This window comes from Balaenoptera physalus, assembly GCF_965194825.1.
Source record: "Balaenoptera physalus genome assembly, chromosome: 13".
NCBI classification, from domain to species: Eukaryota; Metazoa; Chordata; class Mammalia; order Artiodactyla; family Balaenopteridae; genus Balaenoptera; species Balaenoptera physalus.
In genome coordinates, this window is record NC_138892.1 from 36,197,463 (window position 1) to 37,257,501 (window position 1,060,039).

Here is a 1,060,039-nt window from a genome sequence, read left to right on the forward strand (position 1 = left end):
ATCTATATTTCTATTTTTGTGCTGGTACCATACTGTTTTGATGACTGTAGCTTTGTAGTATAGTCTGAAGTCTGGGAGCCTGATTCCGCCAGCTCTGTTTTACTTTCTCAAGATTGCTTTGGCTATTCAGGCTCTTTTGTATTTCCATACAAGTTGTAAATTTTTTGTTCTAATTCTGTGAAAAATGCCCTTGGTAGGGATTCAATATAATCTGTATATTGCTTTGGGTAGTATAGTCATTTTCACAATGTTGATTCTTCCAATCCAAGAACATGGTATATGTCTCCATCTGTTTGTATCATCTTTAATTTCTTTCATCAGTGGCTTATAGTTTTCTGCATACAGGTCTTTTGTCTCCTTAAGTAGGTTTATTCCTAGGTATTTTATTCTTTTCGTTGTAATGGTAATGGGAGTGTTTCGTTAATTTCTCTTTCAGATTTTTCATCATTAGTGTATAGGAATGCAAGAGATTTCTGTGCATTAATTTTGTATCCTGCTACTCTACCAAATTCATTGATTAGCTCTAGTAGTTTTCTGGTAGCATCTTTAAGATTCTCTATGTATAGTGTCTTGTCATCTGCAAACAGTGACAGTTTTACTTCTTCTTTTCCAATTTGGATTCCTTTTATTTCTTTTTCCCCTCGGGTTGCCATGGCTAGAACTACCAAAGCTAGTGACTACCAAAAGTGGCAGGAGTGGACATCGTTGTCTTGTTCCTGATCTTAGAGGGAATGCTTTCAGTTTTTCATAGTTGAGAATTGTGTTAGCTGTGGGTGTGTCATATATGGCCTTTATTATGTTGAGGTAGGTTCCCTCTGTGCCCATTTTCTGGAGAGTTTTTTATCATAAATGGGTATTAAATTTTGTCATAATCTTTTTTCTGCATCTATTGAGATGATCATATGTTTTTTATTCTTCAGTTTGTTAATGTGGTGTGTCACGTTAACTGATTTGCCTATATTGAAGAAGCCTTGCATCCCTGGGATAAATCCCACTTGATCGTAGTGTATGATCCTTTTAATGTGTTGTTGGATTCGATTTGCTAGTATTTTGTTGAAGATTTTTGCATCTATGTTCTTCAGTGATATTGGTCTGTAATTTTCTTTTTTTAGTGGTATCTTTGTCTGGTTTTGGTATCAGGGTGATTGTGGCCTCATAGAATGAGCTTGGGAGTGTTGTTTCCTCTGCAATTTTTTGGGGAGAGCCTCAGAAGAATAGATGCTAACTCTTCTCTAAATGTTTGATAGAATTTGCTTGTGAAGTCATCTGGTCCTGGAGGTTTTGGGGGAGTTTTTTTATTATAGTGTACATTTCAGTAACTGTGATTGTCATGTTCATATGTTCTATTCCCTCCTGATCCAGTCTTGGAAGGTTATACCTTTCTAAGACTTTGTCCATTTCTTCTAGGTTGTCCATTTTATTGACGTATATTTTCTTGTAGTAGTCTCTTATGATCCTTTGTATCTCTGCAGTGTTTGTTGTAACTTGTCCTTTTTCATTTCTAATTTTGTTGATTTGAGCCCTCTCCTTTTTTTTCCTGATGAGTCTAGCTAAAGGTTTATCAATTTTTCTTATCTTTTCAAAGAACCAGCTTTTAATAGTTTCATTGATCTTTGCTGTTGTTTTCTTCAACTCTATTTCATTTATTTCTGCTCTGATTTTTATGATTTTTTTCCTTCTACTAATTTTGGGTTTTGTTTCTTTTTCTTTCTCTTGCTGCTTTAGGTGTAACATTAGGTTGTTTATTTGAGCTTTGTTTCCAGAGGTAATATTGTATTGCTATAAACTTCGCTCTTAGAACTGCTTTTGCTGCATCAAGTAGGTTTTGGATTGTTGTTTTTTCTTGTTATTTGTCTCTAGTTATTTTTTGATTTCCTGTTTGAATCTTCAGTGATCCATTGGTTGTTTAGTAATGTATTGTTTAGCCTCCATATGTTTGTGTTTTTAATGTTTTTTTTTCCTGTAATTGATTTCCAGTCTCATAGTGTTGTGGTCATAAAAGATGCTTGATATGATTTCAGTTTTCTTAAATTTACCGAGCCTTGATTTGTGGCCTAAGATGTGATCTATCCTGGAGAATGTTTCATGTGCACTAGGGAAGAAAGTTTATTCTGCTGCTTTAGGATGGAATGCCCTGTAAATATCAATTAGTTCATCTGGTCTAATGTGTCATTTAAGGTTTGTGTTTCCTTACTGACTTTCTCTCTGGATGATCCGTCCATTGGTATAAATTGGGTGTTACTGTTAGTTTCCCCTTTATGGCTCTTAACATTTGCTATATATTGAGGTGCTCCTATGTTGGGTGCATATATATTTACAATTGTTATATCTCCTTCTGGGATTGATCCCTTGATCACCATGTAGTGTCCTTCCTTGTCTCATGTAACAGTCTTTATTTTAAAGTCTATTTTTTCTTATATGAGTATTGCTACTTTCTTGTAATTTTTATTTGCCTGGAATATCTTTTTCCATCCCCTCACTTTCAGTCTGTATGTGTCCCTAGGTCTGAAGTGGGTCTCTTGTAGACATCATATATTTGGATCTCGTTTTTGTATCCATTCAGCCAGCCTACATCTTCTGGCTGGAGCATTTAATCCACTTACATTTAAGGTAATTATTGACCTGTATGTTCCTATTGCCCTTTTCTTAATGGTTTTGGATTCATTTTAGTCAGTCTTTTTTCCTTCCTTCCTTCTTTTGCTCTCTTCTCTTGTGGTTTGATAACTTCTTTAGTGTTTTGTTTGGGTTGCTTCTTCTTTTTTGTGTCTGTATCTGTTGTAGTTTTTTTGTTTGCAGTTCCCATGAGGTTTTGATATAGCAGTCTATATATGTCCAAGGTTGTTTTAAGTTGCTGGTCTCTTAATTTCAAATGTAATTCCTATTTCTGGCATTTGTACTCTCCTCTTGTCACAGTTCCTGGTTTTGATATCATATTTGTGTGTGGATGATTTCCTACTTTTACCGTATGTTTGCCTTTACCCGTGAGCTTTCCCATTTGTGATTTTCTTGTTGCTTCCCCCCCAACACCCAGCCTATAGAAGTTCCTTTAGCATTTGTTGTGATGCTGGTTTGGTGGTGCTGAATTCTCCTAGCTTTTGCTTGTCTGTAAAGTTTTGGTTTCTCCATCAAATCTGAATGAAAGCTTTGCTTGGTAGAGCATTCTTGGTTGTAGGTTCTTCCCTTAAATCACTTGAAATATATCAAGCCACTCCCTTCTGGCCTGCAGAATTTCTGCCGAAAAAACAGCTGATAACCTTATGGGGATTCCCTTGTATGTTATTTGTTGCTTTTCCCTTGTTGCTTTTAATATTTTTTTTTTGTATTTAATTTTTGTTAGTTTAATTACTTTGTGTCTCAGCATGTTCCTCCTTGGATTTATCATGTATGGGACTCTCTGCACTTCCTGGCCTTGGGTAACTGTTTCCTTTCCCATGTTAGGGAAGTTTTCAGCTATAATCTCTTCATATATTTTCTCAGGCCCTTTCCCTTCTCTTCTTCTTCTGGGACCCCTATAATGCAGATGTTGGTGCATTTAATGTTGTCCCAGAGGTCTCTGAGACTGTCCTCATTTTTTTTCATTCTTTTTTCTTTCTTCTGTTCTATGGCAGTGATTTCCACCACCCTGCCTTCCAGCTCACTTATTCATTCTTCTCCCTCAGGTATTCTGCTATTGATTTCTTCTACTGTACTTTTCAATTCAGTTATTGTGCTGTTCATCTCTATTTGTTTGTTCTTTAAATCTTCTATCTCTTTATTAAACGTTTTTTGTACCTTCTTGGTCTGTGCCTCCATTCTTTTTCTGAGATCTTGGATCATCTTTACTATAATTATTCTGAATTCTTTTTCAGGTAGATTTCCTATCTCCACTACACTTAGTTGTTCTTCTGGGGTTTTATCTTTTCCCTTCATCTGAGACATATTCCTCTGCTGTCTCATTTTGTCTTACGTTGTGTGATTGGTGTTTCAGTTCCTCAAGCTTCAGGGTTGTAGTCCTTCTTGCTTCTGCTGTCTGTCCCCTGGTGGGTGAGATTAGTCCAGGGGCTTGTGCAGGCTTCATGGTGGGAGGAACTGGTGCCTGCCCTCTTATGGGTGGGTCTGGGTTTTGTGCCTCTATTGGGCAGGGCCATGACGAGGATTGTATTTTGAGGTGGCTGTGAGCTCAGTACAACTTTAGGCAACCTGTTTGCTGATGGGTGGGGCTGTGTTCCCTACCTTGTTGGTTGTTTGGCTTGAGGCGTTACAGCACTGGAACCTGCAGGCTGTTGGTTGGGGCCAGGTCTTGGTGCTGAAATGGAGACCTCCAGGAGAGCTCATGCTGATCAGTATTCCCTGGGGCCTCTGCTAACAGTGTTCTTGCCCCCACAGTGAGCTACAGCCAACCCTCGTCTCCCCAGGAGACCCTCCAAGACCCTACACCTAGGTAGGTGTAGCCCAGTTTTTTATGGAGATACTGCTTTGTTTTGCTCCCAGTGCGTGTGAGACCTTGTGTGCACCTTCCAAGAGTGGGGTCACTGTTTCTCCCAGAAACAGTGTGGCGTGTGGAGCTCCTGCACTCAAGCCCCGCTGGCCTTCAAGGCTAGATGCTCTGGGGATTCTTCCCTCCAGTGCCAGACCCCCAGACTGTCTTGGCTATTTTTATGTGGGAACATCTCTGTGTAACCTGCATGGGTTAATATTTTTTGGTGCAAGGGCTGTTTTTAGTATGGATGTTTGCCACCTTTTTCCTCAGTGTATGCTGGCCGTTATCCCCTTGATAGGAGGTGTGACTGATGTGGTGACCTGAGCCAGCACTGGATATTGAGCAGCACCTCCCCTTTGCTCTGTTGTTGTCACTGCCCTGTCAGAGATGGTGTCTGCTCCCTAGCTGTTGGAGTAGAGGCTTGCGTTGAGAATACAAATAGTAAGGTTTTAGGGTCATAGGATATGCATAAGTTCAGAATTAGTGGATAATTAAACAGTTTTCCAGAGTGTTCATAGAAATATACACTTTCACCAGCAATATATGAATTCCAGTTTCTCCACATTCTGGCCCAAACTTGTTATTTTTCACTTTTTTCATTTTAGTCACTCTAGTGTGTGTAGTTTCCAGTACAACTTAACTTTTTTTTAGCCTTCTACCATGTCAATCCAATTTATGGGTTTTGATTTTTTGTCATTTTTTTGCTTCCTTGTTTTCTGCCATTATATCTATGTTACATTACCCATCATGGGTTAATACATTTTAAAACCTTCTTTAATGTTATTTATGAGGGTTTTGACAAGGGATGGAGTTAAATGTATGTGCACAATCTATCTTTCAGTAGATGTCCATTAAACCATTTTCAGTTAAAAAAGAGATGCAGTAAAAATGCACTTACCCTAAAAACAATGCAAGTATCATTCTTAAGTGGAATACTTTGTTTTTTCAAATGAAATACTTAACATTAAATATACATTTCCTTTCCTGCTCTAGCAAAGTCCATTATATTAGGTAGAAATAATTTAACTTCCTATATTTTAGGGATTCTAAATTATTTTAAACTTATTTTAGTCTATGTGCATTTATTCCCAATAGATCCATTACAATTGTAACAATATTTTAAATTCAGGAAATCTAGAACTTGATAATGCTCTGTTTTTTGTTGCTAATTTTAACATACCTACAATGCAATTACGTCCTTCAGGTTCACTTCTCTGATCACACAAATGCAGTATACTGAGTCAATAACTTTAACACAAATAAAACAATTTCTTGGTCTATGAAATTCCAATTAAATCAGTTCTGATTTTAGAGCCTACTTTTGAAGACCACACTGTATAACAATTTATGACTGTTTTAATTTCAAAAAGTATTATCTTTAATGTGATGATAAAATTTTCTGGTGAGTGAACAAAGCAATCAAGTAATTGGCCATGGTAAACAAATCATTTTGACATTTTAATAAAACTCAATTTTAAGCACTTCCCAGTTATATTTTTAAAGATACCCTAAATTCTATCTAGCCATGAAGTTTTCCTTATTCATGAGCACATGGAAAATAGATGCTGTGTTTTTATAATAGGCCTTCTTTAGCAGACACTTTAATAGAAAATATAATATTTATTTTTAGGGGGTTTAGGGAAAGTATTGAAGCCCAGACCCTACTTCTTATTCCTTTTCTTCCAAATTTCTCTGAGTCAATAAACAAAAAAATATAACGAATAAGATAATACTTTTATAAATCACCAAACAATTTCCCAATATCCAATATTCCAAGTGTAGACTTGAGATACAGTTCATATAAGAGACCTAAGCAGGGTTTCCTAATTTATTCTGATTTAAAATGAGAATAAATGCATCTGAAAGACAGACTAGAGTTCATTTTTCTGAGTAGCAGAATGAACAAGTATGAGCAGACTTTTTAAAGGGATAAAAGATGTATGCTTATTACAGGGGTGGCGGGGAGAGAGCACAGAATGCATGAACACTGGCTTTGACTAGAGTGATATAGCTTGCTGGTAAAACACAGCATATACTGAAATTGAGAACAAATTCATTAATTTTATTTTCTGGAGGATAACCATGAATAAAACATCAAAAGTTCTTTCAATTGTTTCCTCCAAACAAAAGAGGGTGTATTCATTTGCTAGGGCTGCCATAACAAAATACCAGAGACTAGGTGGCTTAAACAACATACATTTATTTTCTTGCAGTTCTGGAGGCTGGAAACCCAAGACTGAGATGATGGCAGGTTTAGCTTCCCCTGAGGCCTCTCTCTTTGGCTTATAGACAGCTGCCTTCTCTCTCTGTCTTTACATGGCCTGTCTCTGTTTGTGGACATCCCTGGTATCGCTTCATCTTTTTTATAAGAACACCAGTAGTATTAGATTAAGGCCCATTCATCTGACCTCATTCAACAGTTATTACCTCTTTAAAGGCCCTGTCTGCAAGTATTATCACACTCTAAGGTACCAGGGGTTTAGGACTTCAACATATGAATTTGGGGGGAGGGTAACACAATTCAGTCCATAAAAGAAGGACAAAATTTTGGATAGATGTTTTCTATTTATGAGGTAGGCATGCCCCTTTTCCCTGTCTCTTAATATATACAATACTAATTTGAATACATGCTTCCATTGCATCAATGGATACATGCAATGTATACAATTAGTTGTATTCCTTTTATCAATAAATCACTCTGAAAGGGAAAGCAAAGCACAATCTATCTATGGCTAATGAAATTTCTTCCAATAATTTTAAACTATGGAGGTGGACAAGAAATTAGAAATATGATTCCTGTGGGGCAGAAATAAGTGTGTAATTGATCTTTTAACCCAGACAGAACACTTTGTCTAATACATACTAAATACTGATATCTATTTTTTTGGTCAATGATAGTGAAATGGAGAAAAAGGTAGAAAAATCCAGGTGGTATAGTAAAAATCTTATTTATTCTATTTAAAATCTACCAAATATCCATGGGCACTTCAAAGTCATCAGTTTCCACCTATACCATGGTTACTCCTCCCAAATTCAATTTCTTAGGGAATGGAATCACGATTCCCTCCCTCATGCCTGTCAGGAACTTAGGAACCATTGTTAACTTCTTAAACTCACAATTCCACTCATAAAGCCCTTTAAATTCTACCTCCAAAAAATTGTCATGCATATGTTTCTCTCCATGCGCAATGTCACTGTTTGTATATAGTATTTTATATATAGTATTTTAACCTGCTTTACTACATTATTTACCCAGCTATTATACCAACCTCTATCTCTGATACCCTTATACCAACTTCCCAGTCTGTTTCTATTTGTCAAACAGAAATCTGATAATACCAATAATTAACTTCTCTTGTGGCATACATATCTTGTCACCCAGCTCCCTGTTTACATTTCTGACCCTTGTCATAGCTGGACATCTGTCATGCATATATAATAAAGTTATACTAAATATTTTATAGACTGGGTCCTTAGGTTTTATATATTAATCCCTCTGTCAGGAAATATACTTATTGACATTTTCCTTCCTGTCTATCTCTTCCTTGTCCTTCAGAATGAAATAGTTTCCTCCTCATAAGAAATTGTTTGCATTACTACCCCTCCTTTTAGGACTTAATTACTTGCTTACTATATTGTTGTTATTACTTGTTTCCTATAGAAACCCCATGTATATCTCTGCTGGATTAACACTGTACCACAGTTGTTTGCTAGCTTGTCTGAATCTCCATCTAGAATGTGTATTCCCTGGACTCAGGATTAATATTTACTGTTTTTATTTGTTTGCTTACATTATTGTTTGTCTTTCTTTTTTTTTCAATAAATAAAAACTGGATAAGAGCAATAAATATTTGACAAGACAATACTTGGAAAACTCACTTCCTCTAACAAAATAAATCTCAGTTCTATTGCATGATACAAGTTTAAATTCTAGGTTTCAAAATTTCTAGGCAAAGTATATAGAAAATATTACCTATATTCTAAACGTAAAATAAACAGATCTTCAGAGGTGGAAAATGTAAACAGATCTTTATAGGTGGAACTTTGAATGACGTGAGGAATACTCATAAATTAGAAGGTTGCTTGGATTGAACATAAATGCATTATACATAAGTGTATCATACTTAAATACATGGTAATGAAACTTTTTTGGATTCTTACTATTTTTGTTATCTATTTATTGGTGTATCACTTAAAATACCTTCCATTTATTAGCTGTCATAATTCTCTGGAATTGACTGGGCTTAGGTGGACTAGTCTTGTTTGTTCCATATACAAATTGTCCCCAACTTACAGTGGTTTGACTTTATGATGGTGGGAAAGCAGTAAACATTCAGTAGAAAGCATACATCAAATTTTGAATTTTGATCGTTTTCCAAACTGGCAATACGAGGTACATACTTTCTCACGATGCTGGGTAGTGGCAGCGAGCCACAGCTTCCAGTCAGCCAAGTGATCACGAAGGTGAATAACCGATACACTTGGTAATGGCAATGGTTGTATCCATACAACCATTCTGCTTTTCACTTTCAGTACAGTACTCAATACATTACATAAGATATTTAACACTTTATTATAAAATAGGCTTTGTGTAGATAATTTTGCCCAACTGTAGGCTAATGTAAGTGTTCTGAGCACGTTTAAGGTAGGCTAGGTTAAGCTCTAATGTTCAGTGGGTTAGGTGTATTAAATGCATTTTCAGTTGACAATCTTTTCAGCTTATGATGAGTTTATCAGATGTAACCTCACTGTAAATCGAGAAAGATCTTTTCTACATCTGGACTGCTTTCATCTAGTGGCTTAATCAGGGCTGAGACATTCAAGATGACTTACTCATGTAAGTTACGATTGGTGCTGGCATTGGCTGGGGGTTCAGGCATGGTTTCTACGAGAGAGCTTTGATTTACACAGTATGGCTAAAATAGGTAAATGAGAAAATCTGGTTTAAAAAATTAGATCATAGACAGCTTGTATGTCATGTTCAGGAATTTGACTTTTAATAATCATTTTAATTATCATTGGAAGGTGACGAAATATACTAAGCAGAAGATTGACTTTTAAAATGTCATTTTTTTTATGAATGTAATTTTAACAACTGGATAAAAGATACTTGGGGGTAGGAAGCATGCCATTGACATGTATTAGTTGAGAGTTTACAAAAGACAGATATAAAGCAGTAACATTTTTGGAGGAAAAAAAAGAACATTGAAAGGCATCATATCAAAATAAGAGGATTCCATTGACGGTCTCAGGGAGAAATAGGAGAGATCATGTTTGAGGATGAGTTTGAAGCTTTAAGCTTGGGGAAGTAGATAGTTCTGACATCGTTCATGGAGACAGAAAACAGAAGAAGGCATAAAATTTGGGGGGGAAGATAACAAGTCCAGTTTAGTTTTTAACCAAATCTGAGGTGGCTTTGGTACATCTGTGTACTTTGAAATATGGCTCTCAGCATGAAGAGAAAGAGGGGATAGAAATACAGATTTTGCAGTTATCAAGAATGTGCTTTGGAAAATAGCGTTACTCAGGATGAGACTGGCAGTTTTATATATTACTGTAGGACTGTAAATTTATTCAACAATGTTCTCAAATAAATTAGATAGCATGAAAAATGTTCCCATTAGAATAAGTAGGGGGGAAATATCCTAAGCTAAATATGTAATATGTATTCAACAATTGTCTTTTAGTTCATTGATTCAGAGGCTGCATCTTGTCTTTCTCCTCCTTGCTGCCTCCTTTTGAGCTAAATCACATATTCTGGGACAGTGTGGATAATGAAAATTTGCTTGTATGAGTAAATTGTATAGCGCTTCAGGCCTACTTTTCCAGTTGCCCTTTGTATTAAACAAAATGTAGATTTTTAAAGATATAATGAATGTATAACAACAGGCTTTTTCATTACAAGTATCAAAGTAACCACTGAAGGAAAAAATTAACTTTTGATTCCTTCTTTTTGTAACTAGACATTTGATGATCAATTCGAGGATTAGTATTAAGGGACCCAGAAACCATTTGCAGAAAAATTTTAAGGAGTGCTTCCTCAAAATGTCAATATAATAGCCTGAAGTGTTTATAGCAGAGGGCAGAAAACCTTTTCTAATATTCCACATAATAACTACCTCCAAGCCAGATTTTGACTATAACACCAGGACCAAAGCTCAGGATGAAAACCATAAAGCTAGGATTCATTAATAATAGGTATATAGAGAGAGTTTAAAATAAATATCAAAAGTAATAAAAATGAAATTATAAAAACTTCCAAAAAATAAATTTTATATAAGATAGAAACATTTCAATATAGCTAAAGAAATGTGACATGTACATTTTTAATGTTTTTATTAAGCCAAAACATTTTTTATGATTATATGAATATACTAATATTTTTTGCTGAAAACTCTGAAATTACAGAAAAGCATAAAAAGTGAAATTAGTCATTCATCATCCCCATATTTAAAGGAAATCTCTACAAAAACTGTAGCTATGTATATTACCATATGCAGTATAATGATTATGCATATATATTATGCACAATGTATTATATTTTTTTTACATTTATGACAAAAACTTACCAATGAACTATGAACATTTTCATATATTACCAAATAATCCATTTTTCTTCATAGAAGTCAATTTTATGGCTTTATCATAATTTATTTCTTAATCTTGAGAAAGTATAATTTAAAATTATCAGATGGCAGGCAGTGATATAGTAGTGTATGAAGCAGTTATCAAAGAAATTGTCTCGAGAACCAAAGATACTAAAAGCAAAATGAGAATAAATTGACCATAGAATGTTTGTATGTAACAGTGATTAGCTAAAGCTGGTGGGAGGAGGGAGAATAGGTGGGGAGAGTTAAAGAAGGACTTTGAAAGCCACACTTAAAGAGTTCACATTCTATCCTGAGGGCATGTTTGTGTACAAAGGCATACTTTAATAAAATCAATGTTTTTGAAAGTTTAATCAAGTGGCCATATGTTATGGGAGTGGAGTGAGGAGAGACTGAAGACAAGCAGACATGTAAAGTGGCTACTGTATTAATCCCAACAAGAGATGAAAGGGATGGCATAGGGAATGGAAAGAAAAAGACAGATTAAGAGAAATGTTTTGAGTAACAATGTCATATAACTGAGTCCCTCTGATCGGAGAGGAAAAGCAAACATTACATTGGTTTTGAACAGGAAATTTGAAGCTATGGCAAACCCCCAACTCAAAATTGTGGTGGCTCTTTGGAGTATAATAAAAGAGTCTGTTGCAGTTCTGAATAAGTAACAAGTGAATTTAACTGTACAGAAGTTACCTGCAATATTGGAGCCCTGGGCAAGAATAAGCTAAGGATAAAAGGAGTGAATAGCAAAAGTTTAAGAAGTACGTGGAGGGAATGTCCATAGTAAGTAAGGCAAGAGGAGGAAGATAACCAGGAACTTTTGATCCTTCTGCCATCCCCAGGATAAATGGAAGACATAATACATAGAGCACCGGTTAGCTGAGGGAGAAGCAGGCATGCTCACACTGTCTGTACAGAGCTTCACAATTGTGTATCACACTCTCTGAGAAATTTCCTGGACTCTTTTTCTTCCCTATGATCCAGTGTCTAATCTCTGTTGTAGCAGTTGGTTATATAGCACTTTGACATTTAGACAATATCCTTTATTACAATATATAAGATTTAGCATATATTTGCATTTCTAATTATGGCATAAGGTTACTGATGTAAATTTAAAAATATATATAGCCAAAGGTGTTGTAATGAAAGAGAACTGGACATAACTTGAAATATGTGCAGTGTAAACCAGCAACTGCCCCTTAATAAATGTGACAGTTTAACCCCTTCAAACTCTATTGCTCTTTTCAGTCCTACATCTTTTCATTATGTTTGGTGTTTTCCTTCATTTCCTGAGACTTGTTTGGCCTCTTTCCAATTTATAATTTGTAAATTCTCACTGTGATAACTTAGTGGCTTTCAGACCAGGAGACTCAATTTTTCTTCTAAATACATATCAAATAGTATCTCAGTAGGCTGCCAACCTGTTTAAGTTTAAATTCTAGGGAGACTGTGATCACTAGGCTCTTGCCACAGATTTCTGGGATCAAAAACTGATTAATCCATTGTTTTCCAAAGTCAGCTTCACATTGTAATCATCTGGGAAATCTTTTTCAAATACTGATTCCTAGCTCTCACTGCATACATCGTAATTTAGTTTATATGGAGGGTAACCTGGGAATCAGATTTTTTTTTTTAACTCTCCAGGTGATTCTAATGTGCAGAGAAGTTTGGAAACCACTGGATTACCCTTTTGTCTCTGTGTCTTATAGTGCACATGCACCCACCTTATCGCTGAGCATTGAATCATGACACCTGATTTCTACCCTTCTGGGATCTCCTTTTTCCTCTTGAGATAGGGGAACCAATGCATTTAAACATTTCCCACTGTCATAGCTTGCACGATAGAACTAGCACGGAGCTCTTCAAATATTCTGGTACCCCAGCCTTGCCCCAGTCCAAGGTATCTCTTAATGCTTTAGCTAAGGAAGTGTTTTCTGGTCTTTCTTAGGGTTGGAGGGGCAGGTTACTCAAAAAAAGCCTGCTATTTCAGCAGCCTATGAACTCCTTTGCCAATCCTGTGCTTTTGAAACTGCTGCATTTCAACCGCATTGATTGTAAATAATTGCTTAGTCCAGGCTTTGCTCGCCAATCCAATAGACTATTAATAGTAACATCAATCACAGGTGCTTACAACAACACATTAAAACTCAAATTCTCAATGAGTGCTTACCAAGTTAACGAATTCATCCTGATCAAGTCATGATATATGATCATGATGTATGATTATGTCACGTATCTCTTCTTCCATACAGTACAACACTTTTAGATTGCACTCCATAATACTCCCCAGTTTCCTGCAGATACAGATGCTTAGAGCTTAGAACATTTTTGGTGTAATAGCTCTCTCTTTCCAGGTAGAAAAGCGTATCTGTTTGAATTAAATAGGACTCTAAGTCTATATATACACCTGAAGACAATACTCTGGAAAGAGATTATCTTGAGGAGATTTGGCATTAACTTATGAGATCTCTTTCTCAGAGTTAACTATGGAATGGCTTTTAGGCATAGGAGAGCAGCTTCCTGGGGAAGAGAAGGGCTGCCTTGTCCAGGAAGAACTCAATAGAATCTAGAAGTTGTCAGACGACTCTTCCATGTATGCCCCCAAATCCCTATCCCACATCCCAAGTTCTGTTCCCCTACCCAATTAGCACTGTAAATCTGCCACTGCTGCAATCCAATCTAAACTTCTTCAGCCATATCTGCTCTTCTATTACTGGAGATAGGATGCTTCGTCAAAGGTTTCATGCAGGCTCTCTGCTTCTTATTTTAAGATTGTAGATTTTAGTTCTCTTTTTCCCTGTGTAAACTCTCTAGAGCTATGGGAAACAGCCAACTGATTGCACAAGCTTTATAACCACTACTTCTTGTACCTTCAGGAACTTGTTCTCCCAACCTTCTTTCTTTCACCTATGCTTCCACTCATGCCACAAGAGATAATAATTTAATTGGATCTGATGCCACTTCTTTTTTTTTTTTCTTAACATCTTTATTGGAGTGTAATTGCTTTACAATGGTGTGTTAGTTTCTGCTTTATAACAAAGTGAATCAGTTATACATATGTCCCCATATCTCTTCCCTCTTGCATCTCCCTCCCTCCCACCCTCCCTATCCCACTCATCTAGGTGGTCACAAAGCACAGAGCTGATCTCCCTGTGCTATGTGGTTGCTTCCCACTAGCTAGCTATTTTACGTTTGGTAGTGTATATATGTCTATGCCACTCTCTCACTTTGTCACATCTTACCCTTCCCCCTCCCCATATCCTCAAGTCCATTCTCTAGTAGGTCTGTGTCCTTACTCCCGCCTTGCCACTAGGTTTTCAATGACCTTTTTTTTTCCCCTTAGATTCCATATATATGTGTTAGCATACTGTATTTGTTTTTCTCTTTCTGACTTACTTCACTCTGTATGACAGACTCTAACTCCATCCACCTCACTACAAATACCTCCATTTCATTTCTTTTTATGGCTGAGTAATATTCCATTGTATATATGTGCCACATCTTCATTATCCATTCATCCGATGATGGACACTTAGGTTGCTTCCATTTCCTGGCTATTGTAAATAGAGCTGCAATGAACATTTTGGTACATGACTCTTTTTGAATTATGGTTTTCTCAGGGTATATGCCCAGTAGTGGGATTGCTGGGTCGTATGGTAGTTCTATTTTTAGTTTTTTAAGGAACCTCCATACTGTTCTCCATAGTGGCTGTATCAATTTACATTCCCACCAACAGTGCAAGAGTGTTCCCTTTTCTCCACACCCACTCCAGCATTTATTGTTTCTAGATTTTTTGATGATGGCCATTCTGACTGGTGTGAGATGATATCTCATTGTAGTTTTGATTTGCATTTCTCTAATGATTAATGATGTTGAGTATTCTTTCATGTGTTTGTTGACAATCTGTATATCTTCTTTGGAGAAATGTCTATTTAGGTCTTCTGCCCATTTTTGGATTGGGTTGTTTGTTTTTTTGTTATTGAGCTGCATGAGCTATTTGTAAATTTTGGAGATTAATCCTTTGTCAGTTGCTTCATTTGCAAATATTTTCTCCCATTCTGAGGGTTGTCTTTTGGTCTTGTTTATGGTTTCCTTTGCTGTGCAAAAGCTTTTAAGTTTCATTAGGTCCCATTTGATTATTTTTGTTTTTATTTCCATTTCTCTAGGAGCTGGGTCAAAAAGGATCTTGCTGTGATTTATGACATAGAGTGTTCTGCCTATGTCTTCCTCTAAGAGTTTTATAGTGTCTGGCCTTACATTTAGGTCTTTAATCCATTTTGAGTTTATTTTTGTGTATGGTGTTAGGGAGTATTCTAATTTCATACTTTTACATGTACCTGTCCAGTTTTCCCAGCACCACTTATTGAAGAGGCTGTCTTTTCTCCACTGTATATGCTTGCCTCCTTTATCAAAGATAAGGTAACTATATGTGTGTGGGTTTATCTCTGGGCTTTCTATACTGTTCCATTGCTCTATGTTTCTGTTTTTGTGCCAGTACCATACTGTCTTGATTACTGCAGCTTTGTAGTATAGTCTGAAGTCAGGGAGCCTGATTCCTCCAGCTCCATTTTTCATTCTCAAGATTGCTTTGGCTATTCAGGGTCTTTTGTGTTTCCATACAAATTGTGAAATTTTTTGTTCTAGTTCTGTGAAAAATGCCAGTGGTAGTTTGATAGGGATTGCATTGAATCTGTAGATTGCTTTGGGTAGTAGAGTCATTTTCACAATGTTGATTCTTCCAATCCAAGAACATGGTATATCTCTCCATCTATTTGTATCATCTGTAATTTCTTTCATCAGTGTCTTGTAATTTTCTACATACAGGTCTTTTGTCTCCTTAGGTAGGTTTATTCCTAGATATTTTATTCTTTTTGTTGCAGTGGTAAATGGGAGTGTTTCCTTAATTTCACTTTCAGATTTTTCATCATTAATGTATAGGAATGCCAGAGATTTCTGTGCATTAATTTTGTATCCTGCTACTTTACCAGATTCATCGATTACCTCTAGTAGTTTTCTGGTAACATCTTTAGGATTCTCTATGTGTAGTATCATGTCATCTGCAAACAGTGACAGCTTTACTTTTTCTTTTCCAATTTGGATTCCTTTTATTTCTTTTTCTTCTCTGATTGCTGTGGCTACAACTTCCAAAACTATGTTGAATAATAGTGGTGAGAGTGGGCAACCTTGTCTTGTTCCTGATCTTAGTGGAAATGGTTTCAGTTTTTCACCACTGAGGACGAGGTTGGCTGTGGGTTTGTCATATATAGCCTTTATTATGTTGAGGAAAGTTCCCTCTATGCCTACTTTCTGCAGGGCTTTTATCATAAATGGGTGTTGAATTTTGTCGAAAGCTTTCTCTGCATCTATTGAGATGATCATATGGTTTTTCTCCTTCAGTTTGTTAATATGATGTATCACGTTGATTGATTTGTGTATATTGAGGAATCCTTGCATTCCTGGAATAAAGCCCACTTGATCATGGGGTATGATCCTTTTAATGTGCTGTTGGATTCTGTTTGCTAGTATTTTGTTGAGGATTTTTGCATCTATGTTCATCAGTGGTATTGGCCTGTAGTTTTCTTTCTTTGTGACATCTTTGTCTGGTTTTGGTATCAGGGTGATGGTAGCCTCATAGAATGAGTTGGGGAGTGTTCCTCACTCTGCAGTATTTTGGAAGAGTTTGAGAAGGATAGGTGTTAGCTCTTCTCTCAATGTTTGATAGACTTCGCCTGTGAAGCCATCTGGTCCTGGGCTTTTGTTTGTTGGAAGATTTTTAATCACAGTTTCAATTTCAGTGCTTGTGATTGGTCTGTTCATATTTTCTATTTCTTCCTGGTTCAGTCTCGGCAGGTTGTGCATTTCTAAGAATCTGTCCATTTCTTCCAGGTTGTCCATTTTATTGGCATAGAGTTGCTTGTAGTAATCTCTCATGATCGTTTGTATTTCTGCAGTGTCAGTGGTTACTTCTCCTTTTTCATTTCTAATTCTGTTGTTTGGAGACTTCTCCCTTTTTTTCTTGATGAGTCTGGCTAATGGTTTATCAGTTTTGTTTATCTTCTCAAAGAACCAGCTTTTAGTTTTATTGATCTTTGCTATTGTTTCCTTCATTTCTTTTTCATTTATTTCTGCTCTGATATTTATGATTTCTTTCCTTTGGCTAACTTTGGGGGTTTTTTGTTCTTCTTTCTCTAATTGCTTTAGGTGCAAGGTTAGTTTGTTTATTTGAGATGTTTCCTGTTTCTTGAGGTAGGCTTGTATTACTATAAACTTCCCTCTTGGAACTGTTTTTGCTGCATCCCATAGGTTTTGGGTCGTCGTGTCTCCATTGTCATTTGTTTCTAGGTATTTTTTAATTTCCCCTTTGATTTCTTCAGTGATCACTTCGTTATTAAGTAGTGTATTGTGTAGCCTACATGTGTTTGTATTTTTTACAGATCTTTTTCTGTAATTGATATCTAGTCTCATACCGTTGTGGTCAGAAAAGATACTTGATACGATTTCAGTTTTCTTAAGTTTACCAAGGCTTGATTTGTGACCCAAGATATGTTCTATCCTGGAGAATGTTCCATGAGCACTTGAGAAAAATGTGTATTCTGTTGTTTTTGGGTGGAATGTCCTATAAATATCAATTAAGTCCATCTTGTTTAATGTATCATTTAAAGCTTGTGTTTCCTTATTTATTTTCATTTTGGATGATCTGTCCATTGGTGAAAGTGTGGTTAAAGTCCCCTACTATGATTGTGTTACTGTCGATTTCCCCCTTTATGGCTGTTAGTATTTGCCTTATGTATTGAGGTGCTCCTATGTTGGGTGCATAAATATTTACAATTGTTCTACCTTCTTGGATTGATCCCTTGATCATTATATAGTGTCCTTCTTTGTCTCTTGTAATACTCTTTATTTTAAAGTCTATTTTGTCTGATATGAGAATTGCTACTCCAGCTTTCTTTTGATTTCCATTTGCATGGAATAACCTTTTCCATCAACTGACTTTCAGTCTGTATGTGTCCCTAGGTCTGAAGTGGGTCTCTTGTAGACAGCATATATATGGGTCTTGTTTTTGTATCCATTCAGCCAGTCTGTGTCTTTTGGTGGGAGCATTTAATCCATTTACATTTAAGGTAATTATCGATATGTATGTTCCTATTCCCATTTTCTTAAATGTTTTGGCTTTGTTAATTTAGGTTTTTCCCTTCTCTTGTGTTTCTTGCCTAGAGAAGTTCCTTTAGCATTTGTTGTAAAGCTGGTTTGGTGGTGCTGAACTCTCTCAGCTTTTGCTTGTCTGTAAAGTTTTTAATTTCTCTGTCAAATCTGAATGAGATCCTTGCTGGGTAGAGTAATCTTGGTTGTAGGTTTTTCTCCTTCATCACTTTAAATATGTCCTGCCACTCCCTTCTGGCCTGCAGAGTTTCTGCTGAAAGATCAGCTGTTAACCTTATGGGGATTCCCTTGTGTGTTATTTGTTGTGTTTCCCTTGCTGCTTTTAATATGTTTTCTTTATATTTAATTTTTGATAGTTGATTAATATTTGTATTGGCATGTTTCTTCTTGGATTTATCCCGTATGGGACTCTCTGTGCTTCCAGGACTTGATTAACTATTTCCTTTCCCATATTAGGGAAGTTTTCAACTATAATCTCTTCAAATATTTTCTCAGTCCCTTTCTTTTTCTCTTCTTCTTCTGGGACCCCTATAATTCGAATGTTGGTGCGTTTAATGTTGTCCCAGAGGTCTCTGAGACTGTCCTCAGTTCTTTTCATTCTTTTTTCTTTATTCTGCTCTGCAGTAGTTATTTCCACCATTTTATCTTCCAGGTCACTTATTCTTTCTTCTGCCTCAGTTATTCTGCTATTGATCCCTTCTAGAGTATTTTTAATTTCATTTATTGTGTTGTTCATCGTTGCTTAGTTCCTCTTTAGTTCTTCTACGTCCTTCTTAAATGTTTCTTGCATTTTGTCTATTCTGTTTCCAAGATTTTGGATCATCTTTACTATCATTATTCTGAATTCTTTTTCAGGTAGACTCCTTATTTCCTCTTCATTTGTTAGGTCTGGTGTGTTTTTACCTTGCTCCTTCATCTGCTTTGTGTTTTTCTGTCTTCTCACTTTGCTTATCTTACTGTGTTTGGGGTGTCCTTTTCGCAGGCTGCAGATTTGTAGTTCCTATTGTTTTTGGTATCTGTCCCCAGTGGCTAAGGTTGGTTCAGTGGGTTGTGTAGGCTTCCTGGTGGAGGGGACTAGTGCCTGTGTTCTGGTGGATGAGGCTGGATCTTGTCTTTCTGGTGGGCAGGTCCACATCTGATGGTGTGTTTTGGGGTGTCTGTGGCCTTTTTATGATTTTAGGCAGCCTCTCTGCTAATGGATGGGGCTGTGTTCGTGTCTGGCTAGTTGTTTGGCATAGGGTGTCCAGCACTGTAGCTTGCTGGTCGTTGAGTGAAGCTGGGTCTTGGTGTTGAGATGGAGATCTCTGGGAGATTTTCACCATTTGGCATTACATGGAGCTGGGAGGTCTCTTGTGGACCAGTGTCCTGTGGTTGGCTCTCCCACCTCAGAGGCACAGCCCTGATGCCTGGCTGGAGCACCAAGAGCCTTTCATCCACACGGCTGCTAGTGTTGGAGGATCTCCTGCAGAGGTGGAGAGTGGCTGTGTCTCACCATGAGGATGAGGAGACTGGCAGTGGAAGTTCTGGGAAGTACTCCTTGGCGTGAACCCTCCCAGAGTCCACCATTAGCCCCACCTAACAGCCTTGTAGTCTCCAATGTTGCCTGATGCCACTTCTTGACATAGATTATGCATGGCCCTTTTCTCCACCCTACCCTCCACTAGCAGTGAATTTATGCCAGTAATTATTTACTCTTTGACCAATCCAATCCCAGAATGCCATTATAAGTGTCCCTTTCCTGGGGTCAGTTCATGTACCAATTACCCTACCAATCAGGGCCTCAATAGGAGATTGTTGGCACATTCAGGATCATTTGAGGATAGTTTGTTTTCAGAGAGACTATTTATAAAAGTCTGCATGTGGTAGAACCATGAGGGTTAGTGCTGGACTTAGTAGTATCACTCCTTTTACCATTCCTAGTCCCATTGGAAAAAGGGGTAGGGGTAGTGGTTTTGGGAACCTGGAAGTAAATAATTCTATAGAGTTAGCATGGGCCTTCAGTCAAAGGAAATAGCCAGTTGTCTGCAGAGAAGGATCCAGCGGAAAATAACCTGGCCACTTTGTTCTCCTATTAGGCTTTGTTCTTTGTTCTTTGTTCTCCTATTAGGCTTTCCTGTTGGCCAAACCCAATCTGAAACCAAAAGACATGGGAACTTGCTAATGTAGTTCTTACAAATGTGCCTCACAGACCAGAGAGCAAGGTTTAAGAGAATTGAGAGCAGATATGAAGATTAAGATACCCCATCTGCTCTCAATTTAGAATAACTGCTTGGAACTTATACATTTCATGCCTACGAAAGAGATTTTTTAAGAGGAAAGAATTGTCCATATTTTAATAGTAGAATTATTTTCAAAGACATCTTAATCAAAGTTTTACTACTTAGGATTTGCATAATAATGAGCTATGTTTTATTGAGTGTGTCCTATAGGTCAAGCATATTCCAAATTTATTTTATTTATTGTCTAATTTGATTGTCAAACAGTTCTATTGCTATGTATCCATTGTTAGGGTACTGTTGTGCCACTTTTGTGGGTCTGGAACTGGTACTTGATGAAATTAGCTTGTTTTTAGTCAGTAGATTGTAAGTGGGAATTTAGGATATGACTGCTGCTTTGTTTGACTCCAAAGCCAGAACACTACATTAGTTGGTATAATATTGGGGAAATTTTTCAGCGATTATCTCTTCCTATGTACACTTTACAGTTATTCACTGGGCATCTTCTATGAGGCAGACAATTTAACAAGGATCACAGTACATATGAAGAAGGATATAACACAGACCTGGTTCTTGGCATGAATATGGTGTTTTGGAGAGTCAGTGTGCTTGCACTGAAGAAATATATGTGTAAGAGGCATGGGTGGCAATGTTGTGGTCGTAGTGTGACCTGCAGCATTATATCAGAAAAGCTTTCAGTGACCAAGGAAACAATTCCAGCTTCCTTGAGTAAGGACAACAAGCCTCAGAAAACCAGGTAGGATTTAGATAGGTTCCTCTTCTAGTAGGATGACAAATAAAATCAAGAACTCAATATGCACTTGAAGGTATAAATAAGCCTTTAGCTTATTACTAAATTTGTAATTTTAAAAAGGAAACAGGGACTTCCCTGGTGGTGCAGTGGTTAAGAATCCACCTGCCAATGCAGGGGACCAGGGTTTAATCCCTGGTCTGGGAAGATCCCACATGCCGCGGAGCAGCTGAGCCCATGCACCACAACTACTGAACCTGCGTGCTCTAGGGCCCTGTGTCGCAACTACTGAGCCCATGTGCTGCAGTTACTGAAGCCTGCACACCTAGAGCCTGTGCTCCACAGAAAGAGAAGCCACCACAGTGAGAAGACCGCCCACCACAATGAAGAGTAGCCCCCGCTCACAGCAACTAGAAAAAGCCTGCACACAGCAACGAAGACCCAATGCAGTCAATAATAATAATAGAGATAAAAGCAGACACCAGTAAAGCAGCAACAACAACAACAAAAAACAAACAAACAAAAAAAAGGAAACAGTCCAAAATTATCTGGCATTTGAAGAAATTTCAGAGAGGGTAGGATAGGGACATCATTGAGGAAGAGTGCCCAGCCTACCCTTGGTACTCTTGTTTTCCCCTCTCTCATCTTCATGACTTTGAGTCACACCCACCTAACCCAGTTAACAAGAATGTAAAATGAATGTACCTGTAGTTTCAGATGCACTCATACCTCATTTAGTCATCTCAGATCTTTACAAATAGAGCTTGGTATTTACCCTAAAGTATCATTGCTTTTGGAAAATATCTGAAAGGGTAAATCTCAAATACTCAATGTGAAAAGTGTGTGTTTTATTTCTCATCATTCAGTAATGGGTTGGCTACTTGCAGATATTGAAGAAAAAATGCAATTATTTTGAAATATCCTTTCTCATAATCATTTAGGAAAACACATACACACACACACACATTGGTCTTGGTGACAAATTCAATGATAAGCAATAAAGACAAACTCTTTCTTTTAAAAGTTTATTCTCATAAATTAGCTCACAAAATTACCAAATATATGTTGATGTAGTATGTTCTTGCTTAATTTCCTAATATCCATTTCATCCCCAGTGATTAATCAAAGCCCATCCTGGCATGACTATTTTATTGGTGATAATTGTCACATGATCCAACCAGGTTATATGCATGATACAACCCTGACCAATGAGAACTAAGGAGAAATCTGCTAAAGGTTTCTAGGAAAGGTTTATGTACTTCTGAAAAGGAGAGGTGAAAAAAAATATGTACATGTTCTTCATATGGACACTGACAAATAAAGATGTTCAGCTTGGAAGTTCCATGGCTATCTCACTATCAACCCAATAAAATAGCCACACACAAGGAGAAGTACAGACCAACAGGAACACTGAAGAGTGGGAACAGTGTACCAGCAGACCCTGCGTGGAGCTCCATTAACTGTCATTTATTTTTGAGTTTATACATTTCCTTGTTGCTTAAGCAGGCAGAATTTTCTGCTACCAGGAAATGTACCTACGTAAAGCTGTAGACATAAATCAAGGATGTCTTGAGTGAGATTGTTTTCACAAATAGACACTACAGAAAATAATTCCAGCATTTACTAACTGTGCTCAGAGATCATATAGAGGTGCCTGTATTTCACCTCCGCAACTTTTCTGCCCACACATATTCTGTAATATCTGGTACTACTCAAGAATAATATCTTGTTTTTTGTATGACCTGTATTTACTACATAGTCTCGCCTGAGAAATCTTCAACAAAAAATGCATCATATGCAGTTCTTTGGGGAATGTGGGTCATTCTGTCTTTTGACAACTACTTTGAATTGGAGAATGCACCAATTCCCCCATGTAGCATTTGCCTGTCATTCCCTAAGACAATAGGGGCACATGGGGGAGATTAGAAGACAAGGATATAATGTTCTATGGGAGAGCTGGGCATACAGGTGAGAGATAAAAGGAAAGGAAAGTATGTGAACCGCAACAAATAAGTGATTTGTATATATGTGTAAATAGGTAAATAACATTTTACAAAATAAATAAGTCAATAAAAATTGCCAGGAAGTACAGAATCTTCACTAGAAAAAAATAACATAAAAATTCCAAGTTCAGAGTTACTGTTTATTATTTTGATGACAATAGATTAATTTCTATTGAAATATCTCCTAAGACTGACTGAAAGTTGCTTTAACGATAGAAAAAAAAACATTATAGGCACTAGTATTTTATATTTCAATATCATGTGTTGATAGGTTTCTAAAGTGATTAAAAATTGAGTGGCTATCATTTACCCTTAGTCTGTGATTGAATGGCTCCGGAAATCATTGTAATGTTACATGGATTAAGGCTATGATCCAATTTATAACATTCCACCATAAGTAATAAACAGAGATGAATTTTCATAATGGCAGGTGTACAATAAAAGGGACCATTTTACTTCTTTCATGGCTTCATTTCATTTTCATCACATTCAAATGACCAATCATGCCTTTTTTTGTTAATAAAGTCCATTTTGAAGACATTTTGCAATCTGTTAAACAGACAGAATAAACTTGCTTAGGACAATGTGGTTTTAGTTTTGTTTATAGTGAAGTTAAAGAAATATCAACTTCAAGGAGGTTCTAAAAATAATACTCATTACTTAAACAGTATAAGAATAATTACCTAGTAAAGGTGGATATATTGAACAGCTCTCTAAATGGTTATTCATAAAACACAACTAAGAACACACTCAAAATAGAATATAGACATTACTAAAGACATTATTTCAGTAGATGGGATTACATTATACTAGATACATTTGAGTTTCCTCCAACTCTTTGATCCTCTGTCACTTTATTAAACACAGAATTATATTGTCTTCCCTTGAAACCATCCAGTTTTTACTTTCTACATTTTGGAATATGGGTACTCTTAGAATAAAACTTAATTGAGATATTTTGTTTAATTAAGATTCAATTTTTGAGAATAAAATATGGGGTAAGGAGAATCTCAAATTCTGTCTCTGGCTTTTGTTGGTGAAATGACAGCCATTTTTATGAATTTATGAAAGCTACACACACACACCCGAACACAAGAGACCTTTCCTCAAGCAATATATAGTCTATTGGTGACTGGGGCAGTTATGTAGGGTAGTAAGTGTTATGGAAGACATACAAGCAGAAGAAGAACTCTAATGCAGATTCAGTGAGTCAAAGAAAGGTTCTTTGGGGAAGGGATTCTGAAGATAAAACCAGGAGGATATATTAGAATTAATCAAAAAAAGCATATTAGCAGTATAGGAAATGCTGGATGCGAGTGTTACAGATCTCCAAGGATTTGAATCCAGATGAAGAATAAAGAGCAAGGGGAGGGAAATGGAGTGTAGAGGCAGGCTAGAAATATGCTATGGAAGCCTTTGATGTCTTAATAATGATGCTTTCCCAAATATTTTCAGGAAGTATTGGAATAATTCAAAACAGTGAAATAACCTGTTCAGATTTGTGTTTATGAAAATACATGTGGATAAAATAATACAGGTAAATTGGAAAGGATTAACTATAAATAAAATTTGGGGAGCTATTCTGGGCAAGAAAATATGTTATTGTATTGAGGTTTGTGATATTGGAAATGAGAGAAAAGGATGAACTGCAGCAAACTTAAAGACATATTAAGAAGACAGAACATAGTGATTGATTCTGTGAGAGAAAGGTGGGAATTAGGAGGGTGGGTTAGGAAACATAAAATTCGTACCAAGTTCTGAGGATATCCATAGGGATAATGGATATGGTTATGACATTCCCTTAGATGATTTTTAAGTAAGTTTCAGAATACCTCTGTGACTTTTCCAAACATGCTCAGTAAATAAATGATACCTGAAATGTAAGGAAGATATTTGACTCAATTACTCAGAGATAACATAGTCAATGAAGTACAAGTTAGCATTTAAAGAGTCTCTGAAGATTAAATGCTGAAATTGTCTATTTAAACAAAGTTTGATGTGGAATCTGCATGTCTGAAACCTGGTATTTCCCTGAACATCCATCAGGTATTGCTGTATAACAAAATACACACAAGTGTGTATAATACATACTTAAACTATGTGCCCTGACAATGACACACTGTTTCTTATGTATGAAGCCAGTCTGGTTATGGTACAGACCTGGATTTCTGAAGCTTTCAGACCTCTCAAGGCCATGGTCATGGCGTTCTCTTTGCTATGGGATGCTGTCTGCCATAGGCAATGTTCTACCTTTGCAGCCTGAGCTCATAAGAAGCACCTTTTCATAACTGATCCACCACTGCTCTTTACTTTCTGTTTGATGTTGCATTAAAAATAGCATTTAGCTAAAGCTTTTCTCCTTAGATATTTTGGAGCTGTAGTAAAAGGCACAAATTTTAGGAGGAATGAGAGGGAGGGAGGGGGATTGTGTGTGTGTATATATGTATGTGTTTGTGTGATGAACTATGGTAAGATGCTTGTAAATTATATTTTCTCTTTTAAACAAAATTCAAAGACCTTCCATGTCCATTTTCTCTGCTGGGTGTCTTTTGGTGGACTGATTACAATGGTACAGATTTTCCAGCCTTCCCTGTATTCACAAATTTTGCAATGTGAAAAATTTCTCCTGTTCTTTCCATTATGAGCTGGAGTTTATTTCCCTGGTCCTTGAATCTGAGCTGTGACTTGCCTAGGCCAGCAGAATGTGTAGGAGTGACAGTGTGTCAGTTCAGAGCCTAAGACTCAAGAGTCCTTGCATGCTTTTGTTCTCCCTCTTGCTCTTCTGCCTTCGTTATGAGAATAAGCCTGTATTAGCCTCCTGGAGGATGAGAAGGCACATGGAGGGGAGCTGATTTGCACAGTCAATGGTAGACTGATTCCAAACATGTGAGTGAGTCCAGACAAAATTAGCACAGCTGCATATCCATCCCACAGCTAACTACAGATGCATGAGAAAGCCCAGATAAAACCAGAAGAACTGCCAGCCATAGGATAGACTAGTAAGCAAAAAGGCACAGATATCATTTTCAGCCACCAAGTGTTTGCATGGTTTGTACAACAACAATAGCTGACTGATGAAGTTCTTTCTGTGCCAGAAGTATAGAGGTACCATCTTAGTACCATCACTTAGGTGGATGAGATTACTGTGACTTTATAGGTTGGTTGTACCCTGAAAAGTTTTTCAGATTCCATGAATCATATCTTCTTGGTTTATTTAGTCACTCCTAATTGTATCCCAAATTTTTCTGCTGATGGGTTATGGCTAGCAATCCAAGTCAATTTATAAATGCTATAAAGATAATGTCCTTTGCCTTCACCCTTAATGAAACAATATTAAATGTATTTACACATGTTTATTTAATTTATTTATTTTATTTATTTTTTAAACATCTTTATTGGAGTATAATTGCTTTATAATGGTGTGTTAGTTTCTGCTTTATAACAAAGTGGATCAGCTATACATATACATATATCCCCATATCTCCTCCCTCTTGTATCTCCCTCCCACCCTCCCTATCCCACCCCTCTAGGTGGTCACAAAGCACCAAGCTGATCTCCCTGTGCTATGTGGCTGCTTCCCACTAGCTATCTATTTTACATTTGGTAGTGTATATATGTCCATGCCGCTCTCTCACTTCGTCCCAGCTTACCCTTCACCCTCCCCGTGTCCTCAAGTCCATTCTCTACATCTGCATCTTTATTCCTGTCCTGCCCCTAGGTTCATCAGAACCACTTTTTTTTTTAGATTCCATATATATGTGTTAGCATACGGTATTTGTTTTTCTCTTTCTGACTTACTTCACTCTGTATGACAGACTCTAGATCCATCCACCTCACTACAAATAACTCAATTTTGTTTCTTTTTATGGCTGAGTATTATTCCATTGTATATATGTCCAATATCTTCTTTATCCATTCGTCTGTCGATGGACACTTAGGTTGCTTCCATGTCCTGGCTATTGTAAATAGAGCTGCAATGAACATTGCGGTCCATGACTCTTTTTGAATTATGGTTTTCTCAGGGTATAGGCCCAGTAGTGGGATTGCTGGGTCGTATGGTAGTTCTGTTTTTAGTTTTTTTCAGGAACCTCCATACTGTTCTCCATAGTGGCTGTATCAATTTACATTCCCACCAACAGTGTAAGAGGGTTCCCTTTTCTCCACACCCTCTCCAGCATTTATTGTTTGTAGATTTTTTGATGATGGCCATTCTGATTGGTGTGAGGTGATACCTCATTGCAGTTTTGATTTGCATTTCTCTAATAATTAGTGATGTTGAACATCCTTTCACAAGTTTGTTGGCAATCTGTATATCTTCTATGGAGAAAAGTCTGTTTAGGTCTTCTGCCCATTTTTGGATTGAGTTGTTTGTTTTTTGGATACTCAGATGCATAAGATGCTTGTAAATTTTGGAGATTAATCCTTTGTCAGCTGCTTCATTTACAAATATTTTCTCCCATTCTGAGGGTTGTCTATTTGTCTTGTTTATGTTTTCCTTTGCTGTGCAAAAGCTTTTAAGTTTCATTAGGTCCCATTTGTTTATTTTTGTTTTTATTTCCATTTTTCTAGGAGGTGGGTAGAAAGGATCTTGCTGTGATTTATGTCAAAGAGTGTTCTTCCTATGTTTTCCTCTAAGAGTTTTACAGTGTCTGGCCTTAAATTTAGGTCTGTAATCCTTGTTTATGTTAATTACAATTTAATTTTTTTAATTACATGTTCTTTTGCTAAAATATACTTTGAGTAACAGGCCCATGCATCCCCTTTTATCCATTACTGATGTTTTTCAACCAAAAGAGCTCAGACATTTTTCTCCTGAAAATACATTTTGAATCTCTACCCCAGTTTTCCTTTCTGTTTCATGATATTGAGAATGCCAAAACTTTTACAGAGTGTCAAACTATTGACACCTTTTTGGAACCATCATCAATATTTCTCAACACAGCCATTCCCTTTGTGAACTAAGTCAAGATTGTTTAATTCTAATTCAGTGTGTTGTTCTCTTATTTGAAAAGTGATGATGTACGTAAATACACATGTGTGTTTATTCCAAAATATGCCTGACCACATCATATAATTATAACATTTTACCTAGGTAACCCCTAATAGTGTTTTCCCTATATTTAACAACATATCTCTATTGTTTAAAACTATTACTCTTCATCTACTCTTTTAATCAAAAAGACTAACAATTAATAGTGATTAACTGATATAAGCCATGAATGTATCTTTTCCTTACAGTATGAAAAACTTAGCTTACAATTTTTTTCTATTTGACTTCACTAACCGAGATAGTTTTTTTAACTACCAGGTAGACATACAGACCTGTAGGTGTGGGAGAGAAGGAGAGAGGGGGGTGGGGTGGATCAAGGGAGAGAGGGAGGGAAGGAGACAGAGGGAGAAAGAAGAACTCTTGAGAACTATCTAAAAGGTCATATTGAGGTGATTACAATGAGAGACATGTTCCATACTGCTGGCTCTGCAGATGAATCTTGTCTGGAGATGTGTTTTGTTTGGCATACACATTTTTTAAAACAAACTTGAATTAATTGTCACAATTAAAAATAGGGGAATTTCCCCAAAATGAAAAAAATTTATCTTCTCTTGAAAAATCAGAAAATACATCCACACTGGGCCTACATGCTTGAATTACAAATGTCTGCTGGAGCCTAATAGTAGCTGCACCCTCTGATGGGGGATGAACTCTCCAGATCCATCAACGTCAAGTGTTCTATTGTTTATAGCATTTGGCTAAGACTTAGAAATTCTTATTTTTTAACAGTAATATTTTTATTCTTTTGCAGAGACAAAATTTAGAGATTTAAGGACTTTGGAAAACCAGGAAGTAAGGGGGTGAAAACTATTGTAATATTTACCTGGCTAGTTTAACCCATTTGCTTGCCTGGTTCCTCTAGGCCTTTTGGTTTCAATCCCTGATTTAAGGTTTTATAAGGACTGAAATAGTCAATACTTTGGGGTCATAGGTGGCAGGAACCAACTCAAATTTCTTTAAACAAACAAAAAGTGGGAAGTTAATGCTCACATTATTTGTCATCCGTAATCTATTTCTTTTGTTCTTCATTTACTGATGCCGTTGTGCTCCCTGTTGGCTACATTCTCAGTCTGGTTCTAGCTGTGAGATGAGAAAGACAACTGGTCCCCCCAGGCTTACAGCATCTTTAATTTCCATAATTCTAGATGGAAGGAGAGTATAACCCAGTAATTCCAATGTGACACCTTGGAGGGCTTTCATTGGCCTGTGTCAGGCCACATGCACAACCCAACCAATCATTATTGCTATGGGGACTGTGGTATTTTCATTCACCAGGTCCAGATTCTAGGTTATCTGCTCATCTCTGAGGCAGGATCAAGAAGACTTAAAACTCATGAAATAATATGCCCATAGTAAAGAAGATTTCTGTTTATAGAAGAAGGGGAGAGAGATTTAAGTCAGGCAAAATGACTCCAAGATAATGGCAAATTAGGTTACAACACTAGGTAACTGTGTAGTTATTCAGGAATGAATATTTGAGTTACTAAATGAGTTGATAAAATAAAAATGTTACTCACATGTATTTTCCAAGAAATAAGGTATTTATAAACTTATCATATATCTTTGTACAAATGGGCCACTGAGGAACATAAGAGTTGTTATTAAGGAAGTTAAATCAATCATATTGTAAAAGAAAAAAATAATGCAGTAGGAGACAGATATTGTAGATATTATCACTAACAGTGTTACCTTAACTATGCCATTTATTCTTTTAGGACCTGAAGTTTCACATTTTAAAAAATTGTCATAGGAATAGATAGGAATGTACAAATGTACACACATACTTTAAAAAAAATAATAAAGCAAACACCCTTGTTACTACCACTCGGTTTAATAGTGAAAATATTACCCTTCACTTAGAACCCTCTGAGATAACCTCATATATATTATATATCCCTAAAAATGTCATTTAGTTTTGTATGATATTTAAATTTATAAAAATGGAATAATAGTATAGGTTTATCTCTATGACTGATTTTGCTTTACATTTATATGTTTAAGTATCATTAATGCTAATGCTTATAGCTGTTATTAGGGAACATAGACATTCCACACTGCACTATCTTTCTCACAAATTGAATTTTTATTTACTATAAAATGAAACTCTTTATCTTTGATAATGCCTTTCCTTACCTTCTGTTCTCTCAGTAAATCATACAGCAACCCCTGTTCCTTTTGGTTAGAATTTTCTTGACTCATCTCTTTCCATTCTTTTACTTTCTATATACATTGATTTTTTAAAAACTTTTTCTTTTTTTCTTGCAGTTTTATTGAGATATAATTGATATATAGCACTGTGTAAGTTTAAGGTGCATAACATAATGATGTGACTTACATACAGCATGGAGTGATTACCACAACAAGTTTAGTGAACATCCATCATCTCATATAGATACAACATTAAAGACATAGAAACAAAGTATTTTTTCTTTGTGATTAGAACTCTTAGGATTTACTTTCTTAACAACTTTCATATGTAATTTTTGGCAGTGTTAATTATATTTATTATGTTGGACATTACAGCCCTAGTGCTCATTTAACCTATAACTGGAAACTTGTACCTTTTGACTACCTTCATCCAGGCCCCCCCAATCCCCACCTCTGGTAACCACAAATCTGATCTCTTTTTATATGTTTGTTGGTTTATTTGTTTTTGAAGTATAATTGATCTACAACATTATGTTAGTTCCTGGTACACAATATAGTGATTTGACATTTCTATACATTTCAAAATGATCACTATAATAAGTCTAGTTGTCATCTGTCACCAAGCACAGATATTACATAATTATTGGCTGTATCCCCACACTGTATATTTCATACCCATGACTCATTTATTTTCTAACTGAAAGTTTGTACCTCTTAATCTCTCTCATTTACTTCTCTCCTCCCCTCCCCCCTTCCCCCGACAACCACCTATTTAATCTCTGTATCTATGACTATGTTTTCTGTTTAGTTATGTTTGTTCATTTGTTTTTTAGATTTCACATATAAGTGAAATCATACAGTATTTGCCTTTCTCTGTCTGACTTATTTCACTTAGCTTAATTCCCACTAGGTCCATGCATGTTGTCGCAAAAGGCAAGATTTCACGCTTTATGGCTGAGTAAAATTCCATTGTGTACATATACCACATCTACTTTATCCGTTCATCTATTAATGGGCACTTGAGTTGCTTCCATATCTTGGCTATTGTAAGTAATGCTACAGTGAACGTAGGGGTGCATATATATCTTCAAATTAGTGTTTTCATTTTCTTCAGATAGAAACTCAGATGTGAAATTGTTAGATTGTATGGTAATTATATTTTTAATTTTTTGAGGAATCTCTATACAGTTTTTCATAGTGGTTGCATCAATTTATATTCCCAGCAACAGTACACAAATGTTCTCTTTTCTCCACATTCTTGCCAACCCTTATTTCCTTCTTTTTGACAATAGCCATTCTGACAGGTGTGAGGTAATAACTCATTGTGGTCTTAATTCCATTTCCCTGATGAGCATCTTTTCATGTGTCTATTGGACATCTGTATGTCTTCTTTGGAAAAATATCTATTCAGGTCCTCTGCACATTCTTTAATTGGGTTGTTTGTTTTTTTGATGTCTAGTTGTATGAGTTCCTTGTATATTTTGGATAGAACCCCATGTCAGAGATATTGTTTGCAAATATATTCTCCCATTCAGTAGGCAGCCTTTTAATTTTGTTGATAGTTTTATTCACTGTGCAAAAGCTTTTTAGTTTGATGTAGTTCCATTTGTTTATTTTTGCTTTTTTTCTCCTTGCCTGAGGAGACAGATCCAAAAATATTGCTAAGCTCAATGTCAAAGACTGTACTGCCTGTGTTTTCTTCTAGAAATTTTATGGTTTCAGGTCTTATAATTAAATCTTTAATCTATTTTGAGTGTATTTTTTTATAAGATGTGAGAAAGTAGTCCAGTTTGATGATTTTGCCTGTAGCTGTCCAGTTTTCCCAGCACTACTTATTGAAGAGGTTGTCTTTTCCCCATTGTATATTCTTGCCTCCTTTGTTGTAGAGTAATTCTGATATATGTGTAGATTTATTTCTGGGGTCTTCATTCTGTTCTGTTAATCTATATGTCTGTTTTTGTGCCAGTACCACACTGTTTGGATTATTATAGCATTGTATTATAGTCTGAAGCCAGGAAGCATGATGCCTCCAACTTTGTTCTTTTTTTCTCAGGAGTGGTTGGTTACCCAGGGCCTTTTGTGTTTCCATCCAAATTTTGGAATTGTTTGTTCAAGTTCTGTGAAAAATACCATTCATATTTAGATAGGGATTGCACTGAATCCATAGATTGCCTTGGATAGTATGGTCATTTTAACAATATTGATTCTTTCAGTCCATTATCATAGTAATCTTTCCATCTGTTTGTTGTCTTCAGTTTCTATCATCAGTATCTTACAGTTTTCTGAGTGCTGGACTTTTACCTCCTTAGTTAGATTTATTCCTAGATATTGTATTCTTTTTGATGCAACTATAAATGGGATTGTTCTCCTAATTTCTCTTTCTGATAGTTTATTTTTATAGTATAGAAACACAACAGATTTCTGTATATTAAATTTGCATCCTGCAACTTTACTGAATTTATCAGTGCAACATAGTGGAAGACACAGTAGTGGAAATCACTGAAGCTGAACAGAAAAAAGTAAAAATAATTTTTAAAAATATGAGGACAATTTAATTCATATTATAGGGGTCCAAGAAGGAGTAGAGAGAGAGAAAGGGGCAAAGAACATATTTGAAGACATACTAGCTGAAAACATCCCTAATCTGGGAAAGGAAACAAACCTTCAGGTCAGGGAATCTTAAAGAGTCCCAAACAGGATCAACCCAAAGATAACCACATTAAGACACAATGTAATTAAAATATCAAAAATTAAAGATAAAGAGAAAATAGTAAAAGCAGCAAAGGAAAAGAAGTATTACACACTAGGGAACTCCCATGCTATCATCAGATGACTTTTCAGCAGAAACTCTACCGACCAGAAGAAAGTGGCACAATATATTTAAAGTGATGAAATGGAAAAACCTACAACCAACAATCCTCTACCTGGCAAGGCTTTCATTCAGATTTGAAGGAGAGATCAAAAGTTTTACAGACAAGCAAAAACTAAAAGAGTTCAACACCACAAAACAAGCTTCAGAAGAAATGTTAAAGGGACTTCTTCTCTAAATGGAAAAGAAAAAGCCACAACTACCACAGTGTGAAAATTACAAATGGAAAAATCTCACTGGTAAGCCAAGTATACAGTAACAGTAATAGCTCAGCCACTTATAAAGCTGGTAGGAAGATTAAAAGACAAAAATAGTAAAATCATCCCCTTATATCCACTATAAGCAGTTAGGGAATACACAAAACAAAAGGATGTAAATATCATGTAAAAACAGTAAAAATTGGGGGGAGGGCAGTAAAAATGCAGGATTGTTAAAATTTAAGAGATCAGCAACTTAAAATAATCATGTATATATTACTAAATAGAGCCTCATGGTAACCACAAACCAAACATCGATAATAGATACAAACACAAAAAAACAAAAAGAAACCCAAACATAACACTAAAGACAGTCATTAAAACACAATAGAAGAGAGCAAAAGAAGAAAGGATCAAAAAACTACAAAAACAACCCAAAGTCAATTAACAAAATGGCAATAAGTACATACCTATCAATAATTACTTTAAATGTAAATGGGACAATGCTTCAATCAAAAAACATAGAGTGGATACAAAAACAAGATCCATATATATCCTGCCTACAAGAGATTCATTTCAGATCTAAAAACACAGAGAGACTGAAAGGTGATAGAAAAAGGTATTCTAGGCAGATGGAAATGAATAGAAAGCCAGGTTAACAATACTTATATCAGACCAAATAGACTTTAAGACAAAGACTGTAACAAGAGATAAAGGACAATACATAATGATCCAGGGATCAATCCAAGCAGAAGATATAGCAGTTGTAAATATACATGTATCCAACATAGTAGAACCCAAATATATAAAGCAAATATGAATGGACATAAAAGGAGAAACCAACAGTAACACAATAATAGTAGGGGACTTTAACACTTCACTTACGTTGATGGACAGATCATCCAGACAGAAAATCAATAATGAAACACTGACCTTAAACAACACATTAGACCAGATAGATTTTATATATATATATATAAACATTCCACCCCAAAGCAACAGAATACATATTCTTTTCAAGTGAGCATGGCCCTTCTCCAGGATAGATCACATGCTAGGCCACAAAACAAGTCACAGTAGATTTAAGACTGAAATCATATCAAGCATCTTTTCTGACCACATGCTTTTAGACTAGAAATCCACTACAAGAAAAGATCTGCAAAAAAAAAGCAAACACATGGAGGCTAAACAATATGCTATTAAACAACCAATTGGTCACTAAAATCCAAAGAGGAAATCAAAACATACCTAGAGACAAAAGAAAATGAAAGCACAGTGATCTAAAACCTATATGACAAAGCAAAAGCAGTTCTAAGAGGGAAGTTTATAATGATACAGGCCTATCTCAGAAAACAAGAAAAACCTCAAAAACAACCCAACCTTACACCTCAATGAACTAGAAAAAGAAGAGCAAACAAAACCTAAAGTTAGTTGAAGGAAAGAAATCATAAACATCAGAACAGAAATAAATGAAATAGAGATTAAAAAACAATAGAAAAGATTAATGAAACTAAGAGCTGATTCTTTGAAAAGATAAACAAAATTGATCAACCTTTAGGCAGACTCATCAAGAAAAAAAGGGAGAGGACCCAAATCAATAAAATCATAAATGAAAAAGAAGTTACAACCGACACCACAGAAATACAAAGGATCATAAGAGATTACTATGAACAATTATATGACAATAAAATGAACAGCTAGAAGAAATGAACAAATTCCTAGAAAAATATAGTCTCCAAAGATTGAACCAGGAAAAAAAAAGGAAATAAGAACAGACCAATTACCAGTAATAAAATTGAATCAGTAATTTAAAAACTCCCAACAAACAAAAGTCCAAGATCAGAGAGTTTCACAGGTGAATTCTACCAAACATTTAGAGAAGGGTTAACACCTATTCTACTCAAACTATTCCAAAAATTTGCAGAGGAATGAATGCCTCCAAATTCATTCATGAGGTCAGCATCACCCTGATACCAAAATCAGACAAAACACACAAAAGAAAATTACAGGCCAATATCACTGATTGAATGTAGATGCAAAAATCCCCAGCAAAATATTAGTAAACAGAATTCAAAAATACCTTAAAAGGGTCACACATCCTGATCAAGTGAGATTTATCCAAGGGATGCAAGGATGGTTCAGTATCCACAAATCAATTTGTTGATTCACCACATTAACAAATTGAAGAATAAAAATCATATGATCATCTTAACAGATGAAGAAAAAGCTTTTGACAAAATTCAACATCCACTTATGATGAAAACGCCAAACAACGTGATTACAGAGGGAACAGATCTCAACATAAAAAGGCCATACATGACCGACAGCTGACATCATACTCAATATGAAAAGCTGGAAGCATTTCTTCTAAGATCAGGAAGAAGACAAGGATGCCCACTCTTCCACTTTTATTCAACTCTTATTGGAAGTTTTAGCTACGGCAAAACTTATATTGTCCTTCCAAAACAATATAAGACCCACAGAACACTTTAATTTATCTTCCTCTTGACAAGTTTTTCCTGTTCTGTATTTGAAATCTATGTATATAATCCCATTAAACATTGTATTATCTCTTTGTTTCAGTAAGTATTTGTTTAAATTTATTCACGTGTTTGTTACTTCCTGTGCTTTTCTTCCATTCATTTCAGCCCCTTCATCTGGGACCTCTTTCTGTTTACATAGTGTATCCTATAGATTTCAGTGCAACTCCACCTGTGATCAACTTTATTAGTTTTGTCTGAAAGTATCTTTATTTTGCCTTCGTACTTAAAATAAGTTTTCAGATTCTCACTGAAGGTATGAATCTCCACTCTTGTAAAGGGGAGAAATCCTTGTAGGGAGAACAAGTATCATTGAGTTATGAATATTTGGGTTTTATATACTTAGTGAATCACAATAAGGTGGTCCTAGCTATAAGTGAACAGGCTTGTTGTTAATCCTACCCAACTGGTTGTGAGATTTACCTGTATGTAAATCAGGCAACTCTAAAGTGTTAACACTTGGTGTGATTTATGTACATCTGGCTCTTATACCCCAGCCACCTAGCTCCAGTTTTGTTTTGTTTTTTAGCTCCAGTTTTATGTACATGCAAAACTGGCAGACATTCTATGGTGATGTTGATTAGATGTGATGTCTTTTCGTGGTGGCAGTCAGTACTTTTGTGTTTGTATTGATATAGTGAGACTGACATTTATCTCACATACACACACACACACACACACACACCACACACACACACACACACACTCTATACACTCTCAACTCTGCTATTGCCAAATCACTTTTCTTAAAGTCCCTTGGGATGGGTTTACTCTCGACTCACACTACACTTACATTGAGAATAGCCTTTGAGGTACTAGCTTTCTTGATGGAGGTATATAGATGTCTCCTGTTACACTCCCTATCATAGGAAAGCCTAGGGCTTTGGGTTTTGGCCATGCCACGTGGCATGCAGGAATCTTAGTTCCCTGACCAGGGATTGAACTCATGCCCCCTGCAGTGGAAGCATGGAGTCTTAACCACTAGACCACCAGGGAAGTCCCAGGCTTTGAGTTCTGTTTCAGTGTCTTATGAGATCAAAAAAGCATCAGTATAATATTATCATGGTTGGAAAATATCTTTAGGGATAAAGTGGGTTTCTGTGCTCTGCTTGCTTCTCTGTGTAATTTTATACTAAGATTTTGACACGTTAATTTCTTTTATCTCTATTCTATGAAACTTGAAAAATAATTTCTTAAAATATTTTAATCAGCCTTTTAATTGATTTCAGAGGGAGGAATAATCTGAATAGGAATCCTGATGGTTACCAAAGACAGGGTGACAATTTTTCACATTGTCAATATCTCATAGTAGGGTGGATTGGTAGGGCTCCAGCTCTGTAATTGTGTGACTCAGTGATTAGGTGGAATCCAAAGACTTGCTTCTTCCTCACTCTTTTTAGCTCCACTATAGAGAACACAGAATTTCTAAGACAGTCTCTTCTCTTGTTCTAGTAGTAACTAGCAAAAACTAGAGGTTGACATCATTGCTTGGTAGCTTAGAAATTTCCCGTAATCACTTATTATAGAAATTCCTGTACTTCAGAGACTATTTTCTCTACAAATAAAATTATATGACAAAATATGGGTGGTATTTGGCTGATGAAAATTAACCACAAAAATCTGTTACCAAGATGTGAAAAGCCTTAACAGTACTAACTAAATTCAAAATCATATTATATTTTTGCTGGTTTTATATTTTAAATTATGCATTATAGCTTAGCAATATTTAAGTGCTATTCTCTTCTTACTTAGAAGGAATTTTACACATTAGCTATAGGATTAATTTTTGCTGATTATTCATTGTAGAAATTTGCATGATTCATGTGTTCTTGTTGTATATTGGGTTGGGGGTAGTGAACATGAACCAACTTAAAATGAAGGTCATTGGGTATATTTTATGAACATGTCTCTGATATTGAATATATGAGGCAGTTTTATACACTAATATGCAATTTTATGATGTTTTGCATTAATATTCTATACTATAATAATATTGGGCTTTATTTGACAGTTTTTGCTGCAAAAGGGCTCTGTAACAAATAACCTTTGACTTTCAGTGGCTTATGTAACTGTAGATTTATTTCTCTCTCACATTTTATGCCAGTGCCTGTGGGTTAGATGCTGACTCTTGTCCAAGTTCAATGTCAGATGTAGGTCTGCTCCAATATGTCCTCTAATTCCAAGACCAACATGATGCAGATTCCCATATGAGATGTGATGTTTTCATGGGAAAGTAGATGAATACAAAAGGGGCACAGAAACTTGCCCTACCTTTCACAGCTTTTACTCACATTGTACTGACCAAAGCAAACCTTATGACAAAGTGGCACATGAATGTGTTGAGAAGGATATTCTTCCCATGAAGTGTGGCAAGGGGAGAGTGAAGATTTGCAAGTAAGAAAATCTACCTTAAGGACACTTTGGTTATTGTTTTTGTTTATTTTTTTAAAAATTTTTAATATTTCTAACAGAAATAAAACTATAGAGAAATAACATAAAAACCAATATGCCATCCAACAGGTTTTAGCAAGATTAAATATTCTTCCATGTCTGCTACGGACATTATTCTTTAATAAAGCAAGCCTTCCAGAGATGGTTGGAATCCATGTTTAACTGTTTATCATTCATACCATTATCATCTCTTCTTTCCCAGAGTTAATTACTATCTTGAAATTAATATTTCACTTTTTCATGCTTATGTACACATTAACTAGATATGAGTACTTAAGCGAGAAAGTACAAATGTGAAATTTTTCATCAATATAGAAATATTATTGTATGTATAGCATTCTACAAATTGATTTTTTATCCTAAAATATTTTCCATGTTAATATACATAATTCTAGTTTCATTCATTTTAGCTACTGTGTAGTATTCCATTGTGTGAACAAGTGACAGTTGTTTAATCCATTTACACAGTGTTGAACATTTAAAATTTTCTATTTTTAAAAACTGATTTTGCTTGATTTGCCTTATCTTTGCTGTTATAAATGTTTTGGTAAACATTTTGTGCATGTCTTCCGGTACAACTATGTGTTATTAAAATATTACACTTCAAGTGGATTTGTTAAGTCAAAGGGTATGTACATTTTTAACATAGAGTTTTCCTTTCCAATTTTTATAATTTTCCTTTTTTATCAACTTGACTGGAACATCTATTACAAAGTTGAATAAAACTGGTGCTTTATTCTGAGCTTAAATAGCTGGCTTCTAAAATTTTACCATTAAGAAGGATGATTGTTGTATGTTTGGGAATAAATTTATCAGATTATAGACATTACATTTTTTCTTAGTTTGCAAAGGCTTATTTTTAAAATCGTGAATAAGGGTTTGATTTTATCAAAGGCACTGTTTTGGACATTTTTGGATAGAGTTTTTCCCTTTGTTAATATGCTAATTTTTATTCAATTTTCTGATGTTGCTTGCCTTTAACATTGTTGACTATGGTCTACTGTTTTAAGTTACTGCTAGATTAAATTGCTTTGCCTTTTATTTAGATATTTTTATATAGTTTCATAAGTGGGATTACTCTGAATACATTTTCTCTTTGATGTGTTCATTTCTGTTGTTTGTTAGCAAAGTTTAACTTGTAAAATTAGTTGGAACACTTTCCTTCTTTTCCTATTCTCTGGAAAAACAAAATTTATATAACATATGTAATTTCTACTCCTTGATGATATAGAAAACTCCCTTATAAAGTTGACTGGGCCTGTTTTAGGGAATAGGGGCCACAGAATATATTTGAAAATGGATTTGATTTCTTTAATACTTAGTGCTTTATTTAGATTTTCTGTATCATTTTGAATCAACTTTGGTTATGTTTCTTAGAAAATTATGTATTTTATCTAAAACATAAAATTTACATGTTTCATTTATGATTGTTTAATGTCTAGTTAATCTGTAGTTATAGCCTTCTTTTCATTCTTAGTGCTATTTTTTTGCTATTCCTCTTTTTCCTAGTAATTTATAATTTGGGGGGGAGGGTGCTGTGAGTTTCTCTCTGATTTGTTTTTATTTTTTCCCCAATAAGCAGCTTTTGGTGTTAAAATTTTGTCCACTCTTTTATTTCAAGTTTAGTTTCCATTGTTTCATTTCTAGTTTATTTTGTTTCTTAATCTTTGCTATTTCTTTTAATTAAAATTTTTTTCTTTCATTCTTTTTTTCATAAATTTTGTGTAGAGCATATAAGTATTATTATATACTTTTAAGCCTATACATTCTGATCTTTAAAAGCCTTTTCCCTTAAATCCTACAAGTTTTTATATTAAGAATTTTTAGTCTTCTAAATATTTTAGAATTTTAGTCTTATTTTTCTCTTTAACCCCTTAGTAATTTAGATTTTACCCTTCCAAACTCATGGATGTTTTTAGGTATAATATACTTTACATTTTTAAATTTCTAATCAATCACATCATGATATCCAGGTATTAAGGACTTTGCAGACCCAGTCTTTGAGACAGTGGGCACCTTGGTTTAACTGTTGGTCTTTTTGCTGACAAAACCCCAGTCTTGTCACTGAAGGCTCTTTTCTTTGCTTTCTTTCATTGAGCAGGATTGGGATCAAACCCTGCTCAAATGCTTGGGCCTAGCTCTGAGATCCTGTCTGACCAGAAGCCCTTTTAGTTCTCTTACCCCACATGGTGGTTCAAATTTCTGGTGGCCACTTCATGCTTCCAGAACTTGAACCTAGCAGGGCTGTGGCAGTAGCCTTGCTCTTTACTTTCAATTTGTGGTCTTTTTTAAGTCCAGTGAGAAAACATAATCTTATTTTTAGGCACAGATATGTCCTACTGGCTTTCCATTTTTATATTTTATTCCTCACTGCTTTGTGTCTGGAACAGATTGTTTCTGATTAAATATTAATTTACTGTACAATATCAAACAGAAATTACACCCCTTCTTAACATATGCAATTTTATGAAGCACACAGTGTTTTGACATTCCATAGATAATTAGTGCCAAACACATAAATCAGTAATTTCTTTAGCAATATTTTTAAACATGTATTTTCTTTTTAAAAACATTTATTTATGTATTTTTATCAAAGTATAGTTGATTTACAATGTTGTATTAGTTTCAGGTGTCCAGCAAAGTGATTCAGTTATACATACATATATGTTTTTTCAGATTCTTTTCCCTTATAGGTTATTACAAAATATTGAGTATGTTTCCCTGTGCTATACAGTAGGCCCTTGTTGTTTATCTATTTTATATATAGTAGTGTGTATATGTTAATTCCAAACTCCTAATTTATCCTCACTTTCTCCTTTGGTTACCATAAGTTTGTTTTCTATGTTGTGGGTCTGATTCTGTTTTGTTTATAAGTTCATCTGTACCATTGTTTTTTAGATTCCACATAGTGATATCATATGGTATTTGGCTTTCTCTGTTTGACTTACTTCACTTAGTATGATAATCTCTAGGTCCAACCATGTTGCTGCAAATGGCATTATTTCATTCTTTTTTATAGCTGAGTAATATTCCATTGTATAAATATACAACATCTTCTTTATCCATTCATCTCTTGATGGACATTTAGGTTGTTTCCATGTCTTGGCTATTGAAAACAGTACTGCAGCAAACACTGTGGGCATGTATCTTTTGGAATTACAGTTTTCTCCAGATATATGCCCAGGAGTGGGATTGCAGGTTTATATGGTAGTTCTATTTTTAGTTTTTTAAGGAACCTCCACACTATTTTCCATAGTGGCTGTACCAATTTACCAACAGTCTTCTGAAAGATGTTACTAGTATTTCTTAGGACACTTCTATATGTATTATGTACAATGAATCCATTTTTAAACACTTGTCATGACTCAAATATGGTTCTCTCCTCAAAGAACTTAGGCTGTTGTTGAAAAAGAGAATTGAAAAGAATTAGGAGAGTATGTTATTAAGAAAAAAAAAAAGATAAAATTAACATCCTTAAAGAACAGAAGATGCACCTGGTCTTCCAAGGCTGGAGAAAAGGCAGTGAGGGCAGATACAGTTGTAGAGGACGGCAATTTAAATTAATTCAATTTAACAGCCATGATTGTTTCAGTGAATGTAGAAGGTAACCAGTTGTAAGAGGTGAGGCAGCATGGAGAATTTGTGGAGATTATAAAAGTTTTATCTAGAGACATAAAATTTATGTGTTAAAAATTCTTTTTTAAAGTTGAGTGCCAACTGGCTAATGATACTTGAAATCAAGTGCTTGAGAGGTGTTCACAACTAGTAAATATCAAAGAATTGGTGATTGGACTGCCTTCAGTCTCCAGGATTGTATGCAGTTCTGTAACATCATCCAGAAGCCCAGATTTAGGAGCAAGGGAAATAGAATCACATAAATTAGAAAGTGTAGCATTTTGTGAGACAAAAAGGCAAAAAAATTAGGACATAGAATGTTAGCAAGAGTGACTGTGGTGTTGCATTTTATTGACTAGGGAAGGTGAGGAAGAAGGAGAGGAGATTATTAGTCACTTCCATTTCTGTTTCCTATGCTTGATTTTGAGTAATTTGAGATCAGAGTTATATTTCTTTTTGCTATGTATCCACAGCACTTTCTCTGACATACAGTAGGATTTAATAAGTGGTTATTGAGTTGAATTTAATTTGTACAAAGATACTTTGGTTCAAAAATTGGCAAATGAAAACTTCCACAATTCATAAAAAGTGTCTCTTTGAACACTGAAAGTGAATTTAAACCCCAGTATCCAGATAATCTTTCATAACCAGGTATTTGTGAGGCAGTGGAAATTGCTTTCTGAAATAAGTCACAATGATTTCTATTTCCAGGCAGAAGTCCACTGACAGTCTAGAATTTCTCACCTGGATCTCTCCAAAACCATGCATGTTTAAACTGTTTTTGGAAGTTTTTGAATAAAGTTGTCAAAAGTAGAAAGACTAACATACAAAAGAATGACATGATACATTATGTTAATCTTTTTCATGTGTGAAATGTAATGGAGGTAGAAAGAAAGAATAGTCACTGATAATATTTAACAAAAACCAAGTGAGAAACCTTAGTGTGGGTACATTTAAAATTCCAAAATATGAAAGCAACGTAATTACCCATCATGAAGTTAACGTCTTCTTTGTTCTGCTTCTGCTTTCAAATACAGCATGTGACATTGTTCTGCAATAATAGGAGACTTAAAAGAAACATAGTACTTGAAGCAGAGCTTTCAAATTTGCCCATTGAAGAGAGCTATGTGTTTGCTATGTTTTTTTTTTTCTGGGTGTATTTTAGTGGCATTTTACAATACAGCTAAAGGTAATATTCCCCCAATATATAAAAAATAAATAGATCTATCAAAAGGCAACTCTCTGTTACAATTAATATTTTGTAAAAAAATAACTGAATTATATTGCTGTATTCTATTTTATTCTAGTAATTATAATGTTAAATTAATACAAGTTTATTCTCTATCTGATTAACTTTAAAAGCTCAAATTTATTATAAGAATTCTAAAAGTTGTATGTTTGTCAAGGAGAGGTAGATTTCTACAATCAGGGTGAAAATGTTCTGAGAAATTAGAGTATATTTTTCTCTCCAAAATATCTTATTTTTATTTCTCTAGTATCAAATTTGGGTTTTGTTTCAAAATGTTCTTTGTAAGAAATTTACAAGAAATCAGGAACATATTCATTATATACATTTTATTTAAATATAGATTATATAGAGTCATTAGGTATTAAAGATAAGAGTTCTTAAAGATCATCTAGAAAAATTCTTTCACAGCTAATGAAACTGTGCCTCAGAGTGATAAAACATTGGAAATACATTGATATATTTTTAAAATATTTGAAATTTCTGCCTATTTATCCAAATAGCAGTTGATGTAAATTAGTTTCTGAGACAAAAAATGGTTCTAAAGAACAAAACATACATAAATTGAAAAATTAATGAATACAAAATAAATAATGAACTTCTATCACTGAAGAAATAATATTGCTTTGAATCTGATCAATTTGATGTTCTGCTTTAATAATATTTCCAATGAGTTAAGTCTGTTTCAAAATGTTAATTTGAATTCTGAATAATTCTATCAAGCATTACCGGATTAGCACTTTCATTTTGTAAAACTTCTTTCTAATTTAATTGGGGAAGGTGGTACAGTTTTAAGCATTGTTTTTATCCCATAGCTGACATGTGATTTTCAGGAAGTCACTTAATTTGTCTAAGTCTCAATCTTTAATTCTGTAAAGGAATGTATCTCATTTCTTTGGGGAGATTACCAATCATGTCAATAACAGCTTCTTCCTCTGCCTTCCCTTGTTTCCCCAGTTCATTCATATTAGTGGGAGTTTTTAATTTTAATTTTATAGAGAGAAGGTTGTCAAGAGAGGGATTCATGGGGAGAAGAGGAAGACACCATGTGTATATAATAGAGTACCTACCCCCCAGCAGGTTTCTTATACTGGTTTTTGAACCAGGGAATGTAGGGATTAGGTATGTTTAGAGGCAGAGCTAATAGAGCATTCAAAATTTTTGTTATAACTGGGCACAGAAAAGCTTGGGGCCAATGGTGACAATGGACACAGAAGAGACCCTCCCCCCTCTACTTTTACATGCACACCAGCACTATTTTGGTACCGGGAAGAATAGAAAGTTGGGGACCATCAATACCAACAACCGCAGCTGAGATGTCAGAATTCTCCTGATGGGCTCTGATGCTAATGAAACTTCTTTAGCAAGCATCTCAGGCAGCAGAAACGAGTCAGCGAGACCAGAGAAGGATGAAGCACATTAGGGCAAAATCTGAGTTGTGACATTAGGCACCAAACAGATGTGTAGATCCGTGTGTGACATCTGTTGGGGATGTCCAGAAGTAATTCTGAATCCTCAAATCCAGAAGAATCTCTCTCTGTTTTGGGTCCTGATTGCATGTATGGTCAGAAGTCTGCCTTTCAGTACATCATACATGCTAATATCCTCCATTTAACAAGAACGTTAGCATCTGGAAGGCAGATTAGTTTCTTAAACTTTTATGTCCCTTAATATCTAGGAAAAGGGGAAACAAAAGTTATATAACTGATATATAAGTATGGATATATTTTAAGGTGGCAACAATGAGATAATTTATTTTCACAGAAGTGATATTGTGGCAAACACCATACTATGTACATTAGGTTATGATTATTTTATTAACCTGAGGAGAAGTTTCAAGGAATATAGGAAGGTGTTTGTGAAGAGAACAGTAACATTGGTGCCTCAATGTAAAATCTAAAAATAATTACATGCCTGCCTCAATCTGGCTGAGAATGTACACTCCTCCTGAATTTATCTTGGCAATAGTGTGAGAAAAAGACCCTAAAAGACAGATGTTTGAGGTGGAAATGGAAATACTTCTGGATTAAGAGAGAGATGTTTTAGTCACAATTTTAGCTGTGCCTTTATTATTCTCAGATCCTTGATAAATTGCTTTCCCTCATCATGTAAGATTTTCTTTGTTTGCATTTATAATTCATTCTTAATTTGAATAATGGTTAGCTATGGCATAAGTCATGGGCAATGGTTGATAGGCCAAAAAGGCTTCAGGGCACTTATTTTGACTGTGGTCTGAACTTTCAACTTGATATTAGACTAACTCAGAAAACGCTCTGTTTCTCCAATTGCAGAGTGACAAAATTATGTCAAGGAGATGTGATTAAAAATGGTAACATAACAAAAAATAGTAGACAGAGGATAAAAGTACGTTTGGAAAATCTTTGTGCTCTTATGGACAACAAAAATAGATTGACTCCTTACTTTTGATGTTTTTCTGAATTAAAAATTAGAAAAAGCAAAATGGACTGATATGGTACAATACTTCCACACTGCTCCTTGTCAGATATTTGGAATTATAATTATGTGTTAGTATACCTTTCTATATTTCCAGTTTTTGAAAATATGAATATAAAGCATACTTGCATATATGGGTTAGTTTAAATATACTTTTTGACTACTTATCCCAATACTTTTTAGAAAGTGAAGAGGAATAATGTCAGTCAAGTTTACAGTTGCTTCCTCAGTGCCTAGAATTGTGCTTGGCTTTGAGTAATAGTTTAGAAAGAATGAGTAAATGTTTAAAGGCAGAAAGATAAGCAGGCTCATATATGGTATACATTCATTATATCTAACAACAGAAGGCATCTTTCTAAAGCTTAACCAAGTTATAGTGTCCCTAACCCAATATATTTTTTTAAAAAATAATTATCATTAGTTAACATTCATGATAGATTTTGAGCTTATTTTAATGCTGAGGTAAACAATAGAACCATTCTATTTAAAGGAACCTGAGGTCATCTAGTCTCACCACATCATTTTGTAGCTGAAGCTGGAGGCCAACACCAGTATGTGACTTATCTGTAATCATCCAGCTAATTGCAGAGAATGGGGACTCTTGTCCTCTTCCTCTTTCCCACTCCAGTGTTCCTTTCCCTAACCAACACCATAGACAAGCTAGAAAGCTCTAATTTTCCCTCTAATTCTAGCTTATTTCCTGTTGTCCTATTCATTTTCCCACATAAGCCAGAATCACTCAAATGTTTTTTTAAATGGTCTTCAACTAATGGACATCTAACTAAAGGCAGTTTGGCTAAAGTAGTTCTTGTAGGCAATCTTAAGTCAAATGCACATAGCTATCATTTTTATTATTGAGCACTTACTGTAGGCAGACCCACTCTGAGGGACATAACACTACCCTTTTCTTTGACTTATTCCTCATTCTAACCCTATGAAATTAATTCTGTATCATCATCAATATTTTGACTAAAAGAAATTTAGAGTGGCTGGGGGAAAGTTAAATGGCTTGTCTGAAGTCACTGTTAGTAAATGGGAAGACTAGGATATGGTTAGTAGAGCCAGTTACTTCCAGAAGCGTTTGAGAAGTTTCCTTTGTGTAGCTAGCTTGGTCATCAAGTCACAGGCCAGATGTTTCACACCCTGAATGGATCTCAACCAGTTCCTTTAACTCTGTTCCAGCCCAGCCCTACACAGGATGCTTGGGTGGCAGCTAATGCCGTATTATTGCGACCTATTTTGCAATAATATGTAACTTTTACACAGTTTGAACACAATGAGTGTTATAGAATATCATATTTTAAGGTAAATTCATGAATTTTTATTATTTCAAACAGAATTCGCCCACCTGGTTCAATGTAAAGAAAATTGAAAACACTTTATAAACTGGTTATTGACTTCTTGGACTGCTCAGAGCTCTTACAAAACACCATTTAAATAAACTAAGTGTAAATATACTGGAAACATATGAATTAAATTTCCCTTGAAATGCACTGGGTTTAAAAATTGGGAGGAAGAGCGCTTGGCCAAGGCATTTTATGTTTTGCCAAACCCCAAATGTTTGAAAAAATAGTTTTAAAACATTTTATTGAATCAAAATGCTACTGAGTATAGACATTCCTTAAAAAAAAATCTGTGTTTACTTATTGAATCATAAGCCATATTACGTTGGTACAAATTAAGTGATTATGGGGCAATGTGTCAAACTATTCAGAACATTAATGTAAAGTGTTTGATAATTTAGCAGTGGTCAGAGATTGACAAAGCTATACAAAGTGTCCTCTGCTCGACCTAATAGCTATAGAACAGCACAGCCACAGAATTATTTTCCAGAGAAGTAGCATAGATAGTCATTTTAGAGAACAAAAACATGTTCTCAAACTTAATGACTCTAATAATTATGAAAAGAACTTTAATTGACTAAAGGGGAAAGGAAACAATTTTAAGAATGACCTGGTCACAGCAGAACATTGATCACTGTGTGTGTGTGTGCGCGTGCGCGCGCAATTTACTCAAATTAGAACCAAACACATTTTTTTGTATAAATAATCAACAGATTTCAAATTCCTTCAGTGTGTAAGTCTCAATTTTATATGAACCCTAATGGGAAAAGATTTACAAAACTAACTTCTGTAACAGTGGGTGGGCATGACCTACCCAACTCACTCTTGCTGGGTGATCCATTAGCGCGTCAGTCCTTTGAATCTGAATGGATTTATGGTCTTCTTGTGTCCACTTTTAAAATAGAATTACCCCAGAGTGTTAGATCATTGCTATCTAGGTCCTTAGCAAGAATTGTTTGAAACTATTGGTGGTTGGACTGATAGCTAGCTAGCTGGAAACAGGGCTTTGTGGGAATAGGCTTTAGCCCAAGAGTCAGATGGGAAATGTCTGAGACATCTAAAACTGCAAGTATAAATGGTCTGCAGTATGAGAAAACTTGCCTGGCTCTTTTAGTCAGAAATCCATCAAAAAGTTCTCCATGTGCTCCTCTTGGCTCTTTATGGGACACAATACTTTCCCATGACTGCATCAGGGTACACACTACAATGTTCTTTTCCCAACACTGATCTTAGCCAGCAACTTCATTCTTCTTTCACTTTTCAGATTAAATTTTGCCTACCGAGTAAATAGTTGGATGACTGACTCTCTCTTAAGTAGGTCCTCAGTTATCTTCTATTTTAGCTTCTTTTTTGTTTCCTTTATAGCATTTACTAGAATTTTGAATTATTATATTTATTGCTTAAGAATTTTAAATTTACCTCCCTCACCAAAGGAGTTCTATGGAGAGAGGTAATGTTTGTCAAGTTCACAGTTGACTCCCTAGTACCTAGCATTGTGCTTGGCATTGAACAAATACTTCTGAATGAATAAGTGTTTGATGGCAGAAAGATGAACAACAGGCTCATATGTGGTGTATTCATTGTATTTAGCAATAGCAGTCATTTGCTAAAATTGAAGCAAATTATGGTGTTACTGCAATGCAGGAAATTAGCAAATTAACTTTGAATGAACTGAGCCAATGGCTGCTGATATGATACTGTATTCTATTTCTTCACTCAAGGTATGAGCTTAATAAAGCTATCTCCTGGAAGGAGTTTCAAGAAGGCTGGGAGATTTCCTAATAAGGAAAGCTAAAATGAGAGAAGAGACTGAGTAGGGCAGTGGGGAAGTGTGGGGGAAATGCTTCCTCTAAAATTTTCTGAGTATTCGTCTACTTTTGAAAACAATATATGTCCTTTCTGAGCTGAAATCAGCTCATTTTCCAGGCAAAGATTTCATAGAAAATGGTGGCCAAAAATAAGTGAGATTTGATGGAGCCTTCTTGCCATTAGAACAAGCTCTGATTATTCTCTCAACATAAGGTCTATTTGGACATTCAACTGAAAAATAAATTCTGAGGGTTTTTTCTCTAATTGCCATAGTCAAGATCTGTCTTCTAACTCTTTCTCCTATATCTCACCCCAATTTTATACTATTGTCTGATTTCCTCTCTTCCTGTCTTGCAAATATTATTTTAGCATCTATTATGTATCCAGAAATTGGGAGTATAGTAAAAAAAAATAAGATGTGTTCCCTTTTCTCAAGGAGTATATACCCTTTCCTATGAACCTCCACAACCTACCAATATATTCATGGGTTGGAAAATTAGAGGCAGCCTGGTTTTTTTTAATAATTTCACTGGTTTTGAGATTGGTCCTTGTACTTCTTACATTGAAAGGGCTAGATGCAAAGAAAGAATCAGGGAGACTGCCAAATTCGTGCATAGTGTTCTGTGTCATTTTTCTGTTGCCATAAAAGGAAAAACATAGCCCCAGTGGGTGATGAGCAAGAGTGCAGCAAGGACATGTCAGTGACTATGTGAGGTGTTAGGAGGTGCCTCTAAGAACAAGTTGGCAAGGAAGCCAGAGTCCTCTCCATCCTTGGCAATTAGATTGCCAGCACTGCCTTGAGTTTTCTACTAGCATTTCTATCCCTCTCATGTTTCTATCCTCAGTTTTTTCCTAACTTATGATTCTTAGAATCCATTTGTCATATTTGAGTTAGAAATTCAAATTTTGGTTATTTTCTAATAAAAAATGTTACAATTTCAGATTGAACTGAAACTGGCTCTTAGATTCTCCGTAGAGCATCATACAGTACCCCTGGTATATGTTTTGAGATGCCTGAAATCACATAAGCAATTGAAAGAAGAGGCCAAAAGTGTAAGGAAGAGGCAAGAACTCTTAGTGGCTTCTCTTTATAGCAGTTGTAGTGAAAGCTAAAAACCAGTTAAGATGGAAAATGTTGATTTGTCCCATAAGAATGCCTTTATATCAGGAATTTACTAGATGTTTAATACTTTTGATTGGCATGCAATTTATAGACTATAGTAGGTCAACAGTAACATTGGAGTTAGCAAATTTCATCAAAATGACAGGGGTGGTATATATTATAAACACTTTTTTGGTATAAGTGAGATGGATGTGTTAAAAAATAAAATATTTGCCAATTGGTTCTTTGTAAAGTCTTACAATCATTCTGCATCTTGCAAATATATATATTTTTGCCACTGTTTTTCTCATTGGCCACATGAACTTGCTGAAATTTAAGCTCATTATAGCAATAAAAGGCTATTTTACTTGCTTATTAGTCTTGTTACTAGTCTAAATTCCTTTTTTTCCCCCCCTGAAATGGAAGAATTTAACCATTTCTAAAAATATAACATAAGGGACTAATAGAATGGGAATTTGCTATGGTATGCCTGACAGGTCCACATGTATGTATTAAGTTTTTATTCAAATTAATTTAAGCGTATTTTATCAATGTATGGTATTGAGAAGGAAACCACCTCTCTCCTCCACTCAGAGAAGAGCTTAGAGCAATACTTGGCCTCTTTCCCCATTACTCACATGCTCATCTCTAAGCACAGGATGAATTATCTGCTAAATTTTATAGTAGGAATTATATACATTCAATCCCTCTCCCTTTCCCCTCTCTGTTTTGGTGCCAGCCTCAAAAATAACAAATTTTTGTGCCTTTAGTATGAAGCTTGCCAGGGGAAGCTTTGAATTTTTCAGATCTATTCAAGTATGTTTAATAATAGTTTGAAGTACTAGCAGGCCCTCTATGCTGAAGATTTAAAGCAAATTCTCTAAACAGCCTTACTGTGATTAAAAGCTGATATTTTCATCTCAGTGTCTTTGACTCTTATGCTTTATTATCATAATCAATTCCCAACCCAAGAGGGGAAGAAAAAGATGTTATTTATTCAAACTTAAAAACCCCAACACAAAGAAATAGATTTCAGTTTTACTTTTCATTTACAGTACTATGGTGAATATTTCACATATTCACCTAATGCACATGTGGAAACACTAAAATGTGTGTGTGTACATACACAGGCATCCACACACTTAGGATTCCACATAAAAATTTTCTATGAGATAATATTTTTCCATTTGAAGAAACTCTCAGTTGAACAATAAGTTACAAGTTTCTGTTCTGATTGAAACTTGATTTCCATAGATTTTGGTTATATATAACTTATAGGTGACTTTATTTTCCTTCTGCCTGAAATGTTTGAGATACTTTCATAGCAAAGATCCCATGTATTTAAATTGTACTTAGGTTAAGAAGATGAAATAAAAGAACTTAGATGAAAATATACTTAAGAAGAACTTCAAAGAGAAAATTGATCCTTCAGTATAATCTTCATCTTTGTAAACTATTTTAACTAAATTTACTTAAATTATTTTACTTAACCTAATTAATATCTGTCTCTGGTTTTCAAGAGATAACATTATATTAAAACTGTGTATACTAATTCACAAATATTTTTCAAAGATAAATCTGTGTTTACATAAAGCAATTGTTTTGAAATTCTTAAACCTCAAAGACCTGTATTCTTAATTTTCCCTCACAATTTTTTTTCATTGAAATCAGTTTATTAATGCTTAGATGCTGAAGAGTTGATAGAATTTATAAATTAATTATCCAACAGAACACTTTTACATTAAAAAAAATGGCAAAAATTACATTAATAGGTTAAGTTGGAAACAAACATAAATATGGAAGCTTCTTTATAATAAATGACATTTCAGGTTTCAATTTATTTTATTTTTAGCAGCATTTGACTTATTAAATATTCTCTCTCATTTGGATTCCTCTTCACGTGCATTGGTGGAATTATATCGGTTTTCCTCCTACATCTCTGGTGTCTCCTAGGTCGTCTACTTTGTAGGCTCATTGTCTGCTACTTGGTCATTAAAGTTGGACTTCCTTAAAGGTTAGTCCTAAGTCTCCTTTCTCCTCACTTCACATTCTCTTTCTTAACCATATGCACATATTCCTCATGAACTTCTCTAGCTGAGGAAGATTGCTTTGTATTTCCAGCCCTAATCCTTCCTCTCAGCATGGATGGATATAGTCACCCCTTGTTTGGCATTACTGCCCAGTTATTTAAAGTAACCTCACACCTCATTCTCTTTCACTTTTCCCCTGAGCATCCCCACTATTCCTTCAGTTTCACATTTCAGAAAGTGAGTCCTCATTGACAACTTACTTTTCCTTATTCTCTGTATCCAATCTTTTATAAATCTTATCAAATGTGTCTTTCAAATCTCTTTCATCCATTCACCTTTTCATTGTGACCATTCTAGTCCAAATTCCCATTATTTCAGACATTAATAATGGTGATTTAATGTGATATTAATATTAATTATTAATATCTATTTTAAATATTTATAAGTTAATTTCAGTAAAATATAAAGAGAAAGCTACACAGAAGACAGACAGTTTTGGTCATGTAATATTATGTCATTAATAGGATTTTAGTCAGGAAACTGGGGAGTACTAATTGATTCATTTCTCAAGAGTAAGGATTACTATGGACCATAAGTAATCCATAAATCATTTATTGTTCTGGTGACTTCTTAGGCCAATATCCTATAATAAGTTTACCTAGATGAAGATCTTTGGTTATATTTAAAATGTAGTAGATATTTCACTAAAGACCTTAATTATTATATTTTATTTATTATTATTAGAGTTTCTTCTCTCCGTGTATCCATGGCATTTCTTGGAGGACTTTGTGACTTACCAACAATGTGTTTCAGGAGAGATCACAGAAGGATGTGTTAAGTAGTGAGAAAGAGCTTTGCATTTGAATTAGATCAGAATTTAAATCCTAACTTTGGTCACTTAATTTTGTCGAAACTTGCATGCCTTCTTTAATTTCCAGCTCAATTTCCCCATCTGTAAAAGGGGGACAATAATACTTTCTCTTGGCTTATGAGGAATATCAACTAAGATACAATTCATGAAACATATTATGGGGCTTACATCATGACCTCATATGTTCTTGGACAAAACTAAAACTATATGTTATGGGAAATATTTTAATTGTCTTTAGCTGTACTTTACATAAAGATTAGAACCTAAATTTAGCCCTAAATAATCTGAATTCCATGAATAAAAGCATCTGGTGTGTGGTTTACTTCATTAATATATGCTTATTAACTTATTGGATATGATCCTTTTAAGTTACTTTAAATTCTTCGTGGGAGCTATGTAGTGCATACGTTGTAAACTAATGAATTAGATAAAATCTTGCTCCTGTTTTTTGCATGATTCCTAGTCTGTCATACCTGTGTAATAAGTTACCTTAGAAAGTGCAACTCATGTAACGCATGCTTATCCTTACAAACCAATAGTAAAAGACCAATTATGTAATTTTTTGCTGAATCTTTATCACCTGAATTTTGAATCTGGAAATTTAAACCTGAAAAGACCAATTCAGTATAATTCGCCTGTTCAGATGGAAAATTCATGCAATTGTTCTGCTTACTTTTTTCTAAGTAGACAGTTTCGTGCCCAATTTTCTCCATTCAATGCATTTTACACAGAGCATATGGAATAGCTTTTTTACATCTTCCATCAAGCATGTGGAGGTTGGTGAGAAAATAGATCATAAGAAAACATTAAAAAAATACATGAAATACATTCAAGATGTATAAGGAAAGCCAAATGCAGATTTTTCATGGCCTGGCATATTTAGGAGTGAGGAAAGCATTGGATTCAAAGCCTTAATTTCACTTTTGCTCAAACTACTAAATATGTGTAAATAGAAAAAGAAATATTTATTTTTCCATAATTTTCATGAGACAAGAAAAAATAATCCAATTAAGATTTGAGTTAGGTTACTGATTATATCTATATTTCAAGAGTCTAATAATATTTATTTACATCAAGCAGAAAAAGCAAATCTAGTTCCTTTGGAGCAACACCTGTATAATAATCACATATCATTAGAGATTAGAAATGATAGAACTTACCAAACAAATAAGAAAACTAGAAGCAGAGAAAATGCAGGGGAAATTTTTGAAAGTATTTCATGTTCCTTTAGCATGGTTTCTGAACATGCTAAATAATGTTTAATTGTAAACTTTTGTAAAAATAAATAGTATATTGATCTCTGTAACTTCTTAAGTTCAAAGTTCTATGCTGATAACTTTATGTACTTTTTATCATTTAACTCTTATAGCATAATTATATGGTGGTAAGGTACAATTAATAAAATTTCTTTTTCTCCAGTCAAAGAGACTGAGGCTTAAAGATAATAAGAATTATGTCTAAGATCACACTTCTATAAATTGGTAGAGTTGGAATTTGATTTCAGTCTTTGGATTTGAGAGCTTAGATTTTAAATCACTAACGTATACTACTTTTTATATGAGAGCATTTTGATAACCTGAGAAAAGTTATTATATCTTATTACTTTCACATACAGCAACATATCTGTAATTACATATACTATATATTTTCTCATTATATTCTCATTATATTTTTAAAATGATCTGGAACTATCTAATCTCAAATGAGTTTTATAGATAATACAATTTAGATTTTAAGCTAGATTTGTTTCAGATCGAATAGAGAGTAAGTAGCAGAGTTGAAAATTAAGCTTAAACCCTCCGATTGGAATGTCTTGGAATGGGTTGTTATTCTAGTTGTATGAGTTGTTCAGTTTATACTGATTCATATATATGCTTTTGTATATTTCTTCCTTTTGAGCATTCCATGCATTTATAAGATTACTAGGTGACATTTTTTTCCCTTTATTTCAATAGAACTGTGCTTACTTCCTACTATTTGCCAGATATATATTGTTACGGATATAAATTTTTTTAAACCGAATCTAGCCTTCAAAACCATAAAACCCAATAAAAAATACAAGTAAACAACCAGTTGTAATGCAGTGGGTTAAGTACTTTCCTTAGCAGTATAAAAAAACTATTATGGAAGTGGGGCAGTTCTCATTCTGCCTTGCTTTGGAGTAGCCTGGAAGAAGAGATTATACTGAAGCTCTGGGATAGAGTAAAGCTAATTAATTACTAATTTGGCCTAATAAATAGTGTGTGCCTATCCTTTGAGTTAATCAACTACAAGATTACTCAGTCAATACATATGCTTTAGGCAGCTCTGTTTGAGAAATCTTACAACTGGCTCTGTTGGTCTGTCACTTGGCTGCTGCCCTCAAAGAGTTCACAATGAAGCCAAAGAAATGAGAGGCCACATTTCAAAAAATGTTTGTTCCATAAGGACAGGGGATTTTCTGCTCTGTCCATGAGTATATTCCAAGCTATTTGTAAAGTCTGGTTCCTAATAAGCAGTCAAATAATTATTGAGTAAAGGACTAAATGATTGAATGAGTGTGAAGGAAAATGTAGACTTTGACACCTGGGTTCAAACCATCATATCCTCCAACTACTAACTTTTTGACTGCAGGCCTTTGGGGAATAAATGCATCTAACTTATATGGTAGTTCTGATGATTAAAAATAATGTATGTGAATTATAGGTTTGGGGGTAATTATTCATAAATATGTATAAAAATTGTTCAGCAATATCATGAGAAAATTGTAAACCCCAATAAGTTGTAGAGAGGGTTGTGCTGAGTGAGTCGAAGAGATAGTGGGTGAACTGAACTTGAGCTTCATGGATAGAACTTCGTTATGTTTCTGGTTTCTGAATTTCCTGCTTCTCCTTCAAGCACGTTGTTTGACTTTGCTATAAAGCTTAGATAGTAATACTTACCTTACGGGGATTAAAGATCTGGAGCATGACTAATGCAGGGATTTCATAAAAGGTATCTAGCTAGTGATCATTGTGGATTGGAACAGCTAAGGGAAGTTTTATACAGGAGAAAAAGGTAAATCAAATTAAAAACAAAACAGAACAACAACAAACCTAGAAAAGTACTCAAATAGAGAATGGAGGCACATAATAAATTTAGCATATTTGTACAGAAAAGTTAAAGTGTTTATGTTGCTTAAAAATTTATGGACGTAAGAAGCAGCAGCAATTTTATACAGTACTACGGCTGTTCTGCAGCCATAGCTAGCTTTGCTTGAAAAAAAAATGTATTAATTACTTTATGATATATATATTATATATAAGTATAATATATATTATAATTTGAAAGCCATTCCATTATCTATAAGAATTCAGATGCTAGCCCAGTTTTTTAACATCATATTATGTAAGTTAAGTAGGTTGCCTTCAGTTTCCTCATCTACGAAGGAGAGAAAATAAAAGTATCTGTTTCATACAATTATTTTGAGGATTAAATAAACAGGCATGTATAATTCCCTCATAACAGAGTCTGGAAAGTTTTAGTATTCAATAAAGTTAGCTACCATTATTATTTGTCATTTCTTTCAAGATTTCCTTGTGCTAGAATGGGCCTCAGAGACCAGTTTATTCATTTTAATCATTACTCTCTTCACATTAATTTTCTAAGACTGAAGAGTCCTAATCTTCTGGTTTTTCATGGAGGCATTCCATCATCTTGGCCATTTAAATTACATCTTCCTGAGCTGCTTCTATCTGCATTACATCTTTCATTTCACTAGCAATCACAGTATAGAACATTGCAGGGGGGGCCTCGCAATAATTTCAGAGTAGGATAAGCTTATGTTTGTGTCAGTTCCTTACCTTTCCTAATGCTGCCCAACCTTTTTAGTCTTTTTGTGCACCCTAAGGAGAAAAAAAGCTAAATCATTGTTTCCTTTTCCTGGATTGGAACTAAGAGTTCAGAACCCATCATCTAAAAAAATAGTGCTTACACTTGTTTTCTCTAAATGCATTATCCTAATTAAAATAAAAATACTTTATATTCTTATCGTGCTTTATGATTCAGAAAATCCATTTGATCAGAAGCCATAAAGGTACCATCTCATTATGTATTTTTACTGTTCTACAGCATTTCTTAAGCACACACACACACACACACACACACACACACACACACACACACACACACAGATATAAAGCCAAACCAAATATTTTTTACCCCTCATTCCAAATCTTACTCTACAACTAATATGAGGTGGGATTTAGAATGATTTCTGTAGTATGTACATCCTGTATGTAAAAAAAAACACAGAATTTTGGAGGTATTTTTTGAAATGTTCAGAATAAAATGTATGTATCATCAATTACTAGTTTGGATTAAACCAAAATCTCCTGATAACCAATTACATTCTTAAAATTGTGCTCAACTGAGTCTTGGTAGAGCCACAGAGATGCCCCTGGACAGCTCAGCTCATGAGGGTGGGTACAGCAGTGAACTCCGAGCAACCAGCCCCTTTACCAGAATAACCCAATTTCAAGTGTTTTTATCTGGCTTACAATTTCACTTGAAGAAAAGATGCCATGGTTAAAACTGGATTGAAAACTACTATAGTGGGTAATAGACAAAGTGTTTTTAAAAACTCCCCATCCTCAGAAATCAGATCAACAAAAAATATAGTGAGTCTAGTTAACTGACAACCCTAAACTCTCAGGGGCTTAAAACCATGAGATATATTCAGCAGAGGGCTGTGCTCCATTTTGTCCATGTTTAGAGACCTTCCTATGGCATCTCTGTTTACTCTGACAGAGAAACGTAGATGGAAAATTAGTCACTACCTTCCAAGGGTGACATTGCTGAGTGCATCTGCTGACATTTCATCAGCCAAGAAAATCACACCGTCATGCCTAACTTCAAAACATGTAAAAGTTTGCCTCTACTCTGTGCGTGATGGAGGAAAACTGGAGGTAAGAGCAAACAGAAGTAATGACCACCACAGGAGCCAACTTTATGTAAGAGAGTAGGCTGAATAAAATGTAAAATATAAATACCTACACAATTCCTAACCTCATAGATCTTAGAGAAGTAAGTAGTTCTGTTGGTACAGGATTTATAGATAAATCATGTGCTTTCACCATAATATGGACATATAGAAGCAGAACCAACCAGAATATAAAAAGTGGACCATTATGGAAAATGAGACCTTAAAGGTCATTGATCATGTGTGCCATCATAAAATCCTTCAACCTCTCTGTTTCCCACTCTCCTTGTTATAAATTGTAATTAAAATTAGTAGGACAAATATGACTATGGTTAGAACAATGATTTCAACTTTCAGAAAGAAAATTCCATTTTTATAAATATACTCAAATATTTTATAAAATATCAAGTAAAAGATGATTTTTTTTAAACAAGTGCTTAATTAGCTTTAAAAACCACATTCTTAGATTAACAATTCATGTCTTAAGCAAGGAAATAATTGGCCTTTTTTATATACTTTCTGTAAGCCTGTGATTAATCATTTATCAATTCCACAAACCTGAACCAAGTGAACACATTTTGATATCTAATCCAAGAAGAATTGTAAGAGTCACTCATTCATCAAAATTTCTTCCAACATTATTCTAATTGCCAGTCTTGAGGCAACAGAGGATGATATAATTGAGCATGATAGATTTTTATTACAAACAAATATCTCAGATGAACTTACTACAAAGTTTTAAGAAAGGGAAGTCTGATCTCCTCAGACAGTGGAGGAAGGGTACTTCTGCTGGTACCCAACTTTTTTTAGACTTGTCCGTCTTCTCAGCTTTTCTCATCCCACTCTTTGGGCTCCACTCCTTCCAAGGCAATGCCCAAATCTTAACATAAAAATCATGGCAATAGTGAGCATTTGAGTTCTGTTTTAATTCCACAATCAGCCTAATTCAATTGTGGGTAAGACTTTGAACCATGCCCGCCTTATACTGACAAAGAAAAGAAAAAGGATATTTAAGGCAACAATGGAAACTCTCTCTTGTTCTCTGATTTCTTGAGATGAAAGTCTGAGTTTATCTTTTTAAAAGGTCTTCATAATTGTTAGAAGCAGCCAACAAACACTGAACACCTCAAACCTTTTCCCTATATTGGTATTTCATCTCAAATAACTAAAAATAATAATATGTGATAATATAGATAATCCCCATGCATCTGCAAGCCATAGATATTAGCAATGCATTTTTCTTTAGCCAAGAAAGCTCTTATGCGGTCAAACTCCAAGAGGAGAGAAATCCAATCCCAAAATCCCATGTTGAGAGTCTCCTGTGGAGCTATTGCTGGTACTAAGCCTGTATTAGTAAAGGTTTAATTAGCAAAAGAGCCCATCCTAAGTAGTTCAACAGAATGAATGAATTACAGAAAGATAGATGTGCTGGAAAACCAAAGGATGGTGAGGTAACCAACAATTACTAACAGCAGGAGACCATGATCACTTTGGAACTGGAGAAGCCAAAGTGGGAGATGGTGTGACCAGTGTCAGGTCCAGCTAGTGGAAATTGGAACTCTGAGGGAGGCTGCCTGAGGAGAGCTGGAAAAATGGAGTAGAAGCAGGAAGTGCTGGTTATTTCCTTCCTCAAGTCCTCCAAATTCCTTATTGTGTGTCTATTGGCCAAACTCAACTAGAATCCTCTTGGTAAATGATCCTTAGAAAGATAGTGTGAAGGATTCAGTGCCAGTCAATTCAAATTAGGTTGGGAGAAATTCAGGAAATTAACTGAGAGCAAATGGGGGAAGTGACAAGCATGCTCATTGTCATGACCACTTTCAAAGATTAAAGGATAGTAATATATTTGAGTTTGTAAGAGATGGTCACAACCTTTTATAATTTAATTTTTAAAATCATTTTGTTCTGGAAGAAAGATTGCTTCAAAACTTTCCTTGGTAATTAGCTACATGGTCTAATCATGGCTCCTTGAATCAGGGAGTTCTTAGTTCTGATTCTTAATCATTTGAAACCAATATCTATTATTTTTATCAGTTAAGAAAAATGATTATGAAACACAGCCATGTTCATTTTTATCCTTGACTTCTTAGTGTTGGTACAGTAGTGCTTTGCACGCTTATCTGATATATGTGTTGTATCTTAAAATAATCAATATGTATTCTGGAGGCTCCCATTTTCTCTCTAATGCTTTTCCTGTACTATTTATGATTTCCTATATTGATTCTAAATTACAGTATCTGCCTTTATGAAATAGACATCACATACACGAAATTGTTCAAATGGAGGTTTCAGTTGGTCTGGCAACCTTGAAACACAGCATAGCAGACTTACTAAAGCTCAGCATAAGCTTACCCTATGACCAACAATCTCCCTACTCAATAATGTTCATTAAAAGACACGTGAAAGAAGACTCATAGCAGTGTTATTTGTAGTAGTGCAAAACTGGAAACTATCCAAATGCCCATTAGTGATAAAATAGATAGACAAATTGATTTATAACACAATTTATTATTGTACAACAATATGAATTATCTATAACTATACAAGTCATTATGGGTGAAGCTAATTGAAAGAAACTAAACATGAAAGAGCATATGATATATGATTCCATTAATATAAAATAAAAGAGGAAAATATTGAATCTATGCAAACAGAAATCAGCATATATTTCCCTTGGTAGCACAGGGGTAGTGGCCAGAAGGGAACATAAGAGGGGCTTCTGTGGTGCTGGCAATGGTGTGGTTGTGTGTGAAAATTTTACCAATCTCTACATGTTGTTATGGGCTGAATAGTATCCCCTCTAAATTTATATATTGAAGCCCTATAACCCTTAGTACCTCAGAATGGGGATGTATTTGTAGATAAGGCCTTTAAAGAGGTGATTAAGTTAAAATGAGGGCCTTACGCTGGACCCTAATCCAATTCGATGGACGTTATTATAAGAAGCGGACATTAGGTCAGGCAGACACCAGAGCACAGTGAGAAGACCATGTGGGGGCACAGGGAAAAGGCAGCCATCTGCAAGCCAAGGACAGAGGTCTCAGAAGAAACCAAACCTGCCAACACCTTGGTCTTGGCCTTATAGCCTCTAGAACTGTGAGGAAATAAATTTAGGTTGTTTAAGCCACCCAGTCTATAGTGTTTTGTTATGACAGCCCTAGCAAACTAATACACATGTGTATTATTCTTTATGTATATTATACTGCACCTTTTAAAAAACTTATTATGACATGTATACCACTTACTATGTAATACTCAGGAAAGTCTAGGGTAATGCTCTTTAACCACATTGATAAATCTATAGCAAACCATATGGCTATTCAGACTAAGTGGGATAAATAAAAATTATAAATAGCCTCACTTCTGTTTGTGTCAGATTTAGCTGCTCCATGAATTTTGGCATCAAACTAACAAAAAGAAAAATTTTTTAATCTAAAAAAATTTTTTTAATGTTTTTAAACTAAAAGTCCTTTAGTTTTTAGAGCTCTGTGGATTTGGAACTGTGGATAAGTCATTGTGGATCTGATCTATAATCATTTTTAAATAAATGTTCAATAATGTCTATTTCCAACTGCTGTTCTCCACTGCAGTAACATCAATTGCCTTCTAAAATAGTCATGGAGATTTCACATTGTCATTTGAACTACAGGACCCTTAAAATGTTTTAAGCAGCTTGAATTAGAGCACAATAAATATAAATACAGGGTCTTTGTGAGGACATAGGATCTACTCTGAACCTCATAGTATAATACAGCCAATATATTAAAAAGGCCAATAAAGTAAGGCTGAAAGAATAAAATAACTTATAAAGTACCATGAAATATGCCCCTGGAAATTATACTCCTCTGAGTCCAACTTCAATTCCTAGTAAAACTATGGCATTAACATAAAATAGTATTGGGACTATTAAATAAGTTTAAAAATATCATGATAGTCTTTTATAGAGTTATAAAATGAGGCTGATAGAAAAAAAACACTTTTATGCTTACTCAGAAAGTCACTTGATGATGTCTCAGGGCAAATGCCCTGATCTCGTTTCAGGCCAAAGGAGGCATATGCCATCCTAAGCACCAATAATTAATAAACCTTCTGCTGGTTTTATTTTCATCTTACATGGTCAAATCCATGTGATACTGAAAACAATTTTTACTTTTATTTGCTGTACTGTATGTTTCCTGTATAAATGAAAAAGTTTCACAAATCAAATCGGCATTTAAGTAAAATACCAAATACTTGTATGTGTGGCTCACAAACTGTGTGGGTTGTTTTTCTTCTGGGAAGTGAGACTGTGTTGAAAATATCTGTGAAGACCACTCTAAAATAGAACTTGTGTTTCCTATGGGAGGAGAATACTAGAAATCTAAGTTAAAGAAAGGATCATGAGAGCAAATGACATTTTGAGAAAGAGAGATGATATTATGAAGTTTTATCTGATATCCTTCTGCCCTCTTTAATTCATGCATGAGACCACCATTTTTGTAACAGGCATATTCTAATGGCAAAATCATAGCGTATGTTTATAGCAACAAATTTGTGGCTCAAATTTCAAAAGTTGAGCTCCAGATGTAATATAAAAAATGTTGGAAGAATGCATGATTAGGCAGAATCAGACTGCATATTCCTCCCGTATCTTTCAGTTTGGAACAGGGAAAACTTGACAGGAGTTGCCCTCAGTACCATATTAGATTGCAAATGACTGAGACAGTTGTGAATGCAAAGAACATTCTCCATCTTGCACTGGTGAGAGAGTAGACTACATATCTATAATTGATCTATTCACTATTATGTCTACTATGTACTGTGCGTTGTGCTGAAAATTTACATAGAGTATCTTTAATTTATAAAGCATGGATGTTTAGAATAATTAAGCAACTTGCCCATGTTTCCCTAGCATGACATTGACAAATCTGGAATTTGAGCCTAGCTATTCTGTCTTTAAAACTCATGGTGAGAATATATAAGAGGAGAGGTGGATATTTAGAAATGAACAGCAGTTTATGGGAGTTTGGGAAAGATGGCTATGGAGTCAATTCTAACAAAGTGGGCAAGAAAGAAAATTCACGTTGAGAAAATTAAATGTCAGGCACATTTTGCTCACTAACAGAAATGTTAGATCTAGAACAGGAAGTTGAATTTGAAACAAAGAGATAATTGAGGTATTCTTGAAGGTAAGGATTGGATCATGTTTTGCTCTGCTTTTTCTGGTACTCTTTGGATATTTCATATTCTTGTGGAATGAATCAACAGGCTATGAGTATTTTATTGGAATATCAGGCATATATTTAAAAAGCTCTGTTTGGAGAAGCTAGATATTGGAAAAAGAATTTTAATGTTTCCCTTCCTTGGGATAAAATATACTCTTATTATTGTTAGAAGTCAGAACATGTTCTTTCATGGTTTGGTTCTCTGAGAAACCTCACAAATCCCCAATGATAAGCTTCACTTATTTCTATATATTCTTCTAATAACATTTATCTTAGCCTACTCTGTTAGGTGCCTTTTTCTTCTATGTTATACTTTTGCCATCTCCTTGTTTATATTCCTAGTATCTAGCAGAATACTTGCCATATAGTAAATACTAAAAATATCCAGAATATGTTCTCTACTTTTTAAGCTATTTTCCATATTTCTAGATTATAGTATGGAGGAGGGGTAAGCATAAATCTCTACAGTACTTCTGATTTGAAATGCAAATATAACTAAAAGAGGAAATGAATGGATTTGCTGAAGCCCTCACTTAGAAGGCTCTAGAAAAGAACGAGGTACAGAAGAGGAAGGGAAATTTTGATAGTGCTGCCAAGAAGGCGAACCCCATGTAGAGCCACAGAGAAGGTGGTGTTGGGAATTATAAAATCACAGCACACTGCTTACTTTACAACCATTTAGAAAGTTCAAATATCTAGCTCAAGGTTATTAAGTTAATAGATCTCATGTTAGACCACAAAACAAGTCTTAATAAATTTAAGAAGATTGAAATCATATCAATCATCTTTTCCGACCTCATCGTTTTACATTCTTGCAAATCTCTTCAATGTTCAGCTTAATAGAAAATGAGTGGAATCTCGTATCTGCTTCCTTCCATCTCTTGCAATAAGACACATCATATAGTCTCTAGAAAACTCCATTATACATTCATAGAAAATGAAAGATAAAAGAGCAAATGACATCTTAGTATTTTTGTGAAATTAGTTTTGATTTATAAAAAGTTTTTAGAGGCCCCCGAAGGAAGTCAGACCTCACTTTGAGAACTACTTCTGTAGCAGATATTTAAAATAACATTCTGGCACTTTTCTATTGCTTGTGGAGGAGGCTGTAGCCAAAATATGTTTTTCTTCCTATATCTGAGTTCTTTTACATAGCTAAATGTGTATAAGATTCTTTCTTTGTACTTGAATTTTATTAACTTCACCAAGATATGCTTTGTTATTTTTTGTTCTTTATCAGTTTATCATGACTAAGCTCTGACCTTTTAGACAACAATTGAAGGCCCTCTTTCATACAAGACACCTATTCCTTTATGTTTATGTCAGACCTTCTCTGTATGTCATAGTTACTTAAGAATTTCTGTTGATATTTTAAATTTTTTATGGTGATATATTCTGCAAGTCTGTCATCCATAATTGACTTTGCAGGCAACCCATTTCTCCTTGCTTCTAGTGTGTACTCATTTTTGGTAATGACAATGTTGTAATCTACAGTTTGATGAGCACTGCTCTCTGTTCTCACTTTTGATGTTATTCTTTTATCTTATTAGTTGTTCTCTGAGCAATATCTTATAGAATCAAGGGATAGCTTATTTTCAATAGTTTTAAGAATTTAGGGTATTATTTGCTTCTAAAATGTCGTCTTTTCCTGGAACTTTCTTTTTTTTTTTTAGTGTTCTGTCATTTACGATACCTCCTTTTTCTTTTAGTATATAGAAGTAGATATCATGTTGAATCCTTATGCTTATTATTCATATACAAATGGAAGGGGATTTTAACCACTTTATTGAGGTATTATTGACAGATAAAAAGCTGTATATATTTAATATATACAACTCAATGAGTTTGGATATAAGTATACACCCAGAAAATCACCACCACCATCAAGACCATAAACATATCCATCACCTGCCAAAAATTTCTCCTACTCCCTTTATCATCATCATCACCATTATTGTTTCTGTGTGGTAATAACACTTAACGTAAGATTTATCCTTTTAGAACATTTTAAGTGTACAATAGTATTATTATTATTATTACCTATGGGCACAATGTTTTATAGTAGCTCTCCAGAACCTATTTATCTTGCATAACTGAAACTTTGTACCCTTTGACCATCACCTCCCCATACCCGCCTCCCCACAGCCCCTGACAGCCATCATTCTATTCTGTGCTTCTAGGAACTTGACTATTCTAGATTCTACATATAAGTAAGATTATAGTGTTTTTCTGTGTCTGATTATATCACTTAGCATAATATCCTCCGGGTCCATCCATGTTGTTGCAAATGGCAGTATTCCCTTCCTTTTAAATGTTGAATAATATTTCATTTTCTTCTCCTCCTCTTCGTTATTATCATGATTAATATTATTATATTTCACTGTATTGTGTACCTCAACATAAAAAAAGGCTATATACAAGAAGCCCACAGCTAACAATTTCCTCAACAGTGAAAAACTAAAAAAAGGATACCCTGTCTGGCCATTTCTGTTCAATGATTTAGTGTTTATATTTATCTGATCAGCTGACTTGGGTTAGCAGGTGGGAGGCTGACTACAAGTTTCTTTCTGTTCTGTACTTTTTTATCTTCAGCCTGCTTCTCATGAATAATAGTTTGAAGAGGGGAAAAAATAGTGTATCTATAGCAGTTCCAATTCTCAACTTTGCAGTGAATTTAGTTGTTTCTCCTATAACTTCTCTCCCATATCCCTACTCCTTATAACTAAATTTAAAAGTTTCTTTACATCTTTCAGAACTTAATTAGTTTTATAAAAATTTTTATCCTGCTAGATATCAAAGTGAACTGTATTATTTTTTTATATTGATAAGATTGAATACACTGCATGTTTTTGTTTTTGTAAAAATTGTCTAGCAATACTGCATATGTCTTGAGGGTAAGAATTGTGGCTATGGACACTTGAAGTCTACAAATATTGCAATTATTGAAGCATAGTATTATCCTCGTAATATAATATGTTTCCTAAGTTCATTAGCAATGAGAAAAGTAGCCATCTGAAACAGGGGTTAGAAAACGACAGCTCATGGGCCAAATCCTGATCATGGCTCTTTTTAATAGATAAAGATTTATTGGTACACAGCAACACATTTGTTTACATGTCATCTATGGCTGCTTTTCTTTTACAACAGCAGAAATTAGTAATTGTGACAGACCCATGGCCAGCAAAACCTATAGTATCATTTGTCCCTTAACAGAAAATAATTGCTGACCCCTGATCTATAAGAAGAAGGTAAAATGAAAAGTTATTGAAATTACATGAAGATTCTTCTCCTGCTCTACTGAGCTCAAAAATTTTGTATATCTAAGAAAGAGGAGAGCTCAAGATTTCAGGAAAACCTTATTAAAAAAGGAAAAACTAGTAGATCGTTATAGGCAAAGATTCTAAGCATGCTAGGGGAGACACATGTATATTAGCATTCAATTTGAAAGAATTTTTGTGCAAAAATATAGTATAAATAAAAATAACTGAAATGTGCAAATATAGCCAAGGTGAAAATGGAATTGGCAAGCTCTGAAACATCAATCACAAAATAATTTTCTGTACAAGAAACAGAAATAGCTAAATAAAAGGCACATCTCACATATAGGATGATGTTTCTAAGCCTTTCCTTAAGTCTCCAATGTCTTTTTAACAAACAAAAGCAAATCCTATTTCAGATGGAAAACAGTATTTTCCTGAAATAAATAATAGGATTGTTTACAACAAAAAAGGAATTCAATGGAAATGACAAAATAAGCTTACTGTTTAAGGAAGCAGAACATTTACTTCTGCTCTCCTTAGAGACCAAGTTTATAATTTATTTTCCTGCATGTAAAAAGCAGAAAAAGATAAAGTAAAATTCACATATACTTTATTACTAGACAGCCATGAACTATATGCATAATTTATAAGAACAAAACAGCAAAATATATTTTTAAATCCCAATATATGGGTATTAGATTTAAGCTTCTAATGTTGAAAACAAAAGGCAATTTCAAGTTCATTCAAGAGGTTTTATTTATTTTTCTGAATTTTTGAAGTTTATTTTTTTATACAGCAGTTTCTTATTAGTCATCCATTTTATACACATCAGTGTAAACATGTCAATCCCAATCTCCCAATTCATCACACACCCACACCCCCACCCCCTGCCGCTTTCCCCCCTTGGTGTCCATACATTTGTACTCTACATCTGTGTCTCAATTCCTGCCCTGCAAACCACTTCATCTGTACTATTTTTCTAGGTTCCACATATATGTGTGGAACAAATATACGATATTTGTTTTTCTCTTTCTGACTTACTTCACTCTGTATGACAGTCTCTAGATCTATCCACGTCTCTACAAATGACCAAATTTCGTTCCTTTTTATGGCTGAGTAATATTCCATTGTATATATGTACCACATCTTCTTTATCAATTCATCTGTCAATGGACATTTAGGTTGCTTCCATGACCTGGCTATTGTAAATAGTGCTGCAATGAACATAGGGGTGCATGTGTCTTTTTGAATTATGGTTTTCTCTGGGTATACGCCCAGTAGTGGGATTGCTGGGTCATATGGTAATTCTATTTTTAGTTTTTTAAGGAACCTCCATAATGCTCTCCATAATGGCTGTATCAATTTACATTCCCACCAACAGTGCAAGAGAGTTCCCTATTCTCCACACCCTCTCCAGCATTTGTTGTTTGTAGATTTTCTGATGATGCCCATTCTAACTGGTGTGAGGTGATACCTCATTGTAGTTTTGATGTGCATTTCTCTAATAATTAGTGATGTTGAGCAGGTTTTCATGTGCTTCTCGGCCATCTGTATGTCTTCTTTGGAGAAATCTCTATTTAGGTCTTCTGCACACTTTGGGATTCGGTTGTTTGCATTTTTAATTTTGAGCTGCATGAGATGTTTATATATTTTGGAGATTAGTCCTTTCTCCGTTGATTCGTTTGCAAATATTTTCTCCCATTTTGAGGGTTGTCTTTTTGTCTTGTTATGGTTTCCTTTGCTTTGCAAAAGCTTTTAAGTTTCATTAGGTCCCATTTGCTTATTTTTGTTTTTATTTCCATTACTCTAGGAGGTGGATCAAAAAAGATCTTGCTGTGATTTATGGCAAAGAGTGTTCTCCCTATGTTTTCCTCTAAGAGTTTTATACTGTCTGGTCTTACATTTAGGTCTCGATCCATTTTGAGTTTATTTTTGTGTATGGTGTTAGGGAGTGTTCTAATTTCATTCATTTACATGTAGCTGTCCAGTTTTCCCAGCACCACTTATTGAAGAGACTGTCTTTTCTCCATTGTATATCCTTGCCTCTTTTGTCATAGATTAGTTGACCATAGGTGCGTGGGTTTATCTCTGGGCTTTCTATCTTGTTCCATTGATCTATATTTCTGTTTTTGTGCCAGTACCATATTGTTTCGATTACTGTAGCTTTGTAGTATAGTCTGAAGTCAAGGAGTCTGATTCTTCCAGCTCCGGTTTTTTCCCTCAAGACTGCTTTGGCTATTTGGGGTCTTTTGTGTCTCCATACAACTTTTAAGATTTTTTGTTCTAGTTCCGTAAAAAATGCCATTGGTAATTTGATAGGGATTGCATGGAATCTGTAGGTTGCTTTGGGTAGTATAGTCATTTGCACAGTATTGAGTCTTCCAATCCAAGAACATGGTATATCTCTCCATCTGTTGGTATCATCTTTAATTTCTTTCATCAGTGTCTTATAGTTTTCTGCATACAGGTCTTTTGTCTCCCTAGGTAGGTTTCTTCCTAGGTATTTTATTCTTTTTTCCTTCAATGGTAAATGGGAGTGTTTCCTTAATTTCTCTTTCAGATTTTTTATCATTAGTGTATAGGAATGCAAGAGATTTCTGTGCATTAACTTTGTGTCCTGTACTTTACCAAATTCATTGATTAGCTCTAGTAGTTTTCTGATGGCATCTTTAGGATTCTCTATGTATAGTATCATGTCATCTGCAAACAATGACAGTTTAATTCTTCTTTTCCAATTTGTATTCCTTTTATTTCTTTTTCTTCTCTGATTGCCATGACTAGGACTTCCAAAACTATGTTGAATAATAGTGGTGACAGTGGACATTGTTGTCTTGTTCCTGATCTTAGAGGAAATGCTTTCAGTTTTTCACCATTGTGAATGATGTTTGCTGTGGGTTTGTTGTATATGGCCTTTATTATGTTGAGGTAGGTTCCTTCTATGCCCACTTTCTGGAGAGTTTTTATCATAAATGGGTGTTGAATTTTGTCAAAAGCTTTTTCTGCAGCTCTTGAGATGATCATATGGTTTTTATTCTTCAATTTGTTAATATGGTGTATCACATTGATTGATTTGCGTATATTGAAGAATCCTTGAATCCCTGGGATAAATCCCACTTGATTGTGGTGTATGATCCTTTTAATATGTTGTTGGATCCTGTTTGCTAGTATTTTGTTGAGGTTTTTGCATCTATATTCATCAGTGATATTGGTCTGTAATTTTCTCTTTTTTATAGTATCTTTGGTTTTGGTGTCAGGGTGATGGAGGCCTCATACAATGAGTTTGGGAGTGTTCCTTCCTCTGCAATTTTTTGGAAGAGTTTGAGAAAGATGAGTGTTAGCTCTTCTCTAAATGTTTGATAGAATTGACCTTTGAAGCCATCTGGTCCTGAACTTTTGTTTGTTGGAAGATTTTTAACCACAGTTTCAATTTCATTACTTGTGATTGGTCTGTTCATATTTTCTGTTTCTTCCTGGTTCAATCTTGGAAGGTTATACCTTTCTAAGAATTTATCCATTTCTTCCAGGTTGTCCATTTTATGATGCTTTGTATTTCTGCGGTGTCTCTTGTAACTTCTCCTTTTTCATTTCTAATTTTATTGATTTGAGTCCTCTCCCTCTTTTTCTTGATGAGTCTGGCTAATGGTTTATCAATTTTGTTTATCTTCTCAAAGAACCAGCTTTTAGTTTTATTGATCCTTGCTATTGTTCTCTTTGTTTCTATTTCATTTATTTCTGCTCTGATCTTTATGATTACTTTCCTTCTGCTAACTTTGGGTTTTGTTTGTTCTTCTTTCTCTAGTTCCTTTAGGTGTAAGGTTAGATTGTTTATTTGAGATTTTTCTTGTTTCTTGAGGTAGGCGTGTATAGCTATAAACTTCCCTCTTAGAACTGCTTTTGCTGCATCTCATAGGTTTTGGATCATCGTGTTTTCATTGTCATTTGTCTCTAGGTATTTTTTTATTTCCTCTTTGATTTCTTCAGTGATCTCTTGGTTATTTAGTAACGTATTGTTTAGCCTCCATGTGTTTGTGTTTTTTACGTTTTTTTTCCCAGTAATTGATTTCTAATCTCATAGCGTTGTGGTCAGAAAAGATGCTTGATATGATTTCAATTTTCTTAAATTTACTGAGGCTTGATTTGTGACCCAAGATGTGATCTCTCCTGGAGAATATTCTGTGCATACTTGAGAAGAAAGTGTAATCTGCTGTTTTTGGATGGAATGCCCTATAAATATCAATTAAATCTATGTGGTCTATTGTGTCATTTACAGCTTGTTTCCTTATTAACTTTCTGTTTGGATGTTCTGTCCATTGGTGTAAGTGAGGTGTTAAAGTCCCCCACTATTATCGTGTTACTTTCAATTTCCCCTTTTATAGCTGTTAGCAGTTGCCTTATGTATTGCGGTGCTCCTATGTTGGGTGCATATATATTTATAATTGTTATATCTTCTTCTTGGATTGTTCTCTTGATCATTATGTAGTGTCCTTCCTTGTCTCTTGTAACAGTCTTTATTTTAAAGTCTATTTTATCTGATATGACTATTGCTACTCCAGCTTTCTTTTGATTTACATTTGCATGGAATATCTTTTTCCATCCCCTCACTTTCAGTCTGTATGTGTCCCTAGGTCTGAAGTGGGTCTCTTGTAGACAGCATATATATGAGTCTTGTTTTTGTATCCATTCAGCAAGCCTGTGTCTTTTGGTTGGAGCATTTAATCCATTCACATTTAAGGTAATTATCAATATGTGTGTTCCTATGACCATTTTCCTAATTGTTTTGGGTTTGTTTTTGTAGGTCCTTTTCTTCTCTTGTGTTTCCCACTTAGAGAAGTTCCTTTAGCATTTGTTGTAGAGGTGGTTTGGTGGTGCTGAATTCTCTTAGCTTTTGCTTGTCTGTAAAGCTTTTGATTTCTCCGTTGAATCTGAATGAGATCCTTGCCGGGTAGAGTAATCTTGGTTGTAGGTTCTTCCCTTTCATCACTTTAAGTATATCATGCCAGTCCCTTCTGGCTTGTAGTTTCTGCTGAGAAATCAGCTGTTAACCTTATGGGAGTTCCCTTGTATGTTATTTGTCCTTTTTCCCTTGCTGCTTTCAATAATTTTTGTTTGTCTTTAATTTTTGCCAATTTGATTACTATGTGTCTCGGCGTGTTTCTCCTTGGGTTTATCCTGTATGAGACTCTCTGCGCTTCCTGGACTTGGGTGGCTATTTCCTTTCCCATCTTAGGGAAGTTTTCGACTATAATCTCTTCAAATATTTTCTTGGGTCCTTTCTCTCTCTCTTCTCCTTCTGCGACCCCTATAATGCGAATGTTGTTGTGTTTAATGTTGTCCCAGCGGTCTCTTAAGCTGTCTTCATTTCTTTTCAGTCTTTTTTCTTTATTCTGTTCCGTGGCAGTGAATTCCACCATTTTGTCTTCCAGGTCACTTATCCGTCTTCTGCCTCAGTTATTCTGCTATTGATTCCTTCTAGTGTATTTTTCATTTCAGTTATTGTATTGTTCACCTCTGTTTGTTTGTTCTTTAATTCTTCTAGATCTTTGTTAAACATTTCTTGCATCTTCTTGATCTTTGCCTCCATTATTTTTCCGAGGTCCTGGATCATCTTCAGTATCATTATTCTGAATTCTTTTTCTGGAAGGTTGCCTACCTCCACTTCATTTAGTTGTTTTTCTGGGATTTTATCTTGTTCCTTCATCTGGTACATAGCCCTCTGCCTTTTCATCTGTCTATCTTTCTGTGAATGTGGTTTTTGTTTCACAAGCTTCAGGACTGTAGTTCTTCTTGCTTCTGCTGTCTGCCCTCTGGTGGATGAGGCTATTTAAGTGGCTTGTGGAAGTTTCCTGATGGGAAGGACTGGTGGTGGGTAGAGCTGGCTGTTGCTCTGGTGGGCAGAGCTCAGTAAAACTTTAATCTGCTTGTCTGCTGATGGGTGGGGCTGGGTCCCCTCACTGTTGGTTGTTTGGCCTGAGGTGACCCAACACTGGAGTCTACCCGGGCTCTTTGGTGGGGCTAATGGCAGACTCTGGGAGGGCTCACACCAAGGAGTACTTCCCAGAACTTCTGCTGCCAGTGTCCTTGTCCTCACGGTGAGACAGAGCCACCCCCCATCTCTGCAGGAGACCCTCCAACACTAGCAGGTAGGTCTGGTTCAGTCTCTATGGGGTCACTGCTCCTTCCTCTGGGTCCCAGTGTGCACAGTACTTTGTGTGTGCCCTCCACGAGTGGAGTCTCTTTTCCCCCCAGTCCTGTCGAAGTCCTGTAATCAAATCCCGTTAGCCTTCAAAGTCTGATTCTCTAGGAATTCTTCCTCCTGTTGCCAGACTCCCAGGTTCAGAAGCCTGACGTGGGGCTCAGAACCTTCACTCCAGTGGGTGGACTTCTGTGGTATAAGTGTTCTCCAGTTTTTGAGTCACCCACCCAGCAATTATGGGATTTGATTTTATTGTGATTGCACCCCTCCTACCATCTCATTGTGGCTTCTCCTTTGTCTTTGGATGTGGGGTATCTTTTTTGGTGAGTTCCAGTGTCTTCCTGTCGATGATTGTTCAGCAGTTAGTTGTGATTCCAGTGTTCTAGCAAGAGGGAGTGACAGCACGTCCTTCTACTCTGCCATCTTGAACCAATCACATTCAAGAGGTTTTAAAAGGCTATCTGTGATCAAAACTCTGAAAAGCTTACACTGCAAATGTATAGTTGAGCATATTTAGCATAACTGACAGTGTTATCACAAGTTGAAAAAATATTCAAATTGAATATACAAAAATAATAACAATTTGCCTATGTGTTAGGATACATTATTCTGTTGTACACTACAGAAGTCTAACTCAAACTATTTTAAGCACCAAAAAAAAAAAAAAAAAGGAATTCACTGACATATAAGTAAAATAATCCAAGATACTGTTCAAAGTAATATGAAAATACTTGAATTCAGGTGACATCATCAGAATTTAGATTTTCCTCAAACATGTCTCTTCTCTGTGTTAGATTTATTTTGCCCCCCATAGGGGACCCTGGGTACTATAGGCTTATATGCCTCCTTGCTCCACAGTATAAGAAAGAGAGCTGCTCATTCTCAGGAGTTCCAGAAAAGGTCCCTGCATTACTATAATCCTATCAAATTCCTAGAGTTTAAACAGTTAAAATTCTCAGTGCTGGCTAAAGCCTAACAAATTGCATTGTTTATGGGAATGGAAATTAGCAGAACCATTGCAAAGAGTAATTTGTCAGTATCTGAGAGGAAGGCAGGATATTATGAGGAACATGAGTAAACTTTTTGAAGTCAAATAGCATCTCTAACCTTAAGAAACTTTGGCCAAAATATCCAATTTCTGGAATATAATCTTAAGAAATAATCAGAATAAAAATATTTATTCATCAAAAAGTTAATCAAAACCTTATTTATCATTAGATGAAAGAGCTTCAAGGATGCTATTATAATACTGTTTTCCAGAGTTATACATATAAAAGGTTATACCCATCTAAAAATATCCAAAATATTTTTTAACTTCATAAAGAATAAATAAGTGATCATCTAAAATATAAATATTAATATACTTCAAATAAAATCCTTATAATTTCAAAAATTGGAAACAAAATATACAATAATATGAAAACTTTAAATTGTGGCACATGCTTTCAAAAAAATCAATACCATCATAGCACTATTATTTATTCTAATTTTTATTTTGCCATTTATCTAAATATATAGATACAGGTATCTTTTTGTTGTCTTTTTATCTAATTCTGTAGTATTATTTCTTGTATTACCTTCCTTCCTGCTTGTGAATTTCTTCTTCTCCTTTCCTATTTTTTCTGCATTTTTTTATACTATGCAGTTCATCAAATAGAAATTATTTTCTATTCAGCAGTAGATTACATTCTGAGGATTTTTTTTTCCTTTTAGATTACTGAGTGCTTTGTCCAATATCTTTCCTCATACCCATGGCACTTTTTGGTCATGGGCCCTATGTTGTTTTGTGTTACTTTTCTTCTTACTCATCATCAGTCAAGACTCAGTGTTTGCCAACAGAAAGAATGGAGAAAGTTTTCTTGATATCAGTCTACATTTGTATGGTGGTCCTTTTTCAGATCTACAGTTGAACTGCCCAGGGGTCCATCCTATCACTTAGCAATTGCCACTTCAAACCAAGAAGTTTTTCTGTTCTTTGTTTTATTGTTATTTTTTTTAATTTGAAGACTCTGCCTGTGTGCAGCAATCATTTCCATGAGAGCTGAAAATAACAGTGTAGAGGGTGCACCATCATTACCAAACAGTTGTTGAGGAATAGAAAGAAATACTTTGTGTTCCTGAGTTAGAAATTGACTCCCAACCATGTGCATTTTTTCCAGGCAATCTCTGTACATTAATCTGTTTTTGCTATGAAACAAACAACCTCATTATCTCAGTGGCTTAAAGTAACATGTAATTTGCTTGCTTCTTGGTTCATTGGTCAGCTGGGTGGCGCTGCTTCAGGCCTGTTCCATGTGTCTCCCACCATCCTTGTATCTAGGACATGTCTTTCTCATGGGGACTGATAGAAGTGTAAAAGGAACAAGTAGAAACAGTATACTTCATAATATCTTGGTTTAGAAGTGGCACACTGTCATAACTGTCCACATTTCATTGGCCAAGGCACGTTACATGGTCAAGTTCAAAATAAATGGGGCAGAAAAAGATACTTTGCCCATTCTAGTGAGAGCAACTTACTGCAAAGTCAAATAGGAGCATGCATCAATTAATTCTATTATAGAGAGGAGTGAAGAATTGGTAATCAATTGGCAACACCTACCACATTCTGTTTCATGAAGCAAACCCAAGCTTCATGTTGTGTTGTAGCATAAGCAGATTTTATTGTTAATAAATCTAATCTGCTTTATAATGTATGTCAATTTCTTTCAGATTCTCTCATTAAATTATCTGTCAATCTGGGCTTTTTGTGCTGCAAGTTTTTATCTTACTCTGTGTGTCCAATGGTATGCTACTGAGAAAATGAATGAGATCTTGTTGGAGCTTGTTAGAAAGTCATAAGGTTGAACTGATGACCTGCATTCTGTTTTGTTTTTTAAAACTGGAGTTGAACTAGACTTCTGTTTAAGAAGGATACAAAAACAATTTTCAAGTTATATGTGGAAATATATAACTTTTAATCCTATAGATAGTACAAAGCAACTTTGTAAACTGGGATAAGCCTAGATTCTCTCTTAGCTTCAGTAGTTTCATCTGTAAAGAAAGAAAATTAGAGTTATTGAAGTTAAAACTTGTGTAATGGCATATTCTTCAGTAATGTAGTAAACAAAATATTTTCCAATAAATTGTTAATCATGTGCTATCAAACAAATGAACAAACAACACTTTCTCATTTGTAAATTATATCTTTGGAAAAAAATCTCATAATTGTTCAATTACTCTAGTTATTAAAATGCATTAAAATTAAAATTCTAATATTATTTCTGATTTATCTCCTCTGGGAAGAGGCTGGAGGGAACCTTATAGGGTATGGAAATATTCTATGTCTTGACAGAGATGTGGGTTACATCAGTGTATGCGTTTGTCAAAAATAAAAATGTACATTTAAAATTTGAACATTTCACTATATGTAAATTTTATTATAAAAAAGAACTACAAACAATTTTTTAATTAGTAAGTTTGTTTTTAACAATGGCATGGGTTATCAATTCTCAAACTACTTTTTGTATATCACATAGGTTTGAACAAATAAGTAAATCCATTAAAAATAAGAGGAGTCAGGGAGAACGTTATTGAAGAATTTTCCTCAGCTTGTCCACTGAGAGGGTATAAAACAGTGACATACCAATAACAATGGGCATATTCAGAACCCAGGTCTTGGTTTCCAACAGTCATTTTCCAATAATGGGAAACAGGGCTCTTGGAAAATATACTCAATCTAAGTACAGGAAAAGTGAATCTTTCCTGGAACACTTTGTTATGCCATAAGTGAATAAAATGTCCAAATAATGATGGGAACATATGAAAAGTATATAAATGCTAGCTTTAAGGCATTTAAACTGGTCAATCTAGGATATTTTGAACATCAAAATATGTAAATAACAATAAGGAACTAAAACCCATTGAATAAAACAAGAATCCATGAAGCCATGCAGACAGGAAGGAAGGAAGGGTCGTTCCTTGAAGTAGACTGTTCACAAATAATAACAGAGGAAGTGATGGGCTAGAGGCAAAAGAATACTTGGCAATGCGGGAAACCTTGAGAAGCTCACTGAGGCTTCCAGTGTAGACTGTGAAGTCCGACTGGATGAAATGAAGGTAAAGAAGTAGGTAGTAGCCTAAAGGGTCCTATAGGCTGAGTTAAGGGTCTTGGATTTTTTTTTCCTTTAAGAGTCATAGAGACCCACTCAAGGACTTTAAGCAGGGCATTGGCATGATCAGATCTGTACTTTAGAATGATCATATTCATGTCAATGTGAAGCACAGAAGATTCGCAAAGAAGCTACTGCAGGAACATTGCTGAGAGATGATAATGGCCCAAGTTGAACTAGTGGCAGTGTGAATGGGTAGGTGGGGACAGATTTATGGCTGTTAGGCAGCTGGAATTTATAGGACTTGGCATCTGACTAGATGCAGGGTAGAGGGAAAGGTGTTCTGGTTTTCTGGTTTGGACAGCTAGATTGACAGTGAGTACTACTCAAAAGGTAGAAAACACAGAAAAAGGAGTGAGTTTCTTAATCTGTGTGTTTCTTTATCTGTGAGGTTGGCATTATTTTAATTATCTTGTAGGGTTGCCTATACTACACTAAGAACTAAATCCCTGGCACAGAGATGTTCAATAAACAGCAACAATTATTTTTATGTACAAAGTTGCATAGAAGCAGTTAGCCATTGGCAGCGGGAGACAAAGTGGTTACCAAGCATGTCAGAGAAGGCATTGCAGGGCTATTGAGCTGGGCCTTAAATGATGAGTAACAAATCACCAGGGCATAAATGGAGGGATGGGTGATGGGAAACCAAGATGAATGTTCTTCCTCTGTGATCCCATAGCACCTGGGCATCCTTTTCTCTTTTCCTGTGAGATCTTTGGGACCAGGGTCTGTGGACTTACTCACTGTTGTATCTGTACCTAACACAGTACCTGCCACAGAATAATGACATGGAATAATCATTTGTTGAATGCCTGAATGAATCAAAGAATGAACAAATGGACAAATGAAAGCAAAACTAAAAAAAAAGGCAGCTTGAAGTATTACAAGAGAAGGAATTTAGAGGTTTATCACACACATACGCTTGCCTTTGTCCTCTAGGTCAAAAAACATTGTCCTTTCAATTCTCCGAAAGCACTACACTAACTCCAACTGCAGGGCCTTTGCACCTGCCTGAAATACTCTTTCCCCTTCTACCCAGAGTTAATGCCCCTTATCCTTCACATTTCAGGTCAGTCATCCTTTCAGCAGGGAAGGATTCTTGCCAATACAAAGTCAGTCCCTCTACTATTTTACCCTCCTAGCACCAGGCATCTGTACTGTATCATTCTCACTTAAAAGTAGCTCTATATTTATGTCTATGACCGTTCATTTAGTAACTGTTTCCTTCAGTAGACAGTAAACTCCAAAGGACAGAATCATGTCTGTTTTTTATTCACCATTGGATTTCCAGTGCCTAAAGTACAGTGCCTGACACACAAAATAAAATGTTAGATACATGAATTAAAAATGGTCTCATCAGCAGTTAGTTGGTTCATTTCAGCACTCTGTATACAGTAGGGCTCAGTAAGTAAGAGTTGTTTGTTAAATGAAAGATTAGAACTGATTTTCTTTCCCAAATTTGTAAACAGTTGTTAACTAGTATGCTTGAAGTAAATAAATTCATTCCTACAAATTAAAAAAAAATAGAAATGATGGAATTAGAAAATCAATGAATGCTAAAATGATTGAGTATAATTTTGCTAAGAAAAATGGTATTTACATAGTTTCAAAATATCTCCTCACAAAGTATTTAATAATTATGAAGGGGAAAAGGAAATATAGTGACTTCATAGTAGATAAGCTTTGCTGATAACCTTTAACCATATGATCAAATTAATATCACATGCCTTTTACATGATGCCTTGAGTAGGACACAATATCCCTTCTGTGATATTCCTGACAAAAAATGTAATAGCTGAAACTGATCATAAACATCAGACAAATTCATGTTGAGGTATTTCACAAGATAGTGACATATATATGTGTGTATACACACACACATGCATACACACTGTGTATTAGAGAATTATGTAAAATGTTAAATATCCTGATCTTGATAATTATTCAATCATTATGTAAGGGAATGTTTTTATTCTTAAGGCATAAAAGTGGAAGGATTTAGTGGTAAAAGAACATGTGGATATACAGCAAGGTCCTACTGTATAGCACAGGGAACTATATTCAATATCCTGTGATAAACCATAATGGAAAAGAATGTAAAAGAATGTATGAATATGTATAACTGAGTCACTTCACTATACAGCAGAAATTAACACAACATTGTAAATCAACTATATTTCAATAAAAAAAAAACATGTTTCCAATTTAGACATGCACAAATACACACAATTTATTCTGTTCTCCACCTTAGGCAAGACTCATGGCTTAAGGAGTTTGAAGTAGGAGCAGGAACACAGTCTATACTCTCATTCCTCCTTTTTTCTGCAACTGGCAAGGAATGGTCAGAATAAGGGAGGGGATAGTGTTTGGCTAATAGTTGAGTGTGGCAGGGTTCATTGTACAGCCTCTTAACAAATCCTAAAAAGTAGTTATGTCTCCAATTGTTTGTTGGTCTCTTTAGAAAGCCTCTGTTTTCAGCTGGGGCCCCATCTGTCTATTAAGAAGGAACAAGAACTATCCCATTTATCATTCTGTGATATCAGGTTACATGTCTAACATTCAAAGTCTGGGTGAAGTAATTACATCCTTATATAGTGTGTGTAAAATACAGATTCTTTACAAGGTTGAACTCACTACATACACTGACCCTAACCTAAACATCATTCCACATTTTTATATATATATATATATATAAATATATATATATATATTTATATAAATATATATATATATTCGTATATATAAATACGAATATGTATGTATACCTATATATGTATATTTAAAAATAATATATATATATATATATATATATATATATATATATATATATAGGCTTTATTTTTAAATATACAGCCCAGGTCTGATAGTTTAGTCAATTAACTCTGCTACTAGAAATCTTTATTTATAAAGCAAAGTTTGTGCTGCTCCATAGACGTTACATTTCCCAGATACTCTCATGGTCCTTAGAGAGCCACTGGCAAAAACTATTACCAAGTAGAAAGAAAGCTAAAGAAGTCACTGAAGCGTGGTGTCAGAGAGCTCTAAATAAACAAGGAAAACAAAGATTTATAGAGTAACTGTGGAAAGAGAACATGTGGGTGTGAAGAATAAAATTGGCTCTGGAGGTTTCACTACAAATATATTGCCATCAATTTTTCTGGAGAGGAGGTAGAAGATTGCCTGATGACATTAAAATGCAGTGCAGATTGAAAGCAGCAAACATGTAGGAGACCAAAATAACCCCATAATAAAACTTTACCTCATTCATAATATTTATATCTATATAGCCGTGAACCAGCAATCTACTTGCCAACTGCATTTTCCTTTCGTAACCAGATGATGTGTGTCATATAGACATCAAATTCCACCCAGAATTAGGATATGTGACTCTACAATCAAACACTTAATATTTGGAGCAGAAAAGGTTATGTTTGTCTTCTGTACAAAGAAAATAATGTTTCTCTGAAACAGTCATGCAGTCATTCAGTATGTAACATACAACGGCCGCTATGAAGAGAAAATATACTAAACAAATAACCATGAGGCCAAGCAAAGTAATCTGCTTTGGATTCTACTACTCATAGTCCCAAGACTGTAAACAAATAACTTTTTTGTCTTAGTATACTTATTTGTAAAATAAGATAATTTTCAGGGTCATTTTTGTCTTTTCTAACAATTGTGAAATTCTGATTTCAAATACTGGTAGAAAATATCTTTTAGAGCCTCTTATTCCAGAGAGAAAAATAGTCAATTTTAAATTCTTTAGGTCATTATGAACCCATTGCAGCTTTTTTAAAATTAGCCTACTACAACAAAGAAGCTGATTTGTTCAAAATTAAGAATATGCAAGGTCCTCAACTAAGGCAGGCACCTTAAAAGATGATGCTTGTCATTCTTAAAACCTTACCTTTCCTTGTTTCTAGAGCAATAACTGGGGGCAAGTCTCAGCATGGCCTAACTAAGGAAATACCATGCCTGGGGCGGGGGGTGGGTAATTTTTTTTTTCTTTGCTCCATCTGTTGAAAAGGTCTATAAACAATTATATAATAATAAGAACATCTACAGGTCAAATATATTTTTCTAAATACAATTCTCCACTAAAAGGAACCCTAGGCTCCTTAGAAGAAAAGACTGATTTTAGGGCTGAGGAAGGGAAGGTACATGAGACTGGAACATTTTCTCATGCTAGAAAATAAGAAAATGCTCTAAGAATGATGGGACATGTCAAAAGGACACAGGGATTATCTTGAGGGACTCATACTGGTCACTCTAAGAACAACAAAAAATAATAACAATAGATTTTAACTCATTCAAGAAACAGTGGTCCATAAGTCCATACTGACTTACATGCATGCATGGATGTGTTTTTTTACTGAGGTTGACTGCCAAATAAAAAGTATAGAAAAAGTTGATTCTGTGAGAAAATCATCAGTGGATACTTAAACAAGTGGGTAAAAGTTAAATGAAGGATAGAATAATTGCATAAAATCAAAGTGTGTATCTCTCCCACATTACCTAAGAACAAAGGAGGAAAGTGGAATTTTATAGTGGAGAAACGCTTATAGGCAGATGCCACCTTAACCACATGATCAAATTTACTATACTGGAGCAAATTAATACCATGCATTTCCTGATATAATGTCATGAGAAATATTCCACCCCTCTTCTGTCATATTCATGTCCCCAATACATAATCTAAGTCTAATCATGAGGAAATATTAGAAAAATCCAAATTGAAGGACATTCTACAAAATAATTGCCCTCTACTTTTCACAAAAGTCAAATTCAAAAATGACAAAGCCTGTGGAACTCTTTCACAGTAATGGAGACTAAGGAGAAAGGATACTAAATGCAGTGTATGTTCTTGCATTAGATACTGGACTGGAAGATATAACAGCTATATATGAAAAACATTATTGAGACCACATTATGGAGATGGAATCTGCATATGGTGTCAATTTAATAGCAGAATTATATTACTGTCAATTTTTATTTTGATAGTTGTGCTATGGTTATTAAGAGAATGTCCTTGTTCTTAAGAAATAAACACTTAAAACATTTACATTAAAGTGGGTGCATTATCTCCAACTTACTCAAATAATTCAGACAAAATTTCACACACACATGGAGAGAGAAAGAATAAAAATGCAGTGAGAGCAAAATATAAACAATTGGTGAATCTGAGTAAGAGGCAAATAAGAGAGCTTTGTACTATCCTTGCAACTTTTTCTTAATTTTTAAAAGTATGTAATAATTTTAAAAATACAAAAAATATCAACAAAGTAGGAACAGAGAGATGATATAGTTTACTACAATGGAAAATAATGAAACCCTCCCCTAGTCTTTACAGTTGTCTCAGTTCTCAATCTTAGAGCCAATCAAAGGGGTGGCTGTGTTCTCTCGAGGAAGAATCCTACAATGCCCAGCAAGTTTAGGCAATACTGATCACTTTCACATTTTCCCAGAGAGACCTATGGCAATTTACCAGGATAACTGTCTCTGTGGAAAGGAGAATGATCAGATTATTCAATGGCTATTGCTTACAAGAAATAAGGTGATATACACACACACACACATATATATGTATACATACATATATGTCTGTATGTATATTTAAAAGGAAGAGAATGGGTCATGGTGTACTGGTAGGCTAGCTTTCTGGGGGAAAACAAATTCCTAATTTATAGTGTTTGCTGATTTTTAAGGCATAAATCCTCCCACCATGGCTAATTTCAAGCTACCAACAGTTAACAACTGGCTTATAAATTTTAAACAATTTTTTCTAATTTTTAACTTTTCAAATATTTTTATTATTGAGGTATAATTGACATAAACCATTATATTAGTTTCGGGTATATGACATAAGGATTTGATATTTGTATAAACTGCAAAATGATCCCCACAATAAATCTAGTTGACATTTGTCCCCATACATAGTTACAATTTTTTTCTTGTGATAAAGATACTTTTAAATTAATTTTTATTGAAGTAGAGTTGATTTACAGTGTTGTGTTAGTTTCTGCTATACAGCAAAGTGAATCAGTTATACATATACATATATCCACTCTTTTTTAGATTCTATTCCCATTATAGGTCATTATAGAGTATTGAGTAGAGTTCCCTGTGCTATACAGTAGGCTCTTATTAGTTATCTATTTTATATATAGTAGTATGTATATGTCAATCCCAATCTCCCAATTTATCCCTCCCCCCACTTCCCCTTTGGTAACCATAAGTTTGTTTTCTACATCTGTGACTCAACTGCTGTTTTGTCAATAGGTTCATATTTTTAGATTCCACATATAAGCGATATCATATGATACTTGTCTTTCTCTGTCTGACTAACTTCACTCAGTATGACAATCTTTAGGTCCATCCATGTCACTTCAAATGGCATTATTTCATTCTTCTTTATGGCTGAGTAATATTCCATTGCATATATGTACTACATCTTTATCCATTTCTCTGTCGATGGACATTTAGGTTGCTTCCATGTCCTGGCTATTGTAAATAGTGCTGCACTGAACATTGGGGTACATGTATCTTTTCGAATTATGTTTTTCTCCATATATATACGGAGGAGTGGGATTGCTGGATCATATGGAGCTCTATTTATAGTTTTTTAAGGAACCTCCATATTGTTCTCCATAGTGGCTGCACCAATATACATTCCCACCAACAATGTAGGAGGGTTTCCTTTTCTCCACACCCTCTCCAGCTTTTATTGTCTAGATTTTTTTGTTGATGGCCATTCTGACCAGTGTGAGGTTATACCTCATTATAGTTTCGATTTGCATTTCTCTAATAATTAGTGATGTTGAGCATCTTTTCATGTGCTTTTTGGCCATCTGTATGTCTTCTTTGGAGAAATGCCTATTTAGATCTTCCACCCATTTTTTGACTGGATTTTTTGTTTTTTTGATATTGAGCTGCATGAGCTGTTTGAATATTTTGGAGATTAATCCCTTGTTGGTCACTTCATTTGCAAATATTTTCTCCCATTCTGTGCATTGTCTTTTCCGTTTGTTTATGTTTTCCTTTGCTATGCAAAAGCTTTTAAGTTTAATTAGGTCCCATTTGTTTATTTTTGTTTTTATTTTCATTACTCTAGGAGGTGGATTGAAAAAGATCTTGCTGTGATGACAGAGAGTGTTCTGCCTATATTTTCCTCTAGGAGTTTTATAGTATCCAGCCTTACATTTAGGTCTTTAATCCATTTTCAGATTATTTTTGTGTATGGTGTTAGGGAGTGTTCTAATTTCATTCTTCTACATGCAGCTGTCCATTTTTCCCAGCACCACTTATTGAAGACACTGTCTTTTCTCCATTTATTTTCTTGCTTCCTCTGTCATAGATTAGGTGACTATAGGTGCATGGGTTTATCTCTGGACTTTCTATCCTGGTCCATTGATCTATATTTCTATTTTTGTGCCAGTACCATACTGTTTTGATTACTGTAGCTTTGTAGTATAGTCTGCAGTCAGGGAGCATGATTCCGCCAGCTCCGTTTTTCTTTCTCAAGATTGCTTTGGCTATTCGGGGTCTTTTCTGTTTCCATACAAATTGTAAAAATTTTTGTTCTAATTCTATGAAAAATGCTGTTGGTAATTTAATAGGGATTGCACTGAATCTGTAGACTACTTTGGGCAGTACAGTCATTTTGACAATATTGATTCTTCCAATCCAAAAACATGGTACATCTCTCCATCTGTTTGTGTCATCTTTGATTTCTTTCATCAGTATCTTATAGTTTTCTGGTACAGGTCTTTTGCCTCCTTTGGTAGATTCATTCCTAGGTATTTTATTCTTTTTGATGTAATGGTAATTGGGATTGTTTCCTTAATTTCCTTCTCATCTTTCATTATTAGTGTATAGGAATGCAGGAGATTTCTATGTATTAATTTTGTATCCTGCAACTTTACCAAGTTCATGAGCTCTAGTAGTTTTTTGGCAGCATCTTTAGGATTTTCTATGTGTAGTATCATGTCATCTGCAAACAGTGACAGTTTTACTTCTTTTCGAATTTGGATTCCTTTTATTTCTTTTTCTTCTCTGACTGTCGTGGCTAGGACTTCCAAAATTATGTTGAATAAAAGTGGATAGAGTGGACATCCTTGTCTTGTTCCTGATCTTAGAGAAATGCATTCAGTTTTTCACCATTGAGAATGGTATTTGTTGTGAGTTTGTCATATATGGTCTTTATTATATTGAGGTATGTTCCCTCTATGCCCATCTTCTGGAGAGTTTTTTTTTTATCATAAATGGATGTTGAATTTTGTCCAAAGCTTTTTTCTGCATCTGGATAAAGACTTTTAAGATCTACTCTCTTAGCAATATTTGAATATGCAATACAGTATATTATATTAACTGCAGTTGACCCTTGAAGAACACAGTTTTGAACTATTAGGTGCACTTATCCATGGTTTTTTTCAGTAGTAAATTTGACAGTACTATGCCATCTGTGGTTGGTTGAATCAAAAAATGCAGAGTTGCGGATATGAGAAACTACAGATATGAAGAGGTGACTATAAGTTATAATGTGGATTTTCAACTTCATGCGGTTTTGGTACCCGTAACCCCCGCATTGTTCAAGAATCAACTGTATAGTCAGCATGCTATGCATTACATCCCCATGATTTATTTATTTCATAACTGGAAGTTTGTACAATTTGACCCCCTTCCCCTATTTTACTTAACCCCCATGCCCCCACCTCTGTATCTGTGAGGTTGTTGGTTTTTTTAGATTCCATATGTGAGATCATAAGACATTTTTATGTCTTTGACTTATTTTACTTGGCATAACACTCTCAAGGTCTATCCATGTTGTCACAAATGGCAAGATTTCCTTCTTTGTTATGACTGAATAATATTTTATTGTATATATACATGCCACAGTTTCTTTATCCATTTGTTAACTGATAGACACTTAGGTTATTCCTGTATCTTGGCTATTGTAAATAATCCTGCAAGACTGTGAGGGTGCGTATGTCTTATTTAGTTTTTTTCATTTTCATTGGCTACGTACCCAGAAGTATAATTGCTGCTTCTATTTTTTACTTTTATTGAAGAATCTTCATACTGTTTTCCATAGTGGCTGCACCAATTTAAATTCCCACCAAAAGTGCACAAGGGTTCCCTTTTCTCCACATCGTCACCAATATCTGTTATTTCTTGTCTTTGATAGTAGCCATTCTTACAGGTGTGAGGTAATATCTCATTGTGGTTTTGATTTGCATGTCTCTGAGAATTATTGATGTTGAGCATCTTTTTATGTACCTGTTGGCCATCTGTATTTCTTCTTTGGAAAATGTCTATTCAGATCTTCTGCCTATTTTTTAATTATATTGTTGCTGTTGTTGCTATTGAGTTGTATGAATTCTTTGGATATTAACTCCTTATCATTATTTTCTCCCATTCAATAGGTTATCTTTTCATTTTGTTGTTTATTTCCTTTGGTGAACTGTCTCAATTTCCTGAACTGTGGATTAAGAGCTATTGTGATACAAAGTCCAAGTGGAAAGCCTTAAAATGCACACATTTCCCTTGCCAAATAGTAAGAAGTACAGTTGACCCTTAAACACCACAAGGGTTAATCCACATGTAATTTATAGTTGGTCCTCCATATCTGCAGTTTCTCGCATGTGCCAATTCAACCAACTACGGACTGTGTTGTTCTGTAATATTTACTACTGAAAAATATCTGTGTATAAGTGGACCTGCACAGTTCATACCTACATTCAAGGATCAACTGTGATATCATATTCCAGGTGTAATGGCAGGGACTAATTTTATCACCCTGTAAAGTGTCACTAAAGTGTGCATGAATAATTGTCCCTATCATAATGCTCTTAATTTACTAGTATAAACCCTGCAAAATCCAGAAGAATAATGGTGGTAATGGTGAATGTATTAGATATTTATTGCTGCAAGATGAATCACCACAAACCTAGTGGCTAAAAACAACACACATTTATTATCCACAATTTCTGTAAGTCAGAAGTCTGGGCACAGTTTAACTCGGCCTTTGGTTTCAGGGTCATAGGAGGCTATAATACACGTGTAGGCTAGAGGGTCAGCTGTGGAAATATCTGCTTCACAGCCCCTTAAGGTTGTTGGCAAAATTCATTTCAAGTGTTTGCATGACTGAGGTTTCAGTTTCTTGCTGGAGAATGCTATTCCACAAAGGGGCTACACACAGTTCCTTGGATGTGGGATTTCTAACATGGCCTTTACTCCATGGCAGCTTGCTTCTTCAAGCCAACAAGGGGGTATCTCTAGTACATTGGTTAGTAAGATGGAGTTCAAATATACCATAATTACAGTAGTGACATCCCAGTATCTTTGCCATGTTTCATTGTTTAGCAACAAGTAAAAGGAAGAGCTTATATAAGATCATGAATAGCAGTAAGCAGGAATCGTTGGGAGTTACCTTAGTGTTCAGTAGAGTGGACTTCTTAACTTTCTTAATCATAGCCACTGTTATACTAGCTATAGTATATTTGCTTGAACAGAGAGGGATATTTCATAATGATATAGGAATTTCCTCTCAGGAGGATATTATAATGCTAAATCTTTATGTACCTGATAACATAGCTTTAAGTTGAAGCCTACCAAAATTCTTATAAACAACAGAATGGCTAAATTATGGCAGAGCCACACAATGGAATACTACAATGCAATGAGACTGAACAAACTCCAATATGGTATATTTCAAAATGTTTCTAAAAACCTATCTAAAATAGTTATGCATGTGTATTTTTACAGAAATGAGAGAACAAAAACATTGACTTCATATGAAACAGAAATCCAGACAAAAATTATATGTAGTTTATTTTTACTGCTAAAAGTATGAACTACCAAGAATATTTATCTTTTATGACACCAGATAACTTCAAAACATAATAGCAACAGTTTCAAAACATGACAACTAAGAGTATACAAAGAATAAAGCCAATTTAGTTTTAGCTTAAAGCAGTCCCTTTAGTATTTCTTTCAAGACCAGTCCAGTGGTGATGAACTCCTTTAACTTTTGCCTATCTAGAAAACTCTTTACCTCTCCCTCAATTCTGCAGGACGACCTTGCTGGATATATTATTCCTGGCTGGCACTTTTTTTCTTTCAGCACTTTGAATATATTGTATTACTCCCTTAAGACATGCAAAGTTTCTGCTGGAAATTGTGGTGATAGTCTAATGGGGTTCCCTTATACATAACAAGTTGTTTTCCCTTGTTGCTTTAATATTATGTGTATCCTTGTAAGTCTTTGGGGTTTGCTAGATCTGGATGTCTATTTCCTTGATCTGGTTAGTGAAGTTTACAGTTTTTATTTTTAATGTAAGTTTTCTGCCCCATCTCTCTCTCTTCTCCCTCTAGGACCCCTATAGTTCAAATGTTGTTCCATTTGATGTTGGCCCCTAAATCCCTTAAGCTATTTCACTCTTATTTATTTACTTATTTATTTTTTATTTTTGCTTCCTTGATTAGGTAAGTTCTACTGCCCTCTCTTCCAGTTCAGTGATTCGTTCTTCTGCTTCAACTGGTCTGCTGTTGAGCCCCTCTATTGTATTCCTTATTTATATATTTTAATTTTTATCTTCTATTGGAGTATAGTTGATTTACAATGTTCTGTTAGTTTCCAGTGTTCAGCAACATGATTCAGTTACATATATACATATATCCCTTCTTTTTCAGATTCTTTTCCTATACAGGTTATTACAGAGTATTGAGAAGAGTTCCCTGTACTATACAGTAGGTCCTTATTAGTTATCTATTTTATATATAGTAGTGTGTATATGTCAATCCCAATCTCCCAGTTTATCCCTCCCCCTGTCCTTTCCCCTCTGGTAACCATAAGTTTGTTTTCTACATCTGTGACTCTATTTCTGTTTTCTAAATAACTTCATTTGTATCATTTTTTTAGATTTCACATATAAGTAATGTCATATGATATTTGTCTCTGTCTGACTTACTTCACTTAGTATGATAATCTCTAGATCCATCCATGTTGCTGCAAATGGCATTACTTCATTCTTTTTATGGCTGAGAAATATCCCATTGTATATTTGTACAACATCTTCTTTATTCATTCCTCTATTGATGGACATTTAGGTTGCTTCCATATCCTGGCTATAGTAAATAGTGCTGCAATGAATATTGGGGTACATGTATCTTTTCAATATGGTTTTCTCTGGATATATGGCTGCGAGTGGGATTGCTGGATCACATGGTAACTCTATTTTTAGTTTTTTAAGGAACCTCCATACTGTTCTCCATAGTGACTGCACCAACTTACATTCCCACCAACAGTGTAGGAGGGTTCCCTTTTCAGCACACCCTCTCCAGCATTTGTTCTTGGTAGATTTTTTGATAATGGCCATTCTGACTCCTGTGAGGTGATACCTCATTGTAGTTTTGATTTGAATTTCTCTAATAATTAGTGATGTTGAGCATCTTTTCTTTATGGCCATCTGTATGTTTCTTTAGAGAAATGTCTATTTAGATCTTCTGCCCATTTTTTGTTTGGGTTGTGTGTTTTTTTGATATTGAGCTGCATGAGCTGTTTGTATATTTTGGAGATTAATCCCTTGTCATAGCATCATTTGCAAATATTTTCTCCCATTCTGTGGGTTGTCTTTTCATTTTGTTTTGGTTTTCTTTGCTGTGCAAAAGCTTTTAAGTTTACTTAAGTCCCATTTGTTTATTTTTGTTTTTATTTTCATTACTCTGGAAGGTGGATCAAAAAAGATATTGCTGTGATTTATGTCAGAGAGTGTTCTGCCTATGTTTTCCTCTAAGAGTTTTATAGTGTCCAGTATTACATTTAGATCTTTAATCAGTTTTGAGGTTATTTTGTGTATGGTGTTAGAGAATGTTCTAATTTCATTCTTTTACCTGTAGCTGTCCAGTTTTCCCAGCACCACTTATTGAAGGGACTGTCTTTTCTTCATTGTATATTCTTGCCTCCTTTGTCATAGATTAATTGACCAAAGGTGTGTGGGTTTATTTCTGGACTTCCTATCCTGTTCCATTAATCTATATTTATATTTTTGTGCCAGTACCATACTGTTTTGGTTACTGTCGCTTTGTATTATAGTCTGAAGTCAGGGTGCCTAATTCCTCCAGCTCCATTTTTCTTTCTCAGGATTACATTGGCTATTTTGGGTCTTTTGTGTTTCCATAAAAATTAAAAAAAATTTTTTTGTTCTATTTCTATGAAAAATACTATTGGTAATTTGATAGGGATTGCATTGACTCTGTAGATTGCCTTGGGTGGTATAGTCATTTTGAAGATAGTGGTTCTTCCAATCCAAGAACATGGTATGGTATATCTTTCCATGTACTTGTGTCACCTTCAATTGCTTTCATCAGCATCTTATAGTTTTCAGAGTACAGGTCTCTTGTCTCCTTAGGTAGGTTTATTCCTAGGTATTTTATTCTTTTTAATGCAGTGGTAAATGGATTGGTCATGGATGGTGAATGGTAAATGGGATTGTTTCCTTAATTTCTCTTTCTGAACTTTTGTTGTTAGCGTATAGAAATGCAAGAAATTTCTGTGTATTAATTTTGTATCCTGCAACTTTACCAGATTCATTGATGAGCTCTAGTAGTTTTCTGGTAGCATCTTTAGGATTTTCTATGTATAGTTAACATGTCATCTGCAAACAGTGACAGTCTTACTTTTTCTTTTCCAATTGGGATTCCTTTTATTTCATTTTCTTCTCTGATTGCCATGGCTAGGACTTCCAAAACTACGTTTAATCAAGGTGTCTAGAGTGTGGACATCCTTTTCTTGTTCCTGATTTTAGAGGAAATGCTTTCATATTTTCACCATTGAATATGATGTTAGCTGTAGGTTTGTCATATATGGCTTTGATTATGTTCCCTCTATGCTCACTTTTTGGAGGGTTTTTATCATAAATGGGTGTTGAATTATGTCAAAAGCTTTTTCTGCATCCATTGAGATGATCATAAGGTTTTTATTCAATTTGTTGATGTGGTGTATCACACTGATTGATTTGTGGATGTTGAAAAATCCTTGCATCCCTAAAATAAATCTCACTTGATCATGGTGTATGATCCTTTTAATGTGTTGTTGATTTGGTTTACTAGTTTTGATAAGGAATTTTGTGTCTATGTTCATCAGTGATATTGGTCTGTAATTTTCATTTTTTGTGGTATCTTTTTCTGGTTTTGGTATCAGGGTGATGGTGGCCTCATAGAATGAGTTTGGGAGTGTTCTTTCCTTTGCAACTTTTTGGGATGGTTTCAGAAGAATAGGTGTTAACTCTTCTCTAAATGTTTGAAAGAATTCACCTGTGAAGATGTCTGTTCCTGGACTTCTGTTTGATGGAAATTTTTAAATCACAGTTTCAATTTCAGTACTTGTGATTGGTCTGTCCATATTTTCTGTATCTTCCTGGTTCAGTCTTGGAAGATTGTACCTTTCTAAGAATTTGTCCATTTGTTCCAGGTTGTCCATTTTATTGGCATAAAATTGCTTGTAATAGTCCCTTATGATTCTTTGTATTTCTATGGTGTCCATTGTAACTTCTCCTTTTTCATTTCTAATTGTACTGATTTGAGCCCTCTCCCTCTTTTCCTTGATGAGTCTGGCTAAAGGTTTATCAATTTTGTTTATCTTTTCAAAGAACCAGCTTTTAGTTTCATTGATCTTTTCTAATGTTTTCTTCATCTCTATTGCATTATTTCTGCTCTGATCTCTATGATGTCTTTCCTTCTACTAACTTTGGGTTTTGTTTGTTCTTCTTTCTCTAGTTGTGTTAGGTGTAAGGTTAAGTTGTTTATTTGAGATTTTTCTTGTTTCCTGAGGTAAGATCATATTTCTATAAACTTCCCTCTTAGAACTGCTTTGCTTTGTTCCCATAGGTTTTGGATGGTCATGTTTTCATTTTCATTTGTCTCTAGGTATCTTTTTGATCTCCTCTTTGAGTTCTCCAGTGATCCACTGGTTGTTTAGTAATATGTTGTTTAGCCTCCATGGGTTTGTGTTTTTTACAGTGTTTTTGTTTTTGTTTTTTGTTTTTTTGTAGTTGATTTCTAATCTCATAGTGTTTTGGTCTGGAAGGATGTTTGATGTGATTTCAATTTTCTTAAATTTATTGAGGCTTGATTTTTGGCTCAGCATGTGATCTATCCTGGAGAATGTTCCATGTACACTTGAGAAGAATGTATTAATATATTCTGTTGCTTTCAGATGGAATGCTCTATAAATATCAGTTAAGTCCATCTGCTCTAATGTGTCATTTAAGGCCTGTGTTCCCTTATTAATTTTCTGTCTGAATGATCTTTCATAACATTATGTCCATTGATGTAAGTGTGGTGTTAAAGTCTCACACTATTATTGTGTTACTGTTGATTTCTCCTTTTATGGCTGTTAGCATATGCCTTATGTTCTGAGGTGCTCCTATGTTGGGTGCATATATATTTACCATTGGTATATCTTCTTCTTGGATTGATCCCTTGATCATTATGTAGTGTCCTTCTTTGTCTCTTTATTTCAACGTCTATTTTGTCTGATATGAGTATTGCTACTCCAGCTTTCTTTTGATTTCCATTTGTATGGAATACCTTTTTCCATCCCCTCACTTTCAGTCTGTATGTGTCCCTAGATCTGAATGGGTCTCTTGTAGACAGCATATATACAGGTCTTGTTTTTGTATCCATTCAGCCAGTGTATGTCTTTTGGTTGGAGCATTTATCCATTTACATTTAATGTAATTATTGATATGTGTTCTTATTGCCATTTTGTTAATTGTTTTGGATTTGTTTTTGTAGGTTGTTTTTCTTCCCTTCCTCTTTTGTGATTTGATGACTATCTTTAGTGTGTTTGGTTTGCTTTTTCTTTTTTGTGTATCTGTTGCAGTTTTTTTTAGTTTGCATTTCCCATGAGGTTTTGATAAAGCAGTACAAGATTGTTTTAAGTTGCTGGTTTGTTAATTTCAAATGCATTTCCAATTTCCTGAATTTTTACTCTCCTCTTCTCACAGTTGCTGGTTTTGATATCATATTTGCATGTGGATGATTTCCTACCTTTCCTGTATGTTTGCCTTTACTGGTGTATTTTTACATTAATAATTTTCTTATTTCTAGTTGTGGCCTTTTCTTTTCCACCTAGAGAAGGGCCTTTAGCATTTGTTGTAAAGTTGGTTTGTTGGTGCTGAATACTCTTAGCTTTTACTTGTCTGTAAAGCTTTTGATTTATCTGTCGAATCTGAATGAGAGCCTTGCTGGGTAGAGTATTCTTGGTTGTAGGTTTTTCCCTTTCATAACTTGAAATATATCATGCCCTTCCCTTGTGGCCTGCAGAGTTTATGTTGAAAAATCAGCTGATAACGTTATAGGAATTCCCTTGTATGTTATTTGTTGCTTTTCATATTTTCCCTTTGTTTGTAATTTTTGTCAATTTGATTAATATGTGTCTTGGCATGTTCCTCTTGGGTTAATCCTGCCTGGGACTCTCTGTGCTTCCTGGACTTGAGCAAGTGTTTCCTTTCCCATGTTAGGGAAGGTTTTGGCTATTATCTCTTCAAATATTTTCTCAGGTCCTTTCTCTCTTTGTTCTCCTTCTGGGACCCCTACACACCCCCATGGTGTGTTTCATGTTGTCCAGAGGTCTCTCAGACTGTGTTCATTTCTTTTCATCTTTCTTTATTCTGTTCTGCAGCAGTTAGTTATTTCTACCAATCTGTCTTCCAGCTCACTTATTTATTCTCCTGCCTCATTTATTCTATTGATTCCTTTTAGTGTATTTTTCATTTCAGTTATTGTATTGTTCATCTCTGGTTTATTCTTTAAATCTTCTCTTTGTTAAGCATTTCTTGTATCTTCTCAGTCTGTGCCTCCATTCTTTTTCTGAGATCTTGGATCATCATCTTTACTATCATTATTCTGAATTGTTTTTCAGGCCGATTGCCTATCTCCACTTCACTTAATTGTTCTTCTGAGGTTTTTATCTTGTTCCTTCATCTGAAACATATTGCTCTGCCATCTCATTTTGTTTAACTCTGTGTTTGTGGTCTTCATTCCACAGGCTGCAGGATCATAGTTCTTCTTGCTTCTGGTGTCTGACCACTGTGGGTGGAGCTTGGTCTTTTCTATCTGGTGGGCAGGGGTGTGTATAAAGGTGGCTGTGGGCTCAGGACGACTTTAGGCAGTCTGGGTGGTGCTGTGTTCCCTACCAGTTGGTTGTTTGCAGAGGCATCCCAGTACTGGAACCTGCAGGCTGTTGGGTGGGGCCAGGCCTCAGTGCCAAAATGGCAACTTCTGGGAGAGCTCACGCTGAGGAATATTCCTTGGGGCCTCTGCCATCTGTGTCCTTGCCCCCACAGTGGGTCACAGCCAACCTGCACCTCACTAGGAGATCCCTCTAAGGCTCACAGGTAGGTCTGGCCCAGGCTCCTATGGGGCCACTGCTTTACCATGGGTCCCAGTGCATGTGAAAACTTGTGTGCATCCTCCAAGAGTGGAAACTCTGTTTCCCCCAGTCCTGTTGAGCTCCTGCACTCATGCCCTGCTGGTCTTCAAAACCAAATGCTCTGAGGGCTCCTTCTCCCATTGCCAGACCCCCCAGGCTGGGGAGCCTGCCATGGGGCTCAGAACTCTCACTCCTGTGGGAGAACCTCTTTGATATAATTATTTTCCAGTTTGTGGGTCACCCACCCACTGACCATCACGAAAGTGCCCCTCCTACCATCTCATTTTAGCTTCTTCTTTGTCTTTGGATGTAGAACATCTTTTTTGGTAGTTTCCAGTCTGTCTTTTTTGTTGATGGTTGCTCAGCAGTTAGTTAGTTGTGATTTTGGTGTTTTCATGAGTGGAAGTGAGCTCAAATCCTTCTACTCTGCCATCTTGTCTCCCTTTCTCTATTGTATTCTTTAGCTCTGTGACTTCTATTTGGTACTTTCTTAGATTTTCTCTGTTCATCCATTCCTCTGCAGAGTTTGGTTAGCATCTTAATGACCATTATTTTGAACTCTTCATCTGGTAAATTACTTATTTCTGTTTTATTAAGGGTTTTTTTTCTGTAAAGTGTTATTTTGTTCTTTAGTTTGGAACATATTCCTCTATTTGTGTGGCTCTTATACATTAGATAAAACAGCCACCTCTCCCTGTCAGGAAGGAGTGATCTCATGTAAGATATAAACCTTACCATTCAGTACTGCCCTAGCTCTTGGTTGTCTCTTAAACCTCTGTGACCCTCCAAGCAGCCTATTTTATTTACAGTGATTCCCAGTAGACGAGGGTGTGCCAAGACATGTCAGTGTCCCAAAGGGGAAGATCTCACTTGGCACCTAGATTATCTTTCTACATTTTTAAACTCCTTACTATCAACAAATATTAGTTTTATTTTTTGTAAAAAGTATTCACTCTTTTAAAAATGTTCTTCCTATACACCAAATAAAACATCCATCTATTTTTGCTAAAACTCAAAAGATATTCACATACATTTTCTGCCATCTTAATCATCTCAGACTGAGAACAGTCATATCTGTTTAATAGAGATAATTTATTGACTCAAACACAGGTCTATTATAAATGACTGCATGGCACCTGACTTCTTTGATTAACATAATTTTGTCTATGGAACAAAATCAACAACAAAAAAGGACAAATTAGTTCATATCAGAAGATACTAAAAAGATATAACATTATAAATATTTATAAGAATGAAAACATTTCAAAATCAACATCACAAAACAACAGGCTTTTTTACTTGAAATGAAAAGGTTGCATTCTAGTAGTTAATGTATAAAATAACTTATTTTCACAGTTAATGTTTCCTGCTTAAGATACCTCAGCATCTCCAATTATTCTTTAGGTAAAATCCTTATCTATTTTGTTACTATACTCATCTGAGGAATTGCTCATAGAATACCTTTAGAGTATTTAGCCATTAATAAGAAAATCAGGGTGAGCCTCTGAATTCCATTTCTGATATAAAATTGTTAAGTCAGCAGGAGTAAACTTATGTTAACTAGGATGTGCATTTATGCTTCCTCAGGGAACAGAAATAAAGACATCAAGAGTTAGCTAAGCTACGTGAAAGAGAAAAGAATGCTATTAGAGTTCCCTTTGACACACTGAGTGGTTGCTTAGAGAAAAAGATCTGATGTCTTTAGCTTCAAAAAACTAAATGAATGAGTCATGTCCTTTTCTTTCTAACAAACACCTCACACCCAAAGATATGACACTGGTAATATTTTAGTTAAATCAATTGGAAAAACTTCAATGGAAAAATCTGTAGATTCTGTACTTCAAGGAATATCACTTATTTTGGAGTAGATCAGACCTGCTAGTCAACATAACAATATTTATTATAGCTAATATTTGAGTGCCTACTACCTGTAGACATAATTATCTCTTACTACAATATTACCTATTTAATCCTTATCCTTATCAAAAAAAAAAAAAAAAACCCAAAAACAAGAAGAAGAAGAAATCCAGGGACAGGTACAGGGAAGTCAGAACTTATCCCAGGTCACATGGCTTTGAACGTAAACAGATTCACTCCAGAGCTGGAACTGAAAATGGGCATCCTATAAGCAAAGCTACAAAAATAGGATTATAAGACTTAGGTGTAGAATAAGATATTTTGATTCTTTATGCTTTTTTTCAATTATTTGAATTTTATATAGGGGAGTTGAAGATATAGGATAAAAGTTTGGTTGAGCTGACATTATGATGAACCAATTATGGATTCTGGAAAATAATAGGGACCAGGGAAAGCTTTCCAGCAGAGGAACAGTAAAATCAAAGTGGTGCCTTAAGGAGAAAGAAGACTAAAATTTAAATTAATGTCAACGATTAAACTGCTGTTAAACTATAACCTTGGAATCACATAAGATGTGAGAGTATTGAGTATGCTTTTGAGAAATAGCATTACTTCATGGTTCCACTCAGATTTATAATGAATAATGAAGCACATTTTGGCACCTGTTAGGTATCTTATGAATAATCTGCAACTGGATAAATTACTTGGATGGACTTCTTGGGTAACAGATACATAATGTAAATCCAAACTAATATTAATAATATACTGATAACATTTAAAATTTATTAATTAAAAAATTAAATATCCTATAATTCTCATCATTTTCCATTCCTATTATCACTAACCTAATTCAGGCTGCTACAACCTCATGCACCAAAACAGTGCATCAGCCTCCCTAACAGTGTCTAAGTAAGTTTCAATCTATCACCTTCTAATTTACTATTTATCTCTACAACTAAAACCCCATGATTCTCCTCAAAAATTTTTGACTCTCAATAACTTACCAGTGTAATTTCAAACTTCTTAATCTGGCATTTAAGGTTTCCAAAGTGTCCCTCAACCTGTCTGTTTAGTTTATCTCAAATTACTATGTCATTGCCAGGTTATTCGATGGTTATCTTGCTTTCTCTCCACAGAAAGAAAAGAAGGATAAAATTTGGGAACAGAAATGAGTTTGATTCTCAGTCATTTACCCTCTTGAGCCACAGTTTGCCATTTTATTAAAACAGGTTTTTCATACTTCACTCAACAAGTTATTATAAGGATTAAAATAAATTTAAATTATTAAATTAAAATGTACTAAAATACATGCATTTTTCCAACAAACATTACTGTGTTCCAGGATTTGGAATAGGCACTGTGGCTGCAATGACAGTGTTCTAGAGACTGGTATATAAAAGAACATGGACTAATGTTAGAATTTGAGAGGATATAAATATTATACCCATTTTCCCCTTCTAATCTCAGAACCAATGCAGACATAAAGAGGCCAAAATATCAATTTTGTTACTAATAAAATTGTGAGAAGGTAACTTAGTCTTAAAGTCCAAAGACCAGTCCTACCATTCTCTGCACCTATAGGAATATACATCGGATGCCTGTCCCATCTGAGAGGTATTTTGCTTCTAGAAACAGACATATTTGCCCAAGAAAGCTGCCTTCCATTAATATGTGATGGACTATCCAGTCCTAGTGGGTATTACATTCAACCTATGTATTTAGGCAGGAATATTTCACTATATTGTGTTTAAATTCCTGGCAGAATCCAGTAAAAGTATTAACAGTGGTAGATATTTCACTGGTGGCCTAAGTAGTAATCTAATTAACTTTTCTATCCTCTTCTCTCCAGGAGGGAGTTAATTCCCAAGTATTACTTGCCACTTCCCTATTTACTTCCAAACAACTATCTTTAATTCCCTAAGATGATAGTCTGTTTATTTCCTGATCTTTATCCTCTGATGTGGACATTAATAGAATAATTCTATCATTTGCTGTATCTTTGATGGCCTCCTGCATACATCTATTGAAATTTCCTGACATACACCAGAAAATGTAAAGAATAACAATCATATCAACTGTATAAGTTGCTCCCAAATGCAGTTTTGCACTGCCATATGTTTCAGGTGTATAGACTAACATTTATTTGCTAAATCTAATTCATTTCCCCAGGACTTTCTCATTTATAAAAATTTCCCATTTCAATTTCTGGCTACCATAGAAGCAGTTGGATTTGGTATTTGCTTTAAGTCCTCTATAACTAACTGCGTGATAACCAAATGACTTGTCTTCTAAAGAGGGACCCTTCTAAGAGTAAAACATGGCTGTATTAATAGTCACACAGAAACAAGAGTAAGACAAGACAGTCCCAAACTGGGTACAAGATTACCCTCCCTAAAATTGAACATAAGTCTCTAAAGTCCCATTTGGCTTCTGTACAGACAATTGAGTCAATATATGGTGCAGGAGCAAGAGATATCTGTCCTTTTTTTGTATATCCTTTTCAATTATTGATTCTTATGATATACTGTTCATGGTTCATTGGACGGCCTCCTAGAACTTCCACCTATATAAAGGAGATGACCACTACTGGACCCAGACATCTATTTCTTTACATGGTATTCATCTGAAATCTCTCTCAACTTCCCAGGATTTAATAATCATGGATGCACAAGAAATGGGTATGACATTATTCAACCTCTATCAATTTGTCTGTTGCACAAATCTATGATGATTTTTAATTCAACTAGACCCCTAAGAATTATTAGGCTAAGAGGACCTCACAAGCCTACATCTTCTACATTCAGGTTTAAATTTGCCTCTTTGAACTAGATATTGTGAATTCTCATCCTGTCTTAAAGGTATCTTTCTAAAATTAAAAGATTTAACTGTGGAAAGTAAAACCTCAGTATCAACAGTAAAGTCCCATAGATTTCACTGAGTTTAAGGTAGACACCCCAGGCCTAGCAAAGTGCAAGGACCATAGATCTGGTCTGCTTCCTCTCTCATTGGGTTTATGTTATCCCAGTTGGACTCTTACCAGTTCTTAAAAACACCGATTTCACCTGAGTGGGGTAATTTATAGTTACAGTGGATACTTGAACAACACAGGTCACTTATATGTGGATTTTTTTCAATATTTACTTCAGTACTACAGGATCTCTAGCTGTTTGAATCCACATATGCAGAACTCCAGATACAGAGAAAAAACTGTAAATTTATACACGGATTTTCCATTGTGTTGAGGGTAAGTGCCTCAAACCCCACATTATTCAAGGGTCAGCTGTATAGCAGATAATTATATTGACAACATTTATAGCTCTAAAACTTGGACAACCCCAATCATTTATTGCCTAAATAGTGCTCTGACCTCATCCAAGCATTCATGGTTATCTTCAGTTTCCCAAGGCCTCTGAATTCCATCAATTTTATTGTATTTATTCTTCTCCCTTGGAAAGAGTGTTCATCTTTTGGGTCCCTCTGATCTACATTCCTGCTCTCTACTTAGAGAGATGTGCACAAAGTTTAATGATGTGGCTCTGAGTAAACAGCCAGATCAGAAGTATGAAGAACACAGGTCACAATTTCTTGCACCAGCAGACTAGGTGATGGGTCATTTCATCATTTAAGGGTTCTTTTTTGCATCTCAGTTACAGTTTCTGTGTTTTACTTCTAATGCATTATGAGGTTAACACCTGGTCTGGTCATGAACTACCACTCATAGTTCAGAAACATCTTACCTCTTCTGGGTAGTTCGAGCTAGAGGAAATCCCCTCATTCCAAAATCTACCCCAGGATTTATTTCTACTAATTGTAGCCTTCCCTATTTGCCCTTTACTTTTACATCATGCTCCTATAACTTCTCTTAGATTTCTAATTCCATAAATGTCTTGAACATTTTTCCTCAGGGCACAAGCAACATCTGAGTTTCAATAAATGTCAATCTGGGGGGACATTAGTTTTTTCTGGGTTATTTATTCCAGGTTTCCCATGAGCTCTCCCCTTTCTTTTGTTGGATCTCTTTGAGTTATCATTGACTGCCCTAACTGAGCAACCATTAAAATTACTTCTTTCTAATGATAAGACCATTAAGGGGTTAATATCCAAAATGTATAAACAGCTCATACAACTCACTATCAAAAAAGCAAACAATCCAATTAAAAAATGGGCAGAAGACCTGAATAGATATTTTTCCAAAGAAGACATACCGATGTTCAATGGGCACATGAAAATATGCTCATCGTTGCTAATCATCAGAGAAATGAAAATCAAAACCACAGTGAGGGCAGGCAGAGTCAAGATGGTGTACTAGGAGGATGCAGAATTTGCGTCTCCTCACAACTAGGGCACCTACAAGGGATTGGTGGGGGACCACGAACAACTAAGGGGACGGGAGGAACCTACAGCAACCGGGTAGGATGTGGGGTGTGGGCGGAGTGAAGGGGGAGGGGAAGTGGAGGTGAGATGGGACTGGCGCCCCTGAGGGGAAGGGATCCCAAGCCCAAAGGAGGAAATAGGGGAACCATTGGGAGGGCAGAAGATCAAAAGGGAGTGTGGCCAAGTTTCCCCTGCCCCCTTGGACCCCCAGGAACCTGTTGAGATCCCAGGCCTGATCCTCTGCCCACTGAGACCCCTCCAGCTGCACAGGTCCTGAGGGAGTGAGAGGGAAGGGCTGCAAAAGTAAAGGCTGGACCTTGGGGACTGGCACTGCTGAGGGGTGGCTGGGGAGGGGAGGAGTTCCTACACCCAGTGGGAGCCACCCACAGTTAGGGGTCCAGCAGTGATGGGGGAGTCCCTGGGGGAGAGGGTGGGGGAGGGGCATGAAAGAAGGGAACAGGGCCAGCACTTTCCCTGTCCACTTAGGCACTGGGGAGCCTGTTCAGCTCTGGGCCTAATCCTCTACACTCAGAGACCCCCCCCCCCCTCAACGAGCTGGGCCTAAACCCCACCCACACATCCTCACTCACGGCCCTACCTTCAAACTCGGGAGCTCCACTCTCCAGAGGCCCTCCTTTTGATGTGCTGCCTCTCCCCTTCTGTGCAGGTCCTAAGCAGAGGCCCCACCCCATGCTTGAACGTTGCCCCCCAACCTGCCTAGGTCCCGCCCCACCCAAAACTGTGCCCAGGTTCCACCCACCCCCACCTAAACTCCACCCTCACAGCCAAGGCTTTTTTCTCTTCTTTTCTGTTTTCCTTTTTTAGATTGGGGGTCCTGTTTTACCTTGTTGATTCATTCATAATTATATTTTTCCTAATCTTTTATTTTTCTAATTAATTTTATTTTAGCCATTATACTTTGTTTGTGATCTCTTTTTTGGCTTGTTTCCCCCTGCCCTTTTTTTTTTCTTTGTGGTTTTATTTTACCTGTTGCAATTGTTACAAATGTAGTTTTATTTTTCCTAATAAATATTTTTTTATTTTTCTAATTTTGTTTTTTATTCTTTTCTTTGATATTGTACTACTCTTTTTTCTTCCTTTTTTGTTTTTTACTGTGCTACAAACTTTTCAGGATCTTGGTTCCCAGGCCAGAAGTAGGGCCTGAGCTACTGCAGTGGGAGCTCAGAGTCCAAACTGCTGGACTAACAGAGAACCTCAGACCCTGGGGAATATCAATCGGAGTGAGGCCTCCTGGAGGTCCTCATTTCAGCACCAAGACCCAGCTCAATCCAACTGTCTGCAAACTCCAATGCTGGACGTCTCAGGCCAAACAAACAAAATGATAGGAATACAGCACCACCCATCAAAAGAATAAAAAATGAAATGACAAAACAAATTCTTACACGCAAAGGAGCAAGGTAAAAACCTGCAAGACGAAATAAATGAAATATGCAACCTACCTGAAAAAGAATTCAGAGTAATGATAATAAAGATGATCCAAAATCTCATAAACAGAATGGAGAAAATACAAGAAACTTATAACAAGAATCTAGAAGAACTAAAGAGCAAACAGTGTTGAACAACACAATAAATGAAATAAAAATTCTCTAGCAGGAATCATTAGCAGAATAACTGAGGAAGAAGAATGGATAAGTGACCTGGAAGATAAAATAGTGGAAATAACTACTGCAGAGCAGAATAAAGAAAAAAGAATGAAAAGAATTGAGGACAGTCTCAGAGACCTCTGGGACATTAAATGCACCAACATTCGAATTATAGGGGTCCCAGAAGAAGAAGGGAAAAAAAGAAAGGGTCTCAGAAAATATTTGAAGAGATTATAGTCGAAAACTTCCCTACCATGGGAAAGGAAATAGTCAAAGTCTGGGAAGCACAGAGAGTACCAAACAGGATAAACACTAAGAAAAACACACCAAGACACATATTAATCAAACTATCAAAAATTAAATACAAAGCAAAAACATTAAAAGCAGCAAGGGGAAAGAAACTAACATACAAGGTAATCCCCAAAAGGTTAACAGCTGATTTTTCAGCAGAAACTCGGCAAGCCAGAAGGGTGTGGCAGGACATATTTAAAGTGAAGAAAGGGAAAAACCTACAACAAAGATTATTCTAGCCAGCAAGGATCTCATTCAGATTCGACAGAGAAATTAAAACCTTAACAGATAAGCAAAAGGTAAGAGAATTCAGCACCACCAAACCAGCTTTACAACAAATGCTAAACGAACTTCTCTAGGCAGGAAACACAGGAGAAGGAAAAGACCTACAACAACAAACCCAAAACAATTAAGAAAATGGTCATAGGAACATACATATCAATAATTACCTTAAACGTGAATGGATTAAACGCCCCAACCAAAAGACATAGACTGGCTGAATGGATACAAAAACAAGACCCATATATATGCTGTCTACAAGAGACACACTTCAGACCTAGGGACACATACAGACTGAAAGTGAGGGGATGGAAAAAGATATTCCATGCAAATGGAAATCAAAAGAAAGCTGGAGTAGCAATTCTCATATCAGACAAAATAGATTTTAAAATAAAGACGTTTACAAGAGACAAAGAAGAACACTACATAATGACCAAGGGATCAATCCAAGAAGAAGATATAACAATTGTAAATATTTATGCACCCAACATAGGAGCACCTCAATACATAAGGCAAATGCTAACAGCCATAAAAGGGGAAATCAACAGTAACACAATCATAGTAGGAGACTTTAACACCCCACTTTCACCAATGGACAGATCATCCAAAATGAATATAAATAAGGAAACAGAAGCTTTAAATGATACATTAAACAAGATGGACTTAATTGATATTAATAGGACATTCCATCCCAAAACAACAGAATACACTTTCTTTTCAAGTTCCCATGGAACATTCTTCAGGATAGATCATATCTTGGGTCACAAACGAGCCTTGAAAAACTGGAATCATATTAAGTATCTTTTCTGACCAAATGCTATGAGACTAGATATCAATTACAGGAAACAAACTGTAAAAAATACAAACACATGGAGGCTAAAGAATACGCTACTAAATAACCAAGAGGTCACTGAAGAAATCAAAGAGGAAATCAAAAAACACCTAGAAACAAACAAATGACAATGAAAACACAACAACCAAAACCTATGGGATGCAGCAAAAGCAGTTCTAAGAGGGACGTTTATACCAATACAATCCTACCTCAAGAAACAAGAAACAGCTCAAATAAACAACCTAACTTACACCTTAAGCAATTAGAGAAGAAGAATAAAAAAGCCCCACAATTAGCAGGAAAGAAATCATAAAGATCAGATCAGAAAGAAATGAAGGAAACAAGAGCAAAGCTCAATAAAACTAAAATCTGGTTCTCTGAGAAGATAAACAAAATTGATAAACCATTAGCCAGACTCATCAAGAGAAAAAGGGAGAAGACTCAAATCAACAGAATTAGAAATGGAAAAGGAGAAATAACAACTGACCCTGCAGAAATACAAAGGATCATGAGAGATTACTACAAGCAATTATATGCCAAAAAAACACAACCTGGAAGAAATGGACGAATTCTTAGAAAAGCACAATCTTCAGAGACTGAACCACAGAAAATATAAACAGACCAATCACAAGCACTGAAATTGAAACTGTTATTTAAAATATTCCAACAAACAAAAGCCCAGGACTAGATGGCTTCACAGGTGAATTCTATCAAACACTTAGAGAAGAGCCAACACCCATCCTTCTCAAACTCTTCCAAAATATAGCAGAGGGAGGAACACTCCCCAACTCATTCTACAAGGCCACCATCACCCTGATACCAAACCAGACAAAGATGTCACAAAGAAAGAAAACTACAGGCCAATATAACTGATGAACATAAATGCAAAAATCCTCAACAAAATACTAGCAAACAGAATCTAACAGCACATTAAAAGGATCATACACCGTGATCAAATGGGGTTTATCCCAGGAATGCAAGGATTCTTCAATATATGCAAAACAATGTGATACACCATATCAACAAATTGAAGGATAAAAACCATATGATAATCTCAATAGATGCAGAAAAAGCTTTTGACAAAATTCAACACCCATTTATGATAAATAGCTCCAGAACGTAAGCATAGGGGGAACTTACCTCAACATAATAAAGGCCATATATGACAAACCCACAGCCAACATCATTCTCAATGGTGAAAAACTGAAAGCATTTCCTCTAAGATCAAGAGCAAGACAAAGTTGCCCACTCCCACCACTATTATTCAACACAATTTTGGAAGTTTTAGTCACAGCAATCAGAGAAGAAAAAGAAATAAAAGGAATCCGAATAAAAAAAGAAGTAAAGCTGTCACTATTAGCAGATGACATGATATTATACATAGAGATCCCTAAAGATGCTACCAGAAAACCACTAGAGCTAATCAATGAATTTGGTAAAGTAGCAGGATACAAAATTAATGCACAGAAATCTCTTGCATTCCTATACACTAATGATGAAAAATCTGAAAGAGAAATTAAGGAAACACTCACATTTACCACTACAACAAAAAGAATAAAATACCTAGGAATAAACCTACCTAAGGAGACAAAAGACCTGTATGCAGAAAACTACAAGACACTGATGAAAGAAATAAAGGTGATACAAACAGATGGAGAGATATACCATGTTCTTGGATTGGAAGAATCAACCTTGTGAAAATGACTATACTAACCAAACCAACCAACAGATTCAATGCCCTTTCAAACTACCAATGGCATTTTTCACAGAACTAGAACAAAGACTTTCACAATTTGTATGGAAACACAAAAGACCCCAAATAGCCAAAGCAATCTTGAGAAAGAAAAACAGAGTCAGAGGAATCAGTCTCCTGGACTTCAGACTAAACTACAAAGCTACAGTAATCAAGACAGTATGATACTGGCGCAAAAACAGAAACATAGAGCCATGGAACAGTATAGAAAGCCCAGAGATAAACCCAAGCACATATGGTCACCTTACCTTTGTTAAAGGAGGCAAGAGTATACAATAGAGAAAAGAGAGTCTCTTCAATAAGTGGTGCTGGGAAAACTGGATAGCTACATGTAAAAGAATGAAATTAGAACATTTCCTAACACCATACACAAAAATAAACTCAAAATGGATTAAAGACCTAAATGTAAGGACAGACACTATAAAACTCTTAGAGGAAAACTTAGGAAGAACATTCTTTGACATAAATCACAGCAAGATCCTTTTTGACCCACGTCTTAGAGAAATGTAAATAAAAACAAAAACAAACAAATGGGACCTAATGAAATTTAAAAGTTTTTGCACAGCAATGGGAACCACAAGCAAGACGAAAAGACAACCCTCAGGATGGGAAAAGATATTTGCAAATGAAGCAACTGACAAAGGATTAATCTCCAAAATATACAAGCAGCTCATGTAGCTCAATATCAAAAAAACAAACAACCCAATCCAAAAATGGGCAGGAGATCTAAATAGACATTTCTCCAAAGAAGGTATACAGATTGCCAACAAACACATGAAAAGATGCTCAACATCACTAATCATTAGAGAAATGCAAATCAGAACTGCAATGAGTTATCACCTCACACTGGTCAGAATGGTCATCATCAAAGTGTACAAAGAATAAATGCTGGAGAGAATGTGGAGAAAGTGGAACCCTCTTGCACTGTTGGTGGGAATATAATTTGGTACAGCCACTATGGAGAACAGTATGGAGCTTCCTTAAAAAACTTAAAATAGAACTACCACATGACCCAGCTATCCCACTCCTGGGCATATACCCTGAGAAAACCGTAATTTAAAAAGAGTCATACCACAATGTTCATTCCAGCACTATTTACAATAGGCAGGACATGGAAGCAACCTAATTTTCCATTGACAGATGAATGGATAAAGAAGATATGGCACATATATACAGTGGAATATTACTCAGCTATAAAAAACGAAATTGAGTTATTTGTAGTGAAATGGATGGACCTAGAGTCTGTCATACAGAGTGAAGTACGTCAGAAATAGAAAAACAAATACTGTATGCTAACACACATATATGGAATCTAAAAAAAAAAAAAGGTTCTGAAGAACCTAGGGGCAGGAGAGGAATAAAGACGCAGACATAGAGAATGGACTTGAGGACACGGGGAGGGGGAAGGATAAGCTGGTACTAAATGAGAGAGTGGCATGGACATATATACACTACCAAAAGTAAAATAGATAGCTAGTGGGAAGCAGCTGCATGGCACAGGGAGATCAGCTCGGTGCTTTGCGACCACCTAGATGGGTGGGTAAGGAGGGTGAGAGGGAGCCGCAGAGAGACAGGATATAGGGATATACATATGCATATAGCCTATTCACTTTGTTATACAGCAGAAATTAACATAACACTGTAAAGCAATTATACTCCAATAAAGATGTTAAAAAATATATATATGCACCTCAGATATGGAAACAACCTGTGTTCATCAACAGATGAATGAAGTTGTGGTGTGTATATGTGTGTGTGTATATATATATATATATATATATATATATATATATATATACACACACATATACACACACACACATATACACAAATTAATATTACTCAGCCATAAAAAAGAATGAAATTTTGCCATTTGCAGCAACATGTATGGACTTTGAATCCTTTATGCTAGGTGAAATAAGTCACACAGAGGAAGAGAAATACTGTAGAATATCACTTATATGTGGAATCTAAAAACTACAGCACACTAGTGAAGATAACAAAAAAGAAACAGACTCATAGAGAGCAAACTAGTGGTTACCAGTGGGGAGAGGGAAGGGGAGAGGGGCAATATAGGGATGGGGGAGTGGGAGGTACAAACTATTGGGTGTAAGATAGTCTTAAGGATGTATTGTACAACATGGGGAATATAGCCAATACTTGTAATAACTGTAAATAGAAAGTAACCTTTTAAAAGTGTATAAAAATAAATTAAAACCTTTAAAATTTATATAAAGAATTTATTTTAAATAAGTAAATAAAACTATGTGTAAACAACCTATTCCAAAAAAACCCAAAAACAAACCACAATGAGATATAACCTCACACCAGTCAGAATGGCTATCATCAAAAAGAACACAAATGTTGGCAATGATGTGGAGAAAAGATATCCTTTGTGCACTGTTGGTGGGAATGTAAATTGGTGCAGCCACTATGGAAAACAGTATCGAGATTTCTTAAAAAACTAAAAATAGAGTTACCATATGATACAGCAGTCCTACTTGTGGGTACATATCTGAAGAAAACAAAAACAGTAATTTAAAAAGATACATGCACTTCAATGTTCATAGCAGCATACTTACAAAAGACAAAATAAGGACGCAACCTAAGTGTCTATCCATAGATGAATGGATAAAGAAGACTGTGTATATACAATGCAATTCTCCTCAGCCATACCAAAGAATTAAATTTTGCCATTTGCAACAACATGGATGGACCTGGAGAGTATTATACTTAATGAAGTAAGTCAGACAGATAAAGACAAATATTATATGTTATCACTTATATTCATTCTTTTGCCTTATTTTTAGATTCTACATATAACAGAAAAGAAACAGAATCACAGATATAGAGAACAAATCAGAAATTACCAGTTGGGGGGTGGGCAAGATAGGAGTAAGGGCTTAAGAGGTACAAACTACTGTGTATAAAATATATGAACTATGAAGATATTACACAGCACAGGGAATATGGCCAATATTTTATAATAACTTTAAATGCAGTATAATCTATAAAAATTTTGAATCACTTTGTTGTATACCTGAAACTGATACAATATTGTAAATCAACTATATCTCAATAAAAAAGCACCATAAAAATGAATCTCAAAAATAATATTTACTTCTTTCTAGCATTATTTCTAAAATTACATCTAGGTATATTTTAAAAGCATGTATCTTTTATTTTTTTTTAAACATAGGATTGATTGGCTTTAAAATCTGAAGTCTCCTATGAAGTTTATCAATTTTTTCTATATTCCTCAACTCCTCCCAAATGTATTCTTTACTATTTCCAGAACAAAAGCATTAAAAAAAATTATCCTAACAGCCATCTATTTCATTAAAAATAGTGGTCCTCAACCTAGAGAAGTGACTAGAAATGTGGGAAACACTTTTGATTGTCACACTGACTGAGGGAATATTTGACATATGCAGAGTTGGGGTAGAATGTCAAATACATTATCATAAATAGGATTATCTCTCATATTGGGACAGTTTCCTGACTAAATGCAGGTACCAAGTACACATCCATGGAAGAACACTAATCTGAAAATAATCAGGTTTTTAATCGTCTAAGTATATTCATTCCTTGTAGGACAATCTAAATTCCCAAACTGTGATATCCCAGATACAGATACATTTTACTTATTTGTTTTGCATTTTGGTTTGTAATGATTTAGCTTTCTTTCTACCATTGTTCTAATAAGAAAATATTCCCAATGATATAGGGGTCCAAGGCAGTTTTATTTGTGGTTATAGCCCTCTATATTTATGTGGGTAAAAGTCACAATCTAGTTTTCAAGTTTCACAACCACTATTTACAGAGAAGAGTAAAGTCTCAAAGAATACGTGGCTTAGTCTGTAATTTCTATATAAATCTATTGGTCTTAAAAGAAAATGATCTTTTAATGAAAAAAATATTTTGTAGTACAAGAGACATGGCTGAAAAACAAACACAACCACAGAAACCAAATGATTCTATCAATGAATTTTTAGATACTCAGAAGCAAATTCTAAATGAGTCTTACCAACTCATAATGACTGTCAAATATATCCAGAAGGGGATTCTGGAAAGATGGCAGAGTAGGTAGGACAAGATAAGGATGCCCACTCTCGCCACTTATTCAACGTAGTTTTGGAAGTCCTAGCCACAGAAATCAAAGAAGAAAAATAAAAAGAATCCAAATTGGAAAGGAAGGAATAAGACTGTCACTGCAGATGATATGATAATATACATAGAAAATCCCAAAGATGATACCAGGAAACTACTAGAGCTCATCAATGAATTTGGTAAAGTTGAAGGATATAAAACTAATACACAGAAATCTGTTGCATTTCTATACACTAACAACAAAATATCAGAAAAAGAAATTAAGAAAACAATCCCATTTACCATCAAATCAAAAAGAATAAAATATGTAGGAATAAACTTACCTCAGGAGGTGAAAGACCTATACTCTGAAAACTATAAGATGCTGATGAAAGAAACTGACAATGACACAAATGGAAAGACATACTGTGTTCTTGGACTAGAAGAATCAATATTGTCAAAATTGCAATACTACCCAAGGCAATCTACAGGTACAGCTAAATCCCTATCAAACTACCAATGGCATTTTTCACAGAACTGGAACCAAAAATTTTTAAATATGTACGAAAACACCAAAGACCCCAAATAGCCAAAACAATCTTGAGAAAGAAAAATGGACCTGGAGGAACCCTGCTCCCTGACTTCAGACTATGCTACAAAGCCACAGTAATCAAAACAATATGGCAATGGCACAAAAACAGACATGCCCAGAAACAAACACATGCACCTATGGTCAGTCTATGACAAAGGAGGAAGGAATATACAATGGAGAAAAGACAGTCTCATCAATAAGTGGTGCTGGGAAAACTGGAGAGCTACATGTAAAAGAATGAAATTAGAACATTCTTTAACACTGTATACAAAAAAAAAAAACTCAAAATGGATTAAAGACCTAAACATAAGATCAGATACTATAAAATTCCTAGAGGAAAACATAAGCAGAACACTCACATAAATCATAGCAATATTTTTTTGGCTTCATCTCCTAGAGCGAAGGAAACAAAAGCAAAAATAAACAAATGGGACTTAAGTAAACTTAAAAGCTTTTGGACAGCAAAGAAAACCATAAACAAAATGAAAAGACAACATACTGAATGGGAGAAAATATTTGTAAATAATGAGACTGACAAGGGATTAATTTCTAAAATATAAAAACAGCTCATACAGCTCAATATGAAAAAAACCAAACAACCAAATCAAAAAATGGGCAGAAGACCTAAATGGACATTTCTTCAAAGACGACATACAGATGGCCAACAGGCACATGTAAAGATGCTCAACATCGCTAATTATTACAGAAATGCAAATCAAAACTACGGGTCAGATGGCTATCATCAAAGTACAAATAATAAATGCTGGAGAGGGTGTAGAGAAAAGGGAACACTCCTACACTGTTGGTGGGAATGTAAATTGTTGCAGCCACTATGGAGAACTGTATGGAGGTTCCTTAAAAAGCTACAAATAGAGTTACTATGTGATCCACCAATTCCACTCCTGGGCATATATCTGGAAAAGACAAAAATTCTAAGCTGAAAAGATACATGCACCCCAATGTTCCCAGCGGCACTACTTACAAGAGTGAAGATATAGAAGCAACATAAATGTCCATCTACAGAGGAATGGATAAAGAAGTTGTGGTATATATATGTCACACACAATGGAACATTACTTGGCCATAAAAAAGAAAGAAATAATGCCATTGGCAGCAATATGCCTGGACCTAGAGAGTAGCATGCTAAGTGAAGTAAGTCAGACAGAGAAAGACAAATACCATATGATATCAATTATGTGTGGAATCTATAATGTGATACAAAAAAAATGTGTTTCCAAAACAATAATAAACTCACAGACATGAAAACAAACTTACGGTTACCAAAGGGGAAAGGGGGGGGGGAGGATAAATTAGGAATTTGGGATTAACACATACACACTACTATATATAAAACAGATTAACAACAAAGACGTACTGTATAGCACAGGGAACTATACTCAATATCATGAAATAACCTATAATAGAAAAGAATCTGAAAAAGAATATATATAGATATATTAATATATGTATGTATAACAATCACTTTGCTGTACACCTGAAACATAGTAAATCAACTATATCTCAATAAAAAATGTTTAAAACCAGAAAATCATCATTTAATGAAAAATATATCTCATAGTACAAGAGACGTGGCTGAAAAACACAACCACAGAAACAAAATGATTCTAACAACAGATGTTTAGATACTCAGAAGCTAATTTTAAATGTCTTACCAACTAAAAATGACTGTCCAAGTCAAAGAAATAATCCAGAAGAGGATTCTAGGAAGATGGCAGAGTAGGTAGCACCAAGAATCTGTCTTCACATCTGGACAATTCCACCAGAAGGATGTATCTAATGTAATTATTTAAACTCTGGGGGCTGTTGAAGGCTTGCACTTCCAGGGGAAGACTTGGATGGAAAATTGCAATTAATTGAGTTCAATTTCAGCTCCTAGCAAAGTAGCAGCTACCTTTCCTCCACCCCCAGCCATGTGGCAGGCAGCTGTGCACCACATTACTAGAAAAGCTGTACACAGCTTGCTGGAGCCAGGATGGGCAAAGAAAGGAACCTGGTCTCCAAATACTGGGGATCCCTGCTACTGATCACAGAGGTACAGACAAAAAGCGGGTGCCATCATTGTTGTTGCACCACCCACACTGATGCAAGCCCATCTCCCTCCAGCTGAAGGACTTTCAGGGGATTTAAAGTTACAGCACCCCTTTTTCCTCTTTCAGGAGCCAGATATTAAAAACATGGACATTCAAAAGCAACAGCATATACAGAGAAAATCAGAAAGTACTTGTGCATGCCCAAAAGAAGAATGAAAAAATACACGATGAGACCTTAAGTTAACATCTGCAGCTGATCCACAGCACAGAGACAGTCTAAAATAATCAAAATAACAAAATCAATAACAACAACAAAAAAAGTAAAACCTGGGGAGGGTAGATAATCTGATGTCCAGAGTTACCACAATGTTAGAGTCAAATGTCCAGTGTTCAAGAAAAAAAAAAATCACAAGGCACGCAAAAAAAAAAAAAAAATGAGTATGGCCCAATTAAAGGAAAACAAATCAACAAAACTATCCATGAAATAGTAGTAATGGCAGAGGTACTAGAAAAGGACTTTAAGTATCAAGTATTGTTTCTGACCATAATGCTATGAGACTAGATATCAATTGAAGGAAAAAAAAAACTGTAAAAAATACAAACACATGGAGCCTAAACAATGCACTACTAAATAACCAAGAGATCACTGAAGAAATCAAATAGGAAATTAAATAATACCTAGAAACAAATGACAATGAAAACACGATGACCCAAAACCTATGGGATGCAGCAAAAGCAGTTCTAAGAGGGAAGTTTATAGCAATACAATCCTAACTCAAGAAACAAGAAACAGCTCAAATAAACAACCTAACCTTACACCTAAAGCAATTAGAGAAAGAAGAACAAAAAAACCCCAAAGCTAGCAGAAGGAAAGAAATCATAAAGATCAGATCAGAAATAAATGAAAAAGAAATGAAGGAAACAATAGCAAAGTTCAATAAAATCTGGTTCTTTGAGAAGATAAACAAAATTGATAAACCATTAGTCAGACTCATCAAGATAAAAGGGAGAAGACTCAAATCAACAGAATTAGAAATGAAAAAGGAGAAGTAACAACTGACCCTGCAGAAATACAAAGGATCATGAGAGATTACTACAAGCAACTATATGCCAATAAAACAGACAACCTGGAAGAAATTGACAAATTCTTAGAAACACACAACCTTCCGAGATTGAACCAGGAGGAAAAAGAAAATATAAACAGACCAATCACAAGCACCGAAATTGAAACTGTGATTAAAAATCTTCCAACAAACAAAAGCCCAGGACCAGATGGCTTCACAGGCGAATTCTATCAAACATTTAGAGAAGACCTAACACTTTTCCTTCTCAAACTCTTCCAAAATGTAGCAGAGCTAGGAACACTCCCAAACTCATTCTATGAGGCCACCATCACCCTGATACCAAAACCAGACAAAGATGTCACAAAAAAGAAAACTACAGGCCGATATCACTGATGAACATAGATGCAAAAATCCTCAACAAAATACTAGCAAACAGAATCCAACAGCACATTAAAAGGATCATACACCATGATCAAGTGGGGTTTATTCCAGGAATGCAAGGATTCTTCAATATATGCAAATCAATCAACCTGATACATCATATTAACAAATTGAAGGAGAAAAACCATATGATCATCTCAATAGATGCAGAAAAAGCTTTGACAAAATTCGACACCCATTTGTGATAAAAACTCTCCAGAAAGTAGGCATAGAAGGAACTTACCTCAACACAATAAAGGCCATATATGACAAACCCACAGCCAACATCGTTCTCAATGGAGAAAAACTGAAACCATTTCCACTAAGATCAGGAACAAGACAAGGTTGCCCACTCTCACCACTATTATTCAACATAGTTTTCAAAGTTTTAGCCACAGCAATCAAAGAGAAAGAAATGGAAGGAACCCAAATTGGAAAAGAAGTAAAACTGTCACTATTTTCAGATTACATGATACTATACATAGAGAACCCTAAAGATGCTGCCAGAAAACTACTAGAGCCCATCAATGCATTTGGTAAAGTAGCAGGTACAAAATTAATGCGCAGAAATCTCTTGCATTCCTATACACTAATGATGAAAAATCTGAAAGAGAAATTAAGGAAACACTCACATTTACCACTACAACAAAAAGAATAAAATACCTAGGAATAAACCTACCTAAGGAGACAAAAGACCTGTATGCAGAAAACCATAAGACACTGATGAAAGAAATAAGGTGATACAAACAGATGGAGAGATATACCATGTTCTTGGATTGGAAGAATCAACCTTGTGAAATGACTATATAACCCAAAGCAATCTACAGATTCAATGCAATTCCTCTCAAACTACCAATGGCACTTTTCATAAAACTAGAGCAAAGAATTTCATAATTTGTATGGAAACACAAAAGAATCCGAATAGCCAAAGCAATCTTGAGAAAGAAAAATGGAGCTGGAGCAATCAGGCTCCCAAACTTCAGACTATACTGCAGGGCTACAGTAATCGAGACAGTATGGTACTGGCACAAAAGTAGAAATATAGATCAATAGAACAGAATAGAAAGCCCAGAGATAAACCCATGCACATATGGTCACCTTATCTTTGTTAAAGGAGGCAAAAATGTACAATGGAGAAAAGACACCCTCTTCATAAGTGGTGCTGGGAAAACTGGACAGCTACATGTAAAACAATGAAATTAGAACACTTCCTAACACCATACACAAAAATAAACTCCAAATGGATTAAAGACCTAAATAAGGCCGGACACTATAAAACTCTTAGAGGAAAACATAGGCAGAACACTCTATGATATAAATCACAGCAAGATCCTTTTTGACCCACCTCCTAGAGAAATGGAAATAAAAACAAAAACAAACAAATGGGACCTAATGAAACTTAAAAGCTTTTGCACAGCAAAGGGAACCATAAACAAGACAAAAAGACAACCCTCAGAATGGAAGAAAATGTTTGCAAACAAAGCAACTGACAAAGGATTAATCTCCAAAATATGCAACCAGTTCATGCAGCTCAATATCAGAAAAACAAACAATCCAATCCAAAAATGGGTAGAAGACCTAAATAGACATTTCTCCAAAGAAGACATACAGATGGCCAAAAAGCACATGAAAAGATGCCCAACATCACTAATCATTAGAGAAATGAAAATCAAAACTACAATGAGGTATCACCTCACAGTGGTCATAATGGCATCATCAAAAAATCTACAAACAATAAATGCTGGAGAGGTTGTGGGAAAAAGGGAACCCTCTTGCACTGTTGGTGGGAATGTAAATTGATACAGCCACTATGGAGAACAGTATGGAGGTTCCTTTAAAAACTAAAAATTGAACTACCATATGACCCAGCAATCCCTCTACTGGACATATACCCTGAGAAAACCATAATTCAGAAAGAGTTATGTACCAAAATGTTCATTGCAGCATTATTTACAATAGCCAGGACATGGAAGCAACCTAAGTGTCCATCAACAGATGAATGGATAAAGAAGATGTGGCACATATATACAATGGAATATTACTCAGCCATAAAAAGAAATAAAATTGAGTTATTTGTAGTGAGGTGGATGGACCCAGAGTCTGTCATACAGTGTAAAGTAAGTCAGAAAGAGAAAAACAAATACCATATGCTAACACCTATATATGGAATCTAAAAACAGTGGTTCTGATGAACCTAGGGTCAGGACAAGAATAAAGACGCAGACGTAGAGAATGGACTTGAGGACATGGGGAGGGGGAAGGGTAAGCTGAGTCAAAGTGAGAGAGTAGCACTGACATATATACACTACCAAATGTAAAATAGATAGCTAGTGGGAAGCAGCTGCATAGCACAGGGAGATCAGCTCAGTGCTTTGTGATCACCTAGAGGGGTGGGATAGGGAGGGTGGGAGGGAGGTGCAAGAGAGAGGAGATATGGGGATATATGTATACATATAGCTGATAAACTTTTTTATAAACTAACACAGCATTGTAAAGCAATTATACTTCAATAAAGATGTTAAAGACGTTAAAAATAAAGACCTTATAACAACTACCTTTAAAATACTCAAACTAAAGACATAAAGTCAAGAAAATGACATGTGGACATAGTGGAAATATCAATAAGAGATAGAAAACCTAAAACGGAATGAAAAAGAAATTCTGGAATTTAACAGTACAATAACTGAAATAAAATATACACTACAAGGATTCAAAGGAAATTTGAGCAGGCAGCAGAAAACTTGTAGAAATATGGAAATTATTGAGCCTGAGGAACAGAAAGAAAAGTAAACAGAGCCTAAGGGACCTGTAGGATACGATTAAGCAGACCACATACTCATCTGAGAGTCTCAGAAGGAGAAGAGAGAAAAAGGGGCAGAGAGAATTTTTGAAGAAATAATGGCTGAAAAGTTACCAAATGTGACAAAAGATATGAATGAAGCTCAGCAAACTCTAAGATGAACTCAAAGAAACCCACACTGAGGCACACTATAATCAAACTTTCAAAAGCCAAAGGGAGAATCTTGAAAGCATCAAAGAGAAGCAAATCATCATATACAAGGGATCTTCAATATAATTATCAGATTTCTCATAATCTCTGGGGGTCAGAAGACAGTAAGCCAATAGATTTTTATTTTAGCACTTTGAATATATAAACCCAAAATCCTATATACAGCCAAATTGTCCTTCGAGAGTGATGGAGAAATTATGACAGTCTCAGATTAACAAAAGCTGAGGAAAGCTGCTAGACCTGCCCTGAAAGAAATGCTCAAGGAAGTCTTGCAAGATGAAATGAAAGCACAGTAGTCTGAAGCCATATGGAAAAATAGCTATCTTAGTAAATATGTGGACAATTATAAAAGTTACTATTGTTGTAACCATGGTTTGTAACTTGTGCCTTTTGTTTTCTACGTGATTTAAGAGACTGATACGTTACATGGGAAAAAAAAACCAAACAAGTATTAGTTTGAAAGCTAGTATTACTGTAACTTTGGTTTATAACTCCAAACCTTGTTTTCTACATAATTTTAGAGACTGGTACATTTAAGAGAATTATTAGTTTATGTTTGGGGGCACATAATGTATAAAGATGTAATTTTGTGTCATCAATAACCAAAAGGGGTGGGGAAGGAGCTATAAAGGAGCAGAATTTTTGTATGTAATTGAAGTTAAACTGGTATAAATTCAAATTAGAGTATTATAATTTTAGGATGTTAATTGTAATCCCCATGGAAACCACAAAGAAAATAGCTATGAAATGTACACAAAAGGGTGTGAGAAATCAATTTAAATATTTTACTACAAAAAATTAACCAAACACAAATGCAGCACAGTAATGCAGAAAATGAGACACAAAAGTGCTATAAAGTATATAGAACATAAATTTCACAATGACAGAAATAAATCACTTATTATCAGAAACTACTATAAATATAAATAGACTAAACCCTCCTATCAAAAGACAGAGTTTGGTAGATATAACAACTATGAACATGTATGAAACTAATAACAGACCATCATAATATATGAAGCAAAACTGACAGATTTGAAGACAGAAATAGACACTGCTATAATAATTGTTGGAGACTTCAATATCTCACTCACAATAGACTTCAATATCTCACTCACAGTAATGGATAGAAGAACCAGACAGAAGATTAATAATAAAATAGAGGACTTAACACAATACACCAAATATAACTAGCTGACATATAGAGAAAACTCTACACTACAACAACAGAATACACATTCTTCTCAAGTGTACATGGGACACTTTCATGATAGCCCTCAATATATTTGAAACATTTAAAATATTAAAATAAATATAAATAAATATTGAGATGTAAGTCTCAATAAATTAAAAAAGATAGATATCATGCAAAGTATCTTTTCCAATCACAGTGCAATAAAGTTAGAAATCAATAACAATGAAAAGTGGAAAATTGTAGAAGTTAAATGACATACTTTTAAACAATCTATGGATCAAAGAGAGAGAAATGAAATTGAGAACAAAATATACCAAAACTTATGGGACACAGTAAAAGTTGCACTAAGGGGGGCATTTATAGCTGTAAGTGCTTACATTAAAAAATAAGAAAGATTGAAAATCAACAACCTAACTTTACAACATAAGGAATTAGAACAAGAACAAACAAAACCCAAAAGTGGCAGAAGGAAGAAAATAATAGAAAAAAGCAGAGAAAATCATTGAAATCAAAAGTTGGTTTTCAAAAAGATCAACAGAATTGACAGACCTTTAGCCAGATGGACTAAAATGATAGAGAAGATTCAAATTACTAAAATTAGAAATGAAACTGCAGTTGTTGCTATCATTTCTACAGAAATAAAAAAAGATTATAAGAAAGTATTATGAACATTTGTATGCCCACAAATTGAATAACCTAGATGGAATAGACAAATTCATAGAAAAACGAAACCTGTAAGATTAAATCATGATGAAATAGGAAATCTAAATAGATGCATATGTAGTAAGAAGATTGAATCAGTAATCAAAAATCTCCCAACAAAGCCACTGGCTTCACTGGAGAATTCTACAATGTACTTAAAGAACTAATGCCAATCCTTATCAAACATTTCTAATATTGAAGAGGAGGAAATAAATCCTAACTGATTCTGTGAAGCCAGCATTACCCCAATACCAAAGCCAGAGAAAGATACTATTGATGAAAGAAGGGAGAAAGAAAGAAGGAAAGAAGAAAAGAAAAAGAAAGAAAGAAAGAGAGAGAGAGAGAAAGAGAGAAAAAGAAAGAAAGGAAGGAAGGGAGGGAGGGAGGGAGAAAGAAAGAAAAAGAAAGGAAGGAAGGAAGGAGGGAAGAAAAAGAAAAAGAAAAGAAAGAAAGGAAGGAAGGAAGGAAGGAAGAAAGGAAGGAAGGAAGAAGGAAGAAAGAAAGAAAGAAAGAAAGAAAGAAAGAAAGAAAGAAAGAAAGAAAGAAAGAAAGAAAGAAAGAAAGACAGACAGACTACAAACCAGTGGTCAAATGATTGTTGGCAAGGGTGCCAAGACCATTCAATGAGGAAAGAACAGTCTTTCAACAGACAGTGCTGGGAAAATTTGATACCCACATGCAGAATAATGAAGATGGACCCTTACTTACCACCATATATAAAAATTAACTCAAAATGTAAGACTAAAACTATATAGCACTTAAAAAAATACATAGGAAAAAGCTTCATGATACTGATTTGGCAATGATTTCTTGGATATGACACCAAAGGTACAGGTGACAAAAGAAAAAATAACAAAATGGACTTTATGAATATTAAACATAATTTATCCACAGAATAAAAGGCAATCTCCAGAATGGGATAAAATGTTTGCAGATAATATAAGGGATTAATATCCAGAATATATAAAGAACACTTAAAACTCAACAACAAAATACAAACAACTCAATTCAAAAATGTCTATTCTGTGTCTATTTCTCAAATGTTATAGTAAATATACCAAATGTTGGAAATAAATAATATCTTTTTCCAGAACCAATTGGGAGAGAAATACAGTAAAAATCAACATATATTCTTTTTTCCTATTAAGTTGTTGGAGAACATGAACAGTGAGACTCATGTGGGTTAGCTGGCTCTTCTTGAAACGCTCATCAATTTAAAAATAGCCACAGGAAATTTTGGCTCCATAGAGCAAATGCACATAGCCAGAGTGGCTGCTCACACTAATCGGAGGTGGAAAGAGAAGTCAGAGACCAAATCCATAATGCTCATATCTTTTACACACGTTAGCTCTACCTAAGTGAAAAATATGTAATGATGCTTGTCATTCCACAACTAAGAAAGTCACTCCTTCATGAGGAGGAGTAAAAGTGGAGCAAGAGGTCCTGAGTGTTGTTCTGGTGGGGAGCCTTTGCATGTATGACAAGCCTTTATACCTTAAAAGCTGTAGAACACCAATGCTTATTGCAAAGCTGAAATAAAGTTGCAAATGATCGATTTTTCTTGAAGGAAAGCATGCTAGAGGAGGTTGCATACATTTCAGAATTCTAAAGTACTATTAGAAGTCCATCAGGTGGCCCATGCAGAAGAGTCCTTCACAGAAAGAAACTGACATGGGCAAAGCATGGAAGCATAAAATAGCAGTGTGTGCATGGGGCACTGTAAGTAATTTGGCATGACTGTTGAACTAAAAACACAGTTGGCGGAAAGATTTGGCAGAAATGAACTAAAACAAGCAGGAAGAGGACAGTTCAGTTAAGGCCTTACATGCCAGCTAAAGAGTTTGAGCATTATTGCAAAGGCCATAGGGGAAAACTGCAGTTTTTAAGCTGGCTTGAAAATCAGATTTCAATATTAGATCATTTTAATTCCTTTATGAATGAGGGATAGAAGGTTTGGGGGACTGAGAGTGTAGTAATGAAAATTAGAAGACTACTCCCAGGCCCAAAGGAGAAATGATGAGAGTCTAGACAAGTCAGTGTTGATAAGGAGTTAAATTTTAAGAGCTGTTTAGGAGGTGACATAAGACTTGATCAGAGGAAGGAGTCTTGGCTTACTTCTAGATTTCATTATTTATGATTGATTGAATGTCAATGCCTATGGGCATAATAAGGAGAAATGGAAAAATGTGGGGAAAATACAATGAGTTTGTGAATAAAGCTATTGACTTTCAAATGCTTAAGTAAATGCAAGAAAAGCTATTCAGTACGATCATTTTGGATCTTGGAAGATGGGACCCAGGTGGCAATATAGATTATTAGCATATGGGATTATTAGCATATGGGGTTTATGAAAGGTAATTTGGAGAAAACAGAATGAAAAGAGAACATAACCAAGAAAATGTTATCATTTAAGAATGTGGTTAGCAACAAATAACATAATAGGATACCCAATAAATAGTAACCTTTAAAAAGGCTTCCAAAATATGCAAACAGCTCATACAATTCAACAACAACAACAAAAACCCAAACAACCCAATTGAAAAAGGGGAAAAGACCTAAATAGACATTTCTCCAAAGAAGACATACAGATGGCCAATAGGCACATGAAAATATGCTCATCATCACTAATTATTAGAGAAATGCAAACCAAAACTACAATTAGGTACCACCTCACACTGGTCAGCATGGCCATCATTAAAAAGTATCCAAATAATAAATGCTGGCGAGGGTGTGGAGAAAAGGAAACTCTCTTACACTGTTGGTGGGAATGTAAATTGGTGCAACCACTATGGAAAACAGTATGGAGGTTCCTCAAAAAACTAAAAATAGAGTTGCTATATGATCCAGCAATCCCACTCCTGGGCATACATCCGTTCCTCTGTTGATGGACATTTAGGTTGCTTCCATGTGCTGGCTATTGTAAATAGTACTGCAGTGAACATTGGGGTGCATGTATCTTTTTGAATTATGGTTTTCTTCAGATATATGCCCAGGAGTGGGATTGCAGGATCATATGATAGCTCTATTTTTAGATTTTTAAGGAACCTCCATACTGTTCTCCATAATGGTTATACCAATTTACATTCCCACCAACAATGTAGGAAGGTTCCCTTTTCTCCATACCCTCTCCAACATTTACTATTCATAGAGTTTTTGATGATGGCCATTCTGATCCGGGCACACACCCAGACAAAACTGTAATTTGAAAAGATACATGCACCCCTATGTTCACAGCAGCACTATTTACAGTAGCCAAGGCATGGAAGCAACCTAAATGTCCATTGGCAGATGAATGTATAAAGAAGATGTGGTATATATGTACAATGGAATATTACTCAGCCATTAAAAATAATGAAATAATGCCATTTGCGGCAACATGGATGGACCTAGAGATCATCATACTAAGCGAAATAAGTCAGAAAGAGAAAGACAAATACCATATGATATCACTTATAAGTGGAATCTAAAATACGACACAAATGAACATATCTACGAAATAAAAACAGACTCACAGAAATAGAGAACAGACTTGTGGTTGCCAAAGGTGGGGGTGGGGGAGGGATGGATTGGGAGTTTGGGATTAGCAGATGCAAAATATTATATATAGGATGGATAAACAACAAGGTGCTACTGTATAGCGCAGGGAACTATATTCAATATCCTATGATAAAGCATAAGAGAAAAGAATATGAAAAAGAATATATATATATGTATAACCAAGTCATTTTGCTGTACAGCAAAAATTAACACAACATTGTAAATCAACTATACTTCAATAAAATTAAAAAATAAAATAAAAAGGCTTATTCCTCTCACATAACTAGAAATCCAGAGACAACCACTCCAGGGGTTTTGCAATGGTTTAACACCACCTTCAAGAACCTGGCTTGTTTCTGTGTTTCTACTCTGAATCTACCAGTGTGTTGGCTTTCATGTTCACACTTGCTTCTTGATGGTTGTAAGATGGCACTGCCCCTCTGTCTCATATCCACATTCTACACAGAACAAAAGAGAAAGAGGCACTTTCAATATAAGAAAAGGAAAATATGTTTTTCAAAAAGTCTAAGATACACTTCATTAACCAAAATCGTCATATGACTATACCTGAAAGAAAGGAAAGCATTGTATTTTGATCTCAGCACATTGCTACTCAAAGCCACTTCCATTATTAAGGAAAAGAGTAGGCAGTGCTAATGGTAGGCAATTCATAGTCTCCAAAAAAAGTAAAAGAAATTTGTTCCAACAATTACCAGAAGAGGCAGCCCTTGTGAAGTATATTGAAAAGGAGTAGCCCAAAAGACCATGAGAATCTTAGAATTATGACATATAATTCAAACGAATAGGAAGTGAGCAGCAGTATATATGTGTGTGGAGTTCATGTACAAGAGAACTGATGAAAACGTATGTTGAAAATGCTCTGAAAAGAGTAACTTGTTGTCTTGATTGCTCTATTTAATTTGCACATGAACTGTCCTTCACTTTGAAAAACTGCTCTTTTATCTCTATCTTCTGAAATCCTGCATATTTTCCAGGTTCTGCTCTACTTGTTTCTCTGTCTTCTATGATGATCTTTACTTCTCTAATGTCTTAGTGAACTAAATATATTTAATCATGTGGGTCCCTATAATCGCTCCTTTTGAAACACTTTGATAATTTATTTGTATCATCTGACCTTGAACATAATAGCATATTGGAGATTGTGGGGCCTCTCGGAACTAAAACACGTGTTCGTCCTGATGCTGAGCAGGTAACTGAGACCAAGGCAGACATTACGTTTATCTGAAAAGTGCCACCTCCACCAAGGAAGCTTGCTTTCAGTGCTTGACGTGGGTTATAAATATTCCCCCTTTTCTGATCCCAATTCTAGACAACTCTACACTGCCAACTCAGCTCCAGAGCTCTTCTTACAATCACAGACTGACTTCTCCCTTGACCTAATGCTGCTTTCTTCACTTGACTCCCAGGAGTTTACCTTGAGAGTACTCTCCAATAAACTTCCTAACCATTAGTCTTCATCTCAGATTCTGCATCCAGGGGAACTCATAAGTATTTCATTGACTTTAAAAATATATACTGGTCTCTGATTGATTCCTTTCTTTCTTCTTTCATCCAATACATATATGTGTGAAGCACTATTGTCTGTCAGGCAAAATTCTTTTGCAATAATGAAAGAATAAAACAAATGACATCTCTACCTTGTGATGCTTATGTTTTAGTAGAGGAATACAGATAATAAGTAAATAAAATGTAGTTGTACTGTCTGTCTAGATTGTCAGATAATGAGAAGTCCTGTGGGTGCCACTGCCATGGATTGAGATACCTATTAGGCATCCAACTATAAAAGTTGTATAGGCAGCTGGATAAAGATATCTGGAGTTCAGGGTGAGATCTTTATTGAAGATGTGTATTTGGGAGTCAGCAGCACACAGATGGTATTTAAACTCAAAAGAGTAAATATTAGTAGAGATCTGATTGAGTCTTGGGCCATCACCGTCTACAGAGAATAGGGAGATGAAGAATCAGCAAAAGAGCCTCAGAAGGAGTGACTAGTAAAATAGAAAGAGAACCGAGAGAGTATTGATCCAGAAGGCAATTTAGACTGATAGGTGAGTGGAATACAAAACAGTGTAATGGAAAAAGAGTGAGGAGGTAAAATGGATTAAAAATAATCACAAAATTCTTATTCTCTGGCAGTAAGCAGTTAGAGAAAGGAGAGAGTAAGTGGAACTGGAAAGTCGTAAGAAATACTGGGAGAAATAAATTGATGCTGCTTAAATTTGGGTTGAATTTTGGATAAGAGGGTGAGAAATAAGAGTTATGCCTTAATTGTTTTTATCTGTCCTCACGCTCTGCACACGGTTTTGGTCATCCTGGGTAGGTGATGAATACTTGTTGAATCTCTCTCTTCAAACAGCTCCACCTCTAATTTTCCCATTTTGGTTAATGATTTCTTTGTCACTAACCCTCATTAACCAAAACGGGAGAATTGGAGGTAGAGCTGCTTGAAGAGAGAGATTCAACAAGTATTCATCACGTACCCAGGAGGACCAAAACAGTGTGTTAAGCACAAGAACACATAAAGACAATTAAGACCTAACTTTTCTTCCCATGAAGGTCATATCAAGTCAAGGGTATGTATGTATTATGTAAAAAATCTTCAGTGAAAGAATAAAACAGATGGCTTAACAGAGACAAATTCAAAGACTGTGTTGAACATGAACAATTTGTATACCATTTTATCATGTCCTAAGGATACCAAGATGAATAAGTTACACAGCCAACTACTATCAATAGAATTTCAATCCACTTAAAAAAGGGATAACGTGTATTTATGATGATGGCCACCTTATGTGTAGCAACAGCTATTTGCTTTATAATGTACACATTTAGTCTCTGTTCTTGCAATGTGAAATATAGGATTTCTATCTCCATTTAATGGACAAAGAAACAGGGCTAGAATTAACTATCCAAGATGTTGAGTAATGGTATGAAGATTTGGAGCCAGAGATATCGGAGCTCAACCCACATTCTTTCACTATGCCATATCCCTTTTAGTCACAATGTGAATCTGTGTATTTTCCAGAGGAAGAGATGGTATCCAGTTGGATGTGTCAGGAAGGAGTCAGGAATTAAGAAAATATTTGTGAGTTACCACAGCCATATTTACGCTTGCCTTTGTATTATTCTATTTAAAATATTTAAACAATCCATATACTAAATTTTAAAGAAACCTTGGAGATTGCCTACTTGTGGCTACTTAAAATTTTCTATCAAGACATTGGGACATCAAAGGATTGTGAGAAGGTAAACTCAGGGCCCACCACAAGTATCAAACTTTTTTCAAGTCAATCTTTGGTCTTAAAACTGTATATAATCTTTCATTTTACTCCATAATATGACTATTTCTATAAGTACAGAATTCTGATTACAAAACATAAACATATATCCAGCATTATGCTTCACCTTGGTGTCTCATATGCCTTGCTAGCTCCCTCTTAATCCAAGAGTTAGAATTTCCATAATTGGAAGAAAACTCAGTTGGGTTACCAGTCAGAGAGCCTTGCAAAGTTCAAGGTATTAAAATTCGATTCCAGTTCAAATGCGCTTATCTGTGAGTGACAAAGAGTCCATTGTTATCATCTGAGTTTAGGCTGTATCAATAATTAAAATTATTTTAATTGGGAAGTGAACAAAGGTTCCTCAGAAAATTATCCATGCAATTTAGATAATATGAATTATAAAAACTGAGTTGAAGTGTGAACGAAACGTTTATCTGTGGTATTTTGATCTCTTTCTGTGTGGGGCAGGAAACACCACATACTTGTATTTTATCCTCTCTTAACACTCCTTTAAAAAAACTCTCATCCTAAATGGAAAAAAAAAAAAGTTCTCAGCCAAAAGGAGTTTATTTTGTTTCTGTCTGAGTTTTGAAGAAGATGTCTAGTGGTGTTTATTGTTTCTAAAATTTTTGGCAGGACAAAGAAAAACATTTTTGCTTATAAAAACCATAGGGGAAATTTAAATTAATAAAAAGAGAATGAGAGCAAGTTTAGGCCATTCCTTTGAAGCTGGCTAGGCAATTCAAAGTCACAGGGTAGGGCATCAAAGAACGACTGCCTAGAAAGGCCTCTCTCCACCAAATCAAGCTTAAATATATTTGGAATAAATTGTATATCCAATACAATAAGCTTAAAATATTTTATTTCATATTAGCTGGGGTTGGAGTTATTGTCCTTTTCATTACTTCAACGTCATTTCTCTTTGTGTCTTTTTCCTCCCTGGTTGCCCTAGTTGATCTTTTCCAAGTCCCTTGTACATAAATATATCCTTCTCCAAGTATCTTCCTTCTCACCTCTACTACCTCTGCCTTCTGATATTTTTTTGCCACTGATTTAACTCAAAAAATGATATGTACACATTATCATATACACAACGCCCCATACCTTTGTGTTGGTAAATTTGACCCAGAATTCCAACCAAAAAAAAGCAGGCAGAAAAACAACGTATTTTTTAGCTTTAAAAGATAATGTGTTCAAGAAAACTTAATCTGTAAATCTGTGTTCTGTAAACCTAATCTACTGGCATTTTATATTAAATGTGTCAAATTGCACAATGAAAATGATAACAGATAAAGAACTTCTTTTGACCTTCTCTTCAGGTCCTAAGGCCCTTCATAGAGGGATTTGACATAAAGAGGTCAGAGAAAAGTTCCTAGAGGAAGTGATATGTAAACTCAAAGTTGTAGGATGAATAGAAAATATCTAGTTAAGAGTGGAAAAAGGAGGGCTTCCCTGGTGGCACAGTGGTTGAGAACCTGCCTGCCAATGCAGGGGACACGGGTTCGAGCCCTGGTCTGGGAAGATCCCACATGCCGCGGAGCAACTAGGCCCGTGAGCCACGATTACTGAGCCTGCGCGTCTGGAGCCTGTGCTCCGCAACAAGAGAGGCCGCGATAGTGAGAGGCCCGTGCACCGTGATCAAGAGTGGCCCCCGCTTGCCGCAACTAGAGAAAGCCCTCGCACAGAAACGAAGACCCAACACAGCCATAAATAAATAAATAAATAAATATTTTTAAAAAAGAGTGGAAAAAGGAGTGTTCAAACCAAAAGGAGCAATATATGCGAATAGTGAGTATGAAGGATGGGAAGAAAGACAGTTGGGCTGAGAGGAAGTAGAGGAAGACTGGTACAAGATGAAGCTAGAGCAGGAGGTAGAGGTCGCATGACACAGGGTACTGATGGCCATAGTAAGAATTCTACCCTTTATCCTGAAAGCAGTATGTATCATTAAAGGGTAGCAAGCAGAGGGGGGAACACGATCAGAAACATATTTGGACAGATCACTCTGCAATACAGTATGGAGAATGGATTAAAGGAAAGTTTAGAGAAGTTTGGGGAAATCAGTTTGTGGGCTATTGAGAATCCCAAGATTGCAATAAGTACAGAAGGGAATGTTGTGTTGGCCATGCACATGAAAAAAAAAAAAAATCTGAGATATATTTAGGAAATGTGACTGACAGGACTTAGTGATGCTTTAGATTTGGAAGGTGAGGAAGAATGCTGTGTCCAAGATGACAGCTGTTATTTGCTTGTAAAAATAAAAGGATTGCAGTGCCATTCATGGAGATCAGGAAAGCTGAGAAAGGAATAGAACTGAGGGAGAATATTATGAGTTTATTATTTTTCATATCCTATATCTGAGGTGATTTCGAGATTGCCAAAAAGGGATATCAGAGAAGGGGCCTGGGTAAGTGCATCTGTTCTCTCTGTATAGCTAATAATAATTGAAGTCATAAAGTTGAATGAAAACATAAGAGGTGAAAACAGGAGAGATTCTACCATTAAGCGTAAGGAACTTCAATATTTAATGGCCTATAGTGATGAGCCTTACAACAAATACAGTGAGGTAGGAAGAAAATCAAAGGGTACTGTTGCAAGAAATTCAAAAGATGAGAATTTCACAATGCAAGAAAGTAGAAGATAGAGCTGAATGTTATTGAAAGCAGACTAAGAAGGGTATTAAAAATATTCTTTGGATTTAGAGACAGGAATGTGATTACTGATCTTCTCAGTAACTGTTTTGGTAGAGACGAGGTGCCTGATGCCAGATCAGTTTGAGGAGTAAGATAATAAATGAATGCAGCAATCATACACACCTCGTTTGAGAACACTGTATTAGGATTTTCTTGCTCTACATTTTGGTGAAATGACACCAAAACTCATACCCATGTTAGAAACATGAGTGTTAATCAAGATTCATATTTCTAATTTACTATTCTACTCTCAGTTTGCTTTGAAATCTGCAAAGTTTTGTCCTTAAAGACTTTCATGGCAAGCAGCATCTTAGACTAGAAGGAATGTTAGCCATGGATTTGAATCCCAAATCTATTAATGACTAGCTGTAAACCCTGAGTAAGCTACTTAACCTCTCTAAGACCTTATTACCTCATCATAAAACATAACTAATAAAATCTCTCTCATAGAACTTCTTACAAATTAGAGAGATTACTGTAAAGTGCTTATTAAAATGATAGTCATTTTAAATACTAAAATTAGACATCTTTTACCCTTGTCTCCTTTTCCTTCCCCTATCAATACTTATGTTCGGGTTTTCATCAACTTTTGCCTGGTTTACTTCACTTTTCTCCTAACTAGCCTCTCTTCAATTCTCTTCCAGACCGTTGCCAGGATGAACTTTCTAAAAGGCAAGCATTATCATATTGCTGCCTGGCTCAAAGCCCTTCAATAGTTGCCCCTAACTTCCAGAATAAAGTTCAAATTTATCAGATTATCATCCAGGGTCCATCATGTCGTGATGCTTGCCCTAAAATCCTAGCTCTGTTTCCTGCCATTTGCCCATGTGAACACTTCCAATCAACCCCACAGAACTTCTTGCCATTCTCAAACAAATAGACTGTATTCCTCACATTATCACACAGGTAGTTCCCACTGTTCAGAGAGCTCTTCTTCCTATTCCTTCTTCAAAACTAAACTGAATCTCCACTGTAAAGATTTTCTTGAATCTGATTGGTATGGATTTTCTCTATGCTCCAATAGCATCCTGTGCATTTTCCTCTCTTGTATATGGGTTAAAGCACAGACATTGGGTAGATTGCCTGGGTTCAAATATTGGCTCTGATATTAGTTGTGTGCCTGTAAGCTAATTATTTTACTCTCTCTGTGACCCACTTTTCTCATCTGTAAAATTAGGGACATATTAAAAAGGTCACCTTTTTGGATTGTAATAAGGAATAAATACATGTAAAGCATTTAACACTCAACTGTTAGATGTTAATATGGAGGTAGCATGACAGCTGTTAGCTGTTAACACAGAGGTCTTGATAGCCTACTATACGATGAGCTCCTTGGATCAAAGGCCTTCTATTGTTTGCTTTTATAATACCAATATGTCACAGTTGCTCTAATGTCTATTGCTGCTCAAGTAATACTGAATAATGAAATAAGTAGATGTAATAAAGAATGAATTTCAGTACATTTCATCTGAGATCTGAAAGCACCTATATGAAACAAGGACTAATATGGACACTGAGAAAAATCTCTTCCTTTGTATTAATAAATTAAGGAAAAGTGCCTTTCTAACATGGCTGTATGCTTACATCCCATTATTTACTGTTTGCAGAAGAAATGAACTATTGTAAATACCAGAAATAAACATTCCTTGAAGAGAGATAAATTATGCTTTATGGGAATTTGAATATGTCTTAATTGTAAATTTACTGTTATTAACAGAATAAATAATCATTCTTAAAGCATCATTATTCATATAAATTAGATATATTTTCAATAAAAAATCTAGTTTCCATTTTTAAAAGATATTCTATTATTATATATATATAGTTTGTTAATATGTATTATATATTGTATTATTATTATTAAATTTTCTTGTGTGTTCACATGAAATATTCAGGTGTTAATTAAGCATATTATGAATGGACCAAAATGTGGTATACATTGTGGTCACTAAAAATATCAGTGTACTTTCTTATATAAGAATAAATGGAATAAAAAATGGTTTGGTTTCCTAATTTATTTTATATAATCTGAACTGAGCCCAGCAGTTCAGAGCATATTCTCTAATTTCTAGTGAATCAATTTCAACAATCTGTCATTCTTCACAGTAAGGTCAATTCTCAGGAATCAGAATTATTTGTTTTACAAATTACAAGAATAATTTATGAGTGACCATCTTAGAAGATTTTGCTCTCACCAAACAACACAAACTGATAAGTGACCATGAGCTAACTTACCTGTGTGAAGCATAGTAAATACTTCTCAGTTCCTATTTTATAACTGTCTTTTGTCATATACTAGAAAATTTTGCAAAGGAAAAATGCAGTTCCAAAGTTTTTAATTTAAGAAAACAGAATCATGATCCACAAAGCCAAAATAGCAACACAAACTTTTTTTTAATGGTCACTTATCAGTATAGAATCTAAGGCCGTACATAACCTTTTGAAGATTCTTTTTCTCCAAATAACTTTTCTATTTTAAACCTACCTATGACCTGGTTGACATGGACCCTTGCTTCAAAATAATAATCCACTGAGAAGAGTTTTGACCTCTTTACCTTGCTCATGGCCAAGTCCTGGTGTTTTCCATATTCTTCCCTTGAGTTCTTGAAACTTCTAGTCAATTTGATATTTTGTCACTTGCTTCATGTACTATTGGTTGCTCTATACTCAACTTTCATATCTGACATTAAACATTACTCCCCCTTGTAATGACCAAAATTCCCAAATCTGATTTACCTTGCTCCTTGGAACTGTGCCTGCTGTGGTCACTTATCCAGCAAGAAGCCTAGCAGAACTCCATCCCTGGGAATAAAGATAAGATAATTTTTAAAGACAGGGAATAGAAAGTTTTGAGTATGCATACATTTCTAGACATAAAATATATTAAATTACTTTTCTCCAAGTTTGAAACATACTGATTTAAGAAGCATTAATACTGAAAGGCAAGTTTAGATTTTAATATTCATCTTAAGTAGCAAAATGCATGTTTTAAAAAATAACTTTGCAGGAGTTTGAAAAATTGAGAATTATTCTAATAGATATGATCTAAGACTACATAAATATGAAAAAAGGTATTCCACATATTTATCCATTAAATGCAGAACTTGAGCAAAGTAAATATTAAGATTGAAAAATTAGATCAAAAAAGTTTTAAAAAAAGCATTCAAATCAACGTTTCAGCTATGTTGAGCTGAGCAAGCTTGACCTAGCCTTTTATGGGTACTTGTTTTCAAATTATATTCCATAATTATCACCAAATGTTTTATATTCCTGAATAGGAAAAAACAAATAATCACACAAGTCACTTTAAAATATGTGTTCTTTACTAACCAGAAACAGAAGCTGTTTAAAGTAGAAGTATGGATATCAAAAATATAAATAATTCTGCTCTAAAATATAAAATTACCCATATTTTATCATAATAGGTATAATGTGAGAAAATTTATCCTGACTCCATTTTTCACAATATCAATCTCTAAAACGATTTTATTAGTAATAAAAACATTAACTACACAATTCTATCTTGTATTTTTCTCCCAAGAAAATGCTACAGTATCTTATTTTAATATTTTGAAATTTCTCAAGCATCTGTTGAATTTGGAAAATATGGTCTAAATATGCCAGGGACACATATAACTGTCTATAGTCAAAAAATGATAAGAACTCAAAGGAAACATGGTTTATGGAGTGTGATATTTCAGCCATTCTTTCAATTAATACTAATGGATTTTGTTTGAGCTATAATCATAATTATTAATATTAAGCATGATTATTGTTTCTTACTCAAAATCTCCTTATGATTTTGACAGAATCATCAAAACCCTTTGGTTGTTTTCCTGAATTAGGTAGATTTTGACATCAGTAGTATCAAGACCATAGCAACCAAAATGGATTGATTACCTGCTCATTTTTACAGGCAGAACCAGATTCCATTTCAGAAACAATGTGTTCTTTAAATTTGGGTACTGGAATATATTTAAGGGACCTTGGGTATATTTTCATTTATTGCACTTTCTGTGTCAACTTCTCTCACAGTAGATAGCGAATACAGTCAAAAGTTCACAAAATCAGATACGTAAAATACAACTTTGTTTATAACTGCAGTTACTGTTATTGAGATCCCAATTCCATGGATGTCAAAAATGTTTAACTCTACCAGTTCATGGTAATTAAATTATCTCCGTTTTAAGAATGAGTCTCGGGCTTCCCTGGTGGCGCAGTGGTTGGGAGTCTGCTTGCCAATGCAGGGGACGTGGGTTCGAGCCCTGGTCTGGGAAGATCCCACATGCCTTGGAGCAACTAGGCCGGTGAGCTACAATTACTGAGCCTGCGCGTCTGGAGCCTGTGCTCCGCAACAAGAGAGGCCGCGATGGTGAGAGACCCGTGCACTGCGATGAGGAGTGGCCCCCGCTTGCCATAACTAGAGAAGGCCCTCGCACAGAAACGAAGACCCAACACAGCCATAAATAAATAAATAAATTTTTTAAAAAATTCATTTAAAAAAAAATAAAAATGAGTCTCGGAATTCTACCACCCACACACACCACCACCATCACCAAGCACACACAAACATACAGAGGTGTGGTTCGCCTTAATTTCTCACTGAGTCATCAAAATCCTAGGGTGGAGCTATATATCATCCCAGCACTAGAATCGAGGCATCTGGTCCTCATGCCAGTTTCTGGCTTCTCTGGTCTACACGGAAATGTAGTTTACATTCATCTGGCCCTCACTACTCTATTACCTTCACTGATCCAGTTCATGTCTCCATAACACTGTTTTAATTGTCAGAACCATATAATGCACATCCTCTTTGTCCCAAACATAAGTCTTATTCTGGTACCTTGATCCTCCCAACAATTCTGAACCTTTGGTGGGGATTGGTTGCTCAGGAACATTGGTTATCGTCCCACACTGCTCTGGGAGTTCATGACTTTCTATAGTTGAACTCATACTGATGTGACTAATAATCTCCTTCAATCACTGCTACACTAATCCTGGGTGCCATTTGGATAGTGGGTTTTCCCATAAAACTTGCTGATTTCTTTATTATACTGTGGGAAGCCAAGTAATTAGTCTTTTCTGGGGGTTTACATCATCTCCTCCACTCTCTGGGGCTTGGTCCAAAACTCAGGGGATGGGCATTTCCCAGAGAACCATTGTTTCTAAGGTCTAGTCACATTCCTTTGTGATCTCTCTTGCCATAAGCTAATCAGTCTAAACCTCCCTTTCCTACCCTAAGATATCAATTCTTGGCTCAAATTCCATCAGGCACTGGCTCTTCATACTTAAATGGAAGCTTCTGGCAGTGAAAGAAAAAATACACATTTCTACCTCAAGCACAAATTTCTTGCAATTAAAATCCAGTCTTTTCAAAACATTGTCTCCACCATAGGTTTTCAGACATTGAGAGATGAAGAATTTGACTCCTGTTTTTTTTCCCTTTTGTTTTATTCTTATCATCTCTGCCCTGAAGATACAGTTTATAGAAACACTTCCTGCTGCCTCAGAGGCTGAGCCCATGAGAAAGGAATGGAAAAACTTGGTTTCAATATCAAAACTCTGCCCAGTGCACTTGCCACTGTCTAAGTAATTTAGACTAGACTCGAAAGCGTGGGTATTTAACGGCCCACTCACATGTGCTTTTTGCCTCTGTAGTTGTTCACAGGGTTCCCTCAAGTTCTTCCCTCCAGGTTTGTATATTCAAATCCAAGCTATTCTAAGCTCAAGTCAAATGCTGCCTCTTCCATGAAGCATCTCTAGTCAATAGAAAGAGTCAAGATGGTCTCTTCTTCACTAGAAATTATTATGGTGTCATATCTGTACCACTGTTATGAAGTAGAAAACTTCTCACTTATATTGGAATACTCTTGTTATGTTTTTTTCTTATATATTTCTTTAGTAATATTTTAAGTTCCCGAAATGTAGTAATTGTGTCTGAGTCCTGTATTTATCACTAGCCATGATTGTATCTGAATGAGATATTATATCAGTTTACTTCATAAATTGATCAAACCATTTAGCTTTCTCCAGGGCCTATTAAAATATACAGTATGTATTCTAATATTAAAATACATAATTATATGTTAGTTTCCTAGGGCTGCTGTAACAAAGTATCATAAACTACATGGCTTAAAAGAACAGAAATTTGTTCTCTCAATAGTTCTGGAGACAAAGAAGGCCAAAATCAAGGTGTCAACAAGGCCATGCTTCCTCTGACACCTGTAAGGGAGAAATCCTTCCTTGCCTCCTAGTTTCTGGTGGTGGCCGTTAATCCATAGTGTTTCTGGGCTTCCAACTGCATTACTTCAATCTCTGCCTCTGTTGTCACATGGCTTTCTCCTTGTCTGTTTCTGTCTTCACATGGCTATCCTCCTTTTTGTGTGTGTCTTTGTCCAAATTTCCCTCTTAAGGACACCAGTCATCTGAATTAGGGCCCACCCTAATGACCTTATCTTAATTTGATTATATCTGCAAAGACCCTATTTTAAATAAGTCCACATTCCATAGAAACCATGGATTTGGACTTCAACATATCTTTATGGGGAGATAAAATTCAACCCATAACAACAGCTGGTGATGTTTGACACATAGTAAATATTTAAAATATATTTGAAGAATAAAAAAAAGTTGGTTTAAAAATGAGGCGTTTTCATAATTTAACAGTACCTACTTTATATATGCCAGCTTATCAGCAACATATAGCAGCATGATCCTTGCATTAATCAAATGGTCCATTTGAATTTAAACAAGTCTCCCTCTATATTACTGCCTAGTAGTTCACTTTCTCCCTGAAAACGTCCTTCATTTTTATTTTAAAGCTTCTGATCTGAAACTGACTGCTATTGTGAATTTCCTGTTAAAGGTCCAAATCAAATCCATTTAATCAGTAATGGAATTGGGCCCATTAATCTATTTCATTACACATCACAGAGAAAAATCAAACTGAAAAGAAATAAAAAATGATGCTGTACAATATATTCACTTGCCTCTCTTAACCCAAGCCCTTGGTTCAGCTGTTCAATTTCATTGCAAATGATTGAAGATAATGGATATTTATCAGCCTTATATTTTGTCTAGATAGTTGTTGAAGCATCTCTATGAGATACACCACTGTACTGACATAAAAATATTAAAAACCTAGCTGTGAAAACTGAATAGCACTGCACCACATAAATGGTATTTGTGTTTACTGATAAGATATAAAAATTCAAGGGTGAGTAATTAATATTGTGGATGAAATGATATCTGAGTGGTGATCTCAATTAAAATTGCTTAAAACAAAAGAGTGAATGATTAACTATTATCACATTCCTACTGCAAAGTACTAAATTCCCACAATATTAAGTTCTTTCCAGTTGTATCACTTATATTTGGCATTATTTTAAAATACCAGTCAAAATAATTTAGGTGCTGGGAAAACTGAACAGCTACATGTGAAAGAATGAAATTAGAACACTCCCTAACACCATACACAAAAATAAACTCAAAATGGATTAAAGACCTAAATGTAAGGCCAGACAATATAAAGCTCTTGGAGGAAAACATAGGCAGAACACTCTTTGACATAAATCGCAGTAAGATCTTTTTTGACCCACTGCCTAGAGTAATGAAAATAAAAACAAAAATAAACAAATGGGACCTAATGAAACTTAAAAGCTTTTGCACAGCAAAGGAAACCATAAACAAGACCAAAAGACAACCCTCAAAATGGGAGAAAATATTTGCAAACGAAGGAACTGACAAGGGATTAATCTCAAACAGCTCATGAAGCTCAATAACAAAAAAAACCAAACAACCCAATCCAAAAATGGGCAGAAGACCTAAACAGACATTTCTCCGAAGAGGACATACAGATGGGCAAAAAGCACATGAAAAGATGCTCAACATCACTAATCATTAGAGAAATGCAAATCAAAACTACAATGAGGTATCACCTCACACCGGTCAGAATGGTCATCATCAAAAAATCTACAAACAATAAATGCTGGAGAGGGTGTGGAGAAAAGGGAATGTTCTTGCACTGTTGGTGGGAATGTAAAGTGATATGGCCACTATGGAAACAGTATGGAGGTTCCTTAAAAAACTGAAAATGGAACTACATTTCCATTTTCCAACAATTTCCTCAACAATCCTACTCCTGAGCATATTCCCAAAGAAAACCATAATTCAAAAAATTACGTGCAACAACATTCACTGCAGCTCTATTTACAATAGCCAGGACATGGAAGCAACCTAAAGGTCCATCAACAGAGGAATAAATAAAGAAGATGTGGCACACATATACAATGGAATATTATTCAGCCATTAAAAGGAATGAAATTGGGTCATTTATAGAAAGGTGGATGGACATAGAGACTGTCATACAGAGTGAAGTAAATCAGAAAGAGAAAAACAAATACCATACATTAGCGCATATATGTGGAATCTGGAAAAATGGTATAGATGAACTTATTTGCAATGCAGAAATAGAGACACAGATGTAGAGAACAAACATATGGATACCAAAGGGGGAAATAGGGAGTGGGATGGATTGGGAGATTGGGACTGACATATATACACTACTGTGTATAAAATAGATAACTAATGAGAACAGACTGTATAGCACAGGGAACTCTACTCAGTGCTCTGTGGTGACCCAAATGGGAAGGAAATCGAAGGAAGAGGGGATGTATGTATACATGCGGCTGATTCCCTTTCTGTACAGCAGAAACTAACACAACACTGTAAAGCAACTATACTCTAATTTAAAAAAATGCTTTATAGCCATGGCAGGAGATCCATATGGCATTTACAACATAGCAACGCATGAGAAAGTAGCACAGAGATAATGTTTGATATAAATAATTTCGAAAGCATTTCCACCTGCAAGTGTAATATAACTCTTAAAGAACCACAAATAAAGTGTCTTGAATATTCATATTAATTCTATACCTTAGTGAGAAAATATACTGCTAAAGAGTAAAAAAGGAAGAATTAGTCATAAATACATTTCACAACTGAACTTTTTCATACGACAATAACAAAATAAATGACTACATGTTTCTAAATATCTCATTTCATTTCACAAAGTATGTATTGTTATTCACCATTATAAAATTTGAAACTGATGACAAAAACAACCGAAATCTCTCTTTTTTTTTTTTTTAGGTTTTTTTTTTAACATCTTTATTGGAGTATAATTGCTTTACAATGTTGTGTTAGTTCCTGCTGTATAACAAAGTGAATCAGCTATACGTATACATATATCCCCATATGCCCTCCCTCCTGCATCTTCCTCCCACCCTCCCTACCCCACGCCTCTAGGTGATCACAAAGCACCGAGCTAATCTCCCTGTGCTATGCAGCTGCTTCCCACTAGCTTTCTATTTTACATTTGGTAGTGTATATATGTCAATGCTACTCTCTTACATCGTCCCAGCTTACCCTTCCCCCCACCGTGCCCTCAAGTCCATTCTCTACATCTGCATCTTTATTCCTGTCCTGCACCTAGGTTCGTCAGAAACATTTTTCTTTTTTAGATTCCAAATATATGTGTTACCATACAGTATTTGTTTTTCTCTTTCTGACTTACTTCACTCTGTATGACAGACTCTAGGTCCATCCACCCCACTACAAATAACTCAATTTCGTTTCTTTTTATGGCTGAGGAATATTTCATTTTATATATGTGCTACATCTTCTTTATCCATTCATCTGTTGATGGACACCTAGGTTGCTTCCAAGTCCTGGCTATTGTAAATGGTGCTGCAATGAACATTGTGGTATATGACTCTTTTTTAATTATGGTTTTCTCAGGGTATATGCCCAGTAGTGGGATTGCTGGGTCATATGGTAGTTCTATTTTTAGTTTTTTAAGGAACCACCATACTGTTCTCCATAGTGGCTGTATCAATTTACATTTCCTCCAACAGGGCAAGAGGGTTCCCTTTTCTCCACACCCCCTCCAGCATTTATTGTTTGTAGATTTTTTGATGATGGCCATTCTGACGGGTGTGAGGTGATATCTCATTGTAGTTTTGATTTGCATTTCTCTAATGATTAGTGATGTTGAGCATCCTTTCATGTGTTTGTTGGCAATCTGTATATCTTCTTTGGAAAAATGTCTATTTAGATGTTCTGCCCACTTTTGGATTGGGTTGTTTGTTTTTTTGATATTGAGCTTCATGAGCTGCGTGTATATTTTGGAGATTAATCCTTTGTCAGTTGCTTCACTTGCAAATACTTTCTCCCATTCTGAGGGCTGTCTTTTCTTCTTGTTTATGGTCCCTTTGCTGTGCAAAAGCTTCTAAGTTTCATTAGGTCCCATTTGTTTATTTTTGTTTTTATTTCCATTTCTCTAGGAGGTGGGTCAAAAAGGATCTTGCTGTGATGTATGTCAAAGAGTGTTCTTCCTATGTTTTCCTCTAAGAGTTTCACAGTGTCTGGCCTTACATTTAGGTCTTTAATCCATTTTGAGTTTATTTTTGTGTATGGTGTTAGGGAGTGTTCTAATTTCTTTCTTTTACATGTAGCTATCCAGTTTTCCCAGTACCATTTTTTGAAGAGGCTGTCTTTTCTCCATTGTACATTTTTGCCTCCTTTATCAATGATAACGTGACCATATGTGCGTGGGTTTCTCTCTGGGCTTTCTATCCTGTTCCATTGATCTATATTTCTCTTTCTGTGCCAGTACCATACTGTCTTGATTACTGTAGCTTTGTAGTATAGTCTGAAGTCAGGGAGCCTGATTCCTCCAGCTCCGTTTTTCCCTCTCAAGATTGCTTTGGCTATTCGGGGTCTTTTGTGTTTCCATACAAATTGTGAAATTTTTTGTTCTTGTTCTGTGAAAAATGCCATTGGTAGTTTGATAGGGATTGCATTGAATCTGTAGATTGCTTTGGGTAGTAGAGTCATTTTCGCGATGTTGATTCTTCCAATCCAAGAACATGGTATATCTCTCCATCTGTTTGTATCATCTTTAATGTCTTTCATCAGTGTCTTATAGTTTTCTGCATACAGGTTTTTGTCTCCTTAAGTAGGTTTATTCCTAGGTATTTTATTCTTTTTGTTGCAATGGTAAATGGGAGTGTTTCCTCAATTTCTCTTTCAGATTTTTCATCATTAGTGTATAGGAATGCAAGAGATTTCTGTGCATTAATTTCGTATCCTGCTACTTTACCAAATTCATTGATTAGCTCTAGTTGTTTTCTACTAGCATATTTAGGATTCTCTATGTATAGCATCATGTCATCTGCAAACAGTGACAGTTTTACTTCTTTTCTGATTTGGATTCCTTTTATTTATTTTTCTTCTCTGATTGCTGTGGCTAAAACTTCCAAAACTGTGTTGAATAATAACGGTGAGAGTGGGCATCCTTCTTTTTCCTGATTTTAGAGGAAATGTTTTCAGTTTTTCACCATTGAGGACAATGTTGGCTCTGGGTTTGTCATATATGGCCTTTATCATGTTGAGGTAAGTTCCCTCTATTACTACTTTCTGGAGAGTTTTTATCATAAATGGGTGTTGAAATTTGTCAAAAGATTTTTCTGCATCTATTGGGATTATCATATGGTGTATACCCTTCAATTGGTTAATATGGTGCATCACATTGATTGATTATATTTTAAAAAAAACCAAACTAAGCAGGCTGTTTTAAAGCTCAGATGGAAAATATAATAAATATGGATAACCAGGAAAATTCTTTAAAAGAAAGCCAATGAGGGCCATTAGCCCACTAATATAAAATATAATATAAAGCTTTCATAATTAAAACAAGACAGTACATTAATAGACTGTTGGAATAGATGAAAACATACAGAAATACACACACACTAACATGAACATGATATTTTAATATATGAAAAAGTTGGATCTCAAGTTAGTGAAGAAAAAATAGCTCATTCTATAAAATGTTTTGGGAAAACTGGGTAACCATCAATACAAAAATATATTTGGAACTGTATTTCATATCATACATTAGAAAAAAATTCAAAATGAATCAAATACTGAAATGTCAAATTTTAACAATGGCATGTAGTACAGCTGTGAAATGAATGCCCCTAATTTGGTCTTGCAAAACCAGAATGACCTAATTACAGAATCCCATTTTCTAATTCTTGAACCACTGGACATATTTGAACATTTTGCAGCTATTCATTTCCATTTGAAACACTCTAATCTTTGGCTTCAGTGACTTCATAGTTCAATGCAGACTCAGGCCAGGCAGACAGTTACTTGTTCAAGATGCCAGTACATAAAGAACACTAAAATATCACTGAATAAGTGATGAGAAGAAAAATTAATTCCCAAGATATTTCCTAGGTATATTATTGATTAAACTGCTTGAGTCTGAGGGAAATTCTTCCTTGACTCACCTTTCATAAACAATGTTTTACAGAGGTAGGTTTTTAAACTCCAAGGTTTGTTTTGCTGAGGATTAAGCAAACTGAGGCATGTCTTTTCCATCATCCTCCCATTCAAGGATTTAGCCTCTTCTCTGAATAAATAAGGAACAGCCACTTACAGAGTGACATTGGAATAGACATCCAGCTATTGTCTTGTATTGTAGACACTAAATCTTCAGATCTCCCTGGTCCTTTAAAGTCTTCTTCCCTGGGGTCTTTAATGTTTTTAAATATTACTGTTTTCCCCAGTTGGGTCCCCCCCTTCAGAGATCTCATAATTCAAAAATAAAAAAATATAAATTGGCGACTCCAAAAGCTGTAATTATATCTTTAGTCTAGAAAACTTTTAGCTCCAAACCGTTATTACCAATTTCCTGTAAATTGTTGTCCCAAGTCAGAGACAACCACATGAAGGCAGTTTAACATAGTAGTTAAGAGCTTTGGAGCCAGACTGCCTGGGTTAAATCCCAAGTCAGCCAATTACTAAATATGTGATCTTGCACAAGTTGCTCAGTTTCACTGAGGTTCAGTTTCTCCAGATAGTTAAATCATTTAATATTTATAAACCATGTATAACAGGTTATAAGACAGAGTAAGAGCTATTTAAGTGTTAAATAAATATAAATAATAAATAAGGGAAATTTACAATGGGGACCTCCAAGGAACTTATCCATGTGCTTCATTAGAAAGCCAACAGTTAGATATCTGTCACCCAGGACTTTGATGACCCATCAGCCTTAAGGAAGGTGACAGTAAAAGAAAGAGTACTGCTCATGCAAGCCCTATAAAGAGACTTGTCTCTTTATTATCTGTTCCTAGAGCAGCTAGAGACATAAAAGCATAAGATAGAAGGTGGGGAGGTGTCCTAAGAGACATACTATCACCTTCCATTTGACTCCTGGTGAGAGTAAGAAAATGAGAGAGCAGACCACACTTCCTCCCTACTCCAAGTCCTTTGGCCCCAAACCAGGGCTGAATTGTGATGGGGAGAGGATATGAGATTAGAGTTGTAAACTAGACTTTTAAATAACTTAAAGTAGAGAGAAGTTCTAGAATCTGCCCAAGACATCATTAAGAAATCTGCTACCCAGCAGAGAAGGAAGATTTGACATCACACAGTTGGGAGCAATGATTAGAGAAAATATAAATCCTTTTCAAGTGTGTACCCTATAAAGCTCAGACTCTCCAATAAACCTGTTATACTATACACAGCTATAAAGAGCTTTGACATATGAGAGGCAGGCTGTGGCACTCAAATGGCTCTGGGTGGATAAACTTCGGCAAAATTTAAAATATTTTTATCAAGTCAAAAAAAAATCAATAACATTTAACAGAAACCAGGAGTCACTTAAAATGGCTTATGCTATAACTGATTTTATTGCTGTAACAAAAAAGTCTACTATTAAAAATGACTCTTTTGCCCAATATAGTTTCATTAAACTCAGGAATTTCTAAAGATATGTCTTAACACACACACAGTCATACACAAACGTAGTCAAAATTTGGAAACTAAGTCATATTTTTAGCAAAATAAAAATTATGTTCTTAAATATTCCCCTCTTCATTCTTTGTTTCATATGAATTACGTTATATAAGGAGGATACAAATAAAAGTGATAAAAAAAAAAAGTGGACAACCACCGCCACAGTGCTGTTTGAAAAATGTCAAAACTTTTACAGATGTAGAATTATATTTTTCCTATTCCATTTATTGAATAATAAATTGATTTTCTTATCTTTCAGCATTGCTAGTAACACCACTCTGGGATTAGAATAATAAAGCTGGGGTGGGGGAGGCATTATTTCAAAAAGATAAATTAAATCAGGTTGTTAACATATAAAACACTTAGTAGTGCAACAAACATTAAATATATGTACCAAGCATTAAATATATGTAAATTTTTGGCTACTATGGTTAATGGCGGGGATGTGGGGGAGCTTACATATTTCCATCAAAGTCCATTAATTTATTAATTTTGATGGTTGAGACTTTTGCTTTTCTGAAGAATTGTGACAGAGAATTGAAAACTCTCAATTTTAGATTAATGAAAGAGTAAAGAACATAGAGCAGACACATGAGACAACATGAGGATATTAAGAAATAGAGCACAAATGATCCTCTGCAAAAAGCTAGTCTTTGGGGGAATCACACCCAAAGGAAAGGAAGACCCAACTAGTTCCTTCACCACTTAAGAGATTTTTACCAAAAGAGTTTTGTTTTCAACTTAACTTTCATAATAACACCAATAGAAGACACAGAAACAACATGAAAAATGAATGATACAGGGAGAATGCCATGTGATGGCAGAGGCAGAGATTAGAGTGATGCAACTGCAAACCAAGAAATTGCAAGGATTGCAGGCAATCTAGAAGCTAGGACAAGGCGAAGAAGGAGCCTGCCTTTCCCCCATGTTGATTTGGGGTTTCTACCCTCTAGAACTATAATAGAATAGATTTCTGTTGTATTAGCCACCAAGTTCATGGCATTTTATTAAGATGACCCTAGAAAACGAATACATATTTTGGTTATAAGAATCTGCCTGTTATATAAAGACCTCTAATCACAATGGAGATGGAAGATCTCTGCTTTGTGTTAGTTTCTTTAGGTCTTTCTCATGCCCCCAATACAGTTGATCCTTGAACAACACAGGTTTGAACTGTGCAGGTCCACTTATATGTGGATCTTTTGTCACTAAATACATACTATAGTACTACATGACCCAGGGTTGGTTGAATTAGCAAATGCCGAAGCACGGATACAGAGGGTCTACTGTAAAGTTATATGTGGATTTTTGACCACACATGAGGTGGATGGGTCAGCACCCCTAACACTCTCATTGTTCAAGGATCAACTGTAATCCTCTCTAAATCTGAATCCATAAATACAATAGAAAAATTTACTGTAAACACCAATTTTTCCAAATCAGCTTCAGCTGGTTCCTTCAGGCATTTCAGGCATTCTGTATACTTTTAGAATCTCTACAAATGTCAGCACCCTAGTTGTTCCAAATCCTCTCCCCCTTCTTCCTCCTCCTCCCTGTCCTTCTCCCTATTCTTTTATCTTTGTCTCTATCTCTACCTCTTTTATTGTTGCCACTCCTTTCTTAGTTTGTCAAATTTTAAGTATGAAATATTGCCCAGAAAACACTTCAGGACAGTTTCTCTGACAACTGCCCACTTCTCCAGCTAGTATATACAGCTAGGAGGGCCCAGGTCTCACCCCTTAACCTGTTCTATAGAAAACTGTCACCCCAGTTTCCCAAGGTCTCTCTGGAAGAAAGTCAAACAACAAAAGGAGATGGCCATCATCCAGACATTCTATAGATATGTGGTTCACAAATTGTGCCCCAGACTAGCAGAAAAAGTAATACTTGGGGGTAAGTGAGGAGTGCAAAATTTCTAACCACATTCCAGACCTGCTAAATTAGAAACTCTGGGGTTGAGGTCCTGCCATTTTTGTTTTAATAAGCCTCCAGGTGATTCTGGTGCATGTTAAAGTTTAAGAATTACTGCTGTAGATGATGTTCAGCAAAGTAACTCTCCATGTATAAAAGCTAGTTAGTAGATGAGTCAGAGGAATGATCTAGAAATAAATCAACACGGTTAATTAAGAGAGAAACAGTGAAAAAGCTAGACCTATGTACTGTAGTTCCTTTCCTGATGTTTATTCAAATGGCTCACAGAGGTAGAAAGAGAAATTGTACTTTAATTAGAATAAGTAAAAGGATCATTATCAACTAGTTATGATGAAAAGATATAAATTTCTATTTATGGTTTGATATAGTCATTTATTTACTCAGCAAATATTTCTGGAAACTTTTTCTAGACAATGAGAATACTGCAGTCAGGAAGACAGAGACCTTACTTCATAAAGTTAAATCCTAGTAGGTATAAGGAAAGAACATCTCTTCCATCCTCTTCGAGTCTCTGGCTAGGCCTAAGAATTAAACTGACATAAGATGGATTAACAGGAGAAAAGCATACAAGTTTAACCAAAGTTTTATGTACACATGGAAGCCTTTACAAGAGAATGAAGACCTGAAGAAGTGACCAGAACAGAAAGCTTTTATACCTTATAGACAAAGAAAATAAATTTGTGAAAAATTGACAAGACAAAGGAGTTTGGGCTACAACAATAAACTGTTGAGAAGTGATCAGAAAGTAAGGGTTAATTTAACAAGGCTGGTTTGTACAGATTTTTCAGCCTCTATTCCCCATCTCTGGTGATAAAAATGTCTTCCTTCCTTGTGGTACAGGAAGGGTACCTTTCATATGGGAGTTTTATCTCTGGCTTTCAGGAAGAGGAAAGGAGGGTCAGAGTACCTTTCCTGTACCTGCTGTTTCTCAAGTGCCTTTAACTTAATCACTATGCCAAAGCAGCATATTTTGGGGTGATATGCTCTGAATTCCTTCATAGCAAAGAAAGAAAAACTAAATATTGTATAATTTTAGGGAGTGGTAAGAGCGATAAAGGAAACTTTGTAAGGGATTAGTGATGACTGGAACTAAATGATGGATGAGCAGAAAAGATGAATATTTAAACAGAAAAAGGAATGAAGTTTGGGATGTAGACTTCAGTTTGGGGATAATAGATTCTGGCAGAGAAAACAGAAAAATGCAAATACCTTGGACTGGACTGAACTTATACATTTCAAAGAACAGCAAGAAGGTCAGTGTGGCTGCAGCAAATTAGCAAAAGGGGAGAAGGTAGGAGATAGAAGTAGAGGGAAGGGCCAAATCATGTAAGGCTTTGAGGACATCACCAGGATGTCAGATTTTATTCCAAATTTGTTGTGAACTCATTGGAAATTTTTCAATGGGAGAATTGACATGATTTACTCAACTGCTGTGTGAAGAAGCTCTAAGTGTAACAAAAGTAGAAAAAAGGTAAGACCATTTAGAAGTCTAGTGTAGAGGTCAAAACAAGAGTAGGTGGTAATTTGGATGAGAGTGGCAGCAGATGAGATAAAAGGAACGGTCAGATTATAGGTGTACTTCAAAGGTGAAACTAACAATTTATGGATGGATTGGGTGTGAAGTGTGATAGAACAAGGATATAAGGATTACTTATAGGTTTGGGGGCTGAAGAACTGCAAACCTGATAGTGCCTTTTATTGAGCTGGGAACCAGTATGGCAGCAGCAGGCTTGGAGGGGGATATTGAGGTCAATTTTGGCATGTTAAATTTGTCCATCCAAGTAGAGATGTCGAGTAGAGAGTTGGATACATCATGCTGGTGCTGAGGGGAAAGACAAGACTAGTGAGAAAAACTGGGAGGAATTCATGATTTAAGAGAGAATAGTTCTGAAGACAACACAATCCATAGGAGGAAAGGAGGGAAAGAGTTTGTAGGTAATTAGGGAGATACTGAACTTTTTTGGTGTGAAAGTAAATGTTCACCAAGAAACTGAGAGCAGGATTTCAGGTAAGCACCCAATAATATTTGTTGATATCTGTTCACATGTGTGACTCTGTTCACAAATGTGTGTCTGCCTAGTTTGATAAATTACTAGACCAATAGGACCTCAGATTTTCTTTCCATGATCACCTTTCAGTGAACTGCAAAAATTCACAGAGATTTTCTACCAATTAATCAGGGTTGGTAACATTTTAATTCAAAGACAAAATAGGGAAGGAAAACTGCCTCAAAGGAAAAATAGTCAAATTTTAGATGTGTGTTTTATTATGTGGAAAAGGGCTAGAAGAGAATATTTATAGCAAATATACTATTATTAATTTAAAAACACTTATAAAAACCCATAGATCTACAGCCAAGCTTTAATGATTTATTTAATGTATTACATATTGTCAAGAGAGTTTAATAAATATGTTCTACTGCCCATTAATAGAGTATGCAGAAAAAAATAAAATGATTTAATATATTTTCTTAAAATGTTTCTATATATCTTCCTGGCCAAGTTATTAAAATAACTTGTAACTCTAAATATTTCTTCCATTATAGCCTAAAGCCACAGAATCTATTTTTGTAAACTTGTTGAAATGTACATATTAAATGACTCTAATATTTGTATTTGAGAAAATTAATTAATGAATATTTGTCCTAAATGGTATTTGAGCATTGTAATTTCAAACAGCTGACTTTTGCTTCTAAGGTAGAAGAAATTTATAGTAACCATAAAGAAAACCCCAGAAAATATAAAATTATAGCTAAATAAGAAAGCAAAAAACTAATAGTAAAATAGTGAAAAGTCCAATTAACATCATGGCTTTTTCCAACAGGTATATTGGAATATGTAAATCAGTTTTTAAAATATTGAAGGGGAAAAAATTCTTTCATAAACAATACTTTTTGGTTACAAATTCACACTAGTAATTTCATAGCAAATCTATAACACGTGAACCACCATGAAGACAGGGCATGCTGTAATCAGGCTGATTTGTGAATTTACTATAACAAAATGATTAGACACTGGATTTAATCATGCCACATCTGGGATTTGGCATTCTAACTGTAGAATTTGGCACTGTAGCCCAGCTGCCAGCCCTGCCACAGTGGTAGAAACTTACCAGTCCTTTGTAATAAGCTTGTCTGGAGCTATTCCTTTGATTATTTTCAAGAGAGAGAGAGAGAAAGAATTACGTATATCTCCTACATGTGCAGAGGTGGCATGACTCATTTGTGACTGGAGGCTTTCTTACATATCTTACTACCCAATGATATCCGTATGAGTGATCACTGCCGTGAACTCAGGAAATGAATATCTGGATAGTTTTCATGATAATACTAATAAATTATTCTAATGAATTCTGATGAGCAGGAATTAATACAATACTCTCACAAATTTCAAATCATATTATGCTGGACCATAGAGTAGCTTGCTGTAGCCTTAGCCAGCTGCCTTTCCAAGTTCTAAAGTGATGTATTATAGTATAAGTATTATAATAAGGAATTTGATTTTGCTGCCAAATCATATCTGCTAAAATGTAACAACTGAATGTATCAAATACCTGTAAAAGAGTTAATTCTCCTATGGTCAGATTTTGAAATGCCCCTGTTCTCAGTCTCACCAAAATCCCAAACTAGAGAGGTTACATCATATTTTCTTTTTTGACAACTAACTTCTGGAATGATGTTGTTAACAGAAGAACAGAAATGTTTCAAAGGAGAACTGATTTGAGGGGAATGTTAAGATTCTGTTTTGAGACTTTAGAATTTTAATTAACATTATATTATACAGATAAAGATTGAGGAGATAATTTGTAATTACCTTACTGGTGTGCCTGAAATAAAGTAAATGATGCTAGCTGCTGTAATAACAAATCTGAAAATCTTAGCAGCTTCATACAGTGCATGTATTCCTTGCTCCAATGCAGATATTCCTGTTGGCAAGCACTTCAGGTGATTATTCAGGGGCAGGCACTTTATATCTTCTTGCTCAGACCATGTCCAGTATCTCCATTTATTTGCTGAATAAAGATTAGGAAAGTCAAGTATTGTGTATGAAAGATTTTTAGAAGCTGGGTTTTGAAATGACATACATGAATCACCCTTGTCCACCACTGTGTAAAACTGTAAGGAGGTTGGAAAATATAGTCTACTTGTGTGCCTAGGAGTAAAAGGTGAACACACAGAATCTCTGCCACATTTTGTTTGCTTAAGAGGTGAGGAATTGTGATGTGAACCTGAGCCGCAGAATGGAAGTGACCGTGAAAACTTGATGATAGGTGGGGATTTTGAAAAAGTGTTGTGTACATGAAAAAGCCAAAGTTTAAACAGCATCTTATAATTCTTTGATACATATGGGGAAAGAGTAGATATAATTTTTAAAGTATATTAGTATTAAACTAATCTTTGTAAATATGAATCATATTAACTAAGCATTTCTGCCAGTAAGATAAATGAGATCAACACATTGAACTGGTTGAAGGGATCCAAGTTCTTTTCTTTAGTTTTGTTCATCATTTAATGTGACTTCTGGGAAAACATTCTTTTTTTCTGGAAATTAAATTTATTTTTTTCTAGTTTGAGCCTCTGTGGAGCTATAGCTTCATGTTAGACCTGCAAAGGAGGACTCTTTATTTTAAATCCTACTTTCCGCAATATTAAATACCTCTCCTACACTTTTTTCATAGATAATGTTGTAGTTCCTTGTTGTGTTAAGTCAAAACTATGCAAAATAAGAGACTAGTGATATTGTTTGGCAAGGCAAACAAACAGAATCCATAAATGGATATATTCAGCATTTCAAGTTAAATATCACATAAAAGTAGCTTTGCGCCTACCGTGTGGTGCAATACTCTACACATTTCATGGTAAAGACTGTTAACTGAGATTTACAGTGGAAATTTATCTCAAAGTCTGTTTTTTTTAAATGACATATTTTCCAGTATATGAGTGGGTTTTTTAACTGGCACATTCTAATATGCTCAATGTTCATTTCAATTATAGACATATTACTCTGACAGATGTTTCCAAGGGAAATGTTTATTTCAATATTAGCAGAGAAACATCTGCTGTTGGAAGGAGAAAGAATGCCATTTTATTTCTCCAAATCTTACAAAGGCCGGTGGCTCATCACCAAAGCCGTCTACCATCCATCTTAAACAAACATATTTATATTATTAGCAGTGAGCAACAATTTCCTTAATATTTCCTGGAACTCCAATTGTGTTCTGCTGAGATACATAAAAATGATTTTTGCAATTCTATAATCTTTTTATTTGCCTATATTCATACAACCCAAAACTAACAGGGGTAAGATAGACTTATAACTCAGTTAAAAACCATTACAAATAGAGTAATGGAAAGAGAATACCTACAATATAAAAGGCAATCGACCTTTTTATTGATACTTATCCATCTGAAAATAACTTCAGACTTGGAAGAGGTTTTTCTCATTATAAATTAAAGGTTAGAAATACATCTGGTGTTTTCTTGAGTTCTGTGGTTGTAGAGAGAAGTTTTATCTTGACCTGATTTTTATTTTGTAAAGAGTTTTAAAAGGAAACGGAATTGCATAACCCATGGCATACACCTTCCTATCACTACTTTTTAGGAGAAAATCAAACTTGGTAAGCTTTTATTTAGTAAATACCTTACAAGTAATGATCATTTTTTAATAAGTAAAACCTAATGTTCCAATATAAAGACTCTTAAATATGACTGCTAACTCTCTAATGAACTGTGACATAATACTAAAGAGGAAAAGTTTACATTTATCATCGCTTCCAGCAGTAGAATATCTGAACATAACAGAAGTAATAGCTGTATTGATTTGAGTCCATGTGTTTTTGTCTAAGCCAAGTAAAAATTAATAACATCATTTTTGCAAAGTAAAAATTGTTTTTCCAACCCAAGTAAATATGATGATTATATCTCTTTACACAATGTATTCTTTCCCCTCAGAGTTACGACTAGTCCCCAAGAAGCCTAGAGGGTAAGACTTGTGTGTAACGTTGAGAAAAGGAATTAACAATTGGTTCAAGAAATTCAAGTAGTTCATAGCAATGGCTGCTTTGACATAGGAAAAGTGATGATTGCAGCAGGAAGTTTAACAAGAGAATTTGTTCTCAAGTTTACTCACAGAAATTCAAATCCCAATTCAAGAGCTGTCTAGCTCTGTGACTTAGACAAATGACTTAACCTCTCTATTCTTCACCTTACTTATCTGTAAAATGGAAATAATGATAATACCTAATTTGCGGTATTGTAAGTACTAATTTTGCAAAGTCCTTACAACAGTACATAACATATAGTAAGCTATTATTGTTATTAATTTTCTGTTCAAGTAAGAGAGATTGTAGGAGAGCACAAAAGAAATATATAACCTGGTGTTATTCTTCTATTTTAGATCAATGAGATTAAATTACATTACACATGAATTTACTCACCTATTTAATAAATTTTTTGATTCTTTTTTAATTGAGGTATAGTTGATGTGCAATATTATATGTTTCAGATGTACAACACAGTGATTCACAATTTTTAAAGGTTATATTCCTTTCATAGTTATTATAAAAATATTGGCCATATTCCTTGTGTTGTACTATATATCCTTGTAGCTTATTTATTTTACATAGTAGTTTGTACCTCTTAAACCCCTACCCCTTTCAAGTCCCTCCCCCCTTCCCTTTCCCTACTGGTAACCACTAGTTTGTTCTCTATATCTGTAAGTCTGTTTCTTTTCTATTATCTTCACTAGTTTGCTGTATTTTTTAGATTCCACATGTAAGTGATATCAGGCTGTATTTGTCTTTCTCTGTCTGCCATTTAATACTTTTTAGTCATAGCCTGTATCAGGCTATTTATTAGGAGCTTCGATTCTAGCAATGAACAAGACAGAAGTGGCCTGGCCCTCAGACAACTCAGAGAATTCCACCACTAGAGAGTATTATACAATTGTATGCAATTAAGAGTTACAACTGCCTTGAAGCAACCACTATGTGCTATGTCTTTATAATTAATAAACATAGCAATACTGTGTTAATTTTAATCAACAGTTATTTTACATTTATATCTCTAACTTTACAACAACCATAGGGTACCTATTACACCCATATTATAAATAAGGACCTTGAGATCGCACAGAATTTAATGGCTTCTCTGAGCTCATGCAACTAGTAAAATGACAGGGCCAGAATTCATGTCTCTGCCCTCATTCACTGTACTAGCTATTATAAAGCAGAGGTCTCTTCTTAGAAATCCCTAGACTCTGTACTCTGCACAGTTTTATTGTTTTGTTTTGTTTTTTGTGTGTGTGTTTTGTTTTGTCTTGTTTTGTTTATGCTGAGTGCTTTCTTCCCCCTCAGGGAACCATTTTCTATTTTCACCCCAAATCAAAACGCAAATTTTTTAACCAAGCTATTGGTTTTCAAACCTCCCTGCACATTGGATTAACTCTTAAAAAATACTGATATATTGTTCCTACCACCAGATTTAATTGGCCTAAGATATTGCCTGGATATTGAAATTTTTAAAGTCCCTTGAGCGATTTTAACATATTTTGAAGGTTGATAACCAAAGAACTAAGATATAAATAACTTCGTGGGTGGTGCTTAAAATAGGGATCAGAGATACAAATTAAGGGACTAAGTTTATATAATTTGGAGAACTATAGTGAAAAATAAAATAATAAAAATTACAAATTCAATTTTACAGGAAAATTATTTTGTAGTATTTCTATAAAGATTAGAAAGATAATTAACACATATTTTCTTATTATTGATAGGTTTAACAAAAGACATAAAATCTCCCCATATATTTTATATGTTCTATGATTAGATTTTCCACAAACTAGCTTCTGCCTTCACACATTTCAAACTTGTATTTCCTCTACTATACACATTTTTTGGGGGGCACTGAGAGCCATAGTATGAGTTCACATTTCAGTACCACCTCTAGCCCTGTCAGGATGCTCTGGCAGATTTGTATAATGGGCAGTAGTAGTATTCCTGAAAGCTATTCATACCTGGCACAGCTAGCCATTATTTAGCTATACACCAAAGATACCATGAACTGTTCAAGTACATCCTGCTAAACCCAAAGTACATTTATCCCCAGCTCAACTTTCCCTTAACTAGATCCCAATAAGCCTGTGCCTAATCCACAGGTACTATACTAGGGGAAATGTAATGGAGGGGAAAGTCATGTAGTGAAGAGACAATGGTCTCAAATGATTGTAGTTATTATACTACTTTTGAAAATCTTACCAAAAATTCATGACCCTTAAGGGACGTGTCCGAGTGAGGGATCCTGACAATTTAGCTTTATGATATTCATGGCAAATCCATCTCTAAATATTAGCCACTATTATTGTCAATAGCATCTCCATCATTTCAATAGAGTGTAATAATCTGGTTAGAACATGTAGATAAAAACTAATATTAGTAAATGCCATTCTAAACATTTCACAGATATTAATGCGTGTAAGCCTCACAGGAACTTTGTGTAAGTAATATTATGATCACCAGCTCTCAGATGAAGAAGGTGAGACCCACAGAGGTCAATGACCTTAACTCACAAAGCAAGTAAATGGCAGATATGATGTGAACACAGGCAGCCCGACTCTAAAGGGCATGTTAGGGATCTCTATAACGTTCAGCCTCTTAGATTATTCTTGAAGCTGAAAATGCATAGCCCTTTACCCTAGTTTGAGGAACCATCAAATATTTATTTCAAATAACTGAATAGGGAATGTGGTAGCTGATGAAAATTGTGGAAAACTGCTTGCTTGAAATGAAAGATAGGTGGGTCTATGGGGTCAGTATGGGAGTCTGCCATATACTGTTGAGGCAGCTCACATAACACTAAAGGAAAACTTTAAGGTGCGCCTGACAAGGGAAAAGGGAACAACTGACAGAAATGCCAAGCGAAAGGAAAACTGAGTCAATGTCTTACCTTGTGTCAAAGCAAAAGCCCAAAGCAAAGAACATTTATAATGTGGTTTACAAAGATACACAGGATCAATGTGCAAGACAAGTTCCATATTTGCTATTAAGATAGATACATCATAATGTAAAGGCATTACAGGTCCAATCAGAGAGCTTACAAAGTATGGAATGCAGTGTTAATTGTGGTTCACCCAATCAGAAATCAAAAAGTGGAGTGTGTTGTGGATAACTGTATCCGTTCAACGTAAAATGTGTAATAGTTATGTTAACTGTGTGGTTTGAGAAGGTAAGAGGGGAACTGGGACTAAACTGAGGTTCAATGTCACTCTGAGAGAGAAATTTAACAGACTAATTCCCATTTATCCTAATTCAATTCAAAAGTCAGGAGACAAAATCAGATGCACCAAACCCTGACACACTGCCTGTTCCTCGTCTCTGTCTCTGTCTGTTTGTCTCTCTCATAACTTATCAGAGCATTTAGCATTTATCATAATCATTTAAGTGCTTATTTATTTGCCTGTCTCCTCCAAAACATAGAGACCTCACTACTGGCAGATCTTATCTTTTACTTCTGTGTTCTGGTCTTTTCACCTTGGAAGTGTTCCATAAACCACAGAATGATGAATGAACAAATCAGTGGGGGAGGGAAGAAATGCAATGTCTCACATCCTGCTTACTATACGTCACAGGGTTTTAAATTCAGCACCGCTGAACACAACACTGAGCAATGGCCAGGAATGTGACTTCCAAAACTTTCCACAAATATTGTACACTTCCAACCACCCTTCGAACACTTGGAACACTTTTATTCTCTTATAATATTTATCATATCCATTCTCCAACAAATATATATATATTATGACTATGTGATAAACACTATTTCAGGCAATAGTGTAAAAGTGTTGGACAAAATGATTCTACTTTGTGTTCTATTTATAGAAATACTGTTCCTGTCTAATTCTTCTATATTAAAAAAATTCTTATGGCCTACTCAACGTTGTATCACCTATAATACCTAATAATTCATCTAAAACATAAGTCCCCTTTTTAATTGCTAAGTGAATTTATACTGAATAAAAGCAAAACTATGTGTTCAAATCTTGCAAGCTAAATTCATAGTGAATGGATATAGTTATGCCCTCACTAGTTCCATGGGAAACTATTTATTAACTGCAGAATAGTCTTTCCTGAGGAATCTGTGTGTGTGCACTGCTGCTACTGAATCAGAACCTATGATTTAACAAAAGATAGGATATTACAGAAGCACTCTTCTGAGATATCACCCCATCGATATACAAAAATCCTTGATCTGCAGATACTGAGGTAGCCAAGCACCAAATAATGTGGTATAATTTTTGAGCACCCCCTAGTGTAAACAGTAACTTCCTCACTAAGTCTGTGGAATCAGAATACATCATCTGTTATTACTGAGATCTGAAATTCCAATTTCTCCATCAATTTAAATAATTTATTTCTAGGCTATGAAACGATGGCCTGATAATACTTTTAAAATCCTTTTTTGTTTTATTTCAATAGTGTTTTTTAAAAAAGAATTCTGAATTTTTATTTTAAAAAAATTACTACGTTTAAAACGTGCACTTTCAAGCATTCAAACTCTCAATCAATTTATGAGCACTGTCTCAGTGTTCCTGCCGTTCAAGTCCTGCCAAATGTTCTTTTGTTTGTTCTTTGAGAAATGAATGCTGTCTTCTCTAAAGGGACCAAAAAGTTTTCCTGTGAAGTCAGTGTTCATTTCATTGTTTTGATTTTACCTCCCCACTTCCCCCAAATGCAAATATAGTTTTATAATTTTATTTATATCTAAGGTTTCGCTTGTTCCTTCTAGGAATAATACATGGAAAAAACAAGGTTAAAAAAGCTATATGTTTTACAATTAAGTAAATATTGCTAGGAATTTAGAAGACTAAGAAACATGAACTCTGAAACATTTTAATTCTTACCATCCCTCCTATTTTGAAATACATATAGTACAATATGTAATTCTATTGAGAATATTCTCTCCATGTGGTAAAACTCGACATTAATTAACTCCTTACATGTCTATAGATATAACTTTTAGTAACTTTCCTTTCCTATAGTGGAATTTAAGCAAATTGAGTCCAGTCTAAAGATGAGGTTCTACAATGCCTTATCTACTTCATATTGCTTATTAATTATTCTTTCTTGAAATACTCGCCAAATCATTGTTTTTTTAAGAAAAATGGATATATTTTAATGTGTGACTTTGGGCAAGCTGGTAGGCTTTTCAAAGTCAAGCATTAACTAATATTCTCTCATCTTCTCATTTTACATTCCTACTCATATTCCTTCATGTGCATACAAATTCCACTAAGATTAAGGTGTGTCAGTTCATATCTATTTATCTCCATTAATTTCACTATCTTTACCTAATGAAAGGATTAACTTCATAGTTTTAATATTGCTAAAATCATAATTAATTTAGGCCATGGATAACTTTATGGAAATCAGAAATATGTCTGCTTTACTCATTGCTTGAAAAAGACTTAACATTTATTCAGCAGTAGCAAAGGTGGAATTTATTTCTTCTTTATAAGTAAAGATATGAAGCTCATTTTTCATATTTCAATACCTGAATCAAAAATGCTAATGAATTCCTTAAGATGATTCTACAAGTAAGAAAACTTCTAGAATCTAACAGAATATTTAACATTGCGTGAAAAGAAAGAGAAGGTCAAAAAACGGCCCAAATTCTAGCGACATCCTAAAATGGTACCTTGGAGAAATCACTTGTACTTTAATAATTTATGAAGGTCTAAATCCATAGTAAGCAAATGTTAATAACAAACTCCCATGCTGTGCTCAAGAACAGCTCAAAAAGCATTTTATACAACATATTGCTGTAAGTCAGACTGAAATCCAGAGTTAACATGTGCTTTGTTTTCAAGCTAGAAGATACAAAAACATAAACGCAAAATTAAAATATTGTTTTACTGGCTGCCTCTGTTAGCAAATTGTTTTGCTCCAAGGGAGAAAATAAAATGTGTGGGTTTTGTGTGTGCTTTCTTTTAAACCTCTTCTTAACATTCTAAGATACTTTAGTATCATTACAACTTTAATATTACTACTAAAGTAATGTTTAAATAATACTACTAAAGTATTATTACTTTAGATTTAGATTTGGGAGTGACCAACTAAGTACATGGTCATTAAAACCTTCAAAGTAAATGCAAACCCTTAGACAAACTGAAAAAAGCATAGTGAGAAAAAAGATGAAAGGAGAAATTTGGGGAAAACTATTTTTAGGGGTCAAACAAAACAACAAACAGAAAAGGAGACAAAGCTAATGAGCCAGTAGAGAGGGCCAGCGAGTTTGAAGATACAGAGAAAAAAAGGAATCGATTGATTCAGGAGTGTTTTGGAGATGGAAAGGAAAGGGGTTTAGTCATGGGAGCCAGAGGATAAAGTATAGAAATTAACCTTGACTAGAAGGAGAAATACCTCATCTGCATAGAAAACATTTAAGCATGGATGGATTTGGATGTGGATGTTGCCTTGCAGGAATGGCAGTAGAAGAATTCAGAAAAAAAAAAGTCACACACATTGTCATGTTGGTGATAGTTAAATCATTATCTATTTTAAAATATCTATAGTAAGAAATAAAATGGGAGTTTTCTAGGAGCATGTGGATGAATATGAGTGTGGAAGACTGTAGCCATAAATAGACTTCACTTTTCAAGATATCTGTGATAGAGAAACAGATTGATGTTTTTTACTGATTAAGAAGTTCAAAGACTTTTCTTTGTTGTTTGTCATCATCATTGTTGTTCTGCTGTTGGGGCATTTCAGAGGGAACAGAGCATGAAAAGATGAAGAATGCAATAAAAATAGTAGTGGTGCAATTTTAGATACATGGGATTGTTAAATAGGTTAGCTTGCTTTTCTCATGTGTAAATCCTTGTGCTTGACCTTCCTCCATTCAACCACAAGTATCTTGGAGAGAATTAAAATTGATAACGAAAGGAAAAAGTTAATGAACAGCTTTGCCTTTCAAATTCTCTTGTGGGGCTTCCCTGGTGGCGCGGTGGTTGAGAGTCTGCCTGCTAATGCAGGGGACACGGGTTCGAGCCCTGGTCTGGGAAGATCCCACATGCCGCGGAGCAACTAGGCCCGTGAGCCACAACTACTGAGCCTGCGCATCTGGAGCCTGTGCTCCGCAACAAGAGAGGCCGCGATAGTGAGAGGCCCGCGCACCGCGATGAAGAGTGGCCCCTGCTTGCCGCAACTGGAGAAAGCCCTTGCACAGAAACGAAGACCCAACACAGCCAAAAATAAATAAATTAAAAAAAAAATTGTCTTGTGAAGCTCATTTCATTGAGGGACAAGTAACAGCAAAAAAACTTTTATTTTGCAACAGCAGAGATCGTCAAGAAGGAAAAACAGGATGAGGATGGAGCATCAAAAATCAAAGCCCTGAAGGAACATAGCATTAACTTGATTCATAAACATAGTTTTAAGAGGTAGATGATTTGTAATGAGGTGGATGGAGTTAGAGTCTGTCATACAGAGTGAAGTAAGTCAGAAAGAGAAAAACAAATACAGTATGCTAACACATATATATGGAATCTAAGGAAAAAAAAAAAAAGGTCATGAAGAACCTAGTGGCAAGATGGGAATAAAGACACAGACCTACGAGAATGGACTTGAGGATATGGGGAGGGGGAGGGGTGAGATGTGACAGGGTGAGAGAGTGTCATGGACATATATACACTACCAAATGTAAAATAGATAGCTAGTGGGAAGCAGCCACATAGCACAGGGAGATCAGCTTGGTGCTTTGTGACTGCCTGGGGGGGTGGGATAGGGAGGGTGGGAGGGACGGAGATGCGGGAGGGAGGAGATATGGGAACGTGTGTATATGTGTAGCTGATTCACTTTGTTATAAAGCAGAAACTAACACACCATTGTGAAGCAATTATACTTCAATAAAGATGTTTAAAAAAAAAAAAACAGGTAGATGAAGAGCAATATTTTATAGTTATTCTTTGATAGTGTTAGTTCTGACTGAAAGGCCAGGAAAACCCATAAGGCAGAAAAGGGAGAGTCTCCCCAACCAAAGTGGACCATTCTTGTTAGGGAATCCCCACTTCTTCCAAGAGCAAGTACTATCTATACCAGCCCTGGTAAGAGGGAGACATTGCCTTGCTGAGGAGCTATGTAAGCTGTCCTTCATACTGCAGGTAGTAAGGGGAAGATAGCCTTTATAGATACCAGCGTGATGCTGGCCAATCTTCAGCAGGATAAATTCCCACCCCAACTATTCCCATTAGACAAGCTGTTCTTCAATGTCCTACAGCACTGACATGCTCTCCAAATAGGATAAGGTCCTGGATAACCAGAGAGGCACTGGAAAGTAGAGGGAAGGACAAAGCTCCATATGCCCCTGGGCTTGGAGGGGGATAAGCAGAGCCAGTTCCAGAGTCCCCACATTCCCCAACAGGGGCAGTGTTGAAGGCTATTCCAGTTACACTTTTTAAAAAGAGGACAACTGATGTAAAAAGATCTTAGGAGGGACAGTCTAATCAAGAGCAGAGGTATATGTCAAGTCACATATAAGGAAGCAGGAACATGTTTCTTCTCAGGTGGGAAGGAATCAAGGGGAATTAAAATACAGAGGAGCAAATAAGGAAAGTGAGGGAACTATCAATATATTCACATAAATACAGGAGACTAGATAATTTATGAGAAGATGGTGCTGGGAGGATGGCTGGTCTATGTTTTGGGGTTTGAGAAATTTAGGGAATCTTGGATAACGTGACATGCTTTAAATAAGACATATTACAAAGGTCCAGGTGAAATTAGGTAGCATAAATTTGTAGTTTAAAAATTATTAATTACCAAATTATAGCAACATTCACCATGGTTCAATTTATTTTGGTTTAATTTATTTCCCTAGTAAGAGATGTCCATGTTATGTGCTAGTTGCCAAACCACATGATTCTGTTTTGATAATAACTCTGGTGCTTATTTAAAAATATGATTTGTGTTATTAGACATAAACTGAATATTTAAATGTCACAAAGTAAAAAATCTTTTGAAAACGAAGGCTACAGAATTCCAGTGAAATTACTCACACTTCTCCCATCTGTTATGCAAAAAAAGGCTTAAAAAATGTTAGTATATATAAACACTTGACTTGCAGCATTTGCCTATATACTGTGATTTACTAAATTGTTACTTTAAAAGAACAGAAATAATAAAATGAAAAGGGAACCAGCAGTAATAGACAAGTTTTATTAGCCCAGAGAGGCATCATACAGAAATGTCAAAATGACCACCTACTGAAAATGGCTGGAACCCTCACTTATTTCTAAATGTCACCAACTGTTCAAAATAAACACTATGGATGATGTATTAGCAGTCTTATATGATGTTCTTTTAATGTTATCCATACTTTATTCACTCTTTTTCCCTCCAAACTTCAAGTGACACTGCATTTTATTTTGCTTTTTCCCTAGCAGCACGCCATAAAACTCTTGCTTTCCTCTCCTAGATGAACTTCTTCTGGAACAGTCTCCTTCAATAAATCCATCCAATCCTTCAAGGCCCACTCCAGCTCAACATAAAAAGACACAACTTTTAAAGTCAGAAAAATTGAGTTCAGAATGCACCCTTTGCTAGTTATGTGGCCCTTGAGCAAGTCTCACTCTGCACTACAGTTTCCTCCTCTGTAAAATGAAAGGATTCTGAGTCTCATCCTTCAACCTTTAACAGTCTATGATTCAAATACATAACCCATTAATACTAAGAAGCTCAGAGAAGCAGCAATATACAACCAAATTAGGATCAAAAAGCATGCCAAAACTGTCATAGAAGGGAAACCTGGGCTTCTACACCAATATTTTTCTACCAAATTCCCCAGATTTTCCCTTTTGGGTTTAAACTTTCACATGAGTGAGACTATCATTGATAATGTCAGGAAAAAAAAGATTAATTTGTGTATATATATATGTGTATGTGTATATATGTGTATGTATATATTACATATATATGTGTGTGTATATATATATATATATATATATATATATATATTCTAGAAACCATCTTACAATTCACTGAAGTCAAAAGGCATTCACAAAGTACTGGTTGGCAATGTTAAGATTTGCTTACTTGATAAACCATATCCAACCATATGATTGCTAGGAAAGCAGTCATATAAAAACATCGGGTATGTTATTTGTATAAAAAAATATGCTTTGAATCATAAGAACAAACTAGTGCCAAGAACTTATGATTCCTAAATACTTAAAATTATTTTCATGTAAGTGTATGCCATTTGGGAAATTACAATAAATGTGCATTTATGTTATTTTTTTTAAATCTCTGAAATAAAACTAAGCTATTTTGTTTAGTATCAAGAAGGAATGTTTACAGAGTATTTTTCCAAAATATCTAAGTTCAATGAATTTGCCATTTAGTTTCTGCAAAAAGTACCATTTATATGCTCATATACGTATACACATGTAGGTAAAATAAGTGATAACACCATAACATATTCATCAAACTCCCATAACCTCTTAATATTTCATCAATCATTTCCATGTACTGAGAATGCATTTTAGAGCAAAAATCAAGAGTCACAGCAAAAATTTTTAAATGCACTTTTGAAGCTTATAAATGCATAAAAGCTATAGGCAAGGCCAAGGGCTAATTTATAAAGATCACCAAAATAAAATTAAGCAGGAGAAATCAGATCAATTCTAAGAATCATTTTGCACTGATAAGATTTTGGTTTAACCACTGTCTCAAAATTATCAAAACTCGTTAAATCATCTCTTACTGTATTGTCTTCACGTGTGTCAATGTTTTGCGGGGTCCTATATATAAAGACAACTTTTCACATTAATCCTCCAAGCCTTTATGGCTTCAGTAAAAAATTATTCAAAATTGAGTTATGGACTAGATTTTTAAAAATCACATTAATACGGAATATCTCAATGAAGAGCCATTTACACAAGAGTATACACTTTTACCTTTATCATTATTTTAGAGTATACAAATGCCATCTCAAAAACAAGGTTCATACGACATGTGAAGTGCACATTCATCTTTTTAAATTATTCATATGAGAAGGAAGAATGTTACATCTCAGTGCAGGCCGCTGCAGTGGCAAGTCCAGCAGCTTATGACTTAGAATCCTGTAATAGCTAATTTACAGTATTCTTCTATTTCAAAGTGCTTATGTCTTAGATGGGTTCATACCTCTCAACACAAATTCTTATCTTTCCAGCTCACTTAACTCTAATCATTAGTCCCACTCCAATAACTCTTCAACCCATTGGGAACACTAATTTATTTATCGATCACTCTTTCATTGGCAACCAGCCCCTCATTTTCTTATTTTTTTAAAATATCCAGTTTAGATTCCTGGTCCACAACTCTCATCTAGTCTTTGAACAAAACCTGAGCTCCTGAGCCAGAGCTTCAAGATGGCAGAAGAGTAAGAGGGGGAGATCACCTTCCTCCCCACAGATACATCAGAAATACCTCTACATGTGGAACAGCTCCTACAGAACACCTACTGAACGCTGGCAGAAGACCTCAGACCTCCCAGAAGGCAAGAAACCCCCCACGTATCTGGGTAGGGCAAAAGAAAAAAGAAAAAACAGAGACAAGGAACAGTGACGGGACCTGCACCAGTGGGAGGGAGCTGTGAAGGAGGAAAGGTTTCCACATACTAGGAAGCCCCTTCGCGGGCGGAGACTGCGGGTGGTGGAGGGGGGGAGCTTCGGAGCCACGGAGGAGAGTGCATCAACAGGGGTGCGGAGGGCAAAGTGGAGAGATTCCCACACAGAGGATTGGTGCCAACCAGCACTCACCAGCCCGAGAGGCTTGTCTGCTCACCCGCCGGGGCAGGCGGGGCTGGGAGCTCAGGCTCCGGCTTCAGTCAGGTCCCAGGGAGAGGACTGGGGTTGGTGGCGTGAACACAGCCTGAAGGGGCTAGTGCGCCACAGCTAGCCAGGAGGGAGTCCGGGAAAAAAGCTGGAGCTGCCGAAGAGGCAAGAGACTTTTACTTTCCCCTTTGTTTCCTGGTGCGCGAGGAGAGGGGATTAAGAGCACCGCTTAAATGAGCTCCAGAGACGGGCGCGAGCCGCGGTTATCAGCGCGGGCCCCAGAGACGGGCATGAAATGCTAAGGCTGCTGCTGCAGCCACCAAGAAGCCTGTGTGCAAGCACAAGTCACTATCCACACCTCCCCTCCCGGAAGCCTGTGCAGCATGCCACTGCCAGGCTCCCATAATCCACGGACAACTTCCCCGGGAGAACGCACAGCGCGCCTCAGGCTGGTGCAACGTCACACCGGCCTCTGCCGCCGCAGGCTCGCCCCGCATCCGTACCCCTCCCTCCCCCTGGCCTGAGTGAGCCAGAGCCCCCTAATCAGCTGCTCCTTTAACCCCATCCTGTCTGGGCGGGGAACAGAAGCCCTCAGGCTACCTACACACAGAGGCGGGTCCAAATCCAAAGCTGAACCCCAGGAGCTGTGCGAACAAAGAAGAGAAAGGGAAATCTCTCCCAGCAGCCTCAGGAGCAGCGGATTAAATCTCCACAATCAACTTGATGTACCCTGCATCTGTGGAATACCTGAATAGACAACGAATCATCCCAAATTGAGAAGGTGGACTTTGGGAGCAAAGCTATATTATTTATTCCCTTTTTTCTCTTATTGTAAGTGTGTTTGTGTATGCTTCTGTGTGTTATTTTGTCTGTACAGCTTTGCTTTCACCACTTGTCTTAGAGTTCTGACTGTCCTTTTTTTTTTTGTTTTTTACTCTTTAAAATTTTTTTCTTAATCATTATTTCTTATTTTAATAACTTTATTTTATTTTATTTTACTTTATTTTATTTTATCCTCTTTCTTTCTTTTTTTCCTCCCTTTTATTCTGAGCCATGTGGATGAAAGGCTCTTGGTGCTACAGGCAGGAGTCAGTGCTGCACCTCTGAGGTGGGAGAGCCAACTTCAGGACACTGGTCCACAAGAGACCTCCCAGCTCCACGTAATATCAAATGGCAAAAATCTCCTAGAGGTCTCCATCTCAACGCCAGGGCCCAGCTTCACTCAACGACCAGCAAGCTACAGTGCTGGACACCCTATGCCAAACAACTAGCAAGACAGGAACACAGACCCATCCATTAGCAGAGAGGCTGCCTAAAATCATAATAAGGACACAGACACCCCAAAACATACCACCAGACGTGGACGTGCCCACCAGAAAGACAAGATCCAGCCTCATCCACCACAACACAGGCACTAGTCCCCTCCACCAGGAAGCCTACACAACCCACTGAACCAGTCTTAGCCACTGGGGACAGACACCAAAAGCAACAGGAACTATGAACCTGCAGCCTGCAAAAAGGAGACACCAAACACAGTAAGATAAGCAAAATGAGAAGACAAAAAAACACACAGCAGATGAAGGAGCAAGGTAAAATCCCACCAGACCTAATAAATGAATAGGAAATGGGCAGTCTACCTGAAAAAGAATTCAGAATAATGATAGTAAAGATGATCCAAAATCTTGGAAATAGAATAGAGAAAATACAAGAAACTTTTAACAAGGACCTAGAAAAACTAAAGAGCAAACAAACAATGATGAACAACACAATAAATGAAATTAAAAATTCTCTAGAAGCGATCAGTAGCAGAATAACTGAAGCAGAAGAATGGATAAGTGACCTGGAAGATAAAATAGTGGAAATAACTACTGCAGAGCAGAAAAAAGAAAAAAGAATGAAAAGAACTGAGGAGTCTCAGAGACCTCTGGAACAACATTAAACGCACCAACATTCGAATTATAGGGGTCCCAGAAGAAGAAGAAAAAAAGAAAGGGACTGAGAAAATATTTGAAGAGATTATAGTTGAAAACTTCCCTAATACAGGAAAGGAAATAGTTAATCAAGTCCAGGAAGCACAGAGAGTCCCATACAGGATAAATCCAAGGAGAAACTCGCCAAGACACATATTAATCAAACTATCAAAAATTAAATACAAAGAAAACATATTAAAAGCAGCAAGGGAAAAACAACAAATAACACACAAGGGAGTCCCCATAAGGTTAACAGCTGATCTTTCAGCAGAAACTCTGCAAGCCAGAAGGCAGTGGCAGGACATATTTAAAGTGATGAAGGAGAAAAACCTACAACCAAGATAACTCTACCCAGCAAGGATCTCATTCAGATTTGATGGAGAAATTAAAACCTTTACAGACAAACAAAAGCTGAGAGAGTTCAGCACCACCAAACCAGCTTTGCAACAAATGCTAAAGGAACTTCGCTAGGCAGGAAACACAAGAAAAGGAAAAGACGGACAATAACAAACCCAAACAATTAAGGAAATGGGCATAGGAACATACATATCGATAATTACCTTAAATGTAAATGGATTAAATGCTCCCACCAAAAGACACAGACTGGCTGAATGGATACAAAAACAAGACCCGTAGATATGCTGTCTATAAGAGACCCACTTCAGACCTAGGGACACATACAGACTGAAAGTGAGGGGATGGAAAAAGATATTCCATGCAAATGGAAATCAAAAGAAAGCTGGAGTAGCAATTCTCATATCAGACAAAATAGACTTTAAAATAAAGACTATTACAAGAGACAACGAAGGACACTACATAATGATCAAGGGATCAATCCAAGAAGAAGATATAACAATTGTAAATATTTATGCACCCAACATAGGAGCACCTCAATACATAAGGCAAATACTAACAGCCATAAAAGGGGAAGTCGACAGTAACACAATCATAGTAGGGGACTTTAACACCCCACTTTCACCAATGGACAGATCATCCAAAATGAAAATAAATAAGGAAACACAAGCTTTAAATGATACATTAAACAAGATGGACTTAACTGATATTTATAGGACATTCCATCCAAAAACAACAGAATACACATTCTTCTCAAGTGCTCATGGAACATTCTCCAGGATAGATCATATATTGGGTCACAAATCAAGCCGTGGTAAATTTAAGAAAATTGAAATCGTATCAAGTATCTTTTCTGACCACAACACTATGAGACTAGATATCAATTATAGGAAAAGATGTGTAAAAAAATACAAACACATGGAGGCTAAACAATACACTACTTAATAACCAAGTGATCACTGAAGAAATCAAAGAGGAAATCAAAAAATACCTAGAAACAAATGACAATGAAGACATGATGACCCAAAACCTACGGGATGCAGCAAAAGCAGTTCTAAGAGGGAAGTTTACAGCAATACAATCCTACCTTAAGAAACAGGAAACATCTCAAATAAACAAGCTAACCTTGCATCTAAAGCAATTAGAGAAAGAAGAACAAAAAAACCTCAAAGTTAGCCGAAGGAAAGAAATCATAAAGATCAGATCAGAAATAAATGAAAAAGAAATGAAGGAAACGATAGCAAAGATCAGTAAAACTAAAAGCTGGTTCTTTGAGAAGATAAAGAAAATTGATAAACCATTAGCCAGACTCATCAAGAAAAAAAGGGAGAAGACTCAAATCAATAGAATTAGAAACGAAAAAGAAGTAACAACTGACACTGCAGAAATACAAAGGATCATGAGAGATTACTCTAAGCAACTGTATGACAAAAAAATGGACAATCTGGAAGAAATGGACAAATTCTTAGAAAAGCACAACCTTCCGAGACTGAACCAGGAAGAAATAGAAAATATAAACAGACCAATCACAAGCACTGAAGTTGAAACTGTGATTAAAAATCTTTAAACGAACAAAAGCCCAGGACCAGATGGCTTCACAGGCGAATTCTATCAAACATTTAGAGAAGAGCTAACACCTATCCTTCTCAAACTCTTCCAAAATATAGCAGAGGGAGGAACACTCCCAAACTCATTCTACAAGGCCAACATCACCCTGATACCAAAACCAGACAAAGATGTCACAGCGAAAAAAACTAGAGGCCAAATTCACTGATGAACATAGATGCAAAAATCCTCAGCAAAATACTAGCAAACAGAATCCAACAGCACATTAAAAGGATCATACACCATGATCAAGTGGGGTTTATTCCAGGAACGCAAGGATTCTTCAATATACGCAAATCAATCAATGTGATACACCATGTTAACAAATTGAAGGAGAAAAACCATATGATCATCTCAATCGATGCAGAGAAAGCTTTCGACAGAATTCAACACCCATTTATGATAAAAAACACTGCAGAAAGTAGGCATAGAGGGAACTTTCCTCAACATAATAAAGGCCATATATGACAAACCCACAGCCAACATGTTCCTCAATGGTGAAAAACTGAAACCATTTCCACTAAGATCAGGAACAAGACAAGGTTGCCCACTCTCACCACTATTATTTAACATAGTTTTGGAATTTTTAGCCACAGCAATCAGAGAAGAAAAAGAAATAAAAGGAATCCAATTCTTAAAAGAAGAAGTAAAGCTGTCACTGTTTGCAGATGACATGATACTATACATAGAGAATCCTAAAGATGCTACCAGAAAACTACTTGAGCTAATCAATGAATTTGGTAAAGTAGCAGGATACAAAATTAATGCACAGAAATCTCTTGCATTCCTATACACTAATGATGAAAAATCTGAAAGTGAAATTAAGAAAACACTCCCATTTACCATTGCAACAAAAAGAATAAAATATCTAGGCAAAACCTACCTAAGGAGACAAAAGACCTGTATGCAGAAAATTATAAGACACTGATGAAAGAAATTAAAGATGATACAAATAGATGGAGAGATATACCATGTTCTTGGATTGGAAAAATCAACATTGTGAAAATGACTCTACTACCCAAAGCAATCTACAGATTCAATGCAATCCCTATCAAACTACCACTGGCATTTTTCACAGAACTAGAACAAAAAATTTCACAATTTGTATGGAAACACAAAAGACCCTGAATAGCCAAAGCAATCTTGAGAGAGAAAAACGGAGCTGGAGGAATCAGGCTCCCTGACTTCAGACTATATTACAAAGCTACAGTAATCAAGACAGTATGGTACTGGCACAAAAACAGAAACATGGATCAATGGAACAGGATAGAAAGCCCAGAGATAAACCCACGCACATATGGTAACCTTATATTTGATAAAGGAGGAAAGAATTTATAGTGGAGAAAAGACAGCCTCTTCAATAAGTGGTGCTGGGAAAACTGGACAGGTACATGTAAAAGAAAGAAATTAGGACACTCCCTAACACCATACACAAAAATAAACTCAAAATGGATTAAAGACGTAAATGTAAGGCCAGACACTATCAAACTCTTAGAGGAAAACATAGGCAGAACACTCTATGACATAAATCACAGCAAGATCCTTTTTGACCCACCTCCTAGAGCAATGGAAATAAAAACAAAAATAAACAAATGGGACCTAATGAAACTTAAAAGCTTTTGCACAGCAAAGGAAACCATAAACAAGAACAAAAGACAACCCTCAGAATGCGAGAAAACATTTGTAAATGAAGCAACTGACAAAGGGTTAATCTCCAAAATTTATAAGCAGCTCATGCAGCTCAATAACAAAAAAACAAACAACCCAATCCAAAAATGGGCAGAAGACCTAAATAGACATTTCTCCAAAGAAGATGTACAGATTGCCAACAGACACATGAAAGAATGCTCAACATCATTAATCATTAGAGAAATGCAAATCAAAACTACAATGAGATATCATCTCACACCGGTCAGAATGGCCATTATCAAAAAATCTAGAAACAATAAATGCTGGAGAGGGTGTGGAGAAAAGGGAACCCTCTTGCACTTTTGGTGGGAATGTAAATTGATACAGCCACTATGGAGAACAGTATGGAGGTTCCTTAAAAAACTAAAAATAGAACTACCTTATGATCCAGCGATCCCACTACTGGGCATATACCCTTAGAAAACCATAATTCAAAAAGAGTCATGTACCAAAATGTTCATTGCAGCTCTATTTACAATAGCCAGGACAGGGAAGCAACCTAAGTGTCCATCAACAGATGAATGGATAAAGAAGAGGTGGCACATATATACAATGGAATATTACTCAGCCATAAAAAGATACAAAATTGAGTTATTTGTAGTGAGGTGGATGGACCTAGAGTCTGTCATACAGAGTGAAGTAAGTCAGAAAGAGAAAAACAAATACTGTATGCTAACACATATATATAGAATCTAGGAAAGAAAAAAAAAAGGTCATGAAGAACCTAGGGGCAAGACAGGAATAAAGACACAGACCTACGAGAGAATGGACTTGAGGATATGGGGAGGGGGATGGGTAAGATGTGACAAAGTGAGAGAGTGGCATGGACATATATACACTACCAAACGTAAAATAGATAGCTAGTGGGAAGCTTTGTGACCACCTAGAGAGGTGGGATAGGGAGGGTGGGAGACGCAAGAGGGAAGACATATGGGAACATATGTATATGTATAATTGATTCACTTTGTTATAAAGCAGAAACTAACACACCATTGTAAAGCAATTATACTCCAATAAAGATGTTAAAAAAAAAAAAAGAATATTACAAGAATTAAAAAAAAAAAAAAAAAACAACCTGAGCTCCTATACTTAAGCCCTCACCAGTACTTACTTGAAGAAAAAGAAAAAAACCAACCCTCAATCCTAATTAAATCCAACTTTCTTATCATACCATGCCTGTACCCACCCTGCTCAACATGACTGTAGAAAGCACACACAATCACATGGGCTAGTCTCACTCTGGACCTCAGCAGTGCTCTGGAATTCTAATATACATCCCCAGTGAGTTCACTCTCCTAATTACAAAGATTATCTCATACCACTTTTCATCTCCTCAAATTTTCAGCACCCACTTCTTCTCCCCACTCTCAGGTGATAACCACATTCTTAGTTCACTGAACAAACTGGAGCAACCAAAACAGACCATCTCCTCCTCCCATGCCTATGTCTCTATTGATGAATACTGAAGATCCTTTTTGTTACACTGGATGACAAATCTCTGCATCTATCTAAGGTCAACCCATTCACTTTATGCATTTCAAACTTGTCTCCATCTCAAGGACTTTGTTCCTTTAGTTATCACTTCTCTCTCAAACATAAATTTTATTTTTTCTCAGATTACTGGATGGTTTCTATTTGTACACCAATGTTCTATAATAACTTTCACTAAAGAAAAAAGAAAACTATACCTATGTGCTATTTAGTCACTGCTTAAATTCTCTGCTTGCATCTTGGCAAACTTTCTCAAAGGGTTTATTTATGTTTGCTGCCTCCTTTTGATCTCTTAGGGCTTTGATCTCAACCATTCCATTGAAATTGTTTTATTCAAGGATAATGACAATCTCCATGTTGGTAAATTCCATGGTTATATGGTCTATATGTAGTTTTAATTTTACTCAATGTTTCAGCAGCTTTTGACTAGATATTTCCTCCTTCTTGAAACATTTTCTTGTCTTCAATTACAAGACACTACATAATCTTGGTTTTTATTTTACTGTTTCTGTTCAGACTCATTCTCTGTATTTTCTTCCTCTTCCTGACTATTAAGTACTGGAATGACCTAGAACTTAATCTTTGCCTCTGCTTTCTCTATCCACCCTCACTTCTTAGGTAATGTCATCCAGTCTGAGGGCTTTGGAAACCATCTATATAATTTGATAACTCCTAAATTTATATCCTCATCTTAGAATGCCCCCACTATCTCTTGACTGTTCATCTAACTGCCAAATCTCTCTCCTCACTTGGATCTTTAATAGACATCTCACACTTAACGTTTCTAAAATAGACATTTGATTATTTCTATCCCTTCAAACCTGGCACCACAAGTTGCTGTGGCCAAAAACTTTGGAGCATTTTTTTTTTTACATCTAAAATTCAAATCCTAAATCATGAACAATTACATTGTGCTCAGTCTTTAGAATATACCTGAATGTACTTTTTTTTTTTTTTTTAACCTCCACTGCTAGCACCTTAATCTAAGATATTACCTTCCACAGTAGCTGGAGGGATCTTTTAAAAATCTGATTATGACACTTCTTATGTCAAAAACTCCCAATGGCTTCCCATCTGGTTCACCTTGGGGACCTTACATCATGGTCTAGTATATTCTCTATGACCTCTCTCTTACCTGTCCCTTTAACCTTATCTCCTAATGCCCCTCCCCTATTTTCTGAACTCAACATATTTACACTTATTTCCTCTTCCTTAACTCCTTTCTTCCTTATATTGAGAAGACTTGTTCATTCACTTTATTCAGGTCTTTTGTCAAATTTACCTCCCCAGAGAATCCTTTCATGAACATCCTTTCTAAAATAATCTTCCCGTTTTATTCTCTACCTTTAATCTGCTTTATTTTTCTTCATAACACTTATCTCCAAGAAATATTATAATAGTATACATATTTACATATTTGCTTATTTATTGACTAACTCCTCCAATGGACTATAGACTCTTAAGGACTTACTCTCTGTCTTGCTAATTCCCCTGTCCCTAACACAGTACTTGGCACACAGTGAGAGCAAAATAATCATGTATTGAATGAACAAATGATGATAAAACAAACGAATTTAGATAAATCCATTACAAAATTCACCAATTCAAACTTATTCTGTTTAAGATTCTATTACCTATTCTCATGTGTCATAAGTAGTGCATCCTTGGTGGCTTAAGTAAAATGTTCTTTAGTATTTTTATCATTAACTATGAATTTCAAATATAGGAGTTATCTAGAGTTTCTTTAGTCTCGCTACTTTAGCATGATATTCAAAGATGAATCCCATTCAAATATAATGACATTCACCCTAGGGTCTCACCTGCCCTTGTTCTAGAATAGTATTTCATTGTAGTTTTGTGTCAAAATACCTGACCTCCAATACAGACTTAGCTCATTATTAGTTGTGTGACCTTAAACAAATGATTTAACCTCTCTGTGCCTGTTTCTTCATCTGTACAATGGAGAAAATTCCCATAATATAAATAAAGGATTAAGAGATATAATGCATATAAGGTACCTACATATAGTACCTGGTCCCCAGCTTGCACTCAAAAAATGTCAGGTATTATTACACATATATTTCAGAAGGTCTTGACTGCTTTGTCCCTGACTTAAGGTAAAATATTTCTGGGGACACTGGCTTCCTTCTCACTATAAATTATTTTGTGAACATGGGTGGTAGACAAGGATTGAAAAAAAATCAGGAGTTCTAGGATTAAAACTTGCCAGTGTTACTTGGTTATGATATTAGGTTCTGAATATCTGATCCTCAGATTCTGAATTCTGCTTACCTTTCTACTTCAGAGATCTGCCAACTTCTCTCTATTCAGGAGCCCTCCCAGGACTTGCCTACTTTCCTTTATCTACCGAATACTTACTTACTTGATAGTCAAACACCACTGCCTGCCATTTGCCAGATCTTTGTACATCTTAAATCTAGCACCTTTATCTCTCTGCCACAAACTTTGTAAATCATATTTCTGGCTCTGTTTCTATGTTTCATTACAAGTTTGTGTATTTATTCTGATAGGTCAATATGACATACTTCTTAGCATAATTTTATATTATGCTCTTTGGAAAATTTAGTCAGAGATAGAAAAACAACTAAATTCAAACTAATGTCAGCATCTATGTTAATGTTTCTTCATCTATTTTATTTTTATTTTTCAGAGGATTCTTTTCTCCTTTACATAAATTTTATCCCTCTGAAACATATCTCTGAAATGAATGCTCTTTATTGAATACAGTAAATAATTTACATGATTAAAAATCAAGAGGATTTTCCTATTAAAATGGATTTCATTTGTTATTTTCAAAATATTTTATGAGAGGGCAGTTATTCTCAAGCAACTAGCTAGTTCCTCCTAAAATCTAATATGTGCTATTATGTTGTGTTACACTCCTTGATTTAAACTCTAAACTAGAAGTGAAACAAATAAAATAGTTATAGGTTATCTACTAAATTAAAAATGCAGTCTTCCAAAATATATTTCTATTGCCACTCTTAAAGTTCAACAACTCTGTCTTATTGGATAGATTTGAAACATTCAGTCAGAACAAGGTAATAAAGGGGCATTATTTTTCATGTTTAAGTGAGCATATTACTTGAAAATTTGAAAAAAAAGACTTTAGCATAACTATTTCAATGTATACACTACCCGCTGATGCTTGTCTCTAAATTTTAAAACTCTTTACATATTTATAAATTTGAAGGTCAAAAAAGTAATGGAAGCTTTAAGAGTGAAAAGCAAGAATAAAATTCACCTTATATTTTACACTAAGATTTAATACCTTCATAGTGCTAAATTACAGTGTGAAAATGCAGGCATTTGGTACTTTAACTGGATTAGCAAACAACATACAAGTAGACAGCAGAAATGAAACTGAATGCATATCAAATACAATACCAAGCAAATAAATAAGAAGAACAGTGTGTTGTAAATCTCCCCAAATGAAACTGACGTATGGAAGGTCATGCTGATTTACATGCTAAATAAATATAAATCAATAGTGTGATTTAGCATTTAAAGCTAATGAGTTATGGAGGTGCTTTTATAGTATTTAGAATAGCAGCGCAGATGTAAAGTGAAGCTTTCTAAATTACCTAAGCAAAGAAAAACATACAAGGGTTAGTAAGGAGTCAGAGGAAAGATCTAGAATAAGAGTTTGAGACATTAGAAAGACTTCATAATACATCAGAGAATCATGAAAAATTGTTCCTAAAGTAGATTGCAGAATGAACAAGATATAAGATAAAGGAATAGCACAAGATGGTCATATAGTGAAATATTTTGACAATAAGGATAGTTAAACACAAGACTAACTTTAAGTTGTGGAGTCATTTGCTTAGAGAGATTTTAGCATGGACTAGGTCTTCATAGATGACATAGCTGGAACACAGTTCTTTCAAAAATGCTAAAGTGTTCACCAGACTTCTTAGAATATGTTTGCAATTCCAAAAAATAAAACTTGGAATTCAGCGTCAGTGAACCTGATTCTGAATTCCAGCTGAACCAGTGTTTCTTCTCACTCATCATGGCCGAAGTATAAAGAAGTAAAGTTTGTTAGTGAGAAGAAAGAACACAGACATGCACACTTATGTCACAGAGAGAGACAGACACAGACATACACATCCAGGAAGCCACAGCCATTACCATTCATTAAAAAATACATATATAAACACATATAAATGTAAACATTTAAAAAAATAAGCTCCCAGCCTTTGTGATATGCATATTGATAGGAGGGACACAAAGTCTTCTATATAAATCACAAATAATGTCTCATTATTTTATTAATGTATATTTATTTATTAAATACATAAGAATACAAAATTTAAACATGATTATTAATAATGGACCAAATTCAAAAGCAGATATCCCAGTCCAGAAAATCATAGTTGTGAGATTCAGAAGAGGAAAAAGTAAAATTCAGAAGAATAATCTCAATCATACCAGAATTGAGACCAGTCCCTTGGTTCTGAGGTTAATAATTATAAGTACTTTCCAGGTGGGAGGAAACTAGAAGTTGATTTCAAAATCCCAATCTATAGACACCTAGTTATTCATCATGATACCTGAGTAGAAAATATGCTTATTTCTTATTCCTTAATGGGTTCAGTCATTGCCAACAAATCTTTTTGTCATCTTCAATAAATCCTAAATCTAAGAAGAAAAAAAATACTCTCCAGGTATTGCTATACAAATCTCCATGAGTTAGATTATCTGTTCCCAAATATTTTAACCTGAAGTAAAATATAATAATACTAACAAAAGGTAAATACTCTTTAAGAAGACCATCTTAAGCAGGCTTAACTTTGTTTGGATGATCCACAAATGACAAAATTAAGATTAGTAGTTCTCGTATTTGGTAAGTATCTGAAGAATTTAGAGAGAACTATAAAGCTTTATTTAAAATACCAAGTTTCAGTACTTAGTACTAGAAATTTTAAGATTAAAAATATGGGATGGCACTCTTTAATGTTTACTGTATGGCTCCCAATTGTTTGCAATACACAATTAAGATACACAAATACAAGTAAATATGTATTTAAAATTAAAGCCATAAAGGAGAATTACTCAAGGATTGAAACATTTATTTCCTAATATCTTCTACAAATATCACGTTGAAATATATGAAATTGTCATTTTTGTAGTGCAGAAGTAGTTGAATATTGGCGATTTCATATTGTTAAATTTAACATTTATTCAATCACATTTGTTTTTGAGGATCAGTTACAGGCACTGAAGATACAATGTGAGCAAAATTAGAGTCTGATGTGTAAATAAATTAATCTTCTTCAGTTTTCATGGCCTTTTAGTATGTCTATATCTCTCATGGATGACTGTTTTCAGTCCATCCATCCATTGGTTCATCCATGCATTCATTCTACCAATGTTTATTTGGCACTTGATACATGCCAGGTATTTGTCTAGGTATTAAGCACACATTCATTATCAAAAAAAAAAAAAAAACCCACACATAATCTCTGCCCTAATGAAACTTAAATCTTAGGAAAACAGACATCAAAACAAACAACCCTCACAACATTATGAATATAAACATTGTGATAAGTATATTAAAACATATGTATAAGTGGCTTTATGAAAAGAGTAACCAGGAAAATCTTGTCTGATTTTTGAGGTTTCACATTTTGTAATCAGTAGTCCACATTCTTTGAGACATCTCAAAACTGCAAGGGGGGAACCTGTAATAATGCTTAATAGCCAATGTAACTTGGGTTAAGTGCTTTCCAGATGTTTTCTCATTTAATCGTCACAGCAAAGCAGACACAATTCCAGTCCCCATTTTACTGATCAGGAAACAAATCTTAACGGGTTAAGTAATTTGCCTAAGAGCACAAAGCTAATGAATGATCTCAGAATTTGGACTCTAGCAGGCTTTCTCTCCATTATCTCTGTTTTCAGCCTTTGCTTATGTTGCCTCCTATAGCTCAACTCTGATTTATCCTGTCTGGCCTGGAACTCCAGGGCTAATATAACAGCCCCAGGACACAACTTTTCTAGAAAATATCCCTAGGATTTTTCAACTAAGCCCTTTTCTTTGTGTGCTGAGATGTAATTGGGAAACACAGGGCAGGAGAAGGGTGACAGTTGATGTCATGGTCAGTCAGCTGAGAAACGACTGAAACTAAGGTGTCTCAAGCAGTCATCATCTCTGTTCACATAATCCTATGAAATGTGATCTGAAATTCCCTTTTAGTTTAGGACTGATACCTGATATTCAACAGTTATGAATTGAAGCAACCTTTACTCAAATCCAAAAATGCATACTCCAAAGATGCTAAAGTTTACAAACAACTGTAACATAAAATCCTCAGAGTCTCACAATGCCTCTTTGTGTAGCATTGAAATGGAAAAAAAAAAAAAAAAAAAAGAACATCAGCTTCAAATTTTAGCAGACAGGGTTAAAACTTAAGAACTAGGTGAAATACACAATGTTAAATCCTTAAGCAAATTTAACATAATTTGGACAAGTGAAAGACATCTCAGAATACTTGACAGGAATTTTTCTATTAAATTTCATGGCAAATGACCCTTATTTACCTCTTCTCATCACTCCTGATAAAGAAGTGATACTGTGAATACTACCATTTAATGCACTTACTCTGAAATATAACATTAAAAATAACGTAATTATGATTATAGTCAGTAAACACCAACTATAGAAGACAAAATTTCCCATACCACCAAATTCCCTCTCTTTGATTATCCACCTCTCCCATAAGGCTAAGAATAGGGATTTAATCTTTACCATTTTCCCCTACGCCTCATTTGTAGGAAGCATTTCCACTATGTCCAGAAACCATAAATGCATATTTTTTATGGATGTCTTCATCTGTATGAAGCTGCCAAGTTTACTTTGAAACCTACCACACTCAACATAGTAAGATGAAACATTATTTATAGCACTGTAAAAGTTGTTACTAATGTGTGGTATATGAGTTTATATATGACACAGGTTTCTTTGGTTGCAAGCAACAGAAACCAACGTGGACATTCTAATGAAAAAAGGAATGTGTTGGAAGAAGATACAAGAGCTCACAAGATCCGGGGAAGGTAAACAACCAGATTTAAAACTGACAAGAAACAGGCAACTACAAATCCTACCAGACCTTCCAAGTCACCACCGCTGCTACTAGGATCAAATGTCAATCATTTGTTCTGTTTTGAATTACTCTGCTCAAGTTTCAAATCCACCCCACCCCCCAAAAGAGAGAATCTGGCTGAATAAGCTTAGATTATAGACCTCTATCTTTTTCCTAGAGAAAGGAGAATTCTAGTTAAGTCCTAGCAATAAAGCCCCCAAAGGCCCCTTCTGTTTCTGGAGTAGGAAAACTTGATTTATTGCATTAAAAAAAACTACATACTGATGGTGGATCTTTCTCCAAAAGGAAATCAGAATGCAGTTAAAATGACAAATCACTGTTGATTGGCAGAAGACAAGAAAACTAAATAAAACAATTTTCCCCCTAAACTGTAGAATATATGCATCCCCTTTGACCCAACAATAGCACTCCTAGACATTCACCAAAAAAGAAATGCATACATATGTTCACAAAAAGTATGTACAAGAAAATTCAGAGCAATATTCTTGGTAGTGGGCAAAAAATTGAAAATTATTCAAATGTCCATTAACAGTAAAAAGGGTAAACACTACATGCATAACAAGGTGAACCTCACAAGTATTCTGTCGAGGGGAAGAAGCCAGTACTAAACAGAACCTGGTGCGTTATCTGATGCATTCTTCTGTTATCAAATTAAAAACAGGCAAAACAAACCTGAGATGTTAGAAGTCAACATATGAGTTACTCTCAGGGAAGGTAGGAACTAGAGGGGACAGGAGGAAGTTTCTAGGGTGCTACTGATGGTCTGTTTCTTGATCCAGATGCTTCTAAATGCTGTATTCAGTTAGTAAAATTCTATCCACCTGTGTATCTTTATGATTGGAGCACTTTTCGGTGTGAGTGTGTGTATCACTGTATATCTACATAAAATTACATAAAGGAAATAATGGTGACATAAATTATAGAACAAAAATAGAAAAGATTAAAGGAATCCATATAGCCATCCTAATGCAGACATGACCAAAAAACAAAATGGAAGCAGCACAATATGTTCATTAGTTTTCATGTAATATTTATTATGAATCACATACATGGCATTATGCCTTTTCAGGAAAAAAGGCAGACTTGAAGTGATTTGCCTAAGATGGCATTACTAATAGTGGCAGGCACATGGAATAGGCTTCCTGAATGCCTGATGACAGTTTTCTTTTGTTCATATCACACCTCTCCTATTAAGCAGTTCCCAAAGTTTATACAGTTTCCATTTACAGAAAGCAGGATAAATGAGGTCCTACAATGCCAAGTGTAATGACAGAGCCGAATGGATGTCCCTGCTTACAGCACACCTAGAAGGAGAAGTCACATGCCTGTGAGCAGCAGCTGCTTATGTACACTTAACAAAGAGGAACTGCCATTCAAGTCCACACTGATCATTGATTATATCATTGCACTTAGGGGGCCTGTCAGGGTGATGCCGCCTCTTAGGTAGAGGTAAGGGTCATTTTCTAAAATCAAAGTCTTAAGTGAAAGCCACATGTAGGTAAACATTACCTCGGAAAAAAATTCTTATCACCCACGACTTAACAATATACATATTCTCTGTGTGTGCTCTTATAGAATAATTCTTGATAAAGAATTAAAGTCTAAACTAGCATAAGATAAAGTCTAAACTAGCATAAGAAGAAAATCTAGGTATAGCAGCCAGAAACTCAAATAGTTTTGACTATTATATATTGATCATATTCCTAGTAGCAAATGAATGAGGGGCAAATTGAGAACTATGAAATATCCCTGCTTGTTTCATTTTATTTTCAATATTAAACCTCTAAAATGTAATCAATTTGTTTGTTATGATTTTATAAACTAGTGTGTTCACACATTGGAGGGTGAAATCGGTTGTTAAGACAGTGTGAAATGAAATGAATTCATGACAGAGGTCTTATGATGATGTCTTCATAGTATTGAGCTTTAAAAATACCTTGAGCAGAATATGGTGTATCCTCTGCCTATAGTTCACATATTCCCTAGACTTCTCATGAGATGACTGAAATGTCTCTAGGAAATGCAAATTGTAAGCCTGAAACCACAGTTGCCATTATAAATAAAACAGATTTTTCCACAACCAAACACTCCCAATACATAAATCAGAGAGCTTCGTAATCTAGACCCACTGGGAAGATATGTAATATATAGAATATGTGCCGGATTACATTAAAAAATCTAAGTCACAGATCTAAAAATCTTCTGAATTCTGAGACCCATCTGAGCCCAAAGATTTCAGATAAGGAATGATAGACACTTATAATTTAGTAAATTATATAACTGCAGATTTAAAAGAGTATAATATTAGACTGATGAAATTATTCTTTGTGTAGATCAAAATAATCCAATATCAACACTTTTATATGGTTCAAACTAGTTGTTCCTCATTCCTCATACTTTCAATTATTGGTGTAACAAGATATTAGAATGTACCTGGTTCTCAGTTTCAACTGAGGCTCCAATAATCAGTATGGGTCAGACTCACCTTACCGCCCACCCAAAGGGATTTTAAAATAGGAATGCAAGAGAACCTATTCTGTGGTCCTTGGGACCCCTGATCCAGATCAAAGATATTTATTAAAGAGGAGAGAAGGGAAGGCTGCTTAAAAGTCATGAAATCCTACTTCTAACTCCTAGCACTAGTAAGAGGAGACAGGGCTTCAAGTCCCCTACCTAGGAAAATTGTTTTTGAAATGTGTTTGCTGAAATTGTTGGATACAGAGAGGGCTGGTACTTGGCTCAAGCTTGAGAAGTCTAAACTATAAATGGGATGTGGCTCCTCCCTATAAGAGATGTGCTCCATCTTTGCTTAAAGGATGAAGCCAGGAGAGTGAGACTTTAGAAGGATCAGCTTGCACTTCAGAGTGTGGTAGGTCACGAGATCCAAAAAAAAGTGTTACCTACAGACAAGTGAAGGCCATACCAGGAAAAGAGCAGGCAAGGAGCCATCTTGGGTCTGTCCCTATAAGGCTGTCTGGAGGGGCCAGAGACCTCTGGAGAAAGAGGCCAGAGTTGTAGCAGTGGATGCTCAGAGGCCAAAGAAGTCATCTAAGGGACCTTTCTCAATAGAGAGGTTTCCTCCACAGAAAAGGGGGACCAGAAACGAACCTGGGAGGAACCCCAAAGCATACCCCACTGTGCAAGCCATGGTGCAGGACAGAGCTTATTACCAGATCACACCAACCGAAAGTTGTTCTTGTCCTAGTCCCTGACCAAATCTTCCTTCCCCTTATTGAGGTCAAAACAGCAATTGTTAGAAGGAGAAACCTGTCTCACTGATCATCCCTGCTCCCTTTTTCCTGATAATTTCCAGTCTGAAACAGACCTTTGCAACAGGGAAGGGGGGTAGGAGAAAAGATTTAATACATGCAAATTCAGTGTTTAATTACAGGTATTGAACATTCTAACCTGGGTTGAGATTATATGCAATTTAGAAGAACTAAGGTCTATGCAGAAAACACATGAGGTATGTTTCTTAAGCATATTTGTTTATATTTATTAAACAAGATATAAAATGAATAATAATAACTCAATCATGGACTAATCACATGAATATGTAGACAAAATTTGATTTTTCCTAAATAACTTTTTCCTGTGCAAAAAGAACAAGAAGGACATACAGTACAATTTCTGTGAATGCAAGAGAAACTCCCAGAAATGCTGCATTAAGATTATTTTTTAATTACAGTATGGAGGTTCCTTAAAAAACTAAAAATAGAACCATCATATGACCCAACAATCCCACTCCTGGGCATATACACAGAGAAAACCGTAATTCAAAAAGATACATGCACCCCAATGTTCACTGCAGCACTATTTACAATAGCCAGGACATGGAAGCAACCTAAATGCCCATCGACAGATGAATGGATAAAGGAGACATGGTACATATATACAATGGAATATTACTCAGCCATTAAAAAGGAACGAGGTTGGGTCATTTGCAAAGATGTGGATGGACCTAGAGACGTCATACAGAGTGAAGTAAGTCAGAAAGAGAACAAGAAATATCGTATATTAACTCATATATGTGGAATCCAGAAAAATGGTATAGATGAACTGATCTGCAACACAGAAATAGAGACACAGACATAGAGAACAAACATATGGATACCAAGGGCGGGGGATGGATTGGAAGATTAGGATTGACATATATACAGTACTATGTATAAAATAGATAACTACTGAAAACAGACTGTATAGCACAGGGAACTGTACTCAGTGCTCTGTGGTGACCTAAATGGGAAGGAAATCCAAAGAAGAGGGGATAAATGTATAAGTGTGGCTGATTCACTTTGCTGTACAGCAGAAACTAATACAACATTGTAAAGCAACTATACTCCAATAAAAAATAAATAAATTATTGTTAAATTATAATTATTAGGAGTAGAAATACATGCAGTTAGTAATTGCATACAATTAGTAAATATCAACTTTAATTCCATAAACTATCTTCAGTATGAAATGATCATAAAATATTGGTCATGAGTCAAATGTTTTAAATGTATCTAAAGACTTAGTAAGGCTTTGCATCAGAAAATAAACACAAGGTAATTCAGACTGGAAACTTCATTTCCTGTTAAGGTTTAAACTTCTATGAGAAACATAACCACATATTTCAAGCCCACAGCTTGAAGATTTTTATCTTATATTTATCTGCACTCAGAGCTACTGTGTTTATGTATGTAATCTTCTCAACTAATGCCTCACATTCATTAATTCATTCTACACATATTCTGAATATCTACTTACATTTCAGATGTTCTAGCCAATGGGTAGATATATAATAGTGAACTAGACATGAAGGTGTAGACTGCTCTCAGGAAGCATTGCACAATTAATAACAAGTATGACACATGTCACAAAATGGTAGAAAGCATAAGAATGCTTCAAGGAGTGATGCACAGTTCTATCGGGGAGCAAAGGAGGGTAAAATGTCGCTCATTATTTTTGTGCACAATCAGAAATGTGGTCACTGCAATAGATTCACTATGCTCTTAAAATGACAATCAAAACATAATAATTGTGGTACTGATAAAAAAAATAATGTATATATGGGACTAAATGAATGATTTCAAGCTTTTTTTGGCATTATTTTCAAACAATATTTTCAAAGGTGGCTCTGCTATATTTTAATCCGAAAGTTCAAAAGAAAGACAGTTGACCCTTCAACAACACGGGTTGTATAAATACTCGAGTCTACTCAGAAGTGAATCTTTTTCAATAGTAAATACTACACTACCACATGATCCATAGTTGTTTGAATCCATGGATGTGGAACCATGGATATGGAAAAAATGTGTATAAGGAGGGCCAACTATAGGTCGTACTTGGATTTTCAACTGCAGGGAGTGTCAGAGTCCCTGACACCTACTTTGTTCAAGGGTCAACTGTATTTTATTTTTCATTCTGTGTGATGTCACAGAAATTTTACTTGGAGAAATGTACGCCTTTATCTCACAACAGTTCACTCAGACTATTATCCTCATTGTTGATTCAACTTTTTGACATGCTTCTGTATTATTTTTGTTTTATTTTTTCTTAAATTCCCTAAACATATGGCTACGATCAGCACAGTTTTTTCTGTCCATCTCAGTGACACAGTCAGAAGATAAATAAAGATACGAATGACCAAACATGCATCCACTGAAAGTATCTCAAAGGAGGCATATTTTAAAAGGTACCCCAAGGCACACGGGAAGTTAATTTTGGATTTGAAAATACTACTTCAGAAAAGCAATATTGTTTATTTGGAAGAAAAATTGAAGGAAAAGAACAATGGGTTAGGTGGAGAGCAAAACAACCTACTATAAAAATAAGCATCAAAGAGAAAAGTAAAAATATGTCATGTGGAAACACGTATTTCCCCAATGTGTTGTGAAAAGTAGCAAATACTGCTACATCATACTGAGGAAGAGACATTTTGTCCTAGTGATTTTCTACAGATGTCAGCTGTGGCAGGCCACTAATTTATGTTTAGAGAAATAAATAAGAATAGGTTTAGTTGAAGAATTTTTAGGTTTGATGCTTAAGTTTTCTTGGAAGGATCACTGGTTATTTGTTATGCATAAAGAATACTTGCAACCAACAAGGACCTATTATATAGCACAGGGAACTCTGCTCAATATTATGTAACAACCTAAATGGAAAAGAATTTGAAAAAGAATAGATACATGCATATGTATAACTGAATCACTTTGCTGTACACCGGAAACCAACACGACACTGTTAATCACCTATACTCCAATATAAAATAAAAAGTTAAAAATAAAATATGTATTCTAGGCAAAAATTAATTAATTAATTAAAGAATACTTGCAAACACACACTCGAAGTAATCTTATTTGTGATATGAAGGCAGTAATGATCTGTAAAAGGTGCATGCATCACTATGGTAATAAAAACAATCAACCTCAGTCTCTCTTCTCATCCCTTCTTACCCTCCACTCACACAGTAGTTATTCGTTTTCCTGTTTCTGCTAATGGTATCACTATTTTCCTGCCTTACAACCTTGAAAGCAGCAGTTTAGATCACAGGTTTGGAATTAGACAACCACCCGAGGCCCAGCTATGTCACTAGCTGGGCTAGTTACTTAACCTTGAGCAAATTACTTAACCTCTCTCAGCCCCATTTCTTTACACAACAGAGATCACAATATCTTGCTCACTCCGTTTTTGTAAAGATCACAATAATACATGCAAACCAATATAGGAAGCATTCATTACATGAGCTAGTATCACTATCACTATGATTATCCACCCTTCCTTAGCAACACTATGATATTTATCCTTCCTTCTCCTTTCCTATTCATCTTCATTCTGTCACCGAGCCTCTGACCCTCACTTCCTACTGTCTCTATCTCCATCTCCCAGTGTTCTTCTACCCTCCTCATAAACAAAACCAAAACAGAAAGAATATTCCTCTGTTGTACACCTGGTTTCTGCTACAAATACAACCTGTCCCTTCCTTCCCCTTGCGAAGCCTGCTCAAATGTGACACCCCATCTGCATGAAATCACAGGTTAATAGACTATCCAGCCTAAAATGTTTTCGGATGGGGAAGCCTAGAATTACTACCTATCCTATCTGGTAAGTAGAGTCTTGTTCTTTCTGAACAAGATTACTCTCTGACATAAAGCATTTAATCTCTGTCAGTACCTTTCATCAGGAGTTCACCAGACCTCCACTCATAGAAGCCCTGGTACTCATTGTAAAGAAGAAAACCTGAGCAGAGAAAAAGGGAGTTTCTCTTTTTCCATAGATATTACAGTCTCAACACGTATGCTGTAAGTGTGCCCTTTGGTTCCTTACCACAGGCTCCTTGGAGGACAAGAGGTCATGTTGAGCTTTGGGTTTTTTCCCTCCCTTTCTTTCCCTTTCCCTCCTCTCTCTGCCTCCTCCCCCTCTTCCCTCCCTCTTGTCCTCCACTCCTCCTCTTCTTTTTTCTCCCCATTCTCCCTCTTCCTCATCATTATACCTGGATGCCTAATGTTTTTTTCAGATGATCCTAACCATGTCTGAGTATATCAAAGTGCATCTGGCTTGAGCAATACTCTGTCAATCACCCAGCAGAGCATCTAGAATCTCCTGTTCTGCATGGATGACATAAAAATAGGGCAAGGTATAAATATTCAGCCAGGTTGGATAAATGGAATTTAACTCTGTGTGTTTTATTTCTGCCTTAACCGCCTTAGAAAAACTAAACCCATTCTAAGAGAAAGTAAAGGATAAGGTGTATAGCCAGCTCCTACACCACTTGTCTTCAAATAATATGAAAATATATCACCTCACTTCTAGGCAGAGAATAATGGCTACATATAAAGTCTCCTCAGCTCCACTGTCATCCAGGAGCGGTCTGGGAGGAAGAGTACTGCAGATATAGGTGACTTAATATACCAGGTCGTGCTGCTTTCTCATGCTTACCTGTGGCAAAATGTCAATGTCACTTCAGAATATGATTGTGGTCTATTGAATATAGTCTACTGGGAATTGTGTTGTTCCTGCTTTTCATAATACACTTTCCCGTGTGCCATTACTTCATCAGTTGAAGCGTAAGCCCAGGTGACCAAGGGAACTACTAGACTCTACAAACACTTCAGTACCTCTGACACACCATTATGCTACATTTTACTTCCACATCTTCCTTCATTCTACCCATCCTCTTTCTCTTCTTAATCATAAATGCTTCCCTCTGTCTGGGATCATTTCCACCAGATAAACATTCTGAAATATCTCCCATATCAACACAAAACAAAAACCCTCCTGTGATATTCATATTCTCCTTCAGATAACATCCAGTGTCTGTGCTCCTCGTTTAGCAAAAAAATATTTTAAAAGTTTTTATCATCTCTGTTCTACTTCTCTCATTCTCTCTTGAATCCAATCAGGCTTTCATCTTTGCTTTCCATTGGAACAATAGTTGACAAATTTGGCAGTTATCTCCATTGTTGCTAAATACTGTGGTTGTTCCTTGGGTCATCTTCTTATTTGTTTTAGCAGCAGCATTTGACACAGTTGATCATGGTCTCTTTCTCATAACAGTTCCTTGACTTAGCATTTTACTCTGCCAGATTCTCATCTTCTCAAATTCTAATTTTTGGAGTTCTCCTGGGTATAATTTTTGGGCTCTGCCTCTTGTCTCATGATTTTATATCATCTATATCCTGCTAATTCCTAAATTTATATCTACAGTCCAGTATCCCTCCCCCACAAATTCACTTCATGAAATAAATACTTTAAACCTGTTTTAAACTATTTTAAGTGAAGTTATTTCTCTACTCTAAGCAGTTTATTCACCTATGATTGAAAACAATATCTATATTTTAGGGTTGTCGCAAAGTTGAAATGAAATACCTTAAGTGGACATATTTTTATTTTAAAGTGCTAAAAAATATAAAGGATTAAAAATTAGAAAATATCTTTAATGTTACTTCTCAAATACGCCCAGATATTAAAATTTTTAGTGGTACAAATATAGTGCTACTTTTCAAAATGGCATTCCTCTATTCAATATATAATGAATATATCTTGTAAGAATATGCATTTTCTATGGAACTCATTAGAGTAAAATTGTATGTTAACTTTTAACATGTATCTGGCAAACATCTTTATTTTCTCTGAACTGATCCTTCAGGGAAAAAAATGTGTCCCTCAAAGAAATTAATGTTACTAATGAAACAGCACCAGATCAACCCAGTTAAGACAAATTACTCCATTCATAATATTTACTTTCTGATTAGTCTTTGCAGAAAACTTCTAGGGAAAACCATAACTAAAAGAATTCATTTATTAGAACAATCAAGAAAATTGATACTTTTTAAAACCTTAAAGTTCAAACAGGAGTTGAATGAATTTTTTATACTTTCAAACAGTTATTTTGATGACACAAAGACATGGACACAGTGGATGCTGCAAGATGTTCTTGCTCTGTAAGTCTAATTACACAAGCTTGCTCTAAAATACAAAAGGGGGTCAGCAGGGGACACAGCTGACTAATAAATGTGGATGAGATTAAAGCAAACTGTACAAACCAAATACTGTTTTTGCAGCCTAATGATTTTTGAAAACTACTTGCTGGGTAATTATGATTAATCCAAAAGAAAATCTGGCATCCAGTGCTTTTAATTCAATTTATGAGTGATTAGGGCATTGAGAAGGTAAGATAATAGCTCTCTTGATGGGGTGGCTTTTAAGCACAAAATTACCTTTTGAATGCTTGAAGAAAAACATTTCAAGATTTAAAGAACCTTGCAGTGATTATTAAAACCTCTGACAAGCATTCTCTATGCTCTAATAATCAAACAAAATAAAAGTTCTTTGCCCTACTTAGCTTTACCCTTTCAATCCAGGTCAGCCAACCCACCCACGTTGTCACATCTTCAACCTCATCTTCATTACAAGCTCTATAATCTCAAATTTATTTTCCCCCTTTGAGCACAACTTCTTGTCTTTCCCCTTTACCAATTATTTAATATTACAGAATCTGATCATCAACCTCATCATGATCCCTCATCCCTCTACTTATTTTTGCTATCCTCAACTCTTTATTTCACTTAACTCTATTTCCTCAACCTCTCTACCATAGACATACACTTCAATCAAATTCTCACCATATCTCTCTTGAGAGTCTGCTACAACATGCAGAGAGAACATTCAGAGCCTCAGTGGACAGGGCCGAGGTAACTGGCAAAAGGTCACTGTGATTATAAAACAAGGAGAGATGGACACAAATAACAGCAGCAAGGCAAAACGAAATACTGGGGTAGAAAAGAACCAGGACAACACGACCAAAAAAGATCAGAAAAAGCAGTTCAACAGGAGAGAGATCTGGGTGAATATAAGATCTCTGTGGCATATATGTGAAAGCTGGCTATATTCAAATAGCCAAGGATAGAATAGATCCAATTACCCACACTGGGCCCCTTTCTATGCCCTTTAGTTCACCTGTTGGAAAGCTTTGGCACAGGCTGGCTCTTTTGTCAGATGGGCTGTGATCTCTTGTGATCATTATTCTGAGGCTTATGTCTTATCTAACAAGTCATTGGAGTTAGTCATTTATAACTCCAGTAGTTATAAATATTTAGTTATCAGATGGTATTAATGGTATTAATGGTGGAAGATTGGATCTTATTATTTGGTATATGGTTCAGGGAACAATAGCTGTGTAGCCATCCCTCTTCCTTAAAGATACACACAGTACAATGTTGAGATTATATATGTTACAGTAACAAGACAAGATATGACTGATGTGGGCTCAAGACCTACACAGAGCCTCTAATTTTCCCTAAGTAAAAATAATATACATGGGATTTCCCTGGCAGTCCAGTGGTTAGGACTCTGTGCTTCCACTGCAGGGGGCTCGAGTTCGATCCCTGGTTGGAGAAATAAGATCCCTGAATGGGGCGTGGCGCAGCCAAAAAATAATAATGATAATAAAAATAAAGACATGTTAAAATATATAAATATACATATATAAATACACACACACACACACACACACACACACACACACACACACAACCAGTCAGGGCTAGCTTCATAGTGTGTGACCTGGGCAATCACAAAGAGCGTCATGCTCTGAAGGGACCCAGCATGCTTTAATGCTCTGTTGTTGCCTTCTTCAAATGTCTAATAATTTTGTCTTTGAACTTGTGTTTTGCTAGTGAAAACTGATGGGACAATGGAGCACGCATGTTACCAGAAAAGACATGCACACTGTACATGTGCATCTCTTTTCCTGCTCACGCCATTTGCAATACTTCATGACACAGAATTCTGGTGGACACACAATACATGCGAGTTCCATAAGACTCAAAGTTAGCACAAGATACCTGTGTTACATCTACAACTGAATAAGCAGAGCATGCCAGACCTGAGAGGTCACACTTAACTATTAGAACAAGAACTTTGTTCAAATGCAGACAGAAGGCAATGGTATTCTAAAAAACACGAAAAACCAAGAACTCCTACAGTATCTTTTCATATATGTGTTACTTCCATGTATGAGCTACACATTTACACTGAAAATGATGACATACGGAAAAAAAGGGAAAGATAGAGCAACCTGTAGTTCCTTTTCACTTCCTTACCAGAGAGCTGAAGGCAATAGATTAATAGAATGTGTGCATATCAAAACGTAACATAAGAACAAATTTTGTGCAGCATTTCCATATGTATGAAGTATGAATTGTATACTTTTGGTGTTTCTAACAAATTAAATATGTTGCTATTTCTATGTTATAAACTGGCATTGTGTAATATAAATATGAGCAGTAAAATTCAAACTAATAATTAAAAATTTAATTTTTTTTTACTTAAAATAACATTAAATAACCAATACAAAACACAATGTCAAGTCAAGACAGAGACTATGGAAGAAAAGAAAAAGCTTCATGTTCTGTTACCTTTAATTGTATTTTTGCTCCTTTTTGAACAGGGGGTCCTGCATTTTAATTTTGCACTGGACTCCACAAATTATGTAGCCAACCCTTGAACCAGTTTACAAATAGAGAGGGTGGAGCATGTTTAATTGTGTGTGAAAGAGAAGGAAAAGAATATAGCTAGGCTTATCCTTGGGGTTAACCTTGCTTGATTACATATTTGGACATAGGAAGGTAGGATGAACAAAATATGCTTATGTAGTCACAACATTTTAATATACGTGCCCAGAAAGTTTCCAATTTAGAGAGATGAAAGCTGTGGGATGAAGCAATAGTTTACTGCTGTTCCCTATCCAATTTCCCCTCCTCCCACTTTTGAGAGTAAAATGAGTATTTATTACAATTTGTGGAAATTTTAAGAGATGATTAATTATATTATTGAAAATCTAACCTTTTGTAAAGAAATCTGCTGGTTAACATTATACTCATCTATAGGAGAAATACAATGACAGGGGTAGGTGGATTATACAAAACAGCAGGTAATTCTCTGTATTTCATTCTTCTTCAACATGACGATTGGGTTTTTCAGTTTTTCCCAGGTATGGATACTTATAAATGATTGCCGTGCCACTTAATGGCGTTCTATAACAAGCGCTCTAATAACACAGAAATTTTCCAGAGTTTAGTCAGTTATGTTGTCCTTCATTCATCCCATCACCATTGCTCAACATTTAAGCTAATCTTGATTTATTTGTTTTGACATCTCTTTCCTTTACTCAGTGCAGATGGAAATAAGTGCTTTTAGAACCTGGAAAAACCTTTAATTCCTATCAACTAAGGAAAAAATACAAAACATTGCCATTTCTACCACATTTAGAAACAGGCAAAAACTACCTTTTTCTTTTCAAATTTAGTAGTTCCTAAAAGCAAGTATGCAGTATTTGTCTATCAGAATAAGGTAATTATTAGTGGAAATGATTAACATTTGCATGTACCTTGCCCTCTCAAACTTCTCTTGTTTTTTCTCACACATACCAGGCTGGTGCTCAGTAACTGTGCACCTAGGGAATCCTTCAAATACTGTACTATTTCAGTATGCACCTCCTTGCTTCTCATGATTGCACAGAAGCTTTGGTTCATAGGTGCCCTGTGGAAGAGTGTTTGCCTATGAAGTTGCAGGTTTTTTTATAATCATGTCAAGGTCTTACTCTTTTCAGGAAAAAGAAAAACAAAAAACACTGACTTTGTTTATAGTTACATGTATTATCAATACTTTGCTTTCCTAGGAGATCTTCAGCATCACTAGTCAGTTTTCTTATAGATAATGGACTCAGACTTAACTTTTGGAAGGTAATAGAGTAAACATTCTTTGAGAAACACGTTGGTCAGTTTTTCTTTGCCTTTTGTTTCCTAAAAGATATAAGATAAAGCCCTCATCTTTCTATGGTTCTATAAAACATTGTTTGTAATATATTTATCATATTTATTTTAAATATTATCATAAAAAACTCTTCGTCCTCCCTCAAAACTGTGAGCTTTTGGCAGGATCCAGTAGGGTAGGATAAACAGAAATTATTTCTTGTTCATTTTGTATTCTCAGTACTTAGCAAGTTAATTTATATACTAAGCACTGAAGAAATGTTTGTTGAATAAATGAAATGGTTGAATTTAAACCTAGATTTCCCCAGGGAGATCATATTCAGAGTTATAATCCAAATGTCACTGGTCTGCTCTATTTACTTATCTACTGCAGGAATTTCAGCTTCTTACTGTGGTGTGTGGTTATATACGGTGATGACTCACATGGGCTCATAAACAGTGTTGCTGTTGCCTTCATATAAAAATTACTTGAGGGCTTCCCTGGTGGCGCAGTAATTGAGAATCTGCCTGCCAATGCAGGGGACACGGGTTCGAGCCCTGGTTTGGGAAGATCCCACATGCCGCGGAGCAACTAGGCCCACGAGCCACAACTACTGAGCCTGCGTGTCTGGAGCTTGTGCTCCACAACAAGAGAGGCTGCGATAGTGAGAGGCCCACACACCGCAATGAAGAGTGGCCCCCACTTGCCGCAACTGGAGAAAGCCCTCGCACAGAAACGAAGACCCAACACAGCCATAAATAAATAAATAAATGTAAATAAATAAATAAATGTAAATAAATAAATTAAATATAAATAAATAAAAATAAATAAATAAAATGTAAATAAATAAATAAAAATATAAATAAATAAATAAATATTTAAATCTAGCATAGTGCCCTTCTTAAAAAAAAAAAAATTACTTGAGATGGAAGCTGCACGTTGTTGGAACATTATGGCTACCATTCACAATGACACAGTCTTCTTGCTTAGGGCATTAATTTCCCAAAGCTAAACCCTGAAGCTACCAAAGCAGCACTGGGTTCCCTTCAGTCAATACTGTTCAGGTGCTCTACTGTTTTCCATATAAAAATGGAACTCTGTTCTCTCCAAATAAATGACAGACATTGTCATCATTAATTCATGTACTCAGTTAACAAAGCTGTGTTGAATGTCTTCTATGTGCTAAACACTGCTCAAGGCACTGGAGATCAAACAATGTACAAAATAGTAAAGGTAAAATAATGCACAAGATAGCAAAGGTACCTGTTCTCATGGCATTTAAATATAAGTAAGACAAGAGATGATAATACTTGACAAATCTATGATTTTAGATAGTGATATAGCACAGCCTGTGCTCCAAATCTCAAATGCCTCATTTCTTTCAATCTGAGTCACAAGTTGCCTTCATATTTTATGGCTCTTAAATCAGGATGTCTATTACATTGATACGTAAATTTAATGCAGTGCATCCTTTTAAGTTGTTTTCTGTGAAAACTTTTTATTGATAGTGTTTGTGATGAAGAATGGCTTCTTAAGATGAAGGAAATATTGCAATCCCTTCTGAAGACACCACTTTTAAGTTCTGCCTGCTACAGCTCTCATGGAGCACTGAAAACCAATTCATTCAATCAAGCTGAGAAATAGATAGCACTCTGACCAACGACTGTCTTTCCTCTAAGGTTCTTTAGTCAAACATTCCCATAAAGATCCACCCCCATGGGTGGATCTTATCCCCAGCTCATGGGATATATTCTTGATGGGTCTGTGTGACCTCTTCACTAGATATATTCAGACATACCTCAGACTTAACCACAAGCTCTACTTCGGCTCAAGCTGTAACAACATTTTACAGCTGGAAATTATCTCATCCAATCCTCTCCTTTTACAGATAAGAAAAGTGAAGCCTCAGAGGTTAGGTAAGATGTTCAAAGTCTACTCCCATGTCAGGATTGGAGCCTATGTACTCCCAACTTGGAATCCATTTATCCATTTAGCTACCAACTACTTTAAATAGTTAAAAACTTCTTTCACCTTGCCTCCAGACATTATTCTTCCTAAGTAACATATGTGAAATCTTCAAAATAAAAATATGCAAGACCTTGAAACAAGCTTAGAAAGATATCATTGGACACCTCCCCTGTAGTGGGGTTACAGGATATATGAGAATGTGTAAGAAGCTGCCTCCTTGAGAATCACGGTGTCATGGTCAATTGAATAGCAGGTATTGTAACTTACAATCATCTTCAAACAATGCTTGCTCAAGAAGAATATATTAGCGTTATACCAACAATTTCTGTTTAATAACTTAAAACGATTGTCAGTTGCTGGTCCTACCTAGGTTGGATCCTATTAAACACAAAGGACACTATAAATTCTGGGTGATCTATCAGTGTAGGCTTCATGTTTGATGATAAAAAAGAAAAGTTATATAAAATGCACTGCAGGGGACTTCATCCCACTCTTTCTCTAAAATTCATTTCCAGCCAAGCAGTGGTAAAGCTAACAAAATTCTCCCTTTATGGAAAGGCCAAGAGTCACATCTATTTTCTCTTTCCTAATAGGCTACGTGAACAAAAGCATCAATGGGAAATTATGGTGGGAGATTTTACTTAAATAAAAGATGATTTTTTTTTTCTGAGAGCTCTGTGAGAAAAAACTATGGAAAGATTTCAGCCTTTGTGATTTATATTTTAAAGACATTGAATATGAATAATGCTATATTTTTATAAAAGGTAGAAGGATGACACATACTTAGTTCTAAAAGGGTTTTGGAAGAAACCTTCACTCTTAACCACTCTTTAATCTTGATTTTAGAATCATGGGTTTTGTCAAATATCACCCAAGTATTACATACATCATCAAGCAAATATTTGATAGGAAGTCTTGGAAAAGAAATCTATGTTTCCTGTCCATAATTTGATGAACTTGGAATTCTACTTAACATTCCTCCTGAAGACAATGATAAGAGAATACATGTGAGGGGTGCAGTAGCTAATGAAATCACTGAAAGTTCTACACTTCTTTCCTAAAGGTTAATATGCATATTAGCAAATATGTTACTTCACTAGAGCTGCTGTAACAGTACCACAAGCTGGGTGTCTTAAAACAATAGAAATTCATTGTCTCACAGCTCTGAAGGCCAGAAGTCTAAAATTAAGGTATCAGGGAGGTCATGATCCCTCTGAAGGTGTAGGGTAGGATCTGTTCCAGGCCTCTCTCCTAGCTTCTGGGAGGGAGTTCCTTGGCTTGTGGCACCATCACTCCAATCCTCACATGGTGTTATCCCTGTGTGCATGTCTGTGTCCAAATTTCCCTTTTATAAGGACACAGTCATGTTGGATTAGGGGTCCTTCCTACTCTGGGATGACCTTCTTCAATTTAATTAATTACATCTGCAATAACCCTATTTCCAAATAAGTTCATATTCTGAGGTCCTAGGGATTAGGATATCAACAAATAAATTTTTAAGGAACACAATTCAACCCATTACAGCATATTAAAATCTTTTGGAATACCACTAAAGAATAGCATTTAATTTTGGTTTTATTTAAGAATTCCTTTTATTTATTTTTTTAGAATAGAACACTTCACTATTATATTCCTGTTAGCATCTTATAAAACATTATAAGAAAGAGGCAAAAGGGAAAAATTAAGGCGCAAAATGTAGACAGCACCTGAAGTTAAGGTGGTGGTAGTGTGAATGGAAAATGGAATTTGAGACGGAAGCTGTGTAAATAATTGCTGCAGAAATAGAAAGACAGAAGTGCAATGAATATGAAGGGAAGGAGAGATATCAACACAAAGAGGATACACAGTTGGTATCTTGCCTGTATCAACTGGCTTTTGCCACATAACAGATCACCCCAGATCACAATGGCTTAAAACAGTAAACATGTATTTCTCATGTGTGTGGAATTCAGCTGCTCTCTATGCTGAATTTGGCTGATCCCTGCTTATTCCCTCATGCATCTGTGGGTTGGCTTTGTTCTATGTGTCTCTCAGCCTCCTCCTGGGATTAGTAGGTTAGCCAACATGTCCTCTTTGTTCAATGGTTGAGGTAAAGAGAGCAAGTGGAAATATCTAAGGCCTCTTGAGGCCTGGGCTTGGAAAGGCACAACTCTGCTTCTGCCTCATTCTATTAGCCAAAGCGAATCATATCACTGAGCCCAGAATCAGAATGAGAGGTCATTCATCTTCACATCTGACATCCCACCTGAAAGCTAGAGGCCAAAGGAAGCTAATTAGCCCTATCCTACCACCCACAGACTCATCAAATGCAGGATCTTTACATTTTTAATTTATCTCTTTAACCTGGAGTGCCTCCTTCCAGTAGCAATTATGGGCTTTCGTAAAGCCAGTACCTAGGAAATCTAAAGGCTACGCAAGGGAATATCTGGTGCATATGTTCATGTTTAACAGTGATATAAATAAAGTGTATGTAAATGGGTACTGAGCTGCAGTATATATAGGTATAATATATACATATATATATACATACACACAAACACTCAACACACGTATTTGTTTTGCACACTGATAGACTAAAACTTTGGCCTCTTCAATGTAACCTCCCTCTTTATTCCCTAAGTCTACCTTCTTATTTTTTAGTACAGCCAGTGTCTTTCACCTCTTCCTGTTGGACCATATATTCTGATATGCAGTACTCCAAGAAATAGTTCAATGGCCTGATATATAAAACCTGAGAATATCATTGAAGAGCTATACAACCCTTCTGAACACATGGCTGTGTTTTACTTGCATAAAATTAGCTATGACATGGAAATGGAAAATTCAATGCATAACAAATTAGGATAACTATGCATTCATCTAATATTTATTGAACACCTACTGTACATCAAGAATTGTTCTAGCTCTGGGAAGAAAACTTATATCACTAAAACCATCTATTTCATAGGACTTTTTATCATATCACATTAAATCAGCTCTGACATAAGAAAAAATTCAATACATAATACATTTGATACTTGTTGATTCATCTAATATGTATTGAATGCCTATTATGTTTCATTCACTATTCTAGGCTCTGGAGATATTTCAGTAAACTCAGCTTAACGTTTCAGTGGTAGTTATAGACAAAAACCAAATAAATATAAAAATAATTCCAGGTTACTATATGTGCTATGCAGAAAAGCTAAAGCAGAGTTAAAGGGTAGACTGTCATGGGTAGGTGCTATTATATATGGATCTATCCAAGATGATAGACCAGGGGACACCGGAACAAAGTAAAAATTACATAGGGAGAGAGAAAGCCAAGAGAATACCTGAGAAAAGACTCTACCAGTCAGAGATAACAGCAGATACAAAAGCCTTGTAGTGGTATTATGTTTGACATATTTAAGAATATAAAGAAGAAGGCCAGAGTGGCTACCAGAGAGGGAGACAGCATCCAGATCAGGCAGGGGATCCATTAGAGGCCTTGTCAAGATTTGGAATTTCCTCCTAAGTGTTAGGAAAAGTCATTGGATGGTTTTGAATAGTGGTTGTAGAAGGATAGTGAGTCATTATTCTTGTTATTAAAGAATGCTTTTACTCTGTCCATCCAAACTCTACAACCTGGAACCAATCAATCTACCTTCCAGACTTATCTTAACAACATTATTCCATAAATCCTAATTCTCTAGGAAAAGATCCTGTCATCATTTCCCATTACTTCTGTCATTGCTTATCAAAATCTTCTCATCTTTCAAGGCCTCCAAGGATAAATGCCGCCTCCTTTACAAAGGAATATTTCTGATTGGAATAAGTTCTCCATCTTCCACTTTTTATCTTTTTGATCTCTCCATGAGTTTTTATTTCTATGTTATTCCCTAGAGGTCCTGTTATTCAACACAACTGTCCAGTAATCAGTCAAATAATTGAAAAGGTCTACAAAAATGTGGAATTTTTAACACTGAGACATTCACATCATATTTTATAGTAAATTAAAATATGTAATTACACATTCATGAATATTTTAGCGTAGGGCCAAGACCTTTTCTTTGAGTGTGGATCTATTGATTAAAGTTTTGCATAATGCTGTCTCCTAAACCATGCTCATAATGCTTTGCCTACTCGTCTCAATTTTACTTAATATTGAGCAGCAACTTAAAGAAACCCGTATATAAATCTTAAGGTAAAATCTTTGAAAGTTTATCAGTTTTCTGTCTTTTAGTATTTTCCAGAATCTTGCTGCTCAAAGTATAGTTTATGAACCAACACCCTCATCATCATACCTTGGAACTCATTAGAAACACAAAATCTCCGGATCTTTACCAGAATTAATTTAATGTGAATCCATACTTTAACAAAATCTCCAAGTGATTCTTGTAAACATAAAAGTTGGCTAAATAATGGTCTAGCACTTATCCGATTCAACTGTAATTTTTAAAAAACTACCTTTATTAAATCTCTTCAAAATATTGAGCTTAGTTTTCATGACACAACTACTTTCTCTCTTGATCTCTATTTTTTCTGCACTCATATTTCATTTGTATATGAATCTGCAAAAAAGACTTAATAACATAGCAGGCCTGAGACTGTTCTCCTTAGAAAGTCCTGCTTGCAAAGCTGGCCCTTGGCTGGTGTTAGGGTGTTTGACAGGGAAACAATTCTCTACATTGGTATAAAGTTGTCTCGAAATAGTAAAAGTGGCTCTCTGTGCTTAAACTGTGCCAATGATGTAGTTTATGGTGAACACTTGCTCTCCTTCTGAGAGTCTGCAATTGTGATGTATGCTAGGTAGAGGATGCCTATGTGACTGACTTTCAAAAACCCTGGACTCCTAGGCTCATATAGGTTTCCCTCGTAGATAACACTTTACATGGGTTGTCACAACTAGTTTCAAGAGAAATTAAGTGTATCCTGTGTGATTCCACTGGGAGAGGACTCTTGGAAATTTGTGCCAGGTCTCCTAACTCTGTACCATTCACCTTTTCTGTTTGCTACTCTGCCTTGTGTCCTTCCCTGTAATAAATCTTAGCTGTGATTACAACTATATACTGAGTCCTTCTAGCAAATCACTCGAGTTGGGAACAATCTTAGGGACTCAAAACACAAAGTAATTCTAAATTAAATTACCATATTACTAAAATAAATACAGCTGATTTTGGAACACACAAAACTGATTTTTAGTGAGCATACATCCCAATTAACAAGAGCAAAAGTGCATGGATCTCAAGAATCACCAAGGGCAATTAGTACATCTCAGACATAGATCAGCATATTTTCAGAGAGATGAGGAGATAGTATTGGTTAATCCTCCAAGGATATAAAGCTCTCCTTAAGGCAAGATCTAAGCTTAACAGACCTATTTTCCCCCACAGAATATAACACCGTGCCCTACACATAATAAGCTATCAGGGAATATTTATTAAAGAATTATTTAACTGTTCAAATATTTGACTGAATTATATTTTAAGCAAGGTAAAAGAGTCACTAAGATATTTATAAATAAAGGAAATGTAAATGACATGTACAGGTAAATCCAGTTTGCCTATAAATATTTTTAACAAAAGAAAACATACTATGTCTCCAGTTTTTCACTATCAACTTACTATGTCAGTAGTTTATTCTCAACATAAAGCAAAGTACTGTGTTTTTATTTTATTGGCTGCCTGACTATTTCAGGTTTTATGGTTTTTATTCTGGATCACTAAAGCCCTCTAAGGCAGAGAAAAATCACAGGGGTGTTCCTGCTCCAAAACAAATCGACATTCCCCAAAGCCATCATTCTTCTTAACTGGTCAACAGATTCACTTCAATTTGTTGTACTGATATAAAACCTGAACTATGAAAACTAAATACCCCAGGAAGCTATGATCCTTCTATGATAGTTTGAAGGGCTTTGCCATTTAGACAAGTAAATGACTCCATTTAGAAACTATTATGAAAACCAAGAACAACTGTTAAAATGTTGATTTATCATAATGTAGGTAAATTGCTTTACTTTGCAGCTAACATGATTTCCCACAGCCTTTGGTCATCCAGAGAGGGTTAACTTTAAAAACATTAACTTAGAATGGCCTCTGATATACATGTGCTAAAAATCATTTCATTATCATTTTTTTCTGAATTAGAACACTTTGAATACCTAGACATCTGGTACCAACAAAGTCTATGTGATCATAATTTTGTCTGAATCCTCAAAATTACTGGTCAACTTCAACTTGTATTGGGCTGACATATGTAACCCTGTGGAATGGAATACTGTTATGTACAATTTTCCACCTAATCTGATGCAGAATCTTTTGTACTCATCATATATAAAGGGTCACAAAATAATATCTTGCTAAAGACATTTAGAACATTTATGGACAAGGAAAACTAATTATAAATTATAGATTTCATTTTAAGTTGACTAAAGCTGTATCTTCCTATAGGATTTTTCTCCTTGACTTTAACCATAGATTTCACAAAAATGTTAGCATACTGAAACAATTTGAGATAGTTATAAAGGCAAGAAAAGGGTCTTCTGCTATCCTAAGGAACAAATAAAGTGGTTTTTACATGAATCATTTTTCATTCATATGCTAATAAGTTTAGAACAATTAAAAAATTCCAGAATAACTGTATTTTAAATTTACCTGAGCATCATTCAACAATATATATATATATAATATATGTGTGTATATATATATATATATATATATATATATATATATATATAATATATATATACATACATATTTTATTAAGATGTTGAATCTAACATATTGATTCGGAGACCAGTCTAGTAGTTGATGCATAAAGGAACAAAATAAATATCTCTTGAATAAAAAAATAAATGAAGGCATTAACAAATAAATGAGTGAATGTGTAAATTAGTGAGACAATTTTACAGGGATAGATCCTGACCTCTCTGAAACTACAAAATTTACTAGGAGAAAAAGAAGAGGTGTCTAACATAGTACTTTTTTGCCTTTAACATATTGTTAAAATAACAACACAGACATTGGGATTAGGAGAACAAAACATCGTGCTGTATAGCAATTCTTGGTGATGCATGATTCACCCCTCAGTTCTTAATATCTAAATCAAATAAGAGGCTACCATACTATCACAAGTGTTTCTAATCATGGGTTTATTTACCAACCTATATAAATAGTATGAAAAGTATTTGTTTGTAGAACATGTACGTGTATATCAGAATTCCCAATTTCTTTTAAATGTGTTTTTCTAAATCCCCATAAGGGTCTTTGTTAATCACTATACTCACTTTTAAAATTGGAAAATTGGAGATGAGATAATTACATGACTTGCAAAAGGGTTTAAATCAAGTAAATAGAAAATCATGCAATAAAATGATTTTATGCAATAAAATCATACAGTGTGATGCAAAGGTGTTAACTATTCTTATAGTCATCAATGCTACTGTGAAATAACAGATCACAAAGTAGTTTTTTTAATTCTTGATTTTGGAATTTAAAAAAGTTTGGATTTTAATTCTTGGAAAATTCAAAAGAGAGACAAATGCATCAACCATCAATGTTAAACCACATGGAAGTTCTTTGTCAAAGAAGATAAAGCAAAATGTCAGTAGACTGTCTTTCAAAAATACAGTAAAACCCCAGGCCTGAAAATACACAGAGAATGAGATGTGTTTTGCTCTGATTTCCAAAGCCTGAGATCTTCACATAATACATCAGCTTTGATTTATTTCCATTCCTTGACTTCCTCAAATACCTGGTACCTAATTCTGATGTTTTCTTTCAAAATTAGTATTTTAATGTCCTTATACACTTTATATGGGGGCTATTTCCACTATAATCATTTTCTAGTGGAAGAGAATGATGTGATTCAGTCTGTGCCTTGGGATGATACTTTATCACTTGTCTTTCCTTCCAGTATAAACAACGTGTTAAAGTGTTCACTTGGTGCCTGAATGGAAAGTCTGGAGTATTTATATTTATGGAGTGAATACATGAAAAAAAAAAAAAGATTGCAAATCATTGTCATAAAAAGAAGAATCACTCCACAAACTATGCAGGAAAAATTGACTGAGAATTTACATATATATTTTATATATTTACATATGTATTTTAAATTTTTGTATGTTGTTATGTCAAAATAAAATTGTATGTAGTATGTAAATGATTTGGTTGTGATGTCAGTAATATTTGGATTCTTGGCAAGTCAGGAGGGCTAGGACAATTTTGCAGGCCTCAGGTATTGGAACCATCAGGGTTGTCTCCTTCATTCTTGTCTCTGCATTCCTTTGCATGTTGGCTTAATTCTCTCTTGCTGCTAAGATAAACCTTCTGCCACTCAGGGGTATGGCATTAACAAATACTGGGCTCAAATTTTCACATCTTAGTGACAGAACTGAAACAGCTCTTCCTCCATCAAAAGTTGGAAATACCCCAGTGAAGGGGTATGACTGGCTGGGCTTAGGTTCGTGGCCACCTCTCAAACCACTGCCATGGCCAGGGGGCAAGTTCCATAGAAAATATATTAGTTCTCATTTGGACCACAAGTTACAGTTAAGATGGAATTACTTTGCTCAATAGAGGAGGAGATGCTGGCAATCAAAACAATGCAATCACAACATAAATGTCCAGCATTATTTACATTAACTATTAGCAATAAAAATGTAAAACAAATTGCCTATAAACAAAATTAAAATATAGTGTTATGTATATATTTGCTCACACAAGTGAATGTGATCATTTTATTTCTCTCTTTTTTCACTGCAAAATAAGATTCATAATTATTTTCTAAAAGGATTATTCTGAAATTAAAATACAAAATATCTTTAAAGTAACAAGGGCTTACCTTGACATGAAAATCATGACTCATAATTTGTTGCTAATTGTTCAAAATTTAAATGGTCACAATCTATATTCACTTTGAAAGAATTCTGCTAATCTTGCCTAAGTATTATTTTCAAAACAATATGCTTTGGGGTTATTATTTTTGTTAATAATAATGCCACTCATCATTTTGATATTCTGGATCATATTGGCATTTGCATTTGTAGAATACCAGCATAAATGAATACACATATCGTATATAGATAACTCAAAGTGATAACTCAATAAAAGGAAAACTGAATAACAAAAAAAATTATCTTTTACTATTGATATACATTTCTTCTACCAAGGTGTATATTTAGCATGGTGCTTTTATAAGTAATCTACTTTTATAATTTCTCTCCAGAGATTATCACCTCGGAGAAGCAATTGTACTAGAAATAATTACTCTGGCAATATTGTGATTTTCTACATTAGCTGGGCGGAGTGAAGGTGAAGAACCTTGCCTTCCAGTCAATGAAACAAGAAAAACTTTCCATAGCTCAATATTACTGAAAAGAAGGACTCTGTGCATCTCAATTATATGAGTAGGAAGTTGTGATGTGTTTGAACATATACAAAACCTAAGTCTATATTTTCAGATGTTCTCTGCATTTCCTCAGTTTACCTTTCACCTAGGAGTGTTTCATGGGCTAACTCTTTCCTAAAGTTTAATTAAGAAGATAATTTTTTGTAAGTACATAATGACCAACCATGTACCAATAATTTAACTGTCGCCTCAAGCCACACCAGCCCAAGAATTGATACGGGGATTTATTACCAGTAAAAAGCTCCATTCATTGTTTGCTACCACCATATACCAAGGTGCAGTCCCCTGGTCCCCTCAGGCTTCCTCTCCATGCAGAATTAGGGAGAATTCCCAAGAGGTAGCTGAGGCCATCTCTCAAACAAATTTAGGAACTTTCTACCCATAATTTCTGTGGCTACACTGTAAATCCTTCAGGTGGCGCTGTTCTCACCACGCACTGTTAACCTGTTCTGTACACCACTATTTCCTTTGTATGCCTTAAAGTCCAGTGGTCATCAAAGCCAGCTCGACTGCTGGCTCTACTTCCAGTTACCCTTGGACGCAGCTATGACTCCCCGTGGGCAGTATCAAACCTATCAGGCACTATCTGTCCCAGGTATTGTGACAAAAAGACAAAATTAGAGAATGTCCATTAGTGTTACATTCTGAGCCAAGTTCTAGAGCAATGCTTAATAACAGGTATCACTGTTTCAGCACTCAAAATGTGCTAGGCACTCTGCTAAATCATCTCATCCAATGTTCATTATTTAAAAATTAAAATCTGAAGCTAAAATTATTGAGTAAATTGTTCAGGATCACTCAGTAAGCAGCAGTGTTGATTTCCCCACCTACGTTTGACTCCAAAACTCAGCTTCTGAACCATGCTTCTAAATATTTACAGAGATTTCATGAAACATTCTTTCAGCTTTTATTTAAAGCCCTTTCTTAACCTCTAAGTGAGTCTATGAGCCGCTGTGCTGTGAGAAATCCAAATGAAAAGCACTATGTTCTATGCAAAATCTTTCTACCCCACAACCCTGATACTGTGTTAAAGAGCTAAGCCTGTTGTATCTGATTTTCTCTTTGGAACAAGTTTCTTCCCAAGATTGAGTTACTTTGTTCAATACAGGGCTAGATGCTGGCAACCAAAACAATGCAATTACAACATAAATGTTCAGCATTATTTACATTAACTGTTAGCAATAAAATGTAAAACAAATTGCGTATAAACAAAATTAAAATATAGTGTTATGTATAAATGCTCAGATGCATAAGATGCCTAAACATCTTACATAAATAGATATAAGTTCTAAACCTGCCTGGAAATATCTTAGCCCAGCAACGGATAAAGCTGGTATCTGTGTATCTGGTATCATCTGGTCTAGTGTAAAAATTCTCTAACTTTTTCGTCCTAGGACCCCTGACCCCCTTAAAAATTACTCAAGACCTCAAAGAACCTGTGAGTTATGTCTGTGTATATTTACCATATTAGATATTTTTAAAGTGTAATATCTTAAATAGAACCACAAATTCTTTGCAGTTCCTTCAGACAATAGAGTCTATATCAGAACTATGAATATTTGCTAGCCTTTTGACTTGCTTTGGCCAGAATAATGCAGCAGAAGTGACATTCTATGACTTCCGAGACTAGGTCTTAAGACAATTTGTAGCTTCTGCTTTTGCTCTTTTAGAATTCCAAAACCACCATGCCCTGAAGAAACCACACCTAGTTTATGAGATTATAGGCATTGTGGAGGAGAACTTAGATGCCCCAGCTTACAGGTAGCACCAACTAACAGACTTATGAGTCAGGACATCCTGTACTTTGTAGCCCAGCCAATCCTCAGCTGACTGCAGCCTCATTATTGAGCTTAGAGGAAACCAAGAGAGGAAACTCTCATTCATCCCAAATAATATGGAGAAATAATAAGTCGCTGTTGTTTTAAACCATTAAGTTTGGAGTGAGTTTTTACACAGAAATAGACAACTGTTATGGAAATCTTATGCAGTCTTAGAGTAGTTTTGGGTTCCTAAAAATTTGAAACACAAAGAAAATTAGATTCTAGTTAATGAAGAAAATATAATGCTACTTTAAATATAATTCACCCAAAGTGCTTTTTTCAGCTTATTTCCATTTTTTCCCCCAAACCTTTGCTCTTCTGATTTTCTGAAAACAAGAACTAGCTTGATTTGAAAAGACAGCTTACAGACTGGGAGAAAATATTTGCAAACACGACCAACAAGGGATTAATTTCCAAAATATACAAACAGCTCATACAGCACAATATCAAAAAACAAACAACCCAATCAAAAAATGGGCAGAATATCTAAGTAGACATTTCTCCAAGGAAGACATACAGATGGCCAACAGGCACATGAAAAGATGCTCAACATCACTAATCATTAGAGAAATGCAAATCAAAACTACAATGAGGTATCCGCTCACTCCAGTCAGAATGGCTATCATCAAAAAGTCTACAGATAATAAATGCTGGAGAGGGTATGGGAAAAAAAGTGACTCTCCTACACTGTTGGTGGGAATGCAAATTGGTACAGGCACTATGGAGAAACCTATGGATATTCCTAAAAAAACTTAAAATAGAACTACCATATGATCCTGCAATCCCACTCCTGGGCATATATCTGGAGAAAACTATAGTTTGGAAAGATACATGCATACCAATGTTCATTGCAGCACTGTTTACAATAGCAAAGACATGGAAGCAACCTAAATGTCCATCAACAGATGAATGGATAAAGAAGATGTGGTATATATATATATACAATGGAATATCACTCAGCCATAAAAAAAATAAATAAATAATGCCATGTGCAGCAACATGGATGGACTTGGAGATTACCATACTAGGTGAAGAAAGCCAGACAGAAAAAGACAAATATCATATGATATCAGTTATATCCGGAAGAAAGATACAAATGAACTTATTTGTAAAACAGAAATAGACCCACAGACATAGAAAACAAATTTATGGTTACCAAAGGGAAAGACGGGGAGGCAGGGATAAATAGAAGGTTGAGATGAACATATACACACTACTAAATATAAAATAGATAACTAAAACAACCTGAAAAAGTGTGTGTGTGTGTGTGTGTGTGTGTGTGTGTGTGTGTGTATAAACTAAATCACTGTGCTATAAACCTGGAACTAACATGACATTGTAAATCAACTATACTTCAATTAAAAATAGATTAAATTAATTAACTAATCAAACAAACAAAGAACTAGCTTTATTTACACAATAGCTTGTGGGAGGGTATAAAAAAATTTCCCAAGACTCTTCAGCTATTCCTTCAAGTGATGTGTGTGTGTGTGCACACGCACATGCATACATGTGTGCTTAATATTCAAATTTTTGGCAACTTCTGCTGATTATTTGAATAGTTGAAACATTTTAATGTCCCTTTTGTATATGTAGCAAGAGTTAGTATAATGGTGCCCAGGATCCTTAATTATTATATTAATACATTTTTCGATGTGTTCTAGTTTTAAGTGAAATGTACAGATTCTTTGACACTGAGGCTTTGTAAGAACAGGTCTAAATTAAGCACAGAGTTGAGACAATTATCTGGCTAATCAATTCCCAAACCCTATTATTAAGAAAAAGCAGAGGTTTGAAGTTTAACATTTTCAGATTGGCTGTCTACATTGATTGAGTCATCCAGCTTTCCATTATCCTTTTTTGCAAACATGATTCAAGTCTTTTTGATACAGAATACCTTTAGGTACATCTATATCCATATAACAAAATGGAGTGAAGTAGTTATCTATTTAACTTGGTCTCATATCAGCAATTGTGTATTTATTTTTAAAATATGTAAGGAAATTGCTCCATTTGGGGCTTTACTTTGAAAAGATGCCACCTTAGTGTGGTATTATATAAATTCAATTTAAAAACAAACATTTGAAGGGGTAAAGGATCTTTTATGAATGATGATATAGGAACTAGATGACACTGGAGAATACTAGATACCGTATATTTGAACATGACCAACCTCTAACCTGTGAGTTATCTTCTAAGAGAGGAAAAATAATGGTTATAGCATTGATTAATTACCTGTTGTTCTAGTCTTTTAGCATGATATTGGCTTTGCCATTAATTCTTTGGAGATAAACTTATTAACTAACTCATTAACTCTTGTGACATTCATAGGAAGTAGATTTTTCTTTCCCCTGAAAGAGATTGTATATAATGTGAAAAGTGAGAGAAAAAAATGACAAATTTCCAATTAATGCAATTGACACAGAAAGTCAAGGAATAAAAATCAGGAGCCAAATATAGCTTTTCTCATGAATGATTTACAAAATCATATGTCACAACTCCCCCATAATTTTCAAAATCCTTGATCACTCTTTAATCTTCATATAAATGGAGCACACTGTAGCAACCAAGCCCATGTCTTTCTACTGACTTTCCAATGGTAAGCGCTCCATATTTATTTATTAATTTATTGAAAGAAAAGAAGAACTTTATCTTTACTTTCCAAGATTATTCACACCTAAATCTCCTACCAACAGATGAATCCCTTTTCAAAGATTGTGAGAGAACACCAAAGTGACAGCAAAATCTACTTCTTTCATTCACTTAGATCAGACTTTCCATGGCTGTTATCAGTGGTGACTATACATCTTGAGTCAACTGAGAGAAGCATAATTTATGCCTCTTGTAGCAGAATAAATATTAACCACCTCCCCTTTCATTATCAAAAGTGTTCAAGTTTGGATAATAGCATAGAAGGTCAACCAATGAATAGCTTTTTCCCTGGGACTCCATCTCTCATGAATATATGTCTCCTTTCAGAAATTCTCTTCAGTCAGAAGGAGGAGAGTAGGTCAGTAGTTCTGTGATTTTCCTCTACCTCTTCCTTCTTCCTTTTCTCTCAACCCATTACTTAATCCAGTCCATCCCTCCCTTATATATTTATCTTTCAAGGAAAGGCCAGCTGTATCCTTGGCTTTGTAGCCACTTGAATTGTAACAGAAACAGTATTATTTAGCAGGCAGGTGAGGATGAGCTCTTGAGTTGGAGCCAACCTTGCCTGAACTTTCTTAAGACTCAGTTTCCTCACCTGTAAAGGAAAATAGTAAACTGTCTCATAAGGAAGTGGTAAGAATATGTCATAAAATTGTTTTAAAACTAAAATAGGAAAATGCATATACTCTGATTTATGTTACAAATTAAAGCTAACTTAATTTAGGAGTAAAAAGTATTTTTCCAGGACTAATTTTCTGGAAGTTAACAAATTTTAAGTTCTTTTTCAGAATTATGATAAGTAAACTGTTAGTTTTACAAGTTTTTCAGATTTCTGAGAAGTACAGAGTATAAGCACTGGAAGGGACCCTAAAAATTAGAAGTGGGTGGAACGAAGGGAAGAAAAGGGAAGGGAAAGGAGGAAGGAAAGACAAAAGGAAATAAGAGGAAAAGAAACATATAAAGAACTATCATACCTAGAAAAATAATAGGAATAAATCTCAAGCTGAAATCCTAATAATTGAATGATAAAAGCTTATATAAGATAAAGCCACATTATTACTTTTTACATGAAAACTAAAAATAAACTTGAAAAAGTCACATTAGGATAAATTCTCAAAGATTTATGAAGGATGACAGATACATAACTGCCTCGAGGATCAATCAGTACTGTTCCTTCATTACATTTGAAATTTAGCATCATATTTTACACTTTGAGCATAATAAGCTCTCAAAACATGTTTGTAGTCAAATAACATAAAGCTGTCTTAGCTAAAGGGAAGGTTAACAAAAACATGAACCAACAGAAAAGTGTTGAAAAGTGGACTTCAACATTTTGATATAGCATTATTTAAAAGTTATTTATTCAAATGGTCAGTAAACATTTCCTATATTCAGGTTCAACAACAAATAGCTAATGATCTATATAAACTATATACAAGACAATTTATAAAACAAAAAGTCACTGCCGCACAAAGTGTATAGAATCAAGTTGAGAAGAAAGAACATTTATGTAGAAAGATTTTTTTAAAAATACGGTGGGATTTATGCTTCTGACCAATTTGGAGTATTGGGGGCTAGATTTATCCTCCTGTCTAAAACCACATGAAAAATAAGCAAAATATAGGAAACAGTATTTTTAAAACACTGGCCATCAAGTGACAAAGGACAATGTGATGTCTGAGAGCAACAAATGAAGTGAGCCCCAGGATTGCACCCACATACTATATTCAGAGTCATTCCAGACCATGACACAGAGACAGTAATCCAGATGGAGCCCAACAGTCTTCTTAAATTGAGGAAATGGAGCTGAGAGCCAGGGGGACCAAAGTGGCTAGAATTCACAGGGCAGACTCCTGGTGAGGGGAGAGTTGCACAGAATAAATACCCCAGAGATCTGCAGAGGCCTCCCCACTTTGAATATTCCACAGAGTATTGAGCGGCACATGTGTGTGAAATTACTCAAAGCCAGGAAAGAACCACTCAAAAAGATTAAAGGAAATACTACTCAGAGCAGACACAGGAACAGGAATAATGTGTATCCTTTTGCCAGAATGAAAACCTGTTAACTCATAGGACATTGGAGATTACACTCGGAAAGATCTTGCCTCGGTAGTGGGGAATAAATAATTAGCCATAGACTAAACACTGCTCTGGTTCTACCTAATAAATCTTAGAGGCAAGACCTAAAAGTATCAGTTTTCCAAGTAACTCAACTATATCCCAGGAACAAAGTTCAAGAATACGTCTAGGAATATAAAAAAAATACCAACATCCAACAAGGTGAAATTCACAATGTCTGTATCTAAACAATATATTGAAGAGCACTAGAAATACTATGTTGGTAAATACATATGATTTTTTTTCATTTTGTAAATTTACTTAAAAGAGAAAACTGGACTTCTGCTTCCAGGAAGATGCAGTAGAAGCTCTTTTCTTTATTCCTTTGCTAAGTACAACTAAAAACTCTGAATGTTATATAAAAAACAAATATAAAAAGACTTTGAAAGGTAGAGAAAAGTCAGACTGGGTAGGGAAATAGGGACCCAAGGAATGACATGGTGGTGAGTTCCCTGGGTTTTCTTTTTGCCTTATAACATTACAAACTTGGAGCTACAGAAGCCAGCAACCCACAGAAGGGATATTTATGTAGAAAGTTATTATTTTTGAAAAAGTAAGATGGGATTTATGTCTGTGGCCAATGTGGGGTATCAGGGACTGGATTTATCCTCCTACCTAAAAGCACATGAAAAACAGTCAAAATATAGGAAACAGTGATTTTAAGAACAGTGGACATCAAGTGGCAAAGATGTTTAAGTGTGATAACACACATACCTGCATACACACACACACACACACACACACAGCTTCAAAGAAAGTCTGTGTGTTCTAATGATAAGGCAGAGAAAAGGGGCAGCCTAGTAAGACAGAAAAGTTTTACACAATAACTGTTCTACTCCAGCCAAACATGACATAAAAAAAAACAAAAAACAAACCTGTGGTCACATATCACTGACTCCAGGAAAAGCTGATTGCAGAATCTAGACTTCTAACCTAGCCAGGATGTAATGAGTCATCTCAGCCCCTCCCCACTGCCAGGGTGGTGTCAGAGAAGCACAAGTAGGAAGCCAGGACTTTTATCCTTTCTAGGTGGTAAAAAGCCTCTACCCAAAGAGGTATCAATGAAAACCACCAGAGGAGCAGTAACAAGAAACCCCTGTCTCTCCAGCCAGGTTGATACAAGTGGGGGCCCAGAGGGGAGCTAGAACTCCCATTTCCATGAAGCAATAATTAGGAAACATTTTCTTTTATGTCAAGAGGCTGTGTGGGGAACCTTCACTGTAAGTCTCACCTTGCATAATGCAGTGATGCCCTCTTGCTTGCTAAAGTTAAGGTCAGAGAAAGCCAGCTAAAATGGAAAGTTTAAACAAGATCCAGATACTCATAACATAAAAAACATTCAATTCCAATTGAAAATCATTTGTCATACCAAAACCCAGTAAAATTTCTACTTGAAGGAAAAAAACACAAATCAATAGATGCCAAGACTACATGACAGATAATTTAGAGTTATCTAACAAAGATATAAAGCAGCCATCATACAAATGCTTCAATGAGCAAACAAAAACACGCTTAAGAGCAAATGAAAAAGATAGAAATTCTCAATAAAAAAATTAAAAGTATTATCAAAAAATAGAGAAAATAGTAGATAATAAAAAGAAATAAATAGAAATTTTACAACTGAAAAATACAAAAACAAAAACCCAGTGGAGGGGATTAACAATAGAATAGACAGGATAAAGAATCAGTGATGTTGAAGATAGAATAGAAATTTTCTAACATGAACAACAGAGAAAATAATACAGATACAGAACATCAGTGACCTGTGGAATTAGAACAAGAGATCTTACATTTGTGATATTTGGGTAATAGAGAGTAAAAGGGGGCAGGATGGGAAAAATATTCAAAGAAATAATGACAAAACTTTGCACATTTGGCAAAAAACATAAGCCTAGAGATTCATAAACCTGAACAAACCCCAAGCAGGATAAACCAAAAGAAATCCACACCAAGACACATTTTAATCAAACTTCTGAAAAATAAGGACAGAGAAAAAACTTTAAGGCAGTGAGAGAGAAATGAGAAGTAGAGGGAATACTCCCAAACTCACTTTATGAGGCCAGCATCACCCTGACACCCGAGCCAAACAAAAACACCACAAGAAAAGAAAATTACAAGGTAATATGTCTGATGAACATAGATGCAAAAATCCTCAAAAAAATACTAGCAAGCTGAATTCAACAACACATAAAACCATGATCAAGTGGGATTTACCCCTTGGGATGCAAGGTTAGTCTAACATAGGCAAACATTGATCAATGTGATGCAACACATTAACAGAATTAAAACATAAAAACTACATGGTCATCTCAATAGATGCAGGAAAAAGAATCTGATAAAGTTCAACATCCATTCATGATAAACTCTCAAAAAATAAGGATGAAGGAAACTAACTCAACACAATAAAGGCCATGTTATGAAAATCTGACAGCTAACATGATAATCAGTGGGGAAAACGGAAAGCTTTTTCCTCTAAGATCTCATATAAGGCAAGGATGCCTGCTCTTGTCACTTCTATTCAAGAGTACTGAAAGTCCAAACAAGAGCAATCAGGTAAGAAATAGAATGCATCCAAATTAGAAAGAAAGCAAAATCTCTGTTTACAAATGACATGATTCTATATGTAGAAAACCCTAAAGCCTCCAAAAAAGTCTGTTAGAATAAACAAATTCAGTAAAGTTGCAGAATAAAAAATCGATATACAAAAATCAGTTGTATTTTTTTACACCAACAATAATTATCCAAAAAAGAAATCAAGAAAACTATCCCATTTTATGTTGGTATAAAATAGAATAAAATACTTAGGAACAAATTCGACCAAAGAGGTGAAAAATATCCACTGAAAACTGTAAAACACTGATGAAAAAAATTGAAGAAGAATGCAAATAAATGGAAAGATATCCCATGTTCATGGATTAGAAAAATTAATAGTATTAAAATGTCCATACTACCCAACATGATACAGGATTCAACACAATTCCTATCAAAATTCCAATGGCATTTTCACAGAAATTTTTTTAAAAAATTCTAAAATATGTATGGAACTACAAAAGACCCTAAATAGTCAAAGCAATCCTGAGGCATCAAATTCCTGATTTCAAGTTAGATTACAAAGCAATAGTAATCAAAATAGTATGGTACTGGCATAAATACAGACATGTTAACAAATGGAACAGAATAGAGAGCCCAGAAATAAACCCAAGCATATTCAGTCAACTAATTTCTGACAGGGGTGCCAAGAATACACAATGGGGATAGGACAGTCACTTAATAAATAGTGTTGGGAAAACTGGATAACCACATACAAAAGAATAAACTTGGACCTCTATTTTAAATCATACTAAAAAATCAACTCATAATGAATTAAAGAATTAAACATAAGACTTGAAGGCATAAAAATCCTAGAAAAGAAATAGAGAAAATCTCTTAGACTTTGGTTTTGGCAATAATTTTTTAGATATGACACCAAAAAAAAAAAAAAAAAAGAAAAAGAAAAGAAAAAGAAAGGCAAAAAAGCAAAAATAAACAAATGGGATTACATCAAACTAAAAAGCTTCTGCACAGCAAAGGAAATAATCAACAGAGTGAAAAGGCAACCTACAATATGGGAGAAAATATTTGCAAGCAATTTAGTTGCTAATGGATTAATATACAAAATATATACAAAGAACTGATACAACTCAGTATCAAACAAAAAACAAAAAACAAACCCCACAACTAACCCAATTAAAAAATGAGCAAAGGATCTGCAAAACATTTCTCCAAAGAAAACATAAATGGTCAACAGGTATATGAAAAAAAATGTTTAACGTCACTAGTCATCTGGGAAATGCAAGTCAAAAACACAGTGAAGTGATATAACCTCATGCCTGTCAGAATTGCTATTATTAAAAAAAAAAAAATTCAAGTGTTGGCAAGGATGTGGAGAAAAGGGAAGCCTCATGCACTGTCACTGGGAATATAAATTGGTACAGATATTGTGAAAAAGAGTATAGAGGTTCTTCAATAAGAAAAAATAGAATGACTGTATGATCAAGCAATCTCTCTTCTGGGTATATACCCAAAGGAAATGAAATCAGTAACTTGAAGAGATATGTGCATTCCCATGTTCAGTGCAGCATTATTTACTATAGCCAAGATATGAAAACAACCTAAGTATCCACTGGTAGATGAATGGATAAAGAAATGGTATATATATATATTCAAACTTAAAAAAGAAAATCCTGCTATTTGCAACAACATGAATGAACCTGGAAGACATTATCCTAAGTGAAATAAGTCAGACACAGGGGGAAAAAAATGCATGATCACACTTACATGTGAAATCTAAAACAGTCAAATACATAGAAGCAAAGAGTAGAATGGTGGTTACAAGGAACAAGGAGGTGAGGGAAACAGGGAGATGTTGCTCAAACGGTACAAAATTGCAGTTATGTAGAAGGAATGATTCTAGATGTCTAATGCACAACGTGATGATTATAGTTAACAATACTGTGCTGAATAATGGAAATCTGCTGAGAGTTGATTTCAGGTGCTCTCATTACACACACACACACACACAAATGGTAACTATGTTAGAAGATATATTAATTAGCTTGACTGTAGTGATAATTTCACAATGTGTATGTTTATATATATATCAAATTATGCTGTAAACCTTAAATATATACAGTTTTTATCAAAAAATTAAAACAAATTATAAACATAATACTTGACTAAGTTATTGGAAAATTTTTCAAAGTATGTTTTGGCAAATTGATTTTCTGAAACTTTTATAAAAACCTATGAAATCTGATATATCTGATTAAATTTAACTAAAATTCCTAATCGCACATGTTGCAACTGTGAAATACTGGATTTTGAAGGTCATTGTGAAGAAAAATCTAACACACCTTATTCATGATTCTGATGTGGATTATATTTTAAATGGATAATATTTTGGATTTTCTGGCTTAACTAAAAATGTTATTAAAAAATAACAATAATATTAGCATATAATGTAAGTGGTTTAAAACCCTTCAAATAAAAGGCAGAAATTGTCAAATTGAATAAAAGAGAAAGCACCAACCACGAGAAATTCTCTTTTAAAATAAAGACATATAGGTAACAGGTTTAAGAATGGATAAAGATATAACATGACAGCAATAATCAAGTAGAGTCTCAACATTAATATCAGTCAAGTAGATCAGAGCTAAGAATATCATCAGGGATAAAGTCATTTCATAATAATAAAGGAGTCAATTCATCAAAAGAACATAACAGTGTTCTTTATGCACCCACTAACAGAGCTTTGAAATGCATGAAGCAAAAACTAGAACAGCAAAGAGACAAAAACAAATCTGAATTACAGCTGGAGAATTCAATAATGCTCTCTCATAAATTATGGAACAAATGGACAAAATATCTGTAAGAACATAAAATATTTGGGTTTTAAAAATGCATTTGAAACTAAGAGATCAGCAACTTAATCATATATATATGTGAATTTCCCGGATGACTAGTGACATTAAACATTTTTTTTCATATATCAGCAACTGAATCATATATATATATATATATATATATATATATATATATATATATATATATACAGTGTTCATTAACAGATGAATAGATAAAGATGTGGTATATATACACAATGGAGTATTACTCAGCCACAAAAAAGAGTGAAATTCTGCCATTTGCAATAGTGTGGATGGATCTAGAGAGTATTGTGATTAGTGAAATAAGTCAGACAGAGAAAGACAAATACTCTTTTTTGTTTTTGCTTGTTTGCCTTGTTCTGAAAACTGTGAACATCTGGCAATGCTAGGCACATTTTCCCCCAAGGAAACACCTTTGTCACTTTTCCAACTAAGGCAGTTACACTGGCCAGTTCTACAGTAGCTGCTCGATTTTGTTCATTGAGTATTAATTGCCATCTACCATCATAGTCACAGTGTTATTTTCCTTACAGTAAAGAGGAAAAAAAAATGTTTCTCGTGAGTTTCATTCACTAAGATTCCCTGCTTTGGTCCTGGGGCATTTCACTTTCAATGCCTGCTATATAGACTGTTATTAAGATCTTAACTGATTAAAACTTTGATTTTTCTTGGTCTTCTTAGGGTAATACACCCAATGGCAAGCTCTGTACCCATGGGTACCTCTGTACCCCTGGGCTCGACATCTGTGGACAAAAATGAAACACAGAACAAAAATGTTCTGAAAACAAATTCCAGAAATTTCCAAAAATCAAAACTTGAATTTGCCATGCACCTGTAAATAGTTACGTAGCATTCACATTTTTAGGTATTATAAGTAACCTAGAGATGATTTAAAGTATACGGGAGGATAAGCATAGCTTACATGCAAATGCATCTTTTTATATAAGGGACTTGAGCATCTGTGGATTTTGGTATCCAAGGAAGGTCCTGGAACTCATCCCCCCTGTATACTGAGGGACAACTGTATACTTTAACAGTAACATTGCCAAGTAGGAAACATGCAAACTGGTACCCTTGGAAGTATACTGATGTTGCTGCATAGGAGACCTGTATTCGGTTTGGGGGCTCAAAAGAAGCATCTCTTCCTTGACAAATGGAGCAAAAATAAAAGCTTTCCCTCTGCCCCTCTGTGATAGAGAATGGAGTTAGCAGAGAGAAATTGTGGTTAACAAGTAAAGAACAGGAAGTCAGTATTTTATAAGACATATTAGAGGGAAGAAAGTCTTTCATAGAAAACAAAAAATAGTCAAAGCAAGTTAGACTTTAAACACTGGCAAAAACAATAATAAATGCTTACTGTGAAATATAATTTGGCTCCTGATGGGACAACTATAAGTTTGAGAGTTATTTTTAAATATCAGTGCTTTGAAAAGTAATTGAGACTGGAAAGCAGTAAGAGGACCCTTGATCAGAGTGGCATTTGAATCCTTCCTTAAAAATAAGTCTAACATTTATATGAGCTAGGAACTATGCTAATCCTCACAGAAACTCTCTTAGGTGCAATTTCTTCATTATTCATAGGAAGAAACTGAGGCACAAAAGGGTAAGGAAATACCTGTGCCAATGTGCAAATTCAAATCCGTATGATCCCAGAGCTCTTGTTCTTGCCCACTTCACTGTACTACCTTTCTCTTCCCTTCATGTCAAGGAACAGAATACTGAAACAAGAACTCTAAGTACACTGCTTATGTCTGTTGTATGTATATATTTATACTTAAATTGATACACAACCATCAAATCATTATACTCATTCTAAGGAATAATTGATCTTCTCCAGGCAGAAGCCATTACAATGAAAAGATTCCTGGATCAGTCTGAAAACAACCTAGGACAAGTGGATGCAAAGTTGTCAAACGAGCCTGGAATCTAGGAGCATTCAGGTAACTCAATTTGTCTATGACCCTGTATTGGGACACAAACACTGTTTAATACTCTCAGATTCCCTCAATTGCCTCATTCTTCCTCTCCTACAAACCACACTGGACTCAGATGAACCATCACACCATGGGTTATAGGATCTGGTTTTCTGATTTAACTAGCAAGGCACTTTCTCTCTGGGAGTAGAAAAGAGTAAATGTTGACCACAGGAAACGAGAGATTTACTTTCCTGATGACTACTCCCAGTGACAGTTTCTCCTTGCACTCTGACGAAGTTCTGACTGCCAAGCAAATAAGCATAGTGAGTGGCCTGCTTATTGTGAGACAGGAGCCTAAAGTCAATGCATAACATCTTCCCTTTATGGACTTGGCTTTCCTTTTTCCTTGTCAGTACCCTGGGTTTGCACTTCCCAGATACCTATCAGTCCTTTAATCCTTACTTTAGACACAACTTTCCAGAGGACCCAGCCTAAGAAAATTGATACTGGAAATTGTTATATAAAATTGAACCTTGGGATAATGTTTTACAACTGGATGGCTCACTTGTTTGAAAACAATTTCTTGTAATAAGGAGGACAGTATGAGCTGCATATACACTGCTGCGTTAACTCGTAGAGTACCTACCTCTACCTTATTCTGTCCAATCCCATTGTCAGTAGTGCTGAGGCTTTCTAATCTCACCAAAACATACTGTGTTCATGGAGCTTGCTTGTGTTCAGACAATTGGATAAGATGTGGTCCACAAATCATATGTCAATCAGGAATGGCAGACAAAGACTAGGCAGACACTACATAGCCACTGGTGGTTGGTAGTCTTCATTCATTGATAGCTCAGTGCTGAAGCAGCATTTACTATCTCTCTGATCCTAGAAATAAAAGGTCCATCTTTCCATACCCCATTTAATTGACATCTATTTGGGGACAGCTTCTGGCCATGTCTCTTTTACCATGAGTACCTTTTAAATTTTCTTTGCATATCATATGACCTGATACTCCTTTCCAACTAATGAGACAAATAAAATGGTATAGAAACTTTGTTTGCTAAGACATGACCTGAGTCAGCTCTACCCACCACCAGAGCCTCCCATCAAGCCTCTTAGATAGCCTCAACCACCAGAGGGCAGACAGCAGAAGCAAGAAAAACTATAATCCTGCAGCCTGTGGAACAAAAACCACATTCACAGAAAGATAGACAAGATGAAAAGGCAGAGGGCTACATACCAGATGAAGGAACAAGATAAAACCCCAGAAAAACAACTAAATGAAGTGGAGATAGGCAACCTTCCAGAAAAAGAATTCAGAATAATGATAGTGAAGATGATCCAGGACCTCGGAATAAGAATGGAGGCAAAGATCGAGAAGATGCAAGAAATGTTTAACAAAGACCTAGAAGAATTAAAGAACAAACAAACAGAGATGAACAATACAATAACTGAAATGAAAACTACACTAGAAGGAATCAATAGCAGAATAACTGAGGCAGAAGAACGGATAAGTGCCCTGGAAGACAGAATGGTGGAATTCACTGCTGTGGAACAGACTAAAGAAAAAAGAATGAAAAGAAATGAAGACAGCCTAAGAGACCTCTGGGACAACATTAAACACAACAACATTCGCATTATAGGGGTCCCAGAAGGAGAAGAGAGAGAGAAAGGACCAGAGAAAATATTTGAAGAGATTATAATCAAAAACTTCCCTAACATGGGAAAGGAAATAGCCACCCAAGTCAGGAAGCGCAGCGAGTCCCATACAGGATAAACCCAAGGAGAAACACACAGAGACACATAGTAATCAAATTGGCAAAAATTAAAGGCAAAGAAAAATTATTGAAAGCAGCAAGGGAAAAACGACAAATAATATACAAGGGAACTCCCATAAGGTTAACAGCTGATTTCTCAGCAGAAACTCTACAAGCCAGAAGGGAGTGGCATGATATACTTAAAGTGATGAAAGGGAAGAACCTACAACCAAGATTACTCTACCCAGCAAGGATCTCATTCAGATTTGATGGAGAAATCAAAAGCTTTATAGACAAGTAAAAGCTAAGAGAATTCAGCACCACCAAACCAGCTCTACAACAAATGCTAAAGGAACTTCTCTAAGTGGGAAACATAAGAGAAGAAAAGGACCTACAAAAACAAACCCAAAACAATTAAGAAAATGGTCATAGGAACATACATATTGATAATTACCTTAAACGTGAATGGATTAAATGCTCCAACCAAAAGACACAGGCTTGCTGAATGGATACAAAGACAAGACCCATATATATGCTGTCTACAAGAGACCCACTTCAGACCTAGGGACACATACAGACTGAAAGTGAGGGGATGATGGAAAAAGATATTCCATGCAAATGGAAATCAAAAGAAAGCTGGAGTAGCTATACTCATATCAGATAAAATAGACTTTAAAATAAAGAATGTTACAAGAGACAAGAAAGGACACTACGTAATGATCAAGGGATCAATCCAAGAAGAAGCTATAACAATTATAAATATATATGCACCCAACATAGGAGCACCTCAATACATAAGGCAACTGCTAACAGCTAGAAAAGAGGAAATCGACAGTAACACAATTATAGTGGGGGATTTTAACACCTCACTTACACCAATGGACAGATCATCCAAAATGAAAATAAATAAGGAAACAGAAGCTTTAAATGACACAATAGACCAGATAGATTTAATTGATATTTATAGGACATTCCATCCAAAAACAGCAGATTCCACTTTCTTCTCAAGTGCGCACGGAACATTCTCCAGGATAGATCACATCTTGGGTCACAAATCAAGCCTCAGTAAATTTAAGAAACTCGAAATCATATCAAGCATCTTTTCTGACCACAACGCTATGAGATTAGAAATCAATTACTGGGAAAAAAACGTAAAAAACACAAACACATGGAGGCTAAACAATACATTACTAAATAACCAAGAGATCACTGAAGAAATCAAAGAGGAAATCAAAAAATACCTACACACAAATGACAATGAAAACACGACGATCCAAAACCTATGGGATGCAGCAAAAGCAGTTCTAAGAGGGAAGTTTATAGCTATACAAGCCTACCTAAAGAAACAAGAAAAATCTCAAGTAAACAATCTAACCTTACACCTAAAGGAGCTAGAGAAAGAAGAACAAAGAAAACCCAAAGTTAGCAGAAGGAAAGAAATCATAAAGATCAGAGCGGAAATAAATGAAATAGAAACAAAGAAAACAATAGCAAAGATCAATAAAACTAAAAGCTGGTTCCTTGGGAAGATAAACAAAATTGATAAGCCATTAGCCAGACTCATCAAGAAAAAGAGGGAGAGGACTCAAATCAATAAAATCAGAAATGAAAAAGGAGAAGTTACAAGAGACACCGCAGAAATACAAAGCAGCCTAAGAGACTACTACAAGCAACTCTATGCCAATAAAATGGACAACCTGGAAGAAATGAACAAATTCTTAGAAAGCTATAAGCTTCCAAGACTGAACCAGGAAGAAACAGAAAATATGAACAGACCAATCACAAGTAATGAAATTGAAACTGTGATTAAAAATCTTCCAACAAACAAAAGTCCAGGACCAGATGGCTTCACAGGTGAATTCTATCAAACATTTAGAGAAGAGCTAACACACATCCTTCTCAAACTCTTCCAAAAAATTGCAGAGGAAGGAACACTCCCAAAGTCATTCTATGAGGCCACCATCACCCTGATACCAAAACCAGACAAAGATACTACAAAAAAAAAGAAAATTACAGACCAATATCACTGATGAATATAGATGCAAAAATCCTCAACAAAATACTAGCAAACAGAATCCAACAACACATTAAAAGGATCATACACCACGATCAAGTGGGATTTATCCCAGGGATGCAAGGATTCTTCAATATACGCAAATCAATCAATGTGATACACCATATTAACAAATTGAAGAATAAAAACCATATGATCATCTCAAAAGATGCAAAAAAAGCTTTTGACAAAATTCAACACCCATTTAGGACAAAAACTCTCGAGAAAGCGGGCATAGAGGGAACTTTCCTTAACATAATAAAGGCCATATATGACAAACCCACAGCAAACATCATTCTCAATGGTGAAAAACTGGAAGCATTTCCTCTAAGATCAGGAACAAGACAAGGATGTCCACTCTCACCACTATTATTCAACATAGTTTTGGAAGTCCTAGCCATGGCAATCAGAGAAGAAAAAGAAATAAAAGGAATCCAAATTGGAAAAGAAGAAGTAAAACTGTCACTGTTTGCAGATGACATGATACTATACATACAGAATCCTAAAAATGCCACCAGAAAACTACTAGAGCTAATCAATAAATTTGGTAAAGTTGCAGGATACAAAATTAATGCACAGAAATCTCTTGCAATCCTATACACTAATGATGACAAATCTGAAAGAGAAATTATGGAAACACTCCCATTTACCATTGCAACAAAAAGAAAAAAATATCTAGGAATAAAACTACCTAGGGAGACAAAAGACCTGTATGCAGAAAACTATAAGACACTGATGAAAGAAATGAAAGATGATACCAACAGATGGAGAGATATACCATGTTCTTGGATTGGAAGAATCAATATTGTGAAAATGACTATACTACCCAAAGCAATCTACAGATTCAATGCAATCTCTATCAAATTACCAATGGCATTTTTTACGGAACTAGAACAAATCATCTTAAAATTTGTGTGGAGACACAAAAGACCCCGAATAGCCAAAGCAGTCTTGAGGGAAAAAAACGGAGCTGGAGGAATCAGACTCCCTGACTTCAGACTATACTACAAAGCTACAGTAATCAAGACAATATGGTACTGGCACAAAAACAGAAACATAGATCAGTGGAACAGGATAGAAAGCCCAGAGATAAACCCACGCACCTATGGTCAACTAATCTATGACAAAGGAGGCAAAGATATACAATGGAGAAAACACAGTCTCTTCAATAAGTGGTGCTGGGAAAACTGGACAGCTACATGGAAAAGAATGAAATTAGAACACTCCCTAACACCATACACAAAAATAAACTCAAAATGTATTTGAGACCTAAACGTAAGACCGGACACTATAAAACTCTTAGAGGAAAACATAGGAAGAACACTCTTTGACGTCAATCATAGCAAGATCTTTTTTGATCCACCTCCTAGACTAATGGAAATAAAAACAAAAATAAACAAATGGGACCTAATGAAACTTCAAAGCTTTTGCACAGCAAAGGAAACCATAAACAAGACGAAAAGACAACCCTCAAAATGGGAGAAAATATTTGCAAATGAATCAACGGACAAAGGATTAATCTCCAAAATATATAAACAGCTCATTCAGCTCAATATTAAAGAAACAAACAACCCAATCCAAAAATGGGCAGAAGACCTAAATAGACATTTCTCCAAAGAAGACATACAGATGGCCAAGAAGCACGTGAAAAGCTGCTCAACATCACTAATTATTAGAGAAATGCAAATCAAAACTACAATGAGGTATCACCTCACCCCAGTTAGAGTGGGCATCATCAGAAAATCTACAAACAACAAATGCTGGAGACGGTGTGGAGAAAATGGAACTCTCTTGCACTGTTGGTGGGAATGTAAATTGATACAGCCACTATGGAGAACAGTATGGAGGTTCCTTAAAAAACTAAAAATAGATTTACCATATGATCCAGCAATCCCACTACTGGGCGTATACCCAGAGAAAAACATAATTCAAAAAGACACATGCACCCCAATGTTCATTGCAGCACTATTTACAATAGCCAGGTCATGGAAGCAACCTAAATGCCCATCAACAGACGAATGGTTAAAGAAGTTGTGGTATATATATACAATGGAATATTACTCAGCCATAAAAAGGAACGAAATTGAGTCATTTGCTGAGACGTGGATAGATCTAGAGACTGTCATACAGAGTGAAGTAAGTCAGAAAGAGAAAAACAAATATCGTATATTAACGCATGTATGTGGAACCTAGAAAAATGGTACAGATGAGCCGGTTTGCAGGGCAGAAGTTGAGACACAGATGTAGAGAACAGACATATGGACACCAAGGGGGGAAAACTGCGGTGGGGTGGGGATGGTGGTGTGCTGAATTGGGCAATTGGGATTGACATGTATACAATGATGTGTATAAAACTGATGAGTAACAAGAACCTGCAGTATAAAAACAAACAAACAAACAAAACAACTAATACTAAACTTTCATTGGGTTATTTGTATGGAAATATGTTAATATAAATGTTTCAGACATTACATGAAATTTCTAAAAATCTTATATGTTCTGGTATAATGTTATAAGTCATAATTCTAGTTATTACTTTAAAATGTATATCTCAGAAATTAAAAAAAAAAAAGACATGACCTGTGATGAATATTGAAATTAAAGTTGCTTTTATGGCCATTCATCACTGAACCTTAGCATCTGAACAGACAATGATTATTTGTAAGTGAATTATTGTAGTTTATTTTTCAAAAAGCAATTCAATTTACAAATTTCTAAAATCTGTCTGTAATGGTCCATGTTATGGTAAATAATTCCAACTTGCAAGTAAAGAACTGAGTCTTAATTTCAGACTGATCATAATTAGCAAAATCTAATAGAACCCATTTCCCAGCCTCATCTTAATGGACGTCAACTTCTCTACATTCTCAAAATTGCCACCTGTAATAATGGTGAGTTAGTAAGATCCATGGAAGCCAAAACCAGAGCATTTAAAACACAATTTTCCCATACTTTAAATGCCTGTCAGCATCTTCTTCCATTCATTCCCAAGTTTCAAAAAGATCTGCAGGTCTTGAACACAGTATTTTCTTTCTTAGATGGCACCAGGCCTTCTTTTCATAGTTCTGAGGTAAGTCATTGAATCACTTAGTGTTCAAGTTATATTCCCCAAAGCTCCCTTAGTAGCCACTAATCCCCCAAATGTTTGAAATATCTGTAATTAGTAGGTCAATATCAATTAGTGATGGTGTATATTTTTTTTTTTTTTTTTTAGATGGTGTATATTTTTAAGGGTTGTTGCTCAATGAGTGTTTAGATACTATCAACCCTATCTTTCATGGAACTATGGAATAATCCATGCCTAAATCTACAGACATCATAAACCTATATGCCACGTGTAAGCTAGCACCTATAACATCTTTGCTGTGTTTTAGTATCTCACCAAATACATTATTTAAATGAATAATACTTCAAAAAATTCATATCTCAAAATTAAAATTAATAAAATTTAGATTAATAAATTATAAGAGGAAGTTCTTTTGGTGGTGGTAGTGGAAGTTTTTGTTTGTTTGTTTGTACTTACTAGCCATTGGGTATCTGCTAAAAATTACTTAAGTCCAACATTGGCTACTGGTTCCCAAGTAAAGAGTTCAAAGCATCTTAAATTTAGGGTGTGATGTGTTCACTCACTTTAACACAACTCTGTTTTGCCTGATTCTTTTTCCTCTATCACCATCAATGGAGATCTTACTGCTAAACTGCAAATTTTCAACGTGCTTCTCCACCTTCTTGATTTCAAACAACGCAATATCCCTAAAGTTCTCCCCAAATTTCCTAAGTTTATTCAACTTCATCCTATATATCCCCATGGAAAGAGAAGTCATTTCTTCTGTCTTGGAGTGTCTTCCATAGATTTTCTTTCCACTCTGAACATATTGAGGAGCCTTCCAAAATCAGTTTTTAGGCTTTTGTATGGGGAATACTCTAGGTACCACCCAGGATGAGAGTGAATTAGGACATGATGACTAGTCTATCTGTTCTGCCTCTCTTGCATTAGTACACAGGATGTGGAAAGAAAGGGCATCCAGTTATTGGATGCCTTCCTGCTGCTGACAGAGTTGAACTTAAAAAATAATGTTGGAATTCACTGCAGTCAGAAGTGTCTACGCTTCTGAACTCTTTCCAAGTCTAGGAATATAAGTGTGGCAGTATCTACCTACTGAATGCTGCTATTATCTGGTAAGGAAATTCCAATTAAATGATACCATTACCTAGATATGGATGGGTTCCAGAATCTCAGCACAAAGAGAGAAAGAGAGAGAAAGAAAGAAAAACAAAATAAAGCCAAAGTCTAAATCTGGAGATGTCTCTCATGTTTTTGAAAGAACTAATACTGCTCTCTGGGACCACAGAGTTTCTTCCCTGTCACCATACTGCTTCACTACTTGGGTCCATGATCATGGATCAAGGTGGTATACCTCAAGTATCTCTCCTGGGCTATCTTAAGAAATGTTAACACCACTATTGGAACTTATATTTGTTTTGATATATTCTCATTGGCAGTAGTAAGTTTAGATCTTGGCCAGTGTCATTTCCACATGGCCTTCTAGGGAATATTTTTATACCCTCTCTCAGCTTGCCTTCAACTTCTGCCTCCTTTCCCTCCTTGATCAGCTTTAACAACTAAAAGAAGTTGTAGGGTGAGGGGGAGCAATCATACTCTGCTTTTTAGATAGAGCAATTTACTTGGAAAAGCATGAGCTAGGAACTGATCCAAAAAAATATTTGAACTCATATCCAGATTCCATAGCATTTTTAGGTTGCAAAGACATATTTTCTCCTAGCATTCTGGGAAGTTATTAAGAAATTAGCTAGAACTGCCCTCCAGCTCTCTACACACCAAAATGCCCACTTGAAGGCATTTACACATTCTGCCACATTTACTGACTTTCTTGCTTTTTTGATTTGTTTTGATTTGGCCTAGCAGTCAAGTACAGAGTTTTCTAACTCTGCTACTTCTGTATCTAGCAACAACTCAGGAAAACATGCTGGGTCACAGTTCAAAAGGTCCCTGACCTGATACTGGGGTAGGATTTCCTGAAACCAATCCCAGCTTTTGGTTATGGTTTCTTCCAGTAAAAGAGGAAATAAGTATCCTGAAGCCAAGATGCATTCATCAGTTTGGCAAAGTATTTTCTGACTCCTCCAGATTACCTGCCTGAGGCTCTCTCCTTTTTTAAAGGATGTATGAGGAAAAATCTGATCACTTTTTATTGGACCCCAGACTAGCTTCCAACAAACTCTCTTTATTTCAATAGACTAGCACACAAGGTAGATAATTAATTGCATAGAAACTACTCCCTTTGGTACAGCCTTCCTAAGTACCCATGTCTAATATGATTTTTAATGATGCTTGCAACATCCCATAGATCTTATTCACAGTTGGTCATTATTCCTATCACCAGAAATGTGAATATCAAAGTTGACCTTTATCCCTATGCATTATCCCTGTATGAACCTGGTGCTAAAGAAGGAGAAATATATTTAATTCCAGCTTAGAGATAATGTTACTGTGAAGTAATTCAGGTTTTACTCAGGACTTTCTACATTGAAAGGTGAATAGATGTGTAAATCACCTAAGAAGAAGATGGAAAGATAGACCAAAAGAGACAGGGCCTACAGCTTTTATGTGGCACATGGCAAGGTTATATCTGTGTATCATGGAAGGGCCCCCCAGATTAATGGGGATGGTGCTGACTCGGCTCAAAGACTTCCCAGCCAACTCTGTAGTTAGGACAAGGCTTTCATTTCAGGCCACTATTGCAGGTGGATTTACTTTCTCCCCATGCTTTCTAAGTAGTACATAAGGTAGAATTTAGTATCAAACCATCATTCCCCTGGGAAAATGGATTATCACAAGCTCTGAGATCTCTGTAGAGACTGCCCATATGCATTACCTTCTACTCTACCACCTACATGGTGGTAATCCATTCTGACAATGGGTGCAAATCAACCTTACCCAGTTGTTACAGGAGAATTTCTAATGCCATACTGATTGTCAACTCTGATTCTAGTAGCCCACTAACTGAGACTTACCTGCTTTCGTCAGGCCCCTACTCTAATGTCAGCAAGTCTGCCTCTGAACCCAGACCCAGGGCAATAACAATGTCACATGAAGAAAACCTTCTCAGATGAGCTCTGTTAGTCTACCTGGATTATAGGTATCACCAGTGATATGCAGGTGTGATGGTTAATTTTATGTGTCAACCTGGCTAAGGTATGCCCAGATAACTGGTAACATATTATTTTGGGGTGTGTCTGTCAGGGTGTTTTCAGAAGAGATTAGCATTTGAATTGGTCAACTGAATAAAAAAGATCACCCTCACCAGTTTGGGTGGGTATCATTCAATTTGTGGAGGGCCTGAATAGGACAAAAAAGCAGAGGAAGGGTGAATTTGCTCCCTGCTCAGACTGGGACATCATCATTTCCTGCCTTTAGACTTGGCTCTCCTTGTTCTCGGTGCTTTGAGTTTTGACTAGAATTTTACCACAGACTTTCACAGGCCTCCAGCAGGCAGAGGGCAGATTGTGGAACATCTCAGCCTCCATAATCACATCATGATTTGTAGTATAAACCAATTTCTGTAAATATTCCTACCCTGGCCAGTTTAAATCTATCACTGTATCATTACTGAATGCAGAGTTGTGCACTGGTGGCTGGCATGAGCAGATAAAACTAGCTCCAGCACACCTATCTAGATGACCCATGATTCCTTTCTTCATACTCCACTTCTTCATCTTGGAACCTCTTTGTCAATTATTTTACCTGAACTATAGAAGTGAATGACTTGTACATTGTGGAATCCACCCAGCCCACCCCCAACAGAATGTCTGTGTGTGTAAGTAAACTTCCCTGTTCAAGTAGGCCATCAACATTGCCATACCTATTCTCACTATGTGCTCAACACAAGACCCAAATGTACAGGTTTAGTGCCAGACCCTGATCCTGGATATTTCACCAATACATCATTAAAGAACTCTAAAAAATAACAGGACAAAATCAAGAATGCTAGAATATATTTACAGTCTTTGTATTTTAGGTCAATTAACATCAAATTAAGTTGATTACCGACTACCAATAAATTGTTTCATACCAATAGTGTGGAAACAAATGACTCCATGTTATTAAACTATCAGAAGCACTCATATGAAAGGTTACGGGTTTCAAATTTTTTGGCTACCATTTGTCATTAAATAGTCTAGCAGGTTGTCCTATTTCTGAGCTTCGCAGTGAGTAGCCTAATTGAGGGCACAGCTGTTCTTGTGTAATTTGTCACTGTCTCTCTCCGACCATACTGAGTACTGAGTTTCTTTTCTCTGATATTATCTAAATTAAAAGTAAATCAACAAAGATAGAACACAGGAGCTGGCTAGCTAACAGGGTGAGTAGAATTTTAAATCAACTAATTAATTCAATGGAAGACATCTGGTAAAACAAAAATGTAGTAGAGGAAAATGGTTAAGATCTAGACTTCCTGAGCCAGAGATGTGTTTCAATCCCCACATCTGCCAATATCAGCTGTATGATATTGAACAAGTTACTGAACATCTGTTGGCAGAGGCTGCCAGCTGATCACCATAATGACTTTCACTTCTTCTCGGTTTCTGGCTAGACTATATCTCTCATCTGACCAATATTGGCAATGGAACAGAAAAGCAACAGATGCTACTTTGGGCCTAAGAATGTTAAGAAGCCAGTATTCATCCTCCATTCTCCTTTTTCAGTACAGACTGAAATACAGATTCAGATGACAATAAAGACTCCGAGGGATGGTGAAACAAAATGGAACAAGCCTGGTTCCTTGAATCACCACAAGGAGAACAGTCACCTGCAGACCAAGGCCATCACTTTGACTTTTCCTTGAGCGCACTGTCTTTGAACTTCAACGTATCTGTTACATCAGTTCAGCCTATCCAAATGAATACATCTGTTTGAATGAAAGTATAATACCACTACCTGCCTTAATTAACATTGTCTTGGCTGGGAGTAGCAAAACTTCACTGAAGCTACACCAAGTTAAATAGAGAAATTTTCGGTAATGAAGTGGTAGTCCAGGAAAATACCTGTCTCTCTAGCGGCAATAGAAACAATCAGAAAAGTCATTTAAAATCTAAGAAGCCACTTTTAAAATATCTCTTATCTCTGTATATGTTCATTATTCTATCTTTCCATGTAAATGCCACTCCACAGGTTGATTTTACACACCCATGTTCAAGAAAATAACATCTCTCAATTGCAATTTCAAACTCAAGGGAATAGAATCTATTTGACCCATCTTAGGCTAAATGTTTACCATTTGTCCACTTTAGAACAAAGCAATGAGATCACAAAATACTAACATCATTGCCAAAGGCCCACTCCTATGTGTGAGTCAAGAGGGGCGATTCTCAATGTAAAAAGGTTTGGGGTAAATAGACTCAAAATGGGTCAAGTACACTATCTCATGAATTATCATAAAAATTAAATGAAATGCTCCTGAAATCCTTAGCAAAGTTCCTTACACACAGTAAGGAACTTGTTATTCTTATGATTATTATTATTAGACATTGTACCAGTTTTCTGTTGCCATAACAAATTATCAAAAACATAGCAACTTCAACAACATTCATTAAACAACATCCATTTATCTCACAGTTTCCATGGGTCAGAAGTCTGGGCACAGCGTGGCCTAGCTGGTTCCTCTGGTCCAGGTCTCACAAGAACCAAATCAAGATGTTGGCAGGACTGTGTTCCTTTCTAGACGCAGATTTTTGGAGGCACTTCAAAGCTCTTTTAGTTTGTTGGCAGAATTCAGTTCCTTGTACTTATAGGAAATAGGTCCCTGTTTCCTTGAAGACTGCCAACTATGGGCTGACTTTATCTCCCAGAAGCCTCTCTCTGGTCCTTGCAGTTGGCCCCCGATAGCTCAGGACCAGCAATGGTGCTTTGAACCCTCACTCGGAATCTTTCCCTTCCCCTTCTGCAGCATCTTTCCTGCCTTCTCTTCCACCACATCTCTCTGACTCCAGCCAGAGAAAATTATCTGCTTTTAAGGCTTATGTGATTAAGTTGGACCCACCCAAATTATCCAGAATAATCTTCTCACTTTAAGGTTCATAACCTTAATTACACCTTAATTACATTTGCAAAGTTCCTTTTTTTTGTTGGAGTTGCATACATTTTTTTAATTGAAAGAAGTTAGCCTCCTAAGTATTGCTCTTACAGGTTTATCGAAGTCAAGTATTCATACCACTTATAAATTTTAAAATATATGTATAGAAAGTAATTTACACATAAAGGCAAACACAAATTGTATGCTTACATAATATTTAAAAATCATTACAGTCGTGTTTATACCATGACCTGCTTCAAAATTTCTTCAGAACTATTCAAAAGTAAATGGTAGTTGGGTCATATATGTCTATCATAAATTCTAAATTAGAGAAGTCTGGAGTAGTAATATTTAATGTCTTTCTGTGGTAGGTAGAATTGCCCCCCAAAAATGTCCATGCCCTTATCACTGGAGCCTATGAATGTTATGTTTTCATGTTAAAAGGAACTTTGCATTTACTTCTGAAGAGTTCTGAAGAAATTTTGAAGCAAGTCATGGTAGAAACATGACTGTAATGATTTTTAAATATTATGTAAGCATACAATTTGTGTTTGCCTTTATATGTAAATTAATTTCTATACATGTATTTTAAAATTTATAATTATTCTCTTTGTTAAGTAACACATCCTCTGATTTACATATTCATTTCACATATTTTTTTTTTTTACATGCTCACAATTTCAGGTGCTAGAGATACAGTCCTGGCCAGCACAGTTTAGAGTCCTGTGCCATGCAGGAGCCTACACACTAGTACCGACAGACAAGCAATAAGCAAGTTAACTTAAAAATCAAGGTAATTTCAGATGGTGATAAAACAGAGTTATGTTTTGGAGAGGGCCCAGAGAGCTAGGTAGGCAAAAGGCAGCTCTCTTTTAGATTGGCTGGTCAGGGCACATCTCCCTAAAGGAGGTAGGATTTGAACATTACAGGTAAAGGTACAGTAGAAGAATGTATCCACAGGGAAGGGAACCAGTTTGAAGTGATGTGGCAACAAGCTTGGGAAAAAGTGACCAATGGGAGAAAGGTACTAGATGAATTCAGAGAGGGGGACAGAGGCCAGATCACTTGCCTAACACTTTTAAATTCTAATTGTCAATATAGGTACTTAAAAATTACAATCTGATTTTAAAGCCATAAAACATACAAATAATCAGTTCAAACTAAACTTCACCAAACTTGTCTGCTTGGATACAGTATTTCAATCAAATATAAACTTATAGTTGAAAGAGAAAGTTATAATGATTAATTTCACCCCAATGTTCCCAAGTCCACCTAGTCCTATAAAATCATTCTTCTCCTTCAAGTGTAAATAGAACACATATTCCTTCATGGAAAAGATGTCCATGTCCCATCTGTAATGGGAGAACTAAGAATCCTTCTTTTTCCTCATGCCCTTTCCCACGAATCTTTAGAGTTCATGTTTCTTCAAGTCAGTTTGCCCTCATTTATTGCTTCTGCTAAATTTTAGTTTCACTTATATCTGTTTTCTGACTGTTTTTTACTTTCTCCCCAATTAGGAAAAGAACACATTTTCCTTAATTTTCTTCAAATGCACTCTCAAATTCCTCCCCCCCAACAGTTATATGTAATTGTAACAAACTGGTTATTTATAGGAAAGAAACAGGAGTAATATTGCAGCTACTTCAAACTTAATAATGGTCATCCCTGTTCCAAATGACATTGGCCATTCCCAGCTGGGAGGTGGGAGTGTTCATACTGTTCTCTTAGCCTTCAAAAATGTTGCACTCTGATTTCTTTATTCCTCTTCTATCACCTTAGCCCCTTTCTCAGGATTGTCAAAGGAAATCGGAATCAGTTATCCCCATAGGTGCCACGTCATAAGAGTACCTCAAAGTTTTTCCTTAAATGATACTTCTGTCTTTAACAGGAATTCTGCTGTTGGACTGTTTTTTTCTCCTTGCCTTATAAACTATGAAGACTTTTTTGAAAGACATAGATTATTTTTCCTTTAGGCACTAACTTTCTTCATTATGCCATACATCACACACACACACACACACACACACACACACACTTTCAGAGGAAACATGCTCTATAAATGCAAAAAGGATAATGATAATTATTATTCATAGTTTCTCGTGATATATGCTAGAATTCATCTGTAAAATGATCTGTTTCTGAGAGATGGACAGAATGAGAGGTATTTAAAACCTTAGAAGGAAAAAAAGATCTAGTTGAAATGTGTAAAAGTCTTATTTTATTCAGCACCCCAACTTAAAAATGGCATTGTTAAAAAGCTCTATTCAAATTTGCAGTGAATAGAGATCTAAATTTAATTAATCTGTTGGCTTGAGAACTTTTAGAACATTTTATCTTTCTTACAGAGTCCTAAAATATGGTCTGTAAGCAGCCCTTGACATTTTTGTACATTCGAACCATATGTCTCTTGTTCAGACTCCCACTTTTTAACATTACATAGTTTAATGCCTTAAATACCTTGGAAAAAACCCCAGAATTCTGACTCTTATAAATCAAATGATAAATACCACAAGTTGTTAAATGACGATTCTGTCTGTTAATCAACATCTTAATATAAATGCTGTGACTATTTTTCAGAGAAATGTGTATTTAAATAATTTATGAAATCTCATCATCGTTTTGACAAGGGACTTATAAGATTAAGGCCCAGCTCTGTCTGGGTATTAATTCCAGTTCTGTCATTTACTAGTAAGTTACTTCACTTTTTGTGCTTCCATCTCCTCTTTTGTTAAATGGGCAATATTTCACACAGTTGTGTTAGAATTCAATGAGTTAATACAAGTAAAGAAGTTCTTAGATCAATGCCTGGCATGCAATGGTATTTTAAAAGGATTAGCTATGAAACTATATGAGATATGAAACTATATGAAGATATTAAATTATTATATTAAACTTCACAGAAATGGGGAAATGAAAGTATTGTTTCTGCTGAGAAAACATTAAATCGAGTAGGTTATCCAAAACTTTGCCCTTAATCAAGTGCCAGCTGGACTAATCTTCACAAGTGAATGATCAAATTATGAAGAAAAAAGTTGTACGAAGTGTTGGGAAAAGTTTATTGTGTCTAAATTATAATACTGTCAGCTCTCAGCAGACAGAATCAAACCACCACTCATATCATATAAATTTCTTAATAGTACATAAAAAAGAATTTTTTACTTACTTTCTTCTTAGTTCACTTTTTTCCCTATGTTTATTTCATCATCAAAATATTCTCTAAAATAAAATGAAGACTTTTTTGCAGGCTCAAATCTAAATGCATTAGCAAGATATACATGTAATTCACAATTTTTAGGCCTCTAGAGATTTTTTTTCTCCTCCAGAGATTCCCAAGTCACTGATACATTTTTTTTTCTTCAGGGGTAAAACAAATTTCATTATCTTTACTTACAAGTGACTTTGCCTTTCACAAGTTATAGTCTATAATACAACTCTGTTTTAAAGGTAAGCTACAATTTAAGAAATTCTGATGGTGGATTCGAGCATTTTAATTTTTAAATGTACACTGGCCTTTTTCTTAGATTATCCATGATTGTCAGTGAAGATTTATAGATATCAAAATTTTAAAAGGAAGAAAGCCATAAAATGAGATAAGTGGCCATGTCACTAAAGCTATAAGGTTAAGAGTCATGGCGACACAAACTAATCATACATCTCCTGCCCACTGCCCACCCCCAGCAAAGCATGACACAGGAACAAAATTCAGGGAATGTTAAGAACAGGAGAAGACTTAGATCAACTCTGATACTTTTTTGCACAGGTGAGGATCTCCCTGGTTCAAACAGAAAATGTGAGTAGTTCAAGTATAAAAAGGGTTCAGACTTTTTACATCTGAAATTCACTTTACAACACAAGAGATATTTTACTATTCTCTCTTGCCCCCATAAAAGAGAAAATCTTATGTGGGCCTTATCCTGGGAAAAGAAGTGTTGCTGCAGTCTTGTTTTCATTCCCTTTCTTCCTCCCTTCTTGCCTTCCTTCTTTCCTCTTTCTTTTGTTCATATACATATAGATATAAAGATATATAGACATAGATAAAGATATAAAATTTAAACAAACACAACATTAAAAGTTACATTACTTTTAAATGTTGTGCTACCTTTGCCTCCCTTTTTGGTTTTGACACTTGTTTTATCACCATCTGAAATTACCTTGATCTTTTATGTGTTATGATGTTTATATTTTCTTCTTGTCTCTCTCTTCTTGTCACATAATCCCCCTCCAAAGAGTGTAGTGGTATGAATCATTCCATATTTTTTGCTTGTTGGAATAACCACACACAACGTGAACACAAAAAATGAACATGGGTGTGTGTAAGCATGTATGCATTTCTCTGTCATTTAAAGTTAGGTAAACTCAGCAGTGAACCTACTTAGTCATTTTGTTAATTGATCCTGAATCACCTTTCCATTATCTTCCAGGTTGATTTATTTACTGAAGTATTCTACATCTTCTTGGGCAATTTTGGGCATTTTTTAGTTTGCTGGGCTATCATCCATTTCTTCTAGGTTATAAAATAGATTTGACTGTAGTAGCCTCTTCTAACTCTTTTCATTTTCTCTGTATTTGGGAGTTATGTTTTTCTTCTCATTCCTAAGGTTTCTCATTCCTTTCATATTTGATTAATCAAATGAACAAGTAGTTTCTTTAGGCTATGCATCTTTTAAAAGAACCAGGTTTTATATAATTTAATATCTGTACTATTATTTATAGAATTTTTTCATTCATTTTAGTTTCTATCCAAATAATCACTGTTTTTAGAAATATATCATTTTTTCAAGGTAACTACCTCAGAATCCTTTAAGAAAACAGCATTAGCAAGATATCTAATGTATGACTGCCTTTTACCAAATTATAGATACATATTTGTGCAAATTATTAAGTACTGAATCTCTGAGAATTAAACATGTGTTTGTGTCTTTTACAATTATTTTTGTTTTTATTATGAAGTTATACTTTAATGGCATTTTGGATTAAAAGAAACATGAATTTAAAACTATTAAATCGGAGAGGACCTTCAGGATGGCAGAGGAGTAAGACGTGGAGATCACCTTCCTCCCTACAAATACATCAAAAATACATCTACATGTGGAACAACCCCCACAGAACACCTACTGAACACTGGCAGAAGACCTCAGACTTCCCAAAAGGCAAGAAACTCCTCACGTACCTGGGTAGGGCAAAAGAAAAAAAGAAAAAACAGAGACAAAAGAATAGGGACAGGACCTGCAACTCTGGGAGGGAGCTGTGAAGGAGGAAAAGTTTCCAGGCACTAGGAAGCCCCTTCACTGGTGGAAATGGGGGGGTGAGGGGGTGAGGGAAAGCTTCGGAGCCATGGAGGAGAGCGCAGCAACAGGGGTGCAGAGGGCAAAGCAGAGATATTCCCGCACAGAGGATCGGTGCCAACCAGCCCTCACCAGCCCGAGAGGCTTGTCTGCTCACCCGCCGGGGCTGGTGGGGGCTGGGGGTTGGGAGCTGAGGCTCGGGCTTCGGAGGTCGGATCCCAAGGAAAGGACTGGGGTTGGCTGCGTGAACACAGCCTGAAGGGGGCTAGTGCGCGACACCTAGCTGGGAGGGAGTCCAGGAAAAACTCTAGACCTGACTAAGAGTCAAGAGAACATTGTTTCGGGGTGCGCGAGAAGAGGAGATTCAGAACACCGCCTAAACGAGCTCCAGAGATGGGCTCAAGCCACAGCTATCAACACAAACAACAGAGACGGGCATGAAATGCCAAGGCTGCTGAGGCAGCCACCAAGAATCCTGTGTGCAAGCACAGGTCACTATCCTCAACTCCCCTCCCAGGAGCCTGTGAAGTCCACCACTGCCAGGGTCCCATGATCCAGGGACAACTTCCCTGGGAGAACACATGGCACGCCTCAGGCTGGTGCAACGTCACGCTGGCCTCTGCTGCCACAGGTTCACCCCACATTACGTACCCTCCCTCCCCCCAGCCTGAGTGAGCCAGAGCACCTAATCAGCTGCTCCTTTAACCCCGTCCTGTGTGAGTGAAGAACAGATGCCCTCAGGTGACCTACACGCAGAGGCAGGTCCAAATCCAAAGGTGAACCCCCGGATCTGTGCGAACAAAGAAGAGAAAGGGAAATTTCTCCCAGCAGCCTCAGGGGCAGTGGATTAAATCTCCACAATCAACTTGATGTACCCTGCATCTGTGGAATATCTGAATAGACAATGAATCATCCCAAAATAGAGGAAGTGGACTTTGGGAGCAACTGTAGACTCACGGTTTGTTATATGTGACTGACTAGTTTCTTATTTTTATGTGTATCTTAGTAAAGTTTTTAGGGCTTGTTATCACTGGTGGATTTGTTTATTGGTTTGGTTGCTCTTTTTTTATTACTTTTTTTAATTTAATAATTTTTTTACTTTTTTATTTTATTTTATTTTATTTTATTTATTTATTTTTCTTTCTTTATTTTCTCCCTTTTCTTCTTAGCAGTGTGGCTGACAGGGTCTTGATGCACCAGCTGGCTGTCAGGCCTGAGCCTCTGAGGTGGGAGAGCCGAGTTCAGGACACTGGACCACCAGAGACCTCCCGGCTCCACGTGATATCAACTGGCGAGAGATCTCCCAGAGATCTCCATCTCAACGCTAAGACCCAGCTCCACTCAACGACAAGGAAGCACCAGTGCTGGACACCCCATGCCAAAACACTAGCAAGACAGGAACACAACCCTACCCATTAGCAGAGAGGTTGCCTAAAATCATAATAAGCTCCCAGACACCTCAAAACTCAGCACCAGATGCAGTCCTACCCATCAGAAAGACAAGATCCAGCCTCATCCACCAGAACACAGGCACCAGTCCTCTCCACCAGGAAATCTACACAACCCATGGAAACAACCTTACCCACTGGGGACAGACACCAAAAACAATGGGAACTAAGAACCTGCAGCCTGTGAAAAGGACACCCCAAACACAGTTAGTTAAGCAAAATGAGAAGACACAGAAATACACAACAGATGAAAGAGCAAAGTAAAAACTCACCAGACCAAAAAATTGAAGAGAAAATAGGCAGTCTACCTGAAAAAGATGCAGGTAATGATAGTAAAGATGATCCAAAATCTTGGAAATGGAATGGAGAAAATACAAAAAATGTTTAAAAAGGACCTAGAAGAACTAAAGAGCAAACAAACAAACATGCACAACACAATAAATAAAACTAAAAATTCTCTAGAAGGAATCGATAGCAGAATAACTGAGGCAGAAGAAAGGATAAGTGACCTGGAAGATAAAATAGTGGAAATAACTACCTCAGAGAGGAATAAAGAAAAAAGAATGAAGAGAATTGAGGACAGTTTCAGAGACCTCTGGGATAATATTAAATGCACCAACATTCGAATTATAGGTGTCACAGAAGAAGAAGAGAAAAAGAAAGGGACTGAGAAAACATTTAAAGAGATTATAGTTGAAAACTTTGCTAATATGGGAAAGGAAATAGTCAATCAAGTCCAGGAAGCACAGAGAGTCCCATACAGGATAAATCTAAGGAGAAACACGCCAAGACACATATTAATCAAACTATCAAAAATTAAATACAAAGAAGAAATATTAATAGCAACAAGGGAAAAAGAACAAATAACATACAAGGGAATCCCCATAAGGTTAACAGCTGATCTTTCAGCAGAAACTCGGCAAGCCAGAAGGGAGTGGCAGGACATATTTAAAGTGATGAAAGGGAAAAATCTAGAACAAAGATTACTCTACCCAGCAAAGATCTCATTCAGATTTGACAGAGAAATTAAAACATTTACAGACAAGCAAAAGCTAAGAAAATTCAGCACCACCAAACCAGCTTTACAACAAATGCTAAAGGAACTTCTCTAGACAGGAAACACAAGAGAAGGAAAAGACCTACAATAACAAACCCAAAACAATTAAGAAAATGGGAATAAGAACATACTTATCAATAATTACCTTAAATGTAAATGGATTAAATGCTCCAAACAAAAGACATAGACTGCCTAAATGGATACGAAAACAAGACCCGTATATATGCTGCCTACAAGAGACCCACTTCAGACCTAGGGACACATACACACTGAAAGTGAGGGGATGGAAAAAGATATTCCATGCAAATGGAAATCAAAAGAAAGCGGGAGTAGCAATTCTCATATCACACAAAATAGACTTTAAAATAAAGACTATTACAAGAGACAAAGAAGGACATTACATAATGATCAAGGGATCAATCCAAGAAGAAGATATAACAATTGTAAATATTTATGCACCCAACATAGGAGCACCTCAATACATAAGGCAAATACTAACAGCCATAAAAGGGGAAATTGACAGTAACACAATCATAGTAGGGGACTTTAACAGCCACTTTCACCAATGGACAGAAATGAAAATAAATAAGGAAACACAAGCTTTAAATGACACATTAAACACGATGGAATTAATTGATATTTATATAACATTCCATCCAAACACACCAGAATACACTTTCTTCTCAAGTGCTCATGGAACATTCTCCAGGATAGACCATATCTTGGGTCACAAATCAAGCCTTGGTAAATTTAAGAAAATTGAAATCGTATCAAGTATCTTTTCCGACCACAACACTATGAGACTAGATATCAATTACAGGAAAAAAAATCTGTAAAAAATACAAAAACATGGAGGCTAAACAATACACTACTAAATAACTAAGAGATCACTGAAGAAATCAAAGAGGAAATCAAAAAATACCTAGAAACAAATGACAATGAAAACACGACAACCCAAAACCTATGGGATGCAGCAAAAGCAGTTCAACGAGGAAAGATTATAGCAATATAATCCTAACTCAAGAAACAAGAAATATCTCAAAAAACTACCTAAACTTACACCTAAAGGAACTAGAGAAACGAGAACAAAAAAAACCCCAAAGTTAGCAGGAGGAAAGAAATCATAAAAATCAGGTCAGAAATAAATGAAAAAGAAATGAAGGAAACAATAGCAAAGTTCAATAAAAGTAAAAGCTGGTTCTTTGAGAAGATAAACAAAATTGATAAACCATTAGTCAGACTCATCAAGAAAAAAAAGGAAAAGACTCAAATCAACAGAATTAGAAATGAAAAAGAAGTAACAACTGACACAGCAGAAATACAAAGGATCATGAGAGATTACATCAAGCAACAATATGCCAATAAAATGGACAACCTGGAAGAAATGGACAAATTCTTAGAAAAGCACAACCTTACGAGACTGAACCAGGAAGAAATAGAAAATATAAACAGACCAATCACAAGCACTGAAAATGACACTGTGATTAAAAATCTTCCAACAAACAAAAGCCCAGGACCAGATGGCTTCACAGGTGAATTCTATCAAACATTTAGAGAAGAGCTAACACCTATCCTTCTCAAACTCTTCCAAAATATAGCAGAGGCAGGAACACTCCCAAACTCATTCTACGAGGCCACCAGGACCCTGATACAAAAACCAGAAAAGATGTCACAAAAAAAGAAAACTACAGACCAGTATCAGTGATGAACCTAGATGCAAAAATCCTCAACAAAATACTAGCAAACAGAATCCAACACCACCTTAAAAGGATCAGATATCCTGATCAAGTGGGTTTTATCCCAAGAATGCGGGGATTGTTCAGTATATGCAAAACAATCAATGTGATACACTACATTAAAAAATTGAAGGATAAAAACCATATGATAATCTCAATAGATGCAGAAAAAGCTTTTGACAGAATTCAACACCCATTTACGATAAAAACCCTCCAGAAAGCAGGCATAGAGGGTACTTACCTCAAAACAATAAAGGCCATATATGACAAACCCACAACCAACATCATTTTCAAAGGTGAAAAACTGAAACCATTTCCACTAAGATCAGGAACAAGACATCATTGCCCACTCTCACCACTATTAATCAACATAGTTTTCAAAGTTTTAGCCATGGCAATCAGAGAAGAAAAGGAAATGAAAGGAATCCAAATCGGAAAAGAAGTAAAACTGTCACTGTTTGCAGATGACATGATACTATACATAGAGAATCGTAAAGATACTACCAGAAAACTACTAGAGCTAATCAATGAATTTGGTAAAGTAGCAGGATACAAAATTAATGCACAGAAATCTCTTGCATTTCTATACACTAATGATGACAAATCTGAAAGAGAAGTTAAGGAAACATTCCCATTTACCATTGCAACAAAAGAATAAAATACCTAGAAATAAACCCACCTATGGAGACAAAAGACCCGTATGCAGAAAACTATAAGACATGGATGAAAGACATTAAAGATGATACAAACAGACAGAGAAATATACCATGTTCTTGGATTGGAAGAATCAACATTGTGAAAATGAGTATACTAAACAAAGCAATCTACAGATTCAATTCATTCCCTATCAAGCTACCAATGTCATTTTTCACAGAACTAGAACAAAAAATTTCACAATTTGTATGCAAACACAAAAGACCCCTAATAGCCAAAGCAATCTTGAGAAAGAAAAATGGAGCTGGAGGAATCAGGCTCCTGGGCTTCAGACTGTACTACAAAGCTACAGTAATCAAGACAGTATGGTACTGGCACAAAAACAGAAATATAGATCATTAGAACAGGATAGAAAGCCCAGAGATAAACCCACACACATATGGTCACCTTATCTTTGATAAAGGAGGCAAGAATATACAGTGGAGAAAAGACAGCCTCCTCAAAAAATGGTACTGGGAAAACTGGATAGCTACATGTAAAAGAATGAAATTAGAACACTCCCTAACACCATACACAAAAATAAACTTCAAATGGATTAAAGACCTAAATGTAAGGCCAGACAGTATAAAACTCTTAGAGGAAAACATAGGCAGAACACTCTGTGACATAAATCATAGCAAGATCCTTTTTGACCCACCTCCTAGAGAAATGGAAATAAAAACAAAAAGAAACAAATGGGACTTAATGAAACTTAAAAGCTTTTATACAGCAAAGGAAAACATAAACAAGATGAAAAGACAACCCTCAGAATGGGAGAAAGTATTTGCAAATGAGGCAACTGACAAAGGATTAATCTCCAAAATTTACAAGCAGCTCATGCAGCTCAATAACAAGAAAACAAACAACTGAATCCAAAAATGGGCAGAAGTTCTAAATAGACATTTCTCCAAAGAAGATATACAGATTTCCAACAAACACATGAAAGGATGCCCAATATCACTAATCATTACAGAAATGCAAACCAAAACTACAATGAGGTATCACCTCACATCCGTCAGAATGGCCATCATCAAAAAATCTACAAACAATAAATGCTGGAGTGGGTGTGGAGAAAAGAGAACCCTCTTGCACTGTTGCTGGGAATGTAAACTGATATGGCCACTATGGAGAACAGTATGGAGGTTTCTTAAGAAACTAAAAATAGAACTACCATATGACCCAGCAATCCCACTGCTGGGCATATACCCTGAGAAAAACATAATTCAAAACGAGTCATGTACCAGAATGTTCACTGCAGCTCTATTTACAATAGCCAGGACACGGAAGCAAGCTAAGTGTCCATCAACAGATGAATGGATAAAGAAGATGTGGCACATATATACAATGGAATATTATTCAGCCATAAAAAAAACGAAATTGAGTTATTTTTAATGAGGTGCATGGACCTAGAGCCTGTCATACAGAGTGAAGTAAGTCAGAAAGAGAAAAACAAATACCACATGCTAACGCATATATATGGAATGTAAAAATTAAAAAAAAAATAAAAGGTTCTGAAGAACCTAGGGGCAGGACAGGAATAAGGATGCAGATGTAGAGAATGGACTTGAGGACACGGGAGGGGGAAGGGTAAGCTGGGATGAAGTGAGAGAGTGGCATTGACATATATACACTACCAAATGTAAAATAGATAGCTAGTGGGAAGCAGCCGCATAGCACAGGGAGATCAGCTCTGTGCTTTGTGACCACTTAGTGGGGTTGGATAGGGAGGGTGGGAAGGAGACGCAAGAGGGAGGGGATATGGGGATTTATGTATACGTATAGCTGATTCACTTTGTTATACAGCAGAAACTAACACAACATTGTAAAGCAATTATGCTCTAATAAAGATGTTAAAAAAAAAAAAACAGGAAAAAAATAATAAAATAAAACTATTAAATCCATATATTTCAGAAGCTTTTGATATCCAAAATAAAGTAATTTACTGTGCTCTACAGTCATGATTTTTTTCAAGATCAGGTAAACTTTAAATGATTCTTAATTATTGGTTTTGAACTACAGACAACTAGGAATCATTTTCTGTCTTTTCTAAATAAGGATATGGCAAAAAATGGCATATGTAAAAAGCCATCAATTTTCATTAAGATAAAATCATGTTATTTGTTTGTTGTAACTCGTAATATTAGGTTTTAAATGTATCTGTTGTATATATATAAGATGCTATTTAATTTTTATGATAATCATAAAGGTCAAGTAAATGACAAGATAGCTTTATATTATCATTATATAAGAGGCCATATAGATTAAAAGGTGAATAAATTAAATCAGGGAATACTAATGATCAATTCAGATAGTATAATAAAAAAATAGATTAGAAATTCAGTATAAAGTGAAGGAATTAAACATACTCAAGACTTATCATTTATCAACAAGCTCTGAGAATCGTCGAGAACTTTCATATGAGAGACAAAAAGAAGAAGGAAACAATCTCTCTTAAAAATAAGAACATGCACAATTTTCAAAAACAAAACCCCTGGATTTTCTAAAAAGAAACTAAGATTACAGACCCTTATTAGGTGTAAACTTGAGATACTGTTACTCTTGACTGTATTTGGACTTATCTTTACAATCAAATTACTTCCTGAACAGCTCTTCCGCTCTGAACCATATAGGCCATTCACAAAGAGGATACGATGATCCACCCAGAGTTTCGTACTTTGGTAAATACAAGACCGAGGAGATCACCTCTTGTGAAAGGTCCCCCATGTCAGCAACTTAGGAGAGCACTTACAGGAGAAATGTACTTAAGAAATGCCAGGAATCAAAGAGACCAGTTTATCTTTTAGAGAAAAAAACACTAATTCAAGACTGTTTTTTTTTTAAAACAAGAGTAAACACAAGCCAATTCTGTCCACCCTCTAACACAATTAATGTGTCTTAATGCTTAATTTCTTTTTTAAAAAAAATCTAATTTGCCTTTATTATCAATATGTAATTAGAAACACTAAAGTACCTTCTCATAAGATGGTTCCTATGTCAGCTCTGGGTTCTGTTCTTTGTTTAACCCACAAAAAGAGGAAGGAAGAGAAAGGAGGAGGGAAGAAGAGAAAGAGGACAGGACAGAGGAATAGAAAAATAAGTCCAGCAAGTTACTCTGAGCCTTTAATTGTGCCTTAATCATCTGTAGCAAATTAGAGTAAGTCATCAGGACATTGTGACTCTCCTCAGAAACAGGATTAAGGTTTCAGAAATCAGCATGGTATGAATCATCTTGGATTGAGAAAAAGCATTCTACTTAAATAGGAGGAATTATAAGGAATTTATAGCATCTTTAATCTCAAATGTTTGAACAAAGAGAAAGATCAAAGTGTAATTTTTACCCACAGCCTTTGAAACCTTAGTTTTGCTTCATCTTTGGAAGACAAATTTTGGACAAGAACAGTTGTTCCTTTAATTTTACTACAGCCCCTCTTGAAACAATAGGACTTATCATCAGAATTGTTTCCTCTCAGAATCTAAGTTCTTATTTTTTAATGTTTAATAATTTATTAAAAATGAAGACAAATCAGTTATTTTAAATACTAGTGTGAGAACATTGTCTGGAACGCTAATTCCTCATTAATATTTGTTAGACTACTATACATTAATTCATTATTGAAAATGTTTTAAGGCCACATGTGTCACGTGTTAGTCAATTCATAGTTTTTCAAAAGATTCCCCTTTGGTTTTCCTCACTTTATAGACATGAAAGCTCTTAATTGAACAGCTGGATACTTCACAAATGGCTGATTTAGCAGCACAAATCACATTGTCTCTCCCATTAAAAGAGAGCAGAACCTATATAATCCATTGTTGTCCTGATATTTTATGATTTATTATATTACAATTTATTGTATGATTTAAATACATTCAGAATTTTGTCCATGTTTTGCAATTTTAACTGTTATATATGCATAATGCTCAGTTTTGTTTGGAATTATTTTACAAATCTCCATACTAACATTTTAAGGGTCTCAATATCAAATTCTACAAGTCTCCATGATGCTGTTCCCATAGTCCCAATAAAAAACAACATATAAAATATTTGAGAGCCGGCACTTTGGTTAAATGTTTCATTGCCAATTATGAAGTTCTAACTAAACAATTTTTCTTTTTTTAAGCCAAGACTTCATCATAATTAAAGATGTTATAGAAATCCGACTCAGCAAGCTTAGAAGTAATTTTGGAAAGCAAAATTAAAAAAAACATAAATGAGCAATTTGCATGTTTTTCTCCTCTATTTCATTGCCATAGTGGTGGGAAAATAGACAGTTTATGGATTATGGTGGTCTCATCATTTCTAGTAAATCAACTGACTGACCAAAGTCTCCAGAAAGTTTCATGGTTCATGAAGTTTTAAGTTACAAACACAAATTCTCACATCATCCATCTTTCAATTTATAGCAGCTGGAGCAAAAATCTAGTTCTAAACAATTAGCTCAGAAAGTGCTGACCCCTTTTTGTTTGATTCCATCAGTATCATTCTTGAATGTGAATCCTAAGTCTCTAAGCCAATTCCTTGGCGACTTCTTAAAAGGGCTCCAAATATTTGATCTCTTGGACTCATTATTCACTGACAGATATTTTGATACCATTAGCTTACATTGATCACAAATATTTCATAGCTTTTGTGTTTCTGCTTGTGTGTTGACTTTTTTTGAGAGGGAAACATTGCAGTGAATTACAGGAGAAAGAAATGAAATATATCAGATAGTAACTGACTGGCAATTAAACAAACTGAAGCATTAGCACTCAAGGGCATGCCCTAATTTGCTGCTTATTGTTTTGTAATTTATGGCCTGAAAGGGTCAATATAAGATAGCTGCTGCTTAGATATCAAGTACGTATATAGATTATTGTGTCCTCAGCTTATGTGATATCTCAAAACTGTTTGGTCCTAAAGGCAAATCCCTACTCCCTGAAATACTCTTTTCTCTTCTGTGATATGTTAATTTTTTTAGAGAGGTTTCTAAATACTTTACCAGTTATTCCTCCTCTACCGTGTTCTACTGCTGAGTTTCCCTGTGTTTGGTATTGAGCCCTATACCTGGTAGTTGTACCTGTTCCCATAGTGTTAAATATTATCTCTATGCTGACAACTCCAAAACCGTATCTCCTATTAAGACTTATCCTTGGATTCCAGGCACCCATATCCAATTTTCTATACAGTATTTTTAACTGAATGTTTCACAGCCATCTCAAATAAGTCCCAAACAAAACTCTATCTCCCAGCCTTCAGCAAATTGTTCTCTCCCAGTCTTTTCTAGGTATATAGGGTACCATCACATGCCCAAATTGCTGAAAGTGATATCATGTAGGTGATACTAGAAAACTGGGAGTAATCCTAAATTGTTTCCTCTTCCTCACCACTCACATTCAATCTATCAGCATATCTCATGATTTCTGCCTCAAAAATGTATCTTGATTAGGTCTGCTTTTCTTCAGCTAATCTCCTACCACCTTTGTTAAAATCCCTTCCAGGGCTACTAAAATAGCCTCCTTACTGGTGTCTCTGCTTTTCCCATGGTCTTCCTCCATCCTATTGTTACACAGCAGCCAATTAAACATGAACCAGATCAGGTCAGGCCTCTTTGTAAAATCCTTTAACATTTCCCCGTTGCGCTTCAAATCAAATGTTCCAATGTTGGCCTACAAGTTTTTGAAAAGTCTGACTCTTGATTATGTCTCCAATTTTACATATCTTCTTCATTAGTATTAGCATCACTTCATCTCCTAGAATAGTCACTTGATCACTTTTCTTCCCTACCTAGGGACATAGTACTTATTTTTCATGGTACTTGAAATGCTATTGTTCTCCAGGTTCTGAACATGGTTGGCTCTGTCCCATCCTTCAAGTCTCAATTTAAACGTCACCTCATCAATGAGACCTTTCCTCACCACCCTGCCCATGCCATTATGCTCTACCAAAGTTCTCTAGTAAGATAAGCTGAAGCATGAAGATGACACGCTCTACCCAAGCTCACATCCCAGCTTTACCTCTTCATACTGTAGAATGCTGGACAACTCACTTGACCTCTTTGTACCTCTGTTTCCTCATTTTTAGAGCACAAATGACAATAGCACCTACCTCCTAGATTACTGAGAAGATTAATGAAAACTGGTTCTGGCACTGTTGTGTCAACGTTCAATTCACGTTAGTTTTCTTCACAGCACTTCACAATTTGCAATTACTCATTTTTTGGTTTGCTTGATTTTGTTTTAGTTTATAGTCCGTGTCCTCCAGAGGACTAAGAACTCTATTAAGCAGGGTATATTTATGTGTGTTCTTTTTTATATCATTGTAAACTCAGTGGCAAATGTAATATCCAGGACACAGTAGATGTGTAATAAACAATTATTGAATCAAGAAATTATTTTTGAATTGGGTTTACAAACTCACACTTAAAGATACATACATCTGGTTTTGTTTTTCCTTTGACTATGGGAAAAAAAATGTGCGGTTGCTTTAACCAGGTATTAATCATTCACTGATGATTAACATAGATATACATGTAAAGAATTATATTTTATTATGTAACTATGCTCTTGTTTTTAATCCTAAATTCACTCTTACTAAACTTAAAATGTTTTAGCCATGAGTCACCAGATCCATTTACACTTCATTTTCTCTTTATTCTCTACTTTTAATAAATTTTATCCTTAAACATGGGGCTTCTGTATTTTATGTAGCATCAGGGGCTTTCATTGTAGGGTTTCAGACCACATCTGATCTTTCAGAGATACCAGGGTTACACTTTAAAGGCCTCTAAAATTTAGGCAAAAGTTCTATGTTACTGTTGTTACTGTTGAAATTGAAACACTTTCTCTTGACCTCTGCATACTTGAGCTCTGCAGAAGGATGTTTTAGTCTTTAGATCACAGGGTTTTCTTTTCTTTCTTTTTTTTTTTTTGCTCTTTGTTTTTTACTATATTTACTTTGAAGTTTGTCTTTGACCATCTCTTATCCTGAGATAGATCTCAAGGCTTCCAGTCTTCAAAAGGACTGAACCCTTAGCCTTATGTCCATTGCATGACCTGTCTTCCTCTGGGCTTCCTGAAAACATTGGCTATACTCACCCCTTGCCATGCCGTGAAAAGTCTACATCAAGCTTCTTAGTGACTGATCAAGTCTGCTCGGACTGTAACACTGCATCGCTGCATTTTAACCTTTAGTTTTCCTTACTTGATAAAGTAATATACTAGTAAGAGTGAGATGTCATTAAAAAAAAAAAAAGTGGCCCTGGAAATAACTTGCTTCCTTCCTATAGCCCCTCCATCTCATCTGGTTACAAAGACTTAATCTCACCCTTGCATTGGCAAAGTTATCTTCAAGTTAAATAAAATTTAGATATATCTAAGTTTATTTTTTAGCACTTCCATCATGTCACTTGTTTTAGCACAATTATATAACCATATATGAAGGGAGATTACAGTAAAGGAAACACACATGATAAATAGAAAAAAATTTGCTAGCCTGTAGTCATTATTAAGGAAATATCTCTTGAAACAACAATGAGATTCCAATTTTTCACATATTTGATTAGAAAACATTAAGTTTGATGAAACCTACAATGGACACAAGTGTGCATTATTGGCTGAAGTATAAATTGAAGCACTCATTGGGGAGAAAAATTTGGAAATATCCAGGAAAAGTTAAAATGTATATATACATTTACCCAGCATTAGTACTTCTAATAATATACCTAGCAAATAGCAAAATACACAAATTTAAAAATTTACAAAGATTTGTGTACAACCTACACAAATTTACAAGACTTACCAGTTTCTTACAAGGAACTGGTAAGCATTTTTTTCCTGTTCCATCTGCCATCTTAGTTCATGTTCTTTCAGTAGTGTTGACATCCCATACCTCAAAATTGAATAATCAGAGAATCACTTTCCATAACCCCAGCAATTGGTTAAGAGAAAGGCTTATGATTGAGTCATACCCAAACAGAGTAATTTCTATCACTTTTGCTTGAGGAAACAGAAGAGAGTGTCTCTCTTTTCTGCTGGTTTCCTGGGACAAGGCTCTGAGTCTGAAACTGCTGGCAGCCATTCTGCCATCTTGAAAGGGGAGCCAGCCTAATGAGAGAATCAGCCCAGAGGGGAGGCAAGCCAAAGGATGGAGAGAAACCAGTTACAGATGATATTAATTGAAGCTGTAGACCCAAACACACTCAAAGTCAGTTGTACTTCTGATCTTTTTGAGCTCTGATGGCAAAAATTTCCTTTTTTGTTTAAGCCAATTTTAATTGGGTTTTTATAACACTTTACAACAAAAGCCCAATAAAAATATCGTATTTTAGCACACAAATGGAAAAAAATCATCTCTGTAGAGAATTTTAATTATGACATACTTAAATGAAATACAAAACAGCTATTGAAGATAATAAGATACAGCTATAGATATTTCTATAGACAGACACACATCCAGGATATAATAAAGTTCTGGAAACAAAAGTATATTATTGTGCCACTTAAAAAATGTTAAAATCTATATACATATATATTTACATAGACTTGTATAGAAAATTGCTGAAATAGTGAATAGTGGTTACTTTCACAATTTCTCATTTAATGGCATACTTTTTATTTTATATTCATCTGTACTGTTTAAATATTTTACCATGAACATGTACTTAAATTTATAATAAAGGTATATTTAAAAAAAATAAAGACATTGAAGCAACAAAACATGGAAGTACTATTTTTTTTCTAGCCTAAGTCAAGGTGAAATCAATCTACTATAGAAGAGGGAGTAAGATCTAATACCATTTACTATTTCTTTCTCTGCTCAGGAATTAATGGTGTATATATCATACAACTGTGACAAACTGAAACAGAAAATAAGGAAAGATGTCAATGTATCAAGCCAAAATATTTTTATTTTTCTTACTGTAGTCAACATAACTGATGTGGTGTAGAGAACACAGACTTTAAGATGGTCCCCTTGCTTCCATCCCTGGTGTTCTTTCCCTTGAGTATGACTTGCTTTTAACCAACAGAATGTGGCAAATGTGATATAATGTCACTCCCATGATAATGTTGCCTTATACAGGAAAGGGGATGGAATGGCACTTCCGTGATTATATAAGACTCAGTCTTACTAGTCAACTCACTCTCAAGTCTCAGGAGCTCCCTCTCTGTCTCTGTCACTGGTTTTGAAAAAACAAGCTAACATGAATCCTATACTTACAAGGAAATGAATATTGCCAACAACTAAAAGGATCTTGGAAGCTGATCCTTTCTTAGTAGACCTTCAAAACGAGAACCAGCTAAGCTATGCCCAAGCTTCTGACCCATAGAAATTGTGAGATAATAAACATGTGTTGTCTTAAGTCATCACATTTGTGGTAATTTGTTACACAGCACAGAAAGGTAATATAGATGAGACAGACTTGAATTCTAAATTCCATGCAAAATTTTGTGACTCTTCTATTTTAAGATAAAAATATTCATTACATACCTGTTCAAAAACATATCAATAAGAAAGCTAAGTATTTTTAAGTTGTATATTAATTAAAAGGGGACATAAATAGCAAAGAAAAGAGATGACACCAGGGACAAATTATATTTTCTTTTGGGAATTTATAAAACCCAACTTTGCTATACTAGTTCCTGGCATAAAATGAAATTCAACACTAACTATTTTTTAGTAATTCCAAAACCTAAAACATAAAATTCTGGTGCTTTCTACCAAAAAAGGCACTTACACCCATTAAAAAAAAATGGAATGATGGGAGAGGATAAAATAAATGTGTACACACCAAAGGGAGATGTAAGAAAGGTTTGGCTTACATAAAAATCATTTAATATAATTTAAATTCTTGCCTTATAAATAAGGCAAATTTAGTAAAATAGTCTATCCTAAGATGCACAGGTAAAGCTCTCAGTAATTTCAAAGGACAACCCTCAGAATGGGAGAAAATATTTGCAAATGAAGCAACTGACAAAGGATTAATCTCCAAGATTTACAAGCAGCTCATGCAGCTCAATAACAAAAAAACAAACAACCCAATCCAAAAATGGGCAGAAGACCTAAATAGACAGTTCTCCAAAGAAGACATACAGGTGGCCAAAAAGCACATGAAAAGATGCCCAACGTCACTAATCATTAGAGAAATGAAAATCAAAACTACAATGAGGTATCACCTCAGAGTGGTCATAATGGCCATCATCAAAAAATCTGCAAACAATAAATGCTGGAGAGATTCCCACTGTTGGTGGGAATGTAAATTGATACAGCCACTATGGAGAACAGTATGGAGGTTCCTTAAAAAACTAAAAATAGAACTACCATACGACCCAGCAATCCCACTACTGGGCATATACCCTGAGAAAACCATAACTCAAAAAGAGTCATGTACCAAAATGTTCATTGCAGCTCTATTTACAATAGCCAGGACATGGAAGCAACCTAAGTGTCCATTTACAGATGAATGGATAAAGAAGATGTGGCACATATATACAATGGAATATTACTCAGCCATAAAAAGAAACGAAACTGAGATATTTGTAGTGAGGTGGATGGACCTAGACTCTGTCATACAGAGTGAAGTAAGTCAGAAAGAGAAAAACAAATACCGTATGCTAACACATATATATGGAATATAAGAAAAAAAAAAAAAAGGCCATGAAAAGCCTAGTGGCAAGACGGGAATAAAGACACAGACCTACTAGAGAATGGACTTGAGGATATGGGGAGGGGGAAGGGTAAGCTGGGACAAAGTGAGAGAGTGGCATGGACATATATACACTACCAAACGTAAAATAGATAGCTAGTGGGAAGCAGCTGCATAGCACAGGAAGATCAGCTCGGTGCTTTGTGACCACCTAGAGGGGTGGGATAGGGAGGGTGGGAGGGAGGGAGACGCAAGAGGGAAGAGTTATGGGAACATATGTATATGTATATCTGATTCACTTTGTTGTAAAGCGGAAGCTAACACACCATTGTAAAGCAATTATACTCCAAAAAGATGTTAAAAAAAAATTATGAGATAGTATTCTGTAGTGTATAGTATTCTGTAGTGTGTATATATATATATATATATATGTATGTGTATATATATATATATATATCTCACAGTATATCTATATCTATGTTAGCTAACCTTGAACTTGTTTTGTATTTGAAACAAATTGCAATAAATGTCCTGACAGACATAAAAAAAAAAAAAAAAAGAAGTGACAGTGTCAGGATATTATACTCATTCTTACAAGTTATTATAATGTAGTGATATATAATTGACAGATAAGTTGTAGAAACTTAAATTTCAGACTAGATGATCTTCAATAACAATAAAACTTTAATCCTCTTGTAAGTCAAAAAAAAAATTTTCAAAGGGAATTGTGCTTGCATATGTACTGTCTAAATTTTCTCTCTAAAAAGCAACAACAAAATCATGTCTATATTTATAAATATACTTAGAATGTGTTGTTTTCTCTAATATTTAGTAAACTACACACATACTTATACACTGATTTTAAAATATAAAATAAGATCCTTTCCAATTTTGAATGGATTTTAATCAAGTCAACCGACACACAAAGTCCCACATAAAGACATATTTTTACATGAAATATTTTCTTCCGTAGAGTTCACATAAATATAGTCTCTCAGACTTTTTAGTAACTGTGGCAAAAAAAAAAATTATGATTGGGAATTTATTTTTCTTACACCTTGTATATGTTTTCTTTTTCTTGGATTGTCTGCCCTGGTAGTGGGGGATTTGAACAATTCTTTCCACAATGGTAACAGAGTCAGAGGTCAAAAGTTTCCAAGCATGGACTAAACCTAAATGGCAAGAAAAATATCAAGATGTATGCAAAAATATACAGAAATGTTATTGATCTCATAAAAGCAAAACATACCAGAAAACTGCCTTAAGAAAATAAACCTTTGGAAATTTCCAAATGGAAATCAAAAGAAAGCTGGAGTAGCTATACTCATATCAGATAAAATAGACTTTAAAATAAAGAATGTTACAAGAGACAAGGAAGGACACTACATAATGATCCAGGGATCAATCCAAGAAGAAGATATAACAATTATAAATATATATGCACCCAACATAGGAGCACCTCAATACATAAGGCAACTGCTAACAGCTATAAAAGAGGAAATCGACAGTAACACAATAATAGTGGGGGACTTTAACACTTCACTTACACCAATGGACAGATCATCCAAAATGAAAATAAATAAGGAAACAGAAGCTTTAAATGACACAATAGACCAGATAGATTTAATTGATATATATAGGACATTCCATCCAAAAACAGCAGATTACACATTCTTCTCAAGTGCGCACGGAACATTCTCCAGGATAGATCACATCTTGGGTCACAAATCAAGCCTCAGTAAATTTAAGAAAATTGAAATCATACCAAGCATCTTTTCTGACCACAACGCTATGAGATTAGAAATGAATTACAGGGAAAAAAACGTAAAAAAGACAAACACATGGAGGCTAAACAATACGTTACTAAATAACCAAAAGATCACTGAAGAAATCAAAGAGGAAATAAAAAAATACCTAGAGACAAATGACAATGAAAACATGACGACCCAAAACCTATGGGATGCAGCAAAAGCGGTTCTAAGAGGGAAGTTTATAGCTATACAAGCCTACCTAAAGAAACAAGAAAAATCTCAAGTAAACAATCTAACCTTACACCTAAAGAAACTAGAGAAAGAAGAACAAACAAAACCCAAAGTTAGCAGAAGGAAAGAAATCATAAAGATCAGAGCAGAAATAAATGAGATAGAAACAAAGAAAACAATAGCAAAGATCAATAAAACTAAAAGTTGGTTCTTTGAGAAGATAAACAAAATTGATAAGCCATTAGCCAGACTCATCAAGAAAAAGAGGGAGAGGACTCAAATCAATAAAATCAGAAATGAAAAAGGAGAAGTTACAACAGACACTGCAGAAATACAAAACATCCTAAGAGACTACTATAAGCAACTTTATGCCAATAAAATGGACAACCTGGAAGAAATGGACAAATTCTTAGAAAGGTATAACCTTCCAAGACTGAATCAGGAAGAAACAGAAAATATGAACAGACCAATCACAAGTAATGAAATTGAAACTGTGATTAAAAATCTTCCAACAAACAAAAGTCCAGGACCAGATGGCTTCACAGGTGAATTCTATCAAACATTTAGAGAAGAGCTAACACCCATCCTTCTCAAACTCTTCCAAAAAATTGCAGAGGAAGGAACACTCCCAAACTCATTCTATGAGGCCACCATCACCCTGATACCAAAACCAGACAAAGACACTACAAAAAAAGAAAATTACAGACCAATATCACTGATGAATATAGATGCAAAAATCCTCAACAAAATACTAGCAAACAGAATCCAACAACACATTAAAAGGATCATACACCACGATCAAGTGGGATTTATCCCAGGGATGCAAGGATTCTTCAATATACGCAAATCAATCAATGTGATACACCATATTAACAAATTGAAGAAGAAAAACCATATGATCATCTCAATAGATGCAGAAAAAGCTTTTGACAGAATTCAACACCCATTTATGATAAAAACTCTCCAGAAAGTGGGCATAGAGGGAACCTACCTCAACATAATAAAGGCCATATATGACAAACCCACAGCAAACATCATTCTCAATGGTGAAAAACTGAAAGCATTTCCTCTAAGATCAGGAACGAGACAAGGATGTCCACTCTCACCACTATTATTCAACATAGTTCTGGAAGTCCTAGCCACGGCAATCAGAGAAGAAAAAGAAATAAAAGGAATACAAATTGGAAAAGAGGAAGTAAAACTGTCACTGTTTGCGGATGACATGATACTATACACAGAGAATCCTAAAACTGCCACCAGAAAACTGCTAGAGCTAATTAATGAATATGGTAACGTTGCAGGATACAAAATTAATGCACAGAAATCTCTTGCATTCCTATACACTAATGATGAAAAATCTGAAAGAGAAATTATGGAAACACTCCCATTTACCATTGCAACAAAAAGAATAAAATACCTAGGAATAAACCTACCTAGGGAGACAAAAGACCTGTATGCAGAAAACTATAAGACACTGATGAAAGAAATTAAAGATGATACCAACAGATGGAGAGATATACCATGTTCTTGGATTGGAAGAATCAACATTGTGAAAATGAGTATACTACCCAAAGCAATCTACAGATTCAATGCAATCCCTATCAAATTACCAATGGCATTTTTTACGGAGCTAGAACAAATCATCTTAAAATTTGTATGGAGACACAAAAGACCCCGAATAGCCAAAGCAGTCTTGAGGCAAAAAAATGGAGCTGGAGGAATCAGACTCCCTGACTTCAGACTATACTACAAAGCTACAGTAATTAAGACAATATGGTACTGGAACAAAAACAGAAACATAGATCAATGGAACAAGATAGAAAGCCCAGAGATTAACCCACGCACCTATGGTCAACTAATCTATGACAAAGGAGGCAAAGATATACAATGGAGAAAAGACAGTCTCTTCAATAAGTGGTGCTGGGAAAACTGGACAGCTACATGTAAAAGAATGAAATTAGAATACTCCCTAACACCATACACAAAAATAAACTCAAAATGGATTAGAGACCTAAATATAAGACTGGACACTGTAAAACTCTTAGAGGAAAACATAGGAAGAACACTCTTTGACATAAATCACAGCAAGATCTTTTTTGATCCACCTCCTAGAGTAATGGAAATAAAAACAAAAATAAACAAGTGGGACCTAATGAAACTTCAAAGCTTTTGCACAGCAAAGGAAACCATAAACAAGACGAAAAGACAACCCTCAGAATGGGAGAAAATATTTGCAAATGAATCAACGGACAAAGGATTAATCTCCAAAATATATAAACAGCTCATTCAGCTCAATATCAAAGAAACAAACACCCCAATCCAAAAATGGGCAGAAGACCTAAATAGACATTTCTCCAAAGAAGACATACAGACGGCCACGAAGCACATGAAAAGCTGCGCAACATCACTAATTATTAGAGAAATGCAAATCAAAACTACAATGAGGTATCACCTCACTCCTGTTAGAATGGGGATCATCAGAAAATCTACAAACAACAAATGCTGGAGAGGGTGTGGAGAAAAGGGAACCCTCTTGCACTGTTGGTGGGAATGTAAATTGATACAGCCACTCTGGAGAACAATATGGAGGTTCCTTAAAAAACTAAAAATAGAATTACCATATGACCCAGCAATCCCACTACTGGGCATATACCCAGAGAAAACCGTAATTCAAAAAGACACATGCACCCGAATGTTCATTGCAGCACTATTTACAATAGCCAGGTCATGGAAGCAACCTAAATGCCCATCAACAGACGAATGGATAAAGAAGAAGTGGTACATATATACAATGGAATATTACTCAGCCATAAAAAGGAACGATATTGAGTCATTTGTTGAGACGTGGATGGATCTAGAGACTGTCATACAGAGTGAAGTAAGTCAGAAAGAGAAAAACAAATATCATATATTAATGCATGTATGTGGAACCTAGAAAAATGGTACAGATGAGCCAGTTTGCAGGGCAGAAGTTGAGACACAGATGTAGAGAATGGACATATGGACACCAAGGGGGGAAAACTGCGGTGAGGTGGGGATGGTGGTGTGCTGAATTGGGCGATTGGGATTGACATGTATACACTGATATGTATAAAATTGATGCCTAATAAGAACCTGCAGTATAAAAAAACAAACAAAACAACTAATACTAAACTTTCATTGGGTTATTTGTATGGAAATATGTTAATATAAATGTTTCAGACATTACATGAAATTCCTAAAAATCTTATATTTGTATTTGTATGGAAATATGTATGGAAATATGTTAATATAAATGTTTCAGACATTACATGAAATTTCTAAAAATCTTATATGTTCTGGTATAATGTTATACGTAATAATCCTAGTTATTACTTTAAAATGTATATCTCAGAAATAACTAATTTTCTTGTCAACTGCATTATTATGAACTTTCATCAAATCTTTTACCGTGGTCATTTTTAAGTCTTTTGTCATTTACAGACAGTTCTGGGTGTACTCTGATGATTTTGCAAATATGTTCCTATAAAAGGGTTTCATCTTCAAGAAATTCATGGAAAAGACTCTGACAAGTACAGGTTTCTGGTAACTGACTGTACTGCTGAACTGAATGAATAAGCATTTTCAGAACTCTGATGAAAAACTGATGAACTCATAAAAGTGCTAACAAAAGATCAAGATGAAAAAAAACAATTAATTACATGGGACTGAGTGAACTGATGAGGATGAGTATAATTTTTGTGACTTTCTGTCTGAATTAAAAAAAAAAAAAATCCCACAAGGACTCAGAGGCAAAGAATATACAAATCAATTTTCACTGCAAAGTAAAGGAGCTGTTACAGTGGAGGATTACTGGACTGAATGTCAATATTATAACATAGTATGAGTGTGTTTCATGTTTGGTAATTGCAATCATTGTTGCTTTTGTTGTGGTCATCCATGTACAATGCTTGGTGTCAGTCTATTTATCTCTTGTAAAAATAAAATACAGTGTGTGTGTGTGAAAAAAAAAAAAAAAAAGAAAATAAACCTTGTGTTTGTCCAAAAAAAGCCTATCAAGAAGTATGTAATAATCACATAAACTGACTTAAAAATTTTATTTAAAAAACAAAAATAGCCATATCTATAGAATGAACAGTATCAGGCCAAGAAAAAATTTAATGCCCTGTTCAGAATGATAATAATGGAGGAACAGATAGTGGCCAGTTTAATTTAGGAAACGAAAACCAATCAAGTGGAATAATTGACAACTAAATTAAAACAAAAAAAATCAAACTAATGTGTATAAAAGTTCAAACTAATGTTGTGTATAAAAGTTTCCAGAATAAAGTGGAGAATTGAAGTAATTATCTGGATAATTAAAGCTCAAAAATGTAAATCTTTCTGTCCCATTGTTTAGGTATTTCAGGAAAATTTTTACCTGGAATTTTCATGTTATGTGATTGTACTGCTGTATTTCATGAATTAGTATTTCTCCAAAGAGGCTGAGTAAAAACTCAAGAGTTGAGAGTAATTAAAGAGAACTCAACATAGACACATAAATGTCTTAAACTTCATACTTCACGCAACTTCAGAGGCCTCTGAAAGCATTATAAGGAATTGGGGCTTTATCCTAAGGCTAAGGGAAGACATCCATATATCATATTTGCGTTTGGAAAAATGCACTCTGGCTATAATATAGAGAACTTGTCAGAACAGAGGTGGAAGGGCAATAATATAGATGCCAAAGTAAGAGAATATGAATGTGCTACTTGTTTCACTCTTCTGTACTTCAACTTATTTTCTCTGCTTCCTTTTCTCTTTGTTCACATTTTCAGTTCAAGTGTCATCCTTTTTATGGAACAAATTCATAAAATTCCAACCTGTTCTGTAAAGTCAACCATTCCTGCTTTTGTTCCCCATTAAACTCAGGATATGTTTCTACCCTCTTACATAAACCATTGAGTTGTATACTTAAATTTGTCCTTCTCCTACTCAATAAGTTCTTAATGACACTTATTTTCTGTTTCCAGGATCTAACACAACGTCTGGACCTGTGCTTATCAAGAAAATTCTGATTGACATCAGAAACAATTAGTTTGTTACTATTTTCCATACCCTCACTAAAGACCACTCTTAAAAAGACATTTTTCACAAAAAAAAAAAAAAAAAAAAGACATTTTGAAAATGCCATTTTGGTAAATACTATTGAGCTACTTCAACAGCACTATAATTTAAGTTGCTTAAGGAAGATATCTATCTTGTCTGTGTTGTTCACACTGCATCCGCTGGGCCTAAAACAATGTCTGTCTGTCTGTCTGTCTGTCTCTCTCACATGTGCACACACACCCGCCATTCATCTCTGAAAGAAAAGTATTTATTTTCAATGTTCAGAGGCTAAACAGTTAAGGTCTGTATTAGAGAGGAACACACACCTGAACAACCGAGGCAACAATAACAATATCACTACAATGTTATGCAGAGGGACGTTAGACTCCATCACTACCCATCTGTATTAGTTTCCTGGGGCCGCTGTAACAAATTACCACTAATTGGGTGGTTTAAAACAATGGATTTATTCTCTCAAAGTTCTAGAAGCTGAAAGATGTCAAGCAAGGCCATGCTCTCTGAAGGTTCTAGAGGAAGATCCTTTCTTGCCTCTTCCTTGATTCTGTTCATTGTTGGCAATCTTTGGCATTTCCTAGTTTGTAGATTCATCACTCAGATCTCTGCCTCCTTTGTCATAGGGTGTACTTCCCTCTGTGTGTATTTGTCTTTGTGTCTCTTCCTTTCTTCTTATAAGGACACTAATCATATTGGATAAAGGGCTCATCCTAATCCAGTGTGAATTCATCTTAGAAAACTATATCTACAACAACTCTATTTCCAAATAAGGTGACATTCTGAAATTCTGGAAAAGATATGAATTTGGTGGTGAGGAGGGTGCTATTCAACCTAGTATACCATTTTGAATAAACCTCTTTCTAAGCTGTGCTAAGGCTCTGGTACCTATCTGTAATAGCAAAAGGAACCACTACGAGAATAGTCTGTAACAGAAATCTTGCAGAAGCTTTAAAATCACAGCATTAATTTTTCTGAATTCAAAATGAGGATAGTATCTTCTTACCCTGAAAGTCTAATATTATATGCAGGTGATAACATATGTGGAAATTCCATAATTTTTTCACATGGAGGATATTGCAAAACTCCTTGTCATAAAGCTAGTTTGTGGCCCACTCTCTTGTAAATATATACAGAATCCAGATTATTTTTCCTTAACCTTGCTCATATGTAAAGCCTTATGAAACTTCTCTCTAGTCCCCCTGCCTTGGGAGCTCTTTCTGCAGCTGTACACTGATTAAAAGGGCATTTTGTTATATAGAGGAAGTCCAGAACACATGGAGATTGGGAGTGTTTGTGGTCTTGCCCTTTTCCCAGATTAGGTTAAGTAAATCTGGGCCCAGCAGCTTCAGAGGAGGACTCTACTATTTATTCTTATCCTTGTAGGAAAGTGCCTGTTCATCCTTGTTTTCTGTCACTAAGCTAATTGCCTATCCATGACTAAACAATTTCTCCCTGGACCCACCTCAATTTCATAGTAACTCACATTCTTAGAAAATAGCCATTGATGAGGAACTTTGCCAAAATCTAAATGAAGTCTAAATAACACATATTCCCTAACCCTCACTAATTCATTATTTTAGTAATCCACTCAAAGATCTATAGTAGTCAAGCATGATTTCATTTTACTAAAACCAGGTTCATTTCCTACTAGAAGGTCATATTTATTTATGCTTTCAGCATTCTTACTTTTTATCATAGATTCTACTGGCTTATTGGCTCCAAACTTTACACTAGATAAAACATAAATAGTCCTAGAGAATTATTTACATTTAAAATGTCAATAGAGTTTATATTTATACATCACTACATATTATTCACATAAACCTTATAAAAATATATTTCAAGAAAGAAAAGTAAAATCACCCCAGTTTCCTCAGTCAAAACCAAGGCATGAGCAAACTAAATAAGTAAAACGTTCATGACAACATAGATTATTCAAAGACAGAATTGAAAGACAGAATTATCACTATTAAAGATAAATTTCCCCAAGACTAGAGATATTCAAGCATATGGTGCAGATAAACAAAGTGTCCTAGAAGATGAAGAAACTGAGGATGAAAGTGAAAGCAAAAGAGTAGCAAAGTATGTTAGATCACCTTTACGATTCTGAGATTTTGTGATTCTATTAAATTATTCCATATTATCTCTATAGACTCCTGCTTATTTCACAAGAGCATAGCTCCCCCCTTAAAAAACAATGTTATTTTATTTTGTTATATTACGTATGTCGTGTAGTAAATGCTTAACTATTTTCTAGGAAACTAGATTTTACTATATCTGTTTTCTTATCTAGTAGCTTGGAAAATACTATTACTACCCTACATTATGTTTAAGAATAATGTTCTCTATTTTAAAACCATTGCACTAACATATTCCCAAGAGTTGAAATTGTTTCATGAATCATAGCAATTCCTTCTAGGTCAAAACTGGCAAACAACGGAACAAATATCTCTTTGTGCTCTCATAATTAAATCTTTTTTGTGTGATTTGTCAAAGATATGTGCCCCAGAAAGGGCATCTGTAGTTTTTTCACTTAGCATGAATACTCTAAAATATTATTCCTCTTTCCAAACCACCTTGACAACTAACTGAACTAGTCAATTACTTTGTCCAATTAGAATTCAGAAATTCACATTTGCATTTACCAATAATTTACCATTTCTTTCCTTCCAACTCTTTCTACTACTTGAAATCTGCTTTTATTTCTTTGATTTTGATTCCATGATTGTCCTTTCACATGGCATTTTTTTTTAACAACACTCGATACAAAGTGATAATAGAGACTATCTCTAATAACTGCCTAAGAGATTTAAATTCAGTTTCTTTTCCTCTTTATAAGGCCCATACTAGATTAACATATTTTTTTTCCTATTCCAGTCACTGGTTTTCCTTCTGCATAATTATTCTTTTAATTATACAATACATGAATGTCATTCTCATAAAAAACTGAAATGTTACAGAAAAACTAAAATCCCCTTCATATCATCGTCCATACCACTCCTCAGATGTAACCATCATTTTTTACATAGATACTCTATTGTATTTCTGTGCATTTATACCCATATATGCACCCATAGAAAATACATAGTATGGTTATGTGGCTTTAAAAAACAAAACAAAACAAAGTCTTAGAGATCTATCACAATACCTCTTTCTTTTCAACTCTTACATCATAATCCATACAATGGACATATTATTGTTTATCTATTCTCTTACTGGTGAGCATTTAGTCAATTCAAAATGTGTATCAATAGTGCTATGGTGAATATCCTTATACCTGCTTTCTTAAGCACACAGCATTTAATATTCCCTCCCTTCTCTTCTTTACCTGATGTTCTATTAAATGTCTTTCAGGGTATCTCAAATATTACTGATCTCTGGAACTCTGTATAATAGTATTTTTTTTGACTCTCCTTAGAATATGGTTGACTTTTCAGTTTGACACTTAACGTAGCCCAGTTTCTTTTACAGTTATTTGTAAAATATCCAGATAATTTTGGATATTCTTCTACTTCTTGGGATATCCAGATAATTTTCTTAAATTTCATCCATTAATGAAATCTTTATAAGCATGTTCTATGTCACAAAGAACTGTTTTAAGTACTAGGAATGCAGCAAGAAACAAAACAATATAGGCTCTTCCATATGAAAAAAAAAGGACCATCTCCTATATCTTGATTCTCTTCTAGTGCTGAGCATAATGTCATAATTGATATTAACGTCCAATAAATCTTTGGTAAGGCTGACTTATGCTCATGATATGATATAAATAAATGAGCTAAGATAACTATATACATAGTGTGATAGTTAATTTTATGTGTCAACTTGCTTGGGCCATGGTGCCCAGCTTTGTGGTCAAACATTATTGTGGATGTTTCAGTATGGATGTTTTTAGAAGAGATTAACATTTAAATCACTGGATTTTGAATAAAGCAGATTGCTCTCCATAATATGGGTGCACATCACCCAATCAGTTGAAGACCTGAATAGAACAAAAAGCCTGACATCCCCCAAGCAAGAGAAGATTCTGCCAGTAAATGTCCTTTGAACTTGAACTGCAGTAGGTCTTCTTCCCTAAGTCTTCAGACTAATGAACTTTGGGCTTGAATAGATTTTGGACATGCCAGCCTACATAATAACATAAGTCAATTCCTAAAACAAACACCCATGTGTACATGCATGCACACGCGTGCACACACACACACACACACACCCTATTGTTTCTGTTTCTCTGGAGAACCCTAACTAATACACAGAGGGAAAATAGTGAAATAGTTTAGCTTTTACTCTGGGACCATGAAGAGGCTTTTTATTGATAGTAACCTCTATTATTGCTGCCCCTCCCTTTCTGAGGATGGCCAAAATCAGACTTGACTATGTACTTAGTAGGAACCCTTCCCATGGGAAAATTGTACTTCCCCACTCTTTTAACAAAATAAAGCTTGCCCATGTCACTCACTTTGGCCAACAAATGAGTATCATCTATGCCATTTGCAAGTATATGCTATTTTCCCTCTGCCACACAAGCAGCACGTCACAGAAAGAAGACTCCTCCTTCATACTGAACCCCAGAGTGAAAAGGCCTAGAAACTAGAGCTGTGACTAATTTATAAGTGCTGAACATAAATGTTAACAAGAGATAGGCCTTGCTTGTTTTAATGATTTTGCAACTTCCATTATTATAGAAAAAGTAGCCTTAATGGACTAGTACGGGTGACCCTTGAGCAATGAGGTGGTTAGGTGTGCCAACCCTTTGAAGAGTCAAAAATCCCCATATAATTTATAGTCAGCCCTCCATATATATGCTTCCTTCATATCTGCAGTTCCACATCCATGTATTCAGCCAAACATGAATTGTATAGTATTATCATATCTACTATTGAAAAAAATCTGTGTAAAAGTAGACCCTTGCAGTTCAAACTCATGCTGTTCAAGGGTCAACTGTACTGTCTCAGTGGATTATTGAACTAATGCCCTCACCCGTCACCAAAAAACTTTATAAAAAAGATTTTGTGTGTGGATGGATGGATAAAGAAATGTATTCCTCCTCCCACTCTAGGGAGACGGTCCACATATATCTCATTGAATTCTTAAATGGTTTTGTATTTAAAAAGATTAATAATCACTGCAAAATACAGGCTGGAAAAGAAAGAAGATGTTCACAATAAGTTGTGACAAGTATTCGAAGGAAGAAGCCTTCAGTAGCCTTCAGTAGACATCTGCATTATTCTGATTTACTCTGTATTTTAGAAGTTCTCATATGAGGAAAAAAAATTACTGTGCCTGCTTAAGGCATACAGCTCTAAGACAGAATTCACTCTGCTAAAGCATATGGGAGGCACTTGTGACAAAGATAAACATGGTCCCTGGACTACTGAAGCCTGTATTCTAGAGAAAGACTATATAAAGCTAGAGGTTTTTTTAGCATAGGAAATAAAGTAATTCATGGATCTAAATGTCAGCCTTCCTAAGAGTAGTAAATATTAGTTAAAACCTTGACATTTCCTGTCAACTCTGCCCATTCCCTATCTATCCCTTACTGATTATCAGGTTGTGAGCTAGATGAACAAAGACTAATGTGGAGCTGTTTAATATGAAAAAAAATAGTATAAATTTTTAATAAAAACACATTTACTAAAATTTATATATATATATGTAATTTCTGTATCTTTGTCAACCACTATGTTGAACATAAAATACATACTCAGTGTTCTTGAATAAATTTCATTTTTCATTCACCCATCAAGTCCCTAAGAATAGTACCTAGCAAACTAGGTGTTGGTTTGCATCAGTGACAGAGTTAGAATCACATGAATATAATGTATGTGGAAAGAAACATGTAAACCATGAATTACCAATGCTTATAGGCATCAATAGTAGCATAGGTAATTCTAAAGAAATAGTGGAGATTCCATTCATACCATTCACTCATCCATTTCTTGGGGGAGAGGTAAGGTAACCCTCAGGGCACTACCAAAACAATATAGAACTGCTGGCAACTACTTAAGATGTCTAAGGCTGCTATTTAAGTGGGGGCAGACGGAGCCTTGCTGGGAATTTTACAGGAAATCCTAGAGAATTACATGACTAGGGAACTTCGAAAATCTCCAACAGGACATATTCTGGAGTACTGAAAGGATGTACACATGTCTAGGAGAGACCTAGGACAGAAGAAGGCAGCAATTGCTCACCTGTGGTTGATATTGAGGCCTGCACAATCGTTGTGAAAAGCTAACCCTGTCCTGTAAAATGTGAGAAGTTTGAGGTGAACCTTCTTACACAGAACCCTTTGGGAAAGTGTGGAAAACATACAGGTAAGGCATTTAAGGAAAAGTGACTGATGATTGACAGAACATTAAATTATACTGACCTAGGTGTGACCTCTAGAAAGCAGGTTTAAAAATAAAAACAAGAATTTAAAAACAAAAAGCTAGTAGAAAACTTAGTGTCTACATACCACAGGGAATACAGAAGCAAAAGAATTAGTCCAGGAAGGTTGCTAAACAATAGGCAGCAACAAGAAAAAAAAAAAAAAAAAAACCAACAATAAGAAGTGCTAGAGAGTGGAGAAATTTCATACCAGAGTTGATACATTTCTAAAATGCCCAGTTTCAATCAAAACTTATGAGACATGCAAAAAAAAGTAAAGTATGCCACAGCAATTGGGGGAAGCAGACAAAAGAAAATGTCCCAGAGGGAAGCTCAGATATCGGAATTAGTAGACAAAGACTATTATCAGCTATTATAACCATGTTTTAGATTTTTTTTTAAAGAAATGCCTAACGCATAAAAGGAACGTAGGATCATGACATCTTGTCAAAATAGAGAATATCAATATCAAAAAATAGTCCTAAAAATTATAAAAAAGACCAAATAGAAATTCCACAGTAGCAAGTACAATAACTGAAAAGTTCACTGGAGAGGCTCAACAAAAGATTCAAACTTGTAGAAAAAGAATCTTTGAATTTGAAGAGACGTCAATTTAGACTTTTCAGTCTGAGGAACAGAATCAAAGAATAATCAGTAAAAATGTACCAAGCCTCAGCAATCTATGGGTTACCACCAAATATACAAATATACACCTGATGAGAATCCCAAGTGAAGACAAATAAAGTAGAAAAAACATTTGAAGAAATAATAGCTAAAGACCTCACAAACTTGGTGAAAAATATTAGTCTACTCATTCAATAAGTGTGAAAAAATAAAAGAGATACACACTTACACACTCCTTAGGCAAACTGGCAAAAGTCAAAGACCGAGGGAGAATCTTGAAAGCAGCAAGAAAATAATGAATTATCACATACAATGTACCCTCAGTAAGATTAATAGCTCACTCCTCATCAGAAACCATTGAACCAAGAGGAAAATGGGATAACATCTTCATAGTTTTAAAAGAAAAACTGTCAATCAAGAATTCAATATGCAGACAAATTCTTATTCAAAAATGAAGCAGAAATTAAATCACTCTCAGATAAACAAAAACAAGAGTATTCACTGCTAGCAAATGGGACCTATAAGAAATATTAAAGGGAGTCCTTCAGGCTGAAACAAGAGGGCATTTGATGGTAATTCAAATTCAGACAAACAAATAGAGTACCTGTAAGAGTAACTGCATAGGTATTATAAGAATCGTATGATATATATGATAATATATTTTTCATTGTGTCTATTCCCTTCTATCTATTTTAAAAGATAACTGCATAAATAGTTGTAAAACATTTTTTTAACATCTTTATTGGAGTATAATTGCTTTACAATGGTGTGTTAGTTTCTGCTTTATAACAAAGTGAATCAGCTATATATATACATATATCCCCATATGTCCTCCCTCTTGCGTCTCCCTCCCACCCTCCATATCCCACCCTTCTAGGTGATCACAGAGCACCAAGCTGATCTCCCAGTGCTGGCGGCTCCCCACTATCTAGTTTATGTTTGGTAGTGTATATATGTCCATGCCACTTTCTCACTTCGTCCCAGCTTACCCATCCCACTCCCGATGTCCTCAGATCCATTGTCTACGTCTGAATCTTTATTCCTGTCCTGCCCCTAGGTTCTTCAGAAACATTTTTTTTCTTTTTAATATTCCACATATATGTAGTAGCATATGGTATTTTTCTCTTTCTCACTTACTTCCCTCTGTATGACAGACCCTAGGTGGATCCACCTCAAATAACTCAATTTCATTTCTTTTTATGCCTGAGTAATATTCCATTGCATATATGTGCCACATCTTCTTTATCCATTCATCTCTCAATGGACACTTAGGTTGCTTGCATGTCCTGGCTATTGTAAAGAGAGCTGCAATGAACATTGTGGTACATGACTCTTTTCGAATGATGGTTTTCTCAGAGTATATGCCCAGGAGTGGGATTGCTGGGTCATATGGTAGTTCTATTTTTAGTTTTTTAAGGAACCTCCATACTGTTCTCCATAGTGGCTGTATCAACTTACATTCCCACCAACAATACAAGAGTGTGCCCTTTTCTCCACACCCTCTCCAGCATTTATTGTTTGTAGATTTTTTGATGATGGCTATTATGACCACTGTGAGGTGATACCTCATTGTAGTTTTGATTTTCATTGCTCTAATGATTAGTGACGTTGGGCATCTTTTCATGTGCTTTTTGGCCATCTGTATGTCTTCTTTGGAGAACTGTCTATTTAGGTCCTCTGCCCGTTTTTGGATTGGGTTGTTTGTTTTTTTGTTATTGAGCTGCATGAGATGCTTGTAAATCTTGGAGATTAATCCTTTGTCAGTTGCTTCATTTGCAAATATTTTCTCCCATTCTGAGGGTTGTCTTTTTGTCTTGTTTATGGTTTCCTTTGCTGTGAAAAAGCTTTTAAGTTTCATTAGGTCCCATTTGTTTATTTTTGTTTTTATTTCCATTTCTCTAAGAGGTGGGTCAAAAAGGATCTTGCTGTGATATATGTCAAAGAGTGCTCTGCCTGTGTTTTCCTCTAAGAGTTTTATACTGTCTGGCCTTACATTTAGGTCTTTAATCCATTTGGAGGTTTTTTCTGTGTATGGTGTTAGGGAGTGTTCTAATTTCATTCTTTTACATAAAGCTGTCCTGTTTTCTCAGCACCACTTATTGAAGAGATTGTCTTTTCCCCATTGTATATTCTTGCCTCCTTTATCAAAAATAAGGTGACCATATATGCGTGGGTTTATCTCTGGGCTTTCTATCCTGTTCCATTGAACTATATTTCTATATTACAGTACCATACTGTCTTGATTACTGTAGCTTTGTAGTATAGTCTGAAGTCAGGGAGCCTGATTCCTCCAGCTCCGTTTTTCTTTCTCAAGATTGCTTTCGCTATTTGGGGTCTTTTGTGTTTCCATACAAATTACGAAATTTTTTGTTCTAGTTCTCTGAAAAATGCCATTGGTAGTTTGATAGGGATTGCATTGAATCTGTAGATTGCTTTGGCTAGTAGAGTCATTTTCACAATGTTGATTTTTCCAAACCAAGAACATGATATATCTCTCTATCTGTTTATATTATCTTTAATTTCTTTCATCAGTGTCTTAGTTTTGTGCATACAGGTCTTTTGTCTCCTTAGGTGGGTTTATTCCTAGGTATTTTATTCTTTTTGTTATAATGGTAAATGGGAGTGTTTCCTTAATTTCTCTTTCAGATTTGTCATCATCAGTGTATAGGAATGGAAGAGACTTCTGTGCATTATATTTGTATCCTGCTACTTTACCAAATTCATTACCTCTAGTAGTTTTCTGGTAGCATATTTAATATTCTCTATGTATAGTATAATATCATCTGCAAACAGTGACAGCTTTACTTCTTCTTTTCCGATTTGGATTCTTTTTATATCTTTTTCTTCTCTGATTACTGTGGCTAAAACTTCCAAAACTGTGTTGAATAATAGTGGTGAGAGTGGACAACCTTGTCTTGTTCCTGATCTTAGAGGAAATGGCTTCAGTATTTCACCATTGAGAAAGATGTTGGTTGTGGGTTTGTCATATATGGCCTTTATTATGTTGAGCTAAGTTCCCTCTATGACTACTTTCTGGAGGGTTTTTATCATAAATGGATGTTGAATTTTGTCAAAAGCTTTCTCTGCATCTATTGAGATGATCATATAGTTATTATCCTTCAATTTGTTAATATGGTGTATCACATTGATTGATTTGTGTATTGCAGAATCCTTGCATTCCTGGGATAAACCCCACTTCATCATGGTGTATGATCTTTTTAATGTGCTGTTGGATTCTGTTTGCTAGTATTTTGTTGAGGATTTTTGCATCTATGTTCATCAGGGATATTGGCCTGTAGTTTTCTTTCTTTGTGACATCTTTGTCTCATTTTGGTATCAGGGTGAAGGTGGCCTCATAGAATGAGTTTGGGAATGTTCCGCCCTCTGCTATATTTTGGGAAGAGTTTGAGAAGGATAGGTGTTAGCTGTTCACTAAATGTTTGATAAACTTCGCCTGTGAAGCCATCTGGTCCTGGGCTTTTGTTTGTTGGAAGATTTTTAATCACAGTCTCAATTTCAGTGCTTGTGATTGGTCTGTTTATATTATCTATTTCTTCCTGGTTCGGTGTCAGAAGGTTGTGCTTTTCTAAAAATTTGTCCATTTCTTCTAGGTTGTCCATTTTATTGGCATATAGTTGCTTGCAGTAATCTCTCATGATCGTTTGTATTTCCGCAGTGTCAGTTGTTACTTCTCAATTTTCATTTCTAATTCTATTCATTTGGGTCTTCTCTCTTTTTTTCTTGATGAGTCTGGCTAATGGTTTATCAATTTTGTTTATCTTCTCAAAGAACCAGCTTTTAGTTTTACTGATCTTTGCTATTGTGTTTCCTTCATTTCTTTTTCATTTATTTCTGATCTGATCTTTATGATTTCTTTCCTTCTGCTAACTTTGGGGGTTTTTTCTTCTTCTTTCTCTAATTGCTGTAGGTGTAAGATTAGGTTGTTTATTTGAAATGTTTCTTGTTTCTTGAGGTAGGATGGTATTGCTACAAACTTCCCTATTAGAACTGCTTTTGCTGAACCCCACAGGTTTTGGTCATCGTGTTTTCATTGTCATTTGTTTCTAGGTATTTTTTGATTTCCTCTATGAATTCTTCAGTGATTTCTTGGTTATTTAATACTGTATTTTTTAGCCTCTTTGTGTTTGTATTTTTTACAGATTTTTTTCCTCTAATTGATATCTAGTCTCATAGCTTGTGGTCGGAAAAGATATTTGATATGATTTCAATTTTCTTAAATTTACCAAGGCTTGATTTGTGACCCAAGATATGGTCTATCCTGGAGAATGTTCCATGAGCACTTGAGAAGAAAGTGTATTCTGGTGTTTTTGGATGCAATGTCCTATAAATATTTAGTTCATCTTGTTTTATGTGTCATTTAAAGTCTGTGTTTCCTTATTTATTCTCATTTCTGTTTACTGGTAAAAGTGGGATGTTAAAGTCTCCTACTATGATTGTGTTACTGTCAATTTCCCCTTTTATGACTGTTCAGATTTGCCTTAGGTATTGAGGTGCTCCTATGTTGGGTGCATAATATTTAAAATTGTTATATCTTCTTCTTCGATTGATCCCTTGATCATTATGTAGTGTCCTTCTTTGTCTCTTGTAACATTCTTTATTTTAAAGTCTACTTTATCTGATATGAGTATTGCTACTCCAGTTTTCTTTTGATTTCCATTTGCATGGAGTATCTTTTTCTGTATCCTCACTTTCAGTGTGTATGTGTCCCTAGGTCTGAAGTGGGTCTCTTGTAGGCAGCATATATACGGGTCATGTTTTTGTATCCATTCAGCCAGTCTGTGTCTTTTGGTGGGAGCATTTAATCCATTTACATTTAAGTTAATTATCAATATGTATGTTCCTATTACCATTTTCTTAATTGTTTTGGGTTTGTTATTGTAGGTCTTTTCCCTCTCTTGTGTTTCCTGTCTAGAGAAGTGCCTTTAGCATTTGTTGTACAGCTGGTTTGGTGGTGCTGAATTTTCTTAGCTTTTGCTTGTCTGTAAAGTTTTTAATTTCTCTGTCAAATCTGAATGAAATCTTTGCTGGGTAGAGTAATCTTTGTTCTAGATTTTTCCCTTTCATCACTTTAAATATGTCCTGACACTCCCTTCTGGCTTGCCGAGTTTCTGCTGAAAGATCAGCTGTTAACCTTATGGGGATTCCCTTGTATGCTATTTGTTCTTTTTCCCTTGTTGCTATTAATATTTTTTCTTTGTATTTAAATTTTGATAGTTTGATTAATATGTGTCTTCACGTGTTTCTCCTTGGATTTATCCTGTATGGGACTCTCTGTGCTTCCTGGACTTGATTAACTATTTCCTTTCCCATATTAGGGAAGTTTTCAACCATAAGCTCTTCAAATATTTCCTCAGTCCCCTTCTTTTTCTCTTCTTCTTCTGTGACCCCTATAATTCGAATGTTCGTGCGTTTAATGTTGCCCCAGAGGTCTCTGAGACTGTCCTCAATTCTTTAAAATTTTTTTTCTCTATTCCGCTCTGAGGTAGTTATTTCCACTATTTTATCTTCCAGGTCACTTGTCCGTTCTTCTGCCTCAGTTATTCTGCTATTGATTCCTTCTAGAGAATTTTTAATTTTATTTATTGTGTTGTTCATCATTGTTTGTTTGCTCTTTAGTTCTTCTAGGTCCTTGTTAAACGTTTCTTGTATTTTCTCCATTCTATTTCCAAGATTTTGGATCATCTTTACTATCGTTACTCTGAATTCTTTTTCAGGTAGACTGTCTATTTCCTCTTCATTTGTTTGATATAATAGGTTTTTACCTTGCTCTTTCATCTGTTGTGTGTTTCTGTGTCTTCTCATTTTGCTTAACTTACTGTGTTTGGTGTCTCCTTTTCACAGGCTGCAGGTTCATAGTTGCTGTTGTTTTTGTTGTCTGCCCCCAGTGGCTAAGGTTGGTTCAGTGGGTTGTGCATGCTTCCTGGTGGAGGGGACTGGTACCTGTGTTCTGGTGGGTGAGGCTGGATCTTGTCTTTCTGGTGGGCAGGACCACATCCGGAGGTGTGTTTTGGGGTATCTGTGGCCTTTTTATGATTTTAGGCAGCCTCTCTGCTAATGGGTGGTGTTGTGTTCCTTTTTTGCTAGTTGTTTGGCATGGGGTGTCCCTCACTGTAGCTTGCTGGTCATTGAGTGGAGCTGGGTTTTAGCATTGAGATGGAGATCTCTGGGACAGCTTTCGCTGTTTGATATTACATGGAGCCGGGAAGTGTCTGGTGGACCAATGTCCTGGACTTGGCTCTCCCACCTCAGAGGCGCAGGCCTGACACCCAAGCCAGATCACCAAGACCCTGTCAGCCACATGGCTCAGAAGAAAAGGGAGAAAAACAGAAAGAAAGAAACAAAAAATAAAATAAAATAAAAGTTATTAAAATAAAAAATAAAAAAATTATTAAAAATTAAAAAATTTAAAAGTAATTAAAAAAAGCAAGGAAGAAAGAAGAGAGCAAGCAAACCAAAAAGCAAATCCATCAATGATAACAAGTGCTAAAAACAATTTTCATATCAGACAAAATAGACTTTAGAACAAAGACTATTACAAGAGACAAAGAAGGACACTACATAATGATCAGGGATCAATCCAAGAAGAAGATATAACAATTATAAATATATATGCACCCAACATAGGAGCACCTCAATAAATAAAGCACCTGCTAACAGCTAAAGAAGAGGAAATCGACAGTAATACAAGAATAGTGGGGAATTTTAACACCTCACTTACACCAATGGACAGATCATCCAAAATGAAAATAAATAAGGAAATAGAAGCTTTAAATGACAAAATAGACTAGATAGATTTCATTGATATTTATAGGACATTCCATCCAGAACAGCACATTACACTTTCTTCTCAAGTGTGCACAGAACATTCTCCAGGATAGATGACATCTTGGGTCACAAATCAGGCCTCAGTAAATTTAAGAAAACTGAAATCATATCAAGCATCTTTTCTGACCACAATGCTATGAGATTAGAAATGAATTACAGGGGGAAAAAACCATAAAAAACACAAACACATGGAGGCCAAACAATACGTTACTAAATAACCAAGAGATCACTGAAGAAAGCAAACAGGAAATCAAAAAATACCTAGGGACAAATGACAATGAAACATGATGATCCAAAACCTATGGGATGCAGCAAAAGCAGTTCTAAGAGGGAAGTTTATAGCTACACGAGCCTACCTAAAGAAACAAGAAAAATCTCAAATAAACAATCTAACCTTACAACTAAAGGAGCTAGGGAAGGAACAAACAAAACCCAAAGCTGGCAGAAGGAAAGAAATCATAAAGATCCGAGCAGGAATAAATGAAACAGAAACAAAGAAAACAATAGCAAAGATCAATAAAACTAAAAGCTGGTTCTTTGAGAAGATAAACAATATTGATAAACCATTAGCCAGACTCATCAAGAAAAAGAGGGAGAGGACTCAAATCAATAAAATTAGAAATGAAAAAGGAGAAGTTACAAGAGACACCACAGAAATACAAAGCATCCTAAGAGACTACTACAAGCAACTCTATTCCAATAAAATGGACAACCTGGAAGAAATGGACACATTCATAGAAAGGTATAACCTATCAAGACTGAACCAGGAACAAATAGAAAATATGAACAGACCAATCACAAGTAATGAAATTGAAACTGTGATTAAAAATCTTCCAAGAAATAAAAGTCCAGGACCAGATGGCTTCACAGGTGAATTCTATCAAACATTTAGAGAAGACCTAACATCCACCCTCCTCAAACTTTTCCAAAAAATTGCGGAGAAAGGAACAGTCCCAAACTCGTTCTATGAGGCCTCCATCACCCTGATACCAACACCAGACAAAGATACTACAAAAAAGAAAAATTACAGACCAGTATCAGTCATGAATATAGATGCAAAAATCCTCAACAAAATACTAGCAAAAAGAATTCAACAACACATTAAAAGGATCATACAGCATGATCAAGTGGGATTTATCCCAGGAATGCAAGGATTCTTCAATATATGCAAATCAATCAATGTGATACACCATATTAACAAATTGAAGAATAAAAACCGTATGATCATCTCAATAGGCGCAGAAAAAGCTTTTGACAAAATTCAACACCCATTTATGATAAAAACTCTTCAGAAATTAGGCATAGAGGGAACCTACCTCAACATAATAAAGGCCATATATGACAAACCCACAGCAAACATCATTCTCAATGGTGAAAAATTGAAAGCATTTCCTCTAAGATCAGGAATAAGACAAGGATGTCCACTCTCACCACTATTACTCAACATAGTTTTGGAAGTACTAGCCACGGCAATCAAGAAGAAAAAGAAATAAAAGGAATACAAATTGGAAAAGAAGAAGTAAAACTGTCACTGTTTGCAGATGACATGATACTATATAGACAGAATCCTAAAAAATGCCACCAGAAAACTACTAGAGCTAATCAATGAATTTGGTAAAGTTGCAAGATACAAAATCAATGCACAGAAATCTCTTGCATTCCTACACACTAATGATGAAAAATCTGAAAGAGAATTTAAGGAAACACTCCCATTTACCATTGCAACAAAAAGAATAAAATACCTAGGAAGAATCCTACCAAGGGAGACAAAAGACCTGTATGCAGAAAACTATAAGACAATGATGAAAGAAATTAAAGATGATACCAACAGATGGAGAGATATACCATGTTCTTGGATTGGAAGAATCAATATTGTGAAAATGACTCTACTACCCAAAGCAATCTACAGATTCAATGCAACCCCTATCAAATTACCAATGGCATTTTTCACAGAACTAGAACAAAAAATCTTAAAATTTGTATGGAGACACAAAAGACCCCAAATAGCCAAAGCAGTCTTGAGGGAAAAAAAACGGAGCTGGAGGAATCAGACTCTCTGACTTCAGACTATACTACAAAGCTACAGTAATCAAGACAATATGGTACTGGAACAAAAACAGAAACACAGATCAATGGAACAAGATAGGAAGCCCAGAGATAAACTCACGCACCTATGGTCAACTAATCTATGACAAAGGAGGCAAGGATATACAATGGAGAAAAGACAGTCTCTTCAATAAGTGGTGCTGGAAAAACTACACAGCTATATGTAAATGAATGAAATTAGAACACTCCCTGACACCATACACAAAAATAAACTCAAAATGGATTAGAGACCTAAATGTAAGCCTGGACACTATAAAACTCTTAGAGGAAAACATAGGAAGAACACTCTTTGACATAAATCACAGCAAGATCTTTTTTGATCCACCTCCTAGAATAATGGAAATAAAAACAAAAATAAACAAATGGGACCTAATGAAACTTAAAAGCTTTTGCACAGCAAAGGAAACCATAAACAAGACAAAAAGACAACCCTCAGAATGGGAGAAAATATTTGCATATGAAGCAACTGACAAAGGATTAATCTGCAAAATTTACAAACAGCCCATTCAGCTCAATATCAAAAAAACAAACAACCCAATCCAAAAAAGGGCAGAAGACCTAAACAGACATTTCTCCAAAGAAGATATACAGCTTGCCAACAAACCCATGAAAGGATGCTCAACATCACTAATCATTAGAGAAACAGAAATCAGAACTATAATGATGTATCACCTCACAGCAGTCAGAATGGCCATCATCAAAAAATCTATAAACAATAAATACTGGAGACAGTGTGGAGAAAAGGGAACCCTCTTGCACTGTTGGTGGGAATGTAAATTGATACAGCCACTATGGAGAACAGTAGGGAGGTTCCTTAAAAAAACTAAAAATAGAATTACCATATGATCCAGCAGTCCCACTATTGGGCATATACCCAGAGAAAACCGTAATTCAAAAAGACACATGCACCCCAATGTTCATTGCAGCACTATTTACAATAGCCCGGTCATGGTAGCAACCTAAATGCCCATCAACAGATGAATGGATAAAGAAGATGTGGTACATATATACAATGGAATATTACTCAGCCATAAAAAGGAACGAAATTGAGTCATTTGTTGAGACTTGGATGGATCTAAAGACTGTCATACAGAGTGAAGTAAGTCAGAAAGAGAAAAACAAATATCGTATATTAACGCATATACGTGGAACCTAGAAAAATGGTACAGATGAACCGGGTTGCAGGGCAGAAATTGAGACACAGATGTAGAGAACAAACGTATGGACACCAAGGGGGGAAAGCCGCGGGGGGTGGGTTTGTGATGAATTGGGAGATTGGGATTGACATGTACACACGGATGTGTATAAAACTGATGACTAATAAGAACCTGGTGTTTAAAAAAAAATTAAATAAAATTCAAAAATTCAAAAAAAATAATAAAAAGACCATATTGAATATTCTCCAGGAGAGATCATACGCTGGGTCAGAAAACAAGCCTTAATAAATTTAAAAGAATTGACCTCACACCATTTATGTTCTGCAACCACAATGCAATTAAATTACAAATCAACAACAGAAGAAAATCTGTACTAGATACCACACTAAGCATTGAATATAACAACATGATGAATGCAACTTACCCTTGATAAACCTACAACTGAGGGAGGAAACAGACATTGTACCTCTTATGTTTAATAAAACTTAAATACATTTTAATCAAAATCTTGCCTCTGCAAGATTTAGTACATTTTAAAATATTTACTCTATAATCTAGTTGGCAAAACCAATTCACATAGTAAAATCAGTCAATCTTACTTTATGTCAGAAAAAAATTATGCTAACTTTATTTTTCAATTTAAGTTTAATGAATTTTACAAAATACACCAAAATAATTAGATGTAGTCAGATAGATAAAATATAGTAGTAAAAGGCATTATGTTAAAGTAGTGTTACAGATCTAATACAGTTAAATTTTTACAATTTAGAAAACTAATATATCAATATCTTGTTTCTTATTATTTTATAATAAACCAATGCAATGAGTAGCTACTATTAAAAATTATTTATGAGGTGAGGAATTCCTTTGGGGAATGTATTTGTTTGCACATGCATAAATTCCTCAAAACTGGAGTTGAGCTTTTATGAATGATTAAATAAGAAACAAGAACAAAAATTAACTATCAATTTCATTCTACATGATGACTCTACTTTCCTAGTTTCATTATTTTATTGTAGTAAGAACACTTAACATGAGATTTACTCTCTTAAAATTGTTGTGTACAATGCATTATTTTTGACTATACATACTGTGTACACAGATCTCTAGAGTTTATCTTACTTAACTGAAACTTTATGTCCCTTGACAAGTAACTCCTCATTTCCCCCTTCACCCAGCCCCTGGCAACCACCATTTCACTCTGGTGCTATAAATTTGACTATTTTACATTCCTCATATAAATAGAATTATGAAGTATTTGTCTTTCTGTGACTTGTTTATATCACTTAGCATAATGTTCACAAATGTTGTACCATATGTCAGAATTCCTTCTTTAAGGCAAAATGATATTCCATTATATGCACATACCACATTTTCCTTATCTATTAATCTGTTCATGGACATCTAGGTTGTTTCCACCTCTTGGCTGTTGTGAATAGTGCTGCAATGAACATGGGAGTACTGATATCTTTTTGGCATTCTGATTTCAATTCTCTTGGATAAATACCCAGAGGGGGATTTCTGGTTCTATGCGACAGTTCTATTTTTAACTTTTTGAGGAAACTCCACACTATTTTCTATAGCAACTGCACCATTTTGAATTACCACCAACAATGTGCATGGGTTCCAGTTTTCCACATCCTGGTCATCACTTTTTCCTTTTCTAATAGCCAACCTGACAGGGATGAATGGATATCTCACGGTGGTATGAATTTGCATTTCCTTGATGACTACTGACATTGAGCATTTTTTATGTACCTTTTGGCCATTTGTATATATTCTCTGGAGAAATGTATGGTCAGATCCATAAGCCATTATTTAATCTGGTTTTTAAATTTTTCCCTATTGAGTCGTCAAATTTCCTTGTATGTTTTGGGTATTAACCCCTTATATATGGTTTGCAAATATTTTCTCCCACTCCCTAAGTTGTCTTTTCACTCTGCTGTTTCCTTTGCTGTGAAGAAGTATTTTAGTTTGATATGGTCCTGCTTGCTTACTTGTGTTTTTGTTGCTGTGCTTTTGGTTTCATAACCATGAAATCATTCCCAAGACCAAAATCTGTAAGCTTGTCCCCTATTTTCTTCTAGAAGTTGTACAGTTTCAGGTCTTGCATTTAAGTCTTTAATCCATTCTGAGTTGTGTATAGTGTAAGAGCCCAATTTCATTCCTCTACATATGACTTTTCAGTTTTTTTCAACCAGTTATTGAAGAGACTATCCTTTCCCCATTGTGTTTTCTTGGCACTCTTGTTGAAGATCAGTTGACCTTATATGTTTATTTTGCGGCTCTCTATTCTGTTCCTTTGGTCTATATGTCTCTTTTTATTCCAGTCTTGTACTGTTTTGATTACTATAGTTTTGTAATATAGTTTAAAGTCAGGCAGCATGATGCCTCCAGCTCTGTTCTTTTTTAAGACTGATTTGTCTATTTGTGAACTTTTATGATTCTATATAAATTAAAGAATCATTTATCTGTAAAAAAAAAAATGCCATTGGAATTTTGATATATCACTTTGGGTAGTGCACATTTTAACAATATTGTTTTCCAATTCATGAGCACAGGTTGTCTTTCCATTTGTTTGTGTTTAATTTCTTTCATCAATGTTTTATAGTTTTTGATATAAATGTCTTTCACCTCCTTGGTTAAGTTTATTCCTAAGTATTTTAGTCTTTTCTATACTAGTGAAAATAAAATTATTTTCTTAATTTCTTTTCAGGTAGTTTGTTGTTAGTGTATAGAAATGCAACTGATTTTTGTATTTTGATTTTGTGTCCTGCAACTTTACTCAATTTGTTATTAGTTCTAAGAGTTTGTTTCTTTATGGAGTTTTTAGTGGTTTGTATATATAAAAGCATGTTATCTGTAAACAGGGACAATTTTACTTCTTCCTTTCCAATTGGGATGTCTTTTCCTTTTCTTGTCTAACTGCTCCAGCTATGACTTCTAGTCCTATGTTGAATAGAAGAGGTGAGAGTAGGCATTCTTATCTTGTTGCTGATTTTAGAAAATAAGCATACAGCTTTTCACCACTGAGTATGATGTTAGCAGGGGGATTTTCATATATGGCCTATATTATGTTGAGGTAGTTTCCTTGTAATCCTAGTTTGAGAGTTTTTATTGTGAAAAGTGTTGAGTTTTGTCAAATGCTTTTTCTGCATCTACTGAAATGTGTTTTAATTCCTTATTCTGTTAGGATGGTACATCATATTAATTGATCTTAATATGTTGAACCAATTTTGCATCCCAGGGATAAATTCCACTAGGCTATGGTGTGTGATCAACTTTTACATCTATGTTCCTCGGGGATACTGACCTGTAATTTTATTTTCTTGTGGCATCTTTGTCTGACTTTGGTATTAGGGTAATGCTGGCCTCATAAAATGAGTTTGGAATAATTCCTTCCTCTTCAGTTTTTTGGAAGAGTTTGAAGAGGGTTGGCATCAATTACTCTTTAAATGTTTGATAGAATTCATCAGTGAAACAAACAGCCTAGGCTTTTCTTTGTTGGTCAGCTTTGATAACTGATTTATTCTCTATATCAGCTATGGGTCTATTCATACTTTCTACTTCTTCATCACTTAATCTTTGCAAATTGTATATTTCTAGGATTTTATCCATTTCTTCTAGGAAATCTAATTTGTTAACATATAATTGTTCATAGTAGTCACTCATGATCTTTTCTATTTCCGTAGTATTAGTTGTAATGTCTCCTCTTTCATTTCTGATTTTAAGTGTTCTTTTTTCCTTAATTTAGCTAATGGTTTGTCAATTTTGTTTCATTTTGAAAAGGTAACTTTTAGTTTTCCTGATTTTTTCCTATTATTTTTCTATTTTGTTTATTTTTGCCCTAATCTTTGTTATTGCCTTCCTTCTGATAAATTTGGATTCAGTTTGTTCTTTTTCTAGTTCCTTGGCATATAAAGTTAGGTTGTCTGAGGTTTTTTTTTTTTTTAAGTAGGCACATATTACAAACTTCTCTCTTAGTACTACTTTTGCTGTATCTTTTATGATTTTTATGTTGTATTTTCATTTTTGTTTGCCTCAGGGTATTTTCTAATTTCCTTTTTGATGTCTTCTTTGGCCCAACGGTTGTTCAAGAGTGTGTTGTTAAATTTTCACATATTTGTGAATTTTCCAGTTTCCTTTTTCTATTGATATCTAGTTTCACTCCACTGTGGCCAGAAAAGACACTTGGTATGATTTCAATCTCCTTAAAATCTTAACTTTGTTAAGATTTGTTTTGTGAGCTAATATTTAATTTATCCTGGAGAAAGTTGCATAAGTGCTTAAGAATGTGTATTCTTCTGCTGTTGGGTGAAATGGTCTGTATATATCTATTAGGTCCAATTTGTCTATATTATCATTTAAGTATGTTGTTTCCCTATTGATCTGTCTAGATATTCTAGTTTTCTGTTTTTAACCAAAGAAAAAAGCATAATGTGCTGAATATTGTGTCTACTAGCTAAAAAATTTTGGATAAAAGATATTTGTCAAAAAAAAAAAGCATAAAATATTGGGCTTCCCTTGTGGTGCAGGGAATCCACCTGCCAGTGCAGAGGACATGGGTTCGATCCCTGGTCCAGGAAGATCCCACATGCTGCGGAGCAACTAAGCCAGTGCGCCACAACTACTGAGACTGTGCTCTAGAGCCCGCGAGCCACAACTACTGAAGCCCATGTGCCTAGAGCCCATGCTCCACAACAAGAGAAGCCACTGCAATGAGAAGCCCATGCACCGCAATGAAGAGTAGCCCCCGCTTGCCACAACTAAAGAAAGCCTGCACACAGCAGTGAAGACCCAGTGCAGCCAAAAATAAATAAATAAATAAATTTATGGGGGAAAAAAAGCATAAAGTATTAAGCATTTTGTAGAAGGAAATAACGTGAAGTTTGACTGTGATTGGGACATATTACACATGATTTGATAAAGATCCGTTTTTGCTACCTTTTAAAAATATACATATTAAGTCTTGAAAAAAAAAAATACAAGTTTTATCTTCGGACTTTATCCAGCATACCTAGATCATTTTTGTAACCCCAGAAAATACTTTAGTGATTTTTTTTAAAACTAACCTATTCTGCTTCAACTTTTGTGGCTGTTTTTATTTCTAACTAATTATACAACCCAGAGACTAGGGTCTAGAATAGTTAAGAACTGCTTATGTTTAGATACTTGAAAATGCCACTTTTAGCAGTTAGTAATTTTTGCTCCCAAGGACTCTTCCACCCAGGAAGAAAAAAAAAAGTATTTTTTAAAATGGTGGAAATGGGGATGGAGGTAAGGATAAGGAGGCAAATTATTAAAAAGAGAGTTGCCCTTATATTCAAGACCATATACGACCATATATCTGAATAGAGAATATCTCAAAAGACCAAATATCCAATTTGTAAAAATCATGCTTCATTCTGAAAAAGATAAATACACAAGGAAAGGAAAAATGGGGAAGCACTCAGACTTTAGGCTACCTTAATTAACCATTAAAGGATACCTCTCATTTGTTTGTATCCCAGAGGTTTTTATATACAGGAGCAATGCTCCATAGCAAGATTGGGGAGCAATAAAAGGGATGGTCAGAGGTTTGAGGATTATCTTACATCTGTAAAGGAAGAGCGCCATTGTGAGTCCAGGAATATCTCAGGCAGAATGATATTAGGAAAGAGAACATAAAGTTGATGTAGAAATTGCCTATGGAATTCTCAGTTGGATGACCACTGATTTAAAACATAAATTTTGGGAATGGGAGAAAGCTGATAAAAGAGGGAATAGAAGAGAAGCAGGAAGGAAAGAAGCAATGGCTTAACTTGGCAATAGGTCAGAGTCCAGCAGAAAGCTGCAAAGGGAGAAATTCATGATCCAGGAGTGACCAAGAACTTTTAACATCATGGTGGTTGGTTCCCAGGGATTCTTACCTCCTGGTATTCATATCCTTGTGTAACATCATTTTTTGAGTGAATACTGGACCTAGGGAGTTGCTGCTAACAGATAATACTTCAAAAGCGATTAGATGTCAATTCCAAGATTAGATACAAAAAGACTTTGACTTCAGTCCCTGTCTCTCCCTCTCACACACGTACACCTCACTGTGGGGGGAAACAAACTGCCATGTTGTTAGTAACTCCACACAGAGGTCTTCATGGCAAACAACTGAGGTTTCCCACCAACAAACAGCCAGACCTGAGGCCTGCCAACAGCCATGTGCATGAGCTTGGAGGCTTCCCTACTGAAATATCTATAGCCCCAGCCTGTCCCTTACATTGCAAGTATGTGAGAAACTTGGAGTCAAAGGCATATAGCTAAGCTGTGCATAGATTCTTGACCCCTAAAACTGTGAGACAATAAATGTTGTTTGAAGCTGCTAGGTTTTGAGGTAATTTGGTATACAGTGATGGATAACTAATACAGACATGATTATCTAATATGCTATATTTAAGTACTTACTTCAACTATCAAGTAAGAAACAAAAGACTAGTATAGAATTCTTAAGAATCAATATCAGAAATCTTATGATTTTTAACAAAAATACACAGATGTACACATACGTATGCAAAATAAAGTGAATTCTGAGAGCTAAAGTCTCTGATAAGGCTTTCTAATTCTCATCTATAAGGCTTTCTAATTCTCAGTTAAAGTCACCTTTCTTCATCTTCAGTTCATTCCCTTCTACATGTCCACTTTCATTTCCTGCAATGCAGACACAGTGCATACGTAGGCACACACACTGGAGAAGCATGCTATATCACTAGCTAGATTTACTGTTGCTGTTGGATATAGGTTAAGTGCTTTATGAAGCACCTGAGATGATTCACATCATAATTCAAATTTAGAAAAGATTTGCCATTTTTTGTTGTTTTCTACAACCATCCTGACCCATGAAAACTAATCTAAATAATTCTTGCCACAATTCCACCTATTTTTTAACCTATGAAATGAAATTACATACCTGTCATCAAAGAATTCAGAGGAAAAAAATGACTACATTTAATAAAGCTGATAAGAACGTCCCTTTATAGTATATTTGACTTCTGATTTCTTAGTTTTGATGAAATAATGTTTCCTATCCACAGCAGGAGCTCTCTTTTCATAATGTTCCAGCAAAATGTCAGCACCTCCCATGGAGATGGTTGTCAACTTTACATCCTGAGCAGAGATACTGAAACGATTGGGTTATTTATTTTAAGGCTTCAAAATACTGTGAGGTAACATTCATTCCACATGTCATACCTTACGAATGGTTTTATTTATTCATATAAACTTCTTTATAACACTGTCCTCAGATTCCTTGCTCTAAATCTCATTGCTTTATACCTTTTCTTTTTGACCTTTGAGTAATTCATATGGAATCCATCACACACTCATTCCACACCGCATTTCATACAATAAATAAGATTGTTTTAATCCTAAAATATATTTTAAGATATATGTTTATTATGAAAGAATTTCTTCTCTTGTGGAAGTGTGTACTATGCACAAACTAAACCACATTACTCACACTTAGTCTGTTCATCCATTTGGAATATGCTTATGTAGAAGAATTTTTCCATCAAATAAGAAAGAGCCACAGATTTTATTCCGAACGAAGGAATGCATTATACATTTAAGTAAATCTGACTCTGTTTAAACAGTCTCAATGCTTTTTAAAATTAAACTTGGCTGATTGTTTGTTTTCCAGGGTGATCATTAAAGGACAAAGCAAAATGTCAGCGCAAAGTGTTATTGGCAAGCTTTGCTAGTTTGCTTCTCTCTGTAAATGAGCAGCCAATGGAACTTCTGTGCTTATGACAGTGTTCCAAGCCATCTTGCTCAATCTAACATCCATTTATCTATTAAAGTCTTATTTATCATCAATTCATCCTCTTCTCTTCATGTCCATTGCAGCTACCTTACTTCAGACTCTAATCATTTTTTTCCTTTCTCTTAAATGTAAATGTTTTATATTTTGAAATAATTTCAAACATATAGAAAAGTAGCCAGAAGTCCCATATTACCTTCAACCATAATATCCAATTGTTAACATTTTACCACATTTGCCCCATTGTGCCCCCCTCTATATACATATATACATATATGTATATACACATAGACAATATGTATATATACATGTACATAGATACACACAAATATGTCTAAGTCCTTTCCAGAACCTTTTGAGAGTAAGCTGCAGATGTAATACCACATTATCCTTAAATACTTCAAACACTCCAGTGTGTATTTCTTTAAAACTAGAACACACATCTATATGAACTACCATATAACCCTCCTAATCAGTTATTCAACATTGATAACACTGCCACCTTTTCAGACCCCATTCCAAATTTGCTTACTGTACCACTGTGGTAGACCAAAGATGACCGCAATGACTTTGCTATTTCTCCCATCAAGATGTGTTGTCTAATTCCTCTACCCTTGAATCAGTTGACATTAATGATTGCTCATCAGTACTGTGTGTGATGTCCTGAGCTGCCATATAAAGAAGTCTGATTTCCTGAGACCACTATGCTGGAGCTGCCACAGGTAAGCTGTCCCTCTGAAATCCCCAGCTGAGCCCAGTCTTCCAACCATCCCTGCCAAGTCTTTAGAAGTATGATTGAGGCTGTACTGGGCCCTCCATTTCTGCCCACCTGCCAACGTTCAATACCACATTGCACAGAAGAATTGTTCAGGTAAGCCTGGCCAAATTCCTGACCTAAAAAAAATCATGAGATATAATACAATGGCTTTTGCTTTATATCACTAAGTTACGGGGAACACTTTCCCCCAGAAATAGATAAAACACCTCACAATGTCCCTTTTCTTGCTAGTCTAAGATCCTAGAAATATGCTTATACTTAGATATTGTGTATTATAGACTCCTTCAATCTGGAACAATTCCTGAGTCCTTCTCAGTCTTTCATACTCTTACAGTTTTGAAGAGAACAGGTCTTATAGCCTGTAGGATGGTTTTTAGCCTGGGCGCATCTACAGAGTCTTCATGACCAGACTCAGACCATGCACTGGGAGGGAAACCACAGAAATGATGCTGTGCTCTTTGTGGTACATCACATCAAGAAGCACACAATGTCAACCTGTCCCAAATGGTATCAATGCAGATGACCTGGTCTTAGTGGTGTCTAACATCTTTCTCCACCTTAAATTCACAATTTTCCTGATTGTAATGGATTAGTATTAGTATTGTAATGGATTAGGTGTTCCAAGATTACATTAATACCCTGTTCCTCAAATTCTACCTACCAGCCTTAGCATCCATGGACAATTTCCAACTGAATCAATCTCATCTGATGGCTGTCAAATGGTGATTCTCTATTTCCAACACTTACTTGAACTCTGAGGAATAGCTTTCCATTGCTCTGCCATTGACCTACTTGCTTGCTTAATTAATATATATTAGCATACATTAATAGGTTTTGTTTTATTAAAATAATTAATGACTATCATTGTTTTGATACTCAAGTCCCCTTCTATTCATCTATTGAGAGTGCCTTAAAACTGTTTATTTTATCATTTTGAGACATTTTATTTTTGAGGACTTACTTTTTTTGAATAACATGTTTAAGGCACATCTTGGACCTTCTCTGCCCCAACCTGTCATTAGCCATTTCTCCTTTAAGGGAGGATGATACTTAGAAAGCAAATTCTGGCCACTTGGGACACTCATTGCTCCTGAGACATCATTGTTTCTGAGCCCTCTCAGAACGAGAAAACATTTGTATTGCAGCTATATAATTACAACTATATAATATCACATATGTAATACATGTGCATACTAGGAGTTTACCTGATGCCCCATACTATCATCTAACAACCAAGAGTTCTTCCAAGTCTTCCCCATATGCATGATTGTATTATATCTCCTCCAGGATTGAGAAACTTGACTCAGTATATTTATTCATTTGCTCAATTTACTTATTTGTCTGATGTATCCCATCTTCCAACACATAAACCATCTCCTCCCATTGCTCCCCCTGCAGCAGCCCCACATGGTCCCATGTCCTCTTCTTCCAGGCCTGCCATCTCATGCATCCATGGAGCTCCTCAACTCTGGACTGATTCTTCATCTAGCTCCACAGTCCTCCCCCCTTGCTCCATGTCTTTGGCTGCAGTACTGACTGTGCCAGGAAGGAAGTAGAAGACAGTAAAAAAGGGGAAATGGGAAGTGAGGAGATGCCCTTGTTCCCTCTTGTGACACTGAATACATTCTTAACAGTTCTCCTTTTCCTGATTCATCCCCTATCTCATCTCTTTCTTATCCTACAAACTGCAGACAGAGCATTCTTAGAAAGAGTACGATGTGTAGTGATGAAAATAGGAAGTTGAAAATAAACATTCCGATTATGTCTTCTTACTCTTTCACTTACTTATTGTTACTATGGACCTTTGACTTATCGGAGCCTCGGTTTCAAATAGGGAAATAATGCTTATTTAGAAGACGCATTGTAAAGTTTCAGATTGAATATGAAGAATGCCAAGAACATAATTGTAGCTGTAGTGGCAGTTATAATTATCGTGAAAAATTCTAACATGATTCTGAAACTCCTGTTCAAAACACCTTAATGTAAAATACAATAAAAAATTTAAAACCTTTCAATATATCTCATCACCTACAGTATAAAATCTAAACTCTTCTGTGTTATTTTAAGAGATTTTCCATGAGCTGGCCTCAGCTCACATCTCCAGCCTCAAATCCCAACTCTCCCCAATGTCACTTACACCTCAGCCAACTTAACAGCCTTGCATTTCCTTGACTTTAGTATGTTGTTCTCTTTCTATGCTTTGCACATACTATTGCCCCAACTGAAACTGTTCTGTTCCTAAATATCCAACTATGTTAAACCTTTACTTACACTTCAAGATTCGGAGTTAAGTTCATGTCCTCTGGAAACCTCCCTTAATCATCTCCAAAGCAAATAGAGTTAACTCTTCCATTCATTGGGCCGTGACTGTGATTCTTAGGTGCCTTAATTATGTATAACACTTGTCACAACATATGGCAACTAATTATCCACATACACACACATACACACACACACACACACACACACACTTGGCTCACTAGATTGTGAGCTCATTGAAGATAAAAAGTACATCTTGTTCATTTTGATATCCCCAAGATATTTTCTGGCCAATAGTTCAGTCTCACCAATAATAAATCTTCAATAAATATTTGCTTAATAAAAAATCCTTATAATGGTTATAATAATCAATAATTATTGATCACATATTAACTACTAATTACTCAGTACTGTGCTAAAGCACTATCAATTTTTCATACAAAAGAAACAACATAAAACCCTGTTATGATCATTCTAGAAGATCTCTATCCTATAAATAAGAAAAATGAGGCTCAGAAGAGTCACTAATTTGTATAAGTTTGCAGCATCTAGTAGAACTGACATCAGAGCCGAAGCTATTGATATATCTATAATGCAGAAAATATGTAATATATACATGAATACCAAGGTAAATATAAAGAAAACTCTCATTTTAAAATAGGCTTTATTATACACCTCATTTTTACTTGGACACAATAAATCATTAAAAATAATAAAAGTAAATGTTGAGGGTGTAGATAAGCTACTCTATAATACTGCTTCCTTGGCTCCATTGTAAGTGACCAAGTAGCCTACAGAGGATTTGAATGGACACTATCCCCTCCCTGGAGCACATGTCCTAGAAAACAGCCTGCAGAGTCACAAGTAAATGAAAGTTCATAATAAGAATCCTCTAATGGCCCTTGTGATAAACAGTTTCCCTGCCTCCCAAAGCCTTCCCTTGGTGTGCTCCTTAGATAGGACACTCAAGAAGCATATCAAGCCCCTACTCCTTTTGGTTTGAATTGATTAATCTGGACTTAGCCCAAAGCACTCCAGCTATGGACTTTATTAAAGGCATGTGCCCCAGGTCCTGCCATCTCTCTGCCTGCATCCTGCCTTGACCTCTCCATGCGGCCCCTTAAGGCATGCCATGTACCTTCTCCAGGAAGCAATAAACTTCTCTATCTCAATTCCCTTGTGATCTTCTGTTAAACCAAGGCTCACCATCCAAGACCCCAGGGCTCTACTTTAAACATGATAATTTAATAAGGTCACAAAGGTAGACCACATGCAAAGGGAATGTGCTAAACATTTTATATGCAAGAACTCATTTAATGAGTCATAGATGAGAGACCTGATGTTCAGAGAATTTGAATGCCACACAGCCAGTAAATGGCAGGGCTCAAGATTCTCTGTTCTATCTAATTCAAAGTTTATTTTGCTAACCACCTTGCAATCCTATAACTTTCAAAATATAAAATACAGCCATCCTTTGTATCCCAGAAGACAAAGCATAACATAGATTTGAGTGCAAAAAAATTAGACAGGAAATACATTTTAAAAAGAGGAATTATTGACAGGCTAAGGCAGGGTTTGGCAGACCTTTTCTGAAAAAGGCCAGTTAGTAAATATTTTAGGCTTTGTGAGCCATAATGTCCCTGTCACAACTCTTTAATTCTATGGTTATAGCAAAAAGCAACCAAAGGCAATACATAAATGAATTAGTGTGGCTGTGTTTCAATAAAATTTTATTTATAAAAGTAGGTAGTGGACCATAGTTTGTGGCCCCCTGGACTAAGGAACTGGATATTTTTAATCATAAAAAATATTGAAAGCTGTTGAGACTCACATTGTACTTCAATGCCTATACTCCAAAAGAGCAGTAGGAAGTAGTATAGGAATGACATGATAAAAAACAAGGTTTACTTGCAAGTAAACCACAAGGCAAATGTGAAAACCGTTGGCTTTCCTGAAAATGCCAAAAAGGAAAACTGCCATTGGGTAGTTAATGTGTAAGATATTGTATAAAGATATAAGCTTGATGGAAAGAGTTTCTCAGAGACATGTGGTCACTAGTTTATAATCATTTAGAAGTCAGAAGCAAATATTTTGTTTCTAGGTATATATATCCATGTAGAATTATTTTACTGTGAAACAATCTTTTAGATTGACATTGTGAAAACTAAGACATTTGTGAAAACTATTCTCATAAATATCATTATAAGTGAGAAAAATTTATCTCAAATGTTAGTGGATATTAAAATCACTTGAAATGTTCATTAAACATGTCGACTCCAGAGCCCCAACCCCAGAGATACTGATTCAGCAAGTCTTGGGTAGAGGACCCCAAGTTATTCTCATGAGGATGATCCAGACCACACACGAGAAATTCTTAACTAAAGCAACAATTCCATGTATGGCATGTATTATACCAAACAGCCAGGAGCTTCTGGGAAGCAGAAAGTAGATTCTGCTGGCCACTAGGGATAGTAAACAACCAGGAATAAGACTTGAAAATAACACTGGTTACCTTCTAAGATGGGATGTGGTTCTCGAGAGAGATATTTCTAAAAAGTTTTGTGTTTAGGAATTGCAGATTAAGAAGCTGCTCCCATCCAGATTGATAGTAAACCAGGGACCTGATCATTTAGCAACCATATCTATTGGCCTTCTGGGTTCCCCAATGTGTTTATTTCCTACTGCTTCTGTAAAAAATTACAACAAACTTACTGGCTTAAAATCCAAAACGCTTTATAATCTTGCAGATCTAGAGGTTCAAAGTCTGATATGGGTTTCACTGGGCTAGAACTAAGGTCTTGATGGGGCTGCATTCCTTCTGGAGGCATTAAAGACAATCAATTTCCTTGCCTATTTTAGCTGCCGGAGGTCACCTACACTTCTGTGACCCCTTCAGCAATCTTCAGATCCAGCATCACAGCATCTTCACATCTCTGACTCTGACTTTCTCTTCTGAATTCTAAATGGATCTTGTAATTACATTAGGCCTAGACAAATATTCAGGATAATCTACTTTCAAAATCAACTGCTGAGCGAGCTTTACTTCGCCTGTAATTTAATTCCCTACTGCCATGTAGCAACATATTCACAGGTTCTTGGGATTAAGACCCAGACACCATGGAGAGGAGGAAGTACCCATCATTCTTTCTACCATACCCAGAGAGAAGCTTTCTCTCCAACCACAAGAAAATAGAGAGTAGGAAAAAGAAAAGAGATTCTATGAGAACGTGAGAGTAGGCTCCTAAAAATGTTAAGGGTATTGAAGGTGCCCTGTAAAGCAGCACCTATACATTTAGAGTGTGAGTTGCAGCCTGGTACAATTCAGCAGTGGAAAAACCAGAAGGAAGGAAGCAACACACCACATGAAGCTGCAAAGGGAAATTATATGGTCACAGAGCATGAAATGAAAGACCTATTGTCTGAGAAAGAGAAATAAAAGGGTGTTATAGACTGAAGGTTTGTATCTCCCCAGTATTCATGTATTGAAGCCCTAACCCTGTGTGGCTGTATTTAGAGATGGTATCTCTAAGGAAATAATTAAGGTTAAATGAGGTCATAAAGGTGGGGCCCTGATCCAATAGGATTAGTGTCCTTTTGAGAGGAGACAGCAGAGATCTTTCTCTCCATCCCCATGCAAACACACCAAGGAAGGGCCATGTGAGGACACAGAAGGAAGCTGGCCTTCTGCAAGTCAGGAAGAGATCCTTCACCAGAAACCAAAGGTGCCAGAACTTTATGTTGGACTTCTAGCCTCTGAAACTGTGAGCAAATAAGTATCTGGTTTTGTTTTCCACAACACCCAGCCTGTGATATTTTATGACAGCTTGAGTAGACTAATACAGAGGGAAAAGGAACAAAGACAGAGGTAAAGAACTATGAGCCCAAGCAAGAATACAGATTCATGTGGCTATCTTATAGATCTCAAAGTTTGGAAAATACATTCCCACAATTAAGCTACTAAGCCAAACCTTATGCCAGGTCAATAGTCAATTTATTCTTTTTTAAATACATGTCTAGAAATATCCCTTGGGAAACATTTTCTATAATAATATTAAGATTAATACCTTCTCATTCTTGTAATAAAACTCATTTTAGGAAAAAACCAAGTATTTTGGAATATTTATTGTGTTTATCCTTACAGGTTACTAATGTATAAAATATATAAATGTGGATAAATCAATATATTTAGATGCATTCACTTTACAGTTCATTGAAATGCATTTATTCAATAAGATCGCAAATTACTTCAATTTTCAAATTAAAAACTGAAGCCTCACTGAAAAATAAAAAATTCCATTTGTCTTCACAGGTCACTCTTTTTATATTCATGAGTCAATTATTTTCTTTGCTTGAATAAATTTGTTTTCAAAACTAAATGTTTAATATGCATAACACTTTTCACAATATACGAGGTCAAAGAATCATAGAGCTTTAGAATCTGAAAATAACAAGATATTGTATTTTCCAAATCATTCTACTTATTACTAAAGAAATAAGCATTCATAAAACAGACAAAAATAGTCTTATAACACTTATAACCCTCTGGTTTTCCCCTTCCTTATAATTTTGTTTCAGGCTGGAAAGTATACAGCCACGTCAAAAGCACACCAGGATAGCTTGGGTAGGGAATTATTTAGAAAGGGTTTATGGGAAATAGGCTAACTGGAACCTTATTTGAACTTGAACAAATAGCACCTTGCAGGTATCAATGAATTTAGTAAGCTGAGCCTGAACATGTCAGAACTACATAAAATATGCTGCATAAAAGTTAAGTCCATGAACACTGGCCATTTGTTGGTATTCCTTTTACACAGTGTCTAGCGACTTTTACCAAGAAGTTACAGCCATAGTGAATGGGATATGCTGTGTTCAAGGGAATCACTGATTTAAAAAGTAACATTGACTTCTAATAGTCTACTTAGATATTCAAACACATCTGAAACAATGAAATCATAAAACCTTTACATATTTCTATTTATATGTAAGGAAATGCAGTATTATAGAATATCTTACTGCTGAGATATTCTCTGCTTATGGCTGACTTTAAGAAGAGATTCTAAAATGCTAGGTTGTGAGATAAATTTAGCAGTACTTTTCTTATCATTATCTTATTCTTTTTTGGGACTAAGAGCTTTGATTAAGAGTGACACATATTCCTTCAGAATGTTCAAGATTTGGACAGAGTAATATTCAGACCAGTAATTGAGACTGATCATACATATTACTGCCAAAATTGCAGCCTTTTCACATACAACACTAAACACGGGAGAGGGGAGGAGGGGAGGAAGGGAAAGCTAACAATTGATTTTCTTACTCCCCTTGACAAACAAAAGGAAATCCCTAAATGCAGTTGTTCACCTATTCCTGAAAGTGTTACATTCATAGTGATTGAACTTTGTGGCCTCATAGTTAGGTTTGACCACCAAGAAAAACTACACTAACCCTTTCTGAAATTTGCTTCTTTCTTTACCACCTAATTTGACAAGTCAAGTCAGTCTAACTAGTTAAACCATCTGTCAATATGGATGCCCCCCAATCTACACTATTAGAGCACTGCCCAACTTGTCTCTCATTCACTTCTCCTCTTGATTCTCATTACATTTTAATGAGGTAAAAGTAGAAAAATAATCATCCACACTTAATACAACCAGCTCATTCTTACCATTCAAAAGAAAAAGGCAATAGAGAAATTTTATAGTGAAAACACTAATGAATAATAGGAATCAACCCTAAGTTGAAAAAAAAGATGCAAAATTGAGACAGAGAAAAGCAGTTTTTATTAAGATCTTAATTTAAACTCAAGAGTAAATTTTAACTAAATATAAATTAGGGTTTTTTTTTTTTTTTTAGTGTTCTAATGATATATGAATATTTAAGAATGTAAATAATAAAAATGAGTCATAACCATTAAAATAATATAGTTAGTGTCGTGGTCCAAATGCAGGTTGGAAATGAATTTCCAGACACAAGGCAGAATGTAAAGAAGATAGAATTTATGAGAGGGAGGGGTCGTTGCCAGAAAAGCGGGCCGACTTCCTAGTAGTCTGGAAAAGTAGAGCCCGAACATGTGCTATTGATCAGTTTTTATAGGCAGAAAACAAAAGAATGGTCCTAGGTGAAATTTTCGTTTACTGACTGGTCAAGGCACATATACCTTCCTTCTATAGGGTGGGAGTGGGACAGGGCGTATGCCTTTCCTTATTTGGGACAGGTCCTGTTGCCCAGGTGGGCGTCTCCCAGGTGGGCTCAGGAATTTCTTAACCATCGCAACATGGTGGGGAGGGCTATTAAGAGTCCAGTAGGCGGTGTAAGGCTGAAACTTTTTCAGGCACGGTCGTCCTTTGTCCTTGAAGCACCATTGTCCTTGGAGTACCACAGTTAGCAGTTCCCCAACCAGAAGTGATAAGATAAAATAAGAAAGAGAAATCATAGGCGCATATCAAGTAAAACTGTTTCTTGTATTACAGGAAATTTCAAAGGAAATGTACATAACTTGTAACTCCTGTAATATTAGCCTGAGAAAGTCATGAGGAAGGTTGTGTAAGACATCATGCCTGCTTCACTTATCACCAGCTTGATATCTAGATGTCAGGGTGGTCACACCACATCAACACTAACCCAATCTCCTGAGTCAATAAAAAGAATATTAACATAAGCTATTCTCTTAGTCTTCTTCCATTTCAAACTTACTACAGCACCAACTGAGAACTTTGCATACAAAAGCCCAAAATTTTGGCTCTCATTTTCTATTTCAATAGGATGCCACCTCACTGTTGCTTTGTTTACTTAGAATATTTTTTAAAATCACTACCAAACATTATTTATAAAGACACATCAACTACAATAGCAGTCACAGAAGCTCTAACTTGTAAAGGACACAAAGTTTCACTCTACTGGATACAGAGAATATAAAGAAACATTTAAGATGCTAAGTCCTGAAGGACTGCATGAGAAGAACATGGCACAGCTGTGGAGGAAGACGTTTTTGGAGTTTGGGGAAGCTCAGGAAAAACTCCACTGGGGCTACAGGGTAGAGGATTGTGCAGTAGTTTAAAGAAAGATTAGAAGCTGGGTAAATTAAAGAATGAAATTCAAGAGTGAACCTCATGCAGCATGAAGGTGGTGTACAATGATTTAGAAATGTGTCCGGAAGAGAACAAAACCCAGCCTCTCCAGAGAAGAGAATAGAAAGAGAGAATTAGGTAAAAGGCAAAGTAGAGGGAGACAGATTTCACGTTCAGTATTTAGACGTTTGTTTTTAACCCACATTTCCAAACCTTAGTTCCAATATGAACAAGGAAATAATCTAAATTCCTTGGGTGGAGGAAACAATCTGAACAACAACTACAACAAGACCTAAGAGATAGGGAAAAGAGTGGGTTCACTCTGGAAAATTTTATCACCTTCCTAGCTCATAGGTCAATAGCTGGGGAATGTTTCTAAGCATTGGGAGCAATTGCAGGATTTTAAGCATAATGACAATTTAAATGAGGCATTCAAATTTTTAAACATTCATATATGTTATTTCATTTAATCACTCAGGAAAGAGTGATATAGGCAAAGCAGTGTTGTGGAAAATTCATCTGGGTAAAACTTATAAAATCTATTAGAGGAAGCAGGAGATACACTAGGAGTCTATCACTGAGAACAAAATAATAACAAAAAAAAACATTAAGAAGACTGTGGAGGAAGAGACCTGGTACACTTCAGAGAAATAAAGAATTTTAAAGCTACCTTTGGAACTGGAGCACAGGTCAGCCAAATTGAGAATCGTAGTGGACTTAACATCGACTTTTTGAGGACAGGATTAGTATACACCTCCTGCTTAGCTTTCCATTGGTCCTGAAGATGAAAATACAAAGAAATTCCAAACCATTAGGTTCAGAAGCAGGTACCTTGAGGTTTGAAGAAGAGGAGAAAGCAAATGCTACAAGCCAAACAAGGTATATAAACCAACGGTGTGCAAAGCTACTCTATCAGCATCACCTGAGAACTGATAGCTATTCAAGTCACTGGGCTCTCCCCCTCATCTACTAAATCACTTACTCCTGCTGTAGAGCCCCTGAGTCTGTAGTTTAACAAGCTGCCCCGGTGATTCTGATGTATGCTCAAGTTTAAGAGCCACTGGTATAGCTAGTGTTATACAAGCAAGGGAAATCATTGATTTCAGTTCAAGATCTGAGAGAGTAGCTTCTTGCGAAAAGAGACCCAGTCAAAAATTCTAATTGGATCATTCCAGAGGGTAATTAGATACTTCAGTTTGCCCATGCCCAAACAATGCAATCTTCTTAGAAATGACCCTCCTGAAAAGGCATAGGAAGAGAAATTTAATACAAAATTCAATGTCAACAGTATTTTATAACACCAAATCAATTTGATTTTTTATTTCCCTCTCTTTGGAATTACCCACTGCCAGCTCCACCTCCTAAACACACAATCTGCTATATTAAAAGAAAGAACATTTATGCCCAGGGAAAGGAAGGTATTTGATAAAGTTTTGTTCTATCATAATATGTAGCAATACTTTACTGCAGATTCATACTGAACTGAAGAATATACTCTATAATATTTCATTTAATAATATCTTTTATTAGAACCAAAAAACCCCAAAGATAGCAAAATGAAAGATATCATAAAGATCAGATCAGAAATAAATGAAAAAGAAATGAAGGAAACGATAGCAAAGATCAATAAAACTAAAAGCTGGTTCTTTGAGAAGATAAACAAAATTGATAAACCATTAGTGAGACTCATCAAGAAAAAAAGAGAGAAGACTCAAATCAATAGAATTTGAAATGAAAAATAAGTAACAAGCAACACTGCAGAAATACAAAGGATCATGAGAGATTACTCCAAGCAACTATACACCAAAAAAATGGACAACCTGGAAGAAATGAACAAATTCTTAGAAAACCACAACCTTCTTAGACTGAACCAGGAAGAAACAGAAAATATAAACAGACCAATCACAAGCACTGAAATTGAAACTGTGATTAAAAATCTTCCAACAAACTAAAGCCCAGGACCAGATGGCTTCACAGGCGAATTCGACCAAACATTTAGAGAAGAGCTAACACCTATCCTTCTCAAACTCTTCCAAAATGTAGCAGAGCAAGGAACACTCCCAAACTCATTCTACGAGGCCACCATCACCCTGATACCAAAACCAGACAAAGATGTCACAAGAAAAGAAAACTACAGGCCAATATCAGTGATGAACCTAGATGCAAAAATCCTCAACAAAATCCTAGCAAACAGAATCCCACAGCACATTAAAAGGATCATACACCATGGTCAACTGGGGTTTATCCCAGGTATGCAAGGATTCTTCAATATACACATATCAATCAATGTGATACACCATATTAACAAATTGGAGAATAAAAACCATATGATCATCTCAATAGATGCAGAAAAAGCTTTCAACAAAATTCAACACCCATTTATGATAAAAAAAAAACACTCTAGAAAGTAGGCATAGAGGGAACTTACCTCAACATAATAAAGGCCAGACATGACAAACCCACAGCCAACATCGTTCTCAATGGTGAAAAACTGTAACCATTTCCTCTAAGATCAGGAACAAGACAAGGTTGTCCACTCTCACCACTATTATTAAACATAGTTTTGGAAGTCATAGCCACAGCAATCAGAGAAGAAAAAGAAATAAAAGGAATACAAATTGGAAAAGAAGAAGTAAAACTGTCACTGTTTGCAGATGACATGATAGTATACATAGAGAATCCTAAAGATGCCACCAGAAAACTACTAGAGCTAATCAATGAATTTGGTAAAGCTGCAGGATACAAAATTAATGCACAGAAATCTCTTGCATTCCTATACACAAATGATTAAAAATCTGAAAGAGAAATTATGGAAACACTCCCATTTACCATTGCAACAAAAAGAATAAAATACCTAGGAAGAAACCTACCTAGGGAGACAAAAGACCTGCATGCAGAAAACTATAAGACACTGATGAAAGAAATTAAAGATGATACCAACAGATGGAGAGGTATACCATGTTCTTGGATTGGAAGAATCAATATTGTGAAAATGACTATACTACCCAAAGCAATCTACAGATTCAATGCAATCCCTATCAAATTACCAATGGCATTTTTTACAGAACTAGAACAAAAAATCTTAAAATTTGTATAGAGACACAAAAGACCCCAAATAGTCAAAGCAGTCTTAAGGGAAAAAGACAGAGTTGGAGGACTCAGACTCCCTGACTTCAGACTATACTACAAAGCTTCAGTAATCAAGGCAATATGGTACTGGCACAAAAACAGAAATACGGATCAATGGAACAGGATAGAAAACCCAGAGATAAATCCACACACCTAAGGTCAACTAATCTATGACAAAGGAGGCAAGGATATACAATGGAGAAAAGACAGTCTCTTCAATAAGTGGTGCTGGGAAAACTGGACAGCTACATGTAAAAGAATGAAATTAGAACACTCCCTAACACCATACACAAAAATAGACTCAAAATGGATTAAAGACCTAAATGTAAGGCCAGACACTATAAAACTCTTAGAGGAAAACATAGGCAGAACACTTTATGACATAAATCACAGCAAGATCCTTTTCGACCCACCTCCTAGAGAAATGGAAATAAAAACAAAAATAAACAAATGGGACCTAATGAAACTTAAAAGCTTTTGTACAGCAAAGGAAAACATAAACAAGACAAAGACAGCCCTCAGAATGGGAGAAGATATTTGCAAATGAAGCAACTGACAAAGGATTAATCTCCAAAATATACAAGCAGCTCATGCACTGCAATATCAAATGAACAAGCAACCCAATCCAAAAATGGGCAGAAGACCTAAATAGACATTTCTCCAAAGAAGATATACAGATTGCCAACAAACCCATGTTAGGATGCTCAACAAAACTAATCATTAGAGAAATGCAAATCAAAACTACAATGAGGTATCACCTCACATCCGTCAGAATGGCCATCATCAAAAAATCTACAAACAATAAATGGCTGGAGAGGGTGTGGAGAAAAGGGAACCCTCTTGCACCGTTGGTGTGAATGTAAATTGATACAGCCACTATGGAGAACAGTATGGAGGTTCCTTAATAAACTAAAAATAGAACTACCATACGACCCAGCAATATCACTCCTGGGCACATACCCTGAGAAAGCCATAATTCAAAAAGAGTCATGTACCACAATGTTCATTGCTGCATTATTTACAGTCGCCAGGACATGGAAGCAACCTAAGTGTCCACTGACATATGAATGGATCAAGGAGATGTGGCACATATATACAATGGAATAATAATCAGCCATAAAAAGAAATGAAACTGAGTTATTTGTAGTGAGGCGGATGGACCTAGAGTCTGTCATACAGAGTGAAGTCAGTCAGAAAGAGAAAAACAAATACCATATGCTAACACATGTATATGGAATCTTTAAAAAAAAGGTTTTGAAGAACCTAGGGGAAGGCCTGGAATAAAGACACAGATGTAGAGAATGGACTTGAGGACACGGGGAGGGGGAAGGGTAAGCTGAGACGAAGTGAGAGAGTGGCATGGACATATATACACTATCAAATGTAAAACATATAGCTAGTGGGAAGCAGCCACACAGCACAGGGAGATCAGCTTGGTGCTCTGTGACTTAGAGGGGTAGGATAGGGAGAGTGGGAGGGAGATGCAAGAGGGAGGAGATATGGGGATATATGTATATGTATAGCTGATTCACTTTGTTTTAAAGCAGAAACTAACATACCATTGTAAAGCAATTATACTCTAATAAAGAGGTTAAAAAATATATCTTTTATTATTATTATATTCAGAATTGCTCCTCTCCTAATTTTTCAGCACAGTCCTAGCCAACTGTTTCTAAACTACTTTGACTAATGCTATAAAAAATAAAAATAAAAATCCATCTCATAGTACCTATGAACCTTACTATGAGATGGATCAATATTATATACTTGAGTAAAGATATGATTTTATTTTAAAGTGTAGATTGTTCTAATTTCCCCACAGAACATCAGACTTCTCAAAAGAAAAAAAAATAAGAGAAAAACTAAAATCATTAAAGTTTTGATCTCTTACTCATTTCACTCAGTTTCAAAGTCAGGCTAGTTATAAAAGTTCTAGACATGCCACATTATGTTTTATTTCTGCACTATTACTTTACTTTTATATAGAATTTGGGAATCATATCAAAGGAAATATTTTAAGCCATTCCAGACTCTAGGTTAGTGTGATGCAGCTTTTATTTATTTATGAAATTTCCCAACCTGTAACTATCCAAGTTTTGTTAAAGTTGGTGATCTGATAAAGAAGGGCCAGTTATCAAACATACCCAAATTGTGAAGGTTTTTATGAAAATATTCATCCTTCTGCTCTGATCTAGTTGTTTGGTTTATGGGGATCCCCATAAAATTAGTCAAAGAAAACGTGTGCTTCCAAATAGTATATTTGCAAGCTCTTTTGCCAGGAGCAGAGGTGCTCAGAAACCCCTTCATGAGAATCATCCTTTCATTGGCAAGGAAATTCCTCCTGTTGTCAATTCGAAGTCATTTATGCTGTATCTTGAGATTAGATCTTTCACCTTCTACAAAAAAGATGGAAAACATCTAACTATTACTATTACAATTGTTTCCTCAAGTAGCCATCAAAACTTAAGGAGAGGAGGCTTCAAAATATTTAGATGTCACTAAAATGATATTTGTGCTTTCGTAATGTAACAGGGTTATTGAAATGGTTTTTATATATAGAACATTATCACATTTATTCAATTTTATTATAAGTTTTTTACACACATAAACAATGGAAAGGAGAAATGAGATTTCAGAACTTCATATTTCCATAGTACACAGCCATATTGAGTCGCTGAACCTTTATTATACAAGTGATGTAGACGCCAAAGGAACAGCCATATTTTCATTTAAAATCATGCCAAAGTTAAAATTGTTACACCAATAATGTTCTCTCACACTCATACTCACCAAATTTATCTTTTCCCCCATTCTAATTTTGGAGGGAAAGTTAGAAGCCTTAAAAAAGCATTGTTTCCAACATTTAAAATTTAATATCTTCTTATCCTCCTTCTCTTCAAACAAAAGAAGAGGAGAGCTCAAATAACTGAATTTTCCAAATTAGAAACACACACACACACACATGCAGACATACACATATAGAAGCCAGGACATACAGCACTTCATACAATTCAGGTAATCAAGAATGCTAGGCAAGGGGCTTCCCTGGTGGTGCAGTGGTTGGGAATCTGCCTTCAATGCAGGGGACATGGGTTCGGGCCCTGGGCCGGGAAGATCCCACATGCCACAGAGCGGCTGAGCCTGTGAGCCACAACTACTGAAGCCCACGCACCTAGAGCCCATGCTCTGCAACAAGAGAAGCCACCGCAACGAGAGGCCCTCACACCACAATGAAGAGTGGCCCCCGCTCGCTGCAACTAGAGAAAGCCCATGCGCAGCAACGAAGATTCAACACAGCCAAAAATTAATAAATAAAATAAATAAATTTAAAAAAAAAAAAAAGAATGCTAGGCAATATTCAATGGCATGGTGTTAAGTAATAGATGAGTAATAGAGAATCTCTGAATCTGGATAGCAAGACTCAGTATTACCAAAAAGTTAATTCTCCCCATTATACTTTATATATTTTATAAATCCACCTAATTATAATTAAAATCCATAGAGATTTTCTTATAAAACTTAATAAGATGGTGCTGATACACAGCTGTACTAGATAATGTGGGACTATACTCCAGATACAGGGAAAAGAAAACAACCCTATTTAAAACTGGGAAAATTAAACAGAGAGGTAATTTGCAGAAAAAGAAATATATAGAAGATCCTTAGACTTGCCAGTGATCAGAGAATTGCAAATTAAAATAGTAATGGGATATCATTTTTCCACGCAATTCATCCAAAAAATAAATAAAATACCCAATACCCAATGCTGGTAGAGGTATAGTGAAATAGGCATCAACAGGTAACGTTTCACAGTACCTATCAAAATCTAAAATAATTACATGTTTTGAAATAACAAATTCTTACTCAGAATCTATCCTTCAGAAATATTTAAACAGAAAGAAAAATATAAAAGTAGATTCAACACAACATTTTTACAGGAAAGCATCAGAACAGTAAAGTTCCATGTCTGACAATGGATGACAAAGGGATGGCAATGTGCCCATGATATATAGGTTGTTTGTATTGTTATATTTTCAAAAAGAAACATTATGTGCATATACATAAAGATATGCATGCTATTAAAAAATTTATAAATGTATAGGGAACAATCTGAAAGGATGTTAACAATAACATAAGCATAATAATAAAAATAACTAAGATCGAGTAATCACTATATTTCAGGTACTGTGTTATGTATTTTTTTTATAGATTATCTCAATTAATCCTCCTATCAACCTTGTGACTATGTGGGACTATTTAATAAATATGGAACCTGAATAAACATCCAAGTTTCCACAATATTACACTGTGGAGTGGAAATAGGGATGAGGGTGAGTACCCAAGTAAGGTAGATTTATTTATACTTTTTACTATTATATTGTTGGAATTTTAAAGAAAGCATGCATATGTTAGTTTACTAATTAAAAATAAAAAACCAAACTAGTTCTACTACAACACAGAACATGTTAAATACTACAAGCCATAATGTGGTAATAGGTTTCAAAGAAGAGAGAATTCAGAATTCTGACTGAATAATAAAAATCATTTATGAAGGAAGTAACATTTGAAATAGGCCATGAAAGATGGGTAGGGTTTCAAAAGGTAGAGAGTACTTCAACAGACCCTCAAAAGGTATGACAAAAGGGCAAAAAAGTAAGTACAAGATGAATACAGGGAACAGCAAAGAACTGCTTAAGGGGATCTGAAGAAGTATTTAACAGAATAGCAAGAGAGAGAAGAATAGAGCTATAGGGGGGCTTAAATGGTTCTGATATGTCCAAGAAATGACAAGGTAGAGTAGGAGATAAGGCTGAAGAGGCAAGAGGGTTTAAAGCATTTTGATTTACTTAAAAAATGACTAGAAAGTCAGCCCTTTGGATTAAACTAAAATACAGATTCTTCAAAGAGGTGATTCCCAACCTATAGGCCACAGATCTTTGGAACTGGGCAAGGTTTTTGCAAGAGGTTCACAAATCCACAAACTCAATAACTTAAAAAAATATATCTACAGTCTAAATATCTTGAATTTTCAAAGTGGGCCTGCTTTCAGGCTGGATGTCACAATAGAAAAGGTGATGTGGTCAGTTTCTTATTTTTTTCCATCTGAGGCTCTCATTTCTGCGTTCCCACTCCATAGGCTGTATCTAGGCCTTCAGGATTGAAACAGGGGAAGAAAAAGAGGCAAAGGGAAAAAAAACCTCCCTTGACTGGCGCAGATACAATTTGGTGTTGGTTTCCCTTAGGCTTGCCAATGCAAAAAAAAAAATTCTTTCTACCGGAGCTTACTTATGGGTTCTTCAAAGCACTTCCATTGCTGGGGACTCTCACTAGCAGTTGCCTTCACCGAGGCTCTTCATCCTGTGGGTGAATGCCCTTTGTTCAAGATTTTATAAAAAAGATTTTATTTGGGGGTCACCTCATTCCTCTTGAACAAAAGCTTACATTTTTCCTGGAAAATGGATCATCCTTGGCCTGGAATAACTCTGGGCATACAAAGTTCCCAAAGCTACTATGTCTCATTGTTCTATTATGAGAGCCGCTCCCCAGCCACAGTCTCTTATCTCTGGGCCTTCTCAGGTGCAGATATGAAACTATATTCATTCAGCCAACTGGAGACACAGGTGAAATTCTTCAATTTGTCTCTTTGAAGCCCCTCTAGGGCTTACATAAGGAGGAAAGAGCCTCTTCAAGGTGAAAGAAGGGGTCAACAGCATTCTAGCAACTCTTTCCATAGAGACCATGTGACTCAAAAAACCTAAAGTATTTACAATCTTTACAGAAAAATTTTGCCAATCCTCATCATACAGTATCAACTTTTTGTGTCTGGCTTCTGCCCCTAAGCTTGTTTTAAAGATTCATCTGTGTTGTTACATATCTTTATGATGTTTCAATTATTCACCCCTTATTATTGCTGAGTAGTATTCCACTGTATGAATATAACAATTTGTTTATCAACTCCTTTATGGATTAAAATTTGTATTTTTTTAAGTTTTGGCTACTAAAAATAATAGGTAGAATATAACATATATATTACAAATAATATAGAGTGCTATAATATAAATAGAATGGTATTTTTTAAAGGCTATATCGGTTTAATTCTACCAAAGCCCAATTTATCAGTTTTTAATGTTTAGTGCTTTATGTGACCAAAGGAATCTGCCTACTCCAAGGTTATAAAGAATCTCTACTATTTTTTTTTAGAACTATATTTATTTTGCCTTTTCATTTATTTCTATAGCCTATAGCGAATGTATTCTGTGTAAAGCACTAAGTCAAGGTTTTGTTTTTGTTTTTTTTTAATTCAGCTATTCAGTTGTCTCAGCATCACTTGTTGAAAATTATCGTTTCTTACAAAGACCTACCTTGGTAACTTTGTTGAAAATCAGTTAATATACCATGTGTGGGTCTAATTCTGGAATTGCTCTTCTATTCCATCAACTTATAGGTCAAGCAGAAATACTACTCCATTTTTTTTTTCTTTGTAAAGATTGTTTTAGCTATTCTAGGTCCTTGGCACTTTCATGTAAATTTAAAACTATCATTCAAATTTTTACCAAAAGGACAAAAAGGATCTGCTAGAATTTTTATTGTTATTCCCTTGACTCTTCAGATGAATTGAGGGAGAATGGACATCTTGATAATGCTGAGGTTTCCAATCTATGAATTTGGTATATCTCTTCCTTTGTTTGTGTTTTCTTTCACTTCTCTCAGCAATGATTAGTAGTTTTCAGTTCACAGGTCTTGAATATCTTTTGTTTAATCTTACACATTTTATATCTTTTTATTTTATTGGAAATGATTCTATATTTTTATTTCATTTTCTATTTCTTAGTTGCAGTATTTTAAAATACTATTATTTTCATATTGGCCTTCTACCCTGTGGGTTTGCTAATTTGACCTAATTCCAATAGTATTTTAGAAATGTCCTGTGATGTTCTACATATAGAGAGTTTTAATTCTTCCATTCCAATCGTTTTTTTTTAACATCTTTATTGGAGTATAATTGCTTTACAATGGTGTGTTAGTTTCTGCTTTATAACAAAGTGAATCACTTATACATATACATATGTCCCCATATCTCTTCCCTCTTGCATCTGCCTCCCTCCCACTCTCCCCATCCCACCCCTCTAGGTGGTCACAAAGCACAGAGCTGATCTCCCTGTGCTATGCGGCTGCTTCCCACTAGCTATCTATTTTACATTTGGTAGTGTATATATGTTAATGCCACTCTCTCACTTTGTCCCAGCTTACCCTTCCCCCTCCCCGTATCCTCAAGTCCATTCTCTAGTAGGTCTGCATCTTTATTCCCATCTTGCCCCTAGGTTCTTCTGACCATTTTCTTCTTCTTCTTTTTTTTAGATTCCATATATATGTGTTAGCATATGGTTTTTGTTTTTCTCTTTCTGTCTTACTTCACTCTGTATGACAGTCTCTAATTATGTCTCTTTTTTCCCATGCATTCCTGGAGTGACTAGGACAATTTATTATGTCATTATTTGTCTCCCAAGTTATCCATTGTACATTTTATGAAATATTGAAAACACAGGTCACTCTTTTCCAGATTCATGTTTCTTCCCTAGCTAACAATAGAAGAAATGATATATATTTTTGGCTTTGGGTTTGGGCAGCCCCTCACTTCCAGTATCAACTTCCCTATGATTCAAGTGTGCTGTAATTACAAACAACTTCAACATCTCAATGACTTAATATTTCTCTTGTTCATGTTATATAAGAGCTGCTGGTTGTCTGAAGCTCTATTTAGCTGTAGTTCCACTCCATGTATTCTTTATTCTGATCCAGGTTGAAGGAGTAGTCCCATTTTGGCAAATACCCATTGTAGTGCCTTGTACTATCCATCTGTTAAGCTGAGAACTGTTTTCCAGAATCTACTTCCCTCTAAAGCTCCATACTAGAGTGGGCCAGAAGAAGATTTTGCTTTATATCTGCAAAGCAGAAGTGAAACTGTGGCCATTACTCTCTGAAGAACATCAAAGTAAGATACCAGGATGGATAGATGAGGGAGTCAAAACTTTATGTACTCAATACAGATAGACTAGTTATGGATAAACTGGGTGTACTCTAATTTACTCTTGCTCTGTTTTGCTCTGCATTTAAGTATCCTTTCTGAATGTCATCTTGTTGTGCAATAGTGGTGTCAAACTCACCAGTAAACGTTTGGTTGTAGATGCACATGGCAAAAGACCTCCCCACAAACTTCCCCTTCTATGGCCAGATGTACTTAACTTCTGAGCTTCATTAATGACTTCTCTGATACTCAAAATCTATGTCTATATCTTCGATTCTTCATCTCTTTCCACTATGTAAGTTCTAATTCTTAAAATAAATTCCTCATTTTACAAAACTCATAGTAACTGTTCCCCTTTTAAATCCTGACTGATAACACCCATTCTCTAACAGACAGGACATTTAAAGTAATCGTTTGGATGTGGCATAGATCATCACTCTTCACATACCATTGGCATTGGCCAAAACATATTACATGACCAAGCTGAACATCACTGATATGCAGAAGAATCCTTGCATGTGGGTATGAGGGTGTGAATACTTGTCAAAATAATATAATCTACCATCCTTAACTGTCCCTGAAGCAATCACTAGGTTATATGTTTGGATTAACTATTGAGAACCCTCAGAAAGGTTTGAGGATGGACACAATCTTACTCAAGTTACATGACTGACTAGATGGGAAGGATATTTTCCAGAGTGAATTCAAGATATGGCTACAAGAAAACAAGGAAAATCTATAAGAAGCAGTGACTCACAGGTGTTCACCATGATTAATTGGTAACAAATAAAATAGTTGTTCATTTCATAGTAAAGTTTCAACTGTCCTTAAATAATCTTTCCACATTCCTTTTTAAAAATCCAGAATCAAAGAGCTCCTTGGAGTGATGTCAGCAACAGAGCTGAACAAAACACCCTCTTGTATCCCTTCCCCAACAATAATTTGGCATTCATCCACAGATAAAAGTACCTTTGTGGGAGCTACAGGATTCAACACAATATGCCACAGGACCCAGAAGGAGCCTTGCCCATCCATGCACTGGATAACAGGCACATAGACCTCAGTCCCAGCTGTGGACCCTGCAGTGTCTTATGAACTGGCTCCAGCCCCTCTTCGCCACAGTCCAGGAGCCTTTGGAGAACACTGTCTTAGACAATCACTCACAGACAAAGAGCTTTTGTGGAAATATAGCTTTCCAGTGTAGAAGTTTCAGAAAACCATTGGAGAAAAAAAAATAGAAGTTTGGACACATTAGAGAGAGTAAGAGGAACAGTTTGACTTTATCTGCATTATCCTCTCCCCCGACATGGCACTGCTCAGTGCCAAGAGAGATCATCTCAGCCTGTGATTTCTCCTGCAAGGAAAAGTAAAAGTGTGTGAGTGAGTACCTGGCTTCCCCAGCTGTACAGGATCTTGCCAAAGAGGCCCATTTCTCTCTCACCCCATCCATGAGTCCAGGAAGTGAGAAGAGACTGAGAAAGCAGCAGATAGGACCTTCAGAAGGTGTTAAAGGGACATGGATCCTACAAACTACATTGCAGACTCTATTAATAAGCTTGCCCATGAGCCACTGGGGATGCCTGGTGCATAGATCCCCCAACCAGGCAATGGGCACCCCCAGTACTCTACACATTTTACTCATATATACCGCCATCCTGTAGCCAGCTCCTTATGCATGCTCCCAACAGCAATGACAGCAAGGTTTGACAGACACCTAGTGAGCATTTGCAGAAATCCAGCCAGAATCTGTGGGCCAGGGAGGAAACAACAAGCTTGAGCTTTACCTCTGCCCTTGGGAAAGTAAAAGGGAGGCTGTCAGCACCCCGGCTGGTGCTTTGCAGAATTGAGAAAAGGTATACAGGCTTAAGCATTCTGTCACAAGAGTGAGAAAGAAACATCAAGCAGGCATATCCATAGGAGGTCTGAGAAAGCCTCAGAATTTCTAGCAGCTGATAGAAGGTATTTCTTTCCCAAAGAGAGTTAATAGAGACTAGAAGAGATAATCACTACTTCAAATGTGAAGACAGCAATACAAGACTTCAAGAAAAGTGAAAAATCAGGGAAAGAACACACCACCAAAAGATCACAATAATCTTCCAATAATTGACCACAAAGACATGGAGATGTGCAGTTTACCCAATAAAGAATTCAAAATATCTGCTTTAAGGAAAGTCAATGAGCTACAAGAAAACACAAAGAGACAATTCAATAAAATAATGAAAATTATACATGAAAAAAATGAAAAGTTTAATTAAGAGATAGAAATCATGAAAAAGAACCAAACACAAATTCTGGAGCTGAAGAATACAATGAATGAAGTAGGGAAAAAATGTAATAGAGAGCATCAACAGAAGAATCAAGCAGAAGAAAGAATCTGTGAATTAGAGTTCAGGATCTTTGAAGTTGTCTAATCAGATGAGAACAAAGATAAAAGAATAAAAAAGAGTGAAGAAACACTACATAGGATACCATCAAAAGTAATATTCTTCAAATTATTGTAGTCCTAGGAAGGAGAAGAGAGGGAGAAGGGGGAAGAAAACTTATTTTAAAAAAATAATGGCAGAGAACTTTCCAAATTGGGGAGAGATTTGGTATCCACAATTCATGAAGCTCATAGGTCACCAAACAAACTCAATTTAAAGAGATCTTCTCCAAGACATGTTACTATAAATCAAAGACAAAGAAAGTATCTTAAAAGCAACAAAAGTAGCTTGTACCTAACAAGGGCACTCCCATATAGCTATAAGCATATTTCTCAACAGAAACCTTACAGTCCAGGAGAGAGTGGGTTGCTAAATTTAATGTGCTGAAAGAAAGAAAAAAAAAAAACTACCAACCAGAATACCAGCAAAGTTTTTCTTTGGAAACGAAGGAGAGATAAATACTTCCCAGATAAATAAAAGCTGGTGGAGTTCATCACCACTAGACCTGCTTTATAGGAAATACTGAAAGGAATTCTTCAAGCTGAAAATAAAGGACACCAATCAGTAACATAAAATATATGAAAATATTTTTTAAAAAGAAAAAAACTCCTGTTAGAATACTGGCAGCAAAGTGAGAGGTAAGGTTAGTAATGAGGGGCCAACTCCAAGGTTTAGGGTGATGGAACAGCACTGAGCTGCCAGTCTGTGGTCCAGTTCCTTTTCCTTATTCAGCAGATGATTACTGAGCTCCTCCTCTCTGGAACCTGTGCGAGGATTGTATCAGAAGTAAAGGGGTGAATGAGAGGCTGTCTCTTACTTACATAACTGACAACATAGGGTCCTACCCTTCCAGTTCATATCCTAGTACTAGTCTACTATCCCTCAAGTACTCTCTAAGCTTTAACCATACAAATGGTTCAGCATGTAACACTGATTTCGGCATGACCTGGGCAGTGCTGGTTTTGCAATTTAGTAGTTGTATTACTTTGGACAACCTGTTTAAACTCACTGAATTTCCATTTCCTCATCTGAAAAGTAGGGTTTATAACACTCACTTCTTTAGAAGATTATCATGAGAGTTAGAGATGGTTTACATCAAGAACTTAGAACAGAGTCAGATATATACTAAGTGGTCAATACTCAGTACACTTATTAATATGTTCATTGTAATCAGGCTTTTGAGTTATTAACAATAACAAATACCATTATTTGGAATATTATTCAGCCATGAGAAAGGAAGATATCTTGCCATTTGCAACAACATGGATGGACCTTGAGCACACTATTTTAAGCAAGTACAGTATGATATAACTTATATGTGAAATCTAAAAGAGCCAAACCTGTAAAAAACAGAGAGGAAATGGTGGTTACCATGGGGGGATAAGATTGATGGTGTTTAAGGATACAACTTTGTAATGAGGAGTAACTAAGCCATAGAGCTCTAATGAGCAGCATAATGAATATAGACAATAATATTATGGTATAATTATGTAATGTGATAAATATTGCTACACTGGCAATTATATTACAATATATAAATGTATCAAAGTAACACACTGTACACCTTAAACTTACACAATGTTACATGTTAAATTTATTGAATAAGAAATTAACAAAAAACCATTGAAATATATGGCAAACCAGTAAAGGTAAACATATAGTCAAATTCAGAATACTCTAATAATGTAATATAGTGGTATATTAAACACATATACTCCAGCATAAAAGCTCAAGGACAAAAGTATTAAAAATAACTATAGCTACAATAATTTGTTAATAAATACACGATATAAAGAAGAAGAAAACTGAGACATCAAAAATATATGTGGGAGGAATAAAAGGATAAACATTTGCATGTAATCAAAGTTAAGTTGTTATCAGCATAAAAAGACTGTTATAACTATAAAATGTTTTATGTAAGCCTCATGGTAACCACAAAGCAAAAACCTACAGTAAATACACAAATGATAAAGAGAAGGAAATCAAGTTTATCACTACAGAAAATCAGCAATTCACAAAGGAAAGCAGCAAGAGAGGAAGGATGGAACAAATGAACTACAAAACAGCAAGAAAGCATTGAGATGACATTAGTAAGTCCTTACTTAACAAAATTACTCTAAATGTATATGGATTAAATTCTCCAATCAAAAGGCAAAGAGTGGCTAGATAAAGATTTTCGAAAGACCCAACTATGGGCTGCCTACAAGACACTCACTTTAACTTTAAAAATGCACATAGGCTCAAAGTTTAGGGAAGTAAAAAGACATGCTATGCAAGTGGAAACAAAGACAGTGAGGGTGCCTATACTTATAGCAGACAAAATACACTTTAAGCCAAAAACTGTAACAAGAATCAAAGAAGGTCATTACATAATAATAAAGGCATCAATTCATAAAGAGAATATAACAAATGTAAATATATATGCAGCAAACATCAGAGTACCTACAAATATTAAGCAAATACTAACAGATGTGATGGGAGAAACAGACAATACAACAGTATTAGGGGACTCTAATACCCCACTTTCAACAATGGATACATCATACAGACAAAAACCTTAATAAGGAAATGTTGGACTAGAACTACACTTTAGACCAAATAAACCTAATAGACATATATAGAACATTCCAACCTATAGCAGTAGAATACACATTCTTCTCAAGTGCACACTAAACATTCTCCAGGATAGATCATGTGATAGGTCACAAAACAAGTCTTAGTAAATTTAAGAAGACTAGAGTCATACCAAGTATCTTTTCTGACCACAATCGTATGAAACTAGAAATCTATAACAGGAGAAAACTGGAAAATTCACAAATATGTGGAAATCAAACATACACTTCTGAACAACCAGTGGGTCAAAGAAGAATAAAAAAGAAAAATTTTTAATATCTGGGAAAAAATGAAAATGAAAACATAACATACCAAAACTTGTGGGTTGTAGCAACAGCAGTTCTAAGAAGATAGTTTACAGGGGAAAATGTCTACATTAAGACCAAAAAAAGATTTTAAATAAACAATCTAACTTTACCTCGAGGAACTAGAAAATGAAGAACAAACTAAGCCCAAAGTCAGTAGAAGGAAGGAAACTGCAAATATCAGAGCAGAAATAAATGAAATCGAGAATAAAAAAAAATAGAAGATTAATTACACTAAAAGCTAATTTTTAAAAGATAAACGGATTTGACAAACCTTTAGCTAGATACCTTTACTGAGAAAAAAAGAAAGAAGACTCAAATAAATGAAATCAGAAATGAAAGAAAAGGCATTATGACATACCAAAGAAATACAAAAAATCATAAGAGACAACAGTGAACAATTAAAGCCAACAAATTGGATAACCTAGAAGAAATGGATAAATTTCTAGAAACATACAACCTACCAAGACTTAACCATGAAGAAATAGAAAATCTGAAGAGACCATTAACAAGTAAGAAGGTTGATCTGTAATCAAAAATCTCCCAACAAAGAAAAGCTCAGGACCAGATAGTTACCTTGGTGAATTCTACCAAACATTTAAAAAATACTACCAATCCTTCTCCAACTCTTCCAAAAAATAGAAGAGGAGGGAATACTTCTAAACTCATTTTATGAGCCCAGCATTACCCTGATACCAAAGACAGATAGGACACTATAAGAAAAGAACTATGGGCCAAAGTCCCTAATGAATATAGATGTAAAATTTTTCAACAAAATAGCAAAAAAAAAAAAAAAATTCGACAGCACATTAAAAGGGTTACAGACCATGATCAAGCAGGATTTATCCCTGGTATATAAGGATGTTTCAACATACATAAATCAATAAATGTGATGCACCACATTAATAGAATGAAAGATCAAAATCATATGATCATCTCAAAAGATGCAGAAAAAGTACATCCTTTGTTGATTAAGAACTCTCAGCAAATTTGGTACCTCAACATTATAAAAGCCATACATGGCAAGTCCACGGTGAAAGGTTTAAAGTTTATCCTATAAGATTAGGAACAAGACAAGAGTACCCATTCTCACCTCTACTGTTCATCATAATACTGGAAGTCCTAGCCAGAGCAACTAGGCAAGAAAAAGATATAAAATGCATCTAAATTAGAAATGAAGAAGTGAAATTATATGTCTGCATATGATATGACATTATATATAGAAAATCTTAAAGACTCCACGAAAAAAACTGTTAGAATTAATGAAAAATTCAGTAAAGTTGCAGGATACAAAATCAACATACAGAAATCAAATTCATTTCTATACAATAACAACAAAATATATAAAGAAAATAATCCCATTCACAATAGCATTAAGAACAATAAATTACTTAGAAATAAATTTAACCAAGAAGGTGAAAGCTTTGTACACTAAAAACTACAATACAAGGTGTTGATGAAAGAAACTGAAGAAGATACAAATAAATGAAAAGATATCCCATGTTAATATATCAGAAAAATTAATATTGCTAAAATACCTACAATACACAAAGTCATCTATAGATTCAATGCAATCCCTATCAAAATCCCAACAGTGTTTTTCCACAGAAATAGAAAAAACAATCCTAAACTTTATATAGAACCACGAAAGACCCCAAATAGCCAAAGCGATCCTGAGAAAGAAAAAAGCTGGAGGCATCACAATTCCTAATTTCAAACTATACTACAAATAAAAACAGTATGATACTAGCATAAAAATAAAAACATAAACCAACGAAACAGGATCAACAGCCCAGAAGTAAGTTCTCCCATATACAGTCAACTTACTTTGACAAGGGAGCCAAGAATTCTCAATGGGGAAGGCATACCTCTTCAATAAATTCTGTTGGGAAAATTGGATTAGTCTCCAAAATTTACAAACAGCGCATGCAGCTCAATAGCCAAAAAACAAACAACCCAATCAAAAAATGGGCAGAAGACCCAAATTGACATTTCTCCAAAGAAGACATACAGATGGCCAAGAGGCGCATGCAAAGATACTCAACATCACTAATTATTAGGGAAATGCAAATCAAAACTACAATAAGATATCACCTCACACCAGTCAGAATGGCCATCATCAAAAAATATATAAACAATAGGGAATTCCCTGGCAGTCCAGTGGTTCGGACTCCACACTTCCACTGCAGGGGGCATGGATTTGATCCCGGGTAGGGGAATGAAGATCCTGCAAGACACACGGTGCAGCCAAAAAAAAAAAAAAAAATCTATAAACAAATGCTGGAGAGGTTGTGGAGGAAAGAGAACCCTCCTACACTGTTGGTGGGAATGTAAATTGGTACAGCCACTATGGAGACCAGTATGGAGTTTCCTTAAAGAACTAAAAATAGAGCTACCATATAATCCAGCAATCCCACTCCTGGGCATTTATCCAGAGAAAAACATGTTTGAAAATATACATGCACCCCAATGTTCACTGCAGCACTGTTTACAACAGCCAACACACGGAAGCAACCTAAATGTCCACTGACAGATGAATGGATAAAGAAGATGTGGTACATATATGCAATGGAATATTACTCAGCCATTAAAAAGAATGAAATAATACCATTTGCAGCAATATGGGTGGACCTGGAGATTATCATACTAAGTGAAGTTAAGTCAGACAGAGAAAGACAAATATCATATGATATCACTTATATGTAGAATCTTAGAAAAAATGATACAAATGAACTTATTTACAAAACAGAAACAGACTCACAGACTTAGAGAATGAACTTATAGGGGGAAGGGTGGGGAGGGAGGGATAGACTGGGAGTTTGGGATTTGTATGTACACACTGCTGTATTTAAAATAGATAACCAACAAGGAACTACTGTAAAAATAAGGGAAAAAAATTTTGTTTAAATACAAAAAATATAAATAAAACAAATAACTAATAAGGACCTAGTGTATAGCACAGGGAACTCTACTCAATACTCTGTAATGACCTAAATGGGAAGAGAATCTGAAAAAAGAGTGGATATATGTATATGTACAACTGATTCACTTTGCTGTACAGCAGAAACTAACACAACATTGTAAATCAACTACAATCCATTAGAAAATTAAAAAAAAATTCTACTGGGAAAATTGGATAATCACATGCAGAAGAATGAATTGGACCCCTACCTTACAGCATACACAAAAATTACCTCAAAATGTATTAAAGACTTAAACAGAAAACTCAGATGCATAAAACTCCTAGGAGAAAACATAGGGAAAAATTTATTGATATAGATTTTGGCTATAATTTTTTGGATATGACACCAAAAGCACAAACAACTAAAGCAAAAATCAACAAATGGGACTACATCAAACTAAAAAGTTTCTGCACAGCAAAAGAAACAAATTACAAAATAAAAAATGCAATCTACAGAATGGGAGAAAATATTTGCATATCACATTTCTGATAAGGGGTTAATGCCCAAAATATATAAAGAAAACACACACACACACACACACACACACACACACACAATCTGATTTAAAAATGGACAGAAGAACTATATAGACATTTTCCCAAAGAAGACATACAAATGGTCAACAGGTACATGGAAAGATGCTCAACATTAATTATCATGAGAGAAGTGCAACTCAAAATCACAATGAGATACTACCTCACACTTGTTAGGTGATTATTATCAAAAAGGGATAGAAAAGTATCAGAGAGGATATGGATAAAAGGAAACCCGTGTGCACTCTTGATGGGAATGTAAATTGGTATAGTCACTATGGAAAATGGTGTGGACGTTCCTAAAAAAATTAAAAGTAGAGCTACCATACGATCCAGCAATCTACTTTTGGATATTTAGCGGAAATAACTGAAATCAGAAACCTGAAGAGATATCTGCATTTCCATGTTCACTGCAGCATTATTTGCAATAGCCAGGACATGGAAACAACCTAAGTGTCCCTCTGCAGGTGAACAGATAAAGAAGATGGGAGACAGATGATAGATAGATAGACAGACAGGTAGATAGATAGATAGGCAGACAGATGGATATAATGGAGTATTATTCAGCCACAAAAAAGAAGGAAATACTGCCATTTGCAATAACATGGATGGACTTTGAGGGCATTATGCAGTGAAATAAGACAGGCAGAGGAAAAGCAATACTATATGATATCACCAACATGATATGATATCACTATATAAGTGTTTGTAAAAAAAAAACAAACAAACTCAGAGAAACAGAGATTAGAATGGTGGGTGCCAGGGGCAGGGAGGAGGGAAAATGAGGAGATGTCAGTCAAAGGGTACAAATTTCCAGTTATAAGAAGAATGTGAATATGTTCTGGGGAATCTAATGTACAGCATGGTAACTATAGTTACCATGCTGTATTATATACTTGAAAGTTACTAAGAGAATAGATCTTTAATGTTCTTAACAAAAAAAAGAAAAAAGAAACGATAATTACATGAGGTGATGGAGGTGCTAACCAACCCTACTATGGTAACAATTTCTCAATAATAAGTGTATCAAATTATCACATTGCACACCTTAAACCTACACAATGTTATATGTCAATTATATTTCAATAAATCTGGAAAAAAATTTTATTAAAAAAATCATTAAAGGTATTCTCAAGGGTAATTACTTGAACTAAATATAAAAGTACTGAAATACTATTCTTGTTCAAAGATTGGTATACCATGTAAATATTCCATATCACCAAAAAATTAGTTTTGGGGGTTTAGTTTGGCCCCCTAGTTTGGGGCTAGTTTGCACTTAATGTTAGAGAATGTTATTCTTGGTAAACAGTGCAACGCTGTCTCTCTGTAACTTTTGTGTGTGCTTGAACAAGAATTTAAAGGCAATAGGTTCTTAGCAGGAGGTGAATGCTACATCTTCTCCATGCTAGTATTCCTTACTTCTTTTTCTACTGCAGTTAAAATCATACTTCTGAAACAGGGAGCCTGAAGGATCTTCTCACTTGGGTATAGTTAGTAACGTACATACCTTCCTAAGCATCCTTAGGAACAAACCCAACAACCTAGTTCAGGTGGCCCTACAGCCACCTCTGTAGAGATGTCCCTTTCTATGCCATTTTAATTGTTTTCTGACTTTCACAGAAAACTGGCATTTTCAATGAAGACATCAACACCCAGGCAGAGCCAACACCCTTGGCTTTATACTGCCTCATATTTCAGGCTCTAACAGATATTTTTAGCTGGATCAAGTCCATAGTGCTAAATATGCTCTATTACATTCATTCCCATGGAAACAGACACAATGTCACAAATACAGGATTATAAATTCACTGTCTGATGGTGGAGACAAAAAAAAAAAAAAAGAAAGAAAAGAAAATCTTCTTTGGCTGAAAGAATAGAGCTCTATTTAAACAAAAAAAAATCCTGTAGCAGGAACAAGGAAGACATCGGAAACAACCGAAAAATTACCTTTTCTTTCAAAATATTGAGTTTTTCCAAAAGGAAAGACAATAGCTTGAAAGCTGCAATTGACCTATTAGATACAAATTTAATGAGAAAATAATTTCAAGTGATGTCAGCTACTTAAGGCTGGAAGTTATTTTCAGGGCTAGTCATTCCATTATTTATTTATTTTTAACTGAGCAGCTGCTTGTATGGAAAACCATACTTAGTACAGCAGCCCACTTATGGACTATGACACCAGCCTCTTAACTCTGCCTCTCTCCTTTCAACCGTGTCACTCAGAACCCCTAATCACTCTCATCTCACAAAATAACATGGAAACTCCATCATCTGGCCTTCAAGCTTACCCAGAGTCTGACTCCAAGCCCACTTAATAACTTCAACTTTTAGGACTTTATTGTATGTACCTTCTGTGCAAGTCAAGTCAGATTGAGAGGGTTGGCTGTGCTCCCTTCTTGTGCATTTCTGCCATCCCATATTTAGCTCCTATTTTTCCCTCTGAAGTAAAAGTTCTGACCTATCATCCCATCATCTCCACATTTTAAAATCCACCTATTTTCATAAACCTAAGACTCACTGCTTTGAACTGCCTTTCTTTCTTAGACATTTTTTTTCCTTCATCACTAGACTGTAAGCCAATGTACTGAATTCAAAAAACACTTATATACATAATAAATGTTTAGTAAATATTACTAAAAGTAACCAGCAATTAAGATGCTGAAATTTTCATCTACATAAAAATTTAATATAAATGTATCAAATTCAGGTAGAAATTAAACTGGAAAAAAAATGGTTCTTGTAAATCTCAGTGCTGCATTGAAAGGACTGAAAAGTCCTTTTCAGTCCTGAAACACTCATATTTGATTCAGAAAAGCTTTGATAAGTCATGGTGAAGAGGGTGGATGTTTTAGCATCTTTCTTTTATGAATGAGAAAATGTATATGCAGAGAGGCTATATGGTTTACCCGGTCACAGTGGAAATCAGAGCTACACATTCAGGCCAATGGTGTCATCCACCCAGCCATACCTCTAAGAAGCCATTTCTAAGCCTCCAACAGAGTGGTTCTGAACTCTCCCATGATAGTGAGTTGTTTGGTTTTTAATTTGAGTAGTTCACATACCTCAATATCCCCACTGAAAATCAGTCCCAGGAAAAGTCAGAGAACACGGGGAGTCAGGAAGCTAGTATTGGCATGTGGTTTTATTTATTTATGAAATCATTAAAATATTTCCTCTGATATGGGCTGGGAGGTCTATAGAATTCAAATATTCTACCTCACTTCTCTAACAGACATGCAGACCTCAAACCTCAACTACTGGTAATAAGTAAATGCTAAGGAAGAAACATTTTCATATCTCTATTGCCAGAATTGGCTCCAGATCAGAGACGACTGATAGATGTCAGGGTTACTGCCCTTCATAGATCAATCACTTATTTTGCTATAATTTGGGTACCCTAAAGTAATTAAAAGAACATGTCCAATTTTTAGGATATTTGCCTAGGATCAGTTAAAGGGTCTCTAGGTACTTACAATTAGCAATTTAAAACTTAGACACTACTGAATGAAATAAAATCCATTTTCCAAGCCTACTGCCCTCAGTAATTTGATGATTACTTTTCTTCTTATTGCAATTGATCTCTGTTTAACCTATGCATGCCTGATAGAAAAAGAGATAAATATTTTTACTTTAAAAGGAATCACATAGCTGAGATTTTTAACTCAAGTATGGATAAACTGAGTTTATGAGTGGACATAACTTCAACATTATTTGTCAATCAGTCAGTCATATGTAAAAGAGCCAAAGTCTAGACAAGGTGAATCTAGGCAGTATAGTACGCAGCTTTTGACATGGTTCACAAGGATCCCTGCCTCTTGATATTCATCCCTTTGGGTAATACCCTCCCTGTGCTTGGGTGCTGGACCTAGTAATTTTCTTCTAGTAAATGGAATATGACCAAAATGCTGGAATGACACTTCCGTTATTAGGTTGTAAAAATCCTATGACTTCCCTCTTGCTGGTATTCTTTATTGCCTTCTTGATTTGCAGCTTTGATGAAACAAGCTGTCATGCTACAGAGGCCCATGTAACAAGGAGCTGAGAGTTGCATACATCCAATAGCTAACAAGGAACCGTCAAGCCAATAATGCATGAGGAACTGACTTCTGCCAACAGCCACCCAAGTGAGCTTGGAAGCAGATATTTTCCCAGTTGGGTTTTGAGATGACTATAGATAGTCCCCACTGACACCTGAATTCCAGCTTGTGAGAGACCCTGAAACAGAGAACCCAGTCAAGACATGCCCATATTACTGACTCACAGAAACTATGAAATTATAAATGTGGTTGTTTCAAAACAGTGTTTGAATTGTTTTTTAATACAGCAATAGATCACTAATACCATGTACAGTAATGTTCCCAGGAAGTTGATACCATCATTGGAACCAGGGGTAGATCAATGGCTCATAACCTAGGCAAAGCAATCAGTATATTTCATATCTAAATGCACGGTGACTGGCTTAGATTAGACATGTGACCTAAACTGGACATCCGTAGTGAATCTTAAGCCATCGTAGAGAATGCTGATGGACATACTTAAGGAATCATGCAGCCCTGGGAGTAGCTGATAACCCTCTTGGAGCCACAAAGGGAGGCAATCTTACAATGAATTTGAATCCAAAACAGACAGAGTGACAGAAAGAAATTTGGTCCCCAATGATATTACCAGACACTAGATCAAGCCTTGCTTGAAGTGAGTGAAGCTCTGGCTTTTTCAGTTAAATTAACTGTTATTTAACCTAGGATGAAATGAGTTGACTGATAATTTGCCCCATTAATATTACCCCAAATAGCATAACTCTTACATTCCTCACACATTTGACTAATTAAAACTAAGAATTTTAAAAGGCCTTAAAGAGCACCCGGAAACTTTTCCAATTAAGTGATAAAATATACCTCCCATAACAGTAACAGACATAAAAAGCATATAATACAACTAAATATTGATATATGATAATTGAACTAGAATGAATGTCAATGAAAGTAGCAGGTAAACAATTCAAGAAAACATCAACACAATTTTTTTTTTATAATAGCTTTTTTTTAACATCTTTACTGGAGTATAATTGCTTTACAATGGTGTGTTAGTTTCTGCTGTATAACAAAATGAATCAGCTATACATATACATATATCCCCATTTCTCCTCCCTCTTGCATCTCTCTCCAACCCTCCCTATCCCACCCCTCTAGGTGGACACAAAGCACCGAGCTGATCTCCCTGTGCTATGTGGCTGCTTCCCATTAGCTACCTATTTTACAATTGGTAGTGTATATATGTCCATGTCACTCAATTTAATTGTGTTTAATTGCTTTGTAATAATTAAACATCAAAGTCAACACATATAAAAGGATACTTCTGAAGCAGCCACATAAAGTGCCTCAAAGCCAACTTTCTTTGAAGATAAGCTATGAAGTCTATTACACAGAAAAATAAAAATGTTCCCTGTGTAGAAGGTTTGGAAATTGAATGGAAGCTTAAATAGCTTTTGAACTGTCTAAACTGTGGGGGGGGGGGGGATTTTCCATAACTTCAGAGAATTTTCAAACAATTCAATATTATACTTTTTTCCTCCTAATTCCCCAACTTATTAATAAAAATTTCTATTAGACTACATTATCCAAAAGAATGAAAAGAAAAATAAATCCTGAAAGTTACAAGAACAAAGAAAGGATCTTCAAGCCCTCATTAGTGAGAAAATGGATCAGTTTCCCCTCTGTGATGGGAAATAATGTCTGCATAGCCACCCACCCAAGTAGCAGAGCTCTTTCCACAGGTCTAAGTCTTTTAGGATGGCCAGCTAAAGAGATCATAAATAATCTGACCCAAATGTTCTGTTCTATTTGCACAAACCATACAATTTTTGAAAGTTCTAGAAACCCCTAATATTTCCCTGTGAAATTGCAAATGTCAAGTATTTTTATAGCAATGTAAAGAGTTCTATTAAGACAAATATCAGGCAAATTTGTTTCTCCCTAAAATCTACTCAGCCAATTCTACTGCTAGGAGGTAAAGGAATTAAATTTAATGAGAGCCTACTATGTTCTAGGTACCATTCATTTTCATATTACTTGAAAATAATTCCTGTGGTGGTATACTTTTGTTATTATCTTTCTACATTTTTCTACAACTGATGACATAAATACACCCCTTCTCCCCCCAACAACTATCCCCAAAGAAAACAAGGTTTCCTCCTTAAGATAAGTCTATAAATCAACTCATAATAAATCCGGATAGACATATACAAAGTCACCTTAAGAATGCTGAATGACTTCCAAGTCAGGAAGTCTATTAACATATCTAAACATAGTCTGCCTGAATTAGAAGAAGAGTTGGTCAGCTATGGAATCATAGATAAATCAAAAAGCAAAGTGGTACCTTCAAGGACTACTCAGATCATAGCTGAGTGGGTCTCTAACTTGCTGCTCATTGATCTAAAACTAATTTTAGATTAGCTAATTAGCTAATTTTAATTAATCTGGGTTGTGCCTAGGACACTGTTTTTGTTGTTTGTTTGTTTGTTTGTTTAAAGCTCCCCAGAACTGCTATCTTATCTCCAAGCTGTGATCTGACTTGCCGGCATATTGTAGGGATAAACCCATAGGTTACTGGGAGAGGTAAAGAATGCTTTTCCCTATGTGTTTCATATTATAGAGGTATGGCATAGGATATCAAGTCATGTTGTGTTTGGAAAATGAAAAAAGTGAACACGGTAACTGGAAAAGAAAGGATCTGAAACCTATTAAGATACAAGGTGAAATTTGAAACAACAAATTCCTAAGATGTTTCCTCTACCCTCACCCTTTCTTATGAATCTAGTGGCTACTATGGAAGGAGGAGACTGAAAAAATTATGGTAATTTGTTAAATGAAACTCTGCTTAACTTCTCTAGGGCACCATATAAAATGTGGCTAAATCATCATCATCGTGGTCAGCTTCATTACCGTCATCGTCATCAAACTTTCCTCCACCCACCTGGTTTCCGCTTTAATTTACATTAAATTAAAACTCCAAGAGTCATAGCTACAGGGAGAATGAGAATAACTCCTGGATATCTTAACTCATTAAGTAGAGTGAATCTTGGAAAATACCAAAAATAGAGATACTCATCAAATATTGTCTCTTTTTTTCTATATCAGAAGGGTCTAAGTCCAAATGTGCAAAACAGCTTCAATCATAATCCTCATGATACAAAAGTTTATACTTAAACTCTTTTTTACCAGGTATTTAGATATTTAATAAATGTAAAATATGTGAATTAACTTTTTACTCTGTACATGTTATGAAAAAACAATATCGATAGAAAGCTTAAAAAGTTGATTATATGATTTATAAATCCATCCAATATTGAGGAAAGAAAAATCCAACAGGGGCATACAGTAAAATGAAAAATAACTAGTTGCCTTACAAATTACCCAGCCTCAGAAGTTACTTCACTGTTTCCATTTATGCTGAGATTATAATCTCTCATTTTTGTAGAATTACACATTTTTCTCAGTGTGATTAAGAAATACCCTATTTGAAATCAATATGTAACTAATATTTTCTCAGGTTCGACCAAACTGTGGATTCAAAATAAGTCACATAAACAATAAGAACTCAAATTTCAGTCATATGTTGCTACTACCTGTCTAGTCCCTGATCTCTACTCCCATCCCTACATTATCATACCCCTCATCCTTAGGCGTATTTCTAATGTGTTCATTGACACTATTTTGCCTCAGTTCATCATTCATTCCAGACATATGTTTGTGCACCTTGCATGTACTAAGTAAATCCCTTCATTAATATTTACCCTTTGAGGATGTTGACTCCCATAAACTCCTTCCACTGATCTATTCTGAAATAACTCTGATTATTTATTCATGTCTCCCATTTGTCCCCAGAGGTTCCAAAGAAAGAGGTGACAAAAATGGAACTGAGTGCACTTCATCCTCACTGGGCCGAGCTGTCTTGTCCTCTACAGATATGGGGAAAATACCCTGTGTCATCTCTCATTATCTGTCCATTAAGGCCATACAGTTTGTGTGTCTGCCTCAGATCCCTTATAAAAATTAGAATCTTCAGCTTCTGCTTGCCATCTCTGTTTTAATAAGGCTCATACGCACACCTGAGAGTTGGGACAGAAAATACCCACCCTCCTTCAGTCTCTGTCTTCAGGAGCTTACCTTTTCCAGTTTTCTTTCTCTAATTCAAATCAATACATCCAAATAAAAGCCTGGAAACCATTTGTCCTGCCACTTTATCACCCATTCCCAACTGCGAATGACAGTTTTGCCTCAGAGAGGACTCTGCTGTACTTGTAAACTTATATATCACTTTAAGTGACAAGACTAATGCATATAAATAGTAAATAATATTTGATTGTATAAAAAGTTACCTTCTACCTGCCTAATACAAATAATAAATAAAATTATTCGATTAAAAAAAACAAGAATCTAATCTAAGATAATATCAGGCTTGCTACCTTGCAAACAGGCCAAAGCAATCTGCAGCAATGAGGAAATTACACGTTGAGGTAGATCAGAGTGTTACTGGCTGAGCATGCTTTGGCCAGATCTCAAGAAAGCAACACAATTAGTTAAATTGATGAATAAAGCATATTTATCATGAAAGGAGTATAAGTCAGGCATAGTTAAAAATGTAGCACGCAACATATCTTCATAGTGAAGAATGATAGAATATATTATGCATTTGTTCCTATTTAAGAAAAGCTGTTTCATGACTCTGCCACCCTCGCCACAGATCACGGGTCCAGGGTTGGGTAACAGACTAAAAAGCTAGCAATCTATGTAGATCACTCAAAAGCTGACTCAAAAGCTAGCAATCTTATATAGATTGATGGATTAATGAAATCAATGGGATTCTCTTTCTCAGAGAGTTTGAATGTATGACTTAGAGAGAGAGCCAATAGGTTTTAGAAAAGGCAAAACGACAGAAGCAAAAAAATCATATAAAAAAAAAGAAATGGAATTGTTAATAATGGCCAGAGAGTAACCAAGTCACCATTCTGATGTTGACCTGGAGGAAGGATGGAAGGTGGGGGAGGGTAGGAATGGTGACACATTACTTACTAAGGGCCAGCCACCACCCTATATGTGCTTAACATGTAGTAATTCATTTGTTCTTCAAAAACATATTAGAAGGACTTCCCTGGTGGTCCAGTGGTGAAGAATCTGCCTTCCAATGCAGGAGATGTGGGTTTGATCCCTGGTCAAGGGACTAAGATCCCACATGCCATGGGGCAACTAAGCCCACGCACCACAACTACAGAGCCCGTGTGCCCTGGAGCCCGCATGCCACAGCTAGAGAGACAAAACCCACATGCCACAACTAGAGAGAAACCCAAGCAGACCGCGCGCCGAAACCAAAAGATCCCACATGCCTCAACAAAGATCCCAGTGTGCCGCAACTAAGACCCAACGCAGCCAAAAAAAATAAGGAAAATAAATAAATAAAATAAATAAACAAAACCCAAAACGTATTAGAAAGATACTATTTTTATCTGCATTTTACAGAAATTGCAGCACCTGCCCAACATCTTAGAGCTGAGAACAGGTTGAGGGTGTGGTTCTGAGATAGAATGCCTAGCTTCGAATGCTGGCTCTGCTGCTATGACCAAATGAGTTAATATTTGTAAATGTGCTTAATATATTGCCTGGCACATAATAATCACTATATAAATAAAGAACAATTACAAATACAAAAGCAAATATGTAAAAATATGAAGCCACGCAGTCCAAGTCTATATTAGTCAGAGATTTCCAGAGAAACAGAACCAATAGGATATATAGAGATCTCTATAAAGAGGAATATATTATAGGAACTTGCTCACATGGTTATGCAGGCTGAGAGGTTCCACAATCTCCTGGAGAAACAGGAGAGCTGGTGATACAATTCGTTTTGAATCCGAAGAACCAGGGGAGTTTATGGTGTAACTCTCAGTCTAAGAGTAAAGGCGTGAGAACCAGAAGGGCTGCTGGTGAAAGTACCAGAGTTTGATGGCCCAAGAACCGAGAGCTCTGATGTGCAAGGGCAGGAGAAGATGGATGACCCAGCTCAAGGAGAGAGAGAGAATTTACCCTTTCTCCACCTTTTTTGTTCTATTTGGGCCCTCAACAAAGTGAATGATGCGATCCCACATTGGAGAGGGCAGATCTTCTTTACTCAGTCTACTGATTCAAACGCTAATCTCTTCTGGAAACACCCTCACAGACACCTCCAGAAATGATGTTTTACCAGCTATCTGGGCATCCCTTAGCCCAGTCAAGTTGACACATGAAATTCATCATCACAGATTCCATATCTATGCTCTTAGTCACTACGGCTGTGTTGCAGAGTGAGAGGAAAAATTGACAGCAGCTATCTTGAGGGTACAAAAAATAACAACCAAGGTGTTAAATTAAATCTAGCCATTTATACAGTCTTCTGGCTTTTTAATGAGAGGAAAGGAGAAAGGCAGTTTGGCAGGTTCTGTAACCTAATATATTGGAGTGTTTCCCTCAGCCATCAGCTCTGCTTTTGGCTTATTTTGCATCAACCCGTCAGTAAGAAAAAAACTTTCCAGCATTTAGTCCTAAAAATGTCTTTTTCTGGGCTTCCCTGGTGGCGCAGTGGTTGAGAGTCTGCCTGCCAATGCAGGGGACGCGGGTTCGAGCCCTGGTCTGGGAAGATCCCACATGCCGCGGAGCAACCGGGCCCATGAGCCACAACTACTGAGCCTGCGCGTCTGGAGCCTGTGCTCCGCAACAAGAGAGGCTGCGATAGTGAGAGGCCCGCGCACCGCGATGAAGAGTGGCCCCCACTTGCCGCAACTAGAGAAAGCCCTTGCACAGAAACGAAGACCCAACACAGCTAAAAATAATAAAATAAATAAATAAATAATAATAAATAAATAAATACAGGAATTCCTTTAAAAAAGAAAAAAAAAGTCTTTTTCTCCTTGATGTTTGGTGTGTAGAGGATTCTCCAGTGTACCAGAATCTACTGTTTCATTATGTGGCAAATAATCTGTATTGGTAAATAAAATTCTCTTTTTAAATGCCTCAGAAATTATCAAAAATTATATGCACATGACATTTCATTGGTCGGACAAGTGAAAATAGGTCCAGGATGTATATTCTTTTAATCAAGACATATTCTAGTGGAATCATTTTTGGGGAGAAAGACTTTAAAATTATTAACATATTTTTTGGAAAAAATAAGCATATTCATTAAGCATTAATAATCAGTAGAAATACTTAAAGATAGAACTTCTGAATCTTACAGTTTGTATTTAAAAGTTTCTCAAATTGAGATATTTATAAATTATTACTGAGGAAATACCTAACCATTTCATAATGATTTCAGTACAGAGATATTAGAAGCAGAAAAATTCTTAGGAAAAAAGATCTGTTTTATGTATTTATAAAGACCATAAGTTGAGAAAACATGTATAAAATTAATATTAAGAATAATTTCTCAAGTTAAGTCTCTGCAAACACCAACAAAATGAAAGCGTGGGTTTAAATACAGAGGTCAGCATAATAACCCCATTTTCCTCAATTATGTGAATAATTAGGTAATAGAAAAGGTTGTTCTTGAATTGCCCAGACACTTGTGTCAAACTGGCCAAGATTAACAGTATTATGTCTATAGCAATTGGAATACATTCATGACAGTACAGCCAAACTATTTTTCTCCTATTTAAAAATCCATGTAGGTAGTTGCTCATGCATTCAACTGTGATGTATCTGTAAACACAAGTCAGTAAGCCAGAATGGGCAAATTCAGTTAGATCCCAGTCTGGAGCTATGGAAAAAAGAATTATTTCTCTGTTTCCTGACCCTACTGAGATAAGAGAGGGCTCAGTTTCAGTGACAATTAATTCCCATGTGTTTCTCAAAAGCTTGGAGCAGAATTATTGTTGTATCTAATGCCAAATTTATGTATCCTTTCTTCTACACCAGCTGGTTGATCAGGTTCAAAAATAAATCCTCTTTTATTTAATATGAAATTTAAAGAGGGAAAGATTATTTCTGTAGTTTCTTTTCTTTCCATTGATGTATTTTAGAACAAAACAAATGAAATGGTGCATACAATCAAGACTTTGAAAAACATCCCCAATAAGGAAAGTTTTATAAATATCAGGAATTCTCTACAGGAATAGGAACATAATGAGATGTTATTTCTGAACCTAAATTGGAAGAAGACAAATTATAGGACAATATTGTAAAACTTCATATCATTTTCCAGCCCCTTTATTTTGTTCCCTGTCTGACTTAAATAAACCTGAAAAGTCGATGCTATACTCATCTTAAATCACTAAATTTAATGGACTGAATAAAAAGAAAATCACTCACACATATTCATCAGATTTAACAAGAAGTCCTGAATTGATCTGTAAACAAAAATTGTAAAATTATATGATGTTTCAGGCTCACAATAACATAATTTAAGTAAGACATATTTATTCCACTATCACAAAAAATAATCTGCCAAATTTTAACCCTCAAAACAACAATTTCCCAATTCCAAGGTTTTGATTGACATATATTTCTTGAAGGGGATTTCAATTATTACTTATAATAGCAGTCATAGTAGTTTAAATTATGGTAAATTTGGGTAAAATTTACCAAATTTTGGAAAATTTGGGCAAAATGGCACTCATGAGCATATTAAAATAATTAGATTTTGGTCCTCAACTACTTTATTCAGTCTATACTGGCATTAACTCTCGAAAGGGAAAAAACAGCCTGCCAGTAGAATTATTTGCCTAAAAACAAATACATCTGATAGCAACAGGGAGTTCTAAATAATTTGTTACTCAAATTTAGCTAAACTGAACCAGGAAAATGAATCACTTATTTCTGTGATGAAACATATGGTGCAGCAGTGTGCTTGAGCTGGCCCATACCAACTCACAAAAACTGATTAATTCTCAGGAATTTTGCAAGCTGGTTGTTAAGCACAGCTATTACTAAAAATTACGTCATATAAATTTACAATTCAGTAAATTTTATAGGTATTAAATGCTCAAACCTCATCACTTCCTAATTATCTTACTGTATCTTACAATTATCTTTGATTTTGATATTATTTACCTCTCTTATTTCTATATATCAGAAAAATATAGTGTGCCACTACACACCTCTTCCCAATTTCATGCTTTGTCATCATGTTGGTAGCCTGAAGTCAGCCACTGCAAGAATATTTACACCAGAGTAACTGGCAAACCCTATAAACTAAGGCTTGATTAATTGATTTATTAATGGCCCAGACTTAAGTAATAGAGAAAATGTTAATATTGCAGGGTAAACTTAAAGTATACTATGGCTGTATCTGTTCCATTGTGAATAGCACACAATATTGAGGAAATATTCTTCCAGTATTTGAAAACCATTATCTGATTCAGCAAAGAAGTTGGTAATGTCATTAGCAAATGAGTGAAATTCCAACATACTTCTTTGTAGTTTCATTTTGTCTTATTCTTAATGCAAATGAAAATATCAACCAACAGTCATGTTGGAAAGACATTCATTGGTTGCAACTATAGCTTGTCTGTGGATATACAAATTGGGCAAAAACCACAGAGCACTATGTGAGAATCAATTGGCTATATTGTACTTACAATAAAGAGTATTGTATACTTTATTATTATTTGTAAAACATATGCTATACATTCTTTATATCTGTAAAATTTATAATAAATATATAAATATGCACCATTTTGTTTTATTGTAGGGAAACCAGTTGTTAAATTTTTACCAGTACACCAAAGATTCTGTGTCCCTATCTTGGCCTAACATAGCTGGTGAGTAGCTTTTTAAAGTGTGTTCTGGACTTGTATGGAGCAGCTAAGTCACCCCCTCCAGATGAGTGTCATCTAGATCTTTCCTAACTGCTACGAAAGTCCCTGGATGTTTGCCAGTTAAGGGAAGGAATCTTCCCTATCACAGCTGTGCCCACATTTGACTGTACAGGAAAGTTTATAATAAACTGAGGTGAACAAATGGTAGATATGGTAATTGCTCTGACTGAATCACCTATCCCAACAGAAGGGATTAGGAAATTTCAAAGGTTATTAATTCAGAAAATTACAATGTAGTCACGTTCTTCCATCTTTCTTTTCTGCCATTCTAATTATTTTGGTTTTTGTCTTTCAAATGGTTGAAGCAGCTCCCAACCATCATACCCTCACACTGAAACATGCAACAGAAGAACAAAAATCTTTTCCTTACTTTGCTTTTTAAAGGCAAGAAAAACTCTTGCAGTAGGCTCCCAACAGACTTTCTCGCATTTTGTGCTGTATCACTTACACACTCCGAACTCAACCGCTGACAAGGGGATTAAGTTACCTTGACTGATTCCCTCTCTGTGTCATACTCCCCTGAAACATAAAGCATCCTGACACCTAAACAAAATTGAAGTTATAGGAGAAAGTGAGGTTTGTATGCAACAGTGTCTGCTGCAAGAATATTCTCACTTTAAGAAAACTATTTCTGAGCCTTTGGATGGAGGAAAGGAGCAGGCGAAAAAGAAACCTAAGCTTTGGTAAAAGAACCCTTATTTATTAAATTATTTAATGTACACATGGAGTATTTCCTACCTATTATACTTTTTACCAGATGTTGGGAATGCACAGATAGAAGACCAAACTTTGCCCTCAGAGAATTCAATTGTTTTTATTAAGCAGACAAGTAAATGAACAATTACAATACACTGTGATAAGAATTCTAGTAGATATTCCTCAGCTGGGTCATCTCTACATTGACTGTGAATTGAAACAAAAATGAAATCTGTGACATCAGCAAACATGAATTTAAAAAATATCCTACACGAATAAATTCTGATGGGTGGGCCCAAAGTTATGAGAACGCCAAACTAGGTTCAAATCCCAAGTTCTTCCCATAACTTCATGTGTAACATTAAGCAAATTCTTTAAATGTTTGGTAATTCAGTTTCCTCATCTTTAAAAAGTGAATGAATGTATTAAATCAAATTTAAAGGCAAGAGAAAAAATAACGTACATGTAGTGATATCTTAACGGGACCACAATGAATGATAGCTAGTTTTGTAATAATGGAAGGGTTTTTTTTGCCTCCCCATCAAGAGAAAATATGTATAAATTTTAAAGCAAAGAAACATTGAAAGTGCAGAGATACTTTCAGCTAAATTGAAATGTTCTTATTAGATTAACTTAAAATTAGGGCTCTCAGAGTAAGAAAAGTGTATATAGAAACTAAAAAGCAAGAATGTGAGAGAAAATTTGTCAGAGAACGTTCCATTTTAGCATCAATATACTTTCACCTTGCTAAGATTTCAGCTGTTCAGCTGACAAATATGTATTGTATGAGATGCTTTTCAGATTATTCACTGTTTTCTCTAGTCATCAAGACTCCAGAAAGATTATGGCCCTGGAGGAAAAGAAAAGGACATCTCCTAATAGTGTGTAACATGATTAAATGGATGAAATAGTGAATAAATGAATTTCTTCATGGTGGCATACTTCTGTCACCTTATGGCTAAAAGCCAAAATTACAGGATCAGCTTTTTAGACACGAGCCAGAAATTTCTTCTTTCCTATTTGCTTTCTTCCTTTTTCCTTTCATCTGCCACATTGTAATTGCAGGCATCATGTGCAACATTGTGCTAGGTTCCAGGAATGCAAACAATTTTCACCATGATCTTAACTGTCAGAAAATTACTATCTAGTGAAAGAAATAAATATATACCCCAATGCAACATATTAAATACTTCAATGGATGCATGTGCAGCATGGTATAGGAGCCCACTGGAAGGCAAATACAATTTTTTAAGAAGATATCAGATGACCGTGTAATAAATAAAACTCTTAGAAACGTGTTATCTGTCTCTGTGCTTAATTTAGGGAGAACTAACTTCTCCCTATCTATTTGAATACGCAATATCTGATTCAATAAAATCATTGAACCATAAATGAGAAAAACACCACAACTTTCATCTCTTCAAGGGATTCAATACCAGGCACCACTACCTAAATCATTCAAATCATATAGTTGTCTATCAAATTTAGTGATTCCCTAGGGATTAAGGATTCACAGCAACCTAACAACCCTTGGTAACCTAGGTCAGCATTTGATCTACCGTACCAGCAAAGACATCTTCCCCATGTGTGAATTCCTCCTTCACAACAAATAAAGTCCATTTTTTTTTTCAGTCCACACCTGGGAAGATGAAGAACAAATGAGCGAAAGAATGTCACCTTATAAATAGCTTTTTTTTTCGTATTCAAAGACAGTTATTCATTTACCCCTTTTGATTTATCTTTCCAGAATAAATAATGACAACTTCTTTACATTATTAGCCTAAAAACAATTTCCCCACCCCTCTAATCATGTTAAATGCTCTCTAGCCTGTTTCCTCATTTCCTGAAATGTATGATTTTAAATTGGACACAATATTTAGGTAAAGTTCTCTTTCAAAGATCTTGTAATAAATGGTTTTTAGAAGGGAAAATAGAATTATATTCTTTTGGATATTATTAAAATATATACAAGTTTTTGATGTTAAAATAATATTATTTTAAAACCAAAGATAGAAAACCATGTATAAAGGTATTCCTTTAACATAAAAAAAAAAAAAATCAAAGGCTATATGAGAGGTTATTTTGCATTTCCAAGTGTCAATCTGTGGGAAATCATTATTATGTTCCTTATCATACACTAGCTTACTGGAAAATATAATTTTCAAAGAAAACTTTCAAATGATTGGTCAAGTTATAACTGCTTTGTGAACTGATTTTGAATTTTGATACACTTCAGCTTTGACTTGGCAGACAAACTACCCTAACTTAATTTCTTGTTCAGAATTCTGACTAATCGTTAGTCTATCTCCAGTGAATTTAACTTTCTGTGATAGACTTATTGACTAAGAGCACAAAAGCTTTGAAAAGTTTCTAAAGAAGTTAGAAAGTTTGGGCACACAACATTTATTCATCCATTCACTTACGTACAACCTTTACTCACACTCACAAATTTGAGATACTTAACACACAAGGATATAGAAATAAAATTAAAGAATCAAAACCAAAAAACTAATTTCATTCTTTTACATGTAGCTGTCCAGTTTTCCCAGCACCACTTATTGAAGAGGATTTCTTTTCTCCACTGTATACTCTTGCCTCCTTTATCAAAGATAAGGTGACCATACATGCATGGGTTTATCTCTGGGCTTTCTATCCTGTTCCATTGATCTATATTTCTGTTTTTGTGCCAGTACCATACTGTCTTGATTACTGTAGCTTTGTAGTATAGTCTTAAGTCAGGGAGCCTGATTCCTCCAGCTCCATTTTTCTTTCTCAGGATTGCTTTGGCTATTCGGGGTCTTTTGTGTTTCCATACAAATTGTGTAATTTTTTGTTCTAGTTGATACAGCCACTATGGAGAACACTATGGAGGTTCCTTAAAAAACTAACAATAGAACTACCATATGACCCAGCAATCCCACTACTGGGCATATACCTTGAGAAAACCATAATTCAAAAAGAGCCATGTACCAAAATGTTCATTGCAGCTCTATTTACAATAGCCAGGACATGGAAGCAACCTAAGTGTCCATCAACAGATGAATGGATAAAGAAGATGTGGCACATATATACAATGGAATATTACTCAGCCATAAAAAGAAACGAAATTGAGTTATTTGTAGTGAGGTGGATGGACCTAGAGACTGTCATACAGAGTGAAGTAAGTCAGAAGGAGAAAAACAAATACCGTATGCTAACATATATATATGGAATCTAAAACAACAAACAAAAAAAAGGTCATGAAGAACCTAGGGGCAAGATGAGAATAAAGACGCAGACCTACTAGAGAATGGACTTGAGGATACAGGGAGGGGGAAGGGTAAGCTGGGACAAAGTGAGAGAGTGGCATGGACATATATACACTACCAAACATAAAACAGATAGCTAGTGGGAAGCAGCCGCATAGCACAGGGAGATCAGCTTGGTGCTTTGTGACCACCTAGAGGGGTGGGATAGAGAGGGTGGGAGGGAGGCAGACGCAAGCGGGAAGAGATATGAGGACATATGTATATGTATAACTGATTCACTTTGTTATAAAGCAGAAACTAACACACCATTGTAAAGCAATTATAATCCAATAAAGATGTTTAAAAATAAAACTATTAGAAGAGAAAGTCAAGTTTCAAAAAGAATTCCAATATATAAGTCATAACAGGGTATATAAAACTGAGTTTCATTTTTGTATTTAAGCTCCTTGATAATTAAAGTGAAAGGAGAATAATGTGCTCATTTACTATATATCTCAGAGAGTCTTTTTTGTTGATAGGATTAAAGTGTAAAGAAAATGTTTTACATGCTGCTTTAAACTCCACGACCTTAAGTGTTCATATGGAAATAACCTTAAATTATTCAAAAAGCAAAGAGAGCAACAGAATTTCACAAGATGCCAACTTTCATTAACATTAAAACACAGCTCAGTGAACAAGTTCTATGGATATAAGAGCCTGGCTTTCATATATGGGGCTGGTCACCTTGCATTAACAAGAACACACACAATTAATATTTGAAATGCTTGAACCTATTAATGAAAATAAGTTTACTGAGTGTTCTTTTGTTTCTGATAATCCCTTTTTTTCTTCTTAGTATTTTTACAAATGGAAAAATACTTCTTTATCCTTTCAGGCTTATAGTGAGAGACCAGTTTATCTCAGATCTTCTTCCTTTGGGGGAACACTGTGAGAAACTTCTGGACACCTGCATAACTAAAGATATTTCTTATCTGGGATAAGATAAGAGATCAAGAGATGAAGCCTCTTGTCACTTTCAGCTTAAACTAGCTTTCAGCAAAAGCCCTTCTACATTAGAGAGCAGATAATGCAAGTAGCCCTTATCACATTTTATGTTGCGTAAATGCTAATAAAAACAAACATCTCTTACTTTTCCTGTAAAAGCTTGCTATATTCTCTCTTTTGAATCCATATATTATTGGGTTGGCCAAAACTTTCCTTTTATTTTTAAGTAAAAATAAAAGACGCATTTTTCATTTTCACCAAGAGCTTTATTGAGCAACATATTCACCGTTTTGATCCACTACCTACTGCCATTTTTCAGGCAACTTCATAACTCCATCTTCCCAAAGCTTTTTATCTTTTTGAGCAAAGAACTGATCCAGGTGTCTTTTACAGTCTTCCAGAGAATTGAAATTTCTTCCATTAAGAGAATTTTGTAAAGACCAAAATAAATGGAAATATGAAGGTGTAATGTCTGATGAGCACAGCAGATGAATCAGAACTTCCCAGACAAGCTGTAACAGTGTTTGCTTTGTCATCAAATAAACATGCGGTCTTGCATTATCCTGATGGAAGATTATGCCTTTTCTGTTGACTAATTCCAGACCCTTTTCATTAAGTGTTGCTTTCAGTTGATCTAATTGGGAGCAGTACTTGTTGGAATTAACCGTTTGGTTTTCTGGAAGGAGCTCATAATAGAGGACTCCCTTCCAATCCCACCACATACACAACATCACCTTCTTTGGATGAGATCAGCCTTTGGTGTGGTTGGTGGTGGTTCATTTCACTTGCCCCACGATCTTTTCCATTCCACATTATGGTACAGTATCCACTTTTCATCGCCCGTCAAAATTTGTTTTAAAAATGGAACATTTTCATTATGTTTAAGTAGAGAATCACATGGGGAAATACGGTCAAAAAGGCTTTTTTCTCTTAACTTACGTGGAAACCAAACATCAAAGCGATGAGCATAACCAAGCTGGTGCAAATGATTCTCAACTCTTGATTTGGATATTTTGAGTATGTTGGATATCTCCCGCGTGGCATAATGCTGACTGTTCTTAATTAATGTCTCGATTTGACCTCTATCAACTTCAACTGGTCTACCCAACAGTAGAGCATTGTCCAGTGTGAAATCTCCAGCACAAAACTTCACCAGCCACTTTTAACATGTTCAATCAGTCATAGCACCTTCTGCATACACTACACAAATCTTTTTTTGCATTTCAGTTGCGTTTTTACCTTTCTTGAAATAATAAAGCATAATATGCCAAAAATGTTGTTTTATGCCATTTTCAATATTAAAATGGCTACACAAAAATTCACCAATTTTGATAAGTTTTTTTTTTTATTCATGCTGATATGACGCTGTCACAATACAATCTAACAAAATTGTTTCTAATGTCGTTAAAGACAACTAGCACTACTAGAGCCATCTTACAGAAAAAAACGAAGAAACTTATGGGCCAACCCAATACACTGTAAGGGCAGATTTCAAAAACAATGAGGTAGTGCATCTCTGATTTATCATGCACAGTTTTTAGTGCTAAAGACTAAAGTCAGGCAGAGAAAGACAAATATCATATGACATTGCTTATATGTGGAATCTAAAAAAATGGTACAAATGAACTTATTTACAAAACAGAAATAGAGTCACAGATGTACAAAATAAACTTATAGTTACCAAGGGGGAAAGGGGTGGGGAGGGATAAATTGGGAGATTGGGATTGAACACATACACTACTATATATAAAATAGATAACTAGTAAGAACCAACTGTATAACACAGAGAACTCTACTCAATACTCCATAATGACCTATATGGGATCTAAAAATGAGTGGCTATGTGTATAACTGATTCACTTTGTTGTACAGCAGATGCTAACACAACATTGCGAATCACCTATACTCCAATAAAAATTAATTTAAAAAAAAAGTATGCCCAGAAAAAAAAAAAAGACTAGTGTCCCTACCCATATTTTAATATTTAAAAGTACCTACTAGGATTACCCAGCATGGCCAACACAATACTGAAATAGAAGAACAAAGTTGGAGTTCTGGCACTGTCTGACTTCAAGACTTACCATAAAGCTACAGTAATCAAGACACTGTAGTACTGGGGGGGCGGGTGGGGGGGAAGACAGATTAATGGTATAAAATAGAGAACCCAGAAATAGACCCCATAAATATAGTCAACTGATCTTTGAGAAAGGAGCAAAGACAATATGATGAAGAAAAGATAGTCTTTTCAATAAACAGTGCTGGACAACTAGACATCCACATGCAAAAACAAAAAAGAAAAAGAAAAAAAAAGAATGTGGGCACAAACCTACATCCTTCACAAAAATTAATCTGAAATGGATGGTAGACCATTTGTAAGATGAAAAATTATAAAACTTCTAGAAGTTAAAGTAAGAGAAAATCTAGATCACCTTGGGTTCAGCAATGACTTTTAAGATACAATACCAAAGACACGATCTATGAAAGAAAGAATTAATAAGCTGGACTTAATTAAAATTAAAAATTTCTGCTTAGTGAAAGACACTGTGAAAAGAATGAAAAGGTAAGCCAAAGACTGTGAGAAAATATTTGCCAAAGACATATCTGATAAAGGACTTATTTAAAATATACAAAGAATTCTTAAAACTCAACAATAAGAAAAACAACTGGTTAAAAAGTGGGCCAAAGACCTTAAGAGACACCTCACCAAAGAAGAAAGACAGATGGTAAATAGCATATGAAAAGATGTTCTATGTCATATGTCATAAGGGAAATGAGAATTAAAACAACAATGAGATATCACTACATACCTATTAGAATAACCAAAATCCAAAACACTGACAACACCAAATGCTGAAGAGGATGTGGAACAACTGAAACTCATTCATTGCTGGTGGGGATGCAAAATGGCATAAACACTTTGAAAGACAGTTGGTGGTTTCTTTCAAAACTGAATTTACTCTTACCATATAGTCCGGCAATAGTGCTTCTTAGAATTTAACCAAAGGAGTTGAAAACTTATGTCCATACAAAAACCTGCACACAAATGTTTACAGCAGCTTTATTTGTAATTACTAAAACTTGGAAGCAACCAAGATGTTCTTCAACAGGTGAATGGCTAAACTGTGGTATATCCAGAAAATGAAATACTCCTTAATGCTAAACTAAAACAAAACAAAACAAAAAAACATACACACACAAAAGTGAGCTATCAAGCCATGAAAAGACATGGAGGGACCTATTCACTTACATATTACTAACTGAAAGAAATCAGTCTGAGAAGGCTACATGCTGTATGGTTTCAACGATGTGACATTCTGGAAAAGGCAAAACTACGGAGACAATAAAAAGATTGTGATTGCCAGGGGTTAAGAAAGAAGGAGAGGTGAAGAGGTGAAGAACAGAGGATTTGGGAGGCAGTGAAACTAACTCTGTATGATACTATAATGATGGATAGTTGCCATTACACATTTATCCAAACCCATAAAAGGTACCACTAATGGTGAATCCTAATGTAAACTATGGATTTTGAGTGATAATGATGTGTCATTGTAGGTTCATCAGTTATAAGAAATATACCACTCTGGTGAGGGATGCTGGTAATGGGAGAGGCTATGTATGTGTGGGGGTAGGTGGTATAGAGGAAATCTCTCTATCTTTCACTCAATTTTGTTATGAATCTAAAATTGCTCTAAAAATTTTTATTAAAAAATAAAAAGTACTTGGGATTTATCCCCAGGCAGACCCAGGTTTTCTGTGAGGCTAAAGTAAGCTTACTAAGAAAAATCTTAAAATTACATGATTGGAAATTTAAAGGAATAATGTATATGACTTGATTAATAAAATTTAATTCCATTATAAAAGTCAAATTTAAGTTTATTATACATATTGTATATATTCTTATGTCAATGCTCTTGCCATATAATAACATATTCAAATAACTTTAATAATATTATGCTAACATGCTTGGATATTTACTATTTATTTGCCAAAGAGTCAGCTGAATATTGTACATGTTATTTCATTTAAATCTCATAACAATCCTTAAGGTGAGTATATTGCTGTTTTCCCTAAAGGGCACTGCCCTTTGTTGTGGTGAAATAACCCACTTAAAATTGACTTCCATTTTTCTTTTTACTGTAAGACAGATATAGAAAATACTTGAGCCTTTCGTGCAAACCCTCTTAATAAAATCTTTCATTTTAAGGTTGATTCAATACCTCTTCCTAATTAAAAAAAAAAAAAAAACTCTTAATCAATGTTCTTTCAAGAAACCCCTTCTTAACAACTTCCTGCCTCACTCAAAATAAAACCTAAAGTGCTTATTACGAAGTCTAAGTCTAGACGGTCTGAAGCCTCATCAGCTTTCAGATCTTTGAAGATCATGTTCTTCTTTAAATATGCCAGATAAACTATTATCTCTGGGCCTTTACATTTGCTGTTTCCTCTTCCAGAAACAACCTTTGCCCAGGACTTACTCTTTCACATCCTCAAGGTCTTTACTTTCAGTGAGTTCATCCCTGACTACCCTATCTAAAATCAACCCATCCAAACATCTCAATCCATTGCCTGGGTACTTTTTATCCTTAATGTTTACCATTGACTAACTTAATAAATCTACTTATTTATCTTATTTATCCTCTGCCTCTTCCTCTACTATCTCCAAGTTTACATGGCCCATATTAGGTGCTTAATAAATATTTTTGAGTAAACTACTTCAACAGAAACCAATATTCTGCTTAAAAGTGAACAATTAAAATAAAAAAACAAGAAAATGATACCTATTTTATCACTATGTAATATTGTTCCAGGAGTTCTATATATGCTATAAAACGAAACAATGACATCTAACAATTAGAAAGAAGAAAATAAAATCTGTTTTTAGATGGTTATGACCATCTTTTTTGTATTATAACCTACAGCTTTCATACAACATACAAAAGTAGAATAAAAAAACATTAATATTCGTTAGGGATTTCAATAAGCTGACCAAGTATATGTAATAATTCATATCTTGCTTATATTTTAGAATAAAATAAAAAGTTGGAAGACCAGTAGACCTTATCACAATAGCATCCAAGATACATATCTTAAGATAAAATTTAAAAGAAATTATAGACTTCATATGAATAAAACTATGAAAACTCAGTGAGAAACAAAAGAAAACATTAATAAACTGATGAGAAAATACAATATTATTAAGATGTCACTATATGCAAATTAATTCCATATTAATTTTGGCCAGAGTAAATTCCAGATCAATTACACCATGAAAAATTAAAAGATTAAACCAAAAATAAGTAGAAAGATAGAAAATTATTTCTCCAATATTAAAGTTAGGGTAGCTACCCTCAACATGAAAGTAAAGAAACCAAAACCACAAAGGCAAATTTTGATGTATTTAAACTATATTTTAAAACTCCTATTTAAAAATCATGTTAAGCAAAATATATACAGACAATAAACCAGGAAGAACTATTTGTAACATATGGGAAAGCCAAAGGTTGCTTATTCTCACTATGGAAATTGTACTTGGAAAAAAATAAGAAAAATATGTTTACCTCCTATGTCAAGGAAAATAGATATTCACAGAATAAATTAAAACAACCCTGTAACATATTACAAACCTTTTTCCCTTACAAGGAACAAAGATATGTGAATGGAATACCTAGTGCTGCTGAGCTTACATTACAAAGGGCACCTGCGTACTATTTGTGGGACTATAAAGCAAGACTACTTTGGGGAGACAATCTGGCAAAGTGTTTCAAGACCTTATAAGTGTTTCTATGATTTATCCCATTGATTCACTTTGGAAAGTGTGTTTCAGGAAAATGATCATAAGAATATAAGAAGGGCTTCCCTGGTGGCGCAGTGGTTGAGAATCTGCCTGCTGATGCAGGGGACAAGGGTTCAAGCCCTGGTCTGGGAAGATCCCACATGCCGCGGAGCAGCTAGGCCCGTGAGCCACAACTACTGAGCCTGCGCGTCTGGAGCCTGTGCTCCGCAACAAGAGAGGCCGCGATAGTGAGAGGCCCATGCACCGCAATGAAGAGTGGCCCGCGCTTGTCGCAACTAGAGAAAGCCCTCACACAGAAACGAAGACCCAACACAGCCAAAAATAAATTAATTAATTAATTAAAAAAAAAAAAGAATATAAGAATATTTTTTACTATTTTTATCTAGAACTGTGAAAAGTTGGAAACAATCTAAAACTTTATATAAATAATATAATATATAAGCTTATATTTTAAGGACTTTGCAAGAGGAAAATTCTCATGATGTAAAGTTAAATGAAAAAGTGGACCTCAGCAATGTACTTACTGATGATCTTAATTTTACACAATACGAATATATATTAGCTATTAGATGTACCTAATATATAAGCACCAAATAGAAATTATTGTTTTTAAAAGCTTTTGCGTGCTATTTTTCTTGATAAGCATAAACTTACTAATTTACTTTGGTTTTGAAACAGAAGTTTATGAATATATTTTACATCGGTTGGGTTGGGGAAAGATGGGAATAAAGGTGATTGTGTCCTCTTTCCATCCTGAGAAATTATGGTGTTAAGTGGAGTGGGTAAGATGAGTGATTCAGGAGTCAAACTACGGGCTCCCATCCCAACCAGCTTCCTATCAGCTGTGTGAATTCAGACAATCACTGAGAGTCTCTGCCTCAGTTCTCTTACCTGTAAAGTGGGAATAATAATAATAGTGGCCTCATTGACTTGTGGGAGCACTGAAATAGTTAATGCCTATAAAGCTCTTAAAACCATCTTAGGACATAGCAAGCACCACGTTAAGTGTTAGCAATTATTATCATTGTTAGCACAACTCTACTGAACTGACAGAACCCTCAGGCAGTCATTTATTCCAATCCCCAATGTCTAGTCTCAATCTTGTGCTTTGAATATTATTTTAAGGAGTGAAAATGTATTAGGAACATCATGCCACAGTGATGGATGGCAGTATTAAGTCAAGTCAGATCAAGCTGGCAACTAAGTTTTATATGCTCTGTGAAACCAAATTTGTCTCAAAGGAAGAATTTTTTTTTAACAGATGTCTGAGTAACATGGAAGGTGGATGGTGGACTACTATTTACTAGATTTAATAATATGTGGCTCAATAGCCACGAACTTGCTGATAAAATCAGGATTGTTGAAAGGTACAGCTCATTTAGAAATACTCATGTACTAGAAGCAGCACAACGTACACCGCCTACGTGGTTCACTTGCCTGCTGACATTTCTCTATGAATCAGACACAAAACCTCTGGATTGGAAATGATTGAACCAATGCACATTTTTCCCTTTGTGTGTGTTCCATGTTCTCTTTTCAATGTATAATTCCAAACCGAACTATGGGTACAGAGACGTTAAAAATTCCATGTGGAATTTTCAAGCAATGAGGCAAGGTAATTTATTGAGCTATTAATTTGTATTCTGTTCTCACTGAATTTTTCCATCCCCACATTCCCGTCAGGTATCCAGATCTTTTTGCCCCTTTATCACCAAAGAGGTTTGTGGTTACAGGGCTCAAAGCATTAATTGCCTGCACATTCCCTTCTCAGCTTTTGTGTTTTGAAAATTAGATTTCAAGGATGAGAAGGTAATGATAGGGTAAAGAGGAAGAATATTTTTGACAAATGTAGGAAAAAGCAAAAAGCAAAAATAAGAGGGAAAATGCTGAGAGTCATCACAACTAAGGGTAATGGAGGTTGCTGTATCCTGAGAATAGTTGGGAACACATTTCCTATCTCTGGCAGCACCCCGTTATGTGGCAGGACTTCAGCTGGAGACTGCATTAGGGAAGTTGGACCTACCACATGGATTATAGTCTTGGAAAAGATACCCGTCCCCACATTTGAAATAAAAGCAACAGATATGATTATCCCCAAGTTTCAACAAGCAGTGTATCAGCAGCTACACACACAGAGTACCATCTTCTATTTGCCAGGTTTTTGTAGAACACCAAGAAGAGAGCATGCCCCCAATAATCAAATGACTGTAATTTTACAAGTCTGACTTGCTATAAGTTCCAAGTCTGACTTAATCATATGTGTATATGCGTGTATGACATTTCTTGCCCATCTGAATTTATAGACAATGACTCATAACTTATAAAAATGTAATATAAATATCAATATGACTGCATATGAGAAGCATACTCAAAACACATATGAAAAGTTCCAAACTTTTATCTCCATGATTCCCAAGTTGTTGCAAGACTGAATGAGAGCTTATGTTGTGTCTTTGGATCAAATGTAGAAGGGTAATAATAAAAATATGATTGCATTCTATTTTCCACTTTAAAGAAAATGATAGGTTTCTTTTCAAAGTCACAAGTTAAATTGCCACATTGATTTTTTTTTAAAGGAGCAGAGTTGAAGCTAAATGATACACTACTTGTGTATTTTATGAACTATCTAGTAAAAGGAGTCATAATACTGAAATTTAGCATCCTTTATTATCTATTGAGCAAGTCAAGCCCATTCTTTACAAAAGACTGTGTGACAGCATTGAAGAATAAGTAACAAATCATTATGATTTCCTTTGCTATTCATTGAAGGAATGATAATCATAATTAATGTGCATGTAATCTGTAATTTCATAGACGTGAGGCCATACATTAAGCATTAATTACAAGACTTTCAATTCCTTCATCTATTAAAATGCCCAGCAATTCCCTTTAAGTCCCAGCTTTCAAAGAACCACTTGGCCATTCTCTTACTTTCAAGGTGAATCTGGGGTATGATAGATCTTTCAATCAGTAAGAGAGAAAAGGAAATGCAAATTGTTTTGCCTAATCTCTGTGCTCTCCCAGCATCATATTAGAGAAATGTTGCATAACTTTCTTAGTCTGGCACAACCTATATCTCTGACAGAGGAAGAGAAATTTTTTCACTCCAAAAGTACCCACTTAATGATTGGAAAAGAGTAAGGAAAAGTCGCTTAGTCTTCATGAAGCAACTTCTCCTGTACTGAAAGCATCTCTTCAAGAGAACATGTCTTTTGAAATCCTGATTCTAGAAGTTATTTTCCATAGTCGACTATTTTGATACCTAAAGTTTACTGCTCTAGTGTAGATTGACAACAAGGAGTATTACTGAAAATTATTGGGTTTTTTGTGAGAGATTTAAGACTGGGTTCAAATATATAAGTTAACTTTACCTAAAGCACTCATATCACCTTTTACTTTTGGAATAAGCTGTATCACAGTTCACAGTGATTCAGATGCTTAAGTCACATTATTTTCTACGGTTGAGAGTACAAGAGCTAGGCTTCAGACAGCTTCTCGTGTCCAAAGGCCTGATCTGCTGTGTCAATAAAGCAGGAGCACTGTCATAGCACATTATGACGTCTGTGATTTGTCTTCCTGACAACATCACAGTCTTTTGATTTACATGGACAGGACTTAAAATAAATGAGTGGAATATTCCCCAAGGCATATAATCAATTGCATCTGTTGCAATCTTGGTATTTCCTTTGCCCTGTTTATACCATTACTGCCTCTACTGAAGCAGTATTATCATTAAGTGTTTCCATGAATATGTCCTGGCACCAGCTCACAGCACCACTGCTATACTACAAACACTCTCAGCCTCAAAGGACCAGGGCTGTATTAGCATTACTCCAATACTATACTGATTGTGATAAATCAGTTATGAGAGAAAAGAATATACATTTCTTATTGCATTTCTTTGTATTTTTGTGTTTGATGACATAACAGCAAACTGTGTGGAGACGAAGTCATCTGTGAGGTAATCTTGCTGTACTGCAAAATAATGTAAAAATAAATGACTGGGTGTTTCTGAACAATATTCTCTGAAGTCTATAAAAATTGGAAGCATTCGACTTTGTTGTAGTAAGATTAGGAAATATCAGACAGGAAAATGTGCTTTGCATTTAAAACAAACATATGGTGGAATCAGACAATATTTGTGCAGCAAGATGTATTCCTAGAAAATAACTATATCTTTGTATATATAGTTTAATCAGTTTACCTTACTGACAGGCTCTACTAATTTAAATGCCCTATATCCATTTTTGGCATCCAAGTGGATGAAAAAGATTAAGCTGAAAACAAGAGGGATTAATATCAATAGGAAAAAAATAGATGAAAGAAAAGCTATTCTTTAAAACTAAACAACAGAAATGAAGCCTATAAACTTTCTAGGTTTCCCTGAATGTTTGCTTTAATTTAAAAATAGTATCATATACCTTATTATATGTTTTAGTACTTAGGATGGCTCATAAATAAAGACATGGTTTCACAAAGATTTTTTTTTTCGTAATTAAATAAGTCATTATTCAAACCTATATAAGATTTTCCTAGTAAAAATGAAAGAAACCTGGTAACGAAATGATTCCATTCTATGCAATATAAGAATCCTTTGTATTAAATTTTATATAGAAATAAGATTTTGCTTTTCATGTTGGAAAATATATTAAAGTTTTATTGTTCTACCGATTTAAAAATATATCCAGTAGCTTATGTTAGATTTAATATGACTTTGCAAATGCTTACTAAGAAATGAAGAAAGTAGTGGTTAGGGTATTTTTCAAATAAACGAAAAAACTTCAATGTTAAATGAATGTTAAATTTTTATCCTTAGTTTGAATACCGCGGATGCAATGAAATATCTTCTTAAATTTCTGCTAGTATTTAAGATGAAAAATTCTCTAAATTAATCTAACTGAATTTCCTACTATTAGTAACATCTTGTATTAAAAACTTTCAAAACTGAACCTAACAGTTAGTAAAATATTCAAATATTTAACATTTAAAACATTATACAGTAGAAGTGTTTTTATTTTCAAAATAAATTTTAGAGGTTTTCATTTTTTGTTTTATCTTCTCATTTCCTAACCCCAAATGTAACCAAATACAGCAAAATATAAGTATAAAAATATACATCTTGGGCTTCCCTGGTGGCACAGTGGTTGAGAATCTGCCTGCCAATGCAGGGGACATGGGTTCGAGCCCTGGTCTGGGAAGATCTCACATGCCGCGGAGCAGCTGGGCCCGTGAGCCACAATTACTGAGCCTGCGCATCTGGAGCCTGTGCTCCGCAACAAGAGAGGCTGCGATAGTGAGAGGCCCGCGCACCACGAGGAAGAGTGGCTCCCTCTTGCCACAACTGGAGAAAGCCCTCGCACAGAAATGAAGACCCAACACAGCCATAAATAAATAAATAAATAAATAAATAATTAAAAAAAATATATATATATATACATCTTTATTAGTGGCAACCTAATAGAGTCATTAAAATAAAAATAAATTCAAATGTATATAAATATACATATTTGTATAATGCATTAGTGTTTATTTGTGCAAAGGGAAAATCTCTGATTTATTAATGTCACCAGTTTCACCACTATCACACGACTTTATCATTATGACATGACTAGAACCATCCTGTAAAGTTTTGTCAGTAGCCAGCTTCACATTTTTAAAAAATTTTTTATTTATTATTATTTATTTATTATTTATTTTTAGCTGTGTTGGGTCTTCGTTTCTGTGCGAGGGCTTTCTCTAGTTGTGGCAAGCGGGGGCCACTCTTCATCACGGTGTGCGGGCCTCTCACTGTCTTGGCCTCTCTTGTTGCGGAGCACGGGCTCCAGACGCGCAGGCTCAGTAGTTGTGGCTCACGGGCCTAGTTGCTCCGCGGCATGTGGGATCTTCCCAGACCAGGGCTCGAACCCGTGTCCCCTGTATTGGCAGGCAGATTCTCAACCACTGTGCTACCAGGGAAGCCCAGCCAGCTCTACATTTTATCCAAGGAACAACAGGGTCATGGAGAACAGAGACTGGGGCAAAGAAACACCGGAGGAACCAGGGCAAACAATCGCCCTCTCAATCTTGTTAACTGACTAGCAAGCTTGAGAGAGAGCTGCACGAAACCCTCCAGTGGGTTTCCATGTCCCTCAGAGTCAATGTCGAAATTCTTACAATAACCTACAATATCCTACATGATATGACCCCATGAGTTCTGTGACCTTGTACCCTCTACACACCCCTTGCTTTTCCATCTCCAGTCCCACTGCAATGCTAGAAGCTCTAAGAACTTGCCAAGTATACTCCCACTCAGGACTTTGCACTTGTTCTTCCCTCTGCCTGGAACATTCGTGCCACAGGTATATCACTGTAGCTCAAACCCTCACCTTCTTCAAGTCTTTGCTGAGTAGATTTTTTCAGTGAAAACATCCAGTGCAACTAGCAACTTACCTAACTACCCCTGAGCACTCCCTACCCTCCCCTTCTGTTTATTTCTCTTTAATAGACAGTATACCTTATAACTTACTATATAGTTTCCTTACTTTTTAATGTATTGCCTGATTTCCCCACCAGAATGTAAGCCCTTTAAGAATGGGGATTTGAGGTGGAGGACATCTGTGTTTTACTTTCTTATACCCCCAGCACATTGGGCACAGAGAAGACACTCAAAATATCTGGTAGTATGTTGAATTGGGAAGATTGTGGAATAAAAATCAAATTTAAGAATCAAAAAGTATTTCATTTTCTTGCTAATAAACACACCAGAGGATTGCTTCTTATGAAGCAAACTTCTGAAAATGCAGTATACTGATTATTCCTTTTTGGTCACTTCCAAGATGGCCAAAGCTTGAGACCAAGTTGCTTTATTTTAAATGATGAAAATACTGTACAACAAAGTCTGGGCTGTAAAATTCTCTGACTCCAGGTTTTACCCTTTATTCTGTCACTGGCAGAAACTGGATTATACCTGAGCATCCTTCCAACCGCTAAAGAACACTCTACCAAAATACTGATTTCTTAAAGCTGTTGTATGCAGCCAGGGATTTTGTGATATACAACATGTTTACAGTCCAAAAGATAACCTACTTATAGGAGTACTTCCATTCAAGGTTACTGGAATATTTACACATAAGATCACTGAAATATTATAAACTGCAAATCAAAAGCCAAGAGTGTGTTATGGCATTCCCTGCCAATTGAAAAGGAAAGGTGAAGCTCATTCTATCTTAGGAACTGATATGAGGATAGAAAAAAATAAGTTCTATAAATATAATCTTGGACCTGGAAAGAACCAAGGAGATCATTTTCCCTAATTCCTTCCTTCCATAAATGTCCAGCATATAAGAGACAGTAAGGAAATGTTTGAGGAATAAAATTAAGGAAATTGAAAACAATTATATGATTTGTCTTAATTCATATTAAGTGGCAGAAGCAGGAATAGAACCAGACCTCCTGATTTTTTACTCACAGCAATAATTTGAAGAAGTAGAAAGCTGAAATGAGAATTATAAGAATTAGTTAATTCTGAAGTATAATCTTCCTTTTTTTAAAAAAAAAAAGGGACAATTCTGACAAAGACGAAAATAGACTAGAACAATGTTTCCAAACTTATATAATTAAAAAAAAAAATCCATATTCCCTAAAGTCCCATCATGGACAAGGCAAATCAGAGTCTGAAGGGGAGCAACCTAGAAATATGTCTTTTCAACATGTACCCCCAGTGATTGAACTTAACCTAGATTGGGAGACAATATTGGGAAACCATAGACAATGGCCAGGTAATTCCATTTCTTTTGATCCCACAACCAATCAATGACAACAATTAAAAAGACTATTTTTGCTAACAGATCTGTTATGAAGAGTGAAGAACCAAAAATTGCACAATTTACTTCGGGATGAATCCTCACCCACCAGCCGTAAGACAAATGACTTATCATTAATGCTTCAATATTTTGTACTCAAGCCACAGAGGATATGTCTTTGTTTCTCCCCAACCCCCTTCTCTCTAGCTTTCTTTTTCTGAGTTTCTTAGTTCAAAGAAAGTCCTCGGAATCTATAGATAGAAGCAAAGTTTAATCTCAAAAAATCTCAGCTATCTGTAGTTAAGCTTGAGAGTATTAGGAATTCATGTTAATTTGCCAAAATTCAAATATAATGTGTACTTTCTCAAATGCTGCATACTTCTCAACAGATGTTCATACATCCATAGAGCCATGCTAACTTTAGACACAAGTTTTAGTTTTGTGGAGTTTGTCTACCTTAATTCAAAGAAAAAAAAAGATAAAGACCTATTAAAAAATGAACTAGTTCTAAATATAATTTTTAAAAATGTTGTCTTATGAACTGTTTCTCATGATGATTATTTCCCTGTTTATTTTTATTTGAAACAAAATTTTCAAAAGCACTATTGGTTTGTCAAATTATCATACTTGGTCTTTATCTCTACTTTCCTATAGACAAAAACTCCAGAAAAGAAGGAAAAAAGTGTCAGATAAAATTTTACATAAAATATTCATAGTCATCATCAATAGCATTATCACTGTTCAACACATCAAGTGAGAAGTTAGAATTAATTTTCCATGATGCAAGGATGATCACAGTAGAGAAGAACATGACATATTCAGGAAAAAAAATATGAACTAAAAAATGTAGTAATTTCTTAAAGAAAGGGAGGGATTTTTGAAAGGCTTTTCTGAAAAGCATGCCAGAATAGGCCTTTAGGCAAGTGTTCACAAACTTTAGGAAGTATAGTCCCCGATTTACGATGGTTCAACTTACAATTTTCTAACTTTATGGTGGTGCAAAATCGATATGCGTTCATTCAGTAGCAACTGTACTTGAATTTTGAATTTCAACCTTTTCCCAGGCTAGCAAAATATGGTACCATATTCCCTTGTGATGCTAGACAGAGGCAGTGACTGACAGCTCCCAGTCAGCCACGTGACCATGTGGGTAAACAACCAGTGCATTCACAACCATTTTGTACCCATATAACTATTCTGTTTTTCACTTCCAGTACAGTATTCCATAAATTACATGAGACATTCAACACCTTATTATAAAATAGGTTTTGTTTTAGATAATTTTGCCCAACTATAGGCTAATGTAAGTGTTCTGAGTACATTTAAGTAGGCAAGGCTAAGCTATGATGTTCGGCAGGGTAGGTGTATTAAATGCATTTTTGACTTACAATATTTTCAACTTAAGATGGGTTTATCAAGACACAACCCTATCGTAAGTCAAGGAAGATTTGCACAATAAAAACAACAGTCTTCTCTACATATACATATTTTAGGGTTTGGACTCCATAGATTCTGATTAAATAGATTGGTCATGTAACTCAGGAATCTGCATTCTAACAAATACCTTAGGTAGTGTTGGGACTAAAAGTTTGGATATTTCAAACTATAATTTAGCTTATTTAATTCAAACAATATCACTTTTGAAAATTACACAGCAGACTTAAGAAAACAGTGGTGTACTTGGGTACACCATGTTCCCAACTAGGTGTCTCAGTGCCACAAACACTCTTTACTGCCCGAATTCACTCCCAAAGATAAATGGAAAATATAACTATCCATGTTCTGTTCTTGGTCCTAATACTAACAAAGTAACATTTGGCCTGGGCTGACACCTCTTCTCACTAGATCAGAAAATGCAGTTTCAAACAAAGATCTTTAGAGTAATGTTTTCTCTGGATCATCCAATTCTGACTCCCAATAAAATCAGAAAGCTTATCTCTTAAAATGCTCATTTCCATATCAGATGGCTTGTTTGTTGAACACACTGGACCGAGTGCAAACCATCGTATGCCTCCTAGGTCCAATTTGCTCATTTACAAGATGCTACAAAAAAGAATGTATTATGAATAGTAACCAAATATGGAGTTACTTTAAGAAAAGTTTTATGAGAAAGTCCCTCCAAGCTCCTCCTTTGGAGGTTAAGCAATTTCTTTCAGTCTACTCTTTTATTTATACTTATGAAACCAGTTAGAGCCACTTCCTTTACTGAATAAACCCTAGCTCTTAAGATAGGTGTTTTACAAACATCAAGGGAGGTGGTAACAAACACTCCCGCCTACCATGCCTTTCCTTTTCACAACCGTGCTTCTCAGAAGAGGTCAAGCTTTGTCAGAATTCAGGGCACTCATAATGATTTTTCTTTTCCCTCAGATCATACTAGATATAAACCAAAGCTGGTAATAAGAATCAAGAATTTCATCAGGTATAGTAAATATATCTTCACCATTCCTGTCATAATGCAGAAAATGTGAAGTTTAAGTGTTTGGAAGGAGGCAACTATAGAAATTAGATTTGTCCTTTAAAATTTATGAATACATGACTCAATCTAATGTAAAAAATGAAAAGCTCCTATTAAACATTAACATAGAACTTTAAATAAACTTAAGAAAAAAAACTTCTGGGTTGAGATCTCTAGTTTTTGATTAAACATGAAAAAGAGATTATAGGTAGAAGCAGGATATTTTAATAGCCAGGGGATTATTTGTTCGTCATAGGCAGCATTTATAAAACCATGGTAAAGAGACTTAGATTCTAGTTTTAAGTTTTTGACTAACTAGGTACATGACCTGGAACCTCATTTACTTTCTTTAGACCTCACATTCCTTATCTTTAGTGATAAGTTTATTACTGTCAGCAATCTCTAGGTACTTTAACAAGTTGAAGGCACTCATTCTAGATTAATCAGAGAAGGGTTTTTACTGCTACTTTCATTGAGCAGTTTATAAAAAGAAATGCCTGCTCTGGTTAGCAAACAAGGAAAAGAAAATAACTTCCAAGAGACTACTCAGAATCACTTCAGAATCTTACTTCTTAAGCCAAGTGACTGGAAATATGTTACATTGATTTAATTTTGATAAAAACATACTCTTCAGCATCTAATGGAAAGAAAATTTAGCTGATTAAAGAGTGTTCAAAGAGCTTTAGGACTTCAAACAGTTCTTACAAATCATTTCACTGATTTTAAGTATTTGATTCCAGCATGTAGGTTAAATTGTATAAGAGTATAAACAGGTCAAATATTAAGCTGGTAAAGCCTTGAGAAAAAATAATTTAGGTTTTTGCTTGCCCCCAGTTGTCTGTAATTGAATTATCTGCAAATGTGGAAAGGTTTTCCTGTCCCTTACATATACTACAAAACTTAACAAAATGTCAGATTTTTCTGTCCTTCTTCACTTATTATTATTAAAATATTTAACTGAAAAAAGACTTAATATAGATGAAAATCAAAAAGTCTCATGAATAATTTTTGACTGCTTTAAGGAACATTCTAATTATGTAACTTTAGGTGAGGGGACACTTTAGAATCCATGTATCTGCACTCTTCAATTTATAGATGAAAGAAACAAAGCACATTGAGGTAAAGTGACTTATCCAAAATCAGATATTTAGTGATCAAGCAAGGCTAAATTAGGGTCTCCTTACACCTAAACCTCTTCTCTTTTCACTATTTTGTTATTGCCAAGGTTTTATAAATTGGTAAGGGAGAAATAGGTGCCAATGTCCGAAAAGTATGCAAAACGCTGCATATTTATTCCTCTTCTCAGAACTTCACTAAGCTCTTTAGCGAAAGAAAAATTTCACTTACTTGGTTTTGTTCAAGTCAATGGCCTCACTCTTCCTCTGCTACACATTGTCACTGTGCCTACATATATTGCTATTTAATATATTACTACATTTACTATGCAATCCTTAGATTATTTGCCTCAGCCTACAGCCAAATTTTGTCCTAAAATTTATAAACCAAAACAGCTATACTATTTTACTAAAATTAATCATAGAAATGTAGATAAAATACCTGGAAATGGATTTTTTAAAATGCCAGTCCAGGGAATGAAGAACATAAATTTAGGCCAAAGTTATCTATACAGTTATATTTATCAGGAATTCTGGATTGAATGTGTTAGAGCAACTGAGCACACTTCTGATATTTGTTCAACTGACTGCATGAAATGAACTCACCCAAGGCCTAAGCTTAATAATTGAGGTTCTAGAACTTATTTGGTAAAATGTAGATGAAAGAATTCAAAGACTTAGGAAGATAGGATTGTTGACATGGATTTACCATATAAGACCTAGTCATGCATCCCCTAGATGGCTCAGAACACTTTCCTTATCAAAGCATTGAGAGCTAATAGGGGAGGGAAGCACCAACATGCCTTGAGAAGTTCACTGTTCTCTGTAGAACAGACCTTCATGTCATCAGACTCAACATCCTACCTATTGAGAAGGGATCCATTCTGCCTTTATGGATCACAAAATGGATACTATCTGCATTGTCTTTGGTGATGGCTAATTCAACATGGGATCTGTTTCAGACAGACTCTGGGGTAACCCTAATGAGTCCCACCTCCTGGTGTTCATCTCTTTGTGTAATACCTTCCCCATGAGTATGGATGGTGTCTATGACTTGCTTCCAACAGATACAATATAGTTAAGGTAATGGATGTCTCTTTGGTGGTTATACATTATATGGCTAAGGTTATGGGCAGCCACTCCCATTATATAAATATATAAATATAAATATAAATATAAATATAAATATATATATATATATATATATATATATATATATATATATATATCATCTTGCTAGAAGACAGGCTACGGACTCACTATATGGTCTTTGATGAAGCAAATCGTCAGGTTGGAGAAGTCCACAAATCAAGAAACTACAGAATTTCTCTAGGAACCAAGGGCAGCTCCAGTTGATAGCCAGAAAAAAAATCTGGGGCCCTCAATCACAGAGCTACAAGGAAATGAATTCCAACAATTTGAATGAGTTTGGAAGTGAATTCTCTCCTGGTTGACCCTCCAGATGTGAGTACAGCTTGTTTGATTTCTTTACTGCAGGCCTGTGAGTCCCTGAGCAGAACACACAACAAAACCATGCCCAGATCCCTAACCCATGGAAACTGTAAGATAATAGATGTGTGTTGTTTTAAATGGCTAAGTATGTGGCAATCTGTCATGCAATAAAGGAAAACTAAAACAGAATTCCTAATGCTGAAATAGATGGATAGCATTTGGGGGGGGTGGGAAGGGAGGGCTGTAGGATCTGAACAAACAAACACAAAGACAAAAAGTCTAGGTTTAAGAAAATGAGGCCTTGTTAGATTTCACACAATGAAAAATCATAGCCCTTTATCCAAATCTTTTTTCCATGTTATTGCATATTTCCCTTAAATGAAAGTGATTCTAGAACCAGAAAAAAGAATTTGGTAACTCTACCACAAATAATGTGGCATTCATGGGTTGCTAAGACTAGCAAATTATGTGGGTCAGGTGATTGATGCAGTTTTGAAATTAATTTGTCTTCATAATAGGTTAACTGACTTTAAAAAAACTACCCTATAATTTTTCCCCAATAACTGAGGGTATGGTTGGGATGGGCTTGCTCAGCAATTGGAAGGTCTACCATATTGACTCTCTGATCTGTGAAAGTGAGAGCTGCAGTGATCAGAAAATCAGAAGAGCCATATGTAAGTCCCTTTGAAAATGCCCCTTCTACCAAAATATATGTATGTATATAAATATGTGTGTATATCAATACACACACATATATATAATATATATGTATATAATCTTCAATGGAAATCAAATACAGTGTCACTAGGAATGACTTCAAAGATGCAGATGATTTCTAGCATAACCTTTTTTAACTCACTTGTTTGTCCTATCAGAGGATGAATGGATCTTTGAGAATTACAATCAGTTTTCAAAAACTTAACTATTTAGTGACTCCAATTTCACTTGCTGCTATTCTAGGTATAGTCTCTTTACTCAAATCTTTCCTTGGAACCTGGTATGCAACTACAGATCAGAAAAAAAACTTTTTTTTTTCCTACCTCAATAAACGTAGAGGGACTTTCCTGGTGGCACAGTAGTTAAGAATCCGCCTGCCAGTGCAGGGGACAGGGGTTGGATCCCTGGTCCGGGAAGATCCCACATGCCGCGGAGCAATTAAGCCTGTGTGCCACAACTACTGAGCCCACATGCCAGAACTACTGAAGCCTACGTGCCTAGAGCCCATGCTCTGCAACAAGAGAAGCCACTGCAATGAGAAGCTCATGCACCACAGCGAAGAGTAGCCCCCGCTCGCCGCAACTAGAGAAAGAACGCGCATAGCAACAAAGACCCAAAGCAGCCAAAAATAAATAATAAATTTTAAAAATAAAATAAAATAAAAAAATAAAAAACAAACCTAGAATACCAAAATCAGTTTACTTTCACCTGACAAGAACCACAGGTCACTTCCACTGTCTTATTTCAGGACTATATCTACTCTCTTACACTTTGTCATAATTTACTTCTCAGAGACTAATACCATTTTCCTGATTGGCTACATTGATAATATCATGCTCATTGGAGCTAATGATCAGAAAGTACCCTAGGTATCATGGCAAAGCTGACATATCCCAGGCTTGGGAAAAACTCACAGAGAACATAGCAACTTGTGCTCATTTAAATAGAAATATTCTAGGTATGCATTTGCCTAACAGGCCTGACATGCCTTTGCCACCATCAACAACTGAGAACTTTATGAATCCCTTATTCATCTTCATGGCATTCTGACTTTGAGACTTATTAGACAGCATAAGTATGTCAATAGTATGACGCCCTGAAGACTCATGATGTTAGCATATACCTCAACACCCCAAAACAGCTGGAGTTCAAGGTCTTGTTGATGAATCAGTTACAACAACTGGGGGACAGCACCTTGTGTGGCTGTGTGCTTTCCTACATACTGCAATTGGCTCTGCATCAGTTATCAACTTATGGTGGAGTTATGGACATAACAAGAATATACAGAACTTGGAATTAAGAGGTAGAAATAACAACACTACCTCTCACTATTGCACCCAATAAGGCCAGCACACAATTTTGCTTCCTGCCCACAGGACTCTGCCTGGTTGATTTTTAGGTTTTAGAAACCTGACTACCTCCTGGAGACACAGCAATTATTCCACTGAACTGGAATTCGAGGCTGCCACCTGGTCATTTTTGGATCTACATGCCAATAAACCAACAACCAAAACGAGGAGAGGACTCTAGTATCTGGTGAATTTGATTCTGAATATCATAAATAAATATCATTATTGCCACAAATGAGGGATGAAGGGAGAGCAGTTTATATCTGACATTTCCTACATTTGCCATGACCAGTATTAAATGTTAACAGGAGACTACAGCAATCCAATACAGATCCAAAATCACTCAGCTCCCTGAGGAACAAAGACATGTGTCCCCACACCAGGAAAACAACCAAACTGTCTAAGGTATTAGCTAATGACAAAGAATGCGTGGAATGAGTCAGGGAGAAGAAAGTTACAGAACTCAACTATGGACTCATGACCAGTTATAAAAATGAGGATGGAAGTAACTCCTTACATTTTCCTTCATATGAAATGTTCTTCCACATATATATACATTGTATTAGTTATGGAAATCAATACCTCCAGTGTCAGCCCACTGAATCCAGCTCCTCCAGTACTTTCAAAAATTTCATAACACACAGCATTACTTAAGCACAGTATTTTGTAAGCACATTATTACAGTCCTTTCTGCTTAAAATATCTAGATTGCTCCAAGCTTAGGAAAAGAACAATTGTTCTTAATAGGATAAATAATGCTTACAAAAAGAAAAAAACAACTATAAGAAACATATGCTCAATGGTAAAATATTGCAAACTTTCCCTTGAGAGTGGGAACTAGTAAAGATGCCAACCACTATCAATTTTATATTTGATATAAACTAAATTCTTAACCAGTGTAATAAGACAATAAAAAGAAATAAAAGGCATAGGATCAGTAAGAAAGAAATAAAATGTCATTATTCACGGATAACATGATTCAAAAGATTCTACAGACATCTACTATATTTCAAAAGTTTATAGAATAAGTGAATTTATCAAGGTCTTTGTATACAGTGTCAGTATACAATAATCAATTGTATTTCTATATTGACAGTAAACAAATGGAAAATGGAATTTTTAATAATACCTTGAACCATAGCATCAAAAGTCACCAAGACCCTAAGACTACCTAATGAAATATGCGCAAATCTTTAAAAGAAATTAAAGATGATGAAATAGAACCACTGTTCTTTTTTCTCTCCTATACATCTATGAGTTCCTTGAGAATAGGGGCTAGGTCGTTTGTACTTGTATTCCCTCAGGATCTGGCACACTGCCTGGTATATATTAAGTGCTTGAACAGTTGAAATATACTTAAACATACAGAATTTTATATTATTTTAACCATTATTTCTCAATCCCTATAGGATATGATACTTATATTGAAATCTGCCATCTCCTATCTTTTCACAATTTTCTATTCTAAAGAATGACATCATGGGGAAAGACATGGGGCTAGTCAAGGAGAAAATAAAAGTTTTAAGAGAAAGGCAACCCATAGCACCTGGTGAAATGAGACTGGGTTAGGGGTAAGAAGGAGTATCATCTCCAAATCTTAAATTTAAATATCTCATTGCTCTGTAGGAAATAAATTGCACATTAAAAAAATCTGCTTTTTTAAAAAACATGCAAGTTTTATGTAAATTGCATCTCTGTTCCCTAATTATTTTAGACTGCTACCTTTGATTAAATACAGTAGGGAAATAATATAACTCCTTAAATTGCTTTTCATCTTAAATTTACTGTCAAAAAGATTGCCAGCTGAACTGACAACTTAAGTGTTGTTATTCCAATTAGATGTTTGGAACCCAAAATTTCATATATTCTGTTGCACTAGTACCTATTGAGATGGTTTCATGAAAAAACTGTTGGTTTCCTAGAAGTTTTAAATATTGGAGCTGCTAAGGAATTTAAGATCAGAGCTGGTGTGGTCCCTTTGGACAGGGGGACCTCCCCACATCTCCTAATAGCTCTGAGGTATGGGGTAAGCACCTTCTGACATAAATAATACTATTAACATATATCATTTGTTTACTCCTGTGTTACATGTATACTAGTGACCCTATTAAACATTGTCCTTCTTTGTATCAATGGTATCCAGAAAACAGTAAAATTTTTTTAAAAATTTTGATGACTGAATAATGAATGAATGAAGAATGAATATTACACCTTTACTGTTTCATATAAATAAATAAGGCAATAATTCCCAACATAATTAATTTTTCTCCAACATACTACATGTTATACCACCAGAACATTCCAAAAATATATAAAATTTATATCTCTTTACCTAAACTTATCTCATATTCTCCCATTTATGCCTGGTTTTAGAAAATGTCTTACAAATACCAAAAAAAATCAGTCTCATTTGGTTTAAAACTCAGTTTTCCTAAATTAATTTTTAGTCAATTTAGGATTCTCCCACTGCTGCTGCTTCTTGCCTTTTCCCTAGATGGCATCTAGATTTAGAATAAGTTTATATATAATTTCATGCACCAAGGAGGGGGGACGTACATTGTGGAAATCAATAAAGACCACCCAAATAAGAGCAAGCAAAGGCTATTTATTCAGGGCTTGCTATAGCAAGGGAGTTAGCCATCATCACTCACATTTGGCAAAGACTCAAAGGCAGACAGGGAATTGGAAAGCTTTAGAGCAGAAAAAAGGGAGGCTTCAGGTGTGCTGTGATTGGGAATTGTTGGCATAGGGAAGGTAGAGGTGGGCTAACTAGAAGCAGGGCATCCAATGTGATTGGTTAGGGGAACCCAGGGGTGTAAAAACTTGGGAAGCTGGCAGTTATTAACCCAAGTATTAAACTTTGGGGGCAGATTGCTACGGAGAAGGTGGTTTGGCTTCCTGGACTGGTTGTCTCAGGGATTGTGGGCCAGAGTTCCATTTTTATATATGGTTTGACCACTGTCCATTTGTATATGCACTATCTCTACCATTTCTGGCCTCTGCTGAGTTGCTCTTTGTTACCCTAGGCGTTGGACTAAGTCATCGGCCCCAACTAAAAAAGTTATGTTTGCTGTAGCCCATAAGCTCCAGTCATCAGGAACAAGCACATTGTGAGGTTCCTTCCAGGCATCCCACCCTCCTAGCCATTTCTAGACCCCGCCTAGGGACAGCAGTGGGATGTGGAGTGGGCTCTGGGATGCTGCTCTCAGACACGCTGGATTCTGGCCATCCCAACATCATCTCCACATGACCAGGTTACACCAAGTTTATCCAGACAACAGGTCTGTGTGCTAAAGAAGTTGGCTCCCCTAACTTCTCTGGTGTTTCCTTTGAACTTTCCATCATTCTGTTTTTCTTCAGAATTTACCATAGCAAATAGGACACTAGATCTTTTCTTAAACCAATAAACCCCAATTACTTTCCCTCCGATTATTTTACCACTTTTTAATGAAAAAAAAGGGGGCTTTTGTATCAAAAGTGTTTCTCATTCTACAGTTTATGAAGTCTATCCTAAGCCCTGGGTTCTTTAGGGTTTGGTGCTGGAAGTTTAAAGCAAAAATTCTGGAATTAAGACCCATGTAACAACCATATCTTCTCCCAGCAGATAGTGGCATCCCTATAAAATTGAACACCAGGGCTCTTGGTGCAAGTCCTTTTCTAGATCTTTCCTGTAATCTTCTTAAGGGATCAAAAATCAATAATTTAATTCATTGTTGGTTCTCTAGTGTTCCTATGTGACAGCAGGGAAAAAAAGCCATCATTTCCACATTACTGCTTGAATGGCATTGGGGAGAGAAGGGCAGGCCAGATAGGTGACTGCACATGGAAAAGAGAAGAGGTTAATAAAAAGAATTGAAAAAATATATTAAAATCTTTCCTCGTATCTCTTTTAAGCACCATTTTTAATGTGCTTTCATATACATTGATTAATTTGATTCTCAAACAGTCCTGCATAGAGATAGAGCAACCACTTGTACTAATAAAGAGAGAGGTCCAATGACTTCACCAAAGGTCACATAATTTAAAAATAGCAGAGAAAAGATTAAAATTCCAGGGGCTTCCCTGGTGGCGCAGTGGTTGAGAATCTGCCTGCTAATGCAGGGGACACAGGTTCGAGCCCTGGTTTGGGAAGATCCCACATGCCGCGGAGCGACTAGGCCCGTGAGCCACAACTACTGAGCCTGCGCGTCTGGAGCCTGTGCTCCGCAACGAGAGGCCACGATAGTGAGAGGCCCGTGCATGGCGATGAAGAGTGGCCCCCGCGTGGCGCAAGTAGAGAAAGCCCTCGCACAGAAACGAAGACCCAACACAGCCAAAAATAAATAAATAAGATAATAATAATAATAGTAAGAGTTACTATTAAAAAAAAAATAAGATTAAAATTCCAGAGAAAGCACTTCTCCTTTAACAAAGTTAGAATATATAATAGGTGTACACAGTAATGAAGGTGGCTCTTGTTACAGCCATTTCTTAATAATGGGTTTAGAAAGCTTTTCTTTCATTAAACATTCAATATTCTTTGCCTTATTTGGAGGGAGCACACTTTCCAGGATAAAGTAGTATCTGAAAGGGAAACTGATCCTAATTATCAAGAGAGAATATCAAGGATAATCAAATTGGCATTGCACTGTTTTTTAAAAACTCTGGTTGCAAATAAATATCTTACATTTACGATTTATAATATTTAATTTTACCTTTAAAAATTTCTCAGCCACTTAACTATAAACAAATGTTTCATACTCTTCAAAATAATTCTTTTCTAGAAACGAAATGGAGTTATTTGTAGTGAGGTGGATGGACCTAGATTCTGTCATACAGAGTGAAGTAAGTCAGAAAGAGAAAAACAAATACCACATGCTAACACATATATATGGGATCTAAAAAAAAAAGGTTCTGAAGAACCTAGGAGCAGGACAGGAATAAAGATGCAGACGTAGAGGATGGACTTGAGGACATGGGGAGGGGGAAGGGTAAGCTGGGACGAAGTGAGAGAGTGGCACTGACATATATACACTACCAAATGTAAAATAGATAGCTAGTGGGAAGTAGCTGCATAGCACAGGGAGATAAGCTCAGTGCTTTGTGACCATCTAGAGGGGTGTGATAGGGAGGGTGGGAGGGAGATGCAAGAGGGAGGGGATATGGGGATATATGTATACGTATAGCTGATTCACTTTGTTATACAGCAGAAACTAACACAACAATGTAAAGGAATTATACTCCAATAAAGATGTTAAAAAAAATTATTTCCTGAATTTATTCATCTTATTATCTTTCTTTTAGAAAGTGAGATACAGGAGCTTGGAATAGCAGTTTCAGAATTTAATTTCTATTTTAAGGTTCTTTCCTATGTAAGTCTTCAATGGCTCTCCTAGCAGTCATCAAATAAATGTAAATTAAATCAATAATTATATAACACCTTTTCTGCTATTAATTGAGCAGATTTTTTAAATGATAATATTTAATGCCAGGATAAGAAGGTGAGCCAGGACCTAATATAAACTGCTATTGGAAGTGTAAACTTGTATAACCTTTAAGAAAATTTGTTTGTGTTTCAGTGGAAAACTGTATCTGCTATAGCACATTCTTATGGATTATCATTTTCTAGCCCTGTCTGTCGTCTTGAAGTTATTTTGCAACTCTATGTAAGTTGTAGATAACTAATATAGATATATAAATGCTATCCTGCTAGTGATTTTAATTGCCTTACCCCCTCTCTGTGAAAAAAAAAAAAAAAACCAGTGTTGTCTTAATTTGCTGTTCAGTTAGGGATTCATTTATTTCTTCATATATATTTGTGTTATTTTGACATTTCCTTTGAAATAGTTATAACATTTGCCTGGTTCCCTCACTTCTTATAAATAAATTATTGAATACGTATTCATTTTACATCTGTGTGAAAGTTGTGATTTTACCTTTTCCTGAAAATTTATTAATAAACCTTTCTGGGAAATTATTTGGCAGTACAGCTGGCCTTCTGTATCAATGGATGCCCAACCTGGGGATATGGAGGGCTAACTATGGGCCATTTTAAGGGAATTGAGCACCAACAGAAGTTGGTATCTGCGGAGGGACTGGAACCAATCCCAGGAAGATACGGAGGGCTGACTACAGTTACCAACAGTCACAAAAATTTTCAGACTATGTGCCCAAATCACTTCACTTCTAGGAATTTGTCCTAAAGATGTAGTGAGAGATATATTTTCAATGATGTTTGTTTCAACATTATTTACAATAACAAAATGTTTATTTTGGAAATATTTATTTAAAAATTAGAAAAACTATTAAATTTTGGTTGTGCATAACAATAAAAGTTGTGAACTATTAATAAATAAATTCGGCAAACTTGAAGGATACAAAATCACATACAAAAATGAAGTGCATTTCTATACACTAACAGTGAACCAAAAAAGAAATTGAGATGATAAGAAGATACATTTCCAATACCATCAAAATGAATAAAATAGTTGGGAATAAAATTAACCAAGGAGATGAAAGACTTGTACACTGAAAACTACAGAACATTGCTGAAAGAATTTAAAGATACGAATAAGTAGAAAGATATTCATGTTCATAGGTTGGAAGACTTAAAATTCTAGATGTCAACAGTACCCAAAGTGATCTACAGATTTAACACAACCCCTATTAAAATCCCAGCAGCATGTTCAGCAGAAATTTAAAAAAAAAAATCCATCCTAAAATTTATATGGATCCTAAAGGAACCCTGAACAGCCAAAGCAATCTAGAAAAAGAAGAGCAAATTTGGAGGTCTCACACTTTCTGATCTCAAAACTTATTACAAAGCTACAGTCATCAAGACAGTGTGATACTAGCATAAAGACAGGCATAAAGACAAACATATAGACCAATAGAACACAATAGAGAGCCCAGAAATAAATATATATACATATAAAATATATACACACACACATACACATACATATTCAAATGATTTTCAACAAGGGTGCCAAGACCATTCAGTAAGGAAAGGACAGCTTTTGAAGAAACAATGTGAGAGAAATGGATATCCACATGCAAAAAAATGAAGTTAGACCCTTACCTTAAATCATATACAAAATTTAGCTCAAACAGATAAAAGACCTAAATATAAGAGCTAAAACTACAAAACTCTTAGACGAAAACATAAGCGGAAAAAATTCATAACACTGAATTTGGCAATAATTTCTTAGGACACCAAAAGCACAAGCAACAAAACAGAAAAATAGATAAATTGGACTACATCAAAATTTTAAACTTCTGTGCATCAAAGGACACAACAGAATGAAAAGATAAATCATAAAATGGGAGAAAATATTTGCAAGTTGTATATATGATAAGCATTTATATCTATATCATATAAAGAACTCCTATAACTCAACAACAACAACAACAACAAATAATCCAATTAACAAGTAGGTTAAGGGCGTGAATAGTCATTTCTCCAAAGAAGATATACAAATTGTGAAAAAACTCATGAAAAGACGCTTGACATTGCTAATCATTAGGGAAATGCAAAGCAAAACCACAATGAGAAACCACTTCATACCCATTAGGATGGCTATTAAAAAAAAAAAAGAAAAGTATAATGTTGGTGAGGATCTGGAGAGATTGGAACGCTTGTGCATTGATGGTAGAACTGTCAAATGGTACAGCCACTGTGGAAAACAGTATGGTGGTACCTTCAAAAACTTAAAAATTAAATTACCATGTAATCCAGAAATTCCAGGGTCTTGAAGAGATAGCTGTACACTCATATTTACAACAGCCAAAAGGAGGAAGCAACCCAAGTGTTCCTCAATGGACAGATGAATTTAAAAAATGTAGTGTATACATAAAATAGACTATTATTCAGTCTTAAAAAGAAGGGAATTCTAACACATGTTACAGGACATTATGCTAAATGAAATAAGCCAGTCATAAAAAGAGCTATACAATATGATTCCACATATATGAGGTCTCTAGAGTAGTCAAATTAATAGAGACAGAAAATATAATAGTAGTTGCCAGGGGCTGAGGTGAGAGGGGAATGGGAAGTTATTGTTAAATGGGTATAGAGTTTAAGTTTTGGAAGATGAAGAGAGTTCTAGAGATGGATGGTGGTGATGACTGCACAACAATGTGTACATACTTAATACCATTAAACTACACACTTAAAAATGATTAAGACGGTAAATTTTATGTAATGTGAATTTTACAATTAAAAATTTTAAAATAAGTAAACCATGAAGTATTATCTAAGGTGTGTTTACTCTGTGCATTTTCCCATTTAGAATCCTTATACTCACTCTGGGAGGTATGCTGGGTTTTCTTTGTTTTTTGTTTTTGGTTTTTTAATAGATCTTTACTGGAGTATAATTGCTTCACAATACTGTGTTAGTTTCTGTTGTACACCAGAGTGAATCAGCCATATGCATCCCTATATCCCCTCCCTCTTGCATCTCCCTCCCACCCTCCCTATCCCACCCCTCTAGGTGGACAAAAATCACGGAGCTGATCTCCCTGTGCTATGCGGCTGCTTCCCACTAGCTATCTATTCTACATTCGTAGTATATATATGTCAATGCTACTCTCACTCGCCCCAGCTTCCCCCTACCCCTCCGTGTCCTCAAGGCTATTCTCTATGTCTACGTCTTTATTCCTGCCCTTCCCCTAGGTTCATCTGTTTTAATACAAGGAGACAGTATGATGCAGTCGTTAAGAGCACATGTTGTGGAGGCCAACTACCTAAAGTGTGAGCCTGGTTTCACCATTTTCTAACTCTGTATCACTAAGCAATTACTAACTTATCTGTGCCTCAAATTCTTCATTTGTCAAAAGAGAAAAATTGATTTCATGCATGTGAAGCACTTAGAACAGGGAGGCAAATAACATTCAATAAACGTGAACCATTATTATCTCCAGGAATTAGATAACTTGTCCAAAATCGGACAGCTAGAGGATTGTGGAGCCACAGTATGAATGCAGATGTACTGGATTTTAAAAGCCAAGCTATTAAACATCAAGTGAAACAACATCTCAGGTGAATGTAGTCATTAAAATGATGTTTTAAAAAATGTGTAACAGGAGTGTGTATATGTGTGTGCATCACTCATATATATTCCTGTTACATAGTCACACATCTATTGAAAAAATAGACGAATTAAAATTTTCAGGTGAATAATTTTTCAATAAAAATACATTTATGAAATATAAAAGTTTCTATAGAAAACAGTTCAGATGGTGTGATAAAGCTACCCTACCACATTATATAGAACTGCTCACAGAAAAATTTGATCTAACACATCATAATTAGCTTTTATTTTAATGTATTTTTATTTCCATTTCACATATCATAATTTATATTGCATAGAAATAATTGAATGATAATGTATAATTATTAAAATTTGAAATGGATAAACCTCAAGTTTCTCAGTTCCTTCTTTGAGAGCTTATAGAAATTCTTCTCTATCATTTAACTGAAAAGCTCACGTAGAAAACAGCTGGATTTAATGTTGAGCAGTTTTTGTTTGTTGTTTTTGTTGTTGATATTTTTAGTTTTCAATTTTCCATGTGTTTAAAGCAGAACAAGACCCCAGATGCTTTTATCTGGCTGCTCCTCCTTTTAAGGAGCCTTCGATGGGATGTGTGAACATGTGGCTGTACATCTAAAGTCAGCTGGTCATTGTTTATGTCAGGGAAGCAAAAGCCTGAGTCGTGCAGTCATTGCCTTTATACTCCTGTGAGGCACAGATTATCTCCAGAAGGTAACTTTGGTTGTACAGTCAGAAGAAAGAAATCAAGACATAGAAAACCAGTATGGGAGGAAAGTTGATGTTTCACTGTAAGACCTTTTTTATCTTCTGAATTTTATAACACATACAGGTATTATCTATCTTTTTTAAAATGATAATAATTAAAATGTTTAAAATTTGGGAAAAAAATTATTGTCTAGATCATACCAGCAAAGAGTTTTTTATGGTACAAAATCATTACCATTTGCTTTTATCAAATGCACAAAATGTTTCTTCATGATACATGTGAAAATAGTTTGTTGACATAATAGCTAATTATAAACTATGATATAGTGATTACATACTAAAACCAGTAAAGTTGATTTTAAAACATACAATTTAATAAACATCTGCCTAGCCAATATGGAAACAGAACTGGGTTAGATATGGAGAACACAGACTTACAGTACATCCACCTTCAAGAAATGTATTCTGATTAGAGAAAAAGACATGCCTGTTAATCCAGATTTTAAAATGTACTAACAAAATGATTGATCATTATGTGTTGGGCACTATTACAAGTGCTTGAAATATTTTCATCTACTTAATCATTACAATAAACCTAAGAGGTAGGTACTTTTATTAGTCCTAAAGTCCAGATGGGGAAATGAAGGCATAGAGGGTACAAATAACTTGATAGTTAAGGTCACAGAATCAGTAAATGGTAGAGAAAATATGGATCCAAATTTGGAACTGAAGACAACACTCTTAATTATTAAGCTAAAGTTCCTCCTGATTTCTGAGATATAGTTGTTAGTTGAAGTCTCCCTGCCCCAGGAGAGTACACTAGGATTCCCTCGATATCCCCAGCTGTGCCCCGGTAGGTCTAGAAACTGTTGCAGATAATTTTAATTTCCCAGAGGCTTGGGTTCCTGTGGTTCCCTCTGATTCTGGGCTCTACTATCTCTAAATCTTGTTTTGCTTCTTTGTTATCATGTATGTAAAACTGAGCTCAAACTCAAGTTAGGAAGAAAAATCTTCTTCAATCAATTTTAATGAGTTAATCTTTAATGAAGACATAGGTAGGAATCTGAGAGATTCCTACCTATAACATAACACTGTATGTATAACATAACACTATTTCCCTTTTCTTTCAACTCCCCTCACTCATCTCTCTCTTTACCTCCTTCACCCAAAACAGCCATCAAGCCATTTTTACTAAGAAATACTGTTTTCCAAGAAGACTTCTGCTCATCAAAAATTACCTTCACTATGTTTTCCACACAATGTAAAACAAAAATATAAAACTTATTAACATGCATTAAACATGTACTATTGGCCAGGCCCGAAAGATCTTTGCCTCCAGGGCATTTAGATTTTGCTGGGAGAAGAAAGATAATAACACATAAATAAAAGAAAAATATTATAGAATGACAAGGGCTTTGCAAAAAAAAACAAAAAAAATTACAGTAGGCTTCGACTCAGACTGTAAATTGGATGGACAAGTAAAGCCTGTCTTGGAAGATGACATCTGAAGTGAGAGCTCAAGAAAAAGCAAGTAAAGCCTGTCTTGGAAGATGACATCTGAAGTGAGAGCTCAAGAAAAGGAGTCAGCCAGATCAGGCAAAGGCAAAAGCTAATACAAAGCCCTAAAGTTGTAAGAATCACTATGAGTTCTAAGAACAGAAAGAAGGCCAGTATGGCAAAATAGGGGGTAAAGGAAAAAGTGGTCCATCACAAGGTCAGAGATGGTTGCAGAGGTATGTTGAAGTACAGTTTTTAAGCTAGAGTGAGAAGTTTGGTTCCATTCTAAGTTGCATCAGTTTGGGCCAATCAGAGAAGCAGAACCACTAGGAATGATACAATACAAGGGATCTTAGTGCATTTGTGGGAGCTTGTTAAACAGTTTGTCTTGTTGTTGCTTCTCTGTCTGGCTGAGCTTGAGCTCATTAGAAGAAATATTTGACAGGAAAAGACAGGCATAAAGTAAGGGTGTATAAGGACAAATTGGATTTAATGATGATGACCAAGATTGAGCTGGACACCGCAAGGGCAAACTGAGCAGGCTGTGGCAACAATACCTCTCTCTACATTGACCTCTGGATCATAAAAACAGCTGCTGCTTCACTTCTCTCTTCCAAGTCTCAAACAAACTCTTTTGTGGCCAATGCTAGCCCAGATCCATATAGGAAAAGGAATTCTGGGGGACACAGTCCCAACTTAGTGGACACAGTGCAACACTACTACAAGAGTATAATGGGAAGTCATTGGATAGTATTAAGCAGTGGAATTACATCATCTAATTTTTAAAAATCATCATCATGACCATTGTGGTGGTAATTAAGTTGGGAAAGGAGTCAAGTCTAGCCAGTGGTATTCCAGTAAAGGTTAGCAACCTGCTGCGGGAGGAGGAAAGGCGTATTTGTATGTTTAGCAAGTTCTGTGGTATAAAACCTCCCACCATGGCCAATTTCAAGCTACCAATAGTTTAGCGACTAGTTCACCAAATTCCTAAAAATTTAACAGTTAGTTCTCATGTGCTGGTACTGAGTTTAGCTGAGAGATGAAGACTAGTTGAAAATGAGTTTCTGATATTTGAGACTGAAAGAGTCACAGTTGATACTATACTCCACAGTGGTCCCTCCCTGTGCCCTGAGCGAGCTTGGGCACCTTGACTCTGTCTTTCTTGAGCATGAGATACTTTCCTGGGAGGCTCCTTCAGCATTCCTGCAAATATGCCCCTCATGTACAATTTCAACGTGCCTTTGAAATACTGTAAACTCAAGCAGGCTCTCCCACTAGAGAACAAGATGAAATGAGGCATGGCTTGTTATGCTCAGCCATTGCACACTGACTAGAATTTGGAAGAAAAAAAGTCTGAATCTAGGTGCAACAGACACAACTGAGCTTCTCACATCTGGTTACCTACCTATACTTTGAACAAACTAAAGGCTATCCCTTGGTCCAGAGAATCATAATTAATAACCTATACTCATGTGCAGGTTTTGAATTAGCAACTTCAGTTTTGTCCCTGAGACAATATTATCTAACTAGGCTTTGCCCCATAAATCATCATCTTGAAATGCACAGAGCTCACAGCAAGGCAAGAAAATGCAGAGTTGCTCTAACCAACAGAGGGCATCCTTAAGGAAGGAAGAGAATGTTCCCCTTCTACAAAGAGGAGCAAATACAAACCATAAATTATCGCTCAGGATGCAGGAAAATGATACAATAGTGAGAGTCACTTCATGAAATGGCATTCATCATTCTTTATTTTTATTTGCTACCTAGAGAAAAATCTTGCGATTTTTACACTGTCACAGAACAAGGAGAAAAATGAGATGACTCGTAATTTATATAGCTGATTTAATGATTTAACTCTCACATTTCTAAGAGTTACAAAAATCTTTCTTTCACTCTGGGACAACAGGCAATAAGCCAATCATGTGGAGTCCTGGCTCTTCTTGCCCTCCCTCAGCATTGCTATGCTGATGGAGGCTATAATCCTTCAGTGAGTTTTGCACAGAGAGGCCTATTTGCAGGATCTCAGAGAAGACACAGCATTATTTTTATAAACTGATTTCTTGTTTGGGGTGAATCCTAGTTTTTTCAAGCAGAATGCTATACAACAAGCCTCCAGGCTGGGAAAGTCATTAAAAGGAAATTTAATTTACCACCCTCATCTAATGTTTGTACTACCTGTGTAGTATTTCTGTCTACCTTTGAACATCTTCAAACTACAAACTAAATGCAAGTCTTCTGGTTTCTCACCATTTTTTTATTACAGGTATTCATCTCTGTGTCCTTCACTTCTTAATGGAGTCTCTCTTTCTCTCTCATACACATAGATAGATAGATACATACATACAGATATGATTAATAATGGTATGGTTATATGGGTGGTATCTATAAAGCCCTAGGTATGTGGAGTTCATCAAGGCTACGCTACTTAGCTTGTATACTCAAGATGAACATGCTCGTGAGAGTCAAGCAGTCCCACAAAATTAATTGATGAAGAGGTAAAAGTAAAGTAATTAAGATGATGGTCTTGGTATCTAGTCACCTTGCAATCCAGCATTAGTAGACAGATGGCTAAGAATGACCAAAGGATTGGGAAGTTGCTGAAACTTCTAAGGTCTTTACTTTTGGATAACTCAGAAGTCAGCCTATTATAGAATTGGGCTATGGGTCTGTGAACAGAAACAGGGTATTTTAATTACTATAGCTGCAAAATAAACCTCCCCAGACTTAGTGGTATAAATAACCATTGTACTATGCTCACAGATTCTGTTTGGTTAGGCATTCAGAGCCAGGAGAGCTTCTTTCTTTTTCTGTTTCCACACACACACAATGTCTAGTGCTTTAGCTAGGAAAACTCAAAGGCTAGAGGTAACAAAATGTCTGGAAGCTGAAATCATCTGAACGCTTGTTAACTCATATAGGAACTCTGATAGGAAATAAAGGCAGCAGGCTCCAACCTTGGCTAGGGCAATTTTATTTGAGTTCTAAGAGCATCAACCCCAAGAGGACCAGGCTTTCCTGCCTTTTATAACCTACACTCAGAAGTGACATGCATGTGACTTCTATTGCGATCACAAGTGCACACACATTCAATGGGGAAAGAAAATAGATCCCCACCTTCTCAATGGGAGGAGTGTCAAGGACACATTTTAAGAAGAGCATGTGGGAGGTAAATATATTTGCAACTAATTTTGAGAAACACAATTTCCCACTGTCTGCCCATTAGGCCACCAAATTCATATATTCATGTGGAAAATGTGCTCCTAATTCCCTCTAAAATCCCCAAATCTAATCCAATTATAGCATGAGCCTCAAAGTTAAGGGTCTTATTATCTAAATCAGGTCCAAATACATATGAGGCTCTTTAAATGTGACTACTTGGATACAGCTCCTTCAGTACCATTTCTGTCAATCTGAAAAACTGCGAACTAAAGTTATCTGCCCTAAACACACCCAACATACGGTGGTGGGACATTCGTAGGATAACTGCTATAGACACTCCCGTTTAAAAGCGGTGAAAACAGAAGACACAGAGCAAACTCTGTCCTACAGCTATTTTGAAATCTAGCACATTTCTTGATTAAATTAAGTCCTACTGCCTGAGAGATGTTCTCTATGGCTCTTGGCTCTTCCCTCTAAGTTCCTGGTTCTACCTTCTGGGCTTTTGACTTTGCTTTCCAAATCTTCCTTTTCTATAAGAAACAGCCCATGTTGGCAGCTGAGTAGTTCTCTCAGCCTGCTTCCTTATAGCCCAGTGACTGGGTTTCAAGAGTGAGTGTCCCAAGAGAACCAAGAAAAAACTGTGTTGCCTTTTATAACCTAGCCTTGGAAACCACATAGCATCATTTGTGCTATAGTCACAAACTCTCCAGATTTTAGAATAGGGAACACCATAGCCCCTACATCTGTGTTAAAGATAAATTTTGAGATTAGCTTGTGGGATTGTACAAAATGTTTAAGGCATTTTTGGAAAATATGATCAGCCATACTGGGGATTCTGTTTGTTTGGTCATTTTAAACTGAAGGGTTTTGACTCAATCTTCTGAATCTTAATCCAGCTTAGCTAATACTGAGTATATATAGGTGTAGAGACAGTCTTACATGGAGGTAAAGTGGCCAATGACTTCCTATATGTAATAGGAAGCCCTATTCAAAAAAATTTACCCCTTTTCCCTTGTGTTAGTAAAGATAGGCTAGGATGAAAGAGGAAAAAAGTCTCAAAAATATAATGTCTTTAAAAAATAATCATCTATTCCATGCTTTCTTCTGAGTGTTCTGGTTGATAGTTAGCTCTGTTCCATGTAGTCATTTAGGGATCCATGTCTTTAGGAACAGTCTACCATCCTCAGTAGTTGAATTCCAAATTATTCTTGCAGGGGCACCATGCAACACAGCAAGAAGTAGAAAGGGAAGTAGAAAACAAAGTACTTACAAGGTTTATATAGGTCAGATCTAGAAGTGGTCTGAGTTTACTCAGTTTCCATTGCCAGACCTCTGTAATATGGCATACCTAATTGCAAAAAAGGATAGGAATAGTAGCATAGTTTGTTCCCATGATGAAGAGGCCATATATTTTCTTGAAAAGTAGCATTCAACTTCCCCCAAATACACTCCACCAACTCTTTAGCAACCACCATCTTCCTATTGTTAGGGTACAGCAAATCTCCAACTTTGACTATCATTTGTGTAGTTTAGTCTCTCTTCACACCCCCTGGAGATCCACAATGCACCCTTCTCTGTCCTGAGCTGTGCCCTGAGAGACTGATCTTAGGGCTTCATCCCCTAGGCTCGCTTGCCCTCTGGCTTCTGGTTGGGTTTGTCCAGTGGGAGACGGAGAGAGAAGATCTAAAGATAGGAGGAAAGAGGTCAATGTATTGATTCCCTTCCCCTATTCTCTTGCAGCTTTGCTGTTGCTCTAGCAGCAGCTTCATCCTAAGGCTGGAGCTTCTAGAGGGTGGCCAGTTTTCCATAACTCCAGTCTCTTCTGGACTCCAATAACACCATTCCCTTGTCTGGCCCCTTTAGGTCTTTGGTGTTAACAGCTTCCCACTAAGGCTAGTTTCTTAGTATTTCTCTATTTTTTTGTTGGTTGTCATAACCTTTCCCACCCCTCTCTAAATAGTTCCTTCATTAAATGGTTGTTAGTTAAACTCTTTGAGATGTCGTCTACTTCCCATCTTGCCCTTGATCGATACAATCATTCGGTGGACTTAATTTGATTCAATATATAATTATGAGGTGCCTATTTGTGCAAATATGGGGTACATAAAATAGAAATAAAAAGGGATCATCTCAGTTTTAGTCATCTATTGTGTGCAATAAATTATACCAAAATTTAGCAGCTAAAAAAAATTTAATATTTCTCAGTTCCTTTGGGTAACGTATCTGGGTACAGCTTAGGTGGGTCCTTTGGCCCAGGGTCCCTCACAGGTTACCATCCAGCTGGCAACCAGGGTGCAGTCATCTTAAGACTTGACTAAAAGAGGATCTCCTTCCAAGCTCACTTATATGTTAGTGAGAAGTCACCCTCAGTTTCTTGTCATATGGACTTTTCCATAGGGCAGCTCATACATAGCAGCTGGCAACGTTCAGAGGAAGCAAATGAGAGAATAAGAAAGGACAAATAAGACAGAGACAGAATCTTTCTGTAACCCAGTCTCTAAAGTGACTTCTCATTGTTTTTGCCATATTTTACTCATCAAAAGCAAGTTACTAGGTCCAGCCCACAGTCAAGGCAAGGGGATTATATATGGACAGGAAAATCAGGAGGCAGGCCTCATTGGGACACATCTCAGAAGCTGCCTACTATATTCCCTAACCTGCCCAACATTCTTGCTGGGTCCCTCCCTGCAGTTTGCAAGAACTACCAGTAGGGGCTTTTGAGAGTATGGCCTACAAACACTTCTACCTCTCCCTTTCCACATCAGAAGTCAACATAGCTAACTGCCCGTCATCAGAAGTCAACACAGCTAACACCCTCACTGCAAAGTCAATTAGAACTGCACTGCACCACTTTTAAATGAAAATCATTGCATAAAGAAAGGAAAAAGATAGAATCTGGGTCTATACAAAACTCTCAATCAGTAATTTCTTGACATTAATTGCTAAGTAACCAATCCTATTCCACATTCTAATGGAATCTCTAATTGTATACAGTTCCTTGCTCTGGTCTTCATCTCCTTATTCAGGGTGGGCAAAAATATCTATATACTCATTTGGGTATAGATTAACTCTCTGTTGGGAACCACTGGATAAACACAAAGTTAGAATAAAGTTACTTTTTTTCCCTTTGTTATAGCCTACTATAGTCACGTCTATTTTCTAAAGCCATGCCATCTTTTCCTTGAAAATAATATTTGTATGGTGGAAGGGATTTATTGAGTAAAATTAGATTTTCAAAGGGATCAGCAATAGAGGTAGACTTCAAAGTAACGTAATTTACACCACTGAGCTTCTTTTGACCTGTAAATTTACAACAGGCCTGCTGTCGCTTTCTTGCGCAATCATGAGAGATGTGCAGCATCAGTGTTTGAAAGAAGACAGACGACCTCACAACACACCAGGTCTCCAGGGCTCCTCAACAATAGGGTATCAGAAGAAATTGCATTTTGTTTTTGAAGTGCTAGCCAATAAATGACTCTGCCGCTCTGAGTCCTTTGAGTCCTTTTCTAATTCTCTTAAATCTCAAAACCAGCTAAAATATCAGAACTCTCTTAAGAAATAGTATAATACTGAACAGATTATAAATTAACAGCCAGCAAATTTAATTGAGCCCACTTTAACCTGGTGAGCCTAAAGAGATATTTTTAAAGTATAAAGAAGAAAGAAGAAGAAAAAAGTGTGCTCACTAGGCCAGCTTTTCCAATCGCTCTGGGCATTAATTTTGTCCTTTTTAATAAGGAGTTCCTATTAGCTACTGCATTTTCAAATGATAAAACATCACATTCAAAAGAGCTCATTTTAGCACTGATTTTTATCTCCTGAGTTCTTAATAGAAAAATTAGATTCAAAACACAGCAAACTGTACCACTCTATGAGACTGGTACCTTAACATCACTTCCTATATTGGTTTCTTCCCTTTTTTTCTCTTAAATTCAAATCTCTCCTCCATTTCAATACATGCCTTATTCTGAAAGTCAGATTTATATTCACTAACTTCCCTCTCATAGTCTTGACTCCCAATATGGTTAAATGATTAGCCTTGACTCCCTCCTTAAACCACCATCTTCAATCTTATGTTATCATTCTGCCAAAACTCAGAAATTTAACAGCACTTTGATCCAAACCAGGTGGACTTTCTGACTTTGCTCCCAATTCCAGATCTCTTCTTTGCATTTGATTACACTTTACCAAATCTTAAAATGTGCTAATTTCTCTCAAACAGACCACCCTTCCTTTGAGTCATTTCTTGATCCTCTCTTGCATTATCTCCTGAGCTTTTCTACATTTCCATGTTTCAGTCACCATTATGGTCCAAGCTCTCATTACTCTGTGTCTAGATTAAGGCAACACCCTCCTCGATGATAGCCCTGCCATTTGCCCCTCCCACCAGTTGTGTGCTGGAGTCAGTTTGTAACAGTTTATGAAAGTGGCTTGTTAAGTTTTCAGGAATTGTGCCAGCTGGTTTTTAACAAACTATTAAAAATTAACATATATAAACTTACACTGAAATAAATTATATTTAAAATAAAGGTAATAAATACATATATCTCATCACTTCCCACTTTGCTACATTTTACTATTTTCTGTGGTCTTCAGTTTATCTATAACTATTATATCTGTAAACACGGAAACAGATATATAATGAAAGACTACTGTATACCTCTCCCCAGTTTTTCATTAAGTGGTGTCTGAAATTGACCATGGTGGGAGAAACTGGTAAATCCGACAAATCAGGACATGGATTTTTAGAGTGAATGTTTTTGAACATTTGCCACCTATCACTGTCATTGCACCGTGACACATCAGCCTCCTCTGCTTCATCTTTTCCTTGGCAAGGAGCTCATGACTGGATATGGGTGCTGTATTAGTTAAGGTTCTCTAGAGAAACAGAACCAATGGGATCTATAGATAGATAGGATGGATGGATGAATGGATAGATAGATAAAATAGATAAGATAGATAGATAAGATATATCCATACATAGGATATCTATATAGAGATATAGATATACAGATGTAGCTATAAATATGGATATATAGCGATATAAATATATGTAATAGGAGATTTATTATAGGAATTGGCTTACACAATAATGAGTCTGAGAATTCCCAGGATCTGAAGTCTGCAAGCTGGAGAACCAGAAAAGCTGGTAATGTCATTCATTCCATGTCCAAATGTCTGAGAGCCAGGGAAGCTCCACCATAAGTCCCAATCCAAGTCCAAAGGCCTGAGAACCAAGAGTGCTGTTGTCCAAAGGCAGGAGAAGATGGATGTTCCAGCTCAAGCAGAGGGCAAATTCATCCTTCTTCTACTTTTTTGTTCAATTGGAGCCCTCAGTGGATTGGATGATTGCCTATCTGCAGTATGGAGGGCAACCTTCTGTACTCAGTCTACTGATTCAAATGCTAATCTCTTCTGGAAACACCCTCACAGACACACCCAGAAATAATGTTTTACCAGCTATCTGGCATCCCTTAGTGGAGTCAAGTTGACACATAAAATTAACCCTCACAGGTGCATTTGGCCAGTCACTTATTGAAGAGCTGCAGGTCCAATACCAGTAGAGAGGTATGTCTGGCCTGTAACTATAATTTCAGGTAAGACAGAGACACAGAGACAAGGGACAAGATGGAACAGAACATGGTATAAGGTTGTTAAGTATGAGAAAGATAGCTTATAAGTTGTGACTATAATTTAAATTAGAAGACTTTGTGGCTGTATCTTGAAGTATAATCAGCAATTACGAATTGGAAAATTCCCATTCAATACGTGTGCTTCAATCTCTTTGATGTTTACTGTATAATTTCTCTGTCTCACATGCAAGATGGTTAGGACTTTCATCCTTCGTCCTTTCTTACTTAGTATTTGTGAATCATCGGTTTTGGTTGAAAGCATTTTTAGCAGAACTTTTTAGGAAAATGCTTTATATTGTATTATATAATACCAGTTACTTGACAGTAATTTTATCATCCAAAATAATTTCAATAGTCTGAATTGTCATTATATTTTATATATTATGTTACACTAAATTTTCCTAAATAAAATTGCTTTCCTAAACACTATAAAGATCAAATTCATTATTATTTTATGATAACTACTTTGATAAACCACTATATCAAAAAAGGCAACAGTTAATTTAAATGTCTCATTAAAAATGTTTCATACAGGGCTTCCCTGGTGGCGCAGTGGTTGAGAATCTGCCTGCCAATGCAGGGGACACGGGTTCGAGCCCTGGTCTGGGAAGATCCCACGTGCCGCAGAGCAACTAGGCCCGTGAGCCACAACTACTGAGCCTGCACGTCTGGAGCTTGTGCTCCGCAACAAGAGAGGCCCGCGCACCGCAATGAAGAGTGGCCCCCACTCGCCGCAACTAGAGAAAGCCCACGCACAGAAACTAAGACCCAACACAGCCAAAAATAAATAAATAAATAAAATTTTAAAATGTTTCATACATATTATTATTGTTAGCTACTACGTATGCCTTTCTCCATTTTACTTTCTAAAACCTAATAAGAGTAAGTTATAATATTTCATAGCTCTGAATTCCATATGAATGTTTTCCAAATTTCAAGACGTGTCCTCTAAAATCAATTTTCCTTCTTCTAGTTGACTACATATAGAGAAAGAATTTTCTATAAATAAAGACAATGCAAAAGTGAAAAACGTTTGTAATTAAACAGTAGGAGCTAATGGAACAAGGAAAAATTTTTTTATTGTTGCATCTCTCTGACTTACTCAAATTTGTTACAATGAACACTCACAAAAAAAGGAATTGATAGGTGATTGTTAAAAACAATAACTTTATTATATAAATAATTATTTTTATAGTGTATTAGCAAAGGATTAACATTAAATTGATGGCCTGGTAGCAACCAGAAAACAAAACAAATTAGTAACATATTTCTTTCTGCGTTTCTTTCAAAATCTCAGCACCATGTCCTATTTGTTGGAAGAATAAGTCAAAATTTTGTCTCCATTTATATGCACTTAAATTTTTTTGTCTTCCACATTTTCTTTAATGAGAACTTAATGTTAGTAAGGGTCAATTTCCACTAAAGTTTGTTTGCATTTGTGGCTAAAATCCTCCCAAGTTCTCTGGGCCCAGTCATCTTGCATCTTAAAAATTAAGTACAGAAACCAGCAAGAGAGTGGAAGTAACTAAATCAACATCTACATATCTGTAATCCTAAACAAAGACACAAAGCATGTGGCCTTTTGATGATGGTTCAGTAGCAGCAAATACAAAGGACAGCATAAGCAAGTGGGGTGAAAACAGTAATGTTACTAAAGTCAGCAAACCTAGGTGTGAAACGTACATGGACAACTGGCAGCTTTATGCACTCAAAGGAGTGACTCAACCACTCTGCTCCTTGTTTTAAAAATGCCATGAAAGGATGCTATGTAAATTAATTCGTAACATATAAAAGAAACCCCATCTTAATAATAATTGTTAATTCACACAAACTCTACAAATCTCTTATCTCATCTCACAGAAGTTCTCCACAAGTGCCACCCTAACTGAAACAAGCCTTTACCTTTACTTCAAGCATTTCACTAACAAATATTTTTACAGCCTCACTAGTCTATATTAGGTTAGAAAATAGAAAATATTTGTCAGACCTTTAAGGTAGAGATCACTTCCTCCTAATGAAGGTAGTAAGAAGTAGTGGAAAGAATACTGGCCTAAATATTCTGAAGATGATAAACCTAGCTGATGTTGACAATACTTTATTAACTGACTGCATAATTTTTCCATTTCACCAAATAATTTTCTGCATCCACTAGGGTGCTGGGGATACAATAATGAGCAAGAAAAAATATTCCTGCCTTTCTCCCAGCTCAGAGTCAAATGAGAATAACAGACAACTAAACCAGTAACTACAGTTACGTGTGATATCATAGGAGAAATAGGAGCTCTAGTGGGAATGCATACAGGGATGCTCAAGAAGATCTAGAAGCTGGGGTGCCAGGAAGATTTCCTTCCATCCTCCCGCTAGCTCACTATGTTCTGCTCCACAGGCCTTTTTTTCTTATTCCTTGATCACTCAGGGCCCTTCCTTTATTGAAATGTTCTTATTCCAGTTCTTCAAGTAACTGGTTCCCAATCAGCATTCAAACCTCACTTAATGTCCACTCTTCAGAGCGAACATTCTGAGTCTATATCTTAAGCAATCACTAACACATCACCCTGTTTTATTCTCATCATTACATGTATACGTGATTAAAATGATCTTCACTTCGGATTGGTTTAACCAGATGGTATCTGTTTCTAGTACTAGGATAGGAGCTCTAGGAAGGCAGCAGTCCCTGTTTAATTTAATCACTGTTGAATGATCAGCACTGAAAACACTGTGGGTGATAAATAATTATTTGTTGAATAAATGAATTAATCTGCCTTGATTATCTCACACAATGTTTAGAGAGTCAAACAAATAACAATTAATCACAGTAGCAAAAGCCCTGACATTTTTATATACTATTTTTCAGACTAAAAAAAATTTGATATATATCATCTCATTTGAATCTCCTGTCCTATTCTGTGAAGGAAGGCTGGCACGACTGAGGAAACAAGAGCTTGTGGAGGTCAAGTGACTTCTTTAAGCTCTCAAAGATAGTATGTAAAAAAAGGCAAAGCTGAAATGAAACTATAGATCTTCAGTGGACAATCTGACTCTTTCACTGTAACACATGGAAAGGTGAACATTTTGTATACAAAGATGGTAGTTCTGCACAGCCAGAATCCTAAATGAACAATAAATTAGAAACTCACCATTCACCTCTTAATTCAGCTTAACTGGCAAACACCCCTAGATATTCATGACAAATCCATGCATTTGCTTCCCTTCCCCCACACAATATGTTATTACGTTCTGACAACAGTAGCATGTTTTTTGCCATAGAAATGTTCCTTACACTGAATGAAGAGAAAAAGTAATTATTCATTAGCTATTAGTCTGCACAATTATGTAGCTGCTCATTGTACGTCAGATGCCTAGATGAGACTTGGCAGAGAAACGTGGAATTGAATAGAGAACTGAAAGTGCAGTATTCTTCAAATAATGTGTGAATATAAGTAAACGGCTCAGCAGCAATGCGAACTAATCAAAGAACACTGCAAATTATTCTATGAAGAGAGGGTCAGGTCTTCATCTCAACAGGTCTCAATGACAGGTAGCATTTGGGATAAATTCATTAACACTCACTCCAAGTTTTCCCTTGGAATACTCAAATTCGATGCCATTTGGAAATCTAAAAATGTAATGTACTTTAACTTTCTAAAAAGTAACACAAACTTATGACTACTGAGCTTTTTTCCTAAGTATATATCTTCCTACTGTGAAGAGTAAGAACTGTGGAAGGGGACTGAGGAGGGAGGCTGGCAAGTCCACCTTTTAATCCATTTTTCACTCAGGACAGGAATAAAATCTTAGAGAATGCAGATTCTTTTAGACAAAAAAAAAAAAAAAAAAAAAAACCTATCTTATGTGCTAGACTAGCATTAGTAGGGAAAGTACTTTCTCTGAATCACTGAAAGAAAACATTCTTTCTGGAATCACTGAAAAGCCAGAGGATCAGTGTGATTCCAGCAGAAACATGTGCAAAAATAAATAAAAAAGTGCTTTAAATGTACACATTTAGATCCAAGTTTGGAAATGTGCTATTTCTTAATATTGTTCAAGACCAATATATAGCATTCTTATTATATTTTATGAATGTTTCAGTAATTAACCTTTATTGCTCATATTAAATATAAAAATTTAACACAATATTTATCTAATTCCATTGGTTATGATCAAAATGTAAAAAACAGGCAATTACTCAAAAACCATCCAGAAACTTTGTTTCTACATGAAATATTAATACTAAAGTTTATCAACAAAAATTATATCAGGCTTAAATCAAAAGTATACAGCAATGCACAAAATATTTTTCTGATGTCACTATTTTTTCAAAATTATTTAATAGTGTATCTTAGAGTTAAACAAGCCTTTATAGAAAACAAACAACATGTCTGCTATTGTTCTTAAGATACAAAGATGAAAAAGATCCTGAAGCTGTCCCCAAAGACAAAATATAAGCCCACCTGTAATCATACATAAAATTGCCCTCTCCCAAAATATGATCCTGATGAAAAAGTTTTACCTGGTGAATTTAAACAAATAAAAAAAGTTCATTTTAAAGCAAATGCAATCATAAAATTCCAAAATTTTCTTGGGAGATTTATTTTCTGGCTAAGGTTGCCCCACATAATTATCTTCAACAGTAAATATAATTTTCCTCAACATGCTGACCTTTCTAAAGCTATGTAGGTAACAACACAAAGTAAACCAGTGTTTATATGTCTATAAACACTTCATGTATTTTCTCTGATACTGTATACTGTTACCTCTGTTTCATATTCCTTCAGGATGTAAAATAAATATTCTTATTAAAATATATGGCTTTCCAATACAAGCCTACCTCAAGAAACAAGAAAAATCTCAAATAAACAACCTAACCTTACAACTAAAGGAACTAGAGAAAGAAGAACAAACAAAACTCAAAGTTAGTAGAAGGAAAGAAATCATAAAGATCAGAGCAGAAATAAATGAAATAGAAACTAAGAAAACAATAGCAAAAATCAATGAAACTAAAAGCTGGTTCTTTGAGAAGATAAACAAAATTGACAAACCATTAGCCAGACTCATCAGGAAAAAGAGGAAGGGGACTCAAATCAATAAAATTAGAAATGAAAAAGGAGAAGTTATAACAGACAACGCAGAAATACAAAGCATCCTAAGAGACTACTACAAGCAACTCTATGACAAAAAAATGGAAAACCTGGAAGAAATGGACAAATTTTTAGAAACTTATAACCTTCCAAGACTGAACCAGGAAGAAACAGAAAATATGAACAGACCAATCACAAGTAATGAAATTAAAACTGTGATTAAAAATCTTCCAACAAACAAAACTCCAGGACCAGATGGCTTCACTGGTGAATTCTATCAAACATTTAGAGAAGAGCTAACACTCATCTTTCTCAAACTCTTCCAAAAAATTGCAGAGGAAGGAACACTGCCAAACTCATTCTATGAGGCCTCCATCACCCTGATACCAAAACCAGACAAAGATACTACAAAAGAAGAAAATTACAAACCAATATCACTGATGAATATAAATGCAAAAATCCTCAACAAAATACTGGCAAACAGAATCCAACAACACATTAAAAGGATCATACACCATGATCAAGTGGGATTTATCCCAGGGATGCAAGGATTCTTCAATATATGCAAATCAATCAATGTGATACACCTTATTAACAAACTGAAGAATAAAAACCATATGATCATCTCAATAGATGCAGAAAAAGCTTTTGACAAAATTCAACAGCCATTTATGATAACAACTCTCCAGAAAGTGGGCATAGAGGGAACCTACCTCAACATAAGAAAGGCCATATACGACAAACCCACAGCAAACATCATTCTCAATGGTGAAAAATGGAAAGCCTTTCCTGTAAGATCAGGAACGAGACAAAGATGTCCACCCATGCCACTATTATTAAACATAGTTTTGGAAGTCATAGCCACAGCAATCAGAGAAGAAAAAGAAATAAAAGGAATACAAATTGGAAAAGAAGAAGTAAAACTGTCACTGTTTGCAGATGACATGATAGTATACATAGAGAATCCTAAAGATGCCACCAGAAAACTACTAGAGCTAATCAATGAATTTGGTAAAGTTGCAGGATACAAAATTAATGCACAGAAATCTCTTGCATTCCTATACACAAATGATTAAAAATCTGAAAGAGAAATTATGGAAACACTCCCATTTACCACTGCAACAAAAAGAATAAAATACCTAGGAAGAAACCTACCTAGGGAGACAAAAGACCTGTATGCAGAAAACTATAAGACAATGATGAAAGAAATTAAAGATGATACCAACAGATGGAGAGGTATACCATGTTCTTGGATTGGAAGAATCAATATTGTGAAAATGACTATACTACCCAAAGCAATCTACAGATTCAATGCAATCCCTATCAAATTATCAATGGCATTTTTTTACAGAACTAGAACAAAAAATCTTAAAATTTGTATAGAGACACAAAAGACCCCAAATAGCCAAAGCAGTCTTAAGGGAAAAAGACAGAGTTGGAGGACTCAGACTCCCTGACTTCAGACTATACTACAAAGCTACAGTAATCAAGGCAATATGGTACTGGCACAAAAACAGAAATACAGATCAATGGAACAGGATAGAAAACCCAGAGATAAATCCACACACCTAAGGTCAACTAATCTATGACAAAGGAAGCAAGGATATACAATGGAGAAAAGACAGTCTCTTCAATAAGTGGTGCTGGGAAAACTGGACAGCTACATGTAAAAGAATGAAATTAGAATACTCCTTAACACCATACACAAAAATAAACTCAAAATGGATTAGAGACCTAAATGTAAGACTGGACACTATAAAACTCTTAGAGGAAATCATAGGAAGAACACTCCTTGACATAAATCACAGCAAGATCTTTTTTGATCCACCTCCTAGAGTAATGGAAACAAAAACAAAAATAAACAAATGGGACCTAATGAAACTTAAAAGCTTTTGCACAGCAAAGGACACCATAAACAAGACGAAAAGACAACCCTCAGAATGGGAGAAAATATTTGCAAACAAATCAACAGACAAAGGATTAATCTCCAAAATTTACAAGCAGTTCATGCAACTCAATATTAGAAAAACAAACAACCCAATCCAAAAATTGGCAGAAGAGCTAAATAGACATTTCTCCAAAGAAGATATACAGATTGCCAACAAACACATTAAAGGATGCTCAACATCACTAATCTTTAGAGAAATATAAATCAAAACTACAATGAGGTATCACCTCACACCAGTCAGAATGGCCATCATCAAAAAATCTAAAAACAATAAATACTGGAGACAGTGTGGAAAAAGGAACCCTCTTGCACGGTTGGTGGGAATGTAAATTGATACAGCCACTATGGAGAACAGTATGGAGGTTCCTTAAAAAACTAAAAATAGAATTACCATATGACCCAGCAATCCCACTACTGGGCATATACCCAGAGAAAACCATAATTCAAAAGGACACATGCACCCCAATGTTCATTGCAGCACTATTTACAATAGCCAGGTCATGGTAGCAAACTAAATGCCCATCGACAGACGAATGGATAAAGAAGATGTGGTACATATATACAATGGAATATTACTCAGCCATAAAAAGGAATGAAATTGGGTCATTTGTAGAGACGTGGATGGATCTAGAGACTGTCATACAGAGTGAAGTAAGTCAGAAAGAGAAAAACAAATATCGTATACTAACGCATATATGCGGGACCTAGAAAAATAGTACAGATGAACTGGTTTGCAGGGCAGAAATAGAGACACAGATGTAGAGAACAAACGTAGGGACACCAATGGGGGAAAGTGGCGGGGTGGGGGTGGTGTGATGAATTGGGAGATTGGGATTGACATATATACACTAATATGTATAAAATGGACAACTAATAAGAACCTGCTATATTAAAAAATAAATAAAATAAAATAAAAAATAAGAGAGAACAAGAAATCCAAAATTCTATACACTGAGAAAGATACAAATGATCACTCTCTGAATGCATATAATTACCATGATTGAGACTGAATTTTGAGTTAACTTCCTCGTTTATTTGCTTATGCTTAAAGTACAGTATGTGTTATGCGATGCTCATTATCTTTACAAAATGTTCTACTGGTATTAACTTCTAAAATAAATTTGTCTTATAAATCCTTACACAAGTGACAGACATTTAACACCTAATATGCCACATCTCCTGACAAGTTTTATAGCTTATTCAGGTATATTCTTCATAGTGTTGTTTTAGTATCAATTCTCAATGAGAACTGAATATACAACGTTAAACACAATTTAGTGAAGATTTTACTTCAAGAAGATAAGCTAATTAAGTTTTGGGTTAGACATTTCAGGTTTTATTAGCTTGGTAGGGACATATAGCATATAGACTTCCTGTATTAGATATGGAAACTAGCAGATCTTGGGACACAAATAATGTACATTCATGATGTGTCTGGCCAACATTTAAAATAGAAAGAATTCACACATCAGTAGTGATTCACAAATGCTCTTGAAACAGAAGATTCTCCCCTACTGGGCTTGCACTCCTGTATGTCCACCATCTGCTGGAGCTGAATAAGGACTGCACCCTTTAGATACCACTTGAAGCTGTTCCTTTGTCTGTCACCTGACCCCCTTCGCTCATTTTAATTACCTGCTCAGGCCTTTTAGACTAAAGTCATAGAAAGAAAGAGGGTGAACTGAACAGCTATCCTGTGCTCAAGATGCATTTCAAGATTCACTTGTAGTCCAAAACACACCAGTTTTACACACTTACTTCTCCATCATTTTTGTTGGAGGCAAAGAAATATTCTTAAATTCACATAAGTTTCTTAAACTACTATAAGGCGTATTTGTCAGCATCTCTGACTATGTGGTATACACACATATGTACAAATCAAAACATGCTGCTAAAATAAAATGGTAATTGCTTGTGATCGGGCAGAGAAAAAAAAAATTATTTCACAAGACTCCAATTCAAGATCTTTCCTTGAATACAATTCAGAAAAGTCCAATCTATTCATTTTTTAAAAAGCAATGAATGAAAAAATTCTGCTGATGGGATGTCAAAAATGGAATTTTCACACTTCTCAAAACTTGATGCCTTTAGCATAAGTTTTTCTGTTGTGTTGAATTGCACAAATATGTTTCTTTCCACTCTTGCTTGCTAATTTCTTAGAAGTTATTTCTGTGAGATTCAATTCCAATTTGATTGTTACAAAGCAAAATTTTAGAGACTGTCACAAGAACTTTTAAAGTGCTTATAACAATTTGGCTGTTTTAAAATTACAACTGTATTTTGATAGAGTTGAAATCTCCCCTGGCTTCTTTAGGGGGGCAGAAATTCTAAGAGGGAACTGTGTCACATTTCCCCTTCCTTCTCAGAGTGTTCATATTTTTTTGTTTAAAGGGTTCATACAGAATACTCTGATAAAAAAAACTTTTGTGATGAGCTGAGAAAATGTCTTAAAAAAATAGATTTCAGGAAAGTTTTCAATCCTCCAGCAAGTGTCAAAACTGAAAACTTGGCAGATGTCTAATTATTATTGCAGTTTTTCAAATAGACTTTTTATGACTCACCGAGACTGTGAAATCAGTTCCATTTAAAGACCTCTCCTATATTATTATGTCAGAATATCCTGATTTATATGTTATCTTCTGAGACTCATGTGCTCAATCTGCCTTTGCTGCAAACATGGCAATATATCTTGTTCTCATAACTTGCTCCTGCTCCCCCTCTTCCATCTCTTCTTCCACCCACTCATCAGAGCCTCTGAGGCAGTAAATATCAATTGTTCCCTTTAAGAGGTAGATAGAATAACCGTATTTCCAGGAACTCCCAGAACAGCTAATATCACCACAGTCCACTTGTAATAAATGAATACTTAGCTTTCTGATGCTATAAGGCTAAGTACAATGTATGATGGAGTCTTTATTCACAGATATCGAATTAAAATATCTAATGAAATTACCCAACTCTAATACTCAGTTCAGCAATTACCTAATATCCTTAGCATTGTTCTCTGAAAGAGGATATATGGTTTTTGAAATAAAACTTATGAATGCAATTTAAATCTGTTTAAAATGCACAAACTGTTAGGGTTACCAGTGGATTGTAAAACTGACCTTGAATTTTCCTTCAAATATGTTATAATCAGGTGGGAAACTAAAGTGTTTTAAAGTGCTCTGCTCAAGGGAATTTAAAGGGAGACAGAAGAACTATGAATCCAGCTACAACATATACTGTATTATAAATATCAACAGAAGACTGTTAAATTCATCTAAAGGAGGACTGAATCTGCATAGGATCACTGCCACATTGGATCATATTGTCAAATCAGTTGTGAACAATCAGACCTCTTACCCATACAAAATAATATCGAAAGGCTCAGAAGCAGCAGCGAGAGGTTTAGGACGCTGAAAGCAGTTCCTCAGGTCCTTCTCTCTCGTATCATATATGGGTATTTTGGCCCAGAATAGATGTGGTCTCTAAATGAGGTTCTTGCATTCTTCACACAACTAGAGGTGTTTCAGTTAGGTTTCAATTATGACACATCTTCATCTAATACCCCAGAGAAGTGCATGGCTTACATGGCATTCTCGAAGGAGCCTTGTCTCTAGAACATGGGTTCGATTTCCTACAGGTAATTCTTTGCCAGAGATATCCTGCAAAAGGCATTTCTGATATGAGGTTTCTTCTTCCTAACAAATATCATTAGTCTGTTTACCCAGAGGGCCAGCTGACAAAACCATAAGACTCCTTTTTTCTTCCTCTGGGGAAAAGAAATGAATGGATAGCAGTCCAACTGTCTTAAAGCCCTTCTCTCAGGGATCCAGCCACATATTTCAGAGAACCCAAATACCCAAAATTAAATGACTTCTGAAAATTCCCATCTCAACCTGGTGAGATTTAAACTTTAGAATCACAGGATCATATAAATTATGATGGTACATCATGTAAAGTTTCAAATGATTGCAGTCCAAATCCACGTATCATATTGCAAATTATCAATAAATTCAAAATACAAATACAATAAAGCATATACATGTTCCCTATAATAATAAACATCACTGTCCAAAGATGGAGTTGCTTTTATTAGTTTTGTACTGAACAAGTAAATGCAATCACAGATTGCCTGAAACTGTATAATATCCTGAATTTATAACAAAAAACCAAAATGAGTTTCCTGCCTTCATTTAGCTTATAATTTAAAATAGCATAATTATAAATTAAAAAATGTGAAGGGAAAAAATATCTCTTATGAGGGAAGGCTTGGATGCTGTTGAAAACCCATGGCAACAATGTTTAACCCAGATTTAATAACTGAGACAAAGTTTCACGAGGAAAAGCTTCTCTAAGGAATTTTTTAAAGAAGGCCAGACAAGACAGCAACAGTCAGCTCTACCCACCACCAGAGCCTCCCATCAAGCCTCTTAGATAGCCTCAACCACCAGAGGGCAGACAGCAGAAGAAAGAAAAACTACAATCCTGCAGCCTGTGGAACAAAAACCACATTTACAGAAAGATAGACAAGATGAAAAGGCAGAGGGCTATATATCAGATGAAGGAACAAGATAAAACCCCAGAAAAACAACTAAATGAAGTGGAGATAGGCAACCTTATAGAACAAGAATTCAGAATAATGATAGTGAAGATGATCCAGGACCTCAGAATAAGAATGGAGGCAAAGATTGAGAAGATGCAAGAAATGTTTAACAAAGACCTAGAAGAATTAAAGAACAAACAAACAGAGATGAACAATACAATAACTGAAATGAAAACTACACTAGAAGGAATCAATAGCAGAATAACTGAGGCAGAAGAACACATAAGTGACCTGGAAGACAGAATGGTGGAATTCACTGCTGCAGAACAGACTAAAGAAAAAAGAATGTAAAGAAATGAAGACAGCATAAGAGACCTCTGGAACAATATTAAGCACAACAACATTCACATTATAGGGGTCCCAGAAGGAGAAGAGAGAGAGAAAGGACCCGAGAAAATATTTGAAGGGATTATAGTCAAAAACGTCCCTAACATGGGAAAGGAAATAGCCACCGAAGTCCAGGAAGCACAGAGAGTCCCATACAGGATAAACCCAAGGAGGACCACACCAAGACACATATTAATCAAATTGGCAAAAATTAAAGACAAAGAATAATTATTGAAAGCAGCAAGGAAAAAATGACAAATAACATACAAGGGAACTCCCATAAGGTTAACAGCTGATTTCTCAGCAGAAACGCTACAAGCCAGAAGGGAGTGGCATGATATACTTAAAGTGATGAAAGGGAAGAAACTACAACCAAGATTACTCTACCTGGCAAGGATGTCATTTAGATTTGATGGAGAAATCAAAAGCTTTACAGACAAGTAAAAGCTAAGAGAATTCAGCACCACCAAACCAGCTCTACAACAAATGCTAAAGGAACTTCTCTAAGTGGGAAACACAAGCGAAGAAAAGGACCTACAAAAACAAACCCAAAACAATTAAGAAAATGGTCATAGGAACATACATATCGATAATTACCTTAAACGTGAATGGATTAAATGCTCCAACCAAAAGACACAGGCTTGCTGAATGGATACAAAGACAAGACCCATATATATGATGTCTACAAGAGACCCACTTCAGACCTAGGGACACATACAGACTGAAAGTGAGGGGATGGAAAAAGATATTCCATGCAAATCGAAATCAAAAGAAAGCTAGAGTAGCTATACTCATATCAGATAAAATAGACTTTAAAATAAATAATGTTACAAGAGACAAGGAAGGACACTACATAATGATCATGGGATCAATCCAAGAAGAAGATATAACAATTATAAATATATATGCACCCAACATAGGAGCACCTCAAAACATAAGGCAACTGCTAAGAGCTATAAAAGAGGAAATCGACAGTAACACAATAATAGTGGGGGATTTTAACACCTCACTTACACCAATGGACAGATCATCCAAAATGAAAATAAATAAGGAAACAGAATCTTTAAATGACACAACAGACCAGATAGATTTAATTGATATTTATAGTACATTCCATCCAAAAACAACAGATTACACGTTCTTCTCAAGTGCGCACGGAACATTCTCCAGGATAGATCACATCTTGCGTCACAAATCAAGCCTCAGTAAATTTAAGAAAATTGAAATCATATCAAGCATCTTTTCTGAACACAACGCTATGAGATTAGAAATGAATTACAGGGGAAAAAACGTAAAAAACACAAACACATGGAGGCTAAACAATACGTTACTAAATAACCAAGAGATCACAGAAGAAATCAAAGAGGAAATCAAAAAATACCTAGGGACAAATGACAATGAAAACACGACGATCCAAAACCTACGGGATGCAGCAAAAGCAGTTCTAAGAGGGAAGTTTAAAGCTATACAAGCCTACCTAAAGAAACAAGAAAAATCTCAAGTAAACAATCTAACCTTACACCTAAAGGAACTAGAGAAAGAAGAACAAACAAAACCCAAAGTGAGCAGAAGGAAAGAAATCATCAAGATCAGAGCAGAAATAAATGAAATAGAAACAAAGAAAACAATAGCAAAGATCAATAACACTAAAAGCTGGTTCTTTGAGAAGATAAACAATATTGATAAACCATTAGCCAGACTCATCAAGAAAAAGAGGGAGAGGACTCAAATCAATAAAATTAGTAATGAAAAAGGAGAAGTTACAACAGACACCGCAGAAATACAAAGCATCCTAAGAGACTACTACAAGCAACTCTATGCCAATAAAATGGACAACCTGGAAGAAATGGACAAATTCTTAGAAAGGTATAACCTTCCAAGACTGAACCAGGAAGAAACAGAAAATATGAACAGACCAATCACAAGTAATGAAATTGAAACTGTGATTAAAAATCTTCCAACAAACAAAACTCCAGGACCAGATGGCTTCACTGGTGAATTCTATCAAACATTTAGAGAAGAGCTAACACCCATCCTTCTCAAACTCTTCCAAAGAATTGCAGAGGAAGGAACACTGCCAAACTCATTCTATGAGGCCTCCATCACCCTGATACCAAAACCAGACAAAGATACTACAAAAGAAGAAAATTACAAACCAATATCACTGATGAATATAAATGCAAAAATCCTCAACAAAATACTGGCAAACAGAATCCAACAACACATTAAAAGGATCATACACCATGATCAAGTGGGATTTATCCCAGGGATGCAAAGATTCTTCAATATATGCAAATCAAGCAATGTGATACACCTTATTAACAAACTGAAGAATAAAAACCATGTGATCATCTCAACAGATGCAGAAAAAGCTTTTGACAAAATTCAACAGCCATTTATGATAACAACTCTCCAGAAAGTGGGCATAGAGGGAACCTACCTCAACATAAGAAAGGCCATATACGACAAACCCACAGCAAACATCATTCTCAATGGTGAAAAATGGAAAGCCTTTCCTGTAAGATCAGGAACGAGACAAAGATGTCCACCCATGCCACTATTATTAAACATAGTTTTGGAAGTCATAGCCACAGCAATCAGAGAAGAAAAAGAAATAAAAGGAATACAAATTGGAAAAGAAGAAGTAAAACTGTCACTGTTTGCAGATGACATGATAGTATACATAGAGAATCCTAAAGATGCCACCAGAAAACTACTAGAGCTAATCAATGAATTTGGTAAAGTTGCAGGATACAAAATTAATGCACAGAAATCTCTTGCATTCCTATACACTAATGAGGAAAAACCTGAAAGAGAAATTATGGAAACACTCCTATTTACCATTGCAACAAAAAGAATAAAATACCTAGGAAGAAACCTACCTAGGGAGACAAAAGACCTGCATGCAGAAAACTATAAGACACTGATGAAAGAAATTAAACATGATACCAACAGATGGAGAGATATACCATGTTCTTGGATTGGAAGAATCAATATTGTGAAAATGACTATACTACCCAAAGCAATCTACAGATTCAATGCAATCTCTATCAAATTACCAATGGCATTTTTTACAGAACTAGAACAAATCATCTTAAAATGTGTATGGAGACACAAAAGACCCCGAATAGCCAAAGCAGTCTTGAGGGAAAAAAACGGAGCCAGAGGAATCTGACTCCCTGACTTCAGACTATACTACAAAGCTACAGTAATCAAGACAATATGGTACTGGCACAAAAACAGAAACATAGATCAATGGAACAACATGGAAAGCCCATAGATGAACCCACGCACCAATGGTCAACTAATCTATGACAAAGAAGGTAAAGATATGCAATGGAGAAAAGACAGTCTCTTCAATAAGTGGTGCTGGGAAAACTGGACAGCTACATGGAAAAGAATGAAATTAGAATACTCCTTAACACCATACACAAAAATAAACTCAAAATGGATTAGAGACCTAAATGTAAGACTGGACACTATAAAACTCTTAGAGGAAAACATAGGAAGAACACTCTTTGACATAAATCACAGCAAGATCTTTTTTGATCCACCTTCTAGAGTAATGGAAATAAAAACAAAAATAAACAAATGGGACCCAATGAAACTTCAAAGCTTTTGCACAGCAAAGGACACCATAAACAAGACGAAAAGATAACCCTCAGAATGGGAGAAAATATTTGCAAACGAATCAACAGACAAAGGATTAATCTGCAAAATACTTAAACAGCTCATTCAGCTCAATATTAAAGAAACAAACACCCCAATCCAAAAATGGGCAGAAGACCTAAATAGACATTTCTCCAAAGAAGACATACAGATGGCCAAGAAGCATATGAAAAGATGCTCAACATCACTAATTATTAGAGAAATGCAAATCAAAACTACAATGAGGTATCACCTCACACCAGTTAGAATGGGCATCATCAGAAAATCTACAAACAACAAATGCTGGAGAGGGTGTGGAGAAAAGGGAACCCTCTTGCACTGTTGGTGGGAATGTAAATTGATACAGCCACTATGGAGAACAGTATGGAAGTTCCTTAAAAAACTAAAAATAGAATTACCATATGACCCAGCAATCCCACTACTGGGCATATACCCAGAGAAAACCGTAATTCAAAAAGACACATGCACCCGAATGTTCATTGCAGCACTATTTACAATAGCCAGGACATGGAAGCAACCTAAATGCCCATCGACAGACGAATGGTTAAAGAAGATGTGGTACATATATACAATAGAATATTACTCAGCCATAAAAAGGAACAAAGTTGAGTCATTTGTTGAGACGTGGATGGATCTAGAGACTGTCATACAAAGTGAAGTCAGAAAGAGAAAAACAAATATCGTACATTAACGCATGTATGTGGAACCTAGAAAAATGGTACAGATGAACCGGTTTGCAGGGCAGAAGTTGAGACACAGATGTAGAGAACAAAGTATGGACACCAAGGGGGGAAAACTGCAGTGGGGTGGGGATGGTGCTGTGCTGAATTGGGCGATTGGGATTGACATGTATACAGATTGGGGATTGATGTGTATAAAATTGATGACTGATTAAAAAATAAAAATACTAAGGCCAGATAAGGTTAGAGAAATGATTGTTCAAGTTCAAGAAAACAATGAATGAAAAGCCCTGTGTTCAAAGAAACACGATGCATTTGAGAAATTGAAAGCACTTCAGTTTGGCATAAGGCAAAGCTGGAGAACTGAGCAAGGGCTTGATCAGGAAGTTCTGTTAATACATTTGAACTTCAGTGTAAGTACAATGGATTCCCACTGAAGAATGTTAATCAGAAGCATGGCATGATGCCTTTGGGAAATGTGCAATCCAGAAAACGGGATGGGACAACATTAAAGGAAAACAAATGGGGATACTGTTGGAGGAATCCAGGTGAGAGATGGTAGTAGCCGAAGTATGAGTTGTAGCTATGGGGAAAAACTGACTGGGTTGAAAGATTTGTAGGAGACTAAACGGCCAGAACACAGAGATTGAATGAACATAAGGAATGAAGAAGACAGAAGTCAAGAATAACACCAAAGCTTATGGTTGGGCAACTGAGTAAATGATTTGCTATTAATCATTGATTGAGGTATAAAACACGGGAAGAAGAGAGAATTGCAGGGAAACTATGAGCTTATTTTGTTGTATGTTAAACTTGAAAAGTCAGACAGAATAACTTCATGAAGTATCCTACAGGAAGTTGGATGAGTAGATCTGATGCTAATGAGAAGTATCTGGTTAAAATTATTTATTTGGAAATCATTAGCATGGAGCTGGGAATTAGAGTCATGAAGTTGGATGCAACTTTTCAGGGGAATTTTCCCTCAAGAGAGATGAGAATGGAACATAAAAATTGCAGTACCAAGTGGAAGAAGAACATGTAAGGAAATTGTCTAAGAGCAACGAAATAAGAAAGAAACAAACTAGTATGGTGTCATAGAAGCCTAGAAAATAGAAGGGCTTCTTCAAGAAGGGCAAACTCAATAGTAGTACGTGATGCCAAAGGCAACTGAGAAATACCCGTTGCAGCTTCTAAAACAAATGCGGTAACTTTGACAACAGATATAGTAATGGGAACACTGGGGGACAGAAATCAGATGGCATTAAAAGAGAAATGCATGAGGAGGTTAACAAGCCAAGAAGGCAAGTAGAATAAACCAAGAAAGAAATAATTTTTTTAAAAAAAAGTAAGTAGACAACTCTTTCAAGACAATTGCATGCAAAGAGAGAATTAGGGAGGTAACAGGAGGTATGCAGTAGGTCAAAGAATGTTATTTTATTTCGCTTATTTAGTTTTATAATAAGAGAGAAAGTCCTATTTACAGATTGATGCAAAGGAAAAAGGGAAGCAGAGGAAGGAAAGGAAAAAGAGAGGGAGGACTCCACAGAATATGGTTCCTAGGAAAACAAGTGGAAGGATTAGTCTTGGAAAGGAGGAGTGAAAATCAGAGATGAGTGTCTTTGTCATTTAATGATAGGGAAGAGAAAATTGCTATTTTACAGCATCATGTTCTCATTAAAATAGGATATACAGCCATTGCCAAAACTGAAGGGGGCTCAGGAGTTTGAAGAGAATGGAGAAGGTTTAAAATCATGTTTTGTGGAAATTAAGTACAAAACTGCTGACTTGAGAAACAAACAAACTTTTGGAGACATTATTTGAAGACACTGTAAAGTAACCCACTGATGGGATTAGCGGGTAGAGGGATTTCTAATTCAAGAATGAGTCAGCCATAAAAAAGAACAGAATAATGTCATTTGCAGCAACACGGATGGACCTAGATATTGTCATACTGAGTGAAGTAAGTCAGACAGAGAAAGACAAATATCTTATGATATCGCTTATATGTGGAATCTAAAAATATGGTACAAATGAACTAAACAGAAATACAGAACAGAAATAGAGTCACAGATGTAGAAAACAAAATTATGGTTACGAAAAGGGAAGGGGGGGAGGGATAAATTGGGAGATTGGGATTGACATATACATACTACTGTATATAAAATAGATAACTAATGAGGACCTTCTGTATAGCACAGGGAACTCTACTCAATACTCTGTAATGACCTATATGGGAAAAGAATCTAAAAAAGAGTGGACATATGTATACGTATAACTGATTCACTTTGCTATACAGCAAAAACTAACAGAACATTGTAAATCAACTATACTCCAATAAAAATTAAAAAATAAAAAAATAAAAAAGAATGAATCACTCCCTGTTGGGATATTCCTCCTTGAAACCACAAAAAGTTTCATCATCCTATTTTAAACCTTACCTTAGAACAGCCCATTTCAATCAATTATATAGCTCAGGAATTGTGATAGTAAAAATAAATGGCAAGCTACAGTTTGCCAGAAATACTCCTTAGAATTCTCCCACCTAGACAGGACAAGTGGCTTCCCATCATATTGAATAATTCTATCAGAAATGTAAATATTGTCTTCCTTCATAAATTCCTAATATTTCCTACGACCCTCTACACTTTCCTCTGTACTTCTTATCTCGGTTTTTCACTCCAAAAGCTTGGAAATATATAAACTCTTAAATACCAAATGGTATTTACTTTGTTAAGGTTAGATACAGATTTTTGACTCCAAAATGCCTGAGTTCAGGCCCAAGTTCTGCCATTGACTACTGGACGATGTAGGCAAGTTACCTCTTCGAAACCTCATGGTCTCGCTTGTCAAATGGGAAGCATCATCTCATAGGATATTGCAGATTTAATACATTGGAGGGTCTTAAATCAGCGCCTAATATATAGTAAGCTCTCAATAAATGTAAATTATCATTACTTTGCTGTATCTGGGGAATAGGACAGGGGTTTGTGTTACAGGCTGGCTGTTCATCACTCTGTGCTCTTCTTCAAGGAAGATATTTTGATTTGGGGCACAGTTTGGTCCGGCAAAAGTTCCACATTGTAATAAGAAACTGCCTCACCAGTTTAATAGGTTAAGACTTTTCAAAAAGGCTGATAACCAAGAAAACCAAAAGTAAAAGTTCTGGAAAGTAGAGCAAGAAAAAATTAATTTGTTAATTCCCATCCCATTTTTAAAATTAAATCCACTGCCTATCTCTTTCTGGGACCAGTGTATTTCATCCAGAGACTATTTTCATGGCTGGGTTAAATAGCAAGCAGATCTTACCGACTATAAAGGCTGGCAGACCTGGTAATGATTTACAGAAGGAGACTGTGGTGCCTACTTGTCTGAATAATTTTAAGGACTTGGCAGATAATTCTCGAGGACTTTTTAATTGTAGCCCTCAGAGAGCCAGAGGACAGGCTAATGACCTTTGAAGATTTCTTTCATTCTTGACTTGGTAACAGCAAATTTTTCGTTTACCCTAGTATGATATATTTTACATATAATGTGAATATGATTCATTCTAATTAGACATAGCATTACTGCCAAGGATGGTCGTGGATAGAGCTCCTTCCTGTATTCTATGTAAGGCAGTGGCCCTGACTGTTGTTTAAATTAGCCTTTCATGCAACCACTAACTCAAGTCTAGTGATGATTCAAGCCAGAAACAGTAATTTTATTTATATGATTTCTTGCATAGAATGGAGGGCAGGCTAGTAAAAGAAAAACAAATGTGGAATGGACAATGAATTAAATCAAAGCTGCTTTGTACTCGGGATACGTACGATAGAGTCTATCTACAGAGGTTTATAATGACTCTGCCAATATTAATTACTCACCATGCAGCTTACCATTTTCAGGGAACCTGGGCTAATGCTAGGAAATGTAGTTCTCGGGGTAATATCTTCCAGCTGAATGATACAGAGCACAACAGCTTTAGCTGTCATGTCACTAGTTGAAAAAGGCATTTTCAAGGCAATATTTCAGTGGATAGAATAAGTTCAGACAGTTCAAAAGTTCATAATAAACATACTTCATAGCTCCGTTCAAAATGGTGAAGGAAGGCTTAGTGAGGGAAATACTTCCATCTGATTCCATTGGGAGGGCCCAGTATACATGGTGGATTAAATATAATTAGCCCCTGTCTACTTTAAGCTTTCTTCCCTTGCCTTATACCTATAAATGATTTCACTGACTGAAACTGCATTTTATATCAAATGGAAAATAAACTGACTTGTTGGTTGGGTTGGCAAAAACATGTTGCCATTTATTGACAGGAAACCAAAAGCCTGTTTTCGTGAATGAAGTCATACGTAATTCTGTTTGATGGGAAGAATTCCATTTGAAAGTAGTATTAAAAAAGACTCTGGGTTTTTGATGGATGTTAATAACAGCATGAGAAAAAGGCTCTTCCCAGTCATGTTTTATTGCTTTATTCTATCTTCAGGATCTAGCCTTTCAAAATGTGATGTATTCGCCTGAGCAGTGGAAAGGCCTTTCCCCAAAGAGAAAAGCCATGACAGCCTTGTCTTTGTTCATTCAGTGAAATGCTGTTTGGACTGACTGTGTGAATGTATCTTTAGATTTGGCATTTCTATAATGGAAATAATAATAATAATAATAATGCTTTGTTTTCCTAAATCTCCTTTCTTTACAACTAACCATACTCAGGAGAGCTATAAAATATAAATTAAATGATTTTCTTTTTAAATATCTAAGTGAATGACTGTCTTCAGTTAGGTTATTTTTGAAAACTTTTAAATCCTTGGCTTTTTACATTATCTTAGAATCACTCTTTATAGTCGGAGCAGCTGTATGAAAATGTAAATGAAATTCATATTACATTTCCTACAGTTGCACTCTCACTCACCTTAACTGTATTAAGTAATCATCAGGGAGATTCTATTCTTTGAGTCAGATTTGATTAAAACTGTACAGAATCATTCTCAGGAAGGACTAAAGAACGATTTCCATGTAAAATACATCCTTGAGCTTAAAACAGACATTAAGCCTGATATTCTAGCATTATTATATGTTAGAAAGATGTGTTAGAAAATAAGATTTTCTCTAAAAGCCAGTGGTAGGAGTTAAGAAACAGGAGTTAATGAGCTAAAAGGAATTTTTAAAGTTAATTAGAAATGTGTTCTTCATAATAAGATGGGAAAAAAATTAAACATTTTGGGGAGGAGGTTTAACCACTTTTTAGTTTATTTCACAGAAAGAGGTAATCTTATAATCAGAACAACCTTTAAAAATACTCCAGTTAATCACTAAGGTCTATAGTTAATTATAAAATTGGGAGACAATGGAAATTATCATATTGTCAAAAGTTTTTTTAGAATTAGAAAAGCTTGTGCTAAAGTCAGCATAGGAAAGGTGGATACGTGCTGGAATCTTTTTTTTTCAATGTTTTAAGATCAGTTTGCTCATTTCATAAATGCTCAAATATGAAGAAAAAAAGACCCACTTAATAATTAAATAGAAAATGCCAGTGACAAGAGTTCTTGACACTGCGATTGTCCAGATTTTCATACTCTGTAAAATATAAACATTTTGAAAATTCATGTCTTTTATGTGTATGCAGATGGGTAAAAAGTTATGCAGAATGAAATGAGGAAGCAGTCCATATTATAGGATTTGTGAAAATAACCGCATCAGTTAAAATATTTGACTTTGAGTAATTTGAAACCTCCTACACTGACACTCCAGGTCAAAGTTATGATCAGGCAAGTGTTTCTACATTACCATTGTATTTGACCCTAAATGCATTTTCCTTATCTTTTTTCCTAAGCTAATACACTGGGACTTACCAAGGCATGAAGACATGATGAATATATGCAAGCAAGACTGATCACGGAAAGCCAACTGGGAAACATTTATCTCCAAGATGCTTCTTAATATGGCAAAGATTAAAAACATTTGTAATGCAGTTTAAACCCTGTCAGTCACAACCCAGAGGGGTAGACAGAGGAAGAGGGTACATGGTCAGCAATCATAGGAAGATGCTGTAACTCTTCCCTTTTTATCCTCTTCTGACCTCATCCCACCCCTGACCTTTAGCTCCTACTTTATTCAATACACACAGCCCTGGCTACTCTTGTACATAGAGACATGGGTAATGTAAATTGTTCAAGCTGAAGATCCACAAAAGAACAGACTTGTGTCCACTCTCAGTGGGAATCAATGAGGTTAGCAAGTTATAGTGTTCACAGGTAAAAAGGTGTTCTTCCTCATATGTGTTGTGCTACAAGTCCACTGACAGTAGGATATAGACATTAAATGCTGTGTAAATATTTTTTGAGACAACTAATCAAGACAAACAAAAAGCGCTTAGCAAATGTTAGTTTATGTTATCTTTAAAGCTCAATAGCAAGAGAAAGAAATAAAAATGTTTGTGTACTGCTCCCAAATAATGGCACAGTCTCTTTAGTTTACTAACTCAGGGTATTTGCTACAGCAAAAGAGGTGAATTAATGGGATTAACTAACAATTACTTTAATAATTTATATTTATTGAGTACTTAAAACTCCTTTAGGCTTTTTCATACATATTTTCCTCTTGCATATTATAGATTATTAACAAATAAGTGTGTACATTAACTAGATGCATAACACTGTGTTAAATAAAATAGAGAATATATGGAAGTATATCATACAGTCTACACCTTCAAGGAGTCTGCATCTTCTTAGAGAGACAACAAAATATACCCATGGGGAAAGTTAAATGGTAATCATATGTTAATAATGATGAGTATAAACATTATTTCTTATTTGGCCTGTACACAAACTTAAGATGTTAATACTATGCAGATACTAAGGGAGATATTAATATCGTACCTATGGGAGATTTAACATGCAGAAAGTGCTAGGACTTATATGATTTTTTCCAAAAAATTGCCCCAAACTTATTGTAGGAATTTGCAGGTAATTCCATTTTCTGAGAAGGGATATATATATTTTTTCTGTTGCTCACTATCAATGTTCAAGGATAATAATGCTGTAATATATTACCTGTATGCATATTTATATTTGAAGAAGTCATTGGATAATTCAAGGTATTTCTTTTAATATAGCAATGTTTACCTCTAGGACTTCCCATCAAAAACATTACTGATTTCTTTCCTTATCGATTTTCAAGTTAATTCATTTACAGGATTTTTTCTTATCCCCTTATCTACCAACTAAATAAATCAAATTCTTCATTTTTAAAATTGAAGCTACTTCCTGGTCTTCATCCTTAGAGAGTACTGTAGCTGATTTACTGGTTCCCAGATCCAACACACAGCCTCTGTTTTCTCCAACTATTTTTTCTCCAACTGATGTTTACAGAGAGCCTTTCCTGGAATCACATTTTTAACAATCCTGATCAAATTCTGAACACCAAATTGTCTTTCCTTGAAAAATGTCTGAGGGCTGTACATGTAAGATAAGATAGTGGAAGATGACATAGTATATGCAATTTGTCTACAGAAATCTTCACCAAGTGATCAATGACCACCTCTAACGGAAATATGGTTTCAATTCTCCCTTTGACAGATGGTCTAGTCTGCATTCCCGAGAGATATGTCTTCCCTGTCAAGCTTTTTTTTTTTTTTAGTGTATGTGCTGGTGTTTGGGGCCAATTTAACAACTATATTACCCTGTTGGTGCTATTCTGAAGTACCACATCTGCTTTCACACTGAGTTTGTGTTTTTCCTGTAAAGTGATATATATATATATATAGTCCTATACTAGAAAGTATTTTCAACTCAGATTTCAATGTGGTCATTTCAAATCTAGAAGGAAAACATTCAAAAATTCAATGTGCTTTTCTTTTTTTTTTTTTTTTTTTTTTTACCACTAAGAGCTCTGACGCATCAACAGTTACACAGATAATTTAGTGTAAGTTGGTTAATTGTTTCAAGAGAATATAATGCCCTTATCTTTAACTTTGACATAATTCAATCAAAAAGGATTTGGGGTCATCCATTATGGTGTCAAAAATCACTTCCCTCCTACTGCCTCTCAGACCACAGCACTCAACTGCTCAACCTGACAATCAGATTAGTTAAATTAAGAATCAGGTCCTGCCTTAAGCGGATTGCAGACATGTTACTGTCCTAGGACAGAGGGTACCAGTTACGAAAAATCTTCAAGTGATTGTTGCTGCCTTTCTAGCTATTTATCTTGCTTTCTATTTCAGTGACTATATATCACCTTCTTATCTGCCTGGAATTTTGATTTCTCTCTCAGTTCCCAGCTGTCTAGACTTAGAATCCTCTCCTTGTTCTGTTTCTTGGTAATTACTTTTCTCTTACCTGGGAAAAGTTCAAAACTGGAATTGGATTTTTAGAAATCAAAGTTAGGGATGTGGTTTTCACTATGCTCAATCATTATCAGATACAATGCAATTTCATTTAGGGAAGATATCTAATTTAAGGGAGCAACATGGTAGTTTGTTAATAAGTTGCTTTGCTTCAATGGGTCTTTAATGCATTTTTATTTAAACAGTGGATGACAAAGGGAATGGATGTGAAAAAATGTAAAAGCAGTTGAAATAAATACAGTCCGGTGCTGATATAAAAAGAAAGACGATTATTTTTCAGAAAAACCTTGATGTAACCAAATGCTATTTGTTCGATGATATTTAAATCTTCCATAATACATATATATATGTTTAAACTATGATTTGAGCCTAAAATTTTCAAGTTAACATCTTTTTCTGCCTAAAGCATTTAAAAAATTATAAATCTATCTATTGAGATGAGGAGCTTGATAAGCTTGAGTTTTGCCTGTCCATGTGGCTTTGGGCAAGGAAGTGATCTAAGCCTATGTATACATATGTCTATGTATACCTTGATTTAGCTTAAATATCAAAATTAAAATTAAACAAGTTTATTCAGATACTTACCTGATCTTTCAAGCCAGCTTAAAGTTCCCTAGGATCAGTTCCTTGACCTCAATGGTTCCTAGTCTCATGGTGAGAAAGATATTAGTTACTACACTGTAACAGTGGTTTCTGAAGTCTGACTGTACATAAAAACCACCCGGTGGAGATTTTTTAAAAATATATTAAATGGTCAGTATCACACCAAATGAGCAAAATCAGAATTTCTGTGGGGAAAATCTAGATATCAATACTGTTAAAGGCTCCTTAGGCTTGAGAACTGCTGCTCTGCTCAATATACAGCTCTTGCAGCAAATATGACCTGCCCTCCAGGGTGTTATCATCTCCCTGAAAAGATAATACAGTTAAAAAAATGTCAGTGACCACTGGGAGATAATTTTGATATAGCATGCACTCTGGAGTCAAATAAATATGCATTTAATTTTGGGCTCTGCTGCTCACTAGATATGTGACCAAGAGCAAGTAGGTAAACATCTCAGAGTCAATTGTTTCATCTGCAAAATGTTGACACCACAATACCTCAAAAAGTTGTTGTGAGAATTAAATTTCAGAAGGTATTAACCAGCAAATTAGAGACCGTGTAATGTCTATATTGTGATTTAACAAATAGTTGTAGTAAAAGATTCCAGCGAAGACTGTTAGGTGAATGGGGAGCTTAACATGGATCAGGAAATATGTGGAGAAATGTTATATAAATTTAACTGTAGCTGTGCCTATACAGAATTATGGATCAATAAGGTTAACTACAGTGACCAATTAAGTTAAAGCACCTGCTAAATTGTTCTTTTAACAGAATTTACCCTCCTGATTCAGGGTTTTATATATTGACTATGAAGTAACCTTTTCTATGACTTTAATTGAGATATTTAAACCTCATTCTAGTACAAGGATAGAATTTCAGCCAAATGGTACTGAAAGAGTGATATAAATCTTTCTTTTTATATCAACCCACCCTAAGGATTAGGGAGTTACCTAGAACATGGGACTTTCACTGCTAAAACCACAATTATCTCAAGCCAACTGGGGCTGGTATTCTAGATGCTTATAATCACACTATTGCCTCCTTGCCTAATCCAGTTCTCTCTGTATAAGCTACCCATTATCCAGATCAGCTCTATCCAGATCCTAGCTGTGTATCCTACCGCTGAGCCACATTTGTTCCCTTCTGATTTCCTCAACTGGATTTTCTAGACTTTCCAATGATTCTTCCCATGATTCTTCCTTTTCTAAATTAAGTTGAATTCATTAATGTTACTTACAACTACAAATCTGATTAAAATAGCCAAAGCAACAAGGAGAATTCTGAGATATTATAGTTACTATGCATTTTCAAATCTTTTCCATGACTGCAAGTATGTTTTCTGAGGCAGTGATGTCAAATGGGGTCATTGCACACAGTAGGTGCTAAAAAAGCAGCTGTTCAATGACTAAATACATTTTCTCATTCGAGAAACTTGATACCCACTAGCTAGTGCACGAACAAGTCTGTGATAAATCTTATAATCACGGCAGAGGGAAAAATCAGGAACAGAGAAGCTGGAAACAGCTGGAGAAACTCACTATGTATTTAAAAATGAGGTTTTAAAAAAAACTAAGAACGAGAATTTGAAGATTTAGGAATGACCATGGAAAAACCATGAAAACAAAATGCCCCATAAGTAAAAAAGTTGTGTGTTTCCAGGTGTTAGAAAGATTGTGGGAATAAATAATAGCTGAGAAAATCAAAGCAGCAAGTTTTTCAAGTTGTGGTTCTATGGTTAGTTAGAACACTCACTACATATGCCTCCCACCTCCCCAGAGTATTATCTCCTCATAAATGTCCACTGAAATACAGTTATCCCCCATTCATTATTTTTTTCCTTAGGAGAATCTTGCCTGACTCTCCGCACTGCTCTATCTTTTTCAGATATATCTATTCTCAGCCTATTTGTTTTTGTAATGTTATGGTCCAATGTCTAATCAAGGTTTGTGTTTGTCAGGTCACTTTTATTTTTAAGCTCAACCTTTCAAAATAAGAATGTCAGGGCATTTCCATTTTTAACTTTTTTCAAGGCTCACAAACTATTGGGAGTTTCTGGATTCTTTTGTCCTTAGAGAGTTTCTTTTTAATTTACTCATACTGTTTTAATTAAAAATGCTCATTTAAAAAAAATATTGGACAGCATATCTCTCGGTAGTTAGCCAAAGACCGTATTGTAACAGTGGGTGAAATTGTTTTTACAAAAAAGCATTTTATGGGAGTTTTCTATAGTGTTCTTAGAACTTTCCTATAAGTTGGAAATTATTTCAAAATACAAAGTCCAACTTCATAACGTTTTATGGACAAGGAAGCAAAGGCAAAATGTCTGCCATGTCAAAAAGCTAATTAACATCTGAGCAGGCACTACAATTCCAACTTACCATTCCAGTCTTCTTTCCACTCTTTTGTCCTCAAGTAAAAAGGAATATCATCCCATATGGTCAGGGGCTTTGCTGTCTACACTGCTGAATCCAAGTGCCTACAATTGTGGCAGGCTCCTATTTGGTGACGAAAAATACTCTTTGGATTACTGTACTTTAGTTTGGAGTACTTTCGACTATAAGCAATGCTTTTAATCTCCATTTCCAAATGGATATTTCTGATCATAATCAAACAATAAGGAAAAATGTTCACTGCTGCTCTCAGTCTATGCAACCTCTGAAAACTAAGAAGGAAAAAAGGAATTTTCCAGTGTTTTTCAGGATGCAGAAGTAGATCATGTAAACAGTAAAATAACCTATTGAGTTTTCTCTATCCTCACCCACACCTCTAAAGGTTGTTCCAGTCCATTCATGCACTCACTATAAATGTCACTCTTTGCCCTTTACGATCTGCTGTGGCCTCCAAGAGTGAGTCTAGACAGGTTAGTTTCCTCATTCCTTCTAGGAGAATAATATTGAACAATCACAGATACTTATAAATGCTTTATGCTAACTCATATAACTATAAAACCAAAACAAACTCATAAATTAGGCATGGAAAAGACCACATAACCATTAAAATTCAGTTGATAATATCATTTAATGTCATAGATCATGTTGTATTCCTGACACTACATCACCAGTTTTGAATTTTAAAGTAGAAAGGTATATTTATGAGTTTAATTGGTCGCCTGTCAACTTGATTCTTTAATTTTGGGCAAGAGAAACCATCTATCCAAAATACAAATGCTGCCTAATGAAAATTTTTTGGATGAGTATTTATAGCTGATGGTGGTAATTTACTGCTTCATTCACTCATTTAACAAATATTTATTGTGTGTCGGTCACTCTTTTAGTTAATGAAACTATTGCCAAGAAGAATTACAAACAGAAATGGAATATGGTAAGACAGCTGCTGAAAAGCTGAGTAGGCTACTGTCACAGGTTCTTTTTGAGTTGTGTGCTTATAGCACTCACTACTTTTATCAAATTATTGTAGAAACTTTATTGACACGATGCTTCCTAAAGTCAATTCATTTCCTTTTAAGGGAAGTCTATTTTAAGTCCCAACACAAATGAAATCCTTATTTGCCATGACACTCAGTTATATTTTAGACTTAATTATGGCATATGTATGGTATAATTTATGAATGTATCTTATCTATGCTTTAAGTTTTAGCATCTTAACACAGGGCATAACATATTATTGATAATAAACACTTATTGAGTTAAATTATGGAGTGAATAAATAAATGTTTGTGTCTCTTCTGGAGCTCTAATTTCTTAATTGAAATAGTATACTTAACCAAACTGAAAGGCTGCCATCATATGGCTATTTTTGTTAATGTTTGCAAATATAAATGAAGAGTCACATGGCTATGTGCCCACTACTCTTATGACTTTTTAAAAAGTGTTTAAGGATACAGGAAATCTTAAAGTTTTGCTAATTTATTGGAATTGGAGGGGGATTTTGCATTGGATGGGATTTCTAATTTAAAAGGATCCCTTCCATGATTTATCTAACTTGCCTTTCCCTGGATGCCAAAAAGCACGCAAAACAATCAACTCAGAGGGAGCAGCACGTTCAGAGTAAAAGGACTCATAAAATCTTAACACAATTTAAATTAAAAGGGAAACAATAACAGACGATATTTTAAAGTCTAAAATAAATCGTTGCACACAGTTTGAAGAAAAACATGATTTCAGAAGTATTATCATGTATTTCACATGAGGAAATCAATTATCCATGTATACTCATCATAAGACAAGTAAAAGATTCTTTTACATCCTGATGACTCACTTCATTAAAAGGAAAACAGCTTCCAGAAGAAGTTATGCTTTTAAAAAATAAGAATAGTCTCTAAACAACAAGGTCCTACTGTATAGCACAGAGAACTACATTCAATATTCTATGATTAACCATAATGGAAAAGAATATTAAAAATGAATATACATATGTATAACTGAATCACTTTGCTGTACAGGAGAAATTAAGAAACACTGTAAATCAACTATACTTCAATAAAAAAAAGAAAAAGTAAGAATAGTCTCACTTTAGGACTCCATCTGTTCTCAGACAGAGTAGAACCAATGAAGTAGATAACTCATCAAAGAATACTAATCAGATTTGTATACAAAAAGAGCTGCACTCCAGTTCCTGGCAGTTTGGTAACCAAACATGTTACCAGAGGTTCTACATTTCTTCAGAGTATTGGGGTGGGGACAGGGGAAGGTGATGGGGAGAGTTTTTCTTACAGTGGGAACTAAGCAACTTCCAAAATGAAAAGATAAGCTTGCACTTTATCTATCTCAATGTGTTTTTGTAAGCATCAACTCCCATAATGCCATCCTGTAAGAGCTCAATTTATGTAGACACTATATTTTGATGATCAACGCACAGGATTTCTCTTTTCCTCCCTGATATTGTTACAAGTGGTGAAGTCAGAGTAGGAGAGGAGTCACTTTTCATGGTTTGTTGTATTTGAAATGCCAATACGGATGCCAATAAAAATTTTAGAAATCAAAGGCATGTTTCTCTTTTCTCTTTGTGATATCTAAGTGTTAAACAAAGTATTGTTGCAACTTAACCTCCTGAGTCACTGAATACTGATTATATATATACTGCATTTAATTAAAAGGTTTTTTTTGGTTTTTTGTTTTACTCACAGGATGATAGAATAATAGAATCAGCCCAGCCCTCTGACTTGTCACAGGAGCTTAACTAAACCAACCAAGGCAAAGGGTTATCCATTTGCTTCCTTCTCTCTGTTGGGCTTCTTCCTCTTTAATTTGTACTTTTACAGTCTTATACTATTGTATTCTCTTTTCTTAAGCTTTATTGAGGTATAACTGACAAATAAAATATTCTATTTTATTCTCACACAAACATACCCCAAGCAATTTCTAGAAGTAGGTGAGATGTAAAAAATAAAAAATAAAGTATCACTTTTAAACTATTTTTTGTGCAATGTATTTACTTGTTTCCAAAAGCACATTTATTAAGCTTCTATTTGTGTCAGGTACATTCCTGCATTTCTGCTTCCTCTCTCAAAAAATAGGAAATTTTATAAAAATTTTAATCTGAATATAAATTTTAATCAGAAAATTACATTAATATATAATCATGATTTTCACTACCACAAAAGAGAGTTATACATTACTACAAGATAGTTTAGTAGCATACTGGTAATGTTTAAACTGGTATCATTTGATTAAAGAATCAAATGACACCAACATTTCTCTTATCAGAATATTTCAAAATACTGTTCATTCAATCCATGGCCAGATTAGGTAGATTCTGTATATTCTCCATATGTATTTTTTAAACCCAATTTCTCATTCACTTAAATTCAGGTTCTTGCCTAGATCAACACAACAGCTAACCTAAATGGCTTCTGACTGTATCTCAAACCATTTCTACTGGAGTTACTATCACTAAGAAGTGTTACTTCTATAAAGTGCAAATTTGACCATAACATAGAAGAAAGAAATGGCCATGAGCTGACAATTTTTGAAGCTGAGTAATATGGAAATGGAAGTTCATTATAATATAATTAGGATTTGTGTATATGAAACTTTTCATAAAAATAATTACAAAACCACCTTACGCGGTGATAACTGTCGGATGAGACAATTCCATCTCACAAACATTTTTTTCAGATACATATTGATATTAAAAGCTTTGCCTAGAATCAAACAGAATCATGTATTTTATACCCTAGTTTAGATTTCTAATGGCATCCTGATCATTCATATTAATAAATCAAATTTCAACTTTTCCCTAGAGAAAAATTAACCACGAAGGGAAAATAGGAATAAGGAAGAACAAGCAAAATAAGAAACCAAAACAGAGTTTCTATTTCTATCGCAGCCCATGTGAATCTTGAAATGAATTATTTAACCTTTGAGAACAGTCTCCCTGTACATCAAATTATAGTTATTATTTATTCTAAACACCACTGAAAATGCTTCCTACAGTGGTGTCATTATGTAAGTGCAAGCTGTCGTTAAATAAAAGTGGAACACAATTTTGTAAAACAAACTGAGCAAAACTTTGCAAATTGTCACATGTTCAGAAGATGACTAAAAAGTATTAGGAAGAACAAGTAAAAATTTTGATAATTTTGCTCAGATAGCACCAGTCATCTACCTACAAGAACATAAATATTGCTCTTAGTCTTGACAAACCTTCTATGATCCTTCATTAGGCTGGTTTTGATGACCTTAGAACTGATAAATGACATTGTGAGATTACTGAAGACAGTCAATAAAAACAATGGACCTGGGATTCCCTGGTGGTGCAGTGGTTAAGAATCCGCTTGCTAATGCAGGGGACACAGGTTCGAGCCCTGGTTTGGGAAGACCCCACATGCCGCGGAGCAACTAAGCCCGTACACCACAACTACTGAAGCCCGCGCGCCTGCAGCCCATGCTCTGCAGCAAAAGAAGCCACCGCAACGAGAAGCCTGCGCACTGCAATGAAGAGTAGCCCCCACTCGCCACAACTAGAGAAAGCCCACCTGCAGCAATGAAGACACAACACAGCCAAAAATAAATTAATTAATCAAAAATTTAAAAAAAACAATGGACCTTCACATTGCCTTGCCTCCAATCCCCCTTCAAGTAATAAAAGCATCTCAAATTTCCTTTAAGACGCAAACCCTCCCCAACTTTTAGTCCATGAAATTCAGGTTGAACCAATACTACCCCCTTCTTGATGTAAGTTTGACGAATAAGTGAATTCCATCCCACTGGTTCCAGCAATCAGTTCAGGGACAACATTTTTCCCAGGTCATCCTAAGACTTGTGTAGCATCTACTGGGAAAGAGAATGTTTCTTTCCACCAAGGTTAACAAGCTATAAGAGTATGAGTCTGAAGTTACCAGAAGCCACCATGGGATAGGCTTGGGAGGTGGGAGAGTTGGGAAAGGGCCACGCTAAGAATAAATCCAACTCAGAGGGAAGCAAAGAGAAGAAAGTAAGTGTTATATAACCTCTTTGAAGAGCCTGAACTCAGCTGTGCTAGACAACACTCCCCTGGACACTCCTACTACATGAGCCAAAAAGCTTGTGTTTTTGGTTTCTGTGCCTTGTTGACAGAATCCTAACCAATAAACTGCTCTATGGCTTACTATGTCTTTGTTTTCTTATCTGCAAAACTGATATAATAGTTCTACTGAAAGGAGTAAATGAATTAATACATTTAAGGCTTTAGTCCACTGCTTGCATATAGGAAGTGCTTATTAGTATTACATGTAATTATGATAGTTATTTTTAAAATATTTAAATTTTATACACCAAAATAGACAAATGATGGCTTTACCTGTGACACCATCAGCACTAGTGAGTACTAAGTATTCACATAGTAGAATCACTTCATATTTTGAACACACAGAGGTGCATTCCCACAATTTCACCAAATGTAAAACACAGTAATTGACTCCAGTAGAATTGCTATTTATTGAGATTAAATAACTGCATTTCTCAGAAATTAAAGAAATAGTTTCTAATGACTCTGGAAGTTACTTTTAATTTTATGAGTGGATCTTGTCTGCTCTTTGCCGGACTTACTACTATTGCCTTCAAGTCCACTCACTCTTCTAATATGCCCATTTCCATCAATTACTTGCCAACACTAGGACCTCACTTCCTCACTTCCTTCCTTAACCAGTGAAATTCCTAAGGTCCCTTCTGTAAAAACTCAAGTCCCTCATCCTTTTCTCCTGTTGTAACACTCACCTGGCAAAACCTCAAACCTGGCTAAATATAGGGTTGGCCAAAAAGTTTGTTCAGGTTTTTCTGTAACATATTAAGGAAAAAACCCAAACGAACTTTTTGGGCAACCCCATATAATTCTTCACCTATTTTATCTGTATGCATGAATAAGTAGCTGAACTGGCTATAGAAAAACACCTCTGAAGACTGTGCTGATTGGACTCACTTTATTTTTATGACATGAAGTATCAGGTAGGCTCTCACCACTCCGAGGCATCCTTTCCCATTTTCCTAGTTATTTAATTCCCCCATCCACAACACACACACACAAGCACTATTTTACACCATCTGTTTTTTCTTCAATCCTCCATTACTTTTACCCCCTTCTCACTCTCAACTGAAGGCTTGGCTTCACATTTCACTAGAAAATAGAAATAACTAGATGAGAACTTCCTCATTCTCCTAGCACCAAACTAAAACTTACCTGCATTTGCAGGCAAATATTTAGCCTTCTGTCCTATCACAATGGATGAACTATCCCTGCTCCTATCTAAGGACAAACTCTCTATTTATGTACTGCACTTAGATCCCTTCTTGCATACTCATGGAATTTGCTTCTAGGATTTTCCTTCCCCCTCTTACATCCTCAAATTTTCCTCATACTAACATTCCCATCAGTTTGTGAACTCCAACATACAAACATCCTCTACCATAGCAACAGGGTTGGAAGGATTGATCCTGGAGAATGCTATTGTTTCTAATTACCTGGGTTGAATTACCACCTGCACACCTTACTAGCTGTGTGACCTTAGGCAACATACTTAATATCTCTGTCCTCAAATTTCCACTAAAACAGAAATAACAATAGTGTCTCCATCCTACAGTTGTTAAGAGTATTAAATTAGATGTCTGTAGAACACATAGAAAAATGTCTGGCACATTGTAACTGATATGTGGGTTTATTAAAATAATAGTAATCATGTAAATAAATCCCTTTAGCAATACACCCGCCTCTGGGTATTGATCAATTTATCTAAAGAGCTGTGCTGTGTTTGCACTGCCCTTACTTTCATACCCAGCATTTTCTCTTGAACTCCCACCACCCAGGATTCGGTCTTCACCACCACACTAAAACCACCCTTACCAAGGTCATCAACTGCTCCATGTTTCGAAATCCAGTAGTGATATCTGTCTTCATTATACTGTAACTTTCAGCAGCATTTGAATCAGATGAGATGATCTTTCTTTTTTTTGAAATACTTTCTTCAGTTGGCCCCTGGTACATGCTCTCTTGCCTCTTTTACTAACTCAGTGGTTATGTCTTCTCAGACTTCTTAACTGGCTTTTTCTAGTTTTTCTGACCTCTACACTGTGCAGTGCTCAAAAATGTGGTACTTCTCTATCTACTCTCATTTCCTAAGTGAGCTCATCCACTCCTATGGCTTAAATACTGCAATAGGCTGATAATGTCCAAATGCATACCTCCCTTACTGTCTATTCACCAAAATCCAGACTTGTAAATCCAATTTGGCCAAAGGAACATGCTACAATTGAACTCTTGATTTTCTTTTCTAAGCTCCCCCAGGACTGCTCTTTTTGTCATTTTCTCCATTTTGACAGAGAAGCAACTCCATGTTTCCAGTTTTTCAAGGCAAAAGCTTGAAGTCGACCTTGACTCCAAAGTTTCTATCACATCCCACATTTAACCCATTAACAATTACTGTTCATTTCACCTTCAAAGTACATCCACAATTTTTTCTCAAGATCTCTTCTCCCACTAACCTAATCTAAAGTACCATGATCTCTTACCTGAATTACCACAATAGTCTCTTAATTCATCTCCCTTTTCCCATCTGTTGCAGGTTGGGTTCTCCAGCAAGCAGACACTGAGATGGAATCAGGAATGCAAAAAGTGCCTTGGGCAGAAGTTGTTGCTGTACAGTGATGCCCACCTGATGACCTGATAAAGTCTCTGCCAGCCCAAGATGGGGGTCTGAAGCAAAGGTTGCCCACTAGAGGTGTCCCACATTGAGCAGAAATGGCAAGACCCTTGTACCACCACCTTGCTTAGTAATTGGCTGGGGTCACTCCAAGAAGAGTGTGACCCCACTTAAAACTGAGGCAGAACCTGGATGAAGCTCACAACTAGAGCTTATCAGCCAACCACACACTTCAAGCTGGGCAGTGAGTCCCTTCTAAAAGGGATTTAGAGTAGCATAAATCTCCATCTTCCAGAGCATCTGTGCTCCTCACCATCTAGTGTTACTCCTCTACCATTTATTCTGCACACAGCAGCTGGTGTTATTTTTAAAATGTGAGGCAGGGACTTCCCTGGTGGCACAGTGGTTAAGAATCCGCCTGCCAATGCAGGGGACACGGGTTCGATCCCTGGTCTGGGAAGATCCCACATGCCGCAGAACAACTAAGCCCGTGCGCCACAACTACTGAGCCTGCACTCTACAGCCTGTGAGCCACAACAACTGAGCCCACGTGCCACAACCACTGAAGCCTGTGCACCTACAGCCCATGCTCCACAACAACAGAAGCCATCACAGTGAGAAGCCCGTGCACGGCAATGAAAAGTAGAAACTAGAGAAAGCCTGCATGCAGCAACAAAAACCCAACGCAGCCATAAATAAATAAAAATATATAAATAAATAAAATGTCAGGCAGACCATGTCATTCCTCTGTTCCAATACTTTCTCATGTCACTCGACATACAACTCCATGGTCTAGAAGCCCCTACCACCTCTCCCTTCACTCTCCCTGTGACCTCATCCAACCACTTCCTTTTCATTCCCTCCAATCCAGCCCCATCTCAGGGGCACTTCCACCAGCATCTTGGCACTTGATGTTTCCTCATTCTCAAGCTTTCTTCCCCAAATATCTTTATTTTCTTCTGGTCTTTGCTTAAATGTTACTTTACTTGGATCATTCTCCCTGGCTCTTTATATAAAATAGGCCGTACACCTCCCCCACCATTCTCCATCCCTACACTTTATGTTAGTTTTCTACATACTGACATGTAATAGATCACATTTATTTTTTACATAAACTTCATGAGTGCAGGGATTTTTCTTTTTATTCACTAATGTATCTTCAGTTCCTAGAGTAGGCATATAATAGACTCTAAACAAATATTCTGAATGAATGAATTTTCTCCCTGCTTCCTCCCATATCTTCCAAAAAGCTCATCTCAGTACAGCAGCTAGGAGATAACTCTAAATGTAAATCAGGTCATTAGGGCTCAAAGCATTCTAATAGCTTCTTCCTGCAGTTATAATAAAGTCCAAAGTTCTTACGATGCTCTAGGTGACCTGGCCCTTGGACACCATCTAATATAATTACCTTCTGCTTTTCCTCTTTCTCATTCCACACCAGCCACACGGGCTTTTTGCTGCTTTTTGAGCGCACCCACCATGTTTGACAGCCATTGAGTGCCTTTGCACTTCCTCTTCTCTTATCCTAGAATTCTCTTCCACAAAGACATTTACATGGTTTTCCTCAGGACTTTGCCCTAAAGCTCTACCTTGAAGAAGACTTGTCAATCCGACTACCTATAATAGCATCACCTCCTGCCATCTTCTGGTCCTTACACACTTATCACTACTTGATACATGTATTTATGTTTATATGTGCCCCTCCTACCAAAATATAAGTTCCCTGAGGGCAGAGACTTTTTCTGGTATTTAATGATAAACAAAGCAAGGACATTTATTTGTATATCTACCCTCACAACAAACACACACTTGAAAGATCAGCCCAATTGTTTTGGAAATAAAGTCTAATGGCAAGACTTAGACTACTTCTGGTAGAATTATAGCACCTGAAATGTTTGGATTTTTTCTCTTTTGGTAAATTTTCCCTCCACGTTAATAATTATTATTGCAATATTTTATTCTCACCCAAAAAATAAAACAAAGAGAAACAAGCTCAAAAATTCCATCTTTTTGAAACGTTGCTGTATCTTTTATATTAACTGAAGGAAGTTATTTCTAGATCTAATGTGATACAAATTAATATTCCTTGTGACTTTAATTACCTTCCACAATATAACACATGATTTAATGGCTAATGAATTTGAATGCATTTCAGACCTCCAAAATGTTAAAATATTAAAGGCATACATACATTCTTCACCCCCCAGGTTTCCATGTGGAGGGGCTTTGCTGGAAAAAATTTCTGGCCTGTAGCCTTACCCTTTACTCACTTTCCTGCAGGAAGAAGGAAACCTCATCTGCTTGGTGGGTTTGGAAGGAGGAGCCCAGCATCCTCCTTCATCTCTCCCTTCTCTTCCTGAGAGGCAGCTGTCTGCAGGAAGCACATCATCACTGCTTTTCCTTGCCCTGAATTTTACAGTCAGGTGCCCAGACAGGACGTCAGAGGCTTTTGATCAATGCCCATGATTTTGTAGGTAGGTTAAATTCACACATGAAGTAATAGCAGGGCTTCTTTGGTACAGGTCAAGCCACATTTCTCCAAATATGATTTCCAGACATAATTCTTATATCTGTTTCTCAGGTGCTTCTAAATACAAGCAGAGGGAGTTGTGTTATGCCTTGACCTACCAAGGCACCAACGACCGCATCAATCTTCTTTTCAATTTGATAAATAATATGGCAGTTTAATTTTTAAAAATGTGCAAGTATCTTCTTATCAAAGCACTGTGACTTTAAGATATTTAAGTAACATTTTTTTCTCATGTCCCATTTTTTTCTTCCTATAAAGGTTCAAAGACATTTTAATAAAGTAATAAGAATAAAAATGAATTTAGAAGATGAACGAAAGACAGGCTTTGGTATCATAGAGTATAGCCTCTTTAAAGACTGGCTTTCTTTTCTTTTGACTATTATGGGTTGTCAACCTGCATTCAGAAGAGAATAAAGAAAAGCACTGCTCCCTTGAAATTCCAACCTCACCTTGCCTGACCTTGAAGTCTCACATCCCTCATATCAAATCAGCGTGATAAATGACACCCAGCCCTGCTCTTACTAGAATTTCAATTAATCATAACTTTTAAATTCTATGATTCTCAGTCCTTTCTCACTCTGTCTCCAAGGAAATTTGAGACACCTCGATAATGTTTAAAAGCTGAATTTTTCATGGATATTTTCACAGTCATCTCAATAAGCCTGTCTACTATTTTCAAAATAGAAGTGTGTCTGGAATTTACTGCCTATTGAAAGAAGAATCCATTCTATAAGCATTAATTATAAAATAAGTGATATATAACAAATCTGTAAAAAAAGGGGGTTGGGAGTGGCCTGCAGGGGGAATGACCTTGACAGCAAACAAATTGTCAGTAAAAGTTTTCACGGAATTACAAAGCATCAAGTTTCAAACCAAAATCTGGAACAGAAAATTAAATATACATATAATGTCTTTTTGGGACTATTACATATACGAATGTAATTTTAAAGTGTATATTTTTATGAAAGATCTTAATACTAGATTAAATTGTGAAATGACAGTTTGATAGTAAGATCCGATAGGAAACTGCCATATAGCACAGTGGATGCATGCTATGTATCTTGAGGTTTTGTTTTTCTCTCCAGAAAAATATCCAAATTTTTTTTGAGTTTGATTCCCCCAACCCACCATCCATAAAAAGCTCTCATTTGCCAGAATCCAGCAGAGAATAAATATATCAAGATTCAATGTTATCTTAATGAAAATTCACATGTATTAGAATTCATATGTACAAATAATTTGGAAAATGATATAGACGTGAATAGACATGATACAGACATGAATAGATAAGGAGAGAACAAAAATTTGTAACTCAAAAATTCAGTAAAATAAAAACAAGTAAAATTTAGAAATTTTAGAGCAAATATCCATGTTTAATAAATATATATTGAATGAATAAATGAATTAATGTTTGAATAGATACATGGATTGAGGAATAAATAAACAAACATAATTCAATAACAAATTGCTAAAAGCTGAAGAATTTTTTTCTTACAACGTTGTGTGTATGTGGGTGTAGAGAAAGAAATATATATAATGCATATTTTATTGGTAGCTCTAATTACAGAAAAGTAAATTGGAATGTCCTAATAAAAATGGTATCCACGTTTATTACATAGGCCCATCATATATATTATATATTCATCTACTTTATGAAAACCAGCATGGTTTAGTGAGTCACTTTTTGCAGAGTTGAAAACTTTATTATGAGTGGTGTTCTAGACAGAAAATACCAATTTTAATTTTTAAATGCCTGTTCAAAATGCTATCACCAATATACATAGAAGTTTCTACCCATATAAATCAGTCTCTAGTAGAAATAGAAAAAAATTATGTGTTAGTGCTTGTTTTATAGCCATATAGCAACTGGAAGAATTTATGTTTTTCATATCACCAGGCTTGCTATCAAATTGTTTTTGTCTCATAAACATATCTCAAAAAAGCATCATAAAAGGTTATAAGATCTTATCCAAACATTTTTCTTATTTAATATTATAGATGGTGTTGATACACTGGGTTATAAAATACAAATATTCCCAAATGAGTGAGGTTATTAATAATGAAAGAAAAAAACAATCAAAAACAAATTATTAAAGCATCATTTGAACCTGGAAACAGGTTCACATCCAACAGCAATATTCATCACCATAATCTTATAAAAACTGGCTACAAATGTTTTCCCCAACTTCCACCCTTAACTGGGCACCAATTATTATTTTAAATCTCTTCAGTTTGCAGGGGATAATAATGAGCCTACAGATTAATATGAAGTGTCTGTTTATTAAATTTAACTAATGAGACTTTAGGTTTTTGTCTTACCATATTGAAATATTTTATAAGAAATATTTATTAAAAAAAAAAGAAAGAAATATTTATAAATTTATGTAAAATATGTAATGAAAAACTCATAGCATATATCAGAGATAGCTTTGAGCTTTCTTGACAAGGGCTATGCAATGTAAAAAAATTGCCTTTAAAGAGATAAACTATAAACAACCTGCCAGCTTCACTTTCTACACCTGGTAGAGCCACTGTGAGTTCTTACAGAAGCAATAAACTCCTTCGTATTGTTATTTACAAAACACCTACTTAAAATTTACAGGTATTTACACCTTTTTCATAACCACCTCAGATATTAGCTCATCCTGACCTCCCAAGGGCCCTGGAAAGTACATCAAGTGTATATTTTTACTTCAATATTAGAGGTTAGGAAATAAACCAACTTATAATAACTGTCTAGGTGGGGCCATTTAGTCATCTGTTCACATGAGGATAATAGCACTCCACTGTATGTCTAGATCCATTCCAAGTTCAAGAATTCCTATAATTTTGTACCCTCACTTAAAAAATATAATATATATTAAGGGTCTGGAGTTATTTTTAAATGTTTCTAGTCTTTTACTCTTTCTGGTCATATATGACATATCTAGACTGAATTGCTTCTTTCTAATCTGTTACATCCTAATATTTTGGGAAAAGCAGCCTTAAATACAGATATTTGCAGGCCAGTTTATGTTTTCTCTCAAAGAGTCACTGTGGTTTTGTAACTAAGAGACAAGCCCTGTCCCTCCCAACCCTGTCCCTTCTGTTCCTCCCATGCCATATTTGCATACATATGAGATGTTTTCTTATATACCTTTGGCAAGTTGCTTTTCTCATTGAAAGTCAAATGCAATAATAAATTTCCTCACTATGTTCTTGTATATTTTACTTTCCTTCAAAAATACTCCTCTAGTACCATCCAAATGCAAACAATAATTCATTATTCTTAAATTTCTCAACCTATACAGGGGCATGGGTTAGTAGCAGAGGAGAAAGAACACTAGACTAAGAATCAGGCCCCTAATTAGTTATGAGATACTTGACAAGTCCTTCAGTGTCTCAGTTTCAGAGGGGATTCAGCCAGATAAACACTAACCCTTCTAGCTCTAACATTTTATGGTTGTTCAAAATGAAAAGAAATTGCTTACAGAATATGTGTTATTTACTTACAACGTGCAAAAATAAGGATAAGAAATAGCACAGAGTGTAGGGTCTTAGTAAGAATATGACCCTCAGATTGAAAGCCTGTTTCTGCCACTCCATTTATCAATCAGAAGTTTCCATCACTTATCAAACCTAAAGTATAAAAACCAAATTTTCCATTTCTTATCAAACCTAAAGTATAAATCAAAACACATATCCTAAGTAGCTTTAAACTGATGGTCCTAAATGGAAATTTTTAACAAGGCACTATACATCTATTTGAAATAAACAACATCATCAACTATCAATAATCTATCTAACTCCCTATCTATCTCTATATTTACATCCTTAATCAATAAAAGTCATGTCTTGATTGTTGTTCTTTTACTGCATGACAACAAAAAAGGTTGGGTAGATTTTCACCCAAGTTGAGGTTTTTGAAGTCTGAAGTATAATCTCTTTAGCATATGCAGAAAAGTCTCTTGGGATGCCCATGTTAGGCACCCCAAAGATAGGCAATCCTGCAGGGTGTCAAGGGTGGGGCATGTGAACTATCAATCAATATGTACCATCCAAACATTTTAAGTCAGAGAAAACAAGATAGTTTTAAATTTGAGCATCAGGTCAAACTTATAAGGGCAGACATTTGGAATTGGCAATAACTTGCTATTAGAGTCTTTTTCAAATGGGGAACTCTTCGTATTGCTCAAAAGTTAACAGCAACAGAATTTGCTACACCCAGTTTATGATGATTCCTCTAAACAATGGAGAGAGAGCTGGTGATCAAAGTATTTATTAACTGCCCAGAGATGACATAAAGTTCATGTCTAAGCACACTAGTTCTAGCTTATTCATTCACCAAAAAAATTTGTTTCTGGGAATTAAGTGAGACAAATTAGGTTAGAAAGAAAAACAAGATGTGTGAATGCACTTACATTTTTATACAAAACTTTATCAACCATGAATTTTATCTCATACCATAAACAAACATGAAAATGAAGTAGATCAATCTAAAGTCTCTTTGGTAAACTAAGACTATAAGACACTAGAAATGAAAACAATATAAACATGTCCCTTCAGGATATTTCATCATCTTCACAAAATTGGTTGTGGGTTTAAAACCTGTTTAATGGTCTGAGCAAAATCTGAAATACACTCAGAAACTGGGTCACCTAAGTTAGAGTCATCTCAGAAATATTCTCAGTAATGACATAAAAAGTAATTTAAATTTAAAACAATTACATCAATGAATTATAACTTTTTATTAATCAGAATCAGCTAGAATAAGTTAGATAACAAGTGACCCAAATACTCAGTGAGTTATGACAACAAAGGTCAATTTTCACCCAAGCTATGTATCTGTCAAGAATTTTAAAGCTCAGCGGCATGTTGTCTCTTTCCAGAACTCACGTCTCTATCTGGAATACTGATGATCTTTGGCAGAGAAAAACAAAATATGGAAAACTACACACAGGCCATTAAAACTTCTGCCTGGAATTAACACAGTCATTTTCACCCATATTTCATTGACTAGAGAAAGTTGCAAGACCATTCCTGTATTCAGAAGGAGTGGGACAGAATATTTTCCCACAGGATGGGGACACCACAGAGTGGAAATTCTACAGGAAGAAAAATTGGAATACAGGAACATCCTATTCAATGCCCACACACTGTTGTGTTAGTGTTGAGTTTTGGATATGTAAACATAAGTTTTCCATTGGCCAGAATACACTGTACACTCTATGAAGTTGATTGATCCAAATCAAAAGGCTTTCCACAAGAAAAACATGAACAGGGGAGCTATCTATGTACTTACTATATCTGTATTTACTGAACAATATTCTAATTTAACCCAGAATTCTAAATATGTTAGCCCCATTTTACCATGTACATTCTTTCGTTACTTTTATATTTTAGATTTAAATTTTATATTTTGTTACATTTTAGAAGTTAAAATGAGGCAATAATTCTATTGTTTACAAGCAGATTGACTGGGAACTCTACTCAATACTCTGTAATGACCTATTTGGGAAAAAATCTAAAAGAAGAGTGGATATATGTATATGTATAACTGATTCACTTTGCTGTACACCTGAAACTAATGCAACACTGTATAACAACTATACTCCAATAAAAATAAAAGGACAAAAAAGCAGAGAGGGAAGACAGCAGAAGCAAGAAGAACTACAATTCTGCAGCCTGTGGAACAAAAACCACATTCACAGAAAGATAGACAAGATGAAAAGGCAGAGGGCTATGTACCAGATGAAGGAACAAAATAAAACCCCAGAAAAACAACTAAATGAAATGGAGAGAGACAATCTTCCAGAAAGAGAATTCAGAATGATGATACTGAAGATGATCCACAACCTTGGAAAAAGAATGGAGGCAGAGATCGAGAAGATGCAAGAAATGTTTAACAAAGATCTAGAAGAATTAAAGAACAAACAAACAGAGAAGAACAACACAATAACTGAAAAGAAAACTACACTAGAAGGAATCAATAGAAGAATAACTGAGGCAGAAGAACAGATAAGTGACCTGGAAGACAGAATGGTGGAATTCACTGCTGTGGAACAGAATAAAGAAAAAATAATGAAAAGAATTGAAGACAGCCTAAGAGACCTCTGGGACAACATTAAATGCAACAACATTCGCGATATAGGGTACCAGAAGGAGAAGAGAGAGAGAAAGGACCAGAGAAAATATTCAAAGAGATTATAGTTGAAAACTTCCCTAACATGGGAAAGGAAATAGCCACCCAAGTCCAGGAAGGGCAGATAGTCCATACAGGATAAACACAAGGAGAAACATGCCGAGACACATAGTAATCAAATTGGCAAAAATTAAAGACAAAGAAAAATTATTGAAAGCAACAAGGGAAAAAGGATAAATAACATCAAGGGAACTCCCAAAAGGTTAATAGTTGATTTCTCAGCAGAAACTCTACAAGCCAGAAGGGAGTGGCATGATATACTTAAAGTGATGAAACGGAAGAAACGACAACCAAGATTACTCTACCCTGCAAGGATCTCATTCAGATTCAGTGGAGAAATCAAAAGCTTTACAGACAAGCAAAAGCTAAGAGAATTCAGCACCACCAAACCAGCTCTACAACAAAAGCTAAAGGAACTTCTCTAAGTGGGAAACACAAGAGAAGAAAAGGACCTACAAAAACAAACCAAAAACAATTAAGAAAACGGTCATAGGAACATACATATCGATAATTACCTTAAACGTGAATGGATTAAATGCTCCAACCAAAAGACACAGGCTTGCTGAATGGATACAAAAACAAGACCCATATATATGCTGTCTACAAGAGACCCACTTCAGACCTGCGGACACATACAGACTGAAAGTGAGGGGATGGAAAAAGATATTCCATGCAAATGGAAATCAAAAGAAAGCTGAAGTAGCAATACTCATATCAGATAAAACAGACATTAAAATAAAGAGTGTTACAAAAGACAAGGAAGGACACTACATAATGATCAAGGGATCAATCCAAAAAGAAGATATAACAATTATAAATATATATGCACCCAACATAGGAGCACCTCAAAACATAAGGCAACTGCTAACAGCTCTAAAAGAGGAAGTCAACAGTAACACAATAATAGTGGGGGACTTTAACACCTCACTTACAAAAATGGACAGATCATCCAAACAGAAAATTAATAAGGAAACACAAGCTTTAAATGACACAATAGACCAGATAGATTTAATTGATATTTATAGGACATTCCATCCAAAAACAACAGATTATACATTCTTCTCAAGTGTGCACAGAACATTCTCCAGGATAGATCACATCTTGGGTCACAAATCAAGCCTCAGTAAATTTAAGAAAATTGAAATCATATCAAGCATCTTTTCTGACCACAACGCTATGAGATTAGAAATCAATTACACGGAAAAATACGTAAAAAACACAAACACATGGAGGTTAAACAATACATTACTAAATAACCAAGAGATGACTGAAGAACTCAAAGAGGAAAACAAAAACTACCTAGAGACAAATGACAATGAAAACATGACGATCCAAAACTTATGGGATGCAGCAAAAGCAGTTCTAAGAGGGAAGTTTATAGCTATACAAGCCTACCTAAAGAAACAAGAAAAATCTCAAGTAAATAATCTAACCTTACACCTAAAGGAACTAGAGAAAGAAGAACAAACAGAACCCAAAGTTAGAAGGACAGAAATCATCAAGATCAGAGCAGAAATAAATGAAATAGAAACACTAGCACAGATCAATAAAACTAAAAGCTGGTTCTTTGAGAAGATAAACAAAATTAATAAACCATTAGCCAGACTCATCAAGAAAAAGAGGGAAAGGACTCAAATCAATAAAATTAGAAATGAAAAAGGAGAAGTTACAACAGACACCACATCCTAAGCATCCTAAGAGACTACTACAAGCGACTCTATGCCAATAAAATGGACAATCTGGAAGAAATGGACAAATTCTTAGACAGGTATAACCTTCCAAGACTGAACCAGGAAGAAAGAGAAAATATGAACAGACCAATCACAAGTAATGAAATTGAAACTGTGATTAAAAATCTTCCAACAAACAAAAGTCCAGGACCAGATGGCTTCACAGGTGAATTCTATCAAACATTTAGAGAAGAGCTAACACCCATCCTTCTCAAACTCTTCCAAAAATTTGCAGAGGAAGGAACACTCCCAAACTCATTCTATGAGGCCACCATCAAACTGATACCAAAACCAGACAAAGATACTACAAAAGAAGAAAATTAGAGACCAATATCACTGAATATAGGTGTGAAAATCCTCAACAAAATACTAGCAAACAGAATCCAACAACACATTAAAAGGATCATACACCATGATCAAGTGGGATTTATCCCAGGGATGCAAGGATTCTTCAATATATGCAAATCAATCAATGTGATACACCATATTAACAAACTGAAGAATAAAAACCATATGATCATCTCAATAGATGCAGAAAAAGCTTTTGACAAAATTCAACACCCATTTATGATAACAACTCTCCAGAAAGTGGGCATACACGGAACCTACCTCAACATAATAAAGGCCATATATGACAAACCCACAGCAAACATCATTCTCAATGGTGAAAAACTGAAAGCATTTCCTCTAAGATCAGGAACAAGACATGGATGTACACCCTCACCACTATTATTCAACATAGTTCTGGAAGCCCTAGCCACGGCAATCAGAAAAGAAAAAGAAATAAAAGGAATACAGATTGGAAAAGAAGAAGTAAAACTGTCACTGTTGGCAGATGACATGATACTATACATAGAGAATCCTAAAGATGCCACCAGAAAACTACTAGAGCTAATCAATGAATTTGGTAAAGCTGCAGGATACAAAATTAATGCACAGAAATCTCTTGCATTCCTATACACTAATGAGGAAAAACCTGAAAGAGAAATTAAGGAATCACTTCCATTTACCACTGCAACAAAAAGAATAAAACACTTAGGAATAAACCTACGTAGGGAGACAAAAGACCTGTATGCAGAAAACTATAAGACACTGATGAAAGAAATTAAAGATGATACCAACAGATGGAGAGATATACCATGTTCTTGGATTGGAAGAATCAATATTGTGAAAATGACTATACTACCCAAAGCAATCTACAGATTCAATGCAATCCCTATCAAATTACCAATGGCATTTTTTACAGAACTAGAACAAAAAAATCTTAAAATTTGTATGGAGACACAAAAAACCCTGAATAGCCAAAGCAGTCTTGAGGGGAAAAAATGGAGCTGGAGGAATCAGGCTCCCTGACTTCAGACTATACTACAAAGCTACAGTAATCAAGACAATAGGGTACTGGCACAAAAACAGAAATACAGATCAATGGAACAGGAATAGAAAGCCCAGAGATAAACCCATGCACCTATGGTCAACTAATCTATGACAAAGGAGGCAAGGATATACAATGGAGAAAAGACAGTCTCTTCAATAAGTGGTGCTGGGAAAACTGAAGAGCTACATGTAAAAGAATGAAATTAGAAAACTCCTTAACACCATACACAAAAATAAACTCAAAATGGATTAGAGACCTAAATGTAAGAGTGGACACTATAAAACTCTTAGAGGAAAACATAGGAAGAACTCCTTGACATAAATCACAGCAAGATTCTTTTTGATCCACCTTCTAGAGTAATGGAAACAAAAACAAAAATAAACAAATGGGACCTAATGAAACTTAAAAGCTTTTGCACAGCAAAGGACACCATAAACAAGACAAAAAGACAACCCTCAGAATGGGAGAAAATATTTGCAAACAAATCAATGGACAAAGGATTAATCTCCAAAACATATAAACAGCTATGCAGCTCAATATTTAAAAAATAAACAACCCAATCCAAAAATGGGCAGAAGACCTAAATAGACATTTCTCCAAAGAAGACATACAGATGGCCAAGAGGCACATGAATACCTGCTCAACATCACTAATTGTTAGAGAAATGCAAATCAAAACTACAATGAGGTATCACCTCACACCAGTTAGAATGGGTATCACCAGAAAAATCTACAAACAACAAAGGCTGGAGAGGGTGTGGAGAAAAGGGAACCCTCTTGCACGGTTGGTGGGAATGTAAATTGATACAGCCACTATGGAGAACAGTATGGAGGTTCCTTAAAAAACTAAAAAAAACAAAAACTAAAACTAAAAATAGAATTACCATATGACCCAGCAATCCCACTACAGGGCATATACACAGAGAAAACCATAATTCAAACAGACACACACACCCCAATGTTCATTGCAGCACTATTTACAATAGCCAGGTCATGGAAGCAACCTAAATGCCCATCAACAGATGAATGGATAAAGAAGATGTGGTACATATATACAATGGAATATTACTCAGCCATAAAAAGGAACGAAATTGGGTCATTTTTAGAGACGTGGATGCATCTAGAGACTGTCATACAGAGTGAAGTAAGTCAGAAAGAGAAAAACAAATATCGTATATTAACACATATATGTGGAACCTAGAAAATGGTACAGATGAACCCGTTTGCAGAGCAGAAATTGAGACACAGAAGAAGAGAAAAAACGTATGGACACCAAGGGGGGAAAGCGGCAGAGGGGGTGGGTGTGTGATGAATTGGGCGATTGGGATTGACATGTATACGCTGATGTGTATAAAATGGATGACTAATAAGAACCTGCTGTATAAAAAAATAAATAAAATTAATTAAAAAAAAAAAAAGGAAAAGCAGATTGGCTGGAACCAGACTTCAGCAGTTCAGATACCTGCTCTGCTACGTACTAGCTATGAAACCTTGACCACCTGACTTAACTTTTCTGTATTTTAGTTTTCCCATCAAACAAGGATAGTAATATTATCTTTCTCACAGTATTGCTATGAAATTTAAATGAGATAGTACACAGAAATGCACTAGAATACATCCTGGAACCTAAGAAGCCCCATGTAAGTGAAGATGATGGTCTGAAGTTGAAATGAAATCTCCCACGTGACATTAAAACAACTTATTAGAAAATTCAAATATGATCAAAGCATTACTTGGCATCCTGTGAGAAATAATTACCTGCATGAAATTTTTTTCTTGCAAAACACCACTGAAGTCAATTTGAATAGGTCAAGAGATAATCAATGAACTAATATAAGAATCTAATATGAGTATGTCTGATGAATTTTCCAACAGGAAGAACCAAGTTTAAAATTGAGTTCAGATCATACACAGGTTGGACTGAGAGGGTGGTATCACAAGATACACCTAATATAAATTATTTTACACTTATGAAGCATAACTACAGAAATTTTGACAACAATTTGTCCTTCAAGCATTTGCTTGCCCAGTTATTTCCTCTCATTCCTACCTTCAATCTTATCTCTCCACAGATTCATACCCTTCTATCTAAGAACACGTCCCCAAAAGAAAAACCTTCATTTGATACAGCTCACTGTCCAGCAGCCATTCCATATCTTCACATCCCACTTTAAGAATTCTTATAGAATTCCTTAAAACAATTAACTCTTTAACACATGCATTTGACATATTATGGAGACTTCACTCTGGTTGTCTAATCATATTCCTATTTTCTTTCTTTTCTTTTTTTTTTTAAAAGTGTTCAATTTTTTATTATTAGTTTTTTTTAGTTTTTTTTTTAATTCAAACAGAAAGTCACAAAAATTATAATCATCCTCATCAGTTCACTCAGTCCCATGTAATTAATTTTTTTTTATCTTGATCTTTTGTTAGCACTTTTATGAGTTCATCAGTTTTTCATTAGAGTTCTGAAAATGCTTATTCATTCAGTTCAGCAGTACAGCCAGTTACCAGAAACCTGTACTTGTCAGAGTCTTTTCCATGAATTCCTTGAAGATGAAACCCTTTTATAGGAACATATTTGCAAAAGCATCAGAGTACACCCAGAACTGTCTGTAAATGACAAAAGACTTAAAAATGACCACGGTTAAAGATTTGATGAAAGTTCATAATAATGCAATTGACAAGGAAATTTAGTTATTTCTGACATATACATTTTAAAGTAATAACTAGAATTATGACTTATAACATTATACCAGAACATATAAGATTTTTAGAAATTTCATGTAATGTCTGAAACATTTACATTAACATATTTCCATACAAATAACCCAATGAAAGTTTAGAATTAGTTGTTTTGTTTGTTTGTTTTTTTATACTGCAGGTTCTTATTAGTCACCAATTCTATACACATCAGTGTATACATGTCAATCCCATTCGCCCAATTCAGCACACCACTATCCCCACCCCACTGCAGTTTTCCCCCCTTGGTGTCCATATGTCTGTTCTCTACATCTGTGTCTCAACTTCTGCCCTGCAAACCAGCTCATCTGTACCATTTTTAAGTCTTCAATTTCCTTTACTTCTTAAAAATATGTAATACTCTTGACCAAAATCTACTTTTTGAAAGTAGATTCCTCCTCTTTCATATATGACATCTCAAAGCTTAGGTTAGTTCCCTCAGTAAATCCTTCCTTCTTCTATATTCCTGAGTCTCTAGCAAAAGTATTATATTTAATAAGATAATAAAGATGATGGTAGATACATTAATAAAATATATTCCTAATGGCAATAGCTAGTTAGAAATGGAAATGATATTAAATATTCAATTTGCAAGAGTGAAAAAAATCTATAAACTCTTATTGAAGGATGAGATAACAGTTGAACAACTGGAAATATCATGTCCATGGGTGAGACGGTCTGTAATGAAAAAGCCAATTCTCCCCCAAATTAATTTAATGTAACGTCAGTTATAAACTTAAGGTGTATTTGTTTACTTCCTTGTTTTTAAAATTTGACAAATTCAATTTAACATAGAAGAATAAATTTAGCAAAAATGGTTTAGAATATTCAGAGGGAAACAAAGAAAATCAAAAGAAGGATGAAAGTAGGTAGCTTTACTTTAGATACAGCTTAAGTGTACTTGAAAGCCACTGAAATAAAAACTGTTTGGTGCTGCCATAGAAAGCAAATAAGAGGAAAAAATGAAGCAAGGCCTGCCCAATCATACCCAGGGAGACTAATTCTGTTTTATTTTTTCTGAAGAGAGTTTTGTTTCCTGATGTGAGCTTAGCCAAAATAACATTGTCAAGAGATTACACAGTTTATGGTAAAGAGCTAACCACACTTGCAGCTTGAGTAACCAAAGAAAGTACCTGTTGGTACCAATTAATATCCTATTAATGATACTAAGAAATACCAAAAATAAAAAAGATATTAAACTTTTTTCTTGTACTGCAGAAAACAGGGGAAATGAAAATTTCTCAAGCTAGGTGTCAGAGGCCCACTGTACCAAAACTTCAGAGATCCATTTCTGCTCCATGATCAATTAACTGTTGGTTATGACTGAGCCATCACTCCTGTCTGACTCTGGACAGTCATACCTACCACAAAGAGGGTTGATAATAATAAATGAGACAATTTATGTGAAAAGTCCAGAGCATAATACCTAGCATATATAAAATTGTCAATGTATTGGTTTGCTTTGGGCTTGGTGATAAATGTCCAAAATAATTTTAATTTTCTAAATTTTATGTTTCTTATAAACCACTTGGGCTACGTTCCTTTCTATTTCCTTAGTAAACCAAATCCCAACTCTGATATGTCTGAGTTTTCTTTGGCACATAAAGTTCATTAGTTTTGTAGCAAACGGATTTTGGGTGACAGTCTTTTAACCTCCAATTTTTTTTGACTGAGAATACATTCTGCTGAGCAAAAATAATAATGTCCCAAGCTTGTTTATTCAGCAGTATAACTTCAAGACACATTAATAGCCCTATGAGCCAAGTATGAACCTGTTGGATTTTGCTTATGGAATCTGCTATTACAGCTTCTAGTTATTACTCTCTCAAGAGTCTGGGTAGAGCATTGTGCTATGTGTTCATGATTCATCTTTCTCAGTGTGAACAGTTAGTGACAAGATAAAAAATATGAGCTTGAAAATGAAGCTGAATTTTCAGTAAAAAGTTTAGCCTTGTTAAGCATGCAATTGGCATAATTTCAGATAAAGAACAAAACAATTTGCTTCCTTGCATAAATAATTTAAGAATCAGCCACTATGGTAGCAGCCACAGTGAATGTAAATTGCTCTTTCTGCAGATTTAAAGTTCTCTGGTAACAATAATAGACTCTTCGACCATACAGCTCTCACTTTCAGGCAACACTTAAGAGATAAAGTTTCCAATTCAAATATCTCTTGTTTATTTCAAAGAGTGGTTTTTAAACACTTGCTGTAAATGTTAGTACTATAAGATCATTTGTTACACAAAAAGCTAGCACGGCAGAAAATTTAAAGTGTCATTGAGGGGTTAATAAAATCAAATCTACATGGTTTCAATAAAATTATGGTTTATGTGGATAGTCTTCTTTGATTTTTTTTTTCTGTTTTTTATCTTTTCTTTTGAACAAGGAAGAGTGAAATTTAGGTCTCTAGAAACTACAAGCTTATGGGATAGACCAAGAAGTCAGGGTGAACAAAATCTATGTGAAACCAGTCTATAAAATTTAGTTGTACACATCTTTAGTGTAGAAGGGAGTGTAATAATTTCCTTGACTTTACTGAGTTTTTCCTTTATTCCTTTATATTCCTGTCATTCTGATAGAAAATAAAGTTCTAAGGTGATAAAATCTTTGTGATTCATACACAGACACACACACACACCTCTTGTATCAGATGAAGGGTAGTTCTACCAGTATCTCCACCCCTGCCCTCACCTCACCCCCACCCGAAGAGCTCTTTGGCATTTTGTGCAGTGCTGAACAGTAGGACATAGAGTTTCCCTGGTCCTTACCCACTAAATGACAGTATTGCTCCCCTCTCAATACAACAACCAAAAAACAACCCTACACATTTAAAACCAACACCCTCCCCAAGAAGGGAGAGCAGCTGTCATGCACAGTAGCCAAGTTATTAACTATTGGATACTGTCTGGTGGAACGCAGTATGTTAAAAATCTCCTATATGGCGTTAGCTGTTATAATTGCCCCTTTGCTGAGTACTTTAAGGACAAGCAGAAGTGAGAATCTATGACTCTCAAACAGGAAAAGAGAAACAGATATTTATCTTCTCCCTGAGCTCACCTCTTCAATGATCCCATGGTTTCTTCTGAGTAGATGTGCTGGTAGTTAGATAGTCGGGTCATTCCTTTCCTCTTCTTCGTGTATCTCATCCTCCTAATGATTGTCCTGAAGTTACCTGCCCCTCTTTTTAACTCTTTTTAATATTATGAAATAGTTAAGTAACTCAAAAGTATAAGGAAAATGGGGGACTTCCCTGGTGGTCCAGTGGTTAAGACTTTGCCTTCTAACACAGGGGATGTGGGTTCAATCCCTGGTTGGGGAGGTATGATCCCACATGCCTCACAGCCAAAACATAAAACAGAAGCCATGTTATAACAAATTCAGTAAAGACGTTAAAAAATGGTCCACATCAAAAAAAATCTTTAAAAAAAAAAAGTATAAGGAAAATAAAATGAAGTCTCACCTACCAGCTTAAGAAATAAAATGTTGTAAGTAAAATTGAAGTGCACAGAATAAGCACTTAATAATTGGTAGCTTCCATTATTTTTGGTGCTATTGTTTCATTTATCTGTGGGAGAGTAAGCAGAGATGATTCTCGTTTGGGTACATCGATTCTGACCCCTGGGATACACCCCAGCCCAGCTTTTATATTGACCATAACATTTCCCTCCTCCAGTCTACATTTTAGGTTTTGCCAAAAAAGACAGAGGGGATGAAAAATTATTTGAAAAGAGATCAAAGGACAAAAGCTCATAATAATCAATAATAACAATAAATAACAATAATCACAAAATAATAGAAGTTGTCTTCAGAAGGACACTACATAATGATCAAGGGATCAACCGAAAAAGAAGCTATAAAAATTGTAAATATATATGCACCAACATAGAAGCACCTCAATATATAAGGCAAATGCTAACAGCCATAAACAGAGCAACTGACAGTAACACAATAATAGTGGGGGACTTTAACACCCCACTTTCATCAATGGACAAATCGTCCAGACAGAAAATCAACAAGGAAACATAGGCTTTAAATGACACAGTAGACCAGATGGACTTAATTGATATTTATAGAACATTACATCCAAAGGAAGCAGAATACACATTCTTCTCAAGTGCACATGGAACATTCTCCAGGATTGATCATATGCTGGGCCACAGAGTGAGCCTCAGTAAATTTAAGAAAATTGAAATCATATCAAGCATCTTTTCTGACCACAACACTCTGAGATTAGAAATCAACTACAAGAAAAAACTGTAAAAAACACAAACACGTGGAGGCTAAACAATATGCTACTAAACAACTAACGTATCACTGAAGAAAATCAAAGATAAAATCAAAAAATACCTAGAGACTAATGAAAATGAAAGTACAATGATCCAAAACCTATGGGATGGAGCAAGAATATTTCTAAGAGGAAAGTTTATAGCAATACAATCTTACCTCAAAAAAACAAGAAAAATCACAAATAAACAACCTAACCTTACACCAAAAGCAACTAGAGAAAGAAGAACAAACAAAACCCAAATTTAGCAAAAGGAAATAAAACATAAAGATCGGAGCAGAAATAAATGAAATAGAAACAAAGAAAACTATAGCAAAGATCAATGGAACTAAAAGCTGGTTCTTTGAAAAGATAAACAAAATTGGGCTTCCCTGGTGGCGCAGTGGTTGAGAATCTGCCTGCTAATGCAGGGGACACGGGTTCGAGCCCTGGTCTGGGAAGATCCCACATGCCGCGGAGCAACTAGGCCCGTGAGCCACAACTACTGAGCCTGCGCGTCTGGAGCCTGTGCTCCGCAACAAGAGAGGCCGCGATAGTGAGAGGCCCGCGCACCGCGATGAAGAGTGGCCCCCGCTTGCCACAACTAGAGAAAGCCTTCACACAGAAACGAAGACCCAACACAGCCAAAAATAAATTAATTAATTAATCAATTAAAAAAAAGAAAAAAAAGATAAACAAAATTAACAAACCTTTAGCCAGACTTATCAGAAAAAAAAGGGGGAGGGCTCAAATCAATAAAATTAGAAATGAAAAAAAAGAAGTTACAACGGACACCACAGAAATACAAAAGATCATACGAGACTACTACAAGCAACTCTATGCCAATAAAATGGACAACCTGGAGGAAATGGACAAATTCTTAGAAAGGTACAATCTTCAAAGACTGACCCAGGAAGAAATAGAAAATATGAACAGACCAATCACAAGTACTGAAATTGAAATTGTGATTAAAAAACTCCCAAAAAACAAAAGCAGGACCTGCTGGCTTCACAGGTGAATTCTATCAAACATTAAGAGAAGAGCTAACACCCATCCTTCTCAAACTCTTCCAAAATATAGCAGAGAAAGGAATACTACCAAACTCATTCTATGAGGCCACCATCACCCTGATACCAAAACCAGACAAAGATACTACAAAAAAAGAAAATTACAGACCAATATCACTGATGAACATAGATGCAAAAATCCTCAACAAAATACTAGCAATCCGAATCCAACAATACATTAAAAGGATCATACACCATGATCAAGTGGGCTTTATCCCAGGGATGCAAGATTTTTCAATATCCACAAATCAATCAGCGTGAGACACCACATTAACAAATTGAAAAATAAAAACCATGTGATCATCTCAATAGATGCAGAAAAAGCTTTTGACAAAATTCAACACCCATTTATGATAAAAACTCTCCAGAAAGTGGGCATAGAGGGAACCTACCTCAACATAATAAAGGCCATATACGACAAACCCACAGCAAACATCATTCTCAATGGTGAAAAACTGAAAGCATTTCCTCTAAGATCAGGAATGAGACAAGGATGTCCACTCTTGCCACTCTTATTCAACATAGTTTTGGAAGTCCTAGCCACAACAGTCAGAGAAGAAAAAGAAATAAAAGGAATCCAAATTGGAAAAGAAGAAGTAGAACTGTCACTGTTTGCAGATGACATGATACCATACAGAGAAAATCCTAAAGATGTTACCAGAAAACTAATAGAGCCCATCAATGAATTCCGTAAAATTGTATGATACAAAATTAATACACAGAAATCTGTTGCATTTCTACACACTAACAATGAAAGATCAGAAAGAGAAATTTAAAAAACAATCCCAGTTGCCATCACATCAAAAAGAATAAAATACTTAAGAATAAATCTACCTCAGGAGGCAAAAGACCTGTATTCTGAAAACTATAAAACACTGATGAAAGAAATTGAAGACAACACGAACAGATGGATGGATATACCATGTTCTTGAATTGGAAGAATCAATACTGTCAAAATGACTATACTACCCAAGGAAATCTACAGATTCAATGCAATCTCTATGAAATTACCAATGACATTTTTCACAGAACTAGCACAAAAAAATCTTAAAATTTGTATGGGGACACAAAAGACCCCAAATAGCCAAAGCAATCTTGAGAAAGAAAAACAGAGCTGGAGGAATCAGGCTCCCTGACTTCAGACTATATTACAAAGCTATGGTAACCAAGATAGTATGGTACTGGCACAAAAACAGAAATATAGATCAATGGAACAGGATAGAAAACCGAGAAATAACCCACACACCTATGGCCAATTAATCTACAACAAAGGGAACAAGACTATAAAATGGAGGAAAGACAGTCTCTTCAATAAATGGTGCTGGGAAAACGGGACAGCTACATGTAAAAGAATGAAATTAGAACATTCTTTAACATCACATCCAAAGATAAATTCAAAATGCATTAAAGACCTAAATATAAGATCGGATACTACAAAACTCTTAGAGGAAAACATAGGCAGAATACTCTTTGACATAAATCACAGCAATATCTTTTTCAATCTGTCTCCCAGAGTAATGGAAATATAAACAAAAATAAATGGGACCTAATTAAACTCAGAAGCTTTTGCACAGCAAAGGAAACTATAAAGAAAACGTAAAGACAACCCACAGAATGAGAGAAAATATTTGCAAACGATGCAACCGACAAGGGATAAGTCTCCAAAATTTACATACAGCTCATGCAGCTCAATATCAAAAAAACCAAACAACACAATCCAAAAATGGGCAGAAGACATACAGATGGCCAAGACACACATGAAAAGATGACTCAACATTGCTAAGTATTAGAGAAATGCAAATCAAAACTACAATGAGATATCACCTCACACCAGTCAGAATGGCCATCATCAAAAAACCTGCAAACAATAAATGCTGGAGAGGGTGTGGAGAAAAGGGAACCCTCTTGCACTGTTGGTCGGAATGTAAATTGATACAGCCACTATGGAGAACAGTATGGAGGTTCCTTAAACAACTAAAAATAGAACTACCATATGACCCAGCAATCCCTCTACTGGGCATATACCCTGAGAAAACCATAATTCAAAAAGAGTCATGTACCACGATGTTCAAGCGCCCTTTTTTATTTTGTTTCAAGTCAATACAGTTCTCCACTGGTTGACTTGCCATTTCAGGAATGAAAAATGGAACATCCATTTATATACTCATTAAGAAGCTTTTTCGCCCTCGACTTACATACCACAAATGACAACAATGAGATTTCCCACAGAACAAAAGAAAAACCTTTCAGACCCCAGCAGTGACTTCAAAGAATGAACACATGAGAAGAAAGCTGTGTGCAGCAGCATCCCCCCCCAGGTCTGCAGCGTGATATATGGCAGGTCACCTTCTTCCTTGCATTTTAGTATCCCTAGATGCTACTAAGGAGTTAATAATGCTTATCACTGATCCCCTTCAGGCAAGGCTAGGAGGCTAACGAGAAAAGACTATAAATCAGTGAGTTACCAAAAAAGGTGCTCTGGAGATACAGAGCCTCCGACTACAAACAAACCTGCTACTTTTAGAAATAAAATTACACAGAGCCTAGTGCATACCCCTGGCCCAGCCCTGCACTGTATAACATACAAGCCCCCTCCCAATGGTGCTGTACCATATCCATGTGCACAATTCTCATTAGCCCCTCACACAGAGAAGCTCTGCCCTACAACCAGCCCAATTAGATCGGAAAGAAGAATAGTTTGATCATCTATTCATTCTGTTTTTTTTGTAAAGTTGTAAATTCCTAACCATAAAATCAAACTACACAGTATGAAAACCAGGCCTCATGGGCTCATTCTGGCTAGTGGTCTGAAGAGAGTTCAATTAAACTGACATTCTAGCTCCTTGCCTGTGTGCCAACATCCCGCAGGAGACACACTCTGAACAGGTGAAGCCCATAGAGGGGAGGGCAGGTGACTGAAGGAACAGAGTACACTCTGCTCTTAAAGGTTACCTGGTGTATTAGTCAGGGATTTCCAGAGAAAGAGAACCAATAGAATGTGTATGTTTCTGTGTGTGTGTGGCGGGGGGGGGGGGAGGGAGGGAGAGTGTGAGAGAGAGAGAGAGACTTACTTTAAGGAACTGGCTTATGCAACCAATGAAAGCTGCAAGTCCAAAATCTACAAGGTGGGGCAGCAGGCTGGAGACCCGGATAGGAGCCAGTGCTGTAGTTCAAGTCAGACGGCTGTCTGCTGGCAGAATTCCTTCTTGCTCAGGAGGTCAGTCTTTCTTCTATTAAGACCTCAACTAACTGGATGAGACATACCCACATTATGGAGGGCAATCTGCTTTACTCAAAGTCTGTGGATTTAAATGTTAACCTCACCCACACAAAAACACCTTCCCAGAAACATCCAGAGTCATGGTTGACCAAATAGCTAGGCACTGTGGCCCAGCCAAATTAACACATAAAATTAATCATCACACCTTGTAATTATGTACTTACAGCTCCATTTCATCTGTTACATCGAGGAAGCAAGGGGTATGAGAGTGTCTTCACTGCCTTTGAATATTTAAGGCCTAGTCTAGTACTCAGTCCCCAAAAAGTGTGCAATAAATATTTATTAAACTGAAAAACGTTGTGTCTTGTCTCAGTACTTCTTTACGCTACTACACAGTATAACCTTAAGATTCTTCCTTGTGAAGTTACCTAGTGAAAGGTATCCATCTGTTATGGACTGAATTGTGTCTCCCCAAAATTCATATGTTGAAACTCTAACCCCCAATGTGACTATATTTGGAGGTAGGGCCTTTAAAGAGGTAATAGAGGTTAAGCGAGGTCACGAGGGTGGGACCCTAATCTAATATGACTGGTGTCCTCATGAGAAGATGAAGAAACACCAAAAATACAAACACACAGAAAAAAAGCCACACGAGGACAGAGTGAAAAGAGACTTGTCTGCCAGCCAAGGAGAGAGGCCGCAGGAGAAACCAATCCTGCTGGTAACGTGATCTTGGACTTTCAGCCTCCAGAACTCTAAGAAAAAAAAATTCTGTTATTTAAGTCACCCAGTCTGTGGTGTTTTCTTTTGTGGCAGTCCTGGCAGACTAATATACTCTCCAAGACGCTGTTCCCCAATTCATTAACAAACAAAACCAGTCCAGTCCTGGCTCTGGGTCAGAATAGGGGCCTGTAAAAGTTGCAATGAAGGAAGCACAGTTGGTTTCAACTGAATGGAGCTGGTATGATATGTGGACTGGGCAGAAATTGCAGTGAGGTCCCTTTGAGGAAACTAAATAAAAATCTAAAAGAGGTGGATACACGCACATTGGCTTCCTTTCCAAACTTGCAGAATACAAGGTAAACTTTCATTTTCCCAAAGTAATAAATGGCATAATCCCCTTCCTGGGATGTTTTGTTGTTTTTTTGAAAATTTAAATGTCTCAGAAAAGTTTTAGGAATATCAGTCATTCACACCTCAGTCTGAATTTGTTGTGATCTGCTTTCTCAAATAACTGAAATCTGAGGAAAAGAAGGAGAAAAAAATAATTTTGAATCAAAAGATCTTCAGTAGGGTGATACGGAGAATAATTTAACAAGATCTTAATTCAGAAACATACTAGGGGGCTTCCCTGGTGGCGCAGTGGTTGGGAATCTGCCTGCCAATGCAGGGGACACAGGTTCAATCCCTGGTCTGGGAAGATCCCACATGCCACGGAGCAACTAAGCCCGTGCGCCACAACTACTGAGCACGCATGCTGCAACTACTGAAGCCCGTGCGCCTAGAGCCCATGCTCGGCAGCAAGAGAAGCCACTGCAATGAGAAGCCTGCTCAGCACAACGAAGAGCAGCCCCCCCCTCGCCGCAACTAGAGAAAGCCCGTGCGCAACGAGGACCCAACGCAGCCAAAAATAAATTAATTAATTAAAAAAAAAAAAAAGAAAGAAAGAAACATACTAGGGATATAGGGACTTCTTCCAAAATTTACCTAGGGTTGGCCTTATTATCCCCTGCACCTTAGAGACAGGCCAGAGTTAAAGATCTTTACAAAAATTTTTTTTTCGTGACGATTAAGTTTCTGCCTTTCAAAATAGAACCAGTAAGAAGAACCTTAATGCTACTGCATCTACTTTAAGCATTCTTTTTCTCATTATTCCTCTAAAATGTATCAAGCTTTCCTACGTCAGATCCTTTGCTGTTCACAGTATTTTCTTTAAAAAAGGCTCTTGCTCCCCTGCCCTCCTTAGCCATCTAAATCTTCACCATCCTTAAAGATATGGATAAGCTACCAGAACCACTGTAAAGCCTTCCTTGATCAGTTCAATGGAAAATTCCCTTCCATCTTTCACCTTTCTGTCCTTCCTATTCACTTGACACTTGAAATGTATACACAACATTAATTGTCTTTTCATACATTAGTCTTAATTCAATGATTAGATGATAAGTTCTTTTGCATCAGGGAATATTTTGCACATTTAACTGCAGACTACATAAAGCATTGACTAAGCCTCAAAACACATAACATCTTCAAAATTTCTGCACTGATTGATGAGTGGGTGAATGATTAAATAGCAGTCTATCCTTGCTCCCAAGAGTCTGCTTGTTTTTTAAGCATAAATTTCATGCTTATAATAATGTTTGGTATGTGAATATATGCTACATGGGGGTGTCTGATATGTAAAGAAGTAAGGCACCAAAGAATTCTAACGGGTTATGGAACTTTCTTTATCTTGGCTTTTGATTTAGTACAGATTTCTCCTCCAGCAGAGATCTGTATTCAAGGCTAATATTTTCTGGGGACAATACAATCATTTATTCATTAAATATTATATTCCTGTGAGCGCCATTAACTCTGAGAGGTTCTGGAAATTAGTCTTCACGGAACTCATCGTTAAGGGAGGAGATAGCCATTATGAAAAACTATACAAAGGAGGACACCAGGAACAAGACCCCAACCTAGTGCCTCTCCCTCAATCCATCTTTCCATTCATGTAATATTGCAATCACTGAAGTCCTACAAGGGGAGTTATACTGATCTACAAGAGCAGAGAGCAAGGGAATTTGGTCAATGTGGCAGGCAGCATCTCAAATGGCCCCCAGTGATCCCTATCTTCTGGTATTCACATCCTGATGCATGAGCTGAACCTAGTGACTTGTCTCTACTAAAGAGAATACAGCAAAATTAGGTTTGAAAGACGATGAGTTCTCCCTTTTCTCACCATAAAGAAATTGATATACCACTGAAATCCTCCAAGACTGGATATGAGTCTGGTTCTAATCAGAAGTATTCACTCTGAACCACCTTCCTTTCCCCTGCACACACATACCCTTCTCCCATCAGACTCACAAAGTTTTTGTTGAACTGGCAAAATAGTTTGGTATCATATATTGTTTTACAAATACTTATTGAGTTGAATATAGAGATAAACACAAGAATGCACTTTGGTTCCCAGTTAGTCCCCTTATCAAGTCCTCATTAAATTTATGGGGTATCAATTAAATAATGAATGTTGGGAATATTTTGCTTTAATTATATTACACGTTTTCATCATGTGTTTTACAAATGTGTCATAGAGGAGGAGAGGACCAGATCCCAGAAGTCTGAAAGATAGCCCACATGTAAACTACCTTAACTGATATAATAAACAACAAATCAGATATCAACTTAATGATGGGTTGCATGGTAAAAAATATAATAACAATTTTGGGGGGAAGATATCTTTGGAAAACTTTATCAGTTTTGTTAATTCTCATAAGAACAAGAATTTAAATGGTTTTGTTATACAATATGCTAAAAGTTATTCTTAGCTCTGTTATAGAAATTTTAGGAGCATAAACACCCTATTAAATGGTCTGGCATGGAACACTTACAGTAAAACCAATCTGAAGATAATCACTCCCCAAGCCAAGGAAAAAATGGAATGGAAGGGCCATACCATCATAACAAGACACTAGATGCTAGCAACAGATGATACAGTCCGTTTGTTTGTTCTCTCAACCATACAGTCATTTATTCACTTATTCATTAACACTGAGTGCCTTTTTCAGTACTAAGTACTAAGCTTGGCACCAGGGTCTTAACAATGAATAAGCCTTGTGTTTGATGGTGATTAGAGTCTAGTGAGGAGTATAGTCAAGTAAACCACATTTGATGCAGAAGCAATTGCAGAGATATTGAAGATACTGGAGAATCTGATAATAATTATAGACTCCCTTCCAAGAAAATGCATATTCTAATTATACCAAAGTTTAGTATACAATTGCAGAGGTTTCCAGGACCCTCAAACATTCATCCACAGACCACTAAATACTACCACAGAGTCAGAACATCTGGTTTACAGAGTCTCCTAATTTGTATTTGTGGTGTCCAACTGTAGGACAGCAGCACAAAAAAATTTTCAGTGACATGTGAACATTTTCTGTAGATATACTTCTCTGTGGATAAAAATACCCTTGCCATGGGTCAGCTGCCTTTGGCACAAAGTAAGTTCTAGAGACTTACCACAGTTAGCTTAAAGTTTAGCAATGCATGCCCTGTTGTGCTTACATAATCATCTGTTTATAAAGAGCTGATCCAACAAGCATAAAGGTTATTTTTATTTACCTTGTTTCCAAACCAGGTCATCTACCAGAAGAATTAATTTATAAGGTAAGAAGAAAGGACAGTCCAATAGAATTGGCTCTGATAAAGTATCTGCTTGTGGTAAAAAAAAAATACTTTGTTGATATTTCTGGATTCATTCAAACCTAAACCCAGACCTTTTTTGCAGCTTAAATCTCCATGTTTAACATTTTGAGGTTGCCAGTGTAGAGGTTGCTAATTAAAAAAATAACTGAAGAACGCTAAAATAACTTTCTAATTGTCAATTCAAACCTTCCATGAATTTAGTTAGAAAAAAAGTTTCTTCCCCATTTTTACACAAATTAATAAAAAATATCCAATTGAAATGCATTTAGGTATAGATCAAGATACTCTTGAAAATTAGCTGAGTTTCAATCAAAAATAACAAGGAATAACTGAAGCAAGCAAATGTTTCTTTTGGAAGGAAACTGATTAACTAAATAAAGTAGATTTATTTTTATAGAATGAGAAACCGAAGCTCAGATTCATAAAAGGGGACTTGGTTAGAGGGAAAATGATATAGTCTTACAGACAAAGCTTTCCAATTCTATCAATATCACTATTTATACTAGCAAATGCTTTTGTTTTCAATTTTATTCAAATTCAATTCTGTAGGCACAGATTTAGTTAAAGGAAAAATAAAGCAAAACAGGGAATTTCCTTGAGGTCCAGTGGTTAGGACTCCACACTTCCACTACAGGGGGCATGGGTTCAATCACTGGTTGGGGAACTAAGATCTCACATGCTGCAAGGTGCAGCAATAAATAAATAAATAAATATTTAAAAAATAAAGCAAACACTCTTCATTCATTTTACATAATATGCATCCATTTATCATGCATTTACTTATCCATCCAATCAGTTAATTTAATAAGTATCTATTTAGTAACTTCCACATGGTCTGCCCAAGGCTTGGAAAGGAGATCTGGCTAGAGCAGTGAACTAGGGAATTGGTGCTAAGACATGAGGTTGGAAATGTAGGCAGAAGCCCATCCAGAAGGCCTTGTTGGGATAGAAGAGAGTTCAGATTTTCTTACAAATGCAAGATTAACCTATTCAAATGTATTTAGATAAGGATGTGATACAAACCAACCTGTTTTAAATCAATCTACTCTTAACTTTGAACCTTCTGCTCTAGTAAAATTACTTTACAATTTCTACTAAAACATACCTTGCACTTTTCCTTCTCTGTGGCACACAACTTCTTTCCATGTGGAAACCTTGACTTTTATACCAATTAAACATTTAATGATATGAAAGTTTGAGGACCTAAGATACATGACCTTTGAAAATAATTTAGGAAAAATATAGTTGGAGGCACACTCGAGTCAGAAGATTTTAAGTTCAGTCCAGACTGTTAGTTTCCATGACTAGGTGACTACAAAAATGCTGCGTCCACTTTACCTTGACTCTAAGAGCCTACTGATTTGTGGCTACCTCTTCAAACTGGCTACAAAAGCATGCTTCTTGATTATCTACATATTGTCTTCCTTACACTTCTGCTCTCAGGGTCACAGTATTTTCTTTCTCTGCCCTGCTGCTCCTTCGTATCTCTTATTACTAAAGTCAGCAAATGTATCATGCAACCAAGTTTATCAAGAAACTTCCTCATACTAAACACTATGGAGGATATTACAAAGGATACAGAAAAAGAAAAGTCTTAGGGAAGAAAAAGAGGAAGAAAAAAATAACAAAATATATTTTGGGCAAAGGAGTAAATAAGAAGATGATAAAGAAAGTGAAAATAATCTTTGCATTGCCAGCAACTTTATAAGGCAGACATGCATTTATTGAACAACAAGTATGTGTTCCAGCTATTAGCAGCTAATAGCACCAGATGATTACTAGGCATCAAGGAGTGTGCTAAGCACTGTGCATACATGATCTCATGCAACCCTTCTAGCAGCTCTGTAAGTCAAATAGATGGGTACTATCATTATCCCATATTATAAAGGAGGTTGGAAACTTCACCCAGACTCTTCTCAAACTTCTATTAGAATAAGAATCACTGGGCTTCCCTGGTGGCGCAGTGGTTGAGAATCTGCCTGCCAATGCAGGGGACACGGGTTCGAGCCCTGGTCTGGGAAGATCCCACATGCCACGGAACAACTAGGCCCGTGAGCCACAATTACTGAGCCTGCGCGCCTGGAGCCTGTGCTCCGCAACAAGAGAGGCCGTGACAGTGAGAGGCACGCGCACCGCGATGAAGAGTGGCCCCCGCTCGCCACAACTAGAGAAAGCCCTCGCACAGAAACGAAAACCCAACATAGCCAAAAATTAATTAATTAATTAATTAATTTTTTAAAAAAAAGAATCACTTGAAGAACTTGTTAAAAATACAGAAACATGAGATGAATGGATAAAGAAGATGTGGCACATATATACAATGGAATATTACTCAGCCATAAAAAGAAATGAAATGGAGGTATTTGTAATGAGGTGGATGGAGTTAGAGTCTGTCATACAGAGTGAAGTAAGTCAGAAAGAGAAAAACAAATACAGTATGCTAACACATATATACGGAATCTAAGGGGAAAAAAAAAAAGGCCATGAAGAACCTAGTGGCAAGACGGGAATAAAGACACAGACCTACTAGAGAATGGACTTGAGGATATGGGGAGGGGGTGGGGTGAGATGTGACAGGGTAAGAGAGTGTCATGGACATATATACACTACCAAATGTAAAATAGATAACTAGTGGGAAGCAGCCGCATAGCACAGGGAGATCAGCTCGGTGCTTTGTGACCATCTAGAGGGATGGGATGGGGAGGGTGGGAGGGAGGGAGATGCAAGAGGGAAGAGAAATGGGAACATATTGTATATGTATAACTGATTCACTTTGTTATAAAGCAGAAGCTAACACACCATTGTAAGGCAATTATACTTCAATAAAGATGTTAAAAAAAAAAATAAAAAATAAAAAAAAAAAATAAATAAATAAAAAATAAAAAAAAATACAGAAACATGAATGCTATCATTTTTAGCAGATTCTGAGATGAGGCCAAAGAAAGTGAATTTTTACAAACCCATAAGCCACCACCAATCATTACTGCCACCACTACCAATCACCCTAACCCAAATTCAATGATTCTACTATTGATGATCCTTTAATTACATTTGAGAAAACTTGTGCTATGGTACACTGTATCCCCCAGCACTATGTTAATTAAATTTTAGGTGCACATATTCGTCAGGAGAAAATGATAAAATATTCTGATTCAATAGATCTAAGGTGAGCCCTGAGATCCTGTATTCCTAACAAACTTAGAGGTGATGCCAATGTGGTCAGTCTAAGACTCACATTTTCAGTAGCCAAGACCTAGTACAGTACCAAAAGATTTAAGGTTAAATATAAGAAATGTAATTCTTTTCCATAAAGAATTTATAGTCTCCATCAACAAAATGAAAAGTTAACCTCCTGAATGGGAGAAAATATTTGCAAATAATATATCTGGTAAGGGGCTAATATCCAAAATACATAAAAGAACTCATAAAACTACCAATAGTGAAAAAAACAATCTGACTAAAAAATGGGCAGAGGACCTGAATAGATATTTTTCCAAAGAAGACATACAGATGGCCAATAGGTACATGAAAACATGCTCAGCATCACTAATCATCAGGGAAATGCAAATCAAAACCACAATGTGATATCACCTCGCACCTGATAGAATGGCTATTATCAAAAAGACAAGAAGGGAACTCTGACGCCCAAGGAGACAGGAGGCACCCGGAGTGAACCAGTAGGACATAGAGGGACTGAGGGGGAGGAGAAGTGGAGGCTGACAAGATCAGCGCCCATAAGGTCAGGGAGATCAGGAGAGGCAGGTTGGAGGGACTCTCCCGGAAGAGTGGGAGAGGGGCGGAGGGCGATCACCTGGCCCACTGGGGCTGGGGAACCTGCTGAGCTCCCAGGCCGATCCCCTGCCCTCAAGGCCCCCTCCAAACCACGTGGTTCCTAGGGGCATAGGAGGGAGGCTGGGGAGATCAAGAGAGGCAGGTGGGAGGGACCCTCCCTTGGGAGGGACCCTCCCAGACCCCAGACCAGAGCAGCAGTAGAGGAGAGGAGAGAGTTTGCCCTGCCCACTCGAGCCCAGGAAGGCTGCTGGGCACCCAGGTGAGGTCCCCTGCCCTCTGAGACCAGGTGTGGGTGCATGGCTGGGCCCCTTCTGTTCCTTGAGACTAAACCCCACCCCACACAGCCCCAAGGGTCTTTTCCAGCCCTGTGGGTCCTGAGCATAGGCCCCACCCACCACCCAAACCTTGCCCTTGCTTAGGCCCCCGCTCTCCACAGCCAAGGCCTTTCCCCCCACCCTTTTTCTTTTATTTTTCTTTTCCCTCCTCCTCTTTTTTACTATTGTGGTACTGATGTATCTTTCATTGTTGACTCATCTATATTTCTATTTTTACATTCTTTCTAACATACCTGTTAGTTTCCTAATCTAATTTTATTTTTTACTTTGTTATTGTTCTTTTTTTCTTTTTTTGCCGCTCCAGGTGGCTTGCAAGAACCTGGTTGGCGAGCCCGGGGTCAGGCAGAAGCTCCTGCGGTGGGAGCTCTAAGTCCAAACCACTGGACTAACAGAGAACCTCAGACCCCAGGGAATATTCATCGGAGTCAGGTCTCACAGAGGTCCTCATCTCAGCACCAAGACCCAGCTCTACGCAATAGCCTAAAAACTCCAGTGTTGGAAGCCTCAGGCCAAACAACCAGTAAAACAGAAACACAATCCCACTCATTAAAAAAAAAAAAAAAATGAGATGGCAAGAAAATATGTCATGGGGCTTCCCTGGTGGCACAGTGGTTGAGAATCTGCCTGCCAATGCAGGGGACACGGGTTCGAGCCCTGGTCTGGGAGGATCCCACATGCCGCGGAGCAACTAGGCCCATGAGCCACAATCACTGAGCCTGCGCGTCTGGAGCCTGTGCTCCGCAACAAGAGAGGCCACGATAATGAGAGGCCCGCGCACCGCGATGAAGAGTGGCTCCCACTTACCGCAGCTGGAGAGAGCCCTCGCACAGAGGCGAAGACCCAACACAGCCATAAATAAATAAATAAATAAACAAATATTTTTTTAAAAAATGTCACAGATGATGAAGCAGCAAGGTAAAAACCTACAAGACCAAATAAATGAAGAGGAGAGAGGCAATCTACCTGAAAAAGAATTCAGAGTAATGATAACAAAGATGATCCAGAATCTCGGAAATAGAATGGAAGCACGGATTGAGAAAATATAAGAAATGTTTAACAAGGATCTAGAAGAACTAAAGAACAAACAAAAATGAACAACACAATAACTGAAATGAAAAATACACTAGAAGGAATCAATAACAGAATAATGGAGGCAGAGGAACGAATAAGTGAGCTGGAAGACAAAATGGTGTAAATAACTGCTGAGGAGCAGAATAAAGAAAAAAGAATGAAAAGAATTGAAGACAATCCCAGAGACCTCTGGGACAACATTAAACATACCAACATTCGAATTATAGGGGTCCCAGAAGAAGAAGAGAAAAAGAAAGGGACTAAGAAAATATTTGAAGAGATTATAGTGGAAAACTTCCCTAACATGGGAAAGGAAACAGTCAAGTCCAGGAAGCACAGAGAGTCCCATACAGGATAAACCCTAGGAAAAACACACAAAGGCACATATTAATCAAACTAACAAAAATTGAAATCAGAGAAAAAATATTAAAAGCAGCAAGGGAAAAACAAAAAATAACATACACAGGAATCCCCATAAGGTTATCAGCTGATTTTTCAGTGGAAACTCTGCAGGCCAGAAGGGAATGGCAGGATATACTTAAAGTGATGAAAGAGAAAAATCTACAACCAAGATTCCTCTACCCAGCAAGGATCTCACTCAAATTCTATGGAGAAGTCAAAAGCTTTTCAGACAAGCAAAAGCTAAGAGAATTCAGCACCACAAAAACCAGCTTTGCAACAAATGCTAAACAAACTTCTCTAAGTGGGAAACACAAAAGAAGAAAAAGACCCACAAAAACAAACCTGAAACCATTAAGAAAATGATAATAGGAACATACATATCGATAATAACCTTGAATGTAAATGGATTAAATGCCCCAACCAAAACACACATACTGGCCGAAAGGATCCAAAAACAAGACCCATATATATGCTGTCTACAAGAGATGCACTTCAGACCTAGGGACACATACAGACTGAAAGTGACGAGATGGAAAAAGATATTCCATGCAAATGGAAATCAAAAGAAAGCTGGAGGAGCAACGCTCGTATAAGATAAAATAGACTTTCAAGTAAAGAATGTTACAAGAGATCAGGAGGGACACTACATAATGATCAAAGGATCAATCCAAGAAGAAGATATAACAATTATGAATGTTTATGCACCCACATAGGAGCACCTCAATACATAAGGCAAAATGTTAACAACCATGAAAGGAGAAATTGACAGTAACACAATAATAGTAGGCGACATTAACACCCCACTTATACCAATGGACAGATATCCAAACAAAAAATAAATAAGGAAACACAAGCTTTAAATGACACAACAGATCAGATAGATCTAACTGATATTTATAGAACATTCCACCCAAAAGTGGCAGAATACACTTTCTTCTCAAGTGCACACAGAACATTCTCCAGGATAGATCACCTCTTGGGTCACAAATGAAGCCTCAGAAAATTTAAAAAATTTGAGGTCGTATCAAGCATCTTTTCTGACCACAACTCTATGGGATTGGAAATCCATTACAGGAAAAAAACTGTAAACAACACAAAAACATGGAGGCTAAACAGTGCGCTACTAAATAACCAAGAAATCACTGAAGAAATCAAAGAAGAAATTTAAAAATACATAGAAACAAATGACAACAAAAACACGACAACCCAAAACCTATGGGATCCAGCAAAAGCAGTTCTAAGAGGAAAGTTTACAGCAATTCAATCTCACTCCAAGAAACAAGAAAAATCTCAAATAAACAATCTAACCCTACACTGAAAACAACTAGAGAAAGAAGAACAAAGAAAACCCAAAGTCAGTAGAAGGAAAGAAATCATAAAGATCAGAGCAGAAATAAATGAAATAGAAACGAAGAAACAATAGCAAAGATCAATAAAACTAGAAGCTGGTTCTTTGAGAAGATAAACAAAATTGATAAACCCTTAGCCAGACTCATCAAGAAAAAAAGGGAGAGGATGCAAATCAATAAAATTAGAAATGAAAGAGGAGAAATCACAACTGACACTGCAGAAATACAAAGGATTATAAGAGACTAGTACAAACAACTATATGCCAATAAAATGGACAACCTGGAAGAAATGGACAAATTCTTGGAAAGGTACAATTTTCCAAGACTGAACCAGGAAGAATTAGAAAATATAAACAGACCTATCACAAGTTATGAAATTGAAACCGTAATTAAAAACCTTCCAACAAACAGAAGTCCAGGACCAGATGGCTTCACTGATGAATTCTATCAAACATTTAGAGAAGACCTAACACTGATCCTTCTCAAACTCTTCCAAAAAACTGCAGAGAGAGAAACACTCCCAAATTCATTCTATGAAGCCACCATCACCCTGATACCAAAACCACAAAAAGAATCACAAAAAAAGAAAATTACAGACCAATATCACTGATGAACATAGATGCAAAAATCCTCAACAAAATACTAGCAAACAGAATCCAACAGCACATTAAAAGGATCATACACCATGATCAAGTGGGATTTATCCCAGGGATGCAAGGATTCCTCAATATATGCAAATTGATCAATGTGATACACCACTTTAACAAATTAAGGAATAAAAACCATATGATCATCTCAGGAGATGCAAAGAAAGCTTTTGACAAAATTCAACACCCATTTATGATAAAAACTCTCCAGAAAATGGGCATAGAGGGAACCTACCTCAATATAATAAAGGCCATATATGACAAACCCACAGCAAGCATCATACTCAATGGAAAAACTGAAAGTATTTCCACTAAGATCAGGAACAAGACAAGGATGTCCACTCTTGCCACTCTTATTCAACATAGTTTTGGAAGTTTTAGCCACAGCAGTCAGAGAAGAAAAAGAAATAAAAGGAATACAAACTGGAAAATAAGAAGTAAAACTGTCACTGTTTGCCAATGACATGATACTATACATAGAAAATTCTAAAGATGCCACCAGAAAACTACTAGAACTAATCAATGAATTTCATAAGGTTGCAGGATACAAAATTAATGCACAGAAATCTCTGGCGTTTCTATACACCAACAACGAAAAATCAGAAAGAGAAATTAAGGAAACACTCCCATTTACCACTACAACAAAAAGAATAAAATACCTAGGAATAAACCTGCCTAAGGAGGCGAAAGGCTTGTACTCAGAAAACTATAAAACACTGATGAAAGAAATCAAAGATGACATAAACAGAGGGAGAAATATACCATGTTCTTGGATTGGAAGAATCAATATTGTTAAAATGACTATACTACTCAAAGCAATCTACAGATTCAATGCAACCCCTATCAAACTACCAATGGCATTCTTCACAGAATTAGAACAAAAAATCTTACAATTCGTATGGAAACACAGAAGAACCCAAATAGCCAAAGCAATCTTGAGAAAGAAAAAGGAGTTGGAGGAATCAGGCTCCCCAACTTCAAATTATACCACAAAGTTACAGTAATCAGGACAGTATGGTACTGGCACAAGAAAAGAAATATAGATCAATGGTAGAGGATAGAATGCCCAGAGATAAACCCACGCCCATATGGGCACCTAATTTATGGCAAAGGAGGCAAGAACATACAATGGAGAAAGGACAGCCTCTTCAATAATTGGTGGTGGGAAAACTGGACAGCTACATGTAAAAGAATGAAATTAGAACACTACCTAACACCATACACAAAAATAAACTCCAAATGGATTAAAGACTTACATGTAAGACCAGACACTATAAAACTTTTAGAGGAAAACATAGGAAAAGCACTCTTTGACATAAACCACAGCAAGATCTTTTTTGACCCATGTCCTAGAGTAACAGAAATGAAAACAAAAATAAACAAATGGGACTTAATTAAACTTAAAAGCTTTTGCACAGCAAAGGAAACCATAAACAAGACAAAAAGACAACACTCAGAGTGGGAGAAAATATTTGCAAATGAAACAACAAAGGATTAATCTAAAAACTATACAAACAGCTCATGGAGCTCAATATCAAAAAAACAATCAAGTTAAAAAATGGGCAGAAGACTTAGACATTTCACCAAGGAAGACATACAGATGGCCAAGAGGCACATGAAAAGATGCTCAACATCACTAATTATTAGAGAAATGCAAATCAAAACTACAATGAGCTATCACCTCATGCCAGTCAGAACGGCCATTATCAAAACAGCTGGAAACAATAATTGCTGGAAAGGGTGTGGTGAAAAGGGAAGTCTCCTACACTGTTGGTGGGAATGTAAATTGATACAACCACTATGGAAAACAGTATGGAGGTTCCTTAAAAAACTAAAAATAGAACTACTATACGACCCAGCAACCCCACTACTGGGCATATACCCTGAGAAAACCATAATTCAAAAGGAGACATGCACCACAATATTCATTGAAGCACCATTTACAATAGCAGGACATGGAACCAACCTAAATGTCCACCAACAGATGAATGGATAAAGAAGATGTGGCACATATATACAATGGAATATTACTCAGCCATAAAAAGAAATGAAATTGAGTTATTTGTAGTGAGGTGGATGGACCTAGAGTCTGTCATACAGAGTGAAGTAAGTCAGAAAGAGAAAAACAAATCCCGCATGCTAATGCATATATATGGAATCCAGGGGAAAAAAAAAGATGGTACTGATGAACCTAGTTGCAGGGCAGGAATAAAGAGGTAGACATAGAGAATGGACTTGATGACATGGAGTGGGAGGGCAAAGCTGGGGTGAAGTGAGAGTAGCATCGACATATATACACTAGCGAATGTAAAATAGTTGGCTGATGGGAAGCAGCAGCATAACACAGGTAGATCGGCTCAGTGCTTTGCAATGACCTAGAGAGATGGGATAGGGAGGATGGGAGGGAGGCTCAAGAGGGAGGGGATATGGGGTCATGTGTATGCATATGGCTGATTTGCTTTGCTGTGCAACAGAAACTAACATGGTATTGTGAAGCAATTATACTTCAATAAAGATCTACTAAAAAAAAAAGACAAGAAATAACAAGTGTTGGTGAGGATGTAGAGAAGGGAGAACCTGTGCACTGTCGGTAGGAATTTAAACTGGTGCAGCCACTATGGAAAACAGTATGGATGTTTCCCAAAAGATTAAAAATAGAACTATCATATCCAGAAATTCCACTCCTGGCTATTTATCTGAAGGAAAAAAACACTAATTAGACAAGATATGCACACCAATGTTCCTTTCAAAATTATTTTCAATAGCTAAGATATGGAAGCAACCTAAGTGTATCCATCAATAGGTGACTGGATAAATACACACACACACACACACACACACACACACACACACACACACACACAGGAACATTACCCAGCTATAAAAAAAAATAAAATCTTGTAATTTGCAACAACATGCATGGACCTAGAGGGTATTATGCTAAGTGAAATTAAGTCAGACAGAGAAAGACAAATACTGTATGATCTCATTTATATGTGGAGTGAAAAAACAAAAACACTAAGCTCATAGATACAGAGAACAGATTGGTGGTCCAGACACAGGGACTAGAGGATGGACAAAATTGTTGAAAGGGGGGTTCGAACTTCCAGTTATAAAATAAATAAGTCATGGGGATGTAATATACAGTATCATGACGATAGTTAATTATGCTATATTGCATATTTGAAAGTTGTTAAGAGAATAAACCTTAAATGTTCTCATTACAAGAAAAAAATTGTATCTATGTATGGTGACAGATGTTCACTAGACTTACTGCGGTGATCGTTTTGAAATATATACAAATATTAAATCCTTCTGTTGTACACCTGAAACTAATATAATGTTATATGTCAATTTTAGCTCAATAAAATAAAGTATTTACAGTATAGAGAAGCAAATGGAGATATAGCCAGATGCTTTGGGAACATGAGGCATATGAAGGGGGAAGTGTGAGAAAGCATACTAGAAAAAGATCCTTGAGCTGAGAGTTGAAGGAAACAATCTCATTCAGTTACATGCTCTTTAGGAATTTATTTAATATAAGAAATGAGGCAAATACAAAAACAACTAAAACAAGTAATTTAAGGCAAATATTTCTATAACTAACAAAAACATATACTGTAGACCTTCAAGGAAAGAGAGAATTTCTGATTATCTCTCCTATAAATATGCCATACATCTACCAATGTTTTATACCTCTTTACCAACATGTCTTTCCCAGTGGACAGAATTCGTGGGGAGCAGAAACCACCATATTCATCGTGCCATCAATATCCATCCCTTTGGCTCATATACAACACACTTTTTATAAATCTATGTTGAATGACAACTGCAGGCTTCAAGGAGGAGGTAGGTTTGTTTGTTTTTCTCTTTCTGACTTACTTCACTCTGTTTGACAGTCTCTAGGTCCATCCACATCTCTGCAAATGACCCAATTTCGTTCCTTTTTATAGCTGAGTAATATTCTGTTGTATATATGTACCACATCTTCTTATCCATTCCTCTGTTGATGGACATTTAGGTTGTTTCCATGACCTGGCTATTGTAAATAGTGCTATAGTGAATATCGGGGTGCATGTGTCTTTTTGAATTATGGTTTTCTCTGGGTATATGCCCAGGAGTGGGATTGCTGGGTCATATGGTAGTTCTGTTTTTGGTTTTTTAAGGAACATCCATACTGTTCTCCATAGTGGCTGTATCAGTTTACATTCCCACAAACAGTGCAAGAGAGTTCCCTTTTTCCACAGCCTCTGCAGCATTTATTGTTTGTAGATTTTGTGATGAAGGCCATTCTGACTAGTGTGAGGGGATACCTTATTGTAGCTTTGATTTACATTTCTCTAATGATTAGTGATGTTGAGCATCCTTTCATGTGTTTATTGGCCATCTGTATGTCTTCTTTGGAGAAATGTCTATTTAGGTCTTCTGCCCATTTTTGATTGGGTTGTTTGTTTTCTTTGATATTGAGCTGCATGAGCTCTTTGTATATTTTGGAGATTAATCGTTAAGCCATGAAGCAGAAGACCCAGGTAGGCCATGCCCAGGTTTCTTTTCTCACAGAAATTGTGGTATAGTAAATATGTATTGTTTTCAGTCACTATATTTGGAGCTAATTTGTTACACAGCAATAGATTACTAATACAAATGGTTAATGTATGTGAAGGACATTTTATCTTTCTTTCCCCAGGAATCTGTCTCCATTTAATCTAATGTGACTATGTTTCTGTTACTTAAAAGCTAAATAGCCACAGCTGAGATATGGAAAAGGGAGGGATTATTTCTCCCTGAGTACAAAAGTAGGGAAGTTTTCACAAAGAAGAGGACACATGTATAGGGATTTATAACTGAGTAGAATTTTACCAGGCCATAAAGGAAAGACAAGCACTGAAAGCAGAAGAAAGAAAATGATCAAAACATACAAGTAGTAAGCTTTTCAACATCTTATTCCTTAAATTATTATTCAGAAGATGATATATGACCCACAGTGGCAAGAATGGTGGGAAAGCATCAAGAGAATACACTGAAAAGATCAGTTTGTAATAGGATTTGAAATAGGACAGGTTAGAAACAGGATAGGTTAAGGAATTCAAATATGTTTTTTATGGCAATGAGAAACTGAACTGAAGATTTGGTAATAAGAATGGAAAGAAGAGGATAGATCGGGAAAAGACATTCTAAGGTAGAATTAGGAGGGCTCGCTGTTGATTTGATATATTGAGTTAGTACTGGGTGGGAAGGAAATTAGAAAGCAAAATGAGATGAAGAATGATGTGGAAACCTGGGAAATACCAACAATTAAGAACAGATTCAAAATAGTATGTTGAGGATGCTGAGAATAAATTAATATGAGAAATAGGAGTAGCAGTCGCCTGAGGGGAGTCATCATTATAAATTCTATACATGTCAAAAGGATAAATTTTAAGAAAAGATCATTAGATGTTGTAACCAGAGCAGAGTTGTTGACCACTGAGGGCAATTTCAACAGAAAGGTATATTCAGATTACTGTACGTTGAGGAATGACTAAGGGACTGAGGTGGGCAACAGTGATGGTGAATTTGATATTTTTAAGAGGTAAGAAGAAGGAAAGTAAACTTGTGAACAAATGTAGGTCAAGGGTTTTTTTTTTTCTTTTTTAAAAAATTTATTTTGCATAATTTTGTGTTATATGAGAGAGTCAGTTATGGTAAGACTCTGAAGAGAAGGAATCAATACGAAGAAAATGGAAGATGTTATAGAAAGAGGGAGTCAATAATGGGGCAAAGCCACAAAAGAGATGGGAGCAGATGAAAAGAGCATTTTCTTAGACAGGACTAATAGATGTAAAAGTTGGTAAAGGTATAGTTTGGAGAAAATTTGAGCAAGCCCATTTTATTCTATCAAGACCAAAAGGTCATCTTTTGACAGTGAAGGCTCAAGGAGGGATTGAAGAGCTTAAGGAAAATGGTAATGGTTTATGTCAGAAACAGGAAAAGGAATTGTAAAAGGATAAAGTTGCCAAGCAAAAGTGTTTTTAAAAAGGGCAAAAGAAGAAGTGAATAGAAGCGTATTATTTTACTAGGGTTAGAAGGGAAAGCTTATCAGACATATGGCTGAAATTAGATAGATCCAAAAGAGCAGATACCTCTGAAATATGAGAATGTCAGAGAATCTTAAAAGCCATGTTTTCTTATTTCCCAAACACCCTCAGTTGTAAGGCACATCATTAATTAACTGACAAATTTAAAGGATTAAAAAAAAATTTAATTGTGACTGGCAACATTCTCCTGTAATCAAAGGCTCATCCAGGTGCTAGAAATATTAAAATATGTTTGAGGAAATTCATTCACCTCCTTAAGAAGACAGGTCTTTTCTTTGAATCCCTTTATATTCTCAGCAGACCTGCAACACTCAGCGTAGGATCTTCCTAAATTTATTTTGATACGTTAGCTCTTGCTGATTTATAATTTTTCATTCCAGTGAGATAAACTCCCAGATGTAACTAACAATGAGTAGAATGAAAAAGAAAAAGTTGTCATTTCTCCTAATGTAGAGTGACAAACGAATGTTTCTAAGAAAGGTTCATTTTGGACTCTAGAAATCTGAGATTTGTGACCATGTAATTACAGCACTAACAGAAAGAAAGTTGATTTTTCACAACGCATAGAGAAAGGCTTAACTAAGCACAGCCTAAATGCAATTGCAAGGAAAAACATTTTACCTGAGTAGGGAAAAACTATTTTAAAGTACGTTAGAAGCAATAAAGAATATGAAATCACATTATGTTCTAATTACAAATCCATGGCATCTATTCTTAAGACCATTCCTAAGGGTTTACTGTTGGGCAATAACTTTGATGTCCTAGATACTACAACAAAGACATACTTAAAAGTAATAAAACCATGTCCTTCAAGTTTTCTGTGATTGTGTCTGCTCTTTATTTCAGAGGCTCTTCCCCAGGATTATTCTGCATTAATTAGAAGGTGAGTTCTGCCTAGATAGTTCAGTGTTCTGAATAAACCCCCTGCCCCTCTGCCCAGCCCGTGTCTGAGCTCTCCATCAAATCATCCAACACAAAGCCTCTCATGTCTGCCTGATAACTCTGGTCTAGATCTGTGAGCTCATACCTAGATTCTGCCTTGTCCTTTTGGAATGATGCTTCATTGGACTATCTGTGTCAAATTTCGTTTTCAGATTTGTTCCCTCAAAACTACCTTTTAGATTCTACTGGCTATCATAGTCTAGGGCCTCCAAGTCAGTCCTGTGGATCTCTCCTGCCTACATGGTGGCTCAGACAACGCCTCTGGGGCTCACTTAGACTCTGAGGTCCATGAGAACAAATACAGTGGCTGATGTGTATGAGAAACTCAATTAATAATTAATTAACAAATAAATCTAGTCCACGCCCAGCAACCAGAGTATCTGCTTCTCCAGGGAAGAAATTCAGACAAGTTCCCCCTTTCCTTGTCCCCTGGTACAAAATCAATGTTGCATTCTGAATCTACAGAATTATACAGCAATTAGGTTAGCACTATTTCCTGTCCATTTAGCTTCCAATAACTCCAGAACAGATCTAAGGTTTTTGATGCAGATACTGATGAGCAAAAATGGCTGAATGTCACTTCCAAAGGACAAGGATCTCAGAATTCCTGAAAGATTGCACAGTCCTCCTGCTTGTGAGACCCAAAAGGTAAATTTATGGGATGTAAACCCTGTCTGCTTTTAGATATTCATGTTCTGAATCACCAATTTAAGCCACAATTGGAAGCTTTGAAGCTTTTCCAACAAAAGTTTCCTGGAATTTTTCAAACAATTCAGTTTAATTTAAGGCAGAATGTTAGCATCTTCAATGAACTTTAAGCAAAAGAGAAGGAGGTCATGTAATTCAAGGCTCAGAAACTGATGAGTACTGTACTTCAAAGAAAATCTCTCTCTTCTGTGAGTCTGACAAGAAGGCCATGATAGGAATCTGTACGTGAAAATGTGGTTAGTGAAACAGAGTTCAACTGTATTTTTTCCCCAAAGAATGTCCTCTCCATCTGGAGCCTAGAAACGCGAGCTCTTCATGGAGAATATCTTTCTAAAGAGCACAACAATCAGGGTAAAGGTCATCTTCATTAATCATCCTCTCATATAATAGAGTCAACTGTAAAAAATTGTATCAAGGCTAATTTCCTGAAGAGATGATGAGGAACCATGAAGCTTAAACAACTATCAGGCCTAAATGTTAACTGAAATAAGACCCTTTCTTCACGTGCCTCTGACTGTTATGGCTTCTGCAGTTGTCTCTTTTTCCCCATCTTCCCCTCTCCCCACCATGCTTTATGGAAGAACAAAATCAAGGAGAAAACCAAAAATGACCCTTAAATAAAAAGGTCATTTTAGAGAGAAAAGAGCAGTCTGAAAAATCCTCTATTTTGTCAAATGGGATTTACTTTTCAATCTACCCAAAATTCTATAAATATCAAACTTAAAGTAATCTGTGACAGATTATAACTTGCATATTCTTTTCTGATCGTCACAAAAAGGAAATATTCCAATGCAACCGACTATAGTGACATAGAACTTGGAAATGGCTCTTCAATTCATTGACAGTGTTTTCATGAACAAAAATACAATTTCTATTTAAGCTATTTCTGTCACCTTTAAATAGCATAGGGACCATTATCCTTTTCTAGCCTTTAAGTGAAATGACAAGTCACCATTTGTTTACTTAGTGTAAAATCAATAGAAATATTCACATGGAATGGAGTAATAGATTGAAAAATGAACAAAACAAAGGTGCAATTTACTGTCAGGAAGACCAAATACACACACAGACACAGACACAAACCCGAAAACAGTACCAACAACAAAAATCCTTATTTTAGCTCAATCAGTAAAAATCTGTAACAGTTAATAAAATGAGTATATATAAAAGAATAGTTTTGTTTTGCAGACTTTTTCTGTAAAAGGCCTAATAGTAAATATTTGGGGTTTTGTGGGCAATATACTCTTTCATAGTCAACTCTGCACTGTAAAATGAAAGCAGCCATAGACAGAGGCAACCAATACGGTGTGGCTATGTTCTAAAAAGATTTATTCACAAAAATTGGTGGCAGGTCACGTGTAGTCTGGGGAACCATGGTTTGCAATCCTTGATTTATATCAGTGAGCGCAAGTTGTCAGGCAAGTAGTACACACTGGCTAAAATTTGAATGAATAAATAGGTACGTTGTGGATAGGACTTTTGATCACTTACATACAAATACATGTTTCAACAGGGAGGAACTGTTTCATGTGGTGTAACTAAATAATAGAATCTGATTTTTAGTATTGGAAATGGCCTTAAAAAAGTCTTAATATCATCTTATTAATTTTATAGATGAGGACCCTGGAGCCAAGAACATTCAGATGGCAGGTACTATGCTACATAGAGTTTTTTTTAGAAGGAAGAATGTTCCAAAAAAAAATCATAAGTAAAACCTAAGAAATAAATGCCAAAATAGGACCTCTCTAGATGCAGTGATAAGGAATAAGAGAAACATTATTGTCATGGGATTTTATTGTTTGTGATAAAGACAAGCAACAATTTAATGTTTCTGTTATTTTGTTTTATTGCTCTACCACAATTTGCCATAAATGACATTACTGAGAGAAGTGACTTTTTCTAACAAAAATAAACTAAGTTTCCATCTATTATCATTGTGAACAAAATTGTCAGGTACTGCAACAGGCAAAGAGGCTCAATTATCTGAGTAAGGTAATATCTACTAATGTTTATCACCCAATTTCCCACTGTATGACTTCTTTGGTTATCAGGCACATAAATTATTTTATCTACTATATGTTGCTGTTTCTCTAAAGGGAGGGTCTGCATATGGAAAGATTATACACATATCTATATTGATAGATCAATAGAAAAAAAAGGTATTTATACTTCTATTCAATGGCCATTAAGGAAAGTAAAAAACCTTGGGTATAGATGAAATATTGGGAGAATTTTAAAGGATAAATGCACCAAAAAACCAAAACAAAACAAAAACCCAATGCTATCTTGTCATTGCATTAGTTTTTCATGGTATTTTAGGGAAGAACAGAGGAGGGTCTTAGGAATAGTTACTAGGGGTAGAATAAAGCATAGGTCAGTGCTAAAAAAAACAATCAACTGATAGTTATTTGGGAGAAGAGCCAACATTTGATACCTATCTCTATTTCACAGTTTCTTTTTTAAAACATTTCTTGTAAGGACGTTCATAGGTCACGGGAAAACAGGCAGGCCAATTAATTAAGAGAAAGTAAATACACTTAAAAAAAACAACCAAATATGCCAACCTCAAGGTTAAGAACATGTGTAAACTTAAATAAACTTGTTTACCTGAAAGAGAAGCTACCCTCAGGATAAAGCATCATGATTCCATTAAAAACACTGCTTTGCCAATCAAAGTGAACAACCTGGAGCCAAGCACTTACTCTTCCTCTTTTTCAATATTCTAGTTCCTGAAATGCAGGTTTGGACTAGATGTTCTATAGGTTCCCCAGAAGTCTCTAATTTTATATGTGTTTGCACAAATGCTTTTTTTTTTTTCCTAAATCATTATCCAACTAAACGAAACACTACCTGAACATAATCTGAACTTCGATGAGCTCATGGAATGAGGGGATATTGGCCATTTCTCATTTATCTTTCATGAGAAAATGACTTTTATCCAGAATAAATTTCAACAAGAACCTTTATATCACAAACTGAATGACAAAGCAACATAACATTTTAAAAGATTTAATGAATTTATCATGAAGTTTGAGCCACAGATTGACCTTTCACATTTTCCCTGTAGCAGGCAATGCTGTTGGATAGCATTTTCCCCACAGCAGAACGTCTTTCAAAATTGGAGTCAATCCTCTCAAACTCTGCTGCTACTTTATAAACTAAGTTTATGTCATATTCTAAATCCTTTGTTGTCATCTCAACAGTCTTCTCAGCCTCTTCACCAGGAGTAGATCCATCTCAAGAAACCACTTTCTTTGCTCCTCCGTAAGAAGCAGCTCCTCACCTGTGAAAGCTTTATCGTGAGGTTGCAGCAATTCAGTCACATCTTCAGCTCCACTTCTAATTCTATTTCTCCTGCTATTTCTATCACATCTGTAGTTCCTTCCTCCATGGAAGTCTTGAATCCCTCAGTCACTCATGAGAGTTGGAATCAACTTCTTTCAAATTCCTGTTAATGTTGATATATGACCTCTTTCCATAAATCATAAAAGTTCTTAATGGCATCTAGAACAGTGACTACTTTCCAGAAGGTTTTCAATTTACTTTGTCAGATCCATCAGAGGAGTCACTATCTATAACAGCTATAGCCTTAGAAAATGTTAGCTTTAAATAACAAGACTTGAAAGTCAAAATTATTCCTTGATCCATGGACTGCAGAATGCAGGCATGAAAACAACATGAATTTCATCATATGTTTCTATCAGAGCTCTTAAGTGACCAGGTGCATTGTCAATGAGCAGTAATATTTTGAAAGAAATGTTTTTTTCTGAACAGTAGGTCTCAACAGTGGGTTTAAAATATTCAGTAAACCATGCTGTAAACAGATGTGCTGTCATTCAGACTTTATTATTCCATTTAGAGAGCACAGACAGAGCAGATTTAGCAAAATTCTTAAAGTCTCTAGGTTTGGGTAATGGTAAATAAGCACTGGTTTCAACTTAAAGTCACCAGCTGCATTAGGCCCTAACAAGAGAGTTAACCTGTCCTTTGAAGTTTTGAAGCCAGGCATTGACTTCTCCTCTCTAGCTATGAAAGTCCTAGATGGCATCTTCTTCCAATATAAGGCATTTCATCTACATTGAAAATCTGTTGTTTAGTGCACCCACCTTCATTAATGATCTTAGGTAGATCTTTTGGATAACTTGCTGCAGCTTCCACACCAGCACTTGCTACTTCACCTTGCACTTTGATGTTATGGAAACAGTTTCTTTCCTTAAACCTCATGAGCCAACCTCTGCAGGCTTCGAACTCTTCTTCCGCAGCTTCCTCACCTCTCTTGGCCTTCATGGAATTGAAGAGAGTTAGGGCCTTGCTCTGGATTAGGCTTTGCCTTAAGAGAATATTGTGGTTAGTTTGATCTTCTATCCAGATCACTACAACTTTCTCCACAACCACAGTAATGCTGTTTTGCTTTCTTATCATTTGTGTGTTCACTGGAGTAGCACTTTTAATTTCCTTCAAGAACTTTTCCTTTGCATTCACAACTTGACTAACTGTTTGGTGCAAGAGGTCCAGCTTTTGGCCTACCTCAGCTTTCGACATGCCTTCCTCATTAAGCGTAATCATTCCTAACTTTTGATTTAAAGTGAGAGATGTACGACTCTTCCTTTCACTTGAACGCTTAGAAGCCATTGTAGGATTATCAACTGACCTAATTTCAATATTATTGCATCTCAGGGAATAGAGAGGCGTGAAGAGAGGGAGAGAGACTGGGAAGGGCTGGTCAGTGGAGCACTGGAACATACACATTTATCAATTAAGTTTGTCAATATATAGCACAGTTAGTGGTGCCCCAGAACAATTACAATAACATCAGAATCACTGATCACAGATCACCATAACAAATATCATAATAATGAAAAAGTTTGAAATATTGCAAGAATCACCAAAATGTGAAACAGAGACATGAAATGAGCAAATGCTGTTGGAAAATTAACACTTGCTGGATGCAGGGTTGCCACAAACCTTCAATTTGTAAAAACCATACAGGACCTATGAAGCACAATAAAGCAAAGTGCATTAACATAAGGTATGCCTGTATCTTTAAAACATAGATGGAAAACTATACCTCCATAAAGTAGTAAACTAAATGCTTCATCGTGCTGAGGACCCTCAGTCCCCAGGTATGATCTTCTGATCCCCCTGTTTCTGATCCTTGAGCCAAGCCACTCAGTTTCCTAATTCAAAGTCCTTGGATCTCAGTGCTAGGATCAGTAGTCCTAGAATCCACAGGTACTTATCTCTTAAGACTTCATAGACAAGAGTTCCACAGAGGATAGCGTGCAATGGCAGGGAGGTAGATGTTAGAAAGAAACAGAGATGGTGGTAATAAAAGCTAATATTAAGTGCCTCCCTGTCTGGCACTATGCTGCATTCTTTATATATAGTATTGCATGTAATCTGACAATTAGAAGGTATCATCACGCCCATTTTACAAATGGGAAAAGTGAGATTCAGAGTAAGCTCAGAACTAGCTAGGTTGAAAACAATTCCATCTGACTCTGAGACTTCTGCTCTTTCAGAATATTCCAGAAGCATAGATAGACCAGGAAAGAGAGGTAGAAGAAACAAATCCAAAGAAATGTACATATATGCTGCTCCCCCAACCAATGTCCCATGAAAGCAGGAATCGGATTGCTGTTGCTATTCACAGCACCTCGCTGGGGACATTGTAGCCACTTCCTAGACACTGCTACATAAATGACAGTTTACTGGTATATTCTTCCTTCCACCTTTACATAGTGCCTTTTATGTTTATCATGGACAAAAATCAACAAGTAAAATAAATATAAAATTATACATGTATATGCAGGGTTGTACATTTATCACAATAAGAAATGTTGAATATTACAAAAGTAGATATAAGAAAATATGAGCTTGGGGCTTCCCTGGTGGCGCACTGGTTAAGAATCCGCCTGCCAGTGCAGGGGACACGGGTTCGTGCCCTGGTCCGGGAAGATCCCACGTGCTGCGGAGCAACGAAGCCCGTGTGCCACAACTACCGAGCCTGCGCTCTAGAGCCCACAAGCCACAACTACTGAGCCTGCGTGCTGCAACTACTGAAGCCTGCGCCCCTAGAGCCCGTGCTCCTACAACAAGAGAAGCCATTGCAATGAGAAGCCTGCGCACCGCAACGAAGAGTAGCCCCCACTCGCCCACCGCAACTAGAGAAAGCCCATGTGCAGCAACGAAGACCCAACACAGCCCAAAAAAATAATAAATTAATTAAATAAATAGAAAAAAAAATTTTTTTAAAAAGAAAATATGAGCTTGAACATTTTAAAATGAATATTAATTGGCCTTGGCTTCAAAATTGTCAGAGAAGGATAATGCATAAATATACAAAGCAGCAAAAGAACAAAGAGTTATTGTCAATTATCTCAGAAGACTTTATTCTTGGCTAATTTCACCAAAATCATGTACCAGTTGGATTTATCATTTAGATGATCTTTCTGCTTTAGAGAGAAATACATTTATTAGAAAAACCTGTGCTTATGATTCGCATTCTCTTCAAAAATGATTATTCCCTCACTATGCTGTAATGGGGCAAAGATTATATTTAAAAATAGAAATTTGCACCTACTGAGGTTGAGGATGATTGTCATTTTTCCATTGGGACTCCAAATTTCATTTTTAGAACTGAATAGAACAGGTTCAAAATTCCAAGCTTTCTCATTAATGTATGCAGTAATATCCGTCTCTAAGTGTAAACAGGAACTGAACAATGGACTAGCAAATAGTTGGTCTCTCAAACCTAAACAAAATATCACAAAGTTGAATTATCTGTATGACCTCATTACCAGGAATGAATGGGCTTAGGAAAAAGGGCATATAACAAGTAGAGACAAGTAAAGGAAAGAAAAAACTCCTCCACCCAAGTATTCAGCTGGGTAGGTGGACTGCAGCAGCAGCAGATTTGTGATCCTCTGTGAAATGCCAGGGGTGCAGGCTAGTTCTTTGGCATTCCTCTTGCTTCCTTTCTTGTCTTCATCACAGGAACTTTGTTATAGATTCTGTGCAATGTATTTAAAGCAACCAAAGAAACAAAAACAAAAAAAAACATGGAGTTTGGAGGTAATCAAACTTGGTCAATCCAGGCTCTACCACATAATTTGACTTGAGGACAGTAATTTCTCCAAAATTCAATTTCTTCCTCTTGAGATTGGAAATAGTGCAAGTTTACAGTTTTTTTGGGAGGATTTGAAATAATGATTTTGAATGTCAAGCACTGGCATAGAGTAGATGCTTCTAAATTGATTAAAACTACTGCTGTTCTTGTTATTAGTAGTAATAATAGTGGTAGCAGTAATAGTAGTAATAGTAGTTAATAGTAGTAGCATTAGTAGTAAACTACTTAGCTAGTAACACTAGAATGCACTCTCTATTATGTAAAAAGAGACTTCAGTGGTGCTGAGCTAACCACGTCCTTCTCTTCCCCATTCTTGTATATGGAAATTATGGTGTCAGAGCCTCGAGTTCATTCTTCTTAGACAATTCAGGTTCCCTCAATGTACCTTAAAACTAATGGCCTAACCACATAGTCTGAGACCACTTCTAGTTACTTTGTCTCAGGTAATGTGGTGCTTAAGCCAGTTTTTGCATTTGTGACAGATGGGCTGCTCCAAGTCCAAACCTAGCTAGGGTCACACTCCCCAGTAATTCACTCCTCAGCTGATAGAATGATAGTGATTATGAACAAAATTTCAAATTCAGTTTTAATTTATAGCTTTTCTTAGACCAAGCCTCAATATTTAATTCTGCAGAAAATTGTAGGAAAAAATACAATTGGGCCTTGACAACCACTATTAAGTCTGCCCAGTCACCATAATTGTAGCTAAAGACTTAAAAACTGCTAAACAATATCTATATTGTATAACAGAACCATGTGGGAAGAAAGATTTTGATTAGAATTCAACCCTCAAATTCAGAAAGTGATAGAATGAAAGAAAATTCCCAACACACATTATTGTAAAAGGCCTTTATTTTATTTTTATTTTTTTTTACATTTGGACAGCACATCAAGCAATTTAAAGTTTGTTCCTAACAGGACTGTAAAGCTTGGGAACTCTTATTAGTCCTCTGCCTTTGCAAAACTGTGATAGCACTTTCCACTAAATTAGAAACAATCTGAACTGATGAATCCATAGTCGCCTACTTTTTTCTTTGTAATCGCTTCTTTCTGAATTAAGCCATCAATTTGGAGGATCTCAAAGAGGTATCCTCCGTACTTTCCAGTGTGTGTGATCTTACTTTGAATTTATGTGAATTGATGCTATGCAGAGTACACTCCAGTTCAGATACCAGAAAGATAACAGCCCAGCTTGGGAATCTTCTTATAGCCAGGGTTGGCTTTCTGTGAAAGAAAATGGACAGTTCCCTCTGGCAATCTCCTCTATTCCTCCTTTAGCTGCACTATTTGGTTCTATGTGCTATTTGTTTCTGGTTCTCAAACCAGGACCCCAGACCTCTCTCTGTCAAATCTCAACTGGGGCCAGTTTTGCTCCCTAGGGATTATTTGGCAATGCCTGGAGTTATTTTTGATTGTCACCACTAGAGGGCGCTACTGGCATCTACTGAGTAGAGCCCAGCGATGCCACTTAACATCCTACAATGCACAGCACAGTCCCCCACAATAAGTAATTCTGAGACCACGAATATCAACAGTTCCATTGTTGAGAAACTCCACAAAAAGGGAGCAATGGATATTTTAAGTGTCAGAAAGAAAGAAAGAAAGAAATTTTCCTCTACTCTTTTAAGTTCTTCTATCTTGTCTATGAATTAATCTGACATGAGATAGATTAACAGGAGAAAATCAAAAAAAGTTTAACAATATGTATACATGAGAGAGGCCCAGGAAAACTGAGTAACTCACCAAAGGGCCAAGACCCTCACTTTAAATACCACCTTCGGCTAAAGACAAAAGAGGATGTGAGGGGTAGTGGTTTGGGACTTTAAAAAGGAGGAAGACACTTCACAGGGTGATGGAAAAGCAAGTATTTGGTAAACAAATGTTTGCTGTGCCATGCAGAGACAATGGGACATAGCATGAACTCTGATCCCTAGGTCCCGGTAGTTTCCCCTACCACATCTTGCCCATATTCTTTGTAGATACCTCTGTGATAGCTCTATTCTGGGGACAGATCCCTTATAAAGATTCTTTTAAGCAGTTAAGGGGGAGGTATCAAGAAAAACTTCCTGAGTCCTCTGTTTCTTAGAAATAATCAGCCTAAACTAATCCTCATGTCAAAGAGACACATTTTGGAGTGGCAAATTTTGCTCCTCTATGTAATCTGTTTTCAGTAACATTTATTTATTTATTATTATTTTTTGTATCTTTATTGGAGTATAATTGCTTTACAATGTTTTGTTAGTTTCTGCTGTACATTTCAGTAACATTTAAAAGTTGAACAAAATATGTGTTATCTAAGATCACAATGCACAAGCTAACCAGAATTTAAATTTATTTTGTTTTCAGTTGAATTCTTAATAAATTGGTGTGATGTTGCTTTTCCTGCTCATGAGAAGCTCTGATTGGCAACTGTCTTTTATTATAATATATAATGAGAAATGATTATTAATAAATGTAATTGAACTAGCAATTTTTTTTCCCAACATATAAGGTCAATGGAGGAAAGAACAAGTGGAGGCCATAATGACTACTGGTAAAGTCGATAACCACTGACATAGGTCTTAGTTATCACAAAAGACTATTTCATCTTACAAGAAAGATAAATAATATTTTTTCTGAAAAAAAATTAATTTCCAAACTTTTTATTTCTATTTTGAATTTCATGATAGTTTCACATAGTAGTTTATAACCTGTAGTTTCAGTTTTGATTATCTCCCTGCTCACTTTTTACTACCTGTATGGGTCTCTTCATGGGACTTTCAAACTTGAAAGCATTTTCTCAGTTATGAGTAAGAAAATCGTTTTCCTGACCCAACCATTCTGCTCTCCTATGTCTCTCTCCCTTTCACTAAAGTTTTCAAGTGAAAACTCTCCTCTGTTCTCCTATGGTTTGATTTTATTATTTCTGATCTACAAGAACCACAATGACCTAGGTCAACAACAAATCTTTCTCTGACTATTTATAAAGTTTCCTTGCATCTTCACTTGTCTTGATACATAAGGCAGGCAAAGAAAGTGAGAATGGGAAGGACAGTTGGTGACCCATTTTTAACACACAAGTCCAGCAGAGTTATGCTATTTCCAAGTTAGAATCTGTGTGATATCCTTTCATCCCCACAGCCTATCCTACTCTTGCTGAGACTTCGCTAAGTTTCTTTACTTTGTGTGAATCATCTTTTTGTAAAATTCTGAAATACACACTTTTTTTTTCTCTTTGACATCCTATTCTCTAGACTATATAAGCTTCTGCTGCCTCTTAGAAGAGCAGAATAGCCACCTCAGCCTCCAAAGAAGATGAAATTCTAGAAGACCTGCAATTTTGGGAGGCTCAGAATTAACATAAAGATATTTTTTTTAAAGAGATGACAAAAATCACATCATGGTCACTATCAAGATTGTGGTTCCTAAAATTTAAAGACCATGGGTTATGAATTTTCATTAAACCATCTAACCAACTAGCTGACTGTAATGTGCCAGTGAGACAGGAGGGAAGGGGGCAGTGCACAACCTTTAAAAGAATGACACAGCTGTTGAGGATATGACAAAAACTGGTTAGAATCGATTAGGCCCAAGATGGCAGAAGATTCGACTTCCAGTTGGCCTTGAGCCTTATTATACACTCATTGTAATACATTAGCATATGCTAAGTGATACAACCACAGGTACCATGACAGTTCTGAGGCTGACTATGAAAGGCCAAAAAGTGGCCGGTGGCCCAATTCCTGGAAATCCCCGACCCCTTCTCCGAAATAGTTGGAGTAACCCTCCCACTCATTAGCCTATGAAATTACCCAGCCCATAAAAACAAACCACCCCATATTTCAGGGCCTCTCACCTTCTGAGATGGCCCACACTCTGTCTATGGAGTTTGTATCTCCCTAAATAAACCTACTTTCCCACTTAGCTCTTGGGGCAGAGCCCTCTTGCCTGCCCGCCTGTATCCTTCACAAGCATCCTTTTTTAATAAATCTGCTTCTTACCTATCACTTTGCCTTTTGCTGAACTCCTTCTGTACTGAGACATAAAGAACCTGAGCTTCATTAAGTCCTGTGACCAGGTGTGCAGTTTCTGCTGGGAGATTGCGGGTTCGAGTCCCCTCCTAAGCCTGAGATTGTGGGTTTGAGTCCCAACTGAGGTGTGATTGGGTTTGAATCCCAATCTGAGTTGTGCAGTTCCACCAGGACCCAGGCTAGGTGCTCATAAAACAAGCATGATCCTCTCTCACGGGGCTCATATTCTCTTAGACGAAACCTATAGTTAAGGAAATGACTGCTAATACAATGTGACATATGGTATACTAGAGATATACACAGAATGTTGAAATATACACCTGTAATAGAAGCATAAGGGAACAGCAGTCAATCCTACAGGAGTAGGAGAGGGGAAAGTCGGGGGAAAGGGAAACAAGTTGGGTCTTGAAATACTTGAAGTAGTAGTTTATCAAGCAGAGGGAAGAGGTCTTCCATTTACACTTTCTTATTTCAAAAACAAGAATACTTTAAAACTGGAAAACTTTTTTTGCAAACAAAAGAGAAAAGGACTATGCTCATTAGATCTTCTATTTAAAATGTTCTATAATACTATATTATTCCCTCAATCTCTGTGTAAGATGCAATTTACTCCTAAATAAAAACTACCAGTGTCTCTGATCTCTCTTCCTTTTTCCTTCAGCTCTTTATATTCTTCCCCATTTCCTCAATTAAATTTTCTCTGGACCCTTTCTTGACAACTACTCTTCAATTATCCAGACACATCTTTCTCCATTTCTAACCATGTAACTGCTATCTCAATAGCAAAATGTCTGATTGGGTGCAACTTGACCTCCAGAGCACTTCTGTCCAATTGTCAGAAGAAATAAATTTAGTTTGGGGAGACTTTTATTCTTTAGGCATGAATTCTACTCTCCTTTTACTCCAACTGGGCCCATAGAGAGGACCCAGTTTTCCAGCTGGATATTTTGTCTCTGCCTCAACATGTGACTTAGGAAGCTTTCAGAGAGAAGGAAGACACAAAAGTCTTAGTCAAGGCAAATTTTCACTCACAAAATAAGATTTTATGGGAATAGCCCAGTTTAAATTTTGCTTTTATTCTATAAATATATTCAAAAGTCACTTAAGCTTCCTTTGAAACTTTCTAGAGCTAATCCTTTTGTAGAGTCCCTCTGGTGCTTAAGCAAAGGGTTAGCACTAATTGTTTCCCACCTTGGGGAAAACATTTTTCGTGGAAGAATAAACTAGATCTACAAAGCAGCTACTTTCTTATCTTGGACTCCTACCATCTCTAATCCCCACAATGTTCTGACCCTGGAGCCCATACAGGTGTGGTGTTTTTAGTATCCCTCCGTAAAATATCCTCTGAAAAGCAGCTTATTTGATTTGGAAAATAATATATTTGTTAAGTGTATTTTAACAATAATAATCCCTTGCTTTAAATATCATGTGTGTTTGTACTATATACACACACAAACACAAATTTAAGTTAAATTAGAATAACATACAATAGCTTGCAAGGAAATTAAAAGAATAATATGCTAACCATGCTTTCATTTTATAGATAAAGCGACTGATATCCAGAAACTCGGTAACTACTCCAAGTTATATAAGTTAATTGATAGCAGAATCAGTTTGAACTGATACCAGGAACTCCTCACTTCTACTCCAATGCCTTGTTCACATTATATATTTTACAATTAACTTGTGGGATAGAGAGTAGGGATTATTAAATGAGAAAATGCTTATAAAGTACAGTGCCCAAAATATAATAATCAATAAATGCCAACTTTTGTGGTTGCTATTGTTGTAGCTGTTTTGATTGTTATTATCACTCAAATGTTGTAACTGCTATAAAGATAGGTGCCAGAATTATTTATGATCATATCGTTTCAGCCAGCATCTTGCCAATCAGGGATTCTTAGCTTAGGGTCAATGAGCCTTAAGATTTCATGAAGTGTTTAAGGAGGCTCATAAACGCCCAGAAATGTATGGCAAAATTTTTGTGTCTGTATATTTGGAAATTTTTTTTTCTGGGGAGAGAAGAGATAGTTTTCATCAATTCTCAAGGTTTATCCATGTTGTTGAATGTCTCAGTATTTCATTCCTTTTTATTGCTGAATAATATTCCATTACAGGAACTTTGAACTGTGTGGGCCCACTCATATGCAGGTATTTGTTGAGAGTAAAGACTATAGTACTACACAGTCCATGGTGGGTTGAATCTGCGGATGCAGAGGAACAGTGGTATGGAGGGCCAACTGTAAGCAATACACAGATTGACCTTGTGTTGTTCAGGTCAACTGTATATGGATAGATCACATTATGTTCATTCATTCATCAGTTGAACATTTGGGTTGTTTCCACGTTTTGGCTCTCATATATAATACTACGAATATTTGTGTCTTAGTATTTCTGTGAACATTTATTGGCGATTCTTTTGGAGAACTGCTTAGTCAAATGATAACTCTATGCTTAACTTTCTGAGGATTTGCCAAACTGTTTTCCAAAGGTGCTACACTATTTTACATGCTCACTAGCAATGTATAAGAGTTCCCATTTCTATACACCTTTGCCAATATTTGTTATTTCCTTTCTTTTTTTTCTTTAACTATAGCCATCTTAGTGGGTGTGAAGTGATATTTTATGGTGGTTTTGATAGACACGTCCCTGATGAATAATGATATTGAGAATCCTTTCATGTGCTTATTGGCCATTTGCATATCTTATTTGGGAAAAAAGGTCTATTTAGATTGTTTGTCCATTTTTATTAAGCTTTTTTGATTTAGTAGTAAAAGTTTTCATATATTCTGAGTAAAAGACCCTTGTCAGAAATGTGATATGAAATTATTTTCTCCCGCTCTGTGGGTTTTCTTTTCACTTTCTTAATGATGCCCTTTGAAGCACAAAAGTTTTTAATTTTTAGGAAATCCAATTTATCTATTTTTCAATTGTTTATGCTTTAGCTGTCATATTTTACACTTGATCTTAACCAAAAGGCTGAGAAGTGATTTAGCTGCATATTTTAAAAACCATTACCTAATCCAAGGTCATGAAGATTCACACCTGTTGTTTTTCCAAGAATTTTATAGTTTTTACTCTTACATTTGAGTCTGTGCCCTGTTTTAAATTTATTTGTATGTATATGTCGCAAGGTAGGAATACACCCTCTGGAATACTAATGCAATACACTATGAGACAGTTGAAGCCGATACCCAAATGATCTACATTATTATACATAAAATCTCTTCTAACCAAAGGTTTGGTATAATAACTTTCAGTTTTACATATGGGAAAATGGAAAATATGTACATTGCAATTTTTAAGTGTTTAAAATTTTTTTAAATTATCCTAAATGACATGTACATAGTAGAGCTACAGAGGGAGTGTCATATTATTAGCATTTCATTCAATCTGAGTTAATCACCTTTCAGATCACATAATCTCAAGCAGCTCACAAAGTATTCACAGCAGAGAGACTAGCTACAAAATAATGGCAAAGAAAGAAAGCAATCCCTTAAGAAACAACTAGAAACGGGTATTTTGCTGACCATATTGTGTAAAGTGCATCTAAGTATCAATGAAACAAACTTTGAGCAATTACAAATGTCAAAAGCTTAATTATTTTGTAAATAGTAACTTAATCTCAATTCAAGAAAGTAGTATCCTAGCACAAATCAAAGCAAGACACTCAAAGCATCAGCAAAAGAGGCAACTCCCAAAGAGAATTCAAGACTGAACTTCAATAGAGATAATCATAGTTATAACTGGATAGGTACCTACTCAGAGCAAATTCTCTCTAGACTGCTACAGTCTTGATTCCAGTTTTAATATTAGGCAAACCAGGTAAACAGCCTCAGTTATCTGTAAAGGGGGTGAAGGCACCCATCTGTGTATGCAAAATGATCTATTAGAATGACAGAAAAAAAATTGGAATCTCTACTTAACACTTTCAATTTAAAGAATGAGAAAAACCAATATTTACTGGTACTTAGCTATTAATATGATTTCATATTGATGTCCTCACTCAGTCTATATCAGATACGTAATTCAGATAAGTTCATGTCATGTGGGATTTCTATCCCAAAGAAAGAGTAGAAGCTCCACAATGGAGAGTTTGACATAGTGGTTCCCACTCATCCTTTTGCTTTCAACAGAGAGTATCATATTTCAGTGGACAGGTAACCAAGAAGGAGATTTGTGTATTATATTATCCAGTTGTAAGTAAACTAATCCTCATTAAATGGGTACAAAACTACAGACTATTTTTGTAAAAAATCATGGATTGTTAATATGGGGAAGAGGTAAAACTGAATAAAGAATGGCAGACTAAATCTTCTTCTAATCTCTAGTACCAGCTCCTCATCAGCCACATTGAAAGATAAATAATGATAATCTAATCAAATCAGACAAGAAGCTGCCCAAAATGTTGAAATTATCTAGAAGGCTTTTGAAATGTGAATTCATATATTATTTACAATGAACATTTTTATAGAGTGTTTGTGACTTTAACAATGAGTGAGAAAGCAATTAGTTTCCAAAATAACTTCATGTTATGAAGAGAACATTTTGGAGAAAATTTTGGAAATATCTCTCCTGATGTGCAGTTACTGTGAAAATGTGTGCATATCAATATGTTAAAAGAAAAGTTTATGTCTGTACATTTTCATTCAAAGAAATGGTTTTAGATATTTACGCTATTTGTTCGAAATCTAGATTTTGTTTGCAAGAATGAATTATTGACTCCTGGGAGAGATTAGAATTTATAAAATGAATTCAATCTAGGAATCTTTGCATAATTAGTGAAAGCAGTTTAAAAGTGAATATCACGTTGTATTAGCTGCAGCCAATGAATTATTTCTTCCTTTTCTTTACCCGTGTTTTTAAATTTTTTTCAAGCTTTATTGATATATAATTGGAATATATTATTGTGTAAGTTTAAGGTGTACAACATGATGATTTGATACATGTATATACTGCAAAATGATTACCACAATAGGGTTAGTTAACAGCTCCATCACCTCACATAATTACCATTTTGTGTATGTATGTGTATGATGAAAACATTTAAATCTATTCTCTTAGAGACTTTCAAACAGATAATACAGTATTATTAACTATAGTCACCATGCTGTAGTTTAGATTGCCGGAACTTATTCATTTTAAAACTGAAGTTTGTACACTATTTCTTCCATTTAAATGTCTAACTTCTATGACAGCCATTAAAACCAAGAATCAAACTGAATTCAAAACCTGACTCTTAAATCACTTTAAATGATATTTAAACAAAGATTTTCAAAAATAATAAAGCATATTAAAACATAGTATATTCTCTGCAATGTTATTAATAATAATGTTGGATGAAAACAAAAAAGGATGTTTGTGTTAATAATAAAAATGAATGAAATTATTTTAAAATGTTATAACTATATTATTCTTTTAAATTTCTATTATGAAAATTATATATATTGTACTTTAGTAAATAATTTATTATTAAACAATTTTAGGTATACTAAGAGTATTCTCAGAATTGCTCATTAGTGTGTGTTATCAAAAAATTTGGGAATCACTGCCACAGAGAATGTTGCACAACATAGGTTTATTACTCTCTGAATATGCTTTATGGTGCACAATCATCTAATAAAATGGAAATAGCCCAGCACTGAGTGACCTAGATTCTAATCCAATTTAAAAAGTTGTAAAATCCCAGGCAAGTCAACTCACCTCTCAGGAACATTTTTGCCCATCTGTAAAATAAAATGGTTGGACTGGCTGATCTCTAATGGCCCATCTAGCCCTAAAATTCTGGATTCAAGATGTTCTTCGTATGAGACTATGAATTTACAGCTATGTATTATTTGATCATAATTACATAATAATTTATCATAGGCTTTAATGATGACAAAGGACAAACAAAAAAGCAAAAATTAATTTTCAGAAAATGAATAAAAATTCATATTAAATACCAGCTTTCAAGAGTATAATCAATCTGATTGATCATTTTACACGCACTGTTTCCTGCCAAATGTTAGACACAGTGTTTTGCTTTTGGAGGGATGCAAAGATTAATACAATGTTATCCCTCTCAATTACATTCTACATAATACTTTGTAAATAAGTAATAGCAGCACTGATAGAAAGCTTATATCATTGCTTAATTCTCAGTTTACAATTGTGCTTTCTTTTCTTTTAAGTAGAGTTACATCCTAACATGCAAAAGGAAGGAAATAAAGCAAACTATATAGATGACCCCAAATAAAATGCATTAGAGGGAGTTCTTGTTTCTGGGTAAAATGTAAAAGAAGTTTTCATATATTATTGATCTAGGCTTTGTTTTAAAATTTTCTCATATATATATATATACACACACACACACACATATATATATATACACACACACATATATATACGTATATATATCTTCCCAAATCCTACTTTTGGTCACAAAGAACTAAATGTGTTGTTCTTTTGGCACTTTAATGTTTGCAGTCTTCCTACAGAGGGTGATCAAAGTAAGTAGGCAGGTCTACAAAAGTGTCACTCCACCATAAAAGATAATGTGCCTAACTTACTATAGTTCATTATTTGTAAACTTACTCTAAAGGAAATATTTACCCCAAAATGTGCATGCTTCTGAGATGGTTTCAGGGAAACCATCTTGTAGATATGATTGAAAGACATAGTTAATCTGATATACAATAATATTTTAAGGAAAAAAAAATGACTCCCTAATTCATTAGAATTATTTTATTCACTCATCAATTCAACAGATATTATCTAACACTCACTCTACATTGTACATTGTTGTAAACCTGGGGCATGTATTATGAACAAGACAAAACTCCTATCCTCCAAGAGTTTCCATTCTCAAGAGAGAAATAAAGTTATTTAGCAAACAAATAAATAGTATAATTCTTCATAGTGATAAGTATTCTAAGGAAAAATATAGCTAGTTTTTAAGAGGAAGAGTGGCTAAAATATAATGAGAAAGGTAGGATTCTGATGAGGTGTTCGGAAGATTTAGTTATGGAAGAGATTGGAGAAGTTTGGAATTTCAGATGTTGTAGGAATTTCAGATGATATAAAAATCTATGGTCTGACCATGTAATGAGTAGAAGCATATAGCTTACATGGATTGGAATGGAATAGCAAACTCTGAAGGCATCAGTTGGGCCAGCAACAGGAATATTGAACCAGGGGAAGGGACGACAAGAGAGATTAAGGCAAATCGCCAAAATTCTTAATATACATGGGGGGGGTAATTGATGTTAGAAAAGAGCCATGTTTAAAAGTAGGAGAGATAACTGGACTCCATTAGTCTGGAATAATGAATGGGTTTTTACAGAGAGATGGAAGAATGATAATCTCTATAATTACTCAAAAAATATTTAAAGAATGCTTAATTGATCTAAAAAAATATAGTAAATCTAAAAAAACATGGGCACGTAGGAGAACGAGCAGCATTTAGTTTAAATGACTGTATAGACAAAGTGTCTTCAATGCACAAAGGAAATTAAGTCAACTAGGAAAAAGGATGCGAGAAGCATTCTGTGAAGAGGTAAAACATGTATGGGAACAATACAAAGAGTTGTGTGAAAAATTAGAAATGGAAGCATGAATCTTGGATAGAGGAAAGCAAATAAGAATTTAAGTTCTGAAGGGGATAAGTAATCAGAGGGACTTATGTCCATAAATGACAGGAATGTAAATGAGTAAAGAGATACAAAAATATAAAGTCAATTCAAATTACTAGACCCTAGCAAACATATAATATAAAATGTAATACATATCAGACATATGTAATGATATGTATACTTTTTTCTTCATAAGATGTTTAAGAGGCTTCATTTATTCATTCACTCATTATTTCAAGAACAATTTTTTGAGCATCTACTTACTAGTCAAAAGCATAATCAGGAAAAGTCTGTTGAACATGAACACAGAAATATTTGATAACCTCAGGTTTCCAGACCACTGTGCTAAAACAATGAAGTAAGCATACACGGTAAAATAATAAAATAATTTGAGTTACTTCCCTTCTCTGATCTGGTTCCCTTTATTAATACCTGATTTAGTGGTTGAAAAGGATTAAAGGGTGTGCATTTATTCACAGAAATCTAACTATTACAACTTTCACTAAGTCCTTAAGTTTAGAATCTTACACTTGTGGTAACACAAACCGAAGTGGCATATGAACATGTATTGTTAACCAGTTCATTAACTTTACAATCATTTTCCCATTTTTTCTATCATCTTTTATGAGTTGATTTAGAAAGAACTCTTTCTAAATGTCTAAATGATATACAAGTATAAATGATTATCCCATAGTCCAGATGAGTCATCCTGTGGCTAAAACTTTTTAACATGGTACCTTTTACTTCCTGAGGAATTTATTATTTAGCAAAAGAGTCCATTACCAAGAAATGTCTAGGTAAGTATTTATAGTTAATGTGTTTTAGTAGTAGCAATCCTTTCCCCACCTCCAGTTATTAAGTTAAAACACATGACACGCTAAACTACTACAAGTGAAAATCAGTTTGGAGCACTCTTAGAGGAATAGACAGATTCTTACCACCAATCCACCTCCCTAAAAACGCTATGAAAATGGTCAGGATAAAATCTGATTTATACTGAGTAAGAAAAGACAACAAGGAAATGCAGAAAACCAATCAAACAACAGAAAAGATAAAATTGGTTATTTGGTCATTTCAGTCAAACAACACAAAGTGTCAGTAAAACTGGCTAATGGACTCCATTTTTTGGAGTGAATTAGTTTATCTTTTCAGTCACTGTGACCACAGTATCATTAACAATTTAAACCCGTGTTTATGCTAAAATTGTCTATACAATATCGGTGATTGATATTACAATGACTCCAAAATTCCAGAAATTTAATATTTCTTATGGGGAGAGAGAGAGAGAAACAGACTGTTTACCACAAGTGTTTGCCTTGTACATAATCCAGGTAAATAGCTTAAAACTAGTTTAGTGTAACAAAAGAAAAATTTTTTTTTCATTTTCTTTTCTACCACTCAGTTTTCACTGAAAAAGCTTCCTAAGACACTCTTTCAGTAAGTATCTAAGTAATATATGAACGCTTCAAGTCAACACCATCATGCAGGCTATACAGGCTTTAGGGTCATAAAGGAAATTTTACATCTTAAAAGAATGCACTGGTAATTAAATCAATATCTATGCTACACGCAGGAACAAAGACAGCAAAACGGGAGAAAGACATTTCCTGAGATCACTCCCTCCTCTCTGAGCAGTTTCCACCACTCTGTTAGCAAATATATCATTCTTTTGTTAACTGCAGATAAATTCTTGGTCTTCCTCTTTGCTTGTTTTTCCACCCTTTTATTCTACCTGGAGGGCTGCGTTTGTTTTTTCCTGACAGCATTTGAGATTTCTAAGCTACCGCAGGGGTGCCAGCGCATACTGTGCACAGTAAGTGAAGAAGAAACAATCTGGCTGTTGTTTTAATACTTTGCACATAGCAACTTGTTTCTTCTGCTTGATTTTTGCCCCTGGACATCCGACAGAGCAATAATCAATCCAGGAATAAAAGATAGGTTTCCCTTTCATCTTCCCCACGCGTAAATTTGGCAATTTCAGATGGATATTTACAATTCAAAGAAAAATTTTGTTTTTTAACCATGCATTGGCATTCTTTTACACAATAAGAAAATCTGTTACCTTCCTCAATTTTTTAAACTGAATTTGAATAAATCACTCTTTGGAATTTATTCCAACCACAACACCTAAGAACAAGGCTTTTTTTTTTTTTTTAAATGGGTCCAAATGACAAGATTCTTCATCAAATTAACTATGTTGCTAAACATTATAGCAAACTATCAAAGGACAAGAAAACCATTCTTGTTATTTTGGTGCAACAAAATTATTTATTAAAATGAGTACTTACTAAGTTTGTCTACGGAAGCAAAATTTACCACCCAAAAAATGTGTCTCTTTGGCATGAGGATTAATTTAGACTGATTATTTTTAAGAAACAGAAAACTCAGGAATTTTTCTTGTTAATTCCCTCTTAACTGCCTAAAAGAATTGAGGTAAAAGGCCTGTTCCCAGAATAGAGCTATCACCAGAGTTATCTGCCAAGAATATGGGGCTAGGTGTGGTGGCGGGCACTAGAGATCAGAGTCTACTCTGTGTCCCACTGTCTCTGCATGGCCCAGCATACATTTGTTTACCAAACATTTGCTTTATTACCTCCATGTGAATTTTCTTCCTCCCTTTTGAAGTCCCAAGCCACTACCCACAGCATCCTCCTTTGCCTTTACCTGAAGGTGGTAATTAAGGTTAGGTTTTCAGCCATTTTGGCAAGTTACTCAGTCTTCCTGGGTCTCTCCCATGTATACACGTAATTAAACTTTTAAAATTTTCTCCTGTTAATCTCTCTCATGTCAATTTAATTCTTAGATCAGCCAGAAGGACCTAACAAAGCAGAGGAAAATTTCTTCCTTGCAAACAGTTGGTGTAGTCGGCAGGATTCAGCTTTTCTCCCTGAGGCTGCTGCAGCCAGGAGGAGATCCTGAGACAAATGACAAAGGACAGCAGAAAGTAAGAATTCTTACCATGTCAGTCTCCCTGATCTCTGCCTGCAGGTCCTGTTGGAAAGGAGAATGAGTGGTAAGACTCTTTTTTCTTCTTCTAAAATTAGATTAGCAGGAGAAAATATTTGTGGAACTAGTTCCTTGGACTTAGCAACTCTGGTAAGTTTCATAGAGTAATTTATGGCTTTATTGATCGTTTCCCTCCTGGAGATGGTCACTGTTTTTCTTTGTCTCTGTTGTGTTTTTTGTCATGTTCTATATCCTGAGAGTTTGACTTTTATGACCAGTGAGAATATACTTTCTGGTCTCTGCCATCTGGAAGGTGCACGTACTGACGTGCATTTGGTGGTCAATTGAATAGACTGGGATCTAAGCTGCTGTAGCCAGTTGATCAGAAGTAGGTAACAAAGCGACTGGCATCTGTTTGTCTACCCATGCCACTCTCAGGGGAGTTTGTCATAAGGGGTCCCAGTCCATAAGGGATCTTTGTCATCTCAACCGTTGTTGCTTTGTGAGTACACTTGTGCAACTTTGTTAAACTATTCTTGGGAGCGGACTTTCTGGACCATCTGAGGGCTGCATCTTTTTGCACTGTCCTTTGGGGATGCTTCTTGTGACCATGATTAAGCCATAAAAAAGCTTATCATTTGAGTCACTATTAAGAGTCTAGGGGCTTCCCTGGTGGCGCAGTGGTTGAGAATCTGCCTGCCAATGCAGGGGACACAGGTTCGAGCCCTGGTCTGGGAGGATCCCACATGCCGCGGAGCAACTAGGCCTGTGAGCCACAACTACTGAGCCTGCGCATCTGGAGCCTGTGCTCCGCAACAAGAGAGGCCGTGATAGTGAGAGGCTCGCGCACCGCGATGAAGAGTGGCCCCCGCTGGCGGCAACTAGAGAAAGCCCTCGCACAGAAACGAAGACCCAACACAGCCAAAAATAAATAAATAAATAAATAAATTTAAAAAAATAAAAGAGTCTACTCATCAATGGCCAGTGAGTCCCTTAAATTGGAAAAACTTCTAAATTGGTAAATTTTTCAGAGAGCTCTCATTACAAACAGCTGATTTTCTTGGTACCTAGGAAAAGATCAAATTAAAAGGTGGATACAAAGAAATAGAATAGCTAGTCTTAAGAACTCTCTTGATTAAAAAAAAAAAAAAACAGTTCAGGAAATCTCATCAAATTTGCCTCTCAGCTTCTCCTCTTGGGCCTTACAGATGCTAATCAGGTTAATTAACAAAAGAACGGGAAGAGGCCAAGGGGAAACCAAGGGACTCTTCCCAACAAGTTGGAAATTTTTGAAGGGTTATTAAGAAATAAAGTAAATAAAGTAAATATTCGAAGAGGCAGAACAAAAAGGAATCAGAAAGGGAAGAATCATGGGACTCACCCCAGCAGGGTAAAAATTTTTAGATGGTTATTAAGAAACGGGATGAGGGCTTCCCTGGTGGCGCAGTGGTTGAGAGTCTGCCTGCCAATGCAGGGGACACGGGTTCGAGCCCTGGTCTAGGAAGATCCCACATGCCGCAGAGCGGCTGGGCCTGTGAGCCACAGCTACTGAGCCTGCGCACGTGGAGCCTGTGCTCCGCAATGAGTGAGGCCGCGGTGGTGAGAGGCCCGCGCACCACGATGAAGAGTGGCCCCCGCTTGCCACAACTAGAGAAAGCCCTCACACAGAAACGAGGACCCAACACAGCCATAAATAAATAAATAAAATAAATTAAAAAAAAAAAAAAAAGAAATGGGATGAATAAAACAGACATTGATGGGGTTAAAACAAAAGTTTTAATACAGCACTACTGAAGGTTGGGTGGGTCAAAGGGACACCTTGCTGGTCGCCTAACACTAACGGGTCCCAAACAAATGCACTCTATTTACCCCAGTTTGGAGAAACTTCAAAATCCAGAAGGCAGAATTTACAATGAGAAACCTAACCAGCAATGGCTTGGGGCAGCAGTTAGGCTGATTAATCTAATTAAAGAGTGACAAAAGAACCTGGGTCCCTTGGCTTGACCCCTCACTGGGGACCTAAGGTCTTTTACACAAAAGTAGGTAAAAGGGCCTGGGGGTAGAAAGGAGAAGTTTCCAGGATTCCTTGATGCAGTAACCCCATGAGCTTTGGTACCAAAATCTATTGGTGGGGCCTGGCTACAATTAGGGTTGATAAGATTATAGAGGTTGGAATATTTAAGTGGGTGTTATGCGAGGAGGTTATGTCAACATTGCCTTCCTGTTTTATGGGAATGGATGTTCTGTCTGGCCAGTAACACTTCCCCTATCTAGGGTTGTAAGACCAAGACTTGTTGATGGGGTCCTAGTGAAGCCAATGGTTAAAAGTATAAGAGTTGATGGAAGTGAGGTGAAAGTATTTGAATGGGCTTTATGTAATGTGGTTGCCTATTTTTTGCATGATTGTATTATCAGGATGGGTGTCATGTCTCACTGGGGAACATTTCCCCTCCCTGGTATTATAAAACAGTGTATGTAAATCCCCCCCCCTTCCACCTTTGTTAGTTAAACAAATGCTCAAGGGAACCAGTGGGATTGCCTGAACTCACATAGTGTAAGGTAGAAGCTTGGGGCCAATGTTCAAGGGTTAACAGAAGCAACTACCTTCCTCGGCAAATCTATACAAAATCAGAAATGTAAACACAGCTCACAATCTCCTAAGACTGAGCCCAGTTAACTCAAGCAGTAGAACCTAAAACCAAAGAAAAAAAGAGGGGGAAAGAGACCTTTTAAAAGCACAAACTAGTGAAAGGCTCCCTCACTCAAAATCTAATTCAAGATTAGATGTCAAGGACAAATACAAATGATTCAAGTCTTTTCCACCAATAGTAAAACGCCTTAGCCATCTGAACAGATAAACAACTTATTCCAACTGTTATTTATAAACTAGTGAATTTTGTACTATTGCACGTCTCCTAAGGTTTTTTTTTTTATTAAATGAAAGCTGTAAGATCTGTTTGCATCTGTCTATATGTTATTTGTCTATTGTAGATGCGCAATATTTTTTTATCCCCCAGATGGTTATCACTAAAATTAATTTATAAAAGGGCTCTATTTATTAAGCTTAAAAGTAAGCACTTATGAATTAAACATTTCTAAATCTCAGAAGTAGAATAGAAACTAAGCCAACTGTTTTTCAAGTTCACATGATCTAGAATTAAACTTCAGTAAATTAAAACAAGTTTAAGGTTTTGGTTTAATTAAAATAGAGATGTCTTTAGAGTTATCAGCATTAAGTACAATTCTTTTATTCTACCTAGGTCTACTGAAAGTCAAATAAGCTCATGTTATCTGTTACAAAACGTGTCAGGAAAAAGAAAGCTTAAGATGATAGTTGATTTTGATGTTTTATGAAATTTTAATAGGTAATCTAAACATAATTGTAAAGAACTATAACAGGGAAGAGCTAAATCGGACTCCATGTTGGATCTGTTTCTTCGACTTTAACCTTTGCTTTTTGTTGCTTTTGTTATTATGATCATACATAACGGCCTGCCTCGGGGAACCCTGCCCCTCTGCTGTTCAGCTCACCAGGAGACAATCTGACCCTGCTCACCTGTGGATGGCTGCAAGAAAGAAGAAACTAACACATCCCCTCACCCACGGAGGTTGTTCATTCCAGGAGATGTTTTGCAAGACTGACGGCCCTTTGACTTTACTTCCTCACCGCCTCTCCCTCTCTGATTCTATGCAAGAAACTGGCATCCAGACCTTGCTAAGATGGTTTTTCAGAGACACTAGTCTGCCATCTTCTCAGTCTGCAGGCTTTCCGAATAAAGTCCCATTCCTTGCCTCAACACCTCGTCTCCCAATTCACTGGCCTGTCATGTGACGAGCAGAGCAAGCTTGGACTCGGTAACAGAACAAGTAAAATTAAATAGATTTAAGCAGGATAAAATGTTTTGAGGTGAACATTTTAATAATAATTATGTGTTACAGTATGTGTGTATGTAAAAATAACTTCCAAAATCTTTTTGGTTACTAGAAACCTTAAAGTTTTGCTAAGTTAAATATTAAGTTAACTTCATTGAATATCTAGATCATTTCCAAATAAGATTAAATAATGAAACATTTGCTAATGTATATAGGTTTAACTACTGTTTGCTTCCTTTTACAGAGGAATTAAAATATTTGGGTCTATTACTAAGCATGTCTTATGCCACACTGAGAAATTTTTTATGAGAAAGCACATATTTCTAAGAAGTACTGGGTTGGCCAAAAAGTTCATTCGGTTTTAAGTAAAAATAAGACATTTTTCACTTTCACCAAGAATTTTATTGAGCAATGTTATACACTAACCGAACGAAATTTTTCACCAACCCAATTTACAAGTATGCCAATCCACAGAATGCTAATTTAAAAGACAGTTCATAGGGCTTCCCTGGTGGCGCAGTGGTTAAGAATCCGCCTGCCAGTGCAGGGGACACGGGTTCGAGCCCTGGGCCAAGAAGATTCCACATGCCGCAGAGCAACTAAGCCTGTGCACCGCAACTACTGAGCCTGTGCTCTAGAGCCCGTGAGCCACAACTACTGAAGCCCGCGTGCCACAACTACTGAAGCCCACATGCCTAGAGCCCGTGCTCCACAAGAGAAGCCACCAGAATGAGAAGCCTGCACACTGCAATGAAGAGTAGCCCACGCTCCCGCAACTAGAGAAAGCCTGCGTGCAGCAACAAAGAACCAATGCAGCCAAAATAAATAAATAAATTTATAAGAAAAAAAAGAAGACAGTTCATGATCGTTTACCTCTTATTTTTCACTAGAAATTAAAAGTTTCTAAGGGTTAAGAAATCTAATTAATATGTGATTAAATCTACTAGAAATAAGGAAAGCATATCTGTATGTAAAGAATGTACATATATATTGGGGTAAGAAAAATACGAGGAATAACCTTCTTACTTTATATTGTAAGAACATTTCTAATGTTCTAGAAATTATATGAAATTCCTAAAATTCTGCTAATGTAATGGTAAAATGTTATCAGTCATAATTCTACTTATCTTCAAATTCTATGTGTTGCAGAAATAACTAAATTTACCTGTCAATTGCATTACAATGAATCAGATCTTTACTATGCTTTTGGCATTTATAGACAATTATTTTTTTACTTTGACACTTTTGCAAAAATGTTTCATCTTCAAGAAGATTCATAGAAAGGATTTTTGACAAATACAGGTTTCTGAAAACTTTCATTTTATACCACTGAACTTGGAAAGAAAATACAGAACTCTAATGGAAAACTGATGGCTTCATAAAACTGTTAAAAACAGATCAAGAACAACAAGAACTACTTACAAGGGAGTCAAGGAACTAATGAATATGATTACAATTTTCATGACTTCTTGTCTGAAATATTACTGCTGTTTAATCTTTGTTTTCCATATATAAAGAAACCTTTCCCCTTATGCTATGACTTGCAGCAATTTGGCAAATTATACTTTTATAAACAGAACTGAAACATTTATCTTTTCCTCCCTACCTGATCCCTCCAGAATTTGGCGAATTTTAATATTCTTATTTTCATGGTGATATAGTTTTTTACATAAATTCACTAAGAATCTGTTCTGCTTGTAACAGGACACAATTGGGAATACTGGTTATATTACCAAAGATTTGACTGGAATATCATAACTGAGAATGTGCCTTGAATCACATGTGACTAGACAGATTTAAGAAGCTAAGGTTGACTTTAGGAAGTCAAAAAGTCCCTTGGCAAAACAGCCTGGTACATTGCTTAGAGGGTATAAGCAGCCTTACCAGGTGATTAAAGAAGGTCACTTCCTGGAAGGTACAGGAACCACAGGAAATCTAGGGGACCTCAAGAAGAGAGGAGTTCTCCCAAATCTATAAGTATTACAGATGAGTCTGCTGCAAGTTATTGACTTGGTTTCCTGGCCTCAGAGGCATTTAAAAGTTCAGTCTGGAGAGTCCTTATGAAAAGTTCCAGCAAAGCATTTTTAATGGAGTCTATAAGCTCAATCACTGTTCTTGCTGGAATTATGTAATCAGGCCAGGTTTATTAAAACTAGACTTATTTTACAAACAGATTAGCCTTAATTTGGTTCTCTTTGTTAAAAATAAGTGTGATTTTAGAGAGAAAAAAACAATGTGTTTCAGTAGAAACTATAATACACAACTGTGGATATTAAATTCTAGTTCCATAAATCATCTTCATTTTCCTACCTGTAAACTGGACTTGGTCCTATATCTAGTTTCCTCAAATATTTGGCTACAACTCTCCAAACTAGTGTTTCCAATATTTCACCTACATTTTACTTAGAATGATTGAGAGAAAAAGCTGTCCTTCTCCTGAAGCCCTGCAAACAGAAGCTGAACAATTTGATATAGACTTAAGAGACACCACAACAACAGTCCATGTTTAGACAATATTTGAGCCTGTTGCTATGTAAGCCACTCAGAAAATTTACCCAAACACTCGATGACATCATCAGAGACACTTAAAATATAAAACACGAAAATCTGTCAGAGTGTCGCTGCCTGCCCTCACTCCAGCTGAAGATGCTTTGAGCCTGACATCTAGAAATCTCAACTGGCAGCTCTCAGGATCCAGAGACTGGTTTTATAATTTGTTCCAATCATTAACCATTGTTTTTCTTTCACCTCCATAGAAATGCATCTTATTAAAATCCTGACTGCTTGCATATTATAGGCCTAAATTTGAGAGCCCACCTGCATCAGCACCTCTTGAAATGAATTTAACTGGACTGACCTATTGTCAGGACTAAGTGACTCAATAACATGGAACAATCTACCAATTCAGCTCCTGGACTGCGAAATTTCTTGGAGAAGTTTCAAACGTGGGAGTGTAGGGGAGCAAAATGTGCCACCCCAAAATGTGTCCTTCTGGCATTAAGATTAATTTAGGCTGATTATTTTTAAAAATTAGAAGACTCAGAAATGGTGGGATCAAGATGGCAGAGTAGGAAGACTCTGAGTTTACCTCCTCACAGATACATCAAAACTACAACTACAAATAGACCAACTCTAAAAGCAACAACTCTAAAAGCATAACAGCTCATCTACAATTAAGGATATAAAGAAAAAGCCATGCTGAGAAGCAGATATCACAAATTTGGAAATCCTCCCTAAGGAGCAAGAGGTTCAAGACCCACACTGCACACTCCAGGCCTGGGGACTGGCACCAAGAAAATGAGCACCTAACATAGGAGCACCTAAATATATAAAGCAAATATTACAAATATAAGGTAAGAAATTGACAGTTATGCAATAATAGTAGGAGACATTAATACCCCAGTTACATCGATGAATAAATTATCCTATCCAAACAGAAATCCAATAAGGAAACATTGGCCTTAAATGACACATTAGAGAAGATTAACTTAATAGATATCTATAGAACATTCCATCCAAAAACAGAAAACACATTCTTTTCAAGTGCATGTTGTATATTTTCCAGGATAGATCACATGCTAGACCACAAAACAGGTCTCAATAAATTTAAGAGATGGAAATCATATCAAGCATCTTTAGCAACCACAATGGTATGAAATTAGAAATCAATTTAAGGAAGAAAATGGGGAAAAACACAAACATGTGGAGACTAAAACAACATGCTACTATAAAACAAATGGGTCAACAAAGAAATAAAAAAGGAAATCAAAAATACTTTGAGAAAAATGAAAATAGAAACACAACTTTCCAAAATCTATGGGATGCAGCAAAAGCAGTTCTAAGAGGGAAATTTATGGCAATACAGGCCTACCTCAAGAAACAAGAAAAAAATCTCAAACTTAACTTTACACCTAAAGGAATTAGAAAAAGAAGAACAAAAAAATCCCCCAAAGTTAGTAGAAGAAAGGAAATAACAAATATCAGAGTGGAAATAAATGAAATAGAGACCAAAAACAATAGAAAAGATCAGTAAAGCTAAAAGCTGGTTTTTTGAAAAGATAACAAAGTTGATAAAACTTTAGTAAGAATCATCAAGAAAAAAAAAGAGGAAATAGAAAAAAATAGAAATGAAAGAGGAGAGATTACAACCAGTTTCACAGAAAAACAATCATACGAGAATACTACAATTGTATGCCAACTAATTGGACAACCTAGAATACATAAATTCCTAGAAACATACAACCTACCAAGACTGAATTGGAAAGAAACAGAAAATCTGAACAGACCGATTACTAGGCATTAAATTGAATAATTAAAAACTACCAACAGGGCTTCCCTGGTGGCACAGTGATTGAGAATCTGCCTGCTAGTGCAGGGGACATGGGTTCGAGCCCTGGTCTGGGAAGATCCCACATGCCGCAGAGCAACTAGGCCCGTGAGCCACAACTACTGAGCCTGCGCGTCTGGAGCCTGTGCTCCGCAACAAGAGAGGCCGCGATAGTGAGAGGCTCGTGCACCACGATGAAGAGTGGCCCCCACTTGCCACAACTAGAGAAAGTCTTCGCACAGAAACAAAGACCCAACACAGCCAAAAATAAATTAATTAATTAATTAAAGTTATCTTAAAAAAAAAAAAAAAAAAACTACCGACAAACCAAAGTACAAGACCAAATGGTTTCACAGGGGAATTCCACCAAACGTTTAAAAAAAGAGATAATACCTATCCTTCTCAAATTACTCCAAAAAATTGAAGAGGAGAGAATAATTTTAAACTTATTCTACAAGGTCAGCTTTTCCCTGATACCAAAAACAAAGACACCCCAAAAAAAAAAAATTACAGATCAATATCCCTGATGAACATAGATGCAAATATTCTCAACAAAATATTAGCAAACCAAATTCAACAATACATTAAAGGATCATACATCACGATCAAGGGGGTTTTTATCCTGGAACGTGAGAATGGTTCAATATGTGCAAACCAATCAACATGGTATCCACATTAACAAAATGAAGAATAAAAATCACATGTTCATCTCATTTGATGCAGAAAATGCATTTGACAAAATACAACATCCATTCATGAAAAAACTCTTAACAAAGTTGGTATAGAGGAAATATACCTCAACATAATAAAAGCCATTTATGACAAACCCACAACTAACTTCATACTCAATGGTGAAAAGCTGAAAGCTTTTCCTCTAAGATCAGGAACAAGACAATGATGCTCACTCTCACCACTTTTATTCAAAATAGCATTGGAAGTCCTAGCCACAGCAATCAGACAAGAGATAAAATAAATCCAAATTGGAAAGGAAGAAGTAAAATACTCACTGTTTCCAGATGACATGATTATTATACATAGAAAATCCTAAAGATGTTACCAAAAAACTACTAGACCTCATCAATGAATTCAGTAAAGTTGCAGTACACAAAATTAATATATAGAAATGTGTTGCATTTCTATACAGTAATAATAAACTATCAGAAAGAGAAATTTTAAAAATCCCATTTACAATCAAATCAAAAAGAATAAAATACCTAGGAATAAATTTAACCAAGGAGGTGAAAGACTTGTACTCTTTCATTAAGACATTTCATTAAGACATTAAGACATTGGTGAAAGAAATTGAAGACAACACAAATAAATGAAAATAATTTTTTGTGCTTGTGGATTGAAATTAATATTAAAATAGCCATACTATCCAAAGCAATCTAGAAATTCAATGCAATCCCTATCAAAATACTCATGGCATTTCTCACAGAACTAGAACAAATAATCCTAAAATTTTTATGGAACCACAAAAGACCCAAATAGCCAAATTAATCTTGAGAAAGAACAAACCAGGAGGCATTACACTCCCTGACTTCAAAGTATACTACAAAGCTATAGTAATCAAAAGAGTATGGTACTGGCATAAAAACAGACACATAGATCAATGGAACAGATTAGAGAGCTAGAGAGCCCAGAAATAAATCCATACACATGTGGTCAATTAATCTACAATAAAGAAGGTAAGAATAGGCAATGGGGAAAGACAGTCTCTTCAATAAGTAGTGCTGTGACAACTGGACAGCTACATGTAAAAGAATGAAACTAGACCATTTTGTCACACCATGTACAAAAAAGAAACTCAAAATGGGTAAAATGCTTAAATGTAAGACCTGAAACCATAAAACTCCTAGAAGAAAACATAGGCAGTATGCTCTTTGACACTGCTCTTAGCCTATTTTTTTCATATGTCTCCTCAGGCAAGGGCAACAAAACCAAAAATGAAAAAAATGGGACAACTATATCAAACTAAAAAGCTTTTGCACAGTGAAGGAAACCATCAACAAAATGAAAAGGCAACCTACTGAATGGCAGAAGATATTTGCATATGATATGCCTGATAAAGGGTTAGTTTCCAAAATATATGAAGAACTCATACAACTCAACATCAAAAAAACAAACAATCCAATTAAAAAATGGGCAGAGGAATTTTTCCAAAGAAGACATACAGATGGCCAGCAGGCACATGAAAAGATGCTCATCTGTCACTAATCATCAGGGAAATGCAAATCAAAACCTCAATGAGCTATCACCTCACACATTTCAGAATGGCTATCATCAACAAGACAAGAAATAACAAGTGTTGGCGAGGATGTGGAGAAAAGGTAACCCTCATGCACTGTTGGTGTGTTGGTGGAAAGTAAATTGGTACAGCCACTATGGAAAACAGTATAAAGATTTCTCAAAAAATTAGAAATAAAACTACCATAAGATCCAGCAATTCCACTCTTGGGTATTTATCCAGAGAAAATGAAAACACTAATTCAAAAAGATACATGCACCCCAATATTCATAGCAGCCTTATTTATAATAGCCAAGATATGAAAGCAACCCATATGTCCACAGAGAGATGAATGGATAATAATAATATATATATTAATATTTAAATATATAAAATCTCTATACACCTCTCTCTCTCTCTCTCTCTCACACACACACACACAGACACACAATATGGAACACTACTCATACATAAAAAAATGAAATTTTGCAATTTGCAATAATATGGATGGACCTAGAGTGCATTATGCTAAGTGAAATAAGTCAGAGAAAGACAAATACTATATGTTTTCACTTACATGTGGAATCTAAAAAACAAAACAAATGAACAAATAAAACAGAAACAGACTCATAGGTATAGAGAATGAACAGTTGGTTGCCGAGGGGAAGTGGGCTGGGGGATGGGTAAAAGGGATTAAGAGGTACAAGTTACTAGTTATAAAATAAATAATTCACAGGATGTAATGTACATCAAAGAGAATAGAGTCAGTAATATTATAATATCTTTTTATGTAGTGTAATCTATAAAATTATCAAATCACTATGTTGTACACCGGAAATTAACATAAGTCAACTATACTTCAATTTTTAAAAGTTAGATAAAAATAAATTTTCAATAAATAAATAAATAAATAACAATGACTCAGAAAGTTTTTCTTGTTACATCCTTAACTGCCTCAAAGAAGTTAGATAAAGGGCCTGTTCCAGATAAGAGCTATCAGAGAGATCTCTATAGAGAATATGATCCAGGTGTGGTAGGCAAATTCAACATAGCCTAGGATCAAAGTCCACGCTGTCCTATTGCCTCTGCAGGGTCCAACAAACATTTACCCAAAATTTGCTTTACCATCTCAGTGTGATCTGCCTTCCTCCCCTCTGAAGTCCCAAACCCCTACCCCCAACATCCTCTTTAGTCTTTAACTGAAGACGGTATTTAAGGTGAGGGTTCTGGCCATTTTCAGCGGTTACTCAGTTTTCCTGGGTCTCTCCCATGTATACATATTATTAATTTTTTTTTTCTCCTGTTAATCTGTCTCATGTAAATTTAATTCTTAGACCAGCCAGAAGAACTTAAAAGGGAAGAAAAAAATGTCGTCCTCATCAACACTTCCATTTATACACAGTAGAAGTCTAACAAGTGCTCAATAAAATAGCCTCTCTGATGGAAACTACTGATTTCTCCTAGTATCAACTCTTTTTTAAGTATTTTAGGCTATGAATCTTAATATTTGATGTACAAATTAATTACCTGGTCTTATTTAAAACTGATATTTTTGCCCCAATCCTAGAGATTTTATTGCAGTAAATATGTGAGTTCAGAAACCCCTGAATCTGCATTTGGTCAGATGAGTTGAACAGAGACGGCTCAGAAACTGAACTTGAGAAACGTCCTCGGCTACTCCTTATTGGCTTACGGCCTACTATGAGACACACAGGGTTATGAAATAATTGTTTCCCTCCCCTCCAAATTTATATGTTGAGGTCCTAACTCTCAGTGTGGCTGTCTTTGGAAATGGGGCCTCTAAGGAAGCAATTAAGGTTAAATGAGGTCATCAGTGTAGGGTCCTGCTCTGATAGGATTAATGTCTTTATAAGAAGAGACACCAGGAAACATACTCTCTCCACACATGCACCTAGGAAAGGCCATTTTGGGATATGGCAAAAAGGAGGTTGTCTGTAAGCTAGGAAGAAAGTCCTTACCAGAAACTGAATCAGCTGGAACCTAGATCTTGGTCTTCTAGCCTCCAGAACAGTGAGAAAATACATTTCTTTTTTTGAAGCCACTGTCACCTACAAATTGGCACTTGCCATCTACCTCTACAAGGATCAAATTATGAGCCACTGCAGCTACTGACCAACACCCCCTGAAAGGAGTTCGGGGTGGTGATCAGGAATGAGGCACTCTGTGCTCTGGGAAAAACTGGCAGAACAGGTCTTTTAGATAGATATTTTCAGAAGAAGATTCTATGAGCCCAATTCTTGCATCTCCTCATATCTAGAAAAGCACTAAAATCCTTCATGGTGATATCTGCTCCTTGTGACTAGCAATAACCTTCATGAGACTAGCAGAAAACTTCTGCAAAAAATACGTGCTTGATTGCATGTACTCCCCCTTCACCAAAATCACATATATATTGACCTTCCCACCCCCCCCCATCTTTGGAGCAGTTTCTCAGAGCTACCTAAAATACTGTCTCCTGGGCTATAGTCCTCATTTTGCCCCAAATAAAACTTAACTCACAACTCGCACACTGTGCTTTTTTTTTTTCAGTTGACACCAACCAATTTGTGGTATTTTATTGTGGCAGTCCAAACAGACTAATATACACAGTTCTCATCAGAAGTTGTTTATTCTGGATCCCTGGAAACTTCTCCAGCCTCCTCCTCCTTGTTCCTCTCCTTAGACAACTAATCCCTTCAGACCAGTCTTACTATTCTTCAATGAACTCATTAACCTACCTGGTTCCCTAAATACTTTATTTCATCTAGGGTATGTAATACATGGAGTACAGTTTTCAACACTTCAAATCTGCATAACAAAAAGACACAAAGCTATAGAAATACACAGAAAAAGTGGTAGAAACTAGTCAAGTGGCTGAATCATTCACTATCATTGTAGTCTACTTTTTCCTTCTTAAGACTTTCAAATTTCATTCATTTGGTACTGAAATATTATATTCTTAGCCTGGGATCAATGCATAAATTCCAAGAACACTCAAATATTGTTTGTAAAATGTTGGGTACATAGAAATTTCTCTGGTGAAAGAATCTCAATGGGATCTACTGACAAGACTTCCCTCAAGGTATAAAAATCTACCTACTTGAAGAATGTGTTTTTCCAGGTGTTAGATATATGAATAAATGTTTTCATTTTCAACTTAGCCTGGTAAAATAGTCCCACAACAAAAGAAAAAAGTCACCCATAAAATGTTTAGAAGCTTGGGGCTTAACATAGAGAAGGTAAAAGAAGAATAAGTGTAATAGACTATTTCAAGTTCTGTCGCCTCCTTGGATCTTTCCTGAACTCTCCAATTCAAGTGTGATCATCCGTTCCTCAAATACTCTATTTTCTTCTGTTTGTGCTGCCCAACTGATGCTTATACTCCATATTCAGCTATTGCCAGTTTAGCTTTCATTAGCAGATATTCCTTCACCTTTGCAATACTTATAAGATGCAGGTTGGAAACCTTGCTGGAATCGTGAATAAAGTCAAAACAATGTTTGAGAGAAAACCTGCACAAGGGCTACAGAACAGGATTTCTTTTTTTAATGCAAACACTACATTAAAAAGAAACAAGCCTGGAGTCACTTCTGCTAAACCTCACCTAGACTTAGTATCTAACCCAACTGCAGTTTCAGCCTCTCCCAGGAATGGAATTTTAAACCAATCAGTGTGGAATTTCCTTCTCAGCACTAATGAGGTAATCTGCTTGATAAGACTCCCTGCCCTTCCCTCTAAGGAAAGGTTACCCAGCCTGAAACAATTCTTTTTTGGTTTTGTTTTGTTTTTTGCTAATAACCTCCTTGTCCCACCCTATATCTAGAAAAGCCTTCCAATTTGCAAAACTCCTTGGAGCACCTGTTTACTAGGTGGGTTGCTGCCAGATTCATGAATCACTGGAGAAAGCCAATTAGATTTTCAAATTTACTCAGCTGAATTTTGTTTAACTAATACATGTTCTCTTTTCATTGGACTTAAAGGTACTGTTTATAAGCTGCAGTGTCTTATTCATGCAGCAAACTACACTGTCATGGAAAGAAATGAGTGAAACAAGGGAATATTATCTATCAAATTTAAAGACAAGAAAAAGTTTCAAGAATAATATTTAAAAAGCAACAGTTACCTTTTATAACCAAACTGACAATGGTATTAGAGTACATGTCATGAATTTGACAATTTGAGAATATAATAAGGTAAGTTCAAATCAATTAGGTTCATAAAATCAACGTTTCTTGATAATTGAAAGAAAAGAAAAACATTTAAAGGGAGCAATATAGAAAAACAATTTTTAATAGGGAATATCATTTGAAAAGCTGAAAGATATAATTTGAGAAAAAGAGTTTGAAAAAGTTTTAAGTTTGCCTTATGTAGTACTGATTCTACTGTTTAGCAAACATTTATGGTGGATTTCCTGAAGTCAGTTTACAAAAACAAAAAAGACAATTGGGGCTAAAGCAATTTTTTCGATTTGAAATTCTTTTAGAAATATTATAACAAAAACAGAAGAGACTTTATCAAGACACTGAATTAATTAAAGCTAATTTCGATCTAAAATCCTAAATCGAGCTCATCCAATGTTGCCTCTTAAGGTTTGCAAAAATTTTCAAAAGTAATTTTAAAGCATTTTTTGCAATAGAAATTTGTTTAACACTATATGAGAATATATAGTCCTGATTAATAACAACTTACCATAAATAAAATCAGCTATGCCACAGTAATCATTTTTTTGAAGAAAATGCAAAATAATCTTTACAGGTAATTAAACATGACATTTAAATTAGTTCATGATCTATAACTGACAACTCACAATAAAATAATCTTGGATTGGACCACTTATCTTAATTCTTGAGTTTTCAGTGTGTTTTTACTACAAGGGAGCTTTATTTAAAGTTTTTTAAAAAAGGAAATGCTAATACTCTATAAATTCAATATTAGATGTCATTTATATTACTTAGTTGTAATTGGAATGTGGGTAATTATGAATTTACAGCTGACCCTTGAACAATCTGGGGGTTAGGGATGCCGACCCTCTGAACAATCGAAAATCTCATATAACTTATTATGGTCAGCCCTTGGTATCCAGGGTTCCTCCTTATCTTCAGATTCAACCAACTCGGGTCATATTTACTATGGAAAAAAAATCAGTGTATAGGTGGACCTATGCAGTTGAAACCCGTGTTGTTCAAGTGTCAACTGTATCTTGTGTTATCAAATTAGTTCTTCTTCCCCACAGATTAAATGTCCCTGAAGGACATCTTGAAAGAAAAATAATGAGAAAGATGACACAGTACTGATTTAAATGAAAGCTAGATAACAGCAGCCCCTTGGAAACAATTCAAATAACTTGGTCTGGGAATAACTTGGATTCTCACATAAAGTATAAAATTGAGAGAGGCGGTATGACTAGGAAGCAGCTACCTGGCAGCCCTAACATTTCATACACTTTCAAAATGAAGAAATCACCCAGTTTCTTCTTCCATATGAGAAATCACAGTGTATGGCTATCAGTAGGGCCCAGAATAACCTCTCAGAAAGACTGAGGTTGACTTCCATTTTTAGCAGTATGTCAGACAAGTCCTAAGAAATCTTCTGGTACACAATACCTAAGAAGAGTGCACATGTGGTGACCTAGACGGGTGGGATGGGGGGTTGGGAAGGGAGGTGTCAGAGGGATGGGATATACGTATACATATAGCTGATTCACTTCGTTGTACAGCAGAAACTAACACAACATTGTAAAGCAACTCTACCCCAATTAAAGAAGCAAACAAACCAAAAACGCTTAAAAATATTCACTGATGAGCTGGCAGAAAAACAAGGGAAATTCTCTGAAGCCAGAATTGTCAACAAAGTACAAACCCATAAAGCCCTGAAGCGCTAGAAATGACATTCCCAAGGATGTGATTTTAATTAACCATAACCCTGACTTAGGGGAGCATTAATAAAAAAGTTTAGGTCCCCTGAAAGTTGGGAAGTCAGAATGGAGACCTCCACATAATGCTGGACACCAGAAAAGCATTCAACTTTGCTGGATGTGACAGAAACAGTATTATATGTTGATCATAATCCTTTCTCTTCCTGGGCACAGAGGAAGGCCCATTTCCCACCCTCCCTTGCAGTTTTTTGGGGACTGTGTGACAGCATTCTGGCCAGTAGGATGCGGGTGGAAATGATGTTCTCTATTTCCAGACCTGGCCCTCTAGAGGTAATGTATTCCACACAGTACAGTTTAAAAATGTGAGAGGACAGCCCACTCCACATCAGACTTGGCATGAGGAAAATAAACCTTCATTCTCTTAAGCCATTGAAATTTGGGGGTTTACTTCCAACTACATTTAGTCTAATAATTTTGATTATTAAAATAACTGAACCAGGAAAAAAAAAAAAAACTAGCTCCACAGAGAGAAATAATTGGAATACCTGCCCTCAATAGGAATACGATGCTGAAATTAATACTCACAGCTGTGTTGGGGGAAAAATAAAAAGACTCCAAACAAAAATTAGTTCAGAGTGGCCTCAAACTGTTAGAGCCCCCCAGGTACGTTGCAGATGAAATTCTCTCTCTGCAAACAAACTTTAAATCTAGGATGAAATATTCTCAAAGATACAGTTCCAGGATTATTTTACAAATAAAAATAATAAAACACAGAAGGAGACAAGCCACCATGCACAAGAGAGCAGAAAAAATAAACTGCAGAAGTAGAAATGCAAAAGCAACAATTATTAGAATTATCACAGGGATAATAAAAATGTTCCTATTAATAAAATACTATATTAATTGTTACATTAAAATTGTAATTAAACAGTAACAGAGTTTCGAGATTTACCATGCAGATTTGGAAAGAACCAAATGTGATTTCTAGAAATAAAAATGTAATAACTGAATTTAGAAACTCCAGATTAGACACTAATTAAATTCTGAAAAGAGAATAAATGAATTGAAAAGATATAAAAATAATATTTAGAATGTAGCACAGAAAAAAATATATAAAATATAACAGAAGGGTTAAGAAAATAAGATAGTCATGTGTTCTAAAATATGTTTATAAAAGTTGACCTAGTGATTGGAAATAGAATCAAACAGAAACTCTGAAGATTTAAATCTCTTTGAATCAATTTAACAGCAGAATAGACATAGTTATACAAAGAACTAGTAAGCTGGTGGGTAGGTCAGAAGAAATTATTCCTAATGAAACTTGGGGGAAAAGATGCAAAATACAGATGAGAGTAAAAGATTTAGAACATGTAGTGAAGCAATATAATAAACATTTAATTGGACTTCTAGGAAACCTAGCGAGAAAGGGCAGAAGGAATATGCAGACGTAATAAAATTTTCCAGAATTGATAAAAGACTCCTATTCTAGATTCAGGAAGCAAAATACATCCTAAGCACAATAAAATAAACAAATCTATAGTCAGAGCCATCCAAGGAAACTGAAAAACACCAAACGTAAAAAGAAGATTTTAAAAGCCTATCAGAAAAACAGAACAACTTACAAAGAGCTTACATTTACACCAACAATATATTTCTCAACAATGGAAGGCAAGAGAGAGTTGGAGTAAATCTTCAAGAGAGAAAATTCAGTGTATACCCAGTTTAACCATATTTCAAGAATTGGGGTGAATTAAAGACATTTCTATGCAAACATTTACTAAGAATATTACCATCAACAAACACTCCTTAAAGGAACTTCTAAAGAAAGTACTTCAAGAAGAAAGAAATTGACCCAAAAGAAAAGCTAAGTTGTAATAAATAAATTCAATTCAAATAAATCACTGAAAGCTTGATTTTACCAAACCATAATACTAACAATGTATAACTGATGTAGTTAAAAACTAATGACAAGCGTTCTGTTTTAAAATAGGTCAGGACAAGAAAGCACTTTCGCTGCAAAACTGCACAAAACCAGATAAGTTATAAATATCATATTTTAAAAGCATCAGAGAACTTTAGAAGCAACAAACTAAAATTCCAGAAAGAAGAAAAACTCTTTTTTGTGAGCAAGGATTTTTCTCTTTCTTTCTCCTGCAGGCGTTTTTTAACTCTGGGTGCTTGTGGAGGCTCTGGCTTGATCAGTCAGGCCCTTTGCTACAGAAAAGAGAAACTAGCAAAAATTTTAGTGATTCTGCAGGAGTAGTGGAACAAATTGGAAACCTGGGGGTTTTCAAACTCGCAACTGCTCCTCCTCACAGAACATTTGCTAAGTTTTGGTGCTATACAGCAGGCTGAGAACTCGGCCAAAAGCTTCCTGAAGGCAAAGTGAAATCTCCAGAAGTCTTGTGGAAATAACCTAACTCAATTATTCTACTAGTCTTACCTTCAAGGAATTGGCCGTATTTTGAAGCAAGGTAAGCAGGAAGACTGAAGAGCTGGGTTGAGATCTCTGAAGGACATATAGTTGAATTTTCTGCAGTCCTCCAAACTGGAGGAGGCAGAGACTTACCGACTTAGAATCAAAACCCTGTGCAGGCAGAGAGGGAGCAGAGCAAACATGGTGAGCAGGCGTAAAGCAGGCGCCGGCGTAAAGCAGGCGCCGGCGTAAAGCAGGCGCAGGCGTAAAGCAGAATCAGGCTGGGTTTACATAAAACAGAAGCCCAGCCCCAACTTTAATTAACGTGTGATTGGATTCAGGTGCTCCAACCCTCACTCTATTTACCAAGAAAGGAAGATAACATAATGTAGAACCTCAAGAGTTAGAGCACAATGTCCAACATGCAACAAGAAATTACTACAAGTGTGGAGATGAGAAACTATGACCAACTCTCATGAGCAAAGGAGAGGAGAGATGAGCCAGCCAGATACTGGAGTTAGCAAACAAGGCCTTTCAAAAACCTGTGGTTAATGTTAAAAAAACAATAGAGAAAAAGAGAGGCAAAGCAGATCAAAGGGTGGAGAATTTAAAAGAGAATTAAAATCTATAAAAGAGAATGAAATGAACATTCCATAAATGAAAAAAAGAAAATATCTGAAGCTAAGTAATTAATGAGTTGAACAGCTGACTGAACGCAGCTGAAAACAGTGACTAGAACTAGGTGCTAGTGAACTAGAAATTAGTTTTTAAAAAACCAAAGCAGAAAAAAAAAAAAAGCTACGAGAAAGCACACACATATAAAAATGTAAAAGATTGTGGGACATTGTCTTTGTTCAGGTACCCCAGAGAAAGGACTTTGATGAAAAGTTTTGCATTCAGGACATTTAATAGTGAGAGCTCTCCAGAAAAACATTGTTAGGAAGCAAAGCATGATTGAGCAGAGGGAGAAATTGAACTGAAATTCAATTGCAAGAGAGGCCTTAATCAATCCTGTAGAAGTTTTGGAACTGGGATGGCTCTTCAAAGATGTCCCAAATTGAGGCAAGGAAGCTGGGCATTTTAACCTCCATGTTGCACCTGTCACTGAATGCAGTATCCTCTGCGAAGGAGCCATAAACTTGGGCAAAGCTGCTCTCTTTGGCTGCCAGCCACGCCAAGCGGGGCCTCAGCTGTGAGTTGTCAGAAGTCAACATTCCTAGCGGCTGGGGGAATGAGCGAGGCATCTGGATTAACCACAAGCTGGTTCCCCATAGCCTCCACGATTGCCCACACTTGGAGCTACCTGCTTCATATAAGTTCACCTCCCTGGAAACAACTCCAGGATTCTTGTTTATCTCTATTCCTGTGTAAATTTGCAAGGACAAAGTTAGTGGACATATTACAGCCCTCACGATTGCAACAGTTCCTGGAGATATAATTGACCTTCATTGTCTCTCTACTCTACTGACCATTCCAGATTCACCCTTGGCTACCCCATCTACTGGTTTAGGTGCTTTATGCGTGGGGTGACAAACACTTATTCTGAGCATCTGTTCACTAAGCCTTTCTCTAGCCGTGGCTGCTGCCCTCATCCATTCACCAACAACACTGGGCAAAGAAATGACAAAGGACACACACCTAGATCATTTGGGTGGTAAATATAGTCTCTTCCACCTTCATCGTGTAACAGAAGCTCTAACTTCGCCTAAGGATTAGAGTCAATTACCCTTGCCAATATAGCGACTTCTTGTCTGCTGGTCTCTAGGAATGAGGAACACAAAGTGATTAGATGGCAACCATGGAATAGAAGTTCTTAGGAATCTGTGTCCCCTGATGGAAGCATTCCTTCCCTGGGAACCAGGCTCTCTATAAACTTAGAATTGGGGGTTCAGTTAATATAAAATCCCCAAGTAGATCATCGAGAGTGATGGTAATTGAGGCCACTCCTGTTTCCAGTTCTTGGTTCTAGTTCCTTGCATTCTAACTACTCAGGACAGAGCACCTTTTCATGGTTGCTAGTTAGGGTGTATGCGTGTCCTGGAGGATGGGGCCCTATCCTTGTAGAATACCATCTTCCAGGCAATACTCAGGTCGTACCCTTAAAATCCATTCCATTGCTATAGCAGGCCAAAAATTTCTGGGTGGTTTGGTAGGTGATCGGACCAGTGGATATCAAGTCATGTGCCCACAGCTACAACTCCTCTGCTTTAGAGGGGTTCTTAGTATGAGGCACGTTATATCACATATCTTCTTAGTGAATCAAACAACTATAAACCCTCATAGAGGGGTGCTGCCTAAGGCTCTCTGCAGGCAAGTTAAACAAACAGGAGTATGGAATACATGTCAGTTCCAGACAAATCACTGTCAAGACAAATCACTGACTTCCAAGATGTAAGGAATCTGGTGTACTCAATTTCCTACCAGTTAACTCTTTGGTCTCCTCCAGGGATGGGGCCAGACTGAGGTACAACAATGGTCTCTTGCTGGCAGGTAAAACATTCATTCACCAGTGGCACCCTTGGTGAATGGGAGCCCATGCAAACCCCATCCTGGCCACCATTGCTATTTCATCTGAGCCCACTGTGCTAGTAGCAGAATGGTGGGTGACAGAAGTTGGCTGGCATCAAGTTTTTTTGTCTATTTTGCTGTTTAATGCCTACTGTGTCAGTTTTCCATGTATGGCCTCTTAGCTCTGAATGTCCCTTTCAATATATGCATTGTAACCAATAACAGATTCCTTTAAGATTTTCTCCTTTAAAATGAGCTTGATGTTAAGCTTTCTTGGTACAGGGTGCTAGAGAAATCTTACAGGAAGAAGAGAATTCCTGGAATATTCAGTGTGGGCTGGGGGTCAGCAGTGTGGAGGGGAGGACATCCAAATAGCCTACCCCAGTCATAGGCCTAGTGCATCTTCACTCCATTGCCTCAAAGCTATTTCAATTTTCATATTCTCTACCATAATCAACGCACAGCAAACTTGTTCACTTTCTCATCCCACCCTGGTTCACTATGTTGTGGCCATCATGCCAATTGGATCTGCTGAGTAGGATATAGCTAGCACCTTGGGAGATTATCAGTACCAGAAGGAAATAAACTCTATACCATTTCTGAGGCCCAGCATCTTAGTCAACTTTCTAGAGGTTCAATGATCTACAAAGTGCTAGGAAATTCCCTTTAAGAAAAATTGTTATACCCAGCTCCACTTAGCACTGAAGAAGAGTCATAATGTTTACTAGGCATTTTTGGATTTTGAAGGCAAAAGTCACATTTGAGTGTTCTTCTCTGATCCATTAAACAAGTAACCATAAGTCTGAGAGTTACGGGGCTTAAAGCAAAAGAAGACTCTACATTAAGTCTGACCATAGTGAAATGTGTTTATCAATTGGATTTTATGACCCAGCAAGTCCAATGATATTTAAACTGTCCAGGGCAAGGAGGGCTCTGTACAGAGCCTTTAGCCAACCCAAATAGGAGAATCACATTGCAAACCCCCAAGCAATAGAAGTAAAACCATATCCTCTTCTGCAAACAACAACTCTGCTTGCTACTAGGTCCTGGAAAAGACTGAATATCCCATCAGAGAGCATCCAGAGACCTTGAAACATGTCATGGACTGTTTTTTTTTAACTGATTTAGCAAGTGTTAGTTCAGTCATGCAAAGCAGCAACTCAAAACCAAGTGGAAATGGTATAAAAGATGTCAAGCTAAAGTAAGTCTTCAAAGGCACAAGTAAGTTGAATGACCAGATGGCTCAGATGTCTGCAGCAACTAATCCTGTTGCATTGCCCCTTCTGCCTTAACCCACACTTACAGCCTTATAAGATTTCCTTAATGTTCAATTGACAAGAAAAAGCATAGGCCAGGTTTACAGACAATATTAAGAAGATACCACAAGATATTGCAGTAAAATGGTTTATGTTGATACAACAGAATACTATTCAATAGTGAAAATGAATGAACGGTAACTACATGCATCAAATAGATTCAACTAGAAAATTCAAATCGTTGAAATACTTTATGTAGAAGAGTATATTTATATAACTCCATTTATAAAAACTTCTAAGGCCAGAAAGCTAAAAATTAAAATATTTGGAGATACATGAGAGAAAAGCAAGACATGATTAATACAAAGTGTAGGATATGTACGCTTTTGTACATGTGGGGTGAGCAGTGATGGTAATTCTGTTAGAGAAACACAGAGGCCTTCAAAGGAATTGGTGATGTTATATTTCTTAAGCTTACGATGCATATATGAGTATTAATCTTATTGTCATTCTTTTTGCTAGTGGCTCTCAATCCAGGCTGCACTTTGGACTCTTCTAAAGAGGTTAAAAAACCAAGAACAAAACCCAAAAACGGATGCCCTGGCACCGACTGATTTATCCTGAGGTATTTGGGTTCAAATGCTTTCCAAGTGATTCTAATACATAACTAGGTTTGAGAAACATTGCTGTGCACTCTTAATATACTCTTTTGTATTTTTATATATTTCATATTTTTTTAGAAGACCAAAGATACTGGAAATGAAACAATTCTCTACTTAGACTTGTTGTGATGTATTGACCCATTATGCTCCATGCTCCATGGCAGCCAGGTCATGTGTTAGTTTATTGGCCTTTAGAGACAAGCCACATAAATGTTCTCATGAGGTAATGACTATTCCCAGCCTAACTCAGTCAACCCCATTTGCTCCTCTGGCTTAGCAAACTTCCTACATCAAAAACACAGGCATTTTTCTTTGTGCTATCTAGGTATTCTCTGATTTTGTATGTTTCTCTTTTCTCTCTTATTATTTCACTTTTCCCTGCCTTTATGCCTTCAGGCTGTATCACTGTGGCTTTCTTCTTCCCTTGCTGACAATCCCATTTAGTGCTTTTTCCATTACTTTTCCTTCATGGAAATGTCTAAACATTGACTTAGGTCTCTTTCTAAATGAAGATTATTTTAGAAAGAAAAGAAGAGTTAAAATGCATTAACTAATAAGGACCTTGTCTTTTGAACTGGTAAAAGAAAAAAATAATTTAATGAGGATATTAACTCTGACAGCCCTGCCTCAGGTTTTTCTCTACTTTTATAAGTTCCTAAAAATTATACAGGAGTGGAATCAATAGCCAAAATCTTAAATGTCACTTCTTCAGCATGGTACTTTAATATCACTAAGAAACAGTATATTTTAAATATCCTTGAATCCAAATCAAAGATATCAAATGTGTAAAAATGAAAGTATGATCATTTAAGATGAAACTCAAGGAACTGAGCCCAATAAAATCAATACTAGCTTTATTTTTATCATGTAAGCAAAGTATGAACATTCAAGCTAATAACACATTGGGGAAATTTAAGACATGAAACATTTCAAATTCCCACTACTGAATGTGAGATGCTTAAATGTTAACGGTATGCTGAGAATAACTGCGATTTTTCACCAGCATTTTTGAGAACTATACTGGGACATTTCATGGCTTATGCAAGCTATTCCAAATGAAATATTTTTCTAACACCTTTGAAGGGCCAATTTGTCATCCTAAATATTTAATAAAAATAGAAATAGAATAATTTCTGAAATGGCTCTAATTTTTCAGATAATTTATTTTCAGAGTGCAAGCATCTTGAAAAGAAGGAAATATACAAGGTTTATTCAAATATTTATGACATTTTCCAAAATAATTTCTCAAAATATTTAATAGAAACAAAGGTTAGAGATCTTAGTTTTCCAAACATAATAGCATAACAAGAAAAATACCAGTTGCCAAGAAACTAGAATAATTACGTAAAAGTAGTTAACCTTTGAGATAAGACTGATTCATTTAAGTATGTTTCAAAAGATTCCTAGCTTCCAGACAGGAAACTTGTATAGGTCAAAATAGTCTTTTCAGGAATGAAACTAAGATTAGGCAATTAACCTTTTAATCCACTTACCAGTTCAAATACCCTTCATTTTAAAGTTATACAGGCAGCACAAAGATAATTGTTGGAGTTTAAAAGAGTTTTTATGAAAGAGAGAGATTATGGTGGGGTGTGTGTGTGTGTGTGTGTGTGTGCAGAGGATTTGGTAATTAAAAGTAAAAAAGACAAGGCTATGTGAGGAGATGTTTACCCTATAAAGATGTTTTTTATGAAGGTTGAATTTGAGGTCATTATTTCTATGCCTCAATAATTTAAGGTGGTGATGAGTATCATATCCTGGATTAAAAAAAAAATATATATATATATATATAAACATTACACTTGGATAAACAAAAATACCTACTTAATTACCTAGTAGAATCCAGTGAGATACATACAAAGATGACCTAGGTCAGAACTAAAGCACATAGTGTATTCTTGGAAGTGGATGTGAGAAGAAGGTGAATATATCAAATAGTGTCAACAAGGAAGTGTCAGAATCTTTATGCTTCTATCCAATTGGGGATATTTGCTTTTAGCTTAAGTAGACCTCAAATAGGTACATTTCAAACTAAAACAACTTTTAAATGTCCAACTTTTTCTGATAATCTAGAGACTAAAATTAGCTTAAACAGCTAGAATATTGACTATCTCACATAACATGGCACCCAGAGGAGAAGCAGACTCCAGACTGGTTGACTCAACAGCACAATTACATTTTTCAAGGCTCAGTTTGGGATTTATCTTTTTCTCAACCTTTCTGTAGTTCCATCCTTCATGTTGTCTTCATGTTAGGGCTCATAGTAAGGTGGCTGCATAATTTCCAGGTGCTGGATCCAGATCCAGCAACATGCCTACAAAGAAGCCTCTTTTAAGAGTAAGAATTATTTTCCCTAGAATCCTCCAGAACTTCTAACATTTCATGAGACAGAATGGCCATATTCTTTTTGGAACAAGTCACTGACAAGGGGTAATTTAATACCATGTGGCTAGCCTATTCATTTGGGGTAGGGATGTTGGGGAGAAAACTCTAGTATTTACTACATATTTCAGCACATATGGTATTCATTATTTCATTTATTTAATAAATACTTCTTATCTTAGGTGTCTATTGTGTGTCACTAGAGATATAGTATTAAACAATGCAGTCATTGGTTTGATCTCATGCAGTTAACGGTCTAGCTGGAAAGGTAGATAGTTTTTAAATTTTTAGAAATAATTGAATGACTAAATTTTTAAAAATACTGTTGGATCTAACAAAATATGGATAAGATCTATATGTGAAAAACAATCAAGCTCTGCTAAAAACAAAACAAAACAAAACTCAAAGAATTAAATAAATGGAGAGATATTCCATGCTCATGTATAGCAAACTCAGTACTGTTAAGATGTCAGTTCTTCCCAACTTGATCTATAAATTCAATGTAATCCCAATCAAAATCTCAGTAAGTTATTTTGTGGATATTGACAAACTGATTTTAAAGTTTATATGGAGAGTAAAAGACCAAAGTAACCAACACAATATGAATGGAGAATAAACTCGAGCACTGACACTATCAGACTTCAAGACTTACAATAAATCTACAGTAATCAAGACAGTGTGGTATTTGTGAAAGAACAGACAAATAGATCAATGCAACAGAATAGAAATCTCAGAAATAGATCCACATATAGTTAACTGATCTCTGACAAAGAAGCAAAGGCAATATAATGGAGCAAAGATAGTATCTTCAACAAATAGTGCTAGAACAACTGGACATCCATATTGCAAAAAAGTGAATTCAGACACAGACCTTATACCCTTCTCAAAAATTAACTGAAAATGGGCCACTGACCTAATGTAAAACACAAAACTATAAGACCCCCTAGAAGATAATGTAGGAGAAAATCTAGATGACCTTGAGTATGACAATGACTTTTAGATACAACACCAAAGTTGTGATCAATGGAAGAAATAATTGATAAGCTGGACTTCATTACAATTAAAAACTTCTCTCCAAAGGACACTGTCAACGTAATGAGCAGATGAGCCATAGACTGGAAAAAAAAACTTGCAAAAGATATATCTGATAAAGGACTGTTATGCAAAATATATAAAGGATCCCTAAACTCAAGAATAAGAAAACAAACATCCTGTCTAAAAAATGGGCCAAAGACTAGCAGACACCTCACCAAAAAGATATATAGAGGCAAATAAGCATTTGAAAAGATGCTCCACATCATATGTCATCAGGGAAGTTAAAATTAAAGCAATTAGATACCATTATATATGTATTAGAATGGCCAAAATCCAAAACACTAACAACTGATGAGGATGTGGATCAACAGGAACTGGAATGTAAAATGATACAGCCACTTTAGAAGAGGGTTTGGCACTTTCTTACAAAAGCTAAACATCTTACCATACAATCCAGCAATTAGTCTCTTTGGTATTTAGCCAAAAGAGTTGAAAACTATGTCCACACAAAAACTTGCACTGATATTTATAGCAGCTTTATTCATAATTGCCAAAACTTGGAAGTAACCAAGATGTCCTTCAGTAGGTGAATGGATAAAAAGACCCCAGTACATCTGGACAATAGAATATTATTCAGCACTAAAAAGAAATGAGCTATCAAACCATGAAAAGACATGGAGAAATCTCACATGCCAATTACTAAGTGAAAGAAGCCAATCTGAAAAGGCTATATGCTGTACGATTTCAACCATATGACATCTGAAAAAGGCAAAACTATGGATACAGTAAAAAAAAACAAACAAGTGGTTCTAGGGGTTGTGAGAGAGGGAGGAATGAATAGTCAGAGCACAGAAGATTTTTAAGGTAGTGAGACTACTTTTTCTGTATGATATTAGGCTGGATACCTGTCATTATACATTTGCCAAAACACATAGAATGAATGCCACCAAGAGTAAACCCTAATGTAAACTATGAACTTTGGGTGAGTATGAACAATATAGATTGTTCATGGATTGTAACAAATGTACCACTCTGGTTCAAGATGTTGATAGTGAGGGATGTTGTGCATATGTTGGGGCAGTGGGTACATGGGAACTCGGTACTCTCTGACCAATTTTTCTGTGAACTTAAACCTGCTCTAAAAAATAAAGTCTATTTTCTGACCCCCCCTGACTTCAGTCAACTAAAGCTTGGACACCGTCAACCTTTGCCTCAATTCTATGCTGAATTTTCCTCTGCTCAGGCCCCTTCATGAATATGCATGTAGCCTTAGCTTAAAACTTCCCCAATTTCGCTGTTTGGGGAGACACTGCTTTGGGAAGTGTTCTCCTTGCTGCAAGTAATAATAAATCCTTCCTTCTCCCTATCTTTGGTTTGGTTGTGCCTACTGGTTTGACACTCATCAAGAACCGAGCCCAGTTTTCTGGTAACAGCTAGGACAATGATGTCACATAACATATGCTTACTAAAGGTTTAGAATGAATAAATGTCAAGCATTCTGCTACTTGCTACAAATAGAATGGCAACCAATATAAATACAATCCCTGCTTTCAGGGAGCTTACGATTGAGAAGATGAATAATAAAATAGGAAGTTACCCTACAATAAGTGTGGCAAGCTGTATGTTAAAGAGAATATAGTGTGCAATGCTTTTTTTTTTTTTTTTTTAGCTTATCACTTTTTTCTGGGGTCAGAGTTTGCAGTTTGCATCGTTCTATGAATTAACGGTAATGACTATTGTTACAGTTGACCCCCAAATGTTTGACGGTCCATATTATTAAATCACTTGTTGCCTTCCCTATTTGAGATTGTTCTCACCTCCACACTCCATATCAGTGTTGTATATACAATACTCCAGCCATGCAATAGACTTACAATTAACTGGTCTCTCCACTGGTGACATCTAGGCAATAACATTATTGATGGAGATATTACAGAGGCCAGTTATAGAACTAAAATAAGTCTGGGGTTAGTTTCTACATGGATGATTCACATTCATTCAGTTGCTACTATCATTTTCATATCTTCAATTTGATTATAAACTTCCTCAAATCACTGTGACTGGTAATATATTAGTGGCCTAATTAATATTTGGTGAATAAATGGACTGAAGCTCTATTGGTATCACACTGTAAATACCTCCCAAGGACAGGTGAACTGGATTGAATTCTCTTCTGTTATTAAGCACTCCATCAATGAATAGTGTACTGCCTGAGTAGCAGAATTTGGCAAGTGTTTAATCCTACACTGTTGGCACAATCCTTTGGCTGTGTTCCAGTACTGTGTTCTTCTAGCAAGCTTAAAATCAGTAATAGGAGGGTTAGTTCTGGAATCTTCTCAATCCTTAAACTGAAATTGACTGCTCTGTAATAAAAAAAAGTCACCTTTGTCTACTTATTTATATACCTCTTAGGAAACAATGCTTGAATGCGTGTATTTTGTATGCATAGTATCTATAAAATTTACAACCATCTTTGCACATGGACAACAGTTTCTTGTAGAGCCACTCAATTTTTTTCTTGTTTCCACAGAAAATCTGTGCCCCAGTCTCGGACTTTTTTCTTTTTTCTTCCTTCATGACACTGTTTAGAACACTGAGGATGTTTGCCATGATAAGAGGATTCCAGCAAGGACTTGTCATAAGCAATTGCATGCAATTTGGTTGAGTATGAGGTTGTGGGTGTGGATTTTGTTCTTGACATAACGTCTCTGCTAAATTACTGACAGTAGTTTGTGGCTGTTCTGATTGTTCAGGGATATCAAGCCCTGAAATATATTCTACTCTTCTTTTTAATGTCTGGAGACACACTAATTACTTTCTAACTGATTCTTTCCCTTTCAGACTCATTTCTTGTCTCAAGCCAACTCTGTTATTTCCTTAGTCATCTCTCTGTTTCTTACTCTCTGCCTTAAATGTACTTTCTTTCCCAAAAGAAAAGACATTTTTTCTTTTATGTTTTTTCCTTGTGATTCCACAAAGAGCAAGTACTATGAAATACTGTTTTCCAAGAATAACCTAAGGATGATTCCATGGCTCAACTGATTTGAACCAGAAGTTCCATCCTTCTTATTTTCTTATATGTGAACTTCAATGGATAGTTTCCTCCGGAAATCTCATTTATTTTTTCTGACATTTTTCTTGAACTGCTTTGGTGCTAAAAGGTCTAATAATAATATAAATAATAATTACAATTTATCTTTCATCTATAATTTTAACAGAAAGTATCTGACAAGTAAGCACATGTGCATATATTTCTTTGAAATTTTAACACAGCTTGTATTTAGTTTTAGGAGTAACTGGCCTTTTAAAAATATTTGCATAGCACTTTCCTAACTTTAGAATTCGTTTTTGTAATATCTGCTAGATCAATGTTCATCAAACTTTAACGTACCTATGAATCACCTAGGGATCTTGTTGAAATATAGATTCTGATTCAGTAGGCTTGAGGAGGACCTGAGATTCTGGATTTTTAACAAGCTTCTGGAGCATGCCAATGTTATAGTATGCACTGCTCTTTCAACGGCAGAGTGCTAGATAGTAAAAGCTACAAAAGAGCAAAGACCTTGACATCTTTGCTCATCACCACATCTGTTTTATCTACTGTAGGGCCTATTACATGCTTGGTTTTAAATAAATATTTATTAAGAGAATAATGAGCTCCCCAGATGATCCACGCAGCACTGGGAGAGAGTAATGGCAAACGCTATGTTCCAACTTTACAGAAGTTCCAAAAAGTAAAGTGATCTGTCTGTAGATTACACAGTAGCAGAATCATAGCTTAATCTGATTGTGCTGTTAACAAAAGATAGTAACTGCTCCGTTTTCCAGTGTCTGCTTACTTAATTTTTCCTTAGAAGACGCCAGAGTTTCCAGTGATTTTGGAGGACGTAACTCTGCATTTGATTTCCATGAGTTGCAGATGAAGTCGTCTAGGAGGAAGCTAATTTATCTCTGAAGTGCTTTTATATCCACTCATGTGGTCATGTATAAAAACCCTTGTAAAACTCTGCATGGATTTTCCCAGAGACCATTTGAATGGTAAAATTTGGGAATATCTTTTAGGAGGGAGGAAGATTTAAGATTCCAATTAAAAAATAGGATTCATTTAGCATGACCCTGTCACTCCTCCTAAAAAAATTCACAAAGTACAAAAATTCAAGGATATAATCACCTTGTTAAATTTGGAATTGCAAAAACAATGTTATCAGGAAAGAACATGAAGCTCTCCCATCAAGGTTGTGATTTAGGGGCTACTAGTAGTAACTTCTGGAGCAGTGGGAGAAAACCATTTTCAAATGTTGGAAGCCAATTAACTGTAATGAAATATTGTTAAATAACAATCAGTAATTCTACTTCAAAGTATAGTAATGGATGGAAAATAAACTTTCCAAAGACGCACATTCATTGTGCTGTTCTTTAAAAGACCACTTTAATTGTCAGGTCGTTTTTGATTCAAGGTGTTCTAAACCATATTTTAGCAGGAATTCTGACAGCTGGGAAAAATCCACCTGCTGAGTTACTACCTTTTAATTACCCAAATAAAGAACAAAGTAGAAAGCATGTCAAACTTAAATAGAAAAAGTGAATTTAAAGTTAAGAGAGATATTACTCATGCGTTCTAAGGTTAACTTAGCTCTCCCGTGTATGAGAGAGGAAAACGACGTTTATTATTCACAACTCTTCCTAATTCTTTTCCTCTCTAAGGAGAATAGATCTTAGGGAAACTCATTTGCCCTCCTGAGTAGAGTGACAAGTAACGATAATTTTGGAAAATGAAGGGGAGACAGGAGGCAAGAAGAGAAATAAACCATTGCTAAATTGTTCCAAAGAAATGGAAGTGTGAATTTTATGAGAGGAAGGGTGGGTCAGCCAGAAGATTGGAGTTGTGGAAATAGATGTGACAGCTGCCAAGGACAGAGAGCAGAGGTAATTAAAATGGATTTTTTTTTTTTTCCGGCCACGCCGTATGGCTTGCAGGATCTTAGTTCCCCGACCAGGGATCGAACCCAGACTCTGGCAGTGAAAGCACCGAGTCCTAACCACTGGACCGCCAGGGAATTTCCAAAATGGATTTTTAAGGAAGTTTTATAAAGTGATAGATTTTATAAGGTCCATATCCCTCCAACCTAGGGTTTCTTGGCCTGAGCATATTGACATTTGGGACGGGATGGCTCCTCATTGTGGGGACATTCCTATGCATTCTACTAACTTGAGCAGCAGGGGCTCACCCCTAGAGATAGTAGCACTCTTCCCCTAATCGTGACAACCAAAGTGTCTCTAGACATTGCTAAATGTCTCCTGGGGGGCAAAATCACCCTCCCTTGAGAACCACTGATCTAATCTCAAACCTTTTTTTTTTTTTCTTAAATTAATTAATTAATTTATTTATTTTTGGCTGTGTTGGGTCTTCGTTTCTGTGCGAGGGCTTTCTCTAGTTGTGACAAGCGGGGGCCACTCTTCATCGCGGTGCGCGGGCCTCTCACTATCGCGGCCTCTCTTGTTGCGGAGCACAGGCTCCAGACGCGCAGCCTCAGCAATTGTGGCTCACGGGCCCAGCTGCTCCACAGCATGTGGGATCTTCCCAGACCAGGGCTCGAACCCGTGTCCCCTGCATTGGCAGGCAGATTCTCAACCACTGTGCCACCAGGGAAGCCCTCAAACCTTTTGATAAAGGTCTACACTGGTTATCTGTGCTTTCAGGGTTTAGTAGGTATATGTGTGTAATGTTTTAATTTATGTTAAAGTTCTCCTTTGTTTGTTTCCTTGGATGTGCAAGTTGGTCTCAGTGCAGCCCAGGGCAAGAGCAGAAGTTTCCAAGTCCAATTACATTCAGATTAACCCTTGAGGGTTTCTGTCTAGAATATTTACCCTAAAATGAAAGTACAGCCACAACTCAATTTGAATTATCAACTTAGAATTGAGGCAACATTGCATCCCTGTAATGACTGTGAAGGGCAAGTCAGTGGATATTGAACTGACAAGAGGTGTGATGACAGACCACATCAAATGTAAATTAAGAGAGTGGAAAACACTCATCAATCATGCTTTCAGTTTTTCACAGGTTAGAGAGTTAAGGAAGTATTCAGGACTGGCCGTTTCCATTGAAAAAGCAGATGAACACAATGCTATAAAATCTTACTCTAATAAAATAATCCAAGGGAATCCATGTGAAATTCTAGACTGAAAATTGCAGTTTAACCCAACCTTTCCATACATGATGTGTCTTAATAAGTTATATTATTTCCTGGAAAAGAAAATCAAAGAAAGATCAGGTATAAGCTGATGTATGCCGGCAAATGTGCTAACAAAGTATATTAAAAAAAAAAAAAAAGCACTCACTTGTAACATACATTTGCCGATTTCTGCAGTGTAAATACTACCACCATGGCCAAGTTCAACATTGATATTGTCACTAACATGATGTCACTGAAGGCAGGGTTACAAATAATTGCACACCATTGTCTCTCCTGAGTCAACAGGTGCAGGTGCTAACACACTAGTAGATCTGAGGCAGGCATGTTTGCGCTGGTTCACAGTCTTGCTATGCTTCACCTGCTCAAAAGTGATCCCTCGGAAAGAGAAGCTGTGGGGTATATTATGAAGTAAGTTTTAAAAACACTGATCCACTAGCCTCTTTGCCCTTTAAAAATCTTCCCCTTTGGTGTCTCTTATCTTTCATTTTGTAGAATAATTTAGTGATCTTTAACACTGAAATCTCTGGGGATGTTATTATCTGGTATAGACTAACTAGAAATGCTGGGGCTCAGGCAAAAATTTATTTTAGGTATGTAACATATTTATAGTTAGTATGCTACACACCTAAAACACTGAAATGTGAAAATACACACATGCATGGGATGTTGCCTTCCGAGTCATGATTAGAACATACTTCTGGGTATTATATTGTATATCAAGCCTCACAGGTAGACAAGTAACAGAGATGACCTAGGAGTTTAGAGGATTTCAGTGCTGTAATTATATGAGAACTTAATACCCCAAAGCTCTAGGTCTATAGAAGAACATTGCATTTCATTCAAAAGAGCTTAAGAAAAGATGGAGAGATGTGCAGATTCTTATATTTATAAGCATATGTAAACTTTAGAGAGAGATTTGCCCTGAATGTTTATGCAGAATCAAAAGATTCTGGTAGCAAGATTTGAAGATTATGTAGATTGTAGTTTAAAGAACTGGAAATGACTGGAACAAGGCAGAATCAACAATGTATCAGCACATTGGCACAAGGGACTGAAAAAGCTTAGGATTCCCCAGAGCCTGTACTGCTCTTATGGATGAGTGAAACCAAATCAGAAAGAAGAGGGAGAAAAACAGAAGGTGTTTACTCTGAAAGAATAAGAAAATCATGTGAAGCACCAGTGCAGTAAGCTGTTGTAGGCCTGCCTTGGAGACCTGAGGTGGGCTTCCTGACCACTGAGGCCCCCAGGCAGGAGGGTCAATTTCCAACCCGATTCCAAAGCCTCCTCAGAGCCAGGCTGGGCCCTGGAATCTGCATTAAATGTGGTGAAGTATGATGAAAGCAAGATCATCATGATCGCTCAGGCACTGTTCGCTTAGAACTAGACCACAAGGCTGATGGGAAAAGTTTAAGAAGTAACCCAATATTGCTCAACTCTTGGGAGATGGAAATCCTCCCAGATTTCATTGTCAGAAAGTAACTCTGAAAAATACTATCTGATTCCTATTGAAGACACAGGTAGAGCTAAGAGATAAACTGGGCAGTTATTACATGCAGACCCATTGAAATTCTTATACCAATGGATTTGCCTGAATCACAGGGTCAGTTTCTGCTATAACATCTCTGGAGGTTTTAGTGATAAGGGGGGAAGAGGTTGTCAGTAAATAGTGTAGCTCAGTGTAAAGAAGATTAAGAAGTTGTTTTGTTTTTTGTTGTTATTGTTTTTGTTTGTTATTGTACTGTGTTTTGTTTTGTTGACTAAGAAGAATATGATGGAAAAAATATTTTGTTACATACCTAAAATAAGAAATACATATTATTGCAACCTAGTCCACACACACACACACAATTGTAGCAAAGGTCTTGCAAAACAAAACCTACTTATTTTCTGATCTATTATAGTTCAGAGAAAAAACAATGGTCTTACCCACCTTGGTTTCGGGATTCATTAATTGATAAATACCTATGTTTTGGAAACTATGTTACATAAAACGTCCTGTTTCAAGGTGCATTGATCCTAAAGTTAAATTTTTCTACATAATAAAAGATTAGAGAGGAGCTTCAAGATGGCAGAAGAGTAAGACGTGGAGATCACCTTCCTCCCCACAAAAACATCAGAAATACATCTACATGTGGAACAACCCCTACAGAACACCTACTGAACGCTGGCAGAAGACCTCAGACCTCCCCAAAAGGCAAGAAACTCCCCACGTACCTGGGTAGGGCAAAAGAAAAAAGAAAACCAGAGACAAAAGAATAGGGATGGGACCTGCACCAGTGGGAGGGAGCTGTGAAGGAGGAAAGGTTTCCACACACTAGGAAGCCCCTTCGCGGGCGGAGACTGTGGGTGGCGGAGGGGGGAAGCTTCGGAGCAGCGGAGGAGAGCACAGCCACAGGGGTGCGGAGGGCAAAGCGGAGAGACTCCCGCACAGAGGAGTGGTGCCGAACAGCACTCACCAGCCCGAGAGGCTTGTCTGCTCACCCGCCGAGGCGGGCGGGGGCTGGGAGCTGAGGCTCGGGCTTCGGTCGGATCGCAGGGAGAGGACTGGGGTTGGTGGCGTGAACACAGCCTGAAGGGGGCTAGTGCGCCACAGCTAGCCAGGAGGGAGTCCAGGAAAAAGTCTGGAGGTGCCGAAGAGACAAGAGACTTTTTCTTGCCTCTTTGTTTCCTGGTGCTCGAGGAGAGGGGATTAAGAGTGCCGCTTAAAGGAGCTCCAGAGACGGGCGCGAGCCACGGCGATCAGCGTGGACCCCAGAGATGGGCATGAGACGCTAAGGCTGCTGCAGCCACAAAGAAGCCTGTGTGCAAGCACAGGTCACTATCCACACCGTCCCTCCTGGGAGCCTATGCAGCCCGCCACTGCCAGGGTCCCATGATCCAGGGACAACTTCCCTGGAGAACACACAGCACACCTCAGGCTGGTGCAACGTCACGCCGGCCTCTGCCGCCGCAGGTTCGCCCTGCATCTGTGCCCCTCCCTCCCCCCCCCACCCCCGCCCCGGGTCTGAGTGAGCCAGAGCCCCCTAATCAGCTGCTTCTTTAACCCCGTCCTGTCTGATCGAAGAAAAGATGCCCTCAGGCAGAGGCGGGTCCAAATCCAAAGCTAAACCCCAGGGGCTGTGCAAACAAAGAAGAGAAAAGGAAATCTCTCCCAGGAGCCTCAGGAGCAGCAGATTAAATCTCCACAATCAACTTGATGTACTCTGCAACTGTGGAATACCTGAATAGACAACAAATCATCCCAAATTGAGGAGGTGGACTTTGGGAGCAATGATATATATATTTTTCCCCCTTTTACTCTTTTTGTGAATGTGTATGTCTATGCTTCTGTGTGTCATTTTTTCTGTATAGCTTTGCTTTTACCATTTGTCCTAGGGTTCTGTCTGTCCGTTTTTTGGGGGGTTTTTTTAGTATAATTTTTGGTGCTTGTTATCATTGGTGGATTTGTTTTTTGGTTTGGTTGCTCTCTTCTTTCTTTTTTTTTATTCCTTAAAAAAATTTTATTTAATAATTATTTTTCATTTTTTATTTTAATAACTTTATTTTATTTTATTTTATTTTATCTTCTTCTTTCCTTCTTTCTTTTTTTTGTCCCTTTTATTCTGAGCCATGTGGATGATAGGCCCTTGGTGCTCCAGCCAGGCATCAGAGCTGTGCCTCTGAGGTGGGAGAGCCAACTTCAGGACACTGGACCACAAGAGACCTCCCAGCTCCACATAATATCAAACGGTAAAAATCTCCCAGAGATCTCCATCTCAACACCAAGACCCAGCTCCACTCAATGACCAGCAAGCTACAGTGCTGGACACCCTATGCCAAACAAATAGCAAGACAGGAACACAACCCCATCCATTACCAGAGAGGCTGCCTAAAATCATAATAAGGCCACAGACACCCCAAAACACACCATCAGATGTGGACCTGCCCACCAGAAAGACAAGATCCAGCCTCATCCACCAGAACACAGGCACTAGTCAACTTGACCAGGAAGTCTACACAACCCACTGAACCAATCTTAGCCACTGGGGACAGACACCAAAAACAACAGGAACTATGAACCAGCAGCCTGCGAAAAGGAGACCCCAAACACAGTAAGTTAAGCAAAATGAGAAGACAGAGAAACACACAGCAGATGAAGGAGCAAGGCAAAAACCCACCAGACCTAACAAATGAAGAGGAAATAGGCAGTCTACCTGAAAAAGAATTCAGAATAATGATAGTAAAGATGATCCAAAATCTTGGAAAGAGAATGGAGAAAATACAAGAAACGTTTAACAAGGACCTAGAAGAATTAAAGAGCAAACAAACAGTGATGAACAACACAATAAATGAAATTAAAAATTCTCTAGAAGGGATCAAAAGCACAATAACTGAGATAGAAGAAAGGATAAGTGACCTGGAAGATAAAATAGTGGAAATAACAACTGCAGAGCAGAATAAAGAAAAAAGAATGAAAAGAATTCAGGACAGTCTCAGAGACCTCTGGGACAACATTAAACACACCAACATTCGAATTATAGGGGTCCCAGAAGAAGAAGAGAAAAAGAAAGGGACTGAGAAAATATTTGAAGAGATTATAGTTGAAAACTTCCCTAATATGGAAAAGGAAAGAGTTAATCAAGTCCTGGAAGCACAGAGAGTCCCATACAGGATAAATCCAAGGAGAAACTCGCCAGGACACATATTATTCAAACTATCAAAAATTAAATACAAAGAAAAAATATTAAAAGCAGCAAGGGAAAAACAACAAATAACACACAAGGGAATCCCCATAAGGTTAACAGCTGATCTTTCAGCAGAGACTCTGTAAGCCAGAAGGGAGTGTCAGGACATATTTAAAGTGATGAAGGAGTAAAACCTACAACCAAGATTACTCTACCCAGCAAAAATCTCATTCAGATTTGACGGAGAAATTAAAACCTTTACAGACAAGCAAAAGCTAAGAGAATTCAGCACCACCAAACCAGCTTTACAAAAAATGCTAAAGGAACTTCTCTAGGCAGGAAATACAAGACAAGTAAAAGACCTACAATAACAAACCCCCCAAAATTAAGAAAATGGTAATAGGAACATACATATTGATAATTACCTTAAATGTAAAAGGATTAAATGCTCCAACCAGAAGACATAGACTGGCTGAATAGATACAAAAACAAGACCCGTATATATGCTGTCTACAAGAGACCCACTTCAGACCTAGGGACACATACAGACTGAAAGTGAGGGGATGGAAAAAGATATTCCATGCAAATGGAAATCAAAAGAAAGCTGGAGTAGCAATTCTCATACCAGACAAAATATACTTTAAAACAAAGACTATTACAAGAGACGAAGAAGGACACTATATAATGATCAAGGGATCAATCCAAGAAGAATATATAAAAATTGTAAATATTTATGCACCCAAGATAGGAGCACCTCAATACATAAGGCAAATGCTAACAGCCATAAAATGGGAAGTCAACAGTAACACAATCATAGTAGGGGACTTTAACACTCCACTTTCACCAATGGACAGATCATCCAAAATGAAAATAAATAAGGAAACACAAGCTTTAAATGATACATTAAACAAGATGGACTTTATTGATATTTATAGGACATTCCATCCAAAAACAACAGAATACACATTCTTCTCAAGTGCTCATGGAACATTCTCCAGGATAGATCATATCTTGGGTCACAAATCAAACCTTGGTAAATTTAAGAAAATTGAAATCGTATCAAGTATCTTTTCTGACCACAATGCTATGAGACTAGATATCAGTTACAGGAAAAAATCTGTAAAAAATACAAACACATGGAGGGTAAACAATACACTACTTAATAACCAAGAGAACACTGAAGAAATCAAAGAGGAAATCAAAAAATAGCTAGAAACAAATGACAATGAAAACAAGATAACCCAAAACCTATGAGATGCAGCAAAAGCAGTTTTAAGAGGGAAGTTTATAGCAGTACAACCTACCTTAAGAAACAAGAAACATCTCACATAAACAACCTAAACTTACACCTAAAGCAATTAGAGAAAGAGGAACAAAAAAACCCCAAAGTTAGCAGAAGGAAAGAAATCATAAAGATCAGATCAGAAATAAATGAAAAAGAAATGAAGGAAACAATAACAAAGATCAATAAAACTAAAAGCCGGCTCTTTGAGAAGATAAACAAAATTGATAAACCATTAGCCAGACTCATCAAGAAAAAAGGGGAGAAGACTCAAATAAACAGAATTAGAAAGGAAAAAGGAGAAGAAACTACTGACACTGCAGAAATACAAAGGATCCTGAGAGATTACTATAAGCAACTGTATGCCAATAAAATGGACAACCTGGAAGAGGTGGACAAATTCTGAGAAATGCACAACCTGCCGAGACTGAACCAGGAAGAAATAGAAAATATGAACAGACCAATCACAAGCACTGAAATTGAAACTGTGATTAAAAATCATCCAACAGGGGCTTCCCTGGTGGCACAGTGGTTGACAATCTGCCTGCCGATGCAGGGGACATGGGTTCGAGCCCTGGTCTGGGAGGATCCCACATGCCGCAGAGCAACTAGGCCTGTGAGCCACAACTACTAAGCCTGCACGTCTGGAGCCTGTGCTCCGCAACAAGAGAGGCCACGATAGTGAGAGGCCCGCACACCGCGATGAACAGTGGCGCCTGCTTGCCGCAACTGGAGAAAGCCCTCGCACAGAAATGAAGACCCAACACAGCCAAAATAAATAAATAAACAATTAGGAAAAAAAAAAATCATCCAACAAACAAAAGTCCAGGACCAGATGGCTTCACAGGCGAATGCTATCAAACATTTAGAGAACAGCTAACCCTTATCCTTCTCAAACTCTTCCAAAATATAGCAGAGGGAGGAACACTCCCAAACTCATTCTACAAGGCCAACATCACCCTGATACCAAAACCAGACAAAGATGTCACAAAGAAAGAAAACTACAGGCCAATATCACTGATGAACACAGATGCAAAAATCCTCAACAAAATACTAGCAAACAGAATCCAACAGCACATTAACAGGATCATACACCATGATCAAGTGGGGTTTATCCCAGGAATGCAAGGATTCTTCAATATACACAAATCAATCATTGTGATATACCATATTAACAAACTGAAGGAGAAAATCCATATAATCATCTCAGTAGATGCAGAGAAAGCTTTTGACAAAACTCAACACCCATTTATGATAAAAACCCTCCAGAGAGTAGGCATAGAGGGAACTTTCCTCAACATAATAAAGGCCATATCTGACAAACCCACAGCCAACATCATCCTCAATGGTGAAAAACTGAAACCATTTCCACTAAGATCAAGAACAAGACAAGGTTGCCCACTCTCACCACTATTATTCAATATAGTTTTGGAAGTTTTAGCCACAGCAATCAGAGAAGAAAAAGAAATAAAAGGAATCCAAATCGGAAAATAAGAAGTAAAGCTGTCACTGTTTGCAGATGACATGATACTATATACATAGAGAATCCTAAAGATGATACCGGAAAACTAGAGCTAATCAATGAATTTGTTAAAGTAGCAGGATACAAAATTAATGCACAGAAATCTCTTGCATTCCTATACACTAATGATGAAACATCTGAAAGTGAAATTAAGAAAACACTCCCATTTACCACTGCAACAAAAAGAAAAAAACATCTAGGAATAAACCTACCTAAGGAGACAAAAGACCTGTATGCAGAAAATTATAAGACACTGATGAAAGAAATTAAAGATGATACAAATAGATGGAGAGATATACCATGTTCTTGGATGGGAAGAATCAACATTGTGAAAATGACTATACTACCCAAAGCAATCTATAGATTCAATGCAATCCTTATCAAACTACCAATGGCATTTTTCACAGAGCTAGAACAAAAAATTTCACAATTTGTATGGAAACACAAAAGACCCTGAATAGCCAAAGCAATCTTGAGAGAGAAAAACGGAGCTGGAGGAATCAGGCTCCCTGACTTCAGACTATACTACAAAGCTACAGTAATCAAGACAGTATGGTACTGGCACAAAAACAGAAATATAGATGAATGGAACAGGATAGAAAGCCCAGAGATAAACCCACGCACATATGGTCACCTTATCTTTGATAAAGGATTCAAGAATATACAAGGGAGAAAAAACAGTCTCTTCAATAAGTGGCGCTGGGAAAACTGGACAGCTACATGTAAAAGAATGAAATTGGAACACTCCCTAACACCATACACAAAAATAAACTCAAAATGGATTAAAGACGTAAATGTAAGGCCAGACACTATCAAACTCTTAGAGGAAAACATAGGCAGAACACTCTATGACATAAATCACAGCAAGATCCTTTTTGACCCACCTCCTAGAGAAATGGAAATAAAAACAAAAATAAACAAATGGGACTTAATGAAACTTAAAAGCTTTTGCACAACAAAGGAAACCATAAACAAGAGGAAAAGACAACTCTCAGAATGGGAGAAAATATTTGCAAATGAAGCAAATGACAAAGGGTTAATCTCCAAAATTTACAATCAGCTCATGCAACTCAATGTCAAAAAAACAAACAACCCAGTCCAAAAATGGGCTGAAGACCTAAATAGACATTTCTCCAAAGATGATATACAGATTGCCAACAAACACATGAAAGAATGCTCAACATCATTAATCATTAGAGAAATGCAAATCAAAACTACCATGAGATATCATCTCACACCGGTCAGAATGGCCACCATCAAAAAATCTACCAACAATAAATGCTGGAGAGGGTGTGGAGAAAAGGGAACCCTCTTGCACTGTTGGTGGGAATGTAAATTGATACAGCCACTATGGAGAACAGTATGGAGGTTCCTTAAAAAACTAAAAATAGAACAACCATACGACCCAGCAATCCCACTACTGGGCATATACCCTGAGAAAACCATAATTCAAAAAGAGTCATGTACCAAGATGTTCATTGCAGCTCTATTTACAATAGCCAGGACATGGAAGCAACCTACGTGTCCATCAACAGATGAATGGATAAAGAAGATGTGGCACATATATACAATGGAATATTACTCAGTCAAAAAAAGAAACGAAATTGAGTTATTTGTAGTGAGGTGGATGGACCTAGAGTCTGTCATACAGAGTGAAGTAAGTCAGAAAGAGAAAAACAAAAACTGTATGCTAACACATGTATATGGAATCTAAAAAAAAAAAAGAAAAAGAAAATGGTCATGAAGAACCTAGGGGCAAGATGGGAATAAAGATGCAGACCTAATAGAGAATGGACTTGAGGATATGGGGAGGGGGAAGCTGGGACAAAGTGAGAAAGTGGCATGGACATATATACACTACCAAACGTAAAATAGATAGCTAGTGGGAAGCAGCCGCATAGCACAGGGAGATCAGCTCAGTGCTTTGTGACCATCTAGAGGGGTGGGATAGGGAGGGTGGAAGGGAGGGAGACTCAAGAGGGAAGAGATGTGGGGACATATGTATATGTATAACTGATTCACTTTGTTATAAAGCAGAAACTAATACACCATTGTAAGGCAATTATACTCTAATAAAGTTGTTAAAAAAAAAAAGATTAGAGACACACAAAGAGAAAGATTTTGAAAGGGCAAGGAGACTGGTGGATCAACACTAGAAATAGAAAGAGGCAGGAAAAACTGTTTAGAGCGAGAGGAGGGAAGTGGATGATGTAATACCTACCAGATTAAGAGGCACTTTGAGGACTTCCCTGGTGGCGCAGTCATTAAGAATCTGCCTGTGAATGCAGGGGACACGGGTTCGAGCCCTGGTCTGGGAAGATCCCACATGCCATGGAACAACTAAGCCCGTGCACCACAACTACTGAGCCTGTGCTCTAAGAGAGCCCATGAGCCACAACTACTGAATCCCGCACGCCTAGAGCCCGTGCTCTGCAACAAGAGAAGCCACCACAGTGAGAAGCCCGCGCACCGCAACGAAGAGTAACCCCCCCTCGCCGCAACTAGAGAAAGCCCGCACGCAGCAACAGACCCAACGCAGCAAAAAATAAATAAATAAATAAATTTATTTTTTAAAAAAAGAGGGACTTTGAGAGAAGAACAGATATGATTAAAATTGATTTAAAGAAAATTTTACCATATTAGTAGAATTTTAAAGCCATCCTTCTCCTGGAGAATAATATGAAGCATTCCACATTATTAATATGGAGTAAAATTCCATATTATTCTTTACTGCTTTTAAAAGAGATATTTTGGTACCATAAAATCAATTTTTTGGTCCACCACCAGCATTTTAAAAAATAGAATAGAATAGAAAATGTCAGTGAGCACTGCATGTATTATTATTTTGTAAAAATATTGTTTTAGTTATATGTGCATATACATGTGTGGGTGTTTGTATGTGCTTGTCTGTGTACTGCACTACAATGTAAAATGAATTCTTTACTGAGGGTGGGAGTCAAAACAGTTTAAAAGCCACTGCCCTAGAATATTCTTAAACATGTATCCTAAGAAACACAAACCTTCATAGCAGCATTATTTATATCTTAAAAAAGTGGCAACTCTGAACATCCTTAGACAGGAAAATGGATAAATAAATGGTAGTATTTTTATATCATGGAATACTAGACTGCAATAAAAATGAATACACTACAGCTTTAGAAAACAGCACAGATAAATCTCAAAAACATGTCAAATGAAAAAACCACTCACAGAAGAGGATACACAGATTTACTCCACTTAACATAAAGTGCTAAAATAGTCAAAATAGAAAATATATGGCTTAGTGATATACACTGATATGAGAAAACTTTTTATTTTTAAAAAAGGAAAGGGGTGGTAAATACATCAGAATTCTGATTACATCTTGGAGCCTGAAAGGACAGACAGACATTTAGGGAAGTGTGTTGTTTCCATTTCTTAAGCTGATGTGGAGTGTATGTGTTTGTTTTTTGTTATACTTTAAACAATATATACAGGTTATGTGTACTCTTTTGTATGTATATTTTATTAAAAAAAATTTCTACAGTGAAATTACTGTTGTTAGAACAACATTCTTTTAATTAACAATAGAAGAATTATTGGTTTTGAATATTTTATATCTAAGACTTTAAAGAATACCTCAATATTTGAAGAGCTTTATTGTTAATTTTGGGTGGGGTGTAGTTCTAGTTGTATAGTCATATCATCTGCATATAACAATAATTTTGTTTCCTCCTGTTTGCTATAGTTCTTTTTGCTGTTGTTGTTTTATGTCAAATTGTTTAATCTAGAAGTTCCAGAAAAATTAAAAACAAAAGACATTTTTTAATTAAAAAATAAAATGTTTTCTTTTATTCTACACTGTAGAAGAAATGACATTTCACTACTGAGTGTAAGGTAGATTGTTGCTTTAGGAAAATGTTATTTATTATACAGGATGATGTTATGAGCTGAAATGTGTCCCTCCAAAACTTGTATGTTGAAGTCCTAATCCCAAGTAGCTCAGAATATAACTGTGTTTGGAAATAGGGCCTTTAAAGAGGTAATTACGGTAAAATGAGGTTTTATTGGGAAGGCCCTAATCCAGTACGACTGGTATCCTTAAGAGAAAAAGAGATTAGAACACAGCATGTATGCACAGAGGAAAGACCATGTGAGGACACAGTGAGAAGGCAGCCAGCTGCAAGCCGAGGAGAGAGAACTTGGAACACCAAACCTTGATCTTGAGCTTCCAGCCTCCGGAAATGGGAGAAAATAAATTTCTGTTGTTCACGTCACCTGGTCTCTGGTATTTTGTTATGGCAGCCAAGCAAGCCAACTCAGATTGTATATCCTTGTAGTCAGAAAAAACTATGCTGAAAACCTGGTTCTAACACAAACTAGCTATGTGGCCTTGGCTGCATTACTTGAGCTCTCCAATGGTTTTAAGTGATGAATAATAATAATATCTACCCAAAGGGAGTTATGAGAAAATATGCCTGAAGTATTCATAGTAAATTTAGCTATTATTAAAAGTTGTCTAATTTTTTAAATGCTATTTCAACACATCTCAAAATGCATAAAAATATCGCTATCATGAGGTGCAATGGGAAGAAAATGCAGACAAAGATATACACCACAAGATATTAGTCACAGCGTGGTTTATATTAACATAGAGTGGAAATAATCCAGGTATTTTAAAATAGCATAACAGTAAGTAAGATATAACTGTAGACAGAATATTTTGTAGCTATTAAAAAGCACTGTGATAATATTTACAACACATTAAGTACCAACAACAAAACCTTATATTATGGTGTGACCTTAACAAATTAAATATACCTAGAAAAAAGACTAAAAAGAAAGAGAGCATGTCAAGATTATTAATAGTGGTTCCATTTCCCTAAAAGCATAACCTGTGTGTGCATATTACCTATCCAAAAACTAAATAAAATTTAACTGTAAATAACAAACTGTTAGTGATTATCCTATTTTTAAAACACAAAATAGAATTCAGATCTGTTTTGATAATTCATATGGCATAGGGTATAAGCACTGTAGGACTTAATAATTTGGAGAAATATTTCATTTCATGTCAACAAAATTTTATTAGCTACCTGTTCTGTGATAGATTCTTATATACTAAGAATTCTAGAGATGTAGTGGGTCTTCAAAGGAGAACTACGAATATTCCAGGAAGTGAGAATAACACAAAAAAAGAGACAGCTCTGTATTAATAGAGTCTAAGTAGCCTACTGTATTATCTACTATGGAAAATAAACACTTTGCTATAAAATTTGAACTATCTATAGCCATATTTCATAATAATTTCATTTGTATCACTCACAAGTTTTTATTAATTTCAAATGGCTATATAAGTGAAAAATTACTTTATTATTTTTATATTTCCTTCTTTCCCTTTATTATTTATAAACATAAGATTTATCATCATGACCTGATATTCAATCTTATGTAAAAATAAATAAGATCACAATGTAATAGGAAAGACCAAAAAGTAAGTAAGTTATTGCACACGAAAATTGATGCTATTTACCAGCACATTAGTACTTAGGCTTTTATGAGTGAAAAATTAATAAGAAGGAATAATATAATTATTGTTTATTTTGTTAACAGTATAAGAGTGAACGCTGAATGGTGTGAAACATTGTTAGACAGTCGTTAAGCCCATCACTAATTAAAACTCTTCCAAAACTTGCTGTATGAATAAGTACTTAAATAGAACTTGACTTAGTTCGATTAAGAATTTCTCTGGGGCTTCCCTGGTGGCGCAGTGGTTGAGAGTCTGCCTGCCAATGCAGGGGACACGGGTTTGAGCCCTGGTCTGGGAAGATCCCACATGCCGCGGAGCAACTGGGCCCGTGAGCCACAATTACTGAGCCTGTGCGTCTGGAGCCTGTACTCCGCAACAAGAGAGGCCGCGATGGTGAGAGGCCCGCGCACCGCGATGAAGAGTGGCTCCCACTTGCTACAACTAGAGAAAGCCCTCGCACAGAAACGGAGACCCAACACAGCCATAAATAAATAAAAAAGACTTTCTCTCTATTTCACTGTCTTTAAAAAAAAAAAAAAACCAAAAAACAAAAACCACAGAGCATCACCCCACCCAAAAATGCACTGTACACACACACACACACACACGCACACATGTGTAAAATTAAAAAAAAAAAAAAAGGAATTTCTCTTTTTATGGTTCTTCATAGATGCCTTGTTTTAAAAAAACAAAGAATGTGATAATACTACAAATTGCAAATTATTATTTTAATCATGCCAATCTTTGCATAATTGGTAACTGTTAGACACATCATTTATAAGAAATGTCAAAGAATGTCTTCTGTTTCCATTTTCCTTGATATTTTCAGGTTGCAAAACAGAAAAAGTCATAATAATTGGACTGTTTTTTTTTTCAAGTAATATTTCATGAGCTATACAATAAGGACTATGCTAGATGCTAAGTGAGTAAAACTGACAAATTCCTTGCCTGTATGGAGATGTCATTCTAGTGGGCGAGTCAAACAATAAATAAGGGAATAAAATATTATCAAGTTAAACGTTGCTGTAAGTGCTGTGAAAAATAAGAGCAAGTGGTAGTGAAACAGAAAAAGAAGTGAGGATGTACAATCTATTTAGATGGTAACAGAAATCATTCTGAGATGAAGATCTCCGAATTGAAACCTGAAGAATGAGAACTTGACCCAGCATGGCTGACTTTTAGGACCAAGAGGTAAAGCACCATGATGAGGTTGGAGATGTAGGGAGGGGCAGATCGTGCCAATTCTTGGATTTCATTTGAGATACAATGGGAAGTCAGTGGAGGATCCAAGAATGGAAGTGCCATGACTAAATTTATATTTTTAATATGTTGCTTTTTGCTGCCTTTTGAGAGTAAGTTGGAATGGGACAGGAATGGAAGTAAGGAGAGCAATAAGGAGGTTCTTACAACAGTCTAGATGAGGTATTGACATAATGGTAGCTTGGACCAGAGTGGTATCCATGGGAATTGAAAGTTCTGAACATTATGTAGACATTATAGCAGGATCACTTATCATATTTGTTCCAATAACCTGCTGACATATCTGTACCGTGCATCAATGTGAACCACCTGCGGACGGGTACGTTTCTTATTCATCATTGTCCAGCAAATTTCTGATGCTCATTATTGAATAAAAATACGCATGAATGAAAGAATGCTCAACATCACCAATCATCAGAGAAATGCAAATCAAAACTACAATGAAGTATCACCTCACACTGTCAGAATTGCCATCATCAAAATATCTACAAACAATAAATGCTGGAGAGGATGTGGAGAAAAGTGAACTCTCTTGCACTGTTGGTGGGAATGTAAATTGATACAGCCACTATGGAGAACAGTATGGAGGTTCCTTAAAAAACTAAAAATGGAACTACCATATGACCCAGCAATCCTACTACTGGGCATATACCCTGAGAAAACCGTAATGCAAAAAGAAACATGTACCACAATGTTCATTGCAGCTCTATTTACAATAGCCAGGTCATGGAAGAAATCTAAGTGTCCATTGACAGATGAATGGATAAAGAAGATGTGGCACATATATACAATGGAATATTACTCAGCCATAAAAAGAAATGAAATTGAGTTATTTGTAGTGAGGTGGATGGACCTAGAGTCTGTCATACAGAGTGAAGTAAGTCAGAAAGAAAAACGAATACTGTATGTTAGCACAGATATATGGAATCTAAAAAAAAAAAAAAGTTTATGAAGAACCTAGGGATAGGACAGGAATAAAGACTCAGATGTAGAGAATGGACTTGAGGACACGGGGAGGGGGAAGGGTAAGCTGGGACGAAGTGAGAGAGTGGCATGGACATATATACACTACCAAATGTAAAATAGATAGCTAGTGGGAAGCAGCCACATAGCACAGGGAGATCAGCTCGGTGCTTTGTGACCACCTAGAGGGGTGGGAGGGAGGGAGACGCAAGAGGGAGGAGATATGGGGATATATGTATATGTATAGCTGATTCACTTTGTTATAAAGCACAAACTAACACACCATTGTGAAGCAATTATACTCCAATAAAGATGTTTAAAAAAAAAAACATATGCATGAATGAATAAATCCTATGAACTTAAACCCCAGGCTTGAACATGCACATTTTTAATTGCACCATATAAGAATTAACAATGTTTAGCCTTTTTTTTTTCATGCTGCCAAACAGCTGTGTCAACTTCTAAAACTGAGATTAAGATCTAGAAAATATTTTAAGAATCACCTAATAAAACTCCTCTTTTCACAGGTCAGGAAACTGGAGCTCAGATAAAGAGTTACTCGAGATTATATTTGTTAGTAGCAGAGTTAGAAGTGGAACCCAAGAGTTCTTATTCCACAACTGGTGATCATTCTACTGCTCTATACCCTTCTGATCAAAATCGTGTGAAAACGGTTCAACCAGTTTGCATGGCATAGATATAACTAAAAGTTTCATAGAAGATCATGAACACTGTTTAAATTATAGACTTGCTTATGAAATAAACTCGCCTCAAAAATGACAAACTGTGGAATACCAACACACCACTTTTTAATTTACTCGCTCAAAGGACTCCATAAATTAAAGAGAAAAACACCCATATACACATTAAATGACTAAATGTTCTTTGGTTTCCAAGGAATTCTCTCAACAGGCCTTAGAGTAGAGACGTTTACGATGGAAAATGAGGTCACTTTTAAAAAGAAAACATTGGTTCTTTTGAATCTATGGAAAAGCGAATGTGTGTCAATATGCTGCTGACTCAATCAGACCACAGTAACCATATGAGAATATTCTGCAGTGTTCCCAGACTTCTGAATACTTATGACATTTTCCCAAACTAAGACTATGACCAAATGACAACAACAATAAAAATTTGCATAACATAAACATTGCCACACTTAAGAAGGCACACCACAGGTTCTGTATTTCCAGTCCAGGGTTGATGAAACCTGTGTCACAGACTATATAAATTGTCCGTGAAAAATGGAACTCTTTATTTTCACATTGTCATTTATAGAGAGCTAAAATGTTAAATACCCAATTCTTCCTTCAGGGCTTAAAAACCCAACAAATTTGGGAGTCCATGAATGCTTCTGACACAGTTATAGATAGCTAAGCCTTAGAATATTGCCATTGTATAAGGTTCTTTCAAATATGCTGGACATAGTTTAAGAAAACAGCATTGGCTCCTTGAAACTGACCTATGCCTTATATTGACTGTAAATTCAGACATGTGTGGCACACCTGGAAGGGGAGTCTGTAGGAAGAAATGAGGAGACTCTTGTGAAAGAATTAATCCAAAGGGAATAGAGCGTAGATACACAAGTGTGGTCCAAGGACAATGCACCACCATGAATTCACAATTTCCAACCTCAACTTGAAACTAAAAAGTGACAGAAACCCTATGTTGTTTCCTGATCCAGAATTCATTCCAACACTCCACAACTATTGCAAACTCTGTTCACCTAAAACCTCTAAGTCCTACCCCTCCCTCTCCTTTCTCTCGGCAGATGGTTTCACTTCCCACCTCAGAGAGATAACAGAAGCGATCAGGTATCAAAACCCTCAGCTCACTGCTACACAAATCAGTAAACCTATTGATGACCACGGCCATTTTTTTATGCTTTACTGCTGTTTCTGGAGAAATGACATCCTTCTTCCTATTCATGCATCAATTAATTCAACAATAAATCATTGTAGAATGCTTTGAATTTCACCTTCTTTGGGGAAACTCACCCATTGGTTATCTTCTCCTTTTTCTATATCTTCAGTCTCTTCCTCCTTACTGAGTCTTTCCCAGCAGCATTTAAACACGTTCAAATTTGCCTCATCTTAAAGAAACAAATGTACAAAAACAAAACAATTATTCCTTTCACCCTAGCTTCCTAGTTCCCCAGTTCTTACCCATGGTTGTCCTTTCCTTCCCAAACTACTCATATAAGATGTCGCTTCCTCTTGCTTATCTCCACTTCTACTCTTCCATTTACTTCTCAACCTACCCCAAATGGCTTTCAGCCCAACCATTCTTCTGAATATGCTCACTTTTATATCACTAATGACTTCTATAGAGCAAAATCCAACAGAGCAAATCCCAAAATTCAACTTTTCATCCCTTCTCTTGCTTGAAGTATCATCAGCATTCAAAATTGTTAGCTGCTCCTTTTTTCTGGAAATAATTTGCTTCCTTGGCTTCTCTGATTCCATATTCTCTCCCATCTCTTTTCCCCCCGTATTTCTATGGCCTCTTCCTCTCAGCCTCCATTGACAGCACTACATTTTAATGTCTCTCAGGGCTCAGTCCTAGGCCATCTTTTCTTCTCATCCCGTGTGCTTAATCAATTCTACCTACTCTTACAAATTGAATGACCTCCCATAGTATATGCTGAGGATGCTCAAACTTTATCTCCATTTCGGAATTCTCTATTGACCGTCAGGTCCATTTCCCATCTATCCCTGACTTCTCTAGTTGAAGAAAGCAACCCCACTTCAATTTTCAAACACTGGATTTATTACCTCCGCTCATTCCTAGAGCTGTCAATGCAATCCTTGTTCCCTGCATCAGTAAATAGAAGCACAAGTGACCAAGTTACTCAAGCCAGAAACTTATAAGTCACTTGCCTCCTTTCCACCCTTCACACCCTCATAGCCAAACACGTATCCTAAAAATTCTACCTTCTAATAGCTCTAGAATCTGTCTACATTGCTCCCTAATCAAAGTTCCAGTTATTGTTCAACTACTCGACTATAATATAGTAATATATTGCAATATACTCTACTGGTATACCCTTGTGATTGCATTCTTAAAACTGTAGCCAGACTGAGCTTATAAAATGCAATTTCTACTGTATATCTCCCTGCTTAGAAGCTTGAATGTTTTTTATATTTTCACTATATATATTTGCTTCCATAAATAATAGATACCATTTTATTTATGTATTTAAATTTTTTATACATGAACTATATACTAGATATTCCTTTGGAACTTGCCTTTCTAACTAAACATCTTATTTTTTAAATGTTATCCTCAACAATTCATAAGCTCCAAGGCACTTTTTTTCAACTCATGAACAGGGTTCCACTGTATGACTAAACCAGGGTTTCTTTATTTACCCCTCTACTGAGGACTATTATGTTAGTCCCACTTTTTCATTGCAATAAAAAATGCTGTGATTAAGTTTCTTGAAAATGTCTCTTATGCATATATGTGAGGTCTCTAAAATAGATACCTAAAAGACAAATTGCAAGGTCATGGGGATTGCACTTTTTGAGCTTCACTAGATACTACATCATTACATAGGACTGATATACTCCAACTTCAGGATAGTGGTTATCTGGAAAGATAGGGAGGAAGAAGGGACATGATTCCGGGATTTTAGCTGAAGTGAAATATTTTATTTCTTCAAACCCTGTGAGGCAAATGCAAAATACTAGGCTCGATGATGACTACAGAGGTATCTAATGTATTATTTTTTTTTACATTATTTTGTCCTTTTAGAATATTTAATAATTTAAAATATTTTTAATCAAGCTTTCAGTGTTTCTCATTATCTTAGAATAAAAGTCAAGCCTTTTCCTGTGACTTACAAGGCCCCCCTTGATCTGGTTTTCATTGGTCTTTCCAGCCTCATTAAAGAAAACACAGTGCTCTCATTTGACCTCTTCAAATGGGGTTTGATCTCTGGGAATGCAGGGTCTTCACACATTTTCCTGATCCTAAATCACTGAATATACTGAATTCTCACGTTTTAGCTAGTTGTTTTAGTTATTCTGTTAATTATTTCACTGCCAGAATATCATTTTTGAACATGGCTGAGGCACCCTTGCTTTTCCTCCAATTTTTCCCACGGCCACTTACTTATTTAATTCCTTCTCTGCTCTCAGATCTCAGCCTAAATATTACTTCCTCAGGAATCCTTTCCTGACCCTCTGAGGTTGTTTAATTTCCCCTCAATATAACCTTTCATACCACTCTTTACTTCCCATTTTGCAACATCCCTTACATTTGTAATTATTTCTTCAATATCTATCTTTAAACAATAATTTATTGATTGATTTACTTGTTTGCACCTATCACCCCCATTAGACTCTAAGACCCCTTAGGACAGAAACTGTGTCTGTCTTGCTCAAAACTCTATTTCCAGCACCCAGCACAATGCTAAGCACATACATGTTCAAGCAATAGTCACTGGAGAATGAAAGTGTCAGAGAAACAGTGTTAGGCAGGGTGTGCTGGATCCTCCAGATCAGCTCCCAACCCTCAACAGAGCTGTGGAGATCTAGGGCAAGGGGCATGGAATTTTAAAAAATAATAATAAAATGAGAATCACATTGCCACAGATCTGTGAGATACTGACAGTATAAAGCAGCAAGACCTTGGGGCCCATATGAATACATGTGGTTCAGGTTGATGTTAAGTCAACTTTCCACATCTGGGTGTGAGAGTTGGTGCAGGATGGAACAAGAATGGGACACACAATGGTCTGAGCCACAAGACCAACCAGATGTGGGACCAAACACTAGACTTTTGAGGGACAGGAGACATCATTGGGATGATCAGAGAAGTGACCAGAATGGCAGAATGTCCTGTCTTAGTCAGGAGCTCTACATTTACAAGCCCTTGTGAGAAGGTATCAATTTATCACAGAGTGAGTAGGGGTAGAATCATAGAAACAAAGAACTCTTATTATTGCTGCTCTATCACACAAACACCTGATTATTTTGTCACTGGATCACAAAATGAAGACTAGATAAGTGAAATATTTTCATAATTCTATGTGACGTGGCAGAGCTGGAAGTCATAGGTCTATGCTCTTAGTTTTATCTAAAATACAGAAATATAAAGTGTGTTAGAGCTTTAAGTAAGGGCAGATCTAAGGCAAAGACAGTTCAAGTTTGCAAACAATCTATGGCTTTCAATAAAACATCTGTTTTTAACTTTGTATGTACCTGATCAGTTGCTGCAAGTTATCTACATCCTAATAAAATACTTATTTATGCTATGTATACATGCAGAGTTGAATAAAACATCCAGAAATATCTTTCCCTTCAAATATTATTTTTTAAAAATGAGTTATTTTGTCTACCTGATCCTAAATCACTGAATTGACTGAATTCCCACAATTTAGCTAGTTGCTTTAGTTATTCTGTTATTTCACTGCCAAAATATCATTTTTGACATAAAACTGGCATAGAAAATGAAAACTTAAGCTGTCTGAAGAAGCAACTCTTTAAATCCACCAGTTCTCTCACACCTCTTTCAGTTACCCTAGTGATGTTATAAAACATATTACTTTCCTGACCTCCTAAGACATTCTCTGGGGCCAGTACCCTAGACCCCATAATTCACTCAAAAGCTAAAGCTATTGTCAAGGCAGCAGTAATATACCCAAGAGTCTCGATAAATAATTCATTGAATGCATTCATTTCCAGAAGATGCACTCGGCTATGAACCTGGTTCTTCTTCAAGACAGTGCAAATACTGCCTCAAAATTGAAGAGCTAGTTCAACATGGAACACCTATTGGGAAGGCTGAGGTAGAAAGACAAATTTTAGTCTACAAACAGTACAGTAGATTGTACATGCCTGTTAACTTGCAATTGTATTGCTGTCTTCCAGAGCAGCATTTGCAACCACAGGGTGGGAGAGGCAGGGAGAGAACCCACAGCCTGGGGAATGAATAGAAGGTTTGTGGATCCTACAAGCACTTCCTTGTGACGGCCCAGGGAGGAAGCCAAACCCCCAGATGGCTGTGGCCTCTAGAGGTGAGGGTGATACAGAATCACTGTGTCACCTATTTCCTCCTCTTTGGCTGATGTGCATTCACTGCTTTTCTAGTTAGCCTCACTGAAAGAGCAGGTAAAAATCCTTGTCACCTGCCATTGAAGCAAGTGGAATTGTATTCAGTTTAACATTTCTCACGTGAGGCATACTGTATCTTTCTGCAAAAATAACGATCATCTGTGTGGCTTTGGCACACTGCCAGCATTTTCACTGGGCACTGCCCTCTTCTTGCCATACCTGCTCATCATTAAGTCGGGCATCTGTCCTCCCTGGTTACCACAGAGACATAAGCTGGACTAGCCCATGTGGTCTCTCGGGTCTGAAGACTTCTGCCTCAGAGTCACTACTGGAATGTGGGAAACTTTAGAAAGGCTAGGAGGCCATGTGCCTAGGATATTAAGTCCTTGGGAGTGACATCCGAGGGAAATCTTTGCCTCTTTGCCGAACCTAACACAGTGTCTGTCAAAACTACCCGATCAATCATTCTTTTCAATATTCTGTCTTTTCTATTTTGAATATAAGCCACATGAGGGCAGAAACTATATCTTTCTTGCTCACTATCTGCCTGAAACATGGTAGTGATTTAAGAAATATATGGTGAGTGAATAAATGTTTAGGGGATGGATGGATGGATGGATGGATGCATGGATGGATGGATAAATGAATGGGTGATGGGCAAACATTTTCTCATGGGTCTTTGGGTTTCACAGAGTTCAGTATTATTTGAAATGAATCATCCCAATATCCCTACAAAATGGCATTAAGAAAGAGGAAGAAAGCCTTGTTAAAGTCTCCGCTAAGTACAAGTAGTGATACAAAAAAAAGAAAGGCCCTTTAAGACCTCTGTGTTTATTAACCTCACTAGTATTCCTAAACTGAATATTATTCGCATTATGTAATCTGAACATGTTTAATTCTAGTAAATTAACATATGAGCAGTTGCTAGAGTAGGAGGGACTATTTGTGTTTTCCCTGGGATCTGCCCTGTCAATCACACCTCTAAATGCAACTACAATAATTAGCGCCTTTAATCAATTTCCAGACCTCTTTGTTCCATAGACTGTAAAGTTCAGGGAAGGCATTTCATGAGTGAGACTATTGTAAAGACTCATAAATAATATCTTCCACGGCAGTGAGCGTGTGCGTGAGGAAGGAGAGGGAGGTTCCCCTGTTCTCAAGCTTTCAAATCCTGTCGGTGGTGGAGGCAGCAACACAATCAGAACTATGTCTTTGAAAATCTAAAACATCACTTAGCTCTCTCCCAGATGCCTTAGTGCCCCTATCATATTAGCTCTGTTGGCATTTGGAAGGAAGAGAACTTCTAAGGCATTTTATTTTCCATGAACTTGGAGCCACGTGCAAATACAAATTTTTTTTTTCTTTTTTGATGAGGAGTCCCTGCTAATATTTAATAATGTGATCCTGTGCTATGAAAGCAGTTTCTCCGGTTGAAGAATAAACATAGGCAACATTCTAGGGCAGGCAAGGCCGAAAAACTTATTATTATTATTACTATTTCACCTGAATAATACTAGTCTGAGGCAACTAGTTTCATGGAAAATGTGTGTGGACCCGCACGCATAAATAAACACTGCCAGAAAATTGCAGAAACATTGAACATCCACTCAAGGACCAAAGAAGAAAACTGCTAGACTCATTAATGACACATCTTTCAGGGTTATTGGTCCTTAGGAGACCAGCTATTTTAATTTTTTGGTCTTCTTACATTTGTTAGAAGTTATGCTGAAAACTTTTGTACCTGCCCAGAGGAAGGGACAATAAACAAGAAAACAAAATCTCCGTTACCACCAGGAAAAAGAAAAACTAGTGATCTGATGAGACGTGGTAAAAGAAAAATCTGGAAAACTGGTAGTTTGATAGAATTTGGTGACCATTTTTCCTAAAATGAAATAAAAATTTAAGGAAATGTGATGTTGCACTTTGACCATCACCACTCCTAGAGTTCCAGTACACTGTAAAATCTGTTCTCCTAATTTCCATCTTCATCTTCGAGATTGCAGTAGCCTCCCAGGACTTTGTCTTATGCATAAAGTTATTATCCCCTTTTGTATCAGGTCTGTTGTAAATGTTCATTATAATCACTGCTGCTTAATTTAGCAGATGGTTGGAACTGAACAGTTCTTCTCGGAGGAATTAAGTATGGTTATGTCATTTCCCAAGTTGATTTAAAAGAAGTAATTTGAGATCAAGCAATGTTTCAGTTTCCGTGCTAGTTCAGAATCATTGTCATAGATGTTTTCTTTTCTCCACTTCTATAATTTTGAATATCTAAGATGAACTGCGTTGATGTTCCAATTTTTTATGTTTAATGTTCTTCAACAAAGAAATAAAGATGAATAAATTATTGTACCCAAATCCCACATTTTACTATATGATTGGTCAGGAGTCCCCAAAGGAATTTTCCTATTGTGTTTGCGTTCTCATCTGTTGTCAGCAAATACAAGGTGGATAGAAATTATTTCTCACAGCAAACTTCTGATCCACCTCCCATGAATACCTTGCACTGCTCTCAAGATATCGGTGGTCAGATATAATTAGCACGAAACAGAGAGGCTTCATCTAAAAAAATGTCATCTATATTTTTTGTTCAATGGATATTCAATTGGCTGAGAATTATTTTAGCAGGATCACACATTTTCAAAGACAAGAAACTGAAAAGGAGAGATTGTTCCTAGTCCCCAGTCTGTCTCTAAATAACAGGGTCCTTCTCCCCACCCTAGCATCTCTTCCAAAAAGGAAGTATTTCTAAACCAAGATTTCACCATTCATAAGGACTTATTCTTAAATGTTATTCAACTGTTTTGAACTTCCAACTTCTATGCTCTCCCAGCCACCTACTGTTCCTGTTGATTTTTACTTTGAACACTACAGGAAGCAAAAGAGGGGTAATATTTGAGGGTGGGCATAGAGGGTTGATACACTCAGGGGAGCTCATTACTATGCCATTATATTTTGTATATAGAAGCTTTCTTCTGAGGAAGTAAAGAATCTTAATTTCAAATAGGAAGTCAGCTTTGCAATTGCCCTGTGAAACTGGCAAGCTATATTAAAACAGGCAGACATCTTCTAGCGAGTGCTGGGATTGTAACAGAAGGTAGTTAGGTGACCTGGGTTTGTGTTTGTGTCTGTCACTTGCTAGCACTTTAGACTTCAGATTTCTCTGTTTTCATATCCTCTTCATAACCACAAATTATGGCCATGAAGAGGAACAGAATAGCGTATGTGTATAATAATGTGTATGAATAATATATACACATTATTTTATATATGAATATTTATATATTATATATATTCATATATAAAATAAGGTATATCATATAAATAAAATAATGTGTACATAAATAATATATATAAATATATATATAATAATGTGGATACATTCCATATATATTCAGACATTCTCTATGAATGATAAAAATACTGTTTGTATAAAGATATTTTTAACATTATTATTGTCAGTAACCTCTCCCCTCTCTGCAGAGAAGTTGAGAGAAAGGAATGGTAAGATGCCATCCACGGGCATCCTTGTGCCCTGCCTCAGATGGTTTTCACCACTGCTGCTTCCCTCCTCGGCACCTCCCAAGGAGATAAAGGAACAGATGTACACTCTTCCCTGTGCTTGGTCAGCTACATGCTTTGTATCCCAATCATGAGGATGGCAGCTACTGTGGTGGTGATAAATAGTAGTCCAGCCTGGCTGAAATAGGTTTGCAGCTGGCTTCCCAAGAGAAACTGTCTCTCAGCCTGGCAGAGGGAAAACGGCATAAGTTTTATAGTCAGACAAGCTCATTTTCTAATCATGGTTTATCGCTTATCTACCAGCAGTTGAATCCTGGGCAGTTACTCAATCCTTGTAATTCTTGTAATCTTGATTCCCTCCTACTAGATTAAAAAGAACTGAACTACCCTTTTAGGATATTGTAAGGCTTAAGTAAGAAATCAAAGTGAAGCTTCTGATGCAGTTTTGATCACTAAATAGGTCTTTAATACATGGTATATCCTGTCTTTATTCCATCTTCAATTCTTTTTCTATTCTTCTGGCAGCATCCAAGAAGCTATCAGGACCATTCATTGCAGACTCCTTCTCTCTGAACCAGTATTCCACAGCCCATCCCCCCACAAACCAGCATCTCCCCTAGAAAAAGTGTTTGGTTTTTCTTCCTATAAACTTCAGTGACATTCATTGGAAAAGTTATCCTTTTGTCATAATTTCTTGTGATCCAAAGTAGCTTTCCTATTAATTCTTTATTAGGATTATTATTGTATTTTGCAAAACAGACGATGGGAGAAAGCATCTCCCATAAGAGCTAAAGAGCTCTTATGTGCTTTTCCTTTACACTGCAGCATTTTGGTTTATAAATTTTTGTCTCAACCTTAGTTTCATTTGAAACCAAGGAAAGCTTTTCATCTGCAGCCTGTTCTTTTATAAGGATTTACAAACGTTTATAGTCAGTTTTGCTGTCAGTTTGCATTTATTTTTCTTGAGTTCCCTAGTGGTTATGCCAAGAATATAATCGGTTGTGTGATTCACAGATAAATTTTTCTAGCAAACACTGATAAAAGAGTAATGGTTATTAAAATTTCATATGATAAAGAGTTAATTCAAAGAATCTGAATTTGAAACTATATGAGACCTTCAAGATCACTTGCTTCGATACCCTATTTTTAAACAGCTACCGTGATAGAACATTTGCAAATGTCATGGCGTGTTCTACTAAATGCATCACATATTGTCTAAATTCCACATGATTTCCATTTAACAGATGAAAAAGTTGAGGATCTGAAAGGTTTAATAAATTTTCCAAGGTCAGGTGGCAGAGAAAGATCTAGACACTGCTGATTCTTAACCTTGGCTCTTTTCACTAAGCAATGATTATTTTTTTATGTGAGAGGAAACTGAAACCGAGGGCTCATCATTGATTGGAAGGGGGTGATGGAGCTGGGATGAGACATCTCGGCTCTTGAAAACCCAATTTAGTCTGCATTTTGACCTTATCACCATTCAGATATTATGAGATGGGCTTCCATAATATTTTTCTTGAGGGTTTTCATCTATATTGAGGAATTAAACACAAACATGGTTCCCTGTCTTTCTACTTTGTCTCAGTTTTCCATTTGTGTTCATGTTTTCTTTTTCATAATTCTCCACTTCTAATTCCATTGTATTATTTCTTTTCATTACATAGGGCCTTTTAAATCTTCTCCATAACTTGAGGGATAGGTAAGGAATGAATGAATGAAGTATAAATAGCCCTATAGAGAAGTGAAAAATGCATGAGCAGGGCTTCCCTGGTGGCGCAGTGGTTGAGAATCTGCCTGCCAATGCAGGGGACACGGGTTCGAGCCCTGGTCTGGGAAGATCCCACATGCTGCGGAGCAACTAGGCCCGTGAGCCACAACTACTGAGCCTGCGCGTCTGGAGCCTGTGCTCCGCAACAAGAGAGGCTGAGATAGTGAGAGGCCCGCGCACCGCGATGAAGAGTGGCCCCCGTTTGCCGCAACTAGAAAAAGCCCTCGCACAGAAATGAAGACCCAACACAGCCAAAAAAAAAAAAAAAATGAGCAAATGAAATAGTTTAGGGCTCTAAAAAATGTGATGTTTTGAATATAAATGATGCTTCTTCTCCTCTCTGCCCTATACTTCACTCTCCTCTATATGTTAAAGCATCATGGTCCACTGCATGTCCTGGAGAAGTAGAGCCAGGCTGAGGTCCACAAGAAGTAACCAGGAACACTTTGGGAATTTTTACAGCAATTGCGTGAACAACCTTGATTTGCTCAGGCCTTTTCACCCACCGCTTGGTTGGATCCAGGTTCTGATTTAGGGCTCTTTACGCTGGCTTTCAATTCTACCTCCAGTGCTTGGACTTGATGGCTGAGTAAGTCTGACTCTCCGGGCTTGGGTCGTCCCAGCTTTCCCAGGCCTTGGCTGAAGAATACTACTAGAGCCTTCTTCTTCTTTCTCCTTCAGGATCCATTCCTCTCCTGGCCTAGCCCCCAGTTCTCAAAATCCTGCTCTCTGCTCAATGGAAATGTGTTCAAGCCAAGACTGTTCGTCCCTGTTCATCAGACATATTTCCCCAAGGCAGTGATGAATTTATCCATGTCTTTCCAACATTATATGGTCTCCTCAGCATAGTAAACATTAACACAATGCAAAGCACAATTTTTAAAAATCCAGGAGGTTGGTAAAGAATGTGGTCATAAAGTAAAATGAAAGTCTTTATATGAGCAGTAACTTTGATGTGGGTGTAATAGACATAGCTAACCACTTGATCACACAGCACCAGGGATCATCTTCAATTCAAGGGGAAAAGAAGTAGAAGTGTATTGTGCCACCTATCTTACCTCCCAAATGCTCATGGTGCCCACTCCTGCTACACCACCTTTCCTCTCTCAGCCTGTATCTATGGCCTCACGGGGAGTTCCCTATAGTCAGTTGACAGAGGGAGAGAATCCTGGTTTACAGATGGTTCTGCACAATATGCAGGAACCTCCGAGAAGTGGACGCTGCAGGATCACAGTTCCTCGCTGGGACATCCCTGAAGGACAGTGGTGAAGGGAAATCCTCGCTGAGGGCAGGGCTTCAGGCAGTGTACCCGGATGTTCACTTGGCTTGGAAAGATAATTAGCCAGACATGCAGTTATATACCAATTCATGGACTATGGCCAATGGTTTGGCTAGATGGTCAGGAAGGAATATGATTGGAAAACTGATGACAAGGAAATTTGGGGAAAATTGATGACAAATATTTGGATAGACCTCTCTGAGTGGGCAAAAATGTGAAGATATTTGTGTCCCATGTGAATGCTCACCAAAAGGTGACTTAGCAAAGGAACACTTTGATAATTAAGTGGAAAAAAATGACCTATTCTGTGGGTACCAGTCACCCTCTTTCCCCAGCCACCCCGTCATCACCTAATGGGCTCATGAACAAAGTGGCCATGGTGGCAAGGATAAAAGTCAGGCATGGTGTAAGCAACATGGACTTCCACTCACCAAAGCCAATCTGGCTGTGGCCTTGCTGAGTGCCCAATCTGCCAGCCGCAAAAGACCAACACTGAGTCCCCCATATGGCACCATTCCTCAGGGTGATCAGCCAGCTACCCGTAGCAGGTTGACCATATTGGATGGCTTGCATCATAATAAGGGCAGCATTTTTTTCTTATTGGAATACACACTTACTTTGGATATGGATTTACTTTCCCTGAAATGCTTCTGCAAAACCACCATCCGTGGACTTATAGAATGCCTTATCTACTGTCATGTTTTACATTGCTTCTTATCAAGGAACTCAATTCACAGCAAGTGAAGATTGGCAATGGGCCCATGCTCATGTAATTCACTGGTCATCCTGAATCAGCTGGTTTGATAACTGGTGGAATGGTCTTTTGAAGACTGAGTTACAGTGACAGCTAGATGGCAATACCTTGCAGGACTGCAGCTAGGTTCTCCAGAAGGCTGTATATGCTCAGAATCAGCATCCAATATATGGTGCTGTCTCTCCAATAGCCAGGATTCATGAGCCCAGGAATCAAAGGGTAAAAATGGAAAATTCACTACTCATCATTACTCCTAGTGACCCACTGGCAAAATTTTTGGTTCCTGTTCTCTTGACCTTATGCCCTACCAGCCTAGAAGTCTTATCCAGAGAGAAGAATGTTTTTACCAGGAGACACAATAATTCCATTGAACTGGAAGTTAAGACTGCCACCTGGCCACTTTATACTCCTCATGCCTCTGAATCAACAGGCAAAGAAGGGAATTATGGTGTTGGCTGGGGTGATTGACCCTGACTATCAAGGGAAATTGGACTATTATTCCATAATGGAGGTAAGGAAGAGCATGTCTAAAATACAGGAGACCCTGTAGGGCGTCTCTTACTATTCCCATGCTCTGTGATTAAGATCAATGGAAAACGTCAACAACCTAATCCAGGCAGCACTACTAATGGCTCAGAAGCTTCAGGAGTGAAGGTTTGGGTCACTCCACCAGGTAAAGAATCACGACCAGCTGAGGTACTTGCTGAAGGCAAAGAAAATACAGAATCGGTAGTAGAAGAAGATAGGCATAAATATCAGCTACAACCATGTGACCAGTTACAGAAACATGGACTGTACTGTCATGAGTATTTCCTCCTTATTTTGGTATGGATATTTGTGTGTGTGTGTGTGTGTGTGTGTGTACAACTTGTGATGGCTAATTTTACATGTCAGCTTGACTGGGCTACGGGGTGTTCAGACATTTGGACAAACATTACCCTGGATGTGTCTCTGAGGGTGTTTCTGCATGAGATTAACATTTGAATTATAGACTGAGTAAAACACAGTGCCCTCCCATGGGTGAACTTCATCCAATCCACTGAGTGTCTGAATAGAACAAAAGGTTGAGTAAGGGAGAATTTGCTTTCTCTGCCTGACTGTCTTCAAGCTGGGACATAACTATTCTGCTGCCTTTGGACCCAGACTCAGACTGGAACTTATACCTTCCACACTCCTGGTTCTCGGACTTGAACTCGGACTTGGACTGGAACGGTATTGTTCCAGCTGATGGTATTATCAGCTCCCCTAAGTCTCCAGAAGATCTTGGGACTTCTCAGCTTCCACAATCTTGTGAGCCAATTCTCCTCATGAGCCAATATATCCTGTTCATTCTAGTTCTGTTTCTTGGGAGAACTCTAATATACCTGTTCAACATTTAATCACTACTTGTCACTTTATATAAAATTATTTGTGAGATCATTTATGGTCTGACTACATGTCCCCTGAGTGTATTACAATAGCAATAGCTATTGTTAGTATTATTACAATGTAGTAATTACCAAACTACCCACTACAGCAACAGTAATGACATCCAACCGTTGTTTTACACCTAAAAAAATGTCAGGCACTGTTTTTAGTACTTTATATGTATTAATTCATGCAATCCCTACAACAAACCTGTGAGTTAGATATCATTATGATTCGAATTTACAAATAAGGAAACCGAGGCACAGAGGGATTAATTAACATACTCAAATATTGGGTTGGCCAAAATGTTCGTTCGGGTTTCTCTGTACCATCTTACAGACCTGAACGAACATTTTGGCCAGCCAAATTCATGCTGCAGCCAGGACTTGAAACCCAGCAGGCTGGACCTAGATCTCTATCATGCAAACTGTAGCTTATATTATTTTGCTTTGGAATTCCATAATGGAGGGCAGTAGTCTTCACACTATATTCTCCGCACCTAATACATCAGAAAGGTAGCTTGAAAGTATAGTAGTAAGTAAGTAAGTAGTATCCTGAAACTAGACCTATTGGACATGAATCCCAGTCCTAACTCAATCACTTTTAACTGTGTGATTGGAGGCAAGTTACTTAACCTTTCTGTGCCTCAGGTTTTTCACCAGGATTTTTGTTACAATTAAATAAACCAACACTTACAAAGTGCTTAGAACAGTATCTGGCGTTTAGTAAGTACTCAGTAAATGTTAAGCTTTTCTAATGATGCTGGTTTTATTCATCAATTTATCCATTCCCATCACCCAGAAAAAGGCATATAATAGAGACTCAATAAATATCTGATAAATTAAAGAATATATTTGTTTTATTCCACATTGCATTCTTTTATCTGGCAACAGTACTGCCCACTTTCCTTCCATTCACCCCTTCATCACCTATAATGTATGAGGCACTGTGCTAGAGGCTAGGGTGACAGAGCGAATAAGACATGATGTTGCCCTTGAGGCACTTGGAGCTGAGTACATAAACTGACATAATACACAGAATATGGTGTCATGAGTGGAATAACATTCTAACCTGAACCTTATGGGAGGACAGAGGGTGGAACATCTATCTAACTGGGAGGGAGGGGGAGGGGGGCCACCACCAGCAGCAATGTAAACGACCTTCTGCTGTGAGCTACTTGTACTAAGGGAAGTAGACTGTTCTCATAACCATGTCCCCAGATATCAAGATAATGCTGCTGAGGACACTGGTTTGTTAGGATGAGCAAATTCAGGTGCGACCTTACCGGTGGAAAGATTAGATGGCTACCTACTTCCTGCCTATTGAGCGGATGCCAGGAAGGGTCTCCTGGCCCCCACAACTCTTCTTATACAACTGAGACCAAATAGGTTCTAGGCCTAAAGGAAAGAAAGAGGGCACGTCAGTCAGAAAGGCATTTGCCTGCTAGTGACTAAATGCCCAGTGAAGACTGCCTTACAGATGGGGGTGATTTTTCTCACATAACAGGAAGTCTGGCAATAAGCAGGTATTGGCCTTGATTCAGCTGCTTAACAATTTTATCAGGAACTCAGGTCTTTTCCTTTCCTCTAAGGTGCTAGCTTTGGCTTTTATATTCATCACCCCATGGTTGCAAGACGGCTGCTCTCACCTTCAGATTTCACTTTCCTATTCAAGACCTGAAGGGGCAGTTAATATGCCAGCCTTTTATGAAGAAAGCAAAGCCTTTCCAGAATTCTGCCTAGCAGACCTCTGCTTGCATTTCATTGTCACATGGGCACTGCCAGCTGGACTGGAGCCTGGAAAAGCCAGAGACGGTACTATCACAATTCGCTTAGACGAGGGGTTGGTAAACTTTTTCTGTAACAGGCCAGATAGTAAATATTTTAGGCTTTGTAGCCCATACAGTCTCTGCTGTAATCACTCAATCCTGCCGTTCTAGCCACCATAGACAATCTATAAATGACTGAGTGCTGCTGTATTCCAGTAGCACTTTATTTATGGACACGGAAATTTGACATAACTCTCACATATGATGAAATATTATTCTTTTGATTTTTTTAAACCATTCAAAAATGTACAAAACAATCTGAGCTCACAGGCTATATAAAAACAGATGGCGGGCCTGATTTGGCCCAGGAGACCATAGTTTGCTGACCTCTGGCTTGGACCAATGATAACCCATCAACCGGATCTGGGCAAAAATCTATGACAAAGTTGGTGTTCTCATAGTGGAACTATTAGAGAAATGACTACTGGATAGGGAACTAACAATGCAGCAATAAAGGGTAGCTTTAATTTTCTATATGAAATAGGATGTATATAAAGTACTTACTGTATGATGAGGACATATTTTAGTTCCTTTCACTTTCCTCCATTTTCATTTAAAATTCTTTCTTATTCATAAAGGCCTTTTCTCTGCTCCATGAAAACAGCTGTTATCCAGACTCTGATTTTTTTTTTTTTTTTTTTTTTATTCTGATTTTTAAAGAATTAATATCAGGAAAATTTTTTGGGGGGGGCGGGTATCTATCTTTCAGTCAACAAGGGATTGATTACTTCCTGTTGCTGCACTTTAACGGAAAGCTAAAGAGCCCTAAAATTTATGAACTAGAAACTCTATTTAAGTTTCATAAATGTTTCACAGTTTTCTTCCTGGCTTCCAGTGGTGAGGGAAATACAAATGGAAACCTAGCATAGAGAAAGATATCCTGCGTTCTGCTTTTGCCCAACCTCATTATACATTCTCCACTTATAAGAGAGAAGAAAAAAGAAAACATTTGTAACAAGCAAAAAATAGGCTCCCTCTTTATATATTTAATTACAAAGGCAATTTCCTTTATAGCCTACTTACAGGAATACCTCTTCACATGTTGCCAAAAGTATCACAACTTGTTTATTCAAAGGTTATGTGTGAATGAGAGCTTTTTGATATTAATCAAGTAATTTGCTAGCATCGCTGGGAAAAGGAAAAAGCTTTATCCTGAAAAATGAAACAGCCCATTAATCATGTTCACTCTATTGAAGACAATTATGGAGAGACAAAGGGCAAACAGACCCTTCAGATAAGAAATTCCTAAACTGATGAAACTTTTAATAGGGTTTGGCAGAGAGTTCTGCATAGAAAGTGATGAAGTAAACTAACTTTAATCAACTTACAAATTCGATATATCAGGTATTTATGGATTCAAAAGTTACCGCTTGATGTTAACCGAAAAAACCCCAATGAATATGCCAAATTCAAGAGCAAAATTCTTGCATATGGACTTTTTTGTTGGTGTTCATTTATTATCTCCAGTTAAAGTTAAAAGGTGAAACAGAATATGACTGTCCTTAAACATCTGTCTCATTTTTTTGGCTCCCTCAGCATCACACTCTTTGTAGGTTTGAGACTGGGTCTCCATCCATCAAAATTAAATTCTGCAGTAGGAAGCGTTTAAAACTATTTGAATAACTGTAGCTGAATAGATAAGGTTGCAAGATAAGGGATATGAAAAATAACTCTGTTCTGAGGCAATATGGTACATTAGGAGGGGTCCTTTTCTGGCATGATGAATTGCAACAATCCATTAGTCAAACACCAACAAAGAGTTAAGTTTTATAAGCCAGGCATTATCTGAATTAGTTAATAACATTAAAGCAAATTGAGAGAAAAGAGAAAAAGTTTCCATAATATTGTCAATTATTTCCTCAATTCGTTTGCAAACTTCATTGTTACTAAAATTAAAAAATTTTTTAAATGGTATGATGTTAGCCATCAGGGAAATGCAAATAAATACCACAATGAGATATCACTTCCCACCCAGTAGGATGTTATAATAAAAAAAACAAGAACATATCAAGCATTGATGAGGACATGGAGACGTTAGACTCTCATATATTGCTGATGGGAGTGTAAAGTGGGGCAGCCACTGTGGAAGACAGTTTGGCAGTTGCTCAAAAAACTAAATGTAGAATGGTCCTATGACCCTACAGTTTTACTCCTATGTATCTATCCAAAAGAATTGAAAACACGTGTTCACATGAAAGCTTGTACATAAATGTTCGTAGCAGCACTAATCATAATATCCAAAAAGTGGAAACAACTCAGTTTTTTAAAAATGGTGTGATAGAACCTAGTCCTAAAGAAATTTTCAAATATTTAAAAAATTCTAGGTAAACCATCATCTTTGAACATTTCGAGTACACTTTTAAAAAAATTTTATTTATTTACTTATTTGTTATACAGCAGGTTCTTATTAGTTATCTATTTTATACCTATTAGTGTATATATGTCAGTCCCAATCTCCCAATTCATCACACCACCACCACCCCCTTCTCCCATTTCGAGTACACTTTTATAAGATCATGTAGTGGAGAACAAAATATATTAACAGCAGATGTCAGAGTCACCTGGTAAGGGAGGAACTGACTTTGATTAGAGCAGGAGTTTTGAACGCAAATGCCTCTAAGAGGCTGAGCAGAAGCGGGGGAGTGGGGACCGTGACCCACCTGCGAGTAAAGTCCTATCTGAATGGAACAGCCCACAGAGATGTGGTCCCAGTTGCCAGATATTTTGTATTTCAAGGAAAACCAGAAACCCAAGTTTGTTTTTATTTTTGTTTTTTTTTAAACTCTAGATTCCTAAATATTTGTTCACACTTTAAAAAACATGTGTGGAGGCTAAATTCAGCCTACAGGCTGCCAGTTTTCAAACTCTGTTTTACGAAAAACACCTGGATAATCAGCTTTCCTTATAGGAGGACAGGTCTGGAGGCCTTTGCGTAAGCAGGTAACGGGAGTTTCGAGATTAGGATGAGTACAGGAGAGAGGACCCCCTGAGAGGGGAGTGAAACCCGAGGAGAGACGTAACCAGTGAGAAATCCCACTTGCCGGGAGAGGCTAGAGAAATACAGAAAACAAGGATGTTCGTTCATATTCAATTTTAAGTTATTTGATTAAAACCACTGTGCCACCAAAACCTTTAAAGCTGGCCACATACACAAATGCAAATGGTTTTAGTGGAAATCAGAAAAGAGTCTGCTCTGAATGGCAGAGCAGTAAGAAGAAAAAGCCAAGAGAGAAAGAAGAGTGGAAGCCGAGGCTCCGAGCCTCAGGATGTGAGAGGCAGGTATTCACAAGAACTAGGGAACTGCACCAAACATCCCATAGAGGATGGGGAGGCCAAACATCGGCTGAGCTCAGCTGACACCTGAATTGCAGGAGAAAGCTGCAATTGGTACACTTTAATTAGAAGCAATTCATGCCAACCCCCCACTACTGACAAGTAAAGAAAGAGAAAAAAGTGACTGGAAAAAAGCTAAATTATTTTTGTGACCCATGTATTCTCATTGTACAATTGAATGATCCTCTCCTCCTCTTTCTACCCTCTCACCATGTAGGGATGCAGGTGGAATTGGTCTCTAGTTTTCAGTGAAAGTCTTTCAGACGGAAACACTCCTCAATCACATCTGATCCTCAGAGACTAAGGGAATAATGGTGTATTGATTGCGTCCATACCCATCAATGCCTGCCCAGGATTTAGACTAAAGTCATAAAATTAGGAGAAAGACCTGCTTTTGTACTGAACGTGATCTTGAATGAGTCGTACGGCCATTCTAAGCTTCTGAATCCTCATCTGGAGTTTGGATTTGAGGGTAATTATGATTCTCTTGTCTACTTTGTTAAATTGTTTTCAAGAGCTAAGTATAAAAATGATATGAAGCCTTTTGAAAACTGCAAAACGCTCTGCATGCAAAAAAGATAATTACAACAGGAACACAAACTTGAGAGTGAAAAAATGAAATAATTAACTCTCTTCATTCAGATTTATATCTATGGGAAGGACCCCACTGCCCTGCAATTCCAAGGAGCAAGTTGAATGCCATGTATGGCATATAACATCACCCAGGGAGCTAAAGCCAGTGGAGAAAGGTGATATAATTGGGGTGCTCCAGTGGTCACCTCATTTTCAGCAGTGCTTAGAATTACTGAGTGTGTTGCTTCCTGTATTAGAGAATTCGTATTGCTTAATCATTTGGTTAATGTCTCCAAGATGAAATACGTTTAAAACCAAGATATTTAAAGGTCATTTTGGCAATTTCTCTTATCCTGAAAATGGAGAGCAACAAATCTACATCTGCCATGTCTTCTCATGATCTGAGTGGTATTTCTTTTCCAGAATGAGGACAGGAAAGTGCCCTAGATAAAGGAGTGATTCAGCTTGGTTGTTGACAGGCACAGAGGAGAGTGTGAAGAGATATGCCAAGGTGTTTACAACAGTAGCTTAAGAAGTGCCTGCCCTCATCTCCTTTGGACGCTTGCTTGTCTGGATTTAAATCGCTCACTGAAGGACAAAAGCTTTGATCTCACTGTATTTCCTCTGCTAATCAAAACATTTCAAAGTATGTCTCAATCCTCATGACTTCCTCTCCTGGAGGATCAAATGAACAGACACTTATGTTTGAACTCAAGTTTAGTTGTAGACTTTCCAGCCACATAGTGAGTGAGTTAGAGTGAGACTGTGTGTGTGTGTGTGTGTACATGGATGTGTGTGCAAGCACGTGTGTGTGTATAACAGAGAGAAGGTGGACAAGTTTGGTGAAAGGGAATCACACAGATTAGTCAATGATCATAAAAACTTGTAGCAAATGTATTTACTGTTGTTACACTGCAACAGGGAAATGGCATGTTATTCATATTTTACAATTATTCTCTGGCCTATAAAAAGCTTTCATCTAGCTAGTGCACTCCAAATAGAAGAGCCTCAAGTAAAATAAAGGATAAAACGCTAGCCAGGGGCTTCCCTGGTGGTGCAGTGGTTAAGAATCCTCCTGCCAATGCAGGGGACACGGGTTCGAGCCCTGGTCTGGGAAGATCCCACATGCCGTGGAGCAACTAAGCCCGTGCGCCACAACTACTGAGCCTGCGAGCCACAATTACGGAGCCCGAGTGCCACAACTACTGAAGCCCGCACGCCTAGAGCCCATGCTCTGCAACAAGCCACCCAATGAGAAGCCCATGCACCACAACGAAGAGTAGCCCCTGCTCGCCACAACTAGAGAAAAGCCCGCGTGCAGCAAGAAAGACCCAACACAGCCAAAAATAAAAATAAATAAAAAAAAAAAAAAAAAAAAAAAAAACCCTAGTCAATTTCATCATGAAGGATCACATCCAATTTGGTTATGTCTACTGAAATCTTGCACATTGTGCCTGTTGAAATCGCTAATGAACTTTGGATCACTGATCCATCATGGCCAGGTCAGAAGAAATAACCAAGCAGTGTCATCAGATGACAGGAATGGATCTTTAGAAATGGTTTCATCGACCCTAATGCTTCTCTGTACCACTTTTACTTAGACCAGCTGTGTTTTGTTAGGCATGGTTCATAAATTTATCCTAAAATGAAGAGTTCATGTCTTAAATCAGGGACCCACACTGAGTTTAGTGATTAGGAGTTTCAGTTAGTAATATCTTCCACGTATGCAATCCATAAAGAATCCATGAGCAAATCTTTGCTGGTGAGCTTTGTGTCTACCCTCTCCTCCAAAGAAGAGATGTTTCACAAACTCTAGATGGCTGGCATTGAGCCATGTAGGATGTAACCTGTAGCTAGGACTCGACACTTTACCTGCTATGTTTGATCCCTGTGAATGTGTAAGCTAAGCTATGTCATTTGTCTGCTATAAACTACAGCTTCTTCATTTCAAAGTGCAGAGGTCAAACCTAATATTCTCTCCTGCTAGTGAGCAGGAGAGAATATTAGAATTTTTTAAAAAATTTATTTGTTTTATTTGTTTATTTATTTTTGCCTGCGTTGGGTCTTTGTTGCTGCGTGCGGGCTTTCTCTAGTTGTGGCAAGCGGGGGCTACTCTTCATTGCAGTGGGTGGGCTTCTCATTGCGGTGGCTTCTCTTGTTGCGGAGCATGGGCTCTAGGTGCGCGGGCTTCAGTAGCTGTGGCATGAGGGCTCAGTAGTTGTGGCTCACGAGCTCTAGAGCACAGGCTCGGTAGTTGTGGCGCGTGGGCTTAGTTGCTCTGTGGCATGTGGGTTCAGGTTGCTGTTATGATTTCCATGAATATCACTTTGTGGCCACTTGAGAAATAGTAGCAAACTAACTTATCTTTAGCATCATTCACAGAGCAAAATTTTGGAATGAATACAAGTCCAAGCAAAAATTAGTTCTATAAACAGAAGTGACAAAAAATTAACTGATAAAGTTCCTTGACTCACATTATAGAGAGATATGCTTTGCCAGTATAATCACATTTTATTAATATCATCAGTAGGGAATTGGGAGAATAGACCCAATGGGATATAATAAAACAATATTGATGTACCCTTCTATATCATTTAATGCAAAATTATTCAATTGAAATCTAATAGAATACTACGTAGTAACAGCTAAATACTTGGTGGTATAGGACAGATTTCTAAAAAGATACTTTAAAATATCATAATTCCAGTGAAATTTCCCAAACAGCCATCATCACAAAGCATAGGCAAAGGAACATTTACAGAATAATAGTCTATTGCAAAGGAAACATAAAATATCCAGACATTAAGCATAACAACATTTTAAAAATAACACACAAAGAACTAAAAATGAAAACATATTGAGATTATTAATTGGCTTTATGTAATTTAATAAATTGATGTCGGCAGAATTAAAAAGCTAATTATCGCCAGAGTCAATATGGCCATTACTTGCTAAATGAGATTAGAAAAGGGCCTACATTAAAATCAAAGATAGGGACTTCCCTGGTGGCACAGTGGTTAAGAATCTGCCTGCCAATGCAGGGGACAGGGGTTCGATCCCTAGTCTGGGAAGATCCCACATGCTGTGGAAGCAACTAAGCCCGTGCGCCACAACTACTGAGCCTGCGCTCTAGAGCCCGTGCGCCACAACTACTGAAGCCCGTGTGCGTAGAGCCTGTGCTCTGCAACAAGAGAAACCACCTCAATGAGAAGCACGTGCACCACAACGAAGAGTAGCCCCCGCTCTCCACAACTAGAGAAAGCCTGCACGCTGCAACGAAGACCCAACGCAGCCAAAAATAAATAAATAAAATAAATTAATTAATTAAAAAAAAATCAAAGGTAATCACTTGTTTCTATTCCTCACACACAAACTCACCCCTCTCCTCCCTCACCAATTCTGATTCTCTGGTAACAAATGATCTTTTACACAATACTAGAGGAGTGTCCAGCTGAAAAAACAAAAGGCATTTTAATTCTTTTATGACATTTTTAGTATTTTTGGAAAGAAATTACTTTGCTTGATTTCTCTCTCAGTATGTTTTTTAAACTTTCATTATAGTCTCTAGCTGCTCAATGATGTTGCCAAGAGAAAGTTCTCAGAGGAGTTATTTTGAGTCTTCTGGGATGGAAAAGAAAGATACATGATAGAAAATTATTAGAAAAAGTGCTTCTAGGAGTCTTGAGCTATTACTGAAATATAGAACTCTATTCTCTCCATCTGACTTGAGAATGGCTGATAGCTTTGTCTTGAATGAGGGATATTCCTGTCAAATCCAAAGGAGGTAGGAGAGAGAGGTAGGTACATGTGGCTAAAGTATAATCAATAATAATCATTAATTTGTAGTAGTTATAATAAGGGTTGCTGATATCAACAGATTTTCTGTGTTCAGAAAAGATGACATAGTTTCATTTTATTGGTGAACTATAGAAAAGTGTTAATATCCCAAGCAGGGCCAAATTCCCTACTTCAAACACCGTTCTGGTAAAAATGGCCATATTTAGAAGACCCTGATTCTCTAGTTCTGATCTTGGAGGAAAGCACAACTCTATTCTGCTGAGAGACATGGGTACAGCACATTCAGGAGTCAGTTATAAGGAAAGCTTGAGTTGTTGTTGAGTAGAACATAAAATACAACAGACAAGGTAAAAACTGACAGAGAATTCGATTATCCTGTTAAAATTTTTATATAATAACAAAATTATATATTGCCTAATTCCTTGATTATAGGATAAAATTTAGCTATAAGGATTTTATTTTATGCCAAACACCCTGTGGATGTGTGAGGTTATGTTCCAGCTTTACAGTTAAGGAAACCAGGGCTCAGAGGTATGAAATAACCTGTCCATGTCCCAAAGCTAGCAAGCAGCAAGCCTGTCCCCATGCTGCCCTATGCTCACATGTCCTGTGTCATGAGAGCACTCAGGCAGTGAACCTGAGTCCGGAGGTGGTTTCCCCGCCCCCTTTGGTATTTCTCTAGCTATTCCATCTTCCACAAATCACATTCTCTGCCTCTCTTACTACAGATTGATCAGGAAGATGAAAGGAGGTTGCTATGGTCTGGATATTTACATTCCACCAAAACTCATATGTTGAATACGTAACGCCCACAGGTGATGGTATTAGGAGGTGATTAGGTCATGAGGGCAGAGCCCTCATGAATGGAACTAATGCCCTTATAAGAGAGGCTCCAGAGAACTCTCACCCCTTCCATCATGTGAGGGGGCACAGGAAATCTGCTACCCGGAAGAGGGCCCTCACCCGACTATGCTGGCACCCTAATCTTAGACTTCCAGCCTTCAGAACTGTAAGAAACAAATTTCTGTTATTTATAAACTACCCAGCTTGTGGTGTTTTGTTATAGCTGTCCAAACAGACTAAGACAGGTAAGGCATGAAAAACATCTGAACAATTTAGACTGTGAGAGCCAAACAAGACTTCAGTGAACATGTAACTAAAGCCATTTACTTTCCACCTGAGGAGTATAAGGCCCCCAAGGTAAGTGATTTAACCAAGTTCCCAAAACTAGTTAGTGGCAGTTATACAACAGGCTACAGAAATGTTAGATAGTAAGTCGTCTTAGTATATGAAATAATTGCATAATTGATTCTATTCTAAAATCAGGGTAGAGTTTTAACTTGGATTGAGGCACTACGCTCTGAAACCAGTGAAGGCAGGGGCCATGTCTTTCTTTTCTCACATTGTTTTTCTAGTCTGGCACACTGTGGAGTAGAAAAACATAAAATAGACCATAAATGAAAATTACATCTACTATTTGCTCATGATCAACATGATATTTTTGAAAATCACTTTCTAAAAAGTTGAGATTTGGGGATGCAATGACTTTTCATTTGATGTTTTCACAAATGAAAGTGATGACAGTTTTCACATAGTATAGATTTCCAGTACAAAGAAAGGAAATGCATCTAAGGCTTGGTTATTCTCTTACAAGGGAAAAACTGGGTTTCTGTGTTTAATTTAAGAATTGCAATCATTCCAATTCATTTCTATGTACCTTTGGAATATGATTTTTCACTTAATTTAAATATTATTTCCAATACCATAGAATTTGCTTCCTACTATTTAACACTCAACTCAGTTTAATGAAGGGGTATTGCTAGAAAACTTGGCTTAAGCATTGGAACTGCCACAAGCTGAAATGGCAATGCAACCAGGGTAACTCTGTTATACTTAGTTTTGTAGTAGAGAAAGGTGCGTACCAGGATTTTAACCTTCTTCCTGTGTGATTTTGGGTGGTCTTCCTGCAGAATGCAATCAGAGAAGACTTTGAATTGGCTTTCATTCCCTCTGCCACTTCACCACATATTGACCTCTTGTTGTTGTTATTCCATAGAGATTTGAGATGTATTTTGCCCCCTGGGGTACTGCAGAAATTTGAAGCTTCTTGTTCACTTGAAATTTCTGTGAAGTTTTTCTCCTAAATTTTCCAAAACATTCCCCCAACTTCTTACAACTGCTCTCTGATGTTATTGTGTTAGTTCATTGTCTACTTCCAAAGAGTGGAGTGAAGAGCTTTTGTTTAGCAAGTAAATCGTGGATCAAATGAGAAAGTTCCAAATATGTGAGACAACTTGATGAGGTCATTAAAAAACACCTAAAGGAATCTACAAAGTTAATATCTAAAATGGTGTTTGGGAAAAGTTTCTGGAGATTTCCAGCTTTCTCATCGGTCTGTTAAAATCCAAGACAGTATAAGTGTTGTTGCTGTAGACGATTTTAAAAAGGCTTATAGGGCTTCCCTGGTGGCGCAGTGGTTGAGAATCTGCCTGCCAATGCAGGGAACACGGGTTCGAGCCCTGGTCTGGGAAGATCCCACATGCCGCGGAGCAACTGGGCCCATGAGCCACAATTACTGAGCCTGCGCGTCTGGAGCCTGTGCTCCGCAACAAGAGAGGCCGCGATAGTGAGAGGCCCGCGCACCGCGATGAAGAGTGGCCCCCGCTTGCCACAACTAGAAAGTCCTCGCACAGAAACGAAGACCCAACACAGCCATAAATAAATAAATTTAAAAAAAAAAAAGGCTTATAAACGTATTTGTTATCAATGCTTTATTGTTGAAAACAAAATCGAAATTCTCTGGCACATAAAACAATTATTTCTACAAAAGGAAAGCCTACAAATCTTGATAATTTATACAAATAACAGTTTCTCAAAAAATAAAATTTTAATTTAGTAAACTTGTGCTCTATATTTTTAGCACTGTCTGCAATAATCCACCATAAATCCCTGAGCGGAGACATTTTTTGACCATGTTCTATAGACCCCCTTAACCCTCCCCCCAAGGTGGTCAGTTACTAAGCCCAGCCCTGTAGCGAAAGGTGTCAGGGACATTTAGTTGTTAATGATCCATGCATTTTATGACACAGGCCCAATTATTAATGCTACTTGGGAATTGGGTCAACATGAAGTGCCTCTGCTGTGCCATCAGCGAACCTACCAAGAACCAAGTGTGTGAAAAGAAGAACAATAACAATAAAAAGACACAAAATGTTAAGACGAGGAAGTCATCATAGGTCAATAACTATTTAAATAAATAAAAATGTTAGACACTGAATTCACCTCTATATCCTTATATTAAATTCCTTTTTTCCTTTATTAATTTTTTTTTTTTTGCAATTGCCAATGCACTAGAAGACGAAAAATATACTTCAACTCACGCTTTTGGTTTGACCACGTGTTTGTTGTTGTTAAACATTAAATATCATTCTGAAAACACAGTGATTTAATTATAATTTAACTTTTGGCCCTTCAATGAAATGTTTACCAAATAATATACATATTAGGAGGGCCTTCTTTTAATGCCATCAACAAATCTCTCTCACTATGTTGCCCTTCTCACCAAAACACTAATGCCATAGGAACACTACTTTCTTTATCCCACCTTATTCAGATATGCAGCAAAACATATAAAATACGAAGAAAACATAATATGATCTATTTGCATGTCCAGCTTCCCTTAAATGGGGACGCTGACCATATATACACGGAATGTGAAAGGACAAGAAAAAAAGCTAATTTTAAGTTGCAAAGAACTGGTTTAATGAATCAAATTTTGTTATTTCGCTATGGTAGAATAATAAATAAATAAATATGTTGGGTATTGTATAGCTACTTTCTCTAGGAAGTAGTTGAGAGTGGATTGTTGTTTTTACAAAGTTAATTTTTAGTAGCAAAGTTTGACTGCAAGTCAAAAAATGTTCAGTAAATGTTTCTCTCTACTTCCCTTATAGTCTTTTACTTGTGAAATTATCACTGAAGTGGTTACTAATAGGTAATGAAATAAAATGCCAAATTTGCTAGTGAAAAATAGTTTTCAACTGTGAAAAGCACTTGGCAGGAGACCTAGAAACACGTGGGCTAATGTTATAGTCTACTGCAGCTTAAAATAAGTCATTTTTTATGTCTTTTGGGAAGAACAAAGTATGATTAAAAATAATTCCTCAAAAACTTATCAGCACTGCTGTTTAGGTACCTATTAGAAAGTGATTAGCATTTCATACCAACTCTTTCCAAAATATAAAATCGTTGGCAACCATCATTATACACCCTCGCGCAGACTTGACTTTTAACCCAGCAACATCTGGAAGGCACAAAGCATCTTCCCTTTTGTCTAATAGCTGCTGGTTAGTTATTGGAACTAGACCATTTGTTAAGCTTCCTTTTGATTTACTGCCTTAGCATGAGCGTTAACCAGGAATAGCCATTTTAAAAGGCAATTTCAAAAGCCTAAGAATTAATACAATGAATCCTCCTAGGCAGTTTTGGGAAAATATCAGTGACGTCAAAGTAAAAAATGCCTGCCTGAAACGCATAAGGCCTCCCCAGTCCCTCCTACAACACCAGTGAGAAACATGGTTTGCTGTGTTCTGTATACCCTTTTCAGAACATGAAAAGCAAAGGATGCCCAAATGACGGTGACATCTAAATCATAAAACGTTATGTGCACTAGTCAGGAAACAAATGTAGACTCTGACAGATCCTGACACAGTATTAAAAAAAAAAAAAAAAAGTTTTCTAAGTTTTAGACATTGATAAGCAGGCTGTCCCAAAGAGGGAAGACAGCAGCGTCAGGACAACCGGCCAGCTCACCAGGATTCACACGACACTTGAATCACTGCGTGTGAACACTTGACCGTAATAGTTTACCGTGGCTGAACAGAAATTCTGACTTCCTCTCACAGTGTTTAAGGAACAGTATAATTTCTAAATTAGCTTTCAAAATTGAACAAAATTTGAAACTCAGACTGCCCTCCCCCCTTTAAGAATGCCAAAAGATCCTGTTTTAAGTGCTCTGGTTTACAGCTCTATGGGTAACAATTACATCCTGCAGGAGGTTTCCAATGTTTCTCTTTTTGGTGTTAACGGCTGTGCCCACAGCAAAGTGGATACTTCCAGAAGTGGCAGTGACCTCAGTGACCTCTGCCCCCGGGTCTTGAAGTCCAAACTAGCTCTTGTCATAGCACTGCTGGGAAGTTCTCTTCGTTAATGAAGCCGGCTTTCAAATATGGAGGAGGATGAGGTACGGCCCTCCTGTGTCAAGTCTTGGAAGTCTTCAAGCCTTGCTTTTCCATGATGTTCCAGAGCTTGCGGAGATTGGACTGCGTGATGATGTCATCCGGCTTGAGCTGCAGCGCCCGCAGGTAGTTGGCCTCGGCCTTCTGGAGTCGTCCATTGAGGTGCAGGATGGCTCCCAAGTTCATCAGAGCAGCCGGATACTGGAACCAGAGAGAGGAAGGAAAACGATTAAGAGGCCATGGCAAGCTTTCCTTCATGGAAGACAAAAATCTTCATCCATTTATGCAAATGATCCCCTTATGTCTGGAGGCATTTTATGGAAGCAATGTAGCAATTTATACAAGTAGATAAAACAGGAAGGGAAAAAAAGGTTTTCAAACAGCTGCTGTGTACTTTGTGCTTTAAAGAGGGCAGGCAGTTAGGGAAGTAGCTTTTTCTTTAATGAGAAAGTATAGGTTACCTATGGAGACCTAGTAACCTAGTCACACTGTACTTTCTTGAGAAAAAAGTTAAACGGGATACAATTTTAGATGGAAAGAATTGAACTTTTTTTCAACTCAATGCCAAGAAATAAAAAATTAAGTGGGAAAAGTTGACAAATCTATGTCTACCCATTCTTTGCTTTCTCTCCTTAGCAATATTCTAGGCCATTTCGGCAAACATATATAAATAAGTAAAATATATTGTAAAATTTTACTGATGTTTTCAGGGTGAAAACCCTGAAAAAAATTCAAATGCAATCACTAAAAATGCTTTCCAAATTTAACTCATGTAGTTTAACGAGATAAAGTTCTAATTTTTAAGTCAAACAGCTTTTAAACTTCTAATGGTCGATGTTTACAATCAATATAGCAATATAGTATGTAGCACTAGTTTAATACAAGGGTTTCCATCCCCAAATTCTCAAACATTAGTTAACAACAACAAGGCCTTCCCAAAGGAAAAAACACTTTGCTTGTTATCTACGAATAAGGGCTGTTCCGTTCTTGTCTTGTCCCTGGAACTTTCTGGCTAACAAAGGGCAGCTGATACACCTTGGCAGTTACATAAATGTATATTTCAAACATCAGATAAAACTAAAATTGTTTATGCTAAGATTATGTTTTCATTTTACAGATGGTGTCAACTATTAATTGTCTTGGCAACTATGATACAGCCTAAAATAATTCACAATTATTTTTACGGTTTAGTGTTTTCACAATGCAAGCATTTTTTTCAGCTGAATTCATATGACTCCACTCTTTACTGTAAATACAATTATTTCTGAATCAAAAACAATGTTGGGGGGAGGGTTGAATAGCTCAGAGTAAATCAGCTGGGAAAAGATGATCAGATTTGGATTTGAAGAGATCTGGATTTGAGTTCTTGCTCAACCACCGGCTGTGACCTTGGTGAGGTCCCCTAACATATCTGTGTCCCAATTCTTTCATTTATGAAATACTGAATAAACATCAACTTTTTTGCATGTTGTTAGAAAGATAAAATGAGAAAATAAATGTAGCATAGTATTGATACATGCACATAATAAACACTCTACAAATGTCAAGTTCACTTTTTCTTGTCTCATTTTGCTTGAGGTCTAGCACATGCATGTTTATGATTTTTATGTTGTTATACGTACTTTATAATTTTTATTTCAATGGCTGCATAACATGTCTCTTTGGATGTCTACCAAAGTTGTCTTAAGTCTTCAACTGCTGGGTATTATTTTCCGACTCTTCTGTATCCTTTTTTCTTTTCCAAAAATAATGTTGCAAATATAAGCTATTCCTGACCTTCGAAAACCTTTTGGTCAGGATGACTCCATACTTATCAAGAAAAATACAGATGGTCAACTTCTAATTTTAAACACCAATCCAAATAAACATAGCTCTAAATTACATGAGCAGTGACTAGCTCCACATTGGAAACCTAAAATAACACCACTTACTCTGTCTTCCTAAAAGAACTTTGTTATCATACCACCCATTGTTAATACTGAGTTTCTTGATGCTGGGACACATTTCTGAATTATGTCCACTCCCAGAGCTTAGCATGACTGTCAATAAACAGCTACTAAATTGAAGGCGAAGTGTGTTCACAGCCTGACTTACTGGAGATGCTAAGTAGATAAAATGTTCAGACTTCCTGCTATCCTGAGTGGGAAGAGAGGAAATGGGGAGGGAGAACCACGGCTGGAGACCATTCCCTACTAACCAGAAATAGAAAAGGCCCAGTGATGGGGCTGAGAGAAACCAGATGGCTCTGTGGGGTAGTGGTTATTTCTTGAACCACTTTATTATCAGAGTCTGTACCTAACTATAATTGCAACTCAAGGGGATTATTAAAAACACTCAGAGGTTACAGAATCACACTGCCTAGGTTCCAATGCCATTTCTGCTCCAGTGGCATGTGCACTTAGGAAGCACTGAGACCACAGCTTCTTCTGGAAACGGGATGAGAACAGTACTTGCTTCACAGGATTGTTGATGAGATTACATGAGGATACAAAGTTACTGTCTTTTCCCTCTTCTTTTCTGTCTCCTCATCATCTCACACACACAAAGTAGGATCTTCTTGTCAATATGCCTGAATGACCACTGAGTCCAGATGCTGAGGATTTGTGAACTGGCTCTGCCTCTACTAGGTTTGTAGCCTTTCTTAGGTTAAACCTGGAAAAGACAGCTGTGAAACCAGGTGGTGAAGTACATACCAAGCCACATAAATAGGCTTTACTACTGTTACTAAATTGCAGCCTGGGGTCCATCTGTCCTTAGATTACTTTGAAGTCACCTTTCTGCTATCAAGTGATGAAAAAAAGTTAATATTATTCAAAGAAAACACAATTAGGAAGTTATATCTTTATCAAAATGAGTTCGGAATGCTAATTATAATGGTGTTCGGAATGATTCTAGTTTTGCATTATCCATGTTAGTGTTACTCATTAAACAAAAATAATCAAAAACTGACATTATGAAGTTAATGTGGGATAACCGATCTCCTGAAAGCTCACATATACTCATTAACTGTGTCTCCTAAAGAGTCAAAATCCAAATAAACTAAAAATGTGCATATTTAAGAACATCATTCAATATTTTTAAGCAGCTATAGATTTCTACATTCAGATGAAACATTTTGGTTTAGATATGTCTATTTTAATAGAGTAAAAAAAAGTTTTAAAAAAAAATTTTAAAAGCCTATGGACATACATTATGTAATGCTTAAAGCATCACTATAGCTTCTTATTTGAATAAATAGAAACTGATGAAATTTACATACTGGTATGCTCAAATGTGACATAAGAGTATCACTGCCTTAGGTAACTGCTTTGATAGTATCAACCATTATTTTGATAAAAAATTTCATGTGTTTGTTAAACATTTATGAATAAAACTAGATATAGAAGACTTTCTTCTTACATGGTTATTTTCTCTCTTCAAAGACAAGGGCTTCTTTATCTTTTAAGCCTGTCATGTCTCCCCTCCACAGCAATGACTAGGGTAGCTTAGTGGATGCCCACTGGACTGAATGCCTTCAGGTCTTCTAGCCTTGCTACAAAAATTGCAAGGAGTAGCATTGGCATCACCTGGGAGCTTGACAGAAATGCAGAATTTCAGTTGCCACCTACTGACCCAGAATCTGAATTTCAACAAGATCTCTCAATGCTTTGTATGCTTATTAAAATTGGAGAAGCATGGTTCTAGCGGTTATTTCCAGATTCTAGATTACGTCCTTTTAGGGTTTTTGAGATGAAGTTTCCTATAAGAAGATGAAGTTCCTACAGAACAAAAGTGTATCAGATCACACGTCTATCCTTCCATAAAGTAGAATTCTTCTCTTGGCCATGTAATTATTTAAGGTAATAAATGTTCAAATGAAACTTTATTAACAGAAGCCATAAATGACTAAATATTGTTAGACAGGAGGAGAGGGAATGAAAAGTCTTCTCATAACCAAAGAGGAGCATGTAAAGGTTTCTAAACAGATTTAAAGACTACCTCACTATATAACTGAAATGCAAGAAGTCCAGGTGACTGACTGGCTGTCTGTCTGATTACATAGTAGTGTCATTGCTCTCTGCCAGCTATGACTCATGGACTGGGGAGCAGAAACCCGACCACATCTGCTGATGTCTTCCCTCACACACATCCTCTTTTATTAAAGACAGCCGATGAAATTTTCAGCATGTTAACAAAGGCAGTCAAGCAGCTTGCAACCCAGTAACATGGGGCTTGTGGCTCCTCACAGCAAATGACACCGCCTCCTACTTCACAGACTAGAAAGGAAAACCAGACCTTTCTCGTTTCCTTGAAGAGGACAGATGCTTTACATCAAAGGGTCTGACTAGCAGCCATAATGAGGCTATGAGTGATGTCTTTTCCAAGTCTCTAGGGAATTATGCCTTTATTGTTACTTTACTGTGGTCTTCGGCTTACTTCTCTAACATTGGAGGAAATAAGCGAAATTAAAATTAATATATATGTAGATGTATGTTGGGGCGGGGTACAGCAAAGGTAAGATTATGAAGGTCTTATTCTAATCTAATGCCCTTGAGGCTCCCAAGGAACCCAGCTGATCATACAGCATTGGAACACAGAATCATCTTCCTAGCCTTTGCCTATTACATAGTCTTGGAAAGATATCTATGGAGGAGGAATAGTGAGACCATAAGGGGATTTAAGATTGGGAATCCATGTTTCTACTGGGAACAGGACTAAAATATAGAACTTTGAACAGAGGACATGGGTGAGGCCTAGGAAAAGGAAAAGAAGGACTTGGTTGAAATGTTCTGGAGTTGTAAACCCACACAGTAACTGGCCTCTTCTGTATCCCATTAGTCCCTGAGACCACTTCCCTTTTCTGAAAATAAATCAACAGGCAAGAGAAGCTATGAAAAAGATGAAGACAGAGATAACAGACCAATAGTTCTAGTTTTATAAATATATCAATTTTCACTCAAAGTGTTGCTGAAATTATCCATATAGTTGAACATTTACTGTTGTAAGAACTAAATAACTTTTAAGAAAGAATGTCTAAAGTTAGCCTTACCCAGCTGTTATTCAGTTAATACACTACACATTTGGGGGATGTTTTCAAGATAACCACCTTTAAGTTCCCTTCTGAATTTGCAAACTTAAATGAGTTTGCACAGTCTGAAGTTTTTAATGGATTCTCACTCTTTTTCAAATAGTTACCCAATAACTTAATGAAGGCTGCCTACTGCCATTCAACTGGATTCAGTTGAAATTGCTTACCCAATTTAATTTACTGGAGCAGTAACTGTACCATGATGCTTAAAAATGAACGGTATAAACTTTAAAGAAACATATTCATGAAAAAGAGTATTTATGCATACATTTAAGGGATCTCTTTATATTTACTGTGCCTTGTACATGGCAAATATTTAATAAATAATTACCGAATTAAAGTTTTTAAGATTATCAGGTTTATGGAAAAAAAGTGTGACATGGACTGAGACAAAATTTGATACCCTATTCCCCTCGGTTCCAATATCACTCCTTCTCCTTGGTCCCACTGGCATGCACAGTGGGCCGATACCAAGCTAGAAACCTCAATACGTTACCCTTGATTCCTGGGGAATGAATACATTCCCCCACGTGCACACATATACATTCATCCAATTGTTTAGTCTTGGCAACTTCACCCTCAAATCTCCCTTAAATCTGTCTTTCAATTATAATTATGCTCCTTTCTCCCAACTTGGTTTAAGCCGTGATCAACTTCTGAGATTGTTTAAATAAAATTATTTTGACAGAAAAGAATAATAAATGAACGGGTACCTGAAAAGACTGATGGGTGACAGGTTAAATGAATGAACACACAAGTAAAGCCATATGCAGGGTTTTTCTTTATTGTAAATACTTCAGTCATACAAGAATTTCAGAGAATACAATAAAAACTGTGTACCTGCCTAACAAATAAAACTTTATAAAGACAATTGAAGCCCCCAAATATCTTTCAGTGAAACAACCCCCCTTCTTTCCAAGAAAGCCACTATCCTGAAGTTGGTATTTATCATTCCCATGTATGTTTCACACTTTTATTTTTTGTGTACCCATAGCAAATGTATGATCTTATACATTTATAAGTTTTAATTTTATACATATGTCATTATCCATCATGGGATGCCATCCTGACAAGCACTCACTTGGAACTTGAAATTTCTGCTCATCTTTTTGTTTTTCAGATTTATCCTTGTTGATATATGTAAGGTTTTGTTGTTTCACATAAATTCTGTTGAATGACTACCCATTTTCTGAAGGATGGGCTTACAGACTATTTATAAGAGGCTGCCACTATAATTCAAAAAGCTACACGCCCTCCTATGTTCATAACAGCACTATTCATAATAGCCAAGACATGGAAACAACCTAAATGTCCATTGACAGATGAATGGATAAAAAAGATGTGGAACATATAAACAATGGAATGCTACTCAGCCATAAAAAAGAATGAGATAATGCCATTTGCAGCAACACGGATGCAACTAGAGATTATTATACTAGGTGAAGTAAGCCAGAAAGAGAAAGACAAATACCATATGATATCACTTATATGTGGAGTCTAAAATATGACACAGATGAACCTACCTATGAAACAGAAACAGACTCACAGACATAAAGAACAGACTTGTGGTTGCTAAGGGGAAGGAGGATGGGGGAGGAATGAATTGGGAGGTTGGGGTTAGCAGATGCAAACTATTAGATATAGAATGGATAAGCAACAAGGTCCTACCGTCTAGCACAGGGAACTATATTCAATATCCTGTGATAAACCATAAAGGAAGAAGAATATAAAAAAGAATGTGTGTGTGTGTATATATATATATATGTATAACTGAATCACTTTGCTGTACAGCAGAAATTAACACAACATTGTAAATCAACTACACTTCAATTAAAAAAAAAAACTCTCATCTTAAAAAAAAGGAGGTTGCCGTCAATATTCTTTTTTTTTTTTTAATTTATTTATTTTTGGCTGTGTTGGGTCTTCGTTTCTGTACGAGGGCTTTCTCTAGTTGCGGCAAGCGGGGGCCACTCCTCATCGCGGTGCGCGGGCCTCTCACTATCACGGCCTCTCTTGTTGTGGAGCACAGGCTCCAGACGTGCAGGCTCAGTAGCTGTGGTTCACGGGCCCAGTTGCTCTGCGGCATGTGGGATCTTCCCAGACCAGGGCTCGAACCCGTGTCCCCTGCATTAGCAGGCAGATTCTCAACCACTGTGCCACCAGGGAAGCCCTGCCATCAATATTCTTGTGAATATCTCCACATGTACTTATGGGAGAGTTTCTAAGAGTGGAGTTGCTAGACATGCAGGATCTTCAACTTTGCCAGACATCACCAAATTGCTCTTCTGTGTGGTTGTAGCAAAATGCATTAGCATCAACATGTAACAGGGGTCTCTCTGTCTCCTATCCTTAATACCACTTAGTGTTGTCTGGCTTTTTAAGTTTTGCAAATTGACAGTTGGAAAACAGTATCTTATTCTGTGCTTAGTTTTTTTTCCTGATTACTAGAGAGGTTAATAATATTTTCAGAAGCTTACTAGCTTTTTACATTTCCTCTTCAGTGATCCACCTGTTGTATTTTTTTTTTAATTTATTTATTTTTGGCTGTGTTGGGTCTTTGTTGCTGCACGCGGGCTTTCTCTGGTTGCAATGAGCGGGGGCTACTCTTTGTTGCGGGGCGCTGGTTTCTCACTGCGGTGGCTTCTGTTGTTGTGGAGCACAGGCTCTAGACATGCGGGCTTCAGTAGTTGTGGCTCGCGGGCTCAGCAGTTGTGGGTCGCGGGCTCTAGAGCGCAGGCTCAGTAGTTTTGGCGCACAGTCTTAGGTGCTCCGCGGCATGTGGGATCTTCCCAGACCAGGGCTCGAACCCGTGTCCCCTGCATTGGCAGGCGGATTTTTAACCACTGCGCCACCAGGGAAGCCCGATCCACCTGTTCTTTAACATTTGGACAGAATACATTCTGTAGGGATTGTCAACTACATGGTGATATTTGAAAGGTAATTGCTCAGGGCTCCCATCACCTCAGAACCGCTGGTAAATAAGACTGTCTGGCCTGGTGTTTTCTTGGTCAGAGTCACTTTCTCAAGACTAACAACTAGATAACCACTGTTTCTAAGGTGAAAAATCTGTTATACACAAAATGGAGAATCCTTGATATAGGTGCACTTTCCATGCGGTGAGAGGAGGATAACAGAAGTCTGGGCAGCGAGAGGGACAGCAGGAGCCACCAAAATGTGTCCCAGTGACTACGGGGAGCCTGGACCACTGTATGTGGGAGAAGGATGGCTTTCTGCTGGTGCTCCTCGCATGCAGGACAGACTTTTCTTTATGGCCTGCTTCTCTGTCTCTATTCAGATTCCTTGCTTTCTGGCTTCTCAGTTCCTTTTCCCAGGGGCAACAAGCAAATTTAAGATGAACAGTATGTTTCATATTCTTCCTCTCTTTACTACTCTCCATTTCTACTGGCACTGCCTGGGATAGCATTTAGGAATGGGATGAGATGCTATCAGCCTCCTATTCTCCCCACTTTCAATTTCTTCCTTACTCCAATACCTTCCACCTGACCATCTGTCTTTCTTAAGCACAATGGGGTTTTAGAGGGTCAACCTGTGCCGACAGAAAAGAATCCACTCTTCATCCCAGTACTAAGAAACCCTTTACAACTTGGCACCCCAAATAAGCCCTCCATATACATTCTTCATGAGCCATGTGAAACTTCTCTTTCTGCCATGTGCTATTTTGAGCATCCATTTCTTATCAAACTACTATTCTGACAAAGCTCTTCTTCCACTCTCTTTTTTACAAACTTCTGTTCATTTCAAAAACGAACTGAACAATCTCTTATTCATAGCTTACTTTCTATGTTGCCATAGTACTGTCTATGTACATTAATTGCAACACTTACCACAGTGAATTATATCTACTTGTTGTGTCTGCCTTCTATGCTGGAAGGTAAGATAGTGAATTTACTTTGTTTTTATAGTGCTAGTGCCAGGCTCTGGCATGTGAAAGAAACTCTCAGTGAATGCTTTCTGAAAGAAGGAAAATTTGTATGGTTTAGCAAAAAGAGGTGACCTAGGAGAGGTAAATTCTAGTCCAATCTTAGCGTAATTTAACAAACATTTATTAAGCACTTACTATATGTCAAGGTTGCTGCCAGATATGCTATATAAGTGGTGAAAAAGAACAATATATTATTTTGGTCTGTATGTGTCTTGAGCTAACTTTAATTGCACACTTGGCATTTATCACAAACTATCAGGAGGTGTACATTCTATTATATATATATATATATATATATATATATATATATATATATATTATATATATATCATTTATGCCCCTGAAATTTGTGAGGTAGGCAAAACTGATATCCATGCCCTGTTTTAAGAACTATAGGGGATTGTACAGAAGGCTTCACCGCCCTCAAGGAGTTTATAGTCCAGGGCATGAATACAAATTCTTCTACACCAAAGAAGAATCAGACGTGTCTACAAAGGACATACGAAGACTGAGCTAAGGGGTAAAGGGAGATTCCTTCCTTATGGGTGTGAAGCTTTTAGACAAGATAAATGATCAGTTTGCTTCAAATCTTTTATTATTCCGAAATAAGAATGATACAGAAACTTTTGAAATGAATGGGTCATATCAAAATCAGTTTGTTACTTTTTAAAGCAAACTGCGGAGAGCAGAGCCAGCAGTGGAGAGAAGCCCTCATAGAGCAGGGTCTGCATTTCAATTAGTCTGGAGATTCAGATGTTAGTAGTGACAGCCATGATGTTAACCCTTCTGAGACCAAACCAAAATGGAAAAAAATTTATTAAAAAATGAAATATTAATACAGCAAATGAAAGGTCTTTCACAAAATTTTATGACAAAAAAACCCCACAACCAGTGCAATGTTCCCAATTCAGAAATGATAGTTCTTTGTAGTCATATTCTGACTACAGTCATATTTTGAATAAAGCATCTCTGCAAAAAGATTTATCAAACTGTACATCCAGCAAGGGAAAGCAACACAGGAAGTCTAGCAATGGCAAGGCAAATTCTGACAGATAACAGAAATGATTCATTCTGATTCTCAGTTTCAACACAGTATTTGTGTTTTTGAAATAGCTTTGAATAAAACAAAACGATATAGGTGACAAGCAAGACACGACGCAGTAGTTTCAATTTGTCAGTGACAAATTTTATCCTGTGTGCTCAATCCTTATCTCCTACCTCTGTCCCATCCCAGCGGGTATTACAAGAATGTTCATTTAACTTTTATGATGGGTGTGATTGCCACAATGTGGAGTGCTATTCATTTCTATAGCAATCAAAATGCCAACAGCTGTGGTTTGGGGGATAGCAAACAGTGACTGTAACAAAGTCATTTCAAAGGTGGTGGCAATTTCTAACAGATTTTAAAGTACATCTACTAAATTAAGGATATGACCGCAGAAATTATTCTTCACTGAGGATGATCCTATTTCAAAGATAGGTTTTCCTTATGTCCTTAATTTCACAGGAAGTCTCTCACATGATCCAAATGGAAAACCTTGATCCCAGGCCACCTAAGTTTCACTCACAGCTTTTTTTTTTTTTAACCTTTTTTAATTGAATGAAAAATTCTTTAAATTCTATAGTGCTTTACAGTTTTCAAAAGTTTCACACACACATGATTTCATACAGTCCCATAATAACCCTCTTCTCCCCCTATCCCTCACTCACAGCTTTTATAAAATGCAACTGGGGGGCTTCCCTGGTGGCTCAGTGGTTAAGAATCTGCCTGCCAATGCAGGGGACACGGGTTCGAGCCCTGGTCTGGGAAGATCCCACATGCCGCGGAGCAACTAAGCCCGTGCGCCACAACTACTGAGCCTGCGCTCTAGAGCCCGCGAGCCACAACTACTGAAGCCCGTGTGCCACAACTACTGAAGCCCGCGCGCCTAAAGCCTGTGCTCTGCAACAAGAGAAGCCACCACAATGAGAAGCCTGCGCCCCGCAACAAAGAGTAGCCCCTGCCCACTGCAACTAGAGAAAGCCCGCGTGCAGCAGCGAAGACCCAATGCAGCCAAAAATTAAATAAATGAATAAATAAATTTTAAAAAATGCAATTGGCACACTTTATCTTGATTTGCAACAAGCACGTAGTTCATCATTTGAAGGAAAATGACTAAATAAATTTCTACCTATGTGAGAAAATATACTATGACTTAAAGTGCATGAAGATTAGAAAGATGAACGTAAGAAGAATTTATTGAAGGTTAAAAACAATGAAGGAAAGAAGTTTAGAAAAAGATCTGCACGGTAGGCAAACATTATTTCTCTCAAACACCAAGAGCTGTCTTCTCTTACTAATCTAGAGAGCTGCTACAAAACCCCATAGCATCTTCTTCTCCTTTTCTTTGAACCAAAGTCCTTGCCTGTTTCTAGCCCAAATATGATTTAAGCGACATAATTCACTTTATACTTTGTTTCTTTTTAGCATGAAGGGGAGGGAGGAACACGTGCATGCTTCCTCAATCATAGTCATATTACACAGAAGGATTTCCAGCTGTACAGGCCATCCTAGTGTGTATGTGTGAAGCATGAGTTTGAATATATCTAATACAATGACTGCTCCCAAGGAGTTGAAACATGTCACTGGAATAATCACGTTGTTATTAAAATGTATTTTCAGAGACATGTTGGATGTTGAGATTTAGACTTATAATATTTAAGAACTCAACTGCCATGGAAGATGGAAGCAGAGAGCTAATTCTTTTTTTTTGCCGGGCGGGGGGGCCGGTGGCTGGCTTTTTTTTTTTTTTTTTTGCTGTGTAAATTGATCTGATCAAAAAAATACAATATAGCAAGAGGTATGGACATACCACATTGACAGAATCAAAGTTATACTGGAGTAAAGACTTGACAGATGCCACAACAATCAGATCCAGGAGATTATTTTTAACCTATGTACATCACTTCTCATAATTAACTTCTATGTTTGCAATAAATAGCTTTGATCTGATGGAGGTCAACTGAGAGACAGTAGTTTGCATGTTGTGGAAATGACAGATTTGTTTCTGAGTGGGACTAATTGAAAATATTAATTTTTTTATTATGGAAATAAGCATGTCAGAGACCTTAAAACAGTGGATTAAGATGAAATTTAGGTTAGGCATACACTCTCTAAAGATGGATAACACATTTTTTTTTCCCTTTCACAAAGCAGATGGGGACCCTGGTGTGAACAAGCAGGATTAATGCAAGGTCGACAGTGTCATTCACAGCAATCACATTTCAACATGACATTAGAAGGCAGCAACTGTACATCCGCCGAATGAATAGGAAGAAATACATTTTCCTGGGAGAATTCCGGCACACAGCAAGTGGAAAGTTTTGTGAATGCTCTAAGTTAGGATGACCAGATCAAATGTAACAAGCAGAAGCAAAGCAATTCCTCCCGAAACTATAAATCTTTCCAGGGACTAAAAATAAAATGTAAACACACTGTCTGCTGCATGGCATTCTATTTGCACTTTCCTAGGGCCTAGACTTTGTTGATACATGCTTGTAAAAATAATGATGCAAGCTCTTCACACATCATTTCAGAAAATATTCCATCAGGACACACCAATCAAGGTGAAGCCATGCTGTACTCCAAGCCATTATACTGGCCAAAGTGTCACACCTGCTGAAAATGTAAAAATAAACATGGCTTGTGTGTATCTACACTCATGGCAAATCAAGGGAGGCTAAATGGCAGAACTTCTGCCGCTCACGTAGTCTAAGCTCACATCTCCCCCTCAAGATCTCTGCATTCAATTGCACACTTGGCCTTTGTTTCTGAAACGTTCGTTACCTGAAATTGTCACATTCAGACTGAACCTCCTAACTTAAAGCCTGTATAGTCAGCACATTATAGGAAGGCATTAAACACTGGCTTGATGACACTTTTCTGCATAATAGCTTCCAAAATTGTAAATAAAACAGATTTTGTATCACCTTGACCTAATCTTATCTCTTCTCTGAGCAACTCTATTTTCGAAAATGCTACACCACTTATTTTCTTGACTCCCTTCCTTGGTCTAAACTATTAATATAAAACAAGTGAGCAAGCAAGCAAATAATAAGCAATCAATAAAGCAACCACATAGACCAAGAGTCCAAGCAACTGAGAATCTCAAATATATTTATTGAATACTTATTCACCCATACTCACAAATAACAACCAAAATACTTGAAAAGGAAGGTAGAACAAAATAAATTATTCCAATGATTAATTCTCATATGCCAACTTTGATTTCTTTTAGACTCATCTTCAATACTGAGTTAGGGAACTGTAATGAATATGTGATACATGTCAAATATGTCTACAAAATCACAAAGTAATACATTTTTACTTACTCAAAAAACATAATTTTGTATTGATAATGCAACAACCTTGAATAGTGATTTGATATTTGACTACAGAAAAAACTTGGCTACATTTCATCTCTACCTATGATTTGTATCTGAACAAGAAAACAAAAAGAACTTCTCTAGAAGTATAAGAGAGGCACATATCAATTATTTCATGTAAGAAATTAGAGGCAAGATCCTTTTCTGCTATTACATATTAGCTAGTCTTAAAGTATCTTATGAATACTTCACTAAGTATCTAATTAAATTATAGGCCATTTGTCTCATAAATGCTTAATGTCCATTACTTATAATAACTAAGTCCAATTTCAGTATCTTGAAATGGCTCATAGAAATTAAGCTATGCTCTAATGCCTATAATTTAACACTTTTATTTACTTTAGTCAAAGACAGAAGTTTTAGAACTTTGTGACCTTCTTTGGTTCATCCAAGAGAAGAAGAAATTAAGTGGTAATTATGAAGGCAATATTCTTAGAAAATTAAGTCCTGGATGCTAAGCGAACATGACGGCCACGTGAAAGGGCAGCCTCCAGCAGAGAAGCAGGAGGGCATGTGGTGAATCTACAGGTCTTTTTAATGCCAGAACTTGAAGAACCTGTGAACTAAAGTATTGCCTGCCATATCAGTAAATAAAGAATGTTGCAGCCATCAAACCATCACATTACAGCTGCCCGGGAGAGTGAGCCCTGAGGGAACTCAGGATGGAGACAAATGGGCTGCCCACTGCCAAGCCCATCTAGAAATCAGCTGCTGCAACCACCTCTGACGATGCACCCCGAGGCAACTCAGGATGAGAAAACACAGGATACTGGCCCCAGAGAGCTGAAGTGCATATCAAAGGAATGATTTCAGTCAGCCCTGACTCTTGCATCTTCCTATACATAGAAAAGTGCTGAATTTTTAACTTGAGATATCTGGTTTTCTTTTATTAACACTAATGTTAATAAAAGAAATGTTTAGACTACCTGGTCTTTTGTTGCAAAATCTCATATATTGATATATCCTGGATCCCCCCTTGCCTCTTTGGGAACGGTTTTTCAGCGTTATCTGAGATGCTGTGTCCCAGGCTTGAAGTCCTCAGAGCGTCCATTGAATAAAACATAACTCTCTACTTTCAGGTTGTGTAATTTTTTTCAGTCGACAAACCATAGCAGGACAGGAAGCATGGCCATCCCAAGTGTAAGTAGATCGTTACATTAAGTATCTCTTACTAAATAAATGGGGGTTTAGGGAGGTTGAAAAAAAAAATCTATCACAATGAAATAATTAAAATTTCAAGAAGAAAGTCACTGAAGGAGACTTGTAAGCTGCAAATGGTTAAAATATCTCTCCTGTAGTTCTATGACTATCATTTCTAAAATACGTTTGAGTTCTTCATTGATCTCATCCATTATAGCCAAATTTCTTTACTTTCTTTTTTAATGAAATTTGTTCATTCACTAATTCATTCATCTAATTATTGAGCACCTATGTTGGGGAGTCAGCAGTTCACAAAACAGTTCAAAAATCTCAGGCCTCATGGAGCTTAAATGCTACTTCTAAGACATACACAAAAAAATAAGTAAAATATATAGCATGTTATATTGCGATACAATAGGGTAAAAAAAATATAACAAAGAAAGGGTTTAAGGAATGTATGTAAGGAGAGAGGTCAACAAACTACAGTCTGTGGGTCACCTCCAGCCCACTGCTGGCCCATTTAAAAACTTATATGTTTTAAATGGCTGAAAACACTCAAAAGAAAGAATAATATATTATGATACATGAAAATTACATAAAATTCAAATTTCAATGCCCATAAATAAAATGTTTCTGGAACATAGCCACGTTCAATCATCTATGCATTGTCTATGGTTGCTTCCATGCTGCAAAGGCATGCAAAGAGCTGAATAGTTGAAACAGAGACATTATGACTGCAAAGCCTAAAATATTTACCATCTGGTCTGCTACAACCAAAGTTTGCCAATATTAAATAGGGAGATCAGGAAACGTCTTAAGAGAAGATGGCACTTGACTGAAGAATTGAAGGAGGTGAAGGTGTAAACTTCTCAAGGAGTGACATGATCTGACTTATGCTTTGAATGTTGTGCTGAAAGTAGACTAATGAAGGACTCAAGTTTAGTATTATAGGTCAGTAGTGACGTTGTTGCCTTTGACAAGGGTAGTTGCAGTGGAAGTTGGCTTATGCGACTAGAAGAATGAGATGATTTACTGCAGTGGGAAAGACCATGTGAGAAGAAGGTGTGGGAAGAAGATCAGGAGCTCAGTTTCGGACTAGTTGCTTGAGGGGGGTCCCTGCAAGTGGAGATACTAAGTACACATTGAATAGATTAGTCTGGAGTCCAAAGAAGTGATCTCAGCCTGAGATATAAATTTGGGAGTTGTCACTGTATTTAAAGCTACGAGAGAGGTTGGGATCTCTGACAGAATGAGTATACAGAGAAGAGTGAAGCTGTTCAACAAGAGAGAAGAACTTCAAGGTTAAGAGACTGGAAGGTTGGGAAGGAATCAGCCAAGGGAATGAGTGATAAGACGGACCAGATTTAGGAGGTAGCAGAGAGAGGGTGTGCTGGTAACCAAGTGAAGAAAGTGCTTCCAGGAGGAACGAGTAATTATCTGTGTCAAACGCGATTAATACGACAAATAACGTTAAACTGAGAACAAACAGATTTAATGATGTTCTGTGCTGTTCTAGTAACTTTGACAGGAGCGGTTTTGGTGACATCATTGGGGAAAAAGCCTGTATGGAGTAGGTCCAAATGAAAATAGAAAGTTTTGCTATAAACAGAAGGAGGGACATTGAGCGGTAGTTAGAGGCAGAAATGGGCTTGACAGGCTTTTTGTTTTTCAATTTGGGAGACATAATATCATGTTTAAATGCTGATGGAGAAAACCTGGTAGAGAGAAAAAAATTTGTTAATATAAGAGAGAGTCAGAGATACAGAAACAGAAAAACGGAGAGAGGGAGGAGAGACAGAGGAAGAGGGATGGGGCACATCCTTCAGTCAAGAACAGAGGCATTCAGTGAAGAAAAGCAGAGGTTGGTTTGAGCTACACGTATGGACAGTTTATCCATAATAACGGGAGGACAGGTAGCATTTAAAGGCACAGATGCAAATAGATGGTTAGATTTTGTGATGGGATTCTGTGGAAGTTCTCTCTGATTACTTCTATATTCTCAGTGAAAGAGGAAGCAAGGCCATCAGTTGAGTGTGATGATGCAAGAAGAGCTGTTGGAAATTTCAGGTGAGACAGTAAAGTGTGAAGAGTAATCTAGAAAAATGTCAGACAGAACAGACTAGAAAATTATAGTAGGTTTGCCACCCAGCACTGTGGTCTCACTTGAAGTAGTGATATTGAGCTTAAAGTGTGTTGTCTTCTTCTCGAGCTACGTTTAGCTTCAAGATGCAGATATGGAACAGGCAGAGATGGACTTAACCAGGTGTTGATTGCGCCCGAAAAGTATGATGGGCAAAAAGAAGCAAAGGAGCTGAGGTTGCATGCAAGGTAGTGATAATGATTGACGTTGAAATGTAATCTCAATAAAGAGGAATGTGAGGTATAATGGTCAAGAACATTGAAACACTTGTGATTTCAATGGACTGTAGGTCCTGGGTGTGGCCGAAGCATTTGGGAAATTGATGCCAGAGTTAGAGATGGTAGGCAGGTACTAGGCTGTGTGAAATGAGATTGTGGAGGTAGAGAAAAGAGCAACTAGTTAAGAGGGCTCTCTTGACAGACCAAAGTTAATACAGTATTTTAAGAGTTGGGGAGTGATTGATGGGTGATGCAGGCAAACGAGGGAAATAGAATCTTATGGGAATTAGATTCTGGGGAAGAGGGATGACTTGTGAGGACGGGGCCTTTTGGGGTGACTTCTGTGAACAGGGATAGAAAACATGACTGAGATTAGTCCTCATGGTACCAAGGAAAAAAAATGACACAACAATTTTGTTAACAAATAACTAGCAAGGAGGGGCATTAATTAGTTAGGATAACTTTTTTTTTTCCTTTTTAAAATTTTATTTTATTTCATTTAAACTTTTTATTTTATACTGGAGTATAGTTGATTAGCAATATTGTGTTAGTTTCAGGTGTACAGCTAAAGTGATTCAGTCATACATATGCATGTATCCATTCTTTTTCGAATTCTCTTCCCATTTAGGTTGTTACATAATATTGAGCAAGAGTTCCCTGTGCTATGCAGTAGGTCCTTGTTGGTTATCCATTTTAAATATAGCAGTGTGGGGCTTCCCTGTTGGCGCAGTGGTTGAGAATCTGCCCGCCAATGCAGGGGACACGGGTTCGAGCCCTGGTCTGGGAAGATCCCACATGCCACGGAGCAACTAGGCCCGTGAGCCACAGCTACTGAGCCTGCGCGTCTGGAGCCTGTGCTCCGCAACAAGAGAGGCCGCGATAGTGAGAGGCCCGCGCACCGCGATGAAGAGTGGCCCCCATTTGCCACAACTAGAGAAAGCCCTTGCACAGAAACGAAGATCCAACACAGCCATAAATATAAATAAATAAATAAATAAAAAACAGCAAACTTAAAAAAAAAAAAAGAATAACTTTCTAAAAAAAAATATATATATATATAGCAGTGTGTTCATGTCAATCCCAAACTCCCTAACTATCCCTCCCCCCAACCCTTCCCTCCTGGTAACCACAGTTCTCTAATCTCCAAGTCCAGTTTACAGTTATTTCCTTTACCCCTCCCCACTTCGGAAGAGTGGTTCTCATCTCCCTCTTAAAAGCCCAACAGCATTTCAGAAGGAGAACATTATTCTATCCTCTACCAGCAGAGAGAATCTCTATGCTCTGCTACACTGACTGAAGTAGAAGTCTTTGTGATTATAAAAGTCATTGAAATTTTAAGAGTTGGCTTCAAAATTCAAAGGTGTCATATTAATGAAGTTAGTTAACAACAACTACGGAGTCTGCATCTTGTGAAGACCACTCAAAGTAACGGGGAGTAAAAAGGAAAGTGGATCTTGCTCTCAAAATGTTTTCAAACTCAAGGGAAGGGAGGAAGTGGCAAATACAGATAAGCAACATAAACAAATAAAAGCACACAGACATCTAATTAAACACTTTGACATCCTCCTGGAATGTTATCCACTTTTGGCAGTACTTCACTTTGTTCAGCTTACTACTGAGAACCACTACACAACCCACAGTTTATCAGAAGTATGTAATGCTTTTCCTATAAAGAACACTGACTGATCTGCACTTTGACACAACCCTTTTCTTATATTTCAGTTTGATATCGTGTTGTCAGCAGAGCAATTCGACTTCTTGCCAAGATAAAGTCTAATTTCATCCCCACAAAATGAGAAGAAATTTGCTTTCCTTCCTCTATTCTCTCCTTTCATCATTAAGTAGCAAATTAGACTAGTGACCAAATATATTTTGTTCCTTTCTTCACTTATAGAAAAAGTAAGACGTGGCATACTTTCCATGCTGCTAGGATTGATGTTCACGGGATGGATGAAGGACTCATGTATCTACTCTTCTTGCTGTCTATCCAAAATCAAGCTTTTTCTCATGTGGGTACAAACTCACTTACAGGAATATCTGCACCCTAACGGCCTGAAAGTCGCAAAGGTCTACCCAGTTGCAAGGAGCTAATGTCAATATGTAAGCTAGTCACATACGCTTTGCTGTCAACTGCAAGTTTTTGAATTACCTTTGTAATATGAATTTGTTACCTGCTTTCTAGTACAATTTCCCTAGTGAAAACAGCATTAGCCCACTGTTCACCTTAAGCATGACAAATCATCTTCATCCTCAGTGCAATTTTTTGTTCAAAGGTATTGTATATATAAAGCTCCCAGATCTTTTTTTTAGTCTTAGTGTCTTAATGGGTCTGAAAGTCTGTCTTCCATTATTTATACTACAGGTACTTTACTTTTTTTTTTTTTTGCTATTTTTAAATTTTTCAAAGCACATATACTTACATGGTTTCATCCTGAAGGATTCAGTTGTTCAAAGTAACACAGCCAGTGATCAGTACTACTGGGTCCAAAACCCAATTCTCTCCACTCTATTTCCACTCTACTATTCCAACTTATTGTGATGGTGATATGGGGATTGTTTTCATTTTGGTAAACACTGGCAGTGATTCACAATGTCTGTCACAAACATTCGGATAGACTGCACGGACAATATCCTGTAACTATAATTTAAGGGCATAAGGCTAACTGGAAGATGGAGAGAATGAGACAGAGGTATTGACAGAGACAGCGAATCTATCTGCACCAGCACAAATTTTCTATGATTTTTCTGAAACACACTAAACAGTATTTGGGGTCAATGAAATTATTCTTAATTTAGCCTTTACTTCTTGCTTCATGTACTCTAAGAGTGAAAATAAATCACTATCTACTTGAAGAAAAACAAATTTATATCTTTATAATTGGCCCACTGCTCACAAACAGTAGGGTTAAAATTATAATGCTTTGATATTTAAAAACAAAACACTGCTGTCCAAGATTATTTAATCACACCAAATATGCTATTGAAGTTTTATCTTTGAATGCAAAATCGTGTCACGAGCAATCATGCTAAATGCCTGTTTTAATTTACTTGATTTATAAGTTTAACTTTCATTTATCAAGTTCTATTCAATGAAGACTGATTAAAAATATGATCAATATTGTTTTTAGCTAGCCACCAAAGTACAGGGAAAACTAGTTATAAAACACAAACTGCAAAGCAATTCAATAATAAAATAACTATTAATCAATTAGAAGCATCTAGGATGTGCTGGTAGTGCCATACTTACTTTCTGGAAGAAAGTTCCAGAGATTCTGTAATACTTACTTCAGTGTTTATTAGGTATTAGAAGTAGAAAGATCATCTTAACTGCAGCCATTCTTGCTAGTATTTGTTAGTGGAAAAAAAAATAGTGTTCTAGATAGGTAAAATATAGAATTAGCTCCATGTATATATCTAGGTTAAGATGCATTACAATGGGGTTTTTTCCCAAGCTGCCTGATCTACATAATTATATTTTGTTCAGACAGATCATTCTTGCTGAAAATAACAAACAGACCTCAGATTATAAAGGTGCTGATAAATTTATTCCCCAATGAGAAGGAAATGTTTTAAGACAAATATACCAAAACAATATATATGTATGTATGTCTCCAAAATGGCAAGTAGGAACAGTTCTGGATTAATAGTAGGAAAATCCAAATTTTAATTTGTACTTTAGCATTTTCTACCTATATGACTTTGGAAAAATTACCCAACATTGCTAAGTCAGTTTCCTAAATGAAAAACAAACAAAAAAACCCCTGCAAAAATAGCTGTTGTTTTTCTCATTAGATATTATGAGGAATAATAAAGTAGGTACAAATAATAAAGTAGGTACAAATAATAAAGTAAGTACACAAACAATTTATAAAACCCTACAGAAATGTTAGATATTATTTTACAGCATGTTACCAAAAGAAAAGCTGTAATATTTCAGTGGTAATGCGCAAACTTCCAGATGGTACTGTCTCAGTAGGAAAAAAAAACCAGATCAAGGGTGAAAATACATTAGTTATAAGGGTAAGGTAACCAACCCCAAACTGAAAGAAAGTCAACATTTTTCTTCTTTTAATTTGTGGAGGAAAATTCTGTTTTGTAAATTCTTTGGTTGAAGAAGAACAATAATAAGCCTCGGAGAATCTCTTAATCTCGCTTATTCCCAAGAGGCGTCTGAGGAGATGTAAATGTATGTGCATAGAGCATATATACAAGTATATTTCATTTCCTTCCTAATGCTGGAGGAATTTGGACTCTGGGAAAAAAGCAAACTATACTAATGGTAGCACAAGGAAATTCAAAGCAGCATATGGTTAAACTTCGGCTCTAAATCACAAGTGTACATTTAAAATCCAGTGTGAGGGGACTGTGGATGTTGTGCACAGTAAGAATCTTATTAGAGAAAAAAAATTAAATTGAACTCATCTGGTTGCCTATGGGGTTGTTTTTATTTAGTTTGGAAAATTTCATTCCTGCTATAAATCTTTACCATAAATGCTAAAGAATAACACCTATGGTGTAAGAAAAAAGAACGAAATTAAGCTTTTAATCAAGAAATTAGGAGCTCCCTGGGAAACAGCTGGGGAAGGAGGAGGCATCATATTTCATTCTTTTGCAAAGTAGGAAAGCCTGAAAAAAATATTGGATCTTTATAGGAGGATACTGGCATTAAGAGAATCTGATGATTATGGAGAAAAATCACTCTCTTCCAGCAACAGAGATAGATTTCTTAGTATAGCATATTCATTAAAAGAATTCCTTAAAAAGATATGACATACTCTAATTTACTCTAAATTCCTTAAAAGGTTATAACATACCCTAATCTATCTAACAAGTCTTCTCAGTGGGTATTTAGGTTGTTTCTACTTTCTTTGCTGTTTAGAAACAATGCTGCAGTACCCAAGGATGGCATTTGATACAGATTTTCAAGGATGAATTCCTGGGGCCAGGGAGAAGAACAGGGCAGGAGAAGAACTTCAGGGGAATGAAAGGGTAAAGTGCATGGAATTTCACAGCATGTTGCGTTCTTGGATGGTGGTGGTACTGGGAGATTGGGAGGTAGTAAAATGAAGTGCCTTGTAGTACCGGGGTTGCCGGCATTGGGTAGGGGCACACTTGCTAAGGTGAGCTCATCTTTTACATCTTTGGTTTCTGATAAAACTTTTGTTAGAAAAAGGATTTTGTTTCTGCCCAAAAAGTGTGGGAAAAGATTATTATCAGCAATGAGAAGTCAAAGAGTATTTATATTTGTAATTGGAAAGAAATGTGTTTTAGATGCAGTTCTCATGGCTAAATTAGAGGATCAGTTTGAGGAACCTGAGATTTGAGACAGAGAGAGAGAGCAGTTAGAGACCTCTTGAAAATGTCATGCCAGGAATTGTGGAACCCTAAGCTAAGGCAGTGAAAAGAGAGATGAAGAAGAGATATTACAGCGAGCCATTTTGGTTGTTATCTGATAGAATTTGGTGGTCTCCTGGGGGAAGGGGGCGGAAAAAGAAAAGAAAGGTGAAGCTAACTTGGAAATTATTAGCTTGGCCACTTGAGTGAGGGTAAATGTAATAACTGATGTGAAGAATCCATGAGGAAGAGATGTGCTGGGATGGAAGGATGGAATCAGTTGTTCTCAATATGTCCATTTTTCCCATCTCTTCCTAGGACTAAGCCATCACCGTCTACAGTGTAGACTCTTCCAAGGGCTGATTAACTGTCTCTCTGCTTCCAGCTGGTCTCTATAATTCATTCTCCATGCAGTAACGCCAGACATCTTTGTAACATATAAATAAAATTATTTTCCTCACGCTTAAATTACCCAAGAGATTTCCCTCTGTACTTAAAACCAAAGTCATTCCTGCCTACCCCTACTTATCTCTCCAACCTCGGCTCCTGCCCCTCCCTCCCTCCCTCTCTCTCTCTCTCTCTCTCTCTCTCTCTCTCATATGCTTCTTGCCCACACGGATTTTCCTTCTGCTCCAAACTTCCTCCCATCTTGTCTTCAGGCCTTTACACAAGCTGTTCGTCTCCACTTTTTTGCATGACTAGCTCCTTGGTATTTCAGTCCCAGATTATATCTCACTTTTTAGATATGCTAAACAGTGATTATCCAAACTACAGTATGTGGCCCGCCAATTACTCTTATTTTTTTTATGGCTTATGCTTTTTTTTTTTTCATAACATGCATCATTCAATAATATTTTATGTTTTTATGGCCTTTCCACGACCAGAATAAAAATCCTTTTTTGTAAATAAAAGGGACTGTATTTCCCTTGTTACTGTTCATTCTTAAGGCCTAGGGCAGTGCTGATTGTGAATAGATATTCAATACATATTTGGTAAATGAAAGAATAAGTGGTGTGCTTGAAGTGCCCCGTGGCACAGCTATGTGCATATAGCTCGGAAGTAGTTTTGAGCCCAGAGGAAAGAGAAAGCCTGGAGAAACAGTTAGAGGGATTAGGAACAGTTGTACAATGATTGATGTATATCTTGTAGGCTAAGCTACTACTTGTGTTTGCATGTATGAGAGAGAGAGAGATTGAGAGAGAGAGAGAGAGAGTGTGTGTGTGCATGTTTGAAAAGAATGACATCCCCATAATAATTACTTTTAAGTAACTTCATTATATCCTTTCCAGGACACAGAAACAAGCTAAAACTCACCTCTCCTTGATTTCTCTTTCAATGACTAGTAGCTTGAATTGGAACCTTGGCTCCACCACTAGTTAGGTGTATGACTTCAGGCAGATCACCCATCTTCATCTATTTATTTGATAGCTATTTACTAAGCGTTCGCCGTGGAAAGATACTGTGGGACTCTGCCCTCATGGAGCCTATACTCTTGTGAGGCGAATGACCAATCAAATCGTCACACAACTAAATGAAGATCAACTATGATACAAACTATAAATATGAAGCAAATTGTAGGGAGCAAATGCAGTTCAGAGGAGGTTTCCCTAGATGATGATTGCCAAGTTGAGATCAGATGAATGAGTAGAAATTCACAGATGAAGGAGGCACGGGTAGAAGTTCAAATTCCTGAGTTGGGATGAAGCACGGCATGTGTAAGAACCTGATAGAAAACCAGGCTGATGAGTGCTCAGAGAGCAAAGGAGAGAGAAATGTGAGATGTGACTAAAAAGATCACTCAAGACCGTATCATGAGGGGCTAAAGGCCACCTTAAGGGCTTAGTGAATGAAGGGCTCCCACATGCTGCCTTTCCGTGGTAGCTTCTCCCACTGATAACAACGTGCATACTTTGGTGTAGGTGTAGCAAACTTCCTGAATGCGGCAGAAAACTTACTATTCCAAACAGTGTCTCTAAAAACCATAAACTCTTCCACATATACAGAAGGCATACTTGAAAAATGTGTAAAGTATCTGTAAAGTGAATTGAATAAAAGCAACTTGGTTTGTGTTGGTTAAAAGGGATGCATCTGTGATATTTGTAAGATTTTTCTCTCAATCACATACATGCTCATGATGTCAAATTTTTATAATAGTAAGAAATCATCAGTCATGACTTCAGATCTAGAGCAGTCTTCCTCATCTGAGTGTAAATTTCCATTTCTAATATTTAAGAAGAAAGAGCTTGTTAAGCAAATTAATATTGTGGAGAGGGTTTCCTGGAGGCATATTTAACCTACCTGCAAGGCCAACTACTTTATAATACATGGCTTACCTGCAAATGAGAAGCTACAAAATGTAAATTAGTTTGTTCGTTACAATGGTCTAGTAAGGCTTAGAAATGCACTATCATTAGTTAAGTCACTGTGATAAAGTTATAAAGCTGCATTTTCTATTAAAATTCAATCATTCTCTATTTCTTTCACTCACTCACTCACTCACTCAACCTGCTCCTTGGGGAGTCTTCCCCATCTCAGGATATGGCAACTCCATCCTCATGAAAGTTGCTCAAGCCAAAAACCATGGAATCTTCTCGACTTTTCTCTCTCACACCGTACATCAAATCCATCAGCCAATACTGTAGGTTCTGCTTAAACATATGTACACGCAGACACAGACACTCATACACACACCCACAATCATCCCACCTCTTCAAGAATTTGTTCTTAGTCACCTCTGTAAACTTCACTTTTAATTGGCACTAATATGTCAAGTTTGGGAATCACAAAACCTCCTGATATCTTTCCACGGACTCTAGGTTTAAAACACTTATTCTACTTGTTCTCTCTGGGTTTTTAAAATAACTTCAACACCTGTATCTCTAGCCCGGATCTCTCCCCTAATTTTCAGGCTTGCATTCAGTTGCCTGATAGGCATCAAGGACATCCAGCAGTCAACGTCAATGCATTGTCTTGCCTATCAGAATGCTCATCTTTCAGGATCCCCTATTTAAATAACAAGTGGCAGAATCCACGTGATCACCCAAGCTACAGCCTCCTCCCTCCTCCTTACTTCCTTGTCCCTATTAAGGAATCATCAAATGTTGCCCATTTGATCGCCTAAATATTTCTCAAATATGCCTCTTCTCCCTCTCCTACTTACCACTGCCCTAGTTTAAGGGAGCTTATTAGTGTTCTCTTCGCTTCCTAGACCTCAATTTACCTCCTTTGTTCAGGCAAGAAGGGCAGGAGAGGCGGTTCCTCTGTAGAGATGGAGCAGGTACAACCTTAGTATAAACTCACCTACTGCAATCCCTCGCTACCTTCTAGACTCTCACAAAAACAAACTCAACAAGCTGACAACTTATTTAATATACAGAAAAAAGTCTGAAGCAAGAGTTATAAAAAAATATTTTGGTGCCTCTTCTTCCCTGTTTTATATGATACCTTTGGGAATTCATTGGAGTTCCTGTCTCATTCACTGAACTTGGCAGTTGTAACTCGCAGACACAAAGAAAAAGGAAAAGTCTGCAGATGTCTGTCTTTTTCCTTTTCTTTCCTTCTTTTTTTGGTGAAGTTCAGCCAGGGCAGAAAATATAAAAATATGTAAAATATTACTAACAGACTTGATCACAAGAAATTTAGCTGTGTATCTTACCTTTGCAAGGATTTTCCTCTCTAACGTTGTTACTCATTATCTTGTTTAGCTATTCCATGTGCTAAAGTAATATAGACTCTGATAGAGGAATGTGTACACACACACACACACACACACACACACACACACACACATACACACACAGAGTGACATCCTGAATAGGCAACAGAGTTCCTTGCATGCCTCCCAAGAGATAGTATGGGGATCTCTGAAGCATAACAGTACTTCAATACTGAACACATCGTATCTTAAAAATGTTCCACATTCCCACCATTAAATTTCAAACCCATGTGCAAATAGCTGTTTGCATAACCGTAGGGGGAAGAACACAGTATGCTTTTATTTAACGTTGCCACTTGTCTATTTCTCAAGACAAGGGACATCCAAGCTTTGCTTGTCTCTTTATAGTTGTAGTAAATACAACTTGATACTGCTTGATAGCGGGATGCCTGATAGAGGACCTATGATAAAGGTTCACTTTTAATCATGGGGATAGCAAGAACATGGATGCTATTTTTATTTAACTGAACTATGCAAAACAACCTATTATAAATAGAGACGTGTATTTAGAAAGGTAAGAGTACACGATGAAAACAATATAAATAATATGATGAAGACTGCTGATTGCTCCCCCAGTACAATCTAGTTTTCTCTTCTTTCTGGGTACAGGGCTACCCGCTAGAAACAATATTCCCCACTTTGTCTTGTGGCCATGCTTGGTCATGCAATTAAATTCTCACCAATGAAATGCAAGCAGAATGGATGTGCGTAACTTGTGCAAAAGGAAATCCTTACCCTGAAGTTCCTTTCTTTTGTTCTCCAACACATGAGCACAGAGCCATGCCTATAATCAGTTGCGACCATGTAGAAGAGGCTAATGCCCTCTGGGATGGCAGAACAGAATGGAAGAAGGAGTCCCTTAGACTCTCTTGGAGGCTGGGAGGAGTTGGGCCTGGCTTCTGTCTAGGTGAGAATACTGCAAAAGTATACCCTTTGGGAGAAAGCAAGATCATCTCTAAAACACAGTGGCAACCATGAAGGCAGTAGGCCAGTTAGGGATGCCCCATGAGCAGAAGCATGGCTCTCAAAGGCACACAAATGTACTTTTCCAAAGGAGGTTCATAATGTCCATTTCTTCCTTTCCATCCAAACCAACATATACATGTTGGTACTTATTCTCTCACACATATTCTTTCATCCCCCTTCCCCTATGTGTGTGTAAACTCACATGCCATAGTGGAGAAGACAGACATCTTGGTAACAAGAAAACCTAGTAGAAAAGTGGGCAAAAGATATTATAGGCAAGTCTCACAGAAGATGCTTAACAAATAATTAATGTATAAAACATTTGAAAAGCTGTGTTACCACAAGAGTAGGCAGAAAGATACAACTTGAAACAAGAAAATAGCAATTTTTAGTCTTCAGGTTGTTAATAATTATAAAAGATGGCTATTACTCCAATCTGGCCGCTGGGCTGGTAGGAATGTGAATTGCTGTAACTTTTTTGGAAAATAATCTGGCAGTATAGCAACTATCAACATTTAAAATGTTCATCTTCTTTGACTCAGCAACCATACTCTTAGGAATTTATCTTAGAGGGGTAAAAACAAAATGTTTAAGGAGCTATGTAAAAGGAGCATTGCAGCACTGCTTATAAGAGCATTTAGAGAAAGGGAGAAAAAAGAAGCAAATGAAACGTTCATCAATAGGGTAAAATTTGACAAGCTGATGGTAATACCTTAGTGAAGTTTTACTCTTCTTTAAAATGACCTTCAGTTATACTCTAGCATCTTAAAATGTTTAAAGCCACATACTAGTGTCACCTGTGCAAAGGGTAGTTTTTTGTTAGTTTGTTTGTTTTTAAAATTTATTTTATTTATTTATTTTTGGCTGCATTGGGTCTTCATTGCTGCACGCCGGCTTTCTCTAGTTGCGGCGAGTGGGGGCTACTCTTCGTTGTGGTGCGCAGGCTTCTCATTGCAGTGGCTTCTCTTGTTGCAGAGCACGGGCTCTAGGCATGCGGGCTTCAGTAGTTGTAGCATGCGGGCTCTAGAGCGCAGGCTCAGTAGTTGCGGCACACGGGCTTAGCTGCTCCGCGGCATGTGGGATCTTCCCTGACCAGGGCTCGAACCCGTGTCCCCTGTATTAGCAGGCGGATTCTTAACCACTGTGCCACCAGGGAAGCCCCCAAAGGGTAGTTTAAAAAGGGAATTTGAGGCAAAGTATGCTGGGAGAAGAGCAGTGAAGGGAGGGCAAAGATGATGTGCTGAGCTTTAGAACAAAGTGGGTTTGGACAGAGAAAGGCTTACTGTGGTGACTAGGAAACCACCCAGACACTTCTATAGAACATGTAGCCATTCTTTGGGGAAAACCTGAAAATAATATGAATGGTTAAGTTCAGCATTGAAATCTGTATATTAAAGGAAATGCGACTTTATTTGGCAGTCACATTATGTTGAGGTTTGGGGGTATCTGGGTTATACTTGATATGACTGAATGTATTAGTTGATCTACCAATGTTTCAATGGAGTAGAGCACAAGAGGAACTCTTGGAGTTCTGGGAGAACTCTTGGAGTGCTGGGTGTAAGAGGAACCTAACAAGTGTGAACTTCATTCAGGAGAGTAATAGGAACAGATCTACATTTTAGAAATATCACTCGGCAGCAACCCAGGAAATGGATCTAAGAAGGAAGCAGACAACTCATGCAATGGTAGGATCATCCTGAGGGCCTGGACAAGGGCAATGTGGGAAGAGATGGAAAGGGGGGAAGACAGATTTGAGAAATGAGAGATGCAATGCCTAGCAAAAGGGCAGACTTGTTGCTGCTGTCTATGCCTCTTGCTCAGTGCCGGGGCAGATGATGGCACCATTCACATACTCTGGGAATTCAGGGATAAAAGCTGATCTCAGAAAACTATCTTATCCAAAGAAGTTAACTTTTTGCAGACACTTGTGATATGTCAGCTGCATGACTCTTAATGCGTAACAATGGAAATAGAACCTTCAATATTAAATTAGTGCAAATGAGTTTTCTCGCTAAAGGGCACGGACATGACACTCGTAGCAGGATATGATGTTAGAATAAAGTACTTTAGTGATTATATTTCATTTGATTTCTCCAACTGTAATTCATTTATTTTCTCCTTCACTCAGCACGTGGATTTAAGTAATTTTTTTCAAGACACAGACTAAATCCAGGAAAATATATCTACATCTAACCTTTCTCTTCTAATGCTTCTGAAAATTAGATATTTTAATGCCGCACTTAAAACATCTAAACCACGGTAACAATCTTACAGTATATTATGACTATGCCTAGTCTTTCCAACTTATTAGGGATTTGATGTGAAAAGGAAGGCATAAAAAACGCTAAACATGGGGACAGGAAGATGCTTTTTTCTCTCATGTCCTCTATCACAACTCAAATTTGAGCCCATGAGCCCATGTTGACTGTAATTCTAGGGTATATGCATTGAATTCTGCAAAATATAGGAAGCAGAAAGCACATGCACAGAAGCACAAAAAAGAACATAAAAATCTGCCCTGTGGCTTTTACACTATCAAGCCAACCCCTAGCTCTGCCTTTATCAAGTCAAGATGCATCACTGAAAACCCCCAGAGTGAGCACTGCCTACAGAAAGGTCATGACTTAGGAGAGGTCAGCATTTGGAGTTGAAAGGAGCTTCTTTTGCTCACTACCATGACATACTTCAAACTGACATTCTCACGACGAGCCTGTAAAGATTTTAAGAATTTAAAATTTAAGGATTTTATGGCTTATGTGTTTGTTCTTATACTTCTGACATAGGCATCATGCTGGCTACAGAGCAGGCTATAGTTATTTGTCTGATTTAGTTTCAGAGTGCTTACTGGGCCCAAGTGATTACTTGGTTTGGCTAAAAGCACATAAAAAATACAAAAATGTGTCTGCTGTATTGTGAATTAGTTATCTTCTGAAACACCACAGCTAATAATAGCAACAGTACCATAAAGTTAATAAAAACAATAATAGTAAGTGGCATTCATTGAATGCTTGTGATGTACCCTCCAATTTTTTAAAATTAATTCTCACAGCAACTCGATGCAAAAAATAAAATGAGGAATTCGAGTTAATCTGTATAAGGCAATGCAACATATAAGTGGCTGAACCAGAATAAAAACAAAGGTTTCACTCAGTTTTATAATATAGTGAAAGCACAAATGAGCAGATGTTCCAGAAGAGCCCAAGTTAGGAAGTATACAGAAGGAAGCAATTCAAAGGCTCATTATTATCATTTTAATTTTAAAAACAGATGATAATGCTGATGACAGCTAACCTTTGCTGAACACTTATTATGTTTCAGGCACTATTTTAAATGCTTAAAATCTATTAACTCCTTGGATTCTCAAGATGATTTTATGATTTAAGTGCTACTAATACCCCATTTGACAGAAGAGGAAATTGAAAGACAGAGAGGTTAAGTAACATACTCGAGGTCACAAAGTAAATGGTTTAGCTGGAACTGGCTGATGGGAGTAAAGCCAATCGAGAAAAGAATGCTAGCTTTTAAACTAGGGGTCCACAGTCTCATGGCACATTAGAATCAACTGGGTAGCTTTAAAAACTAGGATGATGGGGTTCTGTCTTTGACCAATTAAAATCAGAGTGTCTGGTGAGATGCAGGGCTCAGGATGTTGTAAAAGCTCCTTAGGTGATTCTAATGCAGCTAGGGCTGAGAACCACTGTACAACATAAAGTCAAGACTACTATTTCTATTCTCAGAAAATAACATTTGGGCTCAAGGTCAATGGCAGGAGGTAGATTAAAAACTCAGTAATAAATAATAGAACTATTGCCTTTGCTGTGTTAGAAAATTATTAACACTGATCGTAAGCAAAAACATTACAGATAACCTAAAACAGAGTCCCAGAGTGAATACAGAATCTTGGGTTTATTTAACGGATGTCAAAGCTGACTTTCTTATCAGTTTTAATTGGATAGTAAATTCACTCTATTGTTTCCAGAAACAGTCCAGGAATACCATGTTAGGAGAGGCCTTGCAGGATCTTTTTTCAATTGGGCTCAAATAGATGGCTAATTCCTAAAGTGTTAATTTCATTCTGTGGGTTCCATTTTTCATGGCACTTATTTCTGATAGACACAGAGGGCAATATTTTCAAGGTATAAGAAATATTCCTCTCAATCCAAGTGAATACATACCACTATCTTACTACTGTTTTATGAATTGGATTTCAAACAACAAATGAAGTCCCAAAGAGAAATCTGGGATGCAAAATTTTTTGTAGCATGATGGAAACTGTCTCTGGACAGCCATTAAAAAAATAAATAAAACAAACTATGCCCTCTCTCCAGGGCAAACAGAAAGGCTATGAGAAAAAGGTAAGGTAGAAAAAGGATAATGCTTGGTAAACCTTACCTGTTGAGGGAAGTGAGGACAAATACTGGCCCCACCAAGACCTTTACTCAAAGGCATAGTTAAAAAAAAATGTAAGTGTACTCCTTGGTTTTCCACTCTTATTTGACTTTTCCTCAACTGATGGAACTCACAGAAGAATTAATAGCAAATGTAAACTGTGGAGGGGGCTCAAACTGAGTGCTCTTTTCCAGTGATGAAGTGTTGATTCAATAACCTTATTAAAAACAGAATATCACCACCAAATCCCGACATAGGACATGTGGTCAGCACTCTGGCCCTTGCTTCCTGACCCAAGAGACTCACAACCAGGCTAGACACAGTGATGGCAGGAAGAGTCTGGGGAAAAAAAAATACTCTCCCTGGAAAGCACACATACTAGTTTAGCCAATTTGTTATTTTTGTCTTTAAAATTATTTCTTAACCACAGTCAGGTTTCTTGAAATGCAGGCAATTTTTCTTTTGGAGAAAAATTGGCCTTTCGCTCATTCTTATGGTTGACACAAACCACTGATTCCCAGGGCTGCGGCTTGTCATATTAGGTTTTGGCACTGTTGCCCTCTCTGTATAGGTGCCTCACCATTTTTTTTGCTTGTCATTTCCCCTTTCACTGGTATTTTCCTCCTGTTGTGGCTCCCAATATCAAAATAGGTCATCCATAGACAACAGCACAGGGAAATAAACCACAAAATCTAGTCTTTTTTTTTTTTTCCTTCATAAAATTGACTAATGGGGAGGAAAATTTTTGGCTTATTATTCTTATTCTAAGTTTTCTCACCTACCCTTCTTATTTTTAGCATCGAAATATTTGTCATTGTGTTTTTAAAAAGGTAATCTTATATAAGGTAAATTACCTGTGGAGAGGGAGATATGCCCTTTAAGGGGCTACTTTTTGGAAAATCACTGGCCAGTTTTCAGTAAGGTCTGAATGGATTTATAAAATCAGCTTCTACCTTATGGTTTACTTTGTGTTTTGCAGAGGAAAGCGAGGCCTGTAAAGGAGGTAGGCATACCATTAGGTCAAACAAAGAAGTTTAAGGGTTATACTGCTTTTCTAGGTAATAATAAATGTACTTTATTTGGATTATAGCGCTATAGAAGCTGCTCCAAAGGTTTATAGCTATTCATTCTATGAGATCTGCTGTCACTTCTACCACAGGCTGAGTTTCAGAATCTGAATGTATGAACACTTATCAAGAGTGATTCTGGGGCTTCCCTGGTGGCGCAGTGGTTGAGAATCTGCCTGCCAATGCAGGGGACACGGGTTCGAGCCCTGGTCTGGGAAGATCCCACATGCCACGGAGCAACTGGGCCCGTGAGCCACAATTACTGAGCCTGCGCGTCTGGAGCCTGTGCTCCGCAACAAGAGAGGCCGCGATAGTGAGAGGCCCGCGCACCGCGATGAAGAGTGGTCCCTGCTTGCCGCAACTAGAGAAAGCCCTCGCACAGAAACGAAGACTCAACACAGTCATAAATAAATAAATAAATAAAAGAACGTGAATTTCTTTAAAAAAAAAAAGAGTGATTCTGCATTTCCTGCGAGTACGAAGTCATTTAAAATTCGACAGAGTTCCACAGTTCATTGTGATCACCGTCTCCTAAGACTCAGGTAGAGAGAACCAAAAGGCCCAGGGTGGGTGCAGGTTGCGGGTGGACAGAGAAGATTTCAAGGTTCCCCATTCAGTGAGAGTTTAAAAAAAAAAAAAAAAAAAACAACATTATTCTTAAACATCTTTCTTAAAAAATCACTTGGATGGCTCTTGAAGTAAACTACGGTACAGCCTCTCAGCGTGTTCCTGGCAGCCAGTCTCATTGCTTTTGGTTTTATTTCCAGCACTGTAAAAGATCAACGTGTTTTGTGCTGAGCAGCCCATGTTGTGGTTGGCTTGCATTTAGAGGCTGAATTTCATTGGGGGAGGGGACACGTTGAACACAACGTGTTTCAAACACGAGAACCATACTCAGTGCTGCAAGATGTCCACGCTAGGAAAGGACAGGAAGCCAACACAGCCTGAGAGGACAGAAGCTTCCAGTGAATCCCTTCACAACACTGACCAAGCACCTACTGTCTTCCAGGCACCGCCGCGTGTGCTGGGGAAAGCGGAAGTACAGAAAATAAAGTCCTTGCCACCACAGAGCTCCTGGTCTGGAGAGCAGACACAGATAATGCACGTAGGTAAGAAAATACATAGGCTGTAGATGGTGATAAAAACCAAGGAGAAAACGTACAGCAGGACAGGATAAAAGAGGTAGGGTATGTTACTGGTACAGAGGTGTTTCCTATGAAGCAGGATGGGAAATCTTACTGATACAAGTTGCTATTTGAGCAGATATTTAAGAAAGTGCCAGAGCTAGCCACGCTGCTATCCGGAGGAAAAGCACAGCAGCTGGAGGAAAAAGTATGGTTATAAAGCCCGGAGGAAGGAGCCTGCTTGAGTCTGTGACAGGCGACACCAATTTGTTTGTTGTTTATGTAACCTGGCAAGTGGAATGGACTTATTTAAAAATTATTCTCTCTGTGTAAAGAATATATAGACAAATTCCTGCAATGTAAATAATTTAGCACTAGCTCTGGACCAAGCAGTATTCTAAGTGCTCTGTATGTATTGTTGAATTCCCATAACAAACCCTCTGAGGTAGTTCTTATTACCTCCGTTTACAGAGTGAGCAAACGAGGCTTAGGGATCACATCCAACATCTCAGAGCCAGAGGCAGGTGAAGCCCTGTTTAGTACACCCAAGCCATGTAATTCCAGAGCCTACACTGCTAAGCTATGTTGCCTACCAGGGCTTGTGAAAATGGCATGATTCCACTGGAAATTCACTGCAGAGACTGCTCTTCCCAAACCAGTGAAGTCACTGAAGCATGCTATTTATAGCAACATCTAGTAAATAGACAAACCCTATGTGCTACCCATGTCTCTGTACATTCAGGAAAGCAACACCCAAAGTTTCTTTGTGAAATATCATGTTGGAAGTAGGTATCTTTTTTTTCACTGCTGCCATATGAGTGGAATACACTTTATCCCTAAACATTAAAAATGTTTTGATGCCATTAAGGTACACAAAATATATATTCATGATTAAGTGCTACACTTTTTGAGATATAGCATATATAAGCAAGACCAGGTGGGGTGGGAATAGATATAGGTTCTGGAAAACATGTTAAAATAAAAACTTGATATATATTTGAAGGTGCTACACTAAATAAAATCTACACTATATCAAGGATCATTTAGCACTATACACTGTAATTTTATGAAAACATTTAGTTCAAAATAGGCTTTCAAAACCTGCAGTCATGAATTGCCCTTTGACTATCAACTTTATTGATGGTGTGTATCATGTTTTGTCACCATTCCTGCCTTCACTAGGGATCTTGACTTGTTCTGAGGCTATTGCCAACACGCATCTGGCAGAACTTTGGTTATTCCCAGAGCCTAGCATGTTCTAGCACACTTTAAGTGCTATAGCACGCACATATCTGAGGAGGTAATAAATTTCCATTAAAGTAGAGTTGAAAATTCAAACCAAGTTTTAAAAAGAATCGAGTCATATAATATCTTCATGCTGTAGTTCCTTTTACATAAACATCTTCACCATATCCAGCAGCTTCAACTTAGACATGTAAGAGAAGTACTAGGATTGGATAAATTAAGGACTAAAAGATCAATTCCGAATTACTCAAAAAAAGCTTTTTGCTGTAATACTCTATTCATAACACGTCATTAAACAGATTAAAAACCTACAATCAATTTAGCATATTTCTAAGTAGTTTTTTCTTCTTTTCTAGGGATTTTTTTTAAAGGAGAATGTTAATATTACTTTATTTATATGTGGGGGAATTTTAGATTCCTGTGTATTTAAACATTATTGTACTGGAAATCACAATAACCTTAACATACGAACTTTTGTCAAATACATCTCTAGACCGTAATAAACATATAGTAGGAATAAAATAAAAGCCGATATGATACCTGCATGTCATTCTACCATAACTCTCATTTAAAGAACACAAATTCAGTTAACAGCAAAACTTCACAAAGAAACTGCCAGGTAAGTAAGAGTCTACTGTCCAAAGTATCTAGCCTTCCAAATCCTAAACCAACATTTCACTAAATCATTTTGCTTGCTTCAGCTTATTAAAGGAAAGGAAATAAATTACCTTTATGAAAAAATGAGAAGCAGATTTACTGCGGTTGTATGTCAGCCCAAGACAAAGTAATCAACACATTTCAAGCAATACAAAAACAGTAATTTGTTTCCGATGTTTCTTGAAGTCCCTGAATATTCTCTGAAGATAACACAGTGAGTTCATGAATTTTTAAGAATTGTTGTATAAGGTATGGAAGATGCAAACTTTCAAGACTCATAAACTATATAAACCACTCATGAAAAAAATTAAGAAACAATTAAATGCTAAGCCTGCATCAGCGACATCTCTGAGAGAGTAGGAATCACAACTTCCTTGTTTCTCATTATATCCCTGGTATTTATTTTAGATACTGACATATAATAGGCATTCTGCTTGCCTGGATTTGTATTCTGACTCTACCACTACCTGTGAGATCCCAGACAAACTACCCTGCCTCTGTTTCTCCATCTGTAAAAATGGGGTAGAATTTAACTTTTAATGTTTAACTAGTGTAGATGTTGTTAGGTTGACGCTTCCTAATTTTTTAAAAAAGACGTTTTTCTGGTCTCAACATTATCATGTTTATTCTTCTACAAGTTACAGAGACAAAATTTTTTTGGTAATAATTCATAATAGATACAAGCAGAAATATGGACCTATAATAGTTGTTTATCAACTTTTAACTCACTCAATATTATCACCTCCATTTAGGTGAATGTTCTCTTTTTTAGATCATTAAGTGTGTATAAAAAAGGTTCCTAACTTCCAAACATGCAGACACAGTTTATACAAATTCAAATGTAAATAATAGATTTAAAGCAATCATATGGTACTACAGTGCTTATGGTATAATCCATCATCTGTTCACCATAAAAGTTCCCTACAAGTAGGAAATGTTTAGGAGTTACTGTGTCAATCAGCATACTAGAAAAGAAAATGATAATGCTATATTACTCAATGAAAGGAAAAATAAGCATATGTGCATGTATCCAGTAAAGATTTCCAAGGCTAATCAAAGTACATAATCTTCCTTCGGCAGCAAAATAATTCCATCTTCCAGATTTATGGAATCTATTGCTCTCAAAGCTAGCCTAAGAAAACTATATCAAAAAGAAGATATTAAAGTGGAGAAAAGCAACTAAACGTAAGTGAGAAATTATAAATTCTACATAGGAATCTCTTTCTCCATAAGAAAATTCAAAAATAAGCACAGATATCCATGTGTTTGGGGTGTGTCATTTAAGTAGAGTGACCTACAGAAATGCATTTTAAAAATCCTTTGTTCTTTCAATATTTTCATATTGACACTTTTTCAAATACAGTTTTTCACAATTTCTGGTATCATTTTAATAATGCATGTAATCATGGATGAAGAAAAGTATCAGTGCATAGTAAGGATTTATTTATTTTAGTAGCTTTGATTTGCTGATAGATATGTACATTAGCATACTTGTGGTTACAAATAAAAGCTCAGCTAGTTGAAACAGATGAAAGCTATGATTATAAAAATTTAACAAATAGTATGACTCTTTGGGAAAAGATAGTTGAACCTTGTTAAGAAAAAGGGAAAACTACCATTGGTTTCTGTAAACCAATAGTGGAAAATGCACTATATATTTAAGAAAAATAATTTGTCTTGTAGGAAAACTAAATTAATACATATTGAGGATTTTTATTCATTTGTTTTAGTAGTTTTATTAGGATTTGTATATAAACAACCAGTAAAAATTACAGGTGGAATCAAGAAATAAACTGTAGTACAAATATAGAGTCCATGGGGAAGATCCCGCTATCTTTTATAGGATTAAACAGTTAAGTAGAACAGTTAAGGATACAGTAACTTAGATTGGAGAATAAGGAAAAAAAGTGTTTGAAAGCAGTAGCAGTAAATGTTCTACATCTGTCCATTCTTGAGCTTGTTGAGATCTATCATATGATACTATCAAAAACATAGTTGATTATTTCCACATGTAATTTAAGCAATTATTTTCTTTAGTATAAACTGTATATGTATATATACATACATGTAAATATATAAATATATATTTCATAAATCATTCTAACAAATCTTTTCAAAATTGCTTCTCTCTTTAAAATTCAGTATTCCTAATCTGAAGAAGTTACTTTTAAAATGAAACCAATTCAGTGAATTGACCATTTCAAACTCTTGTCACAAGACCTTTAATGGCACCATATTTGCCCTCTTTAAGTTGCCATTTACTCTTCAAAAGGGCAGTGTCTCAGTAGGTCATAGTATGTGGTAAAGCTGCCTTCCTGCGAGTTATTTCGCTACAGATCTCATTTAAGAAAGTGACAAAAACAACAACAAGAACAACAAAACGGAGATGAAAACCACACAGAAATAATGAGAGTAAGTAAAATATAAAGGTCCTATTCTTAAAAAATTGAGTTCTCTATAGTTTCATTTTTTGCCGTAATCACAATGCAGGTTCAGACAACTGATAAAACTCTGAATACCATACCACAGTGGTCATTTGTTGGCACTTGGTATCTAAGGAAGTAACAGTTGATAATAAGACAAAGACTGAGACATTCTGTAGCATACACATTTTTTTCCCTCTCTTAAAGATGTCATTCTTTTCAGCTCTCTTCTAGGGTTTGTTAGCAAAGATGTTACAGCAATATATTTAAGCAAATTCTTCTCAAGCTGATAAAGGGAAACTCCTGATTCTGACATTATCTAGTGACAAGAAGTTTAACATTATAACAACTCAGTCTGGGAAAATAACGTCATCCAGAATGACACAGACTCTCCTTGACCAAAGAAGACATTCCTCTGAGTCCTCTTTTTGACTAGGCTTCATCCTTGGGTCTTTTCTTAGGCCTGCCAAGCCAGCTGTAGCAAGAATTCTGCTAAGTTAATTTAGCGAGAATCCCCCCACCCTCGCTATCTGATCATACTGGCTTGCCTTCAGCAAGAATTCTGTAAGTTGGTTTACCAAGAATCCTCCTACCCTTGAGGTCTCTTCTTAGTAATTTTCCATCCACTGACCACCCCCTGCTGTCTCTGCTGTATGCAAGGTTGAACCTGATCTCTCTCCCTTATTTCCATAGTCACGACACTTATCACAATAGTCCTGAATAAAGTATTCATTACTATTTTTAAAAGCATTGGGGACTTCCCTGGTGGTCCAGTGGTTAAGACTCTGCGCTTCCACTGCATGGGGCACAGGTTCGATCCTTGGGTGGGGAAGTTCTGCGTGCCATGTGGTGTGGCCAAATAAATAAATAATTTTTTAAAAAAAGCATTGGAATAATTTTTTTTTCTTTAACAAAGACACAGGACTTTCAAGAAGAAATTAATCTATCAATCTTCTAATTTTTCAGGATCTGCCCAACTTTTACTTGTCTTTAGGGTAAAGTAAAATATAATTTTATCTGTAGATGTAAATGAGAGTTCAGGTAGATAACAAAGAGTTAGGAGTAGAAGAAAGGTAAGAAAATAGAAGAAAGAGGAGTGGAATGTTACAGGAAAATCAGAAGAGGGAGGGGATAAAGAATCATACACAAACACGGCTTTTTGTTAATGTTTCAGTTATATTTACAAAAAACATGGCCCCATAAGACCAATCAAGGATGAGAAACATAAATGTCTGAAATAGAAATGTGGGAGAAATTTTATATACAATGGAATACTACTCAGCCATAAAAAAGAATGAAATAATGCCATTTGAAGCAACATAGATGGACCTAGAGATTATCCTACTAAGTGAAGTAAGTCAGAAAGAGAAAGACAAATATCATGTGATATCACTCATATGTGGAATCTAAAATATGACACAAATGAACTTATCTACAAAACAGAAACAGACTCCCAGACGTAGAGAACAGACTTGTGGCTGCCAAAGGGGAGATGGGGTCGGAGGAGGGATGAATTGGGAGTTTGAGACTAGCAGATGCAAACTATTATATTTAGAATGGATAAACAACAAGGTCCTACTGTATAGCACAGGAAACTATACTCCTGTGATAAACTATAATGGAAAAGAATATAAAAAAGAAAGTCTGTATGTGTAGAACTGAATCACTTTGCTGTACAGCAGAAATTAACACATTGTAAATCAACTATACTTCAATAAAAAAAATAAAAAAAAAAAAAAAGAAATGAGAGAGGCCAGCTGTGGAAATAACCAAAGGGGATTATGAAGAATGTGGTGACTGGGGGTGAGGGAAGGTCATATCCTTCTCATGGTAGCAGCCACTGGTCCACCCTAGTTGCTATTCCCAGGTAGGAACATGGGCCAGTGTGGTTAGATTAGCTGAGTTCACAACAAAACAAAACAAAACAGGAATCTAGTTTCTCTGGAAGAAAAGGGACTAAAAGTAATTTTAGTGTGTGGTCCCACAGTTCAAACAATTATAGCTATAAATCGATGCAAAGGATACCCTCACAAAGAAATGTGAGTAAAAATAAACACGTTTGGAATCAGAGAACATAATTAAGTGGAATTCCCCAAAGTTTTTGATGTTTCTCAACCCTAAAGTATTCAGGCTGATTTTCTTTATAGCCAAGAGCCACATAAGTTCCTGCCCATGTCACACCCCTTCATCCTTTTCTGGTTGTGAATCTAAAACACACACACAACACATACATACATTTTGAAAAAATAGTGCTCAAACGTGATTGCATGTGGATTGTGATGAATAACAATACCCCAAGGATGGAAAAACTGTAAATTCAGCATAGTTGAGCCCAAATATCTGATCCCAGTCTAGGCGACAACTAGCCCACATCAACAGCTAGTAACAAGTGGATTATACTAACGATCTTTGCCTTCTAAGCACGAAGAATTATACAGATGATAAACAAAAACAGTAACCACTTCAGAAATACATGTTTTCTGGTTTATCTAACATTTTCGAAACAGAAGTATAACACAAAGCAACAACAATGTAAGCAGAGAGAAATGAATGCACCAAAAACTCGACTTTGTAACTTGTTAGAAGAAAAGCAACATCTAAATAATTTGGAAAGAAGATCTACAGTAGAAAGGAGTTTGAAGACAGATATGAGTGTCTTCTCATATCTAAAATTGGGGCTAAAATCGATCCTGGCATAACTGAGGCTCTCAGGGAAGTGGGCATCTACTTTGCTGAACTCAGACATGAAGGATTAGATATTTGATTTCTACAGCTGTGTGCATAAGTGTCCATACCATCAAAAGGATTGAGCTTATTTATGAACTGAAGTAGAATTAGGGTTTGTTGACTTAATTGGGTATGTGTGAATAACCAACAGTTTTTGTTTCAATGATATCTCTGGGCCCTTTTAATAAAACCAGATAAAATATAGAGGGAAACTAATGGCAATTTCTCTCTTGATGGAAACCTATTTATTCTGGGTTTGTCAATTTACTCTATTTTTGACTGTAAAATATATAGAGGTATTTGAAACTGAAATGACTAGTGAGAGTGGGAAATATATGTACAATATTAAAATGCATTTTACTCATAAAGTCAATCTGGTGATTCTGGGATCCATATATTATTAATGCCTGAGAGTCAAGAGACACATAGTATGTAATTTTCCCACATCACAGAAGCCTGTGGAAAGTCTTGGAAAAGGCCATATGTTTTTTCCTCCATTTACAAGCAGAAATGTGGTTTAACTGCTTCCCAGACAAATTATTATTTACCCTGCCATTTTTTTTTTTCCCAGTGAGATGGCAATCTCAGCAATTTCCCCCACCAAAATCCCCTATATGGTCAAATCTGAATCTGTCCTGTTTAACTGAATTTCATGGTCTCTTGTTCTAATTAGGGTTGAGGAATATCTTCCCCATCAGAAAATAACTATAATTCAGAATATTTTCTCTCTCTTCTATCAGAAGGTAATTCTTCCATCAGAAGTTAATTCTTACCCTTTCCCCCCGGATTCTAGTCTTAGTGGTTATTTCTACTGCATAGCCATCTCTCCCTACCCTATCCCACAACCATATTTACCATAAAAAGGGTAGTCCAAGTTGAAAGGAATATATTGTAGAATCTATGTACTAGCTCATAACACAGCTGCACTCTCTTACAGTAAGCTCATTTCTTTGAATCTCATATTTCTCATTTGCTCTTTGACATATAATCATTGCCAAAGAGCCCCAAATGCATAACATCAGCTTTGATTTTATAATAATACTCTGAAATAATTTATGTTCTAAGTGCCCAGGAAAGGTATAATGCATGTATGTAATTTTCTATTGGACAGTCCAATCCTTGGAACACATTCCCCTTGAATTCATATGCAATGAATGTGCACTGGAAAACATTTATAAAATATTATACATACTAGAAATATAAAGGGTGAATACAACAATCAGTGTAAAAGTCAGAGAACTGAATCAAAACTAGAAGCAATCGACCAGTGATTTCAGAACTTCACTGAGAATTATCACAAGATGACAAAGGGCTTAAGGCCAGAATTTCTCCTGGCACTTACTGATCATATATAGATGGTACAGACCTATGGCAAATATTATCTACTGCCTGGCCTGGCATGTTCAGCTCTATCCACAGGACTTTGGCTTCAAATTCTGCCCTTTTTGCCACAGGACCAACGGACAGCCAAATAAAGATGACAGTAGTAAATTACTACCTACGCATGCTCTATTTATAATTTTTTTTTTCTCCTTATATCTTCATAGTCTACTTTTTCTTTTTCAGTCCGTGGGGAGGAAATAATCCTTTAAGATCTTCTATGTTTCCTTTGCTTTCCCCTCTACTTGGACACATTTTAAATCTCATATTTAAACACACACACATACACATACCCTTTAACACCTATTTTTAATATTTAATAAACACATACTTAACCCATATCACTTGCATGAAACTGAACTCATGCAGGTAGCCCGTCATCTTATCCTTTGAAGTCAAAGGACTTTCTCAGGCCTTGTTTTTCTTTACTGTTTAACAGCAGCGGAAATTGCTCACCAATGTTGATTTCTACATCCTATTGTTGTCTTATGCCTTCCTTACCCTATATTCCCAATACAGTGAGTTTTCCCACTATGGCTGTGAAATGGGCTCTCTTCTCTCCTTTTGTACTTTCCCTCCCTCGGTGATCTTATCCTCTCCTTTGGTATGATGCCGTTTCTGCAAATGACTCCTACATCTCTATGCCTAACAGTGGCCTTTCCCCCAACTGCCCACTTGATAGGAATGTCCCATAGAAAATTAGAATATCTTCCCTCTCACTTAGAATCTGCTCGGTTCAAACTTAACACTTTCTTCTTGAAATAAACACATTTTTTCTGTCCTATTTCTGTTTAGGGGATTTCTTTTTTTCCAAGTTACCTAAATTTAAAATTTTGGAACACTCATTGGGCCAATTAATTTTCCTAGTCATATCCTATCAAATAATATGCTTACTTTCCCTGCATGTTCTTTTCCATTCTACTGTGTTTCTGTACTTTAGGATCTATATTATGCCTTGACCCTATATTATTCTTTTTCTTTTTAAAGAGAGAAGGCAAGTTGTTGTTGTTGTTTTTTTAAAATAAATTTTATTTATTTATTTTTGGCTGCATTGGGTCTTTGTTGCTGCGTGTGGGCTTTCTCTAGTTGCAGCGAGCGGACTTCTCACTGTGGTGGCTTCTCTTGTTATGGAGCACAGGCTCTAGGTGCGTGGGCTTCAGTAGTTGTGGCTCGTGGGCTCTAGAGCGCAGGCTTGGTAGTTGTGGCGCACGGGCTTAGTTGCTCCGCGGCATATGGGATCTTCCCGGACGAACGCTCGAACCTGTGTCCCCTGCATTGGCAGGCGGATTCTTAACCACTGCACCACCAGGAAAGTCCTGCCTATACTATTTCAATGACCTTTTATTTGGTTTTCTCAAAGCTGCATCTGTCATTTCTACTTTCCCAAATGAAACACACATTCTTCATCACATCAGATAAATGGCCATCCTAAATTACAACTTTCATTACATCATCCTGCTGAACACAATCCTGGAATACAAACTCCTCATTTTCCGTATGGTATTCAATGCCTTTCATCTGGTTTTATATTATTTTTCAGTTCTATCTTCTCCCACTCTTCCTCTCTTCCCCCAACCGTGGGCAATATTAACCACATCTGCTTACTGTTCCTTGGGTATAGTACATACTTTCTGAGCTCATGTCTTTGTTCATGCATATGCCTCTACCTGCCAGAATTCTCTCTTTTCTCCTCTTCCTGCTAAAAACTTCACCTATAAACCTCCAATCATTTCAAGATTCCAGTTTGTCAACTGTGACTCAATGTCTCCTAGGATCAGTCCAGCTGAAAGTATTTTTTTTCTCCTGTGCACTTTTCCAGCACCTAGCTTCTGTCACTCACAGAGCACTTATTATACAGCATCTTTTACTGCCTTGAAGTATGAGGATTTGGATCCCTGGTTCTCTCCCTCACTTTCCCCCCACATTAGATAGTACATTTCTCAAGGTCAGGGTTAATTTTTCACAACTTGGAAATGCTACTGCACTTGGCATAGAATTTTACACAATGTTAGAAGTTAATAATAATAAAAAAAAGTTGAATGAATTCAGACCAAAAACAATTACATGCAGAAAAATACAAAATATAAAGACATATAATTCCTCATTATTAGGAATTACCCTCTTCTAACTCTGGAATTTACTAAAAGCCAAGTAGAACTGGGTGACTTTGTACTATGCAAATTCCCCATTCTTCACATTTTACGGAAAATTTAAAAACCTATAAATTTATGCAGAATTTGGCTCACTTCCCACAGGAGGAACAAAACCGTTTCATTTTAATGTTCTCTCTAGTCCTCAAGAGTCAGCAGTTTTTGATGTGCATAAATGGGAGAGAAGACAGAGAAAAGTGTTGTCTTTTTAAAGCAACCTCCACAGAAAGATCAACTTTATTTATAAAAATGGAAAACTGAAAGTGGAAAAACTTAAAATGGCAATTTTGGTAAAGAGTTTTCCCACTACAAAAATGTTTCTCTAAATGTGCACTTAAATATATTTCTCTAAATGTGCACTTCAGTAAATGACGATGTATTCAATATCCCTGATCAAGAAACAATATGAGTCTAACATTTCAAGTTATATGTGCCTGCTAACTGACAAAGGATTAATCTCCAAAATATACAAGCATCTCATGCAGCTTAATATCAAAAAAACAAACAACCCAATCCAAAAATGGGCAGAAGATCTAAATAGACATTTCTCCAAAGAAGATATACAGATTGCCAACAAACACATGAAAGAATGCTCAACGTCACTAATCATCAGAGAAATGTAAATCAAAACTACAATGAGGTATCACCTCACACCAGTCAGAATTGCCACCATCAAAAAATCTACAAACAATAAATGCTGGAGAGGGTGTGGAGAAAAGGGAACCCTCTTGCACTGTCGGTGGGAATGTAAATTGATACAGCCACTATGGAGAACAGTATGGAGGTTCCTTAAAAAACTAAAAATAGAACTACCATATGACCCAGCAATCCCACTACTGGGCATATACCCTGAGAAAACCATAATGCAAAAAGAGACATGCACCACAATGTTCATTGCAGCACTATTTACAATAGCCAGGACATGGAAGCAACCTAGGTGCCCATCGACAGATGAATGGATAAAGAAGATGTGGCACATATATACAATGGAATATTACTCAGCCATAAAAAGAAATGAAATTGAGTTATTTGTAGTGAGGTGGATGGACCTAGAGTCTGTCATACAGAATGAAGTAAGTCAGAAAGAGAAAAACAAATATCGTATGCTAACACATATTTATGGAATCTGAAAAAAAAAAAAAGGCTCTGATGAACCTAGGGGCAGGACAGGAATAAAGACGCAGATGTAGAGAATGGACTTGAGGACATGGGGACGGGGAAGGGTAAACTGGGATGAAGTGAGAGATTAGCATTGACATATATACACTACCAAATGTAAAATAGATAGCTAGTGGGAAGCAGCTACATAGCACAGGGAGATCAGCTTGGTGCTTTGTGACCACCTAGAGGGGTGGGATAGGGAGGATGGGAGGGAGATGCAAGAGGGAGGAGATATGGGGATATATGTATACGTATAGCTGATTCACTTTGTTATACAGCAGAAACTAAAACACCCTTGTGGAGCAATTATACTCCAATAAAGATGTTAAAAAAATAAAGTTATATGTGCCTGCTAATTTAGATTTCTTTATTTTATCATTTGGTCACTGGAATTCTTTGAATATGAATAACCCTAAAAGTCAACTAATAATTTTCAAGTAAGTTGTATGGAAAAATAAGACTTTCGTAGAAGAAAAAAATATAAAGCAATTCATCATGGGACATACTGAAGAAATGGAATAGGTATTTTACTAATAGAGGAATTCATCTCACAGATAATCAGCAATCTTCTTAATACAGTAAGTGGGTAGTACACAAGGTTGCAATAAAAAATTTTACTTCGCATAGTCATGATCTGACATGAGCACTGCTGAAAAATCCACAGAGGACCCCGACATACAGCTACAGACTGTTGTAGTTGAAACTAAACAACAGAAGAAAATGCTTTATGAAAAATAAGAATAAGATTAGATTACCATGTAGACAAGAAAAATAGAAAAGATAGTGAAACTACTTAAACAGGGAATAAGAGTTGAGGTCTGTGTCCCATGTTCTCATATAAACAGGTAACTGAAATTTATTAAGTACAGAAATAACAAAGAATGTTTTTATGACAAAGGGAATAAACAGCTATGAGCAAGATAAATGTCAGATGGATGTTTTAATTTAGATCACATGCTAACTGCTAATAATTCATGACATGGGGCTATTGTTTAAGTAGGTCTCTTCATTTCAGAATAGAAACCTGTGTTATTGTTAAGGTTTATATTTTATCAGTCTTGTCTTGGTGGCATCTTACTTGCCAAATTATGGACAGAAAACCAAACACAATTCATAAAACAGATTAGGGAAAGATCACATCTGCTGATCATCAACTGTAACATCATTTACTTATTGTTAAATACAGACTTCATATCTTATCCAAGTCTATAAAATACTTAATTTATTGTTACCAGATAAGAGAAATATCATGTGAATAAATGCATTTTTCAAAAGCAACTGTGGCATGTTTATGAAGAAACTTTTTGGGGTTTCAGAAAAAGTGGCTTCGAGTTGGAGATTAAATATTGATTTTATGATTTGGCCAGTCTTTAAAATAAATAATCTTATAAATCAGGTTTAAATCTTGTGGTGCCTCATTTTCTTTTTCATTTTTGAGGTCAGGTCAGAGAGTTCAGATAGCCCTTTTCTCCCTAATCCATTACAATGTGCTGAAGACGGCCATCTGATCAACCAATTAACAAAAATAAAAGTGACACTCAAGGGACTGCTACTCGATGAATAAAGGTTGAACTTACCATCATTTAGTATATATAGTAAGAGCATTATATCATTCTATTAATCATTCTGTTATTGATTCTATCAATCAATTCTATTAATCAAAGAAGGGAAGGAAGGAAAGGAAAGGAAGGAAAGGAAAGGAAAGGTAAGGAAACGAAAGGAAAGGAGGAAAAGGAAAGAAGTCAGTCAGTCAGACAAAAAATCCTGATTCCTGTCTTCAGTGAACTTATAAGTTTAAAGTCTCAAGTCCAACCCTTTTCTTAGAAATGCTACACAAGATGCCCAACTCGGGCATTTACAAAGCTGCGCCTCCTGCATACCTCCCCCTGCACCTCCTAATTTCCTCTTCCTGCTCCATCTTTCTCCAAAGCACTTACTGCTGTCAGACATACTATATATTTTATTTATCTGCTTCTGCTCTGTCTCCTCACCACTAGACTATATGCTCCTAAGGGGCAGAGACTCGTCAATTTTGTTCACTGCCGTGTATCCAGTGCCTGGAATAGTGTCTGGCACTTAATAGATGCTCAGTAAATATTTAACGAATAAATGAGAGGACCATTATTATTTTGTTTTTCTAGACTTCTGGCTTGCATTTTCTCTCTAAGACACAACTGCATTTTTTCCATCAAGCTTTCTCTTATACACACAGCAGCCTGGGTTACAATGTGATTCCACTTATTAGCTGTGATACTGGGTGAGTTATTCATTTCTCTGAATTCATTTCTCAAGAATTCACTTGAGGTACTTAGCATGATGCTTGACACATAGCAAGTGATTAATAAATTTTAGTGCTTATCATTCTTACAACTATTAAGTTATTTTCTTCTGTTGCAAACAGCTTACCGATTCTGAAAGTACCTCATAATTAATGAAACTGGGACATTTAGATTCAAGGGCTAAGGTTACATGTGGTTGAGTCTCTTGATCAAAAAGCTACTTCCTGTGTGGGTTGCTTCAGGAAGCATTAATCCTCCCCTTGTTCCACACTGTATTTCAATTAGTTGATTATGTTCAGTCTTGTCTGCTACATTGTGTGGTCTTTTAGGGTATGAAATCTCTGTATCCTATCACAAAGCAGGTACTCTATAGACATCTGTCCAATAGATGAGTTACTGTAAAGAAATGGGACTGATTCCATTATTTGTAGTCCCATCACACGTGCACTTTCATTACTGTTTGAAAATTACATTTCTCAATAGATGGCGTAGATCTAGAGAGCAGGGTAGAGGTTTTAGTGTTGCAGAGTGATGCAGAGCAGTGTGGATGAGAATAAAAGCAATGCCCTGGAATTCAATGATGTACTGTGAATAAAGAAGTGCTGAGAAGACCGATACAAAACCAGTTCTTATTCTCTCATAAATGGTTACTCTATTTCAATAGCAATGATTTAATTTATGGAAGTGTGACTACCCAGGGAAAAATTCTAATAAAAAATACTTGATAAAGCTGAAAAGCATAGTTACTAGAAATGAGGACTGTGGAATAGGGAAGAGGCACACAGCTTGAGGTTTGACAACACGTAAGAATCAATGAGTTGTTAGGAAGTCCAAAGGTATGTAACACCACAGCAAAAATACTTTCAAAGAACTCATTTTAAAAGTCATCCAAATGCAAAATATCTAATAATGCTAAAACCTGTGTTCAAATGATAAAAATGTATGGTGCTTCACACAGGGTAGTAAATAGCAATTTGTACCTCTGGAAAAAGAAAGAAGCTTGAGACAGGCATATTTTATGGTTGAATCAGCCATTTAACACGTATTCAAAATAAGAGATCAGAGAGAAAAATACCAGTATCACAAGGCTTCTATGTCTAAAACTCTCACACGCTGTGAGTCCATCCCTTTGAATAATGCTTCTCATTAGGAAGGTACTTACATTAGGCCTCAGCTTGGCTGCCAGATCATAATACTTCTCGGCTGCTTCATTGAGGCTAGCCTGCCTGTTAAAGAAAACAAAAACAAAAACAAAAACTATATCATTTATTTTAAAATTTCAGATAGGTGAACAGAATCATTATGTAGCAAAATAATATTAACTTTTAAAAAATTACAATCATGCCAATCAAATAATAAGGTGACTAAGCAGAAAAAGATCAGTAAAAATTGAATGCACACAATGTATTTGTCATGATCTTTAAGGCATTGTAAATAATATCTCAACCTAATCCAACTCAGTAGGCATTATTTTAAATTTACACATTAGGAATTAGAAATGTTATTTTCCTTTTCCAAGCTAATGTAGATAGTATGTCACAGGGTTGGAATTCTCCTGCTTCAATATGATGTCCTAGAAAAATCTTAACTCTTAAAAATAAATTGTCAAGATTACTATTTAGTTGCTTTTGTTTTATGAAAATAGTAAACATTTTCAGGTTTTAGGAAAAAAAAAATCTATCTAGAAAGCTACTTTCTTTACAGTTCAGGAGGGGAACTTTCCATTGTGTGTAGTTTACCCGGAAAAAAAAAAAAAAAAAAAGGCCAGCCTCTCCCTCTCTTTGCTCTCTCGCCACCAGGGTGGGTACATGAAGTAGCCTCAGCTAATGGGATGTTCTTGCTTAGGACTTTCATTCCTGAGCAAATGACAGAAAGATGAGAGGATGGCTAGAATTTGCTCACAGTGACAGTGGTAGAGGCAACAGGGCTATATCCTGGTCAGAGTCTTCCTGTAAAGAACTGCTATTGGATGTCCTGTTTCTTTGCAGGAAGAGTCTGGGGCTACTTTATTTCCTGCCAGTTCAAGCTATGTCTTCCAGTCTATAGTGAATTCTGTAGTTCCCACAGCCTTCAAATAACTACAGTCAGTTTTTCTTAATTACTACCAAATACCATGAGTGGCACAGGTGACTTATACAAATAAGGTGCAGACTAAACTTTATAGATAAGTTTGTGCACTGTTTATTCTTGCAATTCACAGCAAACTCCTTGGTTCAGCCAATTGGTTAACAGAAGAAATCAAATCTCTTGAGCCCCAAAGAAGCCCAGCCAATTAGCCATCAAAACATTATGCTTTTTGATCATGCCATGCTGCTTTCTGAAAACCTTCCAAGATGGTAGATAATAAAAGCCAGAAGCTCTTGCAGGTTATACTGTACTCTGGTGACCATATTTGTGTAGAAAAGAAAAGCTATAGAAAAAGGACAAATTCAACTTCAGATGACGTGTATAGCACAACTATAGTGTGAACAATAGTAGTTAAAGCCGTGCGGTCCTGCAGTTAAAATGGAGTCTTTTCTTGAAACTGTGATGTGAAGAACCTTTTGAGACAAGAAGATTGCAAAGAGGTCAGGAATAAAGAGGAGAAACAAAAATTAACTTTCTCAATTAGAAAACCACTTCTCTCTTTAAAAGAGAAGGCAAACTAGCCATACCTATAAAATTGAATTTGCACTTTGGTCAAGCCACATAAAAACTATAAAGACATATGGCATGCAACCATATAAACTACAGGACTAAGTGAAGATAACATTTCTCTGGAGAGCAGGACATATTTTTCTAATTTTTAAAGGAAAACTAATTAGAAACACTGCTATTTTTAATGGGGTTATAGAGAAAGTAAAAGTCCTTGACTTAAGACTCTACTGGACTTACGACATGTTACAAAGTGCTGTTGCAATTTATATTCTCATAAATGTTGAAGTTCAATTTCAATATGTCAAGAAAAGTACTTCAGTCTGGTATGAAACAGTAAAAATTCTCTCGCTAGGGTATTTAATGGAGGTTCCCTAAACCAAACTATAGAATCACTTTGGTTCAGATTCATTTGGAAATTTGAACCAGAATTCATTAGATCATGCCCTGGAAAGGTTTTCTCCAGAGGAAAATAAAAGGCATGGAGTAGGAAATTAGAGTAACTTAATTCTACAAAGAAGTAAGTTACTTTGAAGCAAGATCAACCAATAGGTGTCTAACATAGAAAGTATGGTGACCATTAATATTCATCTTTATGGACATTCAGATTCATGAGGTAGATAAGGATCAGAAGAGAAACTCAGGAATTCACTAGGTAAAATACCTTTAAAATAATAATCAATGCAATTGAAAAAAGGTTTTTTCCCCCTAAAAAGGTTATTAGTTTTTCAAGTCTTCACTGTCTTCAGTCTTTTTAATTCCCAAAGGAAATATCTAGTTTAGAAGACATAGTTTCTTAAGCTAAAAGTAGAATTGATGATATTCTAATGAAATAAGAAAATACAAATAGAATTTATTATATTTGTCATATAACTGTGAAAATTAATTTTGCCTCTAGGACTTTTCTTCTAATATTAAACGGATTTTACTGACTACTAGGCACTTATGGCAACACATGGAAAACTGTAGGGAAAAGAGTATGTCAGTTCTACCCACTGAATCTTCCTGTATATCCTTGTTTTACTCTCTATAGAGAAAACTCATGAGGAGCTGTCCAATGTCTACTTTATGGTGTAAGCTGTACTGCATACTCCCCCCTCTGCAAGAAGCATCCTGGGAGTACTTAATAAATCTTAATGCAAAAATGATTGAATCATTAGTCAACATTTGAAAACTGAGGAAATTAGCAATATCCTGCCAGTTGCTTAGGGGATTCTAGTAAACACCCTAGAACCTCAACCACTGGATTGTTAGAGACTGATTACAGGACTCAGGTTCCAAAGACTATTGGGATCAAACTATTTAAAGAAGCTGATAAAATATACTTTTCCTGAATACCCATATTTCTATTCTTTGTTCACTATTTCTTTTCTGAGATAGTAAATTCTCTATGTATCACTTACAAAATTCCATGGATTGATTATGCTATTTTCCAGTTTCAACAATATTATGAATCTATTGCTATTATTGCTATTATTAACCACATTTCAAGGATGGTTAAAATGAGGCTTAGAGAAGCTGACAGTCCCCCAAGGCAACGCAGCTGGTAAGTGGTTGAGCTCAGAATCAAGGGCTCTAAAATAAAATATCTGAATCACAGGATCATGCTGCTATCTTTGTGAGAGCCGGATGTATCAGAATGACATATGGTACATTGTTCTGCGGCAGATGACCACAACAATTCTTACATCAAATACTAAGAAAGCAATAAAACATGCTTTTTGATTATTATGCTTAAAAGCGATGATTTAAAGTAAGGAATGAGATTTGAAAAGGGGAGAATATGAAAAAAAAAAAGAAAAGAAAAGGGGAGAATATGGAGAATATTTGCAATGACAGGTTTTACGTCCTTCCAATTCTAACTCCCAAACTGATAGAAGTGAACTTCACCAGACCCAGCTGAGCAGAGGATAGTTTTAAGAACAAATAGTGAAATGCACTATAGTATTTTGCCGCATGTACTTCACCCTCTCCCATAAAGCAGGGGAAGAGTAGGAATTCAGGGGAAAGGCAAGGAAATAGGGAATGAGAAAAAGCAAGAAGAGTATTTGGATACTTACTTTCTTACCCCCCAAATCTCCTATTTTGGGGGGCAGTGGTCACAATTAGACAGAGAAGGGGACCGTAAGTTTCCCACATGTCCAAGTAGAAGACTCAGAAGGTGAGTAAAGGGGAAAGTAGTTGGCTCTGCCAAGAGATCTCCCAGGCCGTATGTGGACAACCTTGTGTTCTGGCCACAATATACTTTACAAAAGCCAGGAGTGAGATGGTAAGAAAAATTACTCTTACCAGGAAACTACACTGGGTCCAGATGGGTGACTACCCTCATCTAACATGTCACCCTGAGTCAACATTATGTCCCTTATCTAGAGAATAAAGATTAAATCAACATGCCAACAAGAGACATCAATTGGAGACTGATACAGTGGCTCCTTTCTTATTAACTCCTGTCCATCACATATGTAAGGCCCTCTCCCTCTGCATATTATCTGTGGCCTCTCAGGGCCACAAAAGGTAAGGAGGTAGAAAAAGCCAGATGGTATTTGTAAACTAGACTATGAAGCCAGATGGTATTTGTAAACTAGACTACGAAGTCAAGTCTTCCTTGACTTCTGAAGAAATCACTGGGTTGCGTTGATTATATTTTTAAAGTCTTTAGATTCAGTTTTTCTGCCATCAGTGAAAAAGTAGTTCACAGCGAAAACAAATAGTAACAAAAGTCACAAACAAATGTCATCATTTGATTACTACAGAATTCCATTTTTGCACATGGGACTATGAAACTTACATCTGTTAAAAATATAGAAATATATTTCATACAGCTAATTCTTCTCTCTGGTATTATTTTATGACACAAGAGTGTCTTTTGGAACACAGGTTTAGGGCCCAATATTCTTACAAGAAAAGATATATAAAAGAAATTTGGGAATCAATTACGTTATGAAACAACTTAATATACCCCATAAAATGTTTGAGGAGATTCTGATTAAAAGAATCATTTGTAATTACCTACATTTTTATGTATTCTGTGAGAATTATAAAATTAAAGGTTGGCAAATTATAAATTACTTCCTTGAAAAAATGTAGAAAATAAAAACTCAAGTAGCATTTAGAAGACTCTCTTTAACTACAATTATTAATGGTTGTGAATTGTCAGTTTTGAATTAAAATTATTTAATATGGACGATAACCACTGTTTGACTCATACAAAAGACAATATTTTACATAAGTCTTGGTGATCATTTTCAAGGATAACTTATGAGGATTTTTTTTTAAACTAGAGAGCTGTTTGTTCCTGTATCATGAAAGTAAGGTGAAACAGTAGCGATGTTCCTGTGTTCTTGCCAACTTGCTAAACTTACACTTAGCTTTAAGTTACTCAAAGCAGAGGTAAATTTTAATTCTAGTTGATAAACTGTACAGTAGTAATAGAAGTAGAACTGAAATAAACAAGGACATAAAAATGTATGGAAAATCTTAAAATAGCAAAACGAGAGTCACATATATGTAAAAATAATGGAGTAGAAAAAAAACCTTGTAATGAAACTCCTAGAATAAATTATTTACGATCATCAAGGCTTCTTAAATGAAAACTTCTCAATCAAGACATCAAAAAATGGCTTCATGACCTGTAGGCATCTGTCTCAATACTAAATATAAAGGATAGAGAGGCATAGTGGAAATGTAGCAATAACAGAGGAAAAGACTATGCTGACAGTGTAAGTTTTACAAAATGATTCCTTGAAGTTAGATATTTCTTGATGTCCCGTAGGAATTTGAGCCCATCATTTCATGGCCTCAAATCTTTGAGGGCTGCTAAGGACAGGTTAAGCTTATATCTGGAAAGATTACATAATGAAATGTACTGGAAAAATTAAAAGGAAGGGAATGTGTATCGGTAATGTCCACTATAATATTCCTATATAGTAAATTACTACTTATGTTCAAGTTGTAATGCTCGGCTGGGGAGCAGGGGTTGAGAGGGATGACAAGAGGAAAGGCAAACTAGAACTTCCTTGCAGGAGTGGTCCAAGAACCAACATCATAAGCAACACCTGCGACTTGTTAGAAGAGTAAAACCTCAGGTACCACCCACACACTCTAAATCAGAACATGTGATGTAACAAGATCCCTGAGTGATTCACATGAACATTAATGTTGGAAAGGCACAGAGTAGGAAGGTACCTACCTTTAACCTCATCTGCCACACCTCTTTGCTTTAAAGACCTTACATCCCACTATAACCTAGTTGAAATAGGCCCCTCTTGACCAAAAGTTGGCAGTAATGTACAATTTATAAGTAGAAAACCCAATAACTTTTTGAACGGTCTTTGGTAATTTGGGAAGTGTTAAAGAAGAAAGCATATTACTCACAAGGTCTTGGATATATGTATATATATCTCCAACATCCAACGTATGTGTGCATGTGTGTGTGTGGGTGTACATTCACAATCTGCTTTGAGAAAATAATCTGATTTTTTTCCTTTATTCCTTAACGTCTATTTTATGTCATTTCCAGTGAAATTATTTGAGAATGAAAATTGAAAGATAATTTTTTTCTCATATATTCACTCTGCTCTCTAGAAATTAGGGAAGCAATGGGAGCCAGTTGGTACAGTACAGTTTTGCTTTTCTTACTACCTTAGGAAGCACTTGGGCCCTTAGGCCTAGATAAAAAAGAAACTGCACACTTATCTCAGCAGTGTGTCCTTCGTCAGACAATATACCATGATGGTATGTCTAAAAACTTAATGTTCCTTTGAGAGTACAAACTTGGAGTTCTCTCTCCTATGACTATATACCTACTTTCTAAAATTTACCACAAAGGGATAATCTAATAATACTGGAAGGATCTTACTGTTTAGGATTTACACATTTGAAAACCTTTTACTCTCTATAAATCCTTTTTCCATCAATAAATTCAGGAATCACAGCTTCTAGGTAATCACCCAGTTATAAAGGTATGAGGGAGCCAATGTGACACAGTGAAAACAGTATTAAACTTGGCAAGAATATGATAAGTTTAAATCCCAGCTTTACCAAGTATGGGAAATACCGACTCTCTTTGAGCCTCAGCATCTTCATCTGTAAAACGGGAATATTAGTGTCTATTTCATATATGTGAAATTATAATTAAGAAGGTGACATATACAATGCAAAATACGGTGCTAGGTAGACAGGAGATATTTGAATAAATGCTACTTTTTTTCCTTCATTATCCTGTAAATGGATTTAAAAAAAGAAAAGAAAAGAAAAAAACAACTTTCCACCAGAGCCCATGAATGCTGTGAATGAGTTAAATTTGTTTTCAGTGCCTCAAGACTTCCTCTCAGGTGTTAAATACCTTTGTGCACTTTCTAGCTTCCAGATCTGGGAGAACACTGAATAAATCCATTCATACAAAGTGTTTCTAACAGAATAATTGATTCAATACTTTCCTCTTATAACTCTATAGACATAACTCTACTGAGTTTTAGTATTTTAAATTCCTTTGATATTTTCCTTTGATGATAACCAATCTGCTTTTTTTTAATGCTCTCATCTGGAAATATCCAGTACTTTTTCCATTTTATTTGAAGTACTAAAAATGTCAACACGTGTAGTCAACCGTTCATTATGTGAGGCCTTCAACATCTGTGATCACCCTCCCTGGAAATATATTTAGTAATTAGCCACAGTGTGCATCCTCTCTTCCCAAACAAGGCAGAAGCCAAAAATTCCCTCATCTTCCAACTTTCTTCCAGCCAAGGTATCAGTACATGACTCAGGTTCCATCAATCAGATGCAACCTCAAGAGAATCAAAATCAAAAGTAAGTATAATGGGTAGGCAGCTGCACTCAGAAGACTCATCTTCTAATGAATGTGGTGCTTGCTCTTCTTGGTTCCTTGTGGGTGATGGTGGCAGAGCTTTGGATTCTAAAAGCTGCTGAGCCCCAAGGAAAGCTAGGTGGTGGAAATTATTTCTGCCTATGTAGAGCACTCTCAAGCCTATGGGAGAGTCTGTGGGCTATAGAATTCTCTACAATAAATCCTGTTTCTGCTTAAACTGGCAAGAGTGGATTCTTTAGTTTGCAACTAAAAATGGTGACCCATGCAAGAAGACAAGTTTAGGAGTAGATCTATTTTCATTAATTTTGGTTTTAATATGATGATTAAAGACCTCCATCCTATCTTGGAAATTTTTTCTATTTGTTGATAATTGCTCATCTGCGCTATGTTCTCCTTCAGAAATTTTCTATTTATATTAACATTTATACAACAAATAAAATTATATATGTATATATGCCATATCTAACTACATACACATACATACAGCATAATTATATATACATATTTATATATACAGAGACAAAAGTATCACATATTACACAAACAATACCTATATACTATATACGTATATATAACTATATATACATAGTTGTATACTATAATTATACAAACATATATATATAAATAAAATTACTAGTGTATATATACTATTCTCAATCTATTTGTCAATCTTTTATCCTTTCAGTCATCATTTTCATGTCTTTAGTATTTTTCATTAATTTCTGGGAAATATCTATAATTTCTATTTAAATTTCAATCTATCAATTATACATTGCCTCCACTGTAGTTATAAGCTCAGAGATCCTATTAATTGCTTAATCTTTTCTGATGTTATATGGCTCCTCTTTCCAACTATGTATTTTATTTTCACAGATATATTCTGATCAGTTAGGATAGGTTAGATTACACTGCGATAATAGACACATCCTAAATCTCAGTGAATTAAGACAAAATTTATTTTGCATTCATTCATCCTATCCAATGCAGGTGAGAAGGGAGGTTTGTCTCCCTTTGCTTATTTCTGGATCTATTTCCACAATTTCCAAGTCAGAAAAAGGGAAAAGCACTGACTCTTACAATTTGGGCTCAGAAATAACATACATCACGTTCACACACATTCAACGACCCAATAAGACCCAGGAAGGTCTTCAACTTGGAAGAAGGCAGGAAAGTGCAATCCTATTATGTTTCTTGAAGTGGGAAGGCCAAATATATTTGGTGAACAGAGTTAATACTTCCACCCCACACAGTGTTCTTGTGAATCACCTTGACAACAGGAATTAGAAATGTTCTAATTCTATAGAAAAAGATCTTTATTCATTACTGAGAATTAAAATGGGTCTGTTAGACATTTCTCCAATTTCAAGCCTCTTGAAGGTCGTAATAAGTTAAAGATTTGCCCCTTGATGGGCTCTTCCAAACTAGTCTCTTCTGGAGGAATGGTTTTTTTTTTTCCTTTTTCTTTTTGGCTTTTGTGATAAGCAGTTTTTTTCTTATTAATAGATTCTTTGTGTCAATTCGTTGGGAATTACCCAAGGAAAGGGAAGTTAAATAAGTATGCTTCAAAGTATATCTTGAACCATAACAGTTCCTAAATTACTGATTTTGTATATTAGGTCAACCATTGATCCAGCTAACCAAGACACAGCCAGGGAGACATCTGCCCTTTCCCTCCCATCAAACTGATCACTAAACCTTGCCAATTCTGTCTCCTAAATATCTTAGGAAAGAACAGAGCTCTTGAAGGAAAAAAATTAATATCAAACTCAATTTACAACAATTTGGAAGCCCCAAGGGAAATGTTAGATGTAACGCTGAATAAGCAAAATCTTGACAGCTAACCATTTTGATAAGGCTGCGTTCAAGGGAAAACCAATAACCTTTTTTATTCTTTTTAGCAAACAAAGTCCTACATGTTCTTGATTAGTAAGGAAAGAGGCTGGTGTTCAGCTTGCACAATAGGCATTCAAGAAATTGTTGAATTTGACAGAGCTAAAAAAATAAGTAAAAACATTCATACGGACTGCCACCAAGTTGAATAAGGATATGACCAGGTTGCTGTGGTCATACTCGCAATCAAGATAGGAAGGCGCTGACTAAATGCAGCTTAATGAGGAATGCAGACTGTAGAAAACTAGAGAGAATGTTCTGAAAAATAAATCCTAAAGATTTCCACGTCCCCAATGTATAACAAAAACTTTCCACTGGTTTCTAGCACTATGGTAACTAAGGAAAAGTTACAAGCTATATATTTAACAAGGACGTTTTTTGTAATGTTCTTATAACGAGTTTCCGTTGGTAGACCTTGAATTTCAGATACTGATTTAATATATAGCAAAATGCCTTGTTGATGAAAGTATCTATTATGATTAAGATAAATTAGTTTCTAGAAACTTGTGCATTCACATTCTAAATGGTTTATTGTAATTAAAAGCACTGTGTTTTATTCATGAAGAACAAAAAAGTCCTCTTCCCATCATAGCACCTAACCTTGTCATGCAAATTAAAGTATCTTTTAAAAATTTTCCTTCTATTGAAGGTTCCTGCGAACTGGCTACAGTTTATTTTTAAAATATACCAATAGTCTATTGAATCCTGATTTCTCTTTGTAGGTACCTGCTTTAGGAACGCTAAGCATTGATATGGAATGAGGGTATTCAACTGAAACCTCACAGTACACTCTTTCCTCTCAAACAGACTTCGAATTTCTTATTTAAAACTTATTAAAAGCCAAGGAGGAAACCACTAAGATACAGATACAGTAATAATCTCAAATTATAAATCCAAGGTAATTTACAAAACTTGCTTTAAATATTGGTTCCTGGGGGACACGGGTAGGTGAGGGTATGTGATTATAAAAGGAGAATACGAAGGATGCTTGTGGTGATGGAAATAGTCTGTATTCTGACTGAGTGATGGATACACAAACCTATACATGTAATAAAAGTGCACAAAACTAAAAACACACAGACACACACAGGGGTACAAATAAAACTGGGGAAACCCAATAAAACCAGTGGACTGCATCAATGTCAAAATACTGGTTTTGATACTGTATGGTAGTTCTACAAGATATCACCACTTGGGAAACTGGATAAATGGTACAGGGATCTCTCTGTATTATTTCTTAACTGCATGCAAATGTACAATGATCTCAAAAAAAATTTTTTTTAAATGTTCCTCTACTTTTCTCAAAAAGTCCATGCTTTAAAACCATCCAAATGTGGACCAATTCTCTGCTATTTTTCTTCCCATGTAAGAGTAATCTACATAATTAGAAACTTGCCCCTAGAAGCCAAGTTCAGAGCCCATAGTGTGAATGTCACCCAAGGATGCATTTACGTGGAGATTTAATAGAGTGAAATTCAGGTAACAGCATGTGCGAAGGGGTATACGTATGGCTAACAGAACAAACAATGCTTTTTAAACAACTGTATAAATCATTCGAGTTTCTTAAAAACATCCTCCTTTAATGCATTGGCTTTCATTTTATGTTCACACAAAAACCTGTTCATCTGCCTTTTGCTTTGCTATTATTGTAATTAGGCTTCAAAATAGTCTTTCTGAAAACAGAGGCACTAATGGTCTAAAAACATATATTGTTTTAACACACAGCAACAGTGCTAATTAGAGGGCCATTCTGAGAATTTGATAGGCCTTAATTATATTTGTATTTGATAATCCTCTCTACTACCAAGCATAATAAAATGTATCCACATGACCCATTCAATATAATCAATACAAAAACACAAATATTGAGATGCAGTTGACTAACTGACATAATGTTTTGTCTTGGAAACATTTAATTAGACAGTTACAAATTTCAATTTTGCAATTTTCCTTTTGTATTTTACGGCCAATAATTTTTGAAGGAAAGAGAAAAGGGGCCTGAATAATTTTCAGAGAGTCCTAAAAGTTCATATACCCTATATGCTATGCACATAAACTATAATGAATTAAATAGTCCTGACTGATTTTAACATGGTTAAGCAGCATAATTCACTTTTAGAATATGGAATAAGGTGACATATAAGGGGAATTAGTATAATTGATTTAATTATATTCTATTAATTTAATAAGAATAAAGCTACAGTGTTGGTCTTCTCAGGCACAGTAGCAAAAACTAACCTGAGCATGTGGGCAGCATTGAAGACCACATCAAACTCCGTGCTATCCAGTTCAGCCGCTTTTTTTGCCATCTCAGCTGCTTCTATGAGGCGAGCTTCTTCCAGAAGAAATTGACCTGCAAAGCATGAAGTCAAGTGAGCTGAAAATTGGAAAATAATAATCCTGTGAAACAACTAAAGCTGCTATAGAGAAAAACGTAAGAACAGTGGTAAGGGTGATACGAAGCTAAGATTTATGTGTACCGTGCATCTCCGTGCTCATTATTTACTCATATTTTATATACCTTTCCCTTAATTGCAGGGCATCGCAATGTACCTAATCTGGTACACTAACAAATTTTTTTCTTAAAAATGCTCCAAAGACTATTGAAGTAAGAATAAAATGAACAAATTTAAAGATATACTACAGATATGTAAAAATGTTTTTAAAAAGTAAAGCAATATAAAAAAGACTACTGGGGAGATTTTAGCTTTCTGATGGTCAAAGAATTTGGGGATTAAGGCCCTATATTAGTTCTGTTGAATCTACAGCTCGGGTGCAATATATTTCAGTAAGTCACCCATCAACTGGTTTAAACATTAGTTGTTTCACCTATATAAGTCACTATAATCATTATGTTGCATCACTAGTATAAAATTTAATTATTAGCTATAAACCTCTGAGATCCTAAGATGAGAGTTGCTTTGTAGGAAAAAAAGATATATGACAAATATAACTTGAATTGATTTTAATTATTGGTCCTTTAAAACAGTTTTTGTCTCTGATGCACATTCACAAACAGGGCTACCCGTATTAAGATATATTTATTTCTTATATTTAAGTAACACTAAAATTGTTGGAAGAACATAGGAAGGCTGGTTTAGCATTAACTTATAGATTGACTAATAAACACGGAAGAATATTAACAAATACAGATTTCTGAGATTACTTTCAGGTCAGCTTTGCAAGGTTAGAATTATTGCAGATAGAGTCACACAATTCTTCAAAACTGTATCTCGAGAATTGTTATATGATGCTATCCCAGAATCATACTGTAAAGGCAAAGAAAACAACATAAAAGTGGGGCCCAATTTTAAGGCTGTAAGCATACAACCAGAGAGGGCAGGCTGCTTTTGCATAGCTAAGGATTTATTAGCAGCAAAAGTAATGATGTTAAGCCTTGTCTGATACAGATAATCAAATGAAAACCAAATCAAGGGAGGACAGAGATATGCAGAAACCACCCATGCAATTGATAGGCTTATAGAATTGTTTTCTATTTATTATTTCTCTTTGCTTTCAGATTCCTGTTTGCTTAAAGTTCAGGACTTTAACAACATGAAAAATAGTTACAAAAATGATTGCAAGTCCTAAGGCATACATGGAATCTGAAAAACTTTAAAAATGGTGGGTCCCTTGCTTACTGTTTATCTACTAAATATTACAAATTGTCTTCTGACCTAAAAGGACCAGTTCTTAAAATACAGGGGAAGTTTTCTGGTTTAAGGATTTATAATAAACCACAGCCACTGCTTGTACTTAACTGTTTCTAAACTTCAATCGGTAAAGAGTAGTGCGTAAAGACAGGCCTAGGATTTTAATCCTAGTTTCAGACCGGGAGTTGGAGATCCTTCAGTTCTTTCTACAAAAAGTTTTACATCACTTTCTTAGTTTGTCACCTAACATTTGGCGCCTTTCTCAGCTCCCAAAACAAATATAATTGTTGGGTCAGAAAATTATTAAGAAAACAGAGTTGTAAATGGTTATGTTGATAAACAGAAACACACATTACTTATGAAATTCATGTAGACCCTAACCCTACAGACATGTTGATATGAGATACAATTTAAAGTATACGAGGTTTTAAAAAAGTAAAACAAAAATTAGACAATCTGTGGCATACTGAATAATTAATATCTCCTCACATATATCTTAGTACAGGATACCAGGCTAAACCCATATTTCAGTTAGCTATACTTATTACAGATTAAAAAAAATTAAAACATAATATTAGCACTTCCCTGGTGTCATGGTGGTTAAGAATCTGCCTGCCAATGCAGGGGACATGGGTTCCATCCCTGGTCCGGGAAGATCCCACACGCCGCGGAGCAACTAAGCCCGTGCGCCACAACTACTGAGCCTGTGCGCCACAACTACTACAGCCACGTGCCTAGAGCCCGTGCTCTGCAACAGGACACCGCAATGAGAAGCCCGTGCGCTGCAACAAAGAGTAGCCCCCGCTCGCCACAACTAGAGAAAAGCCTGTGCGTGGCAACGAAGACCCAACGTAGCCAAAAATAAATAAATTGATTTTAAAAAACCATAATATTAATTGCTACCTGTCCTCAAGGCCTATTTACCTAACTAAATGTATTAATAAATATACTACTTATGTGATATTTAAACAAAGGATAATGTAGGAATTTATTAATTGTTCTTTTTCCTTTTCTAGACAGCTATTAATCCTGAAATGTATTCTGTATTAATAGTAGGAAAATGCAACAATTAATGGAATAATGAAGGTTATTTTCTTAAAATTTATTACTCCAGATGGTAGAGGGAAAAGGAGATAATATTAGCTCTGGTTAAAAAGAAAGAAGGAAGGGAATGAAATCTATGCTGTCCATACAGAAACACAGACAGACACTGACAAGAAGTCTACGTGATGAAGACAATGATACTCAATGGCCTAAGAGGACAGTTGATATGCAATGTCCAGGGCAAAGCCTTCCAAGGTCTATTAAAGCCGAACACATCTCTGTGTTCATCAACAACAAAAAAAAGAGTAACATTAACTAACTGTGTAAAATCAAATATACAATTTTTCAAATATTTAAAAACATTTCCTTATGGTTTAGGTAAGCTTTGCCACAGAACACAGACTTTGTAAGTAGCTTCCAAGATCACAAAACTACACGGAACACATAATTTCTAGTATTGCAAATGGTGACGGAAAGAATTCCTAAACGATCATTTTCTAACAGGAGGATTCAATCATATTAACATTCAGAAAAACAATAACACAGCATATTAGTAAGGTATTTGCATAATTCCCTGCAGTCTGTTCTCGACAGGCCATAGATCTCCATAGTCCAGGGTTACTGTTTTCCTATGATAAAGCCTAAAACATTATGGAATGCGAATCATTTCGTATCTCTTTTTAAAGTGAATTTGAAAATCTGAACCAAAGTTGAAAGTACGTTATTATTATGCTATTTATATAGTAATCATTTGTTTGAAAGAGGGCCCAAAATTGATGGAAAATAGGGCAATAAGCATTTCAAATACATAGAACCAACATAAATAAGGAAACGAAGACATACTAGGTTTCTTCTAAATAATTATCCAAAGAGCCTAAATCGATACGTTGTTGGGGGACTAAGAAACAAACAAACAAACAAACAAACAAAAAGATTACCTTAATTGCTCCTCTTCCACCAGCTTCTTCTATTATTGCTCCCACCAGACCCTGGCTCCAGACTCTGAACTACTTCCACTTCCCTTAATGTAAGCTGCTGCTTCACATCCTTATTTGTGCTGAACCCTCAGCCTCTAAGGTTTCTCTGCCTTGTCCCACCCCAAGCTCCAGGCCTGTCTTGCCTACCTCTTGGACATCTTTCATTTTTATGCCCTAAAACAGTTCCTTCTTGGTGAATCCTTCTTTGACCACTTTCCAATAGTGGTAGAACTGCTTATGATTTAAGTTCACTGTACTATGATTTACCATCTAAACTAGAGTACTTAAAAGAGTGAAAGAGAATGGTATCGTCAACTGTGCTGGAACGAGGGGGAATAAACCAGAATTGTCCCAGTACCGCTGCCCCACTTACAGCATATGTGACAGGCTGTTGATCTCAACCCTCTTGTCTTGATCACTATTGGGAAGTGAACTGTTTTACACAATAAGGCACTGAATCAGTTTTAGGAGAAGTGATCAATACCAGCAAGTGAGCCAGAGGCGCTCTTCACTGAAGAATATAAAGGCCGACAGTTGCACCCACCAAGACAGAGCCAGATCCTGAAGTTCTGTGGGTAGGAGCTGCTACTGGGGCTCTGAGATTGAGGGTACCTCAGTCTGAGACACAATGGAGCTAGGACACTGGGAGGCGTGAAAGGTGTTAGAAAAGGAAAGCAAGAAAACTTGAGAAGGGCAGGCACTTTGGAGAGTCCATCCACATTGGTGGATTCTGTAAGACCTGAAAGGTTGCCTTTCCCTGTGGTTCCCCAGCTTTAGGGCACATCACAGTCACCTGTAGGACTTGATAAAACAGAGAGCTAGGTCCCATCCCTAGAATTTCAGATGCAGCGGGTCTGGGGCAGAGCCTGTGATTTGCAATTTTAAGAAGTTTCCAACTAAAGCGGATGCTGCCAGTGCCCACAGTTTGAGAACCAGTTGTCTTATGGAACAAGAAAATAAATGTTTTGCACCATACTCGGGACTCCATGTCTGGGATTGGCTACCAGTTAGACTGAACTTTTCTGGAAATCAACTGCATGTGACATGCCCTTCCTCATATTACAGGCATAATGACCAGGTTACACATACATGTGTAGCTAGAAATACATATGTGTATGAATAAGATATACTCATTACATATAAGTTTACTCTCTCAAACTCGAAATAAGGAGATTTAAGAGTTTTATCCCTCATTTGCAGACTAGATCTCTGAGACATCACTTTTCTTTCAGATATAGTAGACAAACACATTCTTTGTGTTTGATACTTGAGTAGACTTTCAAATAAAGAAACCACAAAAATTTAAGTAAAATACATTTTATTCTCCGGGGTGTATTGTGCTACCACACTTTATCATTATTTCTTTGGTTTGTAATTTGTCTTACCCAAATTAATTATTATCATCTTATTTCATTTCTCCAATCAAAGGGAGAAAAAAACAAGATGAGAAACTGTAAAGAAAGAAAGAAAGAAAAAAGACGTTTGAATAGGAAAAAACAGCAGAGGATATAAAAAGAGAAAGCATTCTCTAGAGGTCCAGATACAAAGAGTGTAAGTCTCCTCACAGGCTAACATGGGAAAAGGGGAAAAGCAGTCAACAGTTTTGGATTCAACTGTTTCAGCATTAAAGGGATACCATTTCTTCTCTGGACAATTCTCTAACTGAACAATTTAAATTACTTGGTAGATTTTTACCAACATATCAATATGACAAGCCTGTGAAGATCAATCTTTCATTAATTCCTGGATTTAAAAAGCTGTCTGAAAGGTAGAAATCCATAAAATTGTAAGCTGGCCTTAAGCCGTAGGCTCAAATACTGCTTAAAAGTTCTGCATAAAAACTCCCTAGCTTAGTGGAACTGTCATTTCTTACTAAAATACTATGAAAAATTCACTCTTATGATCAATGCTACTAAATTAAGGAGATAAAATGATCTGTAATAAGTGTCATAATGATCCAATACTCTTTAGTAAAAAATCATTCATATATAGCTTTAAAAATGGTCAAAGGCAAATGAAAATCTTGTTTATAAAATAACAGCTAGAACATAGCATTTGCATTAAAATAGTTCCCCTTAGAGAGGACATCAGATTAGCAAAATGTATCCAGAATTGTCTTACTTCTACTTATACCACCCTGTCTCAAACCGTCTTCTCCCCCGGGATTACAGCAATAACTTCCTAATGGGTCTCCACACTTCTGCCCTTGGTTCTACAGGGTATTCTCAGCACAGCAGTCAAAGAGATCCTGTCAGATCCCGTCATTCTACAGTTGACTCAGGGAAAGTGAAAGTCATTACACTGGACTACACTGCCTGATATGACCAGCACGGGGCTCTCCCCCCAACCTCTACATCGGTTCTCTGACCTCATCTCCTTTGTCTTCTACTACTCTCCCCCTTGGTTACTTAATTATTTTAGCCTCTTGCCGTTCATCTAACACACCAGAGTAACAAAGACCCATGCTCCACAGTCTTGCCATTCCCTCTACCTGGAATGCTCTTCCCCCAGATATCACAGTGGCTCACTCTCTTACTTCCTGGCACATGGTGGGGATTTAATAAATACACATTCAATGGCAGGACTGAATTAACTAATCATATTGCGTCATCTTCCAGAGCAAGCTAGAACCTAGTTAGCCCAGGTCACCAGGCACTTGCCTATTCATAGCCTCTCACCTCACAGTGATTTTTAGGCAGGGCTGCAGTGAATGGCCACACATGCTGGGCACTGCACAATTCTCAAGGGTGCCATTCACAATGATGTCTCTATGAATGTGTCTCTTGCACTTGAGCAACATGGTGGCCGTGGCCATGGTTTTAGAGCTTTGAATTTCCCTCGGAATACAACAAATGATCCAGACATCAATTATACCTTCAAAGATATCTTAATTCCAGAACAGTTCAAACTACCTAAGGTGGCTAAAATTTATTATATTCCATTGTACTATGGAATCACTTGAACGGTTTGGGAAAAGAAGAAACTGTAGGTTAAAGTATCCAACCCAAGATATGTACATTGTGCCTTGTATAAACAAGATATGGGGGATATGAAGATAAATGCAACATTTATCCTTGGAACAGTTCCCATCTAGCAGAGGAAAGAGGAGATTATGGAGATAGTTTAACTAGTTTAACTATAAAATGGATATAAATTTGAAAAGGGAGGTGTGCAAGGTATCAAGCTAAGTGCCTCACTTCTGGATGGAGGTGGATTGTTTGGCTTTGTTCAACTTATAATCAAATTTAAATATGCATAAAGGGCACAAGTAAGTGAATTTTTACAAAGTGACTATGGTCATATATTCAGAAGCCAGATCAGGAAAAAGAACATTACTAGTATCCAGAAGCAATTATCTATACCTGAGGGCTTTTTCCAAAGATTCAGATGACTGGAACAAGGAAAAAGCCACAGTGGAAGGATTTGGGCAGACTGCTTTTGGTGACATCTAACGATAACAAGAAGAGTGGGTAAAGTGGAGCTGAGGTGAGCCCTTCATGGGCTGTTTCTACTAGGGGAGGTGAGTAAGGCATTCCTGGTAAGACAGCGTGGGTGATAACCCAATGGTCAGGATTTAGATGAGCTGTTGAAAGGAGAGTCTGCTGAAGACAGGCTACTTGTTAATGTGTGCTCATTATGCCTGGGAGAAGTAAAATTATGGAGGAGAATCTTCTCTCTTGCTTCTCGGAAGAGAAGCTTGCTGAATGTCTGAGTGAGGCATGCTCTCACTCTTCAAACCAATCTCTCTCCCCTGCCCTTCTATGAGTTTTGTTGCTTTATGTTTTTGTGCGTTGGCCGCCTGAGTTAATAAAAGCTCTGGTTTACTGAGACAGACTCAGTGTGATAAATGTGCCACAGTTACTGGCTAAAAAACAGGTGGGCTGGGGAAACAAGGAAAAGGATGCCCAGTGGCTCAATCTGGACTGCTCACTTTGAGGCTGGAAGGCCCTGGATCTGTCCGTAAGATCCAGGGACATGGATGAGGCCAAGAATTTGCCCTGAATTGGACAGGTGGCATGAAAGGTGTCCAGTGCAAAGGAGAGTAGAAGAACAGCAGGCCAGGGCTCTGTGCTCACCTGAAAAGGAGGTCAGGAAGGTTAGCATTGCTTTATTGCATTTATTTCTCCCCTGACTCTTTCCAGAAGGGTTATGAAACTGATGGAGTTATGAAGACTGTCAGACGGGGAATGGGAATTAGCGGGGAGCAAGGAGGAGAAGCGAGGAGACTGGGGAGGAGTTGAAGAGCTCAGAGAGAGTGGAGGAGCGGGGGAAGGGGCACGGAGGGGGAAGCAACCCAATCCCATTATAAGTTTAAGTAATACACAGATTCAATAGAGATCAAGTGTGCTTCATCAAGAATGAGACGTTCATGCTAAGACTTGAAACAATCTGAGTTTCATCACCTAAAGATGAAGAGAAAGACATAACTAAATGAGGGGTACAACCTAATGAAAGACAGAGGTAAGCAGCCTCACTTTGTTCTGGGATATTGTGTAACCTGAGACAAAGCAGCTGTAAGGAAAGAGATGAGGCAGACAGAGGACTCAAACGCAGACACCGAAGTCACTACAGAAAGGAACATGCCGCTGAGACTAAGTTAAGGCAGGCGGTAATGAGAATGGAGAGAGGTGGTCAAAGAGCTTACATCCTCTTCCTAAGAAGAGCTCAGAGTCTTCTCACAGTGCTCCACACCATCTCTAAGGTCTTTGTGGAGGTATTCACCTACAGATGCATCCACGAAGGCACGGAGGAGTCAATGGCAGGGTACACGAACGTACCTTTGGGAACAACTGTTTTAATTAAGCAGAGGCAGAATGCAAACAAGAATCTCCCAAGTGCATTCGGTCACTAAATCAAATAGCTAAGACTGGAAAAACAGTCTCTGTCTCTTTCTTCCCCACCCTTTCTTTCCCTGTTCCCAATTACTTGTAACTTATAATCTTCTTTCTTCTTATAAGCAATTATTCCCTTTCTCTCTGGTCCTGTCTGCATGTTGACAGGTAAGGATTTATTCTTTTTCTTAATTCCTAGGTTTTTATTCTGTCTCCTCTTCCCCTAATTTCTGTCCCTTGTTTATATATCTTATTCAAAAATGTTTCTATACAATTCATTCATTCCAGGACATTAGTATGGTTTCCACTATAATTTTAAAAGAATAAATGGCCATTATTACAATTTACTGAGCATTTATTACATGCTAGTTATTTTATGAAATTGTAAGTGAATCCTCACAACTTGAGGCAGTAGCAATCATCTCCAGATTGAGAAACTGAGCAGCAGAGAGGCTAGCGGAAGGCGGAACATGCTCAAGGAGATACTCAGCAGTAGGGCTGGGTGTGCCTCATTCCAAAATCCATGATCTGCCGTCCAAAATCCAGTGCATTTTCTGTGCCCTAATCCAAAACTTAATTCAGTTCTCGTCATCTTGCTTTTATAGCTTTTTGAGTCCTATACAAAATCTTCAAAAGAATATATGTAAATTATTGCTATGGTCTGAATGTCTGTGCCTTCCCCCCATTCATATGCTGAAATCCTAACCCCCAAAGTGATGGTATGTGGAAGTGGGGCCTTTGAGAGGTGCTTAGCTCGTGAGGGTGGGACCCTCATGAATGGGATCAGTGCCCACATAAAAGAGACCTCGGAGAGCTCCCTTTTCCCTTCCACCACAGGAGAACACAGAGAGAAGATGGCTGTAAATGAGGAAGCAGGCCTCACCAGCACCAAATCAACCTGAGCATGATCTTGGGCCTTTCAGCCTCTAGTGAGGAATAAATTTCTGTTGTTCATAAGCCATGTAGTTTATGGTATTTTGTTATAGCAGCCCTAGTGGACTAAGACAAGAACTTAGGGGCTTCCCTGGTGGCGCAGTGGTTGAGAATCTGCCTGCCAATGCAGGGGACACGGGTTCGAGCCCTGGTCTGGGAAGATCCCACATGCCGCGGAGCAACTAGGCCCGTGAGCCACAACTACTGAGCCTGCGCGTCTGGAGCCTGTGCTCCGCAACAAGAGAGGCCACGATAGTGAGAGGCCCGCGCACCGCGATGAAGAGTGGCCCCCGTTTGCCGCAACTGGAGAAAGTCCTCGCACAGAAACAAAGACCCAACACAGCCATAAATAAATAAATAAATAAATTTATATATAAAAAAAAAGACAAGAACTTAACTGTATCTTTTTCTTAGCAAAACAAGATTTAGTCACAAATGATTTAAACAAGGTAGATTCTATTCCCATGCAAAAAATGGAAGCAGAGATAAGAAAAGGAAAGAGTAAAACCAACTGAAAGCCAGTCTATCCTCCCTTAGTCATTCTTTTATTGAACAAAATATTGACTGACCACCTTCTTTGTGTGGGGTATTGTGATCAGTGCTGGAGAAAGGCCACCTGGTTATTTTCAAGATTCTCTGGTTTTGAGCCTCAGGTTCCTCACTTTTTAAACAAGGATAACCTCACTGTGTTATCAGAAGGAACAAACAAGGCAGCATGAATAAAACTGCCCAGGGTGGGGGTTGGTGCCTTGCCTCCTGTCTTTTCTTTTCACTCCCCTCTACTTAAGCTCCTTCCCTCCATCTGCCCCTTTCAGGTTCTTTCCCTGCCTTGATGACCTCAAGCTGCCCTTCCTTCCTGAGGCTTTCAAGTACATGATTATGAGAGCTCCGTGGGTTTCTCCACCAGTAGTCCTCCAAAATCTCAGCATTCTGGATCTGTGTCACCTTTGAAGACCCACCAGGCTCATATTTCCTAAGAGTGAATCTTTGAAAGCACCAGGCAAACCATAAAAATATCATGGGCTGGAGATCAGACTAGGTTCAAATCCTTGCTCTTCAAAGTTACTCTGCGTAAGGGCCTTCGATATGTCACTTACACTCTTGATACCTTAAATCTTGCATCTGTAAAACAGGGATAATGTTATTTTAATCTAACAGGGTTAGATTACTGGAGTGACAAACCGTGCATAAAAGCACCCAGCACTGGGTCAGAAATGTAACTGTTTGACACTGAGATTCCATAATAAGAGTACTAGCATTAATGGATACATATGTGCCTGGCATGACACCAAGCACTTTCCTTTATGTAAATTCTGAAAACTCTGGAGTCAGGCCACGCCATATTACTTGAATTGATTTAATCATTCTAGTACTGTGAAGCATCTAATAATCCTTGTATATTTTATAACAATAGTATGTATTTCTTTTTTGAAATATAATAAAACTTGGTAGGTGCTATGGTCTAAATGTTGAAATCTTAACTCCCAAGGTGAGGGTATTAGTAGGTAGGGCCTTTGGATGGTGATTAGGTCATGAGGACTCTGAGATTTGTGTTCTCATAAAAGAGGCCTCAGAGAGCTCCCTCATTTCTTCCACCGTGCAAGTATACAAGGGGAAATCTGCAACCCAGAAGAGGGCCCTCACTGGACCATGCTGGCACCCTGATCTCAGAATTCCAGCTTCCAGAACTGTGAGAAATAAATTTCTGTTGTGTATAAGCCACTCAGTCTGTGGTATTTTGTTACAGCAGCCTGAATGGACTAAGACAGTGAGCCAGACCTCTGTCATTTTGGAATCTCAGAAGCATGGTATTATGAGCATCTTCCATACGGGGAAATGGGAGCGCTGAGAGGTAAAGACATTTGCTTACAGCTGTACTACTAACAAGGGGCCATTTGTATGACAATGGTGCCAGGCTGCGGGATGCCTGATTGCTATCACCACAATGAGTTGGATTTTAAATGTGTTTTATGAAAAATGCTTATAAAGCTCAAGTATACACTGCATAGGGGTTATAGATTGATATACTATGTACTTAATATATTAAGAGTTTTAGTTGTACTATGAAAACTAAAATTTTATACAAAGTGTTCATATTTTCTTTTTTTTTAAATTAATTAATTAATTTATTTATGGCTGTGTCGGGTCTTCATTTCTGTGCGAGGGCTTTCTCTAGTTGTGGTAAGCGGGGGCCACTCTTCATCGCGGTGCGCGGGCCTCTCACTATCGTGGCCTCTCTTGTTGCGGAGCACAGGCTCCAGACGCGCAGGCTCAGTAATTGTGGCTCACGGGCCCAGTTGCTCCGCGGCATGTGGGATCTTCCCAGACCAGGGCTCGAACACGTGTCCCCTGCATTGGCAGGCAGATTGTCAACCACTGCGCCACCAGGGAAGCCCCAAAGTGTTCATATTTTAAGTAGTATTTTATATTATACTTTCTATAAAAGGTTATTGGAAATGAAATTTAAAAGGCCAATAAGTAGTAGATTCAAAATAATAAATATTATATGTATACAAAATTCTTACTTATTCTCCTTCCTCAAAAGAAAATTCAGATAGAACCAAGAATGGAATATTCATCATAAATGCATGAATTCCATAAAGACTTCTCCCTCTTATTTTCAAGTCTTTTATGGCTTCAGAATAAAAAGGTAAAAAACAACAGAAGAACAAAGACCACCTCATCATTCACTGAAGCTTGGACCTTAAATGAGTTGTCCACGTTTGACAAGATAAATAGAAATAGTCTTCTACCTCTAAATGTCCCGAATGATAATAAAAGGTGAGCGATTCCCAACTTTCAGTGTATCTGATACATATTGTATCATCCACCAATAAAGCATCCATGGATGTAAAATATCTGTGTTCATCTCTTACACTGACAGAGTTGATGACAGTGCAACACAGCAGTCAGGAGTGTTCTGGTTCAAATGCTGCCTCTATACTAAGTGGCACTGAAATCTTAGGTAATCTACCTTACAGCTTGATGACCTCACCTTCCTCATTGTAAAATGGAGACAGGTAACCTCATCACCTGGCTTTTGTGGGGATTAAATGTGAATTTCTCAGGACACAAAAGCACTTAGTAAATGTTTGTACTGTTATTATATTTGATGAATTTTTCATGGAAATACAGTATTTAATAGAGAATTCAGACAAGATGCCTTGCTCTACTTTTTATTCCTTTCTCACTTAATTTTTGTCTTAAATGTTGAGTTCTGTTAAATAATTTTTGGATAATTATTTGGTTACTATAATAATTTTCCTATCTTTTCTACAGACTATCTGAGCAATAGATTAAGATGCTTGTACTTTCACATTTTGCTAAAGAATTTAGTCCTTCCAAAACTAATATGCTCATTAAAGAAAACATAAAATAGAAAACATTAAGCCTGTTCCTCCCCCCAAAAAAAAACTGACTGTAAAAGTCCAAAAAGCTAAAATATCCCTTCTTAACACTGTTTGCTTGTTTTACTTTGCTTTTTTAATGATATAGCTATTTTGTATAATTTAATCATTATTCATGTACCATAACATAGATAGTTGCCTCTGTTATTATTATTCTTTATAAATTTAACCTAGGGTTTATAATATTTCCTCAAAAGGGGATAACCATAATTTATTTAATTATTTTCCTTTTTGGGGCATTTAGATGATTTTTTAATTTTTGCCTCTAATAAATAGTAATGCTGTGGTCTGATTACTGTTTTTGTTGATAAACATAGAAAAAAAAATATTTTCTTAAGATATATTACCAAGAGAAGAATTACTGCGAATAAGTGCTAGAGCAGCTGAAAAGAATTCACTGAATTCTTTACTTGAATTTGAATTTCTTTGATTTCTAATGAAATTGTATGTTTACCTATCTTTTAAAACCTATTATATTTTTTCTTTTGAGAATTGTTTGTTCGTAACCCTTGGTCTTTGTATTCTATTTTCCTCGTAGTTTTATAGAGTTTCTCATGTCTTAAGTAGCCTGATCTTTTACCTTTTGCTTTTAAGGAAATTATTTCCTATCACTTTACTGTTTGTCCTTTAACTATATCCCTTTTTTGAAACAAATTAATCATTTAAGTTTCCCTTCATTTTTGGCTTGTAAGCTTAGCTAATCCCCTCCCTATTTCTTCCCATTTTACTCATGGGAAAGTTTTAACTCTAAAAGTCTCTGGAAAGTATCTCATATAAAATACACACAGGTAGGAAGATTAAATTAAATTACTAAACACACTGTTATAAGAGGGAATTTAAAAATAAAAAATCCTAGGCAAGAAGTGAAATAGTTTGGAACAACATTTAGAAAAATCCAATTCTAATTATACACCTGTAAACTGTGTGTACTGTCCTTGGAGCAGTAAAAGCACACAAAGCACTGATACTTTAGCAAAATGTTTTCATCCTAAGCATTGAATATAACTGAAATCTCAATATAATTTTTGCAAAGGCCAAAAATATATTTTCATTTTTAATCAAGGAAATACCACTATATAGGTCATTATTTAATTTTTAAAATTACTCTTACAATTTCTGAAGTGATTAGAAATGAAATGTTACAACCAACCTCAGTTCACTGCCATATTCTATTTTAATTACAAATAATAAACCATAGGCCTCTCACCAATTCAACCCATTACATAGTTTTCAAGCTTCTTCTTTTAGTGTTCACTGATGAAAAGTCAAACTCAATATTTTAACAATTTTCTCCAGTAATTACTTTTTAAAATGAAATTTAATATATATAAACCATGCTGGAGAAAAACAGACTACAACATTAACAGAAAGTTCTGGACTTAAAAAGTTGAAAGAGCTGGATTTTCAAGTTCTTCTCCCACTACAGACATATGTTGAAAATTTCTGATCTGGAGAGTCACTTGAAAATTCTGAACTTCTATTATCTTAGTCAAATGTATTGGGATCCATTCCTACCTCACAGGAGTTAGATAATGACCAAAGAAGATCAGGGTCTGAAAACATTGGGTTAGATCATAAATTGTTTGATAAACGTAGTAAGAAGTTTTCAGGATTCTAATCTTGTTGATAGTAATACCTCTAAAAAATAATAAAGATAATTATAGTTTAAAACAGTCCACACTTCTCTGTGGGCCCAAGATGAAAAATGATCAGCTCTCATAATTTGGATTTCCTCAATTTGGATGTACATTCTATGTATCTTCTCTTAGCATCTAACTATGGTCCTAGTTCTGTCCTTGAACTATTCCCCAGGCACATGCCGTGCCTTCTGCCTCAAGCATTTTCTCTGCTTTAATGTTCTTTATTGCATCCCCTCAGTTCTACACTTTTGTTTGGAGAACTCCTACTCATCATTTAAATAAAGCTTACATGCACCAGGCATGGCTCTCCTGCACCCCAGCCACCCGGGTCAAGGCCCCTTAGTTGATACTGTGTCTCCTTTTAAAAACTAATTGTAATTGTAATTAAATCATTATTTTTATAATTTGTGCCTCCCTCTTCAGTTTGCAGTCTACATTGGAGCCTGTCTTGTTCCCTGTGGTATCCCTATGAAACTGAGCAGAATCCTGTGGCTCCCCACCCCAATTCCCACCCAAGTACAAAGGTCCCTCCATGTCCCCTGCCTCTTGTTTGTAGAAAAGCTGAAGTTTCCCAAGCCTCCCTGAGTCACAAAAGAGCAGGCTCAAGTAGTTAATGATAAGGACAATAGCGTCACAGAGTCTTTCAGTGTCTGATGCACATTCCTGAGTTGTTTTACAGATACTATAATTACTAGCAGAGGGGAAAAAGCTAACTGCATGATGACCAGATTGTAGCCATGACACAAGCTGCTCCATCTTGAGCAGTACTGAATCTATGGGTAGCACAATTCCAAGAACTGGCCTCAAGAGAATGGGATTAACACTGTTGCTCATAATAATCTATATCTTTGTGGGCATCAAAATAATTGTAGCTTGCTGTGCCCATATATGTAAGCAGGCAACTAAAATTGTCAGCAAAGAGATGCTACAGAGCCATGTCAACTACTTCTACTAGCCATGTCTTCTACTCCGAGAATATGGTGCCCTATGTCAGCATGAAGAAGTTGTAGAAGATGGACCTTCGTCCCTAATCCCATAGAAATGGAATGATGTCTGACAAATGGGGATTTGTAAGAGCTCTTTTGCCCCTTTCCTGTTTGTCTATTTCTGTTCCCCTTAAACCTTAATTATAGAAACAAGATCACTAAGTAACATTTAACCTAACTCCTGACTTATGCTCTACTGAATGCGCACAACACCTTGCCTAACCTGTTGATTCTTTCCCTAAATTAAAAGAAGTAGGAATGAACAATTAAGTAGTTAAAGAGGGCTTCCCTGGTGGCACAGCAGGAGACTGCTGGTAGCTAATGCAGGAGACACGGGTTCGAGCCCTGGTCTGGGAAGATCCCACATGCCGCGGAGCAACTAGGCCCGTGAGCCACAACTACTGAGCCTGCGCATCTGGAGCCTGTGCTCCGCAATAAGAGAGGCCACGACAGTGAAAGGCCTGCGCACCGCGATGAAGAGTGGCCCCCACTTGCCACAACTAGAGAAAGCCCTCGCACAGAAATGAAGACCCAACACAGCCATAAATAAATAAATTAAAAAAAAAAAAAAAAAAAAAGTAGTTAAAGAATGACTACCTTTCCACCCCCAGCAGCTCCCTTAGCGATCCTGCAGGCAGTCCACATGGGCAAGATAACATCTGAAGAAAGATCATGAGGGGTCAGCCAGCCTGCGTGCAATGGAAAACGATGCAGAGCTTGACCTCCTGTCTTGATGATTCGCTGAGGTTTTTCCCTTTAAAAACTGGCAAGGCTGAGCAGAATCTTCAGAGTTAGTTTTGGGACATGAGTCCACCTTCTCCCCAGATTGCCGGCCTTCTGATTAAAGCAACTTTTCCTTTCTACCAATACTTGCCTCTTGAGTATTGGCTTTTGAGCAGTGAGCAGCTGGACCTGAGTTTGGTAACACTTACATCTAGTACAGTGCTTGCTAAATACTGAACTGGAGGAAGAAGATCAGAACTTGTCACTATTGTTGGAAATGAACATCACCCAGAGAGAGGATCAATAATGAAGAAAAAGACACTAAAGTCTTTGCTCTTAGAAACATATGGTTAAGAGGTAGATGGGAAAAGAAGAACCGTCCAATGTCTACATAAAAGAGTACTTCTTCTCATTATCATTTGTCACAACCTGTTCCCTTTTAACTTTTTATGCTTTGGTGCTTAATATCTAATGACTTTCCATCTGGCCCAGATTTATGCATAGTAGGTACCTTATAACAAATATGTATTGGTTTTAGTTGTTTCAGTCTATATCAAATTTACTACTATGCATATAAAGAAAAGATTTATAATATATTCTTTCTGAAAAAATGGTTTTTCCAGTAATTCTTTAAAAAACAAAAGAAGACAAAGAAACAAGGACGGACTTGTCTTGACGTTCATTCTTTTGGCAGAAGCTTTCTACTGGAGCCAAAAGGAAATTCATGGAGAATCCCTTGAATAACAGGCCCACATGAGACATCAGGGCAGCAAATGTTCACCTTTGACATTTATAAATTAAATTCTGTAAAGAATAGACATGATTTGTTTTTTATGGACATGGGAGTACACTGTAAGCTTGATGAGATATGAATACAACATTATACTATTATAGCACAGTTTGAAACCTATTTTTTATACATTCCTTAAAATTTTTGATGAAAGACCAGTGAGAAATTAAGTATATATTAGACACAACATGAAATATGAGTTGGAAAACATTATGGAAGCCCACATCAATCCTTTCACTTTATAGATGGGGAATCTTAATCCCAGAGACTACAGGTACCACAGAGGCCTACATTTAACCAACTTATTAAACCAGTTTTAAAAACCTGCCTCACTTTCCTTCTTGTAAGCCAACATGAAGAAAAAAAAGGCAATCTATAATGCAATCCCTTCTCCCAAGACATAAAACTAGTGGATTCAAAACACAAATAACTACGAGTACTTTTAAATACTGCCTTCTAATTGCCATTGCAGCCAATATAAATTCCTGTAACTTCCTGTCTATTCCCAACTGAATGGCATAGTCCAAGTCACCTGTATCATTAACAAGCAAATGAAAAGCACACAATCACCCAGCAGAGTGAATTTCCAATAGAACAAAACTCACCAACTCGGGCATTTTCATTGGCATTTGCAAAAGCATTAAAAAAAAAAAAAAAGACTCAAAACATTTACCATTTCATTTACATTACATAAACACTCATTTAACATTAACATTTCATTCAAACATTTATTTTTAAGCTGAAGAAGTGTTATTATTCATTCAATCCATGGGCATAAATACCCTAAGAATATTCATAACCACTAAGTTGGAGAAGAACTGATATAAAAATCATAGTATGCATCTTCTTGGACAAAGAGCAAAACAAATTCTAATGGAAGAAACTTTTAGTCAGTTTTGGAACCTCCATCCAATTCTAAAATTAAGAATATATCTGAGCTCAACATTTATTGCACATTACTGTGACATGGCAATATGCTAGATATTGATGGTGCAAAAATGGAAAATAGGTCTTCCCTATTAATTACCTTAGAATTTTCTAAGGAAGGTAAGTGTATAATTTCATTTTAAATATTTGCATTCCCACAATACTCCCCAGCCTAAGCCACCACCATTTCTTGCCTGTGAGACAGCAATAGAGTTCCCTTCGCTCTACTCTGACCTTTCTCTGATCCTGTCTTGCCACATGGTCCCTTCCTTTGCTCTTAAAATAAAATGCGAACTCCTTAGCTTGGTTACAAAGGCCCCTGGGCTCTAGCCCTGCCTCCTCTCCAAGCTCATCTCCTCCCACTTTCCCGTCAGGTTTAATATGCTCCAGTCACATTAGCCTCTTTCTTTGTTGTGAACACAAGCTTGTTCTTGCCTGCGACCTTCGAACTTTGTTTCTTTTGTCTGAAATGCTCTTATCTGGCTCTTCAAAGAGTTGGCATAAGCTTTCATATATCACCTCCTCAAAGATGCTTAACCTGACTATTTGGTTTCAAGAAGTACCCTACTGCCCACCACATCACCTTCTAAAAATGACATCATCCTATTTATTGCCTACATAGCACAGACTCACTTTCTGAAAATACAACAGTGCTTTGCATCTTATACATATTAAAATTAATAAAAATCCTTCCTTAAGAATTTTAAGCTAAGTCATGATTTATATGAATTCGACATTCTAAAACTGCACAGAAGGGCTGACTAATCAAAAATATCTATCTACCTACCCAGCCACCTATCTACCTACTTGTCTGTCTCTCTATCTACAATGTTGTGAAAGAAATAGAATACATATTATAGAAGAAAAAGCAATGATGGTTATCAAGGGACCCAAAATTTAGTTACTTACAGCTAACTTGGGCAAATCAACTTCATCTCTCCTGGTTTCAATCTACTTATTTGTACAACAGGGGTTATATTAGATAATTTTAAAAGAACTTTTCAGTTCTAAATTTTAGTCATTTGAAGCAGACTTTTTCCAAATAAAAATCATTAATATTCCTTTAAATGTACATTTTTAAATAACCTGAGCACAGTGAGATAGGAATATGAGGCCCTCAGCTTTGGGCTTCCTGTCTGTTTGTAGGTTATTTTGCCTTAATTACTACTTTTTGATGCCTCATCTTCAGTCCTTTCCATTTCCTATTCCAGAGTGGGGAAAAAATACTGAAACTATTTCATAAAAATATATTGAATTATGCACTCATTCCTCCCTTAGAAAATAAATGTACTTCTAATAATAGGTATATGCCAAAAAATTAAAATAACCCAAGAGTACTAAGAAGAATCAGTTTTACACATGCATTTACAGAACATCTATCACTGTTTTCCAAATAACATACACAATAAAGAATCTGTTTCACTTTCTGTTAAAACTAAATCCCAAAATTTCTCATTGGAGTAATACTCCTTATTACTACCACTGGAAAAAAAATTATTTTCAGGAGAATACTGTAATATAAAAAACAATAATAAATAAAAAGATAGAAGTGGGTAAAGACAGACAAGTCAGAATAATAAATAAGGGGGCTATCTCTTAAAATTAATAAATAGTGACTTTTTTCAGTGGCATTTCAGATGAAGCAATGATGAAGTTTAAAGGAACTGAATGTGAAAAATCTAAAGCATATAATAAAATTATGGGAAACAAGCTTAGAAGATGCAGTAAGTAGGATTAGTTTGAGGTACAGAAAATGCAAGCACCAAGACAGGATAAAAAATTCCTATTTCATAAAATGACCAGAGGTCCTTTAGCACTCATAGAAAATAATCAGGGAATTACTTTAGCTCAGTAGGGGCATCCAAAATAATATGCATGAGAAAATCCTAATTTAAAATACTTCATATAAGAAAACCTGAGGAAGTAAACTAAATTCTGCAGCAAACTTAAATTAGTTGACTACTATTTTTAACATGGCAATAAAACTGCATTGTGAAACAAAATCAGGAGTGGTGATGCAATAAGTTGTGTGAAATTACATGCTATGTTATGCTGGAAAGATAAAGTATCACAACCCTAGCTTTATAAACATATACATACAATATAAACAAATGGACCAGTGGTTGGTTAAGTGTATCCTCCATTTTTTTATTTCCATTTTCCACACTCATAGCCTGTCACTGATCTATTTTTACTAGTTGGGAAATGGAAGAAGAAATTTAATATTATACAAGCATATTAGCTTTATTTTCCCAAGATTTTTCATTTCCATCCATCTTTAAGTTTACTACTTGATAAAACAAACACATCAAAGCCAACAGTGGTCAAAAATGTGTTTTTATTTTCCAAGGGATCAGCAAAAGTAAATGCTTTTAGGCTCCTTGAAAGCCAGTCCAAACGCAAATATGGTAGAAATCAGCACATCTTACCCGACACCAAACCAGCTATATACTTCGCCTCACTGAACACATGACTCACTACTAATGACAGCATGGAGTGTGACAGAGTTGTCATGTAACTTCATTCCAGACTGATTAAGATAAACCAAGTGAGAGACACATCCTTTACAGCCTTTATAGTTTTTATCCTTGACCCCAATCTCAGGCATTTAGAGTACAGGCTGGGGTAACTCCATATCTTCCAGAAAGCAAGACTCTGAGGCCAAAATGTAAGCCTCTAAAATTTCAAAATGATACATTCAGTGAGCAATACATTATCATTTAGAATGAAAAGAGAGCTAATATTTTAATTATATACCATGCATCAGGCAAGGAGCAAGATGATTTTCTGACGAGACCTCATTTAAACTCCAAACTGAACTTGAAAAAAAAAGAAACAACAACTGTGAAAATACCTTGCCCCACTGAAGTCCTATGAAAATTACTAAAAGTAAACATAAGGCATAGCCCTTGTTAACGTGACTGCTTTGAACAAGAAGGCAAGACTATAGCATGAGGCTACATCTACAACAGCAAAGTCAATGTCCTCTCAAAATGTTCTTTGCCAGCACAACCTAAATCTCATATCAACATTCACTGTAAACATGGGGGACATGGAAAAAAAACTATCAACCACTCACCATAATGCATGTAACAGTTTCCTTTGGTGGGGTCCAGCTCAATAGCCTTCAAGAAGAATTTTTCAGCCTCACTCTTACGACCCTTGAAAAACAGAGAAAATGGATGATTCAGCAGCGGATCATGAGGGATTCTTCACCTCCTGGGCCCAAATGAAGTAGACTAATGTCTACTTAGTAATCCTCATCAAAAAACAGTGTTTTGTTTTTATCTAAACGAGGATGATCAAAGAGAATATGTTGAGAGAGAAGACTGAGGTCAGAATCCTGGGAAACATCAAGATTAGAAGAGACAGTGAGAGTGAGTTCATTAAAGACGTCAAAGAGAAGAGACCAGGAGAGCAAGAGAAAAAAGGGAAAAAATGGTTTCACGGAAACCAAAAGGATAAGAGAGTTTTCAGGAATGGTGGGAAACATATTTTCATTTTCTATTTTATTTTCTCCCTTTGATCTGTTTCTCTTCATTCATTTATTCATTCTTCCTTATAAGGAATGATGACTATGTTAGCTTTGAGATGATTTTGTCTTAATGTTCACTTTATTCTATTTATTTATTTATTTTTAATGTTCACTTTATATAGGAAGAAACTAAGTCACAATTTGTTGACTCTCAAGCAACTACTGCTTATCCTTGCTACTGTCATTCAGGACTACAATACTGCTAAATCAGGATTTAATCTAAAGCTAGATATTCTCCCTAGCTACAGTTTTAAGTAAACATTACCATAATCCTCAGAAAAAAAAATAAGCAAAAAGTAGGGGCAAAGGCTTATATGCAACAAACTGATTTTTCATGAAATAATATCATAATCCAGGCAGATTCTAAAACTAGACATTCTTTGCTGTGCTATAGCTTCTGCACCAAAATTGACTCTAGAGTAACAAAAAGGGGTGACTCAAGGTAGGAAAACAGCCCAAAGAAGACCTTTCCTAAAACAGTTCTGTCTCGTCCTGCAAGGTTAAAATGAAGATCTATGCTAACTGGGTAGAAGCAAGGCACAGGGTGGTATCCAGAAGCTGTGGGTCTAGAGTCAAGAGAAACAATCTTATCTGTCTGTTCCTTCTAATTTAAACGCTATCTACCACATAAACTTCAGGTGATGTTGTTCTTTCCCCTTCACATATATTTTTTAAAATCACTTTTAAGGAGACAATTCTTCCAAAGATAGAGGTGTATAGTTAAGCTAATATTCTAAATTTCATGCAACTTTGACTCATTTCTCCATATGACTTCTCCTTTTTATTCGTTCACTTAAAAAATTCACTCTGTTGCCCTCTTTCCTTTTACTAATGCTACTCCAGTCAATAACTCCTCTTTAATTCACAAGGCTTGTCAAATTTCCAATAATTAAAAATTAAAAATCTCCTGCGATATTTCTCACAGCACTTTAAGTTCAAAGGAAAGCACAGGCAAAATACTTGCTACACATATCACACTTTGATGAAGTTAGTAAGAATTAGCAAGAATCTTACCCAGTTAGGATTCACTAAATGATCATGCAGTTAAGAGCACAGATGCCAGGAGGCCGAGCAGCTCTCACACTTACGTAGCTACGTGAACCTTGGAAAATAATTTCATCTCCTAGTTATAATTTTCTCTGTTACAAAAAAGAGGGCAGGTGGACAACAGAGGATTTTTAGGGCAATGAAACTATTCTGCATGATACTGTAATGGCAGATACATGTCATTATACATTTTTCAAAACCCATAGAATATACAACACAAAGAGTGAACCCTTATGTAAACTATGGCCTTTAATTAATAATAATGTATCAGTATTAGCTTATTAATTGCAACATGTACAACATGAGCTCAAGTTGATACAACCAGAGAAGCTGTATAGGAGGGTGGGAGAGTATATGCCATTTCTGTACCTTTTGCTCAATATATTTTTTGTAAACCTAAAACTGCTCTAAAAATAAAGTCTATTATTTTTTAATGAGGATAATAAAATCTATTTCATAAGATTACTGAATTATCTGAAAGGATACACATGAAGTAGCTAGTACAGTACATAGGCATATTCTGAGTTTATAATAAATGTTAACTATTATTTACATGTAGATATATATATACATATACGTATATAGTATGCAATAGAATGCAGAGTTCTGAATGACAAAGAATACGTTTTATTATACACACAGCCTCAAAACACATGCTTAGCCTTTAAATCACCGCTGGAAAATAATGTACAAAGAACTTGCAGAAGATGATAAAAGAAAGATGCAAAATGAAAACTATCATTGGTAAAGAGTCTGTACAAATATTATATGCAAAAATATAAAAGGGTCTGTGAACTTTCTTCCACTTAAGTTTTAAGGACAGAAGAGAAGAAAGTGGCTCATTTATCAATGTCACAGTAAACAGCGTAGTAAAATTCTTATGTGTAGTCCACTGGCAAAGCAACAGTATATAGCTTTAAAAAATAAATCAGAACTCAAAGGCCAGTAGTCTCAGGTTACTCAAATGAACCAGGTTATTAAAGACAGTGAGTCCCACCACCTCCTAGATACAAAACAAATACATCAAAGGTCAGAACATTCTTTTTTGGGGGAAGTATCAAACCATCATGCAAAGACCCATTTTTCTACTTTGACCACTATTTGGTCAAGTGCCAAATTATGAGGAAAATAAAATTCTCAGGACACTATATAAAATTAATTCAAGGGGCTTCCCTGGTGGCAAAGTGGTTGAGAGCCTGCCTGCCAATGCAGGGGACACGGGTTCGAGCCCTGGTCTGGGAAGATCCCACATGCCACGGAGCAACTAGGCCCGTGAGCCACAACTACTGAGCCTGCGCGTCTGGAGCCCGTGCTCAGCAACAAGAGAGGCCGCGATAGTGAGAGGCCCGCGCACCGCGATGAAGAGTGGCCCCCACTCACCGTAACTGGAGAAAGACCTCGCACAGAAACGAAGACCCAACACAGCCAAAAACAAATAAATAAATAAAATTTTAAAATGCATTAAAAAAAATTAATTCAAGCAGATGCATAAGCCAACCAAACACACACATCACTGGGTCCTAGGAAGGGTGGTAAGGAGGTCACACTATGTTTAATCAGGCTCTTTTCACTATTATTGTTATAGAGGGGTAGCAGTTAAGAAAGTGGAGAAGAAAAACATCATGGCTCAGCAGGTTTTTCTTGGAGTCTTTTAGATTATGTCAGCATTTTCTACAAGCAAGCGTTACGGAGTAGCCTCTGGTTATATGAACTTCTCACATCAAGCATCGTTACTCATTTTGTATATTGGTTGGGATGTTTGGACACAGGTGGTGGCTGAGAAAACGAAGAAAAAGGGGCTGTGGTCAGCTGTGACAAATAAGGGAAATGTGAGTGGAGAGGTTGGGTTTCCGCTGCCAGAGCTATGACTTATTTGCGTGTTCACTTGTTTTTGTAGGTTAAAAAACTTGTATCGAACGCCTTGCGCTGTTCTAAGTACTGGGGATATAACCATATAACTGAACAACACAGACTTTTCGCTTGCAAGTGCTAGTTGCAGGAGGCACATAGCAAACAAATAACCCAATAAGCAAGGGGATCAGTCATAGAGCACTGAGGGCTAACAATGAATTTCTTCAATTCTCATTGAGAGAACCAGCCCAGAGCCAGACTAGCCTGTGTTTGAATCTTGCTGCTTCTACTTATTTAGCTGTGTGACTCTTAGTCTCTTCTTTCTCATTTGGAAAAATGAACATAATACCAATTTTGAGGGGTTGCTAAAATCATAAGTCAAAGGGAAATAACTAGCTTCGGACCTGGCATAGAGAGCGCTGACATTCTTTGATTTTTCTTCCATCTATCTCCTCAAAAAAATTTTATTCTTTCCACCTTGAATGCCACTGTCTGGTTCCTAATTACCAAAATTCAAAAATCCTTTGCAGAATTTTATGTCATGGTAGAAACTAAATTTCACGATTTTCCTATAAAATGTCTCTCATTCGCAATACCTCCCCCTCCCCCAAATAAAAGGCTCTTCTGGCTCACATCTTTTTTTTAAATATTCTTTTTTTAAAAAAATAAATTTATTTATTTTATTTTTGGGTCTTCATGGCTGCATGCAGGCTTTCTTTAGTTGCGGTGAACAGGGGCTACTCTGTTGCGGTGCGGGGGCTTCTCATCAAGGTGGCTTCTCTTGTTGCGGAGCACTGGCTCTAGGCGCACGGGCTTCAGTAGTTGTGGCACGCAGGCTCTAGAGTGCAGGCTCAGTAGCTGTGGCGCACGGGCTTAGTTGCTCTGTGGCATGTGGGATCTTCCTGGACCAGGGCTCGAACCTGTGTCCCCAGCATTGGCAGGCGGATTCTTAACCACTGCACCACCAGGGAAACCTCTGGCTCACATCTTGAATGTTACAATAGATTTCAGATTTCCTGACTCACTGAACTTCATTTTACCAGCTTAATAATACTTAAACAGAACTGTTTTCATGTTATGCCATTGCTCAAAAATATTTTAATAGCACCCTGTTTCCACTCATTTTATTTAATAACCAGTCTAATTTTCAAAATATTTCACAATCTAGTTCAAATCTTCTTGGATAAATTCCTGTACCTTATCAGGCCAATTTCCTTATGTACCTTAACTGTAGCTCCTATGTTCTTCCTTAATTATTTCTTCTGGTCTGTAATGTTATTCTTTTTTTTTTTCATTCATTCATATATATTTTATGCTTCAAGGCTTGGTTGAAAGCCCACGTTTTTATAAAGCCCTCTGTGATGGCTCCAACTCCCAGTAATTTCCCTTTTCTTTTAATTGTGCTTATATGATTATTTTTTTAGAGTCATTACTATCACACTGGAGTCACACAACTTGAACCCTACAATACTAGACCAAGGGCTTTCATTATAAACTAAGGTGGTTGGCAAGTAGAATTTCAAATTTGCAAACTGTAATTCTCGGAAAGTATTTACAGCTTGTATATAACAATTTGGTGTATTCACGCAGAAGTCAGTTAAAACAGCAAAAACCCAGTATGCGGAAGCAAAGAGCAACTGACAGTGCAAAAGATTAGAAAGTCAATATCAAACAGACCTATAGGAATACTTGGCAAATACTTTAGAAATTTTACCATCAGAACTTTGAACAATTCTAGATTAGACATTCTCTGCAGTTAGCGTATTAGTGCTGATATGAAGAATTAACTGGTTGGATCTGAGGCAGCATAAATGACTATGGGATGAAGGGAAAGAGCTAGAAAGATGAGAAAAGAGGAGAACTGAATGGAACCAGTGCAGAGACATATTCCTGGCAAGGGCTGCATGAGTAACTAGGGGTTAGGGATTTGAGATTATCAATATACTTATCCTTATATTCGTATAATATTTGTAGCACTCTACTGAATATTAAAAACAGATTCAAGATTAATATCATTTAAACTCATGAAAAAAGGCATCCTCAATCAGGACTAGGCTTGGTCAGGTCCTCTTCTGACTGGCAGCAATAAAACATACACATGTAAGATAAATATTCAGTAAAGTTTAGATAGCCTGTTCAACAGCATAAGATTAGTTTTCAGCACATTTATTTTGTTTTCTAATTAAACTGTATGCTACTGCGCCTGTTCAGAAAGAGGTGCCCACCTGAGCGGGTATACAAGGCAAACAGTTTCTCTTCTGAGGGTTGATCAACGTTTTTTCCAACTACAAAGTGAAGAAATATAAAAACAGATACTTATATATTTACACACACACACACCCCAAACCTGGAGCTCCTACTCAAGGAAGAACTCAGTAGTATTAAACATGAGAAAATTTTATACTATTAATGGCTTCAGCTTGAATTGTCTTATTTTTAAAAGTTAACCATATACCAAATTTTGTACCTATTTTTGGTAACAAATCACTCATTATATCTACCACCCTACACACAGTGTGTTTTGATGCCACAGCTCAGAACTGCTATTTTATTGAATGACCTGAAAACATCAAGACTTTGCATTGTTGCATTGCATTGTAAATATATATATAAATATATAATATAATTAGTGTACTAATCTTGTCCTCTAAACTAGATTACTCCCATAAGACTTTACTTTTTCATCTATAGCCATCCAAGTGTTCTATAAATATAATTACCAGTCAACAACTGAACAGGCTACCACTATTTTCTTGTATACAACTTAATAGCAAATAGTTACTCCTTAGTTATTTAGTTCACATGGTTACATGTTTTCAGTAAACTACAGAGCTATGAATAAAGCAGTGATGTCTACACTTTACTTCTGGAAACTGTCACATGAACCAAGGTCTATAAAACTATAAAAAGTGTTCCTCAGAACTAGCCTGATTCTCAACCAAATATTTATATCCTAATAAGGGACTACCTGTGTCTTCAGCATTGGTAGGAACACCAGTTAGAATAATATAAAGAACAAACCAGAGGATTTCCCTTAGGTGGCCCTACTCATATTTAGAGGCTGCTGTAAGTTTAGTGTAAAGAGTCTCCTTCTGCAACTGTGTATCCAGCAGTCACTCCCATACGTAGTGTCTACTTTGGGGGAAAGTCTGACAATGGTGAATGTCAGTCATTTTTCACAACCAATGAAATCACATCTTCATTTCACATTCAAGAGTGTATCTACACAGATAAGAAATAAGAAAGGGAAGCAGCCAATAAAATGGGTCCAAAAGCTTATATGTAGTTTGGTAAATGTGTTGTTTACAGCTGCATTATAGTTTAATGAGTGCAAAAGGAAAAGCAATCAAATAGCCTTGAAAAATTAATTTGTGAAGACCACCACTTACAAATAGAAGAAGTGTTGTTTCATGGTCTATCTTAACATCACAGTGTTTGTATGTGAAGTGTCTTCAGGATAAAAAAGGTTTTCCTCATCACAAGAAAAATATCATTAAAAAAAAAATCTAACAGTTGAACTAATTCTTACTAACCAAGATGATTTACATCAAACCATTTAGTTCTAAAGTCCCTCCAAGTCATTATATATAATCAGCCAGAGATAACCTTAGAGGCAAAGTGAAGGGACAGGGGCAGTGGTAACTTTCATGATGAAATACTTTATCTCCATACTACTAAAATATTTCCCATCAAATTATCAGGGGCCTAAAACTTGACCATGACATTCTTTTTTTTTAGGGATAGAATAGCATTTCTTCTGGAAAGCTTTAAAATATAACAGAATAAGGCTACCATAAACAAAAATGAATGTGGCTAAATAGCTTACTGATAATAGTTTGTGTTTCTCCTCCCTGAAATGTCCCTCAAGTTTCACTTTCTATAAATGTCAGGCCTTTTCCTGATCTCTTTTCCTAAACGTCCCAAAGCAGAAGCTGCCTGAAAGATACCTGGAGTATACTGTCATAAGCCTAAGCTCACGGAAAAGGCATGTCAAATGACATTGAGGGCAGCTAGTGGTGACAGGGAGTGCCCTCTCAGTGTCCAGGGGCTGCATCCAGAGTAGGCGTTGAGACCTCAGCAGGGAGGCATGGCTCTGGGGTACACCTAGAGCAAGGCTGGACCCCAGAACCACAACTCCCAACCTGAGCAAAGCTTCTCTGAAACCCATCCTGGGTCCTACTGCAGAGCCATCAGACTTCAAGGTGAAGAAATCTGCTCAGACCAAGCTGCCCAGGGCAGCCTCCTTCCCAGCTTTTTGAACACCGTTAAGCCTCCCAGATTTAGGTGAACTTTTGGAAGGGGAGGAGGCCACAAAACTGGCTGAAATGAAAAGGCGGACCAAGTGGGATGAAAGACTGCAGTGGACTGAATTTCCCTCAAAGAAGTTAAAATGGATCACCCGCGTGCAGCTGGGACTCTGGCTCGAATGTCAGACATGTTACACGAGCAATAGGCACAAGTAAGCAGTTTGCAAATACCAAAAAATAATGTTCGATATCCCTGTAAAAACATATTAAACTTACTCAATATTCAGTTTACCGAAAATGTAAATTAATACATTGAGATGTTATTAATCATCTATCAGTGAAGTTGCCCCAATATTATAGAACTCAGTATTCCTGAGGGTTCATAAAAACCAGCACTCAGCTAACACACAGCTAAAACATAGTAAAAGATAGTAAGATCTTCCTGGGAGCAATCTGATATGTATCAAAGCTCTTAAGTCATAGGTATAGCTTGGCCAAGCAGTTCTATCTCTAGGCATTTGTCCTAAGGAAATATCTGTAAATACCGAGAGGTAGCTATTTATTTTCACTGCAGTATTGTTTATACAAATTCAGTGTCTACCAGCATAGACCTGGTTAACCAAATGTCATTTCAGTGAAATATTATGTATCTACTAAAATGATTTTGTAGAAATTATTGAAACTACAAGAGATTTCCATGATCTGTTGCTAAATGAAACAAGCAGGTTGTAAGTTTCTGTTTATGTCCTAATTACATTTAAAAAACAAAAAGAATATTTTAAAAAGGAGGCTAGCACTACCTGTATCACTGGCTCATTTTACTGCAGGATTTCAAAGGTGAATGAGAGGGTTGGTCCTTTGGTATTTCAAGACTGACAGGGAGGGAAGTACACTTCTAGATTAGACTTAAAAAATAGTGCTGTGTTAGTGTCAAACTAAGTGTCCTGAGAACACAGAACAACTTAGTCTACTGAAAAGGGAAAGAGAATGCTTCAGAGATGTGACTTTCACTCCACAGAAATGGATTAAGCTCCTGCTATGTAACAGGCTGTATTCCAGATCCTGGTAATCAAGACGAAATTCCTGCCCTTTTGCAGTTCACATTCTGGTGGTGAAATGATAGTTCACACACGAGGAGGTGACTCTGTCTGTCTGAAGTAGTTGGTACAAAAAAAAAAAAAAATAACACAGGCTAAGGGAAGAGAGCAACACACACTGGGGTGGGATGATGTCTGATAAAGTGGTCAAGAAAGGCCTCTGGTAACACTGGAGAAGTGACCTAAGTAAAGGGAGTGAGTGAACCATGCAAAGATGTGGCAAGTTTGGAATTTTAGGGACTAACAAGAAAACCAATATGATGGCAGGGGAGTAAATGCCGCAAAGAATCACAGGAAATGAATGTGAGAGACAGGAGCGACCAGACTGTGTAGAGCAAAGTAGGCATGGTAAGGAGTTGGGAATTAATTTTTCTTTTTTGGTAGTAAAAAAAATCACAGTTTCAACATCGGATGCCACATGTTGCTTTGACTCATATCATTTCCTTGGTGTTAACCAGCAAAGCATCAAACAGCCTCTGGGAACTGCACAAAATATGGAACACCTCATCAACGTGTGTCATCCTTGCGTGGGGGCCATGCTAATCCTCTCTGTGTCATTTCAATTTTAGTGCACATGCTGCTGAGGCAAGCCCTGGAATTTCTTTTGACTAGGAAGGAACACGACAGAGGATTTTAAATAGAGGTACAACATGATCTCACATATTTTTACAAAAACACTGGAGATCTTGGCTGGAAAACTGACTGTAGGGGGCACAGAAAACAGGGAGACCACGTAGAAGGTTATTAATACTCCATGGCTAAGACTAGGGTGAAAGAAGTGGAAACAGTGAGATGTGGTTAGATTCGGAATATCTCGCAGATAGGTGAATGATGGATTGGGTATGTTCTGTTTGATTGAAATGCTAGGGCACGAGAGTATGGAGGACTAATTTAGAAAGACTGGCCAGAAAGGTCACAGACCAAGCCTTGGCAAGAACACCAGATATCTAGTACCTTCCCTGAGAAGAAAGTAAAAGAAAACTTGGAAGAATGCCAAGAGGAGAGCAAAAAAAAGGGCAAAACCAAAACCAAAAAACTCTTCTATTTCAATCATGTTTTCAATAAAAGAGAAGAAAAAGATTTTAAATAACTATTTAAAATAAGTAGCTTGCTTTCCATAGATACTTAAAATATTTGATTAATAAAAATTAAATTCTATGTTGCTTTCTACACAGCTTTGACATTAGGAGTTAAAAGTTAGATTTTAAGGTATAAATACAAATAGCTAATTTCTGAAACATTCTATAACTGAAGGTGTTTAACTTATTCAGATTTCTTGTTATATAACAAGATTTTACTTCCTTTCTACATCTGTTCACTTGTATATTTTCCCTTCAAGCTTAAAAGAGGTCATCCACACACACTGTAATAACATTTCAGTGGAAGGTAATTAATTTGATAGGCTACAACCACATCTTAAGCTCCATCTGGGCAAATTGCTTAGGCTGTTACATTGCACTGCTGTACTAAAGTCAAAGTCAAGTTAAAGCCAACATCTTACTACAACTCTTCTCCATCCATAGTATCAATTTATGAGAAGAGAATTCGATATTTTATTAAAATGTCTAAGGAAGTTGCGGTGAAGTAAGCAGAAATTTTGTTTGGATCAAATGTATAATTAAATTGCAGATAAATGTATCCTAAAATTTACTTTAAAATTATGTAAATCATTTTTAAATATCAAAATCAGCTATTTTTAGACTTCAGAATAATACACAGAATTTATCTTTGACTCACAAATTAAATAGAAAAATATCTGTTTGTAATTAAAACAATGAACTTTTAGCAGTTCATTAAATTTATCTGTTGATTTCCTTAATCCAACAAATATTTATTGGGAACTGTGTTAAGCGCTAGGATGAAAATGGTGAATAAGGACATAACCCTTGCCCTCCTGAAGAGTCCAAAACTGTAGCTGTTAGGAGTACAACACAAATAAGGGCTGTACATTTCACTGAGAACTAGTTGAAGTATTCAGGAAAGGTTTCCAAAAGAACTCCTGCTTGCTCTAACAATCTGAGAGCTGTGTATGATTAACTAGTTGTATGATCTAGTTGGAGGGTAGACAAAAGTATCTGAAGTAGAGACACAGCAAAGGTAAAATCTCTGTAGCAAAAACACTGCATGAGCCCAGGGTGAGGGAGACAGAGAGAAGGAGTAGAGGTGGGCCATGCGAAAAGGTCGGAGGGGTAGAGCCCGCCTGGCGAATAGATTACATGAAGGAATTTGTCCTTATCTGCTTTGTCAATATCGCTCTGAGGGTTGTGTGGATAACGGTTGTAATGGGAACAGAAGGGATGCAGGCAGATTAATCCAGGCTTTTAAAAGAGAGTGATGGGGCTGATAATGGAGATGAAGATTAGTGGACTGACAGAAGGGATATTTAGGTAATACAGATAGGATTACATGATGGATAGGAGAGGGATGGGGTGTGAGATAGAGGTCACAAAGGTGACCTCTAGGTTTCTGATTCTGAAACTGAGACAAAGCTGGTAAATAATAGAAAAAGAAAGACGAGATTAAGGGGGGAAGATCATGAGCTCAGTTTTGAGAACTGTAGAGACTGAGGTACCTTTGAGACATCTGAGCTGTCAAAGATGTGGTGTGTTAGGTTGACTCAAGAGGCCTGAGGTAAGGTGAAAGAGTATTTCAAGAAGATAGAAGTAGTCAATTATGTCAATTGTTGAAAATATCCAGTGGATTTAATGACACAGAGATCATTGGTAAGTTCAGTAAGGTGTATTTCTATGGCATAATAGGTCTTAAAGCCGGAAGGAGTGGGGGGGAATTTGGGGAGTGGAGCGAGAAAATGGATACCCTCAGTCAATAGTCTGGCTCTGAAGGGGAGGGAAAGTGACCCTGTCAGCAGAAGGGAATGAGACATATTGAGTGTTTTGAAAAAGAAAACAGAAAGTCAAAACATAAATCACAACTGGGCATAAAAATTAATGCGTAGGGCTTTTTTCTCCCCTTAGTTTAATTGAAAATTAGAAGAGAAAACCTCAAAATTCCATTTTTAGAGTTCTTAGGTAACTTTCCAATTATGGTCATGGCCAAATTTAAACCAGTCCAGAATTCTTTAAACTGTGTCTTTTCCTCCTGGGTGCCCTAACAGCACTTGATTCCTGCTTTTGTTGTGACACTTACCATATGTACTCTAATTACCACTTGTAATCTCTTCTAATTGTAAACCACTTTATGGGAATTGTTTAGTCAACAATTTGCTAAGGGCCAGATGCATAGTAGGTGGTCATAAATTCATGAAAACGTTAAATATCTTGGAAAAACAAACACTCAAAACGCACTTCATAAACGCATGCTCTCATTGGGAAGTCCTGTTGCCTTAATGAGGGCGTAGGTTTCAGTGGGTAAATCTGATTACATCATGAGGCCCGAGTGATACCCAGAATGTCACCCCTGGCACTGTTGTCAACACCTCCTCTATACAAGGGGAAAAAAAGAAGGCACAATTTTTATCAGCCTTCTGTGGTCCATAAGACGGCACCACAAGTTCGTAGAAAATAGTTTCCAACAGGAAACTTTAGATGGATAAAGTGGTCCACGTGATCACCATTTAGGGAATCAGTGCCATTGGAAAGCCCCTGAATCTTAGCTATTAGCAACAACTCCAACCATTTTCTTGCGCTGTTTGTGCAAATGGGTGCTTCTTGCTTGTCATGAGAATTTGCTGGATCACTCCAGCCCAAACTGCTTAGCAACAGCCTGGAAAGTGGCTATGCTGATTGGTCCCCACAGAGCTGGCCTTGGCTCACAGAGCTCAGGGCTGACACTCGTGCTGCAGAAGTTTAAACCCCATGGGGATAGTCAGGAAAGCTGCGCTGTGAGAGTGGAAAAGCAGGAGCCCCAGCAACAGCTGCTTTGCAGCTGGGTCACAAAGGAGAGCAAGCAATCCCTCGACACCATAAAAGGTAGCGGATGATGGGAAGGCAATCTCTGTGCCTCCATTTGTCACTGGCAGGGTGCCACTGGCTCTCAAATCCAAATGCTCTCACAAGAGGATAAAGCCAGATGTAAATAATTCCCTAATTTTATACTTTTTTTTGGTAGAAATCTTCAGCAGTAAAGGACATAGAGGGTGATTTAATTTATTTAGACGCAAAATTCTTTGATGATTGAAACAGGGTGCTGAATAAAGCACTGGATTCAGTCACAGAAACCTGAGTTCTAATCTGGTTCTGATACCAAGAAGGTGAACCACCAAAGAAAACCCCTAATTTGGAAAGGTTTCATTTTTCTCCTTTGTCAATCAAAGGACCTGGGTTAACTGAACTCTACTGGTTACAATTCTCTGTTTAAAAAAGGGAATTCAATTCAGGGAAGTCATCATTGGTTAAAAATTCAGATTAAAGGCAAGTTAAGCTCTTAATTCATGTCATACTCCTTTGCTTCCATTGCCTTCCCAATTCATGACAGAGAAAAGGAATTGGCCTTCCCCCAGATCCAGCCAGCCGACACTGAGACTGGGGATAGTAGCTGAGACCTAAAATCAATTGTAGTTTAATGTACCAACAAATGAAACTAAATGAAGTTGGAATAAATGATCCATTTATCTTCTTCTGAAATGACTTTCAAAGTAAAGATACCTATCAAAGGCAGAATGTCCTAGAAAGGTTCTTACGCCAATTAGACCACATACATATTGAAAGTGTATACTGTGCTTCTGGTTTTGTAAGTAATTCTTGGAAGTAATTCTGGTTTGCCTGAAACTATTCTATGTCCACTGTTCCAGTGGAAAGATAACAGCACCCCGTTCCTGGTTTGAACAAATATTCTATAGTTACCCTAATTCTTGTTTCCCTCTTACAAGTATTCACCTAAATCAGATGAGTCCAACAATGGCTTTATGACGCTGAGATGTCCCAGCAGATGAAACCAGGAGGCTCCATTAGCAGCATCGGTGAGATCTCAGCTTTCTATTCCCGCCCCACTCCTAACAAAGAAGGCATGAACAAAGACATCCTTTCACAGCACAAGACCATGTGATCTTTGTCAAGAGTAATGAAATTTCCATTCATCTCTGCTTCCCCAAAACAGATTTTTCTGGGTGTCTGTTGTCCTAGCACGTTGCAATTTTACTTTGTCTTTACAGGTTATATGATAAGAATAGAAACATTATAAAAGCAGCTTACTATGTGCCAGGCGCTGTTCCAAGAGCTTTCTCTGTATCGTCACATTAAATCCTCATATTACACCTGAGATATTATTATTATCCATTTTACAGAATAAGAAACTGAGTGACAGAGGGGTTAAGTACCTTGCCCAAGGTACAGAAGCTTGATTTGGCAGAGCTGGGGTTCAAACAGAGACAATCTGGCTTCACAGTTTGTGGTATTGCCTTATCGACTTGGTTCAGAAGTTTACTACCAGGAATCATTACGTTATTTAAAGATGAGCTTTATGGAGTAGGTCCACCCATACATTCATGCACCCACCCATCCATCCCTCATCACGTATTCAGAGGGCATCTACCATATGCCTAGCATCGTGTCAGGCACTGAATAATGAAAGGACTGCTGCTCTTTAGACTGAATAATACGATAACTCTGGAAGTGGGCATTTACCAATTGCAAGATCATACTCGAAAGGGCTCTTGTTAGACATATGCATCCTACATAAGGAGAAAACAGAGACCAACGCATCTATTGTGCCTGAGTGAGTTCGGGGAGGTCTCATAAAAGAGATGGCATACTTCAGCTGGCTCACAGATGGAGGAAAAGTTGGCCAAGCATCAAGACAACAGACTACCTGCTAAGTCCAAGTGCTGGTGACTTACAAGTTCTCTTTACGAGATCCAAATTAAGAATATTGTTTAGAAAGTCAGTCTAATGGAGAAAATGTTCCTTGTTTTAACATTAGAAGGCCCTGTAGCTTACAAAGGTTCATTTGATATCAACCAACTCAAAACACATCTATTTGAGAAAATAAGGTTATTTAACAACTCCAGTTACCAAATTTCTACTTTCTGTCAGTCTAATGATTCTTGAGCCACCTTCTGTGAATAATAATTATCTGTGACTTACAAAGAAAGAAAGATCTATTGAAAACAGCATTGTTTAGTATGCAATGCTCACTCACTTTAATTTCTAGAGTGTGAAGTGACCAGAGGTAGTACATATACAATTACAGGAAACTTTAATCTAGGCAAAAATGGGAAAAATACACACACACACAAACACACACAGCAAATGGTCAGAGGCTGGCACATTACCAGCAGAACAAGTTTGTATGTATAAATACATATGACAAGCATATCGCCGAACTGGATCTTTCCCAAGTCCTAGCAGAATAGTGTGCAAGTAAGAAGCATACACACTTGCGTTTTGGCATTATCACAGAATAAGATTCTCTCTTTCTCTTTCTTACAGTAAGAGAAAATGCATAATGTCACAAGAAGATGTGGGTCACTAACAGGAAAAAGTCGAGTACAGAGGTGACATGGAGATGGAAAATAGAAAGTCTGAACTTCTCTGCCTCTAGATAGAAAATTTAATAGTGGTTCAGCTCAGGGCTAAATTATCACTGTCAACATCTCAGACCCTCTGGACCTTGGTAGCAAAAATGTGCCATGAAGGCTGCATAGAACTCATTAGACATCAACCTCCCAAATTGTCTTCGTCACAGTCTGCTGTGTAATTGACACCTGAGTCGACAGGTTTATCTGTGAGATTCAAGAGGGGCTGAATTGACACTCCCAATCACAAGAGCATCTTTAAAAGCCATGCAGAGGTCTACAGGAGGGTGGTGGAACACTCCTTGCATGACTGCTATAAATTAAAAGCAGCCTTTGGAAGAAACATATTGACCTATTCAACTTCTAAAAATGGAATACATGTGCACGTTGGGGTATATGGTGCCATGCCATGAAAAACACAAACATGGCACTTTGAAGACTTGGGGGAAAATATAAGCTATTAAATTACTAAATCATTTAAAGCGGTATTAATTTTTAAATAAGCATAGATATGTTATAAAAAGAGAAGCAACAGCATAGAGGAAAGATTGCAGGCTTAGGAAGCAGATAGGCCTGAGTTTGATCATCTCCTCAAGAACGATCCCTAAAATAGCCGGGCTACTTGGGCAAATTGTTTAATGTCTCCAGAAATTCAGCACCTTATAGAGATAAGATGATACCTCCTGATAAGGTTTATAACTGAGACAGTACATATCAAGCTTTTACAACAGCACATGGCATATAATAAGTGCTCAACAAATGTTAACTGTCATGATGACTGTGCAATAGGAGCAGCAGTAGCTCTCATGCAATATCTTAAAAGGATTAAATGAAGTAAAATACATTTTTGAAAGCATAGCACAGCAACACATTGTTAGCACGCAAAGAAAAAGTTCTCCTCCTAACTAGACCTCTTATACCTAAATCCATTTACTCAAAGGTGGCTCATGGAAGTAGATGACTATTTTTCATGTATTTTAAGCAGCACTCTTGTAACACACCCACGTTAAGAACTTTGTGATCCCAAATACTTTGCTATCAACCAAATTATCTCTTGTTCTTGAATGTCTTAGAATATCACAGGCAAAAATTGCCTTTGAGTTCAGAGAATTTGAAGAAAAGAGAAAACAGGGAAAATACCAAAGCTCGAAACTGAAGTTACAGTAAAAAGTACTTATGACCACTTCTGATCAAACTGGAAAACCCATATAAATACTGGTGACAGTTTAAGGATATATTTCCCCTTATTCAGAAATATGTACTTTCCAAAAGGTTCATTTTCACTTTGAAATCTTGACATGATTTGGCAAGCTCATGTTGAACTAGTTAGTGTGGCTTAAGCTGTTACCAATCTTAGAACAATAAGAAAGTAGAAGAATTATAGCTGACTCTTCACTATTGCAATATTCAGATACCTCGTATTTCATGGAAGCAAAACTTGAGTTAATCAAAATATCATTTTATTCAGATCTGTCCTTCTTCACACTTCTTTTTCAAAGTAAATGCCAAATATTATCATATTAATATTTTTTATTTTGTTTCTAAAAACATAATAATGAAATAAGAAGTACTGGATAGGCAATGGAGGGAAAATAAAAGGAAGTACAGACAACACCCAGAGAAGACATTATTTTCAGCAAATAGCTTTTGTACTGAAGGATAAGCAAGAAACAGAGTAGAAAAGACAGTTTTTGGTGTTGCTGGACTTACTAGATTAATGATCAAATGAAGTTAGAAAAGCATAAGGAGACTAAGCTAAGTGCCTAAACAAGGGTCACTTAAAATAAATCATATTACCTTTAAAAAAGATTTTATACAACAGGAAATATTCAGTCTTTCTGGGATAGTGACTGTTTTAGATTTGGGCGGCTTACAAGAATAATAGTAATCCATTCATTTCACAAATATTTGGATATCTGAGATGTCATGATGAAAAGAAAAATTCCTCAGAATTCCAAATAAAGATTTCTTAAATGTCTTTTAGTACAGTAGCTATTTTACTATTTGTTTCAAATTGAGTAAGTGAGATTGTGTTAATACTTTCTAACATCACAAATGAAGTTCAGCAAAACTATAGCAAAACCATGAAAAGAAAAGCTTGCTTCTTTTATAGTCATCATCAGTGTAAATTCAACCTAATCACTTCTCAGTGAAAATATTTCATATTGCTCTCCAGCCCAATCAAATTCATGTATCAAGCTGACTCTTCAAGTAAAATTATAGATATTATGAGAGTTTATATAAAAGATATTATTATTCCTGGCTGCCATACATGATACTCAGTAGTTAAAAAAAAAAACCCAAAAACCAAAAGATTATCTGTATTTTATTGTACCTGTCAGAAGAGCACATATTCATTATCATCACTATCGCTGTTCATGAAATTCTACAAAGTCCCCTGAAATGAATGATTTATATTATGCACTCTACTGAGATTACATTCCAAGGCTATCAGAGCAAAACAGATAGCCAGAAGATCATGCTTCGCTATGTCACCAAACAGAAAAAAATAAAGGAATATATTCAATTTTGTGTTTTTTCATTTCTATCTTTCAATAGTAATCAGGATTTCTATATTCGTAGGATTACCATATCATTTTTACTGAGACAAAAAAAAAAAGAAAGAAATTTCACTCCCCAAAATGTTGTTATCTAATTATTTGACCCTTTAAATTCACTCTTCAATCCCTTTTTAATGCTGAGGACTTTGACATTTTTAACCAACAGAACAAAAAATAAGTTCTCATACTTTTTATTTACTTGAACCTACTTAAAACATCACTTTTTTTCTCCTTCCTAATTACTTGTATAACCCCCTTGCCGTTTATTCCTTCAAACTTTTATTGTTCCTTTCTCTCACCCTCTCCTTCCACCATGCAACACTGAAATAATGTGTCCAGCAAATAGTTATTGCTGTACGAGACCCTCCCTTGGCATCTGAAAAAAATGAGTAAGACCGAGCTGCTCTCAGTCTAGTAGGGAAGACAGACATGAAAATGACTAACTGTAACAGAAGGTGATGGAGCCACTTTCATGAGAGCACAGATAACAGAAGAATCAAGTCAGTGGGGAAGGGTAGTGGTGTGTCAGTGCTATGCCCTGACAGAAAACTTTTATGTGAATTGGGCCAACCTCTGCTTCAGAGTCATTTCATTTACATTCATTCAATAAATATTTGTTGAATAACTATGTGCCAAGCACCAAGCTAGTAATAGTAATGAAGAGACAGGGTCTCTACTCTCACTGCCTAAAAAAAGCAACCAATAGTAATACATTAGTATTCAGCTATCACAGATATTCACGTGCAATAAGAACCCTGGAAGAGAAGCATGAAGGCTGCCTGGAAGAATCAGTCACTGTTTTATGGAACGTATTGTTAAAGATGAAACTGGATGGATGGATAGGGCTTTGCCAAGTGGAGATAAAGGAAAAAGATATTCTAGGCCAAGGCAGCAAGCAGCATGCTTGGAAAAGACAAAGAATGAATAGATTCTTTCTTAACATACTTAGGGAGCCATTAGAAGTTTACTATTGTGGGGGGATAATGGCTGATGAGGTTTAATGAGAAAGGCTGTGGCCAAATAATAAACAATGTTCCATGTCACACAAAGACATAAAGATTTTACTGAATAAGAATCATGATATTGTTCTTACTGTTAATTGCTAACAGTTATTGAGTCCTTACAACATACATACCTGGCAGTATTCTAAATGCTTTTATAATACATTTAGACTCACTTAACTTCTGGACCCTCTCAAGAAGGAAATACTTTTGCCCTCATTATACAAACAGGCAGAATAAGATAGAGAGAAGTTAAATAGCATAACCAAGATCACTGAGCTAATAAGTGGTAGAACATGCCAGGCAATCTGGAGCCAGTATTTATATATTACGGATGCATCCCCTCTAAGGTGATGGAGTGCTAATGGAGAAGGGAGGCAAGCTATGTGATCAAATATATTTTTCTAAACATCTGTTTCTATACCTTTCAAATACTAAAGAAAATAACTACTGAGCATTTACTACATACATTATTCTTCGAGCCACAGGAAAACAAAAATATACAACACGTCCCATGAATACCTGCAATTCCCAGTATATTCAGACGTAGATTGAGATAAAGAAACAGAAATAGAGAGACAGTCACAGTCAAGATCTGCTTATCTGATGCAGAAACCAATGGAGCCATGAACAGGTAGGCATACTTTAAGTGGTACTTTTGATGACTTGCTGGAGGCGGACTGTGGACTAGCTTGAGAGTGAGAAATTCCTGAAGGCCAGTCTTGAGGGGGTGGGGGGGTCCCACTCTTTCACGGTCTTTATTTCCAAGAACCCAACCAGGTTCTCATAGTGGAGAACCAAAAAAGATCCCCTCCTGGTGAGGGCAAGGGAAGAAGAGTAATCCTTGTGAAATATATCCAGAGCCTTCTCAATAACAAAGGCCTGACTCTCCAAGGTAAAAGACTTTACTAGAGCCTTTTAAAGAGCTGTGGCAAAAAGGCACTCTCTGACTTCGTCCTCCTCTAGCCTTCTTGTCTCATCTAAGGTGGGGGGGCGGGTAGCTCTACAAGCAGAAAAACGTGTGAAGGTCATGGGACAGAGACACAGGCTGAATCAAAGACTGAGATTTAACTGAATGATTATAGAACATTCCCCCTCCACCATACCTAACACCCCTATGACAGGGCTCCAGTATGATAATACTGAAGTATACCTGAAACAGCTTCAAGACACACAGTCTCTCTGAGAAAGAGTATTAAGGAAAGCTTAACACCAAGATGGAGATAAAAACAAGGACACTAGAGAAATTTGAAGCTGCTAGCACAAATAGCTACAACAAACACTAAACAATGCTGAAATCCCAGCCAGATTAACATAAATCTTCATATTAGAGGCCTAATAATTTGAATTCCTATTACAAATTCAACATATCCAACATTCAACAAAAAAATTACAAGGCATGACCAAAGGAAAGAAAAACATAGTCCGAAAAGACAAAGCTAGCATTGGAACCATAATAAGATGTTGGAATATGAAACAGATGTTGGAATTGTCTGACAGGGAACTTAAAATACCTATGATTAATATGTTAAGGACTCTAATGGAAAAAGTAGACAACATTCAAGAACAGACGTGTAATGTAAGCAGAGAGAAATTCTAAGAAAGAATTAAAAGGAAATGCTAGAAATCATAACAGACATGAAGAATGCATTTGATGGGATCATCAGAAGACTCAGCATGACCAAGGAAAGAATCAATGAGTTTGAAGATAGGTCAATATAAACTTCCCAAACTGAAATGTAATGAGAAAAATGAATGAAACGTACAGAACATCCCAGAACTATAGGAAAATTTCAAAACATGTAACACATGAGTAACTAGAATATCAGAAGGGGAAGAAAGACAAGAGGGCAGAAGAAATATTTAAAGTAATAATGATGTTGAACGTTCCAAAATTAACAATAGACGCCAAACCATAGATTCAGAAAACTCAGAGAACACTAAGCCAGATAAATTCCAAAAATAATAAGCCTAGGCAGAATACGTAAAAACTGTAGAAAACTAAAGGCAAAGAGAAAATCTTAAAGTCAGAGGGGAAAAAAAACACCTTACCAATGGAGCAACAAGGTTAAGAATTTCATTGGACTTCTAATCAGAAACCATCAAGCAAGAAGACAATAGAGTAAAACACTGAAAATGTTGAGAGAAGAAAGAAACTACAAAACTAGAATTTTATATCCAGCAAAATTTTCCTTAGAAAGTGGAAGTAGAAATAAAGACTTTTTGGACAAATAAAAACTGAGGAAATTCACATTATCATCTCAATTGATGCAGGAAAAGCATTTGACAAAATTCAATAACCTTTCATGATAAAAAACACTCAAGAAACTAGTAATAGAAGGAAATTATGTCAACATAATAAAGGCCATATGTGAAAAACCTATAGCTAACATCATATTCAACAGTGAAAAACTGAAAACTTGTTCGATGGGTAATGAGTTTCAGTTTTACAAGATGAAAAGTTGTTTTGCAAGATCTGTTGCAAAACAATGTGCACATAGTTAACACTACTGTATTATATACTTAGAAATGGTTATGATAGAAATTTTTGTTTTCTTTTTTTACTACAATAAAAAAAATAAGGTGGAAAAAAAAAACAGAGAAGGAAGAAGCCTCTGGTAACAAATAGAAAACAGTTACAAACCTGGTTGATATTAATTCAAATATATCAATTATCACTCTAAATATGAATGGTCTAAATGTACCAATTAAAAGATAGAGATTGTCAGAGTGAATAATGATAATAACAAAGGGCCCAACTATATGTTGTCTACAAGAAATCTACTTTAAATATAAAGACTCTGATAGGTAAAGCAAAGGGACAGATATAGATAAACCAGGCTAACACTAATCAAAAGAAAGCTAGAGTATTAATTTCAGACAAAGAAGACTTCAGAGCTAGGAAAATTATTACAGTTTCTCCCACACTATTTGCTTACTTAATTTTTTCTAAGGAACACCTAGACGTGCTAATGTCTATGGAATACACTTGGGGAATATATTTTGTACCTTCTGGGAATACTGCTTTAATAGAGACTATCAAAGCAATAACGGCAGTGGTAAAATCTTCTTGGTACCCTTACTTCACCGTATTTGAAATTCCCCATCTTATAATCAAGTAAAAGCAATCCTTGTCATGTAGCATTACTATTTGAATCAGCTTTGTTATAATTAAAGGGTATCAAATTTAATAAGTGCCATGTATACACAATTATTTATATAAATAGGTTGAGAACTGCTGAAGTGGTGAGGGGGAGAGGATGGAGGACCCCTCTTCCACACAAGTGGAAACAGAGTGGAGAAGATAATTACCACTTGTGGCAAATGCACATCCTGGGTGGAAAGAGAAAAACAGACACCTTCAGGAAAACTACCTTTAGCCAAAGCAATAGATTTCAACTTAATCCTTTACCTCTACTGAGGTAATCTCTTTGAGATATGCAAAGATACCTTAAAATAAAATACTCCTGATCAGTAATTTTCTGCTTAAAGTGAGTAGATTTCTGATTCAAGCAGATGGAAATTCTGTTCTTCTTCTAACTAGTGTTGTTTCATCCCCAAAAATGAGAAACAGAACAAACTTTACAGTGGATAATATCTTTAAGTTCCATTGCTCAGGGACAAAAATTTCTCAGACTGACCATTACATCTACCAATTATACTACCCATTTTTCCATTATATGGCATTATAATACATGGCATTATTTAATGGCCAGTGCCCATCTTAAACCCAGTGCCACATGGTTAATGTCAAAGGGACCAAAGGGTCATATTAAGTGTCAATCTTCCTGCATGTTAACATCTTCCACCTAAAGTATTATTACTACAATGCACACTGAATTAGTGTCAGCTCAAGAACGTACGCCATCCTGTCACTTTTGACAAAGAGCCTCAATTACACCTCAGAAATAAGAGTCCTGCAATTTTAAGTCTTTTAAAGGAATTATGCTTTTCACTGTGAGAAGAAATAAATACATTTATTAAATAAATTTGTAGGCCGGTATGTGCTCAGGTGCTCTGGCTTCAACTCACTATCTACCAGTTAAAAGTTAACCAGGTAAAGGTCAGCAGTCACTTCCCTCAGGCATCTGACCTTGTGCTCCCCTTCAGTTTGGAATATCATAATGTTTCCTTCAAGACTTAAACTACAAGAGAAACTATACACCATATAAGGTACACCATGTAAACCGTATTTAAATTAAAAATTCAACTTTCAACTTCACTATTACTATTTTCTTGTTACTTCACATATATAGATACCTAAATCCTTTTTTGAATTACCCATGTTAAAATTCTTCTTTAATTTAATGATATACATAGAAGTTGTCTTTTCACTTCAGAACTGCATTATAAGAAAATCTAAAAACTGAATAAAGATTTTCTTTAAAAATCAATTTTTACATATTTTGAAGTTAGGCATTTATGCGCACAAGGCACCATATATCCATATTTGATCATAATTAACAAAAGGTTAAAGAGAAATTTAAGTACAGCTTTCAGAAAAACCGAGTATAATGCAAGAGGCTTTGGACACAGGTCTGAACCTCTGTGAACCACAGTTTCCTCATCTCTAGAGTAGGTACCTAGATCGTGGGATTATGTGAGAAATATTAGAATAGCATATTCACAATGTCTAGTTTACTGCATGATAAAGAGTACAAGCTAACTACAGGAAGTACTGTGATTAACCTGATCACAGAAGCGTCAGGGTCAGGGGCCACCCTGTAGGTAATATTTAATTCTTTTTAGGTAGGAAAGCAAGAGATGAGGATTGATGTCAAGGGAGATAGGAAATGAATGAGAAGTTCAGATGGTCCTAGAAGCTCAGGACTTGGGGAAAAAAAAAAGTTGAACTCAGAATTAACTATTGTTTGGAAGAAGTATAATTTTAATAAAAAACTAAGGATGAAATCTACAAGTCTGCAGATGTCATGCTTCAGGCTGCTGAGGCTCAAGCGGCCTCATATGCAATGTAGATGAATATAAGGGGGAATGCCCAAAATGTCATGGGTTTGTAACCATGTTCATGGATGGGCTGATAAACCTACTTACGAGGCTGCAAAAATGAAAACGTTCACATTTTAGAACAGACGTGGCTTCCTTTACATATATGCCTCTGTGTGTGTGTGTGTATATGTGTGTGTATGAGTATATGTATAAACATCCAGAGGCTACAGGAAAAAATAGGCAACTTTTTTTTGTGAAGTGTTGATCCAACCCCTTGGGAGGAAAGATACTTGCTTTTGAAAATGTATGCGGTCAGTACCACCTTTTTCAAAGGTAAACAGGGGCTTAGACAAGGATGCTGTTTTAACAAGGAAAGATACGCAAAATTTCTTCTATTAAACAATGATCAAACTAGGAAAATATAAAACATAAATTACAGAGTTTAACTCACATTAAAATATGTTCATGCTTGATTACATGACAGGAGAGTCAACATGATGTAGCAGAAAGGATAACAAGCTGGAAATCGTGATGCCAAGTCATTTCGTGTATCAACGGGCTCATGTAACAAATTAAAGGACTGCAAAGTGGGAGAAAAATATCTACTAAGTGGTGTGGAATCTCATGCCTCTAATAAAAATTAAAAAGAAAGTAAGATTAAGGTACCTACATAATTGTCCTTTCTGAAACAAAAACCATTTCCACCAGTCTTAAGCATGGTAGCCCACCACTGAAGCTACTATAGACAGTTGTTATAATTTCCCCTAAAGAGAATACACTGAGGTCTTCTTGAGACCAAAGAAACGCCCTGCTGGTCTTTGTATCACCACTGTTTATTACAGAACATGACACAACGTTCAGGTTCAGAAAATGTATACTGAATTCAAGTTTTTATAAAGGATTGCTTTTTCAGAGTCCTGCAAGAAAGCCAAGCTATATTTAAGGGCATACGGCTTCTCTATCTGCATCCCTCCAATAACATGGGATAGCAGAGTCCTGGGGGATTTTGAGGCCTGAGCCTGCTGGGCTATTTATTTATTTATTTATTTTTGCTGGGCTATTTAAATTGCACTAAATGTTAACTACAGACCAAATACAGAAATCAAACAAAATAACAATGAAATTTAAGTTAGTTTCAAAGCAGCAGCATCCTATTTACTCCTAAGTAAAAAGCTAACATTTCTTTTCAAACATAGCATCATGATATGTAGATATAAAGCAGGTAGAATTATTCCACATGACCTTCAATGCCTGAGAATTTGAGTATTTTGATTTTATTATTTCTGAGAATATTATTATTCTGAGAATATTATTTCTCAGAATAATGTTACTTCTGGCAAAAGAAAATATCTGTAACAATGCCTTTTAGTAACTGACATAAGAAAGCAGAATAAAACTCTGGAATACTTTGGAGATACTTGGATTCCTAGGTCACTCAGTGGCAACAAATAGCGTAATTACAAGATTGATCCTATAAAGATACCTCAATTAAAAAAAAAAGATTGATTCTGTATATCAAAATGCATAAAAAAGAACTATCAGATTCATTATGCTTCAGAGTAAAAATAATACAATGGTAACTTCCAGAATGCTAAATCATAAAGTTTAGATGAGGCAATTTCATATAAAATGTTTAGCTGAGCACTATATTAAATTAAATTTTCTTCTATATGTTATCCAATATTTCAGTAGCATGATATATATGATATATGCCTTCTCTTTTCACAGAATAAATTTGCAACTTCAATGGTATATATCCATAATAATCATTCAGTGAGAGTCACAGGAAAATTTTTTGTTCCCTGCTCCCTCCAATCTAAACATGACTGTGCAGTGATTATAATAAAACAAAGGAACCTAAATGTTAGTCAACGTGCAAAATGGGAAGAGCTTTGCTTTAAAGAGGAGCAAATGGAAAAATAATCTCAGCTCTAAATAGTAATGATTATGACAAAAGGCCGAAGGAAACACACAGCGCTGCACTCCAGATAGACTACACTGACACCATTTTAGCCTGGGGTATGGAACTTTTCCATGGAACTTCAAGTACTTTCACAACTGGAGTTTTATGTAGCCCAATTAACTTTGGCTAGACACAGAAATCTGGCTCAGTATTTCCATACAGTAGCCAAAATAAAGGTTTGCTGTATCAAGAATTACTGTCAGAGTCTTCCATATCCTTCCTTCTCTCTTACTAACCTAAATCTGGAAAATAAGCTAACAGCCAAGTTGCTTTTACTACAATTTAAGTCAATATTAATTTTACTGGCTCACAAAAACTGTAAAATATTCGGCTGAAATAAATTGAACAAAGACAAAAGGAAGGAGGACGAACAAAAAAAATCAAAGTAAGGATGTACACACAACTAGAGAACACACACAGGTTTAGAAACAACTATAAAACCATCTGAAACACCGTAATAATGGAAATGTTATTCCTTCTTTTCTCTCTTAATGCATGCCCAATTTTAAATTCATGGCATTAGCCCTAGGTAACAAAGTTCAAACAAGGAATAAATCAATTTTAAAGACAGCTTGTGTTTAGTATTTTAATTGGATATGACATTGGTATGAAAGTTCCATATATTCTAAAGAGATGTCACCCAGGTCCAACTATATGTAACCATGGAGGTTACCAGTGACCCTAAAGCAGAACTAACTATTCTCTAGGGTACCCTGGAACATTTGTATTTGAGTTGTAATGTAGGACCCAAAAGTGCCAATAGCCAAAAGTTAATGTTAAAAGTTAAAAGTTTTGCCAATAGCCAAAACCCTTAGTTAATGACCTATAACGCCTAATAATAAAAATGCGTTTACCCATTCAAACTAAACTAGCATTTAGAGGTAATGTCTAAAAATAAGTTATAAAAAACGGGGATGGGACTTCCCTGGTGGCACAGTGGTTAAGAATCCGCCTGCCAATACAGGGGACACAGGGTCAATCCCTGGCCTGGGAAGATCCCACATGCCACGGAGCGACTAAGCCCATGCGCCACAACTACCGAGCCTGCGCACCACAACTACTGAAGCCCACGTGCCTAGAGCCCATGCTCTGCAACAAGAGAAGCCACCGCAATGAGAAGCCCATGCACGGCAGTGAGAAGCCCACGCACTGCAATGAGGAGTAGCCCCCGCTCGCCACAACTAGAGAAAGCCCGCGTGCAGCAACAAAGACCCGACACAGCCAAAAAATAAAAAATAAATTTAATTAAAAAAAAAAATGGGGAGGCAGGAGCACTAACTTCCTTTTAGAATCTCTGATCAAGTATAAAAGGAGGGAAAAAGCTCCACACAAAATTATTTAATATAGAATGAAAATTAATGATGCTTAATTCAGAAATCCTTGAGGATGTATCCAATTCTACTATTTAGTGGCTTATTTATTCTTGGGGACATTCCTTAAATCTTTGAAGCTCAGTTTTCTCATTTATAAAAAGAGGACAGTACTCGTTGTAAAGCTACATGAAATAACATATATCAATCACAGGCACTCAAGAGATGTACAATCCTCTTGTGACCACCTCCCCTTCCAGGGTCTTGGAAGATTACACTCTATCCACTCTACAATCATGCCACTCTTATTCATTTATTCAGTATATATCATTGGGAATTAGAGTGATCCCTAGCATGGATTAACAAATCTCAATACATGTGTTGGCAAAATGAAGGGACTAATAAGGACATGAGAATCAGGCTAGGGAAACAGAAATATTAAAAAGTCAGGCACCCTGTATACCTTTCACTTATACAGTACTATATGTCATTATATCTAAATAAAACTGGGGGGAAAAAATGACCTATGCCCAGCCCTTATGTAACTTAACAAGGGAAATGCAAAAGGAGGGTACAGGGATAGTTATCAAGATACTGAAATGCCATATACTAAAGATATAAAAAGATAAGTTAAGACTTAGTCCCTGTCCCATGTCCAGGGTCAAAAGATAGATTTATGTCTGCCATTCAATCTAAAATGTGCTATTATAGAGATACTGAAACCAGTGCCATGGAAGTACAGAGAAAGGAAAAAATCATTGCTTGAAAGACTCAGGCAAGACTTCACAGAGGAAATAAAATTTGAACAGGTAGAGAGAGGAAAGGGACATTTTTGTCAGAGAAATAAAAAAGGATTTGATCTATGGAATTTGTCAGAGCATTCTGGGAAATTCCAAATCTTTTTGAACTTTTCTAAATACTATAAGTACTACAAATTCTTAAAGAAAATTTTGTACAAAAATGCTCGAGTGAATCATTCCACTGGCTATAATAAAAGCACCAATAATCAATTTTTTGTCTAATTTGTCTCAGAAAAATATAATTCTTTATATGAAGTCCTACTCTATAGTCTAAGTCTAATTTTGTTGCACGTCAGTTTTACATATTTTGCCTTCGGTCAGTTTTGATGGAACAGTAAAAACACAATTCCATTTCTATTCTTCTTCTCTTGAGAGTAATAGCCAATTCCATTTTATAATATTTTATATTTAAAGCATTCAGAAGTCAAATGTGTGGTATTTTCTACCTTGCCAATTCCATGTTAAGTCAATGGCATATTACCAGGCCAAGAAACCCAAAATTAGACAAAAGCAATCCACTGGGATCAGAAATTTGCCAAATCTCATAATTCAAAAAGAGACTGTTAAGGATGGTTGTGGAGTTTTTGGCACTTTGAGTTTAAGTCATTCCATAATAGGATTTGTATTTCATCTAATCAGCAAGTCAGAAACTACGGAAGTTCTCTTGATGGTGGGGGTGGGGATTAAAATTTGATTGTAATACATGTCTTTCCTTCCCTTCCTTCCATATGTTTCAGTAAATTAAAACTGCTAAATCTTGTTTTTAAAAATACCTTCTGAAAAATAAAGCAGCCTGTAAAATCATATTTTTGGTACAGGAAACAAATTATTCAGGCGTGAAAAGAAGAAGGAAAAAAAAATTTAAAAGACACGTAGTTTCTATATCCAAACTAGTGTCACAATCTAGGTATATTCAGAATTAAGTACATTTAAGCATTCAGTTTTTTTTTTTTTCTAAATGATTTTTTTTGGCAGGGAGGTAAATCAGGCATTTGAAACTTTTAGATTCTTTGAAGGTGGCCATTTCCCAATCTAATTAAAAATGTTTCCATTTGAATTCCATAAGGACATCTCAAAGACAGTAGTTGAGGCCAAAGTTATACATGCATTCTACTTTTATATGGAGCTGTGTGAATTATCAGCCTATCAGAATAGGAAATGGAACAGGTTTTCATAAGGTAAAATAATTTTTTTCTAACTGATTAAACTAGACATATTATGATCCTATAGATGGCCAAAATGGCAACTTACACCCTCCAATTCTAAGTAATGTTCTTTCCCTTTCTCTGTTCCTTCTTTTTTTGGGCCCCTATATTAATTTATTTCATAATTTCTTCTTTCATATATATTTTTCTTCATCTTTATGTTTATGTATGAAAACGTTTACTCACCTTTATTTTCTTATCCTTCAAATGAAAATTGTTTTACCATCATTTTTTTTTTAACTTCTAAAAGCTCTTTCTTGTTTTTTCATTATTTATTTTTTATGGCATCCTGCATTTCACAAAATGCTATATTACCATCTCTAAGGATTTTTTTTTTCTTTTGTTTCCTTCAGTTTCCTTTTGCTAATCATTTGTTTCAGTTCCAATCTTTTACATTTGAGGCTTCCCTAATATGACTGATGATCCTTGGTTGCCCATTAAAAAATAAACTTTTTATTTAAAAGTTAATAAAAGCTGAATGAACTCCTTAGGCATAAGTATGCTTTCTAGACTGGAGTCACTTTTGTTTGTCTGGTTTGGGAGCTACTCATTTTCAGGGACCTCCAAAGGTAGGTATATGGAAATCTTTCCCCTACAGTGATTCAGCTTCTCCAGATAAGAATGCAACCATTTCTTGGGAGGTGAGGTGTGTGTATATGTGTTGCTGAGGGGGTATGAACTTTGTGTAGCTTGTGTTCTGCGTGTGGCAGGGGAGCGGTACTGACAATCTGAGTACTCCACTGGAAGACATTCAATCAATCCTCTTTTCAGTCCCCTCTGCATTCCACCTTTGACTGCGCAAGCTGTTCCTGAGTCACGGAGCTCTCTCATCCAACCGCTCCGCCACTGTGAGCATCCGTTCCCCACTTGGAGGTGAGTGCCGGCTTGCTAGCACTGAGCACGTGGGGAGAAACCTGACTGCCACATATGTAAGTTACAACTGATTACCCTATTTCATACTCCTTAACTCACTCTCTTCTATGCCAGCTGCCGCCACGTCTTGAGTCTCTCCAGCTTTCTTCTCATTGTTACCCCGTTCCAAACTCCCTTTAGATGGTTGTTTACTCTGTTCTGACGAATCAGTTGTAATACCTCTTTCTGCTTTCTGGCTTCCAAAAAAATCAGCTTAAATTTCATCTCCCCTCCCATTCTGATTGTTCCTGTGAGGTTATTCCTTCTCAATAGTTTTATTCAGTAAAAGTTTATTCTGATTTACCCACATAATCACCACTTCTTTGTTCACCAGTCTATTTGCTCCCCGCTTAGTAACTCCTTCTAGATTTAACTGTGTTCTTTCGAAGGACACCTTCAGTAACGTCTTCAGCTAGAGGTTTTAGTGGACTGACTTTAATTTCTTGGCCTAGGAATTCCCTGATCATTCAAGTAAAGTAAATTCAAAACCCAAACCCTGGTAAAGGGAGGATGATAGTGACAAATTCTCTGCAAAGATTTCAGATTCCATGCTGAGATAGACAAACTTTCATGCTGCCCTCTTGTATCAGTATGTGAACTTTTTCTACATTATTCTTTCACTGAGGATATGAACTTTCCTGCTTTATTTAGGCATCTAATTCCTGGCCTTCTGTTGGTCCAAGGTTTTGTCTCTTATTCCAACAAGAAGGAAAACAAACAATAAGCTCCTTCCCATGGGTTGTTGCAACTGGTAAACTATCCCAAATCAGCTGTAGGAACAGCCTACTGTTTACTGTTCTGGTGTTCAGTTATTGCTTCATTTCCATCCCTGGGAAATTCTCTTTCTACACCTTGAGCTCAGCCATGCATTAAGAGCATATCTGTTGTAGTTTATTAGGCATATCTAGATGTTTTTTAGTGGGATGTTTTCTGGTTACTTAGTCTGCTTATATAATCTCTTTAGTAACATTTTAGTGATATCTTAGAATGGATACATAATACTTTTAAGTGTTTAGCTTATCATCTTCTGTGGGAAATAAAAATGTTATTATTTTCAAATAATTATAAGACAGCCTTCTACGAATTCACTTAGCAATCACTTTCCTGACCATTTGCTCTACGTTTTGCTAGTGTTCATTTATCTTTAGTAATATTGGAGAGAGATTAAGGGATATAACTAAAATAACACAGATAATAGATTCAGATTAGGACTGAGGCTAGTTGTACCATTTATCAGCTGGGTGAAAAGTTACTTAAATATTTTGAACAATCCCCGATTGTATAAAATAAAAACATTAATACTACTTTGAGGCACATAAAATTACAGTTTTTGTAAGTCACAAAGGTAGAATATCAACACTTTCTTACACTTCAAATAATACCACTTTCACAGAAATGTGGCCAAGAGAGCTTGTCACATAGTGGGTGGCCAAATGATGGCTCCATTTCTCTTACAGAATGATTTCCAATTAGTAGGAATTCTAGGTGACAGTGATGGACACACGTGCAGTATCTTATATAACGCTGGCTTTTTGGAAAGAATCAGACTTACTTCCACATTATAGCCAATCTGGGGTTAACACTGGCTTGGAGAACATAGTCTTTATACAAATATTGTTATTTTGACAAGTTCATTATATAATCACACATTTGGAGTTCTCCATTTATACATTCAATTAAGTTACATCAAGGATACATATCATATTTTATCTATGGCAAACCCCATAGCCAAAGGAATGCATTTTTCTATATTTTTCTGTACAGAGTTCTAACTTAGTATTATCATCATTAAATCCTAACAATCTGGGTTAACTGGCCAGGAACCAGTACCTCAGACCCTATCTGCCTCAGTCTGCACAGGCAGAACCAGTTTCTAAAGGGTGAGAAAGGGAGTTACTCACTGTTAGAGCAAGCAGTTTCCCATAGGTGAGATGAGCAGGGATGTGGTCTGTCTTGGATCTCAGTGATTCCATATACCAATGCTCTGCTTCAGGGAGCTTGCTTAGTCGCATGTACGCTTCACCTGGCAAGAGAATCATGAAAATCAGTATGAGGATACAGCTTTCCAAGAACATTTGCAACAGATCACATCATCATGTTTATATTCCACACATTTTCAGATTCTGTGGCAAGTACTCTCATCCGTTACCTCATTTGATTCCCCAAAAGTCACCATCATGTCTATTTCACAGATGAGAAAACCTGTGTTTGGAGAAATTAAGTGAAATGCCTAAAAGTCAAAAATGTAGTACATGATAAAGCTTTGATTTTTTTTTTTTAACTTAGAAACATCTAACTCCCAAGAATATGTGCTTTGTCATCATTTCTTTTTTTTTTTTAAGGTTGGGTCTTCCTTATGTACAATCATTTGTTCTTTTTTATTCACATTCATTCATTCCTTCAGACACTCAAGTATTTATAGGATAACTACTAATTGGAGAGTATTATGCAGCACCTAGACAACAGAAGTTCAAGGTCCTACCCTCTAAGGTTGACAACCTTGTTGAGAAAGTAAGATTAAATGAAGGAGTTAAAAATATTTGGGTTTAAGCATTGGTGCTAGATTTTAGTTTTTTCAGAAATTATTTGCGTTTTATATTTTAATAAGTAAATAAAATTTACCAGTTTCCTTTGGAAGATCCAGTGAATATATGACAGTTACTTAGCATGCCCATCACCATGTGCAAAGCTAGTCTAAGGCCTTTCAGCCATCAGCTGTTACTTTCAAATTACACAAATTTTGCCCACCAAATAGCATTTCACTAACAGCCAAGCAAGAGAAAAAAATTGGAAATAAAGCCAAAAGTGTATCAGTTGCCTGCTTATTATCACCCCCCTCTCCCTTCTATGCTCATAGTATGGTAGAATATTCCCCTGATGGTAAAAGTGTATTTTAAGATGATTTGTGTATTTAAGTTAAATATTATAGTTATAATAAACACTGCAAATGTTGAAGCTACTTAATTTCTGAGACCAGGCAACAGACTGGTGACCTGCATTATTTTTCAAGCAGACTTTTATAGCTTAACTAATCATAATTATGATGGCTTTTTCCATTTAGAGGAATAATCAGAGGCTTTTCCTAAATGTGTTACCCACACTGGTTGTACATCTTTGCTTCAAAGGAAGAGGTAGCTTGCTTTTATTTTAATCAAATTCTTTTTGCATTAGCACAGCATTGTCAATAGAAATATGTCTGATGAACTGAATTGATTTGTGTCTCCTGACCTTTTGAGTGCCCTCTGCTTGACCGGTTAGTAAAAATATTGGTGACAAATTATATGTAACATGCATAAAAATGTAGGTACCACTCACACACATCTATGTGTTTCTAGTTCTGAGAAAAGTCACTAAACTATATTATCATAAAAATGATAGCTCGAAAAAAAATGTTTTTCCTAAAGCTTAAAATGTGTTCGCATTTAAGAAGAATTTGGTTAGATTTAATCAAATGCTCAGGGTGAGATGCAAGAAATCCTGAAGCAAAGACCACAAACTAGAATAAAATATACAAAACATTCATAGTTGTTAGGGTGGTAGGATTAGGCATGGATTTAAAAAACTTTTTACATGTTTCTGCAATAATTATATTTTTTAATTATAATATCTCCTAATAAGTGAAACAATGTCATACAATTTTCTTTTTGCCATGTTGAACTAATAAATATTTCCAAACAAAACAAATAGTAATTTTCCTTAGGGAGAGTGAACCACTTCTTCATACTAAAACGATACTAGATATGATTTATATAACAGAAAAGATACACAATCCTGGATATTAAAAATTGTAAAGCAATTAATGATCAACCAAATCGAACTATTTATCTCTAAAAGGGATTCTAAAGCCAGAAGAAAACACATACTAATTTCAGAGTTAGGGGGTCGGGGCAAGATGGCGGAAGAGTAAGACGCGGAGATCACCTTCCTTCCCACAGATACATTAGAAATACATCTACACGCGGAACTGCTCCTACAGAACACCCGCTGAACGCTGGCAGAAGATTTCAGACCTCCCAAAAGGCAAGAAACTCCCCACGTACTTGGGTAGGGCAAAAGAAAAAAGAAATAACAGAGACAAAAGAATAGGGACGAGACCTGCACCAGTGGGAGGGAGCTGTGAAGGAGGAAAGGTTTCCACGCACTAGGAAGCCCCTTCGTGGGCGGAGACTGCGGGTGGCGGAGGGGCGAAGCTTCGGAGCCACGGAGGAGAGCGCAGCCACAGGGGTGCGGAGGGCAAAGCGGAGAGACTCCCGCACAGAGGCTCGGTGCCGAGCAGCACTCACCAGCCCGAGAGGCTTGTCTGCTCACCCGCCGGGGCGGGCGGGGGCTGGGAGCTTAGGCTCAGGCTTCGGTCGGCTCGGAGGGAGACGACTGGGGTCGGCTGCGTAAACACAGCCTGAAGGGGCTAGTGCGCCACAGCTAGCCGGGAGGGAGTCCGGGAAAAAGTCTACAGCTGCTGAAGAGGCAAGAGACTTTTTCTTGCCTCTGTGTTTCCTGGTGCGCGAGGAGAGGGGATTCAGAGCGCCGCTTAAAGGAGCTCCAGAGACGGGTGCGAGCTGCGGCTATCAGCGCGGACCCCAGAGACAGGCATGAGACGCTGAGGCTGCTGCTGCCGCCACCAAGAAGCCTGTGTGCAAGCACAGGTCACTGTCCACACCGCCCCTCCCGGGAGCCTGTGCAGCCCGCCACTGCCAGGCTCCCGTGATACATGGACAACTTTCCCGGGAGAACGCACGGCGCGCCCGCAGCCTGCTGCAATGTCACGCCGGCCTCTGCCACTGCAGGCTCTCCCCGCCTCCTCTGTACCCCTCCCTCCCCCCCCCCGTCTGAGTGAGCCAGAGCCCCCGAAGCAGCTGCTCCTTTAACCCCGCCCTGTGTGAACGAAGAACAGACACCCTCAGGTGACCTACACGACCTACACGCAAAGGCGGGTCCAAATCCAAAGCTGAACCCCAGGAGCTGTACAAACAAAGAAGAGAAACCGAAATTTCTCCCAGCAGCCTCAGAAGCAGCGGATTAAAGCTCCATAAACAACTTGATATACCTGCATCTGTGGAATACCTGAATAGACAACGAATCATCCCAAATTCAGGAGGTGGACTTTGGGAGCAGGATATATTAATTTTTCCCCTTTTCCTTTTTTTGTGAGTGTATATGTGTATGCTTCTGGGTGAGATTTTGTCTGTATAGCTTTGCTTTCACCATTTGTCCTAGGGTTCGGTCCGTCCGATTTTTTTTTTTTTACTTAAAAAATTTTTTTTCTTAATAAATTTTTTCTTAATAATTTTTTTCCTTACTTTTTATTTAAAAAAATTTAAAAAAATTTTTTTCTCAATAATTTTTTTCTTAATTTTTATTTTAAAAAAATTAAAAAATTTTTTCTTAATACATTTTTTCTTAATAATTTTTTCTATTTTTTATTATAAAAAATTAATAAATATATTTTTAAAAATTAAAAAAAAATTTTTTCTTAATAATTTTTTTTCTTATTTTTTATTATAATAGGTTTATTTTATTTTATTTTATTTTATCCCCTTTCTTTCTCTCTTTCTATTTTTTCTCCCTTTTATTCTGAGCCGTGTGGATGAAAGGCTCTTGGTGCTCCAGCCAGGCATCAGGGCTGTGCCTCTGAGGTGGGAGAGCCAACTTCAGGACACTGGTCCACAAGAGACCTCCCAGCTCCATGTAATACCAAACGGCGAAAATCTCTCAGAGATCTCCATGTCAACATCAAGACCCAGCTTCACTCAACGACCAGCAAGCTACAGTGCTGGACACTCTATGCCAAACAACTAGCAAGACAGGAACACAGCCCCATCCATTAGCAGAGAGGCTGCCTAAAATCATAATAAGGCCACAGACACCCCAAAACACACCACCAGACATGGACGTGCCCACCAGTAAGACAAGATCTAGCCTCATCCACCAGAACACAGGCACTAGTCCCCTCCACCAGGAAGCCTACACAACCCACTGAACCAACCTTAGCCACTGGGGACAGATACCAAAAACAACTGGAACTACGAACCTGCAGCCTGTGAAAAGGAGACCCCAAACACAGTAAGATAAGCAAAATGAGAAGACAGAAAAACACACAGCAGATGAAGGAGCAGGGTCAAAACACACCAGACCTAACAAATGAAGAGGAAATAGGTAGTCTACCTGAAAAAGAATTCAGAATAATGATAGTAAGGATGATCCAAAATCTTGGAAATAGACAAAATGCAAGAAACATTTAACAAGGACATAGAAGAACTAAAGAGGAACCAAGCAATGATGAAAAACAAAATAAATGAAATTAAAAATACTCTAGACGGGATCAATAGCAGAATAACTGAGGCAGAAGAACGGGTAAGTGACCTGGAAGATAAAATACTGGAAATAACTACTGCAGAGCAGAATAAAGAAAAAAGAAAGAAAAGAACTGAGGACAGTCTCAGAGACCTCTGGGACAACATTAAACGCACCAACATTCGAATTATAGGGGTCCCAGAAGAAGAAGAGAAAAAGAAAGGGACTGAGAAAATATTTGAAGAGATGATAGTTGAAAACTTCCCTAATATGGGAAAGGAAATAGTTAATCAAGTCCTGGAAGCACAGAGAGTCCCATACAGGATAAATCCAAGGAGAAACATGCCAAGACACATATTAATCAAACTATCCAAAATTAAATATAAAGAAAACATATTAAAAGCAGCAAGGGAAAAACAACAAATAACACACAAGGGAATCCCCATAAGGTTAACAGCTGACCTTTCAGCAGAAACTCTGCAAGCCAGAAGGGAGTGGCAGGATATACTTAAAGTGATGAAGGAGAAAAACCTACAACCAAGACTACTCTACCCAGCAAGGATCTCATTCAGATTTGATGGAGAAATTAAAACCTTTACAGACAAGCAAAAGCTTAGAGAGTTCAGCACCACCAAACCAGCTTTACAGCAAATGCTAAAGGAACTTCTCTAGGCAAGAAACACAAGAGAAGGAAAACACCTACAATAACAAACCCAAAACATTTAAGAAAATGGGAATAGGAACATACATATCGATAATTACCTTAAATGTAAATGGATTAAATGCTCCCACCAAAAGACACAGACTGGCTGAATGGATACAAAAACAAGACCCATATATATGCTGTCTACAAGAGACCCAATTCAGACCTAGGGACACATACAGACTGAAAGTGAGGGGATGGACAAAGATATTCCATGCAAATGGAAATCAAAAGAAAGCTGGAGTAGCAATTCTCATATCAGACAAAATAGACTTTAAAATAAAGACTTTTACAAGAGACAAAGAAGGACACTATATAATGATCAAGGGATCAATCCAAGAAGAAGGTATAACAATTGTAAATATTTATGCACCCAACATAGGAGCACCTCAATACATAAGGCAAATACTAACAGCCATAAAAGGGGAAATCGACAGTAACACAATCATAGTAGGGGACTTTAACACCCCACTTTCACCAATGGACAGATCACCCAAAATGAAAATAAATAAGGAAACACAAGCTTTAAATGATACATTAAACAAGATGGACTTAATTGATACTTATAGGACATTCCATCCAAAAACAACAGAATAAACATTTTTCTCAAGTGCTCATGGAACATTCTCCAGGATAGATCATATCTTGGATCACAAATCAAGCGTTGGTAAATTTAAGAAAATTGAAATCGTATCAAGTATCTTTTCTGACCACAATGCTATAAGACTACATATCAATTATAGGAAAAGATCTGTAAAAAATACAAACACATGGAGGCTACACAATACACTACTTAATAACGAAGTGATCACTGAAGAAATCAAAGGGGAAATCAAAAAATACCTAGAAACAAATGACAATGGAGACACGACGACCCAAAACCTACGGGATGCAGCAAAAGCAGTTCTAAGAGGGAAGTTTATAGCAATACAAGCCTACATGAAGAAACAGGAAACATCTCGAATAAACAACCTAACCTTGCACCTAAAGCAATCAGAGAAAGAAGAACAAAAAAACCCCAAAGCCAGCAGAAGGAAAGAAATCATAAAGATCAGATAAGAAATAAATTAAAAAGAAATGAAGGAGACAATAGCAAAGATCAATGAAACTAAAAGCTGGTTCTTTGAGAGGATAAACAAAATTGATAAACCATTAGCCAGACTCATCAAGAGAAAAAGGGAGAAGGCTCAAATCAATAGAATTAGAAATGAAAAGGGAGAAGTAACAACTGACACTGCAGAAATACAAACGATTATGAGAGATTACTACAAGCAACTCTATGCCAATAAAATGGACAACCTGGAAGAAATGGACAAATTCTTAGAAATGCACAACCTGCCGAGACTGAACCAGGAAGAAATAGAAAATATGAACAGACCAATCACAAGCACTGAAATTGAAACTATGATTAAAAATCTTCCAACAAACAAAACCCCAGGACCAGATGGCTTCACAGGCGAATTCTATCAAACATTCAGAGAAGAGCTAACACCTATGCTTCTCAAACTCTTCCAAAATATAGCAGAGGGAGGAACACTCCCAAACTCATTCTACGAGGCCACCATCACCCTGATACCAAAACCAGACAAAGATGTCACAAAGAAAGAAAACTACAGGCCAATATCACTGATGAACATAGATGCAAAAATCCTCAACAAAATACTAGCAAACAGAATCCAACAGCACATTAAAAGGATCATACACCATGATCAAGTGGGGTTTATTCCAGGAATGCAAGGATTCTTCAATATACGCAAATCAATCAACGTGATACATCATATTAACAAATTGAAGGAGAAAAACCATATGATCATCTCAATAGATGCAGAGAAAGCTTGCGACAAAATTCAACACCCATTTATGATAAAAGCCCTGCAGAAAGTAGGCATAGAGGGAACTTTCTTCAACATAATAAAGGCCATATATGACAAACCCACAGCCAACATTGTCCTCAATGGTGAAAAACTGAAACCATTTCCACTAAGATCAGGAACAAGTCAAGGTTGCCCACTCTCACCACTATTATTCAACATAGTTTTGGAAGTGTTAGCCACAGCATACAGAGAAGAAAAAGAAATAAAAGGAATCCAAATCGGAAAAGAAGAAGTAAAGCTGTCACTGTTTGCAGATGGCATGATACTATACATAGAGAATCCTAAAGATGCCACCAGAAAACTACTAGAACTAATCAATGAATCTGGTAAAGTAGCAGGATACAAAATTAATGCACAGAAATCTCTGGCATTCCTATACACTAATGATGAAACATCTGAAAGTGAAATTAAGGAAACACTCCCATTTACCACTGCAACAAAAAGAAGAAAATATCTAGGAATAAACCTACCTAAGGAGACAAAAGACCTGTATGCAGAAAATTATAAGACACTGATGAAAGAAATTAAAGATGATACAAATAGATGGAGAGATATACCATGTTCCTGGATTGGAAGAATCAACATTGTGAAAATGACTCTACTACCCAAAGCAATCTACAGATTCAATGCAATCCCTATCAAACTACCACTGGCAATTTTCACAGAACTAGAACAAAATATTTCACAATTTGTATGGAAACACAAAAGACCCCGAATAGCCAAAGCAATCTTGAGAACGAAAAATGGAGCTGGAAGAATCAGGCTTCCTGACTTCAGACTATATTACAAAGCTACAGTAATCAAGCCAGTTTGGTACTGCCACCAAAAGAGAAATATAGATCAATGGAACAGGATAGAAAGCCCAGAGATAAACCCACGCACATATGGTCACCTTATCTTTGATAAAGGAGGCAAGCATATACAGCGGAGAAAATACAGCCTCTTCAATAAGTGGTGCTGGGAAAACTGGACAGGTACATGTAAAAGTATGAAATTATAACACTCCCTAACACCATACACAAAAATAAACTCAAAATGGATTAAAGACCTAAATGTAAGGCCAGACACTATCAAACTCTTAGAGGAAAACATAGGCGGAACACTCTATGACATAAATCACAGCAAGATCCTTTTTGACCCAACTCCTAGAGAAATGGAAATAAAAAGGAAAATAAACAAATGGGACCTAATGAAACTTAAAAGCTTTTGCACAACAAAGGAAACCATAAACAAGATGAAAAGACAACCCTCAGAATGGGAGAAAATATTTGCAAATGAAGCAACTGACAAAGGATTAATCTCCATGATTTACAAGCAGCTCATACAGCTCAATAACCAAAAAACAAACAACCCAATCCAAAAATGGGCAGAAGACCTAAATAGACATTTCTCCAAAGAAGATATACAGATTGCCAACAGACACATGAAAGAATGTTCAACATCATTAATCATTAGAGAAATGCAAATCAAAACTACAATGAGATATCATCTCACACAGGTCAGAATGGCCATCATCAAAAAATCTAGAAACAATAAATGCTGGAGAGGGTGTGGAGAAAAGGGAACACTCTTGCACTGTTGGTGGGAATGTAAACTGATACAGCCACTATGGAGAACAGTATGGAGGTTCCTTAAAAAACTAAAAATAGAACTACCATACAACCCAGCAATCCCACTACTGGGCACATACCCTGAGAAAACCATAATTCAAAAAGAGTCATGAGGGCTTCCCTGGTGGCGTAGTGGTTGAGAGTCTGCCTGCCAGTGCAGGGGACACAGGTTCGAGCCCTGGTCTGGGAAGATCCCACATGCCACGGAGCAGCTGGGCCCGTGAGCCACAATTACTGAGCCTGCACATCTGGAGCCTGTGCTCCGCAACAAGAGAGGCCACGATAGTGAGAGGCCCGTGCACCAAGATGAAGAGTGGCCCCCACTTGCCGCAACTAGAGAAAGCCCTCGCACAGAAACGAAGACCCAACACAGCCATTAAAAATAAATAAATTAATTAATTAAAAAAAAAAAGTTCTAAGGTTAACCTTAACACAAAACAGCCCATAAAAGTGGTAATAAAATCAAGATGCAAAACCTAAAATGCAAGAAAATGATCATGGATGAATTTAAATGTGTTTAAAAGGCAACTCAATAAAGATTCAGGCAACAAACAATACAAGCCCAAGTATTTGCTATATCCCTGGCACTGCCAAGGTAGGAGCCTCATATTTCTCATTTCTAATTCATACAAGGGGTTAGAACACTCATTTGTGAATGTGGAGGAAGGTACAGGAATAATAAGTGACTTAAACAGTTAATAAACCTATCTTAAAAGGTGTGAATGCCTCGAAAGCCCATACTTTTTGCCAATGCATCAAGCTACCTACTATATAAAGTTTATTACTTATTGAATACCTACTAAAGTATTATATATATATATATTTTTGGAGTATAGTTGCTTTACAATGTTGTGTTAGTTTCTGCTGTACAATGAAGTGAATCATCTATATGTATGCATACATCCCCTCTCTCTTGGGCCTCCCTCCCACTCCCCCCCCCCCATTATCTTTATACTTTTTACATTATTCCTACACTCTAATTAGTATTGGTCTCATTTTACAAACAAAGTGACTATGGGTCATTGAGCTTAACCAACTTGCTCAGTGTTCAAAAACAAGCAAATGACAGATTCAGGATTCAGATTAGATTCTCTCTTTTTTTTTCTACTATTCCACTCTGTCCAAATACTATAAAAAAATAATTAGAGAAGGGATAAAATAACTGCAAAAAGTGCCATCAGTGGATTCAGTATTAGGAGAGAATGGTATACATGTAATCCTTCAAGCTTGATTAAAATATTAAAATCATAAAAATTCCATAAAGGAAATGGCCACAGGAAAAGAAAGTTCAGTAAATTCAATAAGGAAGGGAATGAAGATACTTGATTGGGAATGGGGTGGAGGGAGGAGGGTTAAGTCATCTTCTCTGGTACTATAATTCTTAACTTACAATAATAGAAAAAAAAATGTTTATACTACCCAGGAGGAAAGAAGCAATGATGACTATTTTTCTTTCTCACCCTACATACACACACACAAAAATGACATAATAGAGTTACTTTCGTAAGAATTCCAAGATTTGCAGTGTGATGATGTAGTGATCAGGTTCATCACCCAGATTTATTTCCAATTCACTCACAGACAAAAGGGATTTTGATGTCTCCAGGCTGGCTTCAGGCAGATATAAACCAGTTTCAGATGTAGAACAAATAATGTCACTCTTCCTCCCTAAAAAGCCCTGAATCTAAATAAGGCAAAGACTAACTCCTTAAAGGAAAGAATGCTGGATTACTGATGATGTAAGAGTCTAGATCTCACTAATTTTCATGTTTCAAGTTACTGGACAGCTCCAGCTACCAGATAAAGAATAGAGCATGTAGGGGTACATATTACCCCTATCTGCTAGTGTTACCTTTTGTTTCTCCTGCCCTTGCTCAAGAGAATATATTTCTATGTTAAGATTCAGTTTAGATTCCCTATTTTTTTCAGCTTTATTTAGATACAAGTGGCATACAGCACTGTAAAAGTTTAAGGTGTACAGCATTATGACTTGACATATATATTGTGAAATGATTACCACAGTAAGGTTAGTTAATACCCATCATGTCATATGGATACAAAATAATGCTTTTTTCCCTGTTATGAGAAATTTGAGGATCTACTCCCTAAGCAAATACACCATATAGCAGTGTAAACTACAGTCATCATGTTGTACATTACAGCCCTAGTACGTCTTTGTCTTATAAGTGGAAGTTTGTATCTTTTGACCAACTTATGCAATTCTTCCACCCTCCAAATTCCCTTTTTTAAAAATTTTTATTTTATATTGGAGTATAGTTGATTAACAATGTTGTGTTAGTTTCAGGTGTACAGCAAAGTGATTCAGCTATACATATACATATATCTATTCTTTTTCAAATTCTTTTCCCATTTAGATTATTACAGAAAACTGAGCAGAGTTCCCTGTGCTATATAGTAGGTCCTTGTTGGTTATCTATTTTAAATAAAGCAATGTGTACATGTCAATCCCAAACTCCCAATCTATCCCTCCTTCCCAACTTAAAAAAATTTTTTTGACCACAGGTACCAAAAGTAATCACCCCTTTCTCAATTCTTTTTTTTTTTTTTAACATCTTTATTGGAGTGTAATTGCTTTACAATGGTGTGTTCGTTTCTGCTTTATAACAAAGTGAATCAGTTATACATATACATATGTTCCCATATCTCTTCCCTCTTGCATCTCCCTCCCTCCCACCATCCCTATCCCACCCCTCTAGGTGGTCACAAAGCACCAAGCTGATCTCCTTGTGCTATGCGGCTGCTTCCCACTAGCTATCTATCTTACGTTTGGTAGTGTATATATGTCCATGCCATTCTCTCACTTTGTCACAGCTTACCCTTCCCCCTCCCCATATCCTCAAGTCCATTCTCTAGTAGGTCTGTGTCTTTATTCCCATCTTACCCCTAGGTTCTTCATGACCTTTTTTTTTTTTTCCCTTAGATTCCATATATATGTGTTAGCATACTGTATTTGTTTTTCTCTTTCTGACTTACTTCACCCTGTATGACAGACACTAGGTCCATCCACCTCACTACAAATAACTCAATTTTGTTTCTTTTTATGGCTGAGTAATATTCCATTGCAAATATGTGCCACATCTTCTTTATCCATTCATCTGATGATGGACACTTAGGTTGCTTCCATGTCCTGGCTATTGTAAATAGAGCTGCAATGAACATTTTGGTGCATGACTCTTTGAATTATGGTTTTCTCAGGGTATATGCCCAGTAGTGGGATTGCTGGGTCGTATAGTAGTTCTATTTTTAGTTTTTTAAGGAACCTCCATAGTGTTCTCCATAGTGGTTGTATCAATTTACATTCCCACCACTTTCTCAATTATTACGGTAATTGTTAAATCTCTTTAAAAAAAGTTCTTAAATAGGGACTTCCCTGGTGGTCCAGTGGTTAAGACTCCACGCTCCCAATGCAGGGGGCACAAGTTCGATCCCTGGTCAGGGAACTAAGATCCCGCATGCCACACAGCTCAGCCAAAAAAAAAAAAAAATCTTAAATACATATCTTGCATATCAATTTAGGTTAGCCAACATGGATAATGCATATGATGGTAAACCTAAAGGCTAATGAGGTATCAGTCATTCCCACCTTCATGGTACTTACAATCTTGGAAGAGAAATATATTTATCAGTATTTTCCAAAGTTTGATTTTTAGATGCATATGAAACAACACAAAAAATTTTTTAAATTTAGTACTTATAAATTTCATTTAATCTGTGTTTAAAAATGTGATTTCATAGATATGTTTTAGAAGGAAGAAAAATATCAAGTAAATAATAAAACAGATGGTAAGTGGTTATGAGCAAAATCACAGTGAACAATGGAACATGAGTGCAAAAGGTGTGAACAACACTGAATTGCATGTGCCTAGCTATAAGTTGAGAAGTTCTAAAAGTTTCAGAAGAATGTTTGTAAAATACAGCGACACCAGCACACTGGGGAGAAATGCTACCTTTGTAAAAGGGCTCACGTAGGTTATAGCGTTTTTCTGGCCTGTAAAGAATAGGAGCATTCAGAAAATAGCCCTACATGATTTCTAGCAGGCTTTCTGTTGCTGATATGGTGAATGCATCTGATTGTCAATATTGCAAGTGTTTTAGGATACTTTGCCTGAAGGTCAGGCGTTCTATGGTAATCTGTCTAATTTCTAAGCTCTCCCAGTTTAAGGACTTGGCTGGTCACTAACGTAATCATTCCATTTTTAAGAAATGCTTCTATTCCATTTAAGATAGCAGGTTTATTTTGTTTTCTTTCTTTTTTTTTGGCTGCAATGGGTCTTCGTTGCTGTGCGCGGGCTTTCTCTAGTTGCGGTGAACGGGGTCTACCCTTCGCTGTGGTGCGCGGTCTTCTCATTGCGGTGGCTTCTCTTATTGCACAGCACGGGCTCTAGGCGTGCGGGCTTCAGTAGTTGTGGCGCACAGGCTTAGCTGCTCCACGGCATATGGGATCTTCCTGGACCAGGGCTTGAAGCCGTGTCCCCTGCATTGGCAGGCGGATTCTTAACCAATGTGCCACCAGGAAGTCCTATATTGATGGTTTTTATAAGAAGTGTTTTTCTGTGCTGGTCATTTTTCTTTTAATGAGCACTTTACCCATCTTCAAGTTTACGATTTTTTTTTTATATGTTACTTTTAATTCTTTCCTTAGGAACTAATTTTGCCACATAATTTTAAAATGAAATAAACACATTTTAATTAATTGACTGATTAACTTCGTTTGTCCATCTACCTGTCGAAATTATTTATAATTATGATGCAGCACAGAATTATGAATTATATACCAAAAGAGTAATTAGATGGCTGGGTTTCTAATTCTTACTTTTCCATTAAAACTTTGTATGGTTATAGACAAACAGGTTATTTGACAAGACCTTAGTTTATCATCCACAAAATGAGGGGCTAAGACTAAATAACTCCTTAATCCCCTAAATTATATAATCATTTGTAGATTCATCACTGTCCAGTAATTTACATAGTCATTTCATAAACCAGTGACAATATCCTAGTTAGTTTAAAAAGGAACTGTCATATTCATGGATTTTCTAGATGATCCACTCAAGATTGACTAGCCCAAGTCCTGATTAATCCTTTAAAAATTTTTTTAATATTTATATTTATTATCTAATTACAAACATTATATCTACTCATTGTAGAAAATCTGAAAGATGATAATTTTATTAAATCAGATGAATCCCATCACTCATAGATAGTGATTGGTAAAATTTTGGTGTTTTTCCAGAATTATTTTATATTTTGAAAAAAATTAATTATAAGTAAAATATTTTGCTAGTTTTAAATATTTGGGTTCCTTCTAGCATTTTAAAACTATATTAAGAAATATGATAAATTTTCCAAAATTATATTTTCTCATTCAAGATCAATTTTTTGTGTATTCAAATTTCCCTCCCAATTTTTTTGCAGGTACTACACCTACTTCAGCAATTATCATCCTTCTTTGTAATTACCTTTTTTAAAAAATTTTTATCTTATTATCTTAGAATACATATATAGCAGTAGAATTCTTGAACTAATGAAAATGCATATATTTTCACAAATTTTTTTAATAAAATTTTAACCATCAATTTTTTAAAATTGTGGGTCACTGTTTAATGGTTTTAAACCATTTTTAAATTAAGACATTTATCTTTTCCTTATAATAGGCAAAAGATGGTAATAGCTTTTCATTTCAGACTATTTTAATTTTTACATATGCAAATCAAGTTGACTTTTCCTTTGTAGTTTAATCACTATCTATTTTGCACAAAATTATTCTCCATCAGAGGGACATATATTCTCTTCTACTTATATAGTTTCATTATTAAAATTAGCTACTTATTCCACATGAAATACATTTTACCATATGGTGTGAGGCAGATATCTAATTTTATTGTTTCCAAACATTTAATCAATTCTCCCAGATCAGCTTTTATAAAAACTCCCTTCCCTCAATCATATTTAATTCCACATCTATTATCTATAAAGATTTAGTAAATTTTGATCTGTTTCTGGGGTCTCCATTCTGTCCTACTAGTCAGATTTTCTGTTTTTATGCCAGGGCAACACTGCTCTAATTACTGTAGCTTCTATTGATACTAATATTTTAATATCAAGTAGAGCAAGTCTCACCCATTATTCTTCTCTAAACCTTCTTGGTTCTATTTTCCTGTTAAGTCTACCAGATAAACTTTAGAATCATTTTGTCAAATTTTTGATAAATTTTTGAGATGTTTATTGCTATTGAATTATAATCCAGGGATCAATTAAAGATGGCAATATTTACAAAATTGACTTTTCCTATTTAAGATTATACTCAATTCTTCATTTATTCCAACTCCTATCTGTCCCCCATCTTTTTAATGTATCTATAGGACTTACCTCACCAATTATAATCTTCCTGATCTTAAATTAGACTATGAGATGTGTAGAGCCAGACAGAAAACACTTCATCTCTTTATCTGTCCTCCAACCTAAATTATAAGTGGCTCCACAGAGTCTTGATAAATATCTGAGAAATAATTGATCACATTATGTATCAACTTGGATTTAGATGTTACATTTTTGCCCAGTATGTCACCGAAGAAAAATTTCCAAGTAACTTCTTTTTCTAGAATCTATAGGTCAGACAGAACCACATGATATCAGGAGCCTATTATGTCAAGAGTTTAACTTGCTGTGATTTTAATTCTCACTTTTTACTTCACGGTATTAGCATTAACATAGAAACATTAGGGAGTCTGGCCTTTATTTATTTATGTCATAAGCTTGCTGTAACTATTGGCTGTCAAATTTTGTGAATCTTTTGTATTTCCATCCTAATATTTTCCTCAGCCTCATGGTATCATAAAGATGACAGAGTCCAGTTACCTTGGATATATTAGTCCTGACTGGAAATCCTTAAGAGGTAGTGAACAGAGCAGGCAAAGACAAAGACAAAAATTAAAATGATTACAGAAATTAGGAGGGCTACTTAGTATCTGACAACAGACTTTAACAGCTATAACTTCTTCCTTTGGGGCGGAGTGATTGGAAGTAAATGAAATATAATCCAAGTCTTAAACTGAAGGTTATGAAAAGGTTCAGTACGTAATTCTTTAGCAAGTCCTTACAGCACCAAACTTAAGGGGAAACCCTTGAAGCCAGAAAGGGTAGTTTTAAAGCAAAGAGAGGAAATGCAGGGGAAAAAAATGAAAACGTGTTTCATTAAGTAAAAACACAAATCATGAAGAAAGAGGTTAAACTTCAGTGAAAGTTAAAAAGGTTCCTACTACCTAGTGTTATATACCGGAAACATCTGATGTGCCATCAAAATTTAACTTGGAAAATAGCCAGGAGCCTATGTTATTATGTCTCTTTTTGCAATTGGGGATCCTAAAGTTCTCTAGGCTAACCAATTTCCTTTATGTTTTCAAGGAAATTAATCACTAAGAGCGATCAATCAACGAATGTTGGAGACATCCCATAAAATGGTCAGATTTTCCAAAAAAAGAGAAAGTGAGACTGTGTGTGTGTGTGTCCCTGTATATGTTAGAGGTGATGATCCACTCCCCAAAACTATAATACTGTCGTCAAGAGAATTACAGTGGAATAAAATAAAACGGCTTAATACAACTGAAATATTTAGGGAATACTAAAAATATATGCAAGGAATTTCTAAATTGTGTTTAGAAAAACCCAAAGTTTACACCAGAAAAAATAAAAAAGAATGAGTAAATGTTGTACTAGCTTGGAAAGAATTAATGAAAATAATAGTATTCAGAGAAATAGGATATAAATATTTGCAGGAAGACCTCAGAAGAGAATAATAAAAGCATTTTCAGTTTTATACACATCTTAGGATTACATTTCATATGTATTCCTGGATCAAGCAATATGTCTCTATAATATGTAATGAATAATTTATTTTATACTATAAATTTTTATATTAATGTTAATTACTAAGATATATCAAAAATTTTTAGATTCATTCTATTTTTAATGAATACTTAAAAATAAGATTCTACAACAGCTCACAGAACCCCATACTCATAATTTACATGTTGGCAAAAAAAAGACTTGTCATCTGGAACAAAACTTTGCATGTTCTATTTTAATGCTTTATTCAATTTGAATATGACAATAGCTTCAGTCAGTGTAAATAAAATCACAACTAAGTAACAGTTCATAGGGGAGTTAAATAAGATTTTCATGTAGGAAACAACTTTTCCCTACCTATTAGGAAAAGTCAATATAAATACACACAGAGCAAAGTATGTACAATGAGTAATGTATTTAATTTTTAACTTCATTTGTATTACTGGCCTATTCTAAATATGTGCAACAATTTATCATTTTCTTGACATTGATTTTCAAGATTGTATCCTTCATACAAGATTTTCTTCTTCCCATGATTATGTTCATTTCGTCTCAATGTCATCAAAATTGGCATCTTTTAAGAATGTCAGAATTCAAAATTTAGTTAATTTTCCAAGTATAACATAGCATCACTTTAATTTTCTGAGAACAATCCAACCCATATTTATTACTGAGTAAAAGATTCACTCCGTGGATAGTGCCCAATAAGAGAGTAAAATATACACTTTTTTTTCTCATTTATTTCTATTGAAGCCTCAGAAAACATATTTTTCAAGCAGAACATATTGAAATTATTTGGGAATCAGAGAATAAGGATATAATTAGGTATTAATTTGAATATATTCATTTCCTTATAACTCAATTTAAAAATAAAGTTTTTAAGCCTCAGTCTTCTCCTTTACCACTAAACTGGCAAAAGTATGAATTAATGTAACAGGTGGGCTCGTGTGGTTTTAATAGCAGTGAAATATAATCAACTGTCTCATATCATATTTCCAGGAAAGCAAGCAACATCTAGACCTAAGCATGATCCTTAGGCAATCCCAGCACTGGCATGAAAATGTTCAAACTCCCCATAGGGACCATATATCTTCTGGTCCTGAGTTTAATTGAAACTTTAAACAAAATATATTACCTATTTAATGCAGCTGAACTGGAGGCTGGCCTTTGTAGTGTATAGACTAATGCCTAGCAAATTAATGTCTGTAACCATAGTACATAATGTAGAATTTATATCAAGCGTGAATGGTAAAAAGAAAAGAAAATAAACCACTACAGTTTTATAATGAGAAATGAACTTTTAGGAGCAAATTGTGTACATACATTTCATATATTTATTCTTTTTGATACACAGCCCAAAGCTCATATTTCCTTATCTTATTGGCTCCATATCTTACAAAGTGAATTTCTAAAATCTCCTGGCCCTGGTCTTATCCTTTCTCCTGGTCTTGTCCTTTCTGACGAATGAAAAATGAAAATGCGATGAAAAGATTTATCTTAAAAGTTAGAAGTTAATATTCTTGTAGAGGTACACAGATCAATGGCTAATCCAGTTATACAGTCGTATCATATTTGAAGGGTTGACTCACAGATTTTCAAGAGTGCCAATGGAAGCAATCATAGGAAAATCACCAGAACTCAAAATAGGGGAAGCAGGTGGTATAAAAAGCTTAACACTACTGGAGTGTTAATGCTTCCACACTTGAAAGATGTGAAGTTCAAATCTCACACAGTTAAAAACCATTTCTTTCACAGTCAGCATGCTAAATGCCTTCAGCAATCCACTTAAGAACCACCAGTCACAGAAGAAAACATTACGCATGTGAACCGTCCTGTCAAAAATTTACTCTGAATATTTCTATTCTAAATATATTCTGGAACAAAGTGAGGTCAACACATACACACACACGCAAATGTGCACACTAGACAAATCCAACAAAAAGAAATTATGCATCTAAAAAACCAACCATACAGAGGCTGAGAGAAAAAGAGACTTCTCTGACAGCCAACCTACTAACTGAATTCAGCATAGAGTATACACCCTTCGAGTAGAGTTAGGATAAATTTACAAGTGAGAATTTTTGTGTTTTGTTGTCAGGAGGTACATTTGACATCTTCTTTGTCAGTTCTTACCTAAATGAGAGTAAGGAATCTAAAGGTCCCTGGTAGCCATTTATGACAAAACTTTTTCATTCCACAAGTTTCTTTCTCAAAAATACAAATTCTAAAATTTGGACAAGCTCTTTACTCCAAAAATTGTTATAATAAATTCACTGTGTCTCCTATTTATTGGTTCTTTCACTGTTCTCTCTAACTAGCTCAATGAAATTGGGGAAATCTCTCATAATTGAAGAGCCGTTTTCACAAAACTGAAAATTAAGTCAAAAGATTCCTTCTTTTTTATGAGAGAATGTGAGGAAAAAGCATCTTGTCAATTTGAAACCTATGTAAGTAAAAGACTTGTTAGTTGCAGGCTGATGGAGGAAAAATATATTTTCTAATACTGAGCTAGGATTTCATAAGTAACAGGGATGTGTATAAAAAAAGATCTAGGAATTATCAGAAATAAGAGAATCAAAATGGTAATATCAAAATAAAGGCAAATGAGGTAATAAATATCAATGATCATTATCATGGAATTCCCCTGGAAGAATGTAATCTCTCCCTAAGATAAAAGCATGTTACCCATAGACATATTTTTTAAAGAACAAGGATATATAAATACATATGCAAATTGTGACACTAGTGTCACATCAAAATAAAATAAAACCTTGAGATTTTTGTTTGTTTTGTTTGTTTTGGTTTGTTTGGTCCAGTTAACATAGTAGGCCTACATAGTTATAAACAAAATATTCTCGAGGCTAGAGTAATACAATTATCCATTTTATTTGTAGGCATTTACTTATTAAGGAAAGATATTAAAGAGCACTAGACCAACTGTGAAATCCCTTAGAAAGTTCTATGAGAGCAGAAACCATATGGACTACTTCCATTTCATCCTACCACCACTATACGCCCCCCCAACTCAGGACCTGTGACTTAAAAGATTTTTTTTTTTTTTTGCACACAGAGGTTATTCTAAACATAGCGATTGCAGACTGCAACAAGGCTGTAACTCCAGACTCTTACTCCGTGAATACATTGTGGCTTTTTGTTCTCAAGATATATTACCAAGATGAAATGGCCTAAATTGCTTATATATTGTAATTAAACCAAACAATCACTTTGCACTGAGAAAGCCAAGTAATTTTATATTAAATAGTAAATAGGCTTAAAATGACCTTTGGGATTGGAAGGGCTCAAACTGATAAAACTGAAAGTTACAGCCTATCTTAGTTTCCCATAATCTCTTAGGATTATTCAAAAGCAATGCTTAAGTAGACATAGTAAGGGAAATAAACAATTATAGAGAAAGAAGAGAAAAAATGAGGGTGGTTAAAAATTATCCTACATTAAAAGAATTTTAATATCCTGCATTTCATGCATTCTGTAATGAAACCACAATTTTGTAGGTGTTTCATTCTTTTAAAATGAAAAGGTTTTTAATATGTATTTGGACAAGGAATGATATCTATATCCATATATCTATATATCTATATCTACATATAGATATATATGCTGGTTTTTAAATGGGTAAAGATAAGCTATACTGACATAGTGAAGAATGTGCCAGTTTTGGCAATACAGAAGGACTGAATAGAAAAAGCATTTAAATTTAAATCAGTAAACTACACTTCTGGTTCTAACACAAACTGTGTAATCCTAAACAGATCAACCTAACTCTTTGTAGGTCCTTTTCTTCTCTTGAGTTTCCCACTTAGAGAAGTTCCTTTAGCATTTGTTATAAAGCTGGTTTGGTGGTGCTGAATTCTCTTCGCTTTTGCTTGTCTGTAAAGCTTTTGATTTCTCCATCGAATCTGAATGAGATCCTTGCCAGGTAGAGTAATCTTGGTTGAAGTTTCTTCCCTTTCATCACTTTAAGTATATCATGCCACTCCCTTCTGGCTTGTAGAGTTTCTGCTGAGAAATCAGCTGTTAACCTTTTGGGAGTTCCCGTGTATGTTATTTGTTGTTTTTCCCTTGCTGCTTTCAATAATTTTTCTTTGTCTTTAATTTTTGCCAATTTGATTACTATGTGTCTCGGTGTGTTTCTCCTTGGGTTTATCCTGCCTGGGACTCCCTGCACTTCCTGGACTTGGGTGGCTATTTCCTTTCCCATGTTAGGGAAGTTTTCGACTATAATCTCTTCAAATATTTTCTCTGGTCCTTTCTCTCTCTCTTCTCCTTCTGGGACCCCTATAATGTGAATGTTGTTGCGTTTAATGGTGTCCCAGAGGTCTCTTAGGCTGTCTTCATTTCTTTTCATTCTTTTTTCTTTAGTCTGTTCCACAGCAGTGAATTCCATCATTCTGTCTTCCAGGTCACATATCTGTTCTTCTGCCTCAGTTATTCTGCTACTGATTCCTTCTAGTGTAGTTTTCATTTCAGTTATTGTATTGTTCATCTCTGTTTGTTTGTTCTTTAATTCTTCTAGGTCTTTGTTAAACATTTCTTGCATCTTTTCGATCTTTGCCTCCATTCTTTTTCCGAGGTCCTGGATCATCTTCACTATCATTATTCTGAATTCTTTTTCTGGAAGGTGGCCTATCTCCACTTCATTTAGTTGTTTTTCTGGGGTTTTATCTTGTTCCTTCATCTGGTACATAGCCCTCTGCCTTTTCATCTTGTCTATCTTTCTGTGAATGTGGTTTTTGTTCCACAGGCTGCAGGATTGTAGTTCTTCTTGCTTCTGCTGTCTGCCCTCTGGTGGATGAAGCTATCTAAGAGGCTTGTGCAAGTTTCCTGATGGGAGGGACTGGTGGTGGGTAGAGCTGACTGTTGCTCTGGTGAGCAGAGCTCAGTAAAACTTTAATCTGCTTGTCTGCTGATGGGTGGGGCTGGGTTCCCTCCCTGTTGGTTGTTTGGCCTGAGGTGACCCAACACTGGAGCCTACCTGGGCTCTTTGGTGGTGCTAATGGCAGACTCCAGGAGAGTTCATGCCAAGGAGTACTTCCCAGAACTTCTGCTGCCAGTGTCCTTGTTCCCGTGGTGAGCCACAGCCACCCCCCGCCTCCGCAAGAGGCCCTCCAACACTAGCAGGTAGGTCTGGTTCAGTCTCCCCTGGGGTCACTGCTCCTTCCCCTGGGTCCCGATGCGCACACTACTTTGTGTGTGCCCTCCAAGAGTGGGGTCTCTGTTTCCCCCAGTCCTGTCAAAGTCCTGCAATCAAATCCCACTAGCCTTCAAAGTCTGATTCTCTAGGAATTCCTCCTCCCGTTGCCGGAACCCCAGGTTGGGAAGCCTGACGTGGGGCTCAGAACCTTCACTCCAGTGGGTGGACTTCTGTGGTATAACTGTTCTCCGGTCTGTGTGTCACCCACCCAGCAGTTATGGGATTTGATTTTGCTGTGATTGCGCCCCTCCTACCATCTCATTGTGGCTTCTCCTTTGTCTTTGGATGTGGGGTATCTTTTTTGGTGAGTTCCAGTGTCTTCCTGTCAATGACTGTCCACCAGCTAGTTGTGATTCTGGTGTTCTCACAAGAGGGAGTGAAAGCACGTCCTTCTACTCCGCCATCTTGGTTCAGGCTCAGATCAACCTAACTATTCGAGTGTAAATTTCTAGCTTGTAAAATAAAAGATTATGTTAGGAGGATTTTAAAGATATGAATCTTCCATCTCTAACATTCTATGATTCTAAAAATCACTTACAATTTGAGAAGAAAAGAGGAGAAATTGAGATTCAATAAAGGCGTATAATAGGTGTCAGAATAAAGAATAATTTTGACTAAGTCTAGCAGAAAAGTATGTCATGACAGGAAAAGGAGAAGAAACTCTAAATATGATGATTTCAATTTAAAGGGAACACTCTATTAATGGAATTATTAATTGGGCATTAACTAAGTATGCTGTTTCACTTTTGGTTAATGCAGTTAATGATAAAAGATGGATTTTGACTGTGGTTGTTGAGAGATAAGGGGAAATGGACTTCGAGAGAAAATGCAGCAATTCTAGATGGGACAGAACTAAACAGAATCCCCGTTGGTGACTCCAAGGCCATCCAAGTACGTCAAAACTGTATCTATAGAGAAATCAGATTTACAATGGTAAATATAAAAAGAACTGCCAGAGAGAATACAATCAGTGACTTCTGGAGTTTAAAGCCCACAGAAAGAATAATGATTACAACGGAAGGTAATGTTATGAAACACTTACTAGGTTGGGCATTTGGTCCAATATGCTTTACCTTCATTATCTCAATCAGTCCTCAAACTGACACTACCATTACAAGCACCTTATGGATGGAGAAACTGAGGCTTCAGTTAAGTAATTTGCCCAACGTCACTCAGCTGTTAAGTGTCAGAGCCATAATTTGAACCTGGGCTATCTGACTTCACACTATACTGAATCTCCACTGAATCCAACCCATTATCTCAAGAGGAAACTGAGGTCCACAACTGGCTAGGAGTAATTTTAACAGTTATTGTGTGATTTGGACTCTTAACATTTCATGTATTTTCATACCTTACTAATTATAACTGCCACCTAGGTGAAACTTTAATTTTTGTTTATAAAAATGATATATAGTGTCTTTTAAAATATGATTTGTACATGCTCGTAAATTCACTTAATTTTGGATGGGACGATACTCCTCAATTATTGTTACTCAATCACCTTGATCCTATGAAATCAAAGAGAATAATGAGAATGTATTTTTAAATAGATTTTTAAGTTTACTTATAAATTGTCACAATAAAAACTAAGTCTTATGATAAAATATAGAAAAAATTAAGTTGGGAAGCAAGTAAAAATTGATAATCAAACTTGTTATTTTCTGTTAATACACAAATGCGAAAAATAGGCTCATTCGATGTTCAGGATAAGTCAACTACTGGCATGCAGAATAGAGTGATATGTTTTTCATAAAATGTTCAAGGGAAGGGAAAATGCAAAGGGCTGGAGTGTTGGGGTTTTTTGTTGTTTTTTTTGTTTTTTTAAGCAGCTGCAATGAATTGAGTTATTAAAGTAATAATAACATTCAAATATAATTGTATTTTTTCATACATATTCCTTTATGTCTCCTAACCTCCAAATAAAAGAAAATAAATAATGTTTGCATTATTTATACTATTACATGCAAGTGCTTGGGGGTAGTGGTCTTGAAGGGGTAAATGAATGAGCCGTGAGAAAAATGAATACTTGCAGGCTAAATCTAGCCAGACGTTATAATCCATCACTCATCCCTAAAGGGCACCAATAATATGCAAATGTGAGAATTAGAAAACACATTCAAGGCTGTTGATAAACTTGATAGGATAATCAGCACATGCTGACAGACTAATGAAAATGATGAACTGATAGGGCAGCTTATCTCCTGGGCCATTTTTTTTTCTTATCAAATGGAGGCTAATCAAAATGTATTAGGAGTTAAAGCCAACACTCAGAGGATTTCACCCATTTGATTAGGAGGTGAACTCATTCTCAGAGAAAATTATAGTTTCGTGAACAACTGAAACGACAAAACCTAGTCAGCTGACAGACCGTCACATAAAATTAAACAGAAGGCAGCCACTATAATTATGGCAGAAATCTGGAATGATAAATTATATTGGGATTCTCCCCTTGCAAATTGTTAGAGGGCTTTGCAGAGTCTGGGCAAAGTGGCTCCCTCCTTCTGTAATGGAAAATAAGACAAAGGACTAAGCAATCACCCCAGGGATACACTTATCTTTTGCTGCCTGTGTGTGCTCAGCATCTGTGTAACCACATGAGACACAGATCTCAAGGTACCAGCTGAATTTTCAATCAAATGTATTTACTTAAAATAATTGAATGAATTTTCTCGAATCATTAACTATAGTGAATACCACACTTCCTATTAACAATAAAGATGCCATATGCAGTCTGTTGCCATGGATCTGAGTCCTTTCCTAATTTAAAGAAAGATATCTTCTCTGATCATTGAGGAAAAATGGGAAAAAGCCCTTCCCAAGCATTAGCGTTAAAAATAAAATTATAAACTAAAACCACTGTGCCTCCTCAGACAAAATTAGAGAACACAGTTATTTCAGTATTCATTTTGAAATGAATAACCATCCAGCACTAACACAGAAAGTTAATTCAACTGATAAATCTACATACTCTAGGTACACACTTTATGGACACGTACATTTCACCTGAGTGGATAGATTGATGGTAAAATGTTAGATAGTAAAAGGCGCGGTTTTAATTCATAAGAGGATAAAGACAAAAGTACATTTAAGGAAGTGAGATTTTTACCTTTCAGTAATTATACCAAAGAGAAAAAGAAACAGTAACTAAAACTACTCCAGTGTCCTCTTTAACACGAGCATTAAATCACCCTACTGCTGTCCAGGCCAACTGTCAGGATTCCCAGATATAGGGAATGAATACATAAACCTCTCCCAAATCTTTTTTTTTTTTTCTATTTACTGACCTGTGCCTTGTTCTAGCTCGACACTATTTCTGAATTTTCTGTTATTTAAAAAAAAGTAGGGCTTCCCTGGTGGCGCAGTGGTTGAGAATCTGCCCGCCAATGCAGGGGACACGGGTTCGAGCCCTGGTCTGGGAAGATCCCACATGCCGCGGAGCAACTGGGCCCGTGAGCCACAACTACTGAGCCTGCGCGTCTGGAGCCTGTGCCCTGCAACAAGAGAGGCCGCGACAGTGAGAGGCCCGCGCACCGCGATGAAGAGTGGCCCCCACTTGCCGCAACTAGAGAAAGCCCTCGCACAGAAATGAAGACCCAACACGGCCAAAACTAAATAAATAAATTAAAATAAAATTTATAAAAAAATTTTAAAAAGTAGAAGTGAGTGTCCTTGCCAGGCATATATTTTCTAGTTTGGGAGGGCTTGGGATTTTCTATGTGTACTCAAAGCCATACGGCTACTATCAAATGTCTCAAATCACAGAATATAAAAGCATAAAATAATCCTAGAGATCATGTAGTCACATTTAGTTTATATGCATGAGGAAGGCCTAGAAATACTAAGCAAGTTAACCAAGTTTAATGAAAAAGGAAAATCTGAGTTTGCGATTTGTTGTTCGGAGAAAAAGAAATATTTGATTTGAGGACCCCTTATCTGGAAACAGCAAAGTTAACCAATCAGCAGAACATCTTGAACTTTAGGGATTCTTTTCAAGAATCACATACCAAATAGGCAATTTTCAGGTGTGTCCACCATCAAATAGCTGTGGTAACAATTTCCTATAAGGCTGCCACGGATCAATTGCAGGTAATAGGCAGATTATTTTATTAGTAATTCTAGTTCTTGATCTCTTGTACCTAGAAAAATCAATGCCCTAGCTTACATACTTTCTGATTAATAAGAAAATTAAATTATTCAATGTAGAAAAAGGAATAATTGTAGAAGGATATTTACACTCTTCACAGTATTGTTTTTACCCTAAAATAATACCCTGAAAAAAACCTCTTGAGATCCAAGCCTTTATCAGTGAAAACCATACAAGTTGGCTCAGTTGCTCACATTTTTTTTATAAGCATCAAAACCATGAATCTCTACATCATAGCATGTTTATTTTTGAGGAGGCCATTATGATTAAGAAAATAACATGATCAAAAATTATCACAAATTTGATAATTTCATTAAAATCTACATGTACTTTATTCATCATTTTCAATCTCTAGGGTCTAGTTAACACTCAATACCCACTTCAGTTTTTGAGCCCCTTTTGAACAACTCTGGGATCCAGCCAATTGCTGAAAATCACTATGTTAACACATTTATTTCTCTTAGAATAAGTATGCTTTGTAAACATTTGAATGTGACACTCAATTGTGAACAGGGTTTTTTTAGTGAGGATTAACAATATGATTTATTAGAATTCCATTTAACAGAATTACAGGTTTCAATTTCTCCACAGGTCCCTGAAATATCAATTAAAATATTACTATTTTACTTACCCATCATGTTGTACAAGCTCTGTGGGGCAAACTGCCTTGGCATTTTCTGAATTGCTTCCTTGTATACACTAAGTGCATCCTAATTTAAGAAACAGAAAAAGAGCTAAAGTACAGGACTATTCACTGAAAATAAAATAACAACATCCTTCCAAAATTAAAATCTTCCATTGCTCTTTCTAAATGGTATTTAGAGGAAAATAATTAAGCTGTCCTTTGATATCATACTGCCTCCGTTTCATGAATAAAAATATTCAACCCAGTCCGTGAAGAAGGTCATATAAAAATTAGTTTAACAAGCAGTCAAATGTTACCATTGTTCTCTCAATATAAATTTTTCAGTTCCCATAGATTACGCAATAAAATAACCAGAAGTCACCCACAGTCATCTAAAATCTCTAGGTACTTCAAGTCAGGTGATCAAGTAGGATCTAAATAAAATATCAACTAATGAATCTTCTAGCTACTCAGACCTACTGAGATCATTAAATGCAATTATTTTTAAAATTCTATTTTCACCCTCACGTTGCAGTCTTAATACATTGTGTAAGAGTGTGTGTGGGTGTCATTTGAGAGAGGGAGGAGCCATACTGAATGGGAGAGAAGAAACCCATGCAGGCAGGCTTCGTGTGGGAGACAGGGAACACAGGACTGGGCCAACCTCCCAACTTCCCATACAAGACCCTGTCTCCATCACCTTTCCCCTCTCCCCAATTCAAAAACACCATAAAATCAGTTTTCATTGGGTTATTGTTTTAAAAAGAATGAAAAGAAACAAGTAGGATTTATATCAAATCATTTACTCAATACGCAGGGTACAAAATGTATTTTTTTAACATCAAAAAATGGATATAGATAAATAATGTGTCTTGAATTTTAAAATCAAAGAGATGGTGAGCAAATAAGCTTGAGCTGCAATGCATGTTATTTCCTTTTCCTGAGGAGTCATAATTACGCTGAGAAATTCACAGTGAAGAAATCCATTACGTTTTGCTTAAGCAGGGTTTTTTTCCTAAAGAATTTCACCATAAAACTCTTTTAATAAAAACACTTATTAGCTTCTTAAATGATCAGTGTCCCTACAATGAGATCGTAGGTAGAAAACATTGAGACTAGATCAGAACAAGGGGGAGGAATGAGACAGAGGTTTTGGCCTGACCTCATAGTGTCCCTGCTCATGATAGAGTTTCCCCAGGTTGTACAGACAACTGGTGACCGAGCTCTTATGGGCATGAGGGTCCTTTAGGTTTTCGTCAGGGATCTCAGAACACTTCAGGAACGTGCGTCGAGCTTCTTCTGTCTTTCCTTGGTTCATTAGAATAATCCCGGTGTTTAAATATGCAGCTGAGGGGAGACAAGTGGAAATACAAATGTGAGAAGATGATGTACACTATGGAAACAATAAAGTTATCTTTATTTCAGTTTTGTTTCTATGTATTATTTATGATTTTAAAAGAAAACCAAGAAATAAATACCCAGGGAACAAATATACAAAAGAACAACAGTGTAGTAAGAAGTACAGGTATCACTGAAAAAAAAATATATAATAGTCTCTGCCTTCAAGGAGCCAGAATATTTTGAACTTGATATCTAGATGAATAAAAGTTATATTTATCTTAATATATTAACATGATAAACAGGCACCAAAATATTAAAATTGAGAGAGATGTAATTGTTAAAGTCTCATAATTTGATTGGCAAGTATTCAGAAATAGAGTTACCATGTTTTTTAATCTGTGAGGCTTTAAGTCACCATTTTCATGAAGGGAGGGAGGGAGAGATACTTTAAAAGGACTTGAATATTACTTACAAGCCAGCGTAGGCCTGCTCCCGATCGCCAACTTATAATAATGTAGTGCTTCTGCAAACCTGCTGTTCTCTTGTAGAAGTAACCCTCTGAATGAGCAAAATAGAAATTTGGAGACAAGACTGTATTACTATACATAAAATCAAATTTTCATTTTATATTTCAAAAATAAAAATGGTTAATGGGGCCATAAAAAGGACGAGGTACTATAAAAATAAATTCTAAATAGAAGGAAATGATTACTAAGGAGAGAAAATACTAGAGAGGGATCAACTGCATTTACGTTGCATTAGAAAGTATTAAGAAGTATTTCCAAAAAGCTCTTTACCCCCGACTGAAATTTCCCCTTTCCAGCAATCTTTTCTCTCCCACTAGAATTACAAACCACCTGGATTTCTCCTTGGAGCATGCACAGTTTTTCATCACTTCAGAAAGGAAACCTGTATAAGGCCCTGATATACATATGTACATTTAAACCTGAGACGCCTCTCCCACTGGCCATATTGCTTGGGAAATATTGGCCCATGACTGCTTGAAAGACAAAAGGTAATCTGGATCAATAGTATAGAGTCAGAATCTTATCAGATTCCATCAAAGACTGAAGACCAACCACATTGTTATTTCCTTATTATTTGGATTTGGTCAAATAAGCTTACATTTCAGAACACTGGGCAAATTTCAGTTCACTGTTGTGAGACATGCATTTGTCTACAGACCCTCAGGCTCTGGGCCTCCCTAGGAGGCTCCATTGGCAGCACGTGGTCACATGAATTATCCCAGCATTTCCAGGCCCTGCCCTCATGACAAGTGAGAATCAATTATAATCATGTCTGTGAAAACACAGTGTCAAGGAACTGGACGAAGTTCTGAAAGTTCTCACAGAGGGCTTTCTGGCCTATCCCTGTTCTCTTATAATCAGCAAGTGTCTTGCAGACATTTGGCACCTCTCTTGGACCTGAGTACTACTGTCATCAACCTCAAATTGCAGATTCCATTTGCCAGTTCCTGAGGCCTCCAAAAGGCGGTAAAATGGAGGTTTGCAAAATGAGAAGGCCACTGACAAAAACTTATCATTTTGTAGAGTATTTTAAAATACTCAGCTTTTTTACTTAATGGGCATGCTTGAAAAATAATGAAGTAAATCATTTTGAAATTAAAGTTTGCTCACTTGTGTCATTAGCATATATTAACCTCGTTATTTCTATTATTTGTTAAAAGAGCCATTTGAATAAATGAAACTGTTCCAAACCACATGAACAGTTACATATACACAGAAATGTACATATCTGTAGAAAATTTAGAGCAACAATTTGATAATGAAATTGATATGCTTTGCTGTTAAGTGTACTTTTCAGTTGCTAGGAACAAGGAAAAACAAAGCTTCCTGCGGTATTCAAGGGTCTGTGAAAAAGTTCAGTTGTCTTTAAAAGCAAGTAAAACTGATAAAGAGAAAGAACACTCACATACTTTCCAAAAAGGAATAATATTCTTTATAAAAACAATTTTGACAAAATGCTTTCCAGTTAACTAAGCTCATACACATTATCTCATTTCAGAAACATATCTACAACCTTAATTGTCTTTGTCACTTTCCTTTGAGGTTCAGATAAAGAGGTGTTTCTTCTTTGATACAAGGCCAATGTCATCAGAGGAGAAATCCATCTTAATCCGAGTCTTTCTACTTTCCTTAGGAACTGAAGTCCTTCCATGAGCCCCTTTTTATCCAATATCTTCAATCTTTTTCCCCATTGCAATTTCCTTTCCCTTAAGACTACAAAAATGTTTGTGTGCCTCTTAGCAGAGAGTGGAAGATAAAACCCTACCACCTTATCATTCCTGCATCCACCTCTTAACTACCTCTTACTGTCGTTCTTCCCCTCAAAGTCAGATTTCCTTTAAGGACAGTCTGTGGTGCACATGTCCAATGACTCAAATCCCATTTACCCCTAAATCCAGATTAGGCTCTTTCCCAGAATTCTGCTGAAATGTCATAATCGAATTTCCACTAATTATCAAACTCCCAAAATAGTTTGCTTATATGAATCACCTACTCAACTGTAGCATCTGTGATTATTAAACCCATTTTCCTTCCTGAAACTCTTGTGTTTCCTCGGCTTCTGGAAAACCAGTCTTCCTTATTCTCTATCCCTGAGACTATCCTTCCAAGAATGAAGAAAAGTATATCTTTATTCATATATTCCTTTAAAAGAAGTTGGTATTTCCCAGGTCTTTGTCTTTTTCTCCTTTTCTTGGTAAGTACTGTCTCTGCATGACAACATGCATACATGCAGCTCACATGCTGACTGTTCGCAATTCTAAAATAGCGATCCCTCTCCTGACATCCAGATCTGTTGAAAATTCAACAGCTTACTCAACCACATCAATCTAGGTGCTTATTAGCTGGAATTTCAAAACCAACACATCCAAAAATTGAAAGCAATATTTCCCACTCAAAAATAAAGAGATAAATGAAAGAGATAAAAGAAGAAAAAAATCTTTCCTCAACAATTAGAACCATCCTTTACATCAGTTGCTAAAATCAGAAACCTGGTTATCACTCGTGACTTTTCACTTACCCTCAAAATCCCAGGTTTAGAAAGTCTCCAAAGCCTACCAATTCTTATTTTATTTTCTAAGGCTCTTTACTCTGGCCCCTCAAGGTTCACTTTTACAGATCTGGCAGAGCCCTTTTTACCTTTCCTGTCACCTAAATAACTGCAATCGCCCACTAATTAGTCTGCACATAATTACATTTCTAAAGGACAAATATGCTGTTAGGCTAGACAAAAAGAACATGAGGAGATGAATGCATATCTTTGAAACTGTACCTAAAGCCCATAAACCTTGAAAATGATGTATTCAGCCTCAAGGGCTCCCCAATACTGATGTATTACAGTTCTGTCATTTTCCACCTCATAAAATACAGCATGATAACCACACCTAGACAATCCTGTCCAGCCTGCCTCATTCTTTGGAAGAAACTAGTCACACAGAGGGATGGAGCAGCCAAGTCTCCAGGATTATATATAAAGTGGCTCTTTGAATTAGACAGCATCATCCCCTGTATCATCTGAATAAAGTTAGCAATGGAGTGAGTCCAAGTTAGACGGCTATTGTGACCAATTTCTCATGGCTAAGGACTTAACTGAGCATCAACTATGCTCTAGTACGCACACTGCAAATGTGAACAGGACAGATGCACTCTCCTGCGGATGCACGATCTACTGAGGGAGACAAATAAGAAAATAAATGGTGTGGAAAATTACGATGATAGGGCACAGAGGAGCAACACCACTCTAGCTCAGGAATGGACACAGGAAGGTTCACGGAGTCCAAGTGCCACTGGGCAGAGGCTTGAAAGTAAGCAGCAGTTAGCCAGCAGTAAAGAGTGTCATCATCAGCCCCGCGTCACACAGGAAGAAAGCGAGGTCCATGGAGAATTTACCAACTAACCCTATGTTTTATGGTTAATAAGAGGCAAAGCCAGGACTGCAACACAGTTTCTCTGACACTAAATCCCATGCTCTTTCTAAAAGAAAAAAAGAAGAGGAGAGAGAAGATAATTCAAGTCTAGATGCATATGTACTAGGTTATGTTTCCTTTTGCTCTAAAATTCTTCAGATTTTGGATAATATGAATTTGAATTCATGCTCTGAAAAGGAATCCAAATGCCATTTTGACAGTTCAGGATGAATTTGGGTCAATTCTACCACTGTAACAACGAAGCTTCTATGACTGCTGTTTTCCACATTTATAGAACCCAATCTTTATTTTACTGAAGACTGGATAGAAGGATAGAAACCCTTCACATTGTAATAGTTGTGGTTGTAATAATAACAACAACAACAGCTAAACCTATTTGGCACTTACAGTGTTTACATATATTAACTTAATTTACATATATTAACTTATTACTCATCAATAATCTTATGAGGTAGGTTATTATTACAAGTCTCATTTTACAGATGATGAATCTGGGGCAAGAAAAAGTTCTGCAACATACCAGAGGATACACAGCTAGCAAGAAGTGTGCCACAGTTCAAGCCCAGCAATCCGTTTGTAAAGGAGGATCTGTATTTTAATAGAGCATTCATACCAAAGGCTTTTCCACAGCTGTTTAAAATTGATGACACAGTTTGTTTACATGCTGATCATGTCAATAAAATCTTCTGGTTTCTATGTATATTAAAAACAACAACACATTTTAATACACCATCAAGCTAGAATCTAATAAGAAATAGTTTTATTCATATTATGTGAAGTTGCTTTGCAATTAAGGAAACTGGCCCATGCTATACATTAATGTGAATTCAAAGTGTCTTTTGGGGGAGAAATTGAAAAAATGTTATTGATCTCTAAATAATAAATGGTTGGGTCACTTTTATGTATCTGTGTGTAAGTGGATATATTATAGTGTATTTTAATGGATTCAAATCTTTTACTTCTCATATTTCTCCCCCAGTGATTTATCTTTCAGAACCACAGTCACTGAAATTAAGCAGCCAGTGAAGACTACAAATTGGAGAACCAGAAAGAATAAATACTTGTTATAGTCAAAGGAAGAAAACACATCTGGATACAAAAAGTACTATTCACTGTAACACTTAAATTCCAGAAGACCACTTTATTTCAAGAAAAAAACAACAAAATGCCCTCCCTTAAATCCTTTCAGCTTTTTTTTTTAACCTGATTTTGACCATTTTCTAGGAATTACCATTAAGTGTGTAGAATTTCTTTTTCTTGTAAAAGTTTTGCCCATCTTTACTCCAGTCTCCTCTAACAACCCTTTCTCTAAAATACCATTTAAAAAAAAAAATCACAATACTCCAAATACTTGATAAATGAAAACCAGTCAAACCCATGGTAACAGTGGATTGGACAGAGTTAAATGCAAACATTAAGTGTAAATAGGCATACAAATCCCTAGCTGATTCTAAATATTGACAGAGACAGAAGGGAAGCATTTTTTAGTACAATGTTTCTCAACCAGGGGTGACTCTGTCTCCCAGGGGACACTGGGCAATGTTTGGAGACGTTTATGGTTGCCACAACTGGATGGATGCTATTGGCATCTAGTGGGTAGAGGCCAGGTATGCCATTAAATATGTAAATATGTTAGAAGACACAAGACAGCCCCCCAAAGCAAAGATTTATCTGGCCCCCAATGTCAATAGCGCTGAGGTTAAGAAACCACATTTAGCATTTCATACATACTAACTGCAACACATTTGTTCAGAACATAAGGTCCTCATGTCCTTGCCAACCACATACATGAACTATGTAAAGAATATAGAATGTAAAAAAGCAAACTACAGGGAATAAATTATTTTTTTCAATAAAAATCTAATCTATCATCATTTCTACTGACTTTTCATTTAAAAAGGCAAAAAAATAAATTTTCTAAATTATTTTAAAAAGCATGCCCTTCCCCACTGCTGTCAGTACATCCAAACAAAATGTCAGTGACTCTCTGTAGAAGGTTGCCCTCAATACAGAACTGTCAAAACATACAAATCTTCAAGTAAAGCTACATTTTGCCTCAGGTTCAAACAAAGGTCTTTAAAAATCGTTGAAATCCGACATGTTCGAAAATTGGTATTAATAAAGCACATAAGCAGAAGTATACTTTTCAAGAATATGTATTGCAGTAAACAGAAGAAAAGTATAGTTTTCAAGAATATGAATTTCAGTAAACTAAGTGGACATTTACTCAGAACATGGATGAGACAGGATGTGGTTTACAGAGCCATGAGCTGTTAAGACTAGGGAAATTCTAAAGGATAGTAGCTTTCTTTCTTTTTTCAATTTCATTAAAGCATAATTTGTGGCACTCCTACACCATATTAAACATTGAGAATAAGATTACCAAACAATAGGTAAATATTTTTTGAATGAACTATCTCATGGTGAAGACAGACGATCAAACACTCACAATACAGGTAAATGAAGCATAAAGTGTTCTGGGAACCCACAAAAGGGATACTTTTCCACAATGACAGGTCAGGTGAGGTTTGTAGAGAAGGCAAGCATGCAGGGAACGGAGTTCCAGACAGATCAGGCCGCCATGCTTATGAAAACTCAAAGTTACGGAGGATAGCATTTTAATCTACCAGTAGCAGTAACGACAAGCTTCATGGAAATTAAATGACGATCTATGTTAGAAGCCTTCTGGAAACTGAAAAGCTAAAGCAACTTAAAATTAAGATTATATTATTGAGAATATTTCAGTAATAAGTTGTTTGGTTATTCCCTGGGCAAAAATTCTTAGTCATCAAAATAAATCAGATAGCTTAATGTTTACAGGCAGTGGTTCACAAAATAATTGATAATCCCTAAGGTCCAAATACTAACAAAAACATCATGTTCATGTTAAATTGAGACTTTTTTTCTGAATTTTATTTTGTTTGATTATCCTTTAACACATCTAGGTACTCTGAAACTAAGATTTCTTTCCTCAGAGATAAGACATTATATGTTTTAGATGTCCAATGTTTTCCTAAGGTATTCATGCCTCTGAAATTTCCCAAATGAAATTAATTGGCATAGGCTTGGCATCATATTCAAACTTTGCATTAGTTCAAATTTAATAATTGATTTTGCTAATTTAGCTAATGACTCTAATAATGAGATTTTATGTAATTTAATTGTGAAATGGCATTACAGTTGCATTTCTTCTGTTTTTCCAAGATTAATGCCTAGTTTTAGTCTATGTTCATAATAGGATATTTGGAAACATAAATCGTTAATCTCTATTATCGGACAGAAGTGATAATTAATAGCATGTAAAACTCATAACACTCAAATGCCCCCAAATCTTGCTTGATAAAATAGGTATCAGGCAAAAATCTCAAGTGATTATCCCAGCAGTAAATGGAATGAAACTCAAAGTCCTTTTTAAAAACAGAAGCTATAAGTAAAATGAATAAATTACTACTACTTGAATCAACTGCAGTAATGCCAAGGTTTAGGGTGACACAAGAGCTTAGAAATTAAGTATCTAATATGCACAAGCCACTGAATACATACAAAGAACCAGAATCAATCAGTACAGGCGTCTCGGTCATGTGACTAAATTCTATCCAATGAAATGAAAGCACAGTAGCCAGAGCACCTCTAGGAAAAGTCCTCAAAGAGGAGAGAGCATGTTCTCCCTTACCCTTCCTCTGTCCTGCTGACTATAGGTGGAGGCCCAGTTCTGAGGATGGTAGAGAAAAGCCCTGTTCTGAAGATGGTAGAGAGCAAACTGAAAGGAGCCCAGGAAACTGAGCCCTTTATAAAAATTTCCCATGACCCTGGGACTGCACACCTCTGACTTATCTGTACAGAGAATACAATTTTAACTAGTTTAAGCTAATGTTATTTGGGATTTCTTATCACTTACTTTCTTATCTCTTCTCTACTGATAAAAAAGCACATGTAAATGACCCAATTTCGTTCCTTTTTATGGCTGAGTAATATTCCATTGGGTCATTTGTAGAGATGTGCATGGATCTAGAGACTGTCATATAGAGTGAAGTAGGTCAGAAAGAGAAAAACAAATATCGTATATTAATGCATATATGTGGAACCCAGAAAAATGGTACAGATGAACCGGTTTGCAGGGCAGAAATAGAGACACAGATGTAGAGAACAAACGTATGGATACCAAGGTGGGGAAAGTGGTGGGGGGGGGTGGTGTGATGAATTGGGAGATTGGGATTGTCATGTATACACTGATGTGTATAAAATGGATAACTATTAAGAAGCTGCCATATAAAAAAGTAAATAAAATAAAATTTAAAAATTAAAAAAAATATATATATAAAAGCACATGCATTGTTTTCTTTAGTTTTTCTTTTGTTTTTTTAAAAACTAAAATAAGTAATATCAAGTATGGCTCTTATAGAGAATTTTAAGGAAAACTTCTATTAATTATATTTGAATGAATACAAAGTATGCGTTGTCTACTTTTGAGTGATAACCAGATGAGGCAATTTGCCAAGTATGAAATTTGCAATTAAAATATTCAATTAAACTTATATAATTTTAGAGTGTAATAGGGGCATGAAATTGGAACTCTTAAATTAAATGTCTAGACATCAGAGTGGTCAGAATTATCATTCTTTGCCCAAAAGAGTGATGACATTAGTAGCATTTTTTAATATAAAAGCATTTTAGTTAATCCTCTCAATCCTCAAATAACTAGAAAGAAGCAGACTCATAGGAATTATCACATGAAATAGAAATAGGTAGGATTTTCATCTCAGAATAAAGATATAAGTGAGATATAAGTGATTGAATTTGAGTTCCATGGGAGATTCCAGAGACAAAGTTATATAAATTTTCTGGTCTCACATGGCACATCTATGGCTTTCAGGTCACCCTAGGATAATAGATTTTGTATTTGAGGACCGCGCAAAAGAATTCTCTCTACTCATATTTTTTTTTCTCAAATCATAAACTCAACTTTCCTTCTCTCCTTTTCTTTTAATTAAACTAGAAAAGCAGAGAGAGAAAGGGAATATAAACAGTTAACTTTTTACTTAAAACACACAATTTCAATTTATTAGAATAATAATGTGTGTGTTACAAAAAGCATAATTTAATTGGATACTAATTTTAAACTACTGCTAAGTTATTATACATGATAATTATATAATGTACTCTGAGCAAAATAAGAAGATGTCACTTCTTGAAAAGGTTAAATCCCACTGAGCAGAGTAATGAGCAAGTTGTTTCCCTGCTCCATACCTTTACTGCCTGAAGAAGAATGGAAATGGAGATGGAGAAAAAGACAACAACCACGTGACGTGAACTAGACAGATGTGCACACATGATTCTATTACATAGCTCCCCAAAGCTGAAACCCGTTTCACTGGGTATCACTTCTAAGTGTCACAGAACTGCCAAGTAATACAGTTTCAGAAAATACAGTTAAGCCTCCTCTCTGGTATCTTTCTTTTGACACAGAACTGTTTATTTGTTCTAAATTGGATTTTGTTTAGACTTTGACAACTGAATAAAGTACAGTAATGACATCCTATTTCATAAAGATGATTATTTTTTATTCTAACCTATTAAATATGGGGCAGTAGGCATCCAATCAAAAAACTGTTTTTATATTTCCAACACATTACTAAAAACCTCATCAATTCATATTAGGGGGAAAATGAACACGTTGTAGCTTTTATTAACTTTTTTATTTTAAAATTAGTTTTTGCTTAGGGTCTAAAGAAAGGGAAATGTATCCTCATTATAGTACCATGTCTGAAAAGTAGATGAAGACTCAGTTAAATGGAGCATTCATTAAGAAGATACTTCTTCTGTGTTAGAACCTGGACTATGACATCTAAATAAGCCTTTATCCCGTGTAAGTCCACTTCTACTCTGTCACAGGTCCTGAACAAAATGCTTCACAATTATTATCTTATGTAATTCTCTCAATAAACCTATAAAGGTATAATCCCCATTTTACAAATAAGGAGACCCAAAATTAGAATGGCTACTTAGATCCACATAGCTAATTTTTGTTGGATCTGGGATACACAGACTACAATGTATATTAATATATGCATAATTCACTTTATACCTGTCTTCCGAATATATAATTAAGGCTATATTTTCCTCTACATGTCATACAATAATAGTAGGTGTGAATATACTTTCCTAGTTAAAAAACAGTACTTAATAGGAAGTAAGAAAGAGAATTAACACTCGATGTCTGTTTTCCGTATTATTTCTTTTCATAATTAAAATTAGCAATTTAAAATACTATTACTCTTTTTACTTTAGAGATATGAAAACATCAGAGATAGAAATTAAACAACTTGCCCATGATAACACAACTGGAAAGTCTTAAGATGAGACTCAAATTCAGAGCTGCCAGGCTTCAAGTCACATGTCTTTCCATGTCTTTTCCCATATTGGTCCACTGGGAATATGTACCTGTTCTTAGTTTAAGCATTTATAATTGCCCTCTCTCTCCTGCTCATATACCCAGTGCTTTTCCATTTTCTGTATCAACAAATTTCTCTTCTCTCTTTCTGTATTTATACATGCCCATCCCAATATGTAAACATCTTGGATTTGCTTCAAAGGTGGGTAAACTACAGCCTCCAATGCCAAGTCAACTTCACCAAGAAATGCATCATAACCAATATACTTGGTGTGATAGTTAATTTTATGTGTCAATTTCATTGGATCATAGGATACCCAGAACACTAGTCAAACATTATTTCTGAGTACGTCTGTGGGGATGTTTCAGGAAGATTAGCATTGTATTCAGCAGATGGAGTAAAGCATATTGCCTTTCCCATTGTAGGTGGGCATCATCCAATCTGTTGAGGGTCTGAATAGAACAAAAAAGAGAATAGGAAGATTTCTTTCTCTCTGTCTCAGCTGGGACACTGATCTGCCCTCAGTAATCCTAGTTCTCAGGCTTACAGACTCAGACTGGAATTTACACCAGGCTCTTGGTCTTTGAGTCACACCACCATCCTTCCTGGGTCTCCAGCTTGCAGAGGGCAGATCATGAGACTTTTCAACCTTCATAATTTCATAAATCAATGCCTTACAATAAATCTCTTTACTATATACATATATTATATATCTATATTATATACACACACACACACACACACACTATCGGTTCTGTTTCTCTGGAGACTCTGATTAATACAACTTATAAAGGGGTTTCCTTGAGTTATTCTTGTGCTCAAGACCCACTTCTCTTAATGGAAATGTTTACCAGTGAGTGTAAGCAATATCCTCACAAAAGAGAGCTGTGAGCAGTTAGACACGGAAAGAAATTAACAGCTAACAAACTCTTTAGCTTTTATTATTATACAATTATATCAAGCTTCCAGGAACTTTATTTAATCCTTGCTACAACACTAGGTGATATCAGAGCCCAATTTTGCAGATGAAGAATAAGGATTAAGCAATTTGACCAAGCACAGGACCAATAAATGGGAGATCTGAATCCAAGTCTGTTTAATGCCAAAACCCATGCCCTTAATATTTCACAAAGCTGCCTCCACGGTGCAAAGGTGAGAGTTAAATTTTTTAAATACCGAAACTTTTCCCTTTTCCCCACTCCTTTTTTCTCCCCACAAAAACAAATATTATTCAGGTAGGTCTATATATATTTTCTGGGACCATAGTCAAATCTCTTTCAAATACTTCCTCATTCTCTAAGAGAATTGTGATTTAAAACAAGCAAAATTAAGAACTAAGGCATACCTAACACAAATTAAAGGCATTGACCACCAGTGATGGAACTTTAAACCTATATACAGACTTGCTTTTATTCTTTGCTATTTACAGGGGCTATCCAAAATTGATGACTAATTATTATGTCATTTTTTGAAGGAGAGACATTTATCAGCTGGATGGTGTACAATCACTGTGGAGGAACCCCAAGCTGGGATAGAGGAGTAGGCCAAAGCTTGACCTGCTCAGTAAAAGTCAGTGTAATTAGACTCTTGATTTGCTCATTCATTCATTCAAAATATATTTTGAAAGTGCCATTATAGAGATTTTAATGACTGGCAGAAAAGAGAGATAATTTAAAAAGAAGTAACAAAGTTGTGTACAGGGTACCATGATACAGTCTGATGCACTGTGGAAGTCCACAGCAAGGAAACCTAACTTAAAACTAGTTTGTTCAGGCACTGGGAAAAAAAAAATAATGAACATTTGTGAATTCCACAGGAATCAACACACTCAAAAAAATATTACCAAAAAAGAAAAAAAAATCAGGGCCTGATTCCATCACAGATATGGTTATAATTTGGGTTAGAGATGTTCCCATGGGCACACAGTGATTTAGTGCAATGAACTCACTTTAAACATAAATGTTCAACAAAGTGGGTGTTTTCTTTGTCCCTTAACAGCGGGGCTCTAACAAAAGTCTGCTGTTGAAGCAATAAATTATGAAAGAGGAAAAGGTATCATGTATCTCACAGACCAGCAGGAATAGGTGTTAGGTCAAACCAGCAGTTTCTAACTTAAGAACAGGCATGAGCAGTTCCAAAAATGAAAGTCTTAGCCTATCTCTTTTGGCCTGGAATAGATTTTACAACCTAGAAACAATTCACTCACGGGCTTATCCTGCAGTACTTGAAGAATTGAAAGAAAACACCATTTATAACAATGTTCCTAAAACTGCCCTTGCAGGTTTAATTTTGGTGCTGAGAAGAGATGCCCCTTCACCCAACTCAAGGGTCAAGAGAGCAAGGATCTATTCGTGTCAGGAGGCATCATTTACAGGTCCTAGCAGTGGGAACCAGAGGCAAATTAGTGGCTGGAGACAAGGAAAATGAGCTGGCGGAGCGCCAGAAGATTTGAACGGAATGACGGAAAGTTGGAGATTGAGGTGCGCAATGAAGAGAAAAATGGGTGAATACTTTCAGCACCACTTGCTTTTTATTTTCTTATCTTTTCTGTTGACTCCACCCTCATATTTTATAAAGGTACTGGCCCTTCCCAGAGAAACTTCTCACCTCTGAATGCTTCCCATTACTTTTTTTAGAACAGAGTCTAGAAATTGGCCAGCTTGCTCATCTTTCCTCGATGTTGGTTGTTGCTTTTGATTACAGTTCAACCCTCTTCTTCAACCCTAAGTTTCAGGAGACTGAGTACTCATTTGGCATCCCAGGTCTGCGCCCACCCCGAAATCTGGTCTTTGAGGAGTTAGAGAATTTTCTGAGAATTTTACATGAATTAGGCAAAGATACAGGGGATACACATGCACACACACACACACACACAGAGTCATTAAAATGAAAAACCAAAGGCTATTCACAGAATATAAATGGCGTTCAAAACTGGACTACCTTTAGACTTCAGGACAGCTCAGATTAATCCCCTAACCTGAAATTTCTATTCTCTAAGAAAGTGTCTGCCTGTCATTTTCTGAGTCTGATGATGAGATGCGGTTACACTGACCAGGTTGGATCTGGTTGTTCTTCTCTAGATGATTGGCGAGCATTTCCTCACAGTGTTCTCCTTATTATCAGAACTGCAAGATGGGATCACTCCTCCCTCTTGCTATTCATCCAACCCCTATCTAGTCATTTCCAACTACAAGGGTGCCTGGGGCAAAGTCAACTTAGGGGCACTGTAATTGCAAGCAATGGAGGAGTAAAGAGAAAGGGCATCCTTCTGTCTCTGATTCTACAGAGGTAAACAGGGACAGAGGAAGAAAGAAAAAGCAGGGAGGGAAGTCTCTGAAATAATCCTTGATGCACTCTTCACACACAAAGAGCTTAAGGAAAATGGATGTACCTAAATCATGGAAAGCACATATAAATATACATACAACATATATTTATCGAGCTTGTTTCTATGAGCTAAGCACTGTGCTAGGCACTTAGGAGACATATATATATAAACCCTGTCTTCAGGGAGCTTACATGTTAGCAATATACAAAATAAACTATACATTGTATTTATTTTAATACCATTATATAGAGCTAAATAGGAAATTATAAAGTTCACTAGAAGGTGATAAATGTAATGTAAAAAAAAGGAATTAAGTAAAGGAGAACAGGAGTGTGAGAGCAGTGGAGGGGCTGCAGTTTAAATAGCGCATCTGGGGAGCCCAATGCAATTGTTTGGAGTAAAGAATTGAAAGGAATGATATGAGATATAATTTAGCCACAGTAATAATTTAGTACATATTTATATGAATAACATATAAGAGAAAAATAAGATGACAAGATATTAATTTTTAAAATTCATCATCATCTGAATACCCAGATGGCCTCCAACTTCAATTATACTTTAAGCAACTTCTCCAAAACACAGGCAAAATCAGTTAGGTTTTGTGTAAGAGAAAAAATAAATTAAATGGAAGACAATATTACTGTATTTCCTGGTGTATCTACGAAATAATTCTTAAGTCATAGTAATTGGAAATCTGCAGAGGACTGATTGGAACTACTCAAATAACAAATTTACATCTGTTCATTTTTTTCAGGAGTAGAGGAAAAAAGACACTTGTTTTTTTCTTCATAGTGCAAAACCTCCTTCTGAGAAAACTGAAATTAATTTATTTGAAATTCTGCTGCCTATCAGCCTGCACTTTCCATATGAACATAATTTTAGGAACAACAACAAAAATGCTTCTGGCCATTTGAGCAACTTTCAATCAGTTTTAAAGTGAAACCAAACAAAAGGCATTAAAACAGGATGCAATTATGAATTTCTTTATAAACCTCTTTTATAGGCTTTCTAATACATGTCTTCAAATTTACCTGCAGTGCTCTGGATAAAAATGACTATCAAATTAAAGGCCATTTTAATGAGATTTCAGAAAAATGCTTTTCATCGTTTTTCCAACATGGAAAATAGTTTAACTCTCTCTATACAGTTAATTTTGAATGAGTATTTCTCCATGGAAAAGCGTGAGCAATACAATGCCATTTTAAAACTACATTTGTAATAGAAAACCTGTAACACAAACAAGCATAGGAATGATTTAATCTCCTTCTTTCTCTTTGCCAGGCTCCAATTTCTAAAAGGATTCTGATTTCCCTCAATTTTACTTTGAGTTGCAATGGGGAGGGCAAAGTTTAACAGTTAGTTCCAGCAAGCAATCCTAGACACCAGTACCACAATGTGTAGTTTCCATTGCTATAAAAGAAATGAGTGTGAAATAATAAGTGGTTTAATTCAATTCTATCCAAAAGCACTTGTTAGTACCAAGAAGGTGTCAAGGACTTCACTATGTGCTAGAAATAAAGACATAAATAAATTACATCCCCAGTCCCTAAGGAGCTCCTAGTGTGAATTTCAATTCTTTGGTCATTGTGTCCATGGAACTTATAGGATAAAATTATTCTCTAGGATATCTTGTAGCTTTGTGATGGCAAAATGTTATTCTCTACTACATTCAGGAGAAGTGAATAATATTTCCAAGTTTCTAGACCCATGATTGATGCCACTATTTTTTTTCCCCCACAGGGACACAAAAACCTCCTAGAAATACTTAACTTCTCTATAGTACATGATCTTTGGCCATTTTCTCCCTTCTTACTGTCCTATCCATCAGCTTCAATGGCATCAAAGTACCCTGGGCTTCTTTCCTTCTCCTTGAGCACACTTTATGGTTCCACTTTCTCTACCAAGCTCCTTCAATACTGGTATTTCCCAGGATTCCATCCATGGTAAAGGATCCTTTATCCTTATACATATTACATACACATACACACACACACACACACACACACATATTATTGACAGTCAGTTTCAATTTACACACTTAGATAATTACTCCAAAATCCACATCCTCTACCTCAGAATGCTCTCATGAGTGGTAGAAACACGTTCTAGTTGCCTAGTGGATGTCCAATAGTCATCTGAAACTTATGTAGCCAAAACTGTGCAATTTTCCCCCTAAACAACCTTGTTCATTTGTCTTTCAAGTGCGATTCCTCTTGTCTTTCTCTTTATTATTCTTCCTTTTTCTCCAGCCTGAGTTAAGTCCCTGCCGTCTCATAATAATACAAGCATCTCTCTCTTAGAAGAGATATTACTTTATTACTTAACATATTTTTAAATCCAAACTTCAAGCTACTTGAGGGCAGAAACTATACTTTCTTTGTCAGCTTATTCCTACCATCTAATAGAATATCTGTCACTCAGAAGGCACTAATATTTGTTGAATGAATTAATGAATCCTTATTTCCAATACACGAACTTACAAATGTGTTCATATATACAAATGTACTCAGAAAATATAATCAGTATTAATCAAACTTTATAATTGGTCATTACATCTCATAAATGCGTGAAAATTAGTGATGTTTGACATAGGTGTTATAAGCATTGGGGATTCTGGAGTGGCAAGAAAACAGATTTCATCTTGAAAGCTAAACTGTAAAATCAACTCACAATGAATCAGAGAACCAGTGTTCAAAAAATGAACTGTGGAAAGAAGATGGCTATGAAGCTAGCAGGTATGAAGCACTTACTTGTTTAACTATATTAACACAACCACTGAGTACAAAATGTAAAAGTCTGCATGAAAGAGAGGTGGTGTGACTTGGAAGAAAGGTCTGTAAATGGGGATTTACCGAGGCAAATGCCAATAGCACTTATTCCAGCACTTTCCAAGGAAGGAAGAGCTTCAGCCAAGAAGTTTCATAGCATCAGGCTGTCTTAGACTAATGCCATTATAAATTAATCCATCCAATACTCTTTAGCCTGATGTTCTTATAAACAATGTTTTTAACACATGGATACATATACTTACTGAAGAAACTTATGATTCTCATGCAGATTTGACTGGACTCTGATTCCTTCTAGTACCTGTGACAGTACAGTGGGGGAAATCCCATGAAAACACTACTACCACAGGGGAACTCTGTCACTCTTCCGTGTGTTTTTATTATATAAGTAGGTTGCTCTGGGACTGATCACCCCAGGCAACTAAGCACCCCACACACCTAAACTGATTGTTTCTTCCCTCAAACTACTTGCAAAAACTCACTAGATACTTGAATGCTGTAAAATGAGCCTTCATGTTACCTACAATTTGTAATTTGAACTAATAATTACATATGATGCTTTACACTATAAAACCTGCAATAAAAAATCTTTCATCTTGTGCTTTTTTCTTTTTTAATTGACCTGAATGTGTTATTAAATTAAATTATTTCTGACTTCCTCTTTACCATCCTACAGATGTCCAGGTCATCATATATTAATTCTCTTGCCTTAATCTATCTTGGCATCTTGACAAGACAGGCTTGGCCAAATTTCTTGAATAGAGTGTAGCATGGCCAAAACTCAAGGATGGATAATTTAATGCTAAAATATACTCAAGAATTTACATGTACAAATGCATATACATGGTTGATGAAATCATTAAGCATGGTTAATTTGCCCTAGTTTCAAATAATCACTAATTTTTACTTTTGAAAATATTCTCAATAAAGGCTACACTTATATACTTAGTTCATCCACTTTTCCTGTAGACATGGTTAATGTTACAGGAAGTCTACAAATTAGAATTGAAAATTAGTAAAAGACACATTTAATGGATGGAGTTAGAGTCAGTCATACAGAGTGAAGTAAGTCAGAAAGAGAAAAACAAATACAGTATGCTAACACATATATATGGAATCTAAGGGAAAAAAAAAAAAAAAAGCCATGAAGAACCTAGTGGCAAGATGGGAATAAAGACACAGACCTACTAGAGAATGGACTTGAGGATATGGGGAGGGGGCGGGGTGAGATGTGACAGGGTAAGAGAGTGTCATGGACATATATACACTACCAAATGTAAAATAGATAGCTAGTGGGAAGCAGCCACATAGCACAGGGAGATCAGCTTGGTGCTTTGTGACCACCTAGAGGGGTGGGATGGGGAGGGTGGGAGGGAGGGAGATGCAAGAGGGAAGAGATATGGGAACATATTGTATGTGTATAACTGATTCAGTCTGTTATAAAGCAGAAGCTAACACACCATTGTAAGGCAATTATACTTCAATAAAGATGTTAAAAAAAATTAAAAAAAAAAAGACACATTTAAGTAATGTGTTTCTATAAAGAGAAATCAGTTGCATAGCCACTTATACATCTCAAGTAGGATTTTAAAGGGACTACTACTATTTTAAGAAACATGAAACATCACAGTTTTAATAAATCAGAATAGAAGTATAGGCTTCATTATTTACTATTTAATTTTTTTCTGATTAACAAATGAAAATATCAGAATTTGTTGTGCTGAAACATTCCTTGGCTGGTTATCTAATTATGTAACATCCATTATCTTCTCTTACCCATTCTGAAAAACAATTTTCAATATGTCTGTAACAAAGAAAATATTTTGGGTTTGGTGGGAGAAAGGGAAAGAGAACCCAAGTCTTTTTTTTTTTTTTTTTTCTGGAGCATCAAGTTTATTAACTAGAATTGGAAGAACCAAGGAGTTCTTGGAACAAGAACTATCCCCCTCCCCCACCAACACGGAAGACAGAAGAGTGGGGGAGGGGAGACGTGCCCCAGGAATGACAGTCCAGTCTCTCAAGTTTCACCCAGGTGGGGGTTGAGGGGCAGACCTGCAGCCACGGTGGCCTCGCTTTCGGTCGCCCGGGCTGTTCTGGACCATCCTCTGAGCTGGTCAGGGTCTTGGATACGATGCTTCTGAAGGCCGTGCAGAGAACACACTCATCATCTTCCACTGGACCGGGCCCCAGGGAGCACAGCGGCCTGACCTTCCTGCCTCGGTCATCCATGGGGTTCACATGGGCTCACTTTATTATGACGCCTCATGCTGGGCAGCTTGCAACAAAGATGTTTCAAAATAAAGTTCCAGATTCTCCCAGCCACCCCTTGCTTTTTCTGGCTCTGGCCAGAGACAGTGGATGAGGACACACTCTCAGGCTGCCCAGCGTGGGAGCACCTTCCAGTGTTGGACACACCCAGGGGGCAGCTGCTTCCCTCTGGGGCTCCAATCCTGCTGCTGCTGCTGGAGGTGGATGTCCCAGTGCCACACTGGGGGGCTGGGCTGGGGGTGGCAGTCCTCACCTCCAGGCTGGGTGGGGGACAGGCAGACTCACCGGTCTTCTGCCCTGCCTGCTGGTCTTCCTGCAGCTGCACATTTTTTCTGTGGTAGAGCCACCTGGTTTGCAGGGAGGACACCACAGGGCTTGGAGAAGGCTCAAGTTCACTGCCACTGAGGTCCCCGCAAGAGAAGGGCTTCAGAGTTATGATGGAGACCTCCACCTTGGGTTTCTTGGAGCTCACACTGCCTGTCCCAGTGTCCTGGATCTGGTCGCAAGTCAAGCCCGGAGTCCTCACCATTGTCACCTCCAGGTCCTCTGCACAGGGTGGCTGGAGTGGCTCCTTCCGGCCCATGTTGACCCATGGATGCCTCATGAGGTCAGGTAAGGTGCCTCTGTCCCTGGGGTTGAGGGCAATCATTTTTTGTAACAGATCCCTTATCTTCAAAGACAGATAAGGTGGGATGGGGTATTGCCCTTGTAGGATTTTCTTCCGCAGCTCCTGGGAGTCTTTTCCCACAAAGGGCTGGGACCCAGTTACCATGGTGTACAGCACTACTCCCAAGCTCCACACGTCCACCGCAGGGCCGCTGGAGCTCTGCCCCAGGAAGAGTTCCGGGGCAGCATAAGGGTGTGTGCCGCAGATCGTGTCCAGTTGGACAATGTCATCACACTTGTTGCTGAGGCCAAAGTCTGTAAGTTTGATATTCATGTTGGAATCAAAGAGGAGGCTCAGTGGCTTCAGGTCTCGGTGCACGATGCCCCTCCGGTGGCAGTGCTGCAGGGCGGAGACCAGCTGCCAGAACGGGCCTCGGGCCTGCGCCTCTGTCATACGGCCATGGATCTTCAAATAGCGGTACATGTCCCCCCCACTGAGGTACTCCATCACCACGAAAAATGTCTCCTCTGTGTCAATCACCCCCAGCAGTTTTACAATATTGGGGTGATTCAGAGCCTTCAGACTGCACACTTCCCGGAAAAGTGCCTGGACACTTGAGAAGCTCTGACGCCTTTTCTTTATGACCTTCACAGCCACCTGTGTCCCGGTCAGAATGTGCCGGGCCAACTTCACTTTACCGAAGGTGCCTTCACCAATGGTGTGGAGGATCTCGAAGTCATCAATATGAGCCTTCTTGCCAGCAGATTTGGCTGTGAGGCCCTGCATCCTGGTGATCTGCTAACTACACTGACTGACAGCACTACCTAGCAACGCTAACTACGCTAACTAACAATGCTAACTGTACTAACAGTGCTAAGTATGCTGTCTCTACTAACAACGCTAACTACGCTAACTGTACCAACAGCGCTAACTAGTACTAACTACACTAACTATGCTAATCAAGTATCAACTATACCAACAATACTCACTATGCTAACTGTAGAAAGAACAATGACACAAATAAAAAAGAGTAGAGAAAAGAGAAACGAAAATCAACAAAATGGCAGAAACAAGGAAAACACAAGCTAACTGTAGGTCCAAGGCCGTCAGGTCACCAAAAGCAGCTTCCTGGGCTCTAAGGACCAAAAACCTGGGCCCACCTTTCTCTTTCATAGGGCTTTGTGAAGTACATCACAATGGTGCACTCTGAGGTCAGAGCAAGAAATGGACCCATCACCACTGGGGATACACCACAGTGGTTTTCTCACTTTTTGAGTTCAAGGCCCCTTTACACTTAGGAAAAAGGATCCCAAAGAAATTTTTCTTTACATGTGTTATTAGATATTGGTATTCACTTTGTTATAAATAAAAATCTGCAGGATACTTCAGTGGCCTTTTTATTTCTAGTTTGAAAATGTGTAATAATTTTAGAGACCTCATAATGTCTACACTTGAAATGTTCAATTCCTTTTCCTTAAATTCTGGTCTCAAAATAACGTTACAACTTAACTGACTTCACGATACTATACAAAATGTTCTGTTGCATAAGACATGATACGGTACATTATGAAAGTCTATGAAGCTGAGAGAAGGTTTGCCAGGAAGGTCATTGAGCAGATTTCTCATCAGGAGCCTCGGAGGCCAGATGGCATGACTCAATGTACTTGAAGTGTTGAAGGAAAGAAACCGTCAACCAAGAGTCCTATATCTAGCAAAACTTTCCTTCGAAAATGAGGGCGAAATCAAGACATTCCCAGTTAATCAAGAGTTGAGAGAGTTCTTAACCACCAGGCCCGCCTGCCACAGGGAGTTCTTCAGGTTGCAGTCAAGGACCCTGGACAGTAGCTCAAAGCCTTATGAAGAAATAAAGACCTCTGGTAAAAGTAGACAGACGGGCGACGAGAAAAGCTAGTACTGTTGTAACTTTGGTTTGTAGCTCCACTTTTTGTCTTCTATTTGATTTAAGAGACTAATATATAATAAAACACACACATACAAATCAAAAAAAAAAAAAAAAGATCACCTCTTCACCTAGAAAAGTTACTTCACCCCCACTTTAGCCTAACTTTGGGAATTCCCATCAACAACATTCTTTCCACTGTAGGAAGCAACACTGCCAGAAGCTATGGCAAGCAGAGCCTCTTCTAAAATGCCTTTGATGACTGCAGCAACATGGATGCAACTAGAGATTATTAAGTGAAGTAAGTCAGAAAGAGAAAGACAAATACCATGTGATACCACTTACATGTGGAATCCAAAGTATGGCACAAATGAACCTATCTATGAAACAGCAACAGACTCACAGACATAGAGAACAGACTTGTGGTTGCCAAGGAGGAGGGGGGTGGGAGAGGGAAGGGCTGGGAGTGTGGCATTAGCAGATGTAAACTATTATATATAGGAGGGATAAACAACAAGGTCCTACTCTACAGCACAGGGAACTAGAGTCAATATCCTGTGATAAACTGTAATGGAAAAGAATATAAAAAAAGAATGTCTATATGTGTATAACTGAGTCACTTTGCCATACAGCAGATTGGCACAAGATTGTAAATCAACTATATGTCAATAAAAACAATAAAATAAAATAAAAAATGCCTCTGATGACATACACAGCCCCTGCTCCTGCTGACTACCTCTCTGCAGCACCCAACACTGTGAAACCCCGCCCCCAGCTGAGGTCACTCCAGTCCTGTGTCTCCTTCCTTTGTCCTCTGTCTCCCACCAGTGTTTCTCTAACAGAAACACAAAGAACTGCTGTGTTTTCACTCAGTCTCACTGTTCACGTTCCCACGCTTGATTTGGGCATCAGACCTGCAAGAGTTCAAAACTTACTGGAGAACCCAAGTCTTGATACCAGATCATATATTCCAGAATCCTTATCCCACATCAGTATGTATACAATAACCATGTTCGATGTGAGGGAATTTTACTATTCTTACGTTTTTTGGACAGTGACTTTTTTCATAGATATGTATAATGGAAAAAGTTGTGGAATAAATCAATATGAAGAGTCAAACATGTGAATATGGCCAGTAACATGAGCTGAGAAAGAAGTGGATTGGCTACATATAATGGGCAGGAAATGCTGTCCAGCAAACTTGAACTTTGTTGATTTATTTTCATTCATTAGTGAATTCATTAATCAACTCATTTAATAGTTTATTAACTCATTCATTAATTTATTAATCATAGTTTAACTGACTTACTACTTTCTTAATCATCATATATATAATTTAAAGCTCATGTGCTTGGCACTAGGGATGGAATGGTACCTAAACATTCCCTGGCCTTAAAGAGATTACATTGTGATTAAGGGGATCACATATGTAAATATGATCCACACTAAAAAGAGTCAAGTATTAGTTTTATGGTGACATTAGTATTAGTATTACGGTGACATTTGGGAGCAACTATTTTTCTTCCAACTCTGAAAATAGGAAAGGTATCGAGAAATCCTCCCAGAGAAGTGTATAGGTATGTATAAGTATCAGGCTAGGCAAAAAGGACAGGGAGTAGGGTATAAAGAGGTCATAAGAGGAGAAAACAGTAGAGAATGTTGCAGGCAAAACAAATAGCATGTGCAGAGGCCTCCCAGCAAATAAGAATATAACATATTTAGGAAAATTCCAAGAAAGAACCTTAGACTAAAAATCAGATATATGATAGAGCAACAACAAAATTTGGAATCAAGCATCTTTTGAAAAAATAAAATCTAAATAATCAGGTTCAACCAGTTTAAAGTGTAATGAGGGAAAAAAAGGATCTAATTCACATTAGCAAAAATACTTTTTTGAAAAAATTAAGAATAAATCAACCTTGGGGAGGAGTCAAGTTGGCATACAAGGAGGACACAGAATTCGCGTCTCCTCACAACTAGGGCACCTACCAGGCACCAGAGAGGGACCGCGGACACCTAAAGGGATGGGAGAAACCCCAAGTGACCAGGTAGGACGTGGGGCATGGGGGGAGTGAAGGGGGAGGAGAAGTGGAGGCGGGATGAGACTGGCGCCCCTGAGGGATGGCTGGGGGAAGGGAAGGGATCCCACACCTGCAGTGGGAAATTGGGGAACCATTGGGAGGGCAGAGGATCAAAAGGGAGTGTGGCCAGGTTTCCCCCGCCCACCAAGGCCCCCTCCAGCCACGTGGGTCCTGAGGGAGTGGGAGGGAGGGAAGGCGGAGCAAAAGTAAAGGCCAGACCTCAGGGACCTGCACACCTGAGGGGTGGCTGGGGTAAGGGAGGAGTTCCTACACCCAGCAGGACCCACCCACGGTTAGGGGTCCAGCGGCGCCGGGGGAGACCCTGGGGGAGATGGTGGGGGAGGGGAGCAAAGGGAACTGGGCCAGGGCTTTCCCTGTCCACTTAGGCACCAGGAAGCCTGTTGGGCTCCCAGGCCTAATCCTCTGCCCTCAGAGCCTCCTTCCTGCCATGCAGAACCCAAGCCCCGCCCTTATACCCCCACCCAGGGCCCCACCCGCACACACGCAGAGACCCCCTCCAACAAGCAGGGCCCAAACCCCACCCACACACACTCAGGGCCCTACCTCCAAACTCCGGAACTCTACACTCCAGAGGCCCTCCTTTCCAAGTGCTGCCTCTCCCCTTCCTCGAAGATCCTAAGCAGAAGGCCCACCCCAGGCTTGAAAGTCGCCCAGCCTAGGCCCTGCCCCCAGGGACTTTTCCTGTCTACTGGGTCCTGAGGCAAGGCCCTGCCCCATGCTCAAACGTCACCCCCACACCTGCCTAGGTCCCACCCCACCCTAAACCCTGCCCCTGCCTAAATTCCACCCCGCCTAAACTCCGCCCCCATAGCCAAGGCTTATTTTTTATTTTTTCCTTCTTTTTTCCACTTTTAGATTGGGGTTCTGTTTTACCTTGTTGATTCCTTCTTGTGGATCCTTTTATATTTTTATTTTTCCTAATAAATCTTTTATTTTTCTAATTTTATTTTATTCTTTATACTTCGATATTGTTCTCTGCGTATGGCTTGTTCCCCCCCACCACCACTTTTTTTTTCTTTTTTCTGTTGTGGTTTTATTTTACCTTGTTGCAGTTGTTTCAATTATAGTTTTGTTTTTCCTAATATAATTTTTATCTTTCTAATTCTATTTTGTTTTTTCCTCTTTCATATTGTACTGCTCCTTTATTTCTTTCTTCCTTTTTTTTTTTAACCGCACCACAAATCTTGCGGGATCTTGGCTCCAAGGCTGGAGGTCAGGCACAAGCTCCTGTGGTGGGGACTCTGAGTCCAAACTGCTGGATTAACAGAGAACCTCAGACCCCAGGGAATATTAATCAGAGTGAGGCCTCCTGGAGGGCCTCATCTCACCAACAAGACCCAGCTCTATCCAACTGCCTGTAAACTCCAGTGCTGGAAGTCTCAGGCCAAACAACCAGTAAGACAGGAATACAGCCCCAACAATTAAAAAAAAAAAAACAGAAACGACAAAAAAATATGTTACAGGGCTTCTTTGGTGGCGCAGTGGTTAAGAATCTGCCTGCCAATGCAGGGGACATGGGTTCAAGCCCTGGTCCGGGAAGATCCCACATACCGCGGAGCAACTAAGCCCGTGCACCACAACTACTGAGACTGCGCTCTAGAGCCCATGAACCACAACTACTGAGCTCACGTGTCATAACTACTGAAGCCCACGTGCCTAGAGCCCGTGCCCCGTAACAAGAGAAGCCACCGCAATGAGAAGCCCGCGCACCGCAACAAACAGTAGCCCCCGCCCACCGCAACTAGAGAAGACCCGTGCGCAGCAACAAAGACCCAGTGCAGCCAAAAATAAATAAATAAAATAAATTTAAAAAAAATATGTTACAGACGAAGGAGCAAGGTAAAAACATACAAGACCAAATAAATGAAGACGAAATAGGCAACGTACCTGAAAAAGAATTCAGATTAATGATAGTAAAGATGATCCGAAATCTCGGAAACAGAATGGAGAAATTACAAGAAACATTAAACAAGGATCTAGAAGAACTAAAGAGCAAACAAACAATGATGAACAACACAATTACTGAAATTAAAAATACTCTAGAAGGAATCAATAAAAGAATAACTGAGGCAGAAGAACAGAGAAGTGAGCTGGAAGATAAAATGGTGGAAATAACTGCCAGAGAGCAGAATAAAGAAAAAAGAATGAAAAGAATTGAGGACAGTCTCAGATACCTCTGGGGCAACATTAAACACACCAACATTTGAATTATAGGGGTCCCAAAAGAAGAAGAGAAAAAGAAAGGGTCTGAGAAAATACTTGAGGAAATTATAGTTAAAAACCTCCCTAACATGGGAAAGGAAATAGTCAATCAAGTCCAGGAAGCACAGAGAGTACCATACAGGAAAAACCCAAACAGAAACACATCGAGACACATATTAATCAAACTATCAAAAAATAAATACAATGAAAGCATATTAAAAGCAGCAAGGGAAAAGCAACAAATAACATACAAGGGAATCCCCATAAGGGTCACAGCTGATTTTTCAGCAGAAAATCTGCAAGCCAGAAGGGAGTGGCAGGACATATTTAAAGTGATAAAGGGAAAAACCTACAACCAAGATTACTCTACCCAGCAAGGATCTCATTCAGATTCGATGGAGAAATTAAAACCTTTACAGATAAGCAAAAGTTAAGAGAATTCAGCACCACCAAACCACCTTTACAACAAATGCTAAAGGAACTTCTCTAGGCAGGAAACACAAGAGAAGGAGAAGACCAACAAAAACAAACCCAAAACAATTAAGAAAATTGTAATAGGAACATACATATCGATAATTTCCTTAAATGTAAATGGATTAAATGCTCCTACCAAAAGACATAGACAGGTCGAATGGATACAAAAACAAGACCTGTATATATACTGTCCACAAGAGACCCACTTCAGAACTAGGGACACATACAGACTGAAAGTGAGGGGATGGACAAAGATATTCCACGCTAATGGAAATCAAAAGAAAGATGGAGTAGCAATTCTCATAACAGACAAAATAGACTTTAAAATAAAGACTATTACAAGAGACAAAGAAGGACACTACATAATGATCAAGGGATCAATCCAAGAGGAAGATATAACAATTGTAAATATTTATGCACCCAAAATAGGAGCACCTCAATATATAAGGTAAAGGCTAACAGCCATAAAAGGGGAAATCGTCAGTAACAGAATAATAATAGGGGACATTAACACCCCACTTTCACAAATGGACAAATCATCCAAAATGAAAATAATAAGGAAACACAAGCTTTAAATGACACATTAAACAAGATGGACTTAATTGATATTTATCGGACATTCCATCCAAAAACAACAGAATATACTTTCTTCTCAAGTGCTCATGGAACATTCTCCAGGATAGACGATACCTTGGGTCACAAATCAAGCCTTGGTAACTTTAAGAAAATTGAAATCGTATCACGTATCTTTTCCGACCACAACGCTATGAGACTAGATATCAATTACAGGAAAAAAACTGTAAAAAAAATACAAATATATGGAGGCTAAACAATATGCTACTAAATAACCAAAAGATCACTGAAGAAATCAAAGAGGAAATAAAAAACTACCTAGAAACAAATGCCAATGAAAACACAACAACCCAAAACCTACGGGATGCAGCAAAAGCAGTTATAGAAAGAAGTTTATAGCAATACAAGCCTACATGAAAAAACAGGAAACATCTCGAATAAACAACCTAACCTTGCACCTAAAGCAATTAGAGAAAGAAGAACAAAAAAGCCCCAAAGTTAGCAGAAGGAAAGAAATCATAAAGATCAGATCAGAAATAAATAAAAAAGAAATGAAGGAAACAATAGCAAAGATCAATAAAACTAAAAGCTGGTTCTTTGAGAAGATAAACAAAATTGATAAACCATTAGCCAGACTCATCAAGAAAAAAATGGAGAAGACTCAAATCAACAGAATTAGAAATGAAAAAGGAGAAGTAACAACTGATACAGCAGAAATACAAAGGATCATGAGAGACTACTACAAGCAACTATAAGCGAATACAATGGATGAAATCCCTGGATGAAATGGACAAATTCTTAGAAATGCACAACCTTCAGAGACTGAACCAGGAATAAATAGAAAATATAAACAGACCAATCACAAGCACTGAAATTGAAACTGTGATTAAAAATTTTCCTACAAACAAAAGCCCAGCACCAGATGGCTTCACAGGTGAATTCTATCAAACATTTAGAGAAGACCTAACACCTATGCTTCTCAAACTCTTCCAAAATATAGCAGAGGGAGGAACACTCCCAAACTCATTCTACGAGCCACCATCATCCTGATACCAAAACCAGACAGAGATACTAAAAAAAAAGAAAATTACAGCCCAATATCACTGATGAATATAGATGCAAAAATCCTCAACAAAATACTAGCAAGCAGAATCCAACAACACATTAAAAGGATCATACACCATGATCAAGTGGGGTTTATCCCAGGAATGCAAGGATTCTTCAAAATACACAAATCAATGTGATACACCATATTAACAAACTGAAGAATAAAAAGCATATGATCATCTCAAGAGATGCAGAAAAACTTTTGAGAAATTCAACACCCATTTATGATAAAAACTTTCCAGAAAGTAGGCATAGAGGGAACCTACCTCAACATTAATAAAGGCCATGTATGACAAAGCCACAGCCAACATCATTCTCAATGGTGAAAAACTGAAATTATTTCCTCTAAGATCAGGAACAAGACAAGGTTCCCCACTCTCACCACTATTATTCAACATAGTTTTGGAATTTTTAGCCACAGCAACCAAAGAAGAAAAAGAAATAAACGGAATGCAAATTGGAAAAGAAGAAGTAAAATTGTCACTGTTGCAGATGACATGATACTATCTATAGAGAATCCTAAAGATGCTACGAGAAAACTACTAGAGCTAATCAATGAATTTGCTAGAGTAGCAGGATACAAAATTAATGCACAGAAATATCTTGCATTCCTATACACTAATGATGAAAAATCTGAAAGAGAAATTAAGGAAACACTCCCATTTACCACTGCAACAAAAAGAATAAAATACCTAGGAATAAACCTACCTAAGGAGACAAAAGACCTGTATGCAGAAAACTATAAGACACTGCTGAAAGAAATTAAAGATGATACCAACAGATGGAGAGATATATCATGTTCTTGCATTGGAAGAATAAATATTGTGAAAATGACTATACTACCCAAAGGAATCTACAGATTCAATGCAATCCCTATCAAACTACCAATGGCATTTTTCATAGAACTAGAACACAAAATTGCACAATTTGTACAGAAACACAAAAGACCCCGAATAGCCAAAGCAGTCTTGAGAAAGAAAAATGGAGCTGGAAGAATCAGGCTCCTGGACTTCAAACTATACCACAAAGCTACAGTAATCAAGACAGTATGGTACTGGCACAAAAACAGAAATATAGATCAATGGAACAGGATAGAAAGCCCAGAGATAAACCCACACACAAATGGTCACCTTATCTTTGATAAAGGAGGCAAGAGAATACAGTGGAGAAAAGACAGCCTCTTTAATAAGTGGTGCTGAGAAAACCAGACAGCTACATGTAGAAGAATGAAATTAGAACACTTCTAACACCATATACAAAAATAAACTCGAAATGGATTAAAGACCTAAATGTAAGGCCAGACACTGTAAAACTCTCAGAGGAAAACATAGGCAGAACACTCTAATACATAAATCACAGCAAGATCCTTTTTGACCCACCTCCTAGAGAAATGGAAAAAAACCCAAAAATAAACAAATGGGACCTAATGAAACTTAAAAGCTTTTGCACAGCAAAGGAAACCATAAAAAAGATGGAGAGACAATGGGAGAAAATATTTGCAAACAAAGCAACTGACAAAGGGTTAATCTCCAAAATATACAAGCAGCTCATGCAGCTCAATATCATAAAAACAAACACCCCAATACAAAAATGGGCAGACCTAAATAGACATTTCTCCAAGGAAGATACACAGATTGCCAACAAACACATGAAAAGGTGCTTAACATCACTAATCATTAGAGAAATGGAATTCAAAACTACAATGAGTTATTACTTCACACCAGTCAGAATGGCCATCATCAAAAAATCTACAAACAATAAATGCTGGAGAGGGTGTAGAGAAAAGGGAACCCTCTTGCACTGTTGGTGGGAATGTAAATTGATACAGCCACTATGGAGAACAGTATGGTGGTTCCTTAAAAAACTAAATATAGAACTACCATACGACCCAGCAATCCCACTACTGGGCATATACCCTCAGAAAACCATAGTTCAAAGAGTCATGTACCACAATGTTCACTGCAGCACTATTTACAATAGCCAGGACTTGGAAGCAACTTAAGTGTCCATCGATAGATGAATGGATAAAGAAGATGTGGCACATATATACAATGGAATATTACTCAGCCATAAAAAGAAACAAAATTGAGTTATTTGTAGTGAGGTGGATGGACCTAGAGTCCATCATACAGAGTGAAGTAAGTCAGAAAGAGAAAAACAAATACCGTATGCTAACACATATATATGGAATCTAAAAAAAAGTGTTTTAAATGGTTCTGCTAAACCTAAGGGCAGGACAGGAATAAAGACACAGACGTAGAGAATGGACTTGAGGACATGGGGTGGGGGAATGGTAAGCTGGGACGAAGTGAGAGAGTAGCATTGACATATATACACTACCAAATGTAAAACAGATAGCTAGTGGGAAGCAGCTGCATAGCACAGGGAGATCAGCTCGGTGCTCTGAGACCACCTAGAGGGGTGGGATAAGGAGGGTGGGAGGGAGACGCAAGAGGGAGGGGATATGGGGATATACATATGCATATAGCTGATTCACTTTGTTATACAGCAGAAACTAACAGAACACTGTAAAGCAATTATACTCCAATAAAGATGTTCAAAAAAAAAAAAAGAATAAATCAACCTCAAATATGTGAGGCCTTTTTGAACCAAAATACAGTATTTTCAATATGGGAAATTTAAAAATTGAAATAAATATAGAAATACACATATCTAGAAGGGAAACTTGTAGACTATAACAATGTCAGTTTACCTCCCTTGAACATATAGTCACTGGAAAACCAATTAAAAGCCCAAACAGACTTCTAATGCAATTTAACAAGGCTATGATCATGTTCATATTAAAGACAAAACACAGAGGAATAATCGAGAATTGCTTGAAAATAAATAAAAAGAATGGGAAACTTGCCTTAAAATATAAAATATACTAGAAGTTACAGTAAATAAAACAAATTGTTCTTGGTGTGGGTTACCAAAAGACCAAAATAAAGCCCATAACAATGACTCCAGGGTTACATACCAACAGCCTAGGTGAGAAGCATTCAATAAATTATCATGGGGACATTAGTTTTCATTTTGGAAAAAAAAAAACAAACCTTAATACAAAAAATAATATATCCAGGGTGGGCTAAGTACCTAAAGAAAAAATCCAAAAATAATTCTAAAACTATTCAAAAAATGGACAATAACTTTTAAAAATATTAGCCTATGAATGGTTTTCATAGAGACACAAAATACAGAGGTTTTAAAGGAAAGGGTCTGTGGATTTTTTTTTATATATAGAGAGAGAGATTCAAGTTATATACAATAACGATTATCATTAAGAAAAGTAAAAATACAAGCAAAAACTAGGACAAAATACCTGCAGAAAAGATGTTTGTGTTATACATGTATGTAAGTGCGGCGGAGGGACACATTTTCACCTTAAACACCACAAATCAACAAGAAAAACTTCTCAATAAAGAAGTAGGCAAGAAACCTGAACAATTAATTCCCAGGAAAATTACAAAGAGCTAATAAACAAAATAAACTCCACTGGTAATTACGGAAACATGGTTTTGAAGCAACATTGTTTTGAAACCATTCCATTGGACATTTATTAATGCTGTCTATGTAACAGCCCCAACTGAAACAGTGTAATGTTAATGAAAGCAGAGACGGTCATGAAAATTATGACACATTTGTATATACATCCAGAAGTAAAAAAATCACTGGTGATGCACATACACAGGGGAAAAAGTTAAAAGTATGCTTGTATAACTACATGTTGTAACTACATATAGAAAAGCTTATGAAAAAAGTGAAAAGATATATACTAGAGGAGGGAAAAAGATGTGTAAGGAATGCAATAATAACTTTTATGCTTTACTACTTATTCTTCAGTACTGCTTCAATGTTTTCAACAAGATTCTATTTGAGTATAAATTAAGTGGTAAAAGTGATCAATTAAAACAAAATGAAAGTATGTAATAAGTGTTAGGCTTTGCTCTTGCCATGTGAACAGGTAGGTAGGTACCTACAAGCTGTCTCATCTCCTTCCAGGAATCACTAAAGAGCCAGATGAGTTGTGTATCCAGATCTCTGGTGACTCCAAGCCAACGGAATTTCACCAAAATTTCTCAGTCCCATTCACTTGATATCAGACATGGCAAGCACCTCCTGGCCCTCCTGTTTGATAGCCTCTCCTGAATTGTCTATTTTGGGAGACCAGTCTGCTTACCTGGTATCCTTTGAACACCTCCCTCCATCCTTTATACACACACATACATACATCCATGGAACTTGGCAGGAAACCCTGCCCTGGACTCTAGCCTTTTGGCCAAGGGTTACTTTCCCCCTCATTTCTACAGACCTCACTTCCACAGGCTTCTCATGCCTTGTTTTCAACAGGGATTCAAGGAATGGCTCAGCCCCATTATCAGATAGTCCCACCACTTCCATTCTGTAATCTCTGATCCCTCTAACCTCTCAAGGGTCCTCAAAAGCTGGTCCTGAACAAACAAAAAAATCTCTCATTAGAACTAGATCTATGGTGACAACTCTGCACCCCACATTCCCTCACTGCTCTATCCTCCTAAATTACTTCCTTTGAAGACAGAGTTCTCGGCATCATGAGATATATAAACTTGTTGAAATTCTATGCAAATTTTTAGCTTCCTCAATCCCTACCCCCCGTTAAAAACTCATGTGCTTGGCATTGTGCTTGGTACTGGGGATAGGTAGAATGGTACCACTATGTGTCACTCTGCCTCTTAAAATGAAGCTCCCAATAGGCAACTATTGGTTGAATTATGTCTCTCCCAAAAAAGGTACGTTGAAGTTGTAACCCCCAATACCTTAGAATATGTCCTTTCTTGGAAAAAGGATCACTGCAGATGTAATGTGATAACAAGGGTGGGCCCCTAATCTAATATGACCGGTATCCAGATAAGAGGATGTGAAGGCAAAGTTACACAGGGAGATCGTCATGTGATGACAAAGGCAGAGACTGGGGTCATGCAGCTGCAAGCCAAGGAACTCCAAAGAATGCCAGCAAACCACAGGAAAGAGGCAAGGAAGGATTCCCCTAAAGGTTTCAGAGGGAGCTTGCCCTGTGGACACCTTCACTGTGAACTGCTAGCCTCCAGAACTGTGCCATAATAAATTTCTATTATTTTAAACCACCTAATTTGCAGTACTTTGTTACAGAAACTAATACACAAACCAACGCTAACATAAATGTCTTTGTTTCTGAACCTTCAAGATAACAACTCTAGACACCTAATTCAAGAAGGCTGTCATAACCCAGAATTGTTTAATGACAATGATCGACATATACTTACACAATTCAAAGAATGTGGCTAATACCCATTACTAATCTTACCACTTACAGTGACATATGGAATCTCCTCTGCTCTGATATGAATTTCATAATTCATTTATAAAAGCAACAAATATAGTCAGAACTCCTGTAGATATGGAGAGATATAATGACCAATAAGAAATCGCCACTACTTCATGAAGCTGAATATGAATGGTAATGACCTTTGTACTTCAATATTAAATATGGTATTTCTATAACTTTAGACAGACAATCTTTATGTTATAGAAGTATTTATTTATTCCTAGTTTATTTATGTCTTTGTTCTCTGAGGCAGATGTTGATCGAAAGCCTTCCTGGCACTTCTAGAAATGATCATAAATTTTTTCCTCTTCTGACTTTTTAAATTGAAAGAGTATAGCAATTGAATTGTGGTATTGAATACTCCACTATAAAACTTAGAATAAATCCCATCTGATAGTGGTGTTTTAATCTTTAATATGCTGCTGCATCCAGTATATTAATTTTAAGATATGTCTACATTTATATTCATAAGTCTATTGGCCTGTTTTGGTTCTGTTATTTGTTCTTGCTTGTTTGCTTTTTGTTTTGTTTTTTGAGTTTTGTTTTTGTTATTCTCTTTTGTGTTTTGGTTTTAAGTATCATCAGACCTTTTGCCATCAGTTTTATCTAGCTTCACAAAAATAAGTGAGAAGTGTAACTAATGCAAGAAATACCATTTGATTAATGATTTGATAGAACTTACTTGTGAAATGCCTTAACTTGGTTCCTTGGAGAGAAACTTCTTTAATATGGTTTTCAAATTTTTCCAAGGTTTTTGACTCAGATTGCCTGCTTCTTCTTGGGCTAATGTTAATCATTTATATTTTCCCAGAAAAGCATTCATATTACTAAGATTTTCATATACATAACTAACATTTTGTTATTTTAAGCTTCCATACATCTGGATGCAGGCCCTTTCTCATTCTCAGTATTGTATTGTATATTTGAGATTTTCTATTTTGTCCATTACCTTTGCCATATATTGTTGATCTTTTACAGAACAAGCTCTTACATTTATTCATTACTTCCCATTGTTTCTCCATATTCTACTTCATTAACATTTTCTTTTTACTTGCCTTAAATTTATTAGTTTACTGTATTGCTCCTTTCCTAGTTTCTCAGATTAGATGATTACTTAGATGCTTACAGAAGAAAAATGACAACTAACTTATGGTGGCAAAATCTCTATTATCCACAGAAATAATCCCCTCTGTTATGTAAGATAATCAAGAATTGATTAAACCACATTACATTTATCATCTGCATTCTGAAATCTAATGCCTAATGAAATATTCAATGCTCTATTGAATTCCCTGTTTCGGTGGCAATTGGAACAGACTGACTGGGGCAAATCTATAACAGTGAAAGAACAGAGCATTTTTCATAGGAGAAATCAATTGTATTTCAAATGGCAGTGAGTGGTGCAGTTAAAAGGTTGAAAGTCGACTATGTATTTATAAGATTTGACAGTGTAAATCATTGACTGGTGGTCTGTCTGCTTTGTCCCTGAAAATTTATTATACCTGAAAAGAGAAACCAACATCATAAGGCAGATCTGTTAAACCTGGTCTTAAAATTACTTGTGGGAACTACTGAATTTCAATAAATTTGATAATATGAATAAAAGGTTAAATATAAGGCTATGCAATAAATGTACTACATCTATTGCTATTAAGAGTAGAATTGGGGGGAGGTAGGCAAAATGGGTGAAGGGGGTCAAAAGGTAGAAACTTCAGTTATAAAATAAATAAGTCCTGAAGATGTAACGTACATACAGCATAGTGACTAGTTAATAACACCATACCGCATATTTAAAAGTTCCTAAGAGAGAGTTGCTAAATAAAAGGTCTCATCACAAGAAAAAAAATTTGTAACAATGTATGGTGACAGATGTTAACTAGATTTCCTGTAGTAATCATTTTGCAATATATACAAATATCGAATCATTATGTTGTATATCTGAAACTAATAAAATCTTATATGTCAATTATACCTCAACACAGAAAAGTAGAACCTAAGCACTGTTTTAAATTTCACATTATATGTCTATAACCTGTAACTATGGATTGAAGTGATATCAAAACAATGTGATAATTAAAAACAATTTCTGCAGTATCTTCTTCTTGAAAGCAACTCTTAGCTCAGTTGTGCAAACCCATGATCTTTTTAACAAAATTCTACAGCATGAGTTCAGTAAACAATCATAAAAAAAAAATTAACTTACATTTTCTGTTAGATGTAATTCCAAGTATTTTATTTCTATATGAAAAGTGATTTGAATTAATTTTTTTTCTGAATTTGACAGATGTACACTGTGATTTTGTTTCCCCATACCCTTGGTTTACTTCTGCCAGCTTGAGCAAAAATACAATTGTTGCAGGGTTATAGAGTCAGAACATCTTAAGCTCAAATATTGGCTCCTCTACTGTTTGGGTGATCTTACACAAATTACCTCTGCATTTTCCTCATTTTGTAGGCTTCATGTGAAGATAAACTGTCATAACATATGTAAGGAACTAAGAAAAGTGGTTGGCACATAAAAGTAATTCAAGTAATTGCTCCCAAAGAAAAAAAGTTAAAATTATTCCATCATTTTATAAATAAGAAATATAACCATTTATATGTACCTCTTGGATATAACTTGGTATTAATGCTGCAAAAAAAATGTCCTCAGTTTTAAAATCTTTTAATGCAATGTTTCCTAAACTTCAGATATAACCATATATTATTTGTACTATTACTTATTTAATATTCTTCCAAATCATTCCTTTTTTCTCTATTCTCTCCTAGAACAATATTTAGACGTGCTAGTTATATTTTTTAAATATAAACATAAATATAAAATTACAGGGACTAATTTAAAGATTATCTCTGGCCTCTTAGAATCATCCTGTGTCTGGCCAGTGGTAGTGTACCTCTCTTTAGTAATTATTGTTTTGAAGTTATATAATGATGCATGTCTCCAAGTTATATTCCTAATAAAATTTTCTAGCAATAGGAATTTTTTTCAATAATTTACAAAGCACGTAGATCTATGAACATTGAATGTGTTCAAAAAAATCTAGGTTACTGATTTAAAGTTAAGTAGAGGAACTAACAGGAGTTTATGATTCTCAACAGCTTCTAAAACTCATTAATAAATATGGGTATTCCATGCTAACTAACACAATAGCTTCATTAGTTTCAGGTTTTGGTTATAAAACATCTTTAAGAGACTTAACTTTAACTGATAATATGAAATGTGATTAACACCTGCTGCTACCACAAAGGAATGTTGTTTGGTTAAGTTTACTGGTAAAACTAAGCAAAGCAAACTCCTTTTCTTTCAGGATTTGAAATAGAACAAGGAGCAATTTCTGTACATCAGAAAAAATTATGTGATGAGGGCTTCCCTGGCACAGTGGTTAAGAATCCGCCCGCCAATGCAGGGGACACGGGTTTGATCCCTGGTCCTGGAAGATCCCACATGCCGCGGAGCAACTAAGCCCGTGTGCCACAACTACTGAGCCTGCACTCTAGAGCCCAAGAGCCACAACTACTGAGCCTGCGTGCCACAACTACTGAAGCCCATGCACTACAACAAAGAGTAGCCCCCGCTCGCCACAACTAGAGAAAGCCCGTGACCAGCAATGAAGACCCAACGCAGCCAAAAATAAAAATAAATAAATTTTAAAAATTTGTGATGAAAATAGCATATATATATCTCAAAAAAACTTTGTCACATAGTCTCTAACTGTTCCTGAGAAAACCTGGCTTTTTTCCTAACTATGTAAATAAACAGAAAAAAAAAATAAGATTGCTCCTAGGGACATAAGATGCCAGACATATTTATGATATTACAGGCTGTAAAGTATTTATCTTGGTGTGTCTTATTAATATTTGATTAAAAATCATTGAATAACTCACCTATTTTGAAACATAATTAGTTATGTATCAGAATTCTGTCAACCACATGGGTTATGTAATCCTTCAAAATTATTGCTGACATTTCTTGTGGAATTTAGGCCTCTCCATTTGAGCTAACAGTTAAGTATAGTTAAAAAAAACCTGTCACAGTAGTAAAATTATTTTGAAACTATAAATGGCATTATGCCATATCCCTTTTCCTACAAATAGGGGGGAAGAAACCAAATCTTGTTAATAACCACTTCTTCAGTAAGAATTTTTCATTGGGGTTTAGGGAGATGTATCTATATGCTTTCACAGTTTACATGTGCATCCACAGAGTAAGTTATAAGATGCAGCTTTTAAATTTCATGTAAAGTATGTTCATCTAATTGAATAAATTTCTCTTCTCAGCAAAGAATAAGCCTGGTTGGACACATTTCCTTTTTCTTTCAACCCTTGCCCAACAAGTAACACCAGAAGGTAGGTAACTTTTCAACCAGTGGCTATAGATGAGAGAGAGAAAAACAAGTTCAAAGAAGGGATGCTGGTTGTTCAGCTACTTTCTCCCCTGACAATGTATGAAGAATGGGCACCAAAAGCAAACTGGCATCCCACATTGCAAGACAAGAGGTCCCTTTGACAACATTACTTTCAGAGGCAAAAAAAAAAGAAAAAAAAAAAGAATGTTTGTGTAAATTTATCAAACTGATAAGGTTCTTTTTCATGAAATAAAAATACTATTCAATAATCAATACTAATCAATAATATAGGAACATCACATTATTTAGATGAAGAAGACATGGGGGGAAAGCCTTTGTAGTTGTATCTAGATATATCCATTCAAATAAAGAAAAAGATGCAATCTCAAATTACTTCCGGGAAAATGACGAAGTATGAAACACAGCAGAGAGTGAATATCAGGGGTGTGTAAACTGGAGAGGGAGTGCTCCCCCTGAAGGCATCCCAGGTAAAAAAGAGAAAATTGAACACTGTGCAGGTCAACACAAAACACATGCTGACCTAATTTAGACTATAGGCCAGGAGACTGAGACCCCAGGGTTAAAGTCTAGGAAGTTAAAGAAAGGTAAATGTACAAACAGGAAGTTAAACTGAGCTCATCTTGTCTGCTTTCCCTTAAAAATCTAGATATTTTGGTGTTTTTTTACAAAAATTTTTTACATCTGTGCTTTTAGATTTAGCCAGTACAAAAGATTAGACATAACCAGAACACAAATGCACATTAAAAATGAAGCTGACAAACTAGTTTAATATTGTCAATATTACATAGCAGTCATTAAACACAAGCAGTAGACATCTTATATGCCTGGTCCCCTCCTACAGGGAACTGGTTCTCCTCCTTTCCATTCCAACCTCAGAGGCACTGTCAATGGAGGGCTCTTATAGTCCCGGACACACGGCCCGAAGTTTCATTTAAGAAACGATCCATGATCCCAGAAAGGTCAGTCAGAGATCTTTTTCCAGGATTAATAGAGACACCAAGACAACTCCTTCAGAGACTGAGAAGAGTCTATATGCATAAAAGTGCAGGAGTCATTTCATTAACTTAGAGTCCCACAGAGAAAGGAGTGAACCCAAAAGAAACCAAAGACGCAAAATGGAGACAAACACCCGAAACATAATAAAACACCTGGATCTAACTGTGCCTTCATCTAGTCAACCCCAGGAATTTTCAGTTATGGGGGCTAATAAATTCTCTTTTGTGTTTAAGCAAGTTTAGACTAAGTTTCTATTACTTATAAATAAAAGAGTGTCATAAATACAAGAGACAGAAAAAGGATTTCAGTTTAATTTGCATTTACCACTCACATCTAACTGCACCCCCTGGGGCTTTCCATTCAAATAACAGAACAGATTTTTCCCCAGGGATTTTTCTAACCCAGCATACACAGACATTCTAAATTATCCCATTATCCCAACCTAATTGTCACTACCTTTGGAGGAGGGGGTGGAAAAATAAAAGAAAAACATTATCTTATTTGATAACTCCCCAGGTTTAGTACATGTTCTATATATACTTTGACACCAGCAATTCTTTAACAAAGGATAAAATCTATTATTAAAAATCAAGATATCAATTACGTAGAGTATCATACGTAGCAGTCTTATTTTATGAGCCCAACCAAGTACTAATGATGTGAACTTTAAAAAAAAAAAAAAAAGCTAAAAGCATTTAAACCAATTTTTATGTTACATGGCATAGTACTTCAAAAAAAAAAAACCTCAGCCATATTATATCAATACACATGAATATCAAGGATGTGGCCCAAAAGAGAGATCACAAATACCATCCATTTACTAATCTCAGAGGCATGATTCATGAAAAGACTATTTCAGAATATCAGCTACCATCATCTCCATTTCCAGCAGTTAAATCAACAGCCCCTCTCGCCACATGTTTCAAAGATGAACCAAACCAGAAAAAGCAACGCATACTCACAAATTATAAAGCATGTCAGCCATGTTGCTTCGGTAATACAAAGCATTTCTATAGGCGCTTTCAGCTTCAGAAATTTTGCTCTGACTCTTGAGAACATTTCCAAGGTTACCCCATGCTGCCAAAAAGAGAAAGAAGTATTCAGGCTAAGTGTCATTCCAATTATATATGACATAATATCAGGCCGTCAGGAAGTACCACAATGAGAGAAAAAACTCTCATAAAACATTTTTAAGAAAGCAAATTTATTTCCTTTATACTCCAACATTTCATCAAACTAGGGGATTAAATGCAATGAAAGCCTAAAACAAAAATATGTCTCAAAGCTGATATACACGTACAGTTCATCATAAGGCCAAGAACTATGTTATCTTAAGATCACCTACAAAGACTTGAAGCTCTTTCAAATCTTGGTAGGGGTCTTCATGGACTGAAATTATTGTATACTTACTAAACCAGAAACTGTAAGAAATCATCTTAAAATAAAGACTTCATTCAAATACAAAAACACTGATAAATGACATAGAAGAACTGGAAATAAAAAAGAAGATAACTAAGTAGATCAAAGCTATAAAAAGGCTTAATAGTCATCAGAATGTATCAGTAAACACTCTGCTTCTTAAAACAGTTAAGTATATATGGTTTATTCACATATAATGTTCTTTTATACCCTTCCTGTTAATAAATTCATACATGGGAAAATCAGTAACAGTGTTTTCACAAATAGTCACACTTAAAAATCTACATTTTCTGTATACCATTTATGTTTCACTCCAAATAATCATGATTTCTCAATATTATAAGACACCCCATTAATAGCTGCCCACACAGCATGGCTCTCAAACAGACCTATCCCTCAAACTTGGATGCTTCTCTTGTCTTCTTTCTTTCCCATAAGGAGATGGGGTGTCAGGTCCTGAAATCGGAGTCCCTCCCAACTAGAAGATGAGGATGAGAAGGCTCATGGGTACCAAGATCTATTTATTTGGGTAATTAATAGCTATATATGAAGAATGAAAGGGGTTTTGAGATATCACTTTTTAATGCATAAAAATGTGTAGCCTCTTTCAATCCCAAATTTGCTTATGTGCCCTGTAATTTAACATGCTGTGCCTTTGTTTACTCATCTGTAATATGGGAGAGAATAATATCTCCTGGGTTTGTTGACAAGGATTAAATGAGTTTGTATACATAGGGTGTTTAAGACAGTGCCCGCCATGTGGCAAATACTCAATAAATATTTTCACACCAAGTTTCACCTTTCACTGCAAACCAACATTCACACGCTATGAATTAGGCCTTGGCACTATGAGTCCATAGAAAATTGAATCCTTATCTTTTTGAAAGATAAAACTTAAAAAAACACAAAGTATGAAAAACATATAGTAAAATAAATTATGATTATCTTCAAATTTAATAGGCAAAACACCGTATGTATTCTATATCCAACCCCCCATCCCACCACCAATATAACAAGTATGGCTCAATGGAAACTTCTAATAGCCAGGCTGTTTTTCAACCCACCTCACTTCTCCCAAAGTTTTGCTTTGATTGTGGCATTAGTAAATGAAAATATATTTACACTGGGATCACTCCAGAGAAATGCATCCAACTAGTAATTTAAGCACAAGGAAAACATCATTATAATGTTATCCCATCTTACCCATAGTCTTTGAACACAGATGATGAAAAAAAATTATAGCAGGAAATTACTTTGAATATTAAGGCATATTTCCAGAGCAACTGATTGACATTTTTTCAAGTACTTATAGCCCAATTAATAGTTAATAGTCAACAAATACATAATTATGTCTAGAATATACATTTACTCATTTGGTTAGTGGTTCATTTATTAATTCATAAATGTATTTGTTTATTAAGCACCTATTTTGTGCCAGAAACATTACTGGGGACTGGCACAACTGTACATACATACAAGTTCTCACCCACTCGCAGCTTAGGTTTGAAGTGGGGAGTGGAGTGGGGATGGGAGGACCACACAATAGAAGAAATGAATTAACTTCAGGTGATAAGTGCTACAAACAATATAAAACAAAGTAAGATGGAGGGAATGAGGCTAATTTAAACAGGGATATCTTAGAAATAGGGAAATGGGTGTGATCTCTAAAAACTGAGGATAAAGAAGCAGTCTTGGAAAGACCAGCGATTCCAGGTAGGGGGAAAAGTAAGAGCAAAGAATCTAAGATGCCTTCCGCAGGGAAAGGCAGTAGAGGAGATGGTTATTTCAAAGTAAGACTACAACTTATAAATTAAAAATCATTAGCAAAGTTATCTGTGGCAAAGCCACAGCGTGTTACTAAGTTTCTTTTGTCCAAACAGAAATCACTCACATATTTATGATTAAGTCATTGCCCTAGGTGACTACAAAAAGAAGAAAATTCCCAAATTAAGTATGTAGTTTTTAAACAATTTTAATTGCTTATGGATAAAAGAGGGAGTAGGGGAGAGAGGAAACAAAGGGTAGACTTTGATGTCCTGAACTCATCTGACACTCACCAACAGGCCATTCTGTTCTCCTGTTGTACATACACAACAGGAAACCAGCTGGAGACAAGGTTACTTTGAGACCATGGTAAATGATACCAAGCAAGATCACTTCATAATTTTACTAAACACAAAAAAGAAAAAGGCCACTGTACAACCCACAAAATACCAAACAAGCCCCTCTCTTGCTAAACGAATGACTTCTTTAACCAGGCATAGATAGAACTGTCCCAGCATCCGATCTAGAGGACTCCCCTGTTTCCTTAGACCCTTTCCCAAATCACCCAACCAAAATCCAAATCCAATGACAGGACATATAATGAGATTCCCCAGGACCCCAATGGTGCAGTGTTCCTTCAGTGCAAGGAGTAATTAAGCCAACTTCCTTACTACCCGTGTGTTCCTGCTGGTCTCTGCCTGAAAGGCACCGACATAGAGGATTTCATCACATTCAAATATGAAAACAATTCTTCTTCAAATCTTAGGTTTTTAAGTAAAGAGCTGACAAGACTAAGCCTAAAATTTTTGCCTGCTTTTTTTTTTATTGTTACTATTCCATACTTTCAAATTTAAATACTATTGATTTTTGCTTCAATGCTACCAGAAACCAATGCTAACCTAAAGATTACTTCTAAAAATATAAAGCTACCCTATAGAATATAACCTAAAATTAAAAATCCTATTAGTAGTCAACTAAATAGTAATCTTTTCACAAAAGTTGTTCATGTTTCAGTGATAAAACAAAAAGTAGGAAAAAACCCATTGTTGACATAAACCAGTTAAAATCTAGCTTTTACAGATATATTAATAGTTTAAAGGAAAATACATTAAAATAAACTATAAAAAGTACATCTTAAAAGGGCTAATGTGATGATTTCAAATCTATATAATTAACCTATAGAATTAATCAGTGTAGCTTTAGGGTTTTCTTTTCTATTACTTGACAAATTTGATCATATCAACCAAGTCAACTGTTTTATATCAGATCAATTTTTACACCTAGCTGGTCTGATGACTTGAAAGTATCCAAACCAAAACTCAAAAAATACGGAGAAATATTCCAAGGCTCACGGATGGGACAATTTAACATTAAAGAGATGTCAATTCTCCCAAAATTAATCTATAAATTCTATATAATTCCAATCAATATTTTAGCATAATTTATTAACAAACTCAAAAAAATGTATTCTAATAACCATAATAGAAGAGAAAAATGAAACTGGGTCTTTATAGCATATTCACCATATACGAAGGTAAACTCCAGATGGTTTTAAAAGATAAATGTGAAAAAGTAAAGCTAACAGAAGAATATATAGATTATCTCTGTGGAAGGGAAAGTGGCTTCTTAAAAAGACCTCCAAATAGAACTCAAAAAGTAAAAAAAATTGATGAATTTGAGTATCTCAAAATGAAGGACTTCTACTTATCGAAGGACACTATGGACATGCATTAATACACCAGGAGAAGATATTTCAAACATCTAAACAAATAAGGAACTGTACTTAGAAATAAAAAGAACTCCAAACAAAGCAATAAGAAAATAAGAAATCCAACAGCAGGGGAAAAACATGGGCGAAGGATATGAACAGGAACCTACAAAAAGGGAAACCAAAATAAATTCTAGAATACAATAAATAATTTGAACTAATACTCAAATTCCTCAGTAACCCAGAGAAATGCAAATTATAACAATGAGACTTGAGATTGGCAAAAATTAGAAAACTGGATAAGGCCAAATACTGGTGGGGATGTGGGACTGGACCCTGGGCACTGTCGGGGGCCTTGTAGCCTGGGGAAACCACTGCATTCTGCCATCTGACAGTACTCTGTCAAATCAGCAAATGTTACTGACTACGTCGTGAATAATCCCTGACGAGCAATCCCATGCCCAGAGAAATTCTAAGAGAACATTAAGAGGATGTTTAATGCAAGCCTCTTAGTGTTGGCTGATAGTAGGAAATAATCAACCTGCCCATCATGGGAGTATCATGTGAGACATAAACTTCATGGATTACTATACAGCAGTGAGGACCAGCAAATTCCGTGTAAATACTGTAACATGAATGGACCTTGAAAAGCCTACAAAGATTCAAAATATCTAATGCATTCTTTTAAAAATATTAAAAATTCATTCCCACCCAAAATATCACTACATATTTTACAAGGGTACATTATAAATCTAAGGATGCAAATCAAGTACATTAGAGCAGTTACCTATGATGCAAAGGGAAATTCAAGTTAGGAATAGAGATAAAAGGGAATAAATACATAAATAAAAGAGAAGAAATTTGTAGGGATCACCCTGAAAACTGGCTGCAAACTAAGGAATATAATTAACTTCTGCAGCTGGGTAGCAGGGGATGAAAAGGAGAATGGAGGGGAGGGGAGGATAGGAAAGAAGAGACAAAAGGAAAATGAAGGTCACACTTCACATTCTTTTTTTTTTTTTTTTTTTTAAATTTATTTATCTATCTTGGTTGCGTTGGGTCTTCATTGCTGTGCGCGAGCTTTCTCTAGTTGCGGTGAGCAGGGGCTACTCTTTGTTGCGGTGTGTGGGCTTCTCATTGTGGTGACTTCTCATTGTGGAGCACGGGCTTTAGGCGCGCGGGCTTCAGTAGTTGTGGCACAGTGGGCTCTAGAGTGCAGGTTCAGTAGTTGTGGCGCACGGGCTTAGTTGCTCCATGGCATGTGGGATCTTCCCGGACCAGGGATCGAACCCATGTCCCCTGCATTGGCAGGCGGATTCTTAACCACTGTGCCACCAGGGAAGTCCCCACATTCTTTTAAAATAGAGATGGGGTTATTCTATATCCTACTTCAGGAATAAAGGGTTTTAACATTCACTAAACTTTTTCTTGTACTAAGACAATTCGAAACAGATGTTTGAGATTATCTTCAAATTTTCACTTGCTAATTATACTTTGGACCAACATGACTTAAAGATCTTGTATTTTCATTAATATTTAATGTCATTTACACTTTTTACATTTTTAATCTCATATATTTTATTGATGCATTTATTTCACTGCAGTGACCTTTAAAACTACAGTTTGATTGGAATAAAATCCCTGAAATTCTTCCAAGAAATTGTGAGTAAAGCCTAATAAAAACCTATCTAGTTTCTTAAAGTCTGTATTTTAATAGACAGTGTGCCCAGATGAATCCAATTCACACATTAAAGCACTGGAGATAATAAAGCAATTATTTGAAGTTTTAAAAAAATGTAATCAGTTTATCCTAAAATCTCAATGTAATTTTTGAAAGTTTTTCCCAACAAACAGCATTTCAAAATATTCAGAGTACTCATTTTATTCCTATTTTTGACACAGTTTATACTATAAGAAGCTGCTCTTGTTGGGGGACTACTGTCCCATTTCATGGGCTTAACGTGCACCACTACAAGCCTAGGTAGAGAAAAAGAGAAGGAAAAGGTGAAGGGAGAAGGGGAGGTGGAGAAGGAATAAAAATATATGTATATTGGGATAATAAAAATAACAGTGCTTTCATTTATTTAAAGTTTACTATATGCTTGACAGTGTCCAGAATTTATTTAACACAAAAATAACCTTTGAGGTCCACTACTATACCAATTTCATTGATGTATAAACTGAAGTTAACTTTTTAAATTGCAAAGTTAATGACAATAGAGAACCAGATCTCTTTCCAGGCATCGAAATCTCACCCTCTCAATACTGAGTCGGAATACAAAGTAGATCACATATTAGAGTACTCAATATTTACACATATTTAATTGAGGGACTAGAGTATAATACAGAACCAAGATAAATTATCCAAATGAGTCATCGCCTCAGAACTGGTAGGGACAAAATACTCCAGAAACAACAAACTAAAGCTATCTAGTACCCATAATTCATAATGTATTTTCTATACCACAGAAAAATTAATGCCAAACAATATATTAAGTGTTTTACATTTCTTTGGGAATGGAATTTTAAATGTCACATTTCCTAGTTAATGCAATGGAAAGAGAACAGAGTCTACCTATGTAAATAAATGGTTGTTGCTCAAAGATACTGAGGATTTAGGTACATTTATCAAGGACTCCTAAGTGCCCTGAAGATGCCTTACATGTGACAGAGATTTAAAAAGCATTGTTTAACAAGTGCATGACTTAGTTCTTAGGACTAAGCATATATAATGATTATTTTAAGGAAAAGCAAACAGATGCTTCTAGGTATCACTGGATAAGCTTTAGGAAATCTCAACTGTAAAGTTATTTTATTTTCAAAAAGAAAACGAAATTTTTCTTTTAAACAAAATCAGGAAGCAAAGAAGCAAGAATAACTCATATCTCAAGGGCCCTTCACACTGGTATTTAACTGCATCTAAAAGGTATCCACTTACTAAGAAACTTGACCTTAATTCACAAGGAAAGCTTCTCTTGTACTTCGTCCACAATCTGACACAGTTCATCTTATGTTCCTTGAAAGGCAGAAAAACAATTAAATATTCCCGTCTTGCAAAAGTTCTTCTAAAGAGAAAATCAAATGTGAGCCCCTTCTGGAAATGTTAAGTGATCTACAGCAATGAATCTCTCCAAATTTTTTTCAAAGCCCTCATTCAAATACAGCAGTTCTAAGTTCATAAAGTAATTCAAACTTACTGTAAAGTAACTACTGTACTTTCATAGCACTTGATATATTTCACAAAATCAATGCAGGGAGATTTGAGCAATTTTTTCAAGGATATATATTTTTTTAATTAATTTAATTTTACTTATTTTATTTTTGGCTGCATTGGGTCTTTGTTACTGCACACGGGCTTTTCTCTGGTTGGGGGGGGTGCTACTCTTTGTTGCCATGCGCAGGCTTCTCACTGCGGTGGCCTCTCTTGTTGCGGAGCACGGGCTCTAGAGCGCAGGCTCAGTAGTTGTGGCGCACGGGCTTAGTTGCTCCACGGCATGTGGGATCTTCCCGGACCAGGGCTCAAACCCGTGTCCCCTGCATTGGCAGGCGGATTCTCAACCAATGCGTCACCAGGGAAGCCATCCAAGGATATTTTTACTTTACACTAAAAGTTTGGAGATATTTATATTCATTGATTATAAAAAAAAGTTTAAATAATTTTCTTATGATTACGGCATGCATTACTCTTTGAAAAATTAGCTAATAAGATGAATGAGGGTTGGAGGCAGACGGAAGAGGGAGGAGATATGGGGATATATGTATATGTAGAGCTGATTCACTTTATTATAAAGCAGAAACTAACACACCATTGTAAAGCAATTATACTCCAATAAAGATGTTAAAAAAAAAAGATGAATGAATCTCTTAATATTCAAATTTTAGCTACTTAACATTCAGGAATGCAATCATGCCTCAGGGTTATCATACCAGCATTTCCATTTCATTGGTGCAGCGAACACAGCCACCAAAATCAGCAAGGACTCGATTTTTGACTTCTGCCTTCAGCTGTAATTTATTTTTACTTTAGAACTTTAATATATGTCTTTAGTCCCTGTATCAACACCAAGTTCTATGTAAAGATCTGGCAAAATTGAAACATTTAATACTGTTTTAAATAAGGTGATAAATCCTAAATTTTGCTTCCTCTAATTCTAAGTTAATTGTTTGAAATCAGAATGCTACCCCCCAAAAAGGGTTAAACGTTGAAATTTGCCAGTTATCTAAGCCAGGCCAGCAGCAAAAGAAAATAAATACAGGAGTGCCTAATGTACCTGTACTGGATGAGGAAACTGTGCCTCAGAGAAAGTGACACTTAAAAGCTAACAGAGCTAAAAGTTATGTCTGCTTGGTTCCAAAGCCCTTGTTTTAATCACTATGGAACACTCGGACTTCAGATGTGTTCCAAAAATGGTGTTACTAAAGATATAAGTTAAATAAATGTCATTTTAAAATATAAAGGATAATTATGTTAAAATTTCTAATCTCAATGAAAAGGGAAAAAAGAGAAAGAAAGTAGAAGGAGGGGAAAAAAGAGCCACTCAACTGCATGAAACCTAAGATTAATGTGAATGTGGTTTTTTTTCTTGTTAACCAGAATGATTTCTCATTCTATCCATTAACAAACAGTGTAAGGGAGTCAGCATTTGTAGCCTGGGCTTTTTACTAATTGTATGATAGTGACTGCAGGGAAATAAGAGCCCTTATAAGCCTACAAGAATTTATTTTTCCTAGTAATTATACCTTGGATTATTACAGAAACGAACATAATGTTAAGTGGGTAAAAAAAAAAAAACTGCCTGGCTAAAATGTTAAGTGGAAAAAGTACATATAATTTAAAGATTATGATTCATATGATACCGGAATACATATACTATACACTTTTACACTCTAATTAGAGCAATTTTATAATATGCAATTATTTCTCGTTTCCCTACCTTTGGTTACTTCACACAGACCTGAAAATAAGTTTATTCCTAATAAGGGGAAAAAGTATTAAAAATGAAAAGATAAACTTTAGTATTCCACAAAAAAAAAAAATTTAGTATTCCACTGATATGTTAACATTGTCTTGACAGCATTGTTAGTCACTACGCTATCTATGTGCATATTGTAATATCCACATATACAGTTCAGTGCAGGTTTTTTGGTTTTAACATATCTAGGGTTATTCCTTAGTGTTTCACCATCTGCAATCTCTACTGTATTCTGACTAACTATGAGCCACCCCCAGGTCCACAGTTCAGTGTCTGCTATCAGTACCACGCATGGTCTGTGAAGCTGGGTCTCACCTATGGAAGCCTTCACTCTTTAATTTCCCATCTGTGCTCAAAATTTTTCCCATTGCCTCTCCATCAAAACAAAACAAATCTCTTTATGGTCCTTTCTGATAGCAATGTGCTCTCTGTGAAGTTTCTGATTAACTAACCCACAGCATTATACATGAAGACAGTAAATACAATTGCATTTGCAAATATAATGACTGGACAAAGAGGAAGAATTTAGAAGCATCTGAGCTTTGAGGCTCTCCTCAAATCTTACCAACAGACCCTTTTTTTTTGCCTATTACACTGTCAATCTAAAACACTTGGTGAATATATAACTGGTATATAGTGACCCTATTTATACAAAAGACATACCAATTCAGCAAAGACTCATCAGAAATTCCTCACATCTGGCTGATCTCTTAGCCTATGAGGCTGTTCAACCAGTACCATAGGTTGACTGTAAATTCTACAGAGTAGTTGAGTTGCTTCTGATTTCATATAAGGAACATAATAGACCCAAAGAATCTCTTAGAGTTTGTCTCTGACATATTTGGTATCATTTGAGTCTGGCTCAGCTCTAAAAGATGAACAACCTTTAGAAAAGGCAAGAGTTCAGGAATTCTAAACAACTCCAGGGGGAAAACAGAGAAGTGATTTTTTTTTTTTTTTAGTTCTCTCTTTTGTTCCTTTACCATCCAATCTCATAACCTACTTTATCTCACAGCGAATCCTGTCATCATTTGGATGGGTCCCTGCCATTAAATGGCCCCAGGTTAGTTTCCTATTATGTGTCACTAAAAGGAAATTTGATGTGGAAACATAAACCAAAATATCCCAAACCTAAGGTTTTAGTTCTAGTTCTGTTAACAATTCGATCTGGGTACACTGAAGTAAATTACTGGACTCTCCTATTTCTTATTAGCAGTAGTAAGTAAACATGTAATATGGGCCAAACCCTGGGCTAGGGTGCTACACACACTCTGTCCCACACAGTGGTATTGCTATACCCACTATACAGATCAGCCACTTGACACTCTAAGGACGATGATAACAGCTATTCATGGTCTGGGTTAGGATTAGGACCCCGATCTACCTTACTGCAAAATCTGCCCTACTTACCATGCCTTTTCTCCCTAAGCATTCTACCTCTCTTTTAGTTTCTCATCTGTAAAACAGGTGTAACAATGCTTGCCCAAGTTAAACTCCAGCATCACTGAGATAATTAAATAAGAAAATAGAACTCTGCAAAGTACATTACTATGAAAAAGGAATAATGTCATTAATAGATCATCCATAAAAAGCATAACCAGTTAGATACACACTTTAACAGTATACCTCCCGTATTCAGAATCTATGGTCATGCTATTGAGGATTTCATTGCCAAGCAAATCCAGGCCAAGAAAAACAAATCTCAAAGCAACATTAAATACTCTCAAAGCCAGTTTTAAGAAGAGAAAAATAATAAAAATCAAAGATTACATTTTCTTTTAAAAAAATCAGTTCCTAAGATAAACATGCAGTATATCTCAAATATCCATCAGGATATTATAAGCTATATTACATTAATATATTCAATATATTAATTTTTTTAAATTTATTTTTTGGCTGTGTTGGGTCTTCATTGCTGCTCGCGGGCTTTCTCTAGTTATGGCGAGCAGGGGCTACTCTTTGTTGCGGTGCACGGGCTTCTCATTGCGGTGGCTTCTCTTGTTGCGGAGCACAGGCTCTAGGCATACAGGCTTCAGTAGTTGCAGCACGCAGGCTCAGTAGTTGTGGCACACGGGCTTAGTTGCTCCTCGGCAAGTGGGATCTTCCCAGACCACCAGGGGTCGAACCCGTGTCCCCTGCATTGGCAGGCAGATTCTTTTTTTTTTTTTTTTTTTTTTTTATACCATCAAAGCAAAAGCAAGTTTATTTGGGAGCAGAAAAGAACTGCAATTCGAGACACGCAACTATAGCAAACCACATGCAAGTCCAGCAAAGAAAGGAGAGGAAACTTTTTGTTGAGGAGAAGGGAAAGTTGGGAGGGGCTGTTATAAACAAAAAGTCCACTATAGCAGGGGTCCCCAACCCCCGGGCCACGGACTGGTACTGGTCTGTGTGGCAGGCAAATTCTTAACCACTGCGCCACCAGGGAAGTCCAATATATTAATTTTTGACAGTCACTCTTAACTCAGCACCTAGTGCTGAACATGGAAAAAGTAGAGTTAATAACTAGAGAAAACAGCATTTTAAAAAGTGAAAAATGATCAGTAAAAACAAATATCAAGAATAAAATATTTATGTGAGTAGAAAAATATTTACTTATGAATGCTAATGAGAAGAAAAATTAGTTATTAAATAAATACATATCTAAAAATATCTATTACCTTTCTATATGCACAAATCTTGGGCAACTATTATTTTAATGTATTTTCTTCTGCACTTTCAGCTAACTACGAACAACAGAAAAAAAGAGGGAGGTTAATTTTCTTTGCCTTTTTTGCTGCTACAGGACAAACTGATAAGGGTTCTTCAAAGGCTGTGCAGCCAGTACTTGTATGAGGCATTTTTGCAGCACTTGAGAAACAATATTGAAACGAAGGATGATGTTATTCATTTAACAGCCTTAAACGTACAACTCAGAAAGTCTACTTCCAAACAGCGAAAGGAAGCTAGTACACAGAGGGGTAAAATATATAGGAAGAACCAGAAGGGTGAATGCACTAAAATGACATTCTCACATCAGTTGAGCACTATGAGAAAGAGGAGGGCTGGCCCATTTTCCTGAAGCTCTAATCTTAACTGGACCGGATCCCAACAGGGAATTTTCAGAGGCCATTAAAGGCTCTTTTACACCAAACACATCTACTGGATACATATTAGTGTTTAATAAATATTACCAACTAGAAATTATGACTAGATATGTGGTTTTAGAGGCATAAACCCCTATATTCCATCCAGGAGTCCTAAGTGGTGTTGACATTCAGAGGATTTACATTTTAGGTTGATTAAAACCCACAGAGAAGATGTATTTCCCTATGAAATCATCAGGATCGGGGTTAGGATATACTTCTTTAAGTCTAAACTTTTAACTTAAAAACCTCAAAAGTAAATATCTACTCCAGGCTCAATTTGGACATGAGCTGGGAACCAACAGCCATGATCAAAGCAAGGCAGGCCTCTGATCAAAGTACCACTTAAGACTCTTGGTTCTACAATCGCACCACAGAGCCCAAAGGTATGGCAGGCACAGAAAGAACTTTAGTGACTGTAACACCTGCCCGAAAAAACTTTCTCAAAATCATTGTCCTAAACTGTAAAAGCAAAAGAGATTTTTAAAATCTTGTGCCACTGCTTCCTAATAATAGAATTGCAAGAGCAAAAGTAATTTCAAATAGTGATTGGAGATAAGAAAAACGCACAACACATGGATTTGTACAATATCATTAATTAATATGCTCATGTTTTCTTTATGTAAACCCAGAAACTTATCTCTACTTGAAAATTGTTTTCAACACTCACATGAATATGGACAACAGCATTCAGTTTTAACCACTAGAGTGAACACGACTTGAAGCTGTCCTTGGGAAATATTCAGATAATATGAAAACAGACTAAGTAGAGAAATGAGGTATTCTATACCAGTTTTGCAAACCACCAAAGCTTATTTGAAAAATTAAAAAGAATAAGCCAACTGATAAAGTAAAACCAGATATTATCTCAACATATCTCAGACCTCCTGGTCCTTCCTGGTAGTCTTGTGATATATAATTTGAGAAATTTACTCTCTTTTCCCAAGGAAAGAAAAGAGAGGAAGAGAAGAAAGAAAGTTTATCGCATTTCTTTATTATACAAACTCCCAGTTGTAATATGCAGAGCCCCAAACATTACAAGACTGTAAGTTTCCTCTGCCATCCAGGGAAAGAGCTGAAAAAAAAGTTCGTTGACACCTCAGTTATCTGTTCTTGTCAAAATTTGACTCAGCTATTGTATTGCATATCTAATCCAGTTCCTTCTTTCTAAACTTCCAATTCCTAGAGAGAAAGTTCTCCTAATTAAAATGTATGCCTACACTACTCCCAAAAAAGATGTTAATGTTGATATTTTAATATAATACTCCATGGTGTTTTACATAGAGAAACTGAATTATGCTGTTTAAGGTGACTGAATAAATGTTCAGAGTGGCAGCTAACATCATTGGGATTTAGACTCCTAAATACAAGACACGACAAAGCCCCTAATAGAGTCCAGCCCTCAAGCAAGGTTTTTTGTTTGTTTGTTTGTGCTTGTTTCTCTCTACTATTTAATCAAGTTGGATTGTAGTGTCTTACTTGGTAAATAATATTATCATTTTTAAACCATATCTTTTAGTGTTTGGTCCTTATTTTTTAGTAAGCACATACATGTTTCCACTAGATCCCCCTGGATGGTAATATTTCTATTTTTAAATTAGAAATAAATTTAACACTAAACTAAAAACTAAAACTAAATGGAGGAGAGATTTCTAATTTAACACCCATATGCATAAAAATAGGGCTCACACTTTGTTTCTCCCATAGAGTTATATATAAACAGTCTTCTACATCCAAGTCTTTTTCAACAATTACACAACTTGGAACATCTCAGATTTTCCCATAATCCCTTGAGACTTAACTGGAATTTTCTTTTACTTCCACCATCACCAGTAATAGGTGTGCATATGTAATAAGGGTAAAACTAAAAAACATGTGTTTGTCTTCTTGAAAATCTGCTATACCTGTGACATTATCTGCAAGTTTATATTACAGCAGAAAACAAATATACATTACCCTTCTGTGTTTTATAAGGGTCAAATACCTGTAATTTAATTTTGCTTAAGACAGTGCTCTAATACACTTTTTAGCTAACTTAGGCAATTTGGTTCTCTTTTGTTGAAGGAGAATTTAAAATTTCAAAAATATCTTCTATGTCATAAACAAACAACTCTATTCTCAAACTCTAACTTCTAACGTAGCTAACCCATTCCTTAATAGATGCTAGATTGAAGGATATTTCTTAGGTGTTTCTCTTTCCGACAGTACAGTGAAACTCGATGTTCAGAGATTGCCTCCTAGTACAGAACACATGCTAGACAGAAATTACAAATATTTGTTAATGAATGCATTAATTGACGGGAAAGTAAGGGGAATCCCTAAGCCTAGAAACTGCTTGAAAGCAGGAATCCAGAAGGTTAAACGGTTCTGAAGATGGTATTCACCTTGCGTATATCTGTGAAACTAAGAAGAACAGGGCTTGGGGTTTAGTTGGCTTCAAAAGGGAGGTCAGATTGGAGAAGCCAAACAAACTCAAACCCCCTGAAGGGAAGCGCCAATCTCACTCAGGGACATGGGTGAAAAACAAATTTAGAAGAATATAAATTTGATAAAACATTATAAGTAATTTTTGGGCTTATTCCAGGAGTGCAAAGTAGGTTCAACATTAGAAAATCTATTAATATAAATCATTAACATAAAGAGATTGAGTGGAGAAAATCACTATCATTATCAACATTAATTCCTAAAAAGAAATTTTAGACTAGAAATAAGAGGAAAACTCTACTGATAAAAGCTGTCTACTGAAAAACCTATAAAATACACATAATTAATGGTGAAATATTTAAAACATTCTTTCTTGAACAAGAATAAGACAAAAATCCTGCTGTCATCACTCTTGTTTGAGATTGTAATGGGGGTTCTAGCATAAAATAAGAGAACACAAATGAAAGAAACAAAACTGTGAAAGAAGAAGAGGTATGGGGGAGGTCATCAACTGTTCTGGTAATAGCTTTCTCTTAATCTGCAAAATGCATGTTTTAGTAGTATCCTTTAAGTGGTTCAAATATGAGGTATGTGTATATATTTCTCAATGAATGAAATATTTCATATATGTTTAGTAAAAGAAAAGCAAAGAAATGTTAGAGCATTTTAAGAATCAAATACAAAACTAATATGGAAATCAGAATAAAGTAACTTTATACTTATTTTAATTATATGTGAATTTCAGTTCCTTTGAAATATAACCACTGGTAAATATATTCAATCTAAGGCAACACTAATTTTAGGTTTGAGGGTTTTCAAAAACCCAAAAAGATCTAAAAGTTCTGTTACGGATAATCCCAAAGAAACAGCAGTATGTCACCTACTTCACTGGTAATACACCGTAGGACCATTTTCACTGAGTCTGTTGTGGTCTGTTTTTTTTGTTTGTTTGTTTTCTTCTTCCCTACACAACTGTACTTGCAGCCATTAGAGCTGGAACCAAAGAAAAGATTTATGTGTTACTCCATTCTTAGAGGCAAGGAAACCACATGCTTTTGAACTACTGTGACTTACTCTATCTCAACTGAGAAATGACCGTAGTTGATTTCCTCAAGAATCAAATGTTTAAAAGGGGCCTTAACAATTTAGCAGATTTACTTGTTTAAATCCTTTGGTTGAGCCAATGAGACATTTTCATTTTACTACTGTCAGTCCCATTATTTTATATTTCTTTTTTCTACTCAGAAGAGACTAATTGAGAAGAAACACCGAATTTCTTTACCCTCTGGAAACCTGATTCCACTTTGCATTGTTTTTCTCTCAATCAGCCTTTTAGGGGGCTTTTTGCTAGCTATCTCCTACCATATCTGTTAAAAATTAAAATCTGTATTTTACAGCTTTTTAACTCAGGGCAGCCAATCTGATAAGATATTATACTGGTTTTCCTTCCTGAATTAACTGCTTCATGTTATTTTTCATAAAAATCTGTACCTCTTTTGAAAATTTTTCATCTTACTTCAGAAGTAACGTGACAAATTAGCTAAGAAATATAATAAGATTTATTACACAATCTCAAAGCTAGCTGGTTAATTGCAATTTACCACAGTTAAAGAAGACAGTCAATTAGAGGTAATCAAAAAGTTAGACCATAAAATCCACACGGAATTAGTCAAGTTTCACATGACTTAGAGGTTTAGATTTCACTTAAATTATGAATTTTTTCCTTCATAAAATGATATTCCTTCCACATACTTGTTTCTTGAAATCTGCAACCATGTGAAGTTGAAATTGAAGTGTCAATTTTACAGAAATCCAGGAAAAAAGAAAAATTGTCAAGTGTTGCATGGCTGAAACAACTATTTAGTTTCTGTTTTTCTATATCTAAATGGGCAATATTTGTCATTTGCATAAGGAGGCGTCAAATATAGGATGTGTGAGTAATCACCCTTAGAGTTTCAAATATGTGCATCATGATATACACATCTTTTTTAATCTATCATTTCACATATTTACATTAGAAAAAGGCATTAAAATAAATGTTTTCTTGTTAAATTTTCCTTGGATGAACGCTGCTTCATTGTTCCTAATTATTTTAAGAAATTGTTTCCAAACAATTAAAAAGCATAGTCGTATGTTCTCTAAAGCAAATTGATATAGAGTTAATAAACCAACCATTCTAAAGAGCTGATTTGATTTTTCATCTATAACTTGAAAAAATGTAAATGCCTTTTAGCACACCAGCTATGCTGCCTATATGTTATCATTCTTTTTTATCTATATGTGCCTACTGATCTGTTTATCTATAATAACTTTGTTAGTCTCTGCTTATGACCTTAATCACTAAGGAAGTCAGTGAGTAGATGGTTTTAGGGAAGCCTGGTGAAGAGTTAGAGATGTGGACAAATCACCCAGATGGAGAAGTCCCACATAGATAGGAAGTCACGGGGAAGGTAACTTAGAAATTCAATGACACATATATTGACCCCGTACTATAACCCAGGTAGTGGTCTAGATTCTATACAGAAAGGAAAATGAAGGCAGTCTTTGGACAGAACCTTGCAGAATGAATCAGTTTGGGGAGGAGGCAAAACCATACAAGAGACAGCTGTGGAAAATGAGAGACAGTCAAAATTGTGTAGTGGCCTTGAAAGCCAGAGAGCAGAAATCAGTGGTGCCAAATTCTGTAACAGCCAAAGACACACAGGGATTTAGATAAGGCCAGAGGCCAAGAAGGAAAGTGACCATACATTTAACCTCCTTGTAATGAATTAAGAAATGCTTGTTTCAAGCAAATGCTAATCAATACAGTTTATAAAAAACGGTGCTTTAAACACACGCTTCAAAAAAAAACCTTTTAAATATTATGTGGCTTGCTCATTAAAGCAGCCATCAAAGAAAATTTCCTTTTTCCTCTGCACAAAAATGCAAAGAGTTATTGTGAAATCAGCAAACTGTGGTAATCAACTATGTCTAGTATTTTCCTGACATTATCAACCACATAATGAGATAGGACTTGTGGTTTACATAGTCCAAATCAGCTATCCTTTCTCCACTATCCAGATTTAAACCATAAATTAGCAACACAGTCACTATGACAGGCTCTACCCATCATCATTTGCATCCAATCAGTTAATGACTGGCAGCTGTCTGCAGGACCAATTACTGAAGGCAGCAGCTTTCATGTATAATGCTTCATGAGGCTTAAAATCATATTCTGTTAAAGTACACGGAAGACTGAAGCACTCCAAAATTTGCAAAGGCTTTCAAAGGAGGGAAAGAAAAACTAACTCAATGAAATAACTGTCATCTCAGACAACCTTACATAAGACTGGCTTTAAAGAGTTTCTAATCTTTGGCTAGGCTCAAATAACATCAGAGACTTAGAAAAATCTACCTTAAGGAAGATTACTACCAGTCTCATAATTGCTAAAGAAGTCACTGTAGTCAGAACTATATTTATTAGCATGTTATAAACAGAAAAAAATCAGGAACCTGGATTTTAAAAGTTTTGCCTTGTATCAAAATGGAAGCGTATGTCACAGAAGGCACTCGTGGAGTCCAAAACTAACTCCACTCCCAATTCTATCCCTCTTATTATGGAGCATGCCTCAGCACCTGGTATATCAACAGCATATTTTACACTTTCACTTCCTTTAATGCATGCACATTTTATCTCTCAACAGGTTCTCTAAACTCTTTAAGGAGAAGGATTATGACTAACGTTTATTCGTCAGTGTATTAATTACTGAATGCCCTCTCTCTACCAGGCACTGTCCTAGTCGTTACATATATAGCATTAAAAAAAATGCGGAACTCCCTGCCTTCTTGTGTCGTGCATTTTAATGGACACTGACAATGCATTCAAACAATAAACACAGAAACATGGAAAATATAGTATGTCAAATGGTCCTAAGTGTTACGGGAAAAACAAAGTATGGAAAGAGGATAGGGAATGCTAGACAAGGCAGAAGCAGAGGGGTAGTTGCAATTTTTCAAAAGGCAGACAGTTTTACATAAAGCACCTTACTGATAATGCAACACTGGACTGGAGACCTAGAGGAGGTGAGGGAGATAGAGGTGAGACTCTCCTGGGAAACACATTCCAAGAAGAAGCAATGACAAGTGCCAAAGCCCTGAGGCACGGGCTTATCTGGAATAGAGAAGGCACATCAAAGGGGGCCAGTAGGGCTGGAGTGAAGCAAGTGAAGGCAAGGCTGGGAGATGTATAGTGTCAAGTCTCTGATTGTGTGCTTTGACTTTGGGAGAAATGGGTGCCAGTAGAGGACTGGGGGCAGTGAACACAATACTCTGGTTTACGTTTCAAAGGAATCATTAGGGCTGCTGATGACAGGCAGATGCTAAGGATGGAAAACTGGAAGCAGGAGTTCAGCTCAGACATTCAAAAAGCTTGGAACTCATCACTCCCATTCTTACAACAAGAATACACTAAAGGAACTGCAAAACCAATGGTTTTTCTTGGGGACTTCCCTGGTGGCGCAGCGGTTAAGAATCTGCCTGCCAATGCAGGGGACACGGGTTCGATCCCTGGTCCGGGAAGATTACACATGCCGCGGAGCAACTAAGCCTGTGCACCACAACTACTGAGCCTGCGCTCTAGAGCCCACGAGCCACAACTACTGAACCCATGTGCCACAACTACTGAAGCCTGCACGCCTAGAGCCTGTGCTCCGCAACAAGAGAAGCCACCGCAATGAGAAGCCCATGCACCACAACGAAGAGTAGCCCCTGCTCGCCGCAACTAGAGAAACCCTGCGTGCAGCAACAAAGACCCAACACAGCCAAAAAATAAATAAAAAAAATAAAAAAAAAAAAAGAATACGCTAAAGGAACTGCAAAACCAATGGCTTTTCTTGGCACTGTCAGTGAATTGAGGTCACTGGGCAAACCATCACCAGGAAATCTGGAGAGACTGGAAAATCCAGTCGTGCAGAGATGAGATTACCTGGAGCAGAAACTGATAGGAACAAGTAACTGGCGATTTTGAGAGGAGCTGCTGGAAGCTGAGTTGTGGAAGAGCTTCAGTTAGAGGGAGAAACTCCTGGAGGCCACGGTCTTAGGGGCCTCTACTCTTTTGTGGGTTTTACCTCCAGGGACCCCCCGTTCTCACATTGAAGAGCCAAGAAACAGGCCTTCCTGGCTCTACAAGAGGAGGAGAAATATAAATTTTATGAAATAAGCCCTGATGATCCTTCATAGCAAAGGTCTACTCTCCAGGGGGGTGGCCTTACCCAGAGCTGTGGGGGACAGTCGTCCCTATCACCCCCATCCCCTCTGGCCTTCCTGCCCCAACTAGGAGACATAGGGAAAGCCAAGAAACTCTCACAAAGCTCACAGCCTAGAGGCACTAGGATTTAATCACCAAATAGGAGGACACTTCCCTTCTCCTACATTTAACCAACACACTTACAGGGCTCCATTATAAAAATGGTGAATTTACAGCGGAAAGAGATGCAAAATACAGACTCCGACTTCTTGGGGAAGCCCAAAAACAACAGGGGAGACAAGAACAAGGACACCAGGGAAATACAATGCCTCTAGCACCTATAGCTACAGCAAACATTAAACCCACGCCCAACTCAGAGCCAGATTAACATTAAAACTCACATTAAGCCTATTTATCTAAGTTCCTACTACCTGATACATCATGTCCGACTTTCACAAAAGCATGCTAAAAGGCAAGAAGATAGAAGCAAGGAGATTACTTTAGAGGCTTTTAGTAACAATCTGATGAAAGATGATGGTGACTTTAGCCATGATGTTAGCAGTGGAGGTGGTAAAATGTGGTCAAGTTCTGGATGTACTTTTGAAGACAGAGCAGAGAGGATTTGCTGATGAAATGGAGGTAGGGTGCAAAAGAAAAAGAGGAGGTATGGATGACTCCTAAGTGTTGGTCAGAGCTTTTGAGAAAATGGAGTTGCCACCAACTGAGATGGTAAATGCTGTAAGTAAAGCAGCTGGCTGGGGCGCAGGTTGGGGAGGGGGCATTATTCAGGAATTCAATTTCTGATGTCTCAAAAGATTTATACTATTGGTCAGCTGTGTACTCATTTAACTAATAAAATTTGGAGTACCTAAATACTATAGCACTTAAGTACTAAGAAGGAGACATGGAAATATATCAGAAACCAAAGACATGCTTAATAATTGTTTTACTGAGTGAATGGATGAATGAAGAAATGATCAGTCATCTTAACCATGTCACCAAAATAACTTCAGCAAAATCGGAATCATAAGTGTCAGCAGTACAGTAGCTAATGGTGGAAAATGTCTAGGAGTTTACAAAATACTTTCGCTTACTCTGGGACAGAGACTGCTACTTACACTAGCATCTCAGTATCTGCCCTCCCCTTCTTCAAGAGTAATAAAATTTGGCTGGGTACTTAGCTTCCCAAAATAAAGATAACATTTCTCAGCCTTCCTTGTAGCTAGGTGTGGCCAACAGTCTGGGAGCAAGCATGGTGTGGCAATTTCTGTGATATGCTCTTAAAGAGAATGGGAACACCCACCATTTGCCCTTTCTCTCCCTCTTCCTGTTAGCTGAAGTGCTGATGTGATGCTGAGGCATCTTGGACCACTCGGACAGGGTGACACTACTGAGATGGCAAGGGAACAAAAGCAAAGGAGCACGGGTCCAGAAAACCCATGGCGCCATCTTATCAGCGCTGGACCGCACAGGCTTAGATTGTTACATGAAAGAATAAAGCTTCTATCTTATTTAAGCCACTGTTATCTTGGCTCTTTGTTACAGTAGCTGAACCTGAAACTTAACCAATACATTTAACAAATCCTTAGAACAACCCTGTGATGAAATTAATATGCTGGGGTTTTTCTTTTAATTCCTTACCGTGTATCTCTTTCAAACAGCAGGAAAATAAACTAGCAACATAGCCTTGTTTTATATATTTACATGTACCAGTGAAGAAAAACTAGCTGAAAAGCATTCTGTGAGAACTGATTGCAACAATTTTTACAGCAAGATTGGGGTTCAGGCATTCAATAAACTGTGCAGCACTCACTACCTAAAACGCCACATGGTAAAGATTTTTCCAAGAGAATTGAGAAATTCTATGCTCTGTATTAGCTCAATTTTAATGTTTCTACTCCCATTAAAATCTCTGCAATCTATTAAGAATTATAAGCACCAACAATTAGTCCCTCAGCTGAAAGAAATGAATAGTGGTTCACCGAACTCTTGACTTAATTGGTAATCGATAGGGATGCCAGAGTTGTTTCTGGGGCATCTAGATCTTTGGATATATATATATCCTGATACATATGAGCAGGCCATTCCATTCATTAGGAGCAGTTTCACACATTCAGTATTTGAATAACTGGTACAGAAATGTGTTGGAAAAAGTGGAAAAAGCCCAGTTCAAATGCTATGCAAGCAACCATAATTTAAAGGATAAAACACTAAAAAATGCCTTATGAAGAACAAGACTCTTTGGCACTATTTACTATGGTATATTTCTACACTTAAAATGTACACTTATTTTCATTCAACTGCTCTCTAGCTTCTCTCATCATTCATTGCCTAAACCAGAGAGATCACTGAATTAACAGCTTTTGACTATTCATTTATGCTTTAAAGGCTACTTTCTACTCAAGCAATAGATTCTGAGATTTACTAAAATAATTTTTTAAATCAAAAGCAGTAATGAAAAATATGCTCCATCTTCTCCTTGTATAGTGAAAAGTTTATTTCCTTAAGTGACTTAAGGACTTTCAAATAAGAATATGCGAACTGCTTGGCAATACCCAGATTATTTAGTCTCTGCAAAGCTAAGGGTGACTCACACTTGCACGCACACACACCGATGATACCTACAGACACCATGTCAAGGTTCAGAGGTGGCCTTACCTCCAAATCTTTTAAAGATATCAGTGTGGGTCTCGTGGTATTTCCTCAGGCGGTGCTTGGAAGACAGAAGAGCTAAACTATACTTACGTGGGATAACGTGACTTTCATTGCATGATGAAAACAGATGATGTCCGTATCAGTATTTTAGAATGTGGAAACCAAGCCTTTTTCTAAATTCTTAGGATAGTCAATATTTTTACACAATAGGAGCTCTAATTCCTCTGGACAAGTATAGTCAGAAACATAGGAAAACACTTCCCTGTTCCAAATATGGAATGCTGGATGTTTCTAAAATAATGGTACTGCTCCCTCATTTAAAAAAAAACAAAAATTATAAGTATTGAGTAAAAGAACCTCCTCTTCCTTAATACTGTGTGTTTTAAGGCAAGAAGCAAAGATATAAAAAGGCAGAAAAAGTACACCGTCCAGGCAAAAGCATAAAATAAAATATTACCTTTAGCTGGGTTTACTTTTATCCCTGACCTATACAGCATTTCCTCATTCTGCCAGTCTCCGTTCCTGATCGCCGTCTTCAGTCCATAGAAAACAATTAACGTAGCTGTAGCGTAAAAAATCAAGCTCTTGAGAAACCGCTTTTGGACTTTGACATAAAGGGCTCTCGCACCCACTGTAATGAGGAGGCAGAAGCCCATACTAGGGATATACAATACTCGCTCTGCAATTACAAAGCCAACATAGAAAAACAGGTTCGTGGCAGGAACGAAGGGTATTATTAACAAAGATAAAGACAAAACAACAATGTTCTCTGTAGAAGGAAGCCGTGTTCTCTGTGACACGTTATTTTTAATGCCATTTTCTACTTTGGATGGAAAACTGGGCTTAATCTCTGAGTTCCGGTACTCCACCTCTGGGTGGCAGCTATGTCCATTTGCATTCTGCTTGCCATTTGTTACAAATTTCCCGTTGCATTCTCCTTCTACGCTTGGGCTCTTCAAACCATAGTAGGCAAGGAGGAGGAGTCCAGTATAGAAGGCCACAGTGTGTAGGTTTCTCCAATCACAAATTGTTTTGAGCAGAGGCACGGCATCCATTGACCAATCAAAACTGAGGGTATCTGGGCAGAGCAACAGCCAAAGGTTCTTGGTTGGCAAGTAGAAGAAGGTGAGTGTCCGAGCCAGGAGGCTATCCGAATCAGCAGCTGGGTTGTCAGAGTTGGAAAAGCTTGGTGGTTTGTTTCCCATCCAGTATAAACGGGCACCCAAAAGGGAAGTTCCCCAGAAAGTTAACAAACTAATGCTGAGAAAAAGAGACAAGTTCTTCCTCTGAAACCAAAAGAGAGGGGGGAAAAAAATTACGATCATCATCAAGACAACATAGGAATACAACACTTAGAGATGAAAAATACTTTAAATGGGCAACTAAAAACAGAGCATTAGGTTTCAAATACGTGACTTCGTTTCCATCTCCTTTAAACATGCTTACAGATACTGTAAGCTTAAAAAAAATGGACTATGGAATTCTACTCTGCATATAACTTTTGATGAGTATCTTTTCTTCTTGTTCCTCTCTAAATACCAATAACCAAAGCTTCAATTTCTTGACCTCTATAAAACGGGTTGAATACATTTCCCTCCCGAAACTGGTGTCAGGTCAAAATCAGACTACAAAGTGGAAGTACTTAGCACTGTATATGGGATATAGTAGACATCTAATAAATGTCTTCTTTCATTTTATAGTTTAGATTCTGGCGAAAGCAAAGAGCAGACATGCCAAAAAATATGGAGTATAACAGGATTCTGCATGGCTCAATCGCATTTAGCTACAGGTATCCCCGCTTTTCAGAAGTTCACTTTACGCCACCTTGCTTTTACAAAAGACCTAAATTAACACCTATTTTCATTAACAACAACAAACATGCAAAGAGGATTTTCACTTTTACAAAAAAGGTGAAAAGTGAAAATAGGTTCAGCATTTGTTTTTGCAGGGAGCCATCTACAGAGGCAGTGTGTACCCCAGTGAGCGGCACCTCCAAGCTCCTTCCCCAGGAGCTATACTCAGCATCAAGCTGCCATAGCTTTAAACTGGTTCTGTGAGCATTTGCACTTTATCTTGATTTATCTGGTACATCCGTTAGCAAGATGTGCCCTCAGGTAATAGCTTATTTGCTTTAAGCCATTTCGGCTTGCAAAAGGTTTCACAGGAACAATCTACTTTCGGATAGTAAAAACCATGGTATGTCTGTGCCAGTCCCCATTTAATAGTCTTGAATCTCCTTGCAGAATTTATAAACTGGGTTATCATCTGCTACCCTGTGCTCTCAGTGACATCAGTGACAGTAAACATCTAATAAGACTCCTCGTGAATCCTAAAATTTTCATGTCGATGATAACTTTTTAAAAATAAAATGACTTTAATAATGGACTTATTTCAAGAGAAAGACAGAAAATTGTGAGAGGAAGGCCAAAGGGCATCCCTGTTAATGAGAAATTTCTGGCAAACTCTTTCAACCTGAATAAGAATTTAGTGACCTCAAATAATTTAAGTCCTGAAGAAGCAGTGGGGAAGGGGGAAGGATGGACACCATATCCCAACTTTAATGATCCACTGCTAATGCGATCTCTTACTGCACACATTCTGGCACTATATAAAACTATCTTCCTCAAAGACATTCAGAAATGTGCTTGGAACCATGCAAAGAATATGGCAAATATTTAGTTTAAAAAAGAATCTATAAAAGGCAACAAAAGCAAAAATAAACAAGTGGGACTACATCAAACCAAAAAGCTTCTGCACAGCAAAGGAAACCATCAAACAAAATAAAAAGGCCACCTACTGAATGGAAGATAATACTTGCAAGTCATGTGTCTGGTAAGGGGTTAATATACAAAATATATAAAGAACTCATACAACTTAATAGAAAAAAACAACAGTCTGTTTAAAACATGGACAGTGGATTTGAACAGACATTTTTCCAGGGAAGATATACAGATGACCAATAGGTATAGGAAAAAGTGCTCAACATCACTAATCCTCAGGGAAATGCAAATCAAAACCACAATGAGGTATCACCTCACACCTGTTAGAATGGCTATCATCAAGACAAGAAATAGCAAGTGCTGGCAAGGAAGTGATGAAAAAGGAACACTTTTGCACTGTTGGTGGGAATGTAAAGTGGTGCAGCCACTATGGGAAACATTTTTGAGGCTCTTCAAAGAATTAAAAATAGAACTACCATATGATTCAGTAATTCCATTTCTGGGTATTTATCCAAAGAAAACTAAATCACTATCTTGAAAAGATACCTGCACACCCATGATCACTGTTCACTGCAGCATTATTTACAATAGCCAAGACAGAAACAACCCAAATGTCCATCAATGGATGAATGGATAAAGAAAATGTGGCACATATATACAATGCAATATTATTCAACCATAAAAAAGAAAAGCCTGCCAATTGCAACAACACAGATAGACCCTGAAGGCATTACGCTAAATGAAATAAATCAGACAGAGAAGGGCAAATATTGTATGATCTCACTTATAGGTGGAATATTAAAAAAAAAAGGAAAAAACTGAGCTCATAGATTAAAAAAAACAGATTGGTGGTTGCCAGAGGCAGGGGTTGGGGGGATGGGCAAAATGGTTGAAGGGATAAAGGTGGTCAAAAGGTAAAAACGTCCAGTTATAAGATAAATAAGTCGTGGGGATGTAATGTATAGCACGGTGACTATAGTTAACAACACTGTATTGCAAATTTGAAAGTTGCTAAGAGAATAGATCTTAAATGTTGTTGTCACAAGAAAAAAAACAGAAATTTGTGTGTCTGTGGCGATGGATGTTAAGTAAATTTACTGTGGTACTCATTTTGCAATATATACATGTATCAAATCATCATGTAGTATACCTAAATCTAATACAATGTTAAATGTCAATTATACCCCCCAAAAAGAAAACAACCTTAGTCCACAAAACAATGTATTTTGAGCATGTACAAGTTCTATTAAAACAGTGTCTGTATTAAACTGTCACTGGCCTCTCCTCCTCTGACTCTCTCTTGTTCACCCCAACTCTAATTGCTGGAAGCCACAGAACTCATCACGGATGATCTGCTCCATCTCTACTCTGAACCGAATAATCTCAGCAAGGATCGTGATTTTAAAATTTATTAGTAAATACTAATGACACCACCTTAACTTTCCTTCATCTCCATGGTCATTTATCCAATTGCCTGTTGGGCACAGTCATAGACACCTTAGGTACGTCAGACTCAAGATGCCCAAAATAGAAATTGTTCATTAATATCGTATCACAGTAACACTAAATTCACAGAATTAACTGCCTCAGTGTTTTAAAAACATCTGTGGCAGACTGCTGCTCAAAATTAATTCATGTAATGTTATATGGAATTTTTAATGGTTGGGGGAGTAATATGTTCATTCAACACCAAGCTTTCAATTTCAGGTCTGCCCTATCAAAATGCAATGTTTGAAGACTCATTTTCATCTAAGAATAACTTTTGCAAACTATTCTTTTGCTCCCCTGAAATTCTACCTAGCAAAAGTCCTAAAATTTCTTGATTTTAGTGAAAAAAACCCACATAAAACCATATGTTAAAAGTTGTCATAACTTGTTGGATCAATCACGAAACTGAGTATTCTTAGATTATGCAAGAGAGAAACACATCATTTGACAAAGACAAATGAGGCCAGGTATCAAGGTATCATAAAGGAGACAGATCTTGGAAAACAATTCAACTTTGAATTTGTACCAAAAGTCCATTTTGTAACTAAGTATTAACCAAGTGTTCTAAGTGCAATTAGGGCCATTCTATTACAGAATCTTCTGGTGGGGGTAAGCAGAGAAGATGAGCAGAAAGAAGAAGGCATTACAAAAAACAAGCTGTAATCAGGCAAGAAAAGCAAGGGAGTAAGAGAACCTTGGGGAGGGAAATTAATCAGGTTTCTTTGCTGGCGTGAAACTCCAGAAGAAGTTAGCCTTAATAATTACATAATTCTATCTGATTCCTAAAGATAGAAATATCATAAGGCAAAACTGCCTTATTCATTAATTTTTAATAAAAGCATCATTATATTAAATCTTAATATATTACTATCAAAATAAAACAAGATTTAAGATATGATAAAATGATTCTAGTTTAATAATGCTGGAAGAATATTTAAATATACTAAACTACAAAATAAAAATGTGAGTAATGAAAACTATTCAACGATAAATACTATATAAGAAGGCTAAGTGCTGAGAAAATGAGAAAAATGAAAAAGCATAAAAATAAAATACTAGCATGAAGTACTTTACATTTTAAAACATTTTCACATACAGTCTCTGATTTAAACAACTGACATAATAACTAAGATCAAGAGACATAAAGGTTGTGAAGTGAGATGCTCCGTACACTCATTCTGCCACAATGGTGAAGTCTACAAGGGCTAAATAAATTACACTATTAAAGGAAAACTGAGCTAACAGGTAAAAGAAAAGTGATGTTTAAATGTTTAAAGTAGAAGAGTTTCTAAAGCCTTGTGATAGGTTGATACTTTAAAAAAGTGGTAGCCAAAGCTTGAAATTGCAACTTTCAAGTCTCTTTAAGGCCTTCTCGTAGAATTTTGTTTAAAATTATCACCTATAAAAATGGGATTCTGATAAAACCAAATCTCTCTTCTAACCTCACATTCACTATTCCTGTGGAGATGGCCTTAAAAGGTGGGAAAAAAAAAAAAGCATGAAAAGATTTTATTTATTAATTTTAATCCCTACGTTCTGATTTATGGATTAAATCAAATTAACAATTTGAGCTACAACTAGGAGCCAAGTGACCATACAATTAGCCTCAGCATTTCTGCATTGTTTTGTTCTTGGCTTGGTGTGTCAAATTGATTCAACACAGTTATTTCCAAGATAAGGCATGAGAGTTCTGATGACCTGCCACCATAGACTTGAAAGTCAAAACTAGTAAAAACCACATATAGAAGATGAATTCCAAAGTCTGGGAAATTTAAACATGATCTAAGTATAACCTTTGATTGGGAGCATTAGAAAATGATTGAAATTTAATAGCAAAAACATAATCAGTTCATTCAACACATCATTAAGGCTGCTTTATGTGGCAGACACTCTTCTTCTATGTGTTGGACATACACCTGTAAAAAGAAATGAGAGCCCATATGCTCTTGGAGCTTTGCGTGTTCTACCCTGCCTAGAAAAATACTTTGGAAGGAGAAAAATCTTAGTGTTTTCAATGATAGTTTTCAAACCTAAAGGACCATCAATATCAATTGTGAGCTTTTAGAAATACTGATACCCTAGTCTGACTAAAATCTCCATAGGAGACTGTAACATAGGCAAGGCTGAGAATCATCACATATTTGCACAAGTCTAATTCTTATTACTACCACTAAAAATACTGTTGGACTCTGGCTTTCATTTCACAGTCTAAGGCATATTTTCCCCATTCTAAATGAAGAAACCATAATGAAACATAAATAATGCTTTCTTTCAGTCTCGGGGACAAATTGAACTCAGCATAATAAATGAAAGTCAGGCTATAAAGGAATTGAGGTCTTTGGAATAAGTAGAATTCAGAGTTGAAATACTCAAGTCTTGTTGCGACATTCAGAAGACAGAGGGTTTGTTCTCAGAAAAAAAAAAGTCAGACTTCTAAGTATGAACCACAAAAAGCAAATAATCCAATAGTAAATACAGATGTGAAACTACAGACAGGAAATTCAGAGAAAAGACAACAATAAACATTTGAAAAGATGCTCAATCTCATTGATTAATAAAATGAAAGTTGAAGAGAAAAGAATATATTTCAAATGAACCTAAGTGAAAAAACAAAAAAAAGAACTGGATATTAAAGTCCCTGAAATTGTGTTGAAATGACAACTATCACACATTGTGAAAAACATAAATTGTACAATTTGGGTGGGAAATTTGGAAGTGTTTAGGAGAATTAATAATTTGTATTCCTTATCATTTGGTAATCTGGATTTAGTTACATACTCTCTAACAAAACCTCTTAGATCTAAATACAATGTCATCTAATGCAGCACTATTTATAAAAGCAAAAATAAGGAAATACCTAAAAATTTCAATAGAGCAATATGAAAATAAATTATGGTATAACCATATAATCTAATCTATAAGGTAATTAAAAGGAAGACCATATATATAAACTATATATAATATATATAGATACAAATATTTATATATATGCATACATATATACCAACATGAAAAATGCTATATAGCAATTAAGACAAACAAACCAAATCATTTTAAAGTAACATGACTAGTGAATAATCATTGTGTAAAATATTCGTATCATAAAACCATATTGGCTATTCAGGAAAAAATACCATCTATTTTTCACAAATGCATACATATATATGTAAAGGTTTTTCATTAGCTTGTTTTTGTTTTTTTCCAAGTCTAGAAATAATTACACCAAACATGAGATGATGAAATCTCTGGGACAGGATAGGGCAGGGAGATGGACTGATGGATAAGAGACAAAGGGGGCTTCAAATTTCTGAGTAGTTGCTATTTATTCACAGCCTCCCAAAATTTATTGTAAAAAACAAGGTTTGACAATTTGATGTGCTTAAACTTATATTTCTTGGGTTTAAAAAAAAATTTTTTTTGAAATATGCAAATAATGTTAACAAATCTAAATTCTGGTCATAGGCACTTAAGTATCTGATGTGTTAGTTCCTATAATTTTCTATATTTAGTATTTACTGTACCTATAATTTCATAATTGTTTCTTAATTAAAAAATACTTTTCCATGTCCCTATTCAATCTATCCACAATTATTTTGTGACCCTTACCTTAATTTTGCTAGAAAATCTCTTAAGTTCACAATGCACCCTAGTTGGGATACAAAATTATGATAATATTACCCCAAAGCACTCTTTTATATCTGGGGTATAATCACACATCTTTGAATCCCCAGAAGGTAATACACACTCTGACATTTGTAGGTATTCAAATAAATTATTCTTAAACTAACTCTGACCCTCAAACCAAAAGTCTGTTTATACCTATCATCTCACACATTTTGAATCTTGTTATGATAAATCCTCACTCCTAATCCCTTATGAAGCCTCATAAATTAAACAATATTGCACAACTCCAAGGCTATTTAAAAATAGCTTGTTGTCATCATATACAGAAACTTGGCCTTGTCACCTTTATATCATAACACTTTTTGCCTGTTTCAATCTTTCTCCATGAAAAGTACACACAAAAGCAATGACATATGTTCTGGAGGAACATTTTTCTGACTACAACTTCATTCCAAAAGTAGCATTAGAAATGGGAAATTGATTGCATCCCTAAAAAAATTCTTATCAGACACATTTTATGTCAATTATTTTATTTTATTTTTTTAAAGGAACCATTTTGAGATATGTCAGAGCACACGGTTCTTTTTTTTTTTTAAATTTTATTTATTTATGGCTGTGTTGGGTCTTCGTTTCTGTGCGAGGGCTTTCTCTAGTTGCGGCAAGCGGGGGCCACTCCTCATCGCAGTGCACGGGCCTCTCACTATCGCAGCCTCTCTTGTTGCGGAGCACAGGCTCCAGACGCGCAGGCCCAGTTGCTCCGTGGCATGTGGGATCTTCCCGGACCAGGGCTCGAACCCGTGTGCCCTGCATTGGCAGGCGGATTCTCAACCACTGCGCCACCAGGGAAGCCCCTATGTCAATTATTGAATGGACAGGGTTCCTTAATGGTTTAATTCACTATTTACTTACAAAATGATATAAATCTGCTTTATGAAAGTCTAATTTCTCTAAAAGTTCAAATACATTCATCTTTTTAAAAATTCTTCTTTAACATAAAAAGGGAAATCAGATCTAATCTCCATTTCATTTTAAAGAATTATACATTCCTAATCACAAAATCTTAGAGGGATTTTTATGGAACTGTCAAACATAGTAAATCATAGAATGGAAATCAGCTAAGAATATAAAGTTCATGGTTGACAATTTTGTCTCTAGTCTTTGGACACACTAGTTGAATACAAGAATGTAGCTACAGCTTAAGCAAATAATGAGAAATTTATCATAGAACATAAAAGTCTTTCCCACACATCACCTGAAATATGAAGGCAAAGCTGATGAGAAGACCCTGCCATATTAATTAGTGGTGATGTCTTTATAGAAGCCCTGTGGTGATTTCCTCCTATGGGGAGTCTTTGACTAAAGAAATAATACAAGAGAAAAGCAAAAATCAACTACAACAGCTCCCCTCTCTATTATTCAAGGAAAACTGCCACTCATGATGGCAACTTCAATACTGTCTTCTGCTCTCACAATTTGTGAGACATAAAGGAAACTGAAAAGGATTATTTTAGACTCAATGAAAGAAAAATGTAAACATTCTGCCTTAGAGTATTAAAACCATCATGAGACTCACTTTTTGGCAAACTAATGAAAATAAATTACTTAAGCATAAGTCCCATTTAATTCCAAATTAAGCCCTTGGCAATGTAGTAGAGTTGTAATAATAACGTAGATAAAAATCAGTATCTGAAAGTTATAAGAATAACTGAGAGAAAAGGCTATCCAGACATAACAAAAATCGAGCATTCCCTATTTTGTATCCACCATTCATCACTGAAGTCATAAGCTTTCACTTTATCAACAATATAGGATTTCTCCTCGCTGTCCTCCTTTCTGAAATAGTTCTCACTGGAGACTCACTCCAAAACATGAATACAAAAAGCAGATTTTTCTGAATATGTGACAAGAAGGAATGCATGGCTAAAAGTATAATTAGAAATATTTTTTCTAGAATATATTCATGTGATTAATCAAAGTTTTGCCATAACCAAGTTGTCAGGTAGTTCTGTTTCCCTTCAAAGGAAAAATGGGTTTCCTTATTAATAATTACCCTCTATACAACATCAGAAACTTTTTTCCATACCAACTAACAGACAAGATAAAAGAATTTTAATGTTTGGTATTTCAAAAGCTATAAAGAGGTTCAATGGGTGGGCATATCCAGTCTTTGTGAGGAAAGAATTTAAAAGCTAAGGGTATTTAAAAAAAAGTATGTTGGTGAGATACTTAACACTTTAGATTATAAGGAATTTTTTCATTTATTCAAGCTGACTCTACAATACACCATAATACTTTGTTAAGTTTGGCCATCTATCAGGAAGTATTTCACATATCCAGAAAAATATTTAGCATCTCAATAAAATCAGTTATAGATTGAAATTCACTGATGAAAACGTACAGATTTTTTTAGACCAGATTATAACTTACCCAACAAGGTTTTCATCAAGGGAGAGTATAGTTATATAAAAATCCAAAGAGTGTTGAAGCGTATTTCATGTATCTGATATAAGGAATGACACAGGATATTTATCTGAAGTTTAAAATCAAATATATTTGGATCGATTTGGTAGTAAAACGCCACCAGAAACAACAGGATTTTTTTTCTTATTTCAATTATAACCACAACTATTAGCCTATTTGAAATCTTCTCATATTTCTTCATATATATGATACTAGCTAACATTGGTAAAAATGGACATTTAGAATAGTTTTTAAATGTGATGTAAAGAGACAAAACCGAAGATAACCATCTATTCTTCTTTCATTTAAGCATACTTGAAACACCTCCTTAATTTTACTTAAAATTTTGTTTTATTTATTCCTTAAAAGGTGTTACCTAGTGTTCACATCTTGATTTCAAATACCATTTTCCAATAAAAGGAACCAAGGTTCCTTGGAGAAATGTACTGATTTTAGGACTGGGGCAGGAAATATACAAGATGACCCTGGAGCATCTTGTAGTGCTAGAAAGTAAGAAAGTGCTCAAAACACACACACACACACACACACACACACACACACACACACACTCATGCACCCACCCACACACTCACGCACCCACCCATGGGATATGGCAAAGTGCCAAAGGGCCACAGGAGCTTACTTAAGGAGCTCCCCTGGCCGAAGCCAGAACAATTTGAGCAATAAAATAAGTAGTATTGGGTTATAACCTAAAGTATAAAATATCCATGAGTCCATACTGATAAAAAAAATGATATAATAACACGATATGAAAAAAGGGGAGCAGGAGGGAATAACTTTACAGTAGAGAAACCTGAAAAACACTATCTCAGCCAAATGATCAAGGTCAACCTGAACAGTGATAAGTCATGTTGATAGCATGTACCTTTCATCCTTGATATTACATGATGCAAATGTCACTTTATCTGTGTGCTTCCTCTCAAAACCCATAAACCCAGTCTAATCATGCAAAAACCATCAAGCCAATTCTAATAGAGAACATTTTACAAAACATCTGACTAGGAATCCTCGAAACTGTTAAGGTTATCAAAAATAAAGTTTGAGAAGCCATCACAACCAAGAGGAGCCTAAGGAGACATGACAAATAAATGTAATACGCTATCCTAGATGGCATCCTGGAAGAGAAAAAGTGCATGAGGTAAAAATGAAGGAAATCTGAAATAACTATGAACTTTATTTAATAACAACATACCAGCATTGGTTAATTAATTGCAATGCAGATACTATACTAGTGTGAGCCGTCAATAATAGGCAAAACTGTATGTGAAATATACGGGAACTCTGTTCTACTCAATTTTTCTGTAAGCCTAAAACTGTTCTAAAAAAATAAAGTCTATTTTAAAGAACGGTTGTTACTAGAATAAAAGTTGCTAGAAGCCAAACAAAATTAAATAGATGGCCTTTGATAGATCAATATCTGAAAGCTACGAGCCAAGAAATATTAATAACTGACAATTAACACCAACATAAGTGCCTATTAACATTTCACATGTCTTCAAAATTAAAAGGATAGAACAACAAAATGAAGTAAATGACCATTTAATTCAGGTTAAATGACCACAGTTGTTTATATGGATTGTATGAGAGATGATATGCCGATTTCAAATCCTGTTTGGGTTTTGTCTGACACTCTACAGCTTCTGTAGTTTACTAGAAACCCCCAAACAAGAAGCAAATATCAAGGAAAGCACGCTTCTAAACACATAGCTAGGGTGTTTTGGTTGGCATGGTGACCCAGTCTTCCTCATTAAGCTAACATGGGGAAATCAAGCAGTTAGCAATTCCTTGTGTACCCATGGCAAGCTGCTTCCAGAGCTAACTATTAGAAACTGAAGTACCCAAAGAGTTCAATTACTGAAACTGCAAGGGGTGTGCCACAGCCCCTATCCCATTATACTAAAAGCTAGCCTCTGAATGCCAGCCTTCAGAGTAATCTTGTTTAGCTTAAAATAAGGGGTTTAACACTTCCCACCAGGCAGTGCGCTATGGTCAAATCAGGTTAGCCATGAAACAATCCAGCCTTTATGAAGAAAATATGTGAAGAAAATAGCCTTCGTGACCTAAGAAACAAAAAAAGCTTTAAACCAAAGAAGACACCTCTCTATCAAAACACTTTTGGTTCTTATTAAGCTCCTTTGCCTATACTTTAAGATGACACCTAATAGGGGGAGAAATCAAAATAAAAGAGCTCAAAATTAATTGAATTTGAAAAAGGACCTCTTTTTCCATCCATTTCTCCTCAAATGGGCAACTGCATTGCAAATGCATTTCCTGCACCAATGGATTAAACGGCAACATTCTTTTAACTCTGTGTGGCTTTAGTGAGACAAACCAGCCATTATGAGATGCGTTCCAGTCTCATTAATGAGGTAAGCATGTGAGTCCAGCATTTTGGAAACATAAAGAGACAAATTATAATGAGACTTCACTCAGTGGGGAGGCCAAGAGACATCCATCTTCTCTCAAAGAGAATAGACAGCTATTTAATGAGTGTGGGAGTTTTCCTGTGAAGACACAAAAGACACCAATAAGAAAAGGACGATTTTATATATATATATATGTATATATATACATATATATATATATAAAACAACATACGTACCTAATAGGTAGGTGTTCGTTAATAAGCATAAATTTAATGCTTAATGTCTTTACATGGAAATAAATGTGTTTCCATTCTATAATTACACTTGTCTTCTGCTAAATATGAAGAGTAAATTCAATGTCAAAATGGATGAATGATTATTCACTTTCCCTCAGGGTTAAAAATGTAGCCTTTTATCTATATAATTCTCATGTGGATTTTGTCTATATTCGCAAAATACCCACTGATGTATAAAATAACACTTTTTTTTTGATTGGGAAACTGAGGTAGAGTAATTAGAGTCTTTGAAAGAAAATGTTCACTTGGGAAAACATCCATCCATTTTTAAAATTCGTCTCTCAATATCTGGTGATTACAACCATTCAGAAAGTCCCAGACAACACTCGGGCACATACTTAGGCATTACAATTATTAGTCATTCAGAGCAGAATTAAACAGAACTGGAATTCTCAATAAGAACACCTGAGTAGAACATTCTGGGTTTACTAAGCAAGGAGAACGGGGGTCATCACCTCTCCTCCCCTTTATCCTTGCCTAACTGAAAACAGAATAAACAAGTGCCCATGCCAGATTTTCAAGTGATCAGAGTAGGAAGGGAAGTTATGGTTACTAGCACCTACTACAGAAAAAAAAAAACCCAAAAAACCCTCTACTTTCAAATCTTTTTTGGGTGGACTATTTGGTTTGTTCCCTTGAATATAGGAAGAGATGTGAGGAGTAGCAAAGTAGTGATATCAGCGGTAACCTAAGGCTAGTTATTTGAAAATACCTTAAAAACAAAATTTGAGTCTAGGGATGGGTGACGTGAGAAAAGACGAAAAATATAATTTGAGTTCCTCATGAAAAGAAGAGTCATCGCTCAACGTCTAAGCATCTTATTACTCTGAAAATGAAGTTCTTCTGGAATGTAAATAGTAAACCTAGATGGCAATACTTATTATAAAGAAGTGGGATATCTTTTCTAAGAGCACCAAGTAATATCTGTACCATCAAAGAAGCGTTTTTAAATGCATGCTTTTATTAGCTGAAATTAATCATCAAAAGGGTGACCCTCGATTATACTGACTCCATGAATAATAAACTAGTTGCATGTTTCATGTTATGCAGACACAGAAATGATTCATATAGCTGCCAAGTGGCCATGAGCCAGATGTTTGAGAACACACGAAAATACTAGAAAGTTTTCAGTTCAGATTCTGCTCTGATGGCCTCTCCAAGTGTGTCTTCTTGCCAGAAGCAACTTGGCAAAATGCAATTTTGGGAGCCCATTGGTGGTGACTACCAATCTAAACAGATGGGATTTTTGTGTAAATATTATCTACCTAATTTCTTTTTTCCCCTCTTTTATTGTGAGATTTGAAATTAAATTTTAATCATATACTAACTTTTAAAGATTATATAAGTGATCTAAGGTGTTTCAGAAAGTTCACAGGCAGCTTCACAAGAAGATTTTGAAACAGAAAGGAATTTGACAACTGTGAAACCCATGTAACTATTGCAGTATTCGTCTTCCACTTGAATAAGATTTCAATACAACCCAAAAGTTTGATCTTACTTCAAATTAGTTAAAAAAAAAAAATTCTGCATTTATTAAATACCTATTTTGAGGGCCATTAAAACTCTCCCCATTAATCTTCCTTTTTAAGCACATCCAGCCTTTGTAGCTATCATTAAAGTATTAGATTTCAAATCTGGTTAAAATCTGGTATTTTTTTTATTAAGATGTAGACCTTTGATTTTTAGCAATATCAATTTTTAAAAATCCTAGAGTTAAGATTTACTGCAAAAATCTCTCAGTGAGTCTTCAAAACATATTTGGATAATTCTTTCAGCCCAACACAGCTCCAATTAGCACTAATCATTGCCATGCCCTAATTATTTAAAATGAAATAAATTGAACTTCCACGTGCAAACATTTTGCAATTCACCCTGCATCCACTTCTCTTTTCAAGTTAACTCATAAGATTAGACAACTTGGTTTAATAGATTATTATCATTGGATTAGATCCAAAAAGAATTCGTCTTATGGGAATTCTGTCTTGCTTTAATAGTTGTGGTTTAGTGGATGCTCCCGGACTAAACTGTCAATCATTTTGATTGGCTCCTGGCCCCAAGAACCCTGCTGGGAGACAAGCAAGAAGCTTTTTTCCAGGTGTGTGACTGGTACTCAATAAGGGTGGACGAAGCAAAGGGGAAGTGGAAAGGACTGGTTAAAATACCTGACCGGGCTGCTCCGGTTTCCGGCGCCATACTTAACACGCCCTTGTTCAAACACGTTACTTATCCCTGTCCCCGCATAATGTGACCAGTTCGGCACCTTCAATACAGCAATGAACCAGCAGCACTTAGAAGTGTACAAACTCATGCAACCCATGCCACGGGCAAATCGAACATTAACAAAACCCACAGTGTATGGTAACACTGTGCTATAACTTCTGGTAGCCAGAAAATAATAAAAATTACAGGATATACTTGAGTCTTTATTTAGCCTCTGTGACTCAAAAGCATTCCCTTTTAAGGAGTATCAGGAAATTCCATTCTCGAACAGGTTCCGTAACAACTCCTAAACACCCCAAAAGTTTTACAATGAGGATCATATTTCTCAATAAATCCATTTTTCTTCTATTCTGGACCATCAAATCAACCCACGTTATCTTGTTCCTTCAATAATCTAAACAAATGAAGGTCATCCAAATGATATGCTAAGGTGAGTACAAATTAAGCTCCATTCTATCTTTCCATGAGAGACCAGATATTATGAGGAAAGAAAGAATTGTGTGTAACTGCCTAATGAATTCAAACACCTGTTAAGTCATTTTATCCCTCCCAGAAGAGGCCCCGGCATCTAGTGAAGAGAGCAGTGTCTAGAAAACAACATTCTATTTTGTCATTATATTTCACTGTGAAATGTGGGGCGAAATCATTTATTAGTAGGAGTAACACTAATTATGAAGGTTTAGTAAACATTTTACAGAATGTTTTTACATATATTATCTCAAGGGATTCTTTCTAAAACCTTGTTTGTAAACTTTGTGAATTTGTATTTTACAAAATGGTAGGTGGGGGCTTCCCTGGTGGCGCAGTGGTTAAGAATCTGCCTGCCAATGCAGGGGACAAGGGTTCGAGCCCTGGTCCGGGAAGATCCCACATGCCCCAGAGCAACTAATCCCGTGGGCCACAACTACTGAGCCTGCGCTTCAGAGCCCGCGTGCCATAACTCCTGAAGCCTTGTGCTCCACAACAAGAGAAGCCATCGCAATGAGAAGCCTGCGTACCACCACGGAGTAGCCCCTGCTCGCCACAACTACAGAAAGTCTGCGCACAGCAACAAAGACCCAATGCAGCCAAAAATAAATAAAAACATAATAATAATAAAAATTTTTTTTAAAAGGGTAGGTGGAACTCAGAGAGACGAAATGGGTTGGTCAGAATCCCAGAGCTAATGGGTAGAAGAACTAGGACTCAAAGTTATGTCCTTTAAAAGTCCAGGGTGCTATGGCCTACCCCTCCCCCAACCAAACCACACAGTGCCCACTCTTCAACCACCATCTCCAGTCCCTCACCAGCCAGGTTCCTTAACCTGCTCTCACGCTCTCCAACCTCCAGGTGTTATCCAACATAAAAGACCATCACTTCCACAGGAGAGGCTCATAAAACCACAGATGGGTAAATGCTAGAAGAGGTCTAGAGATCAGAAATCACTATTTGTAAAATCCCAGAACTTTGGAAATTATCTCCTCAATGTTTATTTTTGCAGTGAGGAAATGGACATCCATAGAGTTTAAATGTGTTCCCCAATCACAGAGAGCTATTTCGTTGAGGTCAGGACCACAAATTTCATCTGCCTTTGTATTTGTGGCAAGGAACTTGATCCCTTTGTTTCTATTTTTAATCACTACTCTGTAACAAGAAACTATAATAATTCAGGAATAATTAGATTCCAACGTTGTGGACCTAGTATTCAAAGCTGTCCAAAATTTGGCCCATCTTTACTATGTAAACTTCAAAATTACCTAAGTAAAATATATATATTTTTAAATAGATCTCTACTGGAGTATAATTGCTTCACAATACCATGTTACTTTCTGTTGCACAACAAAGCAAATCAGCCATATGCAGACACATGTCCCCACATCCCCTCCCTCTTGAGCTTCCCTCCCATCCTCCCTATGCCACCCCTCTAGGTCATTGCAAAGCACCTAACCGATCTCCCTGTGCTATGCTGCTGCTTCCCACCAGCCAACTATTCTACATTCAGTAGTGTATATACGTCGATGCTTCTCTCACTTTGCCCCAGCTTCACCCTCCCACCCCATGTCCTCAAGTCCATTTTCTATGTCTACCTCTTTATTCCTGCTTTGCAACTAGGTTCATCAGTACCTTTTTTTTTTTTTAGATTCCATATATATGTGTTAGCATACGGTATTTGTTTTTCTCTTTCTGACTTACTTCACTCTGTATGACAGACGCTAGGTCTATCCACCTCACTACAAATAACTCAATTTCGTTTCTTTTTATGGCTGAGTAATATTCCATTGTATATATGTGCCACATCTTCTTTATCCATTCATGTGTCGATGGACATCTAGGTTGGTTCCATGTCCTGGCTATTGTAAATAGTGCTGCAGTGAACATTCTGGTGAATGTCTCTTTTTGAATTATGGTTTTCTCAGGGTATATGCCCAGTAGTGGGATAACTGGGTCTTATGGTAGTTCTATTTTTAGTTTTTTAAGGAATCTTCATACTGTTTTCCATAGTGGTTGTATCAATTTACATTCCCACCAACAGTGCAGGAGGGTTCCCTTTTCTCCACACCCTTTCCAGCATTTATTGTTTCTAGGTTTTTTGATAATGGCCATTCTGACTGGCCTGGGGTGATAGCTCATTGTAGTTTTGATTTCCACTTCTCTAATAATTAGTGATGTTGAGCATCTTTTCATGTGCCTCTTGGCCATCTGTATGTCTTCCATGGTGAAATGTCCATTTAGGTCTTCTGCCCATTTTTTTAACTTGTTTGTTTTTTTGATATTGAGCTCCATGAGCTGTTTGTATATTTTGCAGATTAATCCTTTGTCTGTTGTTTCATTTGCAAATATTTTCTCCCATTCTGAGGGCTGTCTTTTCATCTTGTTTATGGTTTCCTTTGCTGTGCAAAAGCTTTTAAGTTTCATTAAGTCCCATTTGTTTATTTTTGTTTTTATTTCTGTTACTCTAGGAGGTGGGTCAAAAAAGATCCTGCTGTGGTTTATGTCAAAGAGTGTTTCTCCTATGTTTTCCTCTAAAAGTTTTATAGTGGCTGGTCTTACATGTAAGTCTTTAATCCATTTGGAGTGTATCTTTGTGTATGGTGTTAGGGAGTGTTCTAATTTCATTCTTTTCCATGTAGCTGTCCAGTTTTCCCAGCACCACTTATTGAAGAGGCTGTCTTTTCTCCATTGTATGTTCTTGCCTCCTTTGTCATAAATTAGGTGCCCATATGTGCATGGGTTTGTCTCTGGGCATTCTATCCTGTAACATTGATCTATATTTCTGTTTTTGTGCCAGTACCATACCGTCTTGATTACTGTAGCTTTGTGGGATACACTGAAGTCAGGGAGCCTGATTCCGCCAACTCTGTTTTTCTTTCTCAAGATTGCTTTGGCTATTTGGGGTCTTTGTGTTTCCATACGAATTGTAAGATTTTTTGTTCTAATTCTGTGAAGAATGCCACTGGTAGCCTGATAGGGATTGCACTGAATCTGAATTGCTTTGGGTAGTATAGTCATTTTCACAATACTGATTCTTCCAATCCAAGAACATGGTATATTTCTCCATCTGTTTATGTCATCTTCGATTTCTGTCACCAGTGTTTTATAGTTTTCTGAGTACAAGTCTTTCGCTTCCTTAGGCAGGTTTATTCCTAGGTATTTTATTCTTTTTGTTGCAATGGTAAATAGGAGTGTTTCCTTAATTTCTCTTTCTGATTTGTCATTGTTGGCGTATAGGAACACCACAGATTTCTGTGCATTAATTTTGTATCCTGCAACCATACCAAATTCATTGATTAGTTCTAGTAGTTTTCTGGTGGCATCTTTAGGATTTTCTATGTATAGTATCATGTCACTGGCAAATAGTGACAGTTTTACTTCTTCTTTTCCAATTTGGATTCCTTTTGTTTCTTTTTCTTCTCTGACTGCTGTGGCTAGGACTTCCAAAACTATGTTGAATAAGAGTGGCGAGAGTGGACATCCTTGCCTTGTTCCTGATCCTAGTGGAAATGCTTTCAGTTTTTCACCACTGAGGATGATGCTTGCTGTGGGTTTGTCATATATGGCCTTTATTATGTTGAAGTAGATTCCCTCTATGCCTATTTTCTGGAGAGTTTTTATCATAAATGGGTGTTGAATTTTCTCAAAAGCTTTTTCTGCATCTATTGAGATGATCATATGGTTTTTATTCCTTAATTTGTTAACGTGGTGTATCACATTGATTTGATTTGTGTATATTGAAGAACCCTTGCATCCCTGGGATAAATCCCACTTGATCATGGTGTACGATCCTTTTAATGTGTTGTTGGATTCTGTTTGCTAGTATCTTGTTCAGGATTTTTGCATCTATGTTCATCAGTGATTATTGGTCTATAATTTCTTTTTGTGATACTTTTTTCTGGTTTTTGTATCAGGGTGATGGTGGCTTTGTAAAATGAATTTGGGAGTGTTTCTCCCTCTGCAATTTTTTGGAAGAGTTTGAGAAGGATCGGTGTTAGCTCTTCTCTACATGTTTGATAGAATTCGCCTGTGAAGCCATCTGGTCCTGGACTTTTGTTTGTTGGAAGATTTTTAATTACGGTTTCAATTTCATACCTTGTGATAGGTCTGTTTATATTTTCTAACTCTTCTTGGTTCAGTCTTGGAAAATTGTACCTTTCCAAGAATTTGTCCATTTCTTCGTGGTTGTCCATTTTATTGGCATATAGTTGTCTGTAGTAGTCTCATATAATCCTTTGTATTTCTGCAGTGTCATTTGTGATTTCTTTTTCATTTCTAATTTTATTGATTTGTGTCCTCTCCCTTTTTGTCTTGATGAGTCTGGCTAAGGGTTTATCAATTTTCTTTATCTTCTCAAAGAACCAGCTTTTAGTTTTGTTTATCTTTGCTATTGTTTTCTACATTTCTATTTCATTTATTTTGGCTCTGATTTTATGATTTCTTTCCTTCTACTGACTTTGGGTTTTCTTTGTTCTTCTTTCTCTAGTTGTTTTAAGCGTAGGGTTAGATTGTTTACTTGAGATTTTTCTTGTTTCTTGAGGTGAAATGGAATTGTTATAAACTTCCCTCTTAGAACTGCTTTTGCTGCATCCCATAGGTTTTGGGTCATCGTGTTTTTGTTGTCATTTGTTTCTATGTATTTTTTGTATTTCTTCTTTGATTTCTTCAGTGATCTCTGGGTATTTAGTAGCGCACTGTTTAGCCTCCATGTATTTGTGTTTTTTTTACAGTTTTGTTCCTGTAATTGATTTCCAGTCTCACAGCATTGTGGTCAGAAAAGATGCTTGATATGATTTCAAGTTTCTTAAATTTTTTGAGGCTTGATTTGTGACCCAAGATGTGATCCATCCTGGAGAATGTTCCATGTGCACTTGAGAAGAAAGTGTATTCTGTCACTTTCAGGTGGAATGTTCTATAAATATCAATTAGATCTACCTGGTTTCTTGTGTCATTTAAAGCCTGTTTCCTTATTTATTTTCTGTTTGGATGATCTGTCCATTGGTGTAAGTGAGGTGTTAAAGTCCCCCACTATGATTGTGTTACTGTCGATTTCTCCTTTCATGGTTGTTAGCATTTGCCTTATGTATTGAGGTGCTCCTATGTTGGGTGCATAAACATTTATAATTGTTATATCTTCTTCTTGGATTGATCCTTCGATCATTACGTAGTGTCCCTCCTTATCTCTTGTAACAGTCTTTATTTGAAAGTCTATTTTATCTGATATGAGTATTGCTACTCCAGCTTTCTTTTGATTTCCATTTGCATGGAATATCTTTTTCCATCCCTTCACTTTCAGTCTATATGTGTTCCTAGGTCTGAAGTGGGTCTCTTGTAGATAGCATATATGTGGGTCTTGTTTTTCAATGCATTCAGCAAGTCTGTGTCTTCTGGTTGGGGCATTTAATCCATTTACATTCAAGGTTATTATCGATATGTATGTTCCTATTACCATTTTCTTAATTGTTTTGGGTTTGTTTTTGTCGGTCTTTTTCTTCTCTTGTTTTTCCTGCTTAGAGAAGTTTCTTTGGCATTTGTTTAAACCTGGTTTGGTGGTGCTGAATTCTCTTAGCTTTTGTTTGTCTGAAAAGCTTTTGACTTCTCCATCGAATCTGAATGAGATACTTGCTGGGTAGAGGAATCTTGGTTGTAGGTTTTTCTCTTTCACCACTTTAAGTATATCCTGCCACTCCCTTCTGGACTGCAGAGTTTCCACTGAAAAAATCAGCTGATAATCTTATGGGGATTCCTTTGTATGTTATTTTTTGATTTTCCCTTGCTGCTTTTAATACTTTTTCTTTGAATTTCATTTTTGTTAGTTTGATTAATATGTGTCTTGGTGTGTTTTTCCTAGGATTTATCCTGTATGGGACTCTGTGTTCTTCCTGGACTTGGGTGACTATTTCCTATGTTAGGGAAGTTTTCCACTATAATCTCTTCAAATATTTTCTCAGACCCTTTCTTTATCTCTTCTTCTTCTGGAACCCCTATAATTCGAATGTTGGTGCATTTAGTGTTGTCCCAGAGGTCTCTGAGATTGTCTTCAATTCTCTTCATTCTTTTTTCTTTATTCTGCTCCTTGGCATTTATTTCCACCATTTCGTCTTCCAGCTCACGTATTCGTTCTTCTGCCTCCATTATTCTGTTATTGATTCCTTCTAGTGTATTTTTCATTTCAGTTATTGTGTTGTTCATCTCTGTTTGTTTGTTCTTCAGTTCTTCTAGATCTTTGTTAAACATTTCTTGTATTTTCTCAATCCGTGCTTCCATTCTATTTCTGAGATTTTGGATTATCTTTACTATCATTACTCTGAATTCTTTTTCAGGTCGATTGCCTATTTCCTCTTCATTTATTTGGTCTTGTAGGTTTTTACCTTGCTCCTTCATCTGTGACATATTTTTTTGCCATCTCATTTTTATTTTTTTATTTTTCTTAATGAGTGGGATTGTGTTGCTGTTTTACTGGTTGTGTGGCCTGAGGCTTCCAACACTGGAGTCTGTAGGCTACTGGGTAGAGCTGGGTCTTGGTGCTGAGATGAGGAACTCTGTGAGACCTCACTCCGATGAATATTCCCTAGGGTCTGAGGTTCTCTGTTAGTCCAGTGTTTCGGACTCAGAGATCCCATGGCAGGAGCTTCCGCCCGACCCTAGGCTAGCAAATCAATATCCCACAAGCCGCATGGGGTGGCCAAAAAAAAAAGAGAGAATAATAACAAAGTAAAAAATAAAATTAGACTAGGAAACTAACCGATATGTTAGAAAGAATGTAAAAATAAAAATATAGATGAATCAACAACCGGAAGATACATCAGTAGCACAATAGTTAAAAAGAGGAGTGGGAAAAAAAAAAAAAAAAAAAGAGCATGCCGGGGGTTGGAGGGAGGCCTTGGCTGTGGAGAGCAGGGCCTAAGCAAGGGCGAGGTTTGGGTGGTGGGCGGGGCCAATGCTCAGGACCCACAGGGCTGGAAAAGGCCCTGCGGGCTTTGGAGTTGCGGCTTAGCCTCAAGGAACAGAAGGGACCCCGGCATGCCCCCCACGCCTGGTCTCAGAGGGCAGGGGACCTCACCTGGACTCACTGGCTGGGCTCACAGCAGGCTTCCTGGGCTCACGTGGGCGAGGCAAACGCCCTCCTCTCCTCTCCTGCTCCTCCAGCCTGGTGTCTGGGAAAGTCCCTCTGGCCTGCCTCTCCTGATCTTCCTGGCCTCCCTCCTATGCTCCCAGGACCAATGCAGCTGGGGGGGTCGGGGAAGAAGGGGACTTGGAGGGCAGGGGACCGGCCTGGGAGCTCAGCAGGCTCCAGTGCCCGAGTGGGCGGGGCAATAGCCCTTTGTTCCTCTCCCACTCCTCCCAGAGGGCCCCTCCTGCCTGTCCCTCCTGATCTCCCCGGCCTCCCTCCTATGCCCTCAAGGACCCATGTGGCCTGGAGGGGGGTTTGGAGGGCAGGGGATCAGCCTGGGAGCTCAGCAGGCTCCCTGGGCCTAAGTGGGCCAAGGCAATCGCCCTCCGCCCCTCTCCCACTCCCTGGGCCTAAGTGGGCCAAGGCAATTGCCCTCTGCCCCTCTCCCTCTCCCTGGGCCTAAGTGGGCCAAGGTAATCGCCCTCCGCCCCTCTCCCACTCCCTGGGCCTAAGTGGGCCAAGGCAATCGCCTTCCGCCCCTCTCCCACTCTTCCCGGAGAGTCCCTCCCACCTACCTCTCCTGATCTCCCCCACCTCAAGGGCACCGATCTTGTCTGGCCTCCACTTTCCCTCCCCCCTCAGTCCCCCTACATCCTACCAGTTCACTCTGGGGTTCCTCCCGTCTCCTTGGGGGTCAGAGTCCCCCACTAGCGGCCGGCAGGTGCCCTAGTTGTGGGGAGACACTAACTCCACGTCTTCCCACACCACCATCTTGACTCCTCCCTCCCTAAGTAATACAGATCTCTTTTTTTGTTTGTTCAAAACTTCAAAATTCCCCCAGGTATCAGTCTCATTAAACAAATTTGCATCCATCTACCTAATGTCTTAAATGTCTACACTATCTTAAATGTTCTCTGTCATCTCCAGTTTAAATTCCAGTTCTTCCACAAGACATCCCCAACTTCTCCTGGCTACATAATCCCTGAGTTCTCAAAGTTCTCTACTCTTACAAATTTGTACCATATATGAAAGATATATTGTAAAGGTCAAGTCTAAGTTGTTAAGGCCCAAAGTGACACTAAGCATATATAATCTTAATGATTATCACACTCTTCAGAAATAAGTCTCACTGCTCCTACAGGAATACAAGCTCCTAGATGACAGGGATTTGTCTGTTTTCTTCACTGAAGTAAACTATCCATAGCAACTGGACCAGCACCTGGCACAGGGCAGGCACTCAACACTAGATGGATGAATGGGCACATGAGTGATTGCGTAAATGACTGATTGAATGAACAAAAGAACAATGAACCAAGACAGCAGTCTAGAAGGGAGCTGCAGGGCAGATATGAGCGCATTATTAGATACACCAGAATGTTGATACAATGATTGAACTATCCAATCTGATCTCTCTAGTCTACATACCTATAAAGGACAATACAGAGAGGGGATTCTTTACCCTGGGATTTTTTGAAGTCTACATGGCTAGGTGATAATGCAGCTCCTCATTTCTTTAACTTACATATTTTATATCGCTGTCCATACCTTCTTTAACAAATCGTTTATTTTTCCTGGTGGGTACTCTATTAACTCAGGAGTCAGAACAATGGTAAAGCATTTAAAGGTCCCGGTAGCTAATAAGGCCTGTCTTCCTTACTGTAGAAAAAAGTTCAAATGTTTTTTAAATATATTTGAAACATGAAGCCAGGTCAAGTTCCAAATCTTTAGGGCTCTTTTTAATCAATGAAGAATAGGAGAAGAATATACTGTCTTAAAGAAAAGAAAAAAGGAGAGGGAGAGACAGAGAGAAGGAGGCAGGGAGAAAAGGAGTCAGGAAGACAAGACTTTTAATCATTAGATTTGTAAGTTCACCTGAACAAGATGACAGTATTCAAATTACAAAAAAACCTCTGGGCATCATCAGCTCTAAATGAAGAGCCTTAAAATATCCACTTCCCTTCCTGAGGTCTTCAGGAAGTGATCTGTAGTATTAGGAAGGCTTGTAAAAAAAAAAAATATAACACTGGACAAATGTAAGGCATTACAGGTATGAGGGATGGATATACTTGAAACAGCAATGTTAGTTCCTTCAAAAGGATGCTATTGTGGGATGTGAGAAACTTCTAGGTAACTGCATACCTCCCAGTGACGGGAGACTATGGTCCTAGGGAGGAAGCTATTTTTAATCTCATTTCTAAACATTCCTGTTGAAAATGCAGTCACTTCCTAGTTTAGTGTCATACATAGAGAATAACAAAATTTAGCAAATGATAAATATAAAAATGGACTAACATCTTTGCAATGTTAGATAATAGTATCAGAATATTCACATTTACTGCAATTCTCTAATGAACTCTGACCTCTAAAAAAAAATATTAAAAAAAATAACAGGAAAAACCATTCTTATGGCACATACTTTAAAATTAGCCAATTTGCAGAGAAGACTAACCGTCTTAAAACAGAGAAAAATAAAACCAGCTCACATTAATGGAGCACTTAGTGTGTGCTAGGCATTCAGAGATTTCTACATAGTAACTCATTTAATCATCAAAAAAACCCTAGATTTGAGGTGTACTGAGACACAAAGAGACAGAATCAGAATGTCCCGGTCAGGGCACTATTAAAACAGCAGGCTTTATTTATTCATTCCCTCATGCAACCAGCTGCCTCATTAAGATAGGGACGAAAATATTACAAATCATCGCTAAAAAATCTGAAATAACTTTGAAAAGGGCCAAATGTAACGTTGCACTCAAAAAGAACAATTAAACGTTACTTATTAGAATGTATTTACAGAACATTCAGAACTGGAGATTTTGGCTTGATGAGTTTGAAAGAAAAGAAAAGAGATGCCAAATTCACATGGATCCTTACAGATTTAGTTATCTTGGATTTTTAAAATTCTCAACCAATACTTCTAATGATGTTTGATTGCCCCAAGTGTTCCTCATTCAGACAGAAGGAAATGGCCAGTTTTCAAAAAGACAGGATGGGAGAATTATAACACAGTAAATATAACATTGTCAAACTTTCCACTACCGCCCAACTGAACTATGTCACAGCCACCAACACATCGATCACCAAGATACTAAAAAAAAAAAAATCACTGCCAAAGCAAATAACTTCTTATCTACTAGGGACGTAAACACAGTAAGACGTACACCATCACTCCACTACCACCAGTAACAACACCAGCCAAGAAAAAAAGATTATGAAACCGGTATTTACTTCTCAATTTTTTTCCAGTGACAGCTCCCCTTCACAATAAAAGTGCTTGGCCTTTGTATTAAGAGCAATAAATAAATATCCTCAACATCTCTTTCTAAATAATTTGCAAAAAAAAAAAAAAAAACAAGGAAGATGCAGAAAAAGAAAAATTCAAGTACCCTTATATTACAAGCTAAATTTCTACTGAAGATATATTTTTACAGCTGCTATGAACTTCTAGAGCTGGTTATTCTTGGAAACCACCTTCTGCTTACTTGGGCTTCCTTTAGGGGAGAATTGTTACCAAAGTTTACTTTGCATGATTATTTTGAATGAATTTAGTATCCAGAGAATAGCCAGAGTGCTAAATTTGGACTTGAATTTACTTTCAAAATATAGGGTAAAGGAGAGCCCACTAACACAAAGCAGCATAGGAGATATCTTCTCCGTGAGCTCTCTGGTACTTGGATAAAATACAGAACAGGAAAAGAGAGGATTTGTCTTCTCAGGGTCACCTCAGGCAAACTTCACCACTCTAGATTTCCTCCACTATAAAGGAAGAAGATTAATGTCCTCTTGACAGAAGTATTAAAGATCCAGATAAAAATAAAAATGAATGTGAAATTCCTTTGTAAAATGCATGTGACATGTAGGAAATTGAATGAATGATACTACTATAAAGATATTATCCCGAAATTGGATAATAGTCTCTCTGGAGAGCCTGTATGATTTAACTCACGTGGGTGTGTGTATCAGCTAAGGTTCTAGATAAAGTCAGCAAACTAGAGCCTACTGGCCAAATCTAGTGCACACCTGTTTTTCAGATGAAGTTTTACTAAAACACAGAACATCCAGTTGTTTGCAGTAATCCAGCAGAGCTGAACTGTTGTCATGGAGTCCAAATGACAGAAAATATTTACTGTCTGGCCCTTGACACTGAATGTTTGCTGACCTCTGAGACAGAGAATACAATATGGCAAGCTCTCAGTCTAGATCACCGTTTGACACTTGACAATATTATTTCTTTTAGTTTTTTTTTTTTCTTTTAAAATTTCCCTATAGAGAATAGCAAATTCAATTTGGTATTTCAAGAAAACATGCTCTTTTTCTTGCATGGAAAAAAGGATCAAAGCCAATTTCTAATTACGGGCCTAAAATGACAGTACTGCTCATGTGAAATGACATAAGGAAACAATTATGGGGACGAGAATAGGGAATTAAGAATTAGAAAGTATGATGGACTTCTAGGAGAATCCATTTCAGAAAACCAAGTGTTAACTGTATTTGAGTTTAGAAGATAATGAAAAAAATAACTTCAAATCATCATGATAAAAGGGAGATACGAAGATATTTTAATACAGATTCCTCTGAAAGGTGAAACAAAACATAGAGCCCACTTCAGTTTGCAATAAATGCTTGGTCCTCAAAAAATATTATTATAAGTATTTGGGGATCTAATCTTCTGTTCTGGCAATGAATGAAGAACTTAATATCTGCATAATAATTCCATTTTTCCAATCAGATTATTTCAAAGACAGAGAAAGTTATGCTTTTACTAAAAAAAGATTAGCAATAAAATTATGTTTTAAATTATGATTAAAAATAGTATGATATAATTTGGTTCCTGAAGCATCCCCAGAAACTCCCATATTAGGAAAATAACCCCTGGAGAGGTTAAATGACTTGTCCACAATTACACAAGCAGGTAGTGGCAGAAACTGTGAGAACCCAGGCCTCCTGATTAGAACTGCAGGATTTATGTCATTATGCTACATGGCCATACTTTTCACAGCGTGCTCCCTTTTCTCTGAAATCACAACTTCTCTCAAATGTCTAACATTTTTCAGTGGCTCGTGTGTAATTAACCCAGAAAAAGGCCACCAGCAGGATGCAAAGGTGGAGCTTCAAACAACCTTTATGTAAGTCTGATGTAAATCAGCAAATGTCTTAATGGCATATTACATTTTTATAGAATCGTTCTCCCATAATTAACTTGATGTTGTTTCTCTTTTAAAGCTGCTCAAAAGTAAATCTACCTCTAGGAAATAAGCTGGGACATATTTTAGGATGGCCATTTCTTTAAAGGGGTAAAGAAATACTCCAAATTCTGTTCCATCTTTAAATATGTTTAGTTTGTCTAAAAATATGCTTCCTCTTTTAAAAAAAGTAAAGGTATGGAAATTGGGTCTATCTTAGATTTTAAAAGCACCTTTACACTTTGATAAAACCCCTGGTCACAGCTAAAAAAAGTCAATAACATGCACTTAAATAGGACACAATTACTTCTGCATGTGTAAGACATATGTAATACACACTGAGAGGCAAATATATGGAAAAGACTTAGAAGTACCTAGATTCCTATTAACACTATAAGCCATTGTTACTCATTCAAGAACCAAGGGCTGCATGTACAAAACACACAGTCAAGAAAGCAATCAAATACTGATGTCAGATTCTTACTGCAGAAAATTGCATTTATGTAGGGGCCTACAATTTATCATGATTTTGAAAAAATAAAATAAGGATCCAAGCATTCTGACCTAAATATAACCCCAAGGAAGATACCTTGATTACCCAAACTCCATAACCAATTTGTTAAACAGTAAGTAAGACAGGCAAGCATATTAAAGACACCAGTGAAAACATGCAGGAGTCTCAGTAAGACTTTAACCAACTACATGGACTGAGGTCAGAACTTTTTTCTACAGATCTTATTAAACTTGAAAAAATTTTTTTAAAAAAAGGGAAAACAACAACAACCCTACATCTTTTAAAAACAGTAACTACAGCTCCAAACTCCCTCATTCTTAATTTCAAAATATGGAATTAAGATTATGGTGATAGTTGCAAAAACTTGGTAAATACGCTCAAAACCAACATAAACTATACACTTTAAATAGACCAATTTTATGAAATGCAAATTGTATCTCAATAAAACTGTCAAAAAAATACAAAAAAAGCCCAACCTGAACTGACATGAGGCTATTTACAGTCTTTATGCCATTTATTGTAAATATTCACATATTTCCCTTCAGAAATACTAAAAGTTTCTTACTCTGAAATGCTGCCACGTTGGGGGTGTTATCTAATACAGAGTTTATGCACCATTACTTCCAAATAATTTTTTAAAAAACAGAATTACATCTGGCCTCAAAGGTTATGGGTATTGCATCAGGGAACTTAGAGCCCTTTTTTATAGAAATAGAGGAAAGCTCAGATTCCAAAAACACTCTTTACAATCCCCGTCCAACAAGACCCGACATCCTGTGCAGGGTAGGACCCACTAAGACACATAGGCACTTGTTGGCATCACAACATTGCTAGTTATTCTAAGCTGTTTTATAATTTTAATGAAATTTACAGGAAAAAGTTTTTAACCTGAATTATAAAACAACCTCTGTATCACAGACTCTTCTTTTATAAAGCCATTAGGAATGCATTGCCTATACACGTAAATAAGTTAATAAGGTTGATTAGCAGTGATGCGGCAATATGAAATTCGGAGCCAAACCAAATGTTTCACTGTGAACTGACTCCAGATAATTCTTTTTTGCATGCTTTTGAGAAACAACATGCATTTCAGAGGAGGGAGAGAAGCTGTAAGGGGCTTCAGAAGCAAATCTAACCCAGTCCAACCTCAAAGGAGGTATGTACAAGGCCTCTCTTTTAAATCTGTTCAGTGTAGGACAAAGCCATGGTGGACATGCTATGCCCTTGCAAGCCAATGGGATGTTGATGATCAAGCTCAGAATACTCAATGACTATTTCTCTTCTGGGACAGGAAGATGCAAAAGAAAAAGAGTATCCAGTCCTTGTTCTAAAGGAGGCTTCTAAACCAACTACACACACACACACACACACAATCAGTATTACTCATATAATACCTTAAATCATCAGGCCACATTTTACTTGAAGGAACTCAACTGAAAGATAATGAGCTGCACTGGAAATGATCACTGGATTTACCATCAGCACTGTCTTTGAAATCCAGCTTCACTGCATGCTAATCAATTCAGGGGAATTCACTCCATCTCTTGTAAAATGGGTACAAATAATGACCCCACAGGGTTACTGTGACAGTTAAATTAGAAAACAAATGTAAATTCCAAGAGAACAGAAATTTTGTCTGTTTTCTTAACTGCTTTATCCTCGACATCTAGAAAGGTGCCTCATACCTAGAAGACACTCAGTACCTATTTTTCAAAAAATGAAAAAATAAGAAAGCATCTAGCAAACTTCTAGTCACATGACAGGTATTGAGGGAGAAAAAAATGGAAGTTGACTCTGAACCCAAGTTAAATGCACCCACATGAAATGTTTCTAAAAATAGTTAAAACAGAACAAAATCTTGGAAGAGCAGAGCTACTGAGATGCCACTGCTTTTCTGTCACTCAAGACTCTTCCCTCACCAGACTAAATAAATTTGTCAGACATGTGTGCACTTTATATGAAATTCTATTAGCATTAAGGCAGTGATATAATTTGTACACATGTCTTATACTTCCTAGGGACTGGGATAATACATTATCCATCTTTGTATTTTTAGCACACATAAAATCAGCTACTGCATGTGGAAGTGCAGGTTATTTGTATTTAAAGCTATTCCAGGTAAACAGCATTGGTCCCAAGACCAAGTAATACGAAAGCGGTTGATTCTTTCATCATCCTATTTGCATCTTCCATTTTAACCAAACTTGTACAAAAACAGTATAATGGAAAGACCATGAGCTTTGGTGTCAAAACTTTGGAAGGAGATCCCTTCTCCCCTAGGCACTCTCTGAATCCTTGGACAAATTATTTCACTCCTATAAACCTTAGTTTCTTTATCTGTAAATGAGGTTAATAATACCTACTCTCATAGAATCGAACAAAGAAATGCACAGAGGACACTTTGCTAGCACACCACGGTAAGCCTTGATCAATGGTGGTTGTTATTGTAATTACCACCAGCTCTGTGTATATGCAAATGAAGGCTAATGAATTCAAATTGGGTATTTCTCTTCCTCTTTAAAGAATATGGAAGTCAGCAGAGCCATGGAGAAGATCATACTGCAGAATGCAAAAGAATCAAACTACAAATTACCCTATCCAAGAACCAGAAACTTTCGGCTGTTGCTTTGACAGCTTAAATTCAGCCCTTTTCTCACTCAGCCTGCCCATTTTTCAATTGGCACCTCTGCATTTTCTCCTTTCTGGCAATTTTACCTTCATTTTTGGAACCATCCTCACTTTGACATTAGGGTTGTCACTCATTCGAATATCCACCCTCACTCTTTAGTGAGAAACTAAAGTCATATCATATGGTCAGAAGAAACTTCAAGCATCTTAAAGACACGAGTGGTGTCCACCACACTCCTGGAATTGCAAGTGCCAGGGTGAATGATGATACACCAAGCTGATGAGTCTACTGCTAATGCCTAAAATGTTTCTTCTCCAAGTTTGAGCCGTGGTACCTTGGAGAGTTGGAAGAGGGTGTCAAAAAGGAGGTGCCCTGGTATTTATTACTTCTCCACCTCTAGACCAATCTCAGACTCGGCATCCTCAAAAGAAGATCCCTCTATTGAGGGGTAACCTATTCCAAACATAATATCCTGTTAGTAAAGGAAATTAACCAAATCAGGAAGAAAAATACTCTGATTTTAGTCACTTCGTGTTCAGCTTCTGGTAGCTACAAAAGTATATGTTCCTATTGAAAGCAAGCTTAAATCAAGCTGGAGCCCTAAAATGGCAACAGGACATTTGAGTCCTTAAGTGAAGCTAGTTCAGGGGGTGGGGGAGGAAGGGGCAGGGATAGGAAAAAGATGGGCCTGGCAAACAATAACAAAACACAAACCAACTCAATTTCAAAAGGTGCCCTGGAATTATTAACACAGCAAAAGAGAAAGAACCTAGGGTGAAATAAGAAGGGCAGAATCTTAATTAATGACGTACTTGAGGGATGGTACATAGCAGTCCACTACAAGTCTCTAGTCTAAAGTGGCCAACAGAAAAGTATTTCCACAGTAACAAGTTTTTTATAAATTAAAGGCAGGGAAGCGATGTGCACAGTGGTAAGAGCACTGGACCTGGAGGACAAGGTACCGTGCCAACTCTATGCTCGACTTATCCTGTGACTAATTTCTGTGGGCCCCAAACTCTGTGAAAAGAGATGGGGTAGCATATGGATAGATAATTTCTAATATCCTTCTCCAGCCACAAAATCTTGTGTCTTTATGAATATCTTATAATGTTTCATAATATTGTATGGGGTATCAGATTCTCGATGTGCACCAGTGGGTCCCAAACCCAGCTATTCATCAAAATCACAGTGAAATCAGCTCTTTTGCCCTTTTCCTGTTTGCCCATTTCTGTTCCCCTCTTAACAGTAAAAGAATCTAATCATAGGAATAAGATCAGTAAGCAATTGAAACTAACCCCTGACTTATGCTCTCCTGAATGCACACCATGCCCTGTCTGACCTGTTGATTCTTTTCCTAGTTAAAAAGAAGAATGAAGAATTAAGCTGTTAAAAAATGACTAGCAATAGCCCCCTTAGCAATCCTGCAGACAGATCACACGGGCAAGGTAACATCTGAAGAGACAGCCACCCAGTCTGCACGTGATGAAGAATGATGCAGAACCCAACCTCCTGCCTTGATGATTCACTGAGATTCTCCCCCACTCCCCCATTTTTTCCCTTTAAAAACTGCCATTGGGCTTCCCTGGTGGCGCAGTGGTTAAGAATCCGCCTGCCAATGCAGGGGACACGGGTTCGAGCCCTTGTCTGGGAAAATCCCACATGCCGCGGAGCAACTAAGCCTGTGCACCACAACTACTGAGCCTGCGCTCTAGAGCCCGTGAGCCACAACTACTGAGCCCGTGTGCCACAACTACTGAAGCCCACGCGCCTAGAGCCTGTGCTCCACAACAAGAGAAGCCACCGCATTGAGAAGCCCACGCACCACAACAAAGAGTAGCCCCCACTAGCCACAACTAGAGAAAGCCCGTGCGCAGCAACGGAGACCCAATGCAGCCAAAAATAAATTAATTTAAAAAACAATTAAAAAATAAAAAATTAAAAAAATAAAAAATAAAAATAAATTAATTAATTAAAACTGCCATGGCTGAGCAGGATCTTCAGAGTTGGTCTCTGGACACGAGTTGACCTTCTCCCTAGATTGCCAGTTTTTCTGATTAGAGCACCTTCGCTTTGTACTGACACCTGCCTCTTGAATTATTGGCTTATGAGCGGCAAGTAAACAAACCTGGGTTTGGTAACAACAGCAGGAACTTTTAAAAAGGAGTTTCTTGGGAATTTCCTGGTGGTCCAGTAGTTAGGACTCGACGCTTTCACTGCTATGGGCCTGGGTTCAATCCCTGGTCGGGGAACTAAGATCTTGAAGGTCGTGCACCGCAAACCGTGAGGTGCGGCCATAAATAAATAAGAAATAGTAGTTTCTTTCCTGCAACCTCCCCACCAGCTCCCCCTCAACACCTCAAAAACAAACTAAAAATAAGCAGAACAAAATATTCTTACTCAGTAGCTTCCAGTTTGGGGCTATAATCTCTGGTTTAAAACAGTTTCCCCAGGAGAGGCTGATGATCATCCCAGTTTGGAAGCCCATAATGTATACTCATCTTTAAACAGTCACCATCCCCCACCCGCCCCTGTTATTACCTGTCAATTAACCCAGATTTTTAAATACTGAATTTTCTGAAATCAAAAACTAATTTTACCTGTAGACTTTTCTCAGCAAGCCCAAGTTACCAGATTTAAGTTTCTGTAAAAATAATTTGGTCTGAATGTTATTAAGACGCCTGAAATATTTCATAAAATTTTTGGCAGCCAGAAAATAGTAATGCTTTAAAAAGAAAACTTTTTGCTTTCTCTGCTCTCCCTAGGAGGTAGGGAAATAAACTAAACTGTGTAACAGCAGCAATAACAACAGCAAAAAGCAGCCTCAATGTTTCCCTGAAAAGGTTTGTTATAAAAGATTCTGGAATCAGCTGCCACAATATTGGCTGCCAGGCTGGGGAAGAATAGGAGGAAAGAGATGCACATTCACCCTTAGGTGATAACTGCTTCCTCTTTCTCCAAAGAATGAGACTTGAACGCTGCAAGCTATTGCAGCTACTGAACTAATCTTCCTTACTATAAACCTTACCAAAAGGAAATATACAGGAAGCAGGGTAGTGGGGGGGAGCAGACCAGAAAAGGCCTGGCTCCCCTCCACTTTCATATATATAAGCAACAGCACCATCCTGAGCCTGAAGGGGAAAAATCAGGCTATAAAAGTATGAGATGATGGCAAGATATTATCAACGGAGAAAAATTAAGGAATGAGTATGTGTACTTATTTTCAATTAAACAAAAGATAAATGATCAAATCGTGCTGTTCAGAAAAATTATCCTTAAAAAAGGTCTTCTTCTCAATATTCTTTAAATGGTCAGCATTGGTGAATAGGATAGCAAACAAGCTGATTGACATTTCACCCTGCATCCCACTAGAAAAGCCAGTTATGCTAATTGAGTGCTCTGTAAAACAACAGACAAAAAGTTCACTACTATTGAAATGCTGTGGAAATGCAGTAAAATGCTGACGATCATGATACGTACTATAGAAAAGGAACTTGGCTGAAGAGTGTACACTTACTATATTCATATCTGGCAATAACTTGGCAAGGCAAATATTATATTCCTAGTTCACAGACCCTGTAACTGATGTTCAAGACGTTTAGTACTGTATCTAAAATCATACCATTTAAATCTAAATCTGCATGTTCCAGTCCTACAGCCTTTCCAAAATAGCCTTACTTGCACCTATACGTGAGAAGACTAGCCAATCACCAAGTCGTTCTTCAAAGTGAACATCACTTGTTTTTATGTTTTTTGTTTAACTTTTTATCACACTATGTCATGAGATTTTAAGAATGAAACTTCACTCGATGGAACACGTAAACTGGCAAATTTTTGCCTGAATCTTCAAATTAGAAAAAATAATCCTATGTAATTTGGAGCTTTCCATTTCATAAAAGTTATGGAAATACACTCAAATCATTCATGTATAACTTAGGTAAAATCCGACTACATTACATAAACATTATTCTGATAGAACACACAAAACACACACACACACCCTTTTATAGGGGGAAGGGACTCAGTGTCTTATATGTTAAAAACTAAGACAATGCCCTCAAAAGGGTGGGTTGGTACTGTTAACAGGTATAATGACTCAAAATTCATAAAATTAAAATATTAAGGTTTTTTCTTTTTTGCTGTTTTTAAATACATAAAATTTAATTATTTTTAAGCAGTCACAAATGATGTTGCATATAATCAAAGACTGTTAAATGTACTTGGTATGTAGTTATTTTCAGCAACACATTAATGGAAATTCTAGGTATATCTTCCATTTCTTCATATACTAAAAGCTAAGAGTCATTTATTTGTTTTTACATGTCCTTCATTTTTCTCATATTGTCCCTGCTGTTTTCTTTGAATCTTATATCAATTATAAGCAAAACGACAACCACATACCCAAAGGCAGGTATTGCAGATTCCCCTATTATACCAAAGAGAAGCATTATGATCTTTGCATTTTATTTGATTTCCTGAAATGAAATGAATAAACATGTGGAGAAAGAAAGAAAGTGTCCTCTGGAACAGAAACACTGACTTCACTAATCAGGGCATAATTACTGAGGAAACATGTATTAAATTCTGAATTCATGCTATTTCACTTGATGCAAGAGTTGTAATCAGACCAACAGAGCATACAGGAGCCATCTGGGTGCTGCAGAGTTGTAAAGACAAACCCTGAGAGCAAGGGCACATCGACCTTCCTAGCACCAAATCACTGCAGACTTTTGTTATTAGAAAGTGCTGTTCTTCCCTTTTGATTTCTTATTTTCCTTTTTGAAGAAAGGAATACTGTGATCAATAGGTATGAAACTGGATATAAAAAATAAAACATCACACCATGCAACCTTTACCATAGTATCATATATCACAGATATTCTAATGATCAATGAATTTGATTTAATATTCAGTTTTATCCAACCCACCTCCCACACCCTGCTCACACCTTTTAAGGAATCTCTAATGTACTCTGGAAATCCGGCTTTCTATAGCTTAAGTTTCATTTGAGAAATCAACACTAAATTAGCATTTCCATTGTTCCAGACATTTAAGACAGGAATCTGACTTCTAGGCAATGACAATGTATTTCAAATTTGTGCAAACCACATCATTTTCTGTGAAATTGACAGAACCCAGCTGAATATGAGTAACCCGATAGTCATGAGATCCCGTCAGTCAATTTGATTCCTCTGAGGCAGCAGGTTATCGAAAATTGAGCCAAGTGATGTAATATGCATCCCAGACAGTGTTATGAGAACAGCAGAGATGATTTCAATGAGACTCATTATTTATTCATCACAAGGTCCAATTTGCGTGTCATTTTCACTGACAGTGTACTCAGTTAACTGGTTGAAATTTAGTGCTGATAGGGTGTTTTATTCCGTCCTGTAAAAAATGTTTTTTTCTGTCTTCCTTTGTGAAAGAGTACAAAACAAAGAGGGATTTTGTATTTGTGGCCATTCAAAGTAATATCTGAACACGTTTCAGGAATACTGGAAAAATGGACATAGGAGAGAGCCCTTAAGGACTCCCTGTTTTTCTCATTAGGAGTATATAATAATATGCCAAATATTACAGAGTAAAAAGTACGACAATATTAGCCTTCAGAAAATAACTGCTTTTGTTTTAAATGCTAAAGAACGAGATAAACACCGATAGGAGACACACTCACTGAATGAGATACAACTTCTACTCCTAAGTCTGATCCTTAGTCTCATCACCCAAGGGACCCTCTCTCAGGTTTAGGGGAAGAACAGAAATGAAAGTTCTCCAAGAGGCAAGAAGAGCTGGCCTATACATTCTTGGGCCTCTCCCATGGACCAGTCCAAGGGCTAGCACATTTGAAAGCCATGCATCATTTCCCATCATTGTCGGGGTGACAACCTATCTTAAAAGGCCCCGACATCATTAGACACAGTAGCTGTCTCAGTCTACCTTTCCTGATCCATTTTCCTCTCTAAGTTCCGGTGCTCTGTGCATCTGCCAAAAGGACCTCTCAGTGCTCCGCAGTAACTTCCTCTGAGCGGCCCTCTGTGTAAGGCTCAGGCTCCACTCTCCACTCTTCCTCGTCTGTCCAATTATAAATGCCCATATCCCAAGAATCCTTCGGGGTCCGCCTCACACACCTTTGCTCCTGAAGGTACTTCAGCTGAAAGTCACCTCCCCTTCCTCTAAACTGCCCTAGTGCTCCCAGGGCCTCCCCTCCAGCCCTCACCACTCTCCAGCTTGAATTTCAGTTCTACACTGGCAGGCACTATTCTCTACTTCCTACTACTCTCAAATGTCCTTCAGGGCAGAATTTTTTCGATTCCTCTTTGATTCCCCACATCACCTAACACAATGTCTTGCACAAAGATGAATCTTTAAAAAAATAATCATAATTTGTGAAGAGCTCACTGTCCCAGGTACTGACACTCTAATGCAAGCATTACAGAAACCTGCAAGGGTAGTCAGTTCCCCAAATTTAAGTAACTGGAACCTAAACCACAACTAGAATACAGAATCATCTTAAGTCAGCTGAGCGAGGAAGCCAACCTGCAGGAATAAAATACCCTATTAATCTTAGACTTTTTGAATTGTAAAATATTTCTGAACCTCGACTTTATTTGCGGTATTATCTGGTTAGCGGTCCTGGCAGCAGTTCGAAGTTTTAAAGTACTACAGGTCATGAATATCAAATGCTACAACAAGTTTACTTGGAGGAAATCCAGATTCATTTGTAACTGCATGACAAACAGTCCTCCAGTTTCAATAATGCGAGGAAATACTGCGATCGGAATCGGAGCATCTTGCTATATCTGGATTCTCACAAAGTCAAGTGTAAGGCAAATGCGGGAAAAGACAATCCTCAGAAAGCAGGGACACTACTTGGAGTGGCACAGATGGTGATTAAAGACAATCAGAAAGAGCAAACATATCCTATTTCATTCAAGGCAATGGATAGGAGGGTCACATCTTGCGTAAAACCACAGCCTGGTCTAGAAAGAAAAGGGACAGAGACATAAATGATAACAGATTCCACCAATGTCATCCGAGCAGCTAATCAAATAAAAAAAGCACATGTGGATTCAATGTGCAAATACCTGCGGGCTATGCGCTGGCTCTTCTGTACACAGGGAGTCACACAAAATAGTCTGATATACAGAAGCACTGCGTTTAATGTCTTCAGTGTTCCGACTGTGACAAACCCAAACCTTCAACAGAACATAAGCCCCAAACCTCGGAAACCATTCTCAAGATAAACCCTGTGAATGGTTTGGAAACATGGGACTGTTTGTTCCTGTGGGTCTGATCACTGCACCCCGCCATAGAGCCCAGCTTACATAATACCCAAGATAAAGGTAAACTTGCTCAACAAAGGCAAGCTCCATCAAACACATCCTGCTTAGCATTAAAATAAAGTTATTTCTAGACAGAGATGACTTGTGTTTTGAAAGTGGCGATGCCTCCCGTTTCCCTCTCTAATAATATAGTCTCTTTACCTTGTTTACGTGAAATAGAGCTCAAGATTTTATTTGAAGGAGGCTGTCCAGATAATGCACATCTTGGAAGCAACTACAGCAAAATTAATGCAGTCATCTTTAGAGAAAGTCTTAAAAAAGATCAAACTCAAAGGGCTTCATTTTTCCAAATTATTTTGGGATATAATTAGAATTGTTACACCCACTTTCAGATTTCCTTCCCTTTTAAATTTTTTTTCCCCACCTGTAACTGAGTAAGTCATTATGAGGCTAATAAAGTGGGGGGAAAAAGATGTTTCCACACTAAAACAGTTAACAGATGTTAAATAAGCACAGAAAATGGCCACTAGGTAAGCAATGACTGATGTTGGGTAAGTAAGAAAAATGTTGCCTTTACTGATTTTATTACCCATGTACCTCCTGGGGTCATGGAAGACTTGTAAAATATTTTGTGGGCAGATAAAAGTCTAGCATTTATTTGCAAGGCTAGTGTAAGTGTGTTTCAAGGGTTCCCCACTCCCCTTAGTTTTATGTTGTCAAAAAGTAAGTGAAAATCATCTAAGAAAGGCTAAAATAATCATTTGGTGAGAGGTCAAGAAAACTCATTTTTCAACATTTTTCTGACATGCATTTCTTCCAATCCCACCTTCCAGACCTCACTAACCAGTAATGAAATCCTCACTGTAGAAAGGGGAGAGTATAGGATTTCACTTTACCATTACAGGCACATCCTTTTCAAAAGTCAATCTTAAACAAGGGTGAATTCAATAATTTACTAGGTACCTACTATGTGCCAAATGGTGCACTAGATGCCAAGAATAATGTAGGAAACATAGTAAATAGATGCTGAAGTGAAGATCTAGAACATTTAACAATTTTCAAAAAAAATAGTTATGAACTCTAATTTTGTTCGTACACATTCCTGAAGATTTTATATTGTTTTCTTAGAAATCTTCCTAACTATTGAAAACTATATTATTTCATATTATATTCAACCACATTATTTCATAAGTCATATTACTCTCTTGATAAGCATTTACTAAATAAGTTAAATGTGTTAATATTTTTGACATATTCAGAACAGTGCCTGGCAGATATAAACACTACACATGGTTACCAAATACTAAATAAAATATCTATGATTTTCTGGGTACTTACTGTTTTTCAAACACTTCACCGAAGAAAAAACTTTCGTATTTCTTTTGCAGAACTACAAAAAATTTACATGTCATATGGACACGGGCATTCCTTGCATGAATCTTAGAAGTCAAAAAATGGCAGCCAAGACTTCTGGCCAAATTCGGTCATCCCAAGGATATTGTCTGGCCCAAACAGGGCATATTTGTTCTTAAATTAGTAACCAATATTAAATAACAGGAGATGTCATAGAAAATCCAGATGTCTGTCTGTCTTAGAAAAATATTAACCTCTACGAAACTGAAACCTGTATTTGCTTATTGCAATAATGGGATGGAGAGAAGTACGAGTGGGAGAGCATAACCTCTAGTTCAGCAGAGTCCCTTCTGCCTGGTCCTGGTGTGCATTTGACTTTGGGGCCTGGATCTGATAGGCCTCTAACTTCTGACATTTCTGAAGAAATGTGAAGAGAGAAGCTGAGTGTGACTGCTATGAGAAAAACATTACGGACAAAACTATAAAAATGAAGAGCCTTGCCCCTCTGGTTTTAATAATTTCCAGCTTGAGGAGGACCACCATCTTTAGATTTTTGAGTATTTGGCTGGTTCTCTAGTTTGCCTAACAGAGGTAAACATTTGTGCACTGGATTTTTCTGTTTATATATAAGTTATGTTTTAATAAGGCAGGGAAGTTTATTTCATCTGGCCAACTATGATAACTCTGATGCAGAGTTAATTAGTAAGATATTTAAGACGATTATTCATTTAAGGTTGAAAAGTCTTTTAATCCACTTCCTTCAGAGTCTCTTCTAACTCACCCCAGGCATAGAAATCTATTTATTTTAAAGACAGAATATGGAATTTTTCTATAACTTCCATATGTAATCTATGCCAGTGTTTATAAGTCCCATAGTCATGAAATTCTAAATGAAAGTTTTTGCTTAAATATTCATGCTTCAGCTTTAGTTGATTCCGAATTCATATGCTTTCAAACCACTGCATGTTTAAAGACTAGTAGAAATTTATCTTTTGGCCTTCTCTTTCTTGAGGTAAAGAATTACAATTTCCACTGATATTTCTTCTCCCCCTTCAACTAATGTGCATTAAGTGACTTCCAAATATTGGGCACCCAGTTCACAACGAACACTCTACAGTTTCACATGATCTTCCTAACATCTCTAGCAGAGAACACTAATTATCTCTATTTCTACATGAAGAAACAGGTCATTGAACTAGTCCAAGGTGACTCAGCCAGTGCACGTTAAGAGTCAATGCCTATAACTTTCTTCTCTACTGTGGAGTCATCTGACTGCTTTCTTTATCCATCTTCACACCTTCACAGTGTAAGATCACTAGACAGTCACAAATATGTCTTCTAGTCCTAGTGATTCCACCATTTTCCGGGTGACTTTCACATCTCTGGTTCTCTACACCTCAGCTGGAAACAAGGGGACTGGCATAAATGGTCTCAAGGTTCCTTACAAATCTGTAAAGTCTGTTATCCCAATGTCCTCATTAAGCTCACTGGCCCAAAACCTAAGAATGAAAGAAAAAGCTAAGTTGAGATAGCAACTATCAGATGAAGGGTTTTGCCACCCTGACCACTTCCCTTGCCCGCAAGCAGTGGCTGCCAGACAGCCTGGGCAAGTTTCCATTCGAAAACTTCTCAAGACACTGAACATTCAAAGCATTAAGTCCTTTCCCATAGTGCGGGAGACTTCACACTCTCTACTCTTATGAATTCCTTCACAGTGATGGGGTTCGGGGCAGGCTGCCGCAGAATGTGCCACTTTGGCATGTGGATTATATGGAGCTGAAGACAATTAAGGCCCAACAGACTCAGGAAGAAGTTTTTACTTCCCTCTTAAATGCTTGAAAGAATTTAGTTAGTTAGCCTGTGCCAGGAAGAGAGTTATTACCAAAGATAACTTTTTTACATAAGGAAGACTCTTTGGTCTGGCGTGGCAAACATTTGCTCGTCCTGTCTTCCTGTGAATCGTCTTCCTCCCTCTGAAGTTCCAGACCCCTCTCCCTTTTCCTTAGCTCAGGATGGCATAGAAACCTCAACTGCCTAACTGTTGAGGAGCTTCTCCCGTCTTTGCGGGGGTCCTGTATGTACAAAACTAAAAATTTGTTTTTCTCCTGTTAATCTGTCTTAGGGCAATTTGATTATTAGGCCAGCCAAAGAACTTAGATGGAGAGAAAAGTTTTTGTCCCCTGCACTAGTGGCACTTCTCGTTTTCTGAAGCAGCAGTTGCAGGAGTGAGGCTGCCAAATAAAATACGAGATGCCCAGTTATATTTTAATTTCAGATGAACAAAGAATAATCTTCTATTATAAGTATGTCCCAAATACTGCATGGGACATATTTATAGTAAGGAGATCAATCAGCAACTTAATCCTTGAAAACAGGCTTACAGACCTGAAAATTTCTCCAAAGAGAACCTCAAAGGTCCTAAAAGCAAGTCCTGAATTGACATACCAAGGTAATTTCCTAATTCATGAGATGGTAACATGAAAATTCTGTAGGAGAAACCACGGTGTTTCACAGGCTATCAATGCAAGGTCTTAAAACACCCAGTCTGCATCCCCAAATAGTTCTCACCCTGCATAGGACAAGGACCATGACTTACACTTACTCTATTTGTATTTCCAGTAAAACAAGAAAACTGGCTATTGTTGATGGCATGGTTTTCAAAGGAAAGAAAAAGATTATTTTCCCTAAATTTCCTTGAGAGACTAATTAAAATCGATTTGAAATTAAAAGCTTGACTTTCAAACCATATGTTGTTTGCAAAGCATCAAACTCTAACCAGAATTTCCTTTTAAAGTTTCAGCGTTGAACTGAAATCACAAAAGAACTTCATTAAGCACTTGATACTGGAGTTCCCTGCAGAGCAGAGGCACAGCAGTAATTACTCTGCCTCCTGCGTAAAAAAAAAAAAAAAAGTCATTTAAAAATAAATAAATGTTTCTGAGGACTTCCCTGGTGGCTCAGTGGTTAAGAATCCACCTGCCAGTGCAGGAGACATGGGTTCAAGCCCTGGTCCGGGAAGATCCCAAATGCCGCGGAGCAACTAAGCCCATGTGCCACAGCTACTAAGTCTGCACTCTAGAGCCGGCGAGACACAACTACTGAGCCTGTGCGCCATAACGACAGAAGCCCGGGCGCCTAGAGCCCATGCTCCCCAACAAAGAGAAGCCACCTCAATGAGAAGCCCATGCACCACAACAAAGAGTAGCCCCCGCTCGCTGCAACTAGAGAAAGCCCGTGCGCAGCAACGAAGACCCAACGCAGCCAAAAATAAATAAATATATTTTAAAAATAAAATAAAATAAAAATAAATAAATGTTTCCATTTCCCTCAATTTTGTTCTTTATTTCAATTTCTTCCCAATTGAATTCTAAGTAAAATTAAGAACTGAGAGGAAAAAAGTGGTAAAAACTAGAAAACTTGACAGCTTTCTCAGGGTCAGTATCCTAAACCATAATTCCTTGCTTAAGAGTGTCCAAAAGGATGGAGGAGCTGGCAGAGGTCCATGATTTAGAAAATGGCTGAGGTCTGCAAACACTGGCGAAGTTGTCTTTATACTTAAGTTAAAGCAAGGGTGAGTTTATTGTCTGGGAGGGAGGATGGGGAGATGGGAAGGAGGCAGTTTCTAAAGAGGTGTTGGTCCACCCAAACACACCAGCAGAAAACTGCTCAGTTCCCTTTAAGTACTTGGGATCCGAAAGTGCTTCCGTGACCTTCAGACGACATTGCATTTGAAACCACTAAGGGGATACAGAAGAACACATATTAAGCCCTGAAGCAAAGGTCTTAATTGGCCTCAGGGCAACACTTACAATAACCACTTTCTGTTTTGACTCTTCTATTCTTATACACTACATCAGGAAAAGGTGACTATGACTCATGATTTAAGAATGTGAGTTCCCAGTGCACTGCAGAGAGGGTTGTTTTCCAAAGTCAGCTCAGGAAAAGTAGTATTAACAAATAGCAGAGAATTTCCTCTTGACAGAGTCGAGCATCTAGCTCTACGATCAGCTGTGTTATTTTTTTCAAACACCTCTTAGAGGCAATTTATTGGATTACAGGGAATTAGGGCTGAAATCGAGGAGTAAAAGTAAATAAATAATAAAGATGCATATTCTTTACAAGGCAGAATTGTCCTTCTACCCCCTTGGAAATCATGAAAATAAGTCAAGAAACCTGAGAAATAAAATAATCCGTGACTGACACCCAGTTAGTAGGGAAAGGTCAGAGAGGACACTTCCACCTCCCGAAGATCAAAAAGTAACTTACTTTAAATCCTCTTTGAAGAGGAACACATTTGCTTTTTAAATGGGGAAAAGGGACCAAGCAAGGAGAGGACTCAGTAATTCAACGCTCAAGCACCAACAATCACTTACTTTGTAAATGGTGGGTAAGATCTGTTTCATTTTCAGCCTGTGAAAGACAAAGACGTCATAAACGGCTGAAACTGCCAGGACCGTCACTCCTTGTTCCTTCCACAGCATGCTGCATCCGGCACACAGTCCTGTCCCCAGGAACCAACCCCAGGTCCTGGCCGACGCGCCTCTTGTAGAACAGTGTTTCATGTAGCAGAGCAAGGAGAGGAGGAAGAAGAGACTGGCCCCCACATCGGCCCGGCCCACGATTCCTGCCACCGCCTCCGTGTGGATGGGGTGAGAGGCGAACATCAAGCCAGCCATGAAGGTCCAGTACCCATCCCCAAGCAGGATCTTGGAGAAGCTCGTGAAGAGGCCAGTGACCGCCGCATGCAGGAGCACGTTGACGAGGTGGTAGCTCCAGGGATTCAGCCCTCCGATGGCATGGTTCAGGCGGAAGGAAAGAGTGCAGAGTGGCCGGTAGGACTTGTGGCTGCCGCTGTGGGTTAGCAGCGTTCCCCAAAAATCATTGTAGAAAATGTGGGTCCATGGGGTTTCTGGGAGAAGGTCCTGATTAGTCTTGATAGCACGGCTAAAAAATAAAATGTCGAAAACAGAAATCTAATGTAAAATACAGAAAGAAAGAAGAAAATTCACTGTTAAAATATACTGCTGAAACACGGCCTTCCTTCCTAGCTTTGTCATCACGTGGCTTTGTCATCACGTGGCTTTATGATGGGATTCCAGGTATACATGATTAATGCAAATGAGCCTTGGAGGCGGCTTTACAGGTAGATTGAATTCAGATCCTCCCCTTAATGCTTACTAGATCCGCAATTAGGGTTGTATTTCTCTCCCTCAAAAGCTTTCTTCCTTGTTTGAATGCAAATACCTTTAAAGAATAAATGCAGAGTTAAAGGCTTAACGCTTAAGGTTCAATAAAGCAGTTGCCAAACAACTGCTCGCGTGTGGCATGTTGGCTAGAAATCCAGATTTCAGGTGCCAGGTTGATATGAGGCCTGAGAATCTGCATTTCTTAAGAAAGCAAAGTCTCAGGTGATACTGGTGCAGGGGATACACTTGGAGCAAGGACTAGCCCCCCGCTAGCAGAAATAAATTTTAGGTAGAACATCTGTGCCCAGAGCAATGCTTCCCATACACGCAGATCACCTGGGGATCTCGTTAACAGGCACGTAAAGGTTCTAATTCAGTAGGTCTGGGGAGGAGGCCGAGATTCCACATTTCTAACCCTTGTAATTGTTCATTTATCTACTGTGTAAAAAAGCAAAGAACACTGCTTTGCAGATACATGAGTGTTCTGGAGACCTAGGGCAAAGAACATCTTGGCCCTGTGAGCTGCTGCTATTATTATTCTACAAAGACTGTATTCTAATCTACAAAAAGTCCCTTATAAAATTCAGTTTGACCCACAACCTCTGAAATTAGGTGCACCTGGGGGCTGGAATGAAAACAGACATCAACATACATTAATAGTAGTTGGTTACCTACTCTGCCAAACACTATGCGAGTCCTTCTGCGTATATTATCTACTTATGAAAACGAGCTGACTTTTCTAGATGCTCAATAAAAGGCAGAAAGTCTGTTAAAATCAGGTTTTAAAAAGTACTCAATGTTACAGACAGTTCTCCAGTGTCTATAGTCTCCATTTTCCCATACTCAACACACCTTTAGTTTTTAGCTGGGTACATGTCTTCTGGACAAAAAATTATCATTTCCTATCTTCCCTTGCTGCTAAATATGGTCATGTGACTAGTATTTGGCCAGTGACTAATATTTGGTCAGTGGAACATAAGCAGAGTGCTATGCACTACTTCTAGAAAAAAGTATCCTTAAAAGGAAAAAGCTTAGTATTCTTCTCTCTTCTACCCTACCCCCTTCCTGCTGGAGCACAGATGTAATAGCTGGAGTTCCAGCGGCCATCGTGACTCATAAGGTGTCCTTAGGAATAGAAGTCATGCCAACAGAGCAATAACACTGAAGGAAACCGAGTCCCTGTCATGGTAGACCATACCAGCCCTTGGCAAACTACCTGAGTATGAGAAATAAATTGCTATCTTGTTTAAGCTGCAATAGTTTGGGTGTTAGCACAGCTGAATCTACTCATCAGTGAAATCCTTTGTTAACAGAAGACCTACTATATCACAGTGGTTTGATTTTCCATTTTGATTTTGATTTTTACAAGGCTCCGTGTATTGACTGTGTATAAATGAATTTCCATATAAATTGGCTTTTAAAATATTAGAAACAGATGTTATTCTGGATCCATTAAACTAAAACACCCTGTTATGACATTCATCAAGAGTCTACCCCAGAAGTAATTGCTTAAGACTTGATGGGTTATAATTAAAATTTTAAAGAAATATGAAAAACTGCCAAACTGCCAGTGTTGTTAGAGAGAGCTGATTTCAAGCCATTGAGAATGAAAAGCCAACTGGCCTCCACTAAACATTAACCTAGATATTGATGTGAATTTCTCTAATATCAATGCAGAAACGTTCATACTATCAAAGTCGGGGCAGCAGAAAGTTCAACAGCAAAGCACTGTGGGATAAGGCTTGGCTAATTTAGCGAGAAAAGCTGAAAAGCACATTTTGTTTAGGACAATACTTCACCCTTTCAGTGGCAGATCCTTATATAATGGAGACGCATGTTCCCTAAACCAGGTTTTCTACATGCTATTAGTTCAGCTCCATAACTAACTCTGTAAAGACATTTTGAGGGAAAGGAAAAAAAAAAAGAAACACACGTTTAAAAATCTGTTCAAAGCTGCCAGAATTTCTTATATCCGTAGCCATAAATCTAGTAATCTGCAGCAGCCAACAAGATATACTATGTCTAACTCTCATGAAACAAGTATTTCAAAACAAAGAACAAAACTAACAAATCTCATAATTTCATTGTGAGAAAAACCTTTGATGCGGCACAGCCCTAAATTTACACTGTAGAAAAAGAATTAAAGGCAAACAGTGTCAATAAAACAATAATAGAAGAGCAAAGGAACATCCCACCCATGTTCAAAATACACTGCACTAAGGGAGACTTCGGTCTGACAAAATTCTCTGACGGGCGTTATCTTATTATTAGCCAGGTTTTTATTTACTCGATAAATGTTACGGCAAAAGAACATGAAATAAGACTAAATTGTACTGGGCTTTAGTACATAAGTCACGTCACACATGCAAGTCAGTGATAAGGGATGCATTATGCATCCCTCACATCATATTAAGAAAGATACAGACCAAAAGGGATTTAATGGAATCTGAATAATCTGCCAGCAAAATGAGAAGTAAAGGTAGTCGCTCAACACTCAACATAATGGATTCTCACCTATTTGCATTTTCTTATGCAAGTCCAAAACTGAAAGAGGGGAAACCTGCTATTTCTCAGTCAATGAAAAGGCTTAACTCAAAACAAAATGTCATGCTGATATAATTTCTGATGTTACTTCTGTGAGTGGGTATTGAAAATTCAGAAGGACACTAAGGAATTGGGAAATTTTCCACTCCAGGAAAGGTGAAGAACATTGAAGCAGCAGGTGTGGAAAAGAAACAATTGTAGGCAGAATTCTCCAGAGAACACAGGCCCAAGATACTCTTTTGAAGCAAAAAGATCCAGTCCCTCAAGCTTTCAAGGAGGTTTTAATCTGTTTTCAGTTCTGTTCATTTGTGGCTCTTTGTTTTTTGCTGCATTATGATTTTTCCTTTAAAAAATGTTGACAAAGGCCAACGCTATTGTAAAACATAAAACGGATGAATGATATGACACTGCCATCCCAACTGTCCTCATGTGGGTTTCTCTCACTACTATTTTTTCTGTCCATTGACCTTTTCAGTCATGAGCACCCACAAAAATGATGGCCATCAGTCCTTCAGAGGAGGAATGATGCTTAGATTCTCCAAACATCAAATGGCGCACTCTTCCCAAGTACTTTCAAATTGTTCTACTAAAAAGTAAGTAAAGGCCAAACTCTATATTTAAAAAAAAAATTTTTTTTTTCTTTTAGGTGATGGGTTGAAATTTGTTCTACAGGAGAAAGAAGAAAGAGCATGGCCTTTGTTAACCTGCCCTGCTTCAGTGCTACCCAAGCACACCTATCTATGCCCAGAAAGGGCAGTGAAATGCAGTGGTTAAGAAAACTGAGTCTGGAGCCAACTGGACCGGAGTTACTCCACCTCTCTGTACCTCAGTTTTTTCATCTGCAAAATAAGGATAATAACTGTACTTGCCTTATAGGACCATTTTGAGGAGTGAAGGAGTTAGTAAGCAAAAAACACATTGTTATATGTAATATACGTAACACATGTTAGTTGCTGTCATTATTAGTATTATCACCATTAACACCAAACAACTAGTGCTAGCCATCAATGCAAAATCAGTGCTCTTTCTTCATATTTATAGCCTTCAAAAATCTATGTACCATGGTCTTATTTCACTTAAAATTCCTTTAAGCTTTTATGACACTCTCAGCACAAAATAATAAATATTTATGAAGTCTTACCTTGGGTCTTTAACACATTACTCTTCCCATTTCCCTCCTATCTTTTTTGACTTCTTTGCAACTCTCCTTGGCTAGCATCTCTTTCAGATTTTTCTCCCAAATGTGGATGTTTCTCTCTCGGTTCTGTCTCCTGACCTCCCCTCTCTCTACACTTTCCACCTCTGTGGTCATCATCTTTGACACCTGCAACTCAAGAGATGCTTTCTCCACCTACGCCTCCAGTCTGGGTGTGGCTCACAAGCCTACACTTGTACTGCCCCAGGTGACAGCCACACCTGAATAATATTAGCACTCCCGGCTCCTCTACTAACACCAGAGTCTTACCTTTGACCAGTTAACCTCTCTAAAGCACAGCTTCTTTGCCTACAGTTGGTAGATAACAACGCTTCTCACAAATTGTTGTGTTGAAGATCAAATGAGGCAATGTTAACTTAAAATGTTTGAAAAATTACTTAGCCTGGTGTCACGGACTGGTTTTTCCAGACCCCTTCTTCTTAGTTAACAGTGTCCTGATCTTCCTTCTGAGAACAGGCCACATCCACCCTCAGTCCATGTGCATAGAGTGAAGCTGTTATCCCCACCTCCTGATGAAAGGTTATCATTTGATTTGGCCAGTTAGCGTACTATATCCCCCCATCCTCATTTCCGGCCACAAGAACTGACTTAGCCAGCCAGGTCGGTCAGAGTCAAAACAGCTCCAACAATCTACTGGGAAAGGACATCTTCTTTTAAGAATGAGATGAAATCCTAGGGCTACTAAAGGATTCCCTGAAGACAGAGCCTAAGAATGAAGCCAACACAAAAAACCCAGATCAAGGAGACAGAGGCAATTCTTAGTGCAGCTGGATCCCGTCATGCCTGAAGCTAACACTGCTAAATAAGCCAATAACTAAATAAGCCAATAAGCCAGTACACTAGTTTGAACTGTTATTCTGACATGTGCAACCAGAAGAGTGTTAAATAAAATAGCACTGTGTAACTATCAAGTAATATTGTTAGTTGCCCTTTCAGTATCTTCAGCTGAATAAGACTGAATCCAAATAATATTCCTTACACACCACCTCCTTTTTCATACAAGCCCCTCATTAAGCACCATCATTCTTGCACCACTGACACCGAGGTTGTACATGAGGGGTCCTTCTCTCTTTGCTCCTACATCTACTTTTAAATTGGTTAAGGATATGTTGACGCCAGTCAGGATCTCAGAGAAAAATCCAACTCGCAAGTTTCCCTTAAATTCACCTCTAACTCCTCTTTTCTCCTTCCCCTGCCCCTATTCAGGCTTCCATCATTTCCTACCTCTATTGCTTAGCAGGCTTACTAAAAGCGCCTGTTTATTATTCTGTTTCTTTCATTAGGCTCAAAGTCCCCTCATGGAAAGAGTATATTTTCTTCAATGCCCAATACATATTAGGCACATAACAAATATTTGTAAAACTGAATAGTCATCCCTGCCTGCTTTCATTCCCCTTTTGATCTATTATACATGCTGTGGATAGAGAAACTTCCTGAAATATAACTCCTGAAGTATAACCCTAACACCATCACTCTGCTTCCCAAGAATCCCTCATCACATCCTATTTCTTACCAAAATAAACACCCTTCCCAGCCCAGCATTCAGAGCCAACCCCATTACGACTTCTAGGCCAATCTCCCATTACTTCTCTATATGCATCCTAATGTCAACCGAACTTCCCAGCTTCTAGGCCTTCGCTCAGATCATTTTTTTCCCTTCCTCTGCCTGGATTGCTGTTCTTCGACCAGTTTACATCTGTCCAGATATACTTCAATTGCCAATGCTCGTTTGTGATGGCCCAGTCTCTCCTAGTTATTGTTGCAAATCGGCTCGATTTTAACATTGCTCATTGACACATTCCCATTAATAACACTGACTTCTTACTACCATCATCAGGGATCTTAAATGGGATGAGATGTGGAAGACATTTCAGAAGGAGTAGGAGGAAATATATGCATTGAAATCAGGGCATTTTAACAGTCCCTCTTCTCTACCCTATTGAAAATCACAACTCAACAAAATGGATTGATTCTGTCTTAAGAAAATTATTCACTCACTCATTTATTCATTCATTCTGTGATGGGCTAGACACTATAAAGGGCACTGCAGACAGAATGGGGAGTAAAACAGATGCACTGACTTTGAGAAACAGCCTAGTAGAAGAGGCAAAGATGTGTAGAGGCAATTTCACTGCAGTGTGATAAATACCACTCTAACACGAAATCCTGATTGCCTTGGGAGAACAGAACAACTCCCGACAGTCAGCGGGTCAGGAGCTTCCTGGAGGAAAGCATGTCTACATACACGGAAGGGGTTAAGCAAAGGAGTAAGGGAGTTGGGATGTTGCCAGACTGATGGGCAATATTTTCAAGGACCATGAGGCAGGAGAGAAGAAGGTGGTGAACTTGGGACCTGAAAAAAATGCAATAGATTGGTTTGGCTGGAGTGAAGTTTGAGGGATGGAGTGGCAGGAATCACTGGCATTACTCTGTCTCGTACTATTGTCCTTCATGGGATGGAGAGCAATGTGGCTAGACATCAAGCTCTGCAATGGTCTTCAGGTCCGATTCAGCTTGTTAGGACTTGCTTTATCTCCCCAATGCACTGTTAACTCCTAAGAAACAGAACGGTATCTTATTTATCTTTTGGAGCCTTGCACACAGTAGGCATTCAATATATATTTGATGAACTGAATTCTAACTAGAAATGATTGGTATTGATAAGCTGCACTCACCTTTTAGAAAAATTCTACATTGTTTTAAGTATATAGGGAATTATCACTTGCATCTAAAAGTAGTTCACTCACTCTGGGCACTAAACTCTGTTCACTTAATGATAATTAACTGAGAAAAACCATCAGGTTAATTGGCTTACCCAAATGTTTTTGGCACGCATTTCCCACTTAACCTGTAATCCCTTCATTAGAGTCTCTCTTTAGGGATAAGCCATTATATTTAGAAAGCTCCAGTAAATATGCAAATACTTAGCTACCAGGGTAGGGAAATGAGAGATATATTGTAACATCTTACAGCCTGTCTTAGTCTGGCGAGAAGCAATGCATTTCAGATTCATAGAGGAATGTCAGGTAGGGCAAATAAATTTCGGTGTTAGCTTTCTTGGTCCCTGCAGAAATGGAAGGCACTATGCTTTACGCATGAAATTATCATTACACATGTAACACATTCCTAAACTTATTTCCATCTTGATCTCCTCCTACTAAATTGTAAACCCTTCAACAGCAGAGATGATGACTTCCTAAGCAACTGGCACTTTTTAAAAAATGCGAATTGTCACTGTCTAGATGTTGAATGAAAAGAGGCCACAGGAGTAACAAAGAGCCTGCTGTCAGACATCCAAGGAACAGGGCCCCCGAGTAACTGCTCGCTTTGTGAGAAGGTAAGTCTGAGAATGCTCAGCGTTGTAACTAAAGGAATATTCTTAGTGGACTCCTCTTCCATCTCTTTAGGAGTTTTTCCTGTAAGCAATAAAGGAATTTTATGAGCTACATCTGACACAGCAACCCTCTCCAGTTCCCCCCACCCCCAAACAAAGAAAACTAAGCCTTCTGATTAAATGTGGCCCCAGCTGCAGCTGAACTAAGCTGAACTAAGCTGCTGGAGATTCAGATTCACTCTCTAGAGCTTCCCAAGTCTAGAGTTTGCCCAGATACTCTTCTTGTCTTAGTGGGAGAAAATGAAAAGGATGAACCTTAGCTAAATAAGTGTCTTTAGTTCCCCAAATAAATCAATGCTGCCATTTTCAGAGTTTCTACAGGAAATGGTCAAGAAAAAACTTTAAGTAACCCTGAAAATAAATTAATAATCCATTTAAAAGAAAGCTGATGATTTAAAATTAAAACTTCTGGGAATTCCCTGGCGATCCAGTAGTTAGGACTCCACAATTCCACTGCAGGGGGCATGGGTTCGGTACCCGGCGGGGGAATTAAGGTCCCGCATGCCACACGGTGTGGCCAAAAAAAATTAAAAACTTTTTTAAAAAAATTATACAATTAAAACTTCTGTTACTAAAAATGTTTTTTTAAGTATTAATATGAAACGCATTTGACAAGATTAAAGCAAAAACTAACAGCATGAGATAATCATGAAAACCATACTCCAAGCATTTAATTTCACTGATTAAAATAATCCTCTACCTTAATATTAGCTTCTTAACAACTTGAAATATTTTTCATTGCCTTGCAATCTGCATGATGAAAAACAATATTAATGTTTTCCACACAAGTATTTGTTCGCTATGTCCATATCATGCCACCCTAACATAAAATATTATACTTACAATTCACCTCCTTCAAGCTGTACTAAATTGAATCAGTCTCAACTTAAAAGCTTAATGAAAATATCTTTATTCCTAGTTTTCCAGACTTGAAATTAGTAACCACTGCAAGAGGTACTATGAAGCTTTTTCACTCCCAAAAGTTTTTCACTCCATAAACTCCAAGTTTATGAACCACTTTAGTACACTGCTGTATATAATTTATGAATTTCAGTCAGTTTCATAGGTTTTCAAAAATTCATAGTTCTATAAAAAGGTGATTAAAAAATTTTGGTTTTCTTACATTTCATACTATGTTTCCCTTACGATGGGGTCTTGAGCACTAGTGATATGTTTTAAAGTATGACTGGTTCCTTATAATTCTATTTTTAAAATACTACAAATGTTTGATTTTTTTTAAGATGAGAAATGAATATGAGATTATAGTTTTCAAAAGTGACTGGGCTCTATTGGACACCAGAGTCCAAGAAAGAGAACACAGGTGTAACCATGAGATTCCAAGAACACCTATTTTGTGCATGGTCTTGTTCTATGTGTTTTTACAGAATAAAAGAAGATGATGTGCTTTGTGCTTAAGAATCCAAATGCATTCTAAATAGGTAGGCATGGCAAGCTGAGAATACACTTTTTCAATTAAAATACTTGCCTATGTATATAAACATGCTGTACAAATTTCAGAACAGATATCCTAAAGTACATGGAAGTTCTCCCAACTACTCAAGTATTACCTTAAAAAAAAAATCACATCCTTGAGGAGGTGTCATAGACTCTTCACTTAAGGTAAATAGGAAAAGTGCCTTCCGGCTATGATACTGCTTGGAAACCCACTAAGAGTTCTCACTGCCAGACCATGGAAGGTAGGGGGAAATTTTTTAAACCAAGAAACTAACAGTCTTTAAGAAAACAGGCTCCATTGGGAGATGCGAAGATATTCACCCACATCATCCAGATGTTTGGCTTATCTGTAAGCCTAACTCCTGTCTTCTCTGAATTAAGTCTTAACCAAATCACCTTTCTTTATTCACTCCTCTCCTTCAGCCAAACAGACTAGCCAAGAGGCTTCTTTAGCCAAATATTTGCAATGATCCTTTGTCTTTTCTACTTAAAATTTTCCACATGTTGCCAATGTATCCCTCACAGGTATCCATGTTACAATACCACCTTGCATTTGTATCATGCTTTTATATTTCACCAAATGTGCTCATGTTCACGACTGTCTTGAATCCTTGTCACCGCCCCGTGAGTAAGCAGATGTGGACCTGACAAGTTAGGAGTCCTGCGTGAGACATCTGCATCGGTACAGATCAGAGCCGCCCACGCTGGAATCCAAACTTCAGTTTCTTGTCTACTGCCCTCCCTATGTTACGGGCTGAACTGTGTCCCCCTAAAATCCATATGTTGAATCTCTAAGTGTCTCAGAATGTGACTGTATTTGGAAATCGGAGCTTTCAAGAGGTAATGAAGTTAAAATGAGGCCTTTAGGCTGGGCCCTAATGCAATCTAACTGGTGTCCTCATAAGAAGAGGAAATTTGGACACACAAAGAGACACAAGAGGCATCCGTGCACAGGAAAAAAACCATGTGCGGACCAATGAGAAGGTGGCCATCTGCAAGCCAAGAAGAGGCCTCAGGGGAAACCAAACCTGCTTACACCTTGATCCGTGACTTTCACCCTCCAGAACTCTGAGAAAATAAATTTCCATTGTTTAAGCCACCTAGTCTGTGGTATTTTGTTATGGCTGTCCTAAGAAACAAATACACCCTACTATACCATAGCGACCATCGTACATAATTACATACACTCTCCTGTTTATCCTTCAGAGTTACAGAGAAACTAGATTCCACACAAAAGCTATATTTGTCCAATACTATGTCTGGTACTCTGTTTTTGATGACAAGGGTTGAACTGCTTTGTGAGTATAAATAGGACTTTAAGACGTATCTTATTCTTAGTTCTGCCAGGATTTGTCTACATGCTTTACCAGAGGGAAAAAAAATCCTGATCATGCCAATGGGGCATTAACTCTAACTATACGCACGTAATAAAACACAAGTGCTACTTCATATTTACATTGAGATCACAAAGCTTACAAAGCACACACACGTTATCTCATATTATCCTCACAATACTGCTATAAAATACAAAACTACGCTGGATGGCTTAAGTTAGTTAAAGAAGAGCACATACTTAATAAGAGGCAGAGGGACTTCGCTGGTGGCACAGTGGTTAAGAATCCACCTGCCAATGCAGGGGACATGGGTTCGATCCCTGGTCCGGGAAGATCCCACATGCCACGGAGCAACTAAGCCCATGCGCCACAACTACTGAGCCTGCACTCTACAGCCCGTGAGCCACAACTACTGAGCCCATGTGCCACAACTACTGAAGCCCGCGCGCCTACAGCCTGTGCTCTGCAACAAGAGAAGCCACCGCAATGAGAAGCCCGCGCACTGCAACGAAGAACAGCCCCTACTCGCCACAACTAAGGAAAGCCCGCGCGCAGCAACGAAGACCCAACGCAGCCAAAAATAAATAAATATAAATAAATTTATTAAAAAAAAAATAAGAGGCAGAGAAAGACCTTGAACACTGTTCTCCAAACTACTCCATTTAACCTTCAAAGCAGCCCTGTTCCTCCACATGGACAATAAATCTCCCACGAGAAGTGTTTGTAAGATGATTTGAAAGTAAAATCCTAGTCTATTATTGCATTTTGTCTGGAATCCATATATCTGCCCTCAAGACTCAATAAATATAAAAAATGCTTTTGTGCCACATTCTTTTAATTTCTGCATTTCAAAAAGAAAGTCTTCTTTTAACACTAAGGAGTCTTGGAAAACGTGAGTCAAAGGAAGGTGTTACTTGTCTCCCAGTGACGGGTGAAAAAGGCAGCTTTATGAAAGCCAAAAACTAACCTATAATTTCATATTACAAAATATAATAGAAAACATATTCTGGCAGAAATTTTGCTGCCTGCATCCCTTTCAGCCATAAAATAGTTATACACACACACATACATCTGAGAAAGATCAAACTTTAAACATATTGCAGCAACACACACACACAACATGGGAAGTTTCACCAGGGTTGCCTGTGATGACAGGATACACAGACATCCCTACAATAAAATCAGCCTCACAGCTAAATCAGAGAGTCTTTTTGGACACAAGAATATATGAGCCCTGATGAAAAACAGATAGGCAAGGGGGAAAACACTCTAATTTAAAAATAACACAGATGAGCCTACACAAAGTACCCAAACATTTGGTCCACAAACCACCAGCAAGCCTCTAATTTGACATGGAAGGCAAGAGATATTTCATCCCAGAAGGAGGAGAGAAAGATATTAACCCCACCATGAAAATTTATTGGCATTCCAAAATACAGTACTTTCTAATATAGATGTCATTCATTGACCAAACTAATTATCAAGAAATAAATCAAACTTCAGGAAGCCCTGACACTTTCTGCTCTGTGGCCCTTTAAATAAATCATAATGGTAGGCATTCAAAATACTTACGCTGAATAATGAAACTATTAGCTCTCTCAGATCTTGTGTTATAAACAGACAAATTATGAAGCACCGACATGTCCCTTTAAGACTCTTAAGCATGGTATTATATTTTACCCTTTTGCTGGCACCCAAATCCTCAAACTTGGAAGAGTTAGATATGAGAAGGGTCTGTTTTAGTCCTCTGTATTTAAGACTGCTAAATCCTCCACAAGATTAGAAATCCCAAAACCAGACCACAGGATAATCTGTATTCAATCTTGACCATCAATGCCTTCACTAAACATAGTTTCTGTCACCCTGTCCATTGTCAATAAAAGAAAATTTTTTTCAACTCGTAAGTATCCATGCTAATTAAATTCACAAGTAATGAAGCGAACAAGCAGAACCTAAGTGTAAGAACGGGAGACGGTATTTAATCAGAGGAATCTAAGCATAACAGATCTAATTTTTCACTCCAGTCTGTAAAAAGATAATCTACATCTTTTATCTGAAGCAACTCCTAAAATCGATGTTCAGTATAAAATGCACACACACACACACTTGAGTCAGCCAAATCTCAATTCAAATTCTTCCTCTTGAATATACTAACTGTATGATTCAGTGTTCTCATCTATAAACTGCTGTTCCTGGTGAAGACAAAATAATAATTAAATAAGATAAGGAGGTTAACTCCTGACACAGAGTAGTTGATTCACAAATGACTGTTACCACAATGAATCACCTCCCTTGCCTTCCTGGACCCCATAGCATACACTCCACAACACAGCACTCCATCTAGCATTCAGTATCGTTTATCTTTTCTCTTAGCATATTCTTCAGGTCCTTTGTTCCTCTTTCCCCACCACAGCCACCTGAAATTGTGCCTGTATTCATCATAAGTTAAGCCCATTAGCCAAACTAAGAGCGCAAGAATGATGGTCACAGCGGTCTAACTCGTCTGGAAGAATGGATGACAGCGAGGTTAAGTGAGGGGACCAAAAAGCATAACAGAAAGAAAAAGAGTCACGGGACCTATGTCATAGTGCGCAGCCTAATTAGGATATTCTGGGAAGCAGCCTCATAGGAAGGACAACAGTTATATATCATCAAAGACGCTAGGCTTGGGTATTTCTTTTTGACAGAAAGATCATCAATTCTAATAAAACTATAATGTGATCCGCGAATTTTTTTTTTTTTAGCTTCCCAAGGCCTATTTTTTCTTGCACAAAGTAGGAAAAGGATTACTTCAGCCATTTCTAATCACACACACACACACACACACACACACACACATCATTATGTTTTCAAAGACAGCAACTTCTAAAAAGCAGGACAATATACATTAAACCATTTATATCTTTGCTAACAAAAAGTAAAAGTCAACATAGTATTTGAAAAAGTCCTCCTTATATTCTTCATATAAGCCAATCTTAGACAGATGGGCAGTAAATTGACTGTAATTTGTGATGGCCTGGAAGACAATCTAGAAAAGTTTAAGATCAGAAATGTAATCACCTTGTGAAAAAAAGCAATGTCACACACTCTGTCATGGTCACCCCACTCAGAGCGGATGGATTTTCACATTGAAAAACTAACATTAAAAGTTGCCTTGGGGAGGATAATAGAATAGGCATCCCCAAATGCTATATCGGTCCTGCCTTCTAATGGTTTCTTTTTTGAGGGCATCCTGGAGAGAAGTTCAATCTTTCTAATGGGAATATAACTGTACTACAACCCTCCAAGGGCATTTACCACTTTAAAAAGGAACTCCAAACTCTGCTGTCTTTAAAAGGCAATAGGTCATTGGGAAAAGTCATTTTTCAAAGCTCCAGTGAACTGCCACTCTGCTTTTAGCCAGTCACAGAGATAAGGCATGCAGTCTCAGCAACAGAATCACCTTACTTTAATTTTTAATACCTGTGCATTTCAGGGCTCTCAAGAGGAATCAATGACTTACTCATGGCATCATCAATGTCTTAGACTATCTGTATGCATGCATTTTGACAAAGCAGAAAGGAAAATCATCCACCACCTATTAATTTTGGATGAACATTTGAAATAGGATACAAGAGGACAACATAAAGGCATCTTCCTCTCCGTCCCCCTCAAAAAAGGAAAAAAATAATAATCTCATCATTGTCACCTCTCAGAATTTAAGTGAGAATAAAGCTCCTAGAGGGGAAGGCATGTGTTTTTTATTTCCCATTCTGAAAGCGCACACAGGTATCAACTCAAATGGCAGTGAATTCGTCTGGAATGTAAAAGACCATGGGGTTCACACGTATAAAGATCAACAGTTGTTTTAGAAATTAACTACACCACATCTTAAACTTCTGCATCAGTTTTAAACTGATCCAGGTGTTATCATCAGGGTAGAAACAGATGCAGTGTTAGCACGTTAAACTGTGAATCTAGCTCCAACACCGCTTAATGGGCTCCACATGCTGAAAATGATCATCATGGTAGGAAGTACACTCCACCAAAAGCCTAACTTTCAAACCAAACAAGAGTTTCATTATCTACATTATGCTCATACACAACTACTCTGGGACTAACACTGTTTTTACATTGATTACAGTGCATTAGTAGTTTTGAGGGTGGAAATGATATTAGGAGAGTGATGCAATAACAGAGAAACAAAGCCATGGTTGTCAAAAGTGTGTGGACATTGTGACATCCATGCTACCACCACAATAAAGTCAATACTGGTCGCACCAGCCTGTCTTAGCTTGTGACTCTCTTTGGATCCCCAAAGTGGCTAAAGGAGGTGAGACGAATGATGAGGAAGTTTACATAAGAACCAACATGACTTAACATACGTATAGAGCTTTCTAGTTTTCAATGTAGTTTTATATGTATCACGTGATGTCACAAATGCTTTTCCCATCTTTTTAGTGAAGAAAATAAAGACTCTCATCCAAAATCACATAGTGAGGAAGGAGCAGAATTAGGAAAAAAAATCAGATCTTTGGACTAGTGTTCAAGTGTTACTTCTGCAACTCCAATGTCTCCAGTCATGAAATTTCTGCACTGGGGAGGCCCTTGCCCCCATTTCACTTACAATTAAACAGACACACACAAAACCAATCAAAATTTTTTAAAAACTTGTGTTATACTTGAAGAATAATAATGTACAATAAAGCAGCACAACTGCGTTTCAGTCAATTCCCTTTGGCCAGCACCATTTATTTTGCAACTCACGGCACTGACGAAAAGGTCTAAATGATGCTGAATTAGTGTAACATACTAGAAAGCTGTCTGGAACAGAAAGGATTTCACCATGGAGCGTCCTGCATTTATTGACTTTTCTATCGACCAAAAAGCCTTCCAGTCTTTAAATAACAACTTCAAAAACAGACTATTAAAATCATGCCAAACTATTCTTTATAGTTTTTCCACTTCTAGAGTTCAACTTTGATGAAAATTAATTGAATTTTTAAACTCTTCTGAGAAGTCACTATTGTACATTTCTTGAATCAAGTCATTTAATTTTTAAATCCCTCCTATTTCCTGAGCTTCAGCCTTAGTACTTATTTTGCACCAAGCAGACCTCTGTAGACGGTTTACCCCAAGGCAAGCTAGCTTCCAAGTATAACTCACATGAAGAATAAAAGCTGCTTTTGTGACAAGGAGACAGTATCTAAATCACATCTCGGGGGGGGGGGCTTCAAGAATAGGTATTAGAGTTTTCGTGAAAAGATCCTTCTGAAAACTGACGTCTATTTTTATTTTTAATCTAACAGGGTCTTATTTGTTGTCCCTTTTGACTAATGTATATATCACACACATTAGAAACTAAGTAATCAGAGGAGGAAAAAGAAAAAGAAAAAAAAAAAAAAGGATGGCAGAGTAGAAGAAAATTTTGAGTAGATTTGCGAGAGAGAACACCAGCCACACAAAATCTCAAGCATTCCCGTCTCAACAATGATGGAGGAAGGTAGTCAGGTCAAACGGTTTTGTTTCTTCTGTCCTCTGGCTTGTACTTATCAGTATAAGAACTGAAGCTAGATAACCTTAATTATAGGCAAAAAAGGTGATATCGGTGTCTGTATTATGTTCCTATTGTTACTGTAATGTAATGTGATCATGAGTTTCCTATTGTTACTACATACTTAGGGGCAAAAAAAATCACAAATTTATCATCTTCCAGTTCCAGAGGACTTAAGTCCAAAAGCGGTTGCCCTGGACTGAAATCAAAATCACGATTGTGCTCCTTCTAGAGGCTCTAGAAGAGAATTCAGCTCCTTTTCCAGCTGACAGAAGCCATTCCTGGACTCATGGGCTCTTTCTCCAGCCTCAAAGCCAGCAATTAATTCCATCACACAACCTCTGCTTCCATCCTTTCTTCTCTGACTCTGACTCTCCTGCCTCCCTCTTTCCAATACAAGAACCCTCGTGACTGCACCAGGCCCACCCAGATAACACAGGATAATCTCCCATTTTAAAATCCTTATAGTCTCTTTTGCCAGCATATTCACCGGTTCTGAGGATGAGGACGTAGCTATGTTGGGGAGGCCTTTATTCTGCCTACCATGGTGTCCCACTTAGCTAGGCTTAACCCAGCATATTAACAAGGTGATGAAAATTATTTCCTGACTAAAGTACACATGGTACTCCATCTCCATAGGCCCGTCTCCATAGGCACACAGGAGCAAGAGTCAACAGTCTATATGTGCACACAAACCAACAAAAATTACCATCATTTCTTACTTTCTATACTAACCAAAGGAAAACATGATACAAATGGCTGGAGCAACACTTTGATAAGACAAAGTAAAGTGGAAAATAAGTTGATAGGTTAGAACAGAGAAAATCCCAAAGCTTTTCCTGATTTGAAGGAGAGGAACAGTTTTCATAGCAAAGCTCCACACAGCTTTCATCACTCAAAACTCCCTCTAAAATCCCTCCTGGGCCTCAAATACAATCTGGAGAACTAGACTTTGTAATTAAGGTAATTAAGGTCAGTTCATGGCTGTGGATTTCACATATGTTATGTTATACCCAGGGATGATATTCAAAATATTATCAACTACTAGAGAATGGGCAGTACTGCAACTGGGTTTTATAGGGCCTCTGCTATGTTCAGCATTAAACTTTAAGTAGTTGGTCCTTGGGGAGGTCCAGGTGCTCTCGGGTGAGGGCACAAGATGGTCAAGGAAGAGAAGAGCCTCAGGGGGGCAGGAGGCGATAGCTATTTACCAACTGCAACTGTCAAACCAGTGAGAACTGGCTAAATATTAGTGTCCCAACAGAACTGATTTAGTTGGCCAATGACTGCCACAATGAGTGTGCATCCCATTCCTAATGAGGGAAATAAAGTCAGATGGAAAAGAATGCCCAATTCTAAAAAAAAAGAATGTGTTGATACTATTTTAAGCAGGGGGATGATTAGATTAACAGAGTGCAGTATCCAAACAGATCCTGATAGAATGGATGACCAACTGAAATAAACAAAGTGAAGTTTAATACGGATAAGATTAGATCCTAAGATCTAAAGTTAGGCTCAAAGCCAGGAGCTACAGGATGGAAAGACGTGAGTCAGCTACATATGCATGGAAAAATAGTTGGAGATTTTAGAAAAAAGGAAAACTCAATGAGTCAGTGTAATGTGGCCACCAAAGAAAAAAGAAATCAAATGCAAATTCAGACGGCAGTAAAAACAAATACAATACATAATCAAAAGCTACGGTACCTACAATAAGGATAAAATAAACTCAAAACACCTCAGTATTATTATATATTACAGAGAGCTATTATCACTATTACTACTGACTATTGCTATTATACACACTAACAATAAAAATAAGAATGATGAACTAAAAATCACTAAACTGCATGCTTTAATGGGTGAGTCATATGGTATGTGAACTATATCTCAATAAAATGCTTTTTAAAAGAAAAAATGAAAAAAAAATTAGTGATGAGAGATATTTACTAATTAGTTTTTATGACAGACTTTATAACAGAAGTATTCAAATTCACCATCTACTTTATAGGATGTTGTAAGATTTAAATTAATATCCTCATCTTCAGAATGATTAAGTCAATTACCCAAGGTTACCTAACTTCAGGAAACCATTTGGGAAGAGACCTTAAAACCAGAAAACATTCAAAGACGCAAACAAAATGACATGTGGATCTTGGAACCATGTCACTTTGGGAACTTTAGAAAAGACTTACTTATCCAAGTAAAAAGGCCTTTGGAAAAGGCTTATTTATCCAACTTAGAAGAGAGAGAATAAATTTCTTCAAATTATCATCACACCAAAGAAGAATTTAGACTTGATCTATACTTACTATGAAGACAGACAGAGATCATGGAATTACAAACAGCTTGATGTTGAGCTACATGGAAGAACTTGAACGGTTAGATATATCTCTAGTGATAGAACACTCCACCTTAGGGGTTAGTGAGTTCTCCATCAACAGAAGTCTAAAAACAGAGGTGAGATGGTCATGATAGAATAATATTAGATGAGGGCTAATATTAGAATAGTAATATTATTGTTCTTAGCAATAATATCCATGGACTATCTGACATGCTAATCATATTTTTAATAAAAACCCTTAAAATAAACATTAAAATCAAATGTTTAGGTGAATACCTCCTAAAATCAGAAGCACACATACCAGACTTAAACACACTGTTGTAAGTTCTCAGTTACAAAAGTGCATACATTTTTCTACTTAGAGACTTTTCCCCCTATCTCTAAGCCTTGAAAATCCCCTTTAATTACCTGGTGGGTAATTATCATATTTTGCTACAGTTGTGGTATTGTTGCTGTGTTTGTTTGCTTCGTTTAAGAGTGGACAATGGAAAAACATTTCCCAGGCTTCCTACTTACTTGGCTGTATTTGCCTCACATTTTGGAAACCAATTATTCATATAATGGACAACAGCCTTAAGTGTCAAGACAGAGCTCTGGTCACCATTAACTTTTCTTAAAGTTGAGCTCAAAAGTCTTGAATACATTATAGAACTTATCAATATTCCAATTAGCTAACAGATTAACAGCTGTATATTTGGCATATTTGTTTGGGATTTTTGCTTTCCTTACAGACTTATTTGGCAATATCCCATACATTTAGTGAGAGTGAAACAGCTCAATGAATAAAGAAGCATTTTGAGAAAAAGAAATAAGATGTGTCTAACTGCTTTTCTTCCACAACTACCTTGAGAGACTCTCAACAAAGAGCAGAGACTTCTCAGAGACCAAACTACCTACATTTTAAAACACAGAAGCTTTTAGTAGACTTACTTTTAGTTGACACTGCTTTGTAGCCTCACTAGCAATTTTGAAAATATCTGCCATAAACTGAAAAAAAGGCTCTTCACACATGATCAAGGTTTGAATGGGGATTCTCACCCAGCTTTAGCACCTACTTTAGTTGACAAATGTTTGTCCAGCTGGTTTTCCTGGTTTATTATGCTGTGGCGGAACAAAACATTTTCCACCTTGCTTCCTTAAAAAGTAAACAACTTGGTCATTAAAAAACACTTTAGAAAATATGGCAGCATTATATGTTCTACTCCATAAAGTTTATTGACATTTTGGAAAAGAAGACAAAAAGGGAAGAGGAAAACCTCCACTAAGAGAAAGCAGCCAGGTCTAACTACAATTAGACGGAATTTGGTGCTAGACTGAAGCCATCTTGGATAGTCCTTGGATGGCATTAAATCTCTTGGACAGCGCCTTCCTTGACCATGACCCAAACTTTATATTCAATTTCTACTGGGGGTGGAAACAGCAGGGAACTGGGACTGCAAATCTGGAACTAAAACATTTGCTTCCTAAGACAGACCTTTTACATCTCTTTCTGTCCTCCATCCCTCTTTCCTCCTTTTAAAGAAGTTTTTTCATTTCTTTGAATAACAAATTAAGTTAAGGCTATAATTCAGAGAATTTTAAAACTTTCTGCTAGGCTTCAAAAGCTGCTTTGAATTAGTAGCTGCCACTGGCATGCAATTTATTTGTAGTGAAGACTTGTGCCTTTCAGTAGATTTTTTTTTATTTTTGGTCTAAGCCTCATAAATTAATAAGAGTTTAATAAAACTTCACCACTGCTTTGCAAAAGAAATGCTGTTGGGATTATAGAAGATATACCCCAGGCAATAATGTAGGACAAATTATCACTCAGGACAAAACATAGAGGTACTTTAAGCCACTTACAAAGATAACATTTGCAATAAAAATAACTGTTAAAACAGTCCACAGTAGTATATTATTTATTCAGCCTGAAAATGTGTAACACAAGTTCCACTTATAAAAGAATTGCACACATAATTAAAAACAGCAACTGTATCTCAAATAAAACGTACATCACGTCTGGCTAGGGTGAAGAAGGAATGAGGGAGAAAGTTTGGCAAGAAATTTTGCTGTGCGACAACTCAGCTTGCAAAGTTACATTTTAGGATTTTTTTTCTTTGTAACGTCACACTTGAAATGAATTTGGCTAGATGTCCAGTACAAAAAAAAATTAAGACACCAAGCAAGCTTGATTCCATGAAGAGAAGTGGTTATTAACCTGCTTATTCAGCCTGAGAAGCTCACCCGTATCTTTAGGTCACTTCAAAATGGTAATGGTTGGGTACTGCACACATAAAATAGTCTATACAAGCCATTTCCTATCAATGATAAAGGCGACACTGAGCTACGAGCTCAATTTTAGGCAAGTGATGACACAATAATAGTAAGGAGCCAAGAGGACTTCCGTACATCTCAAAACTTTTCTTAACACATCTTTCAGCCTCACGGGAAGTTCTCAGTACGATCCTTTAGGAGAGTCATGGTGCCAGTTACATTCTTTGAGTGTCCACAGAGAGAGACAGACAGAGAGAGAGACAGACAGACAGAGAGGGAGGGAGGGAGAGGTAGAGAGAGCACACTGGAGCAGAAATCGAGGGCTAGGAGTTTCAGTGTTAGTACCACCATAACCTGTTTGAACATCTACTCCCTCATCTAGGAAAAAAAAATTTTGAGACCAGTGATCTCTCAACTCCCTTTTGGCTCATTTAAACAAACAAAAAAAGCTATGAACATTTCTAAACTAAGCATTTCAGAAAAAAAGCACATCATCGATAAAGACTTTGGCCTGAAGATAAAGATAACACACAAACCCACACCTCACAGAATTACTGTGACAATCCCATTGCCCTTTACTAAAGATAAATCCATTCAACCAATATTTATTAAGGACCTACAATCTACCAGGCCTTGTACTATGAGAGGACTTAGCCCAGGCTCTGGTCAATGAGACATAATAAACTATTCTGGGAAATATTTTCACATTGATAAGAGAGAAAAGCACTCCTCATCCCCTCCCCCTCCCAGGTTCGTGACTTCTTATGAGAACGTGATGTGTGGAGCTGCAGCCACCTTAAAAACAGGAGAGGAGGGACGTCCCTGGTGGCACAGTGTTTAAGAATCCACCTGCCAATGCAGGGGACACAGGTTCGTGCCCTGGTCCGGGAAGATCCCACATGCCATGGAGCAACTAAGCCCATGCCCCACAACTACTGAGCCTGCACTCTAGAGCTCGTGTGCTGCAACTACTGGGCCCGTGAGCCACAACTGCTGAAGCCCGGACACCTAGAGCCCGCGCACCACAACGAAGAGTAGCCCCTGCTTGCTGCAACTAGAGAAAGCCCACGTGCACCAACGAAGACCCAATGCAGCCAAAAATAAATAAATAGATTTATAAAAAAAACAGAACAGGAGAGGAACTGCTGAGCTATGAGGATAGACGGACCATGAATCCTTGATATCATGGTTAAGTCACCAAGCCAACCCTAAGACCACCTTCCTCCAGACTTCTTAATAAATAAATAAACTTATTATAGTTTAATCTACTTTTAATCAGCTGTTATTGGTTACCAAAGTCAAAGCAACTGACAATAGCCTTATTTATCTATTCGATATTTCATATATATCTCTCACCATCTAGAACTAACAAATATTCAATTTTTGTATTATTTATTTCAATTAGGCTTTTCTTTTAGAACAAAAAGATATAATTACGGTTTACTTTTTAACCTATCCCTAGCCTATTCCTTACCTTCCCTTTCAGAAGTTACCACCATCTTGAAGTCAGTATGATTCTTTACTCCATGTTTCTGTGTTTTTATATTTTTACCAGTTAAATATTTTCCATGTAAAATAGATGGTGTTCTGTGTACACTTAAAACTTACTGAAATATTATAAACTAAGCTTCATTCTGCAACGTACAGGTGTACAGGTGTCTGAGATTTGCCCCACATCTATACAACTTCTTCATTGTAACTACGTAGAGTATTTCAATGAATGAAGATTCTACAACCCTAGAGTACTGGTAGACATTTAGATCATTTCCAATTTTTTTGCTTGACATGGTTTTTTAACACATAAAACTCAAAGCTATTGCTTAGCCTTCCAATTATGCACTAGATAGGGAAAAAATAAACCTGAAAACACACAGTACATATCCTGGGAGACTATTAGGGCATGGTAAAATGGCATGGTAAGAAAAAAAGGCTACTGGACATACTGTTCTTTAGGAAAGCACCACTGTTATCTGATGTTCTACTAACATTATCTCTAAGCTATTTTATAAATTAGTGTCAGTATCACCAAAACACTGTTCTCAACACTGAAGGACAAGATATAATGTGCCTCAATGAGGCCCTAAACAGCTAGTTCACCTATGCTGCAGACATTTATATTGGGTAAGGGAAGTCTAGATCGATAAACACATTAAGGCCACTGTGCTAGGCAGAGACACAAAGGTGCAATTATAAAAACACAACAGAATTCAATTTGAGACCATACAGTTTAGCTTGTGAAAATGCTGTTTCAAACCTTCCAATCTTGCATTCAACATTTAGGAAACAAACAGATTCCCCTTAGAGGGAAAAAAAAAAGAAAAAGAAAAAGCTGTCAGGTTGCTTTTGCAGCAGATCTGCAAACGTCATCTGTAACTCCATGCTTTAAAATATTTTTAAGTGCATCCCATTGCTCTTGGGATAAAAAAGAAAACCTTTAACATTGTCTACACAGTTCAGGATTACATGGCCTCTGCTCACCTTTTTGGCTACGTCTGAGGCCAGTTCTCCCTTAATATCAAACCTTCAGTCACATCAGACTTTTATCGCTTCTCTTACAGAGTTCATAATGCCCTAGGTATCTTTCTGAAGACCCTCTAAAGCTTTTCCTCCTATCTTAACCCCATCCACCTTTACCTTGCAAACTCCCTCTCCTCCTTCAAAGTTCAGCTTCAAAGTTGATTTCAGAAACCTTCCTAACATTTCTGAGTAGATGAAGTCTCTTTGTTTTACATTTATAACACCCATCACAATGATAATTATTTGCTTAATGATTCTCTCCTCCACTAGACCAAACGGGCTGGAAGGGCAGAGACTATGCTTTGTTTTTCCACCAGTACATTCTTATATCCTGGAAGAGTGCTTGAAACATATTAAGTGCTCAAATAACTTCTCAAAACCAATAAAAATACTGCAAGGGAAATTGTCATAGGTTTTGACACGGTAGACACTCTGTAAATGCTGGTTGAGTAAACAAATCTCAAACAATACCAAGTGCCAAGTAAGACACAATTTTAAATTCAAATGCAGCGCTGGCACCTCTATAGAGTACAAATTCTGCAGGACACATTCTGGTCTTTTCTTTCTCAGAAACATGAATATAACATTATGACAATCATCATCATTAAATAAAATGACTCTTACAAATATTCTCATTCACAGACGTGAATGCTCTATAATTATTCTGTCCTGATATGTGCACAGTCTGTATTTCCACTGACAGTTAATCTTATTCTATTTGCAAATGACATAAACTGAATTTAAATAAATTAGGGCAGAATAAAGGTTAAGGGTAACTATGTACATTATAAAAGATCAACCCTTTACTATTTCTAAATTATACTTTTTAATTTGGCAGTTCAGAACATTGGGATTTAAAATTTTTTCTCCTATCTCCTCTCCCTAAAGAACTAGAAAGCATAGATCATGTATCACCATCTATTATATACTTAATATTTATTTATTTATTTACTTAGAGGTATAATTGACATATAACATGATATTAATTTCAGATGTACAACATAATGATTCGATATTTGTATATACTGCAAAATGATCACCACAATAAGTCTAGTTAACATCCAGAATTACTTATTTATTTAACAAAGCCTTTATATCCCTTGGTATGTGCCAGGCACTGTTCTACCTTTACAAATAAAAACTCATGTAATCTTAAGGATTAAGAGGTTGAATAACAAACAATAATAATAATTATATATAAACAGCACTAAGTTGTCTATGTATAACTTTTTTAAACTAATATGGATCAATTAGGGGTGATATTTGCCAAAATTAGCTAATGGCATGCTTATTAGTACTGATTTCTATCACCAAGCTAGGATTGCTTTGATGCCTCTTTTCTTAAAGTGAATGATCTCTTCACTTGTAAAATACTTTTTAAAATATTCACAAAAACCAAAAACTTGGATGGTGTAAATTCTCTTTTAAATGCCGCTCATTAAACAAAATTCAAATAAACAAAACTTCAGCAGATAATCCCTGGTTTGCTACTCACGAGCTGTGTAGGAAAAGGCCTTTTCTTATCTTTATATAAATAAGGGATCAAGACAACTGATTTTGAGTCTCCTTCGAATTCTAGCAGTCTATGTTTCTACAATATTATCATGAAAATAAGCCAGACACTAGGAAGTAGGTTTGGTTCTGACTGTGGATTTATGTGAGGATCCTGAAAGGCTATCTGAATCAGGTCTCTGATTTCTCAATTGTAAACAAAAGAACAAAAACTAAAGAAGGTTGATGAAACCATAGCGCAGCCAGGAAATGAAGTGTTTCAGAAGTACTGCCTTATCTGGAGAATCCTGATGCCACCTAAAAAATATTACTGTCAAAATAACATAAACCCTTGGACTGCACATTAAACACTTTATTCATCAAAGTACTCACATGACTATAATTTGGTTCTATAACAAGTTCTGATTACTTTTCCCATTTTTGTCTTCCTGAAGATTACTGAGAACACTACTGCTTTTCAATAAATGCTAATACGTCTGCATGTATTTTCATCACTGTATTAAGCATTAAGCAGTACACAGCTTCCCAAATAACTGCCCCTGAAAATAGCAACTTTCTGAATTTCAGTCTCTTGATTGTTTTATCTTAACATCTAATTTGTTTTTCAAGTTGAAACACCTATCATGATGTGCATTAGCTAACTTATTAGCATTGTTTGGGAGCTGCATGTATGGTCCAAGGGTTCTATGGGTGCTGATAGTGTACCCCAATTAAATTGCAAACATTTTGAGGACAGAAAAAACCCTTTATAATGTTTTTTTTCTCTAAACAACCTAGTAAAGTCTATCACTCATAATATTGATAAATGCTTAAATATTTGCCTATTTTACAAAGAATACTTTTCCCTCGAGTATATCAAGGCCCTTCAAAATTGAAAGCATTTAAGATGTTCATCCTTGTGCTATATCAGGCAAAGGCATGGTTACTAGTGGACCTTGCCCCCATAAGAAACTTCCTCACCTTCTCATAAAACTCTATATCTCCGATCTATTCTCCTATAATACAACAGGATAAAATTTAACCTGGGTTATTCAAACTAAGTCATACCTCCAAAATTCACAAAAGTTGCATACATATTTCCCTCTTATATTTAAAGGCCATATCATTTGATGCAAGGAACAATAAAAGTTTGAATGCCAGCAAGCACGAGACCTCTCTCAGCTTGGTCCCTTACTAACTGAGTGAACTTGGGCCATTTCCTTAACTCACTGAGAACCATTTCCTCAACTGCTTGACAAAGGGTAAGTGGTTAGTTAATATGACTTACCTTCTTCTTGCCCTCCTCCCTACAGAAGAGAGAAAAGAAGTAGGTATTACACCTTTACAGATTTTAACTCTATACAAAACAAACCAGCTTAATATTGTTCCTTAATTAAGACATCATGGTTAGTTAACTTCCATTGTCTTTGATATTTTACATCTCACTCCTAATATTCCTTTTGACCGTTTATTAATTGATATATTACTAGACCTAGCTATTTTATAATTTCACATAATAAAATTTCAGTGTTGGATTCAAGTCATAATGTCAGCAATTTTAAGAATTGCTTTATGCAAATCATTTAGCATCATTACACTCAAATCTTTGCATCAGTAAAATAAGGGAATTGGGAATCCCTAAACTCTTCTTTAGCTCTAACATGGATACATAAGATTTAAGATGAAATATGTTGATCTAATAAGTAAATTTTCAGAAAAAAGGAGGCCAAATTGCAGGCACTAATACTTCACAAATACAGACAGGGCTTTAGGCATTAGGCTTGAAAGCTTCTTACAGGTTTGGTCACCAAAAAGATATTCAAAACCCCAGTAAACAAGACTGCATGTTAGATGGCCATGTAAGAGAGAATTTCAAATAGCTCATCAGGAAGGCCACGTATATTCAACCAGAGGAAAAAAAATCAGTCCATCCAGTAATTAAGAAATACTTTCTACTCCCACCAAAGATGTGCAATGATTTGAAGCAAATGTTGTTGTATAATTACATATGAACATAATTGAGGCTCTCCATTTCTGCAAGTCTTTTTATGTGAGTAAGTAATTTGAAATGGAATGCAAAATTTAAAATACCTTTTTTAAGCAGACCATTAAAATTATACTCTGGGCTCTAAAACTTAGCAGCGAACAAGAAAAATCTTTAGAGACGTGGAGTAAAAAGATAAAAAGGTAGTACAAAGTTAAAAAGCAGAAGATTACATACTTAGTAAAGCCATTATTGGGACAACATTAGCACGGTCTTCTAGGGGTCTAACTACGGAAGCAGAAAGCATGTCAGTATACTCCCTTCCTTCATAATTATCCTCTTAATCTATAATCTTCATAAGAAGGAAGGCTACACCAGGATGAGTATAAGATATACAGTACTGTAATGAAAGCTCAAACCACAATGAAACATGTACTCATTTACCAATTTCCTTCACGGGATGAAAAGACATTCAAATTATATTTCAGGGTAGATTAATGAATTTGCTTAAACATCTTTTTTTAAATGAAGTTTGAAGATCAACTTGATATATGTAAATGTACCCCAAACCAGAATCATCTGCCGCTTCCTCTCAACTTACTACAAACATCAATCTGAAATAAGTTTTTTGAACCTGTGGTGAAATTTTCAATTAGTTATTATTTATTTATGTGTACTCTCTCACTAAATATTGAAGAAACCTGGTTATCTCCAGCAACCTGGTGGGGTTTTTTGTTTGGTTTGGTTTGTTTGGTTCGGCTTGGTTTTTTAATTACAGAGTGAACAAACCGGAAGACTTATTAAGGAAAGTTAAATATAAAAACTCAAAATAAACAAAATTTCTTATTATAGGAAAACTTCCATTTCTTCAAGTTAAGTCTTTCTCAGAGTATCCCGATGATTTGGATAACTATGTGTTCATAGCATATGTAAATATACACATCTATTTGGTAGAGTTCTTTTGTTGTGGTGGTGGCTCTTTTAAAAATACATAATAGGGTTTTTTTCATCCTACCAGGTTGGAGAGATAGACTCTCAGAAGAGAAAGGGTTAGAAAAGGAAGCAATTATGTATAAAATGCGTGAAAAGCAGAAAAGGAAGCACCAGTGACAAGAGAAACTAACAGTGAAGCATTGAAAACACTTAGTTGAATTGAGAAATTGAAATTACTTTAAAAACAGCAGCATCGTTCCCCCATGTGTCTTGGTTCTTCACTGACTGCAAGTCTCTACTCCCATGGCTGACTGTATCTGGGAGTTCTGCCTGCCCTCCCCATTCAGGTTCAGCCGGAAAATAAGAGGACAACCCACCTCACATTTCCAACTGTCTTTGTCCCATTATAAATATCTTCCGTTTCCAGTGCTATTAATAAATCCAAAATTTTTTCAAATAAAACAACTTCAGAAAACAACTCTGACTCAATGTAAGAAATAAAGTTTTCGTAGTTTCCTATCTCTTCTGTCAAAGGAAGGGCTGAATCATAATGAAACACATACAGTGGCTTCTAAATTACCCATCTATTTTTAATAGATTATTTCCTGAAAACAATCTCATCAATAATTAGCTTCCCCCTCACTTAACTAGAAAACTTAAAATTCATATGCAAATTTCAACGATCACAAAACATAGGATCTACGCCATTCATTTCTAACATCCTAGTGAAAAGTGATTTCTCAGGCCATTTATTTTTACCAAATTTTTACAGGCATGAAATTCCTATGAATTTCTTTGTAATCCGTTCTGTATCTTTTCATTTTATCAAATACTGGCAGCATTCCTTTTCTGCAGACACTGATAGATGTGATAGAAGTTGATTTTCACCCAAATACCTAACTAGCATTTCACTGCTATTCATTCACACATTTTTATTGAGTGCTTGCTATGTGCTAGACACTTTTAACAGGTGAGTTATAGAACAATCTTGAACCAAATTATTATAATTAATAATGTACATTTTTAGTGTATCAAGGTAACACTCTGACCTAGTCTGGCCACCAAACTCACTAGCAAAAGGTCTTGGGCTCTGCTAATGTACTCAGCCTGTTGCATAATTATTATGTATTCTCTCTTTAAAGGTCAAGCCTCTGCAACAGAAATTGTCAGCCTGTTGCATAATTATTATGTATTCTCTCTTTAAAGGTCAAGCCTCTGCAACAGAAATTGTAAGATCCAGACAGAATACCCGTTATTTAAGAAATGGAATGACAACCAGCACCTAGACCAGCACTTAATATTTACATGTTAACTCTTCCTCTCTCTCTTTTTTTGGAGGAAGGACAGGGGGAAGAGAGAAACAGAGTGGAGGAACAAGGAAATTAGAAGAAGAGACTCAAGATTGGAACACAGGCAAAGATAAGAAACATCTACCCATCTTCTTTGGTACAAGAAGATACTCAGGACTAGAACATCAGAGCAAAAGAAGAAATAGCTACCCATTCCCCTTCTCAGCGCCAGGGCTACGTGGGTCTTCTCTGTGGAACTAATGAAGGGGAGCCAACATTAGAACTATCAAAGGTCCAAATCCTCAAATAACTGTATATTCTCCTACTGCAGATTTTTACCCATCCTTCTTTGAGCCAAGGAAAATATGTATGCTACTGATTATCCACTCACTCTTAAAAATACTAACTAAATACTTTTATTTTTCATTCCACAGCAAATTGGTTTTAACAAATCAGGAAGTGTGGAAAGCCTGGTATAGTACTCATACGAAGAGCAAGAAGTAACAGCTGGCAGCATAATTATGAAGGAAAAAATATTAAGGATTTTTCTATTAAATACCGAAATCAAACTAACAGTCTGGGGTCACTTTGTGTAGTGAAAAGTTTTCCTATACATATAATGAATTTCTGAATGTGTCTACATATTAAAACAAAAAACAATATGCAATGATCACAATGATGGTATTGAGTCATGTGAAAGAATAAATCCAATATACTTCAATTATGATGGTAAGTATGGAATATATTTTGTAAGGATTTCCCACCAATTTGCTAATGTTTCAGAATAAAAAAAGCTAACATTAATAAGAGAATTAATTTATGGAATATATCATTTCCCAAAATCAACAACGTGGTAGATGAACAGGTTAATTTCAGTTCCATAAAAGGACACTGAAGTAAAAGTTAAAAATGCTCAGAATACTCTAGGCTTTCTTTTAACATCATTTCAAAGAAGGCTTTTAGGATGCTCCCTCCATTCCTCCTTCTTTTTTGTCTTTTTCTAGCATTTTCTCCCACACCTACCTCTAGACTTTGGCTCGCTCTCAGGCTGTGTAAGGATTATGAGGCTAATTTGTTTGGTCACGGCTAGACCACCACATGGAAAATGAAAACACCCCACTCTGTAACGTGCTCTGCTATACAAAGGACAAAATAGCGACACCACAGTAGGAGAGCCACATGCATTTTAATAAAACTATTTCAGATGTTACCTATTTTTAGTAACACTGTCAAATTTTCCATTTGCTACTGGGAATTTGAAGGAGATGTTCACTGGAAATCAAGTTTGTCACAAAATAATCCAGGAACATTTTCCTTGGTATTACAGGTTGATAAGGTTAGATCTGTATACACAGGGAATACATTGTCAGGGGGGCATTTGAGCTTTAGTTTAGTCTTTCATAAATCCTTCATGATCTTTGTAGACCCTCCCCCCAAAAAAGGGAGAAATATAGGCTATATACTACTTTTTACAGTAGTTTCAAGTTCACAGCAAAACTGAGCAGAAAGTACAGTGTTCCCATATACCTACTGTCCCCCCACATCAACATCATGCACCAGAGTGGTACATTTGTTACAGTCAATGAACCTACACTGACACATCACTATCGCCTAAAGTCCATAGTTTACATCAAGGTTCACTCTTGGTGTTGTACATTCTATGGGTTTTGACAAATGTAAAATGACATGTATCCACCATTAGAGTATATAAAATAATTTCACTACCTTAAAAATCCTTTCTGCTGTGCCTATTCATCTCTCTTTCCTCCCTAACCGCTGTCAACCTCTGATCTTTTTATGGCCTCCAGAGTTTTGCTGTTTCCAGAATGTTATATTCTTGGAATCACACAGCCTTTTCAGATTAAATTCTTTCACTTACGCATTTAAGGTTTTTCCATATCTTTTTATGGCCTGAGAGCGCGTTTCTTTTTAGCACTGAATAACATTCCATTGTATTAGAGCACTTCTGATGAAAATTTTATAGCACCTTGCAAGAGGTACAAGGCAGAGTCCACATCTACTTTTTTTTAAAACTTCCATGTTCCTATCACATAACAGGTATCCAGTAAATGAATTGCTGAATGAATATATTATTGATTAGATGAATGTGCATATGAAGTTACTTACTCTTGCTAAGCCTCATTTTCATTTCCTGTAAAAAGAGGCTAATACCGTCTCTCATAATGCTATATGAAAACTAGAAGAATACCTTTAAAAGAGTTATTAGCAATAGCAACTATTATCATGAATTGACTTAACTAAAACAATATTTTCAATTTGGGGTCATGAATCTTTTAGTTCCAGGAAAATAAAATGGTGAAGGAAAGAGGAAATCAAGGCCAGAACTAGGGTGAGACACCTAAGGCACAAAATTTAAGGAGGCTCTCACTCTCCTGTTTGCTGTGTCAAGATCCAAAACGTTTTCAACAGACTAGTAAAAAGGACCAAAACAAGCAAAATGATATTTAATGTCCTTGAATATAAAAACCTAGAATCCAGATCCACAAATCAAATGCACCAGTAAAGGACAAGGGAGCTCTGGTTTAATAGCAGAAAACATGAGTATTTTAATTATTCACAAGGTTATTAAGAATATTATAATCTGTTTGCAAAAATAATCTGTTTACATACATAAGGTGAATTACTAAAAATAAATAGTAATATATAATATAAATATAATAATATAATATAATAGTAATAAATATAATATAAAACATATGTAATATAAAAAATAATATTTCTTAGTAATAGGTCATCAGCAGTGTCTAGTTCTGAATACTACATTTCAAAATGAATGATGATAAATGGAGATTTTCATAATATCAAATCACTTTATTGTGTACCAGGAGTTAACACAGTGTTGTAGATCAATTATACTTTAAAAAAAACCAAACTCATAGAAAAAGAGATTAGATTTGTAGTTACCAGAGGTGGGGGGTGATGGGGAAGAGGGAGAATTAGATGAAGGCAGTCAAAAGGTACAATCTTCCAGTTATAAGATAATAAGTACGAGGGGTGTAATGTACAACATGATAAATATAATTAACACAGCTCTATGTCACATATGAAAGTAGTTAAGTAAATCCTAAGAGTTCTCATCACAAGGAAACAATTTTTTTCTATTTCTTCAATTTTACATCTATATGAGATGATGGATGCTCACAAACTTATTGTGGTCATTACTTCATGATGTATGTAAGTCACATCATTATGCTGTACACCTTAAACTTAACCTGTGCTGTATGTCAATTATATCTCAATAAAACTAGAAGAAAAAAAAAGAAATGAGGAAAACTTTACTGAGAGAACTGTTAAACAAAGATAAGAATTATTAAAGGGGGTTGCAATATCTACTTTTCTGAAGGGCGCTAAGCAGGGTAAATTTCATCTTCTATAGCCGCTACTAAATTCATTTAGGAAACTAGAGACAAAGGAGTGAAGAAAACTAGTTAAATTTTAGCTACTCTTAAGAATAGTATATCGTAAGAATGTTTATAAAGGAAAAATTGAAATACTAAAGAGAAAAAAGAAAAACTAAAAGTATGTTAAAAGCCAATAATGTTACTAAAAGGACAAAAAAAAGAACTAAAAAAAGTTAGCAAAGAAAAAAAAAGAGAAAAATACAGAATAGAAAAAAGAACTGAGGTTATCCAGTGTTTTTTACATCCCTAGAAACAGTATAAGTTAAATATAAATAAATGAATAAGTAAGCACACATACACACTCATATACCCACTTTTAATCAGTTCATTTAATAAATACAAGGAAAAAAAGGGAACCATGATAAATTGGAGATTATCTAAAAGAATAACAGAAGAATAAAGGATCTAGGAACCATGTTATCTAAATGGTTAGAAAATGAGAGATAAGTCTGATAAAAGAGCCACCATGTCATATGAGAAATTAATGTTGAAAGTAATGAGGAAGAAAATTAACTTTGAATTGAAATAAAAATTTTTAATAATTAGAGTTGTTCAAGAATGGAAAAAATTGTATCCTAAAGTAGTAATCTTCCTTTTTTCCTTTCAAAGAAAGCATTCAAACAGGGGCTAGGTGACCATCTCTAAGTCATACTGAAGATGCTGTAACTCTAGCATTTTCCTCAAATTTACAATGAAATATAAGTAATCCTAAAAACTATGTAAAACACTCCTTAAACACTATGGGATGCCCACTAGACTAATTCTTATGAATTATTTAGAAAAAGTTAGATCTTAACTTTTTATACTTACTGTGACTTTGATCTGTAAGTTTATTTTTATACAGCACAATGAAAAATAATAAAAATGCATGATAGTGGTAAGAAAGCTTATCCACTGTAACTATTTCAGATTTGAGATGAAGTCTATGGCTGCACATTTAGCCAACAAATGATCCACTTTTTATTTTCATATTAAATTAAATTAAATTAGCTTGCAGTTCATGTGGTTCAAAACAGATCTCTTTTCAGGATCTGTCATCATAAAATTCTAAGAGGCTGAACACGAGAGAGCAAATAAATGATGGTTGAAAATACTAGAACACTATTTAACACCATATTCATTAAGCAGATATTAGTGAGCACTGCCATACTAAGAATTACAGAGATTCAAAGAACCCTAAAAATGCTGACAATCAAACCAGGGGATGCCCTTCTCTCGATACACTTACACATGAAATACTTCACCTACATCTGTGATCATTGTTACCAGTGATCTAGAGAACCCTGCAATTAACCTTTCTATTGTATCATGGTCTACGGCATCTGGCCAAGCACATGGGAAGAGTTAGGCAAAATATTGTTACATGTTTGAAAACAATGGAAGCGTTAAAGTTAAGCCATCCATCATTTTTTTAGACCTCCCATAAATAAGAAACAGTTTTAATTTTGCAAAGATTTACTATGGAAAACTTATATTGAGAAGAAAAGACCACAACATGAACATGGACAAAAGAAATTATTCTTCTATAATATTCATCATCTGGAAGTATTTGGAGTTCTACTTTCCTTCATTGATTAACTTAAAATATAAAAAAGAGCCAGTTAGCAGGTCTATGAAAATTACTAGAATAAAGTAAAAAATTAAAACTTAGGTCCAGGAAGTCCAAAACTTAAGACTCTGTAAGAAATGCTAAATTATTTTCAGAAGAAAATAGAAGAAAAGATGAGATACAAGTAGTGAATGATGAGACACAAGGAAAAATTAGCAATTTTACTTGCATCTTGAAATCAAGCTCCAGTTCATTTCTTCCTTTAAAGTGTAAATGTAAGTAAAATGTGCTGCTTGATACAATACAGAAAATGCTACCAAAGACAGAGAAGATAGAAATTAGAGTCTTAAAATTTTCTATTATCACAAAGGTCAACCTACACACCCATGATGGCTGGCATGTGCCACCAAACTTGAACCTACCAGTGAAGAAACTGACACTTCAGTTCTCTATAATATGGACACCCCTACTACCAAATGAGCCTGAATTGATTAGTTGACCCTAGTAATTGTTACTTTTTTAAATTCCAGAATCAGTTGCCTTTTGCCTCTCTGCATTTTCTCACTGGTAGGCTCAAGCCCAGTGGCACATGCCAGTGGTTCCTGGATGTATACGTTGATCTTTGTGATACTGAAAAATTTTAGACTCGAATTTCTATCTTCTCTACTGCAGAAAGGCAAAAGGCAACTAACTGATCGGGAGTTTAAAAAGTTAACAGTATCACAGTCATCTAATCAACTTGGTTCATTTGGAAATAAGGGAGTCCTTATTATGGAGTAACTGAAGTGCCAATTTCTTCTTTTATTACCTCACTGTGTGCACGCTCATTGAGGAATAAGACAAAGTTTAATGACTAAAGACACAAATGACCTAATGAATAAGGGTGAAGAATTTGATTCAAACAAGTCACTGGTAGTAAACACACACACACACACACACACACACACACACACACACACACACACACAGTGATTCTTTTTTCCTTTGCCAAGGGCAATAGATTTTAACAGCACAAATGGCCTTTTGTCATTCCATGTACAGAGACCCACATTCAAGAATTATTACATGACATAGGCCAAAGTGTATTACACAGAATTATTGAACTACAGGCTCAATTCCCAAAAGAATATTATATAACAGTGAAATTAATACAAGACGGTTTTAGGGAAAGGAGAAAACTTCTTAGATACCAAGTAAAATGGACGAAATTGATTTTTATAGAAGAAAGAAAAATTCTTATTTCTTCTAACTTGTGTTCCTATGTTCATACACTGTTCTCTGTCCACTTCAACAACTCAACCTAAACTATTTCTAGAGTATGGATTGGAATAAGCAGAAGACAAGTTTTATTTGCCTAGACAAATCTTATCCAATCTTTCTTCCAGGAGAAGATTCCAATTAGAATCTTCTCTAATTTTTCCTACCTCTACTAAATACTTCCAGTACTTGGAAATTTACTAACTTGCAAGCCTGCCGTTTCCATTCTTAGAAACAACAAACAGTCAAAACAGTCCTCTCATCTGTAGAAATCAATTTCTAGGCCCAAGATGGAGCCACTCCTGTCCAGGGTGCCATATCAGCAAACCCAAACTTAGATAACTTTCGTGTTCCTGTAAATGCTCTGCTTGACCAGAAATTCGGTATATCCAGTCAGCCAATCCCCAAATGCCAGGCCAATTCTGGGCCTTCTCACCCCAAACTAGCCTGACTATGTGACCTCAGCCAATCAGATATTTTATATGTTTTCCTGCTTTTTTGCTCTTTATCCCATATAAAAGCTACCAACTTTCTGCCCCATTTTACAGTTCTATGAAAGGAGACTGTCCACTTCAGGAAGTGTTAAAGTTTGTATCACCTAAATGGTCTTCTTTAATCATTTTTTAAACATGTCTTAACCTCAGCCTAATGTTATTTGAAGTAAAGCCAACAGATTCTTAGTGGTCCTGAGGTAACAGAGCCACTCTCTACACACATGCAGGAAGATGAAAGTCTATTGTACCGGACATACACTCTAACTTATTACGAACTCATACTGGGTCTCAGAGGTCACAACATTTTAAAACCATCACCAGGGCACTATCTAATCGGGGGTTTCCTGGTGGACTCGTAAAAAGTCTGTGGCCCTCAACGAGTCAATGCGTATTAAAGGAGCCCCTGATTCTAGGGTGATGGGAATAGAGTATGTGGATTGCATATGTGCATCAAATAAATGCCTTTCAATTTTAAATAAATTCTTCACGGGTAAAGCTTAATTTCACTAAAAGAATTTGAGCTACTATGTTTGGTCATTCTGGAATGATTTAGGTTTTCTTGATGTCCTGACGTTTTAATGTCTTAAGGTTTATAAATTTTTTAGCAACTAGAATGGAAAATTTCCATGTTCACTTCTAAAATGAAGAATTAGAGAAAGCATAACCAGCACATTCAACTCAACAAAATTTTTTAAAGGGGCAAACTTCCTTTTAGACAAAATTTGTTCATTCATATATATAATTATTTAATACATACCTACTATATCAAGTATTATGCTCAGTTATGGAAATAAAGATGAGTACCATCTCCTTATAGAGGGAAGAGAGATGAAGTTAATATAGGTCTATTAGAATCCTTAAGGAAGTAAAGGGAGGTAAAGACTTGCTCAAATTAAACCACTCCCACTCCAACCTCAACCCAGGCACCTAAGAAGAATCATCCTGTATAATGGAAGCTAATGGAGCCCATATTCTCTCCTGGGAATGGGTAGTATTATCCTTCAGACTGATTCAACATGTCACTCTGAAGCATATGGGGCTCTTCAAATTTGCTGGGTCACACCTTCACTGTGCAATGAATTAAATGTTTTAACCTGCAGACTTTCACTCCTGCTTCTTCCTGGACTAGACTAAGCAACAATGTATTTATCTTCAGCAGAACACTTGCCAACATCAATACAACTTGAAAGAGAGATTTCCCACAATGGGGATTGACTGTTATGATCCCTTTAAAATTCAAGGATTAAAAAAAAAAAAAAAAAAAATTCAAGGATAATAGAGAATTCAATTCCTGACCCTAAATGTCAGAGGAGCTACATTTTTCCCTCCAATGTTAAATGTAAGGTTGGATCAAGCCTCAAGGGAATTCTTAATTGTGTCTTTAAAAACTGGAAAAGTAAAAATATAGTATTTAAAAGAGTATGGTTTTAAATATTTTCCAATACAATAACCTTACCACTAATCAGTATAAATCTGATTGGTTGCCAGAGGCACGTTAGGCCATGGGTTTCTAAGACTCTGAAAATCACACAAGAAATCCCAAAGAAATCATTTCCAAACAATATAAATCAAGCTACATTTTGCCATATGGATATCCTACAATGCTTTACATGTACAGCAACCTCAATGAAATCAGTAGACGCAGCCTACCTGATGGTAATGCAAACATAGGACTGTGGGCTACAAGATGCTAACCAGAACGGAAACATTAGGAATATGGAATCAGAAGAGACGATAGAATTTACAGGTTACAAAAGTTAAGAGTTCAGAGAAATAACCATGACAAATTTCAGCCAAGTGATGAAAGGAATGATAATAAGACAAGGATCTGGTTGTTAAATTTAAACTAAAATCTGAAACGTTGGCAAAGATAATGGAATTAGCATCTGGTCTTCGTAATGAAGTGTTTGAGGTTGACCCACTCATGGAAAGAAGCATAAAAATCAGGAAATGCATGAACGAACAGCTTCAATTGAAATTACATACAAAGTCCTTAAGAAAATGGCCATGCTGTTACCTGTCACATACTACTCTCAGAAAATCCCATTGGTCATCTCAAGTTTAGGAGCACCTGCCATGTCCCCTCCCTCCTTCATGCCCTCATACATTGTTTCACACCTACCCCTTTACATCTAAAAGTGGTTTACATGTTTAAAAAGAAGAAACAAATAACAGGTCCCGAATGGAGTCACTTGTGCTGAGCCCCAGGTCAACAAACCAAGACAATATCTAATCTAATTATAGTTTCAGCCTATCCCAGAAATGTGACCTATAACCAGGTAATCTGGAATTAAGTGATTAGCACTAGTGAAGTAATCTGCATGACAGACCCCAGCCCTTCCCCCAAAGGAAAGTGACCTTGTCTGAAACAATCCACTTTTTGTTAGAAACTTCCTTTTTCAGCCTCCTTCTGTCTTCTATCCCTAAAAGCCTTCCATTTTGTATAGTTCCTAGGACCACCTTTCTACTTTCTAGATGGGCTGCTGCCCAATTCATGAATCATTGAATAAAGCCAATTGGATCGGTAAATTTATTCAACTGAATTTTTTTCATTAACAACATCTCCGCTTTTATCTTTTCTTCCATATCACTGATTCTCAAATTTCCTATTAGATCTTTCCATCTGGATTTCAAGCAGTACTTCAAACTCAACATTTTTAAATACTCCTCATACTCCTCAACCACATATGACTAGTTCTGTGAGCAGCACCTTCATTTTCAGTTCTTGCTGACTCCAATTTGATTTGGTTTCAAAATCAAACAATTCAAGCAATGCCCTGTCTTCTGTATCTGTTCTTTACTTTCTGTTCCTTTGAGGAATAACTGGTAATTCTGGCTCTCATTACATCTTAGTCTGATTACTGAAATAGCCCTAATTTGTTTCCCATCTGATTGTTTTCTACATGCTTCCTTTCTACTCCTCCCTAAATACTACATCAAGATTATATTGTCAAGGCATGAGATGACTATGGAACATACCTGTTCAAAAACCATCCATAATTTCCTTTTACTTGCCAACAAAACACACTTATTTTGGCTTGACATGAAGGGTCCTCAACAATCGATCTCTAGTCTTTTTTCTATCTTATTGTCCTCAACATGCCTATGCGTATGTCACATTATAGCCAAACTAGATAAACAGGATACCCCCTTCGATGCTTTGTACTCTCCCATCTTAGTAGCTCTACCTGGTGATAACTTTCTAAGCTAGAAACATCTCCCTCAAAAGCTAATTTCCTCAAAGAAGCCTTGGTCATTCATGCTGAAAAACAAAATCTTCCCCTTACTTAAATTGCTAAGACAGAAACAAGGAGTTATAGAAGAGTGGTTAAGACAATGGATTTGGCATGCGAATCATCTGGATTCTAAAGCTAGCTCTGCCAACCACTAGCTGACCATCAGCAAGTTACTTTATCTCTATAAGCCATAGTATCTTCATCTGTAAAATGGGAATAATAATAATACCTGTATTTTAAGGATTGTTGTGAGAGCTAAATGTACCAGCACCTGGGAAGTAGCCATAATTGCCAACCATCATCATCATCATCATCATCACCATTCCCCATTCTCTCTGGTAGTGTAATCAGTGTACTGTGACACCAGAGGAAATACAGTTGGTACTACATCTTGATCATCATGACCTCCTAGCACCTACTAGAATACCTGGCACATAGGAGTTCAATAAATGATGGTTAAAAACAGAACTGCACATAGATAAGACAATAGAAGGAAATATAGCTTAAAAGAGCAGGGCTGGTAGGAAAAAATTTTACCAAGCCCAGTAGTGTAAACTGGCTGCCAGAAAAACTTATGAAACTGCAAAAACATAGTTGATCGATCAAGGGAAGTAGTAGTTTCATGGTATAGTGCTCAGTCTAGGGCCACATATTAATTCAATGTGGTACTGATTAAATGGAATATGTCAAGAGAAAGGTGATCAGAATGGTTAAGGATATAAAAATAAAGCCAAATAAGAAACTTCTGAACAAAGGAAATGGAATATTTAAATTGAAAGTGAAAAGCTCAAGTGCAGATAGGACCATTGCCTTGAAATATTTGAAAGACTGTCACTTGTAAAAGGGAATAGCTGACCTCTGTGTGGCTTCACAGGGAAAAGCTTAATAAGGGAAAATGTAGTGGAAAGAATCTTTTGACTTAATAAAAATAGAACTATTAAAGATGCCCAGGAATATATCAGCCTACTCTTACAAAGTAGTGAGTCCTCCATAAACATAAGCATTCAAGCAGAAACTAGATAGCATCTGCCAGAAATGCTAGGAAATTTTAAAATATATATATTGTTCTAAGCACTATGTAGTTGAGTTCCTACACATTTTAAGGAAAAGATACTAGTAAATATTATTACATTGAGGCTAGAGAATAAATGAATGTACTGGTCTGATATGTCTCTTAAACTTTGAGTTTCCACAGAATGATAAAACTGGGTATACAATACGATTGCAATCAAGTAAATTATATATACCAGTTAAATCTAATAATAAAAAATGAAAACTGTTTTTCTTGGGATAGAGGCTATAAGCAATTTCACTGTTTCTTAAAATTTGTCTTTAATTATAAAAAAATCATGCTCTAAATCAGTCACATTTCTTGCATAAAAGAAACACCTAATTCTCAATATTTTTCTACAGGCTTACAAGATATTTATAAAAGAAATAAGGAAGAATAAAAGAAAGCAAAAAAGGGAGGGAGGGAAACAGACCAAGCCAGTGAAGGATTTATAATCTAATGTGTTCATTGATTTCAATGAGCCTAGAGATGACTTTTTATCACATATAAAGGACAGCCTCAAAAATTTTATCATAACTGTCTTTGACAAAGCTATTCCACAAGATACAGAAAAATATCCAATACAGCTAATAAAACTCCACTTGATTTTAGTTCTGTCTACATTTCACATCGATTTGATGTCACTTTAAATGCCCCTTCCATTCAAAAGAATTAGTTAAGTCTGTTGACATTTTCCATTAAACAGACTAGCTGTAATACATGCAGATTTCCAGTTTTGCCATTATTTTAAAGTAATTCCTTACCTCCTATGGAGTTTCTCTTTAATTCTCAAGGAACTTAAGGATTCATGAATCAATTTTCTCCATATAATCACTATGAGAGAGATGCAGCTAAAATAACATCCAATAACAGAGAGTCTAAGACAACTACAATAACTGATTTTGTTTCTAGTATGTTTCAGTGAGATATAGTAGCCACTGAGGAAGAAAAATTAAGGCATCAACAATCTCCTAAAATTTCAGATATGTTTAAATAGCTTAGGAAGCAGAGCATGCTACAGAAAACTTCAAATAAACCTCGACAAAACCCATTCAGTGGGACTTCCCTGGTGGCACAGTGGTTAAGAATCTGCCTGCCAATGCAGGGGACACGGGTTCAATCCCAGGTCCAGGAAGATCCCACATGCTGCGGAGCAACTAAGCCCATGCACCACAACTACTGAGCCTGCGCTCTAGAGCCCGCGAGCCACAACTACTGAAGCCCGTGCGCCTAGAGCCCGTGCCCCGCAACAAGAGAAGCCACCGCAATGGGAAGTCCACGCACCGCAACGAAGAGTAGCCCCCGCTTGCGTCAACTAGAGAAAGCCCAAGCGCAACAACGAAGACCCAATGCAGCCAAAAATAAATAAATAAAAATAAAAGTAAAAAAAAACACATTCAGTAATTTTCCTATAGCAAGGATCTAATATCATCGTATAAATGGTTCCTTCATTCAGATAAATGTACATGAGCTCTTACCACTGCAATTTAAAAAACTGTATTTTGAGTTTCTAAAATAATTTGCAAACATATGAAACTTCTGACCTGTCCTTTGTTCGAAAATAATAATTTAAACAATTTTTTCCCTGAGTATTCCTTACAACATATCCATTTACACTGATTTTTCCTATTTGTATTGTTTCTAACACTGATTATAATTTACACATAATATTAGCTTAAGAAATATGTATAGTAAGCAGCCAAATTAATATCATTCTTATGAAATATTGGCTTATCATTCTTATGAAATATTGGCTTTCCTTGGTGGTCCAGTGGTTAAGACTCCGTGCTGCAGGGGGTATGGGTTTGATCCCTGGTAGGGGAACTAAGATCCCACATACCGCATGGCACGGCCAAAAAAAAAAAAAAAAATCACTCTTATGAAATATAAATATAAAAGAAATTGACCAAGCCTCACTAATTCATTAGAATATAATTTCCATGAGGGCAGATTTTTCTGTACCACAATGTGTAGAAGTACTCAGTCGGTGCTCAATAAATATTTCGTACATAAAATGAATGAAAAACATTTGATTTCCATTCTATAAAAGTCTTGTTGGAAAATATAAAATTTCCCATGTTTTAAAGAAGACGTTATGGACCCAATTTGGAGATCAATATGTTACGTGTGAAATGTTTGAGTTTTTTCCCTAATAGTTCTGTTATTAGTGTAAATTATAGTTAATTTCTACGTTGTTTAAAACTAAAACAGCTTGTGATGTGGAACTCATATGTACATGGTACCCTCGCCTTTTACATGAAAGACAATTTAAAATCTCATCCATGATACTTTAAGGAAAATCAAAATCTTCTAACATTTGACAGTAATCAGCATAAGCTTCCTTTGACCACAGCAAAGGGAAAAAACATCCACTTTTACTTTTTTAAAGAAAGTGGTATGTAAGAACAACTGATTATACTTCATTTCTCTCTTATTAAACAGGTATAGATTTTGATTATGAGCGACATTTTCTCTTCATATACAAAGGTAAATATCATTACACACGACCAAAGCATTCCAAGTTTCTTCAGAAAAAGACTCTGCATATAAATTCTCAGTTTCAGCTCCTCCAAAATGGAGAGATTAAGGTAAAGTACATGGAAAGGGCTGGCCTAATTTAGATAACATACAAATTATACAAACCCATTTCACACACATTTCTACCCAATACAAAAGACAGCTGAAGAAAATTCTGTACATCTTGGGCATGGGATTCCTATGTTTCTTCTCAAAGTCACCAATGCAGAGAATGTTTGTAAGAAAGGATTACTTCTTGTCTATTACTCACCCCTGACATGAATCCCCGACTCTCTCTCACATTCCAGTCCCCCAAACCACTAGGCTCCAGGCAACTGTCAAGGAGCGATTGATTACATATATAGAATCCACTCCTACCTGCAGCCCCTATCTATGCCCAGAGACCATGGGTTCAAAAAGTAAGAAACATGCAAATGAATAAGTGTTTGTGAGAAGGTCTAAAAGCAATAAAACTGATTTTTAAATCATTTCTATATCCATTTATAGCCTATATTTTTATACTATTTCTGTGCTTTTTTTCATTCTGTGGCACCACCTCAAGGTGTCCATTTCCCCCACAGAAAATCTCCTCCTTGAAAACGAGTTCCAATGCAACTTTCTCCTTAAACCTACCAAAACTGCACCCAGAGGATTGAAGCATTCCTTCTTCTGTGCAGTCAAAAAGCTTGCTGCGCTTGTTTTACTCTCCTTTGCAATATTAGCTATATAATATACAACGAATCTCTTCCCAGCTAGGGTATAATGACATTAAAAGAAAGATCTGAGGTTTTTTCTTTTTATTTATCTTATAAAGTACCTAGCATGATACAGAGTAGACATTCAAGAAAAATCTATTGAACCAGATTTGGAATTTTCTTCCAATGTATATTACTTATGCCACTGTATACTACTGATAACTAGCTGTTAATATTCTTTATTTCTCACCATGGATGCTTTCATTTACTATTTCTAAATATTGGCAGATTTATAAATGAATAATTTCGGAGTCAATCATTTTCTCTCATTCAGGGTAGAAAGTTAATTGAGATATCTTTCTTTTTTCATTAAAATAAATCAGTGAGTAATGGATTAAAGAGAGTAAAATATCTTGAAAAGTGGTGGCTAATACCAAATGGAGAGAGAGATTATATAAAAGCTTAAGTACAATTTGATATTGTAATGGACAAAACTTTTGACTTATACAAATTTACATTTGAAAAAAAGTTGATTATAGAACACCTATATGCAAAAGTGTTAACAGAAAAGAAAAAAATATATCTATTATAAAATAAAACTAATTAGAAACTCTGTTTAGTAAAAAGGTTTGTTATACTATCTGAACAAAATAGACAAGAAGGGATTACTTAAATTATAATATTGAACTATTAATACCTTTGAGATGCAGCAAGTAGCAGCAGAAAAGAACACTGGACCAGATAAAAGACTCAGTACAAGCTTTGCCTCCAGTACTTAAAAAGGACCTCATGGCACACAGAGGGTGATCAGTGAGTATCTGAGCAATAAATAAGTAAACAAAGAAAGGAATGAGAGTGTATAATGCTTGATGATTAATGTATTTGATCTTCCAGTTCAGTTTCCATATCTACAAACCAACAGCAATAATTCCTTCCTTATCTAGGAATTTTAGAGATTAAATAAGATTATAAACATAAAAGAGCTTTTAACACTACAAAGCAATGTACAAATAAAAGTCACTTTATTGTAATTAACTTATTTTACTATATGTAGAAATAAAATTATATTGCCAACTATTTTTCAAGCAAGCATAATATCAAAAATTCTGGAAAAAAATTTAAAGGATATATGGACTCTACTTATATTACCATCCACTTCTTTTTCTGAAGCGTTTCAAAAAAGTTCATGTTGTTTTAGGTAATTTAGTTAATCATCTCTGAGGTATCTAGAATTTTAACAAAATTTTAGTTCAATTTATATCAATAATTTCTATTGCCTTTTAATCCCCAGAGAAGAAGCCACAAACCATTTCTTGAAGACTGACTCTAGAGATGTCAATTTCTACATCTAATTAAATTTTACCCAAGTCTTTATCAAATAAAACTTGACATTTCTTAGAGCCCATTACAAGAATGGGCTACTCACTTTCAGATAGCTACACATATAAATTGGATAATTCTGCTTTTAATCATCCATCTATATTTTAAATAGTTTTCCTTTTACTCACTCATATATTCACATAAATTCATACAATTCCTTTCTAGCCTAAATCTCAATATAAATCTGTGTATTAGGGTGACTCCAACACCTAGTATACCAATATTCTGTCGTTGGTCTATTTATGATCTCCTAGAGTAAATTAGTCTGGATATTTTGTGTTTGTTAGTTATTCCAGGGAAGGTGGATTTTGCCTCATATGATGCTGCTTCTGTACCCTCATTCAATTTGGCCACACATTCAGAAGTCATATATTATTTATCTAAGGTCCAAGAACAGATTTATGGAATATTATTTACATGGAGTCACAGAAATATGTTTTGCCTCACATTACCCTTCTGGCACATCTAAGTCTACATTTGGTGCGTATGTCACAGATGAAACTGAGACTGAACTATATCTACTTTATCTCATAGACGTAGCACTCACACATGATATGAAAAGGAAAGATTTTTCCCACCAATCGACACTGAGACAAAGGGAACTAGTTATCCCTCTGTTTTGCTCCATATGAATAATACAATTTAGAGGCTCGTTCCTAACACTCTGGTTTAAGCTTCTCTGCCCCTCCAGTCTTCTGTCAAGGAGTTAATGGTCTGGAAACTAACACTTAAATGAACTGGGTAAAATACCTAATTAAAGGAACCCTGGGTGAATCCTTTTATAAAAAGAAAAATAATTCGGCAATGAACACAATCACCTCCTTACATGATATTTCATAGGTTTAAAAACTGTATGTTGAGTGAGGCAGCACATTTGTATCTTAGAATATTTCTATTAATTATTTAGAATTTGAAGATCTACCTTCACATTCCTGTTTGCTTCAAACAACCTCTCAATCAGTCCTATGTATTAAGGCTCTGTTTTGAACTGAAAGGGGTTGATTTTTCAACCAAAGAAATCCCTGAAAATTTTAGGGAAAAAAAGTCAGTATAAGCAGTTTTTATTTTTTTTAACATTTACAGACTCCTTAACTCCATATACTTCGACTTGGACCCCCCTCATCTGGGCCAAAACTGTTTTCTAAAAGGTGGCCAACCTCCTTAATCTCACAAAAACACTTAATGCTATTGTCTACTATATTTGTTTTAAAACCCTCTCCTCTACTATTCTGTGAAGTTGTACTCCTCTTTCTGCTCTCAGAAGCTCATTTTCTCTTCTCTTCTGTTTCCACTTCCTCCTTTAAACCAGAAAGCTTTTAACTATATTGTTTTCTTCGATTTACCACCCCACAGAACTCAACGGTCTTATCTTGTCAATGAGAATGAGTCCAATATTTTTTCCACCAGAAGAGTGTCTTTCATATTTCCAATTCCAACCTGTTAGGTGTATGCATCTGGATGTCATGATGTCATCATGGCCACTCAAACTCAACATATCCAAAATTTAACATCTTTTTCCTGTATTCCTGACACTTGCTAATGGTACCCAGTCTTCCCAGACACCCTGGATCAAAACACTGGGGCTACCTTTGACTCTCTCTCATATTCTAACCTGCATCAAGTCCTGCTGATAATACTTCTACAGTATTTCACACCTTGCCATTCTCTCTATGTTCCAGCTTCCATTAACAACATTCAGGCCCTCATGGCTATAAGCCAGGAATACTACAGAAGCTCCTTAAAGGCTTTCCGCATCACCAGACCATCTTCTCTAAGTACCCTACACTGTCAGACTAGCCTTCCTACTGCAGGGCCTCCTTAAAGAGGTTGCTCTTTATTTCCTTACCACAAGGTCTAACCCACTTACCTGCCACTCTAAGTTTCCATAATCCATTCTCATTCTGCCTTTCCAACATTATCTCTAACCTTTATTCATCAAACCAAGCAATTCACTTTTCTGTACGTCATGCACTTTACTTGGAATTCCCTCCTTTTCATCCTCTTTTCTTCGTCAAAATCAGTTTCATCCTTCAAGGAGAAAAACTTTAATAAAAGTTTCTTTGAATTCCCCACTTGGGAGTCAGTTCTTCTCCTTCAAGTGCCTTCAGCCTACTGCCTTATGTCCCTTATTACACTGGAAGCTGTCCTCATCCCCGCCCTGCCCATAGAGCCTTGCATATAAGAGATTCTTAAAAATGATGGCCAAATATTTTGAAAGTTGTCAAAACCCTTGCTTCCCCTTTAAAAGGTTTAAAAATAAATATAGTGATACAAAAATACACAAAATTTACAAAAATATAGCCTGGTACCCAGCACTTCCGTGCACTTGCTTTCTAAGCATGCCAACGTGTGTTTATGATTTAACCCCCTCTTTGTTGTTTAAAAATGATCTACAACCAACTGGAACAGCTCTAAGCTACACACAAACACATTCCATATTTCCCAGTAAATGCTAACAGGAAAAATGTGTTTGTATACGATTTGACTCTACCAATCAAAATTCAACAAGGACAAACCCTGTTTTCTCCTTACCCCTGCAAAAAGTGTGGACATGACATCTTTATTATTTCATCAATGAGAATCATACATTTCCAAGTCCTCGAGTGTGGGAACTCTAAAACTACTAAAATTTGGGGGAGGGGAGCGTTAACTAGTTTTGACTATTTTCAGAGCTAAGTGAATTCTGACGTTTATACTTTTTTCCCCTTTTCCTCCAATAATCTGCTTTAATGACAAAAATATGAGCTCTGAAAACACAACAAAGAAAACAACTTGAAAGAGAAGAAGGAAGCCTGCTGTCCAGCTGGGTGCCAAGTGCTAAGATCAAGTGCCCAGACACACAGTTGAAGAGAACAGAGGCCGTGGCAGAGTCGGAGTTGTAGCAGACGCAGGTGAGCAGCACTGCGAGGTAAGAAGCCAGATGTTTCCTGCCACTCTGGGAAATGCCTGTTTCCCAGCATCCTCAGGGGCCGCGGGTCTTTTTGTTTGCCTTCTTACGAACTGTCCTTGAGTGTGCTCGTGCTACAGGCCAGGCACTGTACCTAGAGTTTAAGAGTATTATCTGATCCAATCCGCAAGCAATCCACAGTGAGGAAGATACTATTACTACCTTTGGTTTACAGATGAAGAAATTGATCCTCAAGAAGTTAACTGCTTGCCTGAGATCACACACAGCTAGTAGTTGCCACGTTAAATTCTTAACCTCTCTGCTTCATACCTACAAACAGATTATATTGGTTTTTATGTTTATATTTATTTGCTTTATCATTATTATGTTATTACTTATTCCCATGTGTGTCTCATAAAAGGCCAGAGAACTTGACTTGTCCTGAGACTCTTGACAATAAAACAAGCCTGACTGCAGGCACGTGTGTGCTGGTTTAAAGCTTCGCCATGATGCTCCTTCATGCTCCTCGGTGATACAACGCCCCAGTAAGTAACACTGAGGGCTTCACCAGCAAGACCCCTGTTATGGGTTGAGCTGTTTTCTTCCGCAAAAAATATGGGGGAGTTCAAAGCCCTAGTGCCTCATAATGCAACCCAGTCTGAAGATAGATAGGGTCCTTACAGGGTAATCAAGTACAACCCGAATGAAGTCACTCAGGTAGGCCCTAATCCAATATGACTGGTGTTCTTATACAAAAAGAAAGTCAGGACACAGACACACACACACAGAATGCCATGTGAAGATGAAGACAGAGATCACAGTAATGTTTCTACAAGCCAAGGAATGCTAGACATTGCCAGCAAATCAGCAAATCACTGGAAGCTAGGAGAGGGGCATGGAACAGAGATCCTTCCCTCATGGCCCGCAGAAGAAACCAACCCTGCTGACAGCCTGATTTCAGTCTTCTAGAACTAGGTGTCTTTTTCCTGTACTACCCAGCTTGTGGTACAGTGTTATGGCAGCCCTAAGAAACTAATACACACCCCCACCCCGCTTCCAAAAATTTAAAAGACATGTGGCCACAGTAGCAAATAAGAGACCATATTTCCATTCTACCTGTGCATGTATTCCCTAGGAAATGCCTCTTAGTATATTAAATTCACGTCTCACCTCTGGGAAACAGCAGGACACAGCCTCTCTTCCTGCAATAGGCACCCTGGAAGGGAGAGCCAAGTGATTCCCGAACAAGGCAGGCTTTGCATCATCAGTCTGCACCAATCTGCACTCTGGTTTGCAGGACTGAGTTCATTTTTCACCACCGAGTGTATTTCTCATCAGTGTTATCAAGAGTGTAGTAAGTCTAGGTAAGTTTCAAAATTACAGATAGCTACTACAGATAAGTTAATTACCTGGTAGTAATTCTCCCATGGAAATACTTTATAAGCTCGAATTTCAGCTAGACTGATGCACAGGCTGGCAGAAGGGAGTGACCTCATGTTGTATATCGGGGAGGAATGATATTTTTTGCTGGAGTTATGAATGCAGTGTGGGCTTTTCTGAGTGCCTCAACCAGAGATCACTGCTCTTGAAAACAAAATTTTGCCTGCAAATATCATCATTGCTTGGATTTGTTTCAAATGTATATTTTCTTTACCTCTAGCTGTTCACTAGTCACAATTTCTCTAAGTAGAAAACCTTTATATCTTTTATAATAAAAATTAGATTGGTTATATGAAGAAGAATTACTCTTGAAAAAAATGCTTTGCCAACAAAAATTTAGAGATACCCACAGTACCTAGGAACTATAAGTGTCATAGCATTTCATATAAATCACATGATCCAATCTTCCCACCGAGCCTAAAATGACTCAATATTGTCCTGGTTCTATGTAAAACCCTTCAAAAACATGTACTAAATATATGACTAAGCCAGCGAGCCATGGTCAGATACTTCAAAGGCTGATGAACTACAGCCTATTATCTTAGAAAGTGGATTTACTGTCCAATGCACAGAATTGGACAACAAAGGTACTGAGGTATGTTTTCACATAAGTTTCTGACATGACATTTTTTTTTTTTTGTCTCCGTAGACCTTATTTCACACAGCAACCAATATATATGATGGCACTTGAAGAAAATAGTTAGTGATACTGAAACAACCACATATCAGCCTACCGCATGGTCATTTCTACGAGAAATTCGGCCAGCCTATTCACTTTAACAACCTATTAAGGAGGTTGGTTAGGATGGTTAACCTATCTGGTTAAGGAGGCCTATTTCTCTTAAGTCCATAAGAGTGACTGTCTCCTTCATTATGCTACAGAAGTGTAAGGATTGCCTTCGTGAATAGAGCAACGAATGAGAAGACAGCCTCCACCCCTTTTATTGAAATTATACTTAGCAACACATAACTTCACAGTAGCACCTTGGCTTTACAGGAAGTAATATTTCATCAAATCATTTTCCAACGGTAAAAATAAAAACTCCATAATCACTTGCAGAACATCTTTAATGTTATGAAAAACGGCAATCAGTATTGCAGAAAACAAGGCAGGGAAGATAATAAACAATATAATATATGAACAGTATAGTGTAAACAGTTTGAGTTTGAAAGGCAACTAAATCGATTGTTTCAGATACTTTTTTGATCTAAATCACAGCAAGAACCAACATGTAGCCTTCTATTACACAGACATATTTAAATAATAATTTTTTATTATTAAAGCTAACTTTTATTGTGATCTGATTATAGCTAACCAGATGATGATTTAAATAGAATTTCACAGAATTGTGAAGCAGAAACTTTTATATCCCCATTTTACAGGTGTGGAAACTGAGGCCTAGAGGAGTAGAGTAACCTGCCCAAGGTCTTAACTAGTAGCTGGCAAGTTGCAGAACCTGCACTTACATCCCAGGCTCCCAAGATAACTTGCTCTGGATTTTTAGGCCACATTGCTTCTTAACAGACATAGCCTAGAAAGAAAGGGGCTTGGGCAGAAGTTTCAACCAAGGTTTCACCAAAGAGGATGATGAGGATGATACTTACAACCTCAGATAAGGTCTCTGAAGAAAATACTGAGACTGATCCTGGGTGGCCTTTCTGGGCTTAGCATGGCTTTGAACAGTGGGGCACCCCCAGATGTATCCATATCCTCAGTAGGTACAGGAATCATCCTGAGGTCAGCCAGGGACACCCCAACTACAGAGCAGAAGAGAGGACTGCAGGGCAGGAGTCCTCCCGTGACTCCAAAGCTGTTTTTCTATTTCTGGTAACAAAATCTCTGACAATCTAGTGGAATGCATATTCTTGGTTAATACAGGTATTTAGCTATATTAAGGGTGTGTGAGGGCAGTGATGACAGGCAAAGGTAAGAGACTAAATGAATTCAACGTACATCTATGTATCTACATCTGTTAGGCTAGATGCTAAATATTGAGCAAAGCGCTTTCAAATACACTATCTAATACAGTAGAAATAGAAGGAACTTTTTTTTCCCCAGTGATGTCTTTGTGCCAGGTACTATGATGAACAGTTAACAAATAAGTATACTGAGGTTCTCAGAGGTTAATCATATTCCTCAGGGTCACAGGGCTACTAAGAAGCACAGGCTCTAAACCCAGACCTGGACTTCATTACACCACTGTGCCATACCCCAAGAGAACACAATGATTACCCAGGACGTGAAATGGCTCTGGACTGCTGTGAGATTTCAATTAACCCCTGCACACCCCATCACCTTGGCTCTAACTCATAAAATCGCCATATTTTTCAAATAATACTGTATTATTCAAATATACTACATTAACATGGTCCTAGTAAAGAAAGATAAAGAATGAAAGCTAAACCATGCATCTAATGTATACTCAAAATTAAACACAAATAGATTCGCCACTTTCCCCTCACAAAATTAAGTTTGCCTTATCAACTAAATGTATACTACTCTTCTACAATTCTTTGCCACCTACTTTTTTTTAATTGAAGTATAGTTGATTTACAATGTTGTGTTAATTTCTGCTGTACAGCAAAGTGGTTCAGTTATACAAACATAAGTATATATATGCATTCTTTTTTATATTATTTTCCATCATGATTTATCACAGGATATTGAATATAGTTCCCTGTGCTATACACTAGGACCTTGATGTTTTGCCAGCTACTATTTTAAAGTTTATTCTCCAGAGGTTACATAGATTACAAATATCACTTCTTAAAATACTGTTTTTTAGGATATATAGAATTATGCCTAACTTCAGAAAGACACATTAAATTGAACACATCTGTCACTTAGTACAACTTTATTAAATGTGCTATGCAGAATACATTTTTCCCCCTAAACTAACCATCCCAACAAAGTAAAAGTTATTCTTAGACCAACTACTTAAATTGCTAGAAGAGGCTGAAGTTAATTTTATCAATTTTTTTCACCAAAAGTTAAAGGAGGCCGTTGAGTAAGTTAAAATATATGTAAAGGACTGGAAATAAGTGGTCGTTATATGTATTAAAGTAAATCCCACTAGCTTTCCCTGAAGTTTTTTCCCTAGTAAAACCAGAAGCCAAAGAGTTCAATTTACCACCAGCCCCTTCAGCTGGTATCGGTCTATTATAAAAGTCCTTTTTTTTAATAGCAAATAAAATCATTCTTCAGCCTTGTTTCAAGATACCTTAGTAACCAGCTCTATTTAGTAAGCATTACCCCTCTCTAATGCTCAATGCTTTCACGAAAATACTGGCAAAGAATCTGGCCAGGTCACCTTGGCTACAGACACCCTCTCCTTCCAACAACCACCCTCTCCGCCCTATCTTATTAAAATCCAACAACTTAAAAGGCTCATAGGAGACCTCTCATACTCATCTCAGATACACACACTCGGTGTCTTCTGTGTGGCTGGCACTGCTCTGGCGCTCAGAACACTCTGGTATTCTAGCACATCTTATTACCTCCGAAAGGACAAAATCGCTGACATAAACCTGTATCTATGGATACTACATAAGAGGAGAAAGCAGGGGAAATTATTTAATCATGCTCCCCAACTATAAACCTGCAGAAGCCAACATTCATGTAAGGCAACCCAATCTCGACCCTACAGATACAAACACTAGGCTGAATACGGGACCAGGATATCAAGATGCGGGTGAGTTGTAGTGAGAATTTATGGAATGAACAGGTTGCCTTACCATATAATTTTCTCAAATTCTTCCATTTCAAGAGATTCATTAATGAACTATTCCAAGTTGCCTTACATTTCTGAGGACCCTAGGCTCCTTCTCTTTATTTTTCCAAAAGATTTCTATTGGCCTTATTGCTACCTTCTCTGGCATGCTTACTACAAGGCAGAGACTTACCAGTAGCTTTATATGAATATTCACGAGAATCCCATGATTACTGTCTTTTTTTTTTTTTTTTTTTTTTTGCAGATGGAGAAACTAAAACTTAGAGTAGTTAAGTAGTGTGTCTAAAGTCAACCAGTCAGTAACTAAGGCAAGTCTGTCTTCCAACTCTAATCTTGTAACAAATATACTGTCAAGAGGTGGTTAGATTCACCTTCTCAAATTGGAATATCATATATTACGGTAATTGAAGGATCATTTTCATATGTTTATAATATAATCCTTTATATAAAGTAGGAATACAAGTAACTCTTTTGACATAACACAAAATAAAACTGTAGACGCTTTTACTTAAAATGTAAAACAGTTGAATTCACAGGAGGTACAGTCCTCCATTTGTCTGTGGAATCAACATTCTCTAGGTAGGCAAGGCAGGGCTTGGCCTGTTCCCTGAAATGTCACTAACGATATACCTCAATTTATTTCCCCTTTTTGTGTGTCAGTGGATAGATGTAGTGGAAGAGGGGAAATGTGAATCATTTATACCTTTCGGGAACAAAAGGGGAACCACAGCTCCATGACAAGCAGTCAAAAGCGAGAGGACAAAGGCTAAAGGGAGGAGCTAGAAAGAAGGCGTGCGCCCCAGGCGTCGGCACTAGCTGAACAAATTGCAGGGCTGTGCCCTGTCCCACACGCCGGCCAAGGGCAGACAGTTGCCCCAGGACCAAGTCACATGTCCCTTCTTCTCACACATCAACAGACCCTGTGCAAATAAGTGAACAGCTGCAAGTGAGTGACTATGGCACCCTGGAGCCATCAAATTGTAAAGAAGGTTTTCTATCAGAAAGCTGGAAATCAAACACGTGAAATTTACATTGTGGCTACAAAGCAGCTAACGCTGAAAAACTTCCCGAGAGATCAAGCAAGCATAAAAGTCAAGTCATTTTCCCAAGTCTCATATACAGTAGATAAGCCTATTAAGAACATCGTAAGCGATGCTAATTGGTTCAGGGGTTACATATCGCTTTTGTTTGTTCCCATTGAGCCTTCACACACTGCAGTGAACTGGGGAGAAAGACAGTGTAATAAATCTATCTGAAACAAAACAGCACTGGGGTTTGGAAGATGCTAATGAGCTCCAGTGTTCCAACTTGAAAACCTCCCATGCCCACCCCGACACCATATTACTAACTCCTAAGTCATTTCTAAGGGGAGCAGGAAGAAGGCATGTAAAAATTCAAATCCTCATGCTGTTAATTCCTTATTACAATGAATACGTTTAAAGGGAAATCAAGTGTCATTTGAGGCAGTAATACTAATTTAGTCATTTAGAATGAAAGCATGTTCCTCTGCATCTAAAATATTAAGGATAAATTGAATTTGTATCATTTCATTGGAAAACTCCATCACCGTTAATTAAATAATGCTTCTTAGATGTTATTATCTTCAAAGTAAATATGTGCTTAAATTTAGAACTGAAGCTGTGTTTTAATTTAAAAAAAAAAAAAAAAGACAGAGTCAATCACTTTATTATCCTGGGATAAAGATTAGTGAGACATGTAAATGAAAAAACTACACAAAATACAAAGTCCTTTACAAATGTTAAACATTATTTTGAGAGCTTAAGAACCCAAGACCTAGAAGGTGAAAGAGAGGGGATCCTAAAAAAGAAAATAGTATTTTATCCTTTACATACCAATAGTCAGATTTGTGTAAATACCAAGTAGTGAGGACATTGTGGAAACTATTCAGAATTATTAACCCATGCAGCTATCCTGTAACTAAACAGTGAAATGGTTGTGTGAATTTATGTATGTGTGTATCTATTCAGTCAAAAGGTACCTTGCTAAAGGAAAGATAAACATACAGCACACTTGCAGAAATCACAAAGGGATTACAAGGACTGCACAACATACACTAATTTCACTTGACAAAAAATAGACCATGCTTTGTGGTCTGATTCAGATACTCAGCCCATTTTAATTTATCATAATTTAAAGATTAATTGTACATATACTACATGGCAAGCACTCTGTATCTTTAGAAAATCAAAGATGAATAAGATAATATTCCTCCCCTGACTTGTCTGTCTAAAGAAGGAAAGAAGGAAGAAAGGCAGGGAGGGAAGGAATTTTTTCAAACACACTGAACCTGGTCCAGTAATTTACTTCTCCTCAGCAAATGTCAGCAACCCCTTCTTCTTTTTTCTTTTTTTTCTTTTTTTTTTAGTATTTTATCATTTTATTTAAAAAAAAACTTGAAAACTCCAACGCCATTTGAAAGGTAGAATTTCTGGTGTTGTTTCACTGGAATGCCAGATGGATGAATACACTAATCTCTCTCTCTTGAGCCCCTACCATTTGGAGAGGAAGATAAAATACATTCTTCGTAAGAATGTACGTAATGATATGCTCACCCTTCCTGACAGCCTCAAGAAAAAATAAGCATAAAGCAAATGATAACAGGATGGTATTTACTTAATTTCCACTTCCTTACTTTACTCATATTTGTACAAAGGACTGCCACACCCAGTGACTCACATCATTTTGTTACCGAAATTATTCTTGTTGAGATTTTTTTCTCTCCTTTCTTTTTCAATTTTCAATGTCTTAAGAAGGAAGGTTCAAGAAAGAGGGGAAAAATGCAAGAGAAAAAGGAAACAGAACTACCTACCTGTAGTCACACAGCATCCCCTTCTTCTAAAGAGAATCCATGAGAGGGGGAAAAATAAAGTGTTATCAAATGACAATTCCAAACCAAAGCAAAACAAACTACTAATATTAGTGAAATTTCAAATCTTGAATCTTTCAAACAGGAACAGGAAACTACAGCCAGAGAGAAAACTAACTCCTACCAGCCCAACCCATCCCTCCACAAATGTGACAAAGTCTTGGGCTCAACGTCAATAAGCACAGTACTCTGGCCCTGACAGCATGACCTTGGGTAGTTCACTCATTTTTCTGAGCAGTTTCCTCCTCTGTAAAATAAAGGATAATATTTATAATACTTGCCTTGCCTACTCCACAGGTTAAATGCGAAAAGCAAATACAATGCAACATAGAAAGCAAATGGAAAGCATAATCTATCACAAACTCTTATGCATTCCTATCATGATCTCACAAAAGACTCAAGGTTACACTCAAAGGGAAGATGAATCAAATGCCCATTAGTCAGAATTCTTTCTATAGCATTAACAGCACAAATTTCTTCAGATTCCTTGGCTTCTTTCATCACTGCTGTTTCGTCAGAGGTGATCAAGAACCAGAGTTGTTTGCATATCTTAGTAGAGAGACTGACTCAGTCAATATTTCTACATAATTTTGAATCAGGTATGGCATTGCACTTCAAGTCAATACTGTTCATATTAGATGGAAAGACAAACTTTGTTTAACGAATCTGTTCATTGCTCATGTTGCTAATGCCATTAATATACCATAGTAATATTTATTTATAGAGTCCACATGTGTTTGTTTATTTCTTATTTCAAATGTTTCTTGACCAAAATAGTATACGTAAACCTACTGGGTCTTCCCTCTTAAATAACAACGTCTGGAATTCAGCATATGCATATTTAGAGCCTACAGGATGCAATTCTTCTTCTCCCCAGACTGTTTTGGATGCTCTTGATCATTTGGCAAAGCCCTACTTCCTACACCTGCCATTCAGAAGATTAAAAACAAAAAACGCTTCACTTTGTTTATCCCATGTTTCAGTGGCTGGTTTCAAAAAGACAAAAGGAATGAATCTAGAGACTTTAGGAAGCCATTTGGCACAAGGAAACGCTTCATCACCTGAAAAGAGCATCCCTCAGTGAGTTAGGAACATCTGGTGACAGACAGAAATAGGAAACAGGCTTTCCTTTAAAAGTTAATTCAGAGCTCCTTGGTTCTGAAAGTGAAGAGAGGGAAAAGCTGCAGGGGTTTAGAACTTCAGAATTCTAGGCAAAGGAGACACAGAATAGGCCAAGAACCCAAGAGCAGTTAAGTGCTCACGGTTAGTGCAGTGTGAGATGTTAAGGACATAATTGTAACATACATTTTCCAGAGTCCCTAAAATGCCGGCTGGAAAAGATGGAGACATTAGTTCTTGAACATGAAAAGGCTCTGGGAGAGATGTGAAGGAAAGAAAGGAAAGCAAGCTAAGCTAGTAATTTTTTTCTCATCATGCTAGGGAGATTGCAATTGAACAAACTGTAAAAAGGTAAAAAGACATATGCAAAACACAAAGGAGCACGTAAGAAGGGGAACTGCTGGTGGGAGGGGTGGGGGTAGACTGCAAAGGGGAAAGGGGACATATTTACCATCCCAGCATTGCCAATCCCGCACCCTGGCAACCCCGCTATGCACATTCCTGCAGTTCCCAGCCTACCAAACATTGCTATTAAAAACAAACCCCATAACCCCGAGAATTGTGTCCTCAGTAAATATATGCCATCTAACCTCAAGTTTGCTAGTAGCTACAGGTACCTGCAATGATGTAAGAATGTTGAATATTTCCATTGAATTTGTGGGAAAATACTTATTTTTCTTATTCCAAATATCTATATAAAGAGTCAGAAGAAGTCCTGTCATGTCATCTCTTTACCAGAATAATATTGCTATAAACTATTCTTTCCCAAAATAAAAAGCACTTTACCCAAAAGATGTTTCTAAAATGTTACATAATAATATATTAATAGAAGGTTTTTTTGTGTGTTTTGTTTTTATCAAGTCATATTTGAAATACAGAAGCAGACCTGACTTTTTTTTTTTTTTTAAGGAAACCCATGACAGACTTTTTGTATAGAAATCACTGGAACACTACTGGGACACTGGCAAGTCTATTCCTATCTCACCAAAATGCCATTTTGGGAAAGCACATATTACTCTCTTAAAAAAGGAAACACACTTTATCAGAAGGGAGCGAGGAAAGACAAGTTCAGCCCACTGTTGCTCTAAGGACATGTAATGTTCAATGCCTGTTTTTAATCAGCTAAGAGAATTATATACACACAAACCTGTACCGATATGATAAAATAAATTAGCTCAAAGATAACTGTAAAAGATAAAGACCTTAAGAAGCAAATCTAGCAAAGAGCAGTCTTGGAAGGTTTAGCAAATCCTAACACTACAGGGAAAAATATAAATTCATTTATATTTACAGATGGGTTCTGTATTATTCGAACCCTTTTAGAGTGAAAGTCTAAACATCATTATAAACAATTCCTTAATAGTATCTCCTTTCCAATTCAGAAACAGTTAAATAGCAAAAAAGGTATTACACGTAAAGTGGAAATTCAGTTCAGAAGATAAGTCCAATGACATTTCATAAATAATACCCGTTAGCCATCCCATCCAACTCAGACCACCTAAAATTAACTCTGGGAGGAAAAAACACAGGGATAAAGAAAATGATAAAAACTGCTTCGCCTGGTATAGTGAAAATATAAAAAGGAAAAACATTTTTACCGGTTTTCATTGGGTATAATCATTAAAATGTACAAACCCACCATCCAACCAAGACGTAACACATGTTAGAAAGAAACAGCCCGATGAAGACCACTGGGCAAACAAAACAGCATCAGAGCTAAACACAAACTGTATTGTTATATAGTCTTCTATAGCACAATAAAGACAAATTTAAAAAATGAAGCACTTTCCATTTTCTCCATCTTGGGATAAGAAAACTGCACAAGGAATTCATTTTTAAATGCTATAGACATAAATCAACTATAGCATAACTGAAGAGTAAAAATGTTCTTAGAAATAAAAAAATCTACAGGATCCCTTGGAGTTGGTGTTGTTCCCTCTCCAAGGTCCTCACAGAGACAGAGGAAAATCTCTCAGGAAGAGCTCTAAGGGGCCTGAGACATCTTATTCAAATGTGATGGAATAAGTCACTGCTGGGGACAAAAAGAAGAGATGCAGCAAGCAATATTCTAATCAAGGAATCCCCAGTAAATGAGAGTCAGCAAAGTCCACATTTCAACACTCATCATCGGCACTACTTCAAAATAATGACAGAGGCTCATTTTTCCCCAAAAATGTAACCAAAATCTGTTTCCCTATCAGAAATACCAGCTGGTGAAAATGACTCTCAAAGTACAAATTGAAGGAAATTAATTCAGTGCCACTGATCTCAGTGTTAACATGAATAAAATGATGGCAATGAAAGAAATAAAATAATTCTCACTTCTGAACTGTGAGAACAACTACAATTTATTGGGCAATATCTAGCGTACTACACCTTGTGACATCTTTCCATTATTGCCTTATACTGTAATTGAAATTGGGGAGGGGGAGATAATTACCTTCCCAGGTGTATATGTCATAATTTCTCAACTAGATCATAATTCCTTTGGAGAAGGAAAGTAGAAGTTTAGGTGCTTATTTTTTTTTTCCTAACACTCTGCACACATAGAGATAGAAACATATAGAACCATCTGATCTATTGTTTATTAATAGAAAGGAAACCTCAGCAAACAGAACACAAGGAAATCAGAAGAAGCTATCAGCCAAACAACAGTCAGGTTATCAGGGCAGCTTAATTTTCTATATTGTTCTACAGGCAAAAAATTTAGAAACACCTTAAAGACTGTCTCTGCAGTGACCAAAACTTGGAAAGAAATCTAAAAATCAGAGAGGATACAATAAAAAGCAGTCTTGCCTTCTCTCAGAATTTTAGTATTTACTTAAATCTCAAATTGAAACAGAGACATAAACTCCTACCCAGGGCCTTCCACCTATCAGAGAGTGAACAAACATCTGCAGAAATGAACCAGCTCCTTCAAGGGCCAAGGGTCAGCTCTGAGTCCTAGTCTCTAGAATCCTGAAGACCAGAGAATCTTAAAGTAACAAAGAGAACCAATCGGGACTTCCCTGGTGGTGCAGTGGTTAAGAATCTGCCTGCCAATGCAGGGGACACGGGTTTGATCCCTGGTCCGGGAAGATTCCACATGCCACGGAGCAACTAAGTCCGTGTGCCACAACTACTGAGCCTGTGCTCTAGAGCCCGAGAGCCACAACTACTGAACCCATGTGCCACAACTACTGAAGCCTGCTCGCCTAGAGCCCATGCTCTAGAGAAGTCATTGCAATGAGAAGCCTGCGCACCGCAACGAAGAGTAGCCCCCACTTGCCGCAACTAGAGAAAGCCCGCATGCAGCAACGAAGACCCAACACAGCCAAAAATAAATAAATTAAATAATTCTTTTAAAAAAAAGAGAACCAAGCTTTAGGCTTGCAAGTCAGATTCAATGGTGAGAGACTGTCATTTTTTCCTTCAATGTCACTTCAATTTTCTTTAGGGCATTTGGGATATTACAATGAATGTGGTAATAAACATTCTTCCGTTGCTGCTCTATCTTGTGAAGTCTGCTTACACTATGCACTCTAGTAATAAACAGATATAGTTATATGTAAGTATGCAAATACACATAAAAAATACACACACATATATATACATACATACATATATGTAAACAACTGCAAGTATATCTCTTATAAAAACTTAAATTCTGCATCCAAGAACCAACTCCCCCCACCTGAAAAAAGTAAGGGGGATGGGGGAGATAGAAGGAACAGTCTCTGTGGCAGTTCTATCCATCAAGAAAATAATAAGTTTTCTATGGGTTTAAATTTATTGGCAAAGTTAATAACTGGTTTTTAAAATTCCATCAAAGGACAAATCATGTTCGAAATGATACTGATAAGAACAAACTCAATAGCTTTTCTTAATAAAAGGATTAATAAAATATAAGTAGTAACATTTCAAAATATTGGAAAGATTTCTTCAATTCACAATATTTTTCATATAATTCAATCATGTGGGGAAAAAAAAAAAAACCTCTCAGCCAAATAGTCTTTTTTTTTTTTGCAACATGTATTTTCCTGTTTGAAAGCAAAGAGCTTTACTGCCAGTGACTTGGTAAACCAACTAATAATTCACAAGACACAAAGAAAAGAAAAGTTAAATTCTCACATCCCAGTGCAGAAGAACATGCTCTGATTTGTTCTGTTTTGTTTTGTTTTTAGATTTTTTCTTTTAGATTAAAAATTAAAATAGCTGATACAAAGAGAAAGAAGAAGAGGGCTCAGGATTAAGCACAGGACAGGGGAATTCCTTTTCCAATAGATTTCCCAATTCTGACAAAAATCAAAGCAAAATGCAATTTGTTCTCTACATCTTCCCAATCTAATGTTTTGGTGGTCAAGAAATTCTCCAGCAGCTTCAGGCCCTAAGGAGAGCTTGCAAAGTAAAACTGAGTCCTTTCCCATTGACCTATATCTTGATGAATCTTCCATCGCTGTAGGTTTAAGAGAAACAAAAACCACAAGGAAGGTATGGTAAATTTCTTCCCTTCTGTGCCAGGTAAGAGCCTTCGACTACTCACTCTTATTCCCAAATGGAAATGGAAAATAAAGAAGACATAAAAATTATAACCTAGGCTATTTTCTGAAAAATCTAATGTGACTGGAACAAAACACACACACACACACACACACACACACACACACACACACACACAAAAGATAAATCGATGACCCACAGAAAGCTCCAGGGCAGAATTCTGCAATAAAGCCGATGTTCTCCACTAAGGAAATTAATATGCTGTTAACTCTAGCTGAATATGTGCTGGGAAAATTAAAGACCAAAAACCAATAAATGAAGCATGGAATTACCCTGACAAAACGCTAACCTCACGTTTCCTAACCACTTTCGAACTTCCAGATAGAATCCAAAAGGAAGTCAGCCTTGGTCTACAGCTGGAGGGAGAAAGAAGTGAGGTGGCCTTAAGATACTTGAGAGAGAGGGAAAGGCTAGAGTGTTGCTTCCTTTTAATGTGCACCAAATCAGCCAGGCCATCGGTAGTGAAGCAGGACACCATGGCACATGAACAAATTGTGGCCCTCTATTAATTTCTGACAGGGTAGAAGGAAACATGAATTTTATCAAGCCATAGGAGCATAGCAATTACATCAGACCTAACACCCAACTCCACCTAGGGGGTATACTTACCAATAACGTACCATGTCAACTTCATTCTACTTTCTAAATGTGCAGTCCTTCTACAACACAGCCCGTCTTCTCCTGGGTACAGTGCCCTAACCAATGCCTTTAAAGGGGGTTTTCATACTCCCAAGGAGGAAAGTTGGTACAAGATAATCAACTGGGGTATGGGAGAAATATACTGAGGCTTCTATCTGTATCTCTTTATTTTAGTTTCCATTTTTATAGGCTTGTCATATACAAGATATATTACTACAGTATTATATGTATATAATGTATTTTCCAAATATTTATAGTGTACATGTGTTCCAAAATAATTTTGGAATGGTAGAGCAAATTGGTGAAAACAAGGGAAGAATAACTATTAGGATACAGGCAGGCCTACTCTATATGTTCCTGTTGGCTGAGGGTAACTAATGTCAAAAATGGCTGTGGTCAGAATTCTCCTCATCCTTGTGTATTCCATTCTAAAGTCTCCAGAGGACTGTTATAAACGTTATCTCATTACAACTTCTCTCAACTCTGTGACGTAGCAGGTAGATGGGGTGCAGTCCCAGTTCTTAACAGCTGAGAAAACCAAGAAATGGGAAGGACAATGTGAGGTTGACTCGGTCCTCTTCCCCAGCCTCCTCCTCCACTCCTCTGCTAGAGGTTTGTACCCCTTGTACAAAAAATCACCTCCTTGAGGATCCTTCAAGTGCTGGAAAAACAACAGTAAAATATACTCCTCCTGAAATGATAACTTGGTAGTGAGCCTTCCGCCCCCAGATTTTCACAACAACATAACCATTCTTCCAGCCAGATTAAAAATCATGAGTGTCAGTCCGTCACTGAGAAGAATGTGAATTTAGGTAGAGAAAAAAATCAGTGACCTACTAAAGGAAGTCCACAATCAGAATTCCACAGATGGGAAAAAAAAAAAAAATTCCACAGATGGGACACACTTCTACTCTCTGAGCTACAAATATCCTAGTGTCAGGTCACGGCCAACGAAAAAGAAGGTCTGTCTCCATCCACCCGCTTCATGTTTGTATTTGAAAAGGAGACAAAGTCGAGGGGCAAGAGGCAAGGGAGGATCTTTAAATTGGCCTTAGGACCACTCAGTGTCCATCTGTCCCTTTCTCCCTCTTTCCTTCTCTTTCTCTGTCTCTGTGTGTCTGTCTCTCTCTCTCTCTGTCTCTCTCTCTCACACAAACACACACACACACACACACACACTCACACATCCAACTTCTTGTAGAAAGAGCTACCAAAATATTACTTAAAAGCCAAAAACCTGCCCTACAACTAGAAAATAGGTTTGTCTTCTCATGCCATGAACTAAGTAAGGACTTTTATTTAATACATGACCTGCCTTACTTACTTTTTAGGGCGTATTAAGTTTCCCCCAAATCCAGGAAGTTACTCAAATCCATTTAGCATCCAATCTCATTTGCCCTTAATTGAAGCATTTCTAATCAAAAATGCCTCAATTAAGCATTACCCAATCTTCATTGTAAAAGAAATTGCATAAACAAGCTTATCAAGCCAACTAGCCTGTCAACATGAGATTTATTGCGCTCATGAAAGAAGAAGTGCAAGCATCCCCCCCCCCGCCCTAAACTCCACATACTCTTTCTGTACATAAAGGGGCATTCAATATTTTTTGTTAATTTCATTGCAATAAATATGTCACACTATCAAAATTAGGAATAAAGAGGCTACTCAGAAGTAACTCAAAGGTACTGTGTATCACACAAGCTTTGAATCCCAACCCTTTAAACAGCCATCTACATTATACTTCGTCAGGAAAGGATAAAGAATATCAATGGCCACAGGACACAGATTTCTTTCCATTGTCCTCTTTTCAGAGACAGTGTGCTTCAGTGACTATGCCAAACACTGATCTCAGAGGTTCTGTTTCAAAATGTGGCTTTGTAACCAGCACCCCAAAGTGGTGGCAGCAGAGGCCTTTGACTTGCACTGGCTTCAGTCAACACGTCCATAAGACGAGAACGGCAGTGTTGGTCAAAGAGGTCTGTAACGCTTTCCTGATCCTTCCATTAGCCAAGCACCAGGAAGGCGCACAGAACTCTCAGCTGAAATGCAGATTCAGTGTCTTTCAAATAAAGTCAGTAATACATTCTGGGGCCTATATTTACCAAGGTCAAACACACACCAAGCATGAGGTCCACAGAGTTTTTTCTTTTTGTTCAATCAGTTTCATCAAAGAGTAGATAACCATATTGTAAATATTTCCTAAACCTGAGGTCATTGAACCTGCTCTCTCTTTTTCAGCACTCTTATCATACCTTTATCCAATATTCATGGTCTGCAGTGTTAATGTGAAGGCTGAGATCATATATTTTTTAGGAACCCAGAGTTAAAGATTAAGGATTAAAGCAGCTTCCTTAAGGAGCATCTGTCCAAAATTAAGAAGCATTGAGGCCAAAAATTCAGTTCTTCACTGTTTGTTTATTTATGTTAATGATGTGATTGCTACGTATTTCAAAATAAATAGAAATGTTAAGAGGCTCTTCTGGGGGGGGCGGGGGGTCTTCAATCCTAGTAGTTCAGTTTAAGACCACCAATGTGGTCTTTGGAGAGGGCCCTGCTTTCTAAAGCACACAGTTGTAAACAGCAACTGGTTGAAGGACTAATTAGCATTAAACAGGCCCCACGAATGAACAGCAAGATGACAAGGGTCACTAAACTAAAGAAGAGGTCAAGGTACCCCAGTCCCACAGCACAATGCCCAAGGTACCCATGCAAATTAGGGAAGCAGCCCAGGCATGTAGGGGATGAGCAGTTGGACAGAAAATCTCCAATCCTCCTTTCACTTTGTCTCCTAAAAAATAAAAGAAAAAAAAAGAAAAAAAGAAAGAAAGAAAAGAAAAGAAAACCAAATGGCCCACTTCTTCGGTGCAGCAATAATTAGTAATCACTTCTGTCCGGGAGAAACAACAAAAAAAAAGGCAGCTAAGAACATCGCAATGGTAACTAAGAAGAATTAAAGAGTACAATTAAGCATCCGTGTTAAGATGGGCAGCGGTTTTCTCCCACGACATCCCAGTATTTCTACCACAAAGAGGAAATCGGTGCAACTAACTGCCAACTTGTTGATTTTTTTTTTCCGTTGAAGAAAATAATAAAGAACAAACTCCACACACATCCTCTATTCAAAAGTGACAAAGAACCCCTTTTTCAAAATGTACTATGGGACTGTTGGTTTTTTCATTCTCCAAGCAGTAAAAACCCTTCCTTCTTCAAATTACTGCAAGATAACTACAGAAATTTGATTTGGAAAGTTTGAGAGAGATATTTTCAGCATTTGGAACCCTGTTAACTTTGATCTGATCATCAACCATAATCCCCTGCCCTGTTTTGATTTGTTGGGTTTTTTTTTTTTCTTTTAATCCTACTTTTGTTCATAGCCAACTTGGGGAAAGTTTTAGCTGCCCTGAATGAGAATAGACTTTATATCAGCCATCAAGTTACTTAAGGTCAGAAAATATTTATAACTGCAAAGGCAAAATTTTTCCAAGATAACACAAAAAGAAACAGAAGTTCAGAAAACTCAAAATAAAATGTAACATTCATTAGTCATTCATTATTCTAGCCCTACTTTCTAAAACAGAAAGTTGTTTTTATAACAAAAACAAATGAGAGATAACCCTACTAAGAAACTTTTTCCTCCAACTAGACAGCAACTTAAGAACAAGTGTTTGCAGCCAGGAAGCGCATTAATTCTACTTAAAAAAAAAAAACTTCTGATATGTTGAAAAATCAACAACAAAAAAGGAAGATGAGATAGAACATTTTTATTCAAATACGTAAGTACATTTTGTGTCCCATGCATTCTCTGAGAACACAGATATATTCTTATCACAAAACTGAAAAGTGTTAGTTCAAATTTCTCTTGGGGAAAACACTATTTTTTTGGTTTATATTTCTAAGATACTTTTTAAAAAGTACATTTCCTAATTGTTCTCCGTCATTCCATTTGACTGTGAAAGAATGTGCAAACTAACTTTACAAACTTCCCTTATATGCTACTTATGCTTTTTATATATTCATATCACAAGGTATCAGTATAATACATTGAATTTATACCATGTATTCATTCAATAGTATCTGCATTATACGAACTTTCAATAAAAGAGGTAGGGATTGCTGTCAAAAAACAGCACTGAGTCTGATATTTTAGGGGACTTATCTCAAAGCCATCTACTCTATATTTTTCACAAAAGGGAAAAATGAAATAAAGTCATTTTATTGCTCTTTGAAGCTAGAGAAAACTACTTTTCTTAGATGTTAGAATGATCAGTTAAACTCATTAGATTAATGAAAATGAGCAAGATATTCTCCTTCACTCTAAGATTATTCAAGGCAGACAAGTAAACAGCAGTTTTGCATTAAACACTTAAAATAAAGGTTTAAAAAGCAGATACTGGCAAATGCTCATATTGTGCTTTGCTCGATTCATTAATGATCTTACAGTGGTTGTGGATGTGCTAAAAGGGAAACAGAAAAGACGGAGAGCAGATAATTAGTCAAAATAATCTTTCCTGTCATTAAATATTTACAGATAAATGGTTCAGAAAGGAACTTACAAAACATCCATCTTTGAAGGAACAACCCCTACTCTAGAGGAGGAATGTGATCAGTGAGACTCCATTAATGCTAGAACCACTGCATGTAACATCCTAAGCATGTGGCTATTTTGTTTCATTGCTATGCTAAGTGAAACTGTTAAAAGATCCCATCTATTGTCACATCTTCACTATTCTTGATTACAGTACAACCTATACTTGCTAGTATATACTTTCTGAATAACAGAGATATTCATAAGCTCATCCTGGCAGGTTTTACAACGTACAGCTATGCCCTGAATATTGTTTCTCAATTATAATAAATGTGAGTTACAACTTGAAGGCTTATCATGTGAAATATTCTTATTTGCTATCTTCTATGAGTGATTACATTAGAATAATCTATTTAATAGATCCTATTTGATATTTTACATCCCCTGCCTAAATCCTTCAGCATCTCCCCATTGGCAAGGTTACCATAAACCCATCAGCATCTGGTTTTTGCCAACCTTTCCCACCTCGCCCCCATCACTACCAACATAATTATGCAGCATTGCAACCATTTCCAACTTCCTTACACTTTCCACTTTGCCACGATGTTAGGATTCTTTGCCTGATCGTGTTATGTTCTCTGTCTGGAATGTCCTCAGCCACACTGCTTGCCCGGAGAGCTACTCAGCCTTGAAGTGTAAGAATTCTTAAGTGACCGACAACCGCAATAAAAGGAACTCTCCAGTTTAATACTTAGCAAGCCTTATTTCAAACTTCTTCAGAAAGATGAAGCTGAAGAAGAGAGAAGACTTTGGACAGACCTAGAATGCTCAATATTTAATAACGTGCCTATCACAGCTCTCTAGGCATGGCTGAGAGCTAATGAAACATTGTAAGATACCGTCTCCGCTTTTAAACAATGTAAAATATCATCGGGGCAGTAAGATTCTTGTACATAAAATAATTAGTAGACACTAACAAATTTGACCAAAAAACAAGGGATGGGAATAAGAACGATGAAAATGTATATACTATTTTACAATGTATACAGTTAATTTCCATATATTACCAAATTTAATCCTTGTAACTGAATGAAGGAGTGATTTTATAGTATACCCAACTTACTGAAAGTAAAAATGAGTCAAAAGGTTACACAACTCTTTTTAGGATGGATCTGGGACATGATTCTAGGACACTAATATAACTCATTCTCACTTCACTTTCTCAACATGGTACAACCCCATAGAGAAAGCAGACAGAGGAAAGGGACCCTGATATAAGGGACCATTTGGAGAATGGGAAGGATCTGAAATGGGAGAAAATAGCTAAGCTTTCCCACTGAAAAACAATGAAAATAGTATGAACATCAATAATTTTGGAGACAGTGAAGAGAGGAATCTGCAAGAGCAAAACATTCAGCTGGGGAACCAGTACCTAAAGAGATGCAAAGCCAAGAAAAAGCATTTGGAATGAGATAGTATATAAGTCTGCAACTGGCAGTTTGTGAGCAAGTCAACATCAGATTTAAAGAATTTGAGAAAGACGTTTTAAATAATAGCCTCCAGTACATTTTATTGGGAAAACCTCACCAGGATTCACTATGAATTTAACAGTTTAGCTGCTGGAGAAACTTGGACTTAAACACATAAAGGCGTGGAACATCCTGCATCCTTTGTAAAAATGGCCACAAAACAAAAAAATAAATGCACCCTCTAAAGATTTCTTTTAGACATTACACAGTATGGAAAGAGGAACCCATTCTTAGGATATTTCACTTTGATTCCTTTGTTTCACTGCCTTATTCTATCAACAGAAATGTTTCAAACAGAACAACTTATTTAACCTATTTTAATAACCAACCAAGTGGTATATACTGATTGCTACAAGCAGGAGAACCGTGAGTGCCCGGTTTTCTAGAAAAATCTGAGTTCGTGTTTGCTATTCTGCTGTAGTTATTAATTATGTCCCCTTTCACTCTCAAAATCTAGCTTAGACAATAAACGAGAAAGTCTTTCTAGCTAGAAGATACTATAGTGAACACAGCAATTTCAAGGCCATGATGGGAGACTTCCTATTACACAACCCTATGGGGCACCATTCACACTGAAATCTATGAATATGGCACCCCTGGAGCTGTGTCACACAGAGGAAGAGGGAACCAAGAGATCAAAGCATGCTGGCTGGCTCCTACTTTCAGAACAGTTTAAGGTATACTTTGCAAAGCTTATTTTACATGACGCACCTTTGTCCCACAGATTTTAGTATCTAAACTAAATCCCCAGCAGGAAACAAACAAAAATAAAATGTGCGGGTGACCTCAAAACTAGGATACACCCAGAGTGGAAACAGGACACGGTGCTAGCATTCCCTGGGGACTTGTAGCAAACCACACCTGGTAACACCCAGGAACCATCAGGAAGGCCTACACTGGCCCTTTCCTCTCTTTGCTCCATGCTATGTTATGTTTAGCATATATATGTTTAAAAAAAAAAATCTAAACATAAAACAGGTACTATAGGAAAGGCTAACATGAATAAGCCAAGACATTCCTAACATACATTAGCTAATATTGATATTTATGTACGTATCACTGGAAACTCAATAAAAGCTGGTTCAATTCAATGGGATATTCTATACATACACATACCTAATTTTCTTGGTTAAACCAGAAACAGGGTTTAAAGCACACACATACAGACAACCCATTTCCAGTTTTTTCCTAAATTATGTTTCCTCTTAAAAGGAAAGAACACGATCCTCTCAAAGAAAAATCTGCCAAGCCCTCAACTTGAGACTAAAGAAACTGAAAGATTATAAATATGTCAGAGAAAAATCAAATCAAGCATAAAAGCAAAAAGGGCTGAGTTTTGTCTCCTTCTACTAGATATGACTTGGTACATTTACATTCCCTACCACAGTGCTATTAAAAAAGGAAGAAATATGAGCATCATTATACATCACAGGCTTTTACTGCTACTAGAGACTAAGGCTGGCCTCAAGCAGAACATTTTTATTCTCCAGTACAAATATTTTTCTTTTTGAGATTGCGAAAGAGTTCAGTGACCATTATTAGTTACCTAGAACTCCATGTACTTCAGGAGACCTAAAATCAGCTATAATCACAGCTCAAGTTCTCTCTTAAGTTTCCCTTCATTTGCACCTCTCACAAGGTTTACTCTTCTAGGCCCTCACCCATGGCTCCTGAGTATGGGAATCCTGTTTCTAACTATTCGATTCAGGCCCTAAAAAATAGGCAGCCCTGCTTTAATTTTTTTCCTTATGGTTAAATTAATATTTTCATTGGTAGCAAAATCAACCCTAAAATAAAATCCTATTTATTAATGGCATTCTGGGGTCAATCTTACCGATTGCAATATTCACAGTTTATTTGGAAGTTGAATGGAAAGCAAGTAGTGGGTTTGTGGCAGAAGCACCATGCTGTTGCTGATATATTTCCCCTTATTGCTTTACAACAGAACACCCGGTTAGGGCCAAGGACATGAAGACTCAAAGACTATTTCTCAACCTCCCTAGTAGCTAGCTGTGCCCATGTGATCAATTTCTAGCAAAGGGGACCCAGTAGAATTGATAAGGACAATTTCCAGGTCCTGCCTTTGGAGGAAAGTGGTGCCACCCACTTCCTCTTCCCCAGTACTGCCTTGAGTGGAGACACAGTGCTGGAGGGCATGGCAGCCATCTAAGAAATGAGATAAAAGCCCAGTCTTGAGGACGGATGGAAGGAGTTCTATCAGCCTTCGATAGGAATTTTATATGAGAGCAAAATAAACTTCTATCACCCTGAAGTCACTGTTACTTCAGCTTATTTTAAAAATAGCAGCTTTGGGACTTCCCTGGTGGCACAGTGGTTAAGAATCCAACTGCCAATGCAGGGGACACGGGTTCAATCCCTGGTCAGGGAAGACCCCACATGCTGTGGAGCAACTAAGCCCGTGCACCACAACTACTGAGCCCGCATGCCTAGAGCCCGTGCTCCACAGCAAGAGAAGCCACCGCAATGAGAAGCCCACGCACCACAACGAAAAGTAGTCCCCGCTCGCCACAACTAGAGAAAGCCCGCGCGCAGCGATGAAGACCCAACACAGCCAAAATTAAATAAATAAATAAATGTATTAAAAAAAATAAATTGATCTTTTAAAAAAAATAAAAATAAAATAAAATAACACCTTCAGTCTATAAATTGATGACTATATCAACTGTTCTCTTCATGTCTCTTCATTTCTAGGTAAAATAATAGGGGAAAAAGGTAAAGATATCCTGTATGAAAGAAATATTCTTCTTAACCATTGGCAGGGCAATACCAATTCTAAAAAAATGCAATTCTCACACTTAAAAAATACATTTACGTATAACAGCACAACAAGGGATTATTCTTCATTCTGACACAGAAATATCTTCCCTAAAATTCTCATCTCTGAAATTGCCTGGGAAAAAGAAAAGGTAACATCTACTTTAAGAAAATGGAAAAAGAAAAAAAAAGGTCTCCAGGGGCCACTTCAGGGCTCAAGCATTAATGTTCTAGCTAAAGAAATATCCCTTCTCATTTTGCTGTGGATAAATTACATGCTAGAAGAGTTTTCTTTTGTCCTCCTCACATAAACCACTACCTAGGAAACTCCAACAGTCCAAACAATATTCATTATTTATCACAAATCTACAGGGTTTTTTTTATCACAAACTGCAATACAATCAAAAGAACGTTAGGTCAAGCAGTAACAGATCACTGCCAAGCTTTGGACTGTATATAATTTGAAACAAGACTCTAAAACTGCCAAAAAGACATAGAAGCTGGTAGTCCCTGGTGACAACCAATATAACTAACTCAGGAATAACTGTGAAGAGAAGCGTGTGGGAGAGAGTTTAGAAACAACCAAGCAACATATAACATTTTCACTTGGGCTCAATTTTTCCAGCAAAAAAAAAAAACAACGTGGCATATAAATGATATGAAGAAAAACTATAATCTACACATACATCAACATACCAAACTACATTTAAAACTAAACAAAACAAAACAAAAAACCACCTTCTTTCAAACCTATGTCAGTAAAGAAATATAAGGACAATTTTCTAAAGTAATCAGTAATTACCCCGCCTCTTTGTTTTACACCTAGGAAAGAAATATCCTCACCTAGCCCAGCATCACTTTCAACAGCTGAATAATTCAACAGATGATTAATGAAAACAAAGACTCAGCAGAGAATTTCAATACTTAAAAAATTCCACAGTTTCTTGGGGAATTAGCATTATTTGGTTTAGCTTTTGATTCCAGGGGAAAAAGAATTCAATTTATTTGAGGGTAGGGAGGGTGGGGACAGGAAATACTCCAAATTAATTATTCACTGTTCACCTTAACAGAAGTCAAAATTTTCTACCTCCTGCAATGATGTAAACTACTTCCTATGTCTACCATCAGTAGACAGCAGAACCATCAGTAGAACGTTCTGCAATAACGGAAATGTTCTGCACTGTATAAGCCACTAGTCAAGAGAGTTTAAGGAGCTCTGGAAATGTGGCTAGTGCAATGAGGACTGAATTCCTTATTTCTTGAATTAATTGGAACATTCGGCCAGTGGCTACCATATTGGAAACACAAGTCCAGATGGAGCTCCATTTCCACCATCTTTCAAGTCTCCACTCAAACACTATCTTCTCTACGAAATATTTCCAGATCCTGCAGCCTAGAACTTAGACCTCTTTCCTCTGGTATGCCACAGCAATTTAAATATACAGAGAGAAGTTGCATGGGGTTAGGTCAGCAAATAAGGCAAAAATTTAGTTTAATCAAAATGACTAAGAATCCCATATACAAAGAAGACCAGTAATTCCTAAGCCAGTTTTTCTCCCAAGTTGGAAACACATTCCCAATTGTTCAACACCATTCCTGATTTGTTAAACACCAAATGCAGTAGCAGATTTACATTTAAGGGCCGCAGTGTAAGAACAATCCACATTTAGATATCCAATTGACAGCAGCAGAGGGAGAGACACAATGTGAATGAAACTAATGTGAGAATCACAGGTATTCTGGTGCAAACATGAATGCAGTACAGAGGAACCCATGCAACAGCAGCTCGTCCTCTTTCCTTATCTACTGCTACTCCCCTTTTTAAGCTTACCTACCTTTCTTCCTTAACTACCTACTTCCTTTCCAGCCTCCCTCTCTCTATTCTGCAACCATTCTAGATATTTGAATTCATGCAAATTAAATGCAGGTAATGGAGTTCCACTAAAATAGTGCTAATCACTTTCTATTGTTCATTATTTATTTATAACCTCTCTGTCCTACTCAATTATTTATCTTTGTCTTACCCATGTCAATATAATTCATATTGTCAAATGCAGAGGTGTTGCATTTAAGCCAAACCATTATTTGTTCTTATTTATAATGAAATTAAGGACTGGTTTGAAAGCAAGGGTACTGAACTCCTAAGCCTTCAGTGGCCAAGCAGGTTTAAGAAAAAAAGAAAGGTGTTCTAACATGTGACAGCCATTACCCAGTCCTGCTGGTGATGCCACGTGGTGATGCAAGGCCAGGCTTGCCAGCTCTTTCAAGTTTGCAAGGGAAGCCAGAAACTCAGGTGTTTATTTAAAAGCAAATTTATAAATGTTTAACTTATTCAATTAAAAGGGGAAGAAACAAAATAAAACAAAAAAGATACTGAATGTATCAAACAAATATCCTCTGGCAAGATCCTGCCATGGATTTCTGATCTCTGCCCTACGGGATAAGCTCTAGGCAAATTCACTTTCTTGCATTCAACAGACCCTTTACTGCGCACCCAGCCAGGAATAGTTTGGTGAACAGGACAATTTAGGTTTTGATAGAGCAGAGAGATAATAAACAAGAAAACACATTAATAAGGCAATTTTAGATAACCATAAAGGTTCCACCTAAAGTAGGGCAGAGTGATTAAAAGAGTGATGGGACCATTTAGATTAAGTTCTTAGGGCAAATCAATCTCCCCCTTGGCCTTTCTTGTACAAACGAAAAAATTATCTCAAGGGAAGGCTCAGGGGTAGCTATTCTAAAGGTCAGTGGTTGTGACTATTTACCTTGCTTTGAGGAATAACATATCCTCTTTTGTAGGCTATACTCTATGGAGGAAAGTTATTGAACCCTCAAACGGACAGAAAAATCTTGCTGAACTAAAACAGAGCACTCAGTTCTTCCAACATCCTATAACAGAGTAAAACATAACAGGTATCTGAAAATCTGAAACCCTAAATCTTTCAGATACCCTTATAAACAATGGACCAAGAGCTACTAGAAGCAAATCAACTCATCAAATGCATATCTTTAAGAAATTTAATTGCCCAACCATTTACTACAGTCATAATGTATTAAATGGGACACTAAATTTCACAGACTGGAAGGTTTATTTCCCAGGCAAACTGAAGTAAAAGTCACAATCTGGCTTGCAGTTATGCATTTTATAAAGGGTATGATAATAAATTACTCAAAGATACTTAAATGCTAATGGAATTCACATCCACACACAAAATTAAACTCTAGTAGTAGAATTTTATACTTGGGGTGACATAGATAATTTTCAATAAAAAGTCAGAATATAGGCATCTTGGTTCTTCAGATTTTGGAAGGACTGCGTTAAAAGAAAACAAAACTTAGCCCATGAAAAATAAATATTCTTACATCACTTCTCACTTTTACGCTCCAGAAATATCTAGGGAAGACGATGGCTTGAACATATATAACTTCTAGGTCATCACCATAATTGTTCAGTAGTTGCTCTTAACTACTTAACAGCTACATCTCGCTGCTACTGGAGTAATACTGCCAGACTCTCGTGGCCCCTCAACTGGTCCTCCTTAGAGAAATGGAGAGACTTTGATGGATGGGTGAACTGTGGATGGAGCTGGGCATGGGTGGGTCAGTCCTTCCTTGGTCTGCTTTGGGATCTACTTGCCTGCAGAGATTGTATATTTTGGTATGTTCTCTAGGCCACCCAACAGCCGGGCAGAATCTGTCCTTGGAAGAGAAGGTCTCTGATTGCCCGTGTCGCTTGTGGCTGGGTGTGGAAGCCTTGTTAAGGAAAAAGTATTAGTTCTTCAGATTGTCACAGTCTATGCCGCATTGAAACAGCTTTATCGGTAATTAAGCAGAGTGTGATCCCCACCTGATTCCCATACTCTCTCTCTCTTGATTGGTTCTGATTCTAGACAAAAACAAAAAACTTTAGTGACCACCTAGAGGGGTGGGATAGGGAGGGTGGGAGGGAGGGAGATGCAAGAGGGAACAGATATGGGGATATATGTATACGTATAGCGGATTCACTTTGTTATAAAGCAGAAACTAACACAACATTGTAAAGCAATTATACTCCAATAAAGATGTTAAAAAAAAAAAAAACTTCAGGCTCTCAGAACCTCAACCATAATGACCAATAAATATACTACTGTAGAAAATCCTGCATCCACACTATAAATTAAGGAAGCACCCCTATCAAGATGCCAGAAACTTTCAGGAATTTCTTCTGGAAATATCACATAAGGAACCTAATTAAAAAGACATTAAAGACCTAAAAAACCGGCCACACCACCAGAAAACCAGCCAGTACTGTAGGAAGTACACAAAGCAGGTTTTGCAGAATTCCACTGACGCATCTTAAGTTGCAGGGTTGGGAGCTGGAAGTGTGGACAGGCCCTGGGAGATGGGGCATGCACTGTTCAGTGTAATGCAGAGCAGCTGTGCTGGGAGGCCCACTGTTCACACAGCCAAACAAGTGTCCTAGGGCCTTTCCTTCTATAAAGAGCTGAAGTACCAGAAAGGGGGTTAGACACAGCCATAGTTCAAACCTGGCTCTGAGGTCAAAGCAAAAACACAGATACTAAGTGTGCATTCGGACACTACAGACACAGCAAACAGCAGAGGGAAAGAAGCAGACACAACATTCCTCTGCTGGACTATGTAGAGCTCCACCTTCCTCTCTGCTTCTTTAACTTCTGAAACCTTCATTCTACAGTGTTGATTTTTATCCCCTCGCTCCCCAGCACAAGGTCTCAGAGAAGGAGCCTCATGGAAATCCTACAGGACAGGACAGCAAGGTAAACTATGGTTCTGAACAGACCTCTCCATTTGCAAAGACAACGTAGCAGGAAAAATATATATACAAAGTAACTTTAAAATGTAAAAAAAACTTATTTCTGAAACAGAATTACTTCAGGTAACAAATTCTTAAACTCACCTTTGGATTTTCAATACCACTTGAGAAAACATGGTCTCTATGAACCAGATCTGAGAGTCTAGAATGAGAGTTTACATAGGACCGGCTGGGAAAGCAGCAGGATTTAAAGGTGGTTGGGTTTCTTTAGGAAGCAGTTTACTGAAACTGAAAATTCCATACCAGCATTTAACTCCTCACAGGATGAAATAAACAGAATCGATCAGTAGAAAACAAACTTCCTCCATCCCAAGGAAAAGAGAAAGAAAAATCAGATGAAGAAGAAGGGAAAGCTGGGTAGGGCATAGAACGAACGGAAACCAACCTACCGGTGACCTTGGAGGGACAGACCAAGGAAAAGGAAGAAAATATCAAACATTTGGGAGGAAGAAACGTCCAGAGGCTGATACAAAGCTGAGGACTCAGGACAAGGAAATGATCGACACCAGCAAGATTAATGAAAACTAACCAAGGTCTAGCTATATCCTAGTTCATCTTTGAGGTGTAAGAATTAAAAAAGAATCCTAAAAGCATCAAGACAGAAAAATATTTAAACTACAAATAGACTGGCTTCAAACTTTCCCAGAAGCCAAGGAAGCAACACTGTATGTAACTCAAGATTAGCATACACAAGTTGTTCATTCGCGATGAGGAAAAAAAAAAAAAAAAAAAGTGACAGATATGCAAAGGCCCTTATATGTTTGTATACAGAGGTGGTATTCATACACATACAGAGTCAAGAGAGAGATGAAAAAATAGCTATTGTAAATGTGGTCATGAAAGAGACTGCAGGGCTTCCCTGGTGGCACAGTGGTTGAGAATCCACCTGCCAATGCAGGGGACACAGGTTTGATCCCTGGTCTGGGAAGATGCCACATGCCGTAGAGCAACTAAGCCCTGTGCGCTACAACTACTGAGCCTGTGCTCTAGAGCCCGCAAGCCACAACTACTGAGCCTGTGTGCTGCAACTACTGAAGCGCACGTGCCTAGAGCCCATGCTCTGCAACAAGAGAAGCCTCCACAGTAAGAAGCCCACGCATTGCAACGAAGAGTAGCCCCCACTCATGGCAACTAGAGAAAGCCCGTGCATAGCAACAAAGACCCAACGCAGCCAAAAATAAATAAAATAAATATATTTTTTAAAAAAAAGAGAATGCAAAGACACAAAAAATTTTAAAGAAAAAATATAAATACATGAAAACATAAAAAGAATAATAAAATGCCAAAAAGAAATAGAGGGAGAAGAGTGGTAAAAGAGAGTAAATTTGTGTAAATATTGCCAGTTTTAAAAGAGGATACCAATGTATCTTTTCTTATATTAATAATGAATACAAAAATATATGTTCCTGTGCTTTAAAAACTTAAGGTAGGTATTATGGAAACTAAAAAAGATGAGCATTCCTCTCAAATAACTTAAAAAATAATCCATCAAGAGCATTGAACTACATGAGAGAAAAAGACACAGATTTAGTCAAGGCAATATATGTGACTTATACTCCTATATTTAAATACAGACAGTTTCTTAGAATGAAAAGATAAAATACAAATGAAGATACACATACACACAGATGGGTAAATAAGGGTGTGTGTGTACAGACGGAGGAAGACGAGAAGGAGGAAAGGAGACACGTACATATGTACAATCTATCCTATTGAACAAATGTAAAGACTGACAAGAATGTTTACATAGGACATTTGAGCATGACTAAAATCTGTGCAGTAGGCATTACCTACTAAAGGTAGGTAAATGTTAATGAAAAATTTGCAAATGAGAGAGGTTTCACGTAGCAAAAACTAAAGTATAAAAAAATACATAGGGCTTCCCCGGTGGCGCAGTGGTTGAGTCTGCCTACCAATGCAGGGCACACGGGTTCGAGCCCTGGTCTGGGAAGATCCCACATGCCGCGGAGCAACTAGGCCTGTGAGCCACAACTACTGAGCCTGCGCGTCTGGAGCCTGTGCTCCGCGATAGTGAGAGGCCCGCGCACCGCGATGAAGAGTGGCCCCCACTTGCCACAACTGGAGAAAGCCCTCACACAGAAACGAAGACCCAACACAGCCATAAATAAATAAATAAATAAAAATTAAACTTAAAAAAAAAAAAAACATAATAAAAGAGAATAAACGTAGAAACATAGGAGGGAAGGAAATATTAAGGGACCTCTTTCTTTTTCCATTTACACAGGCAAAAGAAATGGATATACAGATAATCTGAATATTAGAGCTGATAAGGTTGTTTTAACAAATATATATTAAGTTCTATATGCTATAAAAGGTACACCTTTGATTGTTATGGAGTACTTTTAAAACTAATCTTGTATTATAACAGAAAAAAAATCAGCACATTTGAAAAAGGAAGTCTTTCCTTTATCACAATGAATTGACACTATAAATTACCTTAAGATGTATAAATTAAAAATCTGTAAATTAAATATTACTTTATTAAATAATAAAAATAAAAAACATTAAAAAATAATGATAAAATTAACACCTATGCTTTGTTGCCAAGTAGTAGTGAGAGGCAAATTTATAACAAAAAGCTTTCATTTCTAAGCACTTTAAAGTAGAAAAAGGTAAATAAGCATTCAACTACAGAAATTAGAAATATAACAAGAAAAAAACTAACATATAAAAATCAAGTCAGACATTCATTAGAATATAGAAAAAACACTGTAGAACTGATTAGTACATCCACGAGTAAGTGTTATGAAGCAAAAGTATGAAAAAGAAAACCCTCTAGATCAGTAGTTCTCAAAATTTACTGCACCTACAGATCACTTGGAGAAATTATTAAAAGTATGTAGACTCACCTGCAAGGGATAGTGTTCAGGACTGTCCACTTTAAACTAGCATCCCAGTGGTCCTGATACCTGTGGTCTGAGGACACCCCTTTGAGAATTAAGAAAATGTTTTATACCCAGAGCTCATGTCTGTTAAAGATAAATAAAATAATAAAACAACTCAATAAAAAGAAGGAGACAGACAAAAATACAGCAAGGATATCTCAAGGTATAGGAAAACACTATTCACCATTTTATCCTAATAAATTTTAAACATTCAAAGACATAAATTACTCTCCCGGAAAAAAGGAAAAAAATGAATGATTAAAGAAGAAAAATAAAACTGAACAGATCAATAGCCACAAAAGCAGTAAAAAGCTGTCAATGAAATACCTTCTAAAGAGCACCAAGCCAAGATGTTTACATAGATAAATGCATACAAACCCAAGGGACACATACTCGTGTCATATAAAACGTTTCAGAGAACATAAAAACTTCCCAAATGGTTTTATGATGCTAGCATAATCCTGACAAATACGGCTTAAAAAAAAAAACACACAGTCCGATCTCACTCATGAAAACAAATACAAAAACCACTTGCATATAGACTCTAGCAATGTATTAATACATCATCCTGTACTTCTGTTGGCTTTAGTGTCAGGTGCAATATTCATTTAGTTATAGGAAAATTATTAGCATAGTTTTTACATCAACACGTGAAGGTAGAAAATAGATGCGTGTGCATGTATTTTTTTTTTTAATGGAGGCTGTTTGTTAAAGACAGCAAAGTGAAAACACATTATTTACCTCTGCTCTCTCACAAAACCCCAGTGAAACAACAGTAAAGAGGCATAAATGCTCAAGGACACTGTTGAAAGACCACACTTTGCCCACATACTCACAGCACCTTTCGGTATCATGGTATTTCATCATTCATTCAATAAATATGTATTAAAATTTAGTCTGTGTCAGATAGCATGTTAGGTGTTCTCTCCTTCCTCCAGGTAGATTATTAGCTTCCGAAAGCAGGTACCCCGTCAGCATAGTCACTATTTTCTCATCCTGGTCATATCAGTTGGGCTCAAAAATTATTTGTCAAAAAAAAAGAATGGAAGCAAAGTTAGAAAGAATCTAACTAGCAAAAGAAAGCACTCAAAAAAGAGATTATCAAACAAGATTTTTCAGATTTTTAATTGCAAACACTGTAAAATGTTCACGAACTCAGTGGGTCTCAATATCACTGAGCTCTCACTAGACAGGGATTCTTTGGGGTGAGGTTTCCTTTGGATGCAGACTAGCACTGAAGCCAAGCTAAAAGAGCTTCAGGTCCTGGCCCGGGTTCTGGTTGCCTAGGACTCTGTGACAGCTTTAGAGTTAAAAGCCTCTTGCTGTTTTGGATCATGAAGGCTTAGAAGTTTCTCTGTGTCTGGGCTTTCAGTGCTGATGCAGAAAATGCTCCAGCCTTCCACTAGTTTCCAACATCACAGGGCTGAGGAGTCTTCAGATGTTCTCCGACCCCCTCCTTCTGCCTTCGGGCTGCACACTTTACACTGTAGGCTTCCTGGAACATCCGGACAAACGTGTATTCTTATCTGTGACTACACACTCCTATTGCTGGGAAGAATCCCAACCAAGTTACTATGTCTCTCCCAGCTTCCTGTTTTTCAACAAATAAAAGCCCCAAAGAAAAAAGATGGTGTCGACTCAGTGCCAATTCCTGTGATGATCCTTATTTAAGCCGGGAAGAGCCGACAAACATCTGCCTGGTGACTGATCACTCTTGTTATACTGTTTTGACTTAGTTCCTGCACTTCATTTCCGTCTTAGAGGAACCACAATTAAAAGCAAATAGGTTTTGCAGCTATCTGCCATTCCAAAGTTGCATTTTTCGCCTCCTTCTTATAAAGATAATTAGGTATTCTAAATCTAGCCTGATGAAAATGTCAAATATGGCAAAGAGTTCCTGAATATTCAGATACCATGTCAGTTTCCTTTACCAGTTATCCCTTTGCATTGCAGGAAATGCTATTCTTCTCGTCCCCCAGTCTAGAAATTCTGTACTCATTGTTGACTCGTTCTTCTTTGTCGCTTATATTCAATCTCTCAAGTCTTATCAAAGGAAATAAAGAGGTTAAGTGGCCACAGCATTCCCCTCGGGAAGGTAAGTGTTTGGGGAATAAGGCTGGTGTTATGTATGTGGTGAAGACCAGGATGCTTTGGGACAAAACACTTAAAGAGCTCTGCAGTAGCCCTGCACAAGCATTTGGGAGAAAGAGGATGAGTGAGGTCACCAGGAGAGAGAAGATGGCCAGCAATCTGGTAGATGGCCAGTCCCTGAGTACACAGCCAAAAGAAGCAATGAATGAACATTTCCCAGAGCAGTAATCACTGAGGGGCTTTAAAAGACTGATATTTCTAAGGGTCCGTTTTAAGTTGTTGCTGCGTTGTACTGTAAACCCCCTCGCTCACATCAAACCTTCATTTAAGTCTAGGTCCAAAGCACTAACATCAGCAGGGCTCTGGGAAATAAAGAGAACACTTCAGCTAAGCGGGTTGCCAGGGGGTGGAAAAGAGACACAAGTAGGAGACACAATGTGTAATGCGACCCAGATCACAGCAAAGGCAGAAACTTAAGAGTTGGCAGCAACTAGGAAAATGTGAGCCTTCTATGAATCCCTACAGACAGTAAGTACACAGGGAATTCCAACCTATGTTGGACAGGGATTCAAGTTAATACTTATTTGAATCTGAGAATGGGGTGGCCACAGCTTGGACTGTGTGGTGGCCCCCAAGCTGTAAGCTTATTCAGCTTTCTGCTTTCCGGAGAACTGCTTGTCTCTTTCTTGGTATGCACTCCTGACGCTGCGGTATTGAGCGTAAAAAAGGAAAATGGCTTGCGGCCAGTTTCGTTCCAGGTGCCTGCTCTGGATCTAAGAGCCCCTGGTTGTTCCCCAGAAGAAGGACGTGCTGCCCTGAGGGGGGAAGTCTGTATCTCCAAAGAATGGCCCATAAGGCATGCTGACGCATAGATAGTGGCGCATAGATAGTGGCGCATACATAGTGGCGCATAGATAGTGGCGACAGAATTATGTGGAAATACAAGGTTTACTGATTTATTGTCTAATATTCGTTCCGTACTAAACCTATATATACATTCATGCTCTTTGAATAAACTTGCCTTGCAACCATCAGTTGTCTTGGCCCTTCTGACACCATACTGGTGCTTTTCAGTTCCTTACCCCTCACCGCCAGGAACTTCTAGCTTTCTGCAGCCGGTCTGCGGCAGGACTGCACGTTTCTCCCTGTTGAGCCATCTCCATTTCAGCCAACACAATAACTGTCCCACCCCTCACTGCTCTGCAATTTGTCCTACCTGATCAGGCGCATGCCTCATGAACCATTACCGAGCATCATCACATGCCAGGCAGACAGGTAAGCACTTTGTATCAGCATCTCCTTTAACGTTTAGTACAGTGAAAAATACACTCCCTTCTGTCAGAGGTTAGAAAATGGAGACTCAGAGAAGTTACCAAACTTGATCAAGATCACATTGCTGCTTGAGTGGCAAGGATAAAACCTGAACTCATCTTCCTGAGACAAAAACCCATGTTCCTTACTGCTCCCTGTACTATATCCTCAAACTAAGATGTCCCTTTTATAGGTGAATCCTGGACTTCAAACTACCAATTTGCCATTGAAGGCTCTCCAAAGAAACCTGGGGCACAGTACAAGCTAAAGCCCAGTGAGGAATAATTTTAGTAGATGATTTAATATTCTCCTAAAGCTAAGAAAATATAGTTATTGAATGAAAATCTGAGAATATGCATTTGTGTGTTTTTTTACACTGGCTGCAAATGAAAAGATAATGCCAAATGATGTCAGGAATCTTGCTAGGAAGATGCTACAAATATCTGTGTAGAGATTCAACTAAATGAGAACACCTCAAAAATGCTGACTACACATTTTAGAATAACTAGAAAACCTAGGTTTTTTGGGTTTTTTTTAATATAAATTAGTAATATCCCAAATTTACTTGGTTAATAATTTGTTTTTCTAATTCTGAGACCCGACTTTGGACAGAAGTGATAGAATGACTTGAATAATGAAGAAATTAGAGTTAGGAAAGGACAAAACACAAGAAATAATCCAGTGGCATTACCATTCACCATATAGTTATTTTAGATATACTTCTCTAAAAATTAGGTTAGTAAAGTACCCCAAAATCTGTTAAAATACTGTTTGCATTTAGCTTAGAGGAGCACCAGAAGTTTAAACACCCTCACATTTATCTAAATCACTTTATCTATCAACTCCCAGGTTTCCAACCCACAGGCATTCATTCACCCAAGCATTAACTGGAGTTGACATTTACAAGTCATTTAGAATTTACAAACTAGTTTTGGGGTTGTCCTCTATAAAAGGGCATGGTTCTCATTTGTTACCAGAGCTTGGAAAATTTGCAAATTTTTTTAACTTTTTATATTTCCAGCTTTTCACACAGCAAGATTTTTAAATTATTATTAACAGAGTTTATAACATATCAATCAAGTACTGGAATTTTCCCAGTACTTGAGTAGAACTCAGTGCTTATATACTAATCACATCAGATAGCTACTGACACATAAGATCAAGATTACAATATTACAGTGCATTCTCATTACATAAAAGTGTTTTTGTATAATCCTTGGGACATTTTTCCCTAAAGAGCAAGAATTATTCAAAATTTACAATGGAATCTTATCTCTCTTTTAAGATAAGTTTTAAAAAATCCATTTGAAGGAGGAAAAGTTACTTTAAATTCTTAAGGCAGCTTCTTGCTCATTTTATGTAACAAAATAAAAGCAAGATTAGGTATTAAGCAGGGTTCAAGGCATTCTTTAAACAAGCCTGTTTCAATATACACCGGGCCACTGAGACATATTCTCTTGATATAAATGTTCAAAATACGTGATCTGGATTTGCTTCTTAAAGCAGGGTTCTTCAAACAACAGTGATGGTAACAATACTAGTAAGTGGTTTACACAGTACTTTATCACTAAAGGAATTTTCCCATATTCTATTTCACTTAATTGACATACAGCCGTGGAAGCAAGTCTGATATCATCACGCCTGTTTTACCAATGATGAAACTGATGTTAAGAGGTTAAGATCAGATGCGGCTTCGGAGGTGAAGCACTTGTATAGATTCCAATTCTTGACACCCAATCCAGGATTCATCCCTTATGGGTACGCTATCTCCTACAGTGACATCTCATACAACGGTTTGCATTTCTCAAGTCAAGTTCATGGTAAATATTTAGCAGATGGGAAGCTCTACTGGATATATATTTACAGCAAATAATGCTAAACTAACCAAAATTACCTTAATCTTCAGTGTTTTATTATTGTTAAAATCTATTTTTACTATAAGGGATAATATGCTTTGAGTTTAAATTGGTGTTTGAATAGAAAATAATTATTCCACAGTTTTATTTTCACATTAACAATATTAGTTATAAGTCACACATCTAACCTTCTATACTACACTTATAACACTTATTAACACTGTCATGGATAATTTTATAAAATTTATAATTCAAATTTATTATTCTAGATCTAGGATCTAAACCTAGGAGGAAACTACACAAATAGTTTAATAAGTTAATGCTAAATTGTTTTTCAAAGTTTTATACCAATTTATACTCACATTTGTAAATATATGAATTCCCACGGATTCACACCAAATCTTAGTACTGTCAGTAATATTGCAGAATATTATACAGTAGTATAAATCAGTAAGAGAGTCACGTATCACAACAAGGATGAATTTTTTAAATATTACATTGAGTTTTTAAAAAGCAAATGACAAAAGGCTTTATAGAGCTCAATATCATTTTTATAAAGCTCAAAACCAGAAAAATGTAAATAGAGAGATATACACATACATAATAAAACTACTTCTAAAAAAACAGCAGAAGAATAAACACAAAATTCTGGATGGGGTTTTCTTCCTGGTGAAAGCAGAAATATGGGATTTGGGTGCAGTAATTAAATATATTTTACTATATTCTTTTGTAAGTATAAAATCATGTAAAATTTGTATTTTTATTGAAATATAGTTGATTTATAATTTTGTGTTAGTTTCTAGTGTACAGCACATTGATTCAGTATTTTTGCAGATTATATTCCATTATGGTTTATTACAAGATAATGGCTATAATTCCCTGTGCTACATAGTATATCCTTGTTGCTTACCTATTAAAATTTGTATTTTTTAAAGTGACAACAGTACCATACAAGTCTTACTTTACATTACAGCAAAATCTTAGAAAACACTATTTCTGCCAAAATAGTCAAGAATTTGAATCTTCTAGAGACTCCTGACTAATCCTTTGATATTTCAATCATACTCTTTTGAGGGGTCTCTCTTGTCATATCCGTAGTGATAATTGCCTGATCCAATCCCGTTATACCCCCATTTATCTACGGGTTTACGTGTTAACTCAGATCTTACTGAGCCACTTCCACTGACTTCATGGAATCCCAAATACTTTGCAAGATGTCTAGTTTGTGTGCATTTTGCATTGCATCTGCATGCGATTTTGAGATGTTCACAGAAGACAGCAGACTTATCGACCTGATGCCAAAGAGCAGAGATGCTGGTAGGATTAAGCAGAGAGGGATCCATGAATAAGGAGTCATTTATTAACGACAAATCATTAATAAATATTTTCTTGGTTTGGAGAGCAACCTCATTCCTGCAGGAACTATGATAATAAGCACCGTACAAGTTGGATTCCTAGCACTGAGTACACTTCCTAACCTTTGTAGAGCCTCAAATTGCTCTTCAGTGAACTGACTGACGGAAACATTAATAAACCGCTGGCCCCTCAACGTTGCTATAAAGAAGGCGAGGCAATTTATATGAAAAACTCTGTAAACATTCGAGCACATTTAATCAAATATTAATATTTTAAAGAGATTTGTATTCATGAGCGAACTGCCAGAGAAGGCAATTACACAAATGAAGCAATGTTTATTTCAACTTGGAAGCAAATGAACAAAGTACATCATAACAAATAATAGAGGAATAAAATCAGCCCTCCATATCCGCAGGTTCGGCATCTGTGGATTCAACCAACTGTGCATTGAAAATATTAAAAAAAAAAAAATTCCAGAAAGTTCTAAAAAGCAAAACTTGATTTTGCCCCACAGTGGCAACTACTGACGTAGCATTTACATCATATTAGGTATTATAAGTAATCCAGAGATGATTTAACATACAGTATAAGGGAAGGTGTGTGTAGGTTATATGCAAATATTACATCATTTTATATAAGAGACTTGAGCACCTGGGGTCCTAGAACCAATCCCCAGTGGATACCCAGAGACAACGACTGCTAAGCATGTCCCAACTTTCACTAGAGGAGGCTCTCACTGGCTTCCTAATAGAGTCCCAGTAAAATTATTGAAACTGCAAGCTCTTCAACTATGTGGAAAATAGGATTGACTTATTTTCAACTTTGCAGGAACATACCTATATTAGATAAAGTTAAGGTCATCTACATACTGTAAGCCAGGACAAAACTGAGAATATTTAGGGTTTGTCATGCATTTTCTTTTTATCCCTGGAAATCAGGGTTTGTTTTAGGAAAAGAACCTGGACTAAAAAACACAAGAGGTTTTAAGTAAAATAAAGCTTCTAAAATAGCAATGTTTTTATTACCACTGATAACACAAGGATTCAAATTTTCTTCACAGGAAGGAAAAGGCCCTTGAAGGCAAAGGGCTCAGTTAGAGCCATTTGCATGAATCCTCCTGTAACAGTGTGATATTTGGATTGGTAGTTGCCCATCTGTGTGTACAAGCAGTAGGGCTATCACTTCTGCTATGTGGTTGATTCCCTTCAACAAAAAAACCAAATGCTGTTAGGCCAAAGGAAAATGCTATCAAAATCCACAAATGCTTCCACATTCAATGGAGCTGGGAATGATTGCTAAATAATTTTCCAAAGCCAAATCTCTCCAGGTTCTCTATCTGCTTGCTTTGTTTATATCCCATCACTGTTCAGGATACTACTACACTGGAGCTAATTATTCAAAGGCAGGAAGGAGGTCTGTATATTCCTTTGTCCCATGCTGTGACCAAATCTGGAAGCAGTAATACCTGCCAGAAACAGCAAGCCCACAACAGTAAGGTGAAATCCTCCCACAGCTTTACCGGCAGGATGATTGCTCCCAAGCACACCCACCTCTTCTTCTATAAAGAAAATACAGGGTTTCCCCTTAACTTTTTGACACAGACTAACAACCCAGCTACTCTTGTTAATCAAGGACTACTCTGTCCTCGGAAGTGTTTCATATGCCTCAAAGTCCTGGAATTGTAAATCATTATAGATGGGAGGGACATGGAGGGCTGGGTTGTTCAATTTTTTTACAATCTTACATACTTTTATTAGTACATAGAGAAAATATACCAAGCACCCAACCTAAGAAGTTAGAAAGATAAGACAAAAAAAACAAAGAAAATATAAGGAAATGATAAAGCTGTGACTAGGTAGTTTTAGAGGTAACTTTACCACACATTCAAAGAACAGGTAATTCCACTCTTACACAACTTGTTTTGCAGAATAGAAGAAGAGGAAATGCTTCCTCCACTCATTTTATGAGCTACTGTAACCTTGTCTCCCGAACTAGACAAAGGCCACCTATGTCACTTGTGAGCAAGAATGTAAGAGTTTTGGTTTTTTCTATCATGCCATTTTACCTTTAGTAATTTACTTTTTGTATTGTAATAAAAAAACACTTTTATCTTTTAAGAAAAATTAAATTACTGACCAAAAAAAAAAAACCCAGTATACTGGCCCTAGAGAGTTAAGATGCATATCTAAGGAATAATTTCAATGAGCCCAGACTCTTGCATACATAGAAAAGCAATAAAATCATTAACTTGAGATGTCTGTTTTTGTGACTAGCAGTAATCTTTTGATGTTCAACTACATTTTTTTGTTCTTCTTATTGTTTTGGTTTTTTGCTTTTTTGGGGTTTTTTCCCAGCAAAAACTCCTGTATATCCTGGCTTCTCCCTTACCTCTTTGGAACAGTTCCTCAGAGCTATCTAAGAGGCAATCTCCCAGGCTATAGTCTTCAGTAAGGTACTGAATAAAACACAATTTGCAACTTTAAGGTTGTGCATTTTTCTTCAGTTGACAATACACACACCCAGTTAGTTTTGAGGATGAAGGTGGATCCAACATTAAATTAATAAGAGTGAATCAATTAGGTCTATTTGGGGTACAAGTGACAGAAACCCAACCCAAACTGGTTTACAAAAAAAAAAAAAGAGAGAGAGAGAGAATTCATTGGCTCACATAACTGATAAGATATTCATACTAGGCTGTCAGGAGTCTGTATTTCCAGCTCAAGCTCTGCCTTCCCCTCAGAAATGATGGGAGCTCCCACCAACACCAGACCATCTTGCTTACTACACGCTAAGAAATTCCAGGGGAAAAAGTTAAAGTCTCCTTTCCAAAAATTGCAACAGAAAGTCCAAAAATTGCAACAGAAAGTCCAAAAATTGAGTCTCACTTGACCAGTATTGGTTACTTAGCCATCAATTAGTCTCTGTGGGCGGTGGATGGGTCCCTTGTCCATCACAGCAAGGGGAGGGGTGCAGGTAGCCCCTCTTGAACTACAAAGAATATACGAGGAGAGGTTTCCCAAATGAAATTCCAGATACTATAAGGAGAAGAAAGGGAAACTGATGTTGATGCTGGAGAAGCACAAACAATAGATACCCACCATAATCAACCACTGCTCCAACCTTAAAAGAACAAAGGAAAAACAGAGGCACTGAGCAGCTCAACTTACCTGCCTAAGGACGCCTCTGTAATCAGAATTTCAATTACATTTGCTTACAACACTGATGAATCTGAAGAATTTTCCCCTCAAAGTGACTGCAAGTTGGAATGTTGGTAGGCACTCCAAATACAATAGTATACAGATGAACTTTGATTGTAATCTCTTATTTCGAGGAAGCTTTGATTTGTGAAAGCTGCTTACAGATAGTACTTGGAAAATAATTATGCCTCGCATGACATTTTTTTCTGGGATGCTTTCTATAGCTCATTTAACCCATCCTCAAACATTCCTGTTCACAAGGAGATGAGTGCAATTGTACTGTACTTTGAGAAAATCATATACAAGAAAATCCAACTTCCAGGCCACATAAATTCAGGAGTGCTTTTTTACATTCCAAAATGATACAGCATTGCAGGAACTGACTCAGCTGAAGTACTTTTTAAAAGTATCTCTAGTACAATCCAAATACTTAATTTACAAAGCTGTGTTCTACAAATAAATTAGCAAAGCCTATCTATTGTTTTAACTGAGGGCGTCCATTTCTTATAATACAAAGTTGCTAAGCCTAATGCCCCATGGGTTTTTGTTTTTTGGTTTATAACAGTTTTCTGAACTCAGTGAATTAAACTACTGGTGAGAAAATCAATAACAGAATATTTGTTTCTAGAAGCCACTAAGAAAGGAGTGCATTTAAAACAATGCAATTACTCTTGATTATTATTGTCAAAGAAATGCCTTAGTTTCTCAGTCATCTCTCCATTTATCTGATAAACAAAAGGCAGAATAATGGAAATATGAGCAGATGTCATTCTCTCGGGGTATCTCCTGGAAAAACAGGTGGACTCCAGGCATAAATCTCAATCTCCTCATTCTAGTGACATCTCCATTTGTCCCTTTCACAGACGTGACTGTAGGATTCCAGCATGTCCCAATGCCCGGAAAAACATGACCTACTAAGACTCCTGAGAGAATCTGCTCAATGATGGCTCTAATTCCATCAAGCTTTTCTAATTAATGTAGTACAATTTATTTTTACCTATATTTTCCTAGGAGGGCCAAACAGTTTCATCGACACAAGACACAGGCTGACATTTGAAATCAATTAACTTTTGCATCTAAAAGCTAGAAATGCGTTTTAGAAGACCTTTGAAAATTTGAACAGCTTTACACACAATCAATTGGGTCTCACAGAGAATGTATTATGCCTTTGGCTGTCTCACATGAGAGACCTAAATTTCAGAAGTTATGTGTAAAGTTTTCAAACCTTCTTTAAAAGAAATGAGCTCTTGAAGTTGCTGTTTTTTATAGATTCTTCTCAATTCAGCAAACAGAAATGAACGACTATTTTCCTAGTCACTTTCCTCCAGTTACAATTACTAAGCCACTCAATATATAAAACAGTAGCCAATACATAAAACTAGTCGTAAACACTTGTTATAATAACATCGTATTTACTTTTAAACTTTAACCCTACACTCAGTAAAGCCACAAATGAGGAAATCATTTAAAGAATGTTTACACATGGTTGGTCTTTTTGCTTTTACAAAACTTCTTCTTTCCTTTATTCTTTTTTTAATTTTTTTTTTTTTTTTTTTGGCCACTCCACTCGGCTTGCGGGATCTTAGTTCCCCAACCAGGGATTGAACCCATGTCCACAGCAGTGAAAGCACGAAGTCCTAACCACTGGACTGCCAGGGAATTCCCCTCTTTCCTTCATTAAAAAAAAAAAAAAAAAAAAAGAGCTATTCCGTTTTCAGTGAGCAAACTGGCATGACAATATCAAGACTGCACCAATAAGTGATTTCCTCCTTGTACATTTTGTTTAAAAAAAAAACTCTACACAGTTAATCTGTGGAGCTACTTGGCTCCTGAGGGTAGGAGGGCAAGAGTAATGAGTAGAAAAGATAAGCTGCCTACAGGGCCAACTGTATATCTGGTAGCTGCGGGCTACTGGAATAGAAAAGCCAGGGGGCCAACCAGGTATAGGGCTCTAACTTGTTGGCTTAAGAGAACAGAGCTCATTCAGAAAGGTGAAGGAAATACCTGGAGATAGAAACCCTCACTATCGCAGCCCTCAAGGACAGCAGGAACAAATGATCCAGGTGCCTGGAACCTGGGTGTCTAATGACAACAAGACAGTAGTAGCACCTGATGTGGGAGATTTCAGAGCCAGCTGTGCTACCTCACAGCACGGCTACAAACAGGGATAAAGAGAAGACAGAGGGATAAACCTTAATATATTGCTAAACCTACTCCCCAAAGTCTTAGATTATTATTTATGAAGTTCGTTGCTCCTATTTAAAGCAAAGCCCTACTGTAGTGCTTAGTTTCTTTAAAGTTCTACATACTAGATATTTACTCATGTCGACTAAGGTAACCAACTAGAGTTTAAAAAAAAAAAGGAACTCCCAATAAATGAAAAAATTGACAGTCTACGGAGAAGTGTATTTAGTTAACAACAATTTGGAAAAATACTTAACTTCATCAAAAATACAGACTGCAAGTTAAAACGGAATGCCATTTTTCCCCTGTAAAAACTGCAATAATTCTGAAAACCAATAGGCAATAATATTGGTTAGAATAAAGTATATGTTCACAATATTCTAGAAGCAGTGGAAATTGGCGCAATCTTTTTTTGAAATACCTCGGAATTCTGTTCACCCTTTAACACAAAACTACTTGTCTGGAGACGCCCTAAATATGTAAGTATCAGAAACATATTTCACATTCCATACAATGTAAGTGTTCATAATTCCTGATATTTTTTCTAAAAGGGAAAAAAAAAGCATTGGGAATAATGGTAGGTGCTAAAATCAATAAATTTTGAAAATCCATATTTAATTATGCAAAACACTGGCAAATTTGCTAAAACTATACTTTCAATTTTTCCTTCTTTAAACGGACTAAAAACATTATTGTGTCACAGAATCTTGATATAGTCATATACATTCACATAAATATTAATATATTCCTATACATTCCTATTTTCCTATAAATAAGCAATACACACATTTTTCATGATTTCTTCCAGATCAGTCCTTCTAAACCCATAGCTTTTCCATTAAGAGATGATTTACAACAGTTACAAAATAAATTTTTGCACAGTTTCCAAAACAACATTATACTTTTTATTTCAGAAACCTGGAATTATGCAACATTGTGCCTCAGAATTTAACATTATCCCAGAAATCTGTCAACAAAAAAATAACTCTCATAGAACACAGGTAAAGATCACAGCTCTGAAGTCATACTTGCCTGGGTGCAAACCCCAGATTCACCACTTGACCTTGGGCAAGTTATTTAACTTCTCTTTAACAGTTTCCTCGTCCAAAAACTACAAATTTGTTCATTCAATAACTATTTACTAATTACACCAGGCACTATAATAGCTGCTGTCCTAGGATTTAGCCCAGAAGAAGAAAACAAAGTCACTGACCTCATAGAGCTTATACACTGGTGGGATAATAATAACTCAGAGGGCTGTGGTGAGGAACTAGAAAAATAATACAGATAAAGCACTTTGTGTGGTGTCAGAAACAAGCATACACTCAAAAGATGAGGGCTCTAAAGTCATAGGATTGATAATAGTTATTATTATCTCACAGGGCTGATGATAGCTATAATTACCTCAAGGGATTTTTGTGAAAATTAAATGAGCTAATTCATACAAAGTAGTTAGCCTTAGGTTAAAAAAAAAAAACTCTATACATACCAGCTATTATTATAAAATAATTAACATCATGATTATTTCTAATATAATCTCTATTCACTGGGGGTGGTAGGTGGGGAGAATGGGGTGATGATTGCCAGGAGGGCCTTTTAAGTGCTTTAAGAAATGGCAAACCCCTTGCTGTGTCAGGTCACCTCTCAAAAACATGAGGAAAGGATGTCAAGGGCCTTCTCATTCCTTCATCTCAATCATGCATGTTGGTCCCTAACAGAAGCCTGCCTGATTGGGTCAGCATTACAGGAAGTACTTAACATCCATCATTCTTTGTTTAAAAAATGGTTTTAACTTTTAGAGCTCAATGATATAAAACTTCGGAGGCACTTCATAACTTGAACCAAATATGATTAAAGGGAAGGAAAACAAAAGTTCAAATAAGTGCATGGTGTGACACCACACAAGCATCAGAACGGGCCGAAAGGAATGGAGACACTGAGTTCTCTGTGCTGAGGCCGGGCCTCAAAGTCAGGAATTCAGCAGCTATACATACACAAAAAAAGCACCAGGTGTACAAGGTGGAGCTGTGCCCACATTTCAGACTCAGGTGAGAAAGGCTGAGCAGGTAGATTGTGATAAGAAAAAATAGTTTTTCATCTGTCTCTCTCACTAGAATGTAAGTTGAGGAGGAAAACAAAGATGTTATTTTCTCACTGTGTAATATAAATGAATGAATATTTGTGTCTAAAGTGGAAGCAAGTCCAAGTTGAAAGAGTTTGGCAAATCTTAATTGTTCCCAACACTAGAAGAAATGATAATGATGTGATGTGATAGAGGCGTTAGCTAACGCTACAATGGCCATCATATTGCACTATGACTACATCAAATCAGTATGTTGTACATCTTAAACTTACACAATGTAGCATGTTAAATATAGTTCAATTTAAAAATAAAAAAAAAGAGTTTGGCACACTCAAGAGAAGCCAGAATGATCCCACACTAACATGGGTCCACTGGAAAAGAGGGAAAACATGGTTACAAAAACAGAGAACAGCCCAGTCTACCTCCTATAATGAGCAGACACACCTCAGGCCACCACCAAAGAGGTTCTACACAGCTTCAGCACCAAATCAACAAAGAAAGGAATTCAGTGGGGAATTCTATTTCTTGGGTTCAAGTAAAACAAGAAGCTACTCTTACTCATCAGACCTGAACATATAATTTAACTTTCACTAAAAATAACATTTTGAAAAACAAACTATGCTTAAGCACAAACTATGCATAAGGTTTCTATGTAAGAGCTTTACATAACTAATACTTAATCCACTCATTTCATTCATTTATTGAGTATCTCCTATGTGACGGGCATAAAGTTAATGCTCCTGTCTCCATTTTACATATTAAAAAATCAGGGTCTGAAGAGGTTAACTCTCCCAGGATCCTACAGATAGAAAGTTGTCAAGTCAGGATTCAACTCTCTCCAAAGCACATGTTCTGTTTAACTACTTATCAGAAGCAACTGGGTACTTATCCCAGTCATGTGAACATTGTTGCAAACGACTTTTAAATTTTCTTTAAAACTATGGTCCGTTAGATTTAAGAAACAAATAGGAAAGCCCATCTTAATACACGATAGCAGTGTTTTCTTTTTTATATTACCCAGACCAATTTTCTTACGTATTACCCAGATTGATTTTCATTAGATTATTCATACTGATTACCAAATCTGATTTGTCATATTAGAACCAATCCAAAAGCTATTTGGAAACAATATCAAATAAACCCTCAAGGGTAAAGCAGCTGCCATCACTGAGAATGTTCAAAAGAAAGTGCTAAATGTGTTTAAAGCAAAAAAATACATCAAATAACTGCAGAATCACTGGGAGAGCTCAGCCATGGCTCAGTTTGGAAGGGAACGCTACTCCACTGAATGAGTCAATGTTCTTATGCTGGCTTACAAACGAGTCACAAGCATGTACACCATACTTCATTCCATGCTTTAGAATCTTTAGGAAAAAAAATAACAATGGTCTCCTGAAATTACCTTTTTGTCCTATTCCTTTCCTTCCTTACATTTGGCATTATGACAGAGTAATTGCCATTATCTGGCTTTGCACTTTGGTTCCAATTTAAAGCTAGAATTCATTACGCACCACAGTGAGATATAATGGAAACAACATTGAACCTTGAATCAGGATATAAGTGCCTGTCCCAGCTCTGCCTCTAGCTAACTCTAAAACCTTAGACAAACTCATAACTTCTCTGGACTTCTATTTTCTCATGTGTACAATTAGAATATTGATGGTAAATCTAAAACTCTGATAATGTTATCCAACTCTTTTTTTTTTTTTGGTGTCCTGAAAACTGAAATTAATTCGGTATCTCTAACATCTCCTAGCACAGAGGAGAGGACCACCCTGTCTATCTGCATGTGTATTAGTTTTCTATAGTTGCATAAATTACCACAAATGCAGAGGCTCATAATGAGCCAATATATTAGCTCACAGTTCTGGAGGTCAGCAGTTCAGCATGACTCAGCTAGGTTCTCTGCTTAGAGTCTCACACAAAGCCAAAACCAAGGTGATGGCTACACTGGCCTCTTATCTGAAGGTTCTAAGCAAGAATTCACTTCTGTGCTCATTCAGGTTGTTAGAAAATTCTGTTTCCTGTCTATTCTAAGAGCTGGGAACTGCTCTCAGCCTCTAGAGGCTGTCCACACCTCTTTCCACATGGCTCTTCCACCTTCGAACCTGAAACGGCCAGGTGAGTAAAGTCTATCTCAGGCTTTGAATCTCTCTGACTTCCTCCTTTGCCACTGCCAGAGAAAACACTCTGCTTTTTTTTTTTTTTAAATTAATTAATTAATTTGTTTCTGGCGGCGTTGGGTCTTTGTTGCTGCATGTGGGCTTTTCTCCAGTTGCAGCGAGTGGGGGCTACTCTTTGCTGCGGTGTGCAGGTTTCTCATTGCGGTGGCTTCTCTTGTTGCAGAGCACGGGCTCTAGGTGCACGGGCTTCACTAGTTGTGGCACACGGGCTCAGTAGTTGTGGCTCACGGGCTCTAGAGCGCAGGCTTAGCTGCTCCGCAGCAAGTGGGATCTTCCCGGACCAGGGACCTAACCTGTGTCCCCTGCATTGGCAGGCGGATTCTAAACCACTGCACCACCAGGGAAGTCCCTCTCTGCTTTTAAAGGGCTCACCTTCTGGGGTCAGGCCCATCTGGATAATCTCCATATCTTAAGGTCAACTGATTTAGGACTTTTAATTCCATCTGCAAAATCCCTTCACACTAGTGCCTGGATTCACGGTTTACAGAAATAGCCAAGGGATGGGAACCTAGGAGGGCCATCTTTAGAATTCCAACTACAATGTGTGTGTGTTGATATGTACACGTGTGTGTCTCTTCACAAAGCTGGAAGCCACAGTCATTTTTTGTATCTCCATTATACACATAAGTGCTGAAATATGATGCATACCATAAATATCTGTTCAATTCAGCAAAATACTACCCTGTAGACAAAAACACACACGGTGCTAAATGCTGCCATTAATTGAGCCCTAGCACTCAGATGAAACAGAAATGTGATGTACCTACCTCAAAGCAGATACTTTATTAGCCAGATGGATAAAATGTTGATTATGTATTAGTTGTTTCAATAGGAAAATGCCAGATACGAATAAAAAGCTAAATAACTGAGCAAATGAGGAAAAAGAATTTTAAAAATGCACATACAGAGACCTTCAAGATGGTGGAGGAGTAAGATGTGGAGATCACCTTCCTCTCCACAAACACATCAGAAATATATCTACATGTGGAACAACTCCTACAGAACACTTACTGAACACTGGCAGAAGACCTCAGACTTCCCAAAAGATATATAATTTTTTTCCTTTTTCTCTTTTTGAGTGTGTATGTGTATGCTTCTTTGTGTGATTTTGTCTGTATAGCTTTGCTTTTCCCATTTGTCCTAGGGTTCTGTCTGTCCGTTTTTTCTTTTCTTTTTTTTTTCTTTTTTTTAGTATAGTTTTTAGCACTTGTGATCATTGGTGGATTTGTTCTTTGGTTTGGTTGCTCTTTTCTTTCTTTCTTTCTTTCTTTTTTTTTCCTTTTTTAATTACTTTTTAAGTTTTTTATTTTTAATAATTTTTTTATTTTAATAACTTTATTTTATTTTATTTTTTTCTTTCTTTCATTCTTTTTTTCTCCCTTTTATTCTGAGCCATGCGGCTGACAGGGACTCGGTGCTCAGGCCGGGTGTCAGGCCTGTGCCTCTGAGGTGGGAGACCCGAGTTCAGGACATTGGTCCACCAGAGACCTCCCAGCTCCATGTAATATCAAACAGCGAAAGCTCTCCCAGAGATCTCCATCTCAACGCTAAGACCCAGATCCACTCAATGACCAGCAAGCTCCAGTGCTGGACACCCCATGCCAAACAACTAGCAAGACAAGAACACAACCCTACCCATTAGCAGAGAGACTGCCTAAACTCATAATAAGGTCACAGACACCCCAAAACACACCACCGGACGTGGTCCTGCCCAACAGAAAGACAAGATCTAGCCTTATCCACCAGAACACAGGCGCCAGTCCCCTCTACCAGGAAGCCTGCACAACCCACTGAACCAACCTTAGCCACTGAGGGTAGACACCAAAAACAACGAGAACTACGAACCTGCAGCCTGCGAAAAGGAGATCCCAAACACAGTAAGTTAAGCAAAATCAGAAGACAGAAAAATATACAACAGATGAAGGAGCAAGGTAAAAACCCAAGATGAAACAAATGATAGGAAATAAGCAGTCTACCTGAAAAAGAATTCAGAGTAATGATAGTAAAGATGATCCAAAATCTTGGAAATAGAATGGAGAAAATACAAGAAACATTTAACAAGGACCTAGAAGAACTAAAGAGCAAACAAACAATGATGAACCACACAATAAATGAAATTAAAAATTCTCTAGAAGGAAACAATAGCAGAACAACTGAGGCAGAAGAATGGATAAGTGACCTGAAAGATAAAATAGTGGAAATATCTACCACAGAGCAGAATAAAGAAAAAGGAATGAAAAGAATTGAGGACAGTCTCAGACACCTCTGGGACAACATTAAACATGCCAATATTCGAATTATAGGGGTCCCAGAAGAAGAAGAGAAAAAGAAAGGGACTGAGAAAATATTTGAAGAGATTATAGTTGAAAACTTCCCTAATATGGGAAACGAAATAGTCAATCAAGTCCAGGAAGCACAGAGAGTCCCACACAGGATAAAACCAAGGAGAAACACACCAAGACACATATTAATCAAACTATCAAAAACAGTTCTGGGGATTCAGTTCAGAGGGCCAAGGTGAGAATCAATGAGAGTGAGGGAGCATAGTGCAATACTGAAACATACTGCAGTTACTGTGGGAAGAGTGCAGATGGCGAGGGTTACAGGAAAGAGGAGAGCAGGCCTTCAAAAGAAAAAAAAAAAAAGGGACGGAGGGAAGGAGGCAGGGGAAAGAGGGACAGAGGGACGGAGGGAGGGAGGGAGGGAAAGTAAACGATGCTGCCCACTGGTTATTCAAGAGTGCAAAGGTCAGAAATATCAGAAGTTGAGGAGACTGAAAAACCCTGTACTTCCAAGACATGTTTCTGCTGCCCTGCCATTGTCAAATATGAAAGAAACTACCCAATGACTCCCCTGCAGGCTCACAGCAAGGGCAGGGGTCCTACCCAACTCCAAACAAATGGTTTCAGGGATGGTGTGGAATATATACATGTGAACATGTTTGATTCCAAAAAAAAAATTAAACACAAAGAAAAAATATTAAAAGCAGCAAGGGAAAAACAACAAATAACATGCAAGGGAATCCCCATAAGGTTAACAGCTGATCTTTCAGCAGAAACTCTGCAAGCCAGAAGGGAGTGGCTGGACATATTTAAAGTGATGAAAGGGAAAAGCATACAACCAAGATTACTCTACCCAGCAAGGATCTCATTCAGATTCAGTGGAGAAATTAAAACCTTAACAGACAAGCAAAAGCTAAGAGAATTCAGCACCACCAAAACACCTTTACAACAAATGCTAAAGGAACTTATCTATGCAGGAAACACAAGAGAAGGGAAAGACCTACAATAACAAACCCAAAACAATTAAGAAAATGGTAATAGGAACATACATATCGATAATTACCTTAAATGTAAATGGATTAAATGCTCCAACCAAAAGACAGAGACTGGCTGAATGGATACAAAAAAGAGACCCATATATATATTGTCCACAAGAGACCCACTTCAGACCTAGGGACACATACAGACTGAAAGTGAGGGGATGGAAAAAGATATTCCATGCAAATGGAAATCAAAAGAAAGCTGGAGTAGCAATTCTCATATCAGACAAAATAGACTTTAAAATAAAGACTATTACAAGAGACAAAGAAGAACACTACATAATGATCAAGGGATCAATCCAAGAAGAAGATATAACAATTGTAAATATTTATGCACCCAACATAGGAGCACCTCAATATGTAAGGCAAATGCTAACAGCCATAAAAGGGGAAATCGACAGTAACACAATCATAGTAGGGGATTTTAACACCCCACTTTCACCAATGGAAAGATCATCCAAAATGAAAATAAATAAGGAAACACAAGCTTTATATGATACATTAAACAAGATGGACTTAATTGATATTTATAGGAAATTCCATCCAAAAACAACAGAATACACTTTCTTCTCAAGTGCTCATGGAACATTCTCCAGGGTAGATCATACACTGGGTCACAAACCAAGCCTTGGTAAATTTAGGAAAACTGAAATCGTATCAAGTATCTTTTCTGACCACAACGCTATGAGACTAGATATCAATTACAGGAAAAAATCTGTAAAAAATACAAATCCATGGATGCTAAACAATACACTACTTAATAACCAAGAGATCACTGAAGAAATCAAAGAGGATATCAAAAAATACCTAGAAACAAATGACAATGAAAACACGAGGACCCAAAACCTATGGAATGCAGCAAAAGCAGTTCTAACAGGGACGTTTATAGCAATACAATCCTACCTCAAGAAACAAGAAAAATCTCAAATAAACAACCTAACCTTACACCTAAAGCTTTTAGAGAAAGAAGAACAAAGAAACACTAAAGTTAGCAGAAGGAAAGAAATCATAAAGATCAGATCAGAAATAAATGAAAAAGAAATGAAGGAAACAATAACAAAGATCAATAAAACTAAAAGTTGGTTCTTTGAGAAGATAAACAAAATAGATAAACCATTAGCCAGACTCATCAAGAAAGAAAGGGAGAAGACTTAAATCAACAGAAGTAGAAATGAAAAATGAGAAGTAACAACTGACACTGCAGAAATACAAAGGATCATGAGAGATTACTACAAGAAACTATATGCCAATAAAGGGACAACCTGGAAGGAATGGACAAATTCTTAGAAAAGCACAAGCTTTTGAGACTGAACCAGGAAGAAATCGAAAATATAAACAGACCAATCACAAGCACTGAAATTGAGACTGTGATTAAAAATCTTCCAACAAACAAAAGCTCAGGACCAGATGGATTCACAAGCAAATTCTATTAGACACTTAGAGAAGAGCTAACACCTATCCTTCTCAAACTCTTCCAAAATATAGCAGAGGGAGGGACACTCCCAAACTCATTCTACAAGGCCAACATCACCCTGATACCAAAACCAGACAAAGATGTCACAAAGAAAGAAAGCTAGAGGCCAATATCACTGATGAACATAGATGTAAAAATCCTCAACAAAATACTAGCAAACAGAATCCAACAGCACATTAAAAGGATCATATACCATGATCAAGTGGGGTTTATCCCAAGAATGCAAGGATTCTTCAATATACGCAAATCAACCAATGTGATACACCATATTTAAAAACTGAAGGACAAAAACCATATGATCATCTCAATAGATGCAGAAAAAGCTTTCAACAAAATTCAACACACATTTATCATAAAAACCCTCCAGAAAGTAGGCACAGAGGGAACTTACCTCAACATAATAAAGGCCATATATGACAAACCCACAGGCAGCATTGTTCTCAATGGTGAAAAACTGAAACCATTTCTTCTAAGATTGGGAACAAGACAAGGTAGCCCACTCTCAACACTATTATTCAACATAGTTTTGGAAATTTTAGCCACAGCAATCAGAGAAGAAAAAGGAATCCAAATCGAAAAACAAGAAGTAAAGCTGTCACTGTTTGCAGATGACATGATACTATACATAGAGAATCCTAAAGATTTTACCAGAAAACTACTAGAGCTAATCAATGAATTTGGTAAAGTAACAGGATACAAAATTAATGCACAGAAATCTCTTGCATTCCTACATACTAATGATGAAAAATCTGAAGGAGAAATTCAGGAAACACTCCCATTTACCACTGCAACAAAAAGAATAAAATACCTAGAAGAATAAACCTACCTAAGGAGACAAAGGACCTGTATACAGAAAACTATCAGACACTGATGAAAGAAATTAAAGATGATACGAACAGATGGAGAGATATACCATGTTGTTTGATTGGAAGAATCAACATTGTGAAAATGACTGTACTACCCAAAGCAATCTACAGATTCAATGCAATTCCTATCAAACTTCCAATGGCGTTTTTCACAGAACTAGAACAAAAAATTTCACAATTTGTATGGAAAAACAAAAGACCCCAAATAGCCAAAGCAATCTTGAGAAAGAAAAATGGAGCTGGAGGAATCAGGCTCCCTGACTTCAGACTACACTACAAAGCTACAGTAATCAAGACAGTATGGTACTGGCACAAAAACAGAAATATAGATCAATGGAACAGGATAGAAAGCCCAGAGATAAACCCAGGCACATATGGTCACCTTACTTTTGATAAAGGAGGCAAGAATATACAATGGAGAATAGACTGCCTCTTCAACAAGTGGTGCTGGGAAAACTGGAGAGCTACATGGAAAAGAATGAAGTTAGAACACTCCCTAGCACCATACACAAAAATAAACTCAAAATGGATTAAAGACCTAAATGTAAGGCCAGACACTATCAAACTCTTAGAGGAAAACATAGGCAGAACACTCTATGACATAAATCACAGCAAGATCCTTTTTGACCCACATCCTAGGGAAATGGAAATAAAAACAAAAATAAAGAAATGGGACCTAATGAAACTTAAAAGCTTTTGCACAGCAAAGGAAACCATAAACAAGACGAAAGGACAACCCTTCAAATGGGAGAAAATATTTGCAAATGAAGCAACTGACAAAGGATTAATCTCCAAAATTTACAAGCAGCTCATGCAGCTCAACATCAAAAAAACAAACAACCCCATCCAAAAATGGGCAGAAGACCTGAATAGATATTTCTCCAAAGAAGATAAACAGATTGCCAACAAACTCATGAAAGGATGCTCAACATCACTAATCATTAGAGAAATGGAAATCCAAACTACAATGAGGTATCACCTCACACCAGTCAGAATGGCCATCATCAAAAAATCTACAAACTATAAATGCTAGAGAGGGTGTGGAGAAAAGGGAACACTCTTGCACTATTGGTGGGAATGTAAATTGATACAGCCACTATGGAGAACAGTATAGAGGTTCCTTAAAAAACTAAAATAGAAGTACCATATGACCCAGCAATCCCACTACTGCGCATATACCCTGAGAAAACCATAATTCAAAAAGAGTCATGTACCACAATGTTCATTGCAGCTCTATTTACAATAGCCTGGACATGGAAGCAACCTAAGTTCCATCGACAGATGAATGCATAAAGAAGATATGGCACATATATACAATGGAATATTACTCAGCCATAAAAAGAAATGAAATTGAGTTATTTGTAGTGAGGTGGATGGACCTAGAGTCTGTCATACAGAGTGAAGTAAGTCAGAAAGAGAAAAACAAATACCGTATGCTAACACATATATATGGAATCTAAAAAAAATGGTTCTGAAGAACCTAGGGGCAGGACAGGAATAAAAACACAGACACAGAGAATGGACTTGAGGACACGGGGAGGGGGAAGGGTAAGCTGAGACGAAGTGAGAGAGTGGCATGGACTTATATACACTACCAAATGTAAAACAGATAGCTAGTGGGAAGCAGCCGCATAGCACAGGGAGATCAGCTTGGTGCTTTGTGACCACCTAGAGGGGTGGGATAGGGAGGGTGGGAGGGAGACGCAAGGGGGAAGGGACATGGGGATATATGTATACATATAGCTGATTCACTCTGTTATAAAGCAGAAACTAACACACCATTGGAAAGCAATTATACTCCAATAAAGATGTTAAAAAAAAATGAACATACAATTCCTGGTTATTTCCAAAACTCCAGTGTCCCATACCTTTTTCTAACATTATAATAAAAGCTCTTTGTTTCACCAGAAGAAACTTCTAATGTACAAGCAAGACCTCTCTACAAAGATTCATAATGCTTTCAGTAGCAGCGTAGTGCCCTCTCCAGCCAGGGCCAATAAGTAATACAATTTAGGATCAACACCTTGAATAGTGCCAACAAGCAAACAGACGGCCCATGGAAAGAGCAGGACAAAAGAAACAAGTCATTCAGCCACAGTTCCTAGTTCAGAAGGCTGAAGCATTTTGCGGTATTTCTTAAATTTAAAAAGGGGGAAAGTTAAAAAGTATGCACGATATTCCAAGATGCTCTGAATAAGCCACGGAATTCATATCAACTCAAATAATTTATTCTTGAGCCCCTACTTGCCTGCTTTGCATCTTCATGAAAACAAAATGGTATTTTTTCCAAAGCATAAATAATCCTGTCCTTTTGCAGGCTGATGTGACATCTGCATAAAGATAATTAATTCCCATCTTCCGCTATTATCTATTTGTCCATTACCAAAGGGCAAGTGGTGTTTTCCCTAGGTTCTTGTGTGCTAATGAACAATGTTTACTGGTAATAAGCATTTTGAGCTATTGAAGAGCGGCTTCAAAAGGACATGAAATTAGCTAAACACACATCACAACACTTTGGTATTTACAACAGGCTCCCATGGATAATGAAACTTCACTTAGGACACGATTTCTGTTCAGTCGACACATATCAAATACTATTAAAGGGATCGCTACCTGCAAAGGACCTCAGCTGATCTAATTTAACTTTATCTTGTAACACAGGGGAGTTAGAGCATTCTTTGTGACAGTCGTCTTTTCAGATTCTACAAAAGGTTTTTGTGCAACAACTGTTATCTGTCCATCTCCAGAACAGCCAGATCAGATTTAATCATCATGTGCGGCACGGCATGAACTGCTTTAATTTGGGGTTGCCTGAGCTCTGCTTGAGGAATGAAAAAATTAAAGGGCACACACATGAACAGAAGGGAAAATAAATCCCTGTCGTGTCTTTCAAGATGCTCACTGATGCCTCACTGTTTTTTTTTTTTTTCCTTCCAGAAATAAAACTGGATTTATATTCTAAGCATTTCTCCAATCCAAACCTGAGATTGCAATATCTTTTGCAGACAGTCTTGGACAATAAAAAGAAAGCCAACAAGCATCAGAATCCCCCCCCAAAAAAGGTATAAACGCCCCTTCAGAAAGTTAAATTAATAGTTTCATTAGCCTAAAGTTATTTTTTCTGAGAGATAACTAGTAGAGGGCACTTTCAAAATGGGGCTTTAGTTGGGAAGATACCTACGTAAGCTGTTGCTTAATATTTGGGTGGGGTGCTGTTGGTGTCTGCCCCAAGCCCCGTCAGCCCCCTGCTCCCAGCCACCCTCCAGTGACGGGTCACCATGTGGCACAATTCCATGCAAGGAAATGTAAGTAGAGGTTTGCAGGTGGAAGTTCCATAAAAGTTTATGACGCCTCTATAAAATAAAAAAAAATTTAAATACCTGGCAGATGTGCCCTTTCCTACACTTTGCTCCCTCCACTTCTCTCTGACCAGAATATGAACCTGACCCTTAGAAGTGTAACAACCAGCATGCAAGAATGAAGTGACATGGTGAGGATCTAAGGCAACATGCCAAGGATGCTGGAGGAGAGAGGCTGGCCCTGGTATGTAGTGTGGAGCAACCCCCGACACCGGCCTCCGAATCTCTTGTTATTGGGGAAAATAAACCCCTTATGTGTTTAAAGTCTCCAGAGGCAGGTTTCCTATTATTTGCAAAGAAAAGCATTTCAAACTGAAACCGTACTTGACTCTTATTCCCTTTGATGAGAGTACTAAAAGTTCACACTTCAGAAGGTTGTCATAATATTTGCTAATATTTCTCTCAAACACACAAATACTACTTTTGATAGATATTCCATAAAAAAGGTTATGGAAGTCTACTACGTGTCATTTAATAGTTATTGCTGGTCAACAGTAGTCAAAGTCAAAATTTCCAAAAAATATTATGAAACAATTGGTTACCAAGCACTTAATATATGCTTGCTTAATTACAAAAAAAGGGCAAAAAAACAACAAAACTTTTCTCTCCAGGAGCATACTATCTAGTTGAAACAGCTAAGGAAAACCATGGAAAACAGGAAAATAATTGGAAACAATGAGAAAAAATACAAAATATATACTTGAAATACATAAGTCACAATGCATTGTGACTAAGGAGTCCTATCTTCTATGGTGCTATGAGAGTTATGTTTTCTATAGTGTAAAGGTAGTTAAAAGAAAGGGCAGATTATTGGGAAATAAAACTATCAGAAAGGCACCAGTAAAATAAATAAGACTTGCAATGAATTCTAAAGGCAAAGTGGGACACGGAATGTTTAAGAGACTAACACCACCACTCCGGCTGAAAGGGAAGGCTTGTGTTGGGAAGTAATGAAAAGGAATAATAAAAACTACCACTAACTGAGTGCCTGGTAGTCCTTCCCTGGCATGGTGCTAAAGGCTATATATCTGCTCTTTCATTTCATCCTCACAATAACTGTATGAAGCAGGTATTATTATCCTTATTCACCAATGGGTAAACCAAGGCTCAGAAAGAATTAACCAGCCAAATGCCACATAGCAACTATTGTAGCTGCAAACCAGATTTCATAATAAAGATGGTGAAAAGGTATAGACAGTCAAAATAGTCATAGAAAGGTAACTGTCTACATATGAAGCAAGCACAATACACTAGAATGGGTAAATACTAGAGGCAAGGTGGTCACATGGTCGGGGTATGGATGATGAGTGGGTGGTAATAAAAATAGACTGGGGCTTCCCTGGTGGCGCAGTGGTTGGGAGTCTGCCTGCCAATGCAGGGGACGCGGGTTCGACCCCTGGTCTGGGAGGATCCCACATGCCGCGGAGCAACTAGGCCCGTGAGCCACAACTACTGAGCCTGCGCGTCTGGAGCCTGTGCTCCGCAACAAGAGAGGCTGCGACAGTGAGAGGCCCGCACACCGCGATGAAGAGTGGCCCCCACTTGCCGCAACTAGAGAAAGCCCTCGCGCAGAAAGGAAGACCCAGCACAGCCATAAATAAATAAATAAATAAATAAATAAATAAATAAATAAATAAATAAATAAATAAATAAATAAAAATTAAAAAATAGACTGGATCTAGGGAATGAAGAATGTACAGGATATAGTGGAAAGTCATCCTCTTTAGAAGTCAGCTATTTCTAAACTAATTTTTTCTCATTTGGACTATCCCATTGCTTCATGTTCCAATCTACCATGTAGTGATGGCATACAATGTAAATATTAGATATCACAATATTTTTGAAAGACATCTTTGTGTCATTTAAGCTTAGCCTTGTGTCATTTAGGTTCAGTCATGAGGCTGAAGACATAAAGGAAGCTGACATGACATAGGTGAAGTGTCCAGAAGGAAATAAATGAAAGCATGCTTCTATCTTAAAGGATTTTGGTCATAAGGATGCAGAGCACAGAAGAGTTCATGAAAGTCAAGTACAGCGGTCCTGCACTCAGTGGGAAAGGGATGTGCTTTAGGAGAAGCGTCAAAACATTTGGGGGAATGACAATCCCTTTTGGCCATACTAGGCTCATGATGACCTCCCCATGGTATGCAGTGGACCCAGAATTTTATGTGACCCAGGAAGGGAAATGCAAATGTTAAGAAATATATGTAGACTGGAAGAACGATACTAGGATCCAAACAAAGGGATCTGTCCAGATTCTCTCAATAGAAAGACAAAACCACTTACATCTTAGCAATCACTTTTCCTGATCACAGGAACAGATGAGAATTCCAAGGGCTCCATACAGATCTAAGGACCGCATCTCTCCCTCTATCCAATGTCTCACTTTCTCTCCCATATACCCACATGACTTTTTTTTTTTTTATAATATTTACTTATTTATTTGGCTGCCTCGGGTCTTAGTTGCGGCACGTGAGATCTTTGCTGCAGCATGAGGGATCTTTTGTTGCAGCCTGCAGGCTCTTCGTTGTGGCACACGGGCTTCCCTAGTTGTGGCACGGGCTTCTCTCTAGTTGTGGCACATGGGCTCTAGAGCACGGGGGCTTAGTTGCCCTGCAGCATGTGGGATCTTAGTTCCCCGACCAGGGATCGAACCTGAGTCCCCTGCATTGGAAGGCGGATTCTTAACCCCTGGACCACCAGGGAAGTCCCCCCAAATGACTTCTTGAAGACGAGAAGAGAGATAGGAAGGCAAAACCTAGAGCCTCCCATTTTACCTAAAGATATGACTTAATTGCATTGGACTAAGTTTCTTCTACCTGACTATGTAGTGGTTCCCTTCCCTACTATCCAGGAAGCAAGGAAGGCCAGATCAGTTAACAGGGTAATAAAAAAGCTCTCATTTTCTCTGCACATCTGGACTGAGTTTGAGTCATTTAACCATGCATTGAAATTCAAAAAAAAACAATCAAAGCTACCCCTAGGAAAGCCCTCTTGAGGGAACACAAATAAATAACTTTTGAAAAGCTTGTGTAACTGGATATTAAAATAAGTTTTGGTCGAGGCCCCAGATGATAAATATGAGATACACAGGGAGGTGCAAACTAACATGCAAATTTCAAAGTATGCATCACAGAAGTACCTGACCCGTCCCTGATGTAGTGGGCACAAAAGTGTCGGGTAATAGAGAGGAGAAAAAGGGGGAAAGTGATACCTCCTTCACCTCAAGAAAAGAGGAACCTCAAGGGCACATTCAAAGCTTGTTATGTTGTCTCAGGGTTGGAAGTCACCATTTAGTGGTGTCCCTAACCTGAGAAATATCAGGTGGCCTGGGGTGGCACCACAATGCTGTACCTGGGAAGCACCGATGGTTTCCCTTTCCAAAGGGAGGTCAAAGATGGGCAAGCGTTCCCTGTGGGTCAGCAGCAGGTCTGGCAGCTTGGAGCGGTTTTGAATTTTCTTAAGAAGTCCACATGGTAGGGTCACCAGTAGAGACTGTGACACAGACCATCAAAACACAAAGGCTGAGGGGAAAGTGTCAGCCAGAGGGAAACACAAAACACTCCAGGGGAGCTGTGGTCAGCAGATCCCAGCAGGGAAGGCTCTGATGGACTCAGAGACACACCCGTAAGAAAATGATTCAGCTCTGAGTATCTGCTAGGTCTCAAGTATGCAAAGCCAGTGTGAATCCACAACACACACAGAAAGAACTTTCCCGTGGACACTTTACACGATTCTTATATTTCAGAACAGTCTTTGAAAGAAGACAGGAGAAGAAACAGAAAGGAGAGAAGTATGCTCCAAGAAGCAGGGGGTCCTCTCTGTTTTGTTACTTACTGTATCCTCAGCCTAGAACTAGTAGGTGCAATGAATAAATGCCCATCACACTCCCCCTGTCCAGAATGCAGATCCCCTTCCATAGCAAAGTCCACCAAAGGCAGAGGATTTATTTCCCAAATGCGACTATCATTGCAAGTCAAAGGGGTTATAAGGCTTTCTAGTACCAGAAAAGTCAGAGGACTTGCTAGAATTTTGATTAATAACAGGGGATAAACTTCATCCTTTGAATACATTTTAAAGATATTTTTTTCTTGAATCTGGACCATTTTTGAAGTCTTTATTGAATTTGTTACAATACTGCTTCTGTTTTATGTTTTGGTTTTTTGGCCGCAAGGCATGTAGGATCTTAGCTCCCCGACCAGGGATCGAACCCGCACCCCCTGCATTGGAAGGCGAAGTCTTAACCACTAGACCACCAGGGAAGTCCCATGAATACATTTTAAATGGATAGTAGGAAGCACAACTTAAATTTGCCTTAGGATTTCATCCCATGACTTATATGTGTTCAGAATACTAATTAGCCAGGAAATGATTTACAAAGCAAGTTGCCACACATATTCCATTTCATCTTTATATCAATCCATCACACTTTCATAGTTTAAGGAACTAGGGCTCAATGAATAGTAAGCAGCAATACTGGTTCTATGATACACATTTTGAAAAGCCACCTCTTGTACTCTTTCCAGTACACCTCCTGTTTTCCTTTAAGTTTTTCTGAGTCATTCCTCCTGGATCCCTATCTAGCCTCTCCTAAAGATAGATAACCTTGGACACTTGCCTTAATTACACCCCAGTTATTCCTAACAGATGGCCCTTTCATCCATTATTCAGTTGACTTAGGCTTTGTGGCTTCCTGACCAATGATTAAGAAATCTGGGGCTTCCCTGGTGGTACAGTGTTTGAGAATCCGCCTGCCAATGCAGGGGACACGGGTTCGAGCCCTGGTCTGGGAAGATCCCACATGCCGCGGAGCAACTAGGCCCGTGAGCCACAACTACTGAGCCTGCGCGTCCGGAGCTTGTGCTCCGCAACAAGAGAGGCCGCGACAGTGAGAGGCCCGCATACCGCGATGAAGAGTGGCCCCCGCTTGCCGCAACTAGAGAAAGCCCTCGCACAGAAACGAAGACCCAACACAGCCAAAAATAAATAAATAAATTAATTTTAAAAAATATATAGTTTAAGAAATTTGTCTCATTATATTTAACATAGGATTAAGTTCAGCAAAAATAAATAGAAATTCCAAAATAATAGTGACACACACAAGATGGGATTTCATTCCATCTACATAAATATATGGTCCAGTGCTAGAAACGGCAGATTCCTGATAATACAGGACCGGTACAGAATCTATCTTGTTGCTCTGCTATATTCAACTCAAAACATCTGCTTTTTGGCCCATCTTGGTCCTACCACCACACCTACACTCCAGCCAGCAGGAAAAAGGAAAGAAAATGAGGCCTATCAAGTTACACACATCTCTTCTACTTACATCCCATTGGCCAGAACAAAATCATATAGCCACATCTACCCGCAAAGAGGCTGGAGAATCTGAGCTCTTACAGAGCAGAGATGTGTCTTATTTAAGTGTTCAACACGTAACTGACACTGTTTAAGACACTGGCCACTATGATTTTTACAATCACTGCCACAGTCATTCACACAACAAGCATTTATTAAACAACTTTCTATGTATCATTTTTAATTAACTAAAGTGAAGACTTACTAAGGATCATTTTACTAATTTTTTTCATCACTGATCAAAACAGCTATCACTGACATTAAAATAACTAACAATAATAGTTGGTTCTGCTCTGCCACAAGAGCCTCAAAATGTTTAAATATTTGGTGGTGAGTGATCTGGAATTCTCACTCCATATGAATGAGAACATATTCAACTCCTACATTTTCCTACTAGGTCAAAAGACAATTTATTCCAAGTGAGTCAGAGGAAAATGTTCCCAAGTCTTAAATAAAACTCATCATACAGCATTAAAACTTGAAAAATACTATGAAACTAAAATGAACACAAGAGCCAACCCGTTGCTTATATCTATTTAGGAGAGAACATAAGTAACTATTAACAATTCTTAGTGTGTTGATTTGGAATGCAAATGTCTCTGTATTCAGCAAGTGATCACAAAATTTAAAAGATCACTCTTCTTAATCAAAGTCACAAGAAATACTCTCATAAACTAACTGAAAGGTAGAAAGTCTGATAAAGCAGCTAAAACCATAGGATAAAAATCAGTTCCTCCATGACATCCAGGCCAACAACTCACCCTGGGGAAAGATGTAGTTTTATGAATAAAGAAGACACTCCCCTTTATCCACTAAAGATGATATAGGTTCGTCCCTGGCGTACTAATTTAAGGGAACACAATCATTTTTGCCATTTGTCCTTTGCGAACTTGCAAATGGATAGAAAAGAAAAAAAAAGTACTAAATTATATTAGATCAAATGACTTAGAGTATTTTATTTAACTTGGAACTATTAGAAACTTCTAAGAGAGGCAAAAAGAAATATACCAGAGCAACTCAATGTCTCCTGTAAATTACTATTAGGAAAGTTGAGAATTGAAAGCTTGCTTTCCACACCAATGCACTTTCTTCCCTTCTCCCAACATATATTTATTATTCCACATCATTGCCTAAAAGGCTTTCTTTTGAATGTGATCCTTTGAAGGATATCAGGGAATTGTCTTCCTTTGGGCGCTGGTATTTAGAGTAATATATTCCCTCTTTAAAATGCATACAGAAAAGCTCAATAGGGTGCTTGTGGCTTACTCGCAGGAAGCTTGAGCATCACAGATTTAAATCAACCTCAAATTTCTTCACAATCAATCAAATCTGTAGTTGGAAAGTTCTGTGTTTTTTTAATCTTTAACTTCTGACTATTTATCCATTTTTATTTCCTGAACTATTTGCAATATGTATATAAACAAAGCCTAGAGGCAAGCCTATTATGTTGCATACAGTGGCATATACTTCCTGTTCCCTTCCTGGGGTAGGCAGAGCTGCCTGCCATTTTAAATAAATATATTAATCATATGGCTATTTTTAAAAGTTTCCCACAGAGTGGTTGCTCTAAAGCAGTAAACAGAGCTGTCTAGTCTCCCAGTGTGGATGCTTTGAGTGTAGGTTCAAATTCATTTCTAAACAGAGCTGCACATAACAATTTTAATTATTAACTTGACTCTCCCTGTAGTGTCATTTCAGACCTGACATTTTAAAAAAAACACACGTTAGACTGTTCAGTTGGACATAACATAGGAAGAAATTATTTGGATAAATTAGTGTTATATTTACCGTTATTTAACTTTATCATTACCTCAATGTGATTTTAAGTTTCTCAAAAGGATGGAGATTAAACAATACCATAATTTTACAACTCTAGTCAAAATTTTATTACGGAAAAGACTCACGGCATTAGTCATTCAAAGCTTATCACCATTCAGCACAATTTCTAAATGGATCAATCAATATTACCTCCCCTTGGACGTTTTCTTTTAATGGTCGTAAATTCTAACCAATCTTTAGTTGCTTGCATTTCATATGATTTAAGAATGTCTCAAATCATGGATATATTAGTGTATAAAAGTGGAGCATTTGTTCATCTGTAAGGTAAAAGGGAGATTAATACATCTCCCTACTAGATCTTAAAAGCTGTGTAGCTGGAACGTTCCTTAAAGTTAAAGACTTCATTTCATCTTGGATTAGCTGAAAGCAACCAATATTTTCCTTTTCCAACTGTCTATTCTTAGGTAAAGTCTATTGTTTGGAATACATTCAAAACAGCAAGTGGCAATCTTGGTTTGTACTTCTCAGAAATGTTAAAATGCTAGCTGTAATATAGCAATCATGGGACTAAATATCCATCATGGGAATAATGCCCAGACCATAGAAAATGTTAGCCTTTTCAGACAAGGCCAAGGAAGAAAAGCGCAATGGATTAAAGGTTTGTAATAAAAAAATTATTCTGATATTATGTTGCAGTTGCCCTCATCATTTATATTACTGGAAAGCATGCATAATAGAATGTAACAGCTAAAAACAATGATGATTATAAAGTCACTGAAATCAAAGAGGAATTAAAAAAGTCAAAACTAGCAGACTTTTTATTATATGAACATTCTCATGGTACTTTATTGATACTGGAAGATGTTTAAAGCAACTCCAAGACAAAAGAAATTCTGTTTGTATACATAGGACATGTTTGTCAAAAAATAAGTTAATCACCTTGACAATTGTTGATAATTATTTTAATAAATGAGGAAATGGAAGAATATTGAGAATGTCAGAATGCTAATCTAAAATAATATTTAAATGTAGTCAAAATAATATTTAAAGTTAAGTTTAACTTTGATTAAATTTTCAGTACCATTTATTCACCATTTATGTTCTATCACTCACTTCCGAGGTAACTCAATGGAAAAGAAAAGACTTATACTGAGTGAGCAGGGCCTGGGCTAGGGTTAGGTGAGAAAGGCTTTCGTCTCAGGTGCAAAACTTAAAATTCAGTAATCAAGATAAAGGAATTAATGCAATATTTTTAAAATCAAGTTAATGCAAAAAAAAAATGTTTAAATAAACACAAGATCAATATTGTAACTGAGCAGGACCCTATGGGACCCTCCCAGGACAGACCCCCTCTATGTCCTCTGCCTGTCTCTTTTTGCAGAAAAGCTAGTCGCCCAGGCCTTCCCTGAGTCACAAAAGCCTGGTTCAAGAATTAATGACTGAAAGGATATGAACAGGTAGTAACAAAAGTAGCAGTTGGGCCAGGAGAACTGGTAACAATTTAAATAATAAATCCTCCATATGGCAATCACAGAATCTTTAGTTCCTCCCTGAAGTACATAGATAACAGTATCTGATACACATTCCTGAGTTGTTTTACAGATACTGAAACTCCTACCGAATGGAAGAAGTTAACTACATGATGACCATGAGCATGTAGCCCACAGACCTGCTAGAGCCCTAGAATTGATAATGTTAACCCCTATGACACCACGCTATTACCCCACCATCAGCCAAGCAGAGAACTGTGCATGAGATGATCACACACCCTGTGACACCCTTCCCTCACCTTGCCTTTAAAAATGCTTCCCCAAAACACATCCAGGAGTTCAGGATTTTTGAGCATCAGCTGCCTAGACTCCTTGTTTGGTGCCTTAAAATAAACGCTGCTCTTTCCTTCACCACAACCTGGTGTCAGTAGATTGGCTTTACTGCACATGGGTGAGCAGACCTAAGTTTGGTTCAGTAGCAGTATTACACTGCTGACTTCTCCTTTTGCCTCAGACTGAAATATGGCTCAGCACAAGTGGTTACTGATTCTGCCTTTATTTGGATATTTGGTTCATTATTTTGATTTGGCATTAATTTGATTTTTTAAATATTACATTAGCATATAATTTACCTTATTACTGAGTTTTTGGCACTACCCCTTGCCCCTAAAATTTTGTGCTTGAGGCAAATATCTCCCTCACTTCCTCCTAGTTCCAGCCTGCTGTTTAGGATTCAATAAATAACTGTTGAATGAAGGACAGAATGTGTGAATTAACTTATGTCAATATTTCCTTGCCACCTGCAACAAATCTCAGACTCTTTCCAATATACTCTCTTGATAGCTCCGCTTATAAGCACCCCTCTTTGTCAGGTACTTTATTTATATTACCTCTAATTCTCACAAGAACCCTTCAAGGTAAATATAACTCTTCCCATTTTATGACTGAGGAAAACGAGTCTCTGACAGTGACTTTCTCCTAACACAGGCCCTCAGTAAATATTGGTGGGATAATAATGACAAAGCCAATAAGCAGAGACCTAGACTTTAACCTAAGTACATGTTCCTCTGGCTCAGCAATCATCAACCCCATACAGCCATTCTTAAACCTCTCTCATTGGATTTTGGTGTTCGTCTTCTGTTTCCAGTAACAAGGGTGGTAGGCAGAATATTAAGATGACCCTCACAATCTTTGCCCCCTGGTGTCACTGCCGTGATCATGGCAAAAGGGTGATTATATGGGTGGGACTAATATAATCACATGAGCCCTTCCTTCAGAAGCAATGAGTGTCTCTAGCTGGTGACACAGGATGTCAGAGAGATTTGAAACACAAGAACTAAACACGCCATTGCTGGCTTTGAAGAGCATTGCCCCCAGCTGACAGCCAGCAAGGAAATGGGAACCTCAGACCCACAACCACAAGAAACTGGACTCGGTCAACTACTAGAATGAGCTTGGAAGCAGATCTTCCCCAGAGCCTCCAGATAAAAATCCAGTTGATTCCTATGCTTTACCCTTGTCAGACTGTGAGCAGAGAACACAGCCGAGACTGCTAAGACTTACAGTAATTGTTTATGCAGCAATAGAAAACTTATATATCAACCCCTGCACAACTTCATCATAATATTACAAAGCATGGCAATTAGATAATTGTTCATCTGAGCTCCTTATTATCAAGGCCTAGGGATTAACCCACACACCCTGGTGTGACTTGCCCAAGGCCAGACACGTTAGAGGCACACAGCTGATGTTGAAGAGATGAATGAATTCGCACACTAGTTCTTCAATAAAGATTTAAGGTATTGACAGTAATGATGAAAAAGAAGCAACTTATGTCTAACATGGGCCCTCAATCAGTATTCGTGGGCTAAACTTTGCCATTCTATATACTGTGTTATGTAATTGAAGGAACACACATTTCAAAGACCAGTTCCACAACTATGCAAACTTGGGATACTTACTTGGATATAATCTCACCTTCATTTTTTAATCTGTAAAGAACTACACAAGGTTAGATATAGAAGGACTTTTACACTGTATCTCCCACAAAGAAGATAGACAAAATATCCTTAATGTCACCACGTTCCTTATTTCTCTTCACTCCAATTGCCCTGCCTTCCAGCTTCATCACTGCCATCAGGGTGACACCCAAAATCATAATCTCTGAAAAAACTTCCCTCAAAACTACTTCTACCTTCCCCTTGTGCACTGCTGGTGAGAGTAAACATTGGTGCAGCCACTATAAAAATAGAACTACCATATGATCCAGCAATTCCACTTCTGGGTATTCACCTGAAAAACACAAAAACACTAATTCAAAAAGATATATTCACCCCTATATTCATCACAGCATTATTTACAATAGCCAAGATATGGAAACAACCTAAGTTTCCATCTATAGACGAATGAATAAAGAAGATGTTTTATACACATACACACACACACACACACACACACACACACACATATAATGGAATATTAGCCATAAAAAAGAATGAAATCGTGCCATTTTTGACAACATGGATGGACCTAGAGGGTATTATCCTAAGTGAAATAAGTCAGAGAAAGACAAATACCATATGATCTCACTTATATGTAGAACCTAAAAAACCCAAACAAACAGACAAAACAAAAAGACTCATAGATACAGAGAGCAAACTGGTGGTTGCCAGAGGGGAGAGGAGGGAGTGGGAGGCAAGATAGGTGAAGGGGATTAACAGGTACAAACATCCAGTAATAAAATACATAAGTCATGGGGATGTAAGATACAACATAAGGAATATTGTCAATAATATTGTAATAACTTTGTATGGTGACAGAGGGTTACCGGACTTATTGTGGTGATCATTTTGTATTTAAATGTTGAATAACTATACTGTACACCTGAAACTAACACAATATTGTATGTTTACTTCAATTAAGAAAAAGAAAAACTTCTATTTTCTAAGAGAAGTGTGTTCAAAGGCATGTCATTTACAAGAAGAAAAAAGTAAGAAGTAAACCTAATCACTTAGACTGACTGTCCATAAGCAGTTCTTGGAAAGGTAAAGCCACACACACACAAAAAGAAAAACTCAAATCACTGAATTAGCTGCTTAATGTTGACTTCCATCCATAACCCTAAATTCTACACAAAGGAGGGAGCTGGCATGAACACTGTGTATGTATTCATCTTTTAATCCCAAATACTTATCGTGATACCTAGTAACATAGTAGGTACTCAATACATGTTTTTTTAAATGTGTGTAATCTCATTTATTTTTATACAATTTTTAAAGGTTACACTATATTTACAGTTATTATAAAATACTGGCTATGTTCCCCGTGTTGTACAATACATCCTTGTAGTCTATCTTACACTCGATAGTTTGTACCTCCCACTCCCCTACCCCATTATGAACCCTCCCCCGTCTCCCCACTGGTAGCCACTAGTTTGTTCTCTGTATCTGTGAGTCTGATTCTTTCTTGTTATGTTGTTTAGATTCCACATATAAGTGATATCATACCGTATCTGTCTTTCTCTGTCTGACTTATTTCACTTAGCATAATGCTCTCCAAGTCGATTCATGTTGCTGCAGATGGCAAGATTTCATTCTTTTTTATGGCTGTGTAGTATTCCATTGTGTGTGTGTGTGTGTGTGTGTGTGTGTGTGTGTGTGTGTGTGTGTGTGTGTATCTACATATAGATATATATACCACATCTTCTTTATCCATCCGTTGATGCACATTTAGGTTGCTTCCATAGCTTAGCAATTGTAAATAATGCTGCTGTGAACATTAGGGTGCATGTATCTTTTCAAATTAGTGTTTTTGTTTTTGTTTTTGTTTTCGGATATAGACCCAGAAGTGAAATTGCTGTCAATACATGTTTATTGAACTCAAATAGCACTAAAATCTGTGATGATTTTTGGTATCCTTAAACATATATGCTACCGTCACCTTACAGCAATGAATTCACTATTTATAATTCAGCAGGCTTAAAATAAATATTTTCCAATATTCACTCTTTCTTAACTGCATTTCTATTATTCAACTTGCTTTCTTAACTGCATTTATGTAAACATAATGAATAGGGAAAGTGCTTCACCAGTGGAAAGTACTGTGAAGCAACTAAACAGATGCTAAGAAAAATTAAAATCAAAAAATTCTGGGGGCTTCCCTGGTAGCACGATGGTTGGGAGTCTGCCTGCCAATGCAGGGGACATGGGTTTGAGCCCTGGTCCGGGAAGATCCCACACGCCGTGGAGCAGCTGGGCCCTGTGCGTCGCAACTGCTGAGCCTGCGCTCTGGAGCCCGCGCACCTGGAGCCCGCGCACCTGGAGCCCGTGCTCTGCAGCCGGAGAGGCCACCGCAATGGGAGGCCCGGGCGCAGCAGCGGAGAGTGGCCCCCGCTCGCTGCGGCTGGGGGGACCCCGCGTGCAGCGACGGGGACCCAACGCAGCCAAAAATAAAATAAATAAAATAAATAAATTTTTTTTAAAAAAGGAAAAAAGAAAATACATTGTTCCCATTCACATTCCCACCAACAGTGTGATCAAAGCTCCTTAATATAAGGGACCATTACTATAAATTCTATCTTAAAAGTGATTTTCAAAAAAAAAAAAATGTTTTTAAGATTTTTTTAATATATTAGTCAAAGCCTTTAATTGCTATAATTATGTAAATACAGCCTACTATCATGATTCTGGTATTAGTATCCATGCTTTGAAATTCCCTTACAAGGTCCTCTTAGGGCAATTAACCTTTTTTGGATGGCACCCAAGAGGAATCTATGTTTTAGCATATCCTAAGCTCTAGCTAACAGTGTTTTAGGTAGGTGCTGGAATATTCTGAATTAGAACTATAAAATTACTTAATTGTGTGACCTACAAAAATACAGATAAACTGTGCTTCCACACAGCTGAAAACCTAAATTAGTGCTCGTCTATCTGTGAATAACTACCACGTTCAATTGTTCACTGAGACTTTAAGCTCAAGAGAACCAAAATGCAAAGAGGTTATAGCTGCCCTTCAATAAAACAGTAGCCAGAATAAAATTTTTTTTAAAGCCCCAATGAGACATTTAGTCTGACAAAAATCTGTATAAAAATCGATAGTAAAGCATGATAGAGATTTTTAAACTTCCAGAACCAGTATTACACAGCCAGAGTCAACTTGAAATTTCCTTTGGTAAAGAAGGCTGAATAATTCTTCAAATACATAAAAAACAAATCCTGAAATTTAACACCAGCAAAACATTTTAACAATTCTTAGCTTCCAAAAATACCAGCCACAATCGCTACCAAATAAATTTCCATTGCTCTCCCACCCCAACATTTCTAAGCATTACCTCCCAGTTGACATGAAAATAAGAGGGGAAGGGGGCAAGGCAATGAACAAGGAAGAAAAAGAGAAAGCCCTCATGACTTACAAATTAAACTTCCTATTAATCAGGAATTGGCTCTATGTTGTTTTTGCATATATTAGCATGATCCAAGAACTAAAGCTGAGCCATTTAGTCATTTATTACACATACTATTCCTCATAAAATAGAACCTTGCCAGCTAAACACTTAACTTGGTTTACTAGTTCCTGAATACACAGCAGTCTAAATGCAGTACACATGCATAACTAAACTGTATAGCTAAGATATTACTTTCGCCAAATCCCACATTTGTTCTTTTTCTTGACTTGGCCAAAAATAAAGCCTATTATTTATAGTTCAAGCCTGAAAGTTTCAACAAGTTGATAAGTAAACAAATTAATACATATACCAAGTATTTAAATAGAGGCTTCTGATGCCTACAGTTTTAAGAACACACAGCTATAAATTTTTAGCCCCAAATCCCCACTGTTCTAAAATTTGTATATGACCTACTAAATACTTCTCACAAATTATATCCTGACAGCATGTTATTTCTCCTTACTGAAAATATTACTGTACTCACTAACATATAATTTTCTTTCTTAAAAAGATGAGGAAAAACCCTGAACTCCTACATGCCAAGCCTTACCACCACACGGCCAGACACTCTGGAGCCCCACATTGGCAACCTACAAAGTCACATTCGCTCAGTTCAGCGATAAGCCTGTTAGGTTGCCTGACACAATCTTCTGTGCTACACATTACACAGCAAATTTAAGTGGTGACAACTATCAAGTACTGTGCTTTGCAAACTCTGAAACAATGCACATTTGTAAAGGTAGCAGCCAATATTCAATAGATTTTTTTTTTCATTTGTTGAATATATAAACACTGATAACTCTGGCACTTGATTCTAAATTCGCCAACTGTAATTACAAACACATGTGCGCATTACATAGCTACGGATGCATTTAAAATAATTACCTTATTGAAGATGTCTGCTTCTCCACAAGCTACTAGAAATAGCTGCAGAGCTACTCTGAATGCAATAGCTTTCCATGTGCAAACACATTAATCAGAACAACTTATATACTTGGAAAGGCAATATAGATATCTGTATAACACACTTCTTCATTTTTTTACCTCCCTAGAAAATTTTATTCCACTGTTTCCAAGCAGATCTCACTTTGCAAGTGTGCCCATTCGAATTCTACAGGATAGGGTGGCTACAATAATGTAAAGGGCACTGAGGTATGGTCACAGCTTCCTTTTCAGGATGTCTCCCGTAAATTTTTCTCATCCCGTTGTCTCTGATTCTGAGATTACTTAACCAGTTCACTCTTAAACTAATGGCTTCACTGAAGAATATTTATGTGATATATATAAAACCATACAATTAACAGGCTAAGATTGTTAATCTCTGTAGTGGACATGAGTTGAAGAGAACGGGCAATAGTCAAGAGCATTTACTGGAGACCCGAAAATCTGTCACTGCTGAAACAATGTTGTTTAAGTGGACAGAGCTGTGGGCTGGGTACCCCCCACCACTTCTTTCCTAGGGCACATAACTGAGAAGCGGTCCTGGGGCCACCCTCTTATTTTTCCAACACAGATAATCATCCAGGAGAAGAACTCGAAGAGATGAAAGTAGCTGGTTGGGGGAAACCCAACTCTGGAGTGGATGAGGCAGGGTCTGTTTTTCATTAAAAGTCTTACAGTATCTTTGACTTTTCAAATTAGAAGGATTACTTTAATAAAAACAAACTTGTTATAAAAATTAAGAAAGTTAAATAATCTCAAAACCAGTTTTAAGTAATAATGTTCCTACTGCTTAACAGGCTCCAGGGTACACAAAATAGGAAACTGAGCAGGAACACCATCTCTATTACCAAAGTTCTCACAACCAGCGGGCCAGCACAGAAGCAGGCACTCCAGTTAGCTACGTGATAATGGTGGCCGCGAGGGGGCAAGAGGGCCTGGTATTTCCAGTTATTCTGATATGTGTGTTCCAAATGCTGGAGACTTCCTGGTACCACCAGGAATCAAAAGAAATCGAAGACCACATCCTTAGTTGTGGCTCTGCCACTGTGTGAGGTATTCTACATTCCTGATTTAGGCTCTCAAAACTCGACCTCGAGTGTTAAAAGGAGACGCCAAAATAACAAACATAAAAGTGTTTAACAGCTATAACTTGTATGGCAATTTAATATTCTGTTCTGCCACTTTGTTTTTTCTCTCCCTCTCTCCCTTTCTCTCTTTTTACTTTTCTTTTCTTTTTTTTAACTTGTTGGACTATCCTGTCACTGGTGTGCTTTCAAGTGGAGCTGTGTTATGGAGTGATCTTTTCCCCCACCCCTCAGATTTCTGGGTAAAGTCTTGAATTAAAACTAGATTTTTTTTTAAGTTGTGTATCCCCTGTGTTGAGAATGAGACAGTCATTTCTGGAGAAGATTCATTCATACCAATAAAAGAGAATCAAATTGGAAAATTCAAAGGCCCAACAAACAGAATGCAAATGGCTCTGAATAAGTAGTGTAGTTTAATCTCAGTACAAGAGATAAATCAATACATATATAAAAAGGATTAGAAGAAAATATAACAGAGGGTTAAGAATGATGATAGGCTTGAGGTGGTAGAATTACAGTTTAACTCCTCTTTTTTTGTTTGTTTTTTATAATGAGCATTATGACTGGGGAAAAATAAAATAAATGTTACAAGTGTTTTTTTTTAAATTGTTTTAAGAAAGCCAACATAAAAGATCAGAATTAGAGGGCAAACAAAGAAAACATCAGACTTTCCTTATTTAACAGGTCACTCAACTGTGTATCAGTCAAGAAAAGGGACTTTCCTAAGGATACAGAGCAATTCAAAGGTTGTATGGTATAATTGGTTAAAAGTAGACTATCTGAGCCCAAATCCTGCCTTTGCAACTTTCTAGCTATGTGACCTTGGGCAAATTACATTACATCTGGTGGCCTCAGTTTCTTTATCTGTAAAATACAGGTAACAACAGAACCTTCCCGCCAGGGTCATTAGGAAGTCTAGGTAAAGTGCCTGGGCCAATACCTGGCACATGTGAAAAATTCAAACAATGTTTTTTTGCTAGGAAAAAGAATCACACTGTCATTACCCTCTCATTATCATCATCTGGGAGGTAGGTTTCACACATACTATTCAGTCATCTATGGCTTTCCCTGTGTTTTTAATCTCAATCTGTGTGCACTATAAACAACTGGGGACCACCTCCAGTCAAGGGCAAAGAGACCCAGAACTATTTTTCTTGACAAATCTTGTGAACTACTCATCGAAAAAATGAAATCCATAAATCATAATTTCAGTTTTCTAAAGCAACCTGATCAAAGGAAAATTAATGTTCAGAACAAATAAATTCACACTTAATGAAAACACCTCCAGCTATTAGGAAGCTGACAGAAAATACAAAAGTCTAGAAAAGTGACTGGTAAAAAGAAAACTTACTTTGAATACACAGATTAGCAAGATCTTTTGAAAAAATAATTCCCCCTAACTCCATTTCTAAATCTGGATGTATTCCAAAAAATATTTTCTACTGATGGTTTTTTAAAAAAGACATTTTATTAACATTTATTTTTAAAAAGAAAAAGGCTTCTTGCTCTAAATCTCGTTTATAATCTCCCTTCCTGCTCTCCTACACTAGAAGAGAACATTCTGAAATTTTGGATAATTAATAGGAAGAGCTCTCAAAAATTCAAGGCGATTAGCTTGTAATGACCTTTGCCTTTCCTGATTCCCTATGGTTCACAGGTATCATCTCCTCAACAACAAGAGCAGAGAGATGTTTACTGCACAAGCATAATACCATCAAAGGTCATGAAGTCACTCAATATTTTTCCTAGGGAAGTATAAATGGATACTGCTATCTACAAGAAACAAAATATAAGACAATAACGTCACTCAATAATAGCCGTATGTTCTCAGAGAGTCATAACAGTTCTACCTCTAAAAGATTTATGATGGAATATAAGCCTGACAACTGATTATCAGTCTCTTTCCAAGTCTCCATCCAACAATTTTATTTCCTTCAAGTCTAACAAGTAACATAATTGTTATGTCCTTCCTATTTAAGACTGCCAGATGAGAGGCTCTGACTAAATAGCCAATCTCCCTTCACTCCTCATTAAGGTAATGATAGACTCTTAATGCACACCATGGCACTTTCATATGACTCCAAAATTAATAAATGATTGTTTCTGAATTTCCAGTCTAGCTTGCATGTCTCAATGCTCAAAACTGAGCTACATCAGAAGGAAACTGGACAAGATTTTCCTTCCCCAGGGCAATTAACCTTGATTATCACTAATTCTCCTAACAAATTATAAGAATAATTGATTCTTATAACAAATCCAGAAGTTCTTTGTGTCTTCATTTTCCTGATGAGGAAATCAGACCACAGAGAAATTAACTGAAATATCTCGGGCTGTAAGTAACAAAGGCTGGCACTCAAATGGTTACTTGGCAAGAAAGCCTATACTCTGCCTTTCAGTGCACTGAGCAGGCTAGGTGTGTTTTCAAAAGTCCTAGGATGCTTTGTAATGTACTCCAGCCTGTGCTTTGGTTTGGTAAGGCACAAAAGGCCATATTAGATCCTATCTCCCAGAAGGCCTTGCACAACCACAGCTAATAGGGAGCAGAAAACTGCAGTGGGAGTTCCTACATTGAAACAAATGGAAACCGCCATGCCACAAGCTTTCCCCTCACAAGCAGGATCCCGCTTCTGAGTAAGTTAACTGTACCAGTTAACTCTCAGCTTCAAACCCACTCTTGCACCAAATTATAAGACTTGAGGTGTCATAATTGCTATAGTTATATATTTCTCTTCAATTCTATGGATATAAATCCTAATTCACTCATGCAGCCTGTATTTAATGAGTGCCTACGATGTATCAGGCTCTGTGGTAGGTGCTATGAAGATGCAATGAACGAACACCTGCCATGAAAAACCTACAGTCTTATAGATGAGCTAGATGGAACATGTTAAATTCAAAGGATTATAACAAGAGGCAGAAAGTGAGGGATGCTTGTCAAAATGTGCTTTGTTTCTTAGGATGGATTTTATTGACACTTGATAAAGTCAGGGTGAAAGAACTAGACTAGACTTTTTTAATGCCACTGAAGTTAATTTTTCTTGAAACTATATTCCACAGCTTAGTAAATCACATCCTCTCGAGGTGGCAACATTATATGAGGTTTCACATTAGTATTTAAATCATTCTTTCACAAACAATTTTAGGGGAAAAGAAAAACATGTAAGAAGTAGTATGTTTCCATGTGAGAATACTACTTAAATCCAAGTCCTTTGATTTTTCTTTCTTAAGTCAAATGCTGATGCATAATTCATTAGGAGAGTCTTTATAATGGCAGGAGTTGGGAGAGCTGGTGACCAATTTGCAAAATATACAAAGGAAAAAACCTTGTAGTTCTTCCAGCAGCAATCCAGCAGAAGTGAAAACAGCCACAGAATGTGTGAGAAAAAGCACTGATGATGTCAGAGGACCCAGATTCTAATCCTTGCTGTAACCAGAAGACAGATTTGGGTAGGTCAGAAGACAGATTTGGGTAGGTCAGAAGACAGATTTGGGTAGGTCATTACCATCTTGAGACCTCAATTTCTTCATCTCCAAAGTGAGGATAAAACTGCTTGGCCTAAATGTAAAATAGATAGCTATCAGGAAGCAGCCGCATAGCACAGGGAGATCAGCTCGGTGCTTTGTGACCACCTAGAGGGGTGGGATAGGGAGGGTGGGAGGGAGATGCAAGAGGGAGGCGATATGGGGATACAGGTATAGCTGATTCATTTTGTTTTAAAGCAGAAACTAGCACACCATTGTAAAGCAATTATACTCCAATAAAGATGTTTAAAAAAAAAAAAAACTGCTTGGCCTATTTACACCACACATTTCTCATGAGGAGTCAAACACTGTAGAGGATGGGAAAGCACTTTGAAAAAAATATTACATCCTACATAAATGGTCACACATATCATCACAGAAATCTCAGAAATTTAGTCAGAGCAAGGCAATGACTTTTCAATAAATCTTTAAATAGCTTGCATATTTTAATCTCTATTTCTGTCACTCTCACCAAAATTAACTTGGATTTTTTTTTCCAAGGAGTTTGCTAAAATCAATCAATTGTCCTCTTCACAATTTTTAGAAATTACCTCATAGTCAACTGTTGGATGCATAGTCTTTTTCAGACAATGGGTTCATTGCGTAATTGTAGACATAGTTTCTATTCAGTAGGAAACTATAATAAAGAAGTCATTTCTCAGTTCTTTAAATGTTAATACTCAAAGTACCAAAAGAGAATTTGTGGAATTCAGAAAATAAAAAACAGAAAATAAAAAACATAATTGAAGCTATTATGAAGACTGAAGTAAGCAGAAATCTTTTTTTTTTTTTTTTTTAACTTTCTCTGCTCCTTAGTCAAAATGCCCATGTTTTCTGGTCCAGATGAAAACTAAACAAGCATGAGTTTCTTCTCTCACTGGGTGGCATACACTAGTGAACCCACCCAGCACTGCCACTCACAGAAAGCATGGGAAACAAGGAAGTAAAATGCTCTCCTGAAGAGTAACTTTTACTCACCAGAAACTGGAGGGGAGAGGAGGGATTTTAACTATTTTGCTGGAAGGTACACAGATTAAACCCAATGACTTGTGTGTCCTTTCAAATTAACTCCATTTAGAAAACCTCTCATTAAATGTAATCTAATTTAAATGCATATGGGAACCACTTATATTTAACTCCTCTCTTGATGAGCAATTAGTTTTATTCTTGCTTTCCTTTCCTGATCTACTTACAGCTAAAATACAGCAGAGATAAGAAACATTTATTAAATTATCTTTTGCTGAGCTTTCTAGATCCAAACAAATCCTTCTCCCCCTCCAATCCTCACCTCAGTCATTAGGAGGTGGACAAGACAAGACAAAAATTAGGTTTTTGCTCTCTTCACAAGTCATAAGCAAATGATAAGGAGACATATAAAAAGATGCTCAACAGCACTAGTCATCAAGAAAATGTAAGTCAAACCCACAACAAGATAATCATTTCACATTCACGACAATGACAAGAATGACAAAGACAGATAATAACAAGTACTGATGAGGTGTGGAGAAAATGGAACACTCACAGACTGCTAGTGGGAATGTAAAATAGTGCAGCCACTTAGGAAAATAGTCTGGCAGTTCCTTAACTGGTTAAACATAGAGTTATCACATTAACAGCAACTCCACTCCTAAGAATATACCCAAAAGAACTGAAAATAGGTACTCAAACAAAAACTTATAAAGGAATGTTCATAGCAGCACTATTCACGATCACCAAAAGGTGGAAACAATCCAAATGTCCATCAATTGATGCATGGCTAAACAAATTTGGTGTATCCATACAATGGAATCCACAGTGAAATATTAGTTGGCCATAAAAAAGGAATGAAGTACTGGTGTATGCTACAACATGTTAAACCTTGAAAACATTTTGCTAAGTGAAAGAAGTCAGCCACAAAAGATTACATATTATATAATTCCATTTATATGACTAGTCTAGAACTGGCAAATCTATATAAAAAGATTAATGGTTGCATAGGACAGGGGGATGAGGGCATAGCGGGTGATAGCTAAAAGATATGGAGTTTCCTTTTGAAGTGATTAAAATGTTCTAATCATTGTGGTGACAGTTGCACAGATCTGTGAATATATTAAAAACCCTCTTCTGGGTATATACCCAAGGAAAATAAAATCAGGATCTCAAAGAGATATCTGCACTCCCATGTTCACTGTAGCATTATTCACAGTAACCAAGATACGGAAACAACCCAAATGCCCTTCAACAGATGAATGGATAGAGAAAAATATATGTATCTGTATAAAATGAAATATTATTCAGCCATGAGAAAGAAGGAAACCCTGCCTTTTGTGACAGCATGGATGGACCTTGAGAATATATGCTAAGTGAAATAAGCTAGAGAGAGAAAGACAAATACTGTATGATCTTGCTTTTATGTGGAATCCAAAAAAAAGAAAAAAATCCAACCACAGACACAGAAAGTAGATTAGTGGTTACCAGGGGCTGCGGTAGTGGGGAGAATGGGGGTTTATTGGTCAAAGGGTACAAAGTTGCAGTTACATAGAACAAAGAAGTGTAGATATCAAATGTACAGGCATGATGACTATACTTAATACTGTATTGAACACTGGAAAACCGTTGAGAGTAGATTTCAAGTGCACTCATCACACACAAAAATGGTAATATGTGAGGAGATATGTTAGTGGGCTTGACTATAGTAATCATTTCACTATGTATGTATGTATCAAGTCATCATATTATACACCTAAAATATATACAATTTTTATTAAAAATACAGAAATGGGAAAAACACTGACTTGTACAATTTAAATGGGTGAATTGTATGATATGTGAATTAAATTTCAATAAAGCTATTGCCAAAAAAAAAAAAAAAACAAGAAAAAAGAGCAGAAAGTATGCAATTTTAGAGATCAGGTAAACTAATCACTGTAATTCAAAATTCAAATCACTTTAATTGTAGAAATTTCATTATAAAAATCTTTTGAACAAACAACAAAAATAATAATAAAAACTACCATTTATCTAGCATGTACCATTTACTGGGAACCTTACACACTTCATCTCAAACTTTCTTAACATTCAGATGTTTTTATTTCCATGATGCAGTTAAATGAGAATCTAAGAGGAAGCATACGTTGCTGTGGTCACACAGTTAGAAAACCAATGGCACCAGAACACGTACCCAGCGTTACCTGACACCAAAGCTGTGCTCTTTCTCCTACATTATGACATCATAATTAAAAGAGACAGAGTCATGTTTTCTCTATCAGGCCCAAAGAAAATTACTACATGAGTAATTTAGGTATAAAGAAGGGAAAAAGCATTCACCCAGTGTTAATTGTATCTGTATTACATGATATTTTCATTCATTCTTTAAATATATTTCCTGAGAGTCTACTATCTGCAAAATAGAGATGGTTGTAAAACCTTTTTAAATGAATATTTTATTCATTTGCAGTCTTTGTTTATTTATCTTGTTAATGTATCTTATGATTCAGGCTTATTTCAAATATAATCATCAAAAAGCCACAGAAATGTAGTAAATTCCATATCACTCCAAATGTAGTAAGCACTCAATATTCGGAATATATATGCCAAAATAGAAAAGTGATGCTTCCTATTTGTAATCAATAGGATTAAACTCTCCAGAATCCAGAAGGGGTATGAATGTGGTATTTGCAGGTCTAAATCCTAAGTCTGTATGCTTATTTGGATCCACAACTTCGAACTGGATCTTAATAAACTTGCCTCAAACTTCCTATTTCCATTTTCCTATGAAAGGTTAAATCTCTATAAACATAAAGGAAAACATATCAAAAATCATGGTAGGGACTTCCCTCATGGTGCAGTGGTTAAGAATCTGCCTGCCAATCTACAGATTCAATGCAATCCCTATCAAACTACCACTGGCATTTTTCACAGAACTAGAACAAAATATTTCACAATTTGTATGGAAACACAAAAGACCCCAAATAGCCAAAGCAATCTTGAGAACGAAAAATGGAGCTGGAGGAGTCAGGCTCCCTGACTTCAGACTATACTACAAAGCTACAGTAATCAAGACAGTATGGTACTGGCACAAAAACAGAAATATAGATCAACGGAACAGGATAGAAAGCCCAGAGATAAACCCACACACATATGGCCACCTTATCTTTGATAAAGGAGGCAAGAACATACAGTGGAGAAAAGACAGCCTCTTCAATAAGTGGTGCTGGGAAAACTGGACAGGTACATGTAAAAGTATGAAATTAGAACACTGCCTAACACCATACACAAAAATAAACTCAAAATGGATTAAAGACCTAAATGTAAGGCCAGACATATCAAACTCTTAGAGGAAAACATAGGCAGAACACTCTATGACATAAATCACAGCAAGATCCTTTTTGACCCACATCCTAGGGAAACGGAAATAAAAACAAAAATAAACAAATGGGACCTAATGAAACTTAAAAGCTTTTGCACAGCAAAGGAAACCATAAACAAGACGAAAGGACAACCCTTCAAATGGGAGAAAATATTTGCAAATGAAGCAACTGACAAAGGATTAATCTCCAAAATTTACAAGCAGCTCATGCAGCTCAATAATAAAAAAACAAACAACCCAATCCAAAGATGGGCAGAAGACCTAAATAGACATTTCTCCAAAGAAGATATACAGATTGCCAACAAACACATGAAAGAATGCTCAACATCATTAATCATTAAAGAACTGCAAATCAAAACTACAATGAGATATCATCTCACACTGGTCAGAATGGTCATCATCAAAAAATCTACAAACAATAAATGCTGGAGAGGGTGTGGAGAAAAGGGAACCCTCTTGCACTGTTGGTGGGATTGTAAATTGATACAGCCACTATGGAGAACAGTATGGAGGTTCCTTAAAAAACCAAAAATAGAACTACCATACGACCCAGCAATCCCACTACTGGGCATATACCTTGAGAAAACCATAATTCAAAAAGAATCATGTACCAAAATGTTCATTGCAGCTCTATCTACAATAGCCACGACATGGAAGCAACCTAAGTGTCCATCAACAGATGAATGGATAAAGAAGATGTGGCACATATATACAATGGAATATTACTCAGCCATAAAAAGAAATGAAATTGAGTTATTTGTAGTGAGGTGGATGGACCTAGAGCCTGTCATACAGAGTCAAGTAAGTCAGAAAGAGAAAAACAAATACCGTATGCTAACACATATATATGGAATCTAAGAAAAAAAAAAGAGGTCATGAAGAACCTAGGGGTAAGATGGGAATAAAGACACAGACCTACTAGAGAATGGACTTGAGGATATGGGGAGGGGGATGGGTAAGCTGTGACAAAGTGAGAGAGTGGCATGGACAAATATACACTACCAAACGTAAAATAGATAGCTAGTGGGAAGCAGCCACATAGCACAGGGAGATCAGCTGGGTGGTTTGTGACCACCTAGAGGGGTGGGATAGGGAGGGTGGGAGGGAGGGAGACGCAAGAGGGAAGAGATATGGGAACATATGTATATGTATAACTGATTCACTTTGTTATAAAGCAGAAACTAACACACCATTGTAAAGCAATTATACTCCAATAAAGATGTTAAAAAAAAAAAAAAAAAGAATCCGCCTGCCAATGCAGGGGGCACAGGTTCAATCCCTGGTCCAGGAAGATCCCACATGCCACGGAGCAACTAAGCCATATGCACCACAACTGCTGAGCCCGCATGCTGCAACTACTGAAGCCCACGCGCCTAGAGCCGGTGCTCCACAACAAGAGAAGCCACCGCAATGAGAAACCCACTCACTGCAACGAAGAGTAGCCCCCGCTCGCCACAACTAGAGAAAGCCCACGCGCAGCAACAAAGACTGAACGCAGCCAAAAAAAAAAAAAAAAGAATCACAGTAAATAGGTGGATCTCTTTAGAAGTACTCACTAAACCACATGAAACTGCTGATCTTTGACCATTCTTGACAGACAAAATGGCACTACCATATGGTTCATACTACACTTAAGAATTACACATTTTCTGAGTTCAGGCTTTATATTCAAACTGTTGGCCAATTCTTGACCTTCACTGTGTACCAAGAGGTCCAGCACCAGCGTCCAGGGGACCAGGATTCTAATCCAACACGGTCACTTAGCAGACTTGTGACCATAAGTAAATTATGCCCTGAGCCTCCAGAGTTCCCCGTTCTGAAACCTGGGAATTAAAACATCGGCCTGGATTTACAGTTTTATTGTTGGGATATACTAGGAAAGCTCAGATTTCATAGATTTAAAGCACTGCCACATGTAGGGAATATTAGTTTCTATCTTGCTTTGCTTTGTAACTTCCACAATACTCTGCAACATGAAAGAGTAGAGGAGCTTTTTTGGTTTTTAACTGGATCAGATGAAGTTTGAAATCTAACTCCACAACAGCTCATTTTGTGTCCTTGGGTATGCTGCCTAACAGTGTTCCTTAAACTGTCTCATCTATAAAACTGGTAATGAGGGGACAGCCACTCTTTTGCTCCTGATAATTGGTTCCATGCAGAAATATGAGCCCATGGTTGTCAAATTCTTTTTAATTTTTTTTTAAATTAAGAGAGGTGTAAATATGCACCGGGGAGTAAAGTGTCCTAATTTTTAGATGTTGGCTACCTACCGTTTTTTTGTTTTGTTCTGTTTTCCTTTGCTTTTTATTTTTTTGTAACACAATTCAGAATAACCAAAAAACTAGGCTGCCAATTTACAACTTCAGAAATGTACAAAATGCCTGATATATTGTCAGTGCTAAACAATGTACTGAATGAATGCCCTCTAGATAATTAAAAGAGGTCCCTTGAAGATTTCAAGGTGTTTTGTGTTGTTCATTTCCTGCTTCGGATTTTCCAATTGTTTCTAATTTTTTAAAGAGCCCATTTTTATTTGCTCAATTTAGGTGCCTAAAATAAGTCTTTTAAAGTACACAATATAAAATTACCCTTCACCTATTACTCTTAGGAGTAAAATCAGCAGATAATAAATTTGCCTTGGGAGCAGGTTCACAAGGTGGTGAAGAATTTTATCACTGAATTGCTTTAAGGTCCTCAACTTCCAGGCATACCAGGGTAGGGGTGATAAATTCCTCATGGATACAAACACCCCAGCATTCTAAATCACCCTCTCATCTTCCACCCTTACATTTGTGATGCTTTAAATATGAATATGTTAATTTCTCAACAGATTGTGTAAAGAACAATGATTGTATATGAGAAGCAGAAAAGGCTCATGGGCATTTCAATAACTAAGTCGTGGTCTTACATATAAACCTCCTCATTTTCTACATAATGAATGATGCAACACAGGGTACTGTGGTGCACAGCCTTAAAGACCACTCCACTTGATTCAATGATAAATCCAGGCACCTGACATATGTCTGTCCCCACAGTTAACTGGCACTCGCAGAAACAATTTACCAAATATTCCAAAGCATCCAAATATGAATGCACCATTAAAACTTGACAAGCGTCCACTAATTCTGATAGTAGCACCATTATCATTTTTAATTCTACCACCAGCAATTTGTGCCATTCTCTGATGGCGCAAATAAGAATAGATGATTAGAAAGTAAAAGCTTGTTCCTTAGAACACAATATTTACATTTTGTGTAATAAAATATAATGAAAAGTTGACATTTTGCCCAAAGATGTACCAGATTTGCCAAAGGTTTACCAGAAAAGTCTATCGCATTCAAAACTGGATTCATTTGACCAACAACAACAACAAAAAAAAGAAAAATGATTTACACACAGAGTTTTCCAAAAGAAATAAAGCAAAAGAACCAAAACACCTATTACCCCTCTTCTATTCAATTTTACATAATATTGGATAATTTAATTTTCACTATTTCATAATGACAAAAATAGAACTATATGATACTAATGTGATCGGATTTGGGGGGGGTGGGGAGGGGGAGAGGAGGAAGTAATTGCTTTTGTTGTCATTATCTTTTAGAGGTATCTTCACTAATACAGTCACGAGGCACCCTTTGCATTGATGGTAACAAAATGTGTCCTACTCATGTTCAAGTCCCATGAGCCAAGAAACAAACCAAGACCAATAAACAGAGAAGCAATCCTGTAAAGATCCTTCCTGGTTTCTGTAAGGGAAGACTCAGAGTCCCACTGACTCATTTTTAATATTTAATTTTAGAATGCCAGTTATGAGAATATTTTAAGTATCTTTTTCTTTTTCTGTTTTTTTGTTTTTTTTTAATTCCTAGTCCTTAACACAGATCCTGAATATAGAAGGAAGGGAGCGAGTAAAGGCGAATCTGGGGGAGGCAGAAGCCAGCTTAGCCATCTTGCACATTATCCCAAAGGAGACCAGAAACAGCAAGTTACAAGAGGCAACAGGAAAATGCTTCACAGATCCTAAACAAGCAAATAGCTGAAAGACTGGCATTAAAAAAAAAAGAAGACAAAAACATCTTTTTTTTTTTTTTTTAAAGTCCAGGCACAATTTTCAGGGCGCCGTTTCTGAAGCACTCTGACGTGCCTTGGTACCTCTTAGAGCGCTTTGCTCTTACAGTCCAGTGAAAACAACAGCTAAAATAAAATATTTATAATGATCCCAACTCCAAGCACTTTTTTTTAACAACTTTATTGTTTTACTTTATATCATAATATTCACCTATTTCAAGTGTACAATTCAATGATTTTTATTAAACTTACTGCGTGGGGCAGCCATCACGATAAATCAGTTTTAGAATATTTTCACAATCTTATTAAGATCCCTGATGTTTATTTGCATTAATCCCGTTCCCACTCCCAAGAAGCCACTAATCTACTTTCTCTTTTCTATAGACATTTGCCTTTTCTGGGCATTTCACATGAATGGAATCACACAATATTCTATCACTTTCTAAATATGTAAAATCACTTAACTTTGCTATGCCTCATTTTCCTCACAATGATCGTACCTATATCTCACAGAGCTATTATAAGGAATAAATGAGATAATCCATGTAAAGTGCTTAGAACCCTGGCTGGCACATGTCAAAGGCACAATACACTAACTTAAAGTAGTTAATACCCTACTATGGTTTGCTGTCTACTACAGATTCTATGTCAGCAGGGCCTCAAATTCAACATGTCCAAAAATGAACTCTCCCTTCAAAACTGCTTTCCTCCTAAGTCTCTTCACACAGAGAACACTCTGAGTATCCAGACAGTTATCAGAAACTTCCACAAATTCTTTCATTCTTTCCTACCCATTCTCACATCCAGTCAGCAAGTTCTAGAGTCCTCTTTCCTCCCTTGAATTTGCCTCTTTATCTTCATTCCCTGAGCTTTAGTCACAGTTCTCAATTTTTTTTTCCTGATTTAGTGCAAAAGCTTCCTACCTGTTCTCTCTACCTTCAGGGGTGTTTTCCTCCAATCCATCCTGCTTCTGTCAGAGGATTCTCTCTTAATATGCAAGTTTGATCATCTCTCTCTCTCCTTCAAGGGCCCCCCTAGCTTTCAGTTGAGCTCCTTAACGTGATACCCAGGGCCCATCACAAACTGATTTCTACCTGCTTCTGTATTTCCATCCCTGGCCAGTCTCCCAAATATGCCCTTGGTACTGGTCGTTCTGAACAACCTGCAGTTTTCTCAACGTGTGAGCCAGTCTTAGGGCTTTAGGCAAGCTAGTCAGTTCACAGCACCCTCGAGACGGCCATTTGCCTTTCCCAAAGCTCAGCTCAAGTATCACTTTGTTAATCAGATTCCCGGTCATGAATCACCAAGCATGATTTGGAGGTACCTTCTCTGTCCAGAGTTGAATGAGGTAATACTCAAAAAGAAGCTCTCACAGTGCCATCAACTCAGTGAAGTGGCTCTTCTTGAGCCCAAGTTCAGCATCACTTGACTTTGGTGAAGGGTAGGGGTGGGGAAAGTATGAGGAGGGAGGGAGGTGTGTGGGAAAGGGAGGAGAAGTAGAGAGAGGAAATGGGGAGAGGAAAGAGAAATAGGGTATGAAAGGACAGGAAGGGAGGAGGGAAAATGGAAGATGATAAAGGTAAAGCATGCTCCCTGAGGACAAAGGATGTTGGAGGAGAAAGAGGAAGAAGGGGTAAGACCCACATCTCTGAGGGGAGGCTTTTCTTCTGGGCATGAGCCTTTAGTAACAATGTGAACCCTTTCTGTTCCCCCTTCCTGTGATGATAACCATACCATTTTTCTTTCTATTTTTCTGATTCTGAAACACTACCACTCACAGTGATTCTAGCCCTAAAGTGGAGGAAAAATTTACACGCTTCCATCTGCTGGAGACAACATTTCATTTCCTTTCTAAAGCATTCTCCACATTAACTGTCAATCAACCAAGAGTTACTTTTCAGGTTCTCCATCTGTTTTCATTTTTTTCATTTCTTTCATCAGAATCCACGGAAAACTAGACTTATTTCAATACGCCATAAATATCAAGGATATTTGGTGAAAGAATCAGTGTTAAAAGAGGTATTAGAGGTTATCCAAATCAGCAGTTTCCAGTACTTTCTCCACAGGCCCCTTTAAGTATATCCACCTACACTCAACCCAAGGCCTGGCTTTCAAATAGTTTCTACACCTAACTTTGTCTTTTCACAATTCAGCTTTCAATTTTAGTAACCAAAAATCAAAGCTAACAATCAGATTTTCTGACAAACATAAGCTACTCAGTGCTAAGACCCCTGAATTTATATAATTATTGATCAAAACCCAAGACAAAACAAAATCTCAACATTTTGTTAGCCTATATGATCCCATATTGGATAACTACAAGCTTAGGGGTTTTAATGGAAGTTGATGGTGGATTCTGATTGTGAATTTCCATGTCCCTTCCCAGGCTTCAAGCTACTGACTCCAGCCAAACTCTTCGAAGGTTAGAGAGGTGAACGCCCAAGAAATCTTAGAGCTCTCAATACTGCTGATGATCCTTCTTTTCTGCACTGTTTCTTCACAGGACCTTAATAAGTGTCTTCTTATCCTGTTCTCATCTTGGAATGCACAAAGAGAATTTAAGGAGTCCATGAACTTGGATGGAAAAAAAAGTACATCTTAGCTTTCACTAGTCATAAAGAAACTTAGCAATGCCTTTAATTCTGAATAAAGGCAACTAACCATGGCAGTGATTTCATCACCAGTAGGAATCACAGATGCTTTTCTATCACAGTACAATTCTTGCAAATTTCTCAAAAAATCATTTACCCTCATCACCACTTCGATATTATGGCAGTTAATGGATCTACCACCTGGTTTCGTTATTAAATAGATTAATAAAGAAGGATATATTTCACTATACAATAACTTGGTATTTTAGTATTTTGATAAATATATTTCAATTTGGGGGCTTCCATATGTTTTGTTTTATGCAAGTAATACAATTTTTTAGGAAGAAGTCCATAGGTTTCAACAGATGGACAAAGGGATCCACGACACAAATAAAAGCTGCTTTGAAAGCAAAATTCACTCAAATGCATCTCTGTGTACCCTGCAATAACAAGATGGGGTAATAAAAAGTAAGTACTTCTTTGAGTGCAATCTAACACAGTTAGTGGGGAAAAACAGGATTCAATTTCAGATCTCCCGAACTCTCGTGTATTCCGATGCTTTCATAGAGGGGGTCAGGAGCCTGAGCTTCAGAGACAGACATGTGTGGTTTCAAATCTGATTCATCATTTAATGGCCAATGACCTCAGGCAAGTTACTTACCCTCACAGAGCCTGTGTCCATGTTTATAATAACTGCCTTATTGGATTGAGAGGATGAACTGCAATGAAATATGTAAAGAACTCACTATGATATTCTGCACATAATTTAATTATTAAGAAGATATAATAGGGACTTCTCTGGTGGTGCAGCAGTTAAGAATCCGCCTGCCAATGCAGGGGACATGGGTTCAATCCTGGTCCATGAAGATCCCACATGCCGCGGAGCAATTAAGCCCATGTGCCACAACTACTGAGCCTGCGCTCTAGAGCCTGCGAGCCACAACTACTGAACCCGCCTGCCACAACTACTGAAGCCCGCGCACGTAGAGCCCGTGCTCCACAACAAGAGAAGCCACTGCAATGAGAAGACTGCACAACACAAGGAAGAGTAGCCCCCGCTCACCGCAACTAGAGAAAGCCCATGTGCAGCAATGAAAACCCAACACAGCCAAAAATTTAAAAAAATTTAAAAAAAATATATATAATAATCTACTTCATGCCTAAATATCTTTATGGAGTTTTTCAAAATATTATTTATATCCCACAAAGCTTTACCATTCTCTAAAACTTTACTGCCAGTATGATGCCACTCTCCACATAACCCTCAAAATCAGAGCCTACTTTCTTCTCAAAAGAACTCATGGCCCCAGAAGATCTGAAGCTAACAGCTAGAGCACCATGGCCCTGACCCTAGTTTCCATCTTCAGACTACTAATAAGTCCATCTTTGAACCCCACATGAAGTCACACTACTTCCTCCTGCCTACTCCCTCCTGATCATCACCCTGGGCAGCTTGATGTTTTTCATCTACCATTATCCGTGCCGAAGACACATGCAAAACTCTGCAGTAACAGTTTTGAAGTTTCCGTCATTCTAACAACCTGACATTTCCTCCATGAATCCATATGATTCCCCATTTGCATGCCATTCCACTAACAGAGCACCTGACGGATTAGACAGAAAATTAAAGTGTATGAAGCTGAATTGGATTTCATGCTCATAACAAGCCTATGAGATCAGGAATTACTGTCTTCTTCATAAATGAGCAAGCCCAGGTTCAGACAAGTCACTGACTTGCCCCCTTTAACACTGCCAGAGAGTAAAAAATTGAAGAATAAACTCAAGGACTCCCCCTAGTCAATGATCCATCATACTTGATTTTTCTTCCCTTTATTAAGAGAAATATTTAGCCCATTTTCTCAATTTCTTATTCCCCTGGAGAATTAAATATACAACTTCAAAATATTTCTCTTTTTAATGCATTATTCAGGTATTATGTTCATAATGATCGTGATTCGTTCAGATCCTGAGTTAAGTACACAATAGGCGAGCTGGAAATGACTTGAGATGGAAATACTGGACTGCCTAGAAAAGAAAGAAGCATGCTGGCAAAAGCAAGAATCCAAGCAAAAGAAGAAAGAACCCAAGCTACGACAGCCGGATCAAAAGAGGAACAACTAAAAGGGAGACTGTAGTGTACTTTGAACTTTGTGGAAGAAAACAGGGTACCCATGCTGGAAGCCACATTCTCCTTGATGTAGCTCAAAATGATCAATGTGATTAGAGCAGAGCCAATAAGATGTCTAGATTCAGACATGAACCCCTGCCAGCGGGGAACTGTGTCTCAATTGATCACACAGCACCAAGCCAAACCCTTAAATCTGAAATGTGAGTTGGGAGGGTAACTTCAATATAAACACTGATTTTACGGATATGATTTCAACAGTACACATTTTCCTATTACTCCCATAAAGTATTTCACTGATATATAAATACCTCCAAGCTTTACATAATGTAAGTGCTTGGACACGTTCACATATCACCATATCTTTGGCTCAGAGCAGCATTAGCAATTCACCACTTGCATATTGAAAAAACTACAGAATTACAACAGACCTAGAATGGCTGCCAACAAATTTACTGCCTCTGTGCTATTTGTAAATTGATTGTTTCTTCTTTGGCTTATGGCAAGTAGAGAATTGCGTATAAACGCATATATATTACATATCTACTCATAAAATTTAACATTAGGATTGAACTTTCCCCAAACTCAGAATATTGTGATACCCTTTAAACAAGGGTATCACAAGTAATACAATATATTAAACAAGTATTACAATATATGTTTGATTTAATGTGTCTCTTCTAGCTTAATGTTTTTTAATTGATTTCACTAGCTCCAGGTCAAAACCTTTCTACCTAAACGTCTGCTTTCACAGAAACTGTTTATTACCTGGCTTATGAATTAAGAATTTTTAATAGGCCCTTATTGAAAATCAAATGAACAGGTTATTTGGTGTTGTTTTTAAGCAGAACATGTGGCTACTGGCTAAAATGTATTCTACTTACTTATCAGGCCTCCCAAGTTCATATCACATGCAAACATAATTAGTTATTCTTCAACTTAACTATTGAAAATAATACCAAAGGCAGCATTTTCCACTCAGTAAGGATTAATCTGTCTATTATTTTAAATTTGCAAACCAACCTTCGAAGTACAAATTTTGAAAAGCCAGGTACGACTGCTTTGTAAATCTTACACTTCTAGCCTCACAAGTTAACAAGACTCCTGAAAAGTTTAAGAATCAGATATAATCCTGCGGTAGGCAATCCTGGTCCTGACACCGATTTTTCTACCTGAAGACAACCACGTCCAAACCGCAACCATTTGACAAGTGGAGACTCTAAAAGAACGTGTAAAATGGCAATCCAGTTCAAAGCAGAAACATACGGCCTTTTTCCTTGCCAATAAGAAAAAAACCAGCGCATTACTGAACACATTTTATCAAGGGTGCCTCTTGGGGAGCCCAGAGAATGAAAAAGCATCAAGACGAGGCTGTCAACAACCAAGCAGTGACGCAGTCACTTTGTAGGTGTCAAAACCTCAATCACAGAAAATCAGGACCAGTGGGCCGACCCCATGAAAACTAGATACCAGAAGAATACCAAACAGCTGCTTAGGGCTGAGCTAAAGCCAGGCCCAGACCCCGATCCGGTGGGGGAGGTCAGGCAAAACACTTGGAGAACAGGTTGAAGCAAAGCCTGAAACAATGTAACAAAGCAGCAGACAGCTGGGCAACAACTGCTGGGAAACGCAGGCTTGCGGCTCCAGAGGCAGGGGAGCCAGGTTCACAAATAGCTCCGGCAGCGTTCCCTAGGCGGCCGCTCTGAGATGAAAGCAGTGGGCGCTTCCTCGAGGCCCAACGGGACTGCCAGGCTGCATGGCAGGGGCTGGGGCACCAGCTCACAAAGACATATTGTTGCCTGAAAACCCACTGCTCACGAACGAACACACTCAGGATCCAGGGACCAGTTAGGACAAAACCCATAAACGACTGCAGACATGGGGCGTCCATGCCACCTAGTCACTTACTGCTATTCTAGACAAACAGGCCGCAGTTGGCCAAGTTCTACCAAAAATCACCGGTGAGGCCTCACTGTAGTGTCATCCAAGAGAAAGGGAAGTCAGTAACATCTTACACCTGTAAGACTGACCTTGAGTTTTAACTCCTAACAAGTGTATCTTAGACCTGTGTTTCCCATCAAATATCAGGGAACCCCTGAGAGGGCCCAGGGACCAGTAAGATCGTCCCCTGCTCTCAGGGACCAGTAAGATCATTGCTGGAAGAGTTTTATAAGTATGTGTTTCCATTTAGATCAGGAGGTGGCAACCTTTTTGGTTAAGGGCCAGACAGTAAATATTTCAGGCTTTGCGAGCCCCAAGGTCCCTGTTGGAACTACTCAACTCTGCCATTGTAGAGAGAAAGCAGTCAGAGACAACAAATCCACAAATGGGTGTGGCTGTTTAAAAAACAGGCTACAGGGTACACTGGCCCACAGGCTGTAGTGCCTACTCCCAATTTAGATGATAGTCCAGAATACACACACACACACACACACACACACACACACACACACACACACACACACCCCCATATGAATGAATGTTCTACCTCATATGTGTGACCACCTCATAACTAAGGCCACATGACTTCTGAGATTGCATTTATGATCGAGTTGGCACCAAAGAGTACTACTCAAATGGTTAAGGGTATTAACAGACTGGAAGTGGACATCACGGGTTCCATGGACATGTGTGGTCTCCCCCTCTTCACAGAATCCCTTTTCCTTCCTTCTAATGAACGCCCTCTATCCTATACTGCATATGGCATGGGCTAGGCAAACCTGCTTCCTCTTCACTCCAATGCCAGACCAGAGGTACATTTCATGGATGAGCTTGAAACCTAAGTCAGGATAACTAAGATCCCCTCTGGAGCATTCTGGGAGAGCTAGGGAAGAGATCTTAGGTTGCCACTGGCCACAGAGACCACCAAGATGGCCAGACCAAGAGATGGAGAAAGAAATGAAGTCCTCAGGCCTCATCAGGGCTCTTAGGTTCAGACAAGCAAGAGGTTCTGCCTTTTCTGAACTGGGCTTTGGGCACTTGAAACCTTATTATCAAAATAAACCATGCTAGCAAAACTAAAGGGCGGATGACAATGTTTTAGCAGCAATTCAAAGCAGCAATACAGGCATGCCAAACTCCAAAGCACCCACAGCATCTCCATGCTGTGACAGCTCACTGCTTCTTCTTACTCACTGAGGAAAATAAGCACATCCCTCCACCATCTTTCACCCCAAACTGATCTACATGTCTGCTTCCTTTTTCACCCACTTGCTCCAGACAGAAACCTGAGAATAGTCCCTCTCCTACAACCCTCCACATTCAGCTTGTTACCAAGTGACGTCAACTTTTCTTCACATTTTCCTTTCTATTTCACCCCAATTTTTTTCACCTCTGTTTCTACCTTATTTTAGCCCTCATCGCGAACAGGAATACAAATCCTCCAATATAATCCTATAATGGACCCCTTTCTGGTCTCTCTGCTTTGGATTTCACCCTTCTTCAGACAGTTCTCCAAATTTTATCAGGGAACACAAGACCCTCGGTGATCTGGCTCTCGCCTACCTTGCCAATTCATCTCTTTTCCCTCCCGCTCCCTACCCTCTACTCTAGCTTTATGCCCTGCTCTTTGGACACCATGCCTTTCTCTTTCTGCACATTTTTTTCCCGAAATAATCCTTCCTCTCTCTCATTTTATTAAGCTATTTCTTATTTGTTCTTCAGGAATCAGTTCTCACAAGTGCCTCCCTCATCCTCCCTCCCAGTCTGGGGTCAAGTGCCCCTCTTACGTACTCACAATCATAAGCATGTCTCCCTGTTAGGGAAACTGTCTGTTTACTTGGTCTCCCCACCAGACTCTAAGATCCTTGAGATTATGGACTACATCTTCTTCAGGGTCAGTGCCCCCCATATTAAACATGGTTTCTGACATAGCTAAGCATTTACAAATGCTTGCTAAAGGAACACAGGAATGACAGGAGCATCCCACAGTGATGCTTTCTTGGGAGATAACGCACTTCTAGATAAGAATGACTTAACACTTTTAAATCAAAGGCGAATGTCTATTCGAGTGGATTTCCTGAATTTAAAATAAACCACATCAAATCTTTCTCCCAAACCTTGAATAGAATTATCATATTTTTATACTGTAATTTGCAGAAATCAGGTTACTTAAATGGTAAACATACCCTTACCTTTTCTTTCTCTCCATCACTTCTAGTAACAACAGCTGTTTATGGTCTCTGAGGTAAGTGACCAGAATACACAAAACAATTTACAATGTTATTACTAAGTATCCTTAAATCTTTTGGTTGGTGTGTGTATAAGGAAATTATCTCTTTACCAGTTTTGCTGCTTTCTTAATTTCTATTCGTCTCCTTTTTTCTAAAATCAATGCTGATAGAATAGAAGTTAGCAGGAACTGATATGATTTTTCTTGGGAAAAAAAAATCCTTAAAATAAAATTAATCTCCTTTAAGTGAAGGAAAACTGATAATATTTCACAAAAGAAATCACTCATTAGCTTCCATTTACTCAAGATTATGACAGAGAACACCATTCTGGTTTTCAATAAAGTTATAGCTACAATGTTACTTTGGCCACTTTTTACCAATTTCAGTTGATTCTGGTAAACTCTTTCTGAACACACAAATAGCCTGCAGACATACACAAAAGATTTTCTTCAAATGCAGTAGGTAAGCTGCATGCAAAACATTTACTCTGTTTTTATATAGATTCCCAGTGATGCTCAAAGAAAAAACATTCAGGATAAGTTCTGGTTTGTGTTTAAGTTTTTATTCCGGTTTAGAGAAAACTTTAAAGTAAATAACGTTCTTGTCATATCTTAGGTTTTACAGGAAATCTTTGATCTTCATTTTCAACCAGTTTTCATAAATAATGATGACATAAAAAGAAATAAAAGTGAAAATCTAAACTTAAGATTATTCTTAGTATTGAAAACAATATTAACTTTTCAATATCATATATGGTCTACCTTAAATCTACAAGGTTTGCGTATATGAATAAAGTGTCCCATTTAACATTAAATTTGCTAATTCTCTCAGGCTTTAGTTTGAAAAATAAACCCAACCCCCTCCCCAAAATAATGAATTCTCAGAATGCAAATTCTAAGTACACAAAGATGAACATCTGGGTATTTATTATGATAACTGCCTTTAAAAAAAAAATACAAACAAGCTGCTATTTTATAACACACACCCCAAATTCCGCATGCAATCAAAATCTACCAGAGAATTTTTTGAAACACCAAAGACCTACTTTCCACAAATACAGTTGAATTCAGAGGATTTCCATTCTAACAACCTGTCTTGATTTAACCTCAAGAAGCTGTCAATCAGTTGCTGCTCTGGTTCTAATCCACAGAGGTACCAATCAAAATGACCCATCTTCCATTGCAGTGCCTCTGTTTTCCCCTCACGAAGAAAGGTCATCCCAATTCCTCTATAATGATCCCTCCTCTATACCGTAAAAGGAAAGCACTGTATCATAAACAAGAAAGGGGCAAAACACTCTTCAAGTCAACTCCTCTCAATTTCACCAAAGTTCATTTATAGGGATGTCAAACTTAACCTTCTCCTTCATAGTAGATAACCCGTCCTTTCCATCCAACTCCTCACCCTGGAGAAATCCAGCTGTTTGTTGGTCTTTCCTTTAGTCTTAAAAATCAACTGCTGAGGCATGTTTAATAAGGTCCTGAATTATTGGTTTCTTGTACTTATTTAAATTAATCCCAGAGAGTTGAGAGCCATCGTACAGAAACCATTTGTCGTTTCCCTTTAATAAATTAAAACAGTATGACAGATCTTTTTTTAACCCATCAGTAACAGAATCTGGTTTATTAAAATACTGGATGAAATTTTCACCTGAACATTCTAAAAATGTTCCAAGGAACAGATGTGCACTAGAGAAAACTAGGCTGCTATCCAACAAGAACCAAAAGTGCTCTCCTTTTTAGGAGTTTGCCACTTGCTGTTAGAATTTAGTTATTAATAGGAACAGAATAATAAACATTCCAACCAATAAGAAGGTAACACATGAGAAATAAAATGATGATCATGGCTGAGGTAAAAACATCTGTGGTTGATATGGTTTGTTGTATTAATGCCTCATTTTCATTTTCACTGTAAAACATTAGATCCCTAGTTGATCTGGTATGTGTAGCAAAATGCCCAATGTTTTACTGAAAACATTATCAATTGCCTCCAAATGGCCAATATCATATATAGTTCTTAGGCAAATGAGCCCAAACCCTAAACCCTGTAACTGTGACCTGCTTTAAGCTGGAAGAACCCTAGAGGATCATTAGAGCCTCACCCTGACTTTAAAGAGGAAACCGTGTTATAAATACAGTAAACCTTCAACATGCTAAGCTTACTTGGACTTTGAGGGGGAAAGTATTTTCTTTTTTTTGGGGGGGGGGGAGTGGGGGAGAAAACCATAAATGTTAGTGTCAAATGGTAAGTAAACATGTGAAAGATCTGTTTTAATCAAGAAAGAGATCAATATTCTTAAAGGCAGAACTACTTGTAAATAAATTAATGTGAGATGTAGGTCCTGGTGAGAGAGCAAGTTAGAGAGTAAAAAGCTTCCCAGAAAAGGCTTCAAAGAACAGAGCTTTTCTATCCAATTTACTCACTGTAAAACAAAAGATATATAAAAAGTATTCCTGGGATTTGGGCTAACTCTCTACTCAACATTATCTTTCGCAACATAACCGAAAACAACTCCATATTTTCATTAAGATTTTTCTTATTAATATTAATAAGGAATAACTTAATATTAAGATATGTCCTTAAATAATGATTTTCCTTAAAAATCTAAGCTACACATCAGAGAGTGAAACAATTCTTATAAGATGCTAAGAAATCATAATTTTGCCTACGTTCCTACACACAGTAAGTATTATCTAATCTAAAGAAGAAAGTCACTTGAAGTGAAGAAGATGGGAGATATCTGAGTTCTGGTTTTCGTATGTACTTTTTTTTTAATTGGTTGTTCAATTAATTTTTTTTTATGTTTTAATTTTATTGGAGTGTAGTTGACTTACAATGCTGTGTTAGTTTCAGGTATACAGCAAAGTGATTCAGTTATACAGTTAAGTATATACCACAAACATTTTATTGCCAAAATTTGTGTGTGTGTATGCACGCATATGTGTGTATATAATGGTTAAATTTCAACATCATTTCTCCAAACCTATAACCCAACATGAAAATTAAAATTTTAAATTAGTAATTATTTAATATACTTCACCGAACTTTTCAGTGACACTAAATCTATATGCAATACCAAGTTAAATATTATTGGAAATAAGTTTAAATTTTGAATATTGGCTTTAAAGAAAATTCCCTAAGTGCTCTACAATATTTTTAGATGTTATAACGATTTTAAAATATCAGCTATAAAGTTAATGAATAATTTCTTGATCAAGAGAAATACTTAATAAGTATCTCAGATACCACTGTACCAGGCATTTTATAAAACTTATTAAATTCTCCCAAGAACTCTAGGTATTACTATCCTCATTCTATAGAACAGGAACAGAGTTTTAGTAACACAATCAAAATTACACAATTAGCAAGTAACAGTTCTGGGATTAGATCCCTAGTTTATCTGGTTCCAAAACTCTTGTGGTCTTTGTACTTTTTGCCACCTTGTTGCTTGGAAAGGTCTAAAAGAAAAAAAACATTTTCTAATTAGTTACAAAAATGTATCACCAGGTTTAGATATTAGATGTCACCATCTAGTACATGTGCTAAGCACACTTACTACAGATTCTCAGTACACCACTGATTAACACAAACACTTCAATGCAGAAAAACTTCAGCTTATCTGACATCTATCTTTCCTAATCACTGGGTTGCCAGAACTGCTCTAAATCTGAACATACTCCCAAAAGAAAAGGGGTTTCATTGAAGAGAGAGATCATGAGTACCCAGTAACAATATACCCTGCCAAGCAGAACCAGAGTACCAAAGATTATTCACACCCGATGCACTGCAATTGGTCCTTTCACCCTGCAGAAGGAAAGAAGTGCTCAGATTGGCCAGAATATCTATTCAAAATAAGCACAGAGACCAGAAACAAAGGGAAAGCAGCAGAAAAGAAATACAGGAGAGCGAAACCTGCTTCTACAGTGAGACCAGGGACAGCTGACCAAAAGGGTGGCCAGAGATTAGAAGCAGAGATGGGCAGGCAATAGAAGCTGAGACCACAGGAGCTCAACCATTGACTCTGAGTGAAAAAGTGAGCCAGGACATGGAGTAGAACACAGCTCTGTTCTCAGGGGAGAAGAGAGTGAGATGCTAACGTACGGGGATAACTGAGTCATTCATCCTCTGGTCCAACACCGTCTACATCTGACTGCAACATCATGCAGCTTTTTAAACACACAGAAAACATTCATCAGACTATTCCATTCGGTCCTCACTCGGTGGTTGGCAGCTGTTATCATCATTTGCACTTCCTGACCAATTACAAGACCAAGTTTTAGAGGCTTAGTAGCTCAAGTACTAGTTAATTAAGTGTTATTTCCGAGACTAAAGACCTCTCCTCTTTTATCTTGGCCCAGTGTTCTTTCACAATACTGCCTGTAGTACAGAGGACAGTGTTTTAAAAAGAAAGAAAGAATTCTAACTTATTTTAGAATAAGTTCTTTAAAAAGATTTCTACTAAGTAGGAATGGAAAACTTCACATATATATGGTATTCACCTATTCAGAAATCCACCAAAGCGCCCAAAGGCTGAGGTATAGTGTACCAGGTTAAAAAAAATCAAAGGGGCCTAAGCATTTCTAATACTATGTAGATATACCTTTACCCAGTAGCATCACCCAGTGCCTGAATATCATTAATAAATCTTTATCTTTCCTACTCTCAGCTGCCTAATGCCTATATTTTGCCACCTGCCTGACATCATCTATAATCTTCATTCAGTGTAAGCCAAGTTTCCTTACAAGGGACTGTTCAACAAAAGTACAAACTCATCAAGGCACTGACTATAGACTCAGTTTAGGCATCAGCATCTATTCAAGTCATAAGCCTAAGGCAACCGCCTATCAGTTTATTTGTAAAACTCAGAATCCAACATCTGTCTCCACAGTAACTACAAAGAAGATGATACTGTAAATACAAGTTGGTGACAAGATATTTCAATAGAGATCATCTCCTAGATTTTAGCAGGCTCTCTACCTTTTCAAAATGTACACAATATCCTAAACTCTTAAGATCAATTTAAAGATGTCATGATTGAACAAATATAAAACAAAACAGAGAGATTAAATAAAATGGCTAAACTCATACGCTTTTGAGATATAAAAGATTATCCTAAATCTTTTTTAATACAGGAATTTAGGCAGTCTTTTCCGAATATCTGTAAAACACACTGAACTAATGTGTACATTACATGAACCAGCCGTATCTATCACACCTGGGAATGACAGAAATGCAGACTCTTAGACCCACTCCAGGCAGAATCTGCATTTTAACAAGCCCGGGTGATGTGCAGGCAGATTGAAGTTTGGGAAGCGCTGATCTAGAAATATATATACATATACATAGATGGAAAGAGATCCAACAAGAGGCCCAGCTCAAAAATGTCCTTTTAGGAGAGGTACCAAAATATCCATCTGGTTCAAAGAAACTGAGAATTTGAACTGCATTTTAAAAGATTTTCTAAAAGGTAATCATCCATATCAAAGGATGAAGGTAGGGTGTGGAGGTGGGGGGTTATGAGAGAGGACCAGGTCTAAAGCCCCCTGGCCTACCACAGGCATCCTCAGTATCATATCAGGCCTGAATTTAAAAGAAGCTACTAAATACTCTCTCACAGAAATGGTTTACTTTATGTTAATGACATACAAGAGGTTTTAAAACAGTGAAATTTCATTTTCTGTTCAACATGGAACGAAAGCCAAAAACACCACTGTTTCTAAAAGAAAAAATACAAAGACTCTTAAAAATATAAAGGTGGAGGAAACCAAAAGAGATCATTGCAATAGGATATTTTAAATAGAAGACTAGATATCTGTGGCAAACTACAGTTGGTAATTTCAGGCTGGACACTGGTGTCTTTATAATAGATTTTTGTTCAAATCTCAAATTCATTTTCTTTGGTTAAGTCAGTACATATCCCTATAAGAGTGGGTTAAATTGTAAAACCTTATTTCTTTAATATAAATTCAGTGACACAACTCAGCTCCATTTTTTTTCTTTCAATAGAATAACAAGAATAACCTTCCTATTTTAAATAAGGTTTACCAAATGAATTCAGGTATACTAGTTTTTCACATCAGTTAGAAGTAATTGACTCCCACTAAAGGGCCTATTTCTGCAAATAAAAATGTCTTTTTGCCTGATTAAACTTCATCATCGGAGAACTTTTCTTCTGCAAACTTGTAGTTGGAAAATTTGCCATTAGAAGCTTGCTTTGTCAAAATGAGCTCTTTTCAATTTCTTTGGGAGAGCAGTCCTGTAGTTAATTATTTGGAGGAGGAGGGAAACATCCTATTCTAAAAGTACACCTGACAAACTATTCAGACCCAAGTATGCTACCTTAAGACATCTTTTACAACCCAAAGCAGCAGGCTCAGTATTTATAATACCTTTAAAAACCTGAAGATAGGAGGGCAGAGGTACACAAAAGATAGTTCATAAAACAAGGAGAATGGTCCCCAGGGGAACAACACAGCTGCCAGCCTTACCCCCCTTTTCCCAAATGGCTCTGTAATGACAATATACAATTGTTTCCTAGTTAAACCATAATCATAAGACTATAGTGAACTTGCTTTTTTTTTTTTTAACTTAATGCTCCTGAGGAATAATCACACATTTATTATAATAAATTCCACAGAAATAAAGACTAGTCATCAAAGACAAAAGGAAAGACTCATTTTATTTGGACACAGCACCTACCACATAGCTGCTATTCCAAGGGCACTGATGTGTGTTTCATTTGACAAATCATGTAATTTAGTCAGTCTCCTTGACAATAACTATATGCTGTGCCACGCTTCAGATCCTGCCTCACCCTGATATCACAAAATGCCCCAGCAAAGAAATCAAGAAACAAACGCTTACACCAATTTATCATAAGCAAACAGCATCTCCTCTGCCACGTACTAAGGTACTTTTAAAACAGATACAGTAGCACTGCCCTCAAGCAATGTGGCATGTTTATAGCCTTGGAATAAGTAAATGTACATATAATTTCACTTATTTCCATGATAAAATGGAATCTAAAGGTGGAGTTAGGGTTTTGAATTCTAATCTCTTTTCCAAATTAATTTTTTAGACATCAGCAAGTCAAAATCTCTCTCCATCTCATCTTTAAAACAATCATTTCTAGTTACTCAAATTAACTGTATCTTATGAAGTGCCCTTAAATAAAATAAATTACTTTAAAAACACAACAGAAACTTTTAATGTAGAATCTTGAAAACAAATCATTTCAGTGTTCCCGCCTTCTTCAAATTTCTCCTGAATAGCTAGGCTTACTCAATTCTTTCCTACTTACCTGTAAAGAAAAAAGCTCACGGTTGAACCCAAAATTGTAATTCCCAAAAGTTTCTAAAAGACTGAAACAAACATCTATAACTTTTATTCTAAGAAACCTTGAGTACCAGAGAAACTGACAGATGTAACTGAAAAACTAAACTGTCAGAGTGGAGGAAAAGAGATCAATAGAAATTTGATAGTGCTGCATCTTGTTGGAATTAACTGCCTAGAAAATACAACCAAAATAATCTCTGAGGCAAAAGTCTTCAATCCCTATGACCAGTCAAGGCAAATCTAGTTAACTCAAAGAGTTCAGCCACTGCAGACCTCCAAGGAAAACAACTGACCTGAACAATTAGGAAGGAGCCATTTGGGAAAGGTATTCTAAAGCTTCCACAGATACGAATAAAGTGCCAATGAGCACCAGATCAAGAAGAAGTCCAGTTCAAACCATCGACCATGGATCCTCAGCTGAGATGCTCTGGGACAGAAGCCAACAGAATCCCAATAACAGTTTAAAAATACGAGTATCAATCAAAATAAACATGAGTCAATGCAAGTGAAATTCTGCTAAAGGACAAGCTATCAGCATTTTTTATGTCTACCACCAGATTCCCAGATTCAAACACTATATAGTACCTGGTAAAGTACAGGTAGGAAAGGACGGACAGGGACGCTTACTGACAATGGGGAACAGCTGCTGTTTGTATTATACACCATATATAAGGGAAGCCCATGTCTAGTGGTGTTCATAATTAGTGAATTAATGAATGTAGTCCTTTATTCCTCAAAAACACATACAAATCAAATCTTCAAAGAAACCATCTAGCGTTGTGCATAATTACACCTGTAATGATTCAAAACATTATGCCTTTTTCAACCCGTGAAAAATAGGATGTAGCTCCTGGTGATAGGCCTCTCCACTTTTTTCAACTAGGCTCTTAATGAGAACAGCTATGCATAGAGGGAAGGTCCTTACGTTCAGCAACCCACTTGTCCTTTCCATCAAGGCTGCCACACTTGTCACTTTTGTGAAGCCATTAAAGGAAGGACCCAAAGCTCATGTAAGACTTAGCTTCCAAGAGAGGACCAAAAAATTTAAGAGATGAATGTTAGTGTTGAAAGCATGTTGGGTGAGAATAATGAAGTTATAAGAAAGTAGGTCTGTCAGCCACAGATTTATCGGAGCGCCTTAAGGGTAAACTTTGTCCTTTCCTAATGTTATGAAGGTGCCTGTTTTAGAGAAAACGTACCCTTCGCCTATGATAAACAGCTGCACCATCAAGGGCATTTTAAACAAGTGCTTTTAGCGCGCTGAACAGCAACAAAGAGATTAGGAAGACAAACTGCTCTTAACTCAAGTTGGAATCCAAAAGGTTGTAGCTATTTCAGAATTATAGCAGCAGGGAATTCAGTGTTACTGTAGGGACACGTTAGCTCTGAAAAACTAAGTGCAGATGATGAGATGATGTAAACTAATAATGTGCAATAAATGCAGTCCCTCCCCCAAATATAGTGTATTTATAAATGAGAAAAACTAAGAGACAGATGGCTGGCAAGCAATTTCCCCTATGGCATTTGCACATGTCCGTTCAGTGCTTCTATCTGGGTCATTTGCTAGGATAAACCCCATGTGACAAGCTCGATGGAGGTAAGGCAAAGTGGTCCATACCTGCTTCACCGAATTTTAATTTTAATTTACTGTTAAGAGATGTACTTATTCAAACAGCAAAATGAACCTTTTCCACATAGATCTGATTAAACAATCAAAACTTAGCTAGAAAATAAAATGTCACATAAAATATTTCATAATATTTCATAAACTATGAACTGTACCCACTGGCCTTTTTTTTAGTACATTATCAACTGGGAAGGAAATGAGAGTAAAATAACACTCTTGTACACATTAGCTTCTTCCAATAAAGACCTGAATAGACAACCTTTGATGCAAAGCAAACTTCTCCCTTATTTACTTTGATTTTATAGTAATTCTTTCTAAACATGGTTTTACTAAATACCAGACATGTCTTCAGTGGTTGAACATACTAGAATTTTAAGATAACAAACCCAGATTGGTCCAAGGCAAATTTACTAGAGAGAACTTTTCAGAGAGACGTTAGAGGGACTGATCATTTCACAAGCTATTCTTAAACCAGGTCAAAAACCAAATAGATAATAACACTAAAAGACCAAGTAGAAAGTATAGTTGAATATCTTCAGGGAAAAAAAAAAAGTTTTTCTAAAAAGCTTGTCAATATACCTTAAATCCTCTATTCCTTCATTTTAAATACTGTTAACCAAACTCTTTATAACATTAAGGAAAAAAAAACCTTAACAAGTGTTTCTATAAAACTGAGATTTACATTTACACCTGAATGAATAACTAAATCAGGGATGTGCTACTGAAAGTTTGGAGTAGGTTTGATTTCAAGAGTAGAAATTCCTGCTGTGGAGCTGCTTCTCCAAGTTTCACAAAATTACTGCACACCAATAACTAAGGAACCTAAAGGTAATGCTAATGATCATGGGTGAGTTTAAAAGTTGCAGAATGGGCAATAAGGAAAAAAATTTTCAAAGGAGCCACAAACGCATTTCCCACTTTCAAAAACTCAAATTGTCTTTTTTTTTAAAAAACTAATGCATTATTTTACTCACATGAGACTAAAAAGATGTATTCGGTGCATTATGTTCTTACTTATCTATCACAAAGGGCATGCCGTCAATTAGATGATATGTGCCAAATGAAATCACACTACGAAACAGCAGTTATATTTTACTTTTGTTGCTTTGAAGTAAACTGACTCTTCTTTTAGTGCTATCTTTATGCAAAATATAGCAGGACTTCTAAAGAGGATGCAGGGGAAGTGATGCAATGTTATCCTCGACAAATATGTAAGACAGCAGAGAATTCGGGGTCAGCAAGTTTTTCCCACTGACCTAACATCAAATTTCTCCAGAAAGGGAGACAGTCCTTCACGAAGTCACACGCAGCATGACTTCAACTTTGGCAAAGACTGCATGTTTATAATTCCAATTTTACTCTAACCACAATTTAAGATTCAATACAGTCTTTACTAGATTGAAGGCAAGGGGAGAGGGGAAGAAGCTGAAACTGTATATGCTTTTTCATCAGATATGATGAATTCTACTCTTCTACTGTTTGTTTCATCACATCAGAGCCATAGTCTTACATTTAGCACAGAAACACTTGTAAAATATTCAATTTTACCATAGGGAAATTGATTTTGCTAGAAGAAGGTTTCAGATTACCACTTAATCTCAACCAAGCTACATCAAACACTGAATATAATTACATATATAGTTTATAAAGTAAACCTGAGCACTACATTTAAAAGAAATGATAACTTGGAGAAGTACCACAGCAGTAATGTTTAAGCTGAAGCAATAGAAAGCCCTCCTACAGTAAATGCCAGATTCTTCAGCTAAAATGCAGAGTCTTGCTTTAGTTAAGCAAGTCGAGCGTAAGAGCCACCTCCCTTCCTTGAGCTGCTCCTCCACTCCCAGCACTGCCCTCTCCTTGAAGAACCATATTTCACAAAAGTTCCTAGGGTGGTGGGGGGCGGGTGAAGGGGAGTGGGCGGTATTTCGGCAGAAGCCACAGATGTAGTTTAAACAAAGTTTTACACTTGAGTCTTTGTAGTATGAAATGGAGTGGTGGAAATAAACACATTATCATCATCCTACAGTTTCCACTTGACTCCCCAGCTATTTTCCCTGCTTCTCACACAAGCGAGTTAGAGCAGTGAGACAGAAGAAACCTTGGCACTGAATCACCTGAACATGCTATGCAGACACCAAATATGTGCCATGCTTCTACTAATACATATTTCATAATTTCTAGGATTCATAAAAACCAAGTGTGACACTTGTAAGATTTCATACTCTCAAGAGTATGTGATTGCATATGCAGTTCTGCTACCAAGTAAATTAGAGTAAAATACACTTTTCAAATTGTAACTAAGTGTAATGTATATTTACAGGTCTTCAACATCATAATGGTATATATTGTCTATATGTCATACATTGGGCATGCTATCAATTAGATGATACGGGCAAATCATCACATTAAATTCATCTATGCAGCTAGGTATAACTCAGGAATTTTGACGCTCCATTCAATCTACAGCAGGTAAAGAACTTATAACAATTGCCAACTATCAAAGCACAACTAATTTATCATCACACTCACACCATTCTGCCGAGTTACAACACTAACACTTCTGACTGACGATTAAAGAACACAAAACAAGCATTAAGTCTACAGAGAAATGTACATGCAAATGTAGTTTAGTTCCAGCCTTAATCTTTATTAGGATAGTTTCTTCTGACATGTACTTTTTAAAGAACTGGACAGCAATAAAGAATAGCCACACCATGCTATTTGCTTGATTTATCACAGTGTTCTACAATAGTTACAGTATTACAGTAAGTTACTTTTTTGTATAAGCCCTAAATTATTGGTTTAAATGCTTACTCTTCAAACTGTCCCCAACAGTGCCAGTAACTGCCCAGATTCTTCCCTGAGCTCGCTTTAGTGAAAAGTCACCCAACTCTGGAAGCAAGAGCTTTTCCTGCCAATATTCTAGAAATAGCAGGTGCAGAGTAACACAAAATTGGAGGGTACAGAAGCAGCTGACCTCACTCTTACACACAGACCATTTACTTCTCGCAGCACGCAGCAAAACTGCTGAAATGTGTACACTGCTTAAAAGGTGAGGAAAAGTTTATGTGTAACAGTGGCTTCCTATCAACTAGTCTCTGATAGACACTACATAAAATGAATTAAGAAGGGTTTGCTGGATGTTCTTGTACCTATTATCAGGGTATTTCATAACAGACGTGTGGGTGTGAACCAAGATTCGCTGACTGAAGGCATACATCCATGAACATGCTTTTAGCTGTAGAGTGGGCACACGAGAGGATACAGAATATGGCTGAGCACCACCGGGAGAAAAATTTGCCTTCCTCTCCCCTCACTATCAACCACTTTGCTTAAGTTCACTCACTGCCTCGCCCTGACCCTGCGGATCCATTCACTTTCCATAACCCAGAGAGGCTGCTGAAAAGCTGTCAAAGTAAATCTGTGCTCACTTTTTGGATGGTTTAATTTCAATGGAGCATGAAAACACCCCAGGACGGTTAATAAGTTTAGCCAGGCGTGCTGTTCTCCCTAATATATTTTAATTATGCATCTGTTTTAATTGTAATCAGATTAAGTCACCGGAAAGGCACAAATTGGAATTTTCCCTAATGGCTATTAGAGCTTTTCATCAGTTTCTAAACACTAACAACGTTTTAAAAAATAGGTAGCGACACGAGCACAACTGTGACATTTCCCAGAAATCGATGCAGTTTCTTTGACAACACAGTTCAGGTCTCATTAGCCACCCAAACTAACCCAAACGCAGAAGACAACTTCAGTCTCTAGGGGCGTCTTCTTCCCCAATTAGCACAAAAGAATCGCTAACGTCTAATGTAAAACTCCCAAACAGAAACGAAAACCCAGGCTTTTATAAAGTGCTACTCCATCGATCGGTGAGGGAGGCGGGGGAGCGTAAGAGATGACCAGCAGCATTATCCTGGCTCAAAGTAAAGTACACCATACGTCAAAAGGGAAAGTTGAAACAGAGTGCGATTTCTCCACTATTTTGGCAACTGTCAAACGTATGTTTTAACCTTGGGAAATAAGTGTCCCATCAATAAAAGGAAACATTACAGGGAAGATCTATTAGGGGACGGGGAGCAGCTTCCTTCCAGACCAGACGTAAAATCGCTCAATGTGCTTTTGTTGCACCATGGAATACCTAAGATTATTTTTTAATACGTTCATTAAAGAGTTTCCCAAATTGCTGTGATTTCCGCTAAGAAACTTAAGCGTCTGCCAACAGCCTAGAAGCAAGGGAGAGGAACCTGCTGCAGACTAGGAACCCAAACTCCCTCAGCCCGTCCAGTGCGCCCGCGTCCCCGGCGTTTGCTTTAGGTGTTGATGGTTACGCGTCTCCTAAACCTTCAGGTGCTGGACCAGTCCCCCCAAGACGCACTTCGAACCTTAAAGCAGGAAGCTTCAGAGCTATCGCGGAGTCCCCAAGCAGCCCGCCACCCCTTCCTCTCACCCCCTTACCTGTCATCGTAGCAGAAATCCGCACTCAGGGTGTTGAGATACAAAGCGAGCCCCAGAGCGCTGCTCACCAACTCTGCAATCATCTCTCCACCGCCTTCCCTCCGGCTCGGCTACCAGCGCGAGGGCAACAGCGGCAACAAAAAACAGAAGCATCAATCCCCACCTTCCGCCGCTTTCTCCTCCCAGCTTCACTTTTCCCTCGCTTCCCCACCCTCCCTTCCTCCCTCGGGTCCTTCCAATCCACCGTTCTCCTCCTCCTCCTCGCGCCCGTCTCCGCAGCTCCTGCGTCCTCCCCGGGTGCGGGCTCACACCGCGCTCCCCATGCCCTGAGCCGACGAGCGGCGAGCGGCGTTCGGGCTCCGCGCCCCCCGGCGGATGCACAGGGCTAGTCCTTCGCGCGGCTCGCGCCCCCACCCTAACCCATGGCAGTGCAGGGCGCCCTAGGTGAGGAGTGGGACTCGGAGGAGGTGGAGGAGTGCGGGGTGGGGACAGAGGGACCGGACAGAGCCGGGGTCTGAGACCAGCTGGAGGAAGAGAGAGAGAGAAAGGCGGGTGGGAAGGACAAGGCGAACCGCCTCCCCTCGCCGCCTCCCGGTCGCACCGCTCCGGTGCCGCTCGGGCACTCTCCGGCCGCCACAGCGGCTGCAGCTCATTCACTCTTTATTAGCTCCCCTCCCGGCCCCAGCCCCTTCTCCAATGAAGTGAGAAGCGGTGGCTGGAGACTCCAGAAGCTCCCGCGTGGGGTTCTCGGAGCTGCCCCCCGCGCCTGCGTGGCCAACCCTCCACCGGGTTTGCCCAGCCCCTTTCTCCACCCAGATCCGCCCCTAAGGTTCCGCCCACGCTACCCCCTGGGCTGAAGGCTCCTCCCACTCTCTCCCCCGGCCGGAGGCTCCTCCTCCCCACCTCCCGCCCTCCTCTTGTTTCTTTCACCTTCGATTTCACTCTGGGAAGCCCAGGGAACCCAGGGGCGACGGCTGGAAGACAGCCCAAAGAGGTAGCTGGAGTGCGCCCTGGGCGGGGCAGCTAGAGGAGGAACGAGACCGAGGAGGACGCAGTCGCTCGCCCCGCTGTTGCCTGGCGGCGCCTAGCACCGACTGGATCTCAACCCCAGCGCTGCGTGTGCCAAGCGCTGCCAGGCGTAGGTCCGGTCAGCTGGAGAGACTTCTGGGGACCGGGAGAGGAAGAACAGGTTTGGCGAGTGCTGCAGACTTGGTTGCCACAAACACACACGCGAACTGTCACACACCCTCACTGTGCGTGAGACGAAACGGTGCGGGGGGAGGGGGAGGCGTTGGAGAGCTTGACGCGTATATTAGGAGGGAGAGATTTCAGCTCCGAGCCGACCGTTGTCCCGAATGTCAATGGAGAGACATGTGGGGAGGGAAATATTCCCGCAGTCAGGTTAAAAAAAAGGACCCCGAAGAGGGAAGAAAGACTAGCGCACACACATCCATACCCCGCAGCTGCGGGAGCTTTTCGTGGTTTCAAGGGAGCTGTCAGGATGACCCCAAGAACACGGAGAAGAGACGCCTGTACAACCGAGTACAGCGCTATCCTTACACCTAGGAAAGCGGGAAGCTAATGCCCTTTCCTTTCCGCCCGGATGCAGGACTGGATGGAAGACGTCCAACATGATGAAATATGGTGTAGAAGAATGGTCTGTGTAGAACGAGCTCTGGGTACTAAAGTTGCAAGACCAAAGAGGACCGTGGGCTGCCTGCCACATCTCCTCCCGGCTTGGCCCCTTTCTGGCTGGACGAGTGGCTCCCGGGACCGCGATGAACACTACTGCAGCGCCCCCTGCTGCATGGCAGCCACAATGCATGGAAAACAGACCTGTAGAGGGCTGAGTCCCTCCCTCCCCCCCCCATACCTCGGCCATAGCTCCAAAGGCAGCACCTAACCAGCAAGCTCTCCAAAACGGCGGCAAGAAATTGAGCACCCCGGATGTCTGGCAGTGGCCTGAAAAGCAAATACCGTGGTTTGGGTGTCTGCAAAACAAAGTGACATCTTGTCCTGATTTCACAAGGAAACCTATGTATTCACGGGTGAAATTATGAATATTTATTATACCTATTATGCCATGCACGAAGGGCCCGTTTTTGTGCCCTGGGAAAGACATAAGTAAACGCACATAAGAGGGAACTGTATCTTTAAAGGCAGAGACTGATCTTTTACCTTTTTTTTTTTTTAACCCCATAACCTCTGCTCACTGTCAAAAAGTTTTTAAGATCATATCGATTGGCCCATCAAGGTCCTCTGTGTCCCTCCACTGCACTTACATGTTGATACTGGATCCTAGGACACTGGAAGAAGGGCACCCTCCTCTAGAATCAGATGCTTGAGTTTGCGTCCCCACTCTGCTCTTACCATCTGGGTGACCTTTGGCCAGTCACCTAACCTCTTTGTGCCTCAGTTTTCTCACCTATAAAACAGTGACGATAATAATACCTATCTATGGGCACTATTATTATGAGGTGAAAGTAGTTAACATGTGTAAAGCACCTAGAAGCGTCCTAAATGCAATAGAAGTGGTAGCTGTTATTTATTACTGCTACTACTACTATTATTATTATTCTCTCCAACTCCCTCTTATCCTTTAGGTTGTCAACTAACACCTAGGTGTTTACCTCCAAAACATGCTCCCATCACATCCACACTGCTCCAGTCCTAATCCAAGCTACCCATGTTCCCTACACGGACAAATGCAGAAGCTTTCTAGGTGTTCTCCTTACCCCTACTCCTGCAGTTCTCACCCCTCGCCAGTCATAACTTCAGGTATTAGACAGAGGATTCTTTTGAAACCCTATGGTCTCCCTGCTAAAAGAAAATGTTCAATGATTTCCTATTATACACAAAATAAAACTCGAATCCTTACCACAGCTAGCCAGCCCTTCGTCTGGCCCAATGACTCGCGCCCATCTCACTGTGCTCCTGTGTTCCAGCCACAGAGACGTCCTGCTCCTCCGGAATCTACACTTTTCTTCCCCCCCACGTGGAATGCCTTCTAGCCAGACCTTCTCCAGCTCCTTCTCAGCATTCAAGTCTTAGTTCAAAGGTCATCACAGGAAGGCTTTCCCAGCCCACACTTTAGGAAGTAGCCTCTCCCCCAGCAATCTCTATCCCATCAGGCTGCATTATTTTCTTCATAGTACACATTAGTATCTGGAATCACCACCAGAATTGTGGCTCCAAGAGGCCAGGGACCTTATCAGTCTTGTTTTCCATGTAATGCCCAGCACCTATAAACATCTGGACAGGTAGAAGAAAAAAAAGTTCACAGTTACTGAACAAGTAAATGTGCTCAGCAGAAACTGTAGAACCACTGAAAATCCACGAATTTTCATCATGAGAGAATAGGGTAAACGGATTAACTGTCAATGTTAAAGATAGTAAAGTATTAACAAAGGAGCGAGGGAGGAAGTAGGTTAAAACTTCTAAAGAATGCATTGACTCTTCAGGAAGGTGGGAGTGGTGGGAAGTCACAGGCGGCTCCCTTCAGTAATTAAGAGGAAGGACTCAGAGGCAAGAAAGCTTGAGAGAGATGTGGGTTCAGCCTGCTGAAAGCTTGTAAGCATTTTCCAGAGCTGTCTTCTTTCTCAAGGAGCCAACAGATTTAAAGAAATATTTTCTACACTGCTCCCTCACCTCCTCCTTTTCTCCTCCCCCCACCCCCCAACTCCTCTGAACTAGAAGCACAGGAGACTGAGAAATGCCGCAAAGTGGCACGTCTTGCCATCCCTGATGAATGGAAGGCTGAAAATCCAGCTGTATTTGAGAAATCCAGTTGCTTTCAACAAATTTTCCTACTATAATTTAACGTGGGTCTCAATATTCTTCCAGGGCATTAAGCCTTGGTCTCTTTCACACTGCTCTCCAAGGGCTGAGAAGCAGCCAATGCCTGCATTTTTGACCTTCCTTGAACAACTTTGGGGGGGAAATCAGATTAAAGATGTAAGGATGTCATCACTCTCCTGGCAGATCATTTCAAACCTGAGGACATTGCTATTTAATTTATTAAGGTATACTTACCCATTGTGAGATTGCTGCCTGGGTTTTGAAAAAATATATATATTTTTTTTTAATTAAAAAAAAATATATATATATACACACACACACACACACACACACACACATATATATTCTATTTAAAGCTACTGTTTCTCTCCACAGATGAAGGAAATTAGGCTGACTGACTTGAGTTTTCTACCTTAGACACCAGACTGTCCAAAAAAGTGCTAAGCCTTTATTTTCCCCAAGTAGGTTCCACACATCTGCTACCTCACCACTTCCTCAGTGAATTATTTTTTATAGTTGCCCCGACCTACCCTGCATTTGTTCTGCATTTCCAGCCCTTTGTTGTACAGTTCATACCTTTGCAGTGCCAGCTCCTTGGGGTAAAGATTTCCTTATTTGCCTAAGACATTTTTAGTTTATTGTGCAATACTATCTTCCCTTTGGGTGTTGCATAAATATTAACTAAAAATCCACATCTGGTCTTGGTTGTCATTTCTATTTGTCCTAATATAATTTCTCTTTGAACAATTCATTTGTAAAGTGTGCCAAGGGTGAAATGTGGTACATAAATTCTCCTGCTGCCTAGAATGCCTTTTAAAGTGCCCACAGATTTGGTTATTTATGAACAGAAGATTTGCACCTCTTCCTTGCTCTCTCAATTCTAAAAATGTACCAGGCCAAAGTAATTACAATCTCCCATATGTTTTGTGAAAAGGTATCCAAGAATCTCCTGCTAAAATCTTAACAGATTGACTAGGAAGCAGAACAGCACTAGCCCAGCAGGTGAAACTGCCTGTTTAGGGAGGTCAGAACAGAGCTCTCTGCTGGGGGACTTGTAAGCTCTGGGCTTTACTCAGGAAATAACCCTGCAGGAGAAAAACAGCAGAGCGTGGATGAAATGTGGGTCAGGGAGCTGAAAGAGGCACCAGGAATGCTTGGTTAACTAATGACAGTAAATGCATCGGCTACACATGTTACCTTTCGATGTTTCCCAGCATACCTTAAAATGCTACCCTGTAGACATTACAAATGTAACATCGCTTTATCCCAAAACTTGCGATCCATAACGAATATAATTAGGACGATGCAACCATGGAAAGAGATCCTGTCGCCTCTGCCACAAACCCAGGGCTGTTAAGAACCAGCTGCTACTAAAATAAAGATCACTTTAAGAATCTCCCAGTCTCCCAGCTTCCAATTCACAGGGTGTCCGGGTGGAGGAGGAGAGGAGGCGGAAGAAGAGTGTAGAAATAACATGTTGATAACCAGATATGGATAATTGCAGAGATGATGAGGCTAATGATAGAATTCAGAAACTCAATCAAGAAAAGCAAGGACAGTCTCCTTCATAGAATCTCTCTGAATACATTCACATGCACTGGTATAAACAGTGATCAAAAATATTCTAACGGCTTGAAAATGGCACAGAATTTGGGTAACAGAGTTTTGATAAGCCTCAGATTCTGTAAAATAAAAGATAAATCAAAGAGTAGGTAGAAGACTAGTTTTGAGGTGGACCTTAGGTAAATTAACCAGTTATCCATGAACATTGCCTCGATGCTTAGCCCAGCATGGACTCTTCAGAGCCAGCATCGTCCAGCAGAACTTTCTGCAAAAGCGGTTTTACACCTGTGCTCGCCAGTGTGGTAGCCATCAGCTACATGCGGCTACTGAGCACGTAAAGTACGGCTACTGTGACTGAGGAACTGAATTTTAAATTTTGTTTAATTTTAATTAATTGAAATGTAAATAGCGACATTGGCTAGTGGCTACTACATTGGACAACACAATGAGTTCACTTCGAAGCCAGTTGCCTACTCCTCCCAGTGGTCAAAGCTTTAGCCTGGAACTTCCTGTTCTGTTCTCCTCCACACCCACATGTGACGTGCTTTTATGAAATAGCTACCAGCTATTTCATAAAATACACTTTTTAGGTAGTAGGCATTTTTTGGAGCACTATCTATGTTCATGATCTCATTTAATCCTCTCAATAGCCCTGGGAGATAGGCACCTTTACCACCATATTTTACAGATAAGGAAATGGAGGCTCAGAGAGGTTGATAAATTGTCTGTAGTCTTACAGTCTCTAAGTGATGGACCTGACATTTGAATATATGTCTTTTTTTTTTTTTTAAATATTAGAGTTAATATAATCTCTCTCTTTTTTTTTTAATATTTATTTATTTATTTATGGCTGTGTTGGGTCTTCGTTTCTGCGCGAGGGCTTTCTCTAGTTGTGGCAAGCGGGGACCACTCTTCATTGCAGTGCGCGGGCCTCTCACTATCGCGGCCTCTCTTGTTGCGGAGCACAGGCTCCAGACGCGCAGGCTCAGTAGTTGTGGCTCACGGGCCCAGCCGCTCCGCGGCATGTGGGATCTTCCCAGACCAGGGCTCGAACCTGTGTCCCCTGCATTGGCAGGCAGACTCTCAACCACTGCGCCACCAGGGAAGCCCTGAATATATGTCTTTTAACTCCAAAGTCTATGCTTCAACTGTTACTCAGTGTAGTCTCCCATGCAAAAGGCCACATCGCCATTAGGATCTATTTCAGGAAAGGGAATTCCTGGCTAGAACCAAGGTGCTTTGATTAAATTCATATTCTTCTTGCTCTACTGTCCCTCAGAAGATCCAGGATAAAATACCATGGAAGTCTTTCTTTGTCTACACTTTTGCCTGATTTTTCCCAAATCTGATGTAGATACCTGCAAACACTACACTCTAACCTGTGATAGAAACCCTCCCCCATAAAATATACACACACACAATACATTTTTAAGAATAAATGTATTCAAAGCATGCATGGACTTTTCCCTAACATAATCCACACCATCTATGAGAAAAATAATTGGGATAAGCATAACCCAAACTCCGACACAATAATGAAAGTATTAATGTAAATTAAAATTTGGAAAACCAAGTAAAGCATTTATAAAAGTGACTTAATATTATTATATTAAAAACACCACTACAAATTTGTGCAGCATAAAGCATGTTTAATCCACTTATTATTCCTATTAAATGATTAGAAAGTCTATTTGCAGTTTGGCCTATTCATCTAATAATAAATGACTGAAAATCAATGCATTTAAAACTTTTGCAATAGATTTAATTAATTTGCCCATTTGAATGAATAAATAGCTTAACATTTATAATACTTTAATAATCACAAGTAGATTCCACATATATGTGTTAGCATACTGTATTTGTTTTTCTCTTTCTGATTTACTTCACTCTGTATGACAGACTCTAACTCCATCCACCTCACTACAAATAACTCAATTTCGTTTCTTTTTATGGCTGAGTAATATTCCATTGTATATATGTGCAAAAAAAAAAAGGTCAGGAAGAACCTAGTGGCAAGACGGGAATAAAGACACAGACCTACTAGAGAATGGACTTGAGGATATGGGGAGGGGAAAGGGTAAGATGTGACAAAGTGAGAGAGTGGCATGGACATATATACACTACCAAACGTAAAATCGATAGCTAGTGGGAAGCAACCACATAGCACAGGGAGATCAGCTCTGTGCTTTGTGACCATCTAGAGGGGTGGGATAGGGAGGGTGGGAGGGAGGGAGATGCAAGAGGGAAGAGATACGGGAACATATGTATAACTGATTCACTTTGTTATAAAGCAGAAACTAACACACCATTGTAAAGCAATTCTATTCCAATAAAGATGTTAAAAAAAAAAGATAATGGGATTATAAAATAATAATAATAATAATAATTACAAGTAAATGATATATTTATGGCCTTACATATAGCCTTCCACCATCCTGTATTTTTCTTTCCAAATGTTCTTTATCTCTTTCATCTTTCTTTTTGTCCTTTTCATTCTATTCTTTCATTTTTGCACATTTTGCTCCAACAAAAGGATTTAAATCTCAGTGCACGAAACAACAGTCACCCTCCCACATGTGAAGCTCTTGCCCTGAGATATATAAACTAATAAGAAAACAGGTTGTCTGCAATGGTAGATTCGAAGTTAAGACATTTATTTTCTTGGTAGTCAGTTCCAGAGAGGCAGTCCTTGCATTGAAATGGACAAATGATGACAACACTGAATGAATCATTTCCAAGCTGAGCACCAATGGGAACCTGGGTCAGGAGCCTCTCATTCCTCTATACCTCCTGCCTGAAGTTAATCACATGCCAGTGCTAGGCTGGAAGGTTATGATCCACTACCTTTGATAATTTTGGCCAAGTGTCTCCCCCGATTTATACTGCAAACGTGTGACACAGGCAATTACTGATTTGCTTTCTGTCAGGAGAGATGGATTTTCGTTTTCTAGAATTTTACATAAATGGAAATAACACTATGTACTTTTTCAGGGGTGAGGGTTGCTATCTTCCACTAAGCGTAATTATTTTGAAATTCTTCCATGTTTTGTGCATATTAGTAGTTCATTTCTTTTCATCTCTTTCTCTGAGTAATATTCTGTTTGTATAGCTATACCACAATTTGTTTATCCATAGATCTGTTGATGAACATTTGAATTGTTTCCAGCTTTTGGCTACTACAAACAAAGCTGCACTGAACATTTATGAGAAGGCTTTGTTTGGACATAAACTTTCATATCTCTTGGATAAATACCTAGGAGTGGGATGGCTGAGTTTTTTGATTGGTAGTGTTTAATATTTTAAGAAACTGCCAGACTTTTTCCAAGATAGTTATAACATTTTACATTCCCACAAGCAGCTTAAGAGAGTTCCATTTATTCCACATCCTTGACAACACTTGATGGGATCAGTCTTTTTAATTTTAGACATCCAACTAAGTGTGTAGTAGTATCTCATTAAAGTTTTAATTTGTATTTCCCTAATACTAATGATGTTGAGCATCTTTTCATATGCTTATTTTCAACCCATACATCTTTGGTGATATGTCTGTTCAAGTCATTTCTTCTTCTTCCCCTCCTCCTCCTCCCCCTCCTCCACCTCCTCTTCTTCTTCATTGTTGTTAGCTGCTTGAGCAACACAAATTTATTAGCTCACAGTTTTCTGGTCAGAAGTCCAGCATGACTCAACTGTGTTCTCAGTTTAAGGTCTCATTTGATGGGAATTAAGTGGTTTAGACAGCTGAGCTCTCATCTGGAGGCACTGGAGAAGAACCCACTTCCAAACTCATTCAGTTGTTGGAAGAATTCAGTTCTTTGCAGTTGTAGGACTGAGGTCCCCATTTCTTTGCCTCTTAGCTTTTATTTTTATTTATTTATTTATTTTTTGGCCTCACCGCGTGGCATATGGGATCTTAGTTCCCTGACCAGGGTTCGAACCCATGCCCCCTGCAGTGGAAGCAGGGAGTCCCAACCACTGGACTGCCAGGGAATTCCCTGCCTCTTAGCTTTTAGAGACTGTCCCCTTCCTTCCCACGAGAACAGCAGTGGTGCTTGAGGTCCTTTATATCCTTCAAATCTCTCTGCTTTTTTTTTTTTTTTTTCCCATTAAAACAATTACATTGTTTTCTTCTTATTGGATTTTGAGAGTTCTTTATTCAAAATATAAGTTCTTTGTAAGGTAAGTAATTTGCAAACATTTTCTCTCAGCCTGTGGCTTGTCTTTTCATTTTCTTAACAGTGTCTTTCAAAGAGCAGAAATTCTTAATTTTGATTAAGTTGAATTTATCTTTTCTTTTCTTTTTTTTAGATCCTGTTTTTGGTGTTGGATCCAAGAAATGTTTGCCTATTTCAAGGTCACAAAGATTTTCTCCTGTTTTCCTCTAGAAGTATTGTAATTTGTGGTTTTAGAATTAGATCAATGATCCATTTTGACTTAGTTTTTATATATGGGGTGAGGTATGGCTGAAAGTTTGTTGGTTTGTTGGTGGTGGTTTTTTGGGTTTTTTTGTTTTGGGGTTTTTTTTTGGTTTGGTCCTTGGATATCCAATTGTTCCAGCACAGTTTGTTAAAAATTCTGTTTTCCTCACTGAATTGCCTTTGTATCTTTGTTAACTGACATATATGTAGGTCTCTTTCTGAACATATAATCTGTCCATCGATCCTTCTGTCTATTTTTATTCCAATATCAAACAGTCTTGAGTACTGAAGCTTTATATAAGTCTTGAAATTGGGTAGTGTAGTTCTTACAACTGTTCTTTTTCAAAGTTGTTCCTTACCTCTATTTAATTACAAAATTTTTAATTGTATTTCCCTTTGTTATTATGAACCCTTATAATTTGGATCTTGTTTTCTTTCGCTTCTTCTTGATTTATTTATTAATTATATTTATATGTTAATACGTGATTATGTATATGTGGGCATTTAGGTATGTAAATGTATCTGTTTCCTGAGTGAGTTTCTTTGAATGAGAAGTAGAGTGAATATTTATGGTCTATGATACCAGTTAGTAAAACGGGCAGCACATGATTAAGATATGCAGGTATCGGGCTTCCCTGGTGGCGCAGTGGTTGAGAATCCGCCTGCCAATGCAGGGGACATGGGTTCAATCCCTGGTCCAGGAAGATCCCACATGCCGCAGAGCAACTAAGCCTGTGCACCACAACTACTGAGCCTGCTCTCTGGAGCCTGCGTGCCACAACTACTGAGCCCGCGTGCTGCAACTACTGAAGCCTGCGTGCCTACAGCCCATGCTCCGCAACAAGAGAAGCCACCGCAATGAGAAGCCTGCGCACTGCAACGAAGAGTAGCCCCCGCTCACCACAACTAGAGAAAGCCCGTGAGCAGCAATGAAGACCCAATGCAGCCAAAAAACAAATAAAATAAATAAATTTATAAAAATAAATAATTTTTTAAAAACTTAAAAAAAAAGATATGCTGGTATCACTCCTTCTAACCAATATCCTTAAAATATTTGTTCAACATGTATTTTTCTCTGTGTTCCAAATGAAAAAATTATTGTACACTTTGAAAGTGATACAACACATTAACGTAGCTGGGATTATCACTCATATCTATACTGTCATTGGATTGCACTAATCACCAGCTTTCACAAGAGATAAGTGATTTAATGGATATAGTTACAAGTTTTTTTTTCCTAGTATTTAAATTCCCTGCCCCCCTCACGCATTCATGCCAACAAAACATTTCCCATTTTTCTGTGGTTCCTGTTCTGTCATCAGTTTTACTTTTGTGAGGTTTCAGAACAAGACAACATCTTTGGAAACATCTTACAGTGTCTAAACTTTAGTTGTAAATCACTGGTTCTCAGTGAACAGCATATATCATGTTTTGTACTCAGTTTTACCCTTTCAGCTGACAGGAACTACAGACCTCAGTCTCAGGGTTATTGCACCAGGCTCCCTACTTACAGAAGCAGGCTACAAAAATACGCATTTCGAGATAGGCTGATTCTGACCCAAAGGGATTTTTGAGTTGCAATTCAAGGAATCCATCATCTTTACAGCTTGCCAGTTATGAAAGGAATCAAATATGCATTACATTTCCAATTTACTTCAGTTGTGATTTTGTATCCCTAATGGATCAGAGCACTGGGCAACTGCCTGGTTGACCCATCTTTTAACCTGGCTCTGGGTACATGTGACAATTCCACTGCCCAAATAACACTACTAAAAGCCAAGCGCTGCGGCTGCCCGCATGTATGCTTCTACCTTGTTTGAATACGTTGTTTTTCTTTATCCCTCCTCCCCGTCTCTCTTACATGCTGCCAAATTAAACTGGGTTTCTGATGTAGGGACAGAGAAAAAAAAAAGTGCTTATATTTGTTGAGCATCTACTGTCTACCGGCACTATGCCAGCTATTTTAAATACACCAGGTAGCTTAATTCTCTGTCTCACCAGATAGGTATTGTTATTGTCTTTTCACAAATGACAAAACTGAGGGTCAAAGATACCAAATAACTTACGCTAGATGATGGCACAAATAGTAAATGACGAACCAGGATTCTATACCATGTCTGTCTTGTTCCAAGAGGCTTTATTTTTTTAAAATTGTATACGATGTCCATTTTATTAACAATATTGAGAACCATCTTCAGAATGAAGTGACTTTTTCAGATTCTCTCTTTCTTTAAGCCCCTTGTAAGATGATGAAGAACATCTTTGGGGAGGACTTCAAAGTGTTTTCTTTGCTCTGCTGAGAGTTTTGTGAAATAATGGAATCAAAGGAGATAGACTCATGGGCCATGCAAACACAACCACGTTTAGGTTTTGCCCAAATAAAAAATGAAGGCAAGTCCAGATGGCTACTGAATTTGGGGCAGGATATGAAGAATTTGGAATATAAAAGATAGAAACACTAGTGGGAGTGAATTCCTACAGAGAACACCAAGAAGCTAAGATTCATTCTTGAAAATGCTATATCCAATAAGGGGCTAATGTCCAAAAATACAAAGAACTCATACAACTCAACATCCAAAAATCCAAATAACCCAATTAAAAATGGGCAGAGGATCTGAATAGACATTTTTCCAAAGAAGACATACAGATGGCCAACAGGCACATGAAAAGATGCTCAACATCACTAATCATTAGGGAAATGCAAATCAAACCACAGTGAGATATCACCTCATACCTGTCAGAATGGCATTATCAAAAAGACAAGGATGTGGAGAAAAGGGAACCGTCTGCACTGTTGGTGGTAATGTAAACTGGTACAGCCACTATGGAAAACAGTAAGGATATTCCTCAAAAATTAAAAATAGAACTATCATACTATCCAGCAATTCCACTCCTGGGTATTTATCCAAAGAAAACAAAAACACTAATTAGAAAAGATAAATGTACCACTATGTTGTTCACTGCAGCATTATTTACAATAGCCAAGATATGGAAGCAACCTAAGTGCTCATCAACAGATAAATAGATAAAGAAGATGTGAGATATATTTATATATATACATATTCCATTGTGTATATATGTACACATATATGTAATAATATAATGAGATATATATTATACATATGATGGAATATTACATATATTACACAAATATGTAATAACAATGTGATAATGTAATATAATAATGTAATAAATAATATAATAATGTAATATAATAATATTACATTGTGTGTATATATATACACAGTGGAATGTATATACATGTGCACATACACACACACACACACACACACACACAATGGACTATTACTCAGCCATAAAAAATGAATAAAATCTTGCCATTTGTGAAAATATGAATGGACCTAGAGGGTATTATGCTAAGTGAAATAAGTCAGACAGGGAAAGACAGGAACAATATAATTTCACTTTTACATGGAATCTAAAAAACAAAACAAGTGAACAAACATAACAAAACAGAAACAGAGTCATAGATTCAGGGAACAAACAGGTAGTTGCCAGAGGGAAAAGTGGTGGGGGGAGGAGAAAAATAGGTGAGGGAGATTAAGAGGCACAAACTTCCAGTTGCAAAATAAATGAGTCATGGGTATAAAATGTACAATGTGGGGAATATAGTCAATAACTATATAATATCTTTGTATAGTGACAGATGATAACTAGACTTATCGTGGTGATCATTTTGAAATGTATAGAAATATCTAATCACTAAGTTATATAACAGGAACTAACATAGTGTTGTAGATCAATTATACTTCAAAACCAAACAAACAACTCATAGAAAAAGAGATCAGATTTGTGGTTACCAGAGGCAAATGGTCGGGGAAGTGGGGACTGGATGAAGGCAGACAAAAGTTACAAACTTCCAGTTATAAGATAAATTAGCAGTAGGGATGTAGTGTACAACATGATAAATATAAGTCACGCTGCTGTATATTATCTATGAAAGCTGTTAAGAGAGTAAATCCTAAGAGTTCTTATCACAAGGAGAATTCTATTTCTTTAATTTTGTTTCTATATGAGATGATGGAAGTTCACTAAACTTATTGTGATCATCATGTCACAATGTATGTAAGACAAGTCATTATGCTGTACACCTTAATCTTATACAGTACTGTGTGTCATTTATGTCTCAAAAAAACTAGAAGAAAAAAAATTTATTTTTTTGGCCACACTGCGTCACTTGCGGGATCTTAGTTCCTTGACCAGGGATTGAACCCGGGCCATGGCAGAGAAAGTGCCCAGTCCTAACCACTGGACCGCCAGGGGATTCCCAAAATATATATATTTTTTAATTAATTTATTTATTTATTTATTTATTTTTATTTTTGGCTGTGTTGGGTCTTCGTTTTTGTGCGAGGGCTTTCTCCAGTTGCGGCGAGCGGGGGCCACTCTTCATCGCGGTGCGCGGGCCTCTCGCCGTCGCGGCCTCTCCTGTTGCGGAGCACAGGCTCGCAACGCGCAGGCTCAGTAATTGTGGCTCGCGGGCTCTAGAGCGCAGGCTCAGTAGTTGTGGCACACAGGCTTAGTTGCTCCACGGCATGTGGGATCTTCCCAGACCAGGGCTCGAACCCGTGTTCCCTGCATTGGCAGGCAGATTCTTAACCACTGCGCTACCAGGGAAGGGAAGCCCCCCAAGATATTTTTTAAAGAAGCCATTTCAGGCAGAGAATGGACCAACTCTCACTGTTGGAAGTTTTATCTCTCAATCTAGTATTGAGAGCCAAGTGAGGGGATGTCACTCTGCACAGATAGACATCAAGAAATACCTATTTAAACTCTTTCATAGATAGAGAAAAATTAGCCTTTTACCTTGAGGCCCAATACAGACATTACAGAATACAACATATACACAAAGGTGTACTAATTACATTTCCTATCTCTTCATCTTATTAAAATCACCTCTTAAAAATATTTTTTATAACAGAAACACCAGGTAACAAAGAAGTAAAACTTGGCTATCCATCCTTGGAAAGCGTTCAAGGTTCTGGAAACAATTACTCAGTAAAAGTGACTCAAAACAACAAAAAAAAATTCTTAATAATATGTATAGATACTTTTGGAAAATTCTAGAACTGTATAATATTAAATAAAGGATCATTCATGAAAAGTGATGCTGAGAGTGGTTGCCAGGGGCTGGGGGGAGGGGGCAATGGGGAGTTCCTTTTCAATGGGTACAGTTTGTCATGCAAGGTGAAAACATTCTGAAGATCTGCTGTCTTACAATGTGCATATAATCAACAATACTGTACTGTACACTAAAAGATTATTAAGAGGGTAAATTTCATGTTATGTGTTTTTTACCACATTTAAAAAAAGAAAGAGATGTTGGGAAATCAACTTTAAGTGATAATTAATGAATACTTGCAGAGTACCTCTTTTAATGCCATTTCAAGTTGTCAGATATTATTGGAATTAAGAATTACTATTCACTGTATATGTTTTTTAATGTTACCCTACTAAATATATTTTAAAAATATACATTACAGCATATCTCTGTAACATCAACACTTATTTCAATAAGCTGATTGTTGGCAGAATTATTTCAGCAAAATAGATCATGTATTTAGAGGAAGATTAATCTGTTTACTATTCTTCTAATGCATTTAGCAGGAAATAATATGAAACTACAGTTAAAATCAAAGTGTTTGCCTGAATATCAGATAGAGCTATCACCAAAGTGGTTTTTTAGGAGAGGTCATTTCCTATCTCAGATCAGTCAGTGGAGCTAAAATATTATTTAAGATAGGACCTTTTCAGGAAAAACATCAATAAAAGTAGCTTCCATTTCCTCTGATTCACTAATTGCCACTTGTTATTAGAGTGCCGAGCCTCCAGATCTAAGTGGCTACTTGGCTCCTTGATTATGCTTCTCCTGTGTCATATAAAAACAAAAAAGCCTTTGGAATGTAAAAGCCAGTAAGAACAGGCAAATACTCCACTCTCCTTGCCAGTCCCTTGAAGTCCAAATTCCAAATCCAAAGATCTTTTCGAAACCTCATATAACATCAGTATTACTGACAGAATTGAAAGCCATCTTTTGAATGTAACCTAGAATTACTTTTCAGGACATGAAAGAATATACCTTGTCTTTCTTTAAAGATCTTGTATTCAGAAATTTGCATTTTCATGGACAGAGCTGATCCATGGATCAGCTTAGTTTCATAATAGAGATATGTTTTTATAGTTGGTACTAAAAACGCAGCACACAATTTCAGCCATTCAACGTTGTCAAAAAAGCCATCCATGTTAAGGAAATTGCAAACTCATGAGACCCCAGATTGACTCACAGGGAAAAGCAGTTTCAAGAGTCTTAAGATGTATAATAAAGATTTTACAAAATTGATTTTATAATATACATTCACTTAAATTAATGAAAACTTGTATAATATTTTAATAGGAAATTTACTCATAAATATCAGGTCAAACTGTCATCATAGTTACACTTCACCAGGGACTTCCCTGGTGGCGCAGTGGTTAAGCGTCCACCTGCCTATGCAGGGGACACGGGTTTGATCCCTGGTCCGGGAAGATCCCACATGCTGTGGAGCACCTAAGCCCATGCGCCACAACTACTGAGCCTGCGCTCTAGAGCCTGTGCTCTAGAGCCTGTGAACCACAACTACCGAAGCCCACGCACCCTAGAGCCCGCACGCCGCAACTACTGAACCCATGTGCCACAACTACTGAAGCCTGCGTGTCTAGAGCCCATGTTCTGCAACAAGAGAAGCCACCACAACGAGGAGCCTATGCGCCACAACGAAGAGTAGCCCCTGCTCACCACAACTAGAGAAAGCCCACATGCAGGCAGCAATGAAGACCCAACGAAGCCAAAAATAAATTAATTAATTTAAAAAAATAAAAAATAAATTAAATTTCACCAATATATTGGACCTCTAGATTAAAACCAGAATAAATAATTTCCCGAACAATCACATATATGCACTTAAAAAAAGTATGCCATGCCGTGGCACTACTTTAAAATTATTCAGCCAATGTCTTCTTGAGCTCCACTCAATGATAATCACAAATGCCCTTTCCATTCAGATTCGACCTCAACCAAAACCAGGAACAATTCTCACCATGGCAGAAAATACATCTGCACCATCAGCAAGTGGAGGGGACCTGGGGTCCACATGCTTCCTATTTCACCCCTTCTATTTGCCTACTGAATCAGTGCTTTCACCCTCACCCTGGTTGTGTTGGTTGAATCTATGCATATATCCAGACATCTGTTTTGGTTTTCTCTCATCATTTCAAAACCCATCTGGATGTAGAGCTTTTCCCTGCACCCAAGCCCACTTGGCTGGAGCCCTGACATCCTGCCTAGGTTTGACAGGATTGTCTTTGGAGGCTGAGCTCTGTTACCTGGACCCTCCCGCTACTCAAGGAGGTTCTGCTATATATCACGTGAAACCACAGTTCCATCCCTCTCTTGACTTCTAGTAGAGCCTGATGCCTATGGACTCCTTTGGCTGTATTCCCACTCAGCAGACTGGGTCTCCTCGCACAACCATACCTGCTGGAATCAAGCCCAAGTTCATCAAACATCTTCAGACTCTGTATATTGGACAAGAGAGTCCCCTTATGAAGTCACCCAACAGCTGGGGGAAATTTTTGTTTCATGGTAACAGTTTTTTCACCACCTTCAATCTTGCTGTACTGATTAGGTCCCAGTGCGCCTCGCTTCTTTATATATTTCCATTTGCCATTCTGTCCATTCTCACAAATTTAGTGTGATAGTCTCAACTCTTGCACATGGCAGCTAAAGAATGTTGTGGAATATTAAACAATTCATTTCTTTTATATTTATATTTGAAGTCTAGTAATAAAATGTGATACCGACTCTTTACACTGGCAGCCACAGGAACCTTGAATGGTGGGATCATTAATTGATTGATTTTTATAAAATTATTTAATGAGATTTATTTAAATCATTTTGATTTAAAGTATTTATATTTACTAATAATAATTTGTATTTTTCCTTATGAGTATTTTAGAAGAAATATCATTTACTTTGAAAACAAAATAATTTGTATTTATTTTTTTACATAAATTTATAGTTTTGATGAAAATACATTCAAATTTTGTACACTTTAAAAATAATTGCATATTTAGTTCCTTAGATCATTATTGTTATTAGGAAACAAATTATGTGAAAATCTTGATTTCAAAAACATAATTAATGAGTTTGCTGGGATGAAACATGAATACAAGGAAATAATATTATAGAAAACATATAATAATGTGTATATTATGATTGTTTATTTTATGACTTACCAAAACATCACTGTGAACGCCCAATGTGAGCAATAGTAATTAAATTCATTCAGCTTTGGTATTTTGCCAAATTTCAGTCATATGGAAAAACAGAACTTTACACATATTTTTCAATTTTGTTGATATGAAAGTATATTTGTCGCAAAAGGAAAACTGTTTGCTTGATTTAAGAGGTAGATGGTATTTGTTTATTCTCCATTTATACTCTTGCCTTGGGCTCCGCGAATGTTAGGGGCAGGCCTAAGTTCCATTTTATATCAGAAGAACTGAAAAATAATATGTACTTAAAATAGAGTAACAGAACTCTGTCCCTAACTTCTCTTAGCTTTGGTGGTTGTTGTTATTTGTCTGTTTTTGTTGGTGGAGGTGAAAGTGGGGTGCTACTTTCTAGAGTAGTGTTTATGTGAGCCTCTGATTACCGATGTTAAGCGGCATTTTGAGCTGCTTTCTAAAGAATGCCACAGAAATACTCATTTGTTTTGCTTGATTCTTCTACGGAATACAGTATTTCACAGGAGAAGATGATTTCTCTTCATGGGTAGGTCTCCCGTACTTGAATCAAAGACATACTGTGACTTGTCAGGATGTGATGCAGGTGGAGGGTTTTTGTGTGTGTCATAATCTGTGTATCCTCATTTCTTGGCAGCTTTGTTGTCCAATAGAGGGAAAACTTAAGGAACAGCTGAAATCTGTTTCTTATCATCATATTTTCCAGAGAATGGAGCAAGTCCTCTTGTCATCTGTTGGCTCAGTATCCGTCTCTGCTGTTTGTTCTGTAAGATTTCCCTTGAGGTAAAAATGTTGAAAGACAGCTTCATTCCTTTCCTGCTCCGGTCCTTTGCATAACACCTGCTCCATAAATGCTCATCACTTGAGTAAGGTTGTAAGTCGTCCAATTATCAAGTGATCTGTTTTAAACTTTTAATTTGTAAAATAAAAATATTTTATTTAATCCTTTCAGCATACTATAACCCAACTATTTGATCTGTTCTGTTATTTATCTTTCCCTGTGTATCCTGTACACATCTGGTTTTATAAACTACGAAAATGGCTGTATGCAAAACGTACATTTTCAGAAGATGGCATTCATAGATCATGCAGGGCACTTTTGAACAATCCTAGGCCATGACAAGGCATTATGAGGAGAGGCAGAGGACTGCCTGGGAGAGAAGGACTTCAGCTGAGTTGATGGTGGCTTTGTGCAGTGATATATCCCTTTTTCTAAAGAAAAATGTTACCTGCAATATTCTGGCCACATTCCCTGTTGGTCAACGGTGTGCTGTCTCTCTAAATTCTGCAGCTTCAATTACATTCACTGTCCTAATGCACTTTCTGTCAGGAATGGCTGTGTTGATGTGCCAGTTAAAACAGCTGTTGCGTCTGATGTGTGAGAAGCTGTGATCAGGAGAGAAAAGAGACTCTCCTCTACAATGCCAGTGCAGAAGTTAGAGATTTGCCAAATAAATAAATATATATAAAACAATTCTTTTGAAGTAGTCCCAACTGCTCTTCATTTATTTAAACATATTCCTTCACGCTACCACAACTTGTTTATTAATTTTCAAAAGACATCCTGGTTATACTTATTTTGAGCTTTCCAGATTTCCCAGACATTTTAATCAGAGTCATCAGACTGACTCCTCTTGATGATTACACTATCGTCTGATCGCTTTGGTCAGTTGTGTTGTGTATATAAAAATAGCACTACAAAAGCTGTACATTAAACACTTTTTGTTAGCATGATGCTGTTTTACCTAATATATGGTTCCTGCCTTTAGGAATACCAAAAAATTTGTTGCCAAATAGGTATTTTGATCACAAAATAATCTTTATGGGTTTTTTTCGTTAAATAATAAAATGATTTGTCTATCTTTCCATTTCCAGACAGAGAAGAAATAAGAACCATGTTCTGACCACAGTTAAGTATGCATGTTTTTTGACCTTTTCCTCCACCTCTACATTGAGCATAAAGGTTTTTAAAAATTCAAACGGCCTGCAAATATCCAAGTAGACTGAAAAAAACACAGACATTTTCTTCTCTTTTTATGGTTAAAGGCAAATTCCCAAAATAGTGCTGGCACCCAGTGGTTACATAGTAAGTGTTCACTGGACTGAATTATTGCACCCTTTCCCTGCATTTATCTCTACAAGGGGTAGTTTAAAATAAAGGATCAATTTAAGCATTGATTTTTTTTCTAAAACACTTGGCTTCTATGAAAAAGTCCATATGCTAATAATAGCATATGTTAAATCATTAACTCTATTAGAAAGTGATGAGTACCAACAGTGGAGAGAAACATGCTGTAGTTACTTATTTATACACAGTCTTCCTATTTTTTTTTCAGTTACTAAAATGGAATCATAAACCAGAGGGCAACACATTCCTTTTCTCTACCACCAGATGCACATAAAAGAACTATGGCTCAAAAGGAGGACGCTTGTTATTTTTTGTGTGATCATCAAGAAACAGATGGAGAGTGATTATATGTTCTATGTCCTGCTGACTGTTTTAAAGCAAATAAACATTAATCTGTATTCTCTGAGTTTGGATTTGTAAACAGTGATCACTTAGGCTGAGCAAGACACAACTTCAGATTATCAAGGATATAAAATGATAGTGGGAGTTTCGGCCCATTTAGTTCTGCTACACAAATCCTGGACCATTGTTTAATGTATAGTGAAGTATCTGTAGGAGATGTCCCAAAGTTCTTGTGTAAAGTGGGATTCATTAGATAATTCAACCCACCGTGTGCTTAGGGAAGTTTTGAGTACATTCTTTCACATGATGCTAGCGGTATAAAGATGAGTATGATGTAACACAGTTCCTATCATCAAGGAATGCAAAAATGAGGCGGCTATCATTGCCCTTCTGGTAGTTTGCCACGGATGCCACTGCTTAAGCCAGTCTTCTAAGAACATAGACACTTGCTCAATTGTTGTCCAGTAGGTGACTATTATGCAGAAGTTATGGTAACTCCCCTCAGGAGGGTTAAAAGGATTAATGCGAATTCATGACTTTTGCCCTTTGGCATTTAACCCCTCAGTCCTCCTGCTCTTCAGACATATTTTGGCATTCTCTCCTTCTCTCAGGTGAAGACTTTGCTCCTCTTCCAATGGTCTATCACATTTGGCATAAATCTGTCTTCCCTCCCACCTCTCCCTCTAATGCTATTTTGGTGGATGAGAATCTTAGTTCCCCAAACAAGGTATGTAAGGAACATCACCTTGTTTAAATAATTCAAATAAAAAAGAAACCTAACTGGAGTCCTACCGCACTGGGTTGTTTGGAAATTAAAACACAATCATTTGGTGGACAACTGCTTCTTTTCCCTGGGCTCTCTGAGAAATCCCGTGGCTCATGTGTTTGACTGAAATGGAAGGGGAACTCTTCATGTTCAACCTGTCATGGTTGCTGCAGGTAATTCCCATTGCTGAAGCCCATGTGAGCCCTTGAAGGTCAGCAGCCTTTCTGCCATGCTTGGGGCCTAAGAATCTCATTGGTGCCCAAATCTCAGAGCCAAATGTTCAAACCTTCAGAATCCACAATGCTTTTTTTTTAAGATTTTGTCACTTCCTTCAGGTACTGCAAGGGAGTGGGTTGAAAATGGCTGAGAATCCCCACTAATCCCATAAGACTTTAATCTTAGCAAACACTTTTTAAATAATTTTTTATTTTTTTAAAGATTTATTTATTATTAATTTATTCTATTTTTTTGGTTGCATCGAGTCTTAGTTGTGGCACACGGGATCTTCATTGAGGCACGCGGGATCTTTTGTTGCGGCGTGCGGGCTTCTCTCTAGTTGTGGCATGTGTGTTATCTCTTCTCTAGTTGTAGCGCTCAGGCTCCAGGGTTCATGGGCTCTGTAGCTGTGGTGCACAGGGTCCAGAGCGCATGGGCTCTGTAGTTTGCGGCACACAGGCTCTAGTTGAGGCACGCAAGCTCAGTAGTTGTGGCTCTCAGGCTTAGTTGCCCCACAACATGTGGGATCTTAGTTCCCTGACCAGGGATTGAACCCACATCCCCTGCATTTTAAGGCAGATTCTTTACCACTGGACCACCAGGGAAGTCCCAACATATTTTAATTTACTACTTAGACAGGAAGTGGGAGTTGTCTTCAGATACTTTTCTTTTAGTCCCACAAACTCCTCTTAAGACAGGGGAGCCCAAAGGCCCTGGATAACTTCTTAGATCTAGGGAAGGGATAGAAAATTATAAAGAACAAAACACAATCTCTCATAATCATTATGTTTCTCTCTCTCTCTCTGAGGACTTAACCTGTCTGCTGTTTCTGTTTTCTTTTTCTTTCTTTTAATGCAGTGATTGAATGCTTGCTAGGGGTCAACCTCACAGAAATCTTTAGAGATCAATATTATTAATCCTGTCTGAGAGTTGAAGAAACTGGAGGGAAAAGATAAATAAAATAGCAGAGCTGAAATCTGACATTGTGTCTGCTTACCGATTTCAAAGAAAGAGTATTTAAATGGAAAGAAACGTCTAACATGGGGTTAGGACTCCTGCATCGCGCCCAAGCTCCTGCAGAGTGGGTGATCTTGACAAAGTTGCTTAACCTCCTAGATCCCTAGTGTGCTTATCCAGAAATTGAGGTACTTGCTCACAGAGTTTGTCTGGTTATTAAATGAGATCATAGATGATAAACTACTTTGTGAAGTTGGAGGCACTGTACAAATGTAAGAAACTGGGGTCATTCTATAACATTACGGCTCCACAAGTTATACATTCAAGGTGATCAATATTTGGTAGTTAGCCAATGAGCTGATTGGGCTATTCCCAGGAAATCAGCAAAAGAGAATCTGTGTACAGAATAAGAGGAGTCTGATTCTTAAGTGTGGAGGAGATGTTAACTCAGCAGAGAAAGAAGAGCATTAAAAATAATGTTCACAGATGCAAACTATTATATATAGAATGGGTAAACAACAAGGTCCTATTGTATAGCACAGGAATTATATTCAATATCCTGTAATGAACCATAATAGAAAAGAATATGAAAAAGAAAAATATATGTATATATAACTAAATATATATATGTATATATAACTGAATCACTTTGCTGTACACCAGAAACTAAAACAACGTTGTAAATCAACTATACTTCAAGAAAAAAAAAGAAAAAATAAATCATGTTTAGTGATCCCCGACTACTAAAGATACAAGAGGTAGTCTACAAGCATGGCTGAAAATCAATTAAGAAATATGCAGAAACCAAGTGAAGAGCCATCTGTGAAGAATCTATGCACATTAAATTCAAATTTAAAAATCTAAGCATTCTGACAGAGGAAGTTATAGACTACAAATGATAGTAGAATGACACCATGTGTTATGACTAAAGACAGAATGAAACACAAACAAAAAATTAAGGCCCTAAATTGAGGAGGATAAAAACCAGAAAATCTGTAATATTTTCTGTTTTTATCATATCTAGCATGTACCAGGCACAGTGCCAGGTATACTTGAAGGTAAGTGTTAGATGATCAGTGATGTGACTCTGTTCCTTTTGCATTCAGTCCAAATGAGAAATTATAGACAGAAGTCAGAGAGAAACAAGATCTTTTTACTAATAATAAGTGTTCATTTTTATTGAGCATTTACTTAGTGAGTTATAGGTATTAATTAAACTAATCTCCTAATAATGCTTTGAGGTATATTCTATTTTTATCCTCATTTCACAGAGGAGGAAATGGAGAAAGAGAGATTGACTTTACAAAGGAATGAAACAGGGACATATAGTAAGTAGCAGACCAGTATTTGAACCCCAAAACTCTGGCTTCAGGAGAGGGCGCTTAACCAGTATGTTGTGAAGTTGGACTGGAGAATTTAACACTGAATCCGGAAGAGGCCTCCTCATATAACAGTCCAGATGTAGATCTCTGGGCTCACACTTTATGAATTTGGGCTTCCAGAGCATCCTGGGGAATTACTACCTGCCTCAAAGCCCACCAAGCTCAGAGAGGCCAAAAGGCCGAAAACCTGAGAAACTACTGGATTTTTACCTAAATCTCTGAGGTGTGCCATTCTGAACCAAGGCTTCTAAGAAGGGGTTTTTGTCACTCCTCACTGTCTTTCACTTTCTTCCAGTGGGATGCAGATAACAACAAGGCTAGAGAACAGCAGAACCACAGATGAAAGGATTCTCAACCTCTGAATCACGATGTGCTGGAAATGCACTCCGCTCTAACCCCGGCAACCAGGAACACCTGCCTTGGACTGTTATAGAAAGAGAAATAAATCTTTATTGTAACTGAGCCACAGCACACATTAGGGGTCTGTTTGTTACTGTAGCTAGCTTTACCCTAACCAAAATAGAGGAGCAGAGAGAGAAAGGCCATATGTGTACACCAAGCTTTAACACATTATCCCTGCCCAATAGAGCACAATGGATTGAATAGTGAATGCCAGACGCTCTTCATTTCACCAGTTATATAAATTCCTTCTCATCCTGTGGGGACAAGCTAATGAGAAAGGTGAAAGGAAGAGCAGAAAGCCTTAAGCCAATATCTCTAAGACAGAAAAGTTTCTATTTTTTATTTTAGGCAGAAACGTGAGAACAGTGAGAAAATTGTTTTCCCCATTCTGTAGGTATTATTGTCCTTGTTTGAGATGAGAAAATTGAGGTACAAAGAGATTAAGTACCTTGTCTACATTTGCTTCTATTTATACTTTTATTTGTAAGACATAATTTGATTGCATGGCCCAAAACAAAAGGCCTAAAAGCAAAATATGTCAAACGTGAACATAATTATGGAGATATGAACATACATTCATGTTCTAAAGACCAAAATTAGGGAAGAGCTTTTTTAAACAAAATGCCTTTGACAAGAAAAGAATAAACCAAAACACAGTAGATTTGTCCATTATACTTCCCTACTATAAACATTAATCCCTGTTAAATATTTAACAATGAGCTGCTTTTCTCTCAATAAGAACATCTAGAGAACACAATAAAGAAATTAAGGCTTGCCTCCTTGATTTGGGGGAAGAAATTCATGTAATAGTACAATCCAGGTTTTCCACAAATTCAGAATCTCTACCTTAAACTGGGTCTTTACTGCCAGGCAATTACTAATTCATACTTCGTGTTGATTCCCTAGAACTTCATATAATGCTTATTAACCAAGCATTTCCATCTTACTCAAGGTCTGTGTCTCTCCAGAATCTCTAGAGGATCTTGTGATCTAGCAGGATCTTGCTTTCAGCTCCACAGATACTGAAAGTTGGGATGTGAAAATAAGTATTATGGGAGCTGAAAGTGGGGTCTATAGGAGGGAGAGTTTGGTCAGATGTGTCCCTCTGAAAGTGACCAAGGCTCTGAGACTTTCTCCTGTGGGTTCTGAGAGACTGACTCACCGTATCTGAAATGCACAAAAGTAAGACAGCAGCAGAGTGCCAATTTACTAATTTAAAATACAAAATATAACCATCTCATTCACACAATCTGTACATTCTCCCCTCGTGTGCAAATTTACATGAGAATCTACATCATTCTCAGGAACAACATTTGAATTTATGTTGTGGAAATGCTGGCACAGGATTGAAGCCACTTGATCTCCCTAGGATGAGGGTTTTCTCTCCCTGGAGTTAGCTCACCTTGAATCTGAAGTTTGCTTGGAAGGCAGGAACCAGGGATGGGGGGTTGGAATAAATGTTGAACATTCTCCAGCTTTCCTCCCTGGCCCTCTTCTTATTCTGTATCTTCCTCCAGGCTATCTCACCCACACACATAACTTATATCACGGAATAGAGGCAGATGACTCACAAATTTGTATGTTGGCCTCAACCTCTTCTCCGAGTTGCAACCCCTCTATCTGCCTGCTTTCTTGACATTTCCCCTTGAATGTCTCAAAGGCATCTCAAAATATGCACATCTCCCAAACCAACTAATGAAGTTCCCCCTCAAAGCCATCTCTCCTAGGGTTCTGTCTCAGCGAATGGCACTGCCTTTATCTGGCTGCACAAGGTAGAATCACAGGAGTCACCCTGGATAAGATTCTCTCCCTTACAACCCTCATAATTTATTCTTCTCGAAGTCCTGTTGATTCTAGCTTCGAAAAAAATCTCACCGACGTCTATACTTCAATGTATCACCGTCAACAAAATGTTGTTTCAATTACCCTCATCTCTCACCTGGGCAATTACAATAGCCTCCCTGATCTCCACGTTTCCATTCTCCAATTGATCCTTCATATTATAATTATAATGGTTTATTAGAACATTTATCACTACCCCAAGCCCCTTCCAGCAATGATTTCCCACTGCTATTGGGACACACGATACAAATCTCCTAAATGCCACTTGAGGCTCTACCTGGTCTCAGTGCCCCTCTCCAACTTCATCTTCCTCTACATGCCCCAGCCCCACAGCTCCTACCACCTGGTGTTTCTGGGTTTCTTATTTGCTGTAGCTTCCCAAGCCCCAGCAACACGGCACGCACAGTTCCTCCTCTCTAGCACCCTCATGCAACCATCCCTCCTTCACGGAGTCACTGCTTCACAGTTTTTTTCAGATCTTGGTTCACATAGAGCATCCCCAAGGAATGCTTCACTGGCCTCACTGACTTGGACAAATTGCCCTGGTCTAGGCTCTCCTGGCCCCATTTACCTTTGCCTTTACCTTTTCACCATTAGCGTTTGTCACCATTGCTGTCTTACATCTGTAAGCTCCATGATAGAAAGAATTGTATCTGTTTTTACTCATGATTTTGTATCCCAATGATTTGCACAGTTTTCCCCATAAAAGTTATTCAATAGTGTTTGTCAATTAGTAGATAAAAAATGATGAGTGGAAATAGAACTACCATACGACCCAGCAATTTCACACCTGAGTATATACTCGAAAAAACAAAAACACTAATTTGAAAAGATGCATGCACCCCAATGTTCATAGCAGTATTATTTACAATTGCCAAGACATGGAAGCAACCTAAGTATCCATCGACAGATGAATGGATAAAGAAGATGTGGTATATATAGATGATGAAAGACTACTCAGCCATAAAAAGAATGAAATTTTGCCATGTGCAGCCACATGGATGGATTTGGAGGGCATTATCCTAAGTGAAATAGGTCAGAAAGACAAATGCTGTGTGATATCACTTACATGTGGAATCTAAAAACTACAACAAACTAGTGAATAAAACAAAAAAGCAGCAGACTCACAGATACAGAGAACAAACTAGCAGTTACCAGTGGGGACACGGAAGGGGAGAGGGGCAACGTAGCAGTAGCGGGGAAAAAAGTTATTATGGGATTATATGAAATTATGTGTGTGAAACTTTTGCAAATTGTAAAGCACTATAGAATTTTTTAAATTAAAAAATAATAATAAAGTTGGCAAAACTGGGGGAAAAAAAATGATGAATGAAATATATGCTGGAGGCACCAGGATGAGATTGCCCAATAAACACCTCTCTCACTCTAACCGCAGGCACGCATTAAAACAGAACACTTGAAGGCAGGTATCTTTGTTCCTTATCCAAGAATGCCCTGCTAATGGGTCCTGGAGCCAGACCGTCTGGATTAGAACTCGTACTCCATCACTTAGTTGTGTGGCCAGGGCAAGTTATTTAGCTGCAACTAAACCTCTGTCTTCTTATCCATAAAATAGGAATAATTTGGTACTTAAATAACTGGATGACTATGAGAACTAAATAGGACTGCGGCTGCACACACGCAGTTCCCAACACTTTAGCTGTTATTAACATGATCAGTTTCTCTCTTTTTCTGTACTTCTTTTTCATTACTTTTTCTGTACTTCTAAGTTTGATCAGTGGCTTCACAGTCTGACTGACTTAGTCTTTTGGTAATTACATTACTATTTAAAGTCAGTATCCCCTGTCCTTTGAGAGATGGAAGCTGGATCTGGTTTAATGTAAAAGGATAACCCCCAGCCCCACTCGCCCAAAAGGCAGCACCATGCTTCTCACACACAGGAGAACGGACTTGTGATCTGTGTAATTTACAATCTGATCTTCCTTACGACCTCTCCTCTGAAGGGCTGGTCCTACTGCAGAGGGATATGATGACTTCCCAAACCTCTTCTCCAACAGAGCAACCCCAGTTATTTCCCATATAACACTACTTCTAAAATCTTCATAACCATGTTCACAACCTGGTTCAATTACATTCCCTCTCAGGGATGATGTGCCCAGAACTGAGTACAATGCTTGAAATGTGGTCTAATGAAGTGCCTTGCTCACCACTGGCCAGTAATAAATAACTCGTGACTATGTTTATAGATACAGCTCCATAACTATATATATAGTGCACCTTATTTCAAATCGAGAGTCAGGGAACGTGTATTGGATTGAATAGTGTCTCCTGCCCCCTCAATTCATGTCCTTCCCATAACCTTAGAGCGTGAACTTATTTGGAAATAGGTCATTGCAGATGTAATTAGTTAAGATGAGGTCATGCTGGAGTAGAATGGACACTTTATCCAATATAACTGGTGTCCTTATAAAAGAGAAAGAGAGATAGATTTAGATAGGAGAATACCATGTGAAGACACAGATGCACAAAAGAAAGATGGCCATGACAGAAGGAGATTGGAATTATGCAGGAATGCCAAGGATTGCCAGCAACCACCCCAAGCTGGGAGAGAGGCATGGAACAGATTTTCCCTCTCAACCCCTCAAAAGGAGCCAATCCTGCTAACACTTTGAATTTGAACGTCTAGCCTACATACAGAATGGTGAGAAAATAAATTTCTGTTTTAAGCTTCAAAAATTTTTTTAAATAAAAAAATAAAGTCAGTATTTCCTGTAGGTATCTTCCCCCCTACATCCACCCCACCACTCCACATGTACCTTGAAACAATGGACCACTTTATGGACCACTTTAGGTGACTTTGCATATCTATGCTTGGATCTACTATCTGTTGGTCTCGAAATTCCCCAGTATTCAAATTCTTGGGACCACCTTGTCATAGCCCTCAGAGCTAACCACAAAAAAAAAAAATGTTGCTGGATCTGTATTTAATTCTTACCACAGGCATTTGCATTAATGCTGCACTTGTAGAATCTAAAGGTTTTCAAAAAATGAAAGAACTTTGTTTATGCTCCTCTTATATGATTCCCAAAACACATATTTAAGCAAAATTGAAAATATGGACAGATTTGGCAGTCCTCTGCCTGCCCCTCCATTTGGATTATCATATTTAGGTGGGAAAATTAAATGTTGGCATATTCTTTGCAGGCGGTCAAGAGTACAACATTCAGCTTGCTCTGCTTTCTCTTTAGCCCCATGAATCTCTACCTCCATTGCTGTTCTCGCGAGCTCTCTGCTTGCCAACTCTGGTAGCCCCTCCACTCCCTTTTGTACAGGCTGAGCCTGGGAAATCTTGTGGTCTTCATTTTCATTTCAATTACAAGGCTATCTCTCTAAGGAAATGATTTAATAAAGCACGCCAGTCTCACCAACCTGATGCTTCTCAGAGTGCCCCCCCCACCCCTTTCAACTGTGAGAGGGCAGGGTTGCTGCTGTGACCCTGAGTCAGACTTCCGACCATCACCAAGCCACACTTGGCTTGGTTAGTGGCAGCAATGAATTCTTGAGGGCTTGCTGTGCTCCAGGCATGGGTCATGGTAATAGAATTCTCCTTTATTCAGGGGCCGGGGAACAATGGCCAGAACAGGTCCGGACCTGAATAAAACATTTCTGACTACACGCATATCTTGAAGAATCTTCTACATCTATAGTAACGTTGCAGCTAGGGAGCCAACAGACATCAATATATTGCTATAAAATGGGATGCCAAAAAGTAAAAACCACAATAAAAACCAGTGGCTTTGCAGTCTCAGTTAAGGGACTGTCAGAAGGAAGAACTGTTGCTATTAAAAAATTATGGGAAAAGCAGAGACATTAATTTTGCATGTCTTACATTACTGTGCTTACAATCTGTTATGTTTCAGATAAAGGTCTAGAAAATATTTCTCATACTGTGTGTGCAGCTTAGTTTCAGTGTACTCCTCCATGGAAAAAGAATAAGAAAAAAATCAAATAAATATGTTTGTGCATAAGGAGCAAATAATTTGCTTGCCAAAGGGAAAATTTATCAGGTTGAAAGTTATTCTCTAGAGATAGTTTTTGTGAAATCAAGGTTGGCTTTTTTTCTCCTTCAGAACTTCTTTGATCTTCCATTTTGTCATTTGTGGAGAAGTTCAATGTCATGAAAAGTATCAGAATATATAATCATTAAAAGCCATGGGTTCTGAAACAAAACATATGTAAAATATCAGGAATTCAAGTCCTTAAAAAAATACCTAATGTATCCAAAATCAAAGCAGTCTGTTGTATCATTAAAATTAAGGCAAAAAGAGCAAAACACTCTTTCTATGTTTCTTAGAGCAGGAGGATTTAATCTTCTATCTCTAGGGAATCTATGTTGGATGATGGACTTCAGGGGATCCCTGAGCCTCATGAATTTGATTACAAAATTTTAGAGGTGGGCATATTCACTTTCTTTTGAGACAAGGGTCTACTATTTCATCAGATTCTCAAAGGTCCGTGACGTCTCAAAATTAAGATCCACTGCAAAGGAAACTCCATTTGAAAGCTTGAAAATAAAAATTTGGATTATTATTACTAAAGTAATAATTAAATGCTAGAAAATTGAAATACTTATTTTCTTTGGAATATGAGGAAAAAATTACAAATTTTGACTAATTTTCTTTCAACCAGGTAAAGAACAGAAAAAGAGAAGTAGAATATTTTCTTTTTAGAAAAGGGTAGTATAGCTACAGCTTAGGTGAAAGATTGAGAGACAGAGAGTCAAGGAATACTAAAACCTTCAATAAATTTTCCTAAAGCATATGATATCTTTCATCCAATATCTCCCAGATTAAACACAATACCCACTTTTGCTAAACTCTAAACTTCTTAAAAATCATCTTCAATTCTCATTCTATTCTCTCTCCTCCATACTCAGAATGTACACCACTATCTGTTCTCTAAAGATCCTTATATTTCTCATGCTTAGATCTCGCTTCAAAGAGGCAGAATTTTGTGCACCTCTACTTTGTGATTCAACTAGTTGGGTGTCTCGTCTAAAAGTCTTACCATTCTTTTGCATGTGGATAACCAGCTTTCCCAATACCAATTGTTGAATGTGTACTATTCAACACCATTTCCCCATGTATATTCTTGGCTCCCTTGTTGAATATCAGCTGACTCTATATACATGGGTTTATTTCTGGGCTCTCTATTCTGTTCCATGGGCCTGTATAGCTGTTTTTATGTCAGTACCATACTATTTTCAATTACTGCAGCTTTGTAACGTATCTTGAAATCAGGATGTGATACTCCCAACTTTGTTTTTCTTTCTTAGGATTACTTTCGCTATTCACAGTCTTTTGTGGCTCCATATTAAATTCAGAATTTTTTTTTTCTTTTTCTGCACAACATAGAATATATAGTGTATATACACTTAAAAATGTATAAAAAAAGGTAGGCCTCATTTTAAGTATTCTTACCACACAGAAAATAATACAATATGATAAAGGTCATATTGAAGGAGCATGTCCTAAAGGAAACATATGCTGTTCCCCTTTCTAAATCTGGACTTCCTCCAATTGTTCCTGCCTCATTAAAAGCCTCATACAGTTGCATAATCTGGAAATTAAGGATCCATTCTGGACACTTCCTTCTCCCTTATCCTCATATTCTATTTTTCACAAATTCCTGCCAATTTCAAACATCTCTCAAATTTGTCCCCCTTTCTCTATCTCTACTATCGCCATCCTGGTTCAGGCTACCATTATCACTTGCCTAGATGAGAAACAGTCTATCCTGCTAGCTTCATGCCTGTTGCTTTCTTACAAACCTCTCTTTCTGTGGCAGCCAGGGTTTTTCAGAAACATACATCTCGTCATCACGTATCTGTTTAAAACCATTCAGTAGCCTCCAACCGTTCTTGAGATGATGACCAAAATGTTTACCATGGATGCAAAATCCTGGCCAGTGTTCCTCATGTATCTTTTACCATTCTCCTTGCTCTCTACAATCCAGTTTCAATGGTTTCTAGATTTCTCAAAACTGTTAAGTTCTATGTCTCCTCTAGGCCTTTGTACATTTTGTGCTTTGCTTGAGACTTTCCTACAACCACACTACATGCTTTACCTATTCCCACTTCTGCTCTGAGCTACCATTCCCTTTCTTCAAACCTTGGCACATACATCACTTCATGAGGAAGCTTCCACTGGCCCCTTCCAAGGTCAGTAGCACCCCTACTTCCATGCTCAAAGTGTCCTCTATTTTTCTTTTAAAACAGGTAAGACAGTTTGTAGTTGTACATTTGTTTGATTATTTGAGGACTGTCTCCCTCCACCTCCTCCTACTCAGCTATAAGATCCAACACTGTCTGTTTCACACACCAGTATAATAAAACCACTGTTTTATTCCAAATAAATATTGAATAATGAATGAATGGGTGGTTCTGATCTCTATGAGGAAACTACGTACTATGAGGGTGAGAGCCAAAACGCATAAAGAGGGAGAGTGCAGAAAACCCTACTGGCTACCTCCTTTCCTTTCTTCATGGTTATTTTTATGTAACATCAAAGTAGAACTTTCAGCTCCATTGAACAGATCTATTTGTTTTACCATTAACAAAAGATAAAAATGCCCTTTAAAAACATTTGCCTGAGGATATTGTGTCAGAGTTCCAGCAGAAAACAAGATTCATTTCCAATGGAGAGATCTGTTGAAAAACTTCTCATAGAAGTACCTATGGGCAAATGAAGGAAACAAACAAGGGATGGTGATGCTCCAGAGACCAACATCAGCTGGAGACCATTACCCTTAGTACCAAAGGGAAAAGAGGAGGAAATATGGACCAGGGGCCTCCCAGTGAAAACTATGGTTAAAGAGGAATGTGGAATCAGCCCTATGTAAATATAGCGCCAAAGTAGGGAAGGTGCAGGGGAAAAAATACTCTATGCTCTCTCTCTTTCCACCCTTACCTCCCATTGGTTGAACACATTTATAAGCCAAATGTAAGCAAGCCAGGGATTTATAGTCCACAGGGGCCGGCTTCTTGTGCAAACAATGTATGACAAACAAGAGCAGAGATTGGATCTGGGGCCGAGAGTGGACATAGGCACATATTTTCTATTTCTGCCCCTGGGGAGAAAGTGTCCCCATTAGGAATGGAGACTTTCATTTTACTTCAGGAAAGAGGTGTTTAAAATGTCAAAAGTTATGGGAATTCCCTGGTGGTCCAGTGATTAGGGCTGTGGGCTTCCATTGCAGGGGGCATGGGTTTGATCCCTGGTGGGGGAACTAGGATCCCTTATGCTGTGCAGCCAAAAAATTAAACAAACAAACAAATAAATAAATAAAAGGTCAAACGTTCTGAAAGCCTAGAGAAATGTGGTTCACAGTATCTGTGTACTAATCAAATCTGTGTCACAAAGGTGGGTTAGCCACATAGGAAGACTTTAATAAAAATTCAAATTCTTTTAAAACAAAGCATTCTTCACCAAAACCAAAAGATTTATCTTAGTGAAAAGAGATAGAAGAATGAATTTAATTTAATCAGCAATGAAGAGCTAAAGGATAGGTAGCAAAGATACAAATATAGTTATGGAATGAATCTAAACATTGGTAGTGCCAACTTGACATTCGTAAGCCTCAGTTTCTATAGTAGGCAGAGTAGTGGCCCCTCAAAGATGTCCAAGTTCAAATCCTTGCAACCTGTAAATATGTTAGGTTACATGGCAAAGGGGAATTAAGTTTGCAGATGGAATTAAATTTGCTAATCAGTTGACCTTAAAATAGGGAGATTGTCCTGGATTATCAATGTGGGCCCAATGTAATTGCAAGGTTTCTTAAAAGTGGAAGGGGGAGGCAGGAAAGGATGTCAGGATGACGCTGTATAAGAAAGACTTCAAGGCTGCTATTACTGGCTTTGAAAATGGAGGAAGAGATTGACAAGACAAGGAATGTGAGCAGCCTCTAGAAGGTGGAAAAGGAAAGGAAATGGATTGTCTCCTGGAGCCTTTAGAAAGGAATGCCAGCCTGGAGACACCCTGATATAGCCTGATGAAACCCATCAGAAGTATGACCTATAGAACTGTAACATCATAAATTTTTGCTGTTTTAAGCCACTAAGTGTGTGGCAATTTTTTTATAGCACAAACAGAAAGTGAATACAGTGTCCTCATTTGTGGAATGGGGGTTAATAATACTGCTCTTGAGAAGAAATTTAAAATATGACTCAGCTCCTCCTCAAAACAAATATTTTAATGGTAAGAATTGAGGCTTATGAAAAGATGGGTGGCTTCATAAAGACATGTCTTCATTTCTAGAGCAGAGAATTTCTCTAAACGCATAGCTGGCTGAATTACAGAGAAGTCTGTTGAAAAGATTTTTTCCCTGCTTGTGGAGCACAACTGCTCTAAATCAGTCAGCCAGACATGATCCTATTTCTTTTAATTAATTAAGTATGTATTATTACTTATTTATTGTTAGGGACAAGAAAAAAACTGCATATGTTTATAAAATTAATTATAAAATACAAAGTAAAATCTCTAATGTGTTCAATTAGTTAGGGTAGAGTAGCCTGTAGTACCAAATAGATTTTGAAATCTCATGTTACAGTCCAGGGCAGCTACTCAAGTAGCCAGAGTAACTCTCCTCTGGGCTCTGTCCTTCTCTGGTCCACCTTCTTCTATGCCTTGTCACTGTGTCCATCCAGCCAGTGGAAGAGGAAAGAGCTTGGAGCAGCATGCACATGGGGGAGGCTTGTGGGTAGGGTCTAGAAGATGCACCTATCCCTTACCATGTATTAAAACTTAATCACTTAGCTACACTTCACAAGAATGCTTAGAAATGTAGTCTAGCTGCATGTGAGTCCACAAAGAAGAGAGATGGAAATTTATGAATAGCCCAAAGTCTTTACCTCATGCATAATGAAACAAAAGCTAAAAATCTGGCACTGTCTATATAAAAAAAATCATGCGATCATTGGTTCAGCTCTGAGACTTCAACAATAGTTAGTTGAGGTTTCAGTAGTAAAGCCATTGTTTGACTATCAATTATCAGTAGAAACTGGTTGCTTTCCAGTTTCTCTCTAAGGCCCATCTCATAGTCTTTGAGGATTAAAAGTGGTTATATATATGTCACTTATCATAAAGCTTGGCACACAGTAAACATTCCAATAAGTTAGATTTAATATATTACTGAAATTATTGCCACAGTTAAAATTGTCATTATTTGATTTGTGATAGAAAAGGGAATAAAACTGATAAATTGAGATCAAAAGCAATAACACAATAATAGTAGAGGAGTTTAACAGCCCACTTACATCAATGGACAGATCATCCAGGCAGAATGACAGAAAATCAATAAGGAAACACTGGACTTAAATGACACATTAGAACAAAAAGGAATATATTCATATATATGTATGTATGTCATATATATATATATATATATATATATGACATTCCATCTAAAAGCAGCAGAATACACATTCTTTTCAAGTGCACATGGAACATTCTCCAGGATAGCTCACATGGTAGGCCACAGAACAAGTCTCAGTAAATTTTTTAAAAATTTGAAATCCTACCAAGCATCTTTTCCTACCATAATGCTATAACACTAGAAATCAACTATAAGAAAAAAAACTGCAAAAAAAACTAAACACATGGAAGCTAAACCATATGCTACTAAGCAACCAATGGATCACTGAAGAAATCAAGAAATACCTGGAGACAAATGAAAATGAAAACACACAAGCTAAAATCTATGGGAGACGGAGATTAAAGATGGCAGAGGAGTAGGTGGACATGGAGTTCATTTCTCTCCACGGATGCATCAGGAATACATCTATAGATGCAACAATTCTCACAGAACACTGGCTGAAAACTAGCAGAAGACCTTGGACACCAGAAAGGACTATAAAGATCCCTGCATAACTGGGTAGGACAGAAAGAAAGAAGGGAGAGAACTGGGTAGGACGGAAAAAAAAGAAGGGAGGAGGAGGAGGAGAGGAAGCCGGACAGGACCTGCACACTGGGGGCGGGGGAGCTGAAGCAGAGGAGAGATTCCCTAATTTGGGGAAACGCCCTCTCCACAGGGAAATCGATTAGGACAGAAGGGAAGCATTTGAGGCCATTGGAAGAGGGTGAAGCAGCCAATCTGTGGCAGATGGGACAGAGTGGGAAATACACAGATGGTCCATACCTTGGCCCTACGTGCCCTGGACTGGGACGTGTGTTCTCAGGTGTGCAAGAGGGCTGGGAGCTAGTGCGTGGGGCTTGAAGAAGAGGCCCGGAGCGGGGGCTGCTGTTGGGTGTAGGGAGATGGGCTGGGGAAACAGGAGGGAGGAAATCTGCAGCTGGGAGTGCCTGTGGAGGGAGACTGGATTGCCATGCGAGCAGGGCGCTACTGCTGAGTCACACGCAGGGAGAGGAGCCACTCTTGTGGCCTCTCTCTCCTCACATGCTGGCGCGTGCTGACAACAATAAAAGAAGCCCCCTCAGAAAAGGCCCTCACTAGGGCCATATCTCTTGTGCCCATGACCACCAGCTTCCCTGCATTTGGCACCACCGGGACTCCCGTGAACCAAGCAGTCATACCACCTCTGCGCCCGGACCTCACGGGGGCGACCCAAGACCTCCAAGGCAGCCTCAGGACCAGGCTTCTGTGGGTGGATCACATGCAGAGGTGGGGATAAAACCAAAGCTGAACGCCAGAGATGGGGTGACCAAGGAAGAAGATCTAAAATCTTTCCATCAGCTGTACAAGCTGCAGATTAAGTCCCCGCAATCAGCTAGGTAGACCCTGCATCTACGGAATATCGGAGTAGACAATGAGTGTTCCCACAAATGAAAAAGGTCTAGCTCTGGCAGCTGTGGACTTGGGGGCAGCACACACAGGAATTGGGCCAAATCAGAGTGAGTGGTCCCCACAGGGCCCACAGCAGGTCTAGAGACCAGCGCAGAGGCAGAGGAGAGCCTCTTGGGGAGGCAGAGGTGGGCTGTGGCTCACAGCATGTGCAAGGACACTCACAGCAGAGACCCCAGGGAAACATAATTATTATAATTAATTTTATTATGTTTTGATTCATTCTGTTGTTGGTTTGAGCTTTAGTTTGTTCTTTTTTCTTTCTTTTTTTCTTTTGTTTGTTTGTTGTCATTTTAGTCTTTTTTCTTTATTTAGTATTTTGGGATCTCCATGTTTTATAACATATTTTTATTTTTTATACATTTTTACTTTTACTTTACTTTTCTGTTGTTCTGTGTTCTTTTCCCTTATATTTTATTCCTCTTTTTCAATAATATATTTTTCTTTTCTTTTTTTTTTTTTTTAACTATATTTCCATTTCTACTTTGCTTTTCTGTTGTCCTATGTTTTTTCCCTTTTTATTTTATTTTATTATTATTATTTTTTAAACCATTTTTATTGGTTTCTTCTCTTTCCTTGCTTTATTCTTCAATTGGCACACTGCTTTGGTTTCTTAGGGTTTTTTAAACATCTTTATTGGAGTATAATTGCTTTACAATGGTGTGTTAGTTTCTGCTGTATAACAAAGTGAATCAGCTATATGCATACCTATATCTCCATATGCCCTCCCTCTTGCGACTCTCTCCCACACTCCCTATCCCACCCCTCTAGGGGGTCACAAAGTACCGAGCTGATCTCCCTGTGCTATGCAGCTGCTTCCCACTAGCTATCTATTTTACATTTAGTAGTGTATATATGTCAATGCTACCCTCTCACTTTGTCCCACCTTAACCTTCCACCTCTCCGTGTCCTCAAGTCAATTCTCTACATCTCTGTCTTTATTCCTGTCCTGCCCCTAGGTTCATCAGAACCAATTTTTTTTTTAAGATTCCATATATATGTGTTAGCATATGGTATTTGTTTTTCTCTTTCTGACTTACTTCACTCTGTATGACAGACTCTATGTCCATCCACCTCACTACAAATAACTCAATTTTGTTTCTTTTTATGGCTGAGTAATATTCCATTGTATATATGTGCCACATCTTCTTTATCCATTCATCTGTTGATGGACATTTAGGTTGCTTCCATGTCCTGGCTATTATAAATAGTGCTGCAATGAACATTGTGGTACATGTCTCTTTTTGAATTAAGGTTTTCTGAGGGTATATGCCCAGGAGTGGGATTGCTGGGTCATATGGTAATTCTATTTTTAGTTTTTTAAGGAACCTCCATACTGTTCTCCATAGTGGCTGTATCAATTTACATTCCCACCAATAGGGCAAGAGGCTTCCCTTTTCTGCACACCCTCTCAGCAGCTGGCGAAGGGGAAGGGATCTCACGACTGAAGGGGGAATTGGGGGACCACTGGGAGGACAGAGGATCAAAAGGGAGCGTGGCCAGGTTTTTCCCTGCCCTCTTGGGTCCCCAGGAGCCTGCTGAAATCCTGGGCCTGATCCTCTGCCCACTGAGGCCCCCTCCAGCTGTGTGTGTCCTGAGGGAGTGGGAGGGAGGGAAGGGAGAGCAAAAATAAAGGCCAGACCTCCAGGACCAGCACCCCTGAGGGTTGGCTGGGGGAGGGGAGGAGTTCCTACACCCAGCAGAACCTGCCCACGGTTAGGGGTCCAGCAGGGATGGGGGAGACCCTGAGGGAGATGGTGGGGAAGGGGTGCAGAGGAACGGAAGGGAACACAGCCAGCGTTTTCCCTGTCCACTTAGGCATCAGGGAGCCAGTTGGGCTCACGGGCCTAATCCTCTGCCCTCAGAGCCTCCCTCCTGCCACACAGAGCCCAAGCCCCACCCCTACACCACCATCCAGGGCCCTACCTCTACACTTGGAGACCCCCTCCAATGCGCTGGGCCTAAACCCCACCCACACACCCTCACCCAGGGCCTTACCTCCAGACTCCAGAACTCCACACTCCAGAGGCCCATCTTTGGATGTGTTGCCTCTCCCCTCCTGCGCAGGTCCTAAGCAGAGGCCCAACTCCACACTTTAACATCGCCCTGCCTAGGCCCTGAGACCAAGGCCTTTTCTGGCTGTGTGGGTCCTGAGCCGAGGCCCTGCCCCACGCTCTAACGTCACCCCCCCACCCACCTAGGTCATGCAACACCCTAAAGCCTGCCCCTGCCTAAGTTCCAACCCCCCCTAAACTCCGGCCCCATAACCAAGGCTTTTTTTTTTTTTCTTTTTTCCTCTTTTAGATTGGGATTCTGTTTTACCTTGTTGATTCATTGTTGTTGATTCATTTATATTTTTATTTTTCCTAATAAATCTTTTATTTTTCTAATTTTATTTTATTCTTTATACTTTGTTATTGTTCTCTCCTTTTGGCTTGTTCCCCCCACACCTCTCCCCCTTTTTTTTCTTTTTTCTGTTGTGGTTTTATTTTACCTTGTTGCAGTTGTTTCAATTATATTTTTATTTTTCCTAATATATTTTTTATCTTTCTAATTTTATTTTGTTTTTTATTCTTTGATATTGTACTGCTCCTTTTTTTCTTTCTTTCTTTTTTTTTTTTTTGTTGCACCATGCAGCTTGTGGGATCTTGGTTCCCAGGCTGGAGGTCAGGCCCGAGCTCCTGTGGTGGGAGCTCTGAGTCTAAACCACTGGACTAACAGAGAACCTCACACCACAGGGAATATTAATTGGAGTGATGCTTCCCAGAGGTCCTAAACTCAGCACCAAGACCCAGCTCTATCCAACTGTCTGCAAACTCCAGTGCTGGACGCCTCAGGCCAAACAACTAGTAAGACAGGGATATAGCACAACCCATCAAAAGAATAAAAAATGAAATGACAAAAAAATATGTTGATGAAGGAGCAAGGTAAAAACCTACAAGACCAAAAAAATGAAGATGAAATAGGCGAGCTACCTGAAAAAGAATTCAGAGTAATGATAGTAAAGATGATCCAAAATCTCGGAAACAGAATGGAGAAAATACAAGAAACATTTAACAAAGATCTAGAAGAACTAAAGAGCCAACAAACAGTGATGAACAACACAATAACTGAAACTAAAAATACTCTAGAAGGCATCAATAGCAGAATAACTGAGACAGAAGAACGGATAAGTGAGGATAAAATGGTGGAAATAACTGCCAGGGAGCAGAATAAAGAAAAAAGAATGAAAGGAATGGAGGACAGTCTCAGGGACATCTGGGACAACATTAGATGCACCAACATTCGAATCATAGGCATCACAGAAGAGGAAGAAAAAAAGAAAGGGTCTGAGAAAATATTTGAAGAGATTATAGTCGAAAACTTCCCTAACATGGTAAAGGAAATAGTCAATCAAGTCCAGGAAGCACAGAGAGTCCCATACAGGATAAACCCAAAGAGAAACAGGCCAAGACACATATTAATCAAACTATCAAAAATTAAATACAAACAAAAAATATTAAAAGCAACAAGGGAAAAGCAACAAATAACATACAAGGGAATCCCTATAAGGTTAACAGCTGGTCTTTCATCAGAAAATCTACAGGCCAGAAGGGAGTGGCAAGATATATTTAAAGTGATGAAAGGGAAAAACCTACAACCAATATTACACTACCCAGCAAGGATCTCATTCAGATTCAACGGAGAAATCAACAGCTTTACAGACAAGCAAAAATTAAGAGAATTCTGCACCACCAAACCAGCTTTACAACAAATGCTAAAGGAACTTCTCTAGGCAGGAAACACAAGAGAAGGAAAAGACTTACAAAAACAAACCCAAAACAATTAAGAAAATGGTAATAGGAACATACTTATCAATAATTACCTTAAATGTAAACGGATTAAATGCCCTAACCAAAAGACACAGACTGGCAGAATGGATAGAAAAACAAGACCCGTACATGCTGTCTACAAGAGACCCACTTCAGACCTAGGGACACATAATGACTGGAAGTGAGGGGATGGAAAAAGATATTCTATGCAATTGGAAATCAAAAGAAAGTTGGAGTAGCAATTCTCATATGAGACAAAACAGACTTTAAAATAAAGACTATTATAAGAGACGAGGAAGGACACTATACAATGATCAAGGGATCAATCCAAGAAGAAGATGTAACAACTGTAAATATCTATGCACCCAACATAGGAGCACCTCAATACATAAAGCAAATGCTAACAGCCATAAACGGGGAAATCAACAGTAACACAATAATAGTGGGTGACTTTAACACCCCACTTACACCAATGGAGAGATCATCCAAACAGAAAATAAATAAGGAAACACAAGCTTTAAATAACACATTAGATCAGGTGGACATAATTGATATTTGTAGGACATTCCATCTGAAAACAACAGAATACACTTTCTTCTCAATTGCTCATGGCACATTCTCCAGGATAGATCACATCATCTAGGGGATCATGAGAGACTACTACAAGCAACTATATGCCAATAAAATGGACAACCTGGAAGAAATGGACAAATTCTTAGAAAAGCACAACCTTCTGAGATTGAAACAGGAAGAAATATAAAATATAAACAGACCAATCACAAGCACTGAAATTGAAACTGTGATTAAAAGTCTTCCAACAAACAAAAGCCCAGGACCAGTTGGCTTCACAGGCGAATTCTATCAAACATTTAGAGAAGAGCTAACACCTATCCTTCTCAAACTCTTCCAAAATATAGCAGAGGGAGGAACACTCCCAAACTCATTCTACGAGGCCACCATCACCCTGATACCAAAACCAGACAAAGATGTCACAAAAAAAGAAAACTACAGGCCAATATCACTAATGAACATAGATGTAAAAATCCTCAACAAAATACTAGCAAACAGAATCCAAAAGCACATTAAAAGGATCATACAGCATAAACAAGTGGGGTTTATCCCAGGAATGCAAAGATTCTTCAATATACGCAAGTCAATCAATGTGATACACTGTATTAAGAAATTGAAGGATAAAAACCATATGATCATCTCAGTAGATGCAGAAAAAACTTTTGACAAAATTCAACACCAATTTATGATAAAAACTCTCCAGAAAGTAGGCATAGAGAGAACTTACCTCAACATAATAAAGGCCATATATGACAAACCCACAGCCAACATCGTTCTCAATGGTGAAAAACTGAAACCATTTCATCTAACATCAAGAAAAGACAAGGGTGCTCACTCTCACCACTATTATTCAACATAGTTTTGGAAGTTTTAGCCACAGCAATCAAAGAAGAAAAAGAAATAAAAGGAATCCAAACTGGAAAAGAAGTAAAGATGTCACTGTTTGCAGATAACATGATACTATACATAGAGAATCTGAAAGATGCTACCAGAAAACTACCAGAGCTAATCAATGAATTTGGTAAAGTAGCAGGATACAAAATTAATGCACATCAGTCTCTTACATTCCTATACACTAATGATGAAAAATAAGAAAGAGAAATTAAGGAAACACTCCCATTCACCACTGCAACAAAAAGAATCAAATACCTAGGAATAAACCTACCTAAGGAGGCAAAAGACCTGTATGCAGAAAACTATAACACACTGATGAAAGAATTAAATGTGATACAAACAGATGGAGAGATATATCACGTTCTTGGATTGGAAGAATCAACATTATGAAAATGACTATACTACCCAAAGCAATCTGCAGACCCAATGCAATCCCTATCAAATTACCACTGGCATTTTTCACAGAACTAGCACAAAAAATTTCACAATTTGTATGGAAACACAAAAGACCCCGAATAGCCAAAGCAATCTTGAGAAAGAAAAACGGAGCTGGAGGAATCAGAATCCCTGACTTCAGACTATATTACAAAGCTACAGTAATCAAGAGAGTATGGTACTGGTACAAAAACAGATCTATAGATCAACGGAACAGGATAGAAAGCCCAGAGATAAACCCACACACATATGGTCACCTTATCTTTGATAAAGGAGGCAAGAATATACAGTGGAGAAAAGACGGCCTCTTCAATAAGTGGTGCTGGGAAAACTGAACAGCTACAGGTAAAAGAATGAAATTGGAACACTTCCTAACACCATACACAAAAATAAACTCAAAATGGATTAAAGACCTAAATGGAAGTCCAGACACTATAAAACTTTTAGAGGAAAACATAGTAGAAACACTCTATGACATAAATCACAGCAAGATCCTCTTTGACCCACCTCCTAGAGAAATGGAAATAAAAACAAAAATAAACAAATGGGACCTAATGAAACTTAAAAGCTTTTGCAAAGCAAAGGAAACTACAAACAAGAGGAAAAGACAATCCTCAGAATTAGAGAAAATATTTGCAAATGAAGCAACTGACAAAGGATTAATCTCCAAAATTTACAAGCAGCTCATGCAGCTCTATATCAAAAATCAAACATCCCAATCCAAAAATGGGCAGAAGACCTAAATAGACATTTCTCTAAAGAAGATATACAGATTGCCAACAAGCACATGGAAGGATGCTCAACATCACTAATCAGTTGAGAAACGCAAATCAGAACTACAATGAGGTATCACCTCACACTGGTCAGAATGGCCATCATCAAAAATATACAAACAATAAATGCTGGAGAGGGTGTGGAGAAAAGGGAACCCTCTTGCACTATTGGTGGGAATGTAAATTGAAACAGCCACTATGGAGATCAGTATGGAGGTTCCTTAAAAATCTAAGGATAGAACTACCATATGACCCAGCAATCCCACTACTGGGCATATATCCTGAGAAAACCATAATTCAAAGAGATACATGTACCACAATATTCATTGCAGCACTATTTACAATTGCCAGGACATGGAAGCAACCTAAATGTCCAATGACAGATGAATGGGTAAAGAAAATGTGGCACATATATACAATGGAATATTACCCAGCCATAAAAAGGAAAAATAATTGAGTTATTTGTAGTGAGGTGGATGGACCTAGAGTCTGTCATACAGAGTGAAGTAAGTCAGAAAGAGAAAACCAAATACCGTATGCCAATGCACATATATGGAATCTAAAAATACGGTGCTGCTGAACCTAGTGGCATAGCAGGAATAAAGATGCAGACGCAGAGAATGGACTTGAGGACATGGTGGGGAAGAGGCAGCTGGGACGAAGTGAGAGAATAGCATTGACATATATACACTACCAAATGTAAAGTGGATATCTAGTGGGAAGCTGCTGCGTAGCACAGGGAGATCAACTTGATGCTTTTGACGACCTAGAGGGGTGGGATAGGGAGGATGCGAGGGAAGCTCAAGAGCGAGGGGATATGGGGATATCTGTATACTTATAGCTGGTTCACTTTGTTGTGAAACAGAAACTAACACAACATTGTAAAGCAATTATACTCCAATAAAGGTATTAAAAATTTTTTTAATAAAATAAAATCTATGGGATGCAATAAAAGCATTTCTAAGAGGGAAATTTATAGCAATCCAAGCCTACCTCAAGAGATAAGGACAATCTCAAATAAACAACCTAAATTTACACTTAAAGAAACTAGAAGAAGATAAAACAAAACCCATAGTCAGTACAAGGAAAGAAATCTTAATGACCAGAGCAGAAATAAATAAAATACAGATAAAAAGCACTAGAAATGATTAATGAAACTAAGAGCTGGATCTTTTAAAAGATAAATAAAATTGATAAACCCTTAGTCAGACTCATCAAGAAAAAGAAAGAGAGGGTCCAAATCAATAAATCAGAAATGAAAAAGGGGTAGTTACAAGCAACACATAGAAATACAAAGGATCGTAAGAGATTACTGTGAACAATTATACACCAATAAAATGGACAACCTAGAAGAAACAGACAAATTCCTAGAAATGTTCCATCTCCTAAGCCTGATCCAGGAAGAAAAAGAAAATATGAATAGACCAATTACCAGTAATGAAATCGAGTCATTAATAAAAGAATTCCCAAAAAACAAAAGTCCAGGGCCAGATGGCTTCACATGTAAATTCTACCAAATATTTTGGGAAGAGTTAACACCTATCCTTCTCAAACTATACCAAAAAATTGCAGAGGAAGGAATTCTTCTGAATTTATTCTACAATGCCAATATCACCCTGACAACAAAACCAGACAAAGATATCACAAAAAAAGAAAATTACAGGCCAATATCACTGATGAACATAGATACAAAAATCCTCAACAAAATATTATCAAACCGAATTCAACAATACTTTAATAGGACCATACACCGTGATCACATGGGATTTATCCCCGGGATGCAAGTGTGGTTCAATTCCCATAAATTGATCAATGTGATATACCATATTAACAAACTGAAGAATGAAAATCATATGATCATCTCACTAGATGCAAAAAAAGCTTTTGACAACATTCAACATCCATTTATGATAAAAACTCTCAACAAAGTGGGTATAGAGGGAACATAACTCAGTATAATGAAGGCCATATATAACAAGCCCACTGCTAATATCATACTCAACAGTGAAAAGCTGAAAACATTTCCTCTAATGTCAGGAACAAGGCAAGGATGCTCCCTTTCGCCACTTTTATTCAACATAGTATTGGAAGTCCTTGCCACAGCAATCAGATAAGAAAAACAAATAAAAGGGATCCAAATTGGAAAGAAAGAAGTAAAACTGTCTCTGTTTGCAGATGACGTGGTATGATACATAGAATTCTCAAGACGCAACCAAAAAACTACTAGAGCTCATCAATGAATTCAGTAAATTTGCAGGATATAAAATTAAAATACAGATATATGTTGTATTTCTACACACTAACAATGAACTATCAGAGAAATTAAGAAAACTATCCCATTTATAATTCCATCAAAAAAAAAATACCTAGGAAGAAATCTAACTAAGTGGGTAAAGGAACTGTACTTGGAAAACTATAAGACACTGATGAAAGAAATTGAAGATGACACAAACAGATGGAAATATATACCATGTCCATGGTTTGGAAGAATTAATATTGTTTAAATGGCCATACCTTCCAAGGCAGTCTACAGATTCAATGCAATCCCTATCAAAATACCAATGACATTTTTCACAGAACTAGAACAAATAATTCTAAAATGTGTATGGAAATACAAAAGACCCCAAATAGTCAAAATAATCTTGAGAAAGAACAAACCTGGAGATATCATGCTCCCTGATTTCATGCTATATTACAAAGCTACAATAATCAAAACAGTATGGTATTGGTACAAAAACAGACACATAAATCAGTGGAACAGAATAGAGAGCCCAGAAATGAACCCATACTTACATGGGCAATTAATCTATGACAAAGGAGTCAAGAATAAACAATGGGGAAAAGACAGCTTCTTCAATAAATGGTGTTGGGGAAACTGGACAGCTGCATGCAAAAGAATCAAACTGGACTACTCTCTCACACCATGCACAAAAATAAATGCAAAATGGATTAAAAGCTTAAACATAAGACGTGAAACCATAAAACTTCTAGAAGAAAACATAGGGCAGTACTCTCATTTGTCTTAGTAATATTTTTTTTGGATACTCTCTTCAGGCAAGGGCAACAAAAGCAAAAATAAACAAATGGACTACATCAAACTAAAAGCTTTTGCACAGTGACAGAAACTAGCAACAAAATGAAAAACCAACCTACTGAATGGGAAAAGATATTTGCAAACAATATATCTAATAAGGGGTTAATATCCAAAACATATAAAGAACTCATACAATTCAACATCAAAAAAAATTTTTTTTAATGGCCAGAAGATCCGAATAGACATTTTTCCAAAGAAGACATACAGATGGCCAACAGGCATATGAAAAAATGCTCAACATCACTAATCATCAGGGAAATTCAAATCAAAGCCATGGTGAGAAAACCACCTCACACCTGTCAGAATGGCTTTTATCAAAAAAACAACAAAACACAAGTGTTGCCGAGGATGTGTAGAAAAGGGAAACCTCATGCTCTGTTGGTGAGAATGTAAATTGGTGCAGCCACTGTGGAAAACAGTAAGGAGATTCCTCAAAAACTTAAAAAGAGAACTACCAAATGATCCAGTAATTTCACTCCTGGGGATTTATCTGAAGAAAATAAAAACACTAATTAGAAAAGATACATGCACCCCAATATTCTTTGATGCATTATTTACAATAGGCAAGATATGGAAGCAACCCATGTGCCCATCAATAGGTGACTGGATAAAGAAGATAAGGTATATATATATATATATATATATATATATATATATATATGCACATACACAATGGAATATTACTCAGCCACAGAAAAGAATGAAATCTTGATATTTGTGACAATATGGATGGACCTAGAGGATATTATGCTAAGTGAAATAAGTTGAACAGAAAAAGACAAATACTGTATGTGTGGAATTTAAAAAAACCCAAATGAACAAACAGCTAAACAAAAACAGATTCATAGATACAGAGAATAAACAGGTGGTTGCCAGAGGGGAGGGGGTTAGGGAGACGAGAGGAGAGAAATAGGCCAGGGAGATTAAGAGGTACAAAATTCTAGGTGCCAAATAATGAGTCACAGTTATGAAATGTACAGTGTGGGGAATATAATCAATAACTATGCAATGTTTTTATATGGTGACATATCGTAACTAGACCTAATCATGATGCTCATTTTAAAATGTATAGAAATACCAAATCACTAAGTTTTATTACAGGAACTAACATAGCATTGTAGGTCAATTATACTTCAAAAAAAACCAAACTGGGCTTCCCTGGTGGCGCAGTGGTTGAGAGTCTGCCTGCCAATGCAGGGGACACGGGTTCGAGCCCTGGTCTGGGAAGATCCCACATGCCACGGAGCAACTAAGCCCGTGTGCCACAACTACTGAGCCTGCGCGTCTGGAGCCTGTGCTCTGTAACAAGAGAGGCCGTGACAGTGAGAGGCCCGCGCACCGCGATGAAGAGTGGCCCCCGCTTGCCCCAACTAGAGAAAGCCCTCGCACAGAAACGAAGACCCAACACAGCCAATAAATAAATTAATTAATTAAATAAAAATTAAAAAAAAAAAAAAAAACCCAACTAACTCATAGAAAAAAAAGATCAGATTTGTCGTTACCACAGGGGGCAGGGGTAATTTGAGGAAGGCTGTCAAAAGATAAAAAATTACAGTTATAAAATAAATCACCACTTGGGATGTAATGTTCAACATGATAAATATAATTAACACTGCTGTATGCTATATATGAAAGTTGTTAAGAGCGTGAAACCTAAGAGTTCTCATCACAAGGGAAAAAAACGTTTTTTTCTTTTCTTTTATATCTATATGAGATGCTGGATGCTCCCTAAACTTATCGTGGTAATTGTTCTATGATGTATGTAAGTCAAATCCTTATGCTATACCCTTCAAACTTCTCCAGTGCTGTATGTCAATTATATCTCAATAAAACTGGAAGGAAAACAAATAAAATAAAATTGCTTTGTAGTTTAAAAAAAAGTAATATTTTAAAAATATTTTTAAAAATTTTATCCGTATTAGTTGTTTTAAAAAACAACTAATAAGGATAAAAAGAAACTGCCCCAATAACATCTGATTAGTAATAAGGCTGGGAATGAGAAGCTAAACCAGCCTGAACCAGAGCGTTGTCCCTCCCCAGATTTTCTAATTATATCTTATGGGGAAAGTTCCCTGTCCTCTCTGGTCATGGAACCTTAAGGGTGTGACCCCCCCAAAGTCACTGCAACCATGTCCTTTCTCCAGGGAGAAAGCCTGAAAGAAGAAGGCCAACATCCAGAAAAAAAGCAAAAAAAAAAAGAGAGATACTACAGGAGAATCTTCATTTTTAGTTCCCATTGACTCTGCAGCCATCCTGTTTGTTTTAGTTATTTTCATTTCGGGAGATACTTCAGCGTCTTTCCAATAAATCAACTTTTGCACCTTAACTAGTTCAAGCTGTTTTGTTACTTACAACTAAAAAAATCCAAATACAATATGTGTTGTAGATGCAAGTTTTTTTGAGGTCTTGATAAAAATCTTAAAAGAAATACTACAAATCTTTGCTACACAAGGATGAAGACCTACTCTCCTGAAAGAGGGGTAAATGTGAGAGCAATACTAAGTGCATCTATAGAGAAGAGAATTACTTACAAAGAAAGGAACCAGAAAATTGAAAATTGCCTCAGGACAATTCTAAACTACTGGCTCACTTATCAGTGTTCAGCTAGCTCTTGATTCTTCATGCTAATGATGTGGAGGCAGTGCAGAGAAAAATCTCATTTTAGCTCTTGGTTTCTGTTATACTTTATGAGAATTCCTAATAAGCAGCAGAATTGACTTCATTACCCCCACCCAACTTTCCACTGGATCTTTGAAAGTATTGGTTAATTACTAGAATGTGAAAGGACACGAAGCAGAAGAGAAAAAGGAAAAGAATGGATAATCCTCAATTTGGAAAATTCATCCCAGGTCACTGAGCGGTGACTTGATAATGGATAGAGGGAATTATTGTCTCATGCGGTAGTAGAATGGAGAGAAAAAAGGAAAAGCCGAAGTTGAAACCAACATCTTGGCCATAATCAGGTGTAGGGAAAGAAAAAAAATTTCCTCGACCTTCTTAGAGTCTCTGGCTGGATCTGAAAATTAAACTGACAAAGACAGATTAACAGGAGAAAAGCATAAAAAATTACGTTTTATGTGACATAGGAGACTTCATAGGAAATGAAGACCCACAAAAGCAGATAGGCATGAGCGTTTATGCTAGGTTTGATGAAGAATGGACAGCGATAAAAGAAATTTTCACATACTGAGGTATGGGGAAGTCATTCTGGCTTATACCTGAGCTAACTTGAATTTTATGCTAGCTAACATAGCCTGTTTATGGCCTATCAAACATACATTGTACATGTGCTTTAATTATTAGAGGAAAGAACACATGACCAAAAGTAAAGATGGTCCATATTAAAAATAAAGATTAAATGTCTCTCTTCCTGAGACGCCAGTACTGGTACTCCTTTGATTCCCTTCCCAGGTGTCAAGGCCATGTTGACTTGGTGTGTACATGCTGGACTGTTCCTTTTTTTTTTTTTTTTTTGAAAGCTTGAAGAAACATAACCCTGACGTGTTTAACGTTCTTTGACCAGATAAAAAACTGTGCTGAAAACCCTGCTTCTCCGGAGAAGTTTCTCAGAGTAATCTGGGAAGCAGGCTTCCAGGCTAGTCCTCAGTTTGCTCAAATAAAACCCTTTTCTATTCTTATTAGTGACTGTTTATTGATTATTTTCATCAGCAACAGTTGTGGAGGAATATGATAGGTTAAAGAGTATAAGGTAAATATAAAAAACTGGAGACATTTAGCAAGGCCTGTTTGTTCAGATTCTTCTCAGATTCCTGTTTTTGGAGATAAGGATGCTCCTCCTTTCCTCCTGGGATAGGAAGGGCACCTCTCACCTGAGGTTTTTATGACCCCATTTCAGGGGAGAAGTAGTGAGGAAGGTCACATTGACTTTCCTGCTTCTGCTGTTTTCTCAAACTCCTTCATTTCAAAATCTTCAATATGCCAAGGTTCCATGTTTTGGGGTAGCATGTCCAGAGCCCCATGTCAGGTAGTGGAATGTACATAATTAAAATAACAACAATGAAGAACATTCTAGAACATGCTAAAATTATATTGGTGGTCTCTATAAGTGAAAAATGGTACCACATTTTTAAACGTAACCCAGTTATAGAGACCACGAACAAGATCATTTGTTGCCAGCAAAAGTCTTTTTGAAGCTGACTTCAGAATAAAGCTTCTTCTTCCATCACAGTTTACAAATATGTCATGATTGGGGAGGTTGTTGCCCTGTGCTGGTCTTCTATTTGAAGTATAGATCTGTGTGCCCAGAGACAGAATTGTAAAGGTGGGTGCAGTAGTCAGTACACGTGCTCAGGGCCTGATTAATCATTAGGTCAGGTGACCCACATCAAATTAACGTGCATCTATCCACCGACCTTTTCTTCTGTGATAATATTCAGTTGTGTAAATGACAATAAATCCCCCACCATGTTTTTCAATGTGTCAGAAATATATTTCAGTGTTTATTTTAGGTTTTGGCTGTTTCAAGGGAAGGAAGCAATTGATATTTATAGCAAGTTATTAGATTCTGAAGTTAATAGTTTGTGTGTATTAAATTCCGAACTAAAATGACTCACTGAAATAAGACTTTAAGTTTTTTTTTTTTTTTTTTTTTAGATATTCGCCATGTATTTCTTCTTTTAGGTCTTTTTTTTAAATTAATTAATTTATTTTTATATTTACTTTTGGCTGTGTTGGGTCTTCGTTTCTGTGAGAGGGCTTTCTCTAGTTGCGGCGAGTGGGGGCCACTCTTCATCGCGGTGCGCGGGCCTCTCACTATCGCGGCCTCTCTTGTTGCGGAGCACAGGCTCCAGACGCACAGCCTCAGTAGTTGTGGCTCACGGGCCTAGTTGCTCCGCGGCATGTGGGATCTTCCCAGACCAGGGCTCGAGCCCGTGTCCCCTGCATTGGCAGGCGGATTCTTAACCACTCTGCCACCAGGGAAGTCCCTTTAAGATTTTTTTAAAACTGTTAGTGAGATTAGAAAAAACCAAAGAGTAAACGATGTTACACTTTTCTGTCTTCTAAATTTTGAACACTTGTATTTACCTTTGAGGCAGGTCACACATTTACTTTGGGGGGAAAAAGAATCACACACCACAATAGGCTTTTTAGTGATGAAATTGTGAAACTAGATCCCTCACAGTATCCTGAAGACAGGGAAATGACTTGAATGTAGATGTTTTTGGTCTAAGTCATTTGTTCTGTTTCGAAATGTAAACTGAGTACGTGGCCTCTGTCGATTTAGTTGTCTCTGGGAGACATTTTCATTTTTAAAATCTTCCCAGTGCTATAGCTTATTGCTTAGTCTCAGAGAACTGTGGGTGTTCTCCTTCAGGCAACTGTTTACAGGAAATCTGTAACTGAGGTCATGGGGAATACTTGAAACAGCAGCGGGCGGACAGCTCACTCCAGAGGACACCCTGACAGAAGAACTTGATGCTTCATTTGCGGCTTATCTAAGACTGAATAACTTGGCTATAGGACAGTGCTCTGTTTTGTTCTTTTGAGTCATAGGACCACACCCTTGTGGCTGGGTTTCCTTAATAATTCCTTAATTAATGTTCTCACTGTCCTTCACACAGAGAAAGGTTAGCATGGGGACAGGAAATGAGGCAAGACTTAGTGTGAAATGGTATCTGAGAAAAGCATTTCTCACCGGGGCCTATTGGCAGTTTTGTCCAGATTACTGAAGTGTGGAAGGAAGTCTTACGGCTTACGAGTTCAGAACAAAACCTTGGAGTCAAAAGAATCTTGACCTGCTACTTGAGAACACGTTGCTGAACTGGGCTGCTCTGATGTCCGTGCATCAGAGCTGGTCCAAGAAGTGTGTGTTCTCAGTCAGTTTTGAGAAAGTACAGAAACACAGAATCTGTAAACTTTACAGCAGATTGATAGAGAAATTTTATGTCTGTTCAGTATAATAATAAATAAATTAGGGCTTGTATTTTTATAGCATTTTTCATTTCATGTTTTTATTTACTTTTATATTTTAAATTTTTTTGGTTAATGGTGGGCTGAAAATAAAAATAAAATGGTTCTTTACCACAGATAGCTTGAGAGCACTTGCATTAAACAATTTATTGAATTTTCTTATTGGAGAAATATCACAAATTTATTGTAAATAATAAGTGAGATAATGTTAGTAGCCATTGGACACTTAGTAGCCATTCAGCAGACATGAGCTAATTTTATTTCTTTTTACTTTTTAAAAAATTTTTATTGGAGTATAGTTGAGCTAATTTTAACATATGTTGCTATTTAAGCCAGGACTTAAAGAATGAGGAGGAATTCACTAGGTGAAGGAGTTCAAGGTGAAGGTTAGTTACTGGGGCCAGGATATAGAAAAATATGAATTTATGAAAGCGTATGTCAATCCGGCTGAAAATTTGGAAGTGTAGGTCAAATCCCTAAAAACTAAAGTACAGTTGACCCTTGAACAACAGGGGTTTGAAATGTGCAGGCCCACTCATACGCAGATATTTTTCAATAATAAATACCTCAGTGCTACACAATTCATGGTTGGTTTAATCCTCAGATACAGAGGAACTTCCGATACAAAGGGCCGACTGTAAATTATACTTGAATTTTCGACTGCATGGAGGGTCAGCACCCCATATTGCTTTGTGTCTATTATGTGTCCTGGGGGTTGATGAATAGTCTTGATTAATAGCTAGGCCTATTCTCCTTAAAAATTGTTTTTAAGGTCTTCAAAATTCCAATATTTATGACTCTGTTATTTGTCCTAATTTTAGTTCTGGAAATACAGCCACTCGATACGTGGGTGGTGATTGACATTCTCACATTGGTGAGATTCAAAATTATGAAATATGGGCATAGGAGTTTATTTTTGTATGGTGCTACATGTATCTAAATGCAAAACCAAATTTGTTTAAAGCTTATAAAGGAAATATATAGGCATTTCAGAAGATTAAATTTTTATAAATACTCTGAGACTTTTCACATAATCAATGCTCTTAATTACAAATACTCCTAAATTTCGGACCCTTGTATAACCTCTGCATGGAAGAACTTCGTTATTCATTGCATTAAGTGAGAATGCACCCTTGAAAGTATAATAATAAATCTATGTCTTTATAGATATCCCTTAATTACTTTTGAAGCATTTGGAATTATTGAGGTGTAAATGCAGATGCGCCCATGTTTTAGGAAGTGGCTAAATAACATGTTACTTTTCATTATTTATGTGTCACAACACACCTATGATGAAGAAAATATGCTATAGTTCTCTGCATTCATAATACCGTTGAATTAGTACAAACAGTAATGACTTAATGGCAGAAACTGCATTAAAACGTTTAATTCTTTATTCTCTCGTATCTTCCCTTTTCCTGCTGAGACAGCTTGCCTACAATTTCTGAAGACAGGTTTTCTTTGTTATTTGCATTTTCCCCCTTTTACTTTAGACTTTCATTCCTTTGAAACACATTCTCATCTCATTTTTAACTAAAAACAAATGAGTCTCTCATTCTTGTTAATGAGTTACGGTTTCTGGCTTTAATGTTAGAAAATGATCTTTTTTAAGAAAAATTCTAACAGCAGCACAAAGGACCTATTAGCAGTTGTTGGGGGTATGGTCCCCTTCCATGACTGTCACGGTTGTGTTGTCTGACGTGGAATTGGCATTGTTTTCCTGACAAAATGCATATTACAGATGGGGGACAGCCAAATCTTGTTGAAATGGGCAATTGTAAGATGGATGGAGCCCTGAAAAGCCCTCAGCCAGTGCAGTGAACTGGTTATATTATTTTATTGGGGAGGGAAAAAAAAAGATTGTGATTTGGGCCCTGAATGACTTGAATGATAAATCAGAAGCTTCCTCTCATCTGTACACTACATTTGTTAGGGAGATTTTGCTGGACAGAAAATTGCAAATTGTCTGCTGAATTAAAGGATATGAAAATTAAAGTGGCCAATTAAATGCAAATCATCACTGTTCTCAGGACATGTACTGACTGACCTCATAGGTAAGTCGTGCTTTGATGATTACAGCAGCATTTCTCTTCTAATTCTGAATGGAATTCAAACAGACATCATAAACAATGATTTGTGCCGTGAGCCAGGCAGCTCCCTGCTGGCCCTTACATTTGCTGTTCCCCTGTTTGAAAACAAACTTGTTTGCAATTTTGCCTGGGCAGCTCCTTTTCAACATTCTAGTTTCAGCCCAAATATCTCCTTCTTGAAAAGGACTTTCCTCTCCACCTTATCTAAAATAGTATCTCCTGCCCATCATGCTATGCTTTTATTTGTCATAACTCCTACCACCATGTGATACTATCTCATTTATAAATTTGATTGCTTGCTATTGTTTGTCTCTATAGAACATATATTTACGGGAGGAAGGACCATATTGCATTTTCACTGTCTCCAATCCCTGGTCCCGCAGGTGCTCAATAAATATGTGTAACTCAGTGAAACAAAATTTTAAAATGGGGTGTGTGTGATACCTCTTTAAAACACAAACTACCCCGTGTTATTTTTAACCAAGCACAAGAAAAGCCATTGATTATATTATAAAACTTTTTCTTAGAACTGTAAGAGTTCTAAAACCTTGTCCTCTTTCCACCAGTTTTTTGATATGCAAAGAAATATATATATATATATATTTCTCTGTAGGAATTTGGTTTAAAAGGATTATTATCAGAAAAATAGAGAACTTTCCATAAAATAGGCACACAGAAAAAAAACCCATTAACCATAATGCATAACCATATAGTTGTTTTTCATCTGTTTTTTTCTTCTAGTTGGGAATTTAAGCAAGAATAATATCATTAATACCATGCTATGGGGGGATTTGGGGATACCATTATTATATTACACAACTCTCTATATAACATTCCTTTTCTCCGTAGCTAATGTTTGTCCTGAGTCAAATCCCGTTATTCAATCTATTTAGCCTATACTTAATCTTTATTGATCTTTTTTTCATAAAAAAGAGAAAAATCAATTTTCTATGATGTTTGTTACACAGATAGAGTAAGATTGCAGTGGGCATGGCAAATAAAGCAATTGATATTTACTTGCTGAGATGTTCAGTTTAATATATTAAAGTCTCTGAATAAGATAATAAATCACCACTTGATCTCTATTAGTACTTCTGTTTATGATCCTGAACATCCCAAAACATGTGTGTGGATTTGAATGTTAAACATTTTAAAGTAAATTTTTTAGAGGAAACAGACATATTTAAACATATTTACAATTTAGATTTCTAATTTTAATGTCTCCAGTGTACATGAGTTGGAAAACAAAATGAGTATAGGCACTGAAAGATGTTAAATTAGCCCAAGGAATCTGGCATATAAGCCAAGGTTAACTATCTCTGTCCACCGTTTAAATACAGCACTCCCAAGGCAGCTACATTTAAGGTTCTGTCATTCTCATGCTTTGGCTGATTTAGAAGCTGAAGCTTATATAATTTTCATGTTCGAAGATTTATACTCTTTCTTTCTCCTAAATTCTGGAAAATGACACAATGCAGAAAAGGATCTGTTACATAGTCTTGCCATTCTATAACCAGACTTGCCTTTTTCTAATGGAGAAAAACTGCCCATCTACAAGGGGAAATTAGGCAGAAGACATTTGCACGCTTTTATTTTATGCACCTGTTAAACATCCGTTATGGGCGGATTACTGTATAGTCACTCGAACACAAAGAATTATGAAAAACAGATCACTACATTTAGAGCTTTTAAAGTCAAAGGGGATGATGACCTATCTGTGAACTCACTGATAACATATGCGACGTTTAGGAAAAGGGCTCTAAAGCCTTTCTCACAGGAGAGGAAACAATGTGGGGTTTCTATAAGTGATCCATACAGGCATGTAAGTGTCTGCCAGGATTAAATAAGTAGGCCGCAGCAAGAGCCTGCACATGGGAGTCATTTTAAAGCAACAATGAACTTCGCTTATAATGATAGGCTGCCTATTATTAAACCATGGGCAGCATTAAACACAATTACTTCTAAAATGTGGCCACAACGAACACAGGCTACAGCGATTATCGTCACTGCCCTCAACCTGTTAACTAAGATATACTGTGTTCTCTCAGTAACTTTATCCACACGACTGGGGGGAAATGAAGGCAAAGAGAGCAGTAAAATTTGTACAGTGTCCTGAAATTTAAGACTGTAAAAAATTACTAAACAGAAACTTCAATTAAATACAATCAGGAGACTAAAGGGGGAGCTCTTACACCCTGTGATGATAGCAGAGTCCAACAGGAAGAAGAAAGACTTCTTCCCTGGCAAGGTCTCAACCAATGAAAAGCCATGGACTTTTTGCTACAGTCCTCCCAGCTTCCTTTTCCCCTTTATAAGAGCTTTCTCCTTTTCTTGCCATAAGGGGGTGGGGTGGGGGGGTACTTACATGGTTGCAGGCCCCAAATTGCAATTTTTTGTTGATCCTGAATGAACCCATCTTTGCTGGAGAAATAGCTGGCAATCTATTTCAGGTCAACAAGATCAAGCTTTGTTGGGGCAAGGTAGAAAACATAAACCTCTGGTGTGTTGCTCAGTACTGGCCCTACTATAAAGCATGCCTACGAGACAGACCTGGTCATTTCCAACTCTGGTGCCTGCTGCCTGAGGCAGATCGTCACCAGAAAGCAAGCTGGTGGGGGGAAAGTAGGAAGGCTCTCTTGTCTTCAGTCAACCCCCGAACCATACTTATGGCTAGTGCTCCCTACCCTGGCTGTATATTGGAAATACCTAGAGAACTGGCTAAAAATACTGATGCCTGAGCTCCATCCCAAAGATTCTGAATTAATTTAATTGCTTTGAAGTAGGACCCGGATCATTGCTTGGTACTGTCTTTCCCAGGTGATTCTAAGATGCAGGCAAGGTGGTTATTCACTATTCTAGACAAAGAAGACTGATATTCCCAAGTAAAGGGGTTGAGCCAAGCCTTGCTCTTAAAAAATCCTTTCAAGCCATCATTTTGTGACTTTTCCCCTTGAATGCTACCCTTGATATTTATTTGAATCTGACTTCCTGTAAGTAAAGGCATTCAGGATATTGGGAGAAGAGGCAGTGGAGTGTAATTGTGTCATCCACACTGGACTTCACAACCTAGTGTCAAATCCACTTCTGACCAAAGTGCCCAACTTGGAACAAATCAGGAAATTAGTTATTTAAGGTTGGAAAGTGACAAAGGACATGAAACTAAATGTATTGCAGGGATTGCAAATTTTCATATTTATGAAATGAATAACAGGCAGAAAATCTTGGTGTGTGCATTTACTGTGGGCTGTCAGAGAAAAAAAAATGTCTTCATTATCAAACAGGCCTTGGTGTTAAGTGTCTTGGAGCCTATGGGACTGTTCTAGATATTAGAAATCTTCAGTAAAATCACAAATGAGAAACACATTGTAACATGCACAGAGTCTGGACATTCCAAGCACATATGTCTATAATCTTAACCAAATCCTTGGAAAAGAAAAGCTGCAACTAGATTTTCAAGATGCCTAGATGTGAGGGTCTGGAAAGTATTAGTAGACAGGGAAACGAAGAAGAGCAGTTGTGTGAAGTAACAGCTAGAGCTCACTCCTGCCTAGCTGGCCACTATAGGTCAGCTCCACAGCTGCACATTGTGTTGTCACTTTTGATTCTTTACTTGCAAATGTGGACCAGCCAGGTACACACATTCTAAATTTTGAGGATCATCAGAAAGTCCCAACCCCAAGTCTCCATATTTGCCTTGCTTAAGTGCTGAAAATCCCCAGTAATGTACAGTGGAAGGATTGGAAGACAGGTTTGGTTTCAGGATCTGCTGCTCAGCAGCTGAGGAAACTTGGGCAAGTTTTGTAAACTCTGAGTATCATTTTCCTCACATGTAAGACAACGTTAATTTAAAAAATTACCACACCTAACTCCCAAGTTTAATATAAGAATGAATGTAATTTGTTTGGAAGAAATTTAGTGTGCAACTTGCAAAGTATGGTGAGATGGGGGAATATCAGCATTATTAAGGCATCAACTTTATAAACCTTGAAGAACTATCATGAAAATAGTAACAAAAGTCACCAGTTATCTAATGCTGCATAACAAATTATCCCAAAACTTTCCTATACTTATAAAATCTCAGGATTAGGAATTTGGAAAGGGCTCAGCCAGGCACTTCTCACTTAAGATTTCTCATGGCTGCAATCAAATTTCTGTTGGAGCTTATTCAGTCATCCGAAGGCATGACTGGGTCTGGAGAACTTACTCAAGGTGATTCATTCCAGGGCTGGCAAGTTGGCCTCAGTCCCTCTCCATATGGGCCATTGGGCTGCATGAGTGTCCTGACAGTATGACAGTTGGCGTCCACATAGCAAGCAATCCAAGAGACCACGGTGAAGCTGCATCACTATTTGTGATCTAACCTTCGAAGTGACACACGATCACTTCCACTTTGAACTCTGATTCAAAGCAGATGCTACTACACAAGAGTGTGAATTCCAGTATATGAGAATAATTGAGAGCGATCTAGGAGACTTACTACCAACACTTAGCTATTTATATTTTTCTATGTGGTAGACTATCAAGTGTTCTCAGATGGAGTTTGACAGGGAAAGGAGAAAGAAAACTCAAATCTGCCCAAAGTAAGACTTATATGTACTACCACAGCAAGTAACCCAAGACAAGAGCAAACCAAATTATAGAAAACCTTGAAAAAGAAGATGGAGGAACAGTAGAAATAACCCACACTAGACTGTATGATTTTCTGAGACTAGTCTAGCTCACAAATAGCTCAGAAGAGGTCCGTGTTCAAAGATCTTATAATCAAATTGGCTTCTAATTGAAGACACAATATTCATAAACTAAATTAGCTATCATTTGAAGAAAGCATATGCAGTAAATATTTGATTCAGCAGGCTGTGCTAATGATTTGACTGTCTCCAAATCCATTATCCACCCTTTCTTTGCTTTGCTCTGTATTGCAGGTAACTGAACCCTGCCAACTTTATTTCTCAGACTCCCTTGCCAGCTGCTTCTGGCTGCTTTCTACCAGTGGGAGGCATTGGCTAGAGACCGGCATATGGGACAAAGAAGCCAGGATATTTTTTCCCTCTCCTCTCTACTTCAGGTAGCTTCTCCAGCAATAACTGCCCTTTCTCCATATTTCCAGCTCCCACCAGACAGCTGCTCCCTCTGTGGTACAAGCTCACGTTGGACAGCCTCTGTCAAGGTCTGGTTTTCATGAGGAGACATCGACTCTTAGGCTTGGTTAACCCTACCTCCTTCCCTGAGCTTCTTGCTATTGCTGTTTTCAGGTTTGCCTCACTATCGTCTGTAGACCTTTCAGCTCTTCCAACACCCACTCTCAAGCTATCTGATATGGGCTCTGCTTTCCTGACTCATCCTGACTGATAATGGTAAAGAATACAAAATCTTGTTCTAACCCCAATCTTGTTCTAACCATGGCACAAAATGTCAATCTAAAATTATGTAGAATAATTAGGTAGTCTAGAATCTAGACTGATGTGTAAAGGTTATGATATATCTACCAAAAACAATGGGACTATCCCAACTGAGTCTCAGTGATCATGTGTATGTGGAGTTTGTTGGATGTTTGGGAGGATAAGAAGGAGAGAGGGATAATAGGTCATATATAATAAATACATCATGCCTAGGATATGTTCAGACAAGTTGCTCTAAGGGCTCAGAGGAAGAAGAATACATTTTACCTTCAGGAATCTGGATGGTGGGCACAGAGCAGGGAGTTTTGAATAGGGCTTTGATGTACCAGTAGATTTTGAAAATTAAAGATGGGGATGACAATATTCCAGAAGTAAGGAGGAACAGGTGCAAAAATTTAAGAGTTAAAAAAAAAAAAGATAAATTTATTCTTTATAATGGGTCCAAAGTATTGAAGGACTTAAGTAATATTTTAGGATTCCCAGTCGCTATTTTTCATATACCCATGACTTGTAACTAGTGTAGAAGTGACACTTCTAGTGTATGTGCAACTATAGGAATAATAAGGGACTTTGTTTTCCTTATTGCCCAATCCAAGGTGCATAATTATGTGCTCGGGATAGTAAGTGCTCAGCAAATATTTGTTGAATGAATTAATAAGGCACAGTCTTCCGTATCATAGTTCATGGGAACTGTAAAACTATTTCCTCATTCATATAAGGATCAGGCACATCCTAAGTGAAGGGCATTATTTAAATGTCTTCCCCAAACATGTCAGAAGAACAAAGCACAAATTGCAAACCACTCTAACTACATTATCAAGATAACTGCCAACACCTCTCAAAATGTGAGCTTCGAAACACGTGAGTCTGTGAAATCTCGAAGATTATTTAGTGCAACTCTTTTTTAGCACAATCTGGGCTTGGGTTCAACAGGATTCAACACTTATTTATCCCTTAAAAAATGTTCATACTAAAATGTGGCCCTAAGCAGGGGTTAATGGATCGTTAAACTGGAATGTCTTTCCAAACTTACACAGCTGCTCCAAGTGAAAACACCAGACTCCCAGATGCCAGGCTTGTGTGACAGAGCTCTGGCACCAGTTAGGTTTGCTATTCATTATTCCACTGTCTTACAACACACCCGGGAAACAAAGCCCTGTAGATGGTTGGTCATTTTCCTGGCTCGTGAAAGAGCAAGGACCCTAAGGGCAGCACCTGGAAGAATCCCACCTGTAGGTAGGGACTTTTAATTGAATTCTCAAATACACTTTAGAGCTCTGGAATGCCACTTCTTGGAACTATTGCTATTATTCCCCACTGGGCACATCTTTACTTTGACTTTTGTAAAGGTGGGAAGCTGTTCCATACATGCTGCAGCCTGGTAAATGTGGCTACAGTGAGACATTAACAAATCCTGCCTTTGGAAAAACTGTTTCTGACCATGGACACTTGCTCTGAGCCCACCCATTTCAGTTAGTGAGATTTTGTTTCTCACTTGGTCTATTTTTTTTTTTTTAATTTATTTATTTATGGCTGTGTTGGGTCTTCGTTTCTGTGCGAGGGCTTTCTCTAATTGCGGCAAGCGGGGGCCACTCTTCATCACGGTGCGCGGGCCTCTCACTATCGCGGCCTCTCTTGTTACGGAGCACAAGCTCCAGACGCGCAGGCTCAGTAATTGTGGCTCACGGGCCTAGTTGCTCCGCAGCATGTGGGATCTTCCCAGACCAGGGCTCAAACCCGTGTCCCCTGCATTGGCAGGCAGATTCTCAACCACTGCGCCACCAGGGAAGCCCACTTGGTCTATTTTTAACAAGCAGCTAAAAACCTCATACAAATGAATATGAAGAAAGTTTGCATTCTTTGTAGTGGGAATGTCCATTCATCAAATGTTATTTCAAACAAATGTGTGTGTGTGTGTGTGTGTGTGTGTGTGTGTGTGTGTGTGTGTGTGTGTGTCTTTATAAGAAGTTTTCATATTAAGGGAATTTGATCTTTATAGTGTCCTTTACATTCTGGGGAGGGGTGTGTTGGGAGGAGAGAGAAAGGTTACATTGGTAATTGTGTTGGTGAAGGAAGGGAGAAAGAAAAGTTTGTATGATGGTTGCTTACCAAACTATTGTCAGAATTCTACATTGTAGCCCTTGGAAAACAAAGTTTTTTTGTTTTTTTGTTTTTTCTATTAATTAGTGGATAACAGTAACACTCTAGAGATAGAGCTGAGGAGATATTTTTACTTCTTACTCTCACCTAAGACCAAAGGATTTCATTTGCCAGTGTCAATGTTTGGTTTAGCAGTGAAGAAAACACTCAAAAGTCATGCTGAGAATGGCTCCTGGTTGGATCGAGACCATAGCAATTGGCTAAGATTCTGGAAATACAGAATGTTATAGGAACCATGATCGTGGCTGAGAGGACCAACTGGCCATCAGTTACCACATATGATCCTAATGAAAACTTTAAACATCTGAGGTTTGCCTGAGGAAGACTTTTACGTTATATAATCCCTATGGCTATTTCTGTTCAACTTCTTTCCATAATATGTGGAGATAAGTAGAATTTCAAAAGTTATTGCCTGTTCAAAATATTAGACATGCCCAAGCACACTGGGTAGAATATGTCTAGTTATTGACATAAGCCCTCTCAAAGCATGGACAAAATTTGATTTATAAATAGAAGAAAGGTGTACTTTGTCAAACTTAAAAATTTTTACATCCATAGCAACACTGTATGTATGATTATCTTATATCTTGGTAAAATGTTTCAGTGTATGCAATTTTCTCAAAGCACCTTTAGTATTAATTTCCATAAGAAAACTAACATGAGATACAAATATTGGGAATACTCTACAGCAATCTTAAAAAGTTTCTAGTTATAGTAAAAGTCAGAAATAAATATGATTTAATTCTGATTTAAAATCTGCTGCTGATTCTCTTTTTATGTATTCATCCCTTACCTCTCCTATCCCACTGTGGAATCAATACCATATTTGTTTATTATTCTTGTTTTATAATGACTTTTTTTTGGTAAAAATTGTGTTTGTTCATAATTTTTGAGAAATTGAAGCAATACAGACAAGTACAAAGTACAAGTACAAAAAAAGTTTTTAAAAATCCCACTACCTAGAAACAACCATTGTTAATAATTGAATTGGGCGTTAATTGAATTGAATTGGGCATTAATCCCATCATCTCTCATGTGTGACAAAAGATCAATATACCAATTTATCATTTCAAAATTAATTACAGGTGTTCAAAGCTGGGTTCCCTGGAAGCAGATGCTAAGATGGAATTTGGGGAGCAACATATTTCTAAGGGATCAGCACTCATGAAGGGAAAGGGGAGGAAGCAGCAATGGGCAGAGGGAAAAGGCAAAAGCTGTGATGGAGGCACAGGAAAAGCCTTGGCCAACCCAGCAGGGAGCCCTGGGGCAAGTGGTGCCTGGGGAGGGTCCTGCCTGGAGCCCTCAGAAGCCCACTTGGTCAGGGAAGTCACTCTGTCCCCATAAGGAGCATGACACAGGCACGGTGTCTCCATGTAGCTGTGGTTGTCCTTGAAGGAGCTGGTGGCCTCAGGCTGTTGGCTGACCTCATTCCCCTCAGCTGGGCAGTGAGTCTTTTCTTGAGGGGAATCTGGGCAGAACATCTCCATGCCCACCACAGCAGGAGTCTATTCCAGTCTTCCATTTACAGAAACATGGCCAAGGAACCAACTCCTCTAGTGGTGTCATCAAGTCCAAGAATAAAAACATCTCCCAGAAGTAGCTTATGTAACATCCAACAAAGCACATTTACATTTGCTCTCACATCTTCCCTCTAGTTAAACAATTGCTTTAATAACACATTTGCCAAGTAGTTTTAGAACCGAATCTCTGTCTTTATGGCATAGGGAAAATTTTTTTATTAATAGCTGCTAATTCCTATTTGTAAGAATTGCTTATGTTACATAAAAGTATAGACTCAAAGTTGGAAAAGACCCGAGAGCTCATCTTGTCCAATTCCTGCATTTTACATCTGAAAACACTAGCTCATAGAGGTAAAGTCTCTCATCTAGGATTACCTGAGAGTAGAACCAGGGCAAGAACTCATCTCTTAATTCCTAATATAATTGCTATTTTATAAAAGATAACGTACGTTTTATAAAAAAAACCATTAAAAAGGGAAATGATGAAAACGTACCCCCAAATCTTAATTCTATAAAATTTATCCCACCAAGTGTATGACATTTCAGAATTTATCATGATAGTTTTCATTATAAAAACTACCATTTGAATAGGTGATTAACAAATAACTAAACCATTTCAGATGTGATCTTATATGAAAAATTTGAGCTGTAAGTTTGCTCTAAGAAATTCAGCAACATCTAAACTCTATAGAAACTCAGAATTTTCACAAATGATATTTCATATTTAGTTCAGGGTGTCATTGTTTGGAAATTTTAGAAAATTGAGGATAAATTTGAATCTATCTTTTGGTCTTTCAATAAGAGCTCTGTGGATACTTATGTGAAATTAAAAATCTTGGAAAAGAGATAAGATTGGTTCAAGATGGTGGAGTAGAAGGACATGCGCTCACTCCCTCTTGCGAGACCACTGGAATCACAACTAACTGCTGAACAATCATTGACAGGAAGACACTGGAACTCACCAAAAAAGATACCCCACATTCAAAGACAAAGGAGAAGCCACAATGAGATGGTAGGAGGGGTGCAATCACAATAATATCAAATTCCATAACTGCTGGGTGGGTGACTCACAAACTGGAGAACAATTATACCACAGAAGTTCATCCACTGGAGTGAAGGTTCTCAGCCCCACGTCAGGCTTCCCAACCTGCGGGTCTGGCAATGGGAAGAGGAATTCCTAGAGAATCACACTTTGAATACTAGCGGGATTTGACTGCAGGACTTAGACAGGAATGGGGGAAACAGAGACTCCATTCTTGAAGGGCACACAAAAAGTAGTGTGCACATCAGGACCCAGGGGTAGGAGCAGTGACCCCATAGAAGACTGAACCAGACCTACCTGCTAGTGTTGGAGGGTCTCCTGCAGAGGCAGGGGGCAACTGTGGCTCACCATGGGCACAGGGGCACTAGCAGCAGAAGTTCTGGGAAGTATTCCTTAGCATGAGCCCTCCCAAAGTCCACCATTAGCCTCACCAAAGAGTCGGGTAGGCTCCAGTGCTGTGTTGCCTCAGGTCAAACTACCAACGGGGGGGAGGGAACCCAGCCCCACCCATCAGCAGACAACTGGATTAAAGTTTTACTGAGCTCTGCCCACCAGAGCAACATCCAGCTCTACCCACCATCAGTCCCTCCCATCAGGAAGCTTGCACAAGCCTCTTAGATAGCCTCATCCACCAGAGGGCAGACAGCAGAAGCAAGAAGAACTACAATTCTGAAGCCTATGGAATGAAAACCACATTCACAGAAAGACAGACAAAATGAAAAGGCAGAGGACTATGTACCAGATGAAGGAACAAGATAAAACCTCAGAGAAACAACAAAAGGAAGTGGAGATAGGCAACCTTCCAGAAAAAGAATTCAGAATAATGGTAGTGAAGATGATCCAGGACCTCGGAAAAAGAATGGAGGCAAAGGTCGAAAAGATGCAAGAAATATTTAACAAAGACCTAGAAGAATTAAAGAACAAAGACCTAGAATAATTAAAGAACAAAGACCTAGAATAATTAAAGAACAAACAAACAGAGATGAATAGTACAATAACTGAAATGAAAAATACACTAGAAGGAATCAATAGCAGAATAACTGAGGCAGAAGAACGGATAAGTGACCTGGAAGACAGAATGGTGGAATTCATTGTTGTGGAACAGACTAAAGAAAAAAGAATGAAAAGAAATGAAGACAGCCTAAGAGACCTCTGGGACAACATTAAACACACCAACATTTGCATTATAGGGGTCCCAGAAGGAGAAGAGAGAAAGGACGTGAGAAAATATTTGAAGAGATTATAGTCGAAAATTTCCCTAACATGGGAAAGGAAATAGCCACCCAAGTCCAGGAATGCAGAGAGTCCCAGGCAGGATAAACACAAGGAGAAACATGCCGAGACACATAATAATCAAATTGACAAATATTAAAGACAAAGAAAAATTATTAAAAGCAACAAGGGGAAAACGACAAATAACACACAGGGGAATTCCCATAAGGTTAACAGCTGATTTCTCAACTCTACAAGCCAGAAGGGAGTGGCACGATATATTTAAAGTGATGAAAGGGAAGAACCTACAACCAAGATTACTCTACCTGGCAAGGATCTCATTCAGATTTGATGGAGAAATCAAAAGCTTTACAGACAAGCAAAAGCTAAGAGAATTCAGCACCACCAAACCAGCTCTACAACAAATGCTAAAGGAAATTCTCTAAGTGGGAAACACAAGAGAAGAAAAGGACCTACAAAAACAAACCCAAAACAATTAAGAAAATGGTCATAGGAACATACATATTGATAATTACCTTAAATGTGAATGGATTAAATGCTCCAACCAAAAGACACAGGCTCGGTGAATGGATACAAAAACAAGACTCATATATATGCTGTCTACAAGAGACCCACTTCAGACCTAGGGACACATACAGACTGAAAGTGAGGGGATGGAAAAAGATATTCCATGCAAATGGAAATCAAAAGAAAGCTGGAGTAGAAATACTCATATCAGATAAAATAGACTTTAGAATAAAGAATGTTATAAGAGACAAGGAAGGACACTACATAATGATCAAGGGATCAATCCAAGAAGAAGATACAACAATTATAAATATATATGCAACTAACATAGGAGCACCTCAATACATAAGGTGAATGTTAACAGCCATAAAAGGGGAAATCGACAGTAACACAATAATACTGGGAGACTTTAACACCTCACTTACACCAATGGACAGATCACCCAGACAGAAAATTAATAAGGAAACACAAACTTTAAATGACACAATAGATCAGACAGATACAATTGATATTTATAGGACATTCCATCCGAAAACAGCAGATTACACTTTCTTCTCAAGTGCTCATGGAATGTCCTCCAGGATAGGTCACACCTTGGGTCACAAATCAAGCCTTGGTAAATTTAAGAGAACTGAAATCGTATCAAGCATCTTTTCTGACAACAATGCTATGAGATTAGAAATTATTTACAGGGAAAAAACCGTAAAAAACACAAATACATGGAGGCTAAACAATATGTTACTAAATAACCAAGCGATCACTGAAGAAATCAAAAAGGAAATCAAAAAATATTTAGAGACAAATGACAATGAAAACACGATGATCCAAAACCTATGGGATGCAGCAAAAGCAGTTCCAAGAGGGAAGTTTATAGCAATACAATCCTACCTCAAGAAACAAGAAAAATCTCAAATAAACAATCTAATCTTACACCTAAGAGAACTAGAGAAAGAAGAACAAACAAAACCCAAAGTTAGTAGAAAGAAAGAAATCATGAAGATCAGAGCAGAAATAAATGAAATAGAAACAAAGAAAACAATAACAAAGATCAATAAAACTAAAAGTTGGTTCTTTGGGAAGCTAAACAAACTTGATAAACCTTTAGTCAGAATCATCAAGAAAACAATGGAGAGTACTCAATTCAATAAAATTAGAAATGAAAAAGGAGCAGTTACAACAGACACCTCAGAAATACAAAGCATCATAAGAGATTAGTACAAGCAACTCTATGCCAATAAAATGGACAACCTGGAAGAAATGGACAATTTCTTAGAAAGATATAACCTTCCAAGACTGAACCAGGAAGAAATAGAAAATATAAACAGACCAATCACAAGTAATGAAATTGAAACTGTGATTAAAAATCTTCCAACAAACAAAAGGCCAGGACTAGATGGTTTCACAGGTGAATTCTATCAAACATTTAGAGAAGAGCTAACACCCATCCCTCTCAGACTCTTCCAAAATATAGCAGAGGAAGGAATACTTCCAAACTCATTCTAGGAGGCCACCATCACCCTGATACCAAAACCAGACAGATACTACAAAAAAAGAAACTTAAGACCAATATCACTGATGAATATAGATGGAAAAATCCTCAACAAAATACTAGCAAACAGAATCCAACAGCACATTAAAAGGATCATATACCACGATCAAGTGGGATTTATCCCAGGGATGCAAGGATTCTTCAATATATGCAAATCAATCAGTGTGATACACCATATTAAAAAATTGAAGAATAAAAACCATATGATCATCTCATAGATGCAGAAAAGCTTTTGACAAAATTCAACACCCATTTATGACAAAAAACTCACCAGAAAGTGGGCATAGAGGGGACCTACCTCAACATAATAAAGGCCATATATGACAAACTCACAGCAAATATCATTCTCAATGGTGAAAAACTGAAAGCCTTTCCTCTAAGATCAGGAGCAAGACAAAGATGTCTACTCTTGCCACTGTTATTCAACATAGTTTTGGAAGTACTAGCCATGGCAGTCAAAGAAGAAATAGAAATAAAAGGAATACAAATTGGAAAAGAAGAAGTAAAACTGTCTCTGTTTGCAGATGACATGATACTATACATACAGAATCCTAAAGATGTCACCAGAAAACTACTAGAGCTAATCAATGAATTTGGTAAAGTTGCAGGATACAAAATTTATGCACAGAAATCTCGTGCATTCCTATCCACTAACAACAAAAGATCAGAAAGAGTAATTAAGGAAACAATCCCATTCTCCATTGCAACAAACAGAATCAAATACCTAGGAATAAACCTACCTAAGGAGGTAAAAGACCTATACTCACAAAACTATAAGACACTGATGAAAGAAATCAAAAATGACACAAACAGATGGAGAGATATACCATGTTCTTGGATTGGAAGAATCAATATTGTGAAAATGACTATATTACCCAAAGTAATCTACAGATTCAATGCAAACCCTATCAAATTACCTATGGCATTTTTCACAGAACTAGAACAAAAAATTTCACAATTTGTATGGAAACACAAGAGACCCCGAATAGCCAAAGCAATCTTGAGAAGAAAAACCGAATTGGAGGAATCAGGCTCCCTGACTTCAGACTATACTACAAAGCTACAGTAATCAAGACAATATGGTACTGGCACAAAAACAGAAATATAGAGCAATGGAAAAGGATAGAAAGTCCAGAGATAAACCCACACACCTATGGTCAACTAATCTATGACAGAGGAGGCAAGGATACAATGGAGAAAAGACAGTCTCTTCAATAAGTGGTGCTGGGAAAACTGGACAGCTACATGGAAAAGAATGAAATTAGAACACTCCCTAACACCATATACAAAAATAAACTCAAATGGATTAAAGACCTAAATGTAAGACCAGACACTATAAAACTCTTAGAGGAAAATATAGGAAGAACACTCTTTGACATAAATCACAGCAAGATCTTTTTTGACCCACCTCCTAGAGTAATGGAAATAAAAACAAAAATAAACAAATGGGACCTAATGAAACTTAAAATCTTTTGCACAGCAAAGGAAACCATAAACAAGACAAAAAGACAAACCTCATATTGGGAGAAAATATTTGCAAACAACTCAACGAACAAAGGATTAATCTCCAAAATATATAAACAGCTCATGAAGCTCAATATTAAAAAAACAAACAACCCAATCCAAAAATGGGCAGAAGACCTAAATAGACATCTCTCCAAAGAAGACATACAGATGACCAAGAGGCACATGAAAAGCTGCTCAACATCACTAATTATTAGAGAAATGCAAATTAAAACTACAATGAAGTATCACCTCACACCAGTTAGAATGGGTGTCATCAGAAAATTTACAAACAACAAATGCTGGAGAGGGTGTGGAGAAAAGGGAACCCTCTTGCACTGTTGGTGATAATGTAAATTGATACAGCTACTATGGAGAACAATATGGAGATTCCTTAAAAAACTAAAAATAGAATTACCTTATGACCCAGCAATCACACTACTGGGCATATACCCAGAGAATGCCATAATTCAAAAAGACACATACACCCCAATATTCATTGCAGCACAGTTTACAATAGTCAGGTCATGAAGCTACATAAATGCCCATTGACAGATGAATGGATAAAGAAGATGTGGTACATATATACAGTGGAATATTACTCAGCCATAAAAAGGAACGAAATTAGGTCATTTGTAGAGACGTGGATGGACCTATAGAGACAGTCATAAGAGTGAAGTACGTCAGAAAGAGAAAAACAAATATCGTATATTAATGCGTATATGTGGAATCTAGAAAAATGGTACAGATGAACCGGTTTGCAAGGCAGAAACAGAGACACAGATGTAGAGAACAAACGTATGGACACCAAGGGGGGAAAGTGGGGTGGGGTGGTGGTGGTGGGATGAATTGGGAGATTGGGATTACCATGTATACACTAATATGTATAAAATAGATAACTAATAAGAACCTGCTGTATAAAAAATAAATAAAATAAAATTCAAAAATAAATATAAAATAAAATAAAATATTTGAAAAGAAAAAAACCTAAAAGCTAGCCTTATTACTTATGCATTATGTCTTTTCAGGGTTACAAAGTAGAGGGAAAATCCCTGGACAGTATATGTGGCAGTCTAGATGGCTGAGGGGTACCAAAATTTGACACCCAGCACTGAGTATTAGCAAAGACACAAGATCAGATTTGTCTGTCATCTATTAACAATTACGCTGACCCTTTCAAATCCTCGCACAATACAGAGAAACCAAGACCAGTGTAGTTCAGAATCTCAAGAGGTTCTAGCAATGCCATGATGTTCAGAGGACTTTCAGGGCTGTGTTAGCTATGTCTCCTCCCCAGTTCAGGTTTTATATAAAAATATTTTAGAATCCTCTCTTAGTATCTGCATCCTTCCATCACTGTGACAACCGACTGTATTTTCAGAGAAGTCAGCAAGTCACTAATATCTTCTCAGCAAATCCTGAGACATGAGATTTCAGAAGACTCACCTCTTCTCAAGAGTTTTTGGAATCTTGTGACAGCTGACACTAACCCATAAGCATCAACATTTTGATGCCAATGTATAGTTAGTCAAGATTCTGGTTCCATGTGTCAAAAATCCAACCTAAACCAGGTTAGGGCAAAGAACGGGAATTTGTTCACTTATGTGACTGGGAGGTCTAAGCAATGATGACTTTAGGCATTGATAAATCCAAGTTCAAAGATGTCTTCATTAAACTACTCCCTTTTCTCCATCTCTAATTTCTGCTTTTCTCTGGGATGGGCTCAATCTCATATATGCATTGAGTGCCCCCAAGATATCCATGGACAGCTTTAGACTTACATATACTTATAACTGGCAATATCAGAGGATGAGGTAATCCTTTCTTCAGCAAAAGTCTCAGGGAAATTTCTAATTGGATTGGTCTGAGTCATGTGCCCCAAGCACCTGGTGCTTGGGGTACAGTCAGCACCACCTAAAACAACTGGGCTAAGAATGAAGGAAGAATTATCCCACAAAGAGACTTTGGGTATTAATAAAATATTCACTGAACAGCATTTAGTTTGGGTTGTCTCTCATGAATAGCATAGGATTAAAACAAACAATATGCAAATTTTACATATCAACCAGAGGAAGGAAGAAACCTTCTAATCCAAAAGAGATCAGGCTGAAAGACAGAGGGTTGAACATTATATAATCCTGAATAATCACAGAAACACAACATTATCTGGAGAGTCTGTGACTCTATACCTCCCCTGAAAATACTTGGTTGTTTACTAGGATTATACCACATTTTAATTTTGATTAGATGACTTTCTATTTCAAGTTAAACAAACCTAACTAAATCTTCATTAAGCAAAAGAGGGAAATTATTAGCTCTTATAATAGAAAAAACAGGTCTTGGTTTCAGGCAGAACTAGGTCCAGGGCTCAAATATTTTCATGTGGCTCTTGTTTCTCTCCATATCTCAGCTCTACTTTCTCTATATTGGCTTCAAAAAAGTCCTGAGGCAGAAGTTCATCATCTCTGATTGGCACAACTTGAGTCATGCACCATCCTTGAACCGTCACTGGACCAGAGGGATGTGGTACTTTGGCCAGACTTGACTTAACGTGCTCATCCTGGGAGCCAGGAGCTAAGGTCAATTTTGTTCAAACCACATCAACAGGGGTTGGGGATTATGCAAAGGGGATGCAGTATCAACAAGCGGAAAAGAAGATATCCCCTGTAGTCCAAGCATCCTCTTCATAATCTACAGACATAGTGTAGCATCCTGGAGAAGACAGGAGACGATGAGGTCAAGGGTTTAGATAGAAAGATTTTGTAGGACTTAAGAAACTCTTCAGCCACGTAAGGACGGGAACTTTAAAAAACCTAAAAGGGTGAAGCAAAAACCTCTGGGTCACCAATGACAAAAAAGGCTTTCAGCACAATTTACACTTATATTCTTTGATCCCTGTGGCTGCTCGGGCTAAACATATTTCCATCCTTGATTTGTAATATCTTTCCACTTGGCTATAAATTCAGCTATTGCAGCTCTGTTCTCATTCCACAGCTTCAGGTTTGGTGCCTCTCTTGGTCTCTCAAATCCTAGCGTACTCGATCCTGTGATTCGTCCTGGTTTCTAGGTACCCTGTCATCCACACCTGTCCCTTCAGCTGCTCTCCTTTGATATCTCAACCCTCTCACCCCACAATTATTCCCAGTACTGTCCATCATCTCTCTCTTGCCTCCGTCTGCCCATGGGCAGCAGGAATCATTCTTCCTCCTGAAACCTATATGTTATTATCTCAAAAAGACTTAAAGTTTTAGGATTCTGGCAGGATTAACCTTAAGAAAGAAAGACGGTACTACTTTTCCATGCACACAAGGCGCAGAGGCAATACAATGCTATAAAGAAATGTTGAGGTTGGAGAGGAGGGAAGTTGGAAGCACTCATGTGGTACAGCCTCCATTTTCTCAGACACACAGGAGAGAGAAACAGATGCTCAGAGAGATGGAGGAACAGTCGGCGGAAACAGCTGTGGAGAAGTGATAGGTAATCCTTCAGATGACTGAAAATATTTCTGAGCTGCTGTGAGATCCCAGCTGAGGTCACACAGCATGAAAATATGTAGCAGAAGGAAATATATTGCATTTTCCTTCTCTTGGTATTTGAAGATATTTTTAATATCTGTACGTTTGTGCATAAATTCCATTAATAGTTATACAAGTTGAATGGCATAATCACTTGCCTTCTAGACTGGTAAAATCGTCAATGAGTCAATGATAAATTGAGTCTAAAAATAAGTTTGTGATCTTCAAACATCTTCCATCAGAAAGTTGGGTAGAAAAACCGAAGAGCTTTAACACAGTATTTTTGGTTTGTTTTATTTTTGTCTTTTTTTTTTTTTTTTTCCAATTTAGAGCCTGTAAGCTTATAATCCTTTTCCAATAATTCTTCAAACTTCATGTTCATGAGAGAGATTCTGATTCAGTGGGTCAGTGTCAGAGATCCTAAATGTACATTATGAAAACCACCCTATGTATCTGTGAGAGCTGATCCCTTGATGAGGCTTTAGAAGCATTGGTCTATGTGGAGGAACAGGTATAGCATCTGTCAGTCTGTAGAGTCTCTGTGCTGCAATTAGCCCATCAAGTCATCTTTCCCACCAATTTTATCCTAATGCTGAAGAGTCAAATTTACCCTTCTTCCATTTCAGTGAAGAACGATATATTTCACCAGCTTGCAGAAATGGAACATGGTTCCCAGTAATTAGCAAAGCAGTTCAAATGGCAAACTGTATTTACAAAGGAATCAAAAGATAATAATGAGCAAAGTTAAAAGCCTCGGGCATCACATTTTAATGGTTGGATGACAGCAGGCGCTGCTAATTGATTGCATTTTATAACCACAGCCTAATAAAGAAATTCGTCTTGAAGGAAGGCCCAAATTCCTACACATGAATTTCTTCGAAGTGATAAAGTAATAGTAGATATAATGGCATATTTTACATACAGGAGCTTATTATGATAAACGTGACTCATAATATGAAGCTGGGGACTTTGAGCTATAATTTAGCAATCTAAGAAGGGGGAAAGCTGCAACTGTGATGAAACATTTGTTATGAACTTAGAATAGTAACTCAAATCACCTGTCTAATGTCTCTAGCTGAAAGAAATGTAGCCGGGATCAGGGGAACTTTGATATCTTAGTTTGGGGAGCACAGGACAACCAGTGGAAAGCTGTGCACGTTCTCTGCAGTGAGAAAATAATGGAATTTAGATTTCAGGTAGGAGGAAAGAGAAGAGACAGGATCTAGCTAATTTTTTAAGGGAATGGACAATATTCACTTTACGTCTTCATTTCTGAGTACACGCATGCTGCTCTGGAGGATTCCCCTTTGATATATCTAAAATCCAAAGCGAATATAGGAGAAGGCAGAGGTGAGTATAGAGATGGATGGTGACCAGCCATGGGACAGAGTTCAGGATGGGATGGAGTCAGAATGGAAATAAGGGAAGTATATTGATATGCTGTTCTTCCTCTAATCTCCTAATTCAAACAATTAAAGCCCAATAGGAATTTCCTGTCATAATTTGTTAAGTCATTCAATTATTTATCCTACAATCTTTAGTGAATGCTTATTATGTACTGAGGTTTGTTAAGCTCTCTTCTAAGGGGACACATCTTTCCCTTTGCATTTTACGGGTGAGAAACCAAAATGCAGACAACAAAAAGAGCACAAAATTCTATTGTTAATTCCAATAATGAGATAGAGAGGGTGAGAGGGGTAAGAAAAAGAAAGAGAGAGAGAGAGGGATAGGGAGAATATCATCTTAGCATGAAACATATATAGCAAAGAACTCTAAAAGGCTTATGAAGTGCTGAAGACAATAGTTGTGCAATCTATGATATATCAACTAAACAGAATATTATTCAACCATTAAAATGTGATGAAAAGCGTAAATAATGTGAAAAATGCTTATTATATTATAGAAAATTTTAAAAGATGTAACATAAAGTACAAATATGCATTAAAAACAATATAGGGGCTTCCCTGGTGACGCAGTGGTTGAGAATCCACCTGCCAATGCAGGGGACATGGGTTCAAGCCCTGGTCCGGGAAGATCCCACATGCTGCGGAGCAACTAAGCCCGTGTGCCACAAGTACTGAGCCTGTGCTCTAGAGCCCATGAGCCACAACTATGGAGCCCGTGTGCCCTAGAGTCCAAGTGCCCTAGAGCCCGTGCTCCACAACAAGAGAAGCCACAGCAGTGAGAACTCCTCACACCTCAACGAAGAGTAACCCCTGCTCGCTGCAATTAGAGAAAGCCCGCGCGCAGCAACGAAGACCCAAAGCAGCCAAAAATAAATAAATAAATAAATAAATAAATAAATAAATAAATAAATAAATAAATAAATTTATATAAAAAATATATATAATGGCAAAGGAAATTAATCAAAATATTAACTTTGGATGTGTTTAGATTGGTAGGGCTGTGAACATCCTTCTTTTCTTTTTCTTCCTATTTTTATGTGTTTCCAGATTTCTTTTTATGAAAACAAAATACTGTATAAAAATATACATGACCTACTAGAGAATGTCTAAATTTGGCTATATATTTTAAGCATATATCATTGCATGTTCCTTTTGAATTTTTGTTACTGATATTTATAAATACCAGTTTCATACTCTAGCTTGGGTTTCCACTAGTCTTTGAACCCAAGCATACATAATGTGTCTATTTATTGCTTGTGTACTTGTATGTCAATGAATTGTCATCCCATAATTATTACATAATAGGAAAGAGAGCCTCAGATCAGCAGAGGTAATAACATTGTGATACAGTGATCTTTGCTGTCTCTATCTGGTGTTACCCTATTTTATTTGGAAATTATAATTTTAAAAAAGATTACCAAAGAGCACAACATAACTTCTTTCAGTGTTTTTGAGGTTGTTGAATTAACCAGTGTCCATGTGTCTTAATGTGTGGATTTCATAACATGAATGAAATATTCAGAAGCATGCTTTCCAATAAATATTTGAGAAATGGGACATATAGTAGAATTTGAAGATAACCATATTTGGCTCAAGACCCATTGATTCTCAGTCCTTGATTTACTATTCTGGGCACTAATTTTAACATATTAAATCAGTGGAAACTCATTTACTTATTCCAGGTGGAGAATTTGTGGTCATTAATATGGTGACTTGAGCTACCTATCAATAAAAATATTGTGAAAGTGGCGGGGAAAGTTTTAAAATATAAATTTAATTTAATGTTTAATAAAACATTTCAAATACTTGAGAAATGGTCATTTGTATACATTTTGGGGACTATTTTTAGCCCCACCCCACCATGGCTGGGGCCTGGTAAACATCTTTAAAGTAGGCTTAAACTAATTTACACTGTTTTCATCTTAATTAGTTCAGTTCAGCAGGGTTTTATTAATATAGCAGAATAAAAAATATTCAGGATAAAGGTTTGATACTCCATTGTATGTGCGTGCATGTGTATGTGTTCAAGCGTGATTGTGTGTTTGAGAACACGTGTGCACCTTTCCATGAAGTAGGACAAAGCATTGATGGCACCCAGGGTGGCTTGAGAGATCTTTAGCCTCCCTTCCCCATTTCCAACAAACCCTTTTCTATGTTTTTTTTATGCATGGTTGGTAGTTCCTTAATCATATGAGAAATGCTATGCAAATGCAGCTTCATGATTCATCTCACCTCTTTCTCTAACTAGATGGCCAACCTTAAGACTCAGAAACATCACGTAAGTGAAAATTCTGGAGCTGCCCTCCCAGGGTGATCAAGAGGCTCTGAAGACTCTTCCTGTAGAATTTAGTGTCCCATGGATGCATTTTTTTTATGATTCTTTTTTTTTAATTGAAGTATAGTTGATTTACAATGTTGTGCTAGTTTTAGGTGTACAGCAAAGTGATACAGTTATATATATGTGTGTGTGTGTGTGTATATATATATATATATATATATATATATATATATATATATATTCTTTTTCAGATTCTTTTCCCTTATAGATTATTACAAAATATTGAGTGTAGTTCCCGGTGCTGTACAGTAGGTGCTAGTTGGTTATCTATTTTATATATAGTAGTGTGTACATGTTAATCCCCAACTCCTAACTTATCCCCCTGCTTTCTCTTTTGGTAACCATAAATTTGTTTTCTATGTCTATGGATCTACTTGTGTTTTGTATATAAGTTCATTTTATCATTTTTTTTTTTTAAGATTTCACGTATAAGTGATATCATGATATTTATCTTTGTCTGGCTTACTTCACTTAGTGTGATAATCTCTAGGTCCATCCACGTTGCTGCAAATGGCATTATTTCAGAATGGCTATCATCAAAAAGTCTACAAATAATAAATGCTGGAGAGAGTGTGGAGAAAAGGGAACCCTCCCACGCTCTTGGTGGGAATGTAAACTGGTGCAGCCACAATGGATAACAGTATGGAAGTTCCTTAAAAAACTAAAAGTAGAGCTACCCTATGATCCTGCAATCCCACTCCTGGGCATATATCTGGAGAAAACCATAATTTGAAAAGATACATGCACCTCAGTGTTTATTGCAGCACTATTTACAATAGCCAGCACATGGAAGCAACCATGGATACACCTTTGCATGGGCATGCATTCCACTCCAAAGCTGTAGTTGTGAGAGAAATCAAATTAAATCTGACTCTGAACTTCCATCTTGCCAGCATGGTAGGAAGTCAATATAAGTCACTATATTATTTGGCGGGGGGGCGGGGAGGGGTGCTTGTCATTCCTCAGAATCCCACAAAAATTCAAGAAACATATAATGCCTCAGAAATGAAAGTGTTCAGTTCATGATGTTCTCCACTGACTTCAATCATTCATTCAACAAATATTGAGAACTTACTAATGGACAGGCATTGTTCTAGGCACTAAGGACACATCAGTGAGCTAGACATCACCATCCAGGCCCCCTTGGCTTTTTGCAGGCAGGCAGCTCTGTGGCTCCAACGCTGGTAGGTGGCCTGAGCCCAAGGTCCAGCTCCTGTAAGTCTGCTTCTCAACCATCCTCCACTGAGGCCTTGCTTGCTCCAGGCATCACTGCCACTCTCTCTCTTGCTCTCTCACCCATCTTTTTTCTCTTCCTCCACCTCACACTATACAAAACACACTCTCCCCTTCTCCCTTCCTCCAATATGTTTCTAAAGCCCAGAAAGCAGATTATCTGTAAGCAACATTTGCTTTTTGTCCTCTAACACAACCCTCCTCTCTGGCAAGCTGGTTCAACGGTGTGGCTTGGAAGAAAGGGTGTAGGGGAAAGGTCATGAAAAGGGAAAGAAATAAGTTTATATGACAATAACAAACCTTGAGGGAAGTGTGGTGGGGTCTTAAAGAGCCTTTAATTTCCCAAAGCTAGTTCATCTTTGGCTTCCCAGGGATTTTTTTATAAGCTCAGTCTGACCCTTTATGAAATTGAGTTTATTTTTGCAAGAGGTGAAAGGATTTAAGGTCAGATCTCATGAGCTTTATATAGGTTCTAATATTTGTGTGATTCTAGGTCTCATTTCTATAATCTGACCCAAAGTAAAAATAGATGAACTAGAAACATTCTGGGCCTTTAAGAGTCTATTTTTCCTATTGAAGCTTCCTATATCCTTTATTCTTTATTAACTCTCTACAACCTGGACATATTTAATGCAATTATTAGAGATCAAAGCAATTGAATGTAAGAGAACAGCATTTATAGTTACTCCTGCAAAAAAGACATCATATCTACTTCATTTACATCTCAGGTAGGATATTCAGTCACTGAACTAAAGGATAATCAAACACACCAGAGGGAATTTTAAGAATGCATGATACTCAAGGCAGTCTGTGATAGTTTACCTCTTTGAGAATCAAAAGCTAAACTTTGGAGCTTTGAAGCCAGCACTATTTTAAAGTCTAGACATCAATGAGCTGATGTGAGAAGGAATATAATTTGGCCTTGGAATGGAATACAAATAGTAGTGTGAATAAGTGAGGGGTACAAACTCTATAATTTGCTCAATCTCCTAAATCATCTTCACAGCTATTTTCATGGAACATAGCATTGAACTTTGACTTTGGACAGCTTCGGCATTTCTGAACTTAAGGGTGACTATTGATTACTCAAATCCTAAATTTTATGTATTCTTTTTTTCTATTTCTCTTTTTTGCCAGTTTCTGGTTCAGAAGAAAGCCTTGTAAAGGGGTTAGATACCTCCTTCTGGTAAACAATGTGTTCCTGCCCTTTATCCAGTCTCTGTCATCCTCACCTGAAACACCTCCTTGTGTTGTTACATGTTTGTGCCCCCATACAATCCCCTTCCCTATAATCCTTGGCAGGAATCCATATTTCATTTCCAGCCCTAGACATTGCAAGAGTAACACATATGAAAACAAAACAAATATGCCTTTAATGCATGCTGGCTAAGCGATTTGGTAAGCTCAAAGATTTATTACCCTCGAAGGCAAATGTTTAAGAGGTCTCCTTTCAAATAAAATTTCTATGGAAAGCGTTTATTTGCTTTGGAATTATTTATATGCTAATCATTTACATCCAGCTGGATGTGTATGTTAAGAAGAAAATCCACAACTTTGTCTCTGCTGTGGTGGCAGGTAGGAAAATGTGTGGTGGAATTGCTGATTTGGCCTTCTATAAATTTAGCAGTGGAATAGGTGTTCCAGATCAGTGGTAGTGGTCACTTTCCTACCAGGGAAGGATGTTTGAGAGTCAGTTTTTGCTGGAATCTGGCCTACAGAGCATTACTTAAGTTTAAGTAATACTACTTGAAATTCTTTATACTTCTAAAGAATTTAACAATATTTTCTTCTTCCTCAGATCCTTTGTAGAAAGGAAGAAAAAAGAAATTAGGAGATGAGAGGAGAGAAAGAGGAATAAATGTGATTAAAAGTATATTGTACAATGAACTTTTCTAGGTATTTTCATAAGGCATCAATGCATAGATCTATACAATTTGGAGTTAGATTTATGATATTACTTAGATTTTTGGAAACTTATTTTGACTCTGAAAACATACAATTTCACACGAGAGCCTGAAATATTAATTCACATGTGTAAGCATATTAATCAGCCTCAATGTCAAAATGACCTAGAGTGAGTGAGTACAATGAAGCTGAAAGGGATCAGACTTTCCTTTTCAAAATCATTCTTAATAATTAAAAACACCCACTTCTCAAAGCAAAAAAAAAATCTAACCCTTTATAAAAATTTAAATGCATGCCATAAGCTTTGCATCTAAAACATAAAAGGCAAGGGTTTTTTTAATATTAAAATAATAATAAAACTACGTATTGAGTTCTAACTATGTAACAGTGACTGTGCTTAGGCCTGTGCCAATCTTCCCTTCACTGTTACAACCTAAGATAGATACAGTTCCCTTCACTTTACAAGGAGGAGTCAGAACTATCTAAGGTATCATGAATATTATGTAACAGTCCAGTATTCCAGCCTAGGACCACCCACCTTTAAAGGCCATGTTCTTACTTTAGGCATCTTACAGCTTTGATATGGATATAACATTGAGACCAGAAATGAAAGAATGATGTTTGACAGAGAAAGCATCTAGAGCCTGTGCCTATGTCAGTAAGGTTGAACTAATCGTAGTTCAAGTTCAAGCTAAGAGAGCACTCAGGAGCCGGTCAGCTCTCGAGCCCAGATAAAACCACTGAAGTAGATAAGTGGTAAAGTGAAGGCAGTGAGGGCACGTAACTTCAGGAGATGGGACATTTCCATCCTACTTCCAAGCAGGTCAGGAACATAAGAAAGTAAAAATAATTTATTTCAAAAACATGTAGTGAGTGTATCCTATGTGTCAGGGAGAGAAGCATGTGCCAGGGATACAGAGGTGAGTCTTAGAGAAAAAGCAGACAGTGTGTCAGTTAGGACTCCTCTGGCTGCAAGTGATGGAACGCCTGACCCAAACTAGTTCAAGCAAAGAGATCTTACTGAGATCTTAATTGAGGTCACCGAGATATTCAAGGGGCCATCTGGTTTCAGGTATGGCTTCATGTGGGGCTCAAACAATGTCACCAGATGTTTCACTGCCCCCAGTGATTTCAGGCTTGTGCTTGCCTTTACTTTGTCCTACAGATGAGAGGTTGACAGAAACCAAATAACGTCATAGGAGGACAAAAGTCCTGGAATCGAACATTACTAGCTCCGATTTGCTTGGCCTGGGTGTACTTTGAAGCAGTCATTATGGCTAAGCAGATGGAATGCACCCACTGGCTTAGCCAGGTGGTGGGGATTACACAGGAGGCAGGGAGGTAGAGGCTAGAAAAACCTAAATCAGGATCTTAATGTCACGAGACGAGGGAATGGACCATAGGCGACAAAGCTAATGTTTGCCACCTGTATGTATTTCAATGTGATGAGTCATCTAATAGAATTAGGAGGGAATAAAATCAGAGAGGAGGACGTTTCTAACTCGATTAAATACAATATTTAGGCTAAGTCTTGAAGATAAATGGAAATAAGTCAGGCAAATGGGGGGGAAAAAGAAACACTGCAAGAGTGAGTTGAAATGAAAAATCAAGGTCATTTTTGGGAACGGTGAGGACTGTGTGACTGGAAAGCTGGATGTCGAGATTGTGAAAGGCAGAGGGAAGGAGGAGGGAGGGCTGAGTAATAAACAGGTTTATGGTACTTCATGGGGAAGACCACGGCTTTGGACTTTATTTACTGAGTGATGTGGTTCACTGAAGGTTTTCAAACAGTGCCCAGAGACAAGAGCCGGCACACTTTTCGTGTAGAGGGCCAGTTAGTAAATATATCAGGTTTTGCATGCCATCTGGTGTCTACTGGTCACCTCTGCCATTGTCATGTGGAAGCAGCCACAGACAACCCACAAATGAATGAGCATGGCTATGTGCCAAGAAAACTGGGTGTATGGACACTGAATTTTGAATTCCACATAATTTTTACATCCCAGACAATGTTATTCGTTAACTAAATATGTTTTCGATCACTGAAACATGTAAAAATAAAGTCTTAGCTTAGGATGGTTTAAAAAAAAAAAACTAAAAAGAGGCAGGCCAGGTTTGACCTGGGCACTTGATCATTGTTTTGCTGACCACTGTTCTAAAATGATCAGTTCTATGTTTCCAGATTACCTAGAGCAAATACAAAAGGAGCAGTAGATTAAAGAGAGAGGCAGCAAGGAGAGCTACTAGGAGACCATTGCACTAATCCCAGTTGAAGTTGGTTCACTGTAGATGAGAAATTGAAAGTCTTGAGACTTAAGGCTTTACACCTTAAGAAAGGAGAACTATGAACTAGGTGACAAGGTAGCCTTTGTTACAGAGTTAGTCCTATCAGAGAATGAACCTGGAGTGATTAGAGAGAGGGCAAGATGGAGGTTGGTGGTTCAAGTTGTGAAAAAGGGAGTAATATAATCCTAGAGGGTAGAATGTATTTCCTGAGACTTGAAGGATCTGGCAGAGATGGTAGGTCAGTTCTGTTGTGGAAATATCTGAAGTGCAAGGACCTCAAGTTGGGGGGGAAGTTGTGGACAGCTCCATAGATGTTAGGGTCAGTGGTTGAGCTTGGCACCCTAGGAATGGATGCTGTTACAGGAGGAGGTGGGTTTGAACTGCTCTTCAGTGGATTGGAAAAGAATCTCAAATCATGACCATTATGGACTTAATACCCAAAGTCTTCCCTCTTCTAGATTTTATAAATCCTCCTGTTCTTTAATAATTTTAAGAGAAGAGGAAGTATCTTTTAGAAACAGACTAAGTTGGACTTTCTACTATCTGGGTGGGTAGAGCCTGAACCAGATTAAATTTCAGGGAATGTGATATTATATGAACTCTAGTACTGTGGGCAAATTCACACCAATGACCAATAGGATATTTGAATTTTTGTCAAAAATATTTTAACTGAGAGATTACACTGCATCTCTGCTTATTGATTCTAGTTAGTTGGAATAGACTATGGGATAAGCAGATTTCATTCTTAACCAAGTAAAAAATTCCAGCTATATATAGCAGCAGTGAAGCATTCCTGCCATCTTGAAAATTTAGTCACTGTGTATAAAGTGAGAAAGTAAGGATTGCTTGACATAAACATGACCCATCCTGGAAAAAGAAACACCAAGAGTGGGTCCTTCACCCTCTGAATCAAAACAGAATCCACCCATATGAAGTATAGTCTGTAACTGAAGCATTCACCTATGAAGCACAGCATAGTGCTACAATGAATATAGAGTTTCTTTTTAAGATAATTTATCAAGTAGAAAAGAATTTATGGACATGATGTAAGAGAACGCTTGCTGTAGTACATTTGGAACTTTTATTCGATTTGCACTATTCATTATATGAAAGTTAAATTCAGTAGGTCTTATATGAATAAATTCTGAGATTTTTTCAAAGGGCCTATTCAATGAAGTATTGCTAATGGCCACTTAATCATTCAACTAAGGCACGGATATAGTACTGTGGAAAGTAAAATGGTTTGCTCAAAGCTACTCTATTCACATAGGCACTGGAAGCAAATGGAAATCTTCAGGTTCCTAACTTAGCTCTCTTCTTTACCATTATTATTGTCACTCTTTGTTTTTTCTCCCACAGTTTATACTAATATATGCACCTCTATCATTTATGGTAATTTCTGAAGAAGAAGAGAAACAAAATTATTCTACTTAATGTATTTATTTACCCTGTACTTGGAATTTTTTCATTCCTTCACTCTTTTATTTGAAAATAGTTAATGAGTACCTGTTCAGTAACAGACATTGGACTTCATGTTTGGGAAACAAAGATAAATAATAAGTAAGCCAAAATCATAGTCCAAAGCTGGGATATTCATAATACGGCCAAGGGTAAGAATCATTAACATCAGTCTGGAACTCATTAGAAATGGAAAATCAGGCTCCCAACTTTACCCAACAATCTGTGTTTTAACAACACCTCCAGGTGATCCTGATCTATAACTCAGGTTTGAGAACCACAGGTCTAGGGAAAATAATAGAAGCAAATAGATTTACAAAGCATTTTGATAAGAGTTATGTATAAATTCCTATTAGAGCAGAGAGGAGGAAGCTTCTAATGTCTTTTACATTTGGTTTACAGAATACATGCTCTATCTAAAATGCACAGATGTCCTTGGCATCCCGCCTCTGCATAAAACATGTCACTGTTCCTTATTGCCTTCAGAATAAAGTCCAAGGTTTCACATATCGTTTGATGGGTTCCAGGATTTGGCCCCTGTCTTCTCTCCAGTCTCATCTCTGGCCACTCTACCAGCATTGTATACCTTGTAGTACACACACACACACACACACACACACGCATACCCACACGCACACGCACATCCACAACCACACGCACATGCACACCCACACCCACACGCACACCCACACACACGTGCACATGCATGCACGCCACACTATTTTCACCTCCCCTTGTTCCCAGAATATCTTTCCCTCATGCCCCTCCACAACATTGAACAACACTGGGGCTCCACTGTAGAGACATTTCCTCAGGGCAGTATTTCCCAAGTTCCTTACAGCCACACAGCTGCATCTGTGTATAACTCTATCACTGAACTTATCACATGGTAGTGTTTCTCAGTATATCTGTCCGTCTCTGCCATGTAACTGTTAGTTCCTGCAAACAAGAATGTTTAGTATTCACTTTAGCGTTCTTAACATCAATGCAGTGCCTGGGACCAAATGGAAGGACAAAAAGTGTTCAATGAATGCATTTTAAGAAAGGAGTATATTTATTCTATAAAGGTTTCTGTACTATATGGCTAGCCTTTCAGATGTATGCTTGTCCTTCAACTCTGGAATTATTAGGGCAGTCCATGGATTGGAAAGTTCCTATGATTTTCAAACTTTCTGAATCAAAAAATTTGCTGAAAAATTAATGGAAAACATTTTAAAATAAGAATTTCAAATACTCTCATTGACATGCATGGCAAGAAAGTTTATAACTTTCTTTGGAGACTTTTCTGTGGATATCTGACATTAAGTGACTCCCTCCTCATCATGTCATTTTATACCAATTTTAGGATTCTGTGCAAGTTAATACTTTGTCATCTTAATATTACTCAAAGATTTAATGGATACCTATTATGGGCTAGGTGCTTGAGGTAGAAAGTAGAGTTCTATGACATAAATATAAGTTCCCAATTTAGAAGATAGGCATTGTGAATACTACATACATAATATTGATTTAATACTGCCCATAATGCATGAGGTAGAGATCACCATATCCTTGTTTAAAAAGAGATTAATTAACTAAATAGCACATGTCTGGTAAGTAACAGAGCCCCAGACATGAACTCAGTTTGTTCTCATAATATTGTGCTCTAATAACTGTTTATTGCTTTCCTTGGCTCCCTTCTAAGTTTCATGGAACTGTTGGTTAGATATGTTTAACTCCATTTTCATAGATGCCTTTGTTATCAAGCACAAACTTTTGGAATGGCTAGCAATCAAATTTTACTTTAGAATGTAAACCTCTAGAGGGGGACACCATGTATTCTTAAGTCCCTTGTTCAAAGAAACTATATTATTCCATTCTGCTATGTATTTACAGTGATTTTAAAAGATTATTTAGATGATTATATACCACAAATTGTTTCAACTCAATTTTCACACCATTAGTTCATTCCACAATTGTCGATTAAGCACCCATTATGTGCAAGATATGAGATATGTCTATGCCCTAGAGCTATATAGAGGAGATAAGGTTTCTCTCTTTGGAGAGATTATATCAAATGGACAAAGACAGACAGATAAACAGGTAATTACCATACAGAGTGTCTTGGGAGCAATAAGCACAGAGTGCTGTGGATACGCAACGGAAGGACACATGACCTTGATGTGGGGATGGAGGAAGAGTTATGGATGGGTTCCTGGAAAAATAATACAGCTGACACCTTCCACTGAAGGACTAGTGAAAGTTAGGCTAAGGGAGGAGATTATTTCTGTGCAGATGGAATTGCATGGACAAGAATCTGGAGGCCAAAATTTGCATTTATAGGCAAGGTAGCAGGCTGTACTGGACGTCTTTAATTTTATAATGAGTGTAGACCCTGTCCTAAGAAACATGGGAAACTGGTGAAGGAATTTAAAGAGAAGCATGGCAGATTTGAGTTTTATAAAAGTCCCTTTGGTTACTGTGTGGAAAATCAAAGGGATAAAATGTTAAGAGCAAGGAGATCCACTAAGCGGTTGTGGCCCTAATCCAGGAGCACACAATGGTAACCTAGAGTAAGCACACTGGTATTAAGAGAGGTGGGTAGACTGAAAAGATACCTAAGAGTTAGAATTGACAGGAGTTGGTGGTGGATTGTAGGTGGGGGAGGAATTAAGGGTGGAATCAGGGACACTGTCTAGGTTTCTGACTTGGAGAGCTTTTACCAGGCTAGGGAACTCAGAGGATGGATGCTTTTAGAGAAGAAGATGATGAATCTTGTTTTTGAAAGATTGTGTCTGTGAAGCAGGTAGAACATCTTACAGTGGCTTTGGACCCTGCTGGTCACAAAGAAATTTATAGGCAACCTAAAGAAAGTATCAGGAAATGTCTATAGCATGTCAATGGTTTCCTAAAGCTTAAATTGTTATCAGAGATTACCCCCTTTTGGGTTTAGAGTAAGCTTGAAGTCCAAAATTCCCTTATAACCCTTCAAAATATTAAGTGTATACCTTGACATGATGCTTAGCAACGACTTAAACTTAATTTTGATTAACATTTTTCCAGCAACTAAGAGTATACAATTGAAAATAGATATTCCCACATGTCTTCAACACATCAGTCATCCCTTGGACATCACTGAACAGATATTTTCTTAATATTTCAGAATTCCTGAGTTCAAATTTTAATTTTCATTAAAGATCAGATTACTGAATTGAATCCTAGAATAGCTTAAGTTCAAGAAGAATATTTTTGGGGTATTTTCATTAATTGAAACATAAATTTACTGAGGAAAGAATAATATATATGCTCACAGTATTTCAGAAGCTAGTGGTCTTTTGTTCACCTTCACAAAGCCTTAATCTCAGTGGGATCCATCCTCCTTATTTTATTAACCTTAATAAAACTAGTGAAGAAATAACTCATCACCAGGTCATGGGAAAATGTCACTGAATCATCAGTCTCCAGCAAGTCATACTGCAATTTGCTTTAGTCAGCGCTGATATATTAGGCATTTTATTCTGTTAACTGGCTGATGATAAATGCTGTTTTTAAACGTTGATGTTGACTCTTCACTTTGTACCATTTTGAATACATAAGTGCTGTCCTAGGTACGTGAAGAGCCTCTACGAGTTCAGATGGTGAATCAGCACACTCAACCACGCATCCAGAGCGGTCTGCTATTGTTAGCGCTGACCCAGGTTTCTATGGCCAACAATAACCCTCCTAGAGAACATGTCAGCATGCGTGGTATCAAATACTGAAACATGAGCAAACTCAAATAATCTCAGTCATGAATACAATCGGTCTGATGAAAGTGATTTGACTCAAATCCCTGAACAAAGACTGTGTCATTGCCAAATTCAATTGAACCGTATACTTCGCAGGTCTCAAATAAAATTTCATTCACTCTACAGTAAAAAATAACACTTGAAGGACTTTCATGTTCTGAAACTTTCATGTTTCATTTAAGTTAAAGCAAACAACAGAGAAAAGCATAGCACCTAGCAAACGCCACTGAATTTGAAATCTTTCTAGGTTTCATCAGAATCTTTTAATGTCCCTTTTCAGTGTTGTATCAACCTGATACTCAAAAATGCAGCAGAGAAAGACAGTAACATAATCAGAGAGAGTATTGTAAGGTCTATTAACAAAGTAGATCAGTCACATCAGCTGAAGGGAAACAGCTGTGGATGCTGAAACCCTTAGTAAAGTAACCCTCCTGTTGCTATTTACAAAAACTCTCTGTCATCATGCCTGTTGTGTCTGTCATTTGCACCTGGTATGAGGGTTCTTTGGAGCAACCACACATCATTTACATGCACTCAAGAGCCATTGCATCGTAGAATCATTATTTCTAAACGCTAACTCTTTTGAATTCAAAGAAAAGACTTGGGTATATATTTAAATAGATAACACACTACAGAGAAGTTTATTAACTGGAAGATATGAATAACCTTAACATTTTTTTTGAGCTCCTATTGTTTTCTTGACTGGTGATGCTTAATTAATCCTACTCATTGTCATATCTAACTGTGATTTAGGATGTCAAATGTATGCCTCTGCTCAGAATGAAACTGTCACTCAAATATATATATATATATTTTCCATTTGTTTTCCTTTCTTACATTTCTCCATGATGATCTTAGTTTACTCAGAAAAAGTAAATTTCTCTGTTCTTTTTTTCACATCTTCTCCTTTAGCAAGGCAATTACCTTGTTGAAGAGTTGAAAAGTTCTTTGGCCAACGTGGAAATTTCAACTCAACAACAGATAATTATTAAGAAATAGACACTGATTGACCATATGGTTTTGCACCTGATTAGTCAAGTTTCTGGAGCAAGAGGAAGCTGATGAAGGAGGATGCTGGAAGGAAAGGAAGATAATGAAGGCTGGGAGGTAGGAAAATGGCTAACATACACCAACAGTACCTTCCAGGCTCATGGTTCAATTAGAAATGTGGTCATTCTTGGTTGGACCCCCAAAGACAGTTATTGCTTCCAATTATCCCCCAACTCAGCCCCTGCTTTGCAGATTTGGAGCTGCACCCATACAGACTTCTTCACTTCACATCACACTCATCTAATCTACAAATAAAAAACAGTGCTAATCATTGAGTTCTCTGACTTCTGTATGAGGTCTCTGCTGTTGGCAACATATCTCTAAGGACCTCCTACCTCTAGAAATAACCCCATAAAGTTCTGATGCTACAACTCTCAAACATAAATTTCTCTTTACTTTGAAATCCTTCTGGGTGATAATTCTGCAGAGGGGAGCAGCATGAATGCATGTTGTAGATAAGGCCACTTTAGTCAGTGAAAGTGGCCAAGATGCTTATGTCAACAAAAGCCAGATAAATGGTTTTCGGTGACATGATTTACATTCTCTTTTCTTGAGTTCTTGTTTATCATTGACAAAGACCGTGGTTACTGGGAACATATGATTGGTTCCCAGAAGGCTGTTGAGTTCTACCCTGATCTTAATTGTGGGTTTGACATACTCAAAGCTCAGCCAAATACCAAGGGAGAAAGAGTACTGAGAAGAGTGAAGTCACTAAACCCATATCACAGAAAGATATGAGCACACACTAGCATAGTGCAAAAAATTTATCTTAACATGTTTTTAGAGTAAGAATCTCTCCTATTTAAACCAAAGAACCCAAGAATTGCTTTATCTTGGAAAGGTTCTACTCAAATTCCAATGCATGGTTATAAGTGTTTTTGTTCATTTGTGTAATTAACTGTGGAAAACAGAAGTAAGTTGTATTAGGGTTTGCCAAAGAAACAGAACCAACAGGATATAGATAAATAGATAGATAGGTAGATAGATAGATAGATAGATAGATAGACAGAAGATTTATTATTTGGAATTGAGCCATGTGACTATGGAGGCTGAGAAGTCCTACAATCTGCCATTTCCAAGCTGAAGAACCAGAAAGGTCAATGATATAATTCAGTCTGAGTCCTAAGGCCTGAGAACTGGGGAAACTAGTGATGTACATCCCTGTCTGAGTACGAAGGCCTTGAGAACCAGGAGTACCAATTTCCACAGGCAGGGGAAGATAAACTTCCCACCTCAAGCAAATAGAGCAAATTTGCCCTTCCTCTGCTTTTTTGTTCTGCTCAGGCCCTCAACAGACTGAATGGCGCCCATTCATATGGGTGAGGGTGGATCTTCTTTACTTCAGTCTACTGATTCAAATGCTAATCTCTTCCAGAAACACCCTCACAGACACACCCAGAAATAAAGCTTTACCAGCTTTATGGGCATCCCTTAGCCCAGTCAGGTTGACACATAAAACTAACCATTTTATAAGAGCAGTGGTGGAAGCTATGGATTAGCTCAACTGAAATAATTTCCAACCCTTAAGAGCCTGAAGAAACACACATTTCTTAGACAACCTTGTAACTAGGGCTCTTCACGTGACCTCAGTTTCACCAACGAAATGTTCTCATTAAACACTGAGTCAGAATTGAATTCTCTGGGAAGAGAATCAGGGTGTGAGATAGCCAATTTGCAGGCATAGATCATGGCAGAAGTGGCTGGCTCTGGACCCAACAGCTGTAGGGACAACTTCCCAGTTTAGCAGGTAACGTGCTATTTTAGCTGTCCTACAGAAGTGAAGGTAGCTTTCCTGATTATAGCAGAAGAAGAACAATCCTACAGATCGGGGATCTCCTCTGTGTGCTCAGCCTGGAGCCTGTTCCTTGAGTCCAGCTAAAGATATTGTAAGCACCCAATTCCCTGAAATAAACCCCTTTCTGTTTATAGTAGGTTAAGGGATTCTATTATCCGTGATTGAAACCTGACTTAAAGAAGAGCCAAGAGAAAAGTAGACTAAACAAGAGAGCCTTCAATATTTGTTGACTACTCATTTACCATTTACTGTTCTAATTTAATTTCAATTTCTACAACTCTTTGGAATAGGTATTATAATTTTACAGAAAAGGAAATTAATTCACAGAGAGGTGAAGAAATTTACCTTGGATCACACAGTGTAAAAGCAATAAAGGCATAATTTGAAGCCAGATCTGTCTTATATTAAGTCCCATGAGCACGGTCACTATGATGTTAAGCCTCCCCAGCAAAAAGGAAAACGGACTCACTCTCAGTAACTTGGTAGGTTGTGATTGAGGGCAATTTTGTCAAGATCAAGAAGTAACAATTTATTATGTTCTTGAATACTATATCAGATTCATTATTACTGATCAATAAATGTTACGCATCTCTTTATTTCTATGTAGGAAACAACTGGTGACTTTGGGTGGACTATTTATGATTTTACCCACTGATGGCTCATGGTTTAAGTGCTAGTTTGATGCATCATCTCTGGGTTCTGCTAGTACATCTACATTCAGCATATGGTTTTGCTGCCCATCGAATAAGATTTTACCTGCCCAGAAAATAAGGCTCGGCTTGTATTTAGGTGACCAACCATTCCAGTTTGCCCAGGACTGTCCTAGTGTTAAAATCAAAAGTCTGAAATCCTGGGAAACCCTTTAGGCCCAAGCAAATGAGGATGTTTGGTTACACTCTTTGTACCCTCCCTTCTCAGTCTGTTCTATCTGCCCTCTGCTAACAGCTTTCATGTACTGGAAATCCACCACAGCTGAGTTTTTCTATAGCTACTAGTCTTTTCAGAGAGCAAACACCTGTCACCTTTGTCTCCTAATGAGCCCTGTTCCCCTGGGCAGTGATCTGTGTTTTTCTTCTTTTCCCAGAGAACCAAACAGCCCAATCCAGCCTTGACTGCCTGGTTCTTCCTGGAGGCACAAATGGCACAAAATACCCTCCAAAGCAGAAATAACTGAAGACAGGCATAGAGCTCACTTTTGGTAGCATGGCAACCACTGCCAGCTGCTTTGGAAGCTGCTTGTTAGTGTGAAAGTTATTTTGCATAAAGTTATTTGTTAACTGGGCTAGAAACTTCCAGCTCCCTGCAAGTCCTGCTTTCTTACAGATTATTTTCCCCCTCCAGAATCTTTATGATCCAAAAGAGATTGAAGATATCACACGAATAATAGGAAATATCTGCCAGCACGCTTCCAAATGGTTGAGAATGCCCCTGCATCCTCAGCCTAAACTACTCGAGGTTATTTCTTATTCCTTTGACTACTAAATGAGAGTTAACAAAACTGCACTCAAATATTCCTTTCCTTCCATTCAAGATAATAGCTTACTCTCCATCCCATTCAGCCAGGTAGACAGATGCATCACAATGACAACTGAAGATTATTAGAGGAATTATTTCATGATTACCAACCCACTCTCACCTCCAAACAAAAGAAAATTACTGGTCTTAGTAATTTGCAATCTACTGTTAATTTACTTATTCAGTTTTATTTCCCATTATTTTGTAATGATTTTTTACACTTTAACTAGGTGAACTCACTGATCTAAAAATAAACAATCCAGACATAAAAAAAAACAAAGTTATGGTTATCTAATGGGAAAGGGGGGTGGTAAATGAGGAGTTTGGGATTAAAATATACACACTACTGTATATAAAATAGGTAACCAACAAGGACCTACTGTATAGCACAGAGAACCATACTCAGTATCTTGTAATAACATGTAATGGAAAAGAATCTAAAAAGGAATATATATATATGTATATACACACACAGTTATATATATGTTTAACTGAATCACTTTGCTATACACCTGAAACTAACACAACATTGTAAATCAACTATATTTCGATAAAAATTAAAAATAAAAATAAACACTCATAATTATTTCCTAATCTATGTCCATCCTGTTGTCACCATTAGAGTGTTCTCTCCTCTACTCTTTGCTGGTACTCACAACTCAGCTCAACTGATTATTGTTATGACTCCCATTACTACTACTACTATCAATAGTACTGCTCTTGCTACTACCAGTGCTACTGCTATTATTACTACGGCTGCTAAGACTGGGACTATGACAGCAAGTACTACTTCAACATCATTAATCATTAATTACCTCAACATCATTAATAAGTTCCTTGGATGAGCCCCACCCTATTCTGAGTGCTTTGCAGTAATTGTCGCATTTGAATCTTTATCATATCTCAATGAGTGACTATTATTTCTGTTTCATGGGTGAGGAAATTGAGACATGAGATATTAAATAACTTTGACCAAAGTCACAAAGAAAATACGTGGTGGGAATTGATGTGAACCCAGGTCTTTTGGGCTTTAAAATTCATAAGCTTAAAAACTCTGCGATGCATAGCACAGGAAGATCAGCTCAGTGCTTTGTGACCACCTAGAGGGGTGGGATAGGGAGGGTGGGAGGGAGGGAGAAGCAAGAGGGAAAAGATATGGGAATATATGTATATGTATAGCTGATTCACTTTGTTATAAAGCAGAAACTAACACACCATTGTAAAGCAATTATACTCCAATAAAGATGTTTAAAAAAAAGGATAACAATAAATATGAATAATCAAAAAAAAAAAAAACTCTGCGATGTTGCTCTCCCCAGGAAAATCATCCTTAATAATTTCAGTCCTACTAATTTGATACTCTTTCCTCTATGTCCCTTAGTCTCTATAGCATTCATATAAACAGTGACAGTACGTTTTAACTTTGTTATTTTACTGAGTGGTATGCATATATATTTTCATTCATAGAAATAGTAAGAGGTGTATTTCCCCACTTCTGAACCAATGATAAGCATATAGTTGAAGCTGAATAAATACGACTTAAATTGTTTTAACTATTGAGTCTCTATGATTACCTTAACAAGGTAACTGAATTATTTCTAACAATAGCCTTTGAGTTTGAAAGATATAGGATATGGTTTCAAATAAATGAAAAGACGACCTGCTATATAAATGATATATAACATTTGTGGGCTCAGTGAAACACTTATAATTGATATAATACAATTATGGGGTTAAATATTGGTATTTTACAAATAATATAAATTTCAAAGCATGTGACAACAAAATATTAGGGATATAAGACCCCTTGAGAGATGTTAATTATAATCATCTGCTTGTTGGTCAACTTCTGAGGGCTTATCTATTCCCTTTTTTGAAGTTCTCTAGGAAAATATTCAATATAACCTTCCTTTTGAATTTATAACCTTGATTTAGGAGCATGATATCCAAGCCATTGCCTCAATAACCCCCCTTCCCTATTACTGCATGATTAGCTAATTGGCCATTTCCCTAGAGCACTTCCCTCCTCCAAATACCAGCCCTGAGTTAATTTTAAGCAAATTGTCCTTAGCAAATGACTCAGTTTTAAATTCTTCTCCCTTCTATCGCCACTCTTCAGTTTGACTGTTAAACACATACTGAATGCCTCTCTGTGTAAGACACTGTACTATTTAACTTCTGACATTCTAGAAACGGAGACAGGTGAAGAAGAAAAACATGATGTGATAAGGGAAGTAGAGTTGTTTTACTTAATAGCCACTATAGGAACAGAACAAAGGGACCATAGGCTTTTTTAAAGGGACTGTGAAACATTACGATGCTTGAAAAAAAAAATGCACTGGCTCCAAAATATGAAAAGACAACTGCAAAACTAAAATACATAAATATTTATTTAAATACCTATAGAACATACCATTATGTCACGATAGTTTAGTGATGGTTTATGATGTTTTGAATAATACTGCCCTAGGCTTAAATCCTGGTTCTGTTATTTCCTAGTTATGTGATCCTGGGCAAGTTATTTAGTCATTTTTTCCTTACTGGTGGAACATGGGTAATTATAACATTTACATATAGGGTGGTTTGACAATGGAACAGGCATAAAGTGTTCTGACTGTGCCTGTCAGCAAGTAAGTGCTCCAAAAAGGTAACTATTATTAAATCATGTCAACTTTGCAGGATGTGGATGTTATGTGTGTGTTGTTTTTTTTAACATTTATTTATTTTCTTTATTTTCTTTTTTGGCTGCGTCAGGTCTTAGTTGCAGCACGCGGGGTCTTTGTTGAGGCATGCAGGACCTTTTGTTGCAGTGTGGGCTCTTCGTTGTGGCGCGGGCTTCTCTTTAGATGAGGTGTGTGGGTTTTCTCTCTCTAGTTGTGGCGTGTGGGCTCCAGGACGTGTGGGTTCTGTAGTTCACGGTACGCGGGCTCTCCAGTTGAGGCACACGAGCTCAGTAGTTGTGGTGCACAGGCTTAGTTGCCCCACGGCATGTGGGATCTTAGTTCCCTGCCCAGGGATCGAACCCCTGTCCCCTGCATTGGAAGGTGGATTCTTCACCACTGGACTACCAGGGAAGTCCCTGGATGTGTTTTAATGTTTGCTATAATGTGGGGTGGGACCACCAAATGTAAGAGTGCCCAGGGCCTTGTTCTTGGCAATTGTGGAGGTATGCATGTCTTGGGTAGGAGGAAGCTGGGGTGTGGGTTCTGCTTAGGGAGATCAGAGAAGGACTGAAAGGGAAGGGGATGTTGGGGATGAATCGTAGTCTTTTATCGTTTGCCTTTATGATACTTGTGTGATTCCTTATCTCCAGGTCAGAAAAAGGAAATTGAGGATGAGCTATTGCTTTTCTCATTTTTTCAATGGGATAAATTTGCCTTTCCATCATGCTTTTGGACTTGTGCCTGACTTTTTTTTTAAACTTTTTCCCAGGCTTTTTGTTTTGTTTTGTTTTGTTTTCCTTGGCCTTTGCTGTGTTATTTTTTCTTCTTGGGTTCTTTCTGAGAATATAGGTTCATAGCAATATTCCTTTCCTTCTTTTTAAAAAAATAAATTTGCTTAAACTTTTATAAAAAGCTCAAATATGCTTGCTTTTGCTTCAACAGTTCAGTAAAATAAATTGGAAAACTTCTTGCAAAGTGAAAATTTCTTGTAGAAGGGCAGACAAGCTCATAATGTAGCTAGAGATAGCTATAGTTACCATTACAATTCAATTTATTTTCTTTCTATGGCCGGAAAAGTACAAGGGCGTACTATGTCATGAATTCTTGAGTGATTCTTAACACATGAAGGCATTTTCAGAAAAGAATCTTGCATTCATTGCCTCTCATTAATGGCAATGTGAAATTTTGACAGCTAGAAATGAGCTGTATGAACTAGCATTCCAGTTGTCTGGAAATATTAAGAATTTTGGAGATGTCATTTAAGCACTCAGGCTCTTTGCTCACGCTAAAGACTGAAAACTTCCCCCTATGTGCTTTACTGGCACGAGATTTTTATTTTTAGAACCTGAAAATAATTACATAGCATGTTAAGCCCAGACTCTTGCATATGGAAACAACCCCATGCAATGGGAGTTCCAGCTTTGTCAAAAGTTTATTTGATATTGCAACTTGAGGAGAGAGAAAGGAAAAGATACTTTCCTTTATAATGGATCCATTTGGGAATTTTTTTTAATAGGGAAAAGGTCATACTAATACTGTTTAATGTTCCTATATTAGATATAATAAAGTTTAGGAAATATAGGTTTTAGAGTCAAACAATATTAATTTCAGTTCAATGTTTTATCGCTTCTTAAGTTTTCCAGTATCTCCTGGTGTAAGTTTCCCCATTTGTAAAATTAAGTTGATAATACACAGTTTTATTGTAAGGATTAAAGGAGACAATTTGTGAAACACTTATTATTATTCTTGATACATATTAGGCCAAGAAATATTTGTGACTTTCCTCCTTTCTTTCTAAAGGATAATTCTGAGTTTATCCCCTTAATCCGGAAATTCTGACCACTTATTGACTGTCAGATGGCTGTAATTTATTTTAAAGTTGGTGACAGAGAAAGAGATGGGAAGGACCTGAGACCCTGAATACCCCGTCTTATCCTTCCACAAGTCACCCTTTCCTAGAGGTCACCAAGAAGACAAGCCCATGCTGTGTGCATGCCCCTTATCACGCTGAGGCTTTGGCCCTAAAGCACAGCGCAGCGCTCCAGGGCTGAGCTAAACTGAGCCACACCGGTGACTGCTTTCCTTGGTCGGGGGCAGAGGTAGTGCCTCCACGGTTCTTCTCTCCTAAACCCTATGTGAACCTGGCTCTCCTTTTGGTGGAGAACAATCTTAAACAAGGATAATATCCTGCTAGAAAGGAATGCTTCTTCCCTACTCCTGAAGAAAATGCCACTGGCAGAAACGTTCTCCCTCTTTCAACCCCACAACTCCCTCTTCTGCGTGAGCCTTTGGACAAAGGGCCAAGCACGCACAGCTCAGTCAACTCCGACATCTCACTCTTCCTTTTGAGAGACAGCTGCCTGCAGGAAGCATACACTCCTCTCTGTTCCTTCATGCTGCGTCTTGTAGGGGCAGACCCCAGTGGGAAGTTCAGTAGTGGCCAGGTGTCACCTGTGAGTGTCTAAGTCTGAGGTTCAATATAAGGAGGTACATTGTGGCCATGCACCTGAGCCATATTTTTCAGTATCACCTTTAATATTAATAAGGTGGTGTTTTCCCCCATCAGCCAGTTTGTCTAAACTCCTTGTTGGTTCAGACCTTTAGTAGTGAGTCTGATACCTCTTGTGGTCAGCCTCGTATCCTTTTGGTCCTCCTTTTATGCCAGCCATGCTGCAGTAACCAGCTCTGTGTAAGTGTACCCTGACAGCAGCTCACCTCAGCTGTACTTCTTTCTCACTCTCTGCCCTAGGGCTTCTCAAACTCTACAGCTTTGGATGCCTAAGAAAACTCTCCTAGCACTCAAGCTTGCATGGCAATTACGTATGCCCTGCCCTCATGCATGCACAACATGATGTGCAAGGAAGTTAACACTCTTTGACCAATGGGGGAACAGGAGCTGGTAGATGCACACTTCCTTCTCTCCGGGGCACAGTTCTAAGGTGTTTATTACATGGATCTGCATACGTTCCAAATGAGATCAAGACCCATTTGCTCCCAGTCATGAACTTTTCAAGAATGCACTGTTACAGCAATACATATTAAAGAGCTTAAAATTGCATGCACTCTTCAACAATTCTGCTTCTAGGACTTTATTCTGAGGAGGATGCACAAAGATTATTCTACAAGAATTTTCGTAATTGTGAAAAATTAGAAACAACTTAAATATCCAACAATTTAAGATTAGTCTATTTCTGTTTTGTATATACATTCATTTGTATTATATTTTGGATTCCACATATAAATAGTATCATAAAGAAAAAAAAAAGCACTGTTGTATGGACTTTCCTTCATGTCAGGGGCTCAGTCTTCATCCTTCACTACCATTCTCTAGAATCACTTCCCAGGAATGAAGTATCTGCCTGCAAACCCACACGTCAGGCTCTTCTGTCAGGGAGCAACCTAGGCTAAGAGAAGCTAGAAAGTGGAGACCTCTTTATGCCTTTCCTTTCCCCCAGCATCTTTGATAACCAGGGAGCTTGAGAAACAGAATTTAGTGTAATTTGAGAATCAAAATAATACTGAGCACGAGAATTTGGGTGAGGATTTTCCTCCCACCTTGGCTTGTCACTGAGCCTTGTTTGCCTTATCCACCAGCAAAGGCAGTTTTAATTTCAGCCAAGCCAGCCTTAGGAGAGCACATTCAAGTCTCAGGCTGCTTTGGTTTAACCTTGAAATATGCAGGTATCGACTTCCCTAAGACGGTGTGGCCTGGGCGGAGTTTTGATGAATAACTTTTGAATAACAGAGGCCAAAGAAATATTTTCTATTTAACTACGTTATTAGATAAATTGGGTAAGCCAGGGCTTTAAACAGCAGCTAAGTTTTCTGTGAATTACATGAGTTCTATTTCTTCTAGCTTCAAGTCATTTGGGCCAGACCTGGGTAGGGAGAAAAGCTATGCTGCCCTGGATTCTGTGCCATTTTCCTGTGCTTTCAACTGCCAGTTAGGACCCCGGGAAGAAACTGCAGAGGAGAGGGGCAGATTCATTCTGAAGCTAATTAAGTTTTGGTTTCAGGGCCCTTCAGTTGCATGGGCCCCTTCCAATATGCTCACATGACTGTTTTTATGGAATCTGATAAGACATTTTCACTGCAGTTGCTTAGAGACTGCTTCTTTTGACAAACTGTTGCAGGCTGCTTTGGAGTCTTGCTTAGGGTAATTGATTTGGACATACACTGGAATTGGATTTAGTGAGATATATTTATGTGGTTCATAGTCACTTTCAAAGAAGTTATTGCTTGTAATCCCTGGGTAGGAATAGCTTCTGGGAGTTCTTCAGTGCTCACTGACCTGACTCACTAAGCAATCATATACAAAGGTTCAGGCCCAAAGTTCATATCACGACAGAACAGAAACATGTGAGGGGAGGAAGAGAAACAAGGCTTGACATGTGAACTACTCTTCCACCTATAAACATAGAAAATTAGATACAGTTATTCCTTTCTCATTAATCCCTGGCCAAAATGGAAGTTCCCAAACATCAGAAATACATTTCGTAAATATACCTAGTAATCATTGTTTTTCTTATATTGATGGCATTCAGGTAGAAAATAATATAACAGAACTCCTCTTTGTAGACCACAACTCTGTAGCAGTATGATGAATACTAAATATACCTGTGTGTGAAGTAAAGTATTTGATGGGTCCTATAAAGAATAAAAAAAATTCAATCAACCTAAGAATAGGCTGAATTATCTTTCTGTACTCTCTATAGAAAATTCTGTGAATGTATCGTTATCGTAAGAAGAGGCGATCAAAAAGCATGCCACTAAAAATGTCAGAGAAAATTATTACCAAGATGTTTTAAGCAATTAATAAAATATACTATTTTTCTAGATTTGGTGACATTATTCAGATTTTAAAAGATTATATACTGTGATTTTTTTTCTCATTCTCAGTGACTATGTATTTTTCTTATCTAATTTTGCCCAAACTTTTGTGTTCTTTTCTTAAAAGGGGGCCTAAAAATTACATAAAGCTTCGAACCTATAAAACCTGATTTTTGCCCCAGGTTGATGGGCTAACTCCTTGCCTTCAAGCCATTTGTTTACAGACCCTCAAATGTTTCTTCAATTATGTGGTACCAGGTTGGCTTTGGACTTGAAGATACGTTTTCTGACTTTGTCTTTAGATTTTGGAGATACAAAGTGTTAACTCACACATAGAGGGGTACTTGGTATCCATACTGAGTTCCAGCCTTCTAATATGACTAAAGTAACTAAGAGTCTTGTGCCTGGAATATTCTGGTTCTAGGAACTTGTTTTGTTCAGGAAATCAAGGAGAAACCAGAGTAGTTTAAAAAACATCCTTCAGTCTTATTATCAGAAAGGCAGCAGCAGGATAAGAACCAAGAATTAAGCTAGAGGGAGAATTACTCTTTCCTTAGGAGGAAGTTGAAATTTTAAAGCAGAGAGATATGAATGGAAAAATGATGAAGGCTAAGTCAGAAAGAGATAAAAGCACAAGGGAGATAAATATGCTTCTAACCATTCTGAAAATGTGATTGGGGCTCATATTTGACTTACTGCTTAACTGAAAACCGTACTGGGTTATGACAGAATCTAGCAAAGAAAGAGAGACAAGTTCTCAGAAAGCTTCCTGGAATACACTTCCCCAGAAGGGATAGAAATCTAGGAAAATACAGTACAGAAGGAAACCCTGTTAAAATCACAATTAGCATCTACAGTAAGAATTTTCTGGAAATTACCCCTTAAAGATTGTGACAGCTGTTCGAAATGGTTAAAATAAATTGCACTGGTCTGCAAAAGGAAGACCAGAGGACCATCATAAAATATTCAAAGGATTACAGAGGATCAAAGTGAAATGAAACTCTTACTCTGTGTGGGGAAGCAACAGCTATTGCCTGTGTCCTGGGGGAACCAGATTAAGAAATTTATGTAATTGAGATTCCAAGAGAAGGTGCAACAAAATTATTCAAGGGAAGCCAAGCCAGAAAATAATAGATCAAGGTCAGGCTTTGGACAGATGTTGGTCTGTTGGGAGAATTCCTCCTGGGTGAGAATATCCAATTCACAGACACGGAGGTGGCCAAGACTTATCTGAAAAATAGTTGCTTTGGCAGGACCAGAGCTCACTCATTTCCTATTTCTTATTATGAAAGATCCTCACGGAACCAAATTTATGAAAAATGGTTAGACAAATAAATGTCTGTCCAGAAAGCAGAGTAATAGTGAAAAAAACTAAGCTCTTGAGATTTTGTAAAGGGTACTAATTTTATATTGGTTAGAGAAGAAAAGGATCTATTTCAAAAGCAGATTCAACTTCCTGAAAAGAACTGAGAGACAACTGAGATAGAAAAAGATATAATAATAAGAGAAATGTTGTTCATGTTCAGCACATTAAAAATGTGAGAAATTTCCATGTCTTGGGAGCACATAGCAGAGATATTAGTCTACCCTACCCTAGACCCAAGAGGTACATACTGGAAACTCAAGAGAAGCTTCAATATTTGAATAGGTTGAGGATGACTTTTCTGCTGAAACAAATGTGGAGGGTGAAGGAGAAATCTTCCCAGGAGGCAGGTTTCTTTGACTTAAGCAATTCCACAGCAAGAGGCATTGTCAAAAGCTTCTGTAGCAGGACTGAAAATATTGGATATAGAGTCTTTGTGGGTAGATACAATTTATATTATATTCAATTCTGCATTGGAGGACCAGAAACACCAGGATCAACGAGTAAATGGAAATTAAGCAGTATTAAACATGCAGAAAGGTCTCAGTTTAAAACCTGATACCTGGGGCTACCACCATAAGAAATTTCTGAACTTGCAAAAGGCAGTGATGTCAAAAATGTCACTCTCTGAGAGAGAAAATCATATGCATAGGTGAACTTCCTGCCAGTTGCGGTATAATCATACTGCCAAAATTAATCTCTAGATGGGAAATTTCTTGCAACTAAGTTTAAGGACCCTAGGCATAGACTGTGTGTGGCTGACATTGGATTGATTCCCACCTGGTGAGGTTGAACCATACAAGAAGTTCTCTGTCTCTCCTTTTTTCCTCATGAGTGCTTGAGTTTCTGCTATGGTCTTTGATAACACTAAAGCCTGGGTTTGGTAGACTGCATCAAGCCTGGGGATTGCCTTATTTTCTAAATTTTTTGGTCTAGAACTGTTAGAATATTCTGTATCCTATTAACTTTTTGACCCTGAGTTTTAATTTACTTGAATTTTAATTCATAGGAACAAGTACATTTAATTTTAAATTTTAATTCCCTTAGATTTTAACTTACAGGTTTTGTACTTTCATTTCTTTGGAAATTTACCTCACTAATAGAACAATTTGATTTCTAAATTTATGTCTTTAGACTATAATTTTCAGTGGGATTTAATCTTTGCAACAATTTTTCCCCAGGAAATTCATAATAGGAGAGCTTTATATTGAATCCATACTTAAGTGAATAATGTATGTATATAAATTAACAATACATGCTCAGAAAACATATATTGAGATAATGGAATTTCAAAATTTTAAATTATTAATGAAGCTTCAACTGTTTCACATAAAAATGTTTTAATTATTTAAAATCTGAAGTTTATTATTTAAAATATAGTTTAGTACTTTTGTTGATCTTGTAAAGCTAGAAAGAACAAGAGCTAAAATAACCTAATTTTATTACCTGAGAAGAACAGTTTTAATGAGAAAAATGACATAAAAATCTTATTGAATTTTGTACAGATGATGTTAGAGGAAAGTTAGGGAGAAAGTTGAGAGTTCCAGGCAAAATTTTAGAAAAATTTCCAGATGTTTTAATTTAGCACTGTGTTAGTCACTGTATTCAATTGTCACTGGATGATGTAAATCACTTTAAATATTTTCTTGATAAACTTTTATTTACTCCCATTTATCAAATAAACTTTGTAGAGAATCAAATAACATATCATAAGACCTTGGAGTAAAATAATGAAAATTGGAAGAATATTTTTACTTCAATGGACAGTGTTTGGTGCCAAGACTGCAAAAACCTCATTTATGCATTTAATAGAAGTTGTGAAATGGGATATTTAAGTATTTGTAAAATGAAATGTTTTAGAGATTTGGCTTTAACAACTGAGAGCTTAACAGAGATTCAGTACAGTCTTTAGCTTTAAAGCAAAAAATATATCTTGGTTACAAATGCTGATGTTAATAAACAAATGATAAAAATGATTGAATATATAAAATTAAATAAAGGAAAATATGAAAGTGAAGCAAATGAAATTATAGTAATATTAAAAAAATCATATTATTTTAAATAAAGCAAAACAAAATTTTAGTCTGAATCCTGGATTCAGAATAAAATATTTAGAATGGACAAATCCTAAATTTTACTTTGGACTTACTCCAATCTTCAAATGTTGATGGAAATATCAAAACTGGATGGGGAAAACTGTTGCCCCAACAAGTATTTATGGGTCCTACATATTTATATGAATAGAATATAGCCTCACAGCAACTGGTAAATCCCATAGACAAACTGAGGGTGTGCTTTGGTTGTTCTTGAACTCCACTTTTTTTCTTAGGTAGAATTCACGGTAGAAAATGGGGCAAGGAATACCTGAGCTCTAAATCTTAACATATACATACTGCTATATATAAAACAGATAACCAACAAGGACCTACTGTGCAGCACGGGGAACTATACTCAATATTTTGTAATAACCTATAAGGGAAAAGAATCTGAAAAAGAACGAATATATATATTTATGTATAACTGAATCACTTTGCTGTACACCTGAAACTAACACAACATTACAAATCAACTATACTTCAATTAAAAAAAAAATAAGAATAAAAACCCCTCAGATCTTCTGATCCCTATTCCTAAGCCTAAACTGAACCAGAAATTTTTAATGGGAAGTACTTATAAAAATTATTTTTGAAGACTCTCAGGTGTGAAAAAGTAAAAGTGTCTCTACGTACAACACAATGTAACTTTTTTCACAAGGCCTGTGTCTACTAAAGGTAGATAATAAAATTTTACCAATTCAGGAGAATTCCATCACTTCCACTGTGAAATACAGTCACCTCGAGGTTACTCAGCCAATTCAGACTGTGTTTCTCGTCCCTTTCTCTTTCTCCTGTACTCTGTAGAAGCACTATGAGTTCCCAGGGGTAATGCCAGTACTGGCAAATTGCTACCTCTGATCCAAATACCATCTTCTGTTCTTCCCGGCCTCTGCTGGGAGCAATTCAATGTGTCTGGAAACGGCAGCTGGTCTCTGTAACATTCACTGCCAGAGTCCCAGGGCTGCAGTAGCCTCTGGTTAATTTGAACGTTGATCGTACATCGTTTCCCCCTACTATTAGGCTTCTCCCAGTCCACAGTTCTCAGCATTTCCTCTCTTCTCCTTGGGATTCGGGGAATCTATGAGGCTGCCTTTAGACCCAGGCATTGGTACACCCTCTTGGGCATTCTACTTTACTGCTCAGTACCTTGCAGAAACCTATAGTCTTTTATATTCTGGGAGCCTCTCAAATATGTTCTGGGTTTCTGTCACCGTTTTCATTATGCTGCTACCCACCCAACCCCATTCCAGAAATGTAGAACATATGAACACCCTTCAGGGACCCACAGTCTAAAGTCTAGCCATGTCCTTAATAATTCTCCCTTATTACCCATTACCCTAACTTCCCTACTCTCTGAGATAGAACATTGCTTTTACACTGTCACAGATTCCCTGCTCATTCTCTGATTTATGCATAAATATTGTGCTCTGAGAACTCCAAGGATCTCAGGCTTTGGAAATCATCAAAACGTCTTATCACTCAAAAAAGCCTAGCTGCTATAATAGAAAGGCTTGCTTTCAAGACTGTTGCTTATACCATGGACTTTTTAAAAGGCCTCATTTGAAACTTGAAGATGAACCATGCCTTCTCCTCAGTTATAGTCTCAATGGCCCTGAGGGCATTCATAAGCAAAGCTACTGTGGCTGCCTGGATGGTGGGATGGTAATCCGCATGAGAAACCATGAGGAAAAGAAACTGAAGTTGGTTTATTTCAAAATATTAACCACAATATTTTACACAAGGCATCAGCAAAAAGGAAGCACTATTAGCGGCTTCTTTTATATATTTTCCTTTTCCTACTCTCTTTAAAATTGTAGTGAGATGCAATTCCTAGTAAAACAGCCACCTGTGGTACAAATGGCCAAAATCCAAGGTGAGTTATGTGTAACAGAGAGAGAGAGATTTTTTATAAAGGCACTGAGCTATCTCAGGTAAGCCAGGGACAAAAATGGGGTTGCTGGACTTACAAGACACCTGAAACCAGGCCTGAATATACCATCAGGACCACTGGAGTACCAGAAACAGCCCTACCAGCTCACCAGAGTCAATTATTAAATTTAGGAATTTTGTAAGTTGGTTGTAAAACACAGTCATTATTAAAAATTAAGTTAAACAAACTTACAGTTAAGTAAACTGCATTATTTAGATACTAAATAATCGGGTCTCACCAATTCCTAATTTTTTTTTACTCTTACTGATTTTAATATTATCTATTTGTATTTTACTATTATATAGGCTCCTGAAATTATTTAGATTTATTGTATCTGTATGTTGGAAATACTATATAACGGTGTACTACTAGGAGTCTCTTTCCAACTCACATTTGGTAACATCCCATTGGTAGTTGTTTTAAATCAGCCATGGTAGAAAAATTCATACCATAGAATTTGGCCAATGCTACAATTAGTCCTTTTTTTTTTCTTTAAGTAGGGAGCTGATTGTTAAACATTGTCCAGCATGCCAATATTCAGGACTCTCTATTTCCTATGTCTTTTCTCTCATCCTTTTATGCCTCTGCTTCACTATTCCTCCTTTTCCCCTATTGGCCAGTTATCTCTGAGTTTTTGTGTATGTAGCAAGAAACATGGATACCAAGAAGTATTAAGATTCAAGGTACTCAAAGATAGTGCCAAGGGGATGAACTGAGATAAGAAGAAATTCCCAGAACAAGGATGCTGGTAGATAATCTCAATCTATATTACCATATTCACATCCCCTGTTTAGAGCTTTCTCTTGAAAGAATCTCCCACACAGTTGCTCAGAGTACCTCCAGGAAGTCCATTTCTTGGTGTCCTAATTGTTTTCTCTACATTCTAGCTTCTTGCCACTGTCCTCAGTGCAAGTTAAAGAGTTCTTTTTGCCAGATTCAAATGGCTACATTGGTCTCTTCCTCTGAAAGTGACACTTTGATACAAGTTTAAGTGCAGAAGTAGTCTTTCAAGCTGCCCACAGAGGGCCAATAAAACAGAAAGACTCTTTTTGAAAACAAGTTAAACTCTCACTAACCCCAGGAATTTCAGAGGACGTATTTTTCCAAACTCTCATAACTCTAGTTAATTTGTTGAAAAATGTATTCTGTAAAATATAAAAAGTTCTTTTTCAAAGTTATTTCAAAGCCTAGGGACTCTCCTGAGCTTTCTCCCCAGCCAAGATGATAGAAAAATGCTTACTGGACAGAATGATGCAACTCAAGTCCCTCTACAAAGGTGACATATTATTCCAATTACATGACAAACCTGCATATAATCTCTTTGCTTGATATGAAGAAAGCAACCACTACAGGAAATTCCTTGTTGAATTCTGTCATTTGAGAATAAAATTCCAGAGATTCGATTATCCTTCTTTTTAAAAATTTAAGAATCAGCTGACTCACCTAGAAATTCATTTTTGACTAATGACACAAAATATTTATTACTCTTCTGGTTGACTTTCATCCCCAAACCCTTTATCTGCAATAGTTTCTTTAAAACAAAAAATCTGTAAGTGAAATAACCTGCCAACCAATTTAAAACAGTTCATGTTTAAATGCTAAAGACTTTCTGATTTTTCTTTTAATTCCATCAATTCTATATAAACTTGACTTTCAAAGGAGCCATGAACAAATTGAGAATAAGCCATGTTATGATGCAGCACAAAAACGTATGTTTCAATTTCCAAAATTAAAACTCTTAACGTTCTCATTAATATGGCCCTGGTTCATGTCCAATGTCTACTTTACCAACTATGATATTTAGATAACTAGGTCAGAGCTCTCTCCATTACTCCCTTCCAAATATCTCTGCTCAGTTAATTTATCTCTAAAAATGGAGTCCTAGATTTTGAGGGAATTGTGAGCAAATCCAGGACAGAGACTCTAATGTGTATTTCTGAATCAACAGCACTTAGTGCAGCGCTGGGCCTGGAGAAGATGGCCAATAAATCTTGGTTGAATAAGTAAATGAATGAAGGTCAGATACCCTTCTTGAGATCACTTTGGACTTCAAGAACAAAGTATTTGTAATCCTTGAGAATAATAATTATATAGTTTCCATGGTAGTTCAAACTAGCAGTTTTTCCTCACACGAAGAAAGAGAAAACAGAAACGTGGAATAGCTGAATTGGGTGTGTAAGGTCACAATGTTGTTAATAAGTAGTTTTTAAAATGCTTTCTACAAAACTGGTAGTTAGACCTACAGGCTTAATTAAATTCATATTAAAACTTTTTTTGCAATAATATTTCATGGATGGTGCTGTGTACATCCTACAATATCATATTAGAATAAGAGGCGTCAGATCTGGTGGCTCCTCTTTGAGTGATGAGAAGATTAATTAGTGGGTCCAGGGAATGTCAGTCTACTCCATCGATCATAAAGTTCCCTGTCAACATTTACCTAATGGGTTTAGCAGCCACTGATGATCTTTGACCAGATCTGTTATTTCACTAAGGATTATAAAATGTTGACTTTCTTAATTTTCCTATGTCTTCTGAATTATCTGTTCTACTGTAAAGAATTTTTCCACATTAACTATTTGTTACCTTGAAACATGGTTTGTATAGGAAAGGCAGGATAAGTGCTTGATTTATTTCCTTTATTTACCAACTTTCAGAATAATAAGGTGGTGCTCTAGCAAACCAATGAGGTTGCCTTTTTTTGTTTTTAGTATCATGAAGAATTCATGGATTTTTTTACATATGTGATCTGTTTTAAACAGTGTGATCATTACTCTTTTCAATGCCAAATTTTCCATTTTATACCAGTGAGAACTTCTTCAAGTTGGCTCCTGAGACTTTTTGACATGACTCCTGTAGTCTTGGATAGTTTCCTTGCTTTTAGTCCAACAAGATATCTCAGGATCATCTTGTATATTTCCTGTCATAGACATGGAACCAGTTTAAAAGGATCCCTGGATCTTTTCAGAGAGATGATATTTAGAGACCAAAATCTGGGCACTGCAGTTGTTCTTTTATAGATTGTCACTGTTTCTAGGCCTTTTCGACATAGAAAGGTATGAAATAAGCTGTTATATTTTGTTATTTTTAACAAGATAAAAATAAATAAGGCGTACTGACATTCCAATAAAAACATTACCTGGCTTTTAGTTATTTCATTGATTTTGTATTTCTCTTTCTTATTTTACAAACCTTGGTTCCTAAAGACATTAGCACAATTATTTATTTTCTCTACTCTTCAACATATAATTAGTAGTTTAAAATATCATTACATAATGCTGTTCAATGCTTTTTCATGATTTTCTTTTGTTCTTAGACTAAATCCTGCTAGGAATGTACAGTCAAATTACTATGTTTTAAAGTCACTTGAAATACTTCTACTTAATGTTCATTCATCTCATTTTTTTGATCACCAACATCTCAAATCCCTAGTTTGTAAGGTGAAAATGAGTGTCACTAGCTTTTCTTTCATCTCTTCAAATCTTTACCTTAGCTTAACTTCTAACACTTATACTTTTCACTTTTAGATTTTCAAGGTTATTAGAATGTATATCTAGCTCTCCAATCAGTTATTGGAATTTGCTGTTTGATTTGGTTTTGCTCTCTGGAATTTCTAATTGCCTTTCTTTTTTTCTTGAACAATTTGATTTTATCATATCTTAAACATATTTTTATGAAGATCTTTCATAGAAAGGCCTCCATTTTTTGGCTCCACTATGCATTGTTTGCTCTCCAGCCTTGCTCCGTAGCTGTCATTCTTCCTTTCATTAATCCTCAGTTTTGCTTCTCTATTTCCTGCCTCTCACATTTATTCCCTTGTTTTGCTGGGCTAACGTAAATTCCTGAAAAAGGAGTTTGGGAGTTATACTGGACTCAGTGTAAGTACTCCTTCAGATCCACGTGGCCACTCTGTTCTCCCTGTGTGCCTTAGTTATCTGCTTGACCTCTTGCCCTTATCACCCCTACCAATGGCTCAATCCATTCCCACAGTCATAGAGCCAGGTCTCTGCTGCAGTTGCTGCTACAACTACAGTATAAAGAGGCCCAACCATGGTGCCGGTGCTGGCAAGAAGAACCTGACCAAGTAGCTTTACTGAGCCTATAGGTGTTCCAGAACCTTCCCAGAGAGGTGGGTAACACAATCTTGAGGTGCTATGATGTAGGGAGGGCTTGAACAGGGAGACCTGAGACACAAAGAAGCTAGCAGATTAATTCTCTCTTCTTCCCTGACTATGGACTGTTCTGGGACATAGTAGATCACATGGCCTCTCTGAAGATCTCTCTGAAGCCAAGAAATTAGTTGCCTAATTTAAAAATGTTTGGCCAGCTCCGAGATGTACCACTTTAATTTTCGACTCCTCCTTCCCAACTTTCCTCCTTTTCCTCCTTCCCTACTTACTTCTCTTTCCCTCATTCTTGCTTTCATGGAATTGAACTTCCTAATAAAGTGTTGGTCCCTTACCTTTACTGTTATTAGTTTATTCCCAGTCTTGTTCTCTTGTTCTGTATTTCTATAATTTTACTTTAGTGATGTAAAATTACAAAACTCCAGAGGGATAGTAGGCAAACCTTTGTAACTAGTTTGCCATTCTGAACAGCACATTAATGTCACTATTTTAAGAGATAGGAGTATCACAGTGGGCAAGTATATGCATTTGGGTCAAGGCCAGAGTAACTTTTGTTCATTCATTTACTCAGTGAATATTTACTTGTGATAAACATAAGCTAGAGACATGAGATTCAGAAATAAAAGATATGTTCTCATCCTCAAACTAATGATTTCTCATGGAAATACACATATTTTCTGAATGAATACTCTGGCAATTTCTCAGTCATGGTATACCTTTCTTGCACTTTAATTTTTGTCAAAACTCTTCTCAGAGCCTCTGTTCTGTCCTTGTTTCTAGGAGCTACATAACCAGAAGGCTGGCCTTTGAAGCCGGCAACACAATCTCAATCTCCTTTTCTTTAGCTAACTGTTTTATTAAAGCTTCTCGCTCTGCCATGGCTGAGAGAGAAATGGTTGTTCATAACAAAGGCTGGAAACGATGCTGAAGGGAAAGTAACATTTTTCTCTTGGTCTTTTTTCTCAATTTACTAAACCATTGCATCCATTTTCTCATGTATTTCTCACAACTCAGGAGGTAAACGGAGTGGGTGTTGTTTCTTCATTGCATAGAAGAGGAAACTGAGGCCTAGCAAGTTTAACTGTCTGGCTCGGGGGTACTACATGTAACATCAGGCAAGAATTCCAGTCACATCTCTTGGATCATTCTTTCCAGTGACATTTTAATAGAGCTTCAAGGCCCAGGTAAGAGATGGAAAGACAGTCAAGGAATCTCTGTGCCTTCTGTTCTTAGTGCTGCTTATGAACTCAGATGCAGAAATCAATTTCAGAATTTCCAGAATCAAACGCAGAGTGAAAGAACCAGGCTCAGGGGTAAGAATGAGGTGGGTCTGGGGATGCAAGTAGCTCAATCCTCTTGTAGATCCTGTCTGACTGCTCCCAACCTCAGTCTATTAGTCCTCACTCGTGGGTCCCACTTTCTTTGCATCTGGCTGTCCAGCTCACATACTGAGTCCCTGACGTGTTGTGGGATCTTTTTATTTCCATTCATTTGGATACCCACAGGTTGTTATCTCACCGCTGCCGGACACAGATTAGATATTTAATAAAACTGTATTAAATCTACACGAATGAATACATGTACACCCTAATCTGAAATTCTCTTTCAGTCTTATTTGTAAAACTTCAGTTCGGTCATTTCCTCTCCTTTTTCAATGTTTCTTTAATTTCTCATCTCATGTCCTGACATGTTAATATTCCTAGAAGCAGAGTAGTAATTAGAGCTTCTGGGTTGTAAGGAAAAGAAATGGACTCTGCTATGCTAAGCAAAAGCTTTAACAATATAATAAAAAAATAAATAAATGCGAATAACGTGGGATAATTTGAAAACAGAAGGAAAAGTGAAAGAACCAGGCTCCCTAGGAGCAAAAATGAAGTGGCTCTAGGGATCCAAGTAGCTGAATTTAACTGACAGGCTTGTCAGCTTGCCACCTCTGTGATGATTCAGCTCCATCAGTTTTCCTGTCCTAGAATCAGCGTGTTCAGGATTCAAAGTCCCAGAGAATGAGTCTGATTTGTCAGCATTTCGTCATATACTCAAGTCCCAGCTGGGGGACAACTTGACCAACAGTCCCTGAAGATGACAGACAAGGGCAAGAATGAATCCCCTCTAACCACCCCCCCCAAAAAATTTAAAGCACTATGACAAAAATAAGGGGAAATGGACTGTAGCCACCCAATTTGCAGAGTATACTGGCAAGAGCAAAGAGCTGGAATTAGGAAATCTGGGTTCACATTTCAGTGTTTCTGTTACTTAGTTGTGTGACCTCAGTGTGCTGTTTCATATTTCTACAATGCAATTTCCTCACCTACAAAATACAAAGCTTAGGTAGATGATAACTAACATTCCTTTTTTTTCCCCTAAAACTGTTTTTCCAACTTCACAGAGTTCTCCCCAGGTAAGTAAAGAAGTTTATAACTTAGTGGTTTTACAGACGTGATGCATTTCCTCTGCTTCTATTCAGAACATCGTTAATGGATTAGTAGCCCTCGTGTCACACACTTTTGAAGTCTTCTTCCTTCTCCCCCGTGCTCACCATTCTGTGCTGACCCCAATACCTCTCCTTAGTCCTGGCCTTCCCCGGTACAGCTTATGCTCTTCTGATGTATGAAAGTCTGTCCCTTTAATACTGTATGATGTGCTTTCTGAATTTCTTTTTCCACCAACAATATAGAATACAGAAGCTATTTGCTTCTTTCTTCATATTTTTCCAAAGGAACTTTGTCAGTCAAACTGACAGTAATGTTTTCAACCCCATTTTCCCACCTAGATTAATTAAATCCTTAAGTTTTTAAAACAGTTCTATTTTCTCTATTTTATCCAGAACAGATGTTGACTTGGCCCTGAATAAAAAGTTGAGACATATTTTTCCCCCACCTTCTTCAAGCTTTGTTAATGTAGAAACCAACAGTCATTTACCTTTTAATTCCTTCAATAGTTATATAGGCTGTAGCTGAATTGATTCTATGTATTGCCATAAGCAAAATAAATTCTTACTTCTTCATCCTCACATAATATCCATTTTGTGTTAGCCACCAAGTTAAGCTCTGTTACAAATGCAAAGATACACAGGGTATAGTCACTACCTTGTAGGAACTTATATCCTAAGATTTTCAAGGGGAGATGAAACATAACAGCTCCCTAAAATACAAAACTGAATATAATGAATGTCATAAGACAGTAGTGACTCAGTGTTACCAAGTGTAAAGAAGAGAGATGTTATCTCCATTCAGGTGAGCAGGGAAGGCTTCATGGGACAAGGGAGTACTTGAACTAGGATCCAGGTAAAGAGAGAACTGACCTCCCATCCTCCCCTCTTGCTCCGCAACAATCTATTCCCCGAATAGGAACAGTTAATTGGTTCCTGACTCCTTTGTAGCCAACCCTTCAATGACTTCTCACTGTGCTGGGGATAAAATCCCCACCTCTTACTGTGGCTCACAAGGCCCTACATGATCTGGTCTTTTCTCCTACCATTCTGACATTCACCCATCATTTTCCAGCCATGCTGGCCTTCATTCTAAGTCTTGGATACAGCAAAGGACATTTGCTTTAGGACACTTGTTCTTGCTGTTTTTTGCCTAGAACTCTCTGCCCCCAGATCTTTACAGGACTGTTGTTTTCTTATCATTTAGGTCTCACCCCAAACATCACAGCTTCAGTGAGATCTTCCATGACCCCAGTCCATAGTGATGCATCTCCAACACTCTGTTGCATCCCCCTACTTTGCTTCTTTCAACTACCTGAAATTTTCTTGCTCATTCATTTACTTTTTAAATTTCTGCTTTCCCCTGACTAGAATATTATCAATAGTTTTTATTATATGATGGCCCTTTATGTGAGAGTAACAATCACTAATATTTGGCTTTATTAGTATCTAATTTATTAATCTTATGATTATAGTAAATAATCAGTTTTTAAATTCCTCTAAAAACTACTTACAGAAATTAATAAAACAAAGTTCAAGAATTTAGCAAATTTCCCCAAACTTTTAAATATTTTTTATCAGATACTTCCAAACACTATATTTTAGGTTACTTTCAATGTCTGAAACACCTTTTAAAAATAGACAACATACTACTACAATGATTACAAATTAATAAACACATTTACTCTAAAACCAGAAATAAAGTTATATATATTATATATAGTATAGTATAATATAGTATATTATTTTGTCTTTTTATTATTTTTTTGTCTTATCTTTCTAGGCTTCCATTAAGATCTGTACATGGGGTTTTG

At 36.7% G+C, this 1,060,039-nt stretch overlaps 1 protein-coding gene and 5 long non-coding RNA genes across 13 annotated transcripts; 4 read left to right on the forward strand and 2 right to left on the reverse strand.

The window, feature by feature from the left end:
* Nucleotides 1–73,994: 73,994 nt before the first annotated feature.
* Nucleotides 73,995–948,091, reverse strand: TMTC2 (transmembrane O-mannosyltransferase targeting cadherins 2). Of its 8 annotated transcripts, XM_082418933.1 has the most exons (15): nucleotides 947,076–947,847; nucleotides 792,939–793,509; nucleotides 749,284–750,112; nucleotides 726,497–726,611; nucleotides 687,606–687,691; nucleotides 686,955–687,139; nucleotides 685,799–685,877; nucleotides 659,369–659,490; nucleotides 627,599–627,680; nucleotides 606,846–606,960; nucleotides 595,416–595,479; nucleotides 487,932–488,075; nucleotides 290,568–290,675; nucleotides 130,480–130,545; nucleotides 73,995–75,546 (listed from the first exon to the last, which is right to left on the reverse strand). In XM_082418933.1, exons 1-14 carry the CDS (start codon nucleotides 947,156–947,158, stop codon nucleotides 130,513–130,515), a joined length of 2,616 nt encoding a protein of 871 aa, XP_082275059.1. In that variant the 5' UTR covers nucleotides 947,159–947,847; the 3' UTR covers nucleotides 73,995–75,546; nucleotides 130,480–130,512. The 8 variants fall into 8 exon arrangements, 7 of the variants coding, with proteins under 7 accessions (XP_082275059.1, XP_082275060.1, XP_082275062.1 ...); XM_082418934.1 differs by lacking the exon at nucleotides 290,568–290,675 and having other exon boundaries at nucleotides 947,076–947,846; XM_082418932.1 differs by lacking the exons at nucleotides 73,995–75,546; nucleotides 130,480–130,545 and adding an exon at nucleotides 948,006–948,081 and having other exon boundaries at nucleotides 290,372–290,675; nucleotides 947,076–947,185.
* LOC309640462 lies at nucleotides 173,265–437,172 on the forward strand. The gene is made up of 2 exons (XR_014252245.1): nucleotides 173,265–189,601; nucleotides 436,861–437,172. It is a non-coding gene; the product is annotated as an uncharacterized lncRNA (long non-coding RNA).
* LOC309640461 lies at nucleotides 293,166–301,683 on the forward strand. The gene is made up of 2 exons (XR_014252244.1): nucleotides 293,166–296,058; nucleotides 296,378–301,683. It is a non-coding gene; the product is annotated as an uncharacterized lncRNA (long non-coding RNA).
* On the forward strand, nucleotides 730,352–736,406 carry LOC309640456. Its single transcript, XR_014252239.1, has 2 exons — nucleotides 730,352–731,418; nucleotides 731,764–736,406. It is a non-coding gene; the product is annotated as an uncharacterized lncRNA (long non-coding RNA).
* Nucleotides 803,630–825,741, forward strand: LOC309640463. Its single transcript, XR_014252246.1, has 2 exons — nucleotides 803,630–821,888; nucleotides 821,953–825,741. It is a non-coding gene; the product is annotated as an uncharacterized lncRNA (long non-coding RNA).
* Nucleotides 911,026–919,853, reverse strand: LOC309640444. The gene is made up of 2 exons (XR_014252225.1): nucleotides 917,771–919,853; nucleotides 911,026–917,732 (listed from the first exon to the last, which is right to left on the reverse strand). It is a non-coding gene; the product is annotated as an uncharacterized lncRNA (long non-coding RNA).
* Nucleotides 948,092–1,060,039: the final 111,948 nt, after the last annotated feature.

Excerpts from the sequence above, each read along its gene's own strand:
- TMTC2 (XM_082418932.1), bottom strand. The coding sequence starts at position 947,158 with ATGATTGCAGAGTTGGTGAGCAGCGCTCTGGGGCTCGCTTTGTATCTC. Across the intron at positions 685,878-686,954 it reads ATGAGCAGGGACACTATGAG|GATGCACTTAGTGTATACAA; the intron begins GTCAGGCCAAAA and ends TTCTTAAATTAG. Across the intron at positions 595,480-606,845 it reads AATGCTGCCCACATGCTCAG|GCAGGCTAGCCTCAATGAAG; the intron begins GTTAGTTTTTGC and ends TTTCTTTAACAG.